This window comes from Rattus norvegicus, chromosome 18 (assembly GCF_036323735.1).
Source record: "Rattus norvegicus strain BN/NHsdMcwi chromosome 18, GRCr8, whole genome shotgun sequence".
In the NCBI taxonomy this organism is placed as follows: Eukaryota; Metazoa; Chordata; class Mammalia; order Rodentia; family Muridae; genus Rattus; species Rattus norvegicus.
The window spans coordinates 28,430,934-29,584,366 of NC_086036.1; the positions used below are offsets into that span (position 1 = coordinate 28,430,934).

The 1,153,433-nt window shown below is 40.7% G+C and overlaps 40 protein-coding genes, 2 long non-coding RNA genes, 2 other non-coding genes and 7 pseudogenes across 83 annotated transcripts; 37 read left to right on the forward strand and 14 right to left on the reverse strand.

The window, feature by feature from the left end:
• Positions 1-5,362: 5,362 nt before the first annotated feature.
• On the forward strand, positions 5,363-104,021 carry Ankhd1 (ankyrin repeat and KH domain containing 1). 4 transcript variants are annotated; one of them, NM_001415723.1, is made up of 34 exons: positions 5,461-5,882; positions 20,666-20,816; positions 24,506-24,662; positions 28,181-28,328; positions 30,360-30,507; positions 36,213-36,446; positions 38,330-38,424; positions 40,752-40,989; positions 41,233-41,424; positions 47,008-47,117; positions 56,320-56,407; positions 57,599-57,726; positions 58,347-58,490; positions 59,193-59,295; positions 67,886-68,641; positions 75,638-75,783; positions 75,925-76,036; positions 76,700-76,845; positions 78,238-78,380; positions 78,611-78,824; positions 82,287-82,462; positions 82,632-82,794; positions 85,045-85,140; positions 86,292-86,408; positions 88,359-88,524; positions 89,875-90,328; positions 90,746-90,886; positions 92,936-93,085; positions 93,462-95,074; positions 99,122-99,295; positions 100,587-100,841; positions 102,059-102,207; positions 103,096-103,260; positions 103,520-104,021. In NM_001415723.1, the coding sequence occupies exons 1-34, from the start codon at positions 5,595-5,597 to the stop codon at positions 103,577-103,579; spliced, it is 7,620 nt and encodes a 2,539-aa protein (NP_001402652.1). In that variant the 5' UTR covers positions 5,461-5,594; the 3' UTR covers positions 103,580-104,021. The 4 variants fall into 4 exon arrangements, with proteins under 4 accessions (XP_063133121.1, XP_063133120.1, NP_001402652.1 ...); NM_001204053.2 differs by having other exon boundaries at positions 100,638-100,841; XM_063277051.1 differs by lacking the exons at positions 75,638-75,783; positions 75,925-76,036; positions 76,700-76,845; ... (14 more) ...; positions 103,096-103,260; positions 103,520-104,021 and adding an exon at positions 69,368-74,965 and having other exon boundaries at positions 5,363-5,882; positions 59,241-59,295.
• Positions 104,022-109,390: 5,369 nt separating this feature from the next.
• On the forward strand, positions 109,391-111,137 carry Eif4ebp3 (eukaryotic translation initiation factor 4E binding protein 3). The gene is made up of 3 exons (NM_001202552.1): positions 109,391-109,522; positions 110,520-110,693; positions 110,810-111,137. The coding sequence occupies exons 1-3, from the start codon at positions 109,420-109,422 to the stop codon at positions 110,836-110,838; spliced, it is 306 nt and encodes a 101-aa protein (NP_001189481.1). The 5' UTR covers positions 109,391-109,419; the 3' UTR covers positions 110,839-111,137.
• Positions 111,138-112,413: 1,276 nt separating this feature from the next.
• Sra1 (steroid receptor RNA activator 1) lies at positions 112,414-116,541 on the reverse strand. 3 transcript variants are annotated; one of them, XM_039096578.2, is made up of 5 exons: positions 115,562-116,541; positions 115,318-115,443; positions 113,662-113,858; positions 112,957-113,065; positions 112,414-112,844 (listed from the first exon to the last, which is right to left on the reverse strand). In XM_039096578.2, exons 1-5 carry the CDS (start codon positions 115,620-115,622, stop codon positions 112,795-112,797), a joined length of 543 nt encoding a protein of 180 aa, XP_038952506.1. In that variant the 5' UTR covers positions 115,623-116,541; the 3' UTR covers positions 112,414-112,794. The 3 variants fall into 3 exon arrangements, 2 of the variants coding, with proteins under 2 accessions (XP_038952506.1, NP_899158.3); NM_183329.3 differs by having other exon boundaries at positions 112,414-112,828; positions 115,562-115,642; XR_010059546.1 differs by having other exon boundaries at positions 112,714-112,844; positions 112,957-113,858.
• Positions 116,272-123,450, reverse strand: Apbb3 (amyloid beta precursor protein binding family B member 3). Of its 3 annotated transcripts, none has more exons than NM_053957.2 (13): positions 123,072-123,450; positions 122,636-122,793; positions 122,478-122,554; positions 121,478-121,538; positions 121,166-121,312; positions 120,921-121,048; positions 120,667-120,672; positions 120,412-120,526; positions 120,222-120,306; positions 119,734-119,817; positions 119,362-119,477; positions 119,030-119,221; positions 116,272-116,795 (listed from the first exon to the last, which is right to left on the reverse strand). In NM_053957.2, the coding sequence occupies exons 1-13, from the start codon at positions 123,118-123,120 to the stop codon at positions 116,559-116,561; spliced, it is 1,455 nt and encodes a 484-aa protein (NP_446409.2). In that variant the 5' UTR covers positions 123,121-123,450; the 3' UTR covers positions 116,272-116,558. The 3 variants fall into 3 exon arrangements, with proteins under 3 accessions (NP_446409.2, XP_063133140.1, XP_063133139.1); XM_063277070.1 differs by having other exon boundaries at positions 116,275-116,795; positions 120,412-120,547; positions 123,072-123,212; XM_063277069.1 differs by lacking the exons at positions 120,921-121,048; positions 121,166-121,312; positions 121,478-121,538; ... (1 more) ...; positions 122,636-122,793; positions 123,072-123,450 and having other exon boundaries at positions 116,275-116,795; positions 120,667-120,914.
• Positions 123,451-123,674: 224 nt separating this feature from the next.
• Positions 123,675-127,713, forward strand: LOC120098313 (SLC35A4 upstream open reading frame protein-like). 2 transcript variants are annotated; one of them, XM_063277653.1, is made up of 4 exons: positions 123,675-123,709; positions 124,596-124,694; positions 125,383-125,620; positions 125,723-127,713. In XM_063277653.1, the coding sequence occupies exons 1-3, from the start codon at positions 123,695-123,697 to the stop codon at positions 125,578-125,580; spliced, it is 312 nt and encodes a 103-aa protein (XP_063133723.1). In that variant the 5' UTR covers positions 123,675-123,694; the 3' UTR covers positions 125,581-125,620; positions 125,723-127,713. The 2 variants fall into 2 exon arrangements, with proteins under 2 accessions (XP_063133723.1, XP_063133722.1); XM_063277652.1 differs by having other exon boundaries at positions 125,383-127,713.
• Positions 124,538-127,706, forward strand: Slc35a4 (solute carrier family 35, member A4). The gene is made up of 2 exons (NM_147140.2): positions 124,538-124,694; positions 125,383-127,706. Exon 2 carries the CDS (start codon positions 125,968-125,970, stop codon positions 126,940-126,942), a length of 975 nt encoding a protein of 324 aa, NP_671481.2. The 5' UTR covers positions 124,538-124,694; positions 125,383-125,967; the 3' UTR covers positions 126,943-127,706.
• A 1,368-nt stretch (positions 127,714-129,081) lies between the features above and the next one.
• E230025N22Rikl (Riken cDNA E230025N22 gene like) lies at positions 129,082-138,769 on the reverse strand. Of its 3 annotated transcripts, XM_063277517.1 has the most exons (15): positions 138,612-138,769; positions 138,046-138,131; positions 137,917-137,964; positions 137,659-137,778; positions 137,030-137,107; positions 136,087-136,169; positions 135,558-135,644; positions 134,649-134,782; positions 132,653-132,861; positions 132,510-132,581; positions 131,962-132,019; positions 131,205-131,272; positions 130,657-130,818; positions 129,473-129,631; positions 129,082-129,394 (listed from the first exon to the last, which is right to left on the reverse strand). In XM_063277517.1, the coding sequence occupies exons 1-15, from the start codon at positions 138,748-138,750 to the stop codon at positions 129,197-129,199; spliced, it is 1,701 nt and encodes a 566-aa protein (XP_063133587.1). In that variant the 5' UTR covers positions 138,751-138,769; the 3' UTR covers positions 129,082-129,196. The 3 variants fall into 3 exon arrangements, with proteins under 3 accessions (XP_063133587.1, NP_001389467.1, XP_063133588.1); NM_001402538.1 differs by lacking the exon at positions 138,612-138,769 and having other exon boundaries at positions 129,083-129,394; positions 138,046-138,307; XM_063277518.1 differs by lacking the exons at positions 129,082-129,394; positions 129,473-129,631; positions 130,657-130,818; ... (1 more) ...; positions 131,962-132,019; positions 132,510-132,581 and adding an exon at positions 135,374-135,472 and having other exon boundaries at positions 132,711-134,782.
• Positions 138,770-153,469: 14,700 nt separating this feature from the next.
• Blvrb-ps1 (biliverdin reductase B, pseudogene 1) lies at positions 153,470-166,316 on the forward strand (annotated as a pseudogene).
• A 7,570-nt stretch (positions 166,317-173,886) lies between these two features.
• On the reverse strand, positions 173,887-175,417 carry Rpl17-ps9 (ribosomal protein L17, pseudogene 9; annotated as a pseudogene).
• Positions 175,418-178,624: 3,207 nt separating this feature from the next.
• Positions 178,625-180,476, reverse strand: Cd14 (CD14 molecule). 2 transcript variants are annotated; one of them, XM_006254603.5, is made up of 2 exons: positions 180,158-180,476; positions 178,625-180,063 (listed from the first exon to the last, which is right to left on the reverse strand). In XM_006254603.5, the coding sequence occupies exons 1-2, from the start codon at positions 180,158-180,160 to the stop codon at positions 178,951-178,953; spliced, it is 1,116 nt and encodes a 371-aa protein (XP_006254665.1). In that variant the 5' UTR covers positions 180,161-180,476; the 3' UTR covers positions 178,625-178,950. The 2 variants fall into 2 exon arrangements, with proteins under 2 accessions (XP_006254665.1, NP_068512.1); NM_021744.1 differs by having other exon boundaries at positions 178,628-180,066; positions 180,158-180,225.
• An 11,859-nt stretch (positions 180,477-192,335) lies between these two features.
• On the forward strand, positions 192,336-198,931 carry Tmco6 (transmembrane and coiled-coil domains 6). 2 transcript variants are annotated; one of them, NM_001106154.1, is made up of 12 exons: positions 192,336-192,556; positions 192,681-192,793; positions 194,590-194,705; positions 194,794-194,977; positions 195,279-195,383; positions 195,550-195,635; positions 195,810-195,926; positions 196,135-196,246; positions 196,346-196,532; positions 197,758-197,852; positions 198,201-198,368; positions 198,594-198,931. In NM_001106154.1, exons 1-12 carry the CDS (start codon positions 192,472-192,474, stop codon positions 198,708-198,710), a joined length of 1,485 nt encoding a protein of 494 aa, NP_001099624.1. In that variant the 5' UTR covers positions 192,336-192,471; the 3' UTR covers positions 198,711-198,931. The 2 variants fall into 2 exon arrangements, with proteins under 2 accessions (NP_001099624.1, XP_063133284.1); XM_063277214.1 differs by lacking the exons at positions 192,336-192,556; positions 192,681-192,793; positions 194,794-194,977 and having other exon boundaries at positions 198,594-198,928.
• Positions 198,862-200,951, reverse strand: Ndufa2 (NADH:ubiquinone oxidoreductase subunit A2). The gene is made up of 3 exons (NM_001106153.1): positions 200,828-200,951; positions 200,590-200,696; positions 198,862-199,190 (listed from the first exon to the last, which is right to left on the reverse strand). Exons 1-3 carry the CDS (start codon positions 200,920-200,922, stop codon positions 199,099-199,101), a joined length of 294 nt encoding a protein of 97 aa, NP_001099623.1. The 5' UTR covers positions 200,923-200,951; the 3' UTR covers positions 198,862-199,098.
• Positions 200,952-201,091: 140 nt separating this feature from the next.
• Ik (IK cytokine) lies at positions 201,092-215,896 on the forward strand. The gene is given in 20 exon segments (NM_001005537.1): positions 201,092-201,229; positions 202,057-202,123; positions 204,030-204,122; positions 204,801-204,860; positions 205,292-205,459; positions 205,603-205,717; positions 206,059-206,129; positions 206,261-206,307; positions 209,544-209,707; positions 210,844-210,952; positions 211,830-211,869; positions 211,993-212,218; positions 212,456-212,474; positions 213,135-213,213; positions 213,705-213,785; positions 213,974-214,031; positions 214,802-214,890; positions 215,078-215,186; positions 215,549-215,583; positions 215,670-215,896. Coding segments are annotated over 20 exon segments (1,674 nt in total). The 5' UTR covers positions 201,092-201,213; the 3' UTR covers positions 215,698-215,896.
• A 2,556-nt stretch (positions 215,897-218,452) lies between these two features.
• Wdr55 (WD repeat domain 55) lies at positions 218,453-221,921 on the forward strand. Its single transcript, NM_001017932.2, has 7 exons — positions 218,453-218,686; positions 220,084-220,184; positions 220,267-220,354; positions 220,458-220,637; positions 220,764-220,863; positions 220,955-221,124; positions 221,205-221,921. The coding sequence occupies exons 1-7, from the start codon at positions 218,496-218,498 to the stop codon at positions 221,527-221,529; spliced, it is 1,155 nt and encodes a 384-aa protein (NP_001017932.1). The 5' UTR covers positions 218,453-218,495; the 3' UTR covers positions 221,530-221,921.
• On the reverse strand, positions 221,779-224,403 carry Dnd1 (DND microRNA-mediated repression inhibitor 1). The gene is made up of 4 exons (NM_001109379.1): positions 224,333-224,403; positions 224,084-224,201; positions 223,281-223,742; positions 221,779-222,644 (listed from the first exon to the last, which is right to left on the reverse strand). Exons 1-4 carry the CDS (start codon positions 224,354-224,356, stop codon positions 222,190-222,192), a joined length of 1,059 nt encoding a protein of 352 aa, NP_001102849.1. The 5' UTR covers positions 224,357-224,403; the 3' UTR covers positions 221,779-222,189.
• A 332-nt stretch (positions 224,404-224,735) lies between these two features.
• Hars1 (histidyl-tRNA synthetase 1) lies at positions 224,736-241,779 on the reverse strand. The gene is made up of 13 exons (NM_001025414.1): positions 241,672-241,779; positions 241,334-241,423; positions 234,572-234,691; positions 231,695-231,790; positions 230,218-230,343; positions 229,239-229,346; positions 229,007-229,105; positions 228,706-228,799; positions 228,339-228,466; positions 228,006-228,248; positions 226,293-226,409; positions 225,393-225,539; positions 224,736-225,188 (listed from the first exon to the last, which is right to left on the reverse strand). The coding sequence occupies exons 1-13, from the start codon at positions 241,759-241,761 to the stop codon at positions 225,120-225,122; spliced, it is 1,527 nt and encodes a 508-aa protein (NP_001020585.1). The 5' UTR covers positions 241,762-241,779; the 3' UTR covers positions 224,736-225,119.
• LOC120098350 (small nucleolar RNA SNORA72) lies at positions 234,064-234,195 on the reverse strand. The gene has a single exon (XR_005496539.1). It is a non-coding gene; the product is annotated as a small nucleolar RNA SNORA72 (small nucleolar RNA).
• Positions 241,780-241,876: 97 nt separating the features above from the next.
• Hars2 (histidyl-tRNA synthetase 2, mitochondrial) lies at positions 241,877-251,434 on the forward strand. 5 transcript variants are annotated; one of them, NM_001014012.2, is made up of 13 exons: positions 241,923-242,146; positions 244,364-244,441; positions 244,691-244,810; positions 244,923-245,018; positions 246,098-246,223; positions 246,501-246,608; positions 246,768-246,866; positions 247,185-247,278; positions 247,770-247,897; positions 247,982-248,224; positions 248,726-248,842; positions 249,054-249,200; positions 249,645-251,153. In NM_001014012.2, the coding sequence occupies exons 1-13, from the start codon at positions 242,039-242,041 to the stop codon at positions 249,702-249,704; spliced, it is 1,524 nt and encodes a 507-aa protein (NP_001014034.2). In that variant the 5' UTR covers positions 241,923-242,038; the 3' UTR covers positions 249,705-251,153. The 5 variants fall into 5 exon arrangements, 4 of the variants coding, with proteins under 4 accessions (XP_006254637.1, NP_001014034.2, XP_038952792.1 ...); XM_006254575.5 differs by lacking the exon at positions 244,691-244,810 and having other exon boundaries at positions 241,877-242,146; positions 249,645-251,434; XM_039096864.2 differs by lacking the exons at positions 244,691-244,810; positions 246,098-246,223 and having other exon boundaries at positions 242,103-242,146; positions 244,923-244,983; positions 249,645-251,434.
• Positions 251,435-252,683: 1,249 nt separating this feature from the next.
• Zmat2 (zinc finger, matrin type 2) lies at positions 252,684-257,319 on the forward strand. Its single transcript, NM_001135582.1, has 6 exons — positions 252,684-252,701; positions 253,033-253,126; positions 253,790-253,913; positions 254,998-255,071; positions 255,481-255,626; positions 255,967-257,319. Exons 1-6 carry the CDS (start codon positions 252,684-252,686, stop codon positions 256,108-256,110), a joined length of 600 nt encoding a protein of 199 aa, NP_001129054.1. The 3' UTR covers positions 256,111-257,319.
• A 21-nt stretch (positions 257,320-257,340) lies between these two features.
• On the forward strand, positions 257,341-689,294 carry Pcdha4 (protocadherin alpha 4). Of its 22 annotated transcripts, XM_063277068.1 has the most exons (7): positions 257,341-276,961; positions 330,756-330,819; positions 417,369-426,909; positions 658,790-658,848; positions 661,746-661,834; positions 686,583-686,684; positions 687,122-689,294. In XM_063277068.1, the coding sequence occupies exons 3-7, from the start codon at positions 424,522-424,524 to the stop codon at positions 687,190-687,192; spliced, it is 2,709 nt and encodes a 902-aa protein (XP_063133138.1). In that variant the 5' UTR covers positions 257,341-276,961; positions 330,756-330,819; positions 417,369-424,521; the 3' UTR covers positions 687,193-689,294. The 22 variants fall into 22 exon arrangements, with proteins under 22 accessions (XP_063133138.1, XP_017456311.1, XP_063133137.1 ...); XM_017600822.3 differs by having other exon boundaries at positions 260,410-276,961; positions 686,583-689,294; XM_063277067.1 differs by lacking the exons at positions 257,341-276,961; positions 330,756-330,819; positions 417,369-426,909 and adding an exon at positions 427,122-435,887.
• Zfp260-ps1 (zinc finger protein 260, pseudogene 1) lies at positions 359,467-362,948 on the reverse strand (annotated as a pseudogene).
• LOC120098411 (U2 spliceosomal RNA) lies at positions 452,913-453,045 on the reverse strand (annotated as a pseudogene).
• LOC120098168 (uncharacterized) lies at positions 646,971-665,268 on the reverse strand. 2 transcript variants are annotated; one of them, XR_005496221.2, is made up of 4 exons: positions 663,340-665,261; positions 660,805-660,950; positions 651,092-651,165; positions 646,971-647,107 (listed from the first exon to the last, which is right to left on the reverse strand). It is a non-coding gene; the product is annotated as an uncharacterized LOC120098168 (long non-coding RNA). The 2 variants fall into 2 exon arrangements; XR_010059672.1 differs by lacking the exon at positions 660,805-660,950 and having other exon boundaries at positions 663,340-665,268.
• On the reverse strand, positions 674,607-698,316 carry LOC134482930 (uncharacterized). The gene is made up of 2 exons (XR_010059674.1): positions 697,883-698,316; positions 674,607-675,490 (listed from the first exon to the last, which is right to left on the reverse strand). It is a non-coding gene; the product is annotated as an uncharacterized LOC134482930 (long non-coding RNA).
• A 3,348-nt stretch (positions 698,317-701,664) lies between these two features.
• On the forward strand, positions 701,665-704,400 carry LOC120098314 (ATP synthase F(0) complex subunit C1, mitochondrial-like). Its single transcript, XM_039097387.2, is given in 2 exon segments — positions 701,665-701,763; positions 704,002-704,400. Coding segments are annotated over 2 exon segments (498 nt in total).
• A 52,514-nt stretch (positions 704,401-756,914) lies between these two features.
• Positions 756,915-759,826, forward strand: Pcdhb1 (protocadherin beta 1). The gene has a single exon (NM_001014800.2). It carries the CDS (start codon positions 757,069-757,071, stop codon positions 759,523-759,525), a length of 2,457 nt encoding a protein of 818 aa, NP_001014800.1. The 5' UTR covers positions 756,915-757,068; the 3' UTR covers positions 759,526-759,826.
• An 89,244-nt stretch (positions 759,827-849,070) lies between these two features.
• On the forward strand, positions 849,071-851,857 carry Pcdhb2 (protocadherin beta 2). The gene has a single exon (NM_001109123.2). It carries the CDS (start codon positions 849,233-849,235, stop codon positions 851,612-851,614), a length of 2,382 nt encoding a protein of 793 aa, NP_001102593.2. The 5' UTR covers positions 849,071-849,232; the 3' UTR covers positions 851,615-851,857.
• Positions 851,858-854,741: 2,884 nt separating this feature from the next.
• Positions 854,742-857,296, forward strand: Pcdhb3 (protocadherin beta 3). Its single transcript, NM_001014783.2, has one exon. It carries the CDS (start codon positions 854,902-854,904, stop codon positions 857,254-857,256), a length of 2,355 nt encoding a protein of 784 aa, NP_001014783.1. The 5' UTR covers positions 854,742-854,901; the 3' UTR covers positions 857,257-857,296.
• Positions 857,297-861,356: 4,060 nt separating this feature from the next.
• Pcdhb4 (protocadherin beta 4) lies at positions 861,357-863,896 on the forward strand. The gene has a single exon (NM_001114601.1). The coding sequence runs from the start codon at positions 861,538-861,540 to the stop codon at positions 863,875-863,877; it is 2,340 nt and encodes a 779-aa protein (NP_001108073.1). The 5' UTR covers positions 861,357-861,537; the 3' UTR covers positions 863,878-863,896.
• A 7,636-nt stretch (positions 863,897-871,532) lies between these two features.
• Pcdhb5 (protocadherin beta 5) lies at positions 871,533-874,115 on the forward strand. Its single transcript, NM_001114602.2, has one exon. The coding sequence runs from the start codon at positions 871,722-871,724 to the stop codon at positions 874,113-874,115; it is 2,394 nt and encodes a 797-aa protein (NP_001108074.2). The 5' UTR covers positions 871,533-871,721.
• A 15,342-nt stretch (positions 874,116-889,457) lies between these two features.
• Pcdhb6 (protocadherin beta 6) lies at positions 889,458-892,820 on the forward strand. The gene has a single exon (NM_001014780.2). The coding sequence runs from the start codon at positions 889,458-889,460 to the stop codon at positions 891,774-891,776; it is 2,319 nt and encodes a 772-aa protein (NP_001014780.1). The 3' UTR covers positions 891,777-892,820.
• Positions 892,821-898,120: 5,300 nt separating this feature from the next.
• On the forward strand, positions 898,121-901,565 carry Pcdhb7 (protocadherin beta 7). The gene has a single exon (NM_001408837.1). It carries the CDS (start codon positions 898,325-898,327, stop codon positions 900,719-900,721), a length of 2,397 nt encoding a protein of 798 aa, NP_001395766.1. The 5' UTR covers positions 898,121-898,324; the 3' UTR covers positions 900,722-901,565.
• A 6,977-nt stretch (positions 901,566-908,542) lies between these two features.
• Pcdhb8 (protocadherin beta 8) lies at positions 908,543-910,882 on the forward strand. Its single transcript, NM_001014779.1, has one exon. It carries the CDS (start codon positions 908,543-908,545, stop codon positions 910,880-910,882), a length of 2,340 nt encoding a protein of 779 aa, NP_001014779.1.
• On the forward strand, positions 938,715-940,160 carry Aldoa-ps4 (aldolase, fructose-bisphosphate A, pseudogene 4; annotated as a pseudogene).
• Positions 948,377-951,547, forward strand: Pcdhb9 (protocadherin beta 9). Its single transcript, NM_001109390.1, has one exon. It carries the CDS (start codon positions 948,568-948,570, stop codon positions 950,962-950,964), a length of 2,397 nt encoding a protein of 798 aa, NP_001102860.1. The 5' UTR covers positions 948,377-948,567; the 3' UTR covers positions 950,965-951,547.
• A 474-nt stretch (positions 951,548-952,021) lies between these two features.
• Pcdhb10 (protocadherin beta 10) lies at positions 952,022-965,345 on the forward strand. Of its 2 annotated transcripts, XM_017600899.3 has the most exons (2): positions 952,022-963,367; positions 965,015-965,345. In XM_017600899.3, exons 1-2 carry the CDS (start codon positions 961,093-961,095, stop codon positions 965,071-965,073), a joined length of 2,334 nt encoding a protein of 777 aa, XP_017456388.1. In that variant the 5' UTR covers positions 952,022-961,092; the 3' UTR covers positions 965,074-965,345. The 2 variants fall into 2 exon arrangements, with proteins under 2 accessions (XP_017456388.1, NP_001108075.1); NM_001114603.1 differs by lacking the exon at positions 965,015-965,345 and having other exon boundaries at positions 960,927-963,474.
• A 4,178-nt stretch (positions 965,346-969,523) lies between these two features.
• On the forward strand, positions 969,524-973,272 carry Pcdhb11 (protocadherin beta 11). Its single transcript, NM_001408760.1, has one exon. It carries the CDS (start codon positions 969,748-969,750, stop codon positions 972,139-972,141), a length of 2,394 nt encoding a protein of 797 aa, NP_001395689.1. The 5' UTR covers positions 969,524-969,747; the 3' UTR covers positions 972,142-973,272.
• Positions 973,273-981,415: 8,143 nt separating this feature from the next.
• Mrpl15-ps1 (mitochondrial ribosomal protein L15, pseudogene 1) lies at positions 981,416-982,326 on the forward strand (annotated as a pseudogene).
• Positions 982,327-982,822: 496 nt separating this feature from the next.
• On the forward strand, positions 982,823-985,841 carry Pcdhb12 (protocadherin beta 12). The gene has a single exon (NM_173099.2). The coding sequence runs from the start codon at positions 982,960-982,962 to the stop codon at positions 985,351-985,353; it is 2,394 nt and encodes a 797-aa protein (NP_775122.2). The 5' UTR covers positions 982,823-982,959; the 3' UTR covers positions 985,354-985,841.
• A 3,254-nt stretch (positions 985,842-989,095) lies between these two features.
• Pcdhb6l (protocadherin beta-6-like) lies at positions 989,096-992,950 on the forward strand. The gene has a single exon (NM_001408915.1). It carries the CDS (start codon positions 989,392-989,394, stop codon positions 991,780-991,782), a length of 2,391 nt encoding a protein of 796 aa, NP_001395844.1. The 5' UTR covers positions 989,096-989,391; the 3' UTR covers positions 991,783-992,950.
• Positions 992,951-1,000,953: 8,003 nt separating this feature from the next.
• On the forward strand, positions 1,000,954-1,003,760 carry Pcdhb14 (protocadherin beta 14). The gene has a single exon (NM_001408739.1). It carries the CDS (start codon positions 1,001,132-1,001,134, stop codon positions 1,003,526-1,003,528), a length of 2,397 nt encoding a protein of 798 aa, NP_001395668.1. The 5' UTR covers positions 1,000,954-1,001,131; the 3' UTR covers positions 1,003,529-1,003,760.
• Positions 1,003,761-1,007,364: 3,604 nt separating this feature from the next.
• LOC134482931 (ribosomal protein uL24-like) lies at positions 1,007,365-1,008,568 on the reverse strand (annotated as a pseudogene).
• A 14,832-nt stretch (positions 1,008,569-1,023,400) lies between these two features.
• On the forward strand, positions 1,023,401-1,026,939 carry Pcdhb15 (protocadherin beta 15). Its single transcript, XM_001055818.8, has one exon. It carries the CDS (start codon positions 1,024,265-1,024,267, stop codon positions 1,026,665-1,026,667), a length of 2,403 nt encoding a protein of 800 aa, XP_001055818.2. The 5' UTR covers positions 1,023,401-1,024,264; the 3' UTR covers positions 1,026,668-1,026,939.
• Positions 1,026,940-1,027,836: 897 nt separating this feature from the next.
• Pcdhb16l (protocadherin beta 16-like) lies at positions 1,027,837-1,032,790 on the forward strand. The gene has a single exon (NM_001014804.2). It carries the CDS (start codon positions 1,028,520-1,028,522, stop codon positions 1,030,920-1,030,922), a length of 2,403 nt encoding a protein of 800 aa, NP_001014804.1. The 5' UTR covers positions 1,027,837-1,028,519; the 3' UTR covers positions 1,030,923-1,032,790.
• A 2,546-nt stretch (positions 1,032,791-1,035,336) lies between these two features.
• On the forward strand, positions 1,035,337-1,038,746 carry Pcdhb16 (protocadherin beta 16). Its single transcript, NM_001404916.1, has one exon. The coding sequence runs from the start codon at positions 1,035,608-1,035,610 to the stop codon at positions 1,038,005-1,038,007; it is 2,400 nt and encodes a 799-aa protein (NP_001391845.1). The 5' UTR covers positions 1,035,337-1,035,607; the 3' UTR covers positions 1,038,008-1,038,746.
• Positions 1,038,747-1,039,934: 1,188 nt separating this feature from the next.
• Pcdhb17 (protocadherin beta 17) lies at positions 1,039,935-1,044,899 on the forward strand. The gene has a single exon (NM_001408905.2). It carries the CDS (start codon positions 1,040,091-1,040,093, stop codon positions 1,042,467-1,042,469), a length of 2,379 nt encoding a protein of 792 aa, NP_001395834.1. The 5' UTR covers positions 1,039,935-1,040,090; the 3' UTR covers positions 1,042,470-1,044,899.
• A 3,015-nt stretch (positions 1,044,900-1,047,914) lies between these two features.
• Pcdhb19 (protocadherin beta 19) lies at positions 1,047,915-1,050,723 on the forward strand. Its single transcript, NM_001408909.2, has one exon. It carries the CDS (start codon positions 1,048,057-1,048,059, stop codon positions 1,050,463-1,050,465), a length of 2,409 nt encoding a protein of 802 aa, NP_001395838.1. The 5' UTR covers positions 1,047,915-1,048,056; the 3' UTR covers positions 1,050,466-1,050,723.
• A 1,835-nt stretch (positions 1,050,724-1,052,558) lies between these two features.
• Positions 1,052,559-1,052,660, forward strand: LOC120098359 (small nucleolar RNA SNORA31). The gene has a single exon (XR_005496547.1). It is a non-coding gene; the product is annotated as a small nucleolar RNA SNORA31 (small nucleolar RNA).
• Positions 1,052,661-1,054,954: 2,294 nt separating this feature from the next.
• Positions 1,054,955-1,058,349, forward strand: Pcdhb20 (protocadherin beta 20). The gene has a single exon (NM_001109395.2). The coding sequence runs from the start codon at positions 1,055,094-1,055,096 to the stop codon at positions 1,057,491-1,057,493; it is 2,400 nt and encodes a 799-aa protein (NP_001102865.1). The 5' UTR covers positions 1,054,955-1,055,093; the 3' UTR covers positions 1,057,494-1,058,349.
• Positions 1,058,350-1,061,285: 2,936 nt separating this feature from the next.
• Positions 1,061,286-1,064,219, forward strand: Pcdhb21 (protocadherin beta 21). The gene has a single exon (NM_001114604.2). The coding sequence runs from the start codon at positions 1,061,470-1,061,472 to the stop codon at positions 1,063,741-1,063,743; it is 2,274 nt and encodes a 757-aa protein (NP_001108076.1). The 5' UTR covers positions 1,061,286-1,061,469; the 3' UTR covers positions 1,063,744-1,064,219.
• Positions 1,064,220-1,066,104: 1,885 nt separating this feature from the next.
• On the forward strand, positions 1,066,105-1,072,209 carry Pcdhb22 (protocadherin beta 22). The gene has a single exon (NM_001416815.1). It carries the CDS (start codon positions 1,066,226-1,066,228, stop codon positions 1,068,611-1,068,613), a length of 2,388 nt encoding a protein of 795 aa, NP_001403744.1. The 5' UTR covers positions 1,066,105-1,066,225; the 3' UTR covers positions 1,068,614-1,072,209.
• Positions 1,072,210-1,153,433: the final 81,224 nt, after the last annotated feature.

Here is a 1,153,433-nt window from a genome sequence, read left to right on the forward strand (position 1 = left end):
ATGCAGACCAGGGTGGCCTGAAACTCATAGAGATCTGCGTGCCTCTGCCTTCTAAGTGCTAGGTTAAAGATGTACCACCATGCCTGGCCTAAAATATTTTTGGTTTGTTTTCTTTTGAGTAGATGTATGCATGTACACGCACTACATATATGATGCCTGCTGCTCAAGGTCAGAAAAGGGGCTCAGATCCCCTGGACCTGAATTATAGCTTATGGATAGTTGGGGTCTTTTGTTGTTTGTTTGTTTTGTTTGGTTTTTTCCCAAGACAGGATTTCTCTGTGTAGCCCTGGCTGTTTTTAGAACTTGCTCTGAAGACAAGACTGGTAGTTCTGACTGAACTCAGAAATCCAACTGCTTCTACCTGCCTGAGACAAAAGACGTGCTGGGACTAAAGGCATGTGCCACAGTGCCTGGACTGCCATGTGGGTCCTGGGAATTGAGCTCAGGTCCAAAAGAACAACAAGTGCTCTTAACAGCTGAGGCATTTCTTCCTCAACAACGAAAGCTCTTAGCCACTAAACAATTTCTCCAGCCCCAATACCTGATTTTTATAAACTGAACTCAGCAAATACTTTTCCAACAGTACACCTCCATAATAGAATTATAAAGGGATAACAACAGCATCAAAGTGAAACAAATTTATTTTTTTAATAGAGGAATGAACTGTGAGAGACTGGCATGCAGAAACTCATTGTTTTGGGAGAATACAGGTTCCATATCCAAGAACTACATGTATGAAGTAGAAAGATGGCTCAGTGGTTAGGAGCACTTGCTGCTCTTCCCAAGAACCTGAGTTCAGTTCTCAGTACTCACATCGGAAGGCTCACAACTCCTTGTAGCTCCAGGGAGACCTGCCATCTCTGGTCTCTGTAAGTGCTTCCACTGGTGTGCACATATTCCCCTCCACCCCCCATATGCACATAACAAAAATAAAATCTTAAATAACTAAATGCAGTCAAAGTATTTGTATTATGATTTTGTTTGTCAAACCCATATGCATAGCTGGTATGGGAGATAGTATCATCAAGAAGGTGGCTTTCTGAGGCTCATCCATCGCTTTCTGACATGCTGGCTTCTAGAATTTTTCCTTCAAATGTGAGAAACTCAATGCATAATTTAAGTTGGGAATTCGTTCAAGCTCTCTTGCTTTTTTCCATAACAACAACAACAACAACAACAACAACAACAACAACAACAACACCACAACAATCGTCACCACCCATATCATCCAATAGGACCAAAGAGATGGTTCAGGGGTTAAGAGTATCTACTGTTTTTGAAGAGGGCTGAGCAGTTTGCAAGTGCCTGTTAACTCCAGGGGATCCAACTTCTCTGGCCTCTAAATTCACCCACAGAAATGCACACGCTTATACACAGATACATAATTAAAAATAACAAAAATAGGCCCTGGGTTCGGTCCCCAGCTCCGGAAAAAAAAGAACCAAAAAAAAAAAAAAAAAAAAAAAAATAACAAAAATAAAGGTACTCCTAGTGTACCTTTAAAAAAAAAACCTGTCGTGTTATGAGGAATGAACCACTCTTCAGTTTTAAGATTCATGTCTGTGGATGGTGGCATATGCCATCCTAGCACTCTGGAGGCAAAGGCTGGTGGCTCTTAGTAAGTTCTAGGCTAGCCAGGACTACATAGTGAGACCCTGTCCCACTCCCTCCTCAAACGAAACAAAACAAACAAAACCCCTGAAGCTGTAGAACTTGCCCCCACTTTTCTCTGCCTATCTAAAAGCTGGTAAAAAGGAACGTCATACTTGGGAACACATTCTAAGTACACCATGTATTACTGGGGCTGTAGCTCAGGAGTGGAGACTCACTTATACACGAGGCCCTCTGTGAGGTCCTCAGCACCCTAAAAGTACAAAACGCAACAAATGAGGACAAATGCAACACAGTAAGCACTCCTATTAGTTTTCTGTGGCAAATTTTTATTCTAATGCTCATTTCTAACAACTGTTAGCTGACTGAGACAAGGCCATGCTGCAGAGCTTAGTCTGGCCTTGAATTCTAATTCTTGCTTCAGCTTCTGAATGGTAGAATTACGATGTGGTGGCACAAGCTACCATATTCCAGATATGTGGAAGGCAGAAGCAGGGGGAATCTCTGAGTTTGATCCAACCTCGGTTATATAGTGAGTTCCAGGCCAGTCAGAGTTGCACGATAAAAACAAACAAACAAAAACCCAGCCAGGTACAGGGGGTGGAAGTGGCACTAACTTGAAAGTGTGCAGCCATTCTGGGCTATGTGAGACACTGTTTCATAAAATAAAAACCAGGGGCAGTTGAGATTGCTCACTGGGTAAATGTGCTTACCGCACAGGCCTTGAGACCCAAGTTAGATCCCCGGAAAACATGTAAAGGTGATGAGAAAACCCACTGCAGAGTTGTCCTTTGACGTCCACATGAGTGGCACATGTAAACACACTCACACAACGTAAGTAAATAAATAAAGAAATAAGCAAATAAGAGGCCTGCAGAGGTGGTTTAGTGGTTAAGAGCACTGGCTGTTTTTGTAAAGGAACTGGGGTCATGTGAGTACATGGCAGCTCACATCTTCTTTTGGCTTCTGTCGGCTCCAGGCACACATGTGATACACAGACATACATGCAGGCAAACACTTATGTACATAAAATAATAACATAAAAGATAAATAAAAGCACAGAGCTGTGGTTATATGAACTGGTCGATCATTCTGAACTATACAGTACTCACCAAAATCTAGGAAATTTAGAGTTTCATAATGATAAACTTCTGACATGTTTCAGGTAAAGGTTCAGGGGAAACAGTGATTACTGCCCAATCATATTGACTATGCTCTGGGCTAATTCTTAGGCACTGCATCAAGAAGTATGCATTTTTTCAAATGGATAAGGAAATGAAAATACCCACTTTTCAGTTTCCTCTCTTTTGGATTCATTACATTTGCTTAAAGACTTGAATGTATTTATTCAGGGAGTTGCATCAGAAGTTTTTTTTTGTACCTGTGGTAGCAATGACAATTAATTCCTTTGTAATGCTGTACCAGTCAATACCTGCTTTTGCCTAGGGATGTATCCAAACCAATTCTGGGTGATCCAGCTTTGAAGTGGGTTGGGCAGTGCTAGTTTCTTTCTTTTCTGCTTAGTTGCTTAGTTTGAGTTCTGAGCTAGTCACACCTGCCTTGAAAACACCAGAGGATGCAGGCTAATTAGAACTGTGTATGTTAGCTGGGGCATACCTTTAATCCTAGCACTCGGGAGGCAGAAGCAGGTGGATCTCTGTGAGTTAAGGCCAGCCTGGTCTACAGATCGAGTTCCAGGACAAACCATGTCTTGGAAAACCAAACCAAACCAAAATAACCAAAACCAACCAAACAAAACAACACAAAAGCGGTATATGTTGTTTACATAAAATAGTATGTAAAATAAAATGTCTCACATTTTCTATAACTTATTATCTAGAAAGAACTAGATATGTCCTCATCATAGGAAACTAGATATGTCCTTATCATTTTTGGCATATGAAATGAACAATTACAATCTAAGAAATTTTAACAATTAAAAAAATGTTTTGGCTCAGCACCCCCTTCAGATCATTATATTTTTGATCTTTGATTGATGTTGGCCTTTAATGGCACAACCATCTCTCCAGCCCAATTACATGAAAATAGAATTTTCAAAACCCAATTTAATGGAGATGAAATACTGCGTATTGTACAAATGAGGTAGATACAATTTTTTATAAAGGCTCCAAATGGAAAAATGACAAAGCTTTTGTTTTTAGCTAACCTGCTATTGTATGCACATTTGCTGGGTAAAAGGACATTTTCATACAAACATCACCAAACTCCTTTGTGATTTTCTTAAATCGTGATTAGTGAGGAACTGTAACACTTTTAATTATTTTTATTGGTAAAATGGGGGGAGGGGAGAGGGAGAGGAAGGGGGAAAATCAGAGGGGGATGACTTCCTTGGTTAGAAATTTAGCTAGAACTGGTTTGGCTGGCAGAACTCAGGTCAGGCAGAGAACTGAAGGAAGAGGGAGGGTTGGCTAATTAAGAAAAAACAATCTTGGGTTGGGGATTTAGCTCAGCAGAAGAGCGCTTGCCTAGCGGGCGCAAGGCCCTGGGTTCGGTCCCCAGCTCCGAAAAAAAGAAAAAAGAAAAAAAAAAGAAAAAAAAAAGAAAAAAAAAAGAAAAACCAACCTTCCCTATAAGTTGGTCACTCTGCTAAGCTCTGTGTTTAATCAACTTTAATTGCTAACCACCCAGTGGGGACTGTGCTCACATTCCCATTTTACACAGAATAACATCAAACACTCCGGGGTCACTTAACAAATAAGTGGCGGCACCAGACCAGAAATAGCCCGCGAGCACGCCGTCTTAGCCGCGTCCATCCCTGCGGTCGGATTCCACGCACCGTTCGTCTTCCTCTGCCGGACAGTTCCCGGGACCAAGGGATGGCGCTGTCCAGCCCGCCAGCTTCCCCGAGAGAACGCGGCCCCATCCTGCCCCAAGGCTGTAGAGCGCGCCAGTCCAGCACCAGGCGCGCGGGCGGGTGGAGAAGCTTCAGAGCAGCCAACCGAGCTGCTCAAGGGTTGCTTAGGCTCCCGGCGCAGCGCTCTGCCAGGACAGGTGTGAGGCGCCAAACAGAATCAGCCCTACCCGGATTCCGGATTACCGCAGCCGCTCCCAGTCTTTGACTCTTTCCCAAACAGCCGGAGGCAAACGGGTTAAGTAGCCTCACCTGTCCTGGAGGCGGAGCCTGATGTGGTGACTGACGTTGCCACCTTCCAACCAGGAAATGGCAGGAAGATGGGGCTTCGCTGAGACTGATTGCTTCTTTCCGCCAATCCCCGTGCAGCTACTTCCGGCCATAGCCGCGGCGCCCGAGGGAGAGCGACAGGTGGGAGCTACTTTGCTACCTCGACGCCTCTTGCATCTTGGACGCACAAGACTCTCCAAGAGCAGGGTTAGGTCTACTTCATATTTTGTTACTTCTTGCGGGTTCTCACTTCAGCCCTCCTTTTAATGAGAAATGGAAATTCCCCAGTCCTTTTCCCGTCACCTCAGATGGGGGCGGGATGAACAGTATTCTCACAGACCAATTGTACCACGCGACGTCCCGTGACAAAATGACCGACAATATCTGGCGCCAATGGAGTTCCCCATTGTTAGGGTTCATTTTGACTGACCACAAGGCCAACTAATAGACTGTAAGGTCGTGATACGATAGTCACAGAGGCTGGCCAATAGATATAGAAAGAGACCGGAAGTCAGATCGGGAGAAGTAGGAGGCGGGTGTTCACAACCGCCTAGGCCTACGCGGGTCAACGCAGCTTGGGGGATGCGAGCCAGCTAGCAGCGCGTGACGGAGAGCGTGAGCGACAGATCTCCGTGGCCAATGATTTGCAGGCGCCTGGAAATCGCAACCAGTGATGAGTCTAAGGGGCGGGAGGCAGCAGGTTAGGCAGTGAGAAGTTAGTGGCGCTGCTGGGACGGGGAGAAGAGACGCTTCTTCCTCCTGCTGTTCCTTGCCTTCCCGGGATCAGCCGCGGCGGTGGCCGCGAGTGATTCGGCAGCGTCTCCGGCTCCGCGTGAGAACCATGCTGACGGACAGTGGGGGCGGCGGCACCTCCTTTGAGGAGGATTTGGACTCCGTAGCTCCGCGATCCGCCCCAGCTGGGGCCTCGGAGCCGCCTCCGCCGGGAGGGGTCGGGCTGGGAATCCGCACCGTGAGGCTTTTTGGGGAGGCTGGGCCCGCGCCGGGAGTCGGTGGCGGCGGCAGCGCGGGCGGAGGGGACGCAGCGCTGGATTTCAAGTTGGCGGCTGCCGTGCTGAGGACGGGCGGCGGAGGTGGTGCCTCTGGAAGCGACGAGGACGAGGTGTCCGAGGTATAGCTCCAGGACCCTTGTCTCTAACGTTGCGTGAGACGTGAATTCTTTGGACCAGCACACGGCTGGTTCACCCTCCCGCTTCCTGGGTGCAATGTTCTCTGACAGCAGTTGCTTGCAAGGCGACGGTGGCAGCAGTGCGGGCCTAGTGAGCTCTCGGCTTGCTCTTCGGCGCGCGTCAGGAGCGGGACGGATTCCCGTCACCGTCTGTAGACCCACAATAGGGAGTTCTTTGGTCTGCGAGCTTCGCGCGGGAACCCAGACTCCGCAGGCTACCTCCCGCCCACCCCGTGTTGGAGATGGGGGAGGGCGGGGTCTTGTTAGCCAAAGTCCCTGCCCTTGGTACTGAGGGAGCCTGAGAAACTGGCGGACATGGCTAGCTCAAAAAGGCTGTCTGCTGTTCGCCTCTGCTTTAAGTGTGGCTTTGCCTGTGCATTTAAGTAGAGCAGTTCTTATTTTCTTTTAGTTTGAAGCAGATGAGTATTAAGTTCTCAGCTTTTACTCCGAAAAATCACGTGACCGATTCTTGGACGTTTTATGAAGTTAGACAGGAAAAGGAAGTTCCAAGGCATCTTTGAGCTTCGGAATAACTGGATAGTTGAACGCTGAGGTTTTTAGCCTTTGAGATGAGGCATCCTGCAGACTCCTTTTCTTGTGAAGAAAATGCGCTGAGCTCCTGCATTTCTTTTAGCACGTGTGTATAATACTGGGTGCACATTTCAGGTGTGAGCAATTTAGGACGGTAGGTACTGTTCTTTAGTCTCTTGAAGAAAAGTTGACACAAACACACATAGTTGTAGATATTTGCACACATACTTGCAAACATATGCATTTACAAGTTAAATATTATTTTCTTTAACAATGGTCAGGACAGAGAATTGTACTGTGATGTTTTAAGTGCTTGGAATTCTGTTCCTTTTTAATTTGGCTATGATTTGTTGACTTTTAATTGTTGAGATTTAGTCTGAGTTGCTGTGTAGATCAGGGTGGCTGAACTTTTTGTGATCCTCCTACCTGTATTTCCTTAGTGCTGGATTACAGACGTGCACCACCACGGCCTAGCTAACTATTTCTTCTACATTGGTCCTAGCATTTCTGGTTCATCCCTTGTGACTTTAACCTCTGGTCCTGGTGTTAAAGTACAGGAATTTCTGTGTACCAATGATCTTGGCTTGTGTATTTGAGAGGAATAAGGAGAAATTATTGCAGAGTACAGTTACAGCACTGTTTTTTCTAGTTCTGAAGAGGAGGTTTTTTTGGATTCAATATTTTACTTTGGGAAAAAAAAAAAACTGTGCATGTTACCTATCCACATTTTTGAATTTCCCTGTAAAAAAAAAATAAATTCTAGGCCAAGATGAGAGAAGAATTTTATTTGGATAGTCAGTTGTTGGGAGAATCTGTAGTTCTCTAAATTTTGGGTTTGTGGGAAGCTTTTATCCTTTCGGTGAAATGAGAGCTGAACTCAGAACACATGGATGTTTGGCTAGGAAAGAAAGTGCTGGCTAACTTTAGATTCTAAAGATTTGTTTTCTTTTTAACTTGTAAGGGAGAATCTGAAAAGCTGGCTTTATTCTAAATGTTATGGGAAGGTAGTCTTCTTAATTTTGGGGGGCCACTTTGACATAATTGGCATGAATGAGATTAGAGGTATATGAGTAGTGTTTAAATTTCTTCACAGATAAAAGTGTTAGTGAACTTCCAAAGTCAAATTTCCCTCTTAGTGTTTATCTCTGTCACATACACTGTATTAAAGCTATTGGTACAATCTATACATTTTCATACTATTTTTGAGACAAGGTCTTAATGTATAGCCCTGGCTGGGCTGGAACTGGTTTTGTAGACAAGATTGGCCTTGAAATCAAGAGATCAGCTTGTTTCTGCCTTCCAATTACTGAGATTGAATGCATGTGCCATCATACCCAGTTATAATTTAAACAAAATTTTTGGTTTTATATGTAATGGCGTTTTGCCTATATGTGCCTGGTGCCTATGTAATCCAGAGAGGGTGTCATGTCCCCTGAAACTGGGGTTACAGCTGGTTGTGAGCCACCATGTGGGTGCTGGGAATTGAGCTGGGGTCCTTTGGAAGAGCAGCCAGTGAGTGAGTGCTGTAACCCTAAGCCATCTCCAACCTCAAAACACCTTATTCTTCTGTTACTTATACATTCTGTGCCAAGAATGAATTTAGGTATTGAGAGTATATTTTGATCCCCCCCCCCCCTTTTGGGACAGGATTATATATTGTAGTCCAGGCTGGATTTGTAAGTGCTAGGCAGTATTTTGTCTGAGCCACTACTATGTTTGTCTGGCTGTCTGCCCCCCCCCCCCACTGGGGATTGAACCCAGGACCTTGCGCTTCCTAGGCAAGCGCTCTACCACTGAGCCAAATCCCCAACCCCCTTTCTTTTTCTTCTAGAAAACTCCCCAAAACAATGAAACAAACCAAAAGAACAACAACAACTTTAGTTTTGGGATGCAGATCTCTGAGCCATAGGGGTTTTGGGGAGGGTGAGAGCATTTGGTGTGCATATAGATTCTTTTTTTTTTTTTTTTTTTTTTTTTTTTGGTTCTTTTTTTTCTGGAGTCCCCGGAGCTGGGGACCCAGGGCCTTGCGCTTCCTAGGCAAGCGCTCTACCACTGAGCTAAATCCCCAACCCGTGCATGTAGATTCTTAATCTGTGGAGAAGAAAAAGCTTTTTCTGTGGTTTTTCCTTTCGGAAAAGAAATTCCTGAAGTATCTCACAGCAGCAGTAAGTGCAGTAGGATATACAGTCTGTCTTTGTGAATGAAATGAATTATTTTGCTTAAGTTATATACCTTTTCTCTTTTCTTTATGAACTGTCTTTTCCTATTACTTTGGAAGGGATAACAAATAACATTCTTAGAAAGATACTTACTTGTGAAGTATGTGAATAATAATAAAGTCCTCATTTCATATTCCTAAATTATTTTAGAGCCAGATAATGAATTAGTTGTTATACAGTTTGGGAATGGAGATCATCTTCTTTCCCATGTGAGGCAGGAAAAGGTAAGAAATGAGAAATAAAAGACCCAGTAATTAATGTCTCTTGCAGGTTAAGTTAAAAGATCCTATGGTTTGAAAAGGGAATTTAGAACTATTACTATTAGTAAATTTTTTTTCAGTTTTATTTATTATTATTGTGTGCAAGCACAAATGCATGTGTGTGTGGTAGCATTCTTTTAGGTATCATAGGACAACTTGTGGAACTAGTTCTTTCTACTGTGAGTTCTGGGGTTTGAACTGAGGTGGTTGAGATTGAAGTGTTTGTAACTGTTGAATCATCTCACCAGCCTCCATACATTTAAAAAAAAAAAACAAAACAACAACAAAAAACTAAGTTTCTTTTCCCCTTAGGAAATTCATTATTTGGTTATTTATTTGTTTAGTGGTTTTGGGAATTAACCAAGACCTTGTGTGCTAGCAAATACTCTGCTCACTACATCTCTAGCATGTAAAATTTGAGATAGGGCCTTAATAAATTGTTCAGACTAAATTTGCTGTTTAGTTCAGTCAAGGATTAAACTTTGTTGTGTTGTTTTGAGACAGTCTTACTGTAAAACCCTGGCTATTCTGAACTGAAAAAAGATCCATCTACCTCTGGTTCCCAGTGCTGGGATTAGAGGCATTTGCCACCCTACTGGACTTCAAACTTTTGATACTTCTGCTTCAGCCTCAGTGTTAATAGGCTGATGCCACTCAATCCAATTATTGCATATAGTTTTAAACATGGGAAATGTCTTGTTTTGTATTCCTTCAGGGCTATTGAGTCTCTTATCCATATAAGCCCTTGACTAGAGGAGTCAGAATTTGCATTTGATAATAGAGGTCAGGTTAAAAATGCCTTTGAGTTAGGTACACAACTATAATACAATGAGAATGAATCAGGAGTTAAAGGCCAGCCTCAGTTTCATATGTAGCGGGGGCCAGCCTGAGCTACATGAGAACCTGTCTCAAAAGCAAAACCCATATTAAATCAGCTTAAATTAATTTTTAAGATTTGTTTTTATTTATATGTATGTGTATCTATATACCATGTATATATGTTTGTCAGAATCTCTAGAGCTAGAAGACAATTGTAAGCAGTCCAGTGTGGGTGCAGGAAACGAGTCTTCTGTAAGAGTATTTCATGTTCTTAACCACTGAGCTATCTGCCTTTACAAACCAGTTTTCTTTTTTAAGATTGTTTTATGAGTGGTTCAGTTTATAGGTATGTGTGTTCAGTACTCACAGAGGCCAGATGATGGCATTAGATTTCCTTGGGACTGGAATTACAGATAGTTGTGGGACACCATGTGGGTTTTGGGGATTAAACCCAGACCCTCTGGAAGAGCAGTCAATCTTCCTAATCACTGAATTACCTTTCCAGCTTACAAGCCAATTTTTGCTGGTTTCTTTGCTTGTTTGTTTTAAGACAGGGTCTTACTATGTAGACCAGGCTGGCCTCAAACTTAGAGACTCATCTCTGCTCTGCCACAGCCAGAGTTCAAAGGCATGTACCACTGCAAACCAGTTTCTAAATGTGAACTGGAGTGATACCTCTCCCCTTTTTGCAGATTGAAAGAAAATTCCTAAAGAAAAGACTTTTTTTAGATCAATGATTTTAAATTTTTCTATCACATGAGTGTGCATATACTATATTTGACTAATATATGACGTCTTTTAAAATTATAAAATGCTGTGCGTAGTTGTACACACATACACCTTAATCCCAGGCAGACAGATTTCTGAGTTTAAAATCAGCCTGGTCTATATACTAACCATCCAGTTTCAGGCCAGCCAGGGCTACAGAGTGAAACTGTGGGGGGCAGTGTACTACAGAGTTATGGGGCTTAGGGTGTAGCTCATGATAGGGTGGAACTCTTGCCTAATGCACATTTGTCTCTGGGTTCTATCTCCATTACAGGAGGAAAAAGGTTAAAATTATTATAAAACTAAACAGTCAATAAAGAACATGTAGAAAGTAAAATACTTCCCACCTCAACTAGCCTTTCAACTTTCATCCTTCAAGGTAGTCAATAATCTTTTTTCTTTTTTTCTTCTTTTTTTTCAGAGCTGGGGACCGAACCCAGGGCCTTGCGCTTGCTAGGCAAGTGCTCTACCACTGAGCTAAATCCCCAACCCCCAATAATTTTTTTTCAACAAATTTATATCATATTGATAGTTTTTACAATCATGTAAAGGCACAAAGATATATATGGTCTTAAAATTATAGCAGAAATTTTGTAGGGATTTTTTTTCTCCAAAAATTACTTTGAGATTCAAAAGCATAGAGCTATAGTTAAGAGTCAGAAGTACAGACCAAATAGAGTTGAGTTTTTCCTTCTAGTGGCAAAAGAGCTGGTTAATTTCTTTTATAGTTATTTGTTATATAATATAGAGCAGGGTTTTCATGAGCATACTGACTTGTTGGGCCAGATCATTCTTTGTTGTGAAGGTTTTCCCATACATTTGTAGCATCTGAATCTATCCACCAGATGCCAGTGGAAACTACCTAGCTAAGATAGACTCAAGTTCTTCAGACATTCATATGATGCCTCATGAGAACAATGTTGCTCTTGCTTAACAACCACTGGTTTAGAGGACACTCTTGACAGTGATGGCAATTTTGTCATGAATACTCTGTATTCAAACTTTAGGTAAACAAGGTGACTCACTGCTTTTAATAGCATCTCAGGGCTTACACACAACAAGAGAAAAATAGAAGGTGGTAAAAAGTTTAATGTAAAACTAGTCAGAAATGTTTTTAAATTTTCTAAAGTTAAGTTTATCAGTTAAAAGAAATTTTACTTAAAAATATTTTCAAAAAATTTACCTAGTTTTCCTGAAAGTAAAAAAAAAGAACAATTGTTATGGGAACTAAAACAGAAAGGGTTTTACTATATAAATATCAGTGATAAAATAGTAAATATAGTGTAGTCTAATGTGTAAACTTTGGAGACATTGGAAATGTTAAACAAAGAAAAGGCTGTGCTATTATTACTATAACTGTTAAATACTTCAGTGTCAATCTTGGACAATATCATTTTGTAAAGCAGCAAGGTAGCATATAAATTAATGCATTGATTGTTTTATATGAGTTATGAATTTAGAGCAATGAGGAATTGGTTAGTCTGAGTGGAAAAAGATCTTATTGTGAAACTTGAAGAGTGAGAGTTTTGTTTTTGATTTTTAAGGGTTTTTGTTAATGTTAAAAGCATCTACATTTAACATGTAGTTGGTAAATTTAATAAAGGAAAAGTAATGAATTCTTTTTTTCATTTTTTAATGTTCCTAAAAAATTGTATGAGAGAGAGAGTGGAGGGAATAAGAAAGGGAGAGGGGTGAGCATGGAAGCGCATGACCCATTGCCTGGATGTGAAGGTCAGAGGGTGACTTTCGGAAGTTGGTTGTCTCCTTCCACTTGAGGATCTGGAGAGCCAGTGCTGGTTGTTAGGTTTTTGTGACAATGCTTTTATCTGCAGAGCCATCTTTGTTGTGTCCCTCCTCCACCTTTGAGACACAGTGTCATATAGCCCAGGTTGGCCTAGAACTCAGGATCTTTGTGTTTTTAATTCCTAAGTGCTGGGATTACAGGTGTCTGTCATTTTCCCTCCTTCCTTCATTCAGTTCCTTTTTTCCCTTCTCTTTGTGTGTGTGTGTGTGTGTGTGTGTGTGTGTGTGTGTGTGTGTGTGTGTGTGTGTGTGTGTGTATTTTGAGGTGGGATCTTATATAGCCCAAGCTGGCCCCAAACTGGCTATGTAGCTTAGGATGATCTTGAAATAATCACCCACTCTCTAGTCTTGGACAAAGCACGGGGTTTTGCTTCGTTTTCTCTCTCTCTCTCTCTCTCTCTCTCTCTCTCTCTCTCTCTCTCTCTCTCCCCCCCTCTCCCTCTCTCCCTCTCTCCCTCTCTCCCCACCCCTCCCTCATGTCCATATATAAACCAGGTCCTTGTCAAACTCAGAGATCCTCCTTCCTTCCCAGTGATGGGATTAAAGTCAGCATACCTGACTTTGAACTTTTTTTTAATTTTTTTTTTAAAATTTTACGTATGTGAGTACACTGTAGAGTGAGTACACTGTAGTTGTCTTCAGACACACAGGAAGAAGGTTTCAGATACCATTACAGATGGTTGTGAGCCACCATGTGGTTGCTGGGAATTGTACTCAGGACCTCTGGAAGAACAGTCAGTGCTCTTAACTGCTGAGCCATCTCTCCAGCCCGACTTAGAACTTTTGCTCTTCTTCTTTCAGCCTTTGGAATAGAATTATAGGGATGTGCCACCATACTCAGCTTTTGGTTAATTGTAAATAATGCTGCTGTGTGAACATAGGTGGACAAATATCTCTTAGATATTTGAATCCTGTGTTCCATTCTAATTATATGTCTGTGGAGCAGTGTGTGAGTCTGTGTGTGAGTGCTTAATAGCAGTGGAGGCCAGAGGCATCAAATTCTGATGGAGCTGGAGTTAGAGGTGGGTGATGGGCATAGGATTCTGGTCCTCTGTAAGAGTATGTGTGTTTAACCACTAAGTCATCTCTCTGGTCCTACTGTTTAGTAAGTAGAACTTCTTCATGAATTTATCTTTCATAAATAAAATTTCATACTTTCAGGATAGGACTGTAGCTCAGTTGGTAGAATGCTTGCTTAGTATAACAGGAAAACCTGGGTTCCCTTCCAGCACAGCATAAAACCAAAGTTGGTATAAGACTATGGAAGGTAGAGACAGGAGGATCAGAAGTCGAAGTATCCTCAGTGTATACTGAGTTAAGAGATAGAAGACAACCTGGGCTACAATGGAGCTTATCTCAAATGAAAGAAACATAAAAATGAAATTAGGGTCCCTACCTATGTGTCAGAATAAAGGGAAGCTACCTTGGGGTCCCCCGGCCAGCCTGACCTATACATTAAGGAATCAAAGGATAGCTGGAGAGAGAGTTCAGACCTGAGACAGATCACGAACATCCACATAAAAAGCCAGCAGTGTGTGTGTGTGTGTAAGTGTAATGAGAGGCCTTGTCTCAAGAAACAGTGTGTGATGCCTGAGCAGGAAGGGCATCCAAGATTGTCCTCTGGCCTCCGCCTCATTCCCCACTTCATAGCAGCAGAGGGTATCGCTCACTTGGTAGAGTGCTAACTTAGTGTGGATGGATCCCTGCGTTTACCTCCACTTAAACTAGACTTGGTGGTGTGCACCTGTAATCTTGGTGCACATAAGGGTAGAAATAGAAGGATCCGAAATTCAAGGTTGTTCTTAGCTTCATAGTGAATTACTCAAGACCCTATCTCAAGGCAAAACAAAACAAGAATTGGTGATTGTAGCTTAATGATAGAACTGGAAAGAGAAAACTGATTCTCACAATTGTCTTCTGACCTGCATATGCATACTGTGTGGAACACACGTACACAAAACAGCAAAACATTTTTTAATGAATTCTGGTTGGTTGATTGTTCATCTATTCATTTATCCATCCATGCTAAGGATTGAAACCCAGAGTTTCAGACATCTCAGGAGAGTGCACTGTGGCTGAGCCATATTATATCCCAGTAATTTTTTTCTTTAAAAGATTTATTATTTATTTATTATATATAAATATACTGTGGCTGTCTTCAGACACACCAGAAGAGGGCATCGGATCCCATTACAGATGGTTGTGAGCCACCATGTGGTTGCTGTGATTTGAACTCGGGACCTCTGGAAGAGCAGTCGGTGCTCTTAACCTCTCTCCAGCCCCCAGTCATTTTTTTTAAAGATATTCTCTCATATTGTAGTGTAATCCAAGCTGTCTTATAACTCACTATGTATAGCCCAGGCTGCCCTGGAATTTATAGCAATCCTACTTGAGTTTTCCAAGTGTTGGGATTATAAGCATGAGCAATGATGCCTGGTTCTTTTTTTTTATCTTTTTCTTTGTGATGCTAAGGATTCTGGCCCTCTTTACTTTTTATTTTTTTGAAACACTCAGTAAATTGCTGGCCTTGAACAGTTCTGGCAGGCTTTAAACTTCTTGCCTCAACCTTCTCTGTAGCTGGGATTACAGGATTATACCACCAGACCTAGCCTGATTGGTATTTTGGAATAGATTTATTCATTTAGAATCTACTATTTGTTAAGCTGTATGCTAGGCTTAGGTAATGGGGAAAAAATGTTTCTTGCTCTTAAAGATATCAGGGTTTGTTTTTTTTTTTTTTCAGTAATATGAACATTTCAAGGAATGAGAAAATTTTACATGTCCCTTTAAACTCCTTTCAATATTAATGAATTATTGCATGTCCCAGGCATGCTGCAATTGAATTACCTCATATTTAATTGTTACGGTTCTGTGACAATCCAAGATACCAAATTCAATGCATAAACTCTTGGTGTGCATTAATTGGATGATCTCTATGTAAAGGTAGTGTTTCAGTGTTTACTTGAGGTCATGGATAAGCCATAAAAGGTGGGCTTACAAGGGTAATAATTTAAAATAAAAGCATTCCTATTCAACCATCCTGGATTCTTGTGTCTTGTGCTCATTTTTAAACAAAACTCCAACTTCTTTATCTTATAAATACTGATATATATATATTTACTTATTTAGTGTGTGCAGGCAGTTACATGCCATGGCTTGTTATGTCGGTCAGAGGACAACTTGGGAGTGAACTCTCACTTTCTACCTTGTCATGACAGCATCTCTTGTTTCTGCTCTGCAGGGTGGCTGTCCAATGAACTCCAGGGTAATTCTTCCATCTCTGCCTTCTACCTCATGTCTGGAGTTTCACTTGGGTTCAGGGAGTTGAACCCCAAATTGGCAGACTTTCACAACCAAGTGTAGTTAAGCTCTTTTGTTTGCTGAACCACTCCCTGGCCTAATAATGTCCTGAATACTCTATCAGCATGTTCTACTCCTAGGCCTTTGCCATTTTCAGGCTCTTCTGATACATAAGAACATCCTCCCTTAAGACATTCATGTGGCTTCCCTCTTCTTTTTCTCTTAAATAACTTTTATCTAGGGGGAACAGGGTCTTGCTGGGTATCCTTGGCCCATTGATTAGTGTGTTTGATGTAGCACTGGCTTGACTATTTTTTAACACTGAGCTACACCAGCAGCCTGATACTTCCATTTCTTTAATTTATTTTAAGTTTTTTCTGTGTAGACCTTGACTGGCCTGGTACTCCCTATGTAGCCCAGGCTAGTCTCATACTCTAATACCTAAATACTTTGTGCTGGAACTTCAGGCATGTGCTACCATTCCCAGATTATTTTAATAGACTTTCCAACTATCTATTGCTTCTTTTCTGTAAATTTCTCAAGCTCTCCACTTCTAAAACTGAAATGGTCATTTTCTTCTGTCTACCCCATCTCTTCTTTCTCCGTGTGTGTGTGTGTGTGTGTGTGTGTGTGTGTGTGTGTGTGTGTGTGTGGTGCTGGACATAAAATCCATGACTTTGGGCATGATCTTAGACAAGTACTTTAGCACTGAACTAAATACTGACCCTCATCATCTTTGTAAAGTAGCATCACCCTAAAACTAGTAGCTTTACTCAGACCTTACTTAGCTTACTCTATTGTTATTTCTCATCATAGACATCTGATTTATTCCTTTTTCTGTGTTCTGCTGCTGTAAATGAAACCATCTTTTACCTGTGCTATTGCTGTCTGTCTGCCTCTAATCTTGTATCTCTAGCTCTTTACCCTGCCATCAGAGTAAATTCTCTTACCAAAGTGTTATTCACTTCAACTGGCTATGGTGACTTGCATTTGTTGTCCTGGAACTTTGGAGGCTGAGATAATAGGATTATTGCTAGCATGGGCTGTAAATCAGTCCCCAAAAGAAAAAAGTTTTCATAGCATAAAAGATTATTTAGGATTTTGCTTTTGTTGTTTTTATGTCTTAATCCTCATTTGCCTCTGTTTGCTTTTTATATTTGAGCCATACCAAATTGCTGTAGTTTTGAATATCAAGCTATTATTATATGTCCTGGTATATATGCTTATACTGCTATGGCTTCTAGAATCATAATAATAACTAATATGTTGAGTGTTCATTGTCCACTGAACTAAGAGGTTTGTTTATATATTCTAAAAATAAATCTTACAAGTATCATATAAGGAAAATTATATGCTTCCCAATATGCATATGATATATAACATACAGAGTTATATTTAGTTAACGATAGAACTGGGTTTCTTTCTTTTTTTTCCTTCATTTTGGAGGCAGGATTTCTTTTTTTTAAAGATTAATTAATTAATTTATTATATATAAGTACACCATTGCTGTCTTCAGACACACCGGAAGAGGGTATCAGATTCCATTACAGACATTCCCTTAAGACATTCATGTGGCTTCCCTCTTCTTTTTCTCTTAAATAACTTTTATCTAGGGGGAACAGGGTCTTGCTGGGTATCCTTGGCCCATTGATTAGTGTGTTTGATGTAGCACTGGCTTGACTATTTTTTAACACTGAGCTACACCAGCAGCCTGATACTTCCATTTCTTTAATTTATTTTAAGTTTTTTCTGTGTAGACCTTGACTGGCCTGGTACTCCCTATGTAGCCCAGGCTAGTCTCATACTCTAATACCTAAATACTTTGTGCTGGAACTTCAGGCATGTGCTACCATTCCCAGATTATTTTAATAGACTTTCCAACTATCTATTGCTTCTTTTCTGTAAATTTCTCAAGCTCTCCACTTCTAAAACTGAAATGGTCATTTTCTTCTGTCTACCCCATCTCTTCTTTCTCCGTGTGTGTGTGTGTGTGTGTGTGTGTGTGTGTGTGTGTGTGTGTGTGTGTGTGTGTGGTGCTGGACATAAAATCCATGACTTTGGGCATGATCTTAGACAAGTACTTTAGCACTGAACTAAATACTGACCCTCATCATCTTTGTAAAGTAGCATCACCCTAAAACTAGTAGCTTTACTCAGACCTTACTTAGCTTACTCTATTGTTATTTCTCATCATAGACATCTGATTTATTCCTTTTTCTGTGTTCTGCTGCTGTAAATGAAACCATCTTTTACCTGTGCTATTGCTGTCTGTCTGCCTCTAATCTTGTATCTCTAGCTCTTTACCCTGCCATCAGAGTAAATTCTCTTACCAAAGTGTTATTCACTTCAACTGGCTATGGTGACTTGCATTTGTTGTCCTGGAACTTTGGAGGCTGAGATAATAGGATTATTGCTAGCATGGGCTGTAAATCAGTCCCCAAAAGAAAAAAGTTTTCATAGCATAAAAGATTATTTAGGATTTTGCTTTTGTTGTTTTTATGTCTTAATCCTCATTTGCCTCTGTTTGCTTTTTATATTTGAGCCATACCAAATTGCTGTAGTTTTGAATATCAAGCTATTATTATATGTCCTGGTATATATGCTTATACTGCTATGGCTTCTAGAATCATAATAATAACTAATATGTTGAGTGTTCATTGTCCACTGAACTAAGAGGTTTGTTTATATATTCTAAAAATAAATCTTACAAGTATCATATAAGGAAAATTATATGCTTCCCAATATGCATATGATATATAACATACAGAGTTATATTTAGTTAACGATAGAACTGGGTTTCTTTCTTTTTTTTCCTTCATTTTGGAGGCAGGATTTCTTTTTTTTAAAGATTAATTAATTAATTTATTATATATAAGTACACCATTGCTGTCTTCAGACACACCGGAAGAGGGTATCAGATTCCATTACAGATGGCTGTGAGCCATCATGTGGTTGCTGGGAATTGAACTCAGGACCTCTGGAAGAGCAATCAGTGCTCTTAACCGCTGAGCCATCTCTCCAGGCCTGGAGGCAGGCTTTCTATACCACAGCATAGGCTAGCCTTCCTTGGCATCCCCTTCCTTGGCTTTGAGCTAGGATTATATCCAACAAGAGTCAGGATTTGAAATCAGATCTTTGGGTTTTAAAATTTGTTTATGTCCGTATCTTTTTTGGGAGTGGGTTGTGCCAACACAAGGTCTCTGCAAAGCCCTATCTGTCTTGGAATTTGAATTCAGGATGGCCTTGAACTCTAGAGATATGCCTGCCTTTGTCTCCTGATGCTGGGATTAAAGGCATGGGGCACAATGCCCAGCTATGCATTTGATTTTAGCCTATGTTTATAGCTACGGTTTGTTTGAGATGGGGTCTTGCTATGTTGCCCAGGCTAGTCTTCAGCCTGTAGCCTCATTAATCATTCTATGTCAGCTTCCCAAGTAGCTGAAACTACAGGAATACTATGTACTATCATTTTTTTGATATTAGTTTGTGTTGTATAGCTGGTTAGCCTCAACCCTCATGATCTTCCTATATCAATCTATGATCTGTGACTCTCTTTGTCTCTCTCTCTCTCATTTTTTTTTTTCTTTTTTTTAAGACAGGGTTTCTGTGTGTAGCTCTGACTGTCCTGGAACTTGCTCTGTAGACCAGGATCTCTAACTCAGATCAGCCTGCCTCTGCTTTCCAAGTGCTGAGATTAAAAGCATGTGTCACCACTGCCTGGCTTAATTAAGAGTTTAGATTAAAAAAATTTTATGCATTTATGATATGGGAAGGAGAAAAAAAAGAAAAAATAAAATAGACCTAAATACTAATATTAATTGATGACTAGAAAGATGGCTTAATGTCTAAGGCTGTTATATTGTTCTTGCAGAGGACCTGAGCTAATGCCCAGCCATCTATGTCAGACAGCTCAAAACCACACTGTAGTTCTAGTTCTAGGGATCTGATGGTTTCTTTGTTTTTGGCTTCTGAGGGCACCTGTGCGCATGTTAACATACACATTCATAGGCACATACCTATAAAACAATTAGAAATAAAAATAAATCTTAATAAATTCCAAGAAAGCTGTGCACTTTAATTTTTAAAAATTCAATTAGAATTAACTGATTTAAAATTGGAGGATTCCATGTATTTTTTTAGTTGATTTTTATTCTATCATTTATTAATTTCAGCAGAGTATATACATCAAATACTTGCTAGGTATGATGTATTCTTGGGCATGCACCACCACACCCAGCAATGGGTTAAAACTGACTCACTTTTTTTTTAGAGTCAGAATAAATTATTTAGAAAAGAGGAGAATTATCTTATAATGGCCTAACAATGCTGTTATCTATTTTTCAATATTAGAGATTGAGCCTAGAGTTTTGCACATGCTAGGCAAGTGTTCTAATATAAGACACACCCAGCTCCCCTTACATTTATTTATCTGTGTATGTATATGTGCTTTCCTCTGTGTGTGGACATACAGGTGTCAGTGTAGAGGTCTCAGGATAACTTGGAGAATTCACTTCTCTCCTATAATGTGACTTCCCATGATCAAACAGATAGTCAGGCACAGCAGCAAGTACTTTATTCTTAGCTACCCACTGACCCACCTAGCCCTTTGTCTTTTTACTTAGGACAAGGGATGTACTAAGTTGCCTTGTACTTCTTGAGCAGCTAGGTTTGCTGGTCTGTACTAGGAGGCCTAGATGTATGTACTTTGTTATCTAGGTCCATGTACAACTTTCTAAAAGGTTAATGTGCATAGACTTCATAAAAAATATATGAATATAGGTTTTTATGCTGTGTGCTAGAAGCATAAAGATACAGTGCTCTCCCAGAAACTTACTTAACGTACCTGTTATGCCTGTCATCGAGCTTGAAGATTAACAGAATACTCCCTCAAAGTTCTCTTCTCATAATTCATGTTTATATAATTATCTGGTTATATTTAAATTTCAAATAATACGACTTAGATTATAGTTATTGTGGTCATATTGGCATAAGGTTCATCATTATTCCATCTTTAACTCATAAACAGGTTGAATCATTTATTTTGGACCAAGAAGATTTGGATAACCCAGTCCTTAAAACGTCAGAGATATTCTTATCAAGTACAGCAGAAGGAGCAGATTTACGCACAGTAGATCCAGAGACCCAAGCGAGACTGGAAGCTTTGCTAGAAGCAGCAGGTACTCTTGATTTTCTCTTTAAAAGCAGCTCTCATGAGAAATGATAACACATGCCTTTAATTCTAGCAGAGGCAGAAGCAGAAGGACTTCTGTAGGACCAGCCTGTTCTACATGAAGAAACCCTGTCTTACAACAATGACAATAGATAGTATAGACCTCTCTAAGATGTCATACAAGATTATCTCAGAAATATTTAACATCCTAAATTTACAATCTCTGTGATATTTTTTAATTTTTATTTCCTAAAAGACTTCACATTCTATATTTTTAAAATTCTTGATTGAATGCAATGAATAATTTTTGACTCAAAAATTTTAAGGTAGTAAAGGTATCTAGTAATCAAGGAAAATATCTGGAGCATTGTAGTTTATCAAATTTTTACTGTATTTGAACTGATTCAGGGAACTATAATGTTGTTTACTTATTCATTTTAATGGATATTTACCTTAATTATACATAGCTATTTTTATTTTAAATGAGCACAAACTTGAAATATATCAAGGTGGGCCAAGGTTTTGAAGTATCAGCAAAAAAAAAAAACAAAAACAAAAAAACAAAAAAACAAAACAATCTTTGATGGGCCTAATATGGCAGCGTTGTTGCCAACGAGCCTGCACTACATAGTGATTTCCAAGCCGGCTGGAGCTACAGTATGAGACTCTTCTCAGAAACTGGCTTAGGGGCTGCAGAGATGCTCAGCAATTAGGAGCACTGGCTGTTCTTCCAGAGGACTTGGCATTAATTCCCAGCATTCACATGGTGGCTCACAGGCATACAAAAACTAAAATACCTATACACACAAAAAGCTGATCTCAATATTTGATAAACACACTTTCTCACTGGGTGTTGTATACATGTGTAAGGGAAGATGAGGCAAACAACATGAGTTACAGGTTGTAGACGATTTTAAAAAAGAAACAAAGCAATAATACTTATTATTTTATAATGTACACTCTACTCATTATTTAATGTACAAGTTTCCATTGCACTATAAAGTATTTCTCTTCTCTAAAATACAGAAATCTGGACTGGAGAGATGGCTCAGAGGTTAAGAGCACTGATTTCTCTTCCAGGTCCTGAGTTCAATTCCCAGCAACCACATGGTGGCTCACAAACATTTGTAACAGGATCCGGTGCCCTCTTCTGATGTGTCTGAGGACAGCTACAGTGTACTGCTCATAAATAAAAATAAATATTTAAAATGCAGAAATCTAGAGCAGGGTGTGGTAGCACAAGCCTATAATTCTATCACCTGGAACACTGCATCTAGAGGATTGCCTTAAATTCAGACCAGTTTAGCTTCCATAGCAATCCTTTTGTCTCACAAAAACAAAAAGAAGGAAGTTTAGCCAATTGTTGGGGTACATGCTTAAATTCTGTCACTCAGGAAGCCAAGGCAGAAAGAGTACTGCAAATCTGTGGCCACCCTGGCCTGTAAGGTGGAAACCTGTCATTTCCCTTTTTCTTGAGTGTATGTGCAGGTAGGAATGGGGCTCAGACCTGTGCTTCCAGCACCTGGGAGGCTAAGGTGAAAGGATCAGGAGTTGAAGGCCAACTTTGGCTACATATTGACCCTATTTCAAAAAAATTTTTGAAAGAAATTAATGAAGATAAATTTATTATTTATTTAAATTTATTTAATTTTTATTATGTTTGGGTTTTTGTTTTTATTTGTGCATTGCATGTGTGTGGGTGCTTGTGCCACATCATGCGCTTGGAGGTCAAAGGATAACTTTCAAAAGTTAGTTTTCTCCTATTACCTTGCGTGACACTGAGGTTGAGCTCAGGTCATCAGGCTTGGCAGTGTTTTTACTTGATGCTTTTACTTGAGAGATGTGTGTGTGTGTGTGTGTGTGTGTGTGTGTGTGTGTGTGTGTGAGAGAGAGAGAGAGAGAGAGAGAGAGAGAGAGAGAGAGAGAGAGAATATAAGTTCTTTGACACCTACTGTTTTTGTTTTGTTTTTAAAGATTTATTTATTTGTTTTATGTATGAGTGTCCCATCTGCGTGTACACTTGCATGCCAGAAGAGGGCATCAGATCCCATTATAGATGGTTATGAGCTACCATGTGGCTGCTGGGAAATGAACTCAGAACCTCTGGAGCAGCCAGTGCTTTTAACCACTAGGGTATCTCTCCAGCCCTTTCTTCATGTATCATATTTTTAAAAAAGTACCCAAAGCCAGGCATGACAGCCCCTGCCTTTAATCCCAGCTCCCAGGAGGCAGTGGCAGGTGGATTTTTTTAGTTTGAGGCTAGCCTAATCTACGTATTAAGTTCCAGGGCAGCCAGGACAACATAAGAGACCCTGTTCCAAAAACCAAAAACTAATACAGGAATGCTAGGACTACAGAGAAGAGAGGCTTGCTATGTAGCTATACATTAAGTGCCATACTTTTACCTCATCTGTTAGCTGCCATTGTGTTGCACTCCTATAATCTTGGGAGATGGAGGCAAAAGAAGCAGAACTTCAGGGCCAGCCTAAGCTGTATATTAACTTTGAGGACAACCCAGACAGTATAAAAAAACACACGATAAAGACTGTTAAAATGCTGAAAATTCAAAATAAAAACTCTTAAAGCACATAAATTAACTCAGCTTCCTAGTACTATTAATAAGGTGTGTGTTAAACACCTGTGACCCTAGTACTCGGGATACTAAAGGCAAGAAGATCAGACATTTAAGACCAGCCTGGGCTGTGTTACAAGGTGTTGGATAGATGTCTCCTGGCTAAGAGTGCTTGCTGTACAACAAGCATGTAAAAGTCAGGTGTGCAAGTTTGTGTCCCAATGCTCTTGGGGAGCAGACAGGAGATTCCCTGGGGCTTGCTGGCTGTCAGTCTAGCTCCTGATTTAGTGAGAGACTTGAGTTTAGAAGGACTAAGATAGAGTTTGATGAAGACATGTGATGTCTTCCTGTGTGCTACACAAAGTATGTGTAACTACACACACATGTGCATATACTGCATTACAGTCACTATATTCTCATATACATACATGAATATACATACAAAATAATAATAAATATTGAAAACCAAAACCTCAAACTATACTGTTAGAGATTTGGAAAGATTGTAATAGCTTTTTAATATATTTCATATCAAAGGAAGGAAAATTTATATTTTACCTATTAATGACAAACAAAAAGATACAAAAAGAAAATTCTAGAGTTTGTTTATAAAATTTTACAAAAATTCATTGGGTGTTTGATATTTTGCTTTTTACTTTGAGTCTGATAGACTCAACTTAAAAATGTTATGCCAGAAGATAGTAAGTGGATATTTGAATAAAAGGAGGAAAATATTGCATTTTTATTATAAATTACAGAGTCTCTCCATTGCTACTCAAAATAGACTGGGCCAGGGTCCTATACTATAGATTTTATTGATATGGCAGTTCTTTAAGTGAAATAGTTCCTTTGGCACAATGAGGGTCATATTAAATAAACTTCAGAATTAGGTATAGGAAAAATTAATGTGTATGTTGTAAAGATGGGAGTTCTAAGACATTGGTATTTCTGCTATGGCTTCGATATTAGTGGTAGAACTAAAATGATCAAACTCACTCATCTTCTGTCAGTTTCACATATGGGGGGACTATGTTGTTTCTTTGGCATATATAATGATGTTTAAAACATACTTTCAATCTCCACTTTTTTGCTTTTTCTTTCCCTACACTACCTTATTGACTAAGGAATTGGCAAATTGTCAACTGCTGATGGTAAAGCTTTTGCAGATCCTGAGGTTCTCCGGAGACTGACGTCCTCAGTTAGCTGTGCACTGGATGAAGCCGCTGCCGCACTGACACGGATGAGAGCAGAGAGCACACACAGCACAGGACAAGTGGACACGTATGTGTACAATAGTTTACCAGTATTAAATGTTTTCTTGAAAAACATTAGCCAACTGGTTATTTGAAGGGATGTTAAAGTGGTTATATGAATCTATGCATATTATACAAATATAAAAATTTATTATTTATTCTTTTGTTGTTGTTTTGGTTTTGGGTTTTTGAGACAGTTTACATAGCCCTGGTTGTCCTGGAACTCACCAGGCTAGCCTCAAATTCAGAGCTCCGTTGCCTCTGCTTCACAAATGCCAAATGCAGGAATTAAAGGCACGGACCACCACGTTTCCATACATGTATGCTTACTACATGTGTGCTTCCTCCCAGCTCCCCCCAAATTCTGTATTTGCCAGGAAGTGTTTGTTTGTTTTTTGAGACACGGTCTCACTATGTAGTTTCATAAGGTCTCACCTATGAAGCTAGTCTGGAATGCTTTACATATTCTAGGAACATCCCAAATAGACCAGGCTAGACTCAAATTCACAGAGATCTACTTGTCTCTGCCTCCTGAGTATTGGGATTAAAGTAAATGCCACCAATTTGGGTACTAGTTTTATTTTTGAGTCAGGATATCACTATGTATGAAGCCTAGGCAGCCCTTGAATTCTCAGGAGTTCTGCCTCAGCTTCCTTGACTGCTGCTGCTGACTTTGTATTCATTTTCTAGTAAACATTTTTATGGGTGTTCAGTGTTACAGTCTATGAGAAATTCAAACTGAATAGGACCTGGTTTCTATTTCAAAATAAGTTACATAATCTAAAGGTTACAGTTAAATCTAACCTGACTACTTAAGTAGCCTTAAGTGGAATGGATTATGTACCAATAATCTAGTTGCTGGCTGTTTAAATATTGTCTGTGGAGTATGAGTTTCACATCAAAGCTTGTTTGAAGTGTATATTCTTAGGCTATATGTGGAGGCATAAGTCTCTAATACTTAGTATTCTGGAGGTAGATTGAGGCCACCCATTGCTACATAATAAATTTGAACTCAGCCTGAGCTGTATGAGAGAGCCTGTTTCAAAATAACTTTAAGTCTGAAAAAGAAAGAAGAAACTCAGAACTCAGATGTATTGATTCAGATCTGCATTTTAATAGACAATGTGGATAGACTCATGGATTTAAGTTAGACATGCTGACATACCTGAAATGGGATAATAGATATAAGTTCAAGGCCAGCTAGGACTACACAGTGAATCTGAGGACTGCCTAGATTTTAGTATAAGACTCTATCTTAAAATAAAGGAAAATATTTAATTAACGGATTCAGTTAGTTATTTTATAGTGATTGGGTTTTTTTTTTTTTTAAACCAAGATAAGACTTTTGTCATAATCAAAAATACCTTGTGTGTGTGTGTGTGTGTGTGTGTGTGTGTGTGTGTGTGTGTGTGTGAATCAGTATGGTAGTATCCTTCAAAAGCTTGTCCATCTGATTCCTCAAAAGACAATTTTTTTTTACAAAGGCAAAAATTAACTTTGCAAAAGATCAGTTAATCCAACTCATTCAGGAGGCAGAGGGGCAGATCTCTTGAGTTCAAAGTCAGCCTGATCTACCTAAATTCTAGGACAGCCAGAGACAAACAGGAACCCTGTCTCAAAGAAGCACAGGCCAGTTAATTAGACTCCCCCTGGGTGGCTTTTATATAGTCTATTACAGCAGTGTCTGTTAACACAGATAGGAGAGCCAAAAATATGATGTCACCTTTCAATTACAAGAACTCTGGACTCATCTGTAGATTATGATTATTACTGTGAGTTAATGCTTTGAGAAAAGCTAAGCTTCAACCCATACCAGAAAACAAGTGCCCCTTTGTACGTCATCAGTTATGTTTTTAATAATTTTTAATACTTAAAGCTGAAAAACAAAACTCTGAACAAACTGACAACACTGTAATTTTATGTATAATAACAGCATAATTTAAAAATATTTTATATGTGAGAATACCTGCTGCATGTGCATATTTGCATCTTATTGTATGCCTGGTGCTTGTAGGTAGAAGGGTGTTAGTTCCTTTATAATGAAGTTACAGATGGCTGTGAACTCCAGTGCTGGGAACTGAATCCAGCTCCTCTGCGTGAGCAGCAAGTTCTCCTAACCACTGAGCTGGCTCTCTTTCTTTGCAATGTTTGGAATTTGAAATTAATGACTCTGGCCCAGAAAGATGGCTCAAGTAGTAAAAGGTCTTACTGTGAAGCCTGACAATCTGGGTTTGATTTCAGGGACCCCCATATTTGAAGGAGAAAACAAACTCATATGAGCTGTCCTTTGAACTCCACATACCGATACTGTGGCAGAGGTGTATACATACATAAGTGTTTTTAAAAAGGTAAAGCTAATGACTCACCCAAGAGCCTATTGTTTCTCTACTAGGGAACCCACTGCAGAGCTCGTACTCATATGTCACTGCTGCTGGCTATGAGTCTACTGTCTAAAGGTGATGTTGGATAAAATACTCATTTCAAGTTAAGCGTATGTAAAACTTACAAAATCTTAAATTGCTAAAATGACACAGTGGCACATGCCTTTAATTCCAGTACTTGGGAAGCTGAGGCAGGTGGATTTCTGAGTTCAAGACTGGCCTGGTCTAACATAGTGAGTTCTAGAATAGCCAGGGCTACACAGAGAGACCCTGTCTTTTAAAAACTATTGCTCAAAAATTCTTTCTAGGATTCCATGTATTGTTGTATTTACAAAAGAATATTCATGTTTCATAAACTTTGGGTTACAAAGACTGAATGCTGGTGAGGGCTAGAACTTGAGTTGTCAGGCTTAGCAGCATTTGCCTTTGCCTCCTTAGCCATCTTGCTGGCCGTCAATCACTTTGTGCCTAGCTAGTAAAGTATGATCAAATGTGATTGTAATCCCAGCATTTCATAGAGTTTGGGGACATTTAGGACTACATTAGACCCATGTCAATAAATAAATACAACTTACTTTAGTAATAGACTGTAAACTAGTGATTGTGTTAGTTGCCTTTGAGTCTGTAGGCTTTGAGGATTGCTATTTTGTTAGGTCAGCTTCAGATATAAAGATACCAGAAAGATTTTGAAAAATAAAAATAGCAGTTATTAGGAGACAGTGGTTGGGAAAACAGTGTAGGAAGAGAATCAGCAGAAATGAAATATGTATGAAAATCTGGTAATAAAACCCATACTGTGTATTCTGTTTAAAATATAAAAGTAGGGCAGAAGAGCTGGTTCAGCAGTTAGGACCACTTGCTGCTTTTATAGAGGACCCAGGTTTGGTTCCCAGAACTTACGTGGCAGCTAACAATTGTCTGTAACTGCTAAGAATATATCAATAATAATAACAATAATAATAATAACAATAGCTATGTTCAAATTCATAATTTTGCCTACTTAAAGTTTGTGTACAATTACAGTTGCTACTGGATGCTTGGCACATAAAATACTCATGCCAATTTATCTTAGTGAATTTTTTATGTGTCTTAACTATTTAAATTTCATAGCATGGGATCATGAGTCTTTTTGCATCCATTAATTTCATGTAATCTTTGATTTTAGTCGCAGTCTGGCAGAAGCTTGTTCAGATGGAGATGTGAATGCCGTTCGTAAATTGCTAGATGAAGGCAGAAGTGTAAATGAACATACAGAAGAAGGAGAAAGCCTGCTGTGTTTGGCTTGTTCAGCAGGATATTATGAACTAGCACAAGTAAGCAGAAATAATCTTTATTAATTTTAGTAGTGTGTGGATCATCAAATTCAGGGTCTTGTGTGAGGTAAGTGCTTTTACTCCTCAGCCCCGAAATAATCTTTATTTTTTAAAATTATAGAGGGGCTTGGGTGTTTTATTTATTTTTATTACTTATAGAAGAAACTACAATTGGAAGCCAGAGACCCTCCCTCCCTTCTTTAGAAACATACACAATTCATTTTTTGTGTGTATATAGCTAGGCATCATTTATTTTTATAGCATGTATTAAAAGCTAATCATATTAAATAAAAATCACTTAATCATATTCTAAACTTAAAAAAAATTATGTACATACATTGTGTAAGTTTGAGTATGTGTGGGGGTGCATATACAGGTCAGAGGTAAATGTTGGGTGTGTCTTCTTTAACCACTCCCTGTTTTATTTATTGACATAGGGGTCTCTTACCTTGGTGAATCTGAGTTCACCTATTTGCTATTCTAGTTAGCCAGCTTGCCCTGGAGATCTGTATCTGCTTCTCAAGTGCTGGCTATTCCAACCCTCAGGTTTTCATGGTAAACCTTATCCACTGAGTCATATTCTCAGTTCTAAACAATATCTCTTAAAAATTGTATATAAGTCGGGCAGTGGTGGCAACAGGAAATGGTGTATGCCTTTAATCCCAGCACTTGGGAGGTAGAGGCAGGCAGATCTCTGTGTTCAAGGCCAGCCTGGTCTACAGAGTGAGTTCTAGAACAGCCAGGGCCATACAGAGAAACCCTGTCTCCAATAAAAAGTAAGGAAATGGTATGTAACTGGGGTTTCAGAGATGACTAATTGTTAAGAGCTCTCGCTGCTCTTTAAGCGGACTCAGGTTTGATTCCCAGCACCTACATGGCAACCCACAATCATCTGTAGCTCCATTTCCAGAGGGTCTGATGCCTTATGGCCTCTGCAGGCACCAGACATTAAGGCAGACAAAGTACCTATACACACAAAATAATTTAAAAAAGAAAGTAGAATAGATGATTGATGAGGTGAGGACTTGAGTTTGAGTTTTATTACTGGGGCCCATGTGAAAGGGGAAAGATCCAGCTCTCACAAGTTGTTCACTCTCATATGTGTGCTGTGATCCTTGCATGCCCTCTCTTAAACACAGAATTAATAAAATGTAATTTTAAAAAGGAAAAAAAAAAAAACAAAATAGCACATAACTAAGGTGGTGGTGCCCACTTATAATTCTAGTACTTATCAGACTAGGGCAAGCAAACAACAAGTTCATAAACTTACATAGTGAGCCTCCATCTCAAAATAACCTTAAAAAACAAATAAAAATAAAAGTACAAGGTAAAATAGAAGTTTATTTTTCTTCCATTCTGATGCCCCTAGTTCTAATGTTTTTCCTTCTATATGGAACAGTATGGAAATTAACCATTTTTGTTGTTCTCTTGCTAGATAATCTCAAACATGGCACAAATTCTTTCACAAAAGCAGACATGTATAATAGGATAGTTAATGAGAGCTTTATTTAAAGATTGATATGTAATAGCTAGAAGTGGTGGTGCATGCCTATAATAGCATTTGAGTTGTGGAGACAGGAGGATCTGGGATGCAGGTTTGTCCTTGGCTGCCTGGTTAGTTTGAGACTAGCCTCTCAAATAGTACTGTAAAAATATAACACCTGGGGGCTGGAGAGATGGCTCATTGGTTAAGAGCACTGGCTGCTCTTCCAGAGGTCCTGAGTTCAATTCCCAGCACCCACATGGTATCTCATAACCATCTATAATGAGATCTGGTGCCTTCTTCTGGCCTGTAGGCCTACACTTAGGAGGAATGCTATATATATAGTAAGTAAAACTTAAAAGTCTCAGATGAAGGAATAGAAAAATACAGCATCTGACTTGTCATCCTGACCAATAAAATTGAATTTTTCTAAAGGTGATTATTTTTATTTTTTTATCCTTATCTCAAAACATTATATTCTTAGATTGGATAGTTTCTGTGTGAGTACAATTAATAGTAAGTAACAACTTCTTTGTGTTTTTTTAAAGGTACTACTAGCTATGCATGCTAATGTTGAAGATAGAGGGAATAAAGGAGATATAACTCCTCTGATGGCAGCTTCCAGTGGAGGTTATTTAGATATTGTAAAATTATTACTTCTTCATGATGCAGATGTCAACTCCCAGTCAGCAACAGGTATGTAAAATTGAAGCAAAAATCGTCACAGTTTATTATAATGTGATAAACAAACATTGATTACTGGAGCATTGGTGAGATGGCACAGTAGGTCAGGCACTTGCTGCCAGGCTCAATGACCTGAGCTCAGTTCCCAGGAACCACATGTCAGAAGAACACCAACTCCTGAAAGTTGATCTCTTACTTCCACACTCTGGCCATTCATACACATACCCTACCTCATGTACACACAAAACAAAGTAATTAAAAAATTAAAAAGTCTTTGTTGTAGTTGTTGAGTTATGGTTGAGGATGGCCCTTGTTCTAAAAAGCCCCTTTTCAGCCTCCCGAGTGTTGGGAGTATAGCATGCACTACCATGCCTGCTGAAAAGTCTTTAAGCCAGTGTGCATTCCTAGCGCTCAGTAGGTTGAAGTAGGGGAACTTGAGTTTAAGATGGGCTGGGGTTGATAGTAAGATACACCAACAAATCTTTAACATAAACTTAGACCAGGCACTTGTCTATATAATCTTAGCATTTAAGAAACTGAGAAAGGAGGATTGCTGTGTGTTTGAGACACACCTTGGATACCTAGGGAGTTCCAGGACAGTTCGTCTGCATAATAAGACAATATCAAAAACAGTATAGATTGCATTTGGTCAAGATGAACAGTTTTTCTGCTACAAACAACTTCTTTGCTTTTGTCCCAGTGATATATAATGTATTAAAAAAAAGTTATGCACTATATTTCCTTTAGTTCTTTATTTTATTTAAGTATAGCTCCTTCAACTTTGAATGTGCTTACCATGTCAGATTTTTCATTTATAGTATGCTGAATACATTTATTAATAATAAAGAGAATGCTGCTCATTCCCAACCTACTTCCCCTCTTTTTTTTTTTTTAAATGCTGTAAGTTTTGGTAGACTAACTACTGACATGTATCAAATGTATGATTTAAATTTAAATCTGGTGCTGGGAATAATTGGTATAGTACTTGCCAAGCATACTCAAAGTTCTGGATTCATTTCCTAGGACCACATAAACTATGTGTCCTAATTACTTCTCTGTTGCTGTGACAAAATACGATGACTAAAGCAACTTAAAAAAGAAAACATTAAATTGGGTTCATAGTTTGAGAGTGTTAGAGTCTGTGATGGTGGAGCAAAGGCATGACACAGGAAATAGCTGAGAGCTCACATCTTGATCTCCAAGCAGGACAGAGAGAGAGCGCATACTGGGAATGGCAAACGTCTTTTGAAACCCTAAAGCCTTTCTTCAGTAACACACCTCCTCCAAGATCATACTTCCCGATCCTTCCCAAAGAGTTCCACCAACTGAGGACACATACTCAATTTTATGAGCCATGGGGCACCTTCTCATTTACCACTACATTTCACTCCCTGACTCTCAATGGCTGTGGCCATGTCATAATACAAAATACATTTAGTTCGACTTTGAAAGTCCTCGTAGTCTTTCACAGTCTCAATACTATTTTAAATCTGAGTCTTTTCTGAGACTCAAGGCCAGCACTTCTTAATCTGTGTGTCTTGTCCCCTTTGGGGCTTGAACAACCCTTTCACAGGATCTTACATCATTGGAAAACACAGATATTTACATTACAGTTTGTTACAGTAGCAAAATTACAGTTAAGTAGCTATGAAAATAATTGTATGGTTGGGGGTCACCATAACATGAGGAACTGTATGGAAGGGTCTTAGCATTAGGAAGGTTGAGAGCTGCTACTCAAGGCAATCTCTTAATTGTAATCCCTTTAAAATCGAAAACCAAATTCCGTGCTTCCAACATACAATGACACAGAATATATATTACCATTCCAAAAGAAAGGGTTGGGGCACAAAGACAGAATACTAGACCAAAGCAAGATGGAAACCTAGAAGAGCAAACTCCTCTCCATGTGTTATATTCGGGGGCTTAGATTGTTTTTCTCATTCAGCTTTGCAGCCTGCTTCACACTTCTTTCTCCCTGTGTGCAGGATAGTTCCTCTTCCTGTATGCAGCTCTCCCTAGGAGACATCCCACAGCTCTGGCACCTGTAAAATCTTGAGATCTCCAATGCAATCCAGCTATCACCCACAACTTTATGAAGTGGCCTTTCAGAGCCTCCATGCAGGGAGGCTACAAACCCCTGCTACACACTTGGCCTCAGCAGCTCTCTTAACACATGAAGGAAGATTCCATAACCCCTTTACTGCTATATTTTTCATTGATTCAAAAGCAATAACCATGTGGACAGCACTGCCTGCTTGGGTTGGAGTCTGGCCCCCTCAAATAACATTTACACAGCAGCTTTTATTTGTTGTGGCTTTCTAGGAACAGAAAATTCCTTAAGCCTTTTTATAAGTTGGAAGCTTAACTAGGTGTAGTCCTTATTCCTCCCTTTATTTTTATGTGGATCAGGCCTTACCTTGATCTCTTTACCTATTTCAGCACAAGCTTTGATTCCAATATTAAATTTCCTGGTATTCTTTTTTTCTTCGAACTGTATAAATTCTATTTATTTTTATCCCACTTGCTTATTTTCATTGTAATTGTAAGAGTGATTACTAATACAGAGTTTAAATAGACTGTCTTTAAAATCTCTGACAAAGAAGTTATTTGTCAATTTAGCCTCAGGCAAATTCTTAGCTCAAGAACAGAAAGCTGCCACTTTCTTTGCCAAAAAAAATCACAAAAAGGGCTGGAGAGATGGCTCAGTGGTTAAGAGCACTGACTGCTCTTCCAGGGGTCCTGAGTTCAATTCCCAGCAACCACATGGTGGTTCAGAACCATCTGTAGTGAGATCTGACGCCCTCTTCTGGTGTGTCTGAAGACAGCTGCAGTGTACTTATATATAATAAATAAATAAATCTTTAAAAAATGGTCTCTAGCTCAGTTGCTACTTTTTTCTCTTTGAAACCTCCTTAGCTTGACCTCCATAGTCTGCATTGTTCTCAGCACTACTTACTGTCTTCCAAGCTTTTACTAGAATAGTTCATTAAGTTCCACCAGCTGCCAACCACATATTTAAATAGGAGCCTATGGGAGCCATTCCTGTTCAAACCAGGTTTGGTGGTACATGTCTTTAATCTCAGAACTTTCAAGCCTGAAGCAAGAGAAGAATTCTTAAGGATAAGAATTCTAAGCCAGCCTGGACTACATAGTGAAAAACTGTATCGATAAAAAAAATAAATAAATAAAATTCTTTTGAAGGTGTTAAACTGAGAGGGCTGTATACATATCTTGCTGTGTGATGTTGTGAATGTAAGTGTGAGAGATCTGTCTAGGGCAGGAGAGATTATATACCATTGAAGATCATGTTCTGCTGTTGCAGAAGACCCAAGATTATTTCCCAACCCAACTCAGGTGGCTCACAACTGTCTGTAATTGTAGCTCTAGGAGATCCTAATAGCTCTGTCTCTGTCAGCATCTGCATGCATGTGTACACATCTACATTCATATATGTGTAATAAAAATAAAATTTTTTAAAAAAGATATATGTCTAGAGGAAAATGTACCCAAAAGCAATGAGTTGCCTTTTGAATGAATCTGTTAAAAAGTTAATAAAAAAAATCAATTGATAGAAATAAAATGTTAAATGTTCTAAGCTATACAGTAGTCATAGTAAAGGAGTAAATTTGAATAGTATTTTAGAATTTTAATTTCATTTTGTTTATTTAGATTTGGGGACTGAGACAGGGTCTCAACTATATAGCCTTAGTTGGCCTGGAACTCAGAATTTAGACTAAGCTCATCTCAAACTCAGATCTACTTGCCTCTGCCTCCTGAGTGTTGGAAATGTAGGAAGAAATCTGGTTATGTATCAGGCAGTAGGTATGTGCCAATGGAATCGTAGTATACTCTACAAATAAGCTAATGAAAATACCTTACCCTAAACCATTTTCACTCAGTGGTTTTTAACTCATATTTAATTGGAAAAATAGAGAAATCAAAAAAGAAGTTGATTTGTTCTACCATTAGTAAATTTCTAATCAATTATTTTTTAAAAAATTCATTGATTGATTTACTTACTTGTGTGTTCTCTTGTGTGAACATATGGAAGCCAGAATTGGCCATCAAGTGGTCTTCCTGTCACTGTTTGCCTCCTCCATTGAATCAAGGTCTCTCTCTGACCTGGGGCTCTTGTTTTCTTGACTAAGCCAACAGCCTGCAACCTGTATCCACCAAGTATGTGCAAGATGTCTGGCTTGTTATGTGGGTATAGTGATCTAACCTTCAATTTTATGGTTTTCGTGGCAAGTACCCCCTAACCAGTAAACCATCTCTTCAGCCTCTAATTTAGTCAATTCTTTTTTCAATAGACTCTACCTCCTATTATATGCCAGAATCATTTAGGGTGATTATTAAAAATATAGGTCCCCAGACTGATGATATGGCTCAGCTGGTAAAAAGTACTTACCATTCAAGCCTGATGACCCAGTTGCTCTCTGAAATCCACATACATATGAAGAGGACCAGCTCCTAAAAATTGACTTCTGAATTCTATATGCATGCACACCATGGTACATATATGCCTGCACACTCTCAAACACAGTACCCAGAACTAAATAGATTTTTATTTTTAAAGGCTTCTAGGATACTTCCTTTTATACTCCAAAGCTGTCCAGTCTTAGAGATAGCGCTGAAGACCAGAGCACTGTACATCTGGAGAAGTGCTCAGCAATTTTGTTACTTGGTTTTGGGTGTTTTTAGATATCCTAACTTACCTACTCACCATCTGAGGCTCAGCACAAATATACCTATTTTCTTTTGGAGAAAAATAAAACAAAACCCAAACTGGGTAGCTGTGGTGCTTCATGCCTGTAGTTCCAGCTTAGACAAGCAGGTGGGGAATGTGAGGCAAGTCTAGGCTGCAAAGCTGTGCCACCTCCAAAATAAAGCAAACAAAACCCCTCCACTTTATGTCAATAAAACTTATACCATGGAATTCAGGTTTTAAGTGTGCAGTTCTAGAGTTATGCAATTTACTTTTGGGTTAATTCTGTTACTATTGAAAAATCTCTGTAGATGACCTGGGTTCCAGTCACAACCACCTGTAATTACAGAGCCAGGGAATCTGATGCCCCTTCTCCTGACTTCCTTGAGCAGTAGCTGCACGTGTGGTGCACATACATTTACATGCATACATACATGCAGGCAAAACACATAAATAAATGAATCTAAGAAGATAATAAGAAAATAAAGGACCTCTACCCATTTGAAGAGGTTTAATCAACCACTATTCTGTTTTCTGTGTTTAGATTTTCCTTTTCTACATCTTTTATATTGTCTACACAGCTAAAATATATAGCATTCTGTATTGGGCTTTGGAGAAAATCTGTCAGAAAATAAAGATATGCTTTAAATTGATGACAGTTATAAAAAAACTTGAGCTGGGGATGATTTTTTTACATTTTTAATTTCAGCTACTCATGACGTTGAGGCAAGAGACTTGGGTTCCAGACTAGTGTGGGTAATGTGGAAGGATTACTGGGTTGGGGGTGGAAGGAGAATGTGTTTGTCTACCATGTGTGAGAGACCCTGGGTTGAATCTCTATCACATACAAAAAAAAACAAAAAACAAAAAAAAAAAACAAAAAAACAAGCAAACATATAACTTGCGATAGAAATTGTAATTGTTTATGCCAAGAAATTGGAGAGAGATAACTTGAATAGTAGTATGCCATGTATTGCCTCATAATTTTGAACTTTTTTTTGTTCTTTGTTAGGGAACACTGCACTGACTTATGCTTGTGCTGGAGGATTTATTGACATTGTAAAAGTGCTTCTTAATGAGGGTGCAAATATAGAAGACCATAACGAAAATGGACACACTCCGCTGATGGAAGCAGCCAGTGCAGGTCATGTGGAGGTTGCCAGAGTTCTTCTAGATCATGGTGCGGGCATCAACACTCATTCTAATGAGTTTAAAGAAAGTGCTCTGACACTTGCCTGCTACAAAGGTACTTTTTTGTGTTGAAATATTTATAATTGTTTTTATAAAAGCCTCAAATATTTGAATATTGAGTATTTAGGTTAACTTTGTGTTCCTTCTTCACCTGGGTATTTGAATGAACTTTATATTTTTTTTCTTGTGGTGAAAACTTATTTTATAAGACATAACCTGTATTTTCTGTACTATTCCTATATATATTTCTTCATATATTTCTTATTTTCGTTCACCAAACAACTTATAGATTTTAGAATTCTATTATTTAATTCCTCTCATTCTGTAGAATTTTTCCTTTGAAGAATTAGACACAGATCTAAAGACAGTTGATGTAGAAAACCTGAAAAGCATGGTGTACCACAAAGAAAAATTTAAATGACCTATAATACTACCATCTAAAGGTGAAAAAGCATGTGAAATATTTTAGTGTATGTCCAGTATATTTTAAAGTAAATTTTAAAAAATATATATGTGAAATACAATGACTTAATACTTTTATATTCTTTTTATTTTATTTAGTAGGTATTATGAATATGTACTCATCTTAATAAATGTTCTTATAACAATTTTTGATGCCTACATGTTTCAGTTATATTTTTTGATTTGTTTGCTTGTATATTCCACAAAACAATGACTTGTACAGAAGAGAAACCCAAAAATAAACTTACTTATGCTAGTACTGCAGTTATTTTTGTCCTCAATATGGAAGAGTGTTATTTTTCTGATGTATATCCTAGTATATGTTCTGTCCTAAATGTTATCAGTAGTCCAGGAGGCAGCTAGAGGCCAATAGTCTGTGCTTGAAGAGGCTACCATACAGTTTAGTAAGTTCCTTTTAAGAAGTTTTTCTAGAAGCTTCACTTTGTAACTCCTGTTGCATTTTGCTGACTCCCCCCTGCTACAAGGAAGGCAGGAAATAGTCTTAAAAGTTAGGCATATTGCCACCTAGTTAAAACTGAAGTCCTGTTTCTCTAGAATAATAAGGAAGAGTGAATGTTGAGTAGGGAACACACGATCTCTGCTGAATTCATGAAATGAATACACAAGAATTTCCTATTGTTGGTGACAAATTATTCCCAGGTTTTTTTAAATTATTTATTATTGTTTTATTATTTAAAAACACTGACAATATCCTCGTGCAGACATTTTTGCCTAATCCTCTTATTTTCTTAGGATAAATTCTGGAAGTGGAATTGTTGAGTCAAAGGGTATTTTTAAGGCTTTATACCTACTTCCAGACTGCCTTCTAGAAAGGTTGAATCAGTTTACTAGGTGTCTCAGACTCCACTAGATGTCTGAGAACCCATTTACCTACTGTACACCCTCTCCAGTACTGGGCATTATCATTCTCTTTACTCTTTTGTCATGTTGGTAGCTAACATAATGGAATCTTATTTAATATCTCTATTAGCTTAATGTCCATTTGTGCATTTTTTGAATTACTATTTTATATGCTTTATGTATTTTTATACTGGAATGTTGGTATTTTTTAATTGGCTATTAACATTTTTAATTAAATGTATCAAGAGTATTGTAATTATTTTTAAATGAGGTTTTTTGTGTCTGCTTATTGTCATAGTGAGTTGTGATTTTCAATATGCTTTTCTAGAAAATGTGTTCTTTATTTGACTTTATTTGATTCTAATGTTTTGATAGTTTATATAAATTAAATCAGAGAACAAGCATGATTACTTAAGTAGAAATATGTGCTTTAGAAGATCAGTCTTTAAAACTTAGTATGAACTTATTGAAAGTGTACCTCCTTAGTTGTTTTCAATTCCCTTCCTAGAACTGTTATTGATTGGTGAAATTAAACATAAAACTATAAATTGTATTTAGACATTTGGAAATAAAACCATTTAATTGATAGTCAGTTCTCTAACCTTATTTTTAAAGGCCATTTGGATATGGTTAGATTTCTGCTTGAAGCTGGTGCAGATCAAGAACATAAAACAGATGAGATGCACACTGCCTTAATGGAAGCTTGCATGGTAATTTAATTATCTTCATTTGAAATCTTATGGGGGAAAACTTATGTGTTTATCTGAGAATTATTGTTATTGTTGTTACTGTTATATGCGTGTCTCTATATGTTCTTTTATGTGTACAGATATATATATATATATATATATATATATATATATATATATATATATACACACACACCTTTAGAAGCCCAGAGGACAGACAACCTTGGGTGTTCATCTTTAGACTCCATCCACCTTACCCGTTGAGGCAGGGTCTCTCACTGGCCTGAAATCTCATAAGCACAGTAGGCAGTCTGGCTTTGAGCTTTAGTGAGTTATCTGAATGTCCACCTTACTGTTACATACAAAAACACCTAGAGTTTTTTCTCCTCCCTCTGGTTTCTCGTGACCAAACTTAAGTCTTCATGCTTACAAAGCAACTACTTTAACCGAGCCCAGTCTCTAGTTAATGTTTGGCTTGTATTTTTAACTAAATTCTAAGTATAGAACAGGTAATGCTTTGATATATGGACTTTTAGAGGCTAATAGCAACTTCCTTTATTTTTTTGTGAATATATTCTATATATAAAAAAGAATTAAATCCTAAACATTGAATTTCAGTATTCCATCTATTATATGCGTCCATGGGTTAGAACTTAGGGTTTGAATACTGTCTTTATCTCTGTGTGTGTGTATAATATGCTTATAACAAGTATTAAAGCCAATATAAACTGTGGAGTCAAGAATTTAAACCTGAGGACTGAGAATCTGGAGAGATGGCTCAGAGGTTAAGAGTCTGTCTTAGTCACTGTTCTATACTGTAAAGAGATACTACAACCAAGGCAACTATTATGAAAGATAACTTTTAATTGGTGGCTTGCTTATAGTTTCAGTGGGTTAGTCCATTATCATGGCAGGAGAGTGGTGGCATGCATGGCACCAGGGTAAGTAGCTAAGAGCTACATCCTGATCCATAGGCAATAGGCAGAGGAAGACTCTGGGACTGGTGTGCACTTTTGAAATTTCAGAGCCCAACTCCAGTGACACACCTTCTCCAATAAGGCTGCACCTCCTAATCCTACTCAAACATTTCACCTACTACATACTAGGCATTGAAATCTCTGTCTATGGAGGTCAGCCTCATCTGAGCAACCAGAATGCTTAGTGCTTGTGCAAAAGACCTAAATTCATATCCCATCACCATGTGGTAGCTCACATCTGCCCTTTGAAGTCCAGTGCCCTCCGGCATACTGGCATAAGGGGTCCATAAACTTATAGGCATACAAATATACACATAAGTAAAAATCTTTAAAACCAAAAAAAAAAAAAAAAAAAAAAAGAAAGAAAGAAAAAAAACTGGGGACTGAAGTGGAGCTCTGTGGTTAAAATATGGGCTTAGCATTTTTAAAACTCTGATAAATAATTTACACATAAATAAAATCTTTATTTTACGTATTTAAAATATTCATTCTTTGCCTTGGTCAACAAGTTGATGAGGCAAAGATGGAGGGTCCATAGGGACTTCACTAAGGGACTTCACTAACCCCAAGTGATGATGACTTCACAGTTCTTTGCGTCTTTGTTTTGTTTTGTTTTTGTTTCTTTGTCAAGTTTTTGTTTCTAAGGAAGAGCTAACAGTTTCTACATTTGAAAGCAGAATCCCTCTAAATTTGAGAGTAAGGTTATATTTGACCTGACAGTTGTTTAAACAGTAATTTTTTTTTTTTTGAGGTTTTGTTGAATGGATTTGGTGGGTTTTCTTTTCTTTTTTTTTTTAACTTCAAAGAATATAAAAATTCAGAGTTATTTGGAGTTAGGACTATTCGTTACCAGGCCAGATTTGTTTTAGAAAATTTTGCAGTTTGTGAAAATTAAGGTAGTTTAAACGTTTATTTTTATTTTTTGTTCATTCATGTTTTGCCTAAATGTATGTCTGTGTGAGGTTGTTGGGTCCCTTGGAACCGGAGTTACAGTTGTGAGCTGCTATGTGGGCTCTGGGAATTGAACTCAGGACCTCTGGAAGAGATGTCAGTGCTCTTAACCACTGAGCCATCTTTCTAGCACCTTAAACATTAAAAAATAATAATATTAATAGGTGATAGGTAAGGTTCAAGTGGCCTATACTATAATAATAATAATGTAAAATATTTAAGCTCTATTGGCTTTCTTCATTTTTTTTTTTTTCGGAGCTGGGGACCGAACCCAGGACCTTGCTCTTGCTAGGCAAGCGCTCTACCACTGAGCTAAATCCCCAACCCTATATTGGCTTTCTTTCGTCCCTTGTTTGCCTTCCATTTAAAAAAAAAAAAAAAACTCAAATTCTTTCTCTGTTTACCTTTGCTCACTGACAGGATGGGCATGTAGAGGTCGCACGTTTGCTTTTAGACAGTGGTGCTCAAGTGAATATGCCCGCAGATTCCTTTGAGTCCCCATTGACTCTAGCTGCCTGTGGTGGACATGTCGAATTGGCAGCACTGCTTATTGAAAGAGGAGCAAATCTTGAAGAAGTTAATGACGAAGGATACACGCCCTTGATGGAAGCTGCTCGAGAAGGACATGAGGAGATGGTGGCACTTCTGTTGGCACAAGGTAAAGCCATTTGACTTTATTAAAATTAGCCTTGTATGTTTTGCGTATGAGTTGAAGTGAATACTGTGTTTGCACTGATGAGAAAAATTTTTTGTAGCTTAGGCTGGCCTTGAATCTCAATCATACAAAAGTTTCGATACTATAGAAGGAATAGCCTAAGCAGAGAGATGGGTGAATATCATCTTATTTGCATATTGTATATAATTCTCTTGCAGCTAGTTTTGTCTTTTGTTGTGCTTTCAGGTGCAAATATAAATGCCCAGACAGAAGAAACTCAAGAAACTGCTCTTACCTTGGCTTGCTGTGGAGGCTTTTCTGAAGTTGCAGATTTCCTGATTAAGGCAGGGGCTGACATAGAACTTGGCTGCTCTACACCTCTCATGGAGGCTTCTCAGGAGGGACACCTGGAGTTAGTTAAATATTTACTGGCTGCTGGTACGTGGCTCTAAAAATACTTTTATCACAGAAAGAAAAATACAAACAATACTTTACTTATGTCTCAAATCTAAAAACAGTGCACTAAGAAACAGAGAGTGCAGTGGTGGCTACCAGAGTCTAGGGATAGTATAAGGGCATGAAAAATCTACAGCAAAAAAGGGGAATGTTGGCAGACTGCCAGGGCTCATTACCTTCTGCATAGAATAACCTAGTTAGGGGTATGGAGTATTTTAGTATTTTTTAAAATTTTTATTTAGAGAGAGAGAATGTGAGTGTGAATTCAGGCATGAAAATGTCGAAGTGCACATGTTGAAGTGAGAGAACAACCTTGAAGACTTGATTCTGTCTTTCCACTGTGGGTTTTAGAAGTCAAATTCAGGTCATCAGGCTTGTGCCATAAGTGTTTTCACTTGCTAAGCCATCTTTCATCTCCTAGATCAAAATTTCTACTATGAGCAGACTGTGGCTGTTTTTATCTCTAAGAAATAATATATATGTGAGGTGTTAGATAATAATTCTTGTGATCTGATTTTTCCAGTGTGTTCATAACATAACACTGAACCCCATAAGTGTGTACAAATATTATCTGTCTATTCAAAATAAAATTAGGGTTAAGGATGTAGCTCAGTGTTAATGGATTTCTTAGTGTGCATTAAGCTCTGAGTTTATTAGTTTATTATACTAGCATCAGATACTAGAGAATACCACTAAGGGTGGAAGATCACCTGAGCAGTATTCCAAGACCTGGTCTTTAACAGATTTCTTACTACTGTTGGTTTTTGTTTAGTAATTTGCTTATAAACTGTTAATTCTTCCTGCCTAGTCTTGGTTGATAAGAAGAGATGGCTTTGGCATGATACTTTAAGGCAGTTAATTTCTTGACATTTCAAGTTGTCTCAAAAAGAAAATAAAGGGGTTTGGGAGAGACGACACTGCTGGTAAAGCACTTGTCTTACAAGCATGAAGATCATATCCAGCAACCATGTAAAGCTGGGTGGGCATGATGTCCACCATGGAATCCCAGGGACAGGGAATCTGCAGAACAAGCTGGCTAGCTGGACTATGGCAAGCTTCAGGTTCAGAGAAAGACTTTACATCAATATATATAGAGAGAATCAACAAAGAAGACAATGATGCCACCCTTTGGCCTTTACAAACATTTGCAAATATATGCTACATATATGTGCACATAAACATAGCCACCTATATATGTATGGTAACACACATAGCAGTCATACATAGATCCAAAAAAGTGGGAAATAGTTTTACAAGCAAAATGTTTCTTTCAAATATTCGTGCTTTGTTCTTCATTAAGTAATATCAAGAGTAAATACACTTTTTTTAGAATATATGTTGTCTGTAGGATATGCCAGAAAAAAAATTAATAAAAACAAACTTTTGTCTTTTAGAAGTAATAATTGAATTCCTTATTTTATCAAGGTCTGATACATTGTTTTCCTTTTTTTATTGTTTTGTTTTCAAGACAGGGTTTCTCTGTGTATAGCCCTGCTATCTGGAACTTACTCTGTAGATCAGGTTAGCCTTGAACTCACAGAGATCCGCTTGCTGGGATTAAAGGCCTGTGTTCTCTTTGGCACCAATACCCAGCCCTTATACGTTATTTTAAAGCTAAAGTCTAAAATGGTGACACATGCCTATAATCTCCGCACTGGAGAGGATGAGGCAAGAGGATCCAACCTGTTCTATAAATTGAGTCCTAGGCCAACAAGTTGAGACCTTGCTCATACAGAACAAAACAAAAAACTTTATATAGGTGGAAGCAGGAGGATTAAGTTGGGCATATAAGAGCATATCTAGGGGTTGGGGATTTAGCTCAGTGGTAGAGCGCTTGCCCTAGGAAGCACAAGGCCCTGGGTTCGGTCCCCAGCTCCGAAAAAACGAACCAAAAAAAAAAAGCATATCTAAGCTACATGAGACCATGTATTCACAAACCAAAACAAAAGAACTTAGCGATTATTAGATATTTTTACTTAGATTTTTGTATTATTTCTATTAATTGCTTCTAGTCATTACGTTATAAAAAAATATTAGCTGAGTGTAGTGGTGCATTCCTTTAATCTGAATACTCAGGAGGCCAAGGTATGTGAATTTCTGATTTCAAAGCCAATCAGGTCTACATGAAGTTGCAAACCCTGTGTAAAAAAGTGAAACCCAGGGGTTGGGGATTTAGCTCAGTGGTAGAGCGCTTGCCTAGGAAGCGCAAGGCCCTGGGTTCGATCCCCAGCTCCGAAAAAAAGAACCAAAAAAAAAAAAAAAAAAAGTGAAACCCTGTGTGAAAAAGAAAGATCAATATTATTAAATCCATTTTGTTTCTATTTTTTGTTTGAGTGTGGGTCCTGGACCTTAACATATATCCCTATTGGCTCTTAATGCAGCCTTCTGGGAAGGATACCTGACTTTTTTTTTTTTTTTTTTTTTTTTTTAATCTTGAAACTTAACCGATGCAAAGTTGTTACATAATCTCAAGATAACCTAGTTGGTGTTCAGTGATTAACCCTGAAGCCCCTGGCATTACTTTCTCTTGTGTCTCAGTTGACTCTCCTATTCGCTCCTACTGCTAACTCGAAGGATATAGTTCCCGGAGTTCTCGGATTAGAAGGATAACTCCAACATTAAGCAGCCTATTTCTTTTTTTTGGCTTTGGTATGACCATGGTTTTTTGTTTGGGTTTTTGTTGTTGTTGTTGTTGTTTGTTATTGTTCTGTTTTGTTTTGTCTTTTGTGACAGGCTTTTGTATAGCACAGGCTGGTCTTGCCCTCAAAGTCCTATTGCTCTTCCTGCTTACACCCTAATTTAGAGTCACATGTATTCCCTATCATACTCAATTTGTTACCCACCCGATTTTAATTCATGGTCAATCTTATCTCATGTATATACCTCCCACTTCCTCTATTTATTTTTTGTAATTATTTTTATTTAAAATAAGCATTTATACTTTAATTTTATTATATATTTATTTATTTAAAGTTTCATGCATCAGGTGTAGTTGTGCATACCTTTGATCCCAGCGCTTGGGAGACAGAGGCAGTCGGATCTCTAAGTTAGCAAGTTCCAGAGCATCCAGACCTACACCAAGAAACCATTTAAAAAACAAATAAAAATAAAGTTTTATTTATGTACGTGTATATGTATGTCTGAGTGTGTACCATGTATGTGCAGTGTCCACAGAGGCCAGAAGAGGGTGTAAGATCTCTGGAACTGAAGGTGGGTGATTGTGAGCTGCCACGTGGGTGCTGAGGACTGAAACTAGCTCTCCTGCAAGAGCAGTAGGTGTTCTCACTTCTGATCACCTGCAGCCCTGACTGTGATGTATAGAACTTTAAATCAGTTCTTACAAAGATACATGATGATTTTAGTATATCTGTACAAAATTAAATTAGGGCTGGAGAAAAGACTCAGTGGTTAAGGGCTGCTCATCCACATGGTGGCTCACAGCCATCTGTAATGAATTCGGGTGCCCTCTTCTGGCATGCAGGTATACATGCACATAGTACTCACATAAAATAAATTTTAAATCTTCAAAAGAAGAGAAAAAAAATTAAAAATAGCCACAGCACTTTTTTTCCTGCTTCTAAAAAGGAAGGTAGGCTGGTTGTGGTAACACACCTTTAATCTCAGCATTCAGGAAAGCAGATGCAGGAGGATCTCTAACTTGGAGGCCAGCCTGGTTTACCTAGCCAGCTACCAGAGAGCTGAGATTACATAGAGAAACCCTGTCTCAAAATACCAATAAAATAAACAAAATAGAATATAAATAGGGTTAGAGACTCACCTTAAAGACTAAGCTGACGGGGTTGGGGATTTAGCTCAGTGGTAGAGCGCTTGCCTAGGAAGCACAAGGCCCTGGGTTCGGTCCCCAGCTCCGAAAAAAAGAACCAAAAAAAAAAAAAAAAAAAAAAATAAGCTGACCTCTAACTCACAGAGGTCCTCCTGTGTCGCCTCCATGGTGTTGGGATTGGACGTAAGCACTACCACGCTTGGCATGCATATGAAGTTTTAATTTGCAGGATCTCTGTGGTTTTTCATATTTTTTTTTCTTTTCTTTTTTTCGGAGCTGGGGACCGAACCCAGGGCTTTGCGCTTGCTAGACAAGCGCTCTACCACTGAGCTAAATCCCCAACCCCTCATATTTTTTCCTTGTGAATTTTATTGTTGTTGAACAAATGGTGAGTTGATTCCTTAGGCTTCCCAGTAATTTCTGTAATTACACTTGACATTTTTTTTTCCTTATATTTTCATATAAGAGGGGAACTTAGCTGTATTCAGGTATAACTTTTAAAAATAGGAAGACATTATCAGTAATATTTCTATAACTTTGTCAGTGGGTATCTGGTTTTTCAGTTAACTGTTTTTCTCCTCTCTTTTTTAATCGTATCGTTATTTAGCCATTATTGTAGTTTAGCTCATTTAGATTATAAGCTGTTGCAAAGTAGAAGTATCCTAGAAATCTGTTATTCTATTATTGTTAATTAGATGGGATTTTCTGTAAAAAGAAATCTGTCCCATATTCAAAATTTGGTAGAAATTCATGAATTGTAGGATAACATTTGGCTTGACTTTCCTCCCCTTTTACTTGTCCTTTTCTAGAAATGATGAGATGATCCTCTAGTATCCTTCAAAAGTAGGCAGTGTAATGGGGGAAGAGGAGTAGTTTAAATTACTACTTTGTGTGCATACTTGTGTATATGTACACACGAGTGTATTCGTGTGTGTGTGCGCGCACGCGTGTGTGCATGCATACATGTACATGTATGGCCACAAGTACACCACAGTGTGGATGTGGAGGTCAGAGGACAACTTTGTGAAGTAAGTTTTTTTCTTCTGTAGATTCTTTTCTTTCTGTAGATTCCAACAATCAAACACATGTTGTTAGACTTGGGTAGCACTGCAGAGTTATCTTACTGGGCTTTAATTTAAGGTCCTTTGGCCTTTCAGAGGGTAAAGAAATACGTATTTTTCTTAAATATTTAAAAGAAATGCCGGGGCTGGGGATTTAGCTCAGCGGGGCTGGGGATTTAGCTCAGTGGTAGAGCGCTTACCTAGGAAGCGCAAGGCCCTGGGTTCGGTCCCCAGCTCCGAAAAAAAGAACCAAAAAAAAAAAAAAAAAGAAATGCCATAAACTCATGTTTGTACTTCCAATTTAGAACTGGGAGGTTTTTATTTAACTTAAATAATTAATGTATTTTTTAACGAGAAAAATATTTTCATTTTTATCAAGTGATCATTTACTTGATTTGTACCATATTATCCATAGAACTGTTTCAGAATTCCTTTTCAAATGTTTTGTTTTTGTATCTAATACTTGAGATATATTTTGTGAGATATGCAGGCGAATTTCTCTGCTTTAAAATCAGTGAGTGGGTTTATTGCTTTGTTGTAAAGCAAAACACTATTATGAAACATATTTAAAGGAAATAAGGCAAACAGGGAAAATAGGAGTACTTAGCTATATTTTGATGGTATTTTCATATTTTAAATTCTTCAGTTTCACCTTATTATAAAATTGGACTAATGTAATTCTTCAACTTCAGGGTAAATGTATGTTTTTTTTCCCTCTAGGTGCTAATGTGCATGCTACCACAGCAACAGGAGACACAGCTCTAACCTATGCTTGTGAAAATGGACATACAGATGTTGCAGATGTTTTACTTCAAGCAGGGGCCCATTTAGTAAGATTTTTTTAAAATTTCAAATATTTATGCATGAATGTTAATATTTATTCATATCTATCACTTAGAAAACATTTTTAATGATCAGTAATTTACACATTTTGAGTAAAATAGGGATTGGTAGTATGGCATACAAGCCTTGCTGTCAAGACCTACAAGTTGAGTTTAATTCCCAGACTCAACATGTTAGAAAAAGATAACTCTCAGAAGTTGTCCTCAGACCTCATGTGTACATGTGGTTGCACACGTACACACACACAATTTAACTGAGTAAAATAAGCCTCTGGTTACCTGTAAATTGTTAAATGTATTAAATGCATTTGAAATATGTTTAATAGAAAATACTATTTCTTTTTTTTTTAATAAATTTATTTTTTAAGATTTTATTTTATTGTATGAGTACACTGTAGCTGCCTTCAGACACACCAGAAGAGGGCATCAGATCTCATTACAGATGGTTGTGAGACACCATGTGGTTGCTGGGATTTGAACTCAGGACCTCAGGAAGAGCAGTCGGTGCTCTTAACCACTGAGCCATCTCTCCAGCCCCCGAAAATACTATTTCTTTTCCTAGTTTCTCATCCTTTCCTCATTTAATCTGTACTTTCTAAAGTGCTGTTTATTACATATATCATAAAATACAGCGATGTATGCACAGAATAAAATAACTTGTCAATTTGCTTTGGGTGGTTGACCTTTCTCAGGCTGTATTTAGGAGCAGAGTTACTTCTGAAGATTGAGTGGAAGAGGGCCTGCCTGACATGCGCAAAGCCCCAGGTCCAGCCCCCAGTATAACAAAAGAAGGAGACCAAAGTCAATCCTGTTAACCGTCTTCCTAACAACCTTACCATATTCTCTTTTTCTGTCCTTTTGTATTTGGCTTTTCATAATATCAAATTATGTGACAAGTTCATATGCATTAAAATGCTTAGAGCTATGGAAAATTATAAATAATACATTTAATAGTTATAATACTACATGTATGAGACATAGCTAGAAACTAGAGAATTTCAGTAGTCTCATTTATTTTGATAAACCAATACAGATACCTTTTAATCATCTCAATAACAGACATCTCCTAATAGAAAGCTGAGAATATTGTTGAAAAATAATTGAATAAAATTTAAGTGTATAATATGGTTATTCTCTTATCATTTCTACTAATAGTAAATGCTATAATGATAACCGTTATTCATTTTGTTTGTTGAGACAGGGTTTTGCTATGTTTTAGGCTGGCCTGATTTTATGTAGACCCCATGTTCTCTTCTTTTTTTTTTTTTTTTTTTTGGTTCTTTTTTTTTTCGGAGCTGGGGACCGAACCCAGGGCCTTGTGCTTCCTAGGCAAGCGCTCTACCGCTGAGCTAAATCCCCAACCCCCCCAGGTTCTCTTCTTAGCCTATTACATACTGGGATTATAGGCTGGTGCCACAGTACCAGTAGCATTTATTCCTTTTTTTCCTAATACATATATTTTTAAATTTTCATTAATTATTATGTATGCGGTTGTATAAGTGTCACATAACACATGTGAGGGTCAAAGGATACCTTTGCTGTGTCAGTTCTCTCATGGGATCTAGAGATTGAACTCAGGTCATCAGGTTTGTGTGACAGGCACTTTTAATTGTTTAGCCTTCTTGTCAGCCCACTGTATATTAGGTGGTGGTGTGTGGATGGAGGCTAGAGGTTGATGTTGGTGTCTTCGTCCATCACTCTCCACCGTTATCTTGAGGTAAAGTTTCTCAGTTAAACCTAGAACTTAGGAACTTGTTTAGTCTATAAGAGGCTTCTCCTGTCTCTCCTCTCCCATGTGCTAATCTAATAGGCAGGCCATACCATACAGAACTGGCGTATTTGTAGGTGCTGTGGACCTGAACTCTGAACTCTGAGTCCACACCAGACTCTTTCCCTGTTAAGGCGACTATCAACCCTAGAATCCATTTGTACTAACCAGGATCTGCTGTATCAATTAACATTTCTGCAAGATAATTGGGATTTATTTTAGTAAATCTCAGTATGCTTTCTGTTATTTTTCTTTTCCTCCTTTATTTTTGTGCGTGTGCATGCATGCTGTATGTATCACGTCTGTACAGAGGCCTGAAGAGGAAGTCAGTTATTTACTCTTTATCTAATTCTTGATAATCTTTCACTAAATCTGGAGCTAAACTGGCAGCTACCAATCACCAACAATCTCCTGCCTCTGTTCCCATAGCGCTGGGGCCACACCAGTGTGTGTGTGTGTGTGTGTGTGTGTGTGTGTGTGTGTGTGTGTGTGTGTGTGTGTGTGTGTGTGTCTCTTTCTGTGGGAAGGTGCACTGCAGCATATCTCTGCAAGCCAGGACCGTTGGCAGGAGGCATTCTCTTGTTCCATTCTGTTGGTTCTAGGAATCAACCTTGGAAAGTAAGCCTTGGCGGCAAACAAGCCCAAGAGTCTCGTACTTGCTAATCCATTTTCTATGCAGGAAGATTTTTAAAAATATATTCCAAATGCTTTGGTGTCACATTATTCCAGGCTCTGTCCTCGAATACTCCAGAAAACTGAATTTTAATATATTATACTATTCTCACCTCTCTCCTACTATACCAGTACTAAGGATTAATTTGCATGCTAAAATGATACCACTAAACTATATACCCAGCTTTACTTTTTTAAATTTTGAGTCAGGGTCTCATTAAGTGGTCAGGCCAACCTTGTTTATGTTCTATGACCCATACAGGGCTTGAGCTTGAGATCCTTCTGCCTCAGCCTCCCAAATATCTAGAATTACATGTCTGTGTCACCAGGTATAGTTACTCTTTTCTTTGTAGCATACTTTACTAAAGCATATATGACTTGGCTTCTTTTACCATAGTCCTTTAGTTCCTATTCACTATTAGTTTCAATTTAAAGGTAGAGAACTTGCAAAGTTATTTTTAACATTATTTGTTTAATGTTTATGAGTTCACTGTAGCTGTCTTCAGACACACCAGAAGAGGGCATCAGATCTCATTACAGATGGTTGTGAGACACCATGTGGTTGCTGGGATTTGAACTCAGGACCTCTGGAAGAGCAGTCGGTGCTCTTAACCGCTGAGCCATCTCTCCAGCCCCCAAGTTTTGTTGTTTTGTAATAGTATGATTTGAGTTTTAAAGTACTAAGCTGCCTTTCTCCCTGGTTTGTTCTATCTAGGTCTTCTCCATTCCCTTTTTTCTTCAGTTTTGATGTACTATTATGTCAGTATTTTCCAGGCTTCCATTGTCCAACCATTTTATAGTTCAGACATTATTTTTTACTAATAGGTGATTATTTTAAATCATAATTTCCAGAGGTCTGAAGAGATAGTCACTTCATATTTAGCTGACAAAGTTATGCCAGCTAACATACTTAGAGATGTTTTGATTTGATATTTTCAAACTATTAGTAAAGATAATTCTTTCTCTTCATTGTAGCATGTTGATTTCAGCACTAAAACAGTACTTGTTAAGATAAAGGAACTATACATTGTGTAGAATTTCCTTCAAATGAATTTTCCAACATAACTAAGATAGCGTATGACAAAGAGCAATACATAAATTTGATAAATATTATATTTTTGTTCGTTGGCCTGCTAGTCATTTCAAGATGTATACTATACTATATTATACTGTACTATACTACTGATAGGGAGTTTCTGTACTTAAGGATTTTATTCCACAGTGAACAACTTATATGAATATTAGAACTAAATACATTAATTTCCCATTCATTTAATGGGATTTTGTGATTCAGTAAAGCATTTCATTTGCCTGCATTGTCGTTCTAAATTAGTCTACTAAAAGGAAGAAATACCTTTGAGAGGCATCTTATAATTCTGTACTTTAAACACTGGAAAAGTAACTTAAATTTTAATCATTTTGTCAACTCACTGATTTGATACGCATAGTTAGGTTCATGCAGATAACCCTAGTGCTCTGGAGACTGAGACAGAGAGATTGTTGAGAGAGTTCCAAGCTATCCAAGGTGCATACCACATTACATCTTACCTGGGCTATTCCGTGAGACTGCCCAATAAAACAGAATCAGCACAACAAAAAGCCACATCTGCCCCACTATTGTTATTTGTAATACTAAACGTAATAGTCTTCTAGACTATTTTATTATTATCATGTAAATTTTACTGTGGTCAGTAAGAATTCCAAAGGGAGACAATACAATGTAATAAATGTGCCTTTTCTAATGCTGACAGATAGTAAACTTGGGTCCTGTTTTGTTTTGTCTTGTTTTGTGAGATGATCTCATGTGACCCAGGCTTTCCCTGAACTTGCCATGTAGTAGATAAGGATTACCTTGAAGCTCTGGTGTTCCTGCCTTCACTGTCTGTGAGTGATCTAGTCCAGTCGGTAGAACTAGTACACCTGAGACACCTGAGGCTTCAAGTTTGCTTGAGCAGAGCATTATGGCAGAAGCATGAAGTGGGCGGTGCTCTTCGATTCTTGGCAGATATTAAATGAATAGAAGCTTTGTTTTTATATCCATGTCATTATATAGCTATACCTAATAATATACTTTGTTTATTTGCATTAATATTATACATAGGAAGGCAGGAGAGATGGTTCAGTAGTTAAGAGGATGGGCTGTTTTTCCAAAGAACCAGGGTTCAATACCCAGCACCCACATGACAGCTCACAACTGCCTGTAACTCTAGTTCCAAGGAAATTTTTTTTTTCTTTTCTTTTTTTTGGAGCTGGGGACTGAACCCAGGGCCTTGAGCTTGCTAGGCAAGCGCTCTACCACTGAGCTAAATCCCCAACCCCTAGTTCCAAGGAATTTGACACCCTCTCAGACATACATGTAGGCAAGATGCCAATGCACATAAAATAAAAATAAATTATTTTTAAAAATACTATATATAGAAAATAAATTCAGATCAGTGTTTAGTGTATGGCTTTCTAAAACTTTCTTATCTGATATTTTGATTTTATTAGCATATGTTGTATACAACAGTGAGTTTAATTATGACATTTTCACACTCATATATAATGTATTTTGGTCATGTTTACTCTCCCTTTCATTACCTTCTCTTTTGTCTCTCCCACTTTTCACTGATTTCCTTCTTCCCAAGAATCCTCCTTCTACTTCTTTGGGCTTTGTTGTTTTTTGTGACCCAGTGAGTTTAGCTAGGGTTGCTCACAGGAGCTTAGGTGAGGTTATTTATGGGAGTATGGGCAACTTACCAGTAACTACACCAGAAGAAAATGTCTCTCCCTCACCCAGCAACCACTAACTGCCTCTAGGTCCTCCAGGAGGGATGGGGCCTTGTGAGGCCCTACCCCCAAGCAACTGTTAACTGCCCCTCCCCCTTCCGTGAGGGAATGTTGACAACTCAATCATGTATAGGTCTTATGCAGGTAAGCACAGCTGCTCTGAGTTCATGAGTGTGATGGTCTTGTCATGCCCCAGAAGACAGCATTCCATGAGACTCTACCCTTCCTCCTTCTTACATTCTTTCTACTCCCTCTTCTGTGACAGTCCCTGAGCCTTGGGGGTTGGTGTAAAGAGTGGTAGGGATATCATTTAGGACTAAGCATTCAACAGTCACTTACTCTAGCACTTTTCAGTAACATTAACCACATCAGAATGAAGCATTTTAACCAGAGCTGGCCGAACAGCATTAATCTATTTTGTAGGTTAGCAGCACTAATCTACGTAAGTGTAGAGTTTTTTGTTTATTTGTAAAATGTGTATGCTGTGTGTGTAGGTAACCTGGAGGCCAGAAGAAGGCTGTCAAAACCTCCTGGAGCTGTAGTTACAGACCTGATATGGGTGCTAAGAGAACTCAGGTCTGAAAAGCCCTTTTAACCACTGAGCCATCTCTGTGTCTCTCAACATAAATATTTACAGGGTGTTTTGACTGTCTACAACATGTCCACATGAGTAAAACAACAGTAATTGCTTTCTCTCTAGAGCTTGGGGCCAGCATGGAGTTTTGAGTAGGTTTTTGCTGCTGTTTTTAAAAAAAAATCCCTGTCCCTGCATTTCTAGAATGCTGGGAACATAGACATGTACAAACCATACCCAGACATTTAGTTGAAGCAGCCCATGTTCACTTGAAGTTATTTGAACAGAAATAGCTTAGATTCTTGTTTCATTTCTATTTTTATAGGAGAGCATCATAATAGGATCCGTGACAGATACTTTGCACTTATTATTTGTTTGAATTTGGTTTACTGTTATTTGGGATTAATATGGGAGGGAACAGGAGAAAAACTGAGTACTTGAACGTCACCTTCAAATCATATAATCATCTCAAATACCTCCTTACTAAATCTACATGATATGCATGTGTCCCCATCACGAAGGAACTTGGAGTTACTAAGTGAACCCTTTACAAACCTACATTCCTTAATTATTTGGTGGAGATTCCAGTGACTCTAGGCAATGACTAAAAAGCACTAAACATTTATTTATGAGAGAAGAGAAGCTACATAACTAATTATCTTAAATAGTATTTGAGTTTTCCTACACTTCTTGACATCTTCAGTATTCTTGGTTAGATATTTTAAAATGTTACTCCTGCTTATAGCTTTAGTTTTCTTTAGACACTAAGGCATGAATATCTATTATTTAGCATAACTACTTCCTTTTAAGATTTTTATTAACATTTTATTGAAAGATTATTATCATGTCCTTAAAAAAATACTATACTCAGGTAGATCTGTTAGAGACCTGCCTATTCTATATAGAGAGTTCTAAGCCAACCAAGCCTACATAGTGGTAATCCTATCTCAAAAACAAAACCACTCATAGGGGTATAGGGACACAAGCCTTTAATCCCAGAGCTCTGGAGCCAGAGGCAGGTATTCAAGGCTAGCCTCGTCTACATTTTAAGTTCCAGAACAGCTAGGACTACATAGAGAGACTTTGTCTTAAAAATAAACAAAAATGGGCTGGAGAGATGGCTCAGTGGTTAAGAACACAGACTGCTCTTCCAGAGGTCATGAGTTCAATTCCCAGCAACCAGATGGTGGCTCACAACCATCTGTAATGAGATCTGGTGCCCTCTTCTGGCCTGTAATCACATGCAGGCAGAATGCTGTACATAAAGTAAATAAATCTTTAAAAAAAAAAAAAACCCCTATGCTTATAAGATTATAGTCTTTAATAGTTAGAGTTGTTTTACATGAAAATGCACCTGAAGTACCAGTGAGAAGGTCTTCTACAAGTTCTTCACAGACAAATGTGATTCCTTTTTTTAGGATAGGATCTAGAAGTTCTTTTTCCTTTCTTAGGCTAATAGACAGGAGGACAGGAAGAATATTTTGGAGAGCATAGTTTCAAGCCAAGGATTAGATGATAGTGGCTTTTGATGCTTACAAACTGCCACCATATAGAATTGATTGGGATATCTGAATTGAAGCTAAGAAATTAAAGAACTTTGTTGACTGACAAAGAAACTCCTCTTCAGTTTGAAAATATTATGATACTTGGTGATGGGATTTGTATTTTTAGTGGCTTATTTCCTTAGTATTACTTACCATACATGGTATTCTAAAAAAAAAAAAAAAAAAAAAACTCCCGGAAGTACAAACTTAAAAGTTATTTTTAGTGAATCTTTTTTTTGGGGGGTTCTTTTTTTCGGAGCTGGGGACTGAACCCATTTTTAGTGAATCTTAAATTTAACTGAGCAACCTTCTACTCATATTAATGTCTTGATTAAATATCACAAGCAAAGTACACATGAAGTAGAAGAAGTCTAGTTGGTAAGTGAGTCAGCTCAAATATAAGAATGTTTTTGTAGCTGGGCGTAGTGGGAATCCCAGTACTGGGGACAGAGGTGGTAGGTCTCTGTGAGTTTGAGGTGGCACAGTCATTTAAAGCTGAAACTGGAGTATTGAAAATAAAATTCAGTTTTGTAATGTATGGCAAGAAGTGTAAGGTGGCAGTGGAAATGTGTATTTCTGACAAGTTAAAAAGAAGGAAAAATATCAGTGTCAGGAGCTGTTATTTAAATTAAAGTAGTGGATACAATAAATATTGTCACAAATTGCGTTAACTTTCTTTTTTAAAACAGATGTGAGTACTGAGTACTAATAACATCAAAAAGTATATTCAAGCTAGGCATGGGAGTTATTTCTGCAATCCCAGTATTTAGGGGGCTACAGCAGGAGGACTGTTATGAATTCAAGGCTAATTTGGGCTCTACAGAATGAATTCAAGGCCAACTTTGGTATAGTGTGAGATTGTCTCACAACAAAGCCAAATAATAATAAAAATATTGTGCTCAAGATTGATTTGATTACCTGTTTATAGTAAGACAGGGAGCTGCTGACGAATTTCTGTTGAAAGCTGTTCTGGTATTTTACATATAATAAATATTTACATAGCCTTGTTTATTAAACCATACATTTTAAGTTTAAATGAAGCCAACAAAAGGAAATAAGTATATAGGTGACTTTTCCCCATTATTGTTATTTTGCTTTAATTTTTTAACATTTATTTAATTTAACATTTATTTATTGTGTGTATGCATACATGCACATTACTCATTCTTGTATCTGGCAAACTTCCTAGAGAAGGACAATGATCTTCCTGCTAAGACTATATCTTGCCTTTTAACTTTTCAAGTGTTTAGTTTCTATTCTAAGATATTCTGTCTAGTGGTATATTTTTGTTCCCCTTTACTCATAAAATACTATGATTTTCTTTAGTTCAGTTTTCATCTTTTGGTAGAAATCCTAATTGTGTGTGCATGTGTGTACATGTGTACGTGTGTACATGCATGCCACTACATATATGGAGGTCAGAGGACAACTACAGAAGTTTATTCTCTCCTTTCACCCTTTAGTAGAATTTTTAATGGGTTTTAATAAACTAATCAGGATTTTAAAAATCTCCTTAGGAACTTATCTCCCTTCCTCCCCAACACACACAAACAGTTCACATTGAATAAAGAAAAATAACTTCTTAATCCTATTGTAATTAGAAAATTTAAGTTATTGGGAATCAAACTAAACATTAGTTTTATTATCTTTAAAGGTTATTGTTGGGTATGCAAGGTTGAAACTTGCCCATGATAAGTCATGCCACCTAGTGTAACTGAGATGAATCTGTACATTAGAGGAATTGAAGTCGGTAGTTGAAATGTCCACATGACTAAGTACCAAATCCTCACTGTTTATATCATTAGTATTAAGTTCTTAAAATAAATATTTAGTTGACTGATTTATTTTCTGTTTCTTTAATAGGAACATGAATCTGAGGGTGGAAGAACACCTTTGATGAAAGCTGCAAGAGCTGGTCACTTGTGCACTGTTCAGTTTCTTATTAGCAAAGGTAAAGCAAGTTCAGAAAGTGGTTGTTTCCAAAAGCCTTCCATTTCTGAGAAAAACAGTGGTAAAAATAATCAGACTTTTGTCAATGTATTGTATGTAGTAAACAACAGTTTGTGAGATGATTACTGAAATTTTTCCATTAGTCTTGAGTTTTTTCATCAGACAGTATATGATTGTTCCTGAAAACTGGAGAGGGTAAAAGTAAATAACTGCTCTTCTCCAGGAAACACTGAACACATTCAAGGCAATTTTGCTGCAGATGCAGGTGAGAGATGCTATACTTTTTGTCATACAATTGAATTAACAGCATACAAAAGTCTTTTTAAAATTATATCTCAAGACCTGTGCATAGATATGATGATTGATGTGTACCCTATTCCATCAGGCAGAAGCAAGTAGATGGATCTCTTTGAGTTTTTGGCTGGCTTAGTCTGACTGGCACGTAAGTTCCAGTTCATTCAGAGCTACACAGTGAGATCCCATCTCAAATAAGTAAATATTCCTTGAAACAATTGCATAAACAAGACCTATACAGTGACACTACCAATAAGTATCCCAACATGGATGGTGAATCTTACAAGGCCCAACCCCTTAAGATTAAGAGCTATAGGTAGTTAATGGATGCTGGTGTGAGGGGGTGATTATGAAGTGGATAACTTCTAGAGTTCTCTTATGCTTGTATAATTAAATAGAAAACCTAGTCATACCCATCAACAACTGCCAAGAGTATAATAAGAATTTTCAAGAATAGGAACACATTGAGGACTGCCTTTCTAGGTTGTCGGAGTTGCTAAATGATTGCATTGTCTAAATTTATTATTAAACAATAATCTCATGTTGTACTAGAAGATCATTAATTATATTGTCTTATCTTTCTTAAAAAAGATTTTTTTAATACAATCTGGGATTGTGTTTAGCTGAAGATTAAATAAAATACAATAGTACTTTGTTTTTGTTTTGTTTTACATGATATCGTTTAGAGTCACTTGATGGGACTTTTGGTTTGTGAATAAAGTTCTATTTCTTGATCTGATTCTAGTGACACAGGTGTGTTCACTTTGTGAAAATTTCAAGCTATGCACCTATGAATTACACTATTTTATATCTGTATTATACTTGGAAAAAAATCTTTAAACAATATTGTAAATTGGCTTGATTTTACCTTTGTTAAGATTATGGTTTTTCTTTAAAGGTGCCAATGTGAATAGGGCTACAGCCAATAATGATCACACAGTAGTGTCACTGGCATGTGCAGGAGGCCATTTGGCAGTGGTTGAACTACTCTTGGCTCATGGAGCTGACCCTACTCATCGACTTAAGGTATTCCATTCTTTTTGTTTCATTTTTGCTTTTTTGAAGCAGTGTTTCTCTGTAATTCTGGCTGTCTCTGCACCTCACTATGTAGACCAGACTGGTCTCAAACTCCCAGAGATCCTCCTGCCTCTGCCTCAACAGGAGCTGGTATTGAAGGCATGCATAACCACACTCAGTTCAAGGCATTCTGTTTAGCATAGTGTATAAGAAATTCCAGCTGAGTATGGTGGCATATGCCTATAACACTGTTAGTAGGAATGCCAAAGCAGTACTTATGTCAGTTCAAAGCCAGCATGGGAAACATACCGAGACTGAATCAAGAAAAAATAAACCAGCAAACAACCCCCAACAAATAATAAGATATATTATTATTAAAGGTTTGCTTGATAGTGCTTTTAGTGCTTGATATTTGCTACTATTAATGAGATTTCAGCTGCCTGTGGTGGCATAGCCAAAACAGCAGGATTACCTTGAATCCAAAGTAAGTTTTGGGCTAAATAGCAGGACTGTGTCTCAAAACCTGAAAGTAAAAATACATTTGATTTTTTTATATGACTTACTAAGTAATTTTATCAGAGTCTAAGAATAAATTTATAAAGAATTAACTATGGCCAATTCTTTCTTAGGATGGATCAACAATGCTTATTGAAGCTGCAAAAGGTGGCCATACTAATGTTGTTTCTTATCTGTTGGATTATCCAAATAATGTTCTGTCGGTTCCCACCACAGATGTGTCTCAACTTACCTCTCCGTCACAAGATGAATCTCAGGTAGAGTAAAATAGACTATTTCTTGATAAAAGTATTCTTTGAAAGTTTTTGTTTAATGAAAGCAGTAGATCTTTTCTATTAAGTTATCCTGGAAGTTCATAGTCTTCTCCAATAAATATGTTGGAATTTTATTTTCTCTTTTACTCAAATAAAACTTGAACAAGAGTAAATTGGCCAGTACATAGTGAGTATGTGATTTGTACTTCTCACTAGAATTGGGACTGTAAAGCTTTCACTTGAGCAAGTGATAATAATATTATTTAACCTAAATCATCAAACACATAGATTGTCTTCAATCTTTTTATTTAGTAAATAAATTATTCTTTGGTGAAGGCATAAGAAAAAATTTTAAGCTCTAATAAATAAAGTAAGGGGGAGGGAGAGTTGGTTCAGCAGTCAAGAGCACTTGTCCTCTTGCAGAGGACCTAGTTTCTGTTCCCAGCACCTTCATGGTGGTTCACAATCATCTGCACCTCCAATTCTGGAGCTCCTGTGCCGCCTTCTGACTTCAGGAGCACCAGGCTCACATGTGGTTTGCATACATATATTCAGGCAAACACTTATATACATAAAATAAATCTAAAAAAGAAAGAGGTGAATGTTACTTTATATGAAGAAAAAATAAAGCAATATGTGTTTTGTTTATGGAACTTCATTTTCTTATGTGATCTGAGATGACTTTTTTCTGAGTTGATGTTTTAGGTTCCACGAGTACCCATACACACACTTGCCATGGTTGTGCCTCCCCAGGAACCTGACAGAACTTCGCAGGAGACGTCTACTGCCCTTTTAGGAGTACAAAAAGGTTAGTTGTTGAATTATTTTCCTTAAAACTGGTATTTTTCAACTAGTTAATAAATTTACTTTAATAGTACAGAGATATTTAATGTACCTGTGTCTAATTGAGATACATAACTTTGACAAAGGTCAGTACTATGAGAGGATATTTAAAATAGGAAAGTCCTATATACCAGAAAAATGCCTTTCTGTTTTCCTGTTAACATACTACTAGATGTAGTTTTCCATTGGCCAAAAGTAAAATTACTTAAGAAATAAATTAAGCTTTTTAGTATACTAAGGCAAAAAATTTGCCAAACCTTTTTTTTTTTCCTACCTGATAGCTCTTGTTTTGTTTATCAAGATGGCCCGGAACTCAGTAGTTACACCAGGCTGGGCCTGATCTTGTGGCAGTCTTTCTGCCTCTGTCTTAGTTATAGAAGGATGAGTATTGCTATGACACCCATCTTGTATTTGACAATATTTTAGCCAAACTGTAGTTTAATAATAAATGTGTTGGCTACCTAGTAAATCTTTACAGTATCAATTTAATTAATGAGAAAGAGGTTGAAGAATTGCATTCAGTTTATGTAATGCTGGAATATAGTGGGTGAGCTAAAGAAATAATTATCAGCCTATGAACTTGGATGATTAATTATCGAAACATATATGAATAAAATCCAGATGACTTTTTTAATGAGTTAAATTCATCTTGTTAATGAATTAACCCAACCTGACCTGGAACTTTCTATGTAGCCTAGGCTACCCTCATTCAAGCTTATGGCAGTCCTCTTGCCTCAGCTTCCTGAGTACTAGGTTTATAGGCTTGAACCCCAAATAATTATTAATAGGCATATACACTGTTTGAAGGATTCAAGCTTATTAGCTCTGGTTTAGTTCTTCTATCTTTTCATTTGTAGATATGAAGTGTCTTCTTTTGATAATTTTATGTTGTAATATCTGAGTTTGCTGAAGTAATTTCTAGGCTACTATAAACTACATAAGATTTGGAACTATTGGATAGTACTGAAACATTTATGTAGCATACATGAGGCCCTGGTTTTTAAGACCAGTAGCATCTGTCCAAAGAGCTTAACATAAAAAATTTTAGGAAGATATCTTATTTAGTGTATTGTAAATAAAAGACTATTAAGAACTAAATAAGTATGTTAATGTAGCCACCATGCCTTGCTTCCTGCTATTTTTAATCTTAGCAGATAAAAACATAATTTTTAAAGGAATCTGAGCAGTGTAACCCTTTTCTAAAATATTTTTAAAGTACCTCTGTTTTTGTTTTTGCTTTTTCAGATTAAAAAAATTATTACTGTATTCATGTGTTTGCATGAGATGTGTGTGGGAATACATGTGCATAGTAAATATATGGAAGTCAGAGGACAACTTTATGGAATGGGTCTCTCCTTCCAACTTTACTTAGGTTCTAGGGATCAAACTCAAGTCACCAGACTTGCAGCAACAGCCTTTGCCTTCTGGGCTACTTTACTGATTCTATTTTTCTGGTTTGTTTGAGATAGAATCTCATTGTAAGACAACTCCACTATCTTCCCACTATCCTCCACTATCTGTGCTTCCCAAGTACTGGGATTACAGGCGCATACCCTGTATGTACCGGATCTGTTTTTGTGTTTGAATGGCTAAACCCTATAAAAGACTGTTAAGAATTTAATATTTAATGGGAAAGCACTTTTAAAAGTTCACATAAGGGGCCTAAGAGAAGTGTTTAATTCCCAGTACCCACATGGCAGCTCACAACCATCTGTAACTCTAAGATCTGATACCTCACATATATGTACATGCAGACAAAGCACCAACGCACATAAAACAAGTAATTATTTTAAAAACTTTATACAAAACCACAAAATAACCAAAAAATGATCTAGACGAAAGTTCAGAGAGGAATTAGAACATTTTAAATACTGAGCTAATATGTAGGCATCAGAAAACCTTGGGATTTCTTTATGTTTGTATTCATGAGTAATGATTTGGTTTAGAAGCTGTCTTATACTAGGAATCTATTTCCTCCTTTCTAGTTTACTATTTTACTAAATGGTATAAAAATTAACCTTGTAAAGACACTTTTTACTAAATTATTAAGAAAGGAAAATAGTTAACATTTATATTTAAATATAGGCATTTCCTCTTAGCTACCTAATAATTATAAAGGATCAAATTGTGGTAATTTATTGGATTAAGCTATCAGGTTAGTAAAAATAAAATCAGACTCTTCATAGAGTATATGTCCCTCTAAATTCTGTTTTGTTTTGGTTTTTAAGTTACCTGAAGGCTGGGAAGTAGCTTTGTGGTTAAGATTGCTACTCTTCCAGAGAACTAGAGTTTGTTCCCAAGACCTGTGTTAGGCAGCTCACAAGTACTTATAGCTACAGTTCTAAGAGATTCAGTACCCTTTTTTTGACGTGCATGGGCACATGTACACATAAATAAAAGTAAAATCTTTCAGAATGAAAAAGTCACTTGAGATGGGTATAGTAATACAAGTCTTTATTCCATCACTTGGGAAGCAGAGGCAGGTAGATCTCTGAGTTTGAGGCCAGCTTAGTCTACATAGCAAGATCCAACCTAACTAGGACTATGTAACAAGAATCTGTTTTGAAAAAAAAAGTATAAGGATATTCATTTTAGATATAAATAAAATTCCATCTTAACAGAAAGATGTATTAAGTTTTTAAAATTACATCTTATTTATCTTGTGGGGGGTGGGGGTGGGGAGGGTTGGAGATCATATTGCTGGGTTGCCCTAGTATGTAGAAAGCCCTGGGTTCAATAGCTAACACTGTAAGTTTGAATTTTATTTTTCTTCCTATTCTTTGTGGTATTGAGTATTGAATTCAGAATCTCACACACAGTAGGCAAACACTTTATAACTGAAGTGAATACCCTTAGCCTAACATATTTTTTGTATAGCTCAGACCTTTTTGAGAAGTACTTTATTTTCTGAGAACTTTATAGTACTTCATTGCCTCTTCCTTCTGACTTGTCACTTCCCCTTCAGACTCGAAATGTAGGTTTGAATTAATCACCCAGTTACTTGTCTTTTATGACTCTACTGTTTTATTTTTTTGTATTATTTTTACTTTTCATTTTTTTCCAGTGTGTCTGAAGTCCATATTATTTGTCTTATAAGTTCTTATAAAATGTTCACTATTGTTCTTTGTGTGTGTGTGCATGTATGCATTGAAGGAGGGAAGAGGTTGATGTCAGATTTTTTTCCTGTATCATTATTTTGAGATAGGACCAGTCCCTGAGTTTAGAGCTCACCAATTTGACTAGTCTAGCTGACCAGTGGCCTCGGTGATAACTCCTGTCCCCCCATTGGTGAGCTTACTGCCTAGGCTTGCTTACACAGCTTTTTATGTGGGTGTTAAGGAGCCAGATTCAGGTCTTCATTACTGTCCACATCTACTCTGTGTGTGAGTGAGTGAGTGTGTAGAAATTCCCAAACAGGAAAAATACGTGCCACCTCACCTTCAGTGTTGTTTATTAGAGTCAGTGTCATGAATATTCACAATCTTTAAAAATTTATTTATTTTATTTTATATGAGTACACTGCAGCTGTCTTCAGTCACACCAGAAGAGGGCATAGGATCCCATTACAGATGGTTGTGAGCCACCATGTGGTTGCTGGGAATTGGACTCAGGACCTTTGGAAGAGCAGTCAGTGCTCTTAACCTCTGAGCCATCTCTCCAGCCCAAATGCTCACATTTTTATGGAAAACCTGTCAATGTTGTAGTTAAAGGGGAATGCTCTGTAAACTTTACTAATATCACTCCTAGTTTTTAATCATGTAATCATGCTTATGTAAGTTTATGCATGCTCACCTAATAATGTGCTTTTACATATAATTGCTTTTAGAAAAAGAGATGGGTTGGATGAATCTGTTACCGTGAACCACAGATGGTCTATCTTTAGATATTTTAATTAAGAGATTTCCATGTTAAAACTGTAGGTAACGAATATTTTCTTTTGATCTTATATTTTTATTGCACATTTTACTAATTAGTTGACATAGATTTAAAAATAATAGGGTTGTTCATCACAGTAGAGAGTTAAATATTTAGCAGATGCATACCTCACTTACCTATTATTCACAAAAATAAATAAGTTAATTAATGTACATCAGTGATGGGGGAATGTAACTCAATGGTAAAACATTTACTATGCACAAGACCCTCTCCAACACTGCCACAAAAGGAAAAGATCTGGGAATATAATAACTCAGTGATAGAATGCTCACCTGTCATGCACAAAACCCTCAGTTAATATCCAGCAACAAAACAACAATAAATGTGATTTTAAACTGCTATAGACCACAGTTCCTAATGTACACTTTTTGAGTTTTGTTATTAGGAAGGGGGAAAAGCTTAGAAGGAAAAAAAATGTAGGATAGAGACCAAACCAAAAGAGATGGTGACTACTCTAAATTGTACTAGACATGTCAACTGCATGATATCCATGTACAGATTCTTCTCTCTGTGTGTGCTCACTGTCAGATATATATATCAGATTTATATTTCTGATACATATTTCATTTACATATCTGATATATATCAGAAATATATATCTGACAGTGGGAAATGTTTGAAGAACTTGGAAATCTTATTTTCTGCATCTTTTAGTACTTCATATTAAAATTTTATTGTCAATGAGCCCTTGTCAATATTTCTACTCACTAGCTGGTATTTCTATAGCTTCAGGTGGCATTCTGTTTTTTACCACCCTTGGTTTATTGAGCTATAAATTGTGTTAATGCTTTGATGTGTCCCTATCTAGATAGTTCTAAGTTTCTAACTTTGGATAGTTCAACTATTGACTATTTCAAGGAAAAAAACTTTTTATGTATTACATTTTAAATTTTTATGTTTTCTTTTTTTAATGTATGTGTATATGTATGAGAATCAAAGGACAGTTTGCGCAGGTTGATTCTCTATTTCCAACACATAGGCCCCAAGATTCACCTCAGGTTGTCAGATGTGCAGCAGTGTCATTTTGCTGGCCCATTTTATACATAAAAAATTATTTTTAAATTTAATGTGTATTCATGTACACTGATTATATTTATGTCTACTATGTGCATGCAATGTCCATGAACACCAGAAGAGGTGTTGACTGTCTGGAACTAGTGTTACAGACAGTTTGTGAGGTACCCAAAACAGGTGCTGGTGGAAACTGAACCCAGGTCCTCTAAAAAGCAGCTCCATCCTACCCTTTAATGCTCTCTCTGTACCTCTCTGGTCTATGAAATGTCACTTGTACTATTTCTAATATGGTTGAGCATATCCTTACTCTATCCTTCTGTCCTTAGCATTCTTCTCTTATTGTGGATCGTCATCTGGGCAGCCTTAGTTCTAGTACAAGAGCAGCTATGTTTGGAAAGTTTTAAGGAAAACTCCTTTATATTTATTCTGCTTATGTCATTGCATTTATTCATGAAGCTGAAATTTTTTACTTGTATTGTGCTAAGGATTTATATAGCTCTTTGTGACAGTTTTACCTTTTCCTTTCTTGTTAATTGTTAAAATGTTTGGCTTCTGTCAAGTCTTATGAAAGTAATAATCAAATAATCTCTCAAATCTGATAGAAAGAATAGTCTTTTCCCACCACTTCGTTCAAGTAGGAATATGAAATTAAATATGACGTGCTTTTCAAATTTTGCGTTAAGAAGTAAGTAGGCCTCTGAAAATAATTGCATCGTGATACTGAAAGTGGTCTTCTGACCTTGCTAAAAATAGTATCCAGGGGGAAGCCTTGGATTGTTTTCATAGTTAAAACATATATGTATATATTTGAACTACCTAAAGTTTTTTATTTAATTTTTTTAGAGACATGGTCTTAATTGTGTTGGCCTAGTGTTATAAATGTGTGCTACCAGGTCTGGCATGTAGTTCTAAGATCTCTGATTTATTTTCTTTTAGTGTGTAAGTCTTGAGAATGATTGTAAGCTTGAGAATGGTTTAAACTTGAGGATGGTTTTTCTTTTAAAATATCTTATGTTGGGGCTGGCAAAGTGGCTCAGAGGGAAAAGGCATTTGTCTCCTAGCCTGATGGCCTAAATTTGATTCTACGTGGTAGATGGAAACTGACTTCTGCAAGTTGTCCTCTGACCTCCACAATACTATGTGACATGTGAGCACACACACATCCTTTCTCTCTTTTTCTCCCACTTCCTAAATAAATAAATAAGCAAACTGTTAGGGAAAAAAATACCTTAAATGTGATTATGTATACTTGTAACTCCAACATTCAAGATACTGGAGCCCTGGGATTGTGAATTTATGGCCAGCCAAATGAGACTCAGTTTCACACAAAACAAACAAACATCTTAAAATGATGACCCCTGTTTTATATATGCTAACTACAATTCAGAATAATCAGCTGTTTTACCCAGTTTTTTTGTTTGGTTGTTTGGTTGGTTGGTTTTGTTTTGTTTTTATAGCTTCTTTGGGGACTGGAGAGATGACTCTGATATAAAGCAATTGTTGGGTACCAGGTTCAACTCCAATGCCCATGTAGCTGCTCTGATAACTTGAGTCCCAATGGACTCAACACCCTCTTCTGGCATGTACAGACATACTTACAGGCAAAACATCCATATACATAAAATAAGTAAATAAAAATTTAAAAACATAGCTTAAACTAAACTGTCAAGCTCACTCTTTTTAAAATATGTAGTATAGTATGTTTTGTTAAACTGGCCAATTTCTATGAGACTTATCATCAAGTTTCCTGGAGTCCTCATTATTGTTACTTTTGTGACATTGAAACAGTCTCACTAGGTAGCACAGGCTGTCTCAGAGTCCCTTTCTTTTGCTTCAGCCTCCTGGTTGCTAGGATATCAGGCATCCAGTGCTCCATACAGTTCTCACTTAGTTTTACTAGTTTTTTTTTTTTTTTTTTTTTTTTTTTTTTTCTGGAGCTGGGGACCGAACCCAGGGCCTTGCGCTTCCTAGGCAAGCGCTCTACCACTGAGCTAAATCCTCAGCCCCTTTAATAGTTTTACTACCCACAAAAGATCTTTTTGCATTTGAACCTTATTCTTATTGCCTCTCCCAAAGCCATACTTCCTTCTGTATATTTGCCTTTTCTCTGTAAACTTTATTTTAAGTGAAATTTTGCAATATTATAATTTGTATCTGGATCCTTTCACTTATCAGGGGTTCGAAGTTCATCTACGTTGTTAGATGCATTAGTAATTTGTCCCTCTCCCCCACAAGTAGTCCTATTTCTTCCTGAATAAGATTCAGCCTTGAATTTGCTCAAACAAATCAAGTATATTAAAATTTTTATTTATCCCCTTTGGTTAGGACTGTTAATACTTTTCAACAGACTTGTTATAAGGGAGAAATAAATATATTTTATAACTTTAAAAAATTTTTCCTTTTTAAAATATATTACTGTTTTTCCTATATGGAATATCCCTATTAATAACACTCATTGTTTCTTAGGTGGATGTTATTTATAAGGTTTATTTAAAATTAGTTTAAGTTATCCTTTGTGGTATAAATTTAATATAGTGTTTAGTTACAAAGATACTAAAGTTAAATCTTTGTTTTATTGAGAACAAGGTTCCTGGTAGCTTTATCGAGCCTCAAACTCAGCTATATAACTGGATATCACCCTTAATCCCTGATTCTTCTACCCTGTGTTTTACAAGCATATGGGCTCCATGCCTAGCTAAAGAGGACATTATCTTAAGAAACCGATTTCACAGTGTATTTCAATGTAAGAATATAACTTTGCCAACTTCAAAAAATATTTGCCCACTTTCTTCTAATGGAGTAAATTTTACTTGTATAATCATTCCTAAAAGAATTGTTCTGAAAGAACAATTAAACCAATATTAATATTCCAAATGCCATTTTGAGTCTGGTTTAAAATTGATACTTTTTTTTTCTTTTCTTTGTTGTTTTCTTGTACCAAGATATTCACTATGTGGTCCTGGATAACTTACAGAATTTTATATTTTATAAATTTAAATTATAATATTATAAATTTTATAGAATTTATTATATAGAATATTCTGTCCTGGAACTGCGATCTCTCTGCCTGCCTCTGCCTCTGAGTGCTGTGATTAAAGGCATGTACTAGCACACTCAACTAGATTTAAAAAGTCCAGTGATCAACAAAATTCTGAGGTTCTTTTATTCCTACTTTTCTCTTTGTACTATCATAATTTCCAAATTCTTCCTACACTTAAAAGTGTAGTTTTCAATTTTTGAGTTGATAACATTCCAGTTTATGTTGTGTGAAAACAGATGAGATAGTACAGGTTTAATCTATTTCACACTTTTGAATGTGAATATGTGACTTTTGAATCATTCTATAGCATTACTTATAATTGGGGAAGGAAGTCTGGGAGAGGGGAGGGATATAGTTTTTTTTTTTCCCCCTGTGTGTTTTTGTTTTGGGGAATCTGGGGATTTGGGGTTTTTTGTGTGTTTTATTTCCTTCTTTCTCTCTGTCTCTCTGTCTATTTGTCTCTGTCTATCTCTGTCTGTCTGTCTGTCTGTCTCTCTCTCTCTCTCTCTCTCTCTCTCTCTCTCTCTCAGCATGGCACATTTTCAAACATTTTTCATGTGCTTAGGTGCATCCAAGCAGAAGTCCAGTTCTCTGCAGGTAGCAGATCAGGACCTACTGCCACCTTTTCACCCATACCAGCCTTTGGAGTGCATAGTAGAAGAGACTGAAGGCAAGCTGAATGAACTGGGGCAAAGAATTAGTGCTATTGAAAAAGCTCAGCTTAAGTCATTGGAGTTAATTCAAGGTGAGCCTCTAAACAAGGATAAGATAGAAGAACTTAAAAAGAACAGAGAAGAACAAGTCCAGAAGAAGAAGAAAATACTGAAAGAACTACAGAAAGTGGAAAGGCAATTACAGATGAAAACACAGCAGCAATTTACCAAAGAATACTTGGAAACCAAAGGTCAGAGAGACGCAGAGTCTCCACCCCAGCAGTGCTCTCACAGAGGAGTCTTTATGGCAGGGGAAGAAGATGGCAGTCTCCCAGAGGACCACTCTTCAGAATCGCCCCAAGTTGATACAGTCTCATTTAAAGATCATGGTATTGATAAGCAACAGTCTCCATCATCGGCAGAACAAATTAATTTTGTCCCAGTCCAGCCTCTATCATCTCCACAAAGTAACTTTTCCGGTGACTTAGGTTCTAATGGGACAAATTCTCTTGTGCTTCAGAAAGTATCAGGTAACCAGCAGATCGTAGGACAGCCTCAGATTGCAATTGCTGGACATGAGCAGGGGCTGTTAGTTCAAGAGCCAGATGGACTCATGGTTGCAACTCCAGCCCAGACGCTTACCGACACTCTTGATGACCTGATAGCAGGTGGGTTAAGAAATATATCTAAAATTCTTTCTCTTTAATCTATGTGCTCAACTTCTTTAATGCCCCTTCAAAAACACAATACTTTGTACTTTTAGTTTTAAAATTACTCTGATTCCTTAGGAATTTCGGGAGTGAAGTTAAGCCAAATGTGCACTAGCACATTATGGGTGTTTCCCTTTTGTATTTAAAAAACAAAACAAAACACATATCAAAGACAAAGAAATTAAGTTATAATCCTTTGGAAATTTGCTATCAAAGCCATTCTGTTACTTCCTTGGTAGGAGCACTCAGTAGAATCTCTTGTTAGGGCTTAGAAGTATGCAGCTCCAGTGACCCATTTAATTTTCTTGCCAATGAATTTCATATTTGGACATCAGAATTTTAAATGACACTGCTTTTTGTTATTAGACCAATTTAATTTTCTCTAAGTAAATGGGAAAAGCTGAACATTATATGGTGTAGAGTTTGGGTTCAGAAGATTAAAGTACATTTAAACTATTGTACTTGATGTTTGGAGATTGGAATTTTTGTTAACTCTTCATAAACAAGCATACAGACACACTTAAAAGTGTGCATGCATACATGGCACATTTGTGCACATACACACAAAAAGAGAAAGGACTGATAATCTAAAAGTTTATGTTTCTGTTTATTGTTGTGTGGAAAATTACAACTAGTTATGAAATGAGGTGCACAAGTTTACTTTCCCTTTCATTGTCCTTGCAGCAGTGGGAAAACAGTGCAATTAATCATTTACCTTCCTAAAGATGGCTGGTGAGTGTATCACCTCCATGAGAGCCCAGTTCAGAATTGCAGCCAGAATGGCTGTTGACAGTGGATGAAGACCAAGAACTAAGATGTAGCTGGAGTGATATTCAAAGGCAGGCCAGTCCTCTGTCTCTTGATTGCAACATTTTTTTCCTTATTGTTGTCTGTTTCCTCTTGTCATATTCTCCTCCCCATCCCACCCCAATTATACTATCCCAGTTTCCTTTCTTCTTTTGTGAGCCTGTAGTCTTCCTGATCTTTACTAAATCTTTTAAAATGTGGAATAAGATTAAATCAGGAATTTTTGTTGAGTATATGTGTTATTTCCATTGGTTATAGATGTAATTTTGCCATTGAGGCTTCTCTGCCATGTAATAAATAGTATTGTGAAGAAGAAAAATGTCTAATTTTCTTAAAATTCAAATGCTGCGAAATATTTTAAGGAGTTAGGATTGTTATTCTTTAATTTGAATTTTTATATTTTGTGGTTCTTCTTAAGAAGTCAAGTTTATTTTAACCACAACAGTGCTAAAGGAAACTTGTAGTTAACTTTATGGTAATTTTACAGATGGTTCTTGAAAGTGTTTATTTTACTATAGTATTTTTAAATAGAAAAGATCTTTTACAGAGTTCACATGAAACTTAAAAATTACCTTAGAAAATATTTTAGTGTTATGTTAATTGACGTAATAAAACTTAGACCTTAAATACTCATCACATTCTAAATAACTTAAATTGCCAAATAAAAAGCTCTATTTTATGAAGTTTATCTGTTTTGAAATACATGGTGATAATTGTACTCTCTGTTGAAGATGATGACATGTCTCACTTAAAATTATTTTTTCCAAGTCTAATTTTCTTAATTCATGGTGTCAAAAATTACACAAGGTTAATAGCTAACTATAGTTGTAAAACTTTCAAGCATATCGGTAGGGTTATGGAGCAAGCCATAGGCAAAATTAATTCTACTTTAATTTATTCTTGTTAGTAATAGAGAAAATAGTATGTATTTTAAAGTTTCACTTGGGGATATATCCCTCCATAGGGAATGTAAATTTCCCTTTTTAAGAATGTTTTCTCATTATTGCTGCTCTACTCTCAAAATATTGTCATGTTAATTGATGAATTGTTTAAATATATATACATAGCTTATTAATGTCATAACTCATGTCATTTACTCAACCTATAGCATGTAATCTTAGATATGTCAAATTCTATAGTCCTAAACAGAATATTCAATCTTGATTAGGAACAAGCCACCTCAAATCTCTGTCTTCTGAAAGCATTAGGCTTTTATCAGTTATAATAACAAGTGATCTTAAAAGTTAAAATGTTTATCTAATTTATATGAAATTGTATATGATATGCTCATGGAAGCAGTTATTACAACTTTTATTTCTAATATTATGTTTATGTTTTGTTAATTTTCTTTAGTTTTAATAGCCACTTATATACTTCCTTGAATTTTTTTTAAAAAATTACTTCTTGATTGACACCTGTAATCCTAGTACTTGGGAAGTAGGCACAGGAGGATCAGGGGTTCAGAGTCATCCTAATTACATGTTAAGTTCAAGGCCAGTCTAGGACATACTGTCTTAATTAAATAAAAAGAAAAGGGAGGAAAATACACTTCGATTAAAAACAAACTGGAAAATACTCTAGAAATTTAGAGCAATTTAAAGAAATGCAAAATAGCTTTGACTGTTGAGCAGTTGTAAAAGCATTCAATAAAATTTCATTACTATACAGAGGATTGATTAAAAGTCATTATCAATTTAGTATCTATGAAACACTATGTACCAAGCTTAGTGTTAGTTACTTTATTTAAACCATCTTAGGCTGTTTAAACTCATCCCACAAAATAGATTTTCCTATCTCAGTTCTGTTGGAAACTAAAGCTTTGAGAAAGGAAGTAGAGGCTATTTCCCCAGACTTTTTCCTGACTCAGGAGTTCCTTCTCATCTTTCTTTAATAAATCTACATCCATCTGCAAGAGGAGTAATATAGGGAGCTGCTAATTATTATAAAATTTTTACTTTGTTCAGCCATATTTAAGAACCTTAGTTAAAGCTAGGCATGGTGGTATAGCCTTAAATTTGGGAACTCACGAAGCAGAGGGAAGGCAGATCCCTGGGTTCCAAGCCAGCCAGAGCTACATTGTGAGATCCTGTCTGTAGAGAAAGAAAAAAAAGAGAAAAAAGAACCTTAGTTGTTATATTATGCATTTGATTTTTAATAAAAGTTGTGCATTTATCTTAAAATACTATTTCTTTCTTTTTTTTTTTTTTTTCTTTTTTTCGGAGCTGGGGACCGAACCCAGGGCCTTGCGCTTGCTAGGCAAGCGCTCTACCACTGAGCTAAATCCCCAACCCCTAAAATACTATTTCTTATATACTTCTAAATTCTATTAGAATAAGTCAGTCTTGTTCTTATATTAAAATTTGATGTGTATGTGAGTTAATATGGTTTTGTGTCTAATCAGTATTGCTGTTGGTACTCTGATGCACATGTTTATGTCACACTTTTAAGAGGGCCGGAGAGGTGGCTCAGCAGTCAAGAGCACTGGCTGCTCTTCAGGTCCTGAGTTCAATTCCCAGCAATCACATGGTGGCTAACAACCATCTGTGATGGTATCTGATGACTTCTTTTGGTGTGTCTGAAGAAAGCGACACATATATAAAATAAATAAATTTTTTTAAAAAAATCATAGTTTAAGTATTTGTTTTAAGTGACACTGCAATGATCATTGTGAAGTTTAAAAATAAAATATTAGGGCCTGCAGAGATGGCTCAGAGATTGAGAGCATTTACTGTCCTTCCAGAGTACCTAAGTTCAGTTCCTAGCGCCCATGTCAGGTAGCTCAACAACACCAATAGAACTTGGAATGGTGGCATTATGCCTTTAATCGTAGCTTTCAGGACACAAAGGCAGATGGCTATGTGAATTTAAGGTCAACCTTGTCTATATAAAGAGTTCCGGGCCAGTCAGGGCTACATAGTGTCTCTTACACATATACATACACAAAGATCAACCACTCCAGTGTTATGGGATCAGAATTTTAGCTATAGGTACCCCAACGTACATGTGATACATATACAACATAAATACAATAATTAAAAATAAAATAAGTTTTTTAAAAGAATTTGGAGATCCTCTTATTTCAGAGGGATTTATATTTTAAATAATAATTACCTTTGATGTTAATATTTTACTTTTAGGCTTTAATTTTGTTTTCTTTTTCAAGACAGGGTTTATCTGTGTGGCCCTGGCTGGCCTGGAATTTGCTCTGTAGACCAAGCTAGCCTCTCCCACAGAAGCAGAGGCTGGTAGGTCTCTGAGGTCCACCTGTTTGAGTCCTGGTGCTAAAAGAGTGTCACCACCACCCAGCTTAAGCTTTTTTTTTTTTTTTTTTTTTTTTTTTTTTTTTTTTTGGTTCTTTTTTTCGGAGCTGGGGACCGAACCCAGGGCCTTGCGCTTCCTAGGTAAGCGCTCTACCAGCTTAAGCTTTAATTAAATGAAAGTGATCATTACTATGACATATACCAAATAATAGTCATAACATTTCTATTTTGTCACAAATGTTAGGGAAGTCCTCTATGTTCTTAGCACAGCCCAGTTTGTTTTTTATTGTTTTGATTTAGGGTTTCACTCAGTTGCTCAGTCCTTGGATTGAGCCTGTAACTAGGCAGGCCTTGAACTTGTGATCTTCCTGCCTTGGCCTGTGGATCAGCTGGATTGTATGACCAGGCCTGGTGCTGTTTTTTGGGGGTTAGGGGGAGCAGAGTCTCATGTAGTCTAGGCTAGCCTTAAACTCCTAATATTTCATGTTCTATCACCCAAGTATTAAGATTTACAGGTGAGTAGCACCATATTCATTAAGTGATTAAAACCTTGCAACATATTTTATTTCTCTAGTAGCAATAAAATTTTATGTTAAAATTTGTTATTCCATACTACATACAAAATTTTGCTTGGTTTCATAAAAAGTCAGGTCAAAATATTACACTTGGTTTTTCTATTGCCCTACTTTTGAACAGTGTAAAATTTTTAATTTGAATTGTATATTGATTTTTCTGTTGTAGTTTTCTGCTTCTGTCATTTTAAGAGACATTTTGTCCAGAGATAGGAAATGTTTTAAAAATTAATGAAAATGTCGTGGTTCTAAAGTATAATGTTCTTATACAACCTTTATAACTTTCATTTGTAATTAATCCTATTAAAGTCACTTTCCATGGAATGGTTCTGATTGTCATTATTACAGAGAAAATATCTTAGACTACTATAGCATACCATGTTTTGAAGTAATAGAGCTGTTGAATACACAGGAAATGTGTATATTTTAAGTAAGTTCTATAAAGGAGTCTTTCATAACATCACATTTTAGCTTTCTACTCTAGTCAAATACTTTTAAAAGAGATAACAGGAATAAACTGATAGAAATTTAATTCTTTTTTTAAGGTATATGTTAATAATTACAAGACCCACCACTGAAAATATAAGTCATTAAAGTGTTATATGTCAATCTAGTATGTTGTGGGGGTTGTTGGTTTTTGTGTAACAGTATCTGCCACTTAAATGGAATGACAAAAAGTTTTAAAGCTTTAAGTAATCATTCCTATTAATAGCTAGATAATTAAATGTTATTTTGTGGTGAATAAAGTTGTTGGAATTTATATCACCAATATGTTTTATATATTGGTGGGGAGAAGAAGGGATGGCTTATGTAGAATCAAACCCAGGCATATTAAATTTTGCTGAGTTATTTTAGCTTCTAAATTAAACTGGGAGTGGCACATACCAGTAATCCCAATGCTTGACAGTAGAGATGGGAGGATGAATAGTTCAAGACCAGCTTTAGCTGCACATCAGATTTGAGGCCAGCCTGGACTCGATGAGACTTTGTCTCAAAAAAAGGATAAATTAAAAAGCCGAAGTAAATTACTAAGTTGGATTTTATAAGCTTATTTCCATTGTGGAAATTTCCTATTCTATTGGTTATATCTTTTCTGAGTTTTTCTTTCTTGAATAGTAATAGTTATATTTTCCAATACAGTGAATAATAGTACTGAAAGAATTGTAAAATGTCCCATTTTGCATTTATTGAGCATTTACCTTGTGCCAGGTACTGTTAAGTCCTTTAAATACATTATCTCATAAATTACTAACCTTTTTTTCAAGATTAGTCCTACTTAACCCTTTGTGAGTCAAAGCAACATCCTCTGTGAAACAAAGATAGACAAAATAATTTCCAACTCTGTTTTCAACACCACATTTTGGGTTTGGGTTTTGACTTTGCTTTGCTCTGTAGCTTGGGATGACCTTGAACTCCTGACTTCCTCACCTCCCAAGTGCTAGAATTACAGGCAGGTATCACCATTCTAAACTGCAACTACAAGTTGACTTTCAGAAATAGATTTTTACCTAACTCAGAAATAAATAGTAGCTGGGCATGGTGGTACATGCTTTTATCCCAGCAGGTGTGTTTGAGCCTAAGGGCAGCATGCTTGTTGCATAGGGAATTCCAGGAAAACCAGGGCTGTATAGTGAGACTGTGACTCATCATCATCATCATCACCATCACCACCACCACCACCACCACCACCACCACCATCATCATCATCATCATCATCATCATCATGCTGAATTTTAAAAACACATTCCTTGCTGTTTGTTTATGTGAGGAATTATCTAACTCGTTGTACCACTTCTTTTTACTATTTACAGAATATTTTTGTCTAATTTTTGCAAATTAAGATAAACATTTTTGGTTGTTTTTTGAGGGATGTTCCATTCTAGCATTGACCTTGTGATCCTCTTGCCTTAGACTTTTGAGTCCTGAGATTACAAGTATGAATCACTATACCTGACTAAAAACTTAAACTGTGGAATGATATACTTCCTTGTAGTGTAAAATGCCACCATCTATTATATGTCTGCTATCAACAGGCCCTGTACTCAGTTACACTCACTATCTCTCAAGTGATCTTACCAAAAGCCTTTCAAGGCAGGTACTGTTATTATCCTTATTGTACCCACAAAGGGAGGCTCAAATAAGTTAAATAAACTGCATGAGTTCAGAAAGTCATCACTATAAGTTCTTCTGGCTCGAGAGCTTATGAGTTCACTATAATATGTTACTCAAATGGACATTAGTTTTACATGTTTTTCTATGTACGAACAGTATTATTCATTAAAGTGGAATTTAGCAATATAAATATTATTTTTCAGCTGTCAGTACCAGAGTGCCTGTTGGTTCAAACAATCCCTCTCAGACCACAGAATGTCCCACACCCGAATCCTGTTGTCAGACTCCAAGCAATATGGTTACCCCATCAATTCCCCCTGTGTATCCTTCCGTTGACATTGATGCACATGTGAGTAGATTTTATAAATTTATTTTCCGTGTTCTAATTTTTTCTGAAAGGGAAAAATTGTCATTGTACATTTATGAGGAAAAGAAATACTTTTTACTGAGAACTCTTTTGTGAATATATAAATACTTTTTCCCTCCTCAGACGGAAAGCAATCATGACACAGCTTTAACACTGGCCTGTGCGGGTGGTCACGAAGAACTCGTATCTGTTCTCATTGCTCGGGACGCTAAAATTGAGCATAGAGACAAAAAAGGTAGGCTCACTCAAAAATACCACTCACAGATGAGATCTAAGTATTTACACCACCCAAAATTGTAGAATTTTTACTATGAATAAGTAGTTTTCGTGTGTTTATGTGTGTGAATAATAAAGTTTTTTTTTTCAAGAGTTTCTCTGTGTAGCCCTGGATGTCCTGGAACTCAGCCTGTAGATCAGGCTAGCTACGAATGGAGAGATCCACCAGCCTCTGCCTCCCAAATGCTGGGATTAAAGGCATACACCACTACCACCTGGCTCTTATAGTTAGTGATAAAATATATTGGCAGTTTCCAGGCTCACTCATCTACTGAACCAAATACTTCTCTAAAAAGAAAAATCTAAACTAATTATTAGTGAAGAAGATAGAATAATAGGGCTGTGCTCTTGCCTTGCTTCTTCAGGCTCTATGCTCAAAAAACAAATTGCGAATGTCTTTGTCTTTGAGACTAAACTTTAATAGCTTTTGTTGATCTAGCATTTCCTTTTGTTTGTACGTTTTTCTCATTAACAAATTGGAATTTAGAGCATTTTGGTGCAAAATTGTTCATCAGCATCTGCCCTGAACTCTTTTAAATTAAAATAAAAAGGAATTGAAAACAATGACATTAAAGTAAGTAAAAACCCCAAATTTGTTAGAATTTTTTATTTTCTAATTTAGGTTTTACCCCACTGATCCTGGCGGCAACAGCAGGGCATGTTGGAGTTGTTGAAATCCTTTTGGATAAAGGTGGAGATATAGAGGCACAATCTGAACGAACTAAAGATACTCCGCTTTCTTTGGCATGTTCTGGTGGACGACAGGAGGTATGCTGACATTAATTTTCTTTTGTAAATATTTTGCTTATATATTTTTAATATGTATATGCTTAGTACTTTTTGAGATTTTTTTAATGTATGTTTAACACACACACACACACACACACACACACACACACACACACACACACACACACACATGCATATGGTTGCTTATGGAGCCAAAAGGGTTCAGATCTAGAGCTGAAGTTATAGATAGTTATAAGCTGCCGATTTGGGTGCTGGGGATGACTGAAGGTGGGTCCTCTGCACATGCAGTAGGTTCTTTTAACTGCTGAGCTGTTGCTCCAGCCACGTGCTTAGTATTTTAACTGCATGTCATGTATTTACAAAGCTTCATAAACCAGTGGTTCTCAACCTTCCTAATGCTGTGACCCTTGAATACTGTTCCTATTGCTGGAGTGACCCTCAACCATAAAATTATTTTATTGCTATGTCATAACTGTACTTTTGCTCCTGCTATGAATCATAACGTAAATATCTGATATGTGATTCCTGCAAAAGGGTTTTCGACCCCAAAGGGGTTGCAAACCCACATGTTGTGAAGTGCTGCTATAGACTTTCTGAGGATTGAAATATGTTTATTAAGTTTAATGGAAATAGCACACACCTTTTAAAGGAATGGTGTTACTCATAAAGACAAATACCAATCGTCTTTATTTCTACATTTATTAGCATTCAGTTGTACAGTTCTAACATATATAAATGCAAATTCATTGCTCATTAATTGACAAATGGGAAGTGTCTTATTTCAATATAATTGGGATTTTGAAGGTCTGAATTTCTTTTTCCTGCCTGGTCATGGTTTTAGGGCAAGAACTATGCAGCACAGGCTGGCCTTCAACTCATAGCTAAGGCCAGTTTTAAATTCCTCATCTTCCTTCTTTCACCTTATAAGCATGGGAATTATAGTTGTGTGCCACCATACAGAGCACAACCCTGAATTTCTTTGTTTGAGTTGGGTGTTTCTTACATAGCTGAGGGTAGCCTCAAAGTTGGGACAGTCCTCTGACTAACCCTCCAGAGAACCGGGATGAGCTGCCACACAGGCTCACAGTTTCTTGATATGAAATTCAGCTGGACATGGTGGACATGCATTTTTATAATTCTAGCACTTAAGCTGAGACAGGAGAATTGTTTTAAGTTCCAGATCATCCTTGGCTATATACAAGACCCTGTCTTCACAACAAATATGACCATAATAAAAGAAATTGAATCCATTTATTTAGTGCTGATATTTTAATATTAATACCTAATAAAATATATCTAAATGTCAGATATTTAAACAAAAAAAAATTGAAGGTCTTATTTGTTTTTTCCTTCATTTTAAGTTGAGCGCTACTGAAAACTTGGTTTCTCTACCCATATTTTCCTTTGTAGGTGGTAGATTTGCTGCTGGCCCGAGGAGCCAATAAAGAACATAGGAATGTATCTGATTATACACCGCTGAGTCTGGCTGCATCTGGAGGATATGTGAATATTATTAAGATTTTGCTTAATGCTGGGGCAGAAATTAATTCAAGGTATCACCTGTTCACTTATCATTCATGATTGCTGAGTTTTTACTTTTAGTTAAATGTCTTTAATAGAAATTATATTTTAAATTATGAGATTTTACCATTCCTGTTTTAGACAGTCTGTTCATCAATGTTAGAAATCTTTCTTTACTGACATTTTCATCTGTCATATTTTAAAGAAAAAGAAAAGAAAAACAAGGCAACATACTAATTCTCTGAGTGCATTTCTTTCTTAGGACTGGAAGTAAACTAGGTATTTCTCCATTGATGTTGGCTGCAATGAATGGACATGTTCCTGCAGTGAAATTGCTGCTTGATATGGGTTCAGACATTAATGCACAAATAGAGACCAACCGGAACACAGCTCTCACCCTAGCCTGTTTCCAGGGCCGAGCAGAAGTAGTGAGTTTGCTTTTGGACCGCAAAGCCAATGTTGAACATAGGGCAAAGGTAAGAATTTTATAATTTGTCAACTTTTTCAACTTTAGTTCTATAGAAACAAATATGGCATTTCAATTCATCTCCAGCCCTGGTCCCGGTGATGCACACTACTAATGTTTTAAATTTTTTCTTTTGTGAGAGACATATACTTACCATTGGTAAAAGCCCTAAAAAACGTTCATGGGTTTTAAAATTTTGGACAATTAAAATCTGGTTAACCATGACAAATTCTGAAAAATTCATAACTATATGGAATTTAGAAATAGCAGTTAGTACATCAGTACTTTGACTTTTTTTTACCTTGAGTTATTAGGTACTTACGTATAGGTAGGTGGAAGATTTGGGGGTTTTGTTTTGTTTTTGTTGTGTTGTGTTGTGTTGTTTTAAGACAGTGTTGTCTGTGTAACAGAGCCCTGGCTGTACTGGACTCACTTTGTAGATCAGGCTGGCCTTACCTGCCTCTGCCTCCTGAGTGCTGGGATTAAAAGTGGGTGCCTTTGTAGGTGGAAATTTTTACATGAAGTGACAGCTAAAACCTTAATTTGTTTAAGGTTGGAAAAGTTAAATGAAAATTTCATCCCTCTCTCAATTTTAACAGTTAACTTTTTTTTTTTTTTGAGATGGGTCTCTTTATGTAGCTATCTTAGGATTTGCTTATTTTGTAGACCAGGCTGGCTACAGAAATCATCCTGCTTCTGCTCTGCCTCTTCAGTACTACTATTACAGGTGTGTACCACCACTCCTGGCCTTAAAACTTTTTTAAAAGATTGTGTATACATGTTTGTCTGCATGTATGTGTACCATGTACATATCTGGTGACTGCAGAGGCCAGAAGACCATGTCAGATTCCCTGGAACTGGAGTTACAGGAGGTCATGAACCATGATGTGGTTGCTAGGAACTGAATTTAGATCATTTACAAGAGGAGCTAGTGCTCCTAACTGCTGAGCTGTCTTTTCAGCCCCTCAGTTAATTATTCTTAAAATGTATTGCAATATTATAAAACCCAGATTCAAACAGAAAGCTTGGTGGTGAGAGAGATGGCTTAGTGAGTAGGGGTATTTATCCCTTACTCTGATGACCCTAGAATCCACATAGTGTAAGGAAACTCCTGACTTCTCCATGTGCCATGGCATGTACATCCCTCCAACACATTTATAGAATAATGTAACGAAATACACACAGACCAACAGTTTGTAGGAGGTTCCCCAGAATAAAAGCCCAGAGTTGATAGTTAAACTGGTGGACTCTACGAAGAAATTGAAGGCTAATTCTTTTTTCTTTTCTTTTCAAGATTTATTTATTTATTGTATGTATATAAGTACACTGTAGCTGTCTTCAGACACACCAGAAGAGGGCATCAGATTCCATTGCAGACAATTTCGAGCCATCATGTGGTTGCTGGGAATTGAACTCAGGACCTCTGGAAGAGCAGCCAGTGCTCTTAACCACTGAGCCATTTCTCTATCCCCCTTTTGTACTTTCACACATATATGTATACTTTGTCTTGACTGTGTTCGTTCCCCTGATAACTTCTTCCCAACAAGTCCCTGACCTATTTTCTTTTTAAACATTTTTTTATTACATTTGTTTTGTTTGTTTTTGTGTGTATGTTCCTGTGTATTACAAGTGCATGCCAGGGCAATGTGTAGAAGTCAGAGGGTAACCTGAGGGAGTTAGTCTTCTCCTTTTACCTTGTGGATATTAGACTCAAGTTAAGGCGGCCAGGCTTGGCATCATGTGCCTTTATCTACTAGGTCATCTCAACAGCTCCAAAACACACACACATACACACATGTTTTCATGAGCATGGATGGATGGTTTATTTGCTTGAGCAAGGGCACTTTTACCTACAAGTAGTTACGTCACTGAGGGAAAGGATTTTTAATTTTCTAGCGACTGTTAACTGCAAATAGCCCTTATCAGGAAGGGGGTGGATTAGGATCTCCTCTGCCATCCATGATGGAATGTTGTTCAGCCTTGTCTGGTAGCCACTGCTGTTGTGATTTTTTTTTTCTTTTTTCTTTTTTTCGGAGCTGGGGACTGAACCCAGGGCCTTGCGCTTTCTAGGCAAGCGCTCTACCACTTTACCATTTGCGCTAAATCCTCAACCCCTGCTGTTGTGATTTTTATGGGTGCAGTGACCATACGCTATCCAGAAGATATTCTGGTGCTTTTCAATTTCAAATGTTAATTGTGGTTTGTTCACATATTAAAAGACCTAGAATGTCGCACACGCCTGGGGACTAGTACCAGTGGTAGTATTTTTGTTTTGTTTTGTTTTGTTTTGTTTTGTTTTGTTTTGTTTCATTTTGGCTTGGGTTTTGTTGTTATTGACGTTCTTTGGTTTTTTGGCTTTGTTTGTTTTTTGAGAAAGTGACCTAGGCTAGACTTGCTTTCAACCTCCATTGCACATGGATTAAAGACCCTATGCGTGGCTTAAGAAATATGTTTTGTTAAAAAAAATAAAAGTCAGCTCAAAGGAGCTGGAGATATGACTCAGTGGTTAAGAGCACTGACTGCCTGACTGCTCTTCAAGAGGACCTGGGTTCAATTCCCAACACCCATATGGCAGCTCATAACTGTCTGTAACATCAATATCTGATACCCTCACACAGGTGTACATGGGGGCAAAACATGAATGCATATAGTATAAAAATAAATTATTAAAAAAATAAATGCAGGGCTGGAGAGATGATTCAGTGGTTAAGAGCACCGACTGTTCTTCCAGAGGGTGTTGAGTTCAAATCCCAGCAACCACTTGGTGGCTCACAACCATCTGTAATGAAATCTGATCCCCTCTTCTGGTGTGTCTGAACATAGCTACAGTGTACTTATATATAATAAATAAATAAATCTTTTAAAAAAATCTTTAAAAATAAATAAATAAATGCAGTCCAGGCATGGTAGTATATTAAAATTCCAATATTATAGAAGCTGAGGCAGACTTTGTGTTCAAGGCCAGTGTGATCTATGTAAGTAAGACTTTCAAAGGGTTGGAGGTGAGAGAATGAGCTAACTGATACTCTGTAACTCTAGCTTCCTTAAATTGTCTTTCTGCCTCAATATCCTGAGAGCTGTGTTTAGGTATCTCCATGTCTGGCTTTGCTTTTTTTCTTGCATAAGATTGTGAGGGAGTGTACTGTGGCATGACTCATTAAATCTAACAATTTCACCTGCTATTTAGTAAAGTTTATTTGCTTATTTATTTGTGTATGTGTGCTGTTGAGGTAGGATTTTATGAGGCCTGTACTAGGGATTACGTTGAGCTCCTGGTCTTGATCCTCCTAATCCTACCTCCCCAAGAGGGATTACATGAGCTATCAAGAAGTTAATTTAGTACAATTGAAAACAGTGTTATTTAGGTGTTTTTTTTAATGAGAGAAAATCAGGAATAGAACTTATTTAAATATTAGTTTAATCTTTTAAAGAAAGTACATAATTTCATTGCATTCTTAACTGGTTTAAATAGACTGGTCTTACTCCTTTGATGGAAGCAGCTTCTGGAGGATATGCAGAGGTTGGAAGAGTTCTCCTTGATAAAGGAGCAGACGTCAATGCACCTCCTGTGCCTTCCTCAAGAGATACTGCTTTGACAATAGCAGCAGACAAAGGCCACTACAAATTCTGTGAGCTCCTGATCAACAGGTAGGTAAATTTCTGTTGATAATATGTAGAACTCCAATGGTTCCTATGACTCTTATTTTAAAAGTAACTTTAGCAACATTTAAAAAAACAATCGTTGCATGGTAAAGAAGACTATAAAAATGTTAGCCTTTTATAGGAAACAGACTATTGATATTTTGTTTGTTTGTAGGGGAGCACATATTGATGTTCGTAACAAGAAGGGAAATACACCACTTTGGCTGGCATCCAATGGTGGTCATTTTGATGTAGTACAATTGCTAGTGCAAGCAGGGGCTGATGTGGATGCAGCAGACAACCGAAAAATCACACCTCTTATGTCAGCATTTCGCAAGGTAATATGACATATGGGGAAAAGGTAAAATTTAATCATTTTAAAACAATTCTAAGTTAAAACCATGTGCAGAAAATAAATTGATACTGTGGAATTAACTGTATCTGTATATAAAAGTCAATGCTTATTTCTGGACATGGTGTTTTATACTGTTAATCTTAGCACTCAGGAAAGCAGAGGCAGGGGGACCTCTGAGTTCAAGGCCAGTTTGTTCTACGTAAGATTTAGGCCAGCCAGAACTACAAAGTGAGAAACCATCTTTTAAAAAACAAACAAACAAAACAAGCAAACAATAGTATTGCCAGGCATGGTGGAACACTCTGTAGCACTCAGAAAGAAGTAGGTGAAGGCAGAAAGATGGAGGGTTAAAAGACCAACTTGGGATTGTATCTGTATCTGAAACAAAACAAAACAGAAAACATTGCTATCTGTCCAGTCTTTTGTGGCTAAACTTAAGAGTTATTTAGTGGCTATTATAATTAGCTTTGGTTTTAATTCGTTGGGTATCTTGTTTAACTTTTATTATGTCACATTACTGAAAACGTAAAATTTGGGGCTGTGGAGATAGCTCAGTGAGTAAAAATTCTTGCTCTGCACGCAAGAAGACCTGAGTTGGAAATACTAGCACCAAAATTAAAAGCCAGGCATGGCTACACCTGCCTAGAACCCCATCATTTGGGATTAGAGACAACCTCAGCAGAATGGCAAGCTTCTAGTTCAGTGAACTAGAAGCTGTCTCAAGGCAGTAAGGCAAAGAACAATAGAATAAAACACCCAGTCCTACTCTGGCCTCTGCATGCATACACACTCAGTCACATGCATATACAACACACATACACACATGGAATTTAAGGAAAGCAATAGATACATACAGATGGTTGTTTCTGAATAAAAGGGAATGAACTCGCCCAATTTGTGTGTGTGTGTGTGTGTGTGTGTGTGTGTGTGTGTGTGTGTGTGTGTGTGTATGTGTTAGTATGTGAATTGAAGTCAGAATACAGCCTACACAAGTCAGTTCTCTCCTACCATGTGAATTCAGGGGTTCACATTGGAGTTGTCTGACTCCGTGGCAAGTGCCTTCACCAGCTGAGTCATCACTCCAACCTGAAACCACACTCTTGAGAATGTTTCAGTACCTTACTAGGAAGAGAAAATTTGCAAGCTTGTTATATAAAGTAGATGTGCTTAGATTTTATTACCTATCGTTCAGTTCCCAGTAAGGGCATTTAGAAAGTGTTTCATCAGCTGGGCAGTGGTAGTACACATCTTTCCCACCGCTCTGAAGTCAAAGGCAGTATGATCTCTGTGAGTTCAAGGCCAGCCTGGTCTACAGAGTTAGTTTCTGGACAGTCAGGCTTATACAAAGTAACCCTGTCTCGAAAAAAACAAATAAAACAAAAAAAGAAAGAAGGTGTTTTAGCTATTCAAGTCATAAAGCTCAGAAAAAACGTAATAGACTACTTTGTGTAACAGTAAGATAAAACTCAAATAATGCTTTGAAATCTAAAAAATTGGTGTTTTCCAACTTAGACCCCCTTTATGCTGATATTTATTTCACAATCCTCATTTCTCCTTATTAGTAGCTTTATTATATAAAAAGCTATTGAAAATAGCTTTCCTGGGGGCTGGAGATATGGCTCAGCGGTTAAGAGCACTGACTGCTCTTCCAGAGGTCCTGAGTTCAATTCCCAGCAACCACATGGTGGCTCATAGCCATCTGTAATGAGATCTGATGCCCTCTTCTGGTGTGTCTGAAGATAGTGACAGTGCATATACGTTAAATAAAAAAATTAAAAAAAAAAAAGAAAATAGCTTTCCTAAAAAAAGAGAAAGAAATGAAAATAGCTTTTCTGTTTTTCTGTGGGACCTGGGAAAATTAATGTCTTGCTATCATATATTGTTTGCTTGTTTGCTTTTGTTTTTGAAACAGGGTATCTTTATGTAGCCCTACTGTCCTGAAACTCACTATATAGACCAGGCTGGCTTCAAATTCACAGAGATCTACCCGTCTGTCTCTGCCTCTTGAATGCTGGGATTAAAAAGCTTGTACCACTGTGACCAGCCGACTACCATATATCGTTGAGCATGTTCTTCTCATCTTTTTCCGTTTAGAAACTGAACGGTGTTCATATTTTCATAATTTTAATTATGAGTTTAGTAATCTATTTAAAAATACTAATTTTTCACGTTAAGTTGAAATTGGATAAAATTCAAAAACACTTTTGTGGTTTTTGTTGTACTCTTTTTTTAGGGTCATGTAAAAGTTGTTCAGTATTTGGTGAAGGAAGTCAATCAGTTTCCATCTGATATAGAGTGCATGAGATACATAGCAACAATTACGGATAAGGTAAGTTTACTGTGTTACTGAAGCACATTTTTATTCTTTATGCCCAGAAGTATAGTTAGGAACTTGTTTCTCTGGGCATGCATTCAGTGGTGTGAGTACGCTTAATTGGCAAGAAGGCCATGAGTTCAGTCCCAGCACTAAACAAAGAACTTGTTCTTTTTGTCATCTAAAGATGAATAAGGTCTTGCTGAGGGGTGGTGCGTCGTGCCTTCAGCACCATCACTAGGGAGGCATAGGCAGGTGGATCCCTGAGTTCAAAGCCACTCACTCCTGGATTATAGAGTGAGTGTCAGAACAACCAGGCATACATGTACCCTGTCATGGAAAGAAAAGAAGCGGGTGGGGGAGGGAAGGAAGGAAGGAAGCATCGAAGGAAGGAACGAACATGGGCCTTTTAGCTTATTTATTTGCATAGTAGATGGATATGATACTATTGGTAACATATTTGAAATTACCTCCCTCCTCTACATCATAATGGCAGTAACTACAGGTAAGGTTTATTACTAAATTTTGTTAGCCCAATTAGCTTTGCTAAGAATACCTTTTAAAAGAAGGAAAGTTGCCAAGCCAGGTGTAGTACACGCCTTTGATCCCAGCACTCAGGAGGCAGAGGCAAGGAGAATCTATGAGTTCAGCCTGGTCTACAAAGTGAATTCCAGGACAGGCAGAAACTCTGTCTTGAAAAAACAAAACAAAACAAAAGAAAGATGCCTTTGTCTTCCATAATGATACACATTTACCATCCCAGTACTTGAGATGCAGAGGGCAGCCAGAGCCACATAAGGAGATGTCTAAAAAATAAAAGCCTAATTTCTTGTCACATTGTAGTTTCATACCTGTAGTTCCAGCGCTTAGAGCTCAGAGGACGGAGGTTCAACAACTCAACTAACTTCAAGGCCCATCTCAGCAGTTTCGTGGGCTGAAGGCTAGTTTGGGCTAAGCTGCTGTCTCACAAAAAAATCTTTTTTCTTTTAAAGGTGTTTCATTCTTATGAATGATTAGTGCAGAACTGAACTCAAAGTGTAATTTGATTTGGCCAATTTCTAGTTAGAGGTTTGACTTGTGGACCTTTCTGTTCAGCTCTACTCATATTGGACCCTTTATTATAAATGTTTTTATGCCTACATGACTGTACTCTGCCCTCTCTATAGGAACTGCTGAAGAAGTGTCACCAATGTGTTGAGACGATTGTGAAGGCTAAAGATCAGCAGGCTGCAGAAGCAAATAAAAATGCAAGCATTCTCCTAAAAGAGCTAGATCTAGAAAAGGTGAGGGGGTAGGATGAGCTCCCTGTTAGAAATCAAAATTAGAGTAATCTGTTGTCTGTATAAACAGTAGTCTTTATCAAAATATGATTAAAAAGTTTGTAAAATCTTTTATTCTAGGTATTTGGGGAACCCCTAGCTTTGTTTCACGGCACTCTCTAGGATGTGCAAGACAATGGGAAAAGATTTAAAAATTAAAATCCCTGATTGCCTTTCTGACACTCTACTCAGAAAGAAATAGAAATGTCCAATAAGTAGGTGAAAATGTTCAACTTACTAATACACAAAAAACTATCTGGTGAAAGCTTAAGCTGGGTATGGTGCACACATCTATAATCCGAGCAGTCAGAGGATTAAGCAGGTTCATTAGTTTAAAGCCACCTGAGATCTACAAGACACTATCTAAAAATATCAGTCAGGGCCAGGCATAGTAGTATACACCTTTAGTCCCAGTACTCAGGAGGCAGAGGCAGAACTCTGAGAGTTCAGGGCCAGTCTCATAATAAATTTAAGATAAAAAAGATAGTTGTGTTCAAGGACATTCGTTGTTGTAGTGCTTATAATGAACAAAAGTCTTGTCATCGGGAAATTAACTAGGGTTAATCTGTGTAGCCTTGGCTGTCCTGGAGCTTGCTTATAAACATCATAATGGTTGTGGTTTAGGCAAATATGTACCTCAGAATTATATTTTTCTATTTTTTTTTTTACTGAGGTTAAATTTATGTCATAGAATTTATCTGTTTAAAGTTTTACAAAGCACTGTAGTGTATTCACTGACTCATTAATCACCATAGTCTATCTATGCCATTTCCCCTCCCCCTCGATTTAAGTCAGTGTCTTTCTATGTAGCCCTGGCTGGCCTGTTAATCCCAAAATCTGGCATTAAAGGCATGCTGTACCATGCCCTGCCTGGTGTTTTGTTTTCTTTTCTTTTTAATTATTCGTACACTGCCTGGAGGCATCAAAGCCTCACAGAATCACAGACACCTGTGAGCTGCCCTAATGTGGGTGCTGAAACCAAATTTGTGTCCTCTTTGTATCACATCCTCTTAACCACTGAGCCACCTCCTTAGCCCTTTTTATTTTAAATTGTTCTATTAAGGAACAACTGAAAAAAATTACAAGTTAATATATAGTTTTATTTTAAAATTTAATTTAGCAGTTTAGTCGAAGGTAATATCTCACTGTGTTACTTGACCTTGAGCTTTGGAATTATAGGTATATGCCATCACATCTACTCTGACTGATGTCTTGTCTGCCACTACCCCATGTTTAGCAAGAATTCTACTACTGAACTGTAACCCTAGCCTGATAATTCACTTTTCAATTAGGTTATTTGATCATTAGTGAAAAATAAGAGATATCTGTATACTTAGGTGTACATGTACCTTATCAGATAAAGTATACCTATTTTTTGGTCTCTTATGTGTCGCTTTTTTTACATTGTTAATGAGCATTTGAATTATAAAGATTTAATTTTGACGGGGTTGGGGATTTAGCTCAGTGGTAGAGCGCTTGCCTAGCAAGCGCAAGGCCCTGGGTTCAGTCCCCAGCTCTGGAAAAAAAAGACAAAAAAAAAGATTTAATTTTGACAACAAATTTGTTTTTTTTTTCTTTTGTTGCTTTTAAATTTTTATTTGAGACTGGCATCCATGGGACGTAAAGGACAAAAATGTCATTTCGTTTATTGTTTTAAATTACTATATTATTGGGGCTGAGGAGATGTCTCAGCTTTAAGAACACTTGTGTTGCATATGCAGAGAACTGGGGTTCAGTTCCCAGTCTTGACACTGGTGTCTTACAAGCATCCACAGCTCTAATTCTAATCCCATGCCTGCTTTTGACCTCCTCAGACACCAAGCATGCCAAATGGTACTCAAGCAAAACACATACACAAACAAATATAGAAAATGCTTTCACATTATTAAATTAAATGATATACTTTGTCTACAGTCAAGAGAAGAGAGCAGAAAGCAAGCTCTTGCAGCCAAAAGAGAGAAGAGAAAAGAAAAGAGAAAAAAGAAGAAAGAGGAACAAAAAAGGAAACAGGAAGATGAAGAGAACAAACCTAAAGTGAATTCAGAACAACCAGAGGGTGAAGATGAAGAGAATGATGAAGGTGGTAAAAAAAAAATGACTCATGAATTACGTATAAAATTATCCTCTGAGGGTTGGGGATTTAGCTCAGTGGTAGAGCGCTTGCCTAGCAAGCACAAGGCCCTGGGTTCAGTTCCCAGCTCTGAAAAAAAGAAAAAAGGAAAAAAAATTATCCTCTGTTAACATGGTGGAGTAAACCTTTAATCCCATCACATAGGGTCCTGAGACAGGGAAATTGCCATGAATTCAAGACCAGGGCTAGCTACACAAAAAGACCCTCTCTCTAAATAATAAGTAAAATTTAAATTAACCTTTTGGTGGACATTACTGTTAAAGATTTCATTACTTTAATCTGATAGTAAACAATGCTAAGTACATTACAGTATAAACTAATAGAGAAAACAGGAAGATGAAGGCAAGCATGATTTTAAAAGGTGGAATGTTGGGGTTGGGGATTTAGCTCAGTGGTAGAGCGCTTGCCTAGCAATCGCAAGGCCCTGGGTTTGGTCCCCAGCTCCGAAAAATAGAAAAAAAAAAAAAAAAAAAAAAGGTGGAATGTTTTATTTTTTGTTTTTTTGTTTCAAGACAGGGTTTCTCTCTGTAGCCTTGGCTGTCCTGGAACTCACAGAGATCCACCTGCCTCTGCTTCTGGGATTAAAGGTGTGTGCCACCACTGCCCAGCTTTGTGGAGTGTAACTTAAGTTTTGCTGTATAACACCTTGTATATATTAACTAAGTACAGTAGAAGGTTTGCCAGTTTTACTTCAGGTTCTTCTGTCTTCCCGATAAAATAATTCCTCAGTAAATTCTTAGCTAAGGTTAAGATCTAAAACCATGGAGGGTAGACTTGTCTGTAGCAGTATTTAGTAGCCAATATAATTGCGCATCTCTTGAATTCTATTTCCTCAATACTATTCCAGATTTTTCCTAAATTCAAAGTATATTGTGGTTCTTTAATAGTTCATAGGACTTACATTATCAGTCTTCAGAGTACTAATGGTAGGGCTGGAGAGATAGCTTTGTGTTTAAGAGCCCTGGCTGCCCTTCCAGCGAACTCCTGTTCAATTCCCAGCACACACAGCTCACAACTGTCTGCAACACCCTCACACAGACATACTTGCTGACAAAATACCAATGCACATTTTTTATAAAAGAATATTAATAGATATTTTGCACCAACTTATACATCAGAATGTTCTAACAACAAAAATATTTTATTTATTTATTTATTTATTTATTTATTTATTTATTAGTAAAAAGGAAAATATGACCCAAAAGATTGACTGTGAATTATTACATATATTCTGTCATGTTTTGTTTTGACATCTTTGGCCCTCATTGTGATTTTTTTTTTTTTTTTTAATAATTTCAGTGGAGCAAGAAATCCCCATAGAGCCTCCAAGTGCAACCACCACTACTACAATTGGAATCTCTGCTACGTCTACCACGTTTACCAATGTATTTGGCAAAAAAAGAGCCAATGTAGTGACAACTCCCAGCACCAATCGGAAAAATAAGAAGAATAAGACAAAAGAGTCTCCTTCCACAGCACATTTAATCTTACCTGAACCACATATGTCTTTAGCACAACAGAAAGCAGATAAAAATAAAATAAATGGAGAACCTAGAGGTGGTGGTGCAGGTGGGAATAGTGATTCGGATAACATAGACAGCACGGACTGCAACAGTGAGAGCAGCAGTGGTGGGAAGAGCCAAGAGTTCAGTTTCACTGTGGATGTGAATTCCACCAGTGACAGGAGGTACCCCACAGTTGTCAGTTCTCAGGAAGAAAAGGCAGTCACCACTACTTCCAAGACTCAGACACGGTAAATTTTTCTATTTTGTTAACTCTTTGTTAACTGTTCTTACTTCATGCCTGGCATAAAATTTTACAGGATGTTATCTAAGTAAGTTTTATTAAACAGATCCTTAATATTATCTTGTCTCTAGTCTTCAGAACTAAAATTTGTCTCTTTCCTCTTAACTCTGTTTTCATTGTAAAGATTACTAGATATTTTATAAGATATTCTTAGTCTAAAGTTTAAAAGTATCACCAAGCTTTGATTTTAGTTAACTGTGTTAATTTTATTGAATAACCCATTTTGATATTAAAATAGTTGCTTATTTTGTTTGTTTTCCTCTCTTGACTTCAAAACATATTTCATTGTAACTTAATCTATGTAATCTCTTGAATTTTTATGTTAAAACACTTTTTTGTTGAACTCATAATTCCATTTCCTCAGCCTTGACTGTGAAGTAAATGCTAACTCCATGTCAACCAGCTACAAGTCATTGCCATTAAGTTCTCCAACCATGAAACTGAATCTCACTAGTCCTAAAAGAGGTCAGAAAAGAGAAGAAGGGTGGAAAGAAGTTGTTAGAAGGTGAGTAGAATTAATCCCATCTGTTACTTTTTTTCTTTTTTCCAAACAGGGTCTCATTAGGTAGTTCTGGCCTACCTAGAACTAATCAGTAAATCAAGATGTCCTAAATGCATGGCAGACCTCCTCCTCTGTCTCCCAGATGCTGAGATTATAGCAGTGTGCCACCGCAATGGATGGCCTTTTGTTTTACTTTTTGTTTATTTAGAGTTGATATAGCCCAGGCTGACCTTAAATTTGATAGACAGCCAAAGCTAACTGTAAATTCCTGATCCATTTGTCTCCACTGCCCAAATACTAGGATTACAGATACATACCACCACACCTGGATTAAAATTCTTTATCTTTTATGATATGATTACCTATTTAATAATTTGAATGTAAGCATTATTATAAAGTACAACACTGGAGAGATGGCTCAGTGGTTAAGAGCACTGACTTGTCTTCCAGAGGTCCTGAGTTCAATTCCCAACAACCACATGGTGGCTCACAACCATCTGTAATGGGATCTGATGCCCTCTTCTCCGCAATAGTATACTCATATATATAAAATAAATAAAGTTTTTAAAAAGTACAACACCATGCTAAATACCAAATATGATAAAAGAAAATTAGAAACAATATGTAGAATTTACATAACAAAGTAATTAACCACATTTTATGTAGGCCAAACTTGAAACATTTTAAAAATTGCTAAATATGAACTGTTCATGGTTTAAAATTACAAGTTAACATATATTACTCAATGTTTTGTTTTGTTTTGTTTTTAAGACAGGGCTTCACTGTGTGGCCCTGGCTGACCTGGTACTAACTATGTAGACCAAGTTGGCCTTCATTGAGATCCAATGCCTCTGCCTCCCAGTGCTAAGATTACAGGTGTATGCTACCACCACCATTCCTGGCACAATGGTATGGTTTTTGACTTTAGAAAGAGAAGGCATGTTAGTTGCAGATTAGTCGACTTGTGATATTTTAAGCAGATTAGAATGCTTACATTATGAGGTAAATAGAATTTTTATTTGGGTTTTTTTTTTTTAATTGGATAGTTTCTCTTTTTTTTTTTTTTTTTTTTTAATTTTTTAAGTTACTTGAGTACTCTAGCTGTCTTCAGACACACCAGAAGAGGGCATCAGATCCCATTACAGATGGTTGTGAGCCAACATGTGGTTGCTGGGAATTGAACTCAAGGCCTTTGGAAGAGCAGTCTAGTGCTTTTTTTTTTTTTTTTTCCAGAGCTGAGGACCGAACCCAGGGCCTTACGTTTGCTAGGCAAGCGCTCTACCACTGAGCTAAATCCCCAACCCAGTCTAGTGCTCTTAACTGCTGAGCCATCTCTCCAGCCCTGATATTTTCTTCATCTACATTTCAAATAGCATTCCCCTTCCCAGTTTCCCCCCTGGAAGTTCCCTATCCCATCCCCCAATCCCCTGCCTCCATGAGGGTTCTCCCCCACCCACCCACTCTCTCCTGCCTCCATGCCCTGACATTCCCCTACACTTGAGTCATTGAGCCTTCATAGGACCAATGGCCTTTCCTCTCATTGATGCCCAGCAAGGCCATTCTCTGCTACATATGTGGCTGGAGCGGTGGGTTGCTCCATGTGTACTCTTTTGTTGGCGGTTTAGTCCCTGGGAGCTCTCAGGGGTCTGGTTGGTTGATATTGTTGTTCTTCTATTAGCACATTTTTAATGAATTTTTCCTCATGTACCTAGACAGGTATAATGTGATGCTAAGACAGGATCTCAGTATCTAGCCCTGGCTGTCCTAGAACTCACAATGTAGACCAGGCTGACCTCAAACTCACACAGATCCCCCTGCCTCTGCCTCTCAAGTGCTGGGATTAAAGACTTGTACACTGCACTCTGCTTAGGATTTTTCTTTTAAATTGCAATCTAAATTTTAACCTAATTTTCCTCAACTAAATCTAATATAATAATTTCTAAAATAAGAATTTAATAAAAGTCCATCAACCTAATTAGACATGTTTAGCTTTATAGTCCGATATTAAAGACATTTGATTTCATAAATTAATGGGTAGCCTTCATTTTCTAGGTCAAAGAAACTATCTGTTCCAGCCTCAGTGGTGTCCAGAATAATGGGAAGAGGAGGATGCAACATTACAGCAATACAAGATGTTACTGGTGCCCATATTGATGTGGATAAACAAAAAGATAAGAATGGAGAGAGAATGATCACAATACGGTAACTATAAAAATAACACTTATGGGGTTGGGGATTTGGCTCAGTGGTAGAGCACTTGCCTAGGAAGCACAAGGTCCTGGGTTCGGTCCCCAGCCCCGGAAAAAAGAAAAAAAAAAAAAACACTTATTACTGGTTCTGGATCAAACTTTTATAAGAAGAATACTTCAAGGTAGGAATTTCATTTGAAAATTGGGATGTAGCTTGATGGCAAATTGCTTGCTTAGCATATATAGATTCAACTCCAGAAAGAAAATTCACACGATTCATAAAATATTCTAGGGATAAAACCAAATCCAAATGTATTGAATAAAAAAAAATTTTTATGATTAAAAAAAGTGTGTTGTTGTTTATATTGTTGGTCTCATTTATTTTCCAGGGGTGGTACAGAGTCAACAAGATACGCAGTTCAGCTTATCAATGCACTTATTCAAGATCCTGCAAAGGAATTAGAAGACTTGATTCCTAAAAACCATATCAGGACACCTGCCAGTACCAAGTCCATTCATACAAACTTCTCATCTGGAGTAGGCACCACAGCAACTTCCAGCAAGAACACATTTCCCCTGGGTGCTCCAGCTCTTGTAACATCACAGGCAACAACATTATCTACGTTCCAGCCCACTAACAAACTTAGTAAGAGTGTGCCAACAAATGTGCGGTCTCCTTTCCCAGTGTCGCTTCCCTTAGCTTATCCTCATCCTCATTTTGCTCTTCTGGCTGCTCAAACTATGCAACAAATTCGGCATCCTCGCTTACCCATGGCACAGTTTGGAGGAACCTTCTCACCTTCACCTAACACCTGGGGACCATTCCCAGTGAGACCTGTGAATCCTGGCAATACAAGTAGTTCTCCAAAGCATAATAATACAGCCCGACTACCTAATCAGAATGGACCTGTTTTACCATCAGAATCGCCAGGACTGGCTACTGCTGGTTGTCCTATCACGGTCTCTTCTGTAGTTGCTGCCAGTCAGCAACTGTGTATGACTAATTCCAGGACTCCCTCATCAGTCAGAAAGCAGTTGTTTGGTTGTGTGCCCAAGACCAGTCCTCCAGCAGCAGTGATTTCCTCTGTGACAAGCACTAGTAGTTCCTTGCCGTCTGTGTCTTCCACATCTATCACTAGTGGACAAGTTACCACCACATTTATGCCTGCAACTACTCCTCAAGTACAACTTTCTTCACAAAAGGTGGAGTCTTTCTCTGTCATACCGCCTCCCAAAGAGAAAGCGTCCACACAGGACCAGCCCTTGACAAACCTATGTACACCATCTCCAACTGCTAACAGTTGTAATAGCTCTGCCAGCAACACCTCAGGAGCGCCAGAAACTCATCCATCCAGCAGCCCTACTCCTCCTTCCAGTACTACACAAGAGGAGGGACAGCCATCCAAGGTGTCTGATTTAAATCCCGTGTCAATGCCTTTTGCCTCTAACTCAGAATCTGCTCCATTGACTTTGGCATCACCAAGATTGGTTGCTGCTGATAATCAGGACACTGGTAGTTTACCTCAGTTAGCTGTACCAGCACCTCGAGTTTCTCATCGAATGCAGCCCAGAGGTTCTTTTTACTCAGTAGTACCAAATGCAACTCTACACCAGGATCCCCAGTCAATTTTTGTTACCAATCCAGTTCCTTTAACACCGCCACAAGGCCCGCCAACTGCAGTGCAGCTTTCATCGGCTGTGAACATTATGAACGGCTCTCAGGTGCACATAAACCCAGCAAATAAGTCCTTGCAACCTACATTTGGCCCAGCCACGCTTTTTAATCACTTCAGTAGTCTTTTTGATAGTGGTCAGGTGCCAGCTAACCAAGGGTGGGGAGATGGACCTCTGCCCTCAAGAGTTGCTGCAGATGCCTCTTTCACTGTTCAGTCAGCTTTCCTGAGTAACTCTGTACTTGGACACTTGGAAAATGTGCATCCTGACAACTCCAAGGCACCTGGCTTCAGACCACCATCACAGAGAGTTTCTACTAGTCCAGTTGGTAAGCTGTTAAGTATTATTGTAGCTAAATATGGGACTGTCAAAACTCATCTTCCAAGCTAATAGGGCCTTGTTTTGTACCTAATACTATCTAACCTTACAAGAAATAATGCCTTTTAGTTAATGCTGCTTAAATGCAAAAATTGCTGTATATAAATCACATAAAATAAATTATTTATTTCTGTACCTGACAGTAAGGCTTTATATTGATTCAGGTTTTTCGAAGTTGATGTCATAATAAAAAGGATTCTTGGCATATTTCTGAACTGGCTACTGCTGGTTGTCCTATCATGGTCTCGTCTATAGTTGCTGCCAGTCAGCAACTATGTATGACTATTTGTTTCTCTGATTGAAAGCAGTAGAACTGCACACTGTTTAGGTATTGCTCCATCGTTCATATTACTTTATATTGCATTAATGGTGCTTGATGTCACTTCTATTAGATGAAGCTACTTAGTGAGATTCTATTCATGTGCTGACTATTCATAGTTTTTTGTTTGTTTGTTTGGTTGGTTGGCCTTAAACTTGTAGCAGTATTACTATATCAGCCATAGAGTGCTAGGATTATAGGCATGAACCACCAGGTCTGGCTTTGACCTCTTAACTTAGAAATTAGATGGTACTGTGGGTAGAGAAGGAACTCTCAGCTCCTTACACTTAATGCTCTCTATTAGCAACCAACAAAGTCTAAGAAAGGGGTAGGCATAGAGTCCAATTGTATTTACTGGTGAGCCCACCAGGTTCAGATGGTTCCAAATGCAGGGTCACACAGATGGCACTAGTGAAATTCTCTAGGACACTAAACAAAACCCAGTGAATATGGAACAGATTTGTACAGAAGATGGGGGACTGGCAGAAGTAAGAGTTAAATAAATGATTGTCACAGGAGAAAGTAATCAGAAAGGAATACATTTATATGAAATTGCCAAAGAAAAAAAGATAGCAATTATCTGCTGATACATTATAAAAAAATACAGATAGACTGGAAACCAGTTTTGGCTTGATGATATTTGAAAGAGGAAATCTATTTTGCAGAGATTAAGAGCAAAGTTTTAGTCCAATGTGTGCTATACTGAAAAATGAGAAATTCTTGTGTGTCTGAAATTTAAAACTTGGGGGGAATATTAGCATAATTTGAGAGGTAGGAATAGTAGCATACACCTGTAATTGCAGTACTTAGGGGGCTGAGATAGGAGGATCACAAGTTCCAGGCTAATCTAAACCACATAGTGAGATCCCATCTCAAATGAAAATGTGGGTACTAGAGAGAGCAGTTAAGAGCACAGGCTGTTCTTACAGAGGACCCAGGGCTCAATTTTTATACCTCCCAAGTGGCAGCAGCTCACAACTGTCTGTAATGCCAATGTCAGGAGATCTGACACTCGTATGGCTTCTATAGGCACTAGGCATGCATATGCGTACATACAGATAGAACACCCATAAACCTAAAATAAATAAAACTAATTTTTAAAAAAACAAAATAGAAGTAGTCAATTACTTTAAAAAGAAAAGAAACAATGTTGGGGTCTTGAGAGATGAATCAGCTGTTGAGAGCAATTTCTGCTCTTCCAAAAGGACCTGGGATCAGTTCCTAGCACCCACATCATGTGCCTCACAACTGCCTATAACTCCATTACAAAAAATCTGGGGGGCTGGGGATTTAGCTCAGTGGTAGAGCGCTTACCTAGGAAGCGCAAGGCCCTGGGTTCGGTCCCCAGCTCCGAAAAAAAAAAAACACACAAAAAAAAAAAAAAATCTGAAGCACTCTTTCAAATGTGGGTGCACATACACAGATACACACAAACACTTAATGAAAAATAATTGTAAAGAAAGAAACACTGCTACTGCTCAATGTTTCCTTTCCAATTGCAAAACTGCTCTTTAGCCCATGACACCCTTTTGCTAGTTTTACAATACTAATTTATGTTCTGGATATGGTATAGCCTTAACTTTTATTTCAGATATGTTTAGATTTACTTGTCTTTTTAGCAAAACATAACCGTTATTTTTCTAATAGAAATAACCTTGTAAGACTATTGTCCAAACTATTGTCTACATTTTTTTTTTCTTTTCTGAGGTAAGCATCTATTGTGACTTCCTTTTGCGGAACTAGTAGAGATTTCTGAACCCTCAGTGTGAAAGAAAAATTCACTGTGATAGAAAACATTTTTTATTTGACTTTCCTTCTGGGGAGAAGATTGGGGGGCAGTGTCTGCACATACACCAGGAGGCTGGGTATAAATACCAATATCCTCCCCAGTGATTTTTCAGTTATTATTTCTTCAGTTTTTATTTATGTCTATGTGTATACATATGTGCCTACATGACAGTATTCTCAGGTAAGAAAAGAATGTCAGATTCCCTGGTGCTAGAGTTACAGTCAGTTATAAGCCATCAGACACACTAGGGCCAAACTCGGGTCCTGAAAGAACAGGAGGGTTTTGTTTGTTTGTTTTGTTGGGTTTTTTTTTTTTATATGAATTCACCATAGTTGTCTTCAGACACACCAGAAAAAAGCACCAGATCTCATTATAGATGGTTGTGAGCCACCAAGTGGTTGCTGGGAATTGAACTCAGGACCTCTGGAAATGCAGTCAGTGCTCTTAACCCCTGAGCCATCTCTCCAGCCCCAGTAGTGTTCTTACTGACTCATCTCTAATGTGGAAGTTAGAAGAAAACTTGCAGGAGTTAATTTTCTCTCCCCAACATAGGTTCCTGAGATTAAAAACTCAGATCATCGGGGTTGGGGATTTAGCTCAGTGGTAGAGCGCTTGCCTAGCAAGCGCAAGGCCCTGGGTTTGGTCCCCAGCTCCGAAAAAAAAGGAAAAAAAGAAAGAAAGAAAGAAAGAAAAGAAAAAAGGACTCGAGCCCTATTTAAAAACAAAAAACAAAAAAAAAAAACAAAAAAAACTCAGATCATTAGGCTTGATGGCAAGGCCTTTGACTGCTGACCCATATCGCCAGTCCTTTTCCACCTTATTTTTTTGAGACAGGATCTCTGACTGAACCTTGATGTCACCAACTTAGACTGGCTAGCCAGCAACCCCTGGGCTCCTCCTAATTCTGCCTTTCCAGTCTGAGGTTATTGTGTGCTGGTCTGGAACTCACAGAGAGCCATCTGCCTCAGCCTCCCTAGTGCCAGAACTAAAGGGCACTAGGCATGCATACATACATGTAGGCAAAGGATTCGTAAACTTAAATAAAATATTTAATATAAAGTTGGACATGGGTGTAACTACTTCTTTGCTGGCAGGTGGTTCATCAACACTATACCTAAGTTTAATCCCCAGAAGCCACATGGTAGACCATGAGAACCAACTCCTGAATGCATGATCCCCACACATTATGTGTTATGCACATTAAAAAAAAAAAAAAAAAAAAAAACTTAAAAACAAAAACTACTTATTAGGGACCTGAAATGAGTACTTACCCATAATCTTTTTCTAAAACATTGTCTCATATTCCTAATATACTTAATAGGGAAATCAGTGGAATTTAAGGGCTAAATTCAGATTTATACAAACTAATAGATCTTGATATAGTTTGCAGTTTTTGTTTATGAAAATACTGAAATTAATGTTATTCGAGTAGGCTTTTTTTCCTTTTTGTGAAGAAAGGAACATTGGTAAATTTTGCTGTTTTACCTTCATTGGAAATTACTATAACTTTATAAATTACTAGCTATACTTAAAGATTTTCCTCAAGAGAATGCAGATCTTATTGGACAAATAGCAAGTAGACATATACAATATGGTCTTATTTTATGTTCCATTCAATAACAAAAGCTTGAAGATTTATCTAGAACATACTTCAGATGACTTCCATTTTTAAACATTGGGCTCACTTTCTTCTAGAGATACTGATTGGGTGATATTAAAAGATTTTAAAAGATTGGTTTTAGCAATACAATATCACATATACATTTTCTCTGATTTATGAAAAATAAACTATATGCTTCTTTATCTTGAAAACAAATATTAAGTAAATGTTTTGACTTCCTGTTTTAAAGCCTTCACTAATTGGATGTCTTGGACCTGTTTTATTTCAGGATTGCCATCCATTGACCCTTCAGGCAACTCCCCATCTGCTGCTTCTCCTCTGACAAGTTTCTCTGGCATACCAGGGACAAGGGTTTTCCTACAAGGGCCAGCACCTGTCGGCACTCCTAGTTTTAACAGACAACATTTTTCTCCCCACCCTTGGACAAGTGCCTCAAACACATGTAGGAATCCTAGAGAAACTCTTTTCAAAGAATCTTGAATAAGTTGTTAAGCCATTTGTTTCAGGGTTTCATGTAGTTTTATGTAGTGGTTCTAGTAAAATAAGCAATATGCAGATACCCAAATTTTGTATATGATCAAATCAAAAATGTTTCCAGTGGGACTTTGGATCAAGAATTGGTAATATACTTTGTAGTTTACAAAAGGCCCCTGTAAGGGCAGTATTGTGAAATTTCTCAACTTTGAAAAGAAACTGATTGTATGTGGTCATTCAGATATGATTTCATACTTATTTTTGCATTTTATGAATGTGTTATTGCCCTTTATAGAACCACCTTTATTTTCATTTAATTCAGTATTTAGAACATGTAAATTATTTGATGTCATATATAATATATATTTTCCCCAACCACCTAGTTCTAGTAATCGAACATAATTAGACAAGTTCTTTAGCACTAAGCTACAGCTGCTGCTTGCTTTATTTATTTATTTAGTGGTAAAGTCATTCTTATTCGCTATTTTCTTGATTTTTTTTTTTTTTTTGAGACAAGGTTTCTCTAGAACTTACTAATTAGACCAGACTGGCCTCAGACTCACAGAGATCAGTGTACTTATAGAGTACCATGATTAAAGGCATGTAGGGCCATGCCTAGTCTGTATTAGCCTTTGTGACAAAGAAAACTACATGTATTACCGGTCCATTGACAAATGATTTTAACATTTAGCCTCTATTCTTTATGGAACTGGGAGGAGTTAACAAATACACAGGTGCTTTCCAAACAGTAATCTAAGTACTCTTTAAACACTGCATCAGTAAATGTAAGATGTAATTATATTTTTAGAGTATTATTTAGTAAAATAGTATTTTCTAGCTTTGTCCAATTTCACTGGAAAAAAAAGCCTTACAAGTTCTTTTTTTTTTTAAGATTTATTTATTTATTATATATAAGTACACTTTAGCTGTCTTTGGACAGACCAGAAGAGGGCGTCAGATCTCACTACAGATGGTTCTGAACCACCATGTGGTTGCTGGGATTTGAACTCAGGACCTCTGGAAGAGCAGCCAGTGCTCTTAACCACTGAGCCATCTCTCCAGCCCTATAAGTTCTTTATACTTAACTTCAGGCAGAAGTAGTCTAAACAGTGGTTATAGAAATTTGATAATTTGAATTATCCTTTTAAATGAACTTTTCTTTACATAACCTATGTTGTTGTAATAGGTCTTTACAAGGTTTCTCATTTTCCTTTAGTTTTTATATGTAATAAAACAATAGAGAAATATTTTGCCACCAGGTGACTCTCCTATTCCATCTGTTTCTTCGGGATCATCTTCACCTCTTTCAGCCACTTCTGCACCTCCAACATTGGGCCAACAACCAAAAGGAAACAGTGCCAGTCAGGATCGAAAGATACCTCCTCCTATTGGAACAGAGAGGTTGGCCAGGATTCGGCAAGGAGGATCTGTTGCACAAGCCCCTGTAGGGACCAGTTTTGTTGCTCCTGTTGGACACAGTGGGATCTGGTCATTTGGTGTCAATGCTGTGTCAGGTACAATTACCTTACCCTCCCTGTCAAGACATTTTGAGTTAGTTATTAGAGTTTGCCATTGAAACTTAATTTCTAGGGGTCAGGGAAGAAGGGCTGAGGAGATGACTCAGTAGTTAAGAGCATTTGTTGCTCTTGCAGAGCAAATGCCAGCTCACGGTTGCCTCTAACCCTAATTCCAGGGCATCTGATCCCTCTTTAGACCTCTATGGTCTCCTGCATGCAAGTGGTGTACTACACATAGATTTCGGCATGCACACATACACATTTTTTTTTAAGATTTATTTATTATATAGAAGTACACTGTAGCTGTCGTCAGACACACCAGAAGAGAGCATCAGATCTCATTACAGATGATTGTGAGCCTTCATGTGGTTGCTGGGATTTGAACTCAGGACCTCTGGAAGAGCAGTCGGTGCTCTTAACCACTGAGCCACCTCTCCAGCCCAGAGTTATTAACTCCTTAAGTATGTGTATATTGGTACACACATATAATTCTAGCACACAGGAACCTTGGGCAGGAGGATTACCAGTTCCAGACCAGCATTAGTTACACAGGAAGTTTATGTCCCAATCTGTGTTGGCCTTCTCTCACAAAACCAAAGACTAGAGATAGAGCCCACAAGTAGAACACTTGCCTTGACTATATAAAGCCATTGGTTGACTCTCTAATAGCACACAGAGGCAAAAACTTTAGTTCTTTAGGGCAGTTCTTTATGGCACACAGATACAACATACCAAAATATAAGAGAAAAAAAAAAAATCCTGTTTCCACACTTAACGTTCAGTGAGAGAAAGTTATATCTCTGAAGGATTCCTGTCTGGAATGTTTTTTTGAGGTGGTATACCGAGTTTATCAGGAGTAAAAGATTTCAGCTCAGGAAGCTGAGGAAAGAGTATGGGCATGAGTTCCAGGCCAGCCTGGACTACCAGAGTGGGACTCAGAGCATAATTCTTCTCTAAAGGTTTCCAGTGCAGAATAAGATGATTATATGAGTTCTTTCAGATAAGGAATTGGGAATATGCCGAGGCATTCACCTGTTTTTTCTAGGAACTTGGTTTTGTTTGTTCAATTGATTGGGTGTGGCCTGCCAGACTGTGATAAATGTTCTTGGAACTCTTAAGAAGGACTATTTTGATAAAATTTGATATAAAGAAAGTAATATTTTATTGTTTTGCCCAAATAAATATCAAACACTGTTTTCAATTCTCTTTTCTAGAGGGCTTATCAGGTTGGTCACAATCTGTTATAGGAAACCATCCAATGCATCAACAGTTATCAGACCCAAACACATTTTCCCAGCATCAACCAATGGAGAGAGATGATTCTGGAATGGTAGCTCCCACTAATATTTTTCACCAGCCAATGGTAAGTGGCTTTGTGGATTTTTCTACAGTGAATCAACATGTGTCATTGTAACTTTGATATGCTGCCAGCCACTATAGTAACCTGTTAAGGAATAGTTTGTGTGGAAATCACCCTTTTTTCTAGTACCGTCGGGTCTTTTGTTCAGTTTTAAGAGTGGGTACTGCTGTCTTACAGTACTTTGCCATCTGTCGTCCTGCAGATGTCTCCATTCTTCTAAAGAGAGAGTTGAGTTCTGCTTTGCTTTCTATGCCATGTATTTGAAGGAGGTGCTCTACCCTCTTAAAGAACTGGCTATTGAATTTGGTTTTCTTTTGCACTCTTTCAGTTTCCTGGCTGCCTAATAGCCAGATTACAGTTATAAACACTATGAAGAATTACTTTTTTTGTTGTTTTTTGGGGGGATGGGGTTTGAGACAGGGTTTCTCTGTGTAACATTGGCTATACAGAAACTCACTCTGTAGACCAGGCTTTGAAATCAGAGATCCACTTGCCTCTGTCTCCTGGGTACTGGGATTAAGGTGTGCACCGCCATCTCCTGGCCTCTTTTCTTATTAGTATAAACTTATTAGTGAAGCTGAACTAGGAAAAAATTAAGTGTATTATATTTTTATCCAGTGTGGGGAAAGTTCCTGGTAATTCTGTATTGGATTAGTTTTGGTTTTCTTTTTTTGTTTTGGTTGGTTGGTTTGGTTTGGTTTGGTTTGGTTTTCTCTCCTGTTGAAAATACTGCAAATGTAGATCAACACTTGATTTCTCCATCCTGTGCCATGATATACTAATAGAATCCTCTGAAGTCATTTGAAAAAGGAGTTAGAGAGGTTTCAGTATTAATGGAATCATTATCTGTCATCGTTTCATGATTTAAGACTTCTTTTTCTGCTGTTTTAGGGTCTGCCAATTTCCATGTATGGAGGCACCATTATACCCTCTCACCCTCAGCTTGCTGATGTCCCGGGGGGCCCACTGTTCAATGGACTTCACAACCCAGATCCTGCTTGGAACCCCATGATAAAAGTTATCCAGAACTCAACTGAATGCACTGATGCCCAGCAGGTAAAACAGGCTTAAAGCTCTTCCAATTTTCAGATTTGTCACAGGACTCTGAGTTTGATGGGAAATGTAAGATCTAAATAATGACTATTAATCTGAATTAAGTTTTTCATTGTCAAGATGATGCTACTAAACATTCTTTTTCTTGTATGTGTATTCTTTCTAGGCAGAAACAGTGCATTGCCATTGAATTTATATATTCATTTCACAAATGTGTAAAGATTCCTAATTAGAAATTCCAATTTTTCCTCCCCCTTTTCAGATTTGGCCTGGCACGTGGGCACCTCATATTGGAAACATGCATCTCAAATATGTCAACTAAGTTAGAAGGTCTTTCCTCTTTTAGCCTTGTTTGGGAAACCTATGACTATGGAAGAACTCTGGGGTTTTTTGTTTTGTTTTGTTTGTTTTTTTAATGTGCCTATCTAAAATACTCTCTGAGGCTTTAGCAATGGAAAATTGATTGCCCATTGTGTACTGTCCACCTGAGTGTGTTCTCTGGTTAGTTAAGCCATTATTGACTTGAGATCAGATGAACCTAGTGCTTTTGGCTAAACATATGAGTGCTACTTGCGTGAAGAAGAATTAAATAAGTACATGTTTCAACTTTTTAGGGTGGTAAATACATGTATAATTGTTTACATACTTAAAAGGAAAAAATATGAATAAATTTCTTGTCATATAGTGGCTCTACTTAATGTAGCCTGTATTAATGTGAAATATTTACCAGAATATTCAATAAAAAAAATGAACAGTGTTTAGAAGTGGGGTGTGGTCCTTTCAGTGGTCATGAAGGTACTAGCCAATCCACTGCCATATTGAATTAGATTTGCTAATGCCGTATTTACTTGTGACATGTTTTTCACATTTAACACTGCAGCCTCTTGCACAGGCATAAAAGCACTGCTAACTCTTGTTAGCTATTTCTTATTCTCCTGACTTTTATCTTATTAAATATAAGAACATTCAAACCCTGACAGTTTATCTTAGCTGACATTAGCAAATACGCCACTTCATAGGTTTTGCTCTTTATGGATCTTGACTGTGTCAATAAGAACCTTAGGCTCTACCCTGAACAGATTTAGGGATACCCAAGTCATTCACTTTGTGTTCCTTTTGTGCTTCTTGGCTTTTGAGTTGGGACATAAAAAGCTGGGGAAGGGATAGCTTCTGTAAACAATTATGGTGAATCTCTGAGTAATTAATATTTATAAATAGACGACTAGTTCTGGGTTTATAGTTCAGTGGCCTCAAAAATGAAGGGCAAGGTATGCTTAGCAAATCAATCATAAAAACACAGGAATAGATTGGCTAAACCATATTGTGTGACAAGAACCTGATACAACAGAGAAAGGAATTTCTCCTACTGAAACATGGTCATCAATTCTGTTTTAATGTTCCCCAGCTTTATAAAATGTGTTTAAAAGAAAACAATATTTTGTGGACTAGAGAAAACAAAAAAGAATGCACATGCATGTTTGCATGTGCACACATAACATGCACACAAACACACGTGTGTGCAAGTGCACTTAACAACCAAGCAGAGAATCATGCAAGCAGCACTTTTCTACTCTAACAGCAATGAAGAATTCTTAATAATCTGTGCCCGTGTCCTAAGCCATCACTAGGCCAAAAATACCATGTTAGTTCTGTGTAATATGTAACTGGTTTCTTCGGTCTTCCATACCATTTTACATATGAGAAAGCTTCCTTAAGCTCATTTCTTACCTTCTATTTTGATGAATTTGGAAAGTATCACTCATGTGAAGTTTACTGTCTTCTCGAGGCCTTCTCACTCTAGGTCAGAATGATCCCTTTGATCACCTATTGCTTCCTCCTATTGAAAACAAAAATAATCACCTAGAGTTGGTGAAATAAATGAGACTACTCTTGATGAAATAGAAAAGTGTAGTCTTACCTAAATTATTTGATAGAACAAAAAGGTGAGTTTTATTCTACATTAATTTTCTATAAAGTATTTGAACAATCTGGAGGAACCCTTATTAATTCTATTTTAAAGCCTTCAATACAACAGAAGAAGAAATTCTGTCTCAGGTCAGGAGCTAGAACCCATAAAGAAAAAGCAAAGAGAAGCCCCTAGAGAATTAGGAAGAAAGGAATTATGCAGTAGAAGGAGCTCCTGGGGAGACTCTCCTCCCTTCCCTTTCACTAACATCACCCTCCTCTCTATTTGAATCTTGGTAGCCTAATCCCAGCCCTATTTTACCTGCTATAATCTCTTCTTCCTCTTCCTGCCTCTTCCTGCCATTACTTTACTGCTATTTTACCAACTTGAACATTGGATAAAACCTAGCTCAGGTAAGAACTTGATTATTTTCCAAACATACAAGGGATGGAGGGAGGCAGTCTGGGTGCAGTGGAGTAAGAGTTAAAGGACTAAACCCTATTTTCATTTCTGTCACTTTAAAACTTTGTGGCTTTAGGCAAGTCATCTTACTTTGCTGGGCTTTGCATTTCCCATCTAAACATGAAATCAAACTTAAATTAACCCAGAGGAGTCTTGTAGTTCTAACACAGAATTTCTTCTTTTTCTTGTCAATGAAAATAGATGGATGGCATTGGGAATACTGAAAATGTTTAGAGTTCTGAGGTTTGTTTCTGATAAGTAAGTGGAATCAAAAACCTATTCTAGAAACCAGTATTGACTTAGAAATTAGTGGAAGCAGAAGAAAATGTTACACATCCATAGTGAGCCCTCAAGTTTTTAAGAAACATCCTGCTAAGTAAGGCACATGTGAATAAAAATAAAATAAAATAAAATAGAATAAAAGTCTTTCAAAGAATAAAATTGTATATTCAAGGTTTCTAGAACCACTTCTTTCAAATAGTGTTGAGTTCAATAATAAAATGATTGTTGTTTTCGAACTCTTTAAAATCGTTGTGGCTTCAGTGTGCTGACTTGCCCTTTTATAGGCCAGTGTGCTTTCTTCAGTCCCTGCTCTCAAGGGAGAAATTCCATCACCTCAGCTAACCAGACCAAAGAAAAGAGTTGGACAGCCAATTGTGGCCTCTTCTAACCAGAGGTAAGAAATCTTAAGCCTTATGGTTTGTGTTTATCCTCTTCCCAACTGAAATACAACTACAAAAAAGGTCTGTCCTCAGTTTGAGTTAGCATTTAGAAGGGGAAAGCTAGGCTTAGGAGTTTCACATTGTGGTGCACCAGTGTGTACCCAGCACTTACAAAGTAGAGGCAGCATTTTAACACCAGCCTCAGTTCCATGAGACACTTCTCTCAACAACACCTCCCCAGCAAAAGGCCAGAAGGGAGGACTTGTTATGCATGGTTCTGTCCTAGTATTGAAGACCTTTGGACCATGTTGTAAACCCAGAAGAGGCAAACAAGCCTGTAGGAAAACAGCTTCAGAACATCTTGTTCTATGACTAGCAAGAAGTACTTCTACCAAACAGTATCTTCCCAGAGGACCCTGTCCTGGGATGAGGACAGTGGTGATGTTGCATTTTCTATTTATGCTTAGTGACTTGGCAATTGAGTACAGGCTAGGTCTTTTGCCTTCACTCTCTACTTTAGGAAATGAATGTGGAAAGGTGGGTTTTAAGTATCAAAATCTTAAGTGTGTTAGTACCACATCCAATAAAGTTCATGAAGCCAGGCATAGTGACATATCTGAAAGTTCTTCCTCAGGCAGGAGAATCACTTGAGCCTAGGAACTCAGTACCAGTCTAAATAAGATAGGAAGTCTTCCATATCAAAATAATAAAAGAGAACAAGAAACTGGGCTTCAAGACCTAAATTAGAGGACAAGATCATGAAGACATTAGCTGATTTTGAGTGGTCTATGGGTACTTTTCACTTAAAAGACAAGATCCACCTGCCTCAGCCTACCCATTTGTGGGAATAAGGCTTATGCCACCAAACCCAGCTTCTTTTGCTTTATTTTGGTGGCACTACTGGGAATTCAAAGCTATTTGCTTAAATGATAGTTGCCTGGTATTAGTCTTATAAGTTTCATTGTATCTCCTAGGCAGTTTTTTTGGGTTGTTTTTTTGTTTTGTTTTTTGTTTTTTTGATTTTTTGATTTTTGGTTGGTTGTTTTACTTCTCTATCAACTAGTAATTAGTGTTAACCCTGTGACTTGAGCTTCTGATGCTTTATTTGTGTTGGTGTAGAGTCTGGTTTTCTTTCTAGTTTCCAAGACCTGACAGCTCACAAGTGTGTTATAGAAAAGCTAACCTAAGAAAAGCAATAGTCGTGATCCTGGCTGCTGTTTTATAATAAAGAGATTCAAAGAAGGAAGACCTCGCTTCATATTGCTGCTTGAAAACCTCTGAACTTGTTTGGCTTTTATTCTCATTTTGCTAGTGCTGGGAACCAAACCTGCACAAGCAGTCTGTCAGCTGAGCTACTTCTTCAGCTCCTACAGTTTTGGGTTGTTTGCCTTACTATGTAGACTAGGCTGGCCTCAAACTTGGGGATCTGCCTGCTTCTGCCTTCCCAATGTTGGAACTAAAGGAGTGTACCACCCCATTCAGCCAGCCCCTAGAGTTCTATTTCTGCTTTTTCTCAGTCTGTTTTGGTGAATCACTTTCTTAATTAAAAACTGTGTGCCAAACCTCTTCTTATACTGCATCTTCTCAAATGATCACATCCCATACTCTTGTGTTTCATTTTATTCATATATGAATAATTAGACAGTTTTCCCCCTTGGACTTCTGACCAGTTTATTACAGCTCTTTACAGTGTTCTGTTTTCTCCCCCCCCCCTTTTCCCCCTTTTATAGTTACAGCTACCAAGACTCCCAAGCCAGGACATTGGGCGTTACCCTAGCTTATCTCTATTTTCCTCAGCCTGCCCTTGCTCAGTTCACTTTATCTTCCACCTTTAAGTTTTTATTACACTTATTGGGGGAGGGACATGTGCATGTTTCTGTACCTGTGTAGAGATTAGAAGACTATTTACAGGAATTGATTCTCTCTTTCCACTTTATGAAGTCCTAGGGATTGAATTTAAACTGTCAGGCTTGACAGCAAGTGCTTTAATCTACTGAGCTATCTTACTGGCCCCCACTTTGTCCTTCTTTTGTGTATCTAAGTTTCATCCACTTCTCTTGTCTCCATTGTCACTACCCAATTGACTCATCTGCAGTATCACCGTCCATCCTCTCCACCATTCCTCTATTCAGAACCAACGGGCTAGTTTCTCAGTTTGCTTAAAAGTGAAATTAAATTGTCAGACAATATCCAGTCTATTCAGTCATGCATCACTTTGTAAGAGACTCCAGTCAGTACATTTTTGGGAATAATAAAATGTATGTACACTTGCTACCTACAGTATGACTCTGAAAACCTGCAGCTTCTGCATTAACAGGAATCACCTGTCAAATCACTGTGCATAGACATTTTGTCAAAACCAATCTCAGCCAGGCTTAGTAGTACATGCCTTTAAGGCTAGCACTCAGAGGTAAAGGCAGATAGACCTCTTAATTCCAAGCCAGCCTGATCTACATACCAAGTTCCAGGGCAGTGAGATCCTGTCTGAAAAATAGTAATAATCTAAATAAAATCCAGTCTGTGAGGCAAGCCTATCTTTTCTGTTCCTTTCCAGAGAACTTAACAGCTAAGCCTTCCTTACCAAGCTCTCAGTTAGCTATGTCTGATCAAAGGGCTGGCCTCCATGGTCTAAGTATCTTGACTACTGTGTTTCTCCAGGGTCTAGTTTAATGACCTTTAAAAGTGTCATATTCAAAAAGCTTATGCTCAAGGGTAGGCCATAGGATACCTTGACCAACTACAACAAATTGGTATCCATGGCACTACAAAGCTGGGCTGAAGGATCCAAACTCTGAAGTCAACTTAAATGAGATCCTGTCTTCCCCTCCTATAAAACCTGTGGGCATATTTTTATCATAAAACGTGATTAATAATACTACATTACTCCTTCCAACATCCAGGTCTTACTAGTAAATAAACTTCTCAACCAACATCTATCTCTCAGGTCAGTCAGTACAGATCCTGAGTTTCCTGGGCAGGTGGGTGGAGCGGGTGGGCGGAGCCCTCAAGTTAACTGGCCAGTGGCCCGCCCCGGGTATGACGTATCCTAGTATTGCCTGCTGCGACTGCCTCCACCTCAGAGCTGTTTTCCACGGTTTTAAGGCACCAGCTGTTGCCTTCCTGCTGCTCACTATGTCCACGTCCACGAGTTGCCCAATTCCAGGGTCCTGGGACCAGCTGCCAGACGGCTACAGCACCACGCCTGGCGGCACACTATACGCCACTACCCCGGGAGGTCAGCGGGCAGGGCTGGGGTCTGTGCTCTGTGGGACAATATGAGGGTGAGGTGGGGTCGATCTTAGCATTGCTTTCTCAGACTTCTCTTCAAATTATAGCACTGAGGGAAGCCTATTTGAAACTTGTTTTCCCGAAAACCCAAAGCAGTGAAACAGTGCTTTATACCTGGCTTTCTGGCGATTCAGGGGGATAATTCTGTTGTGCTCCATGCCTATGCTGCACCAAAATCACTGGTCCTGGGTCCCAATATAACAGTGGTTCTCAACCTTCCTGATGCTGTAACCCTTTAATACATGTTATAGTGAACCCCAACCATGAAATTACTTTTGTTGCTAAAGTTAAGAATCATAATGGAAACATCTTTTTTCCTGGTGGTCCTAGGCGACCCCCATGAAAGGGTTGCTTGATATCCACCCCTTGTATAGCAACCCACAGGTTGAGAACCACTGCAATAGGTGACCTCAACAGAAAGCAGCAAATAATATGTAGTAGTTGTGGCACCTGGACCATAAGCTGCTGGGCTGGCAAACAGGTTTCTACCTACTTCGTGGAAGCAGACGGGAACAGCAAAAACAGGGCAGGGATCTTTGAGGATACTTTGCTGACCATATATTCCCAGGGGTGAGGCTAGCCCTGAAGGACTTTGGATAGGTGAATGGCCCATCATGTTTACCAAAGAATGCAGCTTCCTTTGCAAGAGGTGAGGTTAGGCCCCACTTTATACACACATCAAAGCAATGAGAACTGGAGACTAAGGACCTCAAGTATCTAAGTTTAAAGTGTGGTATTCCTTCTTCAGGCTTCCACCACCACCACCACCCTAGCCTAAAGCACCCTACATAGACTTACTTAGAATATTTAACTTGCCTTAATGAATGCTTAGACTAAACTTGGTTGTGTGCACAAGTCCTTTATAATGTGATGGTTTGCCAGCTGAATCCGAGCTTGGCTCTGTCCAAGTTCCTAACTCTACCTCAATCTATACTCCTTCACAGGCACCAGGATCATCTACGACAGAAAGTTCCTGCTGGAGTGCAAAAACTCACCCATTGCCCGGACACCTCCCTGCTGCCTCCCTCAGATCCCCGGGGTCACAATTCCCCCAACAGTACCACCCTTCAAGCTGGAGTTGCTGAAGGAACAGAAGCAGACAGAGGAAGAGATAACCGGTAAGAAAATGGTTCAACTATTAACTGCCTTTGTGAAGCAGAGTTGGGATTCAATTCTAAGAGAGCTTACCAACCCTTAGATGGGTTAACTGTGTTCTCTTGTTTTCTCTCCCCAGATGACGAACAATTTGAAATGGACATGTAATCTAGTGCAAAGTGACCTGTGTGGAATTATGGAAGGAGCTCTCATGCCACTATTGTCATCACCCCTTCTAGGGTATCCAGGGCCAGCTGGCCTCATCTAATCTGGAAGTGAATTGTTGGTTCTGAGCTTCCTTTAGTTCTGAGGCAGCTAGACCAGGGATAGCAGTGGGCAACCTGCCAAGCCTTTAGCTTTCTCTGGTCTATACATATTCCTCCCAAACTCTGCTCTTCCCCTCAGGGCTGGCACTGGGGAACAGAGTATGTCACCTTCTGGCTGCTTAGTAAACTTTCAAAAAACTGTCTTGGCTCCATTGTCCTCCTCAGTGCTAAATTCACAGCTGCACAACTAAGGCATAAGTCTGTTTCCAGCTCCCACTGGCCCACTTTCAGCAAAATCAGGGCATGAGGGAAGGCTACTGGAATTGCCAGGCACAAGCAACAGCCTGAGCCTTGCTAAGGTCTAGCAGTTCTTGTCTTTCCAGGCAGCAGCCTTCCTGGAATTAGATTGTTCTAGCAGCCCCTCCCTCTCCATTTGTAAGCTGGAACCCTGGAAGAGATGCTGTTTCACCTAATAGTGATCCCCAATTTTTTGCCCTGCCTTTTCTGCTTATTACTTCTAAGTACCAATCCCTAGTTCAGTGCTTGAAACCTTATATCCTCTTCTCAGCATAACCACCAATATGTTTGTTTCACAGCTGTTTCTTCCTTTCTTTTTTTAAAGTGTTAGAAATGACTTTGGGGATGGTGCTGGAGAGATGGCTCAGTAGTTAAGAGCACGGACATCTCTTCCGGGGGTCCTGAGTTTCAAGTCTGGACAACAGAACCACATCTTACAACCATCTACAGTAGGATTTGATGCCCTCTTCAGGTGTGTAGGCATATATGCAGATAGAACACTCATGAACATAAATCTTTTTTTTTTTTTCTTTTTTTTCGGATCTGGGGACTGAACCCAGGGCCTAGCAAGCGCTCTACCACTGAGCTATAAATCCCCAACCCCTATAAATCTTTCTTTAAAAGAATTTAGGGCCTACACTGAAACCCAAATTAGGCATCACCTTGTTCAGTAAATCAGATTATCCTGACCCCAATATCAGTACTCCAGTTGTTGGAATAGGAGAGCAATGTAGTTTTGGCTGGCCTCAAGTCACTATGTAGTTGTAGTACAGGGTAACCTTGAACTCCTCTCTCAGTCTCCATGTCTCAACTGTTCAGACTACAGGTGTATGCAACACCCAACAAGAATGCAGAAATCTGGTCTTTTTCTCCTTCAGTTTAAACAGCAGAAAACCCAATTACTGGTTCTACTCCCTATAGCAACACACCAGAAATAGAAGAAAAGGAATGGTTTCTTCTGAAAGGAAATTTCCAGTTGTTTGAGTCTATTCTCAGGCTGAAATGATATTATCCAAAGACACCATGCCACATTATAAATACACTTTCCAGTCTAACTTTGAGAAGAGCAGGAGCAATCTGGTTATCCCTGTCAAGGCCCTTCTTGATGAATGGAACAAGCAGTAGTATCCATGGAGCAGGGGAGCTGACATCAGAAAGAACCAGTCTGGCTCAGAATGGCTCACCTTTCCTACCCACTTCCCACCATTGAGAAGTTTATTGAAATGTACACATGAGTAACAAGTGATCTTGCAGTAGCCTAGGTAGGATCTTTGGTCAGGCCCATCAAGACCAGCAGTCTCCCTGGTGGTAAAAGGGAGCCAAGTGAGAAGAGGCCGTCCACACTAAGGCATAGAAGTCATGTGAGGTGAGTCTGGGGAGCCACCGGCATTATGAAGATGGTTGGAAGCCTGGTATTGTCTGGTTCTCAGGTGCCACTGTAGATGTCTCTTCTTTGTTCTCCTCTGAAGATAGACTCCTCTTTTCTGCAATTAATCTTTTAACTCCCACCATCCACTGACTGACCTCAGTCACATGGTCAACCATGAGTGATCGATGAATGTCATCTGCTGTATCCCACTGGTGGTGTAAAAGTTCTGAAGAGAAACAGGGCTTGAGCAAGCAAATAGTAAAAGTTGTGTCTTCCATTCCTCCCCTCCCAATCAGTTAAAACCTTTCCACCAATTCAACCATCAATGGGGTGATAAAGGACCCCCAGTCATACCTTGTACCAGCAGTGCCATCCTCTTCTTTACAGGTACTGACAACTTCCCTCCATCCCACTGTTCGTGAAGCAGTGCCAAGCGTCGGCTGATATCATCACATACCTGCTTCTGAAACAAAAGCCCATCCAGCTCAGTGCTACTGGCATGAGCTCACTTCTGGCTCAGGGGTTTGAGCCTTAATCATTAGAGTTCATATTTCTTTACCTAAGGCTTAGAGGCCCTCCACTACAAATATGATAAAGCCAATGTCCTCCCAAGACAAAAGATACACATGACAAGAATTTTAAATTTTCAGTGCTCCTCAGCTCCTCAGAGTCTTACCGTTACTGTTCAAATAACATTTGAAAATTTGAAGAAGAGTACCATGCTGCTTCCTTTTTCTTCAAGCCTTTGCCTCTAGAGAGCTGAAGAACCTTCATACAAAGCTTGTTTGTTTCTCCCAGACTGGGTACAAAATTGACAGTAAATTCTGAATGGCTTTGTTAAAAAAGTAAGCTTATAACTCACTAATAGGAGTTAAAGATATCTCCACAAGGCCTCTATTACTGGCTGGTCCTTCAAAAGTTCTGAGAAATCCTCTGACATCAGTATCCATTTTCCTGGAAAGACTAAGAGTCCTTAAGAGGCCATTGAAAGATCTGTCTTTAAGAACCATATTTGATTGGATAGGAGTCCTTTCCGCCCCCTGAAGTGCCAGGGCCTACCTTCGTGTGACCACGGCAATCCTCCAATGCCTGTTCCAGAGGTCTTAGCACGTCTTCTATTAGAGTCTCAGACTCAATGACTGGAGAACTTGGGGGGTCCACACCAGAAGCAGGACAGCTCCCCATGGGTGGAGGCCTGGAAGCCTTACTTGAAGGAGGTGGATGATCCACTGGAGGTGGTCCAGAAGTTTCTGGGGCTGAAATGTTTACATCAACACCAAGGCTTAGTCCCCTGCAATGCTCATTTTATTCCCATCTTCTCATTTCACTTTGTTCACAGCATTGACTCTAATACAAATTATCATGCTATGAATGTACAAATAGGCTGCAGTATTTGCTATCAAAAACCCCTTCACATTCTTTTTAAGATTTATTATTAAGTACACTGTAGCTGTCTTCAGACACACCAGAAGAGAGCATCAGATCTCATTACAGATGGTTGTGAGCCACCATGTAGTTCCTGGGATTTGAACTCAGGACCTCTAGAAGAGGAGTCAGTGCTCTTAACCACTGAGTCATCTCTCCTGCCCCACATTCTATTTTTTTCTTAACTGCTCTACATGGCCTTGGTTGTCCTGGAATTTGAGTTATTGTTTTTTAGACCAGGCTCAACTGAAATTGCCTCAAACTGAAGAGATCCAACTGCTTTTGAAGATTAATTACAGAAATGTTAAATCTATTGGTTTCTTATCTCTAACTTAAACTATCTTCACTAATGATTTAAGACTTAATTCTAACCAGTCTTCTCTGTGCAATCATTAGGTGCTAGAGACCCCTAAGGTTCTGTCTTGGTTCGTCTTTAAGCCCCTATCCACAACCTCTCCTTTAGGGATGATCTTCAAACCTATTATACCAAATCAAATGTGGCATCCCACTACCTTCCATCCCTCCATTTAAAAAAGTCTTTTGGAGCACTCTGAACTAGGCCAAGTTCTCATCTTAGAGACTGGAGCACTCTGAACTAGGCCAAGTTCTCATCTTAGAGACTGCACTCACCTGTCTCTTGTGCTGGAAATAGTTTTGCATCTTTTAGTGCCTAACTTGTCTCATTTCCGTGATTAAATAGCTCCCCAGATACCATGGTTACCCTGGAAACTTGCTACCCCAGTTTCCTCTGCAAAGTCCCTAACACTATTTCACGTGTCATTTTATCTCTAGCTAGTGTGGACTGTGGAATCAAAAACCTATTAGTTTGTTCACTATTTTTTTTTTTTTTTTGGTTCTTTTTTTCGGAGCTGGGGACCGAACCCAGGGCCTTGTGCTTCCTAGGTAAGCGCTCTACCACTGAGCTAAATCCCCAGCCCCTGTTCACTATTTTTTTAGTTTGCACTCAAACAGTTCCGGCCTCTTGACAGGTGATCAGTAAATACCTATTAAACAAACAAGTAAATAACACAAAATCTAAGATGCTTATAAGACAAAGACTATGGGATCCTGGGAAGAGAGCTAGGATAGAAACAATTGAAAATGGTCTTAACATACCATTTACTAATCAGAGCTGCAAAAAGATCAGGCTCAAAAAGCGCCTGCGCTGAGCCTTGGATTCCCTACCCTTCTTATGGAGTCCTTGAGGAAAATAGGCCAATGGGACAGGTTTATCCCAGATACCATATCTTTTCCTTTTTGCACAGGATTCTGCCCACGCCCCTCACCCACCTCTAGGGGATCCATCCTGTGGGGCCGCAACCCTCTTAGTAAGGGGAGTGCGTTTGGTTCCACCAGTCTGAGTCTGCAGCCCGTAGGAGAATTGTGGCGGGTCGTTCCAGCCGCGTTCCTTGTTGCCTGCGAAGGCGAAGAAGTGTGTGAAACGAGACCAGGAACCCAAGAGACCAACGGAGCATACACTGGGGTTTAGGGGACGGGAGAGGGCGAGTACCACCAGCCCGCCAGCCGCGCTCACCGGGCTTCACGTACAGCTCCGCCATCTCCACTTCCGCACCGCCAGCAGGGCAGCACGTCATTTCCGGGGTGGTAGCTCACTCAAGCTGCCTGGCGGTATAGGAGGAGCTGCCTAGACAGCCCAGCACCAGTTCTTTAAAGGACAACTGGCTAAGTATCCGGGGCCCTTAATCACAAAATACCAAATAGGTAGTTTTTTTTCTAATGTCCCCAATTTTGCTCTCAGAAGCAAATTCAAGCAAACACCGTAAGTTCCTGCCATAGTTAACCACATCCACCTCTGGAAAGTCACATATCAGTAGCCTGCCCTGCACAATCTTTGTATTCACTTTCTTTAGGCTTGCTAACAAGAGCTCATCTTCAGTACTCAGATATGTCAACTCTTCAGAAGTCTTCTGAAATGCCTTGGACAAGTGTTATCTGAGCTCCCACAACCCTCTGATAATTCCTGGTTAGACTACATGGTCTCTTCTGTCTTCTCTGATTTGGTTGTTTCTCCTCTAAAAGTCTCAGAAGGAACCCTTACAAGTAGGCCTACTTTAATATCTAATATAGAAAAGCTCTTAGAAACTCTTTGCTGAATGGAGTCAGATTTCCATGAACCATGTCCTAATTATGGCTACAGGCATATTATGACCAACACCAAGCATAATACCCACCTCACACAAGCTGATGGCCCCCAATCTTAGCCCAGGTCAATATACTCATAACTAGTGAGATTACTGAGGGATTTTTATTTTCACTGATTCTGCTATAAAGTTGATGAGGTAGAGCCAATTGTCCAGGGCTGGACAGGGGCAAGGAACAAAAGGACCAAAGGAAAGTGGTGCTACAGGCCTAAGTTAGAGTGCAGGGCCTCTCAGTCATCCATATAAACAACGAACTTGGTCATAAATACAGAGTAGGCAAGGATCAGGGATGGCAGGAAGGTGAGAGGCTACAGAACCCTAGGGACTGGAAGAGTATAGAGCCTCTTTCCCCAGCCCTCTAAGATCAATTTAGGACATATGGAGAAGAGAAGGTTTTAGCCTGAAGGCATCAAGAAATGAGAAGACACCCCGCTTTCGAGGAGCTGCTCCAGCACCCCCAACCCCTCCTTTGAGTAGAGGGGGAGGAAGGGGGCCGCCTGGGGAGTCCATGGAGCTGGTCCGCTTGAGCCGCAGGCGAGCGCGAGCCTGAGCACCCCAGGCCTTACCCCGAGCTGCTGAGGCCACTAGACACTTCTGGTACTGAACCTAGGAAGAATGGGAATATGAATATCCAGCTTTCTGCCCTTGCATACCTAAAAGCTTCCATGGGGCAGGTAACTGGCCAAGAATTCTGTTTGGTATGATCAAGGTCCACAGTCATGCCTCAAGTACCTAAAGCATTCCCAGGTACCTCTCAGAAACAAAAACATAAAACTTGACATTTAGTGAGTACTTAAGGAAAGCTAGTCACTGTGTTAAGTGCTTTAACCTAGTTATTTATGAAGTGTTGCAAATGAAGATAACCACGTTTCCGAGCTAATAAATGATTTGTTTAAGGCAGTGGCTCTCAACCTGTGGATCACAAACCCCCAGCAGGTGTCATATAAAATATTTATATTACAATTCATAAGAGTAGCAAAATTAAAGTTATAAAGTAGGAATGAAATAAATTTATGTCCGGGGCAGGGGTTCACCATAACATGAGGAAGTATATTAAAGGATCAGAGCATTAGGTTGAGAAACAACACTAAGGTCTCACAAATAGAAATGTTAGAACTGACATTCACATGTAAGTCTGTCCAGTTGCAAAACTTGCACTCTTTTTGTTATTGTTGTGTTGTTGCTATTTTTGAAACAGGGTTTCTCTGTGTAGCCTGGCTGTCCTAGAGCTCGATCTATAGGCAAACTGGCCTCAAAATTACAGAGATCCACTTGCCTCGTGAATGCTGGAATTCATTCACAGCCACTACTGCTTGGCCAAAACATGCACTCTTAATTATACCTACCACTATGAGCCTCTTCTCCCCATCTCTCACTGTTCTGTACCAGTCTCTGGCAAAACAGATTCTCTGGTGTAGAAAAAGTCTATAAACTCAATCCATTCCCAAAATAACTATCCCAATCAACCTCTTATTTAAATTATTCAGAGCAGATTCTACTTTGCCTTTCTACTTCCTCTTGTTTATCTGCAATTTAGCTTAAGTAGATAAAATCCACAAATCTCACTTTACTGTCCTGCTTAAAACCCTTCAAGGGTCTTTAGTGCCCCAGGCTAATCTTAAGGTTCTCATGACCTGGCTTCTGCCATTCTTTTTGTTCTCCTCTATCTTCTTGCAGAGCATGCATACCATGTTCTTTCAGGTACTCTAATCCACACCTCTCACTTCCAATCCTGAGGTTCTCTGGTATACCTGCCTTATGTCTCTTCGCCTGGCACACTTCTTTGGGTGCCTTTTTCTCCCCTACCAGTAGCCTGTCTGCTTCTTGAGGAACCATCTCCATCATCACGTAGTATGTATCTTATTTCTGATGTGTTTATGTTCTATTAGAGTATTCTGTGATGGCAAAGGCTGTGTGGGCCTTCTGTACAGATGAATGCGCAGGATTAATTATAGTGGATCCTGCGGATAGTCATTTGTTTGCATTAATAAGTGAACTGAATTAAGTAAACTGAATAGTGTAGTTTAAACATCCTATATATTTTTTAAAAGATTTATGTATTTAATATATGAGTGCTCTATCTCCATGCACATCTGCATGCCAGAAGTAGTCATGAGATCTTATTATAGATGGTTGTGAGCCACCATGTAACGGTTGCTTGGAATTGGACTCAGGACCTCTGGAAGAGCAAACAGTGCTCTTAACCACTGAGCCATCTCTCCAGCCCACATCCTACATTTTAATGACCGCATACATCAAGAAGTATGTTGAATCAGTTAAAATGGGGCCAACTCCATATAGCACTTCATCCAAATGCTGAAATGTGTTGTATAAGTGTGTCCATGAGTGTGTGAGTGTGTGCATGTGTGCGTGTATGCATGTGTGTATGTATGCGTGTGCGTGCATGCGTGTGTATGCATGTTTGTGTGTGTGTGTGTGTGTGTGTGTGTGTGTGTGTGTACCTTATATTAGCATTCCCCATAGTTTAAGATTAGCAGAAATAGCAATTATTATGTGGAATGCCCTAGACTTCATATATTAGAAACCAACACAAGGGGGCTGGGGATTTAGCTCAGTGGTAGAGCGCTTACCTAGGAAGCGCAAGGCCCTGGGTTCGGTCCCCAGCTCCGGAAAAAAAACAAAAAAAACAAAAAAAAAAAGAAACCAACACAAGACTTAGCAAAAACAGTATTAAAAAGCCAGATGTATCTGTGAACCAGATTTGGTTCTGTGATCACTGGGTTATGATTTAAAGAGAGCTGCCCATCTTGAGCCTACTCCACAGTACAGAGTGGCCGCAGAAAAACCCTTTTCCCATTCCCATTCCATCCCCAACTCACCATGCAGGCAGCTTGCACAGCTTCAGAGAGTCCCCCAGCATGAGGTTGGCACCAGAAAGCTGCACACTGGAAGCTCTGACAACCAAGATCAGCGATGAGGCCAAAGGTATGCGGATCATGGCCAACACCAATAAAGGTTACAAGGCGAACAGGACACTGCCACAGTGGCTCTTCCTCTGCACCAGCCTCTGCCTGCCCACATAAAGCATAATCACTACAAACTAAGCAATGGCCAGACCCAATACTTCCAGAACTAAGTAAAGACACACACACCCCCACCTCGACATGCCTGCTTACCCTCCAAGGCCCCAAACTTCACCCTTTAGTCGTACCTGAATAGGATGTGCAGTCATCAGAGAGTCAGACACACTGAGCATAGCGGGGACCCAGGTTTTCCGGTCCCCACGGCCAGTGAGGGTACCAATGGCCTCATTCAGCACATCCATACCTAAGGAGACATGCCTACTGTGTTGTCTGGCTTAGATAGAAAGGGCTCCTGGGAGATTCTAGGACTCTTTCATTAACTTAGGATTCAAAGCGATGGGAAGAGAATAGATGGAGCTGAGTTTGAAATTCTGAGTTGGAAGAAGGGATATATTTCCGGCTATCTAAGGCCATTCAAGAACTCTTAAGACTAGGTACAGCATAGACCTTACTTCCCTTCCCCAACACACCCACACCCATCCAGCCCCCTTAGTCCTCACCCATGGCTTTGGTGACTGGTAGGATCCCCATGTACAGTGCCTCATACTTCTGAGCAGCCTGGCTCACTGCATCCAGCAATTCCACTGAAATACACACATTACACACTAAGCTAGCATAGAAACTCAATTAGCCCTTTCCCACCCTTCCTGTGTGTAGTTTGAAGACAGGGTTTCACTATGTAATCTGGAACTGGCCTGGAACTTTCTATGATGAGCAGACTGACCTTATGTGTGACAATCTCTATCTCTGCCTTCTAGTGCTGGGATTACAGACAGGCCTTACCATTCCCCGCTTCTCCACACTAATGAATATGCTAGGACTCAGGCTGGAGCTGTTGCTACTAAAGGAAAAAACCTATAGATCCGCCTCCAATTCACTGTTTGGGTCCTTGGGTCTGGACTCTCCCGGGAGGAACCCAGCCCCCTTACCACCTCCATCTTTTACAAAAGCATCCTGATGGTGCACGGCGGCAAGCCCTTCCCCATACCTTGCCTTGGGAAGTCTTCAGGGGAAATAGGATCTGGGGAACAACAAGCAGCTTCTCCACTGAGTCCTACCCTCTCTGACAAGATCTAAAATACAATGCAAGCAGCATGAGGTACACGGGAGAGAAATCAGGGTAAGGCCAAGCTCACCCTATCCCAACTTCACATTCCCTGCCCACCACTGGCCCTCACCTGTGCACAGAGCCCCTGTAGAGCACTTGCTATGGCTTTTGCGGGCACATCACAGCGAAACACATGACATTTGAGCATACAGCTGTCTTTGTCACCCGCAACAAAAGCAAAGTCCCTGGCAGGGGCGGAGACAAAGCTGTTAGGGGCAGAGGCTTCTAAGTGCCTGTGAGAGGCTTCACCAGTTAGGTTTAAGATATGGCACCGTTGGAATGGGAGAGGCAGGGATAGGGCTTAGAGAACCCAGTTATCACATACCTGTCACTGTTCCAGAAGCATGTGGGAGCACAGGAGAAAATCAGCCCAGTCTCTCAGACTCTCCCCTATCTGTCCCTGCTGAGCTGGGGTTGGGCCCACCCACCCCAACCAGGGATGAACCAGGCAGGGAAGGCCGTGCTGGGTCCACATCAGAGGATCTGTGTCCAAGGGTTCAGCATCAGTGGGGATCACAGCCTGCAAGGGGGAAGGGGGAAACAACTCTCACAGAGTTGGGGGAATGCAGAAGTCCTCACCGGCCCTTGGAGCTGCCCACACCCCATACACGGATGTGAACCAGAGGCTGACAATGGATCAGACTGTGGTCCAGGGGATTCAGCAAGCTCATGGCATCTTTTTTCAGGACCATCAGCATGTTCTGGCCCTGCCAAGGACAGACAGTTGACAGATAAAGTTGGTTAACATGGGAAACAAGCAATTCAGGAAAAACCTACCTCTGCTGAGGCATAGGCTGACCCCCTGGGGAAATCAGACAGCTCACCTCACCCCAGGCACCATCATGAGGCTGGCTCCGGTTTCGGGTCTGGGCTAGCTGCTGGATACAGTTATTGACAGCAATACTGCTCTTCCCTGGTGCCAGGTCCTCCTCAGGGACCTCTACCCAGCCCAGAGAGCGGACTGCAAAGCACTGACAAGACAGAGAAAAAGAAGTGACGAGATGTCGAGTGGAGTGGTGGATGACACGGGATCCATACATATAAACTCTGGCAGTCCTACTCTTTACTATCCTACCCCTAATCTTTCTCTTGACATCTCCCAATGTCTTAAACTGGCCATCATGTCGAATCACTACCTTAGCTCCTGGCTCCAGGCTCCGGACATAGGAATCTTCATTATACCATGTTAGAGAGTTACTGGAACAGAGAGTAGAGACAGTAAAAGGATTAAGGTTCCTACAGTAGAGGCAACAGTAAAACCTAACCTACCTGACCAGCACAGGATTTGGGAAAGACCCAAAATACAGCCCCAGAAATGCAAACCCAGAAGAAATAGGACTCAGAATATAGTAAATCAACAAAGAATAGTTTAAAATGGGGTTGGGGATTTAGCTCAGTGGTAGAGCGCTTGCCTAGCAAGCGCAAGGCCCTGGGCTCGGTACCCAGCTCCGAAAAAAAGAAAAGAAAAAAAAAAAAAAAAAGAATAGTTTAAAATTTGAAGAAATTTAGGACACAAGACACAAACATAAACTAAAAGACATAAATGTGAATATGAATTTAAAATATGGACAAAAGCTTCCAAACCACAACAAGATAGCCTAGAACATAGAATAGAAACCCCAAAAGAAATGAAGTCAATGGATGGGATCTATTGGAACATGATGGGTCAGGACAGAGAATACAGAACACAGATTTAATGATAAGAATTTGCAATGGACAAAATTCAAAATTCAAAATACTCAAAGTCAAGAACATGAGACAAAGCCAAGTACAAAGAGAGTCCCAAACAGACAAAAGTTCCCAGAAGTGGGGGTTGGGGGGTTTAGCTCAGTGTAGTGCGCTTGCCTAGCAAGCACAAGGCCCTGGGTTCGGTCCTCAGCTCTGAGAAAAACAAAACAAAAGTTCCCAGAAGCACTGTTTAAAAGCAAATTGTGGAAGCAGGCATGGTATTATTTCTATGAGTTCCAGGGCAGCCCGGTAGACATAGTGAGTTCCAGGCCAGTTAGGGCTACGTACTCAGTGTGACATGAGACCCTGTCTCAAAAAAAAAAAAAAAAAAAAAGCAATTTGTGGATCCAGCTGCATTCTGTTGAGTGCCACAATAACCTCAAGGCTTTCCCTAGGCCTGGGTGTTACCTTCGGTTCAATGAGCTGTCCAGGCTGGAGAAAGATCTCCCCTTGGGAGGTCGTAGTTCCCAAATCCCCTCTTTTCCCTGTGGAGTAGAGATCAGTCAGTGTAACAGCAGGCCTAAGTCCACCCATACGCTCAGGCTCCATCCTCTTGTTCTACCCACCGTTCCTGGGTCCTCTGCTAGTTCCCAGGTTGGGCGCTGCCACTGAGTGCTACCGCTGGGTACATGCCAATAATAAGTTCCTGCAGCATCACGGATCTTTCTCCAGCCAGGGGGTAGGCCTGTTTCCCCCTCCAGATTTTGGTCCCCCCACAAGTCATCTACAGGAAAAAGGGATTAAAGTACGGGCACACGTTATTTGTGAGCTCCCAACACTACCGTCATAACCCTCGCTCCATCCCATAGGAGACAGCCCTGAACTTAAGTATCAACTCCCATCCTAAAAATAGCACATGCAAAGGTCAAGGTTCAATTATCCTCTGGTTCTCACCCCCGAGATGCCATCACCACCACCCCGTGTTTGAACCTCGGGCAGCCTTCCTTCATCCCTCATCTCCCCTTGGCTTTTGGTCCTCCCAACCGGACCCTCGGTGCACACCATCGCAGTTGACCAGAATGATGGCCAGCATATAATCCTTGCCCAGCATAGTCTCGACTGGCCTGCGTTCTCAGCCCAAGGCGACCTCCGGAGCTGCAGGGCACACAAGCCCAGCCTCTCTGCGCCGGAGACCGCCGGGCCAACTGGCACCGCGCAAACAAACACTGGGCGGGATAGGGACGGCCTTGGGGGAGGGCAGAGGCGGGCCTGAGCTGCCTGTGCGTCTGGTTTCCCGAGTCCTCGCGTGTTTCGGTGCGTGTGTCCTACGAAGCGTACTGACACGATGAACTCCGCACCGGTCGGTAACTAAGAGTTCCTCCGACGGCGGAAGACCGGCAAGGAGAACGTGCACACTGTGCACCAGGGCGCGAATGAGATCATCCGGTGGAGCATGAGATCATCACGCCCCGACCTTTACCCCTGCGCACAAACATACAGCCAAAGACCAGACGGGAGGAGCACTGTGGCCTTTTCTGTGAGGACAGCCTTCACCAAAAAGGCCCCGCCTTCCCGTCCTCAACTCCCCCCACCCCCGAAATGCCCCGGAAGTGCCTCTAAAATGGAAGTAGCCTTTGCCATGAGGAGGAGGGGCTGCGCATGCGCAACAAGTTCGAAAGGGGAAGATGGCGGATGACAAGGTGAGTTGAAAGCGAGGGCTGCTTCAGTCGGAGTAGTATTCACGTTCCTTAACCATTTTAGTTTTGAACAGAGACGTCAGGGGTGACTTTTTTTATGAGTTCCTGTCAACTGACTCAACAGTAGGGGGCACTAGGGAAGGGTTAGCCTTCTGGGGACGGACACGGTTTCTATCTATGAGCACACATTCACTCAGTAACAATCCTCACTCGGGCCCATTCTCTAGCCCCTGAAGTCTGCCTTACAGAAACAGCGTTTCCAGTCCTCCTTTACCACTACCGTCATTCAAACACGCTGCTCACTCGTTGAATTTCATACTCACATGCTCACATAAAAGACTTGAGTCTTTTAGTCATACTCTTGCTGACAGTTATTCTCACATATCCATGTATCATGTTCAGTGTGGAATGGCCTAAGCATATATTAGGTTAACCTTGAATTGTACAGGGAACTGCTTCAACCCGTTATCCACACTTGGTCTGGAAGCCCCGTGTCACCTACAGATTTACTAATAGCCTGCCGGTTTTTCAAGTATTGGAACACAGCAGTTAAAGAAGACAAATGACCATTTTCAGCAAGCTTGTGCATCAGTCAGAGTACTTCCTACATAATGCTAACTGGAAGTTCCTCTGCTTGTTATATGATTCTGTAACGGTCATAGGTTCCTGGTGCACATCCCACCTGCCACCTCCCTGTCCTCCATGTGCATGCTTTTCATTGTCTGCCTTCCTATATCACTGCCATCCCAGGAAGGTGTTGCAGGAAGAGATTTATTTGGTTCTTCCCATCATCCCTCCCACAGCTCACCTAGTTCCTAGCCTCTGATAAAATTGAGCAGGGCATGGGACTGGGTCAAGTCTGCTGGAGCCAGCCTCTCCCTTGTCCTAGGATTCTCTGCCCAAGCTTAAGGACTTGACATTTCTCAAGAAGCAGCTGGAGCGCCTACAGCAGCGTGTGGAAGATGAAGTCAACAGTGGCGTAGGCCAGGTAAGGGTCCCATTGCTCTTAGAAATGTTGAAAAAGAGACAGAGTTTTGGTTTTTTTGGTTTTTTGGTTTTTTTTTTACAGTGGACAATGAGGACCCAAGACAAGTCTCCCTGATAAAATAGCACTTGAACTGCCTATTGTGTATACAGGTTGAGGGCCAACCTGGTCTACCTAGAAAGCTGTAGGCCAGCCTATGCATAAGACCAATACTACACACAAGAGACCTTGTAAAAAATCCAGAAAGCAGAGGGAGGGGAATAGCGCTGCTTGAGCTGAGATCTTACATGGGTTTTAAATAGATGAAAGGTATATGTGCGGACATTCCAGGTACTACACAGATAGAGCCTTGGTGGTAAGCCGCATTATAAACATGAAACAGGGGTAAGGTCATCAGAGACTTGCTAGATAATGAAGAAACAAAGAAACTAAGGGGCAGGTTCCTTGGAAGCCTTTTTTTTCATTCTGGCTGAATGGGGTTCTGGTTAGAGTCCTCTGAACCTAGGATCCTGGTATTGCGTGATTGGGACCCCTCCATTCTTTTTCTAGCTCCAGAACTTTGAGATAATCTTTGGAGAAAACACAGTTACCAGCAGGGAGGCACAAGTGGCTGTATGCTCTAAGCCCAGCTTAGCTCCCAGGCAGAGAAAAGGAGAGCACGCCTGATTTCCTTCTGTGTCTTTCCCTGCAGGATGGCTCGCTCTTGTCCTCCCCGTTCTTCAAGGGATTCCTGGCAGGATACATGGTGGCCAAACTGAGGGCATCTGCAGTATTGGGCTTTGCAGTGGGCACTTGCACTGGCATCTACGCGGCTCAGGCATACGCTGTACCCAACGTGGAGAAGACACTGAAGAACTACTTTAGGTCACTACGAAAGGGGCCTGACTAGCCCCTGTGGAGAAGGCAGGATGAGCATGTTGGGCCTGCAGGTAGAGACCTTCCTGTCACAGCCACTCTGCCTGGCTCCCTCTGCTGTTCATGTGCTAACCCCACCCCTCCTGCCTCTTTCCTCCCTGCCTTTCTTCCTGCAGAGAGTGGACAATGCATTGTCAGCCTGCACCCTACACTCCTTCCCTCCCTAGTTCCATGGGACTGACCCCAAAACTACGGGTCATGAACCCCCTCTTCAAGACCTAACTGGAATGTGCAGCTGTCTCTGATCCTCAGTATTCTCTCTGGTGATGTACCACAGTTCTATACTCAATTTCCTACAACTGTGTCCCAGTCCCTCTGTCCCTTGCTAGCTACCCAGGACACCCAGGATCTGGTGTGGGCCATGAGTGTAGAAGATGGGGGTATGCCAGGCCTAGCCCGGCCAAAACAGGCTCGCTGGACCCTGATGCTGTTCCTGTCCACTGCCATGTATGGTGCCCATGCGCCATTCTTAGCACTGTGCCATGTGGATGGCCGAGTGCCCTTCCGGCCCTCCTCAGCTGTGTTACTCACTGAACTGACCAAGCTCCTGTTGTGCGCCTTCTCCCTCCTGGTAGGCTGGCAAACATGGCCCCAGGGCACGCCACCCTGGCGCCAGGCCGCACCTTTCGCACTATCAGCTCTGCTCTATGGCGCCAACAACAACCTGGTGATTTATCTGCAGCGCTACATGGACCCCAGCACCTATCAGGTGCTGAGCAATCTCAAGATTGGAAGCACAGCTCTGTTGTATTGCCTCTGCCTTGGACATCGCCTCTCTGCGCGCCAGGGGTTGGCGCTGCTGCTGCTGATGGCTGCGGGAGCCTGCTATGCCTCAGGTGGCTTTCAGGAACCTGGGAACACCCTTCCGGGGCCCCGGTCAGCAGCTGGAGCCCGTCCCATGCCCTTGCATATCACTCCACTGGGACTTCTGCTCCTCATCCTATACTGCCTCATCTCCGGCTTGTCCTCCGTGTACACAGAGTTGATCATGAAGCGACAGCGGTTGCCCTTGGCTCTTCAGAACCTCTTCCTCTACACTTTTGGGGTAATCCTGAACCTTGGACTGTACGCTGGCAGTGGCCCGGGCCCAGGCTTCCTAGAGGGTTTCTCTGGATGGGCAGTGCTGGTGGTGCTGAACCAGGCAGTAAATGGACTGCTCATGTCAGCCGTCATGAAGCATGGCAGCAGCATCACACGCCTCTTCATCGTGTCCTGCTCGCTAGTGGTCAATGCTGTGCTGTCAGCAGTGCTGCTACAGCTGCAGCTCACAGCCACCTTCTTCCTGGCCGCACTGCTCATTGGTCTGGCTGTGTGCTTGTACTATGGTAGCCCCTAAGTCATTGACCACCTGCACTCACTTGTGGCTGCGTAGATTAGATGCAACCACCAGAGTCACCTCCCAGGCCTCTGTGATCCCTCTAACAAGTGCCTTGTAAGAAAAGCTAAGGTGTCCAGGTTAGCCTTTGCATGTTCAGTGGGAGAGTTAGCCCTAGGAGCAGAGTGGGCTTGGTTAAGGAAACACCTAACTGCACTCTCTGTGTTCCCTCATCTAAAGAACTGGGAGCCCAAAACCCAGGCCTGGGCAGCCTGTCCTTGAAGCACCCTGCCTTGTCCTGCATGTACATGGCTGCTTCAAGTGAAGTTTCAGTCTTCTCACCTGCTGCGGTCACTCCTGAAGACTTTGTTTCCAAGCTTGGTGCTGGCTGCTCCAGCCCAGCATGACTTCTGCAGAAGAGATGCTTAGTTTGCCCCCTCTACAGTGCTGTTCCCCTTTCCCATCCATTATTCTGGAAAGGTCAGAGGGAGCTGGGGCTTGACTCATCTCAGGGAACATTGCCCCTGGGCCCTGGCTTAAGCCTACACTCCTGACCCCTGTGCTAACCCGAGAGCCCTGTTGAAGCCCACGTTACCTCTGAAGCACTTAGGAGGGACTGTTCTTCCCACTCTTCAGAGGTGTCCTAAGTTCCAACAACTTGGGAGGGTTCTGCAGAGTAACCAGGGACCAGGTCCAGAAAACATTTATAGCCAATCAGTGTCAAACTACTTCAGCAATAAGGTCTTAATAAAGTGTCCTGGCTGTAGGTGCTTCCTACAACCATTTACAGTTGTCCTGTCTTCTGTGCTTCATGGCTCTCCTCAAACATGATTTTACTGAGTTTTCTAGGTAATTTTGGAGTAACATCCAGAGTGGGAAAAAATGATTCTGCCAGCTGTCGCCCGCCAGTAGTGGTGTTCCTTTGGGGAGCTCTGTGGATCTCAGACTTTTTGACCAGTTATGGTGGGCCACACCTGTGACCCCAGGTTTGTGAGGTAGACCAGGAAAACCTCAACTTTCAGGTCAGGCTGGCTGTCTCAGAAAAACAAAGCATTGAGAGGGTGTGATGAAGCAAACTTGTAACTCTGCTTGGGAGATAGAGGCAGAAAGACCAAGAGTGCAAGTGGGGCTGGCTTAGTGGTTAAGATTATATGCTGCTCTTACAAAGGACTCAAGTTCAATTCCCAGGCGCCCATAATTCCATAGGGCTTGGCACCTCAGGCCTCCATGGCAGTCACATACCCACCCACCAACTATAAAGATAGTTTCTTTTAAAATGAAAGGCCAGTCTAGGCTACATTTTGAGTTATTCTCAAAGGATAAAAAATAAAGGGCTGAGATTATAGTTGAGGAGCCAAGCATGTGCCTACATGTTCAAGGCCCTGTGTTTGAGCCCCAGCACTGAAAAAATTTTTTTTCTTTTAATCACCTTAAGCTCTGAGGAATTCAGAAATTCTTGGGACTAGAAAATAGCCCAGCAGAACGAATTAGGCTAGAAAACACTTAAGTCCACAAATGTGTTTTGGTGCAGAGTTTCACATCATAGTCCAGGCTAGCCTGGAATGAATTCTATAGCCCAGGCTATCCTCAATTTAGAAGCAATCCTCCTGCCTCAGCCTCTGGAGTACAGAGTTTATGGGCATGAGATGGCATACCCAGCCACTGCTTTGACTCTTAATCCCTCTGGTTCTGACACCTGTAATCATCTGTCCTTTGAATTCCTGGTCAGAGGAAGGTCAGATCCTGCTCTTATGGTAGAACACTGGGTAGGCTTTTCAAAGTGAGCTGGTTGTCCTGATGCCAGCATACAGTCCCTGCACTCTGAAGTTAGTTGCAGGAAAGCCAGTAAGTAAAGGTCAACCTTAGTTATATAGCAAGTTCCAGTTAGCCTGGGCTATATGCGACCGTGTCTCAAAAGAGAAAAGGTTGCAGGGTTAGGGCTGTAGTTTAAAGGTAGAGAAGATACTTGGCATCCAGAGGCCTTGGGTTCTATCCCCAGCACAGGAGGAAGAGAATGTTCCCTCTGCTACTTAGCTGACTGTCCTTAGGCAATTACTATAACGGGTTTTTTCTGAATGAGGGTCAACTACAGGAAGCAGCGGGGAAAAAGAACTACTAGGTATTGGGCACTTAGCAGAGATTGGTAGAAGGAGACATGGCTGGTGGTGGTAGATTTCTGTAATGAGAGCCATCTTGGTTGGTATGCCCCACCTCCCTCTCCCTTCTGAACCTTCATGAATGCGGACAAAGGAAAGTAGCCTCAGAGTGTTCTGGATCAGGTTTCCCCAGGCAGGATTTCAGCACAGCTGGCCCTGTCTGCACCCTGCTCAGGCTGCTGGTTCTGGGCCTGGAGTTCCTGGTTCTTCAAGGCCAGATCAATGGTATCTTGAAGGATGTCAGCCAGCAGACTGCGGTGGCGATGTTCTGTGGCCATAGCCTTCTCTTCCCACATCCCCTGCCATGCTTGGAATACCTGTGTGCAGATTCAGAGGCGCCTGTTGGTCCAGCAACCTTGGCACCAACTTAAGGCCTGCCCTTGGTCTCCACTGACCTGCAGCAAGTGGCATGTCCGAGCGCGGGCAGCCTGTACATACAGGTCGTATAGGACCGCCAGATCTTGCTCTGCCATGTCCCGTTCCGCCTGCAGGGCCTCCACCTGAAGTTTCAGCACTGCCTGCTCCTTCCATTGACCGCCTCTCTCCACGCAAGCCTGCAAAGATAAGTTGTACCTTTTGGTGAGTGCCACCTCTGTGCAAGTCTTTATGCTAAATATTTCACGTATCGGATCTCATTTTATCCCTAACAGCCTTAAGACTAAAGTTTCCCTTTTGCAGATTTGCAAACAGTACATCAAGGAAGTAATCTAATTGACCAAATTCCCATGGCTACCGCTGGACAGAGCTGAAATGACACATGCTTTCTGGAGTTCCCCGTCCTCACTAGAGTGAAATCCAGACCCAGAGACATAACATGCTGTCTCTGTAACCTTCTCTCTTGCTAGGCTCTAACCAGACAGAACAATCCATGGTCTCAATTTTACTGCCGTTCCCTCTGTTCTGCTTATGTTCGACCTTGCCTGAGAGCACGTCCCCACTCACCGCATACAAAAGTTTGTTAGTTTTTTGAAATTTTAGTGTGTGTGTATGTGTGCATGCATGGGCGTGTGTTTGTTTGCAGGATGAGGATGGGAATAAGACAGTGTCTTCTTTATATGCTAGGCTGACCTTGAACTCTACTGCCTATGCCTCCTGTGTGCTGAGAGGCCTGTACCACAGGCCACGTTTTATTTCTTTTTTTTTTTTTTTCTTTTTTTTTTTTTTTTTCAGAGCTGGGGACCGAACCCAGGGCCTTGCGCTTGCTAGGCAAGCGCTCTACCACTGAGCTAAATTCCCAACCCCCACGTTTTATTTCTTAAACAACTATTTACTGAGCACCCTCGAGGAACTAACTGCATTGAATTCCTGAGCTGATTCTAGTTTAACTCTGAGTCTCTCCTTAGACCCAGTATCCTCTGACTACCCCATCCAGCCTGGGTAAAGTGAACCTCACTGTTCCTACCTGCCAGTGGCTGCCCATCATAGCAAACAGCACTGAGTATGGCCTCTTCTGTGTTCCACATGGCTGAGAGGGGTGTGGCACACACATGGACTGGCCGGTTATGATCCAGTCTAGTCCTTGCCACAGTGTCTGGTCTAGGAACAAGAAGCCTCAAGTTCCGTTCTTCTCGCTCCTTACCTCTTCTGCCACTGTGCCTTCGATCTGTTTACAGGCCGCTTCCTTCCGATGTTCCAAATGTTTTAGCTCTTCTTGGATCCAAACCTGGTGTTCTTCTCGAAGTCTCTGCCTCCGGGCCTGGGCCAGAGAGAACTGCAGGGCCACATCTGGGGCCTGATGGGCCTAAATGGCATCATTTGAGGCTTAGTTAGAATGCAGGGCATGCATACATCTGGAACAAACAACAACCTTTCCAACAGAACTTCAATGCTATGACAGATCCCAGAATCTAACTGGCCTGGGAGAGTCCATAGACTGAGATGAGACCCAGGAGGCTGCCAGTGGAGAGAGGAGGTACTCCCTCTGCTGATGGGTACTGTAGTAGTATAAAGATCCCACCACCACTATGATCCTCCCTATGAGATCCAGGAAACCTTGACCGCAGATACTCTATTTCTCCCTGATGTCAGCACAAAGCTTGAGGATCCCTTATTCCCTCAACTTTTCCAGTTGGTTTTTTTTTGGGGGGGGGGGCGTGGAGTAGGGGTGGGTATGTGAAGTGTTGTTACCCATTCCTCAGAGTGCCTGAGGGGATGCTTTTGGTGGAGCCCAGACCCTAGAAATCCTCTTCCAGCCTCTAGAGGAAAGTGTCATTAGTCATTTAAAAGCATGTACACACACACACACACACACACACACACACACACACACACACACACACCACAGAATGAATAACAATGCAAATAAAGCCCAGGGCAGTAAAACACTTGCCAAGGGGGAAAAAGGAGCTATCAGGCTTAATTCCCTAACTCAGGTCAGTAAAAGTAGGTTGTGAATATGCAATTACAGGGAAAAGAGGACAGGTATGGTGGAACATATCTACAACCCCAGCACTCAGGAGGTACAAGTAGTAAGGAAAGCAAAGAAAAGAAGAAAGAAAAGAAAAAAGGGGGCTAGGTTCAATCACCCTGTAGCAAATCCTAGAAGACAATGCCCCGTTTTGGACAAGAAAGGCTTTGTCTAAAGTACTGATTCTCAACCTGTGGGTTGTGACCCCTTACAAGTCAAAGGAAACTTTCTCGTAGGGGTTGACTAAGACCATGGAAAAAACCCAATGTTTCCATTATGATTCATAGCAGCAACAACATCACAGCTAGGACATAGCAACGAAAATAATTTTATGGTGGGGGTGGTGGTTTTATTAAAGGCCGCAGCATGGGGAAGGTTGAGAAGCACAGCACCCAAAGGGATTGAAGCATCCCATCCCAGGGCCTGCAATGATATGTGTGTGACTCTGGGCTGCTCGCACTTCTTCAGTTTGCTCACCTGACAAATGAGCGGAGTGTCTTCCCTGCTTACAGGAGCTCAGTGGCTCGCCTTCAACCTTCAAGAGACAGACCAAATGTCTCCTTAGACTTATAAAGCCTGTGTGCCCTGGCTGCCTCAGCTCCAGTTGTTCCTGACTCTGTCTGTCTCCGGTCTCCAGACAATTAAGTTGCTTGCAGCTCCCCAGAGACATCAAGCATCTGATGGTTTCAGTTTCTGCCTAGAATGTTCTTCACTGTCTTCATAAACTCCATCAGAACTCACTTCCTAGGAGATCTTACTCTCATCTTGGCAAGGCGCACTGATGTCTCAAGAGTCAGATATTGCCAAACTTTTCAGAGCATTAAGCACAGCAATGTAATTGTCTCTTCTCAGACTAAATTCTACCAGAGCAGGGAACTCCCGGGGCTAACGGGGCTCTGTATCCAACATGTGATGCATGGTCAATAAATATTTGGGGATCAATAAATAAGTGGGATGTTTTGTAAACAAAGAAGAAGGAGGTGGACATGTATGGAGGTTCCAAGAGTTTGGATGAGAAAATGTACCTGTGGTTCAGGGAGTCTTACAGACTTAGCCCCTTTGGGTGCATGGCTTCTTGGGTCCCAGGCTTTTACCACCTAGGAAGGAAGGACTCAAGTGGGTATGGGCCACCCCTGATAAAGGTGTCCCCACATCTCACCTTGCTTACCTGTAGTTCCCAGAGTGCCCTTCCTAGTCGGTTCAATCCACCATCTGTCAGGGTGTCTCCAAGAAGGCCTGAGCGCAGCATCTTCAGGGTGGCCCTGCGAGCCCTCATCTCCTCTATTGCATTCCACAGGGTGGGCTTCACGTCATTCACCTGCACCCTCTTTCTTGAGGCCCCCAACAGAACATTCTGGAGCAAACTTGGGGAGCTACCTAGAAAGAAACACACACTAGACAACTCTTTCCTGAACCGCTGAGCACACTGGCTGTAGTACTCTAGATTTCTATCGTGGACTGTTTATCAAAATCAGCCTAACCCTTGCCAGGTCTAGTAGCCTTGTCACCTTAGCTACTCTGGTGGACAAGGCACAATAGCAAGTTCAAGGTTTAGTTTTGAAACGTAGTGAACCCATCTCAAAATAAAAAGTCAAAGAGGCTAGGGATGTAGTTCAGGAGTAGATTTGCCTGCTATGAGTAGTAGGTTCAATCCCCAGTCTAAAATCATCATCATACTATCATCACTGTTACCACCACCACCATCATCACCACCACCATCATCATCACCACCATCATCTTCTTGTCCTCTAATTACTCCTATTTGACTTTCACTGTGCTTGATGGCCTTGTGCTCAGGCTGCTCTCGGAGTTATTTTTTTATCCACATCAACTCTAAACTGTCTGCCTCTTAAAGCCTGCACCATTAGTCAGAACATAAAACTTACCTGCGGATAAGCACAAGTTTATCCTCCCTGCAGACATAGATCAGTTGTATATTCTGATTAAAATCTTGAGGGTCTGAGATGCTCCAACTTACTTTCTTCCATCAAGCTAAGGATAGGAGGAAGTCTGGGAACTGTTAGCCAAATGAATGTTTGTTGTTTGTGGAGACAGAGGGTCAGCTGTCTACCTCCAGCTTTAACTACTGTTCCCCTACACACACTTTCACTTGTTGTGAATCAACTCCAAGGCCTTACCGTGAAGCTATTTGATGATGGTGGTATTTTCCAGCGTCTTCTACACAGGACTATCTGGCTGTGTAACTCATTCTGGCCTGAGTCTGCAGTACTCCTACCCCAGTCTCCCAAGTGTTGGCATTACAGGTGTGTGTCACCGTGCTCAGCTTCGTTGCTGTCTAATCTATGTCCCCCACTGTATCCTCCTCCCAAATCTCTGGCATTACAGCTCAGAGGCCTCGTCCACCATGGGTATGTGAAAACAGGTTAGTGTCCTCTCTTCATCTACGAATTAGGCCGGCCTCTCTCTCATTTGTGAATCAGATCTATGTTCCGGGATGTGGCCGCCTACTCCTGCAATCCCAGCACTCAGGATGCTGAGGCAGGCAGATTTCCAGGAGTTCAAGGCCAGCCTGGGCTACAGCAAAACCCTGTTGAAGAGAACAGGTGTCAAAATGCTTGATAAAAATCCTGGATGTTGGGCTGGAGAGATGGCTCAGTAGTTAAGAGCACCGACTGCTCTTCCAGAGGTCCTGAGTTCAATTCCCAGCAACCACAGGGTGGCTCACAACCATCTGTAATGGAATCTGACGCCCTCTTCTGGTGTGTCTGAAGACAGCTACAGTGTTCTCATATCAATAAGATAAGTAATTTTTTTAAAAAAATCCTGAATGTGGTGGCAAACAACTATAACCCCCATACTCAGGAAGCTGACAGAAAGGTGATAAGTTCTAGCTAGCCTGGACTACATATATACTTCAAAAACAACCTGAGCTACATTGGGAAACTCTGTCCCAAAAGACAGGAGAGGAAGAAGTTGGTGAGTTATTGAAAATCTCTGAGGTTAAGGTTTTGAGGTTGGTTTCCCTATTAGCTTTGCCCTTGAGTCTTCTGGCCGTGTCGTGCTGATGATGATGGTTTCCTGAGTACTGCCCCACTCAGAACCTAAGATTCTCTGACTGGTCTACAATTGGGCGGGGACTGGTTGATTAAGAGCATGAAGCAAGCTGAAACTTTCCGAAGGACCCCACCTCCACTCTCGGCTACCTCGGGGGTCCAGACGAAGAAGTACTCCACTGTAGCTGTTTGCCTCCAGGAGCCAGGAGATGATCCAAGGCAGAGAGCCCTCCGCCTCCTCACCAGTAGGGTCACCACCCAGTACCTGCAGCAGGGGGCAGTCTCTGCCAGGGGGAGAGAAGAAAGGCAAGGAATGCCCCGTGGTAGATAGGGAGGAGTAACTCTGGCCAGAAGTACCCAACAAGATACATTTTTACAACTTTCTTTGTTCCACCGGAGGTTAACAGGAATTGCTGCATCCATGTCAAGAGGCTCATAACTGCCTAGAACTCCAATTCTAGCCAACCCAACATACTCTTCTGGTCTCCGTAGGCACTGGACATATGTGGTGCACATATAGACAAACAGTCATGTACGTATGGATAAAAATAAATGAATATTTTTAAAAGACTCTTACATGATAAAAGAAAGAAGCCTAGAATACCCTGATACTCAGGTTATGTTTGCCCCTTCATTTCTACTTTGTTTTCAGACACTTCTGCAATATTCCCATGATGCTTGCGCATCTTGCAAATTGGCCTGAAATGATAATTAGCTGTGTCTACTTGAGGTCTTCATTATTTTTGAACATTGAGGGGACGGGGTATAAAGATGGGCTGTCTACTTGGGGGTTTTCCAATCTCAGCTTTGGACATTCATATCCATGCTTTGGCCTCCACCTCACTTCCCAACGTAACAAGACCCCTGAGGCTTACGGGTCTCCAGGAAGCTGCATGATCCTCAAGGAACCTCGCCACAGTTGCTGGGTCTCAGGTCCAGGGAAGGACATGGTAAGGGTGAGCAGAGAGCAGGCCCTGCAGAGGACATGACCAGCTCAGGAATGAAACCTAGACTTGTGCGGGGCTGAGGGCAGGGGGATGACAGGTGTCTGGTCCTCACCTGCCTTCGCTCCCAGCAGCCTTTAGGTACAGCTCAGAGGCATCTCGGGCATCAGACACTTCCACTTCGCTGGCGTCCTTCACCACCCTGAAGTAAGGGGAAGCTGAATACTGCCTTTCAGACCAGAATGCCTCCTTGAATGTCTCTCACCTTCCTGACCTTGTTTTTACCTCCTGTGCTCTTCCCAGGAAGGGAAACAGGTTAGTCCAGACCATTTCAAAGATAGGAAAAACCGTTCACCGAGGTGTTTAGAACCACCCAGTGGGTTACTAGACTGATTCAGACTATAAAGGTGGGCATGCAAGTTGAAATATATTTGATATGAGGACAATAAGATGTAGTGGTGTGGGATGAAGGTAAGAAGGTGGAAAGAGAGGTCTGGGAGCCATCTAGACCCAAGTAAGCATGACCGCAAGCTCAGGGTTTCATTTTCCTGGGATGGCAGAGTAGAAACCTCCAATAGCTTAACTCAAAGATGTCACTGTGCTTTAAGGCAAGCACCCCTGTCCCATTGGGCCTCAACACTTACAAGCCCAGAGGGGCCACATCCAGTACTGGCAGGTCCTCCAGACATGGGGAAAGCAGGTCCCGAGCCTGTCCACTGCGGCTAATCTGGGATCACACAAAGACAACTGTCACAAGCAAAGCCTTTTCCCTCCTGTAGGTCCCACGGACTAAGTAAGATCAAGAATTTTGGCCATTAGAATGAATGGAAATCTGCCACTGGCAGGGATGGGGAGTAGGGGCATCTCAAGGACATGTCAGAGACCTGGGATAGGAGAGGCACCCAAGAATCAATGGGGGTGATTTCAGCTGTGCATCTCAGCATCGGGGATGTGGAACCTGAAGAGACCACCTCCTGTAGCCAGGCAGGAATCCCAGTAAAGTGATAGGGACACCAACCCACCCTAAAAACTCTCTGTCCAAAATGTATCCTGTCTATAAGAAATGCAGGGATGGGGGATGGAGCGGAGTTTGAGGGAATAGCCATGCAATAACTGGTCCAACTTGAGACCCATCATGGGCAAGCACCAATCCCTGACCCTATTCAAGAGACTCTGCTATATAGTCTAGCATGGCTATCCTCTAAGAGGCTCCACCCAGCAGCCGACTCAGATGGATGCAGAGATCCACAGTCAAACAGTGGGTGGAGCTTGGGGACTCTTACAGAAGAATTGTGGGAAGGATTGAGGGTCTGGAAGGAGATAGGAACTCCATAGGAAGACCAAAAAAGTTACCTAACCTGGACCCTTGGAGCTCTTGGAGACTGAACCACTAACCAAAGAGCACACACCCCTCTAACCCATGGGATATATATATATCCCATCCCTCTTCTCACTCTCCGCAAGCATCACAGGAGGGGGAGGGGTTCTGTGTGTCACTTAGCTCTGCCTTCCCACTTTTCTTTTGCCGGGGTGGGGGTGGGGTGGGCTGGGGTGGGGGTCCCACCCCCGCCTTGCTCCTGACCTCACCTGCACCAGACTGAGCGTGCAAAGCACAGGGTCAGAGCTGCAGAGAGGCAAAGCTTCCTCAAACAGCATCTGCAGGACCTAGTAGGGAGAGGAGCTCAGTGGGGATGAGGAAACATCCTTCTGACCCTTAGCACTTCCTGAGGATGAAATTTGTAACCTGTGAGCATGCTGGTTACATGGTAGACAGAACAGAAAGGGTTTGGGTCCCCAACCATAGACCTCATGCCCTGAAGGCAGACAAGCAAGCAGGCATCTTCTGTCGGCCTTACTGTTGCTGGGGAGTGGGTGTGGTAAGGTTCTGAGGTAGCCATTTTGACTTGGGGGTATTTTTAATGAAACCTTGGTAGTAAAGCTTTCAAGTGTAGTGTCTGTTGTGTTACAAGAAGTGTAGACGTTAGATATCCCTGGGATCTGATCTGTGATGCCGCTCCTCCCAGATTCATTCATCCATGAGCCATGGCTTTCCATCTTGTCTTCTTGGCTCCAAGTATCCTTGGTAAAACGTCCTTCAAGGACCAGTGTGCCATGCATGGCATCTAAGCTGTCCCTAGTCTGGCAGGGGTGAGCAGGCAAAGATTTCCTAAATAATACTTGAACATCAGGATACCTGTGTGCTGGTCGCTCCTTACCTGAGGCACAAACCTGGGCGCCTCTGTGTCCTGGCCCTGGAGCAGGAGAGCTATACTGTACCCTTGTCCCACAGAGGCCAGCATGGGTTGCACTTGTGTCAATAGCTCCTGTTCTGCTTCCTGTAGGAACACACAGGCACACCCCTCTGAATCAGGTGACAGCATGCCCTGAGCAAAACGACTGGACCACTCAGAATCCCAAGATGCAGAAGCCTGAGAGCTTCCATTCTCCTCCCATCCCTTTCTTAGAACCCCTACCTGAGCTGCGCCGGGGCCCAGCACTCTGTCAAAGGTGAAGCCGTGCTCCTGTGGACACAGCGGGATCAGTAGCTGTGTGCGTGCGCACATATTCATCTTCCCCTGCTCCCCTCATCCCACATCATCTACCTGAGGCTCCAGGGTGCCTGACTGAAGTAGGCGAAGGCTCTTGGGTCCCTCCAAAACAAATGTGGGGTCATGGGTCTCCTTGGGGCCTGAGAGAGGTGGGCTTCATGTCAGTTTTCATAACAGAAGATGAACTGGAAGGTCACGACCCTTGCCTTCACCCTCAGCCTCCACCCTCGCGGCTTAGCCCCACCTCTTTCAGAAGGCTCTCCAGCGCCCTCTTTAGGCCTTCTTTTTCCTTTTGAATATAATTTGGGGGATTAAATTTGGGACCTCTCAAGCACTAGGCAAGCATTCTACCTCTCAACTATCTCCCCAAATCAATCAATCTCTCTCTCAATCTCTCTCTCTCTCTCTCTCTCTCTCTCTCTCTCTCTCTCTCTCTCTCTCTCTCCCTCTCCCTCTCCCTCTCCCTCTCCCTCTCCCTCCCCCCCCCCCTCTCTCTCTCTCTCTCTCTCTCTCTCTCTCTCTCTCTCTCTCTCTCTCTCTCGTTTATGCAGAGCTGTGAATAAAACCTAGAGTTTTATGCATGCTACGCAAGCAACAACCGACCCCCTCAACACTCTTACCTGATCCCTGACCCGACACCACTTCTACCACCACAGTCAGTTTGGCAGGTGGGATGCAGGAGACAGAGTGAGCCCCCTGAGGGCACGGAGCTGCCTGGCCCACAGCAACCCCTGTGCTCACCACCTTTCCAGTCTCCATGGCTTCTGAGCTTCTCAAATTCCGCTTAATCATTCATGACTCTCACCTGTGGGCCCGGGGTGGGGTGGTCAGTGACCGTGTACAGGTTACATACCTCTCAGAGGAAGTGACACTCGCTTCTCTTTGGTGTGGTTATGCCTCGCCCTTTATGAAAAATTTGGGATGTGATGTAGTGGTGGAGAAAACAGTGTAATGAGCCCTCAGGTGACGATTTGGCAGTTACCAACTTCCGGCCATTAAACAGGCGTTGTTGTTGTTGTTGTTGTTGTTGTTGCTGCTGCTGTTGCTGTTTTGGGGGTTTTGTTTTGTTTGTCGGTTTGTTGTTGGTTTTTTGTTTGTTTTGTTTGTTTATTTGTTTTGTTTGTTTGTTTGTTTGTTTGTTTGGTCGTTGTTTTTCTGGGGTTTTTTTGAGACAGGGTTTTTCTGTGTGGCCCTAGCTGTCCTGAAACTCACTTTATACACCAGGCTGGCCTCAAACTCACGAGATTCACCTGCTTCTGCTTCCCAAATGCTGGATTAAAGGTGCTGGATTAAAGGCATGAGCCACTACTGCCCAGCTTTGAGATGATTCTTTAACACTCTATTTCATAACTATTTCAGTATGTATGTATATGTATATGTATATATATGTCTTACTTATTTCTTTTCTTTTTTCTTTCTTTTTTCTTCTCTCTCTCTCTCTCTCTCTCTCTCTCTCTCTCTCTCTCTCTCGGTGGGGTGGGGTGGGGTGGGGGTGAGGGTGGGACGAACAGGTCTTGTATAACCCAGGCTGGCCTCAAACTCACTATTTAGCTGAGGCTGGCCTTGAATTCCTGATCCTACTGCTTCTGCCTCCCAAGTGCTAGGCATGTGCCACTCTTCCAGGATACTGTACATATTTCTAAAAGATGACCCGTATTTTTTTATGCTAGCTCTTTGATATGATGTGTCTCACATGGCATACTTTATCCTCTGCTTATGTGTGTGGGAGTGGTGTGTGCAGACCAGGAGCTGATGGCAGCTGTCCCCTTCGACTGTTCCCTCATCCCTTTCTTTCCTTACTTCTGTATTAAGTGAATTACTTACTTTTCTGTCACCGTGATAAAATACCGTGACCAGAAGCAAATTAAGGAAGAAAGTTTAACTTGGTTTATGGTTGCAGAGGACTAGATTCCATAATGTTGGAGGTGGGTGGGGGTGCGGGTGGCTGTAGTGACTTGTGTTCTCATGCTAATTATGGTGCCCAAAAACCCTGTTTACTGTCTCCCGCACCTAGGACTAAAGGAAGCCTGGCCCCAGTTGGTTTTTTTTTTTTTTTTTTTTTGTTTTTGTTTTTTTTGTTTTTTTTTTTTTTTCCGGAGCTGGGGAACCGAACCCAGGGCCTTGCGCTTCCTAGGCAAGCGCTCTGCCACTGAGCTAAATCCCCAACCCCCCCCCCCCAGTTGGTTTTTGACTGGTCAAAAAAATTATCAGCGGCCAATGACTGAACAGGAAGACAGAAGAGGGACTTTTAAGACACCCAGGAAGGGACAGAGAGAGGAGGAAAAGAGGATTCCACCATGAGGAGGGTGTAGGAGACCTCACCAGAAAGGTGCAGGAGGGAGTGCCATGGGACTTGTAGATGTAGCCCTCAGGAGGGCTGCCCAGCAAGGTTCAGGGTAGCAAAGATAAAATACAGATTTTAGTAAGTAATAACTCAGGAATGTCGGAGGGGAGTGTGCATTAGCCATGTGACATTAGGGAGTGGCCCAGCCATTGACCTGTTTAGGGCATATTAAAAATAAGGCTGTGTGTCTTTCACTCAGGAATCCAGAGCATTGGGGTGGGTAGCAACCAGCGCAGCACGAACTGCTGGGAAGTTTTGAGCGGCTTTAATTTTTTACAGCATCAGGTGGGTGGAGGTGTGGGTGGGAGGAGGTGTGGGTAGCTGGGGGTGGAGGTGTGTGTGGGGGGGTGGGTGGGTGGAGGTATGGGTGGGTAGAGGTGTAGGTGAGTGGAGGTGTGAGTGGGTGTGAGTGGACGTGTGGGGGTGGGGGTTTGGGTGGGTGGGGGTGTGGGGGTTGGAGGTGTGGGGAGTAGAGGTTTCAGGGGTGGAGGTGTCCGTAGATGGGATTGTGGGGGAGTGGGATTGTAGGGGGTGGGGGGTGGAGGTGGGGGTGGGGGTGGAGGTGGGGGTGGGTGGAGGTGGAGGTGGGGGTGGAGGTGTGGGGGCTGGAGGTCTGAGTTTGTGGGATTGTGGGGGTGTGGGGTGTGGAGGTGTGGAGGTGGGTGTGGTGGGGATAGCAGGGCTACAAGCCTGGGAAGCTGGCTGATCACATTTCTTCCACACACAGGAAGCAGAGATAGAGAATTTGAAGTAGGGCAAGGCTACAAAGCTTCAGATCTTATTCCCAGTAACACACTTCCTTGAGCAAGGCTCGACCTCTTAAAGGTTTCATTTAAGCAGCATCATTGACCAGGGAGCAAGTGTTTCAACCATATGAGCCTGTACAGGACATTTTTAAAGCTACCACAGTGAGTTAACCACACACCCCCCATATATATCTTACTATCTTAGTTAGGGTTTTACTGCTGTGAGCAGACACCATGACCAAGGCAACTCTTATAAGAACAACATTTAACTGGGCCTGGCTTACAGGTTCAGAGGTTCAGTCCTGTATCATCAAGGCAGAAACATGGTAGCATCCAGGCAGGCATGGTTCAGGAGAAGCTGAGAATTCTACATCTTCATCTGAAGGCTGTTAGCAGAATATTGGCTTTCAGAAAGTTAGGATGAGGGTCTTAAAGCCCACACACACAGTGACACACCTACTCCAACAGGGCCACACCTTCTAATAGGGCCACTCCCTGGACCAAACATACAAACCATCACATTATTATTATATATTTATCGTATTTATTATCTATTTAGCGCATGTATGTATGTATGTATGTATGTATGTATGTATGTATGCATCTATCTATCTATCTATCTATCTATCTATCTATCTATCTATCTATCTATCTATAGCAGGATTGCATTTAGCCTTGGCTGACCCAGAGCTCACTAGACCAGGCTGGCCTGGAACTCACAAAGATTTGTCTGACTCTACATTCTGAGGGCTGAGATTAAGGCATAAGCCACCATCCCTGGCTTTCTTCTTTTATTTTGAGACAGGGTCTATGTCTTAGTGTTCCATGGTTGTGAAGAGACACCATGACCAAGGCAACTCTTATTTGAAAAAAAAAAAAGCATAGGGTTTGCTTACAATTTCAGAGGGTTAATGCATTATCATCATGGTGAGAGGAGGGCCACGTGCAGGCAGCAGGCATGGTGCTGGAGAAGTAGCATCCACTGCCAGTGTCACACCTCCCCCAACACGGGCACACCTCCTAATTCTTCCCCATTGGCTACCAACTGGCAAGTCACATTCAAATCTAGGGGGACCAACCTCATCAAACCACCATAGTCTTGCTACATCTCCTTGGCTAACCTGGGCTCCTTGGTTAACCTACGCTATAGCCATGCATCCATGCCTTCTTCCTTCCTGTAGCTGAACAATGTTCTGTGTAGGCAAGTGTTTTATAGCTAATGTTGTTTCCTTATTTTCAAGATTTATTTTTACGTATGATTGATTTGCTTATGTGTTTGTCTGTGTACCGTGTGTGTACTTTCTGTCCGTGGAGACCAATCAATACAGTGGATCTGGAGTTATGGATGGGGGTGAGCCACCATATAGGTGCTGGGGACTGAACCCAGGCTCTCTACAAGACCATCAAGTTTCAAACCCAACAACTGTTTTTGACTTCTCTAGTTCTCTATCCCACCTTCACTTTTTTTTTTTCCTTTTTTTTTTTTCCCCCGGAGCTGGAGATTGAACCCAGGGCCCTGCACTTCTAGGCAAGCACTCTACCACTGAGCTAAATCCCCAACCCCCCACCTTCACTTTAAAGAGAATATGTAACATGAGATGTCCATTAAATTTATCTCTGCCCGTTATTAGGTACTGTGCACTGTAACTTTTGATTTTTGGTTAAAAAAAGAAAAAGAAAAAGAAAAGACAATAAAGAAAAAAAAAGTAACTTGCTGGCCTATCCAATGTGCTACCTTTTGTTTTTCAACCTTTTGTTGGTATTTTTTTTTAAAGATTTATTTATTTCATGTATGTGAGTACACTGTCACTGTCTTTAGACACACGAGAAGAGGGCATGAGCTGCCCATCTTTACAGATGGTTGTGAGTCACCATGTGGTTGCTGGGATTGAACTCAGGACCTCTGGAAGAACAGCAGTCAGTGCTCTTAACTGCTGAGCCATCTCTCCAGCCCCATTTGTTGGTATTTTGAGTACTAGAATTAGTGTATTTTTTTTTTCACTGAATGTGAAAACCCAGCTGAAGTAAGTGTCTATTTCTATTAAGGTGTGACAAGGCAGGACACTGCATTTATTTATTTATTTATTTATTTATTTATTTATTTATTTATTTATTTATTTATTTATTATTTTGTCTTTTTTTTTTTTTCTAGAGCTGAGGACCGAACCCAGGACCTTGTGCTTGCTAGGCAAGCACTCTACCACTGAACTAAATCCCCAACCCCTATCTATCTATCTATCTATCTATCTATCTATCTATCTATCTATCTATCTAGTTTAGTTTTCTTAAATTTATTTACTTATGTATTTATTATTTAAATGAGCGTGTGTTCTACCTGCACGTACACCTAAATGCCAGAGGAGGGCAACAGATCCTTTTACAGATAGTTGTGAGTCACCATTTGGATGCTGGGAATTGAACTCAAGTCCTCTGGAAGAGCTGAACACAGTGTTCTTAACCACTGATCCATCTCACTAACCTTCCTCTTGTGTTTTGGTTGAAGCCATTTCAGATTTAACTGGAGTTTGATCTCTGATAGAGAATTCCATGGGGGTGCTGGAGAGATGGCTCAGAGGTTAAAAGCACTGACTGCTCTTCCAGAGGTCCTGAGTTCAAATCCCAGCAACTACATGGTAGCTCACAACCATCTGTAAATGAGATCTGATGCCCTCTTCTGGTGTGTCTGAAGACAGCTACAGTATAGTTATACATAATAAATAAATCTTTAAAAAAGAGGGAATTCTGGGTTGGGGATTTAGCTCAGTGGTAGAGCGCTTGCCTAGGAAGCGCAAGGCCCTGGGTTCGGTCCCCAGCTCTGAAAAAAAGAACCAAAAAAAAAAAAAAAAAAGAAAGAGGGAATTCTATGGAAAATTATCCAACACAATTCTAGGAACCTGAGGTCAAGATGCCCAGCAAACATATTTTAGCTTCTTTTAAACTGTTTGCTTGTGCAAACCTCCCCCACCCCACCCCCTCCCCTGAAGTTGCAGAGTGAGATACCAGAATATGGGTTTTTTTTTGCCTTTAAAAACCTCTTGCTCTAAATGCCTAGGGATACACTTGGGTGCCCCAAATACCTGAGTGTAGTCCCAGTGTCTGAAATAAAAAACTTGCGATTGGCTATATACTGTGTCTGAATGGTCATCTCCAGTGTGAGTCATATCTTATACACAGTGGTCATCTGGAGAGGCTCCCTGGCACAAGGACAGTAGTTATTTATGACACTTTATTCCTCAAAGGGTGAAAGAATGGATGCCTGTGCTGCTTCAGTGACTACTGTTACTGAAGGGGATCTCAAGGTGGCCCATGATATGATGCCCAGGTTGTTTGTTTCTTGAACGATGTTTGGACAAGATATTGAGCAGCAATGAAAGTATAGATTCATTAAAAATGAGAGTAAGAATCACCCCACAGGACAGGAGCAGGCCCTAGCGAGTGTTCTTTTCTGGGTTCCTCTTAATAAATCTAGAAGAATGGAAGTGGGGGCCAAGGAAATTATGGAGAGGCTAGAAGGGGGCAGGCCCCCTTATGCCGGAATCTGTCTGTGTAGAAAGAATCTCTTATAAGCATCACCTGTCAATCAAAAAGCTTATGGCCGATGAGCTGAGGCAGGAAATGGGAGTTGGAACATCTGGCAGGTATAGAGAGAGTTCTGTGCAATAGTCAGAGACATGGGAGGTCTGCCCCAGAATGCCAAGGAGACATAAGAAAACAAGGAGAGGGGGTTGGGGATTTAGCTCAGTGGTAGAGCGCTTGCCTAGCAAGCGCAAGGCCCTGGGTTTGGTCCCCAGCTCCGAAAAAAAGAAAAGAAAAGAAAAGAAAAAGAAAACAAGGAGAGGAAACCAGTCAAGTAGCTGAACTCAGATCAAGACAAAAGGGATAGGGTGGAGAGTTGGCTCAGCAGTTAAGAGCAACGAGAGCTCTTTCAGAGGCCCTAAGTTCAATTCCCAGCAACCACATGGTAGCTCACAACCATCTGTAGGGGGATCTAATGCTCCCTTCTGGTGCATGTGAAGAGAGTGACAGTGTACTCACATATGTAAAATAAATCTTTAAAAAAAAAAGAAAAGGGATAAATAAGTTATGAGTTAGTTGGAGAACAAACCAAAGCTTATGGTCTAGGCATTTACTAATAAATAAACAGTCTCAGAGTTCTTACGTCAGGGAACAGACAAGTCCTGGGTGGAGAAGCCAAAGGTAATAGGTTGAAGCCCCTGGACACCACAGAAACAAGAACTCCAGCATCAGTACATTTACACTTCTCTAAAATCTCATCGGAAACTTGGCTTACAGGGAAAGAGCATTGGACTAAACCCCTCCTGCAACCCTAGTGTCCTGGTGTTACTTCATCATTAACTCCATCCAATGCACCTCTGAGCCATGCTATAATCTCACTCATGGAAAGAGAGAGCAAAGGTTTTCTAGCAGCCTCGTGAGATGTAACTTAAGAGCTATCCAGAACGTATTCATGGCTAATGCTAATACAGTTCATTCTGAATCTCCCTTGAGGAGCCAATACCCATACTTAAATTATGCCTTAGTGACCTTTTCTTCCTTAGGAAGCCTGTGGGTATGTCCTTCTTGGCATCTGAAGTGGACATTTCTGGTTTCTTTGGAGACTCGGTTGTGACACGTGATGCTTTTCTGGAAGCTGTCTTATGTTTTTGCTGAAGCAGACACCTGAGAGGATGCTTTGCTAAGAACAGACATGTAGGGTTTTGCTGGAAGCTGCCTGGAAAAAGGGCATGTCATGTTTTGCTAGAGCGGATGCTTGAGAGGACACGTGATGTTTGGAAAGGATATAAATATAACCCAACAGACAGTGGACAACAAACCCTGTGTGGCATTGGTTCACCTTGCTGCTCTTTGCTGGTCTTCACTGGGCTTTGCTGACATTGGTCTTCACTGGTTTCCCCTGCTTTCTTCTCATCATTTATCATAACTTCATAAAGAGAAACGCACTAAAGAACTTCTGGGGGTGTTTCGGCAGCTTCTTGCCTGAGTCCTGGGACTCAGGCCAATTGGCAGATCCTCCTGGCTTCTTTTGGATCAAACGGCCATTGTTGGTTCATGAATGGTGTTTGTGAGTGGATCCAGCTACCACCGCTGACTGGTGTGAACTCAATTGCTGATATCCAGCATAGATTGGATTTACCCCAAAGAGCTATTACTAAACAGGTTCACATCCTCCTTTGCCCTAGTAACCTTTCCTTCCCACTACCTCTGGTGGGCGGTGGGTTAGAAGGGAAGTTAAAACATTTAAGTATGCATATTAAAGTAGGTTTTGAAAAATACAGGCCTACAGGCATCACTTTCTTCCATAATCTTCCTGCTCAAGCTCCTAACTCTGCTTCAAAGTGGTGACACCTGAAGCTGTTTTCTCCTTAGAAACCACCACTCTGGTTTGGCTCAAGTCAAGGTCTCTGAAAGAGCAGGGGTATTCCCCAGGGCACTGAGGGTGACGGGACGGAACTTGGTTTTTGTCCCATCATTGCCCACAGAGGCAGGGGTTGATCTCTACAGGAAGAACTAGGATGCTTCCTTACCTTGATTGACCGCTGGGCTGTGATATAATTTTGGAAATCTGTGCATACACAGACATATATCCTGAGAGAGAGAGAGAGAGAGAGAGAGAGAGAGAGAGAGAGAGAGAGAGAGAGATACCTGGATGAGTCAAGAGCAGAGAGAAAAGGGAGCAGACTGAAGATGGTCAGCTGACTCTGACTGGACCTGGCTAGGGCTCCTGAGAGAGTTGGGGAGAATGGTAGAGGGTAGAGAATAGAGAAGGCAGAGTGCAAATAGTGAGACTTGGTGGCTGGGGCACTGAAAATGTGTAACGAGTAGCCAGGCGATGGTAGCACACACAGTTCTGGGTAGGCATATTTCTGAGTTGGAGACCAGCCTGGTCTGAAGAGGGAGTTCCAGGATAGCGGGGATGACACAGAGAAACCATGTCTCAAAAACAAATAAAAAAAGAAAGAAAGAAAGAGAAAAGAAAAAGAAAGGAAGAAATGTCTAACAAGTACTTGTTAGGGACTGAGGGAGCCTGGAGGCCAGCGCAGGTGCCCCTGGTCATGTTGATGGAGAGCCACATGTGCCTTTTTCAGGAGGTAAGAAAAATGACTTCTGAGAAACGCTGGCTTTTAACAACTCCACCAGGTTGAGCTCATTTCTGGATGTTTGGAGCACCTTTGGAGTTTAAGGAATTGAAGTTTCCTTTGGACCTGGCAGTATGAACAACAGACAATACAAACGGGGGGCGGGGTCCCCTTGGACGGACTGCCTTAGAACAGACTGACAACCACAGTCTGTTGGTTGTGTGCCCAGTGTTGTCTCAACCTTGTTTATTCTCTCCAACCAGGAAGTGCCTGACCCTGAATTACTCACTGGGAGGGAGACACTGAATGCCAAGCAGTTTTAAGAAGCCCACTTGGTTTTTCCAAAGGAAGTTGCCCCAGGGCGCTGGGCAGTTTCTATGCCTGCCAGTCTGTGTACACTAACTCATTTCATACTCCTAATTCCTCACCTCAGGTGAACATGCTGGGAAAGTTATTTCCAGTTTTACAAACTTGCTCTACTGAACTTCACTCGACTCTCTGCATTCTACTTTAAATTTCCTTTATTTTTATTTCATACATGTCGGTGCTTCGCCTGTAAGGGTGCCTGTGTGAGGGCATTGGATCCCCTGGAACTGGAGCTATAGAAAGTTGTGAGCTGCTCTCCAAACCTCTTCCTCTGGAAGAGAAGCCAGAGCTCTTAACCGCTGAATCGTCTCTCCAGCTCCTCTATATGCTAATCTTTCAAATTTAAATGGTGAATTCCATAGAGGCATTCCTTCCTTCATTTGTTTTGCATTTTTTTTTTTTATTGAGACAGGGACCATGCTGTCCTCAAACTTATAGAGATCTGCCTGCCTCGGCCTCATGAGTACTGGGATTAAAGCTTAAGCCACCACAACCTGCTATTTATCTATTTTGAAGCAGAATCTTGCTATGTAGCCCAGGCTAGCCTGGAACCTACTATGTAGCCTAGGTTGGTCCTTAGCTGGACATCATTCTACCTCATGTGGCCTGGCAGTGATTTGCCTTTAATCAGCTAGCTTTCAATTTTTTCCTCACTGTCTGACCCTATGAGTAGGAATCATTTTCAGGAAGAACTCAGTGAAATCCAAAAGTAGGCATGAACAGCATTCCTTAAAGAATCTGAGTTGATCTGGTTCTTCAGTCTTAGATCAGAGCATGGCTTCCTCAGAAAAGATGCTGAGTGGCCATCTTGGAAGTGCTATTATAAACCAGCAGCTCTTTACTGGACAGAGGATGTGGCCAGATAGTGATGGAATCTGGCAACATCTCAGGCCCAATTTCAGTTTTGGAGCAAAAAGAAACAAGAAACTTGTATTTTCTAAAGAACACAGTGAGTACAGCATCTCCGTGCAATTTCCCACTAGCATGGTCTTATACAAACCATTTGCCTTTTGTCAAAGATTGTTTTTAGGTACTTCATTGTCCATTAGAGGGTTTTGCCAGCGTCCAGCCTCGACACAGGATCGGAGTTCTCAACTGGAAGCAGGGATATCTGGAAGGCACATAAATAAATATACACAGACCACTCTTTGGGTACAAGCTGGTAGGCAATTTCAAGGCTTAAAGTTACTCTTTCTTCTCTCTCTCTCTCTCTCTCTCTCTCTCTCTCTCTCTCTCTCTCTCTCTCTCTCTCTCTCTCTCTCTCTCTCTCTCTCTCTCTCTCTCTCGCAGCTTGAGGCTGCACGCATTCTGCATTCTCTTGTGCACTCTGCTTTTCTCCATTGCACTTTTCTTTTCTCGAACTCCCACACTCACGCACACGTCTGTTCATTACCCTTTCACTCTCACACACACTCTTCATACACACCTCACACATACCTCACACACACCACATGCACTCTCCTTTCACTCACACACACACTCTTCATATACACCTCACATTCTCTCTCCACTCACTCTTCACATTCTCTTCTCATGCTCTCTCACTCGCTCTCACATTTGTTTTCACATTCGCTCCCTCATTCATTTCTCTTGCCCCAGTCTTTTATTGATAATCCAAAAACAGGTAGAAAAAAGACATTGTATAATCATTGCCAAATCAAATGCAAAAGAATAACCACATCCCATAAGGAATTAAGAATTACAATTGTTTCCCCAAAGTTTCAAACTTCCCCTATTCCCAGGCCTGTGGCCAAAATCATAATAATTCCAAACTTATCATTATTTAAACTTTAACTTTTGACTTATTATACTTCAGAGTTCAGAGCTCCGAGGTCAGCTACTTGCATTTTCTTGTGAAGCTCTAATGATAAATGACAGGGGTGAAGCTGCCAGGCAGTGGCCAGAAAGAATCAAGTTAACCCTTAACTCAGTAGTTCTGCTAGCTTTCTGTTCCTTGCACACAATGACTCTTGTAAAAGTTCCAGTATTTTGACTTGGTTTTCCTAGTATATAATTTTATATATTCTATACTTCCTTATCCAGGAACCACTCTCAAATGTTATGTAAAACTTATTTCCTAACTTCAATAACTTTTTCCTTTCTTGAGGTCCCAATGTTGGCTCTAATTCATTTTCTAATAATTTCTTCAAAGTTTCTTTGCAAGTCAAGCATTAATCTGGAACTACCATTGTGCAGTTATTACATTGTTTCCAAGATGATAATACACAGCGTGCATCTGGGCCATTAGGACTGTGCTGTGCTGTGCCCCTATGCCTCTATTTTTAATTGTTTAAGAATCATTACATCAAGGAACATCTAGTTTCACAGAATTCACCAAAGCAGAAGGAGAAAGAAGTAGGAAAGTCAGATATAATAGAGTTTATGCAAACCAAGGCCAACTGAAAAGCAGTCATGCACAAATGAAACAGCCGTTGTCCAAGACTAAGTTTAAGAGAAATGGGAACAACTTTTTTTTTTTTAACAAAGAGCTACTGAGATGTCTCCACTCCAGCCTGCTGCTGGCAGTTCCTGTCATCATATGCTGTCCCCAGCAGAGTTTCCCCAACACCTCTAAAATAGTTCATTTCAAGTCTAGGGAAAGTGTCACTTAATGTCTAAGAGCAAACTAGGAATTTCTCCACAAACGAAAATTTTCTGACTCAAAATTCCAGCAGTCACCACTGGGTAATACGTACCGGCTCCTGCTGTAAACTGACATCTACCTCCTATCAGCCATTAGTTTATTAGTTATCTGTAATGCTTCTTTTCTCTGCCTCTCCTCTCTCTCTTGCTGCTTCTTCTTCTTCTTCTTCTTCTTCTTCTTCTTCTTCTTCTTCTTCTTCTTCTTCTTCTTCTTCTTCTTCTTCTTCTTCTTCTTCTTCTTCTTCTTCTCCTCCTCCTCCTCCTCCTCCTCCTCCTCCTCCTCCTCCTTCTCCTCCTCCTCCTTCTCCCCCTCCTCCTCTTCCTCCTCCTCATCCTCTTCCTTCTCCTCCTCCTTCCTCCCCCCTCAGTCTCCTGTAGCCTATTCTGGCCTCCAAATCCATATAGATCAGAGCTTTACTTTGAACTTCTGATCCCCCTACTTCTTCCTCCCAAGTGCTAGGATTGCAGCTGAGGGCCACCATGCTTGGCATATGAGATGATGCTGATACAACCTAGGGCTTTGAGCATGCTGTAAAAGCACTTTACTAACTGAGCTGTACCTCTAGTCAGCTGACCTGTATCCCTAGTTCATCCTCCCTCCCTCCTTTCTTCCCTTTCTCCCTTTCTTCCTATAAATAAATTTAAAAAAATTATGTGTGCATGCTGCCTTACTTCCTGCCATAATGATAATGAGCTAAACCTCAGAAACTGTCAGCCAGACCCAATTAAATGTTTTCTAGACTTGCCTTGGACATTGTATCTCTTCACAGCAATAAAACTCTAAGACACTGAATAAACCTTTCCTCCCCCACTTGCTTTTTGGTCGTGGTGTTTTATCACAACAGTAGAAACCCTAAGACTCACCATGTAGACAGGCTGGTTTGGTCTTGAACTTGCAATCCCCCTGCCTCATTCAATTTCCTCAGTGCTTAGATCACAAGTCCAAGCCAAACCCAGCCATGTTGGTAGGTTCTGCTTGTTTTCTGTCAAGGTTTCACTATGTGGACCCGGCTGACTCACACAGATTAGCCTGCCTCTGCCTCCAGAGTGTTAAAACATGGATCACAGAGACTGGAAAGATATGGTGAAAAGCACTTGCTGCTCTTGTGCAATGCCCTAATTCTGTTCCCAGCCCCCCCCCCCCCCAGTGTCGGCTCACAGTCGGTTATAACTCCAGTTTCAGGGACTCCTTCAGGGCAGCAGGCATGTATATGGTGCACATTACATGCAGGCAAGCAAACACAAAATAAATCCTAAAAAAAAGTGTGCCACCACATCCAGCAAAATATAGCAGGTCTTCTTTTGTTTGGTTGGTTTTTGTGATGTTCAGATAGGTTCACTTAAGTGGATGTGATGCAGACTCATGTGATGCTTTGCCGAAGAAGATCCATGAGAGGACACAATGATGTTTGGAGAGAGGATAAGTAGGGTCCCACAGACAGTGATGGGGTGGGGGGCACTTGTAGAGCTAGCTATGCAATGCTTCATTAGTCTTGTAGAACTTCACTGATCTTAACTTCATTGAGAGAGGTACAGCAGAGAACTCCTGGTTTTCTAGCTGGTTCTGGTCACTGCTGCTGACTCATGCTGATTTGGTGGATGCCTGGCTGTTTCTGCTGGATTGAGCCACCACTGCTGATTCTTGCTTGGTGATACTCTTTGTACTGGACTGCTGGTATCCTGACAACGGAGATTGGAATCACCCCCAAAGAACTAATTTTAAACAAGTTCACATCCCCTTGTCCTATTTACCATCTTTCTCCCCTACCTTTGGACAGTGGTCTAGAAGGGGGTTGGGGGGTTGAAGCATTTGAGAATTCTTACTAAAGTAGGTTTTAAAAAATCTAAGCCTGCAGATCTCCCTGTCTGTCTGCAGCCCCAGTTGTCCTGAGTCTCACAATGTAGACTTGGCTGAATTCAAACTCATAAAGATCTGATTACCTCTGCCTCCCTAGTGCTAGGCAATCAAAGGCATGAATCACCCACCATACCTGGCAATAACAAGTCTTCATTCAGACTTTCATTAACCCTTGCAACTTCAGCCTCCATTAGGACACCAACACACTTTATGTTTTATTTATGCTAGGTAAGGAAAGTGTTCCCTATTCAAATGTAATATTTGTTCCCATAAACTCCCCAGATAAAAGAAAAAAACGACGATTTCATATACAACCTAGTTAAGCTTGCCTTTGTGCTGCTTGCCTTTGTACACAGTCTTGATCTGATTGTGGTCTCCACTAGAGCTTCACTAGGGGAGGCTGTCGTGCGTATGGCTCCAATATCAGGAAATCCCCAAAATCTTTTCTCCACTCCCTGATTGCTTTCCTCATTCATGCACATCCTGTGTGTTGGCAAGAGGTGAAGACAAAGGTTTGAACTGAAGGACTCGCCCTTTGTTATCAGTCTCTGTGTGGATTTGGTTGCGGGGCTTTCCCCAGGTGAGTGGGGTCTGGTGTCTTGAATTTCTCCAAACAAAGGTGAATAAATCGTATTGAGAGAGCAGCGTTAAGTGGCTCCCATCGACTGCCTATCCTCTCGGAACATGGCACCATACCCTATCTATTCTCTTCACTCTGAGACAGGTAGAAAGTGGGAACAGGAAAGGGGCAGGTGTGGGAAGGAAAAGAAGCTCACCGTGGGATCTTAGCTTTTGTTTCTGCTGACTGAGAACCAAGACAAATATTTATTCTATAACATTACTGACAAAGCCAAAGTTGCCTACAGAGATTGAGTGTGTTTTCCTAAAGCCACTGTTAGCTGAGTCATTAGGGACAGCCTTGTCCTTGGCAGTGCCAACAAGTTGGGTGTGGTCAGCCATCCTCAACAGGCCAGTTAAACAGACATATAATAGAAAAAGGCTATTTAAAAGAAAAGTGTATTTGATGAAGCCACATGGTGGAGAGGAACAAATAAAAGTTCTAGTGACCAAGGCCTGAGTGCATTCTGACATGGGATTTGGTTTAAATAGGCAAAGCTGGGCTGGAGAGGTGGCTAAGAGCACTGGCTAAGAGCACGGCTAAGAGCACTGGCTGCTCTTCCAGAGGTCCTGAGTTCAATTCCCAGCAACCACATGGTGGCTCACAACCATCTGTAATGGGATCTGATGCCCTCTTCTGTTGTGTCTGAAGACAGCTACAGTGTACTCATGATAAATAAATAAATCTTTAAAAAAAAAATAGGCAAAGCTAACCAGCTTGCTCTGGGTGCAGTTGGTTCTTTCACTGACCATCATCTGGGCTCCAGTACTTCCTGCAAGGGCGTCTAGCAAATTGTCAGAACTGTGAGAACTCCCTCAGAGGTGACTTTCTCCTCCAGCTGGCATCAGGCCTCAGCCCTTTCCCAGTAGGAGACTTCTCAGGAGATTCCTGTTTATACAGGGACCATTATTCATTCATCTGAAAGCCAAAGGGAGGGCCCACAAAGTTCTCTTTAGAACATTCTGACTGTGCCAGGATGGTTACAACATCTCAAACAAGAATGTTAAAAGAATTAGCAAACTTAGAGCAGAGTGTTTGTGGTTTACCTATTAGGTTCCTTCCAGGCCTTAACAGTGCATCTCATAGAACATCTTACAATTGGAAAAACCTTCAACATCGACAAACACGGGCTGTTGCTGTCGTTCAGAGTGATTCCCTAGCATGCACAAGGTCCTGGATTTGATACCCAGCACCACGAACACCTTCACATTGGTGAGTTTGATTTTGCCTGGTGGGGCAGTGCTGTGTGTTTGTAATGCTAGGTACACAGTGTAATTGAGGCGGTAGTAAAAAAGCACAAAAACAGCCACCCCAGGATTAGGGAAAGGTTTTATTGCAGATGAGAGAGAGAGAGAGAGAGAGAGAGAGAGAGAGAGAGAGAGAATAGCTAGAGGTATCTGGGGAGTCTGTCATGGCTACCTCTCAGGGGACTGGGAGGAGCAGAGGGGAAAGGTAGAGAAGAAGCAGAGTGTAGATGGCTAGGACTACCTCTAGGGCACAGAGGGGGTTAGCAGAAATGGCAGGAGAGTCCTGCCAGCTATAAGGGTAATAAAGTCAAGTTGAGGCGGGAGGAGGGTAGGTTAGCTGGAACAGCCGGGGAACTAGCCAGGGGCTCTGATCTGTTGGAGGCTTGCTTGAATTAATAGAGAACTAGATGCCCTCTCTGGAGTGAGGCGGGGGATTTGTAGGACCGGATAAGAAAGTAAGGCTTTTCCTGGCAAACAGAAACCCACTTTACAAGGTTTCTGAGGGATGCTGAGAGCTTATGGGTCAGAGTCCAGTCTGGGCTGAGCCTAGATTCTCATTTTTGGACATTGAAATCTAACTTGCAGGTGTATAAGAACTGGAGAGAGAATGAGAGTGGGGGAGAAAAAGAGAGAAGGAGGGAGGGACGGAGGGAGAGAGAGGGAGGGAGGGAGAAACCACTTTGTATATTTTCACCTTTTTCCTCCTTCCTTAAACTTTACTTAATATTTAAACCTTGTCATAAATTACATCATTTAACCAATATAACTTAGCCACAAAATCATCTATATAGCCACTGTAAAAATATCTAAGGAAGACCGCACCTCTTGGGAAGCCCACACCTGTGCTTGGGGTGTGTAATTTTGTTTCCTAACTCCACCCCCTCTCCTTTCTCTGACAGCCTGAAGCAGCCTCTACATACTAAAATCACTAACTTTGTTTTACTCTGATTCATCCTAAAACTCTCTTCTGTAGGATGGCCAAGGATCTGACTTCATCAGAGTGGAGCTGCAGAAGAGGGGAGGTGTTGACTGAAACACACACACACACACACACACACACACACACACACACACACACACACACAGTTACTGACAGTAGATCTGGGCTGTGTCTTTCTGCTGCTTCTGACAATTCCATTTTATTTAATTTTGAGAGTGAGTTCCCGGTTATCCTGGAACTCACTCTGTAGACCAGGCTGGCCTTGAACTCAGATCCTCCTGCATCTGCCTCTGGAGTACTGGGACAAAAGGTGTGCACCGCCACTACTACTTGGCTGTCAGTTCCATTGTATTAATAACCAGCTACTCAAAGATGGATTCCTTGACTCTTCTTGCCTTGCATCCTTTCCCTACTAAGACCCGGCAAACAATCTTTGCTGTTGCCTCAGTATGCTGCTTCCTTTGGAAAGGGCTCTGAGGCCATAACTCAGGCCAGCCAACGTCTAAGTAACTGTATCAGAGGTTTCACCCTTCCTTCAGTAAAACCCCGAGACTAAAGGCTGGAGTTCAAACCACCAGGTGATAGATAGTATGACTCATTTTTTTCCTATCATTTCAGCCATTGCCAATAAGAACCGTGCAACTGTATACTTAGCTTTTATTTTGTTTATACACTGTTCCTTGGGTCAGGAATGTGTCCATTTCCTTTGTGACAGGGACTTTCACTGGCTTGGAGCTTGCCAATTGGCTTTTCCTTGTTGGCTAGCGAGCGGTAGGGATCTGCCTGTCTCTGCCTCTACAGCACTGGGATTCCAATTGTAGGCCACCACGCCTGCCTTTTTCTGTGGGTGTTAGGAATCAAACTCAGACCCTTGTGTTGCAAGACAAGCACTCTGTTAGCTGAGATACCCTCCCAACCCCGAGTTTAAGTTTTCCTACACATGAAGTCACCCAGCTCCTCATGAGTTGGATTAGTCATTTCTAAATTCCAACTAAGGTTTTATTTCTAGTCACTGATTACACAGAGCATGACTGCTCCTCCGTGCTAGGGTGCTGTGGCAAGCAACCCAGGAATTACCGTTCCTCATTCTCCTTCCTTTTATTCTTTCTTTTCATAGATCAAAACACAGCCATCTCCCCTTATGTGTGGCTTCAGTTACCTAAGCTCAGCTGTGGTCAGGAAATGGCTAATGGAAAATTCCAGAAATCATTCATAAGTCCTCAATTGCACCCTGTTCTGGGAGGAATGATGAAACTTTGTGCCGTCAAATGGAGTCCTGACTAGTACGCTACCCATTCCTTTGTGCAGGGCATTGACACCACACACCACTGCCTCTGAGTCTCTCGGTAGTCAGAGCCGTGATGCAATGGCACGGTGATCGGGTTTGTCAGAATGATTCTACTCTGTAATGGGCTGTCATTGGTAATTTCTTCCTGTGCCTAATTGTAAAATCAGATTTGTTCTATCCTATGTGTGAGAGTTTTGCCCTCATGTGCACATATGTACTTATTGAGGGTTTGGTGCTTTTAGAGGTCAGAATAGATCCCCTGGAACTGGAGTTACAGGTGGTTGTGAACTACCATATCGGTGCTGGGACTTGAACCCAGGTCCTCTTCAAGAGCAACAAGTGCTCCCAACAGCTGAGGCATCTCTCCAGCCCCTCCTGGGCTCAGTTTATAAACTGAACCCCCAGTTGTTCTACCACTTGAGTCCTGTGAGTTACAAGCAGATGACACCAGGTTCAGTTTATACAGTGCCAAGGACCAAATCCAGGGCTTTCTGCCTCCTAGACAAACAGTCTACCAACTGAGCTGTATCTCAGCTCTGCTGGATTTTGTTGCTGCTGCTGTGTTTTGAGACAGGGTATCATAGAGACCAGACTGGCCTAGAACTCACTGTGTAGCTTTAGATAAACTGGAACTGCTTTACCTTCCTGGATCCTCCTGTTTTCTTTCCCAAATGATAGGATTACAGGCACCTGTTTCAACGTAGCCCGACTGTCCTGGAACTCACTCTGTAGGCTGGCCTCAGACTCAGAGAGCCACCTGCCCCTGCCCCTGCCTTTCAAGTGGTGGGACTAAAGGGATGTGCCACCACACCCAGCTCTTTTAATTTTTCATTATTTGTCATTTTGATCATGTTGAATTAATGTTTATAATGAAGTGAAAACTCCATACAGTATAATGTGGTGACATTATTATTTAACATCACAATCTCATGGAGCCATCACCATTATTAAGAATGGTTCCCCCCAGGGGCTGGGGATTTAGCTCAGGTGGGGCTGGGGATTTAGCTCAGTGGTAGAGCGCTTACCTAGGAAGCGCAAGGCCCTAGGTTCGGTCCCCAGCTCCGGAAAAAAAAAAAAAAAAAAAAAAAAAAAAAAAAAGAATGGTTCCCCCCAACCCGCTGTGCGCCCCACCTTGCAGCTACTGGGTTCCCGCGCATCCTCGGAGTTCTCAGCTTTTCGGGTCCTGGACCCCGCAACGTGACTGTCAAGAAGAGCGTGATCTTCTGTGCCACCGGCAGAACCGGGCTCACCACACTGGCGCAGGCAGTGCAAGCAGGTTACAAGGTGACAGTTCTGGTTCGAGACTCCAGCAGGCTGCCGTCAGAGGGGCCCCAGCCAGCCCACATGGTGGTAGGAGATGTTCAGCAGGCAGCCGATGTGGACAAGACTGTGGCTGGGCAGGATGCCGTCATCATGCTACTAGGCATTGGCAACGACCTCAGTCCCACTACAGGAATGTCCGAGGGCACCTGGGACATTGTGGCAGCCATGAAGGCACATGGAGTGGACAAGGCCGTGGCCTGCACCTTGGCCCTCCTACTCTGGGACCCGATCAAGTGCTCCCACGCCTACAGGACCTGACCGATGACCACATTAGGATGCATAAGATTCTGCAGGAGTCGGGTCTGAAATGCGTGGCTGTAATGCCCCCACACATTGGGTACCAACCACTAACCGGGGCCTACACAGTGACCCTGGATGGACAAGGGCCCTCGAGGGTCATATCCAAGCATGACCAGGGCCACTTCATGCTTCTGTGCCTCACCGCCCATGAGTAAGACAGACACAAGACCTACCCCTCCCACCAGTATGACTAGGACCCTGACCCAGGGTCCCATCCTGAGAAATGGCATACATGGACGGATCAATAAATTTTTAGCCAAGAACTTAAAAAAAAAAAAAAAAAGAATGGTTCCCCCCACTCCAAACCAGAACATTGTTTTCATTGAACAATAACTTTCCTATTTACCCTGCTTCTAGACTCTGGTAACTTTTAGACTATTTACTAGCTAACTTAATTTTTATCTTTTAAATGTTTACTATAAACCAAGCCACATTATGTTCTTTTGTGTGTGCCTTATTTCATTTAGAGTATTTATTTTCAAGATTCAATTTTACTGTAACATGTATCAAAACTCCATTTCTCTGGATAGTTGTTGGATAATATTCCATTGTTTTAATATACCGCATTCTGCATGTGTATTCATGTAGCTGATCCCAGTTATTGCTACTCAATTTCACTCCTTGCTACCGGCCCCACCAATGTTCTGGGCTCCCTAATGAAAGACACACACACACACACACACACACACACACACACACACACACACACACACTTTATATATATTTTTTAAAGATTTACTTGTTTGTTTTATGTAAGTACACGGTACACTGTCATTGTCTTCAGACACACTGAAAGATCGGGTTCCATTACAGATGGTTGTGAGCCACCATGTGGTTGCCGGGAATTGAACTCAGCACCTCTGGAAGAGCAGTCAGGACTCTTAACCGCTGAGCCATCTCTCCAGGCCCACACTTTATATTTTAATATGCCTTTAATAGCTCAACGGTTGGGCCACTTCTAAGCTCTGTGTGGCTAGTACACTCCCCTCCGATATCCCTGAGTTATTACTTGCACGGAGCCATATTGGATTTGGGCCTAGCCGCTTTTTGAACTGCAGGGTTCAAAGTGACTAGGTGACTCTGGGCTGTTTGGCTACAGAGACCCACCCCTAAGATGACTGCCTTAAGTCTTAAGATTGTTGAATGAAAGCCTCTCCCATGAATTTACGGCACAGGAAGATAACATTCAAGGGATGCCTCAGCTCCCATAGCAGATACCTGTTACCTCCTGAATCAACACCCAGTGTCTCCACCGCCTGACCTCAACGTCTACCGCCTGACCTCTTTGCCTCCAGCTATCACTACCTATATCTGCACCTCCCTCTCCTCTGTGTTTCACAAAGGACACTCCCCCTACCTGAAAGCCTTAAAAGCTGTAACGTTCACCCCAATAAACGAGACCTTGACAACAGAACTTTTGCTTGGTCTTCTTCTTTTCTTCACCCCCATTTTGGCCCACAGGTAGAAAGCCTCTTCGGGACCCTGAATAACTGGGTCCCCGCTGGCAGGGACAATTACTCACTAAAATCTCTACTCCATCTTTGCTACCCTGGACCCAGACCTGCAGCCCCTCGGCTGCATTCCCTGGCACCTACTTGACATCTATTTTCTCTGCCCTCTGCACCTCTTCGGCATGTCTCTCTTCTCTCTTCCCAGGCTTAGAGACTGTCCCTTCATGCTCCTTCCTCAGCCCCTTGCTTAGAAATCCTGAAGTCCTGCCTCTTTCTCCCCGCTCAGCCTTTGGCCACTGGCAAGTTTATTTACCAGTCAAAACCAGCTGGGGGCAGGGTCCCTCAGCAGCTTGAGCAATTTTGGGGACCATAATTAACATAACACAAGCAGCACAAAATTCACAACACACTCAACTGCTGATTGAATCCTTTCCAAGTTTTTTAAAAAATATTTATCTATTTAATGTATATGATCATTGTATATGTATATGGTGCTGACACACCAGAAGAGGGCATTGGATTCAAATGCAGGTGGTTGTGAGCCACTATGTGGTTATTGGGAATCGAACTCATGACCTCTGGAAGAGCAGTCAGTGCTCTTAACCACTGAGCCATCTCTCCAACCCTCTTTCCAAGTTTTTGCCATTGAGAGTAATGCTAAAATGTGTGGCAATGTTTTTTTCCTGAAAAATGCTTCTTAAAGTTCGCTTTTACAAATCAAGCTTTTGCCCAACTTCAACCAAATTTAGTAATGTGCTTTGATCATTTATAACTAAGCCCTTATTCTGCTTATATACTGTGTTTTTGACCTGTTTGGAATTATATGGCCTCTAGGAAAAACGATGCGACCAATCTTAGTATATTTTCCAATGCCATCAACTCCTCCAAGCACAGGTGAGCACACAGCTCTCATTGTACCATATTCTGTACATTTCCTTGGTGAACCATCCATGTCTCTGACTCAGAACAACATGTATGCATGAGATGTGGTGACAACCAAGTCTGAGACCATTCTCTGGAAGCAACGAAGCATTGGAAGTGATGTCCTAGAGAACTCCAAAATGTTGGAAATGCCACGTGGGTATAAAGTGATATCTGGTGTGGCTTTGTGTGCTTTTCTCAGACAGGTGGTCCCGAAGAATGATTTTATCCCTCATGAGATGCCTTTAAGGTTGATTAAGATAAAAGTTTCTCACCCCTTCTGCTTCCTGTGTTTGCTGTACTCAATATACAGACAGGGTGCCCCTGTTTTTATATTAGACATCACTTAGATTAGACCTTTCTCTTCCAAGCTAGACTTCTTTTAGATTAGACTACTGTTAAATGAGAAGAAGAGAGATCAAAACATTTCTTGAGGAAAAGATACCAAGAGTTAGAGTCTTTTTTCTTTTATGCATCACAAATATGAACATTTTGGTACAAATTCTCATTATAAAATGTTGTGGTTTGCCCTGGAGTTATCTGTATTTTGATGCTAATTTCACTGCCTCAAGGATGGCTGCTTAGTCACATCTTCAGGACTCAGGTGACTTCACCAGAACCTTCTCCCCATTGAATTTGTAAAGTACAGGTGAGGGGCAGGTACAGGATAGAAGGAGGCCTGTCACTGGATGAGAAGGAAGGATGGGCGGGTAAGAAGTTTGAAGGAAGAGGAGGGACAGCAGAGAAGCCATGGAAGCACAGCATGGAGGCTGACGTTAAGAGTCCACGCTGTACCTTTTCAGGTCGTTATGAATGTTCTTGAGGGATGGTTGCGTATTGGGATTTGTATCTTTAGGTGGGCAATTATATCTTATCATTTGGATCAAAGGTTATTGTGTTGTGTGTTCTTTCATGTAGTGATTTAAGTGTAAGAGAGTGTGTGGTGGCTGGAGACACTGGGCCACCACGGAATCAGGATGTGTGTCTGGCAGGGAAACCTGCCTTGGGAACTAGATAGGTAGAGAGATTGCTGCCAGGCTCAGAGAGAGGCCTTCGGCAGTGTGATATGGGATGGAGCAAAGTGGGTGAGCGGCTTTGCTGACTGAGACTTAAGATATCTAGCAGATATCTTGGGGCACTGTGATGTAGACCTAGAGCAGGAAAAGGATAGCATTTCATTTTTTACTTTTACTTACTAACTTACTTATAGATCTTCTTGTGGCCTAAAACTCAATACACAGCTGAATATGACCTTGAATTTCTTTTTTTTTTTTTTGTTTTTGGTTCTTTTTTTCCGGAGCTGGGGACCGAACCCAGGGCCTTGCGCTTCCTAGGCAAGTGCTCTACCACTGAGCTAAATCCCCAACCCCGACCTTGAATTTCTAATCCTTCTTTATTCCAGTACAAAGATTACAAACATGCGCATGCTCAATTTACGTGGTGGTGGAAATCAAATCTAGGACTTCTGTATGTTATGAAAAGAGAATTATACGAATTCTAGGTTTAGAAATATAAAAATTAAAAGAATAAACCCCAAAAGGCCACAGACCCAGGGCTAAGCCCTGCAGCCAGGACTAGCAGGCCATAAAGATAAAGGAGCACAGGAAACACTGTCCAGGCAGGACTGACAAGCCATAAAGAAAAGGAATGCAGGAACCAGCCTGAGTTAATGGGACTGATTCATGAGACGTCTGGCAAGAAGACATCTCCCCCCAGCTCACTCAGGGCCATCCTCCAGACCCTGATAAGCCCCTGACTTCTAACACATACTCTTTCTGCTTTGTTCTCACTGCTATGTTTAAATGAGCCAATTGTATGTAACCACGCCAAAACCCCCTAGCCTTCTCTATATAACCCTCTGACTTTTGAGTTTCGGGGTCGACACCTCTGTCTCCTGCGCGGGATACGTGTCGGCCCGGAGATCTCTGTAATAGGTCTCCGTAATAAACCTCGCCTTTGCTTATTACATCCAAAATGGTCTCTCTGTGTCTGGGGTCCGCGATTTCCCAAGACTTGAGTAAGGGTCTCTCTGCGTGGGATTTTTCATAATGGGGGCTCGTCCGGGATCTCCGTGACGACCCCAGACTCCGAAGACCCCTTGGAGGTGAGTTGGATGTTTGTCTGAGTGTTTCTGTGAGAGCGGCGCCGCAATTGTCAGTCTGTGTCTGTCTCTGTTTTGGTTCCGCCGTGTGTGTATATATGTGTGTCTCGGTACCGGTGAAGTCTCACTCTGGTCAGTACTTAGAGAGTGGACGTGGAGTCTCACTCTGGTCAGTACTTAGAGAGTGGAAGTGGAATTTCACTCTGGTCAGTGCTTAGAGAGTGGACATGGAGTCTCACTCTGGTCAGTGCTTAGAGAGTGGACGTAGAGTCTCACTCTGGTCAGTGCTTAGAGAGTGGAAGTGGAATACGTGTTAGTGTCTGTTGTCTGTATTCTGTTTCTGTGTTTGGTATCCCAGAAGCAGCTAAGGTTAAGCTGCAGTTTGGGCCAGGTACTGAAGGTACCAGGCATCTGTGAAAATTGGTTATAGGATGCTTTGTCTTGGTCTTGTTTGTCTGGTTTGTTTTCTGTGGTATTGTTGAGTGTCTTTTTGGCTTTTGTTTCGTTTTTGAATTTTGGACTGACGACTGTGTTTGAATTTGGACTGATGACTGTGTTTGAAATCTTGGACTGATGACTGTGTTTGAAATCATGAAACTGTTTGCTTTGTTCGTCAAAGAGTTTTACTTGGTCCTCTTGGTGCTTAAGTTAAAAGTTAAAAATAATTTGCTTGAGAGAAATTGTTTTCTGCCAGGGAGTTTTGTCTTTCTCTCTTGAGCCTCCTCCCCAAGGAGAGATGCCCCTCCCTTTACTCCCCTTGATCAGCCTAGCTGCTGTTAACAGTTGTGTAAACAGACATTAACAAAAACCTTTAGGACAAAACCACTCGTAAATAAAAAAGTTCCCCAGATTAGGCCTCCGGTATGAAACAAGTATAGTGAGTAAGAAACTTAATTTTATGGACCCCGCTCTAGTGGAGGTGTGTTGGTTGATGGCCAACGTTATTTTTTTAAAAACATAGTGTTTTATCTGTGCTTGTGCTCCCAACACACAGTAGGGGGGAGCAAAATTAGCTGCGGAGCTGCTGCAGCGAGCATGGGGACTTCTCAAGTCTCACCCAATTTTTCTGGCTCTTCAGGAGCTGTTTAAAAGGAAAAGGCTTAAGGTAAAAAGAAACACTATAGAGAGATTTCTTAGTGAATTGCTACACCTTGGTTCGCTATCTCTGGGAATCTCACGGTAGACAGCTGGGATAAGCTGGGGAAGATTTAAATTTTGCCTGGGAACAAGGAATCTTAAAGGTGGAGTTTCAGCCGGTATGGCACTTAGTGCGCAGCTGCCTAAAAGATCAGAAATGCTGTCAACAGGCTATAAAAAAGGGACAGGCTGTGTTACAAATGCTACAGGAAGAATGATCTAAAAAGGCTGAAAGTGAGGTGGGGGAGGACTCTAAAGAAAACAAGAACAAGAAAGAAATTTCTGCTTTTAGTGACCAGACCTTCAACTCTTTTTTTTTTTTTTTTTCAGACCTTCAACTCTTGCTCACAGAAAGAGGGTGCTCATTAGGAGAAGTTCTTTAAGGAGCCTGCCTTATCTGCTGGCCCTATTCCAAGAGAGGAGTCAGTCTCCAGCATTAAATTACTTTTCTCACTGGTCATCATTAACATAGAGAATGCCTTTGATCCTATCCCCACAGCAGCCAGTTCCTGCCCCTGTGGTCGAAATGTCCCAGGTTGGGGGGCAGAGAAGCCCCTAAAATAGTTTCAAAAAATCTACAACAAACTGTAAAGAACTTTGTTTTGTTTAGCCAGTCAGAATTTAAAATTCAGGCTTTGGCTGTGGCCAAGGTCAGGATTAATGTTTTCTTTTCCATGGGCCTTTAGCCCACTGAGAAAGTTTGGTAAAGGGCTGCTACTGAGGTCCTGAAAGCCCCAGGTGAACTGGTTACAATTCTTTTGTCAGCTGCTTAGTATCTAACACCCAGGTTCTAACCGTCTCTCCACCCTTTTGTTATTAGTTCTTACTGGAAGCCTAGTGCCATTTAGAGGATGGGTCTCTTGAGCGATAAAGCCACTGAGCTGGCACTAAAGGGAGGTACTCCTTAAGGGAAAAATCTAAGTCCAGAGAGACAACCGGTAACAGATAGACTGCCCCTCTGCTCACTTTTCTGTTTCACAGACACAAGGCCTTTTTGTCCCAAGAAAGCCTCCTGGCTTAGCTGTGTGACTAAATGCTATTTGCCCTCTTCAGTGGACCTCTATTCTCGAGATTCCCTTGTTTTCTCACCATCCCATTTAAGATGCTTGTTAGTAACTGTTACAGGTCTTCTTTACCACCGAGGAAAGACGGAATCCTACTAGAGGCCAGAAAAAATGTTCCAGACACGGATGGAAGGCCCTCACTTCTGCCTGTTGACTTCAAAACGCCTAAAGGTAGGGAGTGCCAGGTCTGCCGCCAGACTCCAAGGGTGGGTCTCTGAGGGGCTAAAAAATGCCCCACCAATCTGGCTAAGATAAGAAAAGGATATAAAGAGAATGTTACAAAAATTTAAAGGGTTAAGTTAAGTTGCTGAGAGTTAGTACAAGTTACAGAGAAAGAGGTAAAAAGAACAGAAAGCTAGAAAAAAAAAAGAGACAAAAAGAAGAGGAAGTTAGAGAGATAAAGAGAGATAAAAGACAAGAGAGGAACATATACTGGCCACAGTAGTTAGGGAACCTAGGAAGATAGTACCTGGCAACAGAAGAGAATTCCTGGCTAAAGATCGGTGTGCCTAATACGAAGAAAAAGGACACTGGGTCAGGGACTGCCCAAGAAAGAACAAGAGGGGCCACTGGAGAGCTTCTTGGTCCTAGAGTGCTGGCTATATACAGAGATAGAAGAGAAGTGTGAATACAGGGACCCAATGCTCTGTGCTCCTATGACCCCCTCCAGTGGGCCAATGTGCAAAGACCTTGAGTGCAAAGAGCTACTGACAACAAACAATACTTATGGACTGCCCGAAGAACAGTGGACCTTGGCGTGGGCCGGGTAACCCACCCACTAATTCATGGTCATCCCTGACTGCCCCTATCCCTTGCTCATGAGAAAATTGCTCTCCAAATTGGCTTGTGTGGGCTGAAATGGCTAGATGAGGCCATGTGTATACATATCTATAGACTGTGTATGTAGAGCTTAAGACCTGTCTCAGTGCACCAGTAACTGATGCTGGGAGATGAATGGCTTAGCGCTGTTCTGCTTGGAACACATCACTCCTGCCAGCCGGGCACTAACAATTATCACCCAATCCAGGACTTAAACTGTGATAGAGTGGCTGATAGAGTGTCCCAAAAGATGGGACCACTGGTCAGCTGCCATGGACTAGATTCTCCACCGATTGGGGACAATCTGGTCACCTTGCTGCCCAATCCGGACCTGGAGCCACCACAGCAGGAGTGTCAAACACTGACAGAAACACATGGGTGGAGGAAAGACCTCTGCGACTGGCTGATTGACCCCTGCTGAAAGCCGAGGACCTTGTCCACAGACGGGAACAGTTCTCTTCATGAAGGTCAGAGATAAGTGGGTGCTGCCGTGGTGGACAAAACAATGTCATCTGGGATGGCTGAACCTCAACCCCCCAACACATCAGCACCACAGATGTCTTTGCCATCTCTTAGATGCCCTGATGAAGCCAACAACTGTGAGTACTATTCATTGCCCAGGACATCAAGAAGGAAGAGATTCAGTGACATGGGACAGTAACAAAACAGATAAAGTGGCTCGGGAAATGGCTATCCAGAAGCCTATCCTGGTTACAGGCCTACAAGAAACAGCCACTGGGAACTGAGATTAGACTAAGAGATGGCCTCACTTAGTCAAATTCTTTTTTTTTTTTTTTTTTTTGGTTCTTTTTTTTTCGGAGCTGGGGACCGAACCCAGGGCCTTGCGCTTCCTAGGTAAGCACTCTACCACTGAGCTAAATCCCCAGCCCCGAGATGGCCTCACTTAAAAAAGGCCCAAATTGCTTAAAAGATAAAGGACAATGGCACACTTGAGGGGAAAGCTATACCCCCCCCCAAAAAACAAACAAAAGACTCACTTTGCCAAATTAAGAATTTTAGACTCATTTAAGAGATAAGAAGTTTGTCCAAATAGTTAAAATATATATAGTAGACTTTAAGATTTTAGCCAAGAGAGACAGTAAAAAAGTATAAGATACGTCAGTAAGTAAATGCTTAACAAACAAACAGGACAAAGAGACCTAGAGAGTTTAACGAAAAGTTAAAGTGAACTTCACTGAGATAAAACCAGAAAAATATAATCACAAGTATCTCCGAGTGCTTGTAGATACCTTTTCAGGAATAGATAGAAGCTTTCCTCACCAAACGAGAGACGGCCTCTACAATCATCAAGAAGATACTGGAAGAAATCTTCCCCAGGTCTGGAATGCCCAAGGTAATCTGGTCTGACAGCGGCCCTACTTTCGTTGCCAAGGTAAGCCAGGATGTGGCCAAGTATTTAGAGGTCGATTAGAAATTACATTATATTTACAGACCTCAAAGTTCAGGACAGGTAGAGTAAATAAATAGAACTCTAAAAGAGACCCTAAACAAATTGACTATGGAGACTGGCACAGACTGGGTGACACTCCTTCCCTCCTGCTCTCTTCAGAGCAAGAAATACCCCTTCCAAATTCAGCCTTACCCCCTTTGAGATCTTATATGGGGCCTTAGCTCCCCTGACTGTATTAGATGATGTTACTGAACCAACATGTCATAGTAATAATGATTTGTGTGCCAGGCTAAAAGACCTACAGGTGATACAGAAAGAAATCTGCTCACAGCTGACAGCAGCCTATGCCCCGGAGAACCCTGAGACATCCCATCAGTTCCAGGTCGGAAGCAGCTACACTGAGCCCAGACACTCGAGCCTTGCTGGAAAGGACCGTACCTGGTGCTGCTGACCACCCTGACAGCCGTCAATTCTCAGCCCTCACCAGCCGTGTACTAGCTGTTAGGGCTGAGAGCTGGGACCTAGAGGGAAATTCAGTCATGTTTGTCCTGGGTTCCATTGAGATAGGTGTGGGGATAGGCTTGATTTCTATTACAAATGATATAACATTACATATGTTAGTACTCCTAACACTTCTTGGGACTGTGCCTCAGGGATCACAACCTATATAAGTTTAGAAATTCTAAAAGACAGTCATGACCTTGGTGTATAGGTTCAGATAGTGTCCAGATAGAATCCTGATGCTAAAGACTTTTTAGCTGACCTCCAAGAATACCTAACCTCCCTCTCAGAGGTAGTCCTTCAAAATAAAAAAAGGGTCAAACCTGATATTCCTTAAAGAAGGAGCCTGTGTGCTACACTGAAAGAATGTTGCTTCTATACAGACCATTCAGGAATAATTAAAGACTCCATAAATAAACTTAGAAAAAGGTTAGACAAAAGACAGACAGAAAAACACATAAGAGATGGTTCGAGAGCTAGTTTAGTAGATCTCCCTAGATGACTACCCTACTCTCTGCTACAGCTGGGCCATTATTAATAATTTTCTTGTTTTTAGTTTTTGGCCCCTGCGTGACAAACAGGTTAATTGCTTTTGTTAAAAATCGAGTGGGTGCGGGGCTGGGGATTTAGCTCAGTGGTAGAGCGCTTGCCTAGGAAGCGCAAGGTCCTGGGTTCGGTCCCCAGCTTTGAAAAAAAGAACCAAAAAAAAAAAAAAAAATCCAGTGGGTGCTGTGCGGTTGATGGTTCTGAGAAAACAGTACCAGTCAGTTAGGACAACTGGTGAGACCAAATACGAGATTTGATATCAAAATTCTAAGATTAGAATTATTTAGTAGGAGAAGATGGGAATGAAAAGAGAATTATACAAATTCTAGGTTTAGAAATATAAAAATTAAAAGAATAAACCCCAAAAGGCCACAGACCCAGGGCTAAGCCCTGCAGCCAGGACTAGCAGGCCATAAAGATAAAGGAGCACAGGAAACACTGTCCAGGCAGGACTGACAAGCCATAAAGAAAAGGAATGCAGGAACCAGCCTGAGTTAATGGGACTGATTCATGAGACGTCTGGCAAGAAGACATCTCCCCCCAGCTCACTCAGGGCCATCCTCCAGACCCTGATAAGCCCCTGACTTCTAACACATACTCTTTCTGCTTTGTTCTCACTGCTATGTTTAAATGAGCCAATTGTATGTAACCACGCCAAAACCCCCTAGCCTTCTCTATATAACCCTCTGACTTTTGAGTTTCGGGGTCGACACCTCTGTCTCCTGCGCGGGATACGTGTCGGCCCGGAGATCTCTGTAATAGGTCTCCGTAATAAACCTCGCCTTTGCTTATTACATCCAAAATGGTCTCTCTGTGTCTGGGGTCCGCGATTTCCCAAGACTTGAGTAAGGGTCTCTCTGCGTGGGATTTTTCAAGACAAGATTTCTAGCAACTAAACTATATCCCTAGACTGTTTTTTCTTTTTTGAGACATGGTTTTACTATGTATGTAGCTCAGGCTAACCTAGGACTCATGACTAATCCTTCTAACTCCACTTTCTGAGCATGTCCTCCAGTCTGCTCCTGATCTCACCCATCTACAAAGAGATAATCTAATTGAGACTGTAGTATTCCTCATTTAATGTTATCAACGCCACTTCAGAATCATTGTATATAGACACACTGATTTATTTCTGAACTTTCACTTCTTTTATATTGATATCCACCACTACTTCTACACTATTATCACATTGTCTTGATTATTGTTGTTTAAACAATAGGATCTGAAACTAGGAAGTATGAGTTTTCTAACGTAGTTCTTTCACCAAACTCAATTCATGTTGACATCAAACTGCCCCATTACTCCCTGTTGCGTAAACCAGTGGATTTTCAGACTGTTCAAACAGCATTTGATTCTATTCTGTGGGCAAATAGAGAGGCAGATGACTCTGCACCTTTTAGGAACATAACAACAGCTGGTGGAACCCATGAGGCACAGACCAGTAAGTAATTTGCCCATAAATGTGACAGGTTGCCACCCCATAACATATCAAAGTAACTTGGGCTCATGAATGTGTTAAAATCATATTAGAAAAACCAAAGTGGGGAGTGCTTTTAGTCCCAGAACTCAGGAGGGAGATCTATGTGAGTTTGAGGCCAGCCTGGTCTACAAAGAGAGTTCTAGGACAGCCAGGGCTACACAGAGAAACCCTGTCTTAAAAAAACAAACAACAAAACAAAAACAAAATTGGAAAGCCAAGCCTGAGAACTTATCCAACACTGTCGTGGGGCTGGCTGCCAGGGGTTTAATAATAAAGACAAAGACATCTGACTAGCATAAAGCTGTTGGCTTGCTTGCTGGGGCAATCCCTCAGCTAGCCCATCTAACTCAACCCAACTTCCCTGCCAACAAGCTTCTCCACATGGCTCTCTCTGTTTTACTCGCATTCCCCCCAACCGCACCCACCCCCCTGCCTCTCTCTCTCTCTTCTCCTCTACCACACTTCCTTTTCACAAACACACACAAAATCCATTAGCATAGGAGACTTCTTCCCTATGGCAATGTGCCCTTCTTTTTGTGTAGGTGAGGAAGCAGCAAACATTTACACCTCCTGCTCACCTGGTGCTGCCTGGCACAGCAATTAACAATGGAGAATACAGGGACATGCCTTCATTGCATAGGGGTGGGTTACCCCAACACAACACTCTAGACTGAAGTAAGAGTGTTAGACCAAGGCCAGAGAGATGCTGTGATGGTTTGTATATGCTCGGCCCAGGGAGTGGTACTATTAGGAGGTGTGGCCTTGTTGGAGTAGGTGTGTCACTATGGGTGTGGGCTTTAAGACCCTATCCTAACTTCCTGGAAGCCAGTATTCTGCTAGCAGCCTTCAGATGAAGATGTAGAACTCTCAGCTCCTCCCACACCATGCCTGCTTTGATGCTGCCATGTCCCCCCCTTGATGATAATAGACTGAACCTCTAAATCTGTAAGCCAGCCCCAATAAAATGCTGTTTTTATAAGAGTTGCCTTGGTCAAGGTGTCTGTTCACAGCAGTAAAGCCCTAAGTAAGACAGATGTTCATCTATTAAGAGCACTGGCTGCTCTTCTAGAGGATCTGGTTTAGTTCTCACAGTCTACAAGGTGGCTAATAATCATCTATAATTCTAGTTGTAGAAAATGCAATGCCCTCTTATGACCTCCAAGGATACCCCACACACACATGGTACAAAATATTCAGGCAAAGCACCATAGACATTAAAATAAAAAGTGTAGCTGGGCAGTGGTGGCACAGACCTTTAATCCCAGCACTCAGGAGGCAGAGGCAGGCAGATCTATGAGTTTGAGGCCAGCCTGGTCTACAGATCAAGTTCCAATATAGCCAAGACAATATAGAGAAACCCTGTCTCAAAACAAAACAAAACAAAGGAAAGGAAAGGAAAGGAAAAAACCCTTACCTGGTCCCCATAAGAGCAAGACATCAAACACTAACATGGTGATGGTGACCACTGATCTGTCATTTGCCTAGCTGATGTGTGTGACAAGGAACTGAGAGACATGTATCTGTCTAAAGGTTTCTGCTTGGCTGAGTCCACACTGTCAATGTGGCCAATTATTAATATTTCTGTTCAACTGTCTACACATTTGTTTCTCTAGGCCTGGATCTGCCTATTGGAATTGGAGGAAGCCCTTGTGTGAGTCCTAGATGACTGTGTATTGTTGACGTGGGCACAGCCTTGTTGTGGTTTGCCCTGAGTTATCTGTGTTTTGATGTTAATTCCACTGCCCCAAGGACAGCTGCCTAGTCACTTACTCAGGACTCAAGTGACTTCACCAGAACCTTCTCCCCATTGAATTTGTAAAATACAGGTGAGGGGCAGGTACAGGATAGAAGGAGGCCTGTCATTGGAGGAGAAGGAAGGATGGGTGGGTAAGAAGTTTGAAGGAGGAGGAGGAGACTGGAATGGAAAGGAAGAAGAGACAGGAGGAAGAGGGATAGAAGCAGGAAAATGTGGCAGGTGACGTTAAAATTCCACGCTGTACCTTTACAGGATGTAGAAGCAAGATTTCCTGTTTGAGGGCAGCCTAATTACATAACATGGCCTCAAAAAGTTTTGCCACAATAATTTAAATCAAGACTCAAATGTTCTTTGTGTAATATGATTTTAAATGGCTTAAAAATATCTTTAAAAGATCTAGGGGAGGGGCTGGGGATTTAGCTCAGTGGTAGAGCGCTTGCCTAGGAAGCGCAAGGCCCTGGGTTCGGTCCCCAGCTCCGAAAAAAAAAGAACCAAAAAAAAAAAAAAGATCTAGGGGAATGAGCATTAGAAAAGTTTTTGGAGTGTATGGGTTGGAAGGAATAGAATGGATCAGAGAGAACAAAAAATGAATTTGTTTTCAGGGTAAAACTCTCTTCTTCGAGGAGTTGAGAAAAAGACCTAGGGTGTGTTAGCTCCGGATGCCAGAAAACAAAAGAAGAAGCTAGAAGGAAACAGATCTTGGCTCAGAAACCGCTATCATCACATTTCACCCTTCAGCAGAAAAAAAAGCCATTGCACATCAGACATCTGGCCACAGAGTGCCATGGAGAGCCCCCACTTCTCTTAATCCCGTCTTTTCACTTCCTTCCTCCACTTCCCTCCGTCACTGTGAGGGTGAACTACTCAGCCTTGCTCTATCCGTCCGGATTTCTCAATCTTGGGTCTTCTCTGGGATGCCCCGTACTTCTCATGTCTGTTTTAATCTTTGCCTCTCTATTCCCTGCCAAGGGTATTCTTGTTCCCCTTTTAAATAAGGAGTGAAGCATTCACATTTTGGTCATCCTTCTTGAGTTTCATGTGTTCTGTGCATCTAGGGTAATTCAAGCATTTGGGCTAATAGCCACTTATCAATGAGTGCATACCATGTGTGTTTTTCTGTGATTGGGTTACCTCACTCAGGATGATATTTTCCAGTTCCATCCATTTGCCAATGAATTTCATGAAGTCATTGTTTTTGATAGCTGAGTAGTATTCCATTGTGTAGATGAACCACATTTTCTGTATCCATTCCTCTGTTGAAGGGCATCTGGGTTCTTTCCAGCTTCTGGCTATTATAAATAAGGCTTCTATGAACATAGCGGAACATGTGTCTTTGTTATATGTTGGGGCGTCTTTTGAGTATATGCCCAAGAGAGGTATAGCTGGGTCCTCAGGTAGTTCAATGTCCAATTTTCTGAGGAACCTCCAGACTGATTTCCAGAATGGTTGTACCAGTCTGCAATCCCACCAACAATGGAGGAGTGTTCCTCTTTCTCCTCCTCCTTGCCAGCATTTGCTGTCACCTGAATTTTTGATCTTAGCCATTCTACTGGTGTGAGGTGGAATCTCAGGGTTGTTTTGATTTGCATGTCCCTTATGACTAAAGATGTTGAACATTTCTTTAGGTGTTTCTCAGCCATACAGCATTCCTCAGCTGTGAATTTTTTGTTTAGCTCTGAACCCCATTTTTTAATAGGGTTATTTGTCTCCCTGCAGTCTACCTTTGTGTGTTCTTTGTATATTTTGGATATAAGCCCTCTATCTGTTATAGGATTGGTAAAGATCTTTTCCCAATCTGTTGGTTGCCGTTTTGTCCTAACAACGGTGTCCTTTGCCTTACAGAAGCTTTGCAGTTTTATGAGATCCCATTTGTCGATTCTTGATCTTAGAGCATAAGCCATTGGTGTTTTGTTCAGGAAATTTTCTCCAGTGCCATGTGTTTGAGATTCTTCCCCACTTTTTCTTCTATTAGTTTGAGTGTATCTGGTTTGATGTGGAGGTCCTTGATCCACTTGGACTTAAGCTTTGCACAGGGTGATAAGAATGGATCGATCTGGGGGCTGGGGATTTAGCTCAGTGGTAGAGCGCTTACCTAGGAAGCGCAAGGCCCTGGGTTCGGTCCCCAGCTCCGAAAAAAAGAACCAAAAAAAAAAAAAAAAAAAAGAATGGATCGATCTGCATTCTTCTACATGCCGACCTCCAGTTGAACCAGCACCATTTGCTGAAAATGCTATCTTTTTTCCATTGGATGGTTTTGACTCCTTTGTCAAAAATCAAGTGAGCATAGGTGTGTGGGTACATTTCTGGGTCTTCAATTCTATTCCACTCGTCTATCTGTCTGTTTCTGTACCAATACCATACAGTTTTTTATCACTATTGCTCTGTAATACTGCTTGAGTTCAGGGATACAGTCTTGCTTTTAACACAGCTAATTGTAACTGACTCAATTTTAAGGAAAGATCTCCTAGTAAGAAACTTCCACCCAAGAGGCACTAAATAACCAAGAAAGATGGCAGCCACCTCTTGGAAGATGGGATAGAGTTAACTCTCTGCCACGGTAAGACTGCAAGCTGAATCTATGAAATGTAAGAAGAAAGATGCCTTATAAAACCATCAGCAATTGAGTCAACTTCATTTCAGAAGGAAGTAACACTGGCTGAATGTCAGATTGATAGCAAATCAGTCAAAGCTTGGAGATGACCAAGCACCCCTAACTGGGTAGGCATGAGCAACACAGCCATCACACATGCACAGTGTGAGCCTGACTTATGATATCACTGAAATGACACAGTCTCAACAGACACTACTTCAGTTATGTACAGTTTCTGTCATTACTCTATAAAATCCCTTGACAAAGGAAATTTACTGTGTTTTCCCCCTCGGACACTCCTCCCACTTTTGGATGGTTTCTCTCTTTTCTTCAATTAATTTCTTTCTTTCTTTTTTTTTTTTCTTTTTCTGAGACAGGGTCTCTCTATGTAGCCATGGTTGTCCTGGAACTCTCCATTGTAGATCAGTCAGGATCCCCTGGAACTGGAATTACAGACAGTTCTGAGACACCTTGTGGGTTTTAGTGAGGGCTCACTTCTTTCTCCCATTTTATATTCCCACCTTGGTCTATAAAGGGATAAAGAGACCAGGTATGTAGGCCCTTAGTACCTTTTCTGATAATTCCACTAGATCAGGTCCCACCCTTAACATTACCCTGATTACTTCCTTGGGAACCTTATTTCTAAATATTGATACTCCATGGGTTACAGTGTCAACAAATGAGGTTTTGGGGGTTGTTGTTGTTGTTGTTTTTGAGACAGGGGTCTACTATGTAGCTCAGAATTCATGATTCTCCTGACTCAGCCTCCTGGGTGCTAGAGGTATAGGCATGTGTCACCACGCCCACCTTTCAATGTATGAATCTCAGTAGGTTCTTAAAACACCAGGATCTCATGTACTCTAGGCTAGCCTCGGGTTCACGATGTAACCAAAGATAACCTTGAACTTTTTTTTAATCTGCATTTATTTTATGCTGAATTTATTCCCCTGCCATGAGTTTTTGTCCCTTCAGTTTCTTCTGGGATATCTTTTTCGTCTGTGCAACCTCCTCTTCTGACTTTGGAACAGGCTGTTCCTTCTCACTGCGGAGCATCTCAACGTGGCAGGGGGAGCTCACGGGTGGGCTAAGTGGCCATGGGCTCTGTAGGTTCATCGGCGCCATGTTAGGTGCTTCGCTCATCCGCCTGTGTTCGATGATTGGAGAATCCACGTCTAAACCCTTAAGTTCAGCATTACTCCCTGTATTTTTAAGCATGTACAGCAAAAATTCAGCACTCTTTTTCTGGCCACTCTCCCTTTGTCCAGCCCACTGTTTGGCCTGGGTACACCTATCAACGCCACCATTATACCACCAGAATGACACATTGCTTCTTTAAAGTGACATCCTTCAGATACTCGGTGACTTTTCAGATATGGATATGACTACCCTTGATGACCTGCGCACTTTCCCGCGTGTTCTTAACGTGAACTCGAAAGTTGGAACCTCTTGATTTGCATGATTTTGTAGGATTTTCTGGGTCAAGAGAGTAGGGAATCATCTTCACAGGTCACCTCTGGCCGCTTACAGGAAGAGGAAGCCAACCCTGAACTTTTTTAAACCTCTTGCCACCATCCTTGAATGTTGGGATTATAGAGTTTATGTTATTGAACTCACTCAGGGCTTTGTGCATGCAGGCAAGCATGCTAACAACTAAGTTATGAAACGTATCCCAACAAGACACAACTATTTAATTCATAGCGTCCATATCCAACTAGAATTTAAACTCCATAAGAGAAGGGGCTTCTTTATTCCTGCTCATTTCTCAGGGTTTAGTGCAATACACCATGGAATGAATTCTTAAATGTATAAATATATCTGGCTTCCTTGCCTACCACTTTAACTCTTTCTAACCACATGAAACTCGGTTTTGTTTTGTTTTTTTAAGATTTATATATTTCATGTGTGTGAATATACTGTAGCTGTCTTCAGACACACCAGAAGAGAGCATCCAATTCCCACTGCAGATGGTTGTGAGCCATCATGTGGTTGCTGAGAATTAAACTCAGGACCTCTAGAAAAAGCAGTCAGTGCTCTTAACCGCTGAGCCATCTCTCCCACCTAAAACTCAGTTTTGTTTGTCTACTTTCAGGTTCTGAAATGGCCTTGAAATGGTGGCCATTTTATGTTTGGCATGTATTACAGGATATTTGATCACATTGTGAACCCTGAAATTGTGAACTGAAAAAAAAAATCTGTTTCTTGTTGAGGTATGGCTCAGTCCTAGCGCACACTTTTTTTTTTTCTTTTCTATTTTTCGGAGCTGGGGACCAAACTCAGGGCCTTGCGCTTGCTAGGCAAGTGCTCTACCACTGAGCTAAATCCCCAACCCCCCTAGCAGCACACTCTTAACCCAAGAGCTTTCTGTAAACAAGAGCTAAAGAAAGTCAATGATAGGTCAAGAGGTGGAGCAAGCAAACAGTTGCCAGGGATCGAACATAAGAAAACCCAGGAAATAGAAAGGGGAGTCTTTGAGTTGAAGGGCATTTAAGACATAGTGGAGAAGGAGAGAGAGCTTTTTTCTTCTGGGAGGTCATCTGGGTGCTTTCTCTGCCTCTCCGAGCTAGCAGGCTTCCGCCACAGTATCTGGCTCCTGAGTCTTCTTTTGGCAAATCAAACGTTTGAGATTTTGTTTTGAAAACAACAAGGACGTTTCATTTATTGCAATTCCTTCCAAGAAGGAGTTGGTTCTTCCCTTTCCTTGAGTTACAACTATCATTTTTGTCTGCCAGTGTAACCGGATTGGGTGTTATGTGAAAGGGTAATGTGTTTATAGTTCATCTTTGTATGATGATGAAATATGATAAAACTGTTCAAATCTAAGAAACTGTCTTAAGATGACCAATTTTCTGATACTATTCCCAGGGGATGAGCTGTTATCCTGCTTCCAAATGTGCAAGTCAACTTGGAAAGGCCATCCTCATATTTATAGCCAGAGCAACCACTATAGACAGACTGCCTCACCTGTTTCCAAAGTCCAAATCTGTTAGTGCAAATTTATAAGTGTTGCATATTTCTCTTAACCCAGCTATCTCCCAGATAATTGAGACAGGGCTATTAGGTTTATTTAATAACTTTAAGGTACTACAACTGAGCAGTTTTAATCTATTTTAATCCTCCAAACTAACCTGGCTACCTCTCAGCCAAAATCCCTAAGATATTTGCACTTTAGTATTGATCTGGTTCTCTCTGCTCCAGGTGTCTTCTTATGGTGTCTTCTGGACCCTTTCCTCAGAGGCTAATTCCTGTTTCCTCTCCTTTGACTGGCATAGAGGAAGTCCAGCCCTTTTCGCTCCTCTGCTCAGTCATTGGTGGATCAGCTTCTTTATTGACCAATTGGGAAATAATTGGTGAGCAATGTTTAGACAACATTGAGGCAGAGAGTTTTCAGAATAAGGATTGCAACTAGATTGGAGGTGGAGGGGTAGGCACAGAAATCAACATTTGAATCTTACACAAATCCCAATGTTGGGTGACGGTTTAACAAGTTGAAAGCCACTGAAGTTTTATGTAAGTGACAAGGACACCTGGAATTACAAAACTCAAAGTTCATGTAGGACAGAAGACATCTCTGTCCCCCTCACCTCCTCTGGGGTGTGGAAGAGAGGGGTGTGGAAGAGAAAGGAGGAATATAAGAAAATGGCTGGAGGTTTGGCTCTTGAAAGTTGGGGGTTGGGCTGGAGAGATAGCTCAGTGGTTAAGAGAACTGACTGCTCTTCCAGAGACCCTGAGCTCAATTCCCAGCAACCACATGGTGGCTCACAGCCATCTGTAATGGGATCCAATGCCCTCTTCTGGTGTGTCTGAAGACAGTTACAGTGTGCTCATATAAATAAAAATAAATCTTTAAAAAAAATAAAGTTGGTGGTTGAATGACCCTCTCACAGGGATCACTTAAGTGATTGGAAAACACAGATATTTATATCATGATTCATAACAGTAGCCAAAATTATAGTTATGAAATAGCAACAGTGGGTTGGGGATTTAGCTCAGTGGTAGAGCACTTGCCTAGGAAGTGCAAGGCCCTGGGTTCGGTCCCCAGCTCCGGAAAAAAAAGAAAAGAAAAAAAAATAGCAACAAAAATCATTTTATGGTTGGGGGTCACCACAACATGAGTAACTATACTAAAAGGTCCCAGCAGTAGGAAGGTTGAGAACTACTACTGGTTTAGAGGATCTGAGTCCATGACCATCATGATAGGGAATGTGGCATCTGGCTTGGTGAGGTCTCATTCCTATCTTGATCACAAAGCACTAGACAGAGAGCTAACTGGGAATCGCTTGAGCTTTTGAATCTCAAAGCCCCGCCTCTTCAATCTCCTTTAACAAGACCACTCCTCCTAATTCTTTTCTTTCCAGGTTCACCAACTGGGGAATCTAGCATTTATGCATATGAGCCTGTGGGGCCATTCTCATTCAAACCTCCTGTGTCTGTTCAGCTATCCTTTAACCCCAGTGCCCAGTAATCTGCTGGGAAAGCCCTCATTACACATTCATCGTCCTCCACAGTCTGAGCTCGAGAACATTTCTGGGCAGTTCTTGAGGAGAAGTAGGATTTCTAGAGAGATGGAGAAAGTTTAAGAATGAATTCCTTGGGGCTGGAGAGATGACTCAGTGGTTTTGAGCTCTGACTGCTCTTCCAGAGGTTCTGAGTTTAAATCCCAGCAAACACATGGTAGCTCACAACCATCTGTAATGGGATCTGATGCCTTCTTCTGGTGTGTCTGAAGACAGCTACAGTGTACTCATATATAGCAAATACATCTTAAAAAAAAAAAGAACAAATGCCAAAAAGAAAAAAAAAAAAAGAGAGAGAATTCCTCATCTAGTACAGAGCCTGATATGTAACAGATACTCAGTAAAGATCTGTGGAGTGAGTGGCCTGGACTCATTCGTGGTTCAGGTTTATTTAAACTGGGCATAGAGGCACATCCTTTAACATTTGAGAGCATTTGAGAGGCAGAAGCAGGCAGATCTTTGTGAGTTTGTGGCCAGCCAAGGATATGTAGGCAGATTCTGTCTCAAAACCAAACCAAACCAAACCAAACAACAACAAAACCCAAGCAAACAAAACCAACAAGCACATCGTTATTTTAAAAATATTTATTTGTGGGGTTGGGGATTTAGCTCAGTGGTAGAGCGCTTGCCTAGTGAGCGCAAGGCCCTGGGTTCGGTCCTCAGCTCCGGAAAAAAAAATATATTTATTTGTGAGCACCGATGGACAACTTTCAGGAGAGAGTTCTTTCCTTTGGTGTGGATCCCGAGGATCAAAATCAGGAGTCAAGCTTGGTGGCTTTTACCCATTGAGCCATCTTGATTGTCCTTCCTTACATTGTGGATTAAGATTTTAATAAATTTAAAGCAGAGGATTTGTTGACCAGGACCCTCAGAAACCAGGAAGATGCAAACGTTCCTTAAACAAAGAGGCGATGTCCTAGGAGCAAAGCCAAAGTTCCTGACAAGCCCGCTGATCCGGGTGAAAGAGCTGTGGCTATGACTACGCCAGAGTTATACGCCTCCGACTGGGATTCAGAGTGCAAAAAGGGATTTCCTGTAAGTGACAGGCTCCCCACTTCAGGCAGCTCCTCTGGCCTAGGTTTCCTATCCAGCCTGTTGTAACTGAGATCAAGCACGCTAAGCTTGGCTGGCAGCCCTTTAGGTACGTGCTCCAGCCCAGTGAAAGATAGATTGAGCGAGTTTAGCTGACTGGGCCAGTCACAGCTCGGAGTGCCAGCAGTATCCCGCAGTGAATTGTGACTGAGATCCAGTGCCTGCAGTGGCACTCTTGCTGCGGCCAGCGCAGAGCACACGCCGCTGGTCGTCTCCATCCCCGCGTTGCGCAGCGCTAAAACTTGGAGGGTCGGGAATTTGTGCGGACAGAGGGCCGAGATCAGTCCTTTCTCGCCCAACTCAGGGTTGTCAGACAGATCTAAGGTGGCAAGGGCAGGGAAGACGCCGACCTGTTTGCAAGAAAAGTTGAGTGAGTGTGCTTGGGCAATACTTAGTACCTTGAGTCCAGGCTTTAGCCACTGCTGCAGTTCTGCGAGCCAGGTATCCGTTGTTGCCCACGACACGTTGCGGAGGCTCAAGGTGTTGAGATCGGGTCCGGTGGCATCCAGAAGCGGCGAAAGCGCGGTGCCGGTTACCTCGAGGTTTTCAAGAGTCAGTTCCCGGAGGCCAGAATATCCGAGCACACGCAGGGTTCCGAATAGAATCTGAGTAGGAACCCGCGCGGACCGCACAGTAAGCCTCTTCAAGGGCAGAGACCTGATAATATCAGTGTACTGCCCCAGATTTGCTTCCGTGTCCACACGCTTTAGAAGGTACTCCAGGCTGCGACCGCCGCCGTAGAACTCCACGTCTTCCGCCCCCGCGCATAGAAAAGCGCTGGACCAATTGGGCTGCGGATCTGAGAAGTTGCAGTAGCAGCGGACACTTTCCTCGTCCTGGTCCAGCTCACAGGGTTCTGGTGTGGCGGGAGAGGCATGCACCAGTGTCAAAGGCAACAGCAACAAGCCGAGCATAAGCTTCTGAGGAGAAAGAAAGGGTCAGAGAGATTCCAGCCAGATCCTGAGATTCCTCAGGTTGGCTCCAGTTCCACTCCAAGACAGTCTGACTCACCATGGTCGGTAGATTCTGAGAGTGGGAGCAGCCCAGACAGGCTCCGAGAAAGGCTTCAGTTTCTTTCCTTTACAGCAGCGTTCTCTGGCTTCTAGGTTACACAGGCTGGTTTGACCAATTTGGCAGCCCCTGTAAGTTTATGTAATCCTGGGATGTCACCCTGTCCCTTCCTCTGTGAACTCAACTTGCTTCCCCACTTCTCTTCCTCCTAACAACCCTACTCACTTCTAGTAAATATTGCAATGAAATGTTTTGCAGGGAGGGACGGAAACAGGAAGAATTCTAAGTGGCATTAGGGCATTCTGTGCCAGGAGGATGACCGAGGCGCCCCGGGCTTGTCTGGTACATACAGGAAAAGGGTGAATCACACAGTGCCTTAGATCAGTATTCTTTTTTTTTTTTTTTTTTTTGGTTCTTTTTTTCGGAGCTGGGGACCGAACCCAGGGCCTTGCGCTTCCTAGGTAAGCGCTCTACCACTGAGCTAAATCCCCAGCCCCTAGATCAGTATTCTTTTGCTCAGTCCCATCAGTTCAACTCCATTTCCCCCATAGTCATAGTACTAGCAATTTTCCACCGTCCGAATCCAAGCCCTTGATTTTTTTTTTTTTTTGAGTGTAACTGGACACTTGTGGAAAGATTGTGAACTCATCTATGGGTTCCAGAGGCAGAATACAGCTCAAGGTTGAGAGTTAATATGAAAAACAGTTCTCCCTTCTCCCTGTTCACTCCGTTGTTTATTAGTTCATTCTTCTCTCACTCTTTACCTCTCCTTTCTCCCCATGGTCTCTCACTCTAGTAGCCCAGTCTAGCCTAGCCTGGAACTGGCAATTCTCCTCCTGCCTCTGCCTCCCAAACGCTAGGATTATAGGTGTGAGTCGCCATGTCCAGCTTGTTCAATACCTTTCTTTAAAAAGCTAGCTTGGCTAGAGGGGCATGCCTTTAATCCCAGCATTTAGGAGGCAGAGGCAGGCCAGCTCGAGTTCAGGGCCAGCCTGGTTTACAAATAGAGTTCCAGGACAGCTAGAACTAAATAGAGACCTTGTTTCAAAAGCAAGGTCTAAAGTAGTTTCAGAAAGAGTCAGCAGCAGACTGTGAGTAACTTTGTTTTGCCAGACAGAATTCGGAACAGGCTTTGACTATGTTTACCCTACAATGGTAACAGGAGAAAGTCTTGGCATCGGCTCTTCAGCCTACCCCATCTGGAGGCTGTGGCCAAGGTCAGGATCAATGTTTTCTTTTCTATGGTCCTCTAACCCAGTGAGACAGCTTGGTGAAGGACTGCTACTGCTATGTTCTATTAAAGATCAGTCTTCCAGTGTTACCAATCTCTTTATTGGATGTAAGAGGCAGGAAGCCCAGCTCAACTGTGACTCCTGCCTCAGGAATGTCAGTGGAAAGAGTCCTTATAGCCAGTTATCTCTGACTATAGCTTACTGTCTGAAACCCAAGGCTTCAATTGGGTCACACCCCCTTGGGCAAGCCTCCTTCAATACTCAGATGCTATTTTCTCCTGGTCTTTTGGCTCAAGGTTGCCAGGCATGTCTGACAGCCTGGAAGAAACTTCCCCCCTAAAGTGGACGAGCCATACAATTCTTTTGTCAGCTACTTGGCATCTAGCACCCAGGTCCTAACCATCTCTCCATCCTTTTGTTATTAGTTCTTACTGGAAGCCTAGTGTCCTTTGGAGGCTGGGTCTCTTGAGAGGCAGATCCACCGAGCTGACACTGAAGGGAGGTACTCCTTAAGGAGAATCTAAGTCCAGAGAGACAGCCAGTAACAGCCTCCAGCTGCCCCTCTGCTCGCCTTTCTGTTTCACAGGCACAAAGCTTGCACTTATTTTTGCAATGGCTTTTTTGTCCCAAGAAAGCTTCCTCATTTAGCTGTGTGACTGAATGCTATTTGTCACCTGATCTGGTTGTTCCACCAGCTCTCACCAGGCCACCCCCTAGCTTTCTTGCCTGGCCCCTTTCTTCTGTTCCTAAGAATTTTTTTTTTTTTTTTGGTTCTTTTTTTTCCGGAGCTGGGGACCGAACCCAGGGCCTTGCGCTTCCTAGGTAAGCGCTCTACCACTGAGCTAAATCCCCAGCCCCATTCCTAAGAATTTTATCACCTAATACACTGCGTTGTTTGACTTATAATACCTCCCGTCCTACTAATGTACATGTCTCAGATTCCCATTGTGAAGGTTCTAATTCTAAAACAAGGGGATGGTGCATCCCCCCAAATATTATTTACCTCCTCGATTTGAAACCAGGATTGGACACGTGAATATACTTGGTGCCTTAGAATGTTTCAACCAGGGGCCGATACAGGCCTTCTATTTACCATAAAATTGTTAAAGAGCCCGTGCATTCCTCCTCCCCAGTCCTCCTGGGCCCTAATCCAATCCTGGTTCCTCCTGCCCCTCCAAAAACTTTCCAGAGCCCCACAACAGCCCCCATTATATACAATGATTCCAGCCCACCCAGTTTATTTCCCTCGGGCCCCCTTAACCCCCTGAAGATTAACCTTCCCAATACCAAAAATTTGATTCTCACCTTGATCAATCAGACCTTTTTGACCTTAAACCTTACAGATCCTAAGTTAGTTGAAGATTGTAGGCTCTGCTATCATTCCCAACCCCCTTTTTATGAAGGAATAGCTGTGGTTGGAGACTTTATCCCCATAAATGATTCCCACCATTGCAGATGGCAACCAGGGGAATGGAATGGTTTGTCCCTGTCCCAGGTGTCAGGGCTGGGGCTTTGTGTTGGGGGATCTCATCTCCCCACCACCTTTGTAATCAAACCATAGCCCCTGACAAATATTCTCAATATTTATTACCTCAAAATGATGCTTGGTGGATTTGCCTTGATGGTCTCACCCTGTTTTACTACTGAGGCTTTTTTCACTGATAGTTCTGATTTTTGTGTATTGGTTCAATTGGTTCCCCATCTTGTGCATTATCATTCTGAAGAATTTTTCCACTTGTGGGACCAGTCATTCGAGTCCCCACCCGCTGTGCTGACTAGACAGCTCAGAGAACCCATCTCAGCACTCACCATCTCTGTACTCCTCGGTTTTGGGGTGGTGGGTGCAGGAACAGGCATTTCTTCCCTGATCTTATCTAACTCCAGATATCAAGAACTTAGTGCTACCACCGACGCTGATGTCCAGAGGCTCCAACAAGGGGTCAATGATCTCTCTGACTCCCTCTCATCCCTCGCAGAAGTGACCCTTCAGAATCGCAGAGGACTCGATCTGCTCTTTTTACAACAGGGAAGACTCTGTACAGCACTCACAGAAGAATGCTGCTTCTATGCCGATAAGGCAGGAATAGTTAAAGAGAGCATGAAAAAGGTCAGAGAAGGTTTAGAAAAGAGAAAAAGCTGAGAACTGGTATCAAAATTGGTTCTCCAACTCCCCTTGGTTGTCCACCCTGCTTCCCTCTCTGTTGGGCCCCCTAGTAGGCCTTCTTTTGCTTATATCTTTTGGCCCTTGGGCACTTAATCGTTTAACCAGCTTTATTAAACAACAGGTAGATAATATAGCAACAAAACCTATTCAGGTCTAGCTATGGAGGATGCCTTTGATGAGGGCCAAGATCACCTACACATCTCCTCCTAGCCCAGGCAAGGACATTTTTGTCCTTCAGCCAAATGAGGCCAACATTCTTTTCTGCCGTTGTCCTGATGTCTTTGCTGAAAAATCAATGAGTTGTCACCCCTGCATGCTGAGCTGGACAGTCAATGATGGGTAAGAGAGTGATATATTCACAATAAAGGGCCTAAGACAGGAGGGCCGCCATTAGCTGCTGCCTTATCCCATGACGGACCCTGGCCACAAGATTCTCTTGGCCATGTGACAAATATCACTCCAACCTAAGACAGACGCAGTTCCCAAGGGGCTCATTCCAGGACAGCACGGCCATTTGGCCACCTTTTCATTTGACTATAAGGAAGGGGGAGATGTTGGGAGTGATGCCCTTGAAACCCTCCATTATTGATGTTATTATTATGGTTAGAATTAAGTATGACTGGGTTCATGGAAAATCCCCAGCCAGCTGCAGAAGACTAATACAAATCTGGTGGTCAAAATGAATAATAATATGATAAAGCTGTGACCTTGCTGAGAAATACATCTGACCCCAAGACGCCCAACGTGATGACCTGTAACCTTTCTGAAAAACCAACATCCTGCTGACTAATAGATATGACAAACCTGTGACCTTTCTGACATCCTGTCAACATCAGCCTATTCCCTGATCACACGAATATTGTGTCCTTGGCCTGTGTAAATGTTTAACACTTCCCCCTCCCTCTGTTACCCCTATAACGGTATAAATTCAGCCTTGGAGAAAAATAAAATTGTTGCCTTGATCAGACTCTTGTCTTGGCGTCCTTCTTTGTGTCTCTTGTCCCCCATTCTCTTTCAGGTATCCTCAGCACCCTCGTTGACACAAAACAAAACAAAATGTGGTATTTGATAGTGGTACATTGGCCAAATCACATTGTACAGCATTCCTAGAATTGGGAAGCAAGGTTTATCATCATCGTCATTGTTGTCATTGTCATCATCATGGTCATCATGGTCATCATCGCCGCCGTCGTCGTTGTTGTCGTCGTCGTCGTCATCATCATCATCATCATCATCATCATCATCATCATCATCATTTTTTAGAAGATTTTATTATATAGCCCTGGCTGTTCGGGAACTCACTATGTAGACCGACCTAGCCTAGAATTCACAGAAATTCATTTGCCTCTGTCTTCTGAGATTAAAAGCATGTCTCACTATGCCCAACTAAAGCAAGGTGTTTTTCAAAGCAGTTTTTGACCAATTTGGCAGCCCCTTTAAGTTTATGTAATCCTGGGATGTCACCCTGTCCCTTCCTCTGTGAACTCTAATTGCTTCCTCACTTCTCTTCCTCCTATCCTCACTTCTAGTAAATATTGCAATGAAGTGTTCTGCAGGGAGGGACGGACACTCTGCTGGATATTCCAGATGTCCTCACTTTTTTCTTGTCTTGACCAAGAAATTCAGAGTGCCTTAGACAGTCTGTCTTAGTTAAATGTCACTTTTTTTTTCTGAACCCAATCAGGGAGTCTGGACATTAAGGTATTTAGGTTGTTAAAACACTAAAGAAAACCAACACCAGACCTTAAGCTTCCAACCTCAGACAAACTTCCTGTGACAGACATATTTAGGAGGAACCTCTTTCCCTTGCTCTGTGTCTTGAGGATGGCACAGTCCTTGGTAGGTAAGCACTTTAATAAGTGCATTAGATGGATCATCTTTGCATCTGCTGCTTCTTTCTTTGGAAACCTGATGACGCCATCTCTAAAGGGTTGGAGGTGCCCCGCTATGAGAACTCACTTGCATCTGCCTTTGTGGGTAATTCCAGCTTCTAATTTGGCCTGAGGGAAGCATTTTCCATCTCCACTTTGCTTTCTCATTTTCCCACCAAGAACAATTCCAGTAAATTTGGAAGTTAGAGCTGGACTGTGTTGAATGAGAATTAACTAGTATGTCACTGGTTTTGATAGAGGGAAAGAAACCAGTGTCCCATAGGTGGAAGACTGCAACCATACAGTTATAACAGCCCGCACAGGTTTGTATCCCTAGACTTCTGGGGAGAATTCTACTTGGAATTGTGAGTGTGTGTGTGTGTGTGTGTGTGTGTGTGTGTGTGTGTGCGCGCGCGCGTGCGTGTGTGTGTGCACGCGTGTGTGTTGCATGCTCTTATGCAGATCAGAGGGTGACACTACTGTCTCCATCTATCACTCTTATTTCTTACTCATTTGCTTTATTTTTCATTTATTCTCTCATTTATTATATCCTGACCGAAGTTTCCTTTCCCTCTCTCCTCCCAATTCCTCTCCCCCAAGCCCCACTCTTTTAAAGACAAGATCTTTAAGAGATCCGTCTGCCTCTGCCTCCTGGGTCCTGGGATTACGGGCATGTGCCACCTCACCTGATGAAGATATTTTATTTCCGCAGAAGTGTTAATTGATGAATAGCTGCTTGTCTGCTCTCAAGCCAAACAAGGAAACCTCAGAGCATACCGCCTATTGTATATCCTGTTGAGCATTCTCTATATTTCCGGAATCATGCGTCAAATCCAGGCCAGGTCATTGTGACATCCCTGATGAGTTTCACTAAGCAGAGCTGACTATACACATACTAAGAGCGGAGGTTGTGAGACCTGGATAAGTTTCTTGACCTTAGATTTCTGGATTCTCTCTCTCTCTCTCTCTCTCTCTCTCTCTCTCTCTCTCTCTCTCTCTCTCTCTGTGTGTGTGTGTGTGTGCGTGTGTGTACGTGCACGCATGTGAGGGGTACACATGTGGTGGACAGAGGTTGATGTCCAATGTCTTCTCCTACTGCTCTCCCTCTTATTTGTCTAAAACAAGGTCTCTTAAGGAACCTGGTGCCCATCATCTCGGCTATACTGGCTAGCCCTGCTATCCCCTTCTCTCCGCCTTGTTCAAGAGTTGGGGTTACATGTGTTCTACTTGTCTTACCAACTCCAGGGATGATCCAAACTCAGGTCCTCACATGCTCGCAAAGTAACACCAAGATGATGGTAGTGCAGGGTATGGGTCTGGGTCTTGTGGAGGTACCAAGCTGGCAGACAGGTGGATACAGGAGGCAGTTTGGGCAGTGGTAGCTGTCTGAATGGACTCTTCAGGCAGGACATAGCTTTGGCAGGGACCTCATCTCATCTTCTCCACCAGGAGTTAGATATGTGTTTAAGAGCCTATTTGGGCCAAGGAGTGATGGTACAATTCTTTAATCCCAGTATATGGGAGGCAGAGGCAGAGGCAGAGGCAGAGGCAGGTGGATCTGTGAGTTTGAGGACAGCCTGGTCTACAGAATAAGTTCCTTCCAGGACAGCCAAGGGTACACAGAAAAAAACATGTCAGAGAGGGAGGGAGGGAGGGAGAGAGGGAGGAAGGAAGAGAGAGAGAGAGAGAGAGAGAGAGAGAGAGAGAGAGAGAGAGAGAGAGACTGACTATGAGACTATTCTGGGGTCAGCAAGTGGTCAAGTGTGCGCCATAAGAGCCTAACATCTGAGTTCAGGCACCAGGGCCCGCTTAAAGATGTAAGAAGAGGGGAACTGGAGAAGTGGCTCAGTGGTTAAGAGCACTGACTGCTCGTCCAGAGGTCTTGAGTTCAAATCCCAGCAACCACATGGTGGCTCACAGCCATCTGCAATGGGGTTGGATGCCCTCTTCTGCTGTGTTGGAAGACAGCTGCAGTGTACTCACATAAATAAATAAATAATTTTAAAAAAAGATGTAAGAAGAGAACCAATGAACCAGCTCTCTGACTTGCATCCATACATGTGTAGTGGCATGTACATGCCTCCTTCCCATCAATTCAGAGGAGGAGGAGGAAGAAGAGGAGGAGGAAGAGGAGGAGGAGGAGGAGGAGGAGGAGGCGCCACTGCTATAAGCTTGTTGCAAGAAGAAGAGGTCCAGACACTAGCTCCATCACAGCAGGATGGTACATAGTAGGTGATCAGTATGTCCTGGGGTTGGAAAAATATTGGATTTGGAGACATGGTACAAGGTGTTAAATCTGTACATATTTAACTGACTGTTTTGTGGTAGAGACTCCAAGGGGACAGAACTAAATTCAGAGGAAGGAGGTTGATGTGAAAAACAATTTGTGGAGAGACCTATAGCTAAAAGCATTTGCTCTCAGCCTGGTAGGTTGGTTCACTGCACCTAGATGGCAGTTCAAACCCACCTGCAGCTCCAGGTGCAGGGAATCTAGCACCCCATTCTGGTTTCTGGGAGCAGTAGGCACACAATGGTGTATATACCTATGCACACATGGCCAAAACAGTAAGACATATAAAGTAAAAATAAATCTCTTTTTAAAAGATTTATTTTTTTTGTGATTCTGTTTTTGTTTTTTATGTGCATTGGTGTTTTGCTTGCATGTATGTTTGTGTGAGGGTGTTGGAGCCCTTGGAAATGGAGTTACAGAGAGGTGTGAGCTGCCATGTGGGTGCTGGGAACTGAACTAGGGTCTTCTAGAAGAGCAGCCATTGCTCTTAACCTCTGACCTGTCTCTCCAGCCCAAAATACTTTTTTAAAAAAAAGAACAATTCACTTTTTTCATTTGTATTGTTCCTGAACTTGGGGTCATAAAAAAGAGTATTTATTTGGTGTGACTGCCTCAGAAAGAGGCATAAAGATATACAGGGAGCTCCCCCACCATTTAGCTTCAGGATCGTGAAGTGAGGTTAAAGTTATTTTTTAATATTTATTTAATGTACACGAATAAGACTGTAGCTGTCTTCAGACACACCATAAGAGGGCATTGGATCTCATTACAGATGGTTATGAACTTCTATGTAGTTGCTGGGAATTGAACTCAGAACCTCTGGAAGAGCAGGCAGTGCTCTAAACCTCTGAGCCATCTCTCCAGCCCATGAGGTTAAAGTTTATGGAGAGGGTCTGGGTTACGCATATCTAAGCAGCTCCCCAGTCTAGGGGTCTTGCCTATCATTATCTGACTCTTAATCTCCCTAGCAAGAGGTCTGAGAAGCCTTCAGCATTGTGTGAAATTGCTCTTTATAGAGGATAAGTTCTTCCTCTGGCCAGTACCAGGGTTTATTTAGGCCTTTTCTTTCTTTTCCCAGCACAAATTCCTGAAACTTGGATGGGAAGTCCCTCCTCTGCCTGGCATGAGGAGAGAAGCCACGTTTTTTTTTTTTTTTTTTTTTTTTTTTTTTAATTATTTATTTTATTCATATGAGTACACTGTAGCTGTCTTTACACACCAGAAGAGGGCATCGGATCCCATTACAGATGGTTGTGAGCCACCATGTGGTTGCTGGGAATGGAACTCAGGACCTCAGGAAGAGCAGTCGGCACTCTTTTTTTTTTTTTGGTTCTTTTTTTTGGAGCTGGGGACCGAACCCAGGGCCTTGCGCTTCCTAGGTAAGCACTCTACCACTGAGCTAAATCCCCAGCCCCAGCAGTCGGCACTCTTAACCGCTGAGCCATCTCTCCAGCCCGAGAAGCCACGTTTTTAGCTTTAGGTTTTTTCTTTTCCCAGCATGAGATTTCTGGAGAAAATTCCAGTTTCTTGGGGGTCCACTATTTCAGTAGTCTGATAACCAAAAGAAGAGAGACAGAATTGTCTCTTCAAGGACCTTCCTTCCTGTGAAGCTACTTACAGCATTTTGCCTTAAGAGTAAAGGCACCAAGGAAAGTCGTCGTGTCACCAGAACAACTAATTCTCTTGGAGCTGAGAAGGAAGTATGAGAGAAAACCATCAACAGATTATACTGCGACTGAGTGACAGTTTTGAAAGGGTCAGAGAGAAGAACAAGGAAACACGTGACTTCACAAAGGAATGGGTTTAACCGGAGAGAACCTGAGGAAGAGCCGACTCTAGCTGAGGAAAACCAGAGAGTTTGTGGACCCCTTATAGACTGGGGATAGTAACAGGGAGAAAGGAGGAAAGGATGGAGAATGGGCATGTCTTAGTTAGATTTCTATTGCTGTGATAAACATCAGAAAGAGCTTGAGGAGAAAAGAGTTTATTTCATCTTACAATTCCAGGTAGCAACAGTCTATCACCGGGGGAAGTCAGAACAGGAAGCAAGGCAGGAACTGAAGTGGAGACCATGGAAGACTGATGCTCATTGGCTTGTTCCTCCTTTCTTGCTCAGTCTGCCATTTTATAGCATCTAAGACCACCAGCCCAGGGATAGCACCACCCATAGTGAGCCAAGAAAACGTAACAAAGGCTATCCATTGGCCCATATTCTGTGGGTATTTTTTTCAATTGAGATTCCTTCTTCCAAAAATGACTCTAGCTTGTGGCAAGTTGACACGAAACTAGCTAGCACAGAGGGTCAAAGGGCTTCCTTTTTGTCCTGAGACTGACTCTTGCTAGGAGTGACCACGGAATGAAAGAAATCAACTAATTCATAAATATCTCTATTACTAGGTGTTATCAGAGGTCCATAGGATGGGTGGGTGTTGGGGTACATTGTGTTAAGAGCATTGGTTACTCTTCCAGAGGACATGGGTTCAATTCCCAGCATCCAAATGGCAGTTGAATATTATTTTTACAAAACGAAACAAAACAAAACAACAAACAAAACTAATTATACTGGATAGTGGTGCTTACCTTTAATCCTGGCACTCAGGAGGCAGAGACCTGCAGATTTCGAAGTTCAACTCGCTTGGTCTACTACACAGGTCTCAAAAACCAAAACCAAAGCCAAACCAAACCAACCAACCAACCAACAAACAAAAAACCCTCAACAACAATAAAAAAACCAAACCAGAAAACTACCGGCAAACCCAAAACAAAACTTGTCGTTAACTTTGGTTCCAGGGACTCTGATACTGTCTTCTGGCCTCCACAGACACTGAGTACAAACATACATTCAGGCAAAACACTCATACACATAAAATTAAATACATGTTTATTTAGACTAAAAGATTTATTTTTAGTTACCATCCCACCCTCTTTCTAAAAGGGATCCTGTTGCAGGATATTTTGACCACATAAAAAGTTAGTTTGTAGAAGAAATCAGCCGTGTTTGAAAGGGACTTCAAGTCACAAATTAGAGAAAGATTTGACAAAATAGAATATGCCCAACTCTCATGAGAAGAGAGAGGAAAGAGAAGTTACTTAAGGGACAGGAGAGGGAGAGGGAGAGGGAGAGAGAGAGAGGGGGGGGGAGAGGGAGAGGGAGAGAGAGAGAGAGAGAGAGGAAGATGAGGAAGAAGATGAGGAGGAGGAAGAAGAGGGGGAGGAGGGAGGAGGAGGAGGAGGAGGCGGCTGCGGCTGCAGCAGCAGAGGCGACAGAGGCATTTTTATTGGGATATTGTACAGAGACAGGTTGCAGAGAGAGAACAAGGTAAACACACAAGTGAAGACAGATGGATCTGGAGAACGAAGAGCCAGGACTAGAACAGAGTAACAGAGATAGTTTGAGGTCTGAGAAATTGGCAGTTAAGGAGATTAGGCCTAAATCTCTGTTTCCAAGAGCTGGGCAATTCCAGACAAGTCCAGGCCTCAGAAGCTGCCCAACCACCTGGCCTGAGGTGACGACAATGGTCAGCAGCAGTTTCCAGACTTCCCCAGCTACTTCCTCAGCAACAGTTCCCAGACCCCCCAGCAAGTTTCTGGCCCCCACACTCCCGTGTTGGAATGTCCGTAGAGATGGACCCAACAGATTAACATAGAGGTCATCTATGGGGGAAATTTCTAAGGTGCCTTAAATCAGGCTTGCAAGCTCATTTGGTTGTCTCTTTACTTTGGTAATGGGAGACTCCAGCATGCTGGAATTCGGCAGAATAAGACACTCTTCGCGTTTACCTCTTATTTTACTCTGGGTATCATTCTTCGGTGAATCATGGACTCTTACAGGTCAAACAGAGCAAAATGTCAGAGGTTGAGAGAGAAGCCAGATTGAATCGGTCAACTAAGTAAGGAGTTTGAGCCAGAAGAGCTGAGTTGAATCAGCCAGCTCGAGTTCAGCAACAACTAGGAAGGGGTGAGTTTATTCAGCAGTGAATCTCAGAGGCTGAAAATATTCCAGGCCAAGATTAGATTGTACTGAGTCTAGAAGCTTCCAGGACCAGGCCTAGGTTAGTAGACAAAGGCAGTAGTGAGCCTTGGAGACGACAATTAGGTCAGGTGGATAAAAGTTACTTTTATAGGATTCTTCTGTTATGTAGCCCTGGCTAGCCTAGAACTCGGCATGTGGGCCAGGTAGTCTCAAACGCTCAGGAATCTTGCTTTTGCTTCCTGAGTGTTGGAATTACAAGTGTGTGCCACCAAGACCAGCAAGATTTATTTTTATGATATGTCTACTGTGCCTGCATGGCATCGCATGCACGCAGGAACTGAGTTATAGGTAGGTAGTTGTGAGCTGCCTGAGGTGAATGCTGGAAATTGGTCCCAGACCCATTCATGCTCTTAAAGCCATCTCTCATTGGAATATTATGCTTCAAGCATTTAGGAAGAGCTCATCAGTGGAAGCCGAGTAATCGGTGAATTAATCAGTGAATTCTTAAGAATATGTGCTTGCTGAGCGGATAGTGACAGCGCATGTCCGAGGAGGTCTCTTTCATGAGCTTGACTTCTGAGAGACAGCAGAGTCAACCTACCACCTACGAAATTCCGGCCTGACCCCGCCCTCGCGTCATCGCCCCGCCCTCACGCACAGCCCCACCCCTCACCCCTGCGCCGGGAGTGACTTTTTCTTCTGGTTTTGTCCAGCGCCTGCGCAGTTCCAACCTTCCCCGGGCCGCGCCGTAGCCGCCGATCTCTAGGATTTTTTTGGCTGCAAGATGTGGGGTCGGCGGCAGGGCCGCCTCAGGACGCTGGCGTGTGGGGTGGAGGAACTGCGGCGCCGGCGGCGGGAACGGGAGGCAGGTGCGGATGGACGAGGAAGCCAGGGGAAATGCAAATGTGGCGGTTGGGAGTAGGGAAAAGAGACCCCTGGCTCGGAGCCGAGTGTGTACCGCCTAGCTTAATTGAGTCGTTCCTCTGCCACCAGCCCTGCGGAAGGCGCGGAGGGAGCAGCAATTGGTCAGCAAGAGGCTGCTGAGGGAAGACGCCCCGGAAGAAACCGGAGGCCAGAGTGCAGCTGTGCTCCTTGGGGAAGCCGAGGTGAGGGTCTGGGCAACCCACATCTGATGGCCAGCCGCTCTTAACCTCCAGCTGTTCGCTGGATCAAGCCGGAAACAGCCGGAAACCTTGTACCACTCAGTGTCCCACATCCTTATATCAGCACATCATCAACCAAGTCTTTGCCTATTGTTTTTAAACCTTTTTAAAGATTTCCTGAGTCTATGGTGCCCCTCTAGCATAGGTGTCTCCACCAACTACATACTATTATCATCCTTTTAAAAGGGCCTTCATCTGCCATCCCGATTTCCTTTTAAAACAAAGAAACCAAAATCCTTCCATTGACCCGCTAAACTATATATAGTCTAACCTCTTACCGACTTGTCAGTAACCTCAACCCGGCCGCTGTCTCATTTTCAGTTCCTGGAACATATAGAAGCTGTTTTCCTGTCTCAAGATCTGTGCTTTTACCATGTCTAAAGTTTTGTTTTCTCAAGTGTCTCACAAACTGGCAGTCCTCCTGCCTCAGCTCAGGTACTAGAATTACTAGTATGCACCATCATATCCGGCTCTCCAAACTAGACTTAACTAGACCCTGACAGGAGGCAGATGTGTGCCTTGCCTGTAATTCCAGCGTTTAGGGGATTGAGGCAGAAGGATCCTGAGTTTGAGGCCAATTCAGGATCCATAGCAAGACTCTGAAAAGAATTCCAGATACACTCCCACAATATCTGGAATAAATCTATTCATTACCCTTTTGTTGTTATTGTTTTGTTTGAAGGGTCTCTTGTATCCCAGCCTATACTCAAGATCTAACTGACGGTGACCTTGAACCTTTATCCTCTTCCACATACTAAGTGTTGGGCTTATAGTTGTTCACCAACACACTGCTTTACAGGAGTGCTGGGAATCTAGTCCAGGAATTTGACTGAGCTAGGCCTTTACCAACTGCACTCCTTCTCTAGCCCAGATTTACTGAGCGAGTAAAGGAAAGTGTCTGTACATTCAGCAGACATTGCTTACGTTTTAGTGATGCCTGTGTTACTTGACAGAGCGGGTGCTCCTAGGTTATGATGTTGATTCATTGTATGGTGATTCATTCCTTTACGCCAGGGCCTTGAGGCACACAAAGACTGACAAGATGGAGCCCAGAGTGTTCAAAGACCAAGGAAGGAGACAGATTTCTTCCCACTTTTATCGTAGGAGGAAACATGAGGCCCAAGAAAAACTCGTAAATTTGTTGGAGGAAGCTAGAACTAACTGCCGTGAGGCCACGAAGAGCAGAAATCTGAAAGACTTAGAGTCTGGAGTATATCACAGGCAGAGGCGATAGGTGTGCAAAGGTGCGGAAGCATGAAGCACATTATTAGTAGGTGTTGCTGGACTGTATTTTGCATGGGAGAACAGGTGAAAGGAGGGAGGTTTCACCAGGTGGAGAGCTTTATATTATCCCGGAAGTAGCCCTATGAGAAGGTGGAGTACCTACATTTTTCAGATGCTGACACAGGTTCAGATTCTTTGGAAGTTAGTGGTAGGCCGGGTAACAGGATCCCTTGCCTAACAGGCCTGCCCAGATGGTGCTTAGTAGCCATATTAGTTCTTTGTTTTGTTTTTTGAGATAAGGTCTCTGTGTACCTCTAGTTGTCCTGCAACTCACTATGTAGACCAGGCTGATCTCAGACTTGGCTTGTCCCACCATGCCAGGCCATGCGGTTACCAATAACAAGTTCTGAGTATGAGAGGATATTGTAGATGCCACAGATAAAGTTGGTAGACAAGAGACTTAGGGTGTGCTTCATGGCAATTACATGTCTTCCTTTTCCTGTCCTGGGATCCAGGTCCAGCAGTTTCTTCGGCTAGCCCAACGGGGAACAGATGAAAAGGAGAGGGAGAAGGCTCTGGTCAGCCTTCGTCGAGGCTTGCAGCACCCTGACACACAGCAAACCTTCATCAGGTCAGTGTAGGTGGTTGGGGCTTTCCAGGGCAAGAGAGTGGAGGGCATAGACCACAGGCTTAGCGGGGTTCTGGTGTCATTCATGTAGGCTGGAGGGCAGCATGCGGACCCTTGTCGGGCTCTTGACCAGCAATCGGGCCCTGTTGCAGCTTGAGGCGGCTCGGTGCCTACATGAGCTCTCTCATTCTGAGCAGTCTGCAGTGGCTGAGGCCTGCCTGCCAGCTACTTCCTACCTCCTCACCTACCTCTCTGGTCACAGCTCAGACTTCATAGTAAGACCTGTTCCTTTTAATCTTGCTCTGGGCTTAGAGTGTACATGTACATGTACGTGTACGTGTACGTGTACGTGTACGTGTACGTGTACGTGTACGTGTATATGTATATGTATATAATATATGCATGCCTTTGGGGCCAGCTTGATCTGGCAGGTACAGGAAAATACAAAACAGTGCATGTATCCATCATCTCCCCTCTCTTGTGAGCTCCGAGAACAGGGACATGCCATCGTCCTTCTCCCATTCCTGGCTTGGTGTGAGATGAGCCCAGCCCAGTGCTTTTGTTCCCTGCTCTCAGGAGCTGTGTCTGTACACACTGGGGAACCTTATCGTGGAGAGCGAGGCTGTGAGAAAGCAGCTCCTGCCACAGGGCATTGTTCCGGCTTTTGCTGCCTGCATCCAGGTGAGTGCTTCCTTGGTCTCTCCCTAGCAAGCCTCCCCTAGCTTCTGTTCACGTGCTCCACTGGCTTAGCAAGGTAGCTTCCAACCTCTACCCTTTGTCAAAGGGTTAAACGTCTGGGTCCTTTTGGCCCATTTTCCAGTCAGATCCCTACCCTGTCTGTTTCTAGTCCCCCCATGTGGCTGTGCTGGAGGCCCTTGGATATGCCTTGTCCCAGCTTCTGCAGGCTAAGGAAGCTCCAGAGAAGATCATTCCGTGAGTAAAACTCTATCTTCAGATGCCCAGCTATGGTTGATGCTCTTGGTAGTATAGCCCATGGGTGCTCAGTCAGATCTGATTCCCACAGTTTGGACACTTTCTCACTACAAGTGTTTGAGGGGAACCATTGGTATCTCCATGGCTCCTGCTCACAGTCTGCTTTTGTGGCAGCTCTATTCTGGACTCCAGCCTTCCCCAGCAGATGCTGCGATTGATGGGACCAGGCCCGAAGCTGAATCTTGGGGTTGCTATGGAGTTTGCCTGGTGCCTTCACTATATCATTTGCAGGTAACGGGCCAATTGGGAAAATGTCTTTCCTGGGGCTCCCTACAGATGACTTAAGTCTAAGGACTGGATTTAGTTTCTGGAATTGCTTTGGTGAGTTTTTCATCCCTCTGTGGTGCTGTCTTTTGCTTCGGAAACCCACAGACTGGGTTGTTTTGTAGCTTAACGGTAGGGTCGACTTGATAGTGACTGCCTGTTTCCTGTCACCCAGCCAGGTCAACAATGCTGTGCTCCTCACCCACGGGGCTCTGCCCACGTTGGTACTGCTGCTGGTGGACTTGGCTGGGGCTGTGCAGAGAACGGATGATGTGGGACTAGAGCTGGTAAGGGAGAGGGTCTGTGGGATTTTACACTCTGTCTGTCTGTCTGTCTGTCCATCTCTGCCGTGTCTTTCTCCTTCTATTCTCAGCTTGTCTTTGCAGCTTGCATGCCCTGTGGTTCGGTGTCTAAGCAACCTGTTAACAGAAGTGCCAGCGGAGGCCATGGGACAGCAAATGGAGCTCAGAGACGAGCGACTTGTGGCAGCCTTATTTATCTTTCTCCAGTTCTTCCTTCAGAAACAGCCCGCCTTGCTACCTGAGGGCCTCTGGCTCCTCAACAACCTCACTGGTATCTGTTACATTCTGCCTAGGCCTGGTCTTTTATCATTATTAAAATATTTATTAAGGCCAAAGGAAGGGTAGATTTGTTAGGAAACAAAATACAGATTGAGGGAAAGGCAGAGAATAAGGGGGTGGGGAGACTAGGAGGAAAATTCAAAACCTATATAGGAGGGTCCACACCTTTCCCTACCGTGTCAGTGAAGGTCTCTCATCTTGGTTCCCTGAAAGGACCCTTTGAAGGAAGACCCTCCCTCTATCTACCCATGGCTGTTAGGCAGTCCTTTCCTTTCCACTTTCCCAATAACTTGCCTCATTCCGTTCAGGTTGGGATGAAAGTATTCCCAGGGATCCCGACCTCTTCCTCAGGGCCTACACTCTTCTGTCTCTCAACCTTAGTTTGTTCACCAATTACTGCCAATTTGCTCTGTAAATTAACTCTATTGAAGCTTCGGTCAGAAAAATATTCCAGATGAAGCGCACTTCTTGTAGAGCCAGTTAGCCAAGGGTCTCCTCTTCTGACCTAGTCATTCTGAAAATACTGGGGCATGTGTCTACCCTAGGCTTCAACTTCCTGACTAAAAATGAAGTCAGAGCTCCCCCATGTGGACACACAGTGCCTTGCACACCTGAAAGAGTCTGTCCCCTTAACTTCTGAGTATGTGTGCACATGTTGAGTACTGGATGCCATGTATATACATGTTAACAAACATAAAACCCTTTCTTCCATGGCATGTTCAGCCTCTTGGTACACTGACCTTAGAGCTTGAAGCTACTAGAGTCAGGAAGTGGGAACAGTTGGTCTGGAAGAACCGAGGGCAGTTCAACAACAGGAATGTACCCATTTTGTACTCTTGGGTGGAGATGCTGTCCCATCAATCCCTATCTAAGATCCAGAAATGTTGGCTCCTCAAAGTTGTATTAAGGAAGTTTCTGATGCTCATATCCTCCTGGGGGCTACATTTGTGGTCAGGGGCTTCATGGAATGGAGTATGGGAGTGCAGAGAGACTCAAGGAAGATGGAAAAGTCTGCTTGCACATTCTCCAGGGACATGCTTCTTATCCTTGAAGGCCCCTATGCCTCCCATTTGGATAGAGCAGTACTTGTTTGAAACCGAGCAGGCTATGGATTTTGACGTAGCGGCTAGTTCTTCATGGCCTAGGTTGTAGTGGGTAGGATTGTGGGGGTAGCAGTTTAGCACTAAAGGCACTTCCTATGACATTTTCCTTTTCAGCAAATAGTCCTACTTTTTGTACCTCATTGCTCTCCCTGAATCTGATTGAGCCCCTCTTGCAGCTGTTGCCGCTGTCAAATGTGGTCTGCATGTTGGTAAGTATTCCATAACATCTGAGTTCATGAACTGCTGCTCAATGCAAATAGGGAGAACAGACCTGGGCTTTCTTAGGTACCCTTAGTTGAGGGCTGGTAGGTGGTGTGGTATGGTTAAAGAGCTAGTACAGTCCAGGTGTAGGTCTTTAACCCTGACTCCTGTTTATGGTCCTTGGGCAAACCAACAAACTATTGGAAGCACCCATCTCTTCCTTATAAGTGGGTAACGTCTCAGTGGTGGTTGTGGGAACGACACATAAAGAGCCTGTACTAGCGTTTAGGTACGTAGTCAGCCTTGCTTAGCCTATTATAGTTTTTGGTTTTCATCTTTTGTCTCTGTGTCTGCAGGTGCTTACAGTTCTGTGCAACGTTGTAGAGAAGGGTCCCGCTTACTGCCAGCGGTTATGGCCAGGACCCTTGCTCTCCTGCTTGCTTAACACACTGGCTCTCTCTGACACCGACGTGGTAGGCCAGAGTTTGGAGCTGCTGCAACTGCTGTTCTTGTATCAGCCAGAGGTGGGTCTGGTTTGCAATCTGTTGCTCAGAAGCCACTGGTCCTCCCATGGTGCCCTCCTCTTCCAGCCCTACCCATATTCATTTCTCTGGGCAAGGCTAGCCTGTGTGGGCTGAAGGTTAGAACCTTCATCTTGTTAGGAATGTATTGTCTAAGAAGTGGGCTGGCCCAGGGAGCTCCAGGAATTGGGTTTCAGGGTTTATGTGTTTGTCCTTCTCTATCCTCAGGCTGCCCATGCCTTTCTGCAGCAGTCAGGGCTTCAGGCCCTAGAAAAGCATCAGGAGGAAACTCAGCTTCACGATAGGATACATGCTCTCCGACAGACAACTGCTATTCTTGGATGATCTGGCTGCTTAATGTCACCCCCTGTCCCCTACAGCATATTTATTCTAGGGGCTCCTATTTCATTTTAGAAGCTAGCAGCTTTTTGTATACCTGAGAGTGGCGTTGCACTTGAGATCATACTGTTTCATCCTCTTCAGCAAGTTGGGTAATGACATGCGACATCCCAGCGGGTAGCTGGGGTTTATTGATGAGAAATAAAATAGTATTTTTATATAAAGCTACTTTGCCTCAGTGTTTGCGCAGTAAGAGGGAAAAGGTAATGAGGAGAACATTCTGAAGCAACACTGTACAGCGTAAGCTTTATAAGAACCAAAAGAACACATTTCCCCACATTGTCTCCAGTCCAGTAGGTTCTGGTGGGCTTGTTCAGTCCTCAGTGGAGACACTTCATGCTTTGCCACTTAGCACATTCTCCATGGCTTTGGTCACCTCAGCAGCACTCAGATTGTTCAGAGACACATTCTTCTCTTGGCCAAAAGCTGAGGAAAGATGATTTAAATGAGTATCTTGCATAACGGGGCCACAAAATTATAAAGGGTATTTTTTTTTAAAGTTGTTAAGAAAGGAAAGAGAGATGGTTCGCTGAACATGGTGGCTCATGGCTCCACAGTCAGTCCCAGGCTGGCTATGGCTACACTGCAATCCTGCCTTTAAAAAAAGTGGTCTTGCTGTACTTAGCATTAATCCAGTGAATCTATTAAAAATTCCCAGGTCCTAGTAGAGTTTTGTACAGGAAGAAATGTGTCTGAGTGATGCTTTAGGGTCACCGTAGGCCTTAACTACTGACCAGGGGTCTAGCCTTGGCTGACTGTCCACTTTCTGGCCGGCCATAGTGCACTCAGCATAATATGTGTGGTATTATGTACATATACCACTACACGCTAGTTACTTCTGTCTGTCCTTCTGTGTGCTTTTGGGAGGAAACCTGTTTTATTAGTTTATAGGAGTCTTGATTACAACAAATTTGTAGTAGGATGTGACTCTCCCCACCTGCAGAAAGTGCTTTGTCAGGGTTGAAATGATTAAAATGTCACCATTTAGTTTAAGGATTATTTAAGAGGCAATATTATAATTGGTCAGGGAATGCTTTATTTTGGTACTGATGATCAAACCCGTACCTCTCACATGAAAGGCGATCACCATTTTCTTGTGTATCTTTAAAATTTTGAGATAACATTTCACTAAATTTTCTACTCAGGCATTGAACTCACTCTAGCCTCAGACAGACCTTGAGTTTGTGATCCTCCTGCTTCTGCCTGAGAATATCTAGAGCTGAGATTTACAGCCTGGCTCAGGAATGCCTTTTTGAGACAGTGATATGCAGTCAGGGGCAAGTAACAACCTGAATGGTGGAAGCCAACCATTGTACGCTCTAAGGAAGGGGCCCAAATGCAAAAGCTCAATCCTATTTAAGCTTCGTAGTTTTAGGTGTTTCCATAATGTTTAGTGCCAGTGTTCTAATATTTACAAAGGAAAAGCACCCATCCACAACATTAATGAAGACTAATGAGAATGAGTTAAAGTACCCAGCGCAAGCTGTAAGCATAAAGTGCTTAACGTCACTAAAATGCTTCGTCCCTTAATTTGTCCTGGCTAAGATGTGATTCAGAAGGACCTATGCTGACATAAGCGTGTCTTTTACATGAAGTACACTCTGAACTGCAAAAAATTCCTCAGTCCAGCCCAAGAGCCAGTCAGACCTCATATATATGTTGCCATGAATAAAAGGCATCACACAACTAAGTAAATGTGAATTTCTTTATCAGTTGGAGTTTTGGTCCTTCAGCCCCGTCTTCCCATGACGTGGGGAGGCTCCTTATGTTTTTCTATCCCGTATTCTGCAACCCGGGCCCCTGACCTCCAACGACCAGTACTCACCATAACGGGCCCAGAGCTTGGGCTGCACCTCTGAACATTCGCGGATTAGAATGGGCAGGTCGGGGTGCGCCTTCTTCAGCTCCACGTACCGTTGCTGGATGAAATCTCTGCGGGGCGGGAGGAGAGACTGTCGCTAGCGGGCAAAGGTACACACTGACCCTGACACCCCCCGCCTCCGGAGGTCAAGGTCAGAGCTCCACCTTCCGAAGCTCACTCGCCTTCCCACGCTACGACTCACCTCACACCCTGGCTGCCTGGGGAACGCTGGCATAAGTGAATGCGAATCTCACGCAGTACCTGCTTTGCACCGACTACTCGGCTTGCGGCCGCCATCTTTGCTAGCAAAGGAGCACCCAATCACGGCCTTTCAGCTCCCTCAATCGGACCAATAGCGACCCTCTAGTCTCCGTCATCGATTGGATGACGCGGGGAGGGGCGGGACAAATCTTAGCAATTAAATGAGGCCTTTATAGGGGCAGAATGGTAGTGACGCGAAGGAAGCCGGAAGGCACGGAAGGCAAAGCTCTGTCGCAGGCTTTCGTGGTGCATTGTGGATAAAAGTTTGTCGCCGCTGTTTTGTTGAGGATATTTCGCGATTGCTGGCGCTGAGAGACCGCGGCCGAAATGCCGGAGCGAGATAGTAAGGCTAGAGTCAACCACTCTTTCTTGCCCGCGGGACTAGAGACACTAGGCTTGTTGAGTTTGCTGAATTTAAGCCAGTTGTGTGACTGTTGGAGGCGCGCGAACCATTGGCCTTTAGGAGAGGCCCTGCTGAACTGCCCTCAAATTTTGTTTCTTTGTTGAGGACCGGCGTTTTGAAGCAGCCCCACCTCCCTATCCCCTCCTTAGTAAACCATGGCTTGTGCCTCTCTTTTAGGGGCTTGTTTTGTTTATTTGACGCGGGAGGGGAGGCTCGCTACGCTCTCAGGCAAACCTCAAAAGTCCCAAGTATTTGGGATTACCGGATGCTGAGCTCTTTGATGTAGTACTTAGGAAGCAATCTTTAGGGAGAAAAATGTTGATTCTTCGTTTAGGAAAACCTGGCTCTATAGCTCCCTACCCCCCTTCCCAAGTGGGCAAGGATCTAGAACGGATCTAGCGGGCGGGTTTTGAACCTATCTTTCTGTTTCCATTGGTCAAGTGATGAGGTGACAGGCACATACCGGCACAAACAGCTCTTTTGCTCGTTTCTTTTTGAGATAGTCTGAGTGCGTAGCCCAAACTGGCCTCAAAATCTTGCTGCCTCAATCTCTCTGGTTCTGGAATTACAGATGTAGGTACCACTCCCAGTTTCTGGTAATAAGAGTTTCTTGTAGTCCTCCCATTTCAGTACTTATACTTTCTGCTTAAGTACTGCTGCCCTTCATCTTGTCCACTATGTTGTTCACTTTTATAACTGCTAGTTTTTGTACAGAACTTCACACATTAAACGATTGATTGATTTAATGTCCTTTTTTTTCCTTTAAGGTGAGCCCTTCTCTAACCCTTTGGCCCCAGATGGCCACGATGTGGATGATCCTCATTCTTTCCACCAGTGAGTAATTTTGTCTTTGGAGTACGGAATGATTTGAGCCATGAGCAAGAGAGACGGTAAAGAGGCTGAAAGAATTCAGATTATTTTGTTGGCAAGAATGGACCAACAGTTCCTGGAAAATGGTTTATTGAGAGAAAAATGCTAACCTGTATAACTTGATAAACTTATTTTTCCCACAGAAAACTTTATCGTAAGTTCAGTTACCAAGATGGTGTAATTATGCTTAGTTTCGTAAGTCATACAAAATGATTGCTTTGGTGTCAGGTTTTTAGTAAAGTTGTAATTAAGGACTTAAAAAAAAAAACAAAAACATAAAACATTCAGAACATTTAGTTCTTTATCTCTGTGAACCTTAAGTGAACTAGGAATCCCACATAAGAGAATTTGAAGAGAAGTTATGGGCAGGAAGAGTCTAGTGTTTGTGTTGCTTTATTGCATATGTAAGCATATATAAGAATTTTCCCTGGTGAAAGTTAAGCATTGGAAAATGTAAAATTGTCTTTTGTAACTTCACCAACTCAATCCCTTTTATACTTACTATTACTTTGAGTGTGCGGGTAGATGCACGCGTGGAGATGAGAGGATAACCTTGGGGTGAGGTATTCATTTTCCACTTTGTTATGAGATAGGATTTCTTTTGTCCACTGCTGGCAGCCAGGTTGGTAGGCCTGCAAGCTTCTGATGATTCTTCTGTTTCTGCCTCCCATCTCCTGAGAAGGGTTGTGCTAGGATTACAGACACTTGTACTGCTGTGCCCAGCTCTTACCTGGGTTCTGGAGACCTGAACTTGGATTGTTAAGCTTGAAGAGCACACACTTTGCCCACTTAGCACTCTTGCCAGCCCTCCCTTTTGGAGATAGGGTCACTCTTTATCCCAGACTGACATGGCATTCCTCCTCCCCCAAGTCTCCCAAGTGCTGAGATTGCAGGCTCATACAGAACTACTATACCTTGTTTCTTTTAAAGTTTTTATTTATTTCAGAAAGGATTTAATCTGATCCTCCTGTCTCAGCCTCTCGAGTGCAGGGATTATATACTTGTACTCCTACATTCTAATCTAAAATTCTTTCTCTCTCTCTCTGTCTTTCTCTCTGTCTACCGCCTATTCCCATCCCCCCTCTCTGATAATGCTGAGGATTGAACCTAGGGCCTTGTACCCTTACCCTTTAAGATATAGCCCAGGCTTGCTTCAAATTAGCTATCCTCCTATTTTCATCTTTTGTCACTATGTGTGCCACTATGATCTGCAAGTCCCCAGTTTTGACTTAATCTCCCCTTTTGTTGTGTGCCTAGTTTTAGTACAGAATTAAGCCCCCATCACAGCATTCTTGAATCTATATGAGAGTATCCATACTCCCAAATTTTACTCACATTTGATTCAGTGAAACTTCTGAGCCAGGAGGTGGTGGCACATACTTTTAATCCTAGTTTCTGGGAAGCAGAGACAGGTGAATCTCTGAGATTGAGGACAGCCTAGTCTATAGAGGTAAGTTCTAGGATGGCCAGGGCTACACAGAGAAACCCTGTCTTAAAAAACACAAAACAAAACAAAAGCAAGAACTTCTAGTGTTAGGCTGGAGAGATGGCTCAGCAGTTAAGAACACTGACTGCTCTTCCAGAGGTCCTGAGTTCAATTCCCAGCTCCTACATGGTGGCTCACAAGCATTTGTAATGGGATCCGATAAACTCTTCTGATATGTCTGAAGACAACAGCTACAGTGTACTCACTGTAAAATAAATAATTAAATCTTCAAAAAAAAAAGGACTTCTAATATTAACAGTACTGTGTTGGAATTGGCATCTCCCTTATTTTAGTGCAGTTAACCATGCATTTTACCGTCTTCTTTCCTATTGACTACTGGTTTTGATTTTGATTTTGATTTTTTTTTTTTACAATTTCTTACAGATCAAAACTTACCAATGAAGACTTCAGGAAACTTCTTATGACCCCAAGAGCTGCACCTACTTCTGCACCACCTTCTAAGTCACGTCACCATGAGTAAGCCTTTTCATTCCTGCCTGTCCATTTCTGTGGAGCCAGAGTTTGGTAGACTCCTCTCAAGAGCCAGACCTCTTTTCAAGCCTCTGCTTCCAATTTTTTTCTCTATGAAGACTGAAGTTTTAGTGATGACTGGGATGCTCTGGGTTCTTATTATTCCTTCATGAATATTGTAATAGAGTCATTGCTTGTGCAAATGGACAGATTTCTGGGCCTGTTATTACTGGATAGTCTACAACAGGTTTTTAAGGTAGTATTTAATGTTAATGTCAATTAGATATTTATGATGCTTTTTATAATGAGAGGTACAGATATTGATAATATACTGCCTGATCAACACTGGTTTTTGTATTGTGCTGTTTTCCTTTTTGTTCTCTCTTATTTAAGAATGGTCTCACTGTGTAACCTTGGCTAGCCTTGTCACTGTAGACAAGGTTGGCCTTGTGCTCATAGAGACCTACTGAGTGCTGAGCCCAGGGGTGTGTCCTGGTACAGCTGGCTGTTTTGCCTTTTTTCCTTTTTTGAGACATTGTCTAGACCTGACTGGACTTTACCATGTAGTCCAGGTTGGCCTTGAATTTATCCTATTATCTCATCCTCTGATGTGTTCTCAATGCCTTGTGAGTTTTAAGGACTGGGGCATTATTTTGCTATAAGTGAGTCTCTTGTATCTTCTAGGATGCCAAGAGAGTACAATGAGGATGAAGACCCAGCTGCACGGAGGAGGAAGAAGAAAAGGTAAAGGGATGGGAGAGGAGAGTGCTCTGTAAGGTGAGACTGTCTGTGGCTGAAGGAGCAGAGGAGTTGTCCAGTAACAGATGGGGTTTCCTACTGTGAAAGTACATCTAGAGAGGGCATGTGGTAGCAGTAAAAAGGAAGATCTGAGGTAGAGGAAACTGAATTTCTTTTTTTTTTTTTTTTTTTTTTCTTTTTTTCGGAGCTGGGGACTGAACCCAGGGCCTTGTGCTTGCTAGGCAAGTGCTCTACCACTGAGCTAAATCCCCAACCCCGGAAACTGAATTTCTGATGTTGACGATGATCAAGAGTCGACTGGCAGTTCTGTCAGTACATACATAGTTTTCACCACAGATATAAGGAAACAGGACCACTTGTGTTGACCTTGAGATAGGAGTTGGTAAGCCGTGTATATTTCTCTTCTCTGGTCACAGTTATTATGCCAAGCTTCGCCAGCAAGAAATTGAGAGAGAGAGAGAACTCGCAGAGAAATACCGGGACCGTGCCAAGGAACGGAGAGATGGTGTGAACAAAGATTATGAGGAAACTGAGCTGATTAGTACAACAGCCAACTACAGGGCCGTGGGCCCCACTGCTGAGGCGTGAGTAGGGGATCCTCCGAGCAGAGCCACAGTCACACTCTAGGTTTCTTACAGCTTAACCTGCTCGGGAGCACATGCTTGAATTTCAGCAGGAATTTGTCTTTCATAATGGACTGCTTCAACATGGTTCTTTCATTATTCAGGGACAAATCAGCAGCAGAGAAGAGAAGACAATTGATTCAGGAGTCTAAATTCTTGGGTGGTGATATGGAACACACCCATTTGGTGAAAGGTTTGGATTTTGCATTGCTTCAAAAGGTGAGTTCTGTTTAACCTTTTTTTTTTTTTTTCCCCCCTGGAGCTGGGGACCGAACTCAGGGCCTTGCGGTTGCTAGGCAAGCGCTCTACCGCTGAGCCAAATCCCCAACCCCGTGAGTTCTGTTTAAAGATGGGGAGAGAAATACTAGTTAGTGTTCATGTTTGGACATTTGTGAAGTGAAGGACACGTTTGCCCAGACCATTGGTTTAGCAGAATTATAGGTGGCCTGTCTGTAGAACTTGTGGTTGAATTCCTTGGGGAGGTCTTCCCTTGTCACCCTGGTGTGGTTAAGGGCCTGGATCCCTCACTTCCTTCTTTGTACACTTGTGCACTTTGTTAGGTGCGAGCTGAGATTGCCAGCAAAGAGAAGGAGGAAGAGGAACTCATGGAAAAGCCCCAAAAGGAAACCAAGTGAGTCAGCAGCAGAGAGGGCTCGATGGTTGGAAGGGTACACTTAAAGTGGGGCATATTTTAGTGCTCCCCACATTTTCTTCTGTTTTTACTGTCTCCCCCACACCCACAATATTTTCTTCTATTTTTAGGAAAGATGAGGATCCTGAGAACAAAATTGAATTCAAAACTCGGCTTGGTGAGTGATTTCTATAACAGTAACTGCATGTTAGCTGGGTTATAAGGACGGCTTTTGTTTTTGTTTATTCCCATACAGGGTTTCTCTGTGTAACCTTAACTGTCCTGGAACTCACTTTGTAGACCAGGCTCTCCTCAAACTCACAGAGATCTACTCTCTTCTGCTTCCCAAGTCCTGGGATTAGACATGGGCCATCACCACCTGGCGTGAAATACTTCTATAGGACTCAGACATGGACTTAATTATTTTCCATATCATTTATGTCTCTTCAGTTAGACCAGAAGCCTTTTCACATCTTTTTAGATATTTATCAAAGAAGGATGGATAGGTTGGAGGTGATGGTGCATCCTTGTAGACCTAGAACTCCATGGCTGAGGTGGGAAGATTGCCAGTTGAAGGCCAGCATTAGGTACTTAGCAAGTACCTGCTTTGAAAAGCTCAAAATAGGGGTTGGGGATTTGGCTCAGTGGCAGAGTGCAAGGCCCTGGGTTTGGTCCCCAGCTCTGAAAAAAAGAAAAAAAAAAAAAAGAAAGAAAAAGAAAAGCTCAAAATAACTGATAGTATGATGCTGCATCCCTGTAATCCCAGTATTGGGAGGATAATCAAGAGCTGGGCAAACCTGGGCTACATGAGGAGACTCCCACCTCAAGTACAAAGGAGGGGAAGAGTCAATAAATAAAGCTAATTAATTTTTTTAAAGCTGAACATAAAACAACAAAGACATAGAGAAGAAGGTAGCATGGATGACAGTTGGTAAAGTGTTTTTCGCAAGCACTAGCAGGAAGACCTGAATTCTGGAACCCATATATAAACGCTGGGTGTGGTGGCACTCTCACAATTTCAGTGCTGGAGGCCCAGAGACAGGTGGATTCCCGGGTCTTGCTGGCCAGCCTGCTTAGCCAACAGACCGATAAGAGGATGGCGTTTAAGGGCTGACACCTAAAATGACTGTTGGCTTTCAAGTGTACACACATGAAAAGGATGTAGCATGGTTAGTGATTAAAAGAATATGGAGAGACCTGGATTTGATTCTTAATGATGAAATCACAGTAGGTGTGTAACTTTGCTCACTTTTTTCATATATAAAGATTAGCCTAATGTGTACCATGTGATTGTTTAGGAATGAAGAGAAATGGAATGTATAATACTGTGTATGATGTGTATGCAGTGTAGTTTTTTCTATTGTCATTAATAAAATTTTTAACCAGCTGGGTGGAGCTGGTGCATGAGGCAAGGGGATCTCTGAGTTCAAGGCCAGCTTAGTCTGCAGAGTGAGTTCCAGGACAGCCAAGGATACACAGAGAAACCCTGTTTGGAAAAAAACTTAAGCCTCTGGTGGAGGTGCACACTTTTTTGTTGTTAAATTACACATCCCAACTGCAGCCTCTCCTCCCTCTACTCCTCCTAGTCACCAATCCCCCACTCATCCCCTCAGATCCACTGTTACTCCAGTTCTCTTCAGGAAAGAACTGGGATAGCAAATGAATACAGCATAACAAGATGGAGTAAGACTGGGTACAAACCATCCTATCAAGCCTTGATGAGACAAACCAGTAAGAGGAAAGGACTCCCACTGTTAGGAGTCCCACAAACACTCCAGGCCAAAACTACAGCATGTATGCAAAACCCAGCACAGACCCATGTAGCCTCCATGGTCGCCCCTTTGTCTCTGTGAGCCTCTATGAGCTCAGTTTAGTTGATTCTGTGGGTTGTGTTCTCTGGATCCTGCAATCCTTCCTCCTCCTTCAGAGTTCCCTGAGCTCCAGCTCGCATTAGGTGTGCTTCTCTGCATCTGCTCCCATCAGTTGCCAGAGGAAACCTCTGATGTTGATTGGTCTAGCCACTGATCTATGAGTATAGCAGAATATATTAGGAGTCATTTCAGTTGGCTTTTTTTTGGGTCAGTTGTGTTTGGTTTCATGATAGTTCTCCAAGCCATCCAGTTTCCCATTCATTGTCAGGCTTCAGCTCCCTTTTGTGGCTTGGCCCTCAAGTTAGACCAGTTATTGGTTGTTCACTCTTATCAGTTCTGAGTCACGGTTGCCCCAGCACATATTCCAGGCAGGACAGGTATGGGTCAGGTTTTGTGGCTGGGTTGGTGTCTTGGTTCCACCACTGGGAGCCTTCCAGGTTACAGAAGATGTTGGTTCAGGCTCTGTATCCTCCATTACTGGGAGTCCCACTAGGGTCACCCTCATAGGTTCCAGGAAATTTCCACTGCACTAGGCGTCTGCATCTAACCCTAAAGGACCCCTTTCTAGTCCCCCCAACCCCCACCCACCGTATTCCCTATGTCTTTCCCTCCTGTTCCCATCCCCTGGCACATGCCTTGAAGCCCAAAACTCAGGAGGCAGAGGTTGGCAGATCATTATGAGTTTGAGGCCAGCCTGTTTACAGAGTGAGTTCCAGGACAACCAAGTCTACACAAAACCCTGTTTTGAGATCCCCCCTCCAAAAATAAAAACAAAAACAAAAACTCCAAATACTTAAACCTTGTGACCAACAAGATGACTCAGCCGATACAGTGCTTATCTTTCAAGTCTGACCATCTGAGTTTGATCCTCAGAACCAACGTGAAGTGGAAGGGTAGACCTGACTATACAAAGGTATTCTCTGACTTCCAGATGTGTACACGTCCTTTATGCATTCATAAAACACATTATCCGTACATACAATGATAATAGTAATTCTTAAAAATAAACAACAACAGACAAACAAGCCCTTAGAACCTCTTAACCTTCATCCTTCTTCCTCAAAGGGGCCTAATATAAGATGGGCATGTAGTATTCTTGAGAAGGCAGTATGGAATAGTAATAGCTCAAAATTTGGAGGCTGCCTTTGACCTACTTTGTTACTTGGTAGCCGTGAATCTAGGTAAATCACTTAATTCTCAGTTTTAGGGTTTTTTGTGTTTTCGCTTTCGCTTTTGTTTTGAAAAGATCTCATGTAGCTATTGTCACTTACTGTGTAGAGCAGGCTGGCCTTGAATTCACAGAGATTTACCTGCCTCTGCTGGAATTAAAGTATTGGAATTAAAGGCATTTAGCACCACTGTGTGGCAGCTTTAGTATTTAGCTTTAGTAAAAAGTAATAATGCTTATCTCATGGCATAGGGCTTTTGAAGATGTAATGTGACAGAGCATAAATAGCACTTGGCCTGATGCCCAGCCCAGAGTGGGTAGTTAGTACATGACTACTGTAACAATGGCAGTTTGCTAATCTTTTCCTTTGTGTAGGTCGAAATGTGTATCGGATGCTTTTCAAGAGTAAATCTTATGAGCGAAATGAGCTGTTCTTACCAGGCCGGATGGCCTACGTGGTGGACCTGGATGATGAGTATGCAGATACGGATATCCCTACTACTCTTATCCGCAGCAAAGCTGATTGCCCCACCATGGAGGTGAGTAACCAAGTTCTGAGAACCTGTCGTATGATCTTCAAATCTGCCTGCCCTTGTCCTGTTCCTCATCTACTGTATCCTTACGTTCTGTTTTATTTTTAAAAATCCCCTCGGTCTCAGTTGCATACATTTGTCTCCACCAGAAATAGTCTTTAAATCACAGTTTCTTACTTGAGCTACTAAAAGAGAATTTTTCCTACTCTAGTTCAGAGTATTTTTTGTTAGTTTATTTGTTTGTTGGTTTGTTTTTTTTTTTTTTTTTTTTTAAAGATTTATTTATTTATTATATATAAGTACACACTGTAGCTGTCTTCAGATACACCAGAAGAGGGCATCGGATCTCTTTACAGATGGTTGTGAGCCACCATGTGGTTGCTGGGAATTGAACTCATAACCTCTGGAAGAGCAGTCGGGTGCTCTTAACCGCTGAGCCATCTCTCCAGCCCTGGTTTGGTTTTTCAAGATAAATTTTCTCTTATATCCTTGGCTGTCCTGGAACTTACTCTGTAGACCAAACTGGCCTTAAACTCAGAGATCTGCCTGTCTCTGCCTCCTGAATGCTGGGATCAAAGGTGTGTACCACTACCAACTGGCCAGTGTAATTTCCACACTGTATAATTTACCCTTTTAGGGTCCACTGCAATTAGTTTTATCATATTCACTAAATTATATAGCCACTACCATTATATTAGTGCATTCCTCAAAAGAAACCTGGTACTCTTTTAACATCCATTACCTGAATCTCTCCTCTACCTTTCATTAATAGATTTTACACATAGCTAAGGTGATGTTTTATAAATGCAAATTTTTTGTTTCACCACTGTGTAGAAGTTTTCTGTGGTTTCTTGTTCTTAGGGTTCAGAGTAAAAAGTCTGTGGTCTTGCAATAGCTGGACTAGCCTTTTCTCAGCATGTTCTCTAAATCTCCTTGGTTTCTTGAATGTTTTATATTAACTTTTGATCCAGGGCCTTTTTTTTCATACCATTTCATCTATTTTGAGTGCCTCTTCATTTCACCTTCTTACAAGTCATCTACCTAGCTAACAACTGTATGTAACTTATCCTTGAATTTAATCGAATTGATAATAAGACAGTGAGATTCCTGCTAAGAGATATTCTTGCTTCTTGGTTTTCTAGGCCCAGACTACACTGACTACAAATGACATTGTTATTAGCAAGCTCACCCAGATTTTGTCATATCTGAGGCAGGGGACCCGAAACAAGAAGCTCAAGAAGAAAGATAAAGGTACCTTATGGGAAGGGAAGGAGACTTTACTCCTGGAGGGGCATTTGGTGGTGAAAACAAAGTCTCCTGCAGCCTCTGTTTGGTAGACATTGGATGGCTTCTAGATAGCAGGAAAAGAATGACGTGGAGTATTGGCACGAGTATGTCTAAATTCTGCTTGACCCCTCAGAACCCACTGGCTGGCTTTGAAGCGTTAGGAGAGTGGAAAGGTTCTGTCTGTTTTAAACAGCAGATGTTAAAAGGCACTGAGGCCGCTGGAGAGGCTAAGCAGTAAAGAGCATCCAGGCTCAATTCCCAGCATGCTCATGGTTCTCACAACTATCTGTCAATTCCCCATTCTAAGGGACCCAGAACCACCTTCTTGCCTCCAAGTGCACCAGGCACAGATGTGGTGCACAGACATACAGATCGGCAAAAGCCAGACACATAAAATCTGTTGTTATGTTGGTTTTGATTTTTTAGACGGGTCTCTTTATGTAGTCCTGACTGCCCTGGAATTCAATATACAGACCAGACTGGCCACAGGGATCTGCCTGCCTCTATGTCCCAAGCTCTGGGACTAAAGGCATGCCTCATTTTTTAAAAATTATTATTATTTTTTTTTTGGTTCTTTTTTTCGGAGCTGGGGATCGAACCCAGGGCCTTTCGCTTCCTAGGCAAGCGCTCTACCACTGAGCTAAATCCCCAACCCCTAAAAATTATTTATTTAATTGCAGAATGTTGCTTTTTTTTTTTTTTTTCTTTATTCCCAATTGAGGCCTCCTGCCCCTCCTCCCATTCCCATCCTTACAAATCCCTCCTCCCCACTATTTATTTAAAAAATAGAACATTCTTTTAAAAATTAAGAAAGCACTGAATGATATTCTTTATAATGCAGGAAAACTGGAAGAAAAGAAACCTCCTGAGGCTGACATGAAGTATGTATCCCAGCCCCATGTATCTGGGAACAAGATATGTGTTTCTTGTTTTTGGCCCTTTTGGAGAAATGGCCAGCATGGGTATGTATGATTTTAGCAATTAGTGAAACCTGTTTTTCCCAGCATTTTTGAAGACATCGGGGATTATGTTCCTTCCACAACCAAGACACCTCGGGACAAGGAGCGTGAGAGATACCGGGAACGTGAACGTGATCGGGAAAGGGACAGAGACAGGGAGAGAGATCGGGAGCGAGACCGTGAGAGGGAGAGAGAGCGAGACCGGGAACGTGAACGAGAGGAGGAAAAGAAAAGGCACAGCTACTTTGAGAAGCCAAAAGTGGATGATGAGGTGAGCTGTGCACTCTTGATACCAGACTGTGAAAACTGACCCTTTCTAGCCAGGTACAGGACCCATTTCCTCCTCAGTAGCTTTGTAGTTTCACAGTAATAACTGACCAGCTAACTGAGGGTGGGAAGCATCTTGGAAATGGGGCAGAAGTGGATTAGGGAATCAATTCAGATTTGAGGGGGAGATGAATGTAAATTCCATATAATAAAACTTACTTCAGTTTTGTTTTCTTTTCAGCCCATGGATGTTGACAAAGGTGGGTCGTGTCTACAGTGTTTTCCATTTCTCCGACAGTCTACTCTCCTTGCAGAACCCTGCTGCTCTCAACTGATGAAGGTGGCATTTGGGGGACTGCCTAGTTTGGGCCTCCATAGGAACCATGTCTTAATTTATGGACTAGGTGGGGCACATTTGCTCTTCCATATAATCCCTTCAGTTCTGAAGCTTTGAGGTGAAGCTGAACACAAGTGTGGAGTGTTCTAGTTATCCTGGTGACCAGAGAAGCTCAGTATTTGCAGTTTGGTTAAAGTCTAGATAGATAAAAGTATTCCTTCACTTTACAAGTATGTTTTAACTAGCAAGATGTGGTTGTACTCACCTGTAACCTCAGCATTCTAGAGGCTGAAGTAAGATCAGAAGTTCAAGGCCAGTCTAAACTCCATAGTTCTAGGTTAGCCTGGGCAACATGGTGAGACTGCCTCAAACAAAAAGTTAAACAAAAACAAAACTCCCAGAACTACCACATTTATTTCATTCCTGGAATTAAATTCAGGTTGTTAGGCTTGGTAGCAGGGGTTATTGCCTGCTAGATATCTTGTGAATCCCATAAAAACATTTTTAAGGCTGGAATGAGGTTAGTGGGAGGAGGTTGTAAAAGCATCAGTTCAAATCTAAGCAGAGTTGTCTTTTCTTCCAGGACCTGGATCTGCAAAAGAATTGATCAAGTCCATCAATGAAAAATTTGCTGGGTCTGCCGGTTGGGAAGGCACTGAATCATATCCTGTATTTACATTTCTCCCTGGGTTTTAATTAATTTTCCTTACTTATATTGAGACAGCATCTCTCTCTGTAGCTTAGGCTGGCCTGTAACTTGAGATCCTCCTGCTTCTGTGTTTTGAGTGCTGAGATTAATATGCCTGGCTGTTTTGGGTTGTAGAGAGCCATTTTCTTTTCATCCACCTCCAGTTGTTTCTCTGTTCCTGTCTTTGCTTTCTTTGTTTTATGCTGTGTTTTGGCTAGGATGAAATGCTATGTGTCAACCAGAGAACCAGTTCAGGCTTGCAACTGGCTTTCTGAAGTTCATGTTGAAGCCTCTGGCCTCTGGTCCCTCTTGACTGAATTTTCTGCCAGTGATGGAATTTTTTTTTTTTTTTTTTTTCCTTTTTTTTGGAGCTGGGGACCGAACCCAGGGCCTTGCGCTTGCTAGGCAAGCGCTCTACCACTGAGCTAAATCCCCAACCCCGGAATTTTCTTTAACAAAGCATATGCTGAAGAAGCCAGAAGATAAGAAGCAGCTGGGTGATTTCTTTGGCATGTCCAACAGTTACGCAGAATGCTATCCAGCCACGTAAGTGAGACCTAACTGAGTTGAGATGACTGGGTGACCAGATATAAATTTGACCTATTGGGAGCTAAAGGTACTTTGTATTTGGGTAAATTCTTCTATTTAGTTGTGGGATGTTTATCGGGTGGGTTTCTGAATAAAATATAGTAATACATATCTAAAGACTCTAATCAACTGCTCTTTCTCTTTAGGATGGATGACATGGCTGTAGATAGTGATGAAGAAGTAGATTATAGCAAAATGGATCAGGTATGAAGTTAAAAGGGTGTTTAAGGATGTTGGGGGACCTTTGATCAGCAATTTAAAAAAAAGTTTTTTTATTTAGTATATGCCATTCATGAGCATGAGGTCAGAGTACAACTTGTTCTCCTTGTGGTGACTGGCTATAAACATGGTTTTGCTTTTGAGACAGGATCTTGTAGCCCAGGCTGGACATACAGCTGAGGACGACTTAAAACTCTCGATCCTTCTCTGGTCCTGGGATTTTAGATGACAGCTGTGCACTATCATTCCCAAATAAAAGAAAACTTATTTTCCTTCCACTGCTGGGGATTGAACCCAGGAACCTTAGCATCTCGGCTAATAATGTACCACTGAGTACTTCACAGACTCAGAGAAAGTTGTTTCTGATGTCTTAGGGATCAGCCTGAGGGCTGCACGCGTGCTAAGCACGTGCTTACTGCTGAGCCACGTTCCCAAGAACATGGTTTAATCTTGGAGCTTTGTTTAATTTTACTTTTGCCATTTGCTTGTTTTGTGGCCTTGCCATGTTCCTCACCTGTCTACAAATGCCTTTGCTTCTATATCAGAAAAATAGGAATATAATTCTCACTTTAGAATTTTTGTTAGAATTAAGGTATATGTTTAGTGTTTAGAGTAATGTATGCATTGTAAGTACATAGGAACTATTAGGGTTGGATTTATTATGGGTGGATGACTATTGTCTGGGATTGTGGGTGTCTGGTTTTGTTTCAGAGAAAATGCCTTTTCCACTGATAGCTCTATGTACTCTACTACAGGGTAACAAGAAGGGCCCCTTAGGCCGCTGGGATTTTGATACTCAGGAGGAGTACAGCGAGTATATGAACAACAAGGAGGCTTTGCCCAAGTGAGTAAACATGGGCAGAGAACGAGGATGGGGCATTTTGGTGAACTATCCCATATTGGGTTAAGTGGTACTCTGTAGTGTAGCTGCAATGTTTCTAGATAAGTACTTTGCCCACAGAGCCCTTTGAGAAAACCTTCCTACTGCTATGAGACCTCTAATGCCTTCTTCCGACAATGGCCCTTTCCAGGGCTGCATTCCAGTATGGCATCAAGATGTCTGAAGGACGGAAAACCAGGCGCTTCAAAGAAACCAATGATAAGGCAGAGCTTGATCGACAGTGGAAGAAAATAAGTGCGGTTAGTGGACTCTTTATTTTCTTTCTTTCTTTTTGTTGTTTTTTTTTTTTTTTTTTTGAGACAGGGTTTCTGTGTGTAGCCTTGGCTGTCTTGGAACTTACTCTGTAGGCCAGGCTGTTTTTGAATTCGGGAATCTGCCTGCCTCTGCCTCCTGAGTATTGGGATTAAAGGCCTCTGTCTACCACCACTTGGCATAGTGGACTCGTTCTTAGGTGGGGGGGGTTTCAGTTGAGAAGAGACATTGACAGATCCAGGAACAGGCAGGTGGAGTAGCCGTGGAAATTGAGAGAGATTACCTTTGAGCTTTACATGGACGTAGACAGCTAACGGCATGCTTATTGACTACTACTGTCCTTTTACAGATCATCGAGAAGAGGAAGAAGATGGAAGCTGACGGGTAAGCGGCTTGCCTTTTGTCCTTGGCCTGGTGAGAACTGTTCACTGTACTAATCCTATGCTGATCTACTTCTCTTTTGATTTCAGGGTTGAAGTGAAAAGACCAAAGTACTAATCTCAAGTTCCAGCTGACCACATGGCTGTTATTAGTTGCTTGTTTCTACAATTCCTCAAAAAGTTGCAAACTGTTTTTGTTTGTGAATGTTTATAAATGTTTATTGTATAACTCTTTAAGATCTGTGTCCCAAATGCTAAGATTAATGGCAATGCAACACCATGTGTCCAACATGTTCAATTAAAATCAGTTAAACCTGCCGTCTTTTCTGTGTTGGGCCTTCCATCTTAAGGGTCCCATAAGAAGGCTCGTTCCAGTAGTGTATGGACTGTTAGGTCTCATCTGAGGTGCCTCTCAACATATCAAAGCTGACACTGGCTGCCAGGTTCTCCCAGCATACCTCAGTTCCTACCTGTTCCAGGATCCTCCTGGTGGCATACCCTATTCTCCACCCTAAACTCCTGGGCTTTCCTTTCCCCTAGCCTCTCTGATTACTGTATAACCCATCCATTTTGGTTACACGCCCCTTTGGCCTCTTGACAGCTGCTCCAGGTAAGCCCCTTCCCCCTGCCCCATCCTCACATGGCCTGGTTTAGGTTCATGTTCATTTCACCTTCCAAATGCCTTTGGCATGCTCTCCCTCATATCTACTCTAAACCTCCACCGTACCTAGGAACAGTCAGGTCTTCTTATTTCTTCTTTTCATTCAATCAGTCTGCTTGGTTTTCCCTGTTCGGATTCTAGGTTCCTAGACAGCAAGGCTGTTTATTAGGCCAGTTTCCAGGGGAGAAGGAAAGAATCACTGTGGGCAAGAGAATTGTCAAGATGAATGGTCAGACCTACTCAGTCCTATCTGGCCAGGGTCCTAATCCAAGAGTACAGATTCTCTGGGGATTTAAGATCATCCTGAGAACTTGTCACGGCTTCACAGGCTTGAGCTCTTAGTGAAGCTGTATTAATGGAAGTCACCTGTGGAAACAAATGTCTTTCATGAATTTATACCTTTAGGGGAGCATTAGTAGTGTTGAATTAAACTCAAGACCTTGGCTAAAAGACTAATGGGTGGTGGGTTCCTTGAGGTTAAAACTGGTCTATCCTCTTGATCCCGTACCCTGAGAAGTTTGGGGAGGCCCAGGGCAGGCCTACCAAGTCTTTTTCTGCTCTTTGCCAGCACTTTGGCCTGGGCTTCATTAGGGGTTCATTAGGCTCTACTTTTTCTGCTTAACACTGAGCCCATGCTCTGTAGTTTCACTGGATCCAAGGAATCTCGAACGTCACCAAGCTTAGCTCTTGACTTTGATCATTTTCATCTTGATAGGAAAGGGTTTTTTGTTTTGGTGCTGTTTCACATCAAACTCAGCTCTGCATACTAGACAAGCACTCTACCACTAAAGCCCCAGCTGTAGGAAAGTGCCTTTTTATGGAACCCAATAGTGCTTCAGAGGTTAAAAAAAAAAGGGGCTATCTTCAACTGTACCTAAGATGGCTTTAAACAAATGATGCCTTGGTCCCATGGTTGTAGGTACAGTTCTAATTAGAAAAAAGTCACAGAGACATGATTTATATGGACACCTAGAGTCGATAAAATTAAGATCTGAGGATTAACTATCAGTTTAATATTGTACTCTTAACGCTCCAATCACTAGGCATAAAGGATATTCCTGCTCTTTGTAACCCTTAACCCCACTTCGAGGTCATATTTTTATTTTCCATTTCAATGGGTTCTCACTATATCAAGCTGGCCAGGAATTCTCAAGAGATCCACCTGCCTCCCACACCGGTAACTAAAGGTTCTGGCTACCATGTTCAACTCACCTCACTTTTTAGGTTTTAGGTTCACCTTTTCAGCCAGTCACAGGGACTGCTCCACCATGCAAAGCACTTTCGTTATTGGGATCTTTGCTAAAAAGGGATACCTAGAACATCAGCTGTCATGCTTGTTTTCCTGGTAGCCTAAGTATAATTGGTCATGAGCTAAAGTACAAATGTTCAGCACTGTTACTTTGGAGGCCAGGAAGATGTTGGTGCCGGTAGCAGTTTGAGCATGTGTGCCGGCTGCCTCCTGTTGATGACCCCTGTCTATTAACTTTAGGGATATGTGGATTTTTGTTCCTTCTTGTGCAACCTGCCTGCTGCTGTCCTGGGTTTTAGGTATCACCAAGTCAGGAATAACTGAAATCCCTTTGTTCTGTTAAGATAGGACTGGGTGGAGAAACGAATTAAGGGTGTTTCCAAATATGGGAAGCGGCTTGGAGAGGGCAGGCCTTGAAGGTCACAAAATCTAGCTATCCCAAGCACAGGCCACAGTAGGTCAAGTAAAATGGATCTGGGGGTGAGGGAGCAGGGCGATAGCATAGCCAATAAATTGGTAGTAGAGCAAACCTTTAGGTTGGAGTTTAATCCGTTGAATCTACTACGTAAAGGGGAAGGCGAGAAACAACTTCATAAGGTTTATCTCTGACTTACACTCGCTCCGTGATGGGTATTCATAACACACGGAAAACAAACTGGGGCCGGCGGAAGGGGATGCTCTGAAACCACCCCTATAACGTTCTGCTGTGCCTTTCTTCCTCAACTTTTTTCTCTTAGACGTTGTGTTTAAAACGTATTTATACACCAACAAGACAACAACTAAAAACTTTAATGAGCTGTAACTCGGCTTCATTCAAATAAAAGGGGCTGGGTTGTTGAGTCTTAGTGGAAGCGGGACGCTGCGCTCGCTCCACTCACATCAGCTGCGGCAGGCCCGCCTCTTCTGACGTCCTCCCAGTGCACTTCCGATCCGGCCTACTCGCGGAAGCAACTACTTAGGCCACGCCCCTATTCTTGTAGTTTGTTCCCCAGCGCGCGTAGATCCTATGGACCCCACGTGTCAAGAGAGTCCTGCAGAGGACTCAAACAATGAAGAAGACCTTGACTCCACGAAGGCAGCACCCCGGATCCGTGATACCCCAGAAGACATCGTGCTGGAAGCGCCAGCCAGTGGCCTGGCGTTCCATCCGACTCGAGATCTGCTGGCAGCGGGGGACGTGGATGGGGACGTGTTCGTGTGAGTGGGGCGTAAGGCGGTGTGTGTTAAAGCTCTTCTTCTGGGAGGAGGTAGAAATAGGGAGTGTGGCAGGAAGACATTTTATGAAACTCAGGCGGGCCGAATCGTTCAGTAACATAAGGCAAGTGTGCTTGTGGAGGCTCAGATTGAGTCCAGCCATTTTTCCACATCCCTCTCTTCTTTTTTTAAGGTAGGGTGTCTTATTAAGCCTGGAGCTTCACGATCCTGGCTAGTCTTAGCTAGCTACTTGCCAGAGATCCCATCTCTGCCTTCTAAGTGCTTGGATTAGAGTTGGCCACCATGCCTGCCTAGCTTTTTCATGGGTTTTGGGGATCCCCAAACCTGAGGCAAACACTTTGTCCACTGAACCATCTCCCCAGCCCTCCACCTCTATTTTGTTTCAACTTGTCAGCACTGTGACATTAGTCAGAATATACCGTAATTAACTATGTCTTTCTTTAGCATTAGTGGGCCCTGCCTAATTTTTACTCCTTCAACTTCTGGGACTGGACCTCTGCCAATAGTTATTTTCCTTTGATACAGATATCACTGTGGCCTAGAGTACTAAGGATTCTCTGGCTTCGGTCTTAGTACCCCCTCCTTCCTTGGTTTTTTGAGATAGGATTTCTCTTTGTAGCCCTGCTGTCCTAGAACTTGCTCTGTAGACTGGGCTGCTTACCACTGCCTCCCTAGCACTGGGATTAAAGGCATGGACCACCCCACTCATCTTGGTTTCAGAATTCTGTTTTGTTTTTTTTTTTTTTTTTTTTCGGAGCTGGGGACCGAACCCAGGGCCTTGTGCTTGCTAGGCAAGCGCTGTACCACTGAGCTAAATCCCCAACCCGGTTTCAGAATTCTTAAGACTATAGGCACCCATGGATGCACCCAGCTTGCTGTTAGTTCATTTGTTTCTGGGCCCCCACAGTGGTCCACACCCAATCTTCTTTGGGCTCAGGGTTTTGAGAACAGTGAAAAGGGTGGAGTCTGACGGTGTGTACCTGTAATCTCAGCCTCCAGAAGGATGAGACAAAAGGATTACAGGTCCCAGGCTAAACTGGGTGGTGCACACCTTTAATCCCAGCAGGTGAACCCATCAGTTTGATGCCAGCCTGGTTTACAGAATGAGTGAGTTCCAGGATAGCCAGGGCTACATAGAGAAACCTGGTACCAAAAAGCTAAAAAAAAAAAAGGATAAATAGGCTGGGAGTGTGTGACTCGATTGCAAATTATTTACCTGGTATGTGTGAAGACGTGAGTTTAGTCTCCAGTACTACAAAGAAAATAGAATAGGCGTTCTCTGCTCTTGCAAGTGTCCTGTCTACGTGGGAAGGTTTGGTCTTTGTGCTCCATGCATCGGGTGTGGTGTGGGATCATTCACTCTCACTTCCTTTTCTCAGCTTTGCCTACTCTTGTCAGGAGGGAGAAACCAAGGAGCTGTGGTCCTCAGGACACCACCTCAAGTCCTGCCGAGCTGTTGTCTTCTCAGAGGATGGGCAGAGTAAGTACTCGGGAAGGCAACAACGTGTGGTAGAGGGTACAGGACAATGAGCAATCCCATAACCTGGGCCTTTCCCCCCTAGAACTTGTTACTGTCTCTAAGGACAAAGCAATCCATGTACTAGATGTGGAACAGGGACAATTGGAAAGACGGATTTCCAAGGCTCACAGGTAAGGAAAATCAGTTAGGTGTTTGTGGACCTAGGGTTGAGGGCTCACCTTAGTAGTAGAGAGGTCTCTACCACACAACGCATCCCTGTTTCTGTGTTTCCAGTGCCCCCATTAACAGTCTGCTGCTCGTGGATGAGAATGTTCTGGTTACTGGGGATGACACTGGTGGCATCCGGCTATGGGACCAGCGTAAAGAGGGCCCTTTGATGGATATGCGGCAGCATGAGGAGTATATTGCTGACATGGCTCTAGACCCAGCCAAAAAGCTGCTGCTGACAGCCAGGTAAACTTGAAAGCTCCCCCCCTGCTCGCTTCTTCCCACTGCAGCAGGCGAACAGGTGCCTGTGCCCACCTTTTATTACAGCCTCCCTAGACTGGAGCATCCCCTTTCATCTGCTTTACTTTACAGCGGAGATGGCTGCCTTGGTGTCTTCAACATCAAGAGACGCCGGTTTGAGTTACTCTCAGAGCCTCAGTCAGGAGATCTAACCTCCGTCGCCCTCATGAAAGTACAGCTGGGTATGAGGGGATGGGGTACACATACCAGGGAGTTTATTGTGAAATGGTTCCAAAAACACGGTTTGCCCTGTTAACCTGCAGTACGGGAAGAAGGTGGCCTGTGGGTCTAGCGAAGGTACCATCTACCTCTTCAATTGGAACGGTTTCGGGGCCACAAGTGATCGCTTTGCCCTGAGAGCGGAGTCCATCGACTGCATGGTTCCAGTCACTGAGAATCTGCTGTGCACTGGCTCTACTGACGGAATCATCAGGTAAGGGAAGCTGGAAGCAGCCCTCAAACACGGGGATGATAACCCAAGCTAGCCAGTTCCTGACACTCTGCTCTGCTCAGGGCTGTGAACATCCTGCCCAACCGAGTGGTAGGCACCGTGGGCCAGCATGCCGGGGAGCCTGTGGAGGAGCTAGCCCTATCCCACTGTGGCCACTTTCTGGCCAGTAGTGGCCATGACCAGCGCCTCAAATTTTGGGACATGACTCAGCTTCGAACTGTGGTTGTGGATGACTATCGTCGACGCAAGAAAAAAGGAGGGCCGCTTCGTGCCCTGAGCAGTAAAGCTTGGAGCACGGACGATTTCTTTGCAGGGTTGAGAGAAGATGAGGAGGAGGCCAAGGCTCCAGAGGAGGTGTCGGGGGAGAGCGATGATGACAGTGACTGAGGGACAAGGAGCTGTTTTCTGGGACAGATTCCCTAACGGAATCTGTTGATGTTGTAGACTGATCCTGCTACCTTGAACAGGATAAGCTTAGCTCTACCACTGAGCTACACCCCACTCCCCAGACAGGAGATCTCTATTCTACTGAATCATGTAAGACACACACGAACTCAGGGCCCCGAAGTAGGAGAGTATTTGTTCTGCCTATTGTAAAACAATCTCTACTACCACTATAGCAAGACAACACAGAAACATGTATACCAACCAGGGTTTTAATATAAATAAAACCGGTATAGGAAAACAAGAACCATATAAGCCCAAACCAGTGACCAGTGGTGGGAGGAAGGGCTCTTTGGTTCAGCCAGTTCTCCAAATAAAACACAGATTCATAGTAAGCCCTTGTGTGTGTGTGGCGGGTTATTTGTCAAGCAGGGAACTGACTAAGGATAATAGGTCAGAGGTCTAATCAGACCCTGGGCTCAGTGGGGGAGGGCAAGGTTCCTCACAACTAAAGTAGCACTTAGGTGTGACAGGGTCCTGTCCCAGCAGGGAAAGCTGTCACCAGACCTTCTCCTTGGGATAAGTAGTGGCTGCCCAGGCCTGCTGGGCTGGGGGTTGGCACAGGCTCTGCTTACCCATTAGGGTGCCTGTAGGAAGAAGGGGTCACTGCTTCACCACAGAACCCGCTTCAGCCCTAGGAGACCATAAGCTGGTCCTAGATTCACTCAGTGTTTCCAGCAGCTGTGCAGATACAGCATCCTTGGCCACCTCATGCCCATCCTGCCAATCAGAGGTCAGCACAACCCAAATGAGGCCACTGAAAGGCACTGGATGCCCAGGGATCACAACTTGGTACCAGAAGCGATGCCAGCCGGCAGGCCCCGTTCCTAAACACTTGGTAAGGAACACTGGGCAGCCTAGCTTCATCCGTTGACACAGCTGTTGCAGAGCGGCCCGAGCCCCTTGGGACCCCAGCTTGTCCCTGGTCTGGGCTAGTTGGCTGACATCTGGCCTTAGAAACCGCAGTGAGGGACCCGCAAGCTGTTGGCGGAAGTGCTGCTTCAGGTCTGGCTTGAGCCACTCCACAGCCACCTGCTCTCCACAGAGGCGTGACTGCCCTGCAAGAAAAAGGCGAGAGACAAGGGCAGAGCTAAACACTGGGACTTGGAGCCAAGCACTTAAGACCAGACTTTGAAGTGACTTGCCACAGGCTCTGTTGAATGCCTCTCCACTTCTTGGTGGTGTGACAACTTCCCTAGGCTTCATTTAATTTGTAAAGAAGCTGTAACAATACCTTCTAACAGTCCCTGGGGGAATACAGAGCCGCCTGGCTCCATTTGCTTAATAATCATCACAATAGCTACCTTTCTGGTCAATGAAAACTGAAACTAAGATTTAGTAAGATTTCATCCTCCACTGAATTAGAAGTGGTGTTGGCTGCACTGGCACTTCTGGAAGTCACCTTTTAATCCTTAGAGAGGCAAAGGTAGGCAGATCACTGAGTTTGACACCAGCCTAAGTCTACAAAGGGAGGCCAGGACAGATAGAGCTATTACAAAGAGAAACCCTGTCTTGGGAGAAACAAAACCCCAAAACAATAGGATACATCAAAAGGGAGGAACTTAAGTAGCTTAAATATAGGTAAGTAGTGGCTGTAGTACTATTATATAGCGGCAGTTCAGGAATTCATGTCTGAGTAAAGATTTGGGGATATATTAAGTAGCCAGCCACCCTCCCGCAGCTTCTACCCCTACCTTCTACCAGAGCCTTTTTGGCCATGGCAGCAGCTCGGTGAGTGCTAAACTTGAGCAGTGCAATTTGAGAGGGCGCAGACCCAGGGCTCGGTAGCAGCAATGTCTCCTGCAGGCAGGGACCGAGCGGTTGCAGGGCAAGCAGTAACGCACGTCGGTTCAAGCTAAGAGGGAGCCCGTCCACCGTCAGCTCGCACTTCTCGGTACTTCGGCATACCAGGAGCTGGCAAGAAGGCCGCAGCTGGTGGTTGTGCAGCGTAGCAATGGCGGCCTGGGCACCGCGCCGTGAGCTGTAGCGCGCATAGGCAAAGCCGCGGTTCAGGCCACTAAAGGTCATCATTAGGCGGAACTCATAGAGGCGTCCCACGCGCTGGAAGAGTGGGATCAACTGGTGCTCGTACACATCCTGCGGTAGTCGTCCGATAAATACCTCGGACCCTGACGGTGGCGGGCTGCCCACCCAGCCTAGAGGGAGAGGATATTGTTGGTTTCTGTCATCCACAAAGATGTTTTTAAGCTCCAGGATAAAGCTGGGGTGTTGAGGGGCAAGAAGGGCAACCATTTGGAGAAACTGATATCTTTCTGGCTCCCGGGATCATTACCATAATCGGGCAACTAGACTGTGAAAACAACTAGGCTGGCACTGAATAGGCGTACCATCCTTGACGTGAAGAGTTTAAGGGAAGCCAGACAAATACCCACATCTAGTATAGAGTATGTCAGGTTATTTGGGTTTTCTAACTTTGGAGCTTTTCCATAGAGTGGCCAAGACTGGCGTAGTACCACAGGGGCTGGGGCTACTGTACCTGGGGGTGGCCCGCCATACTTCCTTTGCCCGTTGACCTGCACCAGGCGAATGCCAGTCTCCCTTACCCACGCCTCCAGGGCTGCCTTGTTCTCTGGATTCACCCTCTCACACCATTGCTGGGGGAAAGAGGTAGGTTGGAATGGCGTATCATTGGCCCTGTCCCACCTCGTTAGAGGTGTTGGGGGTCACTGTAACTACCCCCTCTGCATGTAGGGTCCAAGGATCACTTAGGTCTTCATTTCCTTACCTCACACTCCCGTTTGGACTGCATAGTTTCCCAAAAGTCTTGCAGTTTCCTCTTTAGAACTTCCTTGGGTTTCTGCCTCTGGAAGATTCCCTATCCTCCACGCCCCCTCCAGTTCTCATTGGCTCTGGGCACGACCCCGCCCCTCAAGGAGGCATCCTTGCACGCTGCGCACGCTCTTGGAAATCTCGAACCCCCTCTAAAGACCGTGGGTGGGAGGAGCTCCATCGCCTAAAGCGGGTGGGGTGGAGGGAGCTCTGGGGCAGGGTGGACACAGGAACCTCAGAACGTTCTGTCTATAGCAAGGCGCAGTGAGTTTGCGATGGTTTCCTCCTTTTTACACTAGTGGTTTGAAGGTTCAGAACCGGAGGAAGGTAGCGCTAGGCATCATGGACACAGACAGGTGTTAGCGGCAGAGACGTTTATTGGAATTTTTGGCCGGAGGTTGTTCATCTGAGGTGTGGCTTTTCAATGAAGCCATCTCAAGTCCAAACAGGAGTTTAGGAGGCAGAGACTTGATTAATCCACTATACTGCTTGACCCCATCCCCCACACAAGGAAAGTGTAGTGCCTAGCCATTTCTTGCCAGTGATTACGGATAATAACGTAATAATAATAATAATGATAAAAAACAAAAACAAAAAACCCCAACCCCCCACAAAGCCTCTGTTCTGACCACCCTTCAGTCTTCTGCTGGATCAGAAACGTCCAAACTGTTTAAGTACATATGCAGTTTTGTTTTAGCTCAGTTAAGGCCAATCCTGTTTCTTCCACTAGTTTGCTCAGTTCATCACATGGAGAGGGGCTGACTTGTTCTTCTTCTGATCTCCTCCACAAGGTCTTCTCTTCGGACATCCACCTGGCCACAGTAGAGGAAGAAGGTATGAACATCTCCCACTCAGCTGTTCCCTGAGGGCTGGCCTACTTCTAGTTACCAGGTTTGGCTCACTGGGACATGTACCCAGCTAGGACCCCAGAGATCTTAGATGCCACGATTATAAGCCTAAGCCTCAGGTCTCAAACAGGCCCTCCTGCCCTTTAGCCTTCTTGCCTGCCTCCTTACCTCTTCTCTGCTCGTCACTGAACGGAGCTTGATGACACCATCCTTAAGCTCCTGCTCACCAATGATGGCCACCAGTGGGATGCCTGCTTCCTCACAGTACTGCAACTGGTTCAGTAACTTTGGGTTCTTCTTGTACAGCAGCTCAGCCTGCAAATGACCAAGGAAGAAAACAAAGGCTTCTGTTGTTCTCACAGACAAACTCTGGGGGGTGGGGCAGGGATGCAGCAGGCACCTTCTTTTTTTAAGTACTTTTGCTTTCATTTCAATAAATTACTAAATCCTGTTCATAATTCTTTAAGATGCACTATAAAGTAGAATCTCAATAACATATGATGTTGGTATTGATAAGAATAAAAAGGCTATTAATAGCGTATAAGAATTGGGAGAATATAATTGACAAAGCCCCCTCAATCAAGCAGTCCTTCTTAGGCTGTATCTGTCTGTCTGTCTGTCTGTCTATCTTTCTTTCTTTCCTTCTTTCTTCTTTTCTTTTTTGTTTTCTCTTTCCTGACCACAGTATCCCCTTCCTCCTCTCCTCCCTATGCCCTACCTCTCCCCTCCACTCCTCCTGTGTTTCTTTTCAGAAGAGGAGACCTCTGTGGATATCAAACAGCCCTGGCATATCAAGTCACAGCAAGACTAGGCACCTCCTCAATATTAAGGCTCCATAAAGCAACCCACTAGGAGGAAAGGGTCCCAAAGGCAGGCAACCGGAGTCAGAGACAGACCCTGCTCTTGATGTCTGGAATCTCACAAGAAGACCAAGCTACACACTATAATGTATGAGGCACCTTCTTTGCTCCATTCGAAGAAGCAATGGGAAGATGGCACTATGTAAACTTGTATAGTTGTGTCTAGTACTCCCAAGTCTGTAGCCAGCTTAGGGATGGCCCCCTGTACCTTGATCCCAGCATCCCATAACTCTGAGATAAGCTTCAGTCTCTCCTCCAGCAGCTTCTTCTGTGCAGATGCCACAAGCACCTGCGTCTCTGTGGTCCGCACCTTTTCCTCTGAAGCCTAGGGAGAGGCAGGTAAGAGTCAGAGCTGGACTATGCTATCAAGGAACAAACAGGAAGGCTGTAGTTGGGATCCTGAGAGACTAAGTCAAACTCAGTGAGCTTAACTAGGGAAGGATGGCAGCCATCTGACCTACCAGTTGGACATGGAACAGATCTTAGAAGGTATAAGAAATGAACAGACTTGAATGGCTTCCCAGAATAAAGGTGGAGGGAAAGCTTGATGTGATGTAGTATACATCTATAATTGCTGTACTTGGGAGGAGGAGACAGAAACATCAGGCAGCTAAGACTAGCCTTGAATACGTGAGTTTGAGCTTAGTATATCTCAAAAACAAAACAAAACAACCATACAACAAAACAGAACAAAAACCCAAGAAAATAAATAACGGGCCTGGAGAGATGACTCAGAGGTTAAGAGCACTGACTGCTCTTCCAGAGGTCCTGAGTTCAATTCCCAGCAACCACATGGTGGCTCACAGCCATCTGTAATGAGATCTGATGCCCTATTCTGGTGTATCTGAAGACAGCTACAGTGTATTTATATATAATAAATAAATAAACCTTAAAAAAAAAAAAAAGAGCACTGACTGCCTCCCACTTGGCAGCTTACAATCATCTGTAATTCTGGTTTACGGGGCTCTGATGCCTTCTTCTGGCCTCTGTGGGGACCAGGCGTAGATGCACATGTAGGCATTACACTCATATACATAAGGTAAAAACAACAAAAACAGAACAAAACACCAAAATGCAACAATAACAAAAGGTATTACTATTCCAGGTAGCAGCACAGTAAAGTTAAAACTCCTTTCTCCCCAGGAGGTCACAAGCCACCACTGGTATCTAGTCTTCATTTCCTACTCCCCCATCTGTGAGACTAGGTATGTGTGGATGCAGGAACAAAGAACATGTCTATTGCTCCTTGACTCTTTCTGAAAAACTGTTTTCAAAGCCACAATGTAAGATGCCTGCAGGAAAAATGATGTCCGGTGAGAACCCTGGGTAGGGTCATCTTAGAGAAAACAAGGCAGGAATGGCGGAGAGCTAGAGCAGCAGCAGAGGGGTCCTGTGGATTGTGGGGAGCTTCCTTGGTGTTAATCCAGGTTCTCTGGAGTCAGAGCAGCCATCTGAGTAAGCCCAGGGCCTCAGGCATGTTTTCCACTGAGAGGATGAATACTGTTTCTTCCACTATTCTCCAGTGGGGAAAGAACCAAGATTCACAAAACTATCCTAGAAGCCAGGCCTGATGGCTCAGCCTAGTCCAGCTATTCAGAAGCTGAGCCAGGAGGATTTAAGACCTACTTGGGCTGAGTTCAAAGTCACCCTGGGCAACTTAGTTAGACCCTGTCTTAAACTAAGTGAAAAAGTACACAGTGATAAGAGTGCTTGCCTGGCATGCACAATGCTCAGGCTCAGTTTCCAGGATCATGAAACATATCTATCCAGACACACACACAATACTGGTCTATAAAGGAGCAAGTCTGAAGGCTATTAATCTTCTTTTCTGCATTTCTCAGAGATGCCTCCTATCTAAAGCAGAGCCTGTCCCTAGGAGATCACGGGAATGGTGGGTACCGTCACCTGCCCTAGGACTTACCTCTAATTTTTGCTCTACAATGGAGAAGATCCGTTCCACTCCAATACTGAGCCCAACACATGGCACCTTGCGCCCTTTGGGGTCAAACATGCCTACTAGTCCATCGTAGCGCCCTCCAGCAGCTATGCTGCCCACACCCAAGGGCTCTTCCCCAGCTTGGGTTGGCATTTGTAGCAGCACTGCCTCATAGATGACCCCAGTGTAGTAGTCCAGCCCTCGAGCAAGGCTCAAGTCAAAGGAGATCTGTGGAGGCAAGGTAATGTCAGTAGCAGACAGGATCAAGGGACTCCAAGTCCAAGGTCAGCTGAGGCTCCTATCTCCAACTTCATTTACCTTGTCATCAATGCCAAATAGGGTTAGATACTCAAAGAGCAGCTTTAGGTCTCCCAAGCCCTCTACAGCCTGTTTGTTTTGGGAGAGTTTAGGATCCTGGAGTAACTGTTCCACCAGAGACACCCCACCTGAGGAAACAAATTTGTAGGCTAGATGGACAAGAAAAAGAAAACCAAAAACCCCACTAGGTCTACCTTTTGTCAGGACTGCAGTTACATGTACAATGAACAATTCCTCTACACACACACACACACACACACACACACACACACACACACACACACACCACACCACACACACACACACACACACACACACACACACAGGGACCGAGGGCAGTGACATGGCTGCTGGGTTCTTTTCTCACCATGCTGCTGGACATAGTCCCCGATGCGATCAGCCACTTCAGGTGCGAGGCCCTTCTCTCCCACCATCTCATTCTTCACTTCCTCCCAGGAAACCTGGACAGGCAACAACAGTCAGAGGCCAATAACACATCTTCCCTACTACAGAACAAATATGGACCCTTCTCAAGGAGCACTCTGAGAGGTGTCCTTCACCCTACATGCTGGGGCCAGTCCATAGGCATAGAGGAAGCTACTCTTCTCATAAAATTTCATTGCTCAAAACAGGGTAGGGTCTAGGAAGAGTCAGGTTTGGGTTGTTACCTTGTCTAGCTTGTCCACGGAGGAGCAGATGGTACGGAACTTGCTATCAGGGACACCACAGACAGCAAACATCCCGTCTAGGATGCGCCTATCATTTACCTGAGAGGAGCAAGGTACAGGGAAGAAGGAATCTGTTTATTTGGCATCATTCCCGATAGTCTCTATCACATGGGCTACTGATCTGTGAGAGGCCAGGCCCCACCTTGCCCTCCCAGTCCTATCCAGCTCTGACCTTGACCTGGAAGTTGCCAATCTGAAGTGAACTCAGGATCTCACACATAATCTTTAGGCACTCTGCATCAGGAATCATGGGGTCGAACTGTCCAGCAATGTCAAAATCCTGCAGGGAGAGAGGAAGGTGGGTGGCATGTGATGGACTCCTGAAACCTCTACTCTGTTGGCATCCAACACAGGACTTCCTTTTTGTTTTCTGTCTCCTCATCAGCGCTCGGGCTCTCACTGGTCCTGCGATCCTGGGCAGACAACAATTATGGAACTATTGTTCTTCCTCCAATTCATCTTTTTTTTTTTTTCTTTTTTTCAGAGCTGGGGACCGAACCCAGGGCCTTAGCAAGCCTAGCAAGCGCTCTACCATTGAGCTAAATCCTCAACCCCCTCCAATTCATCTTCTTTAAATTCTCCTACTGTTGTGGGGAAATTTCCCAGCCTTCGTCAGTGTATCTCTGTCACTGTGCCTGTCTGTTTGTCTGTCTCTCTGTGTGGCAATTGTGGGGATTAAACCTAGCGCTTCGAGCACCGAGGAGATCACTTTACCATTGAGCTACTGCCCAAGCCCTTCCTACCTTCATCTGAGAACAACACATTGAACTTCCTCATTTTCTGGTGTGATCACAATACTGTGGGCAATAAAGAAACAGGAGCCACAGGCAGAACTCAACGACAGAGTAATTGCCTGGTGTCCTAATGTACAAAGCCCTGCATCCAATCCCCAGCACTAAAAAAACAATTCTTTTCCTTCAAACAAAACAACCCACTTCCTCTGAGAAACCCCTACCAAACCAGGTAAGCTCGTCCTTGATTGTTTGTCTTACTCTTCATGTTCACCAAGCCATTAAGAGGTCTACATGCAAACACCAGGGAAATCTGAGAGCATTTTTGAGACCATCTGGTTTGTTCAGGACGCCACAAAACACAGTACTTGAGAGAGGGCCCGAGTCACACATCCCGCTCCATGGTTTTCTAACACTCACACACTGATAGAATTCACGGTAACGGCCTCGGGTCATAGCTGGGTTGTCCCGGCGATACACCTTTGCTATGTGGTAGCGTTTAATGTTGGTCAGTTTATTCATTGCTAGATACCGAGCAAAAGGGACCTAATAACACAGTGTTAAGGAAAAAGGGCCTCCTGTGGCTGTTGGAAGTTATCGTCACCCACAGAAGCTATTCCCTGTGGGTATAGATAAAACCACTACCTATAAGAGAAATAGCACTTCTGTCTGTCAGGAAGGATTAACTGTATAGTCATAAAAGGTAGCTGAAGTAGGAAAGAAGATTAAGGAATCCTCTTGGACTGTCCCCCTGGACTGTGCGGACTAGAGGAGACAAGGAACTTGGAGATGAGACACAGCAAGAAAAGGGCCCATGTGGAATCCCTAATCAGATGACTGATAGTTTGAATGAGACTGCAAGGCCCCCATAGGCTTGTGCATTTGCATGCTTAGTCTCCGGTTGATGAACTATGGAAGGATTAGGTAGTGTGGCTTTGTTGAAGGTGTGTCACTGGGAGTAGGCTTTTTTTTTTTCTTTTTAAAGATTTATTTATTATATATAAGTACACTGTTGCTGTCTTCAGATACACCAGAAGAGGGCATCAGACCCCATTGCAGATGGTTGTGAGCCACCATGTGGTTGCTGGGATTTGAACTCAGGACCTCTGGAAGAGCAGTCAGTGCTCTTAACCACTGAGCCATCTCTCCAGCCCGGGAGTAGGCTTTGAAGTTTCAAAAGCCCACCACTGGCCCAGTGTCTGTCTGTCTGTCTGTCTGTCCGTGTCTCTGCTGCTTGTGAATCAGGATGTAAAGCTCTCAACTACTTCTCCAGCATTATGCCTTCCTTTGTGCTGCCATGTTCCCCGGCATGGTGATAATAGGCTAATCCTACAAACTATAAGCAAGCCATCAATTAAATGCTTTCTTTTCTAAGAGTTGCCTTGGTCCTGGTCTCTATACAGCAATAGAACACTAACTGAGACACTTGAAGATAAAGGAAATAGTAATCAATCACAGAAAAGTCTGTCCACTTTTGTTATTGAGACGGGAGAATGTTGTAAAATTGGGAACAGGGTCCTGACAGAAAGCTGGGTTTTTGGTTTTTTTTGTGGGGAGTGGGGAGACAGGTTTTTTCTATGTAGCCTTGGCTGTCCCGGAACTTGCACCACCACCACCTGGCAACACTGGCGATTTCTAAGGCTGTACTGTATTCTGCTTACCCAAAGTCCTTTATCTTGCTTTAGAGAAAAAAATTCCTTTCACTGTCAATGGCTTCATATTTATATAAGTACACTGTAGCTGTCTTCAGACACACCAGAAGAGGGCATCCGATCTCTTTACAGATGGTATGGCTTCATATTTAATCTTACCTGTGCCCACTGCCCCTAAACCCAAGTTCAACTCCTGTGAGTGCGAATTCCTGCAAAGTCTTAAGAACCCAGGTTTAGAAGGATACAGTGAGGTCATAACGGAGGGACAGCAGCTCCCCACCCTGGTCCTTCAGGTCATAGATAAGCTTTGAGTCTTCTCCGTATTTTCCAGTTAGTGTCTCCTAGAGAAAAGAAGGAGAAATATGATTACAACAATGAATGACTTACCAGAGATCTTCCTCTACCAGAGATCTTCCTCTACCTTCTGAATGCTAGGATTGGCTTGGACCACCACATCTGGGTATAAATATTTTTTTAAAATTACTATTACTACTATTATTGTTGTTGTTGTTATTTGATGCTAGGGATTGAACCTAGGCTTTGTACTTGGTGGGCAATTACTCTATCACTAAGCTGTATTCCCTGCTCTTAGACCATTATAGGGGTTAGAGAAATGGCTTAACAGTTAAGAGCATTGGTTGCTCTTCAGAGGTCCTGAGTTCAATTCCCAGCAACCACATGGTGGTTCACAACCATCTGTAATGGGATCTGATGCCTCTTCTGTCGTGCAGTCATACATGCAAATAGAGCACTAATATTCATAAAGGATATAAATAAATAAATCTTAAAAAAAGACCATGTAAACAGAAAAACTTACTACTCTAATATGACTAATTTCACCTTGTCTATATTTTTATGGTCCCTCTGCTTTTCATCCTAATGCTTGTAAATTTGATGTAGGTACAATTAAAAAGTATTGTGCCCGGGTTGGAGATTTAGCTCAGTGGTAGAGCGCTTGCCTAGGAAGCGCAAGGCCCTGGGTTCGGTCCCCAGCTCCAAAAAAAAGAACCGGAAAAAAAAAAAAAGGTATTGTGCCCAGACACATTTTCAATTCCAGCACTCAGAAGGTAGAGGCAGGTAGATCACTTTGAGTTTGAGGCTGGCCTGGTCTACATAGAGAGACTGTTTCAAAAAGACAAAGCAAAAACGAAAATAGAATAACAATTCAGGTTCAGGTTGGTATTCTGCTCTTTTCTCTATTTTGTGGCAGAGCTAAAGTATTACCCTTCCTCCCCTCCCCACTCCCCATGTTTTTCAAGACAGGGTCTCTCTGTGTAGCCCTGGTTGTCCTGGAACTCACTCTGTAGACCAGGCTGGCCTCAAACTCAGAGATTCACCTGCCTCTGCCTCCCAATGCTAGGATCAAAGGTGTGCACCACCAGGCCCTGCTAAAGTATTACTTTTTTTATAACTATTTACTTATAGTGTGGGTGTTCATATGCCGAGGCATGCATAAGGTCAGTGAATAACCTGTTGAGAGTTAGTTCTCCTATCTCATGAGTTCTGAAGATTAAACTCAGGCCATCAGGCTTGATAGTAAATGTCTTTTTTTTTAAAACAGGATTTTATTTTTATGTTATGTACATTGGTGTTTTCCTGCATGTTTGTCTATGCACAGAGTCCTATGTGGGTACTGGGGAATCCAGGTCCTCTTAGCTACTAAGTCATCTCTCCAGCCCTGGTAGTAAATGTCTTTATCCATTGAGCCATCTTTGTCAGTCCTAAGGTATTATTACCTCATACATACACACACACACACACACACACACACACACACACACACACACACACACACACACTTTGTTTATGTGTGTGAATGTTTTGCATGTTTGTATGTCCATCATACGCATGCCTGATGCCTGTGGAGGTCAGAAGAGTTGTTGGATCCTTTAGAACTACAGTTGCAAGTGATTATGAGCCACCACATGGATGTGGGGAACTGAGCCCAGATCCTTTACAGGGAAACAAGTGTTCCGCTGAGCCATCTCTCCAGCCCCGCTGAAGTAGTTAGGATTTTGTACTGATCTTGCAGAAGACTCAAGTTTGAGTCACAGCACCTGTCAGTCAGCTTACAGCCTCCTGTAACTCCAGCTCCATGGGAGTCCTATACCTGACTCCCCAGGCACCCGTTACTTATGTGCACACATCCACACAATCTATCTAACTCCACCATTAAAAAGTAAGCAAATAAAAAAGATGTATAATTTTCCAGTGAGACTCTAGGTGCAGTGAGATACACCTGTAACTCAGGAAGGCAGAAGCACCCAGCTTGTGGTTCGAGGCCAGCCTGGGTTATAATGAGACTATCTCAGAACTACAGTAAGAAGCTCTACACTTATCTGTTTGCTAAAACCATCCTGTTTGACGTTCATGCTATTCCAGTTAAAGTACACTTCCAAAATGTGTTACAAGGCATATCTATGCACACAGCCTTCTAGCGCTTGAAAGATAAGCTTATAGGAATACATTATCAGAGATCTGAACAGTGTCAGAAACCAAAATACAAAGTCGTCTCTTCTTCTTCCTCCTCTTCTTCTCCCCCTCCCCCTCTCTCCCTCCTCCCCCCCCCCCCCCCCCCCGCTCCTCCTCCTCCTCTTCTTTTTTTTTCCTGGCTTGTCACCACCAGCATTTAGTAAACCAGACCCAGGTAAAGAACTAGGTCTGGGGACACATGCATGGTCTTACTATAGTGAATGTCTAGCCTGTCCTGATTATCACAAAATCAGAACAGCGAGAATATTTGCAACAAAATAGAAAGTCTTAAAGGCATAGCAGTAGTCCATGCCCTTCGATGTCTCCAACTGGCTATGACATATCCCTCTGACCAAATCAGCCAGGATTTTTTTTTTTGTTCTTTTTTTCAGAGCTGGGGACTGAACCCAGGGCCTTGCGCTTCCTAGGTAAGCGCTCTACCACTGAGCTAAATCCCCAGCCCCACAGCCAGGATTTTAAAAGCTGTAAAAACCCCAGTGTGTGAACCCACGAACATCTGTATTCTGGTGGTGTCATGGACTGGACTCTTCCTGCTCAATCAATATGTCAAGATTCTAACCTTAGGCTCCTCTATTCCCCTCTACGTAATCATGGCTCCACTGTGCAGTTTCTCCTTACCCAGTTCTTACCTTTAGTTCAAACACAGGTGTATCGATCACTTCTGCTCCATGGCGTTTGAAACAGCGGATGATGACATCAAACACCTTTTCTCGGACTGCCATCTGCCGGGGACTATAGTCTCTCGTGCCCTTGAGAGTCAAAATCAAAAGGCAAGGATGACATTTAAAACAAAGAATAAACTCTAGAAATATCCAAAGTCCAGCTCAGCAACAAGGGACACAAGTGATGCTGTAAAAGTGGGAAGACAGCTCAGAACAGGCCCCGTGACTCCATTGGCCAGCTAGGCTCTGTTTCCCAGACGTCAGAGCCATTTTCTCAGTACCCAACAGTAACAGCATCTCCTTGTCAGCAGAGAATACTTGCTCAACACCAATACTATCAATTCAAAGTGGCCCCACAGGTTGAATTCTAAAGTTTATGGGCAATTTTTTTCTAACATAATTTCCTTTCAAATTCTATTTAACAAAGTTATTTCTGACTGCAAGCTCTCCCAGCCTGGTGTGGTGGCACTTGGAAGGCAAAGGCCGGTGGACCACTGAGTTCAAGGCTAGCCTGATCCATACAGTGAGAACTTTCTAAGAAGGGAAAAAAGCTCTAAGACAGGCTAATCAGATATATTTTATAGCTAAATTGCAAGCTGTCAAGAAGTCAAGTCACCACCTCAGAGCACTCAGCAAATGCACTGTGAAGTCTGTCTACCAGCTGGGCCAGAGCTTTTAGTCTGGGCCATTATAACCTGCTCCAGAGCTTCGGTCTAGGGACCTTCTCACATTCTTAGCTGCTAACTCTCCATCCACAGTGTATTACTTCTATGTACATACAAAATTCAAAGTGCAACATTTTATTGACCTACCATTACACGTTAACACAAATAATATTTTGAGTGAATTAAAAGATGTAGTGATGTATCTGAAGACAGCTACAGTGTACTTATATATAATAAATGAATAAATCTTTAAAAAAAAAGATGTAGTGAGAGGAGTTAACACTGATCACAGTTTTGCACATCCTGTTTATAGTGTTATTTTTTATTTGATGTGTGTGTTGCTTTTCATGCACGTATGTCCATGCATCCCTTGCATGTCTGCTGCCTGTGGAGGCCAGAACAGCATGCCAGACCTTCTGGAGCTGGAGTTACAGACGGTTGTGAGCTGCCATGTGGGTGCTAGGAATCAAACCCAGGTCCTCTGGAAGAGCAGCAAGTGTTCTTAACAGCTGAGCCTTCTCTCCAGCCCATTTTTGCAAATTTTCAATGTTTCCCTTAATAAAGACAATTAATTTTCCTATGTGCTTTTTGTATTAAATTTCTAATGATGTATATTGGTCTGGTTGAAAAATATGAAGAAACTCAAAGTTAAACAGGTGTGCTCTTATAAAAGTAAGAGTACCCAATGAGCTTCTCAACTCTGGATATTCTTTTTTTGGTACTACACCACCAAAATCCAACTAGTACTCCTTCCTTCCTTCCTTCCTTCCTTCCTTCCTTCCTTCCTTCCTTCCTTCCTTCCTTTCTTTTTTTAAAATGTAAACCAAGTTTATTTTGCCTTTTAAGTAGTGTTCTTAAAGCACTACAGCTTGGTAAACAATGTGAATTAGTGTAAGTCATCTTAAAAGCCAGAGTTTTGTTTTCGTTGTTGTTGTTGTTTTTTTTTGTTCTTTTTTTTCGGAGCTGGGTGTTGTTGTTTTTTAATGAGTTGTTAAAAAGATGCAGCCTATTCTAACAGGATAAATACTTTTAACCATTTCACTTTGAGTTAATGAAGGCTCACAAATGAGCAACATTCCTCATTGAGGAAAACAAAAAGCTGTTGTCGAAAAGCAACAGCGCGCACACAAACAAAAAGAACTGTGTAGTCATAACTAACTGTTCCCATATTTTCGAAGTTGCCTTACAATGGGGTGATATGCACATGATCTTGCTGCAAACCTGACACACAGACTTTAATACATGTAGTCTCGAGACAGACAATTCAGCTCAGGAGGTGCCAACTCCAGACAACGAAGCTCTTAGTACTCGTTTCTTAAAGACTGGTGTAATGTGGGATCTGAAAGCCATAGCAATACATTTTTCATATTGTGGCATTTAGAAGGCCTGGTCATTCGGGGAGAATGGTGCATGTTGATAATACAAGCACCTGGGAGGCAGAGGCATGAGTATCAACCTTAGTTCAAGACCAGTTTGGTTTACATAGTGAGTTCCAGGTCAATCAGGATCACGTAGCAAAATTCTGGCTCAAGAAAACAAATGTGAACAAGTACCATTCTAAGTGATATAGGTAACTAGAGTTGTTAAATACACAGAGACAGTGGATAGCAACCACCTATGGGACGAAGGGAGGGTGGAAGAGGAATATTGTTAAATGGGTGCAGTTTCGATTCTGAATGATGAAAAAAGCTGGAAAAGCAGTCATAGCACATTCCTGTTTCCACATTCCAGAGGCCAAGGCAGGAGGATTGTGGTGAGTTCCAGGCCAGCATAGACTACAAACTAGGCCCTATCTGGAAGAAAAACAAAAGATAAGTAATGATGATTAGAATATCAGTGTATTTCATGCTCAGAACTACACATTAAAGCCCATCCTTGTATCTTATGTGTTGAATGGATCTTTTACCCTTGTATGATTTTAGACCACCTTACACTGGTCATCTAGAAAACACTGGCTCGGGGTTGGGGATTTAGCTCAGTGGTAGAGCACTTGCCTAGCAAGCGCAAGGCCCTGGGTTTGGTCCCCAGCTCCGAAAAAAGAAAAAAGAAAAAAAAAATTAGAAAACACTGGCTCATTGATGAACTAGAGTGCTCTATAACGTTGACATATTTCATTATATAATACTCAGAAAATCATTTATTAACACTACTACGGGATGGCTCAGTGGTTAAGAGCACTGACTGCTCTTTCAAAGGTCTTGAGTTCAAATCCCCAACCACATGGTGGTTCACAACCATCTGTAATGAGATCTGATGCCCTCTTCTGGTGTGTCTGAAGACAGCTACAGTGTGCTCATGTATAATAAATAAACACTGGCTTCCTACTAGTGATACTTGTTATAGGCAAGAGCCAAGATTGAATAAAATTAATAATTTAACTATAAAAAGATTATTTTTTAAAATTTATGCATATAAGGGCTTTATTTTTGTGTATGTTTTGTCTGAAAGTATCTATTTGCACCACGTGCCTACCTGTTGCCTATGTAAGTCAGAAAGAGGCATCAGACGCCCTGGAATTGGAGTTAGAAATGGTTGAGCCTCCAGCAAGTGCTCTTAACCACTGAGCCATCTTAAGTTCAGTTTTTTTTATTTTGAAAGATTTATCTTATTTTATGTGTATGGGTGTTTTGCCTACAAGTATGTCTATCTACTGTGTGTGTTCTTGGGTGTCCACAGAGGTCAGAAGAGGATGTTGAAGCCCCTGGAACTGGAGTTACCATAGCTCATGAGCCACTATGTGAGCCACTATGTGAGCCACTATGTGAACATTGGGAATTGAATCTGGCTGCTACGCGAGAGCAACAAGTGCTCTATCTCTGAGCCATCTCTCCAGCCCCGTTTGTTTTAATGGCGAGTGCACGGCGTATGGATCATATAGTTGGTCCTCTGTATCTGCAGGTTCCATATCCATGGGTTCAGTAAACTGCACTGAAGGTACTTGGGGTTAAAGAAAATTCTCAGGGTTGGGGATTTAGCTCAGTGGTAGAGCGCTTGCCTAGCAAGTGCAAGGCCCTGGGTTCGGTCCCCAGCTCCGAAAAAAAGTAAGAAAAAAAAAAAAAAAAGAAAATTCTCGCTATGCTAAATATATAGATGTTTTCCACGTCATTATCCTTGAGCAATAACTACTTAAATTAGGTGTTAGTAACCTAGAGATGACTTAATCACTAGGATGTGCATAGGGTATATGCAAATGCTATACCACTTCCCATAAGGAAATTGAATAGCTGTGGAATCCCTTAATAGTATCTAAGACCAAGCCATGTTCAACTTCCCCCAACTATCTCAATAATATCTTTTCTATTTGAATCAATTTCTAAACATGTTATTTTTAGATATCTTCATTTAATCAACAGCTTTCTCTTTCCTTTCTTCTTTTTTATAATAAATTCTTTTCATTCAAAGATGTGTTTATTTATTTTATGTATGTGGGTACACGGTCGCTGTCTTCAGACACACAAGAAGAGGGCATCGGATCCCAATACAGATGGTTGTGAACCACCATGTGGTTGCTGGGAATTGAACTCAGGATCTCTGGAAGAGCAGTCAGAGCTCTTAACCACTAAGCCATCTCTCCAGCCCCTCCTTTTTTCTTCTTTTGTGGTGTCTTATTTGGACTCTAGGTCTTCTAACACTGAACCACACTCTTATCTCCCCCCTCCCCCATCCCATTATTTATTTGTTGAAGAAACTGCATAATTTGTCCCAAAAAGTTTATTACATTCTGGATCCAGTCACCAATGAGTCATTAACCTGTTCTCTGCTCTGTGTTTCTCCACCTTAGTCTAAAGGCCTAATTACATTCCAGTTCCCCTGATGAGAATTCATAGGTGGTGCTATGTATTTTTTATTGCATCATATCTGCAGGGACATAATATCTGCTGCTTCTGCTTCAGCAACATTGACTGGTCAGTGGGTTGAGGTGAGGAGGGACTGTTTATCAAAAATTCCCCATTTTCTCTCCATTCAATACTCTGAGCAATTATTGATCATTTCTTGAATGGCATGTGTGTGGATGCCCTTGGAGGCCAGCTGGAATTACAGACAGGTGTGGGCTGCTATATGTGGGTGCAACCACTCAGCTCTTCTAGAAGAACAGCCAGCACCCCTAATACTGAGTCATCTCTCCAGCCACCATTTCTTTGAGATTTTAAACTCCTCTTGAACCTCCGAAAAGGAATTGTGTGGGATGGGCATGGAGGTACCTGTCTATAATTCCAGCACCTGTTAGGTGGAGCCCCGAGGATCAGAATTTCAGAGCCAGTCTCTGCTATATAGCAAGTCTGAGGCTGGTCAGGGCTTTTTGTAATTTTGTTTCCTTTGGTTTTTAAAACTGTGTACAAAGGCACAGCTTTGTGAATTTAGCTCAAAGAATTAACCTCAACACAGAAGAATTAATCATACCATCTATCCCCTCCCCTCCACCCTACCCCTAGCCTTCTGGAGACAAGGTTTTACTATCTTACTATGTAGTTCCTGTTGGCCTGGAACTTGTACGCCAGGCTTTTCCTGACTTCAGTTCCCTGTACCTAGCTGGGCAGTTCACAACTGCCTGTGACTCCAGCTGCCCTCCAAGGACACGGACACACACACAGAGCACACAGTTACATACATATATACATTAATAAAAATACATCATTAAAAAACAAAAATCTTAAGAGAATTGAGTCCCAACATTGGTGAAATAAAGGAGGCAGGTGGCTCTCTGAGTTCAAGGCCAGCCTGGACTACATAGAGAATTCCAGGACAGCCAGAGCTACATAGAGATACCCTGTCTCAATAATATAAAATCTCATACTGGAATTAAAGATTTTCTGCACTGGGACTAGAGAGATGCTCAGTCGTTAAGAGCACTGACTGCTCTTCCAGAGGTCCTGAGTTCAAATCCCAGCAACCACATGGTGGCTCACAACCATTTATAATGGGATCGATGCCCTTTTTTGGTGTGTCTGACAGCTACAGTATACTCAGAATAAATAAATAAATCTTAAAAAAAAAAAAGATGTGGATCACAACACATGGCTTCTCTCATCTTTGGAAATCAACTTGAAATATATTCATTAAATATATGTTTATTTCCAGGCACCCAGTCTTACCTCTGGTAAATAAACTAAAGTAACTACTAAATAATACTGCATTATTTTATTTATTATTAATTAATGTAGTTAATAAGTGATTACATTAAATAACATGAATTAACTACTAAAAACTGTTGTAGAGAGCAGGAGAGATGACTCAGGGATTAAGAGCTCTTGCCACTCTTCCAGAGACATTAATTCACTCAATTTCCAGCACTTTGGCTTACGACTGCCTGTAACTCCAGCTCCAGGGAATCTGACATTCTCTTCTGGCCTCTGCACATACCCATACTCACTTATATAGATCCACACACACATACACCAAAGTGAAAATTCAAAGTCAGTACAATAACAGAACTATGTATGACATGCCAAGGCGACCCAGAAAAGGTGCAGAGTTCTGTTTATAGAAGTTACAGAATAGCATCTGAACCGAAGTCCCTCAGCTGAGTTAAGCATCTCCAACTTTACTTGGTTCTGTTTGTGCAGGGCTTCTTCTAGTTCCTAGGAAGTATCAAGGTTCTTTTCTGCTTCAGAGTTGACATACTGTACTGCGCTTATGATTCTAACAGTCATTCCCTGGCCGTCTCTCACCCACTTGAGAGGTCCATCATATATGTCACTTCCTCAGTTTGGCTTCTCAGATTCCCCAGCTCCCCCTTATTTCTTCACATCATCACTCATATTTTGTAATTGTGCATCCCTGGGTGGAATTATTTGCCCTAAATCTCTGTCTCAGTGGAATGCAAGCATCACAAAAGCAGGTATCCAGTACAATGACACCCACAGAGACTTACTCAATAAATACATAATGAATGAAAGGAGTAGCAGTTAGCAGGCAGTCTCCCCTGAGCAGTCTCATTTCTGTCATCACCGAATGACTCAGGTTGTGTTCAAACCAGCCCCGTGCTTACACCTATTGCTCCTTTGCAATATTTCAGATTGTGGATCAGGGCCTCTCTCTGAGTCCTCTCACAGGAATAGTTTACCTTGGGGGTTTTGAGGACGAACTTCTGTTTGCCTTCATCATGGCCCAGCTGTGCCTTCAGTTTTAGGAGTTTCGTCACCTCCTCCTCGATCTGTGGAGGGAAAAATGCCGCTGACTGACCATTTGTCACCCCCTCCCTCCCTTCTCTTTCACTCGATACTCCTATCTCTTAGGCCTAGCCTGGCTTCTCTGGGGACCCACCCTAGCTATCTCCCCACTCAGTCCCTTTCACTCTACCAACCTAGTTCTTTCATCCACATGCCTGTCCTCCAGCCAGACCACCTTCTATGCTCCTCTGGTCTTGTCGGGCCCCTCCCTCTCTTTCCATCTGAGTCGTACCTGCTCAGCGGACGCTTTCTGCTCCTTAAGGCCCCTCACATGCGCTCCCTGGAGTCGCACCAGCTCCTCCAGCGCAGCACGATCTGCCATCCTGTCTGCCAACCGGAACTGAGGACTGTCTAAGTGGACTCAGCCTAGGTTCGGATGACTTCCGGTTACCGAGTCCCCGCTTTCGTGCCTAGAGCGTATCTGGCTAAGGTGGAGAAGACACTTCCGGGTCAGGGAGCGTGAGATAATCGGAGTTCCACCATCCGGACTAACTCCGAGCTCAGGCGTTTCCAGCTCTCCGTAGCCTTCCTGAAATCGGACTGGTCTCATTCCCAGTCCCTTGACGTCTGTTCCAGAAAGCCGGCGTCCTGTTGCACAAATGCCCCACCTAGGGCCCCTGCGCTGTAGGACCTGGGCTGCACTACTCGGCCAACTCCTGCGACCTCCCCGCACTGTGTGCAACCGGGCGGTCGGCTGTCATAGCCAGGTGAGCCGCCCTGAGCCGGCTCAGTCCCGGTGGGGCCTCTTAGCCCTAAAGCCTAGACTCGTGACTTCTATTGTATCATTACAATTGGTTTTTAATTTTTAAAGTTTTATTTATTTTGTGAGTATGGGTATTTTGCCTGCATGTATGTGTGCCTGTGCACATGCCCGCAGAGGCCAGAAGTGGGCGTTGGATCCCCTGAGCCTGGAGTTAGAGCCGATAGTGAGCCACCGTGTGGAAGCTGGGAATGGCTGGGTCCTCTAAAAGAGCCATCCCTCCAGCCCTGTAGTTGTTTTGTATCGATTAGCCACTTTGTACCTGCACTGTCCTAAGCGTTTTGGATGCTTTTGTCGTTTTCTTATTGGAGCAATCTCAGAGGTTGAGGTTTTTTTTTTTTTTTAAGATTTATTTATTTTTTACATATAAGTACACTGTAGCTGTCTTCAGACACACCAGAAGAGGGCATCAGACCTCATTACAGATGTTTGTGAACCACCATGTGGTTGCTGGGAGTTGAACTCAGTTCCTCTGGAAGAGCAGTCGGTGCCACTGAGCCGTTTCTCCAGCCTAGAGGTTGAGGGTTTTATCTCCATTTTACAGTTGAGTAAGCGGAGATCACAGGGTTAAATGACTTCTGTGGCTACATAGCAACTGAGTAATGTGAGGTTTACTCTCAATCATCTGAAATTCTTGAACATATTAGAATTTGAACCAAATCTATACAGATGTTCCCTCAAACTATAAATGAACTGAGTTTATGACCATCAAGTGAATTTACCCTAACATGAATCTCAGAGAAACATTTTCAGACATAGTTGGGTTTTGGAATTAGAATAAGGGCTTGGGGACTTGAACTCAGTTTCTCTTTGGGGAGAGGCTCTCCAAAGTGTGGAATTACCACTGTTTGTATTTCTGGAAGGACCTGTGGGACTTTAGGCCTAATTCCTTTTTTATAACAGGATTTTTATCTGTCATTTGATGTGGGTGGGTGATGGTGTGCCATGGGGCATTTCTGGTCCTTGCTTCACCGTGTGTAGTCTGGGGATTGGACTTAGGTGGTCGTGATAAGCAGCCAGCACCCGTGCTCATGGGCCATCTCACCAGCACTAAGTCAGTGGTTGTTACCTGTCTTCAGAAATTGGGTGCTTTCTATCATCATACTCACCATTTTCAGTCACAGCATTTTACCGGTTTTGTTGTTGTTCAACCAGGAAGTTATTGCTGTCATTCCATAGTGTGTGTGTGTGTGTGTGTGTGTGAGAGAGAGAGAGAGAGAGAGAGAGAGAGAGAGAGAGAGAGAGAGAGAATATGAGAATTGTGGGAATTGGTTTTCTCTCTCAACCATGTGACTGGGTCTCAGGGATCTAACTCAGGTAGTCAGGCTTGGTGAATACCCACCGAGCCACCTTGTTGGCCCAGGTTTGTTCCTTTTTCTTAAGCTGGTTCTGTCTTTATGCTCCATTTACTCTCTCTCTCTCTCTCTCTCTCTCTCTCTCTCTCTCTCTCTCTCTCTTCCTTCCTTCTTTTTCTTCCTTCCTTCCTCTTTTTCTTTCTTTTCTTCTTTCTTCCATTCCTCCCTTCTTTCCCCTCTCTTTCTTCTCTTTATTTTCTTCCTTTTTTTCTTTCTTTCTTCCTTCCTCTCCCCCCCCCCCCCATAGTGATCTGCCTGCCTCTGCCTCTAGCTATTGGGATTAAAGGCAGCCTTTTTTGCTATTTGAGTAAGAACTGAGAACTGAGTTGCTTTTGTTTGTTTGAGATAGGGTCTGACTATCCTGCAACTTTTTAGGCAAAGCTGGCCTCGAACTCACAGAGATCCTCCTGCCTCTGTCTCCCAAGTGCTGGGATTACATGTGTGCGCCACCATGTCCAGCTGAGAACTGGAGTTCTAATCCCTGCTTCTAGAAGTTTAATGGTGGCAGTTCTGGGTTCAGTGTCTTTGTGATGTGTAGATGGATTCTCAGATGCTTCAACTTTTTCGGACATTTAAGTGAAGATGCTTATGGAGTAAAAAGACTGGACTTCATATATATTGCAAGTATAATTGGAAATTCAACATGAATTATTGAGGGTAGCAGGAAATCAGGATGGAGAAAATGGTGTTCAGGAAACTTTTTGCTTGCGGTCAAGGGTCTTCTCAGGCTGATAGTCCACGGGGTCCAAGATGTCACAGGTCTGGCCTGTGTCCAGAGAAGGGAGATCTCTTATTTCCTTTTCTGACAGGTTGCGAAGGCAGTGTTAACATCTGAGCAACTGAAACCACATCAACAAAAACCAAATTTTATCATCAAGGTTCCAAAGGTAACACCCTTTGCTGCCTGTTAGAGTGGGGTGCAGGCAAGCCCGTTCTCCCTGCCTCTCCCTTTTAAATCCTTTTTTTTTTTTTTTTTTTACCTCTGTCTGTGTGTGTGTGTGTGTGTGTGTGTGTGTGTTATTTTATTGTTCTTGAAATTTTGGATGGGCCTCAGGTTAAACATTAGATTATGGACATGACCTGACCTATCCTCCTAAATGGTCTTGAGCTTTACTTTGGCTACTTTTGTTTTACAGGGCACCAGGGATTTAAGTCCTCAACAGATGGTTGTGAGGGAGAAAATTCTTGATAAGATTATTAGCTGTTTTAAACGTCATGGGGCAAAGGGGTTGGACACGCCAGCATTTGAGCTAAAAGTAAGAACAGAAGGGTACTGAGAACCCCATTGTTTGCCTGCCTTTGGTTTCCCACAGGGCTTCTCATCTGTGGTCTCTAGTCAGTCCTCTGAATTCTGTCTGACTCTTGTAGGAAATGCTCACCGAGAAGTATGAAGACAACTTCGGCCTCATGTATGATTTGGAGGATCAAGGTGGGGAGTTGCTGTCTCTGCGCTATGACCTTACTGTATCCTTCAGAATGCAGGAGCCCGACCTATTTCTACCCAAATCCAGAGGACTTTCTCTGGCAGAAGGGAATAGAGGAACTTTGACAGTGCCTTCATGTCCAGTTTCTCTCAGAGGGCATTTCTTCCTTCAGAGCCTAACATGAAAGCCCTGTTGTTTAACTTCAGTGTGTATGAGATTGTCTCCAGGAATTTTGCACAAACACAGAATACTGAGTTTAGCTCCAGAGATCCTAAATTCTATAACTGGAGTGGTGTTTATAAATGTGCCTGTAAAAGAAAATTTGTTAATTATTGTTCACATGTAGATGGTGTTTATGTGGATATGCATGTGAAGATAAGGGGAGAACTTCGTGGAGTCATTTCTCTCCTAACTCCTGTATGGGTCCTAGGCATTGAACTCAGATTGCCAGACCTGTACAGCAAACCCTTTCCCTGCTCCGCCATTCTGTAAGCGCTGAACCTGTGGGTCACAACCCTCCAGAAGTTGCATATCAGATATCCTGCATATCAGATATTTACATCATGATTCATAACAGTAGCAAAACAAAACAAAAACAGTTACGAAATAGCAACAAAATAACTTTATGGTGTGTATGTGTGTGTGTGTGAGGGGGTTCACCACAAGAGGAACTGTATTAAAGGGTTGCAGCATTGGGAAGGTTGGGAACCACTGCTCTGAACATTTAAAAACAGAATCCTGGAAAATATGCATGTGGTCTTTGGCCTATGCTTTCAGGAACAGGATTTTAATTTGTAGGTGAAGTCAGTTCTGAAAGCTTGACTAATCTATAGATAGTTGGGTAATGGTCTGAATGAGAAGAAACAGACCAGGCCTGCTTTCTTAGGTCATTTCTCTCCCTGCCTCTTTTTCCTGGTCAACTTTCAGTTTCTGTAAGTGAAATGCCTTTGTTAACACCAAGCACTGCTAGGCTTCAGAGCAGTGGGAAACAAGCCCAGGGAGGCCCTTGTTTTCCTTCTGTGAAATGAGGATTTGCAGGAACTCAGTTTTCCCTCCTGTCTGAATGGTAGGTCTTCACATCGAGCATAGTGTCTCTCTTCCTCAACCTCTTTATGTAAGGTCCCTTTTGCTCGCTATCTGGCCATGAATAAATTGAAGAGGATGAAACGGTATCAAGTGGGAAAGGTGTGGAGGCGAGAGAGTCCAGCTATAGTCCAGGGCCGCTACCGGGAGTTCTGCCAGTGTGTAAGTGGTCTGACTGGGACAGCATGGTTACGTGATAGTTTGAAGTTGGGCTTAGCTGATCAGTGGAAGGTTTGTTTTTCTGCCATTTTGTTTGTTTGGGTTTGTTTTGTTTTGTTTTTATTTTCGAGACAGAGTCTCTAGGTAATCCTGGCTGTACTGTAACTCACTATGTAGCTAGCTTTGAACTCACAGATCCATCTGTCCCTGCCTCTCAGGTGCTAGGATTAAAGGCGTGTACCACCATGCCTGACTTTCTGCCTCTTTTTTTTTTCTGTAGGATTTTGACATTGCTGGTGAGTTTGACCCAATGATCCCTGATGCAGAGTGTTTGAGGATTATGTGTGAAATCCTAAGTGGATTGCAGCTGGGGGACTTTCTCATTAAGGTGAGGCCAGCCTTGTACATAGTGTGGGAGAAGTTTGAATTCAGCCTGTGAAATTGTCTTAGTATTGCTTTAATGAGTCAAGAAATTTAGAGATGGCCATTGTTTTGAGGGAAAGGGCATTGAGTACCAGGACATAGGTTAATTATATTGCGTTCACAGGTAAATGACCGTCGGGTTGTAGACGGGATGTTTGCTGTCTGTGGTGTTCCTGAGAGCAAGTTCCGTACCATCTGCTCCTCAATGGACAAACTAGACAAGGTAACCAAAAAAACATGCATTAAATAAATCCTGAGTTTCTGCCCTGCTTTCAAATCCCTGTCATTAGGGGTAGAGTAAGGAGAGCATGGCTAGAAGTGGTTATTCATGAAAAAGAAAAAAGTGAAAGAGACATTTTTAAACAAGGTCTGAGTTATGCCATGCAGTGGGGATTGTGGCTGGATTTCCTGAGTTGCCCTTGGTTTTGCTGAATTTACTGTTAGTCCCTTAAGATATCCACGGCAAATGAAAATGAGAGGTCCTGCTCCAGTTAGGGAAAGGAGGACTTGGGACTGAACTGATGTTTGGATCTTAATGCAGATGTCTTGGGAAGATGTGAGACTTGAGATGGTGGCAGGGAAAGGCCTAGCTCCTGAGGTGGCTGATCGAATTGGGGACTACGTCCAATGCCATGGTAAGAACTGGGGTTTTCAGAGCTGTGATAGAACAGGCTGAGGGTGATGTGTGTGTTGAACTCCTACCTCTGGATCAGCTCCAGAATCTGACCTGGATAAAGTTTGCCTTTTATGTATTCTAACTACCTTATGTCTTCTTAGTAAAGGCAGGAATAGAGGAAGGTCTAGCCATGAGACCAAGGCTGTGGTCCTTTTAAAGAAGGCGAGGAAATCTGGCTAGAACATATAAATTCAAACTGGCTATGGTGGCATACATTTTTAATCCCAGAACTCAGGAGACTGGGGCAGGTGGATCCTAATGAGTTCTAGGCCAGCCTGGTCTACATAGTGAGTTCCAAGATAGGCAGGGCTATGTAGAAAAGCCCTGTCTAAAACCAAAACCCCAAACAAAACAAACAACCCCAAAGCCCAACAATAACAAAAACTAGTTAAGTTGGGATGGAATAGTACCAGGTACCTAGCAGAGATATTACCCAACTTTTCTTCCCAGGGGGGATATCCCTGGTAGAGGAGCTGTTCAAGGATCCCAGACTGTCCCAAAGCCAGCTGGCCTTGCAGGGCCTAGGGGACCTGAAGCTGCTCTTTGAATACCTGAGGTTATTTGGAATTGCCGATAAGGTAGGCACAGCTGGGACTGGGCCTCCTGTCGAGCTCTTGGGTTCTCAGAGTCTGGTCTGAGACTGACTAGCTTTTCCCTTACAGATCTCCCTTGATCTGAGTCTGGCCCGGGGCCTGGACTATTATACAGGAGTCATTTATGAAGCAGTACTGCTAGAGTCTCCAGCTCAGGCCGGAAAGGAGACTCTGAATGTGGGTAGTGTGGCTGCTGGTGGGCGCTATGACAGGCTGGTAGCCCAGTTTGATCCCAAGGGACATAGCGTGCCTTGTGTGGGGTTGAGCATTGGAGTAGAGAGAATCTTCTATCTTGTGGAGCAGAAGATGAAGGTAGGTCCTAAGTAGAGGTGATGTAATCTTGAATGCTAATAACTAGTTTCTGGAGGTGCATTTAGGTTTTTTTTTCCCTTTTCTTAATGATCCTTTTGCCTTTTGGAACTGATAGTGCAACAGAAATATCTTCTTTTTTAAAGATTTATTCCTTCTAAAAAGAATAAAAATGTATGTGTTTTGCCTAAATGTATGTGTATGCCTGCTGCCAGTGGATGTCTGAAGTCGGGGAAATCAGAACTATGGGTGGTTGTGAGCCACAGTGCTGGTGCTGAGAACTGAACTTGGTCTGAAAGGACAAGTACTCTTAACCTCCGAGCCATCTCTCCAGCCCCTCCCTTTCTCTGCCCTCTTAAAATAGCTTTCTGAAATAGGATTTCATTCTGAGTTCAGGTGGGCCTTGAACTTAATTGTTTTTCTGCTTTGGCTACATGGGTGCTGGGATTACAGTTATGAGAACTGCCCTTGGCTGTAGATTTAGTTTCTTCTCTGTTTTATTAGATTTCTTGTGAGAAGGTTCGAACCACAGAGACCCAAGTGTTTGTGGCCACGCCCCAGAAGAACTTCCTCCAAGAGCGTTTGAAGATAATTGCACAGCTTTGGGATGCAGGGATCAAGGTGTGTGGTGTCGGTGTTTGAGTGATCTGAGTGATCTGAATGTATGTAGTGATCATGAGTCTACCCTATGTGTGCAGTGGTACTCAGGCTGTTTTTGCTCACCACTAGAGGGCTAGCCACTTGATTTGGGCTCCCTTGGAAATGTATGTTCTTGGGTACATATATGCCACAATCACTTTAAGTCCTCTAACCTTCTATGTATTCTTTTCAGGCAGAGATGCTTTATAAAAACAACCCTAAACTGTTAACCCAGCTGCACTATTGTGAGAAAGAAGACATTCCTCTAATGGTCATTATTGGTGAGCAAGAACAGAATGAAGGTGTCGTCAAGCTCCGTTCAGTGGCCAGCAGAGAAGAAGTGAGTTGGAGCTGGTGGAAATACAGAGTTCTAAATGTTCTACCCTCACTTTTTGAAAGACAGGATCTTGTGTTATAACCCAGACTGGTCTGGGAATGTGTCAGCCAGGTTGGCCTTGAACTCATGATCTTCCTGCTTTAATCTCTTAGGTACTATGGCAGCAGGCATATACTGTCATGCCTAGATCCCAGACTCTCTTTTAAGAGATGTGTTAAAAATATGTCGTTTAAATTACATTTGTGTGTGTGTATTTGTGCACACATATTCCACGCATGTGTGTGTATGTCAACTTGAAGGAGTCAGTAGTCAGTTCCCTCCTTCTACCATATGGATCCCAGGTGTAAATAATAAGAATGGATACAGAGTGAAGTGAATTTGGGAAAACTGGCTAAGACACTAGTATCATTTTTTAGTTTGTCACACACAGATTCTCTTATGTTTTAGGTGACCGTTAATCGAGAAAGTCTTGTGGCTGAAATTCAGAAGCGACTGTCTGAGTCTTGATTAGTGCCTGATTTCCATCTGCTGCTCTTAGAAGAAAAGTTTTCAGCTAGAACCAAGTTCTGACAGACTTTACCCAAGTTGGCCAGCATGGATTTTGTACAAGTGCCTTCTGCTTCTATTCTCTCCTGGATACAGAGCTACAGAAGGACCTGAGGACTCGTGGACTAACATTAGCAGCTGCTCTGTTAGAATGCACATGGCTGTCATGCCAAAGAGGCATCCTGTAGCTGCAAAGGCAGATCTAAAGTGCCTCTGAATTCTGTCAAAGGGATGTTAGGATGGTTGCTATGAGAAAAGCTCTGGAAGGGTTAGTTGCCTAAGGCTAAGACTCTGACCCATTGAAATGAGAAGCTAATATGTACTTCACTTTTGACTGTAGCTTAGGAACCAGATTCTGGAGAATTTGTCTACATCAACTATGGGTTGTCCATGGAGTTACATGGACAGTAGGAATGGACAGAAAAAAGAGATGCTATACCAAGGGCCCAGCAGTGCATCTGTTGGTTCTTCCAGTTAACAGTAGAAGGTTGGGCTACTTCATAATTTTGAACATTGAACTTAATGGATGATAAGTTAGTGATCTGCTCTTTTGAGGTTTTGAACACCATTCCATTTGTTATAGTAATTTTTCTGGATTATTCCATATCCTGCTCTGGAGATTGTTCTAGAAGTGGTTATATGATAGGTTACATTTCAAAAATGTACTAGTGGGCTGCAGAGATGGCTCACTGATTAAGGGGGCATATTGCTTTTCCAGAGGCCCTGAGTTCAGTTCCTAGCAACCACATCAGAGTGATTACAACTGCCTGTAACTCCAGTAACAGTTATCTGAGGCCCTCTTCTGGCCTCCACAAACACCTGCACTTAATGTGCACATACTTATGCACAGACACATACATATAATTAAGAATAAAATAATTTTAAAAAATAAACACACTTTGAGTAATTTGTCACCGAAGGATTAATCTGTGTAGGCTTTAGGAAATGTTTGAGTGTAATTTGGAGAATCGTGTGAGTTACGAGTAACCTACCCTGGGGCCCACATGGTAGAAGAAGAGACAGATTTTCTTGTTTGTCCTCTGGCCTCTACCCACTTACCATGACTTGTAAAGCACACACGCAGGCTTATATACAAAATAAAGTATAAAAGACAAAACAACCCACCAAAACACCAACATCAAGTGTGGCTACGGACATGGCTCTCTTGATAGAATGTCTGCCTAGCACCTGGGAAGTGAAGCAAGAGATCAGAAGTTCAAAGTCAGCTTTGGCGCCAGGCAAGGTGGCACAGGACTTTAATCCTAGTCCAAGGGAAGTAAAGACAGGCCAATTATCTGTGTTGTAGGTTAGCCATGGCTACATAGTGAAACCCTGTATAAAAATTCATTCAGCCTTGGGTTTACATGAGATGCTATGTCAATAAAACAAAAGAAAAACCCTTTGCCTGAAGCTACGTACCTTTAATCTTAGCAGCGAACTGGTAGGGCAGAGGCAGGGGAATCTCTTGAGTGTGGGGTCACTTGAATAAGAGTAAAGATTAAAACTAGCAGGACACAGGCTGGAGAGACGGTTCAGTGGTTAAGAGCACTGACTGCTCTTCCAGGGGTCCTGAGTTCAATTCCCAGCAACTACATGGTGGCTTACAACCATCTGTAATAAGATCTAATGCCCTCTTCTGGTGTGTCTGAAGAGAGGGACAGTACACAAATAAAATAAATTGTTAAAAAAAAGAACTGAGTTCTATCAACATCATTTATTTAAAAAAAAACGTTTAAAAAAAACTAGCAGGACATAAGAGGATGTTTAGATAGGAGGTTGGATAGATGAAGAGGGATAGATGCAGGGGGAATTTGGGGAAAGCAGCTTCAAAGAGGGAAGTCTTTATGGGAACACAGATGGACAGAGGTTCTGTGATTCTAGTAATATATCACGGAATCTCTACAAAGAGTTTCAGGCCAGCCAGGGCCAAATAGTGAGACTTTGTCTCCAAACATCACACACCTAAAATCCAATACCAGCCGCTGGAAAGTGGTGGTGAGAAGTTCAGGAGGTTGAAATCATCTGCTGCTGCACTGTAGCTTGGATTACAAGCCACCCTGACTCAAGCACTAGCCTTTCCCGCAAACATATTTTGAAGCACTTGTCAGAGTGGCGAGTGCTTCATTCTAGGGTATTGGCTGATGACATTTTCAAGGTTAAATTGTACTGTATAGATGGAATGAGTTTAGATGTTCTCCAGACATGAAAATGAATTTAGCCAAAAAGCAGCACCGTTTTTTTGGGGGGGGGGAGGGGCAATGTAAAACTACTTGTCTTCTGTCACATTCATAGTACATGCTGGTGAATAGGACATCCAGCCCCGCAAGTGTTTTTTTGTTTTTAAAATAGGTTTGCTAGGCAGGAAATTGCCTAGCAGGGAATTGAGCTAAGTAGTTCAATTGTTTGAATGCTTGATAGCATGAACAAAGCCTCCAGCATCACATGAACTGGGCGTTGTGGTACATGCCTGTAAATTCAGCGCTTGGAAAGTGGAGGCAGGAGAATCAGAAGTTCAAGATTAGCCTTGACTACATAGCCAATTAGAGTTCAGTTTTGGCTACCTGAGAACCTGTCTTTTAAGAAAAAGTTTAGAAATCCTGGAGATTCATGTAAAGTTGGTTAGCTCTTGGGGCACTATTTCCAAAACTCTGATTCTTTGCATAATAGAAGAATTGAGTTATTATTCTTCTGGGCTTGTTTTTAAAGCCAGTGAGAAAAACGTTGGCCGGTGCCCTTACTTCCGTGTTGCTTCATACTCCTTTTGCGCCTGCGCCATCTCCTTGGAGTAGTGGGCGGGGCCAACAGGGCTGCCTTAGAATCGCTCCAGTCTTAACGCAGTTAGAATGCGAGGCTCGAATCTTATTGGAGCGTGATCTTGCCTTCTGGCTCCAGGGCGCGTTTTACGGCATTTTACGGCTTCCCATTCACTTCGCTGTGAAGATGGCGTCTGGCAGCGGGGTAGGTGTTGGTGTGAGAAGGTTTGAGGGGTCTGGGGTGGTTTTTCAGAACTAAATAGAGACAGCTGTGAGACTTGACTGACTTCCCGACACCTCTTCGCGATCTCAGGGTTCAGGTTCGAGAACTCCCCCGTAAGGCCTTGGCGAAGGGACAGTGGAATCTCGGAAGTCTCTCGGGTTGGGGTCCCGAGTACACCAGACCCCTGGGCGTTCCAGAGAGACTTCTCTTTCGAAAGGTCCTGGGGCCGCCTCGGTGGCCGTTAGGCGGTTTCCTTAGTTTCTCCAGGGGAGCAGGCACAGCGACGGATCTTGAGCACTTTTTCCCCCTACAGACAAAAAACTTGGACTTTCGCCGAAAGTGGGACAAAGATGAATATGAGAAGCTCGCGGAGAAGAGACTCACAGAAGAGAGAGAAAAGAAGGATGGTGGGTGCTTGGTCCAAGAAGGGATAAGGGGATGACAGAGTTGATGCAGTGGCAGGGTAGATCACTTGCCAGTTAAGGAGTGAGTGCAAGATGGTAAAAAAAGCTTCTTCCTCTCTTTACGTGAGCTTCCCTCAGGTATGGCCCATATTCAGGGCGGGTTTTCCCATCTTAAGCAATCCAGACCAAATGAAAAAAAAAATTAAAATCAAATCAAATAAAAACCTTCCACACAAGTGTGTCTAGCTGCTTGGGTTTTAGTTGATTCCAGATGTAGTCAATTGGACAACCAGTATTACCCATCACACTGCATGAAAACACTGAACATATGCTATTGGATGTGAGTATCCCACCTTTTGAAAGGGTTACCTCTAGGAAAAAATTCAGAACTCCTCAGTTCAGCTAGACAACACACAGGGAACACTGTTTAAATTTGCTGGCTTTAAAGTGAGAAAAGCTCTTGAGAGTCGGCGTTACCATAACAAGTCTGAGGCCAGCTTGGTCCACATAGTGACCAGGCCTGTGTCTACATAATTCTGGGCCAATTAGAGTCTTTTTTTAGCCTCTTTTAACTGCTACGTAAAGTACCTGTTGTGCCCATTCTTTGAAGAATTAAGAAATGAGTAGTCATCAGAATTTTGGGGTTCATAATTTTGTTTTTTTCAGGAAAACCAGTGCAGCCAGTTAAGCGGGAGCTTCTACGGCACAGGGATTACAAGGTGGACTTGGAGTCCAAGCTTGGGAAGACAATTGTTATCACCAAGACCACCCCACAGTCTGAAATGGGAGGGTGAGTTGCTTTTTGTTGGACTCTTAATACCAAGGCTGGCCTAATAAACTATATTGGTTTTAGGAAGTGTTGAGGGGGCTAGAGAGATGGCTCAGTGGTTAAGAGCACTGACTGCTCTTCCAGAGGTCCTGAGTTCAAGTCCCAGCAACCACATGTTGGCTCACAACCATCTGTAATGAGATCTGATGCCCTCTTCTGGTGTCTCTAAAGACAGCTACGGTGTACTCATATAATAAATAAATACATCTTTAAAAAAAATAAGGAAGTGTTTTAGGTGAAGCTGTTAACTATAGCTTTGTGTACCAAAATTGGGACCAATACAAGAGTTCCACAGAACTTGTCACCCTTTGCCACCATTCCTTAAAGTCTGTCAAGTAACAACTTTTGTTAGGAGAATCAGACAGAAAGCAATCTGTATGCAGATTAATTAGTAAACCCTCTGTTGTGATGCCTTTGCAGCGTAAAGTAGCAAACTAAATATTTAGTAGCATAACATAATAATAGCTCATAGTTTCCATGGGCAAGGGATTTAGGGGTGGTTAGGGATTTGGATCGGGGTCTTTAATAAAGCTGCAGTTGTAGAATTGACTAGGTCTGCATTCACTGATGCTTACATATTAGAAGATCCTCTTCCAGGCCCTCACATGCCTGTGGTTTGGAGGCTTAAGTTTATTCTGGGGCCTATTTGTAAGGTTGTTCACAATAAAGTGTAAGGAGGGATCTCTAATTTCAAGGCTAACTTAGTCTCCACAGCAAGTTCCAGGACTTACACAAAGAAACCCTGTCTAAAAAATTGTGTTTCTGTTTTTATACTAATATTTAATAATATACTTCTAAATGTATTTACTATTGAGTAGTCTGCGTGTAAGTTAGTTTGAAATTTAACTAAAGATTTCTGTGAATCATTATAAAAAAAGTGTAAAGAGGGAAGTTTCCCCAAAGCTAGTCATGAAGTTTGTTGTTTTGTTAATTGAGACATTAGACATCATATAACTTTACCTAAAGATTTGAGTTTCTTTCACTGAAAACAGTAAGATCCTTAAAAACTAGATTGACCCATGTACTGTTTCTTCTCATTTGTCAGCTACTACTGCAATGTCTGTGACTGTGTGGTGAAGGACTCCATTAACTTCCTGGATCACATTAATGGAAAGAAACGTAAGACTTGGAGGTAGTTTGTGACTGGAGCTAGGATTGTTTTTAAAGGTGTGGTGGAGGGCAAGTGTGGTAGAGTAGTTTTCTTGGGCCTTTTGTATGTGTGCGTATGAGTATTCCTGGCTATGTGACTGCCTGTGTATGAGCACAGAGGCTAGAGGAGGAGGTTGGCTGGCTTTGATGATAATCTGCCTTGTAAATGCAGTTGACAGAGACTGCTTATTATTTGGGGCTGCCACTTCTGAGAGCAGGTGAGGCCAAGAACTTCTTTTAGCCATAGTTATTTTTGTTGTGTACTTGATTATGAAAAGGTAAAAAACAAGTGAACAAACTTTAAAAAGCCAGGACCAGACTTTTTGAAGGGCTGAGGATGTTATAATGATTGCTTGTCTTCACTGTTAACCTTACCCAGATCAGCGAAACCTGGGTATGTCTATGCGCGTGGAACGTTCCACTCTGGATCAGGTAAAGAAACGTTTTGAGGTTAACAAGAAGAAGATGGAGGAGAAGCAGAAAGATTATGATTTTGAGGAAAGGATGAAGGAGCTCAGAGAAGAGGTGAGGCTCTCCTAACCGTGCTCCCCGCTTTGAGTTTTCCCCTTGTGATGTTGTCTGGTTAGAAACTAGAGATGAACTAGGGTGTGTGATTAAGAACTCCAGAGACTTAGTAAATCTCTTCTTATCCCTTAAAATCTTTCCTTATAGTCTTCCCCCATTGCCCTCCTGGAATCAGCCTCAGGTCCTCATGCATATCGGGCAAGTCACTGACTTATCACTGACCCCTCAGTCTTTACTGTGGATTTTATCATGCTTACAGACGGAAAGCCTTTCTCTTTCAGCAATAACAGCTCTGGAACCAACTGATTCTGAGTGATTTTTTTTCTTCCTTACCCATCAGGAGGAAAAGGCTAAAGCATACAAGAAAGAGAAACAGAAGGAGAAGAAAAGGAGGGCCGAGGAGGACTTGACTTTTGAGGAGGAGGATGAAATGGCAGCTGTGATGGGCTTCTCTGGCTTTGGTTCTACCAAGAAGAGTTACTGAAGCGTTCTCTGTGGCCTAACTTTGGCCTTTACTGGACCTAACTTTGAGTGTGTGTTGAGGTGGGGTGGGGGTGTCATTTCTTTTTTGGGTACTGGAGAAGGTCCTTAAGAGTGTTAATGGGCAGGGCTAGAGGGTGGGTGTTTGTGGTTTCCCTCTACGTTAGGAGAGGGCACAGGATGTAGAGGAGACGCTGTGGCGTATTCCTTCTGCCTCAGTACATTACTGGAGTCACAGAACCTCTGCCCGTCTGTGTTCCCAATAAAGAAAGATCTCCCTCTTTGAGACTGCTTTCCCCAAATTCCCCTGCATCTTTCCCTCTTCATCTTTCCACCTTTTGTCTGAACATCCTCCTTTTTCCTGTGTCCTGCTATTGTTTTAATTTTTACTTTTGTTCAGCTTGCAACAGAAGGGTTTTCTGAGTCTCCAGTATGCAGGTGCTGGCATATCCTTGGCCCAGCTCTTCCTCCCATCCCACCCAGCGGTTCTCTACCCACTTGTGCATGCATGTGATTTCTGCCTGGGTCAATGTGTGTGTGGGTATGTGTGCATGATGTGTCACAAAGAGGGGACCTGGGCTAGAATCTCAGAGCATTGTTGCCCTGAGACCTAATGTTCTTGGTTTCCTCGGTGCATGTAACAGGATATTAAATGGGATGAGTGTTTGGTGTGGTTTGTGTCTGGTGAGTTTTTAACCTTGTTTCTTCCGTTTCACTTCATTGAGGATTTCTGGTTTTGTCTTCCTTGGGAATGGTTCTTGGAAGAACCTGTTTGATGCAAAAAAGAAAGCAACAAAACAACCCTAAAACCAAACAAAGAAACTCATGCGGGGAGACCCCGGTTCTCAGACACTGTTCAACATGTACAATAAATGACAGTGATGAGGCCTGCTTCACATTTGTTGGGAACATGTCCATATCATTCCCTGCCCCACACATTCCTACACCAAGAATTTCTATAGAGCCTTTCTATAGAGCCTTTCAACACCCCTCCCCCCTTACATAGAGGTTTCCTTAGTGTGAGTTTTTCCCTCTGCAGATAGGCACAGGATCTGTGCCCTTGGGAGTCCAAACAAAACATTTCAGTCCCCTATAATTTTCGTCCCCTCTGATCTTCCTAGGAGAACTCAGGGTTAAACTTAACTATCTGCACTTGGGCGGGCACTTGACTCTGCTTGCCTCTCCAGTGTTGAGATTAAAGGTGTGCCCTCCATGCCTGGCCAGGTCTTTTTTTTTTTTTTTTCTTCTTTTTTTTTGGTGGGGGAGCTGGGGACTGAACCCAGGGCCTTGCGCTTGCTAGGCAAGCGCTCTACCACTGAGCTAAATCCCCAACCCCAGCCAGGTCTTTTTTAAGGGGTTGTCTTGTGCTCTGTAGTTTGTTGTGCAGCTTCCCTGGCCTTCACCCAGTAGATGTCCTAGCATTCCCATCCAGTTTGTGACAACTACAGATAATCTCTGTTCCCAGGGAGTGGGCAAATGGCTCTCCATTGAAAATGACTAAGAAACTCTTATCTACTGTGGTGTAACTTGTGAACTACATGACAGACTAGTTAGAAAACAAATTCCTCCCAAATAGTCAGAACTAGCTCACATACTGTGCCTTGCCTAAAGGAGTTCAAGGGAGAGATGGGGATGAGGGCAGAGGGGATACAAGTCTTGTAAATAGATGAAGCTCCCTTTGCTGGCTCTATACTCTCAATAAAGGGGTCCATTTGACAAGATTGCCACAGTGACTTTTCTTTGACCCATATAGTTCCTCACCTGTGTGTAGCATCTGAAGCACAGGATCCCACAAAATGTTCTACCCTATCCCTTACTGATGACTCTTTTTTGCTTAATGAATTCTCAATGGGATTTGGCCACTGGGAGTGCTGCATAAATACTCCATCCATATGTTGGCTCAACTCCTGGCTTGGGAATTTAAAATCAGTGTAACCCCAGCACTTGGGAAGCAGAAGCAGGATTACTATACCTGTATACTAAGACCTTATATCAAAGAGACCTCACAGTTGCAGGCCAGTTGCTATTCATGTATGCTTTCATTGGCAGGATTAGTTACACTACAAGTCTTAGATTACCCTTGTAGAATGGATCATTCCATATTTTCAAGGCCGGACAAGGTTTCAGTGAGATTCTAACAATATTCACAGCTTGGGAAGTCATCCATTCAACTCGGTAATGGCTAATTAGTGTATGGTGAGATCATCTCTGCTGTTTCCATTATAATCATGTGTTCCAGGTTCTGTAAACTCTCTAGGGAGTGGTAAGTGGAATGACCTGGGTAGGTTCTATGGGGGCGGTGGTGTGGTGTCTAAGATGGTGGTTTGGGAAGTCAAGATTGGGTGCGGTGGGGGATTTAGAACACTGAACAATCCCATATAACTCAGGAATCTCTGAAAGGGAAGTTTGTAATCCATGGAAGAATTTGTACTTTAGGTGAATGCACCTGTTGTCTTATATATTCCATTTATTCATTGAGTGTTTAGAAGATAAACTTTGTTATATTTGAGACAAAATCTTATGATCCCCTGTGTCAGTCTCCCATGTACTTTGGGATTACAGGCATGCATGACCATGTCTCGTTAAGTCATTAGTATCTTCTGGAACAGTGTCAAGATCCACTGGTAGGGAACTTCCCCTGATAAATGTTACCTAAAATACTCAGGAGCCAGGTGTTGTGATGCATACGTTTAAACCAATGACTCGGGAGGCAGAGGCATCCGATCTCTGAATTTGAGACCAGCCTGGTCTACATAGTGAGTTCCAGGTTAGTCAAGGCTACATAGTGAGTCCCTGTCTCAAAGTGAAAACGGAATGAAAGGTGGCTCTGTAGCTTCTCAGAGAAGATCTCAAATGGTCTAGGGTGACCTTGAACTAACTTATGTATCCAAAGATGGACTTGAATCCTGTTCCTTCTGCCTCCTCTTCCCCTAAGCGCTGGGATAATAGACATTTGCCACCATGCTGCTGTAAGGATTTGTCTTTCAAAATTCTTGTGGGTGTGTAATATAGCTCAGTTGGTAAAGTGCTTTGCCTAGCGTGTACAAAGTTCTAGGTTCAATCCTTGGAAACTATAACTGGCTGTGTTGGGGGCACTGCAATCCAAGAAGGTCAGAAACTCAAGGTCACCCTCAGCTATATAACGTGTTCAGGCCTGGGTTGTATGAGACCCTGTCTATGGACAGAAATGATTCTTGTGTGAATAGCCTTCATGAGGCCTGGGTTTGATCCCCAGCCTATACCTTCCAAACAGGTGTAGGGGTACCCTACTTGGGAGTTGAGGCTGGAGGATGACAATCCTGAGGGAGAACCTGGGTTAAAGAGTAAGACCTTGTCTCCAAAACAAGTCATACACAAGTAACATTCTTCTGTATACATCAGTAGATATAAAGGAATGTTAAAAGCCAGAGCATTTAGGGCGGCCACTACAATGGAGATGAGTTACCTATACACCGTAGAAAAGCTCTCCAAGACTTAAGTTTTGTTTTTTGTTTGAGACAGAGTCTTATGTAGCCAGTCTCTGCCTTTCACCTTTCAAATGCTGTCTAAGTTACCTAAATGAAAAAGAATACTCAACATTCATAGCAAAACATCAAAAGTTCTACATTGAATCTGAATTCACACTGAAATATGGTGGCTAACTGGAAAGACAGGAATTTTGAGGAAATTAGTTGATTTCAGTACGTAAAAAGCATAAGAGGGGCTGGAGAGATGGCTCAGCGGTTAAGAGCACTGTGTGCTTTTCCAGAGGTCCTGAATTCAATTCCCAGCAACCATGTGGTGGCTCACAACCACTTATAATGAGGTCTGGTGCCCTCTTCTTGTATGCTTTACCATAATAAATAAATAAATCTTCTTTTAAAAAAAGGCATAAGGGGTTGGGGACTTAGCTCAGTGGTACAGCGCTTGCCTAGGAAGCGCAAGGCCCTGGGTTCGGTCCCCAGCTCCGAAAAAAAAAAAAAAGGCATGAGTTGACCAGGTATTTGAAATTATATAGTGACAGGAGGACACATACGAATATATAATGTGGGAGAACCTCTTTAAGCAGCGAATTTCCAAGGTATGTCTGGAGTAACAGTTTACACTTTGCAAAGTTTCCACTTGGGTGATTGAGGTAGTGACTGAAAAGCTTAAGGTAATACAGTGACGAGGGCAGTTGCCGGGCGAGCTCGGAGTTGGCGTGGTTTAGTAGTGCGGGTGACTGCTGCGGGTAAGGAAGAACGGAGGTTACCCACTGCGGACTAGATGAGGGAAGTGCTCTGCACCAGGGAGGTGCTGGAGTCTGCGCAGGCGCTCTAGGTGCCCGGGAAGGACTCAATGGCCGGAACGGAATCCGATTGGTCTGTTACCACAGAACTTTCAAAGTATTCGTATGACGTAGGTTTCTCGCACAGTCAAGTATATGTATCCAGGAAGTGGTGGACGGGCCAGCTTTAGCTCAGCGGTTACTTCGACGTGCTCCAGTTTGAGCAGGCTATGTAACGTGGTCGGTTCGAGCAACACAACCAGCCGCTTGCCTATCTGGTGAGTGGTTGGTTCGAGACCCGCGGGCGCTCTCTGGCCCTTTTGCTTGCTGCGAATTACCTTTGGCTACTTTTGCATGTTAAACCCTCCTGCCCCCTCAACCCCAGAACTTCTTGAATAAATTGCAGTTTCAAATACTGAGATAGCTGGCACACATGATGTAACTCCAGAAAGAAAAAATGGGGGTGGGAGGCTGAACAACAACAACAACAACAACAACAACAACAACAACAACAAGAATTTAATTAAAAAAATTAGAGCACTTAGTAATATTTTTGTTCCAATAGTTAGGTATATTCATATCTTTTATGTCATATTCCCCTTGAAATCTGGAGGATTTTTTTTACTTAGTTAAAAAAAATTAAGATTTTAATTTTTATTTATGTGATGGTGTGAATGTATATCACGTATGCACTGTCTTGGGCTCTGGGAATCGAACTCAGTTTTTCTTAACAGCTGAATCATCTATCCAGCCTCTTTTGAGTTTAATTGATTTTCTACGCTACTCCTCGGAGTAGCCCGGTGAGTTCATGTAAGACCTTTTAAATGTGCAGACACAAGTTTTACTTCCAAAAATGTTTCTGATACCATTTTGAAAGTATTCCATTATTTTTTCCTTTGGATCTGTATCTTTCACGTTCTCCAAGCACCTGCTTACTGCTTTCTTGATTTTACTTGTATTTTTTTCCTCAGTAGCAGTGCTTTCATTTAAATAAAATTTCCCTTAGGTCGTCTAACAAATTTTGTTTTTCCCCCGAACTGATTTATTTTCTCCAACGTCTTGTGTTTTTAGACACCTCTGTTCTTTTATTTTTATTTTTTTTTTATTTTTTATGTCAATTTCTGAGTTATATTTTGGGTTAAAGCTTATTTTCCCCTTCACATCATTAAGTGATATTTAAGGCTATTTAATTTAGATTGGGGTATTGTCCTCAAATTTTCCTATTTCATGGTTAGGTTTTTTTTTAAAAAGAAGATGATTGACTTTAATTTCCTTCACCTTATGCAATCGCTGCTATTTTCTGTGCATTTTGAATGTTTTGTTTTCCTGTGTTAGCAATTGCCAATGAGGTTAATCAGATTTCTGAGTTCGAGTGCCCTCTCGTGTCCCTAGAGTAGAATGCACCTATTTAGTTGGCTAGAGGTTTGATTCTGGGTTTGCTTTTCGTTCCGGACTGCAAGAGTCTCCTGTGTATGCTCCAAGCCTTCTCCTCACAAAACCAACACACCCCTTCATATCACCTCTTTTCCCTGGAAGGTATCGCTTCCCAGACTGCCATTTCTCGTTTCAAGCTCTTTCAGAACATTCTTTTAGCGTTCTCAGTTTCTTTCATTCGTCATCAGTAGGCTTTCTAGCCTACCGTGTGCCATCTTGATTTCTCTTCTGTAGCGTGACTCTGTAACTGTGTTTGCTGGTTTAGGAAGATTTTACGGGCATGTTTGTAAAATTACATGCGAATTGTCTCTGCCTTATGCTGTTGCCGTAGGCGGGTATGTTCTTGTGTGAATGTAGGTGCCCACAGTTGTCACAGTTACCGTCAGTAGCTACCTAAGCTATGTGCAGACAGAATCCAGGTTCTCTGCAAGAGCAGTACATGCTCTTAACCACTGAGTCGTTCCTCCAGTCCCAACGCGTGTGGTTTTACTTGCTTTCTCTGCCCTTTGTTTTTAGAATGTGGCTGAAATGTGGAAGATTCAAACTCAGAAGGCTGATGTAGTTCTCTGGACACCTGGGAGCCAGCACCTTTCTTTTCTTTCTTTTTTTTTTTTTTTCCGGAGCTGGGGACCGAACCCAGGGCCTTGCGCTTCCTAGGCAAGCGCTCTACCACTGAGCCAAATCCCCAACCCGAGCCAGCACCTTTCTAACTGCTCTTTGTTTTGTGAATGTTGTCCAGGTTGGTCTGGAGTGTGTGGTTCTCTTGCCTCTGGAATGCTGGGATGACAGATACTCATCACCATACCTGCTTCATTTCTGTTAAAATTTTGAGTATGGGGCTAGAGAGATGGTCTGTGGTTAAGGGTATTTACTACTCTTGCAAAGGACCCGAGTTTGGCCCCAGCACCCACACGGTGGCTCACAACAATCTCTAATTCTAGTTCCAGGGGATTCTGGCTTCTGCAGGCACCAGATCAGACACTTGAATGATACATAAACATGCATACATGCTATACAAAATACTTACATTTCTGTCTTTAGTCAGGGTTTCCACAGCTGTGGAGAGACCCTGTGACCACAACAGCTCTCATAAAGGAAAACATTTAATTGGGGCTGGCTTACAGTTCAGGGGCTTAGTCCATTACCATTGTTATGGAGTTTGTGATCTCTGGGAGAAGAAAAACATAAACTCGATCCAATTATAAGTAAAAGATTTATTGATTAGCTGCTAGCAGGATGAACAATCTCTGAGCCAAATTTGAGATTACCGTGGAAGAAGGGTGTGGGGAATGACTTTTAAAGGAGAAAACCACAGGAAGACCTTTGATATCTGTACAAGCAAGTAAAAACTGCCAAATTAACTGGTTAAGACAATTTAAAACAAACTTAGGAGTTACAGGAGCAAAAATAAAAAAAAGCAGTTAGTGATATAACAAGTAGATAGTCACAACCGTATGTTTTTTGGGGGGATGTCACTGAGCTAGGGTTACTAGGAACGTATTTTCCAGGGATTGGAGTTGGTTAGTGGGTACAGAGATGGATGCTTAGCATAAAATGGAGCTTCTTTAGTCATAATAATCATGGCGGGAAGCATGTCGGCATGCAGGCAGATATGGTGTTGTAGGGGTAGCTTAGAGTTCTTTTTTTGTTGTTGGTTTTTGAGACAGGGTTTTTCTGTGTAACCCTGGCTGTCCTGGAATTCACTTTTCGTAGACCAGGCTGGCCTCAAATGCAAAGATCTGCTTGTCTCTGCCTCCTAAGTGTTGGGATTATGGGCATGTGCTATAACCTCTGGCTATAGCTGAGAATTCTACATCTGGGTTGGTGGGCAGCAGGAAGAGAGAAATAAACACTGGGTCCGGCTTGAGCATCTGGAACCTCGAAGCAACTCCAAGTAACACACTTCCTCTAACAAGGCTACACCTCCTAATAGTGCTACTCCTTATGGGCCTATGGGGGCCATTTTTATTCAAACCACTACAACCCATACAATAAGTGCATCTAAACATTTAAAACTGTTTCATTATGGTAAAGTACACATAACAGAATGGAGTATAGTAACATTTTCCATTGTTCAATCAGTGGCAGTAGGTACATCCATGCTGCTGTGTAATGACCACCCGTCTCCATATACAGAACTCTTTTTTCTTGTAAGACTATGACTCCATACACAGGACATAGCAACTTCCTGTCTCCCATTTCTAAACCTTAGTAACCACCATTTGTTTGTTTTCATAGATATTTCTAAGAATATCATAAAGGTAGAATAATCCAACGCTTGTTTGTTCATTATTTATTGTTTTTTTGAGACAAAGTCTCATGTATCCCAGGCTGACCTTGAACTTATGTAGCAGAGGATGGTCTTGAACTCCCACTGTCTTGACCTGCAAATGCTGAGATTACAGGAATAAGCCACCACACCCAGCTCCTATTTGTCTTTTCTTTCTTTCTTTTTGGTGCTTTGAGACTAGGTCTCACTATGTAACTCTGGATGTTCTGGAACTCCTAGGTAAACCAGGCTGACTTCAAACCCACTGAGATCTCTCTACCTGCCTCTGCCTCCCGTGTGTTGAGATTAAAGGTGCCTGCTACCACACCCAGCTGTATAAGTCTTTTCTAAGATTAATTCTTCACTTAGCATAATGGCAGTGAAGCCCATCTATGTTGTAGCATGTGCAGTCAGAATTTCATTCCTTTTAAAAAGGAAAGACGTGGATCTGAGCCATGGCAAAGCAGTTCAGAGCACTTACTGCTCTTCCAGACGATTTTAGTTCCATTTCCTGTGCTCAGATGAGGTGATTCACAACTGCCAAGAACTTCAGTTCCAGGAGATTGAACGCCATCTTCTGGTCTCCTGGGGGTTCCTGCCCATATGTGTACACTCAGACACATACACATAAACCAACATAAAATTGCATCTGAAAAAACATAAGTAGGCTAGAAAAATCTTGTTTTCTGAAATGTTACATTTTGTTTTAGCATCTATCTGTGGCTGGACATATAGGTAGTTTTAGGTTTGCTGAACACAATGCTTCTTAAGAACATGGATTGCTGTTTTTAACAAAATCCCAATTGTTAGATTTTACCAATAAAGACTTGGGAGCCAGATACCGTTAGCTCAGAGAAACAGAGAAAGCACCCAGCTGACCTACTTCCTCAGTTGATGTCCCAAAAGTGAAATCAAACTCTCCTTCTCTGCTGTCTGAAAAACCCTTTCTTTTTTTTTTAAAGATTTATTTATTTATTATATATGAGTATACTATAGCTATCTTCAGACACACCAGAGGAGGGCATCAGATCCCATTACAGATGGTTGTGAGCCACCATGTGGTTGCTGGGATTTGAACTCAGGACCTCTGGAAGAGCAGTTAGTGCTCTTAACCTCTGAGCCATCTCTCCAGCCCTGAAAAACCCTTTCAAACTCAGTGTCCCTCCCTTCTTCTTCCTGTGTGTGTCTCTATCCATCCTCCTGACTCCTTTTTACAGTCTATGTCTTTTTCCTATGTTCATTCCTTGTCAACTGGTTGCTCTGCCTCTTGACCTATGGTTGACTACTTATTCCTGTTTACAATAAACAGAAAGCTCTTGGATTAAAGGTGTTTTCTAGGATCGAGCCACACTACAACTATAAACAGGTTTTTCAAGTAAATAATACAATCTCAGGGTTCACAGTGTGATCAAATATCTTGCAACAATGGATATACAGGTATGTGTTTAAACTTCTTTGCTCAGTCATTTTAGACTCTACCTAACATAAGAACTTCTGTGTTACAGTATTTTTATTTATTTTGCTGTGCACAGTGGCACACACCTTTAGTCCCAACACTGGGGAGGCAGAAGCAGGTGGATCTCTGTGAATTCAAGGCCAGCTTAGTCTACATAGTGAATTCCATAACAGTTAGGGCTGTGTAGAAAGACTCTGGGTAGTAAGAATTTATTTACTTTTATGGTATACACGTGAATGTTTTGCCTGCATGCATGTATGTGCACCATTTATGCCTGGTGCCTTTGGAGTTTGAAGGGCAGCAATTTCCCTAAACTGAAGTTACAGATAGGTGCCATGTGGGCACTGGGAATTGAACCTGGGTCCTCTGGTAAAGCAGTCAATGCTCTTAACCATTGAGCCATCTCTCTAGCACCTGTTTCCATATCCTCACTAACACATTTCTTTCTAAAAGAGTGTGTTTGTGTGTGTGCATGTGCATTCATATGGTGTATGTATATGCAAGTACATTATTGGGTATATTCATGCAGAGGTCAGACAAGGATGATAGATGTCTTCCTGTATCACCCTCTGTCTTATTCCAGTGAGGCAGAGTATATCACTGAATTGAGAACTCAAAATTTTGGTTAAGCTGGTTGGCCAGCGAGCTACCAGGATTCCATCTGTCTCCGCCCCTCCATGGGTTATAAGCATGCACAGCCATGTCTAACTTTTATTTAGATATTTATGTATTTATTTTATGTATATGAGTGCTGTATCTACATGCATACCTGTGTGCCTGAAGAGGGCATCGGATCTCATTACAGATGGTTGTGAGCCACCACATGGTTCTGGGAATTGAACTCAGGACCTCTGGAAGAGCAGCCAGTGCTCTTGACTGCTGAGCCATCTCTCCAACCTTCCATGTCTAACTTTTTATGTGAGTTTGGGGGTTCAAACTCAGGTCCTCATGAATGCACATGAAGTTCCCATACTCACTGAGCCTAATTACAAGTTCACTAGCACATTTTCAGTGTAACCTTTACCTTTTTTACAGAGTTGGGGGGTGGTATATGTATTTGTGTGTGTGTGTGTGTGTGTGTGTGTGTGTGTGTGTGTGTGTGCACACATGTGCAGGTGAATGTATTTGTGTCTGTGTCTTCCTCGATTGCTCTACCTTCTTTTTTTGAGACAAGTTCTCTTAACTGAACCAAGACTAAAAGGCCCCTAGACCTTGCTGAGAGGCCAAATCTTTTAAATACAGACTCCATTTTAGAGAACCTGACCTAAGTTTGAACTCAGGTAAACTAACAGGCTAGTACCTAGCATTAGTTTCCAAGTTGCCTCCCAAAACCTGGGCCTAGCTTCAGTCTCCAGGTAACACCCCCAACAAACCTGTACCCCCGGCTACAAGCCCATCCCCTGCCTAATGACCACCAATGAAGAGGATGATAGAAATTAATTTTATGCTATGACTTTCAGCGCCAGCCAATTATGTTAAAGGCCACAGTAACTTTCCGAATAGATGCTTGCACACTTACCCCCACTTGCTGCATACTATAAAGCCTTGCCCTGTTAGATATTCAAGGCTCCTCTGTCCACCAAAACCATCCTGCATGTCAGCGGTGAGCTGAGGGGCCCAAGCTAGCTCGAATAGAATAAAGACCCTGCTGTGAGTTGCATCAGATTAGCTCCTGTCTGTTTTTTGGTGGACTACTACTATTTCCCTGGCACTAACTACCTTTTGGTGCATTAGCTGGGAAGTTCACCAGGACACAGAGGACTAGCGATCTGGAGGATCTTGAAGCCAGCAAAAATAGTCTAGGTATTTGTGTTTTCATGTTTGTAACACTGTGTTAAACTTCCGGCTTCTTGCCTATCTGAGCACTGAATTTGTCTGAGCTTTCTTCCGTTCAGAGTGGAACGGAAGCAAGCTTGTGTAGAGGTGATTGTGGTCACTCTTCCAGCTGTGCTGTGCTGAGATGGTTTATTTGTGTGGAAGCTGGTGGCTTCCATTGCCATCGTAATTCTTCTAGGTTTGAGCCCTGCTGAGGAATTTGAGTGTCAGATGTTTTCTATGTGGTTTGAGCAGGTGAGTATTTGAGCAGTGGCGCAAAAGCTTGTGATTTGTGGTGGCGGCTAATTTGTCTGAATGTTAGAAACTTTCTGTCAGATCTATAGAATGTAAGAAAAAGTTGTGTAAAGATAAACAACTTGGGCTGGAGAGATGGCTCAGGGGTTAAGAGCACCGACTGCTCTTCCAGAGGTCCTGAGTTCAATTCCCAGCAACCACATGGTGGCTCACAACCATCTGTAAAGAGATCTGATGCCCTCTTCTGGTGTGTGAAGACAGCTACAGGGTACTTATATATAATAAATGAATAAATCTTAAAGAAAAAAGATAAACAACTTATGTCGCCATGATGATTTATTCCAGGACCGAGTAAACATTTGTGCAGTACTGAGAGTTGTTGTTGTTGCTGCTGTTGTTGTTGCTGTTGTTGTTGTTGTTGTTGGTGTGTGTGTGTGTGTGTGTGTGTGTGTGTGTGAACACCACCTTCTTGGTTGTTTTTGTTACTGTGGGTACTTTTTCCTGGTTTTGATTTTTGTTGCTGGCTACCTCTGTTCAGATTCTGAATGGTTCCACATTTGTCATCTGTGTGTGCTACATTCTGGTTGTTGGTTCTTGTTACTATAGGCTGTATGAATCTTTTTCTGGTTTTGGTTGGTTTTTGTTTCTGGTTGTGCCTTTTTCTGTTCACTGATTCTAAATGGCACCACATTCAGTAAGGCCTTGGATTTGTTTCCGTGGCTGGTTTTCAGTTAGGACGGATGTGTCTGGAGCTGTGGTTACAGCAGGGTCAGGAGACATCCTGAGTCTAGGTCTGGGGTGGGCGTGGGCTTAGGGGAGCTGAGAGATGCCCACCAATCTGGTTCTTTTTTTCTGTGGGTATGCACCACTTTCTGGTTAGTTCTCATTTCTGCCTGATAGAGATGGTTGAATTTGTGTTTTGGGTGTTATAGAGAGATCTTTTTCATGAGTATTACTTTCTGGTCGTTTCTTGTTTCTGCTAGACAGACAGGGAAGGTTTTATTTGTGTTTTTATATGTCATGTTTATGTTTCTTGTTACAAGATGACTTTGATGAGGGTGACTTTGATGAACTAATTTTGATGAGATAACTTTGATGAAATGATTTTGACAGATGACTTTGATGAGGTAACTTTGATAACTTTGACAAGGTGACTTTGACTTTGAAGGGCTTATTAACATGAGACAGGCTACCACATTCTGCAAGTTCCCTTCACTACAGAAGAGGCAAACAAATTGGTTCCTGGCTCCACAAGGGAAACACCCCCTCAACCCCATATGTTTGCTTTTACCTGACTCTTCCAGACTGGGATTTTCACACCATTGAAGGTAAGAGGAGGCTCTTGGTCTACCATCAGGCTCTGCTGGCAGGTCTCAAGGCATCCACAAGATTTCCCACAAATTTGAATGACATTAAGCAGAGAGAAAATAAAAGGCTCACAGCTTTTTCTCTGGTAGCAAAGGCAGCAGTTGTTTTAGCTTTTATTAATCAGGCAGCACCAGATATTAAACAAAAGCTCCAGAGGGTTGAGAAGTTAGGAGAAAGGAGTCTGAGAATGTTTAATAAAAGAAAGACTACAGAGGAGAAACAGATGAGAGGACAGAAGCAACAGACTCCAGACTTGGCAAAGATCCTTTTGGCAACTATGGCAAACCAGAAGACTATAGGAGATGCCTAAAACAGATAGCTTCAGAAAAAGGAAGTAAGGAGGGTGCTGAAATAACAAATGCCCTCTCCCTAAGCCCAGAATAACCATAAAAGTAAAAGGAAAACTCACCAATTTTTTTTGCTGATAATTAATAAATTCAAAATTCTATCTTGTTAAAACCTGAAGATAAAGGTTTCTTCATCAGTTTATAAATTATTTCCTAGTGGCAACAGAAACAAAATGAAAACTCAAGACCTTTTAGAGGCCCTGAAAAATTGGACTATTGAGCCTCTGTAAGAAGGCCTTACTCTGCCAACCGCAGAGAACCTCCCTAGACCTAGGGGATGCATACTCAGACTTGAGGCCCTGGCATCAGCCAATGGCCAATGTGTCACCAATTGACTGAAGATGGCCCCTCCCCTGTTTACACATCAGTGCAACAACAACATCCTGGTTAAAGAGATGCCAGAATGACTCATTATCAGCCTCTTTTCTTGAATGCCCCCAAGATAATTTTTCAGCTGCCCTGCTGCCTGACCCTGACTGGTTTGATGGGCCTCTGCATGACTGATTTGATGGATGCAGAAGTAACATTCACCAATGGCAACAGCTTCATTCAGGATGGACAGAGGTATGCTGGAGCATCAGTGGTCTCAAACATTGAGATCATATGAGCAGAGTCACTCCTGGCAGTAATGTCAGCCAAGAAAGTTGAACTGGCACTAGAAAGTCTGACCAAGGCATTAGAGTTGAGAAAAGACAAGAGACACAGATAGTAGGTGTGCCTTTGCTACAGCTCATATCTGTGAGGCTACTTATAGGGAAAGAGGCCTTCTGATGGCAGAAAGAAGGGCTAAACTCCAACCTAAAGGGCAATAAGACAGCCCAGTGGGTAGCCCTAGAAATTGTCCACCCCTACAAGTCCTTGATAGCCATAGACCCAGGTGATCCCATACTCTCTGATCAGACATAAGATGTGATTGGGGCCAAAAACCTGTCCATGTCTCAGTGTCATAAGAGATGATGGAATACAGCTGACTATGAACTAATTGTACCAGAGAAAATGGATATACACATACTGAAAAAGATCTTCACATATGGGATTCCAGAGAATGCAAGGCTTAGTTCACCAGTCCCACATCAGAATTAGAGATGCTAATCAAAAAGAGCTGAAATTGTTAAAAAACTGTAAGGCCTGTCAATTGACTAATGTGGTTGCTAATGAAAAGAACCCCCAATACTCAATACCAGAGCACCAAACCAGGAGTCTATGAGGAAATGTACTTCACAGAGGTGAAACCAAGAAATCTGGATACAGATATTTGCTGTTGTTCTTAGATACCTCTTCAGGATGGACTGAGACTTTCCCAACTAAGCATGAGATTACAGACAGTAACAAACTATTGAAGAAAATTCTTCCAAGGTATGGTTTTTCTAAGTTTATAGGGATAGACAATTGACTACATTTGTGTCCCAGGTAAGTTAAAGATGAGCTAATATTCTGGGGAATGATTGGAAACTCATTTTGCTTATAGACCTTAGAGTTCAAGACAGACAGAGAAGAGAAACAGAACCCCAAAAGAGACTGTGATGCTTTGTATATGCTTAGCCCAGAGAGTGGCACTATTAGAAGGTGTAGCCTTGTTGGAGTAGATGTGTCACTGTAGGCATGGACTTTAAGACCCCCCATTCTAGCTGCCCGAAAGCTAGTATTCTGTTAGCAGCCTTCAGATGAAGATGTAGAACTCTCAGCTCCTCCTGCACCATGCCTGCCTGGAAGCTTCCATGTTTCTGCCTTGATGATAATGGACTGAACCTCTGAACCTGTAAGCCAGCTGCAAATATATGTTGTCCTTTATAAGACTTGTTTTGGTCATGGTGTCTGTTCACAGCAGTAAAACCCTAACTAAGATAGAAGTTGTTACTAGGAGTGGGGTATTGCTATGATAGGCCTGACCATCCTTTTGTTTGGAAGAATGTAGATTTTGGGACTTTGGATTTGGAAAACAGTGGAATGCTTTAACTAGGGCTTAGTGGGCCATCCTAGTAGCAATATGGAAGACTTTGTTTCTGAGAATGATTTGAATTGTGTTTACCTGGCCCAAGAGGTTTCTGTGGAGAATTTCAATAGGTGGCCTAGAGAATGCCACTACATTTTATCTTTTTCTGGAGTCTGCCTGAGGCTGAGATGAAGAGACTCAGATTAATTGCATTGACAAAGGAAATCTCAGAAATACCCATCATAAACTTTGTTTTCTAGTTAAGTCTCATGAAGAGCATTTTAAACAAGCATAGCAACCTGAGAAAGGAAAAAATATAAAATATATGGTTCGTGTATTAAGGATGAACCAGGAAGTAGAACGGAGCTGAATCCTATATTCTAGGAGATAGCAGATTAAGGGAGTGGGACTTTGGGGTAAAATTCTACCCAGCTAAATTTAAATTCAGGCATGGTGGTGCACACCTTTAATCCCAGGAGATAAAGCCAAGCAGATCTCTAAAATCAAGGCCAGACTGGGACAGAGCAAATTCTAGGCGAAGAAAATCCAGGCATGGTGGTCCATACCTTTAATTCCAGGAGGCAGGCATGCAGATCTCTCGAGTTCAAGGTCAATCCACAGAGCAACATCCAGAACAGCCAAGCTTAGGCAGTGAAGGAGTTGGAAAACAGAAAGCTAGTGACGATATAATAGAACAGGAGGGCCATGTTCCAGTTCCTACAAGCAGTAGAACTCAACATGTGGCTCTGGCCTTAGAGTGAAAAATAGAAGGGACTATTGGAACAACTGATGCTGGTGAGCTGGAGCTAAGAAGTTATCGGAGATTAAGAAAAGACCAGCATCACTGAGATGAAATCTTCTGGGGGAGTGTTTTCTGAGAGCACAAAGGAGCTGTGTTTCAGAATAGCCAAGGTTTTTACCTCGTGCTGCAGCTGGACTTGGTGATGTGTAAAAATCACTCAGGTGGTACTGGTTGTGAAGGCCTGAAGGGGTCATGTAGAACAGCTGAGACTTGGCACTGTGAGAGGCCATGAAAGGCCAAGGTGAATGTGCAGCTTCAGTTGCAGTTGATGGCCCAGGACTGAGGGGGTCATTCAAAGGAATTGAGGCTTGGCACCATGAAGAGAGCCTCTGAGAGGCTATTGGTGAAGCCTAGTTGCAGCGGAAGACCGCAGTGTAATGGAGATGCCAGTACCATGGGATGATCACCAAGAATACCAGCATAAGTGGAGTGGATTAACCTGAGCTTAGAGTGCTGCAGAGGGCAGAGCTGGAGAAGTGACATCAGCCCTTTATAGGAGCCCAGATCATGTGTGGATCCCAGACATTGAAACGAAAAGCTGTAATAATGAAGTTGCTTTGGAGACTCCAAGATTTTTGAGATGCCAGAGCCATAGGATATCTCCTGAGGAAAGATGCTAACAGGGAGTGGAACCAGCCCAGCAGAAACAAGTTTGTTACAGTCAACAAAGACGAAGAAGGACTTGGAGATCTGAAGGCTGCTTTGACATCAGACATGGAGATGCAGAGTTTAGAGTTTGCCCAGCTGGTTTCCTGGCTTGCTTTGGGAATTACAGTTAAGTGATTGGATACATTTCAGAAGAGGCTTTGAACTTTGGACTTTTAACATTGTTGAGACTGCTATAGACTATGGGCGCTTCAGAAGTTGGAGTAAATGTATTATGCATTATGCTATGTTTAGGCATGCACCTGCCCCATACTTATATGTTTGGACAAGCCTATGGGGCCAGGGAGTAGAATGTGATGCTTTGTATATGCTTGGCCCAGGGAGTGGCACTATTAGAAGGTGTAGCCTTGTTGGAGTAGATGTGTCACTCTGGGCATGGGCTTTAAGACCCCCCATTCTAGCTGCCCGAAAGCTAGTATTCTGTTAGCAGCCTTCAGATGAAGATGTAGAGCTCTCAGCTCCTCCTGCACCATGCCTGCCTGGATGCTGCCATGTTTCTGCCTTGATGATAATGGACTGAACCTCTGAACCTGTAAGCCAGCTGCAAATATATGTTGTCCTTTTTAGATTTATTTATTTATTATATATAAGTACACTGTAGCTGTCTTCAGACACACCAGAAGAGGGCATAGGATCTCTTTACACATGGTTGTGAGCCACCATGTGGTTGCTGGGAATTGAACTCATGACCTCTGGAAGAGCAGTCGGGTGCTCTTAACCACTGAGCCATCTCTCCAGCCCCATATGTTGTCCTTTATAAGACTTGTTTTGGTCATGGTGTCTGTTCACAACAGTAAAATCCTATCTAAGACAGAGACCTTAACTAAATTGACCTCAGAGACTGATGGTGACTGGTGACTCTTCTGCCCTTCATTCTTTATAGAGTACAGAACTCCCCATACCAGATGGGACTCACCCTTTTAAAGTTATGTTTGGTTCACCTACTGACAGAAGTTGTTACAGAAGCAGATGATTGCGAATTGTTACACAACTTCGAGGATGTCCAATGAGCACACAAACATGTTTGGCTTAAACTTCTTGCTTTCCATAAAACAGGTCCACCTTTCGAGCTCTACCAACTTTACCCTAGAGATTGGGTCCTAGCCAAGAGAGACTGCCAGGGGTCACTAGAGCTTCACTGAAAGGGTCCCTGTGCTGCAGAGTTACAGTGTGGATCCACCACACATGTTTGCAGTTGAAGAAGAAAGACCCTGGCCAGCAGGAGGAGGATTCAGCCTTAAGACTCCCTCCTATCTCCCATCAGGCCCTTACCCATGCACCAGGGACACCACAAAGGCATAACCTTGTTACTGTTTTCATGAAGCTTCAGGAAGTCCCATGATTGGAACTTCTAGTCACAAGAGAAGGGAGGAGGGATGTGAGACCAAATCTTTTAAATTCAGACTCCATTTTAGAGAACCTAAGTTCGAACTCAGGTAAACTAACAGGCTGGTACCTTGCATTAGTTTCCAAGTTGCTAGGCCCCCCCCTCCCACCCCTGCCCACCCACAACAAAACCCGGGCCTAGCTCCAGTCTCCAGGTTACACCCTCAACAAGACCAGCACCTCCAGGTTACAAACCCTCAACAAACCTGAACCTCCAGGTTATAATAACCAATGTAGAGGAGAACAGAAATTAAGTTTATGATATGGCTCCCAGTACCAGCCAATTATGTTAAAGGCTACAGTAGCTTTCCAAATAGATGATTACACACTTACCCCCACTTGCTGCTTATTATTAAGCCTTGCCCTGATAGATATTCTGGGCTTCTCTCTACCCAAACCATCCTGCACATCAGCTGTGAGCTGGTGGCTCAAACTAGCTCGAATAGAATAAAGACCCTGCTGTGAGTTGCATCAGATCAGCTCCTGTCTGATTTTTAGGGACCACTAACATTCCCTGGTACACATTACCACAACTGACACCATGCTGAAGGCATAATTATGACCTTAAAACCCAGCACATAGGCTCTAACACATGTCAAAAGCAGGAACAAAGACCTAATCCATCAAAGACCCAAGTCTATAGTTCTGGGATCCACCAAAGCCTCTTGATTTTGGCTCCTGTTGTTTTGCTTCTTGTTAATTGTTCTTTCTAACCAAGGTGTGTCATCCAGGTATGTCTTTTGTTCGTGAAAGACAACAGTGAGGCTCAAGGGCTGCATTATTTGGGCAAGTTTTTCCTGTGTAACCACTGTTCAGCAATAAAGACTTTCTGGCTTTAAAGGTTTCCCTGTGTATTATCTGGTAGCCTTACCTTGTAGCATTCTGGAAGCACCAGAGAGATCCCTAGAGATTGAGACACTGAGGCACCAGGGTTCTTGGACCTCCTCTGGGTGACAATGCAGAGAACGGACAGTTCCTGGGGGCTGAGAACCCTGAGATGTTTCAGGGTCTTACAGACACCTGTCTATACTCCTATTGCCCCAGAGGCTTAGAGGTGAGTCTGATTATAGTGCCTTCTATCTAGGACACTTTAGAAATGCTGGATACAGCCTAAATTCCAGTGTCTAGGATCCTAAAGATATGTCACTGGTTCCCCTTAACTCTGTTTGGTGGCCACCCCTGGTTATCTTTATTACTGTCTTGTGTCTCTCTCTCTCTGTGTGTTTTTGTCAGTTTTGTTGGGTGGAATAAAGGGAGCCATGATGGGAGAGGGAATGAGAAGTTCCAAGATACCATTGAAGTGTATGTTAAAACACTTCAAAGAAGGTTTTGTTGATGATAGATATGGTGTGTCTCCCTTATCCAGGAAACTCTGGCCCTTCTGTGAAGTAGATTGGTCTGCTTTTGGAGTCAGATGGCCCAATGACAGATCTCGGGACCCCCAGCTGGTTCAGATCATCTACAATGTGGTGACAGGAGACTTGACCAGTTTCCCTACATTGACTGATGGCTTTCTCTGGTCCAAGATTCACCCCCTTGGCTTAAGACCTGTGCCATCTTTTTGGGAACTCAAATCCTCTTGGCTCTGCTCATTCTCTCAGTAGGCCAGAAGAAGATGAATTTCCATATGTCACATATTGTGGGGCTTTTGGGGTCCCACTTGGGGTTTAATAATACAGACTCAGAGACACCTGCATAATAAGATTGTTGGTCTGTTTGCTGGGGCTTTCTCTGCTCTAATCTCCCTATTCTGCTCCTGTTCTCTTCTATCCCTTTCTGCCTCTTTCTTTCTTCCCCAGCTTCAGCCACCAGCACTTTATTACTCAAATGCCACACTTCTTTCTCTAACAAAAAGCTATTAACATAGGGAGAGAGCTTCCTCCCTCACAGCAACTTGCCTTTCTTTTTGTTCAGGTGAAGAAGTGATAATTACTATTCCTGCTAGCCTGGTGCTGCTGGTATAGCAATTGATGTTTGAGAATACAGGGATGCACCTTCACAGCCAGTTGACACAATATATATGGGGGTGGTTATTCCAACATCTCCAACTTTTAGTTTGAGAAATGTCTTTCTTTCTAACATCAGTGAACTATATACAATGAGTACAATTGTGAAAACTGTCAGGACCAGAATTCTACCCACAATGCCCAACCCATTTGTATCTGGCAACTTTGGAGAAAGGGCTCTATCTTGCTGAGTCTAAAGTTTTGTAGAGGGTTTGTGTTAAATGAGCACAATGAGAAGTCCCTTTTAAATTTGTATTAGACACCAACCAAAAGAAATTTAAGATCTTGAGCTTGTGACTATGATAATATTATCAGAATCCCGTTGATTAATGTTAAAGCTCTGAACCTTTGAAGTCTATCACTAGTCTAGTCTTCAAATGTATCAGAGACCTGAGAAGAATACATTTCACCTGAGTAAAGAGGAAGTGAAGAGCAAGCAGCTTCAAAATCTAATAAAAACGACAAACTTACTGGCTACCTGGACAGTCACTAAACTTTCCTCTGTGTCAGTAGGGGCATCCATCTTCAGCCACCAGGCCTGGAAGAACTGACAGACATTTTTGGTGAAGCAGGAACTTGTGGGGGAAGGGACTGTGTTGGTGTTCTGTTTAAGCTCCACCCCCACAGTTACCTGGCAACAGTCAGGTATGCTCCGCCCCACAGTTACCTGGCAACAGCCAGGTATGTCTGACTATAAAAGGGGCTGCTTGGCTCCTCCTCACTCTCTTTGCTCTTTCTTCTCTGCTCTCTTGCTCTTCCCCTCTTCCTCTTTGTCCCGTCTCTCCCCATTCCCCTCCTCCCTTCCCTCTGCGTGGCTGGCCTTACAGGGACTTTATTGCAATTCACTAATTTGGACCCTGAAAACCCAGAAGGTAAGCAACTTTTGATGACCTATTTCTTTTTCCAGAGCTACCCCGACATAAAGGACAAACTTAAAAAGCTAGAGAGGGGGCCCCTAACTCCACAGGAAGAAGTTTTGGTGGTGGCCTTTAAAGTGAACTATGGAAGGGATGAGAAGGCTTGCAGACCATATGCTGGCAAAGGCTGTCCGACCAGCCTCAGCCACTGCGCAGAACTCCTGGTCTTCTAAGGCTAAGAGACCACCAGGCTCCTGCTACAAATGTGGTCAATAAGGTCATTGGGTGAGGGCTTGCCCTAACTTCTACAAGTCAAAGTGGGGGTCATGTCTTAGGTGTCATCAAGAGGGACACTGGGCTGTCGATTGCCCTCATGTTGTGCAGGACAGGAGGACATTATGTCCAGATATCTCTCCAGCTAATCTCCTAGGCTTGCCTATGGATGACTGAAGGGAGCTGAGTTCCCTGAACCTGACCACTACTATCACCAGCAGGGAGCCCCAGGTAACTATCATGGTATTTGGACAGCCCATCTCCTTCCTTTTGGACACTGGGTCCACTTACTCGGTTCTAATGGAGTTTTGGAGACCCATTTCTCTCTCCTGTTTCCCTATTTTGGGGAAAGGGCAACCTAACCTTTCTCACCAAACCCCACCGTTAAACTACATTTTTAGGGGTGTACCTCTCACCTATCCCTTTTTGGTAGTGCCAACATGCCCTGTCCCCTTATTGGGAAGGGATCTTCTAGCTAAGTCGGGAGCCTCTATTTTGCTCCATCCATTTGCCTAAACCCAAGCCTGCCAGCAGTCCCTCTGTTCCTTCTAGTCAGCCAACCTACTAACACAGACATGTTGCTTCCTTTACCAGCTTCTCAGGTAGACCTCCCGAGTCTGGGAGGTCCAGATCCCTTCTGTTGCTAAACAAATAATCTTTCCAAATAGGGTCTAGAAACTGCTTTCTCTGTCTTTTTGGTGTGACAAACTGTTTTAAGACTTCTGAGACACATTTTGTAGGAATACTGGGCTCCCTAAACTGCAATAGAATCACAACCCGTGATGCCTCATCTCTGCCTTATGGCATTCAGGTATACGTTGGTACTCCTTTTCCCTGAACTAGGAGTAGACTTTGACCCTTGGGCAAGTGTTCTCTTGAGAGCAACTCTCGATCCCCTCCCACTTCTGGGCTCTTGTAGCTGATTAGAAACTCCCAAGCCTGGGTAGAGATACTTTCTGGTGAGTCCGGGACTCACTGTATGGCCTCCAGAGGGTCTGAGTGATGATTTAGACATCTAGCCTTGCAGAAATTTTGGATGTTGAGGTTATTCTTGGGATGCCCCTATGAATAATTCAATACCTTTCCCCATGGGTAACTCATTGTCTTTGAACTTGACTTCTCTTAGCTATGAGGCACACACCAGATGATAATACAACCCTCGAGCTAGCTAATGAACTTTCTCAGATAGAAAGCAGACTGGGTTCCTATACCTCTAACTCCTCTGCCTTTATTACAGAGTTTCAGTAAATTACTCAATCTTACAACTTGACTTTCCACAACTGGTTAAATGCTTCATATTTCCTCTTCTTGCTAAATTTAACACTATATGATCCAACTGTAATCACAAATTCTTCCTTCTGCTCCACAAAAAGCCTATCTTAAAGAATGTTCATGTTGTTAACTCATGTTGTAATCTCTTTTGTAAATTTATAAGCTACAGGAAACCCCCTCAGACTTACCCCTCATGGACCAAATAGACTCTACCCAGATAAGTACATCTGCCTAAAGCTCCCACTTATTACCTATTTCAAAGTGTGGGATTCCTCTGGGTTTCAAATGTACATCTAAGAAAAAACTTTTTCTTTTCTTCCAAATGCACTTAATCTTATTCTCTACCTATAATACATATATGTGTGTTCCAGCATCTTGTCAAGTCCAGGTGCTTACTACACCCAGGACAGCTCTAGAGAAGTGACCTCCAGATGTTCAATCTCCTCTCACAGACACAGACACATCTATTGGACCTGTTCCTTTTAAACTATCCTCAGATGGTTCCACAGACCCTGGACAACAAGGAAACAGCCAACTCTTAAGACTGGAAAAACATCCGATAACCATTTTTTCTAGGTTCCCTAAAGACAGTCACCCCAAAGCAAGCAGGAAATAGTCAGAGATCACAACCTATTCCTGTTCCATCACTGCCTTTCTTTCTTTTCTTTTCTTTTTTTTTATTAACTTGAGTGTTTCTTATATACATTTCGAGTGTTATTCCCTTTCCCGGTTTCCGGGCAAACATCCCCCTCCCCCCTCCCCTTCCTTATGGGTGTTCCCCTCCCAACCCTCCCCCCATTGCCGCCCTCCCCCCACCAGTCTAGTTCACTGGGGGTTCAGTCTTAGCAGGACCCAGGGCTTCCCCTTCCACTGGTGCTCTTACTAGGATATTCATTGCTACCTATGAGGTCAGAGTCCAGGGTCAGTCCATGTATAGTCTTTAGTTAGTGGCTTAGTCCCTGGAAGCTCTGGTTGCTTGGCATTGTTGTACATATGGGGTCTCGAGCCTCTTCAAGCTCTTCCAGTTCTTTCTCTGATTCCTTCAACGGGGGTTCTATTCTCAGTTCAGTGGTTTGCTGCTGGCATTCGTCTCTGTATTTGCTGTATTCTGGCTGTGTCTCTCAGGAGCGATCTACATCCAGTTCCTGTCGGTCTGCACTTCTTTGCTTCATCCATCTTGTCTAATTGGGTGGCTGTATATGTATGGGCCACATGTGGGGCAGGCTCTGAATGGGTGTTCCTTCAGTCTCTGTTTTAATCTTTGCCTCTCTCTTCCCTGCCAAGGGTATTCTTGTTCCCCTTTTAAAGAAGGAGTGAAGCATTCACATTTTGATCATCTGTCTTGAGTTTCATTTGTTCTAGTCATCTAGGGTAATTCAAGCATTTGGGCTAATAGCCACTTATCAATGAGTGCATACCATGTATGTCTTTCTGTGATTGGGTTAGCTCACTCAGGATGATGTTTTCCAGTTCTAACCATTTGCCTACGAATTTCATAAAGTCGTTGTTTTTGATAGCTGAGTAATATTCCATTGTGTCGATGTACCACATTTTCTGTATCCATTCCTCTGTTGAAGGGCATCTGGGTTCTTTCCAGCTTCTGGCTATTATAAATAAGGCTGCAATGAACATAGTGGAGCACGTGTCTTTTTTATATGTTGGGGCATCTTTTGGGTATATGCCCAAGAGAGGTATAGCTGGATCCTCAGGCAGTTCAATGTCCAATTTTCTGAGGATCCTCCAGACTGATTTCCAGAATGGTTGTACCAGTTTGCAATCCCACCAACAATGGAGGAGTGTTCCTCTTTCTCCACATCCTCGCCAGCATCTGTTGTCCCCTGAGTTTTTGATCTTAGCCATTCTCACTGGTGTGAGGTGAAATCTCAGGGTTGTTTTGATTTGCATTTCCCTTATGACTAAAGATGTTGAACATTTCTTTAGGTGTTTCTCAGCCATTCGGCATTCCTCAGCTGTGAATTCTTTGTTTAGCTCTGAGCCCCATTTTTTAATAGGGTTATTTGTTTCCCTGCGGTCTAACTTCTTGAGTTCTTTGTATATTTTGGATATAAGGCCTCTATCTGTTGTAGGATTGGTAAAGATCTTTTCCCAATCTGTTGGTTGCCGTTTTGTCCTAACCACAGTGTCCTTTGCCTTACAGAAGCTTTGCAGTTTTATGAGATCCCATTTGTCGATTCTTGATCTTAGAGTGTAAGCCATTGGTGTTTTGTTCAGGAATTTTTTTCCAGTGCCCATGTGTTCCAGATGCTTCCCTAGTTTTTCTTCTATTAGTTTGAGTGTGTCTGCTTTGATGTGGAGGTCCTTGATCCACTTGGACTTAAGCTTTGTACAGGGTGATAAGCATGGATCGATCTGCATTCTTCTACATGTTGACCTCCAGTTGAACCAGCACCATTTGCTGCATCACTGCCTTTCTTATTTTTCCTTTTTAACTAAACCAAAACGGGGGAATGTTGGTATTCTGTCTAAGCTCCACCTCCACAGTTACCCGGCAACAGCCAGGTGTGCTCTGCCCCACAGTTACCTGGCAACAGACATCTGTGCCTGGCACTATAAAGGAGGCTGCTTGCCTCCTCCTCACTCTTTTTCTTCTCTTGCTCCCTGCTCTATCCTTCTTCCCCTTTGTCTCTTCTCTCTCCATTCCCCTCCCTCCTTCCCTCCACGTGCTTATGGCCAGCCTTTATTCCTCTCCTCTTCTACTCTTCTCTCATTAAACCTTTACATGTGGAACCATGCTGGCTTGGTGTGGTCTGTCTGGATGCAAGCCGAGAGATTTCTACCCCAACAGACTGTCCTACCTTGTTTAGTCAAAGTGGGGCAGTCAACTCCCCAGTGTCCTGCTGGTCCACAATTTGGACAGTGTGCTGTCAGCATTTGAGGTAAAGGGCAGTTTATAGCTCAGTGTTCAGCATTGTCACAGTTGAAGCAAGCTCCAGGTGGAAGTTCTTCTGTGTCTATCATCTTCTTTGAAGAAGATTATGTGTCTCTCTACCAGAAAAGTCCTTTACTAAATATGTGAAATGCCATATTCTGCAGATCTCTGAAGTGTTTAAAGATTACCTTCATCTATCTATCTATCTATCTATCTATCTATCTATCTATCTATCTATCTATCTTCACAATTGTCCAGCTTTGTTGTATTTAGTAGTTTTAGGATTAAGTATTTTCAAGTTTAGAGTTCTATAAAATGTTCATGTCAGTTTCCTATGAACTAAGCAATTTGAATATCCTGAGTAGTTTGTAGTCTGAAGCTGATTTTCGGTGGTGTTTGTCAATTTAGTTGCAATCCTGGCTAGGTGAACACAGTGATGAACCCAAAGGTGTTCATCATTTGTGTAGAGCCTGGTAGCAGAAGAGCCATGGGACAGTTTTTCCCAGTGGTTAGCATTACCACAAACCATGTAGATTCATTGTGAGGTCTCACATCTTCTTGAAGACCACAAAGGTTACTGACAGGAATGGTATAAAACACAAACATTTTAAATGCCATATTCAGGAGGTCTCAGAAAGGTTTGAGAACCACACTCTATTAACTGTATCTGAGGTACACAAATCTTGTTCCTGCCTATCTGCTTCAGACTCAAACCTGAAAACACAGAAAGCTAGATAAAACTTATTTCTAGAGTTAGTATCCTGTATAACTACTAGTATCATGGCAGAAAGCTTATATGTACATAATAATCTTACAGATTTTGAGTTAATATTTATACCTTAAGAAAAGTTTTAGGCTGGAGAGATGGCTCAGTGGTTAAGAGCACTGTTTGCTCTTCCAGAGGTCCTGAGTTCAATTCCCAGCAACCACATGGTGGCTCACAACCATCTATAATCAGGTCTGGTGCTCTCTTCTGGCCTGCAGGTGCATACATGCAGGCAGAAAGCTGAATGATGTATACATAATAAATAAATAAATGTTTAAAAAAAAAGAATTTTGGGGCTGGGGATTTAGCTCAGTGGTAGAGCGCTTACCTAGGAAGCGCAAGGCCCTGGGTTCGGTCCCCAGCTCCGAAAAAAAAAGAACCAAAAAAAAAAAAAGTACCAAAAAAAAAAAAAAGTACCAAGAAAAGTTTTAAAGAGTCAAATGAAAACCAAAAGATTATGAGATTAGTGGCAATAGAATAGTCCCTGATTTTTTGTTTTCCTCTGTCCCATACCAGGTGGTCTTCTGATATGAGACAGAGATTTTGGATTTACTGTTAACAAACATGAGTGGGTTTAGAGAAGGAGAAAGTCATGTCTAACTCCTAGCCTGCTTTAATTTCATTTGAATTAGGACCACATGAAGACCATTTGTCTTGGTGTAACTCTAACCAAGCAATTAAAAGATCCGTATGACAAAAACTTCAAGTCCCTGAAGAAAGAAATCAAAGAAGACCTCAGAAGATGGAATGATCTCCCATGCTCATAGATTGGTAGGATTAACATAGTGACAATGTCCATCTTACCAAAAGCAATCTACAGATTCAATGCAATCCCCATCAAAATTCCAACCACAATTCTTCACAGACATGGAAAAATCAATTCTCCTCTTCATATGGAAAAACAAACAAATAAACAAACAAACAATCCAGGATAGTGAAAACAATTCTCAACAATAAAAGAACTTCTGGGGGAATCATCATCCCTGACCTCAAGCTGTACTACAGAGCAGTAGTAATAAAAAAATGCATGATATTTGTATAGAGATAGACAGGTCAATCAATAGAATAGAATTGAAGACCCAGAAACAAACCCACACACCTATGACAGTTGATCTTTAACAAAGAAGCCAAAACCATACATTGGAAAAAAGAAAGCATCTTCAACAAATGGTGTTGGTTCAACTGGAGGTCAGCATGTAGAAGAATGCAAATTGATCCATATTAATCACCTGGTACAAAGTTCAAGTCCAGGTGGATCAAGGATCTCAACATAAAACCAGATACACTGAATCTCATAGAAGAGAAAGTGGGAAATACCCTCGAACACATTGACACAGGGGAAAATTTCCTGAACAGAATACCAATTTCTCAGATTCTAAGGCCAACAATTGACAAATAAACCTCATGAAACTGAAAGCTTCTGTAAGGAGAAGGGACACTGTCAATAGAACAAAATGACAACCCAAAGATTGGGAAGAGAGAGAGAGAGAGAGAGAGAGAGAGAGAGAGAGAGAGAGAGAGAGAGAGCACATGTGAATGCAGATATGTTTAAGCACCAAGAAACTGCCTGTGTTGGCTAGTCACCTGGACACAGGCTACAGATATTTTGGATGAAGGACCCTCAATTAAGAAAAAAAAGAATTATCTTGATATTCTTTCATTTTTTTCTCCATCTTTTTTTTTTTTTTTGGTTCTTTTTTTTTTTTTCAGAGCTGGGGACCGAACCCAGGGCCTTGCGCTTCCTAGGTAAGCGCTCTACCACTGAGCTAAATCCCCAGCCCTTTTTTCTCCATCTTTATTAAATTGGGTATTTCTTATTTATATTTCAATTGTTATTCCCTTTCCTGGTTTCCAGGTAAACCTCCCCTTCCCCTTCTATGTGGGTGTTCCCCTCCCCATCCCCCCCTTTACCCCCCTCCCCACAACAATCCGGTTCACTTTGGGTCCAGCCTTGGCAGGACCAAGGGCTTCCCCTTCCACTAGTGCTCGTACTAGGCTATTCATTGCTACCTATGAGGTTGGAGCCCAGGGTCAGTCCATGTATAGTCTTTAGGTAGTAGCTTAGTCCCTGGAAACTCTGGTTGGTTGGCATTGTTGTTCATATGGGGTCTCAAGCCCCTTCAAGCTCTTTCAGTCCTTTCTCTGAATCCTTCAACTGGGGTCCCGTTCTCAGTTCAGTGGTTTGCTGCTGGCATTCGTCTCTGTATTTGCTGTATTCTGGCTGTGTCTCTCAGGAGCGATCTACATCCAGTTCCTGTCGGTCTGCACTTCTTTGCTTCATCCATCTTGTCTAATTGGGTGGCTGTATATGTATGGGCCACATGTGGGGCAGGCTCTGAATGAGTATCCTTCTACCTCTGTTCTAAACTTTGCCTCCCTATTCCCTGCTAAGGGTATTCTTGTTCCCCTTTTAAAGAAGGAGTAAAGCATCTGCATATTGGTCATACTTCTTGAATTTCATGTGTTCTGTGCATTTAGGGTACTTTGAGAATTTGAGCTAATATCCACTTATCAATGAGTGCATACCATGTGTGTTTTTCTGTGATTGGGTTACCTCACTCAGGATGGTATTTTCCAGTTCCATCTATTTGCCTATGAATTTCATAAAGTCATTGTTTTTGATAGCTGAGTAATATTCCATTGTGTAGATGTACCACATTTTCTGTATCCATTCCTTTGTTGAAGGGCATCTGGGTTCTTTCCAGCTTCTGGCTATTATAAATAAGGCTTCTATGAACATAGTGGAGCATGTGTCTTTGTTATATGTTGGGGCATCTTTTGGGTATAAGCCCAAGAGAGGTATAGCTGGGTCCTCAGGTAGTTCAATGTCCAATTTTCTGAGGAACCTCCTGACTGATTTCCAGAATGGTTGTACCAGTCTGCAATCCCACCAACAATGGAGGAGTGTTCCTCTTTCTCCACATCCTCGCCAGCATCTGCTGTCACTGGAGTTTTTGAGCTTCTATGAAGTCACAATTATGCTTATACCTAAACCACACAGACCCGACACCTGTCACCTGAGTTTTTTATCTTAGCCTTTCTGACTGGTGAGAGGTGGAATCTCAGAGTGCGTTTCCCTGTTGACTAAGGATGTTGAACATTTCCTTAGGTACTTCTTAGCCATTCCATATTCCTCAGTTGAGAAATCTTTAACTCTGTACCCCATTTTTAATAGGGTTATTTGATTCTCTGGAGTCTAACTTCTTGAATTTTTTGTATATATTAGGTATTAACCCTCTATGGGATGTAGAATTGGTAAAGATCTTTTCCCAATCTGTTGCCATTTTGTCCTGTTGTCAGTGTCTTTGCCTTAAAGAAGCTTTGCAACTTTATGAGGTCTCATTTGTCAATTTTTATCAAGGAGATAAGAATGGATCAATTTGCATTCTTCTACATGTTGACCTCCAGTTGAACCAACACCATTTGTTGAAAATGCTGTCTTTTTTCTACTGGATGTTTTTAGCCCTTTGTCAAAGATCAAGTGACCATAGGTATATGGGTTCATTTCTGGGTCTTCAATTCGATTCCACTGATCTATCTGCCTGACTCTGTACCAATACCATACAGGTTTTTATCACTGTTTATATAGTGGATTACGTTGATGGTTTTCCATATATTAAACCATCCCTGCATGCCTGGGATGATGCCTACTTGATCATGATGGATGATTGTTTTGATGTGCTCTTGGATTCAGTTTGCCAGAATTTTATTGAGTACCTTTGTGTCAATATCATAATGGAAATTGGTCCTAAGTTCTCTTTCTTTGTTGGGTCTTTGTGTGGTTTAGGTATAAGAGTAATTGTGGCTTCATAGAAGGAATTCGGTAGTGCTCCATCTGTTTCAATTTTGTGGGATAGTTTGGATAGTATTGGTATGAGGTCTTCTATGAAGGTCTGATAGAATTCTGCACTGAACCCATCTGGACCTGGGCTCTTTTTGGTAGGGAGACCTTTAATGACTGCTTCTATTTCTTTTGGAGTTATGGGGTTGTTTAAATGGTTTATTTGTTCCTGACTTAACTTGGGTACCTGGTATCTGTCTAGGAAATTGTCCATTTCCTCCAGATTTTCAAGTTTTGTTGAATATAGGATCTGAAGATTTTTTGATTTTCCTCTGGCTCTGTTGTTATGTCTCCCTTTTCATTTCTGATTTTGTTAATTTGGACACACTCTCTGTGTCTTCTGGTTAGTCTGGCCAAGGGTTTATCTATCTTGTTGATTTTCTCAAAGAACCAGCTTTGGTTCTGTTAATTCTTTGTATAGTCCTTTTTGTTTCTACTTGGTTGATTTCAGCTCTGAGTTTGATTATTTCCTGCCTTCTACTCCTCCTGGCTGTGTTTGCTTCTTTTTGTTCTAGAGCTTTTAGGTGTGTTGTCAAGCTGCTGACATATGCTCTCTCCTGTTTCTTTCTGCAGGCACTCAGAGCTATGAGTTTTCCTCTAAGCACAGCTTTCATTGTGTCCCATAAGTTTGGGTATGCTGTACCTTCATTTTCATTAAATTCTAAGAAGTCTTTAATTTCTTTCTTTATTTCTTCCTTGACCAGGTTATCATTGAGTAGAGCATTATTCAACTTCCATGTATATGTGGGAATTCTTTCTTTACTGTTATTGAAGACCAGCTTTAGCCCGTGGTGGTCTGATAGGATGCATGGGATTATTTCTATCTTTCTGTATCTGTTGAGGCCTGTTTTTTGTCCAATTATATGGTCAATTTTGGAGAAAGTACCATGAGGTGGTGAGAAGAAGGTATATCCTTTTATTTTAGGATAGAATGTTCTATAAATATCTGTCAAATCTATTTGGTTCATGACTTCTCTTAGTCTGTCTATGTCTCTGTTTAATTTCTGTTTCCATGATCTGTCCATTGATGAGAGTGGGGTGTTGAAATCTCCTACTATTATTGTGTGAGGTGCAATGTGTGCTTTGAGCTTTAGTAAGGTGTCTTTTATGTATGTAGGTGCCCTTGTATTTGGAGCATAGATATTTAGGATTGAGAGTTCATCTTGGTGGATTTTTCCTTTCATGAATATGAAGTGTACTTCCTTATCTTTTTTGATGACTTTTGCTTGAAAATCGATTTTTTTCGATATTAGAATGGCTACTCCAGCTTGCTTCTTCTGACCATTTGCTTGGAAAGTTGATTTCCAGCCTTTCACTTTGAAGTAGTGTCTGTCTTTGTCTCTGAGGTGTGTTTCCTGAAGGCAGCAAAAATGTTGGTTCGTCATTGCGAATCCAGTTTGTTAATCTGTATCTTTTTATTGGGGAATTGAGTCCATTGATGTTGAGAGATATTAAGGAATAGTGATTGTTGTCTCCTGTTATATTCGTGTTTGGAAATGAGATTATGTTTGTGCTTGTCTTCTCTTTGTTTTGTTGCAAAACGATTAGTTTCTTGCTTTGTCTAGCTTGCCTCTTTGTGTTGGGCTTTACCATTTATTATCCTTTGTAGGGCTGGATCTGTAGAAAGATATTGTGTAAATTTGATTTTGTCATGGAATATCTTGGTTTCTCCATCTATGTTAATTGATAGTTTTGCTGGATACAGTAACCTGGGCTGGCATTTGTGTTCTCTTAGGGTCTGTATGACATCTGTCCAGGATCTTCTGGCTTTCATAGTCTCTGGTGAGAAGTCTGGTGTGATTCTGATAGGTCTGCCTTTATATGTTACTTGACTTTTTTCCCTTACTGCTTTTAATATTCTTTCTTTGTTTTGTGCATTTGGTGTTTTGACTATTATGTGGCTGGAGGAGTTTCTTTTCTGGTCCAATCTATTTGGAGTTCTGTAGGCTTCTTGTATGTTTATGGGCATCTCTTTCTTTAGATTAGGGACGTTTTCTTCTATGATTTTGTTGAAAATTTACTGGTCCTTTGAGTTGGCAGTCTTCACTCTCTTCTATACCTATTATCCTTAGGTTTGATCTTCTCATTGTGTCCTGGATTTCCTGTATGTTTTGGGCCATTTTTTTTCCATTTTTCATTATCTTTGACAGTTGTGTTGATGATTTCTGTGGAATCTTCTGCTCCTGAGATTCTCTCTTCTATCTCTTGCATTCTGTTGGTGATGCTTGTATCTACAGCTCCTTGTTTCTTCCTTTGGTTTTCTATATCCAGGGTTGTCTCCCTTTGTGCTTTCTTTATTGCTTCTATTTCCATTTTTAATCCTTCACCTGTTTGATTGTGTTTTCCTGGAATTCTTTCAGGGATTTTTACATTTCCTCTCTAGGCTTCTGCTTGTTTATTTGTGTTTTCCTGCATTTCTCTAAGGGAGTTCTTCATGTCTTTCTTGAAGTCCTCCATCATCATGATCAAATGTGATTTTAAATCTAGATCTTGCTTTTCTGATGTGTTTGGATATTCAGTGTTTGCTTTGGTGGGAGAATTGGGCTCTGATGATACTATGTAGTCTTGGTTTCTGTGGCTTGGGTTCCTACACTTGCCTCTTGCCATCACATTGTCTCTGGTGTTATATTGTTCTGCTATTTCTTTTTTTCTTTTTTTTAAAACATTTATTCATTTATTATATATAAGTACACTGTAGTTGTCTTCAGATACACCAGAAGAGGGCACCGGATCTCTTTACAGATGGTTGTGAGCCACCATGTGGTTGCTGGAAATTGAACTCATGACCTCTGGAAGAGCAGTCGGGTGCTCTTAACCGCTGAGCCATCTCTCCAGCCCCTGTTCTGCTACTTCTGACAGTGGTTAGAACATCCTATAGGCCTGTGTGTCAGGAGTGCTGTAGACCTGTTTTCCTGTTGTCTTTCAGCTAGTTTTGGGAAAAGAGTGTTCTGCTTTCAGGCCTGTAGTCGTTCCTGTCTACTGGTCTTCAGGTGTTCCTGTGGGCATGTGCACTGAATCCACCAGGAAGGTCACTTGGAGCAGAAAAGTTGGTCTGACCTCTGGTCTCAGGCCTTGAGTCACTTCTCAGATCCGAGTTTTAGCTCTGTGTGAGGGCAGCAACCAGAAGGGCCTGCCCTGTCTTCGCTTGGGACCTTGTGCACAGGGGGCCCAGATTGTGCTAGGCGTTTTCCTCTAGCGTGAAAATGTGGGCAGAGAGTAGAATCCTCTGGCTTCCCAGGTGTGTCTGCCCCTCTGAAGGTCTAGCTCTCCCTCCCACAGGATTTGGGTGCAGGGAGCTGTTTGACTGGGTCCCTTCAGATCAAGTTGATGGATTTCTGTATATTGAACCATTGCTGCATCCCTGGGCTGAAGCCTACTTGATCATAATGGATGATCATTTTGATGTGTTCTTGGATTTGGCTTGGGAGAAATTCACTGAGTATTTTTGCATCGATATTTATAAGGGAAATTGGTCTGAAGTTCTCTTTCTTTGTTGGGTCTTTGTGTGGTTTAGGTATATGCATAATTGTGACTTCATTGAACTAATTGTGTAGTGTTCCTTCTGTTTCTATTTTGTGGAATAGTTTGAAGAGTATTTTTATTATGGTCTATGAAAGTCTGATAGAATTCTGTACTAAACCCATCTGGTGCTGGAATTTTTCATTGGCAGACTGTTTATAACTGCTTTTATTTCTTGAGGAGTTATGGGACTGTTTAAATGGTTTATCTGATCCTGATTTAATTTTGGTATTTGCTATCTGTCTAGAAAATTGTCCATTTCATGCAGATTTTCCAGTTTTGTTGAGTATAGGCTTTTGTAGTAGGATCTGATGATTTTTGAATTTCCTGTTTCTTTTGTTATGTATTGTCACGCCCACCTCGTCCAGCAAGGAATGACGCAACACTGTCGGAATTTTTTCAACAACCTTTATTGTAGGACCACCTCATTGTTGATACAGGGACCCCGAGCAGCAAAGGTGCTCGCCTTATATACATAACAGGCTATGGCTATATATTTGTCCTCTAGGGATTGGTGGAGCATGAAATACCTCATTAGCATGAATATCACTCTGGCCTGATAGCTGCCAGAGGCATGTCAACACATGTGCTGTGTGGGTGTTTACCACAATCGAGTACCGGGTGTCGGCGCAATCTTTATAGACCACGCCACTCCCTACATCTCCCTCTTTTTTGTTTTCTAAAATGACTGGTCTAGATCAGGGTGTCACGTCAATTTTTGTCATTGTCCTTGTCTTAGGTCGTTCTTCTCGGCGACTTGGACTTACCCGTCATTGGGTTATCCTATCACCACCGGGCCCTGTGTCTTAGCTTGGTCTGAACCCGAGGAAAGTTGTCCGTCTCTGGATACAATGACTTCACTTGATAGTGACAAGAATGATCTAGGGCGAACTCTTAATTTTTTTAAAGAGGCCAGCCATATGTTGGGAGAAGCACCATTTTTAATGGCGACCATAGCCTGGTAAACAATCGCTTTGTGTCTGGCATGTTCTCGTTGTAAACGGCACAAGAGCCATAGACATACTCCGCATCCCAAAAGAACAATGCCCCACCCCCCAGGCAAACATGTCAGCCCATTCTTTAAAAAAGGAGAAAGCATTGGTAATCCATGAGGTGAAATCTCTAAACATGAAGGGGTCCAGTCTAGTGTTGTTAAGGACAGCAATTTGTATCAGCAATTGTCTCGATAGTTGTTCTGTTTTCATGAACCAGTTTCTTTTCAGATAATTCGAGATTTCTTTGTTCGGTTGAGAATATTGAGAAAAATTAGCTTGTAAAGGAGTAATGTATAAACCTCTAAGGGAGCAAACACAAGACAGCTGTGTCATATGATATAGTGTTTCAATTTGTTCTTGGATTAAATCTTTCCGTTGATTAGCTAATAGAAGGCCAGATGTCAAGTGGGTATTAAATTCTGCTTGTATCTCTAGCACCACTGTGGTCTTTTTCACAATCTGATTGATAGTCTCAACCTTCTGTACTTGATTAGTCATAGCAATCTTGGCTGTAGTAGCTGTGGCAGTAGACAGCACAATAGGTGAAATTATGGCTGTCGTAATTCTAAAATCCCTTCTGGTTCTTAGCAAATGAAGTATGGGAAAACTATCTGGAATTGTTTCCACAGGGATAGGCACAAAGGAGGGAATCTTGACCATCACTGTGGTATCATTTGTGCCATTCCAGCATTCAGCTAAATAGCAGACTACAGCAGAGTTATTACAATTCAAGGCATCATCGCTTACATTAGTGCTTATCAGAAAGAAGAAAGGTGGCCTAACACATACTGAAGCACTAACGGCAGTATCATTTGGTAAAAGGCCATTAATCTTTACATTTACTAAACTGGTTTTGTTATTTGTTCTAGTGGCTGAAATATACAATGTAAAGTCTTCACCCAACAATCGGGCAAAGGGAATCAGAGATGTGTATGCTCCCTGTTCATTTGACAATACCCATTGATACCAAGGCCAAAAATTATGGGCCACCAGCTGTTGCGCCCACCTCGGCCAAAAAAGAATGACACAACACTGTCAAATTTTTTCAACAGCCTTTATTGTAGGACCACCTCATTGTTGATACGGAGACCCCGAACAACAAAGGCGCTCACTTTATATACATAACAGACTATGACTATATATTTGTCCTCTAGAGATTGATAGAACATAAAATATTTCATTAACATAAATATCACTCTGGCCTGATAGCTGCCAGAGACATGTCAACACATGTGCTGTGTGGGTGTTTACCACAATCAAATACCAGATGTCGGCGCCATCTTTATAGAACATGCTGCTCCCTACAATTTATCCCTTTTCATATCTAATTTTGTTAATTTGGATACTCTCTGTGCCCTCTTGTTAGTCTGGCTAAGGGTTTATCTATCCTGTTGATTTTCTCAAAGGCCCAGCTCCTGTTTTTTTTCTTTTTTCTTTTTTGATATTTTTTTATAGTTCTTTTTGTTTTTACTTGACTGATTTTAGCCCTGAGTTTGATTATTTCCTGCTGTCTACTACTCTTGGCTTAATTTGGTTCTTTTTGTTCTAGAGCTTTCAAATATGTTGTCAAGCTGCTAATGTGTGCTCTTTCTAGTTTTTTTTTTTTTTTTTTGAGGCACTCAGATGCCACGCCCACCTCCGCCGGCAAGGAAGATGCAACACGGTTGGATTCTTCTCAACAGCCTTTACTGCAGGACACCTTCATTGTTGACACGGGGACCACGAGCGGCAATCACGTTTGCCTTATATACACAACAGTATGCTAATAATCTCTCAGGGATTGGTGGGGCACGGGTCACCCCACTATCACCCCACTACTTGTCCTCCAGGGATTGGCGGAGAATGAATCACCCCACTAGCATGGTACCGCCCTCCTCATTAGCATATCACCGGCCAACTGACACCAGGTACAAAACCTGCACATGTGCAGTACCGTCATTCACCACTGGAGGGCGCCCTACACTCAGAGATATAAGTTTTCCTCTTATCACTGCTTTCATTGTATCCCATAGTTTTGGGTATGTTGTGCCTTTATTTTCATTAAATTCTAAAATATATTTAATTTCTTCCTTTATTTCTTCCATGACCAAGTGATCATTGAGTAGAGTGTTTTTCAGCTTCCATGTGTATGTGGGCTTTCTGTTGTTTTTGTTCCTATTGTAGACCAGCCCTATTCCTGGTATTCAGACAGAACACGTGGATTTATTTCAGTCTTCTTCTATCTGTTGAGGCCTTTTTCTGACTAATTATATGGTCAATTTTGGAGAAGTTACCATGAGACGCTTAGAAGAAGGTATATTCTTTTGTTTTAGGGTGAAATGTTCTATAGATATCTGTTAAATCCAGTTGATTCATAACTTATGTTAGTTTTACTGTGTCTCAGTTTAATTTCTGTTTTCATGATCTGTCCATTGATGAGATTGGGGTGTTGAAGTCTCCACTATTATTGTGTGAGGTTCAGTGTGTGCTTTGGGCTTTATTATAAAGTTTCTTTTATGAATGTGGATGTACTCTCATTTGGATCATAGTGTTTAGAATTGAAAGTTCATCTTGGTAGATTTTTTCCTTTGATGAGTATGAAGTATCCTTCCTTATCTTTTTGGATAACTTTGGCTAAAAGTTGATTTTATTCAATGTTAGAATGGCTATTCCAGCTTGTTTCTTGGGACCATTTGCTTGGAAAAATTTTTCCACCCTTTTACTCTGAGGTTGTGTCTATTTTTGCCACTGAGGTGCATTTCCCGTATGCACCAAAATGCTAGGTCCTGTTTATGTATCCAGTTAGTTAGTCTATGTCTTTTTTATTGGGGAATTGAGTCTATTAATGTTAAGGAATATTAAGGAAAAGTGACTGTTGTTTCCTGTTATTTTTGTTGTTAGAGATAGAATTATATTTGTGTGGCTATCTTCTTTTGGGTTTATTACAAGATTACTTTCTTGCTTTTTCTTTCTTTCTTTCTTTCTTTTTTTGGAGCTGGGGACCGAACCCAGGGCCTTGCGCTTCCTAGGCAAGCGCTCTACAACTGAGCTAAATCCCCAACCCCATTTCTTGCTTTTTCTATGGTGTAGTTTCCCTCCTTGTGTTGGAGCTTTCCATCTATTTTTCTTTCTGGATTTGTGTAAAGATATTTTGTAAATTTGGTTTTGTCATGGAATATCTTGGTTTCTCCAAGTATGGTAATTGAGAGTTTTGCTGGGTATAGTAACCTGGGCTGGTGTTTGTGTTCTTTTGTTGTCTGTATGACATCTTCCCAGGATCTTCTGGCTTTTGTAGTCTCTGTTGAGAAGTCTGGTGTAATTCTGATAGGTCTACCTTTATATGTCACTTTTCCTCTTACTGCTTTTAATATTCCTTGTTTTGTGCATTTGATGTCTTGATTATTATGTGATGGAGGAATTTCTCTTCTGGTCCAGTCTATTTGGAGTTCTGTAGGCTTCTTGAATGTTCATGGACATCTCTTTCTTTAGGTTAGGGAAATTTTCTTCTATAATCTTGTTGAAGATATTTTCTGGCTTTTTAAGTTGTGATACTTTGCTCTTTTTTGTACCTATTATTCTTTTTTTTTTTTTTTGGTTCTTTTTTTCGGAGCTGGGGACCGAACCCAGGGCCTTGCGCTTCCTAGGTAAGTGCTCCACCACTGAGCTAAATCCCCAGCCCCTGTACCTATTATTCTTAAGTTTGGTGTTCTCATTGTGTCCTGGGTATACAGGATGTTTTGGGTTAGAAAATTTTTGTATTTTGCATTTTTTGACAGTTTGTGTCACTGTTTTTTATCCTATCTTCTGCACCTGAGATTGTCTCTTCTATCCCTTGTATTCTGTTGGTGATGCTTGCATCTATGACTCCTGATCTCTTTCCTAGGTTTCCTGTCTCCATGATTGTCTTCCTTTGTGATTTCTTTATTGTTTCCATTTCCATTTTTAGATCATGAATGGTTTTGTTCAATTCCTTCATCTGTTTGGTTGTGTTTTCCTGCAATTCTTTAAGGGACTTTTGTGTTTTCTCTGTAATGGCTTCTACCTCTTTACCTGTGTTCTCTTTAAGGGAGTTATTTATGTTCTTCCTAAAGTCCTCATTTATCATCATGAAATGTGATTTTAAATCCAAATCTTGCTTTTCCAGTGTGTTTTGATATCCAGTATTTGCTTTGGTGGGAGAACTGGGTTCTGATGATGCCAAGTAGCCTTGTTTTTTTTTTTTTTTTTCTTTCTTGCTTATGTTCTTGTCTTTGTCTCTCACCATCTGGTTATCTTTAGTGCTACCTGCCTTTGCTGTATATGGCTGGAGTCTCTGCCTCCTGTGATCCTGGTTGTGTCAGAATTCCTCAGAGTCCAGTTGTCTCTGTGATCCTGTGATTTTGGCTTCCTGTGATTCTGAGATCCTGGGTATGTCAGAGCTACTGGGAATTAAGCTGCCTCAGGGATCCTGAAATCCTGTTGTTACCAAGTTCCTGAGATCCTGTTATGTCAGAGGTCCTAGGAGTCAAGCTTTCTCAGGGTTTTGTAAGACTGGATGGGGAGCCAGAGCCCTGGATTTGCTCAGTGCACAGGTGCAAGCACGAAAGAACCTGTGCCTCTGGCTGGGCAGTGTTTGGGTTTTCCTGGTTCCTGTGGGAGTTCCAGTTATGCTGGATGTTGGGAAAATATTGTGGCCTCAACTGTGATCTTGAGTATGTCAGAGCTTTAGTACTCCTAGTTGTGCCTGATTTCCTGGGAATCGATCTTCCTCTGTGATCCTGGGTGTTTCAGAGCACCTGGGAGTCCGGCTTCCTCTGTGTTGTAAGAGTGGATGCAGAGCCAGCATCCCAGGTCTGCTCCTAGTGCAGGTTCAAACTGAAAGGAACCCATGCCACTGTCCTGGTGGGGGTTCCTGCATCCCTGGATCCTGGGGGTCCCAGTTACTCTGGGTGTTGGGGCAGATGTTGTGGCCTTCTCACCTCTGATCCTGGGCACGTAGAGCACTTGGGAGTCAAACTTTCTCTGTGTTTTGTGGGATTTGGTGGGGATCTAGAGCTGAAGGTCTGCCCAGGGCACTTTTCAGACCAGAAGGAACCTGTGTCACTGGCTGGGTTGGGGTTCCTGCATCCCTGCATCCTGGGGGAACCCAGTCACTTCAAGTGTTGGGGTCGGTGTTTGGGCAGATGCTGTAGTCTCTTCTGCGATCCTGGGTGTTTCAGAGGACCTGGGAGTCAGACTCCCTGTGGGTGTTATAGTAGTGGGTGCAGAACGAGTGTCCAAGGTCTGTTCAGGGTACTGATTCAGATTGGAAGAGTGTCTTGATTTTTTTCTTTTATAAAGAGGTGTTGGAAATTGAACTCAGGTTCTCAGTCTTCCATGGCAAACACTTTACCAACTGATCCATCTCTCCAGCCCCTCAATTTTTGTTTTTAGAGAGTTGCCCTTTAAGTTGAGGTAGTATCTCCTGTGGCAAGATTGTTCTTTTCTGATATTGTGGATTGAACAGCTAAGGCCTGTTCTAGTCTGCTTTCTGTTGCTGTAAGAAAATTTTCTGACCAAAATCATCCTGGCAGACAGGGCTTATTTTGCTCATACATCCAGTCTATAATCTGTCATCAAAGAAAGCCAAGGTAAGAACTCAAGGTATGAGCTTGAAGAAGAAACCATGGAGGAACGTGATTAATTGGCTTTCTCTCTGTGTATTGCTCAGCTACCTTTCTTATGATGCTTAGGGCCATCTGTCTAAGGATGACACTGTGGCAGAACCTATCCCCTAATGGGTAAAGACTTCAGGGGACCAATTACTGGGTGAGGAGTAGGCAGGACTTTCGGGTCAGAGAGGAGAAGAGAGGAAGCAGGAAAAGGTGCCTTGCTTTTGGATGGGGAGAACTTGAAGAAAAAATGTAGCTTGATTCTACACTAAAAAAAAAAAAAAAAAAAAAAAAAAAGTCGGTTGGAGAGATTTTGGAGCTCTGGGTCAGAAAGTCTCCATGAGATGAGAACAGAACAGTGCCTTGCTGGTGCCAGTGTGGATTGCTCTTTTAGTATTTCCTGCTACAGATGACAACCAACATGTCAGGCAAGAAATTTAAGATTCTTAGCCTATAGTTAGACATTTAGTTAGAAACTGGAGGTTTGGCAAGCAGGACAAAGTCGGTGCATGTGATGGCCAAGTGCAAGAACCTTGAAAAAAAAAATAGAGAACTCTGAGGTCCCCTGCTGTGAAAAGAGACAAGATGTCTGCTCTAAGTCAGAGAGCCAGAGAATGGAAGCTCCCTACTTCTTGGGGCAGATATTAATTAAACTGTGAACTTATAAAATTGGGATTATTTGCTTTTAGGATAGATTTGTATATAGATTTTGTCTGAATCATGTGGGGAATTTCACCCATGGTTCAGAGCTAAGATAGAGACAACTAGTCATTGACTCCAAGTAGAGAGCAGTGATAATTTGCTTCCTATGAATAGATGTTAATTAATAAAAGTCTACGACTTCAAGTAGAGAACATAACAGATAGATGGTATATTTAAGTCTACATGAAACTCATATTCTTTAAATATGGGCTCCATGAGAATTTTGGGTTTATATCCTGACATGAAAGGCCTAAATAGGCTTCTACAGTATTTGTTTAGTTTACTTCATTAGTTTTAAAATGTCTTTATTTTTAAAAATGGGTGTGATTTTGAGTATTATGGTTGTTTTATTGTTCCCCTGGGACAGAGGGCAAGCTACAAGTTTTCTTGGTTGCTGGCTGAAGGATATGCTGATTTGGGAGAAAGAATTCGTGTTTTATGTTTTTAGAAAAGGTGATATAGCTCTTCCAGAGCTATAAGGATCATATTTGATAGAGGAAGACCCCTGGAAGAACTAGATTCAAGGTAATAAAACAAAAAAAGAAGCAGGATTTCATCCTAACCAGTCTGTGCATCCTACACCGACTGATACAAATCTTACAGGTATCTTGAAGATACTTGAATTTTGTTTTGAGATTTGTATATTGTAGAATATACAGCTTTGGTGAGATCCATTGTCAGACATGTTGAACTGATCTGCTTGAACTCTTAATCTCAGGGGCTTTCAGCTGGATCCAGTCAGGACAGATGTCAGAGACTACAACAATCATTGGTGTGGCCTTCTTAAGATCAAATAACTCCCCCATTTTCCCTACCCATCCTCCGCAAAGATATCTCAACGCCTATATACAGCTAGAAGTAGATATGAAGACTCGTCACCATGGTTCCCAAGACTTGGGGGGCTGGAGGTGGATATTTTAAGGTTGTCTTTTTGGGGAATTTAGAAATGGTCATAATTTAACAGGGAGGAATTAGCTAGAATTGATTGCACATCAATAATAATATTTGGCACAAATCTTTGTAATTGTTACTAAGTTAAAGTTATAATTTCTCACATCGGTACAGAATTTGTTTTGAGGCAGACTCAGGGTTTTCATTGACATAAATATCCTCTATTATTACAAAAATTTTAAAAGTACAAGACTTGGACCAAGTTCTTTTATAAATGTCATTACAAACTGTTCTGAGATGATTTAACATATGAGTTAAAGGCCAGATAGCAAATTCTTGGCTCTGAGTTAATTACTAGGGTGTTTACAAGATATTTCTATTAGAAGTAACTGAGAGGAGCTCACTGCTCCCAAACCCCGTGGGAGAGAGAGCTCACCTCATGGACAGGTGGGCACTCCTGAGACTGCAGAGCGGAAGAGATCACCAACACTGCCCACCCCTGCCCACATCCCTGGCCCAAGAGGAAACTGTATACGGCCTCTGGGATCCAGTAGATAAGGGCACTGGAGCAGCAGGTCCCCTGTGCCCAAGATACCACCTGAACCTGACGGGACCGACCAGATCAAAAGTTCTCTGCACCCAAATCCCGTGGGAGGGAGAGCTAAACCTTCAGAGAGGCAGACACGCCTGGGAAGCCAGAAGAGACTACACTCTGCCCGCATTTCAGACTCCAGAGGAAAACACAAATGCCATCTGGGACCCTGGTGCACGGAGGGTTCCTGGAAAGGGCGGTGCAGGTCCTCCGGGTTGCTGCCCTCGAGGAGAGCTCATAAGCAACACCCACAAGCAAACTTGAGCCTCGGGACCACAGGTAAGACCAACTTTTCTGCTCCAAGTGACCTGCCTGGTGAACTCAGGACACAGGCCCACAGGAACAGCTGAAGACCAGTAGACAGGAAAGACTACACACCCGAAAGCAGAACACTCTGTTCCCATAACTGGCTGAAAGAAAACAGGAAAACAGGTCTACAGCACTCCTGACACACAGGCTTATAGGACAGTCTAGCCACTGTCAGAAATAGTAGAACAAAGTAACACCAGAGATAATCTGATGGTGAGGCAAGCGCAGGAACGCAAGCAACAGAAACCACAACTACATGGCATCATCGGAGCCCAATTCTCCCACCAAAGCAAACACGGAATATCCAAACACACCAGAAAAGCAAGATCCAGATTTAAAATCATATTTGATCATGATGCTGGAGGACTTCAAGAAAGACATGAAGAACTCCCTTAGAGAAATGCAGGAAAACATAATAAACAAGTAGAAGCTTATAGAGAGGAATCACAAAAAACCCTGAAAGAATTCCAGAAAAACACAATCAAACAGTTGAAGGAATTAAAAATGGAAATAGAAGCAATGAAGAAAGAACACAGTAAAACAACCCTGGATATAGAAAACCAAAGGAAGAGACAAGGAGCTGTAGATACAAGCATCATCAACAGAATACAAGAAATAGAAGAGAGAATCTCAGGAGCAGAAGATTCCATAGAAATCATCGACACAACTGTCAAAGATAATGTAAAGCGGAAAAAGCTACTGGTCCAAAACATACAGGAAGTCCAGGACACAATGAGAAGATCAAACCTAAGGATAATAGGTATAGAAGAGAGTGAAGAATCCCAGGTCAAAGGACCAGTAAATATCTTCAACAAAATCATAGAAGAAAACTTCCCTAACCTAGAGAAAGGGATGCCCATAAACATACAAGAAGCCTACAGAAACTCCAAATAGATTGGACCAGAAAAGAAACTCCTGCCGTCACATAATAGTCAAAACACCAAATGCACAAAATAAATAAAGAATATTAAAAGCAGTAAGGGAAAAAGGTCAAGTAACATATAAAGGCAGACCTATCAGAATCACACCAGACTTTTCACCAGACACTATGAAAGCCAGAAGATCCTGAGCAGATGTCATACAGACCCTAAGAGAACACAAATGCCAGCCCAGGTTACTGTATCCTGCAAAACTCTCAATTAACATAGATGGAGAAACCAAGATATTCCATGATAAAACCAAATTTACACAATATCTTTCTACAAATCCAGTGCTACAAAGGATAATAAATGGTAAAACCCAACATAAGGAGGCAAGCTATACCCTAGAAAAAGCAAGAAACTAATCGTCTTGGCAATGAAACAAAGAGGAGAAAAGCACACAAACATAACCTCACATCCAAATATGAATATAACAGGAAGCAATAATCACTATTCCTTAATATCTCTCAACATCAATGGTCTCAACTCCCCAATAAAGAGACACAGATTAACAAACTGGATATGCAATGAGGACACTGCATTCTGCTGCCTACAGGAAACACACCTCAGAGACAAGACAGACACTACCTTAGAGTGAAAGGCTGGAAAACAACTTTCCAAGCAAATGATCAGAAGAAGCAAGCTGGAGTAGCCAGTCTAATATCGAATAAAATCAATTTTCAACTAAAAGTCATCAAAAAAGATAAGGACACTTCATATTCATCAAAGGAAAAATCCACCAAGATGAACTCTCAATCCTAAATATCTATGCTCCAAATACAAGGGCACCTACACACATAAAAGACACCTTACTAAAGCTCAAAGCACACATTGCACCTCACACAATAATAGTAGGAGATTTCAACACCCCACTCTCATCAATGGACAGATCATGGAAACAGAAATTAAACAGAGACATAGACAGACTAAGAGAAGTCATGAACCAAATGGACTTAACAGATATTTATAGGACATTCTATCCTAAAGCAAAAGGATATACCTTCTTCTCAGCACCTCATGGTACTTTCTCCAAAATTGACCATATAATTGGTCATAAAACAGGCCTCAACAGATACAGAAAGATAGAAATAATCCCATGCGTCCTATCAGACCACCTCGGCCTAAAGCTGGTCTTCAATAACAATAAGGGAAGAACACCCACATATACATGGAAGTTGAACAATGCTCTACTCAATGATAACCTGGTCAAGGAAGAAATAAAGAAAGAAATTAAAGACTTCTTAGAATTTAATGAAAATGAAGGTACAGCATACCCAAATTTATGGGACACAATGAAAGCTGTGCTAAGAGGAAAACTCATAGCTCTGAGTGCCTGCAGAAAGAAACAGGAGAGAGTATATGTCAGCAGCTTGACAACACACCTAAAAGCTCTAGAACAAAAAGAAGCAAACACAGCCAGGAGGAGTAGAAGGCAGGAAATAATCAAACTCAGAGCTGAAATCAACCAAGTAGAAACAAAAAGGACCATAGAAAGAATCAACAGAACCAAAAGTTGGTTCTTTGAGAAAATCAACAAGATAGATAAACCCTTCGCCAGACTAATGAGAGGACACAGAGAGTGTGTCCAAATTAACAAAATCAGAAATGAAAAGGGAGACATAACTACAGAATCAGAGGAAATTCAAAAAATCATCAGATCTTACTACAAAAGCCTATATTCAACAAAACTTAAAAATCTGCAGGAAATGGACAATTTCCTAGACAGATACCAGGTACCGAAGTTAAATCAGGAACAGATAAACCATTTAAACAACCCCATAACTCCTAACGAAATAGAAGCAGTCATTAAAAGTCTCCCAACCAAAAAGAGCCAAGGTCCAGATGGGTTTAGTGCAGAATTCTATCAGACCTTCATAGAAGACCTCATACCAATAGTATCCAAACTATTCCACAAAATTGAAACAGATGGAGCGCTAATGAATTCCTTCTATGAAGCCACAATTACTCTTATACCTAAACCACACAAAGACCCAACAAAGAAAGAGAACTTCAGACCAATTTCCCTTATGAATATCGACGCAAAAATACTCAATAAAATTCCGGCAAACCGAATCCAAGAGCACATCAAAACAATCATCCACCATGATCAAGTAGGCTTCATCCCAGGCATGCAGGGATGGTTTAATATACGGAAAACCATCAACGTGATCCATTATATAAACAAACTGAAAGAACAAAACCACATGATCATTTCATTAGATGCGGAGAAAGCATTTGACAAAATTCAATACCCCTTCATGATAAAAGTCCTGGAAAGAATAGGAATTCAAGGCCCATACCTAAACATAGTAAAAGCCATATACAGCAAACCAGTCGCTAACATTAAACTAAATGGAGAGAAATTTGAAGCAATCCCACTAAAATCAGGGACTAGACAAGGCTGCCCACTCTCTCCCTACTTATTTAATATAGTTCTTGAAGTTCTAGCCAGAGAAATTAGACAACAAAAGGATATCAAGGGGATACAGATTGGAAAAGAAGAAGTCAAAATATCACTATTTGCAGATGATATGATAGTATATTTAGGTGATCCCAAAAGTTCCACCAGAGAACTACTGAAGCTGATAAACAACTTCAGCAAAGTGGCTGGGTATAAAATTAACTCAAATAAATCAGTAGCCTTCCTCTACACAAAAGAGAAACAAGCCAAAAAAGAAATTAGGGAAACGACACCCTTCATAATAGACCCAAATAATATAAAGTACCTTGGTGTGACTTTCACCAAGCAAGTAAAAGATCTGTACAATAAGAACTTCAAGCCTCTGAAGAAAGAAATTGAAGACCTCAGAAGATGGAAAGATCTCCCATGCTCATGGATTGGCAGGATTAATATAGTAAAAATGGCCATTTTACCAAAAGCGATCTACAGATTCCATGCAATCCCCATCAAAATACCAATCCAATTCTTCAAAGAGTTAGACAGAACAATTTGCAAATTCATCTGGAATAACAAAAAACCCAGGATAGCTAAAACTATCCTCAACAATAAAAGGACTTCTGGGGGAATCACTATCCCTGAACTTAAGCAGTATTACAGAGCAATAGTGATAAAAACTGTATGGTATTGGTACAGAGACAGACAGATAGACCAGTAGAATAGAATTGAAGACCCAGAAATGGACCCACACACCGATGGGCACTTGATTTTTGACAAAGGAGCCAAAACCATCCAATGGAAAAAACATAGCATTTTCAGCAGATGGTGCTGGTTCAACTGGAGGTCAACATGTAGAAGAATGCAGATCGATCCATGCTTATCACCTTGTACAAAGCTTAAGTCGAAGTGGATCAAGGACCTCCACATCAAACCAGATACACTCAAACTAATAGAAGAAAAGGTGGGGAAGCATCTCGAACACATGCGCACTGGAGAAAATTTCCTGAACAAACCACCAATGGCTTATGCTCTAAGATCAAGAATCGACAAATAGGATCTCATAAAACTGCAAGGCAAAGGACACTGTTGTTAGGACAAAACAGCAACCAACAGATTGGGAAAAGATCTTTACCAATCCTACAACTGATAGAGGGCTTATATCCAAAATATAGAAAGAACTCAAGAAGTTAGACCGCATGGAGACAAATAACCCTATTAAAAAATGGGGTTCAAAGGGGCCACAAGGAGTAACTGCAGCCTGAGACCAGAGGTAAGACCAACTTTTCTGCTCCAAGTGACCTGCCTGGTGGACTCAGGACACATGCCCACAGAAACAGCTGAAGACCAGTAGACAGGAATGACTACATGCCTGAAAGAAAAACACTCTGTCCCCATAACTGGCTGAAAGAAAACAGGAAAACAGGTCTACAGCACTCCTGACACACAGGCTTATAGGACAGTCTAGCCACTGTCAGAAATAGCAGAACAAAGTAACACTAGAGATAATCTGATGGCGAGAGGCAAGCGCAGGAACCCAAGCAACAGAAACCAAGACTACATGGCATCATCGGAGCCCAATTCTCCCACGAAAGCAAACACGGAATATCCAAACACACCAGAAAAGCTAGATCTAGTTTCAAAATCATATTTGATCATGATGCTGGAGGACTTCAAGAAAGACATAAAGAACTCCCTTAGAGAACAAGTAGAAGCCTACAGAGAGGAATCGCAAAAATCCCTGAAAGAATTCCAGGAAAACACAATCAAACAGTTGAAGGAATTAAAAATGGAAATAGAAGCAATCAAGAAAGAACACATGGAAACAACCCTGGACATAGAAAATCAAAAGAAAAGACAAGGAGCTGTAGATACAAGCTTCACCAACAGAATACAAGAGATGGAAGAGAGAATCTCGGGAGCAGAAGATTCCATAGAAATCATTGACTCAACTGTCAAAGATAATGTAAAGCAGAAAAAGCTACTGGTCCAAAACATACAGGAAATCCAGGACTCAATGAGAAGATCAAACCTAAGGATAATAGGTATAGAAGAGAGTGAAGACTCCCAGCTCAAAGGACCAGTAAATATCTTCAACAAAATCATAGAAGAAAACTTCCCTAACCTAAAAAAAGAGATACCCATAGGCATACAAGAAGCCTACAGAACTCCAAATAGATTGGACCAGAAAAGAAACACCTCCCGTCACATAATTGTCAAAACACCAAACGCACAAAATAAAGAAAGAATATTAAAAGCAGTAAGGGAAAAAGGTCAAGTAACATATAAAGGCAGACCTATCAGAATCACACCAGACTTCTCGCCAGAAACTATGAAGGCCAGAAGATCCTGGACAGATGTCATACAGACCCTAAGAGAACACAAATGCCAGCCCAGGTTACTGTATCCTGCAAAACTCTCAATTAACATAGATGGAGAAACCAAGATATTCCATGACAAACCCAAATTCACACAATATCTTTCTACAAATCCAGCACTACAAAGGATAATAAAGGGTAAAGCCCAACATAAGGAGGCAAGCTATACCCTAGAAGAAGCAAGAAACTAATCATCCTGGCAACAAAACAAAGAGAAGAAAAGCACACAACCATAACCTCACATCCAAATATAAATATAACAGGAAGCAATAATCACTATTCCTTAATATCTCTCAACATCAATGGCCTCAACTCCCCAATAAAAAGAAATAGATTAACAAACTGGATACGCAATGAGGACCCTGCATTCTGCTGCCTACAGGAAACACACCTCAGAGACAAAGACAGACACTACCTCAGAGTGAAAGGCTGGAAAACAACTTTCCAAGCAAATGGTCAGAAGAAGCAAGCTGGAGTAGCCATTGTAATATCAAATAAAATCAATTTTCAATTAAAAGTCATCAAAAAAGTTAAGGAAGGACACTTCATATTCATGAAACGAAAAATCCACCAAGATGAACTCTCAATCCTCATCTTCGGTTGGTTTATATACAAGTGTGCAATTTCTAGGCTTGAAAGTAAAATGATCCTATCTGGTGCTGGATAGAGGAGCCTTATTTTTTATTATGGCGGCTTGCTATTTTTGTAACATGGTGATTTGGTTGAACACAATAAAGTACAGTAGTAACTGATCTCCCCTTCTTCCTGGATGAGTGAGGAGATGATTAAACGTTGATGTCAGCATCCTTGAGCATATTCAGATGAGCTTCTGCTTCTGTTGAAAAGGATGCTGTGTTTGATTGTGGTCCGAAGCTTTGAAGCACTACTTGGCATCTCCTTCCTTGGAGGTCTCACTGTTTAAACATAACAGATTTGATAGCTTGTTGGTAAGGTAAGGTCCAGCTTGTCTCCACTAGGTCATCTTCATGTGAATCTGGTGGTTATACGGTTTTGTTCTAGGGATATTTCATTTTTTTAATAACGGTCTTAGCTGACATTCATGGAGAGAATGAATCCTTAGAACTGTGCCACTAGTGAAAGGAAATCCTGTCTAGTGTATGTTTCTTTACAAAGCTGTGTCACACCATCCTTTGGGCCCTCTGCTGGAAAAGTAGAATCAAGTCTCAAATAATGCCTTTTAAATTGTATCCTCTAGTATTATAGATGTAGGACAGTACTGTATCATACCTCTGTGGATGTAAAATAGCTTGTACCTGCTGTATGATACGTAGTAGTGACCATGCTTTATCAGAGCTGTTTTTAATGATGTTGCTCAGAATGTTTTCTTTCCAGATGATGATTGAGAAGCTAATTTAAAAAAAAATGGTGCCAGGTACCACAAGAGTAACAGAACTGTGCTGTTTTCTCGGGTTTTGTTTTTTTACTTTTTTTTTTTTAATGGAGTGTGCTGGATGTCTCTACAGTTTTGTTCAGATGACTGCAGAACCTGGAAAAGCTGTTGCTGCTGTTGATGCATAACACACTGCTATTATTGGTCTTTTTATATAAATATAAATATATATATATACAGATAAAAAAAAAAACCGAGGCAGAAGGAACACCCATTCAGAGCCTGCCCCACATGTGGCCCATACATATACAGCCACCCAATTAAACAAGATGGATGAAGCAAAGAAGTGCAGGTCGACAGGAACCGGATGTAGATCTCTCCTCAGCAAATACAGAGGTGAATGCCAGCAGCAAACCACTGAACTGAGAACAGGACCCCTGTTGAAGGAATCAGAGAAAGGACTGGAAGAGCTTGAAGGGGCTTGAGACCCCATATGAACAACAATGCCAAGCAACCAGAGCTTCCAGGGACTAAGCCACTACCCAAAGACTATTCATGGACTGACCCTGGATTCTAACCTCATAGGTAGCAATGAATAGCCTAGTAAGAGCACCAGTGGAAGGGGAAGCCCTTGGTCCTGCTACGACTGAACACCCAGGGAACGTGATTGTTGGGGGGAGGGCGATAATGGAGGGAGGATGGAGAGGGAAACACCCATATAGAAGGGGAGTGGGAGGGGCTAGGGGGATGTTGGTTCAGAAACCAAGAAAGGGAAAACATTCGAAATGTAAATAAGAAATACTCAAGTTAATAATAAAAAAAAGAAATATAATACATATAAAAAGAAAAGAAGTAACTGAGAGTAGTTAACAGACAACAATCCAATTAATTTATATAGTTTTCAAAAACATCAGAAATCCACCGAATGTGATATTTAATGTTATTTATGCATTTGTTGAGACATATCTGCTCTTAACAGCTTCCCATTTGTGGATTCAAAGAAGCAGCTGAGCATCTCTACCTCCAGCTAAGATTGTATATTGTGGTTACGTGGCTACTAGGTGGAAATTGCCTATTTCTCTTACAGACCTGTACTGTTCCTGAAAGGACACAAGTTACAGTTTGGGACAGCTTAGTTCCGCTGAAACAGAATAAACTAGTCCTTAATAATTTCTGTGTTTCAATGTCTGTCAGATATTTTGGACCAGAAGGCTAAAGAATGATGCTTCAACTTCTTGACATACTGGAACTGTATAGGTAGGCAGCCATCTTTACAATTTGTCTTAGTTCTGGAAGCTGTGTTAGGCTTCCTATATTTTCAGATAATATTGGTCATTCTTGGATTTCTGATGGAGTTGAAAGACTAGTTATAGTCTCATAGCCAACCTGGGCTATTTAGCATGAGATGATATATTAAAAAGATAGTTTTCAGATAGTATACAAGTTAACCAGGACATAACAAATAGATTTTAAGCCTTTCTTAAGTTAGAATAGAGTGTTTTATTTAATTGACAAAAATGATGGACTGGTTGTTTTGTGTATTCGGTACATTGTAAATTACAGGATGATAATAGTTGTGCTCAGCTTATAACTAAAAAGTTATAAGAGAAAAGTTCTTTTTTAATTGGCAGAAACGGTGAAATGTGGCAGAACCTTCCTGTAATGAATAAAGATTTCTGGTGACCAATCACTGGGCAAGGAATAGGTAGGACTTCTGGGTCAGAGAAGTGAGGAGGCAGGAAAAAGTGACTTCTTTTTGAATGGGGAGAGCTTGAGGGACAACACGTAGCAAACAAGAGGCCCCCACTTTAGATGGTAGATCTGCCAGGATTTGCCACTGGATGATTTAATTTAGAATGACTTACGAATTAGAATGATAGTTGTGCCCAGTGACTGAATTATCTGTTGATTCTAAAATAAGATTGGGTGGTGTTTTCCTTCACTTGGGGACTCAACTGAATTCCAGAGAAAGGCACAGTGGCAGGGCACCCCAGCCAACCACAGGAATTTGGATGTGTGGGGCTGGTGTGGCAGTGACCTATTATGGGAACTTAGCTAGTTAGGGGGAAAGATTTTGGAGCTCCATGTCAGAGATTCTTTGTGAGATGAGAACAGGCCAGGGTTGGGGATTTAGCTCAGTGGTAGAGTGCTTGCCTAGGAAGTGCAAGGCCCTGGGTTCGGTCCCTAGCTCCGGAAAAAAAAAAAAAGGTGCATCACCATGCCTAGTTCAGAAACATTTAAGGTTGGGGATTTGGCTCAGTGGTAGAGCACTTGCCTAGCAATCGCAAGGCCCTGGGTTCGGTCCCTAGCTCCGAAAAAAAAAAAGTAAAGAGAACAGGCCAGTGCCTTGCCAGTGCTAGTGTGGATTGCTTTTTTAGTATTTCCCACTACATGGCACTACAGTGGGCTGGGTCCTCCTATACCAATTAACAAGTAAAACATCTCACAGATGTGAGCATAGATTAATATGATCTAAGCAATTGCATAGTTGAGGGTCTCTTTTCCCAGGTGAGTCTATGTTTGTGTCACGTTGACAGCTGATGACAAGACTTCATTTATGTAAATATCCATTACATCTGATTTATATTCTTGTCTTTCTCTACCACCCTGGTACTGAAGATTAAATTAGGACTTCACACATGCTAGAAAGTAATCTACCACTGAACCATATTTCCATTGATTTTAATTTTCCTTGTTCATTAGTGAATAGGTGTAGGGAGCGGCGCAGCAAAACAAAGATGGCGCCGACAGCCAGCCCCATCTGAATGTAAACAACTTACCGCGCATGCGCAGGCTTGTCCCCTCGTCAGGACAGCTGTATGATCCGGCGCTCTCTTGTGGTGAAAAATAGTACTGTGCATGCGCGGGTTTTGCACCTGGTGTCAGTTGGCCGGTAATATGCTAATGAGGGGGGCGGTACCATGCTGGTGGGGTGATTCGTTCTCCGCCAATCCCTGTAGGACAAGTAGTGGGGTGATAGTGGGGTGATAGTGGGGTGACCCGTGCCCCACCAATCCCTGAGAGATTATTAGCATACTGTTGTGTATATAAGGCGAGCAAATTTGCCGCTCGTGGTCCCCGTGTCAACAATGAAGGTGTCCTGCAGTAAAGCTGTTGAGAAGAATCCAACCGTGTTGCGTCTTCCTTGCCGGCCGAGGTGGGCGTGACAAGTGGTGGCCCTATACGGGGACCTGAGGACATCCTCATGGATTTCAGAACCCTTCAGCTCCAGGATGGCGACGTCGGAAAGTTCCCGGTAACGACGATAAAGTTTGCTGGAGGTAAGCAGAGATGATGAAAGCCTTGGTATAGAGGCCGAAAGGTTTGTAAACTACGGCAATGTTGTTTCCAATGGATCCTTTGTGGGTAAGGCTTGTAATTTTGTTTTTTTTTTTTCTTTGTGTGGGAAGCCATTAGAGCAGTTAGGACAGGTCAGAGGGTCCTTGCAGAGCAACAAGAAAGTATGTCGGAGGGAGAAAAGTTCTGGAAAGAAAAAAAGAAAAGAAAAGGAGATAAAAGGAACAGAGAGAAGGCAGAGATAAAAAAAGAGGATAATAAGGACCAGGAAACAAATAAGATATATTCTTCTTTAAAAGCCTTGACCTTAGAAATGTCAGACAATCTAGAAAGCATCACGGACAGCTTAGAGAAAGTGAAACTAAAGGTAGAACCATCGGGTCCCGGGCCTCCCACAGAGCAACAAAAGGAAGCGCAGGACTCGACCTCAGTTCCACCACCAGACTCGTATTGACCCCTCGAATGGGAACTCAGGTGGTGGATACAGATTTTAAAGGCCGCAGTAAGCAGAATTCAGAAGGATTGCAGAAATTGAAAGCATGTACAAAGATAAAGATTTGGGGTAGTGGTAGTGGTCAAAAGGGGACAAGGTAATAATGGTAAAATGTTTTTGTGTATGTGTTCTTTTAGAGTTATGTTAAAATCTAGAGAAGCAAAGTCGATTCTCATAGATGCTTTTAGTCTTTGGACCCTGACTAGAGACAGTTTAGGCAGGATGTCTGGGTCCCTTTGGTGGAACACCATCTAGTTCTTTTCCTCTGTGTCTATTGTCTGTCCTTGGTGCACCAAGCTGTCCATGTATGTCAATTTATGTCTGGGTTTTGCTTCTCGTTGTTTGAATGTTTTGTGTTTCATGTTTAAAAGAAAAGGTTAAAATTTTAAATGCTGGTTGATTCACCCATTGATGTAGCTTTAACTCCTTTCAAGAAAGGAACAAATAAATAAAAAGTTTCAATTGGCTTTTGGAGCCTGCATCTGTAGCTAGAAGCCTAAGTCGGCTGGGCAAGCTCCCCAGGGGGCTGGCTAAATGTTTATACTAGCTGCCCTAGAAGCGGCCTATGCAAAAGTGGTTAAGGTGCTTGAAAACAATCAATTGTTCATAGCACTTGAAAAGGTTCAAATGGGCCAAATGGGGGAATATCTAGGAACTAAAATCACTCCTCATAGTATTTCCCCTCAGAAAATTGAATTACGAAAAGATCATTTAAAAACATTAAATGACTTTCAAAAATTACTAGGAAGCATAAATTGGATTCAACCCTATATTAAAATGCCCAATGTAGATTTACAACCACTTTATGAGATCCTGAAAGGGGATTCTCAGCTTACTTCACCCCGTGTTTTAACCAAGGAAGCACGATTATCCTTGAGGAAAGTAGAAGAAAGATTAGAAAAGGCAATGCTTAGAAGGTACAAGGAAAAGGAAGATCTGCTTTTGTGTATACTGAGAACCTTTCATCAGCCTACAGGAGTGCTACGGCAACAAGGTCCACTTCTTTGGATTTATCCCCATATTTCTCCTAATAAGACCCTTGAATATTACCCTTCTGCTGTTGCACAGCTTGCTGTGTTAGGCGTTAAATCTTGCATTCAGCATTTTGGTATTTTACCCAAGAAAATTATTATACCATATACAACTGCTCAGATAGAAACATTGTGTGCCTTGATAGATGATTGGGCCATATTACACTGTAGTTTTGATGGAGAGTTTTGACAATCACTGTCCTTTTTTTTTTTCTTTTCTTTTTTTTATTAACTTGAGTATTTTTTATATACATTTCGAGTGTTATTCCCTTTCCCGGTTTCCGGGCAAACATCCCCCTCCCCCCTCCCCTTCCTTATGGGTGTTCCCCTCCCAACCCTCCCCCCATTGCTGCCCTCCCCCCATAGACTAGTTCACTGGGGGTTCAGTCTTAGCAGGACCCAGGGCTTCCCCTTCCACTGGTGCTCTTACTAGGATATTCATTGCTACCTATGTGGTCAGAGTCCAGGGTCAGTCCATGTATAGTCTTTAGGTAGTGGCTTAGTCCCTGGAAGCTCTGGTTGCTTGGCATTGTTGTACTTTTGGGGTCTCGGGCCCCTTCAAGCTCTTCCAGTTCTTTCTCTGATTCCTTCAATAGGGGACCTATTCTCAGTTCAGTGGTTTGCTGCTGGCATTCGCCTCTATATTTGCTGTATTCTGGCTGTGTCTCTCAGGAGCGATCTACATCCGGCTCCTGTCGGTCTGCACTTCTTTGCTTCATCCATCTTGTCTAATTGGGTGGCTGTATATGTATGGGCCACATGTGGGGCAGGCTCTGAATGGGTGTTCCTTCAGTCTCTGTTTTAATCTTTGCCTCTCCCTTCCCTGCTAAGGGTATTCTTTTTCCTCATTTAAAGAAGGAGTGAAGCATTCACATTTTGATCATCTGTCTTGAGTTTCGTTTGTTCTAGGGATCTAGGGTAATTCAAGCATTTGGGCTAATAGCCACTTATCAATGAGTGCATACCATGTATGTCTTTCTGTGATTGGGTTAGCTCACTCAGGATGATATTTTCCAGTTCCAACCATTTGCCTACGAATTTCATAAACTCGTTGTTTTTGATAGCTGAGTAATATTCCATTGTGTAGATGTACCACATTTTCTGTATCCATTCCTCTGTTGAAGGGCATCTGGGTTCTTTCCATTTTCTGGCTATTATAAATAAGGCTGCAATGAACATAGTGGAGCACGTGTCTCTTTTATATGTTGAGGCATCTTTTGGGTATATGCCCAAGAGAGGTATAGCTGGATCCTCAGGCAGTTCAATGTCCAATTTTCTGAGGAACCTCCAGACTGATTTCCAGAATGGTTTTACCAGTCTGCAATCCCACCAACAATGGAGGAGTGTTCCTCTTTCTCCACATCCTCGCCAGCATCTGCTGTCACCTGAGTTTTTGATCTTAGCCAATCGCACTGGTGTGAGGTGAAATCTCAGGGTTGTTTTGATTTGCATTTCCCTTATGACTAAAGATGTTGAACATTTCTTTAGGTGTTTCTCAGCCATTCGGCATTCCTCAGCTGTGAATTCTTTGTTTAGCTCTGAACCCCATTTTTTTAATAGGGTTATTTGTTTCCCTGCGGTCTAACTTCTTGAGTTCTTTGTATATTTTGGATATAAGGCCTCTATCTGTTGTAGGATTGGTAAAGATCTTTTCCCAATCTGTTGGTTGCCGTTTTGTCCTAACCACAGTGTCCTTTGCCTTACAGAAGCTTTGCAGTTTTATGAGATCCCATTTGTCGATTCTTGATCTTAGAGCATAAGCCATTGGTGTTTTGTTCAGGAAATTTTTTCCAGTGCCCATGTGTTCCAGATGCTTCCCTAGTTTTTCTTCTATTAGTTTGAGTGTGTCTGCTTTGATGTGGAGGTCCTTGATCCACTTGGACTTAAGCTTTGTACAGGGTGATAAGCATGGATCGATCTGCATTCTTCTACATGTTGCCCTCCAGTTGAACCAGCACCATTTGCTGAAAATGCTATCTTTTTTCCATTGGATGGTTTTGGCTCCTTTGTCAAAAATCAAGTGACCATAGGTGTGTGGGTTCATTTCTGGGTCTTCAATTCTATTCCATTGGTCTATCTGTCTGTCTCTGTACCAATACCATGCAGTTTTTATCACTATTGCTCTGTAATACTGCTTGAGTTCAGGGATAGTGATTCCCCCTGAAGTCCTTTTATTGTTGAGGATAGTTTTAGCTATCCTGGGTTTTTTGTTATTCCAGATGAATTTGCAAATTGTTCTGTCTAACTCTTTGAAGAATTGGATTGGTATTTTGATGGTGATTGCATTGAATCTGTATATCGCTTTTGGTAAAATGGCCATTTTTACTATATTAATCCTGCCAATCCACGAGCATGGGAGATCTTTCCATCTTCTGAGGTCTTCTTCAATTTCTTTCCTCAGTGTCTTGAAGTTCTTATTGTACAGATCTTTTACTTGCTTGGTTAAAGTCACACCGAGGTACTTTATATTATTTGGGTCTATTATGAAGGGTGTCGTTTCCCTAATTTCTTTCTCGGCTTGTTTCTCTTTTGTATAGAGGAAGGCAACTGATTTATTTGAGTTAATTTTATACCCAGCCACTTTGCTGAAGTTGTTTATCAGCTTTAGTAGTTCTCTGGTGGAACTTTTGGGATCACTTAAATATACTATCATGTCATCTGCAAATAGTGATATTTTGACTTCTTCTTTTCCGATCTGTATCCCCTTGATCTCCTTTTGTTGTCTGATTGCTCTGGCTTCAAGAACTATATTGAATAAGTAGGGAGAGAGTGGGCAGCCTTGTCTAGTCCCTGATTTTAGTGGGATTGCTTCAAGTTTCTCTCCACTTAGTTTAATGTTAGCAACTGGTTTGCTGTATATGGCTTTTACTATGTTTAGGTATGGGCCTTGAATTCCTATTCTTTCCAGGACTTTTATCATGAAGGGGTGTTGAATTTTGTCAAATGCTTTCTCAGCATCTAATGAAATGATCATGTGGTTCTGTTCTTTCAGTTTGTTTATATAATGGATCACATTGATGGTTTTCCGTATATTAAACCATCCCTGCATGCCTGGGATGAAGCCTACTTGATCATGGTGGATGATTGTTTTGATGTGCTCTTGAATTCGGTTTGCCAGAATTTTATTGAGTATTTTTGCGTCGATATTCATAAGGGAAATTGGTCTGAAGTTCTCTTTCTTTGTTGTGTCTTTGTGTGGTTTAGGTATAAGAGTAATTGTGGCTTCGTAGAAGGAATTCGGTAGGGCTCCATCTGTTTCAATTTTGTGGAATAGTTTGGATAATATTGGTATGAGGTCTTCTATGAAGGTTTGATAGAATTCTACACTAAACCCGTCTGGACCTGGGCTCTTTTTGGTTGGGAGACCTTTAATGACTGCTTCTATTTCCTTAGGAGTTATGGGGTTGTTTAACTGGTTTATCTGTTCCTGATTTAACTTCGATACCTGGTATCTGTCTAGGAAATTGTCCATTTCCTGAAGATTTTCAAATTTTGTTGAATATAGGTTTTTATAGTAAGATCTGATGATTTTTTGAATTTCCTCCGAATCTGTAGTTATGTCTCCCTTTTCATTTCTGATTTTGTTAATTTGGACACACTCTCTGTGTCCTCTCGTTAGTCTGGCTAAGGGTTTATCTATCTTGTTGATTTTCTCAAAGAACCAACTTTTGGTTCTGTTGATTCTTTCTATGGTCCTTTTTGTTTCTACTTGGTTGATTTCAGCTCTGAGTTTGATTATTTCCTGCCTTCTACTCCTCCTGGGTGTATTTGCTTCTTTTTGTTCTAGAGCTTTTAGGTGTGCTGTCAAGCTGCTGACATATGCTCTTTCCTGTTTCTTTCTGCAGGCACTCAGCGCTATGAGTTTTCCTCTTAGCACAGCTTTCATTGTGTCCCATAAGTTTGAGTATGTTGTATCTTCATTTTCATTAAATTCTAAAAAGTTTTTAATTTCTTTCTTTATTTCTTCCTTGACCAGGTTATCATTGAGTAGAGCATTGTTCAATTTCCACGTATATGTGGGCATTTTTCCCTTATTGTTATTGAAGACCAGTTTTAGGCCGTGGTGGTCCGATAGCACGCATGGGATTATTTCTATCTTTCTGTACCTGTTGAGGCCCGTTTTTTGACCAATTATATGGTCAATTTTGGAGAAAGTACCATGAGGAGCTGAGAAGAAGGTATATCCTTTTGCTTTAGGATAGAATGTTCTATAAATATCCGTTAAGTCCATTTGGCTCATGACTTCTCTTAGTCTGTCTACATCACTGTTTAATTTCTGTTTCCATGATCTGTCCATTGATGAGAGTGGGGTGTTGAAATCTCCCACTATTATTGTGTGAGGTGCAATGTGTGTTTTGAGCTTTAGTAAGGTTTCTTTTACGTATGTAGGTGCCCTTGTATTTGGGGCATAGATATTTAGGATTGAGAGTTCATCTCGGTTGATTTTTCCTTTGATGAATATGAAGTGTCCTTCCTTATCTTTTTTGATGACTTTTAGTTGGAAATTGATTTTATTTGATATTAGAATGGCTACTCCAGCTTGCTTCTTCTGACCATTTGCTTGGAAAGTTGTTTTCCAGCCTTTCACTCTGAGGTAGTGTCTGTCTTTGTCTCTGAGGTGTGTTTCCTGTAGGCAGCAGAATGCAGGGTCCTCGTTGCGTATCCAGTTTGTTAATCTATGTCTTTTTATTGGGGAGTTGAGGCCATTGATATTGAGAGATATTAAGGAATAGTGATTATTGCTTCCCGTTATATTCATATTTGGATGTGAGGCTATGTTTGTGTGCTTTCATTCTCTTTGTTTTGTTGCCAAGACGATTAGTTTCTTGCTTCTTCTAGGGTATAGCTTGCCTCCTTATGTTGGGCTTTACCATTTATTATCCTTTGTAGTGCTGGATTTGTAGAAAGATATTGTGTAAATTTGGTTTTGTCATGGAATATCTTGGTTTCTCCATCAATGTTAATTGAGAGTTTTGCTGGATACAGTAACCTGGGCTGGCATTTGTGTTCTCTTAGGGTCTGTATGACATCAGTCCAGGATCTTCTGGCCTTCATAGTTTCTGGCGAGAAGTCTGGTGTGATTCTGATAGGTCTGCCTTTATATGTTACTTAACCTTTTTCCCTTACTGCTTTTAATATTCTTTCTTTATTTTGTGCGTTTGGTGTTTTGACAATTATGTGACGGGAGGTGTTTCTTTTCTGGTCCAATCTATTTGGAGTTCTGTAGGCTTCTTGTATGTCTATGGGTATCTCTTTTTTTAGGTTAGGGAAGTTTTCTTCTATGATTTTGTTGAAGATATTTACTGGTCCTTTGAGCTGGGAGTCTTCACTCTCTTCTATACCTATTATCCTTAGGTTTGATCTTCTCATTGAGTCCTGGATTTCCTGTATGTTTTGGACCAGTAGCTTTTTCCGCTTTACATTATCTTTGACAGTTGAGTCAACGATTTCTATGGAATCTTCTGCTCCTGAGATTCTCTCTTCCATCTCTTGTATTCTGTTGGTGAAGCTTGTATCTACAGCTCCTTGTCTCTTCTTTTGGTTTTCTATATCCAGGGTTGTTTCCACGTGTTCTTTCTTGATTGCTTCTATTTCCATTTTTAATTCCTTCAACTGTTTGATTGTGTTTTCCTGGAATTCTTTCAGGGATTTTTGTGATTCCTCTCTGTAGGCTTTTACTTGTTTATTAATGTTTTCCTGTGCTTCCCTAAGTGTGTTCATGTCTTTCTTGAAGTCCTCCAGCATCATGATCAAATATGATTTTGAAACTAGATCTTGATTTTCTGGTGTGTTTGGATATTCCATGTTTGTTTTGGTGGGAGAATTGGGCTCCGATGATGGCATGTAGTCTTGGTTTCTGTTGCTTGGGTTCCTGCGCTTGCCTCTCGCCATCAGATTATCTCTAGTGTTACTTTGTTCTGCTATTTCTGACAGTGGCTAGACTGTCCTATAAGCCTGTGTGTCAGGAGTGCTGTAGACCTGTTTTCCTCTCTTTCAGTCAGTTATGGGGACAGAGTGTTCTGCTTTCGGGCGTGTAGTTTTTCCTCTCTACAGGTCTTCAGCTGTTCCTGTGGGCCTGTGTCTTGAGTTCACCAGGCAGCTTTCTTGCAGCAGAAAATTTGGTCTTACCTGTGGTCCCGAGGCTCAGGTTTGCTCGTGGGGTGCTGCCCAGGGGCTCTCTGCAGCGGCAGCAATCAGGAAGACCTGTGCCGCCCCTTCCGGGAGCTTCAGTGCACCAGGGTTCCAGATGGTCTTTGGCTTTTTCCTCTGGCGTCCGAGATGTGTGTGCAGGGAGCAGTCTCTTCTGGTTTCCCAGGCTTGTCTGCCTCTCTGAAGGTTTAGCTCTCCCTCCCACGGGATTTGGGTGCAGAGAACTGTTTATCCGGTCTGTTTCCTTCAGGGTCCGGCGGTGTCTCTGGCAGGGGTCCTGCCGCTCCCCCACGGGAGCCCAGAGGCCTTATACAGTTTCCTCTTGGGCCAGGGATGTGGGCAGGGGTGAGCAGTGTTGGTGGTCTCTTCCGCTTTGCAGCCTCAGGAGTGCCCACCTGACCAGGCGGTTGGGTCTCTCTCTCACCGGGTCTGGGAGCAGAGAGCTGCTGCGGGCCGGGATCCGCGGGTGTGGGACTTCCGACAATCACTATCCTTAAGGATCCGTTGCTACAATTTTTTACTGAACACCCAGTGATCTTTCCTAATATCACTGCCTCAGAGCCTTTGTCTGGAGCATTAGATATTTATACAGATGGCTCCAAAACAGGTGTAGGTGCCTATATGGTTGATTCTCAAGAACCAGTATTAATTCAATATAGTCCAGGCACCCCCCAAATTACAGAATGTAAAATTGTACTGGAAGTTTTCAAAAGATTTCATGATTCTTTTAATTTAATTTCTGACTCTGCTTATGTAGTTAATGCGGTGCGCTCACTTGAAATTGCAGGGCCAATTCGGTCAACTAGTACTGTATGTCAAATTCTTTTAGAATTACAAAATTTGATTTGGGCCAGAAAAAATAAATTTTTCATACAACATATTCGAGCCCATACTAATTTGCCTGGTCCCATGACCAGTAATAACGCCCTGGTGGATACTAGTACTCATAGAGAGTTTATTTTTCATGCTGCTTTGGTTGATCTCGCTAGAGAATTTCATCAAAAGTTTCATGTTCCTGCCTTTACTCTTCAACAAAAATTTAAAATCTCTAGAGCTGTAGCTCATGATGTGGTGTTATGTTGCCAAAATTGTGTTCAATTTCACCACCCTCCTCATGTGGGGATTAACCCTCGTGGTCTGATCCCGCTAAAACTTTGGCTGATGGATGTCACACACATATCTCAATTTGGAAATTTAAAATATGCTCATGTTTTTGTTGATACCTGTTCCGGTATTATACATGCTACTCTGATGACTGGTGAAAAGGCTCGTAATGCCATTAGCCATTGCTTAGAGGCATGGGCAGCCTGGGGGAAAGCCTGATAGTCTCAAGACAGACAACAGGCCTGCCTACACTGCAAAGTCCTTTCAGGCATTTTGCCAGACAATGCAGGTCAAACATACTACAGGATTGCCATACAATCCCCAAGGTCAAGGAATTGTGGAAAGAGTACATCGTACCTTAAAAGAGCTTATACAAAAACAAAAAGAGGGAATTGCCAGTGGCCAAACACCAAAAGGACAACTTTCTTTAGCTCTTTTTACTCTAAATTTCTTAATTTTGGATGTACATGGCTGCTCTGCTGCAGATCGCCATGCTGCTACTACACCTATAACTAATGCAGAAGTAAAGTGGAAGGATGTCTTAACTGATAAATGGCGTGGCCCAGATCCCGTGATTTCGAGATCTAGGGGAGCGATTTGTGTTTTTCCGCAGAATCAAGAAAATCCAATTTGGGTACCTGAGCGTTTGACTTGAAAATTGCCTTCTGCTCTTCCTGAAGACGAGACTACGAACCCTACTATTACTACTGGGAATGGTAATACAGGTTAATTCGCTCACCCTGTGGGCTATTGCCAGTTCATAGCAATTCTACTGTTTTGCCAACCTTTTTCTTTCAGTGGGTGCTGTCCAATGAGCAAGGGGCATATACATCCCTGACCCCCTTTGTTAGGTTGATGGGTGAGAACTTCGTGCTGTATAATGTTTCAGCTACCAGAAAAAATGATACCAGGTTGACCAATATTCAATATAATAACCTCTTGGCAAATAATACTGCCACTAGTACTTCAGTATGTGTTAGATCACCTTTTTTCTTTCTGATAAGCACTAATGTAAGCAGTGGTGCTTTAAATTGTAATAGCTCTGATGTAGTCTGCTATTTAGCTGGATGCTGGGATGGCACCAATGACACTGCAGTGATGGTTAAAATTCCCTCCTTTGTGCCAATCCCAGTGGAGGCAAACCCAGATAGCTTTCCTATTCTTAATTTGCTGAGAGCCAAAAGAGATTTTGGAATCACGGCAGTCATAATTTCAGCCATTGTGCTGTCTGCTGCCGCAGCTCCACAGCTGCAATCGCTATGACCAATCAAATACAGACGACTGAAACTGTCAGATTGTAGAAAGAACTGCAGTGGCGCTAGAGATACAAGAAGAATTTAATACCCATTTGGCATCTGGCCTTCTATTAGCCAATCAAAGGATAGATTTGGTTCAAGAACAAATTGAAGCACTGTATCATATGACACAGCTGTCTTGCGTTTCCTCCCTTAGAGGTTTATGCATTACTCCTTTGCGAGCTAACTTTTCTCAGCATTCTCAACAGAGCAAAGAAATCTTGAATTATCTGAAAGGAAACTGGTCCATGAAAGCAGAGCCACTATCAAGACAGTTGCTGATGCAGATTGCTGTCCTCAACAGCACTAGGCTGGACCCCATCACAGTTGAAGATTTTACCTCATGGATTACCAATGCTTTCTCCCTTTTTAAGGAGTGGGCGGGTGCCTGGGGAGCTATTGTCCTCCTGGGATGCTGAGTAGGTCTCTGGCTTATTGGCCATTCAAAAAGAGAACATGCGGTTGTTTACCAGGCTATGACTGCTATAGAACATGGTGCTTCTCCCAATATATGGCTGGCCTCTTTGAAAGATCAAGAGTTCGCCCTAGATAATTTTTGTCACAGTCATGTGGAGTCATTGTATCCAGGGACGGGCAATTTTCCTCGAGCTTGGACCAACCCAAGACACGGGGCCCGGTGGCGATAGGGTAACCCATCGACGGGTAAGTCTGAGTCATCGTCAGGAATGACCTAAGACAGGAGCAATGACAAGATTGACGTGACACCCAGATCTAGACCAGTCATTTTATTAAACAAACAAGGGGGAGATGTAGGGAGCGGTTGCGTCTTCCTTGCCGGCCGAGGTGGGCGTGACAAATAGGATTTCTTAAGCATTGATAAAAATCACATATCTATAAACCAAGTATGATGGTGTACTTCTATAATTTCAGCATTGAGGAGACTGAGGCTATACTGGGCCTCATAGCAAGTTCTAGGACAGCCTGGGCTATATAGCAAAACCTTGTTTCAAAAATGACACTTACGTCCTTAGAGTCTCAGAATGAAAATATAGAAACATGCCTAAAAAAGAATGCTTGGAGAAATAATGGCTGCATACTTTCTAACTTTAATAAGGCATATAAGTTTACAGATACAAAAAGGATAAATCAAAAGAAATTGATGCTAAACTTCTGAAAACTAAGACCAGGAAATATTTCCTGCAAGTAGTGAAACAGAAAGATAGCATACACAAAGGAAAAACCAGAATGTCAGTGGACTTCCCCATCAGTTGGTAAAAGAAAAGAGCCATCAGCCTGGATGCTGTGTAGCTGCAACGTAGCAAAGAATAAAGGTCAAAGAAGGAGACCCTCAAGTTAAAGACAACTTGCTGCCAAAAGACCTACCCCCAAGAGAATGGCTAGAAATGCTCTCCAAACAAGTGACAAACACATGAATAGATGAATGAAAGCAAACAACAGTTTTGACAAACCAGAGACTCAAGCCTGAGGTCTCGCACATTGGGTAGGCACCAGTGAGCCATGTCTCCTGCTCAATTAAGATTTCTGCTTGTGCATCTGCTACATATGTGTGGAGGGCCTAGGTTCAGCCCACACTTGGTCTTTGGTTGGTGGTTCAGTCTTTGGAAGCTCCCAAGGATCCATGTTAGTTGACTTTGTTGATCTTCTCGTGGCATCCATATTTTCTTTGAGTCCCTCAATCCTTCCCCTAACTCTTCCATAAGACTTCTCAAGCTCTATCTAATGTTTGGCTGTGGGTCTCTGCATCTGTTTCAGTTAGCTGCTTGGTGGAGCTCTCAGACAACAGGTATGCTTGGCTCTTGTTTGCAAGCATACAGAGTAACATTAATAGTGTTAGGGATTGGTGTTTGCCCATGGGATGGGCCAGTCATTGAGCCATTCCCTCAGTCTCTGCTCCATCTTTGTTCCTGCACATCTTGTAGGCAGGACACATTTTGGGTCAAAGCAGCAAACTTCTGACTGGGTTAAAAATGTTTAAAATTGTGCTTTATCTAAAGAGCAAGAAGACTGTGTATGAATATTCATAGATATAAATAATTTAAAATTGATAAATTTAAAGAAATAAATCACATAAAGATGAAAGGCACAGTAATGCATAGGTTTTGGACTTTGTATAATGCCATTTTGAATGTTTTAAAGATAGAAACAAATCAGAAGATAAATGACCTAGCTGAAACTGACACATTACCAATTATGATTACTATCACATTAGTAATCCTTATTTTAATCCTGATAGCCAAGATGGATTCTAATGCCTTCTAAAAAGGCCTTAGATATACAAATAGGGAGAAAAATGAAAGATGAAGACAAACCTTAGAAGTAAAGTTAGAAAAATTTATAAATAAAATTGAGGAGGTTACTAAGATAGGAAGAAAGGAAATAAGGCTAGAACCTACTATACCACCATACAATCAAAATCAAGAAAGTCAGACAATGGTTGTTAGAAAAACCAACTGTAGCTTATCCTGTTAATGTGCAATAGATGCCAGCAGATGTTGGGCACCCCCAGGGATTTGAAGAATATGGCTGTCACCCTATAGATATACTAGTTTTAAAACAATATAAAGAAAATGTTATCAGCTATTGAATACATTCACCGTTAATGAACCAGATATTAAATTTTTGGGTGATTAAAAATAAAATAATCCCCCAATACTGGAAAGATATGACAAGAGCAATATAGGAACCTGGTCCATAGTTACAATAGCATTCAGGTAGAGGGAAGGGGCTAGGGAGATAGGATAGAGAAATAGGACCATAGGTATTAATATTTCTCAAGATCATCTACTAAGTGAAGGTCCATATGCATGTTGAATATGACCCAGAAACTTTGGCATAATGTGGCATGGTAGCATCTAAGTGCTCAGGAAAAAGGAAAAAACTTGAACCATTTAGTCAGATTATGTAAGGTCCAAAAGAAACATACACTGACTTTTTTGTCTTTTACTTTAGCTTTAGCTAGGAGGGTATCAGATCCACAAACTAGGGAAGCACTAGTTGAATCTTTAGCTTCTAATGCAGAATCAATCTCTCTTTCTCTCTTTCTCTCTCTCTCTCTCTCTCTCTCTCTCTCTCTCTCTCTCCCCCCTCTCTCCCTAGGGGTTGGAAGTTTATTCCAAATTAAACAAAATATAAGTGTAATTGAATAGGGCCTGAAGGAAAAGTAGGAAAATTAAGGCCATATGTGACTGGCATAGACATTTATTTATAGAGATATTTTTGCAACAATGGGTGGTGTGAATTACCATTCTTCCAGCTTCAGGGACAAGCCATAAAATAAGAGCTATGAGGAAAGTATTACAAGATTTTATCAAGAACAGTCACAGAGGTCCACATTGTCCATAAGCAGGACACAGCAGAGGCTGGCTCTCCTACTTTATCTGGAGGAAGACACTGCTGATGGGATACCAGCCACCTTGCCACTAAGGTAGTTGATTGACCAGCCTATTTAGATAGAAGAGTGGCCTGTGGCAAAGAAAAAATTTCAAGCACTAGAACAGTCAGTCCAAGAACAGGTTCAACATATAGAAGAGTACACCAGCTCCTGGAATTCTCCCGTATTTGTCATTAAAAGGAAATATGGCAAATGGAGTGTATTGACAGATCTGAGAGCAACTAATCAAATTATTCTGTCAATGGGTTCTTTACATTCTGGAATCCTATTGCTTTCATTATTATCTAAGGTGTGGCCTATTATAGTGATTGATTTAAAAGACTGCTTTGTCACAAACCCTTTACAAGAACAAGATGCCCACATCTAACCACTGTATGTACCTAAGTGAAGGGTCTTTTTTTTCAGAGCTGGGGACCGAACCCAGGGCCTTGCGCTTGCTAAGCGCTCTACCACTGAGCTAAATCCCCAACTCCTAAGTGAAGGGTCTTACCACAAGGAATGTTGAATAGTTCTACCTTATGTCAATATTTTGTACAACAGCCTTTAGAAATAATTTATAAACAGTTTCCTCAATCCATAATTTGCCATTAGACAGATGATATTTTCTGGTTTATTCAAATACAAATACCTTAGAAAAAATGTTTGATGAAGTAAAGATAATCTTGTTGGGGATTACAAATTGCTCCTGAAAAAATACAAAGAGGAGATTTCTTTAAATTATCTAGGACAAGAAGCACATAAGGGGGGGTGGGGATTTAGCTCAGTGGTAGAGCGCTTACCTAGGAAGCGCAAGGCCCTGGGTTCAGTCCCCAGCTCCGAAAAAAAGAACCAAAAAAAAAAAAAAAGAAGCACATAAGGATAATTTGGATCCACAGATGGCCTGTATTTTTTTTTTTTTATTAACTTGAGTATTTCTTATATACATTTCGAGTGTTATTCCCTTTCCCGGTTTCCGGGCAAACATCCCCCTCCCCCCTCCCCTTCCTTATGGGTGTTCCCCTCCCAACCCTCCCCCCATTGCTGCCCTCCCCCCATAGACTAGTTCACTGGGGGTTCAGTCTTAGCAGGACCCAGGGCTTCCCCTTCCACTGGTGCTCTTACTAGGATATTCATTGCTACCTATGTGGTCAGAGTCCAGGGTCAGTCCATGTATAGTCTTTAGGTAGTGGCTTAGTCCCTGGAAGCTCTGGTTGCTTGGCATTGTTGTACTTTTGGGGTCTCGGGCCCCTTCAAGCTCTTCCAGTTCTTTCTCTGATTCCTTCAATAGGGGACCTATTCTCAGTTCAGTGGTTTGCTGCTGGCATTCGCCTCTATATTTGCTGTATGCTGGCTGTGTCTCTCAGGAGCGATCTACATCCGGCTCCTGTCGGTCTGCACTTCTTTGCTTCATCCATCTTGTCTAATTGGGTGGCTGTATATGTATGGGCCACATGTGGGGCAGGCTCTGAATGGGTGTTCCTTCAGTCTCTGTTTTAATCTTTGCCTCTCCTTTCCCTGCTAAGGGTATTCTTTTTCCTCATTTAAAGAAGGAGTGAAGCATTCACATTTTGATCATCTGTCTTGAGTTTCGTTTGTTCTAGGGATCTAGGGTAATTCAAGCATTTGGGCTAATAGCCACTTATCAATGAGTGCATACCATGTATGTCTTTCTGTGATTGGGTTAGCTCACTCAGGATGATATTTTCCAGTTCCAACCATTTGCCTACGAATTTCATAAACTCGTTGTTTTTGATAGCTGAGTAATATTCCATTGTGTAGATGTACCACATTTTCTGTATCCATTCCTCTGTTGAAGGGCATCTGGGTTCTTTCCATTTTCTGGCTATTATAAATAAGGCTGCGATGAACATAGTGGAGCACGTGTCTCTTTTATATGTTGAGGCATCTTTTGGGTATATGCCCAAGAGAGGTATAGCTGGATCCTCAGGCAGTTCAATGTCCAATTTTCTGAGGAACCTCCAGACTGATTTCCAGAATGGTTTTACCAGTCTGCAATCCCACCAACAATGGAGGAGTGTTCCTCTTTCTCCACATCCTCGCCAGCATCTGCTGTCACCTGAGTTTTTGATCTTAGCCAATCGCACTGGTGTGAGGTGAAATCTCAGGGTTGTTTTGATTTGCATTTCCCTTATGACTAAAGATGTTGAACATTTCTTTAGGTGTTTCTCAGCCATTCGGCATTCCTCAGCTGTGAATTCTTTGTTTAGCTCTGAACCCCATTTTTTAATAGGGTTATTTGTTTCCCTGCGGTCTAACTTCTTGAGTTCTTTGTATATTTTGGATATAAGGCCTCTATCTGTTGTAGGATTGGTAAAGATCTTTTCCCAATCTGTTGGTTGCCATTTTGTCCTAACCACAGTGTCCTTTGCCTTACAGAAGCTTTGCAGTTTTATGAGATCCCATTTGTCGATTCTTGATCTTAGAGCATAAGCCATTGGTGTTTTGTTCAGGAAATTTTTTCCAGTGCCCATGTGTTCCAGATGCTTCCCTAGTTTTTCTTCTATTAGTTTGAGTGTGTCTGCTTTGATGTGGAGGTCCTTGATCCACTTGGACTTAAGCTTTGTACAGGGTGATAAGCATGGATCGATCTGCATTCTTCTACATGTTGCCCTCCAGTTGAACCAGCACCATTTGCTGAAAATGCTATCTTTTTTCCATTGGATGGTTTTGGCTCCTTTGTCAAAAATCAAGTGACCATAGGTGTGTGGGTTCATTTCTGGGTCTTCAATTCTATTCCATTGGTCTATCTGTCTGTCTCTGTACCAATACCATGCAGTTTTTATCACTATTGCTCTGTAATACTGCTTGAGTTCAGGGATAGTGATTCCCCCTGAAGTCCTTTTATTGTTGAGGATAGCTTTAGCTATCCTGGGTTTTTTGTTATTCCAGATGAATTTGCAAATTGTTCTGTCTAACTCTTTGAAGAATTGGATTGGTATTTTGATGGGGATTGCATTGAATCTGTAGATTGCTTTTGGTAAAATGGCCATTTTTACTATATTAATCCTGCCAATCCACGAGCATGGGAGATCTTTCCATCTTCTGAGGTCTTCTTCAATTTCTTTCCTCAGTGTCTTGAAGTTCTTATTGTACAGATCTTTTACTTGCTTGGTTAAAGTCACACCGAGGTACTTTATATTATTTGGGTCTATTATGAAGGGTGTCGTTTCCCTAATTTCTTTCTCGGCTTGCTTCTCTTTTGTATAGAGGAAGGCAACTGATTTATTTGAGTTAATTTTATACCCAGCCACTTTGCTGAAGTTGTTTATCAGCTTTAGTAGTTCTCTGGTGGAACTTTTGGGATCACTTAAATATACTATCATGTCATCTGCAAATAGTGATATTTTGACTTCTTCTTTTCCGATCTGTATCCCCTTGATCTCCTTTTGTTGTCTGATTGCTCTGGCTAGAACTTCAAGAACTATATTGAATAAGTAGGGAGAGAGTGGGCAGCCTTGTCTAGTCCCTGATTTTAGTGGGATTGCTTCAAGTTTCTCTCCACTTAGTTTAATGTTAGCAACTGGTTTGCTGTATATGGCTTTTACTATGTTTAGGTATGGGCCTTGAATTCCTATTCTTTCCAGGACTTTTATCATGAAGGGGTGTTGAATTTTGTCAAATGCTTTCTCAGCATCTAATGAAATGATCATGTGGTTCTGTTCTTTCAGTTTGTTTATATAATGGATCACATTGATGGTTTTCCGTATATTAAACCATCCCTGCATGCCTGGGATGAAGCCTACTTGATCATGGTGGATGATTGTTTTGATGTGCTCTTGAATTCGGTTTGCCAGAATTTTATTGAGTATTTTTGCGTCGATATTCATAAGGGAAATTGGTCTGAAGTTCTCTTTCTTTGTTGTGTCTTTGTGTGGTTTAGGTATAAGAGTAATTGTGGCTTCGTAGAAGGAATTCGGTAGGGCTCCATCTGTTTCAATTTTGTGGAATAGTTTGGATAATATTGGTATGAGGTCTTCTATGAAGGTTTGATAGAATTCTGCACTAAACCCGTCTGGACCTGGGCTCTTTTTGGTTGGGAGACCTTTAATGACTGCTTCTATTTCCTTAGGAGTTATGGGGTTGTTTAACTGGTTTATCTGTTCCTGATTTAACTTCGATACCTGGTATCTGTCTAGGAAATTGTCCATTTCCTGAAGATTTTCAAATTTTGTTGAATATAGGTTTTTATAGTAAGATCTGATGATTTTTTGAATTTCCTCCGAATCTGTAGTTATGTCTCCCTTTTCATTTCTGATTTTGTTAATTTGGACACACTCTCTGTGTCCTCTCGTTAGTCTGGCTAAGGGTTTATCTATCTTGTTGATTTTCTCAAAGAACCAACTTTTGGTTCTGTTGATTCTTTCTATGGTCCTTTTTGTTTCTACTTGGTTGATTTCAGCTCTGAGTTTGATTATTTCCTGCCTTCTACTCCTCCTGGGTGTATTTGCTTCTTTTTGTTCTAGAGCTTTTAGGTGTGCTGTCAAGCTGCTGACATATGCTCTTTCCTGTTTCTTTCTGCAGGCACTCAGCGCTATGAGTTTTCCTCTTAGCACAGCTTTCATTGTGTCCCATAAGTTTGAGTATGTTGTATCTTCATTTTCATTAAATTCTAAAAAGTTTTTAATTTCTTTCTTTATTTCTTCCTTGACCAGGTTATCATTGAGTAGAGCATTGTTCAATTTCCACGTATATGTGGGCATTTTTCCCTTATTGTTATTGAAGACCAGTTTTAGGCCGTGGTGGTCCGATAGCACGCATGGGATTATTTCTATCTTTCTGTACCTGTTGAGGCCCGTTTTTTGACCAATTATATGGTCAATTTTGGAGAAAGTACCATGAGGAGCTGAGAAGAAGGTATATCCTTTTGCTTTAGGATAGAATGTTCTATAAATATCCGTTAAGTCCATTTGGCTCATGACTTCTCTTAGTCTGTCTACATCACTGTTTAATTTCTGTTTCCATGATCTGTCCATTGATGAGAGTGGGGTGTTGAAATCTCCCACTATTATTGTGTGAGGTGCAATGTGTGTTTTGAGCTTTAGTAAGGTTTCTTTTACGTATGTAGGTGCCCTTGTATTTGGGGCATAGATATTTAGGATTGAGAGTTCATCTCGGTTGATTTTTCCTTTGATGAATATGAAGTGTCCTTCCTTATCTTTTTTGATGACTTTTAGTTGGAAATTGATTTTATTTGATATTAGAATGGCTACTCCAGCTTGCTTCTTCTGACCATTTGCTTGGAAAGTTGTTTTCCAGCCTTTCACTCTGAGGTAGTGTCTGTCTTTGTCTCTGAGGTGTGTTTCCTGTAGGCAGCAGAATGCAGGGTCCTCGTTGCGTATCCAGTTTGTTAATCTATGTCTTTTTATTGGGGAGTTGAGGCCATTGATATTGAGAGATATTAAGGAATAGTGATTATTGCTTCCCGTTATATTCATATTTGGATGTGAGGCTATGTTTGTGTGCTTTCATTCTCTTTGTTTTGTTGCCAAGACGATTAGTTTCTTGCTTCTTCTAGGGTATAGCTTGCCTCCTTATGTTGGGCTTTACCATTTATTATCCTTTGTAGTGCTGGATTTGTAGAAAGATATTGTGTAAATTTGGTTTTGTCATGGAATATCTTGGTTTCTCCATCAATGTTAATTGAGAGTTTTGCTGGATACAGTAACCTGGGCTGGCATTTGTGTTCTCTTAGGGTCTGTATGACATCAGTCCAGGATCTTCTGGCCTTCATAGTTTCTGGCGAGAAGTCTGGTGTGATTCTGATAGGTCTCCCTTTATATGTTACTTGACCTTTTTCCCTTACTGCTTTTAATATTCTTTCTTTATTTTGTGCGTTTGGTGTTTTGACAATTATGTGACGGGAGGTGTTTCTTTTCTGGTCCAATCTATTTGGAGTTCTGTAGGCTTCTTGTATGTCTATGGGTATCTCTTTTTTTAGGTTAGGGAAGTTTTCTTCTATGATTTTGTTGAAGATATTTACTGGTCCTTTGAGCTGGGAGTCTTCACTCTCTTCTATACCTATTATCCTTAGGTTTGATCTTCTCATTGAGTCCTGGATTTCCTGTATGTTTTGGACCAGTAGCTTTTTCCGCTTTACATTATCTTTGACAGTTGAGTCAATGATTTCTATGGAATCTTCTGCTCCTGAGATTCTCTCTTCCATCTCTTGTATTCTGTTGGTGAAGCTTGTATCTACAGCTCCTTGTCTCTTCTTTTGGTTTTCTATATCCAGGGTTGTTTCCACGTGTTCTTTCTTGATTGCTTCTATTTCCATTTTTAATTCCTTCAACTGTTTGATTGTGTTTTCCTGGAATTCTTTCAGGGATTTTTGTGATTCCTCTCTGTAGGCTTTTACTTGTTTATTAATGTTTTCCTGTGCTTCCCTAAGTGTGTTCATGTCTTTCTTGAAGTCCTCCAGCATCATGATCAAATATGATTTTGAAACTAGATCTTGCTTTTCTGGTGTGTTTGGATATTCCATGTTTGTTTTGGTGGGAGAATTGGGCTCCGATGATGGCATGTAGTCTTGGTTTCTGTTGCTTGGGTTCCTGCGCTTGCCTCTCGCCATCAGATTATCTCTAGTGTTACTTTGTTCTGCTATTTCTGACAGTGGCTAGACTGTCCTATAAGCCTGTGTGTCAGGAGTGCTGTAGACCTGTTTTCCTCTCTTTCAGTCAGTTATGGGGACAGAGTGTTCTGCTTTCGGGCGTGTAGTTTTTCCTCTCTACAGGTCTTCAGCTGTTCCTGTGGGCCTGTGTCTTGAGTTCACCAGGCAGCTTTCTTGCAGCAGAAAATTTGGTCTTACCTGTGGTCCCGAGGCTCAGGTTTGCTCGTGGGGTGCTGCCCAGGGGCTCTCTGCAGCGGCAGCAATCAGGAAGACCTGTGCCGCCCCTTCCGGGAGCTTCAGTGCACCAGGGTTCCAGATGGTCTTTGGCTTTTTCCTCTGGCGTCCGAGATGTGTGTGCAGGGAGCAGTCTCTTCTGGTTTCCCAGGCTTGTCTGCCTCTCTGAAGGTTTAGCTCTCCCTCCCACGGGATTTGGGTGCAGAGAACTGTTTATCCGGTCTGTTTCCTTCAGGGTCCGGCGGTGTCTCTGGCAGGGGTCCTGCCGCTCCCCCACGGGAGCCCAGAGGCCTTATACAGTTTCCTCTTGGGCCAGGGATGTGGGCAGGGGTGAGCAGTGTTGGTGGTCTCTTCCGCTTTGCAGCCTCAGGAGTGCCCACCTGACCAGGCGGTTGGGTCTCTCTCTCACCGGGTCTGGGAGCAGAGAGCTGCTGCGGGCCGGGATCCGCGGGTGTGGGACTTCCGGTAAACACAGAACGTGCCCGGTCTTAGAGAAATTCTGCTTCCGTGTGTCCCAAGCTCACCAGGCAGCTTTCTTGCAGCAGAAAATTTGGTCTTACCTGTGGTCCCGAGGCTCAGGTTCGCTCGTGGGGTGCTGCCCAGGGGCTCTCTCCAGATGGCCTGTATTTTAGTGATTTTGCCTTTACTCACTCTTCCACAGGAATTCTTATGCAGAGAGGAGATTATGTCTTAGAATGGGTATTTTTAGCACACAAACAGAGTAAAAATAATTAAAGATTTAGGGACTGGAGAGATGGCTCAGCAGTTATGAGCACCGACTGCTTTTCCAGAGGTTCTGAGTTCAATTCCCAGCAACCACGTGGTGGCTCACAACCATCTGTAATGGGATCTGGTATGTCTGAAGACACCTACAGTGTACTCATATCCATAAAACAAATAAATAATTAAAAAATTAAAGACTTATAGAAAAGGTTTCTGAACTGATTCTGAACAGAAAAATGATACTTTGTCAATTAGCAGGAACAGATCCAGTAGAAATCATAGTACCTTTTGCTAATGCAGAAATCGCCTCATTATAGGCAGAAAATGAACTTTGGGAAAGGGCTTGCAGTAAATTTTTTTGTGAGAAATAAACAACAAATATCCCCAATGCATGTAACTTTGTCTTAGGGTTTCCATTACTATGAAGAGGCATCATGACCAAGGCAACACTTACAAGGGACAACATTTATTTAGGGCTGGCTTACTGTTTTAGAGGTTTAGTCCATCATCATCATATCCGGAAGCATGGCAGCATGCAAGCAGATGTGATGCTAGAGAAGGAGCTGAGAGTTTTCTATCTTGTTCTGAAGGCAAACAGAAGACTGGTTTCCAGGGAGTTAGGAGGCTCTCTGAAAGACTACCCCCATAGTGACACACTTCCTCCAAAAGACCACACCTACTCCAACAAGATCATGTTTCCTAGTAGTGCCACTCCTTGTGCCAAGCATATTCAAACCACCACAGACTTCAATATATATTTATATATCATATACAACTAATTGTATTCTCTCTCATATAGTGAAAGGAACATCAATTTCTGGAAGTTGAACATTCTATACTGATGCAAATACCAGGAAAAGCAGGTAAGAGAATATAAGTAAAATAATTCAAAGTTCATATGATTTAATTAAAAAATCAGTCACATTCAATTCTTATGGTGTTATATATGATTTTCCTCAATCTCTTACAATAATTACTTAATATACTTCTTCAATATGTAGAGAGAGTTGTTTTGCATATAGTAACTGTTGAACTTATTCCAGATGATTCAAAATTAGTTTCATTATCTCGTCAATTACAAGTGGTCAGAAATAGAAACTATCCATTGTATATTACACATATGGGTCTACCAGGCCCTCCAGCACAAGGTAATGTTGAAGTCAATCAGCTATTGAAAGAAAATGTGCTAGAAACTTCAGACATTCATAAGAAACATATTAACAGCAAAGGATTAAAAAGATATTTTCTTCTCACTTGGCAACAAGCCAAAAAAGGTATATGAAAATGTTCTACTTATTTTTGGTATAACCAAATTCCATTGCCTGCAGGGAATAACTCAAAAGGTACTCAAAGAAATGAAATTTGGCAAATCGATGTGTTACATTTTTTCCAGAGTTAAAATATGTGCATAATATCAGAGAATCATATTCTAAATTTCAGGTGGCTTTAAGTTCTGAAAAGGCTGATTCTGTAAGAACACATTTGTTAGAAGTTATGACAACTATTGGAATAGCTGTAAAAATTAAAATTGACAATGTCCCAGCATATGTCTCTAATAAAATGAAGCACTTTTACATATTACAGTATAAAGCATATTACCTCATAAAACTGCAAAGCTTATGTAAGGCAAAGGACACTGTCAATAGGACAAACCAGCAACCAACAGGTTGGGAAAAGATCTTTACCAATCCTACATCTGACAGGAGGCTAATACCCAATATATACAAAGAACTCAAGAAGCTAGACTCCAGAGAGCCAAATGTCCCTATTCAAAATGGGGTACAGACCTAAACAAAGAATTCTCAGCTGAGGAGTATTGAGTGACTGAGAAATACCTATAGAGTTTTCAATATTCTTAGTTATAAGGGAAATGCAAATCACAACAACCCTGAGATTCCACCTCACACCAGTCAGAATGGCTAAGATCAAAAACTCAGGTGCCAACACAGGATGTGGAGAAAGAGGAACACTCCTCCATTGTTGGTGGGATTGCAAACTGGTGCAATCACTCTGGAAATCAGTCTGGAGGTTCCACAAAAAATTGAGCATTGCACTACCTGAGGACCCAGCTATACCTCTCCTGGGCATATACCCAAAAGATGCTCCAACATACAACAAAGACACATGCTCTCCACTATGTTCATAGCAGCCTTATTTATAATAGCCAGAAACTGGAAAGTACCCAGACGCCCTTCAACAGAGCAATGGATACAGAAAATGTGGTACATCTACACAATGCAGTACAACTCAGCCATCAAAAACAATGACTTCATGAAATTCATAGGCAAATGGATTGAACTAGAAAATATCCTGGGTGAGGTAACCCAATCACAAAAAGGCACACATGGTATGCACTCACTGATAAACTGATATTAGCCCAAAAGCTTGAATTACCCAAGATACAATCTAAGACTACATGAAGCTCAAGAAGAAGGATGACCAAGGTGTGGATGCTTCAGTCCTTCTTAAAAGGGGGAACAAAAATATTCATAGGAGGGGATATGGGACAAAGTTTGGAGCAGAGACTGAAGGAATGACCATTCAGAGCCTGCCCCACCTGGGGATCCAGCCCATATATGTACAGCCACCGAAACTAGACAATATTGATGAAGACAAGAAGTGCATCCTGACAGGAGCCTGGTATAGCCATCTCCTGAGGTACTCTGCCAGAATGTGACAAATACAGAGGAGAATGCTAACAGCAAACCATTGAGCTGAGAATGGTATCCCAATTGGAGGAATTAGAGAAAGGATTGAAGGAGCTCAAGGGGCTTGCAACCCCATAAGAACAACAATACCAACCATCTAGAGTCATCATGGACAGAACCACCACCCAAAGAGTACACACAGACAGACCTATGGCTCCAGCTGCATGTGTAGCAGAGTGTCTTACTTAGGGTGTTATTGCTTTGAACAGACACCATGACCAATGTAAGTTTTATAAAGGACAACATTTAATTGGGGCTGACTTACAGGTTCAGAGGTTCAGTTCATTATCATCAGGGGCATGGTGGGGTGCAGCATCCAGGCAGGCATGGTGCAGGAGGAGCTGAGTTCTACATCTTCACCGGAAGGAAGCCAGGAACAGACTGAGCATCCCCAGGCAGAGAGGAGGAGGGTCTCCCAAGTCCATCCCCACAGTGACACAGTTCCTCCAACAAGGCCACACCTTCTAATAGTGCCATTCCCTGGGCCAAGCATATATAAACCATCACACAGAGGATGGCCTTGTTGGGCCCCAATGGGAGGAGAAGCCCTTGGTCCTACCAAGGCTGGATCCCCCAGTGTAGGGGAATGTCAGATATGGATGTGGGAATGGGGGTGGTTAGGGAGGAGAATACAGTTATAGAGGAAGGGGAGTGGGATATGATAGGGGGCTTAAGGATGGGAAACCAGCAAAGGGAATAACACCTGAATTGTAAATAAAAAATATCAAAACAAACAAACAAACAAACAAACCACACAGTGGAAAAAAAAAGACCTCAGATCTACAGAGTATGGCACTTAAAGATTTTTTTTTTAAAGAAAAAGGCTTTTTGACAATTAGACTCCTGGCAACACCCTTGTTCTATTTCAAGGACCACAATGAGCATATAAGACCTTTCATGTGGTGTATACTTCAAAGGTTGCAGACCAGCCACTGGGGAAGAAACTGTCCTAACTTCCACTAATAGCAGCATGTTGTCCAAACTGGACAAAAAGATGCATGGGTTCCTTCTAATTCATACCTAAGCCTGAAAGTGGATCTTGTGCTCCAGGGACCCCACCTCTGAGACAGATGGACCACCAGGATTCCTGACACCCCCATACTCACAGGTGAGTCTTCCACTACTGCCCCAATGCCTGCTCTAAATGGGACGCCCAGAACCCAGGGAACAAAGAACCTCCCACTCAGCCAGAGACACATGTTCCTTCCGGTTCACACCAGCACATAGGAGCAGATCCTGTGCTCCAGCAACACCATCTTGACAGAGACAGCTTGACCCCCAGGACTTCTGATACCCCCAGGCTCACAGGCTTAAAAGGAGGGAGTTATTTACACAGGACAAGACAGGGAAACAGAGGCCCTTAAAGAAGAAACACATAAATCCCTTACAAATGCAGGAAAACATAATCAAACAGGTGAAGGAATTAAAACTGTTCAGGATCTAAAAATGGAAAGAGAAACATTAAAGAAATCACAAAGGGAGACAACCCTGGAGATGGAAACCTAGGAAAGAGAGCAGGAGTCACAGATGCAGACATCACCAACAGAATACAAGAGGTAGAAGAGAGAATCTCAGGCATACAAGATACCAAAGAAGACATTGACACACAGTCAAAGAAAATACAAAAAGCAAAAAGCTCCTAATCCAAAACATCCAAGAAATCCAGGACACAGTGAAAAGATCAAACCTAAGTATAATAGGTATAGAAAAGAGCAAACATTCCCAATTCATAGGGCTAGCAAACATCTTCAACAATTATAGAAGAAAACTTCCCTGATACAAGAAGCCTACAGAACACCAAACAGATGGGACCAGAAAAGAAATTCCTCCTGTCACTTAATAGTCAAACATGAAATGCACAGAACAAGGAAAGAATATTAAAAGCAGTAAGGGGAAAAGGTCAAGTAATATATAAAGGCAGACCTATAAGAATTACATCATACTTCTCAACAGAGACTCTAAAAGCCAGAAGATCTTGTCAGATCTCATACAGACCATAAGAGAACAAAAATGCCAGCCCAGGCTAGTATACCCAGCAAAACTCTCAATTACCATAGATGGAGAAAGCAAGATATTCCATGACAAAACCAATTTAAACAATAACTTTTGACTAATCCAGTCTTAGAGAGGGTAATAATAGGAAAACTCCAACACGAGGAGGGAAGCTACATCCTAGAAAAAGCAAGAAATTGATCTTCTCATAACAAACCTAAAAGAAGATAGTCACACAAACACAATTCCATCTCTAACCACAACAATAAGAGGAAGCAACAATCATTGGTCCTTAATATCTCTCAACGCCAATGGACTTAAATCCCCAATAAGAAGACATAGGCTAACAGACTGGATATGTTAAATAGGACTCAGCATTTTGCTGCATATAGGAAACACACCTCAGTGACAAAGACAGACACTACCTCAGAGTAAAAGGTTGGAAAAATTTTTCCAAGTAAATGGTCCCAAGAAACAACTTGGAATAGCCATTCTAATATCCAATCAAATAGAGTTCCAACCAGAAATTATCAAAAATGACGGGGAAAGAACCTCCACAATCATCAAAGGAAAAATCTACCAAGATGAACTATCAGTTCTGAATATCTATTTCCTAAATGCAAGGGAAGTTTGAAAAAGAAATATAACTGAAGCTCAAAGCACACCTTGAACCTCACACAATAATAATATCTGACTTCAATACCCCACTCTCACCAATAGACTGATCATGGAAACAGAAACTAAACAGAGACAGTGAAACTAATGGAAGTTATGAATCAAATGGATTTAACAGCTATCTACAGAAGATTTCACCCTAAAACGAGAATATACCTTTTTCTCAGCACCTCATGGTACATTTTTAAAAACTGACCATATAATTGGACACAAAACAAATGCTAACAGATACAAGAACATTGAATTAATCCCAGGTATGCTATTGGACTGCCACAGACCTTAGTCCGTTGGTCTTCAATAATAAAGAAAACAAGAGAAAGCCCATATACACATGGAAGTTGAACAACACTCTACTCAATGATAACTTGATCAGGGAAGAAATATGAAAGAATAAAGACTTTTTAGAATTTAGTGAAAACAAAGGCACAACATATCCAAACTTATTAAAGCAGGGCTAAGAGGAAAATTCAGCCCTGAGTACCTCCATAAAGAAATAGGAGAGACCATACATTGGCAGCTTAACAGCACATTTGGAAGTTCTTGAAAAAGAAGCAAATACAAGAGGTGTAGATGGCAGGAAATAATCAAACTCAGGGCTGAAACCAACCAAGTAGAAACAAAAAGAACCCTTATAAAGAATCAACAAAACTAGGAACTGGTTCTTTGAGAAAATCAACAAGATAGATAAATCTTTAGCCAAACTAACTAGAGGGCACAGAGACAGTATCCAAATTTAAAAGATGAGAAATGACAAGGGAGACATAACAACAGAAACTGGAGAAATTGAAAAAAAAACCCCATCAGATCCTACTACAAAAGCCTATACTCAACAAAACTGGAAAATCTAGGTGAAATGAATGATTTTTTTTGTTTTCTTTTATTGGATATTTTTTTATTTACATTTCAAATATTGTTCCCTTTCCCAGTTTCCTGGACATAAGCCACCTATCCCATCTCTCTCCCCTTCTTCTATAAGACTGTTCCCTTCCACATCTTCCCCCTTCTTGTCCCCCCAACATTCCCCTACACTGGTGGGGGCAGCATTGGCAGGACCAAAGGATTCTCCTCCCATTGGGCCCAACAAGGCCATCCTCTGCTACATATGCAGTTGGAGCCATGGGTCAGTTCATGTATAGTCTTTGAATAGTGGTTTAGTCCCTGTGAGCTCTGTTTGGTTGGCATTGTTGTTCTTATGGGTTTGCAAGCCCCTTCAGCTCTTTCAAACCTTTCTCTAATTTCTCCAACATGGATCCCATTCTCAGTTCAGTGGTTTGCTGCTAGCATTTGCCTCTGTATTTGACATGCTATGGCTGTGCCTCTCAGGAGACAGCTATATCAGGCTCCTGTCAGCATGCACTTCTTGGCTTCATCAACATTATCTAGTTTTGGTGGCTGTATATATATATATATGGCCTGTATACCCATGTGGGGCAGGTTCTGAATGGCCATTCCTTCCTTCAGTCTCTGCTCTAAACTTTGCCTCTATATCCTCTCCTATGAATATTTTTGCTCCCCCCTTTTAGAAGGAGTGGAGGATCAGCACTTTGGTTGTCCTTTTTCTTGAGCTTCATGTGGTCTGTGTATTGTATCTTGGGTAAGTTTTTGGGCTAATATCCATTTATCAGTAAGTGCATACCATGTATGTCTTTTTGTGACTGGTTACCTCACTCAGGATGATATTTTCTAGTTCAATCCATTTGCCTATGAATTTCATGAAGTCATTGTTTTTGATGGCTGAGTTGTACTGCATTGTGTAGATGTACCACATTTTCTGTATCCATTGCTCTGTTGAAGGGCGTCTGGGTTCTTTCCAGTTTCTGGCTATTATAAATAAGGCTGCTATGAACATAGTGGAGCATGTGTCTTTGTTGTATGTTGGAGTATCATTTGGGTATATGCCCAGGAGAGGTATAGCTGGGTCCTCAGGTAGTGCAATGTCCAATTTTTTGTGGAACCTCCAGACTGATTTCCAGAATGGTTGTACCAGTCTGCAATCCCACCAACAATGGAGGAGTGTTCCTCTTTCTCCACATCCTTGCCAGCATCTGTTGGCACCTGAGTTTTTGATCTTAGCCATTCTGACTGGTGTGAGGTGGAATCTCAGGGTTGTTTTGATTTGCATTTCTCTGATGACTAAGGATGTTGAAACATTTCTTTAGGTGCTTCTCAGTCATTCAATATTCCTCAGCTGAGAATTCTTTGTTTAGCTCTGTAACCCATGTTTTAATAGGGTTATTCATCTCCCTGCAGTCTAACTTCCTGAGTTCTTTGTATATTTTGATAGCCCTCTATCAGATGTAGGATGCTAAATATCTTTTCCCAACCTGTTAGTTGCCATTTTGTCCTAATGACAGTGTCCTTTGCCTTACATAAACTTTGCAGTTTTATGAGGTCCCATTTGTCGATTCTTGATCTTAGGGCATAAGCCGTTGGTGTTTTGTTCAGGAAATTTTTTCCAGTGCCCATGTGATTGAGACTCTTCCTCACTTTTTCTTCTATTAGTTTGAATGTATCTGGTTTGATGTGGAAGTCCTTGATCCACTTTGACTTAAGCTTTGTACAGGGTGATGAGAATGGATAGATTTGCATTCTCCTCTATGCTGACCTCCAGTAGAACCAGCACCATTTGCTGAAAATGCTATCTTTTTTCCATTGGATGGTTTTAGTTCCGTTGTCAAAGATTAAGTGACCATAGGTGTGTGGGTTCATTTCTGGGTCTTCAATTCTATTCCACTGATCTATCTGCCTGTCTCTGTACCAATACTATACAGTTTCTTTATGACTATTGCTCTGTAATACTGCTTGAAGTTAAGGATGGTGATTCCTCCAGAAGTTCTTTTATTATTGAGGATAGTTTTCTCTATTCTGGGTTTTTTGTTCTTGCAAATGAATTTGCAGATTGCTCTTTCTAACTCTATGAGGAATTGAGTTGGAATTTTGATGGGGATTGCATTGAATCTGTAGATTGCTTTTGGCAAAATGGCCATTTTTACTATATTAATCCTGTCAATCCATAAGCATGGGAGATCTTACCATCTTTTGACATCTTCAGTTTCTTTCTTCAGAGATCTGAAGTTCTTAACATACAGATCTTTCAGTTGCTTGGTTAGAGTGACACTGAGATATTTTATTTATTTGGGACTATTGTGAAGGGTGTCCTTTTTCTAATTTCTTTCTCAGCCTGTTTATACTTTGAGTAGAGGAAGGGTACTGATTTGTTTGAGTTAATTTTATACCCGGCTACTTTGCTGAATTTTTTTTTTATTATTATTAGCTTGAGTATTTCTTATTTACATTTCGAGTGTTATTCCCTTTCCCGGTTTCCGGGCAAACATCCCCCTAATCCCTCCCCGTCCCCTTCTTTATGGGTATTCCCCTTCCCACCCTCCCCCCATTGCCGCCCTCCCCCCAACAATCTAGTTCACTGGGGGTTCAGTCTTATTTGCTGAAGTTTTTTATCAGGCTTAGTTAGCTCTATGGTGGAACTTTTGGGGTCACTTAAGTATACTATCATATCACCTGCAAATAGTGATATTTTGACATCTTCCTTTCCAATTTGTACCCCTTTGACCTCCTTTAATTGTCTAATTTCTCTGGTTAGGTCTTCAAGTACTACTTTGAATAAGTAAGGAGAGGGTGGGCAGTCTTGTCTAGTCTCTGATTTTAGTGGGATTTCTTCAAGTTTCTCTCCATTTAGTTTAATGTTAGCTATTGGTTTGCTGTATGTTGCTTTTACTATGTTTAGGTATGGGCCTTGAATTCCTGTTCTTTCCAGGACTTTTATCATGAAGGGATGTTGAATTTTGTCAAATGCTTTCTCAGCATCTAATGAAATGATCATGTGGTTTTTATCTTTGTACACTCAGAATTTTTACATGACTCATTCTTGAACCATGTTCTAACAGGCAAGGGAAATGGAATTTTAAAACAATATTGAGGCAACATGAGGGCAAGGAAGCTAAAACATAGAAGTGGAAAACCAGAACAGAAACAAGAGCATAGATTTACGTCATCATCTTTTCTCTTCAAATATTCAAATATCCTCCCAATTCCCTTTGCTCTTTTAAGTGAACACTTATTAATAATGAAGTACCATGGAGTGTGGGGTGTAATGGTTAAGTGGCAAAGGTGGCACTGGACTTAAATATCTGTGGGTGGGAATGTAGTTCATTGATCGAATCTTGCCTAGTACGTATCAAGGCCTTGGCTTTAATTCCAGCACTGAATACAGAAACAAAACCCAATGTTTTTTTTTTTAAATCAGTTTTGTTACTCATTTTAAAAGATTCTTCTTTACAGTCCAGTCTTCATCTGCCTCCCAGTCTGTCCCTCCTCATTTCATACCACCTCCCTCCATCCTCCCATCTCCAAGAAGATGTCCCCATCTCTCCACCCCCACCCCACCAGATCTCCCCACTCTCTGGGACCTCAAATTTCTCAAGGGTTGGGCACATCTTCTTTTACTGAGGCCAGACCAGGCAGTCCTCTGCTATATATATGTGTTGGGGGCTTCATATTAGCTGGTGTATGCTGCCTGGTTGGTGGCTCAATGACTGAGAGATCTCGAGGGTTTAGGTCAGGTGAGACTGCTGGTTTTCCTTAGGGCCACCCTCCTCAGCTTCTTCTAGCTTTTTCCCAATTCAAGCACAGGGGTCCCAAGCTTCTGCTCATTGGTTGTGTGCTAGTATCTGCATCTGACTCTTTCAGCTTCTTGTTGGGCCTCTTGGAGGGCAACCATGGTGGGCTCCTGTCTGCAAGCACACCACAGCATTAGTAACAGTGCCAGGCCCTGGGGACCTCCTCTTGAGCTGAATCCCAATTTGGGCCTGTCACTGAACCTCCTTTCCCTCATGCTTGTCTCCATTTTTGTTCCTGCAGTTCATTAAGCAGGAACAATTCTGGGTTAGAGTTTTTGACTGTGGGATGACAACTCCATCCCTCTACTTGATGTCCTGTCCCTCCACTAGAGGTAGACTCTACAAGTTCCCCTTCATCACTGTAGAGCACTTCATCTAAGGTACCTCCCTTTGAGTTCTGAAAATCTCTCACCTCCCAGGTCTCCAGTACATTTAGAGGGTCCCACCATCTCCTACCTCCTGAGGTTGCCTGTTTCCATTCTTTCTGTTGAGCCTCAGGGCTTCATTCCTGTTTTCCCAATACCTGATCATGTTTCCTCCTTCCCTTCCCTGTCCACTCTCCTACCCAGGTCCTTCTCTCCCTCTGCTCCTACCCTCTGATTGCTTTCTTCTCCTTCCCAAGTGGGATTGAGGCATTCTAACTTGGGCCCTTTGGCTTATTAACCTTCTTGAGTTCTGTGGATTATATCCTGTGTATTCTGTCTTTTGTTGGCTAATATCCACTTATTAGTGAGAACATACCATGCATATCCTTTTGGCTCTGAGTTACCTCCACCAGGATGATATTTTCTAGTTCCATTCATTTGCCTGCAAAACTCAGATGTCCCCTTACTTTCTTTCTTTTTTATTAGAATTTTTTATTTATTTATATTTCAAATGTTATCCCCTTTCCTGGTTTCCCATCCATAAACCACTTATCCCACGACCTTACCTTCTTCTATGAGGGTCTTCCCTCCCCAAACACCCACCCCTTCTCACCTCCCTGCCTTGACATTTCCCTACACTGGGGGGGGGTCAAGCCTTGGCAGGACCAAGGGGTTCTTCTCCCATTGGTGCCCAACAAGGCCATCCTCTACTACACATGCAGCTGGGGCCAAGGGTCTGTCCATGTGTACTCTTTGGATGGTGGTTTAGTCCCTGGGAGTTCTGGTTGGTTGGCATTGTTGTTTTTATGGGGTTGCAAGCCCCTTCAGCTTCTTCAATCCTTTTTCTAATTCCTCCATTGGGGACTTAGTTCTCAGTTCAATAGTTGGCTGCAAGCATCCGCCTCTGTATTTGTAATGCTCTGGCAGAGCCTCTCAGGAGACAGCTATATCAGGCTCCTTTCACCATGCACTTCTTGGCATCAGCAATACTGTCTGGGTTTTGTGGCTCTATGTATATGTACTGGATCTCCAGGTGAGGCAGTCTCTGGGAGGCCTTTCTTTCAGTCTCTGCTCCAAACTTTGTCTCCGATATTTTTTGTTCCCTCTTCTAAGAAGGTCTGAAACATCTGCACTTTGGTCGTCGTTCTTCTTGAGCTTCATGTGGTCTGTGGATTGTTTCTTGTGTAATCCAAGTTTTTGGGCTTATATTCACTTATCAGTGAGTACATACCATTCGTGGGTGGTTTGTATGTGTGTGTGTGTGTGTGTGTGTGTGTGTGTGTGTGTGTGTGTGTGATTGAGTTACCTCACCCAGGATGATATTTTCTAGTTCTATCCATTTGCCTATGAATTTCATGAAGCCATTGTTTTTAATAACTGAGTACTACTTCATTGTGTAAATGTACCACATTTTCTGTATCCATTCCTCTGTTGAGGGAAATCTGTTTTTTTTCAGCTTCTGGCTATTATTCTTTTTTTTTTTTCTTTTTTTCGGAGCTGGGGATCGAACTCAGGGCCTTGCGCTTGCTAAGCAAGCACTCTACCACTGAGCTAAATCCCCAACCCCCTCTGGCTATTATTCTTTTTCCATGTGTATGTGGGATTTCTGTTGTTTTTGTTGCTATTGGATACCAGTCTTAGTACATGGTGATCTGATAGGATGCATGGGATTATTTCAATCTTCTTGTATCTATTGGGGACTGTTTGGAGAACAATTATATGGTCAGTTTTGAAGAAGGTACTGAAGTGCTGAGAAGAAGGTATGTTCCTTTGTTTTAGGATGGAATGTTCTATAGATATCTGTTAAATCCTTTTGGTTCATAACCTCTCTTAGTTTCTCTGTGTCTTTATTAAGTTTCTGTTTCCATGATGTGTCCATTGATGAGAGTGTGGTGTTGAAGTCTTCCACTATTATTGTGTGAGGTGCAATGTATGCTTTGAGTGTTAGTAAGGTTTATTTTATGAATGTAGGTGCCCTTGCATTTGGAGCATAGATATTCAGGATTGAGAGTTCTTCTTGGTGGATTTTTCCTTTGATGAATATGAAACATCCTTCCTTATCTCTTTTGATAACTTTTGGTTGAAAGTCAATTTTATTCAATATTAGGATGGCTACTTCAGCTTGTTTCTTCAGACCATTTGCTTGGAAAATTGTTTTCCAACCTTTTACTCTGAGGTAGTGTTTGTTTTTGTCTCTGACATGTGTTTCCTGTAAGCAGCAAAATGCTAGGTCCTCTTTACATATCCAGTCTGTTAGTCTATGTCTTTTTACTGGGAAATTGAGTCCATTGATGTTAAGCGATATTAAGGAATAGTGATTGTTGTTTCTTGTTTTTTATGCTGTTAGAATTATGTTTGTGTGACTATCTTATTTTGAGTTTGTTGCAAGAAGATTACTTTCTTGCTTTTTCTAGAGTATAGTTTCTCTCCTTGTGTTTGAGTTTTCCATCTATTATCCTATGTAGGGCTGGATTTGTAAAAATATATTGGATAAATTTGGTTTTGTCATGGAATATCTTCTTTTCTTCATTTATGTTAATTGAGAGTTTTTCTGGGTATAGTAGCCTGGGCTGGCATAAGTTCTCTTAGGGTCTGTGTGACATCTGTCCAGGTTCTGGCTTTCATAATCTCTGTTGAGAAGTCTGGTGTAATTCTGATAGGTCTGTCTTCATATGTTATTTTCCCCCTTACTGCTTTTAATATTCTTTCTTTGTTTTGTGTATTTGGTGTTTTGAGTATTATGTGACAAGAGGAATTTCTTTTCTGGACCAATCTATTTGGAGTTCTGTAGGCTTCTTGTATGTTTATGGGCATCTCTTTCTTTAGGTTAGGAAAGTTTTCTTCTATAATTTTGTTGAAGATATTTACTAGCCCTTTAGGTTGGGAATCTTTGCTCTCTTCTATACCTATTATTTTTACATTTGATGTTCCTACTGTGTTCTGGACTTCCTGGATGTTTTGGGTTAGGAGCTTTCTGCGTTTTACATTTTCTTTGGTGGTTGTGTCAATGTTTTCTATGGTATCTTCTGCCCCTGAGATTCTCTATTCTATCTCTAGTATTCTGTTGGTGATGCTTGCACCTATGACTCCTGATCTCTTTCCTAGGTTTTCTATCTCCAGGGTTGTCTCCCTTTGTGATTTCTTTGTTGTTTCTCTTTCCATTTTTAGATCCTGGGTGGTTTTGTTCAATTCCTTCACCTGTTTGGCTGTGTTTTCTTGCAATTTTAAGGGATTTTTGTATTTTCTTTTTAAGGACTCCTACTTGCTTACCGGTGTTGTCCTGTATTTCTTTAAGGAAGTTATTTATACCCTTCTTAAAGTCCTCTATCATCATTATGAGATGTGATTTTAAATCCAAATCTTGCTTTTCCAGTGCATTTGGATATCCAGTATTTGCTTTGGTGGGAGAACTGGGCTCTAATGACGCCAAGTAGTCCTGGTTTCTCTTACTTAAGCTCCTGTGCTTTCCTCTCATGATCTGGTTATCTCTGTTGTTAGCTGGTCTTGCTGTCTCTGATGGTTGCTTGATACTCCTGAAAGCCTGTGTATCAGCACTCCTGTAGACCTGTTTTCTCCCAGCAGGATCTGGGTACAGAGAGCTGTGGGACTGGGTCAACTCTGGGGGCAGGCAGAAACTGGAAGCATCCTGTCCCAAACAGATCCTGGGTTTGTGTGTCCTAAGGGTTCTAGGTAGGTCCCTCTGAGCAGAAGTGATGGTTTTACCTCTGCTCTCAGGTGTTTGTCCTCCTGGAGACCAGCTTTTAGCTCTGGGCATAGGCCAAACCTGGAGAGATCCTGTCCCTGACTGCTTCTAGGTTCCTGTGTCCAGAGGTCTCCAACTCGGTTTCTCTTGGACCAGGAATGTGAGCAGAAGTGGTGGTCTCACCTGTGCTCTCAGTGTGTCAGCACTTCTGGATGACTCTCTCCCAACAGGATCTGGTACAGAGAGGTCCCATTTATTAATATTTGATCTTAGAGTGTGAGCCATTGGAATTCTGTTTAGGAAATCTCTCCCCTGTGTTCATGAGTTTGAGGCTATTTCCCACTTTTTCTTCTATTAGACTAAGTGTATCTGGTTTTATGTTGATGTTCTTGATCCACTTGAACTTGAGTTTTGTGCGAGGTGACAAATAATTGATTTATTTTCATTTTTCTACATACCAAGTGCCAGTTAGAATTGGCTAGAGAGTTGGCTTAGCTGTTAAAGGCTAGACTCACAACCAAAATTATTGAGTGTTTTTTGTGTTAATGTTTATAAGAGATAGTATCAGGCTGTGTCTTCATAGGTATTAGGAATTAGGTAGTGTTCCTTCTGTTTCTATTTTGTGGGATGGTTTGAGGAATATTGGTTTTAGCATGTCTTTGAAATTCTGGTAGAATTCTGCACTATCTGGCCCTGTACTTTTTTGATTGGGAAGTTTTTAATAACTGCTTCTATTTTCTTGTTTTTTTCTTTTTTTATCTTTATTAACTTGCGTATATCTTATTTACATTTCGATTGTTATTCCCCTTCCCGGTTTCCGTGCCAACATCCACCGAAACTCTCCCCGTCTATATGGGCTTCCCCTCCCCATCCTCCCACCATTACCACACTCCCCTCAACAATCACGTTCACTGGGGGTTCAGTCTTGGCATGCTTCTATTTTCTTAGTAGTTATATGACTGTATAGGTCATTTACCTGATCTTGATTTAAATTTGATAAGTGGTATCTGTCTAGAAAATCATTCATTTCACTTCATCTTCTTTTATTCTTATTATTCTTTGATTTGGTATTTTCATAGTGTTCCTAATTTCCTGAGTGTCTTGAGTTAGGAACATTTTACATTTCAGATTATTTTTTTGACCAATTTTGGTGGTTTGAATATGCTTGGCCCAGGGACTGGCACTATTAGGAGGTATGGCCTTGATAGAGGAATTGTGTCACTGTGAGCATGGGCTTTAAGATTCTAGTTCTGAGATAGGGGCACTGGAGCGACAGGTCCCCCGCAGTCCAGACACCACCCAGATATGAAGGGACACAGTTAACAGTTCTCTGCACCCAAATCCCGTGGGAGGGAGAGCTAAATCTTCAGAGGGGCAGACATGCCTGGGAAGCCAGAAGAGACTACACTCTGCCCACATTTCTGACTCTAGAGGAAAACACCTAGTGCCATCTGGGACGCTGGTGCATGGGGGCTCCCGGAAAAGGTGGCACAGGCCCTCCTGGTTGCCACCCTCATGGAGAGCTCAAAAGCAGCCCCCCATGAGCAACTTGAGCCATGGGACCACAGGTAAGACCAACTTTTCTGCTCCAAGCGACCTGCCTGGTGGACTCAGGACACAGGCCCACAGGAACAGCTGAAGACCAGTAGACAGGAAAGACTACACGCCCGAAAGCAGAACACTCTGTTCCCATAACTGGCTGAAAGAAAACAGGAAAACAGGTTTACAGCACTCCGAACACACAGGCCTATAGGACGGTCTAGCCACTGTCAGAAATAGCAGAACAAGGTAACACCAGAGACAACCTGATGGCGAGAGGCAAGTGCAGGAACCCAAGCAACAGAAACCACAACTACATGGCATCATCGGAGCCCAATTCTCCCACCAAAGCAAACACTGAATATCCAAACACACCAGAAAAGCAAGATCTAGATTTAAATCATATTTGATCATGATGCTGGAGGACTTCAAGAAAGACATGAAGAACTCCCTTAGAGAAACACAGGAAAACATAAATAAACAAGTAGAAGCCTATAGAGAGGAATCACAAAAATCCCTGAAAGAATTCCAGGAAAACACAATCAAACAGTTGAAGGAATTAAAAATGGAAATAGAAGCAATCAAGAAAGGACACAGGGAAACAACCCTGGATATAGAAAACCAAAGGAAGAGACAAGGAGCTGTAGATACAAGCATCACCAACAGAATACAAGAGATAGAAGAGAGAATCTCAGGAGCAGAAGATTCCATAGAAATCATCAACACAACTGTCAAAGATAATGTAAAACGGAAAAAGCTACTGGTCCAAAACATACAGGAAATCCAGGACTCAATGAGAAGATCAAACCTAAGGATAATAGGTATAGAAGAGAGTGAAGACTCCCAGCTCAAAGGACCAGTAAATATCTTCAACAAAATCATAGAAGAAAACTTCCCTAACCTAAAGAAAGAGATGCCCATAAACATACAAGAAGCCTACAGAACTCCAAATAGATTGGACCAGAAAAGAAACTCCTCCTGTCACATAATAGTCAAAACACCAAATGCAGAAAATAAATAAAGAATATTAAAAGCAGTAAGGGAAAAATGTCAAGTAACATATAAAAGCAGACTTATCAGAATCACACCAGACTTCTCGCCAGAGACTATGAAAGCCAGAAGATCCTGGACAGATGTCATACAGACCCTAAGAGAACACAAATGCCATCCTAGGTTACTGTATCCTGCAAAACTCTCAATTAACATAGATGGGGAAACCAAGATATTCCATGACAAAATCAAATTTACACAATATCTTTCTACAAATCCAGCACTACAAAGGATAATAAATGGTAAAGCCCAACATAAGGAGGCAAGCTACACCCTAGAAAAAGCAAGAAACTAATCGTCTTGGCAACAAAACAAAGAGAATGAAAGCACACAAACATAATCTCACATCCAAACATGAATATAACGGGAAGCAATAACCACTATTCCTTAATATCTCTCAACATCAATGGTCTCAACTCCCCAATAAAAAGACATAGATTAACAAAGTGAATACGCAATGAGGACCCTGCATTCTGTTGCCTACAGGAAACGCACCTCAGAGACAAAGACAGACACTACCTCAGAGTGAAAGGCTGGAAAACAACTCTTCAAGCATATGGTCGGAAGAAGCAAGCTGGAGTAGCCATTCTAATATCGAATAAAATTGATTTTCAACCAAAACCTGCATGGTATTGGTAAAGAGACAGACAGATAGACCAATGGAATAGAATTGAAGACCCAGAAATGAACCCACACACCTATGGTCACTTGATTTTTGACAAAGGAGCCAAAACCATCCAATGGAAAAAAGATAGCATTTTCAGCAAATGGTGCTGGTTCAACTGGAGGTCAGCATGTAGATGAATGCAGATCGATCCATTCTTATCACCCTGTAGAAAGCTTAAGTCCAAGTGGACCAAGGACCTCCACATCAAACCAGATACACTCAAACTAATAGAAGAAAAAGTGGGGAAGCATCTCGAACACATGGGCACTGGAGAAAATTTCCTGACAGAACACCAATGGCCTATGCTCTAAAATCAAGAATCGACAATGGGATCTCATAAAACTGCAAAGCTTCTGTAAGGCAAAGGACACTGTTGTTAGGACAAAACAGCAATCAACAGATTGGGAAAAGATCTTTACCAATCCTACCTCTGATAGAAGGCTCATATCCAAAATATACAAAGAACTCACGAAGTTAGACTGCAGGGAGACAGACAACCCTATTAAAAACGGGGTTCAGAGCTAAACAAAGAACTCACAGCTGAGGAATGCTGAATGGCTGAGAAGCACCTAAAGAAATGTTCAAAATCTTTAGTCATAATGGAAATGCAAATCAAAACAACCCTGAGATTCCACCTCACGCCAGTCAGAATGGCGAAAATCAAAAACTCCTGCGACAGCAGATGCTGGCGAGTATGTGGAGAAAGAGGAACACTCCTCCATTGTTGGTGGGATCGCAGATTGGTACAACCATTCTGGAAATCAGTCTGGAAGCTCCTCAGAAAATTGGACATAGCACTACCTCAGGACCCAGCTATACCTCTGTTGGGCACATACCCAAAAGATGCTCCAACATACAACAAAGACACATGCTCCACTATGTTCATAGCAGCCTTATTTATAATAGCCAGAAGCTGGAAAGAACCCAGATGCCCTTCAACAGAGGAATGGATACAGAAAATGTGGTACATCTACACAATGGAATATTACTCAGCTATCAAAAACAGTGACTTTATTAAATTCACAGGCAAATGGATGGAACTGGAAAATATCCTGAGTGAGGTAACCCATTCACAGAAAAACACACATGGTTTGCACTCATTGATAAGTGGATATTAGCCCAAATGCTCGGATTACCATAGATGCATAGAACACATGAAACTCAAGAAGGTTGACCAAAATGCGAAAGCTTCACTCCTTCTTTAAAAGAGGAACAAGAATATTCTTGGGAGGGAATAGGGAGGCCAAGTTTAGAACAGAGGCTGATGGAATGCCCATTCAGAGCCTGCCCCACATGTGGCCCATACATATACAGCCACCACACTAGATAAGATGGATGAAGCAAAGAAGTGCATGCTGACAGGAACCGGATGTAGATCTCTCCTGAGTGACACAGTCAGAATTTGGCAAATACATAGGCGAATGCCAGCAGCAAACCACTGAACTGAGATTGGGACTCTTGTTGAAGGAATCAGAGAAAGGACTGAAAGAGCTTGAAGGGGTTCGAGTCCCCATATGAACAACAATGCCAAGCAACCAGAGCTTCCAGGTACTAAACCACTACTCAAAGACTATACTTGGACTGACCCTGGGTTCCAACTGCATAGGTAGCAATGAATAGCCTAGTAAGGGCATCAGTTGAATGGGAAGCCCTTGGTCATGCCAAGGCTGAACCCCCAGTGAACGGGATTGTTGGGGGGAGGGCAGTAATGGGAAGAGGATGGAGACAGGAACACCCATATAGACGGGGAGATGGAGGGGTTAGGCCGATGTTTGCCTGGAAATCGGGAAAGGTAATAACCATTGAAATGTAAATAAGAAATACCTAATTTAATAAAGATGGAGGAAAAAAATTCTCTTTAAAGGCCTCTATTATTTTCATGAGATGGAAATTAGGGTCACAGTCTTGCTCTTCAGGTGTATTAAGATATACAGGATTTGCTGTAGTTGGAGAGCTGGGTTCTGGAAGCATCTTGGATTAGCTTCTTTTAATTATGTTCTTTTGCTTGCCTTTCACCATCTGGTTGTTTCTGGTGTTGGCTGGACTGGATGTGTCGAGTTGGGGCAGGACTCCTGGGATGTACTGAAGCTTTGTGTTTGGGTTAGATAAAGCCTCCTGGGAGGCAGGCAGAGCTGCAAGGTGGAGAGCAGCGTGCCAATCCATGACAGGAGATGGAGTGTGGACAGGAAGCAATTTGGGGTTCTGAAAGAATGGGGCAGAGCCCACTGCTGCTGGGCTTGGTGGCAACCCGGTAGGCAGGTAGACTGGGGCAGACACGTCATCTGTGGGGGATTAGAGTAGGCCTCCTGGAGGCAAGCAGAGCTATGAGATGGAGGAGGGGAGTATCTGGATCTGCAGTCTCAGGTGCAGGTACAGACTAGAAGTTGTGAATGTATTTCTTGCCTGAGAGTTTTCATATTGCATCTAGTTTATTGGGTATAGTTAGAGTAAAAGCCAATTATTAGACTAAAAGGGGGGAGACAGCATGCACTGTGTGAAGGCTGTCTTTATATTATTCAGTTGTTAATTGTTATACTGCCAGGAAGCTGAGTTTTGGCTAGATTTTGGTATTGTTATTCTTTTTTTTCTTTTTTCTTTTTTTTTCTTTTTTCTTTTTCTTTTTTTTTCTTTTATTTTTTTTTTATTATTAACTTGAGTATTTCTTATATACATTTCGAGTGTTATTCCCTTTCCCAGTTTCCGGGCAAACATCCCCCTCCCCCCTCCCCTTTCTTATCGGTGTTCCCCTCCCCACCCTCCCCCCATTGTCCCCCTCCCCCCAACAGTCTAGTTCACTGGGAGTTCAGTCTTAGCAGGACCCAGGGCTTCCCCTTCCACTGGTGCTCTTACTAGGATATTCATTGCTACCTATGAGGTCAGAGTCCAGGGTCAGTCCATGTATAGTCTTTAGGTAGTGGCTTAGTCCCTGGAAGCTCTGGTTGCTTGGCATTGTTGTACATATGGGGTCTCGAGCCCCTTCAAGCTCTTCCAGTTCTTTCTCTGATTCCTTCAACAGGGGTCCTATTCTCAGTTCAGTGGTTTGCTGCTGGTATTCGCCTCTGTATTTGCTGTATTCTGGCTGTGTCTCTCAGGAGCGATCTACATCCGGCTCCTGTCGGTCTGCACTTCTTTGCTTCATCCATCTTGTCTAATTGGATGGCTGTATATGCATGGGCCACATGTGGGGCAGACTCTGAATGGGTGTTCCTTCAGTCTCTGTTTTAATCTTTGCCTCTCTCTTCCCTGCCAAGGGTATTCTTGTTCCCCTTTTAAAGAAGGAGTGAACCATTCACATTTTGATCATCTGTCTTGAGTTTCATTTGTTCTAGGCATTTAGGGTAAGTCAAGCATTTGGGCTAATAGCCACTTATCAGTGAGTGCATACCATGTATGTCTTTCTGTGTTTGGGTTAGCTCACTCAGGATGATATTTTCCAGTTCCAGCCATTTGCCTACGAATTTCATAAAGTCGTTGTTTTTGATAGCTGAGTAATATTCCATTGTGTCGATGTACCACATTTTCTGTATCCATTCCTCTGTTGAAGGGCATCTGGGTTCTTTCCAGCTTCTGGCTATTATAAATAAGGCTGCAATGAACATAGTGGAGCACGTGTCTTTTTTATATGTTGGGGCATCTTTTGGGTATATGCCCAAGAGAGGTATAGCTGGATCCTCAGGCAGTTCAATGTCCAATTTTCTGAGGATCCTCCAGACTGATTTCCAGAATGGTTGTACCAGTTTGCAATCCCACCAACAATGGACGAGTGTTCCTCTTTCTCCACATCCTCGCCAGCATCTGTTGTCCCCTGAGTTTTTGATCTTAGCCATTCTCACTGGTGTGAGGTGAAATCTCAGGGTTGTTTTGATTTGCATTTCCCTTATGACTAAAGATGTTGAACATTTCTTTAAGTGTTTCTCCGCCATTCGGCATTCCTCAGCTGTGAATTCTTTGTTTAGCTCTGAGCCCCATTTTTTAATAGGGTTATTTGTTTCCCTGTGGTCTAACTTCTTGAGTTCTTTGTATATTTTGGATATAAGGCCTCTATCTGTTGTAGGATTGGTAAAGATCTTTTCCCAATCTGTTGGTTGCCGTTTTGGCCTAACCACAGTGTCCTTTGCCTTACAGAAGCTTTGCAGTTTTATGAGATCCCATTTGTCAATTCTTGATCTTAGAGCGTAAGCCATTGGTGTTTTGTTCAGGAAATTTTTTCCAGTGCCCATGTGTTCCAGATGCTTCCCTAGTTTTTCTTCTATTAGTTTGAATGTGTCTGCTTTGATGTGGAGGTCCTTGATCCACTTGGACTTAAGCTTTGTACAGGGTGATAAGCAGGGATCGATCTGCATTCTTCTACATGTTGACCTCCAGTTGAACCAGCACCATTTGCTGAAAATGCTATCTTTTTTCCATTGGATGGTTTTGGCTCCTTTGTCAAAAATCAAGTGACCATATGTGTGTGGGTTCATTTCTGGGCCTTCAATTCTATTCCATTGGTCTATCTGTCTGTCTCTGTACCAATACCATGCAGTTTTTATCACTATTGCTCTGTAATACTGCTTGAGTTCAGGGATAGTGATTCCCCCTGAAGTCCTTTCATTGTTGAGGATAGCTTTAGCTATCCTCGGTTTTTTGTTATTCCAGATGAATTTGCAAATTGTTCTGTCTAACTCTTTGAAGAATTGGATTGGTATTTTGATGGGGATTGCATTGAATCTGTAGATTGCTTTTGGTAAAATGGCCATTTTTACTATATTAATCCTGCCAATCCATGAGCATGGGAGATCTTTCCATCTTCTGAGGTCTTCTTCAATTTCCTTCTTCAGTGTCTTGAAGTTCTTATTGTACAGATCTTTTACTTGCTTTGTTAAAGTCACTCCGAGGTACTTTATATTATTTGGGTCTATTATGAAGGGTGTCGTTTCCCTAATTTCTTTCTTGGCTTGTTTCTCTTTTGTATAGAGGAAGGCAACTGATTTATTTGAGTTAATTTTATACCCAGCCACTTTGCTGAAGTTGTTTATCAGCTTTAGTAGTTCTCTGGTGGAACTTTTGGGATCACTTAAATATACTATCATGTCATCTGCAAATAGTGATATTTTGACCTCTTCTTTTCCGATCTGTATCCCCTTGATCTCCTTTTGTTGTCTGATTGCTCTGGCTAGAAGTTCAAGAACTATATTGAATAAGTAGGGAGAGAGTGGGCAGCCTTGTCTAGTCCCTGATTTTAGTGGGATTGCTTCAAGTTTCTCTCCATTTAGTTTAATGTTAGCAACTGGTTTGCTCTATATGGCTATTACCATGTTCAGGTATGGGCCTTGAATTCCTATTCTTTCCAGGACTTTTATCATGAAGGGGTGTTGAATTTTGTCAAATGCTTTCTCAGCATCTAATGAAATGATCATGTGGTTTTGTTCTTTCAGTTTGTTTATATAATGGATCACGTTGATGGTTTTCCGTATATTAAACCATTCCTGCATGCCTGGGATGAAGCCTACTTGATCATGGTGGATGATTGTTTTGATATGCTCTTGGATTCGGTTTGCCAGAATTTTGTTGAGTATTTTGCGTCGATATTCATAAGGGAAATTGGTCTGAAGTTCTCTTTCTTTGTTGTGTCTTTGTGTGGTTTAGGTATAAGAGTAATTGTGGCTTCGTAGAAGGTATTCGGTAGTGATCCATCTGTTTCAATTTTGTGGAATAGTTTGGATAATATTGGTATGAGGTCTTCTATGAAGGTTTGATAGAATTCTGCACTAAACCCGTCTGGACCTGGGCTCTTTTTGGTTGGGAGACCTTTAATGACTGCTTCTATTTCCTTAGGAGTTATGGGGTTGTTTAACTGGTTTATCTGTTCCTGATTTAACTTCGGTACCTGGTATCTGTCTAGGAAATTGTCCATTTCCTGAAGATTTTCAAATTTTGTTGAATATAGGTTTTTGTAGTAAGATCTGATGATTTTTTGAATTTCCTCTGAATCTGTTGTTATGTCTCCCTTTTCATTTCTGATTTTGTTAATTTGGATGCACTCTCTGTGTCCTCTCGTTAGTCTGGCTAAGGGTTTATCTATCTTGGTGATTTTCTCAAAGAACCAACTTTTGGTTCTGTTGATTCTTTCTATGGTCCTTTTTGTTTCTACTTGGTTGATTTCAGCTCTGAGTTTGATTATTTCCTGCCTTCTACTCCTCCTGGGTGTATTTGCTTCTTTTTGTTCTAGATCTTTTAGGTGTGCTGTCAAGCTGCTGACATATGCTCTTTCCTGTTTCTTTCTGCAGGCACTCAGCGCTATGAGTTTTCCTCTTAGCACAGCTTTCATTGTGTCCCATAAGTTTGAGTATGTTGTATCTTCATTTTCATTAAATTCTAAAAAGTTTTTAATTTCTTTCTTTATTTCTTCCTTGACCAGGTTATCATTGAGTAGAGCATTGTTCAATTTCCACGTATATGTGGGCATTTTTCCCTTATTGTTATTGAAGACCAGTTTTAGGCCGTGGTGGTCCGATAGCACGCATGGCATTATTTCTATCTTTCTGTACCTGTTGAGGCCCGTTTTTTGACCAATTATATGGTCAATTTTGGAGAAAGTACCATGAGGAGCTGAGAAGAAGGTATATCCTTTTGCTTTAGGATAGAATGTTCTATAAATATCCGTTAGGTCCATTTGGCTCATGACTTCTCTTAGTCTGTCTACATCTCTGTTTAATTTCTGTTTCCATGATCTGTCCAGTGATGAGAGTGGGGTGTTGAAATCTCCCACTATTATTGTGTGAGGTCCAATGTGTGTTTTGAGCTTTAGTAAGGTTTCTTTTACATATGTAGGTGCCCTTGTATTTGGGGCATAGATATTTAGGATTGAGAGTTCATCTTGGTGGATTTTTCCTTTGATGAATATGTAGTGTCCTTCCTTATCTTTTTTGATGACTTTTAGTTGAAAATTGATTTTATTTGATATTAGAATGGGTACTCCAGCTTGCTTCTTCTGACCATTTGCTTGGAAAGTTGTTTTCCAGCCTTTCACTCTGAGGTAGTGTCTGTCTTTGTCTCTGAGGTGTGTTTCCTGTAGGCAGCAGAATGCAGGGTCCTCGTTGCGTATCCAGTTTGTTAATCTATTTCTTTTTATTGGGGAGTTGAGGCCATTGATGTTGAGAGATATTAAGGAATAGTGGTTATTGCTTCCCGTTATATTCATGTTTGGTTGTGAAGTTATGTTTGTGTGCTTTCATTCTCTTTGTTTTGTTGCCAAGACGATTAGTTTGCTTCTTCTAGGGTATAGCTTGCCTCCTTATGTTGGGCTTTACCATTTATTATCCTTTGTAGTGCTGGATTTGTAGAAAGATATTGTGTAAATTTGGTTTTGTCATGGAATATCTTGGTTTCTCCATCTATGTTAATTGAGAGTTTTGCAGGATACAGTAACCTGGGCTGGCATTTGTGTTCTCTTAGGGTCTGTATGACATCAGTCCAGGATCTTCTGGCCTTCATAGTTTCTGGCGAGAAGTCTGGTGTGATTCTGATAGGTCTGCCTTTATATGTTACTTGACCTTTTTCCTTTACTGCTTTTAATATTCTTTCTTTATTTTGTGCATTTGGTGTTTTTACTATTATGTGACGGGAGGTGTTTCTTTTCTGGTCCAATCTATTTGGAGTTCTGTAGGCATCTTGTATGCCTATGGGTATCTCTTTTTTTAGGTTAGGGAAGTTTTCTTCTATGATTTTGTTGAAGATATTTACTGGTCCTTTGAGCTGGGAGTCTTCACTCTCTTCTATACCTATTATCTTTAGGTTTGATCTTCTCATTGAGTCCTGGATTTCCTGTATGTTTTGGACCAGTAGCTTTTTCCGCTTTACATTATCTTTGACAGTTGAGTCAATGATTTCTATGGAATCTTCTGCTCCTGAGATTCTCTCTTCCATCTCTTGTATTCTGTTGGTGAGGCTTGTGTCTACAGCTCCTTGTCTCTTCTTTTGGTTTTCTATATCCAGGGTTGTTTCCATGTGTTCTTTCTTGATTGCTTCTATTTCCATTTTTAATTCCTTCAACTGTTTGATTGTGTTTTCCTGGAATTCTTTCAGGGATTTTTGCGATTCCTCTCTGTAGGCTTCTACTTGTTTATTAATGTTTTCCTGTGTTTCCCTAAGTGTGTTCATGTCTTTCTTGAAGTCCTCCAGCATCATGATCAAATATGATTTTGAAACTAGATCTTGCTTTTCTGGTGTGTTTGGATATTCCATGTTTGTTTTGGTGGGAGAATTGGGCTCCGATGATGCCATGTAGTCTTGGTTTCTGTTGCTTGGGTTCCTGCGCTTGCCTCTCGCCATCAGATTATCTCTAGTGTTACTTTGTTCTGCTATTTCTGACAGTGGCTAGACTGTCCTATAACCTGTGTGTCAGGAGTGCTGTAGACCTGTTTTCCTCTCTTTCAGTCAGTTATGGGGACAGAGTGTTCTGCTTTCGGGTGTGTAGTTTTTCCTCTCTACAGGTCTTCTGCTGTTCCTGTGTGCCTGTGTCTTGAGTTCACCAGGCAGCTTTCTTGCAGCAGACAAGTTGGTCTTACCTGTGGTCCCGAGGGTCAAGTTTGCTCGCGGGGTGCTGCCCACGGGCTCTCTGCGGCGGCAGCAACCAGGAAGACCTGTGCCGCCCCTTCCGGGAGCTTCAGTGCACCAGGGTTCCAGATGGCCTTTGGTGTTTTCCTCTGGCGTCCGAGATGTATGTACAGAGAGCAGTCTCTTCTGGTTTCCCAGGCTTGTCTGCCTCTCTGAAGGTTCAGCTCTCCCTCCCACGGGATTTGGGTGTAGAGAACTGTTTATCCGGTCTGTTTCCCTCAGGTTCCGGCAGTGTCTCAGGCAGGGGTCCTGCCGCTCCTGGGCCCTCCCCCATGGGAGCCCAGAGGCCTTATACAGTTTCCTCTTGGGCCAGGGATGTGGGCAGGGGTGGGCAGTGTTGGTGGTCTCTTCCGCTCTGCAGCCTCAGGAGTGCCCACCTGATCAGGCGGTGAGGTGTCTTTCCCACAGGGTCTGGGAGCCGAGAGCTGCTGCGGGCCCGGGATCCGCGGGCGTGGGATCTCCGGCAAACACAGGACGTGCCCGGTCCTAGATGAACTCTGCCTCTGTGTGCCCCGATCTCACCAGGCAGCTCTCTTGCAGCAGACAAGTTGGTCTTACCTGTGGTCCCGAGGCTCAAGTTTGCTCGAGGGGTGCTGCCCACGGGCTCTCTGAGGTGGCAGCCGGTATTGTTATTCTTATGGCTTATTATCTGCCTCAGTACTTTGTAAACATATACCTTCCACCTTATCTGATTTGTTTAATAAAGATCTGATGACCAATAACTGGGCAGGAATGGAAGGCAGGACTTCCACGTTGAGAGAGGGTCTCTTGGAAAGAAATCAGGCAGGGAAGGATTCACCAGCATGGCACAAGTGCTGGGACTGAGTGAGAGGTGCAGGGCACATGGCAGAATGTAGGTCAGGAATAGTTAGGGGAAATTTTTATGAGCTAGCTGAGAGTCTGCACAGCTATACCGCCTAAGCTTTTTTTCTGCCTAAGCTTTTAAACAAATAATAATAAGTCTACATATTTTTATTTATCTTTATTGTTGGGTTCAAGAAATCCTGCTATAGAAGCCTATTCTGGTATAATGACAATCTCTCAAATCATATTCTCCCTAATGCAACTGGATCCTTTCTTTCCGGTTACACTCTTCCCTCAGTTGATCTCATGTAGTCAATTTGAATTTTCTGGCATCTCTCAAAGAATTCATTTTCCCAGGGCTGCCCCTTTGCCTATGATGGTGGGCATGAGTCTGGGAACTTCCTTAACTGGAACAGCTATGGCTGGTGGCTGTTTGGGTCACTCTATCACTGCAGCTTAGGATTTTGAGAATAAATTACAAATCTCTTTGGACTTAATGGATGAATCTAAGTGTAAATGTCACTTTTATCTCCTCATATTAGACAAGAGCTGTACCCAAGCTTAAAGAATACATGGCTTAGTTTGAGCCCAGAGTGTTTCTATCTAATTATCCCTAGGTCTAGGCCTGGGAGTTTCTAGTCTCCATGCAATTTAATTTTCTGCAAGCCTAGACCTTGAAGATTTCAGCTTCTAACCTCTCTCTGCTAGGCCTAAAATGTTTCAACCTCTGAGACTTACTACTGAATAAATTCACCCTTTCTAGAAATTTCTGAACTCTGAACTCTCAGCTCTTCTGGCTCAGGCTGACTAAATCAAATTGGTTTCTTTCAGCTTCTGATTGAATTGCTTTGCATGGAAAGACTGCCTCTGAGCTCTGCAAACTGAATTGCTCTGAACTGAACTGAACTGAACTGAGCTGAACTCTTTCAATCTGCACTGGACTATACTGAACTCTACTCTCTTTCCTCACCACTCTTTAAGTAGCCTCTCCTTCTTGTCTGTCCTTGTGAGAGTTGGACATACCCTCTGATTTATTCTGTCAAATCTTTCTTTGATCTGTAACTTTTTCTGCCCCTCAAAAGTTATTGTTTGGGATCAAAGGTGTGTATTCATGCCAGAAAAATTAAAGGAATGTGGTACATTTGCATTCCAGCTGGAGCATTTTTGTGGATGTGATCCTTTGCAAGAGCAGCCATGTGGATTAAAAATTTTCTATAGCTGAGGCTCTGCCCACTATCAAAATGACAACTTACTTCTCTGACCCAAGTTTCCTTCCAGACACTCCAAGGCCTAGATCTCTTAACACCTGAAAAAGGGAAAACTTGACTGTTCCTCATGGAAAAATGTCGCTATTATGTCAACAAATCAGGATTGGTTGAGGAAAATATTTATAAGCTAACCCGACTTTCTGAGGAACTTCTGAAAGGGGTTTTCTTCTTTGACTCTAGCTCTACAAGGTGGTACCAGTCTCCCCTAATAAATTGGATCTGGTCTTTGATTGGCCCACACTTCATTATTCTTCTTCTATTACTCTTTACCACTCTATTCCTTAACTGTCTTTCACTTTTCTTGACCAAGAAAATTCAACACATAAAAACCTCTAAAATTTTAGTTAGCTCTTTCTCAGACATTCTCGACCTTTCACTTCCAAAGATGATATTATTTCCACATCTGACCTGCGAACATTTTATTTGTACATGGGGAGAGTTCCTTGATTTCTGACTTCTGCAAATGACCTTCCATGAGGTCAGACAAACTTTCTGGGGAAATTACCAGTCTTTGGCTACAGGTATCCTTCCAGTTTCTTGACCCAGAACTTCTTCAATTGTGTACTTTCCCTTTGAGCATCTTATTCTTTTTCTCTTCTCTTTCATTGACCCATCCTTCAATCCCTTTAGACTAATATTTCTCTTTCCATTGATCTTCACCCCTTTGGCTACACTGACAAACATGTCCAAATAGGACTAACTTATCTTAGAACAGACTTTCCCCTTTTTTTCTTCTTAACTACTTCCACAGAACCGCTTGCTGCTATTTCTGTCCGATCTATCTTCCTTACTAAAGAGTCACTTTGTGCTAGAAATTGGTGTTTGGTCATGGTCTGTACCTAATCTGGGGTCTGAATGGAATCACCCCACAACACACAGGTCTCTTCAGTATGATTAAGGTTAAAGGATTGTGTGTATTCAATAATTTATTCATAGTGTATAGGTTAATACTTGTTACTTTGATAGGGTATTGCTTTGTAAATGATTTCTTAATTTTGGGAAGTTCTACAGGAGGAATTGGGACTTGGGTGATGTTACAGTTCAGGGGATTTGTTTTTCAAGACAGAATTTCTCTGTGTAGCTCTGGCTCTCCTGGAACTCACTATGTAGACCAAGATAGCTCTAAACTCATGGAGATCCACTTTCCTCTGCCTCCCAAGTTCTAGAATTAAAAGGATGGGTCACTACCATCTGGCAAATCCTTATCATATATATATGTATATATATAGTATATCATATATATTACTACTTCTTCAACAATTATCTGTTTTTATAGGGGGGGATTGGTAGGGATGGGTAGAGGTTGCAAATTGTTATCTTACTTCCTGTATCTATTAGCCAATTTATCTGTTGGATATACCCTTGATCTTTACTGAGACATGTATAAAGGGCCTGTGGTATTTCATTATTTCTGGGGTTGTTTATTCCATGCATTTTTGATCTATCTTAGAGTCAGTGCTGTTAAGTTGCTAATATGAGATCTCTACAGTTTCTTTTTTTGGGGGGGCTTTTCTAAACTTTATTAGTCTGAGTTCAATCAGTGATCAGAAACTACCCAGCAACATTTACTTTACTTAACAATGGTTCCAAAGCTCAAGAATATTGATGTGAAAGAGAAGCTGTAATTCTTTTACTTGAAGACTCCTGTGGTGCTTAGAAACATCATCCTAGATATGTATGCATATAGGAAAACCTGATACAGAGAGTTAATATTATACAAGGCTTCAGGTATCCACGAGAGGCCTTGGGATGTACACACACATGATGGGAATGTTATAATAATTTGGATCTCATGTGCATCTCATCCATACCTAAGCCAGATAAGCAAGATAACAAAGAATATATGTTGCTACAAGGTAGAACCAACTATCAATTTGTTATGTTTATTTGGAACCTCTCTATTTGGAAAGTAGATATTTAACTATAAAGCTGAAGTAGCATTAAATTACCCTGCTTTGTGACAACTTCCTTTCCACCGAACTCCACTGTTACTATAACAGCAACAACCATATTTTGGAAACTGAACACATACCCTCCAAATTCTAGTTTTAGAAAAGAATTTCCCATAACCAATGGTTAGTACCAGAGTAGATAAGAAATTAGTTTTATTCAAATTTAATGCAGGAATCACAACATAGCTACCACTTCAATTTTCTTCACACTGATGAATTTTTTTCTTTTGTTGTTAACACATAGATTCACCTGTTGTGCTTGTCTGCTAGAGTATTCTATCATATGACCATTATATTTTCTTCATCTACTTTGTAAACAACAAACGCCTGTGCCCATGCCCATTTTTTCACTATAACTTAAACTGTGATGAACAGATGAATGGATGCATGACTCCCTACAAAAGCGTATTGGCTCCTTGAGAATAAGTAGAAATTCTCGAGAGGAATAGCTAAGGAATCCAGAATCTGTAATTGGTTTCCTACTTCAAGGTCTCAGAAACTTCCCTCAGAAAATTCTTATACAAAGCTTTGCTTTCTAGAGAGACAATGCAATTCCTAAGAAATAATTTAATCAGTGATGACATTAGAGGCCTATTCTTCTCCAAAGAAAAGAGTTAATTATTCTTAGATTATTTTTTCAGTCATCCATGATCCTCATTGACCTGGGACACTGCCACAATCAATTACCAATCCTTCTGTGAGTTCATTCATGTTTCTAGATTCAATATTCTGTTCTGACCTCAAGTTTGGACAATTTTTACCAACAAAGACCTTGAGTTGGCTTGGTGATGCCTGAACTGTAGCACTGAGAGGCTGAGTATATGGATCAGAAGAAACACAAGGCCAACTTGGGCTACATAGTGAGTTTAAGGTTACCCTGGGCTATACACATAGGGGGATATGCCCCAAAATGCCTTCTCTGAAAACTTTTTTTTTTTTTACAAATTATCTATATACCAAAGCTTAAATCAAAAATATTTTTTCTTCTTCATTTCAAACCTTTATATTGCTCATATAATCCTGATACAGTTGATAAGCTCTAGAAGACCATCCTAACTGGAATCACTTGACTCTAAAATTAGAATCTAATAATGTTTCTTGTAAGAACCTGGGAAATATATTATGCTATGCTCTATCCTATAAATACCTTTGTATTTTAAGGCCTGAGTCACTACAGAAGCATTTCCTACATTTGTGTAACTTTAATGTAAGACAAACCCTTTGATACATTATTAACCATACACTCTGCTCAAGTGCTAGTACATCTAAGGCATTCAAAGAGTTTTAGTGAATATGGATTCTCTGGTGTCTAATGTGATGGGACTTATGGCTGAAAGCCTTCCCACACTCAATGCATTGATAAGGCTTTTCACCAGTATGGGTTCTCATATGTAAAGCAAGAGTTGAGAACTGAGAAAAGGCCTTCCCACATTCATTGCAGCCATAGGATTTCTCACCCATATGGCTCTTCATATGCATTGTTAGAGATGAACTCTGACAGAAGGCTTTCCCACAGATTTTACATTCATAGGGTTTATCACCTGTGTGAATTCTCACATGTACAATAAGTGATGTGATTTGAGAAAAGGTTTTTCCGCACTTACTACACTCATAGGACTTTTTGCCTGTGTGAATATTGTGATGTTTGATGAGGTACTGTTTCAGTCTGAAAATTGTTCCACACTCATTACACTTATAGGGTTTCTCTCCGATATGAATTTTCTCATGCTCAGTCAGATTTCATTTGCCACTGAAGGCCTTTCAACATTCTTTACATGTATACGGTTTCTCTCCAGTATGACTCCTCTGGTGTCTGATGAGGCTTGATTTCTGAATGAAGGCTTTCCCACACCCCTTACATTCACATGGCTTCTCTCCAGTGTGAATTCTCTCCAATATGGATTCTCTGGTGTATAATGAGGTTTTCTTTCTGGCTAAAAGCCTTACCACACTCATTACACTTAAAAGGCTTCTTCCCACTGTGGATATTCTGGTGTTTAATGAGGTGCTGCTTCTGGCTGAAGGCTCTTCCACACTGATTACATTCAAATGGTTTCTCTTTGGTATGAATTTTCTCATGTTCTTTGAGATATGATTTACTATTAAAGGCTTTCCCACACTCCTTACATGCATATGGTTTATTCCCTGTGTTTCTCTGATTTCTAACGATGGTTGTCATGGGAACAGGAGTTTTCTTAGATTTACTGGGTATCTCTTCAGTATGTTGTTTCTGGTGAGAAAGGAAATTTCCTCTCTGGCTGAAGGCTCTCACATTCACCACACTTATACGATTCCCTCTGTGTGCGACTTCTCAGATGTCGAGTAAGTGAAGAAACTTGTGAAAACTCCTCACCACATCCGGAACACTGGGTGACTTCTCTCCATTGTGCATTTTCTTATGTTCTACAAAGTTTTCTTCCAGGCTAAAGGTTTTCCTACATTCACTACATTCATAAACATTCTCACCAGGAACAGGTTCATTGTGCAGAAGCTCTGACTCGGGCTGAAGGCTTTCCAACATTCTGTTTATTACTAGGATTCTCTCCTAGCATCTATTGAGGTTGGATGAAAGCTTTGCCACAGTCACTAAATACATACAATTTCTTTTCAATATTAATTCATAAGTGTCCAGTGGAGCCAGATATATGAGAGACTTTTTACGTGAGTGACCGGAGATATGGTGACAAGGGACTGAAATACAGAACTTTCTTTGTGTTAATGGTTCTTTCTTACAGTTCTCTCATGTTCATAAATGATGAATGTGGGTAAATCACAATTCACATTCTTTTAAAGTGAGTCCCATGTATAGGAGGAACTCTTGCAGAACCAATGTCTGTGCCCAGAGGAAATACTTTGTTTTCTAGGTTTTCTGAATTTGTTGTTAGTCTGTCTCTATACAGAGAGATGAGATTTAACTCATGAGTCTTTCATCTTGTGTCCTTATCTGTGTATAAACTCCAGAGGCTGCTTCTGCAAATTGATGTTTCTTCTCAGACACCCAGGGTTTTTGTTTGAACTGTAGACTTTTAACTTGCAGTGGGTAAAGTAACTCAGGACTCAGATGCTATTTTTTGCAAATCAAAGCAGCGGCTGCGAGTCAGACTGAATTTTCAGCACTCAAGAGAGGTTTGGAGGGTAGAGAAACCTCTGGTCCCAGAGGTACACAGGAAGCTGGTCCAGACAAAGGTGATGATGGCAAGCCCACAGTTTCTTTAGGAAGGAAATTAGTGCTTGAACTTAACTCTTAGCACTGTTTTCATTGTGTCCCATAAGTTTGGATATGTTGTGCTTTAATTTTCATTGAATTCTAGAAAGTCTTTAATTTCATTCTTTATTTCTTCTTTGACCCAGTGGTCATTTAGTAGATAGTTGTTCAGTTTCCATGAGTTTGTAGATTTCTGTTGTTTCTCTTGTTGCTGAAATCCAACTTTAATCCACATTGATCTGATAAGATGCAGTTGCAATCTTCTTGTATCTGTTCAGGCTTGCTTTGTGATTGAATATATAGTCGGTTTTGGAGATATGAGATATTCTCTGTGTGTTGGGAACTGGTTCTAGTGTTTTTTTTTTTTTAATTTGAATCTCGATAGCCATGCTTCCAGACACTAAGGGTCCCTGCCCCGAACTGGTTTTGATTGGCAATAAAGTATTGTCATACAACCAATGACTGGGCAGGGAGATGGAGGCAGGACCTTAAGATTGTCTAGGCAAGGGATTGAGGGGGAGAAGAACAGAGGAGAATCACCATGATTCGGAGGCAGAGAGATCAAAGAGCTGCAGGAGAGAAATCATCAGGCAATGTAGGTGGAAAGGTAAAGTGGCCATATGGGGAGGGGCTGTCCAGAAGGGGCAGTGAAGATAAAAATGTAGATTTAGAAAGTGTTAAGCTGGAGAGAGCTCACCGCCCAGACAGGTGAACACACCGAAGACTGCAGAGCAGGAGAGACCACCAATACTGCACACCCCTGCACACATCCCTGGCACAAGAAGAAACTCTATAGGGCCTCTAGGAACCAGAAGATAGGGGCACACAAGTGGCAGGTCCCCTGGGGTCCAGACACTGCCTGGACCTGAAGGGACCTGATCAACAGCTCTCTGCACCCAAATCCCGTGGGAGGGTGAGCTAAACCTTCAGAGAGGCAGACACGCATGGGAAACCAGAAGAGACTACACTCTGCCCACATTTCTGACTCCAGAGGAAAACACCTAGTGCCATCTGGGACTCCAGTGCATGGGGGTCCCCTGGGAAAAGGTGGCGCAGGCCCTCCTGGTTGCCGCCCTCATGGAGAGCTCAAAAGCAGCCCACCAGGAGCAACTTTAGCCACGGGACCAGAGGTAAGACCAACTTTTCTGCTCCAAGTGACCTAACTGGTGGATTCAGGACACACACCCACAGGAACAGCTGAAGACCAGTAAACAGGAAAGACTACATGCCCGAAAGCAGAACACTCTGTTCCCATAACTGGCTGAAAGAAAACAGGAAAATATGTCTACAGCACTCCTGACACACAGGCCTATAGGATGGTCTAGCCACTGTCAGGAATAGCAGAACAAGTAACACCAGAGACAACCTGATGGCGAGAGGCAAGCGCAGGAACCCAAGCAACAGAAACCAAGACTACATGGCATTATTGGAGCCCAATTCTCCCACCAAAGCAAACACTGAATATGCAAACACAACAGAAAAGCAAGATATAGATTTAAAATCACATTTGATCATGATGATGGAGAACTTCAAGAAAGACATAAAGAACTCCCTTAGAGAAATGCAGGAAAATATAAATAAACAAGTAGAAGCCTATAGAGAAGAATCACAAAATCCCTGAAAGAATTCCAGGAAAACACAATCAAACAGTTGAAGGACTTAAAAATGGAAATAGAAGCAATCAAGAAAGAACACATGGAAACAACCCTGGATATAGAAAACCAAAGGAAGAGACAAGGAGCTGTAGATACAAGTATCACCAACAGAATACAAGAGAAGAATCTCAGGAGCAGAAGATTCCATAGAAATCATCGACACAACTGTCAAAGATAATGTAAATCGGAAAAAGCTACTGGTCCAATACATACAGAAAATCCAGGACTCAGTGAAAAGATCAAACCTAAGGATAATAGGTATAGAAGAGAGTGAAGACTCCCAGCTCAAAGCACCAGTAAACACCTTCAACAAAATCATAGAAGAAAACTTCCCTAACCTAAAGAAAGAGATACCCATAAGCATACAAGAAGCCTACAGAACTCCAAATAGATTGGACCAGAAAAGAAACTCCTCCTGTCACATAATAGTCAAAACACCAAATGCACAAAACAAAGAAAGAATATTAAAAGCAGTAAGGGAAAAAGGTCAAGTAACATATAAAGGCAGACCTATCAGAATCATACCAGACTTTTCACCAGAGACTATGAAAGCCAGAAGATCCTGGACAGATGTCATACAGACCCTAAGAGAACACAAATGCCAGCCCAGGTTACTGTATCCTGCAAAACTCTCAATTAACATAGATGGAGAAACCATGATATTCCATGATAAAACCAAATTTACACAATATCTTTCTACAAATCCAGCACTAAAAAGGATAATAAATGGTAAAGCCCAACACAGGGAGGCAAACTACCCCCTAGAAAAAGCAAGAAACTAATCATCGTGGCAACAAACAAAGAGAAGAAAAGCACACAAACATAACCTCACATCAAAATATGAATACAACAGGAAGCACTAATCACTATTCCTTAATATCTCTCAACATCAATGGTCTCAACTCCCCAATAAAAAGACACAGATTAACAAACTGGTTACACAATGAGGACCCTGCATTTTGCCGCCTACAGGAAACACACCTCAGAGACAAAGACAGACACTATCTCAGAGTGAAAGGTTGGAAAACAACTTTCCAAGTAAATGGTCCAAAGAAGAAAGCTGGAGTAGCCATTCTAATATCGAATAAAATCGATTTTCAACCAAAAGTCATAAAGAAAGATAAGGAAGGACACACACTTCATATTCATCAAAGGAAAAATCCACCAAGATGAACGCTCAATCCTAAAAATCTATGCTTCAAATACAAGGGCACCTACATACATAAAAGAAACCTTACTAAAGCTCAAAGCACACATTGCACCTCATACAATAATAGTAGGAAGTTTCAACACCCCATTCTCATCAATGGACAGATCATAGAAACAGAAATTAAACAGAGACATAGACAGACTAAGAGAAATCATGAACCAAATGAACTTAACAGATATTTATAGAACATTCTATCCTAAAGCAAAAGAACATACCTTTTCCTCACCACCTCATGATACCTTCTCCAAAATTGACCATATAATCTGTCATAAAACTAGCCTCAACAGATACAGAAAGATAGAAATCATCCCATGCACCCTATCAGACCACCATGGGCTAAAACTGGTCTTCAACAACAATAAGGGAATAATGCCCACATATACATGGAAATTGAACAGCCTCATAGGTAGCAATGAATAGCCTAGTAAGAGCACCAGTGGAAGGGGATACTTTTGGTCTTGCCAAGACTGAATCCCCATTGAACGTGATTGTTGGGGGAAGGGTGGTAATGGGGGGAGGGGAAGCCCACATAAAAGGGGAGGGGGATGGGCTAGGGGGATGTTGGTCCGGAAAACGGGAAGGGGAAAAATAATCAAAATGTAAATAAGAAACACTCAAGTTAATAAAGATAAAAAAAAAGAATAGACAAATGGGATCTCATAAAACTGCAAAACTTCTGTAAGGCAAAGGACACTGTTGTTAGGACAAAACAGCAACCAACAGATTGGGAAAAGATCTTTACCAATCCTACAACAGATAGAGGGCTTATATCCCGAATTTACAAAGAACTCAAGAAGTTAGACCACATGGAGACAAATAACCCTATTAAAAAATGGGGTTCAGAGCTAAACAAAGAATTCACAGCTGAGGAATGCCGAATGGCTGAGAAACACCTAAAGAAATGTTCAACATCTTTAGTCATAAGGGAAATGCAAATCAAAACAACCCTGAGATTTCACCTCACACCAGGGAGAATGGCTAAGATCAAAAACTCGGGTGACAGCAAATGCTGGCGAGGATGTGGAGAAAGAGAAACACTCCCTCATTGTTGGTGGGATTGCAGACTGGTACAACCATTCTGGAAATCAGTCTGGATGTTCCTCAGAAAATTGGACATTGCACTACCTGAGGACCCAGCTGTACCTCTCTTGGGCATATACCCAAAAGATGCCCCAACATATAACAAAGACACATGCTCCATTATGTTCATAGCAGCCTTATTTATAATAGCCAGAAGCTGGAAAGAACCCAGATGCCCTTCAACAGAGGAATGGATACAGAAAATGTGGTACATGTACATATTACTCAGCTATCAAAAACAATGACTTTATGAAATTCATAGGCAAAAGACGGAACTGGAAAATATCATCCTGAGTGAGGTAACCCAATCACAGAAAAACACACATGGTATGCACTCATTGATAAGTGGTTATTAGCCCAAATGCTCGAATTACCCTAGATGCACAGAACACATGAAATTCAAGAGGGATGACCAAAATGCAAATGCTTCACTCGTTCTTTAAAAGGGGAACAAGAATACACTTGGGAGGGAATAGGGAGGCAAAGTTTAAAACAGAGGCAGAAGGAACACCCATTCAGAACCTGCCCCACATGTGGCCCATACATATACAGTCACCCAATTAGATAAGATGGATGAAGTAAAGAAGTGCAGGCCGACAGGAACCGGATGTAGATCTCTCCTGAGAGACACAGCCAGAATACAGCAAATACATAGGCGAATGCCAGCAGCAAACCACTGAATTGAGAACGGGACCCCCATTGAAAGATTCAGAGAAAGGACTGGAAGAGCTTGAAGGGGCTTGAGACCCCATATGAACAACAATGCCAACCGACCAGAGCTTCCAGGGACTAAGCCACTACCGAAAGGCTATACATGGGCTGACCCTGGGCTCCAACCTCATAGGTAGCAATGAATAGCCAAGTAAGAGCACCAGTGGAAGGGGAACCCCTTGGTCTTGCCAAGGCTGAACCCCCAGCGAACGTGATTGTTGGGGGGAGGGCGGTAATGGGAGGAGCTTGGGGAGGGGAACACCCAAATGGAAGGGGATGGGGAGGGGTTAGGGTGATGTAGGCCCGGAAACCAGGAAATGTGATAACAATTGAAATGTAAATAAGAAATACCCAATTTAATAAAGATGAAAAAATGTCACTGGAAATAAAAAGAAATTGTTAAGCCAAGAATACTGCAGGGAACTTTGTGATAGCCACATGGAGGTTCAGAAATGCCCAGTCATTGAAAAGGTCAAGGAATATCAAAATTAGATGGCATGTGTGCATCTTACATTTGCGAATTCAGAGCTATTTGGTGGGTGGTGAGCATGCTCAACCTGCCGGGAATCAAAGCAGATTAAACATTCACCATTACATATCTGCATCATAAGCATTCCTGTGGGATATGAGTGAAGGGCAAAATAATTTCAATATAATCCATCTTTAGATCTAAATTATCCACATGTGTGTCCTTTAATTGTTTTCTACTAGTTCCTGTTCTCTCTCAGCCTCAGCTGGGGATTTTCTTGGACTATGTAAGTCCTTATCACTGTGTAAGATTTGAAATAAATTACTTAGCTCTTGAGTAGTTAATCCAATTATAGGACATAGCCAGTTAATAACTCATAGCAATTCTTCAAAATCATTAAGAGTTTGTAATAGATTTCTCCTGATTTGTACTTTCTGTGGTCTAATTTTCTGCAGTCCTATCTTATATCCTAGATAACAGAATCTCTTTAATTTTTTTCAGGAGCATTTTGTAACACCCAGCAAAGCAAAAATGTCTTTGCTTCATCAAATATGTTTTCTATGGTATCTGCATCTTAGTCAGCCAGTAAGATATCAATATAATGGTAAATTTTAGATTGACAAAATTGTTTATAAATTATTTCTAGCAGCTGTTGTGTAAAATATCCTTATAGGTAGGACTGTTTAACATTTCTTGTGGTAAGATTTTTTAATATTAACTCTTTATTAGACAACTATTATTATAAGTAGATGCTGAGATAGCATACCTTTCCCTATCATGCTCATGGAATGGGGTTGTGAAAGAATAATCTTTTAAATCAATTACCATCATGGGCCATGAGTTAGGTAACAAAGAATGCAATGGGATTCAAGGCTATGAGAGTCCAATGGTTATTTCATCTTACTTATGGCTCTTAATCTGTTAATATCCTCCATTTTTCTGAACACGGGGATTCCATGGGCTGGCAGATTCTTCAATATGTTGAGCATTTAGCTGATCCTCTACCAGATGTTCTAGTACCTATAATTCTTCTTTTGTCATAAGACATTGCTACAACCATAAAGGTAGGACAGTTGTTACATTTTAAAGACTAACACCTGTCCTGTCCTGCTTATGGACATCCTGGATAGTCTGTGACTGTTCTTGATGATATCTTTTAATATTTTTCTCAGATACATTTATTATTTTATGGTTTGTTTAGAGATTGGAAGAATGATAATCTGTGCTTTTTGTTGTTCCAACAAATTACATTCCCATAAATTCATGGCTATATTAGCCACATATGACTTTACTTTTTCTATTTGTCCTCTGGCTCTATACACTTGACCCATCTTGCATTTTGTTTCACTGAGATGAAGTTCCATTCCCTGGAAGCTGAATATGTACCACCTGAAGATGCCATTCTGGATGCCAAGGTTGGTGAAATTATTGTTATATGCACTCCTGAGTCTACAAAGCCTTCCATTTCAATGCTATTCATTTATATTTTCAGCTTTGGCCTCTGATCATTTATAGCATTTCATACAATACTTGTTTTCTGGTCTCACATGAATTTTTTTATCTACCTAAGCTGTTCTGTCCTTGATTATATCCAGAGCTATCTATTCCTATAAGGATTAGGCACATCCTCTCCAAATGAGGTCCAACAAGTCAGTCCAGATAGGGGAAGAAGATCCAATGTCAGGAAACAGAAATCCAGACAGTCCCCTGCTTTGCTTGTTAGGGCACCCATATGAAGACCAAGTTAAACATTTGCCACAAATATGTAGGGGTTCTAGGTCTAGCTCATATATGATCACTGTTGGCTCTGTGATCAGGCTGTGTGAGTCCCCATGGTCCCAGGTTAGTTGACTCTGTAGGTCTGCTTTTCCAGCTTGCTCTCTTCTACTCCTCCTTTTCTACAAGACTGTGTGAGCTTCACCTGATATTTTGCTGTGGGTCTCTGCATCTGCCTCCATATACTTCTTGATGAAGCCTCTCAGGAGACAGTTATGCTAGGTTCCTGTCTGTAAGCATACCAGAATGTTATTAACAGTATCAGGTTGGCTGTCACACATGGGATAAGTCTTGAGTTGGGTCAGTCATTCTTTGGTTGTTTCTTTGATCTCTGTGCCTTCTTTATTCTTGCATATTTTGTAGGCAAAGCAAATTTTCAGTTGAATGTTTTGTGGGTGAATTGATGTCTCCCTCCTTCCTCTAAAAGACCTACCTGGATACAGGAGGTGGTCACTTCCGTCTTCATATCCCCTTTCAGTAGGAATCTCAGCTAGATTCAACCCCATAGATGCCCTGTAACCTCTTCCATCCCAGGGCCTTTGTTAGTCTCTAGATATAGCCCCCACTTCTTTTTTTTGTTATCTTTATTAACTTGAATATTTCTTATTTACATTTCAATTTTTTTCTTTCTTTTTTTTATTAACTTGAGTATTTCTTATTTACATTTCGAGTGTTATTCCCTTTCCCGGTTTCCGGGCCAACATCCCCCTAGCCCCTGCCACTCCCCTTCTTTATGGGTGTTCCCCTCCCCATCCTCCCCATTGCCACCCTCCCCCCAACAATCACATTTACTGGGGGTTCAGTCTTAGCAGGACCAAGGGCTTCCCCTTCCACTGATGATCTTACTAGGATACTCACTGCTACCTATGAGGTCAGAGTCCAGGGTCAGTCCATGTATAGTCTTTAGGTAGTGGCTTAGTCCCAGGAAGCTCTGGTTGCTTGGCATTGTTGTTCATATGGGGTCTCAAGCCCCTTCAAGCTCTTCCAGTTCTTTCTCTGATTCCTTCAACGGGGGTCCTGTTCTCAGTTCAGTGGTTTGCTGCTGTCATTCCCTTCTGTATTTGCTGAATTCTGGCTGTGTCTCTCAGGAGAGATCTACATCTGGTTCCTGTCAGCCTGCACTTCTATGCTTCATCCACCTTATCTAGTTTGGTGGCTGTATATGTATGGGACACATGTGGGGCAGGCCCTGAATGGGCGTCCCTTCAACCTCTGTTCTAAGCTTTGCCTCCATATTCCCTCCCAAGGGTATTCTTGTTCCCCTTTTAAAGAAGGAGTGAGAAGCTTTGTAGTTTTATGAGATCCCATTTGTTGATTCTTGATCTTAGAGCATAAGCCATTGGTGGTTTGTTCACGAAATTTTCCCCAGTGCCCACGTGTTCAAGATGCGGCCCTAGTTTTTCTTCTATTAGTTTGAGTGTATCTGGTTTGATGTGGAGGTCCTTGATCCACTTCGACTTAAGCTTTGTACAGGGTGATAAGCATGGATTGATCTGCAATCTTCTACATGTTGACCTCCAGTTGAACCAGCACCATCTGCTGAAAATGCTATCTTTTTTTCCATTTGATGGTTTTGGCTCCTTTGTCAAAAATCAAGTGCCCATAGGTGTGTGGGTTCATTTCTGGGTCTTAAGTTCTGTTCCATTGGTCTATCTGTCTGTCTCTTTACCAATACCATGCAGTTTTTATCACTATTGCTCTATAATACTGCTTGAGTTCAGGGATAGTGATTCCCCCAGAAGTCCTTTTATTGTTGAGGATAGTTTTAGCTATCCTGGGTTTTTTGTTATTCCAGATGAATTTGCAAATTGTTCTGTCTAACTCTTTGAAGAATTGGATTGGTATTTTGATGGGGATTGCATTGAATCTGTAGATTGCTTTTGGTAAAATGGCCATTTTTACTATATTAATCCTGCCAATCCATGAGCATGGGAGATCTTTCCATCTTCTGAGGTCTTCTTCAATTTCTTTCTTCAGAGTCTTGAAGTTCTTATTGTACAAATCTTTTACTTGCTTGGTTAAAGTCACACCGAGGTACTTTATATTATTTGGGTCTATTATGAAGGGTGTGGTTTCCCTAATTTCTTTCTCGGCTTGTTTCTCTTTTGTGTAGAGGAAGGCTACTGATTTATTTGAGTTAATTTTATACCCAGCCACTTTGCTGAAGTTGTTTATCAGCTTTAGTAGTTCTCTAGTGGAACTTTTGGGATCACTTAAATATACTATCATATCATTTGCAAATAGTGATATTTTGACTTCTTCTTTTCCGATCTGTATCCCCTTGACCTCCTTTTGTTGTCTGATTGCTCTGGCTAGAACTTCAAGAACTATATTGAATAAGTAGGGAGAGAGTGGCAGCCTTTTCTAGTCCCTGATTTTAGTGGGATTGCTTCAAGTTTCTTTCCATTTAGTTTAATGTTAGCAACTGGTTTGCTGTATATGGCTTTTACTATGTTTAGGTATGGGCCTTGAATTCCTATTCTTTCCAGGACTTTTATCATGAAGGGGTGTTGAATGTTGTCAAATGCTTTCTCAGCATCTAATGAAATGATCATGTGGTTTTGATCTTTCAGTTTGTTTATATAATGGATCACATTGATGGTTTTCCATATATTAAACCATCCCTGCATGCCTAGGATGAAGCCTACTTGATCATGGTGGATGATTGTTTTGATATGCTCTTGGATTCGGTTTGCCAGAATTTTATTGAGTATTTTTGCGTCGATATTCATAAGGGAAATTGGTCTGAAGTTCTCTTTCTTTGTTGGGTCTTTGTGTGGTTTAGGTATAAGAGTAATTGTGGCTTCATAGAAGGAATTCGGTAGTGCTCCATCTGTTTCAATTTTGTGGAATAGTTTGGTTAGTATTGGTATGAGGTCTTCTATGAAGGTATGATAGAATTCTGCACTAAACCCATCTGGACCTGGGCTCCTTTTGGTTGGGAGACCTTTAATGACTGCTTCTATTTCTTTTTTTTTTTGAAAATGATGTGACTTTTATTTTTTCATTTAAACAATATACATATATTTAATATATGCATATGTGCATTGTGTTAATTTTACATAGATATAAAATTATCTTATTTCATATGGCTTTTTATTTTATTAACTTGAGTATTTCTTATATACATTTCGAGTGTTATTCCCTTTCCCGGTTTCCGGGCAAACATCCCCCTCCCCCTTCCCCTTCTTTATGGGTATTCCCCTCCCCATCCTCCCCCCATTGCCGCCCTCCCCCAACAATCTAGTTCACTGGGGGTTCAGTCTTAGCAGGACCAAAGGCTTCCCCTTCCACTGGTGCTCTTACTAGGATATTCATTGCTACCTATGAGGTCAGAGTCCAGGGTCAGTCCATGTATAGTCTTTAGGTAGTGGCTTAGTCCCTGGAAGCTCTGGTTGCTTGGCATTGTTGTACATATGGGGTCTCGAGCCCCTTCAAGTTCTTCCAGTTCTTTCGCTGATTCCTTCAACGGGGGTCCTATTCTCAGTTCAGTGGTTTGCTGCTGGCATTCGCCTCTGTGTTTGCTGTATTCTGGCTGTGTCTCTCAGGAGCGATCTACATCCGGCTCCTGTCGGCCTGCACTTCTTTGCTTCATCCATCTTGTCTATTTGGATGGCTGTATATGTATGGGCCAGATGTGGGGCAGGCTCTGAATGGGTGTTCCTTCTGTGTCTGTTTTAATCTTTCCCTCTCTATTCCCTCAAAAGGGTATTCTTGTTCCCCTTTTAAAGAAGGAGTGAAGCATTCACATTTTGATCATCCGTTTTGAGTTTCATTTGTTCTAGGCATCTAGGGTAATTCAAGCATTTGGGCTAATAGCCACTTATCAATGAGTGCATACCATGTGTGTTTTTCTGTGATTGGGTTAGCTCACTCAGGATGATATTTTCCAGTTCCAACTATTTGCTTACGAATTTCATAAAGTCATTATTTTTGAGAGCTGAGTAATATTCCATTGTGTAGATGTACCACATTTTCTGTATCCATTCCTCTGTTGAAGGGCATCTGGGTTTTTTCCAGCTTCTGGCTATTATAAATAAGGCTGCGATGAACATAGTGGAGCACATGTCTTTTTTATATGTTGGGGCATCTTTTGGGTATATGCCCAAGAGAGGTATAGCTGGATCAGGCAGTTCAATGTCCAATTTTCTGAGGATCCTCCAGACTGATTTCCAGAATGGTTGTACCAGTCTGCAATCCCACCAACAATGGAGGAGTGTTCCTCTTTCTCCGCATCCTCGCCAGCATCTGCTATCACCTGAGTTTTTGATCTTAGCCATTTTCACTGGTGTGAGGTGAAATCTCAGGGTTGTTTTGATTTGCATTTCCCTTATGACTAAAGATGTTGAACATATCTTTAGGTGTTTCTCAGCCATTTGGCATTCCTCAGCTGTGAATTCTTTGTTTAGTTCTGAACCCCATTTTTTAATAGGGTTATTTGTCTCCATGCGGTCTAACTTCTTGAGTTCTTTGTATATTTTGGATATAAGGCCTCTATCTGTTGTAGGATTGGTAAAGATCTTTTCCCAATCTGTTGGTTGCCGTTTTGGCCTAACCACAGTGTCCTTTGCCTTACAGAAGCTTTGCAGTTTTATGAGATCCCATTTGTTGATTCTTGATCTTAGAGCATAAGCCATTGGTGTTTTGTTCAGGAAATTTTTTCCAGTGCCCATGTGTTCCAGATGCTTCCCTAGTTTTTCTTCTATTAGTTTGAGTGTATCTGGTTTGATATGGAGGTCCTTGATCCACTTGGACTTAAGCTTTGTACAGGGTGATAAGCATGGATTGATCTGCAATCTTCTACATGTTGACCTCCAGTTGAACCAGCACCATCTGCTGAAAATGCTATCTTTTTTTCCATTTGATGGTTTTGGCTCCTTTGTCAAAAATCAAGTGCCCATAGGTGTGTGGGTTCATTTCTGGGTCTTAAGTTCTGTTCCATTGGTCTATCTGTCTGTCTCTTTACCAATACCATGCAGTTTTTATCACTATTGCTCTATAATACTGCTTGAGTTCAGGGATAGTGATTCCCCCAGAAGTCCTTTTATTGTTGAGGATAGTTTTAGCTATCCTGGGTTTTTTGTTATTCCAGATGAATTTGCAAATTGTTCTGTCTAACTCTTTGAAGAATTGGATTGGTATTTTGATGGGGATTGCATTGAATCTGTAGATTGCTTTTGGTAAAATGGCCATTTTTACTATATTAATCCTGCCAATCCATGAGCATGGGAGATCTTTCCATCTTCTGAGGTCTTCAATTTCTTTCTTCAGAGTCTTGAAGTTCTTATTGTACAAATCTTTTACTTGCTTGGTTAAAGTCACACCGAGGTACTTTATATTATTTGGGTCTATTATGAAGGGTGTGGTTTCCCTAATTTCTTTCTCGGCTTGTTTCTCTTTTGTGTAGAGGAAGGCTACTGATTTATTTGAGTTAATTTTATACCCAGCCACTTTGCTGAAGTTGTTTATCAGCTTTAGTAGTTCTCTAGTGGAACTTTTGGGATCACTTAAATATACTATCATATCATTTGCAAATAGTGATATTTTGACTTCTTCTTTTCCGATCTGTATCCACTTGACCTCCTTTTGTTGTCTGATTGCTCTGGCTAGAACTTCAAGAACTATATTGAATAAGTAGGGAGAGAGTGGGCAGCCTTGTCTAGTCCCTGATTTTAGTGGGATTGCTTCAAGTTTCTTTCCATTTAGTTTAATGGTTTAATGTTAGCAACTGGTTTGCTGTATATGGCTTTTACTATGTTTAGGTATGGGCCTTGAATTCCTATTCTTTCCAGGACTTTTATCATGAAGGGGTGTTGAATGTTGTCAAATGCTTTCTCAGCATCTAATGAAATGATCATGTGGTTTTGATCTTTCAGTTTGTTTATATAATGGATCACGTTGATGGTTTTCCATATATTAAACCATTCCTGCATGCCTGGGATGAAGCCTACTTGATCATGGTGGATGATTGTTTTGATATGCTCTTGGATTCGGTTTGCCAGAATTTTATTGAGTATTTTTGCGTCGATATTCATAAGGGAAATTGGTCTGACATTCTCTTTCTTTGTTGGGTCTTTGTGTGGTTTAGGTATAAGAGTAATTGTGGCTTCATAGAAGGAATTTGGTAGTGCTCCATCTGTTTCAATTTTGTGGAATAGTTTGGATAGTATTGGTATGAGATCTTCTATGAACGTCTGATAGATTTCTGCACTAAACCCGTCTGGACCTGGGCTCTTTTTGGTTGGGAGACCTTTAATGACTGCTTCTATTTCCTTAGGAGTTATGGATCGATCTGCATTCTTCTACATGTTGACCTCCAGTTGCACCAGCACCATTTGCTGAAAATGCTATCTTTTTTCCATTGGATGGTTTTGGCTCCTTTGTCAAAAATCAAGTGGCCATATGTGTGTGGGTTCATTTCTGGGTCTTCAATTCTATTCCATTGGTCTATCTGTCTGTCTCTGTACCAATACCATGCAGTTTTTATCACTATTGCTCTGTAATACTGCTTGAGTTCAGGGATAGTGATTCCCCCTGAAGTCCTTTCATTGTTGAGGATAGCTTTAGCTATCCTGGGTTTTTTGTTATTCCAGATGAATTTGCAAATTGTTCTGTCTAACTCTTTGAAGAATTGGATTGGTATTTTGATGGGGATTGCATTGAATCTGTAGATCGCTTTTGGTAAAATGGCCATTTTTACTATATTAATCCTGCCAATCCATGAGCATGGGAGATCTTTCCATCTTCTGAGGAGTTATGGGGTTGTTTAACTGGTTTATCTGTTCCCGATTTAACTTCGGTACCTGGTATCTGTCTAGGAAATTGTCCATTTCCTGCAGATTTTCAAGTTTTGTTGAATATAGGGTTTTATAGTAAGATCTGATGATTTTTTGAATTTCCTCTGAATCTGTAGTTATGTCTCCCTTTTCATTTCTGATTTTGTTAATTTGGACACACTCTCTGTGTCTTCTCGTTAGTCTGTCTAAGGGTTTATCTATCTTGATTTTCTCAAAGAACCAACTTTTGGTACTGTTCATTCTTTCTATGGTCCTTTTTGTTTCTACTTGGTTGATTTCAGCTCTGAGTTTGATTATTTCCTGTCTTCTACTCCTCCTGGGTGTATTTGCTTCTTTTTGTTCTAGAGCTTTTAGGTGTGCTGTCAAGCTGCTGACATACGCTCTCTCCTGTTTCTTTCTGCAGGCACTCAGAGCTATGAGTTTTCCTCTTAGCACTGCTTTCATTGTGTCCCATCAGTTTGGGTATGTTGTACCTTCATTTTCATTAAATTCTAAGAAGTCTTTAATTTCTTTCTTTCTTTCTTCCTTGACCAGGTTATCATTGAGTAGAGCATTGTTCACCTTCCATGTGTATGTGGGCGTTCTTCCCTTATTCTTATTAAAGACCAGCTTTAGGCCGGTGGTCTGATAGCACGCATGGGATTATTTCTATCTTTCTGTACCTGTTGAGGCCCGTTTTTTGACCAATTATATGGTCAATTTTGGAGAATGTACCATGAGGAGCTAAGAAAAAGGTATATCCTTTTGCTTTAGGATAGAATGTTTTATAAATATCTGTTAAGTCCATTTGGTTCATGACTTCTCTTAGTCTGTCTACGTCTCTGTTTAATTTCTGTTTCCATGATCTGTCCATTGAAGAGAGTGGGGTGTTGAAATCTCCTACTATTATTGTGTGAGGTGCAATGTGTGCTTTGAGCTTTAGTAAGGTTTCTTTTATGTATGTAGGTGCCCTTGTATTTGGGGCATGTATATTTAGGATTAAGAGTTCATCTTGGTGGATTTTTCCTTTGATGAATATGAAGTGTCCTTCCTTATCTTTTTTGACGATTTTTAGTTGAAAATTGATTTTATTTGATATTAGAATGGCTACTCCAGCTTGCTTCTTCAGACCATTTGCTTGGAAAGTTGTTTTCCAGCCTTTCACTCTGAGGTAGTGTCTGTCTTTCTCTCTGAGGTGTGTTTCCTGTAGGCAGCAAAATGCAGGGTCCCCATTGCATATCCAGTTTGTTAATCTATGTCTTTTTATTGGGGAGTTGCGACCATTGATGTTGAGAGATATTAAGGAATAGTGTTTATTGCTTCCTGTTATATTTATACTTGGATGTGAGGTTATGTTTTTGTTCTTTTCTTCTCTTTGTTTTGTTGCCAAGATGATTAGTTTCTTGCTTTTTCTAGGGTGTAACTTGCCTCATTATGTTGGGCTTTACCATTTATTATGCTTTGTAGCGCTGGATTTGTAGAAAGATATTGTGTAAATTTGGTTTTGTCATGGAATATCTTGGTTTCTCCATCTATGTTAATTGAGAGTTTTGCAGGATACAGTAACCTGGGCTGGCATTTGTGTTCTCTTAGGGTCTGTATGACATCTGTCCAGGATCTTCTGGCTTTCATAGTGTCTGGTGAAAAGTCTGGTGTGATTCTGATAGGTCTGTTTTTATATGTTACTTGACCTTTTTCCCTTACTGCTTTTAATATTCTTTCTTTGTTTTGTGCATTTGGTGTTTTGACTATTATGTGACAGGAGGAGTTTCTTTTCTGGTCCAATCTATTTGGAGTTCTGTAGGCTTCTTGTATGCTTATGGGTATCTCTTTCTTTAGGTTAGGGAAGTTTTCTTCTATGATTTTGTTGAAGATATTTACTGGTGCTTTGAGCTGGGAGTCTTCACTCTCTTCTATACCTATTATCCTTAGGTTTGATCTTCTCATTGAGTCTTGGATTTCCTGTATGTTTTGGACCAGTAGCTTTTTCCGTTTTACATTATCTTTGACAGTTGTGTTGATGATTTCTATGGAATCTTCTGCTCCTGAGATTCTCTCTTCTATCTCTTGTATTCTGTTGGTGATGCTTGTATCTACAGCTCCTTGTCTCTTCCTTTGGTTTTCTATATCCAGGGTTGTTTCCCTGTGTCCTTTCTTGATTGCTTCTATTTCCATTTTTAATTCCTTCAACTGTTTGAGTGTGTTTTCCTGGAATTCTTTCAGGGATTTTTGTGATTCCTCTCTATAGGCTTCTACTTGTTTATTTATGTTTTCCTGTGTTTCTCTATTGGAGTTCTTCATGTCTTTCTTGAAGTCCTCCATCATCATGATCAAATATGATTTAAATCTAGATCTTGCTTTTCTGGTGTGTTTGGATATTCAGTGTTTGCTTTGGTGGGAGAATTGGGCTCCGATGATGCCATGTAGTCTTGGTTTCTGTTGCTTGGGTTCCTGCGCTTGCCTCTTGCTATCAGATTATCTCTAGTGTTACTCTGTTCTGCTATTTCTGACAGTGGCTAGACTGTCCTATAAGCCTGTGTGTCATGAGTGCTGTAAACCTGTTTTCCTGTTTTCTTTCAGCCAGTTATGGGAACAGAGTGTTCTGCTTTCAGGCGTGTAGTTTTTCCTATCTACAGGTCTTCGGCTGTTCCTGTGGGCCTGTGCCCTGATTCCACCAGGCAGGTCGCTTGAAGCAGAAAAGTTGGTCTTACATGTGGTCCTGAGTCTCAAGATTGGTCATGGCCCGTTGCTTATGAGCTCTCCGCAGGGGTCACAACCAAGAGGACCTGTGCCACCCTTTCTGGGAGCCCCCGTGCACCAAAGTCCCAAATGGCGTTTGGTGTTTTCCTCTGGAGTCAGAGATATGGGCAGAGTGTAGTCTCTTCTAGTTTCCCAGGCATGTCTGCATCTCTGAAGGTTTCGCTCTCCCTCCCACGGGATTTGGGTGCAGAGAACTGTTGATCTGATCGGTCCCTTCAGGTTCTGCTGGTGTCTCAGGGGACCCGCTGCTCCTGTGCTGTTATCTACAGGAACCCAGAGGCCGTATACAGTTTCCCCTTGGGCCAGGGATGTGGGCAGGGGTAAGCAGTGTTGGTGGTCTCTTCCTCGCTGCAGTCTCAGGAGTGCCCACCTGTCCGGGCGGTGAGCTCTCTCTCCCACGGGGTTTGGGAGCAGTGAGCTCTACATTTCAATTTTTATTCCCTTTCCCGGTTTCCGGGTCAACATCCCCCTAACCCCTCCTACTCCCATTCTATATTGGTGTTCCCCTCACCATGTTTCCCCCATTACAATCCTTCCCCCAACAATCACATTCACTGGGGGTTCAGTCTTGGCAGGACCAAGGGCTTCCCCTTCCACTGGTGCCCTTACTAGGCTATTCATTGGTAGCTATGAGATTGGAGCCCAGGGTCAGTCCACGTATAGTCTTTGGGTAGTGGTTTAGTCCCGGGAAGCTCTGGTTGGTTGGCATTATTGTTTGTCAAAGATCGAGTGACTATAGGTTTATAGGTTCATTTCTGGGCCTTCAATTCTATTCTATTGATCTACCTGCCTGTCCCTGTACCAAAAACATACAGTTTTTTAGTCACTATTTCTGTAATACAGCTTGAAGTCAGGTATAGTGATTCCCCCAGAAGTTCTTTTATTTCTGAGGATAGTTTTGACTATCCTGAATTTGTGAATTGCTCTTTCTAACTCTATGAAGAATTGAGTTAGAATTTTGATGGGGATTGCATTGAATCTGTAGATTACGTTTGGCAAAATGGCCATTTTTACAATATTAATCCTTCCAGTTCATGAGTATGAGATATGTTTCTATCTTTCGAGATCTTCAATTTCTTTCTTCAGAGACTTGAAGTTCTTGTTATATAAATCTTCCATTTGCTTGGTTAGAGTCACACCAAGCTATTTTATATTTTTTGTGACTGATGTGAAGTGTGTCATTTCCCTAATTTCTCTCTCAGCCTGTTTATCCTTTGAGTAGGAGAGGCTACTGATTTGTTTGAGTTAATTTTATATCCAGCCACTTTGCTGAAGTTGTTCATCAGCTGTAGGAGTTCTCTGGTGTAATTTTTGAGGTCACTTATTTATACTATCATATCTTCTGCAAATAGTGAATTTTTTGACTTCTTCCTTTTTAGTTTGTATCTCTTTAACCTCCTTTTGTTGTCTGATTGCTCTGGCTAGGACTTTGAGTACTATATTGAATAGAAAGGCAGATAATGGACAGCCATGTCTAGTCCCTGATTTTAGTGGAATTGTTTAAAGTTTCTCTCCATTCAGTTTGATATTGGCTACTGGTTTGTTGTATATTCCTTTTACTATGCTTAGGTATGGGTCTTGAATTCTGATCTTTCCAAGCCTTTAGTAAGATTTCTTCTCTGAAAGTATGTGTCCTTGCAATTGGAGCATAGATGTTCAGAATGGAGAGTTCATCTTGGTGGATTTTTCCTTTGATGAACATTAAGTGTCCTTTATCTTTTTTTCATAAGTTTTGTTGATAAGTCAATCTTATTCGATATTAGAATTGCTACTCCAGCATGTTTCTTTGGACCATTTGCTTGGAAAATTGTTTTCCAATCCTTTACTCTGAGGTAGTGTTTGTCTTTGTCACTGAGGTGTGTTTTCTGTGTGCAGCAAAATGCTGGGTCCTGTTTATGATTTAGTCAGCTATTCTATGTCTTTTTAATTGGGGAATTGTGTCCATTGATGCTGAAATATATTAGGGACCCATACTTGTTGTTTTCTGCTTTTGTTGTTGTTGTTAGGAGTGGAATTATATTTATGTGACTATCTTCTTTTAGGTTAATTGAAAAAAGATTACTTTCTTGTATTTTCTAGGGTGTTGTTTCCCTCCTTGTATTGGAGTTTTCCATGTATTTCCCATTGTAGGTCTGGATTTGTGGAAAGATATTGTCCAAATTTGGTTTTGTCATGGAATATTTTTCTCCATTCATGTTAATTGAGAGTTTTTCTGGACATAGTAGCCTGGGCTGGCATTTGTGTTCTCTCAGGGTCTGTAGGACATCTGTCTAGGATCTTCTAGCTTTCATGGTCTCTCTTGAGAAGTCTACTTTAATTCTGAAAGGTCTCCATTTATATGTTACTTGACCTTTTCCCCTTACTGCTTTTAATGTTCTTTCTTTGTTTTGTGTATTTGGTGTTTTGACTATTATGTGAATGGAGGAATTTCTTTTCTTTTCTTTTTTTAATTTAATTTATTGTTTTTTATCTTTATTAACTTGAGTATTTCTTATTTACATTTTGATTGTTATTCCCCTTCCCGGTTTCCAGGCCAACATCCCCCTAGCCCCTCCCCCTTCCCTCCTATATGGGCTTCCCCTCTCCATCCTTCCCCCATTATCACCCTCCCCCCAACAATCATGTTCACTAGGTGTTCAGTCTTGGCAGGACCAAGGGCTTCCCCTCCCACTGGTGCTCTTACTAGGCTATTCATTGCTAGCTATGAGGTTGGAGCCCAGGGTCAGTCCATGTATATAGTCTTTGGGTAGTGGCTTAGTCCCTGTAAGTTCTGGTTGGTTGGCATTGTTGTTCATATGGGGTCTCGAGCCCCTTCAAGCTCTTCTAGTCCTTTCTCTGATTCCTTCAACGGGGGTCCCGTTCTCAGTTCAGTGGTTTGCTGCTGGCATTCGCCTATGTATTTGCTGTATTCTGGCTGTGACACTCAGGAGAGATCTACATCTGGTTCCTGTCAGCCTGCACTTCTTTGCTTCATCCATCTTATCTAGTTTGGTGGCTGTATATGTATGGGCCACATGTGGGGCAGGTTCTGAATGGGTGTTCCGTCTGCCTCTGTTCTAAACTTTGCCTTCCTATTCCCTGCCAAGGGTGTTCTTGTTCCCCTTTTAAAGAAGGAGTGAAGCATTCACATTTTCGTCATCCTTCTTGAGTTTCCTGTGTTCTGTGCATTTAGGGTAATGCAAGCATTTCGGCTAATATCCACTTATCAATGAATGCATACCATGTGTGTTTTTCTGTGATTGGGTTACCTCACTTAGGATGATATTTTCCAGTTCCATCCATTTGCCTATGAATTTCATAAAGCCATTGTTTTTGATAGCTGAGTAGTATTCCATTGTGTAGATATACCACATTTTCTGTATCCATTCCTCTGTTGAAGGGCATCTGGGTTCTTTCCAGCTTCTGGCTATTATAAATAAGACTGCTATGAACATAATGGAGCACGTGTCTTTGTTATATATTGGGGCATCTTTTGGGTATATGCCTAAGAGAGGTATAGCTGGGTCCTCAGGTAGTTCAATGTCCAATTTTCTGAGGAACTTCAGACTGATTTCCCACCAACAATGGAGGAGTGTTCCTCTTTCTCCATATCCTCGCCAGCATTTGCTGTCACCTGAGTTTTTGATCTTAGCCATTCTCCCTGGTGTGAGGTGAAATCTCAGGGTTGTTTTGATTTGCATTTCCCTTATGACTAAAGATGTTGAACATTTCCTTAGGTATTTCTCAGCCATTCAGCAAGGAATTTCTTTTCTAGTCCAATATATTTGGAGTTCTGTAGGCTTTTGTATGTTTATGGACATCTTTTTCTTTAGGTTAGGACATCTGATTTCTTTCCTAGGTTTTATCTCTATGGTTGTCTCCCTTTGTGATTTCTTTATCATCTCTCTTTCCATTTTTACAACGTGGATTTTTTTTTATTGACCTGTTTGGTTGATTTGTGTGTTTCCTCTGTAAGGGCTTCTACCTGTTTACCTGTGTTGTCCTATACTTCTTTAAGGGAGTTATTTATGCCCTTCTTAAAGTTGTCTATCATCATTATGATTTTGTCTTAAATTCAAATCTTGCTTTTCTGGTGTGTTGGGGATATCCAGGGATTGCTGTGATGGGGAAAGTGGGTTCTACTGATGCCATGTGGCCTTGGTTTCTGTTGCTTAGGTTCTTGCCCTTGCCTCTTGACATCTGTTTTTCTCTGGTGTTAGCTAGTCTTGCTGTCTCTGACAGTAGTTTGACCCTCATGTAAGCCTGTGTGTCAGCACTACTGTGAGACCAGCTCTCTCCCAGGGGGGTCTGGGTATAGAGATCTGTGACACAAGGTCAGCTCCGGGCACAAAACCAAAAGGATCCAATTCCAGACTGCTCATCAATTCTTGTGTCCTCAGGGTTCTGGGTAGGTCCCTTGGAGTAGAAGTGGTGCTTTAACCTGTGCTCCCAGGTATGTCAGCACTCCTGGGAGATCAGCTTTCTTGCAGTGGGATCTGGGTACACAGTGTTGGGATAGAAATCACAACTTGGGTCCAGACAAACCATACTGGGCCAACACTGTATTATGTGGAGGTTTAGTGAGATGGCAGAGACTAGAGGGGGTAAGACAGGGAGAAGAAAGAGAGTGAGAAAGGGTAGGGTGCAGGAAAGGGTGCATTTTATTTGAAATGTGACATAACTGTTCCTGAGTGAATGTGGGAACCAATCCAAAGGTATGCTCATAATATATATCTGTTGCTATGGCAACAGATATGCAGGTGATCAGGTTTTGAAGTCAATGCTAGAGATGAAAGCAGTTCCTGATACCAACATTCCTCCCTTTTTATTATCATAAAAAGAAAAAGAAGACAAAATGGAGGGGGGAGCTGATGGTGAAAGGGGAATAGGGAGCTATGTCTCTTAGGCTACTTCCTGCTGTCTTGGGGCATTGTCAATTTTGGGGTATAGCTGACTTTCACCATCAGGGTCCATTTGGTAAATGTTTGTATCAGGTTCCTGGTGAACAGTGGCTAGTAATCCTGTAACAAGAACTGACTAATAGTTTCATTAGAAATTTTCTGTATCTGTCGTTGAAGGAATGTAGAGATAATATTAATGGGGCAGAGAGCGAATAGTAATGCCAGAAAGATGACTAGGAAAGGCTAACATTATGAAAGGGAGTATCCACTTCCATATAGGGTTTCAAAAATCCAGGAATTGGAGGTCTCACCTTCCTTGAAATTCTGCATGTCTGATTGAAGTTCCTAGATTTTATTTCTCACTATCCCGGATTGGTTGATATAGAAACAGCATTCTTCTCGGAGGAACAGGCAAAGGCTACCTTCTTTAGCTGTCAGGACATCCAGCCCCCATCAGTTCTGAAACACCACAGCTGCCAAAGAATGGATCTGTTTCTGGATTCCATGGGTCTTGTATGTAGAAAAATAGTGTTTTGCATTGTTGACAGAAGTAGTGATTGGTCCGTGATCCCAGCATATGTATCTGACAAGACTAATATGGGCAGCCCCCATATTCATCTGACCATTTTATTCAATCATCCTTTGTCTGGTTGAAGAGAAAGTAAGTAAAGAGATTATACTTAGATGGGATAGCTGATACAGGGATGACAGCAATTTAGATCAGTTCCTGGCATCCACCCATGGAGCAGTTTCCAGACTCTATTTGGAAAGACTGTTTGCTATCTGTGGGGGTTTCCTGAACCTCAAATCTCCAGATATAAGGGCTACCCTGGATGGAAACAAACAGCAGGGGGAGGATGAGAAGCCCATGTCTAATCCAGTGGTGTTGAGTGCAGCTGATGAAGTGGAGTCTCACTTTCTGCATTTGGCCTGGAGGTTAGCAGAGCATGATACTGTTAGGGTCAATGTGTATGAAGAATGTTTGGGTGGAGGGGTAGAAGGTTGAAGATGGGACAAGTGGACCCAGTGAGAGAGTCCCTTGTGTTTAGTGGCTGTAGGTATCACGAGAATCACCTTAAAAGGACCCTGCCATTTTAGAGAGATCTGGAGGGGATAGAAAAACTTGGTTTCTAATGTTGATAGGCAGTGGACAAGGGACAGTGTGTGGCTGAGGTAGATGGTGGTCAGCAAATTTCCATAGGAGTGAGCGAAGGTGGCAAAGTAATGGGATGAGTAGATGGTCTGGGAGGGGAGACCATTTAGGTGAAGAAAGACCAGGAGTTAGGACCTCATATCCATACATGTCAAAAAGGTGAGAGGTTGCTTAGGGAGAGCTAATAGTCTAAAGAGAGCCAGAGGTAGGAGTTTTACCTAATCAATGTGAAGTTCCCATGACAGCTTGACAAGAGTGTTTTTTTTTTTTTCTTTTTTTTTCCGGAGCTGGGGACCGAACCCAGGGCCTTGTGCTTCCTAGGCAAGTGCTCTACCACTGAGCTAAATCCCCAACCCCGACAAGAGTGTGTTTTAAAGTGTTTTGTTCTTTCTATCTTGCATGAATCTTGAGGGTGGTAGGGAATATGATAATGCCAGGGGATGTCTAGGGCCTTAGACAGAATTTGAGAGATTTGTGAGGTAAATGCCAGACCATTATCTTACTGGAGGGAAGCTGGGAAACCAAATTGGGGGATGATCTCTCAGAGAAGATCAGAGACTGTCTTAATGCTTTTGTTAGTTGTGGGAAATGCCTCTACCCACCCTGAGAAGGTGTCTACCAAGACCAGGAGAAATTTGGCAAGTTTGACAGCAGGCACGTGGGTACAGTCAAGTTGCTAGTTGGTTCCAGGAAGAGAATTTCTGGCCTGATGGGTAGGAAATGGGCACTACAATACCTTGAGTTGGAGTTTGACATCTGACAGATTTTGCAAGAAGTAGTGATAGATTTTAAGAAACTTAAATTCTCAGAAGTATGCTGGAGGTAGGTCTTAACAAAAGAGGAGAACACTTGGCCATTAGGGTGAAAGAGTTGGTAAAGATAGGATAGAGTTTGGTGAGTGTCGGGGGGTGAATGTGGCATTGTGGTTTGCAGGGTAAGAATGTCCTGGGGATGGTGAGATAAGTCTAGGCCCCTAAGGGCTGCAGCTCTAGCTGTCTTATTGGCTTGGTTGTTTCCCTTGGGGACAGTGGAGTCAAATATCTGGGGAGATCTGCAGTGGACAATCCCAGTAGCTTTGGGGAGATGGGAGACCTTTAGCATGGCCATAATTTGGTTTGTATTAGTTACTGGTTCTCCTTTAGTCATAAGTAACCTGATCTCCTTCCAGATAATATGGGACAGAAGGATATGGAAGGCATATTTGGAATCTGTGTAGATGTTGAGAGGATTGTCCTTGTGTCAGTTGAAAGGCATGGGTAAGGGCTATTATTTCAGTCTGTAGATTGGTGGTATGAGAAGGAAGGGCCTGTGCCTCAACCATCTCTGTGTCTGACACTGGTGTAGCTAGCTCTTCTGGCCTCTTCATGTAGAAAGGAGTTTCCATCTGTATGCCAGGTAGAATTAGCTTGAGGCAATGTGCCCTCATATACGTGTGAAGGATGAGGTAATAGTTCTTCTAAAGTTTCAGTGCAGGAGTGAGATAGGAAATGGTTAGTATTTGATCAAGGAAGAATACTGGAAATATTGAGAGGCAGATATGATTGGAAGGTGAGTGTGGAGTCTTCTATTAGTGCTACCTGAAGATAAAGAACCTGGGGGTGGGGGAGGTAGAGTCTGTAAACCTTCATAAGTAAGGATCTCTGACAGGTTATGAGAAGAGAAGACAGTTATAGGTGATCCAAAGGTTAGTTTTTTGACTCTTGAATAAAGAGTTCAGCATCTGGATGGTTAGATCTAGTTTTTTTGACAGGTATGCTACAGGTACAAAAGAGGGTCCCAGTTGGTGACCAAGGGCTCCAAGGGCAAATCCCTCTTTTTCAGTTACATAGAGGGAAAATGGACGAGTCAGGTCAAAGAGATGTAAGGCTATGGCCTTAAGGAGAGCCTGTTGGAACCTTTGGAAACAGGTTTGAGAAGAGGCTTGTGGGTGGGGCCTAATGCTACTTCATATAATGGATGAGATAGGAGGTAAATGAAGGAACCCAGGAATGTAAAAAACTAGCTATTCCTAGAAATGATAAAATCTCCTCCTTTGTAGAAGGAACAGTTAGACTGAATTAGGTTCTTTCTATCTAAGGTAATTAGTCTTGTGAGTTGGGGTAATTGTTAGTCCCAAATAGGTGAACTGAGGAGTGGACAGTTGGATTTTAGAAGGTGAGACCCTGTAGCCTCGACTGGAAAGGAAATTTAGAAGAACAGAGGTGTTAGTTTGGCTAATTTTTAAGGAGGGTCTACAAAGGAGAAGGTCATGTACATAAATCATGAATGATTTCTTTATGTACTTGCTGGTGACAGCGAATTGTCATGGTTTTATTACAGTGATGATATTAATAAGGGTCCTCTCCAGTGTGATATTTGCTTGTATGTGTAAAGAACTATGACATGCAATGGCTTTATCACATTGATAACAATGATGCAGTTTCTGACTTGTGTGTTATCGTTTATATCGTTGCAGATGACTGTGACTTTTAAATGCTTTACAACAGTGATTACATTCATAACATTTCTCTCCTTTATGTGTTCTCTATAATAATGGAGACTATAAAATGGTGAAGTCTTTACCACATTGATGATATTCATGAAGTTTCTGTCTACTATGAATCTTTTATGTTTTTGGATACTAGTCGGACATGCAAAGGCTTTTGCACACTCATTGCATTTGTAAGGTTTCTCTCCAAAATGGATTATTTTATATTTTTGGAGACAATAACTTTGTGAAAAGGCTTTTACCTTGATTTCATTTATAAGGTTTCTCTCCAGTATGTATTTTTCATGTCTTTGGAGGCAACTAGGTCTTGTAAAGGCTTCCCACACTGATACATTCATAAGTTTTCTCTCCAGTATGGGTTCTTTTATGTCTTTGGAGATGACTGAGTATTGCAAAGGCTTTCCAACATTGGTTACTTTCAAAAGATTTCTCTCCAGTATGTGTTCTCTTATGATATTAGAGATGACTGAGTCTTGTAAAGGCTTTCCCACATTGATTACATTCATAAGGTTTTTCTCCACTATGTGTTCTTTTATGATACTGGAGATGATTGGGTCTTGTAAAGGCTTTATGACATTGATTACATTCATAGGGTTTCTCTCCAGTATGACTTCTTTTTTTTCTTTTTTCTTTTTTTTGGAGCTGGGGACCGAACCCAGGGCCTTGCACTTGCTAGGCAAGCGCTCTACCACTGAGCTAAATCCCCAACCCCCAGTATGACTTCTTACATCCCTTTTATGTCTTCTAGAACTTTGGCAAAGTTCTTCAATGAGATGGACTTCCCCACTGAAGCCAATAAGAGTGAGGTTCCGGTAGGTCTCAGCATCATTTCTTTGTAGAGACTCTTTTGGGAAGGATCCAGCAAAATCCACTCTTCCTGAGTTAAGTTCACATCATAAGTCACTGCATCCTTTTTTTTTCTGGAGCTGAGGACCGAACCCAGGGCCTTGCACTTGCTAGGGAAGCGCTCTACCAATGAGCTAAATCCCCAACCCCGACTGCATCCTTTTGATACCATTTTTCCCCTTTCCTTGTTATTCTAACTGGCAACTCTGCTGCTGTGATTGAATCCTCTGAGCAAAAGCATCTCAGGTAATAAATGCATGGTTCTCTCAGATCACAGTCCATTCCATTGGGAACTGTCTCAATTTTATAACTTCCCTGAGGTTGTTACACAGCACCCAACAGCAGAACTCAGATCAGGACACAGAACCATTCAGTCTATGTCTTTTTGTTGGGGAATTGAGTCCATTGATTTTGGGAGAAATTAGGGGCCAATGATTGTTGCTTTCCATTATTTTTGTTGTTAGAGGTGGAATTGTGTTCGCATGTTTCTCTTCCTTTGTGTTTGTTGTGAAAAGATTAGTTTCTTGCTATTTCTTGGGTGTAGTTTCCCTCTTTGTGTTGGAGTTTTCCTTTGATTATCCTCTGTAGGGCTGAGTTTGTAGAAACACATTGTTTAAATTTGGTTTTTCTCTTGGGAAATCTTGGTTTCTCCATTCATGTTAAGTGAGAGTTTTGCTGGATATAATAGCCTGGGCTGGCATTTTTGTTCTTCTTGGGTCTGTATGACATCTCTCTTGGATCTTCTTGCTTTTAGAGTCTCTGTTGAGAAGTCTAGTTTAATTCTGATAGGTCTGCATTTATATGTTACTTAACCTTTTCCCTTACTGCTTTCAATATTCTTTTTTGTTCTGTGCATTTGGTGTTTTGACTATTATGTGATGAGATGAATTTATTTTCTGGTCCCATATGTTAGGTTTCTTGTCTGTTTCTTTAGGTTAGGGAAGTTTTCTACAATTTTGTTGAAGATGTTCGCTTGTCCTTTGGTTGGGAATCTTCTCTCTCTTCTATACCTATTATTCTCAGGTTCAATGTTTTCACTGGGTCCTGAATATCTTGGATGTTTGGGTTAGGAGCTTTATGCTTTTTGTGTTTTCCTTGGCTGTTGTGTCAATGTCCTCTATTCTATCTTCTGCCACTGAGATTCTCTCTTCTCTCTCTTCTATTCTGTTGGTGATGTTTGCAGCTATGACTCCTGGTTCTTTCCTAGGCTTTCCATTTCCATGTCTGTCTCTCTTTGAGTTTTCTTCAGCGGTTCTCTTTCCATTTTTAGATCCTGGACAGTTTTGTTCAATTCTGTCACCTATTTGATTGTGCTCTCCTGTTTTTCTTTAAGGGATTTATGCAGTTCCTCTTTAACAGCTTCTCCTTGTTTACTTGTGTTCTCCTGTATTTCTTTAAGGGAATTATTTATGTCCTTCTTAAAGTCCATTATCACCTTCATGAAATGGGTGTTTAGACAAATGCTGGCACAGGCTAAAACTCTCAATTAACATAGATGTAGCAATCAAGGTATTCCATGACAGAACCAAATTTACACAATATCTTTCCACAAATCCAGCCCTATGAAGGAGCATAGATAGAAAACTGCAACACAAGGAAGGAAACTACACCCTAGAAAAAAGCAAGAAAGTGAGAGGGTCAGACATGCCTGGGAAGCCAGAGAAGACAACTCTTTGACACATTTCTGACTCTAGAGGAAAATGCCTAGTGCCATGTGGGCCCCCTATGCACAGGGACCTAGGAGAAGGTGGGGAAGGCCCTTATGGTTGCTGCCTTCAAGGAGAGCTGAAACCCAGCCCCGAGGAGCAACTTCAGGTATGAGACCAGAGGTAAGACCAACTTTTCTGCTCCAAGTGACCTGCCTGGTGGACTCAGGACACACAAAGGCAAAATTCCTCTAGGAACAGACACTTCCAGTTTCTAACTGGTGCCTGAACCTCGCTGATCCCAGCCAACAGGTCCCTGCTCCCAAACCCCGTGGGAGAGAGAGCTCATCACCCAGACGTGTGGGCACTCCTGAGACTGCAGGGCAGGAGAGACTGACAGTACTACCCACCTTTGCCCATATCCCTGGCCGAAGAGGAAACTGTGTAGGGACTCTGGGAACAGAAAGATAGGGGCAGTGAAGCTGCAGGAGCCCTGTGGTCTAGATTGTGCCCAGATCTGAAGGGACTGGTTGAAAGAGCTGCCTGCACCCAAATCCCATGGGAGAGGGAGCTAGACCTTCAGAGGGGCAGACACACCTGGGAAGCTAGAGGAGACTACTCTCTGCCCACATTTCTGACTCAAGAGTAAAACATCTAACACCATCTGGGCCTCCTGTGCACAGGGACCCGGGAGAAGGTGGGGCAGGCCCTTCTGGTTGCTGCCCTCTTGGAAGGCTGAAACTGAGCCACAAGGAGTAACTGCAGCCTGAGACCAGAGGTAAGACCAACTTTTCTGCTCCAAGTGACCTGCCTGGTGGACTCAGGACACATGCCCACAGAAACAGCTGAAGACCAGTAGACAGGAATGACTACATGCCTGAAAGAAAAACACTCTGTTCCCATAACTGGCTGAAAGAAAACAGGAAAACAGGTCTACAGCACTCCTGACACAAGGCCTATAGGATGGTCTAGCCACGGTCAGAAATAGCAGAACAAGGTAAGACCAGAGGCAACCTGATGGTAAGAGGCAAGTGCAGGAAACCGAGCAACAGAAACCAAGACTACATGACATCATCAGAGCCCAATTCTCCCACCAAAGCAAACACTGAATATCCAAACACACCAGAAAAGTAAGGTCTAGATTTAAAATAACATTTGATCATGATGATGGAAGACTTCAAGAAAACATAAAGAATTCCCTTAGAGAAATGCAGGAAAATGCAAATAAAAAAGTAGAAGCTTATAGAGAAGAAACACAAAAATCCCTGAAAGAATTCCAGGAAAACACAATCAAACAGGTAAAGGAATTAAAAATGGAAATAGAAGCAATGAAGAAAGCACAAAGGTAACCAAGCAAGTGAAAGATCTGTACGATAAGAACTTCAAGCCTCGGGGGTTGGGGATTTAGCTCAGTAGTAGAGCGCTTGCCTAGGAAGCGTAAGGCCCTGGGTTCGGTCCCCAGCTCTGAAAAAAAGAACCAAAAAAAAAAAAAAAAGAACTTTAAGCCTCTGAAGAAAGAAATTGAAGAAGATCTCAGAAGATGGAAAGATCTCCCATGCTCATGGATTGGCAGGATTAATATAGTAAAAATGGCCATTTTACCAAAAGCGATCTACAGATTTAATGCAATCCCCATCAAAATACCAATCCAATTCTTCAGAGAGTTAGACAGAACAATTTGCAAATTCATTTGGAATAACAAAAAACCCAGGATAGCTAAAACTATCCTCAACAATAAAAGGACTTCTGGGGGAATCACTATCCCTGAACTCAAGCAGTATTACAGAGCAATAGTGATAAAAACTGTATGGTATTGGTACAGAGACAGACAGATAGACCAGTAAAATATAATTGAAGACCCAGAAATGGACCCACACACCGATGGGCACTTGATTTTTGACAAAGGAGCCAAAACCATCCAATGGAAAAAACATAGCACTTTCAGCAGATGGTGCTGGTTCAACTGGAGGTCAACATGTAGAAGAATGCAGATCGATCCATGCTTATCACCCTGTACAAAGCTTAAGTCGAAGTGGATCAAGGACCTCCACATCAAACCAGATACACTCAAACTAATAGAAGAAAAGGTGGGGAAGCATCTCGAACACATGCGCACTGGAGAAAATTTCCTGAACAAACCACCAATGGCTTATGCTCTAAGATCAAGAATCGACAAATAGGATCTCATAAAACTGCAAGGCAAAGGACACTGTTGTTAGGACAAAACAGCAACCAACAGATTGGGAAAAGATCTTTACCAATCCTACAACTGATAGAGGGCTTATAACCAAAATATACAAAGAACTCAACAAGTTAGACTGCAGGGAGACAAATAACCCTATTAAAAATGGGGTTCAGAGCTAAACAAAGAATTCACAGCTGAGGAATGCTGAATGACTGAGAAACACCTAAAGAAATATTCAGAAACACCTTGGGAGAGAGAGCTCACTGCCTGGACAGGTGGGCACTCTTGAGACTGCAGAGTGGGAGAGACAAACAATACTGTCCACCCCTGCCCACATCCCTGGCCCAAGAGGAAACTGTATAGGGCCTCAGGGAATTAGAAGATAGGTTCACTCAAGCGGCAGGTCCTCTGAGGGCCAGACACTGCCCGGATCTGAAGGGAATCAATCAAAAGCTCCCTGCACCCAAATCCCGTGGGAGGGAGAGCTAAATCTTCAGAGGGGCAGACACGCCTGGGAAGCCAGAAGAGACTACACTCTGCCCACATTTCTGACTCTAGAGGAAAACACCTAATGCCATCTGGGACCCCGGTGCACGGGAGGTGGGGGGCGGGAAAAGGTGGCACAGGCCCTCCTGGTTGCTGCCCTCACAGAGAGCTCAAAAGCAGCTCACAATGAGCAACCTCAGCCACAGGACCACATGTAACACCAACTTTTCTGCTCCAAGCGACCTGCCTGGGGGACTCAGGACACAGGCCCACAGGAACAGCTGAAGACCAGTAGACAGGAAAGACTACACGCCCAAAAGCCGAAAACTCTGTTCCCATAACTGGTGAAAGAAAACAGGAAAACAGGTTTACAGCACTCCTGACACACAGGCTTTTAGCATGGTCTAACCACTGTCAGAAATAGCAGAACAAGGTAACACCAGAAACAAGCTGATGGCGAGAGGCAAGCGTAGGAACCCAAGCAACACAAACCAAGACTACATGGCATAATTGCAGTCCAATTCTCTCACCAAAGCAAACACTGAATATCCAAACACACCAGAAAAACAAGATCTAGATTTAAAATCACATTTGATCATGATGATGGAGGACTTCAAGAAAGACATAAAGAACTCCCTTAGAGAAATGGAGGGAAACATAAATAAACAAGTAGAAACCTACAGAGAGGAATCACAAAAATCCTTGAATGAACTCCAGGAAAACACAATCAAACAGGTGAAGGAATTAAAAATGGAAATAGAAGCAATAAAGAAAGCACAAAGGGAGACAACCCTGGATATAGAAAACCAAAGGAAGAGACAAGGAGCCGTAGATACAAACATCACCAACAGAATGCAAGCGATAGAAGAGAGAATCTCAGGAGCAGAAGATTCCATAGAAATCATCGACACAACTGTCAAAGATAATGTAAAACGGAAAAAGCCACTGGTCCAAAACAGACAGGAAATCCAGGACTCAATGAGAAGATCAAACCTAAGGATAATATGTAGAGAAGAGAGTGAAGACCCCAGCTCAAAGGACCAGTAAATATCTTCAACAAAATCATAGAAGAAGACTTCCCTAACCTAAAGAAAGAGATGCTGATAAACATACAAGAAGTTTACAGAACTACAAATAGATTGGACCAGAAAAACTCCTCCCATCACATAATAGTCAAAACACCAAATACACAAAACAAAGAAAGAATATTAAAAGCAGTAAGGGAAAAACGTCAAGTAGCATATAAAAACAGACCTATCAGAATCACACCAGAATTTTCACCAGACACTATGAAAGCCAGAAGATCCTGGACAGATGTCATACAGACCCTAAGAGAACACAAATGCCAGCCCAGGTTACTGTATCCTGCAAAACTCTCAATTAACATAGATGGAGAAACCAAGATATTCCATGACAAAACCAAATTTACACAATATCTTTCTACAAATCCAGCTCTACAAAGGATAATAAATGGTAAAGCCTAGCATAAGGAGGCAAGCTACACCCTAGAAAAAGCAAGAAACTAATCGTCTTGGTGACAAAACAAAGAGAAAAAAAGCACACAAATAAAATCTCACATCCAAATATGAATATAACAGGAAACAACCTCAACATCATTCGACTCAACTCCCCAATAAAAAGACAGATTAACAAACTGGATACACAATCAGGACCCTGCATTCTGCTGCCTACAGGAAGCACACCTCAGAGAGAAAGACAGACACTACCTCAGAGTGAAAGGCTGGAAAACAACTTTCCAAGCAAATGGTCAGAAGAAGCAAGCTGGAGTAGCCATTCTAATATCGAATAAAATAGATTTTCAACTAAAAGTCATCAAAAAAGATAAGGAAGGACACTTCATATTCATCAAAGGAAAAATCCACCAAGATGAACTCTCAATGCTAAATATCTATGCTCCAAATACAAGGGCACCTACATACATAAAAGAAAACTTACTAAAGCTCAAAGCACACATTGCACCTCACACAATAATAGTAGGAGATTTCAACACCCCACTTTCATCAATGGACAGGACATGGAAACAGAAATTAAATAGAGACATAGACAGACTAAGAGAAGTCATGAACCAAATGGACTTAACAGATATTTATAAACATTCTATCCTAAAACAAAAGGATATACCTTCTTCTCACCACCTCATGGTACTTTCTTCAAAATTGACCATATAATTGGTCATAAAACGGGCCTCAATAGATACAGAAAGATAGAAATAATCCCATGCGTCCTTTCAGACCACCACGGGCTGAAGCTGGTCTTCAATAACAATAAGGAAAGAACGCCCACATACACATGGAAGTTGAACAATGCTCTACTCAATGACAACCTGGTCAAGGAAGAAAGAAAGAAAGAAGGAAAAAAAGAAAGAGAGAAAGAAAGAAAGAAAGAAATTAAAGACTTCTTAGAATTTAATGAAAATGAAGGTACAACATACCCAAACTTATGGGACACAATGAAAGCTGTTCTCAGAGAAAAACTCATAGCTCTGAGTGCCTGCAGAAAGAAACAGGAGAGAGCATATATCAGCAGCTTGACAGCACACCTAAAAGCTCTAGAAGAAAAAGAGCAAATACACCCAGGAGGAGTAGAAGGCAGGAAATAATCAAACTCAGAGCTGAAATTAACCAAGTAGAAACAAAAAGGACTATACAAAGAATCAACAGAACCAAAAGCTGGTTCTTTGAGAAAATCAACAAGATAGATAAACCCTTAGCCAGACTAATAAGAGGACACAAAGAGTGTGTCCAAATTAACAAAATCAGAAATAAAAAGGGAGACATAACTACAGAATCAGAGAAATTCAAAAAATCATCAGATCCTACTACAAAAGCCTATATTCATCCAAAGTTGAAAATCTGCCGGAAATGGACAATTTCCTAGACAGATGCAAGGTACCGAAGTTAAATCAGGAACAGATAAACCATTTAAACAACCCCATAACTCCTAAAGAAATAGAAGCAATCATTAAAGGTCTCCCAATCAAAAAGAACCCAGGTCCAGATAGGTTCAGTGCAGAATTCTATCAGACCTTCATAGAAGACCTCATAGACCTCAAACTATTCCACAAAATTGAAAGAGATGGAGTGCTGCCGAATTCCTTCTATGACGCTACAATTACTCTTATACCTAAACCACACAAAGACCCAACAAAGAAAGAGAACTTCAGACCAATTTCCCTTATGAATATCGACGCAAAAATACTCAATAAAATTCTGGCAAACCGAATCCAAGAGCATATCAAAACAATCATCCACCATGATCAAGTAGGCTTCATCCCAGGCATGCAGGGATGGTTTAATATATGGAAAACCATCAATGTGATCCATTATATAAACAAACTGAAAGATCAAAACCACATGATCATTTCATTAGATGCTGAGAAAGCATTTGACAAAATTCAACACCCCTTCATGATAAAAGTACTGGAAAGAATACTAATTCAAGGCCCAAATCTAAATGTAGTAAAAGCCATATACAGCAAAACAGTAGCTAACATTAAACTAAATGGAGAGAAACTTGAAGCAATCCCACAAAAATCAGGGACAGACAAGGCTGCACACTCTCTCCCTACTTATTCAATGAAGTTCTTGAAGTTCTAGCCAGAGCAATCAGACAACAAAAGGATATCAAGGGGATACAGATTGGAATAGAAGAAGTCAAAATATCACTATCTGCAGATGATATGATAGTTTATTTAAGTGGTCACAAAAGTTTCACCAGAGAACTACTAAACCTGATAAACACCTTTAGCAAAGTGGCTGGAAAGAAAATTAACTCAAATGAATGAGGAGCCTTCCTCTACAAGAAAGAGAAACAAGCTGAGAAAGAAATTAGGGAAATGACACCCTTCATAATAGAACCAAATAATATAAAATACCTCGGTGTGACTTAAACCAAGCAAGTGAAAGAGCTGTATGCTAAGAACTTCAAGCCTCTGAAGGAAAAAAATTGAAGAAGACCTCAGAAGACGGAAAGATCTCCCATGCTCATGGATTGGCAGGATTAATATAGTGAAATTGGCCATTTTACCAAAGTGATCTAGAGATTCAATGCAATCCCCATCAAAATACCCATCCAATTCTTCAGAGAGTTAGACAGAACAATTTCCAAAATCATCTAGAATAACAAAAAACCCAGGATAGCTAAAACTATCCTCAACAATAAAAGGACTTCTGGGGGAATCACTATCCCTGAACTCAAGCAGTATTACAGAGCAATAGTGATAAAAACTGTATGGTATTGGTACAGAGACAGACAGATAGACCAGTAGAATAGAATTGAAGACCCAGAAATGAACCCACACACCGATGGGCACTTGATTTTTGACAAAGGAGCCAAAACCATCCAATGGAAAAAACATAGCATTTTCACCAAATGGTGCTGGTTCAACTGGAGGTCAACATGTAGAAGAATGCAGATCGATCCATGCTTATCACCCTGTACAAAGCTTAAGTCGAAGTGGATCAAGGATCTCCACATCAAACCAGATACACTCAAACTAATAGAAGAAAAGGTGGGGGAAGCATCTCAAACACATGCGCACTGGAGAAAATTTCCTGAACAAACCACCAATGGCTTATGCTCTAAGATCAAGAATCGACAAATAGGATCTCATAAAACTGCAAGGCAAAGGACACTGTTGTTAGGACAAAACAGCAACCAACAGATTGGGAAAAGATCTTTACCAATCCTACAACTGATAGAGGGCTTATAACCAAAATATACAAAGAACTCAACAAGTTAGACTGCAGGGAGACAAATAACCCTATTAAAAATGGGGTTCAGAGCTAAACAAAGAATTCACAGCTGAGGAATGCCGAATGGCTGAAAAACACCTAAATGTTCAACATCTTTAGTCATAAGGGAAATGTAAATCCAAACAACCCTGAGATTTCACCTCACACCAGGGAGAATGGCTAAGATCAAAAACTCAGTTGTCAGGAAATGCTGGCGAGGTTGTGGATAAAGAGGAACACTTTTCCATTGTTGGTGGGATTGCAGCCTGACTGGTACAACGATTATGGAAATCAGTCTGGAGGTTCCTCAGAAAATTGGACATTGCACTACCTGAGGACCCAGCTATACTTCTCTTGGGCATATACCCAAAAGATGCCCCAACATATAACAAAGACACATGCTCCACTATGTTCATAGCAGCCTCATTTATAATAGCCAGAAGCTGGAAAGAACCCAGATGCCCTTCAACAGAGGAATGGATACAGAAAATGTGGTACATCTACACAATGGAATACTACTCAGCTATCAAAAACAATGACTTTATGAAATTCGTAGGCAAATGGATGGAACTGGAAAATATCATGCTGAGTGAGGTAACCCAATCACAGAAAAACACACATGGTATGCATTCATTAATAAGTGGATATTAACCCAAATGCTTGAATTACCCTAGATGCACAGAACACATGAAACTCAAGAAGTATGACCAAAATGTGAATGCTTCACTCCTTCTTTAAAAGGGGAACAAGAATACCCTTGGGAGGTAATAGGGAGGCAAAGTTTAGAACAGAGGCAGAAGGAACGCCCACTCAGAGCCTGCCCCACGTGTGGACCATACATATACAGCCACAAACTAGATAAGATGGATAAAGCAAAGAAGTGCAGGCCAACAGGAACCGGATGTAGATCTCTCCCGAGAGACACAGCCAGAATACAGCAAATACATAGATGAATGCCATCATTAAACCACTGAACTGAGAATGGGACTCCCGTTAAAGGAATCTTAGAAAGGACTAAAAGAGCTTGAAGGGGCTTGAGACACCATATTAACAATAATGCCAAGCAACCAGAGCTTCCAGGGACTAAGCTACTACCCAAAGACTATACATGGACTGACCCTGGACTCCAACTGCATACATAGCAATGAATAGCCTAGTAAGAGCACCAGTGGAAGGGGAAGCCCTTGGTCCTGCCAAGACTGAACCCCCAGTGAACGTGATTGTTGAGGGGAGGACAGTAATGGGGGGAGGATGGGGAGGGGAACACCCATAGAGAAGGGGAGGGGGAGCAGTTAGGGGGATGTTTGGAGTAATAATTGAAATGTAAATAAGAAATACTCAAGTTAATAAGGATGGAAAAAAAAGAAAACCAAAGGAAGAGACAAGGAGCTGTAGATACAAGTATTACCAACAGAATACAAGAGATAGAAGAGAGAATCTCAGGAGCAGAAGATTCCATAGAAATCATCAAAACAACTGTCAAAGATAATGGAAAATGGAAAAACCTACTGGCCCAAAGCATACAGGAAATCCAGGACACAATGAGAAGACTAAACCTAAGAATAATAGGTATAGAAAAGAGTGAAGACTCCCAACTCAAAGGACCAGTAAATATCTTCACCAAAATCATAGAAGAAAACTTCCCTAACCTAAAGAAAGAGATGCCCATAAACATAAAAGAAGCCTACTGAACTACAAAAAGATTGGACCAAAAAAGAAACTCCTCCCGTCACATATCTATGAGTCCTGTTTTGTGGTTATATAGTCAATATTAGAGACGTTGCCATGAGGTGCTGAGAACAAGGTATATTCTTTTGTTTTAGGATTAAATGTTCTATAGTTATCTGTTAACTCCATTTGGTTCATAACTTCTGTTAGTTTCTCTATGTCAGTTTAGTTTCTGTTTCAATGATCTATCCATTGATGAGAGTGGGGTATTGAAGGCTCCCACTATTATTGTGTGAGGTGCAGCATGTGCTTTGAGCTTTAATAAGGTTTCTTTTATGAATGTAGATGCCCTTGCATTTTCTGCATAGATATTCAGGATTGATAGTTAATCTGGGTGGATTTTTCCTTTGATGAATATGAAATAAACTTGCTTATATTTTTGTTTGCTTTAGTTTGAAAATCGATTTTATTTGATGTTAGAATAGCTACTCCAGCTTGTTTCTTGGGACCATTTGCTTGGAAAATTGTTTTCCAGCCTTTTCCTCTGAGGTAGTCTCTGTCTTTGTCACTGAGGTGTATTTCCTGTATACAGCAAAATTCTGGCTCCTCTTTACGTATCTAGTCTGATAGTCTATGTCTTTTTACTGGGGAATTGAGTCCATTGATGTTGAGAGATATTAAGGAATAGTGACTGTTGTTTCCTGTTATTAGAGGTAGAATTATGTTTGTGTGGCTCTCCTCTTTTGGGTTTGGTACAAGAACATTACTTTCTTGCTTTTTCTTTTTTTTTTTTTAAAAAAAGATGTATTTATTTATTATATATAAGTACACTATAGGTGTCCTAAGACACACCAGAAGAGGGCATCAGATCTCATTATAGATGGTTGTGAACCACCATGTGGTTGCTGGGGTTTGAACTCAGGACCTCTGGAAGAACAGTCAGTGCTCTTAACCACTGAGCCACCTCTCCAGCCCCTTTCTTGCTTTTTCTTTTTCTTTTTTTTTTCTTTTCTTTTTTTTTTGGAACAGGTTCCTGAAGGGATGGCTTTCATCCCATCTTCCTAATCTCATGGTCTTGAAGGCTGACCTACTCACCATTCATTGAAGATTTAATGTGACCTCCTTCTTTTTTCTTTCCATCTTTATTAAATTGGGTATTTCTTCTTTACATTTCAATGTTATTCCATTTCCCGGTTTCCAGGCCAAAATCCCCCTAAGCCCTCAATCTTCCCTTCTATATGGGTGTTCCCCTCCCCATCCTACCCCCATTACCACCCTCCCCGCAACAATCTCGTTCGCTGGGGGTTCAGTCTTGCCAGGACCAAGGGCCTCCCCTTCCACTGGTGCCGTTACTAGGCTATTCTTTGCTACCTATGAGGTTGGAGCGAGGGGCAGTCCATGCATAGTCTTTGGGTAGTAGCTTAGGCCCTAGAAGAGACAACCTGGTTGGTTGGAATTGTTGTTAATATGGGGTCTCGAGCCCCTTCAAGCTCTTTCAGTCCTTTCTCTGAATCCTTCAATGGGGGTCTTGTTCTCAGTTCAGTGGTTTGCTGCTGGATTTGGCCAATGTATTTGCCATATTCTGGCTGTTTCTATCAGGAGAGATCTACATCCGGTTCCTGTCAGCCTGCACTTCTTTGCTTCATCCATCTTACCTAGTTTGGTGGCTGTATATGTATGGTCCACATGTGGGGCAGGCTCTGAGTGGGCGTTCCTTCAGTCTCTGTTCTAAATTTTGCCTCCCTATTACCTCCCAAGGATATTCTTGTTCCCCTTTTAAAGAAGGAGTGAAGCATTTGCATTTTGGTCATCCTTCTTAACTTTCATGTGTTCTGTGCATTTAGGGTAATTTGAGCATTTGGGTTAATATCCACTTATTAATGAATGCATACCATGTGTGTTTTTCTGTGATTGGGTTACCTCACTCAGCATGATATTTTCCAGTTCCATCCATTTGCCTATGAATTTCATAAAGTCATTGTTTTTGATAGCTGAGTAGTATTCCATTGTGTAGATGTACCACATTTTCTGTATCCATTCCTCTGTTGAAGGGCATCTGGGTTCTTTCCAGCTTCTGGCTATTATAAATGAGGCTGCTATGAACATAGTGGAGCATGTGTCTTTGTTATATGTTGGGGCATCTTTTGGGTATATGCCCAAGAGAAGTATAGCTGGGTCCTCAGGTAGTGCAATGTCCAATTTTCTGAGGAACCTCCAGACTGATTTCCAGAATGGTTGTACCCGTCTGCAATCCCACCAACAGTGGAGGAGTGTTCCTCTTTCTTCACATCCTTTGGTTTTCTATATCCAGTGTTGTCTCCCTTTGTCCTTTCTTTATTGCTTCCATTTCCATTTTTAATTCCTTCACCTGTTTGATTGTGTTTTCCTATAATTCTTTCAGGGATTTTTGTGTTTCCTCTCTATAGGCTTCTACTTGTTTATTTGTGTTTTCCTGCATTTCTCTAAGGAAGTTCTTTATATTTTCTTGAAGTCCTCCATCATCATGATCAAATGTAATTTTAAATCTAGACCTTGTTTTTCTGGTGTGTTTGGATAGTCAGTGTTTTCTTTGGTGAGAGAATTGGGCTCCGATGATGCCATGTAGTCTTGGATTCTTTGCTTGCGTTCCTTTGCTTGCCTCTCGCCATCAGGTAGTCTCTGGTCTTACCTTGTTCTGCTATTTCTGACAGTGGCTAGACTGTCCTACAGGTGTTGAGTCAGGAGTGCTGTAGACTTGTTTTCCTTCAGCCAGTTATGGGAACAGTGTTATGCTTTCAGGCATGTAGTCATTTCTGTCTACTGGTTTTCAGCTGTTCCTGTGGGCGTGTGTTCCAAGTCCACCAGGCAGGTCACTTGGAGCAGAAAAGTTGGTCTTATCTGGTCTTGGGCCTGCAGTCACTCCTTGGGGCTGGGTTTCAGCTCTTCGTGAGGGCAGCAACCGGAAGGGCCTGCCTCACCTTCTCCCAGGTCCCTGTGCACAGGAGGCCCAGATGACGTTAAGCGTTTTACTCTAGAGTCAGAAATGTGGGCAGAGAGTAGTCTCCTCTGGCTTCCCAGGTGTGTCTGCCCCTCTGAAAGTCTAGCTCTCCCTCCCACAGGATTTGGGTGCAGGGAGCTGTTGAACGGGTCCCTTCAGATCCAGGCACAGTCTGGACTGCAGGGCTCCTGCAACTTGAGTGCTCCTATCTTCCTGTTCCCAGAGGGTAAATATTCTTGTAAGGGTAGAAGATATAGATTGATTAGAAAATTATGTAAAATTGAAGCATTTAATGGAGTGATATGGTCATAAGCAATACTGGTGTTCAACAGAATCTGGACATAGTAAGAGACTTAATCTCCTCTTATGCCTTGAGAAGGAATATAATATGATTAACCTATTGATATCATAAAATTTTCCTCTAGAACTGTGAAAGACTGAATTTGTTATTTTTAATTTCATGCCACCACACGCAAGTTAAATTGGCATGATAATGTATGCAACGGCCTTTTCATATTATTTGATTTAATATTTCATCTAATCCAGTCCATTTCAGTGCAAAAAGTAAAAGAAATCCTTGGAGAACAGCTGGAGGAATTACTATCCCTGACCTCAATTTCTACTACAGAGCAACAGTGATTATAACCTGCCTGGTATTGGTACAGAAACAGGCAGGTTGTTCAATGGAATAGAATTGAAGGCCCAGAAATAAAACTCACACATACTTGATCTTTGACAACGAAGCCAGAAATATACAATGGAAAAAAGAAGCATCTTCAATAAATGGTGCTGCTCTAACTGGCTGTCTGTATGTAGAAAAATGAAAATATTTGTCATCATGAACAAAGCTCAGGCTCAAGTGGATCAGGAACCACAACATAAAAGCAGATTCACTGAATCTAATAGAAGAGGAAGTGGGAAAGAGGCATAAACTCATTGGCACAGGAGGAATTTTCCTAAGCAGAACTCCAATGGCTCATGCTCTAAGATCAAGAATTGAGAAATAGGACCTCACAAAACTGGAAAACTGGGACTGTAAGGCAAAGGACATAGTCAATAAGACAAAGCAGCATCCTATAGATTGGGAAAAATTTCACTAACCCTACCTCTGATTGATGTAGTATCCAAAATATATAAAGAAATCAAGAAGCTAACCACCAAAAAACCAAACAACCCAATCAAAAAATGGAGTTTAGAACTAAACTGAGAATTCACAACAGAGGAATCTCAAATGGCTGAGAAGCACATAAAGAAATGTTCGAAGTCTAGTGATCAGAGAAATGCAAATCAAAATGACCCTGAGATTCCACCTTATACCAGTCTGAATGGCTAAGACAAAACCTCAGGTGACAACACATGTTGGCAAGGATGTGGAGAAAGAGGAACAATCCTCCATTGCTGGTAGGATTGCAAATTGGTACAACCACTCTGGAAATAAATTTGGAGGTTCATCAGAAAAGTGGAAATAGACCGACCTAATATGCAGCAATACCACTCTTGAGAATATACCCAAAAATGCCCCATCATGCCACAGGGACACATGTTCCACTATGTTCATAGCGGCCTTATTTGTGATAGCCAGAAGCTGGAAACAACTCAGATGTCCCACCACAGAAGAATGGATACAGAAAATGTGGTTCATTTACACAATGGAATACAACTCAGTTATTAAGAATGAGGACATCCTGAGTGTTGGAGGAAAATGAGTGGAACTAGAAAATATCATCCTGAATGAGGTAACTCAGAGTCAAAGAGACATGAATGGTATGTTATCACTAATAAATGGATATTAGCCAAAAGAGTACACAATACCCAAGATAGAGTCCACAGAATTTCAACAAGCTGAAAGACCCAAGTGAAGATTCCTTTGTCTCACTTGGCAGGAAGAAGAAAGCAACCACAATGGGAGAGGAAGGGACAGTGGAGAGAAAGGGGATGGGAGTGGGAGGGGAGAGGGGAACATGATCTGGTATTGGGTGGGGGAAAATGACTGAAGCTCTGAAGGCCAGGAGAAAGGGAAACATGCAACCCCAGGAGGAAGGAGGTTGGGAGGACCCTCTAGAATGTACCAGAGACCTGGAAAGTGAGAGAATCTCAGGACTTAAGAGGGGGGGAGATAGATGAAATGCCCTACAGTGAAGGGAGGGAACTTACTGAACCCACCTCCTGCAGGAGGACAGGGCATCAAGTGAGTGATGGGATTGCTACCCTTCAGTCAAAGCTCTGACTTATAATTCTTCCTGTTTGAAAGAAATGTAGGGATGGAACTGGAGAAGAGCCCGAGGAAAAGAAGATCCAGTGATAGGCCCAAAGTGGGGTCCAGCTCAAGGGGAGGCCCTAAGACATGCCACCATCTACTGAGGCAATGGGGCATTCAGAAAACAGAACCTATCATGGTTGCCCTCCAAAAGACCCAATAAGCTGCTGAAAGAGTCAGATGCAGATATGTGCACCATATCAATAAACTGAAGCTGCTGACCCCTCTGGTTGAATTAGGGAAAAGCTGGAGGAAGTTAGGGAGGAGGAGGAGAATAAAATCTAGAGTCTAATAATGAGTAAATTTAAAAAAGTCATTGTGATTGAATGAAAAATGTCCCATGTAGTCTCAGACATTTAAGCACTTCATCCTCATTTGGTAGTGCTGTTTAGGGAAGAATAAAAGTTTCAACTTTCTTTGCAAGGCATATGTCAATGGAGGCAGTCTTTGGGAGCTTAAGGACTCATATCAATTCTAGTTTTCTTTTTCTACTTTATGCCTGCACTTTTTTTATTTTTTATTTTTTATTAACTTGAGTATTTCTTATATACATTTCGAGTGTTATTCCCTTTCCTGGTTTCTGGGTAAACATCCCCCTAATCCCTCCCCCTCCCCTTCTTTATGGCTGTTCCCCTCCTCATCCCCCCATTGCCGCCCTCCCCCCAACAATCTAGTTCACTGGGGGTTCAGTCTTAGCAGGACCCAGGGCTTCCCCTTCCACTGGTGCTCTTACTAGGATATTCATTACTACCTATGAGGTCAGAGTCCAGGGTCAGTCCATGTATAGTCTTTAGGTAGTGGCTTAGTCCCTGGAAGCTCTGGTTGCTTGGCATTGTTGTACATATGGGGTCTCGAGCCCCTTCAAGCTCTTCCAGTCCTTTTTCTGATTCCTTCAACGGGGGTCCTATTCTCAGTTCAGTGGTTTGCTGCTGGCATTCGCCTCTGTATTTGCTGTATTCTGGCTGTGTCTCTCAGGAGCGATCTACATCCGGCTCCTGTCGGCCTGCACTTCTTTGCTTCATCCATCTTGTCTAATTGGATGGCTGTATATGTATGGGCCAGATGTGGGGCAGGCTCTGAATGGGTGTTCCTTCTGTGTCTGTTTTAATCTTTCCTTCTCTATTCCCTCAAAAGGGTATTCTTGTTCCCCTTTTAAAGAAGGAGTGAAGCATTCACATTTTGATCATCCGTCTTGGGTTTCATTTGTTCTATATGCCTGCACTTTTAAAATGTGACTTTCTTAGAATCCAGTTCTAGCTACTGTGCCTCTTTCCGGGTGCTGCCCTTCCCCTCTGTGAAGGACTATTAATTTTTTTGTAAATTGTGTCCAAATAACCCCTTCCTTCTATGTGTTGCTTGCTCATAGTGCATTATTACAGAAATAAAGAAAACTATAAGTTTCAATTGTGTTTAATTGTGAGGAGAGTTATACAGAATCCTGACAGCCCTTGATTCATCCCATCATTATGATGAGTAAACAGTAAATATGTCAACAAGGAATAAAACTTATCAAGAAATAATAAGTTTGAGTATAAGGCTTCCATGTTGTGGTAGTTGTAATATGGTAATTGAATGACGCTAATTGGTGCTTATATTTGAATGTTTTGTTCTTGCTTGTTGGTATTGTTAAGGAAGGATTAGAAATTATGGAAATATGTCATTGAGGGTGAGATTTAATATTTCAAAAGTATCTCACTATTTCCAGGGTGTTCTCTGCCTCCTGTTTGCAAGTTCAGATGTGAGGTCTTATTCGTTCCTGCTCTTATACCTTTGCTCAATCATCCTGAACCCAACTCTCTAATCTATAACTTCAAGTATAGCCTTTCTCTTATAATTTGCATTGACCAAGGAATTTTATCACAGGAATAGAAAAGTAACTAATACATGTATTTTAAATGATTAAAAATAAGTGTTTGGTGTGGGCATACCTGTAACCTCTGCACTTGGAAGGACAAGAAGAGGATCAGAAGTTCAAATTGAACCTGAAATATGAAGCAAGACCCTAACTTAAAACAACAACAACATAAGAAATTATGAAATTTTATTAACTGGATTCAGAAGAAATGTTTTACTTCACAGCATCCTTATAATGATGTATGTTCACATGTAAATATTCTGTTATTTTATGTAATTCATAATAGAATATCTCTGTATTTACTATCACAAGCTCTTCTAAACCTGGCAGAAAATTTCTTTTGATTAAAAATTTTGTGACAATAAAGACTATGGAATGATCTATAATAGTGCACAGCAATGCACTTAACATCAGAGAACTCATATTGGTGAAGAAAACCACAATGAAAGAATGAAAGATTTTAAAAACATGTTTATATTTAACTAGTCTTTACCACCACATAATATGTCTATCTTAGTGAGAAGCCATAAATATTAAGAACATGAGAAAAATGTAATTATTTAAAATAATCAGTATCTGAGGACTCATACTGGGTGAGAAATCCTATGAAAATAAAAAAGGTGGAACATCTATTAAACTAGTTGAATTTGTTCTGAAAATGAGAGAACTCATACTGTGTATTGTTATGAATGAGAGCAATATGGGAAAGCCTTTATTGTATGTGATAATTTATTAAATATTAGAACATTTTACAAGTGAGAAAAATAATGAATTTAATGTGCGTGGATGTTCAGGCTTCATTTTTTATTATATACTAGAGAATTCATACTGATAAGACATATGCTTGTAAGAAATACAGTAACATTTTCACGAAGCATAGGTAATATATTAAACAGCATCGCCTTCACATATTGTAAGCAATACGAGAAAGTCTTTATACATAATTGAGTTCTCACAAAACTTAAGTTATACTGTTGATAAAGATTTTAGTGTATTAAGTATTTAACTGTCTATTCTTTGTGAATTGCTTAAGAGAGAATTCATACTGTTGAGAACTTGGTGAATATAAAAAATATTAGAAACTTTTAAACTTCCTCTTATTATATTCCAGAGAACTCATACTGGTGTTTTCTCATATTTTCAGTAAAAAATGCAATAAAGCCCTCACTGTGATTGATCAATTTGATAAAAATTGAACATTTATATTGGTTTTAAAGTTCATTATAAATATAAGAAAATTGATAAGACTATTAGTATGCACTGACACGTTATTTAGAATCACTATTTTAGAGAATGTCTTTTTATGTGAGGAATTCTGGAAAGATTCTAGATATAAGACAAACCCAAGGATATATCAGTGAATTTATATGAATGCAAATCATGCATGTATAGTACACCTAGAGAAAGCCTTTAGTTAAAAAAGAAAAGGCAAATCTTATCATACAAAAGAGAACTCATAGTGATAAAGTCGTGTGATCATAGAATCAGTGGAGAGATTTATTATCTAAATTTTCCCCATTTGACCAAATATCTGACATAGAAATAAGAAAGAAGATAATTTTATCTTGGTTCATGGATTTAGAGAGTTAATTCCCTGGTCATTGACCCCATCATTGTGTTAGGGGTATCTGTAAGGATAGAGGTATTCACTTTAAAATGTACATGAAGTTGAGAATAGGAGCCAGGAAGATGTTTCTCATGACCCTACACACAGAGCTTCCTTACTTCAGCTAAGGCCTAGCTCCTAAAATATGCATAATATTCCCAAACAATGATACACAATGGTGCTTAAGAACACTTATACATGATTCATTAAACATATTTTAAATTCAGCCAGAGAAATGATAATAAATGGCTATTGATTTGCTCGATTTAAGAGAATTTATACATGAGCGAGAACATGTATAGGATGATTGTAATTAAATAATTCATTCTAGCAATAATGAATATAAAACCCATAAGAAGGACTACAAGCAACCTGTGTCTGTTCCTCAGCATTAGAAATTCATGATATAAACAGTATGCAAGAAACTGTTTTGTCAAATAAAGAAAAAATATTAACATACAAAAGAGAATTCATACTGATAAAAATCCTATGATTATGTGGTCTAAGCTATGTGATTATTAGCTAGTGATGAATTCATTTTTTGAGACAGTGTCTCACTCTGTAGCCTTGGATGGCCTAGAACACGATATATAGGCCAAGCTGGTTTTAAATACACAGATAGTCACCTGCCTTTGCCTCCCAATTCAGGGATTAAAGTTGTGTACCACAATGCCTATCCTGCTTCCTTATTATATTTAGATTTGTAGAATATCATAATATCTATCTTCAAGACAAATAGGAAAACATAACTTTTCATGCTATCTTAAGGTCACACATATCTCTCTAAGTTACATGGTCTGACAGATATGATTTGGAATCACAGAGGTCACTGTGAAGAACATTTGATATTATAGGAGTTACTTTTCTACTTGCTATGATTAAATGACATGAAAGAAAGAGGTGGCTTATTTTGGTTCACAGTTCAGAGTCCAGTCTATCATGGCACTGAAGTTATGTAACTGAGGCAGCTGATCATATTATATCTAAAGCCATAAGACAGAGTCAGGTGAATGCTCATGGTCAGCAAGCTTTCTCTATTTTGTGTAGTTTGCTACTCAATTCCATGGTATGTGGTACCCAAATTCATGTTGAATTTTTCTACTTAAACTAACTTTAAAATAATCTCTCAGGGCTTGCCCACAGATTCACATAATTTAGATAACTCCTTTCAGGTTTGTTCACAGTTTTGTTGAGTGGTTGATTTAGATTGCATCAAGTTGACACTCAATATTTAATATCAGAAGTCTAACTTTTATTAACATTATATACAAACACATCATACTTATGCTAAATCCTTCTTCTTGTCTCTCTAGATTCAAGGGTATCTCATAATGCAAATAATAATTTAGTCTAACTTCAAAAATCCCTGTGGTTTTTGACTATCCCCATACTTTATACATCTAAAGTCTCTCTTCAGCCTCAAAGAAATCTCAACATAAAAAAACTCAAAGCTACAGACTGGTTATGATTACTTATGCCTTTAATCCTAATTCTTGGGAGGCAGAGGGATGTAGTTCTCTAAAGTAAAGGCTAGCTGATCTACAGAGTTCGATCTAGGACAATGAGTCTATACAGAGAAACCCTTTCTTTTTTTTTTTTTTTTTGGTTCTTTTTTTTTTTTTCAGAGCTGGGGACCGAACCCAGGGCCTTGCGCTTCCTAGGCAAGCGCTCTACCACTGAGCTAAATCCCCAGCCCCCAGAGAAACCCTTTCTAACAACAACAACAACAACAACAACAACAACAACAACAACAACCACAATGTCACATAAAATATTACAAGGTAATATTTATGGAAGCATTGGGGTATAGAATGGAAAATAGAACCAAAGCAATACAAAAAATCCCATAGGGAAAATACCAAATTCAATTGTATGCTTGGCATCTGGACTTTGTGTTAGAATTACGAGTTTCAAAAGGCTTAGATATCCCCCACATCCAGCTATGCTTCCTGTAGTACACATAGACTTTGATTTAGGCATGGCCACTATATGCCTTCAGAGTTCTCTGGCAGGCAACATTCTGCATCTTCAACATCCTGCAATTGCCATTTCAAAGTAGACTTTGGCTTCATAGCTTCACACGATATCCTTTCAAGAGGAAGACCCTCATATTCCCTCAATCTCGCTTCCTTTAATATTTATGAATAGACAACATATGGATGTTTTTTTCTATTTTTTCTCCTAGAATAAAATATAGCATGGCCACCTTGATCTATATAGCTATATTCACTGCTATGTGATGACTCCAGGGGGAACACCTTTCTAGGTGTTTACTTTCAAGGAATAAGAAGCTCCATCAGCTACATTTTCAGTTTAGGTGCTCTCTTTTATAATACGATTGATTTTTTCATAACCTGAAGGCTTTGCTGGCTGAATGTTCCCTTTTAGGCACCTTTTAAAAAATGCAGGGACAATATCTTTAACAATTACAACCTCATTTTTTCAGGACATGTACTGGCTTAAAAGTTTAACTTGTTCCAGCTCTTTTTCTCATTGACCAACTATGTTTTTTCTATCTTTTGTCCCAGCTTTTTTCTTCTTTTCTCTGTATCCATAGACTATATATCAAAAAGCAGTCATGTGACAGTCTGAATGTAGTCTTGTCTTGAGATTTCCACTTCCAATAAAATATATCCCTTCTTATTAAACTCAACTTTATGCAAGTTCTCAGGACATAGGCAAAAATGAAGTCAGATTATAAACCTAAATCACACACGAATGGCTCCAGCTCCCAATAGAGTCCTTGTTCCCTGTTGAAACCTCACAAGACACTCCTTCACAGTATGCATTTCTGTAGGTCTTCTTATACCCAACTCCTGTCATAATGGCCCACAAATCTCTAGTTGCAATATTAAATGCTTTTATGGATCACAATTCCAAATACTTTCACATTCTTCCCTCATTCAATGAATTAAGAAATACATGGTCAGGTTTATCAGAGCCATAATAACCTTTGTTATTAGTTTTCTGAATTAGTTATATTTTCTTCTTGATATAATAAAATAACTTGAAAAAGCAACTTATGGAAGGAAGGTATTTATTCTGGTTCAGAATTCCAGCATCCTTTACCTTATAGCATGGAAACCATAGCAGTGGAAGCTTGAGACAACTGGTCTCATTGGTTCCACAGTTAAGAGGTAGAAGAAAATGAATATTTGTGCTAAGTTAGTTTTCTCTTTTTAAATATAGTTTGGGACCAAAACCAATGGAATGGTGCTGCCCAAGTTTAGGGCATTGTCACACTCTATTCAAGAAAATTTCTCATAGGTTTACCTAAAGGCTAACCAGATATAAATGATCCTTTACATATGTGTCTTTTTTATGGTTGATTCTAGATGGTTTTAAGTTGAAAACATTAACCATCACTTATATGGAGTAGGTTATTTAGAGGCATATTGGGACTAACAAGCAATATTTTTTTCAATTTGTAAGAAAATATATTTAGACCCCCATTTTATACCATCTATGAAATGAATTCAAGACACAGATGTCATAGGTTAATTGGAGGCTTTTGTTTTTCTAAGATGGGGGATGCATGTAGCACAGGCTGTCCTTCAACTCACTATATAGCTAAAGTAGTCTTCAAATTTCTGATCCTTCTATTTCACTTTCCAAACACTGGTATTATAGTTGTGTTTGTACCACCAGGCCCAGTTTGATTTATAGGTATTTAAGAGGAAATAGAATATTAATGTTCTTTCTTGATTCTCTAAAGGCTAATACCTTATGGTACCTTTTTAAAAAATTATTTTTCTTGGATAATTTTATGTATTTACAATTCAAATGTTATCCCCTTCCCCATCTCCCATACTCCTTCTCTACTCCCACTGTTTCTATAAGAATGCTCTCACTCTTACCCACTTACTTCCGTCTCAACACCCTGGCATCCTCCTACACTGGGGAAAAGAGCCTTCACAAGACCCAGGGTTTTTCTTCCTATTGATGCTGAACAATGCCATCCTCATGCTACAATTTAGAGGCATATGGGAACTAAGAGGCAATAAAATTTCTGTTTTTGATAGGATTTATATTCCTTATTTCATGCAGGATGGTTTTATGTAAAATATGGAATGCCATCCTTCCCCCAACAATCACATTCACTTGGGTTCAGTCTTGGCAGGACCAAGGGCTTCCCCTTCCACTGGTGCTCTTACTAGGGTATTAACTGCTACCTATGCAGTTGGAGCCCACGGTCAGTCCATGTATAGTCTTTGGGTAGTGGCTTAATCCCTGGAAGCTCTGGTAGGTTATTCATATGGGGTCTCAAGCCCCTTCAAGCTCTTTCAATCCTTTCTAAGATTCCTTCAACGGGGGTCCTGTTCTCAGTTCAGTGGTTTGCTGCTGGCATTCACCTATGTATTTGCTATACTCTGGCTGTGTCTCTCAGGAGAGATCTACATCCAGTTCCTGTCAGCCTGCCCTTCTTTGCTTTATCCATCTTACCTAGTTTGGTGGCTGTATATGTATGGGCCACATGTGGGGCAGGCTCTGAATGGGCGTTCCTTCAACCTCTGTTCTGAACTTTGCCTCCCTATTCCCTCCCAAGGGTATTCTTGTTCCCCTTTTAAAGAAGGAATGAAGCATTTGCATTTTGGTCATCCTTCTTGAGCTTCATGTGTGTTTTGAGCCTGTCTTTTATGAATGCAGGAGCCCTTCCATTTGGATCATAGACATTCAGGATTGAGAGTTCATCTTGGTGGAGTTTTCCTTTATTGAATAGAAAGTGTCCTTCCTTATATTTTTGATAACTTTTTGTTGAAAGTCGATTTTATTCGATATTAGAATGGCTACTCCAGCTTTCTTCTTTGAACCATTTGCTTGGAAAGTTCTTTTCCAGCCTTTTACTCTGAGGTAGTGTCTGTCTTTGTCTCTGAGGTGTGTTTCCTGTATGCAGCAAAATGCTGGGTCTTCTTTTCATGTCCAGTCTGTTAGTCTATGTCTTTTTATTGAGTCCATTGATATTTAGAGATATTAAGGAATAGTGATTGGTGCTTCCTGCTATTTTTTTATTTAGAGGTGGTATTATGTTTGCATGTCTCTCTTCTTTTGGTTTTGTTACAAGGAGATTACTTCCTTGCTTTTTCTAGGGTGTAGTTTTCCCTCCTTGTATTGGGCTTTTTCATCTATTATCCTTTGAAGACCTGGATTTTTAGAAAGATATTGTGTAAATTTGGTTTTGTCTGGAATAAGCTGACTTCTCCCTCTATGTTATTTGAGAATTTTGCTGGATATAGTAGCCTGGGCTGGCATTTCTGTTTTCTTAGTGTCTGTATGACATCTACCCAAGATCTTCTGGCTTTCATAGTCTCTGGTGAGAAGTCTTGTGGTGTAAGTCTTGTGTTTTATAGGTCTGCCTTTATATGTCACTTGACCTTTTTCCCTTACTGCTTTTAATATTCTTTCTTTGTTTTGTGCATTTGGTGTTTTGACTATTACGTGATGGGATTAATTTCTCTTCTGGTCAAATCTACTTTGAGTTTTGTGAGCTTCTTATTTGTTTATGGTTATCTCTTTCTTTAAGTTAGGGAAGTTTTCTTCTATAATTTTGTTGAAGATATTTACTGACCCTTTAAGTTGTGAGTCTTCACTCTCTTCTATAACTATTATTCTTATGTTTGATATTCTCATTGTGTCCTGGATTTCTTGTATGTTTTTGGCTAGGAGCTTTTTCTGTTTTACATTATCTTTGACAGTTGTGTCGATTTTTCTATGGTATCTTCTACTCCTCAGATTCTCTCTTCTGTTTCTTGTATTCTGTTGGTGATGCTGGAATCTATGACTCCTGATCTCTTCCCTAGGTTTTCTATCTCCAGGGTTGTCTCCCTTTGTGCTTTCTTTATTGTTTTTATTTCCATTTTTAAATCCTGGAGATTTGTTCAATTCCTTCACCTGTTTGGTTGTGTTTTCCTGTAATTCTTTAAGAGATTTTTGTGTTTCCTCTTTAAGGGCTTCTACTTGTTTATTTGTGTTTTCCTGTATTTCTTTAAGGGGGTTATTTATGTCCTTCTTAAAGTCCTCCATCATTATCAGAAAATGTGCTTTTAATTCCAAATCTTGCTTTTTCAGTGTGTTTAGATATCCAGTATTTGTTTTGCTGAGAGAGCTGGGCTCTGATGATGTCAAGTAGTCTTGCTTTCTGTTGTTTAGGTTCCTTCACTTGCCTCTAACCACCAGGTTGTGTCTGGTGTTAGCTTGTCTTGCTAACACAACAGTTAGTGTTGAGATTGAAGGTTTAGTGGATACATGAGATGAAGTAATATCACAAGGTTACTGGAATCCAGCTTGGCCACTTCAAAGGGTATCTACACAGCTCCTAGAAATTCCGAGTTTTTCTTAGGGAAACAAAGTCTAAGATGGATTAAATGCTTAGAACCAGGAGGTCATATATAAAAATTTGGGCCACATATGGCTAATGTAGACATAAATCTACGGTAAAAAAAAACTCTTTCAACAATGGGAAGCAAGGATTAGCATGCTGTAAGGAGGAGAAGTTTCTAATGCAGAAATTTAAAAGTGTTATCAAAGACAGTTACATACTATAAATAGGATATAGCAGAAACTGACTCTGTCACTGTATATGGGGGAGCCACTGCTAGTAGGAAACTACCTGCCCTACCACTAAAATTGGAAACTGACAAACCTGTTTGGGTTAGAACAATGGCCTATTACAAAAGAAAAGTTATAGACACTAGAAAAGCTAGTCCAAGTGCAGCTTGATGCTCAACATATAGTAGAGTTCACCCTTGTAATTCTCCTACATTTATCATTAAAACTATATCTGGAAAATGAAGGATGCTAGCAGATCTGTGAAGAATCAATAAAATCATTCAACCAAATGAGTTCTTTACAGCCTGGAATCCCATTGCCTTCTTTGTCACCTAAGGCAGGTCCTACTATAGTGATTGTTTTAAAACATTGCCTTTTCACAATCCCTTTGCATGGGCATGATAGGGAATGTTTTGATTTTTCAGTGTCTATTTGTACTAATACTAATAATGAATAATAATAATCTGACTTCATGTCAATATTTGTACAACAGCCATTAGAAATCATTTGTAAGCAGTTTCTTTAATCTATAATTTTCTATTATATGGATGATATCTTATTGTTTGATTCAGATTTAGATACCTTAGAAAAAGTGTTTGATGAAGTAAAGGGACTTGTATGCTGGGTATTGCAAATAGTTCCTGAAAATATACGAAGAGGAGTTTCTATTAATTATCTGGAGATATAAACTACAAACTCTTAATGATTTTAAAAAATGTTGGAAGAGATTAATTGGCTCAGGTTCATAATTGGATTGACTACTTAAGAGCTAAGTAATTTATTTCAACCCTCACTAGGTGATAAGGACTTAAATAGTTCAAAAGTATTATCAGCTGAGACTGAAAAAGAATTGGCTCTGGTAGAAAAAAAAATTACAGGATGCACATTTTGGATCCAAAACTGGATTGTATTTTAGCTGTTTTCCTTCTACTCCTTCTCACATAGGAATTATTATGCAGAGAGAAGATAATATCTTAGAACGGATATTTTAAACACAGAAACAGAGTAAAATAATAAAGAACTATGTAGAAAAGGTTTCTGAATTGATTCTAAAAGGAAAAATGAGACTGTCTATTAGCAGGAATAGACCCATACAAATTATAGTGCCTTTTATTAGTACAGAAATTCCTTCAATAAGGGCAGAAAATGAACACTGACAAAGAGCTTGCAGAATTTTTTTTTGGAGAAATTAACAGCAAATACCTCAAAAGCTAATGCCTTCAGTTTATAAAAGACTCTTGATGGTTCCTCATGTTGTAAAAGGGACACCAATTTCTGGAGCTCCTCTGCTCTATATTAATGCAAATAAACCTGCTAAGGCAGGTTATAAATTAAAAAAATGAGTAAAGTGGCTCAGAGCCCTTACATAAATCATTGTTCTATGTCATTTTTATGGTATTATTAGATTTTTCTGAATATCTTAATGTAGTTAGTGACTCAATATACAGGAAGATTTTTTTTGCATATAGAAACCACTGAATTTCTTTAAGGTGACCCAGAATTAACTTCACTATTTAGTCAATTACAACTAAAAATAATTCATTGTATATAACATACATGGGTCCCATATGGACCTAGCAGGCCCTCTGGCATGAAGTAATGATAAAATTGATCAATTATTAACAGGAAATATGCTAGAAGCTTTAAAATTTCATAAGAAACACTATGCTAACAGGAAAGGTTTGAAGAAAAAAATTTTCTATCACTTGGAAACAACCAAAGGAAATTATAAGGAAACATCCTTCTTGGTCTTTGTATAACAAAGCTCCACTATCTTCAGGGAGTAATGCAAGGTACCAAAGAAATGAAATTTGATAAATGGATGTATTTCATTTTACAGAGTTTGGAAAATTTAAGTATATGGCACTGATTATATATATATATATATATATATATATATATATATATATATATACACACACACACACACACACTCAGGATTTCAATGGGCAACCACTTTTAGTTCTGACAATATTGATTCTGTAATTACACATTTATTAGAAGTTATGGCTATTATGGGGATTTCTATACAAATTAAGACTGATAATCCTACAGCATATGTTTACAGTAAAATGAAACATTTTTGCATATTACTATATAAAGTATTTTATAGGTGTACCACGCAATTCTACAGGACAAACAGTTATAGAAAGATCCAATCATAATCTCAAAGGTATGTTTAATAAACAGAAGGAGTAATGGAACTCCCAGTTATAGATTAAATAGTGCTTTATCATCTTTAAGTTTTTAAATGCTAATGAACAAAAAAGCTGCTAATGAAGAAGACATTGGGTTATGGAAAAAACCTGTTGAAACAAATCAGTCTATTTATTTTAAAAGATGTCTTAACTTCAGAATGGAAGGCAGGAAATGTGTTGTATTGGGGGAGAGGGTACATCTTTTTTTCAACAGGAGGAAAAAAGCTATGGATTCCTTTAAAATTAATAAAGACTTGATTTGACTAGGGGACACCTCCTGGAAATCCTGGCTGCAGAAACGAAGAAACCAAGAAGAATAACAAAACGGGTAACATGAGTGCTGATCTCTACATGGTAACAGCTCTGAGGCTGACTGAGACATGTTTCTGCATAGCCAATAAATCTTGTTGCCTACAGAGTCATCAGGAATTATTACTACACGCCATCTTTTTGTATTTCCATATGGATGGAAACTTATATTATAGTTTGGCTACACAGTACAAATTTATCATGTTTGATGCCCTTCACCTGCTCAAACAAAGAGCAGAGTATCATATTTAGCTGATTTGTGCACATTTTACATATATGTAAATGCAGAAATGTTTATTATCTCTAAAAGTTTATATGTTTACAGAGCAAAAGGTCCAGACACCAAAGAAGACAAGACTTATAACTCTGACGATCCAACCTCGCAGATTTCCTCAATAGCTGTTTCCTCAAAAATCTGCATACAGAACAACTTCAAAGTGGCTAGCTATGATTGTTTGGGTTCATAGACTGTTTTAGCCAGGACTTATGTTAAGCCCTTCACTTTCCCACACAGAGACTGAACTGCATATGTTAGAGCAGGATTTCTTAGAACTTGGCCAATGACCCAATTTTCTTAGGGTTCCCCAAAAGGACCATTGCTCCCTGACAGCAGGAAGCAATTTTAAGAGAATGATGCCCCAATTCCCAAAAGTAGGGTGGGTGGTTTTTGGTCATTTGGTGGGTGATGGATGTTTGTTGTCATTTTTGGTGGTTGATTGCAAGATTTTAATGGTCTTTGTCATGGACCAAACAAAATTAAGGAAGTTAGAGTCAGGAATCTCTTTTTTTCTTTCTTTTTATTTCCTCTATCCTTCATTCTCTCCTCTTTAGTGTTAAGAGGGAAAGGGATGAAAAGAAAAAATGAGGATATAAGAATGATAGGATATAAGGATTAGTTATTGAATCAACTTTTAGACTAGAAGGCAATGATAAGCCTTACATATACTGGTATAGATCTCTGTATGTTAAAATGCTGTATATATGTTTTCACTTTTGTTTAATGTATTGTACCTATGCAACTCATTTATGAATGCAATGTGATGTTCTATTCCTTGAAAGATGCTATTGCAAATTGTGGAGGGTATAAAGAAATGCAAATTGATAGTCAAACAAACCTGTGGTCATGATAGACACTACTTCAGTTAAATACATAAACAAGCTTTATTTAGCCTTCTGTAGATGTTTTCAAAGTTAAGCATACAGTTGGCAGCAAGAAACCAAGCAACATTTGCCTATTCCAATATACTATAGACACATGGTCTTTAAATCCTCAAAAATCTACAAAATATGGCAATTAAAATGCTTTATTAATAAAAGGTTTTTCATGACAGTGAGACAAGACTACTTCTGTCAGCACACCCATACTTCTTCCAAGAATATGATGAGAGTCAATGAACCTTCTTATAGAGTTTTCTTCAAATGTAAAGTTAGCCACCCATCAAAAACCTGCCCTTGCTTCAACTGCAGATAGCATGCTGTCCAAACAGTAGACAAACAGGACACAGAGGAAGTTGACTGCTGAACTTTTCTAAGACAATTAGGCAAGTTTTTCATAATTCCACACTTCACAAAAACATGTATTAGATATACTGTGCAAGTAGGCTATGAATGGTTGCTCCAACATTGTAGAGAAACCTTGAATGACTGTTCAGGTATCCAGTGACCTCTGTTATTCCTGTAGTTTTGGAAGCTGCTTGTGTGCACTTCCTCTTTACTCAGGTAATATTTATTCTTCTCAGGCCTCTGATGGGGTTGAGTACTATATAGTTATAGTCTCATAATTAAGCTTAAGTTGTTTAGAATTTAAGAAAACGATTTAAGGACTAAGGAGATATTTTTAGGTAGATAAATTCAAGCTATGAAAGAAAGTGAGTTAGGTACAGAAATTTGGTCTCTCCAAGATAGGGTTGAAAAAATACAAATGGATTAGACATTGTAAATATAATTCTTACTTGATGTTTTCATAATTTTCATATATATATATAGTTTATAGAACCTTTTATTGGACTAAAAGAGGGAGATGATAGAGTAATGTTTTTGTGCACTGTGTAAAGTTTATCACTGTGTTATTCACATGCTGACTTCTGAACCAGCAGAAATCTGATTATAGGTCAGAATTTTGTATTTTATGCATTTCCTGCATTACTGTTTGTAAACATTGTTGTCTACCACCTTCTGATTCGTTAAATTAATATGAGTCTGGGCATGTACATACATAGGGGTCAGGAAACAAACTTGGGTGTCAGTCTTAACTTCTATTTGGTTTAGAGCAGCGTGCCTTGTCCATCACTGCCTATGTAAAACTAGGTGGTCTTGTGTTTCTGCATCTGCTTCCTTACATGGCTTCTGGGGATTTATAGTCTTCAAATTGCATGATCAACACTTTTTTCTCCATCTTTATTAAATTGGGTATTTCTTATTTACATTTCAATTGTTATTCCCTTTCCCAGTTTCCAGGCCAACATCTGCCTAACCCCTGCCCCTCCCCATCCTCCCCCCATTTCAGCCCTCCCCTCAACAATCACGTTCACTGGGGGTTCAATCTTGGCAGGACCAAGGGCTTCCCCTCCCACTGGTGCTCTTACTAGGCTATTCATTGCTACCTATGCAGTTGGAACCAAGGATAGGTCCATGTATAGTCTTTGGGTAGTGGCTTAGTCCCTGGAAGCTCTGGTTGGTTGGTATTGTTGTTCATATGGGGTCTCAAGCCCCTTCAGTCTCTTTCAGTCCTTTCTCTGAATCTTTCAACGGAGGTCCCATTCTCAGTTCTGTGGTTTGCTGCTGCATTCATCTATGTATTTGCCATATTCTGGCTGTGTCTCTCAGGAGAGATCTACATCCAGTTCCTGTTGGCCTGCACTTCTTTGCTTCATCCATCTGATCTAGTGTGGTGGCTGTATATGTATGTGCCACACGTGGGGCAGGCTCTGAATGGGCGTTCCTTCAGCCTCTGTTCTGAACTTTGCCTCCCTATTCCCTCCCAAGGGTATCTTGTTCCCCTTTTAAAGAAGGAGTGAAGCATTCGCATTTTGGTCATCCTTCTTGAATTTCATGTGTTCTGTATATCTAGGATAATTCGAGCATTTGGGCTAATATCCACTTATCAATGAGTGCATACCATGTGTGTTTTTCTGTGGTTGGGTTACCTCACTCAGGATGATATTTTCCAGTTCCATCCATTTGCCTATGAATTTCATAAAGTCATTGTTTTTGATAGCTGAGTAATATTCCACTGTGTAGATGTACCACATTTTCTGTATCCATTCCTCTGTTGAAGGGCATCTGGGTTCTTTCCAGCTTCTGGCTATTATAAATAAGGCTTCTATGAACATAGTGGAGCATGTATCTTTGTTATATGTTGGGGCATCTTTTGGGTATATGTCCAAGAGAGGTATAGCTGGGTCCTCAGGTAGTTCAATGTCTAATTTTTCTGAGGAACCTCCAGACTGATTTCCAGAATGGTTGTACCAGTCTGCAATCCCATCAACAATGCAGGAATGTTCCTCTTTCTCCACATCCTCACCAGCATCTGCTGTCACCTAAGTTTTTGATCTTAGCCATTCTGACTGGTGTGAGGTGGAATCTCAGGGTTGTTTTGATTTACATTTCCCTTATGACTAAAGATGTTGAACATTTCTTTAGGTGCTTCTCAGCCATTTGGCATTCCTCAGCTGTGAATACTTTGATTAGCTTTGAACCCCATTTTTTAATAGGGTTATTTGTCTCCCTGTGGTCTAACTTCATGACTTCCTTGTATATTGGATATGAGTCCTCTCTCAGTTGTAGGATTGGTAATGAATCTTTTCTTAATCTGTTGGTTGCTGTTTTGTCTTAACAACAGTGTCCTTTGCCTTACAGAAGCTTTGTATTTTTTGAGATCCCATTTGTCAATTCTTGATCTTAGAGCATAAGCCATTCGTGTTTTGTTCAGGAAGTTTTCTCCAGTGCCCAGGTGTTCGAGATTCTTCCCCACTTTTTCTTCTATCAGTTTGAGTGTATCTGGTTTGATTTGGAGGTTCTTGATCCACTTGGACTTAAGCTTTGTACAGGGTGATAAGAATGGATCGATCTGCATTCTTCTACATGCTGACCTCCAGTTGAACCAGCACCATTTGCTGAAAATGCTATCTTTTTTCCATTGGATGGTTTTGGTTCCATGATCAACACTTCTAATCACTGAGGTATCTCCCTAATCCTGTTGAACATGTCTTTGAATTACATTTTATTTACTTTAAGTATTTTGCTGTTTCACTTTTGTATAAATCATTGGGTTATCTATATATTTATATCATATATACATATTATCAGTTTATTAATAAAATTGTGATGATATGTGTCGTTATTTCAACAGTTACATGAAATTTAGAATATTGGCATCGTTTGCATTCCTCTACCTTTCCATCTCTATAATGTAATTGCCTTGAGCATTTCCTGTATATTTATTTAAAATTTCATCTACGTATTATGACTACCAGTCTAGAAAGCCAAGAAATGTTTGTGTGCTACACATATTTCTGTGTATTGTACTTTTCCTTCTTTCCTTCCTTTTTCTTTCTTTTTTCTTCACTTTTCTCTTTCTCTTCTTTCTTTTCTCTCTCTCTTTCTTTCTCTTTCTCTCTTTCTCTCTTTCTTTCTTTCTTCCTTTCTTTCTTTCTTTCTTTCTTTCTTTCTTTCTTTCTTTCTTTCTTTCTTTCTTTCTTTCTTTCTTTCTTTCAAGACAGGCTTTCTCTGAGCGGCCTCAGGTCTCCTGGAACTTGCTCTGTAGACCAGTCTGACTTCTAGAACTCAGAGATCTGCCTGTCTCTGCCTCCTGACTGCTGGGATTAAAGATGCAGAGCACCATACCCAGTTTGTTCTTTCAAGATAATTTCCCACATGTATTTCTTTCTACTGAAAGACCCTTTTATGGTTTTTTGAAGTAAATGTACCAATAACAAATTACCATAGTTTGAAACTGATGAAAAAATGTCTCCATCTCCCTTTCATTTGGGATGCTTTTCTTCGTGTATGTATACTTTGGAATTGATAGTTCTTTTCATTAAACGATTTAAAATTATTGCAATGCTTCTTTGTTTTTAGTTTCTTCTGGGAGTTCACTGGAATTTCAATTATTTTCTTGACGTGCACATATGATATGTTTTCAGACATATCCCTGCCATCCGCTTCGCTTCACGGTCGGGGTTTATCATATTCAGTGTTTACTTATTTCCCCATTTTGTTTACCAGGGTTGGACTTTTTAACTCATTATTTACTTGGATATTTTGTCAATCTCTCTTCTCTTCTTTCAGAGAAGACAAATGCTGAATGTTTTGTTATAGTTTTGAATGCCCATGTGGTTCTATTTTGTATTTCTTTTATGCTATTTTCTCTTTCATGCAAATTCTTTCTATTTTCTAGCTCACTTATTTTCATTTTTGAAAAATCCATTCTCTTACTGGGATTTTATTTTGGCTATTGTATTTGTCTTTTTTAAAAATATGGATACACTTTCATTTTACTTTATTTTTTGAATACAGCTATGAATATTTTGTTGACACCTTTTTCCTGCAGAGAGTGTTATATATTGCCTTCTAGCCTATGTTGCCCTTTCTGGCTGTTAGTCTTATTTGGCTTCACATTTAAGGTATAAAAAAAAACCCTCACTTTTAAGCATATGTGTTCTGCTTTCTGCCTCTCTGTTTTTCCTTTTTCTTTTACTCTTCTCTGAGGCTAGGATTGTAGTTCAGTTGTAGAGTACATCTTTATTAAAAATATTCATTTACTTTTATGTGCATTGGTGTATTACCTTCATTTATGTATGTGCGAGGGGGTTGCACCTCCTGGAACTGGAGTCACAGACTGTTGTGATCTTACATGTGGATGCTTGGAAGTGAAACCAGGTTGTCTGGGAAAGCAGCCAGTTCTCTTAACTGCGGGGTCAGCTGTCCAGCCCTGTAGTGTATGTCTTAAGTGTGATCAAGTTCATAGGTTCAGCTACCAGAGACTGAAGGCATTTCTTACTTTCCCCCATTGCTTTCAGGGCTATTTCTGTGATGTATTGTTTTCTTTCTTTTTGTCTTATTTGAAGCTCTTTCAATAATTAGCTGAAGCAATTCATTTATATAAAGAATCACATGCCTTCAAGACAGTTTCCAAGGAGATTAAAGCAGCTGTCGCTATTTTACACTTTCTTTTTTCTTGGATATTTTATATATTTACATTTCAAATGTTATGGGGAGGGAGGAAAGGGGATAACATTTGTAATATTTTATGTTTTCTTATAACTTTGGAAAAAAGAACACTATAGAACACTGTAGAATAAGTCTGTGGAGTTCTGTACATTTTCATGTTAGTCCCACACTAAGAACTCTGTATATGCAATTCTCTAGATTAATGCGTTTCATGAGTATAACCAAATATGAACAGAAAGTTAAAAAAACATTGTATCTATGACGAACATGGGAAGGATTTACTTTTTGAGCAATTCAGTTCAACAGCTGTTTACATTTTTATATGTCTTTAGAGATTGTAAATGATTCAGAGGTTATAAAGTGTTTGTAGGACATGTACAAGTCATGTACAAGTTCTATATCATTTTATTTGAAATTGAGCATCTATATATAGTAATCAACTTAAGGGGTAGGGATGCGTCCGGAACAAATGCTCCATGTACCCTGCAACTCTAACGGACTGCAGAGCCATTTCATACACGCATGTACGGCTAGATTGGAATGACGATTTGCAGTAAATCAAATTATATGAAAATGTGCGACAAGTTATGGTTGTTGCATTTTCTATACTAATATATCTTCAGTTATTTTTATTAGCTATTTATTAGCTAGAACTTTCTATTTCATTGGTGAATTGCAATTTCAAATGTACTGGAAATAACAAAATTGCAAAGACCATTGTTAGATGTAAAATCTGCATTATCCACATGGTGTCGCTGTATACCACAACGTTTTGAAGCTGGAAATGAAGCAGTGATAATTAAAAAGGAAGGGAGAAAGCTTCATGTCGTCACCAGCCGAGAAAAGACAAAAAATGGTGAGGAGACAAATGATTGAAACTATGAAGTTGCAAAGTATGAGCTTGGAGTGACAGCGATACGAAAGGTGCAGCACTTTTGCAATGCTGTTTTCCAGGCTCCGAGGCCTGAGAGCCCGGCGCCTGCTTTTGCTCTCGCTTCTGCTTCTCGCAGCCTGGGAGGCAGGGAGCGGCCAGCTCCATTACTCCGTCCCAGAGGAGGCCAAACACGGTACCTTCGTGGGCCGCATCGCACAGGACCTGGGGCTGGAGTTGGCGGAGCTGGTACCCCGCTTGTTCAGACTGGCGTCCAAGGACCGCGGAGACCTTCTGGAGGTAAATCTGCAGAATGGCATTTTGTTTGTGAATTCTCGGATTGACCGGGAGGAGCTGTGCGGGAGGAGCACGGAGTGTAGCATCCACCTGGAGGTGATCGTGGACAGGCCGCTGCAGGTTTTCCACGTGGAGGTGAAGGTTAAAGATATTAATGATAACCCACCGATTTTCAAAGGCTCAGAACAAAGGATATTTATTCCTGAAAACAGACAGCTAGATTCACGGTTTCCACTAGAGGGCGCCGTGGACGCGGACATTGGTGCCAATTCTCTTTTAACTTACACGCTGAGCCCCACTGATTACTTTTCTTTGAAGGTAGAGACCACAGACGAACTAAGTAAATCCCTTTCGCTTGAACTGAGAAAATCTTTGGATAGGGAAGAAACACCAGAACTTCAGTTATTACTGACAGCCACCGATGGGGGCAAGCCAGAGTTGGAGGGGGCAGTTCGGCTGCAGATTACTGTGCTTGATGTTAATGACAACGCCCCAGTGTTTGACCAGGCCGTCTACAGAGCACAGTTAACAGAATCTACAGTGAATGGAACATTAGTGACCACATTAAATGCCACTGACGCTGATGAAGGGGTCAATGGTGAAGTTGTGTTTTCCTTTGGCAATGACGTTTCTCCTGACATTCAAGAAAAATTCAAAGTGGATTCTATTTCAGGAGAAATTAGGGTGATCGGTGATCTAGATTATGAAAAAACAAAATCCTATGAAATTCAAGTAAAGGCAGTTGATAAAGGAACTCCCTCCATGTCAAATCACTGCAAGGTTTTGGTGAAAGTCCTGGATGTAAATGATAATGTTCCGGAGCTGATGATCACATCCTTGTCTTTGCCCATCAAAGAGGATGCCCCACTTAACACTGTCGTCGCACTCATTAAGGTATCCGACATTGACTCAGGTGTCAATGGGCAGGTGACCTGCTCCCTGAGTCCTCATCTCCCCTTCAAGCTCGTGTCCACCTTCAAGAATTACTATTCGCTGGTGCTGGACGGTGCTTTGGACCGAGAGACCACAGCTGACTATAAGGTGGTGGTGACAGCCCGGGATGGGGGCTTACCCTCGCTGTGGGCCACGGCCAGTGTGTCTGTGGAGGTGGCTGACGTGAACGACAATGCTCCTGCGTTCGCGCAGCCCGAATACACGGTGTTCGTGAAGGAGAATAATCCGCCTGGCGCGCACATCTTCACCGTGTCAGCAGTGGACGCGGACGCGCAGGAGAACGCGCTGGTGTCCTACTCGCTGGTGGAGCGGAGGGTAGGCGAGCGCTTGCTATCGAGTTACGTATCTGTGCACGCGGAGAGCGGCAAGGTGTTCGCGCTGCAGCCTCTGGACCATGAGGAGGTGGAGCTGCTGCAGTTCCAGGTGAGCGCGCGGGATGCTGGTGTGCCTGCCCTGGGCAGCAATGTGACTCTGCAGGTGTTTGTGTTGGATGAGAATGACAATGCACCCACGCTGCTGGGGCCTCACGCAGGCAGCGCAGTGAGCGAAATGGTGTCACGGACAGTGGGTGCAGGATATGTGGTGACGAAAGTGCGCGCAGTGGATGCGGACTCTGGCTACAATGCGTGGCTGTCATATGAACTGCAACCTCCTACTGGTGGTGCACGCAACCCGTTCCGCGTGGGGCTGTACACTGGTGAGATCAGCACCACACGCTCCCTAGATGAGGTCGATGTTTCACGACAGCGTCTCTTGGTCCTGGTAAAGGACCATGGAGAGCCAATGCTGACTGCTACGGCTACCGTGTTGGTATCTCTGGTGGAAAGCAGTCCGATTCAGAAAGCCTCTTTGCCGGTATTAACTGGCGCAGTGGGTTCCCGGGCGTCGCTGGTGGATGTCAACGTGTACCTAATCATCGCCATCTGCGCAGTGTCCAGCCTGTTGGTGCTCACTCTGCTGCTGTACACAGCGCTGCGCTGCTCAGCGACACCAGCAGATGGAGTCTGTGCTCCTGGGAAGCCCATGCTGGTGTGCTCCAGCGCGGTGGGAAGCTGGTCATACTCACAGCAGAGGCGACAGAGGGTGTGCTCTGGAGAGGGTCTGCCCAAGACCGACCTCATGGCCTTCAGCCCGGGTCTATCCCCAGGTTTGAACATAGCGGAAAGAAGTGACCACCCAGAAGTAAATTCAGATCTTTCTGGTAACGTAAGTCCAAGTTTGAGCTATGGTTTCAAACTTCTTTTTAGATTTTTTACTTTTAAAGTCATTCTTTTAATAGAACTTAGAAAGTATTCAATGAAATGTCACAAACTGTGTTTCCAAATACTCCAGTACTGGCAGCTGGGTAATAGAGTTAGGAAACAAGCAATGTTTGTATAAATTATTCTATTCTTTTATTTACATGGTAGAATATTTTTTTTTTAAATTCAGTACTATCAGTATTAATTTTGGATAGTGGTGGTATGGAGTCAAGGGCCTCATAAATGATAGGCGAGCACAGAAAGGCTGGTCATTTTTAACAATGGCTCTCAACTCTTAAGTGCCTTGCTCTGCACAAATAATTGTAGGCAAAGTTACAGAAACCTTGCGCTTTCTTTCTACATTGCTCCATTTCAAAGTGGGAATTAAATAATAATTTTAAGCACTATGATCTAAAATATATTTGTTGATGGTATTTTAGTTTCTACATTAAAATATCCAACAATTTCCTGGTATCATTCCTTGGTTTAAAAGAATAATTAGTATGTCAACTTGTATCTTAAGCAATCTAGTCAGTTGAAACCTGCCCCTTTATTTGCCAATGTCCCCAAACTCTTTATTTTCTCTTCTTTTACTCCTGATACACTATTAGGTGATATTTTAACTTCTTTAACAGATGATATTGTTAAGGGCAAGAACAACTAAGTTTAGAATATTTACTATTTTTTCTTGTTTATTACAGTTCATTACATTTGACTGAATATATAAAGTTGCTTTCAATTAAACAACTTTGCAGAAATCAAAATTTAAATACTGCTTAAAATCCAAAATAAAAGACCAAGAGAAAGATAGTAATAATTTTTCCAAATGAAATTTTACTATGTACAAATTCCTAATTTCTTTCTAGAAATGAATATGGAAATTTAAAAAAGGGATAGGAAAGGAACATTTTTTTGAGACAGGGTTTCTTTGTGTAGCCCTGGCTATCTTGCAAGTCACTGTGTAGACCAGGCTGGCCTCGAATTCAGAGATCCCGTTCCTGCTGCTGCCTGAATGCTGGGATTAGAGGCATGAAAATCCACCACCAGGCTGAAAGGGAAATTCTATACACAAGTTATTCAGATGAGGAATAATGGTCTCTTCAAAGTTTGATTCATAGTCATTATGCTGATCAATAGTGAGATAATGAATAACGTATTAGGCAGTGTTCTACAGCAGTTTTAACAGCCAATGGATACTCATTAATATAGGTCTCTCTGCTTTTAACCTTTTAGTCAAGAGCTTGCTAAATTCGTGTGTGTTTCTTTGTGTGTGCTTGAGAGAGAGAGAGAGAGAGAGATAGTGATACACACTCACATAGAGACATGTGTATGTGTGTATGTAAGGGTATACTCACCTGTGCTTACAGGTGTGAAGGTCAGTAGTTAATGGTAGTTATCTTCCTCAATGATTCTGTACATTTTATTTTGAGTCAGGTATTTTGAGTCATTCTTTTGGCTAGACTGTCGGGGCATGCAAACACTAGGAATCTGAACTCAGGTTCTCATGCTTGAAAACCATGCACTTTACCCACCAAGCCATCTCTGCAGCCTCTACCATAATGCTTTACTTCTTAGATTCAATTTCATAGTCACACAAGTATCAAGTGAATGCATCTTGTTGGCTAAACATCCAAACAAGCGTACTGAAAAAATCCCTTAAATCCTCCCGTAAAAGTACAACACCAATAGATGTGCTAACACGGAAGGAAGGAAGCTGAGGAGGTCTCAACTCTAGACCAAGAACCACAGACAACTAAGGAATGCCAAGAGCAGGAGATACAGTTTTCCCGAGAGAAGAGCCCACCAACTGGTTATTCAATACCAAATGGCCAGCCCTGAAAACATATATGCAAGTAACACTATATAGACTGAACCAATTGCATTTAGATGCACACACACACACACACACACACACACACACACACACACGTGCGTGCATGAACAATTATAGGAAAATAAGCCATAAATTTAAAAAAAGATCAAGGGAGGGTATATAAGAAAGTTTAGAAGGAGGAATGTGAGAAATGTAAAATATTCTATGAAAAATTAAATTGAGTTGATAGCTAAGTTTCCTGAGGTTGGGGTGATAGGTTGACAGGAGTGTTGCTTAGAGCATTGTAAGACATGAGCCAAAAGCATGTTCCTGCAACTTTTCAAATATTAATATTATGGGACACAATCTCTGGGCAAGAATAACCAAAGAATAATTTTGGAATAATGATGCTAAAGAATAAAGTTCCAATTTTCTCTACAGGTGACATAAACCTCATAGGATTATACAATTGGAAAGAATATATTCAGAAACCATAAATAAAATTTTCTTCCTCACTTACATTATTATGTCTCCATGGCTATATTCATTAGTAACACATGAGCATTGTCTTTAGAGAGACATTCAGTATTTATAATTCATTCACGCAACAAGTACATAATGACAGCCTGGCATATGAAAATCCCTGCAATAAAACCCCAAGCACACAGTAGCACTGACAGTATGGTAGTCCACATTCCTGGCCTCAAGAGGACATTTTATCCTGTTTACAGTAATAATCGAGTTATAAGAGGTATTGGATTTGGTGTAATGTTACATTTTCAATTTTTTTGTCAAACCAACACATTCATAAAAGTAAATATTATCATATATATGACTGTATCCTATAGTTTTCAAAACCTATCTTAATAAGGGTTCTTAAATGTTTTAACGTCCCTTCTAGCCCACCTCCCACCAGAGGTAGTAGAAAGGAAAGATTAATAGGGCAAAGGAGGATGTGGACTTGTTTAGAAATAGCCCTTTAGGGGCGATTCCAATCTTTGTTGTTAGGAAAGCAACAGTTCAGTTCACATGAATCAGCAGTGGCAGCTCAATCCACTTTCAAACACCATTCATGAATCAGCAATGGCAATTCAATCCAGAAGAAACCCCAAGGCTCTGCCAAGAAGCCACTGGAATATCACAAGATGTTCTTTGGTGCATTTTTCTTTATGAAGTCAGCAAAGAAGGCAAGGCAAACCAATGCTAAAGCATAATCAGGGAAGACCAGCAAAGAATTGTAAGTTGACCAATGACACACCGTAGTTCACTGTATGTTGAGTTATATTTATACCCTTCCCAAACATCATGTGTTCTCTCAAGCATCTGCTCTAGCAAATCATCATTATCCCCCTTTCAAGCAGCTTTCAGAAAAACACTACCTATCTGTTGTCAGCAAAACATAAGATAATTTCCCGACAAACATCACATGACAAAACTAAGTCTCCAAAGAAAGCAGAAATTTCCACTGTATGTGACGTTTTAAACAATGAAACATGCTGCTGACCATGCTTAACAAGTATTCTAGAAACAGAACATATTATAAATTTCTTCCTTATGCCAATCATTCTTAGAAAACTGTAATTCTTGTGACAGCAGCTGAAGAGTAAAAATAAAGCAAGTCCATGGAAAATGCTCTGAAAGGAGACATTAAAATGATAAAAACAAGCAGGCATGGTGGTGCACGCCTTTAATCCCAACACTTGGGATGCAGAGACAGTGGACCTCTGAGTTTGAGGCTACTCTGGTGTAAAGAGCAAGTTCCAGGATTGCCGGGGTTACACAGAGAAACTCCATCTCAGAAAAAATGATGAAACTATTGGGAGGGATAGAATTTTTTGAGTTACACTGAAAAATTGTAAGTAGAAGATTAACAATATTGTCTTCTTTTAAACTCAGAAAAACTTGAGTAAGGTCGACATTTGAGGGTAGAATGGCATAACTCGTTATATTAATAAGTTTATATGTACTGTACTGGGGAGATTGTTCAGTGGTTAAGGTCCCTTGCTGCCTTTCCAGAAGACCCAGGATTGAGTCCCAGCTCCCACATGGTGGTTCATAACCATTTGTTACTCTAGTTTCAGAAGAGCTGAAGCAGTCTTCTGGATGTGCAGTTGTCGCAGAATACTTTACGGAAAGATTAATTATGACTAGAAACCTGCATCCTATGATAGCACCAATAGCCTTTTAAATTTGTCTGGAAGAGCTCAGCTTACTGGCACGTACTTGTCCTTGGGTGGTGGAGGCAATAGGATCCCAATTTAAAGGCCATCCTATGCTACAGAACAAGTGTGAGGCTAGCCTATGATATAAGTGACACTGTCTTAACAAGTAAATGAAGACACAAAACCCAATAATAACAATAACAAGACCTGAACCAAGCAAATTTGACTTTGATGTATTTGGTTATGCCCTCGTAAAACTACATTGTGAACACAAAGTTCAAGATGAGTCCATTGTAGATACAAGAACAAGGAGACTATTCTTTCTGTGTATCAAGCTTAAAAGGTTTTGGATTAGTTAATTCTATTAACTTGGGAATGAATCTCAAAAATTAATCACAATTAAAAAAGACCTGAATTTAGAATTACAAAGTGTGAAAAGTGACTGTACTTTATGGAATTCTATTATAGCATAAAGGGAAAACATAAACTTGGAGTAATGTTAAGATTTAATATTCAACATAGACATGGATGGATTTTCCATTGTTAGTTGATGTTATTGCCCCACTCAGAATACTCCAATGTTTTTTCTTCCTTCACATCATTTTAATGAAATGAATTATTTCACATCTTATTCTTAAATTGATTTTGAAAAGTTCATTGTGCACATTCATTGTACATTCTGTTTTATGTAAGGGCATTTTCATACAGGTATAAAATACACATTGAGTATTTCCTCCAGACTCTCTTCCTCTCTTTCTCACCGTTCTTCCTCATCCCACTAGACCTCTTTGTTCTTCTAGATAGTGTTTTCTTCTTTCATCATATATATAACGTATGCTATACATACATATATTATATGTATGTGTGTGTATTTATACCTGATTTTATGTATCATTATAAAATCTAGGTATAAAATCTCAGGACCACTATTAAGAACAAACATGGAATATAGTTCTGTCTGAAGCAGGATTAATTTGTTTTCTTAATATAATTATCTTCATTGATATTCATCTTACTGCAAAAGGTAATAAGTGAACTAAGTTTAAAATACTGGACTCAGAGAAAAGTTATTAGTGTCATTATTAGTTTTTCTTCTTTTTTTTTTTTTTTTTTTTCCGGGGCTGGGGACCGAACCCAGGACCTTGCGCTTCCTAGTCAAGCGCTCTACCACTGAGCCAAATCCCCAACCCCCTTTTTTTTTTCTTCTTTTTTTTTTATTATTTTTTTATTATTTTTTTTTATTATTAGTTTTTCAAGGCAGGGTTTCTCTGTTTTACCATTGCTTGTCCTAGAATTTGCTTTGTAGACCAGACTGGGCTCAAAATCAGAGATCCTGCCTCTGCCTCCCAAGTACTGGGATTAAAGGCGTGCATCACCATACCCAACTCAGAGAAAAGTTATTAAGATCTAGCTCCAGGACAATCTATCTGTATTGCTGCTTTTACTGACAGTGTAAACTTTGCAGTTCATTTTGTTTTCCTCTAAGAAAGCTAAAAACAACATTTTAAACTTAAACAGAGTAACAAGTGTGCAACTTGAGAAGAACTTCGCTAACTGACATTCCTCCATTCATTTCAAATAATCCCACACCATCTTTACTTGAGTTTCATATTTTTACACATGAAGGAAGTTGACTAAAAATTAATAAAGATACTCTCAAGTAACTAAGACCAAAAAGATCAGTTTGTTCTTTTTGCATGAAAATTCAAATATAACAGATAAGAGAATGATCCTAAAGTAAAAATATATTTTTTATATAAGAAACTAATGTAACCAGCAATTTAAACCTCGAAATTATAAATAACAAAAGTGTATTTAAACACATTTTCAATGAACAAAAATAGCCATTGATTCTCTTGTACTTGATTTGAAGAAGCAATAAAAAATGTAATATTACAAAAAATGAAACCAGTCTATCCAAAAGATACTTGCACATGTGTGTTGGTAAGATCACTATTTACAAGAAGCAAACAGACGTTCATGGATGGTTGAATGGACACTCAAAAATGCTGTGAATACACAACGGAATCATTCAGCATTAAAAAGGAAAGAAATCTTGTAACATGCTACAAGACGGGTGAAACTTCAGGACATTGTGGTAAGCTGACAGAGCCAGTCTCAAAAAAAAAGGAAAACAGAGCACTCAAGCCAGAACAACAACCTCAGCAAATCTTTTATGGATTAACTCACACTGTAGTGAAACTTACATAAGCACGGAGTAGAATAGTGGTTACCGTGGGCAAGGCCAGGGGAGCTGGAGTTAACTAAATTTGCAACAACGTGAATATACTTAGCACTACTGAAGTATACACTGAATTAACGCATAAACTTCACATCGACAGTTAAATACGGTAAACTCATATTTACAGTTAATAAGGTAAAATTCAAACCAGCTTAACCACAGGGTGTCGCTGTCTACCAGAGAGTGATTTCTCTCTTGGAAAGAAAACACCCTGAGCTCTTTGTTACTCCAGATAAAACGACAGGAGAAGCAGGAGGATTTGAGTAGGTGTTAGACCTTTTATTTTATTTAAAAAAAATGATCGTTTAATTTGACCAACTCACGGAGGACTAGAAGTGATGCCTTCTTTGAGAGGGGGTCCAGAGGTCAGGCAGTGTCTGCTGCTCTTGCTTCCTTTCCTCGCAGCCTGGGAGGCAGGGAGCGGCCAGCTTCATTACTCCGTTACAGAAGAGGCCAAACACGGTACCTTCGTGGGCCGCATCGCGCAGGACCTGGGGCTGGAGCTGGCGGAGCTGGTGCCCCGCCTGTTCAGGGTGGCGTCCAAGGACCGCGGAGACCTTCTGGAGGTAAATCTGCAGAATGGCATTTTGTTTGTGAATTCTCGGATCGACCGGGAGGAGCTGTGCGGGCAGAGCGCGGAGTGCAGCATCCACCTGGAGGTGATCGTGGACAGGCCGCTGCAGGTTTTCCACGTGGAGGTGGAGGTGAGGGACATTAACGACAACCCGCCTCTATTTCCAATGACAGAAAAAATTATCCAGTTTTTCGAATCTAGGGTGCTTCACTCGCGGTTTCCTTTAGAGGGAGCATCTGATGCAGATATAGGAGCAAATGCTCTTCTGTCCTACAAGCTCAGCCCCAGCGAGTTTTTCTTTCTAGATGTACAAACGAGTGATGAACTAAGCCAATCTCTGTTTCTTGTGCTGGGGAAATCTCTGGATAGAGAGGAGAATGCGGAGGTGAAATTGTTACTGGTAGCTACCGACGGAGGCAAGCCTGAACTCACGGGCACTGTTCAAATACTCATTAAGGTGTTAGATGTGAATGACAACGAACCTACTTTCCCCCAGTCAGTTTACAAAGTGCCGCTGTTAGAGAACACTGCAAACGGAACCCTGGTGATTAAATTAAACGCTTCTGATGCAGATGAAGGAGCGAACAGTGAGATTGTGTATTCACTCAGTAGTGATGTGTCTTCTACCACACGGACAAAGTTTCAAATAGACGCAAACTCAGGAGAAATCAGAACTACGGGAGAATTAGATTATGAAGAAAAGACATCGTATGAAATCCAGATCATTGCATCTGACAAAGGAACCCCGTCAATGTCAGGGCATTGTAAAATTTCAGTAAAACTTATGGATATCAATGACAACACGCCGGAAGTTTCAATAACGTCTCTTTCACTACCTGTCCAAGAGAATGCTCCACTGGGTGCTGTCATCGCCCTCATCTCAGTCTCAGATCGTGACTCAGGAATCAATGGGCAGGTGACCTGCTCCCTAAGTCCTCACCTCCCCTTCAAGCTGGTGTCCACTTTCAAGAACTACTATTCGCTCGTGCTGGACAGCGCTTTGGACCGGGAAACCACAGCTGAGTATAAGGTAATGGTGACAGCCCGGGACGGGGGCTCACCTTCGCTGCAGGCCACAGCTACCATTTCTGTGGAGGTGGCTGACGTGAACGATAATGCGCCTCTGTTCGCGCAGCCTGAATACACGGTGTTCGTGAAGGAGAACAATCCACCCGGCGCACACATCTTTACAGTGTCGGCGGTGGATGCAGATGCACAGGAGAACGCGTTGGTGTTTTACTCGTTGGTGGAGCGGAGGATGGGTGAACGCTTGCTGTCGAGCTATGTGTCTGTGCACGCGGAGAGCGGCAAGGTGTTCGCGCTGCAGCCTCTGGACCATGAGGAGCTGGAGCTGCTGCAGTTCCAGGTGAGCGCGCGGGATGCTGGTGTGCCTGCCCTGGGCAGCAATGTGACTCTGCAGGTGTTTGTGCTGGATGAGAACGACAATGCACCCATGCTGCTGCCTCACGGAGCTGTGGGAGTTGGCGGCTCAGTTAGTGAGCTTGTGCCTAGGTCAGTAGGTTCAGGTCATGTGGTCACCAAGGTGCATGCAGTGGATGCAGACTCTGGTTACAATGCGTGGCTGTCATATGAACTGCAACCCACAGTTGGCACACGTATCCCGTTCCGCGTGGGTCTGTATACGGGTGAAATCAGCACCACGCGCGCCTTAGATGAAGTGGATGCGCTGCGCCATCGCCTACTAGTGTTGGTGAAGGACCATGGTGAGCCTGCGCTAACTGCCACAGCCACAGTGTTACTTTCTCTAGTTGAGAATGGGCAAGCTCCAAAAACTTCATCAAGAGCGTTGGTAGATGCCGCTGGCCAAGAGACATCTCTGGTGACTGTTAATGTGTATCTGATCATCGCCATCTGCGCAGTGTCCAGCCTGTTAGTGCTCACCCTGTTGCTGTACACCGCGCTGCGCTGCTCGGCGATGCCCACCAATGGAGCCTGTGCTCCAGGGAAGCCCATGCTGGTGTGCTCCAGCGCGGTGGGAAGCTGGTCGTACTCGCAGCAGAGGCGACAGAGGGTGTGCTCTGGAGAGGGCCTACCTAAGACTGATCTCATGGCCTTCAGTCCCAGTCTATCCCAAGGTCCAGAATCGGCAGAAGAGAGACAACCACCCTTAGAGGCCGAACACTTAGGAAAGGTAGGTCTTTAATTTTTTTCTTGTTAAGAAGATCATTATTTCTATATTGGTTATGATTTCTATTCATTACTTAGACCCAAAGCTATACTTTCATTTTGTATCACTGTGCTGTCATGAGATGCTGTCATGAGTATCAAATTCTTGCACATTGAACAATTCTCTTAAACACCTTACTTTTATAGTTAGGTTCATAACTAAATCTATGTGTGAATAACTCGACCTTGAATCATTGAAAAAATGGGAAACCTGATATCTATTTATAATCGTGGGTGTGCATGATGTCGGTGTGTGGTTGTAGCCCTACAGTGTGTGTGGGCCTCAAGGACAACTTTGTGTAGGTGGTTCTCTCTACCTTTTGTGGGTTGGAGTTTGAACTTTTAATTCCAGCCCAATGAGTGTGATGAAGCATGCCTTTAAATAGTAGCATTTGGGAGGCAGAGGCAGGTGGATCACTGTGAGCTCCAGTGTAGCCTGACCTACTCAGCAAGTTCCATGCCAATAGGGCTGAATAGTTACACTTTGTCTGAATACAAATTGGGTGGCCAAGCATCCAGGTCTTTCCCTATTCTTTATGAAAGTGAAGAGTATTGGTCAAACAGTCAGCACCCTTAGGTTAGTTCATGTGAATTCCTTCTGTGAACATGCAGGCCACCTCTCATTCTAAGCCGGTTTACACTTCCCATCATCCTGACTTACCCTTTCATCTGGCTAGTTTGTTTCTTCTGGAACTGGAGTTTGCCCAAAATAGAAGGCCTGGCTTGTCTGACTGAGTTTCCACCAGAAAATCCTGAAGTGGATATTTAAGACATAGGACCTGACCAGTGAATGCTACACATGTGAAGGATCTCTTTTTCCCCATCCAAAGAAAGATGTATTTAGGTGAGGTACCTGTCTAAAACTGTTTTCTGGCACTTAAGCATTTGCTGCCTTTCAGTGGATTCATGAGCACATTGATGAACTAACTTCATTACTACACTAAGGGATCTTAGCCTCAACCATTGCTTACCCCATCCCTGTCAGTCCGGGAATCTGATTGTATCAGAGTTGACAATTTGGTGGGTGTATCTTGAACTTTAAGTAGACTCCACTCCTATTGGAATCCTATAATCTTCCCAGAGCTGATAAGTCTTAATATTAGAAGTGCATTATCTCCTTGAAAATGAGAAAAGTTCTCCATAAATTTGAAGTCCACAATGTTTTACAATTTGTATTTCGTTTTCAAATTAACCTTCTAAGATATGATCATCAGAGTGATATCTACAGTGACCCTTAGACACACACTGTTCTCTTAGAAGCACACTGTTCAGAAACAAGATGACTGACTGCTCTTACAGAGGACCTGCATTTGGTTCCTGTGAGCCACCCTGTGACTTACAACCACCCATAACTCCAGTTGGCACCTTAGGCACCTAGCCTGCATATGCATAGACGAAGGCAAATCACTCATACATATAAAATAAAAAATCTTTAAAAACATAATTTTAGACTAGGGGGAGAGCAGAGGGGGAGGGCGCTTGCCCCATAATGGATGAGGTCAGGCATGGTGGTGCATTTTAGCCCAGGACTCAGGAGGCAGTGGTAGGTAGATCTCTGAGTTTGAGGCCACCCTGGTCTACAAAGTGAGTTCCAGCCAGAGATATACAATGAGGCCCTGACTCAAAACAAAACCCCAATAGTAAAACTACTATAATGGACGAGAAGCCCTCAGTTCAGTCCCTAGCACTGAGAAGAACAAAGACACTTTTAGAGTCGTGTCTCTAACTTTTTATGAGTTGTCACAGTAGAATCTATTAACATTATTTGTTTGTTATTAATAAATATCATTAATAGACTTATTCTTTTTTAAAGGTCAATTTAAATATTCATCAATTTCCAGTGTAATAGTTATAATTTATTTTATTCTAAATACAGATGATAAACTATGACTTAATTGAATACTGGATTTTATTCAATGAAACACAGAAAACAAACCTTGTATGGAAACGTTTCTTTCTAATACTTTAATTATGCGTTATGTTCTTCTTTGAAGTGTTCTGCCCATAAGCAGAAATCTGGACTTTTCCCTACATAAATATTTAAATTTGCACTTTCCATGAATATTCAGGGCCAACTTTAAGATGACTCATACCTCATGTTTATTAGTGGTTTTTGTTTTATTTTGTTTTTTCTGTTTATTAGTGAATTCACATCGATCTTCAGAATATTCCATTACCCAGTCCTGTATATATTGCCTAGTGACTCATATTGCAAAGCTATTTTTTCTTTTGTAAATTTTAAAATTTAAAACACGTTCAACTTTTTTCTTTCTTTAACATTTATTTCAATTGTGTGTATGTACATGTGTGAGTGTGCATTCATCCCACGGTGTGATTGTGGCAGTTAGAAGATAACAATTTTCAGGACTCATTGGGTCACAGGGATTAAAATAATGTTGGCTTACTTGACAGCATGTGATTTTCCCACTGAGCCATCTCTCAGGTCCTGTTTGTTTATTTTTGGGCTGGGACCTGGTTTTAGTCTGACCTTCAACTCAAGATCTTTTTGCTTTAGCCTCCTAAGTCCTAGGATGTTGTTCTGAGTTAGGAGGGACTATCAAAGAAAGAGTGTTACTAGCTCTTTTTTTACTGTGATGGGTGTACATCATAGTACTTAGCAACATAGAACTTTTTGAAAGTTACTTGATGCAGAAATTCATCCAGAGTGGCCATCATTAAACCCACATTCATTTCATTTTTCAGTCATTTAAATGTATACATGCACAATGTGTAAACTGTGTGGACATTTAGAAAATGTTCTTACTCGGTGTGACGTGAGTATAACATCCCAACCACACAGGATTGTCCTGTGACAGGAAATTCTGTTACAAAAGAATTTCACTGTAAGACTGACTCTGGGCTGGGGGTACAGCTCAGTGGCAGAGTTCCTGCCTAGGTTCTCAAGGCACTAGGCTAAATCCCCAGTAAGTGAGAAGGTGAATGGATGAGACCTGACTTATTTATAGAAGTACTAGTTAAGACAGTTATTAAGGGTACGGTGGTTGAATAAAGGACTAGAGGGTGTTTTACAAATGTTCTAAATTAATAAATGCAGTTGAGCTTATTGTCATGTATGTTGTAAATTTCCAGAATTATATAAAACATACACTAGTACATATGCACACATTTATCACATATTTTCATGTCTTATATCTTCGTTGTCACAAATATCAAAGACTTACCTTTCTATAAAATGTCTGGCATTTAAAATGGAGATTTCACTCAGACACCATCAGGTAAAGATCCTTTTAAATTGTTTAAGCTGTATGTCCTGTAAACAGTGAACTATATTAAAATACATCTTAAAAAACTGTTGTGAAATTTTAATGGGAAAACTCCGAAGAGAAACAGAAAACAGTGTGCCGCTTATTACACAGGAAGTTCCATTATTAGTAGTGATGCCATGAGCTGAATAGTATGAAGGCCATGTTTTGATAAACAAACACTTTGCTAACTATTTGAAGGAAATCACAGGTCAAAATCAATGCTGCAACCTTTCAAATTGGGCATAGAGGAAATATAAGCACATTGAATACTTACGCATTTAGCCACTTGGTGTCGCTGTCCACCGCAAGTTCCTTCCTAAAAGAAACGCTGTCGGTATTACACATCCACACCATCCTTTTTGTCATTGTCTCAGACAAAATGGTAACGGTAAGGTGTTTTAAGATGTGAAGAATAAGAAACTGAAAACATTCAAGAAATTTTGGATCGGTGTGAGAGCAACCAAACATCCGGAAGGGTCTTGCGATGGTGTTTTCTTGGAGAAAAGATCGGCGTCTGCTGCTCTGGCTTCTTCTCTTCTCAGCCTGGGAGGCAGGGAGCGGCCAGCTCCATTACTCCGTCCCAGAGGAGGCCAAACACGGCACCTTCGTGGGCCGCATCGCGCAGGACCTGGGGCTGGAGCTGGCGGAGCTGGTGCCCCGCCTGTTCAGGGTGGCGTCCAAGGACCGCGGGGATCTTCTGGAGGTAAATCTGCAGAATGGCATTTTGTTTGTGAATTCTCGGATCGACCGGGAGGAGCTGTGCGGGAGGAGTGCGGAGTGTAGCATCCACTTGGAGGTGATCGTGGACAGGCCGCTGCAGGTTTTCCACGTGGAGGTAGAGGTGAGGGACATTAACGACAACCCGCCAGTATTTCCAGCGGCCTCCAAGAATCTGTTTATTTCTGAATCTCGACAGCTTGGCTCCCGATTTTCGCTAGAGGGCGCATCAGATGCAGACATCGGAACAAATTCGTTATTGTCTTACAGTCTTAACTCCAGTGAGTATTTTTCTTTGGACGTCAAAAGAAAAGACGAGGAAATTAGATCTCTGGGACTGGTGTTGAAAAAACTTTTAAACCGAGAGGATATTTCTGAACATCATTTATTGATAACGGCAGTTGATGGTGGGAAACCTGAGCTCACTGGCAGCACTCAAGTGAAAATCACTGTCCTAGATGTGAACGACAACGCCCCAGCATTTGAGAAGACACTCTACAAGGTCAGATTGCCCGAAAATGCTCCAAATGGAACTGTAGTTGTGGATGTTGACGCCACTGATTTGGATGAAGGAGTAAATAAGGACATTGTATATTCTTTTCACCCGGATATGTCAGCTGAGATCCTGTCAAAATTCCACTTAGACCCGGTCAATGGATACATCACTGTGAAAGGCAACATAGATTTTGAGGAAACCAAATCTTTTGAAATCCAGATAGAGGCAGCAGACCAGGGAACTCCCCCAATGACAGATCACTGCACGGTTCTAGTTGAAATTGTGGACCTCAATGATAATGCGCCTGAATTGGTCATCAAGTCACTATCACTTCCTGTGTTAGAAAGTTCTGCGCCTGGCACTGTCATCGCCCTGATCAGTGTGTCCGACCGTGACTCTGGAGCCAACGGACAGGTGACCTGCTCTCTGAGCCCTCAAGTCCCCTTCAAGCTGGTGTCCAGCTTCAAGAATTACTATTCACTCGTGCTGGACAGCCCTTTGGACCGAGAGACTATCGCTAACTATGACGTGGTTGTGACTGCCAGGGACGGGGGCTCGCTCTCTCTGTGGGCTACTGCCAGCGTGTCCGTGGAGGTGGCTGATGTGAACGACAATGCGCCCCTGTTTGCTCAGCCTGAATACACAGTGTTTGTGAAGGAGAACAATCCACCAGGTACGCATATCTTCACGGTGTTTGCGGTGGATGCAGATGCACAAGAGAATGCATTGGTGTCCTACTCGCTGGTGGAGCGGAGGGTGGGCGAGCGCTTGCTGTCGAGCTATGTGTCTGTGCACGCGGAGAGCGGCAAGGTGTTCGCACTGCAGCCTCTGGACCATGAGGAGCTGGAGCTGCTGCAGTTCCAGGTGAGCGCGCGGGATGCTGGTGTGCCTGCCCTGGGCAGCAATGTGACTCTGCAGGTGTTTGTGCTGGATGAGAACGACAATGCGCCCACACTGCTGGGGCCTCAAGCAGGCAGTGCAGTGAGCGAACTGGTGTCACGGACAGTGAGTTCAGGACACGTGGTGACAAAGGTGCGCGCGGTGGATGCAGACTCTGGCTACAATGCGTGGCTCTCTTATGAGCTGCAGTCGGCAGCGGGCAGTGGACGTCTTCCCTTCCGCGTGGGTCTGTACACTGGTGAGATCAGCACCACACGTGTCCTGGATGAAACAGATGCCCCGCGACAGCGCCTATTAGTGTTGGTGAGGGACCATGGCGAGCCGGTGCTGACAGCAACAGCCACCTTGCTGGTGTCTTTGGTGGAGAGTGGACACATGCCAAACACCCCATCCCGGGCCTTGGTGGATTCTGCGGGCAGGGAGGCTTCACTTGTAGATATTAACGTGTACCTGATCATCGCCATCTGTGCCGTGTCTAGCCTGCTGGTGCTCACGCTGCTGCTGTATGTTGCACTTAGATGCTCCACAGCGCCTGCAGAGGGCGGGCCTGGGAAGCCTATGCTGGTGTGCTCCAGCGCGGTGGGTACCTGGTCTTACTCGCAGCAGAGAAGACAGAGGGTGTGCTCTGGAGAGGGCCCACCGAAGACCGACCTCATGGCCTTTAGCCCAAGTCTTACACCCTGCCCAGTTAATCAAGATAAAGAGGACAAACTGGTTGGAGACATCGATTTCTCCGTCAAAGTGAGTAAATTTTCCCCCTAAAATATTCACATTTATATGCCAGTATTTTCTTTTTTTTTGGGAGATGCATTAAAATGAACTATTCTATTTATGTTCTTTCTGCAATGCACTTTACACTCGCTAATATTATCATTAAAACTGTGGGTTCTCATGACTAAAGTGTGTACTGAATGGACAAGGGGTGAGATCCACACTTAAAATGTATCTGTTGATAAATACAGTAGTAGGATCATTTTATGACTGTCTGGGTACCAAGGAAACCATTTTTATCTTGTGTGAATTACAGTATTTAGGGCATTTTATTCCCTCTTGTCCACTAATCTCTGTGCAAAGCTTCAATATCTTTGCCTCTTTCCCTGGGATTTCTAGGATGTGCCAGAAGAATGAGCAGTGGCTCAGTTTCTAAGTTGTTATTCAGGCTTTGTATTCAGAGAAGGTCATTAGTAAGAACTTTTCTTTGACCTATCACTCATGGGACATTGACATTCTTACAACTACATAAAAGAGGTTAACAACGAAGAGGTTTTACTGGTATGGTTGTTTAAAAATTACATAGAGACTTATTTTCAACAAATTGCCCAAATGGAAAGGAATGCACCACTAGATTAAAAATATTATTTTAAAAGCATTTAAATATGTTGTGGGAGTATTAAATTTTCATTCCACAGTGGTTTTTAATGAAAAATTTAGGATTATGTGTGTGAGTGATACACACAAGTGCTCTTAACCACGAGCTATCTTCCCAGCCTCTCCACAGTGGTATTTTAAATATTTCCATTAATGAGAAATCAAAGCAAAACAAAGGTCTGAAATTGCTGTGCCCTCATTTTACCCAACTGAAAACTATTTTAATTTCTGCTGGTTGTGCTAGTACACACCTTTAATTCCAGCACTCGGGAGGGAGAGGCAGGAGAATCTCTATGAGTTCAAGGCCAGTTTGGTTTTACAGAGTGAATTCCAGGACAGCCAAAACGACATAAAAATATAATGTATAATTAATCTTGAGAAGTTATTTTCAGTTTGGCTCTGTGAATATATATCTGCCTTGCACTTGGTAGATATCTTCAAACATCTGACACCAAATAAAATTAAAACAAGACTATTCTCCAGTTATTTTTCCAATGTATATGTTCATTTCTCCCAAAAATAAGACATGGAATTGTGTTCAATTTCCCTTGGTACCGGAGAGAAATAATAGCAAAATAAAACCTGGTTAAGGATCATGGCATTGTGGGCAGTCTAACGTGCGAGATACATTGTTTTGTTTTCGTTTTTAAAGCCAAGCTCTTATTATGTAGCTCTAGCTGTCCTGGAACTCATTAGGTAGATCAGGCTGGCCTTGAACTCACAGAGATCTGCCTGTCTTTGCCTTCTGAGTGCTGGAACCAAAGGGGTGCACGATTGCACCTGGCCGAGATACATGTTTTCTTTATCATTCCTCATGTTTATTTCTATGTTCTTTCCTGGAGTCACCCTTTTCTGTTCCTTCATTCATCAAGTACTTGCCACAGCATGTCCAACCTCAATTAGAATCATATTTTATCAGTCTGCTATCATCCTGTTGTAGGTTGCAGGGTCATTGAATATGGGACTTCAGTCTTCTAATGCAGCTCTTCTTGAAATTCTTGATTAAGAAGACTTTCAACAGGACATGTTTGAAAGTTTTTGAGATAGGGTCTCAAGCAGCCCCTGTTGGTCTTGACCTTGGGCAAATATGATTTGAAGTATATATACTATAAAAAGTAAGTTTTCATTAACTAATTAATTAATGTATATATCACACATATAGAGATCAGAAGACAAGTTGAGGGAGTTGACCCTATCCTTCTATGTGTTCTGAGTTTAAGAATCAAATTAAGATTGCCAGTTTTGCATGGCAAGTGCTTTTTACCCACTAATCCGTCCCATTGTCCCCATAGTGAATATTAATAAATATTTATTTCAAATGAATATTGTATTATTTCTTTTGTCGTGGCGATAATGTGCTAATAAAATTAACTCAAGGAAAGAAGTGTTTATTTTGGTTCATGGTTCTGGGGTTACTACTGTCCATCACAATAGGGAAGTCTTGCCAGCAGGTCATCTTGTCCTGTAGTAGGAAGTAGAGAATGATGAGTGCTGATCCTCTGTTGCTTTCTACTTTTTTTCAAAGCAAGTCTCCAGCAGGGGAATGCTGCTGCCCATGTTCAGGATCAATCTTCTCACCTCAATTAGCATAGTCTAGCAAATCCCTCACAGATATGTCCTGAGGTTTGTTTCCATCAGGATTGTTGAAAATCAAGTTAACAGAAAGATCAACTGCCACAAGTATTAGTTTTTATTCTGTAGATGCATAGGCTCTGTAAGTAAAACAAAGGGAGGATACTTCTTCTGACTTCTTCCAGGGTGTCAGCCCAGAATAATTACAGACTTTTGATAATTAAAAAAAGTCTTTGGGTTCTCAGTGAGAGTATGTTTTTTCTGTTTTGACTCAGAAATTAGTTTCATGTGAGTGAGAGAAAGGAAAAAAACGATGATCTTTATAGAGAGAGGGAGCTTGAAATTACTTTTGACAGTTTGAGTTTTCTAAAAATAACTTGATTTCTAAACAAAAATGGAAAAAAGAAAATTATGAATTTAGGATGAAAGGGAGTCTGCAGATGGCCACTTGAACCATCTCCTCACCTGTTAGCATTCTACAGGAGACTTCAGATGGTCACTTCCGCCCACTCTTTCTTTGTTACGGTTGTATAGGAAATTATCTTGTTTGTTGGGAATATCTCCGTTGTCTACTTAGACATGGATGAATCAAGATCATGCCTGGCAAATTTTGGCTTAAAAATTAAGGTAAAACACAGGCTTTCTATGTTAAAATATATCCTCTTTAGGTCAATATCATGTAAATTTTAGTTTCTTGTTTTTGTTTTTTGATATATTAATTTTATTTTATTTTTAGTATTTTGTTCATGTTTTGAGACATGATTTCTTTGTGTGGCTCTGGCTGTCCTGGAACTTGCTCTGTAGACCAGCCTGGGCTCAAAATCTTGTCTCTGATCTGCCCGTGTCCGTCTTTCAAGCATTAGGACTGAAGGTCTGTGCCACACCTCTCACCTTGGATTTTGTATCTCCATAAAATTAAAATGTTGAGATGCCATATGTTTAGAACTTGAGTTAAATATTTTTTAAGAAATTAAGAAATGACCCTGGGCTAAAAATGTAGGTCAGTTGCTAGAGTGCTCGCCTAGTTTGCAAGAAGCTATGAGTTCTGTGCCCAGCATCCCACGAAACTTACGGTGGTGTATGCCCATAATCCAGCACTTCGGGCAGGGGAATCAGACATTTCAGGTAAACTTCGGTAATTTTGAATTACAAGATAGTCTAGGCTAAATAAAACCCAGCCTCAAAAATGAAAAGAAAAGGAAACCAGTTGTGTTGGGTAAATATTCAACAAACATTATTCAAATACTTCAGAGGAACCACATATTAAAATACAACAATATCTTTAAAAGAATTATTTCAAAAGGTTGCACAGATACTTAAACGGTTGCAAAGGAGTAATTAGAATCAAACAAACGAACCAAGCATGCAGTCTTCGTACTTCAAGTTATCAAAAAGTGTAAAAATAACTGTCCAGTTGTTTTAGTCGTGAAATGTCTATAGTTTGGCGGGGTTGTTAAATTGCTACAGACTGAACCGCTCACTCGGAATCTGTCTTGAATTTTCCTAATCTGCACCGCATCACTACATGTTTACCAAGTTTGAATTAACAACAGCTTGCTCTCTGTAAAGACTTAAAACCTACACGAAAAAAAATCTACATCAATTTCCACTGTATTAGAAGTTGATGCTCTGGCAAAGCGAAAGGTCACATACAATCACTGACACAGAAGAAGATCTATAAAATATGTCTCTATTTTGCGAAACGGGAAGCCTATTTGGAAAGGGTGAAAGAATAAACAAGACAGCTTCTAGTGGTGTGGACTTCCGGAAATCATACTTACAGTCTGGAGCCACATGGTGTCGCTCTTTACCGTAAAACAGATCATACAGAAGGCAGACTGAAAGAAAAACCATTTCCATTCTTCCCGGAAAGCTGTATTTACCATCCCGAATCGGAACAATGGCGGATGCAGTGGCGATGGACTGACGGATTAGAAGAATCCTCCTAGCTCTGAGAGAGAATCCCTAACAGAACAAAGCATTGTGCACTTGAAATGGAATTTTCCTGGGGAAGTGGCCAGGAATCCCAGCGCCTGCTTCTCTCTTTTCTGTTTCTTGCAATCTGGGAGCCAGGAAACAGCCAGCTCCACTACTCCATCCCAGAGGAGGCCAAACACGGCACCTTCGTGGGCCGCATCGCACAGGACCTGGGGCTGGAGCTGGCGGAGCTGGTGCCTCGCCTGTTCAGGGTGGCGTCCAAGGACCGCGGAGACCTTCTGGAGGTAAATCTGCAGAATGGCATTTTGTTTGTGAATTCTCGGATCGATCGGGAGGAGCTGTGCGGGAGGAGTGCGGAGTGTAGCATCCACTTGGAGGTGATCGTGGACAGGCCGCTGCAGGTTTTCCACGTGGAGGTAGAGGTGAGGGACATTAACGACAACCCTCCCACGTTCCCAACCACACAAAAGAATCTGTTCATCGCAGAATCAAGGCCACTTGACACTTGGTTTCCACTAGAGGGCGCTTCAGATTCAGATATCGGAATCAATGCTGTGCTGACTTACAGACTAAGTCCAAATGATTACTTTTCTTTGGAAAAACCAACCAACAGTGAACGGGTAAAAGGTCTTGGGCTTATATTACGGAAATCTTTAGACCGGGAGGAAACTCCAGAGTTATTTTTAGTGCTCACTGTCACGGATGGAGGAAAGCCCGAGCTGACTGGCAGTGTTCAGTTACTCATCACAGTGCTGGATGCCAACGATAATTCTCCAGTTTTTGACAGATCTCTCTATACCGTGAAATTACCAGAAAACGTCCCAAATGGGACATTGGTAGTCAAAGTCAATGCCTCAGATTTAGATGAAGGCGCCAATGGGGAAGTTATGTATTCATTTTCTACAGATATTTCACCAAATGTGAAAAACAAATTCCACATAGACCCGGTTACCGGAGAGATCGCTGTAAAGGGATACATTGATTTTGAAGAATGCACATCCTATGAAATTCTCATAGAGGGAATTGACAAGGGACAACTTCCCCTCTCTGGACACTGTAAAGTTATTGTACAAGTTGAAGACATCAATGATAACGCCCCAGAGTTGGAATTCAAATCTCTATCACTTCCAATCAGAGAGAATGCTCCGGTGGGAACTGTCATCGCACTCATCAGTGTGTTTGATCCGGACACGGGTGTCAATGGGCAGGTTACTTGCTCCCTGACTCCTCAGGTCCCCTTCAAGCTGGTGTCCACTTTCAAGAATTACTATTCGCTTGTGTTGGACAGCGCCCTGGACCGGGAGACCACAGCTGACTATAAGGTGGTAGTGATAGCCCGGGATGGGGGCTTGCCCTCGCTGTGGGCCACGGCCAGTGTGTCCGTGGAGGTGGCTGACGTGAACGACAATGCCCCTGCGTTCGCACAGCCTGAATACACGGTGTTTGTGAAGGAGAACAACCCACCTGGAGCGCACATCTTCACGGTATCCGCGGTGGACGCAGACTCACAGGAGAACGCGCTGGTGTCCTACTCGCTGGTGGAGCGGCGGGTGGGCGAGCGCTTGCTGTCAAGCTATGTCTCTGTGCACGCGGAGAGCGGCAAGGTGTTCGCACTGCAGCCTCTGGACCATGAGGAGCTGGAGCTGCTGCAGTTCCAGGTGAGCGCGCGGGATGCTGGTGTGCCTGCCCTGGGCAGCAATGTGACTCTGCAGGTGTTTGTGCTGGATGAGAACGACAACGCGCCCACCCTGCTGGAACCCGAGGCAGGAATCTCTGGTGGAATCGTGAGCCGGCTAGTGTCCAGATCAGTAGGTGCGGGCCATGTGGTGGCCAAAGTGCGCGCGGTGGATGCGGACTCTGGCTATAATGCATGGCTCTCTTATGAGCTGCAATCGTCAGAAGGCAATTCCCGTAGCCTATTCCGTGTGGGTCTATATACGGGCGAGATTAGTACTACGCGCAGCTTGGATGAAGCAGATTCGCCGCGTCAGCGCCTTCTGGTGCTGGTGAAGGACCATGGCGACCCAGCAATGATGGTTACTGCCACAGTGTTGGTGTCGCTGGTAGAGAATGGCCCGCTACCAAAGGCTCCATCGCGAGTGTCCACAAGAGTCACAAACGCGGAGGCGTCACTGGTGGATGTCAACGTGTATCTGATCATCGCCATCTGTGCAGTATCCAGCCTGTTAGTGCTCACGCTGCTGCTGTACAGTGCCCTGCGCTGCTCCACTGTCCCCAGTGAGAGCGTGTGCGGGCCTCCAAAACCAGTAATGGTGTGCTCCAGCGCAGTGGGGAGCTGGTCATACTCTCAGCAAAGGAGGCAAAGGGTGTGCTCTGGAGAGTACCCACCTAAGACCGACCTCATGGCCTTTAGTCCCAGTCTATCTGATTCAAGGGACAGAGAGGATCAATTGCAGTCCACAGAGGATTCCTCTGGAAAGGTTAGTTTTTATTGTCTTTAACCTGCCTTTTCGTGAGTGGCTTGTTATCACTTTCTTCACAGATTTATTTATTACTGGATTTGGGATTCTTGCATGATGAAAGTTTTCCTTTGGGAGTTTGACTATATCTTCTAGCATGCAAAATTTCTGCCGAGAAATCTGCTGATAAGCTTTATGGTGATCCAGCTGCCGTCAAAATTCTGTCTTTATTGTGGTTGATTCTTGACAATTAGTTTGTAGATGTGGCTTTACTCAGTCTCTTCCTCTCTGAACTATGCTAAGATTCTTGGTCCTCACCATCCATTTCATCCTCAGATTTCGAGAGTTTAAGACATAATTCCAAAGATTTCTGCAGTTCTCTTCTTTCTGTGAATAACACAATGCAAATATTGGCTCACCAAAAAATAAACAAACAAACACCCCAAACAACCATTAAGTCTCTTAGTTCTTCATTCTTCAAGGTTCCCTTTTAGCTTTGACAATCTTCAGGAGCAAACATTCCATCCTTGAGGCCTCTGCTCCTTTTGCTTGGTCCTGTATGTATAACTGCTCTCCTGAAGTTTTCAGTCAATCGTGTTCTTCAATCCAAAATTTCTGTGCAGTTGGTTAAAACTCCATCTCTGTTGAAACCCAGCCTTTGGGTAGTGCTCTACCCTCTGAACGTTAGGATGTAGAATTCGAGGTCCACTCTTCCACACTCCTTCGAGAGAAGCTAGAAGCTGTTGCTTCCTCTCGCCAGGGCGGTATTTTACTGGGAGAAAACTCTATGATGAGAAGTTCCTTGTGTTTTTCACCTGCTTTGAAACAGCAGTTTTGAGCTTGTCTGAAGTTCAGGGGCTTCTGGCTTCATTTTTAGGTCTCTCAGGATTGGAACAGGGGTGGTATATTCTTCTTGACAATGTGCCTCTCTCTCCTTAGGGAAAAGGAGGTCTAGAACTTCATATGACAACATCTTGCTGATGTCTGTAGCTCTGATGTGTGTTTTAAAGTCATAAATTCTTTTAATTTTCTCTTTCATTTCCTAGAGATTATAAGGCACACTGTTGACTTGTAGAGGCATAAACCAATACTTGCAATGTATTGTAATGTTGGGAGAGTGCTGGGAGCTTAGGGAACCATTCTGTGTATCTGCTGCCCAATTTATGTTACACTTGTGCTTTTGAATTATGCATAGATCCTTGACATACAGTTATTACTTTTGTACTGTTAATACTAATTTATGCTTGTGTTTCTGAGTTCATCTTTCTTCTGAAAAGGGTTCTTGAGTATTTCTTTTCCTATGGTCTGATAGTGAAGAAATCTCCATGCTTTTGTATATTCAGATGTATTTAAATGCCACCTCTGAGAAATAGTTTTGTTAGGTATTTAGTGCTTAGTTGGAAGTATTGTTCCCTACCACTTTCAAGATAACTTTCTATGGTCCTTTCATGAGATGATGACTACCAAATTTATCATTGAAATATTATGACTTTTTTTCTTCTTTAGCTCCTTTAAAAATTCTTTCTTGATGAGGTTGTGGTGACACAAGATTGTAATCTGAGCACTTGGGAGGCAGATGCAGGTGGATCTCTGAGGCCAACCTGGTCTACAGAGTGAGTTCTAAGACAGCCAGATCTATACAGAGAGACCCTGTCTTGAAAAAACCAAAGCAAAAGATTCTTTTTTTGTTTGAAAATTGTCAACAGCCTTTGTATTACCTGATCAGTTTTGAATTACTTTTAAAAATCTCCCTGAAGTCTTTTTAATGACCTTTTGTACCTGTGAAATGATTCTTTATCAATTTAAAAATAATATTTATTAGCATACCCTCAAATATTGCTCCTACATTACATTACTTTCTTCTGAGAATCACCATACATATGTTAAATTTTCTCACCATATACTTCATATATATCTACTTGTCCTTTTAAGTCACTCACGCTCTTTGCTGCCTGATGCTTATGTTGTTGCAACTTTCCCCTTACTTGGTAATTATTTCTTCTTCCTTCTCTTCTTTGTTTTTTGAAATAGGATTTCTCTGTGCAGCCCTGGTTGTCCCAAAGTTTGCTCTACAGACCAGGGTAGACTTAATCCCTGAGATCTTCCTGCCTCTGCAATGCTGGGATTAAAGGCATGCCTGGTTCTTTTCTTATTAATCTAGGTACAAATCAACTGAATTCCTGACTTTGGTCAGTGCCCTCCAAATTTTAGAACCTTGCTTTGCTTTTTTAAAAAAAGTAGTTTTTTTAAGCGAAATTATCTCCTTTTAATGAATTTAATTACCATAAGAATTATAGTTATTTGTGGTCTCTCATGTCACTGAATCATCTATCAGAACGTTTTTCTTCTCATAACTTTCTTCTTATTAAGTCCAATAATATTGAATTAAACTCTATAACCTGTACAAGGAAAGTTGCAGTTGTCTTGAATGACATTTTCTTTCAGAAAATCGTAATCTATTTAAATATTTGCTTAACATGCATTTGAAAATATACATTATATCAATGAGAAAGAATGAATTGAAATAAATATTAATTTCTTTACTTTCTTTTTCACTCCTGAACTATCTGTAATTAATTAGTGTTCTGATTTTGTATCTCTTGTTCATTACTTTTATACTACTTCATATGGCAACAAAAAGTAAAATAAGTCATAGAGTGCTGGGCTCAAAGGCATGCACCACCACTCCTGGCTACAACTAAATGCCTAAAAAAAGAGAACAGAGAGCTAGAACAGCCCAAAGGGAATTCTTTACTATCTGACTTAGAATGGCTTAGGAGAGTCCTGTGTCTTCTGTGTGATTAAGAATATCATCATTGAGAAAGCAACTCTCAAGCCCTCAACTAGAGAATGGCAAATACAGGTCATAATTTCAACAGCTGCAAGGATGAGACTTATAAAAGTTCAGAGACTTTTATTTTCTATATATCTGCATAAAATGTAAGCTATCTTTCATACTAGGAATGCCTTTTCTTCATTGACTATATCAGTACTTTTACTAGAGCCTAAATATTTTTGTGACACACTATATCTTAATCATTATTAGGATTCCAACTTATTGGCTAAATGTATGTTAAATGATTAAACAATTTCCACGGTTGCTACTTAGATGCTGTGTCTTGAAAATAGTGCCAAGTTGCTTACTAAAACTGTATGACATCTGGACAATTAAAATCTTCACCTTAGATACAGATTGGAAAGGAAGAAGTCAAAATATTACTATTTGCAGATGATATGATAGTATATTTAAGTGATCCCAAAAGTTCCACCACAGAACTACTGAACTTGATAAACACCTTCAGCAAAGTGGCTGGATATAACATTAACTCAAATAAATCAGTAGCCTTCCTCTACACCAAAGAGAAACAAGCCGAGAAAGAAATTAGGGAAACGATACCCTTCATAATAGTCCCAAATAATATAAAATACCTCGGTGTGACTTTAACCAAGCAAGTGAAAGATCTGTATGATAAGAATTTCAAGAAACCTCTGAAGAGACCTCTGAAGAAAGAAATTGAAGAAGATCTCAGAAGATGGAAAGATCTCCCATGCTCATGGATTGGCAGGATTAATATAGTAAAAATGGCCATTTTACCAAAAGTGATCTACAGATTTAATGCAATCCCCATCAAAATACCAATCCAATTCTTCAGAGAGTTAGACAGAACAACTTGCAAATTCATCTGGAATAACAAAAAAATCTAGGATAGCTAAAACTATCCTCAACAATAAAAGGACTTCTGGGGGAATTACTATCCCTGAACTAAAGCAGTAGTACAGAGCAATAGTGATAAAAACTGTATAGTATTGGTACAGGGACAGGCAGATAGACCAGTGGAATAGAATTGAAGACCCAGAAATGAACCCACACAGCTATGGTCACTTGATTTTTGACAAAGGAGCCAAAACCACCCAATGGAAAAAAGATAGCATTTTCAGCAAATGGTGCTGGTTTCCCCGTTGAAGGAATCAGAGAAAGGACTGAAAGAGCTTGAAGGGGCTTGAGACCCCATATGAACAACAATGCCAACCAACCAGAGGTTCCAGGGACTAAGGCACTACCCAAAGACTATACATGGACTGACCCTGGGCTCCAACTTCATAGATAGCAATGAATAGCCTAGTAAGAGCACCAGTGGAAGGGGAAGCCCTTGGTCCTGCCAAGACTGAACCCCCAGTGAACAGGATTGTTGGGGGGAGGGTGGTAATGGGAGGAGGATGTGGAGGGGAACACCTATATACAAGGGGGGCATGTTTGCCTGGAAACCGGGAAAGGTAATAATTGAAATGTAAATAAATATCCAATTTAATAAAGATGGAGAAAAGAAAAAACCAATAAAATATTTATTTTCATTTAAAAAAATCTTCACCTTACAGTGATACATAAAATTGTTAGGTGCTGAAAAAGGACTACACTTGATCTTAGCCAAAAGGCCGAGAAGCGATGCTGAAAAAGGACTAAATGTTCATTAATTTGGATAAAATTCAAAAAGGACCTTAGTATCATATTAAAACTGTTTTAATTCTTTTGAAGATAGCATCAATAAATCACAAGTGCCGAACATTACAATCTAAAATATTCTGTTCAAATAATACCCAGGAAATTCATGTCCATTAGGTTAATACAGAAAAACTAAAAATCTAGGCTGTAGCTAAGTATGGAAAAGATGCTATTGAGCAACAGAGACTACTGAGCTAATAACTAATGAAAGTTATTTCATCATTTTGAATATACATTTCTCTATAAATAAATAGACAAATTATTTGGGGTGTCTCCTGACGTTGTATCCGTATGCAGTGGTATGCTCATATCGCCGTTTTACTTTAGATTGTGTTATAAAGTCAAGCCCAATTGGGAGATCATCCGCAGAACATCTATCGGATTGGGAAGTAATGCAACTAAAATAGGAGCTTGGTTAAAAAGTGACATCTAATCAGAGAACAGAAATGTATAGAGGCATAAAAGCATGTAACTGAAATTGAGTATTATTGATAGATAATTCATTAATAAAAAGTGAGTAAAATGAAACAAAGTACTTACCCTTTTATCCACATGGTGTCGCTAGACACCACAAGATTTTTTTTTTTTTTTTTTAGCTTCCAACGTCAAAAGGATACGGAGAGTACATTTTACTTAGGAAAAGGATCTTCCATTTCAGGCTCTGCTACAGAAGCTCACAAAAAGCGAGGAATTCAATCTATAATAAACTGGAACGAAGTTTTCAAAGGATTTTGTGTGGTGCTGCAATAGAGATTGGAGAAGTGGAACAAGATTGCGATGGTATATTCCCAGCGAGGAAGTCCGGGATTTCGGCGCCTGCTGATCTCCTTTGTGCTTCTCGTAGCCTGGGAGGCAGGGAGCGGCCAGCTCCACTACTCCATCCCTGAGGAGGCCAAACACGGCACCTTCGTGGGCCGCATCGCGCAGGACCTGGGACTGGAGCTGGCGGAGCTGGTGCCCCGTCTGTTCAGGGTGGCGTCCAAGGACCGCAGAGACCTTCTGGAGGTAAATCTGCAGAATGGCATTTTGTTTGTGAATTCTCGGATCGACCGGGAGGAGCTGTGCGGGCAGAGCGCGGAGTGCAGCATCCACCTGGAGGTGATCGTGGACAGGCCGCTGCAGGTTTTCCACGTGGAGGTGGAGGTGAGGGACATTAACGACAACCCGCCTACATTCTCCAGACCTGAACAAAGATTATTTATTTTGGAGTCAAGAATGCCAGACTCGCGGTTTCCAGTAGAGGGCGCATCTGATTTGGATGTGGGAGCCAATGCAGCCTTGAACTATAAGATAAATCCTAATGAATATTTCGACTTGGATGTTAAACGAAACGAAGAAGAAACAAGCATTTTGCACCTAGTTTTGAAGAAGCCGCTAGACAGAGAAGAAACCCAAGAGCATCATTTGTTGCTGATGGCAACTGATGGAGGGAAACCTGAACTAACAGGTACTGTTCAGTTACTGATTGATGTATTGGATGCAAACGATAATGCTCCGGAGTTTGATAGATCTGTTTATAATGTCAGATTGTTAGAAAACACACCCAACGAGACGTTAGTAATTAAACTCAACGCTTCAGACGCGGATGAGGGAATTAATAAAGAAATACTGTATTTCTTCAGTAATCTTGTTCTTGATGGTGTAAAATCAAAATTTACAATAAATTCTACCAGTGGAGAAATAAAGGTTAAGGGCGAGCTGGATTACGAAGACTGTAAATTATACGAGATTAATATTGATGCAGTGGATAGAAGTTCATTCCCCCTAGCAGGACACTGCAAAGTCATAGTGAAACTTGTGGATGTAAATGATAATGTGCCTGAGATGTCCATAACCTCCATTTTTTTGCCTATCAAAGAGGACGCTCCATTGGCGACTGTCATCGCCCTGATTAGCGTGTCAGACCGTGATTCAGGCGCCAATGGGCAGGTGACCTGCTCCTTGACACCCCACATCCCCTTCAAACTGGTGTCCACTTTCAAGAATTACTATTCACTTGTGCTGGACAGAGCTCTGGACCGAGAGACCATCGCTAACTATGACGTGGTTGTGACCGCCCGCGATGGAGGCTCGCCCTCCCTGTGGGCCACGGCTAGCGTGTCTGTGGAGGTGGCTGATGTGAACGACAACGTGCCTGCGTTCGCGCAGCCTGAATACACTGTGTTTGTGAAGGAGAATAATCCGCCTGGCGCGCACATTTTCACGGTGTCAGCAGTGGACGCGGACGCGCAGGAGAACGCGCTGGTGTCCTACTCGCTGGTGGAGAGGAGAGTGGGCGAGCGCTTGTTGTCGAGCTATGTGTCTGTGCACGCCGAGAGCGGCAAGGTGTTCGCACTGCAGCCTCTGGACCATGAGGAACTGGAGCTGCTGCAGTTCCAGGTGAGCGCGCGGGATGCTGGTGTGCCTGCCCTGGGCAGCAATGTGACTCTGCAGGTGTTTGTGCTGGATGAGAATGACAATGCACCCGCGCTCCTGGGGCCTCAGGGTGGAGGAGCAATTATTGAGTTGTTGTCCCGGCCAGTGAGTTCCGGCCATGTGGTTGCGAAGGTGCGTGCAGTGGATGCGGACTCTGGCTACAACGCGTGGTTGTCTTACGAGCTGCAGCCAGCGACAGGCGCTGTGCGCAGCCCGTTCCGCGTGGGGTTATATACTGGTGAGATCAGCACCACACGTGTTCTGGATGAAGCGGACATGCCACGTCAACGCTTGTTGGTGCTGGTGAAGGACCACGGCGAGCCACCGCTGACAGCTACGGCCACCTTTCTGGTGTCTCTAGTGGAGAACAGCCAGACACCGAAGGTCTCATCCAGAGTGTTGGTTGGAACCTCTGGTTCAGACTCCACACTGATAGATGTCAACGTGTACCTGATCATCGCCATCTGCGCGGTGTCCAGCTTGTTGGTGCTCACCCTGCTGTTGTACACAGCGCTGCGCTGCTCCGCGACACCCACAGATGGAGTCTGTGCTCCAGGGAAGCCCATGCTGGTGTGCTCTAGTGAGGTGGGGACCTGGTCCTACTCGCAGCAGAGGCGACAGAAGGTGTGCTCTGGAGAGGGTCCACCCAAGACCGACCTCATGGCCTTCAGCCCCAGCCTACCTCAGGGACCCAGCTCTTCAGAGAATGTGAGTTTTGTAAATCGTACTCACTGAATTTTTTCTCTTAATTCTTTATCATTGAATATGTAAAGTTTTCCCCCCGTGGTTATTTTAGCTTTGAAGAATCCAACGATACACATACAATTAGCCTAGAAATTTCATAGTTAACGTTTCGCTGTACCATTCCCTATTCTTTAAAATACAAGTTTTGAGGGTGGGGTCATGAAGAGATTGGCTCAGTGGTTAAGAGCACTTTTTCTCGAAGAGGACCTGACTTCAATTCCCTCTACCCACATGATGGCTTATAACCATTTATAACTTCAGTTCCAGGGGAGCCAACACATGTTGACTTGTACAGACACATCGTACACATACATAAATCCAGGCAAAACATTTATACACATAAAATAAAATAAATGCATTTTTAAAAGCTCTATTTTTGGACATTTCTTTGCACCAAATATGACTCACAGTCAATGTTATTCTGTGGGAGGTTTTATTAATAAGCCCAACAACTTTCTTAACCTAAAATATTTTTGAGTCTTTTGTGGACATGTAATGTATGTGTGTGGTGTATGTGTGTGTGAGAATTTGCCTATGCTCATGGAGGCCAGAGGGGGAGGCGCCATCACTCTCTGTTTTATTCCCCTGAGTTAGTTTCTATCACTGAACCTGGAGGTAGGCTAGCAGTAAACATGCCCCAGCCATGCGTGCTGAGGTTACACGTGTGGCTTATGGGTTCTTGGGACTTGAACTCAGATCCTTCTGCTTGCATAGCAAGAAATATTTCTGTTAAGACACTTTTGTTTCTTTCCTTATTTATTTTTCTGAGACGGAGGTGAACTATGTCACCCTACTAGCCTTGACAGTACTAGATTCCTAGGCTGGCCTCAAACTTTGAATCCTTCTGTTTTAGGCTCCCTGGTACTGATTTACCGGCATGAGAGACCACAGTCTGCTTGTAAAATGTTTTCATGGTATATCACTATACAAGTACACTCACATTTAATTTAGGGCACAACATAGAACAAATTGCAAGACATATAAAATTTTTTCTTTTTGTCAGGTTTGGGACAGGATATTACTATGTAGCCCTTGTTGGTTGGGACTCCTTATGAAAGCCAGCTGGCCTGGAACTCACAAGTTTTCAATCATCTTCTGCCTCCCTAGAGCTGAGATTAAAGGCATGAACTACCAAGCCCGGGGTTAAATTATTTATTCTTCTTTTTAAAATTATTTATTTTTAATATACTGTTTTATGATTACATCAGTATTTTTTACAACAGTCCATCAACTATGCTTTTTCTTTTTTGTTTTATATTATAATTATTTTACCTTTATATAAAAGTTTAATTTATTTTTCAGTCATATTTTTATAGTAAATAATTCACTGAATCTTTATCTAAATAGATTTGCACACCAATGTTTTATTTTTATTGGTTATTTTATTTATTTACATTTCAAATTTTATCTTACTTCTCAATCTCCCCTTCACAAACCCCCTATCCCCACCTCCTCTGCTTCTATGAGGGTCAACATTATCATAATTAAAATTTTTTGTGTTAAAAATTTCATTTTAGTAGTGTTTTCACTCGGATAGACATAACCACTGTAATACAAAGTAGTACAGTAAAAACTTCTTTCCATTCCCATCCAAGAGCATTGTGTGAATATAGAATTATTCATTTCCCAGCAAAGTTTGACATTGGAATTTGAAGGAATAATGGTGTCATTTCCCTAAAAGGCAAGTGCTGTTTCACTTTAAGTTGTTTGTATTGAGTAATACTTGTGAAGTCCCTCAGCCCTGAAAGTCCGAGTGTGTTTGGTCAGAAAACATGCTCTGTGCTGCTTTACACTTTCTGTTTAGAAAAAAACAAAAATTTACTATTATGAAACTCTTCATTTGTGTTCATTGTCTGCAGACACTGTAGTCTACCACAGACGAGTGTCCTTGCCACTGAAAACGGTTTTGCTCCTCTTTTTTTGTTTTGGTAAAACCTGCGGGCATAACATGTAATAACCATTATACACCTAATATAAAAATATTAGAACCCTTTTTATTTCATTTTTAAGTTTTCCTATGCATTTACTTTTACATCTATCCCCTCTAACATGCTATTTGGATATTTATAATACACCGAGCAGCCTTAGGGAGATCTTAGAATTGAGAAGTCGCTATTGCTACAGAATTAGTTTATTGCAAATACCTACCAACTTTTAGAAATCTGGTTAATTTAGTTTTGAAATATAAACTTACTGGTTAGCAAATAACTTTCTGTTTGTTTGTTTGTTTGTTTGTTTGTTTAGTTTTCCCTTTTCAAGTCCCCTTGTCACCCTGGCTGTTCTGGAACTATGTTCTGTAGATAAGGGTGGCCTTCTACTCTCAGAGATCTGCCTGCCTCTGCCTCTGTCTCTGTCTCCCAAGTGCAGGGATTGAAGTTGTGCACCACGACACCTGGGCCAGCAAATGCTGTTTTTGTTTGCACAAACTTCTGTAATGGAAAGTTTCTGGCAAAGAATGGCAAATAGATCTGAGTTAATTATTTGATGATAGCTTCTCACAAAGGGGACAGCTCTGTGTTATTGTGAGGCTTAACGTACGTCAGAATAGTGGAGAAGGTGGGATGACAGGCCACATGTGGGTGCTGCTGCCTGGCTTAGATTTGAAAAGAAGTCCGATCATGCCCAGCTGATGACATTAACGATGAAGTAATGGCAAAGCTTATATTTGTCGTGACTTTAGTGTATGATGATGATATTTTACAGGGAAAGATGGAATTATTAAAAGCCCCATCTGAGGCTGAGGGTACTGCACAGTGGTAGAGAACGTTTCAAGGCCTTAGGTTCAATTTTCAGCCAATAAAAACCAAGTTTAAGCAAAGGCCATCTTAAGGAAGAGGATAGAAGCAACCTATATTACCTTTAAAATATGATCCATCCTGAAGAATAATTGAAAATAATTAGTGGCTTATGAATTTAACATTGGCAGTGTATTACTAGAAACCAAACACCAACTGAAGATCCTATATATAGCAAATATCTTAGAAAATAATCTGATTAATTTTTAACATGGAGAAACTCTTGACAAACAGAAAATGTTGAAGATCTAAGTCATCTAGAAGTGGCTCTAATATTAAATTTCTAGTTTAAATAACTTAATGAATTTATACTTATAAAGACAAATATGATATATGCGAAAGAAAGAGAAACTGTAGGCAGACTTTGAATAAAACCCAAAAGAAGACAGGAATAAAGATAAAAATTACCATAGTAATTTTGTTATAGTGTTTCTGTTATCAAAACAAAACACCAATTTCTGAGCCTTGAAATTATGAATTTTCTAATAATTTCTAGTAATGATTTCATGTTAAATTGACTGCTTTCAAGGAGTCAGCATATATTAATGAAATGGATGGATACATAGGAAGGTGAGATATAGATGTGGGTCTGGGAATGCACAGAAAGGTCTCAGACCCTGCAAAGCAAAGGATAATGGATAAAGTTAAGCTGTAAAGAAAAAGGTCAAGTCTTTAGGAAGAGCAGAAAGGGCACCAAAAACAAGAGGATAAGAGCAGAAATTACTATGGTAGGATGCACAAATGTGAAACCAATATAAACTGAATGTTGGACAAGAAATGATGGAGAGACATTCCTGTATCCTACTCGTTATTCTCAATTCTGAGACCTGAACATCCTGAGATGCACAGTTTAGGGTGAAGCTGACCAATAATGAGAACACATACTATGCATTAAAATGTTGAACACACTATGCACTAAAACCATGTTAAATACTGCATGAGGGAGCCATAAGCTGTATTAAATTTGTGGAACAAAGTGCCAATAATCATCGACAATCTTTTAATATTTAAAAAGTTTAGATAGTAAACTTGAAAATGTTTTAAATCATTTCAAGTTTAGATAAACTTTTAAAAAATCTCTCTCTCATATATATATATATACATATATATATATATATATATATATATATATATATATATATTATGTGTACTCAAACTATGGAGAATTGCTCACCGTCTGATTTCCAAGATTAGATTATACTACATTTACTATTTTTAAACCGATGATAAAAATGTCTAAAACATTGCTAAGAATATTGTTTCTCTGTGAATAAAGACCATATTCAGTCTAAGTTACATAAAGTCATGCGAGGAGACATTGTCCTTGAAGAGTATAAACATTTGGATCATTTACTATCAAGGTAAGGTAAAGAATGTTAATTAAAAGAATAACCCTTCATTGAGGCTGTACGAATTCGCTTCTTACCGTTTGGAGCCGCATGGTGTCGCTGTCTACCACCGAGTTCCATCTAGCCAGCGCACAAAGCTCTTTTTCTGGTAGCTGGGTCTTTCCAAGACTGCTGAATGATGGCGAATGCAGAAGAATTGAATCGATAGACTTTGAATCATACGGAATTTTATGCGGAGAAAAATAGATCTTCTAATGGAAACAAAGCAAGAAACATTCTACATGGATTTTACCACTGACGGCAGACTAGGAACACGGTGTCTGCTGCTCTCGCTCTTGCTCCTTGCAGCCTGGGAGGCAGGGAGCGGCCAGCTCCACTACTCCGTCCCAGAGGAGGCCAAACACGGCACCTTCGTGGGCCGCATCGCGCAGGACCTGGGGCTGGAGTTAGCGGAGCTAGTGCCCCGCTTGTTCAGAGTGGCGACCAAGGATCGCGGAGACCTTCTGGAGGTAAATCTGCAGAATGGTATTTTGTTTGTGAATTCTCGGATCGACCGGGAGGAGCTGTGCGGACGGAGCGCGGAGTGCAGCATCCACCTGGAGATGATCGTGGACAGGCCGCTGCAGGTTTTCCACGTGGAGGTGGAGGTGAGAGACATTAATGATAACGCCCCTGTGTTCTCAGTAAAGGAGCAAAGAATGTTAATTTACGAATCTAGGCTGCCAGATTCTTTGTTTCCACTAGAGGGCGCATCCGATGCTGATGTTGGATTAAATTCTATCTTGACCTATAAACTCAGTTCCAGTGAATACTTTGGACTAGATGTGAAAACAAACAGCGATGGCAACAAACAAATTAGACTCTTGTTGAAAAAATCTTTGGACAGAGAGGATGTTCCTGAGCATAAACTACTCCTGACAGCCACGGATGGAGGCAAGCCTGAGCTCACAGGCTCCGTTCAGCTGCTGGTCACTGTGCTGGATGTGAATGACAACGCCCCTACTTTCCAACACCCTGAGTATGAAGTGAGAATCTTGGAAAACTCAGACAACGGAACGACAGTTATTAGACTGAATGCTTCTGACAGGGATGAAGGGACGAATTCAGCAATTTCTTACTCTTTTAATAGGCTGGTGTCGCCCAGGATTCTTGACCAGTTTAGCATAGATGCAGACACAGGAGAAATCGTAATTCAAGGGAATTTGGACTTTGAGCAAGTAGATGTCTACAAAATCCACGTTGACGCGACGGACAAAGGACACCCTCCGATGGCAGGCCATTGCACTGTTTTAGTGAGGGTATTGGATGAAAACGACAATGTGCCTAGGATCACCTTGACTTCCTTATCCCTGCCTGTTCGAGAGGACGCTGCACTGGGTACTGTCATTGCCCTAATTAGCGTTTCAGATCTGGACTCTGGAGTCAATGGGCGGGTGACCTGCTCCCTGTCTCCTCATGTTCCCTTCAAGCTGGTGTCCACCTTCAAGAATTACTATTCGCTTGTGCTGGACAGCGCCCTGGACCGAGAGACCACAGCTGACTATCAGGTGGTGGTGACAGCTCAGGACGGGGGTTCGCCTTCTCTGTGTACCACGGTCAGCGTGTCTGTGGAGGTGGCTGATGTGAATGACAATGCTCCTGCGTTCGCGCAGCCCGAATACACGGTGTTCGTGAAGGAGAACAACCCGCCTGGAGCGCACATCTTCACTGTGTACGCGGTGGATGCAGACACACAAGAGAACGCTTTGGTGTCCTACTCGCTGGTGGAACGACGGGTGGGCGAGCGCTTGCTGTCGAGCTATGTGTCTGTGCACGCGGAGAGCGGCAAGGTGTTCGCACTGCAGCCTCTGGACCATGAGGAGCTGGAGCTGCTGCAGTTCCAGGTGAGCGCGCGGGATGCTGGTGTGCCTGCCCTGGGCAGCAATGTGACTCTGCAGGTGTTTGTGCTGGATGAGAATGACAACGCGCCCACGCTGCTTGGACCTTGGACACAAGGATCCGGTGGTATAGTGAGCGAACTTGTGTCACCCTCTGTGGGTGCTGGCCAAGTTGTCACTAAGGTGCGTGCAGTAGATGCGGATTCTGGTTACAATGCCTGGCTATCTTATGAACTGCATCCTTTAACAGGTGGAACACGAAGCCTGTTTCGGGTAGGTCTGTATACGGGCGAGATTAGTACCACGCGTGCCCTTGAGGAGGCAGATGCACCACGCCATCGCCTATTAGTGCTGGTGAAGGACCACGGGGAGCCAGCGCTGATGACCACAGCCACCGTGTTAGTGTCTCTGGTTGAGAACAGCCAGACTCCAAAAGCCTCTTCGCGAGCGGCAGGCTCCACCGGCCAGGAAGTGTCGTTAGTGAATGTCAATGTGTACCTGATTATTGCCATCTGCGCGGTGTCCAGCCTGCTAGTTCTAACCCTCATGGTATACACTGCACTGCGGTGCTCAGTTCCGCCTACAGAGGGTGTGTGCGGGGCAGGGAAGCCTGTGCTGGTTTGCTCTAGCGCGGTGGGGAGCTGGTCCTACTCACAACAGAGGAGACAGAAGGTTTGTTCTGGAGAGGGGCCACCTAAAACCGACCTCATGGCCTTCAGCCCGGGTCTTCCTCCTTGTCCGGTTGTGGGTGAGCATCAGGATTCAAACGAAGATCATTGCTCAAGAGTAAGTTCAAGATTTCATAATTATCTTTACGGATTAAAATTTGTATTGTTTTTTCTATAGTTATTTTCTCATTTAAAATTTTTATTTATTACACCGGGCTAAGCATTTTAATTTCATTATTTTCCACATAATCTTCATTTGTTTTTGATCTTAAATGTAAACAGAATTAAGTATTGTTATACACATTTGGCTATGAAGATTCGGCTTCACTATATAGCTTTAAAGTCAAACTCAAAATTTTATTACATTTGTCCTTTCTACCACCGAGTTTATATCAGCATTAATATTTTTCTGAGCAATTACATAGGGTATTCGCATTTTTGTATTTTAACGCTAGGAGGAGAATCATTTTGAATATATTGTTCTTTTTTTCATAGGACATTTTATAGGACACAATTGGGTCATACATTCTTTCCTCTTTGCTTTTTTGTTTTTTTCCTCTCTCTGTCTCTCTGTCTCTCTGTCTCTGTCTGTCTCTGTTTGTCTGTCTGCCTCTCCCTCTCCCTCTCTCTCTCTCTCTCTCTCTCTCTCTCTCTCTCTCTCTCTCTCTCTCTGTATGTGTACTTAACCAAAGGCATGGCAGGGAAACAGTCTATATAATAATATTGAATTGTATACTCTCTTGAATGAGTTCAATGTTATTTTCTGTATTCTTTCCCTCGTCACTGTTAATCCTAGAGGAAGTAGAGCTTCTTTTTTTAAAACTATTGATTTTTGCAGCCATTTAGGGAAAAAGAACAATGACTAGGTTGAGTACCTCTGGCTGAAAGAGAATAGGTGAGGGAGATTTCGTACTCTTTAATAAACTTGTTCCATCCATAGTTATTACCCAGTTTATTAGTGCAGTTCATACACTATAGACATGGTAGTTGGGGAAGCCTTAGATTTTAATCCAATAAATTCACATAAAGTCAATATTTCAGGGTTAGGCTCAGTGGTTGTTGGCTTGCCTAGCAGGTTCAAGGCCCTAGATTCTATCACTGCAAGGAAAGCCATAAAGAAACAAACATAAAGGTCAATGCACCTCCGTGATGTTGCAGTTCTCTTGCTTTGAGTTTCATTTAATGGGTCTCCTTATGGACTACAAGCTTCTTTTCTTTTCTTTCTTTGTGTAATTATCTGCACCATTCACTATTTCTCTACACAAAAGGCATCCATGTAGTGGCTACATTGTGAGTCTCCAGGACATCCTTCCTTGCCAAATCTCACCCCCGCTGTGTCTACTTTTGCACTATTTCATAGACTGTATATTCTATTAGTTCTCTGTTTTAAATTTGCAAAATATAGAATATAAATAATATCTGTCATACAGAAAAAATATAAAAACACCTTTAAGTTGATACTTCTAAGGTGCTTATAATAGTGTTTGCCAAGTAGTGGCTGCTTACTCGTGAATTCCATGTCATTTTCGTTTATGTGAAGTTATTTTTTGTTTTTGTTCTTTCTGGGAAGGCCAGTATTACCCAATTATTCTGAGCTGCCATGAACTTTTTAGTGTCATGCGTTAATTTGAAAACCGTTACTTTCCAGTGTTAACCATTGAAGACTTTAGCAATAGAAAAGTGTTTGGATTTAAAAGACATTCAAGACATAGAAGTGACTCCCAAGGATAGTTCTAGCTTTTGCATTGCCGTTTCCCCCGGGAAATAGAGCGCTGTAGGCTTCCATATCACACTTTCTCTCACTTAAGAACTGCTCAGTGTCAGTATAAGGACTAAGTTGGAGTTTGTGCTTCTGCTGTCTCCTTTTCATTTCCATTCTTGAAATGGCTTAAATCACTAATCCAGTTTTCTTTGTCCTTTGCAAGGAAGTTCAGAGTAATTTTAACACATACTTAATATAACAGCAAGATTTAAAAAAATCTTCTAAATTTTTCTATATAGTTAAGAGTAAAAAATTTACTTCTGGATATAGAAGTTTGATAAAGAACACACTCTGTGCCAGGTGATGGTGGCTCACACCTTTAATCCCAGCACTGAGTTTGAGGCCAGTCTATTCTACATAGTAAGTTCCAGGATGGCCAGGGCTATACAGAGAAATGTTGTCTTGAACAACAACAACAACAACAACAACAGCAACAACAACAACAAAATGACAGTTTGTATAGATAATTATGCCTAGTAACCTGAACATAGCTCACAAAAGTACTATGGCTATATTCACGAAGTAAAACATTTAAAAATGTATAGAAGGGTTTCATTTTCCAGTATCTGTTAGAAGAATGAGTCAAAATTTAACTCATGGCTTCAATTTTTTTGTATTAAAAATAAAGATATACTACATATAATGTGACAATTAGAGAACAGTGTTATGAGTCACAAAAAGGGAAAATACATAGATAGGTAAATCATGGTGTGACTGAATGCAACGGTTCTATCTCCCTAGTTGAATGAAATGGCCAGATCAATGATGAGTCTGGTGGTTATAAAATGGAGATACCCCTTTGAGTGAAGGTTGACAATAATCAGTATTTGGGGGAAGAAATAACTAAGTAAATGGATGTGCAGCAAAATTCCAAGTGAATCTGAAAGCAGGGAGAAATCTACTTGGACTGAAGGGTATATTTTGCACAGGAGAGAGTATGAGATGAGGCAAGAAAAAGTATTGTGAAGAGAATCTCTTGGTTAAGTATTAGAATAATTTTTTACTCTTCTCTAAAGTCATTTGAAAAGTACTTAACATTTGAGGCAATGATAATAAAGGTGTTCATGAAGTTGACCATATGAAGAAAGTGAGGCATGAAGACAGAGTAACAAAAGGGGTTTGCAATTGTCAAGCAGAGTGCCAGTCATTAAAACCACCCATGTGGGCAGACATCAAGATTGGGAAGCATTAGAACACACATGTAATTATTTTACTTGCATCTGGGAACAGTGGGGTGATACATTTAAGAAACTACACTTGTTACACTAACTCCCCAAAGATAAAATATTCAAAGACTTAATTAAAGAATTGTAGAAAATAAGATGGGTCAGCACTAATATTTAGCTAATGAAATGGGTTTATAATATGAAGAAAGAACCTACATGATATTGAAGACTGAAAACAAGCATGTAATCATATAAACAAGGTTTTGGGAGGAAAGAATAAGTAAACATGAGAACCACAAACTTATTAATCTTATAAAGAGAAATTCACAATATTTGTTTCTTAAGAAGCTACTTTAATACACAATCTTGTCTCAAAGATTCCCACCCAATTCCCATCTTTCTAGATCTCCATCCAATAAAAATATATGAAATTTGATTACCTCTTCGCCTTCTCGACATTAGAATTATTTACTAAGTTTGTCTTAAAGAGATCCTTTTAGGTTTATTTGTATATTAAAACAGTGTAGGAAAAATGCTTTTCTAATACAGAGCGAAACTTATGGTCAAAATTAAATAATTAAAAGCTGTTAAACATTAAGAATACCACGAAGACGCCTGAGAAATGTTGCTCTACATGTTTACAACAGAGAACATAATTTGAATTTAAAATACACGTTTCAATGCATAACTGTAAATTTTGTAAATCCACTTACTTCTTGGGCCACATGATGTCGCTCTTAGCCACTAAATAGTCACAAAGCGAGACCATTTTCCATTAGAAAGAATCCACTGGGCTTCACTCTTCAGTTTGCTCCACAATGGCCAGCATCTCGGGACTGGAATGAAGGAATAAAAAGTCTCCAGAATTTGAGGTAACTGTCGCGCATGAGAAGAAAACGTCAGTAATTTGAAATGGTAAACCTGAGAGGATACAACTGGAAAAGTCAACAATTGCTCCTCCTCCTGATAATTTTGGCAGTCTGGGAGGCAGGGAACAGTCAGCTCCACTACTCTGTTCCCGAGGAAGCCAAACACGGCACCTTCGTGGGCCGCATCGCCCAGGACCTGGGGCTGGAGTTGGCGGAGCTGGTGCCCCGCCTGTTCAGGGTGGCGTCCAAGGACCGCGGAGACCTTCTGGAGGTAAATCTGCAGAATGGCATTTTGTTTGTGAATTCTCGGATCGATCGGGAGGAGCTGTGCGGGAGGAGCGCGGAGTGCAACATCCACCTGGAGGTGATCGTGGACAGGCCGCTGCAGGTTTTCCACGTCGAGGTAGAGGTGAGGGACATTAATGATAATCCTCCATTGTTCCCAACGACACAAAAGACTCTGTTTATTCTAGAGTCCAGACTGCTTGACTCGCGGTTTCCACTAGAGGGCGCGTCAGATGCAGATGTCGGTTCCAATGCCCTGCTGACTTACAGACTGAGCACCAATGAACATTTCTCTCTGGATGTACCGCCCAACCACGAGCAGGTGAAACCTCTTGGGCTCGTTTTGCGGAAACCTTTAGACAGAGAAGAAGCTGCAGAGATGCGCTTATTGCTCACGGCTACGGACGGAGGCAAACCGGAGTTGACCGGCACCGTTCAGTTACTCATCACAGTGCTGGATGTCAATGACAACGCTCCAGCTTTTGACAGATCTCTGTATACCGTGAAATTATCAGAAAATGTTCCAAACGGGACATTAGTAATCAAAGTCAATGCCTCAGATTTGGACGAAGGCGTCAATGGGGAAGTTATGTACTCATTTTCTAGTGATGTTTCTTCAGATATAAAATCCAAGTTTCACGTGGACGCTGTGAGTGGCGAGATTACAGCTATCGGAATTATTGATTTTGAAGAGTGCAAAGCTTACAAGATTCCATTAGAGGCACGTGATAAAGGGTTCCCACAACTGCCAGGACACTGTACTGTTCTTGTGGAAGTTGTCGATGCTAATGACAATGCCCCACAGTTGACTATCAGTTCCTTGTCTCTCCCAGTATCTGAGGACAGTCAACCTGGAAGAGTCGTCACCTTAATTAGCGTATTTGATCGTGATTCTGGCACCAACGGGCAGGTGACCTGCTTCCTGAATCCTCACATTCCCTTCAAGCTGGTGTCCACATTCAAGAATTACTATTCACTGGTGCTGGACAGTGCTCTGGACCGAGAGACTATCTCTAACTACGATGTGGTGGTGACTGCCCGTGACGGGGGCTCACCCTCCCTGTGGGTCACTGCCAGCGTGTCCGTAGAGGTGGCTGACGTGAATGACAATGCTCCTGCGTTCTCACAGTCTGAATACACGGTGTTTGTGAAAGAGAACAACCCTCCTGGAGCGCACATATTCACGGTGTCTGCGGAGGATGCGGATGCACAGGAGAATGCGCTGGTGTCCTACTCGCTGGTGGAGCGGCGGGTGGGTGAGCGCTTGCTGTCGAGCTATGTGTCTGTGCACGCGGAGAGCGGCAAGGTGTTCGCACTGCAGCCTCTGGACCATGAGGAGCTGGAGCTGCTGCAGTTCCAGGTGAATGCGAAGGATGCTGGTGTGCCTGCCCTGGGCAGCAATGTGACTCTGCAGGTGTTTGTGCTGGATGAGAACGACAATGCACCCACCCTGCTGGGGCCTTTAGCTAACGGGGCTGGTGGCACAATGAGTGAGGTAGTATCTCGGGCTTTGGTGCCTGGTCAGGTTGTGGCGAAAGTGCGTGCAGTAGATGAGGACTCTGGCTACAATGCATGGTTGTCCTATGAACTGCAGCCGGCTGTGGGTGGAGTTCGTATTCCCTTCCGTGTCGGCCTGTACACAGGAGAAATCAGCACGACACGTGCACTGGAGGAAACAGATGCATTGCGGCAGTGCTTGTTAGTGTTGGTGAAGGATCACGGAGAACCTTCTCTGACTGCCACAGCCACGGTGTTGCTTTCTCTGGTAGACAGTGGCCAAACACAGAAGGTCTCAACTAAGGTGTCAGTTGGAGCCTCCAGCGTGGATCAAGGGCTAGTGGATGTCAATGTGTACCTGATCATCGCCATCTGCGCGGTATCTAGCCTGTTGGTGCTCACCCTGCTGCTGTACACCGCGCTGCGCTGCTCGGCGACGCCCGCAGATGGAGCCTGTGCTCCAGGGAAGCCCATGCTGGTGTGCTCCAGCGCCGTGGGAAGCTGGTCATACTCACAGCAGAGGCGACAGAGGGTGTGCTCTGGAGAGGGTCCGCTCAAGACCGACCTCATGGCTTTCAGCCCCAGCCTACCTCAGGGTCCAAGTTCTACAGACAACGTGAGTCTTAAATATTTTTCTCTCCAGGAGTGGAAAAAATAGTTTAGCTGTATTTATTTCATGATGTAATCTATTAATTGCAACACCAGGGAGGCTGAGGAATAAGGGAATTTAATTTTTAGCTTAGTCTGACTTACACAGGGGTTAAGGCCAGTTTGGGTTTCTCTTTCATAAACTTGGTAATTTATGTTGGTCTGGACTATTGATAAAACTTGCTAATATGATTAATGTCTTTACATTCTTTACGTAGGAGATTTCTAAAGTTAAGTGTATCCACAACCGGTACATTATTCAATGTCCAGACCTCATAAAAAAGAATTCCCACAGCATGCTAGGCAAGCACTCCCAATGAGAACTTATAAATCCTACAGTAAACTAATTTAAATATATATGCTGACCTATTACTACTTTGTGTCTTGCATATTCTACCACAACATAGGTTTCAACATTATAGGTGTAATATTTTTACTCTACAAGTTGAATTATCTCTGTTTCTTATTGCAAGAATTTATATTTTCCAATCATATTTGTGTAGCACTTTCTTTTTTAAACCTTACTTGTAGGATTGTACTTGCCATGTTTGTGGTAATTAATATTACTTAAAAATATAGTTCCATCGGGACTACTCACATTCAAAATACAGAAGAATTAACTCTAGTGTACAGCGAAAGTTATTCCCAGTTCTTACAGTGAAGCATTTACTTCTTTGAATTCTGGGAGGTTTTGGCTTCTGTTTTGTATTCTAAAACTACAAATATATATGCGACATGCCTTTCTGTTTAGGAAAATAGTGCCCCTTCAAACCTTCTCTTCTGCATTGTTGCACTTCTTCTCTTGCAAGGCAGGCATCATCTTTTGTTCATTCATCATGTCAAGTATCTGCATCTTACTTCATTACTCAGATTAAGATCAGGACTTATCAGCTAAGTTGTTCATCGTGCACATCCGTGGTGCACAAAGGCAGGTCAGAAAACTTGTGCTGTTTTTAAAATTTCAAGTATTTGTTTAGTTACCTCTGACTATCCACCTTCAAAGCTGGCTCAATTCTAATATATGCCATGAGATTATTTTGGAATATTTTGCTCTTGTTTTTAGAGTAAGTAAAGTAAATGTGCTCAACTCCTGGGCAGCTCTCAGGAGACTTAACCTTAGAGCACTACCACAGGCACACCAAATTCTGCTTCTATTTAAAGAATAGTCCATTTGGAGAATATTTATGATTATTGTAGAGTTTTAGTGACAGTAATCATAATGGTTGTATTGATTTTCAAAGTTTTGTTTCATCCTACATGGATATACCAATTTAAAGCCTTCCTAGCAAATTAACTAATAAAAATTAAGATTAATTCATTTTTGGACACTACAGAAGTTGACAGGAGAACCCCCTTACCATGGCATCTGTATTCATGAGCTATCATTATTTTTTTTATTAGGAAATCAGTTTGAGAGATACAAACTCAGGTTTTTCTTTGCTGGCTATGGGATATATTTCTTGTTTGTAAAATTCACAGAGATTCTGTAGTTCCATTTTAACAATGTCTTTAATGTTATTTATAGAGATAGTCTTTTGTTAACTAAAATGAGAATAAAGTTAATAGTTTCATAGAAAACTCCATCATTTCCCTTTTCTCTTTTTCTTGTCTGTGCATTTTCAGTAACTCGGCATCTGTAGCTAATGATATATTCTTATTCCAAGCACTAAGAAGCAATTAAAATAATACATAATTATATCTATCATATCCCCAAACATCCAGATTTTTAAGAACTTAAGTAAAAAGCCATAGGTTATGCTTTACTTAATTTTAGAAATTCAAACTATTCAGTTAGAACTACATTTATGTAAACATTATAACCACTAGAAGCTTCCAGTGTGATGTAACTTTTGTAGGTACTCTACAGAATACAAGGATAGGAATCTAGAGAAAAACAACAGGTGTCATTGAAATAATCTGCAATTTAGTGATAAGGCCACTAGAGGAATTCCAATTAATATACACCTAATTGAAAGCAGTTATTAAAAAAACAACGAATTTTTGGAGAATTAACTTATGAGGTTAACTTTGAGAGTACCATTGTCATGGATAAAAATGAAGTAAAAGAGAACTTTAACAGAAGCGTTTTAGGATGAGATGGGGTGTTTCTGTAAAACATAATTCACAGTGAAAAGACGTCAGAGGCAACATGAAGATGGCCTGATGTGAGACTGAGGACTCATACTTGTCAAATAGAAATCAAATGTGCTAGAGGCCTCAGCACACTCCACTAGAAGTTATAGTCATAAGCACAACAATCATGGTATATAAAATGGGAAGGGACTAGGAAAACTTTAAATATTGTATGCAAGAGAGAACCAGTTATAAAATTAAGTTTGGGACTATGCCTAAGTAAATTTGGAGAATGGCCAAAATATAGAAATCATGATGTTCAAATATTTAGATTTGGTGGTAAGTATTGATATTTATTTTGGACTTTTGAGACAGGGTTTCTCCTAACACTCCTGGGATTCATTATACAGAGCAGGTTGGCCTTGAATTCACAATCATCCTCCTGCCTCTGCCTCCCTGGTGCTAGAAAGGAAGGCATGCACCACCACCTCCACCTTTGTAATTATAGGTTTAAACATTCTTCAAAACTTGTCTAAAGACATTGACACACAGAGAAGACTCTTATTAAAGAAAGAGCAAAAAGTATGAAGAAGATAAAGTCATAATTTTGGAGTTATGCTCATATTTTGGAGCAGAAGAAAGATCCAAATCCAGCCAAGACCAGAAGTTGAAATATTATTTGGATTTACAATGGCTGAGAAATCTATAAAGGAAAATGTTGTGAGAGGCTCATTTGATACATTACACATATATTGATTGTTGGAAAAATATGGGTTTTCATTTTCCAAGAATTTGTAAGTAAAACAGTTTAAAATGTTTTTATGTTCACTGGGAACATCAAGAGGATGTTTTCAAATGTAATAAGGATTCACAAGAACACATATAAACTTAAGAAAAATTAGAATTATATGTTCATATAGAATAATATATTTCAATGACCGCTGCCAATGAACAAATTACTTCCACAGACAAGTGTGGAGGGAAGTTTATACTTGTGATATGCATGTAATTTCCAGGTCATAACACATATTACAGAGAATTATTAGCATACTATTGATAGACCAGTATTTAAAATATTGGAAAGAGACATTTTCACTAATGAAAAGATCTCTCACTGAAACGGAATCTCTGTAAAGGAGAGAGAAGACAAACATGCATGCACCTGCAACAGTAAGAATCTACTATTAAAGAATTAAAAAATGAAAAGAAAATATTCATATTATGAAAGAACCCAATTATTGCCCAGGTTGTTAAATCTTTGGACTCATTACCTATTGGAGCCACATGATGTCGCTGTCTATCAAGGTCTGCCTCACTCAGATCCCAAGACTCTCTCACAGCCGTATGTTTCTTAAAATCCGCTGAACAATGGCAGTTGCCGCTCAACTGGATTAAAGGATTCGAGATGCCCAACAGTTGATCTTTATATCAAGACCAGATTTCTCAAAGGAACAAAAGGAGTCCTTGACATGGTGTTTGCTCGGCGAGGAGGTCCGGATTCCCGGCGTCTGCTGCTTTTGCTTCTGCTGTTCTCAATCTGGGAAGCTGGGAGCGGCCAGCTCCACTACTCCATCCCTGAGGAGGCCAAACACGGCACCTTCGTGGGCCGCATTGCACAGGACCTGGGACTGGAGCTGGCGGAGCTGGTGCCCCGTCTATTCAGGGTGGCGTCCAAGGACCGCGGAGACCTTCTGGAGGTAAATCTGCAGAATGGCATTTTGTTTGTGAATTCTCGGATCGACCGGGAGGAGCTGTGCGGGAGGAGCGCGGAGTGTAGCGTCCACCTGGAGGTGATCGTGGACAGGCCGCTGCAGGTTTTCCACGTGGAGGTGGAGGTGAGGGACATTAACGACAACCCGCCGGTATTCCCCGTGAAAGAACAAAAACTGCATATTTCAGAATCCAGAATGCTAGACTCTAGGTTTCTGCTAGAGGGCGCATTCGATGCAGACATTGGAGCCAATTCAGCTGTAACTTATAGGCTTGACTCTAATGATTACTTCACACTAATTGTGAGTTCAAAGAACGAAGAAAGTAAACAGGTTGAGCTAGCTTTAAGAAAGTTGTTGGACAGAGAGGATGCTCCTGAGCATAAGCTACTGCTGACAGCCACGGATGGAGGCAAGCCTGAGCTCACAGGCTCGGTTCAGCTGCTGGTCACTGTGCTGGATGTGAATGACAACGCCCCTACTTTCCAACACCCTGAGTATGAAGTGAGAATCTTGGAAAACTCAGACAACGGAACGACAGTTATTAGACTGAATGCTTCTGACAGGGATGAAGGGACGAATTCAGCAATTTCTTACTCTTTTAATAGGCTGGTGTCGCCCAGGATTCTTGACCAGTTTAGCATAGATGCAGACACAGGAGAAATCGTAATTCAAGGGAATTTGGACTTTGAGCAAGTAGATGTCTACAAAATCCGCGTTGACGCGACGGACAAAGGACACCCTCCGATGGCAGGCCATTGCACTGTTTTAGTGAGGGTATTGGATGAAAACGACAATGTGCCTCAGATCACCTTGACTTCCTTATCCCTGCCTGTTCGAGAGGACGCTGCACTGGGTACTGTCATTGCTCTAATTAGCGTTTCTGATCTGGACTCTGGAGCCAATGGGCGGGTGACCTGCTCCTTGACTCCGCACGTCCCCTTCAAGCTGGTGTCCACCTTCAAGAATTACTATTCGCTTGTGCTGGACAGCGCCCTGGACCGAGAGACCACAGCTGACTATCAGGTGGTGGTGACAGCGCGGGACGGGGGTTCCCCTTCTCTGTGTACCACGGCCAGCGTGTCTGTGGAGGTGGCTGACGTGAACGACAATGCTCCTGCGTTCGCGCAGCCCGAATACACGGTGTTTGTGAAAGAGAACAACCCGCCTGGAGCGCGTATCTTCACGGTGTCGGCAATGGATGAGGATGCACAAGAGAATGCGCTGGTGTCTTACTCTCTAGTGGAGCGTAGGGTGGGGGAGCGCTTGCTGTCGAGCTATGTGTCTGTGCACGCGGAGAGCGGCAAGGTGTTCGCACTGCAGCCTCTGGACCATGAGGAGCTGGAGCTGCTGCAGTTCCAGGTGAGCGCGCGGGATGCTGGTGTGCCTGCCCTGGGCAGCAATGTGACTCTGCAGGTGTTTGTGCTGGATGAGAACGACAATGCTCCATCCATTCTTTTGGCTGGTACTGAAGGCTTGGGTAGTGTGGCAACTGATCTGATACAGAGGTCTGTGAGCGTGGGTCAGGTGGTCGCAAAAGTGCGGGCGGTGGACTCAGATTCTGGCTACAACGCATGGTTGTCGTATGAACTGCAACCCTCAGTGGGCCCTCGTAGCCCGTTTCGTGTTGGGCTGTACACGGGTGAGATCAGTACAACACGTGCTCTTGATGAGTCTGACGCACCTAGGCAGCGTCTGTTGGTATTGGTGAAAGACCATGGTGAGCCAACTCTGACTTCCACAGCTACCATCCTTGTGTCCCTGGTTGAGAGTAGCCAGGCACCAAAAGCCTCTTCTCAGGCTTCTAGTCGTGCTTCAGTCCCAGAGGCCTCGCTGGTGGATATCAACGTGTATCTGATCATTGCCATCTGCGCAGTGTCCAGCCTGTTGGTGCTCACGCTGCTGCTGTATACAGCGTTGCGCTGCTCGACGACGCCCACCGATGGAGTCTGTGCTCCTGGGAAGCCCATGCTGGTGTGCTCTAGTGAGGTGGGAAGCTGGTCCTACTCACAGCAGAGGCGGCAAAGGGTGTGCTCCGGAGAGGGCCCACCTAAGACCGACCTCATGGCTTTTAGTCCCAGTCTTCCACCGCGTCCAGTATCAGAGGTCATTGGGGAAGGGCAAGATTTAAATGACCATCATGGCTTTCAAGTAAGTCCTTTTATATTTAGAAACATTTAATTCATAGAAATTTTGTGACTCCTTTCATGGTATTGCACATTTGCACATGTTATTGTCAAAATTCAATACTATTCTAGCCACAATTTTTACTTGATTTATTATTTTTGTGTTGTTGTACATTTATCTATCTATCTATCTATCTATCTATCTATCTATCTATCTATCTATCTATTTAACATCTGAGATACTACATCTTCATGTTGGCTTGATACTCTTGAGTTCAAGTGACATATCACATGCTGGTTATTCGTACACCGCAATCTTTGTCGTTCAAGGCGTCACAAGCAATTTCGTATTGTGTGGAGTACTGCTTTTAGCCTTTGTGTGAGTTCAGTCTTCTAGATCAGAATTGTGGTGACATCCGTGGGAATGCATTCCTCCGAGCATTTACATTTCACAATTATTCTCTGAGCTTTTGATATATTTTGTAGTATTATCGGGAAGGCATATCTTCCATTTATGCTACAACAGTCAATTTCACGAGTTTGGTTTATCATCTTATTTGTTCATTTTAGATCTCTTAGTTTCAAGATGTTGTAACATTTATTACTCTTTTAAACCTTTTAGTCATAAGATGCAGAATGATTTCCTTCTTTCTTTTTTTGAAGCAGGGTATCTATCATGTATTTCAGTTTAACATAAACCTCACAGTCCTCCTGTTTCAGTCCCTGAGTTCTGAGATCTGGCAATTTCCACCATTTCAAGTTTGTTTTTGTTTGTTTGTTTCGTTTACTGGTATGGAAGCTTTACATTATTTTCAGTACTTTAATATTTTTTTTTGAGCATCATTGGCTGGTCGATCGTTGCTCTTATTCTGATAAAGCTCTGCTGAAGCAGAGTCAGTGATACAGTTCAATCGTGTTGGTCTCCATATGAGTTGATTATTTTACAAAAAAACCTTTCATAGCAGGCTCATGGGCCCAAGTTCAGAATCTAGCACCTCTCCCCCAAAAAATCTACATTACGTTTACACCTAATATGGTTTAAGAAAATAATAAAGACCAAGAATACAGTATATAATAATTCTACTGTTGTTGATAGATGTGTAATTTATAAATCATTATAAAGATACTCAAAATGTTGAAGATGTTTTATTTTACACAGAAATATTTTTCTTTTTGAAAGTAAATCTGTCGAAAGTTTGAGCTACTTTCCTGGTTTTTCAACGTTTAAATTCTAGAATTCCTTTTCTCCCTTTGCTTCCTGAGTGTGTTTTATTTGCCCCGACAATATATACTTATTAGATATTAAGCACATTTCTTAGAAAAGAATTGTTAGATTTAATGAATGTGAATTTGAGGTTTCTGGAACTCTGGACTCTTATAGCATGTTAGCAATATAATGACACCACATAATCATTTATAAGTAGATTTTATCCTTTTCCCCAACTCAAATGAATCAAAAAGCAAGAATTTTATGTGGTTGCCTTCATATTTTTCATAATTCCTGTCTACGCCTGTCATCTATCTATCAAAATGTTCTATATAGAATGATTTACTTTAGCTCTCAGTTCTAAAGACTTTCAGCCTTCGGTATGCCTATGCTTATAACACTATTTGAACAGTGTGCAGCCTCTTCTTTTTGGAAATGACTTTATATTTACTATTATGATGACATCTACTTGGCTCTCAGATGTGACTTGACCATAATCTCCTCCTAAATTTTAGCTGTTTTTACAAAACATAAATAGCATTCAAAGTTCTTTATGTCATCTAACTGTATTTGGCACCTAATCACTTTAAACATCATCTATAATTTTCATCATCAAAATGTCCATCATTTTACTTTTAGACCCCCCAATGGATTAATAATAGATTTAATCAATCATCAATCAATTGATCGATCAATTAATCATGTTTGAGTGGGAGACTAGAACTCAAAAGAGAGTGGTTCTTAATTAGAACCTAGGTAGAAAAGAATTGTAAGCATAAGTTTAAAATAGAACTCTTCCCAAACTCTGAATGAACAATACTGAAGATGAAATGTACAATGGGATGATACAGTAAATGTTGTACAAGAGAGAAGAAGACATTGATCTTCACATAAGACAATAGTTGAAAGCAATCGTATCCTGAAGGTGCAGGAATAAAACATGATGGTGGGGACAGGCTATGTAAATATTAATAAAAAGAAATATATTTTCTCCCCACAAAGGTTGTTCTCCTAGATTCTATTTTAAAAATACTTTATACATTGACAGTTTATGGAATTACATAGGAAAAGTACTCCATCTGCATATATTTACTGATATCTTTCATCCAGCAGAAAAAAGTTTATTTTGATCAGTAAATTTCTGGGTGCCTAGCTTTGCTAGGCATCATGGGTCTATTATGTCAGGATCAAAAATTCAGGAATGTGGATGTCCCTGAGTTACAGAACGAAAACGTTTTTCGAATTTAATATTTGTGATTATGTACCTCATCGTTTTAAATTGCCACTCAATTTTCATCATTATTTTAAAATTTTGTGGACAGTTTCCCCAGGAACAAGAGAACTGTAATTATGTATTTCATAATTTTAGAGGTCAGTCCTCTAATAGTACCTCCAGGAAGATAAAGGTGGTTTTCTATTTCAACAATGATAAAATTCAGAGGATAAAATAAGGTTCAACGGTTCAGTGTCCAATCGCCGAATATGTACTTACTCTTTGAGGCCGCCTGATGTCGCTCTCGGCCGCTTTATTCGTTCTGATTAAAAGACTGGTATAGCCATCCTTTTTCCAGCAGAAAAGACGCTCCATTCTTATTTACTTTGATGAGCAATGGTGAACACGGGAGGGAGGAATTGAGAGAATCAGTTGGCATCTCTTCATTTGGAAGTAATTTAAGCGAACTGGAAGTATCAAGCTCCTGAAATGCTGTGTTTAGGCGGTGCACTCCCAGAGGGACGGTTTCTAGTGCTTTCGCTTCTGCTCCTCGCAGTTTGGGAGGTGGGGAGCGGACAGCTCCGCTACTCTATACCGGAGGAAACCAAACACGGCACCTTCGTGGGCCGCATCGCACAGGACCTGGAACTGCAGCTGCCGGAGCTGGTTCCTGGTCTTTTCCAGTTGGACTCAAAGGGTTTTGGGGACCTTCTGGAGGTAAATCTGCAGAATGGCATTTTGTTTGTGAATTCTCGGATCGATCGGGAGGAGCTGTGCGGGAGGAGCGCGGAGTGCAACATCCACCTGGAGGTGATCGTGGACAGGCCGCTGCAGGTTTTCCACGTCGAGGTAGAGGTGAGGGACATTAATGACAACCCTCCCACGTTTCCAGCGACACAGAAGACTCTGTTTATTCCGGAGTCCAGACTGCTTGACTCGCGGTTTCCACTAGAGGGCGCGTCAGATGCAGATGTCGGTTCCAATGCCCTGCTGACTTACAGACTGAGCACCAATGAACATTTCTCTCTGGATGTACCGCCCAACCACGAGCAGGTGAAACCTCTTGGGCTCGTTTTGCGGAAACCTTTAGACAGAGAAGAAGCTGCAGAGATGCGCTTATTGCTCACGGCTACGGACGGAGGCAAACCGGAGTTGACCGGCACCGTTCAGTTACTCATCACAGTGCTGGATGTCAATGACAACGCTCCAGCTTTTGACAGATCTCTGTATACCGTGAAATTACCAGAAAACGTTCCAAACGGGACATTAGTAATCAAAGTCAATGCCTCAGATTTGGACGAAGGCGTCAATGGGGAAGTTATGTACTCATTTTCTAGTGATGTTTCTTCAGATATAAAATCCAAGTTTCACGTGGATGCTGTGAGTGGCGAGATTACAGCTATCGGAATTATTGATTTTGAAGAGTGCAAAGCTTACAAGATTCCATTAGAGGCACGTGATAAGGGCTTCCCACCACTGATTGGTCACTGTACTGTTCTTGTGGAAGTTGTCGATGCTAATGACAATGCCCCACAGCTCAATGTCAAAACACTCTGGCTCCCTGTTAAAGAAGATGCGCAGCTGGGGAAAATTATTGCCCTGATCAGTGTGATTGATCTAGACTCAGGTGCCAACGGGCAGGTTACCTGCTCCTTGGCTAATCACGTCCCCTTCAAGCTGGTGTCCACCTTCAAGAATTACTATTCGCTTGTGCTGGACAGCGCCCTGGACCGAGAGACCACAGCTGACTATCAGGTGGTGGTGACTGCGCAGGACGGGGGTTCTCCCTCGCTGCGGGCCACGGCCACCGTTTCTGTGGAGGTGGCTGATGTGAACGACAATGCGCCCCTGTTTGCTCAGCCTGAATACACAGTGTTTGTGAAGGAGAACAATCCACCAGGTACGCATATCTTCACGGTGTCTGCGGTGGATGCAGATGCACAAGAGAATGCGCTGGTGTCCTACTCGCTGGTGGAGCGGAGGGTGGGCGAGCGCTTGCTGTCGAGCTATGTGTCTGTGCATGCGGAGAGCGGCAAGGTGTTCGCGCTGCAGCCTCTGGACCATGAAGAGCTGGAGCTGCTGCAGTTCCAGGTGAGCGCGCGGGATGCTGGTGTGCCTGCCCTGGGCAGCAATGTGACTCTGCAGGTGTTTGTGCTGGATGAGAACGACAACATGCCGACGTTGCTTGGATCTGGGACGGGTGGTTCAGATGGAGTGTTCAATCATTTGTTGCCTAGGTCGGTGGATCCTGGTCACGTGGTGGCGAAGGTGCGCGCAGTAGATGCAGACTCTGGTTACAATGCTTGGCTGTCTTACGAGCTGCTCTCATTGCCAGGGAGCATGCGCAGCCCATTCCGTGTAGGACTATACACCGGTGAGATCAGCACCACAAGGTCCTTGGACGAAACAGATGGGACTAGACAACGTCTGCTGCTGCTGGTGAAGGACCACGGTGAACCTCAGCTGACTGCCACAGTCACCATGCTGGTGTCTTTAGTGGAAAGTGGCCAGGCCCCAAAGGCCTCGTCCCGGTCCTCTGTGGGTGTTAGTGTACCAGAGTCATCGTTAGTGAATGTCAACGTGTACCTGATCATTGCCATTTGCGCAGTGTCCAGTCTATTGGTGCTTACGCTGCTGTTGTACACTGCGCTCCGCTGCTCGGCGATGCCCACTGGGGGCGCTTGTGGGTCTGGGAAGCCCATGCTGGTGTGCTCCAGCGCGGTGGGTACCTGGTCTTACTCGCAGCAGAGACAGCAGAGGGTATGCTCTGGAGAGGGCCTACCGAAGACCGACCTAATGGCCTTCAGCCCCGGTCTACCTCCATGTCCTGGATCTGCAGAACCATCTGTTTCTTTGGACTCCTCTGAGAAGGTGAGTTGTTGTAGAACTGTGCTTATTCATATATTTATTTCTGGAAGATTTTTCCAAAAAACTCCCTTGGTATATTTAAGCACTGTAGAAAAGTCTACAATTATACCAGTATTTTAAAAATTATATATATATAATTATGTATAAATTAATATATAATTATATATATATTTATTTATATATATAAATTTGGATAAGACTTCTATTTCCATACTCCTATTAGAACAAATCACTGCATATTATGGAAGTGTCAGTTAACTGCCAAAGTAACTTTATTTAAAAACTGTAATGTATTAATCAAATTGCTAATGATAGATGAACTTTCATAACATTTGAAAATGATTCCTTGTGAAAACAAAAACAAAAAACAAAACAACAACCACTATCATTCCAAACAACAATAAAAACCAAAGTAACCAACCAAAATAAACAAAAAGCCAACAAACCAAACAAAAATTAAATAATACTACAAAAGTAAACAAACAAACAAACACAAACAAATAAAAAACCCTCTACAATTCAGTGAACATGAATATAAAATTTCATATTTAGCAGTCCTCTGGATGGAGACACATTGCAACCAGGGGATCAGTAAAATCAAAACAAAGAGACAACAAACAAAATGTCTCTTCTTAGAAACCTAATTCTAGGCTGGGCATGGTGGTTCATCCCTTTAATTCAAGCAGGCAGAGGCAGAGGCAGAGGCAGAGGCAGAGGCAGAGGCAGAGGCAGAGGCAGAGGCAGAGGCAGAGGCAGAGGAGGCAGAGGCAGAGGAGGCAGAGGCAGAGGAGGCAGAGGCAGAGGAGGCAGAGGCAGAGGAGGCAGAGGCAGAGGAGGCAGAGGCAGAGGCAGAGGCAGAGGCAGAGGCAGAGGCAGAGGCAGAGGCAGAGGCAGAGGCAGAGGCAGAGGCAGAGGCAGAGGCAGAGGCAGAGGCAGAGAGAGGCAGAGAGAGGCAGAGAGAGGCAGAGAGGCAGAGAGGCAGAGAGGCAGAGAGGCAGAGAGGCAGAGAGGCAGAGAGAGAGGCAGAGAGGGAGAGTCAGAGAGGCAGAGGCAGTGGCAGTGGCAGTGTATATTTGTAATTTTAAGGCCAGCCTGGTCTACATAGAGAGTATCAGGACTATTGTCTCAAAACATGAAAAGCAAAACAGAACTAAACATCATCATCTACAACAAAAAGAAACCCAAAAAATCATAAACACAATTCTATCAAAGAGTATAACTGTGATTCTCATTTCAATATGTGTAAAATATATTTCTAAATTTTTCATAATGTAAATTATAAATGCCTATTGACAATGATTTCTATGTTTATAATTCTGGACTATTTCTCTTGTGATATTACGGAAAATACTCTCTCCCAGCAGCTAATATGTTCTTTTTCTTTCTTTTTGTTTTATGGGTTTTCATGACAGTTTCTTTGTGTAGCCCTGGTTGTTCTGGAACTAGCTCTGTAGACCAGGCTGGCCTTGAATCCACAGAGATCTTCCTCCCTCTGCCTCCCAAGTGCTGAGATTAAAGCAGCTCGGGGAACTTTCTTTCTTTAGAAAGTGATTTTTTTAATTAACTTTTTTTTAGATTAGTGATTAAAATTTGGAATTCTTAAAAAATTTTAATTCTTTAAATTCATTTGTAATTCATAGTCTGAAAACTACAAAAACAAACTCCCGTACAATAGGTGAGAATATAGTTTTCTTTCATTATTCTACAGTACAAGACTCTTCAATGTTCCTATATGCTATACTAAACATTTGGAGATGATACTTTGTGACTTTCAAATAGTTGTTTCTGTAAATTGTCCATTTAGTTCAAGCTATCTTTCAATTTTCTCATTTTCATTTGATAAACTATCATTCAGGAAGAAATGGAATAAAAGGGGTGACAGGCACTTCATTTCTGGTTTCCTGAGTCTAACTTGGCTTGAGCAAGGTTGCTACAGAGACAAACACTGTCACCTGTTAGGCAAAGTGATGATATGTGTTCTATCACCAGTTTGTCATTAATTCCTATCTCAGTTCCTTGGGTTACACTGTGTTCATGCTTCTTCATGTCCCTAAAGATAAATTAATCTCATGGGTATTTTGCAAGTTCTGAAATGTATATATGATGGCAGCCTTTATGCTGGGAGATGATATGGGCTTCTATAAATGGCCAAATTACCAATTACATCAATGCAGACATGAAGATGAGGTGCACTGAGAACAAAGTGCTGAAGCTGCTAGTTCTCGGAGACAGACTTGTCTTGGAAACTGATAGCTCCCTCAGTCTATACCACACAGTTGAATACTTAAGCCTGCAAGGCTAGTGCCACATGCCTTTAACCCTGGCACTCCAGAGCCAGAGGCAGGGAGATCTCTGTGAGTAATAGGCTGGCCTGATCAGTCAAGGATAGAGAGACTCTGTCTCACCACCCGCCCCAGCCCCAACAAAGCAAAACAAGACAAAGAGCAAATACCTGAACCAATCACAAACAACAAAGACCAAATACCTGAGCCAATCACAAACAAAGAGCAAATACCTGAGCCAATCACGAACAAAGAGCAAATTCCTGAGCCAATCACAAAGAGCAAATACCTGAACCAATCACAAAGAGCAAATACCTGAGCCAATCACAAACAAAGAGCAAATACCTGAGCCAATCACAAACAAAGAGCAAATACCTGAGCCAATCACAAACAAAGAGCAAATACCTGAGCCAATCACAAACAACAAAGAGCAAATACCTGAGCCAATCACAAACAAAGAGCAAATACCTGAGCCAATCACAAACAAAGAGCAAATACCTGAGCCAATCACAAACAGTGCATGGAATGTGAAGAACAATGGCTAACAAACATTTGAAAGTCTAAGTCTGCATTCAAGGTAAGTTGGATTGATGGGCATACATTTGGCAATAGGGATCAGAGACTCCTCAAAGTTTGAAAAACACAGAAACAATGGATTTCTTGTAGCAAACTCCGAAAGCAGTCGTCATGAATTTGTCAACTTATATAAAATGAGAATCTCAAGTCATTGTGTAATGTAATAAAATAAAAATTTTTCCATGTAACCGATTTCCATTTTCTTAAATGCAAGAACCATCTCTTTCAGCCCATGGACTACTAGCCACAGTTTAACCACTGGAGGGTGACCATTTTCCAAAGGAAATGTTTTTTCCTGAGGAGCCGGACTTGGTCATAAGTGTTGTATAAACAAGCGTGTCCAAACTTGGGTCTGAGAATAATTTACACTAGTGTAGTTCTTAATTCTCCCACAGAAGCAGCCCAGACTTAGTTTGCTGTCATTTACACCAATGTCTTCTTACTACTGAGACATTGCCATGAGGGTGGGAGGTGGAACATGGAGAGTTTGCATGGATGAAAAGCCAAAGTTGTGTGGTTACTAGAGACAAATACAGGAATGTAAATGGTAAAATAGCAGATGCTGAAGTTGGGGATCTACAATCTACTGTTGGCTTTGGAGACACAAACATCTGGCAAACAACTGATTTGGTGTCTTGAAACTCCTGTCTGAATGAAATTTACTTAACCTTAAAACAATGCCAAAATAACTGAGTTGGGTATTATAACTTGAAAGGGCTGTGCAGTAAAAAAAAAAAAAAATCAGCCCTTTCATTATTCCTTGAATCTTAAGAGGATGTCAAAATTTACCTAATAATTATCATGTGACCAAGAAAGGAATTATCTCTCGCAGTTTTACGTTTGAAGAGAAAGTTGCATATTAAATATTTCCACATGCTAAAGAAATGTAATATGAGGCATTGGGTGTACCTAGGGATAATAATCCACAGAAACAAACCTAAGATGTGAATTAAAGAAAAAGTGCACGCATACAATTATACTTACACATTTAGCCACTGGATGTCGCTGCTGTCCACGAAATAATGTAGTCTTTAAGAACAAAGATACACTTCGCTGTTTCTCAGGGGTTAGGAAGTGGCTAGATTGGGAGATCTCCGCGTTTCGGTTAAAAAAAAAATGAGCTTGGAAAACCGACCAGAAGATATTAGAACTTTTGTGAGTCCCAGATGGCATATTCATGGATGTTTAAGACAAGAGAAGGCTTCAGTGGTGATCTCCAGATGTCTGAGCTATGGAGCTTGGCGCCTGCTACTTTGGCTTCTGCTCGTTGCAACATGGGATGCAGGGAGTGCCCAGCTCCACTACTCTATCCCAGAAGAGGCCAAACACGGCACCTTCGTGGGCCGCATCGCGCAGGACCTGGGGCTGGAGCTGATGGAGCTGGTGCCCCGCCTGTTCAGGGTGGCGTCCAAGGACCGCGGAGACCTTCTGGAGGTAAATCTGCAGAATGGTATCTTGTTTGTGAATTCTCGGATCGATCGGGAGGAGCTGTGCGGGAGGAGCGCGGAGTGTAGCATCCACCTGGAGGTGATCGTGGACAGACCGCTGCAGGTTTTCCACGTGGAGGTGGAGGTGAGGGACATTAATGACAACCCTCCGCTATTCTCCGTAGCGGAACAAAAGATCTTGGTACCCGAATCTAGACTGCTTGATTCTCAATTTCCACTAGAAGGCGCATCTGATGCAGATGTTGGAGAGAACTCGATGCTTACTTACAAACTTAGTTCAAACGAATTTTTTATCCTTGATATTGTAAACAAAAAAGGCAAAGACAAGTTCCCAGTGCTTGTTCTTCGAAAACTGATAGATCGAGAAGAAAATCCTCAGCTAAAGTTGCTACTGACAGCAACCGATGGAGGCAAACCTGAGTTCACAGGATCGGTTTCTCTGTTGATCCAGGTGTTGGATGTTAATGATAACGCGCCTGTGTTTGACAGATCTGTTTATGAAGTTAAGATGTATGAGAATCAAGAGAATCAAACCTTAGTAATACGGCTGAATGCTACAGACTCAGATGAAGGAATAAACAAAGAAGTGGAGTATTCATTTAGCTCTTTGACCTCGTCTACTATAAAAAGGAAATTTCTAATAAACGAAAAGACTGGAGAGATAAGAGTAAATGGCGCTATTGACTTTGAGGAGAGTAACAATTATGAAATTCGTGTGGATGCTACGGATAAAGGTTATCCACCTATGGTTGCTCACTGCACTGTACTCGTGGAAATCTTGGATGAAAATGATAATACCCCAGAGATAGTCCTTACTTCTTTGTCTCTCCCGGTGAAAGAAGATGCTCTTTTGGGCTCTGTAATCGCCCTGATCAGCGTGTCAGACAAAGACTCTGGTGTCAATGGGCAGGTCACCTGCTCCTTGGCTAATCACGTCCCCTTCAAGCTGGTTTCCACCTTCAAGAATTACTATTCCCTCGTGCTAGACAGTGCCCTGGACCGAGAGACCACAACTGACTATAAGGTGGTGGTGATAGCGCGGGACGGGGGCTCGCCTTCGCTGTGTGCCACTGCCAGCGTGTCTGTGGAGGTGGCTGACGTGAACGACAATGCTCCTGCATTCGCGCAGCCCGAATACACGGTGTTTGTGAAAGAGAACAACCCTCCTGGCGCGCATATCTTCACGGTGTCTGCGGTGGACGCAGACGCACAGGAGAACGCGCTGGTGTCCTACTCGCTGGTGGAGCGGCGAGTGGGTGAGCGCTTGCTGTCGAGCTATGTGTCTGTGCACGCGGAGAGCGGCAAGGTGTTCGCGCTGCAGCCTCTGGACCATGAGGAGCTGGAGCTGCTGCAGTTCCAGGTGAGCGCGCGGGACGCTGGTGTGCCTGCCCTGGGCAGCAATGTGACTCTGCAGGTGTTTGTGCTGGATGAGAACGACAATGCACCCACGGTGCTGGGGCAGCAGTCAAGCGGACCTATGGGCGAATTTAGCCAACTTGTGTCGCGGTCAGTGGGTGCGGGACACGTGGTGTCAAAGGTGCGCGCAGTGGATGCAGACTCTGGTTACAATGCTTGGCTGTGTTATGAGCTTCATACGGCTGTGGGGGCGCGCAGCCCTTTCCGTGTGGGTCTCTACACCGGTGAGATCAGCACGACACGAGACCTGGATGAATCTGATTTACCGCGCCAGCGCCTATTGGTGTTGGTGAAGGACCATGGCGAACCTATGTTGATCACCACTGCCACCGTTCTGGTGTCCCTGGTGGAGAACGGCCAGATGCCAAAAGCTTCTTCCCAGGGGTTGCCTAACTCGTCCCGCAGGGAGGAGTCGCTGGTAGATGTCAATGTGTATTTGATCATCGCCATCTGCGCAGTGTCAAGCCTGTTGGTTCTCACGCTGCTGCTATATACAGCCCTCCGATGCTCAGCTGTGCCCATGCAGGGTGGGTGCGGACTCGGGAAGCCCACTCTGGTGTGCTCCAGCGCGGTGGGAACCTGGTCATACTCACAGCAGAGACAGCAGCGAGTATGTTCTGGAGAGGGTCCGCCCAAGACCGACCTCATGGCTTTTAGTCCCAGTCTTACCCCTTGCCCAGTGACCGAAGTGGGAATGGAAAATCATTCTGCTGGAGGAGACTTGTCCGGGAAGGTGGGCTATTACTTTTTACTTTCATATTTTGTTTGATGAAATATATTTTCTCTCTCACTCTATTCTGTGACAAATGAATGTGTGTCAGATATATTTTCTTTGTCTGAGTACCACTATGCACGAATATTTTTAGCAATATTTTGGAATATAGTTTATTCCAGAAATTGGTTTTATGATGTCCATCTATGCACTACTCTGCAAACCTCTTCCTAAAACTATGAACCCCTAAGCTTTCCCCAATAGAACTCGTGTTGAGGATGCAGTAAGTTTTATTTTCATATGCTGTCTTCATATTAAAAATATTTATAACATTATTTATATTTAATTTTCAAGTTAATTTTTGATTTGATCCAATGCATTAACAAAATGTTGCACTTTTTCCTTTCCCTTTTTCTTTTCATGAGAACATTTAGCATTTTCTTTTGTCCCTCATGTGTATCATAGAACAAGACTGTATTCAGCAACTGCATTTGCTGGTATAGCAGCAAGGTATCCTGCCAGTTCATTCATGATGTTTTCTTATTTGATGATTTCTTTTGCTTCAGTAGTACTGATTCTTGTTCCAGTATGAATTATTCACTTTTATTTTAGAAGAAGGATGTTTTGTAGTTCTTGGTGTGATTTTATTTAACAACCCTTCACTATGGTCCCCTTTATCAGAAAGCCTAAACATTTTCCCTTTGAGGAAAGTGTTATGATGGGAGTGGAAAGTCTCTGAAAATTATTCTTAAAGGCTTCATCTCACCAAGGTTGGTGAGGCACACCCTTAATGCCAGCACTCAGCAGAGGCAAGAAGATCTCTGCTTGGTCTGCATAGTGAATTCCAGGAGCAAATAGTACAGTCCTTTTAAAAACAAACAAATGACAAAAAAATTATCTCTCCCAGGAATGGAGAGATGGCTCAGCAGCACTTGCAGTTCTAGCAGACGACCCAGATTTGATTCCTAGCACCCACATGGTCACATACAACCATCGGTAACTCCAGTTCCAGGGCATTTGATGCTCTCTTCTGGCCTCTGTGGGTGCTAAGCATGCATAAAGTACACCTAATACATGAAGGCAAAGTATTAAGACATAAAAATAAAATAAATAAATCTTTAAAAATAGAAAACAGCACCATCAACAATTCCTTTATCTTCTTGTGACATACGATTTCAAATGAACTGTCTTCTACATGCCAAGCTAGCATTCTTTTTATTTCAAGAGATCAAAAATGTTCTAGTCTAAATTAATATTAAAATGGGAAAACTTTATTATTCCCTTAGAATATTTTATACTACTCTGCATGTGTGGTTTAGGTCAATAGGTTCTCTTGTTATCTTAAACAGAGCGGCGTTGGTTTATATAAAGACAGCTTTGTAAGCTAGTTAGGTTCCATGGTATGATGGCTGTTCTTTGTTGTCAACCTGGATCCATCTGGAATTACCTAAAATTTCATTGACTGGGTACAGCTGTGAGGGATTTTTTTTTCTTAATTGAATCATTTGAAGTGGGAAGACCAGATTTTAGTCTGGATCCTACACCTTTAATCTAGGACACTCTTTCTGGTGGTGGCCTTTATAAAGGACATAGAAGGAAGACTTCTAGCTCTTTGCCTACTTGCTCTGGCTCTCGGTGGCACATCTATGCCTTCCCTGGAGTCTTCTTCAGGATTCTGACACACGCTGAAGACCAATTGAAACATTCAGTCTTATGACTTGAACAAGTATTAGATTCTTAGATCTTTCATTGGTAGACAGCCATATATATATGCTCTATTCTATAAGTTCTGTTCCTCCAGAAACCCTGATGAGATGAAACTATCCTACCAACTATGCTTTACTGTAACTTTTCAAATTTATTCCAGCATCACCAAAGCAACTAATCTTTATCTATCATTTTAATTCTGATCTTTAGCAGTTATTTGTCCTTTCCCATTCGCTATGAATTTATTATTCAGTCCATGTTTCACAAATATATCCAAACGAAAGTTGACATTATTAAGGAAGTTGGACAACACAAAATTGTAACAAGAATATAAACACAATGTTGCCTTTGACTGCCAGCTTCCCATGGCTGGTCTCAGTGTTAAATCCCAAAGATTTCTTGATGAAAAAATGCACATTAAATTAAAATTTTATTGGTCACTATATCACACATACTTATGAAATCTATGCCTTTGATTTGAATTTCTATAGGTTTCTTTTTTCCTTTAGTCATAGCTCATGTTATTGATAATGTCTCAGTTATGAAGTGCACTCATGTCACTAAATAATTTAATGCAATATAGTGCAAATGTTGTAATAGCAAATTTAAGAGGTATTTAACCTTCATGGTGACAATATCCTGGTTTGATCTCTGAGTTTTTACTTTATGTTTTTGAGACAGAGTCTCACAATAGCCCAGAGTGACCTCAAAGTCACAGCAAGCTTCCTGCCCCAGTTTCTCAAGGCCAGAATTACAAGCATGACCTATTGTATCTCTCTTGGCTGTAGGCTTTAAAAAGAGAACCTCTGTGTCTCTGTTTTTCCCTGTCTCTTCTTTGTTTCTTTTCTCTCCTTTCCTTTGTTCAAACATATGTATATATGCATTATAGATATGTTTGTTTTTATATTTATTTGATATCAATCAAACATCAAACATGTAAATATACTGAGTTACTGTGTGTTTCTCAAGTTGCTGACTTTATTATTTTTCATTTATCATTTTCCTGTTATTAATTTTTGCAAGGACATCAGCGATTAAATTCAGTAAGAAATCTAGAGTATACAATCCTAAGAGACACAGCTAACAGCTTAGTTAAAATAAAGATATAGCTTTTTTCTTAAGTTCCTTAGAATTTCCCCTAATTTCTTCTAGTATTCTCTCTCTCTCTCTCTCTCTCTCTCTCTCTCTCTCTCTCTTTATTTCTCCTCTTTTTGCCTGTTGAATGCAAGGGTGAGGGACATGTATCATCACATCTTGCTTGATAGTATTTGCGTTGCATTACTAATGCATGAAATCATTGTTAAATTATAATTGTTAGTTGCATGGAAACCTTGGAACTTCAAGACATTAAAATTGCATTTTATTCTTTTATGTTGAGTTTTTAGGCTAGCATTTAAGGGCTTTGGCATCCATTCCCCTTCCTCTTTCTCTATCCGGCTGGTGTCCTCTCTGCCCTTGGATTGTTGGCCTTTCTGTTGCCTTATCACATGGACTACAGTACCTGCTCTATTTTCCACCTCTTCTTTCTCTCTCATGATGCCCTAACTAGTTTTCCAAATACCTTACACATGCAAATTTTAAATCTAAAAATTAATTTTATATGTACTTGTTCGGCAAATATTTCAATCCAAAATAGGAAGGGACCTTCATTTCGGTATGGAGTTAGGCTAAAAGTCATTGGGTCATTTCAATCAGAAAATAGGAAATTAATTTTTCTTTATGAGTCTTTTTTTTCTGAATTTAGTCAACTCAATAGGTTGAATTTTTGCTTGCTCTTTTTAACAGAGCAATTTATTGGTTTAGGATTTATGTCTTTAATCATAAAATAAACTTCATTGTCTTCTATAGGTTTTCATGTAAATTTTAATATATTTTTGTATCTCAGGTAAAAACAAGATAATAAAGCTGAGTTAGACTTAAAATAATGTTTATATCCTAGCCTCTTCACATCAATTTTCTAAGAAAATAAGTATAAACAGACTTGGACTACTGATGTTATTTTTGAATGAAAGTTGATTATTTTTCCATTTAAGTAACAAGTATAATTTACATTGAAGTGGAAATAACATTCACCCTGAGTGGATTCAGTGACTGAACAGAAGCTTTAAACTGGTATAGCCTTACAAATGTGCTCTAAATTTCCTAAAATCAGTGTTAGGTGAATTCACTTACATCAAGTAAATAATTATTTGGATAAAGTAGTAAATAGTTTATTAGCATTGAATTGAAATTCCATTGTGCTGTAGTGGTAACAGGAAATCTGCATGTTGAATCACTCTCTTTAGAGTTAAGTCAAATAATTAGAATAATTTAGCATGTAAAATATTTAGAAAAACACAATTATAGTCTCAGGAAGAGGTTGGATATGAAGCAATCAAATATCATACATTTCTTTAAATTCTCTTAAATGCTGTATCACTGCTACAATGTATGTTGTCCATATTATTTTACACGATGATATAGTTTGTGCAGTAATATATTCTTAGATGTCTATAAAGAAGATGAAATTTTTCCAGGAACTATAATTCTAAGGTAAAACAACCTCTAATTAGTTACTAGCTATTGAAATTAGAACTATTAGAAGCCTTCAATGAAAAGCAAACGAAATCATTCTGGAGCCTGATAAGCGAAGAGAGCAGAGCGCAGTTGCACTTACACTTTGAGCCACAGGGTGCCGTTGTTCTCCAACAAAAGCGCCAACAGTAGAAAATCAGATCCTCTGCAGACCGGAAAGAAGCTGGTCCCGAGCTTTAAAGACTATAAACAGCACTCACATTGTTAATATTATCTTAGAGAAAGAAAATCACTACTACTAAAAAAATCCAAAGACAATATGTTCTTTGTCGCCATGAAATACTGCCATGGATCTTGGTGCCTGCTGCTCTCACTTTTGCTGTTCACAATCTGGGAGCCTGGGAGCGCCCAGCTCCGCTACTCCGTCCCAGAGGAGGCCAAACACGGCACCTTCGTGGGACGCATCGCGCAGGACCTGGGACTGGAGCTGACTGAACTGGTGCCCCGTCTGTTCAGGGTGGCATCCAAGGACCGCGGGGATCTTCTGGAGGTAAATCTGCAGAATGGCATTTTGTTTGTGAATTCTCGGATCGACCGAGAGGAGCTGTGCGGGAAGAGTGCGGAGTGTAGCATCCACTTGGAGGTGATCGTGGACAGACCGCTGCAGGTTTTCCACGTGGAGGTGGAGGTGAAGGACATTAATGACAACCCTCCTGTGTTCCCAACCACACAAAAGAATCTCTTTGTTTCGGAAACGAGAGCTCTAGATTCTCGTTTTTCGCTAGAGGGCGCTTCGGATGCAGATATCGGAACCAATGCTCTTCTGACTTACAGACTGAGTCCCAGTGAATATTTCTCCCTAGAAGTACCAACCACAGATGAGCTGGTAAAACCACTCGAACTAGTGTTAAAAAAACCTTTAGACAGAGAACGAGATTCAGAGCTTCACTTAGTGGTTAAGGCAACGGATGGGGGCAAACCTGAGCTCACAGGCACCTTGGAGTTACATATTACAGTTCTAGATGCAAATGACAACGCGCCAGCATTTGATAGAGCAATCTATCGGGTAAAACTGGTAGAAAATGCAAGAAATGGTACCCTGGTCATTAGACTTAATGCCTCGGATTTGGACGAAGGTTCAAATGGTCAAATTCTTTATTCCTTTGCAGCGGACATTCCCCCTAAGACAGAAGCCACTTTTCATATAGATCCAGTCAGTGGAGAAATTAAAGTCAATGGAAAAATAGATTTTGAAGAAACAAATTTATGGAAGATTCAAGCAGAAGCAGTTGACGAAGGCAGTCCTCCAATGTTCGGTCACTGCACCATCTTAATTGAAGTATTGGACATCAATGATAATGCTCCCAAGTTAATAGTAACGTCATTGTCGCTCCCTATTCGAGAGGATGCTCCCGTGGGGACAGTTATTGCCTTAATCAGCGTGACAGATCCTGACTCTACAGTCAACGGGCAGGTGACCTGCTCCCTGACTCCTCAGGTTCCCTTCAAGCTCGTGTCCACCTTCAAGAATTACTATTCGCTCGTGCTGGACAGCGCTTTGGACCGAGAGACCACAGCTGACTTTAAAGTGGTGGTGACAGCCCGAGACCGGGGCTCACCCTCGCTGTGGGACACAGCCAGCGTGTCGGTGGAGGTGGCTGACGTGAACGACAATGCACCTGCATTCGCGCAGCCTGAATACACGGTGTTCGTGAAGGAGAACAATCCGCCCGGCGCGCACATCTTCACGGTGTCCGCGGTGGATGCGGACGCACAAGAGAACGCGCTGGTGTCCTACTCGCTGGTGGAGCGGCGGGTGGGCGAGCGCTTGCTGTCGAGCTATGTGTCTGTGCACGCGGAGAGCGGCAAGGTGTTCGCGCTGCAGCCTCTGGACCATGAGGAGCTGGAGCTGCTGCAGTTCCAGGTGAGCGCGCGGGATGCTGGTGTGCCTGCCCTGGGCAGCAATGTGACTCTGCAGGTGTTTGTGCTGGACGAGAACGACAACGCGCCCACGCTGCTGCCTCACGGAGCTGTCGGAGCGGGCGGGGCAGTGAGTGAGCTTGTGCCTCGGTCAGTGGGTTCAGGGCACGTAGTGGCGAAGGTGCGCGCAGTAGATGCCGATTCTGGTTATAATGCTTGGCTGTCTTATGAGCTCCAATTCGGAGCTGGCAGTGTGCGCAGTCCCTTCCGTGTGGGACTATACACAGGTGAGATCAGTATCACTCGCGCCCTGGATGAAGTAGATGCGCCGCGCCAGCGCCTGTTGGTCTTGGTGAAGGATCATGGCGAGCCAGCGTTGACTGCCACAGCCACAGTGCTGGTTTCTCTGATTGAGAGCAACCAGGCACCAAAGGCCTCTTCACGGGTGTTGGCGGGTACAGCAGCCTCTGAGTCACCTGTAGTGGATGTCAATGTGTATTTGATCATCGCCATCTGTGCGGTGTCCAGCCTGTTGGTGCTCACACTCGTGTTGTACACTGCTCTGCGATGCTCAGCACTGCCCACTGAGGTCACCTGTGGACCTGGAAAACCCATGCTGGTATGCTCCAGCGCAGTGGGGAGCTGGTCATACTCTCAGCAAAGGAGGCAGAGGGTGTGCTCCGGAGAGGGCCCACCGAAGACCGACCTCATGGCCTTCAGCCCCAGTGTTCCTCCTGGTTTGGGTTCTGGAGATAGTGGTGTCCAGCAAGAAATCTTTGAGAATGTAAGTACAGAAATCTTGGGGTACATTTCATGACAGGTGATGTCACTGATATACTCTGTCGATTCATGATTATATCTTCAGCAGTAAATTTGTGTTGCTTTTCTTGAGACGGCTCATTTAAAGACGACTGGCCATCTCATCTCACTTCCCACTCTAGTCATCCTGGATATTATTTAGTAATTCTTTCTTCATGCTATGTATAACAATAGTACTGGTAGCACTGCTAGCAAAAAATGAAATAGAATGACCATAATTTTTTAATTAAACAGGTATGCCAGAAAGAAGTCAAGGATTATAATAGAAAATACAAGGTGGCAGGGCTCAAATCAGATTTTCTTTTCTTTTTTCTTTTTTTTCGGAGCTGGGGACCGAACCCAGGGCCTTGCGCTTCCTAGGCAAGCGCTCTACCACTGAGCTAAATCCCCAACCCCTCAAATCAGATTTTCAACACTCGGATAGATCATTGTTCTGGGAGTTCACCTGCTAGGACAGGTGTCCTTTGCTCTTCATTATGTTTGAGTATCTGGGAGTACAGTATGATTTAATTTTCAATTTGACTTGGATTCTCAGCTTATTATAAACTATGAAATGATTGGTCAGAGATGGAGATCAGCTTGCCTGAAGCACTGGGTTTCTTTGTTCAACCTTGGCTATCCTAGAAATTGCTCTGTAGACCAGGCTAGCTTCAAACTTAGAGATCCTCTTTTCCTCTGTCTCTTGAGCCACCACCACTTGGCTCCCCCACTTCCCCAAAGCAGGGTTATTGTTACCTTTCATTGAAAAGCTTGGGCCATCTGACCAAATGTTTGAGAAAAAAATTGCTGTGTTGACTTGAATAAGCCACAACACAGTAGAGCAGAGTCAACATCGTTGGGGAAATACTATACTTCTCTTAGCATAGTGCTTGGAAAGCGAACTTATAATCTGATTTTGAAAATATATCCTGATGTTTGAAGAATGACTTAAAAATTCATTTCTGTGGTTTACATTTGTAAGAAAGAACCCCAGAAGTACTCAATATTACTGGCTAAGAGGGCATAAAACTTTGCATTTTAATATATAATCAGTGAGACACGCCAGAAGGATTTATATCTAGTCAAACTCAATTAGTAAACGTTGAGCACAAAGTCCATGAAATCCGCAATCAATTTTTACAAAATCAGTATTAACAATAATTTTGATGAGATACTTTGAGATTAGTCTGCTGCTGGATGTTGAGCTCATTCCAATAGGTAAGTTTAGAGAGAGTATAATATCTTCTCTAGAAATAATTCAGAGATAGATACCTGAACTATCCAGCCAAAATACAAACTATGGGATATAGAGTCACACTCTTTACCTAACTTTTGACTTGGTGTTTACACTGGACCACTTTATATATCCAAAACTATGTGTTATTGGAAACAAACATTTAAGTTAGAATATGATTTTAACTCATATTTGTGATATCATCATCTCTCATGGGTAGAGTTTTTCATATTTATTTCTTTACATTGCATCTCAAACCTCATTTCTTTTTAACAATATAGAGAATTGCTGCTTACTTTTGTACAATATAGATTTGACACACTTCACATGTGTTCAGCTTACTGCTATGTTATATATTGCATTTGAATTGACTGCACTCGATTGCATTGTTTTTCAGTGAATAGAATTCACTGTTCTTAGAGGTGACTGATCATTTTCTTTGTTTTTTAAACCATAGTTTATGAAATTTTCACGTTATTGTAATACCTGTAGGTTGCAGAAGAGCATTTAACACTGAGGTTAGGGTATTACTTGAGCCTGGGAACTCAAAGTCAACCTGGGCCTTTGTTTCTCAAAGAATTCCTATATAACATAATGCTAGAGGTTTTTCTGAATTATTTTCTGCTCTAAACTTGTGTGGTATCGTCTTTTTCTTCTCAACTGCTAATGTGTATGAAAAATAGAGAAAACATAACTACATCTTCAAGAAATGAAAATTAAATCTGGATGTGGTAGCATAGCCTTTAACAGCAGCACTTCAGAGGCAGAGGCAGAGGCAGAGGCAGGTGGATCTCTGATTCAAGGTCAACTTGATCTACAAAGTTCCAGGACATCCAGTCACACGCAGAGAAACCTATCATAGAAAAATAAGCATGATCTCATGTACTTAGAGAAGACATAATAAAATTTACTTACATTTTAAATGAACTCTTAATAACAAACCTCACATTTTTCACTGATATCATTTCCCATGGATGTATTTTTACTGGGTTAAGAAAACTAATGTCAGTTACGTGGAAATATCCAAATGGTGCAGAGACTTTTCTGGAGACATTGTTTCTCTCAGGGAATGATATTTCATTCTGTGGTTTAAAAGTCTGCCTTTGTCATCTAATCAATGATTACATAAGTAAAATATCACGATCTCATTACTGACAATACGACTTGTGTGAGAAATCATATATGTCAAATGCAGAATTCATCTAGGTCAACAGGCTTTTCCTTTGTGAATTCTGTTTCAAATTATAAAACTGGAAAACATTTGTTTCCTTATTCTGTAGTGGACACAAACTCAGTGATCCATTACAAGAAAACAACAATCAAAAATCAGAGCTGAAGAAAGTAAGAATGATATTGCTGATAACACCATGTAAATATTAATACTAGGAGAATACTTGGAAAGTTTCACCACAAAGAAATGATGAATGTTTGATATGATGATGTATCAACTCTGATTTGATCATTACACAGTAGATACATGCATCAATACATAGCTTGCACCTCGTAAATCTGTTCGACGAGATTTAATTTTTAAAAATATAAGAAAATGCTACACAGCTAAGGGACTAGCATACAGAACATTGTTATTATGGAATTTCAAGGGCTGAGCACTTGCCTAACATCCACTGTAGTCTCAAACAAAACCAAAGCGCAAACAGCAGCAACAAACTAGGTCCAACCGCTGGGACCATTGAGTTCCCTGGCAGTCTAAGCAATAAGGGAGACTACAATTATAACAATTCAAATCTGATAATATTTTATATTAAATAAGATGTTAGGTAACTGTTTAACTCCACAATTTTACTTTTACAATTTTACTGAAAGAAGTGAGCCCTCTTTTTCAAGTGTTTAGATAAAAGAATAATTTTGTAGATGTAAGTCAAAAAGGAATTTAATTTGATGCTATTTAATTAAAAAGTACAACCTTCACATATGTTCCATTTTCATGTGGCTTAAAATCAAAATGGTCAATAAATGTGCATTTTTCTAATTATTTTGGTCAAACTATACAAGATGAGGAATTCTCCAGTGGTGGAAGTACACGAGTACTCACAATTTCAGGCACAAGGTGTCGCTCTTTACTTGGTGGAAAGAGTTCATTCATAGATTAGTCCGAAGAGTCCTGCGCTCCACAAACAAAACCGACTCCATCATTCTGAATGCCGCTTTTAACGGGATCCTTTAAAAATTCTTGAGAATCAAGCGAAATTTCAATCTGAAGACAAGTATCTGATAAGTCAGCGAAAGGAGACATTTTGGGGGCCGATTTCATATGCAATGTTAGGTTTTCAGAGAAGGGGATCCTGCACTCCGCCACCTCTGCGCTGGTTACTTCTCCTCACAGCCTGGGAGATAGGGAGCGGCCAGCTCCACTACTCCATCCCTGAGGAGGCCAAACACGGCACCTTCGTGGGCCGCATCGCCCAGGACCTGGGGCTGGAGCTGACAGAGCTGGTGCCCCGTCTGTTCAGGGTGGCGTCCAAGGACCGCGGAGACCTTCTGGAGGTAAATCTGCAGAATGGCATTTTGTTTGTGAATTCTCGGATCGACCGGGAGGAGCTGTGCGGGAGGAGCGCGGAGTGCAACATCCACCTGGAGGTGATCGTGGACAGGCCGCTGCAGGTTTTCCACGTGGAGGTGGAGGTGAGGGACATTAATGACAACCCGCCAATGTTTCCTCTTAGAGAACAAAGGCTGCTGATTTATGAATCCAAGCAACCGGACTCACGTTTTCCGCTAGAGGGAGCATCTGATGCGGACATAGGGGAGAACGCTGTATTGGTCTACAGATTAAGTCAAAACGAGTATTTTTCTTTAGAATCATCAACCAATAGTAAGCAGATTAAACGACCGTCACTTATATTAAAGAAGACTCTAGATCGGGAGAAAACTCGGGAACTTAATTTGCTATTAACAGCCACAGATGGCGGAAAACCAGAGCTCACCGGTACAGTTCAGCTTTGGGTTCACGTCTTGGATGTTAACGACAATGATCCGGTGTTCGATCATTTAGAATACAAGGTAAGAGTAATGGAAAATGCTGCCAAGGAAACTCTTGTCATAAAGTTGAACGCCACGGATCTAGACGAAGGTGTAAACGGGCAATTGGTATACTCTTTGATGTCCATTAAGCCCACTGGGAGGCACTTATTTACTCTAGATGAAAACAGCGGAGAATTGAGGGTCAACGGCACCTTAGACTACGAAGAGAACAAGTCTTATGAAATAGAAGTGCTGGCCACGGATAAAGGAGCACCTCCAATGGTAGGTCACTGTGTAGTCTTCGTAGAAATCTTAGACACCAATGACAACTCCCCTGAAGTGACACTAACTTCGCTGTCCCTCCCAGTAAGAGAAGATGCGCAGCCAAATACAGTGATTGCTTTAATTAGCATATCCGACCTAGATTCTGGTATCAATGGCCAAGTGACCTGCTCTCTTACACCCAATGTCCCCTTCAAGATCGTATCCACCTTTAAAAACTATTATTCTCTGGTATTGGATAGCAGTCTAGACCGCGAGACGGTGTCAACCTATGATTTGGTTGTGACAGCGCGGGATGGGGGTTCACCTTCACTGTGTGCCACCGCCAGCGTGTCTGTGGAGGTGGCTGACGTGAACGACAATGCACCTGCGTTCGCGCAGCCCGAACACACGGTGTTCGTGAAGGAGAACAACCCGCCTGGCGCGCACATCTTCACGGTGTCTGCGGAGGATGCAGACGCGCAGGAGAACGCGCTGGTGTCCTACTCACTGGTGGAGCGGCGGGTGGGCGAGCGCTTGCTGTCGAGCTATGTCTCTGTGCACGCTGAGAGCGGCAAGGTGTTCGCGCTGCAGCCTCTGGACCATGAGGAGCTGGAGCTGCTGCAGTTCCAGGTGAGCGCTCAGGACGCTGGTGTGCCTGCCCTGGGCAGCAATGTGACTCTGCAGGTGTTTGTGCTGGATGAAAACGACAACGCACCCATGCTTCTGCCCCACGGAGCTGTCGGACCTGGCGGGACAGTGAGCGAGCTTGTGCCTAGGTCGGTGGGTTCGGGCCATGTGGTCACCAAGGTTCGCGCAGTGGATGCGGACTCTGGTTACAATGCTTGGCTGTCATACGAACTACAATTGGGAACAGGTGGAGTACGCAGCCCCTTCCGTGTGGGTCTGTACACGGGTGAGATCAGCACGACACGTGCCCTGGATGAGGTGGACGCTCCTCGACAGACTCTATTGGTGCTGGTGAAGGACCATGGTGAGCCAGCACTGACAGCCACTGCAACTGTATTAGTGTCTCTTGTGGAAAACAGTCAAGCTCCAAAGTCCTTTTCACAGGCATCAGGGCGTGCTTCAGCCCCAGACGCATCGCTGGTGGATGTCAACGTGTATTTGATCATTGCCATCTGTGCAGTGTCCAGTCTGTTGGTGCTCACGCTGCTGCTGTATACAGCGCTGCGCTGCTCGGCTTTGCCTATGGTCAATGAGGCCGCTGGGGGGCCTGGGAAACCCATGCTGGTGTGCTCCAGTGCGGTGGGGAGCTGGTCCTACTCACAGCAGAGGCGGCAGCGGGTGTGCTCTGGGGAAGTTCTTCCCAAGACAGACCTCATGGCCTTTAGCCCCAGCCTACCTCCCAACATGGATAGAGATGAAAGGGAAAGGCAGGAGTCAGAATCAAATCACCCTGGACAGGTGAGTTTTCTACAAATCCCACCTTTCTGGTAAATGTCTATAAATTCAGTTAGAATTAAGTTTTATGGGAAATATTTAATATGAATAAAATTTGAGTGCTGTTTCAAGGAACAACGTCTGTTAACAAAATGCTAGATGTGTATATATACCCAGCCTTTAAATCATAAAATAGAGTGCTAATAAGTGCCCTGTTTGTTTCAAGTTTTGGTTATAAAATGCTAGAAGTCAACTGAGTGGAAATAGCCATTGTTTTACCTAAGCTAAGTCACAGCACTTCATTTCTAATTTTCAATGATGTGGCAATCATGGCAGGCTATTTAGATTTGCTTGAGTTTGTCCATTAGCAGTTCTTTGCTTTGATACTTTCACATTCTTTGATCAGTTGCTTTAAAAATGTTTGTATCACCAATGGAACCCTTGTTTCTAGCTCTGAATTGATTTACTGCCATCACATGGCTAAATATCCTCTATCACCATGGCAAAAATCATCTTCAATTTACTTGGAGACAAAAGTTCAGTCTTACATTCTAATATGCTTCTGCTATTGAAATAATTATCCATTCTTGATTTCCCATTAAAGTGCAAGAGATTTATTAAGTATTACATCCTCAAAGAAGGCTGACTTATGCTCCCAGAGTGAATGAGGCAAAAAGAATTTTTCAGTCATATCACCCACACATGTTAGTTGTCTTTTATGCTAACAACAGCTGCTCATTTGCATACTTTCCTAAATTTTATAAATTTTCCAGAAAGGAAAATGTTAAACCTAATGATGTGCATGCATTATTTTAACCTTTTAAATTCTTGAAATTGTAAATGCCTTATCAATAATGTCTTATAAGCTTTTTCATGTAGTCTAATCAGATTGAAAGAGTTTAGCAAAGATCATTTATGCCTCTGTAATTCTTTTAGTTCTTGGATAAGTGCAGAAATAGGGAATCAGTCATACATTTGGAGCTCATTCAAAGCATTCCATCCTCAGTTGTACAATATACCATTTAGCGTAATATTTGGCAAGAACTCATACTGAAGACCATTCTTGGAACTTTGGTGCTGGAGACCAGCTCCAGAGCACTGGTTCTCTCTTGAAGGTAGCAGAGGGGAAAGAGCAAGGGCAGGGGCAAGACTTGATCTTGCTCAGATCCCATCCAATGACACAGAGATCAGGATACTCTATGAAGCTTACTAAATAAATACAGAAAAGGGAGACTGCATATAAATATCTCATGAACGTCATTGAAGCTGACAGTTCCAGCCCAAAGCCTCCCCCAGACCCCAATCTGAGATGCTGTTTTTCTTGGCCAAGAGTACTGAGGTCCCAGGGTCTACTGCTTTTGCTTTGGCTCCTTGAAGCCAGGGGGGCACGAGTAACCAGTTACACTATTTTATCCTTCTGGAGGCCAAGTTCCCTCGAGGGCTGCATCACACAGGACTTGGGGCTGCAGCTGAGAGCTTGTGCCTTGCTCTGTTTAGAGTGGGGTCCAAGAACCATGCAGACCACCTGGAGGTAAATCTGCAGAAGGGCATTTTGTTTGTCAATTCTCAGAGCGACTGGGAGGAGCTGGGCTGCTGGAGTACACGTAGCATCCACCTAGAGATGATCGTAGACGGGCCACTGCAGGTTTTCCACATGGAGGTCTAGGCCATTGAGGAAGTTAGAGAAAGTGAACAAAAAGTAGTTCTTTCTGTTTTTTAAAAAAACATTTTAAACGATTTATTTATTTTTATGGACATTAATGCTTTGCTTGCATATATGTGAGAGTGTCAGATTCCCTGGAACAGACAGTTGTGAGTTGTTATGTGGGTGCCCCGATTCTCTGGAAGAGCTGCCAGTGCTCTTTATCACCGAGACATCTCTCCAGATCATAAAAAGAGCTTATTTCTGAATCTCTACCTCTGGATGCTCAACTTCCTCTGCAGGGTGTTTCTGATGCTGATATTGGTGTACATTGTCTAACCTATCCATATGTTCAATCTGAATGAGCATTTCATGTTTAAAATAATGATGAAAAAATATAAAAACATATCTCTAGTACTGATTCTTGAGAGGATATATCAGAATTCCTTTATTGTTAACAGTTATTAGTGGCAGTAAACCAGAGCTAACAGAATCTACTCAGATTAAAATAACCATCTGGGCAGTAGTGGTCCATGTCTTTAATCTCGGCACTCGGTAGGCAAAGGCAGGTAGATCTCTAAATTTCAGAACAGCCACGGCTATACAGAGAAACCCTGTCTCAAACAGCAAAAAACAAAACAAAACAAAATAATGCTATCTGGATATGAATGGCAATACAACTAAGTTTGATAAATTCTCTTTTAAAGTAGCCTTCTTTGAAAATCTTCAAAATGACATCGCTATAATTCAACTACATTCTTATGATCTAGATGAAAGCCAGAATAGAAATATCCTGTGCTTCTAAATGATTCTGCTTACTAGTACAGTGTCTGATCTGTTGGTAGTCTTGATGCTGCTGTCCATACCATTCAGGTGCTCTGCCCATGAGCTGCCCGTGGGCCCGGGAAGCTCAGACTGGTGTGGTTCAGTGCAGTGGGCTGCAGGTCGAATCGGCCAGAGAGGACACAACTATTGTGTTGTGGAGTGGCCCCGATTTTATTCGGACCACATGGCCTTCGGCCCCAACCTGCCTCAGTGTCTAGAAGATTGTTTAAATCCTTCGGTGGAAGTAAGTTGTTGATAGCACTTCAGTATTTTTGCTTTTCTTAATAACTAACTGTATTTAGGCTGGAACTACATCTTTGTTTTCTTAATTTTCATTCTAATTTTATCTTTCGAACCACTGATTGTTTGTCTTAGATTCTCTGGTTTGGTCATAGTTATTTCATATGGCATGTATTGGGGATTTTAGACCATTAGGGATTTTTGGATTACCTGTTTTCTTTTTCTTGTTAGTTTTCAATGATTAGCCTTGAAAATAATAGTATATTAGTTTAAAACCTGGTCAGTTGTTTCATAATTCATATGTTTCAAAATTTAGTCAGAATTACAGACTTAAAATATTCCTATAATACAAGAATAGGTCAAAGAGTTTTAAAAATATATTTTTGAATAGATTCCTCAATTGATCTGCCAATGTTTGGAAAGTAACCTCATCAATCACCATACTAATTTTTGTACAATCCAGATATTAAAATATTATATTACAAGTGTAATAGTGGCGATAGTAAGATATGGCTTGTATTTGATTGTAAGATTAATAATTTTGTCATTTTTCAAGTGGAGTGGCAATTATTTTATTTGTGTGCATGCACATGTGTGTATGTGTACATGGGTGTGAAAACCAGAGGTCAGTGTGTTTTCTTCAACTGTGTTTCAATTGAAGTTCTCACTGAACCTGGTGCTTGCTGATTCAGCTGCACTCACTGGCCCCAGGGATCCTTCTGTTTCTACCATCATAGTGCTTGCTTGGCTTTTTCGTGGGTTCTGGGGATCCAAACTCAGGTTCTCATGCTTGGGCAACAAACCCTTTGAGCCATCTCCTTAGCTCATTCTTCCATTACTTTTTCAAAGCGAGGTTGATATTATACCTTTCTTAAACACATATAGTAAAATCATTTGTGAATTTAAAAATTCTTTTTTTGTGCCCTGAGGCTTTTTTTTTCTTTTTCTTTTTTCGGAGCTGGGGACCGAACCCAGGGCCTTGCGCTTTCTAGGCAAGCCCTCTACCACTGAGCTAAATCCCCAACCCCGAATTTAAAAATTCTTAAATATCGCCCAAAGAAGGCCTGTCTTATCATAGTTTATTTGATTATTTTCTTTCTATGTTGGCACATAAACATTGAAAAAAAAAAGAAATTAACATGTATGCCTACCAAAATCATTTTCTTCAATATTGCTTTTCACTTTTCAGCCTGTCTCTTGGTGACTTTCTGATTAATGACCCGTTTCAATCTTGTAAAACATAAGTATAAACCTTATTCTATACTAGCCCTTCTACTAACATCTTTAATTGAGATTATCTTAATTATCAGGTGCTAATATCTATGGTGCAGATACAACAATCATTCACATCTTACTGATGAGAAAACCTGACACTGAAGTCACAGAGGTTGTGTGACCCATTTAAACCTCATTTTGGAGGATTCCAACGTCATGGTGATATATTGATCTTGCACCCATATTCTCTGAATTTTCTGAACTACAACTTACATTTGAAATTTCCTTCCACAAAAATATACAGAACTTGTTTTTGACCAGAAAGCAAAACTCCCTATCCTTCAATGTGATGTTAAAGGCTTTAAATTTTCCTAGCTTTTACCTATTCTTTTTTTTTTTTTTTTTTCGGAGCTGGGGACCGAACCCAGGGCCTTGCGCTCGCTAGGCAAGCGCTCTTCCACTGAGCTAAATCCCCAACCCCTTACCTATTCTTTCATAAAAACTTTTTTTTTCTTAATTCAAATTAAGTTTATGTGGAATGTCATATTTATTCAACAAGTTTATTTTACATTATTTTGTTTGTGGATTATTGTTGTTTTCTATTAATTTCCGTGACATTTTTCTGTAGACAAACATGTGCATTAGTTGTACATACTTTCTTTCCTCCCTTGGGGTAAACTAGTGATATGAAATGTAAAAAAAAGAATTGATCTGAAATCATAACAGTGATCATTAGAGTTCTTGGAGGAAATATTAGGTTTGTGACAGGAGTTTCAATTTCATTTAAGTGCACTGTATATCTATACAGAGGAATAATCCAGGAACCACTGTTATAAAATACTCATGTGAAATGAAAGTCTTAATATCATAGGACTCATCTAAATCTTTCATATCTGACAAGATGAGAACCACTATTATATGTATATATGGTAATAACACAATTATTACCATATGATGCAATTTCATAAAAACTTTTATTTTAGGATCAGGAATACATTACAAGTTCAATCATTAATATTTGATTATTGTATGATGTTGATGTATTGTCTAGGCAGTCTGTGCCATTTAGAAGAGGGATTGAGCACTGGAGTTTGGGCAACATTTTCTTCAGGAATATCTTAAGTGATAGATAACATTTCAAAGGATAAACAGTAAGGTTTCACGGGTGGAAGATAACTATGAATAAAAGAATGCTCTTTGAAGAATGGGAACTTGAAAGATCAGGCACGGGAAGACTATGAAAGCAGGGAAGCACATACAGGATCTTCTATGAATACTTAGGTATCAAGCAAATGGAGATTCTCTTTCCCCCAAGACAGGGTTTCTTTATGTAGCTCTGTCATGTCCTGGAACTTAATAGCCAAGGCTGGCCTTGATTTTAGAAGTCTGCCTGCCTTTGAGTGTTGGTGCTAAAGGCAACCACACCCTGCTGAACAATGAAGATTTAAATAACTGTAGTAGAAAAGAATCCAATCGAGGGAAACATACTAGAGAGAAGCTTTCAGGCATAGGACTCAACATGAATGATAAAGCCAGGTGTGGCGGCACACAACTTTAACCCCAGAATTCCGGAACCTGAGGCAAAAGGGTATGTGTGAGGTCAAGGTCAGCCTGGTCTCCATATTGAGCTCCAGAACAGACAGGACTACACAGAGAGACCATGTCTCAAAAATATATAAATGATAAGAGGAAGGCAAAATGAAATAGATTAAGGTAGGAAAGACCAATTACTGCATACTGATTGATTGATTTATTTAGTGATTGGTTTACTTAAAGCACTGCTTGTACTGCATATTTGCCAAGCATGGCTTTATTTGCTGCTTGGAACAGAATGCCCTGAAGAAATAGCTGAAACAACGTGTCATTGTCCTTCACAATCTGTTGCCTGCCATGTATGCCTCTGTAAACTCTCATTTTCTTGCTTGCCCCACGTTGTGAGTTTAAGGTATAAAATGAGAATGCAGACTGGACCTGTGACCAAAGCCTTTCAGAAACTATGTACTCTATTCTGATACTAGTGACATTTCCTGTCATAGGTGTTGAGGGCTCATGAAAGAAAGACTTCCACAACAAAAATGTAGTGGAATCTATTCTTTTTTAAGTTTGATGTACTAAGAGGGTAAATTACTGGTATGCATTTGAGCATGTAGGGAGTGGGAGAGACACTTATGAACCTGTCACTTTTGAGGTACTAGAATAGTATCATGATTTAGAACATGAATCTAGAACTCAGAGGGTGTTATACACACATTGAGGAATAATTGCTTCTCAAAAATATAAGTCCATGAAAAGACAAAGTCACCAAGAGACAGGCTGAAAAGTGAAAAGCAGTACTGAAGAAAATGATTTTGGTAGGCATACATGTTAATTTCTATTTTTTCAAAATCACTTTTCTTTGGATTTTTTAATTTACATTTCAAATGTTATCCCCTTTCCCGGTCTCCCATCTATAAACCCTTATCCCATCCTCTCCCTTCTTCTCTGAGGGTGTTTCCACACCCATCCACCCACTCCTTCTCACCTCCCTGCCCTGACATTCTCTTACACTGGGGGCAGGGGTCGAGCCTTGGCAGGACCAAGGGCTTCTTCTCCCATTGGTGCCCAACAAGGCCATCCTCTGTTACATATGCAGCTGGAGCCATGGGTCTGTCCACATGTACTCTTTGGGTGGTGGTTTAGTCCCTGGGAGCTCTGGTTGGTTGGTATTGTTGTTCTTATGGGGTTGCAAACCCATTCAGCTTCTTCAATCCTATCTCTAAGTCCTCCAATGGGGACCCTGTTCTTTGCTCAGTGGTTGAATATGAGCATTAGGTAGGCATATATGTTAATTTCTGAGGCTACTATAAGAAATGATCAAAGACTGGGATCAGACATTTGCTTGTCTCACATTTTTTGAGGCCAGAAGTCCAAAATGATGACATAAAGCACTGTAAGAGTCAAGGGACTATGTCCTTTACACACATGTTACAAATAATAAAGCAGGAGAGAATAAAACCTATTTTTTGCTTCTGTTAGTTTCTGATGGTTGTTGGCATTCCCTGACTTGTGATTACATCACATTCAATTTCTGTCTTTATAGTCATAGTGCTTTCTCTTCATGTCTTCTCATCAGATTTCGTTTGATAAGAGCATATGTAATGACATTTAGGGCTGACTTGGATTCTGCAGAATAAATTATTCTTAATTTAGTCACATTGGTTTAGTATGTAAAGTTATATTCATGAATCTTAAAATGTGGGTACATCTTTTGAGGTGCCACTATTCAAGCTTCTATGGCAAGCTTAGAAAGACAGAAAGTAGGTAATGTCTCTGCTGTGGAGGCTGGGTCCTAGAAAGCTAGCTGGAGGCCATGGGAGATTAAGAAAAACAGACACAAAATAGAAGCCAAGCTGGGACTGGTTGGGTTGTATGCATGGATGGAGACATAGCAGCCTCCCCTACCACTCAATCACTTTTGTTATATACTAGGAAAAGAAAAGACTAGCCAGCTTATCTTAATAAAGAATCTTATGGGGGTGATGGTGAGTATGCAGTTTTGTGGAACAAGGAAACTGTGAGTAGAGCCTTCTGCATGGCTGTCTCTTAAAGGTCACCTGCTACACAATCATCTTGCTTCAGCAAACATTGCAGTCTCAGGCATGAAGTAGGGCATGCCACTCCCTTAGGGTTTTATTTTTCAAATCCTACTTTAATAAGTGTGGTTAAATGCTTTAACTTCCCTTCTAGACACCATCCTCCAGAGGCAGTGCAAAGGAAAGGCTGGTAGGGCAAAGGAAGGTGTAGAGCTGTTAGGAAATAGTTATTTGGTGTGAATCCAGTCTGTGTTGTCAGGCTATCAGCAGTTCAGTTCACATGAATTAGCAGCAGCAGTTTGATCCACTTGCAAACACCATTCATGAATCAACAAAGGCCGTTTGATCCAGAAGAAACTTCCAGGCCCTGCCAAATGGCCTGAGTCTGTCAAAGTGGCAAGTAGCTGCCAGAACACTACCAAAAGTTCTTTGATGCATTTCTCTCTACATAGTCATGACAAACGGTGACCAGCAATCTGTGGCAAGGCGAACAAATACCACACAGTGTTGTCCCTCGTCTGTTGAGTTACACTTGTACTCTTTCCAAAGTGTTCTCTCAAGCGTCTACTCTAGCAAAACATCACATGCCCCCTTTCCATGCTGCTTCTAGAGAAACAGCATCTATTCATTCTCAGCAAAATATCCCCCCACATGTCTGCTTCAGTAAAAACATCCTCTCTGGATGAGAATAAGACAATTTCCAGAAAAACATCCCACAACACAACTGAGTCTCCAAAGAAACTAGAAATTCCCACTTCAAACTCCCTTAGTTGTGAGACCTGTTAGACATGGCTTTGTTTATGTCAAGTATGTACACTCAGGACTACAGTCATTCTCCACAAGGTAACCAAGGTGGAGAATCAGAGTGTGAAGTATCAAGTCAACGTTAAAAAAGGAGATGAAAAAAATTTTTTTCTTTTTTTTCAGAGCTGGGGACCGAACCCAGGGCCTTGCGCATGCTAGGCAAGCACTCTACTACTGAGCTAAATCCCCAACCCCAGAGATGAATTTTTTTTTCTGGAAGTTAAAGGTGTTTGAACATCTTAGTTGTGTGAAGAAAAGTAGCAAGCAGAAGAGGAGGCACCAGGGATAAGACAGACAGCACAGAAATGGAGATGGAGTTAATTAGGTTAAATGGAGGGAATCATCTATTTTTTTCCCCAGAGAATAGGGTCAGCCTAAATGGGGAGAGATGGCAAAGTAGTTAAAGGCTTGCTACTCTTCTAGAGCATCTGTGGCTTTTGACAGTGTAATTCAAGTTCCAGAGAACTCAAGACCCTTTTCTGGCCTCCATAGATACCAGACATGCACATGGTCATGTGGATACATGAAGATAAAATATACTCATAAGATAAAAAAATTAAAAGAAGAGTAAGCAAAATAAGTAAGAAAAGAGCCCTCCATTTCCTGTTTTGAGATGTATCTAGGTGGGAAAACCATCAAGTCACATGATGGGAGTAACTTTGAGAAATAGAGAGAAGAAAAATATGAAAAAAGCCTACAGGTAAGAGGGATGCATCCACACGAGTGTCCAATTGATGTATAGGGGAATGCAAATATCTATTGTCACTGTGGATAATAAACAACGTTATACCAAAGATCAATAGGACAAATAAATAGTCAACTGTGTTGGACGTTGAAGAGAATGTTTGAGACGATAAGTGATTCTAGGGTATCTTAAAGGGCATACTGCAAATGGTTGACTTATGTCAAGGGATAAGTGAGTCAATATGTGTGCATTCTGGTAGGCAGGAAGCATAAGAAAGACTCAAGGGACTACGTTATCACAAGGTTAATGCATGCAGTAGAAATAGAGGAACAGGAGTTTGTATGGGTGAGAGAATACAATATTCCACATGGATTTCAGAAGGGGAATAGAGGTACAGAAATGAACCCAATCATCTTTTCTTATAGAGTTGTTCACAGACTACTGAATGTAGTAACTGTATATACAACTTATAACATAATAGTGGGGTCATATATAATTTACACGTACTTTAAGAATTATGTGTTTATGTATTTTATGTGTATGAGTGCTTTGTCTGCATCTGTGCCTACACACCAGAAGAGGGCATAAGATCCCATCATAGACGGTAATAAACAACTACTTGTCTGCCAGGAATTGAACGTGGGACCTCTAGAAGGGCAGCCAGTGCTCGTAACTCCATCTCTCAAGCCCCTACATTTTAGTATATAAAAATATCTTTTTATTGTACTGTTTGGCCTGAAACTTTTTGACTTTGCAGCTATAGTAACAGATAACAGTAATATTCTTTTGCGAATGACGTATTAGCATCAGTGTGTTGTTACTATCACGTATTTGGAAAACTCAGAGTTAAACAGTACCAAATCTTTTCCTACTGATGATGAAATGAGTTCATATTAGGGGGAAAAGCAAGTTTAAACCACTGATAGTAGTTTAAATTATACTAAATAACAGGATGGTATTTCTTGGTATGTTTTCTACAAGGTGAACTGAAAACATAAAATCATTGGTTTATATAGACCGTCCTGTACCCATGAAAACATATTACACATAAACACATTCTTTAAAATACAAACATTGTATCCACTCTTGGAACTTATGGACAGTGTGTATTGTTTGAAATATACTATATAACTGCTCATCTCCCACTTCATGTGTTTTATGTGATCACCATGTTTCCATTTGGAATTAGTGGCGGTAAATGGGAGAATGTCTTGAAAATATTATAGGGAAAGAACATTACTAACAAAACCTGCATGGCTATGAGAACTAGAGATCTACCACAACAAAGCCAAATGTACGTTCTCTAATTAAAAAGTTTACACACACACAGACACACACAGAAACACACACACAGCGCAAGACATTAATTAACATATAATGCTTAAAATAAACAATTTACTGTTCCTGGATATCAAATATTTAACTCACACATACATACTTGCAATGGAAAATTCAGAAAATGCGAGGGAATAAAGGCTTATCAGTGGAAAATATAAAGACTGGTGACGGCTACAGTTACACACTCATGCCTCATGATGTCGCTCTTCACTGCGAACTTTTTTCCCCCCAAAGAAAGTCACTTCCTACAGAGAACTCGCTGTGAATTCTCTAGTCCTAGGACGTCTTCAAAACAGCTTTTGAGAGGCAGTTTCAGGTAAGGTATTCTGTATATTGTAGCTACCACCGCATCTTTCTGCGCGTGTACCATGCTATTATTCTCGCAAAGCGGCCCAGGATCCCGGTGCCTCCTGCTCTCTTTCCTGCTCTTCTCAGCCTGGGAGGCAGGGAGCGGCCAGCTCCACTACTCCATCCCTGAGGAGGCCAAACACGGCACCTTCGTGGGCCGCATCGCACAGGACCTGGGGCTGGAGCTGACGGAGCTGGTGCCCCGTCTATTCAGGGTGGCGTCCAAGGACCGCGGAGACCTTCTGGAGGTAAATCTGCAGAATGGCATTTTGTTTGTGAATTCTCGGATCGACCGGGAGGAGCTGTGCGGGAGGAGCGCGGAGTGCAGCATCCACCTGGAGGTGATTGTGGACAGGCCGCTGCAGGTTTTCCACGTGGAGGTGGAGGTGAAGGACATTAACGACAACCCGCCCGTGTTCCCCGAAACCAACAAAAACATTGTGATTGCAGAGTCGAGACCTCCAGAAACTAGATTTCCACTAGATGGCGCATCCGATGCAGATATTGGAATCAATTCCGCCTTGACCTACCGATTGGATCCCAGTGATTATTTTGCTTTGGCCACGCAAAACAATCGTGAGCGACCTTCTTCATTATCCCTCGTGTTAAAGAAATCATTAGACAGAGAAGAAATTCAGGAACATAGTTTATTACTAACAGCTAGTGACGGAGGCAAACCGGAACTGACTGGCACAGTTCAGCTGCTGATCACCATCCTCGACGTGAACGACAATGCTCCAGAGTTTGATAGGTTCGTTTATAGAGTTAGAGTGTTAGAGGATGTATTTAATGGAACATTGGTGATTAACTTAAACGCCACAGATCCCGACGAGGGTACAAATGGAGATATAATCTACTCCTTCAGGCGGCCTGTATCCCCTGCGGTAGTGCATGCATTTAATATAGATCCCAACAGCGGAGAAGTTAGGACAAAAGGCCTACTGGATTTTGAAGAAATTAAACTGTATGAAATACCCGTGGAGGCAGTGGATAAAGGGAATATCCCAATGACAGGCCATTGTACCCTTCTGGTGGAAGTACTAGATGTAAACGACAATGCACCAGAGGTCACGATCACTTCCCTGTCACTACCAGTCAAAGAAGATGCTCAGCCAAGCACTGTCATAGCTCTGGTCAGCGTGTCTGACCGAGACTCTGGTGACAACGGGCAGGTGACTTGTTCTTTGACACCGCACCTCCCCTTCAAGCTGGTGTCCACTTTCAAGAATTACTATTCATTAGTGTTGGACAGCGCCCTGGACCGTGAGACCACAGCTGACTATAAGGTGGTGGTGACAGCCCGAGACGGGGGCTCACCCTCTCTGTGGGCCACGGCCAGCGTGTCCGTTGAGGTGGCTGACGTGAACGACAACGTGCCTGTTTTCGCGCAGCCTGAATACACCGTGTTTGTGAAGGAGAACAACCCGCCTGGCGCGCACATCTTTACGGTGTCTGCAGTGGACACAGATGCGCAGGAGAACGCGCTGGTGTCCTACTCGCTAGTGGAGCGGAGGGTAGGCGAGCGCTTGTTGTCAAGCTATGTGTCTGTGCACGCTGAAAGCGGCAAGGTATTTGCTCTGCAGCCTCTGGACCATGAGGAGCTGGAGCTGCTGCAGTTCCAGGTGAGCGCGCGGGATGCTGGTGTGCCAGCCCTGGGCAGCAATGTGACTCTGCAGGTGTTTGTGCTGGATGAGAACGACAATGTTCCCACGCTGCTGCCTCACAGAGCTGTCGGAGCTGGGGGGGCAGTGAGTGAGCTTGTGCCTAGGTCAGTGGGTTCAGGGCATGTAGTGGCGAAGGTTCGCGCAGTAGATGCGGACTCTGGTTACAATGCGTGGCTGTCTTATGAGCTGCAGTTGGCAGCAGGGGCCATGAGCAGTCCGTTCCGCGTGGGTCTATACACGGGCGAGATCAGCACGACGCGTGCCCTAGATGAAGCAGATGCACCGCGCCAGCGTCTGTTGGTGTTGGTGAAGGACCACGGCGAGCCCGCGCTAACCGCCACAGCCACTGTGCTGGTGTCTCTGGTGGAGAATGGCCAGGCACCCAAAATATCTTCCCTTGCTTCCGAGAGCATAGCATCTTCGGAGGCGTCTCTGGTGACTGTCAACGTGTACCTGATCATTGCTATTTGCGCGGTGTCCAGCCTGTTGGTGCTCACGCTACTGCTTTACACTGCACTGCGCTGCTCAGCAAGGCCCATTAATGGAGCCTGTGTTCCAGGGAAGCCCATGCTGGTGTGCTCAAGCGCAGTGGGGAGCTGGTCCTACTCGCAGCAAAGGCGACAGAGGGTGTGCTCTGGAGAGGGCCCACCTAAGACTGATCTTATGGCCTTCAGTCCCAGTCTCCCTCCTGTGCTAGGCTCTGCAGAGGATACATGTCAAAGAGAAAGGCAGGTAGAACATTTGAAAGAGGTAAGTTCGTAATATAAAGCATCGTGTCTAACAGTTGTTCCTTCATGATGTCCTTTCTCTCAATCATTTCATTAATCTAGTTAAAAATTTTCTCATCCTTGCCGTCTTTGACAATTTTTTTATTGACATTGGTTTGGTAATTCACTAATGAAATATTGTCAGAAAATGTAGTAAAGTGTCCGAAACTGGGAAAAAATGTTCTTGTGTTCCTTTTTTTTTTGTACTCTTAATAGCTTGGGCATGTTTGTTTTGTATTTAGCATTTTAAATAAAACTAATGCATGGACTGGAACCATTTTACAAGATATTATAGTGAGGCTAAATTTTAAAATGTAGCCTTAATGTAGACCTACATATATAGGTTATTTTTAAAGAGCTCATAACTCCTTAATTCTAAATGACCCTTTTTCTTGAGTTAGGGTCTAGTCAGGGAGCTTAAGTCGGGCTCCAACTTATTATTTTATTATACTTTTAAAAAACTTTTCTAGATATTTTAGCTTTTTAAAAAATGGAACTTACTTTATCCCTAGTTTTTTCCTTTTTTATTCTTTTCTTTTCCTTTGTTCTTTCATATATTATACCCTGGCTGCAGTTTTCCTTCCCTGCCTTCCCCCATGGACTCCTTTAGATTCTTCTGTCTATGCTCTGGAGTGGAGTGTTTGGGATTTCAGGTGCAGTACGTCACACCTGGTTACAAGTGAAATTTGTTTGTTTGCTTATTTATTTATTTATTTATTTATTTATTTGTTATTTACTTATTTAATTGTACAAATCCTCATGTCAAGGTTAGATGAGGCAACCCAGTAGGCAGAAAAGGGTTCCAAGAACAGGCAAAGGAGTCAGAGATACCTTCCCACTCCCACTGTTAGGAGTATCACAAGAAGACAAAGCTATCTAACAATAGCATATGTAGAGGACCTAACTTGGACCCATACAGGATCTGTGACAATTGCTTCAGTCTCCGTGATACCCTCTGAGCCCTGCCTAGTTGATTCTGCTATGTTCTCATGGTGTTATTGACCCTTCCAGCTCCTACAATCCTTCCCCACTGCTTCTTCAGGGTTCCTACGGCTCTGTCTAATGTTTGAACATGGATCTCTGGATCTGATCTCATCAATTGCTCTGATGACAATGGGACTAGGGATTAATCTATGAGTATAGCAGAATATCATTAGTAATCATTTTATTCATATTTTTCAGTCATGTTAACTCTGTCCTGGATCTCTGGGAAGTACAGTCTTTGATTCTTGGTCATCCAGGCAATGTTAGGTGTGGGTTCCCTCTCATAGCATGAGAGGGACCTTAAGTCAGACCATTGGTTGGCCATTTCCACAAGTTCTGCACCACCAGCACATCTTGCAGCAGGACACATTGTAGGTCAAGGGTTTTGTCGATTGGGTTGGTATCCCAGTTCTACTGCTGGAAGCCTTGGCTGACTATAAAAGATGGCTGGTTCAGTCTGCATATTCCCCATTACCACAAGTCTTTGCTAGGGTCATTTTCATAGATTCCAGGGAGCTTCTACTGCACTGGGTTTCAACATTCCCCACCCCAGTGTCCTCCACTTCCAGTTGTCTCTCCCAGTACTCTTCCCCTCCCCACCACTCACCGATCCCTCCTGTTCCCATTCCTACTTGCCCCAAGTCCACCTGAAAATTCTATTTTATTCCCATTTATCAAGACTATCTATGCCTCCCCTTTGAGCCCTCCTTGTTAGTTAGCCTCCCCGAGGCTGTGAATCGTAGCACAATTATTATTTACTTTATAGCTAATGGCTATAAAGTAAGTGAGTATAGCCATTACCTTGTTTGTCCTTCTGAGTCTGGGTTACCTCCCTCAGGATGACTTTTTTTTAAAGTTCTATCCATTTGCTTGCAAATTTCATGATGTTATTTTTTTTAACAGCTGAGTAATAGTCCAGTGTGTAATGTACTACATTTTCTTCATTCATTCTTTAGGTTGTTTCCAGTTTCCAGTTATAAATAAAGCTGCTATGAACATAGTTTAGCAAATATCCTTGTGGTAGAATGAAACATCCCTTGGATATATGCTTAAATGTAGTATAACTGGGTCTTGGGGTAGATTTTCTTAGTGGTTGTACAAGTTTGCACTTCCACTAGCAATGGAGAACTGTTCTCCTCGTTCCACATCCTTTGTTTCCTGTGTTTTTGACTTCAGACATTCTGATAGGTAGAAGATGGAATCTCATGTAGTTTTGATTTGCATTTCCCTGACAATCAAAAATTCTGAACATTTAAGTATTTCTCAGTCATATAAGATTTCTCTGTTGAAAATTCTCTGCACTTCATTTTTAAAATTAGATTATTTGGTTTGTTGATGTTTAGTTTCTTGAATTCTTTGTATATTTTGGATATCTGCTCTCTGTCAGATGTGGAGTTGATCAAGAACGTTCCCCTTTTGTAGGCTGCCATTTTGTCCTATTGACAGTGTCCTTTGCCTTGCTTTTCATTATTCACTCGTTGGTCTTATTGCCTGTGCTATTGGTGTTCTGTTCAGGAAATTGTTCCCTGTGTCAATGCACTCAGGGCTAGCCTGCACTTTCTATTCTATTAAGTTCAGTTTGTCTAGCTTATATGGAGGTCTTTGATCCACTTTGACTTGAGTTTTATGCATTTTTCTATATATTGAGATCCAGTTAGACCAGCACCATTTTTTAAAGATGCTTTCACTTTTCCATTGTGTATGACTGTCTTCTTTATAAAAAAATCTATTACATTTATCAACCTGTCTGTTTTCATGTTAATACCATGCACTTTTTATTACTATACCTCTGTAGTAGAACTCGAAATCAGGGATGGTGATACCTCTGGAATTCTTTTATTGTATAGGATTGTTTTACATCACCTGGGTTTTATGAAGTTCAGTTTATCTGGCTTAAATTGAGGTCTTTCATCCATTTTTACTTGAGTTTCATGTTAGATGATAGATATGGATCCATATGCATTTTTCTACATGTTGAGCTCCAGTTATGGATTTTTTTCACATGAAGCTGAGTATTGCCTTTCAAAGTCTGTAAAGAATTGTGTGAGTTTTTGATGAGGAGTGCATTGAATTTATAGATTGCTATAAGTTGGGCATTTTATTATGTTAATTTTACTGATCTATGAGCATGGGAGATCTTTTCATCTTCTGAAATTTTCTTCAATTTTGTTTTTCAAAGACTTGAAGGTTTTGTTATAGAAGTCTTTCATTTGCTTGGTTAGAGTTACACCAAGATATTTTATATTATTGGCAGCTCAGGATGGCCACTGAATTTTTTGTTAGTCTTTATCCAGCCATCCCTTAATTGTGCTTATCAGTGGTAGGTGTTTTCTGGTAGGGTTTTTGGGGATGCTTTTGTATACTATCATAGAATCTGCAAATAATGATATTTTGACTTCTTTCTTTCCATTTGTATCCCTTTGATCTCCTTCTGATTGCTCTATCTAGAACTTTAAGTACTATATTGAATAGATATAAAGTATTGTCTTGCTCCAAATTTTAGTGAAATTGCTTTGAATATCTCTCCACTTAGTTTGATGTTTGCTATAAGCTTGTTTCAAATTGTCATAATTATGTTTAACTATGTCATTTTTATCCCTAATGTCTCCAAGACTTTTATCATGAAGTAGTATCAGATTTTGTCAAAGACTTTCTTAGCATCTAATGAGATGATTATGTGGTCTTTGTTTTACACTTATTTTATATTGTGGATTACATTGTTTGATTTTGGTGTGTTAAAACATTTCTTTTTTTTTTTTTTTTTTTTTGGTTCTTTTTTTTTCGGAGCTGGGGACCGAACCCAGGACCTTGCGCGTCCTAGGTAAACGCTCTACCACTGAGCTAAATCCCCAGCCCCAAAACATTTCTGTATCTTTAGGATTTCTGTATCTGTATCAAGTAGGAGGCCTACTTGATTCTGGTAGATATTCTTTTTGATGTATTCTTGAATTTAAGATTTCAAGTATTTCATTGGGTACTTTTGCATCTATATTCATGATGAATAAGTCTTTTAATTTGTTGAATATTCACCTGTGACTGTGGCCTCATAAAATGAATTTGGCAATATTCCTTCTATTTCTATTTTGTAGATTAATTTGAAAAATATTGGCATTAGCTCTTCTTTGAAAGTCTGGTAGAATTCTTTATTAAAACAGCTGGGCTCTGAGTTTTGTTCTGTTTTTGTTTTCTGATTTTTGGTTGGGAGAATTTTAATGATTGCTTCTGTTTCTTTTGGGACTATAAGTCTATTTAAATTGCTTATCTGATCTTGATTTAACTTTGGTAAGTGGCGTCTATCAGGAAAAGTATTTCTTTAAGATTTTCTAATTTTGTAGAATATATGTTTTTATTTTATTTTATTTTTTAACATTCTTTTTTTTTATTAACTTGAGTGTTTCTTATTTACATTTCGAGTGTTATTCCCTTTCCCGGTTTCCAGGCAAACATCCCCCTAATCCCTCCCCCTCCCCTTCTTTATGGGTGTTCCCCTCTCCACCCTCCCCCCATTACTGCCCTCCCCCCAACAATCACGTTCACTGGGGGTTCAGTCTTAGCAGGACCAAGGGCTTCCCCTTCCACTGGTGATCTTACTAGAATATTCATTGCTACCTATGAGGTCAGAGTCCAGGGTCAGTCCATGTATAGTCTTTAGGTAGTGGCTTAGTCCCTGGAAGCTCTGGTTGATTGGCATTGTTGTTCATAAGGGGTATCGAGCTCCTTCAAGCTCTTCGAGTTCTTTCTCTGATTCCTTCAACAGGGGTCCCGTTCTCAGTTCAGTGGTTTGCTGCTGGCATTCGCCTCTGTATTTGCTGTATTCTGGCTGTGTCTCTCAGGAGCGATATACATCCGGCTCCTGTCGGCCTGCACTTCTTTGCTGCATTCATCTTGTCTAATTGGATGGCTGTATATGTGTGGGCCACATGTGGGGCAGGCTCTGAATGGTGTTCCTTCTGTGTCTGTTTTAATCTTTGCCTCTCTATTCCCTGCCAAGGGTATTCTTGTTCCCCTTTTAAAGAAGGAGTGAAGCATGTTTTTAAAGTAGGACATGCTTGTTTGGATTTCCCAATAGCTGATGTTATATCCCTCCCTTTTGCTTTTGCTTTTATTTATATGGATATTTTTCTCCATCTTTTAATTAGATTGGATTTGATGTCTTCTCTCTTTCTTAAGATATTAGAATGGCCATAGCAGCTTGTTTTCTTGGTGTATTTTCTTGGAAAATGTTTCCCAACTCTTTACTATGAGGTAATGTTTATCTTTGATACTGAGGTGTTTTTCTTGTATTTATTAGAAGGGTAGATCCCATTTTTCACATCTATTTTGTTAGTGTGTATCATTCTATTGAGGAATTTAATCCATTGATACTGAGTGATATCAATGACAAATGACAGTTAATTCCTGTTATGTTGTTGTTGTTGTTGGTGGTGGTGGTGGTGGTGGTGGTAGTGGTGATAGTGTGCATGTGTGTATTTCTTTCCCTTTTTTGGTTTTGTTGGTATGACATTTATTTTCTTTGTTTTTATGGCTAGAGTTAGCTTTTCTCAGTTGGAATTTTTCTTCTAGCATATTCAGTAGGCCTGGATTGGTGGAAAGATACTGTTTAAATTTGGTTTTGTCATGGGATATCTTGTTTTCTTCATCTATGGTGATTGAAAGTTTTGCTGAGTACAGTAGTCTGGGATCACATCTGTGGTCTCTTTGAGTCTGCAGGACATCTGTCCATGCCTTTTTGGCTGTTGGAGTCTCCATTGAGAAATTGAGTGTAATTCTAATAGGTGTGCCTTTGTATGTTACTTGGCCTTTTCCCCTTGCAGCTTTTATTATTCCTTCTGTGTTTTGTATAGTTAGTGTTTTGATTATTATATGATGAGGGGACTCCCTTTTGTGGTCCATCCAATTCATTTGGTGTTCTGTAAGCTTCTTGCACCTTTATAAGACATGTCCTTCTTTGGGTTAGGAAATTTTCCTTTTATGATTTTGTTGAAAATCTTTTCTGGGCCTTTGAACTGGAATAATTCTTCTTCTCCTCCTCCTGCTTCTGCTTCTGCTCCTCCTCCTCCTGCTGCTTCTGCTCCTCCTCCTCCTGCTCCTGCTCCTCCTCTTCCCCCTCTTCCTCCTCCTCCTTCTCCTTCTCCTCCTCCTTCTTCTCCTTCTTCTCATTCTTCTCCTTCATCTCCTTCTCCTTCCTTCCTTCTTCCTCTTCCTCTTTCTCTCCTCTTCCAATTACTAGTTTTTGAATGAATGAATGAATATTCAAAATGCTACCCTCCTACTGGTCCCTCCCTCACTGAGTTTCTTCCCCACTCCCCTTTCTCCTCTGGAGGTGGAATCCCCCTAGGTATCTCTCACCTTGGTAATCAAATCTTTGACAGATTAGGCACATTCCTTCCCACTGAGGCTACACAGGGCAGCCATCAAGACTGAGCTATCTGTCTGGTACATATATGCTGGGGATAGGGGCTCAATCTAACCCATGAGAGCTCCCAGGAGTCTAGGTTTGTTGACTCTGTTGATCTTCCTGAGGGGTTCCCATATACTTCTGGGCCTTAAATCCTTCCCCCAACTCTTCTATAAGTGTTCCCAACCTCCATATAATGTTTGGCTGAGGGTATCTACTTCTGTTTCAGTTCTGCTTCTGCTTCTTAGACTTCAGTTATGCCACACTCCTGTCTGCAAGCATAACAGAGTATCATTAATAATGTCATGGATTAGTGCTTTCTGATGGGATGAGTTTTGAGTTGGACTGGTTATTGATTGGCCTTTCCTTTGGTCTCTGCTCCATTTCTGCCTTTTTTATACCCTCCCCTGCATTTATTTTTAGATAGGACAAATTTTGGGTTGAAATTTTGTGAGTGGGTTGGTGTCCTGACCCTTCCACTGGGGTCCTGTCTAGTTCCAGGAGGTGGCCTCTTCTGGTTCCATGTCCTCACTGTTAGGCAACTCAGGATTGTTCAGAATTGTTTTGGCTATCCTGGGTTTTTTGTTTTTCTATAAGAAATTGAGAATTGTTCTTTTGAGGTCTGTAAAAACTTTTATTGGAATTTTGATGTTGATTACATTAAATCTGTAGATTGCTTTTGGTAAGATAACCATTATCACTATGTTAATCGTGCTAATCCATGAGTATGGAAGATTTTTCCATCTTCTGGTATCTTCAATATCTTCAGGGAATTTTTGTTATACAGATCTTTTACTTGCTTGGTTCGAGTTACACCTAGATATTTTATATTATTTTTGGCTATTGTGAAGGGTGTTGTTTGCATAACTTCTTTCTCTGCCCATTTATCACTTTTATAAAGGAGGGCTACTGATTTCTTTGAGTTAATTTGATATCCAGCCACTTTCCTGAAGTTGTTTATCAGCTATAGGAGTTCTCTGATAGAATTTTGGCAATTGCTTATGAATGCTACGATATAATCCATGAATAGTGATACCTTGACTTCTTTCTTTTCTTTTTCTTTTTTGGCATTAGTTATGAATTCTTCCTTTTCAATTTTTATTCCTTGGTCTCAATTTGTTGTCTTATTGCTGTAGCTAGATTCAAGAACTATATTCAACAAATAGTGGGAGACTAGGCAGCTTTGTCTTGTTCCTGATTTTAATGGAATTGTTTTTAAGTTTATCTCAATTTAATTTGTTTTTGGCTATTGGCTTGCTATAGACTGCTTTTATTATGTTTAGGTATGTGCCTTGAATCCATGATTCCTCCAATACTTTTAATATGAAGGGATTTTTTCAAAGGCATTTTTTTTAGCATCTAATGAGATGTCATTTTTTCTTTCAGTTTGTTTATATAGTAGATTATACTAATGGATTTTCACATTTTGAACCATCCTTGTATCCCTAGGATGAAGCTTACTTGATCCTGGTGAATTATGTTTTTGATGGGGTTCTTGGGTTTTGTTTGCAAGAATTTTACTGAGTACTTTTGTGTCGATGTTCATAAGTGAAATTGATCTGAAGTACTCTTTCTTTATTGAGTCTTTGTGTGGTTTAGGTATCAGAACAACTGTGGCCTCATAGAATGAATTAGGTTTTGTTCCTTTTGTTCCTATTTTGTGGAATAGTTTCAGAAGTATTGGTATTGCTCTTCTTTGAATGTCTGGAAGAACTCTGCACTAAAACCATCTGGCCTTGGACTTTTCATTGTTGTGGTTGTTGTTGGGAGATTTTTAATGACTGTTTCTATTTCTTTAGGATGGTTTAGAACATTTACCTGATTTGGATTTAACTTTGGTATGTGGTATCTGTCCAAAAATTAATCTATTTCATTTAAATTTCCCAGTTTTGTAGAATATGGGCTTTTAAAGTAAGACCTAATGACAGTTTGGAATTCCTCAGTTCCTGTTAAGTCTCCCTTTTCCATTTTTGATTTTGTTAATTTGGATAATGCCTTTGTGCCTTTTACTTAGTTTGGCTAAGGGTTTGTCTATTTTGTTGGTTTTCTCAAAGATCCGACTTTTAGTTTTTTTGATTCTTTGTAATGTATTTTTGTTTCTTTTTTAAATTTCTTTTTAAATGTATTTTTAAAAGATTTATTTATGTATTAATTAATTAATAAGATTTATTGTTGTCTTCAGACACACTAGAAGAAAGCATCAGATCTCATTAAAGATGGCTGTGTACCACCATGTGGTTGTTACAATTTGAACTCAGGACCTCTGAAAGAGCAGTCAGTACTCTTAACCACTGAGCCATCTCTCCAGCCCATATTTTTATCTCTTAATTGATTGATTTCAGCCCTGAGTTTCATTATTTCCTACCCTCTACTCCTTTTGAGTGTGTTTGCTTCCTTTTGTTCTAGGGCTTTCAGTTGTGCTGTTAAGTTGTTAGTATGAGATCTCTCCAATTTCTTTTTTTATATACATTTTTTAAATCTTTATTAACTTGAATATTTCTTATTTACATTTCGATTGTTATTCCCCTTCCTAGTTTCCGGGTCAACATCCCCCTAGCCCTTCCCCCTCCCCTTCTATATGGGCTTCCCCTCCCTATCCTCTCCCGATTACCACCCTCTCCCCAACAATCACGTTCACTGGAGGTTCAGTCTTGGCAGGACCAAGGGCTTCCCCTTCCACTGGTGCTCTTACTAGGCTAGTCATTGCTACCTATGAGGTTGGAGCCCAGGGTCAATCCATGTATAGTCTTTGGGTAGTGGCTTAGTCCCTGGAAGCTCTGGTTGGTTGGCATTGTTGTTCATATGGGGTCTTGAGCCCCTTCAAGCTCTTCCAGTCCTTTCTCTGATTCCTTCAATGGGGGTCCCATTCTCAGTTTAGTGGAGTGCTGCTGGCATTCGCCTATGTATTTGCTGTATTGTGGGTGTGTGTCTCTCAGGAGAGATCTACATCTGGTTCCTAATGCTATGAATTTTACTCTTAGCACTGCTTTCATTATGTCCCATAAGTTTGTGTAAGTTGTACCTTCATTTTCATTGAATTTTTGAGTCTTTAATTTCTCTCTCTCTCTCTCTCTCTCTCTCTCTCTCTCTCTCTCTCTCTCCTCTCTCTCTGGTTATTTGATAGGATACAAGATACTATTTCAATGTTATTGAGGCTTCCTTTGTGCCTGTTAAATCCATTTGGTTTATAACATCTGTTAGTTTCATTCTTTCTCTGTTCATTCTTGATCTGTCCATTGGTTAAAGTGGGTTATTGAAGTCCCCCACTATTATTGTGTGGTGTCAAATGTGCGATTTGAGTTTTAGTTAAGTTTCTTTGACAAATGTTTGTCCTTGCATTTGGGGCATAGGTGTTCAAAATTGAGATATCATCTTGGTGAATTTTTCATTACATGAGTATGAAATATCCTTTTTTATCTTTTGGTTACTTTGTTTGAACATCTATTTTATTAGATATTATAATGGATACTCCATCTTGTTTCTTGGGTCTGTTTGCTTGGAAAAGTTTTTTCTAGCCTTTTAGTCTGAGGTAGTGTCTATCGTTGTTGCTGAGATGTGTGTCTTGTATGCATCAGAATGATGTGCCCTGATTATGTATCAGTCTGATAGACTGTCTTTTCTTTCTATTTTTAAATTTATTTTTATTGGTTATTTTATTTATTTACATTTCAAATGTTATCCTCTTTCCCAGTTTTCCCTCCACAATCCCCCCATCGCATCCTGCCCCCCTGATTCTGTGAGAGTGCTTCCCCATTCCCCTACCCACTCCCACCTTACCACCCTAGAATTCCCCTACACTGAGCATGAAGCCTTCACAGGATCGAGGGCCTCCCTCCCACTGATGCCAGATAAGGCTTTTCTCTGCTATATGTGCAGCTGGAGCCATGGGTTCCTCCATGGGTATTCTTTTGTTGGTGGTTTAGTCCATGGGTGCTCTGGGGGGGTCTAGTTGGTTGATATTGTTCTTTATATGGGATTGCAAACCCCTTTAGCTACTTTATTCTTGTCCCTAACTCCTCCAATGGGGTCCCTGTGCCCAGTCTGGTGGTTGGCTGCAATCATCTGCATCTGTATTTGTCAGACTCTGGCAGAGCCTCTCAGGAGACAGCTCTATCAGGTTCCTGTCAGCAAGGACTTCTTGACATCAGCAATAGTGTCTGGGTTTGGTGTCTATATGTGGGATGGATCCCCTGGTGTGGAAGTCTCTGGGTGGCCTTTTCTTTAGTCTCTGCTCCACTCTTTGTCCCTATATTTCCTTTAGACAGAAGAAATTCTGTGTTAAAAATTGAAACATGTGGGTGACTCCTTCCCTCAGCCAGGGGCCATGCCTAACTTTTGGATATAGTCTCTACAGGTTCTCTCTCCCCTTTGTTGGGTATTTCAGCTAATGTCATCCCTGTTGGGTCCTGGAAGCATCTTGCTTTCCTGGCATCTGGGACTTTCTGGTGGCTACCCTTAGTTATGCATCCCCAAGTGCTCCACACCTCTATTCAATTTCCTGACCCTCTGTACATCTCCCTTTTCTTCCCCATACCTGATCAGGTATTTATCATTAGAAACAAAATCTGTACTAGAACTTCTAAATTAGAAGGAGGAAGATAATGGGTAATCATTGAATCAAATCCTTAAACCAGAAAAGTTAAAAAAGGAATAGCAAAGTAAAAGAGTGAATAAGTATTGAATAAAATGGGAATTTGTGATCAAGCATTAGGTAAGCATTGTAACAAATGTAACTAATATGATATAAATTTTCATTAAAATAATATTATTATCTTAAGCTTAAAAAGCAATGTTCCCTCTCTTGTTTTTACTAAGAACTATACTTCATGTAAAGAATAAACATTGAAAGTGTAAATATAGACAAATATCAAAATGAATTCTAATTTTATGACAGCATTTGTTGTCTTTAACAAAAAGTTTAGTTAAAAGAAATAAATATGATAGAGATATTATGTAGTGAAATATATCAATTTATTATTTTTTAGTTCTCCCATAATAAACAATAATAAAACTGCAGTAATAGTATAGAAGGGAAAGAGGAAACAAATGAGACAAACCCTAAGATTGCCCTCATCTCATCATCTAGAAGAATTTCTTTGATGCCACAGAGGAAGAAGAAAAATAACAAAACTCAGGCAGTAGCTTTAGAGCATGGAAGAGGCAGAAGTCAGAGTACAAAGGCTCAGAAATAGAGAATTTGCAGAGAAGGACACAGAACTAAGGACAACATAAAAAAAGCCCAGGTAATCAGCAATGGATTCTCCACCAATCTTTGGTGTAATATTAATATGCACACGAACTGGGTAAAATTCCATAAAACTATGCAAATAATAACTAAAAAGTCTGAGTAAAATAATTTAGAGAACTCACACAGTCTTGAAATGCTTCAAGCTTTCGCCAGTCATGAAAGACAAAAATAATATTTTATTGGATAATTTTTATTTACATCTCAAATGCTGTCCCCTTTCCTCTAAAAACCCCCTATTCCATACCCCCTCACTCTGCTTCTATGAGGGTGATCCCCCACCCACCCACTCTCTCCTGCCTTCCCGCCCTGGCATTCCCTTACACTAAGGCATTAAGTCATCACATAACCAAGGGCCTCTCCTCCCATTGATGCTCAACAATGCCATCCTCTGCTACATATGAAGCTGGAGCCATGGGTCCCTCCAGGTGTACTCTTTTGTTGGTGGTTTAGTCCCTGCTCCACACTTTGTTTCCACAAATCTTCCTGTGATTATTTTTGTTCTCCCTTCTAAGAAGGACTGAATAATCTAGACTTTGGTCTCCCTTCTTCTTGAGCTTCATGTGGTCAGTGAATTGTATCTTAGGTATTTCCAGCTTTTGGGCTAATATCCACTTCTTATTGAGTGAATACCATATGTGTTCTTTTGTGATTAGATCAACTCATTCAGGATGATATTTTTTAGTTCCACCCATTTGCCTAAGAATTTCACGAAGTCATTGTTTTTACTAGCTGTGTAGTACTACATTGTGTAAATGTACCACATTTTCTGTATCCATTAGCTGAAGGACATCTGGGTTATTTCCAGCTTCTGGCTATTATAAATAAGGGAGCTACGAACATAGTGGAGGATGTGTCCTTTTATACATTGGAGCATCTTTTGAGTATAAGCCCAGGAATGGTATAGCTGGATCCTTAGGTAGTACTATGTTAAATTTTCTAAGGAATTGCCAGACTGATTTCCAGAGTGGTTGTAGCAGTTTGTAATCCCACTAACAATTGAGGAGTGTTCCTCTTTCTCCACATCCTTGCCAGCATCTGTTGTCACTTGAGTTTTTGATCTTAGCCATTCTGACTGATGTGAAGTGGAACCTCAGGGTTGATTTGAGTTGCATTTTCCTGATGACTAAGGATGGTGAACATTTCTTGTAGTGCTTCCTAACCATTTTATACTCCTCAGTTGAAAAATCTTTGTTCAGTTTTATATCCCATTTTTAATAGGGTTATTTGATTCTCTGGAGTTTAATATCTTTAGTTCTTTGCATATATAGAATATTAACCCTCTCTCAGATGTAGGATTGGTAAAGATCTTTTCCCAATCTGTTGGTTGCTGTTTTGTCCTAATGACAGTGTCCTTTGCCTTACAGAAGCTTTGGAATTTTATGATTTCCCATTTTTCGATTCTCGATCTTAGAGCATAGGCCATTGGTGTTCTGTTCAGGAAATTTCCCCCTGTGCCCATGTGGTCAAGTCTTCCCCACTTTCTCTTCTATTAGTTTGAGTGAATCTGGTTTTATGTGGAGGTCCTTGATCCTCATGGACTTGCGATTTGTACAAGGAAATAAGAATGGATTGCTTTGCATGCTTCTACATGCTGACCTCCAGTTGAACAAGCAGCATTTGTTGAAAATGTTGTCTTTTTTCCATTGGATGGCTTTAGCTCCTTTGTCAAAGAAGAAGTGACCACAGGTTTGTGGGTTTATATCTGGGTCTTCAATTCTATTCCATTGAACTACCTGCCTGTCTCCGTTCCAATACTATACAGTTTTTTTTATCACTATTGCTCTGTAATACAGCTGGAGGTTAGGGTTGGTGAGTCCCCCAGAAGTTCTTTTATTGTTGAGAATAGTTTTCACTATCTTGGGTTTATGACATCCCAAATGAATTTGCAAATTGCAACTTTCTAACTCTGTGAAGAATTGAGTTGGAATTTTGATGAGGATTGCACAGAACCTGTAGATTGCTTTTGGCAAGATGGCTATTTTTACTATATTAACCCTGCGGATCCATGAGCATGGGAGATCTTTCCATCTTCTGAGATCTTCAATTTCTTTCTTTAGACACTTGAAGTTCTTTTCATACAGATCTTTCACTTGCTTGCTTAGAGTCATACCAAGGTATTTTTGTATTTTTTGTTACTATTGTGAAAGGTATCATTTCCCTAATTTCTTTCTCAGTGTGTTTATCCTTTGAGAAGAGAAAGGCTACTGATTTGTTTGAGTTAATTCTATATCCAGCCACTTTGCTGAAGTTGTTTATCAGGTTTAGGACTTCTCTGGTGGAACTTTTGGGGTCACTTAAGTATACTATCATATCTTCTGCAAATAGTGATATTTTGACTTCTTCCTTTCTACTTAGTGTCCCTTTGACCTCCTTTTGTTGTCTAATTACTTCGATTAGGATTTTGAGTACTATATTGAATAGGAAGGAAGAAAGTGGGCAACCTTGTCTAGTCCCTGATTTTAGTGGGATTGCTTCAAGTTTCTCTCCATTTAGTTTAATGTTGGCTACTGGTTTGTTGTATATTGCTTTTCCTATGTTTAGGGATGATCCTTGAATTCCTGATCTTTTCAAGATTTTAAACATGAAGGGGTGTTGAATTTTGTCATATGCTTTCTCAGCATCTAATGAGATGATCATGTTTTTTTTCCTTTGAGTTTTTTTTAATATAGTGGATTGTGTTGATGGATTCCCATATACTGAATCATCCCTACATCCCTAGGATGAAGTGTACTTGATCATGATGGATGATCATTTTGATGTGTTCCTGGATTTTGTTTGTGAGGATTTTATTGAGTATTTTGGTATCAATATTCATAAGGGAAATTGGCCTGATGTTTTCTTTCTTTGTTGCTTCTTTGTGTGGTTTAGGTATAAGCGTAATTGTGGCTACATAGAATGAGTGGTATAGTTTCTGTTTCTATTTTGTGGAATAGTTTGAAGAGTATTGGTATTAGTTCTGTTATGAAGTGTGATAGAATTCTCCACTAAACCCATCTGGTCCTGGGCTTTTTTTTAAAATGAGTGCTTCTATTTATTTAGGTGTTATGGTAGTGTTTAGATGTTTAGATGTTTAGATGTTCAGATGGTTTGTCTGACCCTGATTTAACTTCAGTACTTGGTATCTGTGTAGAAAATTGTGCATTTCCTCCAGATTTTCCAGTTCTGATGAATATAGGGCTTTTGGATTAGAATCTGATAATTTCTTGCATTACTTTCATTCTTGTTGTTATGTCTCCCTTTTCATTTCTGATTTGGTTAGTTTGGATACTGTCTCTGTGCCCTCTGGTTAGTCTGACCAAGAGTTTATCTAGCTTGTTGATTTTCTCAAAGAACTACCTCCTGGTTTTGTTGATTCTTCGTATAGTTCTTTTTGTTTCTACTTGGTTGATTTCAGCCCAAAGTTTGACTATTTCCTTCCATCTACTCCTCTTGGGTGTATTTGCTTCTTTTTATTCTAGAGATTTCAGGTGTGCTGTCAAGCTGCTAGTGTATGCTCTCTTCAGTTCCTTTTTTGAAGCCCTCAGAGTTATGAGTTTTCCACTGAGCACTGCTTTCATTGTGCCCAATAAGTTTGCGTTCATGGTGTTTTCATTTTCATTAAGTTCTCAACAGTCTTTAATTTCTTTCTTTATTTCTTCCTTGCCCAGGTTGTCATTGAGTAGAGCATTGGTCAGCTTCCATGTGTATATAGTTTTTCTGTCATTTTTGTTGTTATTGAAGACCAGCTTTAGTCCATAATGATCTCATAGGATTCATGGGATTATTTCTATCTTCTTGTATCTGTTGAGGGCATTTTGTTACTGATTATATGGTCAATTTGGAGAAGGTACCATGAGTTACTGAGAATAAGGTGAATTCTTTTGTTTTAGCATTAAATGTGCTATAGACATCTGTTAGATTCATTTGGTTCATAAATTATGTTAGTTTCAGTGCGTCTCTGTTTAGTTCCTGTTCCCATGATTTATCCATTGATGAGAGTGGGTTATTGAAGTATCCCACTATTAATGTGTGAGGTGCAATGCTTGTTTTGAGCTTTAGTAAAGTTTGTTTCATGAGTGTGGGTGCCCTTGCATTTGGAGCATAGATATTCAGAATTGAGAGTTCATTTTGGACTTTTCCTTTGACGAGTATGAAGTGTCCTTCTTTATATTTTTCAATACCTTTTGGTTGAAAGTTTATTTTATTTGATATTGAATGGCTACTCCAGCTTGTTTCTTGGGGCCATTTGCTTACAAAATTGCTTTCCTTCCTTTTACTCTGAGGTAGTTTCTGTCTTTTTCACTGAGATGTGTTTCTTGTATGCAGCAAAACGCGGGGTCCTGTTCCATGTATCCATTCTGTTAATATATATCTTTTTATTGAGAAATTGAGTCCACTGATGTTGAGCCAGTGATTAGTGGTTAAGAACCAGTGATTGTTGTTTCCTGTTATTTTTATTGTTAGAGGTGGAATTATGATTGTATGGCTATCTTCTTTTGGGTCTTGAAAAAGATTAATTTCTTGCTTTTTCTAGGGTTTTCTTCTTTTCCTTGTGTTGGACTTTTCCATTTATTATCCTTTGTAGTGCTGGATTTATGGAAATATATTATATAAATTTGGTTTTGTTATGGAATATCTTGCTTTCTCCATCTATGGTAATTGAGAGTTTTGTTGGGTATAGTAGCCTGGGCTGGTATCTGTGTTCTTTTAGGATCTGTATGACATCTGCCCAGGATCTTCTAGCTTTCATAGTCTCTGTTGAGAAGTCTGTTACAATTCTGATAGGTCTGCCTTTATGTGTTACTTCACTACTTTTCCTTACTGCTTTTAATATACTTTCTTTGTTTTGTGTATTTGGTGTTTTCACTATTATGTGATGGGAGGAATTTCTTTTCTGGTCCAATCTATTTGGAGTTCTATAAGCTTCTTTTACGTTCATGGGCATCTCTTTTTTTAAATTAGAGAAATTTTCTTCTGTATTTTTTGAAGATATTACTGGCCCCTTAGGTTGAGAATCTTCATTCTCTTCTACAGCTATTATCCTTAGGTTTGATCTTCTCATTTTGTCCTGGATTTCTTGGATGTTTTAGGTTAGGATCTTTTTGTGCATTGCATTTTCTTTGATGGTTGTGTCAGTGTTTCCGTATGGTATCGTCTGCTCCTGAGATTCTCTCTTTTATTTCTTGTATTCTGTTGGTGATGCTTGGTCTATGACTCCTGATCTCTTTCCTAGTTTTTTTATGTCTAGGGTTGTCTCCCTTTGTGATTTCTTTATTGTTTCTATTTCCATTTTTAGATTGTGGATGGTTTTGTTCAATTCCTTCACCTTTTTAGTTGTGTTTTCCTGTAATTCTTTAAGGGACTTTTGTGTTTCCTCCTTAAGTGCTGTTTATTTGTGTTGCTCTGAATTTCTTCAAGGGAGTTATTTATGTCCTTCTTAAAGTCCTCTACCATCATCATGAGATGTGATTTTAAATCAGAATCCTGCTTTTCCAGTGTATTGGGGTATTCTGAACTTGTTGTGTTGGGAGAACTGGGTTCTGATAATGCTTAGGTTCTTACACTTGACTCTTGCCTTCTGGTTGTCTCTGATGTTTGCTGGTCTTACTGTCTCTGAAATTGGCTTGGTCATCCTGTAAGCCTGTGTGTCAGCACTCCTGGGAGACCAGTTCTCTCCAGGCAGGATCTAGGTACGGAGAGCTGTGGCACAGTGTCAGTTCAATGCATCGACAGAAACCAGGAGGATCTTGTTCTAGATTTTTCCTCAGTTCCTATGTTCTGAGGGTTCCAGGCTGGTCCCTCTCAGCAAAAAAAGTGGTCTTTCTTGTGCCATCAGATGTGTCCGCACTCCTGGGTGACCAGCTCTCACCCGTTGGTATCTGGGTACAGACAGCTGTGGCACAGGTCCAGTTCTACGCACAGATGTAAACCAGAAAGGTCCTGCACAGACTGCTCCTCCGTTCTTGTGTCCTGAGTGCACCTGGAAGACAGAAATATTAAGATGCAGAGCATTGGGAATGTTTTCTAGATAATGTTACATTAATAAATCACCAATTTCAATGTTCTTGAAAGCAACATGACTGACACTTTGAAATGGTAATTATTTGTTGTGAAGAGCTGTCCTGTGATTTGAAGTATGTTTAGTGCCAATTGTCAGATATTCAGTGCTATTCCTCTCCTATGTCTCAAGATATGAGGATCAATATCCCAGATGTAACAACAACAATACAAGCAGATTACAAAAGGGAAAAATAAAAGTTATGTAGGAAGAAAATAGAAAAGAATAAGGAAATCAAGTAATGACTAAACATTCAAATCATCAGACAATAGCATTAAAACTTTAGCGAAGAGTGTCACATATAAATTTGTCACATAGTGTCAAATTTACACCCTAGCACTCAGTAGCCAGGGGCAGGTGGATTACTATGTTCAGGTTTCCCTGGTTGATTGAGTTCCTGGACATCTAGATCTACACAGAGAAACTGTGTCTCAAAAAAAGTGGTGGTGGTGATGGTGGTGGTGGTGGTGGTGGTGGTGGTGGTGGTGGTGGTGGTGATGGTGGTGTGTGTGCTCAAAAATAAAGTCTGGCTAGGGGGATGGCTTGGTAGGTAAGGTAGATAAGGCAGAATTTTTACTTTTGTTGGCAGAGTTTGATCCTCATAACCAACATAGGGAATGAAAGAAGGTTGCCAGGTGTAGGAGTGTATAACTTTAATCTCAGCACTTGGGAAGCAAAGGGAGGCAAAGGCAGGCATATCTCTGTGAGTCTGAGGCCAGCTTGGTCTACCAAGTAAGTTCCAGGACAGCCAGGGCTGTTCCATATGTTGCACAAAGAGATGCTTTCTAAGACGGTGGGGCACATCAATGCCAACTTCTTTTGAAACCTGCTCTAATTGTGGATATCCATGTGAGAGACCCCCATACAAATCCCCATGCCTGCTGGGACCCCAGCAAGCCCAGCAGCCATGAGCTCTGCTCAGCATTATCAGAGCTTGTTCTTCCGTCTGGTCCACACCTCCTCGTGCAATCAAGGATCAACAGCCAAAACCCAAGTCCACAGCTCTGCCTGCCTTTTGGAGACCTGCAGCTGTCCTGGAAAAACAGTTTCAGAGGCTTACTATTCCCAGGGACTAACAGGGCAGCCAACATCAGAGACAACTTATTGGCAAAAGGCAAGCATGATAACAAAATCAACAGAAGCCAGTGTAATATGGTACCATCAAAACCCAGCTCTCCTACCAAAGCATACCCTGCCTATGGTAATATACCTGAACTGTGACTTAAATCCCATTTCATGAAGAACAAAGAGGACTTTAGAAAAATATAAATAATTCCCTTAAAGGATTACAGTAAACACAATCAAACAAGTAGAATCCTTTAAAGAGGAAACAAAGAACTTTCTTAAAGAAATACAAGAAAATACAAACAGGCAAAGAAAATGAACAAAACAGTCCAAGACCAAAAAATGGAAATAGAAACAATAAAGAAAACACAAATGGAGTTAAACCTGGAGATGAAAAACCTAGGAAAGAGGACAGGAACTACAGATGCAAGCATCACCAACAGAATACGAGAGGTGGAAGAGAAAATCTCTTCTATGCTATCTTCTAATACCATAGACGGAATAAAAATATCGATTAAAGAAAATGCCAAATGTAAAAAGTTCCTAACTCAAAACATCCAGGAAATGTGGGTAGCTATAAAAAGATTAAACATAAGAATAATAGGAACAAAAGAGGGTAATGATTCTCAGTTCAAAGGGCCAGAAATCATAATCATAGAAGAAAACTTCCTTAAGGAAAGAGATAGCTATAAGCATACATGAAACTTACACAATACCAAATCGATTGAACCAGAAAAGAAAATCCTCCTGCCACATAATAAACAAAACAATAAATGTACAGAACAAAGAAATAATATTAAAACCTGCCAGAGACAGAGACAAGTAAAATATAAAGGCAGCCCAACAGAATTACACTTGAATTCTCAACAGTGACTCTAAAAGTGAGAAAATCTTGGACAGGTGTATTGACGATGCTAAGAGAAAATGGATGTCAGCCCAGACCAGTATACACTCTAAACTCTAAATCCCCATAGATAGAGAAACCAAGATATTTCATGACAAAACCAAATTTAAACAATATCTTTCAACCAATCCAGCCTGACAGAGGATAGTATAAACTCCAACACAAAGAGTATAACTACACCCCAAAAACACAAGAAATTAATCATCCCATAGCAAAACCAAAAGGAGAAAATCACACGCACTCAGTTAAACCCCCAACATCAAAATAACAGGAGCTAACAATCACTTTTCATTAATATCTCTCAACATCAATGGCCTCAATTCATTACTAAAAAGACACAGGCTTTCAGATGTGCTGTTAAGCTGCTAGTGTATGCTCTCTCCAGTTTTCTTATGGAGGCACTCAGAGCTATGAGTTTTCCTCTTCCCATTGCTTTCATTGTGTCCTGTAAGTTTGGGTATATTGTGGATTCATTTTCATTAAATTCTGAAAAGCCTTTAATTTCTTTTTTTTTTTATTTCTTCCCTGACCAAGTTATCATTGAGTAGAAAGTTGTTCAGCTCCCATGTGTATGTGAGCTTCCTGTTGCTTTTGCTTGTTATTGAAGACCAGCCTAAGGCCATGGTGATCTGATAGTATGCATGAGATTATTTCAATTTTCCCATATAGGTTGAGTGATTTTTAGTGTCTGATTATATGGTCAATTTTGTAGAACATATCATGAGGTGCTGAGAAGAAGGTATATTCTTTTGTTTTAGGGTGAAATGTTCTGTAGATATCTGTTAAATCCATTTGGCTCATACTCTCTGTTAGTTACACTGTAACTCTGTTTAGTTTCTGTTTCCACGATCTGTCCATTGGTAAAAATGGGGTATTGAACAACTATTGTTGTGTAATATTCAATGTGTGCTTTGAGTTTTAGTAACATTTCTTTTACAAATGTGGGTGCCTTTGAATTTGGGGCAATAATGTTCATAATTGAGATTTCATATTGGTGGATTTTTCTTTTGATGAGTATGTAATGTCCTTCCCCTTCTTTTTTGGTAACTTTTGGTTGAAAGTTTATTTTATTGGATACTAGAATGGCTACTCCAGCTTGTTTCTTGGGAACATTTGCTTGGGAAATGTTTCCAGTCCTTTACTTTGAGATAGTGTCTCTTTGTCACTGAGGTGTGTTTCCTACATGCAGCAAAATGCTGGTTTGTGTTTATGTATCTATTCTGTTAGTATATGTCTTTTTATTGGGGAATTGAGTCAATTGATGTTGAGAGATATTAAGCACCAATGATTGTTTTTTCCTGTTATTTTTGTTGTTAGAGGTAGAATTATGTTTGTCTGGTTGTTTTCTTTTGGGTTTGTTGTGTGCAGATTAATTTCTTGCTTTTTCTTGGGTGTAGTTTCCCTCCTTGTGTTGGAATTTTCCTTCTATTATTCTACATAGGGCTGGAAATTTGGAAAGATATTGTTTAAATTTGGTTTTGTCATGTAACATCTTGCTTTCTCCATCTATGATAGTAGAGAATTTTGCTGGATATAGTAGCCTGGGCTGGCATTTTTGTTCTCTTATGGTCTGCATGAAATTGCCCAATATCTTCTGGCTTTTAAAGTCTCTGTTGAGAATTCTTGTATAATTCTGATAGGTATGCCTTTGTATGCTACTTGACCTTTTCCCATTACCACTTTTAATATTATTTCTTTGTTCTGTGCATTTCGTGTTTTGATTATTATGTGGCAGGAGAAATTGCTTTTCTGGTCCCATCTGTTTGGTGTTCTGTAGGCATTTTGTATGTTTATGGACATCTCTTTCTTTAGGTTAGGGAAGTTTTCTTCTACAATTTTGTTGAAGATGTTTACTGGCCCTTTGAGTTGGGAATCTTCACTCTCTTTGATCCCTATTAGTCTTAGGTTTTGTCTTTTCATTTTGTCCTGGGTTTCTTGGATATTTTTGTTTAGGAGCTTTTTTTTTGTATTTTCTTTGTGTGTCAATGTCTTCTTTTTTAATTTTATTTTTCTTGGATATTTTATAAATTACATTTCAAATGCTGTCTCCTTTCCCTCCCTCTCCCAAACCACCTCCCTACTCCACCTGCTTTCATGAGGATGCTCCTACTCCCAACCACTCACTTTAACCTCAATGCCCTGGCATTACCCTACATTGGAAGAATGAGTCTTCACAGGACCAAGGACTTTTCATCCTATTGATGCTAGATAATGCCATCCTCTGCTACATATGTAGCCATAACCATGGGTCCCTACATGTGTATTCTTTGCGGGGTGGTTCAGTCCCTGGGAGCTCTGGGGGTCTGGTTGTTTGATATTGTTGTACTTCCTATGGGGTTACAAACTCTTTTTAGATCCTTCAGTCCTTTCCATAACTCCTCCACTGGGGTCCCCGAGCTCAGTCTGATTGTTGGCTGTAAGCATCCATATCTCTATTTGTTAGGCTCCAGCAGAGCCTCTCAGGAGACAGCTATATCAGGCTCCTATCAGTAAGCACTTCTTGACATCAGCAATAGTGTTTGGGTTTGGTGTCTCTATATGGGATTGATCCCCAGGTGGGGCAGTCTCTGGATGTCCTTTCCTTCAGTCTCCTTACCACACTCTGTCCCCATATTTCCTTTAGATGGGAGCAGTTCTGGGTTAAATATTTGGAGATGAGTGGGTAACCCTATCTGACAACCAAGGACCTCTCAGTATGGTATCTAGCAGTTCTCCTTCCCCTTTGTTAGGTTTCAGCTAATGTCATCCCTGTTGGGTCCTGAGAGTATCTTGCTTTCCTGCTTTCTGGGACGTTCTGGTGGCTATCCCCAATTCCGCATCCCCCATTGCTAAACAACTCTCTTAAATTTTCTGACACTGTGCATATCATCCCCATCTTTTCATATTCATGATCCTGCCCCCTTCCCTCTCCCCTCCTCTCTTTCTCTCAAGTTCCTCACACAGTCTGCCTCCCATGATTTTTTTGTTACCCCTTCAAAGATGGACTGAAGAATCCACAGTTCGGTCTTATTTCTAATTGAGCTTCATATGGTCTGTGAGTTGTATCATGGGAATTCTGAGCTCTTTGCCTAATATCCACTTATAAGTGAATATCTGCCATGTGTGTTCTTTTGTGACTAGATTATAACACTCAGGATATTTTCTTTTCTTTTTTGGATATTTTATTTAGCTACATTTCAAATGTTATCCCATTTCCCAGTTTCCCCTCCAGAAATCCCCTATTCCATCCTCTCTCCCCCTGCTTATATTACAGTGCTCTCTTACCCAACCACTCTCACCTGCCTCCCTGCCCTGGCATTCTCCAACACTGGGGCATTAAGCCTTCACATGACCAAGGGCCTGATATAGCTATCTCCTCCCATTGATGCCCAACAAGGCCATCCTCTGCTACATATATAGCTGGAGTTATGGGTCCCTCCATGTGTGCTCTTTTGTTGGTGGATTTTCCCTGAGAGTTCTGAGGTGTCTGGTTGGTTGATATTGTTGTTCTTCCTATGGGATTACAACACACTTCAACTCCTTCAGTCCTTTATCTAACTCCTCCATTGTGCAGATACTGTTCTCAGTCCAATGGTTAACTGTGAGCATCTGCCTCTTTATTTGTCAGACTCTGGCAAAGCCTCTCAGAAGACAGTTATATCAGGCTCCTGTCAGTACTTCTTGACATCCACAATAGTGTCTGGGTTTGGTGACTGTATGTGGGATGGATCTCCAGGTGGGACAGTCTCTGGATGGCCTTTCCTTTAGTCTCAGCTCCACACTTTGGCTCAATATGTCCTCTTATAATTATTTTTGTTCCCTCTTCTAAGCAAGACTGAAGCATTCACACTTTGATAATCCTTTCTGAGCTTCATGTGGTCTGTAAATTGTATCTTGGGTATTCGGAGCTTTTGGGCTAATATCTACTTATCAGTGAGTGCATACCATATGTGTTCTTTTGTGATTGGGTTACCTCACTCAGGATGATATTGTCTAGTTTCATCCATTTGCCTAAGAATTTCATGAAGTCATTGTTTTTACTAGCTGAGTTAGTACTCCAATGTATAAATGTACTGCATTTTCTGTATGCATTCCTCTGTTGAAGGACATCTGGGTTGTTTTCAGCTTCTGGCTATCATAAATAAGGCTGCTATGAACATAATGGAGCATGTGTTCTTGTTATATGTTTGAGCATCTTTTGGGTATATGCCCAGCAGTAGTATAGCTGGGTCCTCAGGTAGTATTATAGTCTATTTTCTGAGAAACCATCAGATTGATTTCCAAAGTGGTCGTACCAGCTTGCAATCCCACCAACAATGGAGGAGTGTTCCTCTTTCTTCACATCCTCATTAGCATCTGCTGTCACCTGAGTGTTTGATCTTGGCCATTCTGACTGGTATGAGGTGGAATCGCAGGATTGTTTTGATTTACAGTTTTCTATGACTAAGGATATTGAATATTTCTTTAGGTACTTCTTGGCAATTCAATATTCCTCAGTTGAGAATTCTTTGTTTAGCTTTGTACTCTATTAGCCAACATCAAACTAACAATAGAGAATCCCACTAAAATCAGGGACCAGACAAGGCTGCCCACTCTCTCCCTATCAATTTAATATAGTACTTGAAGTCCTAGTCAGAGTAATTAGACAAGAAATGGATGTCAAAGTGATATAAATTGGAAAGGAAAAAGTCAAAATATCACTATTTGCAGATGATATGATAAAATAGTTAAATTACCCCAGAAATTCTTCCAGAGAACTCCTACACCTGATAAACAACTTCAGCAAAGAGGCTAGATATAAAATTAACTCAAACAAATGAGTAGACTTCCTCTACAAACAGGCTGAGAAAGAAATTAGGGAAAAGGCACCCTTCACAAATAGTATAAAATAAGCCGGTGTGACTCTAAGCAACAAGTGAAAGATCTGTATGACAAGAACTTCAAGTCTGAAGAAAAAATTTGAAGATCTCAGATGATGAAGGGATCTCCAATGTTCATGGATAGGCAGGATTAATATAGTAAAAAATGGCCATCTTGGTGAGATCAATCTATGGGTTCAATGCAATCCTCATCAACATTTCAACTCAATTCTTCTTAGAGTTAGGAAAAGAAATTTGCAAATTCATTTGAAATAACAAAACCTGAGGATATTGTAAACTATTCTCAACAATAAAAGAACTTCTGGGGGAATCACTATCCCTGACCCGAAGATGTATAACAGAGAAGTAGTGATAAAACTGCATGGTATTGGTACAGAGATAGTCAGATAGATCAATGGAATAGAATTGAAGACCCAGAAATGAATCCATATACCTTTGTTTACTTGATCTTTTAAAGACAGCATTTTCAACAAATGGTGCTCGTTCAACAACCAGTCTGCATGTAGAAGAATACAAATTGATCCATTCTTATCTCCTTGTGCAAATCTCAAGTCCAAGTGGATCAAGGACCTTCACTTAAACCAGATACACTGAATCTAATGGAAGAGAAATTTGGGGAAGAACATTGAACACATGGGCACAGGGAAAAATTTTCTGAACAGAACACCAATGGCTTATGCTTTAAGATCAACAATCAACAAATGGAACCTCATAAAATTGAAATGCTTCTGTAAGGCAAAGGACATTGTCAATGAGACAAAATGGCAACCAACAGATTGGGAAAAGAACTTTATCAATCTGGTATCTGGTAGAGGTCTAATATCTAATATATACAAAGAAGTTATACTCCAAGGAACCAAATAACCCTATTAAAAATGGGCCACAGAGCTAAACCAATATCTTTTCACTGAACCACTATTGTTCAGAGTAGGTACTGAGAAAGCAAAACATTCAATATCCTGCTCAAGCAAGGGAATTGTGATAAAGCAATCTTTCAAGTCAATTATTATAGGCCACAATATTGGTAGTAAAGATGACAAAAGAAATCTGGGCTGTAAAGGATCCATTGGTTGATTTGCCTTATTAACTGCTCTTAAGTCTGTTATCATCCTCCATTTTCCTAATTTCTTTTTTAGAACAAACACTGGGGCATTCCATGTCAGGCACATTCTTCTAAATATTGAACCTCTAGCTGCTCCTGTACCAGTTGTTCACATGCCTGCAGATTTTCTTTTTTTTTTTTTTGGGCCACTGCTCTTACCATACTGGTCTGTTTGACAACCATTTTAGTCAGCAATTAGTTTGTCAGCAATGACTCCTTTTATAAATTTGGAAACTCAATTCCTTTGATATCCTGTATTTGGACTGTGGACACAGCTTGTGTTTATTTATTTATTTATTTATTTATTTATTTATTTATTTATTTATCTTGGTGTCTGCATTTTCTTTTATTTTTATTGGATTTTAAAATTTACATTTCAAATGTTATCCCCTTTCCCAGCTTCCTGTTCATAAACTCCCAATCTCCTCCCCCTTCCCCTTCTTCTATAAGGGTGTTTTCCCTCCCCAACCACCCACCCTTTCCTGCTTCCCCATCCTGACACTACCCTGCACTGGGGAGTCCAGCTTTGGCAGGACCTAGGGCTTTTCCTTCCATTGATGCCTAACAAGGCCATCCTCTGCTATATGTGCAGCTAAAGCCATGGATCTGTCCATGTACACTCTTTGGGTAGTAGTTTAGTCCCTGGGAGCTCTGGTTGGTTGGTATTGTTGTTCTTAAAGGGTTGAAAAACCTCTTCAGTTCCTTCAGTACTTTCTCTAACTCCTCGAATGGGGACCCCATTCTCAGTTCAATGGTTTTTTGTCAGCATTCACCTTTGTATTTGTCATGTTTTGGCAGAGTCTCTCAGGAAACAGCTATATCAGGCTCCTGTCAGCATGCACTTCTTGGCATCAGCATTGATAGAATTGATCAACAACCATTGATCAAGTCTATCCCTTGCATCAATTTGCATCTCCTTTTCTTCATATGGAATGATTTTTATTTCTTCCTTGATTTCCTCATCTTCTATATCTGAATGCACACAATAAATCCTTGAGAAGCTAATCTACCTACCAAGATTATTTTCACTGTCCTTCATGTTAAAGAACTATAAACACCAGTGGTTTACTTGTGACATTAAACTTTTGGGAATAATATATGAGGGGTATCTGTGGCCAGCTCCAATGGTACACTTCTTTGTGTGGCACATCAGAAATTGTTCTTATTTTCTTGCCCACTTGATACCACCTGGCTGACCAAAGGAAGATGTTTCATATTGCTTGCTGTGGGTCCATGAGCTGGTAGTACCCTTGGTTTGTTTCCTGATGGAAAGAGGTTATTTTATATGTCTCTCTTGGACAGACAATCCTTACACCAATGTTTGTCCTTTTCAGGGTGCCTACACTACCCTAGAAACCTTGTGGCTTGTTCTCTTTTACAAATATTATATTCTCTAGAGTCAGTTTACCTGTTATTTAGAGCTCTGAATTTTCTAGCCTTACAATTTCTTTGGAAATGATCAAATTCACCATATTTAAAGTATTGGGCACTCTGATTCCTGAAATTTCTAGATATGATTTGCTCTATGATATTGGCATTAGCTCCCCAGAAACAATACCAGTTGTCTCTCTTATCCAATAATCTACTGGTGCTCCTTGTGCTTTCAATGGTTTGATTACTCTCTTACATTCAGTATTTGTATTTTCAAATGCCAATATTTCTATCAATGACCACGTGGTTTCAGTGTTTAATATGGATCTATGTACAGATAAACCAAATATCTTAATAAATTCTGTAAAGACTTCTATAGAACTCTGTATTATCTTAGTATATTAGGTAGATTTAGCCCCATTCCAAGCTCTGAAAGTGAAACTAGTTGCTGTTCAACAACAGCATCATCAGATTAGATTTGTTCTTGTAAGCCAGCATAACTCCCTTCACCAAGCAGCTGGTCTTTAATAACATTTATCCCTCTCACTAAAGACTGTTTTATTTTGTTGGCTTCATGCCTCCACCACAGCAAGCATTGTAATTGTTGTCCAGCTTCTAGCATGTCTGTCAGTAATCTCTTTCTATCTTGGAGGATAACCGTATGCCGTATAGCTCAGCTATTCAGCATTTCTTTAACTAATGGAGAATGCAAGACACACAATACAACAGCCCTTTTAAATTGCTTTAGATCTAGCATTTCTATCAGACACCAGGTCAACTCATTATAAGCATGTCCACTGTCATTAGCACACATATGCTGTACAAAGACTGGGAAAGCCGAATTTTTATATAAATAAGTCTGCTGAGCATAGTGGCACATGTGTCCTTGTTATATGTTGGAGCATCTTTTGGGTAGATTCCCAGGAGAGGCATACCTGGGTCGTCAGGTAGGATTATGTTTAATTTTCTGAGGAATCACCAGACTGATTTCCAGAGTGGTTGTACCAGTTTGCAATCCCACCAACAATGGAGGAGTGTTCCTCTTTCTCCACATCCTTACCAACATCTGTTGTCACCTGAGTTTTTGATCTTAGCCATTCTCACTGTTGTGAGGTGGAATCTCAGCGTTGTTTTGAGTTGCATTTCCCTGATGACTAAAGATGTTGGACATTTCTTTAGGAACGTCTCAGCCATTCAATTTTTATCAGTTAAGAATTCTTTGTTTAGCTCTGTACCCCCCTTTTAAAAATAGGGTCATTTAAGAATACCCTTGGAAGGAAATAGAGAGGCAAAGTTTAGAACAGAGGCTGAAGTTACGCCCATTCAGAGCCTGCCCCACATGTGACCCATACATATACAGCCACCAAACTAGATAAGATGGATGAAGCAAAGAAGTGCAGGCTGACAGGAACCGGATGTAGATCTCTCCTGAGAGACACAGCCAGAATACAGCAAATACATAGGCGAATGCCAGCAGCAAACCACAGAACTGAGAACAGGACCCCTGTTGAAGGAATCAGAGAAAGGACTGGAAGAGCTTGCAGGGGCTTGAGACCCCATATGAACAATAATGCCAACCAACCAAAGCTTCCAGGGACTAAGCACTACCCAAAGACTATATATGGACTGACCCTGGGCTCCAACTGCATAGATAGCAATGAATAGCCTAGTAAGAGCACCAGTGGAAGGGGAAGCCCTGGTCCTGCCAAGACTGAACCCCCAGTGAACGGGATTGTTGGGGGGAGGGAGGTAATGGGAGGAGGATGGGTAGGGGAACACCCATATAGAAGGGGAGGTTGAGGGGTTAGGGGGATGTTGGCCTGGAAACTGGGAAAGGGAATAACAATTGAAATGTAAATAAGAAATACCCAATTTAATAAAGATTGAGGAAAAAATTAAAAATTAGTTTAAAAAATAAAATAGGGTTATTTGAGTCTCTGGAGTCTAACATTTTGAGTTCTTTGTTTATTGGATATTAGCCCTTCCTTGGATGTAGGATTGGTAATGATCTTTTCCTAATATGTTGGTTGCTGTTTTGTCCTAACAACGGTGTCCTTTGCCTTACAAAAGCTTTGTAATTTCATGAAGTCCCATATGTCAGTTTTCATCTTAGAGCATAAGCCATTGGTGTTCTGTTCAGGAGAATTTCCCAGTGTTCATGTGTTTGAGGCTCTTTCCCACTTTTTCTTCTATCAGTTTGAGTCAATTTGGTTTTATGTGGAGGTCCTTGGTCCATGTGTTCTTTTTTTTTTCCTTTTTTTTAATTTTTTTCTTATTTGGGTAGAACAATGTTTTTTTTTGTTTTTTATTTATTTATTTATTTATTTATTTATTTATTTAATACTTAATAATAATTCTTTGGTTTCCGGGCAAACATCCCCCTCCCCCCTCCCCTTCCTTATGGGTGTTCCCCTCCCAACCCTCCCCCCATTGCCGCCCTCCCCCCCACAGTCTAGTTCACTGGGGGTTCAGTCTTAGCAGGACCCAGGGCTTCCCCTTCCACTGGTGCTCTTACTAGGATATACATTGCTACCTATGAGGTCAGAGTCCAGGGTCAGTCCATGTATTGTCTTTAGGTAGTGGCTTAGTCCCTGGAAGCTCTGGTTGCTTGGCATTGTTGTACATATGGGGTCTCGAGCCCCTTCAAGCTCTTCGAGTTCTTTCTCTGATTCCTTCAACGGGGGTCCTATTCTCAGTTCAGTGGTTTGCTGCTGGCATTCGCCTCTGTATTTGCTGTATTCTGGGGTCCATGTGTTCTTGAGTTTTGTTCAAGGAGAAAAGAATGGGTCAATTTGCATTCTTGTATATGCTGACTTCCAGTTGAACCAGCACCATTTATTTAAATGGTATTTTCCCCCTCAGAATGGTTTTAGCTCCTTTGTCAAAAAACAAATTATCGTAGGTGTGTGGGTTTATTTCTGGGTCTTCAATTCTATTGCATTGATCTTCTTGCCTGACTCTACCAATACAATGCAGATTTTATCAAGACTGCTCTGTAATGCAACTTGAGGTCAGAAATGGTGATTCCCCTCAAAAGTTCTTTTATTGTTGAGAATAGGTTTTGCTATCCTGGAATTTTTGTTATTCCGAATGAATTTGCAAATTGCTCTTTCTATCTTTATGAAGAACTGAGTTGGAGTTTTGATAGGAATTACAGTAAATATGTAGATTCCTTTCAGCAAGATGGCCATTTTTTCTGTATTAATCCTACAAATCCATGAGCATGGGAGATCTTTCCATCTTCTGAGATCATCTTCAATTTTTTCTTCTGAGACTTGAAATTCTTGTCATATAGATCTTTCACTTGCTTGGTTAGAGTCACACCAATGTATTTATATTATTTGTTAGTATTGTGATGGGTTTCAGTTCTGTAATTTTTTTCTTAGCCTATTTGTCTTTTGAGGAAGGCTACTGATTTATTTGAGTTAATTTTATATCATGCCACTTTGCTGAAGTTGTTTATCAGGTTTAGGAGTTCTCTGGTGGCATTTCTGAGGTCACTTAAGTATACTAACATATCATCTGGAAATAGTGATAATTTGACTTCTTTCTTTCCAATTTGTATCCCTTTTACATCCTTTTGTTGTCTAATTGCTCTGGTTAGGACTTCAAGTATTATATTTAACAGGTAAGATGAGAGTGGGCAGATTGTCTAGTCCCTGATTTTAGTGGGATTGCTTCAAGTTTCTCTCCATTTAGTTTAATGTTGGCTATTGGTTTGCTGTATATTGCTTTTACTATGTTTAGGTATGGGTCTTGAGTTCCTGATCTTTCCAAGGTTTTTAACATGAAGGACTGTTGAATTTTGTCAAATGCTTTCTCAGCATCTAATGAGACAATCATCTGCCTTTTTTCTTAGATTTTGTTTATATAGATGATTACATTGATGGATTTCCATATATTGAACAATTCCTGCAATCCAGGACAAAACTTACTTGATCATCATCGATATGTTCTTGGACTCAGTTTGGGAGAATCTTATTGAGATTTTTGACATCGATATGCATAAGTGATATTGTTCTGAAGCTCTCTTTGTCTGTAGGGTCTTCGTGTGACTTAGGTATAACCATAATTTTGTCTTCAAAGAACAAATTGGGTATTGGTACTTCAGTTTCTATTTTGTGGAATAGTTTGAAGAGTATTGGTATTAGTTGTTTTATTAACATCTGATATAATTCTACACTAAACCCATCTTGTTCTGGGCATTTTTTGGTTGGGAGACTTTTAATGACTGCTTCTATTTCGTTAGGGGTTGTGGGACTTTTTTGGGTGTTTTATCTGATCCTGATTGTCTTTGGTATCTGATATCTGTCTAGAAAGTTGTCCATTTCATCCAGATTTTCCTGTTTTGTTGCGTATAGGCTTTTGTAGTAATTTTTGATGATTTTTTGAATTTCCTCAGATTCTGTTGTTATCCATTTTCATTACTGCTTTTGTTAATTTGGATAGTGTCACTGTACCCTCTGGTTAGTCTGGCTAAGGGTTTATCTATCCTGTTGATTTTCTCAAAGATCCAATTTCTGGTTTTGTTGATTCTTTGTATAGATTGTTGTTTCTACTTGGTTGATTTCAGTTCTGAATTCTATTATCTCCTGCTGTCTGCTACTCTTGGTGTATTTGTTTCTTTTTGTTCTACAGCTTTCTTGTGTAATGTCAAGCTTAGTGTATGTTCTCTCCAGTTTCTTTTTGGTGGCACTCAGAGTGATGAGTTTTCCTTTTAGCACTGCTTTTATTGTGTCCCATAAGATTGAGTGTGTCATGCCTTTATTTTCATTAAATTCTAAAAAGTCTTTAATTTCTTTATTTTTCCTTGACCAAGCTATCATTGAATAGAGTGTTGTTCAGCTTCCATGTGTGGGGATTTTTGTTGTTTTTGATTTATTGAAGACCAGCCTTGGTCTGTCGTTACCTCATAGGATGCATTGGATTATGTCAATCTTCTTGTATCTGTTGAGGCCTGTTTCGTGACTGTGTATATGGTCAATTTTGGAGAAGGCACAATGAGGTGATAAATAGAAGGCATATTCTTTTTTCTTTTATTGGATATTTTTATTTACATTTTAAATATTATTCCCTTTCTTAGTTTCTCAGACATAAGCCCCTTCTCCCATTCCCCTGCCCTTCTTCTATAAGGGTGTTTTCCCCTCCATTTATCTCTCTTCCTCTGCTTGGAGATATGATATTACACTGTGTGTGTGTGTGTGTGTGTGTGTTTGAGAGAGAGAGAGAGAGAGAGAGAGAGAGAGAGAGAGAGAGAGAGAGAGATTTCAGCAAGCATTTATTGTGGAAACAGAATTTGTAGAACTGAACTGAGCATGGTTATATATATATATATATATATATATATATATATATATATATATATATATATATATAGTGGTAATACTTCAAATATATTATTTTATTTTCTTTAACAGCCCTGAAAGCAGACATCCACCTAAGATCTTTGTAGCATGTCTACTGACAAGGACAAAAGTGTGACAGCATGTGGTCCATCATTAGAGACAAGTCCTTTATTTGGATCACAATATTCCTGACATACCTGGATAAAAACTCAGTTTTCAAACCAGCATTTTTATGAGGACATCTGAATACATCTTCCCCATGGTATTGTTAAAAAAACTTTAAAAATAGGTCTCTTCATGGTGAGCTTATCGAGCATCATCTGCTTCTACCTTGGGAGTCCTCCGGAGAAGAATGGCTCTGTGAGACTGCTATGAGAAGGGATTATCCAGGTGTGTGTTTCCAAAGGGTTTATTTGTATTTGCATGGATCAAAACCAGGACAGGTCTGGGAAAACAGCTCAGTACAGTGTTTGCAAGCATGGCATGAGTTCAATCCCTGAACTCATATGAAATTATTAGGCACTTGTGACCTAGTACTAGGGGTATAAAGATCCCTGGGCATCCCTGATCATCCAGTCTAGTCTAATTGGTGAGTTCCAGCCAGTAAGACTATCTCAAAGAAGGTATAATCTTTTGCTTTAGAATTAAATGTTCTATAGACATCTGTTAAATACATTTGGTTTATAACTTCTGCTACTTTCACTGTGTCTCTATTTAGTTTCTGTTTCCCTGATCTGTCCATTGAGGAGGGTGGGGTGTTGAAATCTCTGCATATGTGTAGAAGATCTGTATAGAATCTTCTAGTTTTCATAGTCTCTATTGAGAAGTCTGGTGTAATGTGTGGTGCAATGTCTGCTTTGAACTTCAGTATGGCCACTTTTAGAAATGTGGGTGCCCTTGTATTTGGAGTTTAGATTTTCAGAATTAATATTTCATCTTGGTAGTTTTTTCCTTTCATGAGTATGAAGTGTCTTTCCTTATCTTTTTTGATAACTTTTGGTTGAAAGTAGATCTTATTCGGTATTAGAATGTCTACTTCAGCTTATTTCTTGGGACCATTTGCTTAGAATTTTTTCTAGCCTTTAACTCTTAGGTAGTGTCTGTCTTTGTTACTGAGTTGTGTTTTCTGCATGTAGCAAAAAGTGGGGTCCTCTTTATATATCCAGTCTGTTAGTCTATGTCTTTTTATTGTGGAATTGGGTCCATTGATGTTAAGAGACATTAAGGAATAGTGATTGGTTTTCCAGTTATTTTTATTGCTAGAGGTGGAATTATGTTTGTTTCACTATCATTTTTTGGGTTTGTTGCAAGATTACTTTCTTGCTTTTTTTAGCATATATTTTCCCTTCTTATTTTGGTGTTTTCCATATAATTCTTTGTAAAGCTCTATTTGTGGAAAGATATTCTGCAAATTTGGTTTTGTCAAGGAATAACTTGGTTTCCTTATCTCTGGTACTGAAGAGCTTTGCTGGATATAGTATCCTGGGCTGGCATTTGTGTTCTGTTAGGGTCTTTATGACATCTGCACAGGATCTTCTAGTTTCATAGTCTCTGTTGAGAAGTCTGGTGTAATTCTGATAGGTCTGCCTTTATTTGTTATTTGATCTTTTCCCTTACTGCTTTTAATATTTTTTATTTGTATTGTGCATTGGTGTTTTGACTATTATGTGATGGAGGAATTTCTTTTCTGGTCCAATCTATCAGGAATTTTGTAGGCTTTTTGTATGTTTATAGGCATCTCTTTCTTTATCTTTTTCTTCTATAATTTTATTGAATATATGTACTGGTCCTTTAAATTGGTAATCTCTTTTCTCTTCTATACCTATTATCCTTAGATTTAGTCATCTCATTGTATCTTTGATTTCCAGGATATTTTGGGTTAGGAGCTTTTTCATTTTGAATTGTCTTTGACTACTGTGTCAATGTCAATGTCTATGGTATCTTCCCCTGAGTGTATCTTTCCATCTCTTGTATTCTGTTGGTGATGCTTGCACATATGACACCTGATTTCTTTCTTATGTTTTCTATCTTCAGATTTTTGTCTCTTTGTTATTTCTTTATTGTTTCTATTTCCCTTTTTAGATCTTGGATCATTTTCTTCAATCCCTTCACCAGTTTTTCTGTGTTTTCCTGTAATTCTTTAAGGGACTTTGTGTTTCCTCTTTCAGGGCTTCTATTTGTTTTCCTGTGCTCTCCTATATTTCTTTTTCTTTAAAGGTTGCAACCTTTATTAGTTTAAGTGAATATGAACACTAGCAAGCACATATTTTAGGTCAAATAAGGTTACTTTTATATGTAATTATTTGTCAGAAGCTCTGATATTACTTTCTAGCCAGCTAATTTTGTATAAATGCTAGTTCATTGACAATTATCTATTTTTACATCCATTATCTATTTTATTCTATTTATTTATTTTTATTGGATATATTTCTTTACATTTCAAATGTTATTCCCATTCCTGGTTTCCTATCCATAAGCCCCCTATACCCTCCCACTCCCCAATAAGAGTGTTTCTCCCCATCCACCTCCCCTTATCACCCCCGACATTCCCCTGCACTGCGGGTCCAACCTTAGCAGGACTAAGGGCTTCCCCTTCTACTGGTGCCCCAACAAGGCTATTCTCTGCTACATATGCAGTTGGAGCCCTGGGTCAGTCCATGTGTAGACTTTGGGTAGTGGTTTAGTCCATGGAGCTCTGGTTGGTTGGCATTGTTGTTCATATAGGGTTGCAGGTCCCTTCAGCTCTTTCAATCATTTCTCTAATTCCCTCAAAGGGAGTCCCATTCTCACATCAGTGGTTTGCTGCTAGCATTCACCTCTGTATTTGACATGCTCTTGTTGTGTCTCTCAGGAGAGATCTATATCTGGTCCCTTTCAGCATGAACTTTTTAGCTTCATCTATTGTATCTAGTTTTGGTGACTGCATATATATACATTACATATATATATATATGTATATATATATGTATATATATGGCATGTGGTAGGCTCTAAATGGCTGTTTCTTCATTCTCTGCTCTAAAATTTTCCTCCATAACCCCTCCTATGGCTAATTTTGTTCCCCCTTTTAAGAAGGAGTGGAAGCATCTGCATTTTGGTCATCCTTCTTGAGCATTCTGTGGTCTGTGGATTGCATCTTGGGTAATTCAAGCTTTTGAGTTAATATCCACTTATCAAGGAGTAAATACCATATCTGTTTTTCTGTGATTGGGTTATCTCACTCAGGATGATATTTTCTTGTCCATTCCATTTGCCTATGAATTTCATGATGTCATTGTTTTTGATTGCTGAGTAGTACTCCATCGTGCAGATGTACCACATTATTTGAATCCATTCCTCTGGTGAAGGGCATCTGGGTTCCTTCCAGCTTCTGACTATTATAAATAAGGTGGCTATGAACATAGTGGAGTGTGGGTCACTGTATGTTGGAGCATCTTTTGGGTGTATGCCCAGGAGAGATATAACTGGGGCCTCAGTTAGTAAAATGTTCAATTTTCTGAGGAACTTCTAGACTGATTTCCAGAGTGGTTGTTCCAGTTTGCAGTTCCACCAACAATGGAGGAGTTTTTCCTCTATCTCCACATCCTTACCAGCATCTGCTGTCACCTGCGTTTTTTATCTTAGCCATTCTGATTGGTGTGAGGTGGAATCTCAGGGCTGTTTTTATTTGCATTTCCCTGATGACTAAGGATGTTGAACATTTCTTGAGGTGCTTCTCAGCCATGTGGTATTTTTCAGTTGAGAATTTTTTGTTTAGCTCTGTACACCATTTTTTCCCATCTTTATTAAATTGGGTATTTCTTATTTACATTTCTAATGTTATTTCCTACCCTGGTTTCCATGCCCATATCCACCTAACCTCTCTTCCTCCCCTTCTATATGGGTGTTCCCCTCCCAATCCTCCCCTCATTGCTGCCCCCCCAAGAATTCCATTCACTGAGGGTCCAGCATTGGCAGGACCCAGGGCTTCCCCTTCCACTGGTGGTCTTACTAGGCTATTCATTGCTACCTATGAGGTTGGAGCCCAGGGTCAGTCCATGTATACTCTTTGGGTAGTGGCTTAGTCCCTGGAAGCTCTGGTTGGTTGGCATTGTTGTTCATATAGGGTCACAAGCCCCTTCAAGCTCTTCCAGTCATTTCTCTGATTCCTTCAACGGGGGTCCTGTTCTCAGTTCTGTGGTTTGCTGCTGGCATTCGCCTATGTATTTGCTGTATTCTGGCTGTGTCTCTCAGGAGAGATCTACATCCAGTTCCTGTCAGCCTGCACTTCTTTGCTTCATCCATCTTATCTAGTTTGGTAGCCTGTATGTATGGGCCACATGTGGGGCAGGCTCTGAATGGGTGTTCCTTCTGTCTCTGTCCTAACCTTTGCCTCCCTATTCCCTGCCAAGGGTATTCTTGTTTCCCTTTTAAAGAAGGAGTGAAGCCTTTGCATTTTAGTCATCCTTCTTGAGTTTCATGTGTTCTGCGCATCTAGGGTAATTCAAGCATTTGGGCTAATAGCCACTTATCAATGAGTGCATACCATGTGTATTTTTCTGTGATTGGGCTACCTCACTCAGGATGATATTTTCCAGTTCCATCCATTTGCCTAGGAATTTCATAAAGTCATTGTTTTTGATAGCTGAGTAATATTCCATTGTGTAGCTGTTCCACATTTTCTGTATCCATTCATCTGTTGAAGGGCATCTGGGTTTTTTCCAGCTTTTGGCTATTATAAATAAGGCTGCTATGAACATAGTGGAGCATGTGTCTTTGTTATATGTTGCGGCATCTTTTGGGTATATGCCCAAGAGAGGTATAGCTGGATCCACAGATAGTTCAATGTCCAATTTTCTGAGGAACCTCCAGTCTGATTTCCAGAATGATTGTACCTGTCTGCAAAGAGGAGTGTTCCTCTTTCTCCACATCCTTGCCAGCATCTGCTGTCCCCGGAGTTTTTGATCTTAGCCATTCTGACTGGTGTGAGGTGGAATCTCGGGGTTGTTTTGATTTGAATTTCCCTTATGACTAAAGATGTTGAATATTTCTTTAGGTGCTTCTCAGCCAGTCGGCATTTCTCAGCTGTGAATTCTTTGTTTAGCTCTGAACCCCATTTTTAAAAAGGGTTATTTAGCTCCCTGCAGTCTAACTTCATGAGTTCTTTGTATATTCCCATTTTTTAAATAGAGTTATTTGCCTCTCTGGAGTCTAAAATCTTGAATTCTTTGTCTATTTTGGACATTAGTCCTCTATCAGACGTAGGATGGCTAAAGTTCTTTTCCCAATCTGTTGGTTGCTGTTTTGTCCTAATGACAGTGTCCTTTGCCTTACAGAAGCTTTGCAGTTTTATGAGGTCTCATTTGTTGATTCTTGATCTTAGTCTATAAGCCATTCGTGTTTTGTTCAGGAAATTTTCTCCAGTGCCCATGTGTTTGAGATTCTTCCACATTTTTCCGATTAGTTTGAGTGTAACTGGTTTGATATGGAGATTCTTGATCAACTTGGATTTAAGGTTTGCACAGGGTGATAAGAATGGATCGATCTGCATTCTTCTACATGCTGACCTCCAGTTGAACCAGCACCATTTGCTGAAAATGCTATCTTTTTTTCATTGGATGGTTTTGTCTCCTTTGTCAAAAATCAAGTGACCATAGGTGTGTGGGTTCATTTCTGGGTCTTTAATTCTGTTCCACTGATCTATCTGCCTGTCTCTGTACCAATACTATACAGATTTTATGACTATTGCTCTGTAATACTGCTTGAGGTCAGGGATGGTGATTCTTTTATTTTTGAGTATAGTTTTCACTATCATGGCTTTTTTGTTATTCCAAATGAATTTCCAAATTGCTCTTTCTTTTTTTTTTAATTAACTCGAGTATTTCTTATATACATTTTTTTTATCAATTGAACTTTATTAACACACTTCCAAAATGATTTTTTTACAGTATGTAAAAAGCAGCTAAGACATAGAGCTTTGTCTTGACTTCACATGCCAAGACAGAGTTTTTAATGTAAGTGAGCATCTCAAGAGTAACCCTTCGAATTTACTTTCTAGGAGAAGACGATATTCAAGTTATATGAAGTCTTTCACTTGAATGTTGAGTATCACATTGGCAAGTTGTCATGTTCTTGATCCTTTAGACTTCTTGGAGTCTCTTCTGTGTAAAATGATATCCATCATAACTACAGGAATTTTATTACATTTAAAATTAACTAAGTATTCACTTGTCAACCTGTTCAACTCTTTTTTTTTATTAACTTGAGTATTTCTTATATACATTTCGAGTGTTATTCCCTTTCCCGGTTTCCGGGCAAATATCCCCCTCCCACCTCCCCTTCCTTATGGGTGTTCCCCTCCCAACCCTCCCCCCATTGCCGCCCTCCCCCTATAGACTAGTTCACTGGGGGTTCAGTCTTAGCAGGACCCAGGGCTTCCCCTTCCACTGGTGCTCTTACTAGGATATTCATTGCTACCTATGGGGTCAGAGTCCAGGGTCAGTCCATGTATAGTCTTTAGGTAGTGGCTTAGTCCCTGGAAGCTCTGGTTGCTTGGCATTGTTGTACTTTTGGGGTCTCGAGCCCCTTCAAGCTCTTCGAGTTCTTTCTCTGATTCCTTCAACGGGGGTCCTATTCTCAGTTCAGTGGTTTGCTGCTGGCATTCGCCTCTGTGTTTGCTGTACTCTGGCTGTGTCTCTCAGGAGCGATCTACATCCGGCTCCTGTCGGTCTGCACTTCTTTGCTTCATCCAACTTGTCTAATTGGGTGGCTGTATATGTATGGGCCACATGTGGGGCAGGCTCTGAATGGGTGTTCCTTCAGTCTCTGTTTTAATCTTTGCCTCTCTCTTCCCTGCCAAGGGTATTCTTGTTCCCCTTTTAAAGAAGGAGTGAAGCATTCACATTTTGATCATCCGTCTTGAGTTTCATGTGTTCTGTGCATCTAGGGTAATTCAAGCATTTGGGCTAATAGCCACTTATCAATGAGTGCATACCGTGTATGTCTTTCTGTGATTGGGTTAGCTCACTCAGGATGATATTTTCCAGTTCCATCCATTTGCCTAGGAATTTCATAAAGTCATTGTTTTTGATAGCTGAGTAATATTCCATTGTGTAGATGTACCATATTTTCTGTATCCATTCCTCTGTTGAAGGGCATCTGGGTTCTTTCCAGCTTCTGGCTATTATAAATAAGGCTGCTATGAACATAATGGAGCACGTGTCTTTTTTATATGTTGGGGCATCTTTTGGGTATATGCCCAAGAGAGGTATAGCTGGATCCTCAGGTAGTTCAATGTCCAAATTTCTGAGGAACCTCCAGACTGATTTCCAGAATGGTTGTACCAGTCTGCAATCCCACCAACAATGGAGGAGTGTTCCTCTTTCTCCACATCCTCTCCAGCATCTGCTGTCACCTGAGTTTTTGATCTTAGGCATTCTGACTGGTGTGAGGTGAAATCTCAGGGTTGTTTTGATTTGCATTTCCTTTATGACTAAAGATGTTGAACATTTCTTTAGGTGTTTCTCAGCCATTCGGCATTCCTCAGCTGTGAATTCTTTGTTTAGCTCTGAACCCCATTTTTTAATAGGGTTATTTGTCTCCCTGTGGTCTAACTTCTTGTGTTCTTTGTATATTTTGGATATAAGCCCTCTATCTGTTGTAGGATTGGTAAAGATCTTTTCCCAATCTGTTGGTTGCTGTTTTGTCCTAACCAGTGTACTTTGCCTTACAGAAGCTTTGCAGTTTTATGAGATTCCATTTGTCGATTCTTGATCTTAGAGCATAAGCCATTGGTGTTTTGTTCAGGAAATTTTTTCCAGTGCTCATGTGTTCCAGATGCTTCCCTAGTTTTTCTTCTATTAGTTTGAGTGTGTCTGGTTTGATATGGAGGTCCTTGATCCACTTGGACTTAAGCTTTGTACAGGGTGATAAGCATGGATCGATCTGTATTCTTCTACGTGTTGACTTCCAGTTGAACCAGCACCATTTGCTGAAAATGCTGTCTTTTTTCCATTGGATGGTTTTGGCTCCTTTGTCAAAAATCAAGTGACCATAGGTGTGTGGGTTCATTTCTGGGTCTTCAATTCTATTCCATTGGTCTATCTGTCTGTCTCTGTACCAATACCATGCAGTTTTTATCACTATTGCTCTGTAATACTGCTTGAGTTCAGGGATAGTGATTCCCCCTGAAGTCCTTTTATTGTTGAGGATAGTTTTAGCTATCCTGGGTTTTTTGTTATTCCAGATGAATTTGCAAATTGTTCTGTCTAACTCTTTGAAGAATTGGATTGGTATTTTGATGGGGATTGCATTGAATCTGTAGATTGCTTTTGGTAAAATGGCCATTTTTACTATATTAATCCTGCCAATCCATGAGCGTGGGAGATCTTTCCATCTTCTGAGGTCTTCTTCAATTTCCTTCTTCAGTGTCTTGAAGTTCTTATTGTACAAATCTTTTACTTGCTTGGTTAAAGTCACACCGAGGTATTGTATATTATGTGGGTCTATTATGAAGGGTGTCGTTTCCCTAATTCCTTTTTTTTTTTTACATTTTATTTTTTTTTATTAACTTGAGTATTTCTTATATACATTTCGAGTGTTATTCCCTTTCCCGGTATCCGTTTTCCCTAATTTCTTTCTCAGCTTGTTTCTCTTTTGTGTAGAGGAAGGGTACTGATTTATTTGAGTTAATTTTATACCCAGCCACTTTGCTGAAGTAGTTTATCAGCTTTAGTAGTTCTCTGGTGGAACTTTTGGGATCACTTAAATATACTATGATATCATCTGCAAATAGTGATATTTTGACTTCTTCTTTTCCGATCTGTATCCCCTTGACCTCCTTCTGCTGTCGGATTGTTCTGGCTAGAACTTCAAGAACTATATTGAATAAGTAGGGAGAGAGTGGGCAGCCTTGTCTAGTTCCTGATTTTAGTGGGATTGCTTCAAGTTTCTCTCCATTTAGTTCAATGTTAGCAACTGGTTTGCTGTATATGGCTTTTACTATGTTTAGGTATGGGCCTTGAATTCCTATTCTTTCCAGGACTTTTATCATGAAGGGGTGTTGAATTTTGTCTAATGCTTTCTCAGCATCTAATGAAATGATCATGTGGTTTTGTTCTTTCAGTTTGTTTATATAATGGATCACGTTGATGGTTTTCTGTATATTGAACCATCCCTGCATGCCTGGGATGAAGCCTACTTGATCATGGTGGATGATTGTTTTGATGTGCTCTTGGATTCGGTTTGCCAGAATTTTATTGAGTATTTTTGCGTCGATATTCATAAGGGAAACTGGTCTGAAGTTCTCTTTCTTTGTTGGGTCTTTGTGTGGTTTAGGTATAAGAGTAATTGTGGCTTCATAGAAGGAATTCGGTAGTGCTCCATCTGTTTCAATTTTGTGGAATAGTTTGGATACTATTGGTATGAGGTCTTCTATGAAGGTCTGATAGAATTCTGCACTAAACCCGTCTGGACCTGGGCTCTTTTTGGTTGGGAGACCTTTAATGACTGCTTCTATTTCCTTAGGAGTTATGGGGTTGTTTAACTGGTTTATCTGTTCCTGATTTAACTTCGGTACCTGGTATCTGTCTAGGAAATTGTCCATTTCCTCCAGATTTTCAAGTTTTGTTGAATATAGGCTTTTATAGTAAGATCTGATGATTTTTTGAATTTCCTCTGAATCTGTAGTTATGTCTCCCTTTTCATTTCTGATTTTGTTAATTTGGACACACTCTCTGTGTCCTCTCGTTTGTCTGGCTAAGGGTTTATCTATCTTGTTGATTTTCTCAAAGAACCAACTTTTGGTTCTGTTGATTCTTTCTATGGTCCTTTTTGTTTCTACTTGGTTGATTTCAGCTCTGAGTTTGATTATTTCCTGCCTTCTACTCCTCCTGGGTGTATTTGCTTCTTTTTGTTCTAGAGCTTTTAGGTGTGCTGTCAAGCTGCTGACATATGCTCTTTCCTGTTTCTTTCTGCAGGCACTCAGCACTATGAGTTTTCCTCTTAGCACAGCTTTCATTGTGTCCCATAAGTTTGGGTATGTTGTACCTTCATTTTCATTAAATTCTAAAAAGTTTTTAATTTCTTTCTTTACTTCTTCCTTGACCAGGTTATCATTGAGTAGAGCATTGTTCAATTTCCATGTATATGTGGGCATTCTTCCCTTATTGTTATTGAAGACCAGTTTTAGGCCGTGGTGGTCTGATAGCACGCATGGGATTATTTCTATCTTTCTGTACCTGTTGAGGCCTGTTTTTTGACCAATTTTATGGTCAATTTTGAAGAAAGTACCATGAGGTGGTGAGAAGAAGGTATATCCTTTTGCTTTAGGGTAGAATGTTCTATAAATATCTGTTAAGTCCATTTGGCTCATGACTTCTCTTAGTCTGTCTACATCTCTGTTTAATTTCTGTTTCAATAATCTGTCCATTGATGAGAGTGGGATGTTGAAATCTCCTGCTATTATTGTGTGAGGTGCAATGTGTGTTTTGAGCTTTAGTAAGGTTTCTTTTATTTATGTAGGTGCCCTTGTATTTGGGGCATAGATATTTAGTATTGAGAGTTCATCTTGGTGGATTTTTCCTTTGATGAATATGAAGTGTCCTTCCTTATCTTTTTTGATGACTTTTAGTTGAAAATTGATTTTATTTGATATAAGAATGGCTACTCCAGCTTGCTTCTTCTGACCATTTGCTTGGAAAGTTGTTTTCCAGCCTTTCACTCTGAGGTAGTGTCTGTCTTTGTCTCTGAGGTGTGTTTCCTGTAGGCAGCAGAATGCAGGGTCCTCGTTGCATATCCAGTTTTTTAATCTATGTATTTTTATTGGGGAGTTAAGGCCATTGATGTTGAGAGATATTAAGGAATAGTGATTATTGCTTCCTGTTATATTCATATTTGGATGTGAGGTTATGTTTGTGTGCTTTTCTTCTCTTTGTTTTGTTGCCAAGACGATTAGTTTCTTGCTTCTTCTAGGGTATAGCTTGCCTCCTTATGTTGGGCTTTACCATTTATTATCCTTTGTAGTGCTGGGTTTGTAGAAAGATATTGTGTAAATTTGGTTTTGTCATGGAATATCTTGGTTTCTCCATCTATATTAATTGAGAGTTTTGCAGGATACAGTAACCTGGGCTGGCATTTGTGTTCTCTTAGGGTCTGTATGAGATTAGTCCAGGATCTTCTGGCCTTCATAGTTTCTGGCGAAAAGTCTGGTGTGATTCTGGTAGGTCTGCCTTTATATGTTACATGACCTTTTTCCCTTACTGCTTTTAATATTCTTTCTTTATTTTGTGCGTTTTGTGTTTTGACTATTATGTGACGGGAGGTGTTTCTTTTCTGGTTCAATCTATTTGGAGTTCTGTAGGCTTCTTGTATGCCTATGGGTGTCTCTTTTTTTAGGTTAGGGAAGTTTTCTTCTATGATTTTGTTGAAGATATTTACTGGTCCTTTGAGCTGGGAGTCTTCACTCTCTTCTATACCTATTATCCTTAGGTTTGATCTTCTCATTGAGTCCTGGATTTCCTGTATGTTTTGGACCAGTAGCTTTTTCTGCTTTACATCATCTTTAACAGTTGAGTCAATGATTTCTATGGAATCTTCTGCTCCTGAGATTCTCTCTTCCATCTCTTGTATTCTGTTGGTGAAGCTCTTATCTACAGCTCCTTGTCTCTTCTTTTGGTTTTCTATATCCAGGGTTGTTTCCATGTGTTCTTTCTTGATTGCTTCTATTTCCATTTTTAATTCCTTCAACTGTTTGATTGTGTTTTACTGGAATTCTTTCAGGGATTTTTGTGACTCCTCTCTATGGGCTTCTACTTGTTTATTTATGGTTTCCTGGAATTCTTTCAGGGATTTTTGCGATTCATCTCTGTAGGCTTCTACTTGTTCTCTAAGCGAGTTCTTCACGTCTTTCTTGAAGTCCTCCAGCATCATGTTCAAATATGATTTTGAAACTAGATCTTGCTTTTCTGGTGTGTTTGGATATTCCATGTTTGTTTTGATGGCAGAATTGGGCTCTGATGGTGTCATGTAGTCTTGGTTTCTGTTGCTTGGGTTCCTGCGCTTGCCTCTCGCCATCAGATTATCTCTAGTGTTACTTTGTTCTGCTATTACTGACAGTGGCTAGACTGTCCTATAAGCCTGTGTGTCAGGAGTGCTGTAGACCTGTTTTCCTGTTTTCTTTCAGCCTGTTATGGGGACAGAGTGTTCTGCTTTCGGGCGTGTAGTTTTTCCTCTCTACAGGTCTTCAGCTGTTCCTGTGGGCCTGTTTCTTGAGTTCACCAGGCAGGTCACTTGCAGCAGAAAAGTTGGTCTTACCTGTGGTCCCAAGGCTCAAGTTTGCTCGTGGGGTGCTGCCCAGGAGCTCTCTGGGGCTGCAGCAACCAGGAAGATCTGCGCCGCCCTTCCGGGAGCCTCAGTGCACCAAGGTTCCAGATGGCCTTTGGTGTTTTCCTCTGGCGTCCGAGATATGTGCAGGGTGAAGTCTCTTCTGGTTTTCCAGGCATGTCTGCCTCTCTGAAGGTTTATCTCTCCCTCCCACGGGATTTGGGTGCAGAGAACTGTTTATCTGGTCTGTTCCTTCAGGTTCCAGCGGTGTCTCAGGCGCAGGGGTCCTGCTGCTCCTGGGCCCTCCCCCACGGGAACCCAGAGGCCTTATACAGTTTCCTCTTGGGCCAGGGATGAGGGCAGGGTTGGGCAGTCTTGGTGGTCTCTTTCGCTCTGCAGCCTCAGGAGTGCCCACCTGACCAGGCGGTGAGGTCTCTCTCCCACGGGGTCTGGGAGCAGAGAGCTGCTGCGGGCCGAGATCCACGGGTGTGGGACTCCCGGTAAACCCAGGAAGTGCCCCGTCCTAGAGGAATTCTGCCTCTGTGTGTCCCAAGTTCACCAGGCAGGTCTCTTGGAGCAGAAAAGTTGGTCTTACCTGTGGTCCCGAGGCTCAAGTTTGCTCGCGGGGTGCTGCCCATGAGCTCTCTGCGGCGGCAGCAACCAGGAAGATCTGCTCCGCCCCTTCCCCAAATTGCTCTTTCTATCTGTAAAAGAATTGAGCAGGAATTTTGATGGGGATTGTATCTCTAGATTGCTTTTGGCAAAATGGTCATTTTTACTCTATTTTTTCTGCCAATCTATGAGCATGGGAGATATTTCTACCTTCTGAGATCTTCAATTTCTTTCTTCAGAGACCTGAAGTTCTTGTCATACAGATCTTTCACTTGCTTGGTTAATGCCACACCAAGATATGTTATATTATTTGGGACTATTGTGAAGGATGCCATTTTTCTAATTTCTTTCTCAGCCTGTTTATCCTTTGAATAGAGGAAGGCTACTTATTTGTTTGAGTTAATTTCATACCCCAACACTTTGTTGAAGTTGTTTAACTGGTTTAGTAGTTCTCTAGGGGAACTTTTGGGGTCACTTAAGGATACTATCATATCAGCTGGAAGGAACCCAGATGCCCTTCAACAGATGAATGGATACAGAAAATGTGGTACAGCTACACAATGGAATATTACTCAGCTATCAAAAACAATGACTTTATGAAATTCATAGGCAAATGGATGGAACTGGAAAATATCATCCTGAGTGAGGTAACCCAATCACAGAAAAACACACACGGTATGCACTCATTGATAAGTGGCTATTAGCCCAAATGCTTGAATTACCCTAGATGCACAGAACACATGAAACTCAAGAAGGATGACCAAAATGCAAAGGCTTCACTCCTTCATTAAAAGGGAAACAAGAATGCCCTTGGCAGGGAATAGGGAGGCAAAGGTTAGGACAGAGACAGAAGGAACACCCATTCAGAGCCTGCCCCACATGTGGCCCATACATACAGGCTACCAAACTAGATAAGATGGATGAAGCAAAGAAGTGCAGGCTGACAGGAACTGGATGTAGATCTCTCCTGAGAGACACAGCCAGAATACAGCAAATACATAGGCGAATGCCAGCAGCAAACCACAGAACTGAGAACAGGACCCCCGTTGAAGGAATCAGAGAAATGACTGGAAGAGCTTGAAGGGGCTTGTGACCCTATATGAACAACAATGCCAACCAACCAGAGCTTCCAGGGACTAAGCCACTACCCAAAGAGTATACATGGACTGACCCTGGGCTCCAACCTCGTAGGTAGCAACAAATAGCCTAGTAAGAGCACTAGTGTTAGGGGAAACCCTTGGTCATGCCCACTTGGATTCCCAGAGAATGTGATTGTTTGGGGGGAGGGCGGTAATGGGGGGAGGATGGGGAGGGTAACATCCATATAGAAGGGGAGGGGGAGGGGCTAGGGGCATGTTGGCCCAGAAACTGGGAAGGGGAATAACAATTGAAATGTAAATAAGAAATACTCAAGTTAATAAAGATGGAAAAAAGGATACTATCATATGATATCATATTGTATCATCTCATCTCATCTCATCTCATCTCATATCATATCATATATCATATCATATCATATCTGTAAATAGTGATACTTTGACTTCTTCCAGTTTGTATCCCTTTGATCCCCTTTCATTGTCCAATTGCTCTGGTTAGGATTTCTAGTATTATACTGAATAAGTAGGGAGAGAGTGGGCAGCCTTATCTAGTCCCCAATTTTAGTGTGGTTGCTTCAAGTTCCTCTCCCTTTAGTTTGATGTTAGCTACTGGTTTGGCCATATATTGATTTTACTATGTTTATGTATGGACCTTGAATTCCTGTTCTTTCCAGGACTTTTATCATGGAGGTAGTTGAATTGTTGTCAAATGCTTTCTCAGTATCTAATGAAATAATCATGTAGTTTTTAATCTATAAGTTTGTTTATATAGTGGATTACATTGATGGATTTCTGGATATTAAGCCATACCTGCATCCCTGAGATGAATCCTACTTGGTCATGATGGATGATCATTTTGATGCGTTTTTGGATTTGTTTTGCAAGAATTTTGAGTGTTTTTGCGTCAATATTTATATGGGAAATTGGTCTGATGTTCTCTTTCTTTGTTGTGTCTTTCTGTGGTTTAGTTATAAGAGTAATTGTGACTTCATAGAAGGAATTTGGTAGTGCTCTGTCTGTTTCTATTTTGGGGAATAGTTTGGAAAATATTGGTATGAGGTCTCCTATGAAGGTCTGATAGAATTCTGCATTAAATTCATCTGTTCCTGGGCTCTTCTTTGGTTGGGAGACTTTTAATGACTGCTTCTAGGTTTTTAGGAGTTATGGGGTTGTTTAGATGGTTTATTTGTTCCTGATTTAACTTTGGTACCTGGTATCTGTGTAGAAATTTGTCTATTTCCTCCACATTTTCCAGTTTTGTTTAATACAGGCTTTTTTAGTAGGGTGTGATGATTTTTTTGAATTTCCTCATATTCTGTTGTTATGTTTCCGTCTTCATTTTTGATTTTGTTAATTTGGATACATTCTCTGTGACCTCTGATTAGTCTGGCTTTGGGTTTATGTATCTTGTTGATTTTCTCAAAGAGCAAGCTTTTGTTGATTGCTTGTATAGATCTTTTAGTTTCTACTTGGTTGATTTCAGCCCCGAGTTTGATTATTTTCTGCCTTCTACTCCTTTTCACTGCATTTGTTTCTCTTTGTTCTAGAGCTTTTAGGTGTGCTGCCAAGGTGCTGATGTATGTTCTCACCTGTTTCTTTTTGGAGGCACTCAGAGCTCTCAGGTTTCCTCTTAGCACTGCTTTCATTTTGTCCCTTAAGTTTGGGTTTGTTGTATCTTCATTTTTGTTAAATTCTAAGAAGTCTTTATTTTTTTTCTTTATTTCTACCTAGACCAAGTTGTCATTGAGTAGAGATGTGTTCAACTTCCATGTTATGTTGACTTTCTGTCATTACTATTGTTATTGAAGACCAGTTTTAGTGTGTGGTGATCTGATAGGATGCATGGGATTATTTCTCTCCTCCTGTATCTGTTGAGGTGTTTTTGTGACTAATTATATGGTCAGTTTTGGAGAAGGTACCATGAGTTGCTGAGAAGAAGGTATATCCTTTGTTTTAGGATGGAATGTTCTATAAATATCTGTTAAATCCATTTGGTTCATAACCTCTATTAATTTCCCTATGCCTCTGTTTAATTTCTGTTTCCATGATCTGTCCGTCGATGAGAGTGGGGTGTTGAAATGTCCTACGGTTACTGTGTGAGGTGCAATGTGTGCTTTGAGCTTTGGTAAAGTTTCTTTTACGAATGTAGGTGCCCTTGCACTTGGCGCATAGATATTTAGGATTGAGAGTTCATCTTGGTGGATTTTTCCTTTGATGAATAAGTGTCCTTTCTTATCTGTTTTAATGACTTTTGGTTGAAAGTCAATTTTATTTGATATTAGAATGGCACCTCTAGCTTGTTTCTTTGGACCATTTGCTTGGAAAGTTGTTTTCCAGGCATTTACTCTGAGGTAGTGTCTGTCCTTGTCTCTGAGGTGTGTTTCCTGTATGCAGCAAAATGCTGGGTCCTCTTTACATATCCAGTCTGTTAGTCTATGTGTTTTTATTGGGCAATTGAGTTTGTTGATGTGGAGAGTTATTAAGGAATAGTGATTGTCGCTTCCTGTTTTTTTCGTTGTTAGAGGTGGAATTATGTTTGTTTGTCTCTCTTTTGTTCTCATTGCATGATTACATTCTTGCTCTTTGTATGGCATAGTTTCTGTCCTTGTGCTGGAGTTTTCCATCTATTATCCTTTGTAGGGCCAGATTTGGAGAAAAATATTGTGTAAATTTGGTTTTGTCATGAAATATCTTGTTTTATCCATTTATGTTAATTGAATTTTGTTGGATACAGTAACCTGGGTTCGCATTTGTGTTCTCTTAGTTTATATAAGACATCTGTCAGGGGGCTGGGGATTTAGCTCAGTGGTAGAGTGCTTACCTAGGAAGCGCAAGGCCCTGGGTTCAGTCCCCAGCTCCAAAAAAAAAAAAAAAAAAACAAAAAACCAAAAGAAGACATCTGTCAGGATCTTCTGGCTTTCATAGTCTCTGGTAAGAAGTTTGATGTAATTCTTTAGGTCTGCCTTTATATGTCACTTGACCTTTTTCCCTTACTGTTTTTAATATTCTTTCTTTGTTTTGTTCATTTGGTGTTTTGATTATTATGTGACGGGAGAAATTTCTCTTCTGGTCCAATCTATTTGGAGTTCTGTAGGCTTCTTGTATGTTTATGGGCATCTCTTCCTTTAGGTTAGGGAAGTTTTCTTCTAAAATTTTGTTGAAGATATTTACTGGCCCTTTAAGTTGGGAGTCTTCACTTTCTTCTATACCTATTATCATTAGGTTTGATCTTCTCATTGTATCCTGGATTTCCTGGATGTTTTGGGCTAGGAGCTTTTTGCCTTTTACATTATCTTTGACAGTTGTGTCGATGTTTTCTGTGGTATCTTCTGTCTCTGAGATTCTCTCTTCTATCTCTTGTATTCTGTTCGTAATGCTTGTATCTACAGCTCCTTGTCTCTTCCTTCAGTTTTCTATATCCATAGTTGTCTCCCTTTGTGCTTTCTCTATTGTTTCTACTTCCATTTTCAATTCATTTACCTGTTGGGTTGTGTTTTCCTTTAATTCTTTCAGGGACTTTTGTGTTTTCTCTCTAAGCGTTCCTACTTTTTACTTGTATTTTCCTGCATTTCTTTAAGTGAGTTCTTTATGTCCTTCTTAAAGTCCTCCATCATTATCAAAAATATGATTTTAAATCTAAATATTGCTTTTCTGGTGTGTTTGGATATTCAGTAATTTCTTTGATGTGAGAACTGGGCTTTGATGATGCCAAGTAGTCTTGGTTTCTGTTGCTTAGGTTCCTGCGATTGCCTCTAGCCATCAGGTTGTCTCTGGTGTTTTCTTGTCTTGCTGTTTCTGAGAGTGAGTTGAACCTGTTGTAGGCCTCTGTGCCAGTACTTCTGTAGAACTGTTTTCCTGTTTTCTTTTAGCCTTTTCTGAGATTAGGTGTTCTGATTTCAGGTGTGTTGGCGCTCCTGGAGACTGTCTTCCAGCTCTAGGGGTGGGCGGGAATCAAACAGTCCTGCCCCTGATTGCTTGTGTAGGTACTTGCACCCCAAGGGCACAGTTGATACTATGCAATTCTCTCTTGGTTCTGGACTGTGGGCAGAGGGTATTCTCCTCTGACTTCTCAGGAGTATCCACACTTCTGAGGCTCCAGCTCTCTCCCCCACAGGATTTGTGTGTAGGGAGCTGTTTTGCCAGTTCAGTTTGGTCCTGGGTGCAGACCAGAATTGTGGGCATCAGCAGCTGTCTGTTCCTATATTCCTGTGTCCAGAGTTTCTTCTTGGAAACTCCAAGTGTCCAGTGTATGCAGTTTCCTCTTGGAACAGGGATGTGGGCAGAGGCGGGCAGAAGTGACAGTCTGTCCGGTGGTCTCTGGATGTTCTGCACTTCTGGGTATTCAGCTCTCTTCCCCACGGGATTTGGGTGTAGGGAACAGTGGGATGGTATCAGTATTTCCTATATTTCTTTAAGGGAGTTATTTATTAATGTCCTTCTTAAAGTCTTCTATCATCATCGTGAGATGTGATTTTAAACCCAAATCTTGCTTTTTCCATGTGTTGTGGTATATAGAACTTGCTGTGGTTGGAGAACTGGGTTGCCAAGTAGCCTTTGTTTGTTTTGCTTAGGTCCTGTGCTTGCCTCTTGCCATCTGTTTAATCTCTGGTGTTAGTTGGTCTTGCTGTCTCTTACTGGAGCTTTTCCCTCCCATGGGCCTTTGAACCTGTGATCTTAGGGGTGAGAGCACTGTTAGGAGTCCAGCTCTCTCCTAGCAGGCTTTGGGTCTGGAGGGTTTTGTGATAGTCTTAGCTGTAGGCACTGATGGAGACCAGAAGGATCCTTTTCCAGGCTGATCTACAGTTCTTATGCCTTGTGTGCTCCTCTCAGGTTCCTCTTTGGACAGTTATTGGAGTGAAAGTGGTGGGTTCACCTTTGAGCTTAGGCATGAACGCTTCCCTAGGTGACCATCTTTCTATGGGAAGGATTTGGTATGGAGGGATGTGTGATGGCTTTAGTTCTGGGCACAAGTGGAGATAGAAAGTATCCTATCCCATGCTGCTCCACAGGTTCTGTGTCCTATATGCTCCTGGCAGGTCCCTCTTTGGACAGTTATTGGAGAAAATGTGGTGGGCTCACCTGTGGGCTTAGGAATCAGAGCAGTATTGGGGGACCAGTTCTCTTTGGACAGGATTTGGGTACAGAGGGTTGCAGGACAGCTTCCCCATTTTATTTTTATCCCTTCTCTCTCCTCTCTCACTTAATACTAAATTGGAGAGAAAGAGGGATAGAGGAAAGAAAAAGAAAGAGAAAAAGAAATCCTTGAATTTAACATTCCTCATTTTGCTTTTTCCTTGATCAAAACCATTACAAATTGTAACCACTCACCTTAAACATGGGCAAACAGCCATCATTCATTGAATGACCAATACCCATCTATCCCACCTCTGGGAATGAGAGCACTTTTTCTTAAAATTGCTTCCTGCTGATTTGTGGTTTCATTTTATTTTTAGGGGTCCCCCAAAATGAGATATTAGTCAGTCTATAAGCCTGTATAACATTTGTTGTCCAGTCTTTGCATGCTAAAATGAAGTTCTACCTGGAACAGTTGTTGATGCTAGTAGATCTAATTTGTGATTTTGAAATTGCCTCAGATCAGATTTCTGAGGAAAAAGAATTAAGTTAGTCTGAGATGGGATCACTTGGGATTCTTATTTTCTTTGGTGTCTTTTTTCTCTGTAAACATATAAACTCTCAAAAGTAGCATACATTTTTTGCCATAACATATGTGTGGAATGTATACATTTCAATTAAAAATGACTTTCTGCTCTTTGATCAGGTAAAGCATCTATATTTATAAGTTAGTTTGAATTGTATAACCAAAGTATAATATATATCTTTATCTACGATACTTGAAAGATGGCATGATAAGTCTTTGAGGATTCCATAACCAACAAGACTTATTGGCTATGCATAGCTGATGTTCTGGCTGAAACACTTTTGTGTCTCACCTAGTCTCAGAGTTGTTCCCATGTAGAGGAATCATCTTGCCTGCTTTATTCTTCTTCTTGATTTAAACTTATTAGTTTTCTTTCTTATGACTGTCTGTATTCAGACTTTAATTTTTGTTTGACCTTTGGTCCTTTGTAGTCATACATTTCATTTTATTTGAGATGTTTCTTAGGTATTGTAAAAATAGATTTTGAAGTGACCAAGTTGGAGTCCATGAATCTTGTGAAACTGTTGTATTTTCCTCTGTATCCATTAAGCCTTTAATTTCAATCTCATCTAATTGTAATTTTAATTTTAGTTTTTATATTTTATAATACTTTCCCAAAATATCTGGGGTTTTGTTGGTATATTTTGTTGGTTAGAATCTCTGTTTTATCCATTGAAACTGCTTTGGCTTTGGTATTTGGGTTAATGTTTATACCACCGCAGTGTTGTTTAATTGTCTTTTGGACGATTTTCCCCACTGTTGACCTGAAATTTCCAATTTGAATTTGATATTGGAGCATTTTAGGACATTTTCTGACAAGGACTTACATTTTTTGTCACTTGTTGACCTACATTCATTGGTTCAGTGTTGGCCTTTGCCATATCTTCTGAATATTCCAGAAGACATTTTTTGCATTATTTCTAGAAAAAACATTTTTTTAGGAAGCCTTGTCTACAGTCCATAGATGACCACATTCAACTAGCCTCATATCTGTCCCTTCAACATCTACATTTCAGAGAAAATTTTCTCCATGAATTATTATTTTTTTAAAAAATATTTTATTTACTTATTTTATGTATGTGAGTACACTACTGCTGTCTTCATACACACCATTACAGATGGTTGTGAGCCACCATGTGGTTGCTGGGAATTGAACTCAGGACATGTGGGAGAGCAGTTAGTGCTCTTAACCACTGAACCATCTCTCCAGCTACGAATTATTATTTTTATAAAAGTATTAATCGTTAGGAACTGTTTGTCTACAGTCCTTAAGGGAATGACCTGATTTTTCACAGCCATCATAATGGGCATTTTGTGTTTTGTATCACTTGTAATTATTTGCACACCAAAACTGAATTATGAGCATTAAACTCTATGTTTGCAGTAGTTTTAATCCATTCATAAGGAGGTACAGATATAGCCATAAAAATTTTAATAAAATCTTTAGCCTTGGAAAAAGCTAATGTTGAATGCAAGAAATCTATTAAACTTTTAAAAACAGATTTTTATTAGTTTTCTGTATTTATATTTCAAATGTTATCCCCTTCCCCCCCTTCCATTACCACCTTCCCCTGCTTCTGTGAGGATGCTCCCACTCCCACCAACCCACTCCCACTGCAATGCCCTGGCATTCCCCTATCCTGGGGAAATGAGCTTTCATAGGACCAAGGGCTTCTTCTCCCACTGATGCTCAGTATGGCCCATCCTCTGCACTATATGTTGCTGGAGCCATGGGCCCCTCCATGTTTATTCTTTATTCGGTGGTTTAGTCCCTGGGAGCTCTGGGAGGTCTGATTGACTGATATTGTTGTTCTTCCTATGAGGTCGAAATCTCCTTCAGTTCCACTAGTCCTTTCTCTAACTCCTCCATTGGGGTCCCCTGCTCAGTCTGATGGTTAGCTGCAAACATCCTCATCTGTATTAGTAAGGCTCTGGCAGAGACTCTCAGGAGGCATCCATATAAGACTCCTGTCATCAAAGACTTCTTGGCATAAGCAATAGTGACTGAGATTGGTGGCTGTATAGGTGATGGATCCCCAGGTGGGACAGTCTCTGGATGACATTTTCTTCAGTCCCTGCTCCACTCTTTCTTCCTGTATTTCATCCCATGAGTATTTTCTTCCCCCTTCTAAGGAGAACTGAAGCATCCACATTTTGGTCTTCCTTCTTCTTGAGCTTCCTATGGTCTCTGAATTGTTTCCTAACTTTTGGGCTAATATCCACTTACTAGCGAGTACATACCATGTGTGTGCTTTTGTCACTAGGTTACCTCACTCAGGATGCTATTTTCTAGTTCCATCCATTTTCATAAGAATTTCATGTAGTCATTGTTTTTTTTTAAATTTTTTTATTAACTTGAGTAATTCTTATTTACATTTCAAATGTTATTCCCTTTCCCGGTTTCCGGGGCAACATCCTCCTAACCCTCCCCCTCCCCTTCTTCATGGGCGTTCCCCTCCCCATCCTCCCCCCATTATCGCCCTCCCCCCAACAGTCACATTCACTGGGGTTTCAGTCTTAGCAGGACCAAGGGCTTCCCCTTCCACTGGTGCTCTTACTAGGCTATTCATTGCTACCTATGAGGTCAGAGTCCAGGGTCAGTCCATGCATAGCCTTTGGGTAGTGGCTTAGTCCCTGGAAGCTCTGGTTGGTTGGCATTGTTGTTCGTATGGGGTCTCAAGCCCCTTCAGATCTTTCAGTCCTTTCTCTGATTCCTTCAATGGGGGTCCTGTTCTCAGTTCAGTGGTTTGCTGCTGGCATTCGCCTCTATATTTGCTGTATTCTGGCTGTGTCTCTCAGGAGAGATCTACATCCAGGCTCCTTTCGGCCTGCACTTTGCTTCATCCATCTTGTCTAATTGGATGACTGTATATGTATGGGCCACATGTGGGGTAGGCTCTGAATGGGTGTTCCTTCTGTGTCTGTTTTAATCTTTGCCTCTCCCTTCCCTGCCAAGGGTATTCTTGTTCCCCTTTTAAAGAAGGAGTGAAGCATTCACATTTTGATCATCTGTCTTGAGTTTCATGTGTTCTGTGCATCTAGGGTAATTCAAGCATTTGGGCTAATAGCCACTTATCAATGAGTGCATACCATGTGTGTCTTTCTGTGATTGGGTTAGCTCACTCAGGATGATATTTTCCAGTTCCAGCCATTTGCATATGAATTTCATAAAGTCATTGTTTTTGATAGCTGAGTAATATTCCATTGTGTAGATATACCACATTTTCTGTGTCCATTCCTCTGTTGAAGAGCATCTGGGTTCTTTCCAGCTTCTGGCTATTATAAATAAGGCTGCTATGAACATAATGGAGCACGTGTCTTTTTTATATGTTGGGGCATCTTTTGGGTATATGCCCAAGAGAAGTATAGCTGGATCCTCAGGTAGTTCAATGTCCAATTTTCTGAGGAACCTGCAGATTGATTTCCAGAATGGTTGTACCAGTCTGCAATCCCACCAACAATGGAGGAGTGTTCCTCTTTCTCAACATCCTCTCCAGCATTTGCTGTCACCTGAGTTTTTGACCTTAGGCATTCTGACTGGTGTGAGGTGAAATCTCAGGGTTGTTTTGATTTGCATTTCCCTTATGACTAAAGATGTTGAACATTTCTTTAGGTGTTTCTCAGCCATTCGGCATTCCTCAGCCGTGAATTCTTTTTTTTTTTTATTAACTTGAGTATTTCTTATATACATTTCGAGTGTTATTCTCTTTCCCAGTTTCCGGGCAAACATCCCCCTCCCCCCTCCCCTTCCTTATGGGTGTTTCCCTCCCCACCCTCCCCCCATTGCTGCCCTCCCCCCAACAGTCTAGTTCACTGGGGGTTCAGTCTTAGCAGGACCCATGGCTTCCCCTTCCACTGGTGCTCTTACTAGGATATTCATTGCTACCTATGAGGTCAGAGTCCAAGGTCAGTCCATGTATAGTCTTTAGGTAGTGGCTTAGTCCCTGGAAGCTCTGGTTGCTTGGTATTGTTGTACATATGGGGTCCCGAGCCCCTTCAAGCTCTTCTAGTTCTTTCTCTGATTCCTTCAACGGGGGTCCTATTCTCAGTTCAGTGGTTTGCTGCTGGCATTCGCCTCTGTGTTTGCTGTATTCTGGCTGTGTCTCTCAGGAGCGATCTACATCCGGCTCCTGTCGACCTGCACTTCTTTGCTTCATCCATCCTGTCTAATTGGGTGACTGTATATGTATGGGCCACATGTGGGGCAGGCACTGAAGGTGTTCCTTCAGTCTCTGTTATAATCTTTGCCTCTCTATTCCCTGCCAAGGGTATTCTTGTTCCCCTTTTAAAGAAGGAGTGAAGCATTCACATTTTGATCATCCGTCTTGAGTTTCATTTGTTCTAGGCATCTAGAGTAATTCAAGCATTTGGGCTAATAGCCACTTATCAATGAGTGCATACCATGTGTGTCTTTCTGTGATTGGGTTAGCTCACTCAGGATGATATTTTCCAGTTCCAGCCATTTGCCTACGAATTTCATAAAGTCATTGTTTTTGATAGCTGAGTAATATTCCATTGTGTAGATGTACCACATTTTCTGTGTCCATTCCTCTGTTGAAGGGCATCTGGGTTCTTTCCAGCTTCTGGCTATTATAAATAAGGCTGCTATGAACGTAGTGGAGCACGTGTCTTTTTTATATGTTGGGGCATCTTTTGGGTATATGCCCAAGAGAAGTATAGCTGGATCCTCAGGTAGTTCAATGTCCAATTTTCTGAGGAACCTCCAGACTGATTTCCAGAATGGTTGTATCAGTCTGCAACCCCACCAACAATGGAGGAGTGTTCCTCTTACTCCACATCCTCTCCAGCATCTGCTGTCACCTGAGTTTTTGATCTTAGGCATTCTGACTGGTGTGAGGTGAAATCTCAGGGTTGTTTTGATTTGCATTTCCCTTATGACTAAAGATGTTGAACATTTCTTTAGGTGTTTCTCAGCCATTCGGCATTCCTCAGCTGTGAATTCTTTGTTTAGCTCTGAGCCCCATTTTTTTAATAGGGTTATTTGTCTCCCTGTGGTCTAACTTCTTGTGTTCTTTGTATATTTTGGATATAAGCCCTCTATCTGTTGTAGGATTGGTAAAGATCTTTTCCCAATCTGTTGGTTGCTGTTTTGTCCTAACCAGTGTACTTTGCCTTACAGAAGCTTTGCAGTTTTATGAGATTCCATTTGTCGATTCTTGATCTTAGAGCATAAGCCATTGGTGTTTTGTTCAGGAAATTTTTTCCAGTGCTCATGTGTTCCAGATGCTTCCCTAGTTTTTCTTCTATTACTTTGAGTGTGTCTGGTTTGATGTGGAGGTCCTCGATCCACTTGGACTTAAGCTTTGTACAGGGTGATAAGCATGGATCGATCTGCATTCTTCTACATGTTGACCTCTAGTTGAACCAGCACCATTTGCTGAAAATGCTGTCTTTTTTCCATTGGATGGTTTTGGCTCCTTTGTCAAAAATCAAGTGACCATAGGTGTGTGGGTTCATTTCTGGGTCTTCAATTCTATTCCATTGGTCTATCTGTCTGTCTCTGTACCAATACCATGCAGTTTTTATCACTATTGCTCTGTAATACTGCTTGAGTTCAGGGATAGTGATTCCCCCTGAAGTCCTTTTATTGTTGAGGATAGTTTTAGCTATCCTGGGTTTTTTGTTATTCCAGATGAATTTGCAAATTGTTCTGTCTAACTCTTTGAAGAATTGGATTGGTATTTTGATGGGGATTGCATTGAATCTGTAGATCGCTTTTGGTAACATGGCCATTTTTACTATATTAATCCTGCCAATCCATGAGCGTGGGAGATCTTTCCATCTTCTGAGGTCTTCTTCAATTTCTTTCTTCAGTGTCTTGAAGTTCTTATTGTACAGATCTTTTACTTGCTTGGTTAAAGTCACACCGAGGTACTTTATATTATTTGGGTCTATTATGAAGGGTGTCGTTTCCCTAATTTCTTTTTTTTTTTTACATTTTATTTTTTTTTATTAACTTGAGTATTTCTTATATATATTTCGAGTGTTATTCCCTTTCCCAGTATCCGTTTTCCCTAATTTCTTTCTCAGCTTGTTTCTCTTTTGTGTAGCGGAAGGCTACTGATTTATTTGAGTTAATTTTATACCCAGCCACTTTGCTGAAGTTGTTTATCAGCTTTAGAAGTTCTCTGGTGGAACTTTTGGGATCACTTAAATATACTATCATATCATCTGCAAATACTGATATTTTGACTTCTTCTTTTCCGATCTGTATCCCCTTGACCTCCTTCTGCTGTCGGATTGTTCTGGCTAGAACTTCAAGAACTATATTGAATAAGTAGGGAGAGAGTGGGCAGCCTTGTCTAGTCCCTGATTTTAGTGGGATTGCTTCAAGTTTCTCTCCATTTAGTTTAATGTTAGCAACTGGTTTGCTGTATATGGCTTTTACTATGTTTAGGTATGGGCCTTGAATTCCTATTCTTTCCAGGACTTTTATCATGAAGGGGTGTTGAATTTTGTCAAATGCTTTGTCAGCATCTAATGAAAGGATCCTGTGGTTTTGTTCTTTCAGTTTGTTTATATAATGGATCACGTTGATGGTTTTCTGTATATTGAACCATCCCTGCATGCCTGGGATGAAGCCTACTTGATCATGGTGGATGATTGTTTTGATGTGCTCTTGGATTCGGTTTGCCAGAATTTTATTGAGTATTTTTGCGTCGATATTCATAAGGGAAACTGGTCTGAAGTTCTCTTTCTTTGTTGAGTCTTTGTGTGGTTTAGGTATAAGAGTAATTGTGGCTTCATAGAAGGAATTCGGTAGTGCTCCATCTGTTTCAATTTTGTGGAATAGTTTGGATACTATTGGTATGAGGTCTTCTCTGAAGGTCTGATAGAATTCTGCACTAAACCCGTCTGGACCTGGGCTCTTTTTGGTTGGGAGACCTTTAATGACTGCTTCTATTTCCTTAGGAGTTATGGGGTTGTTTAACTGGTTTATCTGTTCCTGATTTAACTTCGGTACCTGGTATCTGTCTAGGATATTGTCCATTTCCTCCAGATTTTCAAGTTTTGTTGAATATAGGCTTTTATAGTAAGATCTGATGATTTTTTGAATTTCCTCTGAATCTGTAGTTATGTCTCCCTTTTCATTTCTGATTTTGTTAATTTGGACACACTCTCTGTGTCCTCTCATTTGTCTGGCTAAGGGTTTATCTATCTTGTTGATTTTCTCAAAGAACCAACTTTTGGTTCTGTTGATTCTTTCTATGGTCCTTTTTGTTTCTACTTGGTTGATTTCAGCTCTGAGTTTGATTATTTTCTGCCTTCTACTCCTCCTGGGTGTATTTGCTTCTTTTTGTTCTAGAGCTTTTAGGTGTGCTGTCAAGCTGCTGACATATGCTCTTCCCTGTTTCTTTCTGCAGGCACTCAGCGCTATGAGTTTTCCTCTTAGCACAGCTTTCATTGTGTCCCATAAGTTTGGGTATGTTGTACCTTCATTTTCATTAAATTCTAAAAAGTTTTTAATTTCTTTCTTTACTTCTTTCTTGACCAGGTTATCATTGAGTAGAGCATTGTTCAATTTCCATGTATATGTGGGCATTCTTCCCTTATTGTTATTGAAGACCAGTTTTAGGCCGTGGTGGTCTGATAGCACGCATGGGATTATTTCTATCTTTCTGTACCTGTTGAGGCCTGTTTTTTGACCAATTTTATGGTCAATTTTGAAGAAAGTACCATGAGGTGGTGAGAAGAAGGTATATCCTTTTGCTTTAGGATAGAATTGAACCCCATTTTTTAATAGGGTTATTTGTCTCCCTGCAGTCTAACTTCTTGAGTTCTTTGTATATTTTGGATAAAAGCCCTTTATCTGTTGTAGGATTAGTAAAGATCTTTCCCCAATCTGTTGGTTGCCATTTTGTCCTAACCACAGTGTCCTTTGCCTTACAGAAGCTTTGCAGTTTTATGAGATTCCATTTGTCGATTCTTGATCTTAGAGCATAAGCCATTGGTGTTTTGTTCAGGAAATTTTTCCAGTGCCCATGTGTTCGAGGTGCTGCCCCAGTTTTTCTTCTGTTGTATCTGGTTTGATGTGGAGGTCCTTGATCCACTTGGACTTAAGCTTTGTACAGGGTGATAAACATGGATCGATCTGCATTCTTCTACATGTTGACCTCTAGTTGAACCAGCACCATTTGCTGAAAATGCTGTCTTTTTTCCATTGGATGGTTTTGGCTCCTTTGTCAAAAATCAAGTGACCATAGGTGTGTGGGTTCATTTCTGGGTCTTCAATTCTATTCCATTGGTCTATCTGTCTGTCTCTGTACCAATACCATGCAGTTTTTATCACTATTGCTCTGTAATACTGCTTGAGTTCAGGGATAGTGATTTCCCCTGAAGTCCTTTTATTGTTGAGGATAGTTTTAGCTATCCTGGGTTTTTTGTTATTCCAGATGTATTTGCAAATTGTTCTGTAGTCATTGTTTTTATTTGTTGAGTAGTACTCCATTGTGTAAATGTACCACATTTTCTGTATCCATTCCTCTATTGAAGGACATCTAGGTTCTTTCCAGGTTGTGGCTATTATAAATAAGGCTGCTATGAACATAGTAGAGCATGCGACCTTGATATATGTTGGAAAATCTTTTGAATGTATCCCCAGGAATGGTATAACTCGGGCTTCAGGTAGTAATATGTCCAGTTTTTTTGAGGAACCACCAGACTGAGTTCCAAGGTGGTTGTATCATCTTTCAATCCCACCAACGATGGAGAAGTGTTCTTATTTTTTCACACCTTTGCCAGCATCTGCTGTCACCTGAGTTTTTTTATCTTGGCTATTCTTACTGGTGTGAGGTAGAATCTCAGGATTGTTTTATTTGTATTTCCATGATGAATAAGGATTTTGAACATTTTTTAGGTGCTTCTCAGCCATTCAGTATTCTTCAGTAGAGAATATTTTGTTTAGCGCTGTACCCATTTTTTAAACAGGATTATTTGATTCTCTGATTATTTGAGTTAGTTTTATATCTAGCCCTTTGCTGAAGTTGTTTATCAGGCATCGGAGTTCTCTGGTGGAACTTTTGGTTTCACTTAAGTATACTATCTTATCAAATGCAAATAGTGATATTTTGACTTCTTTCTTTCCAATTTGTGTCCCTTTGGCCTCCTTTTGTTGTCTGATTGCTCTGGCTAGGACTTCGAGTACTGTATTGAATGAGTGAGGAGAGAATAGGCAGCCTTGTCTATTCCCTGTTTTTAGTAGAATTGCCTCAAGTTTCTCTCCATTTAGTTTGATGTTGACTACTAGTTTGCTGTATATTACTTTTACTATGTTTAGGTATGGGTCTTGAATTTCTTACCTTTCCAAGACTTTTAACATGAAAGGGTATTGAATTTTGTTAAATGCTTTCTCCAAATCTAATGAGATGACCATGTGATTCCTTTATGAGTTTGTTTACATAGTGTATTACATTGATGGATTTTTGTATATTGAACCATCCCTGCATCCCTGGAATGAAGCCTACTTGATCATGATGGATGATTGTTTTGATGTGTTCTTGGGTTTGGTTTGCAAGAATTTCATTGAGTATTTTTGCATTGATATTCATAAAAGAAATTGGTTTGAAGTTCTTGTTTTTGTTGAGTTTTTGTGTGGTTTAATTACAGTAATTGTGGTTTCATAGAAGGAATTGGGTAGTGCTCCGTCTGTTTCTATTTCATGGAATAATTTGGACAGTATTGGTTTTGGGTCTTCTATGAAGGCCATACAAAATTCTGCACTAAACCCATCTGGTCCTGGGCTTTTTTAAATGGGAGACTATTAACAACTGCTTCTATTTCTTTAGGAGATATGGGACTGTATAGATGGTTTATCTGGTCCTGCTTTAACTTTGGTATCTGGAGTTTGTCTAGAAAAATAGTCCATTTCATTCAGAGTTACCAGTTTTGTTGAGTATAGGTTTTTTAGTAGGATCTGATGATTTTTTAATTTTCTCAGCTTCTCTTGTTTTGTCTCCCTTTTCATATCTGATTTTGTTAATTTGGATATTCTCTCTGTGCTCTCTGCTTAGACTGGCTGAGGGTTTGTCTATCTTGTTTATTTTCTCAAAAACCAGCTCCTGGTTTTGTTGATTCTTTGTATAGTTCTTTTTGTTTCTACTTGGTTGATTTCAGCCCTGAGTTTGATTTTTCCTGCTGTGTGCTCTTTTTTTGGGTGTATTTGCTTCTTTTTGTTCTAGAGCTTTTAGGTGTGTTGTCAGGCTCCTAATGTAAGCTCTCTCTAGTTTCTTTTTGGAGGAACTCAGAGCTATGTGTTGTCCTGTTAGTGCTGATTTCATTGTATCCCATACATTTGGGGATGTTTTGCCTTCATTATCATTAAATCTTAAATAGTCTTTAATTTCTTTCTTTATGTCTTCGTTGGCTAAGTTATCACTGAGTAGAGCATTGTTCTGCTTCCATGTGTATGTGGAATTTCTGTTGCTTTTGTTGTGGTTGAAGACCAACCTTAGTCCGTGGTGATCTGATAGGATGCATGGGATTATTTCCATCTTCTTGTATTTGTTGAGGCCTGTTTTGTGACTGATTATACAGTCAATTTTTGAGAAGATACTATGAGGTGTCAAGAAGAAGTTATATTATTTTGTGTTAGGATGTTCTATAGATATCTGTTAAGTCCATTTGGTTCATAACTTCTGTTCATTTTTCTGTGTCTCTGTTTAGTTTCTGTTTCCATGATCTGACCATTGACTGAGAGTGGGGTTTTGAAGTCTCCCACTATTTTTGGGTGTGATGCAATGTGTGCTTTGAGCTTTAGTAGGATTTCTTTTATGAATGTAGGTTTCCTTTCATTTGGAGCATAGGTATTCAGAATTGAGAGTTCATCTTGATGGATTTTTTCCTTTGATGAATATGAATGGTTCTTTCTTATCTTTTTTGACAACTTTAGGTGAAAGACAATTTTATTTGATATTAGAATGGCTACTCCAGCTTTTTTCTTGGGGCCATTTGTTTGGAAGATTATTTTCCAGTCTTTTACTCTGAAGTAGTGTTTGTCTTTGTCACTGAGGTATATTTCCTTTATGCAGCAAAATGCTGGGTCTTCTATACGTATCCAGTTTTTTAGACTATGTCTTTTTATTGGGGGGGGGAAATTGAGTCCATTAGTGTTAAGAGATATTAAGGAACAGTGATTTTTGTTTCCTGTTTTTTTTTTTTTGTTAGAGGTGGAATTGTGTTTGTGTGGCTCTCTTCTTTTGGGATTGTTTCAAGAACATTATTTTCTTGCTTTTTCTAGGGTTTAGTTTCCCACCTTGTGTTGCAGTTTTCCATCTGTTATCCTTTGTAGGGCTAGATTTGTGGAAAGATACTGTGTAAATTTGGTTTTGTCATGGAATATCTTGGTTTCTCCAGCTCTTTAAGGGAGTTATTTTTTTCTTTCTTAAAGTCCTCTATCATCATCATCAGATGTGATTTTAAACCCAAATCTTCCTTTTCCAGTGTGTTGGGTTATCCAGTATTTGCTTTGCTGCTACAACTGGTCTCTGAAGATGACAAGTAGTCTTGGTTTCTGTTGCTTAGGTTTCTTCGCTCGCCTCTCACCATCTGGTTGTCTCTGGTTTTAGCTAGTCTTGTTGTCTCTTACAGTGGCTTGACCCTTCTGTAAGCCTACATGTCAGCACTTCTGGATACCAGCTTTCTCCCAGCAGGGTCTGGATACAGAGAGCTATGTCACAGTGTCAGCTCCAGGTGCAGTCAGAAACTAGAAGTATCCTGTCCCAGACTGCTCCTGGGTTCCTGTGTCGAGAGGGTTCCAGGCAGGTTCCTCTTGGGCTAGGAATGTGAGCAGAAATGGTAGTCTCTCCTATGCTTGCAGGATTATCTACACTTCTGAGAGTCCAGCCCACTCCCTGATGGGATCTGTGTACAGAGAACTGTGATACTGGGTCAGCTCCTGGTGCAGGAAGAAACTGGAAGGATCCTGTCCCAGACTGCTCTTGGGTTCCTGTGTCCTGAGGGCTCCACATAGTTCCTCTTAGGCCAGGAATGCGAACAGAAGTGGTGGTCTCCCCTGTGCTCTCAGGATTGTTTACACTTTTGAGAGTCTAGCTGTCTCTTCCACAGAATCCAGGTATAAAGAGCTGTGGGACCGAGTCAGCTCCCAGTTCAGGCAGAAACCAGAAGCCTATTTGTCAGTTCTTTTTTAAAAACTGGATATATTTTTTATTTACATTTCAAATGTTATTCCCTTTCCTGGTTTCCTGTCCAAAAGCCCCCATCCCCTTCCCCTCTCCCTTCCCCATACGGGTGTTTCCACACCCATCCACCCCCCTTACCACCCCACCCCGAGACATTCCCCTGCATTGGGGTCCAACCGTTGCAGGACTAAGGGCCTTTCCTTCCATTGGTGACCAACAAGGCAATCCTCTGCTACATATGCAGTTGGAGCCATGGGTCAGTCCATGTATAGTCTTTGGGTAGTGGTTTAGTCCATGGAAGCTCTGGTTGGTTGGCATTGTTGTTCTTATGGGGTTGCAAGCCCCTTTAGCTCTTTCAATCCTTTCTCTAATTCCTCCAAACAGGGGTCCCTTTCTCTGGTCAGTGGTTTGCTGCTAGCATTCACCTCTGTATTTGACATGCTCTGGCCATGTCTCTCAGGAGAGATCTATATCTGGTTCCTATCAGCATGCACTTCTTAGCTTCATCAAAATTCCTGATAATAGAGCATAAGCCACTGGTGTTTGTTCAGGAAATTTTCCCCAGTGCCCAAGTGTTTGAGGCTCTTCTCCACTTTTTCTTCTATTAGTTTGAGTGGATCTTGTTTTATGTGGAGGTCCTTAATCCACTTGGACTTGAACTTTGTATAGGGTGAGAAGAATGGGTTGATTTGCATTCTTCTACATGCTGATTGCCAGTTGAACCAGCACCATTTGTTGAAAATGCTATCTTTTTTCCACTGGATGGTTTTAGCTCCTTCGTCAAAGAACAATTGACTATAGGTATGTGTATTCATTTTTGGATCTTCAATTCTATTCTATGGATCTACCTGCCTATCTCTAGTAATACCAGACAGTTTTTTAATCACTATTGCTCTGTAATACAGCTTGAGGTCAGGGATGGTGATTCCCCCAGAAGCTCTTTTATTGTTGAAGGTAATTTCTGCTCTCCTGGTATTTTTGTTATTCCACATGAATTTGAGAATTGCTCTTTCTTATTCTATGAAGAATTAGATTGGAATTCTGATGGGGATTGCATTGAATCTGTAGGTTGCTTTTGGCAAGATAGACATTTTTACAATATTAATCCTGCCATCCATGAGCATGAGATATCTTTCCATCTTCTGAGATTTTCTTCAATTTCTTCCTTCAGAGATTTGAAGTTTTTGTCACACAGATCTTTCACTTGCTTGGTTAGAGTCACACTGAAGTATTTTATATTATTTGTGATTATTGTAAAGGGTGTCATTTCCCTAATTTCTTTATCAGCCTGTTTGTCATTTGAGTAAAAGAAGGCTACTGATTTGTTTGAGTTAATTTTATATCTAGCCACTTTGCTGAAGTTGTTTATCAGGATTAGTAGTTCTCTGGTTTAATTTGTGGGGGTCACTTAAGTATACTAACATATCATCTGCAAATAGTGATACTTGATTTCTTCCTTTCCAATTTGTATCCCTTTGGCTTCCTTTTGTCATCTGATTGCTCTGGCTAGAATTTCAAGTACTATATTGAATGGGTAAGGAGAGAGTGGGAAACCTTGTCTAGTCCCTGATTTAGTGGGATTGCTTCAAGTTTCTCTCCATTTAGTTTGATATTGGTTACTGGTTTACTATATGTTGCTTTTACTATGTTTAGGTGTGGGTCTTAAATTCCTGGTCTTTCCAAGTCTTTTAACATGAAGGGGTATTGAATTTGTCAAATGCTTTCTCAGCATCTAATGAGATGATCATGTGTTTTTTTTTATGAGTTTGTTTATGTAGTGGTTTACATTGATGGATTTCCATATGTTGAACCATCCCTGCATCCCTGGGATGTAGCCTACTTGATCATGATGGAGGATTGTTTTGATGTGTTCTTGCATTTTGTTTCAAAGAATTTAATTGAGTAATTTTGCATTGATAAAGCTAAGGAAAATTGATCTGAAGTTTTCTTTGTTCAGTCTTTGTGTTGTTTAGGTATAAACATAATTGTGGCTTGATAGAAAGAATTGCATAGTGTTCCGTTTGTTTTTATTTTGTGAAATAGTTTGGAGCATATTGGAATTAGGTCTTCTATGGAAGTCTGATAAAATACTGCACTAAACCCATGTGGTCCTGGGTTTTTTTTTTGGTTGGGAAAATTTAAATGATGGCTTCTATTCTTTAGAAGTTATGGGACTCTTTAGGTGGTTTATTTGATCCTGATTTCACTTTGGTACCTGGCATCTGTCTAGAAAATTATCCATTTCATCCAGATTTTCCAGTTTTGTTGAGTACAGGCATTTTTAGTAGATTCTGATGATTTCTTTTGAATTTCCTCTTTCTCTTGTTATGTCTCCCTTTTCATTTCTGATTATGTTAATATACGTTCTCTGTGCCCTCAGATCTGGCTAAAGGTTTGTCTATCTTGTTGATATTTTTTAAAAACCAGCTTCTGGTTTTGTTGATTCTTTGTATAGTTCTTTTTGTTTCTATTTGGTTGGTTTAAGCCCTAAGTTTGATTATTTCCTGCTTTCTACTATTATTCCATGCATTTGATTCTTTTTGTTCTAGAGTTTTTAGATGTATTGTTAAGTTTCTAGCTTATGCTCTCTTTAATTTCTTTTTGGAGGCACTCAAAGCTACTAGTTTTCCTCTTATCACTGCTTCCATTGTATCCCATAAGTTTGGGTATGTTGTGCCCTCATTTTCATTAAACTATAAAAAGTCTTTAATTTCTTTCTTTATTTCTTTCTTGACCAAGTTATTATTTAGTAGAGCATTGTTCAGCTTCTATGTGTACGTGGACTTTCTGTCATTTTTGTTGTTATTGAAGACCAATCTTAGTCCATGGTGATCTGATAGCATGAATGGGATTATTTCAGTCATCTTGTATTTCTTGAGGCCTGTTTTGTGACTGATTATATGGTCAGTTTTGGAGAAGTTTCCATGAGATGCTGAGAAGAAGGTATACTCCTTGCTTTAGGATGAAATGTTGTATAGATATCTGTTAAATCCATTTGGTTCATAACTTCTGTTCATTTCACTGTGTCTCTGTTTAGATTTTGTTTCCAGGACCTGTCCTTTGCTGAGAGTGGGGTATTGATGTCTCCCACTATTATTGTGTGAGGTGCAATGTCTGTTTTGAGTTTTAGTAAGGTTTCTTTAATGAATGCAGGTTTCTTTTCATTTGTAACATAGATATTCAGTATTGAGAGTTCATCTTGGTGGATTTTTTCTTTGATGAATATGAAGTGTCCTTCCTTTTCTTTTTTGATAACTTTTGGTTGAAAGTCAATTTTATTTGAGATTAGAATGGCACCTCTAGCTTGTTTCTTGGGACCATTAGTTTTTTTTTCCAGTCTTTTACTCTGAAGTAGTATCTGTTTTTGTCATTAAGGTTTGTTTCCTATATGCAGCAATATGATGTGTCCTGTTTACATATCCACTGTGTTAGTCTATATCATTTTATTGGGGAATTGAGTCCATTGATTTGTAGAGATATTAGAGAACAATGGTTGTCATTTCCTGTTATTTTTGTTCCCAGAGGTGGAATTACATTCTGTGGTTATCTTCTTTTGTGTTAGTTGAAAACAAGATTACTTTCTTGCTTTTCTTAGGGTGTAGTTTCCCTCCTTCTGTTGGAGATTTTTTTGTAGGGCTGGATTTGTGGAAAGAAATTGTGTAAATTTGGTTTTGTTATAAAATATCTTGGTTTCTTCATCTATGTTAATTGAGAGTTTTGCTGGATATAGTGACCTGGGCTGGCATTCATGTTCTCTTATCGTCTGTATGACATCTTCTCAACATATTCTGGCCTTTAAGGTCTCTGTTGAGAATTCAGGTGTAATTCTGATAAGTCTGTCTTTGTTACTTGACCATTTTTCCTTTGTGCTTTCAATAATCCTATCTTTTTCCTGTGCACTTTGTGTTTTAATTATTATGTTACAGGAGGAATTTATTTTCTGGTTTCATCTGTTTGGTGTTTTGTAAGCTTCTCTGTAGGTTTATGGGCATCTCGTTTTTTAGGTTAGGGAAGTTTTCTTTTACAATTTTTTGAAGATGTTTGTTGGCCATTTGAGTTGGGAATTTTCACTCTCTTCTAAACCTATTATTGTTAGGTTTGGTCTTTTCTTTGTGTCCTGGACATGTTGAATGTTTTAGTTAGGAGCATATTGCTTTTTGTGTTATTTGTAATCCTTTCTTACTATTTCTGGCTTTACTTTTTTTTTGGATTTGAATTGTCATATAAGTAATTTTCTTCTCTGGTAGAAGTATTGTGTTATATCCTTACTGTGTACAATGACTTATAAAATTTTTCTTTTTTAAATGGTATGATTTCATCAACAATACATTTTGATATCTTATTTCACATAATTGCTTTAAATATTTACTTTCAAAGTCTGACCTCCATAATTGAAAATCATAATTTCTCAGTGAATTGGTTGCTTGAGAAAGAGAACATGACCTCTAGTAGAGTACAAAATAGCATTTGATTTTTTGATAGTCATAATGTTTTGTCATGGTAACAGAACTATCGAAGACTGGGCAAATTTTAAGAAAAAAATGTTCATTTTGACTTAAAGTTTTGGGAAACTAGGAAAGGCAAATAACACTATTTGAATCTGTTCAGCTTCGGTAATATACTGAATGTTGGTAAGTAGAGGGGTACACCCCAGAGACTGCCAGTAATTAATAAATTTAGCAGAAATTGAGCACATTAAGCCAGATTGGCTTTATAAAGCTCACTGTCTTTCCCAGAGAAGAGTACACAGATTGGCCATCCAATACTGAAGAGTCAGTCCTGAAAATATACACATACAAATAGGATTCTGAATGAGAAAAGGGAAGTGAAGTAATTATATTTTAACTAAAACTTATTTTAAAACCCTGTTCCCATGGTATCCAATCCAGTTCCAAGAGACCTAATGTACTACTGCAAGACTGAGGTGAGCATTAGTCATGTAATACAAAACTTCACCTTACAAAGATCCTTTCACCACCCAGTGGTGGTGGTGCAAGCCTTTATTTCTATCACTCAGGAGGCAAGGGCAGGCTTATTTCTGTGAGTTTGAGGCCATCTTGGTCTACAGAGTGAGTTCCATGGCAGTCAGATCTACACAGAGAAACACTGTTTAAAAAGTTCTATCACTTAATAATATTGTATTAATAACTAAGTTGTCAATATACAAACCTTTGGGGATACAAACCATATCACATGTTTTTTTTTCAATGAATTCAAAGTAAAAAATTTAACGTAGCTTTTGTTTGTTTTTTCATCTTTATTAACTTGGGTATTTCTTATGTACATTTCAATTATTATTCCTTTTCCCGGTTTCTGGGCCAACATCCCCCTAGTCCCTCTACTTCCCCTTCTCTATGGGTGTTCCCCTCTCCATCCTCCCCCCATTACTGCCCTCCCCCCAATAATCACATTCACTGGGGGTTCAGTCTTGGCAGGACCAAGGGCTCCCCTTCCATTGGTGCTCTTACTAGTCTATTCATTGCTACCTATGAGGTTGGAGCCCAGGGTCAGTCCATGTATAGTCTTTGGATAGTGATTTAGTCCTGGAAGCTCTGGTTGGTTGGCATTGTTGTTCGAATGGGGTCTCAAGCCCCTTCAAGCTCTTTCAGTCCTTTCTAAGATTCAATGGGGGTCCCGTTCTCCGTTCAGTGGTTTGCTGCTAGCATTTGCCTATATATTTGCTGTATTCTGGCTGTGTCTCTCAGGAGAGATCTACATTCGGTTCCTGTCAGCCTGCATTTCTTTGCTTCATCCATCTTATCTAATTGGGTGGCTGCATATGTATGGGCCGCATGTGGGGCAGGCTCTGAATGGATGTTCCTTCTGCCTCTGTTCTAAACTTTGCCTCCCTATTCCCTGCCAAGGGTATTATTGTTCGCCTTTTAAAGAAGGAGTGAAGCCTTTGCATTTTGGTCATCCTTCTTGAATTTCATGTGTTCTGTGCATCTAGGGTAATTCAAGCATTTGGGCTAATAGCCACTTATCAATGAGTGCATACCATGTGTGTTTTTTTGTGATTGGGTTACCTCACTCAGGATGATATTTTCCAGTTCCATCCATTTGCCTATGAATTTCATAAAGCCATTGTTTTTGATAGCTGAGTAATATTCCATTGTGTAGATATACCACATTTTCTGTATCCATTCCTCTTTTGAAGGGCATCTGGGTTCTTTCCAGCTTCTGGCTATTATAAATAAGGCTGCTATGAACACGTGGAGTCTTTGTTATATGTTGGGGCATCTTTTAGGTATATGCCCAAGAGAGGTATAGCTGGGTTCTCAGGTAGTGCAATGTCCAATTTTCTGAGAAACCTACAGATTGATTTCCAGAAAGGTTGTACCAGTCTGCAATCCCACCAGCAATGGAGGAGTGTTCCTCTTTCTCCACATCCTTGCCAGCAGCTGCTGTCCCCGGAGTTTTTGATCTTAGCCATTCTGACTGGTGTGAGGTGGAATCTCAGGGTTGTTTTGATTTGAATTTCCCTTATGACTAAAGATGTTGAACATTTCTTTAGCTGCTTCTTAGCCATTCGGCATTCCTCAGCCGTGAATTCTTTGTTTAGCTCTGAACCCCATTTTTTAATAGGGTTATTTGTCTCCCTGTGGTCTAATTTCTTGTGTTCTTTGTATATTTTGGATATAAGCCCTCTATCTGTTGTAGGATTGGTAAAGATCTTTTCCCAATCTGTTGTTTGCGGACAAAACTGAATTTTAATGGCTTCAGATGATTAAAAAAAACTTGGATGTTGTCTAGTGTGGTTTTAGATTTTTTTTCTAAATCTACTTTATTTAGGCTTCTTGAATACTTCAACCTCCCTTCTAGATGACCAACCAGAGGTAGGGCAAGAAGAAAGTTTATAGGAAAAGAGGGTTGTGGCCTTGTTTAGAAGTAGTTCTTTGGAGTGATTCCACTCTTCATTGTCAGGATTACAGCAGCCCAGTGCAATAGCAAACACCATTCATGATCTGTAGTAGCAGCTCATTCCAGTATAAATTGGCTCTAGTCAGCAGAAGTGGTTGTTGAAGACCAGGGAAGCCTTGCTTGGCCAGGGAAGACCATCAAAGACCAGAGAAGGGTAGTAAAGGATAACAATGCAAAACTGACCTCTCACTGTATATGGGGTTCCATTTATACCCTTTGCAAACATCATGCACCCTCTCAAGCATCTGCTCCAATAAAACATGAATGCCCTCTTTTCTGTCTGCTTCAGCAAAGCATCCTCTCACAAGACAGCTTTCAGAAACACAACACATGACACAAGTGAGTCTCAAAAGAAACCAGAAATTTCCATTTCAGACTGGAGTTTCAAGGATAAAATTAAAAAGTCACAAAGGCCGTGAAAAACAAGCTGACATAGTTCATGAAATAGGAAAATAAGTACAGGAATTAAGGCCACACCCAAAGTAGCAAAATAGTGAACAGCCAGCCCCTGCTGTCATACAGCCTGCACAGAGGGTTGGGAAAGGTTCAGTGGAGCACTCCTTCATTACTGTGTGTGAGTCCTGTGATTGATACCAGCCCTGTAAGAAGTAAAGAAGAAAAACCAAAGACAAAAGCAAAATCGAATAGCAATGTATAATATGGTTGAAAAATAAATGAAAATAAGAAATAAATTCAGGGAAATAATGAGTAAATTCAACAGACATAAAAAGTGTATCTTTGAAGCAGGAAAAGGACATCGAATATATTCTCAATGAATGTCATTAAAGAAATAGAATACATGGTAAAGGGGAAAATACAAAGGCATTATTTAGGAGGAAATATAAAGCCAGGGCTGGTGGTATACACTTTTGATCTCAGAGCTCAGAAGGAAGAGGCAAAGTGGATCTCTATGAGTTTGAGGTCAGCCTGATCCACATTGTGAGTTTCATGACAGCCAGAGCTACATAGAGAGACTCTGTAGCAAACAAACAAACAAACAAACAAATGAAAAACGAAAAGGAGAGAAAGATTGGGTTTTGCCAAAAAGAAAAAAGAAATTGGAATTTGACTTTTGAGAACATCTAGGTTGCTTTCAGGACAGCAGATAGGCATTAAGAATGATTCGCCTTATCAGTTAAACTGCAGTTTTGGGGTATAAGATCATACATACAATATCCAAAACAAAAGGGCTAGTGCTTTCTTTACCTTTTTAGCTGATTGACTGCTTCTGAGGGCCACAGTTTAAAAGTAAAATAAAAATTATATGTATATACAATATTCTGATAATTGCGTAAAATTATGCAAGTGAGTACATACAGAGTTATAGTGCAGATTCATAAAGAAAGGTTAGAAGATAAGTCATATAGAAAAACCAGTTCCTTGGAAACTTAAATCTCACAGTGACTTGTTATTGGTAAAAAGTTTAAATCAAACAAATAAATGGTGTGAAATGGTAGTGTTCATTAAGAGTGTTTAGCCTTTTATTTTGTATCTGAGACTTAGTTAAAATCAGAAACTAATATGATACAGACTTCTATGTTCAGATTTCTTACTCTGTTAGACTTAATTCAGGTGCTTGATTAAGCTATTTTATAGGGTTAAAATTTACTTAATGTGAAGGTTATGCTCTATTTGTTAATTTCCATAATGCTTAAAATCCTTCCAGGGAACAGTACAAAGCATTAGGAAGCTTTCATGTAAAGCATAAGTTTTCCTGATGAGCTCTTTGGTGGATAACAGGTTTCTTGTTTGGTTTGAAAACACCTAAGAGAAGTGCATGTAAAGTGGTCAGCAATCTTCTGTCCTTATACCTAAAGAACAAGTTAAAATGGGGGGTTTTATATTAATAATCTGAGCAACAGACCTCAGGCAGAAATCATGATTCCGTTTTGGTTTTTGTTTGGTATTTTGCTTATTTTCCACTTTAAGTTATACTTTCAGTTAAACAAAACCTTGGAAATACTTTGATCAGGAGAAAGTGTGGAGAACATCTTAAAGGTTTTGCTAAAGAGACATTTTGTCAATTTAGGATTTGATGCTCATTTGGCTGTGCTATCAAAATGGCAAATATAAGGGCTGGAGAGATGGTTCAGTGATTAAGAGCACTGGCTGCTCTTGCAGAGGACCTGGGTTCCACTCCCAGTACCCATGCAGCCTCTCTTAAAATTATTTGTAACTCCAGTCTCTGCCTCTCTTACAACTCCAGTGCCCTCTTCTGGCCTTCGCAGGCACCAGACATGCATGTAATATAAAAGCATACACAGATAAAACACCCATACACATAAGATAAAAAAAATCTAAAAATTTAAAGGGGCAGATATATTTGGCCTTTATCATTGGACAAGTCTTTCTATTAACCATTGTTTCTCCATAAATTCTAGTTTATATGGACAAGAATGCAATGCCATGGGGAGAGTTTGGAAGATGTATGGTGGGGATGGCCCTCCGGAGCTATCTTTCTGTTCAGGACTCAAATGAGATGCTTTGATAGTGGCTGTCAATGATGGTTTGAACAGGGAGATAATAAGAAGAAAAACTAAAAAAGATGTAATGTTGCCTATGATTTTTGTATGAATTTCCCATGCTGATTCTGTTTTTCTTCCTTAAATCTTAGTCTATACCACCCCCCCCCCACAACACACACACTGTCCTCCCTGATTTGGCTCAGAATTTCTCAACCTGATGGAATTGCAGGTTTGACTTAAGGTCTAAAACTAAAGAGGACCTCTCAAATGTATACAGCTGTCCAGCTGTATTTATTCTACTGTGAATACGTGGGGAAATGGAAAGAATAATCTTACATCCCTCAACAGTCAGCCTCGCTAGGCTAAGCTAAGAGGAGAAAGTGCAAATCCTACCCCCTGGCAGATGAATGATCATTCACTGTGTTCTGGAAATTTGGTGAGGGACAAATTCATTTTTATGGGCTGTTTTCACACCTGGTAAAGTCTGTTAGTGATGTCCACACCATGGCGTGCGTCTTGCTTTACTTTTGACTCAAATTTGTTAAAGTTTGCTTTGATTGGGAAAGTGAGGACACGTTTGCCATTTTCATTGCGCTGTGCTGCTTCCTATTATTTCTAGTTCCCTGATGAGAATCTGCCTGTGATGCCCAGGGGGAAATTGGTATTTGGTGGAACACTGCAGTTAGTAATTCCGCTTTTGGTCTTAAGAAGAGAATGAGGAAATTGTCCATTTAAGTCAACGAATTGAAAACAGAGCATTTCACGTAAAAGTCGAGAGAATTGTGTGATTAACATACATGTGTAGTCATTAACATTCAAAAATCGTCACTAGTTTCAGACAGCTCTATGAGCATAAAATACAGAATTGTGGGAACTTCACATTCAGGTTTTTGCTTTGTAAGTTTTGATCCTCAGGGGCTCTGAATAAAGGTATCAAATGAAAGATTCGAATGAGCAATTTAGTGTTTAATATTTAATTAAATCGTTCTTCTTCAGCTCACCCTTCAAGGAAAGAGGCTGACTGCAGGGTGCTAGGAAAACACGTGGATTTCTTTCTCTTCAAATAGAGATGCTTCTTGTCAAACTGATCATTATTCTCTCTGTAGATCAGGTTGAAAGCGAAAGTTGCTTCCCTTTGCTGCTTTCTGTTTTCAGGGAATGAATTTTGGGCCCTGGCCACACTGTGCTGAAGAACACCAGTCAGTGCTTTCTTTTTCTCCACATGATCGTAGGTCCTCTTTGGGGATAGTTGGCAAGCTTGTGGTTTTGCTTCTTAGTTTTGACAGGTTGATGACATCTTATTATCTCCAGAGAGTCTAGGGTGGCTTGAAAAGAAAGGGCGGGTAGTTACTCCTAAGGGGAGAAAAAAAAAAAAAAAACAGTTCGCTGAAAAATCGGAGCACAGAACCTTGCTCCCGCTGGCTCCACTGCCTCCAGCAAGCCAATCTAGAGGAAGTTTGAAATGAACACCAGTGTTGGTCCCCAGAGACCCACCTTGTCGCCCCGTATTAAACCAGCAATAGCCGACCAAGAGCCCAACAGCCACAAGTTTACCTAGGAAATGTCACTAGCAGGAGGCGTGTCAGTTCTTCCAGCATCTTTCAGGTCCAGACCAGCACTAGTGGCCAGGCACAGGAAAGACCCCCCAGCCTTGGGCGAGCGCGGACTGAGCCTCCCCACCCGTGCAGTTTACCTCTTTACCCCTAGGCGGCGCTGCACTCCTCCTCACGTAGCACAGCTTATCCTGGGCGTAGCGACAGTGGCCGCAGCACTTCGAGCTTGCAGTGCAAGCAGGCAGACCAGCTCTCACGTTTTACAGGCTCCTTCTCTCCAGGAGTTCGGAGCATGGTCCCGGGTCGCCGTAGCTGGAGCGTGGACGCCGAAAGGGAGGATGGTGGGCTGGGGGATGGCAGTTTTGTGCTGGTGGGTCTCTTGTGGTGCTGCAGCGGGACAGCTGGAGTACTCGGTGTTGGAGGAGACGGAACCCGGAGTTACTGTAGGCAATATCGTCTCGGACTTGAAGCTGTCAGCAGCTGCTCTGTCCTTGCGGAACTTTCGCTTCCTTTCCAACCACAGAGAGCCCTACTTCGGGGTGGACCTGGGCAGCGGTAGCTTGGTGGTTCAAGAACCAGCGGACCGCGAGCGGCTGTGCGGGACCAAAGCTGCCTGTATCCTGACATACGAGCTAATGTTCGAGGACCCTCTGGAGCTGCACAAAATGCGCGTTCGCCTCCTAGACACCAACGACAATTCACCCATCTTCCCTGCTGGAGATGTGCACCTGCACATCCCGGAGTTTCTGCCACCCGGATCCCGGTTCATTCTTCCGAGTGCCCAAGATGCTGATGTGGGAAGCAACGGGGCACTAAGTTACAGCCTAAGCATTAGCCAACACTTTCACCTGGATATGGGGTCACGGGTCGATGGTAGCAAATACCCAGAGTTGGTGCTGGAGAAAGCACTGGATCGAGAGCAACGGGACACCCACCTGCTGGTGCTTACTGCTCATGATGGTGGCCTGCCTGCACGCTCTGGAGCTGCTCAAGTCACTATCACTGTGGTGGACACCAATGACAATGCACCTGTATTTGAGCACTCCGTATATAGTACCAAGGTTCCAGAGACTGCACCCAATGGAACTGTGCTATTCCACGTTCAAGCCTTGGATCCGGATGAAGGATCCAATGGAGAAGTCTGGTACTCCTTAAGCAATAGCACACCAGCAGAGCTGAGGCACCTCTTTCACGTGCATCCTAAAAGTGGGGAGGTCCAGGTAGCTGCTACACTAGGTCCACCAGAAACGTTGTTGGAAGCATTTATTGAAGCAAGAGATGAAGGGACTTTTAGCTTAGCTAGCACTACTAAACTGCTTGTGGAGGTGACTGATGTGAACGATCATGCCCCCCAGATAGAGTTCATGACCTTCTTGAGCTCAGTACTTGAGGATGCAGCTCCTGGCACAGTAATTGCTCTCCTGAGTGTTAAGGACGAGGACCTGGGTTCCAATGGTAAGGTCACTTGTAGCATGTCCAGCAAAGGCCCATTTCAGTTGAAGGCTTCCTTTGATAGCTACTACAAGTTGCTGACTGATGGGCCCTTGGATCGGGAGCGAGCAAGTGAATACCAGATCCTAATCGCTGCTTCAGATGGCGGCTCACCCCCATTAAGCACCAGAAGGACACTCACTGTGTCTGTTGCTGATGTGAACGATAACACACCAAGCTTTCCTCAACCACAACAGGAACTTTTTGTGGTTGAAAACAATAGTCCCGGAGTTTCTTTAGGCAGTGTGTTTGCTCAGGACCCAGATCTGGGGGAGAATGGCCTTGTCTTGTATGAGCTGTTGGATGTCATTTCTGAAGGGATGCCACTTCCCTCCAGCTTGGTGTCAGTGGAACCAACCAGTGGTGTTATCACTGCCAAAAATTCCTTTGACTTTGAACAGCTCAGGGGTTTTCACTTCCAAGTGGAAGGCCGAGATGGTGGCATTCCTCCCAGAAGTGCAACAGTGACTGTGAACTTGTTTGTGGTAGACAGGAATGACAACGCTCCAGACATCTTGTTTCCCTTGCCTAGAAATGGCTCTATCCCGGTGGAAAGAGTGTCCCGCTCTGCCCGAGCTGAACACCTGGTCACAAAAGTGGTAGCAGAGGATGCAGACAGTGGTTCCAATGCCTGGCTCTCCTACCACATCTCTCAGGCTTCTGACTCTAGTCTTTTCAGAATTTCAGTCAACACGGGAGAGCTGCGTACTGCACGTTTAGTTTTTCCCACTGATGCTGTTAAGCAGAGCGTGGTGGTAGTGGTTCAGGACCACGGAGAGCCACCGCTTTCTTCCTCTGTTACTCTGGGTGTACTGTTGAGCAATGCTGCTCCTCAGGTCTTTCCAGACTTTGAAGACATCTGGGAACCAGGAACACAGCTTTCTGCCCGGAACTTGTACTTGGTAATAGCCCTGGTCTGCATTTCCTTTTTATTTCTGGGGTGCTTGTTTTTCTTTGTGTGCTTCAAGTCGAACCAGAGCCCAGATTGTTGCTCTCAGAGCTTCTGTCATTCTCCAGAAAATGTGAGACACGAGAGGACGATGGCTTCTAGTCATTGTGTGACATCAGCCACAATAGATGTCACCGCAGTCGAGAGACTTTGTCAGACACATCTCTATCAAGCCTCTCTGGGACCTGGTTATGGTAGTAACAGCTTGCTCTTGCATGGGAAATACCAGGTTGCTGATCTGAGAAATCTGGCCCCTGGTATAGGACTGAATTTGCCAATATCCTGTATTCAGATTCGGAATAGGAAAGGGGATCATACAAATGTGAATGCCATGGTAAGCACATCTTATGGGGTTTGACTCCTCTGGCAAGGAGATAGTTACTAGCTATGTTCTAGAATATTTCTTAGATGAGTCTTTCTTTGGTTTGCACTTAACCATTTGAATACTTTCTCAATATGTCAAGAATTCTGGGAACATGCATTAGAATATTGTTCTAGAACTCAGGGAATTTAGTTATTATTTTTTATAAAGTAAATGTTAAAGATTGACTGACTGTGTGTGTGGGGTGGAGGGGTGTATGTGTGTGTGAGTGTATTCATGCACATGTGTGGAACATGGTATGCCTGTAGATGTTAGAGAGAACGGGTTTTCTCTTTCTATCATGTGGGTTCTGGGTACTGAACTCAAGTTGTCAAGCACCTTTATCTGCTGGACCATTTCATATAGTTTATTCCTGAGAAACATTAAAAGCTAGCAAGATCTATACTAGTAATGTGGAAAACTAAAATTAAAGTTAAAGATAAAATTAAAGCCTAAAGTTGAAGATGAAGAAGTGCTGGAGGGTTCTCTGGGCAGCGGCTATGAGAAGGACTCCTCAAAGCATCCTAAAGTGAAAGGCCACATGAGCATGCGTGTCATGAATCAAACACAGAAGACACACTCAGACCGCTGTGATACTCCTGAAAAGACTCACTGGAGATGTAGAATAAGTGTCAGTGGATACCCATCAAAGATAGCGATAAATCATGAGTGAATGTCTGCATGGAAGGAAGGAATCACGGTCAGATTTGTAGAAGAGATATGAAATTTGACTTTGGTCTTGAATAATATATTAATAAAATGTGGCATATTCTGTATCCTATACTTTTATTGAGTATCAGTGGGGAAAATTCCCTTTGAGAAATGCTGCTTAGACATAGCTGGTAGCTCCACAGTACTCTGTAAATACAGAAAAATTACAAGCATCTCTCAGAATGTCTATTGGTATTGACATAAAGAAGGCAACACTAGTGGGTAAATGACTTGACTTTTATGTTGTTTTTATCAAGCATATTTTTCCAAAAAGAAAAATGAGCACTTTTTGTCAGTCTATGTGTCTTCAGAGTTATCTTTATTTTTCAGAATCCGTTCAACATGGACTCATTTTCTTATTATTTTAGGAGCTGGTGCATTTGAGAATGACATACCTAATACAAGTTAAGTAAAATACTCCAGTGGCTTTTGGAATTTCAACAAAATTGAATGGAGTTAGGTCAATGCATTTTACACCATTACTATTATACATTATTATTTTCTGCTATATTCTAGAAATAATCATGAAAACAGGGAATTATGAACACAGAAATCAGGGAAGGAAAGTGAAGCATGTCTTGCTTCACTCTAAGAAATGAGGGGAAATGGCTTAAGAATTATTCCTCTCTCAATTATGGTACTACAAGTACAAAAGATTCAAAGTATTATAATTTTATATATTTACCATTTCTTGTGCTATTATAAGGGCTAAATGTAAACTATACCTACTGAATGAATTAATAACTATACAAATAATGGATTGAAATATGAACGCTTCAACATGTGGTTCACATATATACCTATAGTTAATACTTTAATGGCTGTTTCCAAATATAATGAATTTCCAAATACCAGGAAATGGTTCGCCAGAGGAACTTTCTGGCCTTAAAACTAGCATGAAAACACTTAAGTGCTATATTTTGAAATAAGCATGACTCCAGTTCTTAGATGGCTAAGAATCAAGAATCACATCATTACATCATGAAACTTGCAGAAAATGCTACCTATAAAATCTCAGTGTTAAGGGAGGAAATTGCAGTGTTCCAATGTTAACCATTCAAGCATCAAAGTTCATAAAATATAAGTACCATTCATTTGCATAACTTTTGTTTTTGTTTTTGTTTTGTTTTGACACTGGGTTTCAGCATGTAACCCTGGTCTGGAACTTACTGTGTAGACCAGGTTGACATCGAACTCATAAAAATCAGCCTAGGTCTGCTCCCCAGGTGCTGTGAACAAATGTATAGATGATCATTCCTTGATCATTGCTTTTGTGAAAAAGAGGATAAGGGTATTAAGGATAGGACTAGTTTGAGAAATTGCTGTGACTAGAAAAGAGAAATGTTGGCCATAATAAAGGCCAATGGATATGGAATTTTAAAAGGAAAATGAGGTCTTGATTTTTTTAAAAGAAGTAGGCTGAACAGATGCCTCAGTATATAAGAGTACTTGCTATGAAAGCATGAGAACTTAATTTTGAATCCCCACCATCCATGCAACACTGTAGGCATGCCTACAAACAGTACTTGTGTTGCCTGGCAGAGACAGGCTGGTTCTCAACACCACAAGACTAACTGGACAAGCCCAACTGTGTGTTCAGTTCAGTGAGAAATCCTGTCTTATTTCAGGTAGAAGACCCCCCCATACTCCCTCTAGCTTCTGCACGTGGAGCATGGGTGTATACATCTGCAGTCCCACATGAATGTTTCGCCTCCCCTGACAAAATAAACTAAAAAATGATAGCAAAGGAAAAAAGGCCCCTTTCACATTTTGATCTTATATGAAAGATAAAGCGGCAGGGTTATGTGGAATCATCTGTTTATATTTTGTTAATTTCTAAGTTACTTTCTCCTTTTAGTTGGCTTGCAATATATTGGTAATTTATAACATCAAACATTGTTTGCTCGAGAAATCCAGTCAAACATGGATTTCATCTTCATTTCCATACTGAGCTATGTAGCAGATACAATCAACAAAAAATCTACTGTACAACAAATAATGTGCCTCTCGCCATTGTTTTGTTTTGTTTTTCTGTTAATATACCCAATTCCTTAAATTGGTATCTAAGAAGATACCCTTGGTGGGTAAATTTGGACTTTCCATTTATAACTGAAGTATTGGCAATTTTTTGGAAAACACTACTGTAGCAAAAATGGATGGACAGCATAAAAGTAGTCTTTAATTAAAGTATTAAAGTTTGGGCATCTCATTACCATATTAAAGTGATACTGTTCAAAGATAAATGGGGTATAGGATACTTGCAATGTGACCTGTTTACAGACTAATAGAATGCATTTGACATTCAAAATGTGTCTAGTTATTTGTTGATATCCAGTTGTAAGAAGACTTTAACCACAGGTTGATTAGATATTTCCTTGTTACTATTTTGACTTTGATGATACTGGTCACACTTTAAAACATTTTAGATTGCTAAAACTTAGGAAGCCTGCATAGCATGTGAAATATATTCAGATTGTATAAACTTCATTTATGTAGTATAATAGTACCGTAAAATAGGAAGGGTCAGGTAGGTAACAGAGAAAGTTAGCATTTTTATTGATTATAGTTTTCTGTAATGTCTCATTCTGTTGCAAAGAGCAGTTTCCTTGATGAGGGGAGAGACCTACACTTATGCAGATGTCTTAATGTGTAAATTTACAACATAACTCCTATCCCCAAGGCTTATGGTCATTGTGGAAAAGGAGGCAGAAAGATGTTACGGACCAGGGGAACAAGGAGTTTGCTCCTGGGAATGTCAGAAGCTATACCAATAAACTCATACCAATATGGTTGCATAAGTAAGATCTGAACAAAGAAGACACAAATGGACCTGCTAACATGGAAGGTGGGAAACTCACGGGGTCTCAACCCTACACAAGGAATGGCAGGCAGCTAAGAAGTTCTGAGAGTGAGGGAGAGAGTCTTCCCCAGGGAAGGGCATGCTAATTGGTTATACAATACCAAAGGGTCGGTAAGAAAACATACATGTAGGTAACATTACACAGACTAAGCAGGCTTTTGTTGTACTATGTATTTATGTAAAGAACTCATTTATATAGTATAATAGAGAACATTGGATAGGTACTTTTTGTTTTATATATATATATACACAAATATATATATGTATAAACAATGTACATTGTTTTAAACAATAAGAAGGAGTACATGAATTTGAAAGAGAGCAAAGGGGGGCATATGGAATGGCTAGGAAGGAGGAAAAGGAAGGGGATATGATATAACTATATTGTAATCTCAAAAAATAAAGAAATAATTTAACCAGAAGGATAGCATTATAGCTTGAGTGGACAGAAAAGAAAAGCAATACCTAGAAATATGTGAGTGGAAAAAGTATTGGCAGTGTGTCTGATAAGTTAGTGATCTATTGATTTATTTTGTTGCCTTCAAGTTTGCAGTTAGAGGGAAACAGTATTCACTTATATAGGCTGCCTCGAGAACTGACTACATGCTAAAAGGTTTTTTGTATATTGTTCAAATGCATATAAAATATTAACATTTGTAAGAACATAAAATAAATATGAACTGCAGTTTAAACTCCTGACTACAATATTATGGGTTATTGGTAAGAGTAATAAAAGCAAGTAAACAAAAAACAACAACACAGCCCACAACAAGCTAATGATGAAAGGGACCATTTGTTTTGTTCCTAGAGTGTTTTTGTTTGTTTGTTTGTTTTTGCCATGTAGTTATCTTTTTCATTGAAAAGTTTTATTATAAAAAAGTTCCCCTCCCACAATTCTCCAGTATTGTCCCCACTTCCTCACCCACTCAGCTTTCTGTGTTTTCATCTTTCAGAAAACAAAGAAAAATACCCTTGTGAAACAAAAACAACAACAAAGAAAACAAGAAACAAACAAAAACTCACAAAACAAAAACAAATGAGCAAAAGACCAGCAAGATAAAAAGGCTAAACAGCAAAAATGAAATTAAGAGCTCTAAATACTACTGGGTTTGTTTTATGATGACCAACTAACTTCTCCTGGGCATGGGACCTGCCCTGGAGTGTGATTTACATAGCCAGTGAGACTCCTCTGGAGAATGCTAATGTTTTTCCATGTGGCCAGTGTATATCAACGGAAGATCTTTAGGGGTGGGCCCTGTGTTCATCCTCCCCAACCCCAGTGCTCAGACCTTGTTTGGACTGAACCTACTCGGGCTTTAGGCATGCTGCCAGTCTTTATATGAGTTTATATATCCTGTGTCTGGGATTCTGTTCCTTAGAGTCATCTGTTATCTCTGGATGTTGCAATCCTCCTTGAAGACACATGAGCCTTGAAGGGAGAAGTTTGATGAAGAACTGAGTGCTCCAATGTTTCTCAGTCTTTGAATATTGTCCAGCTGTGGGTCCGTGGGTCAGCTCCCATCCACTACAAGAAGAAGATTCTTTGATGGGGGCTGAATGAGACTCTGGTCTATGGGTTTATTTGTATGTCACTAGGAGTCATTTTATTGCCATGTTCCTTTTGCAAAACAGTATGTTAGGTTTGCCCATAGGCTTATGGCCTATCTAGTCGCAGGTTCTTGAAAACATTAGTAGTGAAGTTATGGGTCCAGTGTTATGAATTAGGCCTTAAATCTAATTTTAAAATGGTATCTTGTTACTCACAGCATCTATGCCACTGTTCCTCCATATCACTTCAGTTGGGTTGCTGCTGTAGGCTTCAGAGTTTATAGGTTGCAGGTATTGATGATTACCTTATTCATGCAGTAACTCCCAGAGAACCTTTCAGTACCAGGACTCTAGTCAGTAAGGGTGAATCTTCTAGATAGACACAAGCTTGACCTTCCTTGTTGGGTGATTTAAATGAATGTTATCTTTAGCAATAGTGACTTACCATAGGTTCTGGGGAGTACCAATAGCTCTGGCAATTGCCTGTGATGCGTAGGGGTTTCCAGAGGACTCTTTTGGCGAATGACTTAATGAGAAATAATGGAATTTTGGAACTTGAGGTTTTATTTGGTGGTATAGAACTTAAAGAGTTGTTCTTATATTATTTGGTGACTTCAGTTTCTCTCTTTTTTTCAAATTAGTCGTTTTTTTCTTTTTTCCTTTTATTGAATATTTTCTTTATTTACATTTCAAACATTATCACCTTTCTTGATTTCTCCTCCAGAAACCCCCTATCACATCCCTTCAGCCCCTGCCTCCATGAAAGTGCTTCCCACCCACTCCCTCCTGCATCCCTGCTCTGACATTTCCCTGTACTGGGGCATGTAGCCTTCACAGGACCAAGAGCCTCTCTCCGACTGAAGACCAACAAGGCCCATCCTCTGCTACATATGCAGCTGGAGCCATTGGTCTGTCCATGTGTACTCTTCGGTTGGTGACTTAGTACCTGGGAGCTCTGGGGTTTCTGGTTGGTTGATATTGTTTTTCTTCCTATGGGGTTGCAAACCCCCTCAGTTACCTCAGTCCTTTCTCTGACTCCTCCTTTGGGGACCCAGTTCTTAGTCCAATGGTTGAATGCAAGCATCCACCTCTGTATTTGTCAGGCTCTGGCAGAACCTCTCAGGAGACAGCTATATCATGCTCCTGTCAGCGTGCACCTCTTGGCATTCCCAAAAGTGCGACTGGATTTGGTGAATGCATGAGGGATGGATCCCTATGTATGGCAATCTCTGGATGATCTTTCCTTCAGTCTCTGCTCCAATCTTGGTCTCCATATTTCCTCCTGTGAGTTTTTGTTCCTCCTTCTAAGAAGTTCTGAAGTATCCTTCTTGAGCTTCATGTGGTCTGTAAATTGTATCTTGGGTATACCAAGCTTTTGGGTTAATATCCACTGATCAGTGAGTACATATCATGTGTGTTCTTTTGTGATTGGGTTACCTCACTCAGGATGATATTTTCTAGTTCCTTCCATTTGCCTAAGAATTTCATGTAGTTATTGTTATAATAGTTGAGTAGTACTTCATTGTATAAATGTACCATATTGTCTGTATTCATACTTCTGTTGAAGGACATCTGGGTTATTTCCAGCTTCTGGCTATAATAAATAAGGCTGCTATGAACATAGTGGAGCACGTGTCCTTGTTATGTTGGAGCATTTTTTGGGTATATGGCCAGGAGTGGTATAGCTGGGTCCTCAGGTAGTACTATGTCCAATTTTCCGAGGAACTGTCAGACTTATTTCCACATTGGTTGTAGCAGCTTGCAATCCCAGCAATAATGGAGGAGTGTTTCTCTTTTTTCACATCCTCACCAGCATGTGCTGTCATCTGAGTTTTTGATCTTAGCCATTCTGACTTGTGTGACGTAGACTCTCAGGGTGGTTTTGATTTGCATTTCCCTGATAAATAAGGATGTTGAACATTTCTTTAGATGCTTCTCAGCCATTAGATATTTTTCAGTTGAGAATTCTTTGTTTAGCTCTGTACCCCATTTTTAATAGGGTTATTTGATTCTCTGGAGTTTAACTTGTTGATTTCTTTTTGTATATTGGATATTAGCCCTCTCTCATATGTAGGATTGGTAAAGAACTTTCCCAATTTTTTGGTTGCCATTTTGTCCTAATGACAGTATCCTTTGCCTTATAGAAGCTTTGCAATTTTATGAAGTCCTATTTTTTGATTTTTGATCTTAAAGTATTAGCATTTGTATTCTGTTCAGTAAAATTTTACCTGTGCCCACGTGTTCAAGGCTCTTCCCTACTTTTGCTTCTATTAGTTTGAGTGTATCTGGCTTTATGTGAAGGTCCTTGATTCACTTAGACTTGAGCTTTGTACAAGGAGATAAGAATGGATTGCTTTGGGTGTTGGGGATTTAGCTCAGCGGTAGAGCGCTTGCCTAGGAAGCGCAAGGCCCTGGGTTCGGTCCCCAGCTCCGAAAAAAAGAACCAAAAAAAAAAAAAAAGAATGGATTGCTTTGGATTCTTCTGCATGCTTACTACCGGTTGAACCAGCACTATTTGTTGAAAGTGCTACCTTTTTTCCCTGGGATGGTTTTAGCTCCTTTGTCAAAGATCAACTGACCATAGGTGTGTGGGTTCATTTCTGGGTCTTCAGTTCTATTCCATTGATCTACCTGCCTGTCTCTGTACCAATACCTTACAGTTTTTATCACTATAGCTCTGTAATACTGCCTGAGATCAGGGATGGTTATTCCCCTAGACATTCTTTATTGTTAAGGATAGGTTTCACTATCCTGAGTTTTTTGTTATTCCAAATGAATTTGAAAATTGCTCTTTTAACTCTATGAAGAATTGAGTTGGAATTTTGATGGGGATTGCATTAAATCTGTAGATTGCTTTTGGCAAGATGGCCATTTTTACTATATTAATCCTGCCAATCCATGAGCATGGGAGCTCTTTCATCTTCTGAAATCTTTGATTTCTTTCTTCAGAAACTTGAAGTTCTTGTCATACAGATCTTTCACTTGTTTGGTTAGAGTCACACCGAGGTATTTTATGTTATTTGTGACTATTGTGCAGGGTGTCATTTCCCTAGTTTCTTTCTCAGCCTGTTTGTCCTTTGAGTGGAGGAAGGCTACTGATTTGTTTGAATTAATTTTATATCCAGCCACTTTGCTGAAGTTGTTTATCAGGTTTAGGAGTTCTTTGGTGGAATTTTTGGAGTCACTTAAGTATGGTATCATTTCATCTGCAAATACTGATATTCTTCAAGATCTGGATCAAAAGCCTGTGTCTTCCAGTCTCAAGATCTGAATCACAAGTATACCTTCCATTTCTGGATTGCAATTCAATCCAGATTTAAAGTCTAAATGAAAAGAATAACCAGACAATTACACCTAACCTTACATATGTATTCCGTGTATAAATGCAAACACAAACAATAAGCTTGCCTGGGTGGGATCTTTCCTTTGGATCACTACTTTATTAATTTATTTATCTCTTTGAACACAGGATTCAGCTCCTTTTCACCTCCTGGTGCCCCTTTATTACTTAAACCAACCATTTTGTATTTTTTCTTTTTAAGTTTATATGCTTCATCAAAACGCTGTTTATGAAACTAAACTATAACGGGGTCTAAACAGGGTTGTTTTCCAACAATGTTTGTCAATGCAGTTAATCTGAATTTTTTCACCTTAGCCTCAGGTAAACTCTTCCAACAAGGACAAAAAGCAGCAACATTCTTTTTTTTTTATAGATTTTTTTTTATTAACTTGAGTATTTCTTATTTACATTTCGAGTGTTATTCCCTTTCCCGGTTTACGGGCCAACATCCCCCTAATCCCTCTCCCTCTCCTTCTTTATGGGTGTTCCCCTCCCCACCCTCCCCCCATTGCCGCCCTCCCCCCAACAGTCTAGTTCACTGGGGGTTCAGTCTTAGCAGGACCCAGGACTTCCCCTTACACTGGTGATCTTACTAGGATATTCAATGCTACCTATGAGGTCAGAGTCCAGGGTCAGGCCATGTATAGTCTTTAGGTAGTGGCTTAGTCCCTGGAAGCTCTGGTTGCTTGGCATTGTTGTTCATATGGGGTCTCGAGCCCCTTCAAGCTTTCCAGTTCTTTCTCTGATTCCTTCAACGGGGGTCCTATTCTCAGTTCAGTGGTTTGCTGCTGGCATTCGCCTCTGTATTTGCTGTATTCTGGCTGTGTCTCTCAGGAGAGATCTACATCTGGCTCCTGTCGGTCTGCACTTCTTTGCTTCATCCATCTTGTCTAATTGGGTGGCTATATATGTATGGGCCACATGTGGGGCAGGCTCTGAATGGGTGTTCCTTCTGTGTCTGTTTTAATCTTTGCCTCTCTATTCCCTGCCAAGGGTATTCTTGTTCCCCTTTTAAAGAAGGAGTGAAGCATTCACATTTTGATCATCCGTCTTGAGTTTCATTTGTTCTAGGCATCTAGGGTAATTCAAGCATTTGGGCTAATAGCCACTTATTAATGAGTGCATACCATGTGTGTCTTTCTGTGATTGGGTTACCTCACTCAGGATGATATTTTCCAGTTCCAACCATTTGCCTATGAATTTCATAAAGTCATTGTTTTTGATAGCTGAGTAATATTCCATTGTGTAGATGTACCACATTTTCTGTATCCATTCATCTGTTGAATGGCATCTGGGTTCTTTCCAGCTTCTGGCTATTATAAATAAGAAGCAGCAACATTCTTAACCAAAACATCACAAGTATAGTCTTTAGGCCACATACTGAAATTCTTTTCCACTGAAACATCTTGGGCCAGATTTGCACAGTTCAAATCACCATCAGCACAAAATGTCTTCTTTATTCACACTAAGCTGGCCCATTAAGCCCCACTTAAAGCATTCCACTGTTTTCCAAAGTCCTGAAGTCCTCATTCGTCCAAACAAAAGCATGATCAGACCTATCACATCGATAGCTCACTCCTGGTACAAAATTCTGTTTTAGGGTTTTCATTGCTATGAACAGACACCATGAGCAAGGTAACTCTTATAAGGACAACATTTAATTGGGCTTGTCTTACAGGTTCAGAGGTTTAGTCCACTATCATCAAGGCATGAACATGGCAGCATCCAGGCAGGCATGATATAGGAGGAGCTGAGAGTTCTCTGTCTTATTCTGAAGGCAATCAGGAGAAGATTGGCTCCCATGTGGATAGAAGTAAGGTTTCAAATCCCATCCCAACAGTGACCCACTTCCTGTAATAAGGCTACACCTACTTTAACAAGACTACATACCCAATAGGTCCACTCCCTCAGTTAAGCATATCCAAATCTCCACAAATTGTAATACCATTCCTCCTTCCCTTCTGTTCATATTTTATTATATATTTTTTGCATGGTGTTGTATATATGTATATATAATATGTGCTCATATGTGAGTGGCTACATGTTCATGGAGGCCCAAAGTCAAGTTTGGGTGTTTTCCTTGATTTCTCTCTCTTTTTTTTTGAGATAGTCTTTCCTGATCTTGAAACTCATTGACTTGTCCAGGCTGGCCAGTAAGCTCCCAGGATTTGCCTGTCTCTGCTCTCCAATGTTAAGGTTACAGACAACTGCTGTCAAGTACAGCCTGGGGATTTGCATTCAAGCCTCTGTGCTTACATGGCAAGTACCTTATTGAGTGAACCATCTTAGCTCTATTATGTAATTTAAAATTCAACTTCATTGGTAATTTGGGAAATACTCGCTGAGATGTGCAAGTCATTCTTGTTTGGACATGTTTTAGTCTATGATGTATATAAAGAACACATTTGTTCATACTGTCAATGATCTCAAAGGAGAGCCTTTCATACTACGAAGGTGGAATCTCACAGTGGCAGATACATTCCCAAGAGTTCATACATTTAATTACTTAAAAAAACTATGTGTATGGGCATTTTACCTGTATTTATTTCTGTTCACTACATGTGTGCATTGTCCTCTCAGAGGCCAGAAGAGGGCATCAGATTTCCTGGAACTAACATTACAGACAGTTGTGAACTGCCATGTAAGTACTAAGAATCAAACCCAGGAAGATCAGCCTCTTAACTCCTGAGCCATCTCTTCAACACCCATAGTTTCCCAAAAGTTCACTCAGCCCAAAACTTGAGTTTTATCATTCAGAGTAAATACTGCTAGTTGTTTACTCTATGGTGACTAGCTCATTCCGTCTGTTTCTGAGAGAACATCAGGCAGGTTTGTCAGTATTTCCTGTCAGTAAAAATGATGATCTGTAGAGAAACACTCAGTTCAACCTCTAACAACTGGTGTTCCTTGAAACAACACCATCCTTCAGGATGCAGAAGTAGCATTTCAAGCATAATTTCCAGTTTGGTTTCCTCACATAAAATTCTTAGAAGATGGGTGCTTAATGGTGGATATTTAATAAAGTTAATAATAAAAGAAGCGCTCGGACAAGATCATTCTTCTTTTCCTACTGCAAATGCGTGGTCATGAATGTGATGATAATTAGTGGAGTTTGAAGATAATTAGTGGGCTTGACTCCATCTGTGGTGGTGAGTCTCATCCATTAGTGCTTCTGCATCATCAGTGAAAATGCAGATGCAGTGAAAAGGGCAATATTTCAGCATAATTTTGAATTTAACTTTAAGCCTAAAGACACCCAAAGTACACAGATACTATTGAGGACCATAGGTAGAATGCTGCCATTCCTTTTTACGTATTAGCTGGAAATTTCTATGAAGGAAAACATCTCTCCACCTATTTGCTTATTCTGAGGTACAGTTCTTGTAGGAAAATGTAATACTGGCTATTTTTATGTCAACTTGACACAAGCTAGAGTCATCTGGGAAGAAAGAACTCCACCTGAGAAAATGTACCATCAGATTGGCCTGTGGGCTGTTTTCTTGATTGATGGTTGATGTGGGAGTAATCATTGACACAGGAAGTGCTACAGTTGACTGGTAATCCTGGGAGTTATAAGAAAACAGACTGAGCAAGCTCCAAGGAACAAGTCAATACACAGTACTCCCGCTATGATCTCTGCATCATTTCCTGCCTCTAGGTTCCTGACCTGCTTGAGTTCCTACTTTGAATTCCAACCATAGTGAAATGTTGCCTCTGTAAGATGAAATAAGTCCCTTTCTCCCCAAAGTACTTTGGTGATGATGCTTGATTACAGCAATAGAAACAATAACTAATATTGAAGGGTAATATCAATTCTTGATTCTTTCATCTATTTAGTAGTTTTGAAAATATTGAGGTTAGCCTGGTAGCGTATATTTTTAATCCCAGGTTTATGGGAGGCTAAAACAGGAAGATTATAAGTTCAAGGCTTTCCTGGGCTAAGCAGTAAGTTGAAGGCTAGCCTTGGAAATTTAGTAGGACCGTGCCTCGAAAAGTTGGGTAGGTAGCTCAGTGGTAGAGTGCTTGACTGGAATGTGTGAAGATACAGGTTCAGTTTCCAGTGCTGTAAAAACCAAACCAAGCCAAAAATAAAACACAACAAATTGATTTCCTAATGCCCTACAAAAAGTAACAAGTTTTTTTTAATGTTGGACAAACTATTCAAATTATTTGGGTTTTGTTCAGTGGGGTCCTGTTTAAGTGGCCCACTGAGTTTGTATGTGTATGTATAGCATCTTTTAAAACTTTCATTTTGAAGTAATTGAGTCACACAGTCTCAAAAATAACACATGACATTCCAATGTGCTCTTTTCATGGTTTTTCAGAACTAATGACACCTGAATCTTCTCTCCCCGTGGCTTAGTAATGATTTGAACCCTTCCATTTTATGCTATGAAAATTTTCTTATTCATTCTGTGTTTCATCTTTTCCAGACCTGTAATCCACCATTCTCCAGTGTTCCCTTACTTTTTAGTAGAAAATGTTAAAAAATACAATCCATAAAACATATGTGTTTATTGTAACCATCAGCGTTTTTAGATGTTGTTAGTTATGAGATTTTAATTTTCAACCAGGCATCAGAGTGCATGCCTTTAATGCCAGAACTTGGAAGGCTGAAGCAAACAGACCTCTGTGAGTTGGATGTCAGCCTGGTCTACAGAACAAGTTCCAGCACAGTTAGGGCTACACAGAGAAACCCTGTCTATAAAGGCAAACAAACAAGACCAAAACTGAAACAGAAATAGCAAAAAAAGAGATTAATGTTTAAAAAGATAAAACGTACAAGTTCATTATTAAATCTTTCTAAAACTCAAATTCATCATTTTGAGTCTTAACTTCATCAGTCTTACACTTATATCTCATTTGTCCTAAAACTCAAAGTTGAAAATTTTAGTTAACAAGATTTTGTTATCACATACCATTTAAGCAACAGTCTTAGAAAATAATACTAGAACTGCTCTAACAATATGGTCTCTATAATTGTTAAATATGTTTACCATTGCAGTCCTGTATTTCATGTGCAGGAGACTGAGAGATTGAGTGTATTTATTGTTTCAGGAGACAATTGTAAATAGAATTCCTTGCTAAGATAGTTAATATAACAATGTTTGTACTGTAGATTCACAGTATTATTGAACATGTATGTGGGGCAAATATATAAAAATAAATACTGCCAAGAACAAAAAAAATATGTTTACCATTTTTACTTTTGTTAAGATTCAGATAGTGGTAGGCACACCCAGGGAAGTTACAGTTTTTTTCTACTCGTGTGACTATTTTACTGTTTTAACTTATCTTTGGAAAGTCTATCTCTTTATAGATATCTAAGCCACCAATTACATATAAGAGTCAAGCTCATTTATTTCAGTTTTAGGGCCTGCTTTTTATATTTTATTTTTATAATTATGTGTAATGTTTACATAGCACCAAAATAAATTTATGGACATGATATATTTAAATTAGTATAATATCCATTCCATAAATGTGTATTCTTCATTCGAGTTTTTCCATTTAGAAATATAAACATAATATTATTCCAGAATAGTACTTAGAAATTTCATTGCTTTTTAATTCATTTTTCTTGCCTCAAAAATTTGGTTTACATTTACTTATTTATCTGTTTTTTCTACTAATTTACTAGCAGAAATTTACTTATTTATCTGTTTTTTCTACAAATTTACTAGCAGGAGTTATGTCCCATGTGTAGGGAGACTAGACAACAATCTGCGTGGGTTGGCTGTCTCTTTCCATCATATACGTTTCTAGGATTGAACTAACGTGGTCAGGCATGGCAACAAGTACTTTTGGCCAGTTGTCTTAGTTAGGGTTGTCATTACTGTGCTAAAACACCATGACAAAAGGTAACTAGGGGAGAAAGGCATTTATTTGGCTTCTGCTTCCATATCACTGTTCATTGTTGAAGGAAGTCAGGACAGGAGCTTAATCTGGAAGTAAGAGCTGATTGGCTTGCTCCCCATAGCTTGCTTATTCTGTGTTCTTATAGAACCCAGGACCACCAGCCCTGGGGTATCACCACCCATAATGGTCTGGGATCTTCCCATCAATCACTAATTAACAAAATACCCAACAGGCTTACCTACAGCCCCATCTTATAGAGGCATCCTTCCTCTCTTCCTTCCTCCCTTCCTTCCTCTCTCTCTCTCTCTCTCTCTCTCTCTCTCTCTCTCTCTCTTATTTATACACTTCAGATTTTACCCCCCAACAATTCTACACCCCATACCTCTTCCCTGCCCCCTGTGTCTCCACAAGGTTGTCCCCACCCCACCTACCCCATCAGACCTCTAAACTTTCTGGGGCCTTCAGTCCCTTGAGGGCGCATCTTCTCTGACTGAACCCAGACCCGGGAGTCCTCTGTTGTACATGTGTTGGAGGTCTCATCTCAGATGGTGTTTGCTGCCTGGTTGGTGATCCAGTGTCTGAGAGATCTCAGGGGTCCAGGTTCGTAGAGACTGCTGGTGCTACTACAGGATTGCCCTCCTCCTCAGCTTCCTCCAGCTTTTCCCTAACACAACCATAGGGGTCAGCAGCTTCTGTTCATTGGTTGGGTGCACATATCTGCATCTAACTCTCTCAGCTCCCTTTAGGGTCTTTTGGGGGGCAGTCATGATAGGTTCCTTTTTGTGAATGTCCCATAACCTTGGTAATGTTGTCAGGTCTTGGGGCCTCCTCTTGAGATGGATTCCACTTTGGACCTTTTTTTCCTCAGGCTCTTCTCCATGTCTACCCTTGCATTTCTTTCAGACAGGAAGAATTATGGGTCAAAGCTTTGACTGTGGGATAGCAACCCCATCCCTCACTTGATGCCCTGTTTTTCTGCTGGAGGTGGGTTCAATAAGTTCCCTCTCCCGACTCTAGGGCATTTCATCTGGGGTCCCACCCTTTGAGTTCTGAGAGTCTCTCACTGCTCAGGTCTGTGGTACATACTAGAGGGTCCTCCCAACCTCCTTCCTTCTTTCTGCTGGCCCTTAGGGCTCAGTCCTTTTTCCCCACCCAATACCAGATTTTGTTCCTCTCTCCTCCCATCCCCATCCATTTTCACTCTAATGTCCCTCCATACTTCCCACTTGTGGTTACTTTCTTCTTCCCAAGTGGGAATGAGGTGTCCTCACTTGGGCCCTTCAGCTTGTTGACCTTTCTGAGTTCTGTGAACTGTATCTTGGATATTCTGTACTTTTTATTTTTGGTTAATATCCACTTATTAGTGAGAACTTACCATGCATGTCCTTTTGAGTTTGAGTTAGCTCACGCAGGATGATATTTTCTAGTTCCATCCATTTGCCTACAAAACTCAGGATGTCCTTGTTCTTAATAGCTGAATAGTATTCTATTGTGTAAATGAATCACCTTTTCTGTATCCATTCTTTTGTCATGGGATATCTGGGTTGTTTCCAGCTTCTGGCTACCACGAATAAGGCTGATATGAACATAGTGGAGCACGTGCCCATGTGGCATGATAGGGCATCTTTTGTGTATATTCCCAAGAGTAGTATTTCTGGGTCTTTAGATAAGTCTATTTCCAATTTTTTGAGGAACCTCCAAATTGATTTCCAGAGTGGTTGTTTGCAAACTCACCAGCAATGGAGGAATATCCCTTTTTCTCCACATTCTTACCAACATGTGTTGTCACCTGAGGTTTTCATCTTAGCTGTTCTGACTGGTGTGAGGTGGAATCTCAGGGTTGTTTTGATTTGCATTTCTCTGATCACTAAAGACTTTGAATATTTCTTTAGGTGCGTCTCAGCCATTCAAGATTCTTCTGTTGTGAATTCTGGGTTTAGTTATATACATTATTTTTTGATTGGATTGTTTGGTTTTTTGGTGGTGAGATTCTTAAGTTCTTTATATATTTTGGATATTAGCCCTCTATCAGATGTGGGGTTAGTGAAGATTTTTTCCCAATCTATAGGATGCCGATATGTCTTATGGGAAGAGCAATTCTCAAATTCATCTGGAAAGGCAAAAAACCCAGAATAGCAAAAACAATTCTTAACAATAAAAGAATGGCTGGGGGTAATCACCATCCTTGACCTCAAGCTCTACTACAGAGCAATAGTGATAACATCTGCATGGTATTGGTACAGAGACAAAACAGGTTGATCAATGCAATAGAATTGAAGACCTAGAAATAAAACCACACACTTGGGTTGGGGATTTAGCTCAGTGGCAGAGCGCCTTGCCTAGCAAGCGCAAGGCCCTGGGTTCGGTCCTCAGCTTCAAAAAAACAAAACAAAACAAAACAAAACACACACTTATGCACACCTGATCTTTGTCAAAGAAGCCAAACATGTACAATAAAGAAAAGAAAGCATCTTCAATAAATAGTGCTGGTCTAACTGGCTGTATGTAGAAAAATGAAAACAGAATCATATTTGTCAACATGTACAAAGCTCAAGTCCAAGTGGATCAAGGACCTCAACATAAAACCAAATACACTGAATCTAATACAGAAAGTGGGAAAGAGCCTTGAACTCATTCTCTAAGGTCAAGAATTGATAAATGAGACCTCATGAAACTGTAACACTTGTATAAGGTAGAGGCATCTTTTCAATTGAGGTTCCCTCCTCTCCAATTAGTCTAGCTTGTGTTGAGTTGACATAAATCTAGTCAATATACCACAGAACTACCTTGCTGACCTCCTTGCTTTTGATGAACAAATCTAATAGGGTTCAATATAAAAATATTTCTCTTTTTTCTCACTTACTCTTTATTCTATCATTTTATTTAATTATTCATGTCTCTATGTATGTTTATGTGGTCTATAAGCATGTGCACATATGGAGGCCAAAGATTGTAGTTGGATATCTTCTTCTACTGCACTCCACTTAGGATTCAGAGACACAGTCTATCTATAAACCTGAAGCCCAGCAGTTAGCTAGGCTCCTGTTTTATCGTCCTCCCACAGCACTGTTGTTACAGACACTGATGCCTGGCTTTTATGTGCATTCTGGCTATCTGAATTCAAGTCCTTGTGCTTACACAGAGAACATTCATAGATTCATGGATGGAGCCACCTTGTCAGCTCATTTTTCTGTCATTTGAAAGCAAAGGTAGCTTGCTTCAAAGTTCTGAAGATGATTCCTTGTCATCGTCTAGAATATTCCTGTTTATAAAAAATTTCAGACATTTTAGATTTTTTAATATCTGTATTTTATCAGATATGTGGTTGGTTATTGGGCACTTGAAATTTGGTCAGCCAAATAATAGGATTAAATTCCCAATGTGACAAATTTTAATAAAAGTTAAATCTAAATGGCTACATTTATGTGAAAAGTTCCAGAGGTGTTCTTGTCTTAACTTGAACATTTAGATATTCAGTTATCCGATGTTTTTACAGTAAGATGAAATGTGAGCGTCAATGTTCATTTTTCTGTGTGTCAACCCAGTTGGATTTTTTTATATTCATAGCACTACTTAATTAGTGCTATTAAAAAAAGTTCCCCTGGGGCTTATTCTTCTCAGAGGAGAAGGGGAGGGGAAGTTGGGGAAGAGCTGTGAGAAGTAGAGACTGGGAGGAGAGGGGGAGCTGATATTGCGATGTAAAGTAAATAAATAAACAAATTAATTTAAAAGAGAGTCCCCCTTCTCTATGCATTTTGCAGTGCTTACATAGTCATCAGCCAAGGTTCCATAAAAGTTGGTTCTGTCTCCAGACTCTATTATGATTCATTTTTTCTACTTGTCTATTCTTGTGCTGGTATGCTTGTGTTAAATATAGTCAGTTTAAATTTGTGTCAGTGTATAATCATGCAAGTTCTTCCACTTTAAGATTAACTTAGGTATTTTCTCATGTCTTATATAAACTGTAAAATAGGTTTAATACATTTCTATCAAAAATTCCTTGCTTTGAGTTTAATTGATATTAATTACATTGACTCTATAGAAAATAGAGATTATGCTAGCAATAGTTTATTCAGATCTTTATTGAATTTATAAAATATGGGGTTTATAAGCAATAATGAGGAATTTACTCTTAAAGCATATTCTTTCTTTGGAGTCACTTATTTTTCTTGGTGTTTCTGTGTGTTTGTATGTGTGTGTGTGAAGAGCTACTGCACAACTTTTACTAAATAGCTGACATTGTTGGACTGTTTACAAGGTCATTAAATGTTGAATTTTATAATTCTTTTTGTTATAGGTATATGGAAGTAAAACTGAATTTTATGTTAATTTGTAGTAATATTTTTGTCAATTTTAGTTTGCCAAATTTAGTTTAAAGTTTATATTATTTCAGATTTCTCTTTTTTAAAATAAAATTTATAACCTTTACTTAAGACAATTTTTAGGTGTGTGTGTGTGTGTGTGTGTGTGTGTGTGTATGTGTGTGTGTGTATGTGTGTGTGTGTGTGTGTGTGTGTGTTGCTTGTATGTTATGTCTATACTATGTTTGTGCCTGGAACCCAAAGAGTTTAGAAGCTAGTAAACCATCATGTAGGTGTTGGGAATTGAACCCATGTCCTCTGGGAGAGCAGTCAGTCCTAACTGCTGAGTCATCTCTCCAGACCATATTCTTGATTTTTCTACATACACTATTATACTACTGCCAAGTAATACCAGCTTGTTTTACTTTTTACTTTTACTTTCTAAAAACATATTTTGCTTTAAGGTATTAACTATGGTATCTATCATATTAAAAAGAAATGATGATAATGGGTAGTTTTGCCTTGTTCCTGACATCAGAGGAATAACATAGTATTTGATATGAATATGTTCTCAAAGACCCTGTATCAGATTAATGAGATTTTATGTGTTTCTAATTTACTAAGAATTTAAAAATGTCATTAATGGATCTTTATTGACCCAGATCGATTTATTCATGAGAAACTAATTCAATCTTGAATTGACTGAAATTCAAAGCAAATGGATTAAATTCAGGTTAGTTGTGATACATTATTCTCCTTTAGACTTTAAACTTTAAGAAGTTTAAGACTAACAATCTTTAGTTTGTTACTATTTAAGTTAAAATTTTTTAAATACATGTTTATAGAAGTTGGCTTGATGCTTTTCACTTTCATAATGCTCTGTCAGAATTTGCCATCAATGTGATACTGGCCACACACAATAAGTTGAGACAAGTTCTTCCTTTTAAACTCTTGGAAAGAATTTGTCTTTGTTCATTTGTGTTGCTACAACAAAACACCACAAACTGTGTGGCTTAAAACCAACATAGTTAGCTGGAATAACAAAAAACCCAGGATAGATAAAATTATCCTCAACAATAAAAGGACTTCTGGGGGAATCACTATCCCTGAATTCAAGCAGTATTACAGAACAATAGTGATAAAAACTGTATGGTATTGGTACAGAGACAGGCAGATAGACCAGTGGAATAGAATTGAAGACCCAGAAGTGAACCCACACACCTATGATCACTTAATTTTTGACAAAGGAGCCAAAACCATCCAATGGAAAAAAGATAGCATTTTCAGCAAATGGTGCTGGTTCAACTGGAGGTCAGGATGTAGAAGAATGCAGATCGATCCTTTCCTGTCATCCTGTACAAAGCTTAAGTCAAAGTGGATCAAACCAAATACACTCAAACTAATAGAAGAAAAAATGGGGAAGAATCTCAAACACATGGGCACTGGAGAAAATTTCCTGAAGAAAACACTAATGTCTTATGCTCTAAGATCAAGAATCGACAAATGGGATCTCATAAAACTGCAAAGCTTCTGTAAGGCAAAGGACACTGTTGTTAGGACAAAATGGCAACCAACAGATTGGGAAAAGATCTTTACCAATCCTACAACTGATAGAGGGCTTATTTTCAAAATATACAAAGAACTCAGGAAGTTAGACCACAGGGAGAAAAATAACCCTATTAAAAATGGGTTTCAGAGCTAAACAAAGAATTCACAGCTGAGGAATGCCGAATGGCTGAGAAACACCTAAAGAAATATTCAACATCTTTAGTCATAAGGGAAATGTAAATCAAAACAACCCTAAGATTCTACCTCACACCAGTGAGAATGAATAAGATCAAAAACTCAGGTGACAGCAGATATTGGTGAGGGTGTGGAGAAAGAGGAACACTCCTCCATTGTTGGTGGGATTGAAGACTGGTACAACCATTCTGGAAATCAGTCTGGAGGTTCCTCAGAAAATTAGACATTGCACTCCCTGAGGACCCAGCTATACTTCTCTTGGGCATATACCCAAAGACACTTCAACATATAATAAAGACACATGCTCTTCTATGTTCATAGCAGCCTTATTTATAATAGCCAGAAGCTGGAAAGAACCCAGATGCCCTTCAACAGAGGGATGGATACAGAAAATATGGTACATCTACACAATGAAATACTACTCAGCTATCAAAAACAATGATTTTATGAAATTCATAGGCAAATGGATGGAACTGGAAAATATCATCCTGAGTGAGGTAACCCAATTACAGAAAAACATACATGGCTTTTAATACATGCACTCATTAATAAGTGGCTATTAGCCCAAATGGCCGAATTCCCTAGATGCACAGAACACATCAAACTCAAAAAGGAATGACCAAAATGCAAAGGCTTCACTCCTTCTTTAAAAGGGGAACAAAAATATCCTTGGGAGGGGATAGGGAGGCAAAGTTTAGAACAGAGGCAGAAGGAACACCCATCCAGAGCCTGCCCCACATGTGGCCTGTACCTATACAGCAACCAAACTAGATAAGATGGATGAAGCAAAGAAGTGCAGGCTGACAGGAACTGGATGTAGATCTCTCCTGAGAGACACACCCAGAATACAGCAAATACATAGGCGAGTGCCAGCACTGAACTGGGGACGGGACTCCCATTGAAGGAATCAGAGAAAGGACTGAATGGGCTTGAAGGGGCTTGAGACCCCATATGAGCAACAATGCCAACCAACCAGAGCTTCCAGGGACTAAGCCACTACCCAAAGACTATACATGGACTGACCCTGGGCTCCAACTGCATAGGTAGCAATGAATAGCCTAGTAAGGGCACCAGTGGAAGGGGAAGTCCTTGGTCCTGCCAAGGTTGGACCCCCCAGTGAACGGGATTCTTGGAGGGAGGGTGGTAATGGGGGAGGATAGGGAGGGAACACCCATATAGAAGGGGAAGGGGAGGAGTTAGGGGAATATTGGCCTGGAAAGTAGGGAAGGGAATAACATTCGAAATGTAAATAAGAAATACCCAATTTAATAAAGATGGAAAAAAACCCAACATAGTTAAAAAGTATCTTTGTATTAGCTTTCAGAGTAATGGGTTTCCCTGGGGACTTTTCAAATGTCTTTGATTTGGTTAACCAATCCCTGACCCTCTACCTCTACTCCATCACAGCTTAAACCTTTAATGCCTGCCCAGTACTGTCCCCTCTCCCATATCCTGTTTTCCGCATCTAATTTTTCTTTAATACTTCTTCTCTTCTTTCTCTCACGGGCCCTGTTTAGCTTCCTGAACTCTACGGATGCTTGAAATTAAACACTTAAACTTAAAGATTCTATGCTAGAATTCATATATAAAGGGGGGACATGAAGCATTTGGATTTCTGCATATTTCTGGAACTGCACTTTCTCATTCGGTATAATTTTTCATAATTCTGTCCATTTTCCTGAAATTTTTCATAATTTCATTATTTCTTCATAGCTGAACAAAGTTCTGTTGTATATATATATACTACATTTTCATTATCTATTCATCAGTTGATGGGAGTCTAGGCTGATTCATTTCCTAGCTATTGTGAATAGAGCAGTGAGGAACGTAGATGTGCAGATCTCCTTTGAGTGTTTTCCCAGAAGTGGTGTAGCTAGACTGTATAGTACATCTATTTTTAGCTTTTTGAGAAACCTCTACATCAAATTCTGTAGTGGTTGTACAGTTTACACTGCCACCCACAGCAAATATAGGTTCTTCTTCACCTCTCTGCAGCATTTGTCTTTATTCCCTCATTTTATCAATTCATTGAGAATTTTAATAATGTATTTTAACCATATTCCCTCTCTTCCTATTCATCTCGGACCCATATCTCCTTCTCCGCCAGACTCCTTTTTATTTTTTTTTTTGAGACAGGGTCTCTACATAGCCTTAGCTGTTCTATGTCATATTGACCGGGCTGACATCAGACTCAGAGAGATCTACCTGTCTCCACCTCCCGAGTATAGGATTAAAGACATGTACCACCATGCTTGGCTTGTATCCACTCCCTGTTTTTAAAAATGTATCAAGTACAGTTTATGCTACCTATATATTCTTGGATATATGGACTTCACTGGAAGGTGGCCATTCCCTTAAAAAACATCCCTGCCTCCTATTACCTATCAGTTGTCAATGGCACCTTTGCTAGAATTTGAATTCAAGACCATCTCCCCTCAAAGTGCTGGAACTTTGTCTGGTCTGAGTCTGTACATGATGCCTTATGTATGATGTCTCAACTGCTAGGAATCCATATGTGCAACTGCCCTGCTGTTGTGTCCATAAAACACCATTTTTGTAGTATGGACCTTAAATTTTTCCTGCACCCTCTTTTCAGCACCGGCACCTCTTTTTCTGAGCTGTGAGTAGAGAGTGCATGATATAACTATTCCATTTAGAACATTCTTCAGTCTCTCATTTTCTGAACCATGGTCAATTGTGGATTTTTGTGTTAATCTCCATTTGCTGCAAAAGAAGATTCTCTGGGTTAACTAATACACTGAACTGTGTGTACAGCTACAAGACACTAGGAACTTCTTTAATAGTATTCATTTAGCAGAATTACAACAGCGTGTTCTCTGCTAGAGTCTATGACCTGCCTAGCCACAAGTTCTTCCCTCCAGTAACAGTACCAGGTATGGGTTTCAACTGTTAGGCAGGTTTTAAACTCAATCAGAAAGTAGCTGATTAGTCTATAAACTTCATGCCACTAACCACTTGGAGTGTTTTGCCTGTACATTGAAGCCCATGGGCTACAGACATCCTTGGTTAGAACATCCCCATATTTGTCCTTCAGTTTCCCCATTGTCTTGTCAGAGTTCTAGGCCTTTTTAAGATTTAATATTTTATCCAGAACATTTACTTGCTTTCAGTAGGATGGCTGGTGTGAATAATTTAGGCTGCCATTACCTGATATTCCCTACCATAGTTTTATCACCAGCAGACTAATATCTAAGTAATATTGAAGTGCTTTTATATATGTCTTAAAATACATGAATTACTTTTCCCTTAAAGATGAGTTTCTTCACTTTCTTTCAGCCTTGATGAGGAAGTTTATATCTTTTTCAAATTTGAGAAACTAATTTAATAATAATATATTCTTTGATACATTGAATAAAATAGCACATGGTTTTACTTAAACATGCTCATTAGCCAAACTTTATTAAAATAGTATTTATGGTTTTACTTGACATGAACTTTTACATATCTCTTCATTAATTTACTTCTGAGCCTAAGAAAGTATGGAGAAAAGTAAGATATAATCATTTTGTTAAAATAAGTAGACCATAAATTATAATACAATTACACTGACGCTAAAATTTAAGTGAATACATCCAACCTTGGAAACTGAAAAGGACATCAAGAGACTCTGTATGGTGTTTGTTGGAGTATTCAGCTAGGCAGGGAAATATTCCAATGTATGTCTCCTTTAAGAATAATTAGTGGGTGATCTGGGAAGCAAATGGGTAGAGCAGATGATGAATATTTCAATCACAGTGAAAACACTAAATAAAGGCCTGGAAAAAATAAGAAAAGACAGAATTTGCTGAAAAATAAATTTATTTGCCCCAAACATAGTCTATATGTCCAAACAACATAAAAGTTGAAGTTGGGCTATCACATAATAAGATTTAGATGACTTTTCAATGCAATCCTTAGGATTTTAGGTTTTATCCTAAGAAGATGGAGATGTGGTAAAGATGAAATGATCTCAAAGCAACTTTTGCATTAAAATGTGCCACAGCTACATCATAGATACTTTGAAGAAAATAAAAATCTGTAGTCCCGAGACCATGCACAAAATATTTATGTATGTCTTTAAATTTTTCCATTGATATTTAAAACTAATTAAAATAATTCATACATGTCAGGTATGTAATTATAAAGTTATTGGGTATTCATTATTAAATGTAGTAATATAGTATTAAGGATATGTGACATTTTACATTTAAAAATAAAAACATTTGTCAGCATAGTTTTAAAGACTATGTAAAATTTGTCTGTAATGATTTGGCTTGTTTCCATATTAAGTTGACTATCTAAAATTATGTTTATATTAATATATATAGACAACAGAAATGAAAAATTGGATACTTAAGAAATCCAAGTAAGTTAATTGAAAAAAAGTAGTTGAATTGTTTTGTTTCAAATCATATAAAGGTGATTGATTTGATGTTCAGAATCCAAATAATTATAGTTTTTATATTTTCTCATGTTAAAAAAATCAAATGACAAAGTGACTTTTTCTTAAAAAGTAAGAAACATTAAAAATATAGGAATGACTTTTGATAGTGAAGAAAAAGTAAAAATTTTGTTGAAAAAGATTTTAAAATCTTTTATAATGTACTCTTAAGTTTAATATTGCCAAAGTATACTTTCTCTGAATCAGTTGTGTTTGATCTTGTGTCAATAAATTTTTCAAAATTTACTTTTAAGAACAATCATATAGAGTGGCAGGAAAATGGCTTAGTGGATAGAAGTGTTTGCCATACAAGTGTGAAGACTTGAGTTCAAATTCCTAGAACTCATAAAAGTTGGATACATAGTGTGAACATCTGTAGTCCTTGTGTTCCTATTGGAAGATAGGAGACAGAGTCAACAGAACTCCCAGAGACTGGTGGGTGCTTTAGTTAGGGTTTTATTGCTGTGACCAGACATCATGATCAAGGTAACTCTTTAGAACAACATTTAATTGGGGCTGGCCTACAGGTTCAGAGGTTTAGTCCATTATCATCAAATGGGAGCATGGAAACATCCAGGCAGGCATGGGGCAAAAGGAGCTGAGAGTTCTACATCTCCACTTGAAGGCGGCTAGAAGACTGGCTTCCAGGCAGCTAGAACGAGCGTATTAAAGCCTGTGCCCACAGTGGCACACTTCCTCTAACAAGGCCACACCTCCGAATGGTGCCACGCCCTACACCGTGCATATACAAACATATCACATTGGGCTACCTAGTGCAGTGTAGAAAGTGGAAAAACAACAGAGGGACAGAAGTCAAGAAGAGAAACATGGGGGCCGTACAACGTCATTTGTAAGTAAGTGCATTCACACAGAGAGAATAATCATACAGAAGACAGTGGAAAGATTTGAAAATATAGACCTTCTATTGCCAGAGTTAAACCTTTCAAGGATATTATTAGAAATAATTAGTATATCCCAGTAGCCAGCTGTGGAGATTTAAACTGATGGCAGGAGGAAATAACTTGGTGTGACACGAGGAGGAGACTGATAGTTTAGTTATGGTCAAAGAGCAAGTGGACTCTCTCAAGGTTCATGAAAATGATGTGCTTGGTTTTGACAGTGTCATATTTGTAGATCTGAGAAAGACTGGAATCTGAGGATACATTTTGAGTCATCTGGACTAAGGCGATACTTGAAGCTGGAGTGTGACTGGAATAATGAACAACACATGAAGTGAGGTGGCAGGGTAGGATAGGTAATATCAATCTGTATGGGAAACATTTTAAAGTTAGAGAAGAAATAGAATATGTAGGAGAAAATACTGAAAGGACTACTTAACGCAAATTAGAAGAGGAAGTTTGAAGGATTAGAGTTGCTTGCAGATGTAGCATGTTACAGAAATCAAGTAAGAAGATTCTTGAACCAAGTCTCTAAGGTGTTCAATGGCCTGGTCATTAAAAAATTTATGGTGATGTCATTAAAAAATTTAGCAAACTTAGAGACAGTTGACACTGGAGAAAATGCCAAGGAGAAGAGCTGATAAAGTGTTAAAGCCTGTTCTGGGTTAAGAGGGAACACATTGTGCTTAGGAATACTGTTTATTCTCTGCTTCTATAATACTTGGGGGAGTGCATAAATTTATTTTTAGTATCCACATGGGAAAATTTTGGAAAACATTAAAAATACTTTGAGTTAGGTCTAAAACGGTTTGCCTCTATTCCACAACTCAATACCTAGAAGTAATACAGGTATGAAAGCAATTAAAAAGAGGCACAGTTTTTTTTATTCCTGCTCTTACTATTTGGAAAATATCATTTAGTAGAAAAAAAAGCTGTTATGTTTGGCTTCTTCTCCTTAAAAAAATAAAAGCAAAACAACAACCAAAAAAAAAAAAACCCAAACCAACCAACCAACCAACCAAACAAACAAACAAACAAAAAAAACAGGTGCATTCCCTATCTTCATCAAAGCTTTTAACATTAACCTGGACAGGATAGTTAATTATTTATAAGATTAAGTGTTATCTTCCAGACACTTTTGTCACCAAGAATTAATATAAATATGGGGAAAGTACCATAATTTATAATAGGTAACTATGACATGATTTACCTTCTGTCCAACTAGAAAATCAAGTAGATCTGATTGTCTCTCAATGAAGAACAAAGCACACAGCCCTGGTCTCTCTTCCTTATGCAATGTCCTTCTTAATCTGTCATCATTGGATTCACAAATATTTTATTCATACCAGTTTCTGCTGCCAAATAAGGTTTACCTTCTGTGTGATAAGTGAGTTGAAAGTAGTTCGGGTTCTTATTTTTATCCCTAAGATTCAGAGTGATGAATTGTGAATTTTTTCTGTGTAGTTTAGGCATATTTCAGCTTCTTATATTTGTCTCTGCTCTGAAGTACATTATTTTTATACTAGACTAGAGTTTTATTTTTAAAACTAATCAATATTTTATCTATAGCTCTTTAGAAATATTGTATTGAAGATAGTATGTACTTAGACCAACTTCATTGCATTTATGAAAATTTTGACTGATGGTTAAATAGTCTCCTGTTCATTAGATTTATTCACTCATTATAATATTTGGAAACCTACTGTGAAATTCAAGACCAGAAGAAATTAATTATCTGCATTTGAAGAATCTTCTTCTGTTTATGACATCAATAGGTTTTACATCTAAAGCACAAAAGTATTACAAAGAAATAGTAAATACCCAGAATTCCCGAAAATAGTAAATGATCGATATTTCACTAAGCAGTCCCATGCAAATAGAGAATGAAAATTTCCTTTCCCCTAACTTTTCTGTTTTTGAAATACATATGCAAGTCTTATATAAAATACATGCATTACAAATAATAATTTGTCCTGTAGTTCATTTGTTTATTTTTGGAGAACCAGAAGTTTTAATTCTCTTTTGTTTTATTTTTTATTCTTGAGAATCAAACCAATGCCTTACACATGTTAGGATGGTGCTGTACCCTAGCCTCCAAAATTGAAGACTTTGATTAATGTAAAATTTTCCTTTTTTGTGCTCTAATTTGAGTCTATCCCAAGTTAGCTAGGTATTCTTATATTTTCTTCTAGTACTGATTATAAAAGCACCCTTTATTCCCCAGATAATTTATCATCTAGGAGGCTTACTGCTAAATAAACTTTCTAGCTCTTTTCGAACTGTGATTGGCTGGTTCATCTCAGCTGTTTTGTCCCAAACTTCTCTCTAAGCTGACTGATTCAAACTGGCTTCTTTTGTCTTCTCACTGAATTGTTCTTCTTGGCCTCATAATAACTTTGATAATGTGTTCTAACCTCCCAGATTCTTCTCATTCTCTTGCTCATTCTGTCTTCACTTTTCTGTATCTTATTCATTCTTCAACTTGTTTCTGTAAAACTGTCCCAGTAAAACTGTCTTCTCTCTGTGCCGCTCTCTTACATATCCTCTCTTTCTGGTGCTATTATTGTGAGAATTTGGCATATCCAATCTCTGACTCATTTTGTCAAATCTTTCTGATTCATCACTTTGTCTGCTACTCAATTAGACATTACTTTCAAACATGGATGTTTCCTTCTACAACTCATTATATTACTTATTAATATATCTTTTTGTTAGAGATCAAAGGTGTGTAGTAAGGGTGTGTCTGTATTACAGCCAGAAGTATTAAAGATGGGTCATTCCAGCTGGATCACACAGAATGTGATTCCTTGCCAGAGCAGCCTTGTTGACAGATTAAAACCCTCTACAACTGAGCAACTTCCACTTTTAGCTTTATGATCTATCCAAGTTTAATTTTTGGTGAATGGTTTGAGATAAGACTGAGATCCATATTTTTCTACCCAAATATTGAGTATAAAATTGTTAATATTTGCAGATTTCAAAATATTAAATACCTTTAAACTGCCCACCAAAAAGATACAGAATACAAAATCATCTGAATAAGATATCTGTAAAAGGAATTTAAAATATTATTTATAATAGCTACAAAAATAATAAAAATCATCAGGCGATGAAACTCAGTAGAATATGGCCCTTGGTTCAATCTCTAGCACTATATAAATAATAAATAAAGAAGTAATATAATTGCATTAAAAAAGAATAAATTTATAATATTTAGGAGTGAATTCAACCAAGTAAGTGAAAGTTTGTACAATCAAAAGAATGAAACACTAGTAAAAGAAATAGAAATCCCAGATTAGTATAAAGATATTCTATGCTTGTGGAAGACTTAGCATTGTTAAATGCTTACATTTGACAAACCACCAAAAGGTTCAATGTAATCCCTATCAAAATTGTAATGATATTTTAACAGAAAAGGAGAAAATTAAGGGAATACTTTAAAAGCCTATACTCCATTAAGTCAGAAAACCTAAAGGAAGTTTCTAGAGTCATCCAAACCACCAACTTTAAATAAAAAAGAAATAAACAGCTAAAATTGACCCATAGTAATAAGGATGTCAAAACAGTGATCTAAAAATGAAAACAAAATAAAACAAAAAGAAACAAACAAAAAAAATCAAAGAAACTCTAATGACTATAAAATGCTGAGGCCCAGATGGAATCCCAGCAGAATTCTACCAGACTTTTGAAGAAGGTCTACAATCAATACTCCCTAAATTGTTCAAATAATAGAAATAGAAGGAGCACTTCAAACTCCTTTGATAGAGCTGGTATTGCCCTAACATCAATATCAGGTAAAGATACAACAAAAATATAAAACACAGGCCAATATCCCTGATGAACATAGGCACAAAACTCCTCAATAAAACATTGGAATGTCAAATACAGATATAGATCAAAAAGATCATTGACTGTGTCCCAGATATGCAGGGATGGGTCACCATACATGAGTGAATAAATGAAATCAACATATAAATGGAACTAGAGACGAAAACCACTCATCGTTTCAATAGATGCATAGAAAGTCCTTAGTCCAACACTATTTTGTGATAAAAGTTCTTGAAAAAATAGGACTGAAGGAACATATCTAAATGTAATAAAGGATATATATGAAAAACACACTGCCAATATCATCCTAAGTGGAGAAAAGCTTCAAGCAATTGTATTAAAATCATGAATGAGACAGGGCTGTCCATTGTCTCCATTCCTTTTCCTAGTACTTAAAGCATCATCCATAGGACACGAGAATGAAAATTTAAAAGCTACAAATAGGAAAGGGAAGTCAAATTATCCTTATTAGAAGATGATATTATACATAAAATAAATCCCAAAAATTCCTCCAGAAGACTTCCAGAAACAATCAACAATTTCAGCAATGTGGTACAACATAAAATGGCTTAAAAAAACCAGTAACTTTTTGTATACATCCAAACCAAACATTCTGAGAAAGAAATTATGGGGAAAAATTATGGACACACTTTCATTCACAATATCTTAGAAAAACCTAGGAATAAACCTAACCAAGAGGTTAGAGAGAGACCTCTACAATAAAAACTTTCAATCTCTGAAGAAAGAAATCAAGGAAGACACCAAAAAATGGAAAGACCTTCCATGTTCATGTATAGGTATAATTAATATTTTGAAAGTGGCCATTTTATCAAAAGCAGTGTACCAGTTCAATGTAGTCCAAATCAAAATCCCTATAAAATGGTTTCCAGAAACATAAAAAAATCCTAAATTTTATAGACACAGAAGATCCTGGACAGCCAAAGCAATCTGGAAATATTACCATTGCAAATTTCAGTATTTATTATAGAGTAACAGTAACAAACACAGCATGGTGTTAAGAGGGAAGCAGAATGTGGACCAATGAAGCAAAAAAAGAAGACATAAACAGGAGGAAGCTAAGGAGGAGGGCAACTCTGTAGGACGACCAACAGTTTCAATTAACCTGGCCCCCTGAAATCTCTTAGACATGGGATCACCAACCAGGCAGCGTACACCAGCTGATATGAGGCCTCCAACACATATACAGCAACACACAAACAGGTTCCTGGGTCTGGGTTCAGTCAGAGAAGATTCACCTAACCCTCAAGAGACTGGAGGCCTCAGGAAGTTTAGAGGTGTGGTGGGGTGGGTGGGGTTGGGACATCCTTGTGGCTACCAGAGGATGGCAGGGAGTAGGTATGGGATGTGGAACCCTTGGGGTGGGGGTGGACTGGGTGGGGAATAAAATCTGGAGTGTAAAAACGAACAAACAAACAAACATGAATGCACATAACCACAGCAACTTGATATTTGACAAGGATGCCAAAACCACACTGGAGAAAAGACAACCTCTTCAAGCAATGGTTCTGGGAAAGCTAGATATCTACATGCAGAAGAATGAAGTTAGATCCATGTCACCTGCACAATAAATCCAAATGGATGAAAGACCTCAATGTGAAACCTGAAAACCAGAAGTACTAGAATAATATATAGGCAATGCCCTACATGATGTATGTGTAGGATTCGGTTTGCTCTGAAATTAGGGCCAACAACTGACAAGAAGAACCTCATAAAACTAAAAAACAAAAACAAAAACAAACCAAAAATCTTTATGAAATAATCAATTGAGTGAAGAGAAACCTGCAAAGTAACTCTTTGCAGTCATATATAGGATTAATATCTAGAATATATAAAGAACTAAAAAAACCCAAAAAAGCAAGTGACCCAATTAAAAATGAGCTATAACTATGAATAGAGGGGTCTCGAAAGAAGAAATAAAAATGACATAAAAATACTTCAAAAAGTCTTACCTTATCCTTAGCAATCAGGCAAATGAAAATTCAAACTACTCTGAGATTTCATCTCATCCCAGTGAAAATTACTAAAATCAACAAAGCAAGTGAGAGCAAATGTTGACAAGGATGTGGAGAAAAGAAAAAAAATCATGAAATTTGGGGATAAATTTAAGGAACTAAAAAATATTATGCAGAGTGAGATAACACAGGCCAAGAAAGGCAAATACTTCTGGTTCCTAGCTCTGAAACTTAATGTGTGCATGTGTAACCTGGAGTAACCACAGAAACCAGGTAGTTTTAAAAGGACCATTGGATGGGGGAGAAGGAACTCTAAAGTGAATAGCAGATTACATTGATGGATTCCATATATTGGACCATTCCTGCATCCCTGGGATGAAGCCTACTTGATCGTGATGAATCGGTTTTTGGATTCGGTTTGCAAGAATTTTATTGAGTATTTTTGCATTGATATTCATACAGAAAATTGGTCTGAAGTTCTCTTTCTTCGTTGGGTCTTTGTGTGGTTTAGATATTAGCATAACTGTGGCTTCATAGAATGAATTGGGTAGTATTCCTTCTGTTTCTATTTTGTGAAGTAGTTGAGGAGTATTGGTATTAGATCTTCTTTGAAGGTCTGATAGAATTCTGCACTAAAACCATCTGGCCATGAGTTTTTGTTTTTGGGTTTTTTTTTTTTTGGTTGGGAAACTTTTAATGACTGTTTCTATTTCCTTAGGGGTTATGGGACTGTTTAGATAGTTTATCTGATCCTGATTTAACTTTGGTACCTGGTATCTGTCTAGAAACTATCCATTTCATATAGATTTTCCAGTTTTGTTGAGAATAGGCTTTTATACTAGATGAATTTTTGAATTTCCTTAGTTTCTGTTCTTATGTCTGCCTTTTCATTTCTGATTTTGTTTATTTGGATACTGCCTCTGTGCCCTTTAGTTAGTTTGGCTAAGGGTTTATCTATCTTGTTGATTTTCTCAAAGAACCAGCTCCTGGTTTTGTTAATTCTTTGTATAGTTCTCTTTGTTTCTAATTGGTTGATTTCAACCCTGAGTTTGATTATTTCCTGCCATCTATCCCCCTTGCACCCTTGTTTGCTTTCTGTACTAGAGCTTTCAGATGTGGCATTAAGTTGCTAGTGTAGGATCTCTCTAATTTCTTTTTTTTTTTATTAACTTGAGTATTTCTTATATACATTTCGAGTGTTATTCCCTTTCCCGGTATCCGGGCAAACATACCCCTCCCCCCTCCCCTTCTTTATGGGTGTTCCCCTCCCAACCCTCCCCTCATTGCCACCCTCCCCCCACCAGTCTAGTTGACTGGGGGTTCAGTCTTAGCAGGACCCAGGGCTTCCCCTTCCACTGGTGCTCTTACTAGGATATTCATTGCTACCTATGAGGTCAGAGTCCAGGGTCAGTCCATGTATAGTCTTTAGGTAGTGGCTTAGTCCCTGGAAGCTCTGGTTGCTTGGCATTGTTGTACATATGGGGTCTCGAGGCCCTTCAAGCTCTTCCAGTTCTTTCTCTGATTCCTTCAACGGGGTTCCTATTCTCAGTTCAGTGGTTTGCTGCTGGCATTCGCCTCTGTATTTGCTGTATTCTGGCTGTGTCTCTCAGGAGCGATCTACATCCGGCTCCTGTCGGTCTGCACTTCTTTGCTTCATCCATCTTGTCTAATTGGGTGGCTGTATATGTATGGGCCACATGTGGGGCAGGCTCTGAATGGGTGTCCCTTCAGTCTCTGTTTTAATCTTTGCCTCTCTCTTCCCTGCCAAGGGTATTCTTGTTCCCCTTTTAAAGAAGGAGTGAAGCATTCACATTTTGATCATCCGTCTTGAGTTTCATTTGTTCTAGGCATCTAGGGTAATTCAAGCATTTGGGCTAATAGCCACTTATCAATGAGTGCATACCATGTGTGTTTTTCTGTGATTGGGTTACCTCACTCAGCATGATATTTTCCAGTTCCATCCATTTGCCTACGGATTTCATAAAGTCATTGTTTTTGATAGCTGAGTAATATTCCATTGTGTAGATGTACCACATTTTCTGTATCCATTCCTCTGTTGAAGGGCATCTGGATTCTTTCCAGCTTCTGGCTATTATAAATAAGGCTGCAATGAACATAGTGGAGCACGTGTCTTTTTTATATGTTGGGGCATCTTTTAGGTATATGCCCAAGAGAGGTATAGCTGGATCCTCAGGCAGTTCAATTTCTTTATGTAGGTACTCAGTACTATGAATTTTCCTCTTAGCACTGCTTTCGTTGTGTCCCATGAGTTTGGGTATGCTACTCCTTTATTTATGTCAAATTCTAGAAAGTCTTTAATTTCTTTCTTTATTTCTTCCCTGACCAAGTTATCATTGACTAGAGTTATTCAGTTTCCATGAATATGTGGGCTTTCTGTTGTTTTTGTTGCTATTGAAGACCAGCCTTAGTCCAGGGTGATCTGATAGAATGCATGGGATTATTTCAATCTTCTTGTATCTGCTGAGGCTTGTTTTTGTCTTATTATATGGTCAATTTTAAAGAAGGTACTGTGAGGTGTTGTGGTTTACCCTGGAGTTATCCATATTTTGATGCTAGTTCCACTGCCCCAAGGACAGCTGCCTAGTCACATACTCAGGACTCAGGTGACTTCACCAGAACCTTCTCCCCATTGAATTTGTGAAATACAGGTGAAGGGCAGGTACAGGATAGAAGGAAGCCTGTCATTGGAGGGGAAGGAAGGATGGGTGGGAGAGAAGTTCGAAGGAAGAGGAGACTGGAATGGAAAGGAGAGAGACATGAGGGAGAGGGCAAGAAGCCATGGCAGGTGACATTAAGATTCTGCTCTGTGTATTTACAGGTTGTTATTAATGTTCTTAAGGGATGGATGGTACTGGGATTTGTATGTTTATGTGGGCAATTATATCTTATCAATTGGATCAAAGGATATTGTGTTGTGTGTTCTTTTATGTGACAGTTTGAGTGTAGGAAAGTGTGCAGCGGCTGGAGACACTGGGCTGCCACTGAGGAGTTGGGATGTGTTTCTGCCAAGATATCTAGCAGATATCTTGGGGCACTGAGATCCTGGACCTAGCAAGGTAAAAGACAGCCCTATTTTTATATTTTTTATATTTTTACAACAACAATGAGGTGCTGAGCAAAAGGAATATTCTTTTGTTTTAGGGTGAAATGTTTTATAGATATCTGTTAAATCCATTTTGTTCATAACTTGGACACATAATTAAGGTTCACAGAATAGGAAAAGTGGAGGGAATAAGAGCCTTATCTGGGGTTAAAGAATGAAGGAAAGTACAGCTCTAGCCCTTGGTTACTTTCCAGAAGTTGAAGATAAGTCCCTAATGCTGAAGACACCAGACTTTGGACACAGGACCTGGAGTTCATGACTTGGAGGGCCCCCTCACTGAGGACTAGCTCACAGTACTTGAAGGTGCTATGCAAGGTTCAAGGAGAGAAAAAGAGTCAATAGCCCTATTCATCTGTGAAGCTTACAGACTATAAAAAATGATTGTCACAATGAGATAGCTCCAAAGGTAGATAATGATACTTATATCTCGGGAGTAGCAAATAGCTATCTGTTTTTCACTTAAGAACCACTCAATAGGAGAGAATTCATGCTTCATAATATAAAATCTCAGCTAAATACCTGTTGTTGGTAAATCTATGAAACCTATAAGAGATCCTACTTAGGCTATTTTCTTAAATCAATGTAATTCCTAACTGCATTCTACTTATCCTTAATATCCACAAGACAAATGTAGCTTTTATCAAAGATGTTTTGTTTTGCACATGTTGAGACCATTACAGAATAACTCAAATGGTCAAAATTCAGGGGACCACTGACAGCCAAATGCCCAGCATCAATCTACAATACAGTCGCTACACTAAAGGTTCAGGAAACATGGTGTAAGAGAGGATAGAAAGAGGATAGAAGAACCAGAAGACTCTGGGTGTTTGCTTTGTGGCTGTGCCCTTCGTGTGCATCAAGGAAGCCACGCATATGAAATTTCAACAATATGGTTGCTTAAACAAGGCCTAGGCAGTGATGATACCAGTTATTATGCCAATGTGGATTGGGAAATCTCACAAGGCACTACCGTTAGATGAAGAACTATAGACAATTAAATAATGGCTGCAGAATAAGGGAGAATCAGTCTTCCCCAGAGATGAACCCTTTAATTGACTATCCAACAGCAAGTAGCAAACTCTAAAATCCTAAATATGTGTGTGTGTGTGTGTGTGTGTGTGTGTGTGTGTGTATGCTCAATGGCTCACTCTCTCTCCCGATCCCTCTCCCTCTCCCTCTCCCTCTCCCTCCCTCCCTCTCTCTCTCTCTCTCTCTCTCTCTCTCTCTCTCTCTCTCTCTCTCTCTCTCTCCCTCTCTCTCTCTGTGGTGTTTTAGTTGATTTTTGATTGCTGTGAAGAGTCATCACAACCAAGGCATTATAAAAGAAAAAGTTTATTAGGTCTGGTCTTACACTGCTGAAGGGTTTAAAAATCCATGACTTCATGGCCAGAAGCCTGGCAGCAGGTAGGTAGGGCACTGAAGCAATAGCTGAGAGATCACCTTGGTATCTGTAAGTAGGAGGCATATAGAGAGCTAACTAGTAGTGGTGTGGTCATTGAACTTCAAATCCTGTTCTTCCAGTGACAAACTCTTCCAACGAGGCCACAATTCCTAATACTTCTCAAAGAGTTCAATTAATAGAAGACCAAGTGTTCAAACATAAGCCCATGGGGGACATTCTTATCAAACCACCACTGTGTGTGTGTGTGTGTGTGTGTGTGTGTGTGTGTGTGTGATTGTAACATTAATAATTATAGAAGAGGACATAAATTGGAGAGGAATCAGGAACTAGAATTGGGGGTCAATTACGTGTGATAACACAATGTCTAAAAATAATATACGCATTTTAGTCAACATGATTTATTGCTAAAATGTTTAATGATCATTTCAGCTATTATAAAATATTACTAAGAGGCTTTTTTCCTTCTTTTTGTTTTGTTTTGTTGGCTTTTTTTTGAGGCAGGGCCCTGGCTTTCCTGAACTCACTCTGTAGACCAGAGGTACACCTGCCTCTGCCTACCGAATGCCGGGATTAAAGGTGTGTGCCACGGCTGCCTAGCAAGGCTTTCTTAATAGTTAATTGCCACAAAGCTTCAATATGTAAAAAAATCATTGTGTGTAGAATACAATAAAAGTAAGTAAGGCACTACAGAGGTGGTTCAGTGGTTAAGAGCACTGGCTGCTACCCCAGAGGACTTAGATCCAAGGCCAGCACCCACACGGTAGCTCACAACCATCTGTTACTCCAATCCAGGGGATTCCACAGGCTTTTCTGCTCAACTCGCACTAGGAATGCACAGGATACATAAACATTTATGCAGGCAGGACATACAAGACAATTACATGTAAAACAACAAAAGTTATATGGAAAATTGAGTACAATGAAATGAGGTATTCCTGTTCATGCTAATTTTTCCCAATACATACAGACTTGTGATAAATTTTAATTTCCACCTCTATGATATATCATGTTGTTTTGTATTATATTTTTGGTCCAAAATAGATAATGCAGCCACAGATGAAGACAGGGATTTTTAATTTTTACTCTTAAATTCTCAGATAGTTGCTTGATGGGTTGTACACTTTATTTTTTATTATGTATTACGCTATTTGTGCCCCCAAAAATTGCTGTGAACAATGGCCACCCTATTGTGTGACAGGACACTAGATAATTCTAGATTTTGAAACCATTAACTGATCTTTCCTGGTTTTGTCAAGAGGCTGCCATTTGTTGTCTAAGTATGAGCTATGAGCGTCAGTGCACTGGATTCAGCTTCAGACTTGAAGTTCTAAAGCTTTGCTTAAATGTTTCACTGACCCAAGTATTAAATCTAAAAGTTTAAAAAAATCTGCCTAAGAGGTTGAATGACAGTTGGGAGAGTTAGATATAAACACATTTTTCTTAAAGACACAGACTTTGACATTGATGGGTATATAGTGAAAAATTATTTAAAACACTAAAACATTAGTAATTTCTTTCTTCTTTTAAAACATTTATTAGATATATTTCTTTACTTACATTTCAAATGTTATTCCCCTTCCTGGTTTCCTATCCATAAGCCCCCATTCCCTCCCCTATCCCTCCCCCATACGGGTATTCCCCCAATACATACCCCTTATTGCCTCCCCCACATATTCCCTTGCACTGGGAGTCTAATCTTGGCAGGACCAAGTGCTTCCCCTTCCCCTGGTGCCCCAACAAGTCTATTCTCTGCTACATATGCAGTGGGAGCCCTGGGTCAGTCCATGTATAGTCTTTCAGTAGTGGTTTAGTCCCTGGAAGCTATGGTTGGTTGGCATTGTTGTTTTTATGGGGTTGCAAGCTCCTTCAACTCTTTAAATACTTCCTCTAATTCCTCCCAAGGGGGTTCTGTTCTCAGTTTGGTGGTTTGCTGCTAACATTGATCTCTGTATTGGACATGCTCTGGATGTGTCTCTCAGGAGACATCTATATCCGGTCCCTTTCAGCATTCATTTTCTAGCTTCATCAATTTTATCTAGTTTTGGTGGCTGTATATGTATGGGCCACATGTGGGTCAGACTTTGAATGGCCATTCCTTTAGTCGCTGCTCTAAAGTTTGCTTCCATATCCCCTCCGGTGGATATTTTTCCCTCTTTTAAGAATGAGTGGGAGCATTCACATTTTGGTCATCCTTCTTCTTGAGCTTCCTGTGGTCTGTGCATTGCATCTTGGGTAATTTGAGCTTTTTGGTTAGTATCCACTTATCAGTGACTGAGTACCAAGTGTGTTTTTCTGTGATTGAGTAACCTCACTCAGGATGATATTTTCTAGTTCATTCCATTTGCCTATGAATTTCATGAAGTCATTGATTTGACAGCTGAATAGTACTCCATCGTGTAGATAACACCACATTTTTTGAATCCATAACTCCACTGAAGGGCATCTGGGTTCTTTCCAGCTTCTGAATATTATAAATAAGTCTGCTATGAACATAGTGGACCATGTGTCTCTGTGGTATATTGGAGCATCTTTTGGTCATATGCCCAAGAGAGGTATAGCTGGGTCCTCAGGTAATGGAATGTCCAATTTTCAGTCAGTCAGGAACCTCCAGACTGATTTCCAGAGTGGTTGTACCAGTTTGTAATCCCACCAAAAATGGAGGAGTGTTCCTCTTTCTCCACATCCTTGCCAGCATTTGCTGTCACCTGAATTTTTGATCTTACCCATTCTGACTGGTGTGAGGTGGAATCTCAGGGTTGTTTTGATTTGCATTTCCCTGATGACTAAAGATGTTGAACATTTCTTTAGGTGCTTTTTGGCCATTGAATAATCCTCAGCTGAGAATGTTTTGTTTAGCTCTATACCACATTTTATAATAGGGTTATTTGACTCTCTGGAGTCTAACTTCTTGAGTTCTTTGTATATTTTGCATATTAGCCCTCTATCAGATGTAGGATGTTGGTAAAGATCTTTTCCCAATCTGTTGCTTGTCATCTTGTCCTAATGACAGTGTCTTTTGCTTTACAAAAGCTTCGCAGTTTTATCAGATCCCATTTGTCAATTCTTGGTCTTAGAGCACAAGCCATTGGTATTTTGTTCAGGAAATTTTCCCCAGTGCCCATGTGTTTGAGACTCTTACCCACTTTTTCTTCTATTAGTTTAAGTGTACCTGATTTATTATGGAAGTCCTTGATCCACTTGGACTTAAAGTTTGTACATGGTCATAAGAATGGATCGATTTGCCTTCTTTTACATGCTGACTTCCAGTTGAACCAGCACCATTTGTTGAAAATGCTTTCTTCCATTGGGTGGTTTTAGCTCCTTTGTCAAAGATCAAGTGACCATAGATGTGTGGGTTCATTTCTGGGTCTTCAATTCTGTTCCACTGATCTATCCGCCTGTCTCTGTACCAATACCACAGTTTTTTTTTTATCACTATTGCTCTGTAATACTGCTTGAAGTCAGGGATGGTGATTCCCCAAAAGTTCTTTTATTGTTGAGAATAGTTTTAGCTATTCTGGGTTTTTTGTTATTCCCAATGTATTTGCAAATTGCTCTTTCTATCTCTATAAAGAACTAAGTAGGAATTTTGATGGGGATTGCCTTGAACTTGTAGATTGTTTTTGGCAAAATGGCCTTCTTTATATTAATCCTGCCAATCAATGAGCATGGAAGATCTTTCCATCTTCTGAGATCTTCCTCAATTTCTTTCTTCAGAGATTTGATGTTCTTGTCATACAGATCTTTCACTTGCTTGGTTAAAGTCACAGCAAGATAATTTATGTTATTTGGGACTATTGTGAAGGGTGTCATTTCCTTAATTTCTTTCTCAGCCTGTTACCCTTTGAGTAGAGGAAGGCTACTGATTTATTTGAGTTAATTTTATACTCAGCCACTTTGCTGAAGTTGTTTATCAGGTTAAGTAGTTCTCGGATGAAACTTTTGGAGTCGCTTAAGTATACTATCATATCGTCTGCAAATAGTGATATTTTGATTTCTTCCCTTCCAATTTGTATCCCTTTGACCTCCTTTTGTTGTCTGATTGCTCTGGTTAGGACTTGAAGTACCATATTGAATAATTAGGGAGAGAGTGGACAGCCTTGTCTAGTCCTGATTTTAGTGGGATTGCTTCAAGTTTCTCTCCATTTAGTTTGATGTTAGTTACTGGGTTGCTGTATATTGCTTTTACTATGTTTAGGTATGGGCCTTGAATTCCTGATCTTTCCAGGATTTTTATCATGAAGGGGTGATAAATTTTGTCAAATGCTTTCTCAGCATCTAATGAAATGACTATGTGGTTCTTATCTTTGAATTTGTTTTATAGTGGATTACAGTGATTTTGTATATTAAACCATCCCTACATCCCTGGGATGAAGCCTACTTAATCATGATGGATGATTGTTTTGATGCGTTCTTGGATTTGGTTTGCAAGAATTTTATTGAGTATTTTTGCATCAATATCATAAGGGAAATTGGTCTGACATTTGCTTTCGTTGTTGGGTCTTTGTGTGGTTTAGGTATAAGAGTAATTATGGTTTCATAGAAGGAATTCGGTAGTGCTCCATCTGTTTCAATTTTGTGGAATAGTTTGGAGAGTATTCATATGAGGTCTTCTATGAAGGTCTGATAGAATTCTGCACTGAACCCATCTTGACCTGGGCTCTTTTTGGTTGGGAGATTTGTAATAAGGTTTTCTATTTCTTTAGGAGTTATGGGGTTGTTTTGATGGTTTATTTGTTCCTGATTTAACTTTGGTAACTGGTATCTGTCTAGAAAATTGTCCATTTCCTCCAGATTTTCCAGTTTTGTTGAATATAGGCTTTTGTAGTAGGGTCTGATTTTTTTTTAATTTCTTCAGATTCTGTTGTTATCTCTTCCTTTTCATTTCTGATTTTCTTAATTTGGACACACTCTCTGTGACCTCTGGTTAGTCTGGCTAAGGGTTTATCTATCTTGTTGATTTTCTCAAAGAACCAGCTTCTGGTTTTGTTGATTCTTTGTATAGTCCTTTTCATTTCTACTTGGTTGACTTCAACACTGAGTTTGATTATTTCCTGCCTTCTACTCCTCTTGGGTTTATTTATTTCTTTTTGTTCTGCAGCTTTTAGGTGTGCTGTCAAGCTGCTGATATATGCTTTCTCCTATTTCTTTTTGCAGGCATTCAGAGCTATGAGTTTTCCTCCTAGAACTACTTTTGCTGTGTCCCATAAGTTTGAGAATGCTGTATCTTCATTTTAATTAAATTCTAAGAAGTCTGTAATTTCTTTCTTTATTTCTTCCATGACCAAGTTGTCATTGAGTATAGCATTGTTCAACTTCCATGTATTTGTGGGCTTTCTGTCATTATTGTTGTTATTGAAGACCAGTCTTAGTGCATGGTGATGTGATTGGATGAATGGGATTATTTCTATTTTGCTCTATCTTTTGAGGCCTGTTTTGTGACCAATTATATAGTCAGTTTTGGAGAAAGTACCATGACTTGCTGAGAAGAAGGTATATCCTTTTGTTTTAGGATGCAATGTTCTATAAATATCTGTTAAATCCATTTAGTTCATAACTTCTGTTAGTTTTTCTACTTCTCTGTTTATTTCTGTTTCCATGATCTGTCCTGTGATGAGAGTGGGGTATTGAAATCTCCTACTATTATCATGTGAGGTACAATGTGTGCTTTGGGCTTTAGGTTTCTTTTATGAATGTAGGTGTCCTTGCATTTGGAGCATAGATATTTAGGATTGAGAGTTCATCTTGGTGGATTTTTCCTTTGATGAATATGAAGTGTCCTTTCTTTATCTTTTTTAATGACTTTTGGTTGAAAGTCAATTTTATTTGTTATTAGAATGGCAACTCCAGCTTGTTTCTTCAGGCCATTTGCTTGGAAAGTTGTTTTCCAGCCATTTACTCAGAGGTAGTGTCTGTCTTTGTCTCTGAGGTGTGTTTCCTGCATGCAGCAAAATGCTGGGTCCTTTTTACCTACCCAGTCTGTTAGTCTATGTATTTTTATTGGGAAATTGTATCCATTGATATTGAGAGATATTAAGGAATAGTGATTGTCGCTTCCTATTATTTTCGTTGTTAGAGGTGAAATTATGTTTGTTTGTCTCTCTTTTGGTTTCATTGCAAGGAGATTATATTCTTGCTTTCTGTACAGTGTAGTTTCTCTCCTTGTTTTCCATCTATTATCCTTTGTAGGGCTGGATTTTAGAAAGTTATTTTGTAAATTTGGTTTTGTCATGGAATATCTTGGTTTCTCCATCTATGTTAATTGAAATTTTGCTAGATATAGTAACTTGGGCTGGCATTTGTGTTCTCTTAGCGTCTGTATGACATCTGTCCAGGATCTTCTGGCTTTCATAGTACCTTGTGAGAAGTCTGGTGTAATTCTTATAGGTCTGCCTTTATATGCCACTTGACCTTTTTCCCTTACTGCTTTTAATATTCTTTCTTTGTTTTGTGCACTTGTTGTTTTAACTACTATGTGACAGGAGGAATTTCTCTTCTGGTCCAATCTATTTGGAGTTCTGTAGGCTTCTTGTATGTTTATGGGCATCTTTCTTTAGGTTAGGGAAGTTTTCTTCTATGATTTTGTTGCCGTTTAAGTTGGGAGTCTTCACTTTCTTCTATACCTATTATCCTTAGGTTTGGTCTTCTCATTGTGTTCTGGATTTCCTGTATGTTTTGGGCTAGGAGCTTTTTGCATTTTACATTATCTTTGACAGTTGTGTCGACGTTTTCTATGGTATCTTCTGCCCCTGAGATTCTCTCTTCTATCTCTTGTATTCTGTTGATGATGCTTGTATCTACAGCTCCATGTCTCTTCCTTTGGTTTTCTATATCCAGGCTTGTCTCCATTTGTGCTTTTTTTTATTATTTCTATTTCCATTTTCAATTCCTTCACCTGTTTGGTTGTGTTTTCCTGTAATTCTTTCAGGGATTTTTGTGTTTCCTCTCTCAGGGCTTCTACTTGTTTACTTGTGTTTGCCTGCATTTCTCTAAGGGAGTTCTTTATGTCTTTCTTAAAGTCCTCCATCATTATCAATAATGTGATTTTAAATCTAAATCTTGCTTTTCTGGTGTGTTTGGATATCCAGTATTTTCTTTGGTGGGAATACTGGGCTCTGATGATGCCAAGTAGTCTTGGTTTCTGTTGCTTAGGTTCCTGTGCTTGCCTCTAGCCATTGGGTTGTCTCTGGTGTTTGCTTGGTTCGCTGTTTCTGGGAGTGACTTGTCCCTGCTTTAGGCCTCTGTGTCAGCACTCCTGCAGAACTGTTTTCCTGTTTTCTTTCAGCCTTTCCTGGAAACAGGTGTTCTGATTTCAGGTGTGTCAGCCTTTCTGAAGACTGTCTTCCAGCTCTAGGTGCAGGAGGGAATCAAAGGGTCCTGCCCCTGATTACTCTTAGGTCCTTGCTCCCTGTGGTCACAGTTTGCACTATGAGATTCCCTCTTGGGTCTGGACTGTGGGCAGAGGGTATTCTCCTCTGACTTCTCAAGAGTATCCACACTTCTGAGGTTCCAGTTCTCTCCGCCACAGGATTTGGGTGCAGGGAGCTGTTTGGCTGGATCAGTTTGGTCCTGGGCACAGACCAGAACCGCTGGTACTGGCGGCTGTCTGTTCCTATATCCCTGTGTCCAGAGGCACTGTGCGGTTTCCCCTTGGACCAGGGATGTGGGCCGAGGTGTGCAGAGTTGGCAGTCTGTCCTGCAGCCTTGGGATGTCTGCGCTCCTGGGTGGTCCGCTCTTCACATTCGTAAATTTAAATGAAATAAATTCAAGTAAATGGGTTGAATTTTCCAGGAAATCCTTTAGGTATTTATAGGAATCATACACACTAGATTGAGAAAAAAAATGTTGGTAAACATGATTCTGTTTTTATGTCTGCTATGGGCTAGGGATTTTGTAGATAAATCATACATCAGTGAATTATCTTGTTAAGATCGATAAGCATGATAAAAAACATAAATTGGAGAAGCGTTTTAATACATCTGAATAAAATCTGAATATGAATTCTCAGTGGTTAAGAGAACTTACACTGCTCTTCCAGAGGGCCTGAGTTCAAATCCCAGCACCCATTATCAGGCATTTCACAATGCCTGTAACACCAGCTCCAGGGGATCTAATCTCTCTTCTGACCTCCAAAGGCACCTGTATACATGTGGCACACACAAACATACACACATATACACCTAAAATATATATAAACTATATATAATTTATAAAATACATTATATTTTCATTATATATTTATATAATTAGTAAAATATGTTATGTGTTTATTATATATTTATGTAATATATTTTCCTGCTATATATATAACATACAAAGCTTATATTTATATATTATAGGGAAAGATCCATACATATGTTAAAAAATTTAAAGAACAAGTAATATGTAAAATATGATTACATTTTGGGAAAATATATCTTCATATATTTCCATGTGCCAAGGTTAAAGTCTGGAGAGATATACCAAGGAATGAGACTTCCTAATTTTTACTAATTTAGATAATTAAATAAGTTGAATTTGGTTCACTATGTATTTTTAAATACTATTGAACCCAAATAAATAGAAAAACAAAAAATAATAAAAATATATCAAGGGGAACATAGCTGGGCATCATCAAGATTGTTGTCATCTTCTAACAGGTTATTATTAACAGGTTATTTTTGATAACAGGTGTCATTATTAACTCTTGAAAAGAACGATTTAAAATTTTTCCTTACTCCACAGCTCTTGCCAGGTTGAGGAATACTAATCCACGTATCCCACATGTCATGGCTGTCCAATATGGGTGTGCATATGCTGATTTATGAACTAATAAATGTTTCATACATGGTTAAAATTTTAAATGAACTTTTGGCAGTTGGATCACAGGTGTCTTCATTCAGCCTGAGATACTACAGGATGCCACTGATGGGAGGCTATGATTAAAATTTGATTAGGGAGGATATTGAAGATCTGAGGGTGACAGTTCTGCTGTAATCGATGTGATTCTGGGTTACAAAGAGGGGCAGTGAAACTTTCATCAACTTCTACTAGAAACCAACTTCTCATTTCTAGTAACTGCCACTGTTCTCCTTCAACTTCAATGTTTCAGCTTTTTTTTTTCTTTTTTCTTTTTTTTGGAGCTGGGGACCGAACCCAGGGCCTTGCGCTTCCTAGGCAAGCGCGCTACCACTGAGCTAAATCCCCAACCCGATGTTTCAGCTTTTGATGTTGTCTTGTATTCTCTGCCTTTACTGGAGAGATGGCCAATAGATTTGGACAAAAAGAATTCATAAACTGTCGATTTATTTGGAAGCTTTGAGCACTTGTCCTGTTATGTGAGGAGCAGCTAACATTGGCACCAGCCAAGGCATGTTATGGGTGCATCCAGCACAAGAACTTTTTCAGTGATGGATGGTCATAGAAGTAAACAACCTGGCTTTTCTTCTCAACTCTTTCAGTACAGTATGCTCCATTTGCATGTGGTAGAAAAGAAGGAAAAAAAACAAAGCGAAATGGAAGAATATGAATGTTATTTCAAATAACTTTAATAAAATGAGCTTTGTAATTATCTTATCAGAATGCCCCAAAGTATCTGTTAATATTCATAGAGACCAAAGTCCATCTCACCATGGCTAATTTTGATGTCATATGTTCTATCTTCCTTTTTCTGTCCTATGTTGAACTGCTAAACGAATTGTAGTAAAATCCCCCAGTAAGAAAGTGAGGGGTATTTATGCTGAAAAAAAATCAAAATCATCTTACGGCCCCACTACTACCATGGAGTATTTTGAGTGGGAAAATATTGCGTCCAGCAATGGCTGAGAATACAGGAAGCATTTGGCTTAAGGAAGATGAATTTTTTTAAAGCGTGATTTGGCAAAGGTGTGGAGTGGTGTGGTGTGGCGTGGTGTGGCGTGGCGTGGTGTGGTGTGGTGTGGTGTGGTGTGGTGTGGCGTGGTGTGGCGTGGTGTGGCGTGGTGTGGCGTGGTGTGGTGTTGTGTGTGTGAGAATATCAATGTAAAAATCTCTTTAAAAAAAAAGAAGTTTGAGCCAGGTAGTGGTGTACACACCTTAAATTCCAGCACTCTCGATGCAGAAGCATGAGAATCTTTGTGAGCCCAAGGCCAGCCTGGTCTACAAAGGGAGCTCCAGGACAGCCAAGGCTACACAGTGAAACTCTCTCTCATAAACAATAACAACAACATAAACAACAACAACAACAACTACAACTACAAAATTAAAAAAAAGAGTGTTATTGTGAAAAACAGCTAAATAGGATTCCATGTAAAATGCTTGAAATTAGTAGTTTTCTGAGCAATAATAAGATTCTTATTAGAGGTGTGTATGTTTCAAGGACAGATGTTAGATTACTAAAAAAAGTGAGGCAGAGGAGTCTGGAATGGAGCTCAGGGGCAGAGCTTTTGCAAAGGCCTTGGTCTCAATTCCCAATATCCTCCCCCAAATATATTTATAAACCAATCCTCTCAAAACAAAACAAACCCCAACTTGCCCAAACAACAAAACAAAATGACAAATAAATCAAACAAAACAGAAAAGAAAAAGACACAAGAAGCCTGGCAAGAAAAGAACAAGCAATTCATAAATGATACCTTGTTAAACTAAAGGTTTTCTGTACAGCAATGGAAAGAATTAATCTGAAGAATAGCCAGCCTACATAATGGGACAAAAATCTTTACAAGTTATACATCTGACAGAGGTTTAATACCTAAAATATACAAAACCTTATTTTTTTGAAAGAAGCCCTAAACAAGAAATCAAACAACCTGATCAATAAATGGTCTGATAACATGAGCAAAACTTTCTAGAATTATAGCATACAAATGGCTAGCAAACGTGAGAAAATGTTCAATTTTGCTAGACATAGAAATGCAAATAATGTCGTTATTGTATCTTACCCGGTCATTAAGTGACAAAATGACAAATGCTGGCCTGGATGTGGATAAAATGGAAACTTATACTGATGGTAAGAGTGTGAGGTAGTCTACCCACTGGAAAGTCTGTATGGAGATGTCTCAAAAACCTAACAAAATATCTTGCATAAGGCCCAGCTTCAATGAGGCACAAGGGATAAGAATGCAAGCAAAATTATTTATTTATTTACAGGCACAGCTTTTTCTGTGTAGCCCTAGCTATCCTGGAACTCATCCTATAGACCAGGCTGGCCTTGAACTCACAGAGATCCACCTGCCTCTCTCTCTGGAGTGCTAGGATTAAAGGCATGCACCACCACAGACAGGCTCAGAAAGACTCTTTTAAGGAGGAAAAGAGGCCTGGGAAGACATTAGCTTCCTGAAGAATCTGATAATCTTTGACTTTAGGAATTAAGCTTCTCCATCAAAGCCAGCTCATTGACATTTTCTGAGAATCAAGAGAGATTAGAAATGGATAGAAATAGTAAACTGTCAACTGTCAAGGAATTGGGATATAAATGACCCCCCCAAAACAACAATTATTTCGTATCTGGATATGTGAATGGATACTTTTTAGAATTATGTAGGCATTTCCCCCCCAAAACAGTAAAAACAATGGGTTCAGAAGGCAAAACTGGGATTTCACTGAGGCTGAACTTGTCATATCTTGGAAAAGCATTTAAAGTGCAAAAATGCTCAACAACATCCACATCTACGCATGCATGTTACTGTCTGTCTGTCGACCTACTCTCTGTCTGATTGTCCATCTGTGTATGAAAATCAATGACTGTTTTGGCTAAACCCCATGAGGGAGCAAGAGTGTTCTTTAGTGCCAAATTCCCTTTTTATTTTATTCTGTGGCTAAATCCCAAGAATTGTAAAGGAGAAACAGAGCCAAACAAGGCTTTCTATTAAAATAAGAGGTCCAAAGTGATGAATGGAGACTTGGAACTCGTTTTAATGGAGAACATAGAAGCCAGAAGTCAGCTTAGATACAAACGTACGAATTGGGGGCATGCACTGAATCTCAAGTGGAACACTGGTAGTGATTTAGTGAATTAGGATGAGGCTTGTCCTAGACAGTCATAATTCTTGTTCCAGAAGGGCTCAGCTTGCTTCTGGATTGGCCTGTACAGTTGCTGCCTACTAGTCTTGAGTCATTGAGAAAATGCTGACTAGGAAAACACAGAGGGTAGAGCCCTCTGTTCCTCATTAGAATTCCTCCAGGTTGAACCATCCCATTAATAAATATTCTTTAGCACTGCTATTCAAACAATTATAAAAACCACTTAACTATATTGTATTGCAGCTTTCTTACTTCATCTTGTCTTTGTGGGTAAGTAGGAAACTGTTAAAGTCACCATGAATTTGAGATAGGTTGTCTGTAGACATATCATCAATGATTCTACCAATGAAAATCCAAAAATGTCTGTTTGGAGAAAAAGAAAACAACTTTAAGTCTGGGTAGTGTGTGTGTGTGTGTGTGTGTGTGTGTGTGTGTGTGTGTGTGTGTATGCGCACGCGCAAGCGTGCGCGTGTGCGCGTGTGCGCGTGTGCCAGCGCATGCAGATGCTCCAGCATACTTTCAGTGCAGAGACAGAGGACAATCTTGGGGAGTCAGCTCTCTAATTCCACTTTATTAAGCCCAGGTCTCCCTTGTTTTCCCTGCTCTGTGTTGTTCATGATAGCTGGTCCCTCCCAATCCTCAGAAGACTTCATACTGGTATAATCTTATTGCAAAAGGTATACCTTGCGGAGAGGGAGCTCAAGAGTCCTGACCCTTTTTAACAAATACATTTATGAAGCAGAATCTCACTATACAGCCCTGCCTGGCCTTCATTCATGAGCCTCTTCCTCTGTCTCTTGAGGGTTGGCATTAGAGACGCGCTATGCCTACTATCAGATGTTACTTTAAAACACTATTCTGTGTTATACCAACTCTTTTTTTTTTTTGCCAAGCATTTTTTTTTATTAACTTGAGTATTCCTTATAAACATTTCGAGTGTTATTCCCTTTCCCGGTTTCCGGGCAAACATCCCCCTCCCCCCTCCCCTTCTTTATGGGTGTTCCCCTCCCCATCCTCCCCCCATTGCCGCCCTCCTCCCAACAATCTAGTTCACTGGGGGTTCAGTTTTAGCAGGACCCAGGGCTTCCCCTTCCACTGGTGTTCTTACTAGGATATTCATTGCTACCTATGAGGTCAGAGTCCAGGGTCAGTCCATGTATAGTATTTAGGTAGTGGCTTAGTCCCTGGAAGCTCTGGTTGCTTGGCATTGTTGTACATATGGGGTCTCGAGCCCCTTCAAGCTCTTCCAGTTCTTTCTCTGATTCCTTCAACGGGGGTCCTATTCTCAATTCAGTGGTTTGCTGCTGGCATACTGCTCTGTGTTTGTTGTATTCTGGCTGTGTCTCTCGGGAGAGATCTACCTCCGGCTCCTGTCAGCCTGCACTTCTTTGCTTCATCCATCTTTTCTAATTGGATGGCTGTATATGCATGGGGCACATGTGGGGCAGGCTCTGAATGGGTGTTCCTTCTGTGTCTGTTTTAATCTTTGCCTCTCTATTCCCTGCCAAGGGTATTCTTGTTCCCCTTTTAAAGAAGGAGTAAAGCATTCACATTTTGATCATCTGTCTTGAGTTTCATTTGTTCTAGGCATCTAGGGTAATTCAAGCATTTGGGCTAATAGCCACTTATCAATGAGTGCATACCATGTGTGTTTTTCTGTGATTGGGTTACCTCACTCAGCATGATATTTTCCAGTTCCATCCATTTGCCTACGGATTTCATAAAGTCATTGTTTTTGATAGCTGAGTAATATTCCATTGTGTAGATGTACCACATTTTCTGTATCCATTCCTCTGTTGAAGGGCATCTGGGTTCTTTCCAGCTTCTGGCTATTATAAATAAGGCTGCGATGAACATAGTGGAGCACGTATCTTTTTTATATGTTGGGGCATCTTTTGGGTATATGCCCAAGAGAGGTATAGCTGGATCCTCAGGCAGTTCAATGTCCAATTTTCTGAGGAACCTCCAGACTGATTTCCAGAATGGTTGTACCAGTCTGCAATCCCACCAACAATGGAGGAGTGGTCCTCTTTCTCCACATCCTCGCCAGCATCTGCTGTCACCTGAGTTTTTGATCATAGCCATTCTCACTGGTGTGAGGTGAAATCTCAAGGTTGTTTTGATTTGCATTTCCCTTATGACTAAAGATGTTGAACATTTCTTTAGGTGTTTCTCAGCCATTCGGCATTCCTCAGCTGTGAATTCTTTGTTTAGCTCTGAACCCCATTTTTAATAGGGTTATTTGGCTCCCTGCGGTCTAATTTCTTGAGTTCTTTGTATATTTTGGATATAAGGCCTCTATCTGTTGTAGGATTGGTAGAGATCTTTTCCCAATCTGTTGGTTGCCGTTTTGTCCTAACCACAGTGTCCTTTGCCTTACAAAAGCTTTGCAGTTTTATGAGATCTCATTTGTCGATTCTTTTTTTTCCAAATAATATTTTTTTATTATTTTTTTATTAACTTGAGTATTTCTTATATACATTTCAAGTGTTATTCCCTTTCCCGGTTTCCGGGCAAACATCACCCTCCCCCCTCCCCTTCCTTATGGGTGTCCCCCTCCCAACCCTCCTCCCATTGCCGCCCTCCCCCCATAGTCTGGTTCACTGGGGGTTCAGTCTTAGCAGGACCCAGGGCTTCCCCTTCCACTGGTGCTCTTACTAGGATATTCATTGCTACCTATGGGGTCAGAGTCCAGGGTCAGTCCATGTATAGTCTTTAGGTAGTGGCTTAGTCCCTGGAAGCTCTGGTTGCTTGGCATTGTTGTACTTTTGGGGTCTCGAGCCCCTTCAAGCTCTTCCAGTTCTTTCTCTGATTCCTTCAACGGGGGACCTATTCTCAGTTCAGTGGTTTGCTGCTGGCATTCGCCTCTGTATTTGCTGTATTCTGGCTGTGTCTCTCAGGAGCGATCTACATCCGGCTCCTGTCGGTCTGCACTTCTTTGCTTCATCCATCTTGTCCAATTGGGTGGCTGTATATGTATGGGCCACCTGTGGGGCAGGCTCTGAATGGGTGTTCCTTCAGTCTCTGTTTTAATCTTTGCCTCTCCCTTCCCAGCCAAGGGTATTCTTTTTCCTCATTTAAAGAAGGAGTGAAGCATTCACATTTTGATCATCCGTCTTGAGTTTCGTTTGTTCTAGGGATCTAGGGTAATTCAAGCATTTGGGCTAATAGCCACTTATCAATGAGTGCATACCATGTATGTCTTTCTGTGATTGGGTTACCTCACTCAGGATGATATTTTCCAGTTCCAACCATTTGCCTACGAATTTCATAAACTCGTTGTTTTTGATAGCTGAGTAATATTCCATTGTGTAGATGTACCACATTTTCTGTATCCATTCCTCTGCTGAAGGGCATCTGGGTTCTTTCCATTTTCTGGCTATTATAAATAAGGCTGCGATGAACATAGTGGAGCACGTGTCTCTTTTATATGTTGGGGCATCTTTTGGGTATATGCCCAAGAGAGGTATAGCTGGATCCTCAGGCAGTTCAATGTCCAATTTTCTGAGGAACCTCCAGACTGATTTCCAGAATGGTTTTACCAGTCTGCAATCCCACCAACAATGGAGGAGTGTTCCTCTTTCTCCACATCCTCGCCAGCATCTGCTGTCACTGGAGTTTTTGAGGGGTGTTTGCTTGCCCCTCTTTTTATATGCTCTTTTTATTGCTCTTTTTATGTGACACTTGCTCAGTTTGTAAAGCAGCATCCAACAGTTACAAAGAAGAATTAGAAGCCAGGCATAATGGTGCATGCCTGCAAGTTTAGCACTTGGGAGTTGGGTGCAGGAGTATCAGGCGTATCAGGAGTTCAAGGCCAATCTTTACTACACAGCCAATTCAAGGCCAACCTAGGTTACACAAGATATGGTCTCAAAGCAACCAAACTTGTTAAAAACAAAAAGTTCAATTTTCTCTTTGGGCCATATATTTGTGCAATGGCCAGCTGAGAACCTGATTAAACAAGTGACTTGACAGTATGCCCTTTTTGTCCTACACCGCCAAAACTCAGGTCATTTGGTTACTCAAAGTAAAATGATTTGTGATATTGCCAGTAATAAAGGAAATCTAATGTGAATTAGGGGAGTTTTCTGAGTTTGAGTATTTTTTTCTTGCAGTCTTAATTCTGTTGTGATTGGTTTTTGCTGCTTGCATGATGATCTCATGGAAAACGTATTTTACAAATGTAATTAAGAAGTATAATTGAGGAATATGATTGCAAAGTTCTTGTCTAGCACAGGGGTAAACAAACACAGTGCCCTGTCTTATGGTTCTTTTTACTTACCAAATCAAGAAGTTATTTTATTTTGTGTTATAGTAATTTTACTATATAGCTGGGTATAAGTTTTTCCTGGGACTGGTTTAATGTTTAAGAGCATTTGCTACCCTTCCAGAGGACCCGAGTTCAATTCCTAGCACCCACATTGGGTGGATCATAACCACTTGAAACTTCAGCTCCAGGAGCTCTGACATCTGTTTCTGTCCTCAGTGGGTAACCGCACACTCATATCAGATACTCACACAGACACATACAACAAACAAAACGAAACAATGCACACATATTGGACAAGAGAGTTGCTTCTTTTTATTTTCAAGATACAGAGTAAGTTCTAGAAGTATCTGGAAACTTTGGAAAAGCTAGACTTTGAGTATGCTCTTCTGCCTTCACAACTATTTACTTCTCAAATGTCACAAGTGTTTGTGTTTAAGGAGTCATGCCATACATACATAGGTGATCAGCCAAGATGTCATCTGTGAACAGTTGTTGCACTTCATAAACACCACTACCACCAATAACAAGTGTGCACTTGCCAGATAGTGTACAAATCACATATTAGTTCTAATCACAACGGCAATCTCATGGGTTTTATTTTTGTTCCCTCTAAAAAAGGCGTATTTTGTGTTCCCGGTCGGTTTTATTCTGCTTTTATTTGGAATTCTGGATGATAAAAAGAGGTATAACTGAGGCATTAGCATGGATATTTGTAGACAAGGCACTTAGCAACAGTGTGAGAAATCACATTCCAAACATTGGTAAGGTTGACAAGAAGCTCAGTATAATAGCGTGCGATAGGAAATTACTGTGGTGCCAAACAGAATACCATCTCTGTAGTACAACATCCCTGGAAAGGAGGCTAATTTTGCTGCTCCTTTGCCCTTTCAGTCACTGAGGGAGTAAACATTAGTTGGTGCTTACTTCTGAAACACAAAAATGGACATCTCAGCCATTACTCTTGCTGAATGACAAATTCTGTCCCTTGTCCAACCCCCACCCCAGGAGCAGGGCACTCCAAGGCTTCTGTTTAAAACATCACAAAGCCCTTGTCACCCTTATCTCTTCCTTAAGTGCCTGTGATCTTTTCAGGGGCATAGGACCATGCATGGTCAACACCCAGTGGCTTTGAGCAGTGGTGGCATTGACTATTGAGGGCTGGAGGAGATGAGGGGAAGAAAGGTCACTTTCCCTGACAACTTATAACGTGATTCCACTTACAGGCCATTTGTTTTCTGAAATAAGTAATGGGTGAGGACATAGGCCAGGTCTACAATTTGTGCACTTGAGAGATTAAGGCTCCTGGAGATCAAATTACTACAGCGAACAGACAGAGCTACTGGGGGATGTTTGGGAAGGATACAGACAGAAGAGGGAGAAGCCAGAGACCCAAGAATGGAGACAGGAATAGATTTTGATGGAAATTACTTTCCACTTTGCACCCTTGGCAGAACAAAGAGGACAAATAGGCAGTGATGGGAGGAAAACCGGCTTCTCTAGGAGGAATGGGTTACATTGTAGGGTGCTGTTACTGAACCCATTTAGTAGGCTGAAGGAAGGGTGTGCTGCTGAAACATGGTCTTCGAAATCTATCTGGCTTCTGTCAACTTGTCCTCTCAAGCAGGGAAACATGCCAAATGTCAGGTCCCATGCTGGCTTCATTCCACTAACATAGCTGGAAAGTTACCCAAGGGGCTCTCTATGTAGTGCAAGGATATTAAGGAAAAGAATCTCCATGCAAACAAGAATGATCTCGATAAGGGGCTGTAGTTTTAAGCCTTGCTGGGAGAGATGAGAGGGCTGGGAAGGCTGACTATTTCAGAAACAAGAGGAGGCAATGACACGGCATAGAAAGGCTTCCTCTGTTCCTTCCCTTGTTGTTAACTGAAGAGAATTTGTGCGGCCTTTGTTCCATTTAAAGGGAGTCTGAGGGGGCAAAGAGGTACAGGAGCCCACGGGAGCCCTCTATTTACAGAAGATGAGCTGCAACCATTGAAATTGCTGCTGCTGTAAGATAAATCCCAGTCTCCTGCGTTTTGCTTATAACAGCAGGGTGGTATATTTTTCTTCCTGTCTTCCTTTTTGCGAAGCATTAATGAGTTCATACTCTAGCCTGGCTGGGCAGACCGAGAGTAACTCTCCCGTTTAAGTTAATGGCTTTGTAGGCTCTTGACGACATTGTCATCAATTAAAGAAAAAAAATTAATCACTCTTGAAAGAAAATGTCTTGGGCGATAAATGAAAAAAAAAAGGTTTGAAGTAAGATTAGCAAAAGCATGTGGGAAGAATAGCTTTAAATTTTACTAGATCCCCCCCCATTGTTGAATACGACTTTTTCTTGAAGATTTACAGAGCCAGTTGTTTAAGTAGAGAATTTTAAACACTGAAATACTGGTTAATTCCCAAAATACACACTGAAAGTTAAGGCACATGGCAGGGAGCTGGACTGAGTGCTGGATCTCAGCATACTGAAATAGGCTTGCTCCCCGGAAGAAAGGATTAGTCACTTTGCTCTTAGACCTGGGAGTTAAAGGCTTTCCGTACTACTAAGAGACGATGTTGGGACGATGTGGGGTCAGCTTAAGAAATGGTCCATATTTCTAAAGCCTCAAAGCACCTCCCCAGCGTTTACTTTCCCTGTCCGTTATGGCACCGCCCAGATCCCCCTACAGTTTATTTTCCTGGATGGCGCTTTGAAATCTTGACTTGGGGAGCTTATAGTAGGAGTTCTAGGGACTTAGCTGCTTTTCTCAGGCTAATCTTACGAGATGCGTTAAGCCTGCTAGGGAGCGTGGGGACTGGATGAACAGGGCGATGGGGGCAGGGAGAAAGGGAGTGGCCGCGGTCCCGCGGTCTGCTGGGATTCGGCGGTCGGGGATGAAGAAGATGAGGCTAGAGTAGATGGAGTGGCAGGGCGGTGCACGGTCGCAGTCCGCCGCCACTTGGGTGCGGAAAAGGAGCTGGACTTGCGGAGCGCCCCCTCCCCCTCCGCTTCTCCCTCCCTCTTCTTAGAGCATCATCGGCGGCGGCGGCGGCTGGCAGTCGCAGAAAATCGGGACCCGCGGAGCGCCTGGAGGCGAGTGGAGGAGCTGGGATATGGGGAGTCGGCGGGGGCGGCGGGGCCCGGAGCCCTTGAGAACGCCTAGGAGGGGAGCCGTCTCGGGCATTTGTAGTGCGTGAGAGCTGAAGAACGACGAGGGCGGAGGCGGGGCCCGGGCTCGGCGTGGAGCAGGCTCGCCAAGCCGCTGCCTCCCGCCCTGCCCCGGCTGCCTCTGCCAGGGCCCGCGGCTATGGAGCAGGCGGGCGCCAGACCTGGGGCGACAGAGCATCCGCGACCCCTGCGGCCCTTGCCCCGGCTGCTGCTTCTGTCTTTCCGGCTGCTGCTGGTGCTGCTGCCAGGCCCAGCGGCCTCCCAGCTACGGTACTCTGTGCCGGAGGAGCAGAGCCCTGGCGCGCTCGTGGGCAACGTGGCCAGAGCCTTGGGGCTGGAACTGCGGCGCTTGGGACCCGGCTGTCTGCGCATCAACCATCTGGGTGCACCTAGCCCGCGCTACCTGGAACTGGACTTGACCAACGGAGCGCTCTTCGTCAACGAGCGTATAGATCGCGAGGCTCTGTGCGAGCAGCGGCCTCGCTGCCTGCTCAGCTTGGAAGTGCTGGCTCACAACCCGGTGGCGGTGAGCGCGATCGAGGTGGAGATACTGGACATCAATGACAACTCTCCGCGCTTCCCGCGGCCGGATTATCAGCTTCAGGTAAGCGAATCCGTGGCACCTGGAGCGCGGTTTCACATAGAGAGCGCACAGGACCCTGACGTTGGCGCCAACTCAGTTCAGACCTACGAGCTCAGCCCCAGTGAGCACTTTGAGCTGGACCTTAAACCCTTGCAGGAGAACAGCAAGGTGCTGGAGCTCGTGCTGCGGAAGGGCCTAGACCGCGAGCAGACTGCCTTGCACCACTTGGTTCTCACTGCGGTGGATGGGGGCATCCCAGCTCGCTCAGGCACGGCTCAGATCTCCGTTCGTGTCCTGGACACGAATGACAATTCTCCTGCTTTTGACCAATCCACTTACCGCGTCCAACTGCGGGAGGACGCCCCTCCAGGCACCTTGGTAGTGAAGTTAAATGCCTCTGACCCGGACGAGGGCTCTAATGGTGAACTCAGGTACTCCTTGAGCAGTTACACATCAGACCGGGAGAGACAGCTCTTCAGTATCGACGCCACTACAGGGGAAGTGAGAGTAAGTGGGACTCTGGATTACGAGGAGTCTTCCTCCTACCAGATCTATGTGCAAGCTACTGACCGGGGACCAGTACCCATGGCGGGTCATTGCAAGGTGTTGGTGGACATTATAGATGTGAATGACAATGCTCCAGAGGTGGTGCTTACAGACTTATACAGCCCAGTGCCTGAGGATGTTGCCCTCAACACTGTTGTGGCCCTTCTCAGTGTGAATGACCAAGATTCAGGTGCCAACCGGAAAGTAAGCCTGGGTCTGGAGGCTTCATTGCCCTTCAGGCTGAATGGCTTTGGAAACTCCTATACCCTGGTGGTGAGTGGCCCACTGGATCGGGAGCGGGTAGCTGCCTACAACATCACAGTGACAGCCACTGATGGGGGAATACCACCACTCACATCTCAAAGGACACTGCAGATTGAGATCTCTGACATAAATGACAATCCACCAAGCTTCCTGAAGGACTCCTATTCCATCTACATCCAGGAGAACAATTTGCCGGGTGTGTTGCTTTGCACTGTGCAAGCCACAGACCCAGATCAAAAGGAGAATGCGGAGGTGACCTACTCACTCCTAGACAGGGAGATTCAAGGGCTGCCAGTCACCTCCTATGTCTCCATTAACAGTGCCAGTGGCAGCCTTTATGCTGTCAACTCCTTTGACTATGAGAAATTTCGAGAGTTTTTTGTGACTGTGGAGGCTCAGGATAAGGGGAGGCCACCATTAAGCAGCACTGTGACCGCCAACGTGTATGTGGTGGATGTGAACGACCACGCCCCTCATATTCTATACCCTACCTCAACTAACACATCAGCAGCCATTGAGTTGGTGCCACGGTCTGCCCCTGCTGGCTACCTGGTCACCAAAGTCATAGCCATGGATTCAGACTCTGGGCAGAATGCTTGGCTCTTTTACCATTTAGTCCCAACTTCTGACTCGGACCTCTTTAAAGTAGAACTTCACACAGGAGAAATTAGGATCACCAGGAAGATAGGAGACGAGAGTGGTACCACTTTCAACCTGACTGTGGTGGTCCGTGACAATGGTGAGCCACCTCTATCAGCTACCGTGGCCATTACAGTAGCCGTGGTGGACAGGGTTTCGAAAATGCTCCCTGACACTCAGAGACATATAAAGAGTCCTCGGACATACTCCGAGATCACACTTTATCTGATAATAGCACTAAGCACAGTGTCTTTTATATTTCTCTTGACAATCATTGTTCTGAGCATCATCAAGTGCTACCGCTACACTGCTTATGGCACGGCATGCTGTGGAGGCTTCTGTGGAGTGAGGGAGCGGAGCCCTGCAGACCTGTACAAGCAGGCCAATAACAATATCGATGCCAGGATACCACATGGCCTCAAAGTACAGCCTCACTTCATTGAGGTTCGAGGCAATGGCTCCCTCACCAAGACCTACTGCTACAAGGCCTGCCTGACAGCAGGCTCCGGGAGTGACACTTTCATGTTTTACAACACAGGGGCCCAGACAGGGCCAGGGCCTGGGGGAGCCCAAGCCTCAGTGACTGACAACAGGCAACTCACGGGCCAAAGTAGGCACAGTGCTGGGAACCTGATTATCCTAAAAAATGATGCTGTCTCTCAAAATGAGGTGAGATAGTGACCAAAGTGTCTTCAAGAAAGCCATGCATATTTTCCATGTGTCCCTTCCTCCAATTGCATGTGGTTGGTACTACTGATTTATTAGCTCCAAAAGGTTTATCTGGTAAATTGAGTATTAGTGGTACCTCTGATCTTATTATAACCTGCTGTTTGCTATCTAGAAAATAAGCCCAGGAGAATTCTTTACTTAACATTTTCTAGTGGCACACGCGAAGAATTAGCCATAACGGTGTTTGAAAAGTGAGGATTAGTCTTGGGTATTTTTTGGTTGAAGCACAGCTCTGTAGAAATAGAACAGGTCTGGGAATAAGGGTTATGTTACTAGGAGGTAATGTGAGGTTTGAAGAGAAATAATCTCTGCTAGATGTCTACAGGGTAATTGCTTTGGGCTTTATATTTTAAATATATAAGCTCTGAGATGCCCCCAGAGTTATGTGGTTACCCCTGCATATTGTTGCTGTTTATATCTTGGAGGTCCACAGCTAACATGATTGGCGGTTAGATCCTTGTGAATTCGAGGCCAACCTGGTCTATACATATGAGTTCCAAACCATCTGGGGTTACATAGTATGAGACCCTGTCCCTAAAATTTATTCAATTAATCATACAGGACTAATATGAGAGGCTCCTCTGGAAATCCACCCTGGAAGTGAGAAGCTAGAATATAGTCCTCATTCTGAAGCTAGAGTTTGCAATGGCTGGATGATGTGGTCACTCTTGTGGGAAGAAATGAATGGTAGCAGGCTAGAGTAAATGAGCACACGTTTGTCTTGATGACTGAGGGAGCTCATAAAGGAGGGAGATGGGAATATGTAGGGACGGTGGTGATCAGGACAAGCAGAATAAAGGGAGTGCGGGACAAGAACTCCAGCCTAGTCAATGTCCTCAGCATACTCGGAATTCCTCTTTTTTTTCTTTTTTTTTTCCTTTTTTTTTTTCCTGGAGCTGGGGGACTGAACCCAGGGCCTTGCGCTTGCTAGGCAAGTGCTCTACCGCTGAGCTAAATCCCCAACCCCCCCGGAATTCCTCTTAAGATGAGGTCTCAGCATTCACTTTAGATATCAATAATCTTCTCACTTCATGTTAACCATTTCTATGCTTCTGACGAAATGTAAGGTATAATTTTCAAGTCTTTCATGACTTTAAGTTAAGTGAAAATACTCTGAAAGCACAGAATTGTTTTCTGGATCCAAAATTAGGTATCCAATGGTTAAAAAAAAAGGCTTAGGAGGTAAATGGTTTTGCTGTACATGGTGCTTAGTATATATACTAGTTTGGGGTCTAAGCAGTTACAACCCAGATTGGTCCTTATAATGAGGAATGAATAGAAATTGTCAAAAAAAGTACATTCATGTGCAGGTATACTTGGTGTCTGGTGGTTCTTTAAACTTGTATTTCAAAGCAAAGCTCTGTTCTATAATTATGGGTGAATTTTCAGACAACTACACTGTAGCTAGGACTCTGAGAGTCAGCATAGAATGAATTAACACTATTTTTTTCTATAGTTTATGACTTTTCATTAGTATATTGGTATGGCTTGCTAATGTCTAGATTTTCACATTTAAGATTCACGGCAATCTGAAGGAGAGTAATGTAACCCCAGAATCCTCACTCTCGATCGTCAGTAGACTGCATTTCTCCTTTTCCTATGGGTATTACTCACTTATCAGAAGACCCTGAAAGTAGTCAGTGCTGAGCTGCCACAGGAGGCAGACTGCAGACTAAGGAAGAGGGGGAGAAAGAAAGTGAGGTTGGGGGAGATAAGTGGGATGTCATCGCATTTCCAGAATTGTTACATGGTAGCTTTTGGAAGCCTGAAAAATGATTTGTCTTTAGATAAGGATGCTATAGGTGTTTGCCTAACAAGTTCAGGTGATAGGGGACTGGGGCAGGCTGTAGGCATGAAGAGCAAGCCAGACAAAGCTCAACTTTGCCACCAGCTGTGTGCTGGAAGCTTAGGAAAATGATGTGCTTGCCCTTTCTCTCATGACTCACAGCTTGGGACATTTTGATTCATGAACTATTTCTGTCTTACACTGACCTGTGTGTTAATAGTTACTGTAGTACACAAACCTTTAATAAAGTTATTTTAGAAAGTGATGGCTGTTGTGGGGTTTTGGCAGGACAGTGCATGAATTGAGTAAGGGCAAATGGTATCTGAGAGACATCTCTCAAAATTTAGTGAGGTGTCCCAAGGTCTACTGCTCCTGTGTTTAATGCAGTTATGGAGAAAAAGTGAAACCCATCATATAGCATGGCAACATGGTGACAGAAGTCAGTCTGTCTCAAAATCATCATTGCTAGGTCAATCTGACTTTGCCAGATTGGGCTTTCTCTTTCCTTACCTGGGTACTGGAGATGGCAGGAATGTGCTGGAGTTCAACTAATGGCATGTGCCAACATTCAAATTAAATGGAACCTGGAAATGGAAAGTGAAGGAATTTTTACCCATTCATCACTCTGCTCTATAAAAAGTACTCTGCTTTGCAAAATGTGTATATGTGATTTCATTTCTTGCAAGTTTTACAGGAAACAAGCATTATCAGAGAGGTTATATAACACGCTGCTACATTGCTAATTGTATTTTAAACCTCATTGGTTTGACTTTAAAGCCTGTTTTCTTCAACGGTAGGAGTAGACAGAAATCCCAATTACATGAGCACACACGTCGGCATGGCAGAGTCAGTCAAAATGCTACTGCCAGCTATCTATCTATTTACTGCTTTACTATCGGCAAAGCTTACTCAGAGCTTTCATCTTGTTATCTCACTGAGGTTTCTCTGGCTGCTTATTAAACATCAACATGTAGTAGCAGATTTTGGTCCTTAGGTAGATTTTACAGTGTTGTTTAGTTGTTTGGGTTTTTTGTTTTGTTTTCTTTTAATTTCATGAGTTGTGCTATGACAGCTTTTTGGCAACAGGACAGAATTTCTCTTTGGAGCCTTCTGAAAACCTGAAGTGAAAGCAGTTGGCACCTCTTTCAGAGCCTCCATGAGAAGAGACCAAGTCCTAAGATTAATCGCTAATGAGTCATTTCGAGTACTCGGTGGCACAGCATGTGAAGTCATAAAGGAGCAGCAGAGAAATTTAAACTTGGCTTCCCTTTTACGCATAACAAAGCAATTTGCAGACATCATATCCTTGGTTATTTCTACCCACTGTATGTGCATATTCAACTTAAATCCAGTCATGGGGATCTGAAAGAGTTAATGTAATCTTTCAGAATATGTCTCCTCTAGGGCTGATTTTGCCATCTGGTGGCTCTGTCCTAGAACGATTTATACTCTATGTACAGTAAGGTGATAGTGTGCTTTTAAAACTGTAAAATGATCAGAATAGACAAAGCAGCAGCTTTGTCTTCCTCCTCCTCCTCTTTCTCCTCCTCCTCTTTCTCCTCCTCCTCTTCCTCCTCCTCCTTCTCTTTCTCCTTCTCCTCTTTCTCCTCCTCCTCTTTCTCCTCCTCCTCTTTCTCCTCCTCCTTCTCTTCCTCCTCCTCCTCTTTCTCCTCCTCTTTCTCCTCCTCCTCTTTCTCCTCCTCCTCTTTCTCCTCCTCCTTCTCTTCCTCCTCCTCCTCCTCCTCTTTCTCCTCCTCCTCTTTCTCCTCTTCCTCTTCTTCCTCCTTCCCCTCCCTCTCCTCCTCCTCTTTCTTTTTGATATATGGTCTAGGCTTGTCTCTTAACTCAGTAGTAGTCGAGAATGACATTGAGCTCCTGAGTCTCCTGCCTCTGTCTCTTGAGTGATTATAGGCATGTGATACCACATCACACAAGACCAAGAGATTTTATTTTCTATTTGCTTTGTTTTATGTGAGTGTACCTATTTGCACCATGCATGTTTCAGAGCCTACACAGAGCAGAAGAAGGCACTGGATCCTCAGGAACTGGAATTGTCAGCAGTCATGAGCTCCCATGTGGGTGGTGGGAGCTGAACCTGATCTTTTGCAAGAGCAGCAAATCTTTAAACTACTGAGCCATCGCTTCAGCTCCAAGGCCAAGAAAATTTTAGCTATGAATTTCTATTCCAGAATTTCATCTTTGATAACTAGTTTTCTAGTGGGGCTAAAATTTTAGTGATTGGAGCTGTTTAACATTGCCATTTTTATTGGTTATAGGGTAGTCTTGAGAAAAAAGGTTTATTTGTTCTTGTTATAATAGTACAATGTTTTCTTCAAATGATTCCTTCTTCATTTTTCCCATAGAGAAAGTTGAGCCAAAGGAATAATGTCTGAGTTCTCTCTTTAGACATTTCCTGACTGATGGAGAAATGTGTTTCTTGTGGTTTGATTGCCATTGACCTACCCTTTCCTCTGACCCAACAGTGAGCTGTCACATGGGCATCTGGTCTTACTCAGAACACTCTGCAGGGACACAGCTTAGCGTATTATACATTGTCTATTGGCACTCTGTCTGCCTGACAGAATAGCAGATTCATTTCTGGACTCTTGCCCTGGTTGGATATGAATTTTGCTTTCAATGAGAGGTCAGAGTGATGTCAGTTCCCAAGTATTTGAGGAAAAACTGCCATCACCAAGATGCAAAGAGAATTTGATAAAGCAACTCCTCCTCTTCCTCCTCCTCTTCTTTTTCCTCTTCTTCCTTTTCTTCCTCTTCTTTCTCCTCATTCGTGTCAACAAGCAAAGCGATTGGTTGCATTTTAGCATCTCCTTGCCTTCTTTTTTTTCTCTCCCTCCCAACCTCTGATTGCCTCCTTCCTCCCAAACAGCTCTCATTGTGATTTCATGCCACACATAATCTATTATTACAAGTATCTTTTATTACTTTAATTTTTTAACAGTCCAGTCACTACCCTTATCCTGGTCCACCCTTCTACAGTTTTACACACACATACACACACACACACACACACACACACACACACACACACACGACCTACCCATTTCCTGGGGCCATGAGTCTCTCAAGGGTTAGGCAAGTCTTCTCTCATTGAGGCTAGACCAGGCAGTCCTCTGTTGTATATGTGTTTGGGGCATCAGAACAGCTAGTGTATGTTGTCTGGTTAGTGGCTCAGTGTCTGAGAGATCTCAGGGGTCCAGGTTAGTTGAGACTGCTGGTCTTCCTATGGGATTTCTTTCCTTCTCAGCTTCTTCCAGCCTTTCTCTAATTCAACCACAGGGGTCCCCAACCTTAGTCCATTAGTTGGGTGTACATATCTGTGTCTGTCTCAGTCAGATGCTTCTTGGGCCTCTTGGAGGATAGCATCAGTAATAGTGCCCAGCCTTGGAGCCTCCCCTTGAGATGGATCCCAAGTTGAGCCAATCATGTGACTTTTACAGGATCCCACTTAGTCTGATAGTAAAATATTATCTTCAAAACTCTTACTTAGATCAGAGTTTCTATACACATTATAATATGGCCTTAATTTATCTGATTAGCATACTAATATTTTGACCAGTATTTATTTAACAAGTGGCAGTGGGTTAAAAACTCAGAGGTCAATAGAAATCTTTAGCAATGTTTCAGAAGTAGGTGTTCTTAAATATGACTTTTATAGGACTCCGCTTGGATCAGAGTTTATATGCATAGTATAATATGAACATATTTTACCTGATTAATACAATAACATCTTTACAAAATATTTAAATCAGTAGCCATGATTTAAAAATTCATAGGTCAAGAGAATTCTTTAGCAATGTTTTAAATTTGCTAACCTAAAAATTATACAAGCTCTTTCAAGAATTTGAACTTGGAACATGCAAAGAAATATCTGATGTTGCAAAGGTGGAGAGAAATGTCAGTTTCTTTCTGGCCTTGCTGGCTCCAGGAAGATGCAACTGTGTGTCAGGAATTAACTGCTGTACCAGTAGGTTGTGCATCCAGAATAACCAAACCTAGCACTTTTTTTTTATTAGAGCCTATCATGTATATTTTAAAGTCATGCTTATTTTGTTTTCCCATTCTGTATCTTAGAGTTTACACGTTGCACTTGAAGGAAGTTTATTACTCAGACCCAAGTTTATCCTCCTCCAATGTTGATTTATGTAAAGACCAGTATGAAATATAGTTGTGATTGTTTTCAGTGTTCTATTTTGGTTATTCTTTAATGCATCCCTTTTCTATTGTAACAAATTACCATGAATTAGTGGTTAGAACCTCACCCATTTAATATCTCACAGCCCTGCAATATGTGGTTGAGTTTTCCACTTCAGCTTTCATAAAGCTAAAAAATTCAACACATTGGCTAGGGACTCCTTTGGAGGCCCTTGGAATCCTTCAGATTGTTGGCAGAGTTTACTTCCTTGGGGACAGAATCCTGTGCCCGCTTTTCTCTTTTCGTTGGGGCCAACAAGAAGCCTTACTCTCAGCTCAGAGAGGTTTCTCTCAGGTCCTATCAGGTGACTTGTTCTCAGGGGTGGCTGTAGAGAGTCTCCTGACACATAGAGTCCCTCTCATGCTTCACATTTCTTTGACTGTCTGTGACTTCTAGACTTGAATATAAAGGCTCTTGTGGTTAGGTTGGTCCTACCCAAATAATCTTCCCCTTTCAAAAGACAGTTAAGCCATGTAAACACGGTTATGGGAATAAGTCCATCACAGTTTGAGTCTCGAGATTCTACAGGACAGGTGCATTTAGTGTGGGGATCTTGGGATTGTCTTAGCATTAGTCCTACTGCAATTTAGACCAAGGTCCATTAGATAGCACAATGAAAAACTGGCTATAGATACATCCTGAATTAAGTCTTGCTTGGAAGAAAAAGGAGATCTTGCATGTAGTTTCAGGTTTTAAAGAGCAGTTTATTGACAAATTCCACAGCAATTTGCATGGTGAGAAGGCACCAGTTTATTTTACTGAGTGTTCATGTGAGTTTATGAATAACATAGGATATTTTTAACCTGTTTTACTTAAACCTTCTTAGAAGTGATTCATCCTTCCGTAGCTTAAGTATTCTAATGCATAAATCACAAATAATTCCACAACGGGATAAATTAAATCTTTGTATAATTTTAGCAGGAGCTCAAGTTGGTTCTTGTTCTTCAATAATATTACATCACCCATATATATGGATTACCTAATTGACTTTTTCTGCGTCCAGAGTTCTGTGGCTTTTATTGTATTACAAGACTAAGTTGGAGTACATCCCCAATGGAAATTCAGAACACTCAAGGTGTGGTGGTGTGACTCTGTAACTGCAGCAATTGTCAGGTGAGGTAAGGAGAGTCAGGAGTTCATGGCCAGCTTTGGCATGGTGAATTTGAGCCATCCTGGGCTCAACATGATACCTTCTCTCAGATGAAGAAACAGAAGAAATAGACAAAGAGACAAAAATCCTGAGATGTAATTTCCAGTATCTTTGAGGGAAACAATCATAACCAGTCCAAGGTCCTCCTGTCTTGTAACTGATACATCAGTACTCAGCCTTTCAACTGGAACTTTTTCCAAACAGAATACAATTTTGTATGCAACCCGTATACATTTTTGGGTTTCAATTTTTGCATTCTTTTAAGATGAATCAACATCTAGGAATGTAGAAGTAACTATATGTAACTACCACTTGAATTCACCAATTGGGCAAATTTAATGTCTTTAGAGCTCACTCGTTTTTGTAATTTAAATATAATTATCACAACTTGTGTGATAGTTCATTTACCTAAAAATACTCTAAAACCTTATCCAATATCAGCCTCTTCTATATCCTAAGGATATAGTTTTGTATTCATTAATCTTTTGAAGATATCTGTGTTTTATGAGTAAAACATGTACAGTCAGTTTCACAGGATATATCCTGGTTAGGAAAGTTTTGGGATAAAAATGCTTATTTCATTGTGTAGTATTGGATGGTGAATTAAGATGTACTAGTTGTTTTCTTTCTTTTCCCCTGTCTGATCTTATTGCCGTAAGAAATCTCATAACTATCACTGTGGGAAATAAATCTGAGAAGTAAGTTGTTGTGAATGGACTGTTATTGAAAATAGCAACATGACAAATTAAATGTGTTGTTGGGGAAGTTAGATTGTGTAATAAAGTAAGTCTCCTGTTTAGCCCTGATAGAATTGTGCCTCTAAGCAAACCGATGTTAGTGATTTCATCCCAAAGATCAAGTTGCAGTGATTTTTATCATGAGTGTTACCCAGTCATAGAAAGAAAAGCAACAGCTACTCAGCAGATATTAGAGTCTTTCTAGAAAGACTTTTTTCAGTGGAGAAGCTAACACTGGTCCTGCCTGTGGCAGGAGACAGTAATGATTGGCGGACAGGCTGATAGGCTGTCCTGTCCTGTTCTCAGGCAAGCAGACTCTCTGACTGAAATCTCTCCACCTGGTTGCTAAGTTCCCATGGTGGGTTGCTGCCATGCCATCCCCACTCTTCAAAATTCACAAGGCTAGTTGGGGTGCACTTGTCACAAACCCACATTTTGCTGCTGTATCTTTCTCTCTGGAACCCAGCTGAGTCGCCGCGTGAAGGAAAACACCACACAATTCTTGTTTTAAAATGAACAGGTAACACAGTTGCTGAGCCCGGCGATTGAGTTACCTGTTCATTCTAAACCAAGATTGTGCGGTGTTTTCCTTCACGAGGTGACTCAACTGAGTTCCAGAGAAAGGTATGTTGGCGGGGTATCCCAGCCAGTCACCGGAAGTTGGAAGTGTGGGGCTGTTGTTGCAGTGATCCACCATGGGAACTTGGTGAGCCAGGGGGAGAGATTTCACATTTCCAGGGTCAGAGAGTCGACCTGGTTGAAAACAGGCCAGGCTATCCTGCCCATCAGTGCCTTACCGACAGTAGCATGGGATTTATACTTTTTATTCCATGCAACAAACGTAGTAAGATGTATTTTACTCATGATCTCAGGTTCCTAAAATTATTTGCAAACATTTTATCTTTTGTTGCCTCAATAGTACTTGTAGAAAATGGAAGCCTGTTTTATTTAGTCCGTGGGTAATTTATTCAACTTTGTATAGGACAATCAGCATGTTATAGATTTGAAAATTAAGGAAGAAGCCAGCTACATATACCTATCTTGCCATCAGAATACAAAACAGTGAGGTGACAGCTTGTGTGGGGGTAGGGATGCTGATCCCATCACTTCGGTGGGCATTATGAAGTGTATTTATAAAAATACTTCACATTACTTGCATGGGTTACATGAATGATGGGGGTAAGAATAGTTTGAACTTTGAATTCATTGATTGACACTGCTACAGCGTTATGTTGTCAACTATGATGATTGTAACCTGGAAGAAAGCACAAATTACAATGCACTTCCATGTCCATTTTAGCATCCATGCCTGATCTAGTCTCTAGTGATTCTGAGTGCTTTCTGACCACAAGATAGCTTCAGGTGCCATATTTTCCTCTGTATCAATCCTACTTTGGAATGACAGTTTGTGGGCAGAAGACACACAAATTTTCTTTCTAAGACAGAGGTGGTACAGAAAGAATTGGGGTCCTCATGGATTTCATCTATGTCCTGCTAAGCAATTGGAGTCTAGTGAATGAGCAGGTAAACCTGAGAAAGGGTCAGGAAGCCAGTACAGACTTACGAGAATGTTTGTGTGACAAAGCAAGGTCAAACTGCAGTGGTTTGTGTCCTTCTCTCTGCTATCCCTTCTCTATCAGTTGGAGAGGCTGTTATCAGTTGCTCGTGTTATGACTAGGCACATCCTTCTCAGGTCAAACATGCTGCAGTCTGCAAAGCCAGCAGTAGATTGCAGTCCTCTGCAGTCCAGCCAGGTCGGCAGATTTTGTGTGGTCCTAGCTAGACTACAGGACTGAAGGTGTGCCTCTGATGGGGCATTTGAGGGTAGAAACAATGGATGTTTGCCCCTGTTATGGGACAAACGCCTCTAATGCTTTAAGAACATGGACTTATATTGGGCAGGGCACAGCTAAGCCTGACCCTCACAGTACCCCTAAGTATGGATTTCCTAAACTGATATGTGTTATGGGTTTCATATGAAATGTCCCATTTGGTTCTTTTGGATTGTGTGCGTGGAAATGTTTAAGGAATAACTAATCAGGTAATACTGCCTTGAGTGAACAATGATTTGCCATTTTAACAACAAACTCCCTTTGTGATTTTTGCAGCCCCGACAGCCCAACCCTGACTGGCGCTACTCTGCCTCGCTAAGAGCCGGCATGCACAGGTATGTACTTCCTTCTCCTTCATTCCTTATTTCAATTGGGAGAAACTTGAAGTGGGTTCTGTAAGATAAACTGTATCTCCACAGCCCAGAAGCAGCTGTTTAAATTGGGAAGCTTTAAAAACTCTGCCCGGGAATGCAATTATTTTTGGTCTTCATGATTATTTCTTGAAACATTGGAAGTAATCAGTGCCAAGTGCTTATTGAGTGCTGGGAAATGAGACTGCCACGTGGAATCAGAGGCTGGTTTCTGTACTTTCATCAAAATTCCTGCAAGGATATGTCAGTTTAGAACCTTTTGTATCAGCTTTAAAACATTTTAAATTCCCTGCCATGATTTCAAGCTCTTCATCACTCTCACCCACACATTTTTTTCTCTTTCTTAAAAATTATAATTAATACAAGTCAGGCACATTCAGGTTTGAGTACATTATAAAGGTATATACATATACTGTTTCCTATCTCACATTTCTTCTTTTATCTCGCACTGACTCTTTTTATACACTGTTGGACACATTAACTGAGAGCTATTCTTTTTTATGTATTTGCCCCTTCTAGAATCTTCTATCTTCTCCATCATTTTGCTCTCTTATTGTTACCAATATCATGAGCTCTTTACAGATGAGCTGTGTTCAGGACATTATTGAATATCTGGAGACTAAATCTAGCTTGCTTCAGATCAACGTAGAGTAATAGCATTGCTCAAGACTCAGACTTAATATAGTTTGGTCTATTCTACTTTGTCTCTCTGACAGTAACTGATTCCCAGAGCTGATGTGTCCATGCCATGGGGCCAAATGAAAGATTCATTATTTGGAAACCAGATAGGGAGACTCAAGAAACTAATGATTATATTAGCAAAAGGATTTAACTTTGAAGAAGAAATGAACTTCAGATTTTATGCTCCTCAGAATATCTGGGCAATTATTAATTGAATCTTCATCAAAACTAGGTCAATGTCTAAAGAAAATGCTTAAAGAATAGTATGTGTAGAATTAATGAAAATGTAATTTTAGCTCATTAAATATGCAGTAGATTAAAATAAATCAATGCCTTCTCAAGCTTACAAATGATCAGAGATCATTATATGAATGCTATTTCTGAATCAGAAGTAATCAGGGAAGGGCTAAAGGTTGGTAACTGACTTGGTGAGATGTCATGCTGGAACCAGGGTCATGATTTTAATCTAGAATTTTAATCTAGAATCTGTTATATAAGGCATCAGAGGAATTGTTTGTATATATTAGAGAGGGATTGTATATCTGGGATGGTTGTGGAACTGTGCATTAGGTAAATTAAACTCGTTTTACATATCAGCTTTTACCATTGTGATTGATTTAGTGTTTTGCTTGAGAGGTACCAAAGCTACGAGGTGCAGCTTTTGTGAAACTCTGTTTAAAATAAAATACTAAAGGAATTATCACTTTCTTGCCACAATTTGCTCCGGTTTGGGCTTCAGTTAGGATTTTAAGTGTGTGAGAAATGAAACTTGAAACTAAAGTATTGTGTCTTGTTGACAGAGTAGGGCACTGAACATGTCTCAGAGCTGTGACCTTGCAGAACGCCCCCTTCTCACAGTGCACTTGGCATGTCTAGCCTTGGGCATCATGCCATTCTCATTTTACTTTTAAAATCTGCTTTGAGCTGATCTGGTTGCAAGGAAGTTACATCTTTATGTCCTTATACTTTCTGGTAGATCCATGAACGCCCAAAGGATATTAATATTAAGAAAATAGAAAGAAAGAAAATTCTGGGCTGGAAATGAAGGATAAGGGTGTTAAGTCTAATTTTAATGTGTACACCAACTTCAGAGAATTGTCTTAGCTACTGAGTTGGATCAGTAGCCCAACCCCGACTGGCGCTACTCTGCTTCTTTCTTCTCTATCTATCTAAATATATTTGGAGCTCTGATGTGTACTAGCTGTAGACATACATAAATCGACACAGTATTCCCCTGACCTTGGACGGTTTGTTTTCTCTCTGCTAGCCTTCAATAGTCTCTCAGGTCGTGTCCCAGCAGCATTTTATGTTGAATTAGTCTTTGATGGATCTATGAATTGCTGTGATTGGTGAATTGCTGTCTTAGGATATGTTGGGTAGGTCATCTATGCATAAAACAAAACAGAAAAAATAAAACAGAAGTAAGGCTAAGAATTAATCAGAGCTGAAGCAGGCAGTACTTTTCTCACTGTCTGTCCATCCAACTGTTCCTTGTAGTATATCAAATAAAGTTTTCATTAAAAAAAACCCCTAACTAAATGGTTGGGCTGAGTTTTGTTGCTCATGCCTATAACCTCTACTGCTTAGGAATCAGAGAGAGAAAAAAACCAGCAACTTTCAAAGCCAGCTTGGGCACCTTAGTGACAAGCTGTCCTTGAAATAAACTGGGAAGGTTTGGGAATGTATCACAATGATAGAGACCTTAGTAAGCATGTATGAGACCTAGGGTTCAATTCTCAGCTGTGCGTGTGCACACTCCACTCCCGCACACTCAGGAATGAGTTGAGTAGCCAAACTAATATTACTATCAATGATATTAGTATGTTTAACCTGAGAGAGGGTTGGGAGTTCAGAGAACAAGCTTCCCTCGTCAGCACCGAGACGTCAGGATGGCATTTGCCTTCTTGTGGGTCTTTTAGATTTAGTGGGCACCACAAGGCTTTAATGAAAACCAAAGACAGAACATGTTATTATCACAGTGGCACAGCAGGCAGGCAGTCAGCAATGGTTTTGCAGTTTTACAAGGTGTCTGCTCAACAGTAATGGTTGCAATTCAAGCATGAGCAAGGAGTGTTAGCTGCAGCCCCTCCCTTCATAATGGGGACAATTTCTGAGGGTGGGAAGACAGTTGGAGAAGTATTCATGGTCTAACTGTTATCTGGGTCTGTATGTTTATTCAGCTCTGTGCACCTGGAGGAGGCTGGCATTCTACGGGCTGGTCCAGGAGGGCCTGATCAACAGTGGCCAACAGTATCCAGTGCAACACCAGGTAAAGAGTCAGGACCTCCCCGTTCCTGTTTGGGTTCTGGAAACTTGTCAAATGACCTGGTTTTTGAGTAGAAATATTGATGGCTCCTTTTTGAGTCTTTCTTTTCTTCCATAAAAACATGGTTGTCTGTATATACATGACTGCTTTGATTTTATGCTGAAGAGTTCTTCAAGAATTGAAAATAGATAACCGAGAACTTTTACACTGGCTTTAGTTTTAAAGGCTGAAGAAACAGAGAAGTTCAGTACTGAATCCACGTTCACACAGCTTCCGAGTAGCAGAGACAGGGTTCAAACACATGTGTATCTTGCTCCAAATCCAGGCCCATGTGACATGGCTGCAAAGCATGCTGTTTTGCAAAAATCCACCCAAATTAAAATGAGTGCATGCACAATACAGAACAGATGACATAAGAACGTATATGTGAAAACTTCTCACTAAAAATAACCAGATGCCTTTCAAATGGGTAGGCTGAATAGCGAGCACAGCTAAGGGCCTGTTTCTTGCTGGCAACTCCAAGGGACTTCATTCATTCTAATCAAGTATCATCTGCGACTTAGGAGTGTTTCACCCGTCAACTAGAAGTAAGTTTGGTCAAAAATGCACTAGTTGAAGCAATTTATTAGACAGCTAATATTGCCAGATGGTAAGGGGAAGAACATGAAAGACTCCATTGAACCAATTTGCAGCCCCAGTTCAGTGAATGAGGGAGAGAGGAGAGTGTTTTCAGAATATGAACTGTTGTAGGATGAGGAGGCACCTAGACAGGTCAGAGCGACTCAAAGCTGCACCTGAAGTCATGCTTGCTCACCCTCCCTACGTCTAGGGTTAGTCTTGCTGTCATGGAGACATTATAGATTAGTTTGGTAAGTTAAGGCCTAGCTTTGAATGTATTATCTCATTAATGATATTGGCCAGTGTAAATTTCCAGCCACATATTAAATAGGAACATTTATGGATTATTTCATGTTTTAGAACCAGGTTTGTCCTTCAGATTAAAAAGGATGTTAGGAATAAATGTTCCTAAAGCATAAATTTATTTGTATATGTGTATATGTATAGATAAGTAACACATATATATGTATGTATACATATACATACATATACATGTGTATATACACACGTTCAATATATATGCATGTATATATATGTATATATATATGTATATATACACATGTATATATGCATACATACACTTACATTTGCTATTGGAGAGCAAGCAGCTGCATCCAAGTTTATTTTTATTTTTTTCATATTTGAGAGTTTCATTTGTGTGTACAACGAAATCCGATCCTCTCTAATCCCCATTTATCCCTTCCATCTCTCCCCATATCCTCCCTACTTCCATGGCATTTGTTTTGATGGCCCTTTAAGTCCTGTTACTGCTGCCCATACATGCATGGGTGTGGGGCCATGCACTGGAAACTGGGAAATCTATCAGTTACCACATCCTCAAGAAAAAAAATATTCCCATCATCCATCCACCATCTATCAACAGCCAATACCTTTTGGAAAGGGGTGGAGATCATCTATCCCAACTGTTCCTGATCCATCGTTTTGATGGGGATTGATGAAGAATCTCCATTGTTTTCCTGCTGCTGATACATCACTATTGCCCCATATGAGGTAGTCAGAGCTCACATGTTCCAGTTATTCTGTGGTGACCTAGCCATACTCTTTGAAATGCATCCATACCGATTACATGAAGGTAAAAGGGCTCTCCTTTGCCTTCTGCCATGTCCTTTGTACTTTGAGGGGTTAGAACTCACAGTGTGTTCTTTGTCATTTGAAGAGGAATGGTGTAAAGATTAATAATTATTATTTACAGTAAGAGCTGAGCTGAATTCCGATGTCAGACTTACTGAGTTCACAATGACAAAGTGCCTAAATGCATCACAGTGGTTGCCATGGTGCATCAATGCATATATGATTACTCATGTTTGGGGGGAAATAATTTCATGGCTTGTAATCTACTATATGGCTTTGATGAATTGATGGTTAGAATCCAGTAGTTCCCATTTGTAGGTACAGATACAGGTTCTTTGAGGTTACCTGGATCATTCAACATCTGTAGAGTTGAGTTACCCGCTACTACCCTCCTGGGCATGGGGTGAGGAGGGTTTATTCATTGCTCCCTGAAGAAAAGGAAAATGCTTCTCTGAACTTGGTTTTCAGTCTCAGACAAAGCCTGCTTTTCATGGACTGTGTGTGCTTCATGGTGAAGGTGTAGTTGTTTCTGGAAGGTTTCTTTCTTCTGCTTTCGGCCTCTTACACTTGTGTCTGAGTCCCTCCCGTATCTTGCTACTGACTGTCCTTTTCACGCCAACACCAGGGTGGCCGTGACCAGAGGCATAAAGGAACCTGGGCCCACTTTGTTCATTACTCATGTGTGTGCCTCTTGGGGTTGCTTTTCCTTTTAATTCTTCTGCTTTTCTGCTAAACTCTTCATTTAACTTCACAATCTGCAGGAACCTGGGATAAAGAAGCTATATTCTGAAGGGATCAATGGAGGCATCACAGGTGATGTTTTCTGTAGGATAAACAAGTCAGGCATTAAATTGGATAATTCTGATTACTGGCCCCTGTTCTCCAGTCTTGCCTTTTGTATAAGCAGACCTGAATCACATGTCTCCTTATTTCCCCTCCAGCATCCCAAGAGATTGAGCACAGAGAAAATTAGCTAAACAGTGAATGCACAAAATACAGTTACAGCCTCTGCAAGGATGGAGAAATGTGTTCTAGAGGCAGGGATATTAAAGGGCCAGGCACTGCTGTTCAACTTTTAACTTTGTCTGGGTGAATGCCCTGAAAAAGTCTTAATGAATGTTCTCTTGTGATTAATTCCTAGAGAGAATCCTGACTCTAAAAAAGATGGGCCCTGCTTGCCAGGGAACTGGTTTGACTGTCTGCAGGGGGTCAGGCTGTTCTTGACTATTAGTTGTTCAAGGCCCCTCTTTATACAGTTTGTAGGCTCTCAAGAGCTACTGGACATATGCAAACCGGATGTGATAGTGCACACATCAGCACAAGAGATGCTATGTGGCACGGTAGCAGGGTCTCAAATTGAGGCTTACCTAATCTACATGGGACACTCTCTCTGAAATAAAATTATAAACAAAACAACCATGGTAAATAAAAAAAAGCAACAGTAAAAATATTTTAGAGTGGGAAATCCAGCCAAATCTTCAAGTTCTGGGTCCATGAAGTCAACCGACCACAATTAGAAAATATGCGATAAAAATGTATATGTATCAGATGCACATAGGGATCTTTTTTTCTTGCCACTCTTACCTAAATAGTACAAGGTAAAAACTTCATAGTATTTTCATTGTATTGGGCATTACCATTCATCTAGAGATGATATAAACTATACAGGAAGGTTGTGATATTACATGCAAACACTATACCATTTTATATGTAATTTGAATATCAACAGATTTGGATATCTTTGATGACCTTGGAGTCCATCCCCCATGGATAACAGGGGATAATAACTGTTCTCTCTATTTATCAAGATCCCAGGGAATTCCAAGGCACACAGCTCTGCCAAAGATAACATCATAGCTTGCGAAGGAAGGTCCCGGGGGACCTGGAACTAAACAGTAAAAGATTAATTGGGTGGGAGAGGCTCTAAGGCAATGAGGCTTATTAGCTAGAGAACTCAGGGTACTCAGCAGTGGTTCACAATGTGCAGTTCCTGGGATAGAATACCAATAACATCTAGGGACTTGTTAGAAATGTTCAGACAAGCTCTCTAGGTGATCTCAACACACCCTAAAATTTAGAAATCCTTTTAGAAGTGAGTTTGTTGACACAGGTCTGTCACCTCTACCTAGGAGCTGCTAGCAGGGGTCTGCAAGTTCAAGGCCACCTGGGCAAGCATAAGGAGATGCTATCTCAAAATAAAAAGTGAAAAGAATGTAACTCAGTGTTAGAGCATTTACGTATCATGTGGGAAGGCCCGGGCTCAATCCCTAGTGCCAAAATCACAAATCAGTAACAGCAAAGATGGCTTGGGCTAGAGTAAATATTTCTGATGTTGCCTAGTATGTTTAAAGGCTCAGAAACTATGTGGAAGCTGTACAGTTTATGATTCTTGTGGGATGTAGGGGGCTTTCCAAGACCCAAGAGATAATTGCCAAGCACTGGAGCTGCAGACCCAGAACAAGCTTCCTGTGATGTTTGCTGTGCTGCTTAATTGCTGTGTGCACCTAGGGCCTTTCTATGCTTCGTTCCTTTTTCAGAGAAATGGGTGTAAGAGTAGTGTCTTCCTTACAAAGTCACTGTAGTAATTAAATGGCATAGCGCTCACGTGTTAAAGAGTTCAAACAAATTTAGTGAGAAAATAGCTATTTTTATGAATTCTTGGACTTTTTAAAAAAATGAATCTATCCTTTCTTTAATTTCAAAATGTAGACCTGAGGTTCTCTGAGTAGTCTCTGTGGGGAGACTATCACTGAAATTTTAAGTGCTTGTCTCTGTATTTCCTCGTAGGATTGCCTTTGTCCTGGTTTGTCACATCTCTTTACTCGGTGGGAAAAGTACATGGTTATGTGTCCTAGTTTTATAGGGGGATCCAAGCTCTTATTCATTTTATAGATTTTTGCCTTTCTAACCAAGCCAAGTCCCCAAGGAAAGACCCAATATAGACTCCATCCCTAATCACTCCTCCCAAAGAAATCATGTCCAGTAAGTTTTTTGGAGTCCATTTAGGAGCACTGTCAACAGCTTTTATGTCTCATGAGTGAGTGCAGCCTCAGGCCCTTTGGGAAGACTTTAGAAAGCCTGCTGTTCCACTAACCTGCTCACCCTGGACTTCAGCTGTTGTCATGGCAATGCCAGTCCTGGTAGGTGTGGTCATATCCTTATTAGGAAAAAAAAATGAGTTCAGGGATCTTGTGAGTAGGGCAGCTCCTCTCTGTGTCCTCCACTGTCACCTTCCCTTTGACAGGAAAAGAGCTTTATGTAGTGAGTGACCGATCTTTAGTAGGGTGGGGGAAGCAAACCCTTGGAAGATGCAATTTCATTTTCAGGGGGAGCTCATTATGCTTGTTGGAGTTCTCCATGTAACCTGTACTGGCTGGTTTTGTGTGTCACCTTGACACAAGCTGAAGTTATTACAGAGAAAGGAACCTCAGTTGAGGAAAAACCTCCATAAGACCCAGCTGTAAGGCATTTTCTCAACTAGTGATCAAAGCGGGAAGGACCCAGCCCATTGTGGGTGGTGCTGTCCCTGGGCTGGTGGTCTTGGGTTCTGTAAGAGAGCAAGCTGATGTAAGCCAGTGAGAAACATCCCTCCATGGCCTCTGCATCAGCTCCAGCTTCCTGACCTGCTTGAGTTCCAGTCCTGACTTCCTTTGGTGATGAACACTGTACGCTGAATTAAACCCTTTCCTCCCCAACTTGCTTCTTGGTCGTGATATTTCATGCAGGAATAGAAACCCTGACGAAGATGTAAGCCATGCTACACAAAGATTTGCTTATTCTGGCATGGTTTGGAGGGAGGTATCAAGGTGATGTGGCAAGAAGAATTGTCCCAGGAGAAGCCAGGAAGCTTAAGTCTTAGCTGTCTGTGTCCTTTCTTCATCTCCTACTTGGAGGGACACTCAGTACCTTCCATTTTTATTGACTGTGTAGGTAAAAGGATGGAGTTGAGAATGTCTTGATGTCCTAAAATTTTTTTTTTGTATAATAAGTAGTTTGGAAACCATGATGCGTACTAAAAGAATTTCTTCCTTCTCAGTTGTCCTCAAAAGAAGACTCTAAGTCTCATGGGAAATTACCCAATCTCATATGTATGCATGTGTGCTTCTTGACATACATTTTGAGGGCATACACCGTGAGGAGAGGAGGACACCAAAAACTGTTGCCCAGGGCTAAAGTTTCCTTTGAACCCCATAGATTCAAAGACACGGGCTAATGCTGGGCAAAGAATAGGACCTCATTATAGTTTCTGTGGTTGTCATAGATCCACTTAATATGTTGACTACATTGGAGTAATAGAGTATGGCCCCTGGAGAACTTCCTCCTGACAACTTTGACTACATTTTTGAAAAATCATATGCTTTAGTCTTCTTTTGTTCACTGGTTGTGTGGAACCAGCTGTAGCATACACTCATGAAATCCCTGCACTCAGGAGGGTTGAGGCAGGAGGATTGTCAGAAATTCAAGGCCAGTCTGGTCTATACACTAAGTTTCAGACCAGCTTATATAGCAAGACCCAATCTCAAAACAAAACAAAGTAACAAAACCAACCAACCAGCTAACCAACAGCAGCAACAAAGCTCATGAAATAGGATTTCTGAATATTCTTCTAGGTCTTGCTATGCACTTTTTCTGTTGTTGACTATTAAAGCCTTTTATCAACAGCGAGTCAGGTTCCTGCTAGGGAGTTCCCAATGTTGTAAAAAGCCGAAGAAAGGGAGAATTCACAAATCTTTCCACTTGTCTCAGCAGCACAAAGACTAAAGATAGCAGGCTGCTTGTCCTTTGAAGGCTTTGTCTGGAAGGGGAAATAAAGGGTGGAGTCTGCTTTTCCTTTTGTGAGGAAGATCACTAGGATTGTTTAGATTAGGAGTCTGGGAACTCCTATTTGGAAGGCACTAGAACAAGAAAAGTTTACTTCTGACCTGGTTTACAGTAGAATTATCATGACAATTCAAAATTACTTTAAGCATTATAGCTCCAGAGAGTCTTGCTCTTGGTCTCACTCACACTGGCAAGCTACAAACTAAAGCCTGCCACAGTGATAGCAAGGGACTTTTATAGCAAGAATTTTTGGAGATAGCCAAAGGAACTTGAAAAAAAAAATCATCTTCATAGAAGCAGTCAGCTTTGCAGTTGAGAAGGTCACTGCCTAATCTGGAGAAACATATTCAGGTCAAATGTTGGCTGTAGACCAGGGGTCTCTAGGGAAGGCTCATAAGGGTTCCAGTTGCTGGAAGTGACTGTGTGGATTGTGGAGGGGACTTATTCTGCCTTGGAAGCCTTGTTACTCTTAATCAGCAAAAGGGTAAGAAGCAGAGATAGCTTCTCTTTTACCCTAATTTGCCTCCTGAAGCCAAGCACTTCCTCAGCAACCATCTTGTCTACCTTCTAAGGAGAGGACTAGGTAAAGGATGGGAAGTGCTAGTAATAGAGGTGATACTACCAAAGGAAATCCAGGCAAAGGGATGTTTGGGTTCCTGTTTAAATTGAGAGCTTTGTAGGAGATATACCTAATAGTCATAAGTACTGAAATTTGAGGTATGAAGAGGTAGTTTTTGGTGGTCAGACTTGGGTCCACAAGAGAAAAGAAACAATGAGAAGTTTGTTATTACTAGAGTCATACCTCTCAGCCTCTGGATCACAGGTGTCACCATCACATGTTTAAAAAAATGACTTAAAAATGAAAAGTGAGTGAGGGTTGCTTTGTAGACAAAACAAGCAAAGTCAGTGTTGATGATTCAAGAAATTTGAACATATTGAGTTTACATCCATCAGCAGTCAATTCTGTCCAGAGCTGTTACTCACATGACATGCTGGGCCAAAACTAAGCAATGAAGTGATATTCTCTAGGTCTTCTGTTTTCCCATTTTGTTTTAACTGTACAGTATAGACACTGTGGTGTTTCATTTCTGTTCCCATAATTTCCTGGAGCCAGATGAATGCCCTGAAGACACTGAACATGTGTGGAATTTGGAATAGATGTTCACCAACCTGCATGAAGAGAAGCTAGATATTGGGGGAGGAGATCACAAGATATGTAAACAATTCTGAAGAAAATACAAGTTTGTTAGTTTGATGATGAGCCATAAAATGCAGAATTTCTTTTTTTTTTCCAACGTCTACTAGAAAGGCTGTCCCCTGCTTCTGCCTTCTCCTAAGACTGGAAATGGGACGCATCCCATGGTGCTTCCTAGGAATGCGCACTGCCATCTGAGCTGGAATCCCAGCTCCCTTACTAGGAAAACAAAATGAAACAAACAAAACTCAACACTAAATCACAAAAAACAGCCCTAGTGAGATTTTCCCAGTGAATGTACACATAGGAAGGTCTTTGTTGATCAGCTTTTAAAGTCTTTAACTCGGGCTGGAGAGACGGTTTAATGGTTAAGAGCGCTGACTGCTCTTCCAGAGGTCCTGAGTTCAATTCCCAGCAACCACATGATGGCTCACAACCATCTGCAATGGTATGTTCTCTTCTGAAGTGTCTGAAGACACCTACAGTGTACTCACATATAAATAAAATAAATAAATTTAAAGTCTTTAACTCTTAAACCATTGTCTTTGGTACTATAGAAACAGTCTTTTAGAACAAGAGGAAGGCTTAACAGCAAGGCCTACTATTACATAAATAAGTAACTGTGTGTGTATGTGTGTGTGTGTGTGTGTGTGTGTGTGTGTGTGTGTGTGTGTGTTTAGGGGGCGCTCAGAGGACAGCCATAGGTGTCATTTGTTAGGTGCTCCTCCAGCTTTATTTAGAGACAAGGTATCTCAGTACCCAGCAAGCTCTTAGGTTCAATCTGACTCTGCCTGTTCAGGGCAACATCATATTTGCCTTCTTTTTTAAAGCATGGGTCTAGGATCAAACTAAAGTCTCTGTGCATCGTCTCTCTGCTTGTAAGACAAGCGCTTTACCGGGGCTGGGGATTTAGCTCAGTGGTAGAGCGCTTACCTAGGAAGCGCAAGGCCCTGGGTTCGGTCCCCAGCTCCGAAAAAAAGAACCAAAAAAAAAAAAAAAAAAAAAAGACAAGCGCTTTACCAACTGAGTGAGATATCTCCTCAGGCCTCACACAACTTTAAGAGAGAAGTTCATTATCATTTCCATGTTTCAGAGGAGGAAGTGGAAGCTTATGAGAAGTAAGTGATTTCCTTACATCATGCAGCTGATCAAAGTGTTTTGCTGACTTTTGTATTTTTGGTGTCAAGTAAAAGGCTTACACACTCCGATGAATGCTTAAGAAAATTTTATTGGTTTCTTTAATGCCAAAAAGTCATTTCAGCCCACATCTTCCTGCTGCCCTATTTGTTTACTATGCTCCTGTCATGTTGCCCCATGTGACAGGTGAAGGGTTCCATGTCTGAGCTATAGGCCAACTACAGTGGCCTGTTCTGGTTTCATGTTACTGCTGTCGCAAGTTCACATAAATTTTGTGGCCTCAGATATCACAGATTATTATCTTTAAGCACCTCAAAGTCCCAAATGGGGCTAAATCATGGTGTGTTTCCAGACACTAAAGCAAAGGCCTACTTTTCTTCAATTGCCAATAACAAGTTTTGTGTTTCCATCTCAGCCCCACGCCAGGCACTTTCAATGTATATATTTGCATGAATAGTATATTCACAAGAATTTAGGTATTCTCTAAGAAATGTATGATTACTTTTTCATGTTTCCTATATCTTTATGGGTCTTCTGTGCAGTGCCTTTAGTACCCATTTCTATTACCAGTCTCTCTAAAGTAGTTGAAGCCCTTTCTATCCTGTCTCGCAAAATTCTTCCAGACTCTACCCAATGCCTAATTCCAAAGTCACTTTTATATTTTTAGTTATTTATAACAGCATCATTCTGGCTTAGGGTACAAATTATACCTCTGTATCCAAAGATCACAACAAATTAATACAAAATAGGTATTCTAAAACAATATAACTTGTCAGATAGTTTTGAAAATCAGAAGCCCCAAGTAGGCTTCATGTGATAAAATACTGGAGTTGGAAGGGCTACAGGTTTTTTTTAGAGGCTCTCTAGAAGGACTCCCAAAAGCTGGGCATGGAGGCACAAAGATGTAATTCCAACACTGTAATTTTAACAAGTGGGAGGCTTAGGCAGGAAGATGTGGAGTTCCAGACCAGGGTGGGTGGTCTAGCATGACCCTGTCTCAAAAGTCATTGAAAGAATGAAAGAACCCATCTTTTTACACTTCCAGCTGTTAGAGGCTGCCTGCATGTCCAAGCATTTGGGCTCTCATTTCGGCTTCAGAGCCAGCAGTGTAGGATCTGCAAATCAATCTCTCTTTCATTTCTAAGGACGTTGCAAATGCACTGAGCTCACCTAGCTAATCCAGTATAAAATCTCTCTCAAGATCTTTAATCATATAGTATTAAGATCACTTTTATGGTGCAATATAACATATTAAAGGGCACATCATTTTACTTACGACAGGGTCTTTGGTGTTCAAGCGGAGGTGGCTGTGTATGTGTGTGTGTGTGTGTGTGTGTGTGTGTGTGTGTGTGTGTGTGTGCGTGTAGGTAGTTTAGTAAAGGTGAAGATAAATTAAGATACATATTAGGAACATGCCTTCAAATTCCTTTTGAAAGCTACGGATTGCCCTACCTCTATCGAGACTATTTGATCATCCTTTCTCTCAAAACCTTACCGAATTAAGAGCAGATGCAAGGCTGGTGTGATGGCTCGGCAGGTGAAGCCTGCCAACCTGGGTTTGATTCCTGGAACCCACATGGAAGCGGAAGGAGAGAAAGCAACTCCACAGAGTCGTTCTTTGACTTCCACACGCTCACCGGGAGCATTCGCCAACCCCACTTCATACAGCACAGTATTACATACATAAATGTATAAAATGTAAAAACCGACTGCAAGGAACTGAATGATCGAGGTTGGTATTGTTATTGGTGTAGTCTGTAGAATACCACCAGGGCCTCCAATTTCCAAAATGAAAGGGATGAAAATAAAAAAGTATCCAGTTCCCTAGGTGGGAGAGGAGAGGTGTCGTAGTTGATTGATTGCTCAGTACAAGTTGGGGAGAAGAGAGAACAAGAATCTAGGTAAGGTATATTGTGAATACAGTGACTGCCGATACATGGCAGAATCCATTTAAAGTCAGACTTCCCATACATCCTTCCCCCAGTAGAATAAACAGTTATTTCCTAAGAACAGTAAACAAAGGAGTAGAGTTAGAGGTCTCTTCCTTGTTCTTTCTGGAGCACATCACTCCAGGGATAGAAGAGCCCACCTGGTGAGCATTCTCCTCTCTCCGGACAAAAGGGAGTAGTTCCCACCACATGACCATGTTGAAGCCTGAGACTGACTGATGTGCACCCGGCTTAAGAACCTTGTTTTAAGGGTTGGGAGAGGCAGGCGAAGCCAGGCCCCAAATCACCCAAAGGCTCTTCTAGAAGAGTAATTATGGGGCATAGTAGCTGCTGCAAAAAGTTACTGTCCATGAAGTGATGCCAGGGAACGACTCATGTGGCTTGTCTTGGCTGCCTTTAGCATGTGTGCCTAGGAGGATAGAAGGAGGTGTACAGTCAGGACTTACTTGAAGAATAGCAGAGACCGTTTGAGAACCTGATCCGTGTGTGTGTGCACACCGGGAACTTGAGGATGGAAAGCGCTTTACACACTATTCCTTAACTTTCCAGGTTTTCCTCAAAGTGCTTTCCTACATTAGAGACAGGAGTGGGGTAATTGGGGCCTGATTCTCTGGGTTCATATGTAACCCAGGGTTGGTTTGTTTCTTAGCTGTACCTTGCACAAGAACCTAAGTTGACACCAGTTTCTTCTTAAGATGTAACAGGCAAGGCGCTTGCAAAGCTCTCTCTGAGAGCAGATGAGTGCTCCCACTGCTGACAGTGATAAGGCCTTGGGCTCTTACAGGGCCTCCTCAGGAGCAGCATCCCTGTGTGTTCTGAGTGGCACTGAGATATCAGTCCAGTGCTGTCCTGAGGTCTGCTGTCGTGGGACCGTTCAGTCCTTGTCACTTCAATTTCCTTGTGTTAGACCAAGAATAAGTTGATTCCACATAATTGCCTCTGGGAAATTTCTTTTGGGAGGATGGCTCTTTTGGTGTGTTATCTTCGAATCCAGGGATTTAGAGGTGTACATTAGCTTCTGTGATCTTTCTCACTCAGGGTCACAACCTTGCCTCCAGGATAATAGCCTCTAAGTGGCTGTTCGAAAGGCACTAGGAAGTTATTTACACCAACCCAGGCCCAGGCAGGTTGCTACAATTCCATCGCTGGCCACTGGCATCAGGTTTTCTTCTTAAAATTTTCATTTATTCCTGTTTTCTCTTTCTATCCTTCACTGTCCTGGCATAGATGAAGACATGGGCTTCTTGCCAGAGGGGCTTTCCTTTGGTTTCAATATTGGGTTTGGTAGGAACATTCAATAGAGTCACCAACTATTTATTAAGCGTTCATATCGGATCAGGTTTTAATCCAGCTGATATGATTAAAATATTAAATGTGTTATGTTTAATAATTACACATGTAACATTTAATAATAGTAATAATAATACATTGTTTGCTGACAGTAGTGGAGGACAGAACTATGATAGAAAGAGGACAGTGTCATGTGATTAAAAACAGCCCTGTCATGCCCAGACAGGGCCGATTGGGGTGGGGGTGGGGGGAGTTCAGAATGTCTGACTCTGTTGTACTCAGCACAAACTTTATGTAAGTCAGCTGAGCTGGTCCGTCTTTTCTGAGAGGATCCCCCAAATTATTTTTGCAAGGCACAAACCCTTTCTCTAAAGCCATGAGTGATGGATGTATGGAAGCCAAGAAGATGGAATTGAGAATGTGGAGACCGTGTCTGGTGTTATTTGGCATTTAATATGATCATATAGCAGAGTGGGAAGTATGAGGGAAGAAGAACATTTCAGGCAAGGGAAACAATATGAGAAAAAAATAAAGAGAAGTAAATAAACTTGGTGACTACAGGACATGCCTTTGGTGGATAGGGTAGGAAAGTAAAAGGGAAATCAAACTAAGCCAAATTTTATAGGGCCTTAAATACTGATTAAAAAACAAACAAACAAGAGACGAAAAATCAAAACTGATAGTTTAATTCTTTGGCTGTGGAGCCCCTGGGTTTGCTTTTAGAAAATGCTTTTAAGCTCTCTCAGTTCTACCAAATCATCAGGAACCGGCCTGTGATGTGTCAAAATGAGTTAATAAGCTAACAAGAAAAGCCCTTTTCCTCTCTCTAACCCAGTTTGGTAACTTAGATGTCTACAGACAGGGAAGTAAAGGGGAGGCAAATGGACAGTACCCCCACCCCAATCCCCCCATAGTAATCTGTAGGTCTGGATTGAAAGTGTTCTTAGTCAACTGAGGGGGACCTGGTGTGATCATATCTGAGAAAGTGTGTATCACGGAGGTAGGCATGTTTAAAGTCGACTTTCTATTACCGCCACTTAGCAAACCTCCCAATGCCAAAGTCTCTTTTGCATTACCAAATTGTGCAGTAATATGTAAAACAAGGGAGACTGGACGATGCATGAGGGTTGCTCTGGAGGGTTTTGCGTCAAGCACCAACAAAACAAAACAAAAACAAAAAAATAAAATTTAAAAATTTATTTTTAAGGGTTGGGGATTTAGCTCAGTGGTAGAGCGCTTGCCTAGCAAGCGCAAGGCCCTGGGTTCGGTCCCCAGCTCCGAAAAAAAAAATTAATTTTAAAATATCACAGTGCCTGGTACGTGGTAAATAGGAGTTGAAATGTTTTTACCAGATTAAATGGCTGCGATTGAAGTGTGTAGGTCAAGGTGGTGACGGTGGTGCAGGTCTTCCATGCTCCTGTCATCTTGCTTCCGTGGCATTCTGACGGAGTCTCCATTTTATGTCCTCGATGCAGAGGTATCACTCCTTGTCTAGAAATGGTTGCTTGAGGCTGAGAAGTGACACAGCAAGGCAGAGCCTGGGATAGCTGCCAGATTCTGAGAAGCACAGATTGCGATGTGAGGGGGAGGGTAGAGAAGAAAAGTTTCAAAGACCAACCAAAGGCACAGGATGCTTTACTTACGGTGGGGACATGGGGGAGGGGGATGGCGGGGGCGGGGCGGGGGCACGGGGCGGGGAGATGATTGTGCCACACACACTTTGGGATTGGGCTGGCAGCGGCAGCACTTGCGGAAGAGACTGTCACTGGGTTGGAGGAGGATACTAGCCAGCCGTGGGCTCTAGGTCCAGCCAGGGTAGGCTGGTTTAACAGGTCCCCACACTTAGAAAGACATCACTGCTAGGTCCCAAAGGAACCTGGGAGAAATAGCTAACCGCGTTTTCTATTAGCATACCAAAGCGTGTGCCGGGCTTCTAGGCTCACTCCCCACTACCTGTGGCTCCACCCAGCGTTTCTCATCCCGCCGCCCAATCCTAAACCTCTCCAACCCAAGGATTTTGCCTTCCCTCCCCCAGCTTCTGATTCTTTTAGGCCTTGAGTTTTTTTGGCCCGCCCTTGGCCTCTTTATTCTCGTGGTTCTCTTTTCTTCCTCTCTTGCTCTTCCCCTCTCTCTCTCCTCTCATGTCTGGACTCTTCCTGGTGACTCTGGCTGTACTGTCTCTCATATTTACACTAAAATCTTTCTTGAGGCTCTTAATTTTTTAAGGATCCCTCCCCCATTTTCACAAGGCACTCCGAGGTACGAAATAGGTCCTTGCTGTGAAAGAAAGGAAAATTTTGAAAATCAAATTTTCTGCTGAACTAAAACAATGAGAAATGCCTCATTCTCTACCAGCCCAGAAACAAGTGCTTTTAGTAGAGTAGTGCTCATCTCCCAGGATGCTCATAAAAATTTTAAAGATAAAATATAATTACATTGGTGGTGTACTGATGTATTTTAAGCTATATGGTACTGTTTGCATAAAAATGCCTTCCTCTCAACTCTTCCCTTCAGCGAAGCAGCCAATGTTAGCAATTTTGTGCATACCCCCAAATGGTTTTTAATTAATACATTTTATTTACTTACTTAACACAGGATCTCTTTATGTAGCAAGGCTAACTACCCTAGGACTACTTACTGTGTGCCCAGGGTGGACTTTGAACCTTAACCCTGCTGTCTTTTGCCTCCTAAGTACAGGGAAGACAGGTGTGTAGCACCATCCTCAGCTAACAAGCTTTATGTTTTGGAGCGGTTCACAGTAAAATAGAGCAGGAAATATGGTGCCCCCTCTCACATGCACAATGGTCCCTTACTGTGGGTGGGTGGGTACTCTGCTTCGGAGAGGTAGATTGGCTACTAAGGATGAAATTAGACTGATGAATCCTAATCACCCACAGTCTGTAGTTTGCATCAGAGTTTACTCTATCGACGTTTAAAACATTTAGGTCTGTAATGTATACATTTTTCGTAAATCAAAATGGGATTTTTCTATGCATGCTAGTGTACAACTCATGTGTGTCTTTTTTCCCAATACATTTTTATGTGTTTGTGTGTCTAACAAATGCGTAAGTCAGTACAAATAGACCTGCTTATTCTTCATTTTATTTTATGGATGTTCTGCCCACGTGTGTGTCTGTGTGAGGGTGTCAGATCTTCTAGAACTGGAATTACACAGACAGTTGTGAACTGCTATGTGGCATGCATGCACTGCCATGTGGGTGCTGAGAATTGAACCAGGGTTCTCTAGAAGCTGTCAGTGCTCTTAATCATTGAACCATCTCTCCAGCCTCAATCTACTTTGTTCTTTTATTAAGCAGATAGTACTAAGTTGTAAGCCTATAATTCAAGTTATTTTTGCCCAGTTTCCTTCTTTAATATTTCATCTGTAAACAATGCAATATATGTATTCTTATACATATGTCTTATACAATTTCACTAATATCCATGAATGGCGTGTTTCTAGAAGTAGAATTGTGAAGTCATAGGGTATAAAAATAACAACTTTACAGTAATGCTATCATTAAGATACATTGAGAATCCTGGAGCAGAGAGAGGAGAGAATTTACTTGTAAGATCCAAACTATTTCACTTCCTCTAGGAAGGAAAGCTATCTTTATGCCAGTTACTCTACCATAAAACTCACTCTCACTCTATTGTAACTCTTCAAGAACAGGTCACCTGTCTGTATTCACCTTCCTAATTCATATTCATAGTCTTATGGCCTGCTGTAAGGGCCACTTTGTTGTAAATAAATGCATTTAGTGGCATAGGTAATAAAGCTTCTGAGAAGAAGGTATTTTATCTGTTTTACAGATGGAAACCATCAAAGCAATGTTACAAAAATGGTATAGAAGAAATGAGAAGAAAGAATAGTGGAGCTGATGTTTGAACCCAAAGCTTTGGCTGTCCTAGAACTTGTTCTGTAGACCAGGCTGTCCTGGAACTAACAGAGATCTGACTTCCTCTGCCTCCCAAGTATCGAATTAAAGGCGTGTGTCACTACTGCCCAGCATCTCAGGGCTATTGATACCTAATCTAGAGTGCTTTCTACCAAGTCAAACTAGGCAAAGGCTTCCACAGGCCCTGAAGAATCCCTCTCAGCCACTTCTAAACTGGGAAGGTGATACTCAGTGGCACCTGAGAAGGTCGGATCCTCTGGAATGAGGGTCCCTGGAAAAGAGATTTCTTGGAAGTACTGCCCACAGAAATAAGTTAACAGCAGTACAGTCCTAAAGGAATACTACATACTAATGATAATTATTCTTTATTGCAGTGTCTCTTTATGCCAGGCATTATTCTCTGTAATTTATGAGCCTTGTCTCTTTTAATGCTCACAATCCCATTAGGTGTGCATTGCTATTTTTGTTTTGCATATGAGAAAAGGTAGGTGCTGAGGGTCAAGTAAAAGCTCAAGGTTTTACAGCAGGTGAGTAGTAAGGATAAACTCCTTATTCAAATCTGAGACCCATTCCTGAAGAATCTGAATTCTTTGCATTGTCCCTTAGGGTGTAAAAGTCAGCTGCCATGAAAGAGTATGGAATAGTTTTTTTTTTGTTTGTTGGTTTGTTTTGTTTTGTTTTTTTCTGAGAAGAAATGCTATAAAGGGAAATTCCTTTTTCTAGATCCTAGAGAACCTAAGCAGCCAGGAAATAAAACAGAGAAAACAGGCAGCTTGAGCCATGGCTGGGTTGTGGAAGACATTGAAAGAAGTTTGATTTGAATTTTCAAGCTCGGAAGGTGGGAAGGTATGAGACCAGCCATTCCAATGTTTGAATTAGGATTTGGAGCACGTGATGCCTTTATACTCTTAACCTAGAAATGGCAGGGTTATTTTGGGCACAAAAGCGAGAGCTGTGGCTTTAAAAATATGCCAACTGTATTTCTCTCTTCCGCTCCAAGATTACTGAAAATTAGCCCAGCTGTGGCCCAAGGCACCAAACAGTCATAGAATCTTTTTCCAGATCAGCTCATCCCACCCAAAGAGAGTGAAACACCAGGAGTGTCATTTCTGGTGACCCCTGGGGATCAGCCTTTTACTTGCCCAGTCTGATTTCCAATCAGAGATCAGAAAGCTAGATCAGAGCAACCCCACCCCTACACTCACACATACACATACGCACGCAGGCACACACGCACAGACAGAAACACAGGACACTGCCAGGCTTCCCAAGGTGCCTGTGTTCAAAGGAGAAATCATTGTCCTACTGAGCCAAGGGCCATCCATTGAGACAATGGTTTTTCAGCTTCACTACCAAATTCCTGAGTGATTCAGAGCAAATCAACTTGCTGTAATTTAAGCCTTCAGATGTTTATCTGAAAAATAAAACATTTTAAAATCCGTATTTAAATACATTTAATTAATTATAATAACTTAAAATTAGTCGAATAAACACACATATACAAAATGCATAGATAAACTGACTCACGGTAAGAATTCAATAGTCCTTTAATAAAGGAGTGAATCTTCTGTTTATCTTACTAGCAAGTAAGAGTTAATGAGTTTTTTACTTTGTGCCAAGCAGGCGCTCTTTAAGAATTACATTTAATCTCGTAACAACTACTATTATTACCCATTTTACAAATGAAAACAGAGGACCAAGATAATAAAAGATATCTGGATCATTGTAGTTTATACCATGTAGCTAGGTATCCTGGTAACAAAGTTTCAATTCTTGTAGAGCTCGGGGAAATATGTGCTGGCATTTGTTTTTATGGGAATTCTTTTTGTGGCCACCGTGTAAGAACCAAGAAGCAGCAGGGAAATAAAGAACACGGTTGGTTAGTCCCCAGGTGGTTGTAGCCTTTCTTTTGTCTTTCTGATCCAGGACAGGGTTCAGATTTCAGACCTGGTTTCTCCCCGTGTTCTGTGATGCTTCTCCAGTCAGTCCACAAACCCAAGTAAAGGTGGGAAGCAAGGTAGACAGGAGGAGAGGGTGTTTTCTACCTACATCCTGTTTTTTTTTATTTTTTATTTTTTCCAGCAGTTTGATTGTCGATTTTTTTTTCTTTTCCCCTTTAGTCAGAACGAGCATGCATGCAATTCTAAATTCTTGCTAGGTTCTGAAAACAGAACTGGGGCTAGAGCCCGTTGCTCAAAACTAGAAGACACAAAGGAAACCGAAATCGCTTGAAAGGAAGCACACTGACTGTGGCGCGGGTGGCAGAAGCTGCTAGGGAGAGAGAGAGGCGGAGTGTCACTGAGCACCAAGCCTCTGGGTTTTCACATGCAAACCCCAGACAGAGCCTTTGGTGACTAGAGTCTTCCCTTAGCAGTGGGTTTCGGGGGCGGCAGCAGCAGCCCACCCCGAAGCAGGAACGGTCCAGGGGAGCTGGCTGGCTGGGCCGGAAGCGCCTGTAATCATTTAATAGCCTTTGCAGGGTGCACTGACAGATCAGAGTGGGCGGTAGGCAGGCTCCAAAGTGCTGTCTGGCAAGATAGTCCTCGGCTTTAATCACAATGATGGGTTTTCTGGAAGCTCTTTATTAACCTCGGCACCGAATCCCAGAGATGGTAACAAAGGGATGAATGGGGAGAAGGGGGAGGGCCTGCAACCTGGAGGCTGAGCTGTGATTTTCCTGACTCCTCACCCTCACACTCGCACCCCTCCCCCACCTCCGTTCCTTTCAGCAGATTCTAGCTCAGAGGCTCCTGCCTGCCTCTCCAAGATGGCAACAAGACAGATAGTCATAACAACTCCTGTGCATGTATTATATTTTGTGTTATCGAATGACCTTGGTGCACAGTTCAGAATGTGCCTCTGCAATCTGCTTAGATCCTAGTGTCAGGCCAAACCCGTTAGTAATCTTGTGTCCAAAATTGGTCCTTAGGCCCCTCATCTACAAAACAGGCGCACGTGTTAGCAGTACCTGTTTCTTTTTTTTTTTTTTTTTTTTTGGTTCGTTTTTTCGGAGCTGGGGACAGCAGTACCTGTTTCTTATAGCACTCCTTGTCCCCCTTTTATTTCTTGCAGCTCAGCATGGGACTTTGGGGAAACATTTACAGGTTTGGCATGGACTGAAACATCTAAAGAACCTCCCCTGACTTTTGAGTCCCCAGTCATTCTTAGTCCCTGAAGAATGCTATGGGCCCATGCAGCCAGACTTAGCATGAAAGAGGAGAGATAGGAATTTTGCTAAGAGACCCCTGGACAGTGCCCGTGGATTATAGGATTACATGAAGTTGCCAGCTAGCTACTTCCGGAAAGCAGTTTTTTTAAAATAAAAAGGGAAGATTTGTACTTTTGAAAAATGCATGCCGTTCTGATTTTTAAGTTGTAAAGAAACTGGCCAGGACCAAAAAGAAAGGAAGGATGGAAGGAAGGAAGAAACCCAAACTTTTTTTTCATAATTGTGATCCTACTTTACTAAAACATCTAAATCTTGAGCTGTCCTCTGAATATATGGAATGGCTCTTCCTATGGATTCAAACTCCTGTAGGTTGATATTTCTTATATCCTCTTTCTAGGATCTTAGAAGGCCATCTATTTGGATTTTGGGGGTTGTACTGGGGATTGAACTCAGGGCCTTGCCTTCTGCATTTTAAGCAAGAGGATATTACACATCTGTATTCCCAGTCCCTTTACTACTTAAAAACTAACTGTAGGCAGGATCTCACTAGGTGTCTCAGGCTCTGAACTCCAGCTCTTTGGATCTTGATTGTCTGTGTCTTAGTCCCAGGGAGTAATGGGAAGGGCCTTGTGGGAACTCTAAGGAGGAGAGGAGGTATCTCTAAAAGAAGATAGATTTCCTTGGTGGACCATTTGCTTGAACTGGTTTGCAGATGGAGTTTGTTGAATCTCCTCTTATCATGTTCAAAAGGAATTATATCCTCAGAACTGCCTTGAAAGGTACAACATTTAGCGGGCAGAGCTAGGGACCATCAGTTCCCTTGGTCAAAAAGAAATCCGAGTAGGAGGTCAGTAATGGCTGTCTCATCAGATCCTTAAGCTGAGCTTTCACTTCAGTGAGTCACAATGCAGATGCTGCTGAAGCCCTCGGAGGTGTTTGCCTTACAAGAGGAGACCAGAATAGGTTGTGCAGCACAGTGTCTGGGGGGTACTAGAGAACCCACACCTCTTCCTGCTCCACAGAAGCTGAACATGTGGACAATGTATCTGAATAGCTCTCTGGCTGCCTCTTCAGAGTTTAGGCTGAGTCAGTTAAAAACCAAGCAGCCAGCAAAGGCTGAGGAAGCTTACTGAAATATAAAAGAGGTCAATTAGCTCCTGGCAGGTGGGCTGGCTGCAAGCCTTCCTTGGGCCTTCCCTTCACATGGCCACTAATGCCCTTTACCTCCATAGAATGAAGCTATCTCTGAGCTCTGGATCTCTGGGTGACTGCAAGAGAGCCCTCATGTAGAAATGAGGTCAGAAAATGTTCTCTTCTGGGCTTTTGTAGGGGCACCTAAGCTCTAGTGGTACTGAAACCTAGTTCTGGACACCGAATCTGAGACTTTTAAACAGTTTTAAAACATTTCTCAGGGCTGAGGCTATAGCCCAGTGACAGATTGTTTATGTGGCATGTGCAATGTCCTAGGTTTAATCCCTAGTTGCATTTTTTTTTAAATTTTTCATCTTTAAAGGCACAGTGACATAGGCCTGTAATCCCAGCTATGATGGAAACTCAGGCAGGAACGTAGATTCAAGGACAGCCTAGGCTGCAATAGTTTGAGGCCCAGTTTAACAAGATCTTGTCTTCAACTAAAATAAATGATGGATGGATGGATGGAGAGAGAGATAGATAAGACTGAGACAGATGGTGTGTCTCAGTAGGAGAGACATGTGAAAGGCCTTGGGTTTTAAACAAAAAAAATGGAGACTCCAACACCCCCTTTTCTCTAGGTCTTTCAGAGTCAGAGTTTGTGTCTGAAAATTGATCAGTGGATTCTGGCTGAGCTAAGCTGAAGATTGGATTATTTTATAGGAAGAAATTAGTTTTAGCCTCAGAGCTGGGGTGTCTCTTGCCCTATCCTTGGAGTGCTGTAGTATTAACACTGTCAAGGGAATTGCGCTATAAGAAAAGGAGTTTAGGGGAGAAAGAAACTTCCTGTTCACCTTTCTTCTGCTTGCTGTTAACTCACACTTTATCTGGCTCTCCTAGTCCCAAACACCGTGAAGAAAAAAATGTGTGTGTGTGTGTGAGTGTGTATACACACACATATATATATATATATGCTCACATTCATATTAGATATCAATTATGGAGCTTACATTGTGCTGAGCATCAGGATTGCCACTTTGTGTGCATGGCCTCATTTCCTATGTAGACTTCAAAAGCGTCATCAGTATGAACTGGTTCAGTCTACCAGAGCTGGTACCACTTCTTCTTTTTATGATAACCCTTCTATCCATTCACTTAACAAGTATTTATATGCATGAATGGGCCAGGGATTATACTAGGCACTGGTTATATTAGTAAACATATCTATGTCTATACATCTTGCCTTTGTAAACCTTGCAGACGTAGATTCTACTGGGTGAAGGGGTAACTGCTTGGCCTGAATGGCTATAGACTACTCCTCTGAAGAGACAACGTTTAATCACACACTAGAAGAATGGTGGAGTTCATGATAAGAACGAAGGAAGGGGCTGGAGAGAGAGATGGATGGTTAAGAGAAGCAGCTGAGAGGACCAGTGTTCCGTTCCCAGCAAGCAGCTCACTCATAACCATCTCTAACACTAGTTCCAAGGGATTTGACAACCTCTTTTGGTTTCCTCTGGCACCATGCACACACATGATACACAGAAATACATGCAGGCAAAACATGCATACACGTAAAAATATTTTCAAATGGAATTTTTAAAGAATGAAAGGGAGATCGCTTGAGATGGCTCTGGTTTCTCTTCTAAAGTCACTGTTATACTTTATGATGCATCTTCCAACAAGAATCTTGGAGAAGCTTTACACTGAAAGCATCTTATTTTCCCACAGCTTAGTGCAAATCTTACACCTTCACAATCTACCTAAGATTTTCAAAATCTTGAGGCAAAACACCCCCATGGATGGAGAATAAAGGCACCACATCACAGGTTATTCACAGTTCTTATAGACCATATCAAAAGAGTCTCCTTTCCCCAGTCAAGGCAATAGACAATTATTGAATAATTTTAAGTGGGAGAGTGATCTCATCTGATTTCTATTTTAAAGAATTTTACTTCCATTTTTAAAACTGGAGGACTTTAAAGAATAAGGATAATTTGTCTACAATGTGGGGGAATTAGAGAGGGACCAAGAGGAAGCAGGAAAGCGGAGTGGGGGAGCTATTGCTTTGGTTTACAGAAGAGATTATGATGTCCTGAAAAGAAGGGACATGGGGAGGAAACAGAGTCGAATGTACTTAGGAAGCATCAGAAATAAGTCTTGGCAATACATTGTAAAGAGTGAACAATAAAGGACAATAAAGCTATGTCCATCCTGGATGGGACCACCGGGTTAATGAGATCTTGTGTGCTCAGCCTGGAAAGATTAGGCACGAATAGAAGAGAAGAATCAAAAGCTTGATTTTAGTTTTTTTTTTTTTAAGTTTGCAAATTCTTGAAATTTGTAAGCAGAGACATCAAAGAGGCAGTTGGGTATAGAAGACTGAAGCACAGAGGGATGGAACGTTAAGTAAATATCTGTATCTCATTAGTATACTTGTTCATACATTTATTTTTATCTGAGATAGTTCAGGGCTATCCTTGAACTTGTTACATAGTCCAGGTTGTCTTTGAGCTTTTCCATCCTTCTGCCTCAGCCTCCTGAATACTGGAATTATGGGTATGTGTCACTTTGCTCGACTTTTTATTATAGCTAGTCATTCCTGCCCCCAAACAGGGCTAAGACCCTGAAAAGAGAGCATAGAGATAAAATAGAGAAGATAATCACAGACCAAATCTATCAAATGCCATAGGCGAAGAGGACCATGCAAAGGAAGTTTTTTGTTTTTTGTGTTTTTTGTTTTCTGTTTTTGTTTTTTAAAAAAGGTCAGAAGAATGTTCTGTGCTGACCTGAGGACACATCTGCAAAATATGGAAGAGGAAGAAACTCTCTCTGGCTCCTTTTTGGTTTTTCTAAAAGCAAAACATAGATTTGAAAAACGAAAACAAAAACAAAAGTGCTCATAAACACACTAGGGAGAACTCAATGTAACCACCAGGAAACAGCTAACATTGGATTTGGCCTGGACTTGAACCTATAGTAACAACCTGTACTAACCAGTTGCCATCTACCATTTAAGTTGTTATCCTTGAGGAATAAACAGTTCATTCCTTTGTCTTGTCACCTGTCTAAAAATTCACTGCTCTGTATTGAAACCTATGAAATTAGATTAAAGCTATCCATTTGGAAACTATCCAGTCCCTTGGTGTTTCTATGTCTATGTGAATGTATACACTATCAAGATGTTTTCTTTCGTTCTTTCTTACTTACTTTCTTTCTTTCATTTTAATCTATTGTGTCACAGAAGCCCAGGCCAACACTAAGATCCCGTGGGGGTATATTATTCTCCTATGTGACAAAGAATTCATGAGTCATTATTTCAAGAAGGAAGTGACAAGTGTTTCTGAGGGGTTTGATAGGATAAGAATGACATATGATGATTGGTTTAGGAAATAGTATCAAAATGTGGTGTGGACAGTGTTCAAAACAGTGGCACTAAGGAACACCAAGGAAATGGTTGGAAGTAAGGCATGGACATACCAGGTATTAACAACCTTAAGATGCAGAAGAACATAAACAAGTTATTTGGCTGAACTTTCTGTGAGTCTCCCCAAAAGTAGAGCCAGGTGCATAAACCCTAATGTTTTTAAAAGTTTCCTGTGTCATGGTTCCTTGAGTCACCTTTTCAGGCAGGCCATGCCTCTCTTTCCAGCTTTGGCTTCTTTTCTAAGTCACGATGACACTTTATGGAGCCTTCTGTGCCTCCATAGTCATCTTCTGCAGGCTCAGAGCAAACGTTACTTTACTTCTCCAAAAAGTTAACAATTTTCTACTCTGTAGGCCTTGGTGTATAGACTATGACCACTCTGGGGAAGGAAGCCTGGCTTGGGAATGAAATTGAAATACTTTATCCAAATAGCAGAATTTCATCCTCTTCTATTGTGAAGTGATCTCTATACACAACTTCTTCCCATTTCATCTCTGTTTTATCCATAGAATTAAAGCAGATAGTTGGTTCAAATGGTCCCTTTATAGTTTGGGCAGAATTAAAAGGGAAAATAAGCCAGGTGGCAGAGGCACACAAGTTTAATCCTAGCATTCAGGATTTATGAGTTCGAGGCTAGCCTGGTCTACAGATCGAGTTCTAGGACAGTCAGGACTACACAGAGAAACCCTGTCTAGAAAAAAAAATAAACAAAAACAAAACAAGTAACAGAAAAGAGAGTAAAAATAACTGTGTGCCCAATCAATACACTGAAAGTAGCATTTTCTGTCTTAAGCTTAAATATTTCCTGTCTTGTTCCCAGGCAAGCTTACACAGCTGTGTTATTCAGGAAATTCTTCCCAAAGAGTCAAAACCATGTTATTAGAAAACTAGATTTGTGGGCCCTGTGGTAAGAAGATCTGCTCTGCTGGTTGTTCCCAGACACTGGCAATTTCTCCCAGTCGTGTGTGGAGCAAGGGAGGGCGTGGTTTCACTGTTGTTGATTTGTGATACTTTGTCTTTCAGAACCAGAGGCAGGAGAGGTGTCCCCTCCAGTGGGCGCTGGTGTCAACAGCAACAGCTGGACCTTTAAATACGGACCCGGCAACCCCAAACAGCCCGGTCCCGGTGAGTTGCCAGACAAATTCATTATCCCAGGATCTCCTGCAATCATCTCCATCCGGCAGGAGTCTGCTAACAACCAAATTGACAAAAGCGATTTTATAACCTTCGGCAAAAAGGAGGAGACCAAGAAAAAGAAGAAAAAGAAGAAGGGTAACAAGACCCAGGAGAAAAAAGAGAAAGGGAACAGCACGACGGACAACAGTGACCAGTGAGGCCACCAAATGGAAACAAGCCACTTAGCCAGTTTTTGTAATAATGGCAAATCTCTCCCATGTAGCAACTCCCCCGCTCCTTTCTCCTATGACATGAGCCCTCTTAGAGACCTCAGAAATCTGCCGAAAGTTCCCTGTGTCTGTCTTGATCGCATTTAACAGGTTTTGTCTTAATAGCTTTCCTAAGTCTGGTGTTAACTCTCTCTCTCCACTCTGGCTTGTTTTCAGAACCTAAAAAGCAGACCCAGGTTTCCTTTCTCCCCCGCCGCAAAGGAGAAGCTTCCCAGCCCCGCCCGTGAGAGTTGGACTCTCTGCCCTGTGCTTCAAGCATCCTGTCTTGATATTTGCAGGGCAGGCTGAAAGGTATTCAGGCTGAGCAGCTGGGTGTTTGTGGTCACTGGGCATGTGTGGCTACCGAGAGTGTTCGAGAGCCGGGTATTGGCTGGGATGGTCCAGATTAGACTAGTTGACGTAAGAAGGGCTGGGAACCAGAGGCACATAAACATCTGGAGTCTTTGATCTGGAGGGGGAATAGTGAAACTTAAAAGGACCAGACTTTCTTAATCTCTCAACTGGAGGTGTGGTGGTCATCCTCTAGCAGACAAAACCATCCCTACTGACAAAGCTTTAGGAGTCCCTCACATCTGTTGGCAGTAATATCACTCTATTCAAAACCTGTGTTATGCACACAAGCCAGCAGTTAAGTATTTAACAAGAGGTTCAGCCAGGGCAACAGAAGCAGATCTGATGTGTTTCCTGTACATGTCCTTGTGCTCACGCTATTAAGAATTCTTTTGCACACAATGTTTATGAAAAGGATGCATCCTTTTCCGACAACACATATGCAAAAAGCAAAAGAAAAACCCAAGACCTCACTTTATGCTGTTTGTTGTTTGATAGATTTATTAAAAAAGAGAAAGTCTATAGCTATAAATCTTTAAAGAAATATGACAAATACAATTCCCCCCAACCTTCCCTCAAGAAGAGAATCCAGTCTACAGCCATTTGAAATGATCATTGCTGCTACAGAAGTGCTTTAAGAGAATTGCCTGGAACATCTGTATTATACCGGCCACCTGCCAATCACAGCTTTACTCTTTCAGGTCACTCTGGGGGCTGCCTCTTGCATGTATTAATTACTAAATAAAAGGATCTTTCTCTCTTTTCTAAGAAAAATGATGTGCACTTTGATTACACAACCTTCTCTAACCCACTATATTAAGACCCAGAAACTGAAGAAAAAATATTGTTTTCTCATACATTCAATGAGCAGACTTTTCATTCCTCTGATTCTGTGGTTGTCTCGGTGTGCTAGCCTACACCTTCGCCTTGTTTAGTTTTCCTTTTCTATAACACTCTGAATTGCTAAGCTTACTAACACCTATGATGTTACCTGAATCAATCTCCCATATGTATGCTGTATGCTATTATAAGACTCCTGAGATATACTTACTCTGTGCTTGTGTATGTGAATATTACTGCAACTATTACCTAGAGTGAACTTTAAGCTTTATTGTTGAATGTAAGCCCGTTATATTTCCTTTTGTACACCTGTGGAAAAGTGGAATAGTGTTTTTTTTAAACCATTGTTAATCAGCTTTTGTGTATGAAAGACACAGTAAAATTTCTTTCTTAAATCAAGATGCTGGTGATTCAAGGAATTTTATTTATGGTCAGCCAAGGGCTGTCTCTTGCCAAGACTCCTGTTGGCAAGAGAATGGATAAAGCTGTTTTTTTTTTCTAGTAAGAATTCTGGAATAAATACTGAAGAAAGTCCCTGAGGGTATGCAAGCACAAAATTGTACCAATCTGACCTCTTTGAATTTGCAGATTGCTTTGAAATGCTATCCGGAATATCAGCTCATAGAAAGTAATAAAATTTGCTGTTACCATAAATAAGACATTTTAAGTTTGTTGTGCACAACGTAAACATTTGATTAATTATATCATCTATTTAAAAGCATATAAAAGAGGTAGGAGTCTATTTTAAAAGGCATAAAATCTCAAAAAAAAAAACCTGTCTTGTCTACTTTTAGCTTCATTCTCCCATATTTTGAAGGGTGTGTAACTTCAGCTCTGCAGGATTGCATGGGGTAAAACTTGTTGACAGCACATGTGAACCATTGCTACATTGTAGGTTGTGATCATTTTGCCCCACTGAAGCCCATGTAACTGACCTTACGTGCCTTTTGAACTAGGAGAATCGGGCTATAATTTATTAATGATGATAACGATAATGTATATGTACAGCACTTTTTAAATTTATGAAGTGCTTTCCAATTCGTGTTAGTTATTAGTTATTACAGCTGTAAGGATAAAACACGTCATGTGGATTCATTTTTAATTGGTGCTATTGGTATTTCCTCTGTTCTTGCTAATAAATGGAAATGGTGGTGTGAAAGCAATGGTGGTCATTTCTAAGTATAAGAGTAGGAGAATACGGGACACTGATGATCATGACCTGTCACTGCTGAAGAGTCTGGCTGTTACCTGGATCTTGTTTATCACTGGGGGAAACAAGGGTGGAATCAAGAGTCACACTTCACAGCCAGGAGAGTGATGGTCACTTCTGCTTTGCTATTTCAATCTGACAAGAACAGCAGTAAATCAGTTTTTATCACTACAGGCCCCCTCCTCAGCTATCATGTTTAATTATTTATTTAGCCCTTGTACCTCTCTACAATTAGGAAGCCAAGTAATCACACACAGAAACATACCATAGACACTCACACACTCCACACACATGTCCACACCATACCACACACAGTTTATACACATACACACACCACACACCACACGCCGATACACACACATACAACATACCACACACACTTTGCACACAGACACACACCCCATACTACACATATACATACACATACAAAACACACCACATACACACTTCACACACATACACACACATGCCCACAACATACCACCACACACTTCACACACACACACACACACACACACACACACACCTCAATACAGCCACAACACACCATGCACATACTTCACACACATACACACACCCCACATACCACACACGCACACACACACACATTCACACACTCTACACATTACACACATCACACACATACTTCACACACACACTGTGCACATACATACACTACGCACACACATACAGACACACTACACACACACACTACACACACACACTACACACACACACACACACTACACACACACAAACACACACATGGGCCACCCCCACAAATGAACTTTTGTTGACAATAGAGTACTTAAACGCCACCCTCCTGGGTAGGTTCATTCCATGCTGCTTCGCCTTCTGTTAACAGGTAGATTAGATTATCCTTTTGAAGCTTAAATTTTGCTAAGTATTGGCTTTAGATTGGACAGTTCTCAGTATGAACAGTCCTTCTCCCCTTCAGGGGCAGGGCATCAGTTTATGTTAGGAGACATTTCATCTTCCTTAACTGGAGATGAGAATGTTGTGGCTTTTACTGAGGAGAGACCAAAGCCACTGCTCAACACCACACAGTTCACAGGAGAGGCCCCCACAAGAAAGGAGCTCTCTAGTTCAAAATGCTAATAGTAACAAGAGTGGGGAAACCTGAGAGAGGGAGTGACCATGCAACTTCGTTAACTCACTTTTAAAGTGGAAGGGAAGTACTGCTAAAAACCCCTCTAAGGCTTCCACAAGGACAGCAGCAGCTGACTGGGATGAAGGGAGTCTGTGTGTTAATAACATGGTATCTCTCTGTAGCTAGCCACAGCCTAGCAAATGCTGCTCTCAGTTTTCCAGTTCCAGTCTACTCATTCCCAAAGCCATGAGCGCTTATATCCATGGGGAAGTCTTTTATCAAGATGATCTCAAAAGGTTGCCACATTATGTACGTGATCATCATTAGTATCAACCATCTTTCCCTTCCCGCTTTTTTTTAAGGGGGGAGGTGTTATCTCATTCATCAAAGTGCAAACTGGAGATAGTACAACACACTCCACACACATACACACAGCTCTCTCTCTCCCCACAGAGAGCTGGCATTAAAAACACTCAGGAATCAGTGTGCAATGACTCAGTAGGTACAATCAACCGCTTGTGATCTGAGTTCAGTCCCTGGAACCCAAGATGGAAAGAGAGAACTGACTCTCGAGAATTATCCTCTGACCTCCACACGCAAGCTGTGGCACATAAGTGCATACACACATACACAATAATAAACACAAATTTAAAAAAATTTACTCATGTGTCTTTGCTCCGTCTTGGAGGAAAAGAAGTAAAGTCCCATGGCACCTTTCTTATCTCTGTCATGAATAAAATGAATTTGAATTCTTCAAGTAAATAGTTAAATGATCAATCTGTTTGTAGCTGCTTCACCTCCATGATCAGTGATCTGAAAACACCCTGGGCTTGAAGTCACCTTCACGTTCAAATGGATCAAAGTCTGGGTCTAAGTAGTAGGGTAAGAGAGGTGAGGCCCATGATGACTCTTTTGGGCAGATGGATTAAAAGCATAGCCAGGGCACCTTAGACTGTCTAGACTCAGACAGGCAATAAAGAACAAGTCCAAGTGAGGTTTCTTAAGGCTACTTTGTAAGGCTCTCCTACATAGAGTGAAGAATTTATCCATTTAGACAGCCATTCTCAGGCAGTGGTGGTCGATGCCTCTAATCCCAGCACTTGGGAGACAGAGGCAGACATCTTTACAAGAGTTGGAGGCCAGCCTGGTCTACAGAGTGAGTTCGAGGCCAGACAGAGTTATATGCCTGAGACCCTGTCTCAAAAGAATAAAAAAAGATCCCAATTAACCTCATACTAAGGGTGAGATTCCCCAGTGAGTCTCTAGAGCTTTGGCTGCTGGCTCTTAGATAAGATTCTGAGTCTTGGTATTTCATGATAATGAATTCTTTTTAAAGTTTAAAACTGCCCTAAAGTACAAATGTAACTGACCAAACACAAATATAATTCTTGTGTTAAATCTAGATTTTAAAAAATCCATTTAAACACTAAAATTGTACTAGGTAAGTAAACAAAACAAAGAGAAAACTACAACATCGGGCTGGAAAGCAGAGGCGTCTTTAGGAAATGGCAGTTTGCTCACACCTAACCCTATTCAATTACATTTGCACGAGTTTCCTCTTCATGGAGAAATAATCACATTACTTCCTCTGATTAGTTTGGCTGTTGACTGGCATGACACGATACAGCTTGCAACTAAGATACCCCTTTTACTCAGGAATACATGTACACTTATGTACACACACACACACACACACACACACACCCCTTTTATTACTCAGAAGTGTACGATAGTAAATGAGTGTGGTGCTAACCTCCCTTTGGTGTGCACCCAACAGTGGTACACAACGGTTTCATTGTTATACGACTTAAGTAAAATGCTTGTTGGTTTCCAGTTTCTCCTGAGACTGATCCACTTTGGGCCTGCTGAAATCTGAAACCCTGAAAATCTTTTACCCTAAAAATCGCCAGGCTTATGTTTGCCCTTAAGCTCCTTTAAGAGGCACTAGAAGGTTTACTCCCAGAATGGAGTCTAGCCTGCATAAAGAAACGAGGGATTAAAAAATGGAGAAAGATAAATGAAGAAGACACGAGGTCGTGAAAAATGAAGTTCAGTATTTCACTGCTACAAAGTTGTCATGTGATATGCACTAGGCTCTCTAGCCACAGAAGTGATAAGCAATTGCTATAACCACCGATCAGTTTAACAGAAGAGCTAACAGAAATGAACGCCGATACATAAGTGTGTGGGGAGACTGATGACATGGTTCCCATCTTTAAGTTTTGCTTCTACTGCTTTACTCTGATTTTATGTGATATTGAACTTCTATTACGAAAGTCACACATGTCCTTTTTAAATAAACCATTAAGAAAACTGGAGGTTCCTGAAAGGACTCAGCAGCTAAAGGGGCTTGTCGCCAAACCTGAGAACCTGAGTTCAGTCCCTAGTACCACACCAAAAGGGAGAGCACTGACTCCCAGAAGCTTTAGTGTTCGTAAGCACACTGTCTGTGAATAGATGCAATCATATTTTCAAAAAGGAAAACCGTTACACAGATAACCAGTGTGAACTATCTCCACATTTTCCCTCTGTGCATGCATCTGCACAGATCACACACAGGCTAAGTTGTTTTTAAAGTAAAAGCAAAGCAAAACAAAATAAAACAAACACTGTTGTTGATTGTTCCCCTGTACAGTTTCTAACTAATAATAACAGAGACTTCCTCAAGTCCCATAAAAATTCAGATATTAGTACAGTCAACTTTTAATTTTATTAATGTCTGGGTTATTTCTAGAGTTTGCTACCAGAAATAAATAGTACCACATGTTTTCAGTGATAAACTCTGTCCTTAAACCTTGTGTATTGTGCAGAGGAAGTTTGCAAGATTGTTAATGAACTCTTATACATCTTTGCATACAATAATCACATCCCTCCATCTGAAAACAAAGTCATTTTTAGTATTCCACGGTATATTTTGACTCTGTTTATAAATAAATGATGAAAAACAGGAAGAAATACAATCAAAACAGGAAAAGGCTAGGGAGGTTTATCTTCATTTATTTATCTAGAATAATGAGGTGCAGGGATTCCACGTCAGGAAAAGACTGATACCCACGTGTGTGAAAACAAAGGGCCTCAGAATTAAAATGCCTTCTTGGTTTTAAAGTCATCTGGCTTTACACTGAGGAGAGAACTCACTCAGTTTCTCCTGGGTTGTTACATCTCAGCTGAAAAGCAGAACTTACTACCTGAGGAACTGATTTTACTTTAAAGACAAGCAAATTTCATATCAAATAGTAAAGTTGACAAGGGGAACCAAGGGAAGCATTTGCAAGTTTAAAAAAAAATCTCAATTATAAAACCATCTGACTCAAAGCTTGAGATGATTTTTCTTTCTAAATTATTGATAACATTTTCTTTCCCAAACCAGTGTTTCTAAAAGGAATTATGGTCTCAAGTCCTAAGGCTTATTGCATTCTCCAGGGTTGACTGCTCTCCCTGTCCCTACAAAGCACAGTCTACTTTTCTGCTGCAGCAGCTATCCAGCCCTCTTCAGCCCTTTTAGGCCAATTCCTCAGGAACCTCAATCTTTCTGTTACACCTTTCACAAAGATACGGTAGAATGACAGTTCAACTCCAACATCTGACAAGGTCCTGCTAGAGCAACCATGAGTGGGTGGTGCCCATGTTTGCAAATGGTATCTAGAATAGGAAGGCACTGCTAAATCTCATCGTGGAGGACTCTGGACTGGAAAGGGAGCTAGCTCTTGCACATGCTGAGTAGTAACCAGGTGAAATTGAAATCACTTGGGGATTTTGTTTCGTACAGCTCTAGCATAGCAGGCCCAAAGGGCAAGATAAGATCATTTCTACTGACATGGATGTACATTGTAGATTCTTAGATGACAAAGAAACCAGATCCGTTTAGGTTAAGCTAAAATGATTTATCACTAGGACACATGGTTGTCTCATTAAAACTAAGGATGGGAATGAGGCTGGACTTCCAAAAACGACCCAAACTGGCGATTCAAAAGCCAGAACTCTTTCCTTATGCTTATCTTCCCCGGTTATCTATCTTTATGTATATTTCATTCTTCTCCTCTTCTTTTTCATAGTTTTCAAACATACAGTTCCTTGCTCTAGTGATTCACAAACGTTAACTTCTGTTTCAGACTCCCCATTATGATTCATAGATCACCTTTGGTCTCATCCACCAGGAAGGGCTGGGCCCAGGAATGAGAATTCCAAGAGGCAAGAGGACACTTAAAAACATGATAATAGATGACACTCGGAAGGTGTACACGAAGCACCAGCCACTGGACACTACAAAGAATCCAAAAGAAACTTCCTTAATGAGGAAACTGAGGCCCAGAGAAAGGAGAACAGCTTTTCCCATATCACACAACTAGTCAATGACAAAATAAATTCTTTCTCCTATTACCATATACCATAAGACCCGAGGCAACCAGGAGTGAATGACACTGCCCATTTCTTTATGCCCACAGGAGCCATAAATGGCATAATTCAGAGAGGCTGTGTTAATATTGGAGAATTTCACTGTTATATTTTCTCTCTTTATTCAGAGTAGAATATCTATATTGATTTCTACCTATTGATCCTAAAAGTAGCACAAACTTTTCTTTTTAAATATGCAATATGAAAATCTATTTATGAAAAATAGTAAGTGAAGTACGGAGGCACCCTCAGGACTCAACTTTCAAGGCATACATAACTGCATATGTAACATATATGTTCAAAGAAGCCTGATAAATAGCAACCTTCTCCTTGTCGGGAATTCTGAACTGACACATATGATAAAAGAATAGCACAAAGGTTAAATGTATCCTTTTTAGTAATGACACAGCTGAGTTAAAGCTTAGATGAGTGTGAATGCTAAATGTGGTCACTAAATTATTAACTCTCCCGTCAGGGTGTCAGGCATAGTGTGGAGGAAGAGAAATGAATGAGTATTGCTGGTCAAATTTCATGGACAAACCCAGACAGAGCTAAGTTAGCCATTAAATAGTTATTCTTCTTCAAATTTCTAATTAAATGCTGGCTGTGGTGGTGCACACACCTTTAATTCTAGGACCCAGGAGGCAGAAGCAGGTACATCCCTGTGAGTTCTAGGCTAGCATGGTCTACATAGCAACTTCAAGGCTATAAAGTGAGGCTTTGTCTCAAATATTTTTTCCCAGTTAAGTAAGTCACCACAGTTTCATGAGGTAAATGGAGGGGTGGGGGAGAGAAAAACTGATCATGTGACTGAGCTCTCTTTGATTAAAAGGAGCACTGGAGGCAGAAGTCACATTAACAAGTATTTTAAAGGGTAGTACTAACTTCGTTCTCTATAATTTGCTGTCTTCCCACATGCATGTAAATCCTTTAACTTATGTGTAGTAGTCTGTGATACAGTAATACTTTATTTCATTTGAAAGTCTTTTAAGTTTTTATTACAGTGAAAACTCTTGATATTTGCCAGATTAGTCTAATTATTCTCTCAAAACCAGTTCCAAAAACAGTGAAATAAATAAAGCTACACACACATATGTACAATTACACACAAACACATACACTCATGTATACATACATGTGCACATACACACACTTCAAAATTAGTCTTAGAAATGCAGTGTACATGTATCAACACGTTGAAAGTTTCTTCATCCCATGCAATATACATATCATCGATCTTTCTCATCTTTGAAATCATAATAAACACACAATGATGATTTAATTTGTATTTCCTTTTCCTTTTGCAGCAGTAGGCTTTGAACTCACGACCTCAGGCCTGTCAGGCAAACATTCTACAGCCAAGCTCCAGCTGCATTCCTTTAATTACAATAAAGTTGCGCGTTTTCCGTCTTTCCCATTAGAAGAATATTATCGACTGTCCTGACATATGGAGTCAACTATTTATCAGAATACAAGACACCTCTAAGTATCTAAGCAGCAAATTTGGCTTTAAAACACTGTGAAAAATTGATAGTGTTATTTGGCCCACTGAATGCACTAGCTAGATTACAGTGTGATCTCAGAATCAATGTTCAGTCTATATATTTGTGTAGTGGATAATTACTGCAATAAATGCAGACTTGACATTTCATAGAAGGAACACAGTGCATTAGGCCTGTGCCCCAGAGGCCTTGTTGCATCAGGAGCTTAGAAACCATCAAGCACAGGAGGCCAAGTACATTGGCTCTAGAGTTCTACCTTCCAGAAATCATAATAAAACCAGAGGGGGCAAGATCTCTCTTCCATTTTACCAAGAAGGAGTCCACATGTTCAGTCTAGTTTTGTAGTACTCGGATAGCAACATGAGGAATTCCTGCCACTGAAGTGCTGGGTGCAGCCTGCTTCTTACAAGCATTAGACTTTCTGAAGGAGTTGAGGGTCGGTGAGATGGCTCAGCAGGTAAAGGTGGAAGGAGAAAATGGATGTCACAACGTTGTCCTATGATCTCTACCTAAGTGTCGTGATACGTGTGCTTTGCATCATGTATATCCACATACAACAATAATAATAATAAACAATAATTAGAAAAACTATAAGAGAAAAATGGTTGTCTGTGCTAACAATTTCAACAACAATAAAAAAAAAAAACCCCACGATGCTAATGTCTCCTTACACATCAAGAAAAATCTGGGGCTGGGGCTCAGTGGTTAAGAGCACTGGCTGATCCTCCAGAGGTTCTGAATTCAATTCCCAACAACTACTTGGTAGCTCACAGACATCTGTAATGGGGTCTGATGCCTTCTTCTGGTGTGTCTGAAGACAGCAACAATGTACTCAATTCATAAAATAATCAAGTCTTTTAGTAAAACTTACATAAGAAAGAAGTAATATCTGAGAAGGGCTTAGAAACATGCCAGGTACAGTGGATGAAATTTGAAGCTTTTGTTTGTCTTGTCTGTTTTAACAAGTTCACACTATGGTACCTGACCCTATTCTGAATGATTCTGAATCATTTCTCAAGCCCTCCCTCCTCTTTTCTTTATTTGTTTTGTTTTGTTTCTTTGTAGCTTCAGCTGTCCTGGAACAGGGTGTTCTACTACTGCTCAGCTTTCTCCTTCTTATCCCTCCTGCTCCCAGCTCTTTAATTCATCTTCTGTCAGATTCCCTTTCTCTTCTGTTCCTCCTCCCCTTATTGGTTCTCCCTACCTTTCCCTCTCCTTTTCACACTGTCCTTTTTAATCTCTTCAATTTTACCTTCTCATCTCCAGTAAGACCCTAATTGTGAGACTCTAAATAATAGAAACTTAACAAGCTTCAAAAATCAGTTACATTAAAATGAATCTGCCTGATAGTTAGTCTAAATTTAAATTTCAAATTTAACACATTTTACATAGGACATGGGAGTTTGCTCATTTCTCAGGGTATTCACCTTCATTAAAAATAGGTTGACATTTCTCTTCTTACATTATGGAAGTTTACAATGAATTTTCCTATTTTAATTTTAGGATAAAACATAGTTTAGCCTACTAACCATGAAGGAGAAGTGTCCCGACGAAGCTGGCCAACCGAAGATTAAACTGTTTCTTTCTAAGAAAAGCAATGTCACTTGATTTTGTTTTATTTCTTTCCAACTTCTCCGCCTTTCTGTTTGCTTACCCAGAGAGAGCAGATGGTGAAGAAGAGAGCACATGGGCATGGAGATATGACGGGCAGCAAACGTTCTCACCATGCCCCAAACTCCAGGAATAGCACTAGGTTAAAGAGATAAATAAAGACTTGTCATAGTTGGGTTCTCTTGCTGTGAAGAGACACCATGACCAAGGCAACTCTTATAAAGGTAAACATTTAATTGGGACTGGCTTACAGTTTCATCATGGTGAGAAGCATGGCAGTGTGCAGACAGACATGGTGTTGGAGGAGGAGCTGAGAGCTCTATATCTTGATCCAAAGGCAGCCAGAAAGAGACTCTCTTCCACAGGCATCCATGAGGAGGCTTTCTTCCACACTGGGTGGAGCCTGAGCATCGGAGACCTCAAAGCCTACCCCCCACCAACAGTGGCCTTCAATAAGGCCATACCCCCCAATAGTGCCACTCCCTATGACCAAGCATTCAAACACAAGAGGGCCGAACCTATTCAAATGACCACATCTATTAAGCACCTGTTAAGAGAGAAAGTTTCCAAGCCTGAAGGCAGTAAATTAAAGCACAAAGACTGGAAATGATCACATAGGCTCTTTCTGTATAATCCTGTTGTAAAAAGGCAGTTGGACTGTCAAAATTGTAGCAGAAAATAAAATGAAATATATTTTTATTATATGAAGGAATCATAAAATGTATAAGAAAAGTGCTTAGGCTTTCAGAAATATGAAAAAAATGACTACAGAATTTTAAACATGGAAGATGTTCAACTGTTCAATGCCATTAGTGAGCAAAAGTAATAAACTGAAATAATTACATATTGGATATTATCCATTAAAATTCTAGGTAGAGCTGAGGTATAATATGCTCAGAGGTAGCACCCATGACTAGCACACCCAAGGTTCTGGGTTAAATCTCCTGTGTGTGTGTGTGTGTGTGTGTGTGTGTGTGTGTGTGTTTGTGTGTGTGTGTGTGTGTGTGTGAGTAGTAGTAGTAGTAGCAGCAGCAGCAGCAGCAGCAGCAGGTTTTAAATTCTATTCATTTATTAAATATGTATAGGTGTTTTTTCTGCATTAACTGAGAGGGAAGACAGACTCTGGGTGTGTCTTGCATGGACTGGAATATGAGCTTTAGTAAAAAGGAATGTATGGGGAGATAGGGTACATGCACTGTCTCTGCTTCTGCACCATGATTGAATGTGAGCCACTCCTCATGTTCCTGCTACCAGGCCTTCCCCACCAAGGTGGGGTTCAGAATGGTCCCTCCTCCATCTCAACTTGGTTTTGGTCAGGTATTTTTGTCATGGAAGTAATGAATACAGCAATACTCAAAGACATGAGGTGCCCTTTCTCCCTCCTTTCCATTTCAAAGGAGCTGTAATAATTTGATATTTCTAGCCCACATGCACCTAATCCTGCGCTTCTTCTTGGGAAGAACTCTGCCTCCTGACAGCAGAGTTTGGAAGGGTAAATAGTGCATGCATAAGCCATCTGTTTCTTTTTTCTTGATTCAAACTCCCCATCTGAAGCCCATATTCTACTCCATGCCTGCCAATTTCTTAAAAACTACCTTTCTTGGGCTCAGTTCTAGAAGTCAGTGTAAGAATCATATTTTTCACAATATATGTCCACCTTCTCTAATATCAGATTTGTCAGTAACAAATGATCCTCATTTGCCTTCTATATTTCAAACTTTCATTGCTTTACATATTGGATACAAAGATGGGTACTGGTCCCATTAAAATCTAACCTTTTATTATGATGTGCTCAAAGCTATTATCTTTCCATTTATAGAAATTATAGTTAGACAAAAATCTATGTACCAATATCTTCATTATATTTTAATATTAATAAAACAATGTACCTTTGTTTCATCTACTAAAGTGCCAAAAGTCAAGATGTAAATGAATATATACATACTTTAATCAATAAACTGATATTTTGTGACACTTGCCATAAACCAAGTATTTTGCTATGTAAAATGAGACACAAAGGGAAAAAAAGCAGAAAGAAAATATTCCAAGAATATTAAACATGCTTTTACTTTTGGTAGGTAGGGATATCATGTTTGACACATTCTTTCCTATTACATGCCTCTTTGTGTCTTTTACAATTAGCATGTGTTATTTTTATGACTTTGTAAAGTATGTATGAATCTAGAATACACAGAGACCTTGGAAAATGCAACAAAAGTTCAAACAACCCAATTCAAAATTGGGCAAAAGACTTGAATAGACATTTCTTCAAAGAAGATACACAAGGGAACACTAAGTGCAAGAAAGTAAGTTTAGCATCGCTAGATATTAGGGTAAATGTAATAGGGTGCTACAAGCTCTAAGAGCTCATGGCTATTTGGATGGCTTATAATTCAGTAAAACAGGAAATACTGTGTTGGTGAGGATGAGGAGGAATTGCAACCCTTATGTTGGTAGGAATATAGCATAGGATAACCACTATACAAAGCAGCATGGCCTGCCCCCTAAAATAAGATTAGAATTAGTGTATTATCTAGGAATTCCATATCTGGACACATATTCTAAGAAATTGAAAAACCATAAGCAGATATCAACAAACTCACATTCACAGAGGTTTTTATTCATAATGGCTCTCTTAGGGTCTCATTGCTGTGAAGAGCCACTGTGACCAAGCAACCAACTCTTATAAGGCAAACATTTCATTGGAGCTGGCTTACAGTTTCAGCGGTTCAGTCCATTATCATCATGGTGGGATGTATGGCGCTGTGTAGGCAAACTTAGTGCTAGAGGAGCTAAGAGTTCTGCATCTTGATAGAAAGGCAGCGAGGAGAATGGAATTTCATACTGGGTGCAGTTTAAGGATAGGAGGCCTCAAAGCCAACCCTCACAGGGACACACTTCTTCCAACAAGGCCACAGCTACTTAAATAAGACCATACTTCATAATAGTGCCACTCCTTGTGGGCTAAGCATTCAACACCTGAGTATAGGAGAATCAAACCTATTCAAACCACCACAATAGCTAAAACATGGCAACTAGATCAATGCCCACCACAGGTGAATGGACTAGTAATATGTGGTCTGGACTTTGTGTGTGTGTGTGTGTGTGTGTGTGTGTGTGTGTATGTATGTGTGTATGTGTATATGTGTGTGTGTGTGTGTGTGTGTGATGTGCATGCACACATACATACACGTTATTTATCACAGAAAGAAGGAGATTCTACACATACTATTGAACATGATTGAACTTTCACGCATGACCCTGTGTGAAATGAGCCAAACAAAGCTATCTCCAAATGTCATGTCTCTTTAAGGAGATAGTGGTAAAAGTCATAAAGTATTTTTTCTATTAACATATTAATTGTGAAAATAATGGGTTTTATTATGACATTTTCCATATGTGTATTATGATCTTTGATCATACTCAACTCCACAAAGCCTCTTGTTCCCTGATCCCACTTTTTTTCTGCTGATTTCTTAAATGACCCAAGATTTCATGGGAGAGTTCCTGTAGTATTTGTCTTTCTGAGTCTGGTTTATTTCACTTACCAGCAAGTAGATACAAAATAAATATTTTAAAATAGGCATATAAAAGAAATTGGTTTTTGGGGTCTGTAAGGTAGGATGGATAATTATTTAATAAGGTTTTGGTTTTACAAAATGCAAAAAGGTTTTGTGATGGATGGAGGCAAAACCGTACAATGTGTGAAATGGCAATTTCTGGTTTCTCTGGAGACTCGGTTACGTCATATGACGTTTTGCTGAAGCAGACACAGGGGAGAGGTATCTTGCAGAAGCAGGCATGTGAAAGGAAGCATGATGATTAAAAAGAATATAAATATAACTGCACAGACAGTGTGATGAAGCTTTTGCATTGGTTTGCCTTGCACTGCTGCATTGATCTTCGCTTCTCATGACGTCATAGAGAGTAACTTGTCACAGACTTTTGTGATACTCTGGTTGTTTCTTGCTACGTCCTTGGACCTGGGCTAATTTGGCAGAGCCTCACAGTTTCTTCTGGATCGGGCCGCTGCTACAGATTAGTGTTTGGTGTTTGCCAATTAGACTGGACTGTTGCAACTGATTCATGTTTGATGTTTTGGACTGGACTGCTAATGTCCTGACAACAAAGATCAGGATCTCCCAAAAGAAGTACTTCTAAACAGGTCCACAAACACTGTTTCCTATAGACCTTTCTTCCTCCTACCTCCAGAGGGCAGCTAGAAAGGAGGTTGAAACATTAAAAGAACCCCAATTAAAGTAGGTTCTGAAAAATTTAAGCCTACAATTGTGAAAGCAGTTTTGAAATGGTTAACGTGGTAAATTTTATGCTCATTTTACCCCATTAAAGTGTAAAAGGGTTACACACCAAAATAAATTTAATAAAATTAAGTAAAGTACACACATGAAAAGAGGTGTATACACACCCACAGGGGGTGGGGAGCTGATAAGGTATTAAAAATAAAGAGATAAATGGGTTTGGATTTAAAAGACTCAAAAATAAAAGTGGCTTAGTCAGGATGGAAGTTATGCTCCCCTCCTAAAAAGAAGTGTGGTGGTAGGGAGTCCTTGTGGACGCTGGGTTTGCTCTATTATTTAGGATTGGAGGTATAACTTCTCTTCTCTGTCCTTAGATGGATATCCCCATTACCAAATCTCCCATAGTTCAGTGTGGATCTTAGTACTCCAGCATTTTCATCAGAAAGAAAAGGAAATTTTAGGAGGGCTCCCCAGAAGTTCCACTTAGCAGACAGCCACATGGTTTAAACTACATATAAACATCTATAATCAGGGTTCACGAAGGACAAGCGAATATTAGGGTTATAAGCTATAATGAAAATTGATGGATTAAAAACACCTCAAGATGGGTCAAATTTTATGAAGAGAAAAAAACAAAGAGGGGAGAGGGAGGGTTTAGGGGGCTGATGGACAGGAAACCTGGAAAGAGAATAACATTTGAATTGTAAATAAGAAATACCCAATTTAATAAAAATCGAAGATAAAAAAGAAAAAAACAAAGAAAATACTTATTTCATATGTATACTTTTTAATTTATTTAAATTTCAAAACCACCATGAACAACATCCAAAGACAAAATGCTCCTAGGAATTAGAAAGCCACAAAGTAATATTACAGCGAATAGCAAGAATAAACAAATACTTTAAAAGATGACATTGGTACTCCAGCCAGGGCAGCAGGTAGACTAACTGCAGACCTTTGCCTGTTGCTCCTCTCCTCCAACCTAATCTCCAAGTCTCATCCCTAGCTCTGTGGGGGACCCCTGCGCATCTTTCCTTCCCTCCTGCCCTCATATCCAATAGATCAACAGATCTCTCTTCTAACTTTCCCTCCACCATTCTTAGCTTTATGCCAGTCTCTAACTCCAGCAGTCACTCTCTGGGAGCCCACAGGGCCATTCTGAGCAAGGAAGCGAGTAGGCTCACTGCAGATCTTCACCTCTCCCTTTGTTTTTCCAAATCCAATTCCCTAGCCTCATCCTCAGCTCTGTAGCAGCCTCCTGTTGTGGCCTTTCTTCCTTTACTTCTCCAATACCAAGGGTCTAAGAAGATTCTGGTGGAAAACCCTGCTCTCCTCCCTCCCTCTTGTAGATCCTTTCAGCACCACACCCTTATCCATCCCCACTTTTAAGGGTCAGTTCTCAATACCAAGAAACACATTTTACTTGGAACCCCCAGTGACCACATCTACAAGGATCCCAGAAGCATTTTCTACCAGGCAACAGACAGCCATCACATTTTCCTAAGAACCAAAGAGGGCAACAAAAACCAAGGGACAAAATATTAACCTTCCCAAAAAGACAAGACAAGATATTAGCACTTAGAATTACATCTTCCAAAGCCCAGATGTTTAGATGCCAGTGCAAAAGCACAATCAATAACAGCCAGAACAATATGTCTCTCACAGAGCCCAGCAACCCTACTGCAGTAGGCCCTGAGTATACCAACATAGCTGAAGGATAAGTAAAAGACCTTAAAATAGGAGATCAAGGGCTAAAGCTGTGAGATTGAAAAATTCAGACCACCAAGGCACTGATCATTTCTTTAGTTCTGATCCACTCCTATACCAGGGGTCTAATTAGGCCTGTGTCTGCCTCCCCCTGAGTAGACCAGAGGCCCATTTAAAAGCCCTTGTATAGCAGCTCTCTGCCCCAGGTGGACAGATGGAAATTCCAGACCAGTGTTATTTCCCAGGGAATCAACACAGCAGCCAAGTTTATTGGAGCTGGTGCTGCCACAGTTGGTGTGGCTGGATCAGGGACTGGCATTGACACAGTGTTTAGTAGCTTGGTTATTTACTATGCCAGGAACCCATCTCTCAAGCAACAGCTCTTCTATGCTATTCTGGGTTTTGCCCTATCTGAGGCCACGGGGCTCTTGTGTTTGACAGTTGCTTTCCTCATCCTCTTCACCATGTGAGGCTCCATAGGGTCACCCAGTCGTCCTTACAGGTTTGACTCCATGTCAGTCCTGGTGCTGGAGTGTGCTGAGCTTTATCATTAAACAGAAATGTTTTTCTAAACCATAAAAAACCTTAAAATAGTCTTTATAAAAATAATAGAGGTCTTTAAAGAGGAAATTAATAAATTCATTAGAGAAATCTATGAGAACACAAACAGTGGAAGAAATGAATAAAATAGTTCAAGACCTGCAAGTGGAAATAGAATCAATAAAGAAAACAAGAGAAATTGGGAAATAAAAACGTTTAGAAACCAGAACAGGAATCTCAGAAGCAAAGCTCACCAACAGAATACAAGAGATAGAAGAGGGAAGTTCAGTCATAGAAGATACAATAAAAGACATGGGCACTTCAGTCAATAAAAATGTTGAATCTAAAAATATCCTGGCACAAAACATCCAGGAAATATAGGACACTCTGATCAATCTAGAATAATAAGAATAGAGGAAGGAGGAGAACCAGGTCAAAGTCACAGAAAACATTTTCAACAAAATCATAGAAAAAATTTCCCTAAAGAAGGAGATGTCTATTAAGATACAAGAAGCATGCAGACTACCAAATAGAACAGACCAGAAAAGTAAGTTCTCTTAGCACATAATATTCAAAACACTAACCATGAAGAACAAAGAAAGAAGCCATGTAATGGTGGCACATGCCCTTAATCTCAGCACTCAGGAGGCAGAGGCAGGTGTATCTCTGAGTTGGAGGCCAGCATGGTCTACAGAGCAAGTTCCAGAAGAACTAGGGCTATGCAGAAAAACCATTTTTCAAAAAACAAAACAAACAAAAATCCAAAACATAAACAAACAGAACAAAGAAAATATGAAAAGCTACAATAACAAAAAAAGACTAACCTGATGGCAGACCTATTAGAATAATAAGTAGCTTCTCAATGGAGAGTCTAAAATCCAGCAGGACTTGGACAGATGTTCTATAGACTTTAAAAGACCACAATTTAGACTGTTGTTCCCATCAAAATTTTCAATCATAGTAGAGTAAGAGAATAATACATTCTATGATTAAACTAAATATAGGTATATCGATCTAGAAATCCAGCCTTACAGAAGGTACTAGAAGAAAAACTCCAATCTAAAGAGGTTAATTTCACCCAAGAAAACACAAAGAATAAATAGTTCTAGACCAGCAAATCAAAAGAAGGGAAACACACACACTCACACCACAGCAAGAACATAACAGAAATAAATAAACACTGTTTATTGATACCTCTCAATGTTGAGGGTCTCAATTCCCCCAGTAAAAAAGATACAGACTAACAAAATGGATAGGAAAACAGGAACCATCTTTCTGCTGCATTCAAGAAGCACACATCAAGGTTAGGCATCCCCTCAGGGTAAAAGGATGGAAAAAGATATTCCAAGCAATGGACCTAAGGAGCAAGCTGCCATAGTCATTTTAATCTCTGACAAAATAGATTTCAAACCAAAGCTAATCAGAGGAGATAGGAAAGGACACTATACACTTAAGGAAAAAAAATCCACCAAGAAGACATTGCAATTCTAATATCTATGATCCAAACACAAAGGCACCCAAGTTTGTAAAAGAAACACTACTACAGTTTAAATCACATCTTGATCTTCACCCATGAGAGATTTCAAAACCCTACTCTTGCAAACAACTCACCTAGACAAGGACTAAACAGAGAAATACTGGGGCTGACATTGTAAATCAAATAAATTGGAGGCTGTCCCACAACCTTTGGATACAAAACCCACTCTCAAAAAGCTGGTCTGCCAGGAGCGCTCTCCTTCCTAAGACCACAGCCCACAGGTGGGACCCCACTTTTTCTCCATTGACTGTCCAAGGAGAGACACATCTCCAGGAACACATAATGGGGAGGAGGAGCCGCAGGGCAGCCTAAAACAGGACCCTTCTGGTCTCCACCTACACCCGGAGCTGGGGCTGTCCCACAGTTCTTGGACCCAAAACATGCCCTGAGAGAGCTGGTCTCTCAGGAGCCCTCTCATTCCTAAGATCACAGACTCAAAGGCCCAAAGGAGGGACAAGCTCCATCAGAGACAGCAAGACCAACTAATATCAGAGATAACCAGATGTTGTAAAATCATAGTAAATGGCTTTCTTTTACCCCCACTAGATCTGGCACCGCAGTGCCCCAAGATATCTGGTAGATATCTTGATCTCAGTCAGCAAAGCATCTCACCTGCTCTGCTCCATCCCATATCACACTGCTGAAGGCCTCTCTCTGAGCCTGGCAATAATCTCTCTACCTATTTAGTTCCCAAGGCAAGCTATCACCATGCCAGAAATATTCATCTCAATTCTGTGGCAGCTGAGTGTCTCCACCACCCAAACTCTCTTAAACTTATATCTCCACAAGAAAGAACACACAACACAATAACCTCTAATCCAATTGATAATATATAATTGCCAACCTAAACTTACAAACCCGTATACACATCCATTCCTTAAGAATATTCATAACAACCTGTAAACACACAGAGTGGAATCGTTACATCAACCTCCATGTTCTCTCCGCAGCTTCCTCTATCTCCGTATTCCAGTCTCCTCCTCTTCCCTCAAACTTTTCTCCCACCCATCCACCCTTCTCGTCCAATGACAGGCCTCATTCTATTTTGTATCTGCCTTCACCTGTGTAATGACATCATCCCACAACCAGATGGTGAAAGGCAAGCACAAGAACCCTAACAATAGAAACCAAGACTACATGACATCATCAGAACCACCATCATCTCCCAGCACACCGGAAAAGCAAGATTTGGATTTAAAATCACATCTCATGATGATGATAGAGGGCTTTAAGAAGGACATAAATAACCCCCTTAAAAGTACAGGAGAACACAGGTGAACAACTAGAAATCCTTAAAGATGAAACACAAAAATCCCTTAAAGAATTACAGGAAAACACAACCAAAAAGGTGAAAGAATTGAACAAAACCATCCAGGATCTAAAAATGGAAATAGAAACAATAAAGAAATCACAAAGGGAGATGACACTGGAGATAGAAAACCTAGGAAAGACATCAGGAGTTGTAGAAACAAGCATCACCAACAGAATACAAGAGATTGAACAGAATCTCAGGGGCAGAAGATATCATAGAAAACAAACAATAGCCAAACAAAATGCAAAAAGCAAAACACTCCCAACCCAAAACATCCAGGAAATCCAAGACACAATGAGAAGACCAAATCTAAGAATAATAGGTATAGAAGAGAATGAAGATTCCAGTTTAAAGGCCAGAAAATACTTCAACAAAATTTTACAAAAAAAGTCCCTAACTTAAAGTAAGAGCTGCCTATGAACATATAAGAAACCTAGAGATTGGACTAAAATAAAAATTCCTTCCCTCACATAGTAGTGAAAACACCAAATACAGAAAACAAAAAGAGAATATTAAAAGCAGCAAAAGATCAAGTAACATATAAAGGCAGACCTATCAGAATTACACCAGACTTCTCAACCAAGACTATGAAAGCTGGACAGATCCTGGACAGATGTCATACAGACCCCAAGGGAACACAAATGCCAGCCCAGGCTACTATATCCAGCAAAACTCTCAATTACCTTAGATGCAGAAGCCAAGGTATTCCAGGAAAAAAAAATTTACACAATATCTTTCCAGAAATCCAGCCCTACGAAGGATAATAGATGGAAAACTACAACAAGGAGGGAAACTATACCCTAGAAAAAGCCAGAAAGTAAACTTCTTGTAACAAACCCAAAGGAAGATAGCCACACAAACAATTCGACCTCTAACAACAAAAATAACAGAAAAAAAATCACTGTTCATTAATATCTCTTAAAATCAATGAACACAGTTCTCCAACAAAAAGACATAGACTAACAGACTGTAAATGTAAACAGGACTAAGCATTTTGCTGCATACAGGAAATACACCTCAGTGACAAAGAGAGACAATACCTAAAAGGAAAAGACTGGGAAAAATTTTTCCAAGCAAATGCTCCCAATAAACAATCTGGAGTAGCCAGATTAATACCAAATAAAATTGACTAAACCAAAAGTTATCAAAAGAGATAAGGAAGGGCACTTCATATTCATCAAAGGAAAAATCTACCAAGATGAACTGTCAATTCTGAACATTTGTGCTCCAATTGCAAAGGCACCCACATTCATAAAAGGAACTTTACTAAAGCTCAAAGCATACATTGCACCACACAATAATAGTGGAAGAGTTCAGCACACCACTCTCATTAATGGACAGATCATGGAAACAGACTAAATAGAGACACAGTGAAACTAACAGAAGTTTTGAACCAAATACATTTAACAGACACCCTTGGAATATTTCATCCTAAAACAAAAGAATATACCTTCTTCTCAGCACTTCATGGTATGCTCCCAAAATTGACCATATAATTGGTCGCAAAACCAGCCCCAATAGATACAAGGAGATTAAAATAATCCCATGCATCCTATCAGATTACCACGGAGTAAGGCTGGTCTTCAATAACAACAAAAACAACAGAGAGCCCACATATACATGGAAGTTGAACAATGCTGAAATCAAATAAAGAAAGAAATTAAAAATTTTTAAGAATTAAATAAAAATGAAGGCAAAACATACCCAAACTTATGGCATACAATGAAAACAGTGCTAAGAGGAAAACTCATATTTCTGAGTGCCTCAAAGAGAAACTGGAGAGAGAATACATTAACAACTTGATAGCACACCTGAAAGCTCTAGAACAAAAAGAAGCAAATTCACCCAAGAGGATAAACAGCATAAAATAATCAAGCTCAGAGCTGAAATTAACCAAGTAGAAACAAAAAGGATTTATATAAAGAATCAAAAAGAAAAAAAGCCAGAACAAAACCAAGAGCTGGTTCTTTGAGAAAATCAGCAAGATAGATAATCACTTAGGCAGACTAAACAGAGGGCAAAGAGAGAGTATTCAAAACCAGAAATGAAAAGGGAGACATAACAACAGAATCCGAGGAAATTAAAAAAAAGAACAGATTTAACTATCTAAACAGTTCTGTAACCCCTAAAGAAATAGAAGCAGTCATTAAAAGTCTCTCAACCAAAAAAAGCCCAGGACCAGAAGGGTTTAGTGTAGAATTCTATCACCTTTTCAAAGAAGACCTAATACCAATACTCTTCAAACCATTCCACAAAATTGAAACAGAAGGAACACTACTCAATTAGTTCTTTCAAGTCACAATTACACTTACACCTAAACCACACAAACACCCTACAATGAAAGAGAACTTCGGACCAGTGTCCCTCATGAATATTGATGCAAAATACTAAATAAAATTCTTACAAACAGTATCCAAGAACACATAAAAATGATCATTCACCATGACCAAGTAGGCTTAATCCCAATGGATGTAGGGGTGGTTCAATATATGGAAACCAATCAACATAATCCAGTATATAAATGAACTCAAAAAGCCCCCACATGATCATTTCATTAGATGTGGAGAAAGCATTTGATAAAATTCAAAATCCCTTCATGATAAAAGTCTTGGAAAGATGAGGAATTCCAGGCCCATATCTAAATATAGCAAAAACAATATATAGCAAACCAGTATCCAACATTAAACTAAATGGAGAGAAACTTGAGGCAGTCCCACTAAAATCAAGGACTAGACAAGGCTGCTAACTCTCTTCCTACCTATTCAATATAGTACTCGAATCCATAGCCAGAGCAATTAGACAACAACAACAACAACAACAACAACAACAACAACAAAAGCTCAAAGGGATACAAATTGGAAAGGAAGAAGTAAAAATATTACTATTCACAGATGATAAGATAGTATACTTAAACGACCCCAAAAATTATACTAGAGAACTCCTACGGCTGATAAAGAACTTCAGCAAAGTGGCTGGATATAAAATTAACTCAAACGAATCAGTAGCCTTCTTCTATTCAAAGGATAAACAGGCTGAGAAAGAAATTAGGGAAACAACACCCTTCACAATGACAAAAATAGTATAAAATACCTTGGTGTGTTTCTAACCAAGGAAGTGAAAGATTTGTATGACAAGAACTGCAAGTCTTTGAAGAAAGAAATCAAAGACCTCAGAAGATGGAAAGATCTCCCATGCTCATGGATTGTCAGGATTACTATTGTAAAAATGGCCATCTTTTCAAAAGCAATCTAAAAATTCAAAGCAATCCCCATCAGAATTCCAACTCAGTTCTTCACAGAACTGAACAATTTGCAAATTCATTTGGAATAATGAAAACTCAGGATAGAAAAACTATTCTCAACAATAAAAGATCTTCTGGGGGAATCACGATCCCTGACCTCAAGCTGTATTACAGAGCAGTCATGATAAAAACTGCTTGATATTGGTATAGAGACAGGCTGGTGGATCAATGGAGTAGAATTGAAGACCCAGAAATGAACCCACACACCTATGGTCACTTGATCTTTGACAAAGGAGCTAAAACCATCAAGTGGAAAAAAGATAGCATTTTCAACAAATGGTGCTGGTTCAACTGGAGGTCAGCATGTAGAAGAATGCAGATCAATTCTTTCTCATCACCCTGTTCCAAGTTTAAGCCCAAGTGGACCAAGGACTGCCACATAAAACCAGATACACTGAAACTAATAGAAACCATTAGAGAAAGTGGGAAAGATCCTTGAATATGTAGGCACAGGCAAAAACTTCCTGAATAGAACACCGAAGACTTGTGCTCTAAGATCAAGAATAGACAAATGGGACTTCATAAAATTGCAAAGTTTTTGTAAGGCAAAGCGCACTGTCAATAGGACAAAAATAGCAACCAACAGATTGGGAAAATATTTACCAATCCTACATCCAATAGAGGGCTAACTTCCAATGTACACAAAGAACTCAATATGTTAGACTTGAGAAAAAAAAGAATTCTCAATTGAGGAATACTGAATGACTGAGAAGCAAATAAATAAATAAATAAATAAATAAATAAATAAATAAATGTTTAACATTCTTAGTCATCAAAAAATACAAATCAAATATTAGATAGAAGGCTAATATCTAACTATACAAAGAGCTCAAGAAGTTCAACTCCATAGAATCAAATAATCCTATTAAAAATGGGGTACAGACCTAAACAAAGAATTCTCAATTGAGGAATACAAAATGGCTGAGAAGTACCTAAAGAAATGTTCGACAACCTTAGTCATCAGGGAAATGTAAATCAAAATTACTCTGAGATACCACCTCCCACCAGTCAGAATGACTAAGATAAAAAACTCAGGTGACAGTAGATGCTGCTGAGGATGTGGAGAAAAAGGACCACTCCTTCATTGTTGGTGGGATTGCAGGCTTCTATAACCACTCTAGAAATCAAGTTCCTCAGAAAATTGGACATTCCACTACCTGAGGACCCAGCTAAACCTCTCCTGGGAATATATCCAAACGATGCTCCAACATATAACAAGGACATATGCTCTACTATGTTCATAGCAGCCTTATAGCTATGAGACTGGAAAGAACCCAGATGTCTTTCAACAGAGGAATGGATACAGAAAATGTTGTACATTTACATAATGGAGTACTACTCAGCTATTAAAAACAATGACTACATAAAAACTTAGGCAAATGGATGGAACTAGAAAATATGATCCCTGAGTAAGGTAATCCAGTCACAAAAGAACACACATGGTATGTTGTCACTGATAAGTGGTTATTAGCTAAAAGCTTGGAATACCTAAGAAAAAATTCACAGGTCATATGAGGTTCAAGAAGAAGTAAGACCAAAATGTGGATGCTTCATTCCTTCTTAGAACAGAAAACAAAATACTCAGGGGAGGAAATATAGGGACAAAGAATGGAGCAGTGACTGAGGAAAGATCATTCAGAGACTGCCCCACCTGGGGATCCATCCCATCTGTAGACATCAAACCCAGTCACTACTGCTGATGCCTAGAAGTGATTGTTGGCAGGAGTCAGATATGGGTGTCTACAGAGAGGTTCTGCCAGAGTCCTACTGATACAGATGAGGATGCTTGCAGCTACCATTGGACTGAACAAGATGACCCCAATGGAGGGGTTAGAAAAAAGACTGAAGGAGCTGAAGGGGTTTGCCACACCATAGGAAGAACTTCAGAACCAACCAGACCCCACCAGAGCTCCCAGGGGCTAAACCACCAACCAATGAGTACACATGGAGGAATCCATGACTCCAGCCACATATGTAGCAGAGAATGGCTTTGTTCAGCATCAATAGGAGGAAAAGCCCTTGGTCCTGTGGAGGCTCATATTCCCAATGAAAAGGAATGCCAGAGTCTTGAGGTGGGAGTGGGTTGGTGGGAGTTGGAGCATTCTCACAGTAGCAGGGGGAGGGGGAGTTGATAGGGGGAAGAAGGATAGGGGATAACATTTGAAATGTAAATACATAAAATATACAATAAAAATAAAATAAAATTAAATCAAATAGATCTAGTATACATTCACAGAATATTTCAACAAACAAAAAAAGAATATACCTCCTAAGCACTTCACAGAACCTTCTCCAAAATCAACCACACAGTCAAACAAAGAAGCACAACCACAAAGCAAGTCTCAACAGATACAAGAACATTTCAATAACTCCTTGTATCCTGAGTACCACAGATTAAAGAAACTAAGGTTAATAAACTCATGAAAACTGAAAAAAAACTCACTACTGAATGAAAAAAATAGGTCAAGTCAGAAATTAAAAACATTTAGAACTGAATGGAAATGAAAGCAGAACATACTCAGCCTTATGGGACATAAAGAAGGCAGTTCTAAGAGGCAGTTTATAGCACCAAGTACCTAAATAAAAATGGAGATGTCTCATATTAATAGACTATAAGGACAAGCTTTAAAAAAGCAGTATTCCACCAAATTGGACAATCTAAAAGAAATGGATAATTTTCTCAATACATACCTCTTACCAAAGTTAAATCAAGATAAGAAATGCAATTTAAATAGAACTATATACCTTAATCAAATAGAAGCTGTAATTAAACGTCTCTCAACCAAAAAATTGCTCAGGGGTAGATGGTTTTAGTGCAGAATTCTACAAGACTTCAAAGAAGAATTAATGAATGCCAATACTTCTCAAATTATTCCCCATATAGAAGCAGAATGAGCATTGCACAATTTGTTTTAGAAGGTCAGTTACCCTGACACATACATAAAGATAGGTAAAAAAACAAAAAAAGGTAATTACCGACAACTTGCTCTTATAAACATATATACAAAAATTCTCAATAAAATACTTCCAAACCAAATCCAAGAACAAATCAAAAAGGTCATCCACCATGATCAAATAGGCTTCCTCCCAGGGAAACAGGGATGGCTTTTCCTAAGTAAATCGATTAATGTAACCCATAATATAAACAAACTGAAAGATAAAAACTGCATCATCATCTCATTAGATGCAGAAAAGGCCTTTGACAAAGTTTACCACCCCTTTCTGATAAAAGTCTAGGAGAGAGAAGGGATACAAGCCAACTGAAGAATGTCAAGAAGATACAAATTGGAAAGTAAGAAGTCAAAGTATTTTTATCCGTAGATGATACAATGGTGTTCATAAGTGACAATAAAAATTCCACAAGGAATGAACACTATTAGCACAGGCACTAAGATCATCAATTAATAAATGGAACATCATAAAACTGCAAAACTTCTGCATGGTAAAGAGCGTCATCATTTAGACTAAGCAGCAGCCTACAGAATGGGAAGAGTTTTACCTACTACATATCCCACTGAAGGTTAATATCTAAAATATATAGATAACCCAAAAGACTAGATAACAAGAAAACAAACAAACAAATAAAAACCCAGTTAAAGTGTGGTACAGATTGAAACAAAGAATTCTTAAAAGAGGAAACGCAAATGGCTGAGAAGCAAAGAAATGTTTAACATTATTAGCCATAAAAGAAATGCAAATTAAAACTACTTTGAGATTTCATATTACACCTGTTAGTATTACTGAGATAAATAAAATGAATGACAGCTCATGCTGGTGAGGTTGTGAAGTAACAGGAACACTTATTCTTTGCTGGTGGGGGTGTAAACTTGTACAGCCACCATGGAAGTCAATATGGCAGTCCTTCAGAAAGCTGAGAATCAATTTGCGTCAAGATCCAGCTACTCCGCTCTTGGGTATATACCCAAAGGATGTTTTATCCTATCACAAGGATACTTGTTCAACCATATTCTTGGTTGCTTTATTCTTAAAAGCTAGAAATTGGACAGCCTAGATGTTCCTCAAAGAAGACTGAATAAATAAAATGTGGTGCAATTACACAAGGGAGTATGAAATTTGCAGGTAAGTGGGTGGAATTAGAAAAAAAAATACAAAAAACCCCGGAGCAAGGCATTCCAGACACAGAAAGAGAAATATGGCATGTATTTACTTATTTGTGGATATTATTTGCTATGTCACTGTTAACCAAGGTACAATCCATAGAATCACAGAGGTTAGGTAGAGAGTAAAAGACTAGGGCAAGTGATTCTCAACTTTCCTAGCATTGCAACCTTTTAACACAGTTCTGCATATTGTGGTGATGCCCAACCATCAAATGATTTCATCGCTATTTCATAGCTATAATTTTGCTACTGTTATGAATTGTAATTTGATATGCAAACTGCAAAGGGGTCTTGACCCATAGGTTGAGAACCTCTAGACTAGGGGTTACATCCATATAACCCTCATTTGCAAAGGATAATGCAATACATAGTTATGGACGGACGGGTCAGGCTGGAATGGGAGAATTAGCTGGTGTGGGGGATGGGATAGAAGGACAAGGGAGCTAATATGGGGAGAGATAGCTAGAATTAAGGGCCATTTGAGGTATAAAATGGCCTAATATAATAGAAGTTTCCTGAAATATATACTGAAATTGGCAAATAATGGGGGAGATAGAGCCTCAACTGGTCATCTCTTGTCACCAAATGAAGCTTCTAGTCCAAGGCTTGGGTTACATCTGATTGAGTTGTGGGCCAAAAGGGTCCCATGAAAATTTCTAAACAACCCAGGCTGTTGTTGCTCTCCATAAACTGATAGCAAATCACCACTGCTAAAGAGAATATCAACTTAACCCATTGAAGAAGTCATGGAGAAGTCAAGGTGGTGCCTTTACCCCTGTGTTCTAGCATCTTTGCTACCAAAAGAGAAACATAATTACCAAACCAACCACAAACCTTTTGACCAACAATACTGTCCTGCCTGTAAGATATGCTAGGACAATGGTTGCACAAAGCTTTTGGAAGTAACTAACCAACATCTGACTTGATTTAAGTTGGCCTCTGCATCACTGCTTCTCTCTTTCTCTCAGGTTAAAATCACCCAATTTATAGCTTGGATTGGGAATCAATGCTTTTTTAATACCTTCATTTTAGATGAATTAATTAGGCAAATTGGCATCAGGAGAATTGGCTTTTGGTGAATTTGTATTAAAGTGAGCTAAATCCTTTCAACCACTGCATCAAGCTGCTTAAACTGGTTGTTTCCCTGCCTTGGTAACTTATGGCCAACCTAATTCATTTTATGGGTACTATTTACAGTGCTCCGCTTTGAACTTGCCATCTGACCTTAGATCTCTTCTTTTATAAACCCCGTGTCTTCTGAGAGGAGAGGTTTGCTTCTCTTCTATCATAACTAAGACCTGAACTAAAGATGCAAACACATTCTCCAATGCGGAGGTTAAGATGGAAAGACATCAGTTTATATCAATCATCAATCAAAAATCCCCACAGATTCTTTGTATAGTTTTATTTTGCACTGGCACAGATGGGAAACTGGATACAAACAATCTATTGACTTGTAAGAATTAGGGACACAGCCTGAGGGAAATTCAGGTGCCCAAAACCCCTAATTACACTAATTTAAGAAAAAGTATACTAGGAAAACTTTCCAATTTTGGTTATTGTTTCTCAGAAAAACAGATGAAGTGTACATTCCCAGACTGTTTCTGAAACAAAATGTCACCTGAGGCCATGTCTTTCCTCTTCTCTGCAGCTTAAATGCTATCTGTCTCATCAGCTCCAAACAGCCAGGGTGGCAGAGAAGAATAGGCTCTTATTTGATGCCAAATTGAATCTGCAGACTCCATGAGCTAGACTAGAGAATTATTACAGTGACTCAGTATGTGTGTGTCTGTTTGTGATTTTTAACATTGATAGCTAGCCAGACTTACTTTAATTTCCTCTTAAATATTAGGATGTTTCAAAGTGTCCACAGTTACTGATTAGACCATTGTGTTTCTGATGTTGGTGATAGAATGTAGCCAACTTTGAAAGGAAAAAAATACAAAGTTTGAACTGAACTTTCTGTGTACTTGCCAGAGCCATAGGAAACATATTTTTTTTAGCTCAGCACATTCTAATCAATCTTGTTGGCCTTTGGATCTCAAAGGCTTCTTACCCATGGACAGTCTGTTCCATTATCATTTCTGTGTTCTGATCACCTAAGTATCAAATGTTCTGAAAGGGGATTTGACTTCAAAATGAGTAGGACACCAGAATGTCAGTTGCTCCTGTTATGGCTAATAACCAAAGACAGTAGTAAGAAATTTTGAGCTAGATGACAATTACTGTTCATCTCTGGCTCTGCATCTATGTTGAACCATGCCAAGAGAAATCTTTACATGGCCCTGTGCTTAAAGGAAGACACTAGTTTTAGCTATGTGAGAGCCTTGGGATTTTGAATTATTTCTGATAGGAAGCATTCAACACCTCTTACCTCCATTATACTTAATGCCACTGTGTGTCATGGAGACATCAAAACTAACTTCCAGTTAATGTTGGTTTCCAAAAATTCAGAATTCCCTCACCATTTAGTTCTTGACACCCAGAGTAACTCTTATGTTACTTAATAGGCTTTTTTCCTTATGTTGTTCCTATCCTCAAATATTAAAACCTTTTCACTGCTCACTAGCTGAGTTCCTATGTACTCTTTGCTTTCTGAAATTCCACCTTTGTATCTAACTGAAATCTGGTTTCTCTTTAGACCAGCACCTCCATTTACCCTTCTCAAATATAGATATGCTGTCTTCTTAGCCTTTATGCCAGTGAGCCTAGAGACAAGAAATCTCTGCTTATCAATGACTCTTCTGGACCATTATACCTCCTTGGTCCTGATGACAATGTGCTTAGAATCTCCTATCATCAACCTTTGTATCATTTATCTACTGACTTCATGGGACTCTTTCTTGCTTATGGAGATCTTTGGTTGCTGACTCCTTGGTACTCTTTCTGGCTCTGTTCCTTCCACAGTTCTTGGTAATTTTAGTATCTGCATAGTTATTTATTCTTTTTTTCTTTGTCTTTTATATTCCTAGAGTGACTCAGAGGAGACACAGAGGAGTGAGGACATGGATTCTTCACAAAAACATTTTAAATAAAGACTACATCTTTGTACCTGTAAATGAATCATAAGTATTTTCGATTATTTGAAATCATCTTAAGAGTTAAGAAAAACATTTTTTTAAGAGTCTTTTGGCTCTCACTCCTCTAAGTACTGGAACTTCTACTGATCTCAGCCACCTATTCTGTGGTGAAAAAGGCATTATTATTATCGGTAGCAGCAACACTTTCTCAATATAAGTTTCAAGCATCAAATGTTATAAACTCTCCCTCCAGTTTTTCCAACTTATTCCTGGTAGCCACTCTACCGTCAAAAATGTAACAAGCCCACTACATGAAATTTATTAGTTCTATCATTCCCTTTTATAATCACCACTACTCTGTGCTCTCGTTTGCAGCTAAAAATATCTATGGTCAACCATTGCTAGCTCTTCTCACTTTGTGTTTGTGGATACAAATGGATCTTAAAGCTCTTTGGCAGGTACACAGTATTTGTCTAGTTCATTTACTCTCCCTTTATCTTTTCACATTCCTTCTTTTTATTTAATCTTTTTTTTGCACTCCAGATTTTTTTTCCCTCCTGGTCTACCCTCTGACTGTTCCACATTCCATAAGTCCTCCCCAAGCCCCTGTCTCCACGAGGATGTCCCCACCCCCTACTCCTCACTACTCCAGATTTCTAAGCTTCCTGGGGCGTCCAGTCTCTTTAGGGTTAGGTGCATCTTCTCTGACTGAACCCAGACCCAGGAGTCCTATGGTGTATATGTGTTGGGGGCCTCATCTCAGCTGGTATATGCTGCCTGGTTGGTGATCCAGAGTCTGAGAGATCTTGGGGGTCCAGGTTAATTGAGACTGCTGGTCCTTCTACGGGATTGCCCTCCTCCTCCTCAGCTTCTTCTATGTTTCCCCCAATTCAACTACTGGCGTCAGCAGCTTCTGTCCACTGATTGGGTGCAAATATCTGCAACTGACTCAGCTGCTTGTTGGGTCTTTTGGAGGGCAGGCATGATAGGTCCCTTTCTGTGAGTGTTCCATAGCCTCAACAATAGTGTTAGGTCTGGGGGCCTCCCCTTGAGCTGGATCCCACTTTGGACCTGTCGCTGCATCTTCTTTTCCTCAGGCTCTTCTCCATTTCCATCCCTGCAGTTCTTTCAGACAGGAACAATTATGTGTCAGTTACTCTCCTTTTCTTACCTACTCGACCTTGAGTACTTCATACTTTAGTCTAACCTTCAGCATACCCCATCCTCTCCAGTAGTAGAGCATCTTATTCATTTATTAACAAAGTGATCAGAGGAACAAGCTCAGAAGTCCTTACCATGTTGACATATTAATCCATCTTTGCTTTTTTTTTTGCCTTGCTTTATGTTCTGTGACTGTCTATGTGCATATCTGATACTGCTTCTATACTTGTGCGCAAATACTTTGCCATTGCATACTCTCAAGGATATTGCTTTCCATCCATAACATACTCTTGATTCTCTCCTTCCTGCTGAATCTTTTCTATCAACATACAAGTATGTTGTTCTCACATCTTAAAATAGCCATTTATTGACCTGTATTTTCCTTTCAGCTACTGTTCCTCTCTTTACAAATTTTTTTGAAAAAGTTTCCAATACTTACTTTTTTTCTTGTCTTAATTTGTTCTTCTCAAAGTTTTAAAATAATTCTACTGATCGTGACCTCACAGAGACTATGACAGCATGCATAAGAGCTGCATAGGTTCAAACCAGACAAAGTCCCAGCACTGAGAAGACAGAGTAGACTCAAAGTCCCACCTCTAACCAAGAATCTACTTTGCAAATAATAGCTGGTGAGAAAGGGAAAATCAGCTTTCCCAATGACTTGCTACTTGGTATATTGACCATGCTTCAGAGATGGCCTCATATCCAGAAGGAGCTGGCCAACACAAAGGAGAGGCCACAGGTTCCTTTTGTGGTGCTTTTTTTTGTTTCATTCATTTTGCTTGGGCATATTTTGTCATATTGGTACATTTTATGTGTCTCTCTTCGTTTTCACTGTTTTAGAGAGACAGATAAAAGGATAGGCAGAGAAAATGCCATGAGGTTTGGTGGGTAGGGAGATGGGCAGATCTAGAAGGAGTTGGGGGAAAGAAGGAAAACATGATCAATATATTATACAAAAATTTTAATCAGATAATTATGTTTAAATGATTATTTACCATAACTATTTGTAATATCCCAGCAAATCTATTATCATAATGTATCTTATACATTGTATTGTTTAGTATCTCTAGTCTTTATGATTAGTATTTATAATTTAGCATTTGTCAATTTGTATTATAGTATTTATTAATTTAAAAGTAAATTAGTATTTATTACAATTATTTATTAATTTAAAGATAAAAATGTCTCATGAACTCTGTCTGAACCACCCTAGATTCACTAGTTATTTTTCGCTCATATCTTTGCAGTGACTTTCCATTGCTTTCTGGTATTCCATCTATAGAATCCCATCTATAGAACCACCAGACGTGTGTGTGTGTGTGTGTGTGTGTGCGCGCGCGCGCGTGTGTGTGGTTTGTCCTTGGATGCATATGTGTGTACCCATGTGTACATCTGCAGACAAAGTTAATATCTGGTATATTTCTTTATTGTTGTCCATCTCATTTTTGAGACAGGATCTCTCAGTGTCTCAAAATTAGCCATGTTGGTCTACCAGCAAGCCTCTGGAATCCTCCTGACAATGTAACTTTGTTTTTTGTTGCTGTGCTAAGTAAGATATCAAGACTAAAAAAACAACCTGGGAGGAGAAAAGTGCTCATTTCAGTTTGCAGATTATACTCTAACATCAGGGGAAGACAGGGCAGGAACTCAAGGCTGGAACCTGGTGGCAGGAGCTGAAACAGAGGCTATGGAGGATCCCTGCTTGCTGGCTTGCTTTCCACGGATTGCTCAGCCAGCTTTCATATACAGACCAAGACCACCTGCCCAAATGGGGCACCACCCACAGCAGACTGGGCACTTTCACATCAATCATTAACTAAGAAAATGCCCTACGTATAGGCCTCCAGACCAATCTGATGGAGGTTCCTTGATTGAGATTCTCAGGTGACTCTAGTTTATGTCAAGCCAGCACGTACTCCCTCTGAGCGCTGGGATTACAGCTGTATGCCACCGTGCCTGCTTTCTATATGGGTGCTGAGAGTCTCTATTCAGGTTCTTCTACTTGTTCAGCAAGTACTTTACCTGCTGAGCTATTCCCCTAGCTCCCAGAATTAACTTTGTACAACAAAAATAACCATAACATAAATAAAATCTCTATTTTCTCATAATGTCTTACTACCTTACTGCACTTGTCTCTGGCTTATGTAATATTATACACATGTGTGTTTGCAAGCTTCCTAAATGCAATGAATTTCATAATCCATTCTCTGTACCCAGTGCCTAGAAAAGTGCTCAATATGTATCTGATGGATCATTTAATCAATATTTCTAAGTTAGTGTCTGATTTTACAACCTAGCAAGACAGTAACCAGCAAGGTCTGTGTGAGCATAACTGTCTACTTTGTAGGATCGCATCACATACTGTACTCTTCTGTAACAAAGAATTCCAACTCTTGCACTTAAACTATTTTTTCTTCAGCTGTGTAAGTCCTGTGATGTACTAGTTTTTTTCTACAAGACATTAACTTATAAACCATGTCTTTTTAATTATAAAGGAAAAGATGAAGATATTGACTCCCCCATGATTTTCCACCCAAGACAGTTTGTAAGCTGGAAAGGTAAAAACCTAAATGAGGGAAAGCAGCAAAACTTTGGCAAACATTTGTTTGTTCGCTCTTTCCATAAGTATATGTCAGATATTGTAGTGAGCACAGAAGGGAAAAGCATTGGCTGGGTGACGTTTGTGATCCCATAGATTTTACAGTGTAGTGGAGCAGTTTGACAATGCATAAGTCAATAAGTATGTAAATGATTTGAAATTGTGACAAGGGATCTTCAGCAAATAAGCATCATACGGCACTCACAGAGAGGGGAGTGGACTCGTAATAGGTGGAATTGGTGAGATGTGTTCGCCTTAGACCCCAGAATCTGTGAGTACATTACAGAGCAAGAAGGAATTAGTGCTGTTCATTAGCTAACCTTGAAAATGGGGAAAATATCCTCTATTACTTGGGTGGACCCAGCATTATCTTGAAAGAGGACAGGAAGGCAGTACAAAGAATGCCAGCATCAGAGGGAGACGTCCGAGGGAGTAAGACCCATTTCTCTTGTTGAATGTGGAAAACAGGATTTCAAATCCAGAAACACAGCTGTCCCCAAGAACTGAAACGTAAAGAGCCCAACCCCTCCACACGCTAAAACAAGAGCTCTTGTCAATACCGGATTTTACTTCAGTGAGACCCATTTTGGACTTTTGACTTTAGTATTAAGTTGATAGACTTGTGTAAAGCTGCTGTAGTGACTTGTTACAGGGCAAATGGGAAGGTAACAAGGGCTTTTAATTCGAAAGTCAAGAGGCACTTTGCTAAAGAGGTTTCATTAATTAGAATGGAAGGATTTGAAGGAATCTGCTGTGTATAAAGCGACTGATAGCATTTCCAGGTTGAAAAAAAAAATACCTGCAAAGTCAAGACTGATGAGAGGTTTGGGAGTTAGGAATGGAGGGTAATCATAGTAATTGAAGTGTGGTGACCAAGGGGGAAGTATGAACAAAAGTGTAAAAATTGAGGTAGGAGTCAGGGTTGGATTATGCAGGGCCTTACAGATATTAAGGGACTCTGTCAGTGCGTCATAAAAACATTCAATGGCTTAAAGTCTGAGTTTGACATGATCTATCTTGCATCTTTTTAAAGGTATACTTTGGTTTCAGTATGGCATAGATAACTAAAATGAACAAGTCACTGTTCCATGTTTAGTAAATTTTACTGAGTAAACTTACCCCAATTGTTACCTAAGTGAACTGGAATCTTACCAAACTTTTGAAGCCCCCCACATCCTTCCAGTGTTGATCTCCACTGAAGTAACTACTGTCTTCACTTTAATCACCCTAACATTTTTTTAAATTATCAAGCCTTATATTCATAGAATCAAATTTCTGATTCTTTTACCAAATACAATATTCATGAGATTTAGCCATACACATACACGTAGTGGAAGCTGAAAAATCACCACGGCTGTACATACTTCTAACATGGCGATTCTGTTCTTTAAATACATTGGTTGCATCCAGATTTGAGTTATGATGAACATTCTTGGACATGTTTATTTGCACACACATGCGGGCATTCTTATAATAAGTGTATGTTTATTTTAAACCTCAATGTTGCTGATTTCCAAGAGTGATTGTAACAACTTACACTGTGCCAACGATGTGCGATGGCTGAGTGTCCCACCATTTTCAGTACTCAAACAATGCCTGCCTTTTGCTTATCTGTCCAGTTTCTTAAGAAAGTAGGCATTTCACTGCAATGTTTAACATTTCGTATAGGATTAACGAAGCTGAAAAACATCTGGGCATCGACTATTTGTTTAATCTCTTTCATTAAGTGCTTGTGTGATGATCTAGTACTTAGGCTAAAAAATAGTAGTTTTTAAATTCTGAGGAGACACATTAGACAATTTCAAGTATTCACTTCTTTTTGTTGTGACATGAAGTTTGGCATATTCAAAGAAAATTTACAAATGCTCCTATGCAGGGGCAATAGTAGAGAGAAACAAGTGTGCTATACAACGCCGTCCGTGTGTTTCTTATCTTTAAATTAACCGTGAAACTCAGAGTCAAATCAATGCTTCCCGAAAGGCACTGATCTGTACCAATTTAAGGAGTGTGGGGGGCCACGGATTTCACTCAGTGACAGGTAGACATATCTCTTAGTTTATACTCTCAATGCACTAGGTTATTTATCCAGCCCCCCATAATATCATCATTCTACTTTATGAATTGAATTTATTAATTAAATATTCCTTAAGCACAAGCTGTATAGAAATTTAATGACTGAGGGAGCAAAATTTCAATAACAAAAATCAGTTTAGTGGCTTCCAGAAAAAAATTAATTTTGCTCATTTGAAACAGTGTTAGATGAATGTCAAAGCCTAAAGCCATGCAGGAGGAAGGGTATGGCCAATTAATGGCATTTCTGGCTGGCTGCCTAGAGAGATTTTTGCAAAATCCTACTCTCCAAGGTAAAATACCTCCACTGGAGGAAGTGATATGCTCATTAAGAACAGCCACCCCCCAAGCAATAAATTTACTTTATAACTGCTTGCTTTATTGCTCTGCCCTGCGTTCTGGCAGACTTCCTTTCATTGTCTCTCTTCCTTTAAGCTTCTTCTCTTTTTAAAGATCGTAGTCTTTGATTTAACCTCCTCCCTTTCCCCCATTTTTCATTCCTAGAGTAACAAAGCACAGCTCCTTTTGGTTACTGTTCTAACAGTTATTGGCTATAACAAGTAAAATTCTCCTTTCACTTTTTGAATCTTCCCAGTTTAAGCTGGTCGTTTTACTGTGCCATCGCTGGCCCCTTCAATTCTACCATTTCTGAGGTTGAGGCTCCTTTCCCCCCCTCTGTCCCGTAATACAGCAAGTGATACAATCCCTTCTGCAGCCTAGGGCGAAGTTTTAATGCCATCAAAGGCACAGAGCAGCCCTGTATCCAAGGTTGACAAAGGCGGGCACTCAGCCAAGTTCTGTGCGCTGCAATCCTGCCACTACACCTTCTAGGCTTGCTCTATATTTGAAGAGGTTGGTGCTAAATTAATTTCTCAGGGACGGAAGGGGGGCGGAGGGGGGTGCGGGGAGGGGAGTGTGTTTAAGCACCGAAAACTGCAGCTGTCTCGCCCTCTGCTGGTTAAAGATGTGAATGGTCGCAGCCAAAAACAAAGGTACAGAGGAGGCAATCCGTTTAATTCAAATAAATAGCAATGGAAACTCAGCTTACTTTGTTGATTTGTCGATTTAAGTGGTCACTATGAGTCTTTAACTCTACCTGAAATTTAATTATATTCTTATTCTAAGTCGTGGTCCCAAGAAATATGGTATCCTAAGCCCATGTTCATTTACTCTTAGGTTCCAGTTGTTCTAAATCGCTAATTAAAATCTCCCCAACGAGCTTTTTGTCTAACTGGTCGCTAGGCAACTGGAAAAATAACACAAGCCACCCATTACTTATAGAACACACCTCAAGTCGTTGTCTGCCTTAAACAGTAATTTCATGTGGACAAAAAGATAGCTGCTATTTGTGTTTTCAAGATTAATTAACCGCAAAACGAAGAAAAGCGGTCCGTTCTAGAAAGCTGACAGACTGCCTTTTACAAAATGAAGCCCTGGCTGCCATAACTCACAGAGTATTGCACCGCCTTTGCAGTCTTACGCACCTTGTTGGAATAAACCAACACACAGAAGCTAGGTAATGAAACGTCTGCCCGCAGCATGACAGAATTTATAAGACACTTACATCCCAGTGAGAAATATGAGGAGAGAGAAAAAACTCAAACGACAAGATACTGCAATGTATTGCACCAATTAATGTTAGCTGGTTTATCTGCCGATCTAAATGTCTCAAATTAGGGGGTTCCTATATCCCCCTCTACCTCTGGCATAGTAAAGTGGTCGATCACGCGGCATTTGGAATCGGTTGGGATTGGCCGGTTCCTTTGTCAGGTGAAAATCTCCGCAGCGAGTCATGGGACTCAACTGGGCGCTGTCGCTGTCCGCATCTGGGGTGCTGAACCCTAGGCGTGGCCATGGAGATTTTCTTTACATGACAGCTTCCGGTAGGGCGGTGTCGGGGGCGTGATCTAAAAAGTGGTTTCATCTGCCACCTGGTGTTCGATGAGGAAAGTGCTGGAAGAGAGGAAAGGCTAGTAACGAATTTCAAAAATAACTTTAAGATTACTTTAAAACTCTGAAAACACAAATTGGAGGTGTTTTAGTTATCAATACTCGGTCTTTTGGAGACCCCCTACTTTTTAGAGCCATCTAGGGCATAGAAGAATGTTGATCTTTTAGGATGATCCCTCGTTACCACTCAAGAAAATATCCACAAGTATGTTTAAATAAATGCTGCCACACATATTTTCAACACATTTTGCTATCAAATATGTATTTTAAAGTATCTTTACAGTAATTTAAAAATATTCACTGAAACATTAAAATAAAGCTATGAAATCAAATAAATTAAAAATCGTAGCTGAGTGTTCTTAACTAAAATCGATTTTGGGAAAATAAAAATAACAATTATATTTGAAAAGTAGTAAAAAGTAATAGAAAATCTAGGAGGAAATGTTTTTATTTTCTTTTAGACCTAGTATTTAGGCTATGAGAATGTTGCGAAGAGAAACTTCGTGTTATGCTTATTTTTAAACTTTATTTTATACTATCCTACACCAAGTCAGTGTGAATATGTATATATCCCTTCAGGTGAGTAAGGAAACATCAAGTTGCTTTGAATGTAGAGACTGTTTAATATGTAACAAAACTTGGGAGAAATATAATTATATGTATTTTCAGTTTTGAAAAATAAAAATACAGAAGATTTTTATTTGAAGATGGTTATATCTTTTAGAGATTATGAAGTCAGAATTCCAACTGATCATCAAATTTCTGTGTTACTCATGGTAACCTCTTATCCCCTACTACTTTGGTGCAACTCTTTCCACCTTTTGAAACCGTTACTATTGCATGTGTGTTCAGATATAAAAATCAGTCCTAGCAAATTGACGTAAAATGAATATCATTCTCAAACAAATTTACTATTCTCCAAATAAAAACATAGACTCTAGACTCATCTAAAAGACATATCCATATTTGTCAGCCAACACGTTTATTATTTGGTATTATTATAGAGGTTTCTACATCTGAGCCTTAATAACAATTATCATTTTTGCTCCCAGGGTAAAACACATTTTACTTTCAAAGATATTAAGTTTAATCAAAACTTACACAGTGGATTTAGGATTAATTGCGTTGTCCTCAATTGAGAAATTGAGAGGACTATCAGAGAATAGTAAGGAAAAGAACTTTCTTTTTAGTTTTCATTTGAGTAAATTGAGAGGTTTCCAAACACACTCAAGCTTTCCTGGAAAGCCACCATAATCTGTACCACCAATAGGAAGGCAACACATAAAGTCACAAAAGCCATCAGCTTAAAATAAGAGTGTAATGGAAGTCTGCGCTATTAGTGGTGTTGGTCTCTATTTCAGCTTCTTGTATTACTGTGAGGGAGGAAACATTATATTCACAAGCACATGTTATACAATAAAGGGCATTGTCATATAAAGCAACCGACAGGAGACCATGAACAGCTGCAGCAAGTCTGGCTGCCAAAAGTATATCCCCAAATTATCCAGCTCCTGCCACAATGGGGGAAAAGTCCCTCACAAAACATTGAATGCATGAAAGAACACAAGAGTAGACTTCTAATATAGCAGCGAGGTTTAAAACTGCAGGTGTGACCTCAATATTTTAAAGTACATCTGCTCCTAAAACAGGATCCCCCCCTCAGTTTAAACAGTACCTATGTAAGCGAAAATCAGAGGGTATCCCAGATATTAATGTTTATTTAAATTACCACAATAATAAATATTTTAACACTAAAATGGGCACAACAGAAACAATACATGGGAGATGACTTTCCACTACTATAGTTCATCTCTATTTTAAAGGTGTTCAGAATAATGACAAAATTCTCAACTAAACAATTTTAGAAACATTTGCATCTGTGATTTGGGGGTAAATAAATGAAAACAAGTCAATAAATTTTCCTCAAATTTTAGAATAAATTTAACTCTGAACTAATTTTATCATCAGGAAATACTATCTTGAAGAACACATTAAGAGTAAAACAGTTTTTATCCATTTTTGGGGCTCAGAAAACAGCACCCTAAAGTATAGTGGTGGGTTTTTTTTTGCATACTGAATACTTCAAACTGAAGGAGATCCATTGGAAGACCTTAGTTATACAATCTCTCCGATTTCCTCCTTCCTTTCAGCCTCTACCCTCTATCCTTCTCCACTAAAACAATAGAAACAAGAATTCTACTTTCTTAAGTGGGTAATAGAAACTAGAAATGTCCTTCCTTAGGGCACATAATAAAACCTAGAAGTATTATTGCAGGCTTTTTGTATAAGAGAAAGCCAGAAGAAAATCCTCTGTCCTACTTTAATAGTGCAGATAATAAGAGAGCTTGGAAACCTCCTTAAGTGGGATGTCCCCATTAATTCTCTACCCACAGAACTAAGGGAACCCTGTGGCTTCAAGTGGAGCTACAAAGAATGGAAGAGCTGAAGGTTATGGAGAACACCAAGAAAACAAGGTTTCCTAAATATGGCAGGACTGCTGCAATATGAACTCACAGAAACTGTGGCAGAATGTGCAGCGTCTCCACAGGTTGGGGGCCTGGTGAGGTCCTAGTTCAGAGAGGGGTATGGCCACAAAAGCTACATCACCATTCGAGAAGCTATCCCCAGTTAATAATCACTTATAAATGAAAAATCAGTTGTCTCCAATGGCTGTCTACTGGCAACTTTTAAGGCCAGGCTTCATGCCTAGCGGTAGATGGCCAATACAAAATGAATTCAATGGTATTACTGGATGTTGTCTCATAATTCTTTGTCATGGCCTTTGTATATATTAGTTTTTTGACTTTGTGCTTTTATGATTGTGAATGTATGTGTCTCTGCATCTATATGTTTCTTTACCATTTTCTTCTGTTTGCTTGTTTGTTTTGTTCTATTCAGTTTTAAAATATTATTATTATTATTATTATTATTATTATTATTACTGTTACTATTATTATTATTGTGCCTCCCACACACCAAAACAAAGATTACCTTTCCATTTTATTTGGAACCACAAACTTCAAGAACATTTAAAACAATTCTGAACAATAAAAGAAATAATGGACATACCATTTTCCCTGATAATTTACAAAGAAGCAAAACAAACAAATGAACAAACAAAAATTTAAAAAAAGCCCACACCAGATTAAAGACATTATCTTTAAAAATGGTGCTGGTCAAGTTGGATAGTAATATGTAGAAATATGAAACTAGATATGTATATAACATCCTTCAGGCAATCAACTCCAAGTAGATCACAGATTTGGACATAAGATCTGATAATCTATGGTTCCCTAGTTCTTTCTTTCCAGTCTCTTCAGGTTTACTCTTAGTCTTTTTGAGTCTGTTGGTAGGAGCCACTTCTCCTAGCCTACTTCCATTCCCCAGAGACTCCATCTCTTGGTGCAGAATCAGGGTCCCTTAAGCTCTTGTAACCAAAGTCCTCAAAAATATTTGCTGAACTTCTCAACCATTCTTCCTAGCTCATCTCCAATTCTTGGTGTCACCAGCCAACTGAAAAAAAAAACACTCTCTACTAGAAACTTCACAGTCACTGACACTTAGTTAGAATCCAGAGTGGACAATAGCAACCAAACAACAGAACACCCTATCTGTGCCCAGAGCTAAGGCTGTCCCACAGCCCTCCCAACCAAAAATCTTCCCGGAGAGAGCTGGTCTCCTAAGCCCACAGCTGAGACTCCACTTTCTCTCCATGACTGTCCAAAGAGAGACCCTCCAGAAGCACACAGGGCAAGGAACTGCAGAGCTGCCTGGGATGGGACCCTTCTGATCTCCATCTGCACCCAGACCTGAGGCTGTCCCACAGCACTCTGGACCCAAAACCTTTCTGTAGAGATCAGGCCTCTCATGAGGTTCTCACTCCTAAGATCACAGGATCACAGGTCCAAAGGAGGAACAAGCTCCAGTCAGAGACAGCAAGACAAACAAATATCAGAGATAATCAGATGGTGAGAGACAAGCACAAGACCCTAAACAACAGAAACTGAGACTACTTGGGATCATCAGAACCCAGTTCTCCCACCACAGGAAATACTGGATATCCCAACACACCAGAAAAGCAAGATTAGAATTTATAATCACATCTCATGATGATGATAGAGGACTTTAAGAAGGACATAAATAACTCCCTTAAAGAAACAGAGGACAGCACAGGTGAAAAAGTAAAAGCCCTTAAAGAAGAAACACAAAAATCTCTTGAAGATTTATAGGAAAACACAAACAGGTGAAGGAATTAAACAAAACCATCCAGGATTTAAAAATGGAATTAGAGACAATAAAGAAATTACAAAGAGGCAGAGCTCAAACGCAGCCCCACAGGAGTGGCTTTGGGCCAGGGACCAGAGGTAAGACCAACTTTTCTGCTCCAAGCGACCTGTCTGGTGGACTCAGGACATACAGAGGCAAAATTCCTCTGGGACCGGACACTTCCGGTTTTTAGCTAGGGCCCAAACTTCGCTGATCCAGGCTCACAGCTCTCTGCTCCCAAATCCCGTGGGAGAGAGAGCTCACTGACCAGACAGGTGGGCACTTCTGAGACTGCAGAGCAGGAGAGACCTCTAGTACTGCCCAACCCTGCCCACATCCCCGCCCCAAGAGGAAACTGTATAGGGCCTCTGAGAACAGGAAGATAGGGGCACTCAAGCAGCAGGTACCCTGCTGTCCAGACACAACCCGGATCTGAAGGGACCCAGTCAATGGCTTCCTGCACCCAAATCCCGTGGGAGGGAGATCTAAACCTTCAGAGGGGTGGACACACCTGGGAAGCCAGAAGAGACAACACTCTGCCCACATTTCTGACTCTAGAGGAAAACACCTAACGCCATCTGGGAACCCTGTGCACAGGGGCCCAACAAAAGGCGGGGCACGCCCTTCTGGTTGCCACCCTCATGGAAAGCTCAAACACAGACCCACAGGAGCAACTTCAGGCCAGGCAACAGAGGTAAGATCAACTTTTCTGCTCCAAGTGACCTGCCAGGTGAACTCAAGACACATGCCCACAGTAACAGCTGAAGACCAGTAGACAGGAAAGACTACACGCCTGAAAGTGGAATACTCTGTTCCTGTAACAGACTGAAAGAAAACAGGAAAACAGGTCTATAGCACTTCTGACACACAGGCCTATAGGATGGTCTAGCCACTGTCAGAAATAGCAGAACAAGGTAACATCAGAGATAACCTGATGGTGAGAGGCAAGTGCAGGAACCCAAGCAACAGAAACAAAGATTACATGGCATCATCAGAGCCCAATTCTCCCACCAAAGCAAATGCTGAATATCCAAACACACCAGAAAAGCAAGATCTTGATTTTAAATCACATGTGTTCATGATGATGGAGGACTTCAAGAAAGACAAAGAACTCCCTTAGAGAAATGCAGGAAAACATAAATAAACAAGTAGAAGCCTATAGAGAGGAATCACAAATATCCTGAAAGAATTCCAGGAAAACACAATCAAACAGTTGAAGGAATTAAAAATGGAAATAGAAGCAATAAAGAAAGCACAAAAGGAGACAACCCTGGATATAGAAAACCAAAGGAAGAGACAAGGAGTCATAGATACAAGCATCACCAACAGCATACAAGAGATAAAAGAGAGAATCTCAGAGGCAGAAGATTCCATAGAAATCATCCACACAACTGTCAAAGATAATGTAAAACGAAAAAAGCTACTGGTCCAATACATACAGGAAATCCAGGACTCAGTGAGAAGATCAAACCTAAGGATAATAGGTAGAGAAGAGAGTGAAGTCTACCAGTTCAAAGGACCAGTAAATATCTTCAACAAATCATAGAAGAAAATTTCCCTAACCTAAAGAAAAAGATGCCCGTAAACATACAAGAAGCCTACAGAACTCCAAATAGATTGGACCAGAAAAGAAACTCCTCCTGTCACATAATAGTCAAAACATCAAATGCACAAAACAAAGAAAGAATATTAAAAGCAGTAAGGGAAAAAGGTCAAGTAACATGTAAAGGCAAACCTATCAGAATCACACCAGACTTCTCACCAGAGACTATGAAAGCCAGAATATCCTGGACAGGGGTCATACAGACTGTAAGAGAACACAAATGCCATCCCAGGTTACAGGATCCAGCAAAACTCTCAATTAACATAGAACCAAGATATTCCATGACAAAACCAAATTTACATAATATCTTTCTACAAATCCAGCACTACAAAGGATAATAAATGGTAAAGCCCAACATAAGGAGGCAAGCTACACCCTAGAAAAAGCAAGAAACTAATCGTCTTGGCAGCAAAACAAAGAGAAGAAAAGCACACAAACATAATCTCACATCCAAATATGAATATAACAGGAAGCAATAATCACTGTTCCTTAATATCTCTCAATATCAATGGTCTCAACTCCCCAATAAAAAGACATAGATTAACAAACTGGAGATGCAATGAGGACCTTGCATTCTGCTACCTACAGAAAACACAACTCAGAGACAAAGACAGACACTACCTCAGAGTGAAAGGCTGGAAAACAACTTTCCAAGCAAATGGTCAGGAGAAGCAAGCTGGAGTAGCCATTCTAATATCGAATAAAATCGATTTTCAACTAAAAGTCATCAAAAAAGATAAGGAAGGACACTTCATATTCATCAAAGGAAAAATCTACCCAGATGAACTCTCAATACTAAATATCTATGCTCCAAATACAAGGGCACCTACATACATAAAAGAAACCTTACTATAGCTCAAAGCACACATTGCACCTCACACAATAATAGTAGGAGAGTTCAACACCCCACTCTCATCAATGGACAGATCATGGAAACAGAAATTAAACAGAGACATAGACAGACTAAGAGAAGTTAAGAACCAAATGGACTTAACAGATATTTATAGAACATTCTATTGTAAAGCAAAAGGATATACCTTCTTCTCACCACCTCATGGTACTTTATTCAAAATTGACCACATAATTGGTCATAAACCAGGCCTCAATAGATACAGAAAGTTAGAATTAATCCCATTAGCCCTATTAGACCACCAGGGGCTAAAGCTTGTCTTCAATAACAATAAGGGAAGAACGGCCACATATACATGGAAGTTGAACAATGCTCTACTCAATGATAACCTGGTTAAGGAAGAAATAAAGAAAGAAATAACAGACTTCTTAGAATTTAATGAAAGTGAAGGTACAACATACCCAAACTTATGGGACACAATGAAAGCTGTGCTAAGAAGAAAACTCATAGCTCTGAGTGCCTGCAGAAAGAAACAGGAGAGAGCATATATCAGCAGCTTGACAGCACATTAAAAAGCCCTAGAACAAAAAGAAGCAAATACACCCAGGAGGAGTAGAAGGCAAGAAATAATCAAACTCAGAGCTGAAATCAACCAAGTAGAAACAAAAAGGACCATACAAAGAATCAACAAACAAAAGCTGGTCCTTTGAGAAAATCAACAAGATAGACAAACCCTTAGCTAGACTAACAAGAGGACACAGAGAGTGTGTCCAAATTAACAAAATCAGAAATGAAAAGGGAGAAATAAGTACAGAATCAGAGGAAATTAAAAAAAATCATCAGATTCTACTACAAAAGCCTATATTCAACAAAACTTGACAATCTGGAGGATATGGACAATATCCTAGACAGATACCAGGTACCAACGTTAAATCAGGAACAGATAAACCATTTAAACAACCCCATAACACCTAGTGAAATAGAAGCAGTCATTAAAGGTCTCCCAACCAAAGAGTCTAGGTCGAGATGGGTTCAGTGCAGAATTCTATCAGACCTTCATAGAAGACCTCATACCAATACTATCAAAGTATTCCACAAAATTGAACAGATGGAGCACTACCGAATTCCTTCTATGAAGTCACAATTACTCTTATACCTAAACCATACAAAGACCCAATAGTGAACAAGAACTTCAGACCAATTTCCCTTATGAATATCGATGCAAAATTACTCAATAAAATTCTTGCTAACCAAATCCCAGAGCACATCAAAACAATCATCCACCATGGTCAAGTAGGCTTCATCCCAGGCATGCAGGGATGATTTAATATACAGAAAACCATCAACATAATCCACTATATAAACAAACTGAAAGATAAAAACTACATGAACATTTCATTAAATGCTGAGAAAGCATTGGACAAAATTCAACACCACTTCATGATAAAAGTCCTGGAAAGAATAGGAATTCAAGGCCCATACCTAAACATAGTAAAAACCATATACAGCAAACCAGTAGCTAATATTAAACTAAATGGAGAGAAACTTGAAGCAATCCCACTAAAATCAGGGACTAGACAATTCTGCCCACTCTCTCCCTACTTATTCAATATAGTTCTTGAAGTTCTAGCCAGTGCAATCAGACAACAAAAGGAGGTCAAGGGGATACAGATTGGAAAAGAAGAAGTCAAAATATCACTACTTGCAGATGTTATGATAGTATATTTAAGTGATCCCAAAAGTTCCACCAGAGAACTAGTAAACCTGATAAATACCTTCAGCAAAGTGGCTTGGTATAAAAATAACTCAAATAAATCAGTAGCCTTCCTCTACACAAAAGAGAAACAAGCCAAGAAAGAAATTAGGGAAACGACACCTTTCATAATAGTCCCAAATAATATAAAATACTTCGGTGTGACTTTAACCAAGCAAGTGAAAGATCTGTATAATAAGAACTTCAAGCCTCTGAGGAAAGAAATTGAAGAAGATCTCAGAAGATGGAAAGATCTATCATGTTCATGGATTGGCAGGATTAATATAGTAAAAATGGCCATTTTACCAAAAGTGATCTACAGATTCCATGCAATCCCCATCAAAATTCCAATCCAATTCTTCAGAGAGTTAGACAGAACAATTTACAAATTCATCTGGAATAATAAAAAAACCAGGATAGCTAAAACTATCCTCAACAATAAAAGGACTTCTGGGGGAATCACTATCCCTGAACTCAAGCAGTATTACAGAGCAATAGTGATAAAAACTGCATGGTATTGGTACAGAGACAGACAGATAGACCAGTGGAATAGAACTGAAGATCCAGAAATGAACCCACACACCTATGGACACTTGATTTTTGACAAAGGAGCCAAAACCATCTAATGGTAAAAAGAGCATTTTCAACAAATAGTGCTGGTTCTACCAGAGGTCAGCATGTAGAAGAATGCAGACCGATCCATGCTTATCACCCTGTACAAAGCTTAAGTCCAAGTGGACCAAGGACCTCCACATCAAACCAGATACACTCAAACTAATAGAAGAAAAACTAGGGAAGCATCTGGAACACATGGGCAGTGGAAAAAATTTCCTGAACAAAACACCAATGGCTTATGCTCTAAGATCAAGAATCGACAAATGGGATCTCATAAAACTGCAAAGCTTCTGTACGGCAAAAGGACACTGTGATTAAGACAAAATGGCAACCAACAGATTGGGAAAAGATCTTTACCAATCCTACAACAGATAGAGGCCTTATATCCAAAATATACAAAGAACTCAAGAAGTTAGACCGCAGGGAGACAAATAACCCTATTAAAAAATGGGGTTCAGAGCTAAACAAAGAATTCACAGCTGAGGAATGCCGAATGGCTGAGAAACACCTAAAGAAATGTTCAACATCTTTAGTCATAAGGGAAATGAAAATCAAAACAACCCTGAGATTTCACCTTACACCAGTGAGAATGGCTAAGGTCAAAAACTCAGGTGACAGTAGATGCTGGCGAGGATGTGGAGAAAGAGGACCACTCCTCCATTGTTGGTGGGATTGCAGACTAGTACAACCATTCTGGAAATCAGTCTGGAGGTTCCTCAGAAAATTGGACATTGAACTGCCTGAGGATCCAGCTATACCTCTCTTGGGCATATACCCACAATATGCCCCAACATATAAAAAAGACACGTGCTCCACTATGTTCATCGCAGCCTTATTTATAATAGCCAGAAGCTGGAAAGAACCCAGATGCCCTTCAACAGAGGAATGGATACAGAAAATGTGGTACATCTACACAATGGAATGTTACTCAGCTATCAAAAACAATGACTTTATGAAATTCGTAGGCAAATGGTTGGAATTGGAAAATATCATCCTGAGTGAGGTAACCCAATCATAGAAAACACATATGGTATGCACTCATTGATAAGTGGCTATTAGCCCAAATGCTTGAATTACCCTAGATGCCTAGAACAAATGAAACTCAAGACGGATGATCAAATGTGAATGCTTCACTCCTTCTTTAAAAGGGGAACAAGAATACCCTTGGCAGGGAATAGAGAGGCAAAGATTAAAACAGACACAGAAGGAACACCCATTCAGAGCCTGCCCCACATGTGGCCCATACATATACAGCCATCCAATTAGACAAGATGGATGAAGCAAAGAAGTGCAGGCCGACAGGAGCCGGATGTAGATCGCTCCTGAGAGACACAGCCAGAATACAGCAAATACAGAGGCTAATGCCAGCAGCAAAGCACTGAACTGAGAATAGGACCCCCGTTGAAGGAATCAGAGAAAGAACTGGAAGAGCTTGAAGAAGCTCAAGACCCCATATGTACAACAATGCCAAGCAACCAGAGCTTCCAGGGACTAAGCCACTACCTAAAGCCTATACATGGACTGACCCTGGACTCTGACCTCATAGGTAGCAATGAATATCCTAGTAAGAGCACCAGTGGAAGGGGAAGCCCTGGGTCCTGCTAAGACTGAACCCCCAGTGAACTAGATTGTTGGAGGGAGGGCGGCAATGGGGGGAGGATGGGGAGGGGAACACCCATAAGGAAGGGGAGGAGGAGGGGGAGGGGGAGGGGGAGGGGGATGTTTGCCCGGAAACCGGGAAAGGGAATAACACTCGAAATGTATATAAGAAATACTCAAGTTAATTAAAAAAACAAAAACAAAAACAAAAACAAACAAACAAACAAAAACAACCTGCAAAGCTTCTGTAAGGCAAAGGACACTGTTGTTAGGACAAAATGGCAACCAACAGATTGGGAAAAGATTTTTACCAATCCTACAACTGATAGAGGGCTTATATCCAAAGTATACAAAGAACTCATGAAGTTAGACTGTAGAGAGACAAATAACCCTATTAAAAATGGGGTTCAGAGCTAAACAAGGAATTCACATCTGAGGAATGCTAAATGGCTGAGAAAAACTTAAAGAAATGTTCAACATCTTTAGCCATAATGGAAATGCAAATCAAAACATCCCTGAGATTCCACCTTACACCAGTGAGAATGCTAAAGTCAAAAACTCAGGCTTCCTGCAGATTAAAGAACTGGAAGCTGCCCTGTGGCATGTAAGTGCCTGCTGTCTTACCAGGAACAAGCTTGAAAAAAGCTTGAACAACTGCCAGTAGGCCAGTTACATAATGGGATCCTGACTCAAGTAGATAAAGAACAACACACATAGGACAATCTGGGCTACATAAAGAGGCCCCAATTCAGAAAATAAACAACAAAAGGAGAACAAAGCAGAAGAAACCACAGACAGGTAGCAGGTGTTCAGTCCCAAAGTTAGAGTTGGGGATCAAACTGAAGCTCTACATGGAGCACAACAGATCATCCTTTCAAAAGGAGGAAAACATCTAACTCCATCTGGGACCCTGGTGCACGGGGGCTCCTAGAAAAGGCAGCGCAGGGCCTCCTGGTTGCTGCCCTCACGGAGAGCTCAAAAGCACCCCCCATGAGCAAACTTGAGCTGTGAGACCACAGGTAAGACCAACTTTTCTGCTCCAAGAGACCTGCCTGGTGGTCTTAGGACACACAGAGGCAAAATTCCTCTGGGATTGGACACTTCTGGTTTTTAGCTGGAGCCCCAACCTCGCTGATCCAGATCAGCAGCTCACTGCTCCCAAACTCTTTGGGAGAGAGAGCTCACCGCTGGCACAGGTGGGCACTCCTGAGACTACAGAGCGGGAGAGACCACCAATACTGCCCACCCCTGCCCACATCCCTGGCCCAAGAGGAAATTGTATAGGGCCTCTGGGAACCGGAAGATAGGGGCACTGGAGCAGCAGGTTCCCCACAGTCCAAACACTGCCGGGACCTGAAGGGACACAGTCAACATTTCTTTGTACCCAAATCCCGTGGGAGGGAGAGCTAAACCTTCACAGGGGCAGACACGCACGGGAAGCCAGAAGAGACTACACTCTGCCCACATTTCTGACTCCAGAGGAAAACACTTAACACCATCTGGGACCCCGGTGCACGGGGGCTCCCAGAAAAGGCGGCACAGGCCCTCCTGGTTGTCACCCTCACCAAGAGCTCAAAAGCAGCCCCCCATGAGCAACTTGAGCTGCTGGACCACAGGAAAGACAAATTTTTCTGTTCCAAGTGATCTGACTGGTGGACTCAGGACACAGGCCCACAGGAACACCTGAAGACCAGTAGACAGGAAAGACTACACAACCAAAAACAGAACACTCTGTTCCCATAACTGGCTGAAAGAAAACAGGAAAACAGGTCTGCAGCACTCCTGAGAAACAGGCATATAGGACAGTCTAGCCACTGTCAGAAACAGCAGAATAAGGTAACACCAGAGACAACCTGATGGCGAGAGGCAAGCACAGGAACCCAAGCAACAGAAACCAAGACTACATGGCATCATCAGAGCCCAACTCTCCCACCAAAGCAAACACTGAATATCCAAACACACCAGAAAAACAAGATCATGATTTAAAATCATATTTGATCATGATGCTGGAGGACTTCAAGAAAGACATGAAGAAATGCAGGAATTAGAGAAATGCAGGAAAACATAAATAAACAAGTAGAAGCCTATAGAGAGGAATCACAAATATCCTGAAAGAATTCCAGGAAAACACAATCAAACAGTTGAAGGAATTAAAAATGGAAATAGAAGCAATAAAGAAAGCACAAAGGGAGACAACCTTGGATATAGAAAACCAAAGGAAGAGACAAGGAGTCATAGATACAAGCATCACCAACAGCATACAAGAGATAAAAGAGAGAATCTCAGAGGCAGAAGATTCCATAGAAATCATCCACACAACTGTCAAAGATAATGTAAAACGGAAAAAGCTACTGGTCCAAAACATACAGGAAATCCAGGACTCAATGAGAAGATCAAACCTAAGGATAATAGGTAGAGAAGAGAGTGAAGTCTACCAGTTCAAAGGACTCTGCCCACAGTATCTTCAACAAAATCATAGAAGATAACTTCCCTAACCTAAAGAAAGAGATGCCCATAAACATACAAGAAGCCTACAGAACTCCAAATAGATTGGACCAGAAAAGAAACTCCTCCTGTCACATAATAGTCAAAAAACCAAATGCACAAAATAAAGAAAGAATATTAAAAGCAGTAAGGGAAAAAGGTCAAGTAACATATAAAGGCAGACCTATCAGAATCACACCAGACTTCTCACCAGAGACTATGAAAGCCAGAATATCCTGGAGAGATGTCATACAGACCCCAAGAAGACACAAATGCCATCCCAGGTAACTGTATCCTGCAAAACTCTCAATTAACATAGATGGAGAAACCAAGATATTCCATGACACAACCAAATTTACATAATATCTTTCTACAAATCCAGCGCTACAAAGGATAATAAATGGTAAAGCCCAACATAAGGCGGCAAGCTACACCCTAGAAAAAGCAAGAAACTAATCATCTTGGCAACAAAACAAAGAGAAGAAAAGCACACAAACATAATCTCACATCCAAATATGAATATAACAGGAAGCAATAATCACTGTTCCTTAATATCTCTCAATATCAATGGTCTCAACTCCCCAATAAAAAGACATAGATTAACAAACTGGAGATGCAATGAGGACCTTGCATTCTGCAGCCTACAGGAAACACAACTCAGAGACAAACACAGACACTACCTCAGAGTGAAAGGCTGGAAAACAACTTCCCAAGCAAATGGTCTGAAGAAGCAAGCTGGAGTAGCCATTCTAATATCGAATAAAATCGACTTTCAACTAAAAGTCATCAAAAAAGATAAGGAATGACTCTTCATATTCATCAAAGGAAAAATCCACCCAGATGAACTCTCAATCCTAAATATCTATGCTCCAAATACAAGGGCACCTACATACATAAAAGAAACCTTACTATAGCTCAAAGCACACATTGCACCTCACACAATAATAGTAGGAGAGTTCAACACCCTACTCTCATCACTGGACAGATCAGGGAAACAGAAATTAAACAGAGACATAGACAGACTAAGAGAAGTTAAGAACCAAATGGACTTAACAGATATTTATAGAACATTCTATTGTAAAGCAAAAGGATATACCTTCTTCTCACCACCTCATGGTACTTTATTCAAAATTGACCACATAATTGGTCATAAACCAGGCCTCAATAGATACAGAAAGTTAGAATTAATCCCATTAGCCCTATTAGACCACCAGGGGCTAAAGCTTGTCTTCAATAACAATAAGGGAAGAACGGCCACATATACATGGAAGTTGAACAATGCTCTACTCAATGATAACCTGGTCAAGGAAGAAATAAAGAAAGAAATAACAGACTTCTTAGAATTTAATGAAAGTGAAGGTACAACATACCCAAACTTATGGGACACAATGAAAGCTGTGCTAAGAGGAAAACCCATAGCTCTGAGTGCCTGCAGAAAGAAACAGGAGAGAGCATATGTCAGCAGCTTGACAACACACCGAAAAGCTCTAGAACAAAAAGAAGCAAATACACCCAGGAGGAGTAGACGGCAAGCAATAATCAAACTCAGAGCTGAAATCAACCAAGTAGAAACAAAAAAGACTGTACAAAGAATCAACAGAACCAAATGGTTCTTTGAGAAAATCAACATGATAGATAAACCCTCAGCCAGATTAACCAGAGGACACAGAGAGTATGTCCAAATTAACAAAATCAGAAATGAAAAGGGAGAAATAACTGACGAATCAGAGGAAATAAAAAACATTCATCAGCTCCTACTACAAAAGCCTATATTCAACAAAACTTGACAATCTGGAGGAAATGGACAATATACCAGGTAGCAACGTTAAATCAGTAACAGATAAACTATTTAAACAACCCCATAACTCCTAATGAAATAGAAGCAGTCATTAAAGGTCTCCCAACCAAAGAGTCCAGATTGAGATGGGTTCAGTGCAGAATTCTATCAGACCTTCATAGAAGACCTCATACCAATACTATTCAAACTATTCCACAAAATTGAAACAGATGGAGCACTACCGAATTCTTTCTATGAAGCCACAATTATTCTTATACCTAAACCACACAAAGACCCAACTAAGAAAGAAAACTTCAGACCACTTTCCCTTATTAATATCGATGCAAACATACTCAATAAAATTCTTGCTAACCGAATCCCAGAACACATAAAAACAATCATCCACCATGATCAAGTAGGTTGCATCCCAGGCATGCAGGGATGGTTTAATATATGGAAAACCATCAACATATTCAATTATATAAACAAACTGAAAGAACAAAACCACATGATCATTTCATTAGATGTGAGAAAGCATTGGACAAAATTCAACACCACTTCATGATAAAAGTCCTGGAAATAACAGAAATTCATGGCCCCTACCTAAACATAGTAAAAGCCATATACAACAATACAGTCGCTAACATTTAACTAAATGGAGAGAAAGTTGAAACAATCCAACTAAAATCAGGGACTAGACAAGGCTGCCCACTCTCTCCCTATTTATTCATTATAGTTGAAGTTCTAGCCAGAGCAATGAGAGAACAAAAGGAGGTCAAAGGGATACAGACTGGAAAAGAAGAAGTCAAAATATCACTATTTGCAGATGTTATGATAGTATATTTAAGTGATCCCAAAAGTTCCACCAGAGAACTACTAAAGCTGATAAACAACTTCAGCAAAGTGGCTGGGTATAAAATTAACTCAAATAAATCAGTAGCCTTCCTCTACACAAAAGAGAAACAAGCCGAGAAAGAAATTAGGGAAATGACACCCTTCATAATAGTCCCAAATAATATAAAATACCTCGGTATGACTTTAACCAAGCAAGTAAAAGATCTGTACAATAAGAACTTCAAGCCTCTGAAGAAAGAAATTGAGGAAGACCTCAGAAGATGGAAAGATTTCCCATGCTCATGGATTGGCAGGATTAATATAGTAAAAATGGCCATTTTACCAAAACCGATCTACAGATTCAAAGCAATCCCCATCAAAATACTAATCCAATTCTTCAGAGAGTTAGACAGAACAATTTGCAAATTTATCTGGAATAACAAAAAACCCAGGATATCTAAAACTATCCTCAACAATAAAAGGACTTCAGGGGGATTCACTATCCCTGAACTCAAGCAGTATTACAGAGCAATAGTGATAAAAACTGCATGGTATTGGTACACAGACAGACAGATAGACCAGTGGAATAGTATTGAAGACCCAGAAATGAACCCACACACCTATGGTCACTTGACTTTTGACAAAGGAGCAAAAACCATCCAATGGAAATGAGATAGCATTTTCAGGAAAATGGTGCTGGTTCAACTGGAGGTCAACATGTAGAAGAATGCAGATCGATCCATGCTTATCACCCTGTACAAAGCTTAAGTCCAAGTGGATCAAGGGCCTCCACATCAAACCAGATATACCAAAGTAATAGAAGTGGGGAAACATCTTGAACACATGGGCACGGTAGCAAATTTCCTGAACAAAACACCAATGGCTTATGCTCTAAGATCAAGAATCGACAAATGGGATCTCATAAAACTGCAAAGCTTCTGTAAGGCAAAGGACACTGTGATTAGGACAAAACGGCAACCAACAGATTGGGAAAAGATCTTTACCAATCCTACAACAGATAGAGGGCTCATATCCAAAATATACAAAGAACTAAATAAGTTAGACTGCAGGGAGACAAATAACCCTATTAAAAATGGGGTTCAGAGCTAAACAAAGAATTCACAGCTGAGGAATGCCGAATGGCTGAGAAACACCTAAAGAAATGTTCAACATCTTTAGTCATAAGGGAAATGAAAATCAAAACAACCCTGAGAGTTCACCTCACACCAGTGAGAATGGCTAAGGTCAAAAACTCAGGTCAAAGCAAATGCCAGTGAGGATGTGGAGAAAGAAGAACATTCCTCCATTGTTGGTGGGATTGCAGACTGGTACAACCATTCGTGAAATCAGTCTGGAGGTTCCTCACAAAATTGGACATTGAACTACCTGACGACCCAACTATACTTCTCTTGGGCATATACCCAAAAGATACCCCAACAAATAACAAAGACACATGCTCCACTACGTTAATAGCAGCCTTATTTATAATAGCCAGAAGTTGGAAAAAACCCAGATGCCCTTCAACAGAGGAATGGATACAGAAAATGTGGTCCATTTACACAATGGAATATTACTCAGCTATCAAAAACAATGACTCCATGAAATTCATAGGGAAATGGATGGAACTGGAAAATATCCTGAGTGAGGTAACCCAATCACAGAAAAACACACATGGTATGCACTCATTGATAAGTGGATATTAGCCCAAATGTTTGAATTACCCTAGATGCACAGAACACATGAAACTCAAGAAGGGTGGCCAAAATGTGAATGGTTCACTCCTTCTTTAAAAGGGGAACAAGAATACCCTTGGGAGGGAATAGGGAGGCAAAGTTTAGAACAGAGGAAGAAGGAACAGCCATTCAGAGCCTGCCCCACATGTGGCCCATACACATACAGCCAGCAAACTAGATAAGATGGAGGAAGCAAAGACGTGCAACCGACAGGAACCGGATGTAGATCTCTCCTGAGAGATACAGCCAGAATACAGCAAATACATAGGCGAATGCCACCACAAAGAACTGAACTGAGAATGGGACTCCTGTTGAAGGAATCAGATTAAGGACTGGAAAAGCTGGAAGGGGCTTGAGACCCCCATATGAACAACAATGCCAACCAACCAGAGCTTCCAGGGACTAAGCCACTACCCAAAGACTATACATGGACTGACCCTGGACTCCAACCTCATAGGTAGTAATGAATAGCCTAGTAAGAGCACCAGTGCAAGGGGAAGCCCTTGGTCCTGCCAAAACTGAACCCCCAGTGAATGTGATTGTTGTGGGGACATGGTAATTGGGGGAAGATGGGGAGGGGAACACCCATATAGAAGGGGAGGGGGAAGGGTTAGGGGGATGTTGGCCCAGAAATCGGGAAAGGGAATAGCAATCGAAATGTAAATAATACTCAAATTAATAAAGATGAAGAAAGAGAAAGAAATCACAAAGAGAAAAAAAACCATGGAGACAGAAAACCTAGGAAAAGAGATCAGCAGTCACAGAAGCAAGCATCACCAACAGAATACAAGAGACTGAAGAGAGAACCCCAAGTGCAGAAGATAACCATAGAAAACATTGACACATTAATCAAAGAAAATGCAGAAAGCAAAAAGTTCCTAACCCAAGACATCCAGGACACAATGAGAAGACCAAGAAAAAGGATAATAGATATAGAAGAAAGGAGAGATTTCCAGTAAATATATTCCACAAAACTATAGAGGAAAACTTCCCCAACCTAAAGAAAGAGATGCCCATGAACATACAAGAAGCCGACAAAATTCCAAATAGATTGGACAAGAAAAGAAATTCCTCCTGTCACATAGTAGTCAAAACACAAAATGCACAAAACAAAGAATATTAAAAGAATTAAGGGAAAAAGGTCAAGTAACGTATAAAGGCAGACCTATCAGAACTACACCAGACTTCTCAACAGAGACTATGAAAACTAGAAGATCCTGGGCAGATGTCATACAGACCCTAAGAGAAAACAAATGTCAACTCAGGCTACTATATCCACCAAAACTCTCACTAACTGTAGATGAAGAAACTAAGATATTCCATGACATAACCAAATTTACACAATATCTTTCTACTAATCCAGTCCCACGAAGGATAATAGATGGAAAACTCCAACAGAAGGAGGGAAATTATGCTATAGAAAAAGCAAGAAAGCAATCTTCTTGCAACAAACCAAAAGAAGATAGCCACACAAGCATAATACCAACTCTAACAACAACAATAACAGTAAGCAACAATCACTATTCCTTAATATCTGTTAACATCAATGGACTCAATTCCCCAATAAAAAAGGCATAGACTAACAGACTCAATACATAAAGAGGAACCATGTTTTGCTGCATGCAGGAGACACACCTCAGAGAAAAAGACAGACACTACCTCAGAACAGAAGGCTGGAAAACAACTTTTCAAGCAAATAGTCAAAAGAAACAAGCTGGAGTAGCCATTACAATATCGAATAAAATCAACTTTCAACCAAAAGTTTTCAAAAAGATTGTCCTATTGACAGTATCCTTTGCCTTACAGAAGCTTTGCAATTTCATGAAGTCCTGTTTGTTGATTCTTGATCTTAGAACATAAGCCATATATTCTGTTAAGGAAACTTTCCCCTGTGCCTATGTGTTTGAAGGTCTTCCCCACTTTCTCTTTTATTAGTCTCAATGTATCTGGTTTTATGTGGAGGTCCTTAGTCCATTTGGACTTGGCTTTGCACACAGATGTAAGAATGGGTCAATTTGGGTTGGGGATTTAGCTCAGTGGTAGAGCGCTTGCCTAGGAAGTGCAAGGTCCTGGGTTCGGTCCCCAGCTCCGGAAAAAAAAAAGAACCAAAAAAAAAAAAAAAAGAAATACTCAAGTTAATTAAAAAAAAAAAGAGGCCATGCCTTTAAAAAAAAAAAGGTGGGGGGGCTGGAGAGATGGCTCAGCGGTTAAGAGCACCCGACTGCTCTTCCAGAGGTCATGAGTTCAATTCCCAGCAACCACATGGTGGCTCACAACCATCTGTAAAGAGATCTGATGCCCTCTTCTGGTGTATCTGAAGATAGCTACAGTGTACTTATAAAATAAATAAAATAAATCTTAAAAAAAAAAAAAGGGGGCTGGAGAGATGGCTCAGCGGTTAAGAGCACCCGACTGCTCTTCCAGAGGTCATGAGTTCAATTCCCAGCAACCACATGGTGGCTCACAACCATCTGTAAAGAGATCTGATGCCCTCTTCTGGTGTATCTGAAGACAGCTACAGTGTACTTATATAATAAATAAAATAAATCTTTAAAAAAAAAAAAAAAGGGCTGGAGAGATGGCTCAGCGGTTAAGAGCACCCGACTGCTCTTCCAGAGGTCATGAGTTCAATTCCCAGCAACCACATGGTGGCTCACAACCATCTGTAAAGAGATCTGATGCCCTCTTCTGGTGTATCTGAAGACAGCTACAGTGTACTTATATATAATAAATGAATAAATCTTTAAAAAAAAATTTAGATTGAGGAAACTGTTTACAAATTATTTCTAATGGCTGTTGTACAAAATATTGACACAAGTAGGGCTATTTAATATTCTTGAGGCAAGACTTGAGGCAAGTGTACTTATATATAATAAATAAATAAATCTTTAAAAAAAAAGAATGGGTCAATTTGTATTCCTTTACATGCTGATCTCCAGTTGAACCAGCACAATTTGTTGAAAATTTGGTCCTTTTTACATTGTATGGTTTTAGCTTCGTCAAAAATCAAGTGACCATAGGTGTGTGGGTTCATTTCTGGGTTTTCAATTCTAATCCATTGATCGACTTGCCTATCTCTGTGCCAATATCGTGCAGTTTTCTTTATGACTATTGTTCTGTAATCCTGGTTGAAGTCAGGGTTGGTGATTTCCCCAGAAGTTCTTTTATTGTTGAATGTAATTTTCACTATCCTGCGGTTTTTGTTATTCTAAATGGATTTGAAAATTGCTCTTTCTAACTCTATGAAGAATTGAGTTGGAATTTTGATGGGGATTGTATTTAATCTATAGATTGCTTTTGAAAAGACAGCCATTTTAATGATATTAATCCTGCCAATCCATGAGCATGGGAGATCTGTTCATTTTCTAAGCTCTTCCTCAATTCCTTGCTTTATAGACTTGAAGTTCTTGTCATATAGATCTTTCACTTGCTTGGTTAGAGTCACACCAAGGTATTTATATTTTCTGTGGCTATTGTGAAGGGTGTCCTTTCCCTAATTTCTTGCTCAGTATGTTTATCCTTTTAATGGAGGAAGGCTATTGATTTATTTGAGTTAATTTTATGTCCAGCCACTTGGCTAAAGCTGTTTCTGAGCTGTAAGAGTTCTCTGGTGGAATTTTTGGGGTCATTTAAGTATACTATCATATCATCTGCAAATAGTAATATTTTGACTTCTCCCTGTCCAATTTATATCTTTATGAGCTATTTTTGTTGTCTAATTTCTCTGGCTAGGACTTCAAGTACTATTTTGAATAGGTAGGGAGAGAGTGGGCAGCCTTGTCTAGTCCCTGATTTTAGTGGGATTGCTTCACGTTGCTTTCCATTTAGTTTGATGTTGGCTACTGGTTTGCTATATATTGCTTTTACTATGTTAGGTATGGGCCTTGAATTCCTGATCTTTCCGGGACTTTTATCATGAAGGGGTGTTGAATTTTGTCAAATACTTTCTCAGCATCTAATGAATGATCATCTGGTTTTTTTCTTGAATTTGTTTATATAGTGGATTACATTGGTGAATTTTCATATATTGAACCATGCTTTCATCCCTGGCATTAAGCATATTTGGTCATGGTTGAATGATCAATTTCATGCTTTTTTGGATACAGGTTGCAACAATTGTATTGAGTATTTTTGCATCGATACTCATGAGAGAAATTGGTCTGAAGTTTTTGTTATTTGTTGGGTCTTTGTGTGATGTAGGTATAAGCATAACTGTGGCTTCAAAAACAAACTGGGTAGTGTTTCTTCTATTTCTATTTTGTGGAATAGCTTGAAGATTATTGGTATGAGGTTTTCTTTGAAGGTCTGATAGAATTCTACAACAATATCCAGAATTTTGCTACATATAGGAAATGCACCTCAGTGACAAAAACAGACACTACCTCAGAGTAAAAGGCTGGGGAAAAATTTCCAAGCAAATGGTCCCCAGAAACAAGCTTGAGTAGCTGTTCTAATATTGAATAAAATCAACTTTCAACCAAAAGTTATCAAAAAAAGTTAAGGAAGCATACTTTATACTCATCAAAGGAAAAATTTAGCAAGATGAACTATCAATTCTGAATATCTATGCTCCAAATGCAAGGGAATCACAAAAACCCCAAAACCTTTACTATAGTTCAAAGCATACATTGTACCACCCACAATAATAGTGGGAGACTTCAAAACACCACTCAACTCAATGTCCGTATCTTGGAAACAGAAAGTAAACAGAGACACAGTGAAACTAACAGAAGTTATGAACCAAATCGATTTAGAAGATATCTATAGAACATTTCATCCTAAAACAAAAGAACATGTGTTATTCTCAGAACCTCATGGTATCTTCTCCAAAACTGACCACATAATTGGTCACCAAACAGGCCTCAATAGATACAAGAAGATTGAAGTAATCCCATGTATCTTATCAGATCACCATGGAGTAAGGCTGGTTTTCAATAACACCAAAACCACAGAAAGCACACATACACATGGAAGCTGAACAATGCTGTACTCAATGACAACTTGATCAAGAAAGAGATAAAGGAAGAAATTAAAGACTTTTTAGAATTTAATGAAAATGAAGGTACAACAGTTCAAACTTTAGGGATACAATGAAAGCAGTGGCAAGAGGAAAACTCAAAGCTCTGAGTGCCTCCAAAAAAGAATTTGGAGAGAACTTATACTAACAGCTTTTAAGCACACCTGAATGTTATAGAAGAAAAAGAAGCAAATTCACCCAAAATGAGTAGATGGCAGGAAATAATCAAACTCAGAGGTGAAATCAATCAAGTATAAAGAAAAAGAACTATACAAAGAATCAACAAAACCATGATTTGGTTCTTTGAGAAAATCAACAGGAAAAATAGACCCTTAGCCAGACTAACCAGAGGGCACAGAGACAGAATCCAAATTAAATAAATCAGGAATGAAAAGGGAGACATAACAGAATCTGAGGAAATTAAAAAAAAGAACAGATCGTACTACAAAAGCCTATACTCAACAAAACTGGAATATCTTGAAGGAAGTGGACAATTTTCTAGACAGATACCGGGTAGCAAAGTTAAATCAGGATCAAATAAACCATCTAAACAGTCCCATAACCCCTAAAGAAATAGAAGCAGTCATTAAAAGTCTTCCAACCAAAAAAAAAAAAAAATAAAAGCCCAGGACCAGATGGGTTTAATGTGGAATTCTATCAGATCTTCAAAGAAAACCTCATACCAATAGTCTTCAAGTTATTCCACAAAATAGAAATAGAAGAAACAATACCCAGTTTGTTCTTTGAAGCCACAGTTATGCTTATACCTAAATCACACAAAGACCCAACAAAGAAATATAACTTCAGACCAATTTCCCTCATGAATATTGATGAAAAAATATTCAATAAAATTCTTACAAACTGAATCCAAGAACACATCAAAATGACCATTCACCATGATCAAGTAGGCTTCATACCAGGGATGCAAGCATGGATCAATATACAGAAATTCACCAATGTAATCCACTACATAATCAAACTCGTTCAAAAAACCCCCTCATGATCATTTCAGTAGATTCTGAGAAAGCATTTGACAAAATTTAACACCCCTTCATGTTAAAAGTCTTGGAAAGATCAGGAATTCAAGGCCCATACCTAAACATAGTAAAAGCAGTATACGGCAAGCCAGTAGCCAACATCAAACTAAATGGAGAGAAACTAAACAATCCCACTAAAATCAGGGACTAGGCAAGGCTGCCCACTCTCTTCCTACCTATTGAATATAGTACTTGAAGTCCTAGTCAGAGTAATTAGATAACAAAAGGAGGTCAAAGGTATACAAATTGGAAAGGAAGAAGTCAAAATATCACTTTTTGCAGATGATATGCAAAGTAACCACAAAAATACCACCAGAGAACTTCTCTAGCTGATAAACAACTTTAGCAAAGTGGCTAGATATAAAATCAACTCAAATCAGTACCCTTCCTCAAAGGACAAACAGGCTGAGAAAGTTGAGAAACAACACCCTTCCCAATAGCCACAAATAGTATAAATATATTGGTGTGACTCTAACCAAGCAAGTGAAAGGTTTGTATGACAAGAACTTCAAGTCTCTGAAGAAAGAAATTGAGGAAGATCTCAGAAGATGGAAAGATCTTCCATGCTCATGGATTGGCAGGATTAATATCATAAAATGGCTGTCTTTTCAAAAGCAATCTACAGATTAAATGCAATCCCCATCAAAATTCCAACTCAATTCTTTATAGAGTTATAAAGAGAAATTTGCAAATTCATTTGGAATGGCAAAAATTCAAGATAGTGAAAACTATACTCAATAATAAAAGAACTTCTGGGGAAATCACCATTCCTGACCTCAAGCTGTATTACAAAGCAATAGTGATTAAAAAAAAAAACACTGTGTGATATTGGTACAGAGACACCAAGTAGATCAATGGAATAGATTTGAAGACCCAGAAATGAACCCACACACCTATGGTCACTTGATCTTTGACAAAGTAGCTGAAGCCATCCAATGGAAAGAGGACTGCATTATAAACAAATGGTTCTGGTTCAAATGGAGGTCAGCATGTAGAAGAATGCAAATTGACCCATTCTTATCTCTGTGTACAAAGGTCAAGTTCAAGTGCATCAAGTATGTCCACATAAAACCAGATACACTAAAATTAATAGAAGAGAAAGTGTGGAAGAGCCTCTAAAACATAGGCACAGGGGAATTTTTCCTGAACAGAACCACAATGGCTTATGCTCTAAGATGAAGAATCAACAAATGGTACCTCACAAAATTTCAAAGTTTCTGTAAGGCAAAGGAAAGTGTCAATAGGGCAAAATGGCATCCAAGAGATTGGGAAAAGTTCTTTACCAATCTTACATCCTTTAGAGGGTTAATATCTAATATATACAAAGAACTCAAGGAGTTAGACTTCGGAGAATCAAATAATCCTATTAAAATGGGGCATCAAGCTAAACAAAGACTTATCAACTGAGGAATATCAAATGGCTGGGAAGTACCTAAATAAATGTCCAACATCCTTATTTTTCAGGGAAATGCAAATCAGAACAATTCAGATTCTACCTCACACCTGTCAGAATGGCTAAGATCAAAAACTCAGGTGACAGTAGATGATGGTTAGTATGTGGAGAAATAGGAACACTTCCTCCATTGTTGGTGGGATTTGAATCTGGTACAACCACTCTGGAAATCAAACTAGAGAGTCCTGAGGATCCAGCTATACCTCTCCTGGGCATATACTCAAAGGATGCCCCAACATATAACAAAGACACATGCTTCCCTATGTTCATAGCAGCCTTATTTATAATATCCAGAAGCTAGAAAGATTCCAGATGCTCTTCAACAGAGGAATGGATACAGAAAATGTGGTATGTCTACACAATGGAATACTACTCAGCTATCGAAAACAATGACTTCATGAAATTCATAGGGAAATGGATAGAACTAGAAAATATCATCCTGAGTGAGCTAACCCAATCACAGAAAAAACATACATGGTATGCACTCATTGATAAGTGGATGTTAGCTCAAATGCTCAAATTCCCAAGATGCAATGCAGAGAGCACATAAACCTCAAGAAGGATGACCAAAATGTGGATGCTTCACTCCTTCTTTAAATGGGGAACAAAAACAGGAGGGGATATGGAGGCAAAGTTTAGAGCAGAGACTGAAGGAATGGCCATTCACTACCTGCCCCACATGTGGCCCATGCATATACAGCCACTAAAACTAGATAATATGGATGAAACTAAGAAGTGCATGCTGACAGGAACTGGATATAGATTTCTCCTGAGAGACACAGCCAGAACATGTCAAACACAGAGGCGAATCCTAGCAACAAAGCACTGAACTGAGAACAAGACCGCCGTTGGAGGAATTAGAAAAAGGACTGAAAGAACTGAAGGGACTTGCAACCCCATAAGAACAACAATGCCAACCAACCAGAGCTTCCAAGGACAAAACCACTACCCAAAGACATGGACTGACCCTGTGCTCCAACTGCATATGTAGCAGTGAATAGCCTTGTTGGGGCACCAGTGGAAGGGGAAGCTCTCGCTCCTCCCATGGTTGGAACATCAGTGTAGGGGATTGTTGGGGGGTGATAATAGGGGGTGGATGTGGAGGGTAACACCCATATAGAAGGGGAGCGAGAGGGGTTAGGGGGCTGATAGGAAACTGAAAGGAAATAACATTTGAAATGTAAATAAGAAATACCCAATTTAATAAAAATGGAAAAAATTAAATATCCAATAAATACAACAACAACAAAATAATGACTACATGAAATTCATAGGCAAATGGATGGAACTAGAAAATATCATCCTGAGTGAGGTAACACAGTCACAAAATAACACACATGGTATGCACTCACTGATAAGTGGATATTAGCCCAAAAGCTTGGAGTACCTAAGAAAAAATTCATAGACCATATGAAGCTCAAGAAGGAAAGCCAAAGTTTGGATGCCTCATTTCTTCTTAGAAGAGAGAACAAAAAACTCATGGGAGTAAATACAGCAACCAAGAGTGGAGCAGGGACTGAAGAAAAGGTCATCCAGAGACTGCTCTACCTGGGGTTTCATTCTGTATACAGCCACCAAACCCAGTCACTATTGCTGATGCCATGAAGTGGTTGTTGACAGGAGACAGATATGTGTGTCTCCTGAGATTCTCTGCTAGAGTCCTGCTGATAAAGATGATGATGCTAGCAGCTTACCAATGGACTGAACAAGTAGGCCACAATGGAGGAGTTAGAGAAAAGACTGAAGGAGGTGAAGGGGTTTGCAACTCCATAGGAAAAACAACAATATCAACCAACCAGGCCCCACCAGACATCGTAGGGGCTAAACCACCAACCAATGTTTTCACATGGAGGGACCCATGGCTCCAGTCACATATGTAGCAGAGGATGTCATTGTCAGGCATCATTAGGAAGAAAAGACATTGGTCCTGTGAAGGCTCATTTCCCCAATGTAGGGTAATGCCAGGGTGTTGAGGTTGGAGTGGGTGGGTGTGGGTGGGTGCATCATCAAAGAAGCAGGTGAAGGGGGTAAAGGGCTTGGGAGAGGGGGAAAGGAGGTAATATTTCAAATGTAAATACTTAAAATATCCAAGAAAATTAAAATTAAAAAAGACATAAGCAAAACCTGTAAAATAGAGGAATTTCCACCAGCCATGGAAATAGTTCCCAGACGTGACAGAGTTTGAATGATAGTGCATTAAAAGACCTTCACAGTGAATGAAGAAACAACTTATAGACTAAAGAAAGTCTTTGTCAGTTATATATCTGTATTAGTCAGGGTTCTGTAAATTAACTGAAATGATAGACCCAATCTGTTTATATTAAGAAGGGATTTATTAGAGTATTTATTAGAGTCTTACTGTGGTCCAGCTACTCCAACAACCTGAAAACTAGCTGAGATATCCAGCCTTGTGGACTGAACAGTAATATGACTAATGACTCTAATTTCTATAGTCGAGTGTCTGAGGATTGCAATGAATTTGAGGACAGATTGAGCTGCATAGTGAGATCCTGTTTCAAAAAAAATGACAGCAACATATATGTATTAGACAGGCATGATGGCTCACACTTGCAACCGCAGCACTCAGTAGATTCAGTAAAGAAATTAATGGCTTGTGCTATTATTTTAAGTATTAGAAACAGAATGGATACATTTTATTAATTTTATGTTTATTGTGATACCTATTATACAAGTATGTATGTAATTTAAACAGTTACAAATACTTACTTACCAGTTATGTCACATCAATATGACAATTCAGCGATATGTTTGAAACTAAGATCCTCAGAAGTGACCACTATCCCAAAGTTTGGTAGACATTGCCTTTGGTTTTTATTGTTTTTATATACATAGATATTCCTAAACAATGCAGTAATTGGTTTTATATGGCTGTGTTTTTGTCACCTTGACACAAGCTAAGATCATCTGGGAAGAGGGAACCTCAACCGTGAAAATGCCTCTCCACCAGACCGGCTTGCAGGCAAATCTGTAGGAGCATTTTATTGCTTAGTAATTGATGTGAGAAAATTTTCTGATAATTGAGGGTTTTTATATTGACTAGGTGTAAATGTGTCTCTTTTGATTATCCAAGATTCAAAATCATAATATGTAAAAATTCAAATCCACTTCTACAAATCTATAGGGAAAGGGCAAGAGAACTGAACAAACACTCCTCCTCCCAAAGAAATCCGGATGAGTGAAAGTGTATTAAATAATCAACAATCAGGGCAACAATGTGGCTTCATGGTGGAATGATTTTTTTGGTATATGTAAAGTTCCAGTACTGCAAAGAATGAAGCTAGTAACCAGAGAAACAAAACTTAAGCAACAAGATATGAACACAGACATAGACATGATAAAATTTTAGAATACTAATAATGCTAAGTATTATTAAGTACAGTTTAAGTACAATTTGTTCACTCTAGAACTCATGCTAATATTTAATCCCTATTTTGAGCTGTTACAGAATGGGGGAAGGCTGAGACTTTTCAGAAGTTCCTTATGAGATGATTGATAGATTATCTCAATAGTGGGTCTGATATAAAGTTCAGGTCTCTTTTACACACCCTGTCTTTCTCACCACGTGATTCCCTTCATTGCTGAGGATAGCAGGAAGTTCCTCACTGGAATGACCCCTTAATATTGGACTGAAATCATATGACAAAACAAAGCTATTTTAAGTATAAATTACCCCATGGTACTATGTTATTAGCAACAAAGACACTAGACATTGGATATAATTTGAACAACCAGTGGTTACACTGCTGATGACCATACAAATTCGGTATGAGTTGATACAGCATTTTTAGCAGTTTGTCATTATAACATATAACAGAAAAACATTATGACGTCAGTGTCACTTCTAGGCGGATTTTCTGTCCACCAGATCTGTGCACATACACACAAAGTGACATGCACAATATGCAATAATTTTAAATTAAGTGTATAACAGTAAAATGAGCAACTGAATTGGGTGAAATTATACTGGAAAAAACAGTCTTTGATATCTAGGAACTGGGTTAATATAGATAAGTCACAGTGTATTACTGTTGAATAAAGACAATTTCATAGAACACTTAGACAAGGCTACTCTGTGATGGTGATGGATCAGAGGCAAGAGTGCAAAACAATCAGTATACACACAGGTAGAGAAGAACATTAATCAATTCATTCAAAAAATGACCAAATGCCCCTCCAGACTGCAAATATCTGTAACTGGTTTACTAATATGACAGTATTATCCTCACACATTTCTTATATTCCACATAAAATTATAATTTACTCATCTTTAATTAACTTCACCTATGACACCTAGTCCAGATCTAACTTGAAATATCTCCTAAATTACTCAACACAAAGCCACATAGCATGTGTCCTTTGTAACTTCTTACTGATAGTCCCCATGTTTCCAAGGTTACTCAATTTTCAGTAATAGTCAGTAAATGCAACTTTATTTAGCAACAGCAGGAGTTCTGTTGCCCCCAACATCACTAGATTTCTATACAGTGCTAATGGAAGTCAACAAACACCACTAATTTCATATAAATAGCAAAGAAACTAGAGTCAGTGGACTCTCTGGTATATATGTCATACCTAGTTTTAAGAAGAGGAGAAAGCAAACAATTTGGGGGTGTACATTTGCACCAGGTGCTGGGGTACCTGATAGAGATAGAAGGGACTGTTAATGGTCCCAAGATATTAACATTTTGTATATCTTTTATTTTTTGAGACAAGCTTTCATGAAACTCAGTATAACCTTGAAATCCCTATGTACAGGACTACATGGCTGTGTAGTCCGGATTCTCTTGCCTCTGCCTCCTAAATGCTAGAATTACAGTCATACCCCACTATGCTCAGCTTAATATTTTGTATACTTTCTGCTTTCATTCACTTTGTCCTCACTGAGAAATATGGTTTAGGCTTCCTTTAAATGATAGCAATCATTATTATAGTATCTAAATTTTAAAATGCTAAGTACAAAGGGAAAATCATATATTTAAGATAATCATCAAGAGCTAGGTTTAACTACCGAAAGTCTATATACGGACTGATCCAGGGCTCCAACTGCATGTATAGCAGAGAATAGCCTTGTTGGGGCACCAGTGGAAGGGGAAGCCCTTGGTCCTGCCAAGGTTGGACCCCCAGTGCAGGGGAATATGGGGGGCAGTAAGGGGGATGTTTGAGGGGAATACCCTTATGGGGGAGGGGGAGGGGAGGGGATGGGGGCTTATGGACAGGAAACCGGGAAAGGGAATAACATTTGAAATGTAAGTAAAGAAATACATCTAACAAACAAATTAAAAAAGAGAGAGAGATAGGTTTAATTTTTATATTCCACCATTTAGGACCTTTGCCTTTCCGTTTGTTGCAGAACTGGGAATTGAACCTAGGGCCTGGTAGATGCTAGGCAAGGCTGTACTACTGAACTCCAACCTCAGAGCTAAGGACTTCAGTTTCATCTGTTTAAAAAAAATTGTAGGAGGATCAGATATCATCTTCCTATTTTGAAATCTTCAGTCCTAAATTAATCTTTGGTTGATAGCTTGATTTATCCATTATGTGACCCAAGAAACAGAGCAATATATTGATTAAGTGCATAGATTTTGGGTCAGGCAAAACTGCAGTGTATAACAAATAATTTCTGTTTACCAGGTATGGGAACTGGGAGGTGTGCAAAACATCTCTCTTGTCAGGTTTCCTCATCTTTTAAGATAGAAAATTGCCTTTCTCATAGGGTTTCTGCAAGTTTACATTAGATAATGCATACAAATTACTTATCACAGTTTTCGTTCACAGAAGCGATGCCTGCTCAATATTTCTGCCTGACCAATAATCATAAGAGACAAGCAATTTAGTGCTTCCTTTGGACCAAGTAGGGGATTTGTGCAAACAAAGACGTGTGTTTCTACAGGAGCTCATGTGCCTGAAAAGTATGTTTGCTCACTTTTCTTCTGTTACCAATTCTTCAATCCTTCCACCTGCCCTTCCCACCTCATTCACTCCATGTGTTTCATTTGGGCTTCGAAGGACAATGCAGGAGCCATTCTCCTTTTCCCGTGGGCTCTAAGTGAACTGTGGAAATGTAGCTTTAATTCCTGTTGTTTGTTCATTGCTGCAGTGGCTCCAGCCCACAAACAGGCTGACCTCAGCATGAGCAAATATCCTCACCCGCTCCTCAATTCCCAAGGACTTTTTTCTTGAAAGGGAATTAACAGGGAGCCTACGGTTGCTGTAGCAACAAACTTCCAACCTCTGCTCAACATTACGGAATGAGCACATACCTATTAATACGTTCAATAGCCTAGGGAATTAAGTTACTCAATGCAGATTTTCTTTCAAGTGCAAAAACAGCTTACCTGGCTGGAGGAGCCAGCCTTTGGCCACACTGCGGTTAGAGGCTAGTAATAGGAGAGGCTGGTGTTTGTGCAACCTGTTGCCAAAAGTGAAAGCCGGCGTGCCCCTAGGACTGGCGGCAGCGGAGGGGAGTGCATTTGTGAGGAATCATGGCAGCTGCGCGCAGGAAGCCTTTGCAGAACAGGCAGGTGGGCTCTCTTCTCCTTCTCTGGTGTGTGTCTGTGGGAGGTGCGGCCACTATCCGCTATTCGGTGGCAGAGGAGATGGAGAGCGGTTCCTTTGTGGCTAATGTGGCTAAGGACCTAGGGCTAGAGGTGGGGAAGCTGGCAGAGCGTGGGGCGCGGCTCGTTGCCGAGGGCAACAGGTTGCATTTCCGGCTCCATCGCAAAACTGGAGATTTGTTCGTCAAAGAGAAACTAGATCGCGAGGCACTTTGTGGCAAAGCTGACCCGTGTGTGCTGCACTTTGAAATTATTCTCGCCGAGCCGCTCCAGTCCTTCCGGGTGGAAGTCAGAGTATTTGATATCAATGACAATGCACCAGTTTTTCTAAACAAAGAGCCTCTTTTAAAGATTCCAGAGAGCACCCCATTGGGCTCACGCTTTCCACTGCAGAGTGCCCAAGATCTGGACGTGGGACTCAATGGTCTTCAAAACTACACCTTGAGTGCAAACACCTATTTCCACCTGCACACACGCTTCCGAAGCCATGGTCCCAAATATGCAGAACTTGTGTTGGATAATCCCCTAGATAGAGAGGCGCAGCCTGAAGTCAACTTGACCATTACAGCGGTGGATGGTGGGTCCCCTCCCAAATCTGGCACCGCCAACATTCGAGTGGTTGTCCTGGACGTCAATGACCACGTGCCCCAGTTCTCTCGCTTGGTGTACCGTGCTCAGGTGCCAGAGAACAGTGACAATGGCTCTTTGGTGGTGGTAGTGACTGCCACAGACCTGGATGAGGGCACCAATAAGCAGATAACTTACTCTTTAGCTGAAAATCCAGAAGCAGTTCTACGGACATTTCTTGTTGACCCACAAACTGGAGAGGTTCGACTCCGTGGGCCCTTAGATTTTGAAACGATAGAAACATACGACATTGACATTCAAGCTACAGATGGAGGGGGTCTTTCTGCTCACAGCAAAGTCTTGGTGGAAGTGGTGGATGTAAACGACAATCCTCCAGAAGTGACAATCTCCTCGGTGTCCAGCCCTCTTGCTGAGGACTCTCCACTCCAGACTGTAGTGGCTCTCTTCACTATCCGAGACCGGGATGTGCGAGTTGGAGGGAAAATCACCTGTTTCCTCAAAGAAGATTTGCCTTTTGTAGTCAAACACACATTCCGGAATTCTTACTCGCTAGTCACTGACAGAATCTTGGATAGGGAAGATGTCTCCAACTATAATATCACCCTCGTTGCCATGGACACTGGACCGCCCAGTCTGTCCACCGAGACTGTGATTGAAGTGGTAATATCTGATATAAATGACAATTCTCCAGTTTTTCAGGAGGATTCCTATGTCTTGACTGTCCGTGAAAACAACAGTCCTGCAGTTTTTATTGGCAAAGTCCACGCAGAGGATCTAGATTTGGGTGAAAATGCTCAAGTAACATACTCCCTGCTGCCTCCAAAGAGTGGCGATCTGTCAGTCTTTGCTTACATCTCCATAAACTCAGATAACGGAAAGCTCTATGCGCTAAGAACTATGGATTATGAGGCCATTCAAGACTTTCAGTTTGTAGTCAAGGCAACTGATGGTGGCTTTCTGTCGTTGAGTAGCCAAGTTACTGTCAGAGTGGTTGTCCTGGATGACAACGACAATCGTCCGATGATCCTGTACCCACTGCAGAATGGCACTTTGCCCTGCAATGACCTGGTGCCAAGGTCTGCAGAGGCAGGATACCTGGTGACCAAAGTAGTGGCTGTTGACGGTGATTCGGGGCAGAATTCTTGGCTTTCATACCATCTTCTTAAAGCCACAGATCTTGGGTTATTTTCTGTTCAAAGACAAAATGGGGAAATACGTACACTGAGGCAGATATCTGAGAGAGACCCTATGATGCAGAAACTGGTCATTCTTGTTCAGGATCATGGCCAACCAGCTCTCTCCACTACTGCCTCACTCAACATCCTGCTGGTGGATGGCTTTTCAGAGCCTTACTTGCAGTTCCAGGATCCATCCAAGCATTCTAGAAAGGTAAATCCAACCACAAAATATTTGGTCATTTCTCTGGCTGTGCTTTCATTTCTTTTTCTCTTCTCCGTCACTGTGATTATTATTATACACCTCTACCAGAAGATTAAACACAGAGAGAAATTTACAGTTCAAGAGCACTTCTATGACGACTGTAATTTCCCTAACAACTTGGTGCAAGGAAGAGGCAATGGCTCCTTATCCCAGCCTTGTCCATATGATATGTGCTCAGCCACTGGAACTGGAAACAGCGAGTTCCGTTTCCTTAAGCGATTTATGCCCAATTTCCCATTCCCCCATGCCACTGGGGAGGTGAAAACAGAGAATGACGCCAGTTTGCCTCCAGATTCTAATAGAAATCGGTCTCGGGGTTCAGAGGGCCATGCCAGGGCAGGAGATGACTATATGTAATTCTGGCTAACATCTCTCACAAGAAGAGAAACAGGATGTTATAGTCCATCTTGAAAGAGTCGTCCTCATGGAAACAGTAGACTGCAATGTTTTTAGTTGTAAAAGTCATATTTATGCAAATGTACAAGGTTACTAGATTACAAGGATATTCAATGAAACTCAGCAACTTAAAAGATTCTTTCACAAAGTATTACATGCACATAAACACCAACTCTACCATAAAATGGCATAGGACACAATAACCCCACTCTATCTTTTTGCTTGTTTTGTGATGGTGTGTGTGTGTGTGTGTGTGTGTGTGTGTGTGCACATGCACGTTTGTGTATATGTGTGTATGTGTGCATTTGCATGTATGTGTGTATGTGTGTGTGCATGTGTGTATATTGTGTATGTGTGTGCATGCATGCATATGTGTGTGTGTGTGTTCATTCATGTGTGTATGTGTACTGGCCATGTGCCTTCCTCACTTACTCTTTACCTTATATTCTGAGAAAGAACCTCTCAGTGACCCAAAAACTGGTTGATTCAGCTAGGCTTTTATTGATTTTCTGTGTCAAAATTACAAAGAAAGAGTCATTTATGTGTTATTGTTTCTGAAATTGATTATTACTAAATGGACCACACCAATACTTTTAACAACCAATATTATGGCTTGTTTGTGTGTGACTTTATACATTCACTAATTAGAGAACATAAAGCAGTGGTTGATGCGGAGTGAAGTCAGTAAGTGTGATGCAGTCACAAGTGTTTTCAAAGGTAAACCAGGAAGTCAGAAAAAAGTCCTAGTATGGCCATGGAAAAATAGGTGAATAAGCTGTGGCTAGTTTGGAGAATGGAAAAAGAGGTCCAATCACCATAGACTGCAATTCTAATGGAAACAGAAATACCTAGTTTGATGAAAATAGGAAACTCAGATCGGGATTGGCTTAGTATAAAACAACTATCCCACTCCCTACATTATATATACATCTGGAATTCTTTTAAAGAAGTACTACTGTGTGTGTAAATTCTGCTTTCCCCTTTCTTGTGTGCTAGGCAAGAAGTGAACAAGCCATTTTTTCATGTTTCCCATGGCATTTCACTGGCCCTGACTTGAGAAGGAGAGAGAGAGAGAGAGAGAGAGAGAGAGAGAGAGAGAGAGAGAGAGAGAGAGAGAGAGAGAGAGACTGTTAATTTTACCTTTAAATAACTTCCGCAGTTGAAAGTTATTCGTGCACAGGGAAGAGAACTGGCTCTTGGTTCTGATTAAAAATTGAGTTTGCTTGAGAGTGGTGGTGAATTCCTCTAATCCCAGAACTCGGGAGGTAGAATCAGGTGGATCTCTGTGAGGATCAGGCTAGCCAGAAATACACTGTGAGACCCTATCTCCAAAAAAATGGCAGGCAGACCTATAGTTTATAATTCAGAAATCTTTATATTTTGTACTTGCATGTCATCATTTATAATCGTGGAAGTGCTCAGGAAAAGTGGTGATTCTTACTTAGGTGGCAGACAGAGATTAAAATAAGAAAAGGGTTTAATTTATTTTTTAATGTAAGAGCAGATATAAAGCTAGAGTTCAGTAAAGAAATATTTTCCAGAGTTGTCAGATACAGCTTCTTAAGACTTATTTGGGATGTTAGGCAGTTCTCAACTCTCTCTCTCATGTATAGATATCCTTGCCTTATCAAGCAGTACTTAGTGAATACAGTAAATTAGGGGTTTGATAGAATATAAACAGAATTTTTTGCTATAGTTAATTAGCTATAGAATACTTAATTTAAGTCATTTGTACTAAATGCTGTAGAAGTTTTATACTTTTAAATAATTTTGTAATTTGTAGAACAACTGTAAAATAAGGCACCAAATAAAGAAGTTCATTAGTATCAGTTAAATTGCCTTGAGAGATGCATTTTCAGGTAGTACTTGATTTGGTGGTAAGCCCCTCCTCTCTGAGTGCCCCAAGCTATCACTAAAGCACTGTAAATGTAAGAGAAGGTCTATTTCAAATAAATCATGCATGAAATGACTTGGGGTGGGGAAACAAGTTACTTTAAAAATAATTTTTAACCCTCACAAGCTTTTCTAGGTGCTCTTCTTCTAGTGTTAAAACACAAAAACTGACTCCAAAACATTGTAGTTTGTGGATGCCAATGAAACTACTAAATATACCTTTCAAGTCAGTTTGATTTAATGTGTCCTTTCCTTTCAACAAATGTGTCTTAATTTAGACTTACTGAAGGCATCCTGATTCCTTTTATACAAGAGGCATAACATTTGTTGTTTTGTTTGTATGTTTTTGAGACAGAGTTTCTCTGTATAACCTTGGCTGTCCTGGAACTTGCTCTGTAGACCAAGCTGGCTTCTAAATCAGAGGTCCACATGCCTCAGTCTTAGTGCTGGAATTAATAGTGTGTGCCACTACACCTGGCTGAGGCACCATATTTATATCTGGAATTGTAAGAGTAGGGGAGTAGTTCTCAAAAATGCTTCTTAATATACCATATCCTATTTACTGATAGATTCTTTTCTGACTGATACCTTGTGATACCAAATGGATGCTCTTTGGTAGCCAGGGATATACTAAACCTTAATGGTACTTTTTAAATGCTTTGAGTTGAGCTGTTATAACTTATGAGGACCCTCAATATATTATTTATTATTTTGAAGATAGATGAAAGTAAATATAAATAATAAATTTGTTTATTAATACTAAATATTTCCCATGAGTTGAGTTATAATGCTGTTTATTTGAAGTATATACCTTTCTTGCACAAATGGGAAGATTATATTTCACAATATTCACACTTGTCTACACACATGAACAGACACAATGAAGAGGAGATCTAGATCTGTCAACTTTGCTTTGCCTTAAATGAAATAAAACCTACCACTTTATATCATGATTATTTCACAAGAGAAAAGATATTTTGATATAAAATGGTGAGTCAAGGTCATGGAAGAAACTATTTTTCAAGTTAAAATATGGTTTAATGGAGAATCTGTAAATGATTTTCCTCTGATATTGCTTTACACACCATCATAAAGTAAATGAACTGTTAGTTTGAACCATAAGGAGTGTGGGACTGTCTGTGGGACTCAGTGACTGGTCCACCTCAGACTATCTCCCTTTTTAAAGATTAATGCCCATTCATTGTGCAAAGCAATGGTACTTTGTTTTTTTCAACCTTTGTATGATACATTGTATCATCTTCACCACTCTTTGTTTTCCTTCTTTATCCTTCCTTCCCCCCTTTCCTTCCACATTCCTCTTTATTTTTTTGCCTTTCCACTCAACTTGCATATATAAGAGAATACACATGATAACTCATCTTTGTGAGACTAGTTTTTTTTTATTTGGAATGGTCTCCTGTTCCATCTACTTTCCTACAAAAGATTCTTGATGGCAGAATTAAAACTCATTGTGAATTTATGCCTAATTTCTTTATTCTTCCTTTGACAGGTTCTTAGGGAAATGCTATAAGTTGGTTATTGTAAATAGTGAAGTAGTAAATGAGTTTATAGATGATGATTTTCATATTTTTGCCTTAGGCCAGTGAACATTTTATTCACTGATGGTTTATGACCTGCTGGATTAAATGATTATTTACTCTATTTTTTTAATTTGGCTTGAAGATCTCATGAGAATGCCAGCCGTACCTGGTAAATAAAAAACTAAGAATATTTTTTTTACATTATCTCAGATTAAAACTATATTTGGACAGAACTTTGTACATCAGTTGAGATAAAAATCTAAGTCTCCATCAGAAAGTTAGATAAAGAATGTAAATAATTAAGACAATTCCTCTTTCCAACATGTTAATTTCAGAAACACTCACATGCATTTGTAGAATCTTTAAAGAGTATCAAATCTTTAAATAGTATCATTTGCAAAAAGGCCATGGTATATAACCTAGAAACTAAAACTGTCTAGCTGGTTTAGGCAAAATGCATCTGTTACCTCTTTAATTGGCATCTATAAATCTGCATTTATTTTGGAGGCTTTAAGTCAGAGAGGAAAATCTAACATAAGATTCCAAGTGGCATTTAGTTGTTATGTCTTCTTTGTCCCTAATGTGTGTGGTGGTTTCTTAGATTTGTCCAGTCTTTCATGACTTTGGCATTTTGAAGGGTTCCAGTTAGGAGGAAACCTCTGCATTTGAGATTATTTTTATTTTTAACTATTAGATTGAGATTATGCATCAGTTGAGAAGAAAACCACAGAAATGATGCTGTGCACTCTCCAGAGTATCAGGGTATCAACAAGCACATAATGTAGATGTCATAACTCTATTGTAAGGATAAAAACGTAAAATTTGCTACATTTGTCACTAAGCAGTGTGCACAGTTCAGTGTTGTCAAAGTGATGTTGAACTTTATTGTGTTAGCCAAGCATTTCTATTTAAAACAGCTTTTTAATTTTGTAACTAATACCTAGAGAAGGAAAGTTTGAAATTATACACAAGTCATGCTTCAGCTTCAATTAACTTTAGTATTCCATGCTGAATATTTACAGAGACAACAATATCATGGTACTCTAAATTACTTTTTATTTCCCCAATGCTTTTAGTTCTTGATAAGGATTACTTGTTACTTCTACATATTCATTTTGTTATGGATACTTACTTTAATAAAGTATAACACAATGACATCATTAGCTATTTATTTTTGTTTAACAAGCTAGCTTAGGCTAGTATTTAACAATGGAATTACTCATACAGAACACATTTTGACTAAAATTAATACTTTACTCCTATATATTCGGTTCTTTTAATCAAGCATTAATTTCTTTTATCTTGTAAAGATTTATTTGTGAGGAGTATTTTAACTATAAAGAAAATACATTGACATTATTTAAAGTTTTAATTATACATATAAAATAGATATTAAGCATAAAACTTAAATTTTATTATTAACATGCATTTATATATTTATGAGCTATATAATAGAGGTATAATTTAAAATAGATTTATATGCTGAAATGAAATATACATATATAAATGGAATTGGTTCATCTAGTTTTGTGTACTGCTCTTAAAATTAAATGAATAATAAATAAATGACCATGTTCGTGTGTCTTTTGTTTTTTTCTTTTTCCTGTGAGGATGAAATTTGCTTCATTTCTAGACACAGAACCAACTCTATATAACTCCCCATATAAATATTTTCTGTAAAATTTAATATCCTCAAAGCATGTGACTAACTTGCATATTCTTCAACCTAAAGTTTAACTTAATTTCCCAGTCTGTGTATTGCTTTCTGAAAACACTATGTTAGTATTAGTTATGTTGAAACATTGAAATATGTTAAGAAGTGACAAAATAAAACATTACCCATCAAGATAGTGAGATAAACATATGCTTAGAAAACAGAAATGTGATCTTTCTTCTGGCCCACAACTAGGCCTGGGGCAGAGCCAGCATTCCAGCCCTCTCCCACACCCAGAGTCAGCTTGACTCCCAGAAGGTCTGTCACAACCGGGCTCACAGGTGAGATACCCCCTATCCCCAAACCTGGCTTAAGTGGGACCCCCACCCTTATCTGCCCTGCCCTGCCCTGCCCTGCCTGAGACACATCTTCCTTCCTGCCTAAAACTGCCGCCAGAGCAGATCAGGCACTCCACCTCACATCTTTATGCCCACACACCCCCACATCCACAACCACCCATGCCCACACCCAGGGATAGCTTGAATCCCAGGAAGTACATCAAAACTAGGCTTATAGGAGGGACAGGATGCAGAGACAGCAAGGCTAATTAACACCCGAGATGAACAGATAATAAGAGGCAAGTGTAAGAATATAAGCAACAGAAACTAATGCTACTTGGTACCAACAGGCCCAGTTCTCCCACCACAGAGGGTCCTGGATACTCTAACATACCCGGAAAACAATATTCTGACCTAAAATCCCATATCATGAAGATGTAAATAAATCCCTTCAAGAAATACAGAAGAGATTCCCAACAACACCCAGAGGAAGCCTAACTCCCAATTGCTCTGAAACACCCAAGACCACAACTTCTGCCCCAACATGCATGGTAACTGGTCTCCCAGGACCCAGGGATGCAGGAACCTCTACCCAGCCAGTGACAAAGGTTCCTTTCTGTCTGAACCTGGACCCAGAGCAGACCTGGGGTACTGGCTCTGTATCCACTCTTATAACACTTAAAGGGAGCTCGACACCCATGTGTTCCGAAATGCCCAGGATCACAGGATCACAGAGGAAGCTTGGCTCTCAGGAGATCAGACACACCCAGGAGAACTGGAGTTCTGATACACTCAAGATCACAGTTGAGGCCACACTATCTTTCCCAAAACCCAGCATACCTGGGACCCTCATAGGAACCAGGGAAACACACCCCCTCCCAATCAGAGGCATTGGTTCCTTCCAAATTATACCAGTGCCCAGAGCAAACCCAGGCTCTGGATCCCCATCCACTCCTGCAACACACTGAGAAGCTTGACTCTCAGGATCTCTGACACAACAGGACTTCAGTATCACAGGATCACAGATTCATAGAATCATGGAGACAGCTGGACTCTGAGGAGTCCTGACACAACCAGGATCACAGGAGAGACAGAATCCAGTCAGACACAGTAAGGGCAAGTAGCACTAGAAATAGCCAGGTGGTAAGAGTCAAGGACAAGAACATAAGTAAAAGAAACCAAGACTACTTGGTATCATCAGAACCTAGTTCTTCAACTACAACAAGTTCTGGATATGCCATCACACTGGAAAAGCAATATTTGAATTTAAAATCACATCTATTGATGATGATAGAGGACTTTAGGAAGGACATAAATAAGTCCCTTAAAGAAATACAGGAGAACACAGGTAAACAAGTAGAAGCCCTTAAAGAGGAAACATAAAAATCCCTTAAAGAATTACCGGAAAACATAACCAAACAGTGAAGAAATTGGACAAAACCATCCAGGATCTAAAAATGGAAATAGAAACAATAAAGAAATCACAAAGGGAGACAACCCTGGAGATAGAAAACCTAGGAAAGAGATTAAGAGTCATAGATGCCAGCTTCACCAGCAGAATACAGCAGATGGAAGAGAGACTCTCAGGTGCAGAAGATACTATAGAAAACATTGGCATTACAATCAAAGCACATGCAGAAAGCAAAAGTCTCCTAACCTAAAACATCCAGGAAATCTAGGAAACAATGAGAAGACCAAACCTAAGAATAATAGGTATAGAAAACAGCAAAGATTTCCAACTTAAGGTACCAGTAAATATCTTCAACAAAATTAAGGAAGACAATTTCCCTAAAGAAAGAGATATCCATGAACATATACAAAGCCTACTGGACTCTAAATAGACTAGAACACAGAAACAACAATCACTTTACCTTAATATCTCTTAACATCAATTCCCCAATAAAAAGACAAAGACTAACTGAATATGAAACAGGACCCAGCATTTTGCTGCATACAGGAAACACACCTCAGTGACAAAGTCAGACACTATCTCAGAGTAAAAGGCTGGTAAAAACATTTTCCAAGCAAATGGTCCCAAGAAACAAGTTGGAGTAACCATTTCGACTTTCAATCAAAAGTTATCAAAAAAGATAAGGAAGAACACTTCATACTCATCAAAGAAAAATCTACCAAGATGAACTATAATTCTGAATATCTATACTCCAAATGCAAGAGGACCAACATTCATAAAAGAAACTTTACTACAGCTCAAAGCACACAATGGAGCTAACACAATAATAGTGGGAGACTTCAACACCCCACTATCATCAATGGACAGACCATGAAAACAGAAACAAAACAGAGAAACAGTGAAACGTAGAGAAGTTATGAACTAAATGGATCTAACATATCTATGGAACATTTCATCCTAAAACAAAACAAAAAATACCCTCTTTTCAGAACCTCATAGTACCTTCTCAAAAACTGACCATATAATTGGTCACAAAAAAGTCTCAATAGATACAAGAAGACTGAAATAATCCCGTGCATCCTATCAGCTCACCATGGACTAAGGCTGATCTTCAATAACAAAACCAAAACCAACCCAACAAAAACCAATAGAAAGCCCAAAAATACATAGAAGTTGAACAATACTCTCCTCAATGATAACTTGGTCAAGGAAGAAATAAAGACAGAAATTAAAGACTTATTAGAATTTAATGAAAATTAAGGCACAACATACCCAAACTTATGGCATACAATGAAAACAGTGCTAAGAGGAAAACTTATAGCTCTGAGTGCCTGGAAAGAGAAATTGGAGAGAGCACATACTAACAGTTTGACAGCACACCTGAAAGCTCTAGAACAAAAGGAAGCAAATACACCCAAGAGGAGTAGACAGCAGGAAATAATCAGACTCAGAGCTGAAATCAACCAAATAGAAACAAAAAGAACTATAGAAAGAATCAACAAATCCAGTAGCTGGTTCTTTGAGAAAATCAACAAGATATAGAAACCCTTAGCCAGACTAGCCAGAGGACACAGATACAATATCCAAATCAGACATGAAAAGGGAGATATAACAACGGAAAATGAGAAAGTTGAAAAAATTATCAAATCCTATTAGAAAAGCCTATCCTCAACAATACTGGAAAATGTGGATGAATTTGACAATATTTTAGTCAGATTCCAGGTACCAAAGTTAAATCAGGATCAGATAGACCATCTAAACAATCTCATAATCCGTAAAGAAATAGAAGCAGTCACTACAAGTCTCCCAACCAAACCAAACCAAACCAAACCAAAACCAAAAAACCAAAAACCAGAAGGGTTTAGTGGATAATTCTATCATACTTTCAAAGAAAACATAATACTAATACTCTTTAAACTATCCCACAAAATAGAAACAGAAGGAACACTATGCAATACTTTTTATGAAGACACAATCACACCTTTACCTAACCCACACAAAGATCCAACAAGGAACAAGAACTTCAGGCCAATTTCCCCCTTATGAATATCGATACAGTAAAATTCTAGGAAACCGAATCCAACACCACATCAAAATGATCATCCATCCTGATCAAGTAGGCTTCATCTCAGGGATGCAGGGATGGTTTAATATATGGAAATCCATCAGTATGATCCAATATATAAACAAATTCAAAGAAAAACACATGATAGTAAAAATGGCCATCTAACCAAAAGCAATCTACAGATTCAATGAAATACCTATGAAAATTTCAACTCAATTCTTCATAGAGTTAGAAAGAGCAATTTTCAAATTCATCTGGAATAACAAAAACCCAGGATACAAAAATAAAACAGAACTTCTGGGAGAATCACCATCCCTGACATCAAGCTGCTTTATAGAGCAATTGTGATAAAAAACGGTATGGTATTGGTTCAGAGACAGGCAGGTTGATCAATGGAATAGAATCAAAGACCCAGAAATGAACCCATACATCTATGGTCATTTGATCTCTAACAAAAAAGCTAAAATAATCCAATGGAAAAAAGACAGCATTTACAACAAATGGTGCTGGTTCAAGTGGAGGTCAGCATAGAGAAGGAAGGAAATCAATAAATTCTTATTGCCGTGGACCAAGCTCAAGTCCATCTGGATCAAAGGCCTTCATATAAAACCAGATACACTCAAACTAATAGAAGAAAGAGTGGGGGAAAGTCTCAAACACATGGGCACTGGGGAAAATTTCTTTTTTTCTTTTTTTTTCAGAGCTGGGGACCGAACCCAGGGCCTTGTGCTTGCTAGGCAAGCACTCTACCACTGAGCTAAATCCCCAAACCCCGGAAAATTTCTTGTACAAAACACCAATGACTTATGGTCTAAGATCAATAATTGACAAATGGGACCGCATAAAATTGCAAAGTTTCTGTAAGGCAAATGATACTGTCATTAGAACAAAATGGCAACCAACAGATTGGGAAAAAGTCTTTTACCAATCCTACATCTGATACAGGGCTAATATCCAATAAATATAAAAAGTTCAAGATGTTAGTGTCCAGAAAACCAAATAACCCTATTAAAGGGGTACAGAGCTAAACAAAGAATTCTCAACTGAGAAATATTGAATGGCCAAGAAGCACCAAAAGAAATGTCCAACATCCTTAGTCATCAGGGAATTTCCAGGGAAAAAACCCCTGAGATTCCACCTCACACAAGTCAGAATGGCTAAGATAAAAAACTCAGGTGACAGCAGATGCTGGCAAGGATGTGGAGAAAGAGGAACACTCCTCCATTTTTAGTTGGGTTGCAAGCTGGTACAACCACTCTGGAAATCAGTCTGGCTGTTCCTCAGAAAATTGGACATAGTACTACCTGAGGACCCAGCTATACCATCCCTTGGTATCTATACAATAGATGCTCCATCATGTGTTCACTATATTCATAATGTCCACTATGCTCTTTCCTTGTTTAAAATAGGCATAACCTAGAAAAAAATCCCAGATGTCCTTCAACAGAGGAATGAATACAGAAAATCTGGTACATTTAGACAATAAAGTAGTACTCAGCTATTAAAGATTATGACATCATGAACTTTGTAGGCAAATGGATGGTACTAGAAAATGTCATCTTGGGTGAGGTAACCCAGACCCAATGAGATACATCATATGTACTCACTGGTAAGTGGATATTAACCCCAAAGCTCAGAATGCTCATGACAAAGCTCACAAACCATATGAAGCTTAACAAGAATGAAGGCCAAAGTGTGGATACTTCAACCCACTTAGAAGGGGGAACAAAATAATTATGGGAGGCAGAGGATGTGTGGGACCTGCATGGGAGTGGGAAGGGAGAGGAAAAAATGGGGACAGAACCAGGTATGGGAATAGACAGGAGAAAATTCCAGAGGGCCAGGAGAATGAATAGCAATAAGTAGCAGTGGGAAGGTGAGGAAATTGGGTAACCACTAGAAACCAGGGATGCAGGAGCCTTCCAGGACCCAATGGGCATAACATTAGTTGAAATGCTGAACAGCAGGGAGATAGAATCTGAAGAGACCACCTGTAGTAGCTAGGCATGGCTCTTAGTTGAAAAATGGGGCCACCCATCCATCTCAAAATTTCTAATCCAGAATTGTTCTGTCTAAAGGAAATGCAGGGACATAAATGGAGCAGAGGCTGAAGGGAAGGCCCCCTGGAGACTGCTCCACTGTGCAACCCATTCCTTCTGCAGACACCATATCCCAACACTATTGCTGATGCCAAGATATGCTTTCAGATAGGAGTCTTATATGGCTGACTTCTGAGAGGCTCTGCCAGCCCCTGACTAATACACATGCAGATACTCACAGCCAACCATTGGACTGAGCCCAGGGACCCCAATGGAAAAGTTAGAGGAAGGGCTGAATGAGCTGAAGGGGGTTGCAATCATATAGGAAGAACAACATTATTAACTAACCAGACCTCTCATAGCTCCAAGGGACTAAACCACCAACCAAACTGTATAAAGAGCTCATCCATGGCTCTCACTACATATGTAGCAGAGGACTGCATTATCTGGCACCAGCGAGAGGGGAGGTGCTTGGTCCTGTGGAAGCTTGATGCCCCATAGTAGGGGAATGCTAGAGCAGAGAGGCAGGAATGGGTGGTTTAGTGAGGGAGTACCCTCTTAGAAGCAGGGGGAGGGGCATAGGCTGAGGAAGTTGTGGGAATGGGAGACCAAGAAGGGGAATAACATTAGAAAGGCAAACAAACAAATAAAAAGATCAATAAATTTTAAAAAGATAAAGAAATCTATATTACAAAATTAAATTATAATTATTCATCTTCCTATAATACTTTGTAGAACAATATGTAAGTCCCGTTTCAAACATTACAAGTCTCTAATAAAATAAAGACCTACTAACTGGATAATAAAAAACGACTGGATATTTTTCTGGGAGAAGCTCTGCTTATATATTTACAGGATCATTAGATACCAGACCAATTGATTGTACCAGGCCTTCTCCATGGACAGAGATTTCCACAACTGCCATTTCCTTCATGCCATCATCATCTGCAGACTCTCCACCTGTGCCAGAGACCCCAACAAAAGAAGACACTGAAGACACTGATTTCATCTGGTTAGACTTTTAATTCTATATTGAGGGGGCACAGGGAATATTAAAGTCATTACATGTAAATCTATGTATCATTTCCTTCCAGAATGATATCTGACCAATTGTATAATTTCACCTTGTATCATAATGCTTTTTTCATTATATACTAACTAGCTTATATTTTGTTACCAATTAATTTCTTAATAACCTTCATGTAATGCTTCTGCTTTGTTTGCCTTGGTACAGACCATTAAAACCCTTCTTAACTTAATAGATTTATAGTCAAGTTCATCTTAGGCATTGCATTTTCGATTGCTTTCTTAGGGTTGGTCGCAGCTTCTGCTGCCTCCCTAGTCCAACAGGTACACATTGCTAATCATGTAAATTCCTTGACAAAGTATATTTCTTTAGCACTGATTACTCAGGATAGAATTGACAGCGGTTTGACAGATAGAATCAATACATTAGAGGAAGCCATCCTTTATTTAGGAACTCAGGCACAAAATATTAAAATACATTTAACTACCCAATGTCATGCTAATTATAAATGGATTTCTGTCACCTCTCTCCCCTACAATGGGTCAGAAATGTCCTAAAAACAGGTACAAACACATGCATACAGTGGGAGGAACAATTCACAACTTGCTATTAATATACATACTTATATTTCCAGATCAATGCCATCTGTTACTCCAGACTGACAAGTTCTTCAGCAACAGAATTCTTTGATTACCTTTCAAATTCAATCATAATTTTTCTTAAAGATAATTTTTATATAATTTTCTTAAAAATTGGGAATTATAGGATTAATTATTCTGCCTCTGTTTCTTCTTCCAGTCATCTTCAAGTGCTTAGTCTGCTCTCAGATCTGCTCAAAGGGAGATTTATATGCTTCATTTATATTATTGGAAGAGAAGAGCTGTCAGCAGCCATGATAGGACAACCAAATAACCAGAAGGTGATCTTTCTGAGATGAGTCTTCTTTAGATTAGCAAATAATCCTTGAAAGACTTCCTTCCATTGGCAAGGCCAGGAGAAAATCATTTTAGGAAAGATTCCTGCTCTTAATTTGCTTTTCCTGTTATTATTAAACATACATACCAATAACTAGGTATTAGCCTACCCTTTTTAGCAGATCTCTGCAGAGCTACAGAGATGCAATGCCTTGTAGTGATGGTTTATAGACAAATAGATGACTTTCTGTAAGACTTTCTAAAATTATATCAGCATTTATTAAGCTCTTTTATAGTGGAATTGCTACTAGATCCTTTCTGATAGTAAAATATGCATTGAGAACTCTGCCAGTCTCTAGATGTCACTAGTTAACTGCTTCTACTACTCAGAGCACATCTAAGGGGTTGGAAAACTATTAACCAAAGGTCATAAAAAGGGAATTATGATTTGGTATAGGTGCTGGGACAGCAAATAGAATATTAACTCAATTTATCTTTATGAAAGTTCACTAATAACTTAGCTAGGTTTTTTAACTCTTCATGAGCCTGTGGAGTTGTGACAAGTGATGAATGTTCCAGATAATTACCCCTAATGAATATGAATGTAAACAGTTACTGTTGTAAACTTCATCAAAGTGATCAGAGAAATGCAAATCAAAATGACCCTGAGATTCCACCTTACACCAGTTAGAATAGATAAAATCAAAACCTCAGGTGACAATACATGTTAGCAAAGATGTGGAGAAAGAAGAACACTCCTCCATTGCTTGTCAGATTGCAAACTTGTACAACCACTTTGGAAATCAATTTGGAGGTTCCTCAGAAAATTGGAAATAGACTTACCTAAAGACCCAAAAATACCACTCTTGGAAATATACCCAAAAGATGCCCCACCATGCCACAGGGACACATGTTCAACTATGTTCATAGAAGCCTTATTTGTGATAGCCAGAAGCTGGAAACAAGCCAGATGTCCCACGACAGAAGAATGGATAGACAAAATGTGGTTCAATGGAATACTTCTCAGCTATTAAGAATGAGGACATCTTGAGTTTTGCAGGCAAATGGATGGGACTAGAAAATACCATCCTGAGTGAGGTAACTCAGACCCCAAAGGACATGCATGGTATGTTCTCACTAATAAGTGAATATTAGCACTTATTAGTACAGAATACCTAAGATACACTCCACAGAACATAAAAAGGTCAACAAACTGAGGGTCTAAATTAGGATGCCTCAGTTCCACTTGGGGGAGAGAAGAAACAAGGAGGCATGGAGGGAGGGACAGGGGAGGAAAAGGGGATGGGGTTGGGGAAAGAGGAGAACATGATCTAGTATTGAATTGGGGGAAAGGACTGAAGCCCTGAGGGCCAGCAGAAAAAAATGGAAACCGGTGACCTCTGGAGGAATGAGGTTGAGAGGACCCTCTAGAATGTACCAGAGACCTTGAAAGTGAGGCACTCTCAGGACTCAAAGGATCAGACCCTAGATAAAATGCACTACAGTGAAGAGAGGGAGCTTACTGAAGCCACCTCCAGCAGAAAGACAGGGTATCAAGTGAGGGATGGGGTTGCTATCCTACAATCAAAGCTCTGACCCATAATTCTTCCTGTCTGAAAGAAATGCAAGGATGGAAATGGAGAAGAGCCTGAGGAAAAGAAGGTCCACTGACAGGTCCAAAGTGGGATCTAGCTCAAGGTTAGGCCCCAAGACCTGACACCATTACTTAGGCTATGGGACAGCCACAAAAAGGGACCTATCATGACTGCCCTCCAAAAGACCCAACAAGCTGCTGAAAGAGTCAAATGCAGATATGTGCAACCAACCAATGAACAGAAGTTGCTGACCCCTCTGGTTGTATTGGGGTAAAGCTGGAGGAAGCTGGGGAGGAAGACAACCCTGTAGGAGGAACAGCAGTCTCAATTAACCTGGCTGCTGAGTTCTCTCAGATATGGGATCACCAACCAGGTAGCATACACCAGCTGAAATGAGGCCTCCAACACATACACATCAGAGAACTCCCGCGTCTGGGTTCAGTCAGAGAAGATGCACCTAACCCTTAAGAGAATGAAGGCCCCAGGAAGTTTAAAGATCTGCTGGGGTGGGTGGGGACATCCTTGTGAAGACTGGGTGTGGGGAGGGGGTATGGGATGTGGAACAGTTGAGGGGTGGACCGGGAGGGAAATAAAATCTGGAGTGTAGAAAAAAACTTATTTGATTTATGATTTGAATTTATGTGTAAATGTGTGTCTGGCTTTGAGTGAAATGTTTCAGCCATGTCTTCGCTATGTTTGGATCCATCAGTAGAGAATGAGAAATTGTTATGAGACTGTTTGAACCTTGAAGAAATGTTGTCTCTCTAGAGAATCTTCACTTGGTGCTGTCTGAGAACATGCACCTGCACCAATCTTGGTCCTAAGGTACTCCCCTCAAACTTGGAGTTCTTATTTTCAATTATGGCTAGCCATGGTCAAAAGGGACTGACATTTGTATGGATTGTCTGCTCTCAAGGCAGTAAAAGGCAAGATAACTTTGGCAACTTCAACCTTTCCCAGCTCCAATTAACATAGCATAATTTTGAATAAAGTAAGTGGAGTGTGTCAGTTTGTATTGAAAGGAAAGGAGAATATGCCCTGGACCCCTTCCAGAGTGATATGGACCACATATGACATGGGAAGATCACCCTGAAGAGCTAGAGAAACTCAAGAGAATCAAACAGGACAGGTAAAGATTCTTTTTTACATCCTTCATATGGCATGAATGAAGACTTATTATAATTGGGTATTAATAAAATTAACTCATGTAAAAGGCAGTTTTCTTTTCCATGCTCAAATGAGAAGCAAAATTTCTTCCTTTACTAATCTTTGCAACCTGCACAATCCATACAGATATCTTAATGGTACTAAAATTTTTGTTGTAAGATTTGTATATTATATAGGATGTACAATTTTGTTGAGATTCATCCTCAGAGATGCTGAACTGACCTGCTTGGACTCCTGCTTCTGGTTGCTGCCCAAAAAAGGTTCAGAGATTGTCATGAGTTCCAGGTCATCTTGCCTCATCCAACCTTTCAAGTCTATCTAGTCAGAACTTCAATCAAGCCCTGAACCTTCTATGTACACAAAGACTGGATAACAGATGCTAAAGTTATTTTTTTAAAGTCTAACCAAATTTTTTAGTTTTCCTACACCTCCACACTCTTTTAAAGAATTTTTGTCACCCCTGTTCAACAGGAAGAAGTTATGAGGGTTGTCAGCTAAATTCCCTGGGTTTTGGGGTCTGGTAATGGTTATTTTAAAGTTGTCATTTTAAGGGATAATTTGGGTATGGTCATAATTTTGAACAGGGAAGAAATAGGTGGGATGGATTGTGTAGCCATAATTTCAATTGGTAGAAATCTTTATAATTGATGTAAAGTTGAAGTTATAATTTCTTACGTTGGTACAGAATTTATTTTGATACAGATTTAAGGTTTTTATTGGTATGAATTTCTTATATTGAATCAAAATTTGAGATTAATATTGTTACTCTTAGATAGGCATTGTGCCTATGCAGCGCATTTAAGAACATAAAACTTAGATACAGTCCTTCTAATAACTGCTATTACAAACTGATTAGATGATTAAGCAATACAAGTTAAGGGCCAGATAGCAAACTCATGGTTATATTAGATACAGATTTAATTACAAAATGGTGTTTTTTGATATATTTCAATTAGATATAGCTAAGAGTAGTCAAGGTTTAACGTGCGTATATTCTTCAAAAACATCAAAAATCCACAGAATGTGACATTTAACGTTATTTAAATCATTTGACCATGAGACATGTCTGCTCTTGATAGCACCCTCTTCTTGGTTCAAAGAAGAATTAGAGCATCCCCACTCCAAGTGAGGCTGCTTATTGTGGCAAGGTAGCCACTGAGCAGAAATTGACTGATTAATCTGTTGACAAAATACAGTCCAGGGAAAGGACACATTATACAGACTAGTCGACTGTTGGCTTTGCCAAAAAAGGGTAAGCAATCCTTTGTAATACTGCTTTTCAAAGGTCTGTCAGATGACCCTGGGCCAGAAGGCTGAAGAATAATACTCCAACATTTTGAGAAATTAGGGGGCTGTCCAGGTAGTCATCTGTCTCTACAATTGTTTACGTTTGAGAAGCTATGTTTGGTGATTCCTATATACCCAGCAATGTTTAAGTCATTCTCAGATTTCTGAGGGGGTTGAAGACTAGTTTCAGTCTCATAATAAAACTCAAGTTGAACATTTTGAGAGAAATTATAGAATGGAAGACATGGTTTTCAGATGGAATTACAGGCTAAAATCTAAAAATAATCTAGGGATAGGAACATAATTCTTTAAATTAGGAATGATGGTAGAGTACTTTATCTAATTAACAAATATGATGGACTGGATGTCATTTGTATATCATGTGCAATTTACACAACTGCTAACTGTATGGTTTTGTTCAATTTATGTCTGGGAGCAGAAGTTTTTTTAAACTTTTTCATTGGACAGAAAAGGTAAGGTATAGGGGCAGTTCTGACCCTTAGGTCCTATTCCCCAATTGGCTCTTGATCTGTCAATAAAGAAGCCATGGGCCAATTGCTGGATGGAAGGAATAGGTGGGACTTCTGAATTCCTGGAGAAAAATAGACAGACACAAGGGAGGAGAGATGTTTATTATGCTTTGGAGAGAGAAGAACCAAACAGGCATGAGAGGTCTTGGGAGGAGTGGGGGGCTATGGCTGCTCCTATATGTGGTTGGTTGGGAATGTTTAGCAGGGACTGGATGTATCTTAGCAACTAAAAATTAGGGCAGGTGTGAGGTACGGAGATAGTTGATAAGGGCATGCATTTCCAGGTGAACGATAGTAGTGCCCAGCAATTGTGCCAAGAAGGTAAGTTGAACCTGTGTGTATGTCTTTTATCTGTGATTTCAAGGGAAGCTGGGTGGGGACTGGTACCACAGACCATTCCTGGAGCTTAGACAGTGTAGCAAAACTGCATGCTCTCTGTTCCTTTAGAAATTGAAGGCTTAGCATCTTGTTGAGCTTCCCTCTCTATTGTATCAGGTACAACCTATATCAAACAATATCCTTGGTTCTCTGAGTGTAAGAGTGGAATTCTGGTATTGGCTACTATTAACATGGTTATTATTTAAATCAAATCTTCTCTGTGACAAATGGAGAATAGAAATTATAGTCTCTGTTTACATCAGAATCTGGAGTGCATCTACTATTATGAAATTTAGTTGAAAAACTATGCTTCAGATACCTGAAGCTATTCATTAGCATGTTGTATTTTTAGACTATAAAACAGACACAGCCTCCAGACTTTACAGCACATTGAGCCCAACAAACTTGACAAAACCATATATATATTTTTTCCCCAGTTAGGTGAAGTCTGAATTATTATTGTAAGACCTAATTATTGGTCATACCCAAGTTGCCTAGGATATAAATAGAGGGGAGAAGTAGAAGAAAAAAAATGAGATAGTAGTTTTTAAAAGTATCATTCAGACTAAGATAGTTTTTTTTTATTTATTTATTTTTTTTATTAACTTGAGTATTTCTTATATACATTTCAAGTGTTATTCCCTTTCCCGGTTTCCGGGCAAAATCCCCCTCCACCCTCCCCTTCCTTATGGGTGTTCCCCTCCCAACCCTCCCCCCATTGCCGCCCTCCCCCCATAGTCTAGTTCACTGGGGGTTCAGTCTTAGCAGGACCCAGGGTTTCCCCTTCCACTGGTGCTCTTACTAGGATATTCATTGCTACCTATGGGGTCAGAGTCCAGGGTCAGTCCATATATAGTCTTTAGGTAGTGGCTTAGTCCCTGGAAGCTCTGGTTGCTTGACATTGTTGTACTTTTGGGGTCTCGAGCCCCTTCAAGCTCTTCCAGTTCTTTCTCTGATTCCTTCAACGGGGGACCTATTCTCAGCTGAGTGGTTTGCTGCTGGCATTCGCCTCTGTATTTGCTGTATTCTGGCTGTGTCTCTTAGGAGCGATCTACGTCCGGCTCCTGTCGGTCTGCACTTCTTTGCTTCATCCATCTTGTCCAATTGGGTGGCTGTATATGTATGGGCCACCTGTGGGGCAGGCTCTGAATGGGTGTTCCTTCAGTCTCTGTTTTAATCTTTGCCTCTCCCTTCCCAGCCAAGGGTATTCTTTTTCCTCATTTAAAGAAGGAGTGAAGCATTCACATTTTGATCATCCGTCTTGAGTTTCGTTTGTTCTAGGGATCTAGGGTAATTCAAGCATTTGGGCTAATAGCCACTTATCAATGAGTGCATACCATGTATGTCTTTCTGTGATTGGGTTAGCTCACTCAGGATGATATTTTCCAGTTCCAACCATTTGCCTACGAATTTCATAGACTCGTTGTTTTTGATAGCTGAGTAATATTCCATTGTGTAGATGTACCACATTTTCTGTATCCATTCCTCTGTTGAAGGGCATCTCGGTTCTTTCCATTTTCTGGCTATTATAAATAAGGCTGCGATGAACATAGTGGAGCACGTGTCTCTTTTATATGTTGAGGCATCTTTTGGGTATATGCCCAAGAGAGGTATAGCTGGATCCTCAGGCAGTTCAATGTCCAATTTTCTGAGGAACCTCCAGACTGATTTCCAGAATGGTTTTACCAGTCTGCAATCCCACCAACAATGGAGGAGTGTTCCTCTTTCTCCACATCCTCGCCAGCATCTGCTGTCACCTGAGTTTTTGATCTTAGCCATTCTCACTGGTGTGAGGTGAAATCTCAGGGTTGTTTTGATTTGCATTTCCCTTATGACTAAAGATGTTGAACATTTCTTTAGGTGTTTCTCAGCCATTCGGCATTCCTCAGCTGTGAATTCTTTGTTTAGCTCTGAACCCCATTTTTTAATAGGGTTATTTGTTTCCCTGCGGTCTAACTTCTTGAGTTCTTTGTATATTTTGGATATAAGGCCTCTATCTGTTGTAGGATTGGTAAAGATCTTTTCCCAATCTGTTGGTTGCCGTTTTGTCCTAACCACCGTGTCCTTTGCCTTACAGAAGCTTTGCAGTTTTATGAGATCCCATTTGTCAATTCTTGATCTTAGAGCATAAGCCATTGGTGTTTTGTTCAGGAAATTTTTTCCAGTGCCCATGTGTTCCAGATGCTTCCCTAGTTTTTCTTCTATTAGTTTGAGTGTGTCTGGTTTGATGTGGAGGTCCTTGATCCACTTGGACTTAAGCTTTGTACAGGGTGATAAGCATGGATCGATCTGCATTCTTCTACATGTTGCCCTCCAGTTGAACCAGCACCATTTGCTGAAAATGCTATCTTTTTTCCATTGGATGGTTTTGGCTCCTTTGTCAAAAATCAAGTGACCATAGGTGTGTGGGTTCATTTCTGGGTCTTCAATTCTATTCCATTGGTCTATCTGTCTGTCTCTGTACCAATACCATACAGTTTTTATCACTATTGCTCTGTAATACTGCTTGAGTTCAGGGATAGTGATTCCCCCTGAAGTCCTTTTATTGTTGAGGATAGCTTTAGCTATCCTGGGTTTTTTGTTATTCCAGATGAATTTGCAAATTGTTCTGTCTAACTCTTTGAAGAATTGGATTGGTATTTTGATGGGGATTGCATTGAATCTGTAGATTGCTTTTGGTAAAATGGCCATTTTTACTATATTAATCCTGCCAATCCATGAGCATGGGAGATCTTTCCATCTTCTGAGGTCTTCTTCAATTTCTTTCCTCAGTGTCTTGAAGTTCTTATTGTACAGATCTTTTACTTGCTTGGTTAAAGTCACACCGAGGTACTTTATATTATTTGGGTCTATTATGAAGGGTGTCGTTTCCCTAATTTCTTTCTCGGCTTGTTTCTCTTTTGTATAGAGGAAGGCAACTGATTTATTTGAGTTAATTTTATACCCAGCCACTTTGCTGAAGTTGTTTATCAGCTTTAGTAGTTCTCTGGTGGAACTTTTGGGATCACTTAAATATACTATCATCAGACTAAGATAGTTTAAGACACTTGCAGAGATGAATAATATTTTGAAACAAAAATTCATAGTAAAAGGAAATAAATGGATAAAAATACAACCAATAAAATTTTTAGACATGGAGCCTAGTCATTGTAATAGAACTTTAGCCGATGTCATAGAAATAGGCTAGAACCTATTGACAAACAAAGTAGTCAACTGGTACTGAGAAACTCAACTACACCATGGAACAAAGTAAATTTTTTGAGAAACTAGTACAAAAGAAATTACAGTTGTCTATTGTTATGCAAAGAGTCACCTCAAAACTTGGAACCACACAACAGCCATTTTATTATGGTCATAAACTCAATATAGGCAATGTAGGAATGACAGAGGGAGGCTAATAGCCTATCTGATTCTTGTCAATATGGCAGGTTAGTGTGGGTTATGGATTCCTGACTTCAATATTAGCCCCAAAGAACCATATAGCAAACATTATAGCATCTATGACATGATGGCAAATCCTAAGAAAAATTCCAGGGAAGCTGAAGGCTATCTTAGACTGATAGCCCAAGTCTCAGTGGTGAGAAGTCTCGCTGCTTGGGAAGGGGAAAGATCTACTTTATCTGTTGAATGGCAAATTAAAAATAAACTATCTACTTTTGTTTCTGGACACTGAATACCAGAGTCCTGGAAACAAGTGACAATAGTTTACATTGCAGGTAAAGATATTCATTGAATAATTGTAGATTGACTAAGACTTGAGTATTTGCTCTCTCTCTTTCTGTTCTCAAACTCTATAGTGGTAGGTAGGTAACAATTTACACTAACTCTTCATATGATGCACATGTACATATCTACAAAAGCCAGAGGAGGACATTGAGTGTACTTACCTCTTGAGAACAGGATCTTTCTGAACAGAGTTAGTCTGGCTGCCAGCAAGACAAAGTGATCCTCTTGCTTGTATCCCCCACAGCACTGGTTTAGAGGAGTACATAGCCAAAACCATCTTTTTACCTGGGTGCTTGAATTCAAACTCAGGTTCTCATACTTGTTTATCAAGTGTTCGTACCAATGGAGCCATGTCTCCAGCCCTGAAGAATTTCTAGATGAGGGAGTTAAGAGACAGTAATGATTAACTAGGTTTCTCTGGTACTTATCACTATCTTTCCATCTTAAAGCACATGCTCTTTCCTTTATAAGTTATATAAAGTACTGAAACATGTATCTCTTTCTTATATGTATTTATCAAGAGGAAGAACTGACTCATAGTAATGTAAGAAAGCATAACTACCTTGTAGAGAGCTGCGGCATGCCGTGCCTCAAAGATGGCGCTGGTTTCCACCTTCCACCCTCCCAACGGTGAGCGCTCCTTGCAGTAAACAAGTCCTTATTTGGCTATGTCTGCTTGGCCCACTAGCTTCCACATAGTGACAGCCTATCTACATGACCCACGTAGCTTGCTAGGACTGGCCAGTGCTAGCTATTTAAGTGTGGTGCAGGGCGTTCCCCGGGAAGAGAGAGAGTCAGAAGGAGAGAGTCAGAAGAGGGAGAGAGAGAGAGTCAGAAGAGAGAGAGAGAGAGAGAGAGAGAGAGTCAGAAGAGAGTCGAAAGAGAGAGAGTCAGAAGGAGAGAGAGTCAGAAGAGAGAGAGAGAGAGGGAGAGAGAGAGAGAGAGAGTCAAAAGAGAGTCAGAAGAGAGAGAGTCAGGAGAGAGAGAGTCAGAAGAGAGAGAGAGTCAGAAGGAGAGAGTCAGAAGAGGGAGAGAGTCAGAAGAGGGAGAGAGTCAGAGGAGAGAGAGTCAGAAGAGAGAGAGTTAGAAGAGAGAGAGTTAGAAGAGAGTCAGAAGAGATAGAGGTCAAAAGATTGTATCAAGGTTCCTGAGTAAAACTGCTTGAAGAAGATCTCCTGTGGTCGTGTCTTCCTTGCTGGTCGAGGTTGGGCACAGCACGTGGTGGCCCGTATGGGGAATCCTCGAATCCACCGTAAAGGGACTCAACTCTCTCCGAAATCAGAACTTCTTGCAGTTAGGGCAGTGCTGGAAAGCTCCCAAGGTAAGGTGGGACAATAAGGACTGCGGGAAATAAGCGACTATAAAGTCTCAGGGTAGTGAGCAAGTAAAGTTTGCGGTAACAGCAAACTGAAAGTAAAGTTCACGGTAGCAGCGAACCAAAAGGAGACAATAAATTTCCCAGGTTTTGGGACGAGGGTTAAGTTCTTGGATTGAGACAATAAGGTTCCCAGGTTTTGGGATGAGGGTTAAGTTCTCGGATTGAGACAATAAGGTTCCCGGTTTTGGGACAAGTTGCAAAGCTCTCGGATTGAGACTATAAGGTTCCCGGTTTTGGGACAAGTTAAGAGGGACGTAGCTTACACCCGGAAATCTGGAGAGTTTTCTGCATTACTACAGCCATTGTTACTATTAATAGCAGTTTCTGCCGCTGCAGCCATTGCTGCGGCCATATCCCGTACCTCCGTAGTACAGACTGCGGCAGCTGTAAGTAATTTATCCACAGCTGTAAGTAATCTATCCGCAGGTGTTGCAGAAGCTTTAGATGTTCAGAGTAATATTAATAGTCAGTTAAAAGTGGGAATTTAGCTGCTGTATCAAAGGGTCGATTTGCTCCAGGAACAAGCGGATATTATGATGGGTATGACTTTGAGTTTTATGGTTATATTATTACTCTGGGAGAGAGTACAAGATACAAGCTTTTCCGGTTTCAGACTAAGGAACACAGTATTTTGGGAGAAAGATTTTGTCTTTGTGCATTTAAAAGGTGTGATTAGGCTCTGGAAACCTCACAGAGTCATACTGATCAGATTTGATAGAGGTAGACTGCCTGAAAAATTTATTCAGGAGCAGCAAACTGAAAGCAAAGTTCGCGGTAGCAGCGAACCGAAAGTAGCAAGATGCGCAGTGAATTTAGCTGTAGCAGCATAGAACGTTTTTGTCATGGGGACCTCATAGTCTCATCCAAGTTTTCTGGCTCTCCAAGAGCTGTTTGAGCGAAAGAAACTAAAAATAAAAAGAAGCACCATAGAGAGATTTTTGAGTGAATGCGATGCCATTGCACCCTGGTTCGCAGCCTCTGGTAATCTCACGGTGGTGAGCTGGGACAAGTTAGTGAAAGACCTTGATTTTGCCTGGGATCAGGGGACTCTAAGACCTGGGGTATGTACAGTATGGTGCTTAGTGCGTAGCTGCCTTGAGGATCAGAAATGTTGTCAGGCAGCTATAGAGAAGGGGCAAGCTGCACTAGAAATGCTTCAAGAGGAGAGGTCAGAAAAGCAGGGAAGCACGAAGGAGACAGACTCAGAAAAGACAGATACAGAGGGGGAAATAGATGAAACAGATTCAGAAGAAGAGTAACAAGAGTTGATAGATCAAATGCGGAAACAGTTTCTAAGGAATAGACAGAAGAAGAAAAGGAAAAAGCCTAAAATGGTGGAGGAATCTCCTGGGCGGCTCCCCTTGGCTCCTCCTCCCTGCAATGTTGTAGAGGGAGGAAGAAGAGTTTCGGGTAGTACATTCTGCCCTGAAGTGTGGAGAGCAGTTTGTACTGAGCTGCATTTGGCCTATCCTGTTTATGTGGATGCTAATCAACAAAGGTATCATGAGCCTTTAGGTGATCAAGTCCCTGGCAGAATCAGTCAGGACATATGACATTACGGCCTCATTTATCATAGCTCAGGTTGAGGCCTTACACAGATTTTGCATGACTCCTAGTGATTGGACTAACCTTGCTCGGGCCTGTCTTAGTCCGGGACAGTATTTGGACTGGAAAGCTTTTCTAATTGAATATGCCAATGAACAGGCTGCTGCCAACTATCGGTGTTCCCGAGACTCATGCCAATACATCATGACCTTTAAGCCCACTCCTATAATTTGTCTAAACAGTTGTCAAGTTATTTTTTAGGTAATTGGACTGGAGAATTCGATTTCTTAATGAATCAGCTACGTGTAGCTATCGTGACTGTGAACTCCACACGTGTGGATGCTGGACTGGCTACAGGATTGTCATCTTGGATTGCTGCTGCTATGAATCATCTGAGGGAGTGGGCGGGTATGGGAGCCCTAGCTGGACTCTTGCTGCTGGTTTCCCTAGTGAGCCTGTGGTGTCTCTTTAGAATGAGGTTTGTTCAGAGGCAGCACTCGGCTATGGTGGTACAGACATTTACAGCCATTGAAGCAGGACAGTCCCCTCAAGCCTGGCTTACGGTCATTCAGAAGACCTAGTTGCAACTCGCCCCTGAGTATATGTGAGTGACCTTGCCCAGCAACAGGCAACTTCCCTTCTACCTAAGGCATGGAACCTTGTGGGCGACGAGGTGTCCTATGACGGGTTTAATGAAGGGAAGATCCTAAGACGGGGGGGGGGGGTCACCACGCTCAGCGGTGCCTTTGCCTGCTTGATTAATTAAACAAAAAGGGGAACTGTAGAGAGCTGCGATGTGCCACGCCTCAAAGATAGTGCTGGTTTCCGCCTTCCACCCTCCCAATGGTGAGCACTCCTTGCAGTAAACAAGTCCTTATTTGGCTATGTCTGCCTGGCCCGCTAGCTTCCACATAGTGACAGCCTATCTACATGACCCACGTGGCTTGCTAGGACTGGCCAGTGCTAGCTATTTAAGTGTGGTGCAGGGCGTTCCCCAGGAAGAGAGAGAGTCAGAAGGAGAGAGTCAGAAGAGGGAGAGAGAGTCAGAAGAGAGAGAGAGAGAGAGTCAGAAGAGAGAGTCAGAAGAGATAGAGGTCAAAAGATTGTATCAAGGTTCCTGAGTAAAACTGCTTGAAGAAGATCTCCTGTGGTCGTGTCTTCCTTGCTGGTCGAGGTTGGGTGCGGCACTACCTAAAACAATTACATTTGTTAACTGAACTATCATAATTGTTGTATGAACTAACAAAAAACAACAACAATATAATAGCCAGAAGTTGGAAAGAACCCAGATGCCCTTCAACAGAGGAATGGATACAGAAAATGTGGTACATCTACACAATGGAATATTACTCAGCTATCAAAAACAATGACTTTATGAAATTCATAGGCAAATGGATGGAACTAGAAAATATCATCCTGAGTGAGGTAATCCAATCACAGAAAAGCACACATGGTATGCACTCATTGATAAGTGGCTATTAGCCCAAATGCTCGAATTACCCTAGATGCACAGAACACATGAAACTCAAGAAGGATGACCAAAATATGAATGCTTCACACCTTCTTTAAAAGGGGAACAAGAATACCCTTGGCAGGGAATAGGGAGGCAAAGTTTAGAACAGAGGTAGAAGGAACACCCATTCAAAGCCTGCCCCACATGTGGCCCATACATATACAGCCACCAAACTAGATAAGATGGATGAAGCAAAGAAGTGCAGGCCAACAGGAACTGGATGTAGATCTCTCCTGAGAGACACAGCCAAAATACAGCAAATACATAGGCAATTGCCATCATTAAACCATTGAACTGAGAATAGGAACCCTGTTGAAGAAATCTTAGAAAAGAATGAAAGAGCTTGAAGGGCTTGAGACCCCGTATGAACAACAATGCCAACCAACCAGTGCTTCCAGGGAGTAAGCCACTACCCAAAGACTATACATGGACTGACCCTGGGCTCCAATGGCATAGGAAGCAATGAATAGCCTAGTAAGGGCACCAGTGGAAGGGGAAGCCCTTGGTCCTGCCAAGACTGAACCCCCAGTGAACGTGATTGTTGGGGGGAGGGTGGTAATGGGGGGAGGATGGGGAGGAGAACACCCATAAAGAAGGGGAAGGGAAGGGATTGGGGGATGGTGGCCCAGAAACCGGGAAAGGGAATGACAATAGAAATGTAAATTAGAAATACCCAATTTAATAAAGATAAAAAAAAAGAATAAATACATGAAAAAAAGGGGCATATGGGTTCTTTCCTGCTTCTAGCTATTATAAATAAGGCTGCTATGAACATAGCGGAGAATGTCTCTTTGTTATATGTTGGGGCATCTCTAGGGTATATGCCCAAGAGAGGTATAGCTGCGTCCTCAGGTAGTTCAATGTCCAATTTTCTGAGGAACCTCCAGACTGATTTCCAGAATGGTTGTACCAGTCTGCAATCTGACCAACAATGGAGGAGTGTTCCTCTTTCTCCACATTCTCAACAGCATTTGCTGTCACCTGAGTTTTTGATCTTAGCCATTCTCACCGGTGTGAGGTGGAATCTCAGGGTTGTTTTGATTTGCAGTTCCCTTATGATTAAAGATGTTGAACATTTCTTTAGGTGTTTCTCAGCAATTCAGCATTCCTCAGATGTGAATTCCTTGTTTAGCTCTGAACCCCAATTTTTTTTTTGTTTTTTTTTTTTTGTTTGTTTTTTTTTGTTTTTTTTTTGTTTTTTTTTTTATTAACTTGAGTATTTCTTATATACATTTCGAGTGTTATTCCCTTTCCCGGTTTCCGGGCAAACATCCCCCTCCCCCCTCCCCTTCCTTATGGGTGTTCCCCTCCCAACCCTCCCACCATTGCCGCCCTCCCCCCATAGACTTGTTCACTGGGGGTTCAGTCTTAGCAGGACCCAGGGCTTCCCCTTCCACTGGTGCTCTTACTAGGATATTCATTGCTACCTATGGGGTCAGAGTCCAGGGTCAGTCCATGTATAGTCTTTAGGTAGTGGCTTAGTCCCTGGAAGCTCTGGTTGCTTGGCATTGTTGTACTTTTGGGGTCTCGAGCCCCTTCAAGCTCTTCCAGTTCTTTCTCTGATTCCTTCAATAGGGGACCTATTCTCAGTTCAGTGGTTTGCTGCTGGCATTCGCCTCTGTATTTGCTGTATTCTGGCTGTGTCTCTCAGGAGCGATCTACATCCGGCTCCTGTCGGTCTGCACTTCTTTGCTTCATCCATCTAGTCCAATTGGGTGGCTGTATATGTATGGGCCAAATGTGGGACAGGCTCTGAATGGGTGTTCCTTCAGTCTCTGTTTTAATCTTTGCCTCTCCCTTCCCTGCCAAGGGTATTCTTTTTCCTCATTTAAAGAAGGAGTGAAGCATTCACATTTTGATCATCCGTCTTGAGTTTCGTTTGTTCTAGGGATCTAGGGTAATTCAAGCATTTGGGCTAATAGCCACTTATCAATGAGTGCATACCATGTATGTCTTTCTGTGATTGGGTTAGTTCACTCAGGATGATATTTTCCAGTTCCAACCATTTGCCTACGAATTTCATAAACTCGTTGTTTTTGATAGCTGAGTAGTATTCCATTGTGTAGATGTACCACATTTTCTGTATCCATTCCTCTGTTGAAGGGCATCTGGGTTCTTTCCATTTTCTGGCTATTATAAATAAGGCTGCGATGAACATAGTGGAGCACGTGTCTCTTTTATATGTTGAGGCATCTTTTGGGTATATGCCCAAGAGAGGTATAGCTGGATCCTCAGGCAGTTCAATGTCCAATTTTCTGAGGAACCTCCAGACTGATTTCCAGAATGGTTTTACCAGTCTGCAATCCCACCAACAATGGAGGAGTGTTCCTCTTTCTCCACAACCTCGCCAGCATCTGCTGTCACCTGAGTTTTTGATCTTAGCCAATCGCACTGGTGTGAGGTGAAATCTCAGGGTTGTTTTGATTTGCATTTCCCTTATGACTAAAGATGTTGAACATTTCTTTAGGTGTTTCTCAGCCATTCGGCATTCCTCAGCTGTGAATTCTTTGTTTAGCTCTGAACCCCATTTTTTAATAGGGTTATTTGTTTCCCTGCGGTCTAACTTCTTGAGTTCTTTGTATATTTTGGATATAAGGCCTCTATCTGTTGTAGGGTTGGTAAAGATCTTTTCCCAATCTGTTGGTTGCCGTTTTGTCCTAACCACAGTGTCCTTTGCCTTACAGAAGCTTTGCAGTTTTATGAGATCCCATTTGTCAATTCTTGATCTTAGAGCATAAGCCATTGGTGTTTTGTTCAGGAAATTTTTTCCAGTGCCCATGTGTTCCAGATGCTTCCCTAGTTTTTCTTCTATTAGTTTGAGTGTGTCTGGTTTGATGTGGAGGTCCTTGATCCACTTCGACTTAAGCTTTGTACAGGGTGATAAGCATGGATCGATCTGCATTCTTCTACATGTTGCCCTCCAGTTGAACCAGCACCATTTGCTGAAAATGCTATCTTTTTTCCATTGGATGGTTTTGGCTCCTTTGTCAAAAATCAAGTGACCATAGGTGTGTGGGTTCATTTCTGGGTCTTCAATTCTATTCCATTGGTCTATCTGTCTGTCTCTGTACCAATACCATGCAGTTTTTATCACTATTGCTCTGTAATACTGCTTGAGTTCAGGGATAGTGATTCCCCCTGAAGTCCTTTTATTGTTGAGGATAGCTTTAGCTATCCTGGGTTTTTTGTTATTCCAGATGAATTTGCAAATTGTTCTGTCTAACTCTTTGAAGAATTGGATTGGTATTTTGATGGGGATTGCATTGAATCTGTAGATTGCTTTTGGTAAAATGGCCATTTTTACTATATTAATCCTGCCAATCCATGAGCATGGGAGATCTTTCCATCTTCTGAGGTCTTCTTCAATTTCTTTCCTCAGTGTCTTGAAGTTCTTATTGTACAGATCTTTTACTTGCTTGGTTAAAGTCACACCGAGGTACTTTATATTATTTGGGTCTATTATGAAGGGCGTCGTTTCCCTAATTTCTTTCTCGGCTTGTTTCTCTTTTGTATAGAGGAAGGCAACTGATTTATTTGAGTTAATTTTATACCCAGCCACTTTGCTGAAGTTGTTTATCAGCTTTAGTAGTTCTCTGGTGGAACTTTTGGGATCACTTAAATATACTATCATATCATCTGCAAATAGTGATATTTTGACCTCTTCTTTTCCGATCTGTATCCCTTTGATCTCCTTTTGTTGTCTGATTGCTCTGGCTAGAACTTCAAGAACTATATTGAATAAGTAGGGAGAGAGTGGGCAGCCTTGTCTAGTCCCTGATTTTAGTGGGATTGCTTCAAGTTTCTCTCCATTTAGTTTAATGTTAGCAACTGGTTTGCTGTATATGGCTTTTACTATGTTTAGGTATGGGCCTTGAATTCCTATTCTTTCCAGGACTTTTATCATGAAGGGGTGTTGAATTTTGTCAAATGCTTTCTCAGCATCTAATGAAATGATCATGTGGTTCTGTTCTTTCAGTTTGTTTATATAATGGATCACGTTGATGGTTTTCCGTATATTAAACCATCCCTGCATGCCTGGGATGAAGCCTACTTGATCATGGTGGATGATTGTTTTGATGTGCTCTTGAATTCGGTTTGCCAGAATTTTATTGAGTATTTTTGCGTCGATATTCATAAGGGAAATTGGTCTGAAGTTCTCTTTCTTTGTTGTGTCTTTGTGTGGTTTAGGTATAAGAGTAATTGTAGATTCGTAGAAGGAATTCGGTAGGGCTCCATCTGTTTCAATTTTGTGGAATAGTTTGGATAATATTGGTATGAGGTCTTCTATGAAGGTTTGATAGAATTCTGCACTAAACCCATCTGGACCTGGGCTCTTTTTGGTTGGGAGACCTTTAATGACTGCTTCTATTTCCTTAGGAGTTATGGGGTTGTTTAACTGGTTTATCTGTTCCTGATTTAACTTTGATACCTGGTATCTGTCTAGGAAATTGTCCATTTCCTGAAGATTTTCAAATTTTGTTGAATATAGGTTTTTATAGTAAGATCTGATGATTTTTTGAATTTCCTCTGAATGTGTAGTTATGTCTCCCTTTTCATTTCTGATTTTGTTAATTTGGACGCACTCTCTGTGTCCTCTCGTTAGTCTGGCTAAGGGTTTATCTATCTTGTTGATTTTCTCAAAGAACCAACTTTTGGTCCTGTTGATTCTTTCTATGGTCCTTTTTGTTTCTACTTGGTTGATTTCAGCTCTGAGTTTGATTATTTCCTGCCTTCTACTCCTCCTGGGTGTATTTGCTTCTTTTTGTTCTAGAGCTTTTAGGTGTGCTGTCAAGCTGCTGACATATGCTCTTTCCTGTTTTTTTCTGCAGGCACTCACCGCTATGAGTTTTCCTCTTAGCACAGCTTTCATTGTGTCCCATAAGTTTGAGTATGTTGTATCTTCATTTTCATTAAATTCTAAAAAGTTTTTAATTTCTTTCTTTATTTCTTCCTTGACCAGGTTATCATTGAGTAGAGCATTTGAACCCCAATTTTTGATTGGGTTATTTGTTTCCCTGCAGTCTAACTTCTTGAGTTCTTTGTGTATTATGGATATAAGCCTTCTATCAGTTGTAGGATTGGTAAAGATCTTTTCCCAATCTGTTGGTTGCCGTTTTGTCCTAACAACAGTGTCCTTTGCCTTACAGAAGCTTGCAGTTTTATGAGATCCCATTTGTCGATTCTTGATCTTAGAGGATAAGCCATTGGTGTTTTGTCCAGGAAATTTTCTCCAGTGCCCAGGTGTTCAAGATGCTTCCCCACTTTTTCTTCTATTAGTTTGAGTATATCTGGCTTGATGTGGAGGTCCTTGATCCACTTGGACTTAAGCTTTGTACAGGGTGATAAGAATGGATTGATATGCATTCTTCTACATGCTGACCTCCAGTTGAACCAGCACCATTTGCTGAACATGCTATCTTTTTTCCATTGGATGGTTTTGGCTCCTCTGTCAAAAATCAAGTGACCATAGGTGTGCGGGTTCATTTCTGGGTCTTCAGTTCTATTCCACTAGTCTATCTGTCTGTCTCCGTACCAATGCCATGCAGTTTTTTATCACTATTGCTCTGTAATACTGCTTGAGTTCAGGGATAGTGATTCCCCCTGAAGTCCTTTTATTTTTGAGGATAGTTTTAGCTATCCTGGGTTTTTTGTTATTCCAGATGAATTTGCAAATTGTTCTGTCTAACTCTATGAAGAGTTGGCTTGGAATTTTGATAGGGATTACATTGAATCTGTAGATAACTTTTGGTAAAATGGCCATTTTTACTACATTAATCCTGCCAATCCATGAGCTTGCAAGATCTTTCCATCTTCTGAGACCTCCTTCAATTGCTTTCTTCAGAGGCTTCAAGTTCTTATCATAGAGATCTTTCACTTGCTTGGTTAAAGTCACACCGAGGTATTTTATATCATTTGGGACTATTATGAAGGTTGTCGTTTCCCTAATTTCTTTCTTGGGTTGATTCTCTTTTGTGTAGAGAAAGGCTACTGATTTATTTGAGTTAATTTTATACCCAGCCACTTTGCTAAAGATGTTTATCAGGTTGAGTAGTTCTCTGGTGGAACATTTTGGATCACGTAAGTATACAGTCATATCTTCTGTAAATAGTAATTTTGACTTTTTCCTTTCCAATCTGTATCCCTTTGATGTCCTTTTGTTGTCTGATTGTTCTGCCTAGATCTTCAAGAACTATACTGATTAAATAGGGAGAGTGTGGGCAGCCTTTTCTAGTCCCTGATTTTAGTAGGATTGCTTCAAGTTTCTCTCCATTTTGTTTAATATTAGCTACTGGTTTGCCGTGTATGGCTTTTACTATGTTTAGGTATGGGCCTTGAATTCCTGTTCTTTCCCGGACTTTTATCATGCAGGGGTGTTGAATTTTGTCAAATGCTTTCTCAGCATCTAATGAAATGATCATGTGGTTTTTATCTTTTGTTTTTATAGTGGATTACATTGATGGTTTTGCATATATTAAACCATCCCTGCATTCCTGGAATGAAGCCTACTTCATCATGATGGATGATTGTTTTGATGTGCTCTTGGATTCGGTTTGCAAGGATTTTATTGAGTATCATTATATCTATATTCATAAGGAAAATTGGTCTGAAGTTCTCTTTCTTTGTTGGGTCTTTGTGTGGTTTAGGTATAAGAGTAATTGTGGCTTCATAGAAGAAATTTGGTTGCACTCCATCTGTTTCAATTTCGTGGAATAGTTTGGATAGTATTGGTATGAGGTCTTCTATGAAGGTCTAATAGAATTCTGCACTGAAACCATCTGTACCTGGGCTCTTTTTGGGTTGGGAGACTTTTAATGACTGCTTCTATTTCTTTAGGAGTTATGGGGTTGTTTAAATGGTTTATCTGTTCCTGAGTTAACTTCGGGACCTGGTATCTGTCTAGGATATTGTCCATTTCCTGCAGATTTTCAAGTTTTGTTGAATATAGGCTTTTGTAGGAGGATCTGATGATATTTTGATTTTCCTCTGGCTCTGTTGTTATGTCTCCCTTTTCATTTCTGATTTTGTTAATTTGGACACACTCACTGTGTCCTCTGGTCAGTCTGGCTAAGGGTTTATCTATCTTGTTGATTTTCTCAAAGAACCAGCTTTTGGTTCTGTTGATTCTTTGTATAGTCCTTTTTGTTTTTACTTGGTTGATTTCAGCTCTGAGTTTGATCATTTCCTGCCTTCTACTCCTCCTGGGTGTATTTGCTTCTTTTTGTTCTAGAGCTTTTAGGTGTGCTGTCAAGCTGTTGATATGTGCTCTCTCCTGTTTCTTTCTGCAGGTGCTCAGAGCTATGAGTTTTACTCTTAGCACAGCTTTCATTGTATCCCATAAGTGTGGGTATGTTGTACCTTCATTTTCATTAAATTCTAAAAAGTCTTTAATTTCTTTCTTTATTTCTTCCTTGACCAGGTCATCATTGTGTTGAGCATTATTCAACTTCCATGTATATGTGGGCATTCTTTCCTATTGGTATTGAAGACCAGCTTTAGCCCGTGGTGGTCTGATAGGATGCATGGGATTATTTCTATCATTCTGTATCTGTTGAGGCATGTTTTATGACCAATTATATGGTCAATTTTGGAAAAAAATATCATGAGTTGGTGAGAAGAAGGTATATCCTTTTGTTTTAGGATAGAATATTCTGTAAGTATCTGTTAAATCCATTTGGTTTATGACTTCTCTTAGTCTGTCTATGTCTCTGTTTAATTTCTGTTTCCATGATCTGTCCATTGATGAGAGTGTGGTGTTGAAATCTCCTACTATTATTGTGTGAGGTGCAATGTGTGCTTTGACCTTAAGTAAAGTTTCTTATATGTATGTATGTGCCCTTTTATTTGGAGCATAGATCTTTAGGATTGAGAGTTCATCTTGGTGGATTTTTTTCTTTGATGAATATGAAGTGTCCTTCCTTATCCTTTTTGATGACTTTTGTTTGGAAATCAATTTATATATATATATATATATATATATATATATATATATATATATATTTTATTAACTTGAGTATTTCTTATATACATTTCAAGTGTTATTCCCTTTCCCAGTATCCAGGCAAACATCCCCCTCCCCCCTCCCCTTCGTTATGGGTGTTCCCCTCCCAACCCTCCCCCCATTGCCGCCCTCCCCCCACCAGTCTAGTTCACTGGGGGTTCAGTCTTAGCAGGACCCAGGGCTTCCCCTTCCACTGGTGCTCTTACTAGGATATGCATTGCTACCTATGAGGTCAGAGTCCAGGGTCAGTCCATGTATAGTCTTTGGGTAGGGGCTTAGTCCCTGGAAGCTCTGGTTGCTTGGCATTGTTGTACATATGGAGTCTCGAGCCCCTTCAAGCTCTTCCAGTTTTTTCTCTGATGGAAATCAATTTTATTCGATATTAGAATGGTTGCTCCAGCTTGCTTCTTCAGACCATTTGCTTGGAAAGTTGTTTTCCAGCCTTTCACTCTGAGGTAGTTGTCTGTCTTTTTCCTCTGAGGTGTGTTTCTGGTAGGCAGCAAAATGTTGGGTCCTCATTGCATATCCAGTCTGTTAATCTGTGTCTTTTTATTGGGGAATTTAGTTCATTGATGTTGAGAGATATTAAGGAATAGTGATTGTTGCTTCCTGTTATATTCATATTTGGATGTGAGATTATGTTTGTGCTTGTCTTCTCTTTGTTTTGTTGCAAAACGATTAGTTTCCTGCTTTGTCTAGGATGTAGCTTGCCTCCTTATGTTGGGCTTTACCATTTATTACCCTTTGTAGGGCTGGATATGTAGAAAGATATTATGTTAATTTGGTTTCATCATGAAATATATTGCTTTCTCCATTTATGTTAATTGAGAGCTTTGCTGGATACAGTAACCTAGACTGACATCTGTGTTCTCTTAGGGTCTGTGTGACATCTGTCCAGGATCTTCTGGCTTTCGTGGGCTCTGGTGAGAAGTCTGGGGTAATTCTGATAGGTCTGCCTTTATATGTTACTTGATCATTTTCCCTTCCTGCTTTTAATATTCTTTCTTTGTTTTGTGCGTTTAGTGTTTTGACTATTATGTGATGGGAGGAGTTTCTTTTTGGTCCAATCTATGCTGAGTTCTGTTGGCTTCTTGTACGTTTATGGGCATCTCTTTCTTTAGGTCAGGGAAGTTTTCTATGATTTTGTTTAAGATATTTACTGGTCCTTTGTGGTGGGAGTCTTCAATCTCTTCTATACCTATTATCCTTAGGTTTGATCTTCTCATTGTGTCCTGGATTTCCTGTATGTTTTGGACTAGTAGCTTTTTCCATTTTATACTTTGACAGTTGTGTCGATGATTTCTGTGGAATCTTCTGAGATTCTCTCTTCTATCTCTTGTATTATGTTGGTGATGCTTGTTTCTACGGCTCCTTGTCTCTTCTTTTGGTTTTCTATATCTAGGGTTGTCTCCCTTTGTGCTTTCTTTATTGCTTCTATTTCCATTTTTAATTCCTTCACCTGTTTGATTGTGTTTTCCTGTAATTCTTTCAGGGATTTTTCCATTTCCTCTTTCTAGGCTTCTGCTTTTTTACTTGTGTTTTTCTCCATTTCTCTAAAGGAATTCTTTATGTCTTTCTTGAAGTCCTCCATCATCATGATCAAATGTGATTTTAAATCTAGATCTTGCTTTTCTGGTGTATTTGGATATTCGGTGTTTGCTTTGGTGGGAGAATCGGGCTCTGATGATGCCATGTATTCTTGGTTTCTGTTGCTTGATTTCCTCGGCTTGCCTCTTGCCATCAGGTTGTCTCTGGTGTTTCCTTGTTGTGCTATTTCTGATAGTGGTTAGACCATCCTATAGGCCTATGTGTCAGGAGTGCTGTAGACCTGTTTTACTGTTCTCTTTTAGTCAGTTATGGGAACAGAGTGTTCTGCTTTCAGGCATGTATTTGTTCCTGTGTACTGGTCTTCAGGTGTTCTTGTGGTCATGTGTACTGAGTCCACCAGGAAGGTCACTTGGAGCAGAAAAGTTGGTCTTGCCTCTGTTCTCAGGCTTGGAGTCGCTTCTCTGATCAGGGTTTCAGCTCTCCATGAGAGCAGCAACCAGAAGGGCCTGCCCCGCCTTCGCTCATGTCCCTGTGCACAGGGGCCCAGATGGCGCTAAGCATTTTCCTCTAGCGTCAGAAATGTGGGCAAAGTGTAGTCTCCTCTGGCTTCCCAGGCATTTCTACCCCTCTGAAGGTCTAGCTCTCTGTCCCACAGGATTTGGGTGCAGGGATCTGTTTGAGTGGGTTCCTTCAGATCCGGGTGGTGTCTGGACCACAGTGATGAGTGCCCCTACCTTCCTGTTCCCAGAGGCCCTATAATGTTTCCTATTGGGCCAGGTATTTGGGCAGTGGTGGGTAGTATTAGCTGTCTCTCCTGCCCTGCAGTCTCAGGAGTGCCCACCTGTTTGGGCAGTAAGCTCTCTCTCCCATGGGGTTTGGGAGCAGGGAGCTGTGGGCCAGGATCAGTGAGGTTCAGGCCCCAGCTAGAAACCGGAAGTGTGTAGCCCAGAGGAATTTTGCCTTTGTGAGTCCTGAGTCCACCAGGCAGGTCACTTGGAGCAGAAAAGTTGGTCTTACCTCTGGTCTCAGGCCTTGAGTCGCTTCTTAGATCCGGGTTTCAGCTCTCCATGAGGACAGCAACCAGAAGGGCCTGCCCCACCTTGCTTGGGACCCTGTGCATAGGGGCCCAGATGGCACTAGGTATTTTCTTCTAGCGTCAGAAATGTGGGCAGAGAGTCCTCTGTCTTCCCAGACGTGTCTGCCTCTCTGAAGGTCTAGCTCTCCCTCTCACAGGATTTGGGTGCAGGGAGCTGTTTGACTTGGTCCCTTCAGGTCCGGCAGTGTCTCCCAACTCTTTTACATCCCATACTTCCTCCCTGACCTCCAAGGATGTCCTCACCCCACCCACCTCACCAGACCTCTACATTTCCTGGGACTTCCAGTCTCTTGAGGGTTAGGTGTATCTTCTCTGACTGAACCCAGACCCAGGAGCCCTCTGCTGTATACGTGTTGGAGACCTTATTTCAGCTAGTGTTTGCTGCCTGGTTGATGATCCAGTGTCTGAGAGATCTCAGGGGTTCACATTAATTGAGACTGCTGGTCCTCCTACAGGTTTAGCCTTCCTAAGAGTGGTATTTCTGGATCTTTAGGTAGGTCTATTTCCAGTTTTCTGAGGAACCGCCAAATTGATTTCCAGATTGGTTGTACCAGTTTCCAATCCCAGCAGCAATGGAGGAGTGTTTCTCTTTCTTCACATCCTCACTAACATTTGTTTTCACCTGAGGTTTTGATCTTAGCCATTCTGACCAGTGTAAGGTAGAATCTCAGGGTCATTTTGATGTGCATTTCTCTGATTGCTAAGGGCTTTCAACATTTCTTTAGGTGTTTCTCAGCCATTCAAGATTCCTCTATTGTGAATTCTCAGTTTAGTTCTATACCTCATTTTTCAATTGGGTTGTTGGAGCTTCTTGAGTTCTTTATATATTTTGGATGTTAGCCCTCTGTCTTAGTGAGGGTTCTCTAGAGTCACAGAACTTATGAGTAGTCTCTTTATAGTAAGAGAATTGGTTGTTGACTTACAGTATAGTCCAAATCCCTAACAATGATCAGCAACAGCTGTGAATGGAAGTCCAAGGACCTAGCAGTGGCTCTGTCCCTCCAGGAAGGCAAGCAGATGAAAAAGAGAGACTCTTCCTTTTTCCAATGTCCTTATGTAAGTCTCCAGCAGAAGTTGTTTTCCAAGATAAATATGTGTACCACCACACCTGGATCTGGGACTTGCTTTGTTCCAAGTGACCTTGAACTCAGCAATCTCCTCGTCTCAAGCTCCTCGGATTCATAGCCACTTTGCCTCAAGATCTCCATGCTAAGATCCAGGTCAGAAACTTGTATCTCTCAGCTTCAAGATTAGGATCAAAGGTGAGCCTTCCAATTCTGGATTGTAGTTCTTTCCAGATATAGTCCAGTTGACAACCAGGAATAGCCTCTACACCCTCTATCAGATGTGGGGTTAGTGAAGATTTTTTCTCAATTTGTAGTATGCAAATTTGTGTTATTGACTATGTCTTTTGCCTTACAGAAGATTTCCAGTTTCGTGAGGTCCCATTTATCAATTTTTGATCTTAGAGTGTGAGTCATTGGAGTTCTGTTTAGGAAATTTCTGCCTGTGCCATTGAGTTCAAGACTATTTTTCTTCTATTAGATTCAGTTTATCTGGTTTTATGTTGAGGTCCTTGATCCACTTGGACTTGAGCTTTGTACATGGTGACAAATACAGGTCTACTTTCATTTTTCTACATACAGACATTTAATTAAATGAGCCTCATCTATTGAAGATGTTTTCTATTTTTTCCATTGTATATTTTCAGCTTCTTTGTCAAAGATCAGGTGTGGATAAGTGTGTGACTTTATTTCTAGGTCTTCAATCTTATTCCATTGATCAACCTGTCTGTCTCTGTACCAATACCATTCAGTTTTTATCACTATTGTTCTGTAGTAGAGCTTGAGTTTATAGCTGGTGATTCCCCTGGCTATTGTTTTATTGTTAAGAATTGTTTTTGCTATCCTGGGTTTTTGCCTTTCCAGATGAATTTTAGAATAGATCTTTCCATGTCTTTGAACAATTGTTGGGATTTTGATGGAGATTGCATTGAATCTGTAGATTGCCTTTGGTAGGATGGCCATATTTACTATGTCAATTCTGCCAGGCCATGAGCATGAGAGATCTTTCCACTTTCTGAGATCTTTGATTTCTTTCTTGAGAGACTTGAAGTTCTTATCATAAAGGCCTTTCACTTGTTTGGTTAGAGTTATTTCAAGATATTTTATATTATCTGTTGCTATTGTGAAATGAATTGTCTCTCTAATTTCTTTGTCATTCTGTTTATCATTTGTATAAAGGAAGGCTTCTGATTTATTTGGGTTAATTTTACATCCATCCACTTTACTGAAGTTGTTTATCAGCTGGAGAAGTTCTCTGGTAGAATTTTTGGGATCACTTATATATACTATCATATCACCTGCAAATAGTGATACATTTAGTTCTTTTTTTTGCCAATTTGTATCCCCTTAATCTCTTGTTGTTCTAGATAGCAGTTCCAGTGCTATGTTGAATAGATATTGGGAGAGTGGTCATCCTTGTCTTGTCCCAGATTTTAGTGGGATTGCTTCAAGTATCTCTTCATTTAATATATTGGCTGTTGGTTTTCAGTAAATTGATTTTATTATGTTTGGGTATGAGCCTTGAATTCCTGATCTCTCCAATACTTTTAGCATGAAGGTGTGTTGTATTTTGTTAAATGCTTTTTCTGCAACTGAGGAGATGCTCATGTGATTTTTTCTGAGTTTGTCTACATAGTGGATTACAATTAATGGATTTTCATATATTGAACCAACCTTGCATTCCTGGGATGAAGCCTACTTGTTTGTGATGAATGATTGTGTTGATGTGTTCTTGGATTCTGTTTGGGAGAATCTTATTGAGTATTTTTGCATCAATATTCATAAGTGAGATTGGTCTGAAGTTCTCTTTTGGTAGGATTCTTGTGTGATTTAGGTATCAGAGTAATTGTGGCTTCATAGAATGAATTAGGTAGTGTTCCTTCTGTTTCTATTTTATGGAGTAGTTTAAGAAATATTGGTATCAGGTCTTCTTTGAAGGTGTGGTAGAATTCTGAGTTAAATCCATTGGGCCCTGATTTGTTGTTGTTGTTGTTGTTGTTGTTGTTCTTGTTGTTGTTGTTTTGTTATTGCTGTTTTGGTTCGGTTTGGTTTGTTTTTATTGTTTTTTATTGTTTTTTGTTTTTTTTTTGTTTGTTTGTTGGGGAGGTTTTCAATGTCTTCTATTTCCTTATGGGATATAGGCCTGTTTAGAAAGTTTACCTGCTCTTGATTTAACTTTGGTATGTAGTATCTTTCTAGAAAATCATCCATTTCATCTAGATTTGCCAGTTTTATTGAGTATAGGCTTTTGTAGTAAGTTCTGATGATTTTTTGAATTTCTTCCATTTCTGTTGTTATGTCTCTTTTATCATTTCTGATTTTATTAATATGGATACTGCCTCTGGGCCATTTAGTTAGTTTGGGTAAGGGTTTATCTATATTTTTTATTCTTTCAAAGAATCAGCTTTTGGTTTTACTGATTCTTTGTGTTGTTCTCTTCGTTCCCATTTGGTTGATTTCAGCCCTAAATTTGACTATTACCTTCATTCTACTCCTCTTAGGTGAGTTTGCTTCTTTTTTCTAGAGCTCTCAGGTGTGTTGTTAAGTTGCTAGTGTAAGATCTCTTCAGTTTCTTTACCAGTGCACTTAGTGCTATGAACTTTCCTCTTAGCACTGCTTTCATTGTGTATCATAGGTTTGGGAATGATTTGTCAACATTTTTATTAAATTCCAAGAAGTCTTCAATTTCTTTCTTTACATCATCCTTGACCAAATTATCATTGAGTACAGAGTTGTTCAGTTTCTACATGTGTGTGAGTTTTCTGTTGCTTTTGCTGTTGTTGAAGACCAGCTTTAGGCCATGGTGGTCTGATGGGGTGCATTTAATTATTTTAATCTTCTTGTATCTATTGAGGGTTGTTTTGTGACCAATTATACAATCAGTTTTTAAGACAGTACCATGAGGTGCTGAAAAGAAGGTGTATTCTTTTGTTTTAGGGTGAAATGTTCTGTAGATATCTGTTAAACCCATTTGGTTCATAACCTCTATTGGTTTCACTGTGTAGTGACATTCTTTAATTGGACTGTTGGTATCCTGACAAATGGAGATTGGAATTGCCCTAAAGAACTATTTCTAAACAAGCACACATCCCCTTGTCCTATTTACCATCTTTTCTCCCCTGCGTTTGAATAGTGGCTAAAAATGGGGGGCTAAAGTTTTGGAAAACCCTTAGTAAAGTGGGTTTTTAAAATCCAATCCTACACAGCTTAGTATTTTTATGTGACTCCTCAGTAAGTGAATGAGTGTGTCTCTGATTTTAGTGCCTGTTCTTGGGGCTTTTCCCTTCTATTGGGTTGCCTTGTCTAGCCTTAATGTGATGGTTTTTATTTTACCTTATTATATTTTATTTTGCTAATTTAATTGTTATCTTTTAGAATCCTGTTATTATCTAATGAGAAACAGAAAGGGGGAAAGAATAAATATAGTTGAATGGGTATAGAATGAGGTTAGATCTGGGAGTGTGTAGGTAGGGCTCAGAACTCAGGCAGGGATGAGAAACAGCTTCCACCTCCCCCACTGCTGGTTCTGCTCCTTTCTGCCACTGCCACTTCAGTTGCCTGGGCCATGCTGAGTCAGCAGGATACTAACTAGCCAGCAAGATGTGCAAGAGAGCTTCTGGAGGCAATTTTGGGGGAGCAGATCTCTTCCTCAAGTGGTGTTGTTAGAGCTCTTATCACAGAAGCTCTCAGATGGAATAATTCCTGTACCTTTAAATTTTGAACATGACACATGCATACAGTTTTTTGGATATGTCAGTGTCTGACAGTAGGTACTTCACATTTGTTTGGCCTGAGAGCTTGGGAGAAGACTTGACCTACATTTTTGGGGACGTGATCCTGTTTCTATGACTGATCTGTCTTGAGCCTATATGACGTGTGGCCAAGTCCTCACCTGTGGAGCAGGTATGTGACTGGTATGTCTCAAAGCTCTCTATAGGAGTTTGTGGGGGGCTGCAGCTAGTAGGGCCTTGATCCGAGAGTCTGGGAATTCACCTGCCATCCCTTTTAGGGTTTTCAGGGATTCATCCTGTCTTGACCAGGAATTAGGGTATTTTTCAAAGCTCACCGTCCCACAGAAGTGATTGGGGGAAGTGTGACTATGACTAAAAAGTGTTGTATAACAACTCTGGATCAATTTTAAGGTTCCTTAGAAAATTGGAAATAAACCTACCTAAAGACACAACAGTACACCTTTTGATCATACCCCAATGATGCCCCACCATGCCAGGGGGCACATGATCTGCTATGTTCATAGCAGCCTATTTGTGATAGCCAGGAGCTAGAAATAACCCAGATGTCCCATGACAGAAGAATGGATACAGAAAATGTGGTTCATGTCCACAATACAATACTACTCAGCTTTTAAGAATGAGGGCATCCTAAGTTTTACAGCAAATGGATGGAACCATCCTGAGTGAAGTAACTCAGACCCCAAAGGACATGCACGATATGTTCTCACCAATAAGTGGATATTAGTCAAAAATATAGAATACCCAAGATTCAGTCCACAGAATTCAAGAAAGTCAACAAGCTAAAGGGCCCAAATGAGGATGCCTCAGTCCCACTTGGGAGAAAGAAGAAAATAACCACAAGGAGGAATGGAGGGGGTACAGGGGAAGGAAAGGGAATGGGGTTGGGGAAAGAAGAAAATATGATCTGGTATTGGGTGGGGAGAACCGATTGAAGCCTGAGGGTCAGCAGAAAGAATGGAAACAGGCGACATTGGGAGGAAAGAGGTTGGGAGGACCCTCTAGAATGTACCAGAGACTTGGGAAGTGAGAGACTCTCAGGATTCAAGGGGTGGGGGACTCTAGGTAAAAGATGCTACAGTGGGGAGAGGGAACTTATTGAACACACTACAGCAGAAAGACAGGGCATCAAGTGAGGGATGTGGTCGTTATCCCACAGCCAATAATTCTTCCTGTCTGAAAGAAATGCAGGGATGGAAATGGAAAAGAACCTGAGGAAAAGAAGGTTCAGCAACAAGCCCAAAGTGGGATCTAGCTCAAGTGTAGGCCCCAAGACCTGACACCATTACTTAGGCTATGGAGCAGTCACAAAAAGGGACCTAACTTGACTGCCCTCCAAAAGACCCAACAAGCACTGAGAGAGTCATATACAGATATGTGCACCCAACCAATGAATGGAAGCTGCAGACCCTTCTGGTTTAATTAGGATAAAGCTGGAAGAAGCTGAGGAGCACAACCCTGTCGGAGGAACAACAGACTCAATTAACTTGGACCCCTGAGATCTCTTGGACACTGGATCACCAACCAGACAGTATACCTCAGCTGAGATGAGGCCTCCAACACATTTACAGCAGAGGACTCCTGGATTTGGATTCAGTCAGAGAAGATGCACCTATTCCTCAAGAGACTGGCAGCCCGAGGAAGGTTAGAGGCCTGGTGGGGTGGGTGGGGTGGGGACAACCTTTTTGGAGATGGGAGTTGGTGGGAGGAGAGTGAGGGGCAGAGCAGGGGGGAGGTATGGTATCTGAAACCCTTTGGAGGTGGACCTGGAAGGGAATAAAATCTGGAGTGCAAGTTACTGCCTGTGTCTGGAGGTGACCAAGACCCACAGGGCTCTGTACAACAATTTCATGGTGGAGAGAGCTGGAAGCTCAGAAGTGGGGGAAAACCTGAGAACTCAGGGAGACCAACACTTTGGCTCACATTTCTGGTCCAAGAGGAACCTGCCTAGAGGCCTCTGGACATAGAAACCTAGAAGTAGTCAGGGACAGGAACTTTCCAGAGATGAAAGCCAATTTCTAGGAGCTCTGACATACCTGTGAGCAGAGAAAAGACCACCACTCCTGCTCTGAGGAACCTGGCTAGAGCCCTCAAAACACAGGAACCCAGGAGCAGTCTGGGACAGGATCCTTCCAGTTTCTGCTTGTGCTCAGAGCTGACACAGCTCTATGTACGCAGATCCTGCTGAGAGAAAGCCAGTCCCCAGAAGTGCTGACACACAGTCTCATGAGAGGGTCAAGCCACTGTCAAAGACAGCAAGACCAGCTAACAGCAGGGACAACAAACTGGCAAGAGGGAAACACAGGGATGTAAGGAACAGAAACCAAGACTACTTGGGATCATTAGAGACCAGTTCTCCTACTACAGAAAATACCGGATATCCCAACACACTGGAAAAGCAAGATTTGGACTTAAAATCACAACTCATGATGAAGATAGTGGACATTAAGAAGGACATAAATAATTCCCTTAAAGAAATGCAGAAGAACACAGGTAAACAAATAGAAGCCCTTAAAGAGAAAACACAAAAATCCCTTAAAGAGTTACAGGAAAACACAACCCAACAGGTGAAGGAACTGGACAAAACCATCCAGGATCTAAAATGGAAATAGAAACAATTAAGAAATCACAAAGGCAAACAACCCTGGATATAAAAATCCTAGGAAAGAGATCAGGAGTCATAGAAGCAAGCATCACCAACAGAATACAAGAGATAGAAGAGAGATCTCAAGGGCAGAAGATACCATAGAAAACATGGACAAAACCATCAAAGAAAATGCAAAACGCAAAAAAAGTTCCTAACTCAAAATATCCAGGAAACCCAGAACACAATGCAAAGATCAAAAGTAAGGATAATAGGTTTATAAGAGAGCGAAGATTCCCACCTTAAAGAGCCAGTAAATTATCTTCAACAAAATTACAGAAGAAAACTTCTCTAACCTAAAGAAAGAGATGCCCACGAACATACAAAATGCCTACGGAACTCCAAATAGATTGGGCAAGAAAATAAATTCCTCACATCACATAATAGTCAAAATACCAAATGCACAAAAAAAGAAAGAATTTTAAAAGTTATAGGGGAAAAAAGTCAAGTAACATATAAAAGTAGACCTATAAGAATTACACCAGACTTCTCACCAAAGACTGCAAAAGCCAGAAAAACCTGGGCAGATGTCATACAGTTCTGAAGAGAACACAAATGCCAGCCCAGGCTACTATATCCAGCAAAACTCTCAATTAACATAGATGAGAAACCAAGACATTCCATTAAAAATTTACACAATACCAAATTTACACAATATCTTTCCACAAATCCATCCCTACAAAGGATAAGAAAAGGAAAACTCCAACACAAGGAGGGAAAGTGCACCCTAGGAAAAGCAAGAAAGTAATTTTCTTCCAACAAACACAAAATACAAGACCATACAAACATAATCCCACCCTTGAAAACAAAAATACCAGGAAGCAACAGTCAATGTTCCTTAATATCAATTAATATCAGTAGACTCAATTCTCCAATAAAAAAAGACAGAGACCAAAAGGCTGGATACATAATGAGGACCCAGCATTTTGCTGCATACAGGAAACACATCTCAGTGACAACAGACACTACCTCAGAGTAAAAGACTGGAAAAAAATTTCCAAGCAAATGGTCTCAAGAAGTAGCCATTCTAATAAAGAGTAAATTCGACTTTTAACCAAAAGTTATCGAAAAATATAAGGAAGGACACTTCATATTCATCAAAGGAAAAAAAATCTACCAAGATGAACTCTCATATGTATGCTCCAAATGCAAAGGCACTTACATTCATAAAAGAAACCTTACTAAGCTCAAAGCATACATTGCTCCTCACACAATAATAGTGGGAGACTTAAACACCCTACTCTCAAAAATGGACAGATCATGAAAACAGAAACTAAAGAGAGACACAGAGCTACCAACAGAAGTTATGAACCAAATGGATTTATCAGATATTTATAGAACATTTCATTCTAAAACAAAAGAATATACCTTCTTCTCAGCACCTCATGGTACCTTCTCCAAAATTGGCCATATAATCAGTCACAAAACAGGCCTCAACAGATACAAGAAGATTTAAATATAATCCCATGCATCCTATCAGTTCACCATGGTCTAAGTCTGGTCTATAATAATAATAATAATAATAATAATAATAATAATAATAATAAATATAAATAAATAAAGCAGAAAGCCCACATACATATGGAAGTTGAACAATGCTGTACTTAATGATAACTTGGTCAAGAAAGAAATAAAAAATAAATTAAAGACTTTTTAGAATTTGATAAAAATGAAAGCACAACATACCCAAACTTAAGGGACACAATGAAAGCAGTGATAAGAGGAAAACTCATAGCTCTGAGTGTCTCCAAAAAGGAATTGGAGAGAGCATACACTAGCAGCTTGACAGTATACCTAAAATTTCTAGAACAAAAGGAAACAAATATACCCAAGAGGAGTAAAGGCAGGAAATAATCAAACTCAGGGCTGAAATCAACCAAGTAGAACAAAAAGAAGTATCCAAAGAATCAATAAAACCAGGAGCTAGTTCTTTGAGAAAACCAACAAGATAGATAAACCCATAGACAGACTAACCAGAGGGCACAGAGACAATATTCAAATTAACAACATCAGAAATGGAAGATATAACAGCAGAATCTAAAGAAAACAAAAAAAAAAAACAATCAAATCCTACTACAAAAGCCTATATTCAACAAAACTGGAAAATCTGGAGAAATGGACAATTTTCTAGACAGATACTAGGTACCATAGTTAAATCAGGACAAGTAAAAGCTAAACTGTCCCATAACTTTTAAAGAAATAGAAGCAGTTGTAAAATGTCTCCCAATCAAAGAAAGCCCAGAACCAGATGGGTTTAGTGAAGAATTCTCTATCAGACCATCATAGAAGAACTAATACCAATACTGCCAAAACTATTCCACAAAGTAGAAACAGAAGGAACACTACCCAGTCCTTCTATGAAGTCACAAGTACACTTATACCTAAACAAAGAAAGAATTTCAGACCAATTTCCCTTATGAATATCGATGCAAAATACTCAATAAAATTCTCCCAAACCAAATTCAAGAATACATCAAAATGGTCATTCACCATGATCAAGGAGGTTTCATCCTAGGGATGCAGGGATGGTTCAATATATGGAAATCCATCAATATAATCCACTATATAAACTCAAAGAAAAAACCAGATGATTATTTCACTAGATACTGAGAAATCATTTGACAAAATTCAACACCCCTTCATGATAAAAGTCTTGGAAAGATCAGAAATTCAAGGCCCATACCTAAACAAAGTAAAATAAATATACAGGAAACCAGTAGCCAACATCAAACTAAGTGGTGAGAAACTTGAAGTAATCCCACTACAATCAGGAGGTAGACAAGGCTGCCTACTCTCTCCCTACTTATTCAATATAGTACTCAACGTCCTAGCCAGAGCAATCAGACAACAAAAGGAGGTCAACTGGATATAAATCACAAAGGAAGAAGTCAAAATAGTGATATGATATGGTATGACAGTATACTTAAGTGACCCCAAAAGTTCCACTAGAGAAGTCCTCAGCCTGATAAACAACTTCAGCAAAGTGGCTGGATATAAAATTAACTCAACAAATAAATAGCATTCCTCTACTCGAAGAATAAACAGGCTGAGAAAGAAATTAGGGAAAGGACATCTTTCACAATAGTCACAAATAACATAAAATACCTCGGTGTGACTCTAATTAATCAAGTGAAAGATCTGTAAGACAAGAACTTCAAATCCCTGAAGAAAGAAAATGACGTAGATCTCAGAAAATGGAAAGATTTCTCATGCTCATGGATTGCAGGATTAATGTAGTAAAATGACCATCTTGCCCTAAGCAATATACAGTCTCAATGCAATCTCCATCAAAATTCCAACTCAATTCTTCATAGAGTTAGAAAGAGCAATTTGCAAATTCATTTTGAATAAGAAAAAACACAGGATAGAGAAAACTATGCTCACGAATAAAAGAACTTTTTGGGGAATCACCAACCCTGACCTCAAGCTGTATTACAGAGCAATAGTGATAAAAATGCATGGTATTGGTACAGAGACAGGAAGATAGACCAGTGGAATAGAATTGAAGACCCAGAAATGAATCCACACACATATAAAGTCACTGATCTTTGATAAAGTCACTAAAACCATCCAGTGGAAAAAAGATAGCATTTTCAACAAATGGTTCAACTGGAGGTCAGCATATAGAAGGATGCAAATTGATCCATTCTTATCACCCTGTACAAAACTTAAGTCCAAGTGGATCAAGGACCTCCATATCAAACCAGATACACTCAAACTAATAGAAGTAAAATTGGGGAAGAGCCTGAAACACATGGGCACTGGGGAAAATTTCCTCAACAGAACACCAATGGTTTATGCTTTAAGACCAAGAATTGACAAATGGGACCTCATAAAACTGGAAAGCCTCTGTAAGGCAAAGAACACTGTCATTAGGACAAAACGGCAACCAACAGATTGCAAAAAGATCTTTACTAATCCTACATCTGATAGAGAGTCGATATCCAATATATACAAAGAACTCAAGAAGTTAGACTCCAGAGAATCAAACAACCAAATAAATACTAAACACTGAATTCTCAGCTGAGGGATATCGAATGGGTGAGAAGCACCTAAACAAATGTTCAACATTATCCTTAGTTATCAGGGAAATGCAAATCAAAAGATCTTTGAGATTCCACCTCACACCATGGCTCACAGAATGGCTAAGATAAAAAATTCAGGTGACAACAGATGCCTGTGAGGATGTGGAGAAAGAAGAACACTCCTTCATTGTTGGTGAAATTGCAAGCTGGTATAACCATGTTGCAAATTGGACAGTTTGCAGTTCCTCAGAAAATTGGACCCAATTATACCTCTCCTTGGCATATACCCAAAAGATGCTCCAAGTCACAAGGACGCATGCTCCACTATGTTCATAGCAGTCCAATTTATAATAGCCAGAAGCTGGAAAGAACCAAGATGTCCTTCAACAGAGGAATGGATACAGAAATTGTGGTACATCTACACAATGGAGTATACTCAGGTATTAAAAACAATGACTTCATGAAATTTATAGGCAAATGGATGGAACTAGAAAATATCATCCTGAGTGAGGTAAGCCAATCACAAAAAATCCCACACATGATATGCATTGACTGATAAGTGGATATTAGCCCCAAAGCTCTGATTACCTAAGATACAACTCACAGACCATATTAAACTCAAGAAGAAGGAAGACCAAAGTGCAGATGCTTCAGTCCTTCTTAAAGGGAGAACCAAAATATTCATAGGAGATATGGAGACAAAGTTTGGAGCAGAGACTGAAAGAATGTCCATTCAAAGGCTGCCTCACCTGGGGACCCAGCTCATATACATACAGCCACCAAACCCAGACAATATTGCTGATGCCAAGAAATGAATGCTGACAGGAGTCTGATATAGCTGTCTCCTGAAAGTCTCTGGCAGAGTATGACAAATACAGAGGTGAATGCTCCCAGCCAACCATTGAACTAAGAATGTGTTCTTTATTTGAGGAATTAGAGAAATGCTTGAAGGAGCTGAAGTGCCTTGCAACCTTATAAGAACAACAATACCAACCAACTAGAGCTCCTGGGGACTAAGCCACCATCTAGAGTATACATGGACAGACCCATGGCTCTAGCTACATATATAGCAGAGGATGGCCTTGTTGGGCAGCACTGGGAGGTGAGCCCTTGGTCCTGCCAAGGCTGGACCCCCAAGTGTAGGTGAATGTCAGAGCAGGGAGTCTGGAAGAGGTGGGAGGTTGGGTTGGGGGACACCCTCATAGAAGAATGGGGATAGGATGGGGGGCTATAGACAGGAAATGAGGGAAGGGGTTAACATTTGAAATGTAAATAAAAAACATCCAATAAAAAATCTGGAGTGTTAAAAAATAAATAAATAAATAAATAAATAAATAAATAAAACAAACAAAAAAGAATGCCACTAAGCACAAATCAGCAGCATAGCATGATCCAGCAGAAGGAGCTAGCCCTTCATCAAATCAGCACAATTCAGCAGGGAGCAAACAGAACCAGGGAAAAGACAGGAGAAGTTCTCTGCCATACTTCTGTCATTAATGAAGTGAAGACCAGCGAAGATGTGAGAACAGCAGAGCATCACACAGATAGCTTTGCAAGTGTCCTCTCACTGTCACTATCTGTTGAGTCCTGTTTATACAAACATCATTTGTCCTCCCATGGCTCTTGCTTCAACAAAACATCATATGACTCTGTATGAGACAACCAGAAATTTCCACTTCAAAGTTAAAAGCTGTAATATGTACACAGAAGACCTAGTGCTGACACATGTAGGACCTGTTCTTGCTGCTTTAGTCCCTGTGATCCACACAGGCTTTGTTCAGTTGATTCAGAGAACCTTGTTCTCTGCATGCCTTCCATTCCTTCTTGCTCTTACTATATTTCTGCCTCCTCTTCAGTGGGGTTCCCTAAGCTCTGAGGGTGGTACATAATGAAGGAATCCCAATTAGATCTGTGTGCTTCAAGGACTATCACTTGAGAATTGTTTGTTGAAGAAATAATAGAAAGAGATGGTTAAATACTAAAGAATGCTGAAAATGACTTTTGATTGAAGAAAGTCCCATGATTACAAAACAAAATGTAAAGGAGCAGCAGCAAATTTTGAAGAAATTTAAGAATGCCAGTGACCAAAAGAATATATTATACACAGAGAGCTAAGAGTCAGACTAACAACAAATTTTTTATTGGTGACACTGAGTACAAGCAAAATATAGCTCTGGTTTCTAGAAAAGACTTACAAAACCAGTCAAGCATCACAAAATCCAGAATCCAGGTGGGTTCAGGATTTTCTGGAAAATACACAAATGCATTATAGTTTTCAGATGCATTATAGTTTTCTTACCTTTGTTCACAGAAATAAAAATTGTAGAAGTTCCCTTGAATTAGTTACCACCTGTCATGTACCAGAGAGTTCTGAAAGTATCTTCACCTTCTCCTGAATCTTAGACTGCAGTGCATTCATGAACCAGGAGAAATAATTTACAGGTGCCACACAAATTATTTAAGAAACAGAGAAAGAAAGTGAATGTAAGGTTGCATATTAAGAATTTTGAAGTAGTAACCAGAAAAATTAAAATACAATGTATGACTTTGTAATCAGAAAAAGAAAATCCCTCCTACTTAGAAGAAGACAAGAAGGGAGGCTTAAAAATCACAACTGTGGAAAAATTTAAATGTGATGAAGCTCATTTGTCAAGTGTTTAATGAGTCAAACCAAGGCTGAGAAATATTAAGACCAAGAGGAGTATTCTCAACTGTTGTAAGGAAAGTCAGATGCAAACAGGTGAGAGGAAAATTACATACCATAACCCAATAAAATACAAAATAACTTTAATAGTAATCAAGGTTATCTAAAGACAACTATAAAAAAGAATACAGAATACTAAGGCATAATGTCCTTGAAAATACAACACCATAAACTATATAAGAAGGAGCTGGGTATATAACACAGTGGCAACCTACTTACCTTGGACACAAAGGCTCTAGATTTAACCCCAGCACTGTCAACACACTGCCTCCAACACATTATATTAAATAGAGAAAAAGAAAACCTCAAAACAATTTCATTAAAATCAGGAATGATACAGGAATCTGCATTATTTCCACTCCCTTCAAATACAGTGTTTGTACCACTAACTAGAACAATAAGACAAAAGAGAAAGTAAGCATATGAAAATAGAAAGAGAAATCAAATATTTCTATTGGCCAATGATATACTACATATGAGGTCCCAAAAATTCTACCAGAAAATTTCTGGGAATGACCAACTATAGTGGTGTGATGGTATGTTTGGCCCTATGAGTGGCACTATTTGGAGATGTGGTCTTTTTGGAGTAAGTGTGGCCTTGTTGGAGTAGGTGTGTCACTGTATCACTTTAATACCCTAGTCCTAGTTGCCTGGAAGTCAGTATTCTGTTAGCAGCCTTCAGGTGAAGATGTAGAATTCTCAGGTCCTCTTACACTGCACCTGCCTGGTTGCCACCGTGGTGATAATGGAATGAACCTCTGAACCTGTAAGCCAGCCTCAGTTAATTGTTGTCCTTATAAGAGAGTTGCCTTGGTCATGATGTCTGTTCCAAGCAATAAAACACTAAGACAAGTGGTAATTTTGGTTTCTTTAAAAACACAAAAATTTTATGTGAATATGTTTTTGCTTTAATCCCAGGTGTGGGATATGAGGCTGCTTCAGACTTTCCAGAGCAGCTAACTATGATTTGTCTCATGTTCTGGCAGGGGTATGATTTTGCCAAATGAAGATAAACTACTTTGAAGTCCCGGGGACTCTTCAGAGTATAAAAATGCCAGAGCCCTCAGAAAGGTAGCTGCTGCTGTGCATCCTTCTGCTGGTTGTTGTTTGCTGGATCACTGGTTGAAGATATCCTGATGATGAAGATTGGAGTTGCTCCAAGGAACTTGATGACACCTAATCAGCAGGAAGTAGTCTAACAAAATTGACAACCCCTTTTTCTTCTAATCTTCCTTTCATAGCACAAAGGTAGAGAAGGGTTCTAGGGAAAAGAAGACAATAAAGTAGCCAAAAAGTATGCTTACAACCAGCAGTTTCAGCAGTATACAAAATCAACTTACAAACACATTTAGCCTTTCTGTATACCACCACTAAGTATGCCAAAAAGATCAATAACACACTCCAATTTACTATAGCCTCAAAGAAAATAAAATACTTAAGATTAGACCTCCTTTAGTCAAGTGGGGGGGAAGACTACAGAAAATTAAAAATCTCTGAATATATGGATTGAGGAAGAATTCAAGTCCTCTTTAGAAAAATCCCATTTAACATCAGGTATGGTGGTGCATGGCTTTAATCCTACAATTTAGGAGGTAGAAACAGACTAATCTTTAAGTTCCAGGCTAACTTGGTCCACAAAGCAAGTTTCAGGACAGCCAGGGATACACAGAGAAACCTTGTTTCAAAAATAAAAATAAAAATAAAAATAAAAGACCCATTAAGTCCAGACAATGTCGTTTACATGGATGTCAGGTCACATACTACAGCATTGGATACCTACAAGGGGGCCACATCCCTGAAGCAAACTGACTTTTTACCCCTTAACAACAATCAACTGAGAATAGATCCTCAGCCAACAGAAAGAACTTCATAATATCCTCCCCATTCTAGCTAGAATTTTTGGCTGGCCTTGTCTTGTGCAAGTCTAGTCTTGTTCTTTCAGTTCATGAGTACAATGGTCCTGTCATATTCAGAAGACAGTGTTTTTCAAGCAATATTTGACCTTTAGACTCTTTCTGTCCCTATTTCTACTATTTTCCATTAACCTTGGGTTTGAATGTTGCATGTGGGGCTAACATTCACCTATTCTCTGTATTTTGAGCAGTTGTAAATCTCTATATTAACTTCTATTAACTTCAAAAAGAAGTTCTACTGATAAAGGCTGAGAGCTGCACTATGCCATGAGTGTAAAGATAAATATTTGGAGACTAGTTTAATGTATGTCTGTATAGCAAAATAAAAGTGGCCTATAAAATCTTTAGCCACAATTCTTGGCTAAGCTTATAGTACCAGACATGAGATCCATCCTGTCAAGTGGATCTTAAATCCAATCATAAAGTGGATGGTTACCCCCATATCATTCATACCATTCTTTCAACAATAGTTACACATCTTTCCAGGACAGTTGTTATTATATTTTACAGTGTTAATAGTTGAGTAGACTACTGATTACTTTTGTCCTCAATAGCCAATATAAAACCTCCAGGCACTATGAATTCTAGCCTGTAGCCAGTAGGGAGGAATCTTCTAGGTCAGTAATAGTTTTGGTTTCTCCAATATCTGATAGCCCAAATGATAACTACTAATTTTTAGAAGAGTTAACTGTTCACTTTAAAAATTGCTTTAAGTCTGGAAAAAGACTTTAGTTGTATAAGGTGTGGAAAAGATAAGATTAATGTTCAGCTAAATAAAAGTATGTAAAGTAATATATCCCACAGTAACAAAATCTATAGGATAGGAAAAACAAAATAGTCAGAGAATCAATTTGGAGAAAACAGTAAACCTTATAAGTGATATGGAATAACTTAACAAAAGAAACTTACTATTTCCATTGAATTCTCCAATTTCATAAATTCATGAATAAATTTCATGAAAAGAATAGCTGAAAAACAGAACCAGTAAAGACCTTGTTGTGTTCTACACAATAAACCAACAAACCTTTAATGATGATAAAGGAGAAAGTAAAGAATAATCAAAAATCTAATCAAGCCAAGAAAACACAAAACAAATAGAAAAAGCAAACCACCACCACCGCCATCAACAACAACACTAAGAATGAGAGAAGATGCCCGGTCTGTGCATTTATTCAATGCAGTGATTGAAGTCTTAGTGAGAGTGACACAAGAAAGCAATAAAGGGAAAGTAAATAGGATAGAAGTCAAGTTGTGCCAATTTTCAGATGATATTGTTTCATACTTTAAAGACCCTAAAGATAGGCTGAGTGTGATGGGACATACCCTTAAATCCAGCACTTGGGAGGCAGAAGCAAGCAGATCTCATTGAGTGTGATGCCATCTTGGTTTACATAGTGAGTTCTAAGACAGAGGCCCTGTCTTAGAAAACCTAACTAACTAACTAACTAACTAACTAACTAACTAACTAACTAACTAACTAGATGCCCAAAAATCTCACTCAAAAACTGTTAGATCTAAAAAGCTCTGTCAGCAAATTAACAGAAAAATCAACACAAAACTGTAGCTTTTATATATACTAAAACTAAACATTGAGGAAGAAATTGGGTGGTCACAGCGGTGAAATCTCATTGGAAATGGCTTTAAAAACTAAAAGGCAGCAAATATCTCTCAGTTGGTATAGTGCTCACACTGAACACACTAAGACCTGGGTCCAATCTGCAGCATCACATAAAAATCCCGGCATCATAGTGCATTCCTGCAATCACAGGACTCTATTCTGGCTACATAAAATCTTGTCTCAAAAATGAAAGGCCTGAGAAAGCTAATATCCAAAATATACAAAGAACTTAAGAAGTTAGACTCCAGAGAGCAAAACAACCCTATTAAAATGGGGTACAGTGCTAAACCAAGAATTTTCAGCTGAGGAATATTGAATGGCTGAGAAGTACCTAAAGAAATGCTCAACCTCCTTAGTCATCGGGGACATGAAAATCAAAACAACCACGAGATTCCACCTCACACCAGTCAGAATGGCTAAGATAAAAAACTCAGGTGACAACAGATGCTGGTGAGGATGTGGAGAAAGAGGAACACTCCTCCATTGTTGGTGGGATTGCAAACTGGTACAGCCACTCTGGAAATCAATCTGGAGGTTCCTCAGAAAATTGGACATTCACAGTACTTGAGGACACAGATATACCTTTCCTTGGCATATACCCAAAAGATGCTCCAACATACAGCAAAGACACGTGATCCACTATGTTCATAGCAGTCTTATTTATAATAGCCAGAAGCTGGAAAGAACCCAGATGCTTTTCAACAGAGGAATGGATACAGAAAATGTGGTACATCTACCCAATGGACTACTACACAATCAACAAAAACAATGACTTTATGAAATTCATAGGCAAATGGATTGAACTGGAAAATATCATCCTGAGTGAGGTAATCCAATCATACAAAACACACATGGTATGCACTCACTGATAAGTGAATATTAGCACAAAAGTTGACAGTACCCAAAATACAATCCACAGATCACATGAAGCTCAAGAAGAAGGATGACCAAAGAGTGGATGCTTCACTCCTTCTTAGAAGGGTGAACAAAAATATTCATAGAAGGAGATATGGAGGCAAAGTTTGGAGTAGAGATTAAAGGAATAGCCATTTAGAGCCTATCCCACACATGGCATACACACACACACACACACACACACACACACACACACACACACACACACACATGCTGACAGGAACCGGATACAGATATCTCCTGAGAATGCAGCCAGAGCATGTCAAATACAGAGGTGAATGCTAGCAGCAAACCATTGAACTGAGAATGGGACCCCAATTGGAGGAATTACAGAAAAGATTGACTGAGCTGAAGGGGCTTGCAACCCCATAAGAACAACAATGCTAACAACCAGAGCTCCCAGGGACTAAACCACTACCCAAAGATTATACATGCTCTGCTCCAGCTACCTATGTAGCAGAGGATGACCTTGTTGGGCACCAATGGAAAGAGAAGCCCTTGGTCCTGTCAAGGTTGGACCCCCATTGTAGGGGAATGTCAGAGGGGTGGGAAGGGGGGTGGATGGCGAGAACACCCTTATAGAAGAAGAGAAGGGGGATGGGATACGGGGCTTATGTTCAGGAAACTGGGAAAGGGAATAACATTTGAAATGTAAATAAAAAATCCAAAAAAGTAAAAAAGAAATTTTAAAAAAGGCAAAATTAAAAAATACCTAGGGATAAATATAGCCACAGATGCAAAAGACCTCTACAGTAAAAAAAAATTAAGATACCAAAGAAAGCAATTGGGTGGAAAGATATACCGTACTCATGAGTTAGAGAATTAACAGAATGAAAATAGTTATATTACAAAAATTAACCTACAGATTCAACACAATACACATAGAAATAATAATAACATTCTTCACAGAATTAGGAAGAAAGCCTAAGATTCATTTAGAGGCATACAAGTCTCCAAATAACTAAAGCAGAAAGAGCAATGATCTTAACTATATAAACATGGTAATAAAAAAGGGACACTACTCGCAGAATAAGACAAGTACACTAATGAAATAAAATAGATGACCCTGAAATAAGCCACACAGCTACAAGAGACCCATTTTTGACAAAGCTGTCAAAAATTCATTGTAGAAAAAAATAGCTGTTTCAATAAAGGGAAAATTGGACTTCCTTAAGTAGAATGAAACTATACCCATGTCTCTCACACTGAATAAAGATTAATTCAAAATGTGTCAAAAATCTTAAATGTAAGTCTAAGACTTTGAAACTTCTAGACAAAAGCATTTCAAGATATATGTTTAGGAAATAATTTTCTGAAAAAGGGTAGGAAAGCTGAAAAAGAGTTAGAAGTTTCTGCACAGTAAAGGAAATAATTACTAAAGTAAGGAAATAGTTGAAGTGGAAATTTTGGGTTTCTTTGGAGACTCAATTTTGTCAGGTGATGTTTTTCTGGAAACTGTTTTATGAGAGGGCATTTTTTTTTGCTGAAACAGACACGTGGGAGGATGTTTTGCTGAGAACAGACTCAGGGTGTTTTTCTGCAAGTAGCCTTGAAAAGGTCGTGTGTTGTTTTATTAAGGTGGATGCTTGAGAAACATGTGGTGTTTGGAAAAGGTATGAATATAACCCAACAAACAGTGGATAATGCTGTGTGGTATTTATATACCTTACCATTTTTCGTTGGTTATCCTTGGGCTTAGTGATGCTGGTCCTCACTGATGGTGCTTTATGGTATTGGTTTGCCTTACCATTCTTTGTGGGTTCTCATTTGTTGTGACTTCATAGAAACACACCAAAGAATTTCTGGTGTTGTTCTCGCACCTTCTTGCCACTTCTGTTGACTTGGGCAGAATGGCAGTCTCTCAGTTTCTGCTGGATAGGACTGCTGTTGCTGATTCATGAATGGTGTTTTCAAATGGGTTAAGCTACTACTGCTGATTTATGTGGACTGAACTGCTGATACTCTGGCCACACAGATTGGATTCTCTCCAAAGAACTATTTCTTAACAGGTCCACATCCTCCTTTGCCCTATTAACCTTTCTTTTCCACCAGTGGCTAGGAGGGAAGCTAAAGCATTTCAGAACCCTTACTAAAAGTGGATTTTGAAAAAATATAAGCCTACAAATAATCTCCAGACTGGTAAAGAAAATTCCTCACCAACTGCATGTCATACATGGATTTAATATCAAGGGTATTTAAAGGACTGCAAAAATTAAATACCTCCAACTTAGATCATCTAGTGAATAAAAAGACTAATAACTGAAATTAACAGTTTCAGTAGGAAACACAAATACCCAGTAAATACCTAAGAAGTATTCAATATCCTTAGGTATAAGAGAAAACACAAATTAAATCTGCCTTGATCAAACAACCTAATCCAAAAGGGAACTAATTAAATGAGTAGTCAGTTCTCCAGAATGAAGTATACTGGGGGCAAGTGAGATAGCTTAGTGGGGCAAATGTGCTTGCCATTCAGACTTGACAATTGGGGTTTCATCTCCAGAAACCATTGTAAAGCAGAGAACCTTATCCACAATGTCTTCTTTTGATCTTCATACATACATTATAAACTATGCCACTTCCCACAATAATAAATAAAAAGATGACTGATAAATGGCCAATAAACCTATTGAAAAAGTTCAACATACACAAATATCTTAGTTAGGGTTACTACTGCTGTGATGAAATACCATGACCAAAGCAACTTGGGTTTATTTGACTTACACTTTCATATTACTATTTATCATCCAAGGAAGTCAGAACAGGAATCCAAAAAGTACAGGAACCTCAAGGCAGAAACCTATGCAAAGGCCACAAAGGGGTGTTGCTTAATGGGTTGCTTCATAGAGAGCAAGAAAGTTTTCTCAGCCTACTTTCTTAAAGAACCCAAGACTACCAGCCCCAAGATGGCACCATCCACTGTGGGATTGTGAAAGGCACCCTGGTTCTCCATAGAAGAGGGTTGAATCCTGATGACCCTGAAAGGGATGGTAGGTGTTTTGCCTGACTCCCAGGAAAGCAAACCCATCACTAGCCCACGGACCTCCATAGATTTGTGGCCATCAGTCTCTTAAGGGCAATACCTTAAGCCCCTTCACAGGTAGAGGACATGACCACAGGTCATGTAGTCTCAAGACAGATCTCCATTATAATGAGGTATCTAAAGGCCTGGAGGCTTATCCAATAAAATTTCCTTTCTCAGACACACCTCCCAGTAAAAGGTATTTAATCTCAGCCCTCCCTCCCACTGGAAGTGAGGTACGGTTTTACTCATCACTTTCTGCCATAACAATACATGCCTTAAAGTCATGGACTGTCTCTTTTCATTGAGATCTGCCAAAGGGAGTCAAAGAGAAGGCCTTCACGTACAGAGCCACCATCTAATCTGTCAAATAAAGGTTCCCTGAACTCCCAACAGTGACTGCCAAACTCAAGCATAGCACAGTCAAGCTAAGGACTACCTCGGAGGGACGAGCTGGAGTTCCTGCTTTTACCCCATGATCTAAAAATGGAAAGAGAAACAGTAAAGAAATCACAAAGGGAGACAACCATGGAGATAGAAATCTTAGAAAAGAGATCAGGAGTCATAGGTGCAAGCATCATCAACAGAATACACACAGATCGAAGAGAGATTCTCAGGGGCAGAATATACTATAGAAAACATTGACACAACAGTCAAAGAAAAGGCAAAAGGCAAAAGGCTCCTAACCCAAAACATCTAGGAAATTCAGAACACAATTTGAAGACCAAACCTAAGGATAATAGGTATAGAAGAGCATGAAGATTCCCAACATAAGGGGCCATTAAATATCTTCAACAAAACTATAGAAGAAAACTTCACTAACCTAAAAAAATAGATGCCCATGAACATAGAAGAAGACTGCAGAACTCCAAACAGATTGGACCAGAAAAGAAATTCTTCCCATCACATATTAGTCAAAACACTAAATACACAAAACAAAAAAAGAATATTAAAAGCAGTAGGGAAAAAAATCAAGTAACATGTAAAGGCAGACCTATCAGAATTAGACTAGACTTCTCACCAGAGACTATGAAAGCCAGAAGATCCTGGCCAGATGTCATATAGATCCTAAGGGAGCACAAATGCCAGCTCAGGCTATTATATCCAGGAATACTCTCAAGTAACGTAGATGGAGAAACCAATATATTCCATAACAAAACAAAATTCTCACAATATCTTTCCACAAATTCAGTCCAACAAAGGATAATAGATGAAAAACTCCAACACCAGGAGGGAAACTACACACTAGGAAAAGCAAGAAAGTAATCGTCTTGCAACAAACCCAAAAGAAGATAGTCACACAAACATAATCAAACTTCAACAACAAAATAACAACAAACACAATCAGTATTCATTAATATCTCTTAATATAAATGGACTCAATTCCCAAGTAAGAAGACATAGCCTGGATGCAAAAACAGGACCCAGTATTTTGCTGTAAACAGGACTTGCATGTCAGTGACAAAGACAGACACTACCTAAGAGTAAAAGGTCGGAAAAAATTTCCAAGCAAATGGTCCCCAGAAACAACATGACATATCCAATCTAATATCAAATAAAATTGACTTTCTACCAAATGTTAAAAACAAAAAGATAAGGAAGGAAATTTCATACTCATCAAAGGAAAAATCAACCAGGATGAACTCTCAGTTCTGAAAATCTATGCTCCCAATGCAAAAGCACCCACACTCATGAAAGAAACTTTACTAAACTCAAAGAATACATTGCAACACACAAAATAATAGTGGGAGACTTCAACACTGCCATGCTCATCAATGGAAACAGAAACTAAACAGAGACACAGTGAGACTAACAGAAGTTCTGAACCAAATGGATTTAACAGATATCTATAGAACATTTCATCCAACAAAACAAAACAAAACAAAACAAACAAACAAACAAAAAAACCAAAAAGAATATACCTTCTCCTCAGCACCTCATGGTACCTTCTCCAAAATTGACCATATAATTAGTCACAAAACTGACCTCAATAGATAGAAAAAGATTGAAATAATCCTATTCATCCTATCAGATCATCATGGACTAAGACTGATAGTCAATAACAGCAAAAACAACAGAAATGTTACATAGACAAGGAAGATTAACAATGCTGTACTCAATGACAACTTGGTCAAGAAAAAATACAGAAAGATATTAAAGACTTTTTGGAATTTAATGAAAATGAAAGAACAACATACCCAAACTTATGGGGTACAATGAAAGCAGGGATAAGTAGAAAACTCAAAGCTCTGAGTGCTTATGAAAAGAAACTGTAGAAAGCATATACTAGCAACTTGACAGCACACCAGAAAGCTCTAGAACAAAAAGTAGCAAATACACCAAGAAGGAGTAGATGGCAGGAAATAATCAGAGCAGAAATCAACCAAGTAGAAACAAAAAGAACTATGCAAAGAATCAAGAAAACCAGGAGCTGATTCTTTGAGAAAATCAATGAGATAAACTCTTAGCCAGACTAACCAGAGGGCACAGAGACAGTATCCAAATTAACAAAATCAGAAATGAAAAGGGAGACAACATAAGAACAGAAACTGAGGAATTTAAAAATATTTATCATATCCTACTACAAAAGCCTATACTCAACAAAACCGGGGAATCTGGAGGAAATGGACAATTTTCTAGACCAGTATCTGGTACCAAAGTTAAATCAGGATCAGATACATCATCTAAACAGTCCAGCAACACCTAAAGAAATAGAAACAGTCCTGAAAAGTCTCCCAACCACAAAAATCCAGGACAAGATAAATTTAGTGCAGAATTCTATCAGACTTTCAAAGAAGACCTAATACCAATACTCTTCAAATATCCCACAAAATAGAAACAGAAGGAACACTACCCAATTTGCACTTGAGGCCACAATTATGCTTATACCTAAACCACACAAAGACTCTACAAAAAAAGAAAACTTCAGACCAATTTCCCTTATGATTATCAATGCAAAAATACTCAATAAAATTATCCCAAAATGATTCCACGAACACATCACAACAATCATTCAACATGATCATATAGGTTTCATCCCAGGGATGCAGGGATGGTTCAATGTTCAGAAATTCATCAACATAATCCATTGTATAAAGAAACTCAAGAAAAAACCCCACATGATCATCTCATTAGATGCAGAGAAAACATGTGACAAAATTCACCACCCCTTCATGATAAAAGTCTTGGAAAGATTGGAAATTGAAGGCCCATACCTAAACATAATAAAAAGAAACATATGGCAAACCAGTAGCCAATATCAAACTAAGTGGAGAGAAAGTTGAACCAATTCCACTAAAATCAGGGACTAGACAAGTCTGCCCACTCTCTCCCTATCTATTCAATATAGTACTTGAATCATAGCCAGAGCAATTAAACAACAAAAAGAGGTCAAAGGGATACAAATCACAAAGGAAAAAGTCAAAATATCAGTATTTGCAGATGATATGATAATATATTTAAGTGGCCCTAAAAATCCCACCAGAGAACTCCTGAACCTTGTAAATAACTTCAGTCAAGTGGCTGGATATAAAATTAACTCTAATAACTCAGTAGTCTTCCTCTACTCAAAGGCTAAGCAGGCTGAGAAAGAAATTAGGGAAATGACACCCTTCACAATAGTCACGAATAGCACAAAATGCCTTGCTTTGACTCTAACCAAGCAAGTAAAAGATCTGTATGATAAGAACTTCAAGTCTCTGAAAAAAGAAATTGAATTAGATATCAGAAAATGGAAAGATCTCCCATGCTCATTGATTGCAGGATTAAATTAGTAAAAATGGCCACTTGTCCTGAGCAATCTACAGATTCAATGCAATCCCCATCAAAATTCCAACTCAATTCCTCATAGAATTAGAAAGGGCAATTTTCAAGTTCATTTGGAATAACAAAAAAGTGAAAACTATCCTCAACAATAAAAGAAATTTTGGGGGAATCACATCCCTGACCTCAGGTGTATTACAGAGCAATAGTGATAAAAACTGCATGGTATTAGCACAGAGACTGGCAGGTAGATCAATGCAACAGAATTGAAGACCCAGAAATGAACCAACACACCTATGGTCACTTGATCTTTGACAAGGGAGCTAAAACCATTCAATGAAAAAAGATAGCATTTTTCAACAAATGGTGCTGGTTTAACTGGAGTTCAGAATGTAGAAGGATGCAATCCGATACATTCTTATTACCATGTACAAAGCTCAAGTCCAAGTGGATCAAGGAACTCCACATAAAACCAGATACATTCAAACTAATGGAAAAAATATTGGGGAAGAGCCTCGAACACGTGGGCACTGGGGAAATTTTCCTGGACAGAACACCAAAGGCTTATTTTCCAAGATCGAGAATCAACAAATGAAACCTCAAAATTGCAAAAGCTTCTGTAAGGCAAAGGCCACTGTCATTAGGACAAAACAGCAACCAAGAGATTGAGAAAAGGTCTTTACCAGTCCTACCTCTGATAAAGGGTTAATATCTAATATATACAAATTACTCAAGAAGTTAGACACCAGAGTATCAAAAGATCCTATTAAAATTGGGGTACAGAGGAAAAAGCCAAAGACCATCTGGAACCCTGGTGCACTGAAGCTCCCGGAAGGGGCGGCACAGGTCTTCCTGGTTGCTGCCGCTGCAGAGAGCCCCTGGGCAGCACCCCACGAGCGAACCTGAGCCTCGGGACCACAGGTAAGACCAAATTTTCTGCTGCAAGAAAGCTGCCTGGTGAGCTTGGGACACACGGAAGCAGAATTTCTCTAGGACCGGGCACGTTCTGTGTTTACCGGAAGTCCCACACCCGCGGATCCCGGCCCGCAGCAGCTCTCTGCTCCCAGACCCGGTGAGAGAGAGACCCAACCGCCTGGTCAGGTGGGCACTCCTGAGGCTGCAGAGCGGAAGAGACCACCAACACTGCTCACCCCTGCCCACATCCCTGGCCCAAGAGGAAACTGTATAAGGCCTCTGGGCTCCCGTGGGGGAGCGGCAGGACCCCTGCCAGAGATACCGCCGGACCCTGAAGGAAACAGACCGGATAAACAGTTCTCTGCACCCAAATCCCGTGGGAGGGAGAGCTAAACCTTCAGAGAGGCAGACAAGCCTGGGAAACCAGAAGAGACTGCTCCCTGCACACAAAGCCAAAGACCATCTGGAACCCTGGTGCACTGAAGCTCCCGGAAGGGGCGGCACAGGTCTTCCTGGTTGCTGCCGCTGCAGAGAGCCCCTGGGCAGCACCCCACGAGCAAACCTGAGCCTCGGGACCACAGGTAAGACCAAATTTTCTGCTGCAAGAAAGCTGCCTGGTGAACTCAAGACACAGGCCCACAGGAACAGCTGAAGACCTGTAGAGAGGAAAAACTACACGCCCGAAAGCAGAACACTCTGTCCCCATAACTGACTGAAAGAGAGGAAAACAGGTCTACAGCACTCCTGACACACAGGCTTATAGGACAGTCTAGCCACTGTCAGAAATAGCAGAACAAAGTAACACTAGAGATAATCTGATGGCGAGAGGCAAGCGCAGGAACCCAAGCAACAGAAACCAAGACTACATGCCATCATCGGAGCCCAATTCTCCCACCAAAACAAACATGGAATATCCAAACACACCAGAAAAGCAAGATCTAGTTTCAAAATCATATTTGATCATGATGCTGGAGGACTTCAAGAAAGACATGAACACACTTAGGGAAGCACAGGAAAACATTAATAAACAAGTAAAAGCCTACAGAGAGGAATCGCAAAAATCCCTGAAAGAATTCCAGGAAAACACAATCAAACAGTTGAAGGAATTAAAAATGGAAATAGAAGCAATCAAGAAAGAACACATGGAAACAACCCTGGATATAGAAAACTAAAAGAAGAGACAAGGAGCTGTAGATACAAGCTTCACCAACAGAATACAAGAGATGGAAGAGAGAATCTCAGGAGCAGAAGATTCCATAGAAATCATTGACTCAACTGTCAAAGATAATGTAAAGCGGAAAAAGCTACTGGTCCAAAACATACAGGAAATCCAGGACTCAATGAGAAGATCAAACCTAAGGATAATAGGTATAGAAGAGAGTGAAGACTCCCAGCTCAAAGGACCAGTAAATATCTTCAACAAAATCATAGAAGAAAACTTCCCTAACCTAAAGAAAGAGATACCCATAGGCATACAAGAAGCCTACAGAACTCCAAATAGATTGGACCAGAAAAGAAACACCTCCCGTCACATAATTGTCAAAACACCAAACGCACAAAATAAAGAAAGAATATTAAAAGCAGTAAGGGAAAAAGGTCAAGTAACATATAAAGGGAGACCTATCAGAATCACACCAGACTTCTCACCAGAAACTATGAAGGCCAGAAGATCCTGGACTGATGTCATACAGACCCTAAGAGAACACAAATGCCAGCCCAGGTTACTGTATCCAGCAAAACTCTCAATTAACATTGATGGAGAAACCAAGATATTCCATGACAAAACCAAATTTACACAATATCTTTCTACAAATCCAGCACTACAAAGGATAATAAATGGTAAAGCCCAACATAAGGAGGCAAGCTATACCCTAGAAGAAGCAAGAAACTAATCGTCTTGGCAACAAAACAAAGAGAATGAAAGCACACAAACATAACCTCACATCCAAATATGAATATAATGGGAAGCAATAATCACTATTCCTTAATATCTCTCAATATCAATGGCCTCAACTCCCCAATAAAAAGACATAGATTAACAAACTGGATACGCAACGAAGACCCTGCATTCTGCTGCCTACAGGAAACACACCTCAGAGACAAAGACAGACACTACCTCAGAGTGAAAGGCTGGAAAACAACTTTCCAAGCAAATGGTCAGAAGAAGCAAGCTGGAGTAGCCATTCTAATATCAAATAAAATCAATTTCCAACTAAAAGTCATCAAAAAAGATAAGGAAGGACACTTCATATTCATCAAAGGAAAAATCAACCAAGATGAACTCTCAATCCTAAATATCTATGCCCCAAATACAAGGGCACCTACATACGTAAAAGAAACCTTACTAAAGCTCAAAACACACATTGCACCTCACACAATAATAGTGGGAGATTTCAACACCCCACTCTCATCAATGGACAGATCATGGAAACAGAAATTAAACAGTGATGTAGACAGACTAAGAGAAGTCATGAGCCAAATGGACTTAACGGATATTTATAGAACATTCTATCCTAAAGCAAAAGGATATACCTTCTTCTCAGCTCCTCATGGTACTTTCTCCAAAATTGACCATATAATTGGTCAAAAAACGGGCCTCAACAGGTACAGAAAGATAGAAATAATCCCATGCGTGCTATCGGACCACCACGGCCTAAAACTGGTCTTCAATAACAATAAGGGAAGAATGCCCACATATACGTGGAAATTGAACAATGCTCTACTCAATGATAACCTGGTCAAGGAAGAAATAAAGAAAGAAATTAAAAACTTTTTAGAATTTAATGAAAATGAAGATACAACATACTCAAACTTATGGGACACAATGAAAGCTGTGCTAAGAGGAAAACTCATAGCGCTGAGTGCCTGCAGAAAGAAACAGGAAAGAGCATATGTCAGCAGCTTGACAGCACACCTAAAAGCTCTAGAACAAAAAGAAGCAAATACACCCAGGAGGAGTAGAAGGCAGGAAATAATCAAACTCAGAGCTGAAATCAACCAAGTAGAAACAAAAAGGACCATAGAAAGAATCAACAGGACCAAAAGTTGGTTCTTTGAGAAAATCAACAAGATAGATAAACCCTTAGCCAGACTAACGAGAGGACACAGAGAGTGTGTCCAAATTAACAAAATCAGAAATGAAAAGGGAGACATAACTACAGATTCGGAGGAAATTCAAAAAATCATCAGATCTTACTATAAAAACCTATATTCAACAAAATTTGAAAATCTTCAGGAAATGGACAATTTCCTAGACAGATACCAGGTATCGAAGTTAAATCAGGAACAGATAAACCAGTTAAACAACCCCATAACTCCTAAGGAAATAGAAGCAGTCATTAAAGGTCTCCCAACCAAAAACAGCCCAGGTCCAGACGGGTTTAGTGCAGAATTCTATCAAACCTTCATAGAAGACCTCATACCAATATTATCCAAACTATTCGACAAAATTGAAACAGATGGAGCCCTACCGAATTCCTTCTACGAAGCCACAGTTACTCTTATACCTAAACCACACAGAGACACAACAAAGAAAGAGAACTTCAGACCAATTTCCCTTATGAATATCGACGCAAAAATACTCAATAAAATTCTGGCAAACCGAATCCAAGAGCACATCAAAACAATCATCCACCATGATCAAGTAGGCTTCATCCCAGGCATGCAGGGATGGTTTAATATACGGAAAACCATCAACGTGATCCATTATATAAACAAACTGAAAGAACAGAACCACATGATCATTTCATTAGATGCTGAGAAAGCATTTGACAAAATTCAACACCCCTTCATGATAAAAGTCCTGGAAAGAATAGGAATTCAAGGCCCATACCTAAACATAGTAAAAGCCATATACAGCAAACCAGTTGCTAACATTAAACTAAATGGAGAGAAACTTGAAGCAATCCCACTAAAATCAGGGACTAGACAAGGCTGCCCACTCTCTCCCTACTTATTCAATATAGTTCTTGAAGTTCTAGCCAGAGCAATCAGACAACAAAAGGAGATCATAGGGATACAAATCGGAAAAGAAGAGGTCAAAATATCACTATTTGCAGATGACATGATAGTATATTTAAGTGATCCCAAAAGTTCCACCAGAGAACTACTCAACCTGATAAACAACTTCAGCAAAGTGGCTGGGTATAAAATTAACTCAAATAAATCAGTTGCCTTCCTCTATACAAAAGAGAAACAAGCCGAGAAAGAAATTAGGAAAACGACACCCTTCATAATAGACCCAAATAATATAAAGTACCTCGGTGTGACTTTAACCAAGCAAGTAAAAGATCTGTACAATAAGAACTTCAAGACACTGAGGAAAGAAATTGAAGAAGACCTCAGAAGATGGAAAGATCTCCCATGCTCATGGATTGGCAGGATTAATATAGTAAATATGGCCATTTTACCAAAAGCAATCTACAGATTCAATGCAATCCCCATCAAAATACCAATCCAATTCTTCAAAGAGTTAGACAGAACAATTTGCAAATTCATCTGGAATAACAAAAAACCCAGGATAGCTAAAGCTATCCTCAACAATAAAAGGACTTCAGGGGGAATCACTATCCCTGAACTCAAGCAGTATTACAGAGCAATAGTGATAAAAACTGCATGGTATTGGTACAGAGACAGACAGATAGACCAATGGAATAGAATTGAAGACCCAGAAATGAACCCACACACCTATGGTCACTTGATTTTTGACAAAGGAGCCAAAACCATCCAATGGAAAAAAGATAGCATTTTCAGCAAATGGTACTGGTTCAACTGGAGGGCAACATGTAGAAGAATGCAGATCGATCCATGCTTATCACCCTGTACAAAGCTTAAGTCCAAGTGGATCAAGGACCTCCACATCAAACCAGACACACTCAAACTAATAGAAGAAAAACTAGGGAAGCATCTGGAACACATGGGCACTGGAAAAAATTTCCTGAACAAAACACCAATGGCTTATGCTCTAAGATCAAAAATCGACAAATGGGATCTCATAAAACTGCAAAGCTTCTGTAAGGCAAAGGACACTGTGGTTAGGACAAAACGGCAACCAACAGATTGGGAAAAGATCTTTACCAATCCTACAACAGATAGAGGCCTTATATCCAAAATATACAAAGAACTCAAGAAGTTAGACTGCAGGGAAACAAATAAGCCTATTAAAAAATGGGGTTCAGAGCTAAACAAAGAATTCACAGCTGAGGAATGCCGAATGGCTGAGAAACACCTAAAGAAATGTTCAACATCTTTAGTCATAAGGGAAATGCAAATCAAAACAACCCTGAGATTTCACCTCACACCAGTGCGATTGGCTAAGATCAAAAACTCAGGTGACAGCAGATGCTGGCGAGGATGTGGAGAAAGAGGAACACTCCTCCATTGTTGGTGGGATTGCAGACTGGTAAAACCATTCTGGAAATCAGTCTGGAGGTTCCTCAGAAAATTGGACATTGAACTGCCTGAGGATCCCGCTATACCTCTCTTGGGCATATACCCAAAAGATGCCTCAACATATAAGAGAGACACGTGCTCCACTATGTTCATCGCAGCCTTATTTATAATAGCCAGAAAATGGAAAGAACCCAGATGCCCTTCAACAGAGGAATGGATACAGAAAATGTGGTACATCTACACAATGGAATATTACTCAGCTATCAAAAACAACGAGTTTATGAAATTCGTAGGCAAATGGTTGGAACTGGAAAATATCATCCTGAGTGAGCTAACCCAATCACAGAAAGACATACATGGTATGCACTCATTGATAAGTGGCTATTAGCCCAAATGCTTGAATTACCCTAGATCCCTAGAGCAAACGAAACTCAAGACGGATGATCAAAATGTGAATGCTTCACTCCTTCTTTAAATGAGGAAAAAGAATACCCTTGGCAGGGAAGGGAGAGGCAAAGATTAAAACAGAGACTGAAGGAACACCCATTCAGAGCCTGCCCCACATGTGGCCCATACATATACAGCCACCCAATTAGACAAGATGGATGAAGCAAAGAAGTGCAGACCGACAGGAGCCGGATGTAGATCGCTCCTGAGAGACACAGCCAGAATACAGCAAATATAGAGGCGAATGCCAGCAGCAAACCACTGAACTGAGAATAGGTCCCCTATTGAAGGAATCAGAGAAAGAACTGGAAGAGCTTGAAGGGGCTCGAGACCCCAAAAGTACAACAATGCCAAGCAACCAGAGCTTCCAGGGATTAAGCCACTACCTAAAGACTATACATGGACTGATCCTGGACTCTGACCCCATAGGTAGCAATGAATATCCTAGTAAGAGCACCAGTGGAAGGGGAAGCCCTGGGTCCTGCTAAGACTGAACCCCCAGTGAACTAGTCTATGGGGGGAGGGCGGCAATGGGGGGAGGGTTGGGAGGGGAACACCCATAAGGAAGGGGAGGGGGGAGGGGGATGTTTGCCCGGAAACCGGGAAAGGGAATAACACTCGAAATGTATATAAGAAATACTCAAGTTAATAAAAAAAATTGGGGTACAGAGCTAAACAAAGAATTCTCAACAAAGGGATACTGTATGACTGAGAGACACCTAAAGAAATATTCAACATCCTTAGTCATCATGGAAATGCAAATCAAAACAACCCTGAGATTCTAGCTCTCACCAGTTGCAGTGGCTAAGATAAAAATCTCAGGTGGCAGTAAATTCTGGCAAGGATGTGGATAAATAGGGATACTCCTCCATTGTTGGTAGGATTGCAAGCTGTTGCAACCACTCTAGAAGTGAATCTTGCAGTTCTTCAGAAAATTGAACATAGTACTACCTGAGGACCCAAGTAGTACTCCTGGGCATATACCCAAAACATTCTCCAACATATAACAAGGACACATGCTCTATTATGTTCATAGCAGCCTTATTTATAATACCCAGGAGCTGGAAAGAATCCATATGTCTTTCTTTTTTTTTCCCATATGTCTTTCAACAGAGGAATGGATACATAAAATTTGGTACATTTATACAATGGAGTACTACTTAGCTATTAAAAACAACGACTACGTGAAATTCATAGGCAAATCTTTGGAACTAGAAAATATCCTCCTGAGTGAGTCACAAAAGAACACGTTATGCACTCACTGATAAGTGGATATTAGCCTAAAAGCTTGAAATATCTAAGAAAAATACACAGATCATATGAAGCTCAAAAGGAAGTAAGACCAAAATGTGGATGTTTCAGTTCTTCTTTGAAGGGAGAAGAAAATACTCATGGAAGGAAATACAGGGCTAAAGAGTGGAGCAGGGACTGAAGAAAAGGTCATCCAGAGACTGCCCCACCTGGGGATTCATCCCATATGTATTCACCAAATCGGTTCACTATTGCTGATGCCAAGAATTGGTTATTGACACCAGCCAGATATGGACGTTTTCTGAGAGGCTCTAACAGAGCTCTACTGATACAGATGAGAATGTTTGCAGCTAACCATTGGACTGAACAAGGGGACCCAAATGGAGGAGTTAGAGAAAGGACTGAAGGAGCTGGAGGGGTTTGCAACCCCATAGAAGTACAACAGTATCAACCAACCAGACCCCAGCAGAGCTTCCAGGGACTAAACCACCAACCAATGAGTACACCTGGAGAGACCCATGACTCCAGCCACATATGTAGCAGAGGATGGCATTGTCCTGCATCAATAGGAGGAAAAGCCCTTGGTCTTGTGAAGGTTCATTTCCTCAATGTAGTGGAATGTCAGGGCATTGAGGTGGGAGAGGTGTGGGAGCATCCTCATAGAAGGAAGGGGAGGTGGAAGGGTGTGTGTGTGTGTGTGGGGAAAGGAGATAACATTTGAAATGTAAATATATAAAATATCCAAGAATAATAAAAATTTAAAAAGTATTTACTAGTCATTTATGTTTCCTATGGAAATTGTTAATTTCCATTCTTAGCTTATTATATAGATAATCTGACTTTGAGTTATTTAACTTTTGCAGTCCTTTACATACCATTGATATTAACTTGACCTAAACAATTGTATAGTTCAACTCTAGCTACTAGGTGAGAATCTTCAATCTGAAAGATTTGAGATCAGATACATTTCAGATTTAGCATTAGCCAAGCGTGGGATTGCAGGCCTAAGACTATATTTTGAAAAAAGCAACAACAACAACAACAACAACAACAACAACAACAACAACAACAAATAAAAAACAAAAAAGAGAAGCGGCAGGTCCCCTGTGGTCCAGACACCACCCGGATCTGAAGGGACCCAATCAAAAGCTCCCTGCACCCAAATCCCCTGGGAGGGAAAGGTAAACCTTCAGAGGGGCAGACGTGCCTGGGAAGTCAGAAGAGACTACACTGCCCACATTTCTGACTCCAGAGGAAAACACCTAATACCATCTGGGACCCCGGTGCATGGGTCCCCGGGAAAAGGCTGCGCAGGCCCTCCTGGTTGCCAGCCTTACAGAGAGCTCAAAAGCAGCCCCCCATGAGCAACTTCAGCCACGGGACCACAGGTAAGACCAACTTTTCTGCTCCAAGCGACCTACCTGGTGGACTCAGAATACAGAACCACAGGAACAGCTGAAGACCAGTAGACAGGAAAGACTACATGCCTGAAAGCAGAACACTCTGCTCCCATAACTGGCTGAAAGAAAACAGGAAAACAGGTCTACAGCACTCCTGACACACAGGCCTATAGGATGGTCTAGCCACTGTCAGAAATAGCAGAACAAGGTAACACTAGAGAAAACCTGATTGCAAGAAGCAAGCGCAGGAACCCAAGCAACAGAAACCAAGACCACATGGCATCATTGGAGCCCAATTCTCCCACCAAAGCAAACACCAAATATCCAAAGACACCAGAAAAGCAAGATCTAGATTTAAAATCACATTTGATCATGATGTTGGAGGACTTCAAGAAAGACATAAAGAACTCGCTTAGAGTAACCCAGGAAAACATAAATAAACAAGTAGAAGCCTATAGAGAGGAATCACAAAAATCCCTGAAAGAATTCCAGGAAAACACAATCAAACAGTTGAAGGAATTAAAAATGGAAATAGAAGCAATAAAGAAAGCACAAAGGGAGACAACCCTGGATATAGAAAACCAAAGGAAGAGACAAGGAGCCATAGATACACGCATCACCAACAGAATACAAGAGATAGAAGAGAGAATCTCAGGAGCAAAAGATTCCATAGAAATCATCAACACAACTGTCAAAGATAATGTAAGATGGAAAAAGCTACTGGTCCAATACGTACAGGAAATCCAGGACTCAATGAGAAGATCAAACCTAAGGATAATAGGTATAGAAGAGAGTGAAGACTCCCAGTTCAAAGGACCAGTAAATATCTTCAACAAAATCATAGAAGAAAACTTCCCTAACCTAAAGAAAGATATGCCCAGAAAAATACAAGAAGCCTACAGAACTCCAAACAGATTGGACCAGAAAAGAAACTCCTCCTGTCATATAATAGTCAAAACATCAAATGCACAAAACAAAGAAAGAATATTAAAAGCAGTAAGGGGAAAAGGTCAAGTAACATATAAAGGCAGACCTATCAGACTCATACCAGATTTCTCACCAGAGACTATGAAAGCCAGAAGATCCTGGACTGATGTCACACGGATCCTAAGAGAACACAAATGCCAGCCCAGGTTACTGTAGCCAGCAAAACTCTCAATTAACATAGATGGAGAAACCAAGATATTCCATGACAAAACTGAATTTCTACAAATCCAGCCCTACGAAGGATAATAAATGGTAAAGCCCAACATAAGGAGACAAGCTACACCCTAGAAAAAGCAAGAAACTAATTGTCTTGGCAACAAAACAAAGAGAAGAAAAGCACACAAACATAATTTCACATCCAAATACGAATATAACAGGATGCAAAAATCACTATTCCTTAATATCTCTCAACATCAATGGTCTCAACTCCCCAATAAAAAGACATAGATTAACAAACTGGAGATGCAATGAGGACCCTGCATTCTGCTGTCTATAGGAAACACACCTCAGAGACAAAGACAGACACTACCTCAGAGTAAAAGGCTGGAAAAAACTTTCCAAACAAATGGTCTGAAGAAGCAAGCTGGGGTAGCCATTCTAATATTGAATAAAATTGATTTTCAACTAAAAGTCATTTAAAAAGATAAGGAAGGACACTTCATATTCATCAAAGGAAAAATCCACCAAGGTGAACTCTCAATCCTAAATATCTATGCTCCAAATACAAGGGCACCTACATACATAAAAGAAACCTTACTAAAGCTCAAAGCACACATTGCACCTCACACAATAATAGTAGGAGATTTCAACACTCCACTCTCATCAATGGACAGATCATGGAAACAGAAATTAAACAGAGACAGATGGACTAAGAGAAGTCATGAACCAAATGGACTTAACAGATATTTACAAAACATTCTATCATAAAACAAAAGGATATACCTTCTTCTCAGCACCTCATGGTACTTTCTCCAAAATTGACCATATAATTGGTCATAAAACAGGCCTCAATAGACACAGAAAGATAGAAATAACCCCATGTGTCCTATCAGACCACGACGGGCTAAAGCTGGTCTTCAATAAAAATAAGGGAAGAACGCCCACATATTCATGGAAGTTGAACAATGCTCTACTCAATGATAACCTGGTCAAGGAAGAAATAAAGACAGAAATTAAAGACTACTTAGAATTTAATGAAAATGAAGCTACAACATACCTAAATTTATGGGACACAATGAAAGCTGTGCTAAGAAGAAAACTCATAGCTCTGAGTGCCTGCAGAAAGAAACAGGAGAGAGCATATATCAGCAGCTTGACAGCACACCTAAAAGCTCTAGAACAAAGAGAAGCAAATACACCCAGGAGGAGTAGAAGGCAGGAAATAATCAAACTCAGAGCTGAAATCAACCAAATAGAAACAAAAGGGACTATACAAAGAATCAACAGAACCAAAAGCTGGTTCTTTGAGAAAATCAACAAGATAGATAAACCCTTAGCCAGACTAACGAGAGGACACAGAGAGTGTGTACAAATTAACAAAATCAGATATGAAAAGGGAGACATAACAACAGAGCCAGAGGAAATTCAAAGATCATCAGATTCTACTACAAAAGGCTATATTCAACAAACCATGAAAATCTGGATGAAATGGACACTTTTCTAGACAGATACCAGATACTGAAGTTAAATCAGGAATATATAAACCATTTAAACAACCCCATAACTCCTAAAGAAATAGAAGCAGTCATTAAAGTTCTCCCATCCAAAAGGAGCCAAGGTCCAGATGGGTTCAGTGCAGAATTCTATCATACCTTCATAGAAGACCTCACAGCAATACTATCCAAACTATTCCACAAAATTGAAACAAATGGAGCGCTACTGAATTCCTTCTATGAAGCCACAATTACTCTTATACCTAAACCACACAAAGACACAACAAAGAAAGAGAACTTCAGGCCAATTTCCCTTGTGAATACTGATGCAAAAAAACTCATTAAAATGCTTGCAAACCGAATCCAAGAGCACATCAAAACAATCATCCACCATGATCAAGTAGGCTTCATCCCAGGAATGCAGGGATGGTTTAATATATGGAAAACCATCGATGTAATCCATTATATAAACACACTGAAAGATAAAAACCACATGATCATTTCATCAGATGCTGAAAAAGCATTTGACAAAATTCAATACCCCTTCATGATAAAAGTCCAGGAAAGAACAGGAATTAAAGGCCTATACCTAAACATAGTGAAAGCCATATACAGCAAACCAGTAGCTAATATTAAACTAAATGGAGAGAAACTTGAAGCAATCCCACTAAAATCAGGGACTAGACAAGGCTGCCCACTCTCTCCCTACTTATTCAATATAGTTCTTGAAGTTCTAGCCAGAGCAATCAGACAACAAAAGGAGATTATGGGGATACAGATTGGAAAAGAAGAAGTCAAAATATCACTATTTGCAGATGATATGATAGTATATTTAAGTGATCCCAAAAGTTCCACCAGAGAACTACTAAAGCTGATAAACACCTTCAGCAAAGCGGCTGGGTATAAAATTAACTCAAATAAATCAGTAGCCTTCCTCTACACAAAAGAGAAACAAGCCGAGAAAGAAATTAGGGAAATGACACCCTTCATAATAGTCCCAAATAATATAAAATGCCGGCGTGTGACATTAACCAAGCAAGTGAAAGATCTGTATGATAAGAACTTCAAGCCTCTGAAGAAGGAAATTGAAGGAGATCTCAGAAGACGGAAAGATCTCCCATGCTCATGGGTTGGCAGGAGTATCATTGGAAAAATGGCCATTTTACCAAAAGTGATCTTCAGATTCAATGCAATCCCCATCAAAATACCAATCCAATTCTTCAGAAGAGTTAGACAGAACAATTTCCAAATTCATCTGGAATAACAAAAAAACCAGGATAGCTTAAACTATCCTCAACACTAAAAGGACTTCAGGGGGATACTATCCCTGAACTCAAGCAGTATTACAGAGCAATAGTGATAAAAACTGCATAGTAGTGGTACAGAGACAGACAGATAGACAAGTGGGTTAGAATTGACGACCCAGAAATGAACCCACACACCTATGGGCACTTGATTTTTGACAAAGGAGACAAAACCATCCAATGGAAAAAAGATAGCATGTTCAGCAAATGGTGCTGGTTCAACTGGAGGTCAGCATGTAGAAGAATGCAGATCCATCCATGCTTATCACCATGTACAAAGCTTAAATCCATGTGGATCAAGGACCTCCACATAAAACCAGATGCACTCAAACTAATAGAAGAAAAAGTGGGGAAGCAACTTGAACATATGGGCACTGGAGAAAATTTCCTGAAAAAAAAACACCAATGGCTTTTGCTCTAAATTCAAGAATTGACAAATGGGATCTCATAAAACTGCAAAGCTTCTGTAAGGCAAAAGACACTGTGGTTAGGACAAAATGACAACCAACAGATTGGGAAAAGATCTTTACCAATCCTACAACTGATAGAGGGCTTATATCCAAAATGTACAAAGAACTCAAGAAGTTTGACCACAGGGAGACAAATAACCCTATTAAAAATGGGGTTCAGAGCTAAACAAAGAATTCACAGCTGAGGAATGCCGAATGGCTGAGAAACACCTAAAGAAATGTTCAACATCTTTAGTCATAAGGGAAATGCAAATCAAAACAACCCTGACATTTCACCTGAGACCAGTAAGAATGGCTAAGATCAAAAACTCAGGTGACAGCAAATGCTGGTGAGGATGTGGAGAAAGAGGAACACTTCTCCATTGTTGGTGGGATTGCAGACTGGTATAACCATTCTGGAAATCAGTCTGGAGGCTCCTCAGAAAATTGGACATTGAACTACCTGAGGATGCAGCTATATCTCTCTTGGGCATATACCCTAGAGATGCCCCAACATATAACAGACACATACTCCACTATGTTCATCGCAGCCTTATTTATAATAGCCAGAAGCTGGAAAGAACCCAGATGCCCTTCAACAGAGGAATGGATACAGAAAATGTGGTACATCTACACAGTGGAATATTACTCAGCTATCAAAAACAATGACTTTATGAAATTCATAGGCAAATGGATGGAACTAGAAAATATTATCGTTAGTAGGGTAACCCAATCACAGAAAAACACACATGGTATGCACTCATTGGTAAGTGCCTATTAGCCCAAATGTTTGAATTACCCTAGATGCACAGAACACATGAAACTCAAGAATGATGACCAAAATTTGGATTCCTCACTCCTTCTTTAAAAGGGGAACAAGAATACCCTTAGGAGGGAATAGGGAGGCAAAATTTAGAACAAAAGCAGAGGGAACACCTATCCAGAGCCTGCCCCACATGTGGCCCATACATATACAGCCACCAAACTAGATAAGATGGATGAAGCAAAGAAGTACAGGCCAATAGGCACCAGATGTAGATCTCTCCTGAGAGACACAGCCAGAATACAGCAAATACAGAGGCGAATGCCAGCAGTAAACCACTGAACTGAGAACGGGACCCCCGTTGAAGGAATCAGAGAAAGAACTGAAAGAGCTTGAAGGGCTTGAGACCCCATATGAACAACAATGCCAACCAACCAGAGCTTCAAGGGACTAAGCCACTACCCAAAGACTGTACATGGACTGACCCTGGACTCCAACCGCACAGGTAGCAATGAACAGCCTAGTAAGGGCACCAGTGGAAGGGGAAGCCATTGGTCCTGCCAAGACTGAATCCCCAGTGAATGTGATTGTTGCGGGGAGGGCGGTAATGGGGGAGGATGGGGAGGAGAACACCCATAGAGAAAGGAAGGGGGAGGGGTTAGGAGGATGTTGACCCGGAAACCGGGAAAGGGAATAACATTCGAAATGTAAATAAGAAATACTCAAGTTAATAAAGATGAAAAAAAAAAGATCACTTTCAAATATAGTTTTTCTGAGTTTGCAGTACCTGCACAGATGCCAAAAGCAGAACATCCCTAATACAAAACTTCATGTGCTACTAATTTTTTATTTTTAATTTTGGAGCATTTCAGGCTTCAGAGTTTTAGATGAGAGAAGTTCAGTATGTATTTGTGCTCTTTATTTTAAGCCTTGTAAGCAGCAAATACACAAACATCTTCTTATGTAAAAAATTGCCCTGCTTTCTGAAGTGTCTTCCTGATTATGATATTATACATTCAAAGTCTGGAAGAAAAGTGTTGTTACTTTAATAAATTAATTGTTCATGGTCAAATTCTGTAATCAAACTGTTAATCCTATTTTATGACAAAATAGAAAAAAACCCCTCATTTTATCAACAAGAAAAAGGCAGAACACAGAATCCATAATAGAAAGAAAAACTGAAGTAAGGGAAATAAATTATAAACTGCAAAATATTTTAATGGATAACTAAAGTCAATAAAATCATTTTCCACTACCAGTAGTTCAGCAAAAGCACTTTTTGAAGGTTTTGAAGACTAGAACCAAGATCTAGGTAAATGCTTCCTGAATGCTCTGCCTGTCCAGCCTATGCATATTTGTTTTTTTTTTTCCTGTGAGATTTGTGTGCTCAATGGTGTAAACATTGGTTCCTGATATCTAGTTTTCTTACTTTGGGGGTTCAGTGCCACAGGAAACACACTTAGTACTTCTACTTTAGTGTTAGTGCTGGGTAGTCTAGCTCAGTGTTAGACTGCTTGTCTAGAATGTGGAAGACATGTTCAAAAACCAGTAAGCCAGAGGGTTTGGGGGTGCATAGTGTTATAATTTTATATATAACTAGCAAAGTCAAACAAGAGTATGTGCATCTTTGCAAAGTGAGGCATAGAAATAATGACTAGACTGATCAGCTTCATAACATTTTATCCCCATTCAGAAAGCTGTTTCAATTTACACTTTAGTATGCACAGAGGTATTGATTTTAAAATAGTTTTGTAGGGCCAGGATATAGCTTATTTGGTAGTGTTTTCCTGGTACCTCTTATAGATTTTGCCCCGAGTTCACCCAAAATACCGACTATACAGTGTGGTAGCAGTCACTTACAATCCCAACAACTTGGAAGTGGATGCAGATGTATCAGAAGTTCAAGCCCATCATTGTCTCTAAAATGAACTCAAAGATAGCCCGAGATCCTAGCTAAAACAAATTAAGATAATTACATTTTAAGATATTATCCATCTAAATGTTTTGAGGATTGAACCACAGACTTTGTACATGCTAGTTTACAACCCAACAGCCTTTAAAGAACAGACTTCACAAGTTATGACAGTGGATATAAAATGGTTTTCTGAGTTCTAGCTCTCTCCTGGATTTCTTGGGTTTGGTGGTAAGGGCATGAAAATATATTTGATAAAGTACACGATCCAATGTGAAGCCCCACAGCTTTCAGGGCTTCTCTACTTGTATAGAAGTTCATTAAGTTGTATAGTTTGGATAGTTTCTGCACATTCTATTATATATTCATTCGTTTATCTGTTGATTTATTTATAATTTGGTTTTGGGTTTTTTCAAAGCCCTTTTCATTAATTTATTTGCTTTATATCCCAGTAGCAACCCTCCTGTCCTCCCAATCCCACATTCATGAATCCTTCCATTACCCCTTCCCCTTTTTCTTCAGATAAGAGCAACCCCTCCCCTACAACTTGTGTAACCACCTTCCTTGGGCCATCAAGGTACAGCAAGACTATGTGATTTCTCTCCTACTAAGGCCCAACCAGTCAGTCTAGCTAGGGAAAAAGGGAACCAATGACAGGCAACGAAGTTAGAGACAGCCCCTCCTCCAGTTGTTAGGGAACTCACATGAAGACCAAGCTGCAACATCTACAAATGTATAGGGGGTCTAGGTCTAGCCCCTGCACACTTTTTGGTTGGTGATTCAGTCTTTGTGAACCCCCACGGACCCAGGTTAGTTGACTCTATAGGTCTTGTTTTGGTATCCCTTGATCCCTTTGGCTCCCTTAATCCCTATACCCTACTCTTCTACAGGGTTCTCCAGCTCCTCAACATGTTTGGCTATGGGTCTCTGCCTCTGTTTCCATCTGCTGCTGGATGAAGCCTCTCAGAAGACAGTTATACTAGGCTCCTCTCACACAAACTTCATTCTGCATTGTTCCAGCACACGTGTGAATTGTGTCCATTTTCACACTTGATGATGTGCAATGTGGAGGAAAGAAGATTCTTTTATCTATTATGATCTTCCGAGGATACAATTTGTTTTTTATTATCCTTATCTTTAAAACCTGCTCCTTCTGTTCTTAATCATGCCAGAAGTACCAGTTCACAATTCACAACGAATCAGGAGGACCTGCTTTCATTGCCGGAGGCATTATACCCTGCTTAAGAATGACTGTTCCTTTAGCACCAGCCTTCGTTTCACTGGGCTACACTTTTGGCACCCAAATGATACATAAGTATTTGATCCAGATTTGTTTTAGCCAATTTTGGTTTCTTTCTTTACTTTTATGTCTCTGTACTTTTTCTTTTACTTCCAAACATTCCTATTTCTACTAGTAGAAAGACACTCTAGTTCATACTAAGTCATGAAACTATGAATACTGTCCTAACTGTAACAGGAGTGTTTATGCTCTTAATAAGTCCCCCAATAGATTTAAAAGAATAAATCTCCCTCTGAAAAGAGACTTCCAGCCAAAGAGAGCCATTATTGGTGCTCCCTTTAAAAACTTCTGACAATGCATTGTTAGTACCTGACCCACCCTGTTGGCATTACACCCAAACTGAAAGTCAGTATATGCCTCTATTACTCCTCATACCTCTTTAGTGTTTGATGCCAGTCTCTCCCAAACTATTTTTTATTGGAATTTTTTAATTTACACTTCAAATGTTATTCCCTTTCCCGGTTTCCCATCCATAAACCCCCTATCCCATCCCCCTTCTTCTATGAGAGTGTACCCCTCCCCAACCACTCACCTCTTCCTGCTCCACCCCTACCCCCCGCCCTGACATTCCCTTACACTGGGCGATCCAGCCTTGGCAAGACCAAGGGCTTCTCCTCCCATTCTTTTAAATTTATATATTAATTCATCTTACATCCCAATATCAGCACCCCCTCCTCCTTGTACCCCATCACTCACAACCTCCCCCTACTCACCCTCACTCTTCTCTGAACAGGGAGAGCTCCCCTAGGTCCACCCCCTGCCCTCCTCTGTCCCCTTTGTTCTCCCCTCTTCACCGCCGCGGTCAAGTCACTGCAGGACTAAGCACATCCTCTCTCACTGAGATCAGTCAACTAAAACAATTTTTTAATAGAAAAAAATTAAAGCCAGAGAACACTATAAAAAGCGGTGTAGTGATCCCATCCTGGTAACTTGTCAGAAATCACAAAACAAAATTCAATCCTAAAGTCGGTAAATCGCACAATCTTTACAAGTTCCTTTTCCCAGCGTTCCCTTAAAGTTCCGGTTTGCTGACTCAAAAACAACGGTAAATGTCCTGTCCATTTCAAAAACAACTTCTGTAGCGGCAATTTCTCAAAACAATTTCAGTTCGATTAAAAGATCAGCTTAATATAGGTGCAAATTGTTTGCTTAGTTCCTGGGATTTGTTAAAGAAAAAAAGAAAGTCGCCGAACAGGAAAAAGAATCGCGAGAACAGGAAGTAGCTGTGGCGAACACTTCCGGGTCTGTCTGTAAAATCGGTCCTACCAGGAGAAAGAGGAAGTGAAGCTAGTAGACGCTGGAGGATTTGGGAGTTCCTGTTTGCAGGAGTGACGCCTCTCTTTAAGTCATGTGATTTAGAGGACCGAATTTAGCCTCTGAATCACAATCTTTCCTTGCAAGGCTGGTGTTGGTGTTAATTGCAAAGCAAAACACAGTTTCTAAAATAAACTAATAACACTACAAGGATTTAGTTGTCCTAGGCGCTTGTTTCCAAAATTAAGTAATAAATGATTGCAATAATTAATATTTAATTTATTTTTATTCACAATAAAAATATATAAATATTTCTATATTTATCTAGAAATAATTCTATCCTATGGCTGTAAAGCCCTAAGTACTATTCCCTTGTCTAGGAGAATTATGAACAAATATAGTTCTTGGGGGGGACTAGGGAGGAGGTGGGAAGGAAAAGAAGGAAAGGGGAAAGGGAAGAAAGGCAGGCAGAAAGGAAAGAGGATGATATATATATATATATATATATATATATATACATACATACATATATATATATATATTTCTGTATTTAAAAAGAATGAATTACTACACAATGCATACTAGTAATTGCTGTTTGTCCTTTTTTTGCCAGTATATTCTTTTAATTTATTCAGAGAAGTCTTTCCTAACTACTTTAACTAGATAAAAACCCCAGTTTTTAAAGATTTTTCTTATTTATGTGCATGCCTGCACAAGCTTCTGTGCAGCACATGGGTGCAGATGCCCTGGCAGAGGTCAGAAAGGGCCTTGGATCTCTTGGAACCACACTAACTGACAGTTGGGAACTGCCATGTGTGTGCTGGATACTGAAACAGAGTCCTCTGTATTCTTAATCACTAAGCCATCTCCCCAGTCCCCCAAATCCACTTTTTACAGTCAAAAAGCCATTGGATTACTTACTTGTAGTATTTAGATAAACTGCTATGATACTTCACCAATCTGAAGAAGTATTATTAATTTTTTTCTTCTCACTCCCAGCTACTGAGTATGGGACACTATTTGATTTGTAATTTCTTCTCCCCAGAGGCTTCCTCGGTTTCTTATGAGGCAGAAGCTCTCAATAAGTTTGTTAAATGAATGAATGTTGGAAAATGCTGATACTTCAAAGGGCAAGGGTTACAGAATACTGCAAAATTTGCAGATTAAAAGTGAAGTTGGAAATAATTCAATGTATATATAGAGATATCAGTCTGATCTCTGTGACCCTCGATTTCTGTAAATAAAATAGAGTTAATTTTTTTCTAGAATTTTCTGAGATGGAATTATGGGGATATGGATTAGAAGAATATCACGGCACCTATTTAAATTATCCTGGAAAAGGCAATATATCCATCATATGAGTGTGTGTGTGTGTGTGTGTGTGTGTGTGTGTGTGTGTACATAATATAACACTTCAGTGGGAAGTCAGTAGTCTAACTGTAATTCAAGGAACAGCAAGAGCTGCTAACATAAAAAAACAGTCATGTACAAACAACAAAACAAAAGCTGAACCGGAAGGAAATCAGAGAACCAGGAAGACTAAGGAGAAGTTTAGTGTGCATAGAAGCTATTTATTAAGAGGTGCTAAACTGAGTCTACAAAAGTAGACAGAAGCAATGGCATGTGAGATGTGGTACATGCCTGCAGTACCTGTGTTCCATAGGGAAAGCAAGACAGTCTTGACTTTGAGGCACTCTTGAGCTACACAGTGAGATTCTATCTCAAGCAAGCAAACAAGCAAAGCAATGAGGAGTCCCAGCAGTGTTTTCAGCAGGGTCAGTATATTGCTTTGGTTTTTTAGATTTCTGCTTTTACAGAGTTAGGTTTCCAACACTGCATGCATGTGCCCATCCATGCATGCACACACATGTATGCACAAACAATTTTTAACCAAAGAAAATTACCCTGAGTGAGAGTATTGTGACTACAAGTACAAATATAAATTGAAATAATTTACCATAACAATATAGAGAAAGAATATGGCAAACTTGATGCACACACAGAGGTGGGGTACAGAAACATCCAAAATACTTTTACTACTAGTATTCAGAAATGTAAAATTCTCACATGCCATTGCTTCTGTCTACTTTTGCAGATTCAGTTTTGCACTTCTTAATAAATAGCTTCTATCCACACTAAACTTCTCTTTAGTCTTCATGGTTCTCTGATTTCCTTCTGGTTCAGCTTTTTTTTGTTGTTGTTGTTGTTGTTTTTACATGACTCTAGACTTTGGAGATGAGAACCTCCCTTTTCCTCTCCCTAAATGGTGAGATAGATGAAGGTTTTGCTATGGTTTGGTTTATTTTTTCCTTATGATTGTTGGGGACTTCAAAGTCAGCTCAAAACACCCTAAGACTAGGTTCTCAGCACAAAGGAGATGTATTTGTCCCAGAGAGACAGAAGGCATGAATAAGGGACAAAGATGGGTAATAGAGGAAGAGGGAGAAAGGGAAAAGAACTACGGATAGAGGAGAAAAGCGGGGAGGGACAAAGGTAAGGGGTATTTGTCCTTAGGGGACAAAGAACTGCCTCTGGATACAGAGAAGACAAACATTGTACATAGGCAAATGGCAGCTTATGAAGGCAAAATGGGAAACACTGTGTTAGGATGAGGTGTTTAATTTTAATTGGGCTTTTAATTAGATGAGCCAAAGGGGGCTTTTGATTGCTGGGCTTCAATACTTTAATAGGGCCTTGGTAGTCTCCATCAGGGAGAGGAAGTGTACAAATAAGAAAAATGACCTTGGTAGCTCAATTTAAGGATGTAATCTAAAGGTTTTTTGCGAAGCAGAGGGAAGGAGGGTAGTGGGGAGAAGAGCAAATCCTGCCAGAGCCACATGCTCAAGTGGGCTAGTGTCCCTTTAATGATAGGACATATTTGGCTAGTGCATATTGACTTTTGAAAGAACCTGCCACTAATGGCCTCCTTAAGAAATTTGAATCATAGCATTCCTCTTCCCCCCACAAACTTTCTAGTATCAGTAAAATAGTGAGAAATCTATCAGACTTAGTGGCACATACACAACATAAATTTGAAAATGAAGATGATTTTCATACTGTAAGGGATTCATAGGCTTTTATCAAAGTATGTACACAGAATTGCAATTTAAAAAAAACTTCAGAAATGCCTTTATATGGTCTTCAACTGATTGGCTTATAAAATTGTATGTTCTGTTTTTAATAAAAAAGATAGACTCTTGGAGAAATTAGATACTTTAAGTAAAAAGCTAATTATGTATTTTATAAGCAATAATATTGCATCTCTAATAAGTTCACCTTTAACATACATATCTCCTTACTTCATGCTTGATTTACTACTTGATGCTGTATATTTTTGGCATTTTATTAAAAGCAAAACCATTTGATGATTTTGATAACACAAAATTAAATGCAGATAAATTACAGAGGAAAATATAATTTTAGAGCTAAGCTTGGTTGTACATGCCTATAGTCTCAGCACTGCAGAAGCCAAGGAAAACAGAGATAAAGTCCATGGCCATCCTGGACAATATAGTGAGACCCACGCCACCTCTGAGTCACTTGAGTATACTATCATCTCATCTGCAAATAGTGATATTTTGATTTTTTCCTTTCCAATTTGTATCCCGTTCACTTCCTTTTGTTGTTTGATTGCTCTGGCTATATTGATAGGTTGGGAGAGATTGTCTAATCCTTGATTTTAGTGAGATTTGTTCAAGTTTTTCTCCATTTAGTTTGATGTTGGCCATTGGCTTGCTGTATATGGCTTTCACTATGTTTACGTATGGGCCTTGAATTCCTGATCTTTCCAAGACCTTTAACATGAAGGGGTGTTTGAATTTTGTCAAATGCTTTCTCAGCATCTAGTGGGACGATGATGTGTTTTTCCCTTTGAGTTTGTTTATATAGTAGACTATGTTGATGGATTTCCATATTGAACCATCCCTGCATCCCTGGGATGAAGACTACTTGATCATGATGGATGATTGTTTTGATGTGTTCTTTGAATCGGTTTGTGAGAATTTTATTGAGTATTTTTGCGTCAATATTCATAAGGGGAATTGGTCTGAAGTTCTTTCTTTGTTGGGTCTTTATGTGGTTTGGGTATCAGTGTAATTGTGGCTTCATAGAAGGAATTGGGTAGTGCTCCTTCTGTTTCTATTTTGTTGAATAGTTTGGACAGTATTGGTATTAGGTCTTCTATGAAAGTCTGATAGAATTCTGCACAAAACCCATCTAGTCCTGGACTTTTTTTGGTTGGGGGACTTCTAATGATTGCTTCTATTTTTTTTAGGAGTTATAGGACTGTTTAGATGGTTTATTTGATCCTGACTTAACTTTGATACCTGGTTTCTGCCTAGAAAATTGTCCATTTCCTCCAGATTTTCCTGGTTTTTGAGAATAGGCTTTTGTTCTAGGACCTGACTTTTTTTTAATTTCCTCAGTTTCTTGCCTTTTTTATTTCTGCTTTTGTTAATTTAAATATTCTGTCTTTGCCCTCTGGTTAGTCTGGCTATGGGTTTATTTATCTTGTTGATTTGCCCAAAGAACCAGCTCATTTCTTGTATACTTTTTTGTTTCTACTTGATTGATTTCAGTCCTTTTTTGTTTGATTATTTCCTATTGTGTACTCCTCTTGGTTGTATTTGCTTCATTTCAGTCTAGAGTTTTCAGGTGTGCTGTCAAGCTGCTAGTGAATGCTCTCTCCTGTTTCTTTTTGGAAGTACGCAGAGCTATGAATTTTTCTCCTAGCACTGCTTCAATGAATCCCATATGTTTGGATATGTTTGCCTTCATTTTCATTAAATTCTATAAATTCTTTAATTTCTTTCTTTATTTCTTCCTTGACCAAGTTATCATTGAGAAGAGCATTGTTCAATTCTATGTGTATGTGGGCTTTCTGTCATTTTTGTTGGTATGGAAGACCAGCCTTAGTCAGCGGTGATCTGATAAAATCCATGGGATCATTTCAATCATCCTTTACCTGTTGAGGCATGCTTTGTGACTGATTATATGGTCAATATTGGAGAAGGTACCATGAGGTGCTGAGAAGAACGTATATTCTTTTGATTTAGGATGAAGTGCTCTGTAGATATCTGTCAAATCCACTGGCTCACAACTTCTGTTAGTTTCCATGTCTCTGTTTAGTTTCAGTTTCCATGATCTGTCCATTGATGAGAATGGGGTGTTAAAATCTCTCAATATTATTGCCTGAGGTTCAATGTGTGCTGTGAGCTTTAGTATGGTTTCTTTTATGAATGTAGGTGCCCTTGCATTTGGAGCAGATATTCAGGATTGAGAATTCAACTTAGTGGATTTTTCTTTGATGAATATGAAGTGTCCTTAATCATCTTTTGTGATAACTTTTGGTGGAAAGTTGATTTTATTTGATATTTGAATGGCTATTCCTGCTTGTTTCTTAGGGCAATTTGCTTGGAATATTATTTTCCAGTCTTTTATTCTGAGGTAGTGTCTGTCTTTGTTATTGAGGTGTGTTTCCTGTGTGCAGCTAATTGCTGTGTCTTGTTTACATATCCAGTCTGTTAGTCTTTGTCTTTTTGTTGGGGAATTGAGTCCATTCTTGTTGAGAGATATCAGGGACCAATGATTGTTGTTTCCTGTTATTTTTGTTGTTGTTAGAGGTGGAATTATGTTTGTGTGGCTATCTTCTTTTGGGTTAGTTGAAATTAGATTATATTCTTGCTTCTTCTAACATGTAGTTTCCCTCCTTGTGTTGGTGTTTTCCATCTATTATCCTTTGTAGGGATGGATTTGTGGAAAGATATTGTATAAATCTGGTTTTGTCATGAAATATCTTAGTTTCTCCATCTGTGTTAATTGAGAGTTTTACTGGATATAGTAGCTGGTCTGGTATTTGTGTTCTCTGAGGATCTGTATGACATCTGTTCAAGATCTTCTGGCTTTCATAGTCTCTGGTGAGAAGTCTTTATATGTTACTTGACCTTTTTTCCTTACTGCTTTTAATATTCTTTCTTTGTTTTGTGCATTTGGTGTTTTGACTATTATGTGACTGGAGGAGTTTCTTTTCTGGTACAATCTGTTTGGATTTCTCTAGGCTTCTTCTGTGTTTATGGGCATCTCTTTATTTAGATTTGGGAAGTTTTCTTCTATAATTTTGTTTAAAAGATGTTTACTGGCCTTTTAAGTTGGAAGTCTTTGCTCTCTTCTATACCTATTATCCTTAGGTTTGATCAACCCATTGTGTCCTGGACTTCCTGGATGTTTTGGGTTGGGAGCATTTTGCGTTTTGTGGTTTTGTTTTGTTTTGTTTTGTTTTTGATAGTTGTGTCAATGTTTTCTATGGTATTTCCTGCCCCTGAGATTCTCTCTTCTAGTTCTTATATTTTGTCGGTAATGGTAATGCTGTTTGCATCTATGACTCCTGATCACTTTCCTAGGTTTTCTATCTCCAGGGTTGTCTCCCTTTGTGATTTCTTTATTGTTTGATTTTCACTTTTAGATACTGGATAGTTTTTTTTAATTCCTTCAATTAATTCTGGGTACAGAGAGATGTGGTACACGGTCAGCTTTGGGTGCAGGCTTGGACAGGGTTTCTTTATGTAGAAACTTGGATCTCCTGAAACTCAAGTGCAGATCAGGCTGGCCTTAACTGGTAAGGATTCCTCTGCCTCTGCCTCCCATGTGCTGGGATTAAAGGTATGCACCATCACTGCCTGGCATGATTGTAAGTTTCATAAGGACAATTGTAATACATACATAAAATGCATTTTAAACATATTCTTCCATATCTCCATTCAAATCCTTTTCTTTTACTTTAGACTTCTAATTTCCTGTCATATATACTTGCATGACTAAAGCAAAGATTTTAAATTCCTGTAATAAACTTTGCTTTGGAGCAATTTTAGGTCATACAGAAAATCAGATAGTACCTAGAGGTCCCCTCTACCCCTTCTCTTCCAGCACATTTCCCATTATTGATATCACACCTTAGCATAGCACATTTAGTAACACTGCTGTACTAATATTGAAACATTCTTGTTCACTAAAGTGCAAAGTTCACATTAGGACTGACTTTTGTTATACAATCTATTACTTTTTACAAATGCATATGATCATGTATCTACCATTATAGCATAATTAAGGAAGTTTTCATTGTCTGAACAGTCCTCTGTTTTAGTTGTTTATACTCATTTTCCTTTTCCCCTGGTAACCAGCATCTTTTAAATGTTTCTATAATTTTGATTTTGTTTTTGTCAGGATGTTATATAATTAAAACAATGTCATCTTTCTGTAAAAAGCATGTTTATTAGTTCTCTTGAGAATTTCACTCAGTGTTTTTTTTTATTATATCCACCCTCACTCCTGCCCTTACATCACTTTTACCAGAGCCACTCCCATCTCCTTACTTTCCCCAACTTTGTACACTGTTTTTCCTATTCAATAATCCATCCACTACCTTTTGTGCTGCACATACACACCTGCTTGTGATCCATCCACTGGAGCATGATCAGGTTACTAGGAGCCACACTCTTAAAGAAAACTGACTCTCCCTCCCCAGAAGCCACCAACTGCCCATAGCTCCTGAGGAGTAGGGACTTATGGTCCCTTTCCAATCCATGCTAAAATATTAATTTCTTTCTACCGAGCATTTTAAAAAAGATAACTTTTAAACTTAGCCATAAGTTTCAACTTATAGACTTTGAGTTCTGATTTAATAAGCCACCTCTCAAAGACTTTTTAAAAGATAATTAAGGACTTTTAAATATTTACTATGCATTTGTTATTATGAGCTTATTAACTTGAATAGATGCAGCACTTAAATATAAATATATCAAAGCCTTATTATCTGTTAGAAAGGAAAATAAAGACACAGACACTGGCAAGCAGAAATGAGCTGATCACAGAGAGTTTTAATGAGTCTTGGTCACATCTCATTTCGGGGAAATGTAGGTCTCAAACAATGCCCAGAGGAAGCATAAGCAAGGACACATCTATGCCCCACTAGGACATTCTCATTAAGTTCTGAGCTTTTCTTGGTCTTTCTGTTGAGTTTTTTTCAGTTGAGTTTGATGTGATAGTAGTAACCTACCCACTATCTAAATGTGGACTTTCCCAAGTTCTGAATAAATACTGGGAAATATCTAGTTAAAAATCTATGGCACCCTAGTCACCCTCTCAGTCAAAAAGTTGATTTCCCCCAAACCGTCCTAAATCTAAGAAAAAACTGAAGTACCTTGTTCACGACCTACATACCACTGTAGAAGCAATGAAAGCCTTTAAAACGCATACAAGTCTTTGATATATTAAAAATCTGCTATTTAGATGGCCCTTAAATATGATCGTGAATTCTTAACGTTTTGGGAAAAAACAATGCTTGAAAAGAACGCAGGGTGGCGCTGCAGCCTCAGAAATGCAACCGGCGAGCCGTCCTTGAAAGCCAGACCACTAAAGGGAGGAGTTGGGGAGAGGAAGCCTTCTAAGGCATTCTTTCCGGAAAGTCTTAGGTCTGGGAATTGTGGACGTGTACCAGTGTCTGCAAGATATTTGCAGAGCGAGTCAGTGATAACGTAAACCACGATTGGAGCGAGTTTGTTGAGAGAGCAGAAAGAGGCTGGAGAGGAAATGGAGCAAATCCTGAAAAAAAGGCAAGTCCTGCTGTTCTTTGTTTTGCTGGGCATAGCTCAGGCTGGGTCCACAATTAGGCGCTATTCGGTGGAGGAGGAAGCAGAGAACGGTTTTTTTGTGGCAAATTTGTTGAAGGACCTGGGGCTGGAGGTAGAGGAACTCGCTGAGCGGGGACCGCGAGTAATTTCCAAAGGGAAAAAATTGAACTTAGAATTCAATAGGCAAACAGGAGATTTGTTGTTAAGGGAGAAATTGGACCGGGAGGAGCTGTGCGGTCCTGCTGAACCCTGTGTGGTGCCTTTCCAGGTGTTACTGGGAAATCCTTTGGAGATTTTTCAGGCTGAACTACAGATTAGGGACATAAATGACCATTCTCCCGTTTTTCTGGACAAAAAAATAATTTTGAAAATTTCAGAAATTACTGCTCCCGGTACCACTTTCCTAATAGAACGTGCTCAAGACTTAGATGTAGGAAGCAACAGTCTCCAAACTTACTCAATCAGCCCCAATTTCCATTTTCATCTTAATCTACAAGACAGTCCTGATGGCACAGTATTACCACAGCTGGTTCTGGACAAAGTGTTGGATCGGGAGGAACGGTCTGAAATCAGATTAATACTGACAGCTCTAGATGGGGGGAATCCACCCAGGTCTGGTACTGTCCATATCCTTATTGAAGTCTTAGACATCAATGACAATGCCCCCGCGTTTTCAAAGCTTCGCTATGAGGTTCAGGTCCCAGAGAACAGTCCTGTTGGATCCCAGGTTGCCACTGTCTCTGCTAAGGATTTAGACATTGGAGACAACGGACAAATAACTTATGCCTTTTCCCAAGCCTCTGAAGACATTCGGAAAACGTTTCGAATGAATGCAACATCCGGAGAAATCCTTTTAGTAAAGACCCTGGATTTTGAATCCATCCAGGCATACACAGTATATGTTCAGGCCACAGATGGTGGGGGACTTTCTGGAAGCAGTGTGGTGTTTGTTCAAGTAAAGGATTTGAATGACAACCCTCCAGAACTGACTATGTCCACATTTACCAACCACATCCCGGAAAATGCCCCGGAAACTGTAATTGCTGTGTTCAGTGTTGCAGATCCCGACTCTGGAGACAATGGAAAAATGGTTTGCTCCATCCAAGAAGATCTTCCTTTTGTTCTAAAACCCTCAGTTGAGAACTTGTACACTCTTATGACAAACACAGCCCTGGATCGAGAGACCAGAACACAGTACAACATCACCATCACTGTCTCAGACATGGGTACACCCAGGCTAACAACTCAGCACACCATAGCAGTGTACGTGTCTGACATCAATGACAACGCCCCCGCCTTCACCCAAACCTCTTACACCATATTTGTACGAGAAAACAACAGCCCCGCCCTGCACATAGGCACCATCAGTGCCACAGACTCAGACTCGGGCTCCAATGCCCACATCACCTACTCTCTGTTACCTCCCCAAGACCCTCAGCTGGCTCTCAACTCGCTCATCTCCATTAATGCAGACAATGGGCAGTTGTTCGCGCTCAGGGCGCTGGACTATGAGGCACTGCAGGCCTTCGAGTTCCATGTGAGCGCCGTAGATGGAGGCTTGCCAGCGCTCAGCAGCCAGGCTCCGGTTCGCCTGGTGGTGCTGGACGACAATGACAATGCTCCCTTCGTGCTCTACCCGCTTCAGAACGCCTCTGCACCCTGCACCGAGCTCCTCCCCAGGGCGGCAGAGCCAGGATACCTGGTCACCAAGGTGGTGGCAGTGGACCGCGACTCTGGCCAGAATGCCTGGCTGTCATTCCAGTTGCTCAAAGCCACGGAACCCGGGCTATTCAGCGTGTGGGCACACAATGGGGAGGTGCGCACCACCAGGCTGCTGGGCGAGCGCGATGTACTCAAGCACAGGCTGCTGCTCCTGGTTAAAGACAATGGCGATCCTCCGCGCTCTGCCAGTGTCACTCTGCATGTACTGCTGGTGGATGGTTTCTCACAACCCTACCTACCTCTGCCAGAAGTGGCGCGCGACGCTGCACAAGACGAGAACGCGCTAACACTCTATCTGGTCATTGCCTTGGCCTCTGTGTCTTCTCTCTTCCTCCTGTCTCTACTGCTGTTCGTGGGGGTAAGGCTGTGCAGGAGAGACAGAGCGACCTCGCTGGGTGGCTGCTCTATGCCCGAAGGTCACTTTCCTGGCCACCTAGTGGATGTTGGCGGCGCAGGGACTCTGTCCCAGAGCTACCAATATGAAGTATGCCTGTCTGGAGACACTAGGACCCCAGATTTCAAGTTCCTGAAACCAATTATCCCAAATTTCCTTCTTCAGAATTCAGAGAGAGAGAATGATACAAACCCTAGTTACAGGAATAGTTTTGAATTCAGTTAAATATTGGTGAAGAAATACTTAGTCTAGTCTCAGCTAAGACCTGAAAGGCTTGAGTGTACTGCTTTGAGAACTGGAGGTGTCTCTTTTTTGAAAGTAACTATCTTACTCCAACCCTTTGCATGTTCTTGGTATTTCTTACAAGGTAAGGTATGAGGAAGAAGGAGTCTAAATTTTGCTTGTATTCCAATTTTAGTCTTTTAATTTTAATTGACTTATAATGTGAAAGTGAAAATTGTATTTTCAGAAAAAAATTGGGTGGGGGGGTCTTCACTTTGTATCCATGATTGTCCTGGAACTCACTGTGCAGACCAGGTTGGTATTTGACTCACAAAGATCCTCCTGCCTCTGTTTCCAGAGGGCTGGATTTTGCTGGCACTATGCTGTGCAAAATTAAGTTAGAGCACCATCGCCTAAGTTTAACTTCTCCAGTTCTGGGTTATTCTTAAATGGTGTCTAAAAATAATTTATCTCATTGCCCAAGCTGCAATATTTTGCAGCCAAGACTATTTGCGTTCACTTGTTCTCTTGATAATGTAACTTTTAGTAAACTCTTCACGTGAGTGTGAATAGCATAGCACTCTTCCTATGTTTATCTACATACATAGTTTAGATATCAGCATACAAAACTTATGTTCCTTTAAAGATTGTGGAAATCCTAATGAAGTGTTCAAATTATAAGTGCAAAACAAGTTCAGACAAAATCATATGCTGCTTTTGAAAGGGAAGCTAATAAATACATGCATAGTGGTTTTCAAGGGTGTGGTGATTTTTTAAATGATTTATTTCAAATAATCCTTCAAAATTCTTCTGCTGAAACCCAGTACGTCTTAAAAAAATTTTTTGAGACAAGATCTCATCATGGTCTTGAACTTGTGACAGGTTCCTCCCACACCTAGAGTGCTCTGGCATTCCTAGTTAATTCACCTACTGGGAACTTTATTATAAGTGAATTATATACAGTATACAAGAGCCTATGCTTCTATCTTTTACCAATTTAGAAAATGTGTATGTAGCTGGGCATTTCATTCTCAGAAATTTAGGGGGGGACTAAAGATTCAATTGGGCATAAGTCCATGAGAAATGTATGTGTATCCTTAAGTCCACGAACAATGTGTGCGTATTCATAGGTCTACAAGCAGTGTCCATTATCATTTTTATTAATCTTCTGGACCGACTTATTCTATTTTCCTCTCTTTTGTACCACAGACCTTTAAATGCTTCTAAAAAAAGGTTGTGATGGGCCAAACGAGTTGGCCAACGAATAAAACCCGCGTTTCATCCCCAGATTCACATGACGGAAGTGTAAAGGCATCTCGTCAAAGCTGCGCTCTGATTTGAACACACTCCCCCCCTCCCTCCCTCCCTCCCCCCCTCCCTCCCTCCCTCTCTCTCCCTCTCTCTCTCTCTCTCCCTCCCTCCCTCCCTCCCTCTCCCTCTCTCCTCCCTCTCTCTCTCTCCCTCCCTCCCTCCCTCTCTCCCTCCCTCTCTCTCTCCCTCTCTCCCTCCCCCCCTCCCTCCCTCCCTTTCGCGGGAACCAAATACTCTTGTTACAGTTGGCTGAAATAGTGATCACTGTCACTATCACATATCTTTCCATTTTCTCTCTAAATGCTTAATCCAAGTTTCCTCTTTTGTCCACTGGCTTAGCGAATGCAGAATTTCCGCTATTTAATTTTATAACTTAAATATGCTTCTACGTTTCCCAAGTTACTCACTCAACTTCTTTCACTTCCTGCAATTGAATTTTTGACACACCTGATATAGAAAATTTAATTCTTAATGTTTTCCAACATATTATTAATTTTTACATAATTTTATGTATATTTAGGTGAGATATAGTATTAAGCGTATGGAATTTGAATATCTCATTTTGAGATTGGCAGTGGCAGAAAGGACCATCTTTGTATCAAAAGCCTCTAATCACTTCATCACGTGTGGGATCTTGGTTAAGTGACCTCCAGTGACATCAACTGTTTGAATGATCATTAACTATCTTGCTGTTACTACCAAAGTCAAATAACATAACATTATATAAACATTGATGCTTTTAGTTTTAGTGTTTAATTAGGGATAAACCCAATAATGAGCGGGTGCATTGTACTCGTGATACTCGTGTAGAGAGCTAGACTGAACACATCATATCTGCATTGCTTCATTTCTTGTCTGCCTGCAGCCTTACAATAGCTTCTCTTGGCTCTTAGAATAAAATACAAGTACTTAGAAGTTCTCCTGGGTTTCACTTTACAGATCTCTGTAGCTCTTGAGGCTCTACACTCTGATAGACTGTCCTTTATTATCTAAATCACCTATACTGACTCTCACAGGCTCTTGACACGGTTTCATCATCCTTAACATTCCACATTACAGGCAAGAATTTTCTTGCCTTGATGAGGAGAATTTTCATAACTACTCCCCACTAAGTTTAGTGCATAGTAAACTTCCTAGGTCACACATGTTTAAAATTTGTACATCCTGTTAGATGAGGAACTATAAAATGTATAGGTCTGATCTTGCTACCGTTACATGTATAACTTCTACAGGTTAAATAAATTAATACGGGTTAAGCTAATAATTATTATATTTATGTGGAAGAAGAGGAAACATCCCTAAGTACTCCATGGACATGGAAATATGTAAACAATTATGCATTCTCAGCCATCTGATATAAACTGTCATATTTTACCGCCTTCGCTTTTTGTAATGTTTCTCGTACTATTACTGCAACTCACACATTTTACAAATATTGTAAAATAAGGAAAGCCATAAAAGGAGAGATAAGCATGTTATCACTTAAATTATTTTAAAACTTGGAGGTAGTAATTACAGATGAGGGTAGTACCCTACCTAGCATGTGTGCACTTGTAATGTAAATCATGTAAATAAAGACTCTTACTAGAGACAGGTAATTCCATTTAGTGAATATACTTGCCTAGTTTATGTTTAACTTGTGTGGCACAAGAAACTCCTTCAGTAGGGTCAAAAGATTTGATAAAGGAAATTAACGACTTAAAACCAGTAGCAGAGCTAAGATCTTTTCTAAGAATTTAATACTGCAAATGAACGCATGGTGGCGCTGTTGACTAAGACGTTGTGCACCGGTACTCAGAGACTCAGAGAGCAACCGGATGATGTAAAACCACGGTTTTTGTGAACCTGGGTAGATTTTTAAGCAAGAAAATCTGAATCTCTGGAAAACATTAGTTGTTAAGCTGTCTCCAAAAGACTTTGCTTTTCACGGAGATATTTCTCTTGGTGACAAGCCCTTGGAAATACAACGCAGAAATACAATGGTGGCCAGAGAGGAACGCCTTCTTAAACAAAGGCAAGTCTTGCTTCTCTTTGTTTTTCTGGGTGGGTCTCTTGCTGGGTCCGCATCCAGGCGCTATTCTGTGGCTGAGGAAACAGAGAGGGGCTTCGCAATAGCCAATCTAGCGAAGGATCTGGGGCTTAGTGGAGAAGAACTGGCTGAAAGGAGAGCTCAAGCTATCTCCAAAGGGAACGTACAGTATTTTCAGCTCAGCCATCAGACCGGAGATTTGCTCTTGGTTGAGAGATTAGACCGGGAGGAGCTGTGCGGCTCGACCGAACCTTGTGTGCTGCACTTTCAGATATTGCTGCATAATCCTTTGCAGTTTATTACAAATGAGCTCGAGGTCATAGATGTAAATGACCATGCCCCGGAGTTCTTTGAAAATGCAATGCAGCTGAAAGTCCTAGAGAGCTCCCCACCTGGAACAGTGATTCCTCTGGGAAATGCTGTGGACTTGGATGTGGGAAGAAATGGACTGCAGAATTACACGGTCTCTCCCAAGTCCCATTTTCATGTTCATACCCGCCATCGTAGAGATGGAAGGAAGTATCCAGAACTAGTTCTACACAGAGCTCTGGATCGGGAAGAACAGCCAGAGCTCAGTTTAACTCTCACAGCCCTGGATGGAGGATCCCCACCTCGGTCTGGAACTACCCAGGTCCACATCCTAGTCTTAGACATAAATGACAATGCCCCAGAATTTACACAGTCACTCTATGAGGTTCAAATTTTAGAGAAAAGCCCTGTTGGCTCTGTCATTACCACTGTCTCCGCTTCTGACTTAGATACGGGAAATTTTGGTGCGATATCATACGTATTTTTTCATGCTTCTGAAGAAATTCTCAAAACTTTTCAACTGAACTCCAGTACTGGTAATATACAACTACTTAAGAGTTTGGATTATGAAACAATCAATACTTATGAGGTTGACATAGAGGCCAAGGATGGTGGAGGCCTTTCAGGGAAATGCGTAGTCATAGTTCAGGTAGTTGATGTGAACGATAACCCACCAGAACTGACATTGTCATCAGTTAACAGTCTTATTCCCGAGAATTCAGCAGAGACCGTGGTGGCTGTTTTCAGTGTTTCTGATTTAGACTCTGGAGATAACGGAAGAGTGACATGTTCCATCCAGGACGATCTCCCCTTCATCCTGAAACCATCTGTAGAGAACTTCTATACTATAGCGTCTGAAGGAGCTTTGGACAGAGAGAGCAGAGCTGAGTACAACATCACCATCACTGTCTCAGACCTGGGCACACCCAGGCTCACAACCCAGAACACCATAACAGTGCAGGTGTCTGACATCAATGACAACGCCCCCGACTTTACCCAAAAGTCCTACACCATGTTTGTCCGTGAGAATAACAGCCCCGCCCTGCACATAGGCACCATTAGTGCCACAGACTCAGACTCAGGCTCCAACGCCCACATCACTTATTCGCTGCTGCCGCCTGATGACCCGCAACTGGCCCTCGACTCGCTCATCTCCATCAATGCTGACAATGGGCAGCTGTTCGCTCTCAGGGCATTAGACTACGAAGCCCTTCAGGCCTTCGAGTTCCGCGTGGACGCCACAGACAGAGGCTCACCCGCGCTCAGCAGCCAGGCTCTGGTGCGCGTGATGGTGCTGGACGAAAATGACAATGCTCCCTTCGTGCTCTACCCACTGCAGAACGCCTCTGCGCCCTGCACAGAGCTGCTGCCCAGGGCAGCGGAGCCTGGATACCTGGTTACCAAGATGGTGGCGGTGGACTCTGACTCTGGCCAGAATGCCTGGCTGTCATTCCAGCTGCTCAAAGCCACGGAGCCCGGACTGTTCAGCGTGTGGGCGCACAATGGTGAGGTGCGCACCACCAGGCTGCTGAGCGAGCGTGATGTGCCCAAGCACAAGCTGCTGCTACTGGTCAAGGACAATGGAGAGTCTCCGCGGTCTGCCAGTGTCACTCTGCAGGTGCTGCTTGTGGATGGCTTTTCTCAACCCTACCTGCCCTTGCCTGAGGTGGCGCGCGACTCCCTGCAAAACGATGTGGATTTGCTCACGTTGTACTTAGTCATTGCTTTGGCATCTGTATCTTCTCTCTTCCTCCTGTCTGTGCTGCTGTTTGTGGGGGTGAGACTGTGCAGGAGGGTCAGGGCAGCTTCTATGGGTGGCTGCTCTGTATCTGAGGGACACTTTCCTGGCCACCTGGTGGATGTCAGCCAAGCAGGGACCCTGTCCCAGAGTTACCAGTATGAGGTGTGTCTGACAGGAGACTCAAGGACCAGTGAGTTCAAATTCCTGAATCCAGTGATACCAAACCTGTTTCTTGAAGAATCTGAGAGAAGTTAAGGGAAGTCCCCACTGTAGGAGTAGTTTTTTAGCTAGCTAAGGTTTGTAAATGGTTCATTATCTCTCAGTTCTGCTTAGACGTCTTATTCTAATACTTTCAAGAAGTTATACTATATAATTTTTTCTTTACTGGTAATTCGACCCATAGTATCCCAAATAGCTCAAACTTGTCATGTTCTTGTTAATACTAATTTTCTTAGGATTTTGTAGTTATGCCTATTATATATTCATTTTATCTATATTTAGGCATAATAATTCATTATATGTATGAGTGATTATTATAACAGTTAATGTTACAACAACAATATGAAACGTGTCAATGCACTTAAGAAAAATTAAAATTATGTGTATTTGTGGCACAAATCTTTACCATATTACTTTATGCATTTTTAGGCTACATTGTTTGGAGTTCATTGAGTTCTTGGCCTTTGTAGGTTAAGCAATCTGAAAGCTGTAAAGTGGAGCACACTTCTCCTAATTTGTATGAAGACACATGCTTTATTAAAACATCAGTGCACAGACGTTGTGTGCTGTTGTGTTGTGAGCACCGTGTATCCAAAAGATTGTTTTGTGCATTGGGCAAAGGCATGCCATAAATGCTAAGATTAAACTTCTTGAATAATTATTATACAATAAATATTAAGGAGAAAATATCATATGCTTGGTCTTTTTTTGTGAAGCCAGATTGTTAAACCACTGGTTTGACACAATCCTTTTAAAAAGGATTATAATCACAAACCAACTTTCTGTGAGGACTCTTGAAGATGTCCCCCTTGAAGGCATCAACTTTTTCTTTCTACTTTCTTCCTTTACCATGTGGGTGAAGTCTAAGAATAATGAACAGACTGTATTTTCTTGGGATTTCATTGTTTCCTCTACCTTTCAAAAGAGGAAATTTATTTGGACATTTGGCTCTTAAGTTTGATACTGATTATTGGCTAATCTCAAATTTTTACTTTATAATACTTGATAGTGATGGGAAGGTTTTTGATCATTAAAATTATTTGGGTGTTCAATTTCACTTCTGTTGTCTAATGTAACCTTCAACCTTTATAATAATAAATTGCCTTAGTTTTTGGATTAGGGAAGTTTCATCTGTATGAAGAATATATTTGTTTGAGCATGAATACCCCAGAACAATATCACACTTCTCTGAATAATAATTGTTTGCTTGTGATGTTCAGCAAGCCTAGTGAAGCTGTCCTGTAATTTATAAGTGGGCTGTTTACATTGTTTACATTTTTCTGACTATGAATGCCATCAAACATTTTTGACAGAAAAAAATTAGTCATTTAAAACCTTCTTTGTAAACTAATATTTATTTTAAAATATTATCCAGACATCTTTCTCTCTTATAGAAGGACAACAGTGTCATGATCCTGGACAGCCTTCATATAATTACACAAAATTCCATAGAAAATTAAGACATACATCCATAAACCAAAAACCCAAAATCAAATACAAAATAAAAACATATGGCCAAAAAAGATCCAGATACTAGGAATTTAAATGCCAAATAGTTTTTTAATGTGTACCTAATATGTTAAAATAAGGAAGTATAAAATAGATATAAGGAAATTTTACCATCAAATCGAAATCTTAAACTGTAGATTCTGCAGCTCAAAGAAATGGCATAGAACTAAGTTGCTTAATGCAACAGCTATAAAAATTCAGGAAAAGTAGATGCAAGATGATGCCAAATGAAACATCCAAATAGAAAGAAAACATAATTAAAATATAGAAAAGACCATGGTAACTAACTGTAATCCTACAAGTGTGGGATTGTAATAATACAACTGTAATCCCAGAAGGGAGAAGAGAACTTAAAAAAGGGACCATGAGCAACAATTACTAAACTGGAGAAAAGTCCTGTACCATTCAAGAAGTTAAATGAAACAGAATAAATAAAGTACAGTGCGAGCAGGTGAGTCACAGGAAAGTTGTTAGATGTCAAGTCAAGTAGGGAAAATATCTTTAAGCATCCGCATGAATATGATAAAATTATTTTAAAGAGATTCTACGAAATAGGCAGCCGTTTTTAAACACTGAAACTAAAGACAAAGTCTTTAAAGTCTTGTAAGTTATTTTAAAAGTAGAATTGTCCTACTAGTATATACACCCTTCAAAAATGTTTTCCAACAGAGAATTAAGTAATTTTAATCAACACCAAAAGAAATGGTTTTTGGGTAATTTATTAGATAGAAAGTCACGACAGTCACAGAACCAGACTTGACAAACAGCCACTTTATAGACTAGTAAAAAGCATGCCCATCGCCCAGATTCCCCTTGGGCAGTTTTAGTCACCACCTGTACATGCTACTGAAGTCATCAAACATCCTTCCTGTCAAACAAGGAACAGGTTAAATGGACACGTTTCTTGTCAGGGGTCTTCATCAGAGTTGCTGGTTAAATAAGATGACAGGGAATTCAACCCTCAAACAGAGTCAAGCACTTCTGCAGAGGCTAAAGAGACATGTTTGTAGGAAAGATGGCTTCTGGTTCCTTAGATGCAAACCACTCTGTGTCTCCTTTTTATCTATGCTGAAACTGGACACGACAGTGACTCCTCCTGTTTGTAAGGTCAACATTCCTGAAAGTCTCTTCCATATGCATCTAGAAAAGAAGCCTTAGTTCTGCTCACAAAAAGAAGTTGCTGCACCAAACTATATAAAACTCACTTTCTGACTGATTTAAAGAAAAACTAAACTGGTAAAGATTATCTATTCAAGAAAACAAACGGCAGCTAGTTCAAAGGCACCAAGAACCTGTACCCATGTGTCAAGTCCAATGTGATGCTTCACACCTCAAATCAGCTGCTGAAATAGTGCAATAAACTAAAAAACATGGAGAAGATTAAAATGTGCCCCAAAGTAAGGAGACACACTGCAAGCATTGTGGCTTTACAAAGGAACAGACTGAAAAGGAAATAGGTAAAATTCACAAAAAGAGATCAGAATGAATTTTAGTTTCTGGTGGATCTGGACAAAAAATGATACAAGAAAAGTGGAAGAATATGTAATAAAAGTGGAAGCCAATGTAATAAAACAGATAAACCCACAGAGAAGATCAGTATGTATCAATACACAGAGAACGAGAATATAGGAGCATGGACTTCCCAGGTGTGACCCTGGTAACAAGGCACTTTGCTCAATCGAAGTTTGACTCTCCTCTCCCTCTGCACCCAGAGCTCTAGAGATCAATGGCCGTCCTAGTTGTACTGACATTCTTCTCCCAACAATCCCATGCACGAATAGTTCCAGTTCTAGCATCACAAGAGATCTTCTAGCTGGGTGTGACGCATGTCTTTAATCCCCAGCACTCAGCATCAAAGACTGGCAATTATTTTGTTTGTTTGTTTGTTTGTTTGTTTGTTTGAGGCCAGCCTGGTCTACATCTGGGACTAGAGAGAAAACCTCTGCCTCAAAGGAACAAAAGCAAATCTTTTGAAAGAAATATGAGCTTGCTCACCAAAATAATCAAGACAGAGTACAAGCCCAAGACAGTTCATCAGCTTTGCTCAGTGCACCAAGAACTCTTGCTATTTCAGACTGTTTTAAAGTCCTTCTTCATCTTGTTTCCATTGAGGAACCAACTTCAAAAAACAGCTGGTTTTCTTCCTCTTTCTTGTAGCATGCAGACAAGAAAACTATGCATTTGTTGTAATTCATACAATATTTTATGTAATCCATTCACCAGTTACTGATGGTTCTTGGTGAAGAAGAACGAATTTGTCAGTTAGGCCCACACATGTTACAGAGTAAATTTATACTTTAAAGTAACAAAATTATTATTGAAATTTTTTAAAAGTCAGGAGAGTTAGTAATCCAATTTAAGGTAGCAGTCACAGTAACTTTGAAACATTTGTATGTTCTTTGGAAGTGGAGGCCCCAAACATGAAGTTTTAGTATTTTTAGGCAGGCCTCTTAACACTTTGAATACTAGCTGTTAAAACAAAATAAAAAGTGAAATAAATGAATTTGAAAAAGGAACACAATGGGAAAAGGTACATGCAATACTGAATAAGGACGCTTGGTGGCGCTGCAGGCTAAGCGTATGAATAATGGGCTCTGCAGATGCCCTGGAAGCCATTGCTGGGAATCAGAACTTACACTGCTCCCACAAAGAAGGTAGCATTCACTTTGGATCTAAGGAAGCGATCTCCAGAGCCTTAGCTCCAACAGGAAGCCAGTGAGTAAAATTTAGTTCTGCTATTTCATCGAAACACGTGTGTGGATTCTAACACTTTAAAAGACACTGTACTTTCTGGATCCAGTGTGAACAATGGAGACAACGATAGCAAAAACGTCACAGCAAAGGCAAGTTGTTTTTCTTACTATGTTGTTGCTTTTGCGGGTGTCTGGTTCTGAGGCAATTAAATATTCCATGCCAGAAGAAACAGAGAGTGGCTACTTGGTGGCTAACCTAGCAAAAGATCTGGGGCTCAGGGTTGGAGAACTGGCCACTAGAGGGGCACGAATCCATCACAGAGGAAACAAAGAGCTCTTGCAACTGGATGCAGAGACTGGGAATTTGTTCTTGAAGGAGAAACTAGACCGTGAGGTGCTGTGTGGGCTGACAGAACCTTGTGTGCTGCAGTTCCAGATCATACTGAAAAACCCTGTGCAGTTCTTCCAAACTGAATTGCAGCTCACAGATATAAACGACCATGCTCCAGAGTTCCCTGACACAGAAATGCTCCTAACAATCCCTGAGAGCGTCCAGCCAGGGACTGTGTTTCCTCTAAAGGCAGCTCAGGACTCTGATATAGGGAGCAACGCTGTTCAGAACTACACAGTCAGTCCCAACCTCCATTTCCACGTCGTTACTCACAGTCGCACAGATGGCAGGAAATACCCAGAGCTGGTGCTGGACAGAGCCCTGGATAGGGAGGAGCAGCCTGAGCTCACTTTAATCCTCACTGCTCTGGATGGGGGTGCTCCACGCAGGTCTGGTATGACCGCAGTTCATATTGAAGTCGTGGACATAAATGATAATGCCCCCCAGTTTGTACAATCGCTCTATGAGGTGCAGGTTCCTGAGAATATCCCCCTCGATGCCTTAGTTGTCACAGTCTCTGCCACGGATTTAGATGCTGGGATATATGGCAATGTGGCCTATTCTCTGTTTCAAGGCAGTAGAGATTCTCAACCATTTATAATAGACGAAATCACCGGAGAAATCCGTCTGAGCAAAGAGCTGGATTTCGAGGTAACTCCATACTATAATGTGGAAATCGCAGCGGTAGATGGAGGGGGGCTTTCAGGAAAATGCACTGTGGCTGTACAGGTGTTGGATGTGAATGATAACGCCCCAGAGTTGACCATTTCCACGTTCTCAAGCCCTGTCCCTGAAAACTCCCCCGAGACTGTAGTATTGGTTTTTGGGGTTTTTGACCAAGATTCTGGGGACAATGGAAGGATGGTGTGTTCTATTCAGAATGAACTTCCATTTCTTTTAAAGTCCACATTCGAGAACTATTATACTTTAGTGACAGAGAGGCCACTGGACAGAGAGAGCAGAGCTGAGTACAACATCACCATCACGGTCTCTGACCTGGGCACACCCAGGCTCACAACCCAGCACACCATAACAGTGAAGGTGTCTGACATCAACGACAATGCCCCCTCTTTCACCCAAACCTCCTACACCATGTTTGTCCACGAGAACAATAGTCCTGCCCTGCACATAGGCACCATCAGTGCCACAGACTCAGACTCAGGCTCCAATGCCCACATCACCTACTCTCTGCTGCCGCCTGATGACCCGCAGCTGGACCTCGACTCACTCATCTCCATCAATGCTGACAACGGGCAGCTGTTCGCGCTCAGGGCGCTGGACTATGAGGCCCTGCAGTCCTTTGAGTTCCTTGTGGGCGCCACAGATGAAGGCTCGCCAGCGCTCAGCAGCCAGGCACTGGTGCACGTGGTGGTGCTGGACGACAATGACAATGTGCCCTTCGTGCTCTACCCGCTGCAGAATGCCTCTCCGCCCTGCACAGAGCTACTGCCCAGGGCAGCAGAGCCTGGCTATCTGGTCACTAAGGTGGTGGCTGTGGACCAGGACTCTGGCCAGAATGCCTGGCTGTCGTTCCAGCTGCTCAAGGCCACAGAGCCTGGGCTGTTCAGTGTGTGGGCACACAATGGCGAGGTGCGCACCGCCAGGCTTCTGAGCGAGCGCGACGTGCCCAAGCACAAGTTGCTGCTACTGGTCAAGGACAATGGAGAGCCTCAGCGCTCTGCCAGTGTCACTCTGCACGTGCTGCTGGTGGATGGTTTCTCTCAGCCTTACCTGCCTCTGCCAGAGGTGGCGCTGGACCCTACATACGATGAAGATAATCTCACGCTGTATCTTGTAGTCGCCTTGGCATCTGTGTCTTCTCTCTTCCTCCTGTCTGTGTTGCTGTTCGTGGGCGTGAGGCTGTGCAGGCGGGCCAGGGCTTCCTCTCTGGGAGGCTACTCTGTGCCTGAGGGACACTTACCCAGCCACCTGGTGAATGTCAGCGGTATGGGGACGCTGTCCCAGAGCTACCAGTATGAGGTGTGTCTGATGGGGGAATCTGGGACCACAGATTTTAAGTTCCTGAAGCCCAGCATTCCTAACAGTTTGATTGCAGACAATTAATTCCATTTTGAATAGTTAAAATTACAGAAAAGTCTTAGGTATCATTAAGAAAAGGATAACTCACAGTTGCCTGGGTGTCAGTATTTTCTGGTAATTAGTAATATTTCCTTGAGATAATGTTTTATTTCTATATGCTTTTACTTTTTACATTATCAATTAATGCTTCAACTGCCTTCTGTCTTATTAATGCAATCTTAGCGTATACTTTCTGTCACTCTGCTAGAAATAAAATCTTTACTCTGCTAGTGATAACTGAAATAGTTTTAAAATCTTATTTAATGTAGTGTATTTGACAAGCAATATAGAACGCCAAACATTTTCAAGATTTATCTATGAGTTTATTCTTTGATTTTCTTAGGACATATGCTAACTATACAATGTGGTGGGTTTATTGTGATGTTTGCATACATGTAGATAGTGTACCTTGTTCATACTCATCCCTAATCATCAGCCTTCCCCTATAGTTTCACATGGCCGCTAAATATCACCTAGAAGTAAAATGTTCTTCTGTTGTCATTGTGTGTGGCTATTGTTCCATTCAGTTTCTTGCAAACAAGGTAGTTTCACTCTTCTTAATGGATTGGTTTGATTACAATGTGGTATAGTAAGTGTAGGTATAGTTCAGTTGGTAGAGCGTTTGCTTACCATGCCAGCATCACAGAGCAAGTTTAAGCTCATCTGAGTTATATGAGTCTCTGTCTTTCAAAACACAAACAAAAAAAAACCCCAAAAAACAAAACTGCACTTTACAAACAAGCACATTTTCTTTATTCATCCATTACAATAATCTTAAACTCTTTCCTCAGTAAAGTGTTAACTACATATGTTTTCTTTTTATTTTAAATACCAGGTTTAGTCCCAGTCCTTTCTTTTTAGTTTGTTATTTATTTTTTTATTCACTTTACATCCTGATTGTCGCTCCCTCTTGATCATCCTCTACCTCAATCCCTCTCTTCTTTTTTTTAATTGGATATTTTCTTTATTTACATTTCAAATGTTAGTCCCTTTCCTGATTTCCCCTTCAGAACCCCCCTATCCCATCCCCACCCCTGCGTCTATGAGGGTGCTCCCCCATCCACCCACCCACCCACCCACTCCCTCCCACCTCCCCATCCTCGCATTCCCCTACACTGGGGCATTGAGCCTTCATGGGAACAAGGGCCTGTCCTCCCATTGATGCCTGACAAGGCACTGCTACATATGCAGCTGGAGCCATGGATTGCTCCATGTGTACTCTTTAATCAATGGTTTAGTCCCTGGGAGAAGAACTATAATATATGAACTCTTTTAGAAAGAGCAGGCTTAACCTATCTCTTTTTGACACCTGTTATTAACATTTTTGAGACAGGGGGGTCTTTAGTAGCCCTAACTGTTCTCAAACTCACTATGTAGACTGAGTTGGCCTCACAGAGACCTAAGTACTTCTGCCTCCCGAGTACTGGGATTAAAGGCATGCACCACTGCACCCAGCAGCAATATTCAAGATTTCATTTTTATATAGGGGAAAAACACTGATAAAGCCATTGAATTACTTTTAAGCTTTCATTTTTTTAGGATTGTTAAAAAGCATAATCAAATAACAGGGATAAATTAAACATATGCCTTTTTAAACTATTGAGCCATTTTTTTCATATTATTTGGTGAGATCTATAGTTAGATGCCACTTTAGTTTGTAAATTTTGAGTTGTTGTAAAAACCCATGGGATAATTTTTTAAAGTACTACAGCAAGAACCGTGTTCTGTTAAGCACTATAGCTTACACAATACCCATTTCCTAAATATACGGTGACTTAGGAGGAAATATTTTCTTAGCTTCCTTCAAGGTTCCTTCAGATTACAGTCTGAAATAACTTAGGATTGCTCAGAATCTAGCTCAGAGAATAACTTTGATCCACATTCTCTCTCCATCACTGTAATTCAAAAATGCACAATATTGGGATTAGAGAGCAATAAGACCGAGAAAGGTCAAATTGACTACAACTTAGAGTTAAAGCTAGAAGGAACCACAACTCCAAATAATATGGCCAGTTTGAATGAAATTATGTCTTAGTTTTCTACTGCTGTGATAAAACACCATGGACCATGAAAGTTTTCTCTCAAGAAATAAAGATTTCCCTGAGGTGTTACGGTCTTAGAGGGTGAGAGTCGATGACTGTCATGGCGAGGAGTACAGCAGAAAGCAGGAATGGTGCTGGAGAGAGGTACTTGAAAGCTACATACGGATTCAGGAGCAAGAGGCTAGATGAGAATGGCATGGACTTTGAAAGCTCAAAGCTCACCCCCTACTCATGCACCAGCGCCAATGACGCTACACCTTTTCCTTCCCAAACTGTCCTACCAACTGCAGACCAAGCATTCTGATATGTGAGCCAATGGGGACCATTCTCACTCAAATTCCCACAGACTGGGACTGGGAACGTGTTTTTGAACACTTTTATTAGCATGCTTGTAGTCTGTCTCCAATACCACAAGAGAAGGACCTTTCTATGGGTGGTTACTTTCCTAGTACTTTCTCTAGTTACTAAGATTAATCTTCGAGAATCAGTACAGGGCAGATTATCAATGCCTTGTAAACATTTACTTCTACGTATCTATAATCTTTCTTCTCATTTGTGTTGAATCAGACAAATTTCATTTTATGCATTATATATGCATGAACATATATTCATAATTATTCAAAGACATATTTTTGGGAGTCAAAGGATGAAAAAGATACCTTCTAGGCAGCAAACAAAAGAGAGTGGGAGAATAGCAAAATTAACCACAAAGTTAATTTTTAAAATTATTAAAACAGTGTTGAAGAGGGTCATTTTAGATAAAAGGGAGAATCTATTGAGAAAATATAACAACTAAACATATATGTACCTAAATATAATGCCTCTAAGTAAATGTCTTTGTTGCTTTTTCTGTTGCTGTGATAAAATACTCTGACCAAAGCAATTTAAAGGATGAAGGATTTACCATCCATTCCATGGGGCAGGTTCAAGACTGAATGGAAAAGAATGAAATTAAGTTGGAAATTTAGAAAATTTGCAAATGTATGGAAATCAATGTATTTTAAGCAGCCAATAAAGCATATAAGAAATCACAAGAGACATAATAATTCTCTGAAATGAATGAAATGTGAAAATACAACATACCAAAAATGTATGATGAGCAATTAAAGTTATACTTAGAAGAAAATTATAACAGAAAATATCGCATATTTAAAAAAAAATCTCAGAATCAGTAAGTCACTGTCTTAGTCAGGGTTTCTATTCCTTCACCAAACATCATGACCAAGAAGCAAGTTGGGGAGGAAAGGGTTTATTCAGCTTCCACTTCCGTGACGCTGTTCATCACTAAAGGAAGTCAGGACTGGATCTCAAGCAGGTCAGGAAACAGGAGCTAAAACAGAGTCATGGAGGGATGTTACTTATTGATTTGCTTCCCCTGGGTTGTTCAGCTTGCTTTCTTATAGAACCCAAGACCACCAGCCCAGGGATGGCACCACTCACAATGGGCCCTCCCACCCTTGATCACTCGTTGAGAAAATGCCTTATATATGGATCTCATGGAGGCATTTCCTCAAGAGAGGCTCCTTTCTCTGTGATAACTCCAGCTTGTGTCAAGTTGACACACAAAACCAGCCAGTGTAGTCACACTTCTCCTTTAAGGCAAGACCTGTTTTTTTTTTGTTGTTGTTGTTGTTGTTGTTTTTTTTGTTTGTTTGTTTGGTAAGTTTAAAGCCAGATGCGTTATATTGAACCAATCTCAAATAAAGGAAAAAAGAAAACATTTGAAAAATGAGAATATTCTAAGCACCAATGGCCAAAGAACATCAGAGTTGATGGAAATCGAATTAGAAAATGAAAAATGGCGGAAGTGTAAATCAGCCTAAGCAAAGGTTATCAAACTGCAATAATCAAGAAAACTGACAAAATCTACCCAGATTAACCCAGGGAAAAAAGAAAATTCAATTACCAAATATGGCATAATAGAGGGGTATTGTAACTTATATAAAACAGAGAGATTATAAGAGAATCCTCATATGTTTCACGGAAACTGGTTATAAAATCAAGATTAACTAAAAAAAATTCTTAGAAACACATACTGCTAAAATTGACAAAGGAAGAAATAGAAAGTGAGAATATACCTGTAATGAATTATTGTTAGTAGTCAATTTTTTCACAATCCGAGAACAAGATAACTTCACATACAAACTCTACCAAATATTAAAGAATTAATACCAATATTTAAATTTTTTCATAAAGTAGAGGAACAGAAACTATCAACTCATGAGGATGGCCCCATTATTGACAAAAACAGACAAATGCAACACAAGAAAACTAAATCAGCCTAAGCAAAGGTTATCAAACTGCAATAATCAAGAAAACTGACAAAATCTACCCAGATTAACCCAGGGAAAAAAGAAAATTCAATTACCAAATATGGCATAATAGAGGGGTATTGTAACTTATATAAAACAGAGAGATTATAAGAGAATCCTCATATGTTTCTTTAAGAGTGTCTTCAAAACTTCTCAAATAAATACTAGGATACTGATCTATTGGCATATAAGGAGATTACACATCATGGCGAAGAAAGATTACCCTAGGACTAAAACATCTGTTCATATTCAAATTAAATCAATGCAATTTACCTTATTAAAATAATGGATAAAACCACACAACTATGTCGATTAATGGAGAAAAGCTTTTAAGAAAATGCAACACTTTTCCATGGTAATAAAACACACCAAGAGGTGGGAGCAGAATGAAAACTCTAAAGACGCAGCTACAGAACCCACCCATAACATCCTATTTAGCAGTGAAAACATACAGGATAAGCATGTTTGATTTCATCGCTACTATTTAACATTGTACTGGAAGTTCTAGCCACTGCAAATAGAAAAGTAAACGGAATAAAATTATTCAGATTGAGAGTTGAAAAGTAATTGCATATGATCCTGCCTTATTTAAGCGAAATGGTAGAAAACTTACAGAAGACAGATTTTAAAAGTTTGGCATGTTTTCAGGACAAAGATCGTTATCCAAAAGTGAAATAGAAAAAATAATCCAGACTTCATTAAAGAAGACATTGGAAGGCATTTTTGAATAAAGTTTTAAAAGACTCAAGGAATTAGAAAGTGTTCATGGACTAAAAGATTTAATTCTGCACAAATGGTTGTATGTCCAATGGTCAAGACTCACTACAAAATTTTGATTAACTTTTTACAGAAATTGCCAGGCCAACCCTAAAATTCATAAGAAAATTAAACCTAAAATACAAAAACAAAGTTGAAAGAGTCATGACGCCTGATTTGAAGAACATTCTACCTTACAAATTAGACATTCAGATATGTGACTTGTTACACATGTAATATATTTTATCCAGCATATACCAGTGCTTAATAAAACTATTAAAAGACCTTTGTATTTTCTTCAGATGTGCTTAAGGCTCTTGCATACATAATACTAGAGAGGAGTTAAAGTGCCATTTAATTCCATGAATACTAGTCCATCTCTCTTTGTATATATTTACATTATAGAAATATTTCAAATGTCATCTTTAATTTAATCACCATAACAATCTTTCGCTGTAACAATCAATATACCCTACATGACTGAGAATCCTTAGGTGATTTATCCTTATTGTCTTAGCTAGGGTTTCTGTTGCTGTGATGAAACATTATGACCCAAATCAAGTTGGGGAGGAAAGGGTTTATTTACCTCCACATCACTGTTCATCATTGAAGGAAGTCAGGACAGGAACTCAAGCAGGGCAGCAACCTGTCAGCAGCAGCTGACACAGAGGCCATGGAGGGGTGCTTCTTATTACCTTGCTCACCTTGGCTTGCTTGGACTGCTTTCTTATAGAGCGGAGGACCACCAGTCCAGGGGTGGACTCACACTAAATGGGCTCCACCCCTATCAATCACTAATTAAGAAAAGGCCTAACAGTCTTGTCTACAGCCAGATCTTATAAAGGCATTTTCTCAATTGAGGCTCCCTTCTCTGAGATGACTAAAGTTTGTATCGAGCTGACATAAAAAACAGCTGGTATGCATCATATTAACTCCCAGAAACACATGTTTTCTGATAAATTTAGAGAAATACTCCAGAGCATAATATGCTAGGGGACCTTCTTGATGCTTGCTTTAAACTCGAAACGTTTATTGGCTCTAATATCATTTAAAAATACCTGTACATAGATGTTTTGTATACCAAGACTGAGACTATGAACTGCATGTGCTTTATCAACAAAGTCACTGATTTCTAAGTTGGTCACTATTTCTCCTGGCTGGTGATTACTTCTGATGACAGATACAGAATTTTAAAGGATCTAATAATAGTTGAAAACTTGAGTCCAGATTACATGCCACCCCTGACATGTATGTACACAACACACAAACAAAGACTGTAATTTGGATTTACTGACAATTTTGTACAAATTATTTGCCCTTTTGATTTCACTTGGGCATGTTAGAGATTGTGGAACTATAATGCAACACTTCAAACTCTACTTTTCTGTTTCACCTGGCATGGGACATTGGGAAAATCATTTAAACCAAATCTCAATTTCTTCATCTATAAAACATGGACAGTGTGAAGATGAATTTCACAGAGTCGATGGGAGAGGAAATGAATCAATATGTAAAATGTTAACAATTTTTCCCATAGGGTGACATACATTGTTAGTCTTGCTGAGATTTTATTTGTTTTTGAATTACAAAAGGAACTGGAAATAGGTGATCTCTAAAACTCTTTGTCAACATGTAGAACTGGGAAAATAAAATGGAGTCATTTTTTTTCTGAACTCCTTAAACCTAACTAGAATCTGCCACTATGCTAGGAACTTTTCTATTTGTTTTGTTCAGGAGGCTCCCCTTCAGTTTTAAAAACACAGGTCTTTTTGCTTATCCTTTTCTATTTTTATTTTATATATTTACTTTATTTGAAGTCAGTGACCCTTCAGGTATAAACTTGAGTACATTTATTTATTCAACTGATGCTTGTGCAATGCTAACTATAATTCACGTTTTCCAGTTCCAGAATGAGAAAGGGAGTACTGGCATATTTTAGCAACAACTTACTTAAAATAAATCACAAATAAAGCCATTAACTTAATGAAATAAGGTCCAAAAACACAGGAAACCCTGCATAAGAAAGGCAAAAGATGGATTTCTGCTATTTTCATACCAGTGTAGAAAAATAGAAGTTATACTTAGAAAAATAATGTGATTTTTAGAGATAACGTGGTACAGATTATTTGAAAATTTTCGCATCGCTCAAAATTTCTTACTTCAGAAGCAAACATATCTAACTATTATGAAGTTAATTCAAAATTAAGGATTTAATTCACTTGGTTAGATTATGCAAAATACAAAAGTATTCTCAATTCCCGCCCATTGGCCACGTGGGAAAATTGAGTTAACTTCCTTCTTTCGTCCTAAAAATTCTTCTGGCACATGCCCAACGATGAAATTACTGCCAACTTTGCAACTTAAAGCAAGAACAACACTTGTAAACATAGTAAGCACAATCATTTCTAAATGTTCATTTGGAAATTTTCAAAAGGTTTTCGATTGGAAAATACTGTCAATTTTTCAATATGAACGCAGGGTGGCGCTGCAGGCTAAGATTTGTGAATAACCGCTCAAAGCTTCCTGGTCCTTTGTGTTGCAAGACAGAATCAAAAAAACACAGGGACAGGAAACATCTGAAGGAATACCGGACCCTGAATGGGTTTGGGCCGGGGTATACTACATGAACAAAGATTCCTCCAGCCAAGAAAATAGAATTTAGCATTCAAGCTATTCAGAGGCTGCTGAAGAACTGGATGTAAGCACTCGTGTTTCCACCATGGAGAAGCTGGAGAGAAATCATGCAAACAGGCAAGTGATTCCTTTCCTTTTTATGCTGCTTTGGGGTCAGGTTCTCATGGTGCCTACTCGGTACTCTGTCTTGGAGGAAGCTGAAAGAGGCTCCTTTGTAGCCCATCTGGCCAAGGATCTGGGGCTGGGAGCTGGGGAGCTGGCTGCCAGGTCTGCACGGGTGGTGTCTGACTTTGACAACCAGCAATTCATGGTGGATCCGGACACTGGAGATTTGCTTCTGAGGGAGAAACTAGACAGGGAGGAATTGTGTGGCTCTGTGGATCCCTGTGTGATGCATTTCCAGGTGTTCCTAGAAAAACCAGTGCAGTTTTTTCAAGGAGAATTATTGATCCAGGATATAAATGACAACTCGCCAGAATTCCCAGATAAAGAATTGCTCTTGAAAATACCGGAAAACAGCCAGCCAGGCACGCGGTTTCCATTGAATTTAGCCCAGGATTTGGATGTGGGCAGCAATGGACTTCAAGAGTACAGAGTCAGCACCAACCCTCATTTTCATGTCCTCACTCGAAATAATAGTGAAGGCAAGAAATACCCAGAGTTGGTACAAGACAGAGCCCTGGACAGAGAGGAGCAGGCAGAATTGAGCTTAACGCTCATGGCTCTGGATGGCAGGTCTCCACCTAGGTCAGGAACAGCTCTGGTTCGAATCCTGATCATGGATATCAATGACAATGCTCCTGAGTTTGTGAACAGCCCCTACGAGGTGCAGGTCCCAGAGAGCTGTCCCCCAGACTCCCCAATTCTGACTGTCTTAGCACCGGATGCAGATGCTGGCAACTTTGGGAGTGTTTCCTATGGCTTGTTCCAAGCATCAGATGAAATCCAGAAAACTTTCTCAATAAATGAAGTCACTGGAGAAATACGGCTGAAGAAGGAATTGGATTTTGAAAAAACTGAATCATACCGTGTAGAGATTGAGGCCACAGATGGAGGAGGGCTTTCTGGGAAAGGATCTGTGGTGATAGAGGTGTTGGATGTGAACGACAATGCCCCAGAGCTGACCATATCTTCACTGACCAGCTCAGTCCCAGAAAATGCTCCGGAAACTGTGGTTGCTATTATCCGAATACGAGATAGAGATTCTGGAGACAATGGAAAAATGATTTGCTCTATTTCAGATCATGTGCCATTCACTTTAAAACCCTCTTACAAGAACTTTTACACTCTGGTGACAGAGAGGGCACTGGACAGAGAGAGCAGAGCTGAGTACAACATCACCATCTCAGTCTCGGACCAGGGCACACCCAGGCTCACAACCCAGCACACCATAACAGTGCAGGTGTCTGACATCAACGACAACGCCCCTGCCTTCACCCAAACCTCCTACACCATGTTTGTCCACGAGAACAACAGCCCCGCCCTGCACATAGGCACCATCAGTGCCACAGACTCAGACTCAGGCTCCAATGCCCACATCACCTACTCACTGCTACCGCCCTATGATCCACAGCTGGCCCTCGACTCGCTCATCTCCATCAACCCAGACAATGGGCAGCTGTTCGCGCTCAGGGCGCTGGACTATGAGGCCCTGCAGGCCTTCGAGTTCCGAGTGGCCGCCACAGATGGAGGTTCACCCGCGCTAAGCAGCCAGGCTCTGGTGCGCGTGATGGTGCTGGATGACAATGACAATGCACCCTTCGTGCTCTACCCGCTGCAGAACGCCTCTGCACCCTACACAGAGCTGCTTCCCAGGGCAGCAGAGCCCGGATACCTGATCACCAAGGTGGTGGCAGTGGACCGCGACTCTGGCCAGAACTCCTGGCTGTCGTTTCAGCTGCTCAAGTCCACGGAGCCCGGGTTGTTCAGTGTGTGGGCGCACAATGGCGAGGTGCGTACCACCAGGCTGCTGAGTGAGCGCGATGTGCCCAAACACAGGCTGCTGCTGGTGGTCAAGGACAATGGTGAGCCTCCACGCTCTGCCAGCATCACACTGCAGGTGGTGCTTGTGGATGGCTTTTCACAGCCTTATCTGCCACTGCCTGAGGTAGCTCGTGACTCTGCAAAGGATGGTGCGGACTTGCTCACGCTCTATCTGGTCATCGCCTTGGCCTCTGTGTCTTCTCTATTTTTGTTGTCTGTGCTGCTGTTCGTGGGGGTGAGGCTGTGCAGGAGAGCAAGGGCAGCCTCTCTGGGTGACTGCACTGTGCCTGAGGGCCACTTTCCTGGCCACCTGGTAGATGTCAGTCGTGCAGGGACCCTGTCCCAGAGCTACCAGTATGAGGTGTGTCTGACAGGAGACTCTGGGGCTGGTGAGTTCAAATTCCTTAAATCCATGGTCCCCAACCTAATGGTTCAGGACCCTGGGAGAGAAATTGCGGAAAATCTTCATTGCAGGGATAGCTTTGTATTCAGCTAAGTGTGTATTTTCCCACGGGACGTACAAATGTTTTCTTTTGAGAAATGATCTTATTTCTTACGGAGTTTTTCACTTGTTTAACCTACTTGTATCTTTAACAGTGCTGATAGTTTCCTTTTGTATTGGTATGAGCCTATTAGCCTTTTAGTTGTACTACGTCTATTTCATACTTTTCTCCGCAAATGAATATCACTTAGTAATTAACACTTCTGCAAGCATATAAAAACCGAATAATATGAAATTATCTAAGAATCCCTGGCATTTGTGTATGCATTTGTGACATATGCTCTTTCCATGAGATTTCATCTTTTCAAAGGTAGATGTTTTAAATTACTGATGTTGCCAGGATTTTTCTGTGTGAATAGAAAGTGCCACTCTGTCATGTTCATTTCCAGTTTAAGCTCCCTAAATAGCCAAATCACAAAGTTTAAGGTGTATGTCAATTTACACAAAGGTTGTGACACTTTTCATTTGTGAGCATCTTGCATGCTAGTAGTTCTACTTACCAGGTTGTGCATGACCTAGAAGTACTATTTTTATAGTTTTGAATTTTTATTTGACAAAAATTAAAGAGAATGTGTAGTTTCTCATCCCATTGATTAAATAAAACTGTTAAACCACAGCATTGACGTAATCTATTTTAATAATCTCAGAATCAGAAAAAGTCCCATTCCTCTGAATAGGAAAATTCAGGATTATTGAGGGCATCACATTTTCTTTCTCCCCCATACAAAGAAGTCCAATTATGGGGTAATGTGTGTGTGTGTGTGTGTGTGTGTGTGTGTGTGTGTGTGTGTATTGTGCATATGTGTGTATTTTCCAGACCATCTCCCACCCTTCAAATGAAAAAAATTTCTCTGAAAATTTAGGTATTCTGTTTGATTCTGTTCATTAGTAGGTTTCAAAACTTTTCACTTTGCATTACTTGGTGTCATTGGGTAGAGTATATCAATCAACAAAACCTATTTTTTTTTTTTGGTGTTAAATCATTTTGTTCAGTTGTTTAGTGTTTCCTTCGATTACTTTGAGTTGAATTGATGAACAATAATGAATATTGTTTTACTGTTGATACATTGGAGCAGCAGCATATTTATTGATTTGTAATTGTGGCAATCTGTTGGGTTAATAAGCCTGGAGACCTGGTTCATTTTTACCTTGTTATATGTATGTAAGTAAGACTATATCAAAATTCCTTGAACTTTTGGCAGAAAATGAGCAGCTGAAAAAACATTCTTCATATCCTACTATTTATTATTAAATCCTATGGTCATTGTACTGCAAATGAAGTAGTTTTACTTTACCCAAATCACCCCACTGTCACCAAAGCCAAGTAACAGTTAAAAGGCAAATTTCTGACAGTTTAAGTTTTCCTTCTAATGTAGATTTTAGTCATCAGCCAGTTTTTTTTCAAAGTAATAAATAAACCCCAAAATGTCAGTAAACTACATACAGGAGACCTAAGAGTAGAAGGGAGACCTGTTGGAAGAGGGACTCAGGCAGGAAAGGGAGAGAATGAGAGAGGAAATTTGGGGGTGTAGGAAGAGGCTAACAAACAGCCGGAGAGATAATGACTGACACATGGTGCCAATAGTGAGTCTTCGATTGTGAGAAACATTCAGAGAAACCTAATCAGGATCCGTAAGAAACAAATCACAGTTAGACATGTCATAGGAACATTGCTCATCACAAGGTCCAGGAGAGGAAGAAAATTAAAACAACTCCACGAAATGATGCGTCTGACTTTGAGACTGACTTAAGAACTGACTTTGAAACAATGTCTTTTTTTTTTTATTAACTTGAGTATTTCTTATATACATTTCGAGTGTTATTCCCTTTCCCGGTTTCCGGGCAAACATCCCCCTCCCACCTCCCCTTCCTTATGGGTGTTCCCCTCCCAACCCTCCCCCCATTGGCGCCCTCCCCCCATAGACTAGTTCACTGGGGGTTCAGTCTTAGCAGGACCCAGGGCTTCCCCTTCCACTGGTGCTCTTACTAGGATATTCATTGCTACCTATGGGGTCAGAGTCCAGGGTCAGTCCATGTATAGTCTTTAGGTAGTGGCTTAGTCCCTGGAAGCTCTGGTTGCTTGGCATTGTTGTACTTTTGGGGTCTCGAGCCCCTTCAAGCTCTTCCAGTTCTTTCTCTGATTCCTTCAATAGGGGACCTATTCTCAGTTCAGTGGTTTGCTGCTGGCATTCGCCTCTGTATTTGCTGTATTCTGGCTGTGTCTCTCAGGAGCGATCTACATCCGGCTCCTGTCGGGCTGCACTTCTTTGCTTCATCCATCTTGTCTAATTGGGTGGCTGTATATGTATGGGCCACATGTGGGGCAGGCTCTGAATGGGTGTTCCTTCAGTCTCTGTTTTAATCTTTGCCTCTCCCTTCCCTGCCAAGGGTATTCTTTTTCCTCATTTAAAGAAGGAGTGAAGCATTCACATTTTGATCATCCATCTTGAGTTTCCTTTGTTCTAGGGATCTAGGGTAATTCAAGCATTTGGGCTAATAGCCACTTATCAATGAGTGCATACCATGTATGTCTTTCTGTGATTGGGTTAGCTCACTCAGGATGATATTTTCCAGTTCCAACCATTTGCCTACGAATTTCATAAACTCGTTTTTGATAGCTGAGTAATATTCCATTGTGTAGATGTACCACATTTTCTGTATCCATTCCTCTGTTGAAGGGCATCTGGGTTCTTTCCATTTTCTGGCTATTATAAATAAGGCTGCGATGAACATAGTGGAGCACGTGTCTCTTTTATATGTTGAGGCATCTTTTGGGTATATGCCCAAGAGAGGTATAGCTGGATCCTCAGGCAGTTCAATGTCCAATTTTCTGAGGAACCTCCAGACTGATTTCCAGAATGGTTTTACCAGTCTGCAATCCCACCAACAATGGAGGAGTGTTCCTCTTTCTCCACATCGTCGCCAGCATCTGCTGTCACCTGAGTTTTTGAACTTAGCCATTCTCACTGGTGTGAGGTGAAATCTCAGGGTTGTTTTGATTTGCATTTCCCTTATGACTAAAGATGTTGAACATTTCTTTAGGTGTTTCTCAGCCATTCGGCATTCCTCAGCTGTGAATTCTTTGTTTAGCTCTGAACCCCATTTTTTAATAGGGTTATTTGTTTCCCTGCGGTCTAACTTCTTGAGTTCTTTGTATATTTTGGATATAAGGCCTCTATCTGTTGTAGGATTGGTAAAGATCTTTTCCCAATCTGTTGGTTGCCGTTTTGTCCTAACCACCGTGTCCTTTGCCTTACAGAAGCTTTGCAGTTTTATGAGATCCCATTTGTCCATTCTTGATCTTAGAGCATAAGCCATTGGTGTTTTGTTCAGGAAATTTTTTCCAGTGCCCATGTGTTCCAGATGCTTCCCTAGTTTTTCTTCTATTAGTTTGAGTGTGTCTGGTTTGATGTGGAGGTCCTTGATCCACTTGGACTTAAGCTTTGTACAGGGTGATAAGCATGGATCGATCTGCATTCTTCTACATGTTGACCTCCAGTTGAACCAGCACCATTTGCTGAAAATGCTATCTTTTTTCCATTGGATGGTTTTGGCTCCTTTGTCAAAAATCAAGTGACCATAGGTGTGTGGGTTCATTTCTGGGTCTTCAATTCTATTCCATTGGTCTATCTGTCTGTCTCTGTACCAATACCATGCAGTTTTTATCACTATTGCTCGGTAATACTGCTTGAGTTCAGGGATAGTGATTCCCCCTGAAGTCCTTTTATTGTTGAGGATAGCTTTAGCTATCCTGGGTTTTTTGTTATTCCAGATGAATTTGCAAATTGTTCTGTCTAACTCTTTGAAGAATTGGATTGGTATTTTGATGGGGATTGCATTGAATCTGTAGATTGCTTTTGGTAAAATGGCCATTTTTACTATATTAATCCTGCCAATCCATGAGCATGGGAGATCTTTCCATCTTCTGAGGTCTTCTTCAATTTCTTTCCTCAGTGTCTTGAAGTTCTTATTGTACAGATCTTTTACTTGCTTGGTTAAAGTCACACCGAGGTACTTTATATTATTTGGGTCTATTATGAAGGGTGTCGTTTCCCTAATTTCTTTCTCGGCTTGTTTCTCTTTTGTATAGAGGAAGGCAACTGATTTATTTGAGTTAATTTTATACCCAGCCACTTTGCTGAAGTTGTTTATCAGCTTTAGTAGTTCTCTGGTGGAACTTTTGGGATCACTTAAATATACTATCATGTCATCTGCAAATAGTGATATTTTGACCTCTTCTTTTCCGATCTGTATCCCCTTGATCTCCTTTTGTTGTCTGATTGCTCTGGCTAGAACTTCAAGAACTATATTGAATAAGTAGGCAGAGAGTGGGCAGCCTTGTCTAGTCCCTGATTTTAGTGGGATTGCTTCAAGTTTCTCTCCATTTAGTTTAATGTTAGCAACTGGTTTGCTGTATATGGCTTTTACTATGTTTAGGTATGGGCCTTGAATTCCTATTCTTTCCAGGACTTTTATCATGAAGGGGTGTTGAATTTTGTCAAATGCTTTCTCAGCATCTAATGAAATGATCATGTGGTTCTGTTCTTTCAGTTTGTTTATATAATGGATCACGTTGATGGTTTTCCGTATATTAAACCATCCCTGCATGCCTGGGATGAAGCCTACTTGATCATGGTGGATGATTGTTTTGATGTGCTCTTGAATTCGGTTTGCCAGAATTTTATTGAATATTTTTGCGTCGTTATTCATAAGGGAAATTGGTCTGAAGTTCTCTTTCTTTGTTGTGTCTTTGTGTGGTTTAGGTATAAGAGTAATTGTGGCTTCATAGAAGGAATTCGGTAGTGCTCCATCTGTTTCAATTTTGTGGAATAGTTTGGTTAGTATTGGTATGAGGTCTTCTATGAAGGTATGATAGAATTCTGCACTAAACCCATCTGGACCTGGGCTCTTTTTGGTTGGGAGACCTTTAATGACTGCTTCTATTTCCTTAGGAGTTATGGGGTTGTTTAACTGGTTTATCTGTTCCTGATTTAACTTCGATACCTGGTATCTGTCTAGGAAATTGTCCATTTCCTGAAGATTTTCAAATTTTGTTGAATATAGGTTTTTATAGTAAGATCTGATGATTTTTTGAATTTCCTCTGAATCTGTAGTTATGTCTCCCTTTTCATTTCTGATTTTGTTAATTTGGACGCACTCTCTGTGTCCTCTCGTTAGTCTGGCTAAGGGTTTATCCATCTTGTTGATTTTCTCAAAGAACCAACTTTTGGTTCTGTTGATTCTTTCTATGGTCCTTTTTGTTTCTACTTGGTTGATTTCAGCTCTGAGTTTGATTATTTCCTGCCTTCTACTCCTCCTGGGTGTATTTGCTTCTTTTTGTTCTAGAGCTTTTAGGTGTGCTGTCAAGCTGCTGACATATGCTCTTTCCTGTTTCTTTCTGCAGGCACTCAGCGCTATGAGTTTTCCTCTTAGCACAGCTTTCATTGTGTCCCATAAGTTTGGGTATGTTGTATCTTCATTTTCATTAAATTCTAAAAAGTTTTTAATTTCTTTCTTTATTTCTTCCTTGACCAGGTTATCATTGAGTAGAGCATTGTTCAAATTTCACGTATATGTGGGCATTCTTCCCTTATTGTTATTGAAGACCAGTTTTAGGCCGTGGTGGTCCGATAGCACGCATGGGATTATCTCTATCTTTCTGTACCTGTTGAGGCCCGTTTTTTGACCAATTATATGGTCAATTTTGGAGAAAGTACCATGAGGAGCTGAGAAGAAGGTATATCCTTTTGCTTTAGGATAGAATGTTCTATAAATATCCGTTAAGTCCATTTTGCTCATGACTTCTCTTAGTCTGTCGACATCACTGTTTAACTTCTGTTTCCATGATCTGTACATTGATGAGAGTGGGGTGTTGAAATCTCCCACTATTATTGTGTGAGGTGCAATGTGTGTTTTGAGCTTTAGTAAGGTTTCTTTTACGTATGTAGGTGCCCTTGTATTTGGGGCATAGATATTTAGGATTGAGAGTTCATCTTGGTGGATTTTTCCTTTGATGAATATGAAGTGTCCTTCCTTATCTTTTTTGATGACTTTTAGTTGGAAATTGATTTTATTTGATATTAGAAAGGCTACTCCAGCTTGCTTCTTCTGACCATTTGCTTGGAAAGTTGTTTTCCAGCCTTTCACTCTGAGGTAGTGTCTGTCTTTGTCTCTGAGGTGTGTTTCCTGTAGGCAGCAGAATGCAGGGTCCTCGTTGCATATCCAGTTTGTTAATCTATGTCTTTTTATTGGGGAGTTGAGGCCATTGATATTGAGAGATATTAAGGAATAGTGATTATTGCTTCCCTTTATATTCATATTTGGATGTGAGGTTATGTTTGTGTGCTTTCATTCTCTTTGTTTTGTTGCCAAGACGATTAGTTTCTTGCTTCTTCTAGGGTATAGCTTGCCTCCTTATGTTGGGCTTTACCATTTATTATCCTTTGTAGTGCTGGATTTGTAGAAAGATATTGTGTAAATTTGGTTTTGTCATGGAATATCTTGGTTTCTCCATCAATGTTAATTGAGAGTTTTGCTGGATACAGTAACCTGGGCTAGCATTTATGTTCTCTTAGGGTCTGTATGACATCAGTCCAGGATCTTCTGGCCTTCATAGTTTCTGGCGAGAAGTCTGGTGTGATTCTGATAGGTCTCCCTTTATATGTTACTTGACCTTTTTCCCTTACTGCTTTTAATATTCTTTCTTTATTTTGTGCGTTTGGTGTTTTGACAATTATGTGACGGGAGGTGTTTCTTTTCTGGTCCAATCTATTTGGAGTTCTGTAGGCTTCTTGTATGTCTATGGGTATCTCTTTTTTTAGGTTAGGGAAGTTTTCTTCTATGATTTTGTTGAAGATATTTACTGGTCCTTTGAGCTGGGAGTCTTCACTCTCTTCTATACCTATTATCCTTAGGTTTGATCTTCTCATTGAGTCCTGGATTTCCTGTATGTTTTGGACCAGTAGCTTTTTCCATTTTACATTATCTTTGACAGTTGAGTCAATGATTTCTATGGAATCTTCTGCTCCTGAGATTCTCTCTTCCATCTCTTGTATTCTGTTGGTGAAGCTTGTATCTACAGCTCCTTGTCTCTTCTTTTGGTTTTCTATATCCAGGGTTGTTTCCATGTGTTCTTTCTTGATTGCTTCTATTTCCATTTTTAATTCCTTCAACTGTTTGATTGTGTTTTCCTGGAATTCTTTCAGGGATTTTTGTGTCTCCTCTCTATGGGCTTCTACTTGTTTATTTATGTTTTCCTGGAATTCTTTCAGGGATTTTTGTGTCTCCTCTCTATGGGCTTCTACTTGTTTATTTATGTTTTCCTGGAATTCTTTCAGGGATTTTTGCGATTCTTTCAGGCATTTTTGCGATTCCTCTCTGTAGGCTTCTACTTGTTCTCTAAGGGAGTTCTTCATGTCTTTCTTGAAGTCCTCCAGCATCATGATCAAAAATGATTTTGAAACTAGATCTTGCTTTTCTGGTGTGTTTGGATATTCCATGTTTGTTTTGATGGGAGTTGGGCTCCGATGGTGCCATGTAGTCTTGGTTTCTGTTGCTTGGGTTCCTGCGCTTGCCTCTCGCCATCAGATTATCTCTAGTGTTACTTTGTTCTGCTATTTCTGACAGTGGCTAGACTGTCCTATAAGCCTGTGTGTCAGGAGTGCTGTAGACCTGTTTTCCTCTCTTTCAGTTAGTTATGGGGACAGAGTGTTCTGCTTTCGGGCGTGTAGTTTTTCCTCTCTACAGGTCTTCAGCTGTTCCTGTGGGCCTATGTCTTGAGTTCACCAGGCAGCTTTCTTGCAGCAGAAAATTTGGTCTTACCTGTGGTCCTGAGGCTCAAGTTCGCTCGTGGGGTGCTGCCCAGGGGCTCTCTGCAGCGGCAGCAACCAGGAAGACCTGTGCCGCCCCTTCCAGGAGCTTCAGTGCACCAGGGTTCCAGATGGTCTTTGGCTTTTTCCTCTGGCGTCCGAGATGTGTGTGCAGGGAGCAGTCTCTTCTGGTTTCCCAGGCTTGTCTGCCTCTCTGAAGGTTTAGCTCTCCCTCCCACGGGATTTGGGTGCAGAGAACTGTTTATCTGGTCTGTTTCTTTCAGGTTCCGGCAGTGTCTCAGGCAGGGGTCCTGCCGCTCCTGGGCCCTCCCCCATGGGAGCCCAGAGGCCTTATACAGTTTCCTCTTGGGCCAGGGATGTGGGCAGGGGTGAGCAGTGTTGTTGGTCTCTTCCGCTCTGCAGCCTCAGGAGTACCCACCTGACCAGGCGGTTGGGTCTCTCTCTCACCGGGTCTGGGAGCAGAGAGCTGCTGCGGGCCGGGATCCGAGGGTGTGGGACTTCCGGTAAACACAGAACGTGCCCGGTCCTAGAGAAATTCTGCTTCCGTGTGTCCCAAGCTCACCAGGCAGCTTTCTTGCAACAGAAAATTTGGTCTTACCTGTGGTCCCGAGGCTCAGGTTCGCTCGTGGGGTGCTGCCCACGGGCTCTCTGCAGCGGCAGCAACCAGGAAGACCTGTGCCGCCCCTTCCCTGAAACAATGTCTTTAAATTCCCTCTCCCCCCAAATTATTCCTAACTGTAAATCTATTAGTAGCACATGGAACCTTCAAAGGTAACGCAGGGCAAAGACTGAGAGAAGTAATTGAGTCATGCATACAGTGAGATAAATAGTGCAATTACCTAGACAGAAGGAAAACAGCCCCAAAGGGATTTTGGAACTGTGTGAAGAAGTACAAATTAGTGGTAAAGTTTACAAGTGAATAATGATCTGGTGTTGACTGTGGAAAGTGAGAAATTCATGAAAAACAATAGAGCAAAGGCTGAGGAATAGATGAAAAACAACTGGAGAGAAGATGTGAAAGCTTTTAAGAATGAAAGGTTCTGGGCTTGGCGGCGGCTCACTCCTTAGATCTCAGCACTAAGGAGGCAGAGGCAGGAGGATCACTGATTTGGTTAGGCCAGCCTGGTCTATGTAGTGACCATGTCTACATGGCCAGCTCTGGCTACATAGTGAGACCCTGTCTCAAAAAAAATTTGTCACAGTTGTCTATTAGTCTTACTTTGCTTCTGACCTTTAGTTCATGCACATTTTCATGATGTTTTGGTTTTCCTTTGGGGAGCCTCTTAAGATTTTCTCTTTCTTCAAAATATCATTATGCTCACAAACTTAGATATTGCATCATTCTTTTCTATTTCAGTAAGTATTTTTAGGGACATTTTATATGGAAATTAAGTCTGCTTTTAGCAAAAAGGGACTGTTTCTTGTTTGTCCATTCTCTTAATTATTCCTGTCTAGAAACTATTTTTTGAGGTTCCCAGTCTATTCTTCTAAACGCTTGACTTTACATTTTTATTTGTCTTTATTATGCCAGTCGATTGTCCCTATCTATGAAACCTCAACTTACCTGAAGTCTCTCAGGCCACAAAGGTGTACAAGTGTCTGAGAGCTATGTTTACAAATTTCGTTTCAATGATAATTTATTTAAATATACTCAGGTGATGAAATCATGTGAACTAATGGGCCATGGCTCTCCTTGATTAGGTTATCATGTTTGTCACGCACAAAGCATTTTTGTTTTTACTCATTTTTAACAAACAAACTGTCAAAGATTTATGAGGAACAATGTTGTTGCACTTGACAATTTATCAAACATCATTTAAAATCAGTCATTACCATTAGGTAAAGGTTCTATAAAAGTCTAGTTCACACATTGAATTATTACAATCACAGGACTAAAACAAAGACAAACTTGTAGATGAGCAGGCATATTAAAAATCATCTTGGTGCCAGTAACTTCGAATACATTATAATACCTAACCTTCTAAAAGGACATTCTAAGAAAGAAGTGACAAAACTCCTCCATAGATATACATGGGCATGGTCTTTCTTTAGAAAAAGGCAATCAGATTCGGAGGCAAAAGTAAATGATGACATAGGATTGTGATCAGAAGTGACAAGTGAAGTCTAGTCTGATGCAAAGCATTTCGTATTTGATTTTTGATCATTGTAATTCATCATAGTGACAAAAGAGGAAAAACAATTCAATTAATCTCAATGGGTACAGAAAATTTTACTCAACAAAACCCAGCATATATTAATGTGCAAAGTGTGTGAATGTATATAGAAGGGAGTTTTTGAGTATTTAAAAGTATACAGTAACTAGATTTGGTGGCACATCTTTAATGTCAGAACTCAGGAGGCAGTGGCAGGTGGATCTTTGTGAGTTCAAGGCCAGCCTGGTCTGCAGAGTGAGTTCCAAGACAGCCCAGATTATACTCAGTGGCATCCTATCTCATAAAATACCAAACCAAACACATACCTAGTCAATATCATCAAAGGAAATCACTGAAATGTTTGCTGGAAATCAACAATGAGACAAGGATGCCCACCATGGTGACTGCTGAGATTTTACTACCAGTCCCAACTAGAGGAAAAAACACAGAGAAGCAGTAAAAGCCACAGTAGAAGAAATAGCACAATTTTATGCAACAAAATCATGAAAACTTTGTGATCAGAAGAGACAAGTGATGTCTTGAGTACTGGCAAGTGCAGTGTCAGTTCTGTTTATATGAAGAAAATTTGAAAATTTAAATAGCATTCAAAACGTCTTCCAAACACATAAACACCAAGAAGCAAATCTAATAGAAGTTGCAAAGCAAAAATCTAAAACAATGTAAGGCTATAAATAAATTATAAGGCACAGTAGTGTATTGTGAGGATTCTGTGGTTGAAATACTTATCCTTCAGTCAATAGAAATTGTAAAATCTTAATTTCAACATTCTTTGTGCATTTGATGGACTGGATATACACTTTGTGTGCATATACAAAGAGAACATAGTAAAGCAATATTAACCCAAAATAAAACTGAGTATTTGGCAATGATAGTGTGATCCACGGAAGAAAGAATTGATGGTTCAGCCTTTATTAAAATTAAATCTTCTCTGCAAAATAATCTACAAATTTTTTTAAAAAGTCATAGACCAGAAGAAAATTCTGTCAACAGATGCATTTAATAAAAGACAGCTTTTCTAGATATGTAAAGTCTTTCAAGACTCAACATTAAGAAATCAACAACATATAAAAAATGTGCCAAAGATTTTAACACTTACAAAACAAGACTTGGAGATGGTGGGATGGCTGTTCTTGGTTGTCTACTTGGCTACATCTGGAAACCCTCAAGTGGAGCACATATATGAGGGACTTTTTGTTTAGTTTGAAGTGGGAAGACTCACTTCTAATGCAGATTTCGGGGTCAGGAAGACCCACCTTTAATCTGCTCCACTCCTTCTGCTGGAAGACTTTATAACAGGCTGTCAACCAGCGGGCCATGACCACTTTGGGGGTCAAATGGTTCTTTCACAGGGGTCACATATCAGGTATCCTAAATATCAGATATTTACGTAAGTTTTATAACAGTAGCAAATTTACAGTTATGAAGTAGCAGTGGAAATAAGTTTATGGTTGGGGGTACCATAAAAGGAACTAAAGGGTTACAGCATTAGGAAGGTTAGAAACTACTGTTTTATATGGAAAATGAAGAAGGGAGCTCCTCCCTCTTTGTCTATTTGTTCTTATCTTGCTAGCTAGTCCATTCATTCACTGACATTAGAACCTACCTCTTCAGAATTCAAGTGTATACCAGAGACCATCTGAGTAAGTATTGGATTTTTAGACCTTCCATTTATAGGCAGCCATGGTTGAATCAGTTGGACCACAGCCTGCAAGTCATGCTATAGAGAACCGTGACTAATATAGATGGCAAATACGCACATGAGAAGAAGCTCACATCAGCAAATTCAAATAATGAAACTCCACCACCCAACCACAGGCAGGATGGGCAAACTCCAGGACACCAAACCACCAACGGCTGCAAGTGACACGGAAGACCAAGAACCTTCATATGTGGGTCATGGGGTGAAAAAGATAGTGCCATTTTAGAAAACATCTTGGGAGCAAAAACTAAAAGACACATATGTCAGCAAGCAATCAATTTTCTTAGTATATATTTAAATTGGCCAGAAACTGATGCTCACACAAAAACTGGAATGGGGTGTTTATTGAATCTCTTTACATCACATATAAAAACCTGGTCGTGACCAAGATCATTCAGAAAGGGAAACTGAAAAAAGTCTGATGCAATTGCAAAATGGAATATTAGTCAATACCAAAATGAAATGAGCTATCAACCCATGAAAAATTGTCTGCTGTGGGATTATATTTTTCAAAACCTATGTTAATAAGCATATGTGAATGATTTAACCTCCCTTCTTGCCCACCACCCAGAGGCAATGGAAAGGAAAGGTTAATAGGACAAAGGAGGAGGTGGGCCTGTTTAGAAACAGTTCTTTGGAGAGAATCTAATCGGTGTTGTCATGACATCAGCAATTCGGTTCACCCAAATCTGCAGTGGTAGCTCAATCCACTTGCAAACGCCATTCATGAACCAGCAATGGCAGTTAGGTCCAAAAGAAACCCTGAGAGGCTTTGCCAATCTGCCTGAGTCCCCAGAAGCAGCAAGAAGATGCAGGAGTACTACCAGAAGTTCTTTGATGTGTTTCTCTCTACCAAGTCACGACAAAGATCAGCAGAGAGTGGCAAGGTGAACCAATACCAGACAGCATTGTCCACTGTCTGCTGGATTGTATTTACACTCTTTCCAAACATCACATGTTCTCCCAAACATCTACTCTAGAAAAACATCACATGCCCCTTTTCTAGGCTGCTTCCAGAAAAGCACCAGCAAAATCATCCTCTCATAAGATAGTTTCCAGAAAAACATCACATGACACATCTGAGTCGCCAAAGAAACCAGAAATTTCCAATTCAACTGAGAAAACATAAAAACAAATTCGTCACAGAAGCCAAACTGAAAAACTCTTATATGTAACATGTTGAAAAGGCCAAAGCATGCAAACAGTAAAAAGGTCAGTGATTTCAAGAGATTCAGAAAGAAGAGGGGGATAAATAAATAGATTTTGAAGAATTGGGGTCAGAGGAACTACTTTGTGGTATGCTAAAATAGATATCATGATAAATTAATCCAAGTTTATATAATGTAGAATACATAGAGGAAATAGACTCAGTAAAAGAAATGTGTGAATATTGAAGATCAATTAGTTATAAGAAATGTACCATTCATAGGGGATTACAGTGAAGATGGGTGTACAGGACTGTAGAGGTTCTCTGTGCATTCAGTAATTTTTTCTGTAGATTTAAAATTCTGTAAAACTAATCTTTCATAAGAAAACATATCCTGAAAATTAAAAAAACTATTACAGAATTATGAGAAGAGTGCATAGTTATTCAGTAACAAATGAATCTTTGAGTTGATTCCTGTCAAGTATGATATGACCCTTGTGATTATTCAGAAACAATGAGAAATGGATCATCTTTTCGTCACAGAATGCAAAGGCATTTGGAAACACGTGGTCCTTAGTCTTTTTCACTTGTAAGATTTACATTGATTGTACTTTTAAATGTGAAAAATAAAAGAAACATTCAAAATACATGATAAGACTTGCTATAACCTTGGGGACACAAAGATTTAAATGGGAGAAAAGTGCTACCCAGAAAACGGAAAATAATGACATGTCAGGGTAAGTTAAAATTAGTAATTTTTGTTTCACAAAGACACTATAATAAGGTTAAAATAGAAAGCATAGGTTGAAAAACTTTACAATATGCATACACAAACAGGTATTATACTAAGAATATAAATTCTTCTGCAGACCAACCCACCAGGCAAATGCCTCAGATAGACAAACCTATGAAGTAACTCAACATCCGAATGGTCAATAAGGGCGTGAACATTTGCATAATTTCATTAACCACCAGAAAAGTGCTAATGAATGTACACTGTGATATCCATACTCACTAGAGCGATTAAAACTGGAAAGACAGCATCAAATGTTGACAAGATTATGGAGCAACTGGAATTCTCATGTGTTGCTGGAATAACCTTTTTCACACTGCTGGGAATGCCTCTCAATCCACTGAGTGCACTAGGCAAGCATTCTACAGTGGAGCTGTATTTTTATCCCCAACTTTTAAAGAAATGTCTTTGAGAGAATGACTCACTATATATCCCACACTGCCCTTAAGCTTGTGATAACCGATGTGTCTTCACAGAGATGAGACTACAGGGGTGGACCACCACAGGCAGCTCAGTATATGCCCTACTTCTGGGAACCATTTCATAGTATTTGCTAAAGCTAAATGTATTTTCACACTATGACATACACCAAGCAACTCTGATACATATGATGTGTGTATATTTTTGCATACACATATTTTACACAGAACATATGAGTAATTGCTTATAGGAGTGCTAGTCAAAATTCAAGCCTTGGCCTCACAGTGTGGTGATGCATGATTTAAAGTCCAGCACTCAGGAGAGACAGAAGCAGGCAGATCTTTGTGAGTTCGCAGTCAGTCTGCTCTACAGAATGAGTTCCAGAACATCCAGGGCTATGTAGAGATAGCTTTTCTCAAAAGCAAACGAAAAATTTCAAACATGGAAACACACAAGCACATGATACAAAACATGGAAAACAGCATACCATAGATGAGCTTGCCAAAGAAAATACTAGTGAAAGAAAATACTATAGCAGAGAAATACTTTGCCGATTCTACTTTATAAAGCTGTAAGAAAGACAGAAGATCCTACGGCAATAAAAGCCGGTGTAGTCCTTAGAAAGAGACTGGAAACCAGAGGTTGACAGGCGAACATGTTTTGTTTAGGCACACAGTATATATTTATCTAGATTCTGCTTATTGGACTTATTAACTTGGTGGCTTTGTTGTTCTGAACACTTAAGATTGGTGTCCTTTTTTATACATATGTTACACTTAAATGAAAAGGTATTTGAGAATATCAAGTATTTTGTAGGTAATCATTGCATTAAATTTATGCATTCAAAAAGTCTTTACAATCAATGTGATAGTCTGTTCATCTAAAAAAATTATACTCACTGATAATGCAGCAAATGTGTTGGAACCTGTTTTCGAAGAACACAAATAGAGGGATATTCCTGTGTCTTAAAAGATGTTTAAACACAGCGGGGCTGAACTTAGAACAAGGTGTAGAGCACTATGTGCAACACTAAAATAGTACACACGGTGGCGCTGCAGTCTAAGGATTTGTATAACAAGGGGCTCCCAAGATGCCCAAACCGCCATTCCTGGGATTCAGAATGCTGAGTGTTCCCCTGAAAAGGGGAGCATTTGCTTAAGATCCTGGGGAAAGGATTTCAGAAAGCAGTTCAATAAGGTTTATTTGAGATTATTTCACCAAAATATCTCTGTGATTGAAACATACAAGATTTACAAGCACTGCATATCTCAACAATGGAGACAGCGCTAGCAAAAACACCAGAGAAAAGGCAAGTGGTCTTTCTTGCTCTATTGTTGCTATTGTGGGAGGCTGGCTCTGAGGCAATTAGCTATTCGATGTCAGAAGAAACGGAGAGTGGCTACTTGGTAGCTAACCTGGCAAAAGATCTGGGGTTCAGGGCTGGGGAACTGGCCACTAGAGGGGCACGAATCCATCACAGAGGAAACAAAGACCTCTTGCAGCTGGATGCAGAGACAGGAAATTTGCTTCTGAAGGAAAAGCCAGATCGCGAGGCACTGTGTGGGGCGACAGAACCCTGTGTGCTGCACTTCCAGGTCATACTGGAAAACCCTGTGCAGTTCTTTCAAACAGACCTGCAGCTCACAGATATAAATGACCACTCTCCAGAATTCCCTGACACAGAAATGCTCCTAAAAATTCAAGAAATTGCCCAGCCAGGAACTGTGTTTCCTCTGAAGGCAGCTCAGGACTCTGACATAGGGAGCAACGCTGTTCAGAACTACACAGTCAGTCCCAACCTCCATTTCCACGTCGTTACTCACAGTCGCACAGATGGCAGGAAATACCCAGAGCTGGTGCTGGACAGAGCCCTGGATAGGGAGGAGCAGCCTGAGCTCACTTTAATCCTCACTGCTCTGGATGGGGGTGCTCCACCCAAGTCTGGGACAACGACGGTTCGAATTGAAGTCGTGGACATCAATGATAACGCTCCCCAATTTGTAAAGTCTCTCTATGCTGTGGAGGTCCCTGAAGATAGTCCCCTCAATGCCTTAGTTGTCACAGTCTCTGCCAGAGACTTAGATGCTGGGATACATGGCAATGTAGCCTATTCTCTGTTTCAAGACTCCGGAGGTTCTCCGCCATTTGTAATAGATGAAATTTCAGGAGAAATTCGCCTTAAAGGGGCATTGGATTTTGAGGCAACTCCATACTATAACATGGAAATTGTAGCCACAGACAGCGGAGGTCTTTCAGGAAAATGCACTGTGGCTATACAGGTGGTGGATGTGAACGACAACGCCCCTAAACTCACCATATCTTCGCTCACTCGTTCCATCCCAGAAAATGCTCCTGAGGCTGTAGTTGCTGTTTTCAGTGTTTCTGACCCAGATTCTGGGGATAATGGAAGGATGGTTTGTTCTACTCAGAACGAACTTCCATTTCTTTTGAAGCCTACATACGAGAATTACTACACTTTAGTGACAGAAGGGCCACTAGACAGAGAGAGCAGAGCTGAGTACAACATCACCATCACTGTCTCAGATCTGGGCACACCCAGGCTCACAACCCAGCACACCATAACAGTGCAGGTGATGGACATCAATGACAATGCCCCTGTCTTTACCCAAACCTCCTACACCATGTTTGTCCACGAGAACAACAGCCCCGCCCTGCACATAGGCACCATCAGTGCCACAGACTCAGACTCAGGCTCCAATGCCCACATCACCTACTCGCTGCTGCCACCTCGAGACCCACAGCTGTCTCTTGCCTCACTGGTTTCAATCAACATAGACAATGGGCAGCTGTTCGCACTCAGGGCGCTGGACTATGAGGTCCTGCAGGGCTTTGAGTTCCGCGTGAGCGCCACAGACCAAGGGTCTCCCCAGCTCAGCAGTCAGACTCTGGTGAGCGTGGTGGTGCTGGACGACAATGACAATGCGCCCTTCGTGCTCTACCCACTGCAGAACGCCTCTGCATCCTGTACCGAGCTGCTGCCCAGGGCAGCAGAGCCTGGCTATCTGGTCACTAAGGTGGTGGCTGTGGATCGCGACTCTGGGCAGAATGCCTGGCTGTCATTCCAGATGCTCAAGGCCACAGAGCCTGGGCTGTTCAGCGTGTGGGCGCACAATGGCGAGGTGCGCACCACCAGGCTTCTGAGCGAGCGTGATGTACCCAAGCACAGGCTGCTGTTGCTGGTCAAGGATAATGGCGAGCCTCCACTCTCTGCCAGTGTCACTCTGCAGGTACTGCTTGTGGATGGCTTCTCTCAACCCTACCTGCCTCTGCCAGAGGTGAGGCGTGACCCCTCACAAGAGGAAGACTTGCTTACTCTGTACCTGGTTGTTGCCTTGGCCTCTGTGTCTTCGCTGTTCCTCCTGTCTGTGTTATTGTTCGTGGGAGTAAGGTTGTGCAGGAGGGCCAGGGAGACCTCTCTGGGTGCCTGCTCTGTGCCTGAGGGACACTTTCCTGGCCACTTGGTGGATGTCAGTGGTATGGGGACATTGTCCCAGAGCTACCAGTATGAGGTGTGTCTGACCGGAGATTCTGGGACAACAGATTTCAAATTTCTGAACCATCATTCCCAATAGTGTCCTTCAGGAACCCTCATTAAACTTCAGTGTTAGGGTCACCCATGTTTTGGTAACTGAATACGATTAGTTTCTTGGCTATTAACATTTTTGTTTGCATTTAACAATTTTTCCTTGTGACAATATATTCCTATGTTGATTTTACTCATAATTTTTCTTTCATTACTTTCTTTTCTTTCTTTTTTTTATTTCTGTGCTTCGTATTTTACCAATCCAATCTTATTGTAGGTTTTTTCTTCACTAATTTGAGAGGGGAATAAGAAACTTTGCTGTGCTTCTATGGTCAGTTCAAATACCGTTTATAGGAATCATTTCTCTCTCTGCATTTATGGCTATATTTGGAAATATACCCACTTCAGATTGTATCTTGTTGAGGCTATGCATGTAACTTGCTAAGCAGTATTTGTTTTGTTTTTAACATTCACCACTGTGCATTAACTATGCTGACGTGCAATGTTCATTGGGATATTTTCAGAGATGCATATACCACACCATGATAATGATCACCTAATTACCACCTTCTATTTTCTCCCCATTAGCCTCCTAAAAGCCTCATGTGCTTCCTGTGTTAGAGTGTGATAATTGAGCCTAAATGATCTGCAGTTTCATTTATTCCCAAAAGCAACAATTTTATTCTTCTTGATGCCTAAGTAAGGCAATGTGCATGTGTGTGTTTTCCTACACCACACACTTATTATACATGACGGCAAAGTAGCTTTGACTGCAGCTGATGAAGTGTGACCATATGATACAATCATTGTCATATTTTACATGTTTTGTACACAAACAGAAGTAGGGCAATTGATTTATTATCTTTACTGACTACCACAATTCGTATTTCAAGATTTTATTTGCTTATATACAACCCTATATTGCTACTAAAATGCACCAAAAATGATGTTTCTTGATTTAATCCATTGTAAATCATGTAGTATGCTTTCATCTTGTACGAGTGGACATTTATTTAGCGAGGCATGTGCTCAGTTGATAAGTAGAATTGTAAATCATGGATATAAATGATGACACATTAAACCTTCAACAGAATATACAGGTGTGTGGCTTTTAAGTGTTTTAGTCATTTTATTATTAATACTTACTTGCCATAAATACACCGCTTATTTATTATTATTATTGGCAAATAATTTATTGCTTCCTTTTGAGGGTTCCTCCCTTCCTATTACAACCTGTCATGTTATAGGATTATTCAGGGATGAAAATTGTCAATCCACAGCAGTATGCTACCTACAATATTGTAATTAAATGAAAATATAGAATACATTATGGGAAAAAGATTATCGTTTGGGATGTTTGAATTTTCTACATCAAAAAATAACATGTGGTGGAAACAACCAAAACCACAAAATGAAATTTTAAAATTTTTACATGACAAATTATTATATTTTGGGTAAATTTATTTTTTTCATGTTTTGTCATCTGGAGGTATCTATCTAGTCTTTGAATGTTACTGTCTAAAAGAAAATAATTGAATCTATAAAAAATTGAATAGTTTGGGAAACTCTGGAAAGACAACACTTTAAGACTGACAGGTTGCCTAGCATCAGTAAGTCCGATTGTGTAGTTGTAACCACGTTTAAGTTCTCTTGGGAGCGGGAGAAGCATTTTTCATCCTGAAACTCCCTTGCACCAAATTTTATGTAAATGATCATGAGTGAATTCTGAATAATCAGAAAATAAGTTCTGTTCAGCCAAAATGCTTTGTATAAAACTTTTATTTGAATTCTTCAACTTTTCATACTTATCTTCATTTTCATGGGCATTATATGATTCTAATTCAATATTTATTTTTGAGAGGCTATGTACCATATGATATCAGAGTAAAGTTGGATGGGCAATGTGCTGATGATTCGTTGCAACTTTAAAACAAATGACAAGACTACTGTGAGTAGGAGAGAGGGAGAAGGGAGATAAAGACGAGGAGAGAGAGAGAGAGAGAGAGAGAGAGAGAGAGAGAGAGAGAGAGAGAGAGAGAGAGAGAGAGAGAACTCAAGACCCGGGGTCCAGGAATACAAGATATGCATTTTATCACTAAGGTAAATCCCAGCTCTAGATCCAAAGAGTAATTTAATTTATGGATGGCTAATATTCATGTATTGTTAAAAAATGGGCAGAAATTTTCCAAGCCAGAGAGATGAGCTGGACTGAATTTGAAGGCAAAGAAGTATTTCTTCAAAGTTATTTTTATCTCCCTGCAATTAGAAATCATTTATCCGTTTCTTTGCATTGCTTTTCAAAAACTATAGCTATCGCTTATTTCTGAGATAAGGTTCTTATTCAGTTCTCTCTGTGTAACCTAGGCTGGCCTCCAAGTCTGCTCCTGAGGTCTGGGATTGTGGCTGTACCACCATGCCTGGTTCCCCAGACCTCTTTGTATGGATATTTTGTTGAGTGCAGGACTCGGGGGCAGTACTATACGTACAATACTAACTAGTTTTGCACTTTGGAGCATTTTACAAACTGCAAGTCTGATGTCAGTAAAAGAGATGGCGTTGTCTATTAATTCTCCAGTGATACGTTCAATAGTGTGCAAGTTGATATTACTGGTATTTCAGTATTCGAAGATGAAAGTAAAAATTTGAATCCCCTTACTGCTAAATAACTTCAACAAATGCTACATAATCTGAAAACGCTGCTTTGCTTTTACTCATAGTTGGGCATCTGGCACACAATGCAATGCTTCATTCAAAGCAGGTGTCCCCTTGTACTCGTTGAATAATTAACTTGAAACATCGAGGAAATCGATGAACTTTCTGGGGACTCAAAATTTATCTCAAATTTGTCTGCACATCAAATTTCAAAAGAACCATCCATATTCAGGAAGGAACAAAATTTCAGAATAACATCAATCTCTATGGACCCATTTTTTATTTAAATCTCCAGGAGTCAAAAATACATTAATCTCTAATTTGGTTTCACATTCATTTCATTTTTGTCTTTGCCTTTATGTGTGGAATGAAAAAAAGACTTTAGAAATTTAAATTACCTGGCCTCTAACTGCTGCTTTTATTGACCTTGGTTAGAATTTATAGCATCAAAATTAAATTAAAATTTCGAGATAGTGAATCATCCATTCATTTCAAAAAACATACATTTATACTCTCCCTTGTTATTTTACAATGGCATCAATTCAGAAAATTAGTTATTTTCTAGAACATCCACAGTGCAATTTTAATGCACAACAATAGTTTGGGTGTTCTCACACATAAGAATTACAGTATCTTTCTCCTCCTCTTCTGTTAGGCTTCAAATACTATTGACTGTGAGTGTGGCGTCAGCCAGCTTCTCAGTTCTTATATGTGAAACCCCTGTCCTTCTTCATGTGACTTCCCCAAAAGCCAGGAAGTGATAACTCTTGTTTTCTTTTAGAGTATTTATTCATCACATTTTATATTTGTTTTTTTTTCAGAAGCAGCATTCACATAATACAGTGCTCTCTTTATTTCCTCCTCCCCCTCTCTCCTCTTCTCCCTCCTTCCCTTCCTTTCTTCTTTTCATTTCAAATATTACATTTGACATATTGTCATTGCAAGTTTACTTACTTTATAATTGTCATTCCCTTCTTGTGATTTCTACTCCATGTGCAGCCTTTTCAGGTACTTGGGAGTCTCTGTGTCCTAGGGGAGAGAACGAACACTGCACCTGTCTAGTCTGTTTTCCATGGCCTTAGTCGTCCTCACTGATGATGTTTCATCAACTATGTTTTGCCTACTTTAGGAAGCTCCTTCCTGTCCTGGCATGAGTGATCTTTAAAAGAGAGGTTGGAGGTCTCATGGTGGTTGGTACTTGGATTTCAGGGGATCCAAGCCTTAATGAAGAAGGTTGGCTCACACATGGGTAGAAGTTCTACCCCACTCCTAAAGTTGCATTTGAGCTAGGTCCAAACAGCCCGTGTCTTACAATTCTGCATTTGCTTTATGAAGCCAATATCTTGGATGTTGTCTCTTTCACAGCTGTTATGGTGTCTGTTATGGAGGTAGACATGAGACCTGTGAGAATATTTTTTATAAAGTAATTGATAAGTGAAAACCACATGGAGAGCCTGGCATGTTAATGTATGACTTAATCCCAGCACTTTGCAGACAGAAACACGTGGACCTTTGAGAGTTTGAGGTCAGCTTGATTTACATAGTGAGTTCCACAATAGCCAGAGCTACACAGAGAAACCCTAAATCAAAACAACGAGAGAGAAAGCCAATGTACTGGCTGGTTTGGTGAGTCAACTTGACACAAGCTTGAGTTATCACAGAGAAAGGAGCCTTCCTTGAGAAAATGCCTCCATGAGATCCAGCTGTAAGGCATTTTCTCAATTAGTGATCAAGAGGGGGAGGGCCCATTGTGGGTAATGCCATCCCTGGGCTGGTAGTCTTGGGTTCTATAAGAGAGCAGGCAAGTAAGCCAGTAAGTAACACCCTGCATGGCCTCTGCATCAGCTCCTGTTTCCTGACCTGCTTGAGTTCCAGTCCTGACTTCCTTTGGTGATGAACAGCAATGTGAATGTGTAAGCTGAATAAACCCTTTCCTCCCCAACTTGCTTCTTGGTCATGATGTTTGTGCAGGAATAGAAGCCCTGACTAAGACAGCCACACACATGGAAAGTCTTATAGCCTTCATATTGGCAATAACTGTGCAAATTTGATGATGAACATCAACAGTAAGATACAATCAAAAATTTCCATTCTGAATGAGTGGCAGGTAGTTTTTGACTCTTGAGATGACTTGGAAATTGACTTGATAACCCCAATATAATTCCCAATATGATTATACAATCATATATCTGCAATCACTGTTCTAATAACAGATCAGAGCATCAACTACTTATCAAATCATTCTGTGGCAGTAAACTGTGATGAAACCAGGCAAATATAATAAAAGGAAAATTTATACAGTCATTTGTTTTTCTACTGTTGATGTGAAAATTCTAAAGAAAATACGAGCCGACTAACAGCAGTAACAGATGAAATTGTGCATCATGTCTATAAAGGATTTCTCCAGGAACAACATTGGTTCAACACACAGGAATCAATACTGAAATAAAACTTGTGGACAAAATGAATGGCAAAGCCACAGAATTGCCTTAATAAACACAGAAAAGCATTTTAGAAAAACCAGATATTTAAAAAAGGAAAACAGAACTATTGATACTTATAGAAGGTGAGGCTTTTCACATTCAACATTGTAAGTGATCTACACGGGTGCCAGCATTAATGAGCAACTCCAGCATCTAGGTAGAACACAAGATTATCCCCTAATCAGTTATATCTGTATGCTACCATTGGACAAATCTAAAATGAAGGAAATGTCCCTTGGAGTAAAGGGAGCAAGATGCTTAGAAAAGAAGCAGTCGGGTAAGTAGATGAACTTCATACAGAACACTGGTCAACACCGAAGGAAATCACAGAAGACCTCTGTAAGGAGGAAGCATATGTGGACTGGAGGACCCTGTGCTGTGAGGATCACCCTCTAACTAGTTTACGACGTAATGGAATCCTTACAAAACTGCCAGCTTGCTTTTCTCTTAGAAGTTACCAAGATGTCTCTAAATTTTTTTTGTGTATGTGAAATGAAAGAACTTCCTAACAGCAATAACGATATTGGGGAAAAAAAGGAAGAAAATTGAAGAAACAAAATTTACTGGTTTTAATGGATACTCTAAGTTGGAAACCAAATATTTGAATGATTTATGCACTAAATGCATAAGAACGTTCTATTTAAATAGACACAGGAGAGGTTTGTTAGCTGTTGTCTTAGACTGCATCAAAATTTAGAATGTCAAAGTACTTTGAAATATTTTAGGCTTGGAAGGTTAATCAATCTTAAACCTTAGCTTGTCTTTACCAACACAAACCATTTACTTTGTAGCTATTTCAATCAGGTGGTCAGCTGATGAATTAGATCACACAGCTGTACCTGTGCATTAGAGTGTTCCAAAAGACAATCCCCTCTGTAATAATTTATAATAAATTCCATAAATGCTTGACATTAACTATGTACTTTTGATATTTTATCACTGGAAAAAATACTTTTAAAATGCTTTCTTGTTTCGTTTAACTTATTATGCAAATCTAACATTTATACACAGACTAGCTGTCTTCCACCTTTGCTTTGACGACTCCTCTCATGCATGGTATTGGATAGCTATATTGATTATGTAATTTCAAGCAATAACAACATTGATACAGAAAAAATTGCATACACTTTTAAAATGACAATTTGGAAATTTTAAAGAGCTGTTTGGGTGACTTGAAAATAGAACTGTGTGAATTTATCAAAGTGGACGCAGGGTGGCGCTGCAGGCTAAGATTGTGAATAAAAGTGCTAAAGTACCCGGAATCGCTTGTTGCAATACAGAACAAAAGACACAGGGAAGAGCTTGGCAGACACTACGGAGCTATGAAAGGGTTTGGGCAAGGATAAACTGGATTAATGTAAGATAAAGAATGTGAAGATTCCTCCAAAGAATAAATCAGAGATCAGCATTTCAAAGCTTTGGAAATTCTAAAGGATTGGCTGCAAGCACTCACTTCCCCCTCATGGAGACACTGGACAAACTTCACCTGAACAGGCAAGTAATGGCTCTTATTTTTATGATGCCTTTGGTTCTGGTTTGCAGTGAGGCAACAACTCAATACTCTATCTTAGAGGAAACAGAAAGTGGTTCCTTTGTGGCCCATCTGGCCAAGGATCTGGGTCTGGGAGCTGGGGAGCTGGCTGCCAGGTCTGCACGGGTGGTGTCTGATGATTACAAGCAGAGGTTGCTGCTGGATCCTGAGACTGGGGATTTGATTCTGAGGGAGAAACTAGACCGGGAAGAGCTGTGTGGCTTTGTGGATCCCTGTGTGCTGCCTTTCCAGGTGTCTCTTGAAAAGCCAGTGCAATATTTTCAAGGAGAATTATTGATACAGGACATAAATGATCATGCTCCAGAATTCCCAGAAGGAGAAATACTATTGAAAATTCCAGAAAACAGTCAGCCAGGCACTCTGTTACCACTGAATTTAGCCCAGGATTTGGATGTGGGCAGCAATGGGCTTCAACAATACACAGTCAGCACCAACCCTCATTTTCATGTCCTCACTCGAAATAATAGTGAAGGCAAGAAATATCCAGAATTGGTGCAGGACAGAGCCCTGGACAGAGAGGAGCAGGCAGAGCTGAGCTTAACCCTCATGGCTCTAGATGGCGGGTCTCCACCTAGGTCAGGAACAGCCTTGGTTCAAATCCTGATCATGGACATCAATGACAATGCTCCTGAGTTTGTGAACAGTCCCTATGAGGTACAGGTCCCAGAGAGCTGTCCCCCAGACTCCCCAATCCTGACTGTCTTAGCATGGGATGCAGATGCTGGCAACTTTGGGAGTGTTTCCTATGGCTTGTTCCAAGCATCAGATGAAATCAAGAAAACTTTCTCAATAAACAAAGTCACAGGAGAAATACGGCTGAAGAAGGAATTGGATTTTGAAAAAATTAAATCTTACCATGTGAAAATTGAGGCCACAGATGGAGGGGGGCTTTCTGGGAGAGGTTCTGTGATGATAGAGGTGTTGGATGTGAACGACAATGCCCCAGAGCTGACCATATCTTCACTGACCAGCTCAGTCCCAGAAAATGCTCCTGAGACCATAATCAGCATCTTCAGAGTTGGAGACAGGGATTCCGGGGAGAATGGAAAGGTGGTTTGCTCTATCTCAGAAAACCTGCCATTCCTTCTAAAATCCACTTTCAAGAATTTCTACACTCTGGTGACAGAGAGTCCCTTGGACAGAGAGAGCAGAGCTGAGTATAACATCACCATCACAGTCTCAGACCTGGGCACACCCAGGCTCACAACCCAGCACACCATAACAGTGCAGGTGTCTGACATCAACGACAACGCCCCCGCCTTCACCCAAACCTCCTACACTATGTTTGTCCATGAGAACAACAGCCCCGCCCTGCACATAGGCACCATCAGTGCCACAGACTCAGACTCAGGCTCCAATGCCCACATCACCTACTCACTGCTGCCGCCCCAGAATCCACAGTTGGCCCTCACCTCATTAATCTCCATTAACCCTGACAACGGGCAGCTGTTTGCTCTCAGGGCGCTAGACTACGAGGCCGTGCAGGCCTTTGAGTTCCATGTGGGTGCTTCTGATGGAGGCTCACCCGCGCTCAGCAGCCAGGCTCTGGTGCGCGTGGTGGTGCTGGACGACAATGACAATGCGCCCTTCGTGCTCTACCCGCTGCAGAACGCCTCTGCGCCCTTCACTGAGCTGCTGCCCAGGGCTGCAGAACCTGGATACCTGGTCACCAAGGTGGTGGCTGTTGATGCTGACTCTGGCCAGAACGCCTGGCTGTCATTCCAGTTGCTCAAGGCCACGGAGCCCGGGCTGTTCATTGTGTGGGGGCACAATGGCGAGGTACGCACAACCAGGATGCTGAGTGAGCGAGATGTACCCAAACACAGACTGCTTCTGCTGGTCAAGGACAATGGTGATCCTCCACGCTCTGTGAGTGTCACTCTTCTGGTGCTGCTGGTGGATGGCTTTTCCCAGCCCTACATCTCTCTACCTGAGGTGGCGCCTGACCCCGCACAGAAAGTCGAGGATGCGCTCACTGTGTACCTGATTATTGCCTTGGCATCTGTGTCTTCTCTCTTCCTTTTGTCCGTGGTGTTCTTCGTGGGGATAAAGCTGTGTAGGAGGACCAGGGCAGCCTCTCTGGGTGGCTACTCAATGCCTAAGGAACTCTTTCCTGGCCACATGGTGGATGTCCGTGGCACAGGGACCTTGTCCCACAACTACCAATATGAGGTGTGTCTGACCGGGGACTCTGGGACTGGTGAGTTCAAATTCCTCAAACCCATGGTCCCCAACCTAATGGTTCAGGACCCTGGGAGAGAAATTGCGGAAAATCTTCATTGCAGGGATAGCTTTGTATTCAGCTAAGTCGGATGTTCTCAACCTGCGGTTTATAACCTCTTGAGGGTCGAAGGCCACTCTCACTACGGTCGCCTAAACCCTCAGAAAATTCTTATGATACACACATAATAGTAGCAAAATTACACTTACAAAATAGCAACGAAAGTAATTTCACAGTTGGGAGTCACCACAACACTATGAACTGTCTTAAATCGTCCCATCAGTAGGAAGGTTGAGAACCAGTGAGTTAAGTGATGGGATTTCCTAAGTGATGTACAATTCTTTTCTCTTTTAAGAAATGATCTTGTGTCTATAAAGTTCTCCACTAGTCTATTTTACTTATATCATTAATAGTGCTCACAGTTTCCTTTTTATTGGTATGAAAGTTCTAGCCATTAGTTGTACTGAGCATAGTTCATATTTTTCTCCACATATGAATAACTTTGGAGATTACTACTCTGAGAAGCATAGCCTTTGAATTAAACTCTTGATGAGCTTGTAAGACATTTTACTTATCTCAAAAACCCTTGCGTTTTTATATGTATTTGTGACACCAGCCATTTTCATGCAACTTCATCTTTCTAAAGGTAGAGTGTGTTTAAAATTACTTATGTTGCCTGGATCATTCTGCACGAATAGAGAGCAGAATTCTGTCATGTTTATGACCAGTTTAAGCTCCCAGACTAGCCAGGTCATAAATGTTAAGGTTGTGACACTTTTTGTTTGTGAGCATCATGCATGGTAGTAATTCTATTTACTTGGTTGTGCATGTTCTAGATGTACTATGGCTAAAGTTTTGGATTTTTATTTGACAAAAATTAAAGAGAATGTGTAGTTTGTCATCTCATTTATTTAATAAAGCTCTTAAATTACTGCTTTGACATTATCTCTTTTAATAATTAAGCTCAGAATTGGAATTATGTCCTATCTTTCTGAAGAGAAAATTCAGGATTATTGAGGGCATCACACATTTTTCTTTTTCTTCCTCATGCAAAGAAGTTCAAGCATAATGTAGTGTCTGTGTGTGTGTCTACGTGTGTGTATGTGCATGTGTGTATATGTGTATGTGAGTGTGTGTATGTGTGTGAGTGTATGTGTGAGTGTGTATGAGTGTGTGTGAGAGAGTGTGTTTGTGAGAGTGTGTGTGTGTGCATGTGTGTATATGTGTATGTGAGTGTGTGTGTATGTGTGTATGTGTGTGAGTGTGTGTATGTGTGAGTGTGTGTGAGTGTGTGTATGTGTGAGTGTGTGTGAGTGTGTGTGTGTGTGCGTGCGTGCGTGCGTGTGTTTTCCAGATAAGGCCTTTTGAAAAAGTAAATTTCTCTCAAAGTTTGGGTTTTCTGTTTAATTCTCCTCATTAGTAGATTTCAAAAACTTTAGCTTTGTGTTATTTGTTGCCTTTGGTAGAGTGTATCAATCGGCAAAAACTAATTCTGCTGTTACATGTTTTGTTTTGATATTCAGTGTATCCTTTAGTTGACTTTGAGTTAAACTGGTGAACAGAAATGAATATTATTGTAGTTGCTAATATATTGGAGCAGTAGCATATTGATTGATTTATAATTGTGGCATTCTTCTGTGTTCAATAAGCCCAGTGAATTGATTGATTTCTAACTCACTACATGTATGTAGACAAGACTATATTAAAATTTCTTGATCTTTTGTCAGAAAATAAGCAATTGAAAAGCATTCTTTATATTCTATTATTCAGTTTTAAATCTTAGCTATTAGCCTACATGAAGTGAAGTAGTTTTACTTTAAACTAAATTACTCCCTTCACCAAAGCTAAGGAACAGTAAAAAGGCAAATTAGTGGCAGTTTAAGGTCTTGAAATGTATTTTAGGCTTCATTCAGTTCTTTGAAAGGTAATAAATAAACCCAAAAATCAGTAAGCCACACATAAAAGACTTGCAAGTAGGAAGGAGACCTGTTGGAAGAGGGGATGGGAGAGAGAAGATTTAGGCTGAAGGAAAGGGCTAACAAAGAGCTGGAGAGATAATGACTGACACTTGGTGCTCTGGTGAGTCTTTGAATGTGACGGATATTCAGAGAAATCTAATCAGGGTCCATAAGAAACAAATCACACTTAGCCATCTCATAGGAATGTTCATCACAAGGTCCAGGAGAGAAAGAATATTAAAGCAACTCCACGAAATGATGCATTTCTTTTAATGGGGCATCAGTAAAACTAAGAACTGGCTTTTAAACTTCAATCTTGGAATCAAAGACAATGTCTGTAAATGTCCCCTGACCCCCCACAAAAAAGTATTCCAGAGTATAGCCCTCAAAGGTAAAATTTTTTAGCAAAGACTGAGTGGATGGACTGAGTTATGTAGGCACCAAGAGAAATAATTAGTGGAATTTTAGACAGAAGGAAAACAATGCCAAAAGTTTTGCAGAATTGTGTCAAGAAGCAAAAGTAACAGTAAAGGTTAAGTGGTACATCTACACAATGGAATATTACTCAGCTATCAAAAACAATGACTTTATGAAATTCATAGGCAAATGGATGGAACTGGAAAATATCATCCTGAGTGAGGTAACCCAATCACAGAAAAACACACATGGTATGCACTCATTGATAAGTGGCTATTAGCCCAAATGCTTGAATTACCCTAGATGCACAGAACACATGAAACTCAAGAAGGATGACCAAAATGTGAATGCTTCATTCCTTCTTTAAAAGGGGAACAAGAATACCCTTGGGAGGGAATAGGGAGGCAAAGTTTAGAACAGAGGTAGAAGGAACACCCATTCAGAGCCTGCCCCACATGTGGCCCATACATATACAGCCATCCAATTAGATAAGATGGGTGAAGCAAAGAAATGCAGACCGACAGGAGCCGGATGTAGATCGCTCCTGAGAGACACAGCCAGAATACAGCAAATACACAGACAAAAGCCAGCAGCAATCCACTGAACTGAGAACGGGAACCCCGTTGAAAGAACCAGAGAAAGGAATGAAAGAGCTGAAGGGGCTTGAGACCCCATATGTACAACAATGCCAAGCAACCAGAGCTTCCAGGGACTAAGCCACTACCCAGAGACTATACATGGACTGACCCTGGACTCTGACCTCATAGGTAGCAATGAATATCCTAGTAAGAGCACCAGTGGAAGGGGAAGCCCTTGGTCCTGCCAAGACTGAACCCCCAGTGAACATGATTGTTGGGGGGAGGGTGGTAATGGGGGGAGGATGGGGAGGGGAACACCCATAAAGAACGGGAGGGGGAGGGATTAGGGGGATGTTGGCCCGGAAACTGGGAAGGGGAATAACAATCAAAATTTAAGTAAGAAATACTCAAGTTAATAAAGATGGAAAAAAAGGGAATGTTGACCAGGTGTTGACTGTGGAAAGTGAGAATCATGTCTTCTTAAAATTCACAAAAACCAATAGTGCAAAGGCTGAGGAATGACGTAACGAAAATGGAGAAGAAGTGTGAAACCTATTAAAAATGAAAGGAGCTGGTGGGACACTCCTTAAATCTCAGCACTGAGGAGGCAGAGGCAGGAGGATCACTGGTTGGGTCATGGCTCTCTTTGATTAGGCTATCGTGTTTGTCACACGCATTGTATTTATTTTGTCTTATTAATATGTAACAAACAAAATTGTCAAATTTTTACAAGAAAATTACTGTTGCATCTGATAAATGCTGTAAAATGAGATTTAAAATTCGAAACTGAAAAACATAAAATATGACCAATCACATCGATTAGATATGTATTGTAAAGTCCATTTAACTTGTTGAATTATTACAAATGTTCACATGAGAATAAAATAAATGTATAAACTTGTAAGCATAGTGGACATACCAAAAGTCATCTGGGTGACAGTAACTCTGACTAGGCTATGACATCCAAAATTCAAAAGGACACTGGAAGAAGAAAGAAATAACAAAACTCTTCTATAGACACACATCGGCATGCTCTTTCTCTTTTTAAAGGCAACCAAATTCAGATATGTGTACGTGATATATAATGAATCGCTATGCTAATGCAATGTAGTCCAATTTGAAATGGAGTCTCAATGAGTTTGAGAACACAGTGATCTACATGGCGAGTTGCAGAACAGGCTAGGCTCCAGCGTCGCACCCTATCTCAGAAGAAACCTGAACAAAGACATATATAGTAAATTTCCCTAAGGCAAAGTATTGAAAAATTTCTGCTTGAGGTCAACCATGAGAGAAGGAGTCTCCCCCTGGCTACTGCTGTGATTCTATTACCAATCCAAACCACAGGAATCAGCCAAGAAGAAGTGAAAGTCATGACCATTGGAGCAGAAGAAATAAAAACTATACTTTAAATGATGTAATTATACACATAAAAATCATGAAGGCTCTGGATTAAGTCATGAATGGCAGTAGACGTAAGGTCAACAGCATTCTGTTTACATGAAGGAAAATGAAAAGTTCAGATAGTATTTAAAATTTCTTTCAAATATGTAAATATCTAGAAACAAATGTAACAGGAGACTTGTATATCAGGAAATTCAAGCATTATTGTGAAAAGTATAAAGATCTAAATGAATTGAGGAAGGAATGCACAATGGTCACTCTTGGAAAGACTCCATGGTTGAAATGTTGCTTTCAAACAATCAATGGAAATGGTAAAATCTTAAACAAAACTTCAACAATCTTCTTTGTGAATTTAATGGGCGGAGTATATATACTATGTATGTCAATGCAAAGAAATATTAATAAGTTAATACAAAATGAAACTGAGTATACTATAAAATAGTGTGACCCATGGAAGAAAGACTTCGTGACACACACACTTCATTGAATTGCATTTTCTGCTCTGCAAAAGTTCTACAAAGAAAATTAAAACAAAGAAAAACAAACAACAAGAACAAAACAAGTTGTGGACCAGGAGAAAACGCTGGCAGCAGATGTGCTTAATAAAAGACAGCCAACCGAAATACACAAAAACTTTCAGGACTCAACAGTAGGAAAACCATATCAAGTGAAAGGTGTGCCAAAGATCCTAGCACTTACCAAACAAGACTCCGAGATGGGGATAAGTGCAGGGGAAGAGACTCCACATGACTGTGGTTAGGCAGGAGCACGTTCGAATAATGAGACACAACCATAAGGCAGAGTGGCCAGACTCCAGTATACAGACACCACCAACTGCTGCTGAGGATGCAGGGCACCAAGAACCCTCGCTCATGGATTGCAGGGATGGAAATGCTAAGGTCATTTTAGAAGATGGTTTGGCAGCTTCTTGGAAAATCAAACAAATCTCACTATCTCGCCCCACAATAACTTTTCTTATTATTTATAAATGAGCTGAAAAGTTGAGTCCATATAAAAACTGGAATAGGGATGTTTATTGCAACCTATTACAAAATTTGTCAAACACCTGGGCGTGAGCAAGATCCTTCGGTGAGTGAAACTGAGAAGGTCCGCCTTCATCTCAACACGGAATGCTGCTCAGTATCAAGATGAAATGAGCCACCAACTCATGAAAAGGCATTGAGGAAACTTAAACACATATTCATCATGGACGCCAAGCTGAAAAACTCTTACTTTTAACATTTAAGAAGTCCAAAACCAATCAAACAGTAAAGACATCAATGATTTCCAGAGATTCAGGAAAGGGAGAGAAATATAAATAGGTTTTGATGATTTGGGGTCAGGGGAACTATTTTGCTGGACTCTAAAATGGATACATGTCATGGTTAACTAATCACATAATATATATTAGAGTGCCTAGAGAAAAGCCTAACCTCAGTGGCAGATCAGGGAAAATGCCTTAATGTTGAAGCTCGGAAAGAAATGTACCACTCTGGAGGGGATGGATGACAGTGAGGAAGATGGTGTGCAGTCTGCAGGGTTTTTGCACCTTTACATTTTTTTTGCATGGATTTAAAATTCCTCAAAAATCATCATTTCGGAAGAAAACTTACCCTGAAGATAATGAAACCTATTATGGAGAAGAAAGAGAATGCAACATTAGTTACTATTCAAAGACAAATGCAATCTTAAGGCTCATTCTTGATCCCCTGACTTAGGGCAATTGTGGAAACTCAGAAACAGTGGGGAATGGCTTATCTTTTCAGTGCAGAATGCAAAGGAAGTTGGGAAGATATGGGCCCTAATCTTGTGCAATTGATTTTTATGTCAAGTGTAGCTTTAAACGTGAAAAATAAAACAAACATTCAAAATGCATAAGTGTATTTTGTGACCTTGGTGACAGAGGAAAAAAGTCCTACTCAGAAATGGAAAATATTGACAGGACAGACTAAATTAAAATGAGTAACCTTTGTTTCATAAACAGTATAATAAGGTTAAAAAAGGTGTAGATTTAAGAAAATTATTTACAATATGCATAAGCAAAAAGAGTGATATACTAAGAATATAGATTCTTCTGCAGACCAACAATCTTCCAACAAATGTCTTATAGTAAAATGTACAAAAGAACTCATCATGAGAATGCATTTGAATGGGCAATAAACACAAGAAATCTTTTATACTTTCATTAATCACCAGGGAAGTGCTAATTAAATGTACACTAATTAAATATCCACGGTACCTGGAGTGGTTAAAACTGTAGAGACAGCATCAAGTGTTGGTTTGGATCATGGAGCAACAAGAATTCTCAGGCATGGCTGTGAATGGACTTCATACCACTGAGTGCACTGGGCAAGCGTTCTACAATTGAGCTGTATTTTTATCCCTAGCTTTTAAAGAAAGACAATGAATATATATATACATATATATATATATATGTCCCCTCAAGCCTTGAGCTTGTGATATAATTGGTGTGCCTTAACAGAGATGGGACTACAGGGAGGAACCACCAGGAGCAGCTCTGTACCTCACCTGCATTTGAAAACTCTTTCACAGTGCTGGCCAAGGCTAAACATATTTTCACACTTTGACTCACAGTGAAAATTTCTAAAATATATACAAATAGGAAGCATGAAAGATTGTTCATAACAGTATTCAAAATTCAAAGTGTTGGCACACACCTTTAATCCCAGTACTCCTGAAGTAGAGGCAGGCAAAAAAAGGAAAGTCAAGGTCGGTCTTCATTGTGAGCTTCAGGACAGCCAGAACTGTGAAGAGAGACAATGTCTCAAAAACGCAAGCCTGGAAAACTCCAATGTTCCTCATATGGAGTATAGGCAAAAAATAATAGCACAAACGTATGGAGGAATGAAGCAAAACAAGGAAACAGGATATCATAGATGAAACTTACCCAAAAGACTAACAGGAAAATACCATGGCAGAGAAATATGCTACTGGTTTTTACTTTATAAAAATTCTAAGAAAGGCAAAATATTGTATCGTAATAAAAGATGATATAGTTCCTATAAAGAGAGTAAAAACGAGTGAACGCTATTTATCCATCTAGATTCTGCTTATTGAGCTATAGTAACTTGGTGGTTCTTGTGCTGTACACTTAAGATTGGTGCCCTTTGTAGATTTTATGACATAGAATTAATGTATTCAAAAGTCTTCCTTAAAACCAATATTCCATCTTGTTCATTTAAAAATTTTGCCTTTCACTGAAAATTAACTCAACAAATGTTGGAATTTCCAGGTGCTAAGAACTTGTCAAACATTATAGTAGATACTTCACTGCAGGGCTGGAACTAATAACAAAGTGGATTGCAACACTAGAGTAGGACACACGGTGGCGCTGCAGTCTAAGGATTTGTATAACAAGGGGCTCCCAGGATGCCTAGGACGCCATTCCTGGGAATCAGAAGGTAGACATTTACATAAAAACTCCTGAAAGCAATTCAATAAGATTTATACGAGGTTATTTCACCAAAAAACCTTTGTGATTGAAACCGACAAGATTTGGAAGAAGCAACTCCCTCTGGATAACATCTAAACAATGGAGACAGCGCTAGCAAAAACACCAGAGAAAAGGCAAGTCATTTTCCTTGCTATATTGTTGCTTTTGTGGGAGTCTGGCTCTGAGGCAATTAGATATTCCATGCCAGAAGAAACGGAGAGTGGCTACTTGATAGCTAACCTGGCTAAAGATCTTGGGCTCCAGATTGGGGAATTGTCCACTAGAGGGGCACGAATCCATCACAATGGTAACAAAGAGCTCTTGCAGCTTGATGCAAAGAGAGGGAATTTGCTGCTGAAGGAAAAACCAGATCGCGAGGCACTGTGTGGGGCGACAGAACCCTGTGTGCTGCACTTCCAGATCATACTGGAAAACCCTGTGCAGTTCTTTCAAACCGACCTGCAGCTCACAGATATAAACGACCACTCTCCAGAGTTCCCTGACACAGAAATGCTCCTAAAAATTCAAGAAAGTGTCCAGCCAGGGACTGTGTTTCCTCTGAAGGCAGCTCAGGACTCTGACATAGGGAGCAACGCTGTTCAGAACTACACAGTCAATCCCAACCTCCATTTCCACGTCCTTACTCACAGTCACACAGATGGCAGGAAATACCCAGAGCTGGTGCTGGACAGAGCCCTGGATAGGGAGGAGCAGCCTGAGCTCACTTTAATCCTCACTGCTCTGGATGGGGGTGCTCCACCCAAGTCTGGGACAACGACGGTTCGAATTGAAGTCGTGGACATCAATGATAACGCTCCCCAATTTGTACAGTCGCTCTATGCGGTGGAGGTCCCTGAAGATAGTCCCCTCAATGCCTTAGTTGTCACAGTCTCTGCCAGAGACTTAGATACTGGGATACATGGCAATGTAGCCTACTCTCTGTTTCAAGGCAGTGGAGGTCTTCAGCCATTTGTGATAGATGAAATTTCAGGAGAAATTCGCCTTAAAGGGGCATTGGATTTTGAGGCAACTCCATACTATAACATGGAAATTGTAGCCACAGACAGCGGAGGTCTTTCGGGAAAATGCACTGTGTCTATACAGGTGGTGGATGTGAACGACAACGCCCCTAAACTCACCATATCTTCGCTCACTCGTTCCATCCCAGAAAATGCTCCTGAGGCTGTAGTTGCTGTTTTCAGTGTTTCTGACCCAGATTCTGGCGATAATGGAAGAGTGTTGTGTTCTATTCAGAATGAACTTCCATTTCTTTTAAAACCCACATTCAAGAACTTTTACACCTTAGTGACAGAGAGCCCCCTGGACAGAGAGAGCAGAGCTGAGTACAATATCACCATCTCAGTCTCAGACCTGGGCACACCCAGGCTCACAACCCAGCACACCATAACAGTGCAGGTCTCTGACATCAACGACAACGCTCCCACCTTCACTCAAACATCTTATACCCTGTTTGTTCACGAGAACAACAGCCCCGCCCTGCACATAGGCACCATCAGCGCCACAGATGCAGACTCAGGCTCCAATGGCTTTATTAATTACTCACTGCTACCGCCCCATGACCAGCAGCTGGCCCTCGTCTCCCTCATCTCCATCAACTCAGACAATGGGCAACTGTTCGCACTCAGGGCGCTGGACTATGAGGCCGTGCAGGCCTTTGAGTTCCACGTGGGCGCTACAGATGGAGGCTCACCCGCGCTCAGCAGTCAGGCTCTGGTGCGCGTGGTGGTGCTGGACGACAATGACAATGCGCCCTTCGTGCTCTACCCACTGCAGAACGCCTCTGCGCCTTGCACAGAGTTACTGCCCAGAGCAGCGGAGCCAGGATACCTGGTTACCAAGGTGGTTGCTGTTGATGCTGACTCTGGCCAGAATGCCTGGCTGTCATTCCAGTTGCTTAAGGCCACAGAGCCCGGGCTGTTTAATGTGTGGGCGCACAATGGCGAGGTACGCACCGCCAGGCTGCTGAGCGAGCGTGATGTGCCCAAGCACAGACTGCTGCTGGTGGTCAAGGACAATGGAGAGCCTCCACGCTCTGCTAGCATCATGCTGCAGGTGCTAGTGGTGGATGGCTTCTCTCAGCCCTACCTGCCTCTGCCAGAGGTGGCGCTCAACCCCACAAAGGAAGAAGACATGCTCACACTCTATCTGGTTATTGCTTTGGCTTCTGTGTCTTCACTTTTTCTCTTGTCTGTGCTGCTGTTCGTGGGCGTGAGGCTGTGCAGGAAGGCCAGGGCAGCTTCTCTGGGTGACTGTTCTATTCCCGAGGGACACTTTCCAGGCCACCTGGTGGATGTCAGCAGTGCGGGAACCCTGTCCCAGAATTACCATTATGAGGTCTGTCTGACTGAAGACTCTGGGACCTCAGATTTCAAGTTCATGAACCCTATCATTCCCACCAGTCTCCTTCAGGACTCCTAGCTAAACTTCAGTGTCAGGAAGATCTACGATTGTATTAACCGAATCATAATTAATGTCTTGGTTATAATTTTTCTTTTTGCATCCAATAATCTTTCCTTGAGACAATATATTTCTATGTTGATTTTTGCTTATTTTATCAATTCAATCTTAATGCATTATTTTCTTTCACTAATTTGAGAGGGGAATAAGTAACTTTGTTGTGTTTCTATGGTTATCTGACATACTGTTTTTAGGAATAAATTTCTTCTTCTGCTTTTATAACTATGTTTTGGAATCTACTCCCCTCAAATTGTATCATGTTGAGGCTATGCATGCATGTAACTTGCTAAGTAGTGTTTGTTTTGTTTTTAACTTTCACTGCTGTGCTTTAACTGTGCTAAGTACAGTGTTCATTGGGACATTTCAGAGGTGTGCATGCCACGCCATGATAACGCTCACCTAATTACCACCTTCTACGATCGCACTGTTTTCTCCCCATCAGCCTCCTAAAAGTCACAGTTTTCTTTCATGTGCTTCCTGTGTTAGCATGTGATAAATTCTTCCGATGCCCAAGTAAAGCAACTAGACTGTGTGTGTGTTTTTTTTCCTCCCACACACACCTATTATATATATATATATATATATATATATATATATATATCTGATTCAATGTGAACATATGATACAGTCATTGACATATTTTACATGTTTTGTAGACAAACTGAAGTACCATTTAATTTATCACTTTTACTTACTATTATAATTACTATTTAAGACTTTATTTGCGTTGGGGATTTAGCTCAGTGGTAGAGCGCTTGCCTAGGAAGTGCAAGGCCCTGGGTTCGGTCCCCAGCTCCGAAAAAAAAAAAAAGACTTTATTTGCTTGTATACAAGCCTAAATTGATACAAAAATGTCCCAGAAATAACCTTTCCTGACCTAGGGCATTGTAAGTCAGAGTATGATTTCATTTTGCATGAGCAGACATTTAGTGAGGCATGTGTTTCAGTAATAAGTTCATTTGTAAATCCTGAATGTAGACGAGAGCACATTAAACTGTCAACAGTGTGTGAAAGTGAACCGCTTTTAGGTGTTTTAGTCTTTTTATTATTAATGCTCACTTGCCATAAATGGGTGACTTGGGGCAAATATTTTTGTTGCTTCCTATCAGTAGCTTCTTTCCTTCCTATTTCAATCTGTTATGATGTAGAATTATTGGGGGATGAAAACTGTCAATCCACATCAGTATTCCACCTACAATATACTAGTTAAATGGGATGCAAATATAGGAATTAATAATGGAGAAAAACCATTTTTAATTGGGAAGTTTAAATTTTCTTCAACTAAAAGTAGCATGTGGAATCAAACAATACCACATAACATGGCTATTTTGTGTTAAATAAATAATGACTTTCATATGATAAACCATCAAACCATTATTTCTTGGTTAATTATATTTAAAATCCATTTCCATATTTTATTATCCAGATAAATCTATCAAGAATTTGAATGTATTGTTTAAAAGAAAAATATTTGAAATTACTAAAATTTGAAAATTGTTTCGGAAACTCTGGAAAGGCAAGAATTTAATACTGATATGTTCTCAAACATTAATCAGTGTAGTTGAATTGCTATAGCCACACTTCAGTGGTTACAGGAGCAGAGGAACTACCTTTGATGCAGAAAGCTCCTTAGTACCAAAAATTGTAAGTAAATGGTAATTGAACACATGAATCCAAAATAATCAGAAAAGCATCCTTCCAGTTTTAGCCTAAATACTTCGTATGAAACACTTAGTTGGATTTTCATTGTTTTATTCTCATCTTTATTTTTTGGGAAATTATGTAATTCATACAGGACAATTATTTTTAAGAGGCACTACATCATATGATATCAGACTAAAGTTGGAAGGACTAATTGCTGATGATACATTTACATCTTGAAAACAACACGTAAGATGCTATCAGTAGGGTGCATTAACGTGCTCATGTGAGTACCCATGTGTACGCATGTGTTTGTGCACATGTGTGTGCATGTGCCTGTGTGAATGTGTGTGTATGTGTCCATGTACTTGTGCCTGTGTGAATGCAGGTGTGTGTACATGTACCTGCGTGTGTGTGTGTGTGTGTGTGTGTGTGTGTGTGTGTGTGCGTGCACGCAAACCTGGGGCCTACAGCATACATGCTCCAGATCCTATTAGTAATTTAATTTTTGGATGGCCTATATCCACTTGTTTAGAAAATGAACAGAAAATGTCCAATCCAAAAAGATAATCTGGACTGCATTTGAAGACGGAGAACAATCAGTCTTTATTCAATGATATTTTTATTTCCTAGCAGTTGGAAATCATTTAGCCAGTTATTTGAATTGCTTTTCAAAACTATTGCTATTACTTATTTCTGAGAAAAGTTCTTACCTAGTTCTCTCTGTGAGGCCTAGGCTGGCCTCCAAGTCTGCTTCTGAGGTCTTGGATCATGACTGTACCACCATGCCTGGTCCTCAAGTCCTCTTATATGGATATTTATTAAATACATGAATCAAGGGAGGTACTCTATGCACAGCATTAACCATCTCTGCTTTTCTGGCCATTTACAAGCAGCAGCCTAATGCTAATAAAAGAGATGACTTCGTCTATCAATTCTTTAGTGATAAGGTCACTAAAGTACAAGTTGACATAACTGATATTTCAATGTTTGAAGAAGAAATGAAATTAATTGAACATGAGCCCCCTCACTACTAAATAGATTCAGTAGACTTTATATAGCTCAAAAACGCTGTTTGCATTTTATTCGTAATTAAGCTATTGAATAATTAAATTGAAATATTTAGGAAACGAATAATTCTCTTGAAAATTAAAGATTTATATCAAAATTGTCTACACAGCAAGTTTCAAAAGAACTATCCATATTCAGAAAAGAGAACAAGTATTGGATTTTATTAGAATACCTCCAGTCACTATGGGGCCAGTTTCCCTGAGAACTCAGAGAACTGTAAAATGATACATTAATTTCTAATTTAGTTGCATAGTGAGCTTATTTGTGACTTTGATTTTATGGATGGGAGAGATTAAATACAAGATATTTTTTGTTCATCTAATTAACTCTCAGGAATCTATATTTAAATTTCTTGGTTCCTAGAGTGTGTTTCTATTGACTTTGGTTACTCTTTAAAGTATCAAAATTAAATAAAAATTTAGAGATAGAAATTCACTCATTAACTTTCAAAGCATAATTCTATATATGATATACTACCCTAATTTTACTACAAAAACATCAATTCGGAAAATTTAATTATTTCCTTGAAAACCCACAATCCAATTTTATTTTTATTGGTTATTTTATTTATGTACATTTCAAATGTCATCCCTCTTCTCAGTTTCTCCTCTACATACCTTCTCTCTATTCCTCCCTCCCCCTGCCACCTCAGGGCCCTAACCTTCCCCTACACTGGGTATTCGATCCTCCACAGGACTCAGGAGCTCCTGTCCCATTGATGTCAGATAAGGCAATCCTCTGCCACATATGCAGCTAGAGCCATGGGTTCCTCCATGTGTACTCTTAGGTTGGTGGTTTAGTCCCTGGGAGCTTTGGGATATTTGGTTGGGGGACATTATTGTTCTTCTTATAGGGTTGCATACCCCTTCAGTTTCTTCAGTCCTTCCCCTAACTCTTCAGTTGGGATCCCCATGCTCAGTCCAATGGTTGACTGCCTGCAACTGAATCTGTACTGGTCAGGCTCTGGCAAAGCCTCTCAGGGGACAGCTATACCAGGCTCCTCTCAGAAAGCAATGTGATGGATCCCTAGATGGGGCATTATCTGGATGACCTTTCCTTCAGTCTCTGCTCTACTCTTTGTCCTTGAATTTTCTTTTGACAGAAGCAATGTGGATTAATATTTTTGAGATTGGTGGGTTGGCCCCATCCCCTAACCAGAGGCCATGCCTATCTACAGGATCTGGTCTGTACAGGTTCTACCTCCCCTTTGTTGGATATTTCAGCTAATGTCATCCCTGTTGAGTCCTGGGAACATCTTGGGATCCTGGCATCTGGGACTTTCTAATGTCTGCCCTCAGTTCCTCATCCCTCACTGCTAAGCACCTCTATTCAAATTCCTAACCCTCTGTACTTCTCCTCCTCTCTGCCCACATCTGATTTTGCCCCATTTTCCCTCCTACCCCTTTATCCCTGCCAGATCCCTCTCTCTCACTACTTCTCATGATTATTTTCTTCCTCTTTCTAAGTATGACACTTTGGTCTTCCTTCTTGAGTTTCATGTAGTCTGTGAATTGTATAATGGGTATTCCAAGCTATCTTGGAAAATATCCACTTATCAATGAGTAAATACCATGCATGTTCTTTTGTGACTGGGTAAACACACTCAGGATGATATTTTCTAGTTCCATCCATTTCCCTATGAATTTCATGAAGTCATTGTTTCTGATAGCTGAGTAGTACTCCATTGGGTAAATGTACCACATTTTCTGTACTCATTCCTCTATTGAGGGACATCTGAGTTATTTCCAGCTTCTGGCTACTACAGATTAGACTGCTATGAACATAGTGGAGCATGTGTCCTTGTTCTATGCTGGAGCACTTTTGGATATATGCCCAGGAGTAGTATAGCTGTGTCCTTAGGTAGAACTATTTCTAGTTTTCTGAGGAACCACCAGACTGATTTACAGGATGGTTGTACCAGCTTGCAATCCCACAAACAGTGGAGGAGTATTCCTCTTTCTCCACATCCTCACCAACCTCTGTTGTCAACTGAGTTTTTGAACTTAGCCATTCTGACTGGTGTAAGGTGGAATCTTAGGCTTCTTTGGATTTGCATCTCCCTGATGACTACAGATGCTAAACATTTCTTTAAGTGTTTCTCAGCCATTTGGTATTGCTCAGTTGAGAATTCTTTGTTTAGCTTTGTACCCCATTTTAATAGGGTTATTTGGTTCTCTGGAGTCTAACTTCTGGAGTTCTTTGTATATCTTTTATATTAGCCCTCTCTAGAATGTAGGGTTGGTATATGAGTGTATACATAAGAGACCCCAAAATATCCATGAGAAAACTCCCACCACGGAAAAACAACCTCATCAAAGTGTCTGGATATAAAATTTAACTCAAATGAATAAGTAGCTTTCCTTTATGGGCTGAGAAAAAATTAGGGAAACAACATCCTTCACATTAGTCACAAATAATATAAAGTATCTTTGTGTGACTCTAATCAAGCAAGTGAAAGGTCTGTATGCCAACAACTTTGAGTCTCTGAAGAAAGAACTCAAAGAAGACCTCAGAAGATGGGAAGATCTCCCATGCTCATGGATCAGCAGGATTAACATAGTAAAAATGGGCATCTTACCAAAAGCAATCTACAGATTCAATGCAACCCCGATCAAAATTTCAACTCAATTCTTCACAGAGATAGGAAGAGCAATTCTCAAATTCATCTGTAATAACAAAAAACCCAGGATAACAAAAACCATTATCAACAACAAAAGATTTTCTGGGGGAATCATCATCCCTGACCTCAAGCTGTACTACAGAGAAATGGTGATAAAATCTGTATGGTATTGGTACAGTGACAAGCAGGTAGATCAATAGAATAGAATTGAAGACCCAGAAATAAACCCACACACCTATGGACATCTGATCTTTGACAAAGGAGCTAAAACCATCCAATGGAAAAAGACAGCATTTGGGGGTTGGGGATTTAGCTCAGTGGTAGAGCGCTTGCCTAGAAAGCGCAAGGCCCTGGGTTCGGTCCCCAGCTCCAGAAAAAAAAAAGACAGCATTTTCAACAAAGAGTGCTTGTTCAACTGGCAGTCAGCATGTAGAAGAATGCAAATTGATCCATTCTTATCTTCTTGTACAAAGCTCAAGTCCAAGTGGATCAAGGAACTCCACAGAAAACCAGATACACTGAATCTATAGAAGAGAAAGTGGGAAAGGACCTTGAACACATTGGCACAGGGGAAAAATTCCTGAACAGAACTCCAATGGTTCATGATCTAATCTTAACAATTGAAAAATGGGATCTCATAAAATGGAAAAGCTTCTGTAAGGCAAAGGACATTGTCAGTAGGATAAAATGGCAACCCACAGATTGCCGTTTTTAATTTTAATGCTTTTTAATCCAATTTCAATGCTTATAATTATACAATAGTTTTGTTATGTTTAAAGGATTGGCCTCTTGTAGTAGGCTCAGAACAAACCCAGACACTATATTCTTAGCACACAGAAGATTACCCCAAAGGGGCAAGCAGTGCTGGGGCTGCCTCTGGATTGGGTAAAGGTTAACAGAAAGCTGCAGGTGTTTCTGTTGGAGTGGATTTTTACAGGGAAAAGGGGAAGAACTATATATTGGCATGAGTTGGTATGTTCTGATTGTACTTACCCAAATAATGAATCTTGATTGTTAGACCTTGATATTTTGTTTCAGGAATGAGTCAGTAGCCAAATAAGGAAATAGACCTGGGAGGCTAGCTTTATGAATGTAATCTAATGGTTTGGCAAAGAATTACCTTAAGTTATAATTCCAGTCAGAGAAGAGCCTAGCTATATAGCCAAGGTTTTTGTACATGTATTTCAAGTCTCAGTATTATTTCTGGGAACATGGGACTGGGAGACAGAACTGGGACTAACTACAACAATGCCCTTTGTTATTCACACACTTAGGAACTACAGTATCTTCCCACTGCTCGTTTGTCATGCTACAAATACTACTGATTTTAAATGTGGTATCAATCAGCATCCCAGACGTTTTTGTGTAAAAACCTCTCTTTTCTAAACTTGATTTCCTCCAAAACAAAGAGGTGATAAATCTCATTTCTTTTAGATTGTTTCATTTATCCATCACATTTTATATTTCTTTTGGACCTGGTATAGGCTTAGATTTCTTTTAAAAAACTACTTTAAATAAGGAGTTTTAAATGCTTTGATTCCCCCACCTTTTAGCCCACCATTCAAAGGTGGGGGAGAAAAGATGGTAAGTGGGACACAGGGGTGTGGAATTATTTAGAAGTATTCCTGTGGGGGAGTAGCAATATCCATTTGTTGGGATAGCAGCAGCCCAGTTCCGTAGTGTCAGGATAAATATAATTAAGCAGTGGTGGCACAATTCAGCAGAAACAGCCAGGCCTCATCAAATCAGCACAAGTAAGTAGGAGCAGACCAGAATCAGCCAGGACACAGAAGTTCTCTGCTGTGCCTCACTCAATGAAAGCCAAGATCAGCAAAGATACAAGACCAACAAAGTATTGCAAAGCTACCTAAGCAAGCCCCCTGTCTCTCTCCATCAAGTCCTATGTATACTCTCTCCAAACATTATGTGTCCTCCCATGAGTCTTGCTTCAGCAAAACACCATGTGTGTCTGCATCACACGAATATCTATAAACTGTTACTCCTTGCATTTTCTTGTTTTTTTTTCTTCTTGTTCTCATTCTTCTTGCGGTTCTTCTTGTTGTTCTTCTTCATTTCTTTCTTTTCAAAAATCCCACTTGCATTATTCTCATAGCAACTTGTACATATTTCGTAATTGTCATTACCTTCTTTTGCTTTCACCCCACTTCCAGTCGTTCCTGATAGCTATGAATCTCACAATGTCTTAGGGTAGAAAAAAATTGAACCTGTCTAGTCTGTTTTTCCATGGCCCTAGTCAACCTCAGTGGTGACAGTTCATTAGCTATTTGTGTGCATACTGTTCTGGTCTTTAAAAGAGAGATCAGTGGTCTCATGGTAATCTGTGCTCAGGTTTCAGCAGATTCAAGTCTTAATAAAGAAGGTTAACTCACTCACCCAGCTTTAATACTATGGGAGGTCCCCAGGCTTACTGCAAATTTGATATGCCATAGTGGCTTGATATTCATGGGAGACTTGCCCTTTCCTGAAGAGAAATAGACAAAGAGCATATGGGGTGCAGATGATGTGATGAAGGATTGAGAGGAAATTTGGGGTGAGAAATTTGGTCGGGATGATAGGAAGGAAGAAAGAAAGGAATGAAGAAGTGAAGAAATGATTGAATAAAAAGAAAAGAAAAGAAAGGTGAATAGATGGATAAAAAAGAAGGTTGACTCAACTTTGTCACACATAAGTGTGCAAGCCTGCCCTTGTGGCTGCCGCCCACACAGAGCTCAACAGCAGCCCCCCACGAGCAACTTGACCCATGGGACCACAAGTAAGACCAACTTTTCTGCTCCAAGTGACCTGCCTGGTGAACTCAGGACACAGGCCCACAGGAACACCTGAAGACCAGTAGACAGGAAAGACTACACGCCCGAAAGCAGAACACTCTGTTCACATAACTGGCTGAAAGAAAACAGGAAAACAGGTCTACAGCACTCCGAACACACAGGCTTTTAGGACGGTCTAGCCACTGTCAGAAATAGCAGAATAAGGTAACACCAGAGACAACCTGATGGCGAGAGGCAAGCACAGGAACCCAAGCAACAGAAACCAAGACTACATGGCATTATTGGAGACCAATTCTCCCACCAAAGCAAACACTGAATATCCAAACACATCAGAAAAGCAAGATCGAGATTTAAAATCACATTTGATCATTGTGCTGGAGGACTTCAAGAAAGACATGAAGAACTCCCTTAGAGAAATGCAGGAAGACATAAATAAACAAGTAGAAGACTATAGAGAGAAATCACAAAAATCGCTGAAAGAATTCCAGGAAAACACAACCAAACAGGTGAAGGAATTAAAAATGGAAATAGAAGCAATAAAGAAAGCACAAAGGGAAACAACCCTAGACATAGAAAACCAAAAGAAGAGACAAGGAGTCGCAGAAACAAGCATCACCAACAGAATACAAGAGATAGAAGAGAGAATCTCAGGAGCAGAAGAGTCCATAGAAATCATCAACACAACTGTCAAAGATAATGTAAAATGGAAAAAGCTACTGGTCCAAAACATACAGGAAATCCAGGACTCAATGAGAAGATCAAACCTAAGGATAATAGGTATAGAAGAGAGTGAAGACTCCCATCTCAAAGGACCAGTAAATATGTTCAACAAAATCATAGAAGAAAACTTCCCTAACATAAAGAAAGAGATGACCATAAACATACAGAACTCCAAATAGAGGGACCAGAAAAGAAACTCCTCCCATCACATAACAGTCAAAACACCAAATGCACAAAACAAAGAAAGAATATTAAAAGCAGTAAGGGAAAAGGTCAAGTAACATATAAAGGCAGACCTATCAGAATCACACCAGGCTTCTCACCAGAGACTATGAAAACCAGAAGATCCTGGACAGATGTCATACAGACCCTGAGAGAACACAAATGCCAGTCCAGGTTACTGTATCCAGCAAAACTCTCAATTAACATAGATGGAGAAACCAAGATATTCCATGACAAAACCAAATTTACACAATATCTTTCTACAAATCCAGCACTACAAAGGATAATAAATGGTAAAGCCCAACACAAGGAGGCAAGCTACACCCTAGAAAAAGCAAGAAACTAATCGTCTTTGCAACAAAACAAAGAGAAGAAAAGCACACAAACATAACCTCACATCCAAATATGAATATACTATGCCAGGAAGCAATAATCACTATCCTAAATATCTCTCAACATCAGTGGTTTCAATTCCCCAATAAAAAGACATAGATTAACAAACTGAATATGCAACAAGGCCCCTGCATTCTGCTGCCTACAGAAAACACACCTCAGAGACAAAGACAGACACTACCTCAGAGTAAAAGGCTGGAAAATAACTTTCCCAGCAAATGGTGTGAAGAAGAAGCTGGAGTAATCATTCTAATATCGAATAAAATCGATTTTCAAACAAAAGTCATCAAAAAAGATAAGGAAGGACACTTCATATTCATCAAAGGAAAAATCCACCAAGATGAACTCTCAGTCCTAAATATCTATGCTCCAAATACAAGGGCACTTACATACATAAAAGAAACCTTACTAAAGCTCAAAGCACACATTGCACCTCACACAATAATAGGAGGAGATTTCAACACCCCACTCTCATCAATGGACAGATCACGGAAACAGAAATTAAACAGAGACATAGACAGACTAAGAGAAGTCATGAACCGAACGGAGTTAACAGATATTTAGAGAACATTCTATCCTAAAACAAAAGGAAAAAATTTCTTCTCACCACCTCATGGTACTTTCTCCAAAATTGACCATATACTTGGTCATAAAACAGACCTCAACAGATACGGAAAGATAGAAATAATCCCATGCATCCTATCAGACCACCATGGGCTAAAGCTGGTCTTCAATAACAATAAGGGAAGAATGCTCACATATACATGGAACTTGAACAATGCTCTACTCAATGATAACCTGGTCAGGGAAGAAATAAAGACAGAAGTTGAAGACTTCTTAAAATTTAATGAAGGTAAAATATACCCAAACTTATGGGACACAATGAAATCTGTGCTAAGAGGAAAACGCATGGCTCTGAGTGCCTGCAGAAACAAACAGGAGAAAGCATATATCAGCAGGTTGACAGCACACATAAAAGCTCTAGAACAAAAAGAAGCAAATACACCCATGAGGTGTAGAAGGCGGGAAATAATCAAACTCAGAGCTGAAATCAACCAAGCAGAAACAAAAAGGACCATACAACGAATCCACAGAACCAAATGTTGGTTCTTTGGGAAAATCAACAAGATAGAGAAACCCTTAGCCAGACTAATGAGAGGACACAGAGAATGTGTCCAAATTAACAAAATCAGAAATGAAAAGGGAGACATAACTACAGAATTAGAGGACATTCAAAATATCATCAGATCCTACTACAAAAGTGTGTATTCAACAAAACTTGAAAATCTGCAGGAAATGGACAATTTCCTAGACAGATACCAGGTACCAAAGTTAAATCAGGAACAGATAAACCATTTAAACAACTTCATAACTCCTAAAGAAATAGAAGCCGTCATTAAAGGTCTCTGAACCAAAATGAGCCCAGGTCCAGATGGGTTCAGTACAAAATTCTATCAGACCTTCATAGAAGACCTCATACCAATACTATCCAAACTATTCCACAAAATTGAAACAGACGGAGTGCTACCAATTTTTTTCTATGAAGCCACAATTACTCTTATACCTAAACCACACAAAGACCCAACAAAGAAAGAGAACTTCAGACCAATTTCCCTTATAAATGCAAAAATACTCAATAAAATTCTAGCAAACCGAATCCAAGAGCACATCCAAACAATCATCCACCATGATCAAGTAGGCTTCATCCCAGGCATGCAGGGATGGTTTAATATACGGAAAACCATCAACATAATCCATTATATAAACAAACTGAAAGAACAAAACCACATGATCATTTCATTAGATGCTGAGAAATCATTTGACAAAACTCAACACCCCTTGATGATAAAGGTCCGGAAAAGAATAGGAATTCAAGGCCCATACTTAAACATAGTAAAAGTCATATACAGCAAACCAGTTGCTAATATTAAATTAAATGGAGAGAAACATGAAGCAAACCCACTAAAATCAGGGACTAGACAAGGCTGCCCACTCATTCCCTACTTAATCAATATAGTTCTTGAAGTTCTAGCCAGAGCAATCAGACAAGAAAAGGAGATAAGGGGATACAGATTGGAAAAGGAGAAGTCAAAATATCACTATTTGCAGATGATATGATAGTATATTTAAGAGATCCCAAAAGTTCAACCAGAGAACTACTAAAGCTGATAAACAACTTCAGCAAAGTGGCTGGGTATAAGATTAACTCAAATAAATCAGTAGCCTTCCTCTACACAAAAGAGAAACAAGCCAAGAAAGAAATTAGGGAAACTATTCATAATACCTTCATAAGAGTCCCAAATAATATAAAATACCTCAGTGTGACTTTAACCAAGCAAGTAAAAGATCTGCACAATAAGAACTTCAAGCCTCTGAAGAAAGAAATTTAAGAAGACCTCAGAAGATGGAAAGATCTCCCATGGTCATGGATTGGCAGGATTAATATAGTAAAAACGGCCACTTTATCAAAAGTGATCTACAGATTCAATGCAATCTCCATCAAAATGCCAATCCAATTCTTTAGTGAGCTAGACAGAAAAATTTGCAAATTCATCTGGAATAACAAAAACCCAGTATAGCTAAAACTATCATCAACAATAAAAGGACTTCTGGCGGGATCACTATCCCTGAACTCAAGCAGTATTACAGAGTAATAGTGATAAATACTGCATGGTATTGGTACAGAGACAGACAGATAGACCAGTGGAATAGAATTGAAGACCCAGAAATGAACCCACACACCTATTGTCACTTGATTTTTCACAAAGGGGTCAAAATCATCCAATGGAAAAAAGGTAGCATTTTCAGCAAATGGTACTGGTTCAGCTGGAGGTCAGCATGTAGAAGAAAGCAGAATGATCCATGCTTATCACCCTGTACAAAGCTTAAGTCCAAGTGGATCAAGGACGTCCACATCAAACCAGATACACTCAAGCTAATAGAAGAAAAAGTGGGGAACCATCTTGAACACATGGGCACTGGAGAAAATTTCCTGAACAAAACACCAATGGCTTATGTTGTAAGATCAAGAATTGACAAATGGGATCTCATAAAACTGCAAAGCTTCTGTAAGGCAAAGGACACTGTTGTTAGGACAAAATGACAACCAACAGATTGGGAAAAGATCTTTACCAATCCTACAGCTGATAGAGGGCTTATATCCAAAATATACAAAGAACTCAAGAAGTTAGACTGCAGGGAGACAAATAACCCTATTAAAAATGGGGTTCAGAGCTAAACAAAGAATTCACAGCTGAGGAATGTCAAATGGCTGAGAAGCACCTAAAGAAATGTTCAACATCTTTAGTCATAAGGGAAATGCAAATCAAAACAACCCTGAGATTTCACCTTACACCAATGAGAATTGCTAAGATCATAAACACAGATGACAGCAAATGCTGGTGAGGATGTGGAGAAAGAGGAACACTCCTCCATTGTTGGTGGGATTGTAGATTGGTACAACCATTCTGGAAATCAGTCTGGAGGTTGCTCGTAAAATTGGACATTGAACTACCGGAGGAACAAGCTCTACCACTCTTGGGCATATACCCAAAAGATGCCCCAGCATGTAAAAAAGACACTTGCTCCACTATGGTCATAGCAGCCTTATTTATAATAGCCTGAAGATGGAAAGAACCCTTCAACAGATGGATTTGTATATTATCCTGGAAAGATGCCCTTCAACAGAAGAATGGATACAGAAAATGTGGTACATCTACAAATGGAATATTACTCAGCTATCAAAAACAATGACTTTATGAAATTCATAGGCAAATGGATGGAACTGGAAAATATCATCCTGAGTGAGGTAATCCAATCACAGAAAAACACACATGGTATGCACTCATTGATAAGTGGATATTAGCCCAAATGCTTGAATTACCCTAGATGCACAGAACACATGAATCTCAAGAAGGATGACCAAAATGCAAATGCTTCACTCCTTCTTTAAAAGGGGAACAAGAATACCCTTGGGAGGGAATAGGGAGCAAAGTGTAGAACAGAGGTAGAAGGAACATCCATTCAGAGACTGCCCCACATGTGGCCCATACATATACAGCCACCCAATTAGATAAGATGGATGAAGCAAAGAAGTGCAGGCTGACAGGAACCGGATGTAGATCTCTCCTGAGAGACACAGTCAGAATACAGCAAATACATAGGTGAATGCCAGCAGCAAACCATTGAACTGAGAATGGGATCCCCATTGAAGGAATCTTAGAAAGGATCGAAAGAGCTTGAAGGGGCTTGATACCCCATATGAACAACAATGCCAACCAACCATAGCTTCCAGGACTAAGCCACTACTCAAAGACTATACATGGACTGACCCTGGGCTCCAACCCCATAGGTAGCAATGAATAGCCTAGTAATGGAACCAGTGGAAGGGGAAGCCCTTGGTCCTGCCAAGACTGAACCCCCAGTGAATGTGATTGTTGGGTGGGAGCGTGATAATGGGGGGAGGATGGGGAGGGGTTAGGGGAATATTGGCCCAGAAACCGGGAAGAGGAATAACAATCGAAATGTAAATAGGAAATACTCAAGTTAATAAAGATGGGGGGAAAAGTAAAATATGTACATGCATTTTAAAATATCACCTTGGTTACCCTGTATAATAAAAACAAATCCCAAATTTTAAAAGCTAAAAAAAAGTGTGCAATCCTAAAGATCTGTTTAAACTAGGTTCAAGCTGCCTCAGGGGTTACAATTCTGCACTTGCTTTATGAAGCCAAAACATCAGACAATGTCACATTCTTCATACCGCTTATGGTCTCTTTTAAGATGCTAGACATGAGAACCTGTGAGACTGCTTTTTATAAAGTAATTGACGGGCAAAAATCATATAGATGGCCAGGTATGATGATTTATGCCTTTAATCCCAAATCCCAGATGTAGTTGTGGTGGTACACATCTTTAATCTCTTTAATCTGGGCCATTCCGTCTGCTGGAGACCTACATAAGGATATTGAAAGAGGATGAGACAAAACCTGCCTGCAGAGAGCTAGCCTGCCAGGAGGTCTCCCTCCTAAGCCCACAGTCCACAAGTGGGACCACACTTTCTCTCCATTGATTGTCCAAGGAGAGGCCCACTGAGAGCACAAGGGCGAGGGAACCACATGGTAGCCTAGGAAAGGACACTTCCAGTCTGCATCTGAGCCCAGAGCTGGGACTGTCCTATGGCTATCACAACCAAAACTTGCCTTGAGAAAGCTGGTCTCCAAGGAGCACTCTCACTCCCAAGAACACAGACTTACAGGCTTAAAGGTTCACAGGCTCACAGGCCCATAGGAGGACAAGCTTCAGTCAGAGACAGCAAGACCAACTAACATCAGAGATAACCAAATGTCAAGAGGCAAGTGCAAGAACCTAAGAAGCAGAAACCAAGACTACTTTGCATCATCAGAACCCGGTTTTCCCACCATAGCAAATACTGGATATCCCAACACATGGAAAAATCAAAATTTGGATTTAGAAGCACATCTCATGATGATGATAGAGGACGTTAAGAAAGACATTAATAACTTCCTTAAAGAAATATGGGAGAACATAAGTAAAAATGAAGCCCATAAAGAGGAAACACAAAAATCACAGGAAATACAAAAAAAAAAAAACAAAAAAACAAAAAAACAAAAAACAGGTGAAGGAATTGAACAAAAGCATGCAGGATCTAAAAATGAAAATAGAAACAATAAAGAAATCACAAAGGGAGACAACCCTGGATATAGAAAAGCTAGGTCAGAAGTCATAGAACCAAGCATTACAAAAAGAATACAAGAGATAGAAGAGAGAATTTCGGGGGAAGAAGATACCATAGAAAATATTGACACAGTAGTCAAAGAAAATGCAAAATGCAAAAATCTCCTAACCCAAAAGATTCAGGAAATCCAAGACACAATGGGAAGACCAAACCTAAAAATAATTGGTATTGAAGAGAACAATATTCCCAACTTAAAGAACCAGAAAATATCTTTAACAAAATTATAGAAGAAAACTTCCCTAACCTGAAGACAGTAATGCCCATGAACATACAAGAAGCCTACAGAACTCCAAATAGATTGGACCAGAAAAGATATACCCCCATCACACAATTGTCAAAACCTATATATACCAAAGAAAGAAAATTAAAAGCAGTAAGAAAAAAAGATCAAGTAACACATGAAGATAGACCTCTCAGAATCACACCAGACTTCTAAGCACAGACTATGAAAGCTAGAAGATCCTGAACAGATGTCATACAGACCATAAAAGAATACATATTTCAGCCCAGGCTACTGTATCCAGCAAAACTATCAATTAACATAAATGGAGAAACCAAGATATTCCATGACAAAAACAAATTTACACAATATCTTTCCACAAGTCCAGGCCTACAAAGATAGTAGATGGAAAACACCAACACAAGAACGGAAACTACACCCAAGAAAAGCAAGAAAGTAATCTTCTTGCAATAAACCCAAAAAATATAGCCACACAAGTATAGTTCAAACTCTAACAACAAAATAACAGGAAGCAACAGTCACTATTCCTTAATGTCTCTTAACATCAATGGATTCAATTCCCCAATAAAAAGACCTAGATTAACAGACTGGATACATAAATAGGACCCAGCATTTTCCTGAACATATGAAACACACCTCACTAACAAATACAGACACTACCTCAGAGTAAAAGACTGGAAAACAATTTTCCAAGCAAATGGTGCCAAGAACCAAGCTGGAGTATCCATTCTAATATTGAATAACATCCACTTTCAACCAAAAGTTATCAGAAAAGATAAGGAAGGACATGATATACTCAAAAGAAAAATCCACCAAGATGAATTCTCAATTCTGAATATTTAATTCTAAATGCAAGGGCACCTCCATTCATAAAAGAAACCTTACTGAACCTGAAAGCAAACATTGCACCACACACAATAATAGTAAGAGAATTCAACACAACACTCCCATCAATGGGAGACTAAACAGAGACACAATGAAACTTCTGTTAGAAGTTATGAACCAAATGAACTTAACAGACATCTACAGAACATTTCATCCTAAAACAAAAGAATATACCTTCTTCTCAGAACCTCATGGTACCTTCACAATGATTGACCATAGAATAGGTCATGAAACAGACCTTAACAGATACAAGAAGATTGAAATAATCCCTTGTATCCTTCGGATCACTATGGACTAAGGTTGATCTTCAATAACAACAAAGACAACAAAAATCCCACATACACATAGAAGCTGAACAACACTCTAATCAATGACAACTTGGTCAAGGAATATAGAAAGCAAGAAAATAAAGACGTTTTAGAACTTAATGAAAATGAAGGCACAACATACCCAAAGTTTTGGGATACAATGAAAGTGGTGCTAAGAGGAGAACTCAAAGCTCTGAGTGCCTCCAAAAAGAAAGAGTAGAGAGCAGAAAATAGCACCTTGAGAACACACTTGAAAACTCCAGAACAAAAATAATCAAATACACCAAAGAGGAGTAGATGGCAGGAAATGATCAAACTCAGGGCTGAAATCAACCAAGTAGAAACAGAAAGAACTATACAAAGAATCAACACAACCAGGAGCTGGTTCTTTGAGAAAATCAACAAGATAGATAAAACCTTAGCCACACTAACCAGAGGGCAGAGAGATAGTATCCAAATTAACAAAATCAGAAATGAAAATGGAGACCTAACAACGGAAACTGAGAAAATTGAAAAAATTATCAGCTCCTAATCCAGAAGCCTATGCTCAACACAACTGGAAATATGAATGAAATGGGCAATTTTCTAGATAGATACCAGGTACCAAAGTTAAATCATGATCAAATAAATCATATAAACAGCGCCATAACCCTCCCAAAATAGAAGCAGTCATTAAACGTCTCCCAACTAAAAGAAGCTCAGGACCAGATAGGTTTGGTGCAGAATAAGATCAGACCTTCAATGAAGACCTAACACCAATACTCTTCAAACTATTCTACAAAACAAAACAGAAAAATCACTGCCCAATTTGTTCTTTGAAGCCACAATTATGCTTATACTTAAACCACACAAAGACCATATAAAGAAAGAGAACTTCAGACCAATTTGCCTCATGAATATCGATGAAAAAATACTCAATAAAAGTTTTGCAAAAAGAATCCAAGAACACATCAAAATGATCATTCACCATGATCAAATAGGTTTCATTCAGTGATGCAAGGATGGTTCAATATATGGAAATCCATCAATGTAATCCACTATATAAAAAAAGTCAAGAAAAAAAACCACATGATCAATTCATTAGATACTGAGAAAGCATTTGAGAAAATTTAATACCCCTTCATGATAAAAGTCTTGAGAAGATCAGGAGTTCAAGGCCCATACCTAAACATAGTAAAAAGCAACATACAGGAAACCAATAGCCAACATCATACTAAATAGAGAGAAACTAGAAGAAATCCCACTAAATCAAGAAATAGACATGCTGCCCATTCTCTTCCTACCTATTCAATATAGTACTTCAAGTTCTAGCCAAAGCAATTGGACAACAAAAGAAGGTCAAAGGAATAAGAATTGGAAAGGAAGAAAACATTATTATTTACAGATGATACAATAGTATATTTAAGTGATCCCAAAAATTCCACCAGAGTATTCCTACAATCTACGAGCATGTTCACCTATGGTAAACAATGTCAGCAAAGTGGCTGGGTATAAAATTAACTAAAAAAATCAATAGTCCTCTTCTATTCAAAGGATAAACAGGGTAGGAAAGAAATTAGAGGAAATGAAACCTTTCACAATATTCACAAATAACATAAAATACCTCAGTGTGACTTTAACGAAGCAAGTGAAAGATGTGTATCACAAGAATTGAAGTATCTGAAGAAATAAATTGAGGAAAATATCAGAAGATGGAAAGATACCCCATGCTCATAGATTGTCAGGATTAATGGTGTAAAAATGACCATCATGCCAAAAGCAATCTACAGATTCAATGCAATCCCCATCAAAATTCCAATCCAATTCTTCATAGACCTAGACAGAACAATTTGCAAATTCATCTGGAATAACAAAAAAACCAGGATAGTTAAAACTATCCTCAACAATAAAATGACTTCCAGGGGAATCACTGTCACTGAACTCAAGCAGTATTACAAAGCAATAGTGATTAAAAAAAACTGTATGGTCTTGGTACAGAGACAGACAGGTAGATTAGTGTAATAGAATGAAGACCCAGAAATGAACCCACACACCTATGATCACTTGATCTTTGACAAAGGAGCTAAAACCATCTAATGGGAAAAAAATAGCATTTTAGCTAATGGTGGTGGTTCAACTGGAGGTCAGGATGTAGAAGAGTGCAAAGCAATTCATTCTTATCTCTCTGTATGAAGCTTAAGTCCTAGTGGATCAAAGACCTCCACATCAAATCCGATACACTCAAACTAATAGAAGAAAAGTGGGGAAGAGCCTTGAATATATGGGCACTGGGGAAATTTTTCCTGAATAGAACACCAATGGCTTATGTTCTAAGATCAAGAATTGACAAATGGGACTTCATAAAATTGCAGTTTCTGTAAGGCAAAGGCCACTGTCATTAGTTCAAAACAGCAACTAAGAGATTGGGGAAAGATCTTTACCAACCCTCTATCCAACAGAGGGCTAATATCCAATATATTCAAGGATCTCAAGAAGTTAGACTACAGCAAGCCAAATAACTCTATTAAAAATGGGGTACAGAACTAAACAAAGAATTCTCAAGTGAGGAGTATTGAATGCCTGTGGAGCATGTAAAGAAATGTTCAACACACTTAGTCATCAAGGAAATCCAAATCAAAAACACACTGTGATCAAACCTCATACCAGTTAAAATGGGTAAGATCAAAAACTCAGGTGACAGCAGATGCTGGCAAGGATGCGGAGAAAGAATAATACTCCATTGTTTGTGGATTGCAAGCTGGTTCAACAATTCTGGAAATCAGTCTGGAGGTTCCTCAGAAAATTGCACATAGTACTACTTGAGGACCCAGCTATACCACTATTGGGCATATACCCAAAAGATGTTCCAACATACAACAAGGACACATGATCCCCTATGTTTATAGCAGCCTTATATATAATAGCCAGAAGCTCGAAATAACCCTGATGTCCCAGAGGAATGGATACAGAAAATATGGTACATTTACACAATGGAATACTATACAGCTATTAAAAACAATGACTTCATGAAATTCACAGGCAAATGGATAGAAATAGAAAATATCATCCTTGGTTTCTAGCTGGAGCCTGAACCTCACTGATCCCAGCCCACAGCTCCCTGCTCCCAAACCTGAGGGAGAGAGAGCTCATCGCCAGAAATTTGGGCACTCCTGAGACTGCAGGGCAGGAGAGACCACCAGTACTGCCCAACCTTGCCCACATCCCTGGCCTAAGAGGAAACTGTATAGGGCCTCTGGGAGCAGGAAGATAGTGGCACTAAAGCTGCAGGAGCCCTGTGGTTCAGACTGCATCCAGATCTGAGGGTACCTGGTCAAACAGCCCCTGCACCCAAATCCCGTGGGAGAGAGAGCTAGACCTTCAGAGGGGCAAACACGACTGGGAAGCCAGAAGAGACTACTCACTGCCCACATTTCTGACTCTAGAGGAAAATGCATAGCACCATCTGGGCCCTCTGGGCGCAGGGACCTGAGATAAGGCAGGACAGGCCCTTCTTGTTGCTGCCCTCACAAAGAGCTGAAACCCAGCCCCGAAGAGTGACTTCAGGCCCAAGACCAGAGGTAAGACCAACTTTTATTCTCCAAGATGACCTGCCTGGTGCACACAGGACACATGCCCACAGGAACAGCTGACGACCAGTAGACAGGACCGACTACACACCTGAAAGCAGAACACTCTGTTCCCATAACTGGCTGAAAGAAAACAGGAAAACAGGTCTAGAGCACTCCTGACACACAGGCCTATAGCACGGTCTAGCCACTGTCAGAAATAGCAGAACAAGGAAACATCAGAGACAACCTGATGGCGAGAGGCAAGTGCAGGAACCCAAGCAACAGAAACCAAGACAACATGGCATCATCGGAGCCCAATTCTCCCACCAAAGCAAACACTGAGTATCCAAACACACCAGAAAAGCAAGATCTAGATTTAAAATCACATATGATCATGATGCTGGATGACTTCAAGAAAGACATGAAGAACTTCCTTAGAGAAACGCAGGAAAACATGAATAAACAAGTAGAAACCTATAGAGAGGAATCACAAAAATCCCTGAAAGAATTCCAGGAAAACACAACCAAACAGGTGAAGGAATTAAAAATGGAAATAGAAGCAATAAAGAAAGCATAAAGGGAAACAACCCTGGACACGGAAAACCAAAAGAAGAGACAAGGAGCTGTAAATACAAGCATGAACAACAGAATACAAGAGATAGAAGAGAGAATCTCAGGAGCAGAAGATTCCATAGAAATCATCGACACAACGGTCAAAGATAATGTAAAACGGAAAAAGCTACTGGTCCAAAACATACAGGAAATCGAGGACTCAATCAGAAGATCAAACCTAAGGCTAATAGGTATAGAAGAGAGTGAAGACTCCCAGCTCAAAGGACCAGTAAATATCTTCAACAAAATCATAGAAGAAAACTTCCCTAACATAAAGAAAGAGATGACCATAAACATACAAGAAGCGTACAGAACTCCAAATAGATTGGACCAGAAAAGAAACTCCTCCTGTCACATAATAGTCAAAACACCAAATGTACAAAACAAAGAAAAAAATATTAAAAACAGTAACGGAAATAGGTCAAGTAACATATAAAGGCAGATCTATTAAAATCACACCAGACTTCTCACTAGAGACTATGAAAGCCAGAATATCTTGGTCAGAAGTCATACAGACCCTAAGAGAACACAAATGCCAGCCCAGGTTACTGTATCCAGCAAAATTCTCAATTAACATAGATGGAGAAACCAAGATATTCCATGACAAAACCAAATTTACACAATATCTTTCTACAAATGCAGCCCTACAAAGGAAAATAAATGGTAAAGGCCAACACAAGGAGGCAAGCTACACCCTAGAAAAAGCAAGAAACTAATCGTTTTGCAACAAAACAAAGAGAAGACAGGCATACAAACATAATCTCACATCCAAATATGAATATAACAAGAAGCAGCAATCATTATTCTTTAATATCTCTCAACATCAATGGACTCAATTCCCCAATAAAAAGACACAGATTAACAAACTGGATATGTAATGAGGACCCAGCATTTTGCTGCCTACAGGAAACACACCTCAGATACAAAGACAGACACTACCTCAGAGTGAAAGGCTGGAAAACAACTTTCCAAGCAAATGGTCTGAAGAAGCAAGCTGGAGTAATCATTCTAATATCGAATAAAATCGATTTTCAAACAAAAGTCATCAAAAAAGATGAGGAAGGACAGTTCATATTCATCAAAGGAAAAATCCACCAAGATGAACTCTCAATCCTAAATATCTATGCTCCAAATACAAGGGCACTTACATACATAAAAGAAACCTTACTAATGATCAAAGCACACATTGCACCTCACTAAAGCTGGTCTTCAATAACAATAAGGGAAGAATGCTCACATATACATGGAAGTTGAACAATGCTCTACTCAATGATAACCTGGTCAAGGAAGAAATAAAGAAAGAAATTAAGGACTTCTTAGAATTTAACAGAAATGAAGGTACAACATATCCAAACTTATGGGACACAATGAAAAATGAACGCTGTGCTAAGAGGAAAACTCATAGCTCTGAGTGCCTGCAGAAACAAACAGGAGAGAGCATATACCACCAGGTTGACAGCACACATAACAGCTCTAGAACAAAAAGAAGCAACTATACCCAGGAGGAGTATTTGGCAGGAAATAATCAAACTCAGAGCTGAAATCAACCAAGCAGAAACAAAAAGGACTATACAAAGAATCAACAGAACCAAAGGCTGGTTCCCTGAGAAAATCAACAATATAGAAAAACCCTTAGCCAAATTAGCCAGAGGACACAGAGAGTGTGTCCAAATTGACAAAATCAGAAATGAAAATGGAGACATAACAACAGAATCAGAGGAAATTCAAATATCTTCAGATCCTACTACAAAAGCCTATATTCAACAAAACTTGAAAATCTGCAGGAAATGGACAATTTCCTAGACAGATACCAGGTACCAAAGTTAAATCAGGAACAGATAAACCATTTAAACAACTCCATAACTCCTAAAGAAATGGAAGCAGTCATTAAAGGTCTCTGAACCAAAACGAGCCCAGGTCCAGATGGGTTCAGTGCAGAATTCTATCAGACCTTCAAAGAAGACCTCATACCAATACTATCCAAACTATTTCATGAAATTGAAACAGATGGATTGCTACGGAATTCCTTCTATGAAACGACAATTACTCTTATGCCTAAACCACACAAAGACCCAACAAAGAAAGAGAACTTCAGTCCAATTTCCCTTATGAATATCAACCCAAAAATACTCAATAAAAGACTTCCAAACCAAATCCAAGACCACATCAAAACAATTTTCCATCATGACCAAGTAGGCTTCATCCCAGGTATACAGAGATGGTTTAATATATGGAAAACCATCAACGTAATCCACTATGTAAACAAACTGAAAGATAAAAACCATATGATCATTTCATTAGATGCTTAGAAAGCATTTGACAAAATTCAACTGCCTTTCATGATAAAAGTCCTGGAAAGAACAGGAATTCAAGGCCCATACCTAAACATAGTAAAAGCTATGTACAGCAAACCAGTAGCTAATATTAAACTAAATGCAGAGAAACTTGAAGCAATCCCACTATAATCAGGAACTAGACAAGGCTGCCCACTCTCTCCCTACTTATTCAATATAGTTCTCAAACACCTAGCCAGAGCAATCAGACAACAAAAGATCAAAGGGATACAGATTGGAAAGGAAGAGGTCAAAATATCACTATTTGCAGATGATATGATAGTATATTTAAGTGATCCCAAAAATTCCACCAGAGAACTACTAAACCTGATTAACACCATCAACAAAGTGGCTGGGTATAAAATTAACTCAAATAAATCTGTAGCCTTCCTCTACACCAAAGAGAAACAAGCTGAGAAAGAAATTAGGGAAACAACACCCTTCATAATAGTCCCAAATAATATAAAATACCTCGGTGTGACTTGAACTAAGTAAGTGAACGATCTGTTTGATAAGAACTTCATGCCTCTGAAGAAAGAAGTTGAAGAAGACCTCAGAAGATGGGAAGATCTCCCATGCTTATGGATTGGCAGGGTCAATATAGTAAAAATGGCGATTTTACCAAAAGTTATCTACAGATTCAATGCAATCCCCATCAAAATTCCAATCCAATTCTTCAGAGAGTTAGACAGAACAATTTGCAAATTCATCTGGAATAACAAAAAACTATCCTCAACAATAAAATGACTTCCGGGGGGAATCACTATCCCTGAACTCAAGCAGGATTACAAAGCAATAGTGAAAAAAACTGTATGGTATTGGTACAAAGACAGGCACATAGACCAGTTGAATAGAATTGAAGATCCAGAAATGAACCCACACACCTATGGTCACTTGATTTTTGACAAAGGGGCCAAAACCATCCAGTGGAAAAAGGATAGCCTTTTCAGCAAATGGTGCTGGTTCAACTGGAGGTCAGCAGGTAGAAGAATGCAGATTGATCCATTCTTATCACTCTGTACAAAGCTTAAGTCCAAGTGCATCAAGGACGTCTTCATCAAAGCAGATACACTCAAACTAATAGAAGAAAAAGTGGGGAAGCATCTTGAACACATGGGCACTGGAGAAAATTTCCTGAACAAAACACCAATGGCTTATGCTCTAAGATCAGAATCGACAAGTTGGATCTCATAAAACTACAAAGCTTCTGTAAGGCAAAGGACACCGTTGTTAGGACAAAACGGCAACCAACAGATTGAGAAAAGATCTTTACCAATCCTACAACTGATAGAGGGCTTATATCCAAAATATACAAAGAACTCAAGAAATTAGACCGCAGGGAGACAAATAACCCTTTTTAAAAAAATGGGGTTCAGAGCTAAACAAAGTATTCACAGCTGAGGAATGTCAAATGGCTGAGAAGCACCTAAAGAAATGTTCAACATCTTTAGTCATAAGGGATATGAAAATCAAAACAACCCTGAAATTTTACCTCACACCAGTCAGAATGACTAAGATCAAAAACTCAGGTGACAACAGATGTTGGTGAGGATGTAGAGAAATAGGAAACACTCCTCCTTTGTTGGTGGGATTGCAAGCTGTTTCAATCACTCTGGAAATCAACCTCGTGGTTCCTCAGAAAATTGGACATTGCACCACCTGAGGACCCAGCTATACCTCTCTTGGGCATATACCCAAAAGATGCTCCAACATATAACAAAAACACATGCTCCACTATGTTCATTGCAGCCTTATTTATAATAGCCAGAAGTTAGAAAGAACTCAGATGCCCTTCACCAGAAGAATGGATACAGAAAGTGTGGTACATCTACACAATGGAACATTACCCAGCTATCAAAAATAAATGACTTTATGAAATTCATAGGCAAATGGATGGAACTGGAAAATATCATCCTGAGTGAGCTAACCCAATCACAGGAAAACACACATGGTATGCACTCATTGATAAGTGGATATTAGCCCAAATGCTCGAATTACCCTAGATGCACAGAACATATAAAACTCAAGAAGGATGACCAAAATGTGACTGTTTCACTCCTTCTTTAAAAGGGGAACAAGAATACCATTGGGAGGGAATAGGGAGGCAAAGTTTAGAACAGAAGCTGAAGAAACGCCCATTCAGAGCCTGCCCCACATGTGGCCCATACATATAGAGCCACCAAACTAGATAAGATGGATGAAGCAAAGAAGTGCAGGCTGACAGGAACCAGATGTAGATCTCTCCTGAGAGACACAGCCAGAATATGGCAAATACATAGTCGAATACCAGTAGCAAACTACTGAACTGAAAGTGGGACCCCCGTTGAAGCAATCAGAGAAAAGACTGAAAGAGCTTGAAGGGGCTTGAGTCCCCATATGAACAACAATGCCAACCAACCAGAGCTTCCAGGGACTAAACCACTACCCAAAGTCTATACATGGGCTCCAACTGCATAGGTAGCAATGAATAGCCTTGTAATGGAAACAGTGGAAGGGGAAGCCCTTGGTCCTGCCAAGAATAAACCCCCAGTGAACGGGATTGTTGGGGGGAGGGCAGTAATGGGGGACAGATGGGGAGGGGAACACCCATATAGAAGGAGAGGGGGAGGGGCTAAGGGGAAGTTTGCCTGGAAACCAGGAAAGGGAATAACAATTGAAATGTAAATAAGAAATACCCAATTTAATAAAGATGGAGGAAAAAAAGAAAGAAAATATCATCCTGAGTGTGGTAACCCAGTTACAAAAGAACACACATGGTATGTACTTACTTATAAGTGGATATTATCCCAAAAGCTCTAAATACCCAAGATACAATTGACAGACCACTTGAAGCTCAAGATAAGGAAGACCATAGTGCAGATATTTCAGTCCTTCTTAGAAGGAGGAACAAAAATTTTCCAGTGCAGAAATGAAGACAAAGTTTGGAGTGGCGACTGAAGGAATGGCCTTTCAGAGACTGCACCACCTGGGGATCCAACCCAGATACAGCCAGCAAACCCAGTTACTATTATGGATGCCAAGAGGTGCATGCTGACAAAAGCCTGATATATCTGTCTCTTGATAGGCTCTGCCACAGCATGACAAATACAGAGGTGTAGTCTCATAGCCAACCATTGAAGTGAAGAGGTGTTCCCCAGTGAGGAAGTTAGAGACAGTTCCAACCAGAGCTCCCAGTGACTGTACCACCATGCAAAGAGTACACATGGACAGACCAATGGCTCCAGCTGCATACGTAGCAGAGAATGGTCTTGATGGGCCCCAATGAGAGGAGAAGCCCTTGGTCCTGCCACGGCCGGGGCCCAGTATAAGGGAATGTCAGGGCAGGGAGGCAGGAAGGGGTGGTTGGATGAATGGAGGAACACCCTCATAGAAGAAAGGGGAGGGGTATAGGTTAAGGGTTTATGGACAGGAAACAGGAAAAGGGGATAACATTTGAAATGTAAAAAAATTATCCAATTAAAAATGTTTTTAAAAAACCTCAGAAGTACAATCCTGAGAACACAGAGGAGACAATTACTTTCTGCCCACATTCCTAACCCAAGAAGAAATAGCTTAGTGCCATCTGTGACCTCTGGGCACAGGGACTAGAGCAATCGGGGGCAGGACCTTTTGAGTTTCCGCCTATGCTGAAAGCTGAAAGCTGGTTGCCAGGAGTGCCTACACTCCTGAAAACAGAGGTAAGACCAACTTTTCTGCTCCAAGTGACCTGCCCAGTGGCTTCAGGACACACAAAGGCAGAAGTCCTCTGGAACAGGACCCTTCCAGTTTCTGGCTGTGCCCGGAACTGAACTGAAATAATCCCACAGCTCCCTGCACCCAAACCCTGTGGTGGAGAGAGCTGAACTCCCAGAAGTTCAGATAATCCTAAAACCTCAGGGAAGACAGCCACTTCTGCCCACATCTCCTCATATTCCTGGCCCAAGAAGAAACTGCATAGTGGCTCTGGATAGAGGAATATAGTAGCAGTCAGCTGCAGGAACTGTCTGATTTCTGGCTGCACCCGGAACTGAACTGAACAGATCCCACAGCTCACTGCACTCAAATCCCATGGAGGAGAGAGCTGGACCATCAGAAGTGCAGAAAATCCTGAGAACTCAGAGGAGACAACAAATTTCTGCCCACATTTGTGACCAAGAGAAAATTGCCTAGTTGCCATCTGTGCCCTCTGGGCATAGGGATCTAGGAGCAGGAACTTTTGGGTTTCTGCCTTCGCTGAGAGCTGAAAGCTAGACACCAAGAGAACCTACACACCTGAGAGCAGAGGTAAGACCAACTCTTCTGTACCAAGGAACCCGCCTGGAGGCTTCAGGTCACACAAACCTAAGAACAGCTTTCTGTTCCCAGATCCGGATGAAAGAAAGCCTGTCTACTGAACTGCTAAAAAACAGGCCTAAAGGAGGGTCAAGGCACTGACAGAGACAGCCAGACAAGCTAAAACCAGAGACAACCTAATGAGAAGAGTCAAGTGCAGGAACCTAAGCAACAGAAACCAAGACTACTTAGAATTATCAGAGCCCAGTTCTCCCACCAAAACAAATACTAAATATCCCAAAACACTGGAAAAGCAAGATTTGGATTTACAATCACATTTTATGATGATGATGGAGGACTTTAAGAAGGATATAAATAACTCCCTTAAAAAAATACAAGACCCTCCCGACCCCAGCTGAATAGGCTGCGTTCTCTTGGAACGCGCCGCAGAACGAGGTTCTGGTGACCCTAGCCGCGTTCCCTCTTTAGTCCTTTTGCCTACCCACCGGCGTACCCGACAGACCCACCCCGTCCTGTGCCAGGAAAGCGCTGCCACCGGCACCATGCCCCACCATACCCAGCACTGACCCGGGAGCAGAAGAAGGAGCTGGCTGACATCGCTCACCGAATTGTAGCTCCGGGAAAGGGCATCCTGGCTGCAGACGAGTCCACTGGAAGCATTACCAAGCGCCTGCATTCCATTGGCACCGAGAACACCGAGGAGAACAGGCGCTTCTACCGCCAACTGCAGCTGACTGCCGATGACCATGTGAATCCCTGCATTGGAGGGGTGATCCTTTTCCACGAGACACTGTACCAGAAGGCAGATGATGGCCGTCCCTTCCCCCAAGTTATCAAGTCCAAGGGTGGTGTTGTGGGCATTAAGGTAGGTAAGGGTGTAGTGCTCCTGGCTGGAACCAATGGCGAGACCACTACCCAAGGGCTGGACGGGTTGTCTGAGCGCTGTGCCCAGTATAAGAAGGATGGAGCCGACTTTGCCAAGTAGCGCTGTGTACTAAAGATTGGGGAACATACTCCCTCGTCCCTCGCCATCATGGAAAATACCAATGTTCTGGCCCGTTACGCCAGCATCTGCCAGCAGAATGGCATTGTACCCATTGTGGAGCCTGAAATTCTCCCTGATGGGGACCATGACTTGAAGCGCTGCCAGTATGTAACTGAGAAGGTACTGGCAGCTGTCTACAAGGCTCTGAGTGACCATGTCTATCTGGAAGGCACACTGCTGAAGCCCAACATGGTCACCCCTGGCCATGCTTGCACCCAGAAATTTTCCAATGAGGAGATTGCCATGGCAACCGTCCGTCACAGCACTTCGTCGCACAGTGCCCCTTGCTGTCCCTGGGGTCACTTTCCTGTCTGGAGGGCAGAGTGAGGAAGAGGCATCCATCAACCTCAACGCTATCAACAAGTGTCCCCTGCTGAAGCCATGGGCCTTGACTTTCTCCTATGGCCGAGCCCTGCAGGCCTGTGCTCTAAAGGCTTGGGGTGGGAAGAAGGAGAACCTGAAGGCAGCCCAGGAGTAGTACATCAAGCGAGCCCTGGCCAACAGCCTCGCTTGTCAAGGAAAGTACACTCCAAGTGGCCATTCTGGAGCCGCAGCCAGTGAATCTCTCTTCATCTCTAACCATGTCTACTAACCAGAGCTGATCTAAGGCTGCTCCATCAACACTCCAGGACCCTGCCTACCCACTTGCTATTGAAGAGGGGCCTTCAGGCTCTTCCCCATTACTCTTGTTGCCCTTGTGTGTGCGGTGTTGTCTGTGAATGCTAAATCTGCCATCCCTTCCAGCCCACTGCCAATAAACAGCTATTTAAGGTGGAAAAAATACAAGACAACACTAGTAAACAAGTGAACCTTAAAGAGGAAACAAAAAAAGTCTTTTAAAGAATTACAAGAAAACACAAAAAACAAGTGAAGGAATTGAAAAAAATCCAGGATTTGAAAATGGAAATAGAAACAATAAAAAAGGCACAAAGGGAGACAACCATGGATATAGAAAACCTTGAAAAGAGGTCAGGAGTCATAGATGCAAGCATCATCAACAGAATTCAAGAGATAGAAGCAAGAATCTCAGGGGCAGAAGATACCATAAAAAACATCAACACGACCAACAAAGATAATGTAAAATGTCAAAAGCTCCTAGGCTAAAACATCCAGGAAATCCAGGACACAATAAAATCAAACCTAAGGATAATAGGTATAGAAGAAAATGAAGACGCCAAACTTAAAGTGCCAGCAAATAGCTTCAACAAAATTATAGAAGAAAACTTACCTAACTTAAAGAAAGATATGCACATAAACATACAATAATCCTACAGAACTCCAAATAGATTGGACCAGAAAAAAAGTTCCTCCCATCACATAATAGTCAAAACACCAAATGCACAAAACAAAGAAAGAATATTAAAAGCAGTAAGGGAAAATGTCAAGTAACATATAGAGGCAGGCCTAAGACAATCACACCAGATTTTTCACTAGAGACTATGAAAGCCAGGTAATCCTGGGCAGATATCATACAGACCCTAAGAGAACACAAATGCCAGCCCAAGTTACTGTATCCAGCAAAATACTCAATTAACATAGATGGAAAACCAAGATATTACATGACAAAAACAAATTTACACACTATCTTTCCACAAATCCAGACCTACAAAGGATAATAAATAGAAAGCTCCAACACAAGAAGAGAAACTATACCCTAGAAAAAGGAAGAATGTAATCTCCTTGCAACGAAATCAAAAGAAGAGAGACACACAAATATAATTCCACCTCTAACAACAAAAATAACAGGAAGCATCAATCACTATTCCTTAATATCTCTTAACATCAATGGACTCAATTCTCCAATAATAAGACATAGACTAACAGACTGGATACGTAAAGAGGACCCAGCATTGTGCTGCATACAGGAAATACGGAGACAAAGACAAACACTACCTCAGAGTTAAAGGCTGGAAAATAGCTTTACAAGCAAATGGTCCAAAAAACATGCTGGAATGGCCATTCTAATATCAAATAAAATTAACTTTCAACCAAAAGTTAAGATAAGGAAGAATATTTCATATCCTTCAAAGGAAAGATCCACCAAGATAAACTCTCAACCCTAAATATCTATGCTCCAAATGCAAGGGCACCTACATTCATAAAAGAAACCTTACTAAAGCTCAAAGCACAAATTTCACCTCAAACAATAATAGTAGGATATTTCAACACCCCACTCTCATCAATGGACAGATCATGGAAACAGAAACTAAACAGAGATATAGTTAAACTAACAGAAGTTCTGAACCAAATGGTTTTAAAGGTTATCTATAGAACATTTTGTCTTAAAACAAAAAATGAATATACCTTCTTCTCAGCACCCCATGTTGCCTTCTCCAAAATTGACCATATATATAAAGAGGCCTCAACAAATCAATAAAATAAAATAATCCCATGCACCCAATCAGATCACAATGGATTAAGTCTACTCTTCAATAACAACAAAAATGACAGTAAGCCCACATGTAAATGAAAGTTGAACAACACTCTACTTAACAGTATCTTGGTCAAGGAAGAAATAAAGAAAGAAATGAAAGACTTTTTAGAATATAATGAAAATGAAGGCACAACATACCCAAACTTATGGGACACAATGAAAGTGTTGCTAAGAGGAAAACTCATAGCTCTGAGTGCCTCTAAAAATGAACAGGAGAAAGCATACATTAACTGCTCGAGAGCACACCTAAAAGTTCCAGAACTGAAAGAGGCACATATACCCAAGAGGAGTAGAAGGCACGAAATAATCAAACTCAGGGATGAAAATAACCAAGTAGAAACAAAAAGGACTATACAAAGAATCAACAAAACTAGTAGCTGGTTCTTTGAGAAAGTCAAAAAGATAGATAAAACCTTTGCAAGACTAACCAGAAGGCACAGAGACAGTATCCAAATTAACAAAATCAGAAATTAAAAGGAAGACACAACAGAATCTGAGGAAATTCAAAAAGTCATCAGATCCTACTATAAAAGTCTACACTCAACAAAACTGGAAAAATTTGGAGGAAATGGGCAATTTTCTAGACAGATACAAGGTAGCAAAGTTAAATTAGAATCAGTTAAAACCATCTAAAAACCATATACCTCCTAAACATATAGAAGCAGTTATTAAAAGTCTCCCAACAAGAAAAGAGCCCAGGGTCAGATGGGTTTAGTGAAGAATTCAATCAGACCTTCATAGAATATCTCATATCAATACTGTCCAAACTGTTCCAAAAAAAATAGAAATAGCACTACCCAATTCCTTCTATGAAGCCACAATTATGCTTATACATAAACCACAAAAAACTCAAGAGAGAAAGAGAATTTTAGACCAATTTCCCTTAGGAATATCAACACAAAAATACTCCATAAAATTCTTGCAAACCGAATCCAAGAACACATCAAAATGATCATTCATCATGATCAAGTAAGCTTTATCCCAAGGATGCAGAAATGTGTCAATATATGGAAATCCATCAACATAATGCACTATATAAACAAAATCAAAGAAAAAAACCACATGATCATTTCATTAGACGCTGAGAAAGTATTTGACAAAATTCAACACCCCTACATGATAAAAGTCCTGGAAAGATCAGGAATTCAAGGCCCATACCTAAACATAGTAAAAGCAATATACAGCAAACCAGTAACCTACATTAAACTAAATGGAGAGAAACTTGAAGCAATCTCATTAAAATCAGGGACTAGACAAGGCTGCCAACTCTTCCTACTTATTCAATACAGTACTCAAAGTCCTATCCAGAGCAGACAATGAAAGAAGGTCAAAGGGATGCAAATTGGAAAGGAACAAGTCAAAATATCACTACTTTCAGATGATATGATAGTATACCTAAGTGACCCCAAAAGTTCTACCAAAGAACTACTAAGCCTGATAAACAACTTCAGCAAAGTGTCTGGGTATAAAAAATCAGTAGTCTTCCTCTTCTCAAAGGATAAACAGGCTGAGAAAGAAATAAGAGAAAGGTCACCCTTCATAATAGTCCCAAATAACATAAAATACCTCGGTGTGATTCTAACTAAGCAAGTGAAAGATCTGTATGACAAAAATTTCAAGTATCTGAAGAAAAACATTGAAGAAGATCTCAGAAGATGGAAAGACCTTCCATGTTCATGGATTGGCAGGATTAATATAGTAAAAATGGCCAAAAGAAATCTAAAGATTCAATGTAATCCCCATCAAAATTCCAACTCAATCCTTCATAGAGTTAGAAAGGACAATTTGCAAATTCATTTGGAATAACAAAAAACCCAGGACAGCAAAAACTATCCTCAACAATAAAACAACATCTCTGACCTCAAGCAGGATTACAGAGCAATAGTGATAAAACTGTGTGGTCTTGGTACAGAGACAGGCAGGTAGATCAGTGTAATAGAATTGAAGACATCAAAACAAACCCACACACCTATGGTCTTTTATCTTTGACAAAGGAGCTAAAACCATCCAATAAAAAAAGATAGCATTTTCAACCAATGTGCTGGTTCAACTGGAGGTCAGCATGTAGAAGAATGCAATTTGAACCATTCTTATCTCCCTATACAAAGCTCAAGTCCAAGTGGTTCAAGGACCTCCACATCAAACGAGATATTCTCAAACTAATAGAAGAAAAAGTGAGGAAGAGTCTCGATCACATGGGCACTGGGGAAATTTTCCTGAACAAAGCACCAATGGCTTATGCTCTAAGATCAAGAATGGACAAATGGGACCTCATAAAACTGAAAAGCTTTGATAAGGCAAAGGATACTGTCAATAGAACAAAATGGCAACCAACAGATTGGGAAAATATCTTTAACAATCTGATAGAAGATGATACAAAGAACTCAAGAAGTTAGACTCCAGAAAGCCAAATAACCCTATTAAAATAGGGTACAGAGCTAAACAAAGAATTCTCAGGTGAGGAATTTAGAATGGCACAGAAGTACCTAAAGAAATGCTCAACATCCTTAGTCATCAGGAAAATGCAAATCAAAGCCACCCTGAGATTCCACCTCACACCAGTCAGAATGGCTAAGATCAAAAACTCAGGTGACAACAGATGTTGGTGAGGATGTAGAGAAATAGGAAACACTCCTCCTTTGTTGATGGGGTTGCAAGCTGTTACAATCACTCTGGAAATCAACCTCATGGTTCCTCAGAAAATTGGACATTGCACCACCTGAGGACCCAGCTATACCTCCCCTGGGCATATACCCAAAAGATGCTGCAACATGCAACAAAGACATATACTCCACTATGCTCATAACAGCCTTATTTATAACAGCCAGAAGCTGGAAAAAACCCAGATGCCCTTCAACAGATGAATGGATACAGAAAATGTGGTACATCTACACAATGGAGCACCTCTCAGCTAACTAAAACAATGACTTCATGAAATTCATAGGCAAATGGGTGGAACTAGAAAATATCGTCCTGAGTGAGGTAACCCAATCACAGAAAAACACACATGGTATGCACTCATTGATAAGTGGATATTAGCCTAAAAGTTCAAATTACCCAATATACAATCCACAGACCATATGAAACTCAAGAAGAAGGACGACCAATATGCAGATGTTTCAGTCCTTCTTAAAAGGGGGAACAAAAATATTCATAGGATGGAATATGGAAGCAATGTTTGGAGCAGAGACTGAAGGAATTGCCATTCAAAGCCTGCCCCACATGTGTATGTAGCCCTTATTTATACAGCCACCAAAACTAGATAATATTGATGAAGCTAAGAAGTGCATGCTGAGAGCCAGATATAGCTGTCTCCTGAGAGGCACAGCCAGAGCATGTCAAATACAGAGGCAAATGCTAGTATCAAACCATTGAACTGAGAATGGGACCCCTGTTGGAGTAGTTAGAGAAAGGATTGAAAGAGCTGAAGGGGCTTGCAACCCCATAAGAACAACAATGCCAACCAACCAGAGTTCCCAGGGACTAAACCACTACCCAACATCTATACATGGACTGATCCATGACTCCAGCTGCATATGTAGCAAAGGATGGCCTTGTTGGGCACCAATGGAAGGACAAGCCCTTGGTCCTGCCAAAGTTGGACCCCACAGTGTTGGGAAATGTCAGGGGACAGGAAGCGGGTGTGGATGAGTAGGGGAACACCCTTATAGAAGAAGTGGAGGGGAATAGGATAGGGTGCTTGTGTCTGGGAAACAGGAAAAGGGAATAACATCTGAAATGTAAGTAAAAAATATCCAATTTAAGAAAAGAAATGTAAAGGAAAATACCCAATAAAAATTTTAAAAAGAACATCAATCTCTGAAGAAAGAAATTGAAGAATACCTCAGAACATGGAAAGAACTCCCATGCTCATAGATTGGCCGAATTAATATAGTAAAAATGGCCATCATGCCGAAAGCAATCAACAAATTCAATGCAATCTCCATCAAAATTCCAACTCAATTCTTCATAGAATTAGGACTAGAAAATATCCTGAATGATGTAGCCTAGTCACAAAAGAACACATGGTATGCACTCAATCATAAGTGAATATTGGCCCAAAAGCTTGGAATACCTAAGAAAAAATTCACAGATCATATGAAGCTCAAGAAGAAGCAAGACAACAATGTGAACACTTCAGTCCTTCTTAGAAGGGAGAACAAAGTACTCACAAGAAGAAATACAGGGACAAAGAGTGGAGCAGTAACTGAAGAAAAGGTCATCCCACCTGGGGACCCTCTCCACATGCACCCACCAAACCCAGTCACTATAGCTGATGCCAAGAATGCTCGTGATGACACGAGCTAGATATGGGTGTCTCCTTTGAGGCTCTGCCGGAGCCCTTCTGATACAGATAAGGATGCTTGCAGCTATCCATTGGACTGAACAAGGTGACCCCAATGTAGAAATTAGAGGAAATACTGAAGGAGCTGAAGGGGTTTGCAGCACCATAGGAAGAACGCAATATCAACCAACAAGACCCTACCAGAGCTCCCAGGGACTAAACCACCAACCAATGAGTACACATGGAGGGACTCATGATTCTAGCCACATATGTAGCAGTGGTTGGCATTGTCCACCATCAATAGGAGGAAAAGCCTTTGGTCCTATGAAGGCTCATTTCCCAAACGTAGACTAATGCCAGAGCATTGAGGTTGAAGTGGGTGAGTGCAAGTAGAAGCATCCTCATAGAAGTAGGGGGAGTGGGGAAGAGGGATAATATTTGAAATGTAAATACAGAAAATATCTGAGAAAAATAAAATTTAAATAAAAATAGAAAGAAGGAGGATTTGCTCTTCTTTGCCTGCTTGCATTTACTTGCCAGCCTTCTACAGAAGACCAGCTGAAACAACTAGCCTCATGGGATTGAGCAACTACTAGATTCTTGGACTTCTCACTAATTATTGACCATTGTTGGGGTAGTTGGACCACAGACTGTAAGTCATAACAATAAATTCCTTCAACAAAGAGAGACATTCCATAAATTCTGTGATCCTAAAGAACCCTAACTAAGACAGTATTCATGTACCAAACATTACTGCTTTAACAACAAAGATCAGAGAAGCAACTACTAAACAACTCAGTCTATGGAAGCAAACTGTGACAAAACCAGGCAAATACAATAATGGGAGAAAACTACATAGCCATTTGTCTTATCATCAATTACTTAAAACACCTCAATAAAATACTGGCAAAAAAATAATAAAACATGAGATTGTATTCCACAGCTGAAAAGGATTTACCCAAGAACATAGTGGCTCAACATACAACAATAATTAAATATGCCTCATGGACAAAATATCACAATTGTCTACATTAATGAAGAAAAGCATTTCAGAAAATCTGATAATTGGAAGAGGAAAACACAAAGTGTCTGTATGTATAAATGGTGTGACCTTGCATGTATAAAATTCTATGTAATCTCCAAATATTCTAACATTAGTGAACAAGTTCAGCACGTGTGTACAATAGAAGATCATTATCCTAAGAATAACCATCTCTATGTGTTTGCATTTGAATCCAGTCCTTGGATTCAAAAGGAGCTGGATGCTTAGAAAGGAAGCAAACAAATGTGTAGACATATTTTATACAGAACAATAGACAATACTGGAGGATATTGCAGAAGACCTATTCAAGGAGGAAATGTATGTGAACTCTAAGACTGGATATTACAGATTACCCTCAAACTAGTTTACAACTTAATGGAGTCGTTATCAAAATGCCAGTTTGCCTTTTCCCCAGAAGTTGCAAAACATCTCTGAATTTTTCATTTGTAAATCCAAGTACCACTGAACAGCCAAAAAAGAAAGAAAAGAAAAAATGACAAATTTTAAAAAACCATGTTTCCTAAATTTAGAGAAATGTTCTAAATTGGAAATAAATTCTTTGAGTGATTTTATACATTAAATACATAGATACTATTTTCTATTTAAATACAGGCTGGAAATAGTTGTTAGTTGTCTGACAATGCATCAAAAATTTGTAATGTCAAACTACTTCCAAATGCTTTAGAATTAGGAGGTTAGCCAATATTAAACTTAGGTTTGCACTATTTGGTTTGCTGCTATTTCACTCAGCTGTCAGCTGATGAATCTGATCTATGCATCTGTATCAATACATTGGGGTATTTCAAAAGGCAATGCTTGTGTAATAGTTTATACTAATGGTACAAACTGTTGATATTAAGAATGTAACTTTGTTCTTTAGGCACTGTGAGAAAGCACCGTTAGAAATAGGATTTCTTGAGGTTTTTTTAAACCTGGTTATTCAAAATTTAAAAGCATGTGTGGGAAGAGCAGCTGTCTTCTCCTTTATGTAAATGATTCTTCTTGTATACAGTAGTGGATGACTTTACCAAATTATGCAGTATAAGATAATAACAATGTTGCCAAAGACAAAACTATATACACTTTTAACAGGGCATTAATCTGAACATTAAGAATGTGTTTTGATATTAAAGAATTGTTTGACTTAAAACTAGAACTGTATCAATTATCCCAAAAAGACACAGGGTGGCGCTGCAGGCTAAGATTGTGATTGAAAAGCTCTAAAGTACCCGGAATCGCTTGTTGCAATACAGAACAAAAGACGCAGGCAAGAGCTTTGCAAGCACTGTGGAGCTATACAGGGTTTTGGGCAAGAATATAATGGACTAATATGAGAATAAGAGCTACACCGTGAAGTCACCTGAAGAGGAAATCAGAAATCAGTCTTTCAAAGCATTTGGGAGACTGCTACAGGATTGGATGCAAGCATGCACTTCCCCATCATGGAGAAGCTGAGGAAGATTCACCTAAACAGGCAAGTAATGCTGTTTATTTTTATGATGGCTTTGGTTCTGGTTTGCAGTGAGGCAACAACTCGATACTCTATTTTAGAGGAAACAGAAAGTGGCTCCTTTGTGGCCCATCTGGCCAAGGATCTGGGTCTGGGAGCTGGGGAGCTGGCTGCCAGGTCTGCACGGGTGGTGTCTGATGATTACAAGCAGAGATTGCTGCTGGATCCTGAGACTGGAGATTTGATTCTGAGAGAGAAACTAGACCGGGAAGAGCTGTGTGGCTCTTTGGATCCCTGTGTGCTGCCTTTCCAGGTGTCTCTTGAAAAGCCAGTGCAATATTTTCAAGGAGAATTATTGATCCAGGACATAAATGATCATGCTCCAGAATTCCCAGATAGAGAATTGCTCTTGAAAATTCCGGAAAACAGCCAGCCAGGCACACGATTTTCATTGAAATTAGCCCAGGATTTGGATGTGGGCAACAATGGGCTTCAAGAGTACAGAGTCAGCACCAACCCTCATTTTCATGTCCTCACTCGAAATAATAGTGAAGGCAAGAAATACCCAGAGTTGGTGCAGGACAGAGCCCTGGACAGAGAGGAGCAGGCAGAGCTGAGCTTAACCCTCATAGCTCTGGATGGCGGGTCTCCACCGAGGTCAGGAACAGCCTTGGTTCGAATCCTGATCATAGACATCAATGACAATGCTCCTGAGTTTGTGAACAGCCCCTATGAGGTGCAGGTTCTAGAGAGCTGTCCCCCAGACTCCCCAATCCTGACTGTGTTAGCACGGGATGCAGATGCTGGCAACTTTGGGAGTGTTTCCTATGGCTTGTTCCAAGCATCAGATGAAATCCAACAAACATTCTCAATAAACGAAACTACTGGAGACATGCGACTGAAAAAGAAATTGGATTTTGAAAAAATTAAATCTTATCATGTGGAAATCGAGGCCACAGACGGAGGAGGGCTTTCTGGGAGAGGTTCTGTGATGATAGAGGTGTTGGATGTGAACGACAATGCTCCAGAGCTGACCATATCTTCACTGACCAGCTCAGTCCCAGAAAATGCTCCTGAGACCATAATCAGCATCTTCAGAGTTGGAGACAGGGATTCCGGAGAGAATGGAAAGGCGGTTTGCTCTATCTCAGAAAACCTGCCATTCATTCTAAAATCCACTTTCAAGAATTTCTACACTCTGGTGACAGAGAGCCCTCTGGACAGAGAGAGTAGAGCTGAATACAACATCACCATCTCAGTCTCAGACCTGGGCACACCCAGGCTCACAACCCAGCACACCATAACAGTGCAGGTGTCTGACATCAACGACAACGCCCCTGCCTTCACCCAAACCTCCTACACCATGTTTGTCCGCGAGAACAACAGCCCTGCCCTGCACATAGGCACCATCAGTGCCACAGATGCAGACTCAGGCTCCAATGCCCACATCACCTACTCACTGCTGCCGCCCCAAAATCCACAGCTGGCCCTTGTCTCGCTCATCTCCATCAACGCAGACAATGGGCAGCTGTTCGCGCTCAGGGCGCTGGACTATGAGGCCCTGCAGGCCTTCGAATTCTATGTGGGTGCCACAGACCAAGGTTCACCAGCGCTCAGCAGCCAGGCTCTGGTGCATGTGATGGTGCTGGACGACAATGACAATGCGCCCTTCGTGCTCTACCCGCTGCAGAACGCCTCTGCACCCTGCACCGAGCTGCTCCCCAGGGCAGCGGAGCCAGGATACCTGATCACCAAGGTTGTGGCTGTGGACTGCGACTCTGGCCAGAATGCCTGGCTGTCATTCCAGTTGCTCAAGGCCACAGAGCCCGGGTTGTTTAGCGTGTGGGCACACAATGGCGAGGTACGCACCACCAGGCTGCTGAGCGAGCGAGATGTGCCCAAGCACAGGCTACTTCTGCTGGTCAAGGACAATGGGGACCCTGCGCGCTCTGCCACAGTCACGTTGCACGTGCTACTTGTGGATGGATTTTCACAGCCCTATCTGCCTCTGCCGGAAGTTGCTCGGAACGCCGTTCAGGAAGATGATGATGCTCTTACACTGTACCTGGTCATAGCCTTGGCATCTGTGTCTTCTCTCTTCCTCTTGTCTGTGCTGCTGTTTGTGGGGGTGAGGCTGTGCAGGAGGGGCAGAGAGGTCTCTCTGGGTGGCTGCTCTATTCCTGATGGACACTTTCCTGGCCACCTGGTGGATGTCAGTGGAGCAGGGACCCTGTCCCAAAGTTACCAGTATGAGGTGTGTCTGAGGGGAGACTCTGGGACTGGTGAGTTCAAGTTCCTGAAACCCATGGTCCCCAATGCTGGGATAGAAATTATGGAAAGTCCCCACTGCAGGGAAAGCTTTGTATTCAACTAAGTATTCTAAATGGTCCAATTAATCCTAAAAATTAATATACTTTTTGTGGGTAAGTGTAATATTAACTAGTTTTCAAAAAACTGCTACCTTGTGTGCAGGTCTCCAACAGCTCTCATTTTTCCTACTCATACTAAGCATGCTTAGGCTGTCATTATAGCACATGTTAAGTATGAGGTTTTTATGTAGTCAATGTCTTTGATGACTAATATTCTCATAACTACAAGTAACTCAAGTAACAGAATTTCTTCAAACTTTCAAAAGAAAATTTGAATTTCTCTATATAATTATGACACCTGTTTTAACTGTGTCTTTTATCGTTTTAAGGTTAGAACGCTTAGAATTTTATTTGGCCTTAGCATACTTACTTTTCCTAGATCATGTTAGATGCCTTTCAATAGAACACTCAATTGTGACACTTGTTACGAGCATCATAAATGTTAGTGTTTGATTTACGTTTGTTCCTGAAAGTGTTTTAAAAGCAATCAGGCTAAAACTTTCCATTAATTATATTTTAATAAAAATTGAAAGAGAGCATATTTTATAATTTGTCATCCCTTTCATGAAATAAAATTGTTAATCCATTGCTAAGCATGATTTTTTTTCAATAAGCAAAAATCCTAATCCAAACATCCCTAGATAATGAAGCACCAGACTCACCCTTTCTGACCTCACACTTGGCAGAAGCTGAAGCCTAAACTACGTTGCATGTTCCTGTAGCCGGCCCTGTCTTCCAATAGAAGAAACGTCTGCATTCTGACAGCCTTGTTCAGAGCTTACTATTGTGACACAATATTCTTGTCTTTCGTCATTTGGTAGCTATGAGTTCTTTGTAAAATCAGCAGTAGAATCCCCTTTACTATTTTCATTTCTTCTTTGACGTTTAACGTGGCTTCAGTTGTTTTTAACTTAAATTTCCAATCAAATGAATATGCCATTCTAGAAAATAAATACTGGCTCATGATTAAACAGAAGAGCGTTTATTGAATTATAATTGTTTTATAACTTTATAATTGTTTATTGTTTATGCTGTGTTCAGTGAATCTAGTGAGCACATTGTGTGGTTCTACCTAGCTATATTTATATTGATGTGACTGTAAAATGGTCAGTGAAGTTTAGATAAAAAATGAGGAATTGAATGGCTTTCTATAGTTGGGCATGGTGGCACGTGCCTTTAATTCCACAGAACTTGGCAGATCTTTTTAAGTTCAAAGCCTTTCCGGTCTTGAATAGTAAGCTCCAGGCCAGTCAATGTTATATAATGAGTCCATGTCTCAAAATTTAACCAGACACTGGAGCTTGTGTTGCCTTACTCCACAGAAGCCAGTGTGTAGTGTCAGAAATGGACATCACTTTACTTAGAGAGCTGCCAATCTGAGAAGGCAACAAGTCAACAGCCTCACAACCATTTCATGTCTCCCTTCCAGGCAGCAGATTATCAGGAGGAAGGTGAGGGTGAAGCACCCAGTCATTCTGAATTTAGTCTCTGAGCAGCTGGTCAGTTACATGTTTTCAGAGTTCTGATATCTTCATTTCTCTCATTGAAATCAACTAACCTCTTCCCTCATTCTGTAGATAACAAGTTCAGGATCCTCTTGTGACAGGTCCATTTAGACTTGCTGAATTTATCCTGATAACTCTTATAGAAGTATCTAGACAGGAATGGTGTGGTAGCTCCGAACAGACAATCATGTAAAAATATCAAGCTATTCATATGTGAGTTATAGGCTCCTTTTTACAACATGGAGTACACCTAGTGCCTTTATACAGACTATATATGAAAGTGCACCTACCAGTCTTCTCTGGTCTCTGCCGCTTGAAGTTTACATGAATGATCTGGTAAGAGAAACAATCATAAAAGCAGGGAAAAGGCCAGAAACCATTACTATTCAGCCACAGAAAGCATGCTTTATAATGGGCTGAGGATAAAAACCCCCGGGAATGAGAACTGGGTCCCATTGTCTATTTGCTCCCAAAGAAGTTTTCTGGGTCTGAGCAAACAACACAGGTTTGTCTGCTCACAGAGTAAATAGGCAAACTTAAGTATATTGAAGATTGAAGACCAGTTCCTTCTATCAGGGCACATACCCAGGAAAAACATGCACAGTTAAATGAAGTGGAAATTTCTGGTTTCTTTGAAGACTCAGTTGTATCTTGTGAGGTTTTACTAGAAACAGTCTTTAGAGGATGATTTTCCTGAACAGACACATGGGAGGATGTTTTGCTGAGAACAGATGTGTGATGTTTTTCTGTAAGATGCCTGGAAAAAAAGGGCATGTGATGGTTTGCTAGAGCAGATGCTGGAGAGAACATGCGATGTTTGAAAAGGGTATAAATTTAACCCAACAAACAGTGGACGATGCTGTGTGGTATTGGTTTTCCTTGCTACTCTTTGCTATCATTGGGCTTTGCTGATGATGGTCTTTGCTGACAATGCTGAATAGTATTGGTTCACCTTAACACTCTTTCTTTGCTGGTCATCATTTGTTGTGACTTCATAGAGAGAAATGCATCACAGAACTTCTGGTGGTGTTCCAGTGCCTTCTTGAAGATTCCATTGTCTCCGACCAACTGGCAGACCCTCAGGGTTTCTTCTGGATCAAACTGCTGTTACTGATTTGTGAATGGTGTTTCAAGTAGATCCGGCTACTGCTGCTGATTCCTGAGAACTGAACTGCTGATATCGAGATAAGACAGATTGAATTCATTACAAAGAACAATTTCTAAACAGATCCACATGTGCCTTTGCTCTATTAACCTTTCATTTCCACTGCCTCTAGTGGGTGGAGGGATACAAGGTATCTTAGAACATTTACACACACTTATTAAAGTAAGATTTTGAAAATATAAGCCTACAATTAAAACCCAAGAACCTGAATGCAGAGACAGAAGGACCTCTAAGAGTTCAAAGCTACATAATAGTGTTTTTCTTGCTATGTAAAAATTAGGGTTTGAGGCCTGGGACAGGAAAGAGATATCAAGAATACAAATTCTCAACTGGAAATTAAGTAGTATTTGTTGCTTATCAGTCCTGGCACTAACCTTAATTAGGCACAATGCCTGTTTGGATTAGAGTAACTTGATTAGTCATGGCTATACCATGCAAAGCTCAAAAGGATCTCCCAAAAGGGAAAATAATAGGAACTTGACCCTTGGTTAAATTTTCACATGAACAGCCAGTCTTCAGTAGAAAGATTTGATGCAAGCCCCCACTACTCAGTGACAAGAATAAACCAAGCAAGAAAGCATAACACATTTGACTTAGAAGGCTCAGATCTTAGACTGAAATATCGTATCAAAAATCAACTTAAATAATTATTTAAATTAATGAGTAGGGATATCAAGTTGGTTTGGTGGGGAAAAGGGCTTGCTATCACCAAGCCAAAACCTGAGTTTGTTCTCCAGAACCCAAAAGGAGGAAGAAGAGAACTGACTTGTGAAATTGTCCTCTTGACTTGTACACACACACACACACACACACACACACACACACACACACACAGTGTCATGTGCATTTGTGGGCTCCCAATTCTAAAACTGATTAACAACTGTTCAATATGTTTTGTGAAAGTCTATCTAGACAAATGATGTGGGAATTGCTGCTTTTGTTGAAGACTCAGTTGTGTCATGTGATTTTTTTTTCTGGAAACTGCCTTGTGAGATGATTATTTGTGGAGAACAGACATGTAGTGTTTTTCTGAAAGCTGGCTGTTGACATTCGACGTTTTGCCAGGGCCAACACTTGAGAGGACACATGATGTTTGGAAAGAGTATAAATATAACCCAACAGATGGTGGACAAGATTCTGGCATTGGTTCTCCTTGCCACATTTTGCTGGTCATGGTTCGGTTTTGATGACGCTGGTCTTTGCTGATGGCACCCTTGCATTGGTTTGACTTGCTTTCTCACTGATCTTCACTTGTCATGACTTCATAGAGAAAAATAGACCAAAGAACTTCTGGTGGTGTTCCAGCTGCTTCTTACCTCATGCTGATCAGCATAGCCTTGAGCTTTCTTCTGGATCAAATCACTGCTATACTGGTTCACTGTCTGGTGGTGTTTTCTGAGTAGACTGGACCGCTGACAATGAAGATTGGAATCACCTCAAGTAACTATTTCAAAACTGGTCCACAACCCCTGTTTCCTATTAAACTTTCTTTCCCCCCACCTCTAGTGGGTGGTGGGCTAGATGAGAAGTTGAAGCATTAAAGAACCATAATTAAAGAAAAATCTAAGCCTACAGACAAAGGTCAAAACACACCTTAGGAGAAAATAAAGTACAATATTAAAGTCAAATAGAAAAGCAAAAAATTTTCTAGCCATCACATGAAAAAAATTACTTTTAAAGAAACGTTAGAGAAATGCAGCAATGGCTTCTCAATATAAATCTCAAGACCAACAACAAATGAGTCACGTTTTTGACATCTCAAAAGAGAATTTTTGCACACTAGAATTCTATTGCTAGAGAACAGATACCCAAGAAAATGAAGTTTTCAGACAAAGAATATTAGCAATAGGAACACTGAAAGAAATATGTTATAAATACTACATTTTAAAAAAGCATTCTAAAAAAAGCATTCTAGAAGACATCATAGAATTTCAGGAAGAAAGAAAAAATGACTGAAAATGAATATTGATTGAGTGTTGATTATGCAGCCAACAAGAATAGGGAGATTAATTATTTCACAGCATTGTGGATGAAGATATATTGCTGAAATTTCTTAGGTAAGTTTTAAAGAATGATTCAAAGACTAATTGAAAGAAAATTTAATAAAAATATTTGAGTGATATAGGAACAAAACACAGGGGACAAATAATAATATACTGTAAATACAGAGAAAATGGATAGTACATAAATTATAAATGAACTAAAATCTAATTATACAACTAAAATTATCAGACTACATTTAAGAAAAATTGTAAATTACATACAACCAAATAAGTATGTATGTGCGAGGAAAGAAAACAAAAAGACTGAACATTTAAAAATGGTGTCATCCAAAATAAACCAATGTAGTTGAATTCATTGAGTCAAGAGAAAGAGACTTAAAGGGAAAAACACTGCTGATGTTAAAAAAACACTGATGTAAAGGTGAATGTATAATAATGATACACTTGTAAATATAGCAAAAATATGCTATATTAAGATGTAATGATTTCCCAGAACTACAGTTATGAAAAAGTTTAAAAATCCAGAAATTCTTTAAACTTAAATAATAGAACTCCTGAGTAAAGATAAGCTCAGAACAGAAATTTCCATAATTTTCAGCAAAATAACAATTAAGAATGAAAATATTGGAACTTAAGTGATGGGAACAGAAGGAACACATGTTCAAGGCAGCCTAGGCTACATAGCAAGAGAGCTGGTTTTAAAATCCAAAATTAAACAAACACACTAACACACTGCAGTAAAACTTGAAAGTTTAAAACCTTGATTGTATTAGAAAAATGAGTAAGTTTGATCTTGAGAAGTTATACTTGAAACAGCAAGTCAAATACAAGTTAAAAAGGAAGGGAGAGGGGAGAGAGAGAGAGAGAGAGAGAGAGAGAGAGAGAGAGAGAGAGAGAGAGCGCCCTTGAATAAAGTAGATAACAAATATTCAAGAGAGAAAATGAGTCCCCTGTTGCTTTTTTCTAGTAATTAAAACCATTTAAAATTCTTAAATGTGACAAGAAAAAAAATAAAACAATAGCTTTCAACCCTCTTCCTATTTAAAAATGAAAGGGGAAACAGTTGTAGCATGTGTCTTCAATCCCAGAACTCAGATGACAGAGACAGGTGAATCTCTGTGAGTGTGAGGCCAGCCTAACCTACATAGTGAGTTTCAGGACAGACAGACCTTCCTACAAAGATGCTGACTCAAAAAAAATGCAAGGAGTACTCTAAAGAAGTTTGTGCCAATAAAGTTGAAAACATATAAATTATCTTTCAAGCTCCACTTTTTCCAAAACTAAAGTAAGAAAAAAAACTCAAAATAAAAAATTTTAACTAGCTTTTTAAATAATTTTGAAACATAAAATGCCTAGAAATATACTGGCCATAACATGATTGCATAGGAAGCTATACAAAATTTTTGGAAAATCATAAAATCTAAATAAGTTGAGTAATGCTCACAAATTTTCACTAAGTGAAGGATTCAGTAGGTGAAAAGCTAGCTCTCCTCCAATCAATTTATAATAGCAACAAATTCTTAATGTTTCAAGACATCTCTTAATGTATATATTCCACATGAAAATACAAACAGAATAATTGCAACTTTTAAAAAGAGGATAGCATTGAAGTTACTACAACAAAGGTATAATCCCTGGAACAAGAAGTGATACTATCAACGACTCAAATCTTTTCTTCTGCAAAATATCCTATAAAGGAAATAAAGGAAAACTGTAGATTGGGGAGATGTTTCAAAAAACTTATTTCAGAGAGTATGGCTACATAATGTACACACAAATTTATAAAACTCAACAACAATGAAGAATGACATGTAAAAGTTCTCCGAACCACACAGGTGGTCAATATGCACACAAGAAGCTGTGACACATTATATGTCATTCAAGAAATGCCGGTTTAATTCTGAGGTGCCAAAACAAGACTACTAGAATGTCCAGACTGCAGAACACCAACATTGTCAAACGCTGAGGGGGAGGGGGAGCACCTGGAACTCTGATTCGTGGAAATGGGGATGACATCTGATGTAGCCACTTTGGAAGACAGTTGAATGGTTTCTTCAGCATTGAGTGTCCTCTTATTATGTGATCCAGCATGCACACTCTGCAGCGTTCATGTAAAGAAATGGAAAACACAGCTAAACAAAAATGTGAACATGTGTGTTTTTAGAAACATTTACACACATCAAAACTTAAAGTAGAGATTTAAAGATGGAGATTCCTCAGTAGAGCGGTGGATAAATACATTGTGGCAGAAGCAGAAAATCAAGTGTTTAACATCAAAAAGAGCCAACTCCTCATAAAATGGCATTGCAAGGACTTAAGTGCATGTACTTAATGAAGGACGGCAAGCTGAAGACTCCTCCTTCTCTGATTCTCACAAGACATTTTAGAAAAGGAGAGAGCCATGCTGACAGTAAAAATATCAATGATTTCCAGAAATTCAGGAAAGGTGGGGAGAAATGGGTAGATTTAAAGAATTTGGAGGCCAGGAAACCAATCTATTTGTCCAAAACTACAGAATATACAACATCAAAGGAAAAAGTAGCTTACAATTTGGGCTTGGTGGTAAAGATGTGTAAACGGGAGCTTGAGGTTGCTCAGTGAATAAGAACACTTACTGTTCTTCCAAAGGATCTGACTTTCCATTCCTAGCACCTACATTGGACAGCCTGTTAATTCTAGCTCCAGGGAATCCAGTAGTCTCTTCTGACACCTACACATATTTGTCCTACAGTAACATAGCTGTACACAAGAATAAAATAAAAATAAATCCTTTTTTAAAAATAAAGTTAGTTGGGCTGTGGTGATGCAGTTCTTTGAATCCAGTACTGAAAGGCAGGAAGATCTCTGTGAGCCCCTGTGAGCCCAGGTAGTTGATTCTGTAGGTTTTCTTGTAGTGTCCTTGACCCCTCTGACTCCTATAACCCTTCCTCCCCTACTTTAGTAGGAGTCCCTGAACTCAGCCTAGTGTTTGGCTGTGAGTCTCTGCATCTGTTTCCATCAGTTGCTTGATAAAGCCTCTCTAAGGACAATGGCTAAGCACCAATCTCACAGTACGGGTCTCAATATGGACCCATCAAAAAGTCGGCCATTCCCACCATTACCGTTCTACCTTTACAGCAGCCATCTTTCAGGCAGGACAAATTGTAGGTCAAAGGTTTGATGACCAGGTTGGTACCCCAATCTTTTCACTGGACATTTTGCCTGGCTACAGATGATGCTGGTTCAGGATCTGTAGCCCTCATTTCTCAGAGTCTTAGCTACTGTAACCCTCATAGATTCCTGGGAGGTTTCATTGCACTAGGTTTCTTTCTCACCTCTGAAATGCCAACCTCCATTCCAGTATTCTCTCCCACAACTCTCTCCCCCATTCTTCCCCCACCTGATCCCCCTGTTCCTGTCCCCACCCACCTCCAGTCCACCTTCCATGTCTATCCTATTTCATCTTCCCAGGGAGATTCATGCAAACCCTTGAGCCCTCCTTCTTCCTTAGCCTCTTTGGGTCTGTGGATTGTAGCATGGGTGTACTGTACATCTAATGTCCCCTATAAGTTTGTCTTTCTGGGTCTAGGTTTCCTCACTCAGGATGTTTGTTCTAGTTCTCATCCATTTGCCTACAAATTTTATCATATTATTTTTAACAGTAGTTTAATACTCTATTGTGTAAAAGTGCCACATTTTCTTTTTCCATTCTTCAGATGAGGAACATCTAGTTTGTTTCCATGACTGTTATGACTAAAGCTGCTATGAATATAGTTGAGCTAGTGCCCTTGTGGTGAATTATACTTTACTGCACAATTGAAATGGAAATATCTGGTTTCCTTGGAGACCCAGTTGTGTCATGTGATGTCTTCCTGGAAACAACCTTATGAGAAGATGTTTTGCTGAAGCAGACATGTGGGAGGATGTTTTGCTGAAGCAGACATGTGGTGATTTTCTGGTTGATACCCAGAAAAGGGGCAGGAGATGTTTTGCTAGAGTGGGTGCTTGAGAGAACACATTTGGAAAGAGTATAAATATAACCAGACAGAAAGTGGACCAGGCTGTGTGGCAGTGGTATTCCTTGCCTATCTTTGCTGATCATTGTTGTGATTTCATGGAGAGAACCGCATCAAAGAATTTCTGGTGGTGTTGTAGTAGCTTCTTGACACTACAAACTTGAGCCAATTGGCAGAGCTTTGGGGTTTCCTCTGGATCAAACTGCCATTCCTGATTCATGAATGGTGTTTGGGAGTGGATCAAGCGACAACTGCTGATTTGTGTCAACTGAATTGCTGATATCCTGACAATGCTGTTGGATTAGCTTCAAAGAACTGATTCTAAGCAGGTCCATGTCCTCCTTCACCCTATTAACCATTCTTTTCCACTACCTCTGGTCGGTGTATGGCTAGAAGGGAGGATAAAGCATTTAAGTACCCTTATTAAAAGTAGGTTGTGAAAAATCAAAGCCTAAACACAATAGCCCAATCCCTAGAAATAAGTTCAAAATAAATACATACATATTGCATACAATGGTGAGTATAATAATGCTCATAGCATTACCCTTTAACAAAATTCAAAACTGAACAATAACATAGTTTGCAAACTGAATCAAGGCATACATCTACAGAGGAGTCATATAAAACAATGGGGAGAAAGGGCGTTAGAAAAACTTGTCACATATAACTTCACAAATTCAACTAGCACAAGAGAGGAATAATCTATAAACCCATTTCATAAAACTCCTAAGAAAGATGAGTCATGTGTAATGGTGGCTGTCAGTAAGCTGCCTTTGTAGGGTTGACCATCAAGTAATAGCCACAGAGAGCATGGTGAATTTGGTACATTTTAGGTTTCTTTTATGTTCTGCTTGTATGAACATATTAACCATGGGACTTATTTCTGTTGTGCGCCTTCTGAATGTATTTCCTATATTACCAAAAATGTATAAAATTCAATTATTTCTGGGAAAAATTAATAAGAAACATTTAGCTTAATAAATTATAAGCCCATAAAAAGGGTTTTTTTATATTTTCAAAAGAATCCTGTTAAGATTAGTATACAATATTAACAGATTTTATTATAAATGTATTTCCACGTAGTTTTAGCCCAGCAGAGGTATGCTTAGCACTACTGATATATTTAGTATTTAGGAGATGGAATAATTAAACTACTGGTTATAGCTGTAACTCAAAACTGGTTAGAATTCGGGACTAAACTATATGCAATCACGAAAAGGGACGCGTGGTGGCGCTGTCTACTAAGAAAGAGAATTATGGGCTCTGCAGCTACCCAGAAAGCCAGGAAAGCTGGAAAACAGAGCGCTATCTACTCCCTAGAAGAAGGATTTGGGGTGTGATCTAGGGGAGAGAACTCTGCGGACAGTGAGGCATTAAAGATTAAATTCAAGGATATTTTACCAAAAGGTTTTTGTGGACTGAAACTGACTAGAAGAAGCACCGCCCTCTGGACTAAATCTCAACAATGGAGACCGCATCAGAGAAAAGGCAAGTCGTTTTCCTTACTATATTGTTGCTATTGTGGAAGTCTGACGCTGAGACAATTAGATATTCAATGCCAGAAGAAACAGAGAGTGGTTACTTAGTGGCTAATTTGGCAAAAGATCTTGGACTCAGGGTTGGAGAACTGGCCACTAGAGGGGCACGAATCCATCACAAAGGAAACAAAGACCTCTTGCAGCTGGATGCAGAGACTGGGAATTTAATCCTGAAGGAAAAACCAGATCGTGAGGTGCTGTGTAGGGCGACAGAACCCTGTGTGCTGCACTTCCAGATCATACTGGAAAATCCTGTACAGTTCTTTCAAACTGAATTGCAGCTCACAGATATAAACGACCATGCTCCAGAGTTCCCCGACAGAAAAATGCTTCTAAAAATCTCCGAGAGCGCCCAGCCAGGGACCATGTTTCCTCTGAAGGCAGCTCAGGACCCTGACATAGGGAGCAATGCTGTTCAGAACTACACAGTGAGTCCCAACCTCCATTTCCACGTCATTACTCACAGTCGCACAGATGGCAGGAAATACCCAGAGCTGGTGCTGGACAGAGCCCTGGATAGGGAGGAGCAGCCTGAACTCACTTTAACCCTCATTGCTCTGGATGGTGGAGCTCCTTCCAGGTCAGGAACCACCACAGTTCACATTGAAGTTGTGGACATCAATGATAACCCGCCCAAATTTGACCAGTCGCTCTATGAGGTGCAGATTCCTGAAAATAGTCCCCTCAACGCCTTAGTCGCCACGGTTTCTGCCAGAGATTTAGATGCTGGGATACACGGTACTGTAATCTACTCTCTGTTTCAAGGTGGTGAACTATCTCAACCGTTTGAAATAGATGAAGTCGCAGGAGAAATTCGTCTTAAAGGGACATTGGATTTTGAGGCAACTCCATATTATAACATAGAAATCGTAGCGACAGACCCAGGAGGCTTTTCAGGAAAATGCAGTGTGGCTATACAGGTGGTGGATGTGAACGACAACGCCCCTAAACTCACCATATCTTCACTCAATAGTTCCATCCCAGAAAATGCTCCTGAGGCTGTAGTTGCTGTATTTAGTGTTTCTGACCCAGATTCTGGGGAAAATGGAAGGATTGTTTGTTCTATTCAGAACGAACTTCCATTTCTTTTGAAGCCCACATTTGAGAACTATTATACTTTAGTAACAGAGAGGCCACTTGATAGAGAAAGCAGAGCTGACTACAACATCACCATCACTGTCTCCGACCTGGGCATACCCAGGCTCACAACCCAACACACCATAATAGTGCAGGTGTCGGACATTAATGACAACGCTCCTGCCTTCAACCAAACCTCATACACCCTGTTGGTCCGCGAGAACAACAGCCCCGCCCTGCACATAGGCACCATCAGCGCCACAGACTCCGACACTGGCGCTAATGCCCATATCAGCTACTTGCTACTGCCACTCTATGATATGCAGCTGGCCCTCACCTCTCTGGTCTCCATCAATCAAGAAAATGGGCAGCTGTTCGTGCTCAGGGCACTCGACTATGAGACCCTGCAGACCTTCGAGTTCAGCGTGGGTGCCACAGACCATGGCTCACCCGCGCTCAGCAGCCAGGCTCTGGTGCGGGTGGTGGTGCTGGACGACAATGACAATGCGCCCTTCGTGCTCTACCCGCTGCAGAACGCCTCTGTGCCCTGCACCGAGCTGCTGCCCAGAGCGGCAGAGCCAGGATACCTGGTCACCAAGGTGGTAGCTGTGGACTGCGACTCTGGCCAGAATGCCTGGCTGTCATTCCAGTTGCTCAAGGCCACAGAGCCCGGGCTGTTCAACGTGTGGGCGCACAATGGCGAGGTACGCACCACCAGGCTACTGAGCGAGCGCGATGTGCCCAAGCACAAGCTGCTGCTGGTGGTCAAGGACAATGGCGAGCATCAGCGCTCTGCTACAGTCACACTGCACGTGCTGCTGGTGGATGGCTTCTCACAGCCCTACCTGCCTTTGCCAGAGGTGGCGCGGGATCCCGTGCAAGATGATGAGGATGTGCTTACACTGTACCTGGTCATTGCCTTGGCATCTGTGTCTTCGCTCTTCCTCTTCTCTGTCCTGCTCTTCATTGGGATGAGGCTGTGCAAGAGGGCCAGGGAGGCTTCATTGGGCGTCTGCTCTGTGCCTGAGGGCCACTTTCCTGGCCACCTGGTGGATGTTAGCGGAACTGGGACTCTGTCCCAGAGCTACCAGTATGAGGTGTGTCTGACTGGAGACTCTGGAACTGGTGAGTTCAAATTCCTTAAACCCATGATCTCCAACTTAATGGTCCAGGACCCTGGGAGAGAAGTGAAGGAAAGTCCCCCCTGCAGGGATAGCTTTGTATTCAGTTAATGTGTGTGCTTCAGTGAATTTGTTTAAGGAGAATCTATTCCAATATGATTCTCTTAAGAAACTGAATAGCCTTACCTAAGTATTGAAACTGTAATCAAAGAGTATGCATGTCCTCCATTACCAAAATGTGTACTTCTTTCTCCATATCCACTGTACTTAGTTTTTTTTAATTTTAATAGATATTTAGGTCGCAACTTATGTTTTGCTTTAGCGCAAGTGTTACACAATAAAATTTAATGTCATCCGGTTTTGTTTTGTTTTGTTTTCAAGGTCTCACTATGTAGCTTTGGCTGTCCTGGAACTTACTATGGAGACCAGGATGGCCTCAAGCAGACACCCATCTGTCTCTGACTCACAATTGCCAGTTACTTTACCTGTTTTACCACATAATTTCAATTTTTATGGCCAAGGTGCTTGCATTTTATTTCTCGATTTAACTTTATTTTGTTACTATTGGATATTCAACATAGGATCTCTTACGTACTAAACACACCTTCTGTTAGTGGGATTTTAATTATAGCCGAAATCATTTTAGTTACTCTGAGTAGCCATGAGCATATTTGTCTTCTGAATTATAAACAATTCTTGTATTAAAATATTGAGACACTAGAGTTGTGACCTTTCTACTCTTATGAGAACCACATATGCTAGATTATCTGCATTATTTTCTCACTGCATACCTAGCACTGTTCTATAAATAATATTAATTTTAGCAACTTCCTTTGTCAATATTAAAAACACAACATTTTATGTTAATAATTTATCACCTCTGTCACTAAATAAAAGTGTTAAGAGAGTAAGACTACAATCAGTAGTAGACCATATCGGTCAAGTCATAGGTACAATTCCAAGTAACAAAGAAACACGCATACTGACAAATAACCAAGTCCTGTTTAATCATTGCTTGTCACAATCCTATTTTAAAACTAATCTGAATAACAGAAGTAACCACTGAAGTCCTCCAAAGAACCAAGACTTAAATGATCTGATTTTGTTGAATAATTTCTTTTTATTCATCCTTTTGTTCAACAAATAAAAGTGTAAATGTAGCCTTGGTGGGTCTTGTGCTAATCTCAGTTGTTCACTTAAGATCTAGAACTACTGGGTACACCTATGAAGGATAATCTTGCTTAGGTTAATTGAGGTTGGAAGAACAGCCATGGAAGACCATTGTGGGTGGCACCATTCCCTGCGCTGAAACCCTGGACTAAATGAAGAGGAGAGAGTGGGCTGAGTGAAAGGGTGCATTGCTCTCTTCTTCCTGTCTGGAGATGCAGTGTGACCAGTTGGTTCAAGTTCCTGTCTTTTACCCTCCTCATCGTGATGTAATCCTGAACTGGGAGCCAAAACAAATCTTTCCCTCCATATTTACTTTCGTTGTGGTATTTTATCATAGAAATAGGAAAAGTGACTGAGTCAGATTGCATGGTCACATGGTGCGGATATCATGTCAGAGAGTTGTGCATTCTAAGCATGCTGTTCACCTTGACACCATTTCTGGTTTATATTAATACCCACATTTCCTTTGCTTTCCCCGCAGCTTCTCTTCACCTTTCAAAAGACCCAGGGGATTTCTGGAAATTTCAGCAGTCTATTTGATCCTGAGTATTAGGGCTCAGAAATTTTCACTTCATGTTGTTTTGTAGATATGGAAAGCAAGACAGTTCCTTCAGTGGTATTTGATTAATTCCTGATTTGTTATTTGGTGCAACTTTGACATATTCTCAGTCAATTTAACTTTTCAATTGTGTTGACTACTGCAAAATATACAAAAGTATTTGTTCTTAAGTGATTTGAATTACAATGAATTTAACTGAATTATATATTGCTTTTATTCAATGACCTAAATAAACTTATTATGTGATTTCTAAGTAGGTGAGTTTGTGTGAATACAACTGCAGGAAAGCTTTGTTGAACTTTTTGCAGTATAAGAGCAATTGAGTTTGGTTTATGATCTAATGTTTGGTTTATGATCTAATGTTATATATTTTACTTTTTATGCATTCACTGCACACGCCAATGGGTTCTATATAATGAATATACATTGATTTTGTTTACCCTTTATTTGTTTTTATACCTCAAGAGTCACTCCTCTGGAGTTTAAATATTTGCATCATTCCCTGAAATAATGTTTTCTCCCTAAGGATATGATGAAACATAAAAGAACATGTCTGACCATTTCTTATCCTTGCTATGTAAGTTTTGGTTATTTGACTTCTAAACTGAAGTGAGAAAGATATAAAAGGGAGAAAAACTAAGGACTAACAAAACATATCAATAAGGCTTAAAAAATCATCAGATCCTACAACAAAAGCCTATACTCAACAAAACTGGAAATCTGGAGGAAATGGACATTTTTCTAGACAGACACCAAGTACCAAAGTTAAATCAGGATTAGATAAACCATCTAAAAAGTCCCATCACCCCTACATAAATGGAAGCAGTCACTGAAAGTCACCAAAGCAAAAAAAAAAAAAAAGCCCAGGACCAGATGGGTTTAGTGGAGAGTTCTATCAGATCTTCAGATAAGACCTAATACCAATACTCTTCAAATTATTCCACAAAATATAAACAGAAAGAACGCTATCCAATTAATTCTTTGAAGCCACAATTACACTTATACCTAAGCTACACAAAGATCCTACAAAGAAAGGGAACCACAGACCAACTTCCCTCATGAATACAGATGCAAAAATACTCACAAACAGAATCTAAGAACACATCAAAATGATCATTTACCATGATCAAGTAGGCTTCATCCCAGAGATGCAAGTATGGTTCAATATAAAAATCCATTAACATAATCCACTATATAAACAAACTCAAGAAAAAGAAGCACAAGCTCATTTCATTAGATGCTGAGAAAACATTTGACAAAATTCAACAACCCTTCATGATAAAAGTCTTGGAAAGATCAGGAATTCAAGGCCTATACCTAAACATAATAAAAGCAATATATAGCAAACCAGCCAACATCAAAATAAATGGAGAGAAACTTGAAGCAATCCCACTAGGATTGTCCCACTAGTGTGGGACAAGACAAGGCTACCCACACTCTCTCTACCCATTCAATATAGTACTTGAAGTCCTAGCCAGAGAAATTAAACAACAAAAAGAGTTCAAAGGGATAGAAAACAGAAAGGAAGAAGTCAGTATATAACTATCTACAGATGATATGATAGTATACTTAAGTGGCCCCAAAATTCCACCACAGAACTCCTACAGCTGATAAACAATTTCAGCAAAGTGGCTGGATATAAAATTAACTCAAACAATTCAGTAGTCTTGCTCTACTCAAAGGATCAAAAGCTGAGAAAGAAATGAGGGAAATTGCACCCTTCCCAATAGCCACAAATGACATAAAATATCTTGGAGTGACTCTAACCAAGGAAGTTAAAGATCCATATGACAAGAACTTCAAGTCTCTGAAGAAAGAAATTGAAGGAGATCCAGAAGATGGAAAGATCTTCCATGCTCATGGAGTGGCAGGATTAATATAGTAAGAATGGCCATCTTGTCAAAAGCCATCTACAGATTCAATGCAATCCCCAGCAAAATTCTAACTCAATTCTTCATAGAATTAGAAAGAGCAATTTCCAAATTAAAATGGAAAAGCAAAAAATCCTGGATATGGAAAACTATTCTCAACAATAAAAGAACTTCTGGGGGAATCACCATCCCTTACCTCAAGCTGTATTACAGAGCATTTGTGCTAAAATAAACCTGCATGGTATTGTTACAGAAACAGGAAGATAGATCAAGGGAATAGAATTGAAAACCCAGAAATTAACTCACACACCTGTGGTCACTCGATCTTTGACAAAGGAACTAAAAGTATCCAATGGGAAAAAAACAGCATTTTCAGCAAATGGTGCTGGTTCAACTTGAAGTCAGCATGCAGAAGAATGTAAATTGACTCATTCTTATTTTTTTGTACAAAGTTCAAATCCAAGTGGATCAAAGACCTCCACATAAAACCAGATATACTCAAACCAATAGAACAGAAAGTGGGGAAGAATACATAGGTACAAGGGAAAATTTCCTGAACAGAACAACAATGACTCAGGCCCTTAGATCAATTATAGACAAATGGGATCTCATAAAATTGAAAAGCTTAAAAAGAAGGCAAAAAAATTGAAAAGCTTTCTGTAAGGCAAAGGACACTGTCAATAGGACAAAAATGGCAACCAACAGATTGGGAAAAGGTCTTTACTATTCCTACACGTGATAGAGGGCTAATACCTAATATATACAAAGAACTCAAGAAGTTAGACTCCAGAGAATCAAATAATCCTATTAAAAATGGGGTCCACAGCTAAAGAAAAATTCTCAATTGACGAATACCAAATGGCCGAGAGGCAACTAAAGAAAAGTTCAACATCCTTAGTCATCAGGAAAATGTAAATCAAAACAACCCGGAGATTCCACCTCACACCAGTCAGAATGGCTAAGATCAAAATCTCAGGTAACAACAGATGCTGGTGAGGAAGTGGAGAAAGAGGAACACTCCTCCATTGTTGGTGGAATTGCAAGCTCATACAACCACTTTGGAAATCAGTCTGGTGGTTCCTCAGAAAATTGGACATAGTACTACCTGAGGACCCAGCTATACCACCCTTGGGCATACAGGCAAAATATTCTCCAACATATAAGAACACATTCTTCACTATGTTCATAGCAGCCTTACTTATAATAGCCAAAAGATGGAAAGAACCCAGATGTCCCTCAACAGAGGAATGGACACAAAAATTGTGATATTTTTACACAATGGAGTACTACTCCAGCATTAAAAACAATGACCACATGAAATTTTTAGGCAAATGGATTGAACTAGAAAATATCATCCTGAATGAAGTAGACCAGTCACCAAAGAACACACATGGTATGCACTCACTGATAAGTGGATATTAGACCAAAACCTTGGTATACCTAAGAAAATTCATAGAATGTATGAAGCTCAAAAAGTAAAACCAAAATGTGAATTCTTGATTTCTTCTAAGAAGGGAGAACAAAATACTCATGGGAGGAAATAAAGGAACAAAGAGAGACTGAAGAAAAGGTCATCCAGAGATTGCCCCACCTGAGGACCCATCCTTTGTGCAGCCACCAAACCCAGTCACTATTGCTCATACCAAGAAGTGCTTGCTGATAGGAGCCAGAATTGGGTGTCTCCTGAGAGGTTCTGCCTGAGTCCTACTGATACAGATGAGGATGGTTGCACCTAACCATTGGACTGAACAAGGGGACTCCATTGGAGGAGTTAGAGAAAAGACTGAAAGATCTGAAGGAGTTTGCAACATCATAGGAAGAACAACAATATCAACCAACCAGACCCTACCAGAGCTCCCAGGGACTAAACCACCAACCAATGAGTACACACGGAGGGAACCATGACCCCAGTCACATCTGTAGCAGAGTATGGTATTGTCCAACATCGATGGGAGGAAAAGTCCTTGGTCCTGTGAAGACTCATTTCCCCAATGTAGGGTAATGCCAGGGCATTTAGGTTGAGGTGGGTGGGTGGGTGGGTGGGAGTGGGAGCATCCTCATAGAAGCAGGGAGAGGGGTATGACAGGGGGGAAATGTCATAGCAGTTGAAAGGAAATACAAAAAATATTCAAGAGAAATAAAATTAAAAAATAACTCATGGATTTATCGATGAAGAATTCCCTATGTCCTTTACAGCACAAAGAATGTCTAAGGAAGTAAAATGAATAGCTCCATCATTGGGTGAATATCAGATCTTTCAATGTATACATTTAAAACACATTTTGCTGAAAATATAACTGGGATAGAAGTTGCGTGTTTATGTAATAATTTATGTATTGATTTTATAGTCATATATAATAAGATTTTATCATAAAATTATTCTAACACTCAAAAATTAATTCAGAAAAATCGTATTAGAACTTTTCGTTGATAAAAACTGAGCTTACAATTCAGGCTGTTTGTGTAAACTAAAAGTATAAAGAAACACACCAAATTTTTAATTTATAATGAAAATGATGTGCAAAAGCAAATGAGGACGCTTGGTGGCGCTGCAGGCTTAAGAGTGTCAAGAATGAGCTCTTCAGACCGCCCAGGAAGACATCTCATTAAGCCAAGAAGCAGAACTATGGCAGCTGTTTAAAGGAGACAGTAGTAAGTTAGGGTTTATGGAAGAATCGGGGAAGAAGACGTGTTCCTAATCGGATTTACTTCAGTATCTTCGTGGACCCTCACAAGTGGATTGTAAGCAACCTGAAGCAGCACCCTCTGGACTGAATCTGAACAATGGAGACAGCGCTAGCAAAAATGCCAGAGCAAAGGCAAGTCGTTTTTCTTACTATATTGTTACTACTGTGGAAGTCTGGCTCTGAGGCCATTAGATATTCCATACCAGAAGAAACAGAGAGTGGTTACTTAGTGGCTAATTTGGCAAAAGATCTTGGGCTCAAGGTGGGGAAACTGGCCACTAGAGGAGCTCAAATCCATTACAAAGGAAACAAAGAGCTCTTGCAGCTGGATGCAGAGACTGGGAATTTGCTTTTAAAGGTAAAACTAGACCGCGAGGTGCTTTGTGGGGTGACAGAACCCTGTGTGCTGCACTTCCAGATCATACTGGAAAACCCTGTACAGTTCTTTCAAACTGAATTGCAGCTCACAGATATAAACGATCATTCTCCAGAGTTCCCTGACACAGAAATGCTTCTAAAAATCCCTGAGAGCGCCCAGACAGGAACTGTGTTTCCCCTGAAGGCAGCTCAGGACTCTGATATAGGCAGCAACGCTATTCAGAACTACACAGTCAGTCCCAACCTCCATTTCCACGTCCTTACTCACAGTCGCACAGATGGCAGGAAATACCCAGAGCTGGTGCTGGACAGAGCCCTGGATAGGGAGGAGCAGCCTGAGCTCACTTTAACCCTCACTGCTCTGGATGGTGGAGCCCCACGCCGCTCAGGAACCACCACAGTTCGCATTGAAGTTGTGGACATCAATGATAACGCCCCCCAGTTTATACGGACACTCTATAAGGTGCAGATTCTCGAAAATAGCCCCCTTGATACCTTGATTGTCACGGTCTCTGCCACGGATTTAGATGCTGGTATATATGGAAAAGTGGCCTATTCTCTGTTTCAAGGCGGTGGAGATTCTCAACCATTTGTAATAGACGAAATCACCGGAGAAATCCGTCTGAGCAAAGAGCTGGATTTTGAGGAAATTAGCCATTATAACATAGAAATCGCAGCCACGGATGGAGGAGACCTTTCAGGAAAATGCACTGTGGCTATCCAGGTGTTGGATGTGAATGACAACGCCCCAGAGTTGACAATCAGGAAGCTCACAGTCCTGGTCCCAGAAAATTCCGCAGAGACTGCAGTTGCTGTTTTTAGTGTTTCTGATTCTGATTCGGGGGACAATGGAAGAATGATGTGTTCTATTCCGAACAACATCCCATTTCTCCTTAAACCCACATTTGAGAATTATTACATGTTAGTGACTGAAGGGCCACTTGATAGAGAGAACAGAGCTGAGTACAACATCACCATCACGGTCTCAGACCTGGGCACACCCAGGCTCACAACCCAGCACACCATAACAGTGCAAGTGTCCGACATCAACGACAACGCCCCTGCCTTCACCCAAACGTCCTATAACCTGTTTGTGCAAGAGAACAACAGCCCCGCCCTGCACATAGGCACCATCAGTGCCACAGACTCAGACTCAGGCTCCAATGCCCACATCACCTACTCACTGCTCCAACTCCAAGACCAGCAGCTAGCCCTCTCCTCGCTCATCTCCATTAACCCTGACAGTGGACAGCTGTTTGCTCTCAGGGCACTGGACTATGAGTCACTGCAGGCCTTCGACTTCCAAGTGGGCGCCACAGATGGCGGTTATCCTGCGCTCAGCAGTCAGGTTCTGGTGCACGTGGTGGTGCTGGACGACAATGACAATGACCCCATCGTGCTCTACCCACTGCAGAATACTTCTGCTCCTTGCACAGAGCTGCTGCCCAGGGAGGCGGAATCTGGTTACCTGGTTACCAAGGTAGTGGCTGTGGATCACGACTCTGGCCAGAATGCTTGGCTGTCGTTCCAGTTACTCAAGGCCACCGAGCCCGGGCTGTTCAGCGTGTGGGCGCACAATGGCGAGGTGCGCACCACCAGGCTGCTGAGCGAGCGCGATGTGCCCAAGCACAGGCTGCTGCTGCTGGTCAAGGACAATGGCGAGCCTCAGCGCTCTACCAGTGTCACACTTCACGTGCTGCTGGTGAATAGTTTCTCTCAGCCCTATTTGCCTCTGCCTGAAGTGGAGCATGACCCCATTCACGGGGATGAAGAGGTGCTCACGCTGTACCTAGTCATTGCCTTGGCTTCTGTGTCTTCTCTCTTCCTCTTGTCTGTGCTGCTGTTCGTGGGGGTGAGGCTCTGCAGGAGGGCCAGGGCAGCCTCTCTGGGTGTCTGCTCTGTGCCTGAGGGCCACTTTCCTGGCCATCTGGTGGATGTCAGCGGTATGGGGACCCTGTCCCAGAGCTATCAGTATGATGTGTGTCTGTCAGGAGATTCTAGGTCTGGTGAGTTCAAATTCCTCAAACCCATGATTCCCAACGTGATGCTTCAGGATTCTGGGAGAGAAGTGAAGGAAAGCACCCCCTGCAGGGATAGCTTTGTATTCAGTTAACTGTTGTGTGTGTTTCAGTGAATTTGTTTTTAGCAATTCTATTGCAATATGGTTCTCCTAGAAAAGTGAATCATTTTCTAAGTATTGACACTGTAATCAAAACATATGCATGTCCTCCATTACTAAAATTGTTTTTTCTTACATTCTTGGTATCCACTGTGATTACCTTTTCAGGCGTAATGAATATTAAGACTTTACAAAACACAATTTTTGTATATTACAACTTGTGTTTTACTTTAACTCAAGTATTACACACACACAAAAATCTATTTTACTTTACCTGGTTGTGGGTTTTTTGTTTGTTTGGTTGGTTGGTTGGCTGGCTGGTTGGTGTTTTGTTTGTTTTGCTTTGCTTTTAGACAGGGTCTCATTATGTAGCTCTGGATATCTTTGAACTCACTTTAACACCAGGCTGGCCCGAAATTGATACACATCTGTTTATCCCAGTCTCCCAAGTGCTGATACTTGACTTTTTAGTGCATAATTCCAAGTTTCTATTGCTCAGGTGTTCGCATATCTTCCACTTTATGTTATTGCTACTGTGTATTAAACATAAGAACTCTTAAATGCTAACCATACATTCTTTTAGTGAGCCTCACTGACAGTTGAAATTCCTTTTAGTTACTCTTAGTGTCTATGAACATACGTGTCTTCTGAACTACAAGCAATCACTGTATTGATACATTTGAGTTGTGAACTTTTATTCTTGTAAGAACCATATATGCTAGCATATAGAATATTTTGCTCACCACATATCTAGAACATTGGTCTATGAATTATATTAAAAATTTTAAAGCTCACTTGTAAACATTAAAGAGGTAACATTGTATATAATTTGTCATCTCTGTCACTGAATAAAAGTGTTAAGACTCTAAAAACACAATCAGTGGCTGACCATGCATGTCTGTCAGGCCCTACGTACATTTCTAAGTAACAAAAAGATACAAGCAAACCAACAATTAACCAAATTCTATTAAATAATTGCATGACACAATCTTGGTTAAAGACTAATCTGAATAATAAAAGGAACCACTGAAGTTCTTCGAAAGAATCAAGACTTTAATGATCTCATTTTGTTGAACAATCACTTTTTGTTCATCCTTGTATTTCGGAAATAAAAGTGCAAATGTAGCTTTTGTGGGTCTTGAGTTAATCTCAGTTGTCAACTTGAGATCTAGAACCTCTAACCACACCTATGAAGTATCATCTTGCTTAGGTTAATTGAGGTGGGAAGACCAGCCAAGGAGGACCACTGTGGGCAGCACCATCCACTAGGATCCTGGACTATACAAAGGGTTACAAAGAGCACAAGTGTCTGTTGCTTTCTTCTTCCTGCTGGAGAGGCAGTGTTAGCAGTTGCTTCAAGCTCCTGTATTTCACCATCCTTACCAACATGTAATTTTGAACTGAGAGCCAAAACAGATCTTTCCTATTTTATCCTTAAATTAGGAAAAGTAACTGAGTCAGAAGGCATGGTTGCATGGTACTGGATAACATCCCCAGAAACTGTACATTCTAAGCTGGCTACTCACTGTGCCCTGTCTCTGGTTTATATTAATACACGTATTTCCTTTGGTTTCCCTGCAGCTGCTCTTCACCTTTCAAAAGACCCAAGGAATTTCTTGAAGCTTTAAAACTCTATTTGATTCTGGTTATTAGTTCTCAAATTTTTCACTTTAATATATTGGTTCTTAATTGATTTGAACTATAATAAATGTAACTGAATTAAAAAATAACTTACATTCAATGACTTAAATAATCTTACTATGTGATTTCCAACTAGTTAAGTTTTTGTGGATAAAACTGCAAAAAACTTTGTTGACATATTTGCAAAATATGAAAATTGAAGAGCTTGGTTCATAATCTACTATGTAATATAATTTATATGTGTTGCTTTTTAGTTAGTATGCATTCACTGGGTTTCCTTCATTCGTGTACATAAACATTAATCGTGTTTAATATTTATTTGTTTTTAAATCTCAAGTGTTTTTCCTCTGGAGTTTAAGTATTTGCAAACTTCCCTGAATTAATGTTTTCCCCCTAAGGATATAATGAAATAAAAAAGAAAATTTCTGATGACTTCTTTTCTTAGAAATGTACTTTTTAAACATATCGAAAGACTTAAATTTGACAGACAACACTAATGACTTACCCATTTTGTGCCAGGATGCCTATTCTGATTTGCTATCCAGGATTGTTACAGCTGTTGTAGCCCAACAGACGTGCATGCATTTGCCTCAAAGGTAAAAATCTCTAGGTTCAATCTCCCCAGCATTAGGGAGAAATACTCCCTCTCTTCCTTCATGACCAAAAGTCACAAAATATATTCGTTTTAAAATATTAAATTAAAGATTAAGCATTTGTTTGGTAGAATTCCCTTCCAACTTAGATGGATTATCTGACAGCAGAAAACAATCACAAAAAAATTGACTAAATGTCATGTTATCCTTTCAAAGCAACCGGAAGCTGATTATGAGAACTGAGTCCAACACATAGTTTGGGCAATGAGTAGTTAACAGGTGCATGATATACACGGTAGTTCAAGTGCTCTGACCGAAGGGAAGACTTGATATCAGGGCCAGTTCTCCTTGTCACATCTCAATTCAGTACCCAGGAGAGAAGACCGAAACTGTAACTTGAAAACTCTCTGAAGGCAGAAGGAGATCCTGTACAAAGTATAAAGAGTAGAGCCTGGGGCCTCCCTTCAAACCAACTGCAGAGAATTCATGTTTGCAATGTGAAACGTGTCATGCTCATGTGCTTGGAAGAGAACCTTCACACAGTTCAGCAACCGTTTAAATTAGAGTGACTGCACAAGATAGTGCGCTATCAAGCTGAGAGCAAAGGCTGAGCTCCTTCTAGAAGAGGAGAATCGTGTCATGATCATCTCAGATTTTACATAAATATCCAACAATAAGTAAATGGATGTCACAAACTGGATAATATAAAGAAAACCAAGAAGAGAAAACAACTTTTGACCTAGAAGATCTATATGCTAAAATCAACTAACAATGTCAAAAAATAAGAAAGGTTAATACTTTTGAAACAAGGAATAATTAAGCTAATAATTAAGAGAGAATTTTATAAAAGATTGAAATGTAATACTGAAAGTCAATTTCTTAGCAAAGATATATCTGTATAAAACTATATAAATTGTAAAACTTCATAGAAACAAACAAATAAGGAATTGGTGGGTAGAATGCATACTGATCTAAGATACCTAAAGTAAATTCAGAAAAAAATTAAGACCTTGAAGAGACGGATCAGAATTTAAGAGCAAGTGGATCTGAGATTGAATTTCAGAACCCACTGTCTGTGAATTACCACAACTGCCTTTAACTCTACCTCTGAGGAATCCAACACCCTCTTTAAGGACCTTTACACCCTCAAGATACCTATTCAAATACACACAACACAAAATAAATAAAAACAAATCTTTTTAAGTGATATAGAGGAGAGGCTGGAAGGATTGTTCAGTAGTTCAGAACATTTTCTACCTTTCCAGAGGACCAGATTGGGTCCCAACAAATCCATTTGTAACCCTATTTCCAGGGGATGCTAGTTAAAGAGTCCTCTGGCTCTATGGGCCCACCCAAAAGGTATTGTTATTGAGCAGAAAGAAGTTGGATATCAACCTACAGAACACCATTGAGAAGCTTATGTGCACATTATTCATAGGAGTTAAGCTGATTTAAAATACTATAAAATTCTGACTATGTAGGCAGAAAAACTACCAGTGATTTCCAAAGATTCTAATGGGAAAGGAGAAAGAAAAAATTAGATTTAGAGGATGGGAAGTGTCTTAGTTAGGGTTTCTATTGCTTCAAGAAAACATCATGACCAAAAAGCAAGTTAGGGCTGAAATGGTTTATTCCAATCACTGTTCATCACCAAAGGAAATCTGGACAGGAAATCAAACAGGACAGAATCCTGGAGGCAGGAGCTGATGCAAGATCCACAAAGAGTTGATTATTACCGGCTTACTTTGGTGATGAACAGCAATGTGAAGCTGAATAAACCATTTCCTCCCCAACATGCCTTTTGCTCATGGTGTTTCATCACAGCAATAGAAACCCCAACTAAAACAATTTGGTACCAGGACTGGGGTATTTTTGTGACAGTACTGATCATCTTTGGAGGAGGATTGTGGAAGAGCTTTAGAACTTTGGGCTAGAGGAGCCGTAAAGTGTTAAGACTTCTGAGGAATGTTCTTAGGAGGTTGGAAGGCAAGAATGTGACATTTCAAAGGAAAGATTAAAGACTCTACTAAGGTCATTTGTTATTTTGATTTAAGATTCTTTGGTTCTGGTTAGCTGAAGAATCAACTGAGATTAACAAGATACCAGAACTCTTAAAGTAGAACGTTTGTGTTTCTGGAACAATTGATACTGGTTGGCTGAAGCTGAGAAATCAGTGATGATTAGAAATAGTGTGGCATCACTGAGGTGAAATCTTCTGGGAAATATTTTTAGAAAACACAAAGAAGCTGTCTTCCAGAGATAGCCAAGGTTGTCCCTCATTCTGGCAGCCAGACTTGCTAATATGTAAGAATCATCTAGGTGGTACTTGTTTAAAGCCATGAAGGAGTCATGGAGAGCAGCTGAGGCTTGGCACTGTAAGAGACCAGGAAAGACCATTGGTTAGTGGCCATTGAAGTGATAGTACCGAAGGGTTCATGCAAAGAAGTTGAGGCTTGGCACCATGAAGAAAGCCTATGAGAGGTTATTAGTGAAAATGCAGCGTAATTGCAGTGGAAGACCACAGCTTATTAGAGATGCCAGTACCATAGGATGACCACCAAGAATATCAGCAACAATAGAATGTAGTCAGCTGAAACCCAGAAGATAAGCTATGTGTGCTATACAGGGCAGAGATGAAGAAGTTCTCTAATCCCTTTGGAGGAGCCCAGAAGATCATGTGTTTGTATGTGAGGTTGACAAGGGATCAGTTGTACTGCCTGAGTTTGTGTACCATATGACACAAGTTAGAGTTATCGGGGAGGAAGGAGCCTCAGTTGAGAAAAAAATGCCTCCATGAGATCCAGCTTCAAGACATTTTCTCAATTAGTGATCAAAGAGGAAGGGTGCATCCCATTGTGGGTGGTACCATCTTTGGGCCAGTGGTTCTAGATTCTAGAAAAAAAGCAGGCTGAGCAAGTTATGAGTAGCAAGCCAGTAAGTAGCACCCCTCCATGGCCTGTGCATCAGCTCTTGCCTCCAGGTTCCAGTCTGGCATGAGTTCTTGTCCTGACTTCCTCCAGTGATAGACTATGGATCTCTAAGTGTATGCCAAATAAATATTTCTTTCCCCACCTTGTTTTTGCTTTGTTGCAGCAATAAAAACCCTAACTAAAGACAGGAAGAGACAGTGAAACTATGACATTCTAAAAATATGTGTATGTGACATTAAATTGATTCATGCTCAGAGGCATAAAGAACGAACCTCAACTTAAAATATGGACTCAGTATTAAAAATGTAGGCTCATAAACTGTAAGAAACAGACCAGTGTGACAGAGGATATCTATAATGAAGGTTGCAGAGGGTGAGGACAGGGTTAGAATTTTCTGCATTTCCCAGTTTTATAATTTTAAAATTACTCATTAAAAATAGACAGCTTTGAAAAATGAGACTTTCCTCTCAACAAAATCTGGGATGAGTCTGGAGTAATGAAAAGAAGAGTATTACATGATCTTCAAAGAGAAAACTGGAACACTGGGCAAACCTGTAACCACCCCAATACAGGGCAATGACAGCCCCTCTGGAAGGGTACATAAGATTTGTAACATGATATAAAGATATTTTGAAATAAAAAATGCATGCTTTAAGTATCTAATACGTTTGTTTCTGAAAGGGAAACTTTCAAAATATACACACGTTATTCTCCAAGAATTATTTACTTATTTTTACTCACTTTACATTCCAATCACAGCCTGCTCCCTCCTTGAAGTCCCACTTACAAGTATCTTCCCCTGTTGCCCACTCCTCTTCTCCTCAGAGAAGGGGAAGTCCCCCCTTGGGTATCACCCCACTCTGAGACATCTAGTGCCATCATGACTAGGCACATCCTCTCCCACTGAGGCCCAACCAGGCAGTCCAGGTAGGGGGAGGGGATCCAGTGGCAGGAAATAAAGATGGAAACATCCACACTCCACTTGTTAGGAATCCCACATGAAGACCAAGTTGCTCATTTGCTAAAAATGTGTAGGGGGCCTAGGTCTAGCCCCTGCATGCTTCCTGGTTTGAGTGTATCTGTGAGTGTCTATGAGTCCCCAGGGGCCCACGTTAGTTGACCCTGTAGATCTTGGGCAGTGTCCTTGACCCCTCCAGATTGGTCAATTATATCCCCCACTCTTCCACAAGACTCCCTGATATACACATATTAAAAATGAATATCTGTATTGAATTGAATTATGGAGATTTAAAAGTCATAAACAAAGTGGAAAGGTAAGGGGTTGGGGATTTAGCTCAGTGGTAGAGCGCTTGCCTAGGAAGCGCAAGGCCCTGGGTTCGGTCCCCAGCTCCGAAAAAAAAAAAAAAAAAAAAAAAAAAAAGATCCAAAGTGGAAAGGTATAACCGCAAATTCATTTGGAATAACAAAAAACCCAGGATAGTGAAAGCTATCCTCAACAATAAAAGAACTTCTGGGGAAATTACCATCCCTGACCTAAAGCTATATTACAGAGCAATGGTGATAAAAAAAACTGTATGATATTGGTACAGAGATAAACAGGTAGATCAATGGAATAGAAATGAACCCACAGAAGACACAGAAATGAACCCACACACTTGCGGTCACTTGATCTTTGACAAAGGAGCTAAAACCATCAAGTGGGAAAAAAACAGCAGTTTCAAGAAATTGTGCTGATTCATCTGGTGGTCAGCATGTAGAAGAATCAAACCATTCTTACCACCCTATAAAAAGCTCAAGACCAAGTGGATCCAGGTCCTCTACATAAACCAGATACACTCAAACTATTAGAAGAAAAATTGAGAGTGAGCCTCGAACACATGGGCACTGAGGAAAATTTCCTGAAGAGAAAAACCAAAGGCTTATGGTCTAAGATCAAGAACCACAAATGGGACTTCATAAAGTTGCAAAGGTTCTATAAGGCAACGGACACTGTCAATAGGACAAAATGGTAACCATCAGATTGGGAAAAGATCTTAACCAATCCTACATCTGATAGAGGGTTATTATCCAATATATACAAAGAACTCAGGTAGACTCCAGAGAGTCAAATAACCCTACTAAAATGGGCTACAGAGCTAAACAAAGAATTCTCAACTGAGCAATACCATTTGTCTGAGAAATACCTAAAGAAATGTTCAACATCCTTAGTCATCAGGGAAATGCGAATCAAAAGAATCCTGAGACTCTACCTCATACCAGTCAGAATGGCTAAGATCAAAAACTCAGGTGACTGCAGATGCTGGCGAGGATGTGGAGAAAGAGGAATACTCCTCCATTGTTGGTGGGATTGCAAGCTAGTACAACCACTCTGGAAATCAGTCTGGAGGTACTACCTGAGGACCCAGCTATACCACTCCTTGGCATACACACAAAAGATGTTCCAACACATAACAAGGACATATGCTCCACTATGTTCATAGCAGCCTTATTTATAATAGATGGAGACTGGAAAGAACCCAGATGTCCCTTGACAGAGGAATGGTTACAGAAAATGTGGTACATCTACACAACGGAGTACTACTCAGCTATTAGAGACAATGACTTCATGAAAATCATAGGCAAATAGATGGGACTAGAAAATATCATCCTGAGTGAGGTAACCCAGTCATAAAAGAACACACATGGTATGCACTCACTGATAAGTGGATATTAGCTCAAAAGCTCAGATTACCCAAGATACAATCCACAGACCACACGAAGCTCAAGAAGAAGGACAACCAAAGTGTAGATGCTTCAGTTCTTCTTAGAAGGGGTAATAAAAATATTCACAGGAGAAAATATGGAAACAAAGTTTGGAACAGAGACTGACCTACCTGGGGATCCAGCCCACACACAGCCACCAAACCCAGACAATATTGCTAATGCCAAGAAGTGCAAGCTGACAGAAGCCTGATATATCTGTCTCCTGAGAGGCTCTGCCAGCATGACAAATACAGAGGTGGATGCTGGCAGCCAACCATTGAACTGAGAACAGGGTCCCCAATAGAGGAGTTAGAGAAAGGATTGAAGGAGGTGAAGAGGTTTGCAACCCCATAAGAACAATACCAACCAACAGAGCTCCCACGGACTAAACCACCATCCAAAGAGTACACCTGGACAGCCCCATGGCTCCAGCTGCGTATGTAGGGGAATGTCAGTGGGGGGATGAAGGAAGGGGTGGGTGGGTGGAGAAACACCCTCATAGAAGTATGGGGAGGCCTATGGGATAGCGCGTTTGTGGATGGGAAACTGGGAAAGGGAATAACATTTGAAATGTAAACAAAAGATATGCAATAAATAAAGGTATTACCAAATCAAACTAAACACAATTAAGGTGTTTCATTGATTAAAGTCCAATATGAATTGAGCAAATTCAAGACATACAGTGGGAAATATTTGAACATTATATATCTGAAAAATTATACCCAGAATATACAAGGTACTTCAACAAGCAAAGAGAAGACACACACACACACACACACACACACACACACACACACACACACACACACACAAACACACACGCGAACAAGCATGTGTGTTCACACATGGCATGAACAAGCATCTCAGAAGACAGTAACCTGATGGTTGGTAAACATGAAAATGTACAAAACTTCATGAATGACAGACCAATACTAATTAAATTTACTCTATGAAATCACCACACATGCAGTAATGTTCTAAAAATTGAGATGACAGCACCAAGTGTTAACAGAGATGTGGAGCAACTGGAATAGTCATGTTTCGATGGTCATAGTACAACTACACATGAAGACTGCCCATCATTTGGAGAAATAATCAAACAGTAGAGGGGCAAATTATCTTGGGATTTAGCCTATTATATTTATTGTCTAAGTTGAGCTGAATAACATTATAGACATTCAATGAGTATACAATTATCACTTTTTCCTCCTAGATGAATGGTATATTTCAAAGCAAAAATTATTAACTATAAAAAGTATAATTAATTTTTCTATATGTCCATTATGTTTACCTTCTTGAACAAAATAGAATTTAAAGTTTACACAAGAAAGTGGATCCGTCTACTCAATAGTCTTATATAAACAAATAGTTGCTTTTTAGTTTGTTTGAAAATGTATTTAAATGTATTCTTGGCCCCTGGAAAGATTCATGACTGGCATGGTACACAGCTGTGGGACCAACCTGGAGCTGTAGTGGTCCTTGCAAGTGAACCTGGATATCCTGAAGCCCAACCCTGATTCCAGAAAACAGGAAAGACATCCAAGAGATGGGAGAAGTAGGAAATGTGGCAGAGGTCAAAAAGGAGAAAAGCAGAGAAGAATCCAGCCTCAGCTGGACTTTGAGGGAGAGCGGACTCCATTTTACACCTGAATCCGAAAATATGGATTTAATGCAGGACATAGTTTTAGACACTAATACCTGCCTTTGAGTCTCAGAAGACTACAGCATCCATTGACTTTTGTTGAGTTGGTCAAACTCAACTTATTGACCTCACCCAGATTGTGAATGGGAGAGGTGTGACCATCCAAGTACTTAAAAGCAATTATGGGATCCAGCTAGTTGAAGAGGGTTCTGATATTTTTCAAGCAAAAATTAATATTGAGGTGCAGTTGGCTTCAATTGCTACAATCGATAAATGGCGGTGTTGTTACTACAGCCATTTATGACCCATGAAGTCTGGAGATTTTGTACAAGCCTGTTCCATTCTTTCTGCAAGGACAGCACATTCCAAAGCAAATATTCCTACCTGAAGCACTGGTACCCTATTATACCAATGTGAAGGAATGAGGGTACCTGACCAACCCTGCCAAGTTTCCCAAAGCAAGACTTGAATGCACCTTGAAGTTTGGCTATGTCCTTCCTGCTATCATGAAAGGTAAACTCTCAGAATGCTCAGCATTTGGAAGGATCCAAGGCAGATTTTCATTGGTCTTGCTCCTGGCTGGGTGGTGAATATGGCAGATAAGAAAATTCTAAAACAAACAGATGAGAATCTCCTCGAGTATTACAGCTCCTTAACTCCCTTCCAGTAAAGCAGACTTTTGAGCCAGACAGGGCTGAAACATGACTTCTTCTGGGTCTTAAAGCCTCGGGGTTGATACTGGCCATCACTGTGGTCAGATCTTTTGACCTTTTTCTATGTAGTGTGTAATATTGCACAGAGAAGCTGAGTCTTTGAGGGTCTATGTCTCGAAAATCCAAATGGTGGCATTCTTTGGAAGGGTGATAAAAAATGCTTAAAAATAAAAATAAAATATATTCTTACAAGCAAAACTTAATTTGACAAAATCATATGTAGAAATTTCTGGTTGCTAAGAACTGAAATCACAGTACAGGCTGCTTGTTCAAATTAAAAGGGCACTTAAACACATCAGGTTTAAAATGAGAGTTGAAATAGCAAAATGAAATGTAAGAGGAAATAAGGACGCTTGGTGGCGCTGCAGGCTAAGAATATGGAGAATGAGCTCTGCAGACTCACAGGAAGTCATTAACCTGAAAAGCAGAATTTAGGAAGCTTTGGAGGTGGAAGTGATTGGACGTGTTTTTGTGACTATTTGGGAAGAAGACACCTTCCTAATCAGATTTACTCCAATATCTTCCCGGACCCTCATGAGTGGATTGTAATTGACTTGAAGAAGCAGCACCCTCAGGACTGAATCTGAACAATGGAGACAGCACTAGCAAAAATACCACAGCAAAGGCAAGTCTTTTTTCTTACTATATTGTCGTTATTGTGGAAGTCTAGCTCTGAGGCCATTAGATATTCCATGCCAGAAGAAACAGAGAGTGGCTATATGGTGGCTAACCTGGCGAAAGATCTGGGGATCAGGGTTGGAGAACTGTCCTCTAGAGGAGCTCAAATCCATTACAAAGGAAACAAAGAACTTTTGCAGCTGGATGCAGAGACTGGGAATTTGTTCTTAAAGGAAAAACTAGACAGAGAACTGCTGTGTGGAGAGACAGAACCCTGTGTGCTGAACTTCCAGATCATACTGGAAAACCCTATGCAGTTCTTCCAAACTGAACTGCAGCTCACAGATATAAACGACCATTCTCCAGAGTTCCCCAACAAGAAAATGCTTCTAACAATTCCTGAGAGCGCCCATCCAGGAACTGTGTTTCCTCTGAAGGCAGCTCAGGACTCTGACATAGGGAGCAACGCTGTTCAGAACTACACAGTCAATCCCAACCTCCATTTCCACGTCGTTACTCACAGTCGCACAGATGGCAGGAAATACCCAGAGCTGGTGGTGGACAGAGCCCTGGATAGGGAGGAGCAGCCTGAGCTCACTTTAATCCTCACTGCTCTGGATGGTGGAACCCCACGCCGCTCAGGAACCACCACAGTTCACATAGAAGTTGTGGACATCAATGATAACTCCCCCCAGTTTGTACAGTCACTCTATAAGGTGCAAGTTCCTGAGAATAATCCCCTCAATGCCTTTGTTGTCACGGTCTCTGCCACGGATTTAGATGCTGGGGTATATGGCAATGTGACCTATTCTCTGTTTCAAGGGTATGGGGTATTTCAACCATTTGTAATAGACGAAATCACTGGAGAAATCCATCTGAGCAAAGAGCTGGATTTTGAGGAAATTAGCAATCATAACATAGAAATCGCAGCCACAGATGGAGGAGGCCTTTCAGGAAAATGCACTGTGGCTGTACAGGTGTTGGATGTGAATGACAACGCCCCAGAGTTGACAATTAGGAAGCTCACAGTCCTGGTCCCAGAAAATTCCGCAGAGACTGTAGTTGCTGTTTTTAGTGTTTCTGATTCTGATTCGGGGGACAATGGAAGGATGGTGTGTTCTATTCCGAACAATATCCCATTTCTCCTGAAACCCACATTTGAGAATTATTACACGTTAGTGACTGAGGGGCCACTTGATAGAGAGAACAGAGCTGAGTACAACATCACCATCACGGTCTCAGATCTGGGCACACCCAGGCTCACAACCCAGCACACCATAACAGTGCAAGTGTCCGACATCAACGACAACGCCCCTGCCTTCACCCAAACCTCCTACACCATGTTTGTCCACGAGAACAACAGCCCCGCCCTGCACATAGGCACCATCAGTGCCACAGACTCAGACTCAGGCTCCAATGCCCACATCACCTACTCGCTGCTGCCGCCTGATGACCCGCAGCTGGCCCTCGACTCGCTCATCTCCATCAATGTTGACAATGGGCAGCTGTTCGCGCTCAGAGCTCTAGACTATGAGGCTCTGCAGTCCTTCGAGTTCTACGTGGGCGCTACAGATGGAGGCTCGCCTGCACTCAGCAGCCAGACTCTGGTGCGGATGGTGGTGCTGGATGACAATGACAATGCCCCCTTCGTGCTCTACCCACTGCAGAATGCCTCAGCACCCTGTACTGAGCTACTGCCTAGGGCAGCAGAGCCCGGCTACCTGATCACCAAAGTGGTGGCTGTGGATCGCGACTCTGGACAGAATGCTTGGCTGTCGTTCCAGCTACTTAAAGCTACAGAGCCAGGGCTGTTCAGTGTATGGGCACACAATGGTGAAGTGCGCACCACTAGGCTGCTGAGTGAGCGAGATGCTCAGAAGCACAAGCTACTGCTGCTGGTCAAGGACAATGGCGATCCTCTGCGCTCTGCCAATGTCACTCTTCACGTGCTAGTGGTGGATGGCTTCTCGCAGCCTTACCTACCATTGGCTGAGGTGGCACAGGATTCCATGCAAGATAATTACGACGTTCTCACACTGTACCTAGTCATTGCCTTGGCATCTGTATCTTCTCTCTTCCTCTTGTCTGTAGTGCTGTTTGTGGGGGTGAGGCTGTGCAGGAGGGCCAGGGAGGCCTCCTTGGGTGACTACTCTGTGCCCGAGGGACACTTTCCTAGCCACCTAGTGGATGTCAGCAGTGCTGGGACCCTGTCCCAGAGTTATCAATATGAGGTGTGTCTTAATGGAGGTACTAGAACAAATGAGTTTAACTTTCTTAAACCATTGTTTCCTATCCTTCCGACCCAGGCTGCTGCTGCTGAAGAAAGAGAAAACGCTGTTGTGCACAATAGCGTTGGATTCTATTAGAGCACTGATTTTGAAGTGGTGGTTACCTCATTTTTCCTTAACTATCCCTGATGTAGAATGGTGTAGTGCCGTGAATCAACTCCTGAGATATATGTTCATTTTATCCTTTGTTTTGAATCAAACTATTCAGATGTGATCCTACTCTAGAGAATTTGGTTCTACTCCATTGTGTTTGTTTAGATTTCTACGCCATACCAGTGCATGCTGGGTTGTTTTTTTTTTTTTACAATTATTATAACTTTGCTTTGGAGGGGAACTCATATTCGCTGTAACGAATTGGAACCACTTTCATTGTTAGAGATGCCTTGCTTTGTTGTGTTATTTCAGACAGGGTCTTAAATTGTAGCCCTGGGTGACCTGAAATGACTATGTACAGACTGACTTTGAATTTGTGGCAGTCCATCTGCCTCTGTTGTCCTATGTTGGGATTGTGAGCATGCATGAGTAGGCTCAGCTGTGGTGAGCGACCTTAATAAAAATCAAATACTAGTTGTGTTTTCTGTTTATTCTAGCCATCTTGTTTCTCGACAGTCTTTCCGATGCTAAGTTGAAAAGGCAAACTGCTGTACAGCGTTCTCTTTATTAAACTCACTGTTGGTGGGATGAATATAAATGATGTTGCACACGGTATCTGAGAATGCAATAGAATAGTTATGGATGTTTTTGACTTATTCTGCTTTGTTTTGTTCGTGTTTTCCTGTATTGATCCCTGTGATCAAAAAAGAAGTGAAGGCTTTAAGTCAAATTATAGCGTGACAAAAAAAAACCCTTAATGTTCCCCTAAATGTGTTTGCATAAAGTAAGAACATATGCTATCAGTGCAATGGGAAAATGAAATATTACTAGCATGGCGGGTGCCACTCAAATTGGGCACAATTGGCCTAAGCATAGCAAGTGTACTAACTTCCAATCTACAGTCCTGCCTCTTTTGAGTTTATGTAAATTTCTTGTAAGTTACCAGTTGCTTCTTTCATTCTATATTGTGTTTATGAAATGTATGCATAATACTGCTTTAATGGTTGTTATTTTATAATTTTTGTCATAAATTGTTATTCTGGTTGTGTATGCCACACTTTATTACTTTGGTTTGTTAGTTATAAATAATATTATGAACATTGTTACATATATATTTTGATTAGATGCATATTTGCATTTGGGATGAACATTCACTTCTTGGGGATAGAGTTGTATGAGTAAACTTTCAATAGATGTTTCCAACGAGATTTCAAGATTGGTTGCACCAACCTACATTACAAGCAGCAATATCTCCCCATACAACTTTATCCATATTCTTGCTAAAACCTGTTCTAGTTGGCAAGCACTGTGTGTGTGTGTGTGTGTGTGTGTGTGTGTGTACATACAGTGTGTGCATGTGTGGACCAAGGCATTTGCATGGAGGTCAGAAGATACCTTGGTATAGCCTTCTATTTCATTTCAGGCAGGGTCCCCTTGCTGTTTTTCTGCTGTATGCACCAGCCTAGCCTACCCTACAGCTTCTAGGGATTCTCTTGTGTTTGCCTCCCACCTCCCTAGAGGAAAACTGGGATTTGAACCAGGGGTTTCATGCTTGTGCAGACAAGTGGTTTACTCACCAAAACATCTTCCCATCTCAAAAGCACTTTCAAACAAATTTAAAAGTTCTTTTTGATCAACTTGTTTATTACTAAAAAAATACATTTTAAATCATTATTAGCTGAATTGTTAGCACCCCAGATTTTTTGTCTGCAGAGGGTAATATCAAGATACTATCTTTCTCATTTAAATACCAATGTTCTTAAAGGATGTTTCTTTGTCTAGATTGAGAACAATAAATGTTATAATGCTGATAAAAATTTGTTTTTACTTTGGGAATACTCTTTAAGCCATATTTGAAGACACCTGGTGCCAATGTAGCCACAGAAAATGAATAAAGTAATTTGTGAGATAATAAGCCATTAAACTGGAATCAGAACTGAGAGCACCCTCTGTTACACACACACACACACACACACACACACACACACACACACACACACACACTGTGGTGTAATGTGCTAAGAAAACAAGGGAGGATACATTTGTTTTGGCTCAAGGTTTCAGTCCATCGCTGAAGGAAGAGGACCTTTTGAGGTGACAAAAGCCTAGAGGAGAGACTGCTTACCTGGAGTTCTTTCTCTGTTTTCTTCTCTGATTCTGACTCTGGCCTAGGGGATGGTGCTGCCCACATGCAGTATGGGTTTCCTGCCTCAGTTATTTCTCTAGGGAACCCTTCACAGACACTGCAGGAGGTAATGACCAATCTTGTCTGTACTACAATCAAATTGACAACAATGGCTAACCATGATCCCATTTGAAAGGAACATTTAGAAATGATCCAGAAACCACGGTCTTTGATGGTCAGTTTTATTTTGTTAGTCCCATTTGTTATTCACAGGCTCAGAAGGGGTTTTTCTAGTAAACCCTAGAGGATCCTGATAGTGGTTCTCTTTATTCCACTGAATGTACACATGTGATTTCTAGCTATAAGATGATCTCAACCATCAGATTTTAGATTTGCTTTACTAAGAGTTAAAATATTTTTAATATATTCTAATTTCACACCTTCCATTGTCTTGGCTGTTTTGTGAAGTTTGCTTGACTTCAATAAATTTATCTTTAAATAAATACAAAATCCATCAGCAACCAGTCGTATTTAACATATATTATGTTCCTGTATGGGTACTTACCCACATTTTAAAATGATACTTAAAGACAGTCTTGAATTTATCAGAAAACAGCAGGATGGTAACAGAATATAACCACAATGTTCAGTCATTAAATTCCATGGTGTGTTTAAACGTAATCCACGTCACATTATCTGACTTTCTATTTGTTGTTTTGTGAGACGCAGTCTTTCTGTAGCCGAGGCTTCCCTTGAACTTGCTGTCCTTCTGTCTTAGACTCTCAAGTTCTGGGATTGCAGTTGTTCAACGCTGTGCCTGAGTAGAGGTAGTTTGTGAGTGTCATTTTCTGAAACATGCCACAGATAGATTACAATAGAATAATATATTTTTAGACTTTGATCAATCAACATGAGGGTGTTTTGTCCAATGAAAAGTTATAATAAAACCCCCAAATCTATCAAATCAATGACCAATTTTACTCGCCTAGAAATGAAGTTAAACCTTAAAGTTCTTATGACAAATATCCATTTCTTCTCATTCCTATTTAAATTATTCATTTTGTTATTATTCTGCTATCGTATGTACCTTTTGGCTGTAGTTTTCCTCTCAGTGACCTAATGATTATTACCATTACTGCCCTCATGTGACTTTATCACAAGTAAGTCTGTTGCTCATGCCATCTATGAGTCGTGTATTTTAGAGAAGTTAGTGTTTAGCTCAACATTTATGTTTCTGACCAATGCTCACATTTTCAATAATTTGTTGATGTGTTTATTGGGACAATTAAACAGTGTACATCTTAAACTCGTGAATTTACAGAACTCATCAGAGATCATGTGTACCGTTAAAGAACCATAGTTGATTATGGGAAGTTGACATGGCCAGAGAGAATGATTTGTAAATACACTGAAGACCTAAGGGGTTAGGTCAGCAGACAGTTGGATTCAAGATATAGATTGGTCTTGTAAACCAATCTAAAAGCTAAACTCAAGGATGAACACACAAACAAGTCTCCTAAGAAACCCTTCCCACACTCAGTTCGGAAACACCGACTCAAAAGTCTTTATAATGCTCAGACTTGGATAAAAGTCTTTATAATGCTCAGTGTTGATCTGAAGATTTCTCATGAAGTTATTGATTTGAACGCATGGTGGCGGTGTAGGCTAAGAGAATGAGTAAGAACCCTTGAGAATCCTCAGGCACCAATTCACCTAGAAGCTGACGCAAAAATACAGGAACCATTTACTGCTGCAGCTAGGGATTCCGGGGAAGAGGAGTCACTGAGAATCTGTAAGATCAAATCTACAATTCCACAGCAAAGGTTTTCGGGAAGGCCAAAGTTACCTCAGTGCGTAAGAGCTGGAAGAGATTTTTCCTCTGGGATCAGCCAATAGAGATGTCACACACAGAAGTGTGGTGCAAGACAAGGCAAGTGATGATTTTGATTACATTCATGCTTTTGTGGGAGGTGGGCTCAGAATCAATTCAGTATGCCATGCTGGAGGAGACAGGACGTGGCACATTTGTGGCCAACCTGACTAAGGACTTGGGACTAAGGGTGGGAGAACTGGCTGCTCGGGAGGCTAGAGTGGTTTTCAAGGGGAACAGACAGTATTTACAGCTTGACCCACAGACCCAGGATTTGGTACTAAATGAAAACCTGGACCGGGAAGAGCTGTGTGGCTCCACAGAACCTTGTGTGCTGTCTTTCCGGGTGTTACTAAAAAATCCTTTGCAGTTTTATCAAGCTGAACTGAGAGTTATAGATATAAATGACCATGCCCCAGAGTTTCCTGCCAAAGAAATGCTCCTTAAGATATCAGAAATAACTCCACCTGGAAAGATATTCCCTTTGAAAATGGCACAGGACTTGGATGTGGGCAGCCACAGCATTCAAAGCTACACTGTCAATGATAACCCTCACTTCCACGTGCTCACTCGAAACCGCAGCGATGGCAGGAAGTTCCCTGAGCTAGTGTTGAACAAGGCGTTGGACCGTGAGGAGCAAGACCAGCTCAGACTAAAGCTCACTGCAGTGGATGGTGGGTCTCCGCCCAGGTTTGGGACCACAGAGATTCAAATACTGGTCTTAGACATAAATGACAATGCGCCAGAATTTGCTCAGGAGCTCTATGAGGTTCAAGTCCCTGAGAACAACCCTGTTGGCTCACTGCTTATTACTGTCTCAGCAAGAGATTTGGACACAGGATCCTTCGGGGAAGTGTCCTATGGACTGTCTCAAGATGATGGCCTTAATGAGCCTTTTGAAATAAACACTAAGACAGGAGAAGTTCGACTGAAAAGCATGTTGGATTTTGAAGCATTTCCATTTTACCATGTGGATGTCGAGGCCCTAGATGGTGGTGGGCTAACAGGAAAATGCTCTTTAGTCGTCCAAGTATTGGACATGAATGACAATGCTCCGGAAGTGATCTTATCCTCACTCAACAGCCCCATCCCTGAAAATTTGCCAGGTATCATAGTGGCAGTATTCAGCGTTTCAGATGCAGACTCAGGAAGTAACCAGCAGGTTATGTGTTCCATAGATGACAATCTTCCATTTCTTCTAAGACCATCTATGGAGAATTTCTATACTCTGGAAACAGATGGGGCACTAGACAGAGAGAGCAGAGCTGAGTACAACATCACCATCACAGTCACTGACATGGGCACACCCAGGCTCACAACCCAGCACACCATAACAGTGCAGGTGTCTGACATCAACGACAATGCCCCCACCTTCACCCAAACCTCCTACACCCTGTTCGTCCATGAGAACAACAGCCCTGCCCTGCACATAGGCACCATTAGTGCCACAGACTCAGACTCAGGCACCAATGCCCACATCACCTACTCACTGCTGCCGCGTAACGACCCGCATCTGGCCCTCTCCTCGCTGGTCTCCATAAATGCAGACAATGGGCAACTGTTTGCTCTCAGGGCACTGGACTATGAGTCCCTGAAGGCCTTCGAGTTCCAAGTGAACGCCACAGACCAAGGCTCTCCTGCACTCCACAGCCAAGCGCTGGTTCGCGTGGTGGTGCTCGACGACAATGACAATGCACCCTTTGTGCTCTACCCTCTGCAGAATGCCTCTGTGCCCTGCACAGAGCTGCTGCCCAGGGTGGCTGAGCCTGGCTACCTGGTCACTAAGGTGGTCGCTGTAGATCGCGACTCAGGCCAGAATGCCTGGCTGTCATTCCAGTTGCTCAAGGCCACCGAACCTGGACTATTCAGTGTGTGGGCGCACAATGGCGAGGTACGCACCACTAGGCTATTGAGTGAGCGTGACGTGTCCAAGCACAGGCTGCTGCTGCTGGTCAAGGACAATGGCAACCCTCCGCGCTCTGCCAGCACCACGCTGCATGTGTTGCTGGTAGATGGCTTCTCTCAGCCCTACCTACCTCTCCCCGAGGTAGCGCAGGACTCCACGAAGGATGTTGAAGATACGCTCACCCTGTACCTGGTTATCGCCTTAGCATCTGTGTCTTCGCTCTTCCTCTTTTCTGTGGTGCTGTTCGTGGTGGTGAGGCTGTGCAGGAGGGTCAGGGCGGCCTCTCTGAATGGCTACTCTATGCCTGAGGGACACTTTCCTGGCCATCTGGTGGATGTCAGCGGCTCTGGGACTCTTTCCCAGAGCTACCAGTATGAGGTGTGTCTGAGGGGAGACACTGGGACTGGTGAGTTCAAATTGCGTAAGGCAATTAACCCACACTTTCCTTCTGTGGAACCTGAGAGGAACACAGAGCAAAGTCCTACTCTTCGGAATAGCTTCCTATTCATCTAAATACTTTAGTGTACTAGTAAATTCTGCTTAAGCTTAGAAATACCTTTTAACCTATACCTGCATGCTATTGATGTGTATTAGCAGAAGCTTATGTCCTTACTTTTTGGAATAGTGCCTGGAAATGGAATCCAGTGTCTCATGCATGTTAAGCAAAATAAACTACTGAGCTAAATCAATTCTCCTTTCTTTCCTTTTCTATTTTGGTTTTCAGAGACAGGGATCTCCTATTTCTTTTTTCTTTTTCTTGTTTATTTATATTCTGAATGTTGCCCCCTTCCTGGTACACCCTCCAAGAGTTCTTCACCCCATCCCCCCTCTCCTTTGCCTCTGAGAGGGTGATCCCCCACCCATCCACCCACTCACCTCCAGCTCACCTCCCCCTCACATCTCCTTTCTCTGGGGCATCAAGGGAGACAGGTTTTTCAATGTAACCCTGGCTATCCTGGAACTCATTCTGTAGATCCACTGCCTCTCTCTTGTGAGTGGTGGAAGTAAAAGGGTGTGCCATTGTGTAGCCTGGGATGGTCTGAAACTTATTAAATTGACCTGGCTGCCTTGGAACTCAGAGAGACCTACCTGCATCTGTCACCTTAGTACTGTGACTAAAGGCTTTTCCATCATGCTTGGCCTGGCCTGTACCATTGCTATTATTTTTGAGATTGTACTTTTTAGAAAGACAGTTTCTGGAGATTCCACTTGTTCTCTATTATGCTTCATAGTTTGTTTTTTAATTAGTAGCACTAACCTGTATCTGACAAGTTAAGTAAAATATTTTAATAGAATATGAAATCATGCAATCTTTTAAGTATATTACATGTAAAGCCTTTGAGATTTCATTTTAAACAAGTGATTAATTTTACTATTGGTTTGGAGAAAATTTTAAATGTAAATACTTGGTATTACTGAACGTTTTAGTCTCGTGTTGGTTATCAGGTGCATCTCTAAATGTAAGGAACTCTAAACACTAAGACACTTACCCTATGTATGCATAACTAGGAATGTCTCTGTGCATTTTAATAATCAACACATATTACTTAAGTGTAGATTTTACTGAACTGTCAATTCATTTTAAATTATAGTTTGTGAGCGTTGTGTAAGGAGAGTATGGTCTTTTAGCATCAAGATATTTGTAAAAGTTGAATAAATCTTTGCTTTTTGTTACCAGTCATCCAGCAGTCCTTTTTAAAATAATAATAATAATTTTATGTAGGATAATGTCATTATGAAGCAAGGCAGGTTCAGGATACGGTGTTCCCTATCATTGGATGAGAAGAAAGGGTAGGCGGGGAAAAGTCTAGGAAGGAGGAGGAGAGAAATCAAGATGGAGACGACAGAGGAAGATGATTCCAATCCAGGTGGTCTAGGTGAATTTTATCTTGTCTAGCTGGGCAGTTTCTATCTTTATTAATTGACAGTGAATTTACTCTGTAGATGTATTGTGGATTGAGAGTGTAAATCTAATTGCTAAATTAAAAGATTCTGGAACTTTGACTTACTAGGCTAAAGAGGATAGTGTATGAAAGAAATGGCTGAGAAGAAGTTAGAGCATGCAGATCTGGTTCTCCTGCCCTCAAGGATGAGAATGTGCAAGGACCTTCAGAACAAGGTGTGTGTGTGTGTGTGTGTGTGTGTGTGTGTGTGTGTGTGTGTGTGTGTGTGTGTGTGCAACCTCAAAGCCCTGGCATTACCCTACATGGGGGAAACAAGTCTTCACAGGATCAAGGGATTTTCCTTCCATTGATGCTGGACAATGTCATCCTCTGGAGTCATGAGTCCCTCGATGTGTGATGTGTGCTGATTGGCTGGTGGTTTAGTCCCTGGAAGCTCTGGTGGGGCATGGTTGGTGGATATTGTCGTTCTTCCTATGGGGTTGTAAACCCCCTTCCACCCATTCGGTCTTTTCTCTAACTCCTCCATTGGGGTCCCTGTACTCAGGCTGCAAGCTTCCTCATCTGTATCAGTAAGGCCTCTCAGGGGACACCCATATCTGGCTCCTGTCACCAAGCACTTCTTGGGATCAGCAATAGTGACTGGATTTGGTGAGGCAATAGTGACTGGGTTTGGTGGCTGCATATGGGATGGATCCCCAGGTGGGGCAGTATCTGAATGACATTTTCTTCAGTTCCTGCTCCACTCTTTGTCCCTGTATTTCCTCCTATATTTTTCTCCCTTCTAGGAAGAAATGAACCATCTATATTTTGTTCTTCCTTCTTCTTGGGCTTCATATGATCTATAAATTTTTCTTAGGTGTTACAAGCTTTGTGGCAAATATCCACTTATCAGTGAATGGACACAATTTGTGTTCTTTGGTGACTGTGTTACCTCACTCAGGATGATATTTTCTAGTTCCATCCATTTGCCTATGAATTTCATGAAGTCGCTGTTTTTGATAGCTGAGTAGTAAATGGACCACATTTTCTGTATTCATTCCTCTGTTGAGGGACATCTGGGCTCTTTCCAGCTTCTAGCCTTATAAATAAGGCTGCTGTGAACAAAATGTGCCCCTGGTATATGTTGGAGCATCTTTGGTTGTATACCCAGGAGTGGTATAGCTGGGTCCTAAGTACTATGTAGTACTATGTTCAATTGTCTGAGGAACCACCAGACGGATTTCCAGAGTGGTTGTACAAGCTTGCAATCCCACCAAAAATAGAGGAGTGTTCCTATTTCTCCACAACCTCGCCATCATCTATTGTCACCTGAGTATTTGATCTTACTCATTCTGATTGCTGTGAGGTGGTATCTCAGGATTGTTTTGATTTGCATTTCCTTGATGAGTGAGGATGCTGAACATTTCTTTATGTGTTTCTCAGCCATTTGGTATTCCTCGGTGGAGAATTCTTTCTTTAGGTGTGTACCCCAATTTTTAATAAAATTACTTGAATCTCTGGAGACTAACTTCTTGTGTTCTTTGTATATGATAGACATTATAGGGTGTAGGATTGGTAAAGACATTTTCCCAATCTGTTGGTTGCCATTTTGTCCTAATCACAGTGTCCTTTGCATTACAGAAGCAATTTTATGAGGTCCCATTTATCAATTCTTGATCTTAGAGCAAAAGCCATAGGTGTTCTGCTCAGGAAATTTTCTCCTGTGCCTATGTGTTCAGGGTCTTCCTTGTTTTCTCTTCTATTAGTTTCAGTGTATCTGGTTTTCTGTGGAGGTCTTTGATCCACTTGGATTGGAACTTTGTAAAAGGAGATAAGAAGGGGTCAATTTGCAACTTCTACATGCTGACCTCCAGTTGAACCAGCACTATTTGTTGAAAATGCTATCTTTTTTCCAATGGATAGTTTTAGCTCCTTTATCAAAGGTCAAATGACCATAGGTGTGTGGGTTCATTTCTGGGTCTTCAATTCCTTTTCATTGATTTACCTGCCAGTCTCTGTACCAATACAATGCAGGTTTTTATCGCTATTGCTCTGTAATACAGCTTGAGGTCAGGGATGGTGATTGCTCCAGAAGTTCTTTTATTTTGTTGAGAATAATTTTTGCTATCCAGGGTTTCTATTATTCCAAATGAATTTACAAACTGCTCTTTCTAATTCTATGGAGAATTGAGTTGGAACTTTGATGGGGATTGTATTGAATGTATAGATTGCTTTTGGCAAGATGGCCATTTTTCTATATTAATTCTGCCAGTCCATGATCTGGGAGATCTTTCCATATTCTGAGATCTTTGATTTCTTTCTTTGGAGACTTGATGTTCTTGTCATACAGATATTTCTTGGTTAGAGTTACATCTTATTATTTATGACTATTGTGAAGGGTGTCATTTCTCAACCTGTTTATCCTTTGAGTAAAGGAAGGCTATTTTTTTAGTTAATTTTAACTAAATTTAATTTAGTTAACTTCAGCCACTTTGCTGAAGTTATCAGATATAGGAGTTCTCTGATGTAATTTTTGAGGTCGCTTGAGTATACTATCATATCATCTACAAATAGTGATAGTTTGACTTCTTACTTTCCAATTTGTATCCCTTTGACCTCTTTTTGATTTCTAAGTCCTCTAGCTAGGACTTCAAGTACAATATTTAATAGGTAGGGAGACAGGGGACAGCCTTGTCTAGTCCCTGATTTTAGTGGGATTGCTTCAAATTTCTCCCCATTTAGTTTGATGTTGGCTACTGAATTGCTGTATATGGGTTTTACTATGTTTAGGCATGAAGTCCTGATCTTTCCAATACTTTTATCATGAAGGAATGTTCAACTCTGTCAAATGCTTTTTCAGCATACAATGAAATGATCATGTGTTTTTTCCCTTCAAGTTTGATAATATAGTGGATTACATTGATGGATTTCCATATACTGAACCATCCTTTCATCCTGGGGATGAAGCCTACTTGATCACGGAAAATGATCATTTTGATGTGCTCTTGGATTTGGTTTGAAAAACTTATTTGAGTATTTTTGCATAGATATTCATGAGGGAAATGAGTCTGAAGTTCTCATTCTTTGTAGGGTCTTTGTGTGGTTTAGGTATAAGCATAATTGTGGCTTAAAAGAATGAATTGGGTAGTGTTCCTTCTGTTTCTATTTTGTAGAATAGTTTGAAGAGTATTGGTATTAGGTCTTCTTTGAAGGTCTGATAGAATTGTACACTAAACCCAGCTGATCCTTTTGTTGGTTGGGAGACTTTTAATGACTGCTTTGATTTTATTAGGGGTAATGGGATGGTTTAGATGGTTTATCTGATCCTGATTTAACTTTGGTACCTGGTATATGTCTAGAAAATTGTCCATTTCATCCAGATTTTCTAGTTTTGTTGAATATAAGCTTTTGTAGTAGAATCTGATAATTTTTTGAATTTTCTTAGTTTTTGTTGTCTCCCCTTTCATTTCTGATTTTGTTGATATGGATACTGTCTCTCTGCCCTGTGGCTAGTCTGGCTAAGAGTTTCTCTATCTTGTTGATTTTGTCAAAGAACCAGCTCCTGGTTTTGTTGAGTCTTTGTATAGTTCTTTTGGTTCTAATTGGTTGATTTCAGCTCTGAGTTTAGTTATTTCCAGCCATCTACACCTCTTGGTTGTATTTGCTTTTGTTTGTTGGGAGCAATGCCCTTGAAACCCTCCATTATTGATGTTAATATTATGGTTAGAGTTCAGTATGACTGGGTTCATGGAAAACCCCCAGCCAGCTGCAGAAGACTAATACAAATCTGGTGGTCAAGATGAATAATGATAATGATAAAGTTGTGACCTTGCTGAGAAATACATCTGATGTCAAGATGCCCAATGTGATGACCTGTAACCTTTCTGAAAAACCAACATCCTGCTGACCAATAGATATGACAAACCTGTGACCTTTCTGACATCCAGTTGACATCAGCTGACCACACAAATACTGTGTCCTTGGCCTGTGGAAATGTTTCACACTTCCCCCTCCCTCTGTTACCCCTGTTATGGTATAAATTGGGAAAAAAATAAAATTGTCACCTTGATCAGACTTTTGTCTTGGTGTTCTTCTTTGCGTCTCTTGTTCCCCATCTCTTTCAGGCACCCTCAGCACCCTTGATGACATTTGTTGTTCTAGAACTTTTAGGTGTGCTGTCAAGCTGCTAAGTATGATCTCTCCAATTCCTTTTTGGAGACACTCAGAGCTATGAGTTTTCCTCTTAGCACTGCTTTCATTGTATCCCATGAGTTTGGGAATGTGCCTTCATTTTCATTAAATTCTAAAAAGTCTTTAATTTCTTTATTTCTTCCTTAATGAAGTTTTCATTGAATGGAGAGTTGCTTGGCTTCCATGTGTATGAGGGCTTTTTGTCATTTTTGTTGTTATTGAAGACCAGCCTTAGTCCGTGGTGATTTGATAAAATGCAAGGGATTGTTAAAATCCCCTTGTATCTATTGAGGCCTGTTTTGTGACCAATTGTATGGTCAATTTTTGAGAAGGTACCATGAGGTGCTGAGAACAAGGTATATTCTTTTGTTTTAGGATTAAATGTTCTATAGATGTCTGTTTAATCTATTTGGTTCATAATTTCTGTTAGTTTCACTGTGTCTTCATTTAGTTTTTTGTTTCCATGATCTGTCCATTGATTAGAGTGGTGTGCTGAAGTCTCCCGCTATTATTGTGTGTGCTGTGATGTATGTTTTGAGCTTTGGTAAAGTTTCTTTCACGACTGTGGGTACCCTTGCATTTGGACCATAGATATTCAGAATTGAGAGTTCCTTATCTTTCTTGATAACTTTTGGTTTAAATTCAATTTTATTTGATTTTAGAATGGCTTGTTTCTTGGAACCATTTGCGAGGAAAAAATTTCCCAAGCCTTTTATTCTTAGGTAGTGTCCGTCTTTATCACTGAAGTGTATTTCCTGTATGCAGCAAAATACTGGGTCCTGTTTACATATCCAGTCAGTTAGTCTGTGTCTTTTTATTGGGAAATTGAATCCACTGATGTTAAGAGATATTAAGTAATAGTGATTATTTCCTGTTATTTTTGTTGTTGGAGGTGGAATTATGTTTGTGTGGTTATCTTCTTTTAGATTTGTTGCAATAAGATTACTTTCTTGCTTTTTCTATGGTGTAATTTCCCTCCTTGTATCAGTCTTTTCCATCTATTACCCTTTGTAAGGTTGGGTTTGAAGAAAAATAAATATTGTGTAGGTTTGGTTTTGTCATGGAATGTCTTGATTTTTCCATCTATGGTAACTGAGAGTTATGTTGGATATAGTAGTCTGGGCTGGCATTCATGTTCTATTAGAGTCTGTATGACATCTATCCAGGATCTTCTAGCTTTCATATTCTCTGCTGAGAAATCTGGTGTAATTTTGATATGTCTGCCTTTATATGTTACTTGACCTTTTCCCTTACTGCTTTTAATATTCTTTCTTTGTTTTGTGAATTTGGTGTTTTGACTATTATGTGATGGTAGGAATTTCTTTTCTGGTCCAGTCTATTTGGCATTCTGTAGAGTTCTTGTATGTTCATGGGCATCTCTTTCTTTATGTTGAGGAAGTTTTCTTGTGTAATCTTGTTTAAGATATTTACTGAACCTTTAAGTTGGAAATCTTTGCTTTTGTCTATACCTATTATCCTTAGGTTTGGTCTTCTCATATTGTCCTGGATTTCCTGGATATTTTGGGTTAGAACCTTTTCCCTTTTTGCATTTTTTGACTACTGTGTCAATGTTTTCTTTGGTATCTTCTGCCCCTGAGATTCTCTCTTCAATCTCTTGTATTCTGTTAGTGATCTTGCATCAGTGACTCCTGGTCTCCTTTTTAGGTTTTCTATCTCAAGGGTTGTCTCCTTTTGTGATTTCTTTATTGTTTCTATTTCCATTTTTAGATCCTGGATGGTTTTGTTCAATTCCTTCACCTGTTTGGATGTGTTTTCTTGTAATTCTTCAAGGGGTTTTTGTGTTTCCTCTTTAAGGGCTTCTTTTTACCTGTGTTGTCCTGTATTTCTTTAAGGGAGATATTTATGTCTGTCTTAAAGTCTTCTATCATCAACATGACATGTGATTTTAAATCCTAATCTTGCTTTTCCCTTGGGTTGGGATATCCAGTATTTGCTGTGGTGGGAGAACTGGGTTCTGATGATGCCAAGTAGTCTTCGTTTCTGTTGTTTAGGTTCCTGTGCTTGCCTCTCTCCATCTGGTTATCTTTGATGTTAGTTGGTCTTGCTGTCTCTGACTGGAGCGTTTCTCTCCTGTGGGCCTGCGAGCCTGTGATCTTTGGAGTGAGAGTGCTCCCGTCAGACCAGCTCTCTCTAGGAGAATTTGGTTTTGAGAGCTGTGGGATAGCCCCTGCTCTGGGTGCAGATGGAGACTGTAAGGGCCAGTAGTCCTTTTTTAAACAAAAATTCTACAAAGAAATGCTCACATTCTCTCTACAGCAATGTGACTTTGCCAATGATTGAAGTTTTATTTTATTTGATTTTAATTACAAATATATGAAACTTTAAAAATATCACTTACTAAGTTATTATCACTTCCATACAGAAAATATCTTTCTACTCATTCTAAATTTTATTGCTGAGAATAAAATCCAGAAAAGCACAGTTTTTGTCTAACAGATTGGGAGTTCAAAGTTATTGTGTTTATATCTATAAATCTCAATTATATCTTCCAAACTTCACTCTCTGCTTTCTCAAGTATCTGTATTTTCTCCTCTAATGTCTATCCATAGGCTTGTTTTATAGGTTATTGTTGCCATATTGTATAAAAATGCTCTTTTCAAATTTCTCTCATAGAAAAGCAAATTGTATCAAGGTGATGTATGGATATTTTACTTTTAATTTACTTAATCAAAGTGGACTAGGAAGCATTTACTCTTTGGGATTCTGGGATACTTGTCCCTCGTGGCACCCTTTTTCTTGGGGGCATTTGTTTCTTTCATTCCTACTATATAGCTCTGGTTGGAACTTCAGTGTTTTTCAATTATACAATTTCCACATCCCAAAAGTTGTACACCTTCTGGTCTCCTCTCTATAGCACATAGGACAAAACCCTTCCTGAAAAAGTATCGATTTTACAACATTGATCCCATTATCTTCTTTGTATTTGAGAAACTACAATTGAACTCTAAGCCAGAACTGACTACTTACAAAGTGAGTGACCATCTCCAGTCAAATTTATTGATCATCACATACAGTGCACAAATGAAGGATAGTTCCAAAGAATGTATACCGTAGAGACCAAAACAAACAAACAAACAATAAAAAAAAATCTCCCTTTAGTTACCCTTCAGGAGTTTCAGGCATATTGCCATTTGAAAGTTAAAGACTGTATTTTTTTAAAAAAATAATATATTTATTTTAAACAGAAATAAATTAGTAACTTTTACAATAAAATGAAAACTCCTCGAGAGCAAGAAATTTTGTTTGTTCCTTCATGGTGTTATGGTCAAAACCAAATGATAACTTGTATAGATACGTTTTAAATGAGCGACTGCCTCTGCAGAGCTTTGTGTACTGAGTTTCTTCCTTCGTGAGAAAGGTATATATTTCTCACACACAAATCAGCTACCTCAAGGCTGCCAAGTGAGACTTAGGGGAAAGGAGCAAATAGAACACTTTGACCTAAAAGGAGGGCCACACATTGTAACCTTTACAGTGTACTATGAAAGAAAAATTATCTGAAGTTGTAAAACAGAACGCTTGGTGGCGCTGCAGGCTAAGAAAACTAAAACTTGGCGAATTTGTGACTGTAAAGTCAGAGCCATTTCTTGCTGCTGAGAAAGGAAGCTTTTTACATTTCTGCCGATCGATCCTTTCGGAAAGGCAGATAAGCCGTGTCCAGCAACATTAAAAAAGAAAAGAAGCTCAAATTTATATAGCTAAGATTCCTGAATTGTTCACAAAGCAATTCTTGGAGCATTAACTGCTGCATCCTTTGGAGCAGAGGAATGATGAAGACATCACTCCACAAGGCACCACAGAAAAGGCAAGTGACCGCCATTATCTTTCTGTTACTACTGTGGGAGGCAGGCAGTGCAACTATTAAGTATTCCGTTCTAGAGGAGACAGACAGAGGTTCTTTGGTGGGGAACCTAGCAAAAGATTTAGGGCTGAGTTTAAGGGAGTTGGTCATCAGGGGTGCCCAGATTCTTTCCAAAGGGAACAAACAGCTCCTGCAGCTGGAGCAGAAGAGTGGAAATTTGCTCATGAAAGAAAAATTGGATCGAGAGGAGTTATGTGGGAGCACCAACCCGTGCATCCTACCTTTCCAGGTGTTACTAAAGAGCCCAGTGCAATTTATTCAAGGGGAAATACAGCTTCAAGACGTAAATGACCATGCCCCTGAATTCATGGAAGATGAAATTCTCCTTAAAATCGTGGAAAGCAGCCATCCAGGTGCCACGTTCCCGTTGAAAATAGCTCAAGATTTGGATGTGGGGAGCAACACAGTTCAGAACTATACAATCAGCACCAACTCCCATTTCCACGTTCTCACCCGAAATCACAGCGATGGGAGGAAATATCCAGAGCTGGTGCTAGACAAAGCACTGGACCGGGAGAAGCAGGCACAGATTAGATTAACACTCACAGCTCTGGACAGTGGGTCACCTCCCAAGACTGGGACTACTCAGGTTGTCATTGTGGTTCTGGACATTAATGACAATGCCCCTGAATTTGCCCAAGGGCTCTATGAGGTGCAGGTTCAAGAGAACAGCCCGGTGGGCTCCCTTGTCATCACTGTATCCGCAAGAGATTTAGATGCTGGGACACACGGAGAGCTCTCCTACTCGCTTTTTCAATCTTCAAATCAAGTTCTTCGGGCTTTTGAAATAAATACAGACACCGGAGAAATTAGAGTAAGAAAACTGTTGGATTTTGAGGAAACTCAGTCTTACCGTATGGAAATCGAGGCCTCTGATGGGGGAGGCCTTTCAGGAAAATGCACAGTAGTAATAAATGTGACGGATGTAAATGACAACGCACCTGAACTCACCATGTCATTACTGGTCAGCGATATTCCAGAAAACTCCCCTGAAACGGTAGTTGCGGTTTTTGGAATTTCAGATCCAGACTCTGGAGACAATGGAAAAATGGTGTGTTCCATCCAAGACCATCTTCCTTTCCTCCTGAAACCTAATGAAGACAACTTCTACACGTTGGTAACTGAAAGAGCACTGGACAGAGAGAACAGAGCTGAGTACAACATCACCATCACAGTCTCAGACCTGGGCACACCCAGGCTCACAACCCGGCACACCATAACAGTGCAGGTGTCTGACATCAACGACAACGCTCCGGCCTTCACCCAAACCTCCTACACCATGTTTGTCCGTGAGAACAACAGCCCCGCCCTGCACATAGGCACCATCAGTGCCACAGACTCAGACTCAGGATCCAATGCCCACATCACCTACTCCCTGCTACCACCCCAGGACCCACAGCTGGACCTCGACTCGCTCATTTCCATCAATGCTGACAACGGGCAGCTGTTCGCGCTCAGGGCGATGGACTATGAGGTACTACAGGCCTTTGAGTTCCACGTGAGCGCCACAGACCGAGGCTCACCGGGGCTCAGCAGCCAGGCTCTGGTGCGCGTGGTGGTGCTGGACGACAATGACAATGCGCCCTTCGTGCTCTACCCGCTGCAGAATGCCTCAGCGCCCTACACAGAGCTGCTGCCCAGGGTGGCAGAGCCAGGATACCTGGTCACCAAGGTGGTGGCCGTGGACCGTGACTCTGGGCAGAATGCCTGGCTGTCATTCCAGCTGCTCAAGGCCACGGAACCTGGGCTGTTTAGTGTGTGGGCGCACAATGGCGAGGTGCGCACCACCAGGATGCTGAGCGAGCGCGATGTGCCCAAGCACAGGCTGTTGCTGCTGGTCAAGGACAATGGAGAGCCTCCGTGCTCTGCGAGTGTCACTCTGCACGTGCTGCTGGTGGATGGTTTCTCTCAGCCTTACCTGCCTCTGCCAGAGGTGGCTCACGATCCTGCACAAGAAGAAAATGCGCTGACACTCTACCTGGTCATTGCTTTGGCCTCTGTGTCTTCTCTTTTCCTCCTGTCTGTGCTGCTGTTCGTGGGGGTGAGGCTGTGCAGGAGGGCCAGGGAGACCTCCCTGGGTGGCTGCTCTGTGCCTGACGGACACTTTCCTGGCCACCTGGTGGATGTCAGCGGTACAGGGACTCTATCCCAGAGCTACCAGTACGAGGTGTGTCTGACAGGAGGTACTGGAACAAATGAGTTTAAATTTCTTAAACCAGTACTTCCCAACTTCTTGAATGATGAAGGTTACAGGAACACGGAGGAGAATTCCAATTTTAGGGATTGTTTGGGGTTTAGCTAGAAATCACACCTTGGCCTCATGTGATGTATATCCACTGATGCTTTTATAATTTCAGTCATGGAAAGAGGTCTGTATTAGCGAGATACTGATAGTCATATTTGTAGCTGTTTCAGATTGTCGAGTATTCCTTGCAATTTTTTTTGCTAGCCATCTTTCCCTCAAGCACACAATGTAGGTGCAAAACGTTCGTGGACTTGTATTTATCACATAAAAAAAGGTTTAATAATTAAGAGATATTTTCAGGCTTCTGGTTTCTGAGCATGTGCATTGATTTCTTGTAATCAAAGAACTCGTGTCTCAAAAGTTATTGCTAAGATGGATTTAACGCTATTGTAAATGATGGCTTTCAGTTTTAAAAACAATTTTCAATCCTGAAAATGGTGTGTGTGTGTGTGTGTGTGTGTGTGTGTGTGTGTGTGTGTGTGTGTGTGTGAGCTTCTAAATCCTATGGCTCTGTTGGCTGATTCTGAGAGCCCTATTTTCTTTCTTGAAATGAACCGTTATGTAATCAGGATTATGTTTCTAAACTAAGTATTTCTTTCCAAATAGATAAAAGTTAATTAAACTGTCTTTTAACATTCTGAAAAACTTGGTCCGTTATATCAAAAAATGGTGGACTTATTAGTACACTTGCGGCTAGTTTACTATAAATGGCTTTGGTATGTAAATAGTGATTCTCATTCTTTTAACATGAAGTATGTGCCACGTGATTAATGCGTACAGGAGTAGATACAAAGAAGACACATTTGTATGCTTTAACAAGAAAATTTCCACTGAGTCAGTAGTGTTCTAAAACACATGTACTGGAGCTTGAGGTCTATTTAGCTCAGTGAAAACCAATCAGGTGTTCATCGTGCAGGATGCTCAGAACCAAATAGAAAAAAGTAGGGAAGCTCTTCATATGAAAGTAAATAAGATTTTAATTAACAAATGAGATCAGTTCTCAAAAAGAGAATTACAATAAGCTTAAAACATCTAATTAACCCTATCAGGGGCTGGAAAGATGACTTTGTGCCTCAGAGGAAATATTCTTCTAAGGACCCCAGTTTAGTTCTCAGCACCAGTGTCTGGTAGCGCACAAACAGACTTTAGTTCTGGCTTCAGAAAGAGCTCCATTGCCCTCTTTTGGTGTCCATGTATAGCCACATGCATAAAACTGATATCAGTATGAATTAAATTATGATTGAAATAGTTGGTGAAGCTCAGTAGCCATTTGGTCTTTGCCCCCCCCCTTTTTTTTTTCGAAGAAAGAGTTCTAAATAACTGACTCCTATTATTGGCCTGTTAAGTTTCTTCGAGATTGTGTCTGGGTTATAAAATTAGTTGCCAGATGCCTGTTGGTCATATTTCACTATCCTTTGTGTTTTTGTGGCATTGGTTGCAATGTCTCCATTTTCATCTCTGAATTTTTTTTAATTTTTAGTCTATCATACTGTTTGTCGGATTTTTTGGTTTTGGGGTTTTTGAGGAGTTGTTGTTGTTGTTGTTGTTGCTGCTGCTGCTGTTGTTAGGCTGTTGCTGCTGTTGTTGTTCCTCTTTTCTGTATTATTCAGCATCTTAGTTCCTTGTTTCTGCCCTACTAATTATTTTTGTCTATTAACTTTGAACTTGGTTCATTCTTGTTCTGTTGTTCTTTGAAACACAGGGGCAGATTGTTTATTTCAGAGCTTGCTTCTTTGAGTGGCATTGATGTCTACAGATTTCCCTCTTGGTACTGCTTTTCCGAATCTCATTGGTCTCCATGTGGTGTGTGGCCATTTTCGTTTGTTTGATAGGATTTTTTTTTCTTCTTGATTTCATTATTTGATTAATTGATTGCTCAAAGTAGGTTGCTTAGTGTTAAATTTTTTCTATTTCATTCTTTTTAAGAAGTGATCTCATTGTACCCGAGGGTGTTCTGAACCCACTTTAATGGCCAGTTGGCATTGAAGCTGCCATCTCATCTCAACCTACCAAGTGCTGGGATTCCATGCTGGTGTCAGCACACAAAGCTTAGATTTTATTGCCTTTGTCCTAATTACTATATTTTGTCTTTATTTTTACCAGAATGTAGCAGATCTTCTCCATTTACTTTCTAAATTTTCTATTTTTCTGATTAAAATTTCAGTCTCTGATATCATATTTTTGCTTTCAAGCAGCTCATTTTTGTTCTATGAATGTTTCTTTTCCTTTCAGGCTTTAAGATTTAAAAATTTTGTGAGATTTAATTAATATGTGATTATTTTCCAAAGATTGATATATATACATATATATTCACTATCAAAATTGTGAATGTTTCCATCACTCCTAAAATGAACTTGGTGTCCATTAACAGACAGCACACAGAGAGAGAGAGAGCGAGAGAGAGAGAGACACCACTATAGTCCATGGTAAACTGCTAAGCAATTTTCTATCTCTTTTAATTTTTTTAGTCTGTACATTTCATATGCATGAAATTGTGTATGTAGCATTGTGGATCTGGATTCTTCCACTTATAACATTTTCAAGGTCCATCATTTTATGAGATATATAAGTACTTTATTCATTTTTATTATTCATTCCATTGTATGAATGTACCATACTTTTCTCATTAGATATGGGAAACTTTGCATATTCTAAGCAATGATACTATAAGTTTTTGTTTGCACACATGTTTTCAATTCTTTTGGCATATGCTTATGATTAGAATTACTGAGTTACAAAGACTAGATCTTTTGAATTGCTGTCAAATTATTTTTCAAAGAGAGTGCCACTTGACATTCTTACCAACAATCAAATTTTCCATATCCTGTTTTCTTTTTTATTGTTGTCATTCTATATATGTGAAGCAAACTCTTACTGTGGCTTGATTTGCAGTTTCAAAATGACTAATAGTGTTGAGCGTATTTCCATTAGCTTATTGTCTATTTAAGTATTGAATGAAGACATTACTACATGTTGAATTGTAATAATAGTATACAGCCTAAACTAGAGCCTTATAATATAATTTAGGAACATTTTATGAACAAATCTCTCATTTTTGTTATCATTTTACTTTGTTGATAATGTCCTTTGAAGAAAAACTTTATTTTGGTAAACTCAATAGTCTAAATTTTCTTGGGTGGTTTGTACTTCAAGTGAAAATCATGAAGATTATGCTGTTTTTTTTCTAATAGCTTCTTAATTTTAGCCCTTGAACTTGAGGTCCATATTTCATAACACCATTTATAGTTTTAGGCTTTAAGTGTATATTGCTCATTTCTTTGTGGTGTTCTATTGTTTTATTACAGAAATTGGGGATTTTCTAATACTTCTGAAAGTATTAATTTTAAGTTTTAAAAGTACTTCTAAATGCATCTTTTTATTTCAGTTATTATGCTTTTATTTATACCATGTGACAGACTCTCCTTATCACATCTTTTGGACGACTGTTTTTATTGCTTTTATAGGATTAAAATGCCTACTAGATATCCGGTGTTTGTTGGGACTAGTTGAGTGGTGAACCTTAACTTACTGGGAGATAATTTGTTTTCGGACCAAAAATCAATATCTGTAAGTTTTCTCATGGACCCATTTTATTCTCCAGAGAAGAACTTAGAAATGAAATCAGTGTACAAGATGGAAGGAATTAAAAAATTGGCACCTGGTACTTTGAACTTCTTGGCATAAAAGAAGTACTGATAATCAATGTGTAGAATTTTCAAACTTCTCCACACTAAAACCTAATTCATATCCTTATTTTTGCTGGTATTTCTCAGTACCTCAGCCAAGAGCTTTGCCATTTTCTGACACCCAGAGGGGAAAATGGTACATAGCTTTATCTGACAGGGAAGGGAAGGCCACTTCCTTATAGAGATTTTCAGTCATTCTCTCTCTCTCTCTCTCTCTCTCTCTCTCTCTCTCTCTCTCTCTCTCTCTCTTTCTCAACCTTCAGTTTAAATCATTAATTTAGCCAAATTTGATTTCCACATTATTAATATCATTCTTAATAGAGCTGAAAATAATGGAATGTGTCAGTTACCACTTGTTTGTATTCTTTGACCATTCCAAAAATATCGTGGTTTTCTCTGAAGTCTACTCCTTTTATTATTACAAGTTCATATTACAAATCATTCTTTTTATCATTACAAGTCCATTTATTTTAACACACTGCTATTTAAACAAGGATTAAGGAGAAAATCAAGATGAACTGATAAACTCAAATTGAAATAAATCCCCAGCTTCCTCATCCAGAATCATCCACATTATTTCAAATCTTGTTTCATTTAAACAGAGGTAGACCTTCAAGGTAAACTATTTGAGTTCTCTCATGACTGACAAGTGTGGTTTAGCTGGGTATAAAATTCTTCAGTCAACTTCCTTAAAGTGGATGCTGAGAAACAAAAGTCCAGTCCTCTGAAAAAGCAGCAAGTATTCTTAACCACTGAATCATCTCTCCAGCCTCTCCTCAAAGAGTTTTCAATGCATTTTATTGAGTACACTGGAAGAACACAAGTGGGCTGTAACTGTAGTACCACTTGTATGTTATGTAAATGGGGCAAGGGATATCTTTCTATGTGCAGATGATTAGCTTTCTTTCTTTTTACTACTTAAGCAGTCTTTAATGAAAGCCATGCATGAGCTGTCTTTACTCCTGCATCTTCTCGACCATTTCTTCTTTGTATTTACCCTTCTACTTTCCTACTTGTCAGGACTTGGCTTTGCTCTCCAGGATCTTCTTGCAGTCTTTGTCCAGATTTAGTCTGGTGATAACCACCTTGATGGGGTGAATGCTCACATGAACAGTTGTGCCATTAGCCTTCTCCTGCTGACTCATTCAATGTAGATGACATATTTCTTCCTCGACTCTTGGACCACTTTGCCAAATTGCTGGCCTTTGTAGTGTCCTCAAACAACTTGAAATTCATCATCCTTTCAAATGGGCATAGACTGTACATTATACTTCTGTCTCAATTCTTTGGAAAGAGGGGAAAACATGTTCTTCCTCTGAATGTGAGAAGGTGCACTGAAATGCCATTGTTGTTCTTGCTTCAGTCAGAAGTTACAAAATGATCAAACTTCATTTTGGCAGCTGTGATTCACCGATGGCCACAAAAGGAAAGAGGATAAGCTTTATTTTAATGTAGTTCCAAGATATATAATTTGTGTTGTGGGAAGGGATTCAGTCCATATTGTCTGTATATATATCTAGGTTGTTAGTATAAGCTACAGTGAATGTAGCTTCCAGTTCTAATCTAAGTCTCAATAAAAGGCTCTGGGCTACATGCCTCTTTGCATTGCCATTACAATGCAAAGGTCTGGCCCATGAGAGTCTGGACATTTTAGGAAGACAGAATAGTCAGTACAAATGTGCCTTTGAGATATGGATAAAGGCAATTGTCACCAAGCCTGAGAACCTGAGTTTGATCTGCAGGTCTCGCAAATAATGACAGACTCCTTGCATTGTCTCTGACAACCACTCAAGTACAGTGGCATTATGAGTGAGCACACTCAAACCATAGCCCAAACTAGAAAGACTGGCAACTGATCAACCTCACTACTTTTCCAGAGTGAGGAGAGATGAAACCCAACCTGGGTTTCTGGTCAACCTTATTTTTTGGGAGAAGAGGGGAGAGGAGAGGATAGATGGAGAGAAAAGAAAGAACAAGAAGTTACGAAGTATAATGATAACCAGGGCTTCAAAGGACAACTGGAACATCTTGTTACATGCCAAAAGCAAGTGGAGATTAAATCAGGCCCAGACAACTAGTTGATTTTACTCCTGAGGAGGAGAGGGAGATGAAGGGAAAAAAACCTCTTCCATTATTCTTGACATCAAATATATTAGTCTTTCCATGATAGTTTCTTCATGTATCTATAGTTGTTTAAACTTTAACCTTAAGTAGTTTATTTCAATAAATACTCATGTATATTCATTAATTCTTTTCTGTTTGCTGAATTGTTATCTGTTCTTGAACAGTATAGATTAGGTGAATTATTGATCCTAAATTGCTTTCCCTTACAGGATTCCTATTACAGTATGTGTAAAATGTTCCTCAGAGGCCAGGAACTTCCCTGTTCTTGACTTAGAGGTAACTTTCTCTTTTTCCATGATGAAGATAAAACCATGAAAGTACCTTGCCACTCAGTTCATCCCCACAATTGAATATCTTCCTGTTAGAGTTAGTATTAACTGTCATTTGGCAAGATACAGACTCAGGATACAAGCCTTCTGGTACAACTGTAAGGTGTCACATATGTTATATGGGTTAAGTAAGCCTTGGAGCACTCCTGTTGGGAAAGTATCTCCTTGTTTGGCTTGGTTTAGTTTGGTTTTCCAAGATAGGGTTTCTCTGTGTAGCATTGGCTCTCCTGGAACTTTCAGGAATCTGCCTGCCTCTGCCTCCTGAGTGATGGCATTAAAAGTTCACCACCATGAGATGAAAGATTATCATGATTGCATTAATTGAGACAGGAAAGCCTGCCCACTGTGAGCACAATTCTGTGCCTGGGATCCTGGATTGGGTAAATGAGAAAACAGAGCTGAACTTCGGTGGTTTCTTTGTCATTCCTGTCTGCTTGCTAACTGGATGTCATATGACCAGAAGCTCCAAACTCCTGCCATCTGACTGCCCTGCCATAATGGACAACAATATACAGCTGTGAGCCTGAATAAACACTTCCCCCTAAAGTTGCTTTTGTCAAGTTTTTCCATCACAGCAACACCAAAGTACCTATAAGGGTTCATTCTCTGTTTGAAGATTACTGCCATTTCTTTTATAATAAATATTCATTCATTCTTGGGGTTGCCACTTCACTAACTGACCATCTCCCCAACCTCATTCATTTATTTTTATGACTATGTGTTATCTGTATGTGCACAGCATGTGTGCAAAGCTCATGAAGACCAGAAGAGCCTTGAACTTCCTGGAATTGGAGTTACATATGTTTGTTTGTGAGTCATCTAATGGGGGTACTCAGAACTGAATCCAAATCCTCATCAAGGGAGAAAAGCTCTTACACTGAGCCATCATCCCAGACACCTAGGATTTCTGTTTTGGAACTGAGTATATCCTTTCACCATAATCAATACAGATATTCTTCACATATACTATTTATATGGTAAGTATAATTGTTTGATAATTTGCCTGATATTTCTATGGTCTGATGTTGGCGTGGTGGGGAAGGGGCATTTATCTTCTTATAATTCATGCTGTCTTTGTTTCTTTGTATTATATGTGCAATTGCTTGCCTTTTATCAGATGTATTTGTGGTGTATCTATAGACAGGTTTACTATTCCATCCTTCAACCTAGATTTTTACTTGTTTCAGCTAGGATACTGAAAATTGTGTAAATAGGGATTTACCACCAGTAATTTTGCCACAAAAAGTTTGTGACTAGAAGAGTCTTACAACTTACCTATATATATTCAAACATATGTAGATACAAGAACCAATCTGTGACTACAAATTTTGGGGATTTTTTTCCTTTTATTCTTGTCTTTTTATGAACTTGACAAATCAAATCTCCCTTCTGTGTCTTTCTGTAGAGTTCTTCCTTTGGTGAGCTTAGAAAAATATGCACTGTACACAAAAATTACTTAATACTGTTATCTTAATTACATTTTACAACTTATTTTGTGTACATACCAAAGTTTAAACACATGTATTACCTATGTATTTTGATGGCACAGGACAACTTAAAGGAGTCAGTTTGCTCCATCCAACATGTGGTTCCTGGGATTTAAACTCAGGTTGTCAGACCTTATGACAGGCACCTTTGCTGGATAGACCATTTTGCCAGACCTATGTTTAGTTTACTTATCTTAGTAAACTTAAAAATTACACAAGTTTAGGGTAATATCATTACTTGGGAGTCAGATGTAAGAGGATCAAGAGTTCAAGGTCATTCTGAGCTACACAGCAAATCTGAGGTCTGGTCTAGAAAAGATCTTGGCTCCAAAGAATCTCAAATAAAATGACATACAAATGCATTGCATTTCATAAAATATTTGCTCACTATTTAAAATATTTGATCTTTTCATTGTTAACACTGCGATAATATAACTTAGAATATGTGAGCCAATTTTCTTTATTAAAATATATAATCAGTCTTGGAAGCATATACTGATAATCCATACACATTGGAGGGTGGGACGAAGTTCACTGGAAGAACTGGACAGTCATATGTGAAAAATTATCCTGAATTGGTTGCTAATGCTCCTGAGGTCCTAGTTCTCAACGCATAGCGTTGCAGGCATAGTACAAAGACAGATAAGGTGATACTGCAGCTCTTAGCAAGAATGTTCTGTACAATATCCTCTTCTACCTCCTCAATTCAAACGCAGGCACCAGTGGCTACACAGAGAAACACTGACTTGATTGTGTAATTCATTCACATCTTTCTGAACTTGTGAATCAACAGCAGCGGTGAAGAAATGACTTCGCCTTTCTGGTGAAGCTTATGTGAAGGAATGACATTCTTCAACAATTTACATCTACAACAATTCAAAGGTGTTTAGGAGGGTTTAAGCTGCCTCCTCCTATGAACACTTCCACAGAGTGCACTTTGACCTTAGAAATAACTTAGAATGGAATGCATTCCTTAGTGTCTTTTGGACTACGCTTTCAGCAAAATAAGAATCCATTCAGATATCAAATGCACCCATAATATAGAGATATAGTCAAATAACAACCAATCTGAACTGGGTGACTTATTTAACTCTATCTATACCTACTAGATACTTAAAGTAAGGCAAAGGTCAGCTCTGAGTAGGTATGACAAAACTGATAATCTGACCAAAATATGTAACGTTCACTACTCATGTGGACGTGTGAGCTACAAATTATACTTCCTAACTTTTCCCACAGTTGATTGCTGTTTAACAACTAAGTTATGGCCATGGCATGTTCAGGAATGTTTAATTTTTAAAGAAGAGGTGGACTTGTTTCCCTTTAGTTACTGCTATGAGCAAAGATGTAGAAGCTGGTTATTAGGCAGCTATCCTGTTCTAAAAAGATATCCTGAAGTTGTCAAATCAATAATGGAATAATAATAGATCCCAAAGATATCCAAGAGCTATTTTTCAGACTTTGCTTTTAAGAGAGAAAAACAAAACTCATATATTATGCTTTTAAAATAACGTAATATTTATTATTCCAGGAATTTGCTGTATGATTTTTCCTGGAGAGATGGGAACTAATTTCTACTCTCTCCAGAAAGAAACTCAATGCCTGACTAAAGAAACAATTCTATCAAACTCTACTTAAGAGAACCAGTAAGCTTAATGGAGTTCCAGAACCAAACTCCTCAAAAGTTGGTGATGACTCCTAAAAGATAAATCACTCAAGCTCCTTCCTCAACTTGCAAGAAGTTTGACTCAAGAGGATTTTTCTATCTCCTTGCAATTTTTCTTTTGCTTATATATTCTTGGGGAGGGCCACTGGGAATTTTGTAACTTCCTGAGCAAATTTTAAAACTTTCACGACCTTCCTGAATCTTATAAGTCAAATATTTCAACTTGGAGAAAACAACTACACAGCAGTGCCAGTCAATAGATGAACAGATAAAGAAAACATGTTATGTATGCATATATTAGTATTAGTTAGCCAAAAAGAACGAAATGGTGCTGCCTACAGAAAAGTGGAATTAGAGATCGCCAAGGTAGAAATACTGTGGGTAAAGAAACCACAGTAAAAAGGTAAAAAAACCAAGGATTACCTGCTTTGTCACCGACAAAGAATCTTGGGTATCTTTCACTTTAAGGACATACAAGCACAATGGGAAAGGTAGTCATTATTTTTCTCATTGTTACAACAAACTAACTGACAAAAGCAACTTAAAGAAACAATGGTTTGGTTCTGTCTGTGAGTAGAGTCCATCATGGTGGAGAAGTCACAGCAATCAGAGCATGAAGGTCACAGTCACAGAGAAGACAGAGGTGGATGCTTCTGGTCACCTTTCTCATTTTTATTCAATCTGGGAACACAGCCCAGGGAATAAGACAACCACATTTATGGTGTATCTTCCCACTTAGAGTAACTCAATATAGACACTCTACCACAGTCACATGATGGGTCCTTGAATGACTGCTGTGGGGAGAGTTACACAGAATTGTGTAGAACATATGATAAGAGAACTAACTATAAGCCTTTGAGCTGTGAAAGAGTTAAGTGATACTAATTTGATACTGAAATATAATATAAACATAGCATTCTTCAATGAAAATCTCCACTCCTCTAGTCCTACCCAATCCTTTACATTTTTCACTCTGTACTTTTAGGGGGAATGGGGTAGAAAACAGGAAGTTCATGTCACGGTAGCTCAAGCCTCTCATTCAAGTGCTCAAAGGTGGAGGCAGGATGAGCCTCGGCTACATACAAAGCAACTCGACCTCTTTCTCAAAATTCTATCCTCCAAAAAAGAAATAAGTTGAACATAATAATAAAATAAAAATATAGACCATCAATGACCAAAAAGTACATAAGAATGAAAAGAGTAAAGATGGACAGAAAATTAAAATAAATAGGAAAAGAGTGACTTCCATCACTGGAATGCTTCTGGTTCATCTTACTATGGCAGTAAAAGCAATCACTCTCAATCTACTCAGGATTATCACTCTGCTCTTTAATCTTTTAAGTTGATTTAATTAAAACACTTGGGCTGGGGATGTGGCTCAGTGGTAGCAAACATGGATGAAGTCCTGAAGTCAAACACTTGCACTTGGAAAAATAAATTTTTCAAATTAAAAAAAAAAAGAAGTCAAGGTTGTTCCATAGCCCTCCAGGCCTAAAGCCTGCCAGGAGAGAGCTGGTCTCACAGTAGTGTTCTCACTCCTAAGATCACAGGTTCACAGGACTATAGGAGGGACAAGTTCCATTCAGAGACAGCAAGACCAATTAACACCAAAGATAACCAGGTGGTGAGAGGCAAGCACAAGAACCTAAGCAAGAACAAACAGTACTTGGCATCATCAGAACCAAGTTCTCGCATAACAGCAAGTACTAGATATCCCAACACACCAGAAAAGCAAGATTTGGATTTAAATCACATCTCATGATGATGATAGAGGACTTTAAGAAGAATATAAATAACTCCCTTAAAGAAATACAAGACAACACAGGTAACAAGTGGAAGCCCTTAAAGAGGAAACACAAAGATCCCTTAAAAGAGTTACAAAAAACACAACCAAACATGTGAAAGAATTTAACAGAACCATGCAGGATCTAAAAATGGACACAGAAACAATGAAGAAATCACAAAGAGAGGCAGCCCTGGCGATAGAAAACCTAGGAAGGAGATTAGGAATCAAGTATCACCAACATAATACAAGAGATTGAAGGGAGAATCTCAGGGACAGAAGATTCCATAGAAAACATTAACATAATAGGCAAAGAAAATACAAAAAGCAAAAAATTCCTAACCCAAAACATCAAGGAAATCCAGGACACAATGAGAAGACCAAACCTATGGAGAATAGGTATAGAAGAGAGCAAAGATTCCCAACTTAAAGGGCCAGTAAATATCTTCAACAAAATTATACAAGAAAACTTCTCTAACATAGAGAAAGAGATGCCCATGAACATGTAAGAAGCCTACAGAACTTCAAATAGATTGGACCAGAAAAGAAGTTCCTCCCGTCGCATAATAGTCAAAACACCAAATGCACAAAACAAAGAAAGAATAATAAAAGTGGTAAGGGAAAAAGGTCAAGTAATACATGAAGGCAGACCTATCAGAATTAACCAGACTTCTCACCAGAGACTATGAAATCTAGAAGATCCTGGACTGATGTCATACAGAACCTAAGAAACACAATGCCAGCCCAGGCTACTATATCCAGCAAAATTCTCAATTGACATAGATGGAGAATCAAAGATATTCCATGAAAAAAACAAATTTACACAATATCTTTCCATAAATCCAGCCCTACAAAGATAGTAGATGGAAAAGTCCAACGCAGGGAGGGAAACTACAGCCTAGAAAAAGCAAGAAAGTCATCTTTCAAGAAGCCCTAAAGAAGATAGCTAAACAAGCATAATTCCAACTCTAAGAGCAAAAATAACAGAAAGGAACAATCACCGTTACTTAATATCTCTTAACATCAATGGACTCAATTCCCCAATAAAAACTAACTGACTGGATACATCAATAGGATCTAGCAATTTGCTACATACAAGAAACATGCCTCAGTGACAAAGACAGACACTACCTAAGAGTAAAAGGCTGGAAAATATTTTCAAGCAAATGGTCCAAAGAGTAGCTATTCTAATATTGAATAAAATATGTTTTCAATGAAAAGTTATGAAAAAAGATAAGGAAGGACACTTCATGATCATCAAAGGAAAAATGTGAACATCTATGCTTCAAATGCAAAGGAAATCACATTCACAAAAGAAACTTTACTAAATCTCAAAGCATACATTCCACCACACCCAATAATAGTGGGAAACTTCAACACCCAACTCTCATCAATGGAGAGATCAAAGAAACAGAAACTAAACAGAGACACAGTGAAACTAACAGAAGTTATAAACCAAATGGATTTAACAGTTTCTATAGACCATTTCATCCCAAAATAAAAGAATATTTCTTCCTCTCAGCACTTCATGGTACCTTCTCCAAAACTGACCATATAATCAGTCACAAAACTGGCCTCAATAGATACAAGAAATAATCCCATGCACCCTATCAGATCACCATGGATTAAGGCAGATCTTCAATAACAACAACAAAAGAAAACTGAAGCCCACAGACATATGGAAGCTAAACAATGTTCCACTCAATGACAACTAGGTCAAGGAAGAAATAAAGAAAGAAATTAAAGACCTTTTAGAATTGAATGAAAATGAAGGCACAACATACCCAAAATTATGGGACATAGTGAAAGCACTGCTAAAAAGAATACTCATAGCTCTGACTGCCTCCAAAAAGAAACTGGAGAGAGCATACGCTAATAGATTTACAGCATACCTGAAAGCTCTAGAACAAAGAGAAGCAAATATACCCAAGAAGAGTAGAAGGCAAGAATTAATCAAACTCAGAGATGAAATCAACCAAGTACAAACAAAAAGAACTACACAAAGAATCAACAAAACCAGGAGCTGGTTCTTTGAGAAAATCAACAAGATAGAGAAACCCTTAGCCAGACTAACCAGAGGTCATGGAGAGAGTATCCAAAGTAACAAAATCAGAAGTGAAAAGGGAGACATAACTACAGAATCTGAGGAAATTCAAAAAAATCAGATCCTACTATAAAAGCTTATATTCAACAAAACTGGAAAATCTCAATGAAATGGGCAATTTACTAGACAGATACAAGATACCAAAAATCAGGATTAGATAAACCATCTAAACACACCTATAACATCTAAAGAAATAGAAACAAGTCATTAAAAGTCTCCCAATAAAAGCCCATGACCTGATGGGTTTAGTAAAGAATTGTATCAGATCTTCTATTGTCAATACTCTCCAAACAATTCCACAGAATAGAAACAGAAGAAACACTACCCAATTCCTTCTATGAAACTACAATTATGCTTAAAAATAAACAATACAAAAACCCTACAAAGAAAGAGAACTTTAGACCAATGTCCCTTATCAGTATTGACACAAAAATACTCAATAAAATTATTACAAACAGAATCCAAGAACACATCAAAATGATCATCCATCATGATCAAGTAGGTTTCATCCCAGGAATGCAGGGATGATTCAATATATGGAAATCTATAAATGTAATCCACTATGTAAACAAACTCAAAGAAAAAAAACACATGATCATCTCATTAGAAGCTGAGAAACCATTTAACAAAATTCAACATCCCTTCATGATAAAAGTCTTAGAAGATCTAGAATTCAAGATTCATGCCTAAACATAGTGAAAACAGTATACAGCAAACCAGAAGCTGACATCAAAGTAAATGGAGAGAAACTTGAAGCAATCCAAATAAAATCAGGGACTAGATAGAGCTGCCCACTCTCCCTTATTCAATATAGTACTCAGAGTCTTAGGCAGGGCAATCATGGGAAAAAAAGGAGATCAAAAAAAGAAATACAAATTGGAAAAGAAAAACTCAGAATATCACTCTTGCAGATAATATGATAGTATACTTAAGTAACCCCAAAAGTTCTACCAGAGAACTACTAAGCTGATAAACAACTTCAGCAAAATGTCTGGATATAAAATTAACTCAAAAGAATCAGTAGCCTTCCTCTACTCAAAGGATAAACAGGCTGAGAAAGAAATTAGGAAATGACACCATTCGCAATAGTCATAAATAACATAAAATACCTCAGTGTGACTCTAACCAAGGAAGTGAAAGATCTGTATGTCAAGAACTTCACGTCTGTGAAGAAAGAAATCAAAGAAGATCTCAGAAGATGGAAAGATCTCCCATGCTCATGGATCAGCAGGATTAATATAGTAAAACTGACCAAAGCAATCTATAGATTCAATACAATCTTCATGAAAATTCCAACTCAATTCTTCATAGATTAGAAAGAGCAATTCTCAAATTTATTTGGAATAACGAAAAACTCAGGATAGCAAAAACTATTCTCAACAATAAAAGGACTTCTGGAGAATCACCATCCATGACCTCAAGCAGTATTAGAGAGGAACCCCAATTTTTAAATTTTTTTTCCGGAGCTGGGGACCAAACCCAGGCAGGGCCTTGTGCTTGCTAGGCAAGCGCTCTACCACTGAGCTAAATCCCCAACGGAAACCCAATTTTTAAAAAAAACTGTATGATATTGGCACAGAGACAAGCAGGTAGATCAATGGAACAGAATTGAAGACCCAGAAATGAACCCACACACCTATGGTTACTTGATCTTTGACAAAGAAGCTAAAACCATACAATGGGAAAAAGCATTTTCAACAAATGGCGCTGGTTCAACTGGAGGATAGCATGTAGAGAAATGCAAATTGACCCATTCTTATTACCTTGTACAAAACTTAATCCAAGTGGATAAAAGAACTCCACATAAAAGTAGATACACTCAAAGTAATAGAAGAAAAAGTGTGGAAGATCCTGAAACACATGGACACGGGAAAATTTCCTGAACAGAACACCAATGACTTATGTTCTAAGATCAAGAATCGACAAATGGGATCTCATAAAACTGCAAAACTTCTGTAAAGGACACTGTCAATAAAACAAAAACAACAACCAACAGATTGGGAAAATATTTTTACCAATCTTACAATCAGATAGAGGGCTAATATCTAATATATATAAAGAACACAAGTAGTTCGACTCCATATAATCAAATAACTCTACTAAAAATGGGGTGCAGACCTAAACAAAGAATTCTCAATTGAGGAATATCGAATGGCTGAGAAGTACCTAAAGAAATGTTCAACATCCTTTGTCATCAGGGAAATGCAAATCAAAACAACACTGAGATTCCACCTCACACCTGTCAGAATGGTTAAAATAAAAAACTCAGGTGACAGTAGATGCTGGCAAGGATGTGGAGAAATAGGAACACTCCTCTATTTTTTGGTGGGATTGCAAGCTGGTACAACTACTCTGGAAATCAGTCTGGAGGTTCCTCAGAAAATTGGACGTAGTACTACCTGAGGACCCAGCTATACCACTCCTGGGCATATACTCAAAAGATTCTCCAATACATAACAAGAACATATGCTCCACTATGTTTGTAGCATCCTTATTTATAATAGCCAGAAACTGGAAATAACCCAGATGCCCTTCAACAGAGGAACTGATACAGAAAATGTGGTACATTTACACAATGGAATACTACTCAGCTATTAAAAACAATGACTACATAGAATTCTTAGGCAAATGTAATGAACTAGAAAATATCATCCTAGGTGGGGTAACCCAGTCACAAAAGAACACACATGGTATGCAATCACTTGGATATTACCCAAAAACTCGGAATACCCAAGAAACAGTAGAGAGAAGAAGAAGGGAGACCGAAATGTGGGATCTTCAGTCCTTCTTAGAAGGATAAACAAAATACTCATGGAAAGTAATACAGGATCAAAGAGTGGAGCAGGGACTGAAGGAAGGTCATCCAGGGACTGCTCCAACTGGGAATCCATCTCATATGCAGCCATCAAACCCAGTCACTATTGCTGATGCCAAGAAGTGCTTGCTGACAGGAACCCGATTGTCTCCTGAAAGGCTCTTTCAGAACCCTAGTGATACAGATGAGGATGCTTGCAGCTTACCATGGGACACAGGGACCCCAATGGATGAGTTAGAGAAAGGACTGAAGGAGCTGAAGGGGTTTGTAACCCCAGAGGAAGAACAACAATATCCACCCACCGACCCACCTCCCAGAACTCCCAGGGACTAAACTCCCAACCAGTGAGTACACATGGAGGAGTGCATGGCTCTCAGCACATATGTAGCAGAAGATGACATTGTCTGGCATCAATGGGAGGAGAAACCCTTGAGGTCCTTTGAAGGCTCGTTTCCCCATTGTAGAGGAATGCCAGGGTTTTGAGGTGGGAGTGGGAGAATTTTCATAGAAGCAGGATGGGGGGAGGGGGACAGGAGAGGGTAAATACATAAAATATCCAATAAAAAACAATGCAAAAGACCTCTTGAGAAAAGCTAGACCATTGCAAAGAGAAACATTTGGAAGCAAATCCTATTATCATGAGATGGAAGAAAGTCATTGTGTTTAACCAATAACAATGGAAGAGCTCTTGGAAAACATGAACACAATAAATGAAAATCAAAATAGAGGGGTTTAACAGTAAAGTTAAGAAGATACTTCAAAAAAAGCCAGGTGTGCTGGCATAGAACTTTAGTTTCATCACTTAGGAAACACAGGTTGGTGGATCTCTGGAATTCAAGGTTAGTCTTGGTCTACATACAGAGTTCTATGCCAGACAGCACAACATAGTGAGAACCTCTTTCAAGAAAACCAAAAATATCCCTCAGAAAATATTGAAAAATACTTTTTATTGGCAATAAAAAATAAAATAGGAAAATGAGAGAAGTCATACTGAAGTGCAACAATGAAATTAAAAGAATTGTGCAAAAGAGCAAAGGGAGGAATCAGTGAAATAGAGGACTTGGTGGAATAACTGAAAGTACAATCTGAACGAAACTGGCCTTCTAAGTTAAGTAGCCCGTCACTTCTCCAGTACAATGGATGAAATATAAACTCAGGCCAAGAACACTAGACTATTTGATTTCTAAATGGTTGGAATAATGATAAAATTCTAGAGCAGTAAGTAAAATATGTCGTATATTGATGATAAGAAAATGATTAGGTTCCTATTCCATAGCAACTACAGTGGTTCAAGTAGCTAGCCCATTGACAAAACTTAATTCTGAAGGAAAATTATTTTCAACCTAAAAACATTATAGTCACAATACTAACCTAGTTTACTGGGAAAATGAAGATATTTTAATACATTTAAAATCACAACAAGGACAGCAACAGCAAGGCATGGTGGTACAGGTCTTTAATCCTAGCAACTTTAATGCCTCTCTAGAGGCAGAGACACGTGGTTCTCTGTAAGTTCAAGGTCAGCCTCAGCTAAATACTGAGTCCTTGTCTCAAAACAACAAACAAAACAGATAGCAACAAAGAGACTCGGGAGATGGCTGAGTCAGTAAAATGCCTGCTGGGCAAGCAGGAGGACCTGAGTTAAGAGTCCCAGTTCTCACTGAAGCAGTAAGTAGTAAGCCTCTCGCTGGTAGAGCCTGTCTCAAAATAGTTAAGGGACGTGGCTGAAGAGATTGGTTCAGTAGTTAAGAGCACTAACTGCTCTGACAGAGGACTCAGGTTTAGTTCACAGCACCTATATAGTGGCTCAGAAAACCTTGTAACTACAGTCCCAGGGGGGTCTGTCCTTCTCTTATGATCACCCTCACAAGCTCCTGCACATACATACACTCAAGCACATCTACATATCCCTAAAATAAAGAAATCTTTAAAAAGTAACACATGAAAATAGCCCACAAAATCAGCTAAGCAGGGCTCCTAGGGACTTACAAAGACTGGAAACAACCATCATGGGGCCTGTATGGGTCTGACCTAGGTCTTCTGCTTACCTGTTATGGTTGTATAGCTTGGTGTTCTTGTGGGGTTACTACTAACAGTGGGATAGAGCACTGTCTCTGACTTCTTTGCCTGCTTTGAAACCCTTTTCATCCAACTGGGTTGTCTCGTCCAACCTTAATGTAAGGGAATGTGCCCCATCTTATTATTACTTGAAATGTCATGTTCTATTGATATCCCTTCGAGTCCTGCCCTTTTCTAAAGAGGAAGGAACAGTGGATCTGGGAGAGAAGGGATGTGAGGGTAAGGGACTGGGAGGAGAGAAGAAAGGGGAAACTGGGGTGAGGGTGGGTGTAATATATGAGAGAAAAATAAATTAAAAAGAAAATCAGTGAGGATTCTTGTATCAACCAGACACATGCACACGTGCACGCGCGTGCGCACACACACATACACAGAGAGAGACAGACAGAGAGAGAGAGAGAGAGAGAGAGAGAGAGAGATCATCTATCCATGTGCACAAGTGCATATAAATACAAACACCACATGCACTCAAAAATAAATTTTCAAAGATTGTAACAAAACTTACCTTTCATAATCCTTTTCTAGAAACTGCAGTATGATGCCTATGAAACAAAAAAAGCAACCCAGACAGGAAAAAAAAACAAAAAAGGGAACATAGAAAATAGGGGAAATGTGAAACAAATATCTGTGTGATGACTTCAGGATGACAACCGTGTCTCGAGTAGAGCAAACAACAGGGCTCTAGTCTGAATCTTTGTGACAAGAGGGATTGGCATACTGCAGAATACTTACCCGTGAGTCCCATGACACTGCATCATCTTTTCAGTCATTTCTTAAAGCCAATGAGTAAACAGAAAAACAGAAAGTACAAAAATATTCTACAACTTGGAAATTTAACTAGAATAAAAGTCAGAGAATCCCATAGATGGCAATAATGAGAAGTTCCAAGATGACAGTCATGTGACAGTTGTGTGACAGCCATGTGACAGCCATGTGACAGCAGAGCCATGTGACAGCCAAGCCATGTGACAGCAGAGCCATGTGACAGCAGAGCCATGTGACAGCTGATGTAGAAACCAACCATGCCATTGAAAGGGGAACTAGTATCTTGAAAGACACAGTAATGTGTGGAATTGTATTGGGAGGTAACTGGAATCATGAAAAGATATGGATAACTATTATTGATAAAGAAAATGAAAAAGCAAGGCAATTATTAATGTCAAAAATGAGGGTGGGAAGCATAATTATTACACAACAATTTTCCTAACACATTGCAAATGAAAAGAGACATAAAGGACTTCAAATATAACCCTGCTTACAGAGGACCCAGTTGATAATGTCTGAGGCTGACATATTTTAAAAGTCAGTGACAGAGACAGTAACTAAGAAACAGAGAAGGTGAGAGGAAGGCAGGCTCACTGTATTTTATGTCTTTTGGTGTTCACGGGTTTGTTGTTGTTGTATTGAGATGAAGGTTACATTTTATTTGGGAAGAGCACAGATGTTAAAACTGTCAATAACCTGCAGTTCTTACAAGCCTCATTCCAAGCAGGAGGTAGATAGAAAAGGAGACATCACTGACAATAATAGGAAAACATAAATAATGCAAAAAATTTGGAAAGTAGAAAATAGCTTTCATTAAATAAAAGGTTCTTAAAGAATTCTGAGCAGACTTATAGTCCAGGACAGAATGGACAAGATGAAGATCTACAACTAATGAAAGCACCAGATTTGGGAAATCTAAAAGGAAAATTAAGCATGTAGAAGAAAACAATATACTCCATCTGTCCTGTTCTTTAAAAGAAGATGGAAGGCTTCCTCTCCATCCTATGAGGCTATGATGGCAACCAACTATGCAAACCATTTAAGTTAAACATAAACATAAAGAGAAACCTAAAAGCAGATTGACATATTAAGTCTACTTGTGCATCGAAATTAATCCATCATGGATAAGTTTAATTTATATTAAAGACTCAAGAATTAATAAGCTAAATAACTCGTGGATGATTTAAACAAATGTTTAAAAAAACATTTTTGTAAAATAAAAGAAAGCATTCTTGATGGGAAAAAAGAAAGCATTCTTGATGGAAAAAACCATAAAGATGAAATATAGAAGCACATCCACAAATACAAGTCTGACCTACTTTTACTGGCAATACTAGAGCATTCACTGGGTATTAGAGATCTTGGCCATTAATACCAATATATAGTACTTAGGGCTGCTTAAGTGTGAAAATTATGGAGCATGAAGTCTTATAGAAGAGTGAAGACTTTTAAAGTGGAAGAATTGTCCATTCACAAGAAACTGAAGAAAAAAACCTAGTTTTGTATTATTATTGTTTAGTGACTTAGAAATAACACAATATTTGACTTTTTGGTGGAGGCTTGATTCTCTTTTATAGTCTTTACTATCAACTTTTGAAGCAAGAGGTTTTCAGATTGTCTTAAATTTTAGTAGGGAATCCGAGTTAAATGTAAACCCTTGTGCGGAATGCTTTTAATCCAAGATAAAAGGTCTGTTCTATTCTTGAGAAAGAATAGCACTCGCAAAACGCAAGGTGGCGCTGCAGGCTAAAGAGAGGAAAGGGAAGGAACGGGGAGGGGAAGGGATGCACAAAGGATATTCCAGACTTCCGACAAAGCCATAGGAAATGATATAGCTAGCTAGCGGTAGCAAGCCCGGGGAGAAGGCACCTCTCTCTTTTCACAGGAATTGCTAGTGTCCAAGTCATTCCTAAGGATTCCAGCTGCAGGCATTCCAGGGAGCTGTTTGAGGCCAAATGGAAGGAATTTTGGGTTTTATTTTGAAAGTCTTGGAAAGAATGGAGTCCAGATTGGAGCAAGCTGTGAAGAAAAGGCAAGTGCTGTTTCTTTATGTATTTCTTGGAGCGTCCTGGGCTAGCGCCGAACAGCTTCAGTACTCTGTGGCAGAGGAAACTGAGAGAGGCACTTTCTTAGCCAATCTAGCAAAGGATTTGGGGTTGGGGCTGGGGGAACTGTCAGCCCGGGAAGCTAGAATTGTTTCAGACCAGAACACACGGTTTTTACTGCTCAGTCCTCTTACTGGAGAGCTAATTCTTAATGAGAAGCTGGACCGAGAGGAACTGTGTGGCCCCACAGAGCCCTGTGTGCTGACTTTCCAATTGCTGTTGGAAAGACCATTTCAGATTTATCGTGCTGCATTACATGTCAAAGATATAAATGATAATTCTCCAGTATTTCTAGACAAAGAAATACACTTGAAAATATCAGAAAGTACCACGCCAGGGGCGACGTTTTTCTTAGAGAGGGCACAGGATTCCGATGTGGGAACGAACAGCCTGAGTAACTACACCATAAGCCCCAATGATTATTTCCACATTCACGTGAATGATGGCGGGGAGGGGACTATCTTTCCTGAACTGGTACTGGATAAAATGCTGGACCGAGAAGAAATACCAGAATTCACTTTAACTCTCACAGCCTTGGATGGTGGCTCTCCACCTAGATCTGGGACAGCCTTGGTGCGAATCTTGGTGTTGGACATAAATGACAACTCCCCTCAATTTGTGCAGTCACTTTACAAAGTTCAGTCACCTGAAGACACCCCGGTTGGCTCCTTGGTTGTCGCTGTGTCTGCTAGGGACTTAGACACAGGAAGTAATGGTCAAATAACCTACACATTTTCTTATGCCACTGAAAGAATTCTCCAAACGTTTCAAATCAATTCTACATCTGGCAATCTTTATCTTAAACGCGAACTCAATTACGAGGCAATTCAAACTTATTCGATAACTATTCAGGCCAGAGATGGTGGTGGACTTTCTGGGAAATGTACTGTGGTTGTAGAGGTAATGGACGTAAATGATAACCCACCTGAGTTTCTCTTGTCGTCACTTAATAGCCCAATTCCTGAAAATTCACCAGAGGCGGTTGTTGCTGTTTTTAGAATTAGAGACAGAGATTCAGGGAACAATGGGAAAACCATGTGCTCCGTTGCACATGATCTCCCTTTCGTCCTGAAGCCATCTGTGGAGAATTTCTATACTCTGGTAACAGAAAAGCCTTTAGATAGAGAAGCCTACACTGAATACAACATCACCATCACAGTCTCCGACCTGGGCACACCCAGGCTCACAACCCAGCACACCATAACAGTGCAGGTTTCTGACATCAACGACAACGCCCCCACCTTTACCCAAACCTCCTACACCATGTTTGTCAGAGAAAACAACAGCCCCGCCCTGCACATAGGCACCATCAGCGCCACAGACTCAGACTCAGGCTCCAATGCCCACATCACCTACTCACTGCTGCCGCCCCACGACCCGCAGCTGGCCCTCGACTCGCTCATCTCCATCAATGCTGACAACGGGCAGCTGTTTGCTATTAGGGCGCTAGACTTTGAGGACCTACAAGCCTTTGAGTTCCACGTGGGCGCAGAAGACCAAGGCTCTCCCGCGCTCAGCAGCCAGGCTCTGGTGCGTGTAGTGGTGCTGGACGACAATGACAATGCGCCCTTCGTGCTCTACCCACTGCAGAACGCCTCTACACCCTGCACAGAGCTGTTGCCCAGGGCAGCAGAGCCTGGATACCTGGTCACCAAGGTGGTGGCAGTTGACCGAGATTCTGGCCAGAATGCCTGGCTGTCGTTCCAATTGCTTAAGGCTACGGAACCCGGGTTGTTTAGTGTGTGGTCGCACAATGGCGAGGTGCGCACCACCAGGATGCTAGGCGAGCGCGATGTGCCCAAGCACAAGCTGCTGCTGGTAGTCAAGGACAATGGAGAACCTCCACGCTCTGCCAGTGTCACCCTGCATGTGTTGCTGGTGGATGGCTTCTCTCAGCCCTACCTGCCTCTGCCAGAGATGGCGCACGACCCTGCACAAGAAGAAGATGCGCTGACACTCTACCTGGTCATTGCCTTGGCGTCTGTGTCTTCTCTCTTCCTGGTGTCTGTGCTGCTGTTCATTGGAGTGAGAATCTGCAGGAGGGCCAGGGCGGCCTCTCTAGGTGTCTGCTTTGTGCCTGAGGAACACTTTCCTGGCCACGTGGTGGATGTCAGCGGTGCAGGAACCCTGTCCCACAACTACCAGTATGAGGTGTCTCTTACTGGAGGGTCAGCGATAACCAGTGAATTTAAGTTCCTAAATTCAATTGCCCCTAACTATCTAACTGAAAGCACAGGGAGAGAAATAGATTAAAAACTATACCCTTCTGCCCATAGATGAAGTTCTAATTTAAACTATGCCCTTGTTGTGTAAAGAATGATGTAATGTTAACATCTAACATCTTGAAGTTAACTAATTTAGGACAAAAAAAGAATACCATTATTATTCTCAAGAACCTTTTCTTTAAAGTATGAAATGCATGTGTTGTGTGATATATCCAATTTAATTTAATTTCTCTTTGTTTTTTTAAGTATTTGTTGAATTGCAATCTATTAAACAACAAATCTTGGTAGAGATGATCTAAACTTGTTTTCCATTGTCTAAATTTTTCATTTATAATTATGTTTTGTGTCTACTGAAATTACATATATATATATATATATCCTACATTTTGAGAGGTCATATTATGTAGATTTTTAAGTTTCTTTAGTAATGCATCATACATAATTTCATCACTTTTTGGGACATGGTCTCTTTGTGTCCATGTTCAGGGTGGCCTTGAACTTTTGATCTTCCTGCCCCAGACTTTCAATGTGCTGCCACTACAGGCATCAGCCTATTGCCTTCTTTATTTCGGAAGTCAATGGGCAGAGGTATCTCAATAATGACCAAGTAGAAGTTCACAGATCCACAGTTATTAACTGGCAGAGCATCTCCTAACTGTTTCTGTTTGTTTTTCTGGCTTGACATGTGGGAGGTCCATTGTTCTGTCCATCTCCAGACAGGTGACTTGGCAACAACATTATGCTGTTTTCTCTTGCTAGATATCATGTGGCATACTCGCATTGCTCATCAGCCTCTCCTGTGTTCAGAACTAGCAATGCTCCTCTTACCTTGTAGTTTTATTTCCTTATAAACTGACTATCCCTCCTTGGGGGATTTATTACCCAACTACTATTAAAGCTCTCACTTAACTAAACCTTAGGGTCTACAAAAGTTGAGTGGTGTGCATGGTAAAACACACCTTTAATCCTAGTACTTGGGAGGCAGATACAGGGGGAAATCTCTGTGAATTTGAAAGCAGCCTGGTCTACAAAAGAGTTCTATGATAGCCAAGGCTACCTGTCTGAGGATCCAAGGGAGGAGATGGGGAGAAGAAGGGGGAAGAAATAAGAAGTTCTTAACATCAACTTTCCGTATATTTTTGGGTTACTCTCCCTCCAGAAACTCCTTTTTCTCATTTGTAAAATGGGGGGGGGGGATTCACAACAGTTCTAGGACCTAAGCACTATTATCTCATCTGGAGATGAGGAATCTAAGGCAAAGAGGTTAACTAATTTGCCCAAAATTCACAGGTACTCTTTCTGTGGTTCATCACACTAAAAGTATATAATTTTCCAAATCTTCTGTTACTAGAAACATACAGGTGCACATGTGTATGTATTTCATGCATGTATTCTTCCTTCCAGGTTGTTATTTAAATGTGTATCTTTTGCCCCAAACTCCATAAGCATTATAAAAACTCTCCAGCAATGACATTTCCCTTGTGTGGCCTTCAGGCAGTTGTCTGCCCAAGAAGGCACAGCAATGAGAGAGGTAGTGTGACTTTTGTCTTGCCCACTGCCAGATAAAGGTAGCTTTAGGTTTTCTACATCCATTTTTATTACACAAAATGTTACGATACTGTGAGAACACAAGGGGGCGCTGCAGGATAAGGAAGTAAAACCTAGAAGGCAGTCGGGGATCCAGTAATAGGGGGGAAAAACTGCAGAAGCCCCGGAAGCCCAGAGGAGCCTGGACTGGATGCTTCTGAAAGGAGGTCTCAGTCCTCAGAAAAGGACTGAAAGAATTTTCAGGAATCTAGTGAGATAACTACAGTGCCAGACAGCAGGGGAGTTTATAGTTCGACTGAAACATCCTCCAGGACGCTGTACCACCAAGAACAATGGAGGCCAGCAGGAAGCTCATTTGCAGACAAAGGCAAGTTCTTTTTTCCTTTCTCCTTTTAGGCTTCTCTCTAACGACTGCAGGGGAACTGAGACGCTATTCTGTGGTGGAGGAAAAGGAGGGTAGGTCCTTTGTAACCAATTTAGTAAAAGACCTAGGTCTTGGGCAGCTGGAAATCTCCAGGAGAGGAGCTAAGGTCATTTCTAAAGGCAACAAACTAGATTTGCAGTTGGATCAGGAGACAGGGGATTTGCTGTTAAATGAGAAAGTGGACAGGGAAGAACTGTGTGGGCACACAGAGCCATGCCTGCTAAGCTTTCAAGTGTTGCTAGACAATCCCTTGGATATTTTTCAGGCTGAGCTAGAAGTCACAGATATAAATGACCACTCTCCAGAATTCCTGGACAAAGAAATCACGCTAAAGATATCAGAAAGCAGTCTTCCTGGAGCTACCTTTCCTCTGAAGAACGCTCAGGACATGGATGTGGGCCAAAACGGTATTGACAGCTATCTGGTCAGTTCCAATTCCTATTTTCGAGTGCTTACTCGGAAACGCAGTGATGGCAAGAAATACCCTGAACTGATACTAGACCGAGTACTGGATAGAGAGGAGGAGGCCGAGCTCAGGTTAACCCTCACAGCTCAGGATGGTGGCTCTCCACCTAGGTCTGGAACCACGGAAGTCCACGTTGAAGTCCTGGACATCAACGATAATGCTCCTCAATTTGAGCAGCTTTTTTATAGGGTGCAGATCCCTGAGGATAGTCCAATCGGCTTTCTGATCATTACTGTCTCTGCTACAGATAAGGACATTGGAGTCAACGGAGAGATCTCCTATTCACTTTTCCAGGTTTCAAATGATATTAGCAAAACATTTTCAATCCACCCCTTGACAGGGGAAGTGCGATTGAAAGAACACCTTGATTTTGAAAAGACTCAGTCCTATGAGATCAATATTGAAGCAAGAGATGCTGGGACCTTTTCTGGAAAGTGCACGATTCTGACCCAAGTCGTGGATGTGAATGATCACGCTCCAGAGATTACCCTGTCTGCATTTACCAATTCCATCCTTGAGAATTTACCAGAAACTATGGTGGCAGTTTTTAGCGTTTCCGATCTAGATTCAGGAGAAAATGGGAAAATAAGTTGTTCCATTCAGGATGATCTGCCCTTCTTTCTAAAGCCTTCTGGGGAGAACTTTTATACCCTATTATCACAAAAACCGCTGGACAGAGAGGCTGTAGCAGAATACAACATCACCATCACTGTTGCAGACATGGGGAATCCCATCCTGAAGACACAAGTCAACTTCACCGTGCAGGTTTCTGATGTCAACGACAACGCCCCCATCTTCACCCAAACCTCCTACACCATGTTCGTCCGTGAGAACGACAGCCCCGCCCTGCACATAGGCACCATCAGTGCCACAGACTCAGACTCAGGCTCCAATGCCCACATCACCTACTCACTGCTGCCTCCCCAAGAACCGCAGCTGGCCCTCGACTCGCTCATCTCCATCAATGCTGACAATGGGCAGCTGTTCGCGCTCAGGGCATTAGACTACGAAGCCCTTCAGACCTTCGAGTTCCGCGTGTGTGCCACAGACGGAGGCTCGCCCGCGCTCAACAGCCAGGCTCTGGTGCGCGTGGTGGTGCTGGACGATAATGACAATACACCCTTCGTGCTCTACCCGCTGCAAAATGCCTCTGCACCCTACACCGAGCTGCTGCCCAGGGCAGCAGAGCCCGGATACCTGGTCACCAAGGTGGTAGCTGTGGATTGCGACTCTGGCCAGAATGCCTGGCTGTCATTCCAGCTGCTCAAGGCCACAGAGCCCGGGCTATTCAGTGTGTGGGCGCACAATGGCGAGGTGCGCACCACCAGGCTGCTGAGCGAGCGTGATGTGCCCAAGCACAGGCTGCTCCTCGTGGTCAAGGACAATGGAGAGCCTCCACGCTCTTCCACAGTCACGCTGCATGTAGTGCTGGTGGATAGCTTCTCTCAGCCGTACCTGCCTCTGCCAGAGGTAGAGCGTGATCCTGCACAAGAGGACAGTGAGCTCACATTGTACCTGGTCATTGCCTTGGCCTCTGTGTCTTTGCTCTTCCTAGTGTCTGTGCTACTGTTTATAGGGGTAAGGATGTGCAGAAGAGCCAGGGGGGTCTCTCTTGGTGTCTGCTCTGTGCCTGAGGGCCACTTTCCTGGCCACCTGGTGGATGTCAGTGGCGCAGGGACCCTGTCTCAGAGCTACCAATATGAGGTGTGTCTTACAGGAGACACTGGGACTGGTGAGTTCAAATTTCTGAAACCAATTTTACCTAATTTTCAAGACCATTCTCTTCGACCAGAAATAGGAGAAAATCCCAACTCTAGGAATGACTGGGGAATGGTATTCAGTTAAAATAACTGCTTTCCATCATGTGTAATAGATTTTGTCATAAACTGAAACTACTTTTCTTGCTTTACCCATTATGTGAACTTTTAAAGAATGCTTAAAACTTGTTTTCAGGATATTCTGTCCATGGTTTTAGAGCAGTATCTCAGCTTTTCTTCAGACTGCAAGATGAAATGTTCTAATCCTGTTTTTCTAATTTGTCACTAATGTATAAACCTTTGTTCTGAGGTGGCTTGGGAATGTACAAGAGAAAAAAATGGGAAATCAGTTTAACCCAATCAGATGCAATTCAGTATGTGTTCTCTCGCTCTTTGTTAACCACTGACTACACACTACATAGCAATGCTCAAACACAATGAGGTCTAATCAGATAGGAGAAAGAAGGGTGTACTGGGGGTCTGCCTTTTGTTTTGTTTGGCTTCTACTGGACTGTCTTTGTTGATGGTTTTTTAAAGCCTTTCATAGCCACATGGCTCCTCATTAGCCTGCTAGTTTTTGTATCACTATTTTAAACTGCTTCCTACTTTGTTTGTTTGTTTGCTTGCTTGTTTTTGGTTGGTGTTGAGGTTTCAGAAAGCTGTCCTTTATTTACCTGGTAAGTTGAAAGAGCATGGCAGTAACACTGAGTTTTCACTTCTGTTAAATATCTGTCAGTCAGAGAAACTGCATCAGCCAATATTTATTTTTTCCCTTCTTTCTATCATTCCACATTTGTTTCTTGCCAGTCGTGTGCTTAGTTAAAGGAATACACTTTCACTGTCTTTTTTGGCAAATAGAGCAGGGCATAGGGCTAGCTTATGGTGATGTGTAAAATGTGGTACCTTGCACAGCTCTTCAGTTGAGGATAAACTTGGGGGCCCATGCATGCCAAGTAAGGACTGTATCTCTGTATCTACCACCGCAAACTCCCAAGAACACTTGTAAATGGAAATGTCTCAACTGGAAAGGGATTTCGCCCTTTGTTCACGCTATGTTCTTCCTGGGATGTTCATGGTAGAGTGAACACACAAGTACCCATGTTGGCTCTGGATAGGAGTGATGGGCTAAAGTAGCAGAGATGGTCCCTAGCAACTCAAGAGTTGTCATATTAGTCCCTGTGTTGCCAATTTCTAAACCTTTTTTTTAAATTCAGAAATAAAGGAAGTACTGTGACATTATATTAGCTTTTATATTATGGTCAGTTCTTACGCTATGGAATCTATTTGTGTGTTTGTATGTGTTGTGTATGCATGCCTGTTGGTGCATGCGTGCTTGCAGATGCCCTGGTGCCTCTGTATGTTGAGGTCAGAAGTTGATGTCTACCTTCGTTGCTTAATTATCTAGACTAGCCAGAGAGCTCTTTGGAAACATTGACTAACTGGTCATGATTCTGGGCAACAAAAGGAAAAGTCTGAGATACAATCCAAGCTACCTGATTCTAATGACCCAGTGCTTAGTAATATGCTAGACTGGCAGGCATACCCTGGTAGCATTATTTTCCTGTGGAGATAAATCCATTCGTCCCATTCCATGAATAAAATGACCATGTGTAAATGTGATCATTAGCTCATAGTTTGTATTTCTTTCTATAGCAGTGACCACACTGCTTAGGAAAAAAACAAAATGCTCACAAAAATCAACAAGCTAATTAAAATTGGGTCACAATACAACTGCTCTTCATGACGAAGAAATCAGCCTGATTACATTCCCGTGTGTACTCAGTGAGTCACATGCATTATTGCAGAAGCAAGCTGTCCTATGTGAGCAGCAGAATTACTCTGTTTTTGTGTTTATTGAACTTTGTATCTGTCTCGTCAGTCATTATCTTTAAACTCCTACTTATTATATTCTTTATATACAGTGAGCCCATTATTAAATTTAATATTTTATGCTCACCTCAGCATTGTGTGTGTGTTTGAAAGAAATTGCTTTCTAGAGGTTTAGCAAAAAACTAATTTTAAAGAAATTACAAAACAATGTTCTGGATGAATTTTCAAATTTAAATAACTGAGAGATTCTTAAAATTCTGTAGAAATTGATGTTTCAAATTACTTATGTTACAGTTAACCTTATATCTTTAGCAAAACAATGCCCATTGATGCCTTCATTTAAATAATGCTATAAAACATCAGAGAGCCATACCTGGCTTTTAAAAAAATGACTCAGCAGAACTGAATGAGAAATTCTTTAGCACCTAAAATAATAATACTATTCATATAGAAGCTATTAGTCTTTGGTGTTTCAACACAACAATCCATATTTATGTCCTATTTTGTTTTTCTATTGCTGTCAGAAAATTCACAAGAAATTTCTTAAAACAATAAAGTGTGTTATCTCATAGTTTTGTAAATAAAAAGCCTAAAAAGTGTCTAATTGAGCTAACACCAGGAGTCTGTGTTCCAGAGACCTTATAGAACCTGTTTCGTCTTTTCCATCATCTAGATGCTGCCCACATCACATGGTGCACTGCCCTTCAACTTCACAGCCCTGAGCATTGCTTCTATAACCATCTCCCTCTGACCCCGACTGAAAATGTTCTTTGAATAAAAGTCCTTTATCCAGATTTGATAGATGTCCTACTTAGACAATGAAGGATAATCTCCTATTCAAAGAATCTTTAAGTTAATCAAGTTTGCAATGGTTTTTCTTGCTGATTAGATAATATAATTAGAGATTCTATGGCATATTTGAGTGACTATTTTCTGCCTATCAACACCACCTACTGTCAAGTGGAGGCACATAAAAATTATGATAGCAAGAGTTTAGGCCTCATCGACTTAAGGAATCCAGTTAACAAACTTGTAGAGCCATTACCAAAAACTATGAATTGAAAAGGGCATCAGTGTCTGCGTGCTACTCGAGTTCAAACCCCGAGCTTCATACATGCATACATACATACATACATACATACATACATACATACATACATACATCTAACTGTGCTCTACCACTGAACTTTCTGTCCTGCCCACAGCGGATTTCCACTCCAACTCAATTCAAATTATATAAACGAATAAACAAAAATACAAAGATGATCCAATTTCAATCCAAATTCAATATAGAATCTAAACTGTTTTAAAATAGATTTTAAAATCTAGATCTATTCTTCAAACTCTCACAACTAAGTTATTAAAAGATGAACGATCCAGTTAAAAATAAGCAAAAACCAGAATAGATTATTTTCCAAACAAGATATACCGGTGGCTAATATGCACACGAAAAAAAAAAAAAACAATACAACACCCTCATCAGGGAAACACAAAGCAACATCACAACAAGACACTCAAGCCTACTAGGATGGCTGGAACCAAAAAAAATCAGATTTGGGGAGGATGTCATAATACTGAAACCATGACACACAGCTGACGAAGTATAAAATGCTGCAGCCATTTTTTTTTAAGACAGACAGACTGCCAGATTTTCGAGTGGGCAAACATAGAGCTATCATACAGTAAGCAATTCAGCTCCTAGAGAAATAAAAATATGTTCACATAAAATATGTACATAAATCTTCATAGAAATAATATTCAGAAGAGCAAAAGGTAGAAATATTCTAAATGTCCAAATAAATATGAGCCTGCATCAACCAGAAGAAGTAGTGAAATCTGACACATGCTAGAATGTGATGAACCATAGGAATGTCAGGCTGAGGGAAGAAAGCTAACCATGGAAGTCCATACATTCTGTCACTCTAGTCATGGAAGCTCACAATAGAGAAGTCTGTAGACACCAGAAAAAGAGACTGATCACTCTTGTAGGCTCTGCATAAGGGAAAGGGAAAATAAGAGTTAAAGGATGCAAGGTTCTTCTTTGGTGTAAGATATATGCTGACCTGGATGATGGGCACATCACATTGTTTATATAGCAAAAGGCTCTAAACCGTATACTTTTAAATGGATATATTATATCCCAATGTATATGTTATATCCCAAAACACGGACATTATTCATGCCAAATATAAGGATCAATCCAGGTCTATACATGTCTATTTGTGAAGTAAGTTTCTGGAAGTTGAACATTGGGAAAACCTACATTTTTCCCCTTTGGATGTTGAAGAGAAGAAACAATCCACTCGTACTTTAATAAATCATGTCTATGTTCGGTAGGATTCGCCAGTTGAAATTTCACACTGTCTAGTCATTTGTTACTCTGTAGTGTATATGGTGAAAAATATGTGCGTGCAAAACTATCCCGATTTTATTTTTGAGATATTTTTTACCCCTCGATTTGTGTTCTCAGGTTAAATGTTGAAAATTCTATCTAATTTGGTTATTGACACATAGGCAGCATTACCTACTCAACACCATGAGTGATAATTTATTTTTGTTCTTATTTTCATACAACACCTCAGTGTTTTGTCCATACGCATGAAAGCAATTTAGAAAAAGAAGCCAGTGAGCCATGTTACATAGTTTAGTCCACGTCTTGGAGAATTTTGCTTTAAAATCTGAAAATGTAAGGCTCCATGAGACCGCACGGTGGCGCTGCAGGTTAAGAAGACAGGGCATAGAAATTGCTTCTGTAATTCCCCTGTCGGGGCCAGTTTCTCACCGCCTAGAAGCAAAAGGTGTGCCTTTTTCAGCCAAAGCACAGGCGAGTGTGAAACCTTAAATATTCTATTGGGAGGCTTGATTGTGACGTTCTGGACTGTGAGATAGTGCTGCCAGGATCCTGGGCATTTGCGAAGCTACTGCGAAGCTGAGGAAAGAGCCATGGAGGCTGCATGGATGCGCAATCTGAGACAAAGGCAAGTCCTGGCTTTCTTTGTTTTGCTGAGTGTGTCTGGGGCAGGGGCAGAACTGGGTCCCTATTTCATAGAGGAAGAAACAGAGAGGGGCTCCTTTGTGGCAAATCTTGGGAAAGATCTGGGGGTGGAGCTGGCAGAGATATCCAGCCGGAGGGCTCGGATCATTTCCCAGGAAAACAAAGAGCATTTGCAGCTCAACGTTCAATCTGGAGATTTGCTCATAAATGAGAGACTGGACCGAGAGGAGCTGTGTGGCCCCATTGAGCCTTGTGTTCTGCATTTCCAAGTGTTAATGGAAAACCCTTTAGAGATATTTCAGGCTGAACTGAGGGTGACGGACATAAACGACTATTCTCCAGTGTTCAGTGAAAGAGAAATGATACTGAGGATACCAGAAAACAGTGCTCGGGGAAATACATTCCCTTTAAACAATGCTCTGGACTCAGACGTAGATATCAACAATATCCAGACCTATAGGCTCAGCTCAAACTCTCATTTCCTGGTTGTAACCCGCAACCGCAGTGATGGCAGGAAGTACCCAGAGCTGGTGCTGGAGAAAGAACTGGATCGAGAGGAGGAACCTGAGCTGAGGTTAACGCTGACAGCTTTGGATGGTGGCTCTCCTCCCCGGTCTGGGACGACACAGGTCCTCATTGAAGTAGTGGACACCAACGATAATGCACCCGAGTTTCAGCAGCCAACATACCAAGTGCAAACTCCCGAGAACAGTCCAACCGGCTCTCTGGTACTCACAGTCTCAGCCAATGACTTAGACAGTGGAGACTATGGGAAAGTCTTGTACGCACTTTCGCAACCCTCAGAAGATATTAGCAAAACATTCGAGGTAAACCCTGTAACCGGGGAAATTCGCCTACGAAAAGAGGTGAATTTTGAAACTATTCCTTCGTATGAAGTGGTTATCAAGGCCACGGACGGGGGAGGTCTCTCAGGAAAATGCACTCTGTTACTGCAGGTGGTGGACGTGAATGACAATGCCCCAGAAGTGATGCTATCTGCGCTAACCAACCCAGTCCCAGAAAATTCCCCCGATGAGGTAGTGGCTGTTTTCAGTGTTAGAGATCCTGACTCTGGGAACAACGGAAAAGTGATTGCATCCATCGAGGAAGACCTGCCCTTTCTTCTAAAATCTTCAGGAAAGAACTTTTACACTTTAGTAACCAAGGGAGCACTTGACAGGGAAGAAAGAGAGCAATTGAACATCACCATCACAGTCACTGACCTGGGCATACCCAGGCTCACCACCCAACACACCATAACAGTGCAGGTGGCAGACATCAACGACAATGCCCCCTCCTTCACCCAAACCTCCTACACCATGTTTGTCCGCGAGAACAACAGCCCCGCCCTGCACATAGGCACCATCAGCGCCACAGACTCAGACTCAGGATCCAATGCCCACATCACCTACTCGCTGCTACCGCCCCAAGACCCACAGCTGGCCCTCGACTCCCTCATCTCCATCAATGTAGACAACGGGCAGCTGTTCGCGCTCAGGGCGCTAGACTATGAGGCTCTGCAGGGCTTCGAGTTCCATGTGGGCGCCACAGACCAAGGCTCGCCCGCGCTCAGCAGCCAGGCTCTGGTGCACGTGGTGGTGTTGGACGACAATGACAATGCGCCCTTCGTGCTCTACCCGCTGCAAAACGCCTCTGCACCCTTCACTGAGCTGCTGCCCAGGGCGGCAGAGCCTGGATACCTGGTTACCAAGGTGGTAGCTGTGGACCGCGACTCTGGCCAGAATGCCTGGCTGTCATTCCAGCTGCTCAAGGCCACGGAGCCCGGGCTGTTCAACGTATGGGCGCACAATGGCGAGGTACGCACCTCCAGGCTGCTGAGCGAGCGCGACGCACCCAAGCACAAGCTGCTGCTGTTGGTCAAGGACAATGGAGATCCTCCACGCTCTGCCAGTGTTACTCTGCACGTGCTAGTGGTGGATGCCTTCTCTCAGCCCTACCTGCCTCTGCCAGAGGTGGCGCACGACCCTGCACAAGAAGAAGATGCGCTAACACTCTACCTGGTCATAGCTTTGGCATCTGTGTCTTCTCTCTTCCTCTTGTCTGTGCTGCTGTTCGTGGGGGTGAGGCTCTGCAGGAGGGCCAGGGCAGCCTCTCTGAGTGCCTATTCTGTGCCTCAAGGCCACTTTCCTGGCCAGCTGGTGGATGTCAGAGGTATGGGGACCCTGTCCCAGAGCTACCAGTATGATGTATGTCTGATGGGGGATTCTTCTGGGACCAGCGAATTTAACTTCTTAAAGCCAGTTCTGCCTAGCTCTCTGCACCAGTGCTCTGGGAAAGAAATAGAGGGAAATTCCACACTCCAGAATAGTTTTGGGTTTCATCATTAATAGAAAACTACTTTACAGATATTTAATTCCAAATATCATCTTGTTGATTAACTAAAGTCTGTTCACATGTAGCTAGCTAGCAACGATTTTAATGTTCACTTTACCCATCTTTTTTCAGGGTCATGTCTAAAGCTACAAGTTTGGCTTTACTTATACTTGTCGCACAGAATTTTCCATGAGGTCTCAGAAAACAAAAAGGGTTTATCAGCAGTTTATGTGTTCACTAAAACTTTTCTACCACTTTGTTTTTCTTCCTCATTATCTCTCCCTGTTTTATGTAAGTGTTCTGTTTGTAGACTTCTTGAATTACTAAAATGCTGTATTGTGCATTATTTACATATATAATAGTTGGTATTTCTGTATTTCCTTTCTATACTGACAGTCTCATTGAATTGCCACTTTTGATTTTATTATATATAATTGTTGTCTTAAGCTATGCTAATATTTTACAGTTTTGTTTCCTTGTTTATATATCTTGATTTAAAAATCTATTTCTGTCATAAGTAATACAAGTATCTAGTTAACCTAAAAATAAGAGTAGTATTGTAAGATATTGAGATCGTGTAGATGTGTCTTAATTTTTGAGAATCAAGGCAATTTTGGCATTCTAAGGCATCAAATAGAAGTTTTTCAATTTTTCTTTTAATTCTTCGTGAAAACTAGGAGGTAGGCATTAAACTTTTGACGTCTTACAATCCAGCCACAGTCTTTTGAATAAACAGTGTATATTTATCTTCAAGTAGATCGTATGATTTTTCTATGCAACAGAGATGGTATTTGGGCTCTCTAATCATTTTCCTACACACATTCTAAGGTTTAATCTATGTCACTTGCTTATAGTGGGAAAATTAGAACGTTGTAGGCCTTTGAATAAAACAATTTGAGGAAGACATTTTATCAGTATATCTTTGCTTTCATAATGTTAAGATGTGCAGTAGTTTGTCATAGTTCCAGTCTGTATTTAAGGCACAATAAATAGATCATATTATGTTTTATTAAGAGGGACATTTAAACAAAGGTAAGGCTTTTCTTTAGCTCTGTAGATGAAGACTCTTTTAAGAAGACAAATAAAAGGAAAGCAACAGAAATTTCAAAGCATAAGAAATGAAATAGTGTGATTTTTCAAATGGTAGGTGCTAAAGGCTGCTTCTTGTCCTCCTTACAGTTCATTTAGACATTATTTGATTGAATAAATAGTAGTGACTGAATGATTTTCCAACCAGAGATAAGGGACAGTTCCTGTCCAAATTGGTCACATATAGAAGGAAAGGTGGAGTCTTATAAAGCCAGAAGCTATGCTATTTACATAATAAACAGAGTAGGTGTATAAGTCACAGTCATGGGGATACTGGGCACAGAGATGGGCAGCTTGATTGCTCAGTTATGGCTGCAAAGGGGTGCTTGTGTTTAGGGAATGTGTTAGAGCTGGAATAAGTTTTCTGAGAAATGTGTAAGACAAATTTCTTTTGCACATTCCCTGTGTTCCTGTACCCCTGTTTCCAGAACTACGAAATGTGTCATCAGAAGGCATGCTCACATTTTCCCCTTTGTTTGCGTGACCCGGGTGCCAGAAATTAAATAAAATTAGCATGGAGTTCAATGCAGCATTAAAACAAAGTTACTTCTACAAACCTTTTATTCGACGGTTAAAATTGTAACTTCCCCACCCATGAGGCTGGCTGTGAAGAACCAGTATGAATGGGTGTCTATCGCAACCTTATTTTCAAAAATCAAACAAAAGGAGAAATGAGAGACCAAACAACACGCTACAGGAAAGATTTCATAAGGATGTATGTATGGACACAAAAACTGGATACAGACATTTTAAATCTGTTGGTACCACATGGTGGCGCTGCAGGCTAAAGAAATGCAAGGGAAATTAAAAAGAGGCTGAGCTAGAAATCAAAAAAAAAGAAAAAAAAAAAGGAACAAAATCCTGACCGCTGTGGGTGGGGGGAAGCTGAGGTTCCTGACGATTGAAAAAGGAAAAGTATATCCTAGATCCTTCCAGTCAGGTGGAACTTCTGAGGTGTACGACTGCTGGAAGCTGTGGCTGAGACCTGTAGTAAGAAAAGAAGAAGCAATGGCAGCCAGAAGATCAGGCTTCCCCAGACAAAGGCAAGTGGTATTTCTCTTCCTGTTTGGGGGACTGTGTTTGGCAGGTTCTGAGTTTGGACGTTATTCAGTGATGGAGGAAACAGAAAGGGGATCATTTGTGGTGAATCTAGCAAAGGATCTGGGGCTAGGGGTGGAAACGCTGGCTGCAAAGAGAACTAGGGTGATTTCTGATGATAACAAACAGCACTTGCTTCTGGATTCTCACACTGGAGATTTGCTCACAAATGAGAAACTGGACCGAGAGAAGCTATGTGGCTCCACAGAGCCCTGCATGCTGTATTTCCAAATTTTAATGGATAACCCCTTTCAGATTTACCGGGCTGAGCTGAGAATTCTGGATATAAATGATCACTCACCAATATTCCAGGACAAAAAGATGATTTTAAAAATACCAGAAAATACAGCTGTGGGGACAGCATTTCGATTAGAAAGAGCACAAGACTCAGATGGTGGACGGAACGGCATCCAAAACTATACCATCAGTCCCAACACTTTTTTTCATATTACCATTCATGACAGCGATGATGGGATGATATATCCAGAGCTTGTGCTAGACAAAGCTCTGGATTGGGAGGAGCAGCCAGAGTTCAGTTTAACACTCACAGCACTTGATGGCGGGTCTCCGCCAAGGTCTGGAACAGCCACTATACATATTGTGGTCTTGGACGTCAATGATAATGCCCCACAGTTTCCCCAAGAATTTTATGAAACCAAGGTTCCAGAAAACAGTCCAGTAGGTCTTGTTGTCATTAAAGTCACTGGAGAAGATGGAGACTCCGGAGTCAATGCAGAAATATCCTATTCGTTTTTTGATGCTTCTGAAGATATTCGAGCAACCTTTCAAATCAATCCTTTCTCTGGAGAAATCACACTCAGAGCCTTGCTTGACTATGAGTTCATAAAGTCCTATAAGTTAAATGTACAAGCAGTTGATGGTGGGGGACTTTCAGCAAGATGTACGGTTTTGGTTCGGGTTTTAGACATTAATGACAATCCCCCTGAACTGATCATGTCATCACTTGTCAACGAAGTTGTTGAGAACTCTCCTGAAACCGTACTGGCAGTTTTTAGGATTAACGACAGAGATTCTGGAGAGAATGGAAAAATGGTTTGCTACATTCAAGAAAATCTGCCTCTCCTTCTAAAACCCTCCGTAGACAATTATTACATCCTAATGACAGAAGGGGCACTGGACAGAGAGAGCATAGCTGAGTACAACATCACCATCACTGTCTCAGACCTGGGCACACCCAAGCTCACAACCCAGCACACTATAACAGTGCAGGTGTCTGACATCAATGACAACGCTCCCGCCTTCACCCAGACCTCCTACACCCTGTTCGTCCATGAGAACAACAGCCCTGCCCTGCACGTAGGCACCATCAGTGCCACAGACTCAGACTCAGGCTCCAATGCCCACATCACCTACTCACTGCTGCCTCCCCAAGACCCGCAGCTGGCCCTCGACTCGCTCATCTCCATCAATGCTGACAATGGGCAGCTGTTCGCGCTCAGGGCATTAGACTACGAAGCCCTTCAGGCCTTCGAGTTCCACGTGGGTGCCACAGATGGAGGCTCGCCCGCCCTCAACAGCCAGGCTCTGGTGCGGGTGGTGGTTCTAGACGACAATGACAATGAGCCTTTCGTGCTCTACCCACTGCAGAATGCCTCAGCGCCCTACACAGAACTGCTGCCCAGGACCGCAGAGCCAGGCTACCTGGTCACCAAGGTGGTGGCTGTGGATCGAGACTCTGGCCAGAATGCCTGGCTGTCATTCCAGCTGCTCAAGGCCACGGAGCCCGGGCTGTTCAGTGTGTGGGCGCACAATGGCGAGGTGCGCACCACCAGGCTATTGAGTGAACGCGATGTACCCAAGCACAGGCTGCTGCTGCTGGTCAAGGACAATGGGGATCCTCCACGCTCTGCCAGTGTCATGCTGCAAGTGCTACTAGTGGATGGCTTCTCCCAGCCCTACCTGCCTCTGCCTGATGTGTCGCGCAACCCCACTGAAGGGGAAGAGGATGTGCTCACGCTGTACCTGGTCATAGCCTTGGCATCTGTGTCTTCTCTCTTCCTCTTGTCTGTGCTGCTGTTCGTGGGGGTGAGGCTGTGCAGGAGGGCCAGGGCAGCCTCTCTGGGTGGCTGCTCTGTGCCGGAGGGTCACTTTCCGGACCACCTGGTGGACGTCAGCGGTACAGGAACCCTGTCCCAGAGCTACCAATATGAGGTGTGTCTGATGGGAGGCTCCTCTGGTACCAGTGATTTCAAGTTCTTGAAGCCGATTTACCCTCAAGTTCATGCTTATGGTCCCCAGGACAATAGTGATGAAAAGCCCACATTTTGAACTTTCTAATTTAATTTTGAGCAACATTTTATTGCATTTATCATAAAATACAGCCATAGGAATATTAATTTAGTTGTACAGTAGTTGCTACACAGCAAAACTAATTTCGTTTTCAACTTCCATGTTACTTTAGTACTTTAGTGGTTGTTTCATGCTTGAGTTTTTTGTTTGATTTTTTTAATGCCTTTGTTTTCTTTCTTTTTAGTGGAGTATTGCCACTTTAAATTTGAGGTTTTTTTTTTTTTCAATTCTTTCACAGTGCATGATAATTTGGTTTTATTTCTCATTGAAGAAAACTGAGGTTTGGGGTTTTGTTGTTATTGTTTTGTTTTCTTCTGTTGCTAAGCATTAACCAAGCCTTTTGCGTGCTAAGAAAATGCTCCACCATCGAGCCAGGCATGCTTTATACTCACTTTTTAAATCTGTATATTCTTCTAACTTTCACTGACTTCGTTTATGGCAGTTTCATGCATCTGTGTCATGCATTCTGTTTATTATAACCTCTTGATTAATCTCCTCGCAACACGTATTACTTCCCTTCCACCCTTACAAGTCCCTTGACATCTTTGTGATTTTGAGTGTTCTGATAATTTTTGTGCCAGCTTGCTGATTAATGACTTCTGCACACATGGTGTCATGCTTTGGGCTTATTCATTCCTAACCCTTGTTGTCCCACTGGTTCCCTTCCTTTTCCAAGCAAGTATCCCATGCTGCTTTCTTAACATGGCTATTTTATTGCCTTGAAAGTTATTTCTCTTTTTTCTTTTTCTTTCCTTTTCTTTTTTTCAAAACAAGGTTTCTCTATGTAAACCTGGCTGCCCTGGAATTAGTTCTGCAGACCAGGCTGACCACAAACTCAAACCACCTTCCCCTGCTGCCAGAATGTTGGGCTTAAACTTGTGTGTCACCACCACCAAGCAAGAGCAAATTTTTATGTTCATTCTTGGTGACATATGCAACAGGTATTGTCATATAATGCTAATACAATGCTATAGTGTGCACGAAAATCAACAAATTTGAGAACACTTAAATTTTGTGTGGCAATATTGATGGGCTGTCAGAAATATAGTTTTCGTGTTATATTGAAACTTTAAAACTGTCAAATTTAAAAATTGAAATAAATTAAAGGTTACAGAGAAAATAAATTTTATCTCCAGTCCCTTTCTACACAGTTGTCCTTCAAATTTGATCTACTTCCAGATGATGTGTTTAAACTGCCTCATCTTTACAGTCAACTTCTATGTGCTACCCATTTTCTGCAGTTCTTACTTCACTTTAATAGACCCACATTCAAAAGGTACACATTTCCCATATCTTAGGTTTTTTGTAGAATCATCTTAAAATGTTATCAGTATTGTTTCTGTAGGTTTCTAGGCTCAAACTCAAAGCCTCCTAGATGAGTACCATCCTAAAGTAAAACTAATATAATGTCCACCTGTACAGGTTCCCTATGTATGTACTTAGTAGCACAGTATGGTTACATTTTCTTTCTTGGAAACAGTTTTCCCAGAGCTAATAGTTGCTGTTTTAGATTTGAATTAATTTCTATTTACCGCTAGTGATTTTTCTGCACCTCTCTTTCCAGGTTAAATGATCAAACAAAGCAGTGGGCTACCTTGAGCTGTACTCTCTGGTCTCACTACTGTTTTTTACATGATATTCTACTTGAATATTAACTTCTTGCCTTCAAATATTCAAATATATGAGATACAAATTAATTGTGTTTATGTATTAGGGAGTTTTCATTCATGGGTCTTCTTTTAGACTGCTTACCTTATAGCAGTCATGCTTTAATACTTTTTCCACATTGCCCACCTTTTAGAGGACCCAGTATCATTTCTGAGTTTACTTTCTTTCTTGATTGACAGAAATTTTCATTAAAATAGATACAGAGGTTCTTAGGAGGCAAAAAACAACTTTTGACACTTTACATAGTGAAGCAATCTTTTCATTTGATTGATAGTTTAACTGGGTATAAAAGTATAAATTGAAATTTTCTTCCTCAATGTTAAAAAGCACTCTTACTTTTCTTAATTGTGTAGAATTATTTTCACAAAAACAATTCCATTCTAAAGCCTATCTCATTTTTGCAATTTTTTCCCATTCATTCTGGAAACATTGGAAATGTTTGATAATACCATAGCTGTGACAATTTCTTTAACCAGTTCACAAGGATGTATCCTGTCAATGTTGAGATTCTCAATTCAGAAAAAAATCGTTTTAGTTTGCTATAATTTCTTTCTTGTATTTTCTAAAAATTTGATTAAATATTTGACTGACTGGAAGAGTTCTATAAGACTCTAATCGCATTTCATTTTGTATTTCCACTGCTCTTTTTGCTCCTTGTTCTACTTTCCTGCACTGTTCTTTTAATCATTCAGTTTTTATTTGTAAGCTTGCTTTTTGGTAGATAAATACTTTTAAAAGGTTTTTGAGATTTTTTGAACAATATGCATTGGAATTGTAATATTTTCCTATCTATTATTTACTCCCTTAGACTATATTATGGAGATATTGCTGTACAGTATTATTAGTATTATATTGTCATTTTAAAAATTGAGAGTGAGTCACAGAAGTTGAGAAATTTACCAAAGTTATATAGTTTGTAAGGGTCACTTAAGTCTCTGTTTTGTTGCCTTCTTCAACTTTGAATCAGGGTCTCAACTACATAGTCAGAGTAACCTCCAATTTGCAATCTTCCTGACTCTGCCTCTTGTTTATTAAGACTACAGGCATATACAACCTATTATGCCCCAGTTCTAACCCATCATTTCTCTTATAATAAGAATACATACTCTGTTACTCTAAAATTATAAAAAAGGGGGGGCATCTTTTACCCCACTAGATCCAGCACCGCAGTACCCCAAGATATCTGGTAGAGATCTTTCCAGAAACACACATCCCAATTCTATGGCAGCTCAGTGTCTCTAGCTGCCAAACACTCTCTTAAACTTCAATCACTACAAGAAAGATCATACAAAACAATAACCTCTGATCCAATTGATAAGATATAATTGCCCACCTAAACATACAAAGCCCTGTGCATATCCATCCCTTAAGAACATTCATAACAACCTGTAAATACACAGAGTGGAATCTTAATGTCAGCCTCCATGTTCTCTCTGCGACTTCTCTCCCATCGCTTCCAGTCTCCAGTCTCCTTCTGTTCCAGTCTCCTCCTCTTCCCTTGAACTTTTCTCTCACCAATCCTTCCTTCTCGTCCAGTGACAGGCCTCATTCTATCTTGTACCTGCCTTCAACTGTATGACAATCCTAAAATACTCCATACAAATGTTATTAACATGAAATGGGTACATGTGTTTGAAACACAAAAAATCATGGAAGATGTAAGTAAGCATTTTTTTTCTTAGATTTCATTTTTCTGGTGATATTGATCAGACATTTCCAGAGACATTTTCCTCCATCTAACTATATGCATTTCCTCCTGTTTCTTTTTGCTTTGTAGTTTGTATTGGGGTGTGTGTGTGTGTGTGTGTGTGTGTGTGTGTGTGTGTGTGTGTTGGTGATTCTTTTGTCTGTATCTACTGTCTGTGCTTTGATTAAAAATGTGCAGTGCTACATCTGCTTTTTACATGGATAGTAGTGATTAAAATCAGATCCAGGTTTGCACAGAAAGAGTTTTTACTCACTAAACTATCTTTATGGCTGTGGATATTGGTTTGAGCCTTTCTACTTCATGTTATAGATAGCCTCTCAAATATGTAGTCTTTGGCTCTTCTCATAATGAAGAATTCTGCAGTTAAAGCACCGGGTGTCAACCTTTTGTGATTGAACAGGTGTGGATGACAAGACTTCATTTCAATGTTACCATGGTAAGGCAGAGATATTTTCTAGGCAGAGCCACAACACTAAGCATAAGAATTTATTTGAGCTTTCACACTTTTTAGGTTAGAATTCGGTATTAACTAATGTGTGAGATTATGTGCCAACAACACAACTTGTGTTCTACAGTCTGAAACTGATGCTTGAGAAGAGATTTGAAGTCTCACTACTCAAAAATCTAAATCTAGAGTTCTACTTTTGTTTAGTAAGTTCTACTTTTGTTTAGTATGACTTAGATGTCAAAGACTTGAGAAAGTTTGCTGATCTCTTCAAATCTCTACCACGAGTGACTTTTCTATCTCTGTAGACACTGAGAACAGAGAATTCAACATTACTGTAATTACAGCCTCAATTTATAACTTATTCATCTCAAGATTAACTTTAATCTTCCCATTTCTCTGAATCTGGAATGTGAATGCTATTCTGTTAGATAAACACATCAATTTCTCTTTCTTCAGGGATAGATTTTTTAGCCATTTCCTAGAACTTCGTACTGAGTTTCTTCCAATTGCTTTCTATCATTAAACATATATGTGCTACCCGTGTACTTTAATTTTGTGAGTTCTCAATATCATTACTTTTCTATCGGCTGAATGAGTATTTCAAAGGTGGAAAAAATAACTGTGCATATAACCAGTCTACCTACCTTTCAGTCTCTTTTGTTCTGGTTTATTTTTCAACCATATATAGAACTTACATTTTTAAAAATTCAACTCAAATTAACATTTTTCAACTGGAACGGTTTCATTCATTCCTGAGGTACTTTTGAAACTTTCAGTAGTGGGCATCATCGATGAGTTCCTAGCACTTATTTCCAACAGTTTTCTCCTTCAGTAGCAATCATGAACTCCAGCTAGAGCTAAAACCTGCCAAGTTTCAGAGAGGATGCTAGCAAGCACAGAGTAGGCTGTGTCCCTAAAAGCTATCTGTACAATACTATACTCAAGTAACCATATATTGCTTCATTAAAGGAACGTGGCATTAATTGGTTTCATTCAGAGATTAAATTTTTGCTTTCTTCAGAAAGCACATTTCTGTCTTTTTCCTCCCTGAGCTCCTTGCTGTGTGTTGTTGGTGGAATATTTTGAGAACCTGGGAGAGGTCAGCTTTAGGAGTATGAGTGTCCTTTTCTCAAAACAGCACATTTGTATTGTGCACGACTTACTGAATTGTTGTCACTTGTAAGAAACTGGGACTAAACTATGAATTTATTTAATATATTCCTTAATGTGTTCCATCTCCTGGCTAATCCACTTTCATAATCCAAGGATAACCTCTGAAACATTCTGTGGACATTTTCTCCTAAGCAAGGCCAAGTGGTAAAGGGATGTGTTAAACTTAATAATGTGATACTCCTGAGATACTTACTAAGGACTTTAAAACAAACACTAACATCATCGTGAGCCATAAAAAACACTAGTGACAAAATATACTAGTAACCACATAATAAATGTGTCTCTGAGAGAAATCAGATGTGAATGAAACTTAAGTGGTATTCATCAAACTGTGAAAACCTGTGAAGACACATGGTGGCGCTGCAGGATAATGTTACAAGAAAAAAAATTACAATAAATGCAGCAGACACAGCCCAAGTGAGCACAGAAAAACAACCCAGGAGGGTGCTACGTAGAAACCATTTATCCTTCGGATTCTGGGGATTCTGTGGAAAAATCAAGGGGCACATTTTGCAGAAGAGTGTGGTGGAGCAGAAGTGATTCTGCCAGAAGCCTTCTGGAAAGGAACTATGAAGAACCGAGGGGAACACCATCTGCAGACAAGGCAAGTCTTGCTTCTCTTTGTTTTCCTAGGAATGTCTCGAGCACATTCTGTGGCCAGGAGACTTTCAGTGGTGGAGGAAATGCCGAGTGGGGCCTTGGTAGGGAATTTGGAAAAGGACCTGGGGCTTGAGGTGGGTGAGCTGTCTGCACGAGGGGCTCAAGTGGCCTCTAATAATAATAAACTGCCTTTGCAATTGAACATAAATACAGGAGATTTGCTCCTAAGTGAACCACTAGACCGTGAGGAGCTGTGTGGCTCCATTGAGCCCTGTGTGCTCCATTTCCAGGTGTTACTGAAAAACCCCTTAAAGATTTTGCAAGTTGAGCTTCAGGTCATGGATGTAAATGACAACTCCCCTGTATTCTTGGAAAAGGAAATGGTTTTAGAAATTCCAGAAAACAGTCCTGTTGGTGCTATGTTCTTACTAGAAAGTGCAACTGATTTAGATGTAGGAATCAATACTGTTAAAAGCTACATGATAAGCCAGAGCTCTCATTTCCACGTTACAATGAGAGTTAATCCCGATGGCAGGAAATACCCAGAGTTAGTTCTGGACAAAGTGCTGGATTATGAGGAGCAGCCTGAGCTTAGTCTCATCCTCACGGCTTTGGATGGAGGGACTCCATCCAGGTCTGGGACTGCATTGGTTCAAGTGGAAGTCATAGATGCCAATGACAACTCCCCTGAATTTGACCAAATGTTCTATGAAGTGAGGATTCCAGAGAATAGCAGGCTTGGCTCACTGATTATCACTGCATCGGCTTCGGACTTAGACTCGGGAACTAATGGTGAACTCTCATATGCCTTTTCCCATGCATCAGAGGATATTCGAAAAACATTTGCAATTAATAAAAATTCTGGAGAAATAAGTTTAATAGGCTATTTGGACTTTGAAACGACTGAATCCTACTCAATAATCATTAAAGCTACCGATCGGGGAGGACTTTTTGGGAAATCTACAGTAAGAATTCAGGTGATGGATGTGAACGACAATTTTCCTGAAATTGCTGTGTCATCATTTGTCAGTCCAATCCCAGAAAATGCTGTAGAGACTTTAGTTATGATTTTTAGTATTCAAGACAAGGACTCAGGAGAGAACAGCAAGATGGTTTGCAGTATTCCGGAGGATCTCCCATTTGTGCTAAAATCTTCTATTGAAAATTACTACCACTTAGAAACGGAGAGAGCACTGGATAGAGAGAACAGAGCTGAGTACAACATCACCATCTCTGTCTCAGACCAGGGCACACCCAGGCTCACAACCCAGCACACCATAACAGTGCAGGTGTCCGACATCAACGACAACGCCCCGGCCTTCACCCAAACCTCCTACACCATGTTTGTCCACGAGAACAACAGCCCCGCCCTGCACATAGGCACCATCAGCGCCACAGACTCAGACTCAGGCTCCAATGCCCACATCACCTACTCGCTGATGCCGCCTCGAGACCCACAGCTGGCCCTCGACTCGCTCATCTCCATCAATGCTGACAACGGGCAGCTGTTCGCGCTCAGGGCGCTGGACTATGAAGCGCTGCAGGCCTTCGAGTTCCGCGTGGGTGCCACAGACCGAGGCTCACCCGCGCTCAGCAGTCAGGCACTGGTGCGCGTGGTGGTGCTGGACGACAATGACAATGCGCCCTTCGTGCTCTACCCGCTGCAGAACGCCTCAGCGCCCTACACAGAGCTGCTGCCCAGGGCGGCAGAGCCTGGATACCTGGTTACCAAGGTGGTAGCTGTGGACCGCGACTCTGGCCAGAATGCCTGGCTGTCATTCCAGCTGCTCAAGGCCACGGAGCCCGGGCTATTTAGTGTGTGGGCGCACAATGGTGAGGTGCGCACCACTAGGTTGCTGAGCGAGCGTGATGTGCCCAAACACAGGTTGCTGCTGCTGGTCAAGGACAATGGAGATCCTCCGCGCTCTGCCAGTGTCATGCTGCAAGTGCTACTAGTGGATGGCTTCTCCCAGCCCTACCTGCCTCTGCCAGAGGTGGCGCGGGACTCCATGCCGGATGTTGACAACATGCTCACGCTGTACCTGGTTATTGCTTTGGCCTCTGTGTCTTCTCTCTTCCTCCTGTCTGTGATGCTGTTTGTGGGAGTGAGGCTGTGCAGGAGAGCCAGGGCAGCCTCTCTGGGTGGCTGTTCTGTACCTGAGGGACACTTTCCTGATCATCTCGTCGACATTAGCGGTGCGGGAACTCTGTCCCAGAGCTACCAGTATGAGGTGTGTCTGATGGGAGGTAGTGGGACAAATGAGTTCAGATTCTTGAAGCCAGTTTCCCCCAATTTAAAACCCCAGTTCCCTGGGAAAGAAATGGAGGAAAGTTCTACTTTGCGCAATAGTTTTGGGTTATTTAGTGACTGTAATTGATGCTGTATTTCATCTTGTGGCTATTCCATGATAATGTGTATTTCTCCGAATTTGCATGATCTTCAAATCTAGTGTTTGCATGTTATGTCCCTCCTACTTTTCAATTTATGCCAACGCTTCTAATAAGATGGTAAGCCATCTCTCTGATAGCCATTCTCTCTGATGACCTAACTTGTAAATAATTTACCCCACCCCTTTCCCATATGTCTTTTCCAGTTGAAATAAACAGACCATTTTAGGAGAAGTTAAAATTTTCAAGCATATCTTTTGTTGGCTCTCCTTTTCTAGTTTTTGTTGTGGCTTGTTATTTTGGGTGCTATTTTCAAGTAAGCTTTTTTATAGCAACCTAGTTTATATATATATGTATTATATATATGTATAAATATATATATATATATTGATTGATTGATTGATTGTGTTGGAAAATACTGTGATAGAACCATTAGGCCTGTTGAAGAGGAGCCCATAGTGGGTCTGGGGACAGCTCAGTGCTAGATCTCCAGATAGATCAAAGCACATAATAAACAAGAGGGGAGAGGTGGTGAGCTTTTTATTAACACTATTTTATGTGTCCTGGAAGGTGGCTGCAGGCACATGCTGTGGTTACTTATAAAATCTTGAAATATAAGTTTAATTTTATGAATGTCTCACTAACTTCACAAGGACAGAATGTAAGCCAGGTATAAGAATAGGCACCTAAACAATAGTTTGAATAGGAGAAACCAAGCTTGTGAGGTAATATGTAATTTTGCTTATATTCTCCCTGAAATAAATGAACGTGCACTGAGTACTAATTCACAAGTACACACAATTGCTGTGTGTATTACAACATGCAAATCTAATAGGAAGAGTACTTAGTCCATTGTAAGCTTGAATTTTCCTTTCTTATTCTATTGTTTGAATTTCCTGATATGGTCATAAAGCCACTGAGTCTGTCTCAGACTCCATTGAAGAGCAGAATCCGAAAGACTAATGACTACATGTTTTAATGTATAAGCGTGTCATGTTCTAATTTTAAAAAAAGGTTCAAACCACCAGACCACCACAGAGGAGAAAGTTTCATCTTGTGTAGAGAAGGACCAACCTATAAGGGTTCTTGCCCTTGACGGTCTGATAATTCCCAAGAAATGTAATTGTGGTATGTGAGTAGAACATAAGTAATTACAGGAGAAATGTAATGGTTGGGAAAGGAAGTTTCCTGTGAATTTCCTCACAGATCTAAAGTCTGCACTCCAGAAGGAGGAAAATGAGAGATGATGGGCATCATGGACAGAGAAAGATGGTGAAGATGTGACAGTAAGGATGGGAGTGGAACTAAGTTAGAATGCTCCCCGTCCCATGGACTAGAGTCAGCGTCAATGCCAGAAACTTCCTTTCAAAGAAACTTAACACTGTGTTAGTTAACTAATTTTAATTAGTTAGTTAAAATCCCTCCCATATCCAAGACAACCCAGTGTTTGAACTTTTTGAAAGCTACCGTTTCATTATCAGTCAAACTATGGAACCTTTGTATCCAGGCAAAATGTGCATATGGGCTAATTAAGTTTAGCTTCCTACTTTGAAAAGTAGAAGTTGGAGACAGAACGTGTTTTGGTGGTTGTCTAAGGCTGGGAAAACATGTAGGATGTAGACTAGTTGGGAACAATTTATATGGGAGATAAATGAGAAATGGTTTTAAATTAGAAATACTGCTAATAGTTGTTCAGTTTTGCAAATATATGAATAACCACTGAACTCTGTAGCTCGTGTGTGAGATACTATGATGCCTCTTTTTCAACAAAGATGTTCAAAGCCATAAAGAACAACTCTAGAAGACTATGATTCCAAGTAAGCTAGATCTTCTCTAAAGCACCCAGACAGAAGAATCGTACAGACAGAACAGCAGACACAACAGAAGGTCCAGGTAATTGTCTTGTTGCTTCAAGCTTTTCCAGACATCAAGACTTCTCTACTTTTTTGAAGGAACTGTGTGTTTCCTAACTCTAGCGGAGAGTAACCGAGAGTTCACTTCGGGAGCTCCTACGTTCACATACATGTAACTAATCAAACTTCTAAAATGTGAGCTTTTCATCACTAAGCCTCTGAGCCGACAATTACATCCGTTGAATAAAAGTTACTTTTACCTGGGATGCAAAAGGAAACCCTCCCTGTGCTTCCTGCTGCCTTTGTGGCAGTACATCATAGGAAGTACATCTGAAAAAAGAAGTTACTTTTACATTAGCCAAGGGTAGTTTCATTTTATTTGCAAGCATTCTACTGAAAATTCTATTTTAAAGGTCATAAATAATGTCTATATACACTAAATAATATTTATTGCCAAAACAAAGAGATGCAACTACTCAGTGTTTTGTAAAGTCTTTCTCTTGCATGTGACAATGTCAATGAAATGGTTTTATAAAGGGAACAGCTTTGCCCCCATGGTTCTTCTAGAATCAGATTTCACTCCAAATGACTGCTCCAACATTGTTTATGGCAAACTAATTGTCTATATGGCTGTAACTTCTCACTGTTATACCTGTGTTCTAGATGACTTGGGGGAAAGATTAATATTTAGAACTCTTCTATCCCAGACAAAAAAGAAGTAGTAAATTCTGTTTTCCATCCATCTGTAAAATTGCTAAGGTCAAACCAAACCACAAGCAGGCTCAGATAGGCAAGTCAGCTTTGTGTCTTAGTTACTTTTCTATTGCTGTTATAAAACATATGATCATGGCAACTTATTCTAAAAAAATGCTTAACTCTAGACTTATAGTTTCAGAGGGATAGAGTCCATGATGGCACAGCAAACATTACATGTAGAAGAATGGTACGTATTTTAGAAGACACCTATCAGGGTCATCCACAAATGCTGACTTAAATACAAGAGACAATGTTAACACGTTTTTTCTTGACTTTGAGGTATTTGCTGCTGTTTTTCTTGGTTTTTTGATATTCTGCTTGTCTTTCAAAGAATGATTTTGAACTCGGTGTCTTCTTTTTCTTTTTCTGTCTATTTTTCCTTTTTAAAACAAATAAGTGAACGTTGTTCTACCAAGGATGGTACAAGGAAATTCACCAACACTAAAATTTCTTTTTTTTTAAATAAGAGTAGCACTTGTCCATGAACTATACCCGCCTACTCATATAATTTAAATTATTCCTGGATTGCTAATACCTAATACCTAGTAACAATGGAAAGTCGTACATATTCAATATAAATGAAATTTGGCGCCTATGTTTTGATTGTTTTATTTAATTTTATTTTGAAGCTAGAGACTGAACCAGGACTCACACCATTACTAAGGTACTGCCACATAGTTCAATTGTTTTCTCTTATCAGACATTTAGTTAATTTCCTTCTGGTTACTTTGCAAATGTCAACTCATTAGTTTCTACGACAAAAACCCTTGGAGACAAGACTATCAGCATTCTACTTATAGATAAGGAGACAAAGGTATCTAATTTGTCCAGGCCTATAGAGAGTGAGTGGCAGAACCACAATTCAGTGTTCCTAAACATTGTCCACCTCCTAGATCACAGTTACGTGTCTCTTCAAGACGTTTCTGTTACTCTTTACCTATGCACTGTTACATCTTTAATTACTAGCTAATGAATTCTTATTCCCTGAAAAGTTCTTAAAAGGATCATCTTACAGTGTCATATCTTCCAATATGCACATAAAGACATGTTTGTATGCATATGTGTATATGTCTTTTCAGACAGTGTCTCCCTACATAACTCTCACTAACATAGAGCTAACTGTGTAGACCATGCTTACCTTAAACTCTTACGGATCCCCCTACTTCTGCCTCTCAAGTGTTGGGATTGAAAGTGTGCACCACCAAACCTTACTGTGTTTTCAATGTAAAAGCAAGAATCTAATATTACCTTGTCATAAGTTCTCTATTAACAAAAAAGTAGTATGTTTTGTATTTTTCCTTATTCGTGTGTGTATGTGTGTGTAAGTGTAAAAAGTAGTGGAGTAATAATTAAATAATGAACTCCACCCCAACAAATATTTACCAGAGTTGATGAGGTAAATATTTGTAACTACTAAGTAATTGTCTTGAAATAAATATTTTTATTTATTTTGGAGCACTTTATTGTATCTTTTTTGAGTTGAACATTCAAAGCACTAATGATTTCATACAGAGAATGGACTGTGTTTGGATACTATTTCAAACAAACCAACAACACCAGACATTTTATAGAAAAGGAAGAAAGCTCAAACAGACTGAGTTATAAGCTATATCCAAGAAGTATTTCTACATGTGTATTGTGGTAATGATTTGCAGTTATATTTTAAAGGCGTTGCTAATTATAAATAACACCTGGATATTTAGAGATAAATATAAACTATGTGAAAATTGCTTTTGAAAATTCTAGATAGACATAAAATTTTAGGAGAAAAATATTAAATGACAAAATTCACAGAGACACATGGTGGCGCTGTAGGATAAGATCAAACAGTGCGTAGCCCGCCCTGTGGGTTCCACTATCCGAAGGACCAATTCAGTGAGAAGGGACGTATTACAGGAGCTTCACCGACGGAGCTGACAAGGGATTTTCAATAGAAATATCGGACCTTTGTCTCCCAAATTTGGGATTGAATTTAAATTTTGGAGTAGAAGAAGTCACCTGAAGGAACCATGGGAAACAGAAAGACTATCATCCTGCAGAAACGGCAAGTCTTGGTTTTCTTTGTTTTGCTGGGATTGTCTCGGGCGAGTGCTGAGTCTTTGCGCTATTCTGTAGCAGAGGAAACAGAAATTGGCTCTTTTGTGGCTAATCTGGCAAGGGATTTAGGGCTGGGGGTTGCGGAGCTGTCCTCCAGGGAGGCCAGGATAGTGTCAGACGATAATAAAAAGCATTTACTCCTTAATTTGCTGACCGGAGATGTGCTCCTGAGTGAGCGACTGGACCGTGAAGAGCTGTGTGGCTCCACCGAGCCCTGTGTGCTGCCCTTTCAGGTGGTACTGGAAGACCCTTTACAGTTCTATCGAGCTGAGCTGCATGTCAGAGACATAAATGATCACGCCCCTACATTCCTAGACAAGGAAATAACTATTAAAATACCAGAAAGCGCTGCTATCGGAGCCACATTTTTAATTGAGAATGCACAAGATCTGGACATAGGAAGCAACAGTCTCCAGGACTACAGCATTAGCCCCAGTTCTCATTTCTATGTTAAAATTCATGAGAGTGGTGATGGAAAGATATATCCAGAGCTGGTACTGGACAAAGCTTTAGATCATGAGGAAGAATCTGAGCTTAGATTGACACTTACAGCATTGGATGGCGGGTCTCCACCCAGGTCTGGGACAACATTAGTTCTCATAAAAGTCTTGGACATCAACGATAATGCTCCTGAGTTTGCTCAGAATTTCTATGAGGTGCAGGTCCCAGAGGACACACCCATTGGCTCCAGTATTATTACTATCTCTGCTAAAGATTTAGATATGGGAAATTATGGGAAAATATCATATTCATTTTTGCATGCAACAGAAGATGTTAGAAAAACCTTTGAAATCAACCCAACATCTGGGGAAGTCAATTTGAGATCACTGCTGGATTTTGAAGTAATACAGTCCTATTCTGTAACTATCCAAGCAACAGATGGTGGAGGTCTTTCAGCAAAATGCACTCTTTCAGTTAAAGTATTAGATATAAATGACAATGCACCAGAAGTGATCATATCATCGGTTACAAAGACAATTCCAGAGAATGCTTCAGAGACCCTGATCACTCTGTTCAGTGTCCGAGATCAAGACTCTGGAGACAATGGAAGGATCCTTTGCTCTATTCCGGATGACCTTCCATTTATTCTAAAGCCCACCTTCAAGAATTTTTTCACTCTACTTTCTGAAAAAGCACTGGACAGAGAAAGTAGAGCTGAGTACAACATCACCATCACTGTCTCAGATCTGGGCACACCCAGGCTCACAACCCAGCACACCATAACAGTGCAGGTGTCTGACATCAACGACAACGCCCCCGCCTTCACCCAAACCTCCTACACCATGTTTGTCCACGAGAACAACAGCCCCGCCCTGCACATAGGCACCATCAGTGCCACAGACTCAGACTCAGGCTCCAATGCCCACATCACCTACTCGCTGATGCCGCCTCGAGACCCACAGCTGGCCCTCGACTCCCTCATCTCCATCAATGCTGACAACGGGCAGCTGTTCGCACTCAGGGCGCTGGACTATGAGGTGCTGCAGGCCTTCGAGTTCCGCGTGGGTGCCACAGACAGAGGCTCACCCGCGCTCAGCAGCCAGGCTCTGGTGCGCGTGGTGGTGCTGGACGACAATGACAATGCGCCCTTCGTGCTCTACCCGCTGCAGAATGCCTCAGCGCCCTACACAGAGCTGCTGCCCAGGGCGGCAGAGCCTGGATACCTGGTTACCAAGGTGGTAGCTGTGGACCGCGACTCTGGCCAGAATGCCTGGCTGTCATTCCAGCTGCTCAAAGCCACGGAGCCGGGGCTGTTCAGCGTGTGGGCGCACAATGGCGAGGTACGCACCTCCAGGCTGCTGAGCGAGCGCGATGCACCCAAGCACAAACTGCTGCTGATGGTCAAGGACAATGGAGATCCTCCGCGCTCTGCCAGTGTTATGTTGCACGTGCTAGTGGTAGATGGCTTCTCTCAGCCCTACCTGCCTCTGCCAGAGGTGGCGCACAATCCTGCACACGACGAGGACACTCTAACACTGTACCTGGTCATAGCCTTGGCATCTGTGTCTTCTCTCTTCCTCTTGTCTGTGCTGCTGTTCGTGGGGGTGAGGCTGTGCAAGAAGGCCAGGGCAGCTTCTCTGGGTGGCTGCTCTGTGCCCGAGGGCCACTTTCCTGGCCACCTGGTGGACGTTACCGGCACTGGAACCCTGTCCCAGAACTACCAGTATGAGGTGTGTTTGACAGGAAGTACTGGGACAAACGAGTTCAAATTCCTGAAGCCAGTCATGCCCAGTCTTCAACTCCAGGACCCCGATTCTAATATGCTGGTAAAGGAGAACTTTCGGAATAGCCTGGGTTTTAATATTCAATAAAAATTTCCTTTAAACTTTTATTATTTTCTTTCTATTGACAAATTGCAAAGGCTTGTTTTTTTTTTTCTTAATCTGTATTGGATTTAAGGTCTTCCTGATGTTGCATTCATTTTCATATCACGTGTTTTTCTCAGAGTTACTTTGAAAATCTTTACTGGGATAAGAGTGATGCAAAGAAACACGTTTTGTTTTATTTTGTTGAAGTGTTGTGTTAACCGGTCTGCTGTTTCTTATATAAGACCCAGCAATGGAAATGCTGGTTTAAGTATTTAGAATGGATGTGTTGAGCTAGTGATTGCTATAATACTTCGGGGAGTCCACAGCAAGCAGCCCTGAATGGGATCTACAGCAAAAGACATGAAGGGAGGGAGGGAAGGAACTAAAAAGGGGCAAATGTTACTATATATGGAATTTCCCAATATGCTATTAAAACCCAACAAACAGAGAGTCTAAGGGTTGTTTTACCTGGTTAGAAACTGTATTGGGATCATTTGCAGTATTCTCTGTCAGATTATTTCAGCAGAAAAAATAATGTTCTTTAAATGCTGCCCTTCCAAATCCAGTAGTAGAGGTCTTTGTTTCACAGTGTTTTCAAGAATTGCTTTCTTAGATCTCTGATTTCTAATGAAGCTTTCTAATTATCAAAATACTCTATGTTTTGATGTTGTTGTTTTGTTGTCTTTAAATACACATTTTCTTGGTTAAAATTTGTGGTACTCTATACCACTCATTACTAAAGCAGATAATAGTTCATAATCATAATCTTATTTATCTTATAAATAATCTTATATCAGAAAAGAACAGGATAAAATCTTCCTAGGAAATAAAATAAAGATTTTAAAAATTTGTTTATTTACTTATTCATTTATTTATTTATTTATTAGTTTTCAAATCAAGGTTTCTTTGTGTAGCCCTGGCCTTTCTAACGTTGACTCTGATAACCAGGCTGGCCTCAAATTCACAGAGTCAGCTGCCTCTGCCTCCCCAGTCCTATTATTAAAGGTGTGTGCAACCACCCACCTCCACCCAGCAAAATAAAAAAAAATAACTGATTTATTTTCTATTTTTTAATTTTATTTTATTTACAGTCCAGTCATTATGTGCATTGGTGATTTGTTTGCATGTATGTCTGCGCGAGGGTATCAGGTCCACTAGAACTGGCTACAGACAGTTGTGAGCTGCCATGCGCATGCTGATTATCGAACCCAGATCTTCCGGAAGACAGGGCAGTGTTCTGAACCGATAAGCCAACCTCAGGCACCTGAAATAAAGTTCTTAAACTGTTAAAATGACTTAGATCTTCCTCTTCTTTTTCTACTTATTTTGTTTTAGAGTCCAGTTGCTATCCCTCTCCAGGTCCTCCCTCCCACAGTTCCTCATCCCAATCCTCCTCCCCCATCTCCAAAAGGAGGTTCCCACCCCTACCAGGCCTCTCTACTGCCTGGGCCTCAAGTCTCTCCAAGGCACATCTTCTCCCACTGAGGCCAGACCAGGCAGTCCCCTGCTGTATATGTATCCGGGGCCTCAAACCAGCTAGTGTATACTGCCTGTTTGGTGGCTGGGTTAGTTGAGACGCTGGTCTTCCTGTGGGGTCACCCTCCTCCTCAGCTTCTCCTATCCTTTCCCTAATTCTACCATAGGAGTCCCCAACCTCAGTCTATTGATTGAGTGTAAATATCTGCATCTTTCTCAGTCACCTGCTTGCTGAGCCTTTCAGAGGACGGCCATGCTTACAGCTCCTGTTTTCAAACACATAATAGTATCAGTAATAGTGTCAAGTCTTGGAGCCTCCCCTTGAAATGGATCCCAATTTAGACCAGTCACTGGACTACCTTTCCCTCAGTCTCTTCTCCATTTTTGTTCCTGAAGTTCTTTTAGACAGGAACAATTCTGGGTCAGAGTTTTTGACTGTGGGATGGCAACTCCATCCCTCCACTTGAGTCCCTGTCTTTCTACTGGAGGTGGACTCTACAAGTTCCCTCTCCCCACTGTTGGGCATTTCATCTAAGGTCCCTCCCTTTGAGTCCCGAGAGTCTCTCACCTGCCAGGTCTCTGGTACCCTACCCCTGAGTTACATACTTAGATTGTGTTTCATTATTTTTCTTGAAGGGTCTCAAACACTTTATCCCAGCAAACTCTAACATTTGTCACTGGAGTTCACCTATTTCCCCAGTTCATTTATATAATAGAGGATCAGATATGTAACTATATGCATGCTCTGTGGTCTCTTTAAACTCTTAGATACCCTAGGCATGCTTTAAGTTAAAAATTCTCCTTCCCCAAAACTACAAATGTCTTCCCCCTCCAGCTGCATACATAGCCCTCTTTTTCTTCTTTATGTGTTTACACCATTGGTTGATATCCCTAGTATCATTTAGATTTTAAATCTTGTAAACAAAGTAATTTTTCCTTGTTATAACAATGTACGATCCGTCTGTCATTTCATCTTACCTTATTCCATAGTTTCAGTGCAAAGCCATCACTGTGTTTTTAGTTGAGGCTAGTGTCTCCACCTCTATTATTGCAGCCAGCTATTGCCGGTGTCCAGTTCTTATATTACTCCTTTCTAATGTATTCTTAAGTCTGAAAGAAACCCATCTTTTAGAAAACAAAACCTTGATTATCTTACTTTTCTGTTCAGAACACTTTAACAGTCTTACATTTCCACTGGCATGCCTTAAAAACCGTTTGCTTGATTTTCCAATTTCAGCTTTGCCATTTTTTTCCTAGCACCATGGCATTGCCGTGATCTTATTTTAGTTCTTTTAAAACACACCTCTCGTGTTCGATTTGAACCATGGTGTTTTGCCTTTCCCTGAGAGCAGGGAGTCACATGCTCTCTCTACCACTGAGCTACTCCTCCAACCACCCATATTTGTTTGGATTACTTCCACTTACTTTACACATGTCAGCTTAGAATGTGTTTTCTCCAGAAAGGCCTGTTCTCCACTTCCAAAGCTTGGCTACTGGTCCTCGACTATTATCTATTGGCACGAGTCTTCCTCATCGAGGCAGCCATCTTGCTTCATGTTAGGGGTCCTTTCTCTTTCCCCTGCCCCTTCTCAGGGCAGAAACCGCTTCTTCATGGTAACCATTCAACCTCCAATGCTTATGTCTATTACTTGGTCAAGTATATGCTTAATAAACATTTACTGAGCAAATCATGGAGTAGATAAATAAAATACTTAGAACCGCACTGTTGGAAGCATTGAATGTGCAAAACATAGTGAAAAGTTCAGTTTTACAATTTTATGTTGTCAGAATCAGACACATCAGTCTCCTGTGAGTATTCCTAAGAGATTGGTACCATTTACCTAGCCCAAAATTTCCGACTTCCCCCCAAACAACTATTTGCACATACCAGACTCAACTTCAAGCACATGAGCGCACCCTTTCTGCCTTTTCTGAGAGCACATGGTAATACCTTGAAGAGATATCTAGGTTGCCAATTGCAGTTTTCCTAAGAATCTCATACTCATTTTTGTAAAATCAATGATTTTAGTTTTACAGTTGTCTTTAAGGAAGAACATAAATTGTTTGAAACAAAGATTCTACTTTAAGCAATGCTATCAACGCGGCTCTATCAGATAGTAATTTATTGTGATAATCACAAAAACTGCGACCCAGAAATGGAGATAGGAATAAAGATGAAGATATAATTTAGGTTACTTAAATTAATATTTTGTCTCCAATGTACTTGACTTTGAAACCCAACAACTTGCATAGTCACATGGTGGCGCTGCAGGATAGGATGAGAGAGTCTTTCACACCAGCAGCTCCGGTTTCTGTTAGCAGAAGCAAAAGCACTGGATAAAACTGCACTCGGGCTCTCGACAAAGGTGGGGCACCCACAAGACCCTCCAGAAAGGATCACAAATCTATAAAATCCCAAAGGTCCAGATGAGCAGAGCCGCTCTCTGAGCTACCAGAGACTGAGTGGAAACAACACAGCAGAAACCATTTTGTCTAAGGAATAATGGAGTCTGTGGTTGGAGCTGCTCAGCATGTAAGGCAAGTGCTGGTTTTCTTTGTTTTCCTGGAAGGGTCCTTGGTTCTTTCGGAGACCTGGAGTTATTCTGTGGCAGAAGAAACGGAGACTGGCTCCTCTATAGGTAATATCATTAAAGATATGGATGTAGGTGACCTGGCTGCACGGGGGGCCAGAGTTATATTTGATGACTACCAGCCTTATTTGCGGTTAGAACTGGAGACTGGCAACTTGCTTTTGAATAAAAAACTGGACAGGGAGGCACTTTGTTCTACCAGTGAACCCTGTATATTGCATTTCCAGGTGTTATTGGAGAATCCTCTGCAATTTTTTCAGGCTGAGCTTTTGATTGAAGACATAAATGACCATACCCCCACATTTCTAGAAAAACTCATATTTCTAAATATCTCAGAAGGTGCTACTCCAGGAACCGCATTCCAAATGGATAATGCTCAAGACTTGGATATAGGAATGAATGGTATCCTAAACTATTCAATAAGCCCTAACCCCTATTTCTACCTTAAGTTAAAAGACAGTGGTAAAGGAAGAAGATATCCAGAGCTGGTACTGGCTAGATCTCTGGACAGAGAAAAGGAGGCTTCAATTAGCTTAATACTAATAGCCATAGATGGTGGGTCTTTGCCCAGGACAGGGGCTGTACAGGTTCAAGTCGTGGTTCTGGACGTCAACGACAATGCCCCTGAGTTTGAAAAAACCCTGTATGAGGTCCAAGTACCAGAGAACAGTTCCGTGGACTCACTAGTAATCAAGGTGTCTGCTAAAGATTTAGATTCAGGAATAAATGGAGAGGTATCTTACTCGTTTTCTCATATCTCTAGAGATGTACAAAAAACATTCGAAATCCATCCAATCTCTGGTGAAATCCACTTGAAAACAGTCCTAGATTTTGAGGTAATTCCGTCTTATACAATAAATGTTCAAGCCATTGATGGTGGTGGTCTCTCTGGAAAATCAGCCATTATTGTTCAGGTTACAGACGTGAATGACAATCCACCAGAAATAGTCATTACATCCCTTATGAGCCCTATCCAAGAGAACAGTTTATCAGAGATGGTGGTTGCCATTTTCAGTTTACGTGACCAGGACTCTGGTGAAAATGGGAGAATGATTTGTTCAATTCAAGACAAACTCCCTTTTCTATTGAAACCTACTTTCAAAAATTTCTACACTCTAGTAACAGAGCATCCACTGGACAGAGAGAGCAGAGCTGAGTACAACATCACCATCACTGTCTCTGACCTGGGCACACCCAGGCTCACAACCCAGCACACCATAACAGTGCAGGTGGCAGACATCAACGACAACGCCCCCGCCTTCACCCAGACCTCCTACACCATATTTGTCCAAGAGAACAATAGACCAGCCCTACATATAGGCACCATCACTGCCACAGACTCAGACTCAGGCTCCAATGCCCACATCACTTACTCGCTGCTGCCATTCCACGACCCACAGCTGTCGCTCGCCTCGCTCATCTCCGTTAACGCAGACAATGGGCAGTTGTTCGCCCTCAGGGCACTGGACTATGAGACCCTACAGACCTTAGAGTTCCATGTGGGTGCCACAGACGGAGGCTCGCCCGCACTCAGCAGCCAGGCTCTGGTGCGTGTGATGGTGTTGGATGATAATGACAATGCGCCCTTCATACTCTACCCGCTGCAGAACGCCTCAGCACCCTGCACTGAGCTGCTGCCTAGAGCAGCAGAGCCTGGATACCTGGTCACCAAGGTGGTGGCTGTGGATCGTGACTCTGGCCAGAATGCCTGGCTGTCTTTTCAGCTGCTCAAAGCCACGGAGCCCGGGCTGTTCAGCATATGGGCACACAATGGTGAGGTGCGCACCACCAGGATGCTGAGTGAGCACGATGTGCCCAAGCACAAACTGCTGCTACTGGTCAAGGACAATGGAGAGCCTCCGCGTTCTGCCAGTGTCACGCTGCACCTGTTGGTAGTGGATGGCTTCTCTCAGCCCTACCTGCCTCTGCCAGAGGTGGCGCTCGACCCTACAAACGTGGATGAGGAAGCGCTCACACTCTCCTTGGTCATTGCCTTGGCATCTGTGTCTTCTCTCTTCCTTTTGTCTGTGCTGCTGTTCGTGGGGGTGAGGCTGTGCAGGAAGGCCACGACAGCCTCTCTGGGTGGCTACTCTGTGTCTGAGGGACACTTTCCTGGCCACCTGGTGGACTTCAGCGGTGCAGAGACCCTGTCCCAGAGCTACCAGTACAAGGTGTGTCTGACATGAGTACAGGATTCCAAAGATAATCGGTTCCTAAAGCCTGTCTCCCAACCTTGAGTGGGCTGTGAATTGCATAAAAGAAAATTCCTCCTCTATGAATGGTTTGGGATGCAATTAGCAATTTGTTGACTCGCCACAGTTCCTGATGAACATTGGTTCTTTCTAAACATTCTTCTTTTCTATTGTTTTCTCTTCATCAGGAACTTGTAACATTTTGCCTTTATTTTCCTAATTCAGGAGATGATTACTTTCATGTATATACTTACAGGTTGGTCTCTTTTTAAAAAAATCGTTTCCTAATGAAGACAGAGAATTTTACTCACTACTGACAAGTCACAGTTTCATCAATTTGTTAAATTCTCAAAATTAATCATTATTGATTTGAAAATCCTCACTTTCATTCTATTTGATTGTTGTCCAGAAAAAAATGAAAGCATTGATGTTTTGAAGATAAATGTGATAAAGTTAATGAGTTAACAGTGTATCTTCTGTCTAATCTTATATTTGCTTTCCTATCTAGAATATTTAGAGTATCTGAAAAAATGCATGTTTTTTTGTACAGCAGTACAAAAAATGACAATTTCGGGAATGACAATTTCTCTGAAATGTCAAGACTTTTACTGATTTAATGAATGCCCAACATGTAGTGTGTGTGTGTGTGTGTGTGTGTGTGTGTGTGTGTGTGTGTGTGTGTATGTGTGTGTGTGTATTGTTTAGAAGTTTTCTCTGAAAACCTCCTTTGCCATCTGTCTAGCCTACATTACATTTTCTGAAAAATCTCTCTCTTCAACCTAGGTATAGGATCAAAGTTCAGTTTGTTTTGAATAACTCAGGTCCCTCTATGGTTTCAAGCAATGGGACCAAGTGATGGGCATTGCTAATCTAAGTTGAACCAGTCTGATCATGCTTACTTTTAAATTCCCTTTAGAAACCAGATGCATTCTAGTCTCTCTGTTAGGAGTGTTACAGGTGTAGTACCAAATGTCAAACCTCTAAGAGATGAAAGGAAAGATATAGCAAGCAAGTAATCTTGTGGAGGACCTTCATTTTGACATGACTTTCACTATTGGGTTGGGAACTGGGGACAGAGAACTAAGATGTGCTCCTAATTCAGCTTAGTAAATGTTTGTTCAAAACGCATGTTTTGATATTCTTGCCTGGATTAGTGAATCCTATTAGTAACTATACCTGTTAATTTTATTTTTATTGAGCCTTTCATGTTAATATAACACAATTAAAATGTTCACAAACTATTCCAGTAGCACAGAAAGGACATGTGAAGCTTTTGTCTAAATGGAAAATGTTGAAGACAGAAGTAGTGGTAGTCTCAGGAAGCTGAGACAAGGTCTTGACAAGCCTTAGTATTTTCCCTTTAATAAAAAGATGGTTTAGATAACTCCATGTTGTCTCAAATGACTATTAGAAATGAACAAAGAATTGCTACTGAAGAAAATGCTGTCTTGTCCACGTGGCTTATTTTAAAATAAGTTAGAATCCCAACAAAGCAAAAAAAATTTTACGATAGGAAAAAAATCCTCACAATTTTGTGTTTTATTCTATGACGAACTAAGCAAATATTTGCTGAGCATCTTCTCTCTCCCAAAGGTTGTTTTGGATATTGGGGTGCAGCAGTAATACAAACAATGGGGAGCACTTACGGGTTACACACAGGAAATAATCCAATGCATTCACTTACGCTGCATATAATGAAAGACACCTGGGAGAAAAAATATGGGGTAAGAGGCGCTTTCACAGGAGTTTTCCCATAGTCGGATAGTTGTATACCATTTTAAGTTGCTGACCAAATGTAGAATATATATCATAAGCTGGGAGTAATATGTAGATTTTTTTCTTTATGAAACCCAACCAACTGGAACCACAATTTTGGTACCTAGGAGACATAAAATTACAAAGAAACTCCAGAAGTATTAACCATGCTTTATACTGAAAGAATTTTAAGAACTTGCATGGGTGTATGTTACTAATATTACAAAGTGACTGATTAGGCGATACTGTGTCTTTTTTCTCTCTCGGTTTCACCTAGAGGGTCTCCAGCACAGACTGTATGATTTCTAGAAGGTAAGCAGCTTGTCAGGGTTGTTTATTCTTGTAAATTTTAGAATCGGCACATTAATAACAATAATTCTTTTTGTTGAATGAGGGACTGTATAATTAAAATAATGTTGTTAAGTGTTTAAACTTCTGACAACCAAATAGACTATAAAAAGAATGAAAACATGGAGCGATCTGTTGAAGAGCATAGTCAACGCATGGTGGCGCTGCAGGCTAAGACTTAAAAAAAATGACGAAGTCGGAAAGGGGATTTAAAAAAAAATTTTTTTTGAGATCCCAGGCAAAAAAGACCTTAGGCAGAGCTCAGACCTTTAACGCTCCAGAGAATGCTGCCAATCTACACTTCCAAGAAAGCTATTAACTAACAGGTTTACCGCTATCTGGATGTCCTTGTACCCTGGGTGCAGAAACAAAGATGAAGATTGGAAGAGAACACAGGCAAAGGCAAGTTCTGTTAATCTTTCTTTTCCTGGGAGTGGCTGGGGCGGGCTGGAAACCCCGCCGTTACTTTGTGATGGAGGAAACACCCAGCGGCACTGTTTTGGCAGATCTAGTCCAGGACCTAGGGCTGGGAGTTGCGGAGCTAGCTGCTCGAGGAGCCCAAGTAGTGTGTGAGGAAAATGAATCACGCTTGCAGCTTGATCTACAGACTGGGAAGCTAATCTTAAATGAAAAACTGGACCGGGAGGAGCTGTGCGGCCCCACTGAGCCCTGTGTCATTCATTTCCAAGTGTTACTGAAAAAACCACTGGAAATATTTCAAGCTGAGCTACAAGTAGGAGACATCAATGATCATTCTCCCGAGTTTCCTGAAAGAGAAATGACCGTGAAAATCATAGAGACTAGCCCTGTTGACACTGCATTTCTACTCAAAACCGCTCAGGATTTGGATGTGGGAAATAACAGCATTCAGAACTATAAAATTGGTACCAATTCTCATTTCCATGTTTCCATCCGCAACCGAGGTGATGGGAGAAAATACCCAGAGCTCGTGCTGGACAAAGAGCTTGATCGCGAGGAGCAGGCAGAGTTCAGATTAACTCTGACCGCGCTGGATGGCGGTTCTCCACCCAGGACTGGCACCTCGCAAATCCGGATTATTGTCTTGGATGTCAATGACAATGCCCCTGAGTTTGCACAGGCTTTCTACCGTGTGCAAATCCTAGAGAACAGCCCCTTGGGTTCCCTGGTTGCTAAGGTCTCTGCTAAGGATTCAGACATTGGGACAAATGGAGAGGTATCATACTCTCTTTTTCATAGCTCTCAGAAGATGAGCAAAACTTTTGAGCTAAATGCTCTATCAGGAGAAGTTCGACTAATTAAAACACTGGACTTTGAGACAACATCTTCATATGAAGTAGACATAGAGGCATCCGATGGCGGGGGTCTTTCTGGAAAATGTTCTGTTTCTATTCAGGTGGTGGATGTCAATGATAATTACCCAGAACTAATTATGTCATCCCTCACCAACCCCATCCCAGAAAATTCACCAGAGACAGAGGTGGCACTGTTTCGGGTTCGAGACCGAGACTCTGGAGAAAATGGAAAGACAATTTGTTCCATCCAGGAAGGTGTTCCCTTTACATTGGAACCTTCTGTTGAGAACTTCTTTAGACTGATGACAGACGGAGCTTTGGACAGAGAGAGCAGAGCTGAGTATAACATCACCATCTTCGTCTCAGACCTGGGCACACCCAGGCTCACAACCCAGCACACCATAACAGTGCAGGTGTCTGACATCAACGACAACGCCCCCGCCTTCACCCAAACCTCCTACACCATGTTTGTCCACGAGAACAACAGCCCCGCCCTGCACATAGGCACCATCAGCGCCACAGACTCAGACTCAGGATCCAATGCCCACATCACCTACTCGCTGCTGCCGCCCCATGACCCGCAGCTGGCCCTCACCTCACTTATCTCCATTAACACTGACAATGGCCAGCTATTCGCGCTCAGGGCAATGGACTATGAGGCCCTGCAGGCCTTCGAGTTCCACGTGGGTGCCACGGACCGAGGCTCACCTGCACTCAGCAGCCAGGCTCTGGTGCGGGTGGTGGTGCTGGACAACAATGACAATGCGCCCTTCGTGCTCTACCCACTGCAGAACGCCTCTGTGCCCTTTACTGAGCTACTGCCCAGGGCGGCAGAGCCTGGCTACCTGATCACCAAGGTGGTAGCAGTGGACTCTGACTCTGGCCAGAATGCCTGGCTGTCGTTCCAGCTGCTTAAGGCCACGGAGCCCGGACTGTTCAGCGTGTGGGCGCATAATGGCGAAGTGCGCACCACCAGGCTGCTGAACGAGCGCGATGTGCACAAGCACAAACTGCTGCTAATGGTCAAGGACAATGGAGAGCCTCCGCGCTCTGCCAGCGTCATGCTTCAAGTGCTTCTGGTGGATGGCTTCTCCCAGCCCTACCTACCTCTGCCAGAGGTGGTGCGCGACCCCAGTGACCAAGATGAGGACGTGCTCACTCTGTACCTGGTTATTGCCTTGGCTTCTGTGTCTTCTCTCTTCCTTTTGTCTGTGCTGCTGTTTGTCGGGGTGAGGCTGTGCAGGAGGGCCAGGGAGGCCACTCCGGGTGTCTGCTCTATGGCTGAGGGACACTTTCCTGGTCACCTAGTGGATGTCAGTGGTGTGGGGACCCTGTCCCAGAGCTACCAGTATGAGGTGTGTCTTACAGGAGATTCTCAGAGTAATGAGTTCAAATTCTTGAAGCCTGTGTTTTCTAGTATTGTAGACCAAAACTCTGGTAGGGAACTAGGAGATAATTCATCCTCCCCAAGCATTTTAGGCATGTGAAACAACACATTTCATTCTTTGTATACTTCTGTTGCTTTTGCATTCTCGTTTTCTTTTCGAATCTGGTAGTAATGTTCACTTCTTTTGTTTTTCATTTTCTCTACTAGTTTATATAGTATTTTTGTTTGTTTATTGGCTTTATTACGTATTTTTCCAAATTTGTTGTTACTGAACATTTTACATCAGGACACTTCATGTTCCTGATTGAATTTGCAGTAGTCTCTCCTAAAGAATGTGTATTTTCTGTAATGAATAAAATTCTAATTATAAAAGTATATGTCCTGGCCTATGGGGAATGGATTGGTTTATAGAGAGCTTGTGTACTTTGTTGGAGACCTTAGGTTAGGTCTCTCTGTAAATCCAGCCCCAGAGGTGGAGACACACTATCGGGAATTTAAGGTCATCATCTTCTACATAGAGAATGCAAGCTCAGCCTGGGCTATGTGATGATCAAGGGAGATTAGGTCTCAAAATTAAAAATATATTCCTGGTGTGCGTGATGCCATAGAAGGACATATGATTTCTTTTAAATAATACTTCATTTTAAAACTGGAAGTCCTTAGTTTTATTGTTTGCCTGGGCATGACTTCGGTAGCCTCATTTTGTTCTCTCTGGAAGCAGTTCATAGTCATTAATGCCGTTTCTTCCAGATTCCCTTATTATATTTTCTACTCTCCAACACTGTACATATCGTCTCATGAAACCGGACCCGCATCATCCATTCTTTGTCTCCAAAGTTAACACTGAAAAGGCTAAAAGTCTCTTCATTCTCTTTAGCTGATTGTCACACTTGGCATGTTACTGATATCATAAACTCAATAAGCTCCAGGAAGAGTGATGCATGTGTGTGTGCGTGTGTGTGTGTGTGTGTGTGTGTGTGTGTGCACGCGCTACTATCACTTATTATAGTGAGGAAATCCTGATGTAAATCCCAAAATTCCTGGTAATTTCTGGTGGTACAGCATGCCAATATTTACATGCTTTGGATGATGATATTGCTCTAATTGACAAGGAATTTGGAAGAAAATGTATTATATAGAATTTGCATTTGTTAACTAAACAAATTTAGTAAAGATTTGTTGATGTAGTATTAAATGATTTGGAGAAATTTTCAGGGGGAAAACTGATTCCCCAAATATGTTCAGTCCTGATCCCTAGAATCTGTGAATATTACTTTATATTGTAGAGATAAAACATGAACAAAATTAAGGTTGTTCATAAGCTAAACTTAAAACAGGATGTACAGTCTAGATCATTTAAGTGGGTCTGAGAGAACCAGTGAAAGGCTTTAAAAGCAAAGTTGAATCTACCTAGAGATGAAGAATAGCCAGCCATAGTGGCACATGTCTTTAGTCCTTGGGAGGCAGAGACAAGCAGATCTCTGTGAGTTCAAGGCCAGCTGGTCTACATGGTGAGTTCCAGGACAGCTAGGACCCTGTCTTGAAAAACCATGTGAGAGAGGTGTGGGAAGAGAAAGAAATTCCCTAAGGACTTTAGGTGCATCTTGTGATTCAGTGTTTTAACCTGCCACATTCTGAATATCATGTGGATTTTGAACTTTCTAGTGAACTCCCAGAGTAGAATAAGTCACTTCCTTGTGGTATGTTTTCTGATCGTTCTCCTTCTCCAGGTGAAGCCTGAGGATGCAGCTGATAAAAAGACTTAAAAATATGGAAGTGGAGCCAGGCAGTGGCGGTGTCCTCCTTTAATCCCAGCACTCACAAGGCAGAGGCAGGCAGATCTTTAAGTTTGAGGCCAGTCTGGTCTACAGAGTAAGTTCCAGTACAGCCAGGGCTACAGAGATAAACTCTGTTTTGGAGAAAGGTATGGACCTGGGTTTTTAACTGGGTGGTGGTCAGGCACAGAAGAAATTGCAGACACAGAAAATGTTCAGGTTGCTTTGGTAGACTTGGTAGAAATATGGTATTAACAAGTCTGCCAGTAAAGACACGAGAGGAAGTGAGGCATGTAGTATTTATAAAATACATTGGCTTATAGAACTTATAATTTAAAGCAACAATGGCAAGAAATCTGGATGTTAGAGTTACTTCTAGTTGGAGCCCAGGCAAGGAAAACATTATTAAAAACTGGAGGAAATTAACACTTTTATTTTTATGCAATTGCAGAAAACTTAGCTGAATCATGACTTACATTATATGAGGGAAAGAACACATTCACTTGGTCCTTTGGCAGTGGAAATTTCCAGGAAAACTGCCAGAACTTGATTTCTTTTCACTGGTTATAGTAAAGTATCAGATGAAAAATAAAAACAAAATATATCCAGGACCTGATGACTGGAGGGAAACTCTCATTCTAATTACATTATAACATATGTTAAAATCAGGAAAAATCACTGGCAAGGATGCATGCATGGGAGAGAAGTCAACTGGGAAACATTTCACTAGTGCCTGGGAAATCTGAAAGTTAATAATAGAAATGAGAGTTACAGAGTTAATAATACAGAAGCCCCATTGAAGGGCCAAACACATTTAATTGGATATTCTATTTATTTACTTTTCAACTGTTATCCCCTTTCCTGGTTTCCCCTCTGGAAACCCCTATCTCATCCCCTCCCTCTGTTTCTATGAGGGTACTCCTCCACCCACCCACCCACCCACTCCAGCCTCCCTGCCCTGGTGTTCACCTACACAGGGGTATTGAGCCTTCGTAGTACCAAGGCTTCTCCTCCCATTAATGTCAAACAATGCCATCCTCTACTACATATGCGGCTGGAGCCATGAGTCATTCCAAGTGTACTCTTTGGTTGGTGATTTAGTCCCTGGGAGTTCTGGGGGGTCTGGTTGATTGATATTGTTGTTCTTCAAGCACATTTTTAATGAATTTTTCCTCATCTTTAGATATAATGTGATGCTAATTACTGTAATCGTATAACACACTCTCTGACTGACAGAACTTTCAGAAGTTGATCCCATCTTCCCATTTTCCATTGTGCCTGCTAATGGGTTAGAAAATAGCAAGTATTATTTTTTCCAGGATACTGTCATTAGCAACCAATCAGTAGGAGTAGTTCTTGTCCTTTGGAAGCAATGACAAAAAAACTTAAATAATGTTGATTTGAATAGAAAACGAGAAAAGGAAATGTATTACTGGTATATTTAGATTTGGACTTTCTCTTCATTTGTCTAAACATTATACTTGGATCAATTCTATCAGCCTTCTCATATGTTGAAATGTTTTTGAAGCAGGCCCAGAGATTCGAACACGTTAGGTCAGTTCATTCAAGTTCCCATTGTCTCATTAAGTTAGCTGGCCATCGCTTCTCCCTCTTCTATTTTATAAAGGTTTGTATAAGGTATTTGTGATTGTTTGAGTGAAAATTGTTTCCTATAAGCTAATAATTCGAGTACTTGGTCCCCAGTTGCTGGATCTGTTTAAGGAGGCAGTACGGGTCTGCTGGAGAAAGCCCCTCACTGCGGGTGAGCTTCGAGAGTTCACAGCATCACTCCACAACCAGGTTCTTCTCTTCCCTAGTGTTTGTGGCTCAATATGTGACCTGCTGCCTGCTGCTGTACCTCACAACCATTGTATATTCTCCTTCTGGAAACGTAAGCAAAAATAAACACTTTCTTCCTTCAGTCTCATTTGGTCATGGTATTTTCTTGCAACAGTAAAAGAATAGCTAACAAAGGTTTTTATTATTTTTTTTCTTTTAGTTTGTGAATTTGATATAATTGACCATTAAAATCACCCATGGGTAAACATTTTTTGTTTGGGAAGGCCGCACTGCAAACTCAACCTGATATCCTGCAATTCCAAATTTTATTTTCTGTAGGTAACTTATTTTCTTATTTAGATCTTTAAAAATCTCAAAAGGTATATAAAATATGGAATTTTTAAAAGACATTATTTATAATATTAATTTTATCTCATAAGTTATTTTCATATAGTAAGCTATACAATAATAGTCTTCTTTTTATTCTAGATATTGGTAATATGTGTTTTCTCACCTCTTCTTATAAACACTAGTGTGAGAGTATCAACTTCATTATTTTAAAAAAACAAGCCAGCATTATCTTTGATACATTGCCTATAACTTTCTATTTTCTGTTTCATTGAACTCTACAATTATTTTATAATTTCTATTATCTCCTTTGGATTGAGCTTTCTATTTTGCTACTTTCTTATTTACTTTATACCTTACTTTTAAATTTTAAATCAAAGCACATAAAATATGAATGAAGCTGCACCTTTTTCTCTGTATAGTACTTAAAGTGAAGCTAATGAAGTTTGATGTTTTGTATTTTTATGAACATTCTATTTGAATTTATTATTTTCATCTTCTTTGACAGGCGTGCTGTTTGGAATTTTTAGCTTATTTATTTCAAAGTGCTTTGAGGATACGATTTTATTATTCCTCATTTTTTGATTTGAGAATATATTCTGTACAACTGTGGCCCTTGAAACTTACTGAATTCTTTTATTTAAAGAATCCAGTGTTCTGAGGTGTATTGGTAAAAATTCCCAAGTCCACTTGAAAGGAGTATAGTCTGTGCTTGGTAAAAGTAAAGATTTGTAAATATTAACTAAGTTTTCAGAAAGGTTTAAATATTATTTATGCATAATTTTCTTACATCTCATATTTACTTACAGCAATGTGTTAATTTCATCAAATATTATTGTGTTTTTATTTATCTCTTTTTTCAGGTCTATCATTTTTAAACTTTATTAACATTTAATCTGTTACTTGTTTCACACAGGTAGGATTTTTAGTGTGATGACTTGGCATTTGTCATTGTAAAATGTATCTCTTTCAGTTTCTAGTTAATATTTGTCTGATATTAACTAATATTTGCCATCTCATAGTTCTCTTTTTTGATATATGATGATCATCACTTTACTAAATTATACAAAAGTGGGAGCATAATGGGCTAAGCTGTCAGGCCTTCTCAATTGTGCTCCTACCTTGGAAGCATAGTTCTACCTGAGAGGAGGATACCTGAGGTAGACAAAAGAGAAAAGCAAGAGATGGGTGTGGAAGGAGAGAAGATTCGGATGCTCAGTGTGTGGAGGAAGAAAAGCTGCTATTTGAGGGCCAGGACAAATGGAAGGGAACAAAGAAGACAGGCAAGAGGGGCAAATAGAGGCAGCTTGGGCGCTGATATGGAGTTTGAACAATGGAAAAGAAATTAGAGGAGCTATTCCTGGAGACATGGAATTGTTGATCCAGGAAGGAGAAAGGGGTCTCAGCTCTGGGGCAGATCCAGAGCAGGTATCCAGGGTAAGACAGCTGTACTCATCATTTCCTACTCTAAATCTAGACACTGAGGGGCCTCCCAGTACTATCCCATTAGCAAGAGCTCATGCCCACTGCCCTAGTTTACTTCTCTGCTGCTACATTTAAACACTGGTAAATAGCAACTTGAAAAAGAAAGAGTTTATTCTAGCTCCTGATCATAAACCAAAATTGAGAGACATCAGGGCAGGAACCTGGCTATACACATTGAAGCAGAGACCACAGAGAAACACTGCTTACTGGCTTGTTTTTCTTTTGCTTACTCGGATACTTTTTATTATATAGCCCAGACTCACCAGTCCAGGGATGACAACACCTCCTGAATCACCTAACAATGAAGAACATGTCTAACAGATGCATGTCCAGGCCAGTTCAATGGGCTATTCCACATTATATGCTTTGGGAACTTTAGTTTGTGTAAAATTGACAAACTGTATTCTGATGTTTGGGATCTGCTATATTCTCCTCTTTACAGCACAACCTCCTTGTTATCCTTTTCTTCCTCATCAGCATGTCCATCACTTTCAAAGACTGATCTCTATACTCAGTAGGTTCTTTTTCTTTCTCCTAAGATATTGTCTCCTCCTCCAATCCTGTTCTCTTTTTCTGGATTGCCTTCTGCTCTACACTCTTCTTCTCATTTGGGTCCTTGGCATTCAGTTCACCCATTGTTTCCATGCTTTCCTACAAAATTACTTGGGGGCTGTAGATGGACTAGGGATGGTGGGTTTCTAGGGTTCAAATGAAGAGATTCCCAGACAGTGGAGAGTTGCCATGGCCAGAACTTGGCATGTATATAGGTTCTAGGAAAAGTGATTCTCTTGAAGATGAGGCAGAGGTGTAAGGGATTAGAGAAGAGTAAGTACAGAAAAGAGGTTTGCAGGGCTATAGTCATCTGAAGGGATGACAAAAAGGAATAGGGCAGTGGTTGGTAATCTCAGTTTGCAGTTGCTAGGTCCTAGGCTTTCTGCCCTAGTGCCAACCACTCCATCTCATAGTTCCTATAGCTACAGTTGGTCTTTCATTATACATATTTTTTCTATAATGTTATATTCAACCTGCATTATAGTTAAAGTAAACAACAGAGTTGGGGTTTTGGTTTTTTTCCCAACATTATTAGCTGTCTTAACACTGAAAAGTCCGTTCAATTTATATGTAAGACAATTCTTCTATGGCTGTACATGTTTAATATTGTATTCAAACAATCTGCTTTCAGTCATTTGTTTACAATTTTGTTTAATTTTACTCATTGATTGTCAGTATTTTGTTATATCTTCAGTTGCCTTTAGCTGTGATTTTTTTTCTCTAGGAAGTGATCAAGATAGTCAGTTATTATCACAACTTACCTTAAATTGACATTAGGGGTGGGAGGGAGAGCTAAAACTTCAGAGAGGCAGACACGCCTGGGAAACCAGAAGAGACTGCACTCTGCACACATCTCAGACGCCAGAGGAAAACACCAAACGCCATCTGGAACCCTGGTGCACTGAAGCTCCCGGAAACGGCGGCACAGATCTTCCTGGTTCCTGCCGCTGCAGAGAGCTTGTGGGCAGCACCCCACAAGCGAACTTGAGCCTCGGGACCTCAGGTAAGACCAACTTTTCTGCTGCAAGAGACCTGCCTGGTGAACTTGGGACACACAGAGGCAGAATTCTTCTAGGACCGGGCACCTCCTGTGTTTACCGGAAGTCCCACACCCGCGGATCCCGGCCCACAGCAGCTCTCTGCTCCCTGACCCCGTGGGAGAGAGACCCCACCGCCTGGTCAGGTGGGCACTCCTGAGGCTGCAGAGCAGAAGAGACCACCAACACTGCCCACCCCTGCCCACATCCCTGGCCCAAGGGGAAACTGTATAAGGCCTCTGGGTTCCCGTGGGGGAAGGCCCAGGAGCACCAGGACCGCTGCGTCTGAGACACCACCAGAACCTGAAGGAAACAGACCAGATAAACAGTTCTCTGCACCCAAATCCCGTGGGAGGGAGAGCTAAACCTTCAGAGAGGCAGACATGCCTGGAAAACCAGAAGAGACTGCACTCTGCACACACATCTCAGACACCAGAGGAAAACAACAAATGCCATCTGGAACCCTGGTGCAAAGAAGCTCCCGAAAACGGCGGCACAGATCTTCCTGGTGGCTGCCGCCACAGAGAGCTCGTGGGCAGCACCCCGCGAGTGAACTTGAGCCTCGGGACCACAGGTAAGACCAACTTTTCTGCTGCAAGTGACCTGCCTGGTGAACTCAAGACACAGGCCCACAGGAACAGCTGAAGACCTGTAGAGAGGAAAAACTACACGCCCGAAAGCAGAACACTCTGTCCCCAGAACTGACTGAAAGAAAACAGGAAAACAGGTCTACAGCACTCCTGACACACAGGCTTATAGGGCAGTCTAGCCTCTGTCAGAAATAGCAGAACAAAGTAACACTAGAGATAATCTGATGGCGGGAGGCAAGCTCAGGAACCCAAGCAACAGAAACCAAGACTACATGGCACCATCGGAGCCCAATTCTCCCAACAAAACAAATATGGAATATCCAAACACACCAGAAAAGCAAGATCTAGTTTCAAAATCATATTTGATCATGATGCTGGAGGACTTCAAGAAAGACATGAAGAACTCAATTAGAGAACAAGTAGAAGCCTACAAAGAGGAATCGCAAAAATGCCTGAAAGAATTCCAGGAAAACATAAATAAACAAGTAGAAGCCCATAGAGAGGAGACACAAAAATCCCTGAAAGAATTCCAGGAAAACACAATCAAACAGTTGAAGGAATTAAAAATGGAAATAGAAGCATTCAAGAAAGAACACATGGAAACAACCCTGGATATAGAAAACCAAAAGAAGAGACAAGAAGCTGTAGATACAAGCTTCACCAAAAGAATACAAGAGATGGAAGAGAGAATCTCAGGAGCAGAAGATTCCATAGAAATCATTGACTCAACTGTCAAAGATAACGTAAAGTGGAAAAAGCTACAGGTCCAAAACATACAGGAAATCCAGGACTCAATGAGAAGATCAAACCTAAGGATAATAGGTATAGAAGAGAGTGAAGACTCCCAGCTCAAAGGACCAGTAAATATCTTCAACAAAATCATAGAAGAAAACTTCCATACCCTAAAAAAAGAGATACCCATAGGCATACAAGAAGCCTACAGAACTCCAAATAGATTGGACCAGAAAAGAAACACCTCCCGTCACATAATAGTCAAAACACCAAACGCACAAAATAAAGAAAGAATATTAAAAGCAGTAAGGGAAAAAGGTCAAGTAACATATAAAGGGAGACCTATCAGAATCACACCAGACTTCTCGCCAGAAACTATGAAGGCCAAAGATCCTGGACTGATGTCATACAGACCCTAAGAGAACACAAATGCCAGCCCAGGTTACTGTATCCTGCAAAACTCTCAATTAACATAGATGGAGAAACCAAGATATTCCATGACAAAATCAAATTTACACAATATCTTTCTACAAATCCAGCACTACAAAGGATAATAAATGGTAAAGCCCAACATAAGGAGGCAAGCTATACCCTAGAAGAAGCAAGAAACTAATCGTCTTGGCAACAAAACAAAGAGAAGAAAAGCACACAAACATAACCTCACATCCAAATATGAATATAACAGGAAGCAATAATCACTATTCCTTAATATCTCTCAACATCAATGGCCTCAACTCCCCAATAAAAAGACATAGATTAACAAACTGGATACGCAACGAGGACCCTGCATTCTGCTGCCTACAGGAAACACACCTCAGAGACAAAGACAGACACTGCCTCAGAGTGAAAGGCTGGAAAACAACTTTCCAAGCAAATGGTCAGAAGAAGCAAGCTGGAGTAGCCATTCTAATATCAGATAAAATCAATTTTCCACTAAAAGTCATCAAAAACAATAAGGAAGGACACTTCATATTCATCAAAGGAAAAATCCACCAAGATGAACTCTCAATCCTAAATATCTATGCCCCAAATACAAGGGCACCTACATACGTAAAAGAAACCTTACTAAAGCTCAAAACACACGTTGCACCTCACACAATAATAGTAGGAGATTTCAACACCCCACTCTCATCAATGGACAGATCATGGAAACAGAAATTAAAGAGAGACGTAGACAGACTAAGAGAAGTCATGAGCCAAATGGACTTAACAGATATTTATAGAACATTCTATCCTAAAGCAAAAGGATATACCTTCTTCTCAGCTCCTCATGGTACTTTCTCCAAAATTGACCATATAATTGGTCAAAAAACGGGCCTGAACAGGTACAGAAAGATAGAAATAATCCCATGCGTGCTATCGGACCACCACGGCCTAAAGCTGGTCTTCAATAACAATAAGGGAAGAATGCTCACATATACGTGGAAAGTGAACAATGCTCTACTCAATGATAACCTGGTCAAGGAAGAAATAAAGAAAGAAATTAAAGACTTTTTAGAATTTAATGAAAATGAAGGTACAACATACCCAAAATTATGGGACAGAATGAAAGCTGTGCTAAGAGGAAAACTCATAGCTCTGAGTGCCTGCAGAAAGAAACAGGAAAGAGCATATGTCAGCAGCTTGACAGCACACCTAAAAGCTCTAGAACAAAAAGAAGCAAATACACCCAGGAGGAGTAGAAGGCAGGAAATAATCAAACTCAGAGCTGAAATCAACCAAGTAGAAACAAAAAGGACCATAGAAAGAATCAACAGAACCAAAAGTTGGTTCTTTGAGAAAATCAACAAGATAGATAAACCCTTAGCCAGACTAACGAGAGGACACAGAGAGTGTGTCCAAATTAACAAAATCAGAAATGAAAAGGGAGACATAACTACAGATTCAGAGGAAATTCAAAAAATCATCAGATCTTACTATAAAAACCTATATTCAACAAAACTTGAAAATCTACAGGAAATGGACAATTTCCTATACAGATACCAGGTACCGAAGTTAAATCAGGAACAGATAAACCAGTTAAACAACCCCATAACTCCTAAGGAAATAGAAGCAGTCATTAAAGGTCTCCCAACCAAAAAGAGCCCAGGTCCAGACGGGTTTAGTGCAGAATTCTATCAGACCTTCATAGAAGACCTCATACCAATATTGTCCAAACTATTCCACAAAATTGAAACGGATGGAGCACAACCGAATTCCTTCTATGAAGCCACAATTACTCTTATACCTAAACCACACAAAGACCCAACAAAGAAAGAGAACTTCAGACCAATTTCCCTTATGAATATCGACGCAAAAATACTTAATAAAATTCTGGCAAACCGAATCCAAGAGCACATCAAAGCAATCATCCACCATGATCAAGTAGGCTTCATCCCAGGCATGCAGGGATGGTTCAATATACGGAAAACCATCAACGTGATCCATTATATAAACAAACTGTAAGAACAAAACCACATGATCATTTCATTAGATGCTGAGAAAGCATTTGACAAAATTCAATACCCCTTCATGATAAAAGTCCTGGAAGGAATAGGAATTCAAGCCCCATACCTAAACATAGTAAAAGCCATATACAGCAAACCAGTTGCTAACATTAAACTTAATGGAGAGAAACTTGAAGCAATTCCACTAAAATCAGGGACTAGACAAGGCTGCCCACTCTCTCACTACTTATTCAATATAGTTCTTGAAGTTCTAGCCAGAGCAATCAGACAAGAAAAGGAGGTCAAGGGGATACAGATTGGAAAAGAAGGAGTCAAAATATCACTATTTGCAGATGATATGATAGTATATTTAAGTGATCCCAAAAGTTCCACCAAAGAACTACTAAAGCTGATAAACAACTTCAGCAAAGTGGCTGGGTATAAAATTAACTCAAATAAATCAGTAGCCTTCCTCTACACAAAAGAGAAACAAGCCGAGAAAGAAATTAGGGAAACGACACCCTTCATAATAGACCCAAATAATATAAAGTACCTCGGTGTGACTTTAACAAAGCAAGTAAAAGATCTGTACAATAAGAACTTCAAGACACTGAAGAAAGAAATTGAAGAAGACCTCAGAAGATGGAAAGATCTCCCATGCTCATGGATTGGCACGATTAATATAGTAAAAATGGCCATTTTACCAAAAGTGATCTACAGATTCAATGCAATCCCCATCAAAATACCAATCCAATACTTCAAAGAGTTAGACAGAACAATTTTCAAATTCATCTGGAATAACAAAAAACCCAGGATAGCTAAAGCTATCCTCAACAATAAAAGGACTTCAGGGGGAATCACTATCCCTGAACTCAAGCAGTATTACAGAGCAATAGTGATAAAAACTGCATGGTATTGGTACAGAGACAGACAGATAGACCAATGGAATAGAATTGAAGACCCAGAAATGAACCCACACACCTATGGTCACTTGATTTTTGACAAAGGAGCCAAAACCATCGAATGGAAAAAAGATAGCATATTCAGCAAATGGTGCTGGTTCAACTGGAGGGCAACATGTAGAACAATGCAGATCGATCCATGCTTATCACCCTGTACAAAGCTTAAGTCGAAGTGGATCAAGGACCTCCACATCAAACCAGACACACTCAAACTAATAGAAGAAAAACTAGGGAAGCATCTGGAACACATGGTCACTGGAAAAAATTTCCTGAACAAAACACCAATGGCTTATGCTCTAAGATCAAGAATCGACAAATGGGATCTCATAAAACTGCAAAGCTTCTGTAAGGCAAAGGACACTGTGGTTAGGACAAAACGACAACCAACAGATTGGGAAAAGATCTTTACCAATCGTACAACAGATAGAGGCCTTTTATCCAAAATATACAAAGAACTCAAGAAGTTAGACCGCAGGGAGACAAATAACCCTATTAAAAAATGGGGTTCAGAGCTAAACAAACAATTCACAGCTGCGGAATGCCGAATGGCTGAGAAACACCTAAAGAAATGTTCAACATCTTTAGTCATAAGGGAAATGCAAATCAAAACAACCCTGAGATTTCACCTTACACCAGTGAGAATGGCTAAGATCAAAAACTCAGGTGACAGCAGATGCTGGTGAGGATGCGGAGAAAGAGGAACACTCCTCCATTGTTGGTGGGATTGCAGACTGGTACAACCATTCTGGAAATCAGTCTGGATGTTCCTCAGAAAATTGGACATTGAACTGCCTGAGGATCCAGCTATACCTCTCTTGGGCATATACCCAAAAGATGCCCCAACATATAAAAAAGACACGTGCTCCACTATGTTCATTGCAGCCTTATTTATAATAGCCAGAAACTGGAAAGAACCCAGATGCCCTTCAACAGAGGAATGGATACCGAAAATGTGGTACATCTACACAATGGAATATTACTCAGCTATCAAAAACAACGAGTTTATGAAATTCGTAGGCAAATGGTTGGACCTGGAAAATATCATCCTGAGTGAGCTAACCCAATCACAGAAAGACATACATGGTATGCACTCATTGATAAGTGGCTATTAGCCCAAATGCTTGAATTACCCTAGATGCCTAGAACAAATGAAACTCAAGACGGATGATCAAAATGTGAATGCTTCACTCCTTCTTTAAAAGGGGAACAAGAATACCCTTGGCAGGGAAGAGAGAGGCAAAGATTAAAACAGAGACTGAAAGAACACCCATTCAGAGCCTGCCCCACATGTGGCCCATACATATACAGCCACCCAATTAGACAAGATGGATGAAGCAAAGAAGTGCAGACCGACAGGAGCTGAATGTAGATCGCTCCTGAGAGACACAGCCAGAATACAGCAAATACAGAGGCGAATGCCAGCAGCAAACCACTGAACTGAGAATAGGTCCCCCGTTGAAGGAATCAGAGAAAGAACTGGAAGATCTTGAGGGGGCTCGAGACCCATATGTACAACAATGCCAAGCAACCAGAGCTTCCAGGGACTAAGCCACTACCTATAGACTATACATGGACTGACCCTGGACTCTGACCTCATAGGTAGCAATGAATATCCTAGTAAGAGCACCAGTGGAAGGGGAAGCCCTGGGTCCTGCTAAGAATGAACCCCCAGTGAACTTGACTGTTGTTGGGAGGGCGGCAATGGGGGAAGGGTTGGGAGGGGAACACCCATAAGGAAGGGGAAGGGGGAGGGGGATGTTTGCCCGGAAACCAGGAAAGGGAATAACACTCGAAATGTATATAAGAAATACTCAAGTTAATAAAAAAAAGAACCAGAAATAAATCAGAAAGTTGGTTATTGTTAAAAAAAATTGACATTAGGATACTTCATATAAAAATACAAAGAGTTTTAAGTATTTGATTCTCATCCATTTTGCTATGGCACAAAATATCAATACAAGACAGAGAAGATGTATTTGAGAATTCATATGGTAGAAAAACTCTGTGAATATAATCAAATTGGAAAATTCTCAAAAACACTTTTATAGCTACCATATAGAGTATATCTTAACTGTAACGAAATAAAATATGTTTTAAAAGAAGAAATGGGCTTTAAACCAAACTCCAAATCAAAATGTTCACTAGAGAACTCATACTGTAAAGAATAGTAGAAGAGTACTAAAAGTGAGAACTCATTAAATGAGTTCTCAGTTAAGACATATTTGGAATAGCACACTGGACATAAACCACATTAATATGAGATATAAAGGGAACATTTCAAATGTTCCTTGAATCTTAAGAATCATGTAAAATACACAGTGGAGACAAATTCTATGAGAATACTAAATGTAGAAAGCTTAATTCTTCATCGACCACTGTACATTTAACAACTACAGTGAAGAAAAATTTCATGAATACAGTAATAGTGGGTATTTGCTCCTACTATTTTGATGCCAATTAAACTCTGAGTGTAAAAACTGTGATAAAAACTTTATTTGTTAAATACTTAGGGAATGCATAGGTGAGAACTCATACTGAATTTCAAACATGGATATAATACAATATGAGAAAGTTGCTAATTCTTATATTTTAAAAGTACACTTAGAAATGGTATTTGAGGAGAAGACTTATGGATATAAAATCTTCACTTAATCCTTAAAACTTATATGAAAAATAAGAAAAATGAAAGAATTCTATATTTCAGGAAATTAAGGATCTGGATTTCTATTTATAACTGTATGGATATAAAAATGTCTCTATAATTTGAATAAAGTGACAAATCTTCAAATTATTCTTAGCACCTTATTATGCACTGTATATCATATATTTTACTGTATTTATTTGAGAGAACCCATATATAATGGTTAACTTCTAAAGCCAACTTAACTGAATTAAGGGATATATAAAGACATGTTAAACATTATTTCTGGGTGTGTCTCTGTTTCTGGGAAAAATGAGATTATCATCAATCCAGATAGAGATGATTCGCTCTCACCCAAGGTGAACTGGTATCAGCTATTGTCTGCTTTGGGGGCATCAACATTCTCCTGCCTCTGAATAACAAAACTCAAGCTTTTGGACTCCAGAAACTGCAAAACCCAGCTCATATAGTCTCAGGCTTTTAGATTAGAGCTGAACTCCACTAATAATTTTTTTTAAAGATTTATTTATTTATTATATATAAGTACACTGTAGCTGTCTTCAGATACACCAGAAGAGGGCATCGGATCTCTTTACAGATGGTTGTGAGCCACCATGTGGTTGCTGGGAATTGAACTCATGACCTCTGAAAGAGCAGTCGGGTGCTCTTAACCGCTGAGCCATCTCTCCAGCCCCCTCCACTAATAATTTAACTGGTTTTCTAAATTCTGTGTGGTGTATTGTGGGACTTCTCAACATTCATAATCATATGAAATGAAACCTATTTCTTCCTATCTCTTCTTCTCTTTTTCTTTGTATGAATTTCTTGCATGTTTGAATTTGCCTGTATGTTTTAGTTTTGCATTTATGTACTTCTATATACCATATGCAGTGCTTTGTGATTACAGAGGCCAAATGAGGGAATCCACTCTCATGGAACTGAAATTACAAATGCTTGTAAGCTGTCATGTGGGTGCTGTGAATAGAAGCCAGGTCCTCTGGAAGAGAAGACAGTGCACCTAACCACTAATCAATTTCCCCAAAGACTCACTCTGCTTCTTAATAGAGAGGAGTAACCTGAAGAAACCTGGAAAAAACATACTCAGCTGCTTCTTCTCCCTAATGAAATACAAAAACTCATACTAGACAAAAATTATTTTAATCTAAGGAAAGTTCATATATATATATATATATATATATATATATACACACACATATATATATATATGTACACATGCTTAAGAGAACTCATACAAACAGGAAATTTAAGTAGGCTCTTAAATATTTCTCATTAGTTTTTATAAAGAAAAACATTTGATTAAAACTGTCTTACAGTTTTCAAGGTTTAGTCTATTATTGTCATGGCAGGAAGCATGGTGGTTTGCAGACAGATGTAGTGCTGGAGAAGGAGCTGAGAAGTCTACATCTTGATCATAGACAACAGAAGTGAAAGTGACACTGACCAGGCTTGAGTATCTGAGACATCAAAGTTCAACTCCTAGTAGCACACCTCCAACAAGGACACACTTTCTAATAGGACCACTTCCTGGGGGGCCTATGGAACCCAATTTTTTATTTATTTTATGTTATTTTATTAATGATTTTATTCATTTACATTTCAAATGACATCCCCCCTCCTTGGTTACCCCACCACAAACCCCCCCATCACATCCCCCATCTCTCCACCCTTTACTCCAATGAGGGTACTGCACCACCCATTCACCCACTCCAACCTCAACCCTCTACCATCCACCTACACTGGGGCATCAGGCCTCCCTCCCCTCCCATTGATGTCAGATAAGGCCATCCTCTGTTACATATGTATCTGGAGTACTGGTTCGTCTACATATACTCTTTAGTTGGTGGTTTAATCCCTGGGAGGTCTGGGTGGTCCAGTTACTTGATATAGCTCTTCTTATGGAGTTACAATCCCTTTCAGCTCCTTCAGTCCTTCCCCAAGTTCTTCCATTGGGGACCCTTGGCTCAGTCCAATGGTTGGCTGTAAGTATATGCATATGTATTGGTCAGGTGCTAGTAGCACCTCTCAAGGAACAGCCATATCAGGCTCCTGTCATCAAGTGCTTCTTAGCATTAGCAATAGTGCGAGGGTTTGGTGGCTGCAGATGGAATTAAGCCTTAGGTGGGACAGTCTCTGGATGGCCCATCTTTCAGTTTCTGTTACATTTTTTCTGTCTTTCTGTTAGACAGAAACATTTCTGGGTTTAAGATTTGAGATGGGTGGGTGGTACTATCCCTCAACTAAAGGTGTTGTCTATATACTAGAGATGGTTTCTAGAGACTCGATCTCCCCTTTGTCGGGTATATTGGATAAAGTCATCACCCCTGGCTCCTGAGAGCATCTCACTTGCCTGGAGTCTGACACTTTCTACTGGCTACTGAAGTTCCCCATAGCACTATGCTACATGTCTCTATTCAATTTCCTGATCCTTTGTACATCTCTCCTGTCCATTCGAATACCTGTTCCTGCACCATTACCCCCTCCCCCTCCTTGGTCCATTCTTCTCTCTAGCTCCTATGATTATTGTGTACCCTGTTCAATGTAGTACTGAAGAATCTACACTTTGGTCTTCATTCTACTTAACATGCACATGGTTTGCGGATTGAATGATAGGCATTCTGAGCTTTCGGGCTAAAACCCATTTATCAATGATGTGTGTTCTTTTGTGACTGCATTATCCCACTCAGGATGATATTTTCTAGTTCTGTCCACTTAACTGCTAATTTCATGAAGTCATTTTTTAATGGCTGATTAGTAATCCACTATGTAAATGTACCACAATTTCTGTATCCATTCTTCTGTTGAAGGACATCTGGGTTGTTTCCAGCTTCAGGCTATTATAAATAAGGCTGCCATAAACATAGTGGAGCATGTGTCCTTGTTATATATTGGAGAATGTTTTGGTTATATGCCCAGGAGTGGTATAGCTCAATCTTCAGGTAGAACTTTTTCCATTTTCCTGAAGAATTGCTACTGTTTTCCAAAGTGGTTTTCCCAGCTTGCAATCTCACCAGCAATGGAGGAGTGTGTTCCTCTGTCACCACACCGTTGCCAGCACCTGATGTCACTTGAGCTTTTGATCTTAGCCATTCTGATTGCTTTAAGGTGGAATCTCAGGGTTCTTTTGATTTACATTTCTCTGATGACTAAAGATATTGAACATTTCTTTAGGTGCTTCTCAGCCATTTGGTATTCCTCAGGTGAGAATTTTTTGTTTATCTCTGTGCCCCATTTTTAATAGGGTAATTTGTTTCTCTAGAGTCTAACTTGTTGAATTCTTTGTATATATTGGATATTAGCCCTCTATCTGATATAAGATTGGTAAAGACACTTTCCCAATCTGTTGGTTGCTGTTTAGTCCTATTTGCATTGTCCTTTGTCTTACAGAACCTTTTCTTTTTTTTTTTTTTATTAACTTGAGTATTTCTTATATACATTTCGAGTGTTATTCCCTTTCCCGGTTTCCGGGCAAACATTCCCCTCCCCCCTTCCCTTCCTTATGGGTGTTCCCCTCCCCACCCTCCCCCCATTGCCGCCCTCCCCCCAACAGTCTAGTTCACTGGGCAGAACCTTTTCAATTTTATGAGGTTCCATTTGTCAACTGTTGATCTTAGATCATAAACTATTGGTGTTCTGTTTAGGAAATTTTGCCCTGTGCCAATATGTTCTAGACTCTTCTCTACTTTCTTTTCTATTAGAACCAGTATATCCAGTTTTATGTGGAGATCACTGATCCACTTGGACTTGAGCTTTGTACAAGGAGATAAGAATGGATCAATTTGCATTCTTCTACATGCTGACTGCCAGTTGAACCAGCACCATTTGTTGAAAATGCTGTCTTTATTCCACTGGGTGGTTTTGGTTTCTCTGTCAAAGATCAGTGACCTTAGGTATGTGTGTTCATTTCTGGGTCTTTCAATTCTATTCCATTGATCTACCAGCCTCTACAATAGTGCCATGTGCTTTTTATCACTATTTCTCTGTAGTGCAACTTGAGGTCAGGGATTGTGATTCCCCCAGAAGTTCTTTTATTGCTAAGAATTGTTTTTAATAGACTGAAATTTTTGTTATTCCACATAAATTTGAGAATTGCTCTTTCAATCACCGTGAAGAATTGAGTTGTGATTTTGATGGAGATTTCAATGAATCTGTAGATTGCTGTAGATAAGATGGCCATTTTTACCAAGTTAATCATGGTGATCCATGAGCATGGGAGATCTTTCCATCTTATGAGGTCTTTATCAATTTCTTTCCTCAGAAACTAGAAGTTCTTGTCATACAGATATTTCTCTTGCTTAGTTACAGTCACACCAAGGTATTTTATATTATCTGCGACTACTGTGAAGGGTGTCACTTAACCAATTTCTTTCTCAGTCTATTTATCCTTTGAGTACAAGAAGGCTATTGTTTTACTTGAGTTAATTTTACATCCAGCCACTTTGCTGAAGTTGTTTCTTAACAGTAGGAGTTCTCTTGTGGATTTTTTGGAGTTGCTTATGAATACTATCATATCATCTGCAAATAGTGATATCTTGACTTTCACGTTTCCAATTTATAACCCTTTGATCGCCTTTTGTTGCCTAATTGCTCTGAGTAACATCTCCAGTACTATATTGAATAGATAAGAGGAGAGTGGGAAGCTTTGTCTTGTGCCTGATTCTAGCAGGATTGTTCAAGGTCTCTCCATTTAGTTTAATGTTAGCTATTGGTTTTCTGTTTTTTGCTTTTATTATGTTCAGGGATGGGTCATGAATTCCTGCTCTTTCCAATACTTTTAACCTAAAACAGTGCTGTATTTTGTAAATCCCTTTTATAGCATCTAATGTGAGAACCATGTCCTTTTTGTTTATATAGTGGATTACATTGTTGGATTTCCATATATTGAACCAATCCTACATTCCTGGGATGAAGTCTACTTGATGATGGTGAATAATCATTTTAATGTATTCTTAGATTCTGTTTGTGAGAATGTTATTGAATATTTTTGCATCAATATTCATAAGGCAAATTGGTCTGAAGTTCTCTTTCTTTGTTGTGTCTTTCTGTGGTTTAGGTACCCATGTAACTGTGGGTTTGAAGAACTAAGTAGGTAGTGTTCTTTCTGATTTTTTTAAATAGTTTGAGAATTATTATTGTTGTTAGGTCTTCTTTGAAGGCCTGATAGTATTTTGCACTAAAACCATATATCTCTGGGGTTTTTTAATGATTGGGGTATTTTTAAGGCTGCTTCTATTTCATTAGGGAGTCATAGGACTCTTTAGCTGGTTTATCTGATCCTGATTTAACTTTGATATGTGGAATTCATCTAGAAAATCATCCATTTCATCTATATTTTCCAGTTTTATTGAGTATAGGCTTTTGAAGTAGGATCTGTTTTTTTTTTTCATTTTTTCATTTTCTGTTGTTATATATCTTTTCATTTCTAATTTTGTTAATTTGGATACTGTCTCTATGTCCTCTTGTTTAGTCTGGCTAAGGGTTTATCTTTCTTGTTGATTTTCTCAAAGAACCAGTTCCTAGTTTTGTTGATTCTTTGTATAGTTCTCTTTGGTTACACGTGGTTGATTTCAGTCTGGAGTTTGATTATTTCTTGTCATCCACTATCCTCTAGGGTGTATTTGCTTCTTTTTGTTCTACAGCTTTCGGATGTACTGTTAAGCTGTTAGTGTATGCTCTCTCCAATTTCTTTTTGGAGACACTCAAAGCTTCAAGTTTTTTTCTTAGCATGGATTTCATTGTGCCCCATAAGCTTGAGTATGTTGTGCCTTTATTTTCATTAAATTCTAAAATTTCTTTAACTTCTTTCTTTATTTCTTTCGTAAGTTATCATTGAGTAGAATATTATTTGGTGTCTATGTCTATGCAGGCTTTCTGTTGTTTTTGTTGGTACTAAAGACCAGCCTTTGTCCATTGTGATCTGATAGGATGCATGGGATTATTTCAATCTTCTTGTATTGGTTGAGGCTTGTTTTGTGTTTGATTATATGATCAGTTTTGGAGAAGCCACCATGACTGGCAGAGAAGAAGGAATATTCTTTTGTTTAAGGGTAAACTGTTCTGGAGATATCTGTTCAGTCTATTTGCTTCATAACTTCTGTTAGTTTCATTGTATCTCTGTTTAGTTTCTGTTTGTTGATCTGTCCACTGCTAAGAGTGGGATGTTGAAGACTTCCACTTTTATTTTGTGGAGTGAAATGTTTGTTTTGCACTTTAGTAGTGTTTCTTTTATTATGTTAGGTTCTTTAGCATTTAGGGCATAGATGTTTAGAATTGAATTTCATCTTGGTAGAATTTTCCTTTGATGAGTATGTAGTGTCCTTCTCCATCTTATTTGATAACTTTTGGTTAAAAGCTATTTTGTTTATTAGAATTGCTAAGCCAGCTTGTTTCTTGGGAACATTTGCTTGGAAGACATTTTCCCAACCTTTTACTTTGAGTTAGTGTCTGCCTTTGTCACTGAGATATATTTCCTACATGCAGCAAAACACTGGGTCCTGATTGCAAATCCAGTCTCTTAGACTATGTCTCTTTTTCAGGAATTGAGTCCATTGGTGTTGAGTGATATTAAGAACCAATATAGTTGCTTCCTGTTATATTTGTTGTTAGAGGAAGAATTATATTTGTGTGGTTCTCTTCTTTTGGGTTTATTGTGAAAGGACTAATTTCCTACTTTTGGGGGTGTAGTTTCCTTCCTTGTGTTGGAGTTGTCCATCTATTATTCTCTGTAGGGCTGGATTAGTGGAAATATATTGTTTAAATCTGGATTTGTCATGGAATATATTCGTTTCTTTCTGTGTGGTAAGTGTGAATTTTTCTGGGTGTTGTAGCATGGGCTGGCATTTTTGTTCTCTCAGGGTCTTCTGCCCAATATCTTTAGGCTTTTAGAGTCTCTGTTGAGAAGTATGGTATAAGTCTGATAAGTCTTCCTTTATGCTCCTTGACATTTTTCCCTTACACCTTTTAATATTCTTTCTTTGTTCTGTGCATTTGGTGTTTTGGTTACTATGTGATGACAGAAATTTCTTTTCTGGTCTAATCTGTTCGGTGTTCTGTAGCTGTCTTAGTTGGGGTTTCTATTCCCGCACAAAAATCATGACCAAGAAGCAAGTTGGGGAGGAAAGGGTTTCTTCAGCTTACACTTCCACATTGCTGTTTCATCACCAAAGGAAGTCAGGACTGGAACTCAAGCAAGTCAGGAAGCAGGAGCTGAGGCAGAGGCTATGGAGGGATGTTTCTTACTGGCTTGCTTCCCCTGGCTTGCTCAGATTGCTTTCTTACAGAACCCAAGACCACCAGCCCAGAGACTGCATCACCCACAATGGGCTGGGTCCTCCCACCTTTGACCACTAGTTGAGAAAATGCCTTACATCTGTGTGTCATGAAGGCATTTCCACAACTGAGGCTCCTTTTCTGTGATAACTCCAGCTTGTGTCAAGTTGACACACAAAACTAGCCGGTACAATAGCCTTCTTGTTTATTGTTCTTGTTTATTGGCATCTCTTTCTTTAGGTTACAGAAGTTTTCTTCTATGATTGTGTTGAAGACATTTGTTGGCCCTTTGCGTTGGGAATCTTTACTTTCTTCTATACCCATCATTCTCAGGTTGGGTATTTTCATTGTGTCCTGGATTTCCTACTTGTTTTGGGTTAGGAGCTTTTTCCTTTTGCATTTTCTTTATTGTGTCACTGTCTTCTATGGTAATTTCTAAATCTGAGATTCTTCTATCTCTTGTATTCTGTTGGTGATGCATCTCTAACTGCTGATCTCTTTCCTAGGTTTTCCATCTCTGGGATTGTCTCGCTTTGTGTTTTCTTTAATGTTTTGGTTTCCATTTTTAGATTCTGGATGGTTTTGTTTAATTCCTTCACCTATTTGGTTGTGCTTTTCTGTACTTTCTGTATTTATGTGTTTCCTCTTTAAGGGCTTCTACTTATTTACCTGTTTTGTTCCTGTATTTCTTTAGGGAGTTATTTATGTCCTTCTTAAAGTCCTCTATCATCTTCATGAGATGGAATTTTAGATCCTAATCTTGCTTTCCAGGTGTATGGGGGTATCCAGGGCTTGCTGTGGTGAGAGAACTGGGTTCTGATGTTGCCAAGTAGCATTCGTTTCTGTTGCTTACATTCTTTTTTTTTTTTTTTTTTGCCAGAACCATCAGTGGTTTTTGTTTTTGTTTTTGTTTTTGTTTTTTTATTAACTTGAGTATTTCTTATTTACATTTCGAATGTTATTCCCTTTCCCGGTTTCCGGGCAAACATCCCCCTAACCCCTCCCCCTCCCCCTCCCCCTCTATATGGCTGTTCCCATCCCCATCCTCCCCCAATTACCGCCCTCCCCCCAACAATTACGTTCACTTGAGGTTCAGTCTTGGCAGGACCAAGGCCTTCCCCTTCCACTGGTGTTCTTACTAGGCCATTCATTGCTACCTATGAGGTTGGAGCCCAGGGTCAGTCCATGTATAGTCTTTGGGTAATGGCTTAGTCCCTGGAAGCTCTGATTGGTTGGCATTGTTGTTCATATGGGGTCTCGAACCCCTTCAAGCTCTTTCAGTTCTTTCTCTGATTCCTTCAACGGGGGTCCCGTTCTCAGTTCAGTGGTTTGCTGCTGGCATTCGCCTATGTATTTGCTGTATTCTTGCTGTGTCTTTCAGGAGAGATCTACATCCAGTTCCTGTTGGCCTGCACTTCTTTGCTTCATCCATCTTGTCTAATTGGGTGGCTGTATATGTATGGGCCACATGTGGGACAGGTCCTAAATGGGTGTTCCTTCTGGCCTCTGTTTTAATCTTTGCCTCCCTATTCCCTGCCAAGGGTATTCTTGTTCCCCTTCTAAAGAAGGAGTGAAGCATTCGCATTTTGATCACCCGTCTTGAGTTTCATGTGTTCTGTGCATATAGGGCAATTCAAGCATTTGGGCTAGTAGCCACTTATCAATGAGTTGGTGCTTACATTCTTGTGCTTGCCTCTCACTATCTGGTTTTCTCCAGTGCTAACTAGCCTTGCTGTCTCTTACTGTAGCCTTTCCCTCCTGTTTGTCTCTGAGCTTGTGGTCCTGGTTGTGTCAGAATTCCTGGGAGTCCAGTTGTCTCTGTGATCCTTTGATCCTATGATCCTTTGATCCTTTGATCCTTTGATCCTGAGATTCTGGGTGTGTCAGAGCTCCTGGGATTCCAGACACCTCTGGGTGTGCATGTAGTGGATAGAGAGGCAGAGCCCAGGTTCTGCTCCCAGGAACACGTACAAACCAGAAGAAATGTGTGCCTCTGGCTGGGCAGGAGTACTGAGTCCCCTATGTCCCAGGGGGAAGGGGGTATCCCAGTTATGCTGGATATTGGGGCAGAGATTGGGGCCTCACCTAAGATCCTAGGTATGTCAGAGCTCTTTATTCTTTAGTCAGAGAGTAAGAACCAATATTTAAATATCTGTCAAGATTGTAGAAAATTTTAGTTTTGGTTCTTCTTTCAAAGATGTGTGAAAAGTCACACCGGAAAGGAATACAATAAGTATTATCTATGTGAAAAAACCTTCAAGTGCATTTCTCCTTGTATGACAAAAGAAGGAAATTGATTTTAGAAGGGAAATCTTTAAAGAGCAAGTATACAAGTACTGGGAAAAGAACATTTTAGGATCTTTTCCAATATTTTTACTACATAAGTCTTGAAACTATGTTAAATGTTCTGGGAATTACTGAAGATATGAGTAATAATTCTTCTATAAGAGATTGAGAAATTCTCAGCACTGTGTCCCAGACAGCAACTAAAGTAAAGATCCCTAATGGACGAGAGGTCAGGTAAGTCACATGCTCATAGACCTCCACCAAAAACTTGCTGCCTACCCACCTTATTCCCAGTCCTCCCTCCAGTCCTCACGGCTGTGTCCTAGTCCCCAACTTGTTCAGAGATCCTATGCTTGACCAGAGGTCATTCCTGTCTGCCAAACTCCAAGTCGGCCACCTGCCCACTCTATCAGTAGTTCCCAACCATATTGAAACTGCACCACCACTCCTGATTGCCATGTTCCATACCTCAATATAGGCAGAAACCCCAGCTAAATCAGAGGCCATGGGGGCTACCTTATCTTGGGTGGAGACTCTCAACTCAACCACAGGCCATTCCAGGTAGACCAAAGAGGAAACAGAAACCAAGGAATAAACCACAAATCCAACAAAAACTCCAAAATTGGCACCTAGATCTATAATCACCTCAAGCACAGCTGCCTGGTGTTATTGGGCCCAAGTCTCCTCTGACACAGTGCTTGGCCACTCAGGGAGGCAGGATGAAAGAAGTGACCTTGCTCACCCCACACGTTTGATAGGCAGGTGTTGGACCATAAGGGAGCCCCAGAACATTGCTCCAGGGGTGAGGAAGTGCAGTCTGAGGTGCAGAAGAGCCAGAGCTGGCTCTGGGGTCCCTGGGCCCATGATGAGGCTGGGGCCATCTTGTTCTCAGGCTCCTTGACACTCAGGTGCCACTGGATGATGCAGAACAGCTGAGAATGGAGTGGGGACCTGTGGGGTAGATCTGGCCCAGGACGGGGGAAATGGGAGGAGATCCGGCTTGTTCTGGTGGGTGAGTCTTTGACTTGATAACTACAAGCTTGGGTTTGGCTTGGCAGCAGTCACAGCTGGGAGTGCAGAGAGGTGAGTCCTTCTACAGGAGATTAGATGGTTCTGTAGACGAAGGCCTTCTCCATGGCTCCCCATGGTGGATCCTGCTGAAAAGAGACAGTTCATGGTTTTAAGGCATTAACTGTCATGGCAAAAAGTAGATGTATAAAACCATAACCCTCTTCTCAGGATGGGCCAGAGATTAAAAACTTTTGCAGGGAGGAACGTCTGAGAAAGAAAGCTTATTGGCTAAGCCCTCCAGACCTTTAGTACCTCATTAAAACGGAGATCTGTTTTGAGCCTATGTGACCACAGGTCACATCCTCTTCATGTGGAGAAGCCTGGGGTGTTGACTTTATATGGCTAATAACCACAAATCTATGGGGAGCTGTGGCCAGTGACAGTGGCCTGGTACCTGGCAACAGGCAAAACTCCTACCATCCCTTCAGGGTCTCTGGGGTTTCCAGCCTTAGTTCAAACAGGAACCAGGATACCTTCCACAGTCCCACAGATGCCTATATGCCACTACAAAAAATCAGAAACAGAAAGCCACAAATTCATAGAAACTGAATACCTCTCTAATGAATGATAACTGGGTCAAGAAAGAAATAAACAAATCAAGGACTTTGTAGAATTCAACAAAAGTGAATAATCAATCTACCCAAACTTGTAGAACAGAATGAAAATAATAGAGAAAATTGTATAGCAATAAGGGCTTACATTAAAAAATAGATCTCATACTAGCAACTTAACAGCACATCTGAAAACTCTAGAACAAAAAGAAGTTAGCACACTCAGAAGGAATAGACAACAGGAAACAATCAAACTGAGTGCTGAAATAAAATGGAAGCAAAGAAAAACAATACAAAGAATCAATAAAATGAAGACTTGGTTCTTTAAGAAAATCAACAAGAGAGGCAAACCCTTATCCAAACTAACTAAAAGACACAGGCAGATTATCCAAGTTAACAATATCTGAAACAAAAAGAAGGATATAACAACAGACACTAAGGAAATCTAATCATTAGGTCATACTTTAAAAAGTCATACTCGAAAAAAAATTGGAAAATCTGAAAAAGAAAGGACAATTTACTCAACATGTAATACTTACCAAAGTTATATCAATATCAGATAAATAATTTAGATAGGGATATAACCCCTGAGGAAACAGAAGGAGTTAATAAAAATACTGCAGCATAAAAATTACAAGGGCCAGGTGGTTAGCACAGAAGACTAAAGAAGACTTTCAAAACAGAACTAACACCAATACTCCTTGTCTTAGTTGGGGTTTTATTACTATGAAGAGATACAATGACTAAGCCAATTCTTAAACTGGAACAACATTTAATTGGGGATGGCTTACTGTGTCAGAGATTCAGTCCATTATCTTCATGGCAGGAAGCATGACAATGTCCAGGCAGGCGCAGTTCAACTCACAGAGAAGAATCTGAGAGTTCTTCATCTTGGTTCAGCTGTAGCCAGGGGAGGACTGTCTCCCAGGCAGATAGAAGGAGGGTCTCAAACCCCACCCCCACAGTAACACATTTTTTTCCACATGGAAAGGTTTAATGAGAGAAGAGTAGAAGAATAGGGGCTCGCCATGAGCACATGGAGGGAATGGAGAGGGGAATAGGGAGAGAAGGGACTGGGGAAGTGGGAAGAGAAGGGGAGAAAAAAGAGAGAGCAAAGATCAAGAGCAAGAGGGTAACACACTTTTACCAATAAGATCACACCTACTCCAGAAAGGCTACATCTCCTAATAGTGCCACTCCCTGGGCCAAGCATATTCAAACCACTACATTCCACTTCCTGGCCCTCAAAGGCTTGTTCCAACACATGAGTCTATGGAGGCCATACCTACCCATAGGATAATGCAAAATACATTTAGTCCAATTTCAAAAATCCCCATAGTCTATCACACTCTCAACATTTAAAAGTTCAAATCTCAGAATGATCTTCTTCCACTATTCTAATGGCCTAGCATATCGCAGCAGAGAGCATTTTCACGGGTGGGTATAGGCCTCAGTGGTGATGGGAGGCATCACAAGACCTTACTAGTCAGCTTCTTCTGTAAGCCATTGTATACAGAATAACTCCACAGGGAAACTTGGTCCTATTGCTGGCTTAGAATTTAACAAATCTAGTAAAGTGTGAGGGAAACAGGGGTCTAATCTGACTTCCACATTAAAGTTTTCAATTACTTTAAGGCAGTGGTTCTCAAGCTGTGGGTTGTGGAGGTCAAATAGCAGTCTCACAGAGGTCACCTCAGACCATTGGAAAATACAGATATTTATATTACAATCCATGAACAGTAGTAAAATTATAGTCATGAAGTAGCAATGAAAATAATTTTATGGTTGGGGGTCACAAAACATGACGGACTGTAATAAAGTGTTGAGAACCACTGCTGTAAGTGCACCATGGACCTAAGATAATGAAAGATGCTGATTCTTAGGTTAAATCTGAGCTGAAGCTGTTCATTTGCTTTTAATTCCAAAATATCTTACTTTACTTTGTCTTAAGTACAGATCTAATATACAAATTGCGTCATTCCTAAATGTGTATGTACTCATTTAGTAAAATGATTTTTCATATAAAAAAATAAAAATTCAAATCTCTAAGTCTATTCTCAGATTCATCTAAATGATTAACTGTAATCCCCTATAAAATCAAAATCAAAAACTAGATCAAATACGTCCAACATCACAGGATATATGTTACCATTCGAAAATGATGCAGTGAGAAAATCCTGAACAAAATCAAGACACACATAACTGGAAAAACTCCAAAATCTGAATTTCCATGTCTGATGTCCAACTCCTTTCTGCTTTGTTAGCTGCAGCACAATTATTTCTCTTTGGCTGGTTTTACTACCTGTTTTTATACCTGTTTCCTCAGCAGGTATCCCATAGCTCTGGCATCTTGGACATTTTGGGGTCTTGAGCAACTTCGACTTCACAGTTTCTTGTTCCAATGTCTGGAATCCATTCATGATCTGGAATCCTCCAAAAGACAGGGTCACCTCTAAAACTTTGCCCTCTGCAGCACTCCAGGGTGCTTCCACTCCACTGGTTCTTTCAATCTTGGTGGTCATCCAGTAAGTAGTACTGGCATCTATAACATACTATGGTGTTTCACAAAAACCATGCTTCACCAATAGCCTCTCATAGGCTCCCTTTATGGTGCCAAGCCTCAACTACTTTGCATGACCCCTTCAGTCAACTGGGCTGTCAACTGCAACTGATGCTGTACTTTCACCAATGACCTTTCTTGTCTTGTCAAAACTCCAGGCCTTATCTTCTCTCCACAACCCCTCCAAGACCTCAAAACTAGTACTGTTGAGGTCTGACCTCCCCTAGAATATCTGTAGATATTTTGTTCCCTGCTTGCCAGCTATTTCATACTGTTTCTGCAATATTCCTGCTTATCACTGACACAGAAAAACAATGACTCAGAGCAAGATTGTGCTGGCCATCACATATCCTGCTATGTTCTGTAGATTCTGTATGAGGTTTGCTAATTTAAGAAATTCCACAAAGCTTTACATAGGACCCAACAAATTAAAGGTCAATATGAACTGTTATATATAAAATGGCTTGAGTCAGAGCCAACCACCAGGCTGTACTTCCTGCACCTGCATATGAGCTCACTATGGTTTTGTGGGTTTTTTCCTTAATAAGCTGCGGGAAAAAGATGTTCAATATCATGGCTCAGTCCAGAATTCTGAGTTATGATTCTGATAGATCAGAATTAAGATGTGTGTTGAATAAACAATCACTGACTGTCTGAGATTGGTGTTTGTGTGGTTTGTGAGGCAACTCATGGACCTTAACAGTACTGCTTGGGTGACTTATTAGCAAATCAAGCTGCAGCATGAGGCACAACTTTGGTTATCTTTGGAACACAGTATCTGTGTGCTCTCAGAAAATACTTTCCAGAAGATTTAACCTCAGTGATGATGGTTTCTTGTTAATCACCACTAATTTCTTAGATTCAACCAACCAGCTCAATTGTTTCAGTAACTCCTTATATTCTTGACCTTGAAGCCAGAACCACATGGCCAAAGCTCCTGAATTCGCTGATTGTGATTGGGGGATAGAACATTATAACCAGCTTTCTGTTTTCCAATAGTTTTGTTCACTGCCTATGCTTGGATGCTCTGGAACTTTCTCCCTCACCAAGAACTGAAAACCAGCAGCCAGAAGCGACTACATGCCTGAGAGCAGAATACTCTGTTCCCAGAGCTGGTTGAAAGAAAACAGAAAAACAGGTGTACAGGAGAGCTGACATATAGGCCTACTGGATGGTCAAGCCAACGTCAGAAACAGCAAGACAAGCTAACCCCAGAGACAACCTGATGGTGAGAGGCAAGCTCATGAAACCAAGCAACAGAAAGCAAGACTACTTGGTATCATCTGAGCCAGTTCCCCCAACAAAGCAAATACTGGAAATCAAAACACACGAGAAAAGCAAGATTTAGATTTCAAATCACATTTTATCATGATGATGGAGGACTTTAAGAAGGTCATAAATAACTCCCTTAAAGAAATACAGAACAATACAAGTAAACAAGTAGAAGCCTTTAAAGAGGGAATACAAAAATCACTTAAAGAATTACAGGAAAACACAAGCAAACAGGAGAAGGAATTAAACAAAACCATCCAGGAGATAAAAATGGAAACAGAAACAATAAAGAAAGTTAAAAGGGAGACAACCCTGGAGATAGAAAACCTGGGGAAGAAATCAAGAGTCATAGTTGCAAGCATCACCAACAGAATACAAGAGAGAGAAGAGAGAATCTCAGGAGCAGAAGATACTATAGAAAACATCGACACAACTGTCAAAGATAATGTAAAACACAAAAAGCTCCTAGCCCAAAATATACAGGAAGTCCAGGACACAAGGAGAAGATCAAACCTAAGGCTAATAGGTATAGAAGAGAGTGAAGACTCCCAAACTACAGGGCCAGTAAGTATTTTCAACAAAATTATGAGAGAAAATTTAACCTAACCTAAAGAAAGAGATGCCCATAAACATACAAGAAGCCTACAGAACTCCAAATAGGTTGGACCAGAAAATAAATTCCTCCCATCACATAATGGTCAAAACACCAAATGCACAAAACAAAGAAAGAATATTAAAAGCAGTAAGGGAAAAAGGTCAAGTAACATATAAAGGAAGATCTATCATAATTACACCAGACTTCTCACCAGAGACTGTGAAAGCCAGAAGATCCTGGACAGATGTCATACAGATCCAAAGAGAACACAAATGCCAGCCCAGGCTACTACATCCAGCAAAACTCTCAATTAAAATAGAGGGAGAAACCAAGATATTCGATAAAAAAACAAATTTACTCAGTATCTTTCTACAAATCCAGCCCTACAAAGGATAATAGATGGAAAATCCCAACACAAGGAGGGAAACGACACCCTAAAAAAAAAAAAGAAAGTAATCTCCTAGCAACAAAACCAAAAAAGACACACAAACATAATCCCACCTCTAAGTATGAAAATAACAGGAAGCAACAATCACTATCCCTTAATATCTCTCAACATCAATGGACTCAATTCCACAATAAAAGACATATACTAAGAGACTGGATGTGTAAAGAGGACCAATCATTTTACTGCATACAGGAAACACACCCCACAGACAAAGTCAGACACTACCTCAGAGTAAAAGGCTGGAAAACCACATTCTAAGTAAATGGTCTAAAAAGATAAGCTGGAGTAGCCATTCAAATATTGAACAAAATCAACTTTCAACCAAAAGTTATCAAAAAAGATAAGGAAAGACACTTCATATTCATCAAAGAAAAAATCCACCAATATGAACTCTCAATCCTAAATATCTATGCTCCAAATACAAGGGCACTTACATTCATAAAAGAAACCTTACTAAAGCTCAAATCACATATTGCACCTCATACAATAATAGGAGGAGATTTCAACATGCCACTCACATGAATGGACAGATCATGGAAACAAAAAATTAAAGAGAAACATAGAGAAACTAACAGAAGTTAAAGACCAAATGGATTAAACAAATATTTTTTTAATTAACTTGAGTATTTCTTATATACATTTCGAGTGTTATTCCCTTTCCCGGTTTCCAGGCAAACATCCCCCTCCCCCCTCCCCTTCCTTATTTATAGAACATTCCATCCTATAACAAAAAGATATACCTTCTTCTCACCACCTCATGGTACCTTCTCCAAAATTGACCACACAATCAGTCACAAAACAGGCCTCAACAGATACTGGAAGATAGAAATAATCCCATGCATCCTATCAGATCACCACAGACTAAGGCTGGTCTTCAATAATGACAGAAAATCCACATATACATGGAAGTTGAACAACACTCTACTCAATGACAACTTGGTCAAGGAAGAAATAAAGAAAGAAATTAAAGACTTCTTAGAATTTAATGAAAATGAAGATACAACATATCCAAACTTATGAGACATAATGAAAGCAGTGCTAAGAGGAAAACTCATAGCTCTGAGTGTCTGAAAAAAAGAAACAGGAGAGAGCATGTGTCAGCAGCTTGAAACCCCACCAAAAGTTCTAGGACAAAAAGAAATAAATAGGGCTGGAGAGATGGCTCAGCGGTTAAGAGCCCCGACTGCTCTTCCAGAGATCCTGAGTTCAATTCCCAGCAACCACATGGTGGCTCACAACCATCTGTAATGAGATCTGATGCCCTCCTCTGGTGTGTCTGAAGACAGTGACAGTGTTCCCACATACATAAAATAAATAAATTTAAAAAAGAAAGAAAGAAACCCAAGAGGAGTAGAAGGCAGGAAATAATCAAACTCAGGGCTAAATCAACCAAGTAGAAAGGAAAAGAACTATACAAAGAATCAACAAAACCAGACGCTGGTTCTTTGAGAAAATCAACAAGATAAATAAACCCTTAGCCAGACTAACCACAGGGCACAGAAAGTATATCCAAGTTAACAAAATCAGAAACGAAAAAGGAAACATAACAGAATCTGAGGAAATAAAAAAAATCATCAGATCCTACTACAAAAGCCTACATTTGATAAAATTGAAAAATCTGGAGGAAATGGACAATTTTCTAGACAGATACCAGGTACCAAAGTTAAATCAGGAACAAATAAACCATCTAAACAACCCCAAAACTCCTAAAGAAATAGAAGCAGTCATTAGAAATCTCCCAACCAAAAGAACCCAGGACCAAATGTGGTTTTTTTTACATTTTATTTTTAGTATTTCTTATATACATTTCGAGTGTTATTCCCTTTCCCGGTATCTGGGCAAACATCCCCCTCCCCCCTCCCCTTCCTTATGGGTGTTCCCCTCCCAACCCTCCCCCCATTGCCGCCCTCCCCCCACCAGTCTAGTTCACTGGGGGTTCAGTCTTAGCAGGACCCAGGGCTTCCCCTTCCACTGGTGCTCTTACTAGGATATTCATTGCTACCTATGAGGTCAGAGTCCAGGGTCAGTCCATGTATAGTCTTTAGGTAGTGGCTTAGTCCCTGGAAGCTCTGGTTGCTTGGCATTGTTGTAGACCAAATGTGTTTGGTGCAGAATTCTCTCAGATCTTCATAGAAGACTTCATACCAATACTGTTCAAACTACTCCACAAAATAGAAGAGATGAGTGCTACCAAATTCCTTCTATGGACCCATGATTACTCTTATACCTAAACCACACAAAGACTCAACAAAGAAAGAGACATTCAGAACAATTTCTCTTATGAATATCGATGCAAAAATACTCAATAAGATTCTTGCGAACAGAACCCAAGAATGCATAAAAACAATCATCCAACATGATCAAGTAGGTTTAATCCGAGGGATGCAGGGATGGTACAACAAATGGAAATCCATCAACGTAATCCACTACATAAACAAACTCAAACATAAAAACAACATGATAATTTCATTAGATGCTGAGAAAGCATTTGACAAAATTCAACACCCCTTCATGATAAAAGTCCTGGAAAGATCAGGAGTTCAAGCCCCATACCTAAACATAGTAAAAGCAATACACAGCAAACCAGTAGCTAACATCAAAGGAGGTCAAAGGGATACAAATTGGAAGGGAAGAAGTCAAAAATACCACTATTTGCAGATGATATGATAGTATACTTAAGTGACCCCAAAAGTTCCACCAGAGAACTAGTTAACATGATAAACAGCTTCAGCAAAGTGTCAGGGTATAAAATTAACCCAAACAAATCAGTAGCCTTCCACTACTCAAAGAATAAACAGGCTGAGAAAGAAATTATGGAAATGGCATCCTTCACAATAGTCCCAAATAAAATAAAATATCTTGGTGTAACTTTAACCAAGCAAGTGAAAGATCTGTATGACTATAATTTTAAGTCTCTGAAGAGAGAAATTAAAGAAGATCCCAAACGATGGAAAGATCTCCGATGCTCCTGGATAGGCATCGGAGTATTGATACAGTAAAAATGGGCATTTTGCCAAAAGCAAACTACGGATTCAGTGCAATCCCCATCAAAATTCTTACTAAATCCTTTATAGAGAAAGAAAGAGCAGTTTGCAAATTCATTTGGAATAACAAAACCCCAGGACATTGAAAACTATACTCAACAATAAAAGAACTTCTGGTGGAATCATCATCCTTGACCTCAAGCAGTATTACAGACAACAGTCATAAAAATTGCATGGTATTGGTGCAAAGACAGGCACATAGATCAGTGGAGCAAAATTGAAGATCCAGAAATAAACCCACACCCCTATGGTCACTAGGTCTTTGACAAAGGAGCTAAAACCATCCAATGGAAGAAAGATAGCATGTTCAACAAATGGTTCTATTTCAACTGGAGGTCAGCATGTAGAAGAATGCAAATCAAACCATTTTTATCACCCTGAACAAAGCTTAAGTCCAAGTGAATCAAGGACCTCCACATCAAATCAGATACATTCAAACTAATAGAAAAAAGTGAGGAAGAGTCTCAACCACATTGACACTGGGGAAAATTTCCTGGGCAAAAAAACCAATGGCCTATGCTCTAAGATCAAGAATCGACAAATGGGACCTCATAAAACTGCAAAGCTTCTGTAAGGCAAATGACACTGTCATTAGAACAAAATGGCAACCAAAAGATTGTGAAAAGATCTCTACCAATCATATATCTGATAGAAGGCTAATATCCAAAATATACAAAGAACTCAAGAAGTTAGACTCCAGAGAGCCAAATAGCCCTATTAAAAATGGGGTACAGAGCTAAACCAAAAATTCTCAGGTGAGAAATATTGAATGGCCGAAAAGCACCTAAAAAATGTTCTCATCCTGCAGGACAGTCAATGAGGGTGCAGAGGGTACCTGGAAGAGAATGGGGAACAAGAGACACGAAGGACGCCAAGACAAGGGTTTGATCAAGGAGACAATTTTGTTTTTTCCCAAGGCTGAATTTATACCATAACAGGGGTAGCAGAGAGAGGGAGGAAGTGGGAAACATTTATGTAGACCAAAGATACAGCTCTCTTGTGGTCACCAGATGTCAACAGGGTGGTGGTTTTTCAAAAAGGTTACAGGTTTGTCATATTTATTAGTCAGCAGGATGTTGGTTTTTTAGAAAGGTTACAGGTCATATCATTGGGCATCCTGACGTCAGATGTATTTCTCAGCAAAGTCACAACTTTGTCATATCATAATTCATCCTGACCACCAGATTTGTATTAGTCTTCTGCAGCTGGGTGGGGATTTTCCATGAACCCAGTCATATAATATCAATAATGGAGGGTTTTAAGGGCATTGCTCCCAACATTCAACACCCTTAGTCATCAGGGAAGTGCAAATAAAATAACCCTGAGATTCCAACTCACATCAGTTAGAATGGCTATGATAAAAAACTTAGATGACAAAAAATGCTGGAGGATGTGTAGAGAAAGGAACACTCCTCCATTGTTCATGGGGATACAAACTGGTACAACCACTCTGGAAATCAATCTGGCAATTCCTCAGAAAACTGAGCATTGCACTATCTGAGGAACTAGCTATACCTCTCCTGGGCATATACCCAAAAGATGCCCCAACATATAACAAAGACACATGCTCCACTATGTTCAGAGCAGCCTCATTTATAATTGCCAGAAGCTGGAAAGAACCCAGATGCCCTTCAACAGAGGAATGGATACAGAAAATGTGGTATATCTACACATGGAGTATTACTCAGCTATCAAGAACAATGACTTTATGAAATTCATAGGCAATTGGAATGAACTAGAAAATATCCTGAGTGAGGTAACCCAATCACAAAAACACACATGGTATGCACTCACTGATAAATGGATATTACCCCAAAAGTTTGAATTACGCAATATTCGATCCACAGACCACAGGAATCTCAACAAGGATGACAAAAATGCAAATGCTCCCACTCCTTCTTAAAAGAGGGAACAAAATATCCATAGGAGGGGACATGAAGGCAAAATTTAGAGCAGGGATTGACGAATAGCCACTCTCAGCCTGCCCGACATGTGGCCCATATATACACAACCACCAAAACTAGATAAGATTGATGACGCTAAGAAATGAATGCTGAAAGCTGGAGCCCCAACCACGGTGAACCCGGCCAGCAGCTCACTGATCCCAAACCCCTTGGGAGAGGGAGTTCACCACCCGGAGAAGTGGGCACTCCTGAGACTGCAGAGCAGGAGAGACCACCAATACTAACCACTCCTGCCCACATCCCTGGCCCAAGAGGAAACAGTATATGGCCTCTGGGAACCAGAAAATAGGGGCACTGGAACGGCAAGTCCCCCAAAGTCCAGACACTGCCTGGACCTGAAGGGACGCAGTCAATAGTTCATTGCACCCAAATCCCGTGGGAGGGAGAGCTAAACCTATAGAGGGGCAAACATGCCTGGGAAGCCAGAAGAGACTACACTCTGCCCACATTTCTGACTCCAGAGGAAAACACCTAATGCCATCAGGGACCCTGGTGAGCGGGGGCGCCCGGAAAAGGCGGGGCAGGCCCTCCTGGTTGCCAACCTCACCGAGAGCCCAAAAGCAGCCCCCCACGAGCAACTTGAGTGGCGTGACCACAGGTAAGACCAAATTTTCTGCTCCAAGCAACCTGCCTGGTTGACTCAGGACACAGGCCCACAGGAACAGCTGAAGACCAGTAGACAGAAAAGACTATACACACGAAAGCAGAACGCTCTGTTCCCATAACTGGCTGAAAGAAAACAGGAAAACAGGTCTACAGCACTCCTGACACACAGGCTTATAAGACAGTCTAGCCACTGTCAGAAATAGCAGAACAAAGTAACACTAGAGATAATCTGATGGCGAGAGGCAATCGCAGGAACCCAAGCAACAGAAACCAAGACTACATGGCATCAGTGGAGCCCAATTCTCCCAACAAAGCAAACATGGAATATCCAAACACACCAGAAAAGCAAGATCTAGATTCAAAATCATATTTGATAATGATGCTGGAGGACTTCAGGAAAGACATGAAGAACTAACTTAGAGGAACGCAGGAAAGCATAAATAAACAAGTAGAAGCCAACAGAGAGCAATCACAAAAATCCCTGAAAGAATTCCAGGAAAACACAATCAAACAGGTGAAGAAATTAAAAATGGAAATAGAAGCAATCAAGAAAGAACACATGGAAACAACACTGGATATAGAAAACCAAAAGAAGAGACAAGGAGCTGTAGATACAAGCATAACCAACAGAATACAAGAGATAGAAGAGAAAATCTCAGGAGCAGAAGATTCCATAGAAATCAACAACTCAACTGTCAAAGATAATGTAAAGTGGAAAAAGCTAGTGGTCTAAAACATACAGGAAATCCAGAACTCAATGAGAAGATCAAACTTAAGGATAATAGGTATAGAAGAGAGTAAAGACTCCCAGCTCAAAGGACCAGTAAATATCTTCAACAAAATCATAGAAGAAAACTTCCATAACCTAAAGAGATACCCATAAGCGTACAAGAAGCCTACAGAACTCCAAATGGATTGGACCAGAAAAGAAGCTCCTCCCATCACATAATACTCAAAACACCAAATGCACAAAATAAAGAAAGGATATTAAAAGCAGTAAGGGAAAAAGGTCAAGTAACATATAAAGGCAGACCTATCACGATCACACCACACTTTTCGCCAGAGACTATGAAAGCAAGAAGAATGTGGACAGATGTCATACAGACTCTAAGAGAACACAAATGCCAGCCCAGGTTACTATATCCTGCAAAACTCTCAATTAACATAGATGGAGAAACCAAGATATTCCATGACAAAACCAAATTTACACAATATCTTTCTACAAATCCAGCAGTACAAAGGATAATAAATGATAAAACCCAACATAAGGAGGCAAGCTATACCCTAGAAAAACCAAGAAGCTAATCGTCTTGCAACAAAACAAAGAGAAGAAAAGCACACAAACATAACCTCACATCCAAATATGAATATAACAGGAAGCAATAATCACTATTCCTTAATAGCTCTCAACATCAATGGACTCAACTCCCCAATAAAAAGACATAGATTAACAAACGGGATACACAACAAGGACGCTGCATTCTGCTGCCTACAGGAAACAAACCTCAGAGACAAGGACAGACACTACCTCAGAGTGAAAGGCTGGAAAACAACTTTCCAAGCAAATGGTCTGAAGAAGAAAGCTGGAGTAGCTATTCTAATATCAAATAAAATCAATTTTCAACTAAAAGTCATCAAAACAGAAAGGAAGGACACTTCATATTCATCAAAGGGAAAATCCACCAAGATGAACTGTCAATCCTAAATATCTATGCCCCAAATACAAGGGCACCTAGATACGTAAAAGAAACTTTACTAAAGCTCGAAACACACATTGCACCTCACAAATAATAGTAGAATTCAACACCCACTCTAATCAATGGACAGATCATGAAAACAGAAATTAAACGGAGACGTAGACAGACTAAGAGAAGTCATTAACCAAATGGACTTAACAGATATTTATAGAACATTCTATCCTAAAGTATAAGGATATACATTCATCTCAACTCCTCATGGTACTTTCTCCAAAACTGGCCATATAATTGGTCAAAAAACGAGCCTCAACAGGTACAGAAAGATAGAAATAATCCCATGCGTGCTATCAGACCATCACGGCCTAAAACTGGTCTTCAATAACAATAAGGGAAGAATGCCCACATATACATGGGAATTGAACAATGCTCTACTCAATGATAACCTGGTCAAGGAAGAAATAAAGAAAGAAATTAAAGACTTTTTAGAATTTAATGAAAATGAAGGTACAACATACCCAAACTTATGGGACACAATGAAAGCTGTGCTAAGAGGAAAACTCATAGCGCTGAGTGCCTGCAGAAAGAAACAGGAAAGAGCATATGTCACCAGCTTGACAGCACACCTAAAAGCTCTAGAACAAAAAGAAGCAAATACACCCAGGAGGAGTAGAAGGCAGGAAATAATCAAACTCAGAGCTGAAATCAACCAAGTAGAAACAAAAAGGACCATAGAAAGAATCAACAGAACCAAAAGTTGGTTCTTTGAGAAAATCAACAAGATAGATGAAGCCTTAGTCAAACTAATGAGAGGACAAAGAGAGTGTGTCCAAATTAACAAAATCAGAAATGAAAAGGGAGACATAACTACAGATTCAGAGGAAATTCAAACAATCATCAGATCTTACTATAAAAGCCTATATTCAACAAAACTTGAAAATCTGCAGAAAATGGACAATTTCCTAGACAGATACCAGGTACTGAAGTTAAATCAGGAACAGATAAACCAGTTAAACAACCCCATAACTCCTAAGGAAATAGAAGCAGTCATTAAAGGTCTCCCAACCAAAAAAAGCCCTGGTACAGACGGGTTTAGTGCAGAATTCTATCAGACCTTCATAGGAGACCTCATACCAATACTATCCAAACTATTCCACAAAATTGAAATAGATGGAGCACTACCGAATTCCTTCTAGGAAGCCACAATTACTCTTATACCTAAACCACACAAAGACCCAACAAAGAAAGAGAACTTCAGACCAATTTCCCTTATGAATATCGACGTAAAAATACCCAATAAAATTCTGGCAAACCGAATCCAAGAGCACATCAAAACAATCATCAAATATGATCAAGTACGCTTCATCCCAGGCATGCAGGGATGGTTTAATATACGGAAAACCATCAACGTGATCCATTCTATAAAGAAAATGAAAGAACAAAACCGCATGATCATTTCATTAGATGCTGAGAAAGCATTTGAAAAATTCAACACCCGTTCATGATAAAAGTCCTGGAAGGAAAAGGAATTCAAGGCCCATACCTAAACATAGTAAAAGCCATCTACAGGAAACCAGTTGCTAACATTAAACTAAATGGAGAGAAACTTGAAGCAATCCCACTAAAATCAGGGACTAGACAAGGCTGTCCACTCTCTCCCTACTTATTCAATAGATTTCTTGAAGTTCTAGCCAGAGCAATCAGACAAAAAAAGGAAATCAAGGGGATATGGATTGGAAAAGAAGAAGTCAAAATATCACTATTTGCAGATGATATGATAGTATATTTAAGTGATCCCAAAATTTCCACCAGAGAACTACTAAAGCTGATAAACAACTTCAGCAAAGTGGCTGGGTATAAAATTAACTCAAATAAATCAGTAGCCTTCCTCTACACAAAAGAGAAACAAGCTGAGAAAGAAATTAGGGAAATGACACCCTTCATAATAGACCCAAATAATATAAAGTACCTCGGTGTGCTTTAGCAAGTAAAAGATCTGTACAATAAGAAATTCAAGACTCTGAAGAAAGAATTTGAAGAAGACCTCAGAGGATGGAAAGATCTCCCCATGCTCATGGATTGGCAGGATTAATATAGTAAAAATGGCCATTTTACCAAAAGCAATCTACAGATTCAATGCAATCCCCATCAAAATACCAATCCAATTCTTCAAAGAGTTAGAACAATTTGCAAATTCATGTGGAATAATAAAAAACCCAGGATAACTAAAACTATCCTCAACAATAAAAGGACTTCAGGGGGAATCACTATCCCTGAACTCAAGCAGTATTACAGAGCAATAGTGATAAAAACTGCATGGTATTGGTACAGAGATAGACCAATGGAACAGAATTGAAGACCCAGAAATGAACCCACACACCTATGGGCACTTGATTTTTGACAAAGGAGCCAAAACCATCCAATGGAAAAAAGATAGCATTTTCAGCAAATGGTGCTGGTTCAACTGGAGGTCAGCATGTAGAAGAATGCAGATCGATCCATGCTTATCACCCTGTACAAAGCTTAAGTCGAAGTGGATCAAGGACCTCCACATCAAACCAGATACACTCAAACTAATAGAAGAAAAACTAGGGAAGCATCTGGAACACATGGGCACTGGAAAAATTTCCTAAACAAAACACCAATGGCTTAAGCTCTAAGATCAAGAATCGACAAATGGGATCTCATAAAACTGCAAAGCTTCTGTAAGGCAAAGGACACGGTGGTTAGGACAAAACGGCAACCAACAGATTGGGAAAAGATCTTTACCAATCGTACAACAGATAGAGGCCTTTTATCCAAAATATACAAAGAACTCAAGAAGTTAGACCGCAGGGAGACAAATAACCCTATTTAAAAAAAGGGGTTCAGAAATAAACAAAGAAGTCACAGCTGAGGAATGCCAAATGGCTGAGAAACACCTAAAGAAATGTTCAACATCTTTAGTCATAAGGGAAATGCAAATCAAAACAACCCTGAGATTTCACCTCACACCAGTGAGAATGGCTATGATCAAAAACTCAGGGGACAACAGATGCTGGCGAGGATGTGGAGAAAGAGGAACACTCCTCCATTGTTGGTGGGATTGCAGACTGGTAAAACCATTCTGGAAATCAGTCTGGAGGTTCCTCAGAAAATTGGACATTGAACTGCCTGAGGATCCAGCTATACCTCTCTTGGGCATATACCCAAAAGATGCCCCAACATATAAAAAAGACACGTGCTCCACTATGTTCATTGCAGCCTTATTTATAATAGCCAGAAGCTGGAAAGAACCCAGATGCCCTTCAACAGAGGAATGGATACAGAAAATGTGGTACATCTACACAATGGAATATTACTCAGCTATCAAGAACAACAACTTTATGAAATTCGTAGGCAAATGGTTGGAACTGGAAAATATCATCCTGAGTGAGCTAACCCAATCACAGAAAGACATACATGGTATGCACTCATTGATAAGTGGCTATTAGCCCAAATGCTTGAATTACCCTAGATACCTAGAACAAATGAAACTCAAGACGGATGATCAAAATGTGAATGCTTCACTCCTTCTTTTTTTTTTTTTTTTTTTATTAACTTGAGTATTTCTTATATACATTTCGAGTGTTATTCCCTTTCCCGGTTTCCGGGCAAACATCCCCCTCCCCCCTCCCCTTCCTTATGGGTGTTCCCCTCCCAACCCTCCCCCCATTGCCGCCCTCCCCCCATAGACTAGTTCACTGTGGGTTCAGTCTTAGCAGGACCCAGGGCTTCCCCTTCCACTGGTGCTCTTACTAGGATATTCATTGCTACCTATGGGGTCAGAGTCCAGGGTCAGTCCATGTATAGTCTTTAGGTAGTGGCTTAGTCCCTGGAAGCTCTGGTTGCTTGGCATTGTTGTACTTTTGGGGTCTCGAGCCCCTTCAAGCTCTTCCAGTTCTTTCTCTGATTCCTTCAATAGGGGACCTATTCTCAGTTCAGTGGTTTGCTGCTGGCATTCGCCTCTATATTTGCTGTATGCTGGCTGTGTCTCTCAGGAGCGATCTACATCCGGCTCCTGTCGGTCTGCACTTCTTTGCTTCATCCATCTTGTCTAATTGGGTGGCTGTATATGTATGGGCCACATGTGGGGCAGGCTCTGAATGGGTGTTCCTTCAGTCTCTGTTTTAATCTTTGCCTCTCCCTTCCCTGCCAAGGGTATTCTTTTTCCTCATTTAAAGAAGGAGTGAAGCATTCACATTTTGATCATCCGTCTTGAGTTTCGTTTGTTCTAGGGATCTAGGGTAATTCAAGCATTTGGGCTAATAGCCACTTATCAATGAGTGCATACCATGTATGTCTTTCTGTGATTGGGTTAGCTCACTCAGGATGATATTTTCCAGGTCCAACCATTTGCCTACGAATTTCATAAAGTCGTTGTTTTTGATAGCTGAGTAATATTCCATTGTGTAGATGTACCACATTTTCTGTATCCATTCCTCTGTTGAAGGGCATCTGGGTTCTTTCCAGCTTCTGGCTATTATAAATAAGGCTGCGATGAACATAGTGGAGCACGTGTCTCTTTTATATGTTGAGGCATCTTTTGGGTATATGCCCAAGAGAGGTATAGCTGGATCATCAGGCAGTTCAATGTCCAATTTTCTGAGGAACCTCCAGACTGATTTCCAGAATGGTTTTACCAGTCTGCAATCCCACCAACAATGGAGGAGTGTTCCTCTTTCTCCAAATCCTCGCCAGCATCTGCTGTCACCTGAGTTTTTGATCTTAGCCAATCGCACTGGTGTGAGGTGAAATCTCAGGGTTGTTTTGATTTGCATTTCCCTTATGACTAAAGATGTTGAACATTTCTTTAGGTGTTTCTCAGCCATTCGGCATTCCTCAGCTGTGAATTCTTTGTTTAGCTCTGAACCCCATTTTTAATAGGGTTATTTGTTTCCCTGCGGTCTAACTTCTTGAGTTCTTTGTATATTTTGGAAATAAGGCCTCTATCTGTTGTAGGATTGGTAAAGATCTTTTCCCAATCTGTTGGTTGCCGTTTTGTCCTAACCACAGTGTCCTTTGCCTTACAGAAGCTTTGCAGTTTTATGAGATCCCATTTGTCGATTCTTGATCTTAGAGCATAAGCCATTGGTGTTTTGTTCAGGAAATTTTTTCCAGTGCCCATGTGTTCCAGATGCTTCCCTAGTTTTTCTTCTATTAGTTTGAGTGTGTCTGGTTTGATGTGGAGGTCCTTGATCCACTTGGACTTAAGCTTTGTACAGGGTGATAAGGATGGATCGATCTGCATTCTTCTACATGTTGCCCTCCAGTTGAACCAGCACCATTTGCTGAAAATACTATCTTTTTTCCATTGGATGGTTTTGGCTCCTTTGTCAAAAATCAAGTGACCATAGGTGTGTGGGTTCATTTCTGGGTCTTCAATTCTATTCCATTGGTCTATCTGTCTGTCTCTGTACCAATACCATGCAGTTTTTATCACTATTGCTCTGTAATACTGCTTGAGTTCAGGGATAGTGATTCCCCCTGAAGTCCTTTTATTGTTGAGGATAGCTTTAGCTATCCTGGGTTTTTTGTTATTCCAGATGAATTTGCAAATTGTTCTGTCTAACTCTTTGAAGAATTGGATTGGTATTTTGATGGGGATTGCATTGAATCTGTAGATTGCTTTTGGTAAAATGGCCATTTTTACCATATTAATCCTGCCAATCCATGAGCATGGGAGATCTTTCCATCTTCTGAGGTCTTCTTCAATTTCTTTCCTCAGTGTCTTGAAGTTCTTATTGTACAGATCTTTTACTTGCTTGGTTAAAGTCACACCGAGGTACTTTATATTATTTGGGTCTATTATGAAGGGTGTCGTTTCCCTAATTTCTTTCTCGGCTTGTTTCTCTTTTGTATAGAGGAAGGCAACTGATTTATTTGAGTTAATTTTATACCCAGCCACTTTGCTGAAGTTGTTTATCAGCTTTAGTAGTTCTCTGGTGGAACTTTTGGGATCACTTAAATATACTATCATGTCATCTGCAAATAGTGATATTTTGACCTCTTCTTTTCCGATCTGTATCCCTTTGATCTCCTTTTGTTGTCTGATTGCTCTGGCTAGAACTTCAAGAACTATATTGAATAAGTAGGGAGAGAGTGGGCAGCCTTGTCTAGTCCCTGATTTTAGTGGGATTGCTTCAAGTTTCTCTCCATTTAGTTTAATGTTAGCAACTGGTTTGCTGTATATGGCTTTTACTATGTTTAGGTATGGGCCTTGAATTCCTATTCTTTCCAGGACTTTTATCATGAAGGGGTGTTGAATTTTGTCAAATGCTTTCTCAGCATCTAATGAAATGATCATGTGGTTCTGTTCTTTCAGTTTGTTTATATAATGGATCACGTTGATGGTTTTCCGTATATTAAACCATCCCTGCATGCCTGGGATGAAGCCTACTTGATCATGGTGGATGATTGTTTTGATGTGCTCTTGAATTCGGTTTGCCAAAATTTTATTGACTATTTTTGCGTCGATATTCATAAGGGAAATTGGTCTGAAGTTCTCTTTCTTTGTTGTGTCTTTGTGTGGTTTAGGTATAAGAGTAATTGTGGCTTCGTAGAAGGAATTCGGTAGGGCTCCATCTGTTTCAATTTTGTGGAATAGTTTGGATAATATTGGTATGAGGTCTTCTATGAAGGTTTGATAGAATTCTGCACTAAACCCGTCTGGACCTGGGCTCTTTTTGGTTGGCAGACCTTTAATGACTGCTTCTATTTCCTTAGGAGTTATGGGGTTGTTTAACTGGTTTATCTGTTCCTGATTTAACTTCGATACCTGGTATCTGTCTAGGAAATTGTCCATTTCCTGAAGATTTTCAAATTTTGTTGAATATAGGTTTTTATAGTAAGATCTGATGATTTTTTGAATTTCCTCCGAATCTGTAGTTATGTCTCCCTTTTCATTTCTGATTTTGTTAATTTGGACACACTCTCTGTGTCCTCTCGTTAGTCTGGCTAAGGGTTTATCTATCTTGTTGATTTTCTCAAAGAACCAACTTTTGGTTCTGTTGATTCTTTCTATGGTCCTTTTTGTTTCTACTTGGTTGATTTCAGCTCTGAGTTTGATTATTTCCTGCCTTCTACTCCTCCTGGGTGTATTTGCTTCTTTTTGTTCTAGAGCTTTTAGGTGTGCTGTCAAGCTGCTGACATATGCTCTTTCCTGTTTCTTTCTGCAGGCACTCAGCGCTATGAGTTTTCCTCTTAGCACAGCTTTCATTGTGTCCCATAAGTTTGAGTATGTTGTATCTTCATTTTCATTAAATTCTAAAAAGTTTTTAATTTCTTTCTTTATTTCTTCCTTGACCAGGTTATCATTGAGTAGAGCATTGTTCAATTTCCACGTATATGTGGGCATTCTTCCCTTATTGTTATTGAAGACCAGTTTTAGGCCGTGGTGGTCCGATAGCACGCATGGGATTATTTCTATCTTTCTGTACCTGTTGAGGCCCGTTTTTTGACCAATTATATGGTCAATTTTGGAGAAAGTACCATGAGGAGCTGAGAAGAAGGTATATCCTTTTGCTTTAGGATAGAATGTTCTATAAATATCCGTTAAGTCCATTTGGCTCATGACTTCTCTTAGTCTGTCGACATCACTGTTTAATTTCTGTTTCCATGATCTGTCCATTGATGAGAGTGGGGTGTTGAAATCTCCCACTATTATTGTGTGAGGTGCAATGTGTGTTTTGAGCTTTAGTAAGGTTTCTTTTACATATGTAGGTGCCCTTGTATTTGGGGCATAGATATTTAGGATTGAGAGTTCATCTTGGTTGATTTTTCCTTTGATGAATATGAAGTGTCCTTCCTTATCTTTTTTGATGACTTTTAGTTGGAAATTGATTTTATTTGATATTAGAATGGCTACTCCAGCTTGCTTCTTCTGACCATTTGCTTGGAAAGTTGTTTTCCAGCCTTTCACTCTGAGGTAGTGTCTGTCTTTGTCTCTGAGGTGTGTTTCCTGTAGGCAGCAGAATGCAGGGTCCTCGTTGCCTATCCAGTTTGTTAATCTATGTCTTTTTATTGGGGAGTTGAGGCCATTGATATTGAGAGATATTAAGGAATAGTGATTATTGCTTCCCGTTATATTCATATTTGATGTGAGGTTATGTTTGTGTGCTTTCATTCTCTTTGTTTTGTTGCCAAGACGATTAGTTTCTTGCTTCTTCTAGGGTATAGCTTGCCTCCTTATGTTGGGCTTTACCATTTATTATCCTTTGTAGTGCTGGATTTGTAGAAAGATATTGTGTAAATTTGGTTTTGTCATGGAATATCTTGGTTTCTCCATCAATGTTAATTGAGAGTTTTGCTGGATACAGTAATCTGGGCTGGCATTTGTGTTCTCTTAGGGTCTGTATAACATCAGTCCAGGATCTTCTGGCCTTCATAGTTTCTGGCGAGAAGTCTGGTGTGATTCTGATAGGTCTCCCTTTATATGTTACTTGACCTTTTTCCCTTATTGCTTTTAATATTCTTTCTTTATTTTGTGCGTTTGGTGTTTTGACAATTATGTGACGGGAGGTGTTTCTTTTCTGGTCCAATCTATTTGGAGTTCTGTAGGCTTCTTGTATGTCTATGGGTATCTCTTTTTTTAGGTTAGGGAAGTTTTCTTCTATGATTTTGTTGAAGATATTTACTGGTCCTTTGAGCTGGGAGTCTTCACTCTCTTCTATACCTATTATCCTTAGGTTTGATCTTCTCATTGAGTCCTGGATTTCCTGTATGTTTTGGACCAGTAGCTTTTTCCGCTTTACATTATCTTTGACAGTTGAGTCAATGATTTCTATGGAATCTTCTGCTCCTGAGATTCTCTCTTCCATCTCTTGTATTCTGTTGGTGAAGCTTGTATCTACAGCTCCTTGTCTCTTCTTTTGGTTTTCTATATCCAGGGTTGTTTCCATGTGTTCTTTCTTGATTGCTTCTATTTCCATTTTTAATTCCTTCAACTGTTTGATTGTGTTTTCCTGGAATTCTTTCAGGGATTTTTGCGATTCCTCTCTGTAGGCTTTTACTTGTTTATTAATGTTTTCCTGTGCTTCCCTAAGTGTGTTCAGGTCTTTCCTGAAGTCCTCCAGCATCATGATCAAATATGATTTTGAAACTAGATCTTGCTTTTCTGGTGTGTTTGGATATTCCATGTTTGTTTTGGTGGGAGAATTGGGCTCCGATGATGGCATGTAGTCTTGGTTTCTGTTGCTTGGGTTCCTGCGCTTGCCTCTCGCCATCAGATTATCTCTAGTGTTACTTTGTTCTGCTATTTCTGACAGTGGCTAGACTGTCCTATAAGCCTGTGTGTCAGGAGTGCTGTATACCTGTTTTCCTCTCTTTCAGTCAGTTATGGGGACAGAGTGTTCTGCTTTCGGGCGTGTAGTTTTTCCTCTCTACAGGTCTTCAGCTGTTCCTGTGGGCCTGTGTCTTGAGTTCACCAGGCAGCTTTCTTGCAGCAGAAAATTTGGTCTTACCTGTGGTCCCGAGGCTCAGGTTTGCTCGTGGGGTGCTGTTCAGGGGCTCTCTGCAGCGGCAGCAACCAGGAAGACCTGTGCCGCCCCTTCCGGGAGCTTCAGTGCACCAGGGTTCCAGATGGTCTTTGGCTTTTTCCTCTGGCGTCCGAGATGTGTGTGCAGGGAGCAGTCTCTTCTGGTTTCCCAGGCCTGTCTGCCTCTCTGAAGGTTTAGCTCTCCCTCCCACGGGATTTGGGTGCAGAGAACTGTTTATCCGGTCTGTTTCCTTCAGGGTCCGGCGGTGTCTCCGGCAGGGGTCCTGCCGCTCCTGGGCCCTCCCCCACGGGAGCCCAGAGGCCTTATACAGTTTCCTCTTGGGCCAGGGATGTGGGCAGGGGTGAGCAGTGTTGGTGGTCTCTTCCGCTCTGCAGCCTCAGGAGTGCCCACCTGACCAGGCGGTTTGGTCTCTCTCTCACCGGGTCTGGGAGCAGAGAGCTGCTGCGGGCCGGGATCCGCGGGTCTCACTCCTTCTTTAAAAGGGGAACAAGAATACCCTTGGCAGGGAAGAGAGAGGCAAAGATTAAAACAGAGACTGAAGGAACACCCATTCAGAGCCTGCCCCACATGTGGCCCATACATATACAGCCACCCAATTAGACAAGATGGATGAAGCAAAGAAGTGCTGGCCGAAAGGAGACGGATGTAGATCGCTCCTGAGAGACACAGCCAGAGTACAGCAAATACAGAGGCGAATGCCAGCAGCAAACCACTGAACTGAGAACCGGACCCCCCGTTGAAGGAATCAGAGAAAGTACTCGAAGAGCTTGAAGGAGCTCGAGACCCCTTATGAACAACAATGCCAAGCAACCAGAACTTCCAGGGACTAAGCCAGTACCTAAAGATTATACATGGACTGACCCTGGACTCTGGACTCTGACCTCATAGGTAGCAATGTATATTCTAGTAAGATCACCAGTGGAAGGGGAAGCCCTTGGTCCTGCTAAGACTGAACCCCCAGTGAACGTGATTGCTGGGGGGGAGAGTGGAAATGGGGGGAGGATGGGGAGGGGAACACCCATAAAGAAGAGGAGGGGGAGGGATTAGGGGGACGATTGCCCGGAAACCGGGAAAGGGAATTACACACGAAATGTAAATAAGAAATACTCAAGTTAATAAAAAAAATTAAAAAAAGAAAAGAAAAGAAAGGACACAGGGAAGCAACAACTGGATATAGAAAACCAAAGGAAGAGACAAGGAGCCACAGATACAAGCATCACAAACAGAATACAAGAGATAGAAGAGAGAATCTCAGGAGCAGAAGATTCCATAGAAATTGTCAAAGATAATGTAAAACGGAAAAAGCTACTGGTCCAAAACATACAGGAAATCCAGGACACAATGAGAAGATCAAACATAAGGATAATAGGTATAGAAGAGAGTGAAGACTCCCAGCTCAAAGGACCAGTAAATATCTTCAACAAAATCATAGAAGAAAACTTCCCCAACCTAAAGAAAGATATGCCCATGAATACAAGAAGCCTACCGAGCTCCAAATAGATTGGATGAAAAAAAAACTCCTCCCATCACATAATAGTCAAAACACCAAGTGCACGAAATAAAGAAAGGATATTAAAAGCAGTAAGGGAAAAAGGTCAAGTAACATATAAAGGCAGACCTATCAGAATCACACCAGACTTCTCACCAGAGACTATGAAAGCCAGAAGATCCTGGACAGATGTCATACAGACCCTAAGAGAACACAAATGCCATCCCAGGTTACTGTATCCTCTAAAACTCTCAATTAACATAGATGGAGAAAACAAGATATTCCATGAGAAAACCAAATTTGCACAATATCTTTCTATAAATCCAGCCCTATAAAGGGTAATAAATGGTAAAGCCCAACATAAGGAGGCAAACTACACCCTAGAAAAAGCAAGAAACTAATCGTCTTGGCAACAAAACAAAGAGAAGAAAAGCACACAAACAAATCTAACATCCAAATATGAATATAACAGGAAGCAACAATCACCATTCCTTAATATATCTCAACATCAATGGACTCAACTCTCCAATAAAAAGATATAGATTAACAAACTGGATACACAATGAGGACCCTGCATTCTGCCTTCTACAGGAAACACATCTCAGGACAAAGACAGACACTACCTCAGAGTGAAAGGCTGGAAAACAACTTTCCAAGCAAATGGTCTGAAGAAGCAAGCTGGAGCAACCATTCTAATATCGAATAAAATTGATTTTCAACTAAAAGTCATCAAAACAGATAAGGAAGGACACTTCATATTCATCAAAGGGAAAATCCACCAAGATGAACTCTCAATCCTAAATATCTATGCCCCAAATACAAGGGCACCTACATAAATAAAAGAAACCTTACGAAAGCTCAAAGCACACATTGCAACTCACACAACAATAGTAGGAGATTTCAACACCCCACTCTAATCAATGGACAGATCATGGAAACAAAAATTAAACAGAGACGTAGACAGACTAAGAGAAGTCATTAACCAAATGGACTTAACAGATATTTGTAGATCATTCTATCCTAAAGCAAAAGGATATACATTCTTCTCACCACTTCATGGTACTTTCTCCAAAATTAACCATATAATTGGTCATAAAACAAGCCTCAACAGATACAGAAAGATAGAAATAATCCCATGCGTCCTATCAGACCACCACGGGCTAAAGCTGGTCTTCATTAACAATAAGGGAAGAACGCCCACATATACATGGAAGTTGAACAATGCTCTACTCAATGATAACCTGGTCAAGGAAGAAATAAAGAAAGAAATTAAAGACGTCTTAGAATTTAATGAAAATGAAGGTACAACATACCCAAACTTATGGGACACAATGAAAGCTGTGCTAAGAGGAAAAGTAATAGCTCTGAGTGCCTGCAGAAAAAAACAGGAGAGAGCATATGTCACCAGCTTGACAGCATACCTAAAAGCTCTAGAACAAAAAGAAACAAATACAGACAAGAGGAGTAGAAGGCAGGAAATAATCAAACTCAGAGCTGAAATCAACCAAGTAGAAACATAAAGGACCATAGAAAGAATCAGTAGAACCAAAAGTTGGTTCCTTGAGAAAATCAACAAGATAGATAAACTCTTAGCCAGACTAATGAGAGGACACAGGGAGTGTGTCCAAATTAACAAAAACAGAAATGAAAAGGGAAATGTAACTATAGAATCAGAGGAAATTCAAAAAATCATCAGATCCTATACAAAAGCCTATATTCAACAAAACTTGAAAATCTGCAGAAAATGGACAATTTCCTAGACAGATAGCAGGTACCGAAGTTAAATCAGGAACAGATAAACCATTTAAGCAACCCCATAACTCCTAACGAAATAGAAGCAGTCATTAAAGGTCTCCCAACCAAAAAGAGCCCAGGTACAGATGGGTTTAGTGCAGAATTCTATCGGACCTTCATAGAAGACCTCATACCAATACTATCCAAACTATTCCACAAAATTGAAACAGATGGAGCACTACCAAATTCCTTCTATGAAGCCACAATTACTCTTATACCTAAACCACACAAAGACCCAACAAAGAAAGAGAACTTCAGACCAATTTCCCTTATGAATATCGACGCAAAAATACTCAATAATATTCTGGCAAACCGAATCCAAGAGCACATCAAAGCAACCATCCACCATGATCAAGTAGGCTTCATCCCAGGCCTTCAGGAATGGTTTAATATATGGAAAATCATCAACATGATCCATTCTATAAACAAACTGAAAGAACAAAACCACATGATCGTTTCATTAGATGCTGAGAAAGCATTTGACAAAATTCAACACCCCTTCATGATAAAAGTCCTGGAAAGAATTGGAATTCAAGCCCCATACCTAAACATAGTAAAAGCCATCTACAGCAAACCAGTTGCTAACATTAAGCTAAATGGAGAGAAACTTGAAGCAATCCCACTAAAATCAGGGACTAGACAAGGCTGCCCACTCTCTCCCTACTTATTCAATAAAGTTCTTGAAGTTCTAGCCAGAACAATCGGACAACAAAAGGAGATCAAGGGGATACAGATTGGAAAAGAAGAAGTCAAAATATCATTATTTGCAGATGATATGGTAGTATATTAAGTCTGTAGGTTCCTCAGAAAATTGGACATTGAACTACCTGAGGACCCAGCTATACCTCTCTTGGGCATATACCCAAAAGATGCCTCAACATATAAAAAAGACACGTGCTCCACTATGTTCATAGCAGCCTTATTTATAATAGCCAGAAGCTGGAAAGAACCCAGATGCCCTTCAACAGGGGAATGGATACAGAAAATGTGGTACAACTACACAATGGAATATTACTCAGCTATCAAAAACAATGACTTTATGAAATTCATAGGCAAGTGGTTGGAGCTGGAAAATATCATCCTGAGTGAGGTAACCCAATCACAGAAAAACACACATGGTATGCACTCATTGATAAGTGGATATTAGCCCAAATGCTTGAATTACCCTAGATGCACAGAACAAATGAAACTCAAGAAGGATGACCAAAATGCAAATGCTTCACTCCTTCTTTAAAAGGGGAACAAGTATACCCTTGGGAGCGAATAGGGAGGCAAAGTTTAGAACAGAGGCAGAAGGAACACCCATTCTGAACCTGCCCCACATGTGGCCCATACATATACAGCCACCCAATTAGATAAGATGGACGAAACAAAGAAGTGCAGGCCGACAGGAACTGGATGTAGATCTCTCCTGAGAGACACAGCCAGAATACAGCAAATACAGAGGCGAATGCCAGCAGCAAACCACTGAACTGAGAACGGGACCCCCATTTAAGGAATCAGTGAAAGGACTGGAAGAGTTTGAAGGGGCTCGAGACCCCATATGTACAACAATGCCAAGCAACCAGAGCTTCCAGGGACTAAGCCACTACCCAAAGACTATACATGCACTGACCCTGGGCTCCAACTTCATAGGTAGCAATGAATATCCTAGTAAGAGCACCAGTGGAAGGGGAAGCCCTTGGTCCTGCCAAGACTGAACCCCCAGTGAACGTGATTGTTGGGGCGAGGGCAGTAATGGGGGGAGGATGGGGAGGGGAACACCCATTGAGAAGGAGAGGGGTAGGGGTTGGGGGATGTTGGCCCGGAAACTGGAAAGGGGAATAACAATCGAAATGTAAATAAGAAATACGCAATTTAATAAAGATAAAAAATTAAAAAAAAAAAGAAGTGCATGCTGAAAGGGACCAGATATAGATCTCTCCTGAGAGACACAACCAAAGCAGGCAAAATATAGAGGTAAATCCTAGCAGCAAACCAATGAACTGAGAAAAGGACCCCCTTTGGGGGAATTAGAGCAAAGATTGAAAGAGCTAAAGGGGCTTGCAACCCCATGAGAACAACAATGCCAAACAACCAGAGCTTCCAGGGACTAAACCAATACCCAAAAACTATACATGTACTCACCCAGGGCTCCACCTGCATGTATAGCAGAGAATATCTTTTTGGCACACCAGTGAAATGGAAGCCCTTGGTCTTGCCAAGGTTGGACTCCAATGCAGGAGAATGTCAGGGGGCAGTAAGGGAGGTGAATGGGGGTAACACCTGTATGGGAGAGGAGGAGAGGATAAGGGGCTTATGAACAGGAAACTGGGAAAGAAAATAACATTTGAAATGCAAATAAAAAATATATCCAATAAAAAATGTACAAACAGTGAACGTGACTGTTGGGGGTAGGGCAGTAATGGGGGGAGGATGGGGAGGGGAACACTCATAGAGAAGGGGCCGGGGAGGGGTTAGGGAGATTTTGGCTTGGAAACCGGGAAGGGGACTAACAATCGAAATGTAAATAAGAAATACTCGTTAATAAAGATTAAAAAAAATGTACAAACAACAAAAAGTTTTCCATCCAAATGGCCAAGAAGCACCTAAACAAATGTTCAACATCTATAGTCATCAGGGAAATGCAAATAAAATAACCCTGAGATTCCACCTCATACCAGTCAGAATGGCTTAGATCAAAAACTCAGGTGACAGATGCTGGCTAGGATGTGAAGAAATAGGAACACTCCTCCATCGTTGGTGGGATTGCAAACTGGTATAACCACTCTGAAAATTAGTCTGGCGGTTCCTCAGAATATTGGACATAGTACTGCCTGAGGACCCAATTATACCTCTCCTGGGCATATACCCAAAAGATGCCCCAACATATAACAAGGACACATGCTCCACTATGTTCATAGCAGCCTTATGTATAATGGCCAGAAGCTTGAAAGAACTTCAATGTCTTTCAACAGAGGAATGGATACAGAAAATTTGATACATTTACACAATGGAGTACTACTCAGCTATTAAAACCAGTGACTACATGATATTCATAGGCAAATGAATTGAACTAGAAAATATCTTTCTGAGTGAGGTAATCCAATAACAGAAAAACACACACTGATATGTGGATATTGGCCCAAAAGCTTGGAATACCTAAGAAAAAATTTACAGATGAAGCCCACAAAGAAGGAAGACCAAAATGTGGATGCTTCAGTCCTTCTAAGAAGGGAGAACAAAATACTCACGGGAGGAAAAACAGTGGCAAAGAGTGGAGCAGGGACTAAAGGAAAGGTCATCCAGAGACTGTCCTACCAGGGGATCCATCCCATATACAGCCACTTAACCCAGACTCTATGGTAGATGCCAAAAGTGCAAGCTCACATGAGCCTTATATAGCTGTCTTCTAAGAGGCTCTGCTAGAGCTTTACTGATACAGATGAGGATGCTTGCAGCTAACCACGGAACTGAGAATGTGGTCCCCAATGGAGGAGGTAGTGAAAAGGTTGAAGGAGCTGATGGTGTTTGCAACCTCAGGTACAACAATACCAATCAACCAGATGTCCCAGGGACTAAACCACCAACCAAAGAGTACACATGGATGGACCCATGTCTCCAGCTCTTTATACGGCAGAGGATTGCCTTATCTGACATCAATGGGAGAAGAAGCCCTTGGTCCTGTGAAGCCTTGATGCCCTTGTGTAGGTGAATGCCTGGGTGTTGAGGTGGGATGGGTGGGTGGGAGTGAGAACATCTTCATAGATAAAGGGGGAGGGTGGGAAGTGGTATGGGAGAGGGAGTAAAGAGGATAACTTTTGAAATGTAAATACATAAAATATCCAGTAAAAACACAGAAGAGAAAGAATGGAATGACCTTGAATTCGTTGGCCTAAGAAAACTTTCTAAGCATAACACCATTAGCACAAGCGCTATCATCAATAAGTGGGACCTAATGAAACTGAGAGCTTTCTGCATGGCAAAGGACACCATCATTTAGACAACGCGTAGCTTACAGGATGAGAAAAATTTTCTTTTAAAACTACACATCTGATTGAGGAATAATATCCAAAGTATATCAAGGACTGAAGAAACTAGATATCAAAAAAATGGATAACCTCATTTAAAATGGGGTTCAGATCTAAATAGAGAATTCTCAGTAGAGGAAATGTACATGGGAGAGAAACATTTAAAAGGTTCTTCACTACCCCTTTGCCCTTCAGGGCAGCACAATAAAGCTGATCCTGGTGGAGGGAGAGCAAGTGCATGGCACTAAGTGCTACACAGGGGAGCTGGCCCCACCACATATCTGCAATGAGGTGGCATGGGTGATACCCTCCCTACCCTTCCCACCTGCAGTAGTCTGGAGAGCTGTCCTCAGGGCATGAGAGAAAGAAAGCTATCCCTGCCCTGTCTCTGGCTGAACTTTGTACCTTACCTGAGCAACACAATGGAGCTGGTCCTCATGGTGAAGGCACAGGTGAGTCAGCTCCAATGATGTGAAGTTTGAGAGCTAGCTCAGCTCCTCGAAGACACCAGCATTTTGGAGAGTGGACCCTGTACCTTGACTGGGCAGCACAGTGGAGCTGACCATAGATGTGTGTGTGTGAAAGTGAACAACCCCAAGGAGAGCAGGAGAACTGACCCTGCCTCTGGCTGATGGCAGCATTGCATGACTTGGCCAGAGTAGTCCTGGAGTACTTGTTCACCCTGGTGGTACAAGTAAAGAAAAGCTGTTGCACTGACCAGATCAGCTACCACCTAGGCCCAGGTCCAGGTCTCAGAGTTGGCCCACCCTAAAATCTATTATCGACTGTGAATTGTTTGGACTCATGAAAGAGCCAGTCCTATTGATCCAAAGCCACAGGATCTCTGTGACACAAGATAACAATAGAATAACAGGTAGGAGTCTGGTGATATTGATGATATCACAGAAGCCAGATCTTGAACCAGACCAATGAACATTGTAATAAATAGTTGCAAGTGAACATGTGTAGACAGTGGGGTATATTTTGGAACACACTGTGACATATTACAGCTTTCACTATGAGATATTTTCTATACTTCGGGTTTTTTGGTTGGGTGGGTGGGTGCGTGCATAGGTGGCTGGTTGGCTTTTTGTTTCTCTCTCTTCCTCTCTCTCTTCCTCTCTCTCTCTCTCTCTCTCTCTCTCTCTCTCTCTCTCTCTCTCTCTCTCTCTCTGTGTGTGTGTGTGTGTGTGTGTGTGTGCCTTTTTTATTTTGTTGGGAGCAGGTTGGAAATGTGAATGGAAAATATGAGGGGATGGAGAGATGAGCAGGACTGTGGCAGATGGTGTGAAATTAACAAAGAATCAATAAAACATTTTTAAAATGATCACTGAGTGCTGCAGCCAGTGAGGGGCATGACCAACTCATCCGTACTCATACTCTTGTGGCCAACTCCCCTGGGCCCATTCCACTGTGGAAATTAGTGGGGTGGTTCCTCAGAAGATGGTAATAAATCTACCTCAAGATTCAGATATATCAGATGTGGTTGTTGAAAAAATAGCCCCCCATAAGTTTAAAGGAAGTGACATATATTGGGGGTGTGGCCTTGTTGGAGTAAATGTTCCATTGTTTTTAGGCGTGTCTCAGTTCTTTTCCTGCTACATGCTAATCCAGATGTAGACCTCTCATTTCCTTCTCCAGCACCATACTGCCTGCACACTGCCATGTTCCTCACCTTGATGATAATGGACTAAACTTCTGAACTGTAAGCCATCCCAAACTAAATGTTTTCCTGTGTAAGAGTTGCTGTGGTGATGGTGTTTCTTCATAGCAATATAATCCCTAAGATACCACTCCTGGTCATGTACCCAAAGAATGTTTCATTGGAGACATTTGCTCAGCTATGTTTGTTTCTGCTCTATTCCTTTTTTTTTCTTTTTTTTTTCAGAGCTGGGGACCAAACCCAGGGCCTTGCGCTTGCTAGGCAAGCACTCTACCACTGAGCTAAATCCCCACCCCTGCTCTATTCCTAATAGCCAGAAATTGGAAGCAACATAGATATCCCTTAACAGAAAAGTTAATAAAGAATATGTGGTACATTTACACAGTTGGGTGCTACTCAGCTATTTAAAAGAATGACATTATGAAATTTACAGGAAAATAGGGGGAACTAGAAAAAATATCCCGAGTGAGGCATCCCCAAGACAGAGAGACAAATATGGTTTGTATTTACTTCTATATGGATATTAGATGTTAAGTGAATGATAGCCAACCTACAATCCATAGAGCCACAGAAGGTGGATATGGAGTAATGGAAAGGACTAAAAAGAACATAGATCTCATTAGGAAATGCAACTAGAATATATATTTGTGTGTGGATGCAGTGATCTGGAATGGAAGGGTCAAGCAGGGGAAGAAAAGGGAAGGGGGAGCGTGAGAAGTAATATGGGGAAAGTAAGCTCAAGCTAAAGGACATTTTAAGAATAGTATAAAATTAAATACAGTAGAAATCTCCTAAAACATATACATATGTGAGGATGATCTAGATGAAATCATCAAATAATGGGGGAGATAGAGTCCCAGGTAGTCATTTCTTGCCACAAAATGAAATTTCCAGGAACAGGATTAGATTATATCTAATTGAGTTTTAGCCAAAGGAGCCCATTCAATCTTTAAATAAACCAGGCTGTCACCAAGACTACATGTTACTCCCCACAAAGTGACAGCAAATTGAACATGGAAACGGCAAGCTGATGCCTACATAAAACCTTCACCATTATGTTCCAATGTCTTTAGTAAATGAAAATACTCTATACAAATACTCTATCAAAAGAGAAATATAAATACCATCCAGCCTCAAATCCTCTATCTATAAAGGTGTACTACCTGCAAGAAATGATAGATAAATTGTGGCACAAAAAAGGGGGAGTACAACAAATAACTGCACTGACTTAATGACCACTTCTTGAGATGAAACCCATATTTAACAATACTTGAGTAATCAAGATCCTGAGACTAGATAGCCCAAGGACCTGGGGTAAAACCAAATAAAACTGATTTAAAAGAAAAAGAGGCCACATCTGCCCCAAGACCCAGAGTAACTGGGACCCCTAAGATCCAGGGATGAAGTGATCCCCCAGCCAACCAGAGGCACTGGTTCCTCCCGGTTTGCACCAGGACCCAGAGCAAACCCGGAGTGCTGTCTCCCCTCACCCCCATCTCCTACAACACCCAGAGGAAGCTTGACACCCAGGTGCTCTGACACACCCAGGATCACAGAGGAAGCTTGATTCTAAGGAGATCTGAAACATCCAAGATCACTGGAGTTCTAACACACCCAAGACCACAGTTGAGGCCACAACATCTGCCCCAACACCGGGCATAACTAGGACACCCACAGGAACTAGGGAAGCAGGAACCCATGCTCAGCCAGAGGCACACATTCCTTCAAGCTTTCACCAGTTCCTGGAGTGAACCCAGGGTTCTGGCTCCCCACTCACTACTACAACACCCAGAGAAAGCTTTACTCCCAGGAACTCTGACATACCCAGGATCTCAGGATCTCAGGATCACAGAGACAGATGGACTCCCAGGAGTTCTGACACAACCAGGATCACAGGAGAGACAAGCTTGAATCAGAAACAGCAAGGACACTTAGCACTACAAGAGGCAAGCACAAGATATTAAGCAACATAAATGAATGCTACTTGACAACATCAGAACCCAGTTTTCCCAGTACATTAAGCCCTGGATACCTCAACACACTGAAAAGCAAGGTTCTGATTTAAAATCATATCTTATGGAGCACACAATGCACAGGAACCACAGAACAACTTGGGACAGGATTGTTTCAGCACAAGCTAAGGCTGTCACTCAGCCCTCCACACCAAAATCCCACCTGGAGATAGCTGGTCTCCCAGGAGTGCTCTCATGCCTAAGATCACAGGCTCACGGGCACAAAAAGGGACAAGCTCCAGTCAGAGACATCAAAACCAACTAACACCAGAGATAACCAGATAGTGAGAGGTAAGCTCAAGAAGCTAAGCAACAGAAACCAAGGCTACTTGGCATCATGAGAACCCAATTCTCCCACCACAGCAAGCATTGGATATCCTGACACAATGCAAAAGCAAAAGTTAGATTTAAAATCACATCTCATAATAATGACAGAAGACTTTAAGAAGGACATAAATAACCACTTTACAGAAATACAGGAGAATACAGGTAAACAAGTAGAAGCATTTAAAGAAGAAACACAAAAACCCCTTAAAGAATTACAGGAAAACACAAATAAACAGGTGCAGGAATTGAACAAAACCATCCAGGATCTAAAACTTGAAATAGAAACAATAAAGAAATCACAAAGTGAGACAACACTGGAGATAGAAAACCTAGAAAAGAGATCAGGAGTCATAGATGCAAGCATCACCAACAGAATACAAGAGATTAAAGAGAGAATCTCAGCTACAGAAGATACCATAAAAAACACTGACACAATAGTCAAAGAAAAGGCAAAATGCAAAAATATCCAGGAAATTTGGAACAGAATGAGAAGATAAAATGAGAAGATAATAGGTATAGAAAAGGGCAAAGATTTGCAAATTAAACAGCCAGAAAACATCTTCAACAAAATTATAGAAGAAAACTTCCCTAACTTAAAGAATGAGATTCTCATGAACGTACAAGAAGCCTACATAACCCCAAATATATTGGATCAGAAAAGAAATTCCTACCTTCACAAACCAAAGCACCAAATGCACAAAACAAAGAAAGAATATTAAAAACAATAAGGAGAAAAGTCAAATAAAACATAAAGGAAGACATATAAGAAGTACACCACACTTCTTAACAGAGACAATGAAAGCTAGAAGATCCTGAGCAAATGTCACAAGGACCTTAAGAGATATACTCTCTGTGCCCGCTGGTTAGTCTGGCTAAGGGTCTATCTATCTTGTTGATTTTCTCAAAAAACCTGCACCTGGTTTTGTTGATTCTTTGTATAGTTCCTTTTGTTTCTACTTGGTTGATTTCAGCCCTGAGTTGATCTTTTCCTGCCATCTACTCCTCTTGAGTGTATTTGCCTCTTTTTGTTCTAGAGCTTTTAGGTGTGCTGACAAGCTGCTAATGTATGCTAATGTATGTTTCTATTCCATTTTTAGATCCTGAATGGTTTTGTTCAATTCCTTCACCTGTTTTGTTGTGTTTTCCTATAATTCTTTAAGAGATTTTTGTGTTTCCTCTTTAAGGGCTTCTACTTCCTTAACTGTGTTGTCCTGTATTTCTTTAATGGAGTTATTTATGCCCCTCTTAAAGTCCTCTATCATCATCATAAAATGTGATTTTAAAATCAAATCTTGCTTCTTGTGTGTTGGGATATCCAGTATTTGCTTTGGTGGGAGAACTGGGCTCTGATGATGCAATTGCTTAGGTTCCTGTGCTTACCTCTCAGCATCTGGTTGGCTCTGGTGTTAGCTGGTTTTGCTGTCTCTGACAGTGGCTTGACTCTCCTGTAAGCCTATGTGTCAGTACTCCTGGAGACCAACTTTCTCCCAGCAGGATCTGGGTACAGAGAGCTGTGTCACAGAGTCAGCTCCGGGTACAGGAAGAAACTGTAAGGATCCTGTCCCATAATGCTCCTTGGTTCCTGTGTCCAGAGGTCTCCAGGTGGGATCGTCTTGGTCCTCGAATGTGAGCAGAACTGTTAGTCTCTCCTGTGGGATCAGGTCTGCTGGGTGGAAGCCGGAAGGATTCTGTCCCAGTCTGCTCCTAGGTTTCTATTTCCAGAGGGCTCCAGGCAGGTTCCTCTTGGGCCAGGAATGTGAGCAGATGTGGTGGTCTACCCTGTGCTCTCAGGACTGTCTGCACTTCTGAGAGTCCAGCTCTCTCCCTCCCAGGCTCTGGGTACAGAGATCTGGGGACCCGGTCAACTCCAGGATCAGGTGGAAACCAGAAGCTTGCAGCCCCTAAGTAACCACAGATGTCATCCCTGTCATCCCAGATTACTATATACAGCAAAACGTTCAATCAACATAGATTGAGAAAAAAATATTCCAGACAAAACAAAATTTAAACAACACCTATTCTCAAACCTAGCACTACAGAAAATACTAGATGAAAAACTCCAATCTAAGGAGATTAACTACACTCAGGAAAACACAGAAAATAGATAACCCACCATGAACAAAAAAACAAAATGAGGAAAACAAACAAACAAACAAACACACACACACACACACACACAACCACAAACATGAAAATAATAGAAATAATAGAAATGATTGGACATTAAACTCTCTCAATATCAATAGACTCAATTCTCCCAAAAAGACACAGGCTAGAGAATGGATGCAAAACAGGATCAATCATTCTGCTACATACAAGAAACACAACTCAGTGGCAAAGATACATATTACCTCAGTGAAAAGGACTGTAAAAAGGTTTTGCAAGTAAACAGACGCAAGAAGCAAGCTGGAATAACCATTCTAACGTCTAATAAAATAGACTCTCAACCAAAATTAGTCCAAAGAGATGGGGGAAGGACACTTCATACTCATTAAAGAAAAAAAATCTGCCAAGATATTATCTCAATTCTGAATACCTATTCCCAAAATGCAAGGGCACACATTTTCACAAAAGAAACTTGATTGAAGTTTAAATCACACATCCAACCCCACAAATTAATAGTGAAAGACTTCAGCACCCCACTCTCACTGATGGACATCTCATTGAGACAGAAACTAAACAAAGAGATAGTGAAATTAACAGAAGTTATGAATCAACTGAACCTAACAGATACCTAGAGAATATTTCACTCAATCACAAAAATCCTTCTCAGCATCTCACATAAGCTTCTCAAAAACTGGCCATATACTTTGTCACAAAGCAAACCTCAACAGATACAGGAAATTAAAGTAATTCTTTGTATCTTATCAAATCATCATGGATTCAGCTGGACTTCAAAAACAGAAACAACAGAAAGACTATAAACCCAAAGAAATCAAAGAACTCTATTTAATGACTAAGGTTTAGGGAAGAAATAAAGAAATTAAATACTTTCTAGAATTCAATGAAAATGAGGGCACAACATAACCAATTTTTTTAAAATAGTGCTAAGAGGAAAGTACATAGCACTAAGTACCATCATGAAGAATTTAGATAGATGTCATACTGGGCACTTAACAGCACACCTGAAAGCTCTAGAGCAAAAAAAAGGAAACATACCCAAATGGAATAGAAGGCACAAACTAATTACATTCAGGGCTAAAATCAATAAATTAGAAACAAAGATAATAATACAAAAAAACAACAAAACTAAGAGCTGGTCCTTTGAGAAAATCAACAAGATAGACAAGCATCATTCTGAGTGAAGTAACTCAGACCCAGAAAGACACACATGATGTATACTCACATTCGAGTGGATATTAACCATAAAGTATATAACTATGCTACAATCAGGAGACCCAAAAAATCTAAGTAGCAAGAAGTACCTAAGGGAGTATGCTTGAATCTCATTGAGAAGAGTAAATAAAACAGACATTGAAGTGGATGTAATAGGGGGTGGGGAGAGGAACATGAGGCATCAAGTGTGGGGAGGATGGAGGGAGAGAGAACTGGGAAGGAGAACTGAAACTGGTGGGTGTGCATCTCTGGGATGAAGTAAATACCTAGGACAAGGAAAATTTCCTGGAACCTGTGAAGGTAACTCTTAGCTAAGACTCCTAGCAATAGGGGATATGAAACTATCACTCTAACCAGGCAAGACTTTCAGTGGAGGAGTTGGGGGCACCAAACCACCCACAAAACCTTCAGCTTGCAATTTTCTTGCCTACAAGGTGTGTAGGGATAAAGATGGAGCAGAAATTAAGAGAATAGCCAACCAGTGACTGACCCAACTTTAGACCCATGCCATGAAAGAAAGCCAACCTCTTACCCTGTAATTATATTCTCCTGTACTTTAGACAGGAACCTTGTAACTGTGGGCTCTCCCATCCACGCTCCACTTCCCAAATAACAACTCTGTGTTTATTATTTACCAAGAAATGCCTAGACATTATTCTAAGCCTGCTCCCTAACCAGCTCACAACTCAACTGCTCTCTCCACACCACTTCATGTCTATCACAGAACTGGTTACCTCTTCTCACTTTCATATGCCTGACTCTTCTGAGTCCAGATGACAAATCTTCCTGAGTCTCACTATTTCCCATAGTTCTTTTCCTTCTGTCAGATATCCCACCTTCTAATCCTGCCTCAGCTTATTATCAGATATTTTATTGACAGATGATGCTTCCACACAGTACACAAGAGATGATCTCTACATTTCTTGCTTTTAGTCCAATAAAATGTTTTTTCTATTGTGGAGACATAGAGATGCAGCTCCCAGGCAGGATTGTGTAAGTACTGGTAACAAGTGCAAGGAAGGGCTGGAATGCTGCCCTTGAGAAGTCTTTCTCACTTGGCCTGAGCTATGTTCTGTTATGTCCTGTTTTTGTGGAAGTGGCTCTCATGCTCTCTTGGTTATGACAAGAATATGTTGATAACAGAAAGAGGGGTGATTTGTTATGTAAAATTTTAAGAAGAAATCTTGGTTTACTCATATTTCTTTGTTTAGTCTTGCCTCAGTTATTCCTGGTATCGTGAGAATAATGATCTTATGATAGCTTGCCAAAAGGGAAATTGAGGTAATGCATATTCATGTCTATATAGGTATTAATAAAGCTTGCAGCTGCATGCAGTTACTTCTGCCTTTGCTCTGCATCCCCTGTGTCCTGGTTCTTTTGTGAGTGATAAACAGGGTTTCCAACGCACTAGACATTAACATTCTATAACATCAATAAATAATATACAACAAGAACAATTATGAAAACCATCAGGTAATAATTACATTAAAATGTCCAGTCCATATGCATTTGGAAAATTTAGAGAAAGTACCTTTCTATCTAGCCTATCCTAGTGAATTCAAAGTTCTGTGGGTAAATCATTTTCTATCATAACTTGCATTACCAACCTAAAAACATTTTGTTAGGCTTTAAATTATTTTCTTAGATCTTAAACAACATAAGCTTAATTGTGAGACTATAACTATCTAGTCTTCAAATCCATCAGAGATCTGAGAAGGATAAATATTACCTGCATAAGAAGGGAGGTAAATAGTAAATAGTAAATAGGAAGTACAGAGCAAGCAGCTTCCAAAAACTGTACAAATACAGAGATTGATCAATACCTGGATGGTCACCCAAGATTTCTGTTTTGTTAGAGCATTCTCTTTGGCCTTCCAGCCCAGAATATCTGACAGGCTTTTCTGTGAAGGAGGAATTATTAAGGACTTACCTACCTTGTCCTAGTAAAGCTTTGTACTCAACTTCCCACCTCCTGTTTGTCCAGTTTGTACAGTATATTGTCAGTAGTCAAGGCAAGGGTGGTCAACAGCTTTACAACATTAGAAGCAAACTCCATAAGGAAGTTCTTTGATTCTCATCATCTTCTTTGAAGTAGAATAAAGGTTCTGCCAGGAGAGGACATGACTCATCATCATTGTCTTATGGTTTCATTGCTGTGAAGAGACACCATTGCACTAGTCCTGTCACTCTACAGTCAAACAGTCCTCTGAGTGGGGAGTGAGGCTGATTATAGGAAAGATGGAAAATAAGACTCAGAGACAATGGTTAGAAATCGGGAAGGCTGTCCAGTGAATACTATGCCAGCCTCGAATTTAACTCTCAAAGGCTTTATATACTACATAGTATCATGGGAAACAAAGTCACAAGCTAGCAGAGGCAATGGCTGACATACATTGGATATCTGTACCCATCCAAGGGTCTTCATGTTCCCTCCTCTAAGATTAAGAGAAGATTTAGCCCCTGGCCTTGAGTTTCAAGTGTAGCTCCTCTTATTGTTCTATGTGTCAGCAGGCCAGGAAATCTGCCAGTAGACCCTGGCGTGCCTTCACTCTGCCTGACAGTCAGGCTTTCACAGAAGAAAGCAAAATGGCCCCCAAGGTGATTCTTAGAAAGAACCACTTTTAATTGGGGCTGGCTTAAATTTTCAGAGGTTTGGTCCATTATCATCATATCAGGAAGCATAGCAGCATCCAGGCAGACATGATGCTGGAGAAAGAAGGGAGAATTCTACATCTTGAGCCAAGGGCAGAGGGAAGGGAACTGAATTTTGCAGGTAGCCAGGAGAATGTTCTCTCTTTTGCACTGGGCAAAGCGTGAGTACTAGCAGTCCTCAAATCCTTCCAACAAAGTGACACACTTCCTGAAACAAGGCTGCACTTCCTAATAGTGCCCCTCTCCATGGGCCAAGTATATTTAAACTATCACAGTCATGAAAATTAAGCATGTCGATAAATAAATATTTAAATGCCATACTCTGTATATTTCTTTTTTTTTATTAATTGAGTATTTCTTATATACATTTCGAGTGTTATTCCCTTTCCTGGTTTCCGGGCAAACATCCCCCACGCCCTCCCCTTCTTTATGGGTGTTCCCCTCCCCATCCTCCCCCCATTGCCACCCTCCACCCAACAATCTAGTTCACTGGGGGTTCAGTATTAGCAGGACCCAGGGCTTCCCCTTCCACTGGTGCTCTTACTAGGATATTCATTGCTACCTATGAGGTCAGAGTCCAGGGTCACTCCATGTATAGTATTTAGCTAGTGGCTTAGTTCCTGGAAGCTCTGGTTGCTTGTCATTGTTGTACATATGGGGTCTCGAGCCCCTTCAAGCTCTTCCAGTTCTTTCTCTGATTCCTTCAACGGGGGTCCTATTCTCAATTCAATGGTTTGCTGCAGGAACTCACCTCTGTGTTTGCTGTATTCTGGCTGTGTCTCTCAGGAGCGATCTACATCCGGCTCCTGTCGGCCTGCACTTCTTTGCTTCATCCATCTTGTCTAATTGGGTGGCTGTATATGTATGGGCCACATGTGGGGCAGGCTCTGAATGGGTGTTCCTTCTGTGTCTGTTTTAATCTTTGCCTCTCTATTCCCTCAAATATTCTTGTTCCCCTTTTAAAGAAGGAGTGAAGCATTCACATTTTGATCATCTGTCTTGAGTTTCATTTATTCTAGGCATCTAGGGTAATTCAGGCATTTGGGCTAATAGCCACTTATCAATGAGTGCATACCATGTGTGTTTTTCTGTGATTGGGTTACCTCACTCAGGATGGTATTTTCCAGTTCCAACCATTTGCCTACGAATTTCATAAACTCATTGTTTTTGATAGCTGAGTAATATTCCATTGTGTAGATGTACCACATTTTCTGTATCCATTCCTCTGTTGAAGGGCATCTGGGTTCTTTCCAGCTTCTGGCTATTATAAATAAGGCTGCGAAGAACATAGAGGAGCACGTGTCTTTTTTATATGTTGGGGCATCTTTTGGGTATATGCCCAAGAGAGGTATAGCTGGATCCTCAGGCAGCTCAATGTCCAATTTTCTGAGGAACCTCCAGACTGATTTCCAGAATGGTTGTACCAGTCTGCAATCCCACCAACAATTGAGGAGTGTTCCTCTTCCTCCACATCCTCGCCAGCATCTGCTGTCACCTGAGTTTTTGATCTTAGCCATTCTCACTGGTGTGAGGTGAAATCTCAGGGTTGTTTTGATTTGCATTTCCCTTATGACTAAAGATGTTGAACATTTCTTTAGGTGTTTCTCAGCCATTTGGCATTCCTCAGCTGTGAATTCTTTGTTTAGCTCTGAACCCCATTTTTTAATAGGGTTATTTGTCTCCCTGCGGTCTAACTTCTTGAGTTCTTTGTATATTTTGGATATAAGGCCTCTGTTGTAGGATTGGTAAAGATCTTTTCCCAATCTGTTGGTTGCCGTTTTGTCCTAACCACAGTGTCCTTTGCCTTACAGAAGCTTTGCAGTTTTATGAGATCCCATTTGTCTATTCTTGATCTTAGAGCATGAGCCATTGGTGTTTTGTTCAGGAAATTTTCTCCAGTGCCCATGTGTTCCAGATGCTTCCCTAGCTTTTCGTCTATTAGTTTGAGTGTATCTGGTTTGATGTGGAGGTCCTTGATCCACTTGGACTTAAGCTTTGTACAGGGTGATAAGCATGGATCGATCTGCATTCTTCTACATGTTGCCCTCCAGTTGAACCAGCACCATTTGCTGAAAATGCTATCTTTTTTCCATTGGATGGTTTTGGCTCCTTTGTCAAAAATCAAGTGCTCATGGGTGTGTGGGTTCATTTCTGGGTCTTCAATTCTGTTCCATTGGTCTATCTGTCTGTCTCTGTACCAATACCATGCAGTTTTTATCACTATTGCTCTGTAATACTGCTTGAGTTCAGGGATAGTGATTCCCCCTGACGTCCTTTTACTGTTGAGGATAGTTTTAGCTATCCTGGGTATTTTGTTATTCCAGATGAATTTGAAAATTGTTCTGTCTAACTCTTTGAAGAATTGGATTGGTATTTTGATGGGGATTGCATTGAATCTGTAGATCGCTTTTGGTAAAATGGCCATTTTTACTGTATTAATCCTGCCAATCCATGAGCATGGGAGATCTTTCCATCTTCTGAGGTCTTCTTCAATTTCTTTCTTCAGAGTCTTGAAGTTCTTATTGTACAGATCTTTTACTTGCCTGGCTAAAGTCACACCGAGGTACTTTATATTATTTGGGTCTATTATGAAGGGTGTCGTTTCCCTAATTTCTTTCTCGGCTTGTTTCTCTTTTGTGTAGAGGAAGGCTACTGATTTATTTGAGTTAATTTTGTACGCAGCCACTTTGCTGAAGTTGTTTATCAGCTTTAGTAGTTCTCTGGTGGAACTTTTGGGATCACTTAAATATACTATCATATCATCTGCAAATAGTGATATTTTGACTTCTTCTCTTCCAATCTGTATCCACTTGATCTGCTTTTGTTGTCTGATTACTCTGGCTAGACCTTCAAGAACTATATTGAATAAGTAGGGAGTGAGTGGGCAGCCTTGTCTAGTCCCTGATTTCAGTGGGATTGCTTCAAGTTTCTCTCCATTTAGTTTAATGTTAGCAACTGGTTTGCTGTATATGGCTTTTACTATGTTTAGGTATGGGCCTTGAATTCCTATTCTTTCCAGGACTTTTATCATGAAGGGGTGTTGAATTTTGTCAAATGCTTTCTCAGCATCTAATGAAATGATCATGTGGTTTTGATCTTTCAGTTTGTTTATATAATGGATCACGTTGATGGTTTTCCGTATATTAAACCATCCCTGCATGCCTGGGATGAAGCCTACTTGATCATGGTGGATGGTTGCTTTGATGTGCTCTTGGATTCGGTTTACCAGAATTTTATTGAGTATTTTTGCGTCGATATTCATAACGGAAATTGGTCTAAAGTTCTCTTTCGTTGTTGGGTCTTTGTGTGGTTTAGGTATAAGAGTAATTGTGCTCCATCTGTTTCAGTTTTGTGGAATAGTTTGGATAGTATTGGTATGAGGTCTTCTATGAAGGTCTGATAGAATTCTGCACTAAACCCGTCTGGACCTGGGCTCTTTTTGGTTGGGAGACCTTTAATGACTGCTTCTATTTCCTTAGGAGTTATGGGGTTGTTTAACTGGTTTATCTGCTCCTGATTTAACTTCGGTACCTGCTATCTGTCTAGGAAATTGTCCATTTCCTGCAGAGTTTCAAGTTTTGTGAATATAGGTTTTTATAGTAAGATCTGATAATTTTTTTAATTTCCTCTGAATCTGTAGTTATGTCTCCCTTTTCATTTCTGATTTTGTTAATTTGGACACACTCTCTGTGTCCTCTCGTTAGTCTGGCTAAGGGTTTATCTATCTTGTTGATTTGCTCAAAGAACTAACTTTTGGTTCTGTTGATTCTTTCTATGGTCCTTTTTGTTTCTACTTGGCTGATTTCAGCTCTGAGTTTGATTATTTCCTGCCTTCTATTCCTCCTTGGTGTATTTGCTTCTTTTTGTTCTAGAGCTTTTAGGTGTGCTGTCAACCTGGTGACATATGCTCTCTCCTGTTTCTTTCTGCAGGCACTCAGAGCTATGAGTTTTCCTCTTAGCACAGCTTTCATTCTGTCCCATAAGTTTGGGTATGCTGTACCGTCATTTTCATTAAATTATAAGAAGTCTTTAATTTCTTTCTTTATTTCTTCCTTGACCAGGTTATCGTTGAGTAGAGCATTGTTCAACTTCCAGGTATATGTGGCCATTCTTCCCTTATTGTTATTGAAGACCAGCTTTAGGCCGTGGTGGTCTGATAGCACACATGGGATTATTTCTATCTTTCTGTACCTATTGAGGCCCGTTTATTGACCAATTATATGGTCAATTTTGGAGAAAGTACCATGAGGAGCTGAGAAGAAGGTATATCCTTTTGCTTTAGGATAGAATGTTCTATAAATATCTGTTAAGTCCATTTGGTTCATGACTTCTCTTAGTCTCTCTATGTCTCTGTTTAATTTCTGTTTCCATGATCTGTCCATTGATGAGAGTGGGGTGTTGAAATCTCCTACTATTATTGTGTGAGGTGCAATGTGTGTTTTGAGCTTTAGTAAGGTTTATTTTACGTATGTAGTTGCCCTTCTATTTGGAGCATAGATATTTAGGATTGAGAGTTCATCTTGGTGGATTTTTCCTTTGATGAATATGAAGTGTCCTTCCTAATCTTTTTTGATGACTTTTAGTTGAAAATTGATTTTATTTGATATTAGAATGGCTACTCCAGCTTGCTTCTTCTGACCCTTTGTATGAAAAGTTGTTTTCCAGCCTTTCACTCTGAGGTAGTGTCTGTCTTTGTGTCTGAGGTGTGTTTCCTGTAGGCAGCAGAATGCAGGGTCCTCACTGCGTATCCAGTTTGTTAATCTATGTCTTTTTATTGGGGAGTTGAGGCCATTGATATTGAGAGATATTAAGGAATAGTGATTATTGCTTCCTGTTATATTCATATTTGGATGTGAGGTTATGTTTGTGTGCTTTCATTCTCTTTGTTTTGTTGCCAAGACGATTAGTTTCTTGCTTCTTCTAGGGTATAGCTTGCCTCCTTATGTTGGGCTTTACCATTTATTATCCTTTGTAGTGCTGGATTTGTAGAAAGATATTGTGTAAATTTGGTTTTGTCATGGAATATCTTGGTTTCTCCATCAATGTTAATTGAGAGTTTTGCTGGATACAGTAACCTGGGCTGGCATTTGTGTTCTCTTAGGGTCTGTATGACATCAGTCCAGGATCTTCTGGCCTTCATAGTTTCTGGCGAGAAGTCTGGTGTGATTCTGATAGGTCTCCCTTTATATGTTACTTGACCTTTTTCCCTTACTGCTTTTAATATTCTTTATTTTGTGCGTTTGGTGTTTTGACAATTATGTGACGGGAGGTGTTTCTTTTCTGGTCCAATCTATTTGGAGTTCTGTAGGCTTCTTGTATGCCTATGAGTATCTCTTTTTTTAGGTTAGGGAAGTTTTCTTCTATGATTTTGTTGAAGATATTTACTGGTCCTTTGAGCTGGGAGTCTTCACTCTCTTCTATACCTATTATCCTTAGGTTTGATCTTCTCATTGAGTCCTGGATTTTCTGTATGTTTTGGACAAGTAGCTTTTTCCGCTTTACATTATCTTTGTCAGTTGAGTCAATGATTTCTATGGAATCTTCTGCTCCTGAGATTCTCTCTTCCATCTCTTGTATTCTGTTGGTGAAGCTTGTATCTACAGCTCCTTGTCTCTTCTTTTGGTTTTCTATATCCAGGGTTGTTTCCATGTGTTCTTTCTTGATTGCTTCTATTTCCATTTTTTTTCTTTCGTTGGTTCTTTCGGTTTTTTTTTTTTTATTAACTTGAGTATTTCTTATATACATTTCAAGTGTTATTCCCTTTCCCGGTTTCCGGGCAAACATCCCCCTCCCCCCTCCCCTTCCTTATGGGTGTTCCCCTCCCAACCCTCGCCCCATTGCTGCCCTCCCCCCATAGTCTAGTTCACTGGGGGTTCAGTCTTAGCAGGACCCAGGGCTTCCCCTTCCACTGGTGCTCTTACTAGGATATTCATTGCTACCTATGGGGTCAGAGTCCAGGGTCAGTCCATGTATAGTCTTTAGGTAGTGGCTTAGTCCCTGGAAACTCTGGTTGCTTGGCATTGTTGTACTTTTGGGGTCTCGAGCCCCTTCAAGCTCTTCCAGTTCTTTCTCTGATTCCTTCAACGGGGGACCTATTCTCAGTTCAGTGGTTTGCTACTGGCATTCGCCTCTGTATTTGCTGTATTCTGGCTGTGTCTCTCAGGAGCGATCTACATCCGGCTCCTGTCGGTCTGCACTTCTTTGCTTCATCCATCTTGTCTAATTGGGTGGCTGTATACGTATGGGCCACATGTGGGGCAGGCTCCGAATGGGTGTTCCTTCAGTCTCTGTTTTAATCTTTGCCTCTCCCTTCCCTGCCAAGGGTATTCTTTTTCCTCATTTAAAGAAGGAGTGAAGCATTCACATTTTGATCATCCGTCTTGAGTTTCCTTTGTTCTAGGGATCTAGGGTAATTCAAGCATTTGGGCTAAAAGCCACTTATCAATGAGTGCATACCATGTATGTCTTTCTGTGATTGGGTTAGCTCACTCAGCATGATATTTTCCAGTTCCAACCATTTGCCTACGAATTTCATAAACTCGTTGTTTTTGATAGCTGAGTAATATTCCATTGTGTAGATGTACCACATTTTTTGTATCCATTCCTCTGTTGAAGGGCATCTGGGTTCTTTCCATTTTCTGGCTATTATAAATAAGGCTGCGATGAACATAGTGGAGCACGTGTCTCTTTTATATGTTGAGGCATCTTTGGGTATATGCCCAAGAGAGGTATAGCTGGATCCTCAGGCAGCTCAATGTCCAATTTTCTGAGGAACACCCAGACTGATTTCCAGAATGGTTTTACCAGTCTGCAATCCCACCAACAATGGAGGAGTGTTCCTCTTTCTCCACATCCTCGCCAGCATCTGCTGTCACCTGAGTTTTTGATCTTAGCCATTCTCACTGGTGTGAGGTGAAATCTCAGGGTTGTTTTGATTTGCATTGCCCTTATGACTAAAGATGTTGAACATTTCTTTAGCTGTTTCTCAGCCATTCGGCATTCCTCAGCTGTGAATTCTTTGTTTAGCTCTGAACCCCATTTTTTAATAGGGTTATTTGTTTCCCTGCAGTCTAACTTCTTGAGTTCTTTGTATATTTTGGATATAAGGCCTCTATCTGTTGTAGGATTGGTAAAGATCTTTTCCCAATCTGTTGGTTGCCGTTTTGTCCTAACCACAGTGTCCTTTGCCTTACAGAAGCTTTGCAGTTTTATGAGATCCCATTTGTCGATTCTTGATCTTAGAGCATAAGCCATTGGTGTTTTGTTCAGGAAATTTTGTCGAGTGACCATGTGTTCCAGATGCTTCCCTAGTATTTCTTCTATTAGTTTGAGTGTGTCTGGTTTGATGTGGAGGTCCTTGATCCACTTGGACTTAAGCTTTGTACAGGGTGATAAGGATGGATCGATCTGCATTCTTCTACATGTTGCCCTCCAGTTGAACCAGCACCATTTGCTGAATATGCTATCTTTTTTCCATTGGATGGTTTTGGCTCCTTTGTCAAAAATCAAGTGACCATAGGGATGTGGGTTCATTTCTGGGTCTTCAATTCTATTCCATTGGTCTATCTGTCTGTCTCTGTACCAATACCATGCAGTTTTTATCACTATTGCTCTGTAATACTGCTTGAGTTCAGGGATAGTGATTCCCCCTGAAGTCCTTTTATTGTTGAGGATAGCTTTAGCTATCCTGGGTTTTTTGTTATTCCAGATGAATTTGCAAATTGTTCTGTCTAACTCTTTGAAGAAATGGATTGGTATTTTGATGGGGATTGCATTGAATCTGTAGATTGCTTTTGGTAAAATGGCCATTTTTACTATATTAATCCTGCCAATCCATGAGCATGGGAGATCTTTCCATCTTCTGAGGTCTTCTTCAATTTCTTTCCTCAGTGTCTTGAAGTTCTTATTGTACAGATCTTTTACTTGCTTGGTTAAAGTCACACTGAGGTACTTTATATTATTTGGGTCTATTATGAAGGGTGTCGTTTCCCTAATTTCTCTCTCGGCTTGTTTCTCTTTTGTATAGAGGAAGGCAACTGATTTATTTGAGTTAATTTTATACCCAGCCACTTTGCTGAAGTTGTTTGTCAGCTTTAGTAGTTCTCTGGTGGAACTTTTTGGATCACTTAAATATACTATCATGTCATCTGCAAATAGTGATATTTTGACCTCTTCTTTTCCGATCTGTATCCCCTTGATCTCCTATTGTTGTCTGATTGCTCTGGCTAGAACTTCAAGAACTATATTGAATAAGTAGGGAGAGAGTGGGCAGCCTTGTCTAGTCCCTGATTTTAGTGGGATTGCTTCAAGTTTCTCTTCATTTAGTTTAATGTTAGCAACTGGTTTGCTGTATATGGCTTTTACTATGTTTAGGTATGGGCCTTGAATTCCTATTCTTTCCAGGACTTTTATCATGAAGGGGTGTTGAATTTTGTCAAATGCTTTCTCACCATCTAATGAAATAATCATGTGGTTCTGTTCTTTCAGTTTGTTTATATAATGGATCACGTTGATGGTTTTCCGTATATTAAACCATCCCTGCATGCCTGGGATGAAGCCTACTTGATCATGGTGGATGATTGTTTTGATGTGCTCTTGAATTCGGTTTGCCAGAATTTTATTGAGTATTTTTGCGTCGATATTCATAAGGGAAATTGGTCTGAAGTTCTCTTTCTTTGTTGTGTCTTTGTGTGGTTTAGGTATAAGAGTAATTGTGGCTTTGTAGAAGGAATTCGGTAATGCTCCATCTGTTTCAATTTTGTGGAATAGTTTGGATAATATTGGTATGAGGTCTTCTATGAAGGTTTGATAGAAGTCTGCACTAAACCCGTCTGGACCTGGGCTCTTTTTGGTTGGGAGACCTTTAATGACTGCTTCTATTTCCTTAGGAGTTATGGGGTTGTTTAACTGGTTTATCTGTTCCTGATTTAACTTCGATACCTGGTATCTGTCTAGGAAATTGTCCATTTCCTGAAGATTTTCAAGTTTTGTTGAATATAGGTTTTTATAGTAAGATCTGATGATTTTTTGAATTTCCTCTGAATCTGTAGTTATGTCTCCCTTTTCATTTCTGAATTTGTTAATTTGGACACACTCTCTGTGTCCTCTCGTTAGTCTGGCTAAGGGTTTATCTATCTTGTTGATTTTCTCAAAGAACTAACTTTTGGTTCTGTTGATTCTTTCTATGGTCCTTTTTGTTTCTACTTGGTTGATTTCAGCTCTGAGTTTGATTATTTCATGCCTTCTACTCCTCCTGGGTGTATTTGCTTCTTTTTGTTCTAGAGCTCTTAGGTGTGCTGTCAAGCTGCTGACATATGCTCTTTCCTGTTTCTTTCTGCAGGCACTCAGCGCTATGAGTTTTCCTCTTAGCACAGCTTTCATTGTGTCCCATAAGTTTGGGTATGTTGTATCTTCATTTTCATTAAACTCTAAAAAGTTTTTAATTTCTTTCTTTATTTCTTACTTGACCAGGTTATCATTGAGTAGAGCATTGTTCAATTTCCACGTATATGTGGGCATTCTTCCCTTATTGTTATTGAAGACCAGTTTTAGGCCGTGGTGGTCCGATAGCACACATAGGATTATTTCTATCTTTCTGTACCTGTTGAGGCCCGTTTTTTGACCAATTATATGGTCAATTTTGGAGAAAGTACCATGAGGAGCTGAGAAGAAGGTATATCCTTTTGCTTTAGGATAGAATGTTCTATAAACATCCGTTAAGTCCATTTGGCTCATGACTTCTCTTAGTCTGTCGACATCACTGTTTAATTTCTGTTTCCATGATCTGTCCATTGATGAGAGTGGGGTGTTGAAATCTCCCACTGTTATTGTGTGAGGTGCAATGTGTGTTTTGAGCTTTAGTAAGGTTTCTTTTACGTATGTAGGTGCCCTTGTATTTGGGGCATAGATATTTAGGATTGAGAGTTCATCTTGGTGGATTTTTCCTTTGACGAATATGAAGTGTTCTTCCTTATCTTTTTTGATGACTTTTAGTTGGAAATTGATTTTATTTGATATTAGAATGGCTACTCCAGCTTGCTTCTTCAGACCATTTGCTTGGAAAGTTGTTTTCCAGCCTTTCACTCTGAGGTAGTGTCTGTCTTTGTGTCTGAGGTGTGTTTCCTGTAGGCAGCAGAATGCAGGGTCCTCGTTGCGTATCCAGTTTGTTAATCTATGTCTTTTTATTGGGGAGTTGAGGCCATTGATATTGAGAGATATTAAGGAATAGTGATTATTGCTTCCCGGTATATTCATATTTGGATGTGAGGTTATGTTTGTGTGCTTTCATTCTCTTTGTTTTGTTGCCAAGACGATTAGTTTCTTGCTTCTTCTAGGGTATAGCTTGCCTCCTTATGTTGGGCTTTACCATTTATTATCCTTTGTAGTGCTGGATTTGTAGAAAGATATTGTGTAAATTTGGTTTTGTCATGGAATATCTTGGTTTCTCCATCAATGTTAATTGAGAGTTTTGCTGGATACAGTAACCTGGGCTGGCATTTGTGTTCTCTTAGGGTCTGTATGACATCAGTCCAGGATCTTCTGGCCTTCATAGTTTCTGGCGAGAAGTCTGGTGTGATTCTGATAGGTCTCCCTTTATATGTTACTTGACCTTTTTCCCTTACTGCTTTTAATATTCTTTATTTTGTGCGTTTGGTGTTTTGACAATTATGTGACGGGAGGTGTTTCTTTTCTGGTCCAATCTATTTGGAGTTCTGTAGGCTTCTTGTATGTCTATGGGTATCTCTTTTTTTAGGTTAGGGAAGTTTTCTTCTATGATTTTGTTGAAGATATTTACTGGTCCTTTGAGCTGGGAGTCTTCACTCTCTTCTATACCTATTATCCTTAGGTTTGATCTTCTCATTGAGTCCTGGATTTCCTGTATGTTTTGGACCAGTAGCTTTTTCAGCTTTACATTATCTTTGACAGTTGAGTCAATGATTTCTATGGAATCTTCTGCTCCTGAGATTCTCTCTTCCATCTCTTGTATTCTGTTGGTGAAGCTTGTATCTACAGCTCCTTGTCTCTTCTTTTGGTTTTCTATATCCAGGGTTGTTTCCATGTGTTCTTTCTTGATTGCTTCTATTTCCATTTTTAATTCCTTCAACTGTTTGATTGTGTTTTCCTGGGATTCTTTCAGGGATTTTTGTGTCTGCTCTCTATGGGCTTCTACTTGTTTATTTATGTTTTCCTGGAATTCTGTCAGGGATTTTTGTGTCTCCTCTCTATGGGCTTCTACTTGTTTATTTATGTTTTCCTGGAATTCTTTCAGGGATTTTTGCGATTCTTTCAGGCATTTTTGCGATTCCTCTCTGTAGGCTTCTACTTGTTCTCTAAGGGAGTTCTTCACGTCTTTCTTGAAGTCCTCCAGCATCATGATCAAAAATGATTTTGAAACTAGATCTTGCTTTTCTGGTGTGTTTGGATATTCCATGTTTGTTTTGATGGGAGAATTGGGCTCCGATGGTGCCATGTAGTCTTGGTTTCTGTTGCTTGGGTTCCTTGCTTGCCTCTCGCCATCAGATTATCTCTAGTGTTACTTTGTTCTGCTATTTCTGACAGTGGCTAGACTGTCCTATAAGCCTGTGTGTCAGGAGTGCTGTAGACCTGTTTTCCTCTCTTTCAGTCAGTTATGGGGACAGAGTGTTCTGCTTTCCGGCGTGTAGTTTTTCCTCTCTACAGGTCTTCAGCTGTTCCTGTGGGCCTGTGTCTTGAGTTCACCAGGCAGCTTTCTTGCAGCAGAAAATTTGGTCTTACCTGTGGTCCCGGGGCTCAAGTTCGCTCGTGGGGTGCTGCCCACGAGCTCTCTGCAGCGGCAGCAACCAGGAAGACCTGTGCCGCCGTTTCCGGGAGCTTCAGTGCACCAGGGTTCCAGATGGTCTTTGGCTTTTTCCTCTGGCGTCCGAGATGTGTGTGCAGAGAGCAGTCTCTTCTGGTTTCCCAGGCTTGTCTGCCTCTCTGAAGGTTCAGCTCTCCCTCCCACGGGATTTGGGTGCAGAAAACTGTTTATCCGGTCTGTTTCCCTCAGGTTCCGACGGTGTCTCAGGCAGGGGTCCTGCCGCTCCTGGGCCCTCCCCCACGGGAGCCCAGAGGCCTTATCCAGTTTCCTCTTGGGCCAGGGATGTGGGCAGGGGTGAGCAGTGTTGGTGGTCTCTTCCGCTCTGCAGCCTCAGGAGTGCCCACCTGACCAGGCAGTTGGGTCTCTCTGTTTCCATTTTTAATTCCTTCAACTGTTTGATTGTGTTTTCCTGGAATTCTTTCAGGAATTTTTGTGACTCCTCTCTATGGGCTTCTACTTGTTTATTTATGTTTTCCTGGAATTCTTTTAGGGATTTTTGCCATTCCTCTCTGTAGGCTTCTACTTGTTCTCTAAGGGAGTTCTTCACGACTTTCTTGAAGTCCTCCAGCATCATGATCAAATATGATTTTGAAACTAGATCTTGCTTTTCTGGTGTGTTTGGATATTCCGTGTTTGCTTTGGTGGGGGAATTGGGCTCCGATGATGCCATGTAGTCTTGGTTTCTGTTGCTTGGGTTCCTGTGCTTGCCTCTCGCCATCAGATTTTCTCTAGTGTTACTTTGTTCTGCTATTTCTGACAGTGGCTAGACTGTCTTATAAGCCTGTGTGTCAGGAGTGCTGTAGACCTGTTTTCCTGTTTTCTTTCAGCCGGTTATGGCAACAGATTGTTCTGCTTTCGGGCGTGTAGTTTTTCCTATCTACAGGTCTTCAGCTGTTCCTGTAGGCCTGTGTCTTGAGTTCACCAGGCAGGTCGCTTGCAGCAGAAAAATTGGTCTTACCTGCGGTTCCGAGGCTCAAGTTTGCTCGTGGGGTATTGCTTATGAGCTCTCCATGGCAGCAGCAACCAGGAAGATCTGTGCCGCCCTTTCCAAGAGCTTCCGTGTACCAGGGTTCCGGATGGCGTTTGGTGTTTTCCTCTGGAGTCAGATATGTGGGCCGAGTGTAGACTCTTCTGGTTTCCCAGGCGTGTCTGCCTCTCTGAAGGTTTAGCTCTCCCTCCCACAGGATTTGGGTGCAGAGAACTGTTTATCCGGTCGATCTCTTCAGATTCCAGAGGTGTCTCAGACGCAGCGGATTTCCTGCTCCTGTGCCCTTATCCAAGGGAACCCAGAGGCCGTATACACTTTCCTCTTGGGCCAGGGATGTGGGCAGGGGTGGGCAGTGTTGGTGGTCTCTTCCGCTCTGCAGTCTCAGGAGTGCCCACCTGTCTCGGCTGTGAGCTCTCTCTCCCACCATAGTAGGAATTTTGTAGTGCTCCATCTGTTTCAATTTTGTGGAATAGTTTGGATAGTATTGGTATGAGGTCTTCTATGAAGGTCTAATAGAATTCTGCACTAAACCCGTCTGGACCTGGGCTCCTTTTGGTTGGGAGACCTTTAATGACTGGTAGTATTTATTTAGGAGTTATGGGGTTCTTTATATGATTAATGTGTCCCTGATTTAACTTCAGTACCTGGAATCTGTCTAGGAAATTATCCCTTTCCTGCAGATTTTCAAGTTTTTTTTTTGGATATAGGCTTTTGTAGTAAGATATGATGGTTTTTTTAATTTCCTCTGAATCTGTAGTTATGTCTCCCTTTTCATTTCTGATTTTGTTAATTTGGACACACTCTCTGTGTCCTCTTGTTAGTCTGGCTAAGGGTTTATCTATCTTGTTGATTTGCTCAAAGAACTAACTTTTGGTTCTGTTGATTCTTTCTATGGTCCTTTTTGTTTCTACTTGGCTGATTTCAGCTCTGAGTTTGATTATTTCCTGCCTTCTATTCCTCCTTGGTGTATTTGCTTCTTTTTGTTCTAGAGCTTTTAGGTGTGCTGTCAACCTGGTGATATATGCTCTCTCCTGTTTCTTTCTGCAGGCACTCAGAGCTATGAGTTTTCCTCTTGGCACAGCTTTCATTCTGTCCCATAAGTTTGGGTATGCTGTACCGTCATTTTCATTAAATTCTAAGAAGTCTTTAATTTCTTTCTTTATTTCTTCCTTGACCAGGTTATCGTTGAGTAGAGCATTGTTCAACTTCCAGGTATATGTGGCCATTCTTCCCTTATTGTTATTGAAGACCAGCTTTAGGCCGTGGTGGTCTGATAGCACGCATGGGATTATTTCTATCTTTCTGTACCTATTGAGGCCCGTTTTTTGACCAATTATATGGTCAATTTTGGAGAAAGTACCATGAGGAGCTGAGAAGAAGGTATATCCTTTTGCTTTAGGATAGAATGTTCTATAAATATCTGTTAAGTCCATTTGGTTCATGACTTCTCTTAGTCTCTCTACGTCTCTGTTTAATTTCTGTTTCCATGATCTGTCCATTGATGAGAGTGGGGTGTTGAAATCTCCTACTATTATTGTGTGAGGTGCAATGTGTGCTTTGAGCTTTAGTAAGGTTTCTTTTATGTATGTAGGTGCCCTTCTATTTGGAGCATAGATATTTAGGATTGAGAGTTCATCTTACTGGATTTTTCCTTTGATGAATATGAAGTATCCTTCCTTATCTTTTTTGATGACTTTTGCTTGAAAATCGATTTTATGCGATATTAGAATGGCTACTCCAGCTTGCTTCTTCAGACCATTTGCTTGGAAAGTTGTCTTTCACCCTTTCACTCTGAGGTAGTGTCTGTCTTTGTCTCTGAGGTGTGTTTCCTGTAGGCAGCAGAATGCAGGGTCCTCATTGCGAATCCAGTTTGTTAATCTGTGTGTTTTTATTGGGAAATTGAGTCCATTTATATTGAGAGATATTAAGGAATAGTGATTGTTGCTTCCTGTTATATTCGTATTTGAATGTGATATTATGTTTCTGTGCTTTTCTTCTCTTGGTTTATTGCAAGACAATTAGTTTCCTGTTTTTTCTAAGGTGTAGCTTGACTCCTTATGTTGGGCTTTACCATTTGTTGTCCTTTCTAGGGCTGGATTTGTAGAAAGATATTGTGTAACTTTGGTTTTATCATGGAATATCTGGGCTTCTCCATCTATGTTTTTTTTCATCTTTTTTATCTTTATTAACTTGAGTATTTCTTATTTACATTTCGATTATTTTTCCCCTGCCCAGTTGCCAGGCCAACATCCCCTAATCCCTCCCTCTCCCCTTCTATATGGGCTTCCCCTCCCCATCCTCCACCAATTACCGCCCTCCCTCCAACAATCACGTTCACTAGGTTTCAATCTTGGCAGGACCAAGGGCTTCCCCTTCCACTGGTGCTCTTACTAGGCTTTACATTGCTACCTATGTGGTTGGTGCCCAGGATCAGTCCATGTATAGTCTTTGGGAAGTGGCTTAGTCACTGGAAGCTCTGGTTGCTTGGCATTGTTGTTCATATGAGGTCTGAAGCTCCTTCAAGCTCTTCCAGACCTTTCTCTGATTTCTTCAAGAGGGGGTCCCGATCTCAGTTCAGTGGTTTGCTGCTGGCATTCACCTATGTATTTGCTGAATTCTGGCTGTGTCTCTCAGGACAGATCAAATCAGGTTCCTGTCAACCTGCACATCTTTGCTTCATCCATCTTGTCTAATTGGGTGGCTGTATATGTATGGGCCACATGTGGGGCAGGCTCTAAATGGGTGTTCCTTCTGCCTCTGTTCTAAACTTTGCCTCCCTATTCCCTGCCAAGTGTTTTCTTGTTCCCCTTTTAAAGAAGGAGTGAAGTATTCGCTTTTTGGTCATCATTCTAGAGTTTCATGTGTTCTGTGCATCTAGGGTAATTCAAGCATTTGGGCTAATAGCCACTTCTCAATGAGTGCATACCATGTGTGTTTTTCTGTGATTGGGTTACCTCACTCAGGATGATATTTTCCAGTTCCATCCATTTGCCTAAGAATTTCATAAAGTCATTGCTTTTGATAGCTGAATAGTATTCCATTGTGTAGATGTACCACATTTTCTGTATCCATTCCTCTGTTGAAGGGCATCTGGGTTCTTTCCAGCTTCTGGCTATTATAAATGGGGCTATGAACATAGTGGAGCATGTGTCTTGGTTATATGTTGGGGCATCTTTTGGGTATATGCCCAAGAGTAGTATAGCTTGGTCCTCCGGTAGTTAAATGTCCAATTTTCTGAGGAACCTCCAGACTGATTTCCAGAATGGTTGTACCAGTTTGCAGTCCCACCAGCAATGGAGGAGTGTTCCTCTTTCTCCACATCCTCGCCAGCATTTGCTATCACCTGAGTTTTTGATCTTATCCATTCTCACTGGTGTGAGGTGAAATCTCAGGGTTGTTTCCCTTAGGAACATTTCTTTAGGTGTTTTTCAGCCATTTGGCATTCCTCAGCTCTGAAATCTTAGTTTAACTCTGAACCCCATTTTTAATAGGGTTATTTGTCTCCCTGCGGTCTAACTTCTTGAGTTCCTTGTATATTTTGGATATAAGCCCTCTATCTATTGTAGGATTGGTAAAGATCTTTTCCCAATCTGTTGGTTGCTGTTTTGTCCTAACAATAGTGTCCTTTGCCTTACAGCACCTTTGGAGTTTTATGAGATCCCATTTGTCAATTCTTGATCTTAGAGCATAGGCCATTGGTGTTTTTTTTTCAGGAAATTTTCTCCACTGCCCATGTGTTTGAGATGCTTCCCCAACTTTTCTTCTATTAGTTTGGCTTTATGTGGAGGTTCTTGTTCCACTTGGACTTTTCTACATTGGATGGTTCTGGCTCCTTTGTCAAAAATCAAGTGACCATAGCTGTGTGGGTTCATTTCTGGGTCTTCAATTCTATTCTACTGGTCTATCTGTCTGTCTCTGGACCAATACCATGCAGTTTTTTATCACTATTGCTCTGTAACACTGTTAGAGTTGAGGGACAGTGATTCCCCCAGAAGTCATTTTATTGTTGAGGATAGTTTTAGCTATCCTGGGTTTTTTTTTATTCCAGATGAATTTGCAAATTGTTCTGTCTAACTCCTTGAAGAATTGGATTGGTATTTTGATGGGGATTGCATTGAATCTGTAGATCGCTTTTTGTAAAATGGCCATTTTTACTATATTAATCCAGCCAGTCGATGAGCATGGAAGATCTTTCCATCTTCTGAGGTCTTCTTCAAATTCTTTCTTCGGAGGCTTGAGGTTTTCAATGGGGATTGCATTGAATCTGTAGATGGCTTCTGATGAAATGGCCATTTTTACTATATTAATCCTGCCAATCCAGCAGTATGGGAGATTTTTCTGTCTTCAGAGGTCTTCTTCAATTTCTTTCTTCAGGGGCTTGAAGTTCTTTTTTTTTTTTTTTTTTTTTTTTATTAACTTGAGTATTTCTTATATACATTTCGAGTGTTATTCCCTTTCCCGGTTTCCGGGCAAACATCCCCCTACCCCCTCCCCTTCCTTATGGGTGTTCCCCTCCCAACCCTCCCACCATTGCCGCCCTCCCCCCATAGACTAGTTCACTGGGGGTTCAGTCTTAGCAGGACCCAGGGCTTCCCCTTCCACTGGTGCTCTTACTAGGATATTCATTGCTACCTATGGGGTCAGAGTCCAGGGTCAGTCCATGTATAGTCTTTAGGTAGTGGCTTAGTCCCTGGAAGCTCTGGTTGCTTGGCATTGTTGTACTTTTGGGGTCTCGAGCCCCTTCAAGCTCTTCCAGTTCTTTCTCTGATTCCTTCAATAGGGGACCTATTCTCAGTTCAGTGGTTTGCTGCTGGCATTCGCCTCTGTATTTGCTGTATTCTGGCTGTGTCTCTCAGGAGCGATCTACATCCGGCTCCTGTCGGTCTGCACTTCTTTGCTTCATCCATCTAGTCCAATTGGGTGGCTGTATATGTATGGGCCAAATGTGGGACAGGCTCTGAATGGGTGTTCCTTCAGTCTCTGTTTTAATCTTTGCCTCTCCCTTCCCTGCCAAGGGTATTCTTTTTCCTCATTTAAAGAAGGAGTGAAGCATTCACATTTTGATCATCCGTCTTGAGTTTCGTTTGTTCTAGGGATCTAGGGTAATTCAAGCATTTGGGCTAATAGCCACTTATCAATGAGTGCATACCATGTATGTCTTTCTGTGATTGGGTTAGTTCACTCAGGATGATATTTTCCAGTTCCAACCATTTGCCTACGAATTTCATAAACTCGTTGTTTTTGATAGCTGAGTAGTATTCCATTGTGTAGATGTACCACATTTTCTGTATCCATTCCTCTGTTGAAGGGCATCTGGGTTCTTTCCATTTTCTGGCTATTATAAATAAGGCTGCGATGAACATAGTGGAGCACGTGTCTCTTTTATATGTTGAGGCATCTTTTGGGTATATGCCCAAGAGAGGTATAGCTGGATCCTCAGGCAGTTCAATGTCCAATTTTCTGAGGAACCTCCAGACTGATTTCCAGAATGGTTTTACCAGTCTGCAATCCCACCAACAATGGAGGAGTGTTCCTCTTTCTCCACAACCTCGCCAGCATCTGCTGTCACCTGAGTTTTTGATCTTAGCCAATCGCACTGGTGTGAGGTGAAATCTCAGGGTTGTTTTGATTTGCATTTCCCTTATGACTAAAGATGTTGAACATTTCTTTAGGTGTTTCTCAGCCATTCGGCATTCCTCAGCTGTGAATTCTTTGTTTAGCTCTGAACCCCATTTTTTAATAGGGTTATTTGTTTCCCTGCGGTCTAACTTCTTGAGTTCTTTGTATATTTTGGATATAAGGCCTCTATCTGTTGTAGGGTTGGTAAAGATCTTTTCCCAATCTGTTGGTTGCCGTTTTGTCCTAACCACAGTGTCCTTTGCCTTACAGAAGCTTTGCAGTTTTATGAGATCCCATTTGTCAATTCTTGATCTTAGAGCATAAGCCATTGGTGTTTTGTTCAGGAAATTTTTTCCAGTGCCCATGTGTTCCAGATGCTTCCCTAGTTTTTCTTCTATTAGTTTGAGTGTGTCTGGTTTGATGTGGAGGTCCTTGATCCACTTCGACTTAAGCTTTGTACAGGGTGATAAGCATGGATCGATCTGCATTCTTCTACATGTTGCCCTCCAGTTGAACCAGCACCATTTGCTGAAAATGCTATCTTTTTTCCATTGGATGGTTTTGGCTCCTTTGTCAAAAATCAAGTGACCATAGGTGTGTGGGTTCATTTCTGGGTCTTCAATTCTATTCCATTGGTCTATCTGTCTGTCTCTGTACCAATACCATGCAGTTTTTATCACTATTGCTCTGTAATACTGCTTGAGTTCAGGGATAGTGATTCCCCCTGAAGTCCTTTTATTGTTGAGGATAGCTTTAGCTATCCTGGGTTTTTTGTTATTCCAGATGAATTTGCAAATTGTTCTGTCTAACTCTTTGAAGAATTGGATTGGTATTTTGATGGGGATTGCATTGAATCTGTAGATTGCTTTTGGTAAAATGGCCATTTTTACTATATTAATCCTGCCAATCCATGAGCATGGGAGATCTTTCCATCTTCTGAGGTCTTCTTCAATTTCTTTCTTCAGTGACTTGAAGTTCTTATTGTACAGATCTTTTACTTGCTTGGTTAAAGTCACACCGAGGTACTTTATATTATTTGGGTCTATTATGAAGGGTGTCGTTTCCCTAATTTCTTTCTCGGCTTGTTTCTCTTTTGTATAGAGGAAGGCAACTGATTTATTTGAGTTAATTTTATACCCAGCCACTTTGCTGAAGTTGTTTATCAGCTTTAGTAGTTCTCTGGTGGAACTTTTGGGATCACTTAAATATACTATCATGTCATCTGCAAATAGTGATATTTTGACCTCTTCTTTTCCGATCTGTATCCCTTTGATCTCCTTTTGTTGTCTGATTGCTCTGGCTAGAACTTCAAGAACTATATTGAATAAGTAGGGAGAGAGTGGGCAGCCTTGTCTAGTACCTGATTTTAGTGGGATTGCTTCAAGTTTCTCTCCAGTTAGTTTAATGTTAGCAACTGGTTTGCTGTATATGGCTTTTACTATGTTTAGGTATGGGCCTTGAATTCCTATTCTTTCCAGGACTTTTATCATGAAGGGGTGTTGAATTTTGTCAAATGCTTTCTCAGCATCTAATGAAATGATCATGTGGTTCTGTTCTTTCAGTTTGTTTATATAATGGATCACGTTGATGGTTTTCCGTATATTAAACCATCCCTGCATGCCTGAGATGAAGCCTACTTGATCATGGTGGATGATTGTTTTGATGTGCTCTTGAATTCGGTTTGCCAGAATTTTATTGAGTATTTTTGCGTCGATATTCATAAGGGAAATTGGTCTGAAGTTCTCTTTCTTTGTTGTGTCTTTGTGTGGTTTAGGTATAAGAGTAATTGTAGATTCGTAGAAGGAATTCGGTAGGGCTCCATCTGTTTCAATTTTGTGGAATAGTTTGGATAATATTGGTATGAGGTCTTCTATGAAGGTTTGATAGAATTCTGCACTAAACCCATCTGGACCTGGGCTCTTTTTGGTTGGGAGACCTTTAATGACTGCTTCTATTTCCTTAGGAGTTATGGGG

Bases quoted from the DNA above. Each gene is read 5' to 3' on its own strand.
- Ndufa2 (NM_001106153.1), bottom strand. From the start codon at position 200,922: ATGGCGGCCGCAAGCCGAGTAGTCGGTGCAAAGCAGGTACTGCGTGAG. The intron at 200,697-200,827 runs GTGAGTCGTAGC...CCCGCCCCGCAG, and splicing joins CCAGGCAGCCAGGGTGTGAG to AGATTTCATCCAGCAACGGT. The intron at 199,191-200,589 runs GTGAGTACTGGT...ATCTTTCCTCAG, and splicing joins CAAGCTCTGGGCCCGTTATG to CTTTTGGCCAAGAGAAGAAT.
- Tmco6 (NM_001106154.1), top strand. From the start codon at position 192,472: ATGTGGGGTCGGCGGCAGGGCCGCCTCAGGACGCTGGCGTGTGGGGTG. The intron at 195,384-195,549 runs GTGAGTGCTTCC...GTCTGTTTCTAG, and splicing joins CTTTTGCTGCCTGCATCCAG to TCCCCCCATGTGGCTGTGCT. The intron at 195,636-195,809 runs GTGAGTAAAACT...CTTTTGTGGCAG, and splicing joins GCTCCAGAGAAGATCATTCC to CTCTATTCTGGACTCCAGCC.
- E230025N22Rikl (XM_063277517.1), bottom strand. From the start codon at position 138,750: ATGGAGACTGGAAAGGTGGTGAGCACAGGGGTTGCTGTGGGCCAGGCA. The intron at 136,170-137,029 runs GTGAGGTCAGGA...GTGTGATCCCAG, and splicing joins GCACGCTCAGTCTGGTGCAG to ATTAGCCGCAGTGGACAGGC. The intron at 135,645-136,086 runs GTAAGTGTTGAG...CCCTTACTTCAG, and splicing joins GATGTGGCCCCTCTGGGCTT to GGTGGTGAAGGACGCCAGCG.
- Pcdhb21 (NM_001114604.2), top strand. From the start codon at position 1,061,470: ATGGAGTCTGTGGTTGGAGCTGCTCAGCATGTAAGGCAAGTGCTGGTT.
- Apbb3 (XM_063277070.1), bottom strand. From the start codon at position 123,120: ATGCTGGGCAAGGATTATATGCTGGCCATCATTCTGGTCAACTGCGAT. The intron at 119,478-119,733 runs GTGAGGACTAAG...ATGTCTCCTTAG, and splicing joins ACCAGTCACCAAAGCCATGG to GTATGGATGTGCTGAATGAG. The intron at 116,796-119,029 runs GTGAGTTGGGGA...CATTCTTCCTAG, and splicing joins CTGTGCAAGCTGCCTGCATG to GTTCAGTACCAGAAGTGTCT.
- Zmat2 (NM_001135582.1), top strand. The intron at 253,914-254,997 runs GTGAGTTGCTTT...CTCATTTGTCAG, and splicing joins CCACAGTCTGAAATGGGAGG to CTACTACTGCAATGTCTGTG. The intron at 255,627-255,966 runs GTGAGGCTCTCC...CTTACCCATCAG, and splicing joins TGAAGGAGCTCAGAGAAGAG to GAGGAAAAGGCTAAAGCATA.
- Pcdhb6 (NM_001014780.2), top strand. From the start codon at position 889,458: ATGGAGACAGCGCTAGCAAAAACACCAGAGAAAAGGCAAGTGGTCTTT.
- Hars2 (NM_001014012.2), top strand. From the start codon at position 242,039: ATGCCCCACCTAGGGCCCCTGCGCTGTAGGACCTGGGCTGCACTACTC. The intron at 246,867-247,184 runs GTAACCAAAAAA...ATCTTAATGCAG, and splicing joins CAATGGACAAACTAGACAAG to ATGTCTTGGGAAGATGTGAG. The intron at 248,843-249,053 runs GTGTGTGGTGTC...TATTCTTTTCAG, and splicing joins TTTGGGATGCAGGGATCAAG to GCAGAGATGCTTTATAAAAA.
- Wdr55 (NM_001017932.2), top strand. From the start codon at position 218,496: ATGGACCCCACGTGTCAAGAGAGTCCTGCAGAGGACTCAAACAATGAA. The intron at 220,638-220,763 runs GTAAACTTGAAA...TTTACTTTACAG, and splicing joins AAGCTGCTGCTGACAGCCAG to CGGAGATGGCTGCCTTGGTG. The intron at 220,864-220,954 runs GTACAGCTGGGT...GTTAACCTGCAG, and splicing joins CCTCCGTCGCCCTCATGAAA to TACGGGAAGAAGGTGGCCTG.
- Pcdhb3 (NM_001014783.2), top strand. From the start codon at position 854,902: ATGGTGGCCAGAGAGGAACGCCTTCTTAAACAAAGGCAAGTCTTGCTT.
- Pcdhb4 (NM_001114601.1), top strand. From the start codon at position 861,538: ATGGAGACAACGATAGCAAAAACGTCACAGCAAAGGCAAGTTGTTTTT.
- Pcdhb1 (NM_001014800.2), top strand. From the start codon at position 757,069: ATGGCAGCTGCGCGCAGGAAGCCTTTGCAGAACAGGCAGGTGGGCTCT.
- Pcdhb15 (XM_001055818.8), top strand. From the start codon at position 1,024,265: ATGGAAGGAATTTTGGGTTTTATTTTGAAAGTCTTGGAAAGAATGGAG.
- Pcdhb16l (NM_001014804.2), top strand. From the start codon at position 1,028,520: ATGGAGGCCAGCAGGAAGCTCATTTGCAGACAAAGGCAAGTTCTTTTT.
- Pcdhb12 (NM_173099.2), top strand. From the start codon at position 982,960: ATGGAGACAGCACTAGCAAAAATACCACAGCAAAGGCAAGTCTTTTTT.
- Pcdhb17 (NM_001408905.2), top strand. From the start codon at position 1,040,091: ATGGCAGCCAGAAGATCAGGCTTCCCCAGACAAAGGCAAGTGGTATTT.
- Pcdhb16 (NM_001404916.1), top strand. From the start codon at position 1,035,608: ATGGAGGCTGCATGGATGCGCAATCTGAGACAAAGGCAAGTCCTGGCT.
- Pcdhb22 (NM_001416815.1), top strand. From the start codon at position 1,066,226: ATGAAGATTGGAAGAGAACACAGGCAAAGGCAAGTTCTGTTAATCTTT.
- Pcdhb20 (NM_001109395.2), top strand. From the start codon at position 1,055,094: ATGGGAAACAGAAAGACTATCATCCTGCAGAAACGGCAAGTCTTGGTT.
- Dnd1 (NM_001109379.1), bottom strand. From the start codon at position 224,356: ATGCAGTCCAAACGGGAGTGTGAG. The intron at 224,202-224,332 runs GTAAGGAAATGA...TCTTTCCCCCAG, and splicing joins AGTCCAAACGGGAGTGTGAG to CAATGGTGTGAGAGGGTGAA. The intron at 222,645-223,280 runs GTAGGGGTAGAA...TTTTTCTTGCAG, and splicing joins CAAAAAGGCTCTGGTAGAAG to GGCAGTCACGCCTCTGTGGA.
- LOC120098313 (XM_063277652.1), top strand. The intron at 124,695-125,382 runs GTAAGGGTCCCA...CTTTCCCTGCAG, and splicing joins TCAACAGTGGCGTAGGCCAG to GATGGCTCGCTCTTGTCCTC.
- Pcdhb2 (NM_001109123.2), top strand. From the start codon at position 849,233: ATGGAGCAAATCCTGAAAAAAAGGCAAGTCCTGCTGTTCTTTGTTTTG.
- Pcdhb7 (NM_001408837.1), top strand. From the start codon at position 898,325: ATGGAGACACTGGACAAACTTCACCTGAACAGGCAAGTAATGGCTCTT.
- Pcdha4 (XM_063277056.1), top strand. From the start codon at position 587,812: ATGTCACTAGCAGGAGGCGTGTCAGTTCTTCCAGCATCTTTCAGGTCC. The intron at 590,578-658,789 runs GTAAGCACATCT...TGATTTTTGCAG, and splicing joins ATACAAATGTGAATGCCATG to CCCCGACAGCCCAACCCTGA. The intron at 661,835-686,582 runs GTAAAGAGTCAG...TTTGTCTTTCAG, and splicing joins AGTATCCAGTGCAACACCAG to AACCAGAGGCAGGAGAGGTG.
- Hars1 (NM_001025414.1), bottom strand. From the start codon at position 241,761: ATGGCAGATCGTGCTGCGCTGGAGGAGCTGGTGCGACTCCAGGGAGCG. The intron at 228,800-229,006 runs GTAACAACCCAA...TTGCCTGTCCAG, and splicing joins CCGTGGACAAGCTAGACAAG to GTTTCCTGGGAGGAAGTGAA. The intron at 228,467-228,705 runs GTGAGAAAAGAA...TTGTTTCCTCAG, and splicing joins GGACTATGTCCAGCAGCATG to GTGGGGTGTCTCTGGTGGAA.
- Eif4ebp3 (NM_001202552.1), top strand. From the start codon at position 109,420: ATGTCCACGTCCACGAGTTGCCCAATTCCAGGGTCCTGGGACCAGCTG. The intron at 109,523-110,519 runs GTCAGCGGGCAG...ACTCCTTCACAG, and splicing joins ATACGCCACTACCCCGGGAG to GCACCAGGATCATCTACGAC. The intron at 110,694-110,809 runs GTAAGAAAATGG...TTCTCTCCCCAG, and splicing joins GACAGAGGAAGAGATAACCG to ATGACGAACAATTTGAAATG.
- Pcdhb14 (NM_001408739.1), top strand. From the start codon at position 1,001,132: ATGATGAAGACATCACTCCACAAGGCACCACAGAAAAGGCAAGTGACC.
- Pcdhb11 (NM_001408760.1), top strand. From the start codon at position 969,748: ATGGAGACAGCGCTAGCAAAAATGCCAGAGCAAAGGCAAGTCGTTTTT.
- Pcdhb19 (NM_001408909.2), top strand. From the start codon at position 1,048,057: ATGAAGAACCGAGGGGAACACCATCTGCAGACAAGGCAAGTCTTGCTT.
- Ankhd1 (NM_001415723.1), top strand. From the start codon at position 5,595: ATGCTGACGGACAGTGGGGGCGGCGGCACCTCCTTTGAGGAGGATTTG. The intron at 24,663-28,180 runs GTATGTGTACAA...CTTTGATTTTAG, and splicing joins AGCACAGGACAAGTGGACAC to TCGCAGTCTGGCAGAAGCTT. The intron at 47,118-56,319 runs GTAAGATTTTTT...TTTCTTTAATAG, and splicing joins TTCAAGCAGGGGCCCATTTA to GAACATGAATCTGAGGGTGG.
- Pcdhb9 (NM_001109390.1), top strand. From the start codon at position 948,568: ATGCACTTCCCCATCATGGAGAAGCTGAGGAAGATTCACCTAAACAGG.
- Pcdhb6l (NM_001408915.1), top strand. From the start codon at position 989,392: ATGTCACACACAGAAGTGTGGTGCAAGACAAGGCAAGTGATGATTTTG.
- Pcdhb5 (NM_001114602.2), top strand. From the start codon at position 871,722: ATGGAGAAGCTGGAGAGAAATCATGCAAACAGGCAAGTGATTCCTTTC.
- Pcdhb8 (NM_001014779.1), top strand. From the start codon at position 908,543: ATGGAGACAGCGCTAGCAAAAACACCAGAGAAAAGGCAAGTCATTTTC.
- Pcdhb10 (NM_001114603.1), top strand. From the start codon at position 961,093: ATGGAGACCGCATCAGAGAAAAGGCAAGTCGTTTTCCTTACTATATTG.
- Slc35a4 (NM_147140.2), top strand. From the start codon at position 125,968: ATGAGTGTAGAAGATGGGGGTATGCCAGGCCTAGCCCGGCCAAAACAG.
- Sra1 (NM_183329.3), bottom strand. From the start codon at position 115,622: ATGACGTGCTGCCCTGCTGGCGGTGCGGAAGTGGAGATGGCGGAGCTG. The intron at 115,444-115,561 runs GTGAGCGCGGCT...TCGCCTTCGCAG, and splicing joins GGAGCTGTACGTGAAGCCCG to GCAACAAGGAACGCGGCTGG. The intron at 112,829-112,956 runs GTATGACTGGGG...GTTTCTCTTCAG, and splicing joins GATGGCACTGCTGGTACAAG to AACTTTTACACCACCAGTGG.